The 1,153,433-nt window shown below is 39.0% G+C and overlaps 2 protein-coding genes, 1 non-coding gene and 3 pseudogenes across 7 annotated transcripts; 2 read left to right on the top strand and 4 right to left on the bottom strand.

The window, feature by feature from the left end:
• Window positions 1–40,924: 40,924 nt before the first annotated feature.
• On the bottom strand, window positions 40,925–41,053 carry LOC132224762 (small nucleolar RNA SNORA25). Its single transcript, XR_009450726.1, has one exon. It is a non-coding gene; the product is annotated as a small nucleolar RNA SNORA25 (small nucleolar RNA).
• Window positions 41,054–126,230: 85,177 nt separating this feature from the next.
• LOC132213580 (large ribosomal subunit protein uL11-like) lies at window positions 126,231–126,819 on the bottom strand (annotated as a pseudogene).
• Window positions 126,820–163,548: 36,729 nt separating this feature from the next.
• Window positions 163,549–686,833, bottom strand: UNC13C (unc-13 homolog C). The gene is made up of 32 exons (XM_059700746.1): window positions 683,854–686,833; window positions 565,230–565,252; window positions 564,592–564,656; window positions 481,631–481,709; window positions 480,372–480,377; window positions 478,892–478,963; window positions 454,722–454,941; window positions 443,254–443,481; window positions 441,788–441,929; window positions 411,239–411,408; window positions 407,638–407,753; window positions 405,602–405,765; window positions 394,077–394,233; window positions 384,549–384,617; window positions 383,107–383,196; window positions 380,853–380,981; window positions 354,073–354,206; window positions 331,455–331,540; window positions 272,162–272,288; window positions 269,958–270,054; window positions 268,642–268,785; window positions 259,607–259,684; window positions 256,018–256,095; window positions 241,540–241,628; window positions 236,796–236,945; window positions 231,734–231,857; window positions 228,974–229,030; window positions 224,231–224,311; window positions 207,725–207,872; window positions 169,327–169,419; window positions 167,753–167,912; window positions 163,549–165,326 (listed from the first exon to the last, which is right to left on the bottom strand). The coding sequence occupies exons 1-32, from the start codon at window positions 686,828–686,830 to the stop codon at window positions 165,041–165,043; spliced, it is 6,639 nt and encodes a 2,212-aa protein (XP_059556729.1). The 5' UTR covers window positions 686,831–686,833; the 3' UTR covers window positions 163,549–165,040.
• LOC132227850 (GEL complex subunit OPTI-like) lies at window positions 399,159–399,886 on the top strand (annotated as a pseudogene).
• Window positions 509,316–510,264, bottom strand: LOC132237003 (olfactory receptor-like protein DTMT; annotated as a pseudogene).
• Window positions 686,834–892,808: 205,975 nt separating the features above from the next.
• On the top strand, window positions 892,809–1,075,197 carry WDR72 (WD repeat domain 72). 5 transcript variants are annotated; one of them, XM_059700763.1, is made up of 19 exons: window positions 892,809–892,969; window positions 899,182–899,288; window positions 904,051–904,129; window positions 905,213–905,387; window positions 906,056–906,132; window positions 907,193–907,312; window positions 908,281–908,426; window positions 908,813–908,909; window positions 913,497–913,638; window positions 915,245–915,490; window positions 918,033–918,253; window positions 921,065–921,260; window positions 944,155–944,357; window positions 975,575–976,392; window positions 979,324–979,415; window positions 983,387–983,466; window positions 989,000–989,195; window positions 1,068,065–1,068,169; window positions 1,073,628–1,075,197. In XM_059700763.1, exons 1-19 carry the CDS (start codon window positions 892,817–892,819, stop codon window positions 1,073,681–1,073,683), a joined length of 3,309 nt encoding a protein of 1,102 aa, XP_059556746.1. In that variant the 5' UTR covers window positions 892,809–892,816; the 3' UTR covers window positions 1,073,684–1,075,197. The 5 variants fall into 5 exon arrangements, with proteins under 5 accessions (XP_059556746.1, XP_059556765.1, XP_059556736.1 ...); XM_059700782.1 differs by lacking the exon at window positions 1,068,065–1,068,169; XM_059700753.1 differs by lacking the exon at window positions 1,073,628–1,075,197 and having other exon boundaries at window positions 1,068,065–1,069,404.
• The last annotated feature ends 78,236 nt before the right edge of the window (window positions 1,075,198–1,153,433 follow it).

Genomic DNA, 1,153,433 nt, shown 5'->3' on the forward strand with positions numbered 1-1,153,433 from the left:
ATGCAGAACTCTTAGACTCAGGAAACTAGGAAAACCCAAAAGACAAATCATCAAAATGTTTAGAATGTCAAACCATGGCTTCCTCTAACAAAATCCACAAAAAGCAGAGAAAAGCTACTGAGAGTCTAAATGCAAGATAACCATTAAAGAAAAACTAGGAAGAAATTCAATTTATATTTGGACAAAGAACTAAGAAAACAGTGTTAAGTATGCAGTGATTGATGTGCTCATTAAGAGGAAGGAAGGTATGAAAATACATTCAGGTTTTCATATTTTATTTTTTTTCTACATATATATCAGCTTTGGCAGGACTGCAGCAAAATTCATGCTAATTGTTCAATTAATCACACCTGATTTTTCAGACACAAGGCCATATCTGAGGTAATTGTGATGGCATTTTCTGTTGCCCAGCATACTTTCTTCATCTTATCACCACCCCTCTGATGGCTACCTCCCTTCCTTTGAGGAACTGGTCAGACCTGTTTCAATGGTTCCAATCACACTAAACCTGTGACACCCTCCTCCTCATACTGTCAGCTCTTAATATGTGACTTCAGAGCAGTCAGAAGCTATGTTCTCTGCCAGAGACCAGCACACAGCAAGAAGCTGAGGGGGGGAGATAGGGAGCCCTAATGCTCTTTGAGTCCTTGGATACAACTGATCTTGAAGCCAATGTTACCCCAATGTCACCGTGTCCTTAGGAGTTGTTTGTGAGAACTATGGTGTGTAAGTTACTTTTATAACTTTTTGTTCACTGCAAAAAAAGAGTTCTAAAAAAGGATTCTGATTAATACCCAGTGAGAGCTTACTCCATTAGCACAATTTACGCATTAGAAGAAATACCAACCTTAGATTAGTAGAACTAGCTGAATACAAAGTAAAGAGAAAATAGAATAAACGCTGCATAAAGCTCCCAGTGTTGGGAGGTGGAACTGGTGCTTATTTCAGGCCGACTCAGTTGCTTCTACATACACTTTGCTGTAAACAGAGGGGTTTTTGGAAATGTGATTTCACAAACTTACATTTGAATCAGTGCAATAAAGGGGTCATATTTTAAGTAAGTTCCCGGACTAGCCAGGGAACAAGAAGGTCAACGAGAGACATACGTGCTTTCAAGTGTCTGAAGAAAATAGACACTTGAGAATATTTACTTGAGAAAATAGACCAGTTATTTCCAGTCTCTTGTTTTTTATTTGTTTTATTTGTTGATGGTTTAAACAACTGGCTGGGACAGCTCTGCTTCACCTCATTGTATCATTATCATTATTATTTTTTTGTCCTTAGGAGGAAACATTCTTTGTATGGCTAGCATTGTCTAGGTAAAATTTTCACCAAAGGAAAGGGGTACATTAGACCAATGGTAGAAATGAAGTCTCCAAAGATATTAATATCCAAGAGCTACTTCCTCTTGGATAATATATCATAAAATCAGTGTGTTTGGCTGGAAAAAACCCCTCTAGAACATGAGGGGAGGCAGTAAAAGGGGTTTGGTGAAAAGTTAAAAAGTTATAACCAAAGACCTTCAATGATACATTCTTTCTCATTAAGCTGACTTAATAAAAGCCAGGAAATTTTCAGGCAGTGGTAACAAAGGAGGACAGATAGAGAAAGAGATAGGAGAGAGATCAACTGGAAGGAACTTTTCCCTCTGAGCATGCTTTTTGTTAAATAAATATGTAAAGAAAATATGTAAAGTTTTTGAAAAAAGAAGAGTTTTTTTCTTGGCCCAAAGCATGCTTTCTCAATACGCATTTTCATACGGTTAATGAAGTAGATTAAGATGAAAAAGAAAACATTTTATTAGTTAAATTTATCTTTGCATTTAAAACCACTCACCCAGGCTTTGCCCACTGATGGACTTCTGTTTGCACCTATGGGTTAATGATGGACAGAACTGTATTTGCTAACCCAGAATTACCAAGTGTCCTGTATTCCTTCTCCTCACATCAGCTTGGAAACTCCCCGGCCCCCTACACACATGCCTGCTGCTCTGTACTCACATCCATTTAATAAACATTATTTCTGCTCTCATGAAAAGGCCAACTTGATGTGTTCTGCCCCGGGGGTCTCTTATAAGGCTGATAGTCTGAGGATGCCAGTCTTTGTGGATAGTAATGGCAGAAATGGGTTGGAGGGAATTGAATTTGTCACATGAGCAGAGAAATAGAGTAGGATTTAGACATGCTGAGTAGACTTGGGAGCATGATAGATTGGTAGGCATGGACTTGAGCAGCAAGAAAACTGTGTGGGTAGAGGGTGGGGATTTAACTCACAGGGAAACTGATTTGGATGATGAAGTTTGGTAAACGTAGAACAAGTTAGAGGGCCATTGAGCAGCTGGTTCAGAGAATGAAGGACGATGAGCTAGTAGAGACAGGGAAGGTAGGCAGAAGTAGGTTGTTTGTGTGGGTGGTGCGGGTCATTTATTAACTAACCTTCTGAATATTTAAAGCAGTAGTTTGAGGTCATGAATGAAGACTTTTGCATTTTTTGGTAGTTCATGCATGATTTGGTTGCTAGCCTCCCTTTGACATGATAGTGTTTGATTTTATGTTTGGATCATACATCTAGTAGGACCAATATTATTAAGCAAACCTTATAAGTCTTTTAATTCTCAAATGAACTATTTTCAGTTCCCATGGTCAATTACTGTTTTATTTGCTTCTCTAGTACAACTTGTGACATCTTCTGGCCAATATGTGTTAGCAAGACACAACATTTTGGGAGCTGTAACAGCTTTAATGGTGCTATGTAGAAGAAGCTGGTGGACCTATCCCACTCAGGGATGTCAATGTAGCACAGGGAATACATAAAATGCATTATTTTCAAAGTGGTCTCCCAACTGCCTACATAAGAATCACCTGTATATGTTTCTAAAAGTATATGTTTCTTGGCTTAAACCCAGATAAGGCCATATTTAGAGATATGAATTTTTTAACAGTGTCTGATTCATGATATTGTTTGAAAATCTCCAATCTGATAAGTTAATGCATTCTCAATAAAAGAGAGGTTTTTTTATTAAAATAATATATGTTACCATTCATATTGACTCTTTCTACTGTAAAAACCTCAAGTAAGAATTGTGTAATAACCCTATGTTCAATGCAGCATTATTTCCAATAGCAAGATATGGAAGTAACCTCAGTGTCCATTGATAGATGAATGAAAAAAGAATATGTGTGTACACACACACACACACACAGACCACACGTACACACAATGACGTATTACTGAGCCATAACAAAGAACGAAATTTTGCTTTTGTAACAACATGAATGGACCTAGAGGCTATCATAAAAAGTGAAAAAAGTCAGAGAAAGACAAATACTGTATGATAGCACTTATCTGTAGAATCTATAAAAACAAAACTAATGCAAAAGCAAAACATAAACAAACTTATAGATAACAGAGAACAAATTGATGGTTGCCAGGTGGGAGGAGTGTGAGGGGATGGGTGAAAAAGATGAAGGGGACTAAGAAGTACAAACTGCCAGTTATAAAATTAGTCCTGGGAATGTATTGTACAGCATAGGGAATATAATCAATAATATTGAAATAACTGTGTATGGTATCAGATAGTTACTAGATTTATCATACTGATCACTGTGTCAGTTATATAAATGTCTAATCACTTTGTTGTACACCTGAAACTAAGATAACATTGTATGTTAATGATACTTTAAAAAAAGAGAATGTTAATTGGCTAACTTTGGCATATGTAAAGCTGGAATGACCTATTATACTAAGTTGTGCTTATCAATGAATCATTTATTTCATGATTTCTAGGCATAGGATTTTATTAGAATTCTAATTAGCTTGAAGCAATAATTCAAAGGCTGATATGTAAAGCTAGCTGATCCTATTTCCCTGTTGTTTAATTCTTGAGCTTTTAAGTATTCCTCATGGCACAGCTTGTAATACCATTAGTCTTTGCATTTGGGATCTGTCTCCTGCAAAGAATATTCTTTTGACACAAGTTCATATTGGTGGAGAGGGTGGAGAGGGTGGTGAGTACGTGAGGATAATGTCAGTACCTACAGGTAGGAGTATATTTATTTTCTCTCCTGAAATTGGTCACAAACTAATGGGTTAATCTTATCTCGAGACCATTTTTATTTTGACATAAAGCCCATGGAATACAGAAAGGCTATGTATTGACTTTGCTTTTATCATAGCCCCTCATTTGACTAAAGGATGTTCTTCTTTCTTGAGTTGTCCCAGGAAGATGCTCACTCTGCTGGCATAATTTATGAACCTTAATTTAGTAATCCAGAGAGGTGTCTCCATGCAAAACCTCTCAGCACTTTTTCATTTGACTTTCTAAGTCAAGTTTCTTTACAGCACTTATCCTTACATTATAAACACAATTTCAATATTTACATAGTAATCCCAAGGGGAAATCCTTGGCCAGAATTGCAGGAACCGCCTGTCTGGTACTTGCCCTGGTTTTGCCTCAGATTGCCTGTTAGAGCAACTGAGCCCGGTGTGGTCTGACTACAGGCCACCTCCATCTCAGATGTGTGTAAACATCTGGTCTGTGTTAGGAAGTTCTGGCTCCATTAAAGAGAAATAAACCATAAGACTCACTTTCCCCAAGAGCCTAAGAAAGCTCTGTGCTCAGCTTGTAATTTGGATTCTTTGATGTCCTCTCTTGTGAAGATTCAGCCTAACAGCTCCTCAGTTTCTCTGATATATTAGTCAGTAGCTTTTATATGCTTTGGTGTGTTTTTTTTTTCCCAAGGACTTTGCTTAACTTTAGTAATAACATTAGTTTTAAAGGATTTTTCTTCTTTTGCAGTGTTGTTCAAATTAACTTTTCAAAATTTATTTTTCTTCTGTTTTTATACATGGAAGCTCTGCTAGGGGCAAGCCCTTGTCCATTGGAAGAGCCAATATAGACCTTGTTCTCTTTCCCCTGAGGAATCATCTCATATGTTCTCATCTTAAAAAGGTTATTTTGTGAGGAACGAGGATGCCCTATGCCTGCCCTTAAATGCTCCAGGGATCTTCCCAGTAGTACATGCTAAATATCTCTCACACAGAGAGCCATAAGGACAGCCTTAAATATAGTTCATTAAAGCGATGAAACAGAATTTTTTTACATTATATGAATATATCATCAATTGCCTGGGGCAGAAGTAAGGAGGAAGTCATCGTAATAGAAGGCTCTGGCACACTTCTTCCACAAGTTCAATTTTAGAAAAGAATCAAATTGTGCCGAACCTTTCCATGAGACTTGGGGAAAGAGACGCAATAGAGAATCGTTAAATAAGTAATTAGAACAGGTTGTGCACTGTTCTGCCTCTAAAACAAACCTGACTTCTTGATCTGCTCTCTTATTACAGGACTTAAAATGGATTATTTTATATTTTGTTTGCTCAATTCCTTTCTCTCATCATCAAATGCAAGGAGATATGGAAAGTGTCCTGTTCCCTGCCTAGTTCCTCCTACTCAAGAGCAGAGGCAGAAGATGCCACATTCTAAACAAAGAGCCCCAAACATTATCTGATATGTCAAGAGCTGATTGACAAGGTAGGGATTTTTTTTTTCCCCTTTTCCAAACAGATAACCAGTTGTTAACAGTATTGTTCATTGAAAAACTATCCTTCTCCCTTGTTGTAAACCATTTGATCACATTTTGGGTGGGCCTCTTTCTGGAATCTATTCTGTTTCATTGGTGTAAATGTTTCTTGCAACACTCCTGTATTGTCTTGATTACTGTATTTCATATTAAGTTTTGAAACCAGAGTATAGCAATTTAACTTCAATCCTTTAAAAATTTGGGGAGAATTATCTTAATCATGATATATTTCCCCATTTATTTAGTCTTCATTAACTTCCTTTAACAATATTTTGTAGTTTTCATTAAAGAGGTCTTGCATGCGGGGGTTCTTGTTCCAGCATCAAGAAGGGTTCAGGAAATCTGGAGAAGGCTGCGCGTAGATTAAATAGGAGTCCAGAGATGAAGTATAATTTTGAAAGGCATTTGAGGGTCAGAGGAGCCTAGTTTAAAGGAAACTAAGATCTAAGTTCTAAGGTCTCCTTGTCTCAGGACCCCATGCTTTTTATTAACACAATTTGTCCTGAGGCGATGCAGAGATATACACTTCAAAGGGTATACACAAGCATTGTCAGAATGGGAGAATTAGCCTATGGCTGTTCAGGTGTTTGGCCAGTAGGAGGCAATAACATGTAGATTAAGATGCCCTGAGCTGTCTGGCAGCCAAGCAATCATTTTAATATATCCTATTCAGGTTTGGGGAAATGCCTTTAGCCATTCCCGACAGGTGACTACATGTATGACTCAGCCTTTGTTGAGCCCCCAAGTTCCATCAACCTTTTGATGAAACTCTTGCAATTATGACATGCTGGAATTGGCTTCCAGCACTTGCACATATTTTGCTTTTTTTTGATAGAGATATAACATTTAAAAAAATTGGTTCTTGACTCTTCATTGCTACCATACAGAAATTCAATAGGTTTTTAGTATTAATCTTGAATCCTGCCCTTTTACTAAATTCTTATGTTTTAGTTATTTTTTGCATAGATTTTTATTTATTTATAAAAATCTGCAAATTTATTGAAATACTTTTGGTGGTGAGGAAACACATCACACTAGTTACCATGTTAACAGAGCAGCCTGACAGGGTTTAAAGAAGTAAAAAAAATTATTAATGTGATTATAGCATCACCCTTGCATAAATTCTTTAGAATTTTCTTTGTGTATGATTGTCATCTGTAAAATTTATACATTTCTCTTCCTTTTCAATGTCTGTCTGTCTATCTATCATCAGTATTTGCTTTATTATATTGTCTAGAGCTCCAATACAATGTTAAATAGAAGTAGTGAGAGTGGATATCATTGTTTCACTCTTAGAAGAAAGCATTCAATGTTTGGCAATTAAGTATATTAGCTGTAGAATTTTTTTTTTAGATACCCTTTACTAGAATGATATTTTAATTTATTCTTTGTTGCACTTTTTCTATCATAAATGAATATTAAATTTTGTCAAACTTTCTAATAATTGAAGTAAACCCTTTTCTCACTTAAGCTATTAAAATGGTAAATTACATGAATAGATTTTCAAATGTTAAACCAATCTTACATTTTTGATATAAAGTGTACTTGGCCATAAAGTACTATATTTTAACATATTGTTTGATTTTATTTGCTAATTTGTTAAGGAATTTTGCATCTATATTCACGATAGATATCCCATATAATAAAAGCTTAATATACTAAGTGTCTGGTTGACTGGTCAGTCGTTCAACCAATCAAAGTGTAATATGCTAATGATATGCTAAGGCCAGTCAACTGCTCACTATGGCGTGCACTGACCACCAGGGGGCAGACACTCAACGCAGGAGCTGGCCCCTGGTGGTCAGTGTGCTCCCACAGTGGGAGCACCGCTCAGCCAGAAGCTGAGTTCACAGCTGGCAATCACAGCGGCAGTGGCGGGAGCCTCTCCCGCCACCACTGCTGCAGGTAGGTGGTAAGGAGTGAGTGGTCCTGGACTGTGAGAGCCCTGGACTGTGAGAGGGATGTCTGACATCCCCCAAGGGGTCCATGACTGTGAGAGGGCACAGACCAGGCTGAGTGACCCCACTTGTGTACGAATTTATGCACCGGGCCTCTAGTTATGTATATATTTTCTTGATGCTGTCTTTGACTAGTATTGTATTAATTTAATGCTGGCCTCATAAAATGAGTTGGCAGGTGTTCCCTCATTCTCTGCCTTTTGTAAGACTTTATGGTTGGTAGAATTTACCAGTGAAGCCACCTGGCCTGGTGTTAGACACTTTTTTTCTGGAAGGGAAGAAAGTTTTTAATTATGAACTCAATTTCTTCAGGGCAATTCAACTTTTCAGTGTGTGTTTGAGTCAGTGTTGGTAACTTGTGCCTTTCAAAAATTGCTCCATTTTTATCTAAGTTACTGAATTTACCTGCATAAAAGTTTTAATGATATACTCTTACTATCTTTTAATATCTGAATAATCTGCAATAATGTTCTTTTAAATCCTGATATCAGTAATTTGTTCTCATTTGTTTTCTCAGTTTAGCTAAAGATTTATCATGTTGTTTAATATTTCCTAAAACTCAGTGAATACTTCAGCATAATTTCATTCCCTTTAGTTTTCTCAAGACTTATTTCATGTCCCAGAATATTTAATTTTTATGTTGCTGTTTTATACATATTCCATTCTTGTTGGGTGGTGTGTTCTATAATTGCCATTTAGGTCATAGCCCATATTATTGTCCATTGTCCATGCTTTATTTTTCTGTACTTCCTGTACATTTGTTCTATCAATTACTATGGGAGTATTGTTGAATCTAAAAGTCTAATTATAGATTGCCTATTAGGTTCTGTCCATTTATTTTGAAGTTCTCTTATTGAGTGCATGTGTTTTAGGGGTATTATGTCTTTTTTGATGAAATGTCTTACTTTATCCCTTACAATATTTATTTATTTGAAGTTTTATTTTTTTTTTCTGATATAGCCATGCCAGCTTTCTTAGGGTTAATTATTTCATAAAACACATTTTCCCATTCTTTTATTTTTAAACTTTTTGTGTCATATTTAAAGTGGGTTTCTTGTAGACAATTAGTAATTCGATCTTGCTTTATCAACCAGTCTGGCAATCTCTGCCTTTCAAACAGTATTCAGAATATTTCTATTTTATATATACTTATCTGTATGGTTAGGTTTTAATCTACTGAATTACAGTATTTGTTTTCTGCTTGTCTTCTTTCTTTTCTTTTTCTTTTTGTCTTCCTTTCTCTCTTTTACTGTCACCTTTTGTATTAACTGAGTAGGTTTTAGAATTTTTATTTCCACTATTGGGTTACTAACCACATCTCTTTGTTTTAAATTATTTTTAGTGGTTGCTGTAGGTTCAGAATATTCAACTGCAACTTTCCACAATCTACCCTAAAAATATTAAAATAATATTCTGTCACTTCATGAATAAAAACCTTGCAAGACTATATTTTCATTTTTCCTCTCTCATTTTTGTCCTATAGCTGTCATAAATTTTACATCTACATATTTTATAAACTCTGTGATACACTGTAATTTTTGCTTTAAACAGTCAATTTTATCTTAAAGAAATTTAAAAATGAGAAAAGGGTTATATTTAATCAACATACTTTTTATTCATCAATTTTGGTTATTTTTTTAAAATAATTTTTATTGATTTCAGAGAGGAATGGAGAGTTAGAGAGAGATAAAAACATCAATGATGAAAGAGAATCATTGATTGGCTGCCTCCTGCACACCCCTACTGGGGATCGAGCCTGCAACTGGGGCATGTGCCCTTGACTGGAATCAAACCCAGGACTTTTCAGTCTGCATGCCGATGCTCTATCCACTAAGCCAAACTGGCTAGGGTGGTTATCTTTTTTGTAGATCTAAATATCCATTTGTAATTTTGTTTTTCATGAAAAAATTCCTTCGCTATTTCTTGTACTATGTGTATGTTAGTGAAAAAGTTTCTCAGGTCTTATTTATCTGAAAAATTCTTTCATTTAAGAAGAATATTTTTTTGTTGTTGAATATAAAAGTATAGGTATTTAACTGTACTTTTTTCTTTTAGCTCCTTAATAATGTTTCATTTTATTTTTGATTGAATGGTTTTTGTTTTGAAATGTGTAATACTTCTTTTACTTATCAAAATGGTTCCATCCCCATCTCTTTATCACTGATTTTCATCAATCCTATCTAATAAAAGAGTAATATGCAAATTAACCATCACTCCATCACTCTGTCACAAAGATGGTGGCAGCCACGGAGCTGGAGCGAGCAGGAGGCTTGGGTTGCTGCCGGCGATGGAGAAAGCCAAGCTTCCCGCCTGCCCTGGCTGGCACTGGGCTCCGCTTAAAGCTACAAAATTTCAATTGTAGAAGATAAATAAATCCCAGATACCTGCTGAAAAAAAGGAAAAGAAAAAAAAAGGAGAGGCTGGGAGCTTGTGTCCGTGGGGGACATGGTCAGCCTGAAAACGGCCCTCAACCCCTCACCCATACTGGCCAAGCACCCCAGTAGGGACCCCCACCCTGAAGGGGGTGTGGCCAGCCTGAAAATGGCCCTCAGCCTCTCATCCAGGCTGGCCAGACACCCCATTGGGAACCCCCCACCCTGAAGGGGCTGTGGCCAGCCTGCAAACAGCCATCAGCCCCTCACCCAGGCTGGCCACAACCCCATGGGGTGAGGGTCCCCACTGGGGGGCGTGACCAACCTGAAAACAGTCCTCAGCCCCTCACCCAGGCTGGCCAGGCACCTCAGTGGGACCCCACAACCCTGATCTAGGACACCCTTCAGGGCAAACCAGCTGGCCCCCCCCATGCACCAGGCCTCTATCCTATATAATAAAAGGGTAATATGCAAATTTACCCTAACAGCAGAACAACGGGAATCACTGGTCACTATGACACACACTGACCACCAGGGGCAAGACGCTCAATGCAGGAGCTGCCCCCTGGTGGTCAGTGCACTCCCACAGGGGGAGCTCTGCTCAGCCACAAGCCAGGCTGCCAGCTGCCAGCACAGCAGTGGTGGTGGGAGCCTCTCCTGCCTCCTCAGCAGCAGGCCTGCTCCCCGCTGGCAAGTGGACATCCTCCGAGGGCTCCCGGGCTGCCAGAGGGATGTCTGACTGCCAGCTTAAGCCTGATCCCCCGGGGAGCGGGCCTAAGCCAGCAGGTGGTCATCCCCCAAGGCATCCCAGACTGCGAGAGGGCACAGGTTGGGCTGAGGGACCCCCCCCCGAGTGCACAAATTTTTGTGCACTGGGCCTCTAGTTTGATTATAATATTCTTTGGTATTGTGTCTGTGTATGTGCATATGTGCATGTATGTATATGTTTGTCCTGCCTGAGTTTCAGTGAGCTTCTTTGGATGTGTTGGTGTATAGTTTTTATAAAATTTGGGAAAAATAAGCTATTGTAAACTTTTTGTTTCCCTTTTCTTTCCTTCTGGGTATCCAATTATATGTTGTATCTTAGATTGCTTGAGATGACTCTACAAATCACTGAGGCTCCATTATTTTTTTCAGTCTTATTTTTCTCTGTGCCTCCTTTTGGATAATTTCTATTGTTATATTTTCAAGTTTACTAATATATTCTCCTATAATTTTAATATGTTATTTCAATCTAATAAAAGTTCATTTCAAGAATTGTAATTTTTCTCTCTAGAAATTAATTTGAAGTCTTTAGTATATCTTCCATTTCTTTTCTTACCATGTTAATGTTTTCCTCTAAGTTCTTGAATATATTTCTTTTATATAGACTCATGGCACTTTATACTTCCCTTTCTATAACATCCAGTACAAAGTACTGGATGTTATAGAAAGGGAAGTATAGTTACTTAATTCAAACCTTATATTTATTGATTTTTCATATTGAGGACATTGACCAAGTCTGTCTTGTTCCTCAAGATACCCTCAGAGTTTAGCACTGTCTGGCACAGAGTAAATTCAGAAAATATGAAGTCAAGGAAGTCTTATTTTCTATTTCTCAAATTCTAACCTCCCTCACATGGAAACATTAACTATAACATAAGGCTGCCAGAAAGTCTGAGAAAAAAAGGCCAAGGATGGATAAATAATTCATCCTAATGATTAGAATGAAAAATTACTTTCTTAGCAGTTGGGGAATGAATTAATAGTCTTGGGAAACAGGTTAGCAGGAAATAGGGCTACAGAGGAAAGACAACTTCTCTCATGTGGAAATGAACTGGCACCCAGTGAGAGCATAGGGGAAAGGAGAGAGATGGAACACCACCAAGCAACACTCTGTAGTCTGGAGCTTGAACTGCAACACAGGCCAAGGGACTTTTTAACAACCAAGATGGCTAGTACAGATTTCTAAGTTGTTCACTTTGCCACAATATAAATACCATCTGTTACACAGAAAGGACTTGTCTAAGTGATGCATGTATACAAGCTCTCTCTCTCTCTCTCTCTCTCTCTCTCTCTCTCTCTCTCTCTCTCTGTGTGTGTGTGTGAGAGAGAGAGAGAGAGAGAGAGAGAGAGAGAGAATGAAAATACAACAAAGCAATTGAAGGAACTGAGTTTCATGTTTAGCAGGTGCATTTGGGAGTAGGAATAGCATACATGGGAGAGCAAGACAATTCATAAACTAAATCAGTTGAGTGATAGTTTGGGGTCCAAGATAACAATAATAGAAGCTCTCCCTGCCTTCCTAGGAGTTGTCAGAAATATTGGGAAGTCATAAGACTTTCTACTAATATAAAAGTTGGAGTTTGTGCCAATCTTACCTAGATCTTAAGAGACCTGGTAACTCCAGGCAACATCTGAGTCACACATAATAACTATTAATTGGGAACTTACTACATTTCAGGTTAAGTGCTTTATAAATGATATTTTATACTGTTTTTAAACCCTCCCCCCAAGGAAAATGCTGTTAAAATCCAGCTTTCGTGATGAAGAGATACAACGTAGGGAGACTGTCACTTATTCGAGATCATACAACTTGATAAAAAGATACTAGAAGGAAATATTCTGGCAGGTGAGTCAAGGTCAGGTGGTTAAAGCAGTAGAAAAAAGAGGATAAAATGAAAAATTATAATTCTTTTCTCAGGGGCAAGACCCACTAAGGGGGAATATTTGACAAGTCAATTTTTTAACTTTATAAATATATTCAGAGAAGAGTCCCAAGGTTGCCATTATTGCACGTGCCTTGCCCCAGATGCAGGTATCTCAGTGAGGCAGATGGTATGGGGACTGATAGAACAGGTACTGAAGTTAGAGACTTAGATTTGAATCTTGGCTCTGATACTTATCGGTGTGTAACCTTGTCCTGGCTACTTAACTTCTGAGCCTCAGTTTCATCATCTGCAAAGTAGAGGGCACTAATATTAACATTGACTCTTGTGAAGGTTAAACAAGATAATGAGTATAGAGAGCTTAGCATTATGCCTAGCACATAGTAATATCTTAAAGTTTTTATCTCCCCTACTACATTCCTATTTGATTGAGGGGAAAAAAGGATTGGTAAGAGAACAATACTGAGGACCTGTATGAGTCCGGCAACCTTTTAGACCAGCCGTGGGCAAACTACGGCCCGCGGGCCGGATCTGGCCCATTTGAAATGAATAAAACTATTGAAAAAAAAGACCGTACCCTTTTATGTAATGATGTTTACTTAGAATTTATATTAGTTCACACAAACACTCCATCCATGCTTTTGTTCTGGCCCTCAGGTCCAGTTTAAGAACCCATTGTGGCCCTTGAGTCAAAAAGTTTGCCCACCCCTGTTTTAGACAGTTTGTTACATTATTTTATTTGACTAGAGACCTGGTGCACGAAATTCGTGCACTGGAGGGGGGGGGTCCCTCAGCCCTCAGCCCGACCTGCGCCCTCTCGCAGCCCAGGACCCCTTGCTCCTTACTGCCCACCTGCTCACTGCTCCTTACTACTTGGCTCGTTGCTCCTTAGCACTGCTGTGGAGGTGGGAGAGGCTCCTGCCACCGCCACTGCACTTGCCAGCTGTGAGTCCAGCTTCTGGCTGGGCGGTGCTCCTCCTGTGGGAGCGCACTGACCACCAGGCGGCAGCTCCTGCATTGAGTGTCTGCCCCCTGGTGGTCAGTGTGCATCATAGCAACTGGTCGTTCTGCCGTAAAGGTCACTTAAGCTTTTATTATATAGATATTCACAGAAACCCTATGCTTAGCTCCCTATAAACCACATTGTGCAGTGAAGAAAACTTGAGATTAAAAGATGGAAAGTAATATCCTGGTCAGATAGCTCAGTTGGTTAGAGCATTGTCCAGATATGCCAAGGTTGTGGGTTTGATCTCCGGTCAAGGCGCATACAAGAAGCAACCAATGACTGCATAAATAAGTGGAACAACAATTTGATGTTTCTCTCTCTCTATATATAAAATCCGTTTTTTTAAAAAAGAGGCAAAGTAACTTATCCAAAATGACTCCTCTATGTGAGGTTGGCTATTAACCCAATTTTCAGATTAGAAAACTAAGGCTGAGAGAACTGAAACACATTTATATTCTCATAGTCATTCAACAAAGATGTGTTGAGTGTACATTTGGGCCAGAAGTTCTCTAACATCAAAGCTTATCCTATCCCACTCTTACATGCCAGTTACCGTAGGCTGTATTCATGTTTGAGTGCAGGTAAGTCTGAGCACTTTTGGAATATTAGTGGGAAGCTGGAAAATAGTCTGTTTGCATGAGATATTTTACATGAAGGCTTGGTGTCTGAAGGAGGGAGTTCAAACATGACTTCTTGGGAGACATACTTAAGGGAACAGTATGTTTTCGGTTCCCAAGTCTAGCCAAGGTTGAATCCCCATGGAAAGACCACCTATGGGAATGAAGGTACTTCAGTTCCCAGCTGACAAAGCACAAGCCAGGGCTGAGGAGGTGGACCTACTTGCTATAACTATGCATTGAGTACAGGGACATTTAGATGTAAAGTTGACTAAAGACAATACAGGCTTTATACCTACTTTAACAGAATTCTCATTCTTCTGGAGGATATTGGCAGCTGTGGCATTGGTGCTGCATTACACATCAGGGCTTTTGTGGGCAATGAGCTTTGAGAGGAGAGGAGTAAGAACCTGGTGAGATTGGAGGGAATCTTGTTTCCTAGCTCCAGACCGAATGCCTAAGTGTGTGAGAGGGTAGTTTGATTGTGGTGGAAGCCCTGATAGTATTTCTACTTCTTCCTAATGTGATTTGGAGATTTGTCCTCAGCTCTAGCGGTAGGCTTGAGTGTCCTAAAGTATTTTTGTCTCTCTTATCAATGATTGCTCCAGAAAAGGACATGTAAGTTAATGAGATGCAAGGAAAAGTATACTGAAGCTTCTCAGAAAGTTTTCTTCTTCAGGGAGCTTCATAGGAAACTGCTCTTTCTTCCACCAACATATAAATGAGAAACCTATAGCCCCAACTGGTTACTAACTTTTAACTGCAAGGAAATCAGAGTTAAGATGAAGCTGTGCACAGAGTAGGAATAATGTGGTTGAAATGGGACGTCAACCAGTCTTGAAACCTGTTCTACTTCTCCTTTTATAAAAAAAATATTTTTTATTAGATAAACTGATTTGAGTTGACTCTTTTTTTAAAAAATATGTTTTTATTGATTTCAGAGAGGAAGGGAGAGGGAGAGAAAGATAGAAACATCAATGAAGAGAATCACTCATCGGCTGCCTCCTACACACACCCCCACTGAAGACCGAGCCCGCAACCAGGGTATGTGCCCTTCACTGGAATCGAACCTGGGCCCCTTCAGTCCACAGACTGATGCTCTATCCACTGAGCCAAACCAGCTAGGACTTGAGTTGCCTCTTTATCTAAGCTGAAAGCATCCTGATTTGGATAATGAAAACTGACAAAAATTTTCCAGTTTTGTTTTTGCAATTTAGGTATTAGCAAGCTTATGGTTAACACATGGGCATAAAACTGGAATAGCTATAATATTTCTACTAAATCAGCAGAGGAGTTGAGCTTGGAACAGATTAAAGAGCTCTCATTTTGAGATGGAAGTAAAGGGGAAAATTATGCTTGGAATTAAAACTGGAAGCCAAGGGGATGACAAGTTAATGTCTTGGTAAATGTTGTGACTTGGTTATTCACTGAGAATGAGAGATGAGGTCTGGAGGAATTTAGGAGGATTATAAATGTTTTAATTGCAGCTGTTTGGAATGAGAAAGGAATACAGGAAAGATCAATACTGAGAAGCATGAAGGGCTAAGCTGAGGTTGGAGATCATAAATTTATAATGGAGCTAATCAGTTTCTTTATGAAGTTCTCTCCAGCATGGCTATACTAGTGAGAAACAGAAGCTGAAGGAGACTAAAAGGACAGTGGGAGTACTTCATAGTTGGGGATTGGAGAGCAGGTGCAGTGAAAGGCCTGGGGCCAGAGAATTGAAAGTTGTAAAAATAAAAAAAATCATCAACTTTTAAAAAATAACTTACATTATTTGGAATTTTAACTTTCAACAAAGTTTTGAAAAATGTAATTTTATTTGGTTGTTACAATGATATTGTGAAGCAGATTATTTTAATTAACTGATGAGAAATTGGAGACTTGGACATCAAATTCAGTCATTCACTCATCTTACTAAGTTTTGAAAACTCTTCTTAAAAATATGCTTTATGCCAGACCCTGCTATAGGCACTAAAAATTCAGAAATGCAGGGTATGGAACCCGCCCTCAAAGTGCTCACTTTTTGCTGGGAATGCAGACAATGTAGGAAAAAAAAATAAAGTACAGAAGAAGCCATGACTAGATTTTTGAAAACACAACGAATGTTCCCTCACCCAGGTTATGGAGTGAGAAAAGTTTTACTGGATGGTAACATGTGAGTGAGTTTTGAATGAAGAGTGTGAGTTGGCTAAGTGAAGAACAGGGTGAGGAAAGAGGATTTAGTGAGAGGGAGTAGCAGGTATGAAGATATGGACTTATAAGAGAGAAGGATGCATTCCAGGAACCTAGCAGTTCTCTGTAACTGGAGAATACACTGCAGAAGAGAAAGCATTGGGAGTGAAGTCAGGAAATGTAGGTAGAAACTAGATCACAGTCATATGAAGGGTTTGGATTTTATCTTAAAGAAACCTGGCATCTTCTGAAGGATTTTCAAAAGGATGTGCGATCATATTTGATAGCAGTGTAAAAGATGAAATGTAGGTATTACATATGAGTTAAAGAAATCAATTATGAGATCATTGTATCTGGTGAAAAATGAAGAATGGGATTTAGAAGACTGGAAGACGTTGAGAGCCATTAAATATGGTTGGATGTAGATAGTAAGAGAGGGAGGAGTCTAGTATGACTCTGGAGTCATTAGCTGAATTATTGTGCTTACAAGTCAGGGGGGATTTGGAGACTGATAATTATTTTCATGCTCTCTTCATGATACCACACTTGATACCTTAAAGGCATCCTTATAGTGTGGTTCTCTCCAAAGGAGCTACATTGATGCAATTTAAAATGAAGGAAAGAACCAACTTTTGTAAAGTCTGATATTATAAATGAATATACATTAGTGTCATTAACCCTAATGTAGAGTTAATGTCATTAACCCTCATGTAGGACCTCCGGTCCCTGAAAAGTCACCTTGAGATTTCTGGTAATTACTCTCAGAGCAGTAATACTAGAGACTTGTGTTCTTGCCTCAGCATCCTTGTGCCTCCTACTCTCTAATCCATTTGAAGGAATTTCAGTATTGTTCGAGCTGGAACATAAGAATAAAATTGACAGTCTCCAGAGTGCCTTCTCTTGGTGTCCTCAGAACCACTGTCTTCTGTAGGTGGTGGGAGGTTGGGTCTCCATGAAGATAGCTATGGTCTCTGCTCTGTCTCACGTTGTCATCTGGCTCCTGAGCACCAACACAACTAGTGCCAATGGACTCACATAGTCCTTCAGCCTCTATCCCCAAGTCCTCCTTCTCTTTATATTTAAAACCAGATCCAAGGGCTCTATGGGGGAGCATCTCCCTTTCCTAGTCTACCCTAGTTTTCCAAATTAGACAACAACCCCAAAGAGCCTTTAAGCATTTTATCTATTTCATGCAAGGAAATCCCAGAGGAGTCTTTAGGTTTCCACTCGTTTTTGTTTTTTTTAAAACTATACAGGTTGTCTTTGGCTCCAATGAGACATCCTGGTATATTTTGTTGTCCTTTTTAAATCTCCAACCATCACCCCTTCATGTTTCTACCCATTCACATTCTTCCACTTGTGTTTTCTCCTTTAAAATATACTTTTGTACTGACAGTGTTGTTCCCCGAGGGGACTTGCCTTCTCCACTGCAGATTTTAAGAGAGGGGAAGAGTGTCCTTTGTAGCAGTCTCTTCCAAAGCTTCTCAAATTCTTCCTTAAAGATGTCTTTGCTATCTTTTTCCTCTGGGGCATCTGATAAGAAGCTGTAGCTGTTTTTTGGCATGCCCCTGTTTCTTCATTCTTCATAACTTTGCTGTATTATTATCAGTATGTCCAACTCACTTATAGTCTGTATAGACTATCCATGCTCTAAGGAACCCCAGCAAGAACACCCTGTTCACCCCTCCTCTTTATCTTCTCTGTTTACAGGTAACAGAGTCCCAGAGTGAGATCCTTGGGGTCAGAACCACACTTGGTTTGGGCTCTTCTGACCCCCATGCCTGTGTACTTCCAGTACATGGGACTGATATGAATCACGTTGGATCCTTATAATAGCACTGTACATAAGGAACTTATGAATTAATTTTATAAGTGAGAAAATCATAACTCAGAAACTTTCCTTCTCCAAGTACATGAGTCATTTCAGATCCATCTTCTTTACAGTGGTTCCCTCTGATTTTATGAAAAGTTGAGAAACTGTGATTTTAAATTAAACTTGTAACCCAAGGTTCATATTATCTAAGCGTGTTGTGACAGATACACACATATATTAAACCACACATTTTTTGTGTGACTAATGCGTTTCCTGAAACCTGGAGCTTTTTCTATGAATTTGCTGAAAAAGAAATGAACTGTTAATTTATCTGCAAATCTCAAAAATGCCATTGGAGAAAAACCTTAATAAAAATCCATCAACTTGACAGAAGGATATTTTATTTCTGAAAGCTCACCTGTCATGCTGGATGAACGTTGAGGCTAGAGACAGAGAAAATATTTAAAGTTTATCATTTCCATTTTCTTCCCAAAGATGGCAAGTTTTGTCTGATTTGGTCTGGTTACATCTTTATGACAGGCTGATTGACATGCCTACTTATAAGTAAGGATTTTTATAGTTTTTCATTTTTGAGGGAAATTAGGTCTGTTCCTCAGAGTGTGGAAATGTGCGAACATTTCCATCAGCCTCCCCATACAGTTAGAAAGTCCAACTAGTAAAAGGATCCTGCAAATTTAATCCTCTAATGGGACGGAGAATCTTTGACCTTATGCAAGCACTAGTTTGCAATAGAACTGACCTCTTCCCTACACGACCAGCTAGGTTTGTGACCTTGGGTAAACTTGAGGCTCTTAGGGCATCTGTTTTCTGTTCTCAGAAACTAGATAATCTCTGAGGTCCCTTCCAGCTGTAGGGTATTAAGTTCCTTGCCTTTCTGTGGTGTTAGCAGACTGCAAACTCAGAGTAGAAGATCTATCTTGCCCAGTTAAAGACTGCATAGTTGTTATCAAGAATAAATAATATAGTGGATATGTAAGATCTTTGAAAAACAAAAATCATGAAGCAAATGATAGGCATACTTACTATTTTAAGTAACCAGATTATTTTTCATTTTGTTTCGAAGTAGCTAGCTGCTTAAGTAACAGAATCTTCTAAGAAAACTTGATATGAGATGTAATTTTCTTCTCTTTTGGAAGAAAAGGATTGCAGGGGTTGTGTTCTAATTGACCTATAAAACTCTGAATTTTTTTAAAAATGATTCCGATTATATAATGGACACAAATGAATCCCACCTTCCACCTATAGCGTAGGTGTGTTTTGTGCGGCAGGACTCAGTTGCTGGAAGTATAGTCACACAGAACCAGGTATATTCTGGGCTTCTGGAAGGAACAACAACAGAATTGCCTAGGGAGAGGCCCAGGGTGTGAGAAGACAAGGGTTAAAAAAAAAATTTACAGTAGAAGGCACCATAGAGATCATCTGATCAAAGGTGCATAAAATCAAGTGTTGTGGGGTCCAGTGTGTTATGTCAGTGTGTGAAGTGGGACAGTGAGGGACTGTGTTGTACTAATGGGGACAGCTGCAACTTACCTCCAATTAAGTGATGCCATGCTGGGGATGTGGAACCAATGCTGATGATACTTGAAGAAAAGCTGAAAATCTGGATTTTTGGGGTGAACTCTTCTGATTTCCAAATGTTGGGGAATGTGCTTCAAATGAGGGCAAGACCTAGTGTATGAACTACTAATTTTAGGGCTCTGATCTAAACCAGACTCTGTTGCTTAAAATAGTATTTTTCATTCTCTTAGCCATCAAATGTATATTGAGTGCTTAATATGTGTTTAGAAATTTTCCTAGCTCTAGGGTACAAAGAGGAGTAGAGTCCTGCTCAGGGGAAATCAGCCATACAAGAAAGGGTAATCAGCCTGACTGGTATGGCTCCGTGGATGAGCATTGGTCTATGAACCAGGAGGTCACAGTTTGATTCCAGGTCAGGGCACATGCCCAGGTTGCGGGCTCGATCCCCATTGTGGGGTGTGCAGGAGGCAGCCAATCAATGACTCTCTCTTACCATTGATGTTTCTCTCTCTCACTCTCCCTTCCTCTCTGAAATCAATAAAAATATATTTATAAAAAGAGGATAATTATATAATATAGGGGGTGCAATAATATGGTGTGTCCAAAGTAAAAACATGAATATAGTCCACTGTATCAGGTGTCCTGTATCCCTCGCCACAATTTGGATTAGTGTTGTTGTTTTTAAAATGCTATTTTTGCTAACTTCTGCCAGTGGTATGAAAATTTAACAAAGCAACTTCAGAGACAAAATTCCTATTTCATGAGGTATGACTGTTATTAAAGATAACTTTCCTTCTGCTTGGAAAAAATATTTTACTTATTAAAAAATAATATAGGAAAGGAATACCAGGGCACCAATAATTATAAACTTCGGGAAAGAAATGATCAAATAATTAAATGCAGTTAATACTTGTGAAATGCTTCACATTTTAAAAGGTGCTTATTTAAAAAAAAATAATAATGACAAATAGTTTGTAACTAGTCACAGTTGAAAAATTTCTGAAAACCTGGTAGCTGAACTGGTGGGTGGTCCTAGCTGAGCTATGTAGGGATGAACATGTCTGATATTTCAAGGTACATGCAGGAAAGATCTTTTTTCTCTTTAGATTGGATGAGAAAGGGGAAACTGTATATCTCAACTTCTGCGTAGGATGAAAATAGAGGGTCTAAAATGATCAACCTCATGTACTTTTTATTTCTTATGTCTTTAGTTCATAAGGTAGAGCTATTCCAAGCAAATCCAGAGGGAGCCACGCTATTTTATTTTTATTGAAAAATATTTGACATATAACATTGTGCATATTTAAGTTGTACAACATGTAGATTCGATATATTTTCATATTGTAATATGATTGCCATTATAAAAATAATTAACACCTTTTTCATATTGCATAATTATTTCTTTTTTATGGTTGGAATAATTAAGATCTAGTTTCTTATCGAGCTTGATGATTATAATACAACTAGAGGTCTGGTGCATGAAATTCGTGCACTCGGGGTGGGGGGGTCCCTCAGCCCGGCCTGTGCCCTCTTGCAGTCTGGGAGCCCTTGGGGGATGTCCAACTGACGGCTTAGGCCTGCTACTTGTGGGGAGTGGGCGTAAGCCATCAGTCGGACATCCTTAGCACTGCCGTGGAGGCCGGAGAAGCTCCTGTCACTGCTGCTGTGCTCGCCAGCAGTGAGTCTGGCTTCTGGCTGAGCGGAGCTCCCCGTGTGGGAGCACACTGACCACCAGGGGGCAGAACCTGCATTGAGCGTCTGCCCCCTGGTGGTCAGTGCGCATCATAGCAACCAGTTATTTCACTGTTTGGTCGATTTTCATATTAGCCTTTTATTATATAAGATAGTGTCTATAATCATTATATGGTGCATTAGATCTTCATGCTGTTTTCTTGAGTAGACATTAGCTTGTAGGGCCTGGGTAGATTGTATAGGTCTATCAGGAAACAAAGCATGACAGTAGGGTAAAGCAGGGACATTTTCCCTGTCTCTTCTAGGAACATAGCATTCTGTGTTTGAGGAGTAATTGTTTCAGGGATGTGGAGTGCACAGCACCTTTGCAGACAGTGGCGCTATCTGGGGATAGGGACCATCAGACAGTGGAAGCCTGAGGTACTGTCATAAAGGTGATTGAGCAAAGGACATCTGCTGTGGCAGAGCAGGAAAGAAACATCATGGCAGCTGCTTGAGGGTAACTGCAGAATGTCAAACCCCCTAGCCACTTCCAGAAATACTGGGAGTCAACAAGGGGGAAATATTTAGATCACACATCTATAATAATAAAAGCATAATATGCAAATCGACCGAATGGCTGAACAGCAGATTGACTGTCCGGACAACCTTCCGGACGAAGCTGGGGCTGTGAGGGCCGAGGCAGCCAGGGCTGCGAGGGCCTACTCTTGCATGAATTTCGTGCATTGGGCGTCTAGTATCTTCATAAATGGATGAGGGAAAGGGTCAGAATTGGGCTTGTAGTTAAAGTAAACATGAGGCATTTGGACTGCTAAATTTCCAGAGTATATTCACTTTTTGCTCACAGCATTGGTATATCAACACAGAGTGCATGAAGCTTTTGTATTTAAATGAAAGACTACATAATTTCCTGGTATTATACTTCCCTGCCTCTTGGTGCAGAGAGCAGAAACTCCCTACTCCATATGGCTATAAGACTCATCATTTGGAAAGTCAGTCTACCTGAATTGCATGGGTGCTGCCTTCTTAGGTAAGATTTTGGTGTGCTCCTCAGGATCACTTGGGAAACTGTCTCAGGGCTGTGGTATCTGCTATTGCCAAGTTTGCACAATCCTCACATCAAAAGATGCTGTGGGGTCAGTCCAGGATTTTGTAGTCATGGTTGATATAGAAACTGTTGACAGGTGGTTGCTTGACAAAGATTTATGAAAGCTATTAAATGCTGGAACATTTACCTAGTAGGAATAGAAGTTATTTGGGGCTGATGTGTTTGTTTTCCCCATGGGATAATGGTGAAGTAAGCAATATATAGATATCCAGTCTATCCTCAAATATGTTCCTGACTCAGAGGCATCGTATTTGGTCTTTCCTTTGACTACATTGCTACCTGTTGTTCCTATCTCATATTTTTCTTACTTAATATATTTGTTCCTTTTCTCTCTCTGATCCCCATAAGAACATGTCTCAGAAAAGTGGACCTGAACCTTCCCTGTTTTGCTCACTACTCTATCCCTGTCATAAGATGATACTTGGCAAATGGTAGACAATCAAAAATAATTTTAATACCATTTGGAAATATTTTAATAGAAGATTTGGTAAAACAAAGTTTCATGTTAGGTTGTGTTTTTTTCTTTCTTTTAAAAAATTATTTAGAACTAATTTTAGAAAAATTGCAAAAATTCTGTAGAGGATTTCCATAAAATTTTAGCCCATCTTTCTCTATTTTAACATCTTACATAAACATAGTATTATTATTGATATCAGAAATATCAATTTAATACGTATACCAATATTAACAATGTAATACTATTAACTAATCTACATACCTTATTCAAATTTCATTAGTTTTCTTATAATGACCTAGATTGGTCTAGGGACCAATATCGAATTCCACATTGCTTTTAGTTATGGGGTTTCCTTAGTTTACAATCTGTGACAGTTCCTCAAGCTTTTTTTGTGTGTCTTTTCTCACCTCAATCCATTTGAGGAGATTGGTCAGTTTTTTGGAGAATAATCCCCAATTCAGGTTTCCTGATATCTTCTCATATTAGATTTAGGCTATATATTTTGGCAAAAATAGCACAGAAGTGCTGTTGTAACCTTCTCATGCATCGTTTCAGGGATACATGATATTGTCTGCATCATCACATCATCCTGTTACTGTGATGTCAATTTTGACCACTTGCTTAAGGAAGTGTCTACCACAGTGGTTCTCAACCTGTGGGGTCACGACCCCTTTGAGGGTCGAACGACCCTTTCACAGGGGTCGCCTAAGACCATCGGAAAACACACATATAATTACATATTGTTTTTGTGATTAATCACTATGCTTTAATTATGTTCAATTTGTAACAATGAAAATACATCCTGCATATCAGATATTTACATTACGATTCTTAACAATAGCAAAATTACAGTTATGAAGTAGCAACGAAAATAATTTTATGGTTGGGGGTCACCACAACATGAGGAACTGTATTTAAAGGGTCGCAGTATTAGGAAGGTTGAGAACCACTGGTCTACCATGTTTCTTCACTGAAAAGTTAGTTTCTTTTCCTGTAGTGGTTGCTTAATGGTGATCTTCTGTTTCTATCACTGCTTACACTTATTGATCAGAATTCTTCTCTAAGTAATTGCTACATCTCTCCCCTACTTATCTTTTCAGTTATCAATATATATAAAAGCCTAATATGTAAAGAGTCCCCTCGGGAGTTTGACCAACGGGGTGTTCGATCACTGGCTATGACGTGTGCTGACCACCAGGGTGTGGCGAGGAATGAAGGAAGGCCCCAGCGGCAGCCAGCAGCCACTACAGACCCTACCTGTGTATGAATTTTGTGCACTGGGCCTCTAGTTTATTTATATGTATAGCTGTGGATTCATGGATATTTATTTTATTCTATTGGATATAATCCAATATTCTCATCATTTATTTTATTTTCTAGTTTATTGGTCTATTTCTCTTTTCTGTTATTTTGAGTATCAGCAATGTCTTTCTTTAAATTAAGCTGAGTGTGTGGTCTTTGCAAGATTATTTTTCCCTTCTTGTTTTATATTGTTTTAGGATGAAATAATGAGAAACAGGTAGCTAGGTGGTTGCCATTGCCTTCAGCTACCTGGAAATCATGGGTTGAATTTTTTTATTTTTAAAAAGTTTTGAGTCTTACGCTTACCAAAATTATGGTTTATTGTAAGTTATGCTTATACTTTTTCTAAGTTTTTCTATCTTGATTTCTTTTCCTCCTGGATGTAGGCAGAATAAAATATAAATAAAATTTAGGTTGGGAATTAAGCTTGAAAGTTTAGAGGCTGACAGGGGTAGAAAATAAGAAAAGGGGCTGAATAGTTGTAGAAGAATAAGTTTGGAGAAAATTAAGGAGAGTCTGGAAAAAAGTTAAGGGCAGGAGAAGAAGGCTGAAGTAGGGCTGATAGGAAAGAGGGCTGAGCAAGGAGGAAAGAGAGCAAGCTGACTCACTGTGCCCCTTACCTGTCCTGATTGGGTCTCAGCATCCTGGGCTGTGACCCCATCTAGTCTGGAGTTGCCTGATTCATATTATCTTCACTCATATCCAGGCTCTACCTTCAAGCAGATGAAGTCCTTCTGGATCTTTGCCAAGACCATTTATCAATCTCCATGGAGGGAAAATCCTTTCCCTAACTGATCCTCTGAAAATCTCAGGTATATACCTGTCTACATCTTTCCATGTGCCTGGGGCACCTTTCACATGGGAAGTACCACCATCTTAATCCCTAGAGTCTCATCTTCCCCTTTGCTAATGTCTGTGTATTTGCAGCTGTTAATGTAAAAAACCATTGAAACCTGTAAAAAATTTTTGAGTTTATTTGAGTCAAACTGTTGACATATGCCGGGAGGCAGAACCTCAACGAATTGAGATAGTGCTCCGGAGAATGGCGGGGTTACATTTGTATTTATACATTGCAATCAAAGGAGGGACGTAGGTGGGTTACATGAAATTCATTGGTGATAGATTAAGGAGGAGGGATAAAGCAAAGCAGGGAAACCCCTGGGATTGGATAAAAGTAAAATGATGGACACATACTTAGGTGGGTGCAGGATCAATTAACATGATAATGAAGGAATTTGTGGTATCTGTCCTGGTGCCCAGCACATTTGGTTGTGTCCCAGGGGCTCCAGGAAAAGGGAAGTTACAAATTACCTAGACATTTCAAGGGTATGTTATCATAGATGCAAAAAGACAGATAGGCTCAGTTAAGGTAAAGGTTGACCTTGTCAGTGAAGATACTGGCCTAGGACGTAACTGCCCACCATAACTGCTTTTAAAGTTTAATTTCAGACCATCCTTTGTGGTTACTTTAGGCCTCCGAGTTTGCAAGACCGCCATGCAGGCCTCCTCTGAGCTTATCAGGTCAGCATGTGGCCCCTTTGGTCCACACAGCTTTGCTTCAAAACCTATTGGTACTTTGACTACCCATTCTTATGCCGTTCGCTTTCACTTTAGCTTTAGTTCATTTGTAGTAATTTGTTAATAACTAATGGGTTCTTATAAGTAAGCCTATTCAATGTCAGGCTCTGTGCTAGCAGTCATAAAGAATATAGAAAAGCTTTATGTACAGTGTATACCCTCATATTTAGCATGAAACATATACTAGTAATCATAAAAAATATAGTACAAGGCAGAAAGTACAGAAAAAAGCCTTGATATTATCTCCTTTTCTATATTTGTTTTATGTTCAACTTGAGAAAGGGGAGAATGGAGATGGCTTTGGGGAGGAGATGTCATCATTTCCACCTCCCCTCCCTCTACCTCCACTTAGTCTTCTTGCTCTAGAGTCTTCTCTCCCCTGTCTCTAATTTGACCATTGCCTGGCTGTGACTTTGTTCTTTAAGTAGCCCAGGTTTCCCTGATCACAAAAACGTTGAGCTGGCCTGTCACCGTTATTCAGGGGGCTCTCAATTCTCCATTGAATTCTTTGTTTTCATCTGGCTGTCTGTAACTATTATTATTTTGTTTATGCAGGGGGAGGGGAGGATGTAAAGCTCTCATCTCTGAGTAGGATATTTCACAAACTCTTGGCTGAATTGTGGACCCATGGATTAGAGACTGACTGAAAGAACCTTATGAGACAAAGGGTATTGTCCTTTGTGTCATTTCAAAATGACAGAATTTTTGGTAGATTCTCCTAGAGGCTGTGATTTGGGCCTGAGGAAAGGGGAGATTTTGTTCTACCATTTTAACCCCTAACTTTAGACCTTGGGGGCAGTCTAAAAAACATAAAAAGTACGCTCTTAATCTCATCTCCTCGCCATGTAAATAGAGGTTTGAAGTCTGCCTCATTAGACTTGAAGGATAAGGGAGAAAGCAGATGGGCTATTATTTTTTTTCAAGGCAGTGGTACTTACCACCGAAATAGTGAGGTCCAAAGCACCTTGTTACCACCCCCGCAGCCTGCATTGTTCTTTCCAATACTGTCCTTTTCTGGGGAGTGCGATATAGGAGGGGAGACCTACGCAGAAACATGAGGACAGTGGAATATGGCTCACAGCCCGGTGCAGCCCGTCCAACCTATCTTCCATGCCTTTGCACAGAGCTGCCTCTGTGTGTGTCTGCCAAACAAAAATATGGCTGAAGCCATAACTGTTAACCTTTCAACCTGTGCCAATACACAGCTTTATTTCGACTTTCATTTCTTACTAGGGACCCAGTGCACGGATTTGTGAACCTCGAAAGGAACTGTGGACTGTGAGGCTGTGGTGGGTCTCGGCCCATCCTCTGCGCCCCTGCTCAGCCCCTCCCACTGCTGCCCCTGGTCCCCTGTCTGCTGGCAGCCCTGATCCCATGTGCTGATGGCGCTGGCCCTGCTTGCACTCACTGATGGCACGGAGTGATTTGGGCCGGTGAGAGCAGTGGGTGTGAGCAGCGGCTGCTGCCCTGATCACCCCTCAGGAGCAGGGGGAGGCAGAGAAGCCCTCAGGGGTGATGGGGGGGGGGACTGGTGGTGCCAGCAGCGGGTGCAAGCAGGGCTGGCACTGGCAGCAGGTGTGTGTGAGCGCTGGGCAGGACCACAGTGCGCAGGAGCAAAGAATTTTCAGTAACCACCAGAGGCTTGCCCCGATGACAGCCACCATCGCCTCACCTTGATCTGGCACCCCCGCTCACCTCCACCATCCCGCCGCGGCTGCCGCCTGTCATGTTCTGTGCTCTGCTGACTGCTGCCGAAGCCCGTGTGTATCCCCTGGTGGTCAGCACACATCATAGCGACAGGTTGTTCAGTTGTCCCGCTGTTCGGTCTATTTGCATATTAGCCTTTTATTATATAGGATAACTCAGATAATAGCTCTTTCCAATGATTTACCTGGCAAATAATTATAGACTAGATCATGTCTAGCTTAATTAGGAAACTAACTTGTGTGTATGAATTTTTTTCTCCAAACACTGGTTTGGAATGTTATGGAATTTGGGGGAGGGGGGAAAGGAGCAGGCCCCATACCACTTTTAAGATAGCATCATCTCTGAAGGTATTTCATGGAACTTGATGACACTGTGTAAAGCCCCACCCACCTGGTTTTATGCTTTCATATCCTCTGGAGTCAGGGAAAGTGGTCATAATTTCTCATGTTTATAGAGTAATTTCTAGACCATAGTCCTCTTTTCTTTTTAGTCCCAAGAGCCGAGGCTTTTAGGTGTCCCACATGGATGTTTATTTATCTTTTCTAACCCTGTCTCAATTCCTTTTTTACATTTAAATTATCTATATCCTTTTGATGCTCTGGTTTCTCTATCACCCCTTCAATGACATTAATTTTCACTGTCTGACTTTATTTACCCTCTTTTTTGTCTTGTAATCTTTTCTTCTCTACACATGAGCATAGAGTCCAGTCTTCTGCACCTTCAGCTAAGTGTGAAAAGAGGGTTTCCTTCTTCCTTTCTTTTTCCTTTTTCAATTACCTAATGTCTGTACACTTTTCTATAATGAGCATTAATGTTTTCCAAAGGCCAGTTCATAAGAGCAGTGAATGTTTCTTCAATTAACACACTCCCTACAAAATATTCACTCTGGTGTTAATATGCTAATGACAGTCACCTCCTTACCATACAGGCTTTTATTATTAAATGTCCCTGTTTTAATGGAGAGTGCCTTTGTCTAACATTTTATATCTTCTAAGACAATTGGCACAACCTCCCAATAGATTTCAGATTTTATTTCCTTAAATATCTTCCTTGTTCGAAGGTATATGCATGCTTAGGCTTAGATAATCATCCTATGCTGTAAACTACCATTACCAAGAATATATTATGAACTCAGTTTTAATTAAGAAGAAAAAGAGAGATTCTTCTCAATCTTTTTGGAAAACCCCTATAGTTTGATAGGATGGATATAACCAACAAGCATCCAGGGAACTCCACTTGAATAATAATGATTCAAAAGAATTGAATTATTAATGCAAAATAAAGTAACTACAAACCATTTTATTTAAATGATCTAGGAAAGCAGTGTTGCTAGGCACTGAGTCTCATATCCATATATCATTTTCCTGGAAAACCTATTATAATCTGTTGTTCAAAGGTATTTGTGCAGTGTGCAATTCTTTCACTGGAAATTTTGAAATATCTAAAACATCAAGTAATTGAAATTAATGGATTGACTGCCTAGCCTGTAAGAGCACAAATTTCTGGCTCATTTAGGAACAGTTTGAGTGATGGTAAAGCATTAAATAACTTTCAGCGTATGATTAATTCTATCCCACTATGCAAATAAAGATAATAGAAATGTTTCATAAGATAAATGTGAGGCAAAAGGAACGTGTTCTTACTTCTCATAGAAAAACTCATCAATGTTCCATGAGTAGTAATGAAAATAGGAATCTTGAGTTCTAACTCTTAGTACAAGGACTTTTCATATATTTCATACCAAATACAGTTTTATAATGTGTTGTGAAAGCTTAAAATGGTAGTATTTTTCCCATTGAAAGTTTGAAAGGTTTATGGTTCCAGCTCATTAGTCAAAATTAAGGAAAAAAAGTGTTATGAGGGTATTTTTCAGTAAGATTGGTAGTAAAACAATAGTGTGCATGAACAAGCAAAAAGCTTGTCAATATAAACTTATCATTTAGGTGAGGAACAAAAACAAGAACCAGAAACAAATAGAAGAACAAACAAAAAACATACAGCCTTCGTGAAAGGTCTTTTTAAAAAAAATTTATCATTATTGTTGAAAGTATTACAGATGTTACCCTCCCCCTCTCCCCCACCATTGACCCCTTCTAGCCCCTACTCTCTCCTCCCCCCATCCCAGGCCTTCACCACACTATTGTCTTTGTCCATGGGTTATGCATATCCTATATACTGGGAGTTCGACCAGGGGGCGGGGCCAGCCAGGGGAAGGGAGGGAGGCCCTGGCCAGCTCAGGCAGCCGGGGGAAGGGAGAGAGTACTTGGCCGGCTGCCACCAGCCATGAGGGACCCTACCAGTGCACAAATTTCGTGCACTGGGCCTCTAGTATGTGTATAGGTTCTTTGGTCAATCACTTCCTACCCACCCACCCACCCACATAAAAGTGTTCACTGTCATAATTACAATATATAAATATCAGTACAATATAACAGAAAAAAAAACTGACTGCTTAAGCTTTTATTTTTTTTTAAATATATTTTTATTGATTTCAGAGAGGAAGGGAGAGGGAGATAGAAACATTTATGATGACAGGAATCATTGATCAACTGCCTCATGCATGACTGGGATCAAGCCTGCAACCCTGGGCATGTGCCCTTGACCTGAATTGAACCTGGGACCCTTCAGTATGCAGGCTGACACTCTATCCACTGAGCCAAAACAGCTAGGGCTGGACTGGTCAAGCTTTTCAATGAATTTGGTGAGTCACCTAAACCCTCTGGGTCACAGCTACCTCACTGAAGATAAGTCTGAAGTAATTCCAAGTGGTTCCAAAATGTAGTCCACAAGTAAGTGCTAATTGATGATAAAATCTTCAAGGATAGAAGGTGAAAAATGAAGGGAAGTAGGAAAAACATAATTCTAAAGATTTTTTCTCTAATTTGATATTTTGTTCTTGATTTTTCAGGATTAATAATGCCAAAGGGTTTTTTTTGTTTGTTTGTTTGTTTTTTTTTTAAAAAAACACCTCATATTGCTTCAATAAATGAAAAAAAAAATCATAAAACTTTGGATTATGGGATTTCTACAGGCTTTTCTTTGTATGTACTGTGAAATCCTATAAAGGCAATTGCTATGAGTAATATGTCTACAATGCAAGCAAAATTTTTGGTAATACATTGAAAGTTGAGGTAATGGTAGCTATTGAAATATGAATCTCTCCAAACCTACACTGCTTCTACTCTACAAAATTATACAGATCAAGAAGGTAAAGTAAAACCACACAAAACTTATGCCTTTAAAATACCTAGAATGCAGAGGACACTAAAACTTAAAGCTAACCTGCAAATAGAAAAATAAATACTAATTTTTAGTAGAACTGGGAGATCACAGCCTGGATACAGAGAAGGGTTTAACGAGTTTGTAGGGATTTAGGAAGAAGTCTTAGGGAAATACTTTAAGAGAAGAAGAGAATAGAAATGAAGAAGAAGTAAGTCTTTGCAAACTGAGTGACAAAGGGAAAAAAAAAGCATAAGATGAAAAATTAAAATCTTTCCAGACAAAACTGAAAAAGGTAAGGACAAAAAATTACTTCTCATTGACCCCTCAAAAAAATTCACACATTAAGGAAAGTGCTATACTGATGGAGGAGAACATTTTCAAACCTAGGCATCTTGTAAACCACCCTAAATGTTAGCTCTGTTCATGCAATGTAAGGATGCCCACAATTTTATCTGTATAAAGCTATCTAAGACAAAACAAAACAAAATAAAAAAGTCAGAAAATGGGAATCAAAACTTTTGAGCTGATGATAAATTTCTCACAAAAGCAACCATGAAATATAAAGAAAAGCATCATAATATCCCAAACTGAATTAAATATCCTCAAATAAACACATGTGAAGTAACACATAAAATCAGAAATTCAAAGATTAATAACATAAATAGATAATAAAGAAAAAGAAATAGAATAATTGATTGGACTCACTGAAAGATAATAAAGAACAAATGTCATAAATGACTAAATTTGCCTAAGAGAGAATTGGTATAGGTGAAAATTGAATAAGGGGTATTGAATGAAGCCAGCAAAAATAGCCAACAGAATAAAAATGAAAAAGATGTAAAAATTATCAGAAAGAAAGTGATTAAATCAGAGTCAGACAAAAGAGATAAAACATATGTATAATTGGAATCCATAAAGCAGAAAGAAAAGCAAAACAATGAAACAATGAAAGTACAAATCAAAGAATCTTTCCAGAAATAGTAGACCTGCATAAACATATTGAAAGGATCTATAGGAAACTTTAGAAAATTCATTATGAACAACCAACTCTAAGACATATCCTAGTAAAACCATTAGACTTTAAAGACTCAGAAAAATTTTCAGGGCCTGCAGAAAAAAATATTATGTAACTTATAAGGCCAAGAGAATTATACTTGCATTAGACTTTCTAGAAATAGTAAATAAAACAAGATTTATTAGAGCAGCATTTTTAAGAAATGAGAAAACTGTGAACAGTAGATTTTTACATTTAGTCTTTCAAGTATCAAGAATATAGAAAAGATTTGAGAAAACAAGCACTCTGATAGATTGCTAGGAACTACTGCTGGTACAACATTTCCAGTAAGCAATCTAGATTAAGATCCTTTTACCCAGAAAATTCACTTCTGGAAAAGCAAAGCTTAATAAAACAAAAGCTCTATAAAGCTTTGACCCCAGAATGTTCATCTCCCTTTTGTGAAAAGTAGAAAGAATCTATGCAATGACAGGAAAAGTTAAGTAAGTTAAGATAAAACAGGACCACCAGAAGGAAGTACTCCAGTAATTGTGGAATAAGGATTGCTGCTTTTTTTTTCCTTTGTGCATTTACCCCCTAAATGTCTAGTATGAACAATGTTACTGCTATATAATCATATAAGAAATAAAATTTTATACTACCCTGGTAAGGGACAACTTGACAACATTTAAGAAAACTAAATATGGATGTGTCATTTGATATAGCAATTCTGCTTATAGGAAACATTCCAAAGGCATTCTTATAGCAATATACATAAAATGCATATGCACAAGTACATTTGTTACATCATTATGTGTAATTGAAAAATGTTAGGAACAATGTGAATAGTCAACATAGAGTAGTTCCATAATCTATGGTACATTAACACAAGGGAGTATCACAGGAGTATAAAAAAATGAGGAAGTTTGCTATGAACTCATATAGAGCATTTCCAAGATATGCTGTTAGGTGAAACAAAGTAAAAAAGAGTATTTCTAGTATCGTAACTGTTGTGTAAGAGATAAGGGGAAATGGAAAATATATATGTATCTACTTATTTTTGCAAAAAGTGTCAAAGGAAGGAAAAATAAAAATGGGCACATTAGATTCTTAGGAAATGCATTATGCTGCACTTATGGACAAGGATTTCATGTGAGCAATTTATTCTCATAGTTCAGGAAAAAATGTGGAGAGGAAGAGAGGTAAAAGAAGTAAAATGTCAACAATGGAGACTTTTGGTGAAGGTAAATGGAAATTCTTTGAAGTCCTGAAGCTTTACTTCAAGTTTGAAATTATCCTATATAATCCTATATAATAAAAGGATGATATGCAAATTGACCAATTAGTGGGATGACCGGTTGCTATGACGTGCACTGACCACCAGTGGGCAGATGCTCAATGCAGGAGCTGCCCCCTGGTGGTCAGTGAGCTCTCACAGGGGGAGAACCACTCAGCCACAAGCTGGGCTGACGGGTGGCGAAGTGGTGGTGGTGGGAGCCTCTCCTGCCTCCGCAGCAGCACTAAGGATGTCCGACTGTGGCTTAGGCCTGCTCCCTGTGGGCCTAAGCCACAGTCAAACATTCCCCAAAGGCTCCCGGACTGCTAAAGGGCACAGGCCGGGCTGAGGGACCCCCCTCCCGAGTGCATGAATGTCATGCACTGGGCCTCTAGTTTCAATATAAAAAAGTAAAAACCTAATGCAAAAAGTCAATGCATATATCTTTAGTACTTGTGCTTGCAAATAGTATCTGTTTACCATTTTCAGTTATAATATCTTTAAATAATTTAAATTCAGGTGGTATTTTCTATAGATATAATCTTATAAGCCTAGAATGTGCCTATGAATTAGATAAATAACAAGAGAGAATATATAGCAGTATTTGCATTTCATATCTAGTTATAAATTATCAGTTGAATAACCTCTATGTATTCTTCTGCCTTATTTGATTATTGATCAATATTAAACAGTTAAAGACAAAATTAAAAAAAAGCCAGCATGTGATATTTGCATATGTGCTATCTAGGGAAAAAAGGTAACCCTGAAGTTTATTCTTTTAAATGAGAGAAAGAAGATTGGTGTGTAAGTATTTTAATTGAAGCTTGTTTTTCTTTATTCTCCAAATTTGTTTTTACTATGATTATTATATACAGTCCATGTTTTTATTTACTGATATGTTCACGATATTTTTGCTCACCATTTCTTTTTCTATTTCAGTTCTTCTTTTGGAATTTAATAATTTCATTTTTTTCTAAAATCTATATGTAGTAATTTTTTAAAGTAACAATCCATTGTTATACTTCACTTTAGCTTTTGTTTGTCTGAAAAATCTTAATTTTGTTACCATTGATTATCTGTCAAGGTAGTTATAGAATTTGTGCTTAATAATAATTTTCTGTCAACATTTTGAAAGTTCCATTTTAAAAATCATTTTGAAGATATTATCTAGTATCTTCCTGTATTTTATTGCTATCAGTGTAATTATGGCTTTCCTATAGGTCAACTGTCTTTCCTCTGCCTGCTTTAAGGCTATTCTCTGTCTTTGGTGTTCTGTGTTTTGATTGTGATGTAGCTAGGCATAGATTTCTTGTTATTTACTTTGTTTTAGATTTGTAGCTTATATCAGAAGTTTCACATGTTTCAACAAATATTGAAGATTTCTCAGGGATCATCTCTTCAAATATACGGTGTGATAGAGTTCAGGATCTAACTGGTGGAAGTCTTTTGCATTCTGTGCATCACTGTCTCTGATGTTTTCTGTATCTTTCTGTGCCGCATTCTAGGCAATTTCTTCAGCTACATGTAAACCAGATAAGCAAAGCGTGGTCTGTGGACAAGAGCTGGTTTAATAATTTGTTTGTTCATGAGATAAATACAGAAAACAGGAGTATACAGAAAGTTTTGTACCCATTTGACATTGTGTGACCTTATTGTTGTTATCTATATATATATAAAAAACCAGTGACCACAAGGCCGTAAGGACCGGAAAAACCGGTCTCTATGATGCCCACTGAGGCCAGCAAACCAGCCAGATCAGGGGACAGGGCCAGTGGCTAATCCCCCCACGGCCCTTCCCCCCGGTCGGCCCTGCCCCATCCCGATTGGCCTGAAGCCCCTCCCCCCAGCCAGCTCTGCCGCTGATCAGCACCCAACCCCATTTGGGGGTGGGGCCAGCCAGCCCACCACCCACAGTCCCTCCCTACGACCATGCCTGCCCTCATCGGCCCCCCAGCCCAATCAGGGGTGGGGCCTGCCAGCCAATCACCCTCGGCCCTACCCCCAGCCGGCCCGGCCCTGATGGGCCAGCCAGCCAACCTCCCACTGTCTCCTCCTCCCGACAGGACCGGCCCTAATCTGTCCTGATTGGGGCCAGGACAACTGGACCCCACCCATGCACGAATTCGTGCACTAGGCCTCTAGTTTTAAATAAAAGTGTCAGCCTGAAGTAGTTTGCTTTACCAGATTTTGAAGTGCATAGCTGCTTATACATTTACACTTTTCCTGGACTATCATTGCAATTATCTTCTTCGGGAAAAAGATTTAGGAATTGGATCTTCTTTGTGTTTATATCTGCTATATTCTCTGTTTTTAACTCTCCCTTGTCATTTATTTTGCTTATTTTTTTCTCATTTCTCTTATCCTGCTTTTAATAATGTCTGCTGGACCTTATATTGGTTTCATTGTGATATTCATCTCAAAAATGGTTTTTAATTTTTCCTCCCACTTTATTTCTGGCTTTGGCATGTTTTCCCCCCATCTTGTTGTTGTCTTATTCACTTATTTCCATAGCTGTTAGGCATCTTTTGAACTATTTTTAAGGAGGCAATTATTTTGATGCTTCTAATTCAGTTGCTGTCTTTTACTTTCGTTTTCTCTATGGCAGTATTCCTTATAATTTTTCTTCTACTATTTACTACTTATTCTTTACCTCCAACATTAAAAAAAATTGTGACCAGCTTCTACAACTCCAGTGCTGGTTCTTTTCACTCACTACTCATCTTTGAATGAGGTGAATTTTTTTCTATACTACCCATTTGAAGAAGGTTCAAGTTGGGAAAGAACCAAAGTTATGTTTTGGCTGGGCACCAGAAATATTCCTTGTTTACAAAGAGGTCAGTTCTTTTTTTTATTTTTAAAGAATAGTTTATTATTATTTTTAGAGAGAGAGAAGGGAAGGTAGAAGAAAGAAACATCGATGTGAGAATGTAACATGGCCTCCTACAAGCCCCTACTGGGGATTGAGCCCACAACCCGTATGATCCTTGATTGGGAATCAAACCAGCAACCTCTAGGTGCATGGATGACACCCAACCAGAGTACACTGGCCAGAGCTAGAAGTCAGTTCTTTTGGCCGTCTCCCTGGACATCAAGAATCAGAAGCTGTGGAGCCTGGCAGACATCGTACAGATCAGATTCCTGTGATTACACTCTATCAGCGGTTCTCAACATGTGGGTCGCGACCCCTTTGGTGGTTGAACAACCCTTTCACAGGAGTCGCCTAAGACCATCCTGCATATCAGATATTTACATTACGATTCATAACAGTAGCAACATTACAGTTATGAAGTAGCAACAAAAATAATTTTATGGTTGGGTCACAACATAAGGAACTGTATTTAAAGGGTCCGAAGGTTTAGAACCACTGAGTTTTGCCTTTTGGGTGTGCCACCTATTTGGAGACTTCATTCCTGCCTTCTGTCTCTGAGATTGCAGCCTTTGATGTCCTCACAGCATCTTTTTGCTTGCTTGTTTGACCATGGGACTTTTGGAAGCTCTTTCATATATTTTATTGTTTGAGGTTGACTTATTTAGTTAGATTAAAGATTGTTTCCATTTGTGTTTCTTGTTATACTTATTTTGGGATGATTTGTAAAAGGAAATTGAAACTATTTTATAATTAGAATCTGATAGTTTATTCTTTTCTAAATGTGATTTCTATGGTACCCCAGAAAAGTAACTGGAAAAAGATCCTATCTAAAAAAAGAAACATGGTAATTAGCCATACGTCCGCTACCCTTCCCATTGGCTAATCAGGGTGATATGCAAATTAACTGCCAGCCAAGATGGCGGCCAGCAGCCAGGCAGCTTGAAGGGAACATGAGGCTTGCTTGCTTCAGTGACGGAGGAAACCAACATTCCCCGTCTGCCTTGCTGGCCTCTGAGCTTACAGTTTGATACATTGTTACAAATAAAGAAGCTAAACAAAACCCCAGAAACCTGCTTTCAGCCAGCTGGGATCTCAGAGCTGGAGTTGATACAGTGTTTCGATTGTAAAACCCAAACAAACCAGATACCTGCTTTCAGCAGCAGAGGCCTCAGAGCTGGAGCCAGAGCTAAAGCTGGCCCAGAATAAAGAAAAAAAGGAGCAGTTGGGAGCTTCAGTCACCTGCCAGCCTGAAAACAGCCCTCAGCACCTCTCCCAGACTGGCCAGGCACCCTAGTGGGGACCCCCACCCTGAAGGGTGTGTGACCAGCTGCAAATAGCCATCATCCCCTCACCCAGGCTGGCCAGGCACCCCAGTGGGGACCCCCACCCTGATCCAGGATGCCCTTCAGGGCAAACCAGCTGGCCCCCACCCATGCACCAGGCCTCTATCCTATATAGTAAAAGGGTAATATGCCTCCCAGCACCGGGATCAGCGTGACAGGGGGCAGCGCCCAAACCCCCTGATCGCCCTGTGGCTCTGTGTGTGACAGGGGGTGGGGCCACAACCTCCCTATCCGCCCTGCTCTGTTCATGACAGGAGAAGGCACCCCAACCCCCTGATCAGCCCTGCTCTGTGCCTGAGAGAGGGGAGCTCCCCAACCCCCTGATTGCCCTGCGGCTCTGTGTGTGACTGGGTGCGTCGCCCAACCCCCTGATTGGCCCTGCTCTGTGCGTGACAGGGGGTGGCACCGTGCCGGGGTCCAGCCCCAGCGGGTCCAGGGGTCCCCAAAGGTGTGGACGGAGTCGGTGAAGAAGGAATGACACGGAGATAGTGTTCAGTTGATCAGCAGCCTAGCCAGGATCTCTAGCCCGGATCTCCAGCCAAGTTCTGGTCTGGATCTCCAGAGAGGTTCCGCTTCGGATTTCCAGCGAGGTTCTGTAGCCATGTTCCCTCGCTAGGTTCTCCAGCCAGGTTCTGTCCAGGCTCTCCAGTCAGGTTGTGTCCAGGTTCCAGTCAGGTTCTCCTGCCAATCTCTGTAGTCAGGTTCAGTCCAGGATCCCTTGCCATGTTCTCCCGCTAGGCTCTGTCTCTAGGCTCTGAGGCCAGTCCCTCTCCAGGATCCTCTGGCATGCTCTCTCCAGCGAAGTTCTTCTGTCTCTAGGCTCCGTGTAGGTTCTGTCTTCTTGATTCTGTTCTAAGTTCTGAGTGTTTCTGTCTTGTTACAACTGTATTTATACCAGTTGATTCAATCCTATCAATCTCTATTACAAAGGTTAGGGCGTTTCTTATCTCCATTCCAGGGAGAAAAGATTATGTAGTTTAAGCATGATTGTTCGTAGTTAAAGGGATTAATTACCCACCTGGCACTTAGTTGAGGGGTTTTATTCCCTCCCTAACTTCAGGGGAAAATCCCTACCTGGGGATTCAACCTTTCTCGGAGAGGTGACCTTGGTTAAAACACAGCGCCAAGAAGGTGAGCAAACATATTAAGAACCGTATGCCATATATGCCAGGTCCCTTGAAACAGCAAGGATGGACCGGCTCCCGGCAGCACCGCAACCTCCCCATCGACCCTGCTTTGAGTGTGACAGGGGGCGGTGCCCCAATCCCCCAATTGGCCCTACCCTGAGCGTGACTGAGGGTGGCATCGCAACCTCCCGATCCGCCCTGCTCTGTGCATGACAGGGGGCGGCGTCCCAACTCCCCAATCGGCCCTGCTCTGAGCCCGACCAGGGGCTGCACCTAGGGATTGGGCCTGCCCTCTGCCACCCGGGAGCAGGCCTAAGCCAGCAGGTTGTTATCTCCCGAAGGGTCCCAGACTGCGAGAGGGCACAGGCCGGGCTGAGGGTCCCCCCTCCCCCCCGAGTGCACAAATTTTTGTGCACCGGGCCTCTAGTTCATTTTATAAAAATCTAAAATACACCACATTTATTAACACCTCAGTTAATACAACACACCTATTGTTTTTTAAATTTTTCTATAACCACCTCTAGGTAGAAGTGATATCTCTATTACCTTTTCAGGGATGCTTCACTACATAGCTATCTAGAAAAGTGTGCCATTTACATTATCACAAGAATTGCATTTGCCAGAGAGTTCATAACTAAGAAGCAAACAATTTGATTGGTTTGAATATCTCACCACTAAGATGGTTAGTTCAGTGTATTGAGTAACAAAGTTCTGTCAGTTTCACTTAAATAATTTTATATTTTTTTCTTCATGTATCTTAATCCTACTTCTGCTCCAGGCATTCTGCTAACAAAGGCCTATAAAAAGCACAAAGGAATGAAAACTGGCTATCAGATAGTTGATAACGGGTATAATTATGGCAAGACCAGTGAGACTTGTCAGGTTAGAAAATGTGAGTTGTATAAAGATTCTCTAGGAGGGATGACACTTTCTTGTGATAATATTCTGGCACCAGAGTGGGATGACCAGGTATTTGACCCTTATACGAGTATGAATACTGGGTCTCACCAAAAGGCTAGCTTCAGATTCCCAGACAGTTATTGGGAATTTGTTACATATTTAGAGATTTCACATCAATAACCTTATTTGACATAGTGACTCTCAAGGTAAATTCTGTTACACTAAGCTTTTTAAATACTGCACATGAAAGTCAGAGAAGTCATATGATCTCCACAAAGTCACACAGGCCGTTTCTTGGCAGGACTGGGCCTGAACCTACATCCGGAGTTTGGGGGCCTGGTTTCCTGCTACATGATTCATACACCAAATGTACTCTCTTGACTTAGTTCAGTTTCCATTAAACTTTAACTTTCTGACTCTCAGCTTTTGTCTGATCCCCAGCGATGGCAGAAACCTCAGCACCACACTGAAGTTAAGTGACTGAATCTGTCCCCAGGAAGCTAGAGGGAGCTGGGAAATGACACTTTTTCTTTTCTGTTCAATCTTGATGTGCCTGAGGCTGCTTAGATTATTGTTCTTTCCTTAGGCCCCTTCATATCTTGAAAACTGTGTGCATGAACAAAAAATCCTTTGAGGCACTGAGGGCATTTTAAAGAAATAAGTGTGAAGCTGTCACAGTTTGAACAGGTAACACCCAGGACAAAAGAATGACAATTCAAGAGAGGCAGATGGGATGAGTGCATGGTTCTCAGCAGCAAAGCCCAGGGAAGAAGTCCTTGTTGAAGGAAAACCCACAAGTGATAGAGAGTTTGCTCTTTTCCCCTCTAGTTTTAGAATCTCGGGGGTGACTTTTAATTTTAATTGTGCGCACAAAGAAGATAGTCTTTTATTACTTCCTCTCTGTTTATTAGCCTATGTGACTTGTGATATAAAAGGTTGGAAGAACAGTGTAGGGATGCTACATGTATAGTGACAGGGCTCAGCTTTCCTCCAAGTTTCCCCAGAGGGGTCACGGTCTCACCATGTTTATCTTCCACGAGTCATCAGTGTTTGAAGAGTATGTTTGTGAGTATGTGTGGCAGTTGTGGGTACAGAGAAGAAAAGCACATTGCTTTGGTGATTGTATGGTAGTACACTCCCTTTATCCCAGATGCATCTTTCTGTGCAGAGGAAACCAAATTCTTCTCCCACTTCACTTTGAGTAAGCGCTCTAAGCGATTGGGGGGTCTCTCATAAACTTTTTTTTTTTTGAGATCTGATAGTTATCAATAAGGAGACATGTTTATAAACATAAGGCCACCACCCTCCAATAGCTACTCTAGGGCAAGTTATGGGAGAAGACAGAGGGGACTTCAGAAGATGACCTGGTTACAACGAAGTTTTCTAGGCACCATGAATGGCATTTATCAGGTTCAGTTGTTGTATTTAACCAGACACACTACATGTTTTGTTCTTTGCTTTCCCTCTTTCACAGTAAGCCCTTCACTGGATTTTTGAGGCCACTAAACTGCTTTTAGGATATTCCTTCTATGGGATGAGGATCACCTACAATTTTTTTAAAAATTAAACTTTGAGTTATTTATTTACTTTTCACATCTGCAATCATGGGTGATTATGAATGAGCCGTCTTGATTATGAAGGGCTATGTCTCTTCAGGAACACACAGCGCTACTGAGTGACTATGGCATCCTATGGAGAACTTCGGTCTTTGGCCGCAGAGTTAAGAGCTCCTGGTGTCATAGTCCTGCAAGCCCTCTTTGAAATGACCTTCATTTATATTTAATTGAAGTCTGTTTGTATAAGGCTATTGGTAAAAACCTTAATTCTTGTGCCAGATGCTAATAAAGCACAGGTGACAAAGTGTCCATTTCCTGGCAACTTCAGACTGTTGGGATCACTCTTTCCTGAAATATTTGGGTAGATCATTGTGGGCAATCCAGTTTCTCCCCCAATATCCCTAATGCGCTTCAGGGTGTTTGTTTCTTCTGACCACATTTTGCTCTGGTCTCCTCCATCCAGGGAATCCTTGATCTTCACATGTTTCTTGTTTTCTGTGACTGCTGTTCTCTCTCTGCACTATCTTGGTCATGTTGAGCACTGTGTCTATATCTTCATTTCTTTACAATACAACCTCTCCTAAGGCTAACCTCTAATGAAACTTTGGGGACTGAGATCACTGATTAATGCACAACACCAATTAATGCATAATCAGATAATATGCTTGTTGTTGGATTGATAGACAAGTTAAAACTGAGTCTTAGACAATGTCCTAAAATTTCATCCATCACTCCTCTGTCAGGAAGGGAGCCCTTGCCCTCCTTAGGTCCTGGGGGGAGGGTACCCATGATCTTTTAGGTGCTTCTCTTTTTCTCTTGAGACCTTCTTCCTCACTTCATAAGCTGCCAACCCACTCCCCTGAATTGTTGTTCTCTTGTTTAGAGGCATTTAGGTCTTTAACTGTTTCTCTCCAAACCATGTCCACAGTTTGCTTTTGTGACTCAAATATTTCTTATGCTGCTCTGTTTACCAAATGGAATTTTCTACTCTTATTAATATAAAACTTGGATATTAAAACTTTTCTTTAATATATTCCAGAAAAATTCTCAGAGCTCACACACTCTCAATGAGGCAGAGTACATCTGAGGTCTTGGTGTACATAACTGTCATTTATTGAATATTGATCGTGGCATTCTACATCTATTCCATTTAATCCTCTTAAGCCTTTCATTGTGCACTGACATATACTTAAAAGTGCATAAAACTTGAGTGCACAGTCTAACGAATTATTATAAAATAAACACCTATATAATTACTGCTCTGGCCAAGAAGTAAAAGTACCAGCTCTCCTCGTCCTGAATCTTGCCATGTAACCATTTCTGATCACTTTCTAATGCACTTCTTCATGACACTGACAGATATGAACAACTTTAAATATTATATATTCATTTCAACTGCTTTTGAACTTTATAGAGATGGAATAATACAGTATGCATTCCTTTGTGTAGTCTTATTTCCCTTAGCATTAATTTTTGTGAGATTTATCCATGTTGTTGCATGGAGGTACATCTTATATATTTTCTGACTGTGGAATTATAATGTGTAAATATACCACAATTTTTAATTTGATTATTAATATGTGTGTCATAATTAACAAGGCCGAGGGAATTCTTTTTTTTAAAAAAATATATTTTATTGATTTTTTACAGAGAGGAAGGGAGAGGGATAGAGAGTTAGAAACATCGATGAGAGAGAAACATTGATCAGCTGCCTCCTGCACACCTCCTACTGGGGATGTGCCTGCAACCAAGGTACATGCCCTTGACCGGAATCGAACCCAGGACCCTTCAGTCCGCAGGCTGATGCTCTATCCACTGAGCCAAACTGGTTAGGGCAAGGCCGAGGGAATTCTTAACATGTTTTCTAGAATACGTATGCATTAAATTTTATTTTTGTGTATATTTAATAGTAAAATTTCTGTTCATCCAATTTAGTCTTCTCAATATCTGTCAGGTGGGTGAGAAATAGGGAGATATTATTCAAATACAGACTCTGACTCAGTAGGTCTGGGCTGGACCTGAGACTCTGCGTTTGTATAGAGATCACAGGTGATGCTAATGCTGCCTGTTAACAGACTGCTCTTTGAATAGGAAAGATGAACACAGTATCATTTACATAAATTAAAAAACACAAGACAACAGTGATGAATATTTTGAAAATTTCTGGTTAACTTCGTGTCAACTTGGCAATGGTACCAAGCTGTTTTTTCAAAGACTAGTCTAGATGTTTCTGTGAAGATACACACTGTGGATGTGATAAACACAATCGGTTAACTGGAGGTAAAGCAGTTGATCCTCTATATGTGGGTAGGCCTCACCCCATCAGTTGAACACCCAAGGGCAAAGACTGAGGTTTCCTGAAGAAGCAGCAATTCCTCCTCAAGGCTGAAATATAGAAATCCTGCCTGAGTTCCACTGTATAGATTTTTGGACTCAAGACTACATCAACTCTTACCTGAATTCCCAGCCTGCTGGCCTGCCTTATTTCAGTCTTGCCAGCTTCCATAATTGCTTGCGTCAATCCATACAATCAATCTCAATTTCTATTTCTATCTATCATCCATCTATCTATCTATCTATCTATCTATCTATCTATCTATCTATCTATCTATCATCTATCTATCTATCTATCTATCTATCTATCATCTTCTTCATCATCATCATCATCATCATCATCATCATCTATCTACCTACCTTCCTATCTATCATCACCTCCTATTTGTTCTGTTTTCCTGAAGAACCTTGACTAATACAGCGTACAAACACAAAGAAGAACATTGAAACAAAATGCAATGGTTGCCTTTGGGGGTGAGGGATGGGAAATGCAATGTGATAGAAGAGACCGAAAAACAAGGATTTTGCATGGGTCAGTGATAAAGTGTGCCATGAACTGGGAATCATTAAAACAACCACTAAACCTGGAGCTTTAGCAAAAAAGAGAATCAACAGTGAACATGTCCTCAGAAACCAAAGGAGATTGAACCTAAAGCATAGGCAGAAGATTGGCTTTAGGTAAAAGGGGCCGTTCATCTGCTTTAATGGAAGGGAGAACAGGATGGATGATGTCCCACTTTACTCCCATGGAGCCCACTGCTCCCATTTTCATAGTTTCCACAAGATGGAAGTTGGAAGCCCATTCTTGTCTGGAGACCTGAACTGCATAAAGAGAGTGAAGCAAGCCATTACTTGCTGCTGCACAGTTCTAGATGGCATTAAAAGCAGCAAGTAGCTAACAGAAGGAAAGGAGGCTGGTATAGAAGGCAGCTGATGTTCTTTTATGCGCTGAGATGAAACCCTGGTGAGGGAAATACAAGGTGATGCAGGAGGAGAGGTTACACACCAGGTATTGGAGGAGGGGGGCTCAGGATGAATCCTTACTTAGACAACTGGTATTTATGTGGTGGTTCTAGAACCGAATCAACAACCTCTCTTATGAGAACAAACGGCATAGGTCAAGCGTTTTCATCCAAAGGCGAGCGGTCTAAGCAAAATGTCAGATTTCCCTAATTGAACCAGACAGTTTTATCCGAATTTTGTAGATGAAAAGATTTCCCAGTCTTACAGAACCAGTGGCAAAATTAATATTTGACATTTAGTTTAGCTCACGCCAACACTTTTTCTTTTAAGAATGTGAATGGTGAAGTGAAGCAGGCCCAGGTTATTATTTTTTTGTTTTTGTTTTTGAAATGTAGAATTCTTTATTTTTGCCTTCTTTAAAATTAATAATACAGACAAAATAAAAAACAAAAAGCTCAAATTTTCCAATATTAAATGTTCACATTGATACCATTGGGAGTTTTTTGGGTTTTTAAAAAATATTTTTTAATTGATTTCAGAGAGGAAGGGAGGAGAGAGCTAGACACATCAATGATGAGAGGGAATCATTGACTGGCTGCCTCTTGCATGCCCCCTAATGGGGATTGAGCCCGCAACCTGGGCATGTGCCCTTGACCAGAATCAAACACGGGGCCCTTCAGTCCGCAGGCTGACGCTCTACCCACTGAGCCAAACTCTTGGCTTCTCCAGTTACTTGGAATAATCTTGAACAAACTTTCTATGCTTTAGTCTCTTTATAACATGGGCATGGAAATAGTTCCTCATAAAATTGTTGTTTAAGAAATAAAGTAATTAACCTATGCAAACTGCCTAGCTTTGCTTTCAGAATGCCTAGTCCACAGAAACTGCTTAATGCATACTATTTCTTAATGTTAGCTGTTAGAAACAGTGGTCCCAACATTAAGAAACATGGAAATTAGTTTTTTCAAGTGGGACCCTGTGTGTTCTTGTCTAGTCTGCTAGTGACCAATGGCAAGCTTTAGTTTACTGAGACAAGTAACCCACAGTAACAGTTAAATTAGGAACAAAGCTCTTGTCGTTCATAGACTAAATTTCAAAACCCTGAAATACTTGACCTCTTATAAATAAAAAAAAGATACAAATCTGTTCCATATTTTCTTTCCCTAAAGCTCTCAGTTAAAAGTACTTCCATCAAGCAAATCATGAATACATTATGATGAAGGCATTAGGCCTTTTCAGAGACAAACATGCAAAGAACCAGGAAGTATACTTTTTGCTCCTCGAAATAGTTACTATTTATGCTGAAGGAATATCTACCTTTGAGCTCAATCTATATTTTTTCCTATGTTAAGTTAATGGATGTTTTTATGTGAACCAGGCTTTTAACATTAATTCTCTATCAATTGGATAAATAGAAAGATGTCACCATTTTACCTTTTGTTTTTGTATATATATATATATATACATATATATATATATATATATATATAGAGAGAGAGAGAGAGAGAGAGAGAGAGAGAGAGAGAGTTAATCACTGAATTCTTGGTCTCCATTTAAAGTGGTTTTCACCTGTGTTGTGGGTTGAATTGTGTTTTGCCCATCCCCTGCCTTAGTTAATATTGAACTTCTAACATCTAGTACCCCAGCATGAGGCCTTATTTGGAGATGCCTTCTTTTTTCAGAGTGATGAGTATGTTCATTACTTTGACTGCAGTGATGGTATCACATGTGTATGCATATGTTAACTCATCACATTGTATACATTCAACACATACAGTTTTTATTACATATCAATTATATCTCAAAGCTGTTAAAATCAGTGTAAATATAAAATCAAAGCAAAAACATCAGAGCAGAACTTAAGCATCCTCTGGGAATTACAATGAAGTCTTCTATAGCTCAGTTGTTAACATAAAGGACTGGGTGGGGGGTGGGGGGTATTTTAGCCATACTAAGTCCATAGCTTGAATTTATTTTGAACAACTTTACCTTTGGGAAGACATTAAACAGTGGCCAACGAAAGTTTTTGAAATTCTTCAATAATTTATGAACCAGATAAGATGCTAATAATCTTTTATGGTGTAAAGAGCAGTGGGAAAGTTTAAATGCATTATCAACCTCCAGAATGATATATAGGCACCTGGTAACAATAGTTCCTCAGGGAATGGTGACTGGTGTGACTGAAAGTTATTGCATTTGTGACATTTACATGTGTTGGACCCAGAATATAGGGTTTTATAGAGATAGAGCCGAGTTAAAGACTACATAATTGGGATGGATTTGCATCCAATATGACTGATGTTCTTATACACAGGGAAAATTTAGAGACAGATACACAAGTATTGAGAACACCATGTGAAGATGAAGCCAGAGATAAGGGTGCTGTGTCTATAAGTCAAGGAATGCCAAGGATTCCCAGCCAACCCCAGGAGCGAGGGGAGAAGCATGGAACAGATTGCCCCCCAGCTCTCAGGAGAGGCCAACTCTACTGACACATTGGCCTTGGACTTCTAGCATCTAAAACTATGAGACAATAAATTTCTGTTGCTTAAGCCCACCCCGTACGTGGTACTTGTTACAGTAGCACTAGCGAACAACCTGTGTACAGTGATCTGGGAGGTGGCATCTTTAGCAGAAGGCCAGACTTGTGTTCACGTTCCAGCTCTGCTGTATACGAGCTGTGCTACCTCAAGCAACTTAACTTCGAAAAGCATATTCCTTGCAATATTAGTAACCCGACCGGCAGTCATTCTTTACATCCTTCTGCTTTTTTTAAAAAAAAAATGTATTTTTTTTATTGATTTCAGAGAGGAAGGGAAAGGAAGAGCGAGATAGAAACATCAATGATGAGAGAGAATCATTGATTGGATGCCTCCTGCATGCCCCCCACTGGGGATCATGCCCGCAACCTGGGCATGTGCCCTGACCGGGAATCAAACCATGACCTCCTGGTTCATAGGTCGGTGCTCAACCACTGAGCCACACCGGCCAGGCCCTTCTGCTTCTTATTTGTTGGCAGAAATGATACAAGAGTCTGAGGATCTTGATAACTTGCTTTCCCAGCTTCCCTTATGGTCTGAGGGACACAGGAAAAGTTTGCTGGGGAAGACTTTCATGTTAAAATGAGAAGCATGGGAGAAAACAGCTTTCTTCCTTTTAAAAATTTTGGGGGCGGTCAGATGTTATTTGTACATATGATGCTTGAAACTGTGGCTGCCATCTTGTCACATGAGAATAACAGTCAACACACTGAAGACGGCAGGACAGGAAAAGAGGCAGCTGATGGCACAGAAACAGAGAGCCAGCCCTGGGCGGGCCTCACCCTGGGCTCCCTGGACTTTCCGGCTCTGTTCTAATGGCTTTGCATGCATTAACCTTTTCAGCCTTGCAGAAAGTCAGGCGTGGAGGTGCCATTATTTTCCCATTTTACAACTGAGGACACCAAAGTGAAAAGTGCTCTAAGTAAATTGCCCAAAGTTCTGCACATGAGTACTTAACAGAGAGCAAGGGTTTGAAACCCGTCAGTCTGTCTTCAGATCCTGTGCTCTTAATCACCACACCAACAATGCATAAGCACTCTCAGTTGGGAATTCTTTTATGCAGAGTGGAAGGCATCCTAATGCACAGCCTCCCCTCTAATATGAAAGCAAGAACGCTACTCAGATTTGCTGTGAGGATTTAATGAGAAAATATAGGCTCAATGCCTGGCCAAATACCTGTGCGCAGTCAATGCTCAATGAATATTCAATTTGTCTTCCATCCAGGAAGCAAGTTGCATAGATTGGAGGAACTTTCGCTGCTCCTGCCCTCCCCTTGAACACAGGGCCCAGCACTAGAGTCTGGCCCTGGGTGGGGCTTCCACTTTCCGAATGCCTGTTGGAGTGTGGCATTGGGGCAGTAACAGCGGCTGCTCCTTTTCGGTGTGGCCTGTCAGAAAGCCTCCGGTGACTTCATCCCCAGGAAAGTGTCTGGGCCACTGGAGCCTCACTGTTACTAATGGATGGTGGTAACCTGACTGCCTGGGGCAGAGATGCTCTGCCCATGATGACTCAGGAAATTGCCCTTTGATTTCCCCCCTGCTGTGTGAGCTCCAGACCAGGCTGGGAACAAAGTGGCCTGAAATGGCTGGAGAAGTTTGTTTATGGGGAGAAGGTATTAGAGGAACCTGGAGAGGCAGAGGCACCCTCTCCTCACATCCTGGAATTCGTCACACATACTGTAAACACCACCGTCAGGACGAAAGGGAAGGCACAGAGAGGTTTGCCCTTCACCTACCGTGGGAAATGTGAAACCGTCCCAGGTGCACAGCTCCGGTCCCAGTGTGATTGGGGATGTGGAACAAAGCCAGGGCTTTGAAGACTGGAAGGGACATTACATCCAGTGACTGTCACTCCCCCACTGTGGGAACCTTGCTCAGAGGAAGGAATTAGTATCTTATTTATCATGTACTGGCACCATGGGGATGATTCCGATAAACATAACTTAGTTCTTACGTGCCAACCCTTTCTGAAAGGGGTCTGGAATTTTTTAGAGAGATCTTTCACAACTGTATTACACAGGGTATCTCAGATTACATATTTGGGGAGTGATTTCTTATTGCTTGTGTTCTAGTGGAAATTTTAGTCCCTTTCCAAGTTATATGGTTGGAAATGCTCTGGTTATAATTTTTGCAAATTCTAGTTCTTGCATCTTCCAGTTTCAGAACCTAAGCTTTTATCGGTTTCCAGAAGACACTCCACTAAACAACATGTTTGATTTTGGTTGGCTTTACTAAATATTGGGAGACTCTCAGGAGGAGTTCTTCCCTGGTCCACCGTCTTGCTCACTTTTCTGTTTTCTCACTCCCTTTGCTGCCTGTCATCTGAATCACATCATTTCTCAGCTAGCAGCCATTTTCTCTTCCTGTCACAGAGAGTAGGTTTTGTTTTGATTTTCCTATTACTCTGCAGCCGAGGAACAAGCTGAAACCCATGCCCTATCACCACTAACCTACCCTTGTTAGAATGGTTGAAACATTTCCTCAGCAAACTTAAGTCTCTTCCTAATGGATATTAACACAATAGTCACTCAAATACATACCTAAAAATTGACTTTCACAATATGTTCCTGCTTTTTCAAATAGTATAAGCAAAACCTAGTTGTTTTGTCTTAGGCATTAATGTGGACAGCCGTGCTATCCTCGTGGTAATTCTCTCAGCACTTCAGAGACTATTGATGTGTGTGGATTATACAAAAGGACCACAGATAAATAGGCTTTTTGAACTCTAGCAAGTTTCCTACTGTAGTCCTTGATTTATTTTACATATTTAGCCTCCTTTTCTTCTAACGCTTGGCTTTTGTTCTGCTGTGAGGCAGAAAACCAGGAAACAATAAGAACAATAATAGCTGGTCTCAATCAAACAGGTGCCAGGTTGTGCTAAGCATTCTGTCTGCACTAGTGCACAACAGCCAGATGTTCTCATTCATTCTCATTTCCCTCTCCCCCCGCCCCCCGCCCCACCGCCCCCAGATGATAAAAAGATGTAGGGAGTAGCACCTTCCAAATAAGCTGCCACAATTAGTAAATGGAGAAGCCAGGATTCAGACCCAGGTGCCTGACTCTGGAACTCATCATTTTAACTACTATTCTGTGCTGTTTAAATTGTACAAAAAGTGAAAGTAACCATTTTTCAGAGAAGGTCTAGGAGGTTTTCCTACAAAATAGATTTAGTTTAGTCCATGAAATTTGTGACATTTACGTTATCCATGCAGAACAATTGTTAGCTCATTTATAGGATCTAAGGTTTGGGGCGTTGGGATGGTTGAAAATCAGGGAGGACTTTCTTGAGAATGTGGTATCTGTGGTGACTTTGGTGCTATGATTACTTGAGTTTTACAATGTCATTTATCATTTACTCATTCATTCATTCACTCACTAAGCACTTACTATGTAATGGACACTATAATAGATGTGTCTATTACACTAAAAAAAAAATTCTTGATGACTTAGTTGTTGTCTTTTAAGACTTCCTCACCCTTTCTCTATCCTGTCATACAATATTATGTTTTCAGCAACTAGGAGAGTGAAGATAGGATGTGATGAAGAAGAGGTATAAGAATGGGAAAAAGGGTCTACTCAAGACTATAGGTATAAAGAGAGTTTAGAAAGTTGAGTGAGTTTAACAAATAAGAGAAGTAAAACTTGAGTTATGTCTTGTTAAGTGTATGCATTTTCTGCATGTAGCTTTTTAAAAACTCAACTTATATCCTAGATCAAATTTCTTTTTAATAGCACATACTATGAGTACATATAATATATGTATGATACTTTATGTAACCATTCCACTATTGATGACTTTTTTCTTTAGTCATTGCAAAGAATACTGAAATGAAGTCTCTGCAAACATGTGTAGGTGTGTAGGTAACAAAGAGTGGAATTTCTGGGTCAAAATAATTATACATTAAAAATACAAAAAATACTGGCAAATTGCCTTTCAAAATGTTACCTAAAAAAATTGAGAATATTTATTTCTCCACATTATTCAGGACTCCATATTATCAATCTGTATTATTAATTAATTTTTGATAAAGTGATGAACAAAATGGATTTTTGTTAAGTTTGCCTACATATTATGATATTGAGCATATTTTCACATGTTTATTGGTCACTTGGGTTGTTCTGAGTTTCCTGTTCTCATCTTGTATACATTTTTAATATTTTGTTGTTACTAGTATCTTTTTAATTTGTAGTGTTTTAAATAATATTTAAACTCTTGGACAGAAATAGTTTATTTATGGTGACAACATATTTTTTTTATTATTATTAAATCTTTATTGTTCAGATTCTTACATTTGTTCCTCTTCCCCCCCCCCCCCATAACTCCCCTCCTCCCAGTTCCCGCCCCACCCTCCGCCCTCACTCCCCACCCACTGTCCTCATCCATAGGTGCACGATTTTTGTCCAGTCTCTTCCCGAATCTCCCACACCCCCTTCCCCCCCAAGGATAGTCAGTCCATTTCCTTTCTATGTCCCTGATTCTATTATAATCACCAGTTCATTCTGTTCATCAGATTATTTATTCACTTGATTCTTAGATTCACTTGTTGATAGATGCATATTTGTTGTTCATAATTTGTATCTTTACCTTTTTCTTCCTCTTCCTCTTCTTAAAGGATACCTTTCAGCATTTCATAAAATCCTGGTTTGGTGGTGATGAACTCCTTTAGCTTTTCCTTATCTGTGAAGCTCTTTATCTGACCTTCAATTCTGAATGATAGCTTTGCTGGATAAAGTAATCTTGGTTGTAGGTTCTTGGTATTCATCACTTTGAATATTTCTTGCCACTCCCTTCTGGCCTGCAAAGTTTCTGTTGAGAAATCAGCTGACAGTCGTATGGGTATTCCCTTGTAGGTAACTGAGTTACTTTCTCTTGCTGTTTTTAAGATTCTCTCTTTATCTTTTGCTCTTGGCATTTTAATTATGATGTGTCTTGGTGTGGTCCTCTTTGGATTCCTTTTGTTTGGGGTTCTCCGCGCTTCTTGGACCTGTAAGTCCATTTCTTTCACCAGGTGGGGGAAGTTTTCTGTCATTATTTCTTCAAATAGGTTTTCAATATCTTGGTCTCTCTCATCTTCTGGCACCCCTATAATTCTGATGTTGGTACGCTTGAAGCTGTCCCAGAGGCTCCTTACACTATCCTCGCATTTTTGGATTCTTTTTTCATTTTGCTTTTCTGGTTGGGTGTTTTTTGCTTCCTCGCATTTCAAATCATTGACTTGATTCTTGCACTCCTCTGGTCTGCTGTCGGGAGTCTGTATAATATTCGTTATTTCAGTCAGTGTATGCTTAATTTCTAGTTGGTTCCCCAACATAACATCGAGGGTCTCATTAGTTTTCTTGTAGAGCTCATTAAGTTTATCGGCGGCTTCTAAACAGTTCTTGAGAGACCTTAAAAGTGTGGTTCTGAACTCTATATCTTCCATTGACAATTTTGTCCTGTTTCTTTGTCTCCGCATTTTGTTATGCTTCCTTGGTGCACCCCCTAGTGGTCTTTGTTCGCAGTCTTATAGTTGAACCTTGATTGTTGTAGCTAATCCCAGGGAGGGTATGACCTCCAGGCCAAGTGGCTATGAGAATCAGCTGTGTCAGCAGTGAGAGAACTTCTGTCCTCTAGGGAGGTGCTAATCTAGCCTTTGCCTGAGGCTATCTGGCAAATGCCTCTGTGCAGGGCTTGGGTAGGGCGGGTCGCACAGGATCAACAGGGTGGGCTGGAGAGAGCAGTTATGGCGGCTCTCAGTCCTGTCCCCAGGGGCTCTGCCTCTCTGAGTCCCAGCACCCGCTGCAAAGCTCGGAGAGAAAGCTGCACTCGCTCTGATCGAAGCCAGACAGTCCCGCTTCTCCCGTTTGAGTCTGGGTCCCTAAAGACTCGCCTGTATCTGGAGCTCAGAGTCTGCGACTCTCTCCCGATTGAAAACAACAACCGCGCCCTCTGCCGCCAGCCCGCTCCGCACACTCCGCACCTCAGAATTTGACTTCAGCACTGCGCCTCCTCTGAGTGTCCGTATGCGTTTCTCTTTCCTCCTAGTTGTAGGACTTCCACTCAGCCAGCGTTCCTGTGGTTCTGGGTGATGTCCCTTCCGTCTTTTAGTTTCACTTTTGAAGTAGTTGTTCAAAGCAGCAAACTCTGGCGTTAACCTATGTCGCCATCTTGGTTCTCTCCAATATTTTTGACTCTATCATTTCTTTTTTAACTTTCTAATAGTATATTTTGAAATTTTTCTATTTTTAATTTTTATGTAGTATGGTGTATTAATATCTTCCATTTAGCTCTTATGTTCTGGGATATGTTTGAGAAACCTTTCTCTTTTCTCATATGTGTTTATTGATGTGACCATATTCCTCATTCCAACAGTGAACTGGAAGCTAATATGAGTAGTTCAACCCATTTTTCAAAGCTGTAGAATTCTGATGAATTCCTATTAGCACTTATAAAAATAAAATAGAATGTGAAGAAAGAGGACATAAGGAGATTTAACAAGTGTATGTTATCCATCTGTTTCTATGGACTAATGAGATATTTTATATTAGTGAGTTGAATTGATGAATCTCAATGTTGAGTTGACTAAGTTTTAAACAACCATTGAATAACAAAAATTCCAGAGAGAGGAACAAGCATTTCATATTATTTTCAATATTAGTGACTGTGAACTCCCTTCTTTTTAATACTGATCTCCAACTGCTTGGCTTTCTGTTTGTATATTGATCAGTAAAGAGGATAAATCATTTGTAGATTTTTGAGGAAAGGTTTGGCTTCCAACTTCAGGTGTCAATGCTGAATTGACTCTCAGTCTTTCCTGAAAGCTACTTAACAACAAGATGTAAAGTAAATGACATTTTCCACCCCATTATCTTACTATGAATGGGAACAAAGCCTAATTAGACTCTAGTTAAAGTATTTTAAACATGAATTCAAAAACTGGAGCAGGTAAGGAAAAGTTCTCATATAAAAAGTATATATCAGGTATATACTAGAGGCCTGATGCACAAAATTCATGCAAGAATAGGCCTTTCTTTCCCCGGCTGCCGGCACTGACTTCCCTCTGGCACCCAGGACCTGGGCTTCCCTCGAAGCCCCAGCTTCATCCGGGAGGTCATCCGGAAGGATGTCTGGTCTAATTAGCACATTATGAGATATATATATATGTGTATATATATATATATATATATATATATATATATATATATATATATATATATATATATATATATATGATGTATCAGTTAATAATGTGGATTTTGTAATCAAAGAAAACATGATAATTTCAAGAGAAACATCAAAAGTGCTTTATTCAAAGTAATGTCCATCACTAGCTACACATTTCCCCCATCTTTCAGGTAATTTGTGGATACCATCCCAATAGAACTTTTCTTGTTTTGAGGCAAACCATTCAGAGACCCAATTTTCCACTTCTTCGTATGTTTTGAAGTGCTGCTCAGAAAGTGCGGGTGCCAACGATCAGAACAAGTGATAATCTGAAGGAGCAAGGTCTGGTAAATACGGTGGGTGGGTTAAAACTTCCCAGGCAAGATCTTTTAACGGTCTTTAACTGGTTTTGAAGTGTGTGATGGTGTGTCATCATGAAGCAAAATTACTTTGTCGTGTCTTCTGGCACATTCTGGTCTTTTTATGATCAAAGTGTTGGTTCAAATTGATTATTTGTTGTCAGTAGCGATCAGTATTAATGGTTTCACCTGGTTTTAGAAGCTCATAATACACCACACTTTCCTGATCCCACTAAACACAGAGCATTATCTTTTTTCTGAAGCAATTTGGCCTTGCAGTTGATGTTGATGGTTGACCTGGATCAACCCATGATTTTGTGCATTTGGGATTCTCAAAATAAATCTACTTTTTAAAAAAATATATATTTTATTGATTTTTTTACAGAGAGGGAGAGGGATAGAGAGCCAGAAACATCAATGAGAGAGAAACATTGATCAGCTGCCTCCTGCATGCCCCCCACTGGGGATGTGCCCGCAACCAAGGTACATGCCCTTGACCGGAATCAAACTCGGGACCCTTGAGTTTGCAGGCCGATGCTCTATCCACTGAGCCAAACAGGTTCTGGCTAAATCCACTTTTCATCACCAGTCACAATTCGATGCAAAAAAGACTTGTGCCGTTGAAGCAACATTTTACTGATGACTTTTCGGTTTTCCATTTGTCTTTTGTTCAGTTGATGTGGCACCCATTTTCCTTCCTTTAAAATCTTTCCCATTGCTTGTAAATGATTGGAAATTGTTTGCTGAGCAACGTTTAATCTTTCTGCAAGTTGTTTTTGAGTTTGACACACACCTTCATCCAATCATGCTTGAAATTGTTGTAAGTTCTGACTAATATTTTAAAAGGATTACTCTGACACTATGTAGGGGAATAGACATAGGTGGGAACATAGTGTTGTAACTTGGAGGTTATGAGGTGCTGGGCATCTACAGTAATAAAAGTGTAATATGCTAATTAGACCAGCAGGGCTGTGAGGGAAGCCTGGGTCCTGGGTGCCTGCTGGCGGCTGGAGGGAAGCTGGTGCCAGTAGCCGGGGGAAGGAAGGCCTATTCTTGCATGAATTTCATGCATTGGGCCTTAAGTCTTTAATAAATGTTAGGCATATTTTTAATGACTTATTTCCAAAGTCCTACTGGACCACAGTTCTGAGACTTAATCAGGAAACTGTATTTACTAGATTATAAGAACTGTGATAGGCTTTAGGGATCCCAAACTGACCAAGATAAAGCAGTTTGTACCATTTTGTTTTCTCAAGAACATTTATAACAAGTGTTTTTATTAGCCACGCACCGATGTGAGGCAGGGTCAAGGCCTTCCTGTCCACCAAGAGCAGGATTCCGAGATACATGGTACAGGGGTTACTCCAACCAAGGCATAGATTTTGTTAATTACCTCAATTTCCTGACTTCTTTATTATCCTTTTGGGGTAAACTTAAAAACACAACAACAGCAGAAACCTAATTAACTAGAATGACATAATGAAATGTGGGGACATGCCAGCTGTTGTTTCTTGGCCCTTAGCACCATGCCTGCTGCTTTTATGGTCTCTCTTCTCTCTAGGTGTTGCATGCCTGCGAACTTCCTTTGCCAGCATGGTGAAGAGAGTTACTTGTGTGATGTTTGGAAGACAGGAGGGAGGTGGGCATTCTCCCTTGGGCTGTGTTGGATGCAGCCAGCGAGGGTACCAGCCATCGCTTCCTTAGGCTCTGTGGCTCACTGTCCATCTCCAGTTTGGGGGCAGCAGACAATGGTGTTTTATGGAAGCTCCTTACCGTTTCCTGATTTCAGGGTAGAATGACATTAACTCCTTAACTTACATTTCTCCAGCACTACTAGAAATTTACCAATGACATATTTCACTGAGTTAATTCCTGTTCTGTTTGAAATATGACTGAGCCTTCCCTCCGTGTCTGAGCGTCTTCCCTGAGGCCTGGGGAAGGCTCCAAACTTCCTCCCTTTTTCCCTTCCTCTGCTCCCAACCCTGGATCTTTTCTCCGAAGATAAATGGTCTGCACCAAAAGGCTCCATCTGTCCAAAATGAAAGGAAGGATGGGATGCTAGGAAGCCTAGGTGGAGGCAGAGGATCATGGGAGAAAGGGGCAAGACTCAAGAGTGAGAGGGAAAGGGGGAAAAAAAGCCAATTCTTCTAAGCTATCTGCATTTCTTAAACCGCTTAAACACTTGCTATCCTAAAGCTCGTGATTTAAAAGTGCTTGGAGCCTATCCGGTTTGGCTCAGTGGATAGAGCGTCGGCCTGCAGACTCAAGGGTCCCGGGTTTGATTTTGGTCAAGGGCATGTACCTTGGTTGCGGGCACAATTCCCAGTAGGGGGCGTGCAGGAGGCAGCTGATCAATGTTTCTCTCTCATCGATGTTTCTAACTCTCTATTCCTCTCTAAAAAAATTAATAAAATATATATTTTAAAAGTGATTGGAAAGAAGTAGAGAGTGGTCTCTTTTATCATCGGCTACACTTTATTACCTTCTGAATTCTCCCAGACTTGGTGTTTTTTCATCGTGTATGGGGAAACAAACACTATTTCATTTATCCAACATCCTCAGTCATATTTATATACATTAATTCAAATAATTATCACATGTGCTAGGTTAAATGTTTTATACTTAATAGAAAGAAAATTCTGTTACAGAAAAATAGAGTTGGGGGAAACTTGAGAACTTGCACGGGTTCACAAAGTAGATCTAAAGCCCAGCCAGTGTGCACAGTGGTTAAGCACTGACCCATGAGTTATGACATCATGGTTTGATTCCCAGTCAGGCCACATGCATGGGTTGTGGGCTCGAACCCCAGTAGGGGGCGTGCAGGAGGCATCTGATCTATGTTTCTCTCTCATGACTGATCGCTGTTTCTATCTCTACCGCTCTCTCTCCCTCTATCTTTCTCAAAAATAAAAAAAAGTAGATTTAAGTTTTGGGCCCAGATATCAGACCCTAAACCCAGGCTTCTTTCCATTAAGACAGGGTTGCTTTTCTGGTGGAAAGAGCCCTGTATTTTGTATCCGGGCCAAGAATAAATTGGAAGGAGTTCTGGGATATTTTCTTATACTTTGTGCCTCAAGAAGAGTAGCATAAATAGTGTTCCTGGGGTGCCCTGGGAAAGGTCTTTGTCTATAGAATTAAAATACATTAAAAATTAATCTAAAAAAATACGAGATTAAAAACTATATTGCATTTATTGTAATTCAGAAACTTTGGCTTCGAAATCTAAGTTTAGTCATGCCCTATCTGTGAGGTTGTTTTAGAACTCTTTTTTGGAAGGACAAAATGTGGCTAGAAAAGCAGTAGGATATATGAGAAAAATAGGGTCAGACCCAAGTCATAAATAAGCTTACAAAAACCCTTATCAATATGGTTTTGTGTGTTTACTAAATGAAATAATTAGTACAGCAGAATAAAATTAATATTGCTTCACAAGTCTTAATTTAGTGATAATGGTTAATGTGCAATTAAATTCCTCCTACTCTTCCTTGCCTGCTAGAATTCGTTTTGGATTTCAATAAGTTGTTTTATAAATCCATTGGGCATTGCTGCAGCTCATATGCAACTCAGGTGTTTACAGAATGGAGTCTATTTTGTTAACTGTGTAAAGACTTTTTTTATGGCTATTATTGATCTGTATTCTAGGTCCCACCTAGTCACTGAAACAAAAGCATTTTTGATGTGTGAGGTGAAAAAAGCTTGAGAGACTCTTATTTTAATTTACTTGTGATAATTATTTCTCAATTTTATTTTTCTTCAAAACAAACCTAAAATGCTTTGAGCATGTATTCTTACTGCATACTGGGCACTAGCCTAAGGATTTTACCTGGAAAAACTTATTGTGTCAATCTCAGCAACCTTTGAGGTAGGTGTAGTCATAATCCCCCTTTTGCAGAGGAGGAAAGAGGCAGAAAAAGATTAAATAACTTAGCCAAGGTCACATGCCCAGTGAAGAGCAGACCCCGGATTCCCCATTTCGGCACTTAGACATGAGAGCCTGTGCTTCTAACCATGGCTCACAGAGCCGCTGTGTGTTCAGCGCTGTGCTGTCCCAGCACCGCCCAGGCGGACTTCATGCCCGATGCCAGGCCTCCCACTTCTTACTCTTCTGACGGAAGAGGAGGTTCATCTAGATCTGACCTGATGGCCTCTGGGCTCTCTGTCCTTCTCGTAAAGTTTCCTTGCAAACATTCTACTTTTGTCTTCTTTTCTATTCTTAAACCCTGGCTATTCTCCCTGCCTTGCTTTCTAACAACCTCTTACAGAAGTGATTCTTGGGTCCTACACACTATGAGTGAAATTGTATTTCATGAAAAGCCTTAGAGGTAAAACCTCTGTATTGAAGAACTTAATATAAGAGATATTCAAAATTAGAGAGCTCTACTTTTTTTCTCACTGAGACCTAATGTCCAGAGAGCTTACTCATAATACTCAATTGAAAAATAAATATAAAAAGCTTTTTATCTAGTTATAAAAATAATGTATGATTGTGTGTTATTTTAAAGTAACATAGGGCTATGTTGTGGAAATTCAGGCAATGCATAAAAGTATAAAGGAGATTGTAAAAATCAGCCCACATGACTACCTCCCAAAAGTATCCCCTGTTAGCATCTGCTGATGGAGTCACAGGAAGTACTGTCCCAGCAGCCTCCCTTGAATGCACACTTCCAGTGACAGGGAAACCATCCCAGCGTAACCCTCGCTCTATTTGAATAGCTTTAGTAGTTAGAACTTTCCCTTTGGAAGACAGATGGAAATACGTGATGGGCTTTCATCATTTTTATTCCCGCGCCTTGGCAGACATCACTAATTGATCATGATACTTTATCATGGGTCCTCTAGACGGCCACTGCCAAACCTTGGAGATGGCATTCCAGAAAAGCCTCTTTGGCATTCTCGTTCTGTGCTGACACTGGGTCACTAATCTGTTTTGAAGACTTTTTTTGAATTTTCTGCTGATATCTAAGAGTTCTGGGAAAGTACTCCAAAGTGTATAATGTGCTTTGTATCTTTTTATAGGAGCAGAGTGGCAACTTTAAGGCTTTTTCTTTTTTTATAGCAAGATCCGTTACCTAGATTTTTATCTTTGTCATTTGATAATATTGAAAGCCAACAAATAACACCTTTGTGAGATAAAGGGATGCCTCACCCTAGCTCTGACTTCTCCGATGCTTGCAGAGTGTGTGCCTCTGTTAGATGGACTTCAGATCTGTATGGTGGGGAGAAAGCTGGGTTCTGCTCTCAAAGCTGACAGTCAAGCCTTGTGAATACAGAGGTCTGCAATGATACGTACCCCTGGCAATGAAACAGAACCACTTGCTAAGGTGGGCAGCCGGACTGCTCTTTGCTACATGGCTAGTTTACTTGGAGAAGTTCTCACTTTTGTTCACAAAGAAAAGGTTAAGGAACTGACATCTCTAACATGGTAGGTGTACTTCCTTGGGTCCTATCACCCCAAAATAGTATGTGCAGAAGTAAGACTAGAGTGGGTGGAAGAGTTGGAGTCATCTCTGAATCCTCTTTTTCTCACTCCCACATCCAACCCAGTAGCAAGTTCTACCTGCAAATTTTACCCTGATTCTGAGCATTTCTCACCATCCTCACACCACCCCTGTTGATATCTTGGCTCTTTTACTGACCAGCTGTGTAATCTTGGGCAAGTTCCTTGACCCCTCTCTGCCTTGCTCATTTATAAAATGGAGGTATTAAAGTCTCAACCTCACAGGGTTGTATGAGAATTACACGAGTTAAGACAAGTACTAAAAAAGAGTAGCTGCATATAGTGTTATTTTGCCGGGGTCCAGCCCCAGCAGGTCCAGGGGTTCCCAAAGGCGTAGACGGAGTCGGCGAAGAAGGAAGGACACGGAGACAGTGTTCAGTTGATCAGCAGCCTAGCCAGGATCTCCAGCCAGGATCTCCAGCCAAGTTCTGGTCTGGATCTCCAGAGAGGTTCTGCTTAGGATCTCCAGCCAGGTTCTGTGTCCATGTTCTCTTGCTAGGTTCTCCAGGTTCTCCAGCCAGGTTCTGTAGCCATGTTCCCTCGCTAGGTTCTCCAGCCAGGTTCTGTCCAGGTTCTCCAGCCAGGTTCAGTCACCAGGTTCTAGTCAGGTTCTCTTGCCAATTTCTGTAGTCAGGTTCAGTCCAGGATCTTTTGCCATGTTCTCTCGCTAGGTTCTGTCTCTAGGTTCTGAGGCCAGTTTCTGTCCAGGATCTTTTGCCATGTTCTCTCCAGCGAAGTTCTTCTGTCTCTAGAGAACATTCTGTGTAGGTTTTGTGCCTAGGTTCTGTCTCTCTTGGTTCTGTCTTCTAAGTTCTGTCTTGTTACATCTGTATTTATACCAGTTGATTCCAATCCTATCAATCTCTATTCCAAAGGTTAGGGCGTTTCTTATCTCCATTCCAGGGAGTAAAGATTATGTAGCTTAAGCATGATTGTTCGTAGTTAAAGTGATTGATTACCCGCCTGGCACTTAGTTGAGGGGTTTTATTCCCTCCCTAACTTCAGGGGAAAATCCCTACCTGGGGAAACAACCTTTCTCAGAGACCTTGGTTAAAACACATAGTGCCAAGAAGGTGAGCAAACATATTAAGAACAGTATGCCATATATGCCAGGTCCCTTGAAACAGCAAGCATGGACCGGCTCCCGGCATTATTTCTATAACCGTAGTTCAAACTGTTATTCCTTTTTTTTAAAAAAATATATATTTTATTGATTTTTTACAGAGAGGAAGGGAGAGGGATAGAGAGTTAGAAACATCCATGAGAGAGAAACATCTATCAGCTGCCTCCTGCACACCCTCTACTGGGGATGTGCCCATAACCAAGGTACATGCCCTTGACCAGAATTGAACCTGGGGCTCTTCAGTCCACAGGCTGACGCTCTAATCAGTGATGGCGAACCTTTTGAGCTTGGCGTGTCAGCATTTTGAGAAACCCTAACTTAACTCTGGTGCCATGTCACATATAGAAATTTTTTGATGTTTGCAACCATAGTAAAACAAAGACTTATATTTTTGATATTTATTTTATATATTTCAATGCCATTTAACAAAGAAAAATCAACCAAAAAATGAGTTTGCGTGTCACCTCTGACACACATGTCATAGGTTCGCCATCACTGCTCTAGCCACTGAGCCAAACTGGTCAGAGCAATTTGTACTTCTTAATCCCAACCCATCTGACAACCATCAAAATGTTCTTTGTATCTATGAGTTTGTTTCTGTTCTGCTTGTTTGTTTATTTTGTTTTTTAGATTCCTCAAGGAATCACCAGGATGGGGCCAGGTTGTGTGAGCCAGGTTGATGGAGTCTCAAATATGGTGCCCACCTGCCATCTCTGTGGGTAAGGGCTCAGAAAAGGAACAATGGCCTCTGCCAGTGCTTCTGTCTGGGAGAAAGCTGCCCCAAGCTCTTGCTTGATGCAGGACAATTCAGTTCCTTTATGTCCCTGGTGCCTTTTGAGCCACTGTGCCAGCATTGGGGCTCAAAGCAAGCGAGTCCAATTAAGTCCATGTGTGGGCCCTTTAAGAGGAATTGCCTCGGATTCCATCAGCCCTCCATCTCCCTCACCCTTAATCCCTGGTTTTTACAGACAGAAGTTATGGGGGCTTCTCTTTCTGACACAGGAATCTGGGGCTGGGGGGCCTGGTGTGGAGCTGGGACTCCTCAAGGGAGACCTTGGCAGCAGAGCTATCCCTCCCAATTTTTATCCCCTACACGTGGGTGTGGGACTAGCCCCTTCTGCAACTTTCCCCTCCTACTACTAGTCTTGCTGTGTCTTCTTTAATTCCCTAGTTGTAGGACTTCCATTCAACCAGATTTCAGACGGTTCTGAATGATGGTTATTCTGTAGTTTAGTTGTAGTTTTGATGTGGTTGTGGGAGGAGGTGAGAACAGTGTGTACCTATGCCACCATCTTGGCCAGAGTCCAAAAGACTAAGATTTTTCTTTTCCTAGTGCCGGGGTCCAACCCCAGCAGGTCCAGGGGTCCCCAAAGGTGTGGATGGAGTAGGCGAAGAAGGAATTAAACAGAGATAGCATTCAGTTGATCAGCAGCCTAGCCAGGATCTCTAGCCAAGTTCTGGTCAGGGTCTCCAGTGAAGTTCTGGTTAGGATCTCCAGCCAGGTTCTGTATCCATATTCTCTTGCTAGGTTCTCCAGCCAGGTTCTCCAGGTTCTCCAGCCAGGTTCAGTCACCAGGTTCTAGTCAGGTTCTCTTGCTATGTTCTATAGTCAGGTTCAGTCCAGGATCTTTTGCCATGTTCTCTCGCTAGGTTCTGTCTCTAGGTTCTGAGGCCACAAACTGTTGTTCCTTGTTTTTGCTTGTAGCCTCCTAACTCATCAACTCCTTACACTTTCCAAGCCCTTCCACCTTACCTTCTCTGTGGACCAGTCTCAAAAATCCCAAGTATTCTCTCAAGTTCACTATCTTTGCACATGTGATTCTCTCTTCTCAGAATTACCTTTCCCAAATCTTTTGAATAGTGTACTTCTTCATTTTATTCACTCATCTGCTGAAATGTTATCTTTTCAAAATGGCCGTGTCTGGTCATTGCAACTAAACACTGTCTTTTCCTGTTTTATTTTTCTTCATGGCATTTGTCACTACCCGGTGTTACACAGACCATGGACTTATTTGTTTTCTGCTTTTCCTATTTGAATATGAATACCACGAGAGCAAGGCCTTTGAGAGTTTCCCATTGCTGAATCATCTGTGCCTCCATTCCCAGAGCAGACTCTCCAGGTGCATGACTGACATGACTTTTCATGCTCTTACAAATCAAGTATGGATCATAAAATATCAATGTTAGAAAGGACCTCAGGGCTTTTCTGGTGGAAAGAGCTATCTAAAGGGCTCTGCTTCTGTAATCACCAGTCCAGGGTTTTGGCCTGTCCAGTGAGATTCCTGACCTTCAGTCATCAGGGGTGTAGTTTTGAGCATGGCACAGCCCTGCACAACTTTGTAAGAGCCAGCTCCTGTCACCTTTCCTGTGGGATGCCTTGGTGCTCATTGGTACAGATTTTCTGTTTACAGATGAACTCCTGATTAGATGGACCTGATTCATTCTTTCTTTCTTTTTTTTTTTTTTAAATATTTTATTGATTTTTTACAGAGAGGAAGGGAGAGGGATAGAGAGTTAGAAACATCGATCAGCTGCCTCCTGCACATGCCCCACTGGGGATGTGCCCACAACCATGGTACATGCCCTTGACCAGAATTGAACTTGGGACCCTTGAATCCGCAGGCCGACGCTCTATCCACTGAGCCAAACCGGTTAGGACCTGATTCATACTTTCCACCTCAGTTTCTCTATTGCTTTGGTGACAGAGCATATTCCCACTCGCCTATATTCTGATTCTTGCTGAGGCCCAGCACTTGGAGCCTCCACACAACTTCAGTCACGCAGGACTCTGTCCCTTAGGGTGGTGTTTCCAGCCAACCTATCCCCAAAACACAAGTGGGGCCCAGGCAATCTCCTAAGTGTGCCTAGCACTGTGCTAGAAGCTGGTAGAGACAAAAGACCGAGTAAATTTTATCACAGCTTTTGATGAGTTGCCTCAGAAAAAAGGCTAAGTTTTTAGCATGGCTCAGAAGACCCTTTTTTATGAACTGGGTCTGACTTTGATAGGAACAAGTCACGGTGTTCCCTGAACAAATTATAGTCCCTCCAGTTCTAATATCACAGATTACATTCTAGTCTTTCCTCTTTCCATGCTTGAAACTTCCTCTTCCAACAATAAGAAACTAATTCCCCTTAATAAATTCTTTAAAACTTTTGATTTCAAAATAGTTTTTGATATTTTAGAAGTAATTTTTTAAAAAAGTTGCAGATAGTATGGAGAGTTCCTATATACTTCTCACCCAATGTCCCTTAACATTATCATCTTGAATAACCCTGATACATTTGTCAGAGTAAAAGAAAAAAAATAACATTGGTATGCTACTTATAATTTAAGTCCAGACTTCCTTCAGATTTTACTACTTTTCCACCAATGTCCTTTTTTTTTTTTTTTTTGTTCCAAGATCTAATCCAGGATGCTGCCTGGCATTTAGCCCTCAATATTTTAAGGTACTGTCCAAATAGTGCTGGTTCTGCAGCCTGTAAGTGAGGTATGGGCCTATTTTGTGTGCCCTTTGACATAAAAAAATTCAAATCTATGGCTTTTTGAATAAAACTGAATTTTTATCTCAACTTGAAGTAGATATGTTTAAACATTTCAAGACATAGTAAAAGGAAAAGTAGGCACTTATTTTTCACCAGTAATAGGACATTAAGATTACAATATTATTTTCATTACAAGAACATGACCAATGTGAATGGTGGCTTTATTATCACTGAGGGTTTTCTAGGGCACACTTCTGAGTCAATTCATGTTTTAAAATTCTAGACACAGACCAAGTGGGGTTGGCTAAGACTGGCAAAGAGAACTCAGCTCCCAGTAGATTGTTACTGGCCCTTTTCCCTAAAATGAGCCGGAAATGGTGCTGGAAAATTCTTTTTAAAGTTTATTTTTTCAGTTACAGTTTATATTCAATATTATTTTGTAAATTGGAAAATTTTGTATGTAGTATTTTAATGTGCAAAACATGGTATAGTTAAAATACTTTCTTCATTTGTGGGGTGAGGAATTTTAGCCATAAAATATTTTTAAATTCTCAACATTAGGTAGCAGGCCGGCATCAGAGAGGAGAGCCATCAAATCCAGATTTCCCTTATTCCTAAGCTGTGTCCTTCCTACCTCGTCACTTGGTCACTTCCCACCATGGGATCCATGAGAGCAGCACGTGTGTATGTGAAAGTACTTGGAACTTAGAAATTAGGGTTACAGTTATTGCAAGTGTTGATAATTTTGTGAATCTATTCAAGAACCTTTTTAGATTCTTGCATTTGTGAACTTAGGTATCAGTCAACCATACTTAGGTATCACTCTTTGAAGAAGTTTTGAGCAAATACTTTGTCCTAAAGTGTAAACTTCATTGTCTCATGTGTAAACACAACAGAGAGCCTCCATTTTTATGTGTTATAGAATTGTAGAAACTTCTGCTAAAAATTAAACAACAAACTTAATATAAGATGATTTCTGTTCTCAGAATGCTAAAAATATTAAAATCTCTATTAATTTCTTGACTTTTAGACATCATGTTAGAGAATGTGTTACCATAATGTTGTTTAATAGTTTTACTTTTGTTCTTTCCCTTACCAGTGGGCACATAGTTAATTGCTTAAACTTGATGAGGCTCTAGGTGAGGATAAAGACACTTGTCTTCCAGAATATGTAGAGACCTACTTTTGAATTAAATTTATATACCACCTATTACCGTCAGGAAGGTACCTAACCTCTCTGGTCCCATTCATTCATCAGAAAAATGGGATATAATAATCATACCTACTTGATCGGTTTGCTATGATGATTCAGTACAATGATATTTGTAAAGCTTCTTGAATAGTGCTCACTAGGCATATAGTGAGCACTACATAAATCATTTGTTAACTAATGCAGTGAGACAAAAGCCCCATTAGAGTAACACCATTGGTGATAAACCATTGATTTTTCACTATATGCCATATTTTACCTGAGTGCAGTAGAGGAAAGTAACTTGTCTCAGTTGTGCAAATAGTGAATGCTGGGATTCTCATCAATACCTTGAATGTCAAACTTCCTCTCCCTCACTATAAACCTTATACTTTCCTGAGATGATGAGACAATTCGACACGCTTCTTCAGCTTTTTCTTCTCTCTACCTCAAATGTTTCTGTCCTGGCACTTTCCTTTCCACCTCTGCACTCCTTCTCTCTTATCTCAGAGGTGCTGTATCCCCTTTCCTTTCTAAAGAGAACTACTTTTCTTTGTGGGTGGTTCCCTTCTCTGAGACTCTGCCTGACCAATCTCTCCTTTGATCTCTGTCTGTCATTTCACCTGTACCTTCACCTCTTCCTTCCTGTTAGGCTCCCCATCTTCAACTTTCTGAGCTCATAGGAGTCGTGTTCTAAATCCAGGTCTGTCCTGGCTATGTTCATTTAGACACAGGAGGTCAAAGGTTCTCAATACCTGCCTTAAACCGAAAAAGATGACTCCAAGTTTGTAATTTATTTATTGTTTAGAACAATTTAGCCTATGGCAAACCTCTCACATCTGAGCTATGCCTGAAGGTGGTGGCCTCACCATTCATAACCAAGCAGTTCTCTTCCTGTAGTTACCTAGGTAAAGTACAGATTCTCTCCCTAAGAGTATTCTGCCCTCCTTCTTTCCTTCCTAGCTGATTCAAACTGCAATCATCTTACCATTGATGAATTTTTCTTCTTATACAGTTTGGGGGCACAAAATTACATGACTTGGTACTTTAGGGTACACATCAGAATATTATTAGATTCAGAAGACAATGAAGAAATGCGCTCTATATTATTCAAACAATAATTTCCTGAATGCATTTGTCCACTGAATCTTTTTTTGGGGGTATTAAACTAATACAGGGGTGGATAAAAGTAGGTTTACAATAGTGAGTATGTGAAACACAGAGTTTATACTTGTAATATTATTTATTATTATTTTTATTTATTTGTATTACAACTATAAACCTACTTTTGCCCACCCCTGTATATTAATTAGGGTTCTCAAGAGAAAAACACACACAATTGGATCTGGGAGGAAGGCAGAGAGCCAGAGAGAGAGCTTTTAAGGCATTAACTCTTACAATTAATTGTAGATGCTGGCAAGTCCAAAATCTACAGGTTAGGGTGGGAGGGGAAGAGCTGGTGCTATAGTTTAAATCCAAAGGCAGTCTGCTGGAAAAGTTCCTTGTTACTCAGAAGAGTTGGTGTTTTTTGTTTTTGTTTTTTTTTTTTCAGTATAAGGCCTTTAATTGATTGGATGAGACCCGCCCACATTATGAAGGATAATCTGCTTTACAAAATCTACTGCTTTAAATGTTAATCTCATTTAAAAATACCTTTACAGAAACATCTGGAATAGTGTTTGACCAAATATCTAACTACTAGCCAAATTGACACAAAAAATTAACCCTAAACTAATTAATTCAAAAATTGACCCAAAGTCAATGAACCCAAATTAGTATTTTATGGATAACCTATTTTAGAAATACAGAGCAAAGGTCTTTAGTGCTAGGCTAAGGGGATTTGGACTTTATTCTGTAGGTAAAAAATAATTCTAAGTTTTCAGTAGAGCTGTGACATGTACTTTGGATGATTATTTCAAAGGTAGCTATATTTAGGATGGTTTGGAGAAAGAAGAGACTAAGTAGGGAGAGAAAAATAGGAGTCTGTTTTAATGAGCTAGGCAAGATGGCATTATGGGTGAGTAGGGCACAGATGCAGAAGTGGGGAAGGCAGAGTGACTTTCTAAAATGTTTTGGAGGTGCAGCTAAGCGATTGGGTCAAAGAACTAAATTTGGATGCCAGAGAAGGGAACATTCAGCAGTCACACTAAAACCTGAAGCCTTGGCAATTGAGAGGATGCCAGTGGTATTGGAAGAAGCAGGAACATTAGAGGAGGAGCAGACTTTGTAAACATTGGTAGTACTGCATATCTGAATAGATAAAAAACATTTTCACTTCGTTAATTGAACATATATTTGGTAGTTTATAAGAGAGTTGAGAGCTGGGATTAGTAACTTCATGGGATCTCCATGAGAAGAGTACAGCTATGCATATCACTTGATTATTTTGTCAGGCCAAGCCTTTTTTTATTTATTCCTAGAGATAAGGAATAGAATAGAAATTGTCAAGAAAACCAAATGACCCACTGCTATCAGATTTTTGTTCACAAGTTGAGAATACTGATGACCCAGGTCCTCAATTATCAGGTAGGGCTGCCTAATTCATCACACTAAAAATTTTTGAGGTGGAGAATTGGGGTCAAGAGGCTTGTCATAACTTGATAAAGAAAGCCACTGGCCCATAGTAATAACAGTTCGACTTTTCAATTCATTTCACCTCCATTTGTTTTCATTCTTTGTTGCAATGAGCAATTTCCCAGTATTGACTTAATCCACTGGCTGCAACAAAGATACTCATTTTCTACACTGTTTTCAGTTATTTTACTTTTGTAAGGTATCTTTGACCAACTGAAAATCATACTGGCAGATTTGCACAAAGAAACTCTACCAACCCATGTTCTAAGATGAGGCTCAGAACGTAATTTGCATAAGCCTATTACATCAATGAGCATGGGTTGAAGGAATTCAGGAGAGCACAAATTAGAATTGGGAGAGGGCATCTAGAACATTCCCTTCATGGCATAGATGAGCAAGCAGAGGCAAGAAGTTAAAGGACAGTCTTTTTAAAAAAATATATATATTTTACTGAATTTTTACAGAGAGGAGAGGAGAGGGATAGAGAGTTGGAAATATCAATGAGAGAGAAACATCTATCAACTGCCTCCTGCACACTCCCTACTGGGGATGTGCCCACAACCAAGGTACATGCCCTTGACCAGAATCAAACCTGGGATCCTTTAGTCCGCAGGCTGACGCTCTATCCACTGACGAAAACTGGTTTGGGCAAAGGACAGTCTTAACGGTAAACACAAGACTTGGAGCAGGAAGTGTTGTCTGACTCTTGTCTGAGAGTCTTTCGCCGTGCCATGATCTAAGCACCCAGAATTGTGCTAGACCCCATGGAGGATAAATAGAAATACAAGCATGCTCTGCCCTCTTGGAATTACATATCTGAACCCAAGTTAACAACAAAATGTTTCTCTAATATAATAAAAGGCACTGGCTCTTAGTAATACTTCAGAAGTTAGTAGGAAAGTTTTAGGCTCATTCTTGCCAGATCATCTCAGTTTGAATTTTCCCACCAGACTTACAAAGCATTGTGACTATTTACAAATCTTTTTCACATTAAATTCCTAGGTTAGGGCCAGGGATAGTGACTCCTATTACTTATCTAGCAAAGAATGAATTGCTGCATTGCCATGTGCTTTCCCCAGTTTACTACTTAAGATGCTAGCAGATCTTTTGACCTCTGTGCTGCCTGGGATGTATTAAGTCAAGAATTATATTAGTTAGGCAAAATATATTGACCTCCCCTATAATTGTGGCATATTTTTGACTCTAGAGGGTGTTTACAGTTATTGACTTCTGTTGACGCCTGCTGTTGAGCTGGGAACTTCTCTATAAAATACAGATGGTGAGATGTGTTTTTGTGGGCTGCAGGGAGTCAATGTGACTGGTTATATCTGTGTGATCTAGAAACAAGCAAAGTAACTCCATTTAGGTGTGGAGAATATATACCAAAAACATTTATTAGTTTTAGGTGGCATTGAAAATGTGAATTATTTTCATAGGAAACTGTGTTGAAGGATTAAAAGGAGCAGTTTTATATAAGAGCCCACTATGCACATATATGCATGAAAAGGTTGTGTGGAATGTGAAAGTGAAAAGGTGCTGAATTCTTTGCAAAGGGTAGTGTTTGGGGCTTTCGGCCACCTGGGAAGCCACAGCCATGAGTGAGAGCAGAAGTGAGAGGGGAGGGATCAGTTTTTTATGTCTTCTGAGGAGGATGAAAAACAAGGGCCCAGGAACTAAGGAGAGCTTCTAAGATGTCAAAGCATGGGTTGGATGAGCAGGGAAGGCTATGCAATTGGGGTTAGCAAGACCAAAAGGAGCAAGTCCAGGCTGATGGACCAGCAGAAAGCACAGCTGGAGAGAATGATATGCCTGTGGCTTTATCCGTGGTGGAGGAGGGTGTAAGATGGCGTATTAAGGGTACCGACCTGTCTGTAATAGTGGGAGACAGAGTTTTTGGGTGGAGTTGAAGCTCTAGTATATTTAATTGTGTGACTTAAATTTATGATAAATACAATTCATAAAAAAAATTTCAATTTATCTGAAACTCAGTATTCTCATTTAAAAAATGTGCATAATGATGCTATTCTAAGTTATTAATAGAATTATGAGATTATGTATGTAAAAGCCCTTTGTGGCTAGTAACAGACTATATGAATGAAAGATGTATTCTATTATACAGTAAAGGTGAGTGATATTCACAGGGTATATGTACCCATTCCTTTTCAATAGGACTATTAGAAAATAATTGTAAATTTGATGTATTTCCATTACATGCTGATAAAGTGGTATGAGAGGCTAGTTACCTGTCCAAAGTCTTCTTACCTAATCAGAAGATAGCTTCTAAATTTTGAAGAGCTGCACTTCTCTTGTAATATATTCATTTTGCTCCCTAAAGTAAGAAGACATAGGTATACAATGGCAATTCAAAAGGCAGGATTTACGGATTTCTTTAGTGCAGAAATCATCATACCCTCACAGCACCAGTAGTATCCATCATCTATGTATTTTTTATAGACTCATTGGGGAAATGTCATGATTTATCAGAGCCATATAAATCAAAGTTTGCTGGATTTAATTTAATCTTTAAATGTCACCTAAAGATGAGAGAATATAATATTGAGTCAAAATTTTGTGTGAGATTAAATAAAAGCACTAAAAGTAGTAGAGAAATCAACCAAATTTGAAGAAATTACTTGAGCTAGGAATAGATATCACTAGGTATAAGAACTTGCATTTTTTTAAAAAAAGTAAGCTTCACTTTCTTTTTATACACCTTGAGCTAGTGATTTTCACCTGGTGTGCTGCAAGATTTTTAAAAACATGAAGTACCTGACTATTTAGTCAGGGACACTGACCTCTCTTCCCTTAAATTGTCAAATAAAAAAAAATGACAACAACAAACACAATGATAGCCATCCTGTGCAAATGAATCAAAATTATACCTAGTTGTGTGAATGTTTGGCAAAAAATATATTTTTGGTGTGCCGCAGAAATTTAGTAATTAGTTTATGTGTACCATGAGATGAAAAAAGGTTGAAAATCACTGCCTTAAGCAATAACAGTTTTGAATGATTGCTCTTTTTCATAAATATTTCCAGAGTTCCAGAATTATCTCCATTTATCTGCAGCGTCTCTCTTGCCACATATGAAATCCCGCTGAATCAGGCAGGATAAACTATGCTGCAGTCATCAACTGTCCCCAAGTCTCCAACTGTGGTTTATAACAACAACGATTACTTCTCCACTCCCATCACAGGTTCATCCATTGTTACCCAGTGAGCAGGAGCCCTCTTGGCGGTAGATTAGGCTTGGGGTCTGCATAAGGCCTGAACTTGGCACACCCAGTCCTGACAGGAGAAGAATGTTGGCAAGTGAGGTTAGCAAACATGGGCTGCTAGTGAGGGCAGTGAAAACGAGGAGGAAAAACTGCTGTATGTGGCCTTGGGAAATACTCTCTTCATGGGCTGCGGGTAAAGGGAGAAGCCAGAGGGGAAGAGGAGAGGCCTCGGTGGACATCACTGGTATGTGGTCGCTGACAGAGCAGCCTCCATTTGGACGTCTGGAGGTGTCCCGAGCACAACGGGGAAAGAGCCAAGACAAACAACACACACACGTCCACTTCCATTAGTGGCAAAGCAAGCCACGCAGATCTTTCTGAATTCAAAGGGCAGGGATGTACTAGTGTTCTCCTCCTGTGTGGGAAATTGAGAAGAATTATAATTGTGAACAATACCCTGTTCCATCCTGCAGGTATTTTCGCAAGTGGCATTGAATCCATGAAGTAGTCCCTGGACCTCAACCAAAGTTTACCCTCCCTTCTGTAGGCACCTGTAATATTTTCTCCCCCCTTTCATGGTTCATGTCACTTTCCATCTTGTATTATGGTTATTTGTGAATGTCTTATGTTTCCCCTGAGAGGTGCTGGACGAGCTATCAAGAGGTGATAGATTACACCTTATTCCTTGGCCTGTGCTTAGTAATAGACACTGTACTTGGGACAGATCAGTGTTTAATCTTTTTGATGAGTGAATGGGTCCAGGTAAAAAACACTCCTTTGTGTCTCTATACATGTATAATGAAGGCATCTGAGGTTCATTACACCCAGGTATTTTGAATTAGGTAAGAGGGCCAGTGTTTTAAAGGGTCGGGGCATTAGGGGCATTAGGGAGGTTAAGAACCACTTCTGTAGAGCTTTGAAGTTTAACAAAGGGCTCTTCCATTTTGCCTGCAGACAAGCCTTGTTTTATTGCCCTTCACTTTATTGCATTTGACCATGTTGCATTTTTCACAAATTGAAGGCAAGACCTCCACCAGCAAAAAAGACAACTCACTTTATTGAGGTGCTTGCTTTATCGAGGTAATCTGGAACTGAACCCACAATATCTGTGACATGGACTTTCATTCTCCTCCAGTAAGAAGTTGCATCATTAAGAACCAGACTTTTGGGGCTATATAGGAAGGGGACTAGCTTGAATTTGGGGAAGATAATGATAAAATGACATTTTAGAGTAGAAATATTCTGAATGTCACACTCTAGAAACCCTGTTGGAATAAGACCTGTTTAATGAGTGAAGGAATCTTGGTTAATGGGTCTTATGGATCCAATTACCTATTAGAAGTATCATTACTTATCCTCCCCTCTCTTCCCCTCTCAAACAGGCTTGGAAAATAATAAGAGTTAAGCAAACAATATATCCTAAAAGTATTGTCATCCATAGGAAACTATTTTGGTTTTCTAATAAAATGGCTTTGTAATCAGAAAACAATTTTATAGTACTGACTTTGAAATTTCTTCCTTTATGTTCTACCACATGATCTAGGCCAGTGGTCGGCAAACTGCGGCTCATGAGCCACATGTGGCTCTTTGGCCCCTTGAGTGTGGCCACGGAGTTTCAATTGCACTGTACGTGTGCGCCCGCACGTTGTATTTTGTGGAAGAGCCACATTCAAGGGGCCGCAGTTTGCCGACCACTGATCTAGGCTTATAAATAAATATTCTATGTGTCATTATAAAAGAATGTGCATTCTCTAATTATTAAATGTGCCAAAAAATCAAAATGCTAATTGCATTGCTTACTTTTTAATATTTGCATAGTTGACCTATCAGTTATGGAGAGATGTAAAATCTCACACAGTAAAGGTAGATTTGTCAATTTCAACTATAGTTTTTGACTAAAATGGCTTCAGTTTCACTAAACTTTAGACAGACCTTTCCCCTAACTCTGGGTCCCAGACCACTTTTCTTCTTAGAGCATTTATTTTAGAAAACATAACTGAAAACCCTTTTTCTGTCCCTGTGACAAAAATTTAAAAATTCTCTTGCCAGTTCTATAACGCAGGGTGTCTCTCTCAAGTACCTGGGAGCCCTCCCTTTGAAATGTAATCATCAGGAAAATAGCGCCCTATGGGAGGGTACGAGCTTAACTTTGGTGGGTGCCTTGCTCCAAGTTGCATAACTGCCTGAGGATTCCAGAAAACTTACTTTTCCTTTGGGTTAAGCCAGTTAGCAGTCACAGATGGCCAACAATCTTCCCAGCCCACCCCCATTCCTAAAATCTCTCCCTCCTTTGTTTCAACAGAGTTGAATTCGGACTGCATTCTGGTCTGTGTCCCCCATTGCAATAATCTTGAATAAAGTCTTCTTTCTTTATTTAACGTTGTGCAGTACAACTTTTTCTCTTGTGAGGTTTGCAGTTAATCTAATTGCAATTCCTGTAGGAATCTGACTTTTCTCTCTAACAGCCTCTAAGACCTTCTCAGGATCACTTTATGTTTTGACCAGACATTCCCTTCTATGCAGATGATGTGCATTTGGGTTGCATGTCCATTTGAGAGAAGGCTTATGTTTACAATCCTCAGGGGAGACTATTATTATTGCTGTTACTTTCCATGCATAGAGATAAACAGGTTTCCTATTACTATAGGCAGGTGGACTTTTTCTACCCTCTCATAGTGATGTGGCCCCTTTCAGGGTCTTGTGTATAGGTGCTCATCTTAAATTTATCAGCTTTCTCCCCACATATGCAAACACTTTGGCAAACTCTTATCTAGTTTTGTTTTCTTATAAGCGACAAATCCCCAGAGCTCTAGGTTCCAGCATCAGTGTTGTTCCAAGAGATCCCTAGTGTCTGAGATCACTTATTGTACTTATTTCAGCTTCCCATTTTTTGGTCTTTGCTATTTTTGCCTTTTGGAAAATTTTGTTTTCAGGACTTGGCAATGCATTTAAAGTACCTTTGATATAATCTATTTACAGGCATAACTCAGAGATATTGCAGGTTCGGTTCCAGACCACTGCAATAAAGCAAACATTGCAAAAAAGTGAATCATAATCTTTTTGTTGGTGGAGGGTATTGCCTTCAATTTGTAAAAAAAAAAAAAAAATGCAACATCTGTGGAGCACAATAAAGCAAAGCGAGGTATGCTTGTATTACCTATGTACTGAACACAAAAGTACAGAAATGGACATAATGTATTAAAGGTTTGATTTGATCCAAAAGGTTTTAGGAATCTTGCGAGTGATTTTCTATGGGGAATGCAGTATTTTGGATAAAACTGTGGTCTGGAATGAGAATTCGTGGGTAATAAAAGTTGTAGTGATTAAACTTTCTCTGACTAGAAAAGAAAGCATACTGGGTGAAGGTGGCCTGAGGTGCATGTTCCTCTATGCCAGGAGAATGCATTGGTGACAAGCTCCCAGGGACAGCAGGGACAATTGGTTCCATTATAATCTGACATTTAGTAAGCAAGTATGATTGTTCTATTTACTTTTCATTATATTAGCATTAGAATCAAATGCAAAACTGTCACCCCCTTCCCCCTTTTTTGGTGGTGGTTTAGATCCTGTCAAAACACAAAAGAGAATACTGGGCCCTTGGGGTGTTTTACCCCAATACAGGCACAAACTATTTCGAGGCATGAAGTGGGTCTTTTTATAACCACTCTCTCCCGTGGAGGCATGTTCATGATAGTGGTCTTGCAGTTCCCATGAACCATGACACTGAGACTCAGTTAATTGGTGACTGTACTGAAGGAATGTGTCTTCTTCCATCTGAGTGCTGCCCCAGAAAATGGTTTATCAGTGAATAGAATTTTTATATTTTTTTACAACCAGTCAAAGGTGAATGATGAAAAAAAGAAAGAGTCTAGAGTCTCAAGAATTACAAGGACAGAGGAATGAGACATATTAATTATGAAAGTAGTTCAAAATTTTCTGATGTCTGTTCATGTGACAGGACCTTAGACATTTCAAGATTTGATTGGATTGCTGTAGAATGAAGATAACTGGTAAGTAGATAAAACAAGACTTAAATAAGTCTCACATGGGTTCACTTTTTGCAGAAGATTGGCAGCAGCATATATGAAATATTAGCTCAAAGTGGGCACTGCCTTGTTCTTTTGGCTGATTGCTTTCTGTGGCTTCATAGAGATGCCCATATTGATGATTTTGACCAGTGTTTCGATTTGGAGATATTAAGAGTCCTTTCAATGTTGGATTGGCAACAGCTTGGAAGTGTCTATGAAAGGAATTTTAGGGATAAAACAGGCAGGTTTAAGGAGTTTTAGGAATAAAGAGGGCCCATGGGGGAGGAACACATAGGTGAGGGCGTGGAGCCACCAGAAGGCACACATTCACAGAGAATAAAAAAGTGCCCCAGGATAAGGGGAGAGGAAGGCATACAATCACAGAAGATAAGGAAAAGCCACAGAGTATGGCAGAAAGAGGAAACACACTTTCACAGAGGATAGAGAAATGTCCACAAGTGGCAGAAAGAGGAAAACAGATTTTCACAGGAGATAGAGAAATGTTACCAGATAAAGGGGAGAGGAAGAGGAGGGAACCATGTGGGTTTTGGGCTTTGAAGCTGATGTTCTGCAAAAAGAGTGACCAATTAGAAGAGCATAGGATCGTAAAGTGGGGAAGGGATCCAGTTAGAGGAGAGATGAAGAGACAAAGAGCTACAGCATTTATAAGCCTTAGAAAAAGGGGCCTTGTGGGTTACCCCCTTGGGACTCCCTCCATTCGTGGGAGTTTGTATTTGCTTCCAATAAATTTCCACCCTTTTCATCTACCACCTTTTGTCTGCGGCTTCATTCTTCCAATCCATCTGGACAAGGACCTAGGAAAGAAATACCCTTGCATTCTGCTCAGGAAAACAGCCTGAATCGGTTGCAGGTGACCATGATAAAAGCATTACTAGGAGCCTTAAATGCATGACAGCTAAAAAATTCTTTGTTATGTAATGAATTACTGTGGGTAAAGCCTATGAGTTTCTCACTCCTCAAGTCTATACCAGTGGTGTTTCCAGGATTCGTATGGGGAGAGGGCTTTTGGCCATCAAGAGTAGTGGCAGTGGCAGTGGTGGGGTGGCAGGTACTCTGAGGGGCTTGCTCTAAAGCTATATTTGTTTCTTTAACAAGCAGACGATTTTAATATGTTACAGATCAATAAACATAAGAGATGTCTAAAGTTATTTTTGTTCATGTTTAGTACAGGATTGAGGAAACCTCCATGGTCTATATCAACAATGTTATTTTAATTTGGGGGTATTAGGGAAATAATGAGGATGCTTACCTGCAAAATACTCATTGCTATTAACACTGGCTTAGACATATCTTTAACATTACAAAGTTGTCTTTAAAGGATTTTATATATATATATTTTAAATACTGGTTTACCCTCACTCATTTCCATATTTTCTTTTTCCTCTGATGGTGTAACCCTTTGAAATACATGTTTTGGCATTTAAATAATTACAAAGTGATAAGCTAAATATATCAAATTTGTTTTTTAACCACCTAAAACTCTACTTATCTTCATGATAATAATTAAATAGGAAAGAATTGCAAGGGTACTTAGAGAACTCCTGGTCCAACCTCTTCATGTTTCAATAAACTAAAAAGCAGAGAAGTGATTGAGTTGGTATCTGATTAGTTTTGGAGGTAGATTGTCAAATGTTCCTAGTATGGATAGAACCCAGAGTGATAAACACCTTAGAATATGTGCTCATCTGACTAAGTTCTAAGTAAGCTAAAGTAATGTGTAGTATTTCCAAGATGTCATCTTAAGGGAGGTTCACTTTTCCTTCTCCTCATCCATTCTATTTCTGAAATATGCTAAAACATCAAAGTGATGGTTGGAGTAGTAATTCCGTTTTAAACTATAAAGACAAGAGTGACATCATAAGGATGATATAGCCGAGAGTCTGAAGAAGTTGAGAGCTTGAAGAAGCTGTAGTCCTGATGACAATGATGGTAGAACGGCTGTATTGAGACTTGACTGCCTAACTCGAGACTTCTATTGTAAGAGAGAGAAACACTTCTAACTTGTTATTTAATGTTTTCTTTCCATATCCCGTAAGATTGAACCTATTCTTAAATGGTATATCTGCCTAATAATTTGTATCATAGTGCCATACAGCTTCCCCAAAACAGATTTAATCTGTGAAATGATGAGTCATTTTATAATGCACTTTATTTTGCTCAGCCATTAATTCAATATTTTCTTATTTCTTATTTGATGTCGGACTCTATGCTATGTGTCAGCAGTGCAGAGATAAATAAGAATTAGTATCTACCTTCAAAAAGCTTATGGCTTAACCAGGGAAAGTGACATGTGAACAAATAACTGAAATAGAGTTACAGTAATTCCATTGTTTTGGTGGAAGAGAAAAAGTGAGCAGTTCTGCTTTTTAGGTGATGAGGGGGATTTCACCAAGGAGGAAGTAACAGGGTTGGCTCTTGAAAGACTTGTAGGAGTTCTATAGGCAAGACAGGATGGGGAGGTAAAGTTTTTATCAAAGAAATATTTTCTAAAGACTTGAAGGTATGACACATTAGGGATCTCTAAGTACTTCAGGATTGGTACAACTAGAATTACTGGAGAGTGACAGTAGATTATGTTGTAGTAGCCCAGACCATTTTATATCTGGTGAAAAAATTTGTTATACCTTATAGCACTTTACTTCAGTAGTCCATGGAAGGAAAGAGTATCATCTGTGTTCTAAGCAACATACACTCTCATAAAGACTTGCATTTTGGAACATTTGATACTTTTGATTAAATTAAGGAGTTAACATTTACTAAGCACTTACTATATGCCAGAATTATGTAGTTAATATAAAGAATTCAAGTATTTTAGAAGTAGATGATCATATGTATATTGGTCATTGAGATAGCAATTTAAGAAATATTATTAAACCAAATTTGGTGGTTTATGAAGACATATTTGTGTGTGTGTGTGTGTATCTAATCACAAAAAACGTAGATCTGGAAGGAATCTTAGAAACCAATACAGTGAATCTCTCAAAGCTTTAGAAAAACAAGTCTTCCAAGATGACCTGAATTTTTAGTCCTTTGCCATATGGCTTACCATTAATAAACACCTGCAGAGAATTTCCGGGTACAGGCATGATTTATTGGTGAAGGTAACTCATTTGGAATAGCAGGAAGCATTTATAAAGTCATAAATAATGCAATTTAATAAAGATGTTGACTGGATGATAATGATTATTCCAAGGAGTGAAGAGTCACTGCCCATAAAATGACATTTTGGTTTCTTTAGGAAACTTAATTCTTAAACATTTTCTTGGGAAATTGTAACTGGACAAACCAATTCTGGAAAATGTTAGAACCATTTTGCAAAGGAGATGGGTCTATAATAAAAAGGCAGACAACTGAGACTCTGAATATTACAGAATCCTAGAGCTGACTGACACCTGTACTTTTGCATTTATATTGTTGTAAAATATGTAACTTTTCATTAAACACCATTTTCTAGTCTTCTCCAGTTATTATATTGTGACCCTTATAACTCCTAAAGGATCATAACTTCCTTGAGGGCATTGATTGTAATTTTGTTTGTTCTGTTTTGTATATTTATTATTATTTTTTATATTCTCATGTTAGAACCAAGCTAAATATTTTTGAATTTAACTCCAAAAAACTTGAAATAGTTAAGCCTTTAAACCCTACAGAAAACAATGTTTACACAACAAGGAAACGAAGAGAAAATGATATTGTTTGACTCCCTACTATTGTTTTCATTTATTCACTTCACAAATATATATTGATAATCCTATATAATAAAGAGGTAATATGCAAATGGTCATCACACCCTCATGACATCACGCTGTAATGGGGACACTCAACACTGGGGAGAGAGGAATGGGGACCAGAGAGGCACAAATGAGCTCATGAGAGAGGAATGGCTGTGGTCTGGGAGAGGGACAAGCCATGGTCCCGGGCACCTGCGGCTGCGGCCTGGGTGAAGCCACCGCCCATGGTCCCCTGCGGCTGCAGCCGGCCCAGGTGAAGCTGGCCCAGGTCCTGGGTGCCTGCGACCGGCTGGAGGAGGGAATCCTGGGTCCCGGGTATAGGGCGGGGCACAGGTGGTTAGGGGTGATTAGGCCAGCAGGGGAGCAGTTAGGGGTGATTAGGCAGGCAGGCAGCGGTGGTTAGGGGTGATCAGGCAGCAGACAGAGGGGTTAGGGGCGATCATGCAGGCAGAGGTGGTTAGGGGCGATCATGCAGGCAGAGGTGGTTAGGGGCGATCAGGCAGGCAGAGGTGGTTAGGGGCGATCAGGCAGGCAGAGGTGATTAGGGGCAATCAGGCAGGCAGAGGTGGTTAGGGGTGATCAGGCAGGCAGAGGTGGTTAGGGGTGATCAGGCAGGCAGAGGTGGTTAGGGGTGATCAGGTAGGCAGGCAGAGGAGTTAGGAGTGATCAGGCAGCAGACAGAGGGGTTAGGGGTGATCATGCAGGCAGGCAGGTGAGCAGTTAGGAGCCAGTGGTTCTGGATTGCGAGAGGCAGTTGGACATCCCCCCAGGGGTCCAGGTTTGGAGAGGGTGCAGGCCCGGCTGAGGGACCCCACCCCCCAGTACATGAGTTTTGTGCACTGGGCCTCTAGTAAACAGATAATTGTGGTAAGTGCCTGACATCTTCACATAAGATGTAGCATTCACGTTCGATCAAAAACACTGAGCTACAATTTGTCAAGTAGAGAAAAGGATGGCAGTCAGGTTAGGCAAAGGAAACACAGAGAAAATGATAGGTGTGGAAAAGGAGAGAAATTGACTGGAAGAGAGAATATTGGTAGAAAATATAGGGTGTCCCAAAAGTCACGCAAGAAGTAATTTTGATAGAAAACACAGGTTTATAATTAAAAATTGTAATTTTTTTATTGATTCATAAAGTATACTGTATAGTGTTATACAGTGGGGCCTTGACTTACGAGTTTTATTCGTTCTGAGACCTAGCTCGTTAAGGAGCTCGTTAAGGAGTTCGTTAACTCAAATTACTCTATCAACTCAATGCAAAAAATCGGCCAAGAAACAGCTGGTATCTCAAAAAACTCGTTAGTAGGGACACTTGTAAGTCAAGGCCCCACTGTATATGGAATAGCACATCGGGTAAATGGCCTCCATGGCTTTGCTGGCACATACCCAAAGCCATGGTCTTCATTGGTCTTCATTGTCCCTGCTCCTGGGCCATGATTGGTACTTGGTAATGCTTATCAAATTGAAGGGATTGAAATCAAAGGGCAACAGATATTAGAATCTGATTCAATAAACCAAGTAAAATTAGGCTTTTATTTTTTGCTGTTGTTAATGCTCACACAAAGTTCAAATCTTGCGTGAATTTTGCGACACCCTATATTTTAGGTGAAGCACTCTTTGTTGATAGTTAATGTTGGTAACTCTGGTCTCCACTGTAAATGTGATGGGCAGATTTTTAGGCTGGTTATCTGTGTTTATGCATCTGGAAACGACCTGTCTCAAATTTTTTGACAAAAGTTACTCCAGATTCGTCAATAACATTTTAGAAATACCAAAGTCAAATGACAGCAATATGAGAATATTCAAATAACTTTTATAATTTGGTATAGTTTTAAATGCATAACAACAAAATTATGTATTCAATTTCTATCCTACTTATTTTCCATTTTAATATCTAAGTCCAAAGTAATAAAAATATTTTGCCTGAAAGAATTCTTGGCTATGCCAATTAATGCCTTAAACTGTGATTAAACATTTACAAATTAAATGTCTCTCCAGGGAGTCTTACACCTGGGGGACATCTCTTCCTCAGGCATCTGTTGTCATCTAAACATATTTTATTATTCAAATACAATGTGGTTTTTTTAAACCATAATTCTCAAAAAGAAAAACAAGATATGGAAAAGTTTATTAACTTTTTATTATGTATTTTTAAGTTGCTGAGCTGAGAAATATAATAACAATATAAATATTTAATGAATTCTTCTGCCATAATTAATAATATCAAAGGTTTAGCTTAACATGGCTATATAAATCTAAAAAATCTTTCTTAAGCAACAAATAATGAGAAATTAATTGGAGTAATTGCCATAATACTGACATCTGGACTAAATGAATTAACACAAATAAAATGCTTAGAAGAGTATTAGTCACATAGTATATGTTTCATGAATTTTAGTTATTGTTGTTACTTAAGTTATTTTTATCTTGCATCACATATTATTTTTATAGAATACATTTTTCTTCATACTGCAAAACTGAAAGATTTTAGATTTCCCGGAAGATGCACCGAGGAGATAATGTAGATACAAAATGATTTGTAAATACAAATTGTATATGAATAAAATTAATACTTTTGATGAATAGAGATACAGTGTGGTAGAGGACAAGTTCAGCTATGGAGTCAGATAAGTCAGGAAAAAATCTTGGCGACCTTTAACAAATTACTTTCAACCTTAGTTACCTATTCTCAAAAATGGAAAAATTAACATCAAATTCACATATTATCTGTGATAATTGAATGAAATAACATAAAATACTTTAAGTTTCCAGTATTCCAGCACAAATAAGAATTGTTTCTTTTTCTTTGATTATCACGTATCAATAATATGCCTGTGTATTCATTTTCTATTTTTGTCATAACAAATGACCACAGACTTGGTGGCTTCAGACAACAGAAACATGGTCCTACAGTTCTGAAGGTCAGAAGACTGGTATGGTCTCTTGGGCTAAAATCAAGACGTCAGCAGGTTGCTTGCCTTCCTGGAGGTGCTAGGAGGGACTTCATTTCTTGTTCCTTTGGGCTGTGGGTGGAATCCTTGCCATCGGAGGACTAAGATCCCATTTCCTTGCTTGGTATCATCTGGAGGCTGTCCCCACCTGCATTCCTTGGGTCATCCCCTTCCTCCATCTTCAAAGTCAGAAATGGCAGATTGACTCCCTTTTATGCTTTGAATCTCTCTCTTTCTGCCATATGATTTCCTCCTCTGATTTTAATGACTGGTGATTAGGTTGGGCCCACCTGCACATTGCAAAATAATCTCGCTAACTGGAAGTCTGCAACCTTGATCACATCTGCAAAGTCACTTCTGCCATATAAGGCGGCATACTCACAGGTTCCTGGGAGTAGGGGCCACTATTCTGTCAAGCACTAGGAGGTATGATGCTAAGCAATGTGAAAGAGAGTAACAATGTAATAATACCGTTAATATTTAACAAGCCCTATCCTAAAAATTCTACCTATATAGTTAATAAGCCAACCCAGTGAGGAAGGTACTAGTATGGGCCTTATTTAGCAACCAGGAAACTGAGGAATGGTAGGACAAAGCACTTGCCCGAAGTCACCAAACCAGTAAAGTAGGGTTTGAACACAGGCAATCTGGTCTTGGAAAGAGAAACTAATGTCCCCTCTCCATTCATTGTCAGATGGGTTTTGGGAAAATGGGGAAACAATAATGAAGTCACACATAAATGCAATGTTGCAATTGTGGTAAGTTCTAGAAGATGCGCAGGGTACTAAAGAAAGCCTGAAGTTGAGGTTTTGGCCTAATTAGAGAAATGCTAGAATGTGGCAGTTGCCTGAATGCCTGTGAAGAAAGCATAGCAATTACCTAAATACAGTCAGCGTAGAGGAGCATTCCAGTTAGAGGATTTCGCATCTGCAAATGACCCTTGGCGAGAGGGCACTTAGCCAGCATGGGAAGACTGAGAGGGCTGTTACGGGCAGATGAGAGGGAATAAAGGGGGAGGGGGTGTAAGCATGAAACAAGGCTGGAAAAGAAGGTGGGAGCCAGACCACAAAAGGTGTGAGGCTGTGAAAAAGGTTTGTGTTTATTGTAAAAGCGCTGGGAAATATTTTAAGTTTTGAGTGACATGATCAGATTGATGTTCCAATGGCTTTCATGGGGTGTTAGCCAAAAACTCCATGGAGCCTACTGCAATAGTGCTGAGGCTTGATGTTAGGAGCTTAGACTAGAGTGGCCACGAGGGGCCAAGAGATAAGTAGAAGTATTTCAAAGATATTTTGCAGGTAAATTTTAAAAAGTGGGTGATGTAATGTATGGGGTCAGATGATGAGGGGGAGATTCAAAGACCCCGATGTGTGTTTATTTCCTTTTTCCTTTCTCATCCACTTTGTAGAAGGTACAGATTTCCCACATTCTCCCTGCCCAGCAAACACACAGCCTCCCCCATTGGCAACATCCCCTACTGGAATGCCAAATTTGTTACAACTGATGAACTTACATTAATACTTCATAACTACCCAAAGTCCATAGTTCACATTAGGGTTTACTCTGGGTGTTGTACATTCTATGGGTTTTGACAAATGTATAATGACATGTATTTATTACTATAGTATCATACAGAGTAGTTTCACGGCCCTGAAATTCCTCTGTACGTCACCTATTTATCTGTCTCCATAGTTTTGTTTTTTCCAGAATGTTATATAGTTGGAATCAAATGGTATGTAGCCTTTCAGATTGGCATCTTTAACTTAGCAATATGATTTCAAAGTTCCTCCATGTCTTTACATGGCTTGAGAACTAATTTATTTTTTAGCCCTGAATAATATTGCACTGTACCACTGGCTGTACCAGTGGTTCACTTATCCATTCTCTTTCTGAAGAACGTCTTGGTTGCTTCCAACTTTTGGCAATTATGGACAAAGCTGCTATAAACATTTGTGTGCAGGTTTTTGTTGGATATAAGTTTCAACTACTTGGGGTAAATACCACGGAGTGTAATTCCTGGATCATATGATAAGACTATGTTTAGCTTTATAATAAACTTCCAAATGATCCTACAAAGTGGCTTTACCATTTTGCATTCCCACCAACAATGAATGAAAGTTCCTGTTGTTCCACATTCTCACCAGCATTTGGTTTTTAAGAGTTCTGGATATTGGCCATTCTATGAGGTGTGTGGTAGTATCTTGTTGTTTTAGTTTGCATTGCCCTGATGACATATTTTGTGGGACTTTTCATATGCTTACTTGCTATCTGTATACCTGCTTTGGTGAGGTGTCTGTTAAGGTCTTTGGCCCATTTTTAAATCGGGTTGTTTGTTTTCTTATTGTTCTGTTTTAAAGAGGGTTTTTTGGGGGTATATTTTGGATAATAGTTGTTTATCAGATATGCCTTTTGCAAATTTACCTCCCAGTCTATGGCTTGTTTTTTATTTTCTTAACAGTGCCTTTTGTAGTGTGTTTTTAAAAGTATCTTATTTATATCAAACAAGTTTGATTCTTATATCAAACAAGTTTGAGAAACACTGAGATAGAAAGTGTCTTAAGTCAGTGTTTGTTAGCATTTGACTGTACATTAGAATCACTCAAGGGTGTCTATAAAAATTATTTTTACTATGGCCTTGCCTGAATAACTAAATCAGCATCTATGTGAGTTGGGTCTGTTTCTATTTTGTTTTGCTTAGTCATTTGTTTTTTTGGTTTTTTTTTTTTTTTTAAGATTCCATATATAAGTGAAATCATACAGTATTTGTCATTCTCTGTCTGGCTTATTTCACTTAGCATAGTATCCTATAGGGCCATCCATGTTGTCACAAATGGCAAGATTTCATTCTTTTTTTATTACTTGTGATTATGTATTTTTATATTCAGGGTGGCAAAAGTAAGTTTACAGTTGTGAGTATGTGAAACAGTTTATTCCTGTATTATTATTTATTAATTGTATTATTTTCCATATAAGCAACTGTAAACCTACTTTTGCCCAACCCTGTATATCTATGTATATCTTTATATCTATATGTCTATGTCTCTATATCTATATCTATCTATCTCTCAATATCTATCTCTCTCACATCTTCTTCATTAGCTAAAGTTTCTCAGAGCTCTAGACATAGTGCCACTGCCAAAAGCATTCAGTGCCTGCCAAAGAGTGGCGGTGTCCTCCCTCACGTATGGAGTCCACCAGTCACCCAGGCACTTGGCCATCTCTCCAATCACTCATTCACCAAACATACATCAAATTGCAGGGTCTTTGGCACGGCTCTATGCCCCTGTGATGCAAATGTAAACAGAGCATGTTCTCTTCACTTTAACTGCAGCAAAGATGAGATGTTACCAAAGCTGAAGATGGCGCTGCAAATGCTCCAGCATGAAAGCTGTGTGACCTTGAGTTCAAACCTCTCCAATATTAGTTTCTTCAATTATTAAATAGAGATAATGCCACCTATCATAATTACTTTGTCTTCAAACGATCAGATAGGCTAATGCATGTGGAAATACTTTGCAATGGGCAGTACAAATATAAGATTAAAAGAAAAGTAACACAGCAGCCTAGTGATCCATAAGACTTACAAGTGTTCCTCCTCAAATATCCAACTTGCTGGAGAACCAGGATAATTTCAATTATGTCATTGGATTGAATGTCTAGTGTCCTTTTTTTCTCTCATATTATTATTATTTTGTTGATACTATTACCAATATCCCCCATTTTCTCGCCCCACCCTTCACATTATGGTCCATGCCCATGGGCTATGCGTATAAGCATATATGTTCTTTGGCCAATCTCTTTTCATTTCCCCCATCCCCTCCCTTCTGAGATCTGTCAGTTTGTTCCATGTATTCATGCCTCTGCTCCTATTTTGTTGGTCAGTTTATTTTGTTCATTAGATTTTACATATAAGTGAGATCATAGGGTGCTTGTCTTTCTCTGACTGGCTTATTTCACTTAGCACAACACTCTCCAGGTCCTCATGCTGTCTCAAAGGGTAAGAGTTCCTTCTTCTTTACAGCTGCTTAGTATTCCATGGTATAAATTTGCCAGAGCTTTTCTATCCACTCATCTGATGAGCACTTGAGTTATTTCCAGTTTTTGGCTATTGTAAATAATGCTGCTATGAACATAGAGATGCAAATATTCTTTCTGATTGGTGTTTCAGGATTCTTAAGATATATTCTCAGAATTGGGATTGTTGTGTCAATCCCAATTCTTAATTTTTAATTTTTTGAAGAAACTCCATACTGTTTTCTACAGTGGCTGCATGAATCTGCATTTGTACCAGCAGTGCACGAGGGTTCCCTTTTCTCCACATTCTTTCTAGCACTTGTTGTTGATTTATTGATGGTAGCCATTCTGGCATGTGTGAGGTGATACCTCATTGTCATTTTAATTTGCATCTCTCTGATGATTAGTTACAGTGAGCATTTTTTCAGGTGTTTGCTGGGCACTTGTAGGTACTCTTTGGTGAAGTGTCTATTCAGGTCCTTTGCCCATATTTTAATTGGATTGTTTGTCTTCCTGGTGTTGAGTTGCATAAGTTCTTTAAATATTTTGGAAATTAGCCCCTTATCTGATATATCACTGGAGAATATGTTCTTTCATACAGTGGGTTCCCTTTTCGTTTTGTTGATGGTTTCTTTTGCTGTGCAGAAGCTTTTTGGTTTGATGTAGTCACATTTGTTTATTTTTTCCTTTATTTTCCCTGCCCCAGGAGATGCTGGTATATTGGCAAAAATATTGCTACATGATATTTCTGAGATTTTACTGCCTATGTTTTCTTCTATGATTCTTATGGTTTTATAGCTTACGTTTAAGTCTCTGATTCATTTTGAATTTATTATTTTGCTTGATGTCAGTTGGTGGTCTAGCTTTATTTTTATTTTTTGTATGTCTTGTGTCTTTTAAGCTAGATTTATCACTAGAACTGTTGTAAACAAAAGCACATGGGCAGCAGAGAATTTAAGCCTGTTAGAAAAAATAATAGAAAAAACACTTCTTTTCAAATCTTTACTAGTATTAGGGACTTTAGTTTTATTTTATTTTTCACAAATGTAACATGTTTTTGCATCTTAAGAACTGTATAACTCTTAAGATCATCCAGTATGCTCCTGAATTTTCAAGCTATTTTCTATCATATGCTTTGAATTTTCAAGCTATTTTCTGTCTCTCCATTTATTGCACTTTGGAGCAAACATGAAATTCATGAACACAGATTAATGCTTTCAGATATCCACTCATTTATTGAGTAACTTGTTCTCGCAATGGTAAAATATTGAACTAATGTGACTTAAACACACTTACACAACTTGGTAAATTTAAAGGTCATGAATATATCTGACCCCCAGGATATTTTTATAAATGTTCAAGAAAATAGGAAAAATATATTACTGAGAGGAAAGGATGCTATTATCATGTATTTGATTACAATTTATTAAAATAATATTGCCCAAATTAATTACTGAGTGGATGAATTTTAAAAATATCACACAAATAATGTGTTAGAATGAACCCTTATAATTAAAATGTGGTTTACTAATTCCATTCCTCACAATATAAATTATTGACATTGTGATTGCATTAGTGCAGCTGTGTTAATCTCTCTCATGTTTAAAGTCTGCCCACAGGGATAGATTTGCTTATACCATTAATGAACTAAGAGATGGATTTTGAGACTTCACTGACAGGGCTGATCTGATTTGTAAAAAGCTAATGTGTTTATGTGAATTCAGTGTTTATTTTTCTCTTCTGTATAATAATTCAATAGCTAAATGAATGGGCCCCTTTGGGGGTTGATACCCATACAGAATAGCAAAATTGATTTTCTGGTCACAGGCTGAGATTAAATTGGAATGGGTAAAATTATGTACATGGGTAAAAATTAGTGGTGGGAATATGTAAATTGAAAAAATCTGGAAGAGTTGAATATGTAAATTGAAACAATCTGAAACAAGTAAAACAAGTTTGGGGACAAGGTGTCAGCAAGATGCTGCATTTGCACAGGTGAGATCCTGACAGAGGCGAGGGTGAGCTGATCTCATGGTTATCCTATACATGTCAAACCCATTGGGTCACATTGCATGAATGCACTTAATTTACAAGCAATCAAATATTTATAATGACCAAAACAAATGAACCAACAGAATAAAAACAAAAGGAAAAAAATCATTTACCTTGTGCAGGTGATCACACATAAATTTTCCTTATGGCAGGAATGGCCTTTCCCTCAGAGGGTGTGAAGTCTTATCCTTGTTGTAGGGTAAGCATCTTGCCAAGCTTAGCGGGACTTTAGTATTTAAACACAGTAAAGACAGTCCTCAGGGTATGTCAGACACGACGTACGTAGTTTTGTGGTTATGTCTCCATCTCCCATCCTATATAATAAAGAGGTAATATGCAAATTGACCATAATGCCCTTGCACATGATGGCTGCCCCCATGTGGTCAAATGTTGGCTGCCACAAGATGGCCGGCAGGGGAGGGCAGTTGGGGGGGGACCAGGCCTGCAGGGGAGGGCAGTTGGGGGGGACCAAGCCAGCAGAGGAGGGCAGTTGGGGGACCAGGCCAGCAGGGGAGGGCAGTTGGGGGACCAGGCCAGCAGGGGAGGGCAGTTGGAGGTGATCGGGCCAGCAGGGGAACAGTTAGACGTCGATCAGGATGGCAGGGAATGGTTAGGGGGTGACCAGGCTGGTAGGCAGAAGTGGTTAGGGGCAATCAGGCAGGGAGGCAGGCGAGCAGTTGGGAGCCAACAGTCCTGTATTGTGAGAGGTATGTCTGACTGCCGGTTTAGGACCCATCCCACAGGAATGGGGCCTAAACCGACAGACGGACATCCCCCAAGGGGTCCCAAATTGTGGAGGGTGCAGGCTGGGAGGAGGGACCCCCCCCCCAGTGCACGGATTTTGTGCACCAGACTTCTAGTTTATTTATAAAAAAAAGTTCCGTCATTTCGACATATATACATATGTGTTTTATGTTTTTTATTATTTATTTACCACAAGTAAAGGTCAGGAATTGTTACCTTTATTTTAATTTTTCTTACTGTTTCACTTCATTGCTGCTGTGTATCTGCTTCATGTGAGTGACGTAGGTGCTTATGTAGGTGGATTCTGACTTACGGCAAAAATTGCATTAAGTCACGCTGTAGGAACGGATCTCCAACTTAACCCGAGGACCTACTCTACTGTTTTAAGGGTACAATGTGTCCTCTTAAATGAAAGCCTTCATTTCAGATTTCAGAGAGGTTGTGCAAATGCTGGAATTATAAACAGCAGTGATGCATTTCTTAAGATGTCTGTGTGTGCGTGTGTGTTCTGTTCTTATTGGATTTTCAAGGGTACTATTGGTGATATTTTTTTGCCGCATGGTTTTATGTCAGCACCTACCCTGGGAGTAAGCTGTGACTCCTCTGTATTATAATTAAGAAGAAATATAGTTGGGAGCCGAGCGTGGCTGGTCAGGATGATTACTGAAGTGCAGCTGGCCATCTTTGCCAACATGCTGGGCGTGTCGCTCTTCCTGCTTGTTCTCTATCACTACGTGGCCGTCAACAATCCTAGAAGCAGGAATGACAGTGGCGCTTTCTCTGCCCCAGGGTCCCAGGACATAGTCTGAGGCAAGATGGAAGGTGTGAGGGGCCTTCACACTTCACTTCATCCCTTCTACCCATCTCAGCATATAAAGCAACTACACCTGGATTTTTCCAAACAACTTTTATTTCCTCAAAGTCTTCCTTAACCCCATGGAACAAGAAGCTGCCACTGAGTAGGGCCCAGTATAGGGGCTGCTTTCTTTTCTACTCCCTCTCCCCAATATAAAAATATAGATTTTTTTGTGGGTCCGCCCCCCCAAAAAAGAAGAAGAAATATAGTTGAGCAGGAGAAGGTGTCTAGTTAAGGCAGATACTAGACACTGCTGGATAGTGCAGGTGTAGGCAGTGGGTGCTTCAAGGCAGAAGATACTTGTTGGAAGGAGAAGTTTGGCAGGTCCAGAGGGGTAAACAGGTTTTAGAGATAAAAAATGACAAGCTCCTGGGATAAAGGGTTGAAACAGATTCCAGAGATTGAGAGATGAGCCAAGACCAGGAGTAGAAAACAAGAAAGAAGAGCTAGCAAGTGGTACTACAATCTGATGCTGGTATAAAAGTACCTGATTTCTGATCAATTGGATCAATTTAAGTTTATGTGCCAATTATGTATATCAAATACATCAGCAATTTGTTTTGGCCACAAAGACCCAAATCTTTTACTCCACAGCTAGATTCTTTTATACTGTTTGTCTTGGTTCTTTACCTTCCTTAACTATGTGACTATAATGATGGTATCAAAAATTATTTTATGGGAATTTTTTGAAAAAGAGTTAAAGGCTTAAAATTCTATTAATTACATCAAGACATAACATTGACCTTTTGAAAAACACTTTCCTGCCTTGAGAACTTCCTGCTAAATCACTATAGACAGTGCTTCTGTGAACCATCCCAGGGACGCTAATCTGTTCTGGCCATATTGCCTGTGCATATACCATTTCCATTTTATAAACAAAGAATTTGATTGTGTGTGCATCTTACTTTGAAGGAAAGAGTAAAAAGCAGATACTAACTTAGAGTCAAATTTGTCCTCAGCCTGATGATGCTAAAATGTTTAGAGATTTCTTTTTTTACACTACTAGAAATAGATGTCAGTGTCATGCAAAGTTTGTGGACACTGCTCTGTGTATACATGAACCAGTGGAGGAATGCTAGGAGGAGCTCCCAGGAGCAAACAATTTAAATAGAATTTTCCATTGTTTCTTAAAAACTATTGATGGATACAATTTCCCAGTGCAAATAATATACCGTATTTGTCTTAAAAATTTCAAGCTAGGTTTGCTCCACAGTAGAATTAGAATTTAAAACACAGTGCCTGCCAATTCAAGGAAGTTAAATTGTGAGTAGAATTTCTGCTCCCAACTTCTTATAGTACTTCAAAAAAATGATTTGTCAGTTATAAGCTTCAGAAACGTCATTGGAAATGCCTGGGCCAAGAAATATTGCTCTAATTGCTCTGTTGAAAGAGTGCAGACATTACAGGTGATATGGATGGATATTGAATCACTTTGATTTAAAGCAAAATACAGTAGAAGTTTGATGAAATAAACTCATGAACCCAAACTAATAAAAATTCTCGATGAGCTTTTTTTTTTTTTGCCCCATTCAAATTTCATGAGGAGGCAAAGAGTAAGAAATAGTTCATATTCAAGATTTATCTCCCTCCTGAACAGCTTCTTTCAGGGACGCAGGAGCTCTGTGTAGATTCAGTCCAATGTTAGTTTGCACATGCCATCTCTTCAATCCTGTGCAAAGGTATTGACATTTCAAATAACGACGTGGAAGTACCGCAGGACCTAAAATGATCAAAGGAAGATTCAATAATGTTCAGGAGACTGTCCCTATTTAAAAAAGAAAACTTGTCTGTGCGTTTTTATTTTATTTAAAAATACACTTTGAATAGTGAAGAGTTGGGAGACTAAGTTTTCCAAATTAACTCGCTGCAATCAGACAATCCATTTCTCAAGCATTCTACATACTTATGGTCTTACTGTGTTTGAATAAATCCGTACTCACTTGGGGGCATCTACATCCTCAGAGGTTTAGGCAAATTTTTCTGAAAACTAAAATTTCACAGTATTTGGGCCTTTCTGACTTTACTTCTCTCCCCTTTGTTGGGGGTCTCTTAAAATTCTGTTGCTACCTGGCTGCAAAATATTTTTAGAATGCATCATAAAAAATATCTAACCACACCAAACATATGAGGATTTCTGTGGCTCTAGTTAGAGAGGTCCTATCAGACAGTCAGTGGCCATCCTTCTGGGCTAGTCTAATTTCCACTCCTCCTCTGGGGCTCTCTCTCACCCTGAACTTTCATAGGCTGGCTCTTTGGCCAGGTGATCCTCGCCACAGAGCACAGCCCCTAGTCTAGAAGTGAGTGACTCCCCCAGGCTAATCGGTTTTATGTACATCCTGGTCTCCTCCCCTCTCTGCCCCATTGGATTTGAATGAATAATATGTACATCAAATTGAATTTTTATTTCTAGTAAAATAATTATTTTAGATTGCCGCCTCCTCTCCCATTCCTTGAAAAAACAAACAAACAGCCCTTGATTCTACAGTTCTAACGATCTTAAATCAAAGCTCAGAGAAAACTAAGTGATTTACCAAAAAGTATTGAGCTATTTTAGAAGAAGAGCTAAAGCCAAAACCTCAGTCTTCTGCTTTATTGGCTAGTGCCCCTTTCTATATGTGTCATGTTTTGCTCCACCTGGGATTGGGATGATTCTAATGATGAGGGATTGTAGGATTGCTTATATACCTTGCATACCTGTCTATTAGGACTATAAACCTGAATGTATCTTTCCTGCAATATCTAATCATATAATGAAAGGTGATAATGTGATTTCCTGTGCTATAAATCATAAAACATATTCCTTCTGTATCTTCTTTTATTAATGTTTGACATATTGTTATTCTCAGAGTATAAAAATTTTGTCATGTGTAATTGGACAAAAATTCTGCCTGTTTCTCTCTTCCTGTTAGTAGATGCTGACATAAAGCAATAATTGGTTACATTGCATTAGGAGAGTAACAATTTATTAGAATACTAGAGGCCCAGTGTCCCCTCAGCTCAGCCTGTACCCTCTCCAATCCAGGACCTTTTGGGGGATGTCTGACTGCTGGGCCTAAACTGGCAGTCAGATATCCCTCTCACAATCCTGGACCACTGGCTCCAAATTGCTCACCTGCCTGCCTGCCTGGTTGCCCATAACTGACCTTCCCCCCCACCGGCCTGATTGCCCCTCACTGCCTTTTTGTGCTGGCCTGATTGCCCCTAAGTGCCCCCCTCTGCCAGCCTGGTCACCCATAACTGCCCCCTGCTGCTGGCCAGGTCACCCACAACTTCCCCCTCCCTGCCAGCCTCGTAGCTCCTAACTGCCCCCCGCTTGCCGGCCTGGTCGCCCCTCACAGCCCTCCCACCAGCCTAGTCACCCCACGCAGCCTGCTTGTTCAGTAGTTTGGTCATCCCTCACTAACCCCCCTGCTGGCCTGGTCATAGGCAGCCATCTTGTGAGGGTGTGAGGGTTAATTTTTTTTTTAATATATTTTATTGATTTTTTACAGAGAGGAAGGGAGAGAGATAGAGAGTTAGAAACATTGATGAGAGAGAAAAATCAATCAGCTGCCTCCTGCACATCTCCTCCTGGGGATGTGCCCGCAACCCAGGTACATGCCCTTGACCGGAATCGAACCTGGGACCTTTCAGTCCGCAGGCCAACGCTCTATCCACTGAGCCAAACCGGTTTCGGCAAGGGTTAATTTTAATATTACCTCTTTATTACATAGGATAATTTGGACCCTTGCTGGTGTGGGTCAGTTGGTCGTGCACCAAGAGGTTGTCAGTTTGATTCCAGGTCAGGGCACATACCGAGGTTGTGGGTTTAATTCCAGGGTGGGGTGAAACTAGGGTATGTACAGGAGGCAATCCGTCAATGTTTATCTCTCACATCAATGTTTTTCTCTCTCTTCCTCTCCATTCCTCTGTAAAAATCAATAAAACATATTTTTTTAAAAATATTAATGTTGGTGGTTTTTTCTTTTCAGTGGAAAAATTGTTTGACTTTTGTGTTGATACTGGTAGCTTGGTTTTCCTTTTGTGGCTGAGTTTATTTTAGTCATCAGATAATGACTAAACCAAACTAGCAGTTAAACAAAACCTAGCAAATAAATTGGAAACTAAAACCTAGCAGATAAATTGAAGACCATGTTTACTCTGAATAAACAAAAATCTTTAAAAATTTCCCAACTTCTAATAAAATTTTGAAGCCACAGAAAAGCTGAAATAGTACAATAAGGATACATATACCCTTTACCTATGTACACTAATGGCTAAATTATTCTGCCATTTATTTCTTCTCTCTCTCTCTCTCTCTCTCTCTCTCTCTCTCTCTCTCCACACACATACACACACACACATGCATATGCACACACATGTGTATTAGGGGTCTATACTACTTGAAAGTAAGTTGCAGACATCAAGACATTTCACCCCAAAGTATGTGAGCTATTTTTTAAAAAGAACAAGACATTCGCCTATTTAACTACAAAATAATAACAGAGAAGACATTTGTCACTGATAATTAATATTATGTGGTGTACAGTTTAAACTTAAATGTCTCCATTTGTTCCCAAATATTATTTGTTAGGAATCACACATTGAAGTTTCTTGTCATGTTTTTATAATCCCTTTGATCTAAAACGTTGTCCATTCCCTCCCTTTTTTTCCTTTTGTCTTCCAAATATTAACAGTTTGCAAGTCTGGACTAATTGCCTTGTGGAACTTTCCTCAAACTGGATTTGTCATTTTTTCCTCTGGATTAGATTATGGTTAAAATGTCTTGGCAAAATATTATGTATTTCCCATTGCATCACTTCAAGAAGTTCATAATGTCAGTTTGTTTCAATATTAGTGAAGCTATGTGTGGCTTCTTAATTTTATTTTATTTTTAAAACTGTGAAACCATGAAAATACATTTTTAAAAAAGTTTTCAGGTATAGTACAGAAAAGCAAACAAGTCTATCTTTAAAAATATCAAGTATCGCATCCATACACTCTTCCTAATTGTAATTACTTCTTAAAGCAACACTTGTCTTTGTTTACAAATATAGCAGCAGGTGTTAAAAACCTACTGTCTCAACAGATTGCTTACTTTTAAATATAGCTTTGCATCTTTGTAATTAATAAAACTTAGATGAGTAAAAGTTGGAAGTATATGACTGTCCTTTCTTTTTTCTTTTCTTTAAAGCAATCTTTTAGAATATGGATTCATTTCTTGCCTGCATCTTGTATTGCATTGGTGGTTGCAAAATGGTGATTATTTACTACAGTCATTCTTCTAGATCACAGGTCTGCGAATTTTTAAAGTAAAGAGTCAGATAATAAATGTTTTAGGCTTAGTGGCACATGTATGGTCTCTGTCGCATATTACTTTTAAAATTTTCTTTAAAAATGCAAAAAGGTATACTTAGCTCATGGACTGCACAAAAACAGGCTGCAGCAGGATTTAGGCCATGGGCACTAATTTGCAGACATCTGTTCTAGATGATAAAGAAGAGCTTTCCCTTCCCTCTAGTGTGTGTGTGTGTGTGTGTGTGTGTGTGTGTGTGTGTGTGTGTGTGTGTGATTGTAGACTCATGGATTCTTTATTTCTTCAATGTGATATAATCCACTATATCAGTGTACCTTTGGGTGCTCAGTTTGTTCCAATTTTTCCAGTAGGAGCAACAGTCCCTTTGATTTTGGTAGATCTTTGGTCTTTGGTCAATTCCTTTCTTTTTTTGAGTAATCTAATATAATGATAGAGGAACATGCAAATTAACAAGGATGTCATAATGTCAGGACTGATCTACAAGTGGCGGAGAGCTACAGGAGGGCGGGGCAGCGAGCTATGAGCAGTGAGCAGTGGAGAGCTCCCAGTGGTGGTGAGCAGGGTGGACAGGTGAGGCAAGCAGTAGTGAGCTACTCATGCAGGGATTCGTGCACAGGGCTACTAGCAGTTATACATTATTTTCCTACTCAGGCTTGGAAACACACACATTTCTTTAAGGAACCCACTTTCATTTGTTGATGATTGTATTTAGAAAACCAACTCTAGGAGCTCATTTCTCTGAAGTGTCATTAGTGTCATTGCTTCAATGTACTTTCAGTGAACAGAGCTAGGAAGTGTGCATGTGTACATAGTTTATCATCTTCTCTTCTGTATTGAAAATTTTGGTTCTCAACATCATCAACATATTGCTGTCTCCTAAAGTACATGAAAAGAGTTTCAGAATTACTAACTACAGTAATAATAAAACTACTAAGTTAATTTCAAGATTTCTTTATATCTATTTTCTTCTTATTAAATACCTTACTTAAGCTATATAATCAGAGTACTGTTTTTCTGTGGTTGTCCAATTAATGTACAGCCGTGTTGTTACTGCTATTTCTTTTTTTATTTTTCCTTTTTAAAAACATCTTTATTGTTGAAAGTATCACATGCGTCCCCTTTTAAAAAAAATTTAGGGTTTGTTTCACTTCATTCTTTTTTTACTTAATTTTATCTTTGGATATGAAAACTATATAGCTCAAAATCAAAACAATAAAAAAGCATACTGAGAGAAGTCTTCTCTTATCACCATCCCTTTTATTTCTCATCTACTCTTTATGTAACCATGTTCATTACTTTTTGGTTTATCATTACTGTTTCTCTTTGCAAAAACAGCAAAAATGCTTGCAGGTGTGTATTAGGGCATGCATACATATACACATGTACATATTTTTATTTTACATACATAATGACTTTACATGTATGTGTGTGTGCTGTTTTATACATTACCTTTCCATTTAACATATATCTTGAAAATGACACCTAATAAAAATCTTACTCTTTGATGGCTGGGTAATTCTCCATGGTGTTAATATGGCTTAGAAAATTTACCCAGTTTTCAGTGGATAAGCATTTGGGATTTTAAGTATTTTGCTATTACAGATAACACAATAAGTAACTACATATATATGTTTCATCACTGTAGAGCTATATTTTCAGGGTAAAATTCTTAGAAATGGAATCTTAGGTCAAGCATAAAGACTTATTAGATTTGCTATATCTCCCCCATGGTGGGTGCGCCATTTTGAATGTCCACCAGGACTGTATACAAGTGTCTGTTTTCCTTAGGCTCATCAATAGAATGTTTACTAAACATACACATTTTTTTTGCCAATATGATGGGTAAAATTTTATGTTGATGAAATTTTAATTTGTTTCTTTTGTTAAGAGCAAAGTTGAACATTTTTCCATTTTAAGAGGTGTTAATATATTTTTTCTGTGTCTTGTCTATTTATAGCTTCTGTCCATTTTCTTTTTTGCTCAATTTTTAACAGGTCTTTACATAGTCAAGAATTAGTCTTTTCTTGGATGCATAGTACAAATGCTTTCTCAAAGTTTTTTATTTGTCTTTCTGTGGTCATGATTAAGATGGTCATATTTACAAATTGAAGTATAATTGACACAAACATTATATTAGTTTCAGGTGTACAACATTCTATATTTGTATATATTGTGAAGTGATCACTACGATAAGCCTAGTCAATTACTGTCATAGTTACAACTTTTTTTCTTGTTATGAGGACTTTTATGATCTACTCTCTTAACAACTTTCAAATATGCAATACAGTAGTATCATTATCTATAGTCACCATGTTGTACATTCCATCCCCATGACTTATTTTATGACTGAAAGCTTGTACCTTTTGTCCCCCTCAATTCCTTTCACCCACCCCCAGTACCCACCTTTTGCAACCATTAACCTGTTCTCTATATCTATTGCTTTAAATGTTTTTCAAATTCCACATATAAGTGAGATTGATCATGTGATATTTTATTTCTTTATCTATCTTAGTTCACTTAGCATAATGTCCTCAAGGCATTATGTTGTCACCAATGGCAAGGTTTCATTATTTTTATGGCTGAATAGTATTTCATCATGCCTTGATTTCTTTATCCATTCATTCATCACAGACATATAGGTTATTCCCATATCTTGGCTATTGTAACTATGCTGCAATGAACATGGGTGCATATATCTTTTTGAATTTGTGTTTTCATTTTCTTTGCATAAATATCCAGAAGTGGAATTTCTGGATCATATGATAGTTCTATTTTTAATCTTTTGAGGAACATCCGTACTGTTTTCCATAGGGGCTGCACAAAATTTACCTTCTCATCAACAGTGTATGAGGGTTCCCTTTTCTTCACATCTTCACCAACACTTATTTCTTGTCTTTCTGACGATAGCCACTCGAACAGGTGTGAGCCGATATCTCAGTGTAGTTTTGATTTGCATTTCCCTGATTATTAGTGATATTGAGCATTTTCTCATGTACCTGTTGGCCATTTGTATGTCTCCTTTGGACAAATGTCTATTAAGCTCTTCAATTTATTTTAAAATTAGATATTTTTGCTATTGAGTTTTATGACTTCTTTATGATATTTGTATATTCATTCTTTTCCAGATATATAATTTACAAATAATTGCTCATATTTGGTAGGTTGGTTTTATTTATCAGTATCTATTTCTTTTATTGCACCTGAATTCTTTATAACTCAAGGTTTAAGGAAGCTACCCATATTTTCTCCTAGTACTTGCATAATTTCAAATTTTTTACATTTAGATCTCTGATCCATTTGAATTTATTATTATTTATGATATGGAGTGACCTTAGTTTCTTTCTCTGTGAAATGGAGATGATTGTACATCTCTAAATTCTCGGTGCTAATGACACACATGACATGGGAGATGTAAAGTGGCTGACACAAAAGTTAGCAGAGGCAGACAATGCAAGAGGTTACTTGCTTCCCACCACCATCCTCTTTCACCAGCCGATCCTCACAACATGCACAGTGCATGCAGGACTTCCTCTTCATGTGACTCCTTCCCTGTTGCATTTAGTTTTTCATTATGCCCTCGGGGCCTGAGGAAGAGTATTGGACTGAATAATGGGTTGTAAGTAATGGTCTCTATTTTGATTGGGAAGTGGGGATGTAAGTGAGAGAAATCCTATGATTTTTGGAAAATCGATTTTCCATGAATTTCAGTTATTTATGTAATGCAAAAACAGTCAGTTGCACTCTATTTCATATTGATTCTCTATTCACTGAAAAATAAAAAAGATTAAGTGGCTGGTTTAGCAATTTAGCTGCCCCTAGCAACAGATCTTGGCATCAGGAACGTCTTTTCTAACAAGGTGTTCCCTGTACAGAATCAGAAATGAATATCATGACAGCGTTCTTGTCTTACAGCCCCACAATGTGGCTGCTCTGTTTTGCATAGTCTTGCTTCTGGTAAAATTGAGAGGCTTCAATATGCAACACATCTCCTATAAGTTACTCGACTTTGTAGTGCAAATGAGAACTTCAGTGTTTCAAAAGGTTAAGTGCCATTGTTTCTTTTGTATTTAATAGGCTAGAAAACAGGACAACAGTTGTGCTAATGTCCCAGTGTTTACAACAAGCCAGATTGTTAACTGGATTTGTTTCTGAATTGTTGGACTCACAGCAGTTATCAATGAATTGTGAAGTTAATAATAATCCTGGAGGTATTTATGATGAGGGAGGGAGAGTAGCTAGTACTATACTTCTGCATGAAGCATGTCAAACTCGCGGCCTGCAGGCCACATGTGGCCCACAACGAATATTTCTGTGGCCCAGCCAATATAACAGTATGTAAGAAACGTTTTAATAAAATGTTTGTAACTTAATTTTTGCAATATCATGTTTTACTTAATTATTAATAACAAACTACCACGTTTGCTAATGACTGATTACTATAATTGTGTTGCATTCATTTCCCTTACAAGCCTTATACACAGGTACACCATTTCTCTCCACTAATACTGGCAGCGAATATTTTAGCAGCCGATGACCATGTCATTAGTCTTGGACTGACTTGTTTGGCGTGCACAACAGGAAATATTTCGCTTTCAGAGAACAAGAAAAATAGGTTTACTTGTGTTACGCTTATTAATTTGTGCAGCTATTCAGTGTCTGGTAAGTGAATATTCAAAAAAAATTTTTAATTTTTATTGAAATGTTCTATTATTTTATGTTATCGATTACTTATTTATTTCAGCCCTTTGTATTCAGCATGTCACTATCGAAATAAACCTACATTTCTATGAAAATGGAAGCTTTTGTTTTTTGTGGCCCACATAAACTTAAACCTTGTATATTTGGCCCGTGTTAGCCTTTGAGTTTGACATGCTTGTTCTACACCCACATAATCATACCCACCTAGACACCCCCCCCACACACACACACACAATCATATAAGAGAGAATTCAAAGAACCTAGATAAGAGGTATTTATCCTGCCCTTTATAATGCTCTCAGTAATCTGATACTTCATCCTTACTTACTTTAAAATACGGGTTTTCAAACTTGAGTGTGCACCAGAGTCATCAGCATGGCTTGTTAAAACACAGGTTGCTGGGCATCACCCCCAGCGTTTCTGATTCAGCAGGTTTGTTGTGGAACCCTACAATCTGCATTCTTACAAATCCGCAGGTCCAGGACTGCACTTTGAGAAATGCTCACGACAGGAGCCTGATAGAGCTCATGCTTTCAGATGGTGCTGTCAGCTCAGACACACTATACTGTAAATACTCAACATCTGACCTAAGATGTTTCCTTCCTCTATGCCTCCTTATTTTTCCCTCTGAAGAGCAGGAACAGCACATCACAAGGCTGTTGCAAGCGTCACATGGGATAAGAATTTAAGCATGGTGCCTGGACTGGTGAGTGTTCTATAGTTCTTATTGTTTTTAAGAATTCTCTTCCATTCAGAGTTGAATTCTCTGTGTGTTTACAGTGTGGACTTTTTATGTTGCTGATGGAGAAAACATATACCTATCAGATTTGGATATCCAACCAACAGGTGGAGAGACTGACAATGCAATAATTGAGACTGGTTTATTTTTTCAGTGCCAGGGAGGGCAAACAACCTATTGCATTTTGTATTTTTTTTCAACCTAAATTATAATGTTAGCTTTTCCTCACACCATACAATATTTTGGTTCAAAGTGAACTGCTTAAGTGCCTTAGCAATTATTAGTTAGATCAATTATTTTCTGTGTATTTTAGATTATCGCATCAAATGTGGGCTCTACTCTGGCCTCATGCATCATCAGTAGGAGTGAAGGGGGAATCCAGGGCTTTAAATTCTTGCTAAAAACCTCTCTCGTCCCTTCTCACCAACATTCCCTGCCTCCCCACTGCATCCTGCTTAAAGGTCCGGGACTAATCAGATTGTGCCCTTCATTTTTGTTTCTGTCAATACTCTGTCAGAACTCCAACATTTCCAAGTCCCCCCATCATCCATATTCATCCCTCATTCCAATAAATCTGTTTACTTTTTGTAAAATCTTTCTTCCTTCTTAATTCCCCAAACTTTCCAATGAGTACTCCGGGACTGTGTCAATTATCACCAAAACCCTCTGAATTCTTAACTAAGTGCCCAATTTTGTCATCTCCTTGCTCTCTGAAACTTGACTCTCTCTACAGAACCAGCTTCCCATGAAGCTTCTTAAGGAGGGAATTTTTTTACTTCTGCACTCTTTGGCCACTGGGCCTGGAGATAGGTAAATATTCCCTGGGTACCTTTTGGACCATTCTCCTATAAATACCCAGATAGGAAGTTCAAGCTATCAGATTATGCCATTCATTACTCTACCTTGTTGCAAGCATCTACAGACCCTTGATCTCTCTCTCCCCCACATTTCTTCAAATTTTTAGTATCTAGCAAATTCATATTCATTCATTTATTCATTCTCTCTCTCTCTCATGCTTTCTCTGGATTGTAAACTGGGTGTGTGTGTAGAGATAGAGAATAAATTTGCTATGTGTATATAAAAATATATAATTTTATACATGTAATTTATATTTATATGTATATGTTGAGAGAGAATGAAATTGCAATATATATATAATTTGCAATATATATATGTATATATAAAATTTTTAGCAATTTCATTGTCTACACACCTGCCATCTCAGATCCTTGACCTTCTCTCCAGTGATCATGTCCTTTACCCTGTTCCAGGCCCTCGCATCTATGATTATAACCTAGACTTTGACATTAAAAGTAATTGCACTCCTTCATAATTTTCGTTTTAAGCATTATGCTCTCCAAACACAACTCCTCTTTTTCCAGCTCACTTCCTCTAATGCCCTGAGCCCAAGAATTTAAATCCTTTTAAGATCTATAATTCATTAATTTTATTACTTTTACAATATTCCCACACACATGTTCTTACTTCCACTTTCACACAGACTTCATCGTCTATCGTTATAATTACCCCTTTGCACATGACTTCACAGCCTCTTTGCAACTGTGTTGTGTGTTTCCAGAAAATTCTCAAACCTGACTAAACCCAATTCTCTTGCTGCTTGGCAGAGCTAAAACCATGCTGACTGCTTTTGTGTCAAAGTCACTGCTCTTGTTCTTGTTCTTGGTGAGATGTCTGCGCCTTTAGTGAAGGCCAACCACTTTTACCCTGGATCTCATCTCTCAAGGGCGTGGCTTCAGGAATTGTCCTGCCTCTCTCTCTGGCAGCATCCATTTCCCCCTTTATTGGTTATTCAAATGAGCAAACATATTCTCAATTAAAAATAAAACTTGCTCAACCTTATATTCCTAATCAGTTCTGGTTATATTTCTCTGAGCTTCTTTTAGCAAAACTTCTAAATAGAGCTGCTTCAAGATGCATAGTCATCTTTTTCTCATTCTTTCTTGCTTAAATTCACATTAATTACGCCTTATCTCTGCCACTCAATAGAAGTCTTCAGTTACTATGTATGTTGGTAAACCCACTGGTCAGTTCCTAGTCTTTGTCTGACCTGATTTACCAGCACTATAAGATCACTTTGTTTTCCTTTAAAATATTTTTAAAGTAGGATTTCTGGAGACTCACTTCTGTTTTTTCTACTTTACTGGCAGTTAGTTTGCAGGTTTCTTTTTCATTTTTTTGTAACTTCCTAGACCTCTGAATATTGAAATATTCCCCGGTACTGTCATCACACCTCTCCTATTCTGTTTCCACACTTGCTAACAAGGCAATCTTATGCAGTGTAAAGACTTTACATACTATCAAAAAGCTGATGACTTCCAAATTTATACTTCTACGTTTTGCAGGATATAGAATTACACATTTTATGATGTGCTCAACATCTCCTTGTAGATATGTAAAGCTATTCAAACTTATCATGTCTGTGAACCCAGCCACATCATACCACGTTTTATTCCGCCATCCATCATCCTCACGTTCCATTGCTCAGCAAAAGCTGTCAGCTCTATCTTCAAAAATATTTAGAATCTGACCACATCTTACCATTATTATGCCAACACTCCAATTCAAGCACCAAAATCTCTTAGCTGGGCTGTTGCAATAACTTCAGATCTAGCCACCTGGTTTCTTTTCACCCCACACCCTGCTATTTACTTTCAACGTGTAAATTTGAGTGGTCCTTTAGCAACATAAGTCAAATCACATCACTTCTCTGCTTAAAATATTGTTCAGTGGCTTCTTATATTTCAGGGTAAAATTCCAAGTCTTTGTAATAACCCTCGTGGTCCTAAACAATGTAGTTGCATTCTTTCCACTCTAACTCATTTAGAGCACATGTGTTCTGGCTTCTATGATGTTCTCTGAACATACAAGCATGCTTCTACCTCAGGACCTTTGCAGTTACTTTTTCTCTGCTACCCAGATATCTGCATAGCTCACTTTTTCAACTCCTTCAGGTATTTTTAAAATGTCACTCTACCATCCTGACAATAAGATAACATCTCTCCTTGCCCACTTCTGTGAGTTCTTTTTACCTTATTTTCTCTATAACCCTTGTCACCCTCTGATAAAATGTGTTTTGTGTTTACTTTCGTGATTATTCACTGTCTGCCTTTTTAAATAAGAATGCACAATCCATGAGGGCTGAAACTTTGAACTCACCACTATATCCTCAGTACATTGAGCTGTCCTTGGCACATACTAGGTGCCTAATATCTGTTGAGTGAATTGAATGAAATTGGCAGACTTGAATAGACAATTCACAAAAAGAGGAAAGTTGGCTCTTAAGCATATAAAAAGATGGTCAATTTTACTCCTAAGAGAAATGCTAACTCTAGGGAGAACTTTTGATGAGAAGCATCATATTTGTTTACTTTTAAAGTGTTTCCTCCAAAGAATGGTTATTAGTTCCAAGGGGGAAAGGTGATTCTACAGTGATCAATTAGGCCAAGACATTAACCAGGCGATAAAAAATTAGTATCAATAAGATTAAAGGAAAATTGCATAGTGTGATGCAAGCATTCAACGAGTAATAATAAGAACTGCATAGTGCACCCAATGGGATAATGCTATAAAGAACCAGTACAGGGTGTTAGAAGGGATTCTTGAGCCACTCTTTAAGTGACTTCATCAATTGGCTGTAACTGGTTGAATGGGGAAGGAAGAGGGATCCAAGCCAGGCAGATCACTTAGAGTGCATGCAGGTCATTCCTCTGTGGTCTCTCCCCAATTTCCTATCCCACCACCCTTCTTCATTCTCTGCCCTGTTCTAGGCCCATGGGGCTGGCCCCTTTACACTGGATTCTCGGGGGGTCCCTGGCCCTCTGGCTGTCAGTTCAGAATGGAGGACAGAGGTCTGGATATTTCATCCTTTCAGCCTCATCACTATGGTTCTTACAATGGTTGTGTCTGTCTTTAGTTATAGCTTTGTTGAGAAACCCCATATTCCTTTGTTGAGAAACCCCAAACCCTATATTTTGGGTGCCTCAATCTCCCTGATGGATTCTTTTCTTTTGTCCCCTCTCATTGTGAATATACCCCTAATTAAATTCTGCTGGAAAAATAACGGCTAAGTCTTGGTTTTCTGTTGGCAACTTGATTAATACAGAGTGCTTCTGCATTGATTTGGAATTAAGAATAAAATTTAAGCAAATTTGCAGAGACAAGAGACAGAAGGTGAAGATCATCTGAGTTCTTATTACTTTCCAGGTGCTGATCCAGCCCCGAGAACCAGCTACATTCCTACACTGTGTCCAACAAGACACGCCAGTATTGTTGTCACAAGTTACCCTCTTTGTTTCCTTAGGATAGCCCAAACTGGTTTTGTTTTTAGAGCTATGAAATTTTTCTTTCGTGCTTGAACTTTTGCTTTTTCTTCAAAAATTCTCAAAACTGTGATATTGTTCTCAACATCCTTCTATTAATAGTTTCATTTAGAATAGAAAAGTAAAATAACCTAAAGCAATTTAAAAATAATCTGGGAGGATATATAACAACTTTTAACAGTATTCTATCTCTGTAGATAGGACTAGAGCAGAATTTTTCTCCATATTGTCTTAATTTATTGATAAGAATCCATAGTTTCAAAAATTAATATATTTTCATTTTAAAATTTATTCAGATGATAAGTCTATATTTATTTTTAATCATGCTTTAAATTTTGTTCATGGATGATTATTATAAAAATAACATTAGGCATAGCTTTATTTGATCTGTGCAATTTACAAGTGAGAAAAAGTAAGCAGATATGAGCAAAAATGATAAATATATTTTACATTTTAAAATGAATAAAACATATATATTATGTTACAAAATGGTATGTAAAATACATATATTCTCCATGTACTTGAAATTTTCCCATAGCTTCAGTATTGATGGGGATTTCCTATTGCTAATGATGTGTTTTAAAGCATTTTCTCCTTAAATGGTCAGCTCACAACAAGCCTCGTGAATCATAACTTAAATGAGCCTGGGAATAAGTTTCATCTATTGTAATTATGGAAAAAGAAGCAAATGTATTTTCAAACCTATGCACACTTATGGGTTGTTATAAATCTGCAGATAACCTGCTATAAACCGTAGTGGACGTTAATGTGCTGGTGGGAGCTATTGTATTAGGCAGAGAACTGGCTTCTTTGTGTGTCTGCCATCAGCTAATGGCTTCAGCTTCCCCACCAGTACATTTGGAAGGAGTCACTCCCTTACCTATTCCATCCAGTAATTTTGAAACTGTAGTTACTGTATGTGTAAGTAAATTACATGTGTAAAGTTCATTGTAACCAACTTATTATAATGATAATTGTTCTGTTTAGATTACAATGTAAAAACAATCAACTAGGGGCATTTAGTTTTATATAGTCTATTAATATCTCATATATATATATATATGAATATATAAAAGCTTTATCATGTTTAAGGTGCTTTCATATGCATAACTTTATTTGATCCTTGCAAAAGTTCTGGGAAGTGGGTGCAGCAGAAAAATTTCCCCTCTTGTTTTCCACTCTGCTGAAACTGAGGTTCAGAATTTCTAATTACTATGGCAGCAATGCTGCTAAAAGGTAGTATTTTTGAGTATTTGCCAAGGTCTGGGCATTGTTGTATGGTTCCATCATTTGGTCACAGTCATGCAGTCATCCAGTGGTGGTGCCTGGGCCTGTAGCAGGATCTTATGACAAGTCTCCTGTGTTTTCCACTAAGCCATTGTGGATTTGGGGTTTATACTCTATATTTGATTATTTATTACATCTATTCATCCAAGTACATTTGGATTCATATTTAATGCAACAGGAGTTTTCTTCTTAAATCCCATTGGAGAACAAGAGTCACTTGTCGTTAGACTGCTGAAGCGTGTGAAGGGAGAGCTGGGTGCGGGGCTGACCCGCAGACCCTGAGCGACAGAGGAACGATTGTTCTAACACACGTTTCTGTGAAAAAGAGGGCTAAGGCACTACTTGGCTATCGCTGCCAAGTAGCCCTGTTCGCCTGCCTCCTTTGGCTTCTATTGTCATAACAGCATGAACTAAAATTAACCTCTAAATACCATCAGCAAGGTAAGCATCCTTGAGAAAGTATATGCTTACAAGGTGGAGTCTTTAAAGGCTAACCGTAGAGATCCTAGCAAAACACCCCGGGGAATGGGACTTGTTCGGAAGAGTCAAGGTAGGGGCTGCCGCCTTCGGCAAGGTCCCCTCAGAGGCCCCCGACCTTTCGGAGAATCCTCCTCACAGACATTCCAGCCAGGTCCCTGCTCCCCCCACTGGAGAAACTGGCTACAGTGGGGAGATGTTACTGGTGTTCCTGTGCTTGGCCAGGCTGTGCACAATATGGGATACTTGTCTGAGGACCACAAAACTTCCACCATCCTTACCTACTTTCTGTGCTAACTTCTTTGATCAAAGGAAATAAGTGATAAACTATTTCCTAGGAATAAATACTTGTTTTTCAACCTTTTGGGAAAGAAGTAATAGGTATAAAATCTTGAGGTGCCTTATGGTACTGGGAGACACAGTGAACCCAGTTTAAGATAAATAGACAAGGGTAATCTATTAATGTCTCATATTTGTATTAGACTTTACTATGTGCATAGTCATTCATATTTATATTACTATTTGAGTCTTGCAAGAGTTTGAGATATAAATATAGTGGAAATGATTCTTCTTTGAATAGTGAAAATGAGGTGCAGATGTTGTCATTGCTCTATCAGTAGCAATACTAATAACGTATAAATACTAATAACATTTAATGAAATGGAAGGACAAAGCAGGCAGACAAAGTAAATGCAATGACTCGTGATCCATCTTAAGGAAGGAAGAGGTATGAAGAGATAAGTTTCCATTTGTTCCTATCGTTCAGCAGTCTTCAAAATTCTCATTGCACATGCAGATAGGAAAAACATTTTGACCACGGACCTCCATATTTCAATGCTAAGTACCAAGCGTACATTTTCTCCTATGTCAGTTACTTTTCTTCACAAAGTAACCAGAAGGTGCTGACTTTTTATATTTTTTCAACAAGTGATCCCAGAATCCACTGAACATTTGAAAGATGTCGAAATCACAGTATTCTGTTTCTAAAAATTTAAAAAGTGAAGATGTGAAATTTTAAAATACTCAACACACTTACTAGTAGATTATGCTAGGCATCAAAATGATATGAGCCTAGAAAAATGTTCAAATCAAGTACTCAACATATTTTTGCTGAAGTATCAACACTAATAAAAGAGAAAAATGGTAATTGGCATACGAGCTACCCTTTTCATTGGCTAATCAGGGCTATATGCAAATTAACTGCCAACTAAGATTGGCAGTTAACTGCCAACAAGATGGCGGTTAATTTGCATATGTAGGCACAATGCAGGGAGGCGAAAGGGAAAGCAGGAAGAAGCCCCCTGCCACTGACAGTGATCAGAAACCCAGGGGGGAGCTAAGAGCTGGGGGGCAGGGCAAAGGCGGCCCCAGGGCCGCCTTTGCCCTGCCCCCCAGCCATGATCAGAGAATCAGGTGCCTTTTCCACCCTGGCCAGTGATAGCAGGAAGTAGGGGTGGAGCCAGCGATGGGAGCTGGGCACGGTCGAAGCTGGCAGTCCCAGGAGCTAGGGGCCCCTTGCCTGGGCCTAAAGCGAAGCCCACGATCGTGGGGCCGCTGCAGCTGCGGGTCCCCGCTGCCCGGGCCAGACGCCTCAGCCAGAGGCGTCAGGCCTGGGCAAGGGGCCGATCCTGCGATTGGAGGGTGATGGGGGTCAATGCCTGAGGGCTCCCAGTATGTGAGAGGGGGCAGGCTGGGCTGAGGGACAATCCCCCCCCCACACACACACCCAGTGCACGAATTTCGTGCACCGGGCCCCTAGTGATTTAATAAAACAGCAACACACTACTTTTTCTTACTCATTATTAAAGCATTACCTTTATCTTGTCATAAAAAAAGGTGAAGGACTATTCTCTCTGATGAAGAATGTATAACTCATCTCTAAGTTTTGTAGGTCTCTTCAGTGCTTTGCTAAGAGCAAAATTTCCTCCGTATAAAACTTTAATGCTATATCCCTGACTCATTATCAGATATTTTAAATATTTCACTGTATTTTAAAATTCTAAATTTTTAAAAATCCTCACCCAGAGATATTTTCCCATTGATTTTTAGGTAGAGTGAAAGATAGAGGGAAAGATAGAGAGAAATATTGATGTGAGAGAAACACATTGATTGGTTGCCTCCTGCATGAGCCCCCGACCAGGGCCCAGGCCAGGGATGAGCCCTTGACTAAAATCAAACTCAAGACACTTTGGTCTGCAGGGTGATGCTCTATCCACCAAGCCAAGCTGGCTAGGGCTAACATTATATTTTTTACACAATTAGCCACCGCATGACAGCCTTTAGTATTTAGTACTTCGTGCATTATTTGATTCTAACCTTTTGGCTGAAATTGCTCTCCTATGCAGTAAAATAATATACTATTACCTTGGGATAAATGATTAGATGTATAATTGAATGGGTCTTAATAATCTTATATTCTATTTCTATATTATTTAAAGTTTCTAGTTAAAGTAGAACTCTATTAGTGGGTTGACTTGTGGGTGTTTTCAAAAAGCTCTGTATCTTTTAAAATTATAGACTATATTTACTGTTGAGAATGTGTGTGTGTGTGTGTGTGTGTGTGTACTCTTTCGTTTGCTGTTTCACAGAAACTTGTTCGTGTGTTCCTTTATCCAACTGCATAACAAGCCTCCCATACTTACATAATTTACTCCACTGCTTGCTTCTTCAGAATTTCAGCAATGGGTCTATGCGTTCTCCGAAAGCGTCATCAGCTAGAAATGCATTTTAGTCACTATATTGTGTTCAGTGTGTTGTTTCAGCCTTTTTCTTTTTTTTTCCTGTTTTATTCCGATAGACCAAGTGCTGCCCCCCAAAGCTATGTGCCCTTTTGGCCTGTACTGTGAAATGAGAAATCTTGAAAAAGGCCTTTTATCTTTTTTATTACATTTCATAAAATATTGCTGTATCTTGGATTAAGTATCACATGTCTTGCTGTAACATTATAGAGATTTGTCTTCAGACTCTGTATAATTAAGTTTTCAGTGTGGTGATGGCTTCGTACATCATTAGCTGCTATCTCAAAGCACAATGGATACTTAGGACAAGGTTTGCTTGTAACAATAGTGGATATAGATGTAAATCTATATTTAAAATAATCTTGATAAATATAAGCTTTGGAGCCTAGTTTTTGTCAGATGTGATTAGATTTGTCATATTTTTTTCTACCGTTAAGCTTACAAAGAACTTGTACTTAGAGAAGGAAAAGTGTTGGCTCTGCTTTTGTTGCTCATTTGTGTTTTCATTTATTTTATACCCAAACTGTTTTTTATTTTTGCAGAAATTTTAAAAAGTTGTTATTCTCTTTGTGAGGGTTCATTTGGCCAAATCTATACAACATAAACTAAAAGTTCATTTACTCAGTACATAAAATGTAATATATTGCAATGTATGTAAAGCAAGCACATGAGTGGGGGTGCTACTCTCATCTACTCTGTGTGGCCGAACTTCCCTTTCTACTTTAGGGAGGACGGTGCTGGGAATGTGGTATTTGACACACTGATGTGGTGTTGATTCATATCAAATGGAATTTAGTTGTGTCCATTTTATACAAAAGTAACTATAACTGTATATATAAATAAAAATTATGATGTTTTATCATGTCCAATGAATCATTTTGTTCATTCCCGTAGGATAGGACATAACCCAATTTTGGACATGGCTGGTCTAGACAACTTCATATGGGAAAGACCAGCAGCAAGTGCATTCAACTCCAACAAGTCTGGTTCTGAATCTGGAGGTTTCCTAAGGCCATTTTCTTTGGTCCTACTTTCTTTCCTTCCTTCCTTCCCTCCTTTCCTCTTTCCTTCCCTTCTTCTCTCCTTTCTTTTCTTTTCTGTTCATTCTTTCTCTTTCTTTCTTTCTTTCTTTCTTTCTTTCTTTCTTTCTTTCTTTCTTTCTTTCTTTCTTTCTTTCTTTCTTTCTTTCTTTCTTTCTTTTCCTTCCTTCCTTCCTTCCTTCCTTCCTTCCTTCCTTCCTTCCTTCCTTCCTTCCTTCCTTCCTTCCTTCCTTCCTTCTTTCTGTCTTTCTTTTTAGGTAATAAACTTTTTTTTCTAGTTTTATTGAGATATAATTGACATACAATAGTATGCAATTTTAAGATGTACAATATAATGATTTGATATATGTATATATTGTGAAATGATTACCATAATAAGTTTAGTTAACATCCATCACCTTACATATTTACAATTTTTTTTCTTGTGATGAGAACTTTTAAGACCTACTCTCTTATCAACCTTCAAATATACACTGAGTGGCCAGATTATTATGACCGGCCAGATTATTATGAACACCCCATCAGTACAATGAAGTGAATTAGTTATGCAAATAATAATAATAAGAAAACCTTGAGAGTATTTGCTTAGGAAAGTTTTCAATATTCAGTATTTTTGGAAGTGTCAATGAAGTACTGATGGGGTGGTCATAATAATCTGGCCGGTCATAATAATCTGGCCACTCAGTGTATACAATGCAGTATTGTTATCTACTATAATGCTGTACATTATACCCTCAGAACTTACTCATCTTATAACTGGAAGTTTGTACCTTTTGACCACCTTCACTCATTACTACACCCCTCACCCTTGCCTCTGGCAACTACGAATCAGTTCTCTATATGAAGTTTGGTGGTTTTTAACTTTCACATATGAGTGAAAGCATACAGCACCAGGTATTCCTCAAGGCACCAAGCTCTCAGAAGTCAAATAACTACACATTTGTTCTAGTTATGAGTATTCTCCGAAAGGAGGGTGTGTGCTTGAGATTTGTAGGAAATCCTCGTCCCTAAACCTGTCATTCTGGTTTCAGTTTAATAATAGATTCACTTCATTGCCTCAGCAGGAGGCACGTGCCCCTTCGGAATCATCCCCTACACAAAACCAAACTTATTTTTAACTCTATTCTTTTATTGATATTCATGCATAGGAGTTTTTTCTTTATCTTATGTTGTCTATGTCAGACCAGGCAGAGTATAAAAATGAAGCTATTAAAACTAATATAAAGCCACATATTTCCTGCCTGCATCCACCTACTCATCACGAAATTGAGTCTTCTCTCAAAAAATTCTGGTAGCCTCTAAGAATCTGAAGCATCATAGCTACTTTGTAACCATAGCTCTTTTCATTATTTCCTGGTTTCTTAGCTTTAATGATAACTACTCCCGCATAACACTGATGCCCTCCAAAGGCACTGCCATCCAGGCCTGACATTGTTGCTTCTGCTATCTGCCCACAAAGATGGCCTGTGCCCAATGTCCAGAGAGCTGATATCTGAAAAGCAGGCACTAAAGCTGCCTATTCTCGCGGCAGAGCACTGCTTCTGCGGCTGTTTCCACTTCCTGGTGTCTTTATTGAGGCTCTAGAAGACACAAGAAGAGGGTGGCGCCCTGTCCACGGGAAGAAGCTTTGTATTTCACTCTCCTGAGGACTGTAGCATCACAGTGCCTGAACCCAAGTAGGTAATCACAAAATATTTATTGAGGAAATGAATGAATCTGTGACAAAAATCACATCGTAGGTTTTAACCAGCCCCATGCTTCTATTTGTTGAATTTATCAAAATTATAAGTAGTTGGATTTATATGTAATTGTTGACCTCCCCCCCCCCCCCCCCAGTTCTAACCCTATCCACCCGCATCCCAAGTAAGCTTCATGAGTCTGGAGACCAAAGCCTATGGCATTAGTATAACCTTATTTCCTTTCACGCAGGCATTTCCTCTAGTAAAACCCTTACAGGTGTAATCCCATCACCGTATTTTCTTCTTGGGAGATCATGACTGAAACAGGAGAGTTATCAGAATCTTTCCTCTTGGGCTGGTCCACTGAACTTGATTAAGTGCGTGTGTCTCAGCTTTCGTTTCTCAGGATGGAGCTCCCCCATCTCCCATGAGGCTGCTTGGTCCTTATGTACATCAACTCCAGAAGTGCTTGCTTCCAAATTTCTTTAGACCTGCTTAGGCACCCACATCTATGGCCTGAATATGCACTAGGACTACGAATGTGAAAGCACAAACTTCTGTGATTACTAATGAGCCAGTAGAAGAAAACAGACAATTTGTCTTGTAGGGCTCTGAATAGAGAGGTGCGAGTTATCCAAAGTCTTATGCTAAGTGCTAGATGACACATTAGAACTGGAAGGTTTGAGAAAGCACATATATACACTTTTCCATAAATTATGACCAGTAAGGATGATGTACTTTTTCTAATCCTTTGTATCTTCACATTTATTGCTTTGAACAGATATAGGCAGTTTTGTAAGAAGAGAAGGGCAAGACAAATGTGCTATGTGAGCAGCAAAGTGACAAAACATTAATGGCCAAAATGAGAATATATGGGAGAGCCAAGGGCAAAGTTAATATGATGGAAAAATCCCAAGTTTTCAGTATTTGTGCTGATAATTTTGTTCTGTGAATTAGAACAGTGTGAGGTAGCTTTCTAATATATATTGATTACTTGATTGTACTGGTCTATTAGTAGTATCTGCTGATGTCATGTAAATTGGACTTCACCATTGGGAACTTATAAAACTGTAGACTAATAAATTCCAGTTGGATTGGGTGAGCGAGAAACTTAGTCAAGGATCAACACAGAAAAACATGATCAACCGAAACTGGGAATTTTGATAAGGTGAACAGCTAGCTTGCAAAAATGGCTCTCACTCACTGCCTGGAAATTAAGGCATCCTCATTTAATGAGACTGAATGATCCAAGGTACAGTGCATTTCCAAAATTCCTCAGAGTTGCCCGAGATAGGACCAGTGGCTTTCAATGTAATTGTTATTTTGCATGGTTTCAATGGATATTCAACAGATGGTGAAAACCTTTGGACTGTTTGGGAGAGATGGTTAATCTCAGTAGAGATATAGCGAGGGTATCCTCTTTAGGCCCAGGAGAAAAGGACTGAGCTATTTTCTGAGCAGGCATAGACCTATTTGGGAGTGATCTGAAGGAAGAGATATGTGTTGCCACAATATCACTAATCACTTCCCAGATCTAGAAGGGAGCTCTAACTGGCAAATGCTATGTAGTATCTTTGGGAAACCATAGCATCATGCCATGGTTGGCGCATTTTAACAAGCTCTAAGTAAAGTGAAATGTGGGCACATAATAGGACATGTGGTGATGCCCAGGACCTGACCTCAAAGTACCATGGACAGGACTAGAAGCTAAGAATTGTGAGTTATTAAAAGATGTAATAATTGAGGGATACTAAGTGTTTTGTTCTTTTAATCCTCATCTGAGGATATTTTTCCCCCCATTGCTTTCTAGAGAGAATGAAAGGGAGTGAGAGAGGGGGTGGGGGGGAGAGAGAGAGAGAGAGAGAGAGAGAGAGAGAGAGAGAGAGAGAGAAACATCGACATGGGAGAGTCACATTAATTGGTTGCCTCCTGCATTCACCCCTACTGGGGCTGGGAACCTGCAACTGAGCTACTTGCCCTTGACTGGGAATGAAACCCATGACCCTTCTGTCTGCAGGCTGATGTTTTGACCATTTAGCAAACCAGTCAGGGTAAGTTTTTATTTTGTTTGTTTGTTTCTTTGTTTTCTGTTAGCCTCTTGGGTTAATCTATTTTTATTTTTATTTTTTTTTGGTAATTCTAGGCCTTTATTCTTGCAAAGTCTGAGTGAATGATTTTCACTCAGGCTACCAGGCTGTCTAGAAAGTGGATCAAGCCAATATATATATGACCTTTTTGAAAGACCTACTTGTTTCTTAAGGCCATAAAATCTCTAACAAATAGATTAACTTGTGAATGAAAGCACTTTTTCCCCCCGTATTGCATCTGATGTATTGCTGTGGGCTATAAGAAACAGAGCAATCGAATATTGGTACAAGTACTTGGAGATTCAAGAGGATTGTTTAATTTAGGGTCTTCCAGTAATCCAAAGGATGGTTGAGTTTTTAAGATAGCAAAAGTTAGACAAAAAATGAAATAGAGAAAAGAAGGAAGAAAAAAGCCCTGATCGGTTTGGCTCAGTGGATAGAGCATCAGTTTGCGGACTGAAAGGTCCCGGGTTTGATTCCAGTCAAGGGCATGTACCTTGGTTGTGGGCACATCCCAGTAGGGGGTGTGCAGGAGGCAGCTAATCGATGTTTCTAACTGTCTATCCCTTCCTCTCTGTAAAAAATCAATAAAATATGTTTAAAAAAAAAGAAGAAGGAAGAAAAAAATGGAACGAAAGAGAACACAAAGAAAATGAAAATTAGAAAGAAAGAGCGCAGAGGAAGAAAAAAATAATGTATTCCCTTTGGCTCTCATTTTACTGCCTAAATATATTTCAGATTATCAAAAAATTTAATTTGTTTTTTACTACTAATGATAATTTTTAGTCTTTCTCATTTTGGGATCTATCCTAAGAAGGTTTTTGTCTCCTGACTACATATAATTTATGATATACTATTTCTGTTGGCTTTTTGATATATCTATAATAATAAAAGCATAATATGCTAATTAGACTGGATGTCCTTCCAGATCACCTTCAGGATGAAGTCACGGCAGCGGGGACCGAGGCAGAGGCGGCCACCGTGGCAGCGGGGCCTGAGCCCCTTGCACGAATTTTGTGCATCAGGCCTCTAGTTGACTATAAACTGGGGCCTATTATTTCCACTCTCAGAAATTCTACAGTCTAACTTCTATGTTCGTTTGGAAGTTAAACCCTGGTAGCAGTGTAAGAGATAGCACTGCTAAGAGTTCTCTGGATTTGCCAGCAAAGGTTGTTGGCCATTGGGCACTGCCTCATCCTGCTGATCATATGAATTTGCTGATTTGACTTGTGCCAGGACCCTTCTGGTCCCCTTAAACAAGGAGGTCTGAGGCAGCAATTCTTTCACCTTTCCCCCTTTGAGTCCCTGAGAGGGTAATTATACTCTCTTACTCTTAGAAATTTTCTCCTTAGCATTCAACATTGTGAAAGTAGGATTTGAAAATAGATAGCTATAGTATTGCAGTATTTTTTAAGTAGTTATTTTTGTAAGCATGAAAGGAAAATGGATATTTGACTCTTAAAACCACATTTTAAAGTTATATGGCTTCTAAAAAGCAAGACATATTCTAATTTATGTAGTCTATCATGTGTCTGCATTAAATTATTCAGCATATTGATCAGAGATCCTGTGTGAGGTGTAAGTGGATGCTACTGCATTACATCATAGTTATCTAACTAAGGGAAAAATGGCCTGAAATCACTTTCTCCCAGAAAATCATGAACCCTTGTCCTATTTTAAAATTATTTGATTTTGAAATGAATATTCCTTGCCCCTTTTTTCCACATATTTTTTTGTATTTAAAAAATAATTAGTACTTACAACTTTCTTAGAGTAAGAGGGAATTTTACTAGCTTATTTCATTATCAATTTTTTGGTGAAATTAGGCTTATGTGACATTTAAATAAAATAGTAAAAATTTTGGCCAAAATCCAGATATTTTCAAATATTTTGATGTTTATCTTTTAGGAAAAAAACTGTGATAAATATAATTTTAACTTTTTTTTTTTAATAATGTTACTTTTCCTATAATTATCTTGAAATTCAGAGGAATGCTAGTCCAGAATTTTTTGGTAGCTGTAATGTTGAAGTTGAAACACACACACACACACACACACACACACACACAAAACCTATATGGCCTTATATCAACTCTTTTTGGATTATTTTGCTTACAATAATTTCCAGTTCAGTAAGCCTTCTTGATGGCAACACTAAATGTTTCATGTTAATTCAATGTGTAAATAATTTCACTTTCATTAATCTTGCCACAAGTAGTTCAAGAATAAAGCCAGATGCTGCAAAAATATTGTTTAAAGTACAAAGTAAGACACTTTCACAAATGAAAAAATCAGTGGAGATTCAGAGGTATATAAGGTGGTGATTGGTTAATGCCATAGTTCTGCATACAATTTTATAAAAAACGAAGTGGTACTTCACTTCACAAAAATAACAGGAAATAAACAGAAATAGAACTGTGAGCAGTTACAGGTAGAAGAAAAGAAAATGTAGTTGCCTGCTATTAGACAAAATGAGTGTACCTGAACTCCAGATCCTTGCGTATATTTATCATTCATTCATTCCACAGATAGATGCCAGATATTATCCTATCTCCTGATTACACTATATATTAATTCATGAGAGAAATAGCAATCATTTTATTTTATTTACAAATAAAAATAAATTTCCTTAACCTTATGCAAAGTCAGAATTTAAGACTCCTGTTGGCTTGGAATTATAAAATTTTAGGATTTGAAAAGATCTTACAGTGAGCTGGCTTGGCCATTTTACATTTGAGGAAACCGGGCCAGAACCTGATGTGGCATGGATCAAGAACAATTTGGTTCTGACTGTCATGCAAACATCCTTCTTTTTCAGTTACAGAAGTCCAAGTGCTCTATGGATTCCAGATCAAACATTCCCCTTCTCCCCGTTGAAGTGTATGAGAACTACTATGCACACAAGCACTAAACTATAGACCATAGCCACCATTTATTGGGTGTCTCATATATACTACCCACCTGAGGATATTATTAATAATTCTAACAAATTGTGAGCTGGTAACTATTGTTCCTCATTTTACTAATGAAAACATTAAAGCTCAGAAAGGCAAATTACTTTGTTCAAATTCATATGCACAGTAAATAACAGTAAATAGCTATGCTAAGGCCTGGTCTGACTATTCCCAACAGTCTCAGAGGAGAAGTTTGGAGGAAGAGGAGATATGAGTCTTCTCACAAGTGCATAAAATATCACCAGGGTGAGAATTCACCTAATGGAAGACTTCCTGTCACTGAGAAAAACACCAATATCAGACAAAATATATTGGTTTTTAAAAGTTAGTTAAGTTTAAATTTAGGACATGACACTTATTCTATATAATTAAAGATATGTAAAAAGCATTGTATACATATATAGTATTAGAATTTTCTGTTTGCCACATAAAATTTAAAAATGATATGCACTATGGATATGGAATCTGGTCATATCTATTTCCAGCATTTCATTTGACTATTTTTTAGGTTTTTATCTCTTTAATGAATTTCTCATTTGTTTATGCATACATAGATCATTTAACTTATTATCATAGATATTTTTAAGTCCTTGTCTGTAAGTGCCAACATCTAGGACATCTCAGGGTCTAGTTCGATTGATTGCTTTTCCCTTGACAATGTGCAGTTTGCATTTTAGCCTTTTTTTGTGTCTCATACTTTTTAGTTAAATGACAAACATTGTGTAAAAGAATGGTAGAGACTGAGATAAATATTTACGCCTGGATATTGGCCCACCTCTTCTATCAAATCATTAGTGTGAAAGTTGAGCGAAACAGTTGAGCTGCGTTTGAGTTTTATTGTTATAGTTATTTCAAATGCTGTGGGTTGCTGCTACCTTGGTTTGAGCTTGGGCTTGGGCTTGGAGTGCCACATTTTCCTCACTTTGTTCATACTTCCCTTTCATGATCCACTTTGCATATCTGGGCCACAGTGGGGGTTTCTCTCCACACTCTTACCCCTCCGCCAGCAGCAGACAACTTTTGTTACTTTCTTTCTCTCAGGCTGCTAAGGACAGATGATATGATTTCCTAGATCTTCTCCATAGCTCAAGGCTTTTGTTTCATGGAATGCTTCACAAAATAGATATATATTGCGCTTGTTTACCACCAAGGGGGCCCGTTTGGACCTCCTGCTCTGAGCCCAGTACCTTTTGTGAGTACCTCGTGGAGGCCTATGGAAAAGAGTTTATGAGACACCCCTTGTGTCCAGGGCTTATAAACGGTCTCACTAATCCACAGCCAGCCTAAGTGTTAGTTATTTCACTGATTTTTTTCCTATTCTCTTTCATGGTAGGTGCCCCTCTCTCTTGTGTTTTCTCGAAGGTGAAACAGTTCTGGTGCCCATCTCTCCTTAGGAACTCAGGTCACCAAATTGTTCTGAAGCCTTAGCTCTCCTACAGGCTCAAGAAAATTTATGATTTTATAGATTTTCTAACTTTTTCTTGTTGTTAGAGTGAATTACATCTTTCCCAACTTTCTTTTATTGGCAGTAGAACCCTCTGCCTCATTCATATTAAAAGAGGTATCTACCTATTTTGCTTATTCTTGGTTCTAGATATTTATGCAATAATAGCTGAATGAACAGTCTAAATTTGGGTAATTTTTAGCCCTGAAGGAGATTCCCTTGTGATTTAAAAAACGTAAGTCTGGGAATGCAATGAGGTTGGATGTTACAGTGAATCTACATACTTGTGTTTGTAGCAAGACAATACTAGCTGGAAATTATGGTTTTGCCACTGGTTATCAGGGAGCATTGACAAACTTAACCACTTTGAGCAATAGTTTATTACTGTGTAATGTAATTTTAAAAATTGCATCATTTTCATAATGTTGTGCAGAGTAGAATATACTTATTCATTCATACTTGAGAATCTACAGTGTGAATCAGACACCATTGAAGGTGCTGGAACACAGGGGTTACATAACAGAAGCGATCCCTTGGCCTTACAAAGCTTGCATTCTATTGGGAAGAGACAGACTCTAAACACATAAAATAAAATATGTTCAGATAGTAATAAGTGCCTTGAAGAAAAGTAAAGCAGGGATCAGCATCTCTGAGTAGGTGACTTTTGACTAGAAACTGAATGACAGAAAAGACAAAAACTCCCTCATACTGTCAGTATTTGATTGACCAGGGTTTTTTTTTTATATATAAAAGAAGTATTTGGTTCCTCTTTTCCTTTGAAGTCTAGTCTCTTTCTTTACCCAACAATCTTCATATTGTTATTGAAAATACATCTTCCTTCTTATCCCAATCCCATAAACTCATTATCATTTTTAATTTCTCCCACTTCTTTCTGAATTCCCTTCTTGAGATTTTCCTTTAGCATAGGAGACTATCCTGCATTTATTAGGAAAAAATTTACCTACTGGTTTTTTGTTTTTCTCCTCCTGAGTTCTGAGCCCTGAACAAATATCTGTATCATTCTGCCCTAACTGGTTTGGCTCAGTGGATAGAGCATCGACCTGCGGACTGAAGGGTCCCAGGTTCGATTCTGGTCAAGGGCATGTACATTGGTTGCTGGCACATACCCAGTAGGGGGTGTGCAGAAGGCAGCTGATGGATGTTTCTCTCACATTGATGTTTCTAACTCTTTATCCCTCTCCCTTTCTCTCTGTAAAAAATCAATAAAATATATTTAAAAATATGTATCTGTATCATTCCATGGTCTTTACAACATGAACAGTTCAGTACTTACCTAAAACATAAGTTATACAAAATCTTGCCCCACAGTTTTCAGCAATAAGAACAGTAGCAAAGTTGTTTTAAGAAGAGCTGGATGTTTTTATTTACTATATATTCTGTTCATTGTGTTTCTAGATCCATAAAACATGGTTTTTTAAATCCTTACCTCAACCTAATTGAAAAGCACCTGGCATTTGTTAATCTCTCTTCTTGTCACAATTTTAGTCTGTCCTTCCCCCCCCGCCCCCTAGATCCAAAACTGACCATTTTTACTCAGATCTCTCTTACAACAAGCATTTTATTCCAAAGAGAATGAAAAAAAAAATCTCCTTGGCCCCTTTCTTCCTATTGCTATAGTTTCCAAAATTATGTATGTATTTACTCAATGCTGTGTCAAATGGTTTAATTCCTAAGCATTTTTAGGTGCTGTGGTAAGACATTAGACTTTAGAGGGAACTAGAATGCAATTCAAATAACTCCTGGGTTCTGATCTATGGGGCCTGGATATCTAGCTTCCTCGGGCTTCAATTTCTTCCTTTGTAAAATACAAACAATACCATTCAGAACACTGAAATAATAAAAATTAGAGGCAGTATATATAAAGGGTGATTATAAACACATTTACATTTTAGAGCAAATGTATGTAAAGCATCTAATACAACATCTGGCCCATAGAAAGTGTTCATTAAGTGATCAGTGTTATTTGCTATTTCAGTAAATGAGAGCTCTAGATACATTCCAACTAAGAAATGACAAAGATTACATAATGTCTTGTACCTGGTGTCACAGCTTATTTTTATCCTGTCCCAGCAGTTTTATCGATTTTCTTTACCTTGTTTCTTGTTTTACCCTTTTCACTGGAATTTCTAGGATTCTAAAAAGCAAAACAGGTAAACCAGATCTTTGCTTCAGATTTTCTTTCTTTGACTCCCTTGACTTTTATTTTTCCTTTGTCCTATTTCAGGTTTCTGGAGTTGAACTGTCTTTTCTCTTAGTCAGTTTCCATTTTATGTGACTCTGATCCTTTGCCTTTCATTAACTGGGGTATGAGAGGATGCAAGGAAGGAACAGATAATATGAGGTCTCAGCACAACCAATCCTCACCAATGTACCTGTGTTTTGTTTTTTGGGTTTTTTTTGTACTGTTTTTCTGTCTCTTTTGGAAAAAAAATTCATAAGGCTCCTTCCTGCACTGTGGCCTTCCAATCTTCCCCCTATCAGTGATCACTTTGGCTTTTTTTTTTGCAGGCAAAACGCCTTAGTTTAGAAAACTTACACCCTACAAGTGTCAATGTTACTGTCTTAAATATACGTATTTGCAACTGGCAAATAAAACTGGCAAACATATCTGAGTCTCAAATGATTCCTATCACAGGACATTTCTACCTGACATCTCTCTGAGGCAATGTTTCTGAAACCTGGCTAACCATGAGAATCACCTGGAGAGGTTGTAAACTACTAAATGCCTAAGACTCACCACGATTAGTTCCGAATCTCTGAGGGTAGGGCTCAGGCCTCTTTATTTTTTAAAACCTCCTACTTGGTTCTGATGGACAGACAGTTGAGAAACTGCTATAATGCATTTTCTAGTTTCTAAGCTCTCTTTTATTTTTAATTTCCATTTCAATGGTTCTAGAGTCAAATAAATAATTTTCCAAATACTTTTTGTTTTTTTCAGTGGAATTTTTTCTTTAATAAAACAAGAAAAAGTGGAGCTGCTCTGGGATGAGTGTGTGGAGGTCTATCTAACCAGGATCCCTCAGTCTGTATGTCAGAACCCAGGAGGCCACGCACAGAACTTTTTGAAAACCTTCAGCCTAGGATAGTGAGGAGTAGCACAAGGTGTATAGTGAATACATTATGAGGCATCTGAACAACAGCACTTCCTGGCCAATTGGTGTAGAGCTGTATAAACATTCCCATTTTCTATTCTATTTATGTCATGATGTGAAAAATATTGGCAAGTACTAGTCAACAAAATTGTTTTTAAGTTAGTTTTGTCATCATAGATATGACTACAGATTTACTGCACAAGCACCACAACAATTTATAGCTTAATGAACAATTTGTAGTATCTTTAACAACTTTTACAAGTTTACATGTTTGCCGCTTCTGCATTCTTTTCTGTTGCGTTCTTTCCAGTGTTTATTGGTAGTAATTTCAGAAAAAGTATGTACTGTAATTAAAAATTAACCCACAACTGGTTATAATAGGTGACACTAAATCGAGGAATCGTTTTCCATCACCGTTTCTCAGCATTTCTCAGTGGGCACGAGCCTGTTTATGTGTGTGTGTGTTTTCAATGGAAATCTTTCTACCCAGAGTGGAATAGATTTTTGCTTCTGGCTTATTACCTGATTTTTTTGCCTGAGATTCCCAGCAGGCACGCACACGCTGGGCCATTGATTCTCATCTCATTTCATGCATATAATAAATTGCTGTTGGGTGTAGTTTGAGGGTCTGAGTGAATTTCAGCTGTCATCTCTAAGGCAGCCTACCTAGAATTAGATCCTGCCATTTCAAATGCTATTTGTCTTCATTAATCTTCACTCTTGTTCCATTTGTCCTATACAGGTAATGTGACCTGAATAGCTTAATGGTGTCTCTGTGCTGGCAGGCTGGCTGGGACTGAAATACAGACATATCCTCCAGACACTGTTACCTGTAAAATCTAAGTAATATGAAATCTATTCTTTTCGTAGACTTGTTGTCGTTAATTTAGCTTGGCTTTTATTACTATCTTTTTGGTAATTTGATACCGTGATTGCTGCTGTCCTCCTATTTCATGTTTATAGCACAAGAAGCATGACAGGCTCTTGAAATCTAAACCAGTCTACAAATTTCTGTTTAATTCAACAAGTATTTAATAAGTCCCAGCTATCTCCTGGGTAGTGGTTTTTCTAGATTAAAAGTGCTTTGAGATCAGGGAGCAATGTCTTACTCTCCTTCATATTTCAACTCTAATAGTGAATGACACATAGTAGGCCCTGGAGTAAAATTTAATGATACGCTAATGAAGTGGGGAATACAAAAGAAGTGCATGTTAATTGTACTTGAGTATAGAAATCCCTTCGCAGAGGAGACAATCCCCTGATCTGGAAGCCTTACACATTGGTCTGTTTTAATGCTCTTAACATCTCTATGTGGTCGGCATCATGATCTTCATTTAAGCTGACTAGCAAGACTCAGAGAGGAAGAAACTTATGCAGGTCACATAATGTATTACTGGATATACTTGTTTAATTTGAAATTTAATTCATACAGAAAGGCAGGATCAGTGTTTAGATTCCTTAACTTTCCAGCTTTCAGATGAATATGTTGACATCCTGGCAGCCTCCAAAGGGAACTAATAGCTTTAGTTTTAAAAATATTACTATTAATTCATAAGTTTGAACTAATACATTTGCTGCTTCGATCAATTGTAGCCATTATTCTTTTGATGCTTAATTTTTCCACTTTTAGCCACGGTGTTTCTTTGAAATTGCTTTGGTGTCCTTTTGATACTAGCCCAGTAAGTACTCTGATATTTTTCTTTGTTTCTTGTACAAAAACATGCAGCAGGATCATTTTGTATATTTCCTGACTGAGATTTGGAGTTATATATTTCTCTAAGGAGTCCTGGTTGTTGTTTAGTTTTTAGAGACCATAATTTGAGCAGTTGTGATGTTTTTCTGGCTTTTCATTACTTCTGGGTTATTTCAATGGGAAGAACTAAAAAATACTTTTTTTTTTTTAAAGAAAGAAGGAGATTATGGGTTAATAATGATATTTATAATTCAGATTAAAAATGCAGGTTTTTACTTAATAATATGTTTATTTTTTTCTCTTTCAACTGAATGTCTTAGTTCTGAATAATATTAGTATAATTATTTATTTCCATTAAATAAGTTATGTGTATAATAATTGCAAAACAACAATATTACTAACAATAGGCACACTATACCTACATTTTGTTTTCACTTAAATATATCCTGAAGATTATTCCATATCTTTATATAGAGATATTCCTCATTACTTTTTTCATAATTTATTTTGACATCTTTTCAAACTACATTAATTAGCAATAATAGTAAAAAAAAATACCACAAAACATAAAAACCTCTTATACTCCATTATTCCCTTCACATAAATGCCTTGATTATTGATATTTTACCAAATATGGTTTATCACTTATATTCCCTTTTTGTTTCCATATTTTTGTACATGTATATACTATATATTTTATGCTTATTATCATTATTTATTGAACCACTTGAGTGAAATTACAGACATAGTGCCTTATTACCCCAAAATATTCCACTCTCTATTCCCCCTACTTTATCATAAGTATAATATAATTATCTAAAGAGGAAGTCAACATCCAACTCACAGACCCCATTTACATCATAACAACTATCCCAACAATGTATCTGTTTTTTGGTCTGTCCTTACTCCAATCCAGTATTACATACAGATTTTAGTTGTGATGTTTCTCAAATCTCTTTTGAATTTATCACTTTCTCATGATTCATGAATTTTATTGATTACAGGCCTCTCAATCTATAAGATGTTATTCAACCTAGATTTCTTCATTGTGTCCTCATGAGTCTTGGCAGGAATGTGATAAAGGTTGTGCTGTGTTCTTCTCAAGTACATCAGGTACAAATAGCTACTCTCATCTCAACACTGGTGATGTTAACCTTGAACATCTGGCCATGGTGGTGTCTGCAACTAGCTCCACAATGATGTCACTATTTTCCATTTCGAATTAATAGGTGTTCGGTGGATAAGAATTCTACGTCAATATCTGGTTCCTTATCAAACATCCAACCACCAGCCATGGCCTTTGTTGATGATTCTGGACTGAATTAACTAACCCTCATCTTAGTTTTAAATAGTGAATTTCTATTTCTATTATTCCTTTTTAAATTCTTTAATTGATATCCTGCTGTAAGGAAAAGATCCTCCTTATTCCATTTATTTATTTATTCGTTTATCTAGTATGGACTTATAGATTCCCATTTTGTCAACATGCTATAATCCATTATTATTATTAACTTTGGTGCTTAAATTATTGTAGATTTGGCCAGTGAGTATCCATTCAAGCTGATTTCACTATCCTTTTTATTTTTTAAATTATTATAATAGTGTGTATTTTGAGTATGTATTAAAAAAATATTGACAAATGTATACATCTGTGTAACCATTGCTACCAACAAGATATGGAACAAATTCCATCACCCTCATGATGTACCTTGTGTCCCATTCCTCTATCCCCAGCCTCAGGCAACAATTTGAAATCTGAAGATATGTTTTAGAAAAAAAATGGCTTTCATTGAAACGTGTATTCCATTTATATTTACTATACTAATGGACATACAAAATTCTCTCTGCATTCTTGTCTCCTTTACAATTCATTTTGAAAAATGTATTTCCCCTTTTTCTCTTCTATTAGCTAGATAGTTACACTCTTTTTTATTTTCCTAAATTGATTAGGGTATTACATATGTGTCCTTATTCCCCCATTGCCTCCCTCCCCACCCCCCTGGTGTCTGTGTCCATTGGTTAGGCTTATATGCCTGCATACAAGTCCTTTGGTTGATCTCTCCCTTTACCCCCACCCTCCCCTACTTTCCCTCTGAGGTTTGATTGTCTGATCGATGCTTCCCTGTCTCTGGATCTGTTTTTGTTCATCAGTTTATGTTGTTCATTATATTCCACAAATACACTCTTTTTAAAACTTTTTTCAGTGATTACCATGCATCATTGTTTCATTAAAGTCTAACATAGATTAAAATGTAATTATTTTTGGACAATTAAAAGAATTGAGAATACTTGACTCCATTTACATCTCTCAAGTTACATATCAAGAATGTTCCTTTAATTCCCATTAACTATAATCCACACAAGAAATCATTATCATTATGATTGTTGTTCCCTACAATCAATATTTATCCTTTTTATTACTTTTCCATCCTGCATCTCTGACCTTCCATTTGGTATGATATTTTAATACTCAGTGTAATTTGGGTGTATTGGTAAGCTATTAACTCAGTTCTATTTATCAGAAAATGTATTTATTTATCTTTTCATTCTCTTTATAAAAAATATATTTTTATTGATTTCAGAGAGGAAGGGAGAGGAAGAGAGATATAGAAACATCAGTGATGAGAGATAACCAAAGATTGGCTGCCTCCTGCACGACCCCTACTGGGGATTGAGGCCGCAACCCAGGCATGTGCCCTGACTGGGAATGGAACCCTAATCTCCTGGTTCATAGGTTGACACTCAACCACTGAGCCACACTGGCCAGGATATATTTTCATTCTGGAATATTTTTACTGCATACAGAAATCTAGTTTGGCAGTTACTATTTCTCAATATTAAAAAAAAAAAATCACTGGATTGTTTTCCATTATCCATTGTTTCTGTTGAAAAAAATCAATGTTATTTTTTTTCCCATTAAAGACATTCTTTATTGGCTACAATGGTTAACATGCTTCAGAGAGACAATATTCTGTGTATTTCTTTCCTTTTTTTTTTGGTTATCAAATAATCTTTAATTTAAATATTTTCCTCTGTAGTTCTTAACTAGCCCGGCATTCCACTGCACCACTGTTGATATCATCTATGACGTCATGAGGGTGGCGGCCATTAACCTTGTAGTCCACAGACTGGGCAGTCCCCAGGATCTCTTTAATGGTTTCAGAGAGTTCTCTAGCTACAGATCGGTGCCGCATCTTCGGGCAATGCTGACAATCTCATCAAAAGTGATATTTCTACTGTGGTTAATGTTTTTTTGCTTCTTTCTGTCTCTTGGCGGTTCTTTGAAGACTTTGAAGATCAGCGAAGAGGCAGAAGGCACTACCTCAATCTGGGCGTGTCTGTTCTGAATGGTCAGTTTCACTGTAATTCTCAGACCCTTCCAATCACTGGTTGCTTTGGTGACGTCATCACCAACCTGTTTTGGAGACAGGCTCAGGGGTCAGTCTTGGGGCCCAGAGCAGATGTGGCACCCACTTCCCCACCGGTGCACCTCAGGTATACGAGTTTGACTTGAACTTCTGCGGAATGGTGGAGGCAGCTGGTGTCGGATGAACCTGGATCCGGGACGACCAAAGAAAGTTAGTTGCATCTGAGCCTCCTCCGAGCCAAAAGCCTAAAGCTGGCTCTGGAAGCGCTGCCCCAGCTTTCCAGCGGAGCAGACAAAAAGTTACTGGAGGAGCTGCTGAACAAGTTCAAGAGCAGTGTGCACCTGCAACTCACCCGTTTCCAAGCTGCTTCTTCAGCCTTGATGAAAACAGAAATGCCTCCAAAGTAAGGGTCATCCAAAGATAACAAGTGATGAAGTTATTCTCTTTAAGTGCCCTAAAGGTATTCGTATATAAAGCATTACATTTGCAGTTTTTCTCCTTTCTTCTCTCTCCTGAATTAGTAGCTTAGAAAGATGTTGGTATATGTTTTATTTCAACCAAAATACCCTTGTTTGAAACGCCAAGCTTACTAAGAAATACACAGCTTTAGGCTTTTGGCTTGGATCAATGTTACTTTTGCTGTGTTTTTTGTTTTGTTTTGTTTTTGGTGTTTTTTTTTTGCGGATTATCTCTCATTTTATCTTGCTTCCTACAAGTATTTGTCCTTGATTCTGTGCGGCTTACTACAATGTGGGTTTATTTCTGTTTATCCTTATGGAGGTGCACAGTGCCTCTTGGATGTGTGGCTTGGTGCCATTCATCAATTTTGGAAAATTCTTAGCAAATTTCCCTCCACATATTTACATTCTTCATTTTCTCTCTTGTGATTCCAAGTTAAAATGCTGGAGTTGTTTGTTTTATCAAATTTTATATGTGTCATGCTTTTATATTCCTATTTTATTGTATTTTTCAATTTTAAATATTTTTCTAATAATTCAACATTTGTCTCTGTAGCAATGTCCAATTAATTCAGTTCTTTATTTTTTTATTATTATTTTTTTTAAATATATTTTATTGGTTCCTTACAGAGAGGAAGGGAGAGGGATAGAGAGTTAGAAACATCGATGAGAGAGAAACATAGATCAGCTGCCTCCTGCACACTCCCCACTGGGGATGTGCCTGCAACCAAGGCACATGCCCCTGACGGGAATCGAACCTGGGACCCCTCAGTCCGCAGGCCGACGCTCCATCCACTGAGCCAAACCGGCTAGGGCTCAGTTCTTTATTTTTATTAGTTGTATAATTCACTCCAGGATTTCTATTTGACTCCTTTTTATACTTTCATTTCTATGAGAAATTATTGTTTGACATGTAATTTCTAAAACATATTATTCTTCACTATTTTAAAATTTGAATCTTCATACAACCATTGCCTTGATCACCCTTTAGTCTGTTTATTTTTTCTATTTGTTTTACATTACCTCATACATTTCATAGGCCTAATTATTTTCTATTGTGTGCTGAACATTGTTTAGGAAAAATTATGAAACTAATTTGAAGCTCTGAATGACATTCTTGTAATATGGAGTCACTCTTATTTGTCTTGGAGGCAGCTAGGCATAGAGTATCATAATCCAATCAGGAAATGAGATGATTCTGTACTATGAGGCAGATATATTTCTACTTTACCCTTATTACACTAAGGTGAAGCTCTGGATGATTTACCAGGGCTTACTCTTTTCATTGGACCCTGAACTCCAAAATTTGTCCAACAGGATAATGATTCCATATGCTCTGTCCTTAGCCTCCAAACTGGTGTTCTGAATCAACACGAAATTTGAGAATAAACATTGGTGCATATGCAGGGCTTACCTCTCTGTGATTACCTACTCTTCCCTGTCTTGGCTCCACAATTCTTCAATGCCTTGGTAGCTTTCTTATGCCACTAAATATGACTTTTAGAATACATTTCTCCACGTTTCTAATTATACTTTCAGCAGGATGTTTGGTTCAATAATAGACTGCCATTTCCAGAATTAAAACTCAGGATCTTCCCTTAAAAATCATATTTTTAAAAAAATACCCCTTGTTAGTATTTAGAAATATATTTTCTATGTTGTTATTCCTATCTAATAAAGAGCTAATATGCAAATGATTGCCACACCCTAGTGCATTTGCACCCTCGCAACCTTGTGCCAGGGCCAGGGATCCTGAGGCCTCATTCCCTGCCCTGGTGCCAGGGCTGGGGGACCTGAGGCCATGCCCCCCCACCCAGTGGGGCTTGACAGGGGACCTGAAGCTGCGTCCCCTGCCCTGGTGCCAGGGCTGGGAGACCTGAGGCCATGCCCCCAGCCCTGGCATTGGGGCCAGGGGACCTGGGGCCACGTCTCCTGCCCCAACACCGGGGCCAGAAGACCTGAAGCTGCACCGGCGGACCTGAGATTGAACCCCTGCCCACAGGGCTTGATGGGGGTGGGGCCGGCTGGGTCTGGGTCTCACACAATTTCAAGGTGCATGCGGCTGGGCAGGGACTTGACTCGGTCCCGTGGCGTGCCCCAGACTCTGACAAGAGGGAGATTTTCATATACATTTTATTAATTTTCTTCCATCTCTGACACTTCTATTATAGAGAAAGGGCAAATAGCAATATTAAAATATTTCCTCTAATTAATTCCCTTTTAGTGTGCACAAATTTTGTGCACTGGGTCACTAGTATATTAATAAACTTGTTAAGCTTTCTTAATATTTTGTATTTTTATACATTCTGTTGTCTTCCCTTTGCTGGTGATTATAGCTACCTACTGGTATTCTTTAGAGCCAATTTAGTATATCTATTCCACACACACCCACACACACACACACAGTACACAGATATTAAAAAATAAATTTGATTATGTTACACCTTTTCAATGATTTATCAGCATAACAAAAATAAGACCTAATTTCTTTATTTCCTACATAGTCCTGTGATATCAGGCTTCTGTATTTTCTTGCAAACTAGGCTCCTTCTTCTACAAACTCCAACAAAACAGACTTTTCCCTAGTGCTGTCTTGAGTGCTTCCCATTAGGAAAAAAATAACTCAGACAGCTGAGCAAAGAAGGCTATGTGTTCTTTGTATTTCAGCTTAAATGTCATACCTATAAAGTTTTCTTCTCTGATCATCTTATCTAAATTGTATCTAGGTCTCTCCCACTGGCCTTACTGTTTATTCTTTTTCATTAAATCTTGTTTGTTTTCTTTGTAGCATTTCCATTTTTTAAGTCCTATGTTGCTTGGGGAGTTTATTTTTTTAATTTAAAAATTATTTTAAGTGGTCTTCTTATTAGAATGCTAAAACCACTAGGGCAAGATTACTGTGTTTTGCTCACTCTTGTGTTCCCAGTATCTGGGATTGTGGCTTGCTCATAGTAGATGCTCAATAAATATTCCTTAAATACATTATTGTGGCTTTAGATTTCTCTAAATATTACTAGACCTCTTTTTAGAAAGATACAGCTTGTTCATTTACTTCAGGGTTTAAAGTTATGGATGAGTCCTCTTTCTGTCATTAGCAGCATATCAGATTTCCAACTTTATCTGTAAATAACAGGCTTGGTTTCTCCATGTACTGGGATCATTCTCCCATTAACCAACTGCCCTTATGGTTGTGGGGAACCATACAGAGGGAGAAAAGTTAAAGTATCTTTTTTTCTACCATGTAGTGGGAACCAGACTATGTTTTTCTTTTTTTAATCTTTATTGTTGGGAATATTATAGATGACCCCTCTTTTTTCCTCTCATTTTCCCCCTCCACCTGGTTCCTGCCCCGTCCCAGATCTTCACCACCCTATTGTCTATGTCCATGGGCAACACATGTTAACATATAAGTTCTTCGGTTAATCTCTCCCAGCCCCCACCCCACCTCCCTTCCCTCTGAGATTTGTTAGTCTGTTCCATGTTTCCATGTTTCTGGTTCTATTTTATTCATCAGTTTATTTTGTTCATTAGATTCCATATATGAGTAAGATCACACGATATTTGTCTTTCTCTGACTGCCTTATTTAGCTTGGCATAATAATCACCAGGTCCATCCATGCTGTCTCCAAGGGTAATAGATCCTTCTTTTTTACTGCTGCATAGTATTCCATGGTGTAAATGTACCACAGCTTTTTTATCCACTCATCTACTCATCTACTCGTTGCTCATCAAACTACACCTTGATCAATCTAATCCTGTCTTAGAAAGAAGAAACTCCATGACTGTTTTATAAGTTTAGTAATATGATATTTTTTGTTTTCCTACCAGGTCCTTTTTCCCTTTAAAGCCATATTACAAAGGGTAGAGAAGAGGATCCTGCTGTCTATTTTTATCTAGAGCAGCGGTTCTCAACCTGTGGGTCGCGAACAATGAAAATACATCCTGCATATCAGATATTTACATTACGATTCATAACAGTAGCAAAATCACAGTTATGAAGTAGCAACGAAAATAATTTTATGGTTGGGGGTCACCACAACATGAGGAACTGTATTAAAGGGCCGCAGCATTAGGAAGGTTGAGAACCACTGATCTAGAGCCTTGTCTTCTTTGATATTCCGTGATTTATGACTGAATTAAACAGGACATGAAGGGAGTACTCTATATTTATGCCAGGCATCAAGACTCCCAACTTACTTATATTTTACATGTCATAGAGGGCATTGTTCCATCTGTACCTCTGTTAACAGAGCACTGTAATTGGGTCCAGGAAAGGTTGGTCACCATCGTATTCTGTTGAGGTAACAGGCACTTTGAAATTTCCAATTGTTGCTACATCTCTAACTTCGAGAGATATTGCTTTTAGATCTAATATTCTTTTATCCTACTCTGAGATATACAGATCAATTTTTGCTAAAATGGATTTAGAATATAAGATAGGTAATAAACAATTTGTTTATATGCTAACCTGCCAGTTAAACTTTTCAGAAACAAGTCAAATTAATGACTTATTGAGAATTAAAGAGCGGTGTAGGGTACTGTCTTCTAGATTAGAGTGTAGCAATACATATTAATATTGTTGTGGTAACAAAATACATTTAAATTAGAAAAACCTACACTTGAATTTCATTTCTAATATTTTATAGCTAAGTGACCTTGAGATACCTATTGATACAGTGTTTCTCCTACCAGATTCCTAGAGACCTTCCTACTTCATTTTCTACTGAAAATGGTAAGCACTGCTTTTAGCCCAGGACCAACAACCATCTTATATAATAAAGAGGTGATATGCAAATTAACCATCACTCCAACACAGAAGATGGCCAGCAGGGGAGGGCAGTTGGGGGGGACCAGGCCTGCAGGAGAGGGCAGTTGGGGGGGACCAGGCCAACAGGGAAGTAGATAGACATTGATCAGGCTGGCAGGGGAGTGGTTAGGGGGTGATCAGGCTGACAGGAAGAAGCAGTTAGGGGCAATCAGGCAGGCGAGCCGTTGGAAGCCAACAGTCCTGGATTGTGAGAGGGATTTCCCACTGGGATAGGGCCTAAATGAGCAGCTGGACATCCCTCAAGGGGTCCCAGATTGGAGAGGGTGCAGACTGGTCTGAGGGACACACAACCCCCCTCCGTGCACTAATTTCATGCACCGGGCCTCTAGTCCTATATAAGAAAGAGATAATATGCAAATGGTCATCATGCCCTCATGCCATCATGTTGTAACGGCTCAGACACTCAACACTGGGGAGAGAGGAATGGGGACCAGCCAGGCACAAATGAGCTGACAAGAGAGGAAGGGGAACCAGCCAGGCTGTGGCCTGGGAGAGGGACAAGCCACCCGTGAAGTCGCCCGCCACGGTCTCTTGCTGCTGTGGTCAGCCTGGGTGAAGCCAGCCTGGGTCCTGGATGCCTGCAGCAGCCAGAGGGAGGGAATCTCAGATCCCAGGTGCCTGTGACCAGTCGGAGGAGGGAATCCTGGGTCCTGGGTGTAGGGTGAGGTAGAAGCAGTTAGGGGTGATCAGGCTGGTGCGGGAGCAGTTAGGGGAGATCAGGCAGGCAGACAGAGGTGTTAGGGGTGATCAGGCAGGCAGGCAGGTGAGTGGTTAGGAGCCAGCAGTCCTGGATTGTGAGAGGCAGTCAGACATCCCCCAAGGGGTCCCAGGTTGGAGAGGGTGCAGGCTGGGCTGAGGGACCCCCATCCCATGCACAAATTTCGTGCACCAGGCCTCTAGTTATAGTCATGTGCTTAGGGGTTAATGAGCAGGCTTATATCATTTCTTTCATTGTTTAAATGACTTCTGTTAAATACTGTTTAAATACTTCTGTTAATTTGAGGAATGGCTCCCAAATGTACATTGAATCTATTAGATTTCCATTCATTTCCATAAATTGACCTTTCTTAGAGGCATTATGAATGGAAACGGGTAGAACACTCAAATTCATATCAAACTCGTGCATTTTCAGTAAACTCAATAATAACTTGTTTTTACTTAGTGGAAGCTGCGGAGCATGACGCTTGATAGCTAAGACTGTGGTCTTAATTCCAGCTCTGCCATTTGTTGGTTTACTCATTTGTTTAGAGCGAGCGACTTGATCCGATGTGGGGGACATGGTCTGAGAGAGGTGGAGTTCTTGTCTGAAATAACGAAGTTGTTACTGACGGTGGGAAGGAGCATAAGCATTCTGCCCACTCCACTCCATGCTTTAGAGAAAAGTAACATGTTGACCCTTAAGGAATCTCCTATGTTAATCACAGAATCAGGCATTATAGTAGTCTAACCCTGGTGACCCCCGCACGGGTGCTCTGAGTCCTAGGTCCTGGGCCCTTTCTGGTCTCTGTGTTTCTTGGTTATCAGACCCACAAACAGCATTGCAGTGTGTCAAGGCAGGTATGAGGTGTATGTTGCTCAATTGTTTGCCTTGAAAGAGACTTTTACTATTATTGGCACCTCTCGTGGCATCTGAGAGCTGACTGTGGACATACTTTTTGGTGGGGGAGGGGAGTTTTAACCTATTTAAGAAGTTTGTCAAAGGCAGGAAAACTGTGCGTGATATGAAGGATGTTTTCCTAATGCAGTTTCTGAGGCAATGAGTGAACTTTTGTCCATTTTTGCTGAAATCAGAGGTTTGTCTTTTTCCTCTCCATGTTCCCTCTTCATCTGGTCAGCACTGGGTACAACCTGAACTCTAGAGCTTTCTTTCTTCCTTCCTTCCTTCCTTCCTTCCTTCCTTCCTTCCTTCCTTCCTTCCTTCCTTCCTTCCTCCCTCCCTCCCTCCCTCCCTCCCTCCCTCCCTCCCTCCCTCCCTCCCTCCCTCCCTCCCTCCCTTCCTTCCTTCCTTCCTTCCTTCCTTCCTTCCTTCCTTCCTTCCTTCCTTCCTTCCTTCCTTTTAGCTATTGACCTCTTGGAGATTTCTTTAACATTCAGATGTCACACAAAATGACTTCTATTATTTGTAAAATATTCAGAAATGTGTCCAATCATACATTCTTTTAGATGTGCAGGATCATACCAGTATAGTCTGTACATTTATGAGACAATGGTGGTCAGTGACTGTTTTATTATTTTGCTCACACATTAGGTCCTAAGATCCCTGAGGGTCCCAGTGCTATTTAACAGTGTCTGAAACCAGCAGTTTCTTATTATCACTGTAAATAGCCCTGTTCTTAAATTATCACTTCAATTGAACTCCATTTGGAACTCTATGCTTATTCTGCAAAGGTTTGGTCAGAAACCCAGAGGCTGACTATTCTTGTACTTAACACATTGCGGACCAGTAGTTTTATTGCTAGCTTTACCCAGTGGCCAGATAAGTTTCTATTGAATGAGTACAAAAAACGTTTTACATAAATGTTAAAGGCATGCTTTAAAATTAAATACCCATTGCAGTTTGAAGTTATTTATTACATGTTCTTATAAGCTAATACATTTTTAAAGTATGATACTTTGTAAAACACTGTATAATATGAAGTGGGACTAAACAAAGCTGGCAAATTCTCATGATCCATTTGCAATGTGTTAATTGTTTTTTTAATTCATATATATATATATATATATATATATATATATTGTTCATAGTATTACTGATATCTCCCATCCTCCCCCCCCTCCTTTACCCTCCTTCTCCCAGCCCCTACTCCCTCCAGGTTTTCACTACCCTATTGCCCATGTTCAAAGACTATGCATATAAGTATACTAGAGGCCCAGTGCATGAATTCATGCATGGGTGGGGTCCCTCAGCCTGGCTGGTGATAGAGGCCTATGCAGGAGGGGCAGCCGGCAGGGGGGAGGGGCTGCAAGTGGCTGCCCTGGTCGTTCCGGTGTTTGATCATAATGGTTGCTTAAGCTTTTATATATATACTAGTAGATAAGTTCTTTGGTTTATCTCTTCTCATCCCCCCACCCCCACATCTATGTATGTCAGTCTGTTCCATGTCTCCATGCTTCAGGTTTTATTTTGTTGGTCAATTCATGTTGCTCATTAGATTCCACAAATAAGTGAGATCATGTGATATTTGTCTTTCTCAGATTGGCTTATTTCACTTAGCATAATATTTTCCAGGTCCATCTACTAAAAGGAAATATATTGAGAGAAATATGCTTTGGCATCATCTCTCTGTACATTAACAACCTCTTGACTGTCCTTCCTAGTTAAGTGGATATCAACTGTTTGGGACATCCCTGGTGAGAAAGCATTATATCCAAACTAGACAAGGAAAACCAAGAAATCCCTGGAAAGGAGACATGAAAAATTCAAATCTCAAGTCATGTGGGCTCATGACTCTTATGGTGTTCAGGGATCATGCAAAGCTAATTAAGGCTTTGTCATAAAGAGAGAATAACAATGCCTGATGTTTGGCTGGTGTGTAACCACTCGTGTATGTAGTTACATCCTCTCTGCATGGCTAATCCAGCCCTGTGAGGTTAAGAGATTGGTGCTTTACCAGATGGTTTGTTGAGCAGACAAATACAGGATGGCTAGGAATATGGACATCAGAATCAGCCTAACCTGCATTCTAATCCAATAGGGCTCAACCACTTACTGGATGCTTGACTTTGGGCAAGTTATATCACCTTTTATTTTTATTTTTTTAAAAATATATTTTATTGATGTTTTACAGAGAGGAAGGGCGAGGGACAGAGAGTTAGAAACATGGATGAGAGAGTAACATTGATCAGCTGCCTCCTGCACACCCCCAACTGGAGATGTGCCCGCAACCAAGGTACATGCCCTTGACTGGAATTGAACCTGGAACACTTTAGTCCGCAGGCCAATGCTCTATCCACTGAGCCAAACCGGTCGGGGCTATATCACCTTTTAAATGTCAGAGTCTCAGCTGAGGAAGGATGATACTGCTGTTTGTTTCATGCATCTGTCATGAGAATTAACATAAAGCACCGAAAAGCTTAGCACAGTTTCTGGCATGCAGTAGGTGCTCTTTTAAAGAGGAATAATTATTATTAAGGAAAGAAAATAGCCCAGTCTTCCAAAGTATTTCTCAGGCTCTATGTTTATTGTAGTTTGCAAAGTAATCAGAGAAAATCTTTCATCCCAACAAATTGCCGAACAACCTGAAAAAGAGTCTGGAGGTTTCCCTAGAAATAAATGATAGATTTTTCAAGGGTTTTAGAGTTTGCAAACTGAGAACACAGCTATGCGAAAACTCAGAAGTGTTCCAAAGATAAAAGAGAAATTGGTAAAAAGTGCGTTCCTGAGAACAATCAGTCCTGCATCCTTAGCCCTTGGATTGGTCCAGATGGTTGTCAGCCAGATGTCAGGCAGGGAGGGTGATGGATATCCGTTGGTCTGGGAGGTGGGCTCTAGGAGGTCTGGTCACTCCCAGGGGCTTGGATAATGGCTGTCAGGTGAGCGTATATCTGAGTCCTTCAGGGACAATCAGTTGGCCTGGATACATGAATCTTTCATGGGGTAGAGGGTTACCTGGCACTGGCTGACATGTTACCACTTGTGTATATAGTTACATCCAGATATAAATCCAGGCATTGATGCAGGACTGAAAAGTTTTAAAAAATTTATATTCCGGGGTGAATCAAAACAAAAATAGAGTATTTCCTCATGTCTCAAACTATTATTTAAGTAGAATTACATTGCCGTGTTCCCAAAGTCCCATTTCCCTTAGCCCAGGCATAGAACAAGTGTAGCTGGGGTTTCAGGAAAGCTAGAAGCAAAGCCAGTGTCCAGAGTTTCCGTTCTAGGTTGCAGCCGGGTCCAGTTCAGCATCAGGATAATAGCAGTTCATTAGTTATAGCTGTGAAGAAACTGTTATCCAAATCCCAATTTTTTTTTTTTTTTTTGCTTATTTTTTATTTATTTATTTATTTTTTTTATTGCTTAAAGTACCAATTTTTTTTTTTTCTTTCAAAATTGCGAAGGTCAATGGGAGTAGTAAAATATTTGAAAAGGGACTGCCCCAAGATGTAGCTGGAGTTGATTTCTGGTGGCCAGTTATTACCCTCCCTTCTTAAAGAGAAGACAGGGTTGATTAACACCCATCACTAGAAAAAAACTTAATTTACAGCAGCTACAAATAGACCTCTTCTAATTGCAATGTTGCCCAGTGGATCCTATAAAGGAATGTACTTATCAGTAGTCAGAACAGATTAGACATAATACTAGGCCAGTCACTGGTTGAATGATCCTAAAGTAAGTGCTGAGACAGACCACAGTGCTGGGTGTGTGTTGGCAGCTGCCTCAGAATTCTCCTCCATTTGAAACACACCTAGAGCTATAGTGAAGGCCAAATGCCCAGACATATTCAATCATAGTTTCCTGATGTCCCAAAAAGTACTTGGATAGAGTTATCCAACTATTTTTAGGAGTTCGGATATCATTTTCTGGCATTTTTTTCCTATAGTGAGTCAAGAGTGAACTAATAGCCCTACAGACTGGAGCTAAGCAGCTTTTAAAGGAAGAGTAAATGTCACTTAGGGTTACATTTCAGATCCATGTGTCAATCAGCCTGGCTTAATAGGGCCCTAGTAACAAAGTCAAGGAGGAAAAACAGATGTTTTTAGTGCTAGTGGGAACAGAATATCTATTTTTTCAAGTATAGTTCACTTTCAATATTATTTGGTACTGGTTTCAGGTATACAGTATAGTGGTTAGACAATCACATACTTTAGAAACAGACTATCTGTTTACTTTGTGGCTTGCATCTTCATGAAAAAGATGTATCCGTGGACACAGTCTCATTCTGTTCTTTCAAAGCTGGCGATTTCAATGTTAAGGCTTGGAACTTGCTTAGAAATTGATGATGTGCTGTCTTTGCTGAAAATTCTCAATCTGCCCTGTGGACGTCCCTCTCCAGCTTTCTTTTGCTCTGTGTTTCAGGAGGTTGACCTCTATGCATTGTGTAAACCAAGCTCCATTGCCTTTCAGCTTTGGGTTGGGATGGCCAACGGGAGGAACCAAAAGGAGCTTGAGAAGAAAAAGAGGTTGGAGTGTTTATTTCTTTGGTGCTTTCTCTCTGTGTCCCTCCGTCTGAGGCCACAGCTCCTGTTGAAGGGCCCTTTCCTGTGACTTTCAGTTGTTTCCAGTAGCCATTCTTTCTACTTGCTTCCTGTTGTTGCTTGCCCCAGGATGCCTCACCATCCTTTGTGATTTCCCTTAACTCTGCCTACCTTTTGTGAACAGTCCCTTTATCCAACAAACTTCAGTCATCCCTTTTGATGGAGGTGCTCCCTGCTGTGCCGTTGTTTCTGAAGGAGCTGAAGATGGAAGAAAGGAGGGCTCAGTGTAATCATGGCTTTCTAGCAGTTTTCACTCAACTTCTGTTAGAAATAAGAGAGTTTAGGAACCTCAGCCTCTATTTATTCCTGACTGTTGGCTCACAGCCTGAGAGGAATCAAGCACTAGAATATTTGTCAGTGATGCTGGGAGCAAAATGCAGATGAGGAAAAACAACACATATTTGCAATTTAATACATTTTTAAATAAACCATGGGACAAAACAAATCATAAAGGAAAAACTCAAAATGGAAACAAAGCATAAAATTTATGAGGCTAATATTTTTTTTCAGAATGCAGATTTATTATATAAAAGATCAATTAAATAGTGTAGCAAAAAACAAATGGAAAATCAAATTCCAAAAATTACCATTTAAAGTGGCATCAAAAATAAGAAATAATTAGGGAAATTTTAACAAGATATATGCTTGACCTGTACACTAAAAAACTATAAAACATGGTTGAGGGAAATGAAAGAGTTACATAAATGTTCATGGATCAGAAGATTCAATACTGTTAAAATGCCAGTTCTCCTGAAAATCCTTTACAGATTCATGAGAATGCCAGTTAGAACACTTGCAGTCTTTTCTTTCTTTTTTAAAATACAAATTTAGCTGCTTCTAAAATTTGTATTGAAAATATAAGAGAATTAGAATATCCTAAGTCATTTCTAAAAATAAAAACAATGTTGGAAAACATTTACTATCAAGGATTCCAATACTTTCTGTAATCATATTAATCTAGACAGTGTATTATTGGTACGAGAATAAACATAAATCAAGGAAACAGAATAGGAAGTCTAGAAAGACATGCCTGGTATGTGTATATAAGTTACTATATATATATATTCTAAATTTATTTTTTTAAAATTTATCTTTATTGTTGAAAGTATTACAGATGTCCCCTTTGTTTTTGTTTTTATTTCCCCCCATTGATCACCCTTTTAAAAACAAAATCAAACCTCCTTCCAGTCACGGTGGATTTTGCTAATTAATTGAGTTTACCTTAAAATTTTGTTTTAGTGTAGTGTTATTTTTTGGGGGGTGGGGGGGAGAGGACAGGGACTAAATAGTAAAAAAAACAATGGCATACTTCACGATGTGAAGATATACCAATAAGTTTAAATAACTTGTTTACTCATGGCATTCAAAAATCTCTGTGCATAAAAAAATAGAGGTTCTTTTTAAAAATGCAAATTTTTGGAACTTACCCACCTCCCATAATTATGAATTGGAACCCAGTACTTTCTACCTTTAAACAGGCATCCTCAGTGGCTTTAAAACATACATTCCCGGAACCAACTTTAGGGAACACTATTCTTAATTATACTGGGCAAGTTGCATAACATTTTTGAGTTTCAGTTTCCTCATTTTCCCGCACAAGAATGTAAAATCCACCAGGGTGAGTAGTTTTTATCTGTTTAGATTACTAATGTAGAACCTAGAACCATGACTGGCACATTACAACACACACATATTTAATAAGTAAATAATGAATAAATGAATGATTAACTTTGTGAAATGGAATTAATACCTACTGCATAGGATTGCTTGTAGGTTTCCATGAAGCAATTCATCTAACGTTATTGTATGCTATAGCACGTAGTAAATATGAGCTCTCTTTTTCCCCTTGAATTTTCAGTCATCACAGTACACAAAATGCCAGTTACAACTCAATGGATGGTGTTATTTAAAACAACAATAATTATAATAAAACAAGGAAAATGAGCTTGCCAGTTCAATGGCACAACCATGATATGTTTTATTTTTTTAATGGAAGGGTTATAAAGATCAGTCCATACGTTGCCCTTTCTTTACCAAAGAATCTATCAAGACGGGAACATTAACTTACTTCAGTAGCTGTATGAAAATGTGAAAAATGAGTCACAGAGCACTACACTAATGTTGCAAGCTATTATAAATCATACTCTGAGTGTGTGCTTATAGAATGCAAAGGGATGTTACTGAGGATGATGGAAGACCTATTTAGTTTTAGAAATTATTTTAACTAGTCAAAATTTAAGGACAAAACATATTCCATATAAACTAACATAAATTATTTATGCAGATCTTAAATGACATTATTTTTGTCTAGGCTGTCAAGACTTCCCTTACCATTGTTTACCTTCGAAATGCTTTGGTTTAAAAAGTAGACAATACTTTGCAAAATTTTAGGTCTCCTAGATTATGACCCAGAACTTCCATTTCCCATTAATATCAACTTACTATTTAACTGGGCATTTAGCTTTACACTCTGGGAACTTCTGTGAAACAGTCTCCTCATTTAAGAGGTTGTGAATACAATTATATTGCAGGAAAATTACTGGAATGCTAAGTTCCACAGAGAAAAAGTTAAGCTGTAGCCTTAAGAGCTTTGGAGGTAAACATAGAATTTCAGTGCACCAAATAGGTATAGTATTGAAAAGAGTAAAATAAACTCATAAGTCTCTTTTGTGTGTGTGTGAGTGGGGGAAGGTAATGGTAGTATGTTTTATCACAAAAATAAAAGATAATACTTTCAACATGTCAGTTATTTCTCATCAAAAATTAGACAAAGGTGACTTATTTTAAACAAGTACATAATGTTAAGATCATCTTTTCACAGCAGGACAAAGTGAAATATTATGTAACTAGAGGCCCAGTGAACAACATTTGTGCACTGAGGGGCTGTCCCTCAGCCCAGCCTGCGCCCTTTTGCAGTCCAGGACCCCCCCCCCCCCTCCAGGGGTCCTTAGTGTTGCCGCGGAGGCGGGATGAGCCTGGCTTCTGGCTGAGTGGCGCTCCCCTGTGGGAGCGCACTGACCACCAGGAGGCAGCTCTTGCATTGAGCATCTGACCCTGGTGGTCAGTGCACGTCATAGTGACATGTTGTTCCTTTGTTCAGTTGATTTGCATATTAGCCTTTTATTATATAGGATATCTTGCCAGGCAGACTAGTTAACTTAGTCCAGGAAATTGAGGGAGTCTTTTGGGAATATGAGATGATGTAGGGAGCTTTCATCATGACTTATGAAGGATGTGATTTCGTAGAGCTGATGTTGGTTAATGTAACAATTCACAAAAAGTAGAAATGAGCAACATTTTTGCCCTCAACTGGACTGTACTCCATCACCACATTTTATTTCAGAGGTGAAAGTAAAATCTAATCTAATAAGAGAGAAAGATGCAAATTAACTGCACCTCTGCTATGCCCCAAGCCACGCCCACCAGCCAATCAGAGTGACTATATGCAAATTAACTCAACCAAGATGGCAGCTGGCAGCCATGGAGCGGGAGCAAGCAGGAGGCTTGGTTGCCCCGGTGATGGAGGAAGCCAAGCTTCCCGCCTGCCCTGGCCGGCTGTGGCCTCTGCCCAAGGCAACAAAAGTTGCAATTATAGAAGCTAAATAAATCCCAGATACCTGCTTCCAGCCAGCCTCCACTGGGAGCTTGGGTGGCTGGGGGCCGTGGCAGCCTGCAAACAGCCATCAGCCCCTCACCCAGGTTGGCCAATCACCCCAGCAGGACCCCCCTCCCTGAATGGGGTGTGGCCAGCCTGAAAACAGCCATCAGCCCCTCTCCCAGGCTTGCCAGGCACCCCAGCAGGACCCCCACCCTGGTCCATGACACCCTTCAGGGTAAACCAGCCGGCCCCCTCCCATGCACCAGGCCTCTATTCTATAAAATAAAAGGGTAATATGCAAATTGACCCTAACAGCAGAACAACTGGGAATGACTGGTCACTGACACACACTGACTACCAGGGGGCAGATGCTCAATGCAGGAGCTGCCCTCTGGTGGTCAGTGCACTCCCACATGGGGGAGCTCTGCTCAGCCACAAGCTAGGCTGCCAGCTACCAGCTGCCAGCCTCTCCCACCTCCACAGCAGTGTTAAGGATGTCCGACTGCAGTTTAAGCCTGCTCCCCGCTGGCAAGTGGACATCCCCTGAGGGCTCCCGGGCTGCCAGAGGGATGTCTGACTGCTAGCTTAGGCCCAATCCCCCGGGGAACGGGCCTAAGCCAGCAGGTGGTCATCCCCCGAGGGGTCCCAGACTGCGAGAGGGCAGAGGCTGGCCTGAGGGATCCCCTCAAATGCACAAATTTTTGTGCACTGAGCCTCTAGTTAATGCATAAAGAAGCTAAACAACTTGCCCAAAATAGATAGCTCTTAAGAATCACAGCTAGCACCAAAAAAATCCTTGAAATGTAAGACTCCTATTAGCTTTATAGATGAAAATGGCTACCAAACAATCTTATATCATTTCTTGGGTAGAGAAAGTTACTTTAGTCAGCTTTATATGGTCTCCTAGGTACCTTTCCAGGGGAAAGGTAGGCTAATCTGGACTTGATCTGATTCCACAGATGGTGATTGCCAGTTGACACAAGTAGGGCTGCCTGGTACATTTGTGGGATCCAGCTGCCCTAATCACATTGCCTCATCTAACTCCTCTCCTTTTTTTTTTTTTTTGTTAGGCTAACTGTCTCAGTTTGCAAACTCTTCTGCATTTGTTTTAGACATTAAATATTTTGATGTTTGGAAAGAATTGTGAGTGTTATATAAAAATGAAATGTATACTTTGAAACTTCTATGTGAGAAAGGAAGTTTGGTTTCTTCCTTTGAATACTGAAGTGAATTCTCACACTCATGACAGGCAAACCTATCAATGCTCTGTGCAGACAGAATGTCCATTGGTCCCTGATACATCCTGTCAGAATGTTCTCTATCCTAGTTACCGCCACTATGGAATCCGTACACTCAGTTTAAACACAGCTGGGCCAGGTTGAGCCAAGAGGATGGGAACTTGGTCCAGATAGACAGGACTAGATGATGCTACCAGCTGAGATGTGTGTGTGTGTGTACTAAGGTTTCCTACAAAAATATGAGTTCTGGACTTAAGTTAAAGGAAGGCAAGTGGGAGTTGACCAGGTCAGAAAGGATGAAGGCAAAGACATTCTAGACTGAGGACAGAGCTTGAAGTCAATTCCTACTTGGACATTTTGTTTTACCAGTTGAGAGAGGTGTTTGCAATATCATCAGTGCATTTGAAAGGCATTTTGTTCCCTGAAAGCTTTCTTTTCCTCTCATTCAAAAATAAGTGAGTTGTGGCTCCATATGAAGGCTGATGGCAGAAACTGTCTGAAGAAGAAGAGCTCCTTGAAACACTAATGTACCAGGTCATGAGGTTATGCTCTCTAGGACATTGGAGGAATTGGTGGATCTGAAGTAGCAATGGGTTCCCTAATAATGGTGGAAGACTTTTCTGAAGGGGGAGGAAGGGCTTAACAAGTGCCTTCTTCATTAGAGTTCTTAAACCTACTGTTTGTATCTGTTTCAAAGGAGACACTGTTTATTTGGCGAGGATATGTGCGATTTCTTACTCAGTAGGGAGGGACAAACCCTGATTGGGAATTGGCTGTCCAGTGGGAAATACATGCATGAGAATCTATCTTCTGAAGTGCCTTCACTGAGTCTTTATAGAATCCAGGAAAAATAATCTTTAATAAAGAAAGTTATCTGTCTCCTACACATTATCTCTCAGGACTTTGGATTCTTTCCTTCCATAGTAACAGAATTCTGTGTATCTTCTCCTCTAATCCTATATAAGAAAAGACTAATATGCAAGTTGTCCCCTCTCTCCACCAGGAGACTGGGAGTTCGATCCCTCGCTATGACACTCACTGACCACCAGGGGTGACGCAGAACATGGTGGGCAACCAGCAGAGGCGGGGTGCTGAGGAAGGGAGGGAAAGAGGAGGTGGGGAGGCAGGGAACCTGATCAGCCCTGATCGCAGGCCAGGCCTAGGGACCCTACCCGTGCACGAATTTTGTGCACCAGGCCTCTAGTTAATAATAAGTACATATGAAAGATTTTTTCAGTCACAAACAGACTGGCTTTGGAGCATTTATTTATTATTTTTTTTAAAATATATTTTATTGATTTTTTACAGAGAGGAAGGGAGAGAGATAGAGAGTTAGAAACATTGATGAGAGAGAAACATCGATCAGCTGCCTCCTGCACATCTCCCACTGGGGATGTGCCCGCAACCCAGGCACATGCCCATGACCGGAATCGAACCCAGGACCTTTCAGTCCGCAAGCCGACGCTCTATCCACTGAGCCAAACTGGTTTCGGCCGGCTTTGGAGTATTTTAAAAAAAAAAGACAATATTTCCAATATGAGAAAACAGGTATGTTGTATTTGTTCAATAAATTATGTAATTAATTAGCTCATTAGATAATTAGGCTATTAATAACTTGATTAGCTGTTAAAGTTTTATTAGATTTGTCTGTATTTGTTCAACAGTCAAAGACAATAAAACTTTAATGGCAATTGTCTATATGATATTATATGAAAGGCCATTTCAAAGTGTTGTGTGATATTTTTTTCTGAGGTGAACTTTAGCAATTGTCATGCTCTGTTCTCTAGAAGTTGTAGCTCTCATTAAATACTTCACACATCCTCAACATCAAGCTTCCTATGTTATGTTGTTTGTGACATGTTTCCAATCATAGAATGTTCTTTAAAAAATGCTCCTGTTCTAACATTTCTATCTTGACATCTCCTATTACAGTTTAACCCAAACAAATATTTTTTTTCATACAACAACTAAAAACTTATATAAATCTCTATTTTAAACGCCTCATAGAATTCTTTATTTAAATGCTACTCAAAATTTAGTGATTTTTCTGAAAAAGGGGGAAGGGAGCTAACATTTATTGAGTGCCTACATGATTTGTATGTTTCTAATAAATTCTCAAAACAAATTTATGAGGTGCATATTATTATGCCGCCTTTTTACAAAAGTGGAATTTGAAACTCAGAGGTAAGACAGTTGGTCAAGGTCACACAGTTAGTTAATTCTGAGCAAGGATCTGAGCTGGAGTCTACATGATACCAGAGGTCATCCTCATTCTCTTACACACTATCCACCAATAGGAAAAATCCCAAAACTCGAGGGTGCCAAGGACTCTCCAACTGCAAAGAAAAGTGTTAACATATGTTACTGTTTCAGGAAACAACTTAGTACCTAGCATCTCAAAAAATTAAAATCAAACAACACAAAGCAAACAACAATAACCCCCACTTTCATTCCTCCTGACAAAGTATGAAATTTGAGATGTTTTGTCTGCACAAAACTTTTGATTGGTTTTAAAATCCTTTAATTGATCTATTTTCATTAACAACCCAGAATAAAATTATTAAAACAAATAAATAATACTCCCCCACAATACCCAAAGAAGGGAGAGATTTGTTTGAATCAATTAGTTTTTTCCGCCAGCATTCATATAATTATTTGGCAATTTGATAACATTTTAATAACTCATATTATGTTTAATAATAAGAATTGTAAATGATAACAATCCTCAATGTCATTATAGGTGCACAAGAAACCTAGGCACTCTTGTGGATGCTTTTTTAAAAAAAATGGATGATAATGAAATATTGTTCTATTCAGTACTTATAAAACATTTACTGAGTATCCAGGATAGATCCTTTTTATGGCAAGACTGCACTGCAGTTAGGAAGAGGGAGAAGGATCTGAATAGAAAAGCAAAGGTCAGAACCATCAACAAAATCTTAGCACAACAGCTGCTTATGTGGAAAAAACCCACAAGCTATTTGACTTTAATGGAGGTTCCTGGGGAAGGGTTAAGTAAAGGGGCGTTTAAGCTGTGTATATTCAGACAGGATCTCGAAATCTCACTAAGCACTATGTTGAAGCTTTGCATGGTTCCTTTATTCCTGAGGAAGTCCTTTTATTCCCTTTTACAATGATGTTGGGTAAAGAAGCACTAAGCGAGTCGTGAAGATACTGAAGGTCTTGTTTGAGAATAATTAAAGTTCTCTTGTTTCTAGCTTAAGATTAAGCTAACAAATGTTTATTATCTATGGGAAAACACGTTTCTGTGGACTTTTCTGGTCATTCAGTTTTTCTATGAATTCCTTGACCTTTGCAAAGGCTACTGCTATCAAGGAATAAGAGATAATATTGTTGGTTCAATTATGATTCCCTACCTACCTGATAGAATTCAATTGTCTGGTTCTTTCTCAATTTAGAAAAATAAACTATCTTTAAAAATTACTATTAATACTAATTGTGGGGAATGCAAGACACAGAAGAGTAAAATATCATTCATAACCTTATTACTCATTAATATTTTAGAATATTTACTCATTCATTTATTGCATTTATTTAACCAACCTATATTTCCACATTTACATCTATATCAGTACCTACTTTGTGCCAAGTACTGCAAAGGAGTGCCATAATAGGCAAAACAGGTATAATCAATTCTCTCAGAGTATCCACTGTGTGTTTTGGTAGAGAGCACAGATAAATATTAACCAAATAACCACATATGTAAATAACTGCCACTGTGATTTGGTGCTGTGGAGAAAAACATATGACATGAGATATCATAAGAGAAAACTATTTTATCAGATTTAAGATAAGATCTTAAAGCTGAGTAGAAAAGAAGAAATAGAGAGAAAGTATGGAGTAAAGAGAGAAAGGAGGAAAAGAACATTCAGGGAAAGGGAATATCCTATGCCAAGACTTTGAAGGGGAGTGCAGAAGGTACATTTGATGAATATAAAGATGATTAGAGAATCTGGGGCATAGACTGTGATGTTGAAGAGGTATTTGGGACCAGATCATAGCTTTTTATTTTAGGTCATATTATTGATTTTGAACTTTATTGTAAAGCCAATGTGAAAACATTATGCTGTTTTAATCACAGGCCTTACATGAGGAGACTGATTTTTTAAAAAGTCACACTGGTTGCTAAACTGCAGAGGAGATTGGAGGAGAGGCCAAAATAGATTTAGGTAGAAAGGTTTGGAATTTTAGGTATCCTATATAATAAAAACATAGTATGCAAATTGTCCCCTTGACTGGGAGTTCTTCAGGGAGTTTGACCAGGGGGTAGAGCTGGCCAAGGAAAGGGAGAGAGGCCCAACTGTCAGCCAGCAGCAGCTAAGGACCCTACTGATGCACGAATTTCATGCACTAGGCTTCTAGTCCTCTCTAATAATAGACAAACATGGTAATTAACCGCAACTTTGCTACCCTTCCCATTGGCTAATCAGGGCGATATGCAAATTAACTGCCAACTAAGATGGCGGCTAATTTGCATACTGCAGGCAGATCCTGCTGTGCTGCCCAAGGCGAGATCCTGGCCTGCCATGTCTTGCGTGGGGTGGGCGGGGCGAGCGGCAGCATGTCCGAGCTGCTGTCCACCCCAGCGCGGGATCCGGGTCTGCCGTGTCTTGCGTGGGGTGGGCGGGGCGAGTGACAGCATGTCCGAGCTGCTGTCTGCCCCAGCGCGGATCCATGTCTTGGGCGGGGTGGGCGGCAGCAGATCTGAGCGGCCACTTGCCCCAGCGCAGGATCTGGGCCTGCGGTTTCTTGGGCGGGGTGGGTGGGGCGGGCAGGATGGGCAGGGCGAGTGGCAGCGTGATCCGTGAGAGGGCACAGGTTGGGCTGAGGGACCCCCCCCTTCCCTGCCAGTGCACAAATTTTTGTGCACGGGCCTTCTAGTCTATATATAAAAGCATAATATGCAAATCGACCGGACGGCAGAACGACCAGTCGGCTATGACGCACACTGACCACCAGGGGGCAGACACTCAATGCAGGAGCTTCCCCCAGCCCACAGGTGCTGATCATCCGATGGGAAATGGGGAACCGTGGGTGTGTGGCGCAAATGCGCGCGCTGGGGCCCCCCTAGTTACCCCATACACAGAAGGTGACCAGCAGTGGTGGAGGGGGTGGGACCAGTGAGTGGGTGGGAATGACCAACCTTTTCGTCCCTACCCCCAGCTGGCAGGCTCCAATCCCCGATGGGGAATCGGGAACCAGAGGTGGGTGGTGGCAGATGCAGGTGGCGCCGGGGCTCCAATCACCCCACTGGTGGCGGTGGCAGGGGACGGGGCCGGCTGCCGGCAGCCCGTGAAGACTGACCCTGATCGCAGTCCAGGCCTAGGGACCCTACCCGTTTACAAAATTCATGTGCTGGGCCTCTGGTTAGTACATAAGAGTCATGACAGTCATGTAGACCTGGGTGGTGGTGGAGCGATAAAAAAAGGGGGGTGGGCAGATTTGAGAGCTATCTGGGAGCTTAAAAGGGTAGTACTTAGTCATGGATTGGGTGTGGGAATTCCTTAAATTTACCTTTAAGTTATTGACTGGCTTAATTCAACAGAAGATAATTACTGTGATAGGAAAGAGTTAAGGTAGCCAGGTTTGAAGAGAAGTCTAGTGTTTAAGACATGTCAGTAAGCAGTTGGGTATTAATGTTTAGGGTCCACAGATCTCGTCTAAGATAGTAAGATATATTTGGGGGTCTTGGAGACAGATGGTAATTGAAGTTAATAGGTATGGTTGAATGTGCACTGCTGGGATTTTTTTTTTTCTTCTCCACTCCTCCTCCTCCTCTTCTAAGTCACTTCCTCACTTAAAGTAACGGTGTTAAAAGAAGAATGTCTAACATGCTTCTGATCAGATGCAATTTGTTTTAAATATTTTAAAGTATTTTTGTCCTATGCTTACAATAAAATTTGATTACTTAACCTATGGTATAGAAGAAATAGCACACATCAGTTAGAATTTGATTCTGTTCTGTATAACAGCAACTTTAATACACAGGGATTATTTTTCTTCATGTAAACGGAGTCTAGAGATTGCTTTCTGGGGCCAGTATACTGACTCCACAGTTATCAGGAATGTAGACTTAGAACATAACTCAGGATCTGAAGGTTGCCTCATGATTTAAGATGACTGCTACCCCTCCAGCCATTACAGCCAGACTCCTGGAAGCAAATACAAAGCAGAAGAAAAGGGCACTGTCCACCATAGCCACGAGGGAAGCTGAGAAACACCAGCTTTTAACAGGGACCTTTGCCACCTGATATAATGTCTACCCAGTGGTTCTCACCCTTCCTAATGCCGCGACCCTTTAATACAGTTCCTCATGTTGTGGTGACCCTCAACCATAAAATTATTTTCCTTGCTACTTCATAACTGTAATTTTGCTACTGTTATGAATCGTAATGTAAATATCTGATATGCAGGATGTATTTTCATTGTTTGCGACCCACAGGTTGAGAAACACTGGCTCTATTCTCTTCTTCTTTTAGTGAGAAAGAAGAGGAGAAGGAATAGGAGTAGGCAAGTAGATCATTAGATCTCTTTGTCACAGAACACATTTAATTCCAGAACCTGTTGTAAATGGGCTTTGTTACCTTAAAAAGAATCAAAACCCTCTGAGAAGAATACATGGCATATTACCTGTGAAAATTGTGTTTTGTAAATGCTATAAAATTTTAGCTTTGGGGGTTATTTTCAAAGTGATAGGCTCTATGGATACTTGAAAAGTAGCAAAGTTTTTATTATAAACTAGAGGCCCAGTGCACAAATTTGTGCATGGGTTGGGTCTGACAGCCCGGCTCTGATCTGCCCTGATTGGGAGGAGGAGAAGGCAGGAGGTTGGCCGGGCTGGCTGTAGGGAGGGGCTGAGGGTGATTGGCTGGTGGGGCCTGCCCCAAATTAGGGTGGAGGGCTGATTGGGGGTGGGGCTGGCTGTGGGGAGGGGCTGTGGTCGGTGGGATGGCCATCCTTACCCTCGAATGGGGTGGGAGGGGCGATTGGAGTTCATCAGCTGGGGGAGGGGCCATGGGTGGTTGGCCGGCAGCCCTGCCCTGATTGTAGTGGGGGGCCGATTGCGGGCAGAGCTAACTGGGGGAGGGGCTGCAGGCTGATCAGAGTAATGGGGGCCCACTGGGGGCAGGCCGGCCTTGGGGAGGGGCCACAGACAGTTGTCCAGCTGGACCTGCCCCTGATCAGGGTTGGGGGTGCCAATCTGGGGTAGGGTTGGGTGGGGGGAGGAGCCACAGGGTGTTGGCAGACCAGTTTGTCCCTATTGGGGGAGGGGAGTGATCAGGGTGGGGCTGACTAGATGGAGGGGCTGTGGGCTGATCCGGGGTGGGGCCAGCTGGGGGAAAGGGCCGTGGGGGTTTGGCTGGCTGACCCCACCCCTTGATCTGGCCAGTTCGCTGGCCACAGGGTCGTCATAGTGACTGGTCATTCTGGTCGTTCCAGTGTTCTGGTTGCTGACTTTTTATATATATAGATACTAGGGGCCCAGTGCACGAATTTGTGCACCTTGAAAGGAACTGTGGGCTGTGAGGCTGCGGTAGGTACAGGGGTGGGTCTCGGTCCATCCTTCATGACCCTGCCTGGCCCCTCCCATTGTGGTCCCTGGTCCCCTGTTTGCCAGGAACCCCGCTCCCGCCACTGCTCCCACACACTAATGGTGCCGGCCCCAATTTCTCCACACCATCAGTGGGTGCGAACAGGGCTGGTGCCATCAGAGGGTGTGAGCGGCAGCTCCTGCCCTGATTGCCCCTCAGGAGCAGGGGGAGGTGGAGAAGCCCTCAGGGTTGATTGGGGCTTGCAGCCACCACTCACCTCCACTGATGGCACCAAGTGATTAGGACTGGCACTGAGCACTGGCAGTGGGTGTAAGCGCCTGGTGGGACCGCGGTGCATGGGAGCAAAGAATTTTCAATAACCACCAGAGGCTTGCCCCAATGACAGTGTCCAGCACCCCCATCCTGCCATGGCCAATGCCCACTATGTTTCGCACACACCTCCTGGTGTTCAGTGCGTGTCATAGCAACCAGTTGTTTGGTTGTTCCAGTTGTTCTGCCGTTCAGTCTATTTGCATATTAACCTTTTATTATATAGAATTGAAAGTCCACTCGGATTTCAAAATTATTGCTCTAGAAATAAGTTCTATTAAATGTATGAGTATTACTTTTTTGTAGCTATACTGAAATGTAATTTTATATCTTGCTTTCCTATTTAAGCTTACATACTATGCATGGTCCCATGCTTTCACATAATACTCACAGCCATCAATTTTATCAGTAGCTGTATAAAACAATAAAATTATTATTTTGTAAATCTGCTGCTATTTCAGTAATTTTTATGAGTTAAGGAGGGAGCATACTTTTTTCTTTGATTCATGCATTATTGCATTCTCTTAAAATAACAGAAAAGCCAAGGTGGCATGGCTCAGTGGTTGAGCATCTACCTGTGAACCAGGAGGTTACTGGCACATGCCTGGGTTGTGGGCTCAGTCCCCATTGGGGTGGGGGGTGTTTGCAGAAGGCAGCCAATCAATGATTCTCTCTCATCATTGATGTTTCTATCTCTCTCTCTCCTTCCCTCTCCCTTCCTAATTGAAATAAATAAAATATATTAAAAAATAACAGAAAGGTATTAAATATTGCTAAAAGTAGGAAAAGTTGTCTTTTTCCTCATTTAAAAGTGAAAGTTTCTTATGCTGGAAGATGTTAATTTACTTATTTTTTGTAAACTTTTAACTAGTTTTTTGTTAAATCTCATAATTTGTAGCATTGAAAGAGATGATCCTTTTATTTTATATATCAATGTGATACATTTTATTAATGGATTTTCTAATATTTGATCTTTGTATTCCTAAAATAAATTACTCTGCTAGATAATTTTCTTACAATGCTATTGAGTACAGTTTGAAATAATTTTACTTGCAATTAAAATGTATTTAAAATTGTGATTAGTCTATTATTTACTTATGGCATGATGATAATTTTAGAACTATATATAATATTTATCATGTTGCATTTATTATTTAAGCACTTTAAAAAATTTATTTAATCCTCTCAGTAACTCCAACATTGGGAATATTGTGATCCCTACTTTAACAAGATAGTTGAAATAGTTGAGACACTATTTCTATAACAGTAGAAATCAGTGTTAAAGTAGCTTCATAAAACAAATTGAGTAGTTTTCTTATATTATGTAGCATTTAATAGGGTATGGAGAGGAAATCCTTCTTGAATATTTGAATGAACTTAATAAATTAAACCAGTGATTTTCAACTGGTGTGCTGTAAGAATTTTTAAAACATGCAATACCTGATTGTTTAGTCAGAGGCACTGACCTCTTTTCCCTTAGAGTGAAAATTTAAAAATGATAATAGCCAATAAACAATAGTCATCCAGTGTGTATGAATCACAGTTATAATATACTAGAGGCCCAGTGCACGAAATTCATGTAAGGGGTACAGCCCTCGCAGCCCCAGTTGCCTTGGCCAGTCCTCACAGCCCCAGCTGGCCCTTGCAGCCTTGGCTGCCTTGACTGGCCCTCACAGCCCCAGCCAGCCCTCACAGCCTCAGCCAGTCCTTGCAGTTTAGGCAGGCCCTCACAGCCCTGGCTTCGTCCAGAAGGATGTCTGGAAGTTCATTTGGCTGTTCGGTCTAATTAGCATATTAGCTCTTTATTATATAGGACTAGAGGCCCGGTGCACAAATATTTGTGCACTCGGGAGGGTCCCTCAGCCTGGCCTGTGCCCCCTTGCAGTCTGGGACCCCTCCGGGGATGCCCACCTGCTGGCTTAGGCCCGCTCCCCAGGAATTGGGCCTAAGCTGGCAGTCAGACATCCCTCTAGCAGCCCGGGAGCCCTTGGGGATGTCCACTTGCCAGTGGGGAGCAGGCCTAGCTGTAGTTGGACATCCTCAGTGCTGCTGAGGAGGCAGGAGAGGCTCCCACCACCACCGCTGTACTGGCAGCCATCAGCCTGGCTTGTGGCTGAGCAGAGTTCACCCATGTGGGAGCACACTGACCACCAGAGGGCAGTCCTGCATTGAGCGTCTGCCCCCTGGTGGTCAGTGTGTGTTATAGTGACCAGTCATTCCCAGTCTTTCTGCTGTTAGGGTCATTTGCATATTACCCTTTTATTATATAGGATAGAGGCCTGGTGCATGGGTGGGGGCTGGCTGTTTTGCCCCAAAGGGTGTCCTGGATCAGGATGGGGGTCCTGCTGGGATGCCTGGCCAGCCTGGGTGAGGAGCTGAGGGCCGTTTTCAGACTGTCCACACCCTCTTAAGGGAGGGGGGTCCTGCTGGGGTGCCTGACCAGCCTGGGTGAGGGGCTGATGGCTGTTTGCAGGCTAGCCACAGCCCCTTTAGGGTAGGGGTCCCTGCTGGGATGCCTGGCCAGGCTGGGTGAGGTGCTGATGGTTGTTTTCAGACTGGCCACAGCCCCCAGCCACGCAAGCTCCCAGTGGAGGCTGGCTGGAAGCAGGTATCTGGGATTTATTTAGCTTCTATAATTGAAACTTTGTGGTCTTTTGCAGAGGCCACAGCCAGCCAGGGCAGGTGGGAAGCTTGGCTCCCTCTATCACTGGGGCATCCAAGCCTCTGGCTTGCTCTAGCTCCGTGGCTGCTGGCTGCCATCTTGTTGGGTTAATTTGCATATAGTCATTCTAATTGGCTGGTGGGCGTGGCTTGGGTGTAACAAAGGTACAGTCAATTAGCATCTTTGTCTTTTATTAGTGTAGATTTTTTGGTGTGACTCAGAATTTTAGTAATTAGTTTACTTATTTATTTTTTGCAGTCGACAACTTTTAATCTTTGAATTTGTGTTTTTAACTTTATTTTTATTGTTTACACTATTATAGATGTCCCTATTTCCACCCCCTTTGCCCACCTTCACCCAGCCTTTGCCTCCTCTTCCCTCTGGCCAATTCCACACTGTTAGAAATTAGTTTTTTTTTTCTTTTTTTAAATTTAATTTAATTTAATTTAATTTAATTTAATTTTTTTATTGCTTAAAGTATTACAAAGGGTATTACATATGTGTCCTTTTTTCCCCCCCACCCTTGACAGTCCAGAAATTAGTTTATGTGTGCCATTAGATGAAAAAGGTTGAAAATCACTGAATTAGATTGTATCCCCCCAGAACCTTTGGGGACAAGATTCTTTTATAAGAATTTTAATGTCATTCATAGTTATAGCTCAGCCATCTTTTCTGAGTTATCAAGACAATGTTGATATGGCAGAAATTGGCTACATGCTTGGTAATTATGGGTTCCTTTCAAGGAACACAGGGTACTGACTTTGTCAGCCTTTTATAGTTAAGTCGTCTTGCAATTAGGCCAGATGAAAATAGATGATAATGATATATGCTACTCTCATGACTACCTTGAAATAGTCCTTATAACTTCCATGGTTATTCTTTAACTTGTCTAGGTGTCCGCAAGTGGAGGAAGAACACTGAAGTCATTGCTTATAGAAAAACTGTCCAGGTGTCAACCAACCCACACTGGGATTCTGTAAGAAGTAAACCTTTAATATTTTGAGCCACTGAGACTTTGCATTGCTTGCTACAGAAGTTACCATTATGTACTCTGAGTGATCTATACTAATAAAAGCCAACGTCGTCACAAGATGGCCACCACAAGATGGTCACGCTCACAGCGGAGGTGGGGCCTGGTGGATGTTCCCCACGGTGAGGCCTGGACGTCCACGGCTCTGTGCAGCGTGGAGGAAGCTGGCCCTGGCGTCCCCGCTGCAGCAGGGGCGGGCAGTTGGGGGTGATCAGGCCAGCAGTGTAGCAGTTAGGTGTCAATCAGGCCAGCAGTGTAGCAGTTAGGTGTCAATCAGGCCAGCAGTGTAGCAGTTAGGTCAATCAGGCCAGCAGTGTAGCAGTTAGGTGTCAATCAGGCCAGCAGGGGAGTGGTTAGAAGCCAGTGGTCCTGGATTGTGAGAGGGTGCTGGCTGGACTGAGGGAAACTAGTATATTTAGAAAATAAAAGTTTGCCAGAAAAGTAGATTTTTTATCACCACTTTCGTACTTATCATTTTTAAAATCATTAAGTCTTTGTATCATTATAAAATCACAGCATTATCATTCCCAATTTTGCCTATATTTTCATCCTTTCACTTTGCTTAAGGTAAGTTAATTTTATTGTTTATTTTATTACCTTTAGTGTGGGTCAAGTATGGCCTATATTATTTCTCCTTTCCCCTTCCCTTCCTCCCTTTCTTCCTACCTATTTAATGATATTTCCTTTGTGGCAAAATATTTGATTATTATTGCAAATGTTCTATATGAAGAAAATACATGCACTATTTATAATATTTGCAATTTAAAACTGATTTAAGTGTATTATTCAAATATCTTGTATTTTTCATTCTATTTTGGTGTGTCAGTATCTTTGTAAATTACAACCAGGGTTTGCTTTTAGTCCTTACTTCTATGGCCTAGGTTTATTCCATTTATTTTTTAATTGAAATATATTTGAGATATAACATTATATAATTTTAAGGGGTACAAATGTTGAATTGATATATTTTTATGTTGCAGTATGATTGTCATTGAAGCAGTAGCTAGCACCTCTATCACATAATTATTTCTTTTTTTGTGGTGGGATTAATGAAGGTCTAGTCTTTTAACAAATTTGATGTTCATAACAAAATATTGTTATCTATACTCACTATTCTGTGCACTGGGACTCCAGGACTTACTTACGAGTTGCAACTGTGTACCTTTAAACAATATCTCTCCTATTCCCCCTCCCCCCACCGCTGGTAATCACCATTTTATTCTCTGTTTTTATGCGTTTATATATTCAATCTAAAAAAGGTAAATAATATTATACAGTATATTTGTCCTTCATTGTCTGGCTTATCTCATTTACCATATCCTGAAAGACCATTCATGTTGTCAGAAGTGGCAGGATTTTCTTCTTTCTCATGGCTAAGTAAATTTCCTGTGTGTGTGTGTGTGTGTGTGTGTGTGTGTAGATTTCTCATGTATTTTTCTTTTTTATCCACAGTTATTGACAGACACTTAGGTTTCTCTCCATATGATAGGTGTTGTGAATAATGCTACAATAAATGTGGGATTACACATCTCCCTCCAGTATTTCTTTTTTTTCTTTTTTTGGATATGTACTCAAAGAGGAATTGTGGGATCATATAATTCTCTTTGTAATTTTTTTTTTTTTAATAGAGAGGAAGGGAGAGGGACAGAGAGCCAGAAACATCTATGAGAGAGAAACATCGATAAGCTGCCTCCTGCACACTCCCCACTGGGGATGTGCCCACAACCAAGGTACATGCACTTGACCGGAATCAAACCCTGGACCTTTCAGTCCGCAGGCCGACGCTCTATCCACTGAGCCAAACTGGTCAGGGCTGTAATTTTTTGAGAAACCTCCATACTGTTTTCCATAGTGGCTGTACCAATTTATATTCCTATTGGTACCAATTTTTCACCACTGAGTATGACATTAGTTGAGGGTTTGTCATATATGGCCTTCATTATGTTGAGGCACTTTCCTTCTATACCCACTTTATTAAGTGTTTTAATCACAAATGGATGTTGTATTTTATCAAATGCTTTTTCTGCACCTATTGATATTATTTTTATCCTTTATTTTGTTAATGTCATGTATCACACTGATCCATTTGTGCATGATGAACCTTGTGTCCCTGGGATGAAGCCCACTTGATCGTGATGTGATGTATTGATTTGCTAGTGTTTTCTTTAGGATTTTTGCCTTTATGTTCATCAGAGAAATTAGCCAGTAATTTCTTTGTTGGTGTTGTCCCTGTCAGTTTTTGGTATCTGGGTAATGTTGACCTCATAAAATGGGATAAGAAGTATTGCCTCTTTTTCAATTTTTTGGAAATTTTGAGGATAGGTATTAAATCTTTGAAGGGTAGAATTCACTGATGAAGCCATCTGGTCCTGGACTTTTCTTTGTTGGGAGGTTTTTGATAACTGTTTCAATTTTCTTACTGTTGATCGGTCTATCTAGGTTTTCCAATTCTTCGTGGTTCAGTCTAGGAAGGTTATATATTTTTAATAATTTATCCATTTCTTCTAGGTTATTGAATTTAGTGGCATATGGCCTTTTATACTATTCTTGTATTATCCTTTGTATTTCTGTGGGGTGTGTTCTAACTTCTCTTTCATTTCCAATTTTGAGTATTTCTGTGTGTGTTTTTTCCTGAGTCTAGCCAGAGGTTTGCCAATTTTATTTATCTCTTCAACAACCCAGCTCTTTGTTGCATTAATAGTCCCCATTGTGTTTTTGTTCTCTATTTTGTTTAATTCTGTTCTAATATCTATTGTTTTATTTCTTCTACTGGCTCTGGGCTTCATTTGTTCTGCTTCTAGTGCTAAGGTAAAAAATGTTAGATTGTTTGAGATTTTTTCTTGTTTCTTGAAGGTAGGCCTGTGATACTATAAACTTTTCTCTTACCACTTTTGCGGAATCCTCAAAGTTTTGATATGTTGTATTGTCATTCACATTTGTCTCTGTAGATTTTGAGCTCCTCTTTTATTTCTTTTTGACCCAATAGTTGTTCAGTAGCGTGTTGTTTAAACTCCATATATTTGTGATTTTTCCAGCTTTTATTGCAGTTGATTTTCAAACTATTGTGGTCTGAGAGTATGCTTCCTATGATTTCAACCTTCTTAAATTTGCTAGGACTAGTTTTGTGGCCCAACATATGGTTTATCCTTGAGAATGTTTCATGTGCACTAGAAAACAATGTATATTCTGGTGTCCTGGGGTAAAAACTCTGTGAATATCTATTATGCAATTTGGTTTAATGTGTCATTTAAGGCCAATATCTTCTTACTGATTTTCTGTTTGGATGATTTATCTGTTTGCTGTCAATGAGGTATTTAGATCCCTTATATAATTGTATTTTTGTCAGTTTCTCATGTTTGTTCTGTTAGTACTAGTAATTGCTTTATATATTTTGGTGCTCCCAGATTGGGTGCATATGTATTGATAAATATTATGTCTTATTAATGTATTGTCCCCTTTATCATTATAAAATGTCCATCTTTGTCTCTTGTTACCTTCTTTATCTTGAAATCTTTTTTGTCAGATATAAGTACAGTTACACCAGTTTCTCTGGATGCCATTAGCTTGGAGCATTCTCTTCCCTGGTTCACTTTGAGTGTATGTTTGTCTGTAGATGAGATGGGTGTCCTGAGGCAGCATATAGTTTGGTCTTGTTTTCTAATTCATCCAGCTACTCTGTGCACTTTAATTGGTGAGTTCAGTTTGTATACATTTAGGGTAATTATTGATCTATGAGGACTTTCTACAGCCATTTTATCCTTTGTTTTCTTGTTCTTCTGTGTCTCCATTGCTTCTTTTCTTTTGTGTTTCTGCCTGCTATTTTAATTTGGTGGCATTCTATGAATTTTTTAAAGTCAGGGCATATTCTATGAATTTTTATTTTCTTTTTTTTAAATATTAAGTGTCTCAGTTATAGATTTTTGTTTTGTGGTTACCATTATATTTATGAAAAATGTTTTGTATATACACTAGACCTTTTCCTTCTCATTGCATCTTATCTCCATTCACCTGTTCAAATTAAGTCCTTTAACCCCTCCCCTTTTATGCTTTCACTAGGAGCCCAGTGCACAAATTTGTGCACCTTGAAAGGAACTGTGGGCCATGAGGCTGTGGTGGGCACAGGGGCAGGTCTGGGCCCAACCTCTGTAACCCCACCAGGCCCTTCCCTCCACAGCCCTGGTACCCTGTCTGCCTGCAGCCCCGCTCCTGCTGCCGCCACTCCCACGCACTGATGGCACCAGCCCCGCTTGCACCACTGACTACATGGAGTGATTGAGGCCGGCGCCAGGCTCCGGCAGCAGGTGCGAGTACCCAGTAGGACCATGGCATGTGAGAGCAAATAATTTTCAGTAACCACCAGTGGCTTGCCCGGGCCTTGGTCTGCCATCCGCACTCACCTGCTCCACCGCCGTGACCAATCCCTGCTATGCCTGCCATGTTCTGCGCTCGCTGCCTGCTGCTGCCACCTGCCATGTTCCGTGAGTGCCCCCTGGTGGTCAGCACACGCCATAGTGACCAGTTGTTCCGATGTTCCACCATTCTACTTGCATATTAGGGTTTTATATATATAGAAGATTGTCACAAATGATCTCTTTTTATGCTGTGAATTCATTTTACAAATTGCAGTAGCTATTATATTTTAAAAAAGATGTTTACCTCCTTTAACCTTTATGCTATATTTCTGAACAAGAGTTGCAATTTCCTGCTTCTGTCTTTCATCTTACAATTTTGTGTCCCTTTTTTGTTTTGTTTCAGGTACAAGAGCTTCTTTCAAAATTTCTTATAATGCTGGCCTTGTGGTAATTCACCTCAACTTTTATTTGTCTGGAAAAGCCTTTATTTTTCCTTCAAATGTATAGGATAACTTTGTTGGTTATATTATTCTTAGTTGGTAATTACCCTCTTTCAATATTTTAAATGTTTGCTTCCACTCTTTCCTAGCTTGTAAGGTTTCTGCTGAAAATTTTAATGCTAATCTAATGGGATTTCTTTTATAGGCTGCAGTTTTCTTTTCCCTGTTTGCCTTGAGAATTCTCTCTTTGTAAAACATTTGATAGTTTTAATATAATGTGCCTCGGAGAGGTACTTTTTGCATTGAGATAATTAGATGTTCTCTTAGCTTCTTGGTTTCCAAGGTCCTGATCTTTCCATATATTTGGGAAGTCCTCACCTATTATTTGTTTGAATAGCCTCTCTGTTTCTTTTCCTCTCCTTCTGGTATACCCATTATTATTTTTATATTGTTCTTTGTAATGGAGTTAGATCTCATAGAGTTCTTTCATCCCCCTCCTGCTCTCAATTCTCTCCTTCTGCCTGAGCCACTTCTAGATTTCTATCTTCAATATCACTAATTCTTTCTTTCATCTAGTCTGCTCTATTTCCTAAGGTCTTCATTTCATTTCATTTCCTGTGTTCTTCAGCTCCAGCACTTCTATTTGTTCTTTATCGTTTCAATCTCTTTGGTAAAGTACTCTTTTTGTTAATTGATTTTATTCCGGAGCTCACTGACTTTCTGAGTTTTCTTGTATCTCATTGAATTTTTTTTCAGAACTGCTTTCTTGAAATCTCCCATGTCTTTGAGTTTACTTTCTTTATTTTTTTAAAATATGTTTTATTGATTTTTTTACAGAGAGGAAGGGAGAGGAATAGAGAGTTAGAAACATCGATGAGACAGAAACATCGATCAGCTGCTTCCTGCACATCTCCCACTGGGGATGTGCCCACAACCAAGGTACATGCCCTTGACTGGAATTGAACCCGGGACCTTTCAGTCCGCAGGCCGACGCTCTATCCACTGAGCCAAACCAGTCACGGCAACTTTCTTGAAATTTTTCATATACTTTCTGAACTGGCTTGCTACCTTGGTTGTTTGTAGTGCTTGATACATTCTTTCTTTGTTTTGGCATTTGAGGAATGGAAATTTTTTAAAGTACCTGATGCCTTTAACCATGTAGGGGGTTGACTGGTAGAGACCTTTCTTTTGTTTTTCAGTAGATTGTGCTACAGTGCAACTTTTGTTTTCTCTTACATTGCTGGGACTTCTGAAATCTTGGAGGGGGGGGGGGTGCGGTGGTGTTGCCTTTAAAATGGAAAATGCCCTATTCCCCAACAAGGTTGGTGTCCTGGATAAGACCTGGTCACCTAAGTCTTAGGGCACCACCCCCATGATGGGTGTGGTGGGCAAGAGGGATCATGGCATGTGAGTTCCTGGCATTGTTTTCCTGGAACCAGAATCCACCAGCTCTGCCATGCTATCTCGGTGTCCCAGCTACCTCTACTAGGTCCTTCTCTGATGGTGAAAAGAGGCGGTTGGATGGAGGGAGGCTGGTTCACATTCTGTGGCTTTGTTTTTTTCCACTGGGTTTAGCTGCAATGAGAACAGGCCACTTAGGCTGAAATGTTGCTTCTGTTCTGCCCTTTGTGACCTCCCTCTGTTACTGCCACATCTGCTGAAGTCCAGCAGGCCATGGGAGGGGGAGGGGGGATGGATTCATGTGTCTGCAGGTTTGTTCCCCCCCCACCCCTATTCACCTGGTGATGGCAGCTACTTGATTACAGCCTCCACCCTTTGCATGGTTTCTCTGTCCTGGTCCCTGGGCTCAGCCTCAATGTGTACCAGTCACTCAGGGCAGAATGCCCCCTCTGCCCCTCCGGCCTTCCCAGCGGAGATTGTAACCTGACCCTCCACTACTGCCATGGCCACTGGGGCACGCCAAGTGCCAGACTGTGTCTGTGGCACCTGTCTCTGTCCTTCCCCCGTCCTGCCTGCCCTGTTACTCTGATATACCCATTTTCATATGTCCCAATGCTTCAGCCCTTCAGACGTGTGTGTGTGTTGCACAGGGAATCCTTTGTTGAATTATAGTTGTCCAACTCGTAACTATAAGGGGAGAGACCAAAAGGTTTTCTCACGCTACCATGATACTGATGTCCTGTTTCATCAGAGGTTTATTTCTAAACTCGTAGAAAGAACCAACACTAGAGGGACAGCCTACGTGGGCTGTAATTGTTTTAGGCCTGAGTATTTAGAAGGGTGGGAGACTGAGGAGGATTGTTATGCAACCAACCTGTTTGCACCTGGTTTACCAGTTCTTTGACTGTGCTGGGTGGTTCCTGACAACTTCCAAGGTGAAGGCCATGATCATTAGGACTCAGGGAAGAGACCAGTGATGCTGCCAAACACCCTATAATACACAGGACAGATCCCCCAACACAGGAATGTCCTGATACAAAGTTAACACTTTCGTTATTTACTTCTCTTTGCTGTCACCTTCATTACAACGTGTGCCACTTACTGCTTCTAACATATATTTGCTTTAGCTCTTGTCTCTTATAGTTCATAGATGCAGTGTATGCTTAGATCTTGTTAACAACATTGATGAGGACTTGTTCGAAATATGCTGATTCTTGAATCAACTTTTTAACATCTTTGCCAACTTGATGAGAGAAAACTTTTGAATTTTTATTATTTCCATAGAGAATATCTCTACATATATTTACTGTCATTAGTTTTTCTCTTCTGTGAACTGCTTTTCCTGGTGTGTCCAATAATCCTGCCTAGTAGTAATGGGGAAATCAGATATCAACCAAGGATATTTCTTGAGTTCTGTATAAATATGATTATTTTTAATTATTTGAGTGCAAAAATTAAAGCTACTTACTATATTAGTCCATTAAAAAACCAGTATAGTCATATCTTTATATAATTTAGAGAAAAGAAGAAACTAAACCTCGCTTCAAACATTTTTTTAAAAGACCAATAGAAAACATTAAGCTAGCCTTAACCTATTTGGCTCAGTGGATAGAGCGTTGGCCTGCAGACTGAAGGGTCCCAGGTTTGATTCTGGTCAAGGGCATGAACCTTGGTTGTGGGCACATCCCCAGTAGGGGGTGTGCAGGAGGCAGCTGATTGATGTTTCTCTCTCATCGAGGTTTCTAACTCTCTATCTCTCTCCCTTCCTCTCTGTAAAAAAAATCAATAAAATATATTTAAAAAAACATTAAGCTAGAATTGTCATTTATAAATGAGTCTCATTTAAGGGAAATTAAATATATAAATTATCTTAGAATAGAGCAGATGTGATGGGGACAACTGATTACTTATATTAAATAATCATTTATTAGAGTTCCTTCAAATAATAAATGCTCCACTATGGCTTTAAGCACTTTATTTTGGCCAAATTTGATTTTCACTTATTACTTTAAGAGCTTCTAATGAGAGAGGTTCATCTGTATATGAATAACAGAGCTTTGTCTTTGTACATTTTACCTAGAATAAGATAAATTGCCCAACACTTTAACAGAGCCCATCGTTGATGGAGATTGCTCTGAGCCTCAGAGTGATTACTAATTTGAGTATGTAAATACAACAGGCATTTTTCTGGAGACAAGAGAAATACTTGTCTTGGGAGAAACAACAAGGACTGTATAATTTATAACTATTCGAATATTAGTACCTATACTTGATGATATTAATAGACTTAATTCATGCTGTAATTAGATATACATTTTATACAAAAAAGAGAATGAATAGGTATAATTAAATGATTGCTTGGAAAAAATACTTAGCTTAACATTTTAAGTAATCAATCAATGCAAACCCAAAATATAATTTATTCAAGTATATCATGCCTTATGACACTAAATGTGCTCTTAAAGAGCTCAAGTCAATGTTCTGTAAAATCATTGTAAGATAAATCTAGAGTGAATCCTTCACTAAAATAATGAAACATTTTTTCATGTTGCTTGTTTATATGATGAATATTGACTTTCTTATAGTGCTTAACAGCATTGAGAGACACACTGTTAGAGACATCAGTTCTTCTTTGTTTTCAGGGTCATTATTCTATCGTCTGTAGCTATTTCCATGAATACAAGTCCTGGAAAGTATCTTTCAAATTCTAATAAGATATTAGAACCAAACAATGTGAAGATTGTTCTAGCTAGTAAAAAACAAACAAACAAAAAACACTGGAGTTTTTATTCCTAAATAATGAAATGATGCTTCTTGAATTAAATAAGAAGGCAGCAAATACAATAAAGTGTTGCATGTTCTCAATATACATCCATTTATTAATGCGTATGCCACAGGATCACGTTGCACTATGCATTTGGAGAAGTCATTAACAAAGCAACTGCCTAACAATTTAACATGAATTAGTGGATTTCACTGGTCTGTGTTTTCACACCCAGGAGCAGAATGGTTCTGAGATTCAGGATAATATTAACTTTGTTCTTAACATACCAGACCAGCTTGTTCACAAAACACAATCATTGTAATTGGTTCTTGTTTCTGCAGCTATATGTTGTCCACTAACAGTTATGAGCATGTTTCAAAGTACTGCTCTACAGCCAACTATTTAGAGAGACTCCAAAAAGTCAAACCATAAAGATACAGCAAATGCAAATATTCATGAAGTATTTCATAGTCAAAAATCCAACTTAGTTATTGTTTTCCTATTTCATCTGATGCATCTTGGTCTTATAAATAACATAAATTACAAGATTGTAAGCAGTTTCTTTAGATTCTGTTTTACATTTTTCATTAAGTAGATGAAGACAAGGCTTTTCGTTCCAGTGCAATATATAGTAATGCTGTATTTAGTACAAATCGTTGAATATTTTTAAAAGAAAAAAGCATTGAACTGATTACAGTGCTAAGGAATTAAGGAGTTAGTCATATCTGTCAGAGGGAAAACACTAATGGTAGTTACTTATGATAGATATTTTTTTTAAAAAACTTTCTATTACATGACTTTGTAAAGAATTAAATTTGATAAAGCCAAGACATAATGCTAGGTGGCAAGTGCATCAACTTACCTTTTTAACAAATGTGATGTGGCTGTGGCAGTTTTGAAGAACAAAGTTTTGTCAATATATCAAACATTGTTAACAAACTATTTAGCATTGCTTTGTATAAGTTTGCTTTAATAGCATTTCTTCACAGTGATATTTCAGAAAGGTTGGAAACTGGTCAGCATAAAATATTTCCCACCTTTTCTATTTTAATTTGTATGCAAAAATCATCACAATATATCTTCAACTATAAAATTACAAATGCTTTCTAGTGGTGACTGCATTTCTAGTTGTAATAGAAAAGGGTATTTCTAAGACATCTACAATGAGGTAAGTCTAAATAAAACAGAATTTGAGTAACAAATCTTTCTGATCTATGGGCAATTGAAACTAATTTAACAAAAACAACTAATAGATGAACTGAAAAGACTTAATTGTTTTTCAGTATGCTTAGTGGGTGAAAAATTGTTAATGAGATGCAATAAACATTTAAAAAGATCTGGATATTTCAGTTTACATCATAATTTTGGCACTTCATGGAACATTTATTTCCCAAAGACCAGTGATGGTATGTATACAAGTTCAGCAGGTTTTCCACGTACCTTGTAGACATTGTACGTGATTACTGGCAAACACCGAAATGTAGTGAAATAAACATTCCCATGTATTTGCACATGCATGCAGTAGTCAAACAATTATAGTGTATGCATTCTCGAAGATGGTATCTTCAGTATTCCTTTCAAGCACTCTCTTCAGCAGATCTTGTTTCAGATTTAAGTCTTACAAATTCTTTAGCCACATCATCGCTGGTCCTCTGAGAGAGTATTCTAAGAATAGTCAAACCGGTGTCATCCATAGAAACATTTTTCAAAAGGGGATACCATGCCCCATAGCTTCCCTTTTCTGCTATGCTCTGTAGCTGAATCACTGTCATGCCGATAATTCGATCTTCTCGGGCAAAGCAGTAATCCTTAACTGAGAGATGAAGTTCATAGGCTCCTGGGTGGTTTTCATTACCCAGAATACTGTGTGGATTAAAATTATGAATTTTCAGCAAAAATTTTATTTCACCTAGGGATCAACACAGTTCTAAAAGTGCTATACATTTTTATATTGGGAAATAGAGTCTCACTTTATTTTAATTCTGATATGTATATTTTTAAAATTTTACTTAGACTGTCTTTACTTAGATATTACTTATAATGTAACTTAAAAACTTCTTCTTTCCCTTAATATAAAAGGAACTCCATCTAAATATGAATTTGTGCCCTGATGTTAAACTTATCAATAGAAGCTGGAATTAAAGCATTGTGCTGTACTTAATCATTGAAGTCAGGAACTCCGCTCAGATATAGGTGTAGGATAGGGTTGCTGGGGATCATGGGAGCTAGGCTTGGGTAAGGGGTATGTCGGGAAAATTTTGGTGTCATTTCAACATCATTTATTAAAACCTCTTTTATTTACCTCAGGCTCCTGAATACGTTATATCTAGGAGCCTTTTCTCGCGGGAATTCACTGCACAGACTACCAAACACTATTCACAAGATGCTAAATTGGATACAAATCTCCAGAGCACATTAGTTCCAGCAGAGGCTGATTCTTTAATGCCACTTCTTTCATATGGCAACAGTTAGGCTGCCAAGTGTGGGGCTGAGGGTGGCCTCTACTAATAACAACGCAAGACAGCTTGTCAGTGCACAACTGAGTGTAATGTCGAAGGCTGGGCCCTGATATGCTGAGAACAATTCTCTCCTGCACTTTCCTTCAATTCATTCTCAGATATTGATTTTCTCATAAATGCACATCTATTGCTCAGCAGAACAAGTGTCCACATTCCTTCCTATTAAAGCGACGTTTTCTAATCAAGCATATTATAGACACAAACTTCCATGAGCTTGACCCTATGTCTCCCTCTCTTCTTTATCTGTCTCTAGTTCAGATTATCCAGATTTGTGGAATGAATTTCATCTATATGCAGATCATTTGCAAGTCATATTCAACTATATATTTGATATTTCCTCTTGGGTGTCCAATAGGCATTTCCAAATCAAACAAAATCTCTGATCTCCGTATCTCTTGTCCCTATGCCCCCATCTCAGTAAACAACTACCCCCAAATCTAGGGGGTATCCTTTATTTCCTTCAGTAACTTCCATTTTCCCTAATTGGATGTATTCCCCATCTTTCTTTTTACACTTTGTCATAAATGGAATGCTGGCCTGCTAGGACTATAACAGAGCTTCTCTATGTTCTGGCTTCCAGTGGTTTTGGCCAAAAGGAAGTCCTATCACGAAATCAGAAGTAATGAGGAGAGTAAGATCAGAGTCTTTGTTTCTGGCTCCTTGCCTGTGAGGCTATTTCCTGACATGGAAGGCCACTGCTCTTTTAAGGTGGCCCACTGCACCGGAAGTTTTCACTTCCCCAATTTGAATAGTATCTCATCCTCTCCTTTCTCAGTGCCCTAGAGGCCGCATCCTGGCCACTACTTGCCCCAGGTTACATTTCTTGTAGTCCCTCTACTCTTGCATCTTTGTAAATTCCTTTGTACATAAGTTTGTCTTAAAATATTCTAAATTGAATGTTCTCAGGAACCTAATTATATTCATGTTCTACCTCCAGTCCACTGCAAGTTCTATAGAACCTACTTCCAATATATACCCAGAATCTTTCTACTACTTGCTTCCATTTCCTACTACCATCTCGCCAGTCACTGTTATCTCTTACCTGGACCATTGCAAAAACCTTCTAACTTACCTTTACATATTTGGTCTTGATTCCCTGTAACTTTTCTCTATACAGCAAACAGAATAGTCATTTAAAGATGTAAACCAGATTGTTCCTCCCCTAATCTGAAAATCCTTCAAGGTCTCCTGTTGAACTGAGAGTGTAACCTAGTCCCTTTTACTCTGACCGCGAAGCCTTGCACCCTGATACTCTCTTCAAATTCAGTTCACCTCACTCTCTTGTCCAGTATATACTGTTTCTTAAATTGGCCAGGCAGGCTTCTGCCTTAGGGTCCTGGCACTGACATTTTTGATTGGCCTGAAATGCTGTCAACACTCCTCTGCATGACTGATGTTTTACTTTTTTTAGGTTTCAATTTAAAACTCAGAGAGGCTTCCCTGAACACCAATGTAAGTAGCCAAATAATCACTCTATTGCATTGCCCTGTTTTAATTCTTTGCATAATACGATCATAATAGGTTTTTGTTTATCGTAAGTTCCTCATCTCTAGAAAGTATATTCCATTAGAGCAGAGAAATCCTATTATACATAGTCAATGCTTATAGTATTTCCTGATACATGGTAGGCACTGAACAGATACTGACTGAGTGGAAGGGACCAAAAACATAGCCTTTTTCATCTGCCTGAGATCAGTAATGCTCAGTAAGTAAGTTTAGTTACACAGTGACTATTGCCTGGTTGAATAAATGAGTTGGGTCATGACTTACAACTGAAATGTTTCATTGTACTTGGGTGACCAGGTGTTGCTTTTTGTCTTTGTGCCTTGTTTTCTCTTCTTGTCTCCAAGATTGGGTCCCAGAATACAAACTTCCACGAAGGGGCGGAACATGGCGGTGGTCTGCCAGTTCAGGTTATTAATAGCCATCACTATAAAACCAAAAAGGGAATGGGATACAGAGTGTTAGCCAATGAATGTGTGGAATCTCTGCCTCTCCCTTTTGATCCTTACATTGAATTTTTGTTTAAAAAAATGATGTGTGAAGCCATAACTTGTATTTGATAGTATCCTAACTCCAAGGATAATATTCTTGAAGAAAAACATCTCACTCTCTGGAATGCACACTTGATGGGACTTCCAGCTCTTAGTTGTGTGACACTGGAGTGGTGAAAGTTATCATTCCTCTTGTGTGGGTAAAAACATGATGTTGTTCATATTAAAAATAGTGTTTATATCTATCATTAAATTTTTAGAAAATAGAGTTAAAATCTATAATTTTTCAGAGGCAATCCCTTAATACGTTGTGTATGGTTTCAACATTTAATTCATATATAGAATGGCATCATAATATATTGCAGTCTTATAAGTAGCTGTATTTTTTAAGTTCATCATGGATATCTTTCTAATTCAATATATTCAATATTTTCCAACTGCAAATATTCCACTATATATATCCCATCCTATATTTAACCAATCACCTATTGTTAAACACAGTTGTTTCTTAATTTCAAGCATCACACATAATTCTTAACTGTACCTTCTCATATTTATACTTGGCTCATTCTTTAATGATGATATTCTTAAGGAAGTATCTTATAACTAAAATTGCTATTGCAAAAATTTCATAAAACTTTGAGCATTTGCTCTACAGTGACAAAATATTTTAGGATACTGGCATGTATAGACATTCACATTTATCTGTATTTTTCTCTACATTGCACGTAATTTGTTATAGATGATAAATAGCAGTGATATTTTTATAATACAAAGATCCATTCAGTAATGCAATTTTAAAAGTATTAGAAGGGCATAGTTTTGATTGAAGTGGATATTATTTAGAATATGGTTCTATTGAGCAAAATATTAACCATTTAATTTCATCTTTGAAATGACCCTTGCATTCAGGTGATATTTTTACAATATAAACCAATAGATTAAACTATCATTTAAAAAATCAAATCAGCTGTTGAAAATAACTTAGAGAAAGAATTAGGTAGGTTATGTGAAAATTAAGCCAACCAAAGCACTAATATTCCATATATATATATATATATATATATATATATATATATATATATATATATATCATAGGATCAACCACAGAGAAAATATACAGTTTTGAAATGTAATCACCAATGTATTTAAATATTTCAAATTACATATGTTAATTATCTGTGGCATATATTTGTTTTTATATAAAAGTTCCGGTTCAGGAAGACATTCTAAACCCCTAAAATAATTTAATACACATATTCAAACACAGATAAAAATGACATTTTAATATTAATTTTGCAGACATTAAAGTCTGATGAGCTGCTTGGCCTATCTGGATCCAAAATGTACCTTTCACAGTGACTTTATGCTCTCCAGTTCCTGGGGTGGTGGTGATGTCCACATGAACAGATATCTGACCCACTGAATCTTTGGAGGAGCGACCTGCAAGTAAGCAGAAGCTTAGGGCCTGAACGTTCAGATACTTAATAACGGACATCTGCATCATCTGCACAAGGGGCTTGAAAGTGTTTCTTCCTGGAATTGAATGGTTCTTTGTATTAATAGCACATAACATTGATATATGTTCACCAAATTCAATTTGCTGTGCAGGTTTGAGACTTGGATATAATCATATTTACCCAAGGAGTTAAAATTTCATCTGATCCTCAGATATTGTGTTACTATTACAGGAAGATGGCTGTAGAGCACCTGCCCTCATGAAGCCCACAGTACACCAGGCGAGACCAACATATAGCTACAGTATGGTGTGATAAGGTCTGCTGATGGCATAAAAGTTAGTCAACTGTTAAGCATGTTGTATTGAAAAGTACCTGTGATTTAGCGTCAGATTAACTTGAATTTAAATCATGGTTATGCTACTTCTGGTTCTGTGATAAGAATTTGCTGTGTTCTCACATCTCAATTTGCTCATTTGTAAAACAGAGACAATAACACCAACCTCTTGATGTTATTACCCTATACCCTAACTATCCTTTATCTTATATTTTTCACCCCCACCCCCAAATATAAAGTTATCGCTCATTCTTTAATGTAGCCTGGAATATCACAGCACTAACTACAAAGTAAAGGTTCAAAGAGCATTTGCTTAAAAATAAATTACTGATCCCTGGTCAGTGTTGTTCAGTGGTTGGAGTGTCAGCCTGCACAATGAAGGTTTGTAGGGGTGCATTCGTCAGGTGGCCAATCCAATTGATGTGTCTCTCTCATATCAATGTCTCTCTCTCTCTCTCTCTCTCTCTCTTTCCTCCTTCTTCCTTCCTGCTCTCTCTAAAAATAAATGGGAAATAATATCCCCAGGTGAGGATTAAAAATAAATAAATAAATAAATGACTGAGCCATTGCTTATAATAATCAAAAAAGTAAAATATTTAATGTTTGGCCATTGATCCATTATATGAACATATCATAATTTAACCATATTTCAGTTGTTTCCAATCCTTTGTTATTATAAACAAACTATAATAATTATTTTTATAAGTTTATCTATAGTATAATTCTTAGAAGTAAAATTTGTCAATTTTAATTTTGCCCCAGAGAGATTTTAACAATTTACACTTTTATATGCAATATAGAAGATCAACAAGAAATGTACTTTTTTAAAAATAAATGGCTAATAATTGAATCTGAAAATAGACGATTCTAAGAAACATTCGGTTTCTAATCTCAGATAATTGCTAGTTTGGGGCCTAAACCTCTCCATAGGACCTGCTGATAAGAGCCAGTTCATCACCAGGACCCCTCTCCCTCGATAATAAAAGAATTAAAAGATAGAAAGTGATCACTCGGGCGTTAGTAAAGGGACTATTCTTTGCTCCTGAGGAAAGGAAGAGGGGAAATGTCCCCTTTCCCGGAGGTGAGGAAAAGAAAATCCCCCCCGCAAATACTCCTAAACTCTGGAAGTGCCAGAAAGATGGGCATTTCACTTTTGAATTGGCTGCCTACTTAGCAGACAATATGACCCGAGCATGGTTGAGTGAGGGACAATTAGCCAGAGAGGGGGCCAGGGACCAACTCCTTAAATTTATGGTTGCTAAGAAGTATGGGAGATGGTTCCTGGATGGGCTTGAAGTGCCAGAATTGGGGACAAGAGAGGGAAGATGTGATCATGGACTGTGGTCTTGTCATGGATTGCACAGATGGGGCAAGGAGGCAGGCAGCTCGAAGCTCGTAGAGCGTGTCAGTACCAGCTGAAGTGCAGTGGGAATGAGTAGCCCAGGCTTGAGTTTGGAAGAATCCATCAATGCTCCAGCTGCTATTTGGAAATGAGTCTCACACTGCCAGCTCACAAGCTTCTAGCTCCCCCCAAACAATAAACTGGAAGAGCTGTAACCCTACTCAATGACCAGCAATGTTCACACAGACATTTAAATAAAGTGTCATTGGTCTTGTTCCTCTCTTTTCTTCCTTCCCAACACCAGGGAACCTACCACCAGGAGGGAGAGGAAAGGTTCACATGAGAGAAGCCCATGCCTTCCTTCTCCTTTTCTCATTTCTGTCTGCTTGCAGAGAGAGAAGGGACCGTGAAGCCAGTAAGAGATTAAAGATGTAAGGTGACCAGGATGAGGTCTTAAGCACTGGAATGACTTTATAATCGTGCAAGTCACTGATATGGCAGGAGCTTGGACTGTGATATCAGTGGGGGAGGTGTCTATGCAGTAGAAAATGGTCTCCTTGCCAAGAGACAGCCTTTCCTAGTTCTACTGCTTTTTCTTCCCTTGTTATGTTGTGTGAGGGAGGTTAGTTTCCTCTTCCTTCTGTCTTTTTTATATCCTGCTCATGCCTTTGTGTATAGGTATTAAATCCTTATCGAAAATCTTAAATTGGACGTGCCATTTGTCTGCTCAATCCTTAGTTTATAGAGTTGACATCTGTGATTTGCTCATAACTTGAATGAAAGTGCTCCTAGTGTTTTCTCAATACTCTTACGTTTTGTGGAATAATGAGCCAATCTTTTGCGGGGAAGGGCAGAAACTTTTATCATTATAGGTTTCAGAAAGGAGAAAATGCGTAAGGAGGCTCTTTAAAATTGAGTTAGAATTCATCTTTTAAACAAGGAAGCAGAAGAAATAGCACACGTGTGGATGAATAAAACAGAACAGTGTGTCCTGAAAACTGCAAGTAGTTCAGTGTGGATGGAGCATATTGGTGGTGCCGTGAATATAACTTAAAAATCTTCAGACATTATCTTAGAGCGGCTGAGAAGGCTCTTAAATTTTTGGCTATGGGTGGCATAGTCAGATTTATTTTTAGAAAAAAAATTCATTTGTGTAAAGTATGGATTACTCTGATCATCCCATTCTCTCTGGAAAGCCTAATATTTGCATCTCATTATTCCATGAATCAAGCCCTGCAGTCCGGCCCTTCATTAGGAAGCTTTCGATTACTTTCTACTTCATCTGCACAGCTGGCCATGCTGCTATATTTAGTCTGATTCTTCAAAACTGACTTCATATTTTCATCAAGACAAACCACAGGTTTGGAAAATTCTGTGTCCATTAGCCTAGGAAGCCCTGTCCAAGTTCCTCTACCATAAAATAATTTTTAAAAATTCTATAAATAATCTGCAATTATGTTCTTGATCTCCTCAATACTATGACATAGTATGAAAACCCTGGGCAATGGAATTGACTGCTCTGATGAATATGGTCTCAGTCACTTATTAAGGGGTAATTAAAACTCCACAAACCTTGATTTTCTTATTTTTGTAGCACCAACCTGACAGCGTTGTGGTGAGAATAAAAATAGCTAATTTTGCCCCACTGGCATGGCTCAGGGGCTGAGCATCAACCTATCAACCAGAAGGTCACTGTTTGATTCCCGGTCAGGGCACATATCTGGGTGCAGGCTTGATCCCCTGTGTGGGGCATGCAGGAGACAGCTGATCAATGATTCTCTCTAATCATTGATGTTTCTATCTCTCCCCCTCTCCCTGCCTCTCTGAAGTCAATAAAAATATACAAAAAAAATAAAAATAGCTAATTTAAAAAAATGTACACTATTTTTTACCTTCCTATGTAACAGCTGTTTTAAAGCTTATATAATAACTGCCCAGCAAATGAATCTAAGTTTATTAGAATTCAATAATTAATAACACAATGTTTCAAAGTTATAAAACCCCTTGAACATTCATGCATAATGCCCACATATAAAAATGGTTTAAAAATCCATGGATATTGTGGTTACCGGGGTCAAAGACTGCAAGAAGACCACTCTAGAGTGACTAGAGTTCTTCCTAACAAATTCAGAATTACCAAAACTTTTCTGGGTTCAGTAGAATAATGATGGCAGATTTTTAGAGCCCTCAAATATTTAAGAGTGAAAACTGCTCCCTTCTATTAAAAACGTTCATTAACCATGAATCTGATAAAAGGCCTCCAGCATCTCTGAAAATGCGTGCAGGTTGCATAATTGCCTCTGGTGTTATACTAAGGTTCAGAGCCTGCTCAGTGCTTGGGTTTGCTGTTAAAACTTTTATGGGTGAGCATCATGTGTTACTATAAGCAGCAAGGTAGCAATGGCTGGTTTCTGCTAGGGTAGCCATAAAAAATGGTCAGGCCAGCTCTTGATATTATTTTTAAAGGAGAAAGCCTTCCACCAAAGCACTCACTGGGTGTTATTTCTTCACCCGAGTTTCCAATTGCCAAGGTAATGTAAAGGCTTTAGTTGTGTTGTGATAGAATTGGAGAGATTGCTATGGTAGAGAATGTAAAATTCTAATTAGGGAAATAGGTGAGTTGCTGTTTGGTGTCTTTGGTTATGGATGAACTATCCTGTGCTGTTTTAAAACAACTAACAGCTAAAGTATCTAAAACCTTTCACAAGGTGCTCTTTCAATGCACAGAGGTAAGTGTTCCTCTTTCACAAATTGCTGTTCTGTGGTCTCCCACCTGTACATCCTGTGCGTGCGCTTTCCACAGAAACATGGACTGCTGCATTGGGAGGAAAAAACATTCGAAATCCCACCTAGGCACTCCGCAGCGCCTGAACACTGTTGTGAAACCTGCTGGGTGGAAACATTTCCCAGGCTCTCAAATGCACATTTTCTTTTCTAACACAAACTGAAACTTACTGCTCAATCAAGGCAAAGAGTCTTGAGAACTAACTGCTTAATGTGACACACCCTAAAACTGTGGAATTAGGAAAGTAATAGAGTAGAAACAACTGGTTAAAAGAGTTTATTGTTATTGCAATTATTGCCTAATAGTCATGCTATTCATAATTAACACTTTAAAAATTGCCAGGTTTCTGCTTTCATGGCCTGGAGTTATACCACTCCTAGCACCATGGTATGCCTTATTTTGCAGTTAATTATGCAGATTTTTTTCTTCCTAACTACCTTCTATAATCAGGAAACCTCTATTAATCCATACTTATTGCTAATTCATATAATAAACTTGTAATATTCTTTTGATATATATTAAATGACCAATTTGTATTTATTTGTTGATTCAATATGCAAGCTGCCCTTACTTTGCATGGTATTTGTATAAGTGATATGCCTGGATTCCAATTCCTACCGTTTAGTTCGATAATGCCTGTCTCCCAACCAGACATTCAAATTTCAGTCATCGTGGTACATTAAATGCATAAAATAAAAAGTTTGCTACTATTATTTTAGTATACAAGTCACTATGTAAAGAACAGATATGTATCATCAGTTACCAATCACATCACTTCTTTCAGACTCTGTTGGTGATCTAGTCAGTTCACACACAACAGAGGATAAAAGGGCCACATTGAGATGGGTAGGAAAGGCAGAGGCACATTTTCGCCCAAAATACCACCCCTGGCACAGCAACCCACAATGGGGAGGGATCTGAAAATCTCCACAAATACCGCCAAACAGAAAAAAAAACAAAACACAGCTCCCTTCTTTCTGAGGAGCAAGGCGTCTCCCATATCTGGGACCTGCACCAGAGAGACAAACTCCCAAAGCAGAACATGTGACTCTGAAAACCAATAGGCCAACTGAGCTTACAACCTGGAGAACTACAGGGCTGTAGGGAACAGAGATTCTGCTCTTCAAGGGCTCACACACACACTCACTCACCTTGGGACTCAGCACAAAGGCAGCAGTTGGAAGAGAGCCTGGATCATATGTGAAAGAGATTGCTAACTTTACAGCTTCTTCCGGAGGGTCGGAAGTGTTTTGAGACTCTTTCTAGGGATGTAGGTGCTGGCAGGAGCCATTTCTGTGCTTTCCTTCTGCATTGCTAGCGCCAGCACTAGCAGGGGCCACTTTTGCAGTTTTCCTCTAATTTGCTAACGGGGGTGAGTAAGCAGCCCACTCCCATGCTTTGCTCCCAGGAACAGCCCTTCCTGAGGCTGCAGGCACGCAGCGGCAGTCTGCCATGCTGCATTTGCCAGAGGCAGTGGGTGAGCAGCCGGCTCTACCCACCCTGACCCACTGCTGCAGCCCCACCAAAACCAGCAGGTGTGGCCAGGCAGATTGCATTTCTAGGCCCCGTGACTTTGAAACAGAATGTTCAAGAGACAACTGAGAACTAGAGCAAGATTAAGCATTGCGTTTTATCCCCTGTGCAGGGCTACTCCTTCAAAACTAAAAGGGAAAGCTAATACATAGAAACAATCATAGAAAGTTAAGCAAAATAAAGGGAAAAAGAAATATGTTCCAAATAAAAAAACGAGATACTGAAACAATGATAAGTAATTTACACCCTCCTTCCCCCAGCAAATAAAGTTCAAAGTAATGGTGTTAAAGATGCTCACCAAGCTCAGGGGAAGAACAGATGGACATAGTGAGAACTTCAACTAAGAGAAGAGGAGGTCCAAGATGCTGGAGAATAGGAAGATGGAGAACTCGCCTCCTCCCATGAGTAAACTCAAATATACATGTATATAGGTAGCAATTACTCCCATGAGACAACAGAGCATTGAATGAACAGCTTCTGACATCAAAAAAGAGATGGAATAGAAAAGGGAGGGGAAGCCCTCAGGGAGCTGTGCAAACTCTCCAGTGCCATTATGTCCCCCTCTGCTTTGAAAGGACAGGCAGGTCTAGCTGCTGATCACATTGCCTGGAGTCTTTTGCCTCTGAACAAAGGGAGCAAGCAGGAACAATAGGGTCCCCACGCACCTGACCAAAGAAATACAAAGGATCATAGACCACTATGAGCAATTATATGCCAACAAGTTGGACAACTTAGAGGAAAGGGATAAATTCCTTGAAACATACAATCTTCCAAGACTGAATAATGAAGAAAAATAATATCTGAATAGACCAATCACTAGTAAAGATATTGCATCAGTAATTAACCCTCCCACCCCTGGGACCAAATGGCTTCACTGGTAAATTCTACCAGACATTTATAGAAGACTTAAAACCTATACTGCTCAAAGTTTTCCAAAAAAATTGAGGAGGAGGGAATGCTCCCAAACTTATTTTAAAAGGCCAGCATTGTCCTGATGCAAAAACCAGACAAAAACAACAACAAAAATGAATGTTACAGACCAATATCCCTGATAGACATAGATGCAAAAATATTCAACAAGATAGTAACAAACCAAATTCAACAATACAGTAAGAAGTTAATACACATGCTTCAGTGGGATTTATTCTAGGGATGCAACAATGGTTAAAGGATGCAAAGTTGGTTAAACATCTGCCAGTCAATCAACGTGATGCACCACATTAACATAATAAAAGATAAAAATCATATGATCATTTCAATAGATATAGAGATGCCATTTGAAAAAATTCAACATCCATTTATGATAAAAACTCTCAACAAAGTCCATATAGACAGAACATACCTCAACATAATAAAGGCTATATAAGGGACTAAGAAGCACAAATCGGTAGTTGCAATATAGTTATGGGGAGGTAAATAGAGCATAGGAAATATAGTGTTATGCCCAGATTTCAAGACCCCCCAAAGATCCACCAGGGAGCACCAAATCCGATGCAAAAGCAGAGAGTCTTTTATTCAAGCTCACTTGGTACCCCCCCCCCCCCGGCTCCATTACTGGATGCAAGAGAGAGCCCCGAGTTCCAAGAGAACAAAGGTTATATAGGGCTAGTTATTTGGGTGGGCTTAGGGGGTGACGTGGGTTACAGAGATTGGTCATTTAGGTCAGGGTTTTTCATCAGGGTCTTACAGCACAAAGGTCAGGAAGTGACCAGCACATTCTGAGGCTTGGGCCGTCCCACACTATAGCCTTATCAGGACCTTAGCTGCATTCCTGGAGCTTCATTGGTCCACTCAGGTGGTGGTTGGGGGAGTTAGGTCAATACCAGCATTCTTGTGGTCACTCAGAAAAGGAGGGGGCTTGGGCTGAGGGCCCAGCCCTACAAGGCAAGATAGGGGAGAGGGAGGGGAGTATGTTTCTGCTCTGTCCTTTCAATAGTCAATAATATCATGATAACTATGTATGGAACCAGTTGCCTTACTGGAAATACCAAGGGAAGCACTATGTGAAATATATGACTGACCAACCACTAAGCTGTATACCTGAAGCCAATACATAATTAAAAAAAAAATAATTTCTCTTAAATTTTTTTTAAAAAAGAGTCCTTATATTTTAAAAAGGGCCATATATCACAAGCCCATTTCTAAGACCATACTCAAGGGTGGAAAGCTCAAAGCTTTTTGCTCAAGATCAGAAACAGGATAAGGATGCGCACTTTTATTTAACAGCATTGGAAGTCCTAGTCACAGCAATTAGGCAGCAAAGAAGAAATAAAAGGCACACAAATTAGGACGTAAGAAGGAAAACTGTTACTATTTGTGGATGATATCTATACAGAGAACTCCAAAGATTCTGCCAAAAAACTATTAGAATTAATAAATGAACTCATCAAAGTAGGATACAAAATTAATATTCAGAAATTGATTGCATGTTTACATACCAATAGCAAACTATCAGAAAGAGAAATTAAGAAAAGATCCTACTCAATACTGAAAAGCTGAAAGTTTTTTCCTTAAGATTAGGAATAAGACACTCTTGCCTACTCTTGCTACTTTTATTCAACATGCTATTGGAAGTCCTAGAAAGAACAATCAGGCACGAAAAAGAAATAAAGGCTTACAAATTGGAAAGGACAAAGTGAAGCTGTCATGTTTTTGGATGGCATGATCTTATATATAGAAAACCCTAAAAACTCCTTAAAAAAACTGTTAGAATTAATAGACAAAGTCAGTAAAGTCAGTCTGTAAAAATCTGCTGTTTTTCTGCACTCTAACAACAAGCTACCAGAAAGAGAAATTAAGAAACAATCCCATTTGCAATAGCATCGAAGAGAATAAAATACTGCCCAGCAGGTGTGGCTCAGTAGCTGAGTGTTGACCTATGAACCAGAAGGTCTCGATTTGACTCCTGACCAGGACACATGCCTGGGTTGCTGGCTCAATCCTGAGTGTGGAGCACACAGGAGGCAGCCAACCAATACTTCTCTCTCATCATTGATGTTTCTATGTCTCTCTCCATCTCCTTTCCTCTCTGAAATCAATAAAAATATATTTTAAAAAGAAAAAATAGAGAATAAAATACTGAGCAATAAATTTAACCAAGGAGGTTGAAGATGATACAGATAAATTGAAGGATACTAAGTGTTCATGAACTGCTCTTCTTCTGTCTTCTTTGTAGCCTCCTCATTTCTTTCAGCTTTTTGTTATGTGACATCCCCCCAATATTAATCCCTAGATTCCTCCTCAATACTCCTTTCCCAGGTTTTATAGTGACATCTCTCATCTCAATTCTATTAATTTTTAAATCTATGTTTCTAGTCCTTATCCTGATCTTTATATTGACCCCCATTTCTAATAGTCTAACAGATATTCTTGCTTAGTATTTTCATTTTAGCTTAACCACATCAAGTCAAAAAATTAACTTATGGTGTTCTCAAACCTCCAGTTTTCAACTTCCCCATTTCCAACCTTGTTCACACAATTCTGCTAGCTAAGCTCAAGTCATTGAAAACCACACAGAGCTTTTCCTCTGCTTTACCTGTTAATCCCAACCAATGAACAAATCTTGCCCATTATTCTTTACATAGTTTGATTCACTCTCTACTTCAACATTCTACTCTTTTGTTTAAGACCTTCTCATTATGTGGATATCTGTTACATTCTAAGAGTTCACTTTCATTATATTTTGTATAACTTAGCAGGACCAAGCTTCCTGTTACTCTTCTCCTTTTAATGCCTGTTGCTTTGAGGGGAAATTTCAAATTCCTTGAGTAACTTTTGGCTTTAACAATCTTCCTCCATTAAGGACAATCAAATGTCTCTCTCATGCACTCAACAATATCCCTTCCCACTAGCCTTCCTTTCCTATACTGCCCCCTCCAAGCTCTGCCATCCTTACATAGCGTCCCCAGGCACGCTAGTCCCCATTGGTCACTGTCACTTGGAGCCACTTCCGTGTTCTTATTCATAACACTCATGTTGGCATTTAATAATATTATGTCTCATCACGTACTGCTGTGATTTTTTCCTACTGATTAACCTTTATTGCATTGCGAAGTTATACCAAGATTAAAAGAGCTGCAGTGTTAAATTTAAAAAACAATATCCACAACTGAAAAAGCTGGTAGATAACAAGTGTTAATTGGGAACTAAGTTTTGGAGATGCAACATAACCATGAGGCCGTGTGCACAGAAGGTAAGAGCTCAGTCTCTAAGCCATATTGTCTAGATTTGAATTCAGGCTCCACCACATAGTAAGCACAGTGACATTGGGCAAGTTACTTAGTCTCTCTCTGTTTCCATTGTAACATAGGAATAATAGTAGTACTGGACTCATTCAAATATTGTAAAGATTAAATAAGTTTTTCCCTGCAAGGGACTTATTAAAAGTACCTGGCACAGAGACAATCTTTCATATTATTGTGGTTGTTGTTGTTTATCAAAATATTGAACTCTTCATCTCCTAGCAGTTTCCTTTCTATGAGTCTGTCATACAGAAATACTTGCAAAAACACACAAAGATGTATATAAACAAAGATGTTAATGGCAACATTTTTTAAATAGTTAAAAAATTACCTATAAAATTACCTTTCCTATATAACAAAGAGGGACTATGCAAATTGACCATCACTCTGCCACAAAGATGGCGGCGCCCACAGTGGAGGCTGAGTTCCCATAATGAGCCTTACGAGCAATCAGCAGGGACCTGAGGATGTGCCCACCCCACCGCTCCCATGGGGCTTGACAGGGGACCCCAGGCCGTGCCACCAACCCTGGCACCAGGCTGGGGGACCTCAGGACATGCCCCCCACCTGGAGGGGCTTGATAGGGGACCTCAGGCCATGCCCCCTGCCCAGAAGAGCTTGATGGGAGACCTCAAGGTGCGCCCCCCCGCCCCAGTGCTGGGCCAGGGGACCTTAGGCTGCTCCCCTCGCCCCGGGCCTGGGACCTCAGGCTGCGCCCTCCACCTGGCAGAGCGTGACAGGGGATCTTAGGCCATGTTCCCCACCCAGCGGGGCTTGACAAGGGTGGGACCGGCCAGGTCTGGATCTAGCCCAATTGGGGGGGGGGGGCAGCCAGGTCTGGGTCTCGCGTGATTTTGAGTCACACATGGGTGGGTGGGGACTTGAATCTGGGTGCTGTGGTGCACCCCAGACTCTGACAAGAGGAAGATTTTCATATACATTTTACTAATTTTCTTTCATCTCTGACACATATTATAGAGAAAGGGCAAATAGCAATATTAAAATATTTCCTCTAATCCCCTTTTAATGTGCACAAATTTCATGCACCGGGCCACTAGTATATTTATAAGTAGTGAAATAGTGAGTATATCATCATGTTATTATGAAATATTATAAATCCCACAATAAAAAGGAAATCTGTATATAAGATATGAAATGATGAGTGTGAAAGGTCAAATAGTCTAACAGTATGCATGTTATACAATTTTTTTGGGGGGGTCGGGGGAAAGAATGTAAGTTTTATATGTGTATAATTGAAGGTCTGGGAGAATAAACTTTAAAGTACACATAGTAGGGATGGAATCAGCTGAGTTTATTAGCTTTCTGATCACACATTTTCATATTATATGATTTGTTTTTAGTGAGCATCTATCACTTCTTAAATAAAATGTTTAAATATACAAAAAGAAACAGAAGATTAGAGTGGAAAAATATAGATGACACGTTCAGTTTATTGATATAGAACCCTGTGCTTTCCCTCTCTGCCCTGATGTGGTTGTCATTTTGACCAGTATGTTATCTATTCTGCCAAGCAGATATCAAGAAGAAATTGCTGAATGCAGCATGTGATCAAGTAATTTAATGCATTGAGAGGGAATGTGTAATGTGCACTGATGGGTAAATGGAGCAGTGTCCATGGTGACCCAGTAATAGATACCTGTCTGATAACAGAATTGACTTCCTTAAATAATCAGTCAAGAATGCTTACCCAGCAGAATATTCTCAAGGAGCAATATTCAAAGCCATTTTAAAAAATTAGCTGTGTTATGGACAACACAAACAGATCCAAGAGATGACTGCAGTTATCAACAGTAGGTCCCAGGGTCAGATCTCTGGCTGAGAGATCATTTAATACTAAAGACATTATTGCAGGCCAAAAAACAAGAACCAGAGGCTAGTGTAGAAATAGTAAAATGTAATTCTCACCATTACTTTGAGGCAGCTACTCTGCAGGAGGCAGCGTACACAAATTAACTCCGCTGTAGAAAAGGTGTCAGAGCTTGGTAATAATAGATTGCTCTGACATTTTAATCCAGAATTGCTCTAATCTAATGTAATTTAGCAAGGACAATATATTGACATAGAAGGGATTGTTATGGGCAGAATGGATCACATGTGTCAGAAGAGAAATAAGGAACCGATAGCTTCCACTTCCCAGCAGATATGTGAACAGAAGAACTTATTGCAAGAAACCCTCTGCGTTTCCTTTTCTTCTCTTTTTTAGTCTATTTTGCTTATTGATCATTACATTGTACTGAATAAGACTTTAAAATCTGGAGTATGTAAATACGGAGTTACTGTATAGGTTTTAAAATAAATGAAATAAACATAAACATCTTCATTTGGTTATTAATATATTTAACTTGGCATATTGCTAGCAAAGCACTGAAGCCATGGAGTTATATACGTCTGACCAGTTCCTGCTCTGTTCTAGCTGAATCCTAGTTGACTGAAGCCATCATTGAGTCACTCATTCATTCATCCACTCATTCATTCATTCATTCACTCAGGTATCCATCAACCACTTACTGGGCTCCTACTTCTCAGGCACCAAAGGTAGTGTAAGTCAGTGATTCCCACTCTTCAGGTTGTACATTAGAAAGACCTGAGGACTTTTAAAAACATATAGATATGAGCTTCATTCTGGGCCAATTAAATTAGAATCTCTGGGGTAGAGCGCCAGCATTTGTACGTTTTTAAAGTTCTGCAGGTGTTTGGATATGCTGCTAAGAACAGGAGCGACAGGTATAGTGGCTCCCAGGCAAGACACACAAACCTTTGTAGACACTCATAGGCTCATGGAGAGGTAGAGAAGTAGACAGGCACTCACAGTCCAGTGGGATGTGTGCTATGATAGGGAAGGGAGGGAGCCTGGGCAGCACACAAAGGAGAAAGGCATAACGGAGACTAGACATGGACTTGCTCAGGGAAAGCTTCCTCTGGGAGCTGGGTCTGGAGCTGACCCTCAAAACCCAATTTGAGGGATCTTACTCTGCATCACTGAAACTGCCCTTTTTCTAACAGTGGCCCCTCTTGGCTCTCAGCCATCTGATCCAGACCAGGACCGAGAATGCTGCCCTGCTTTCAGGCACTGGATGTAGATTATCTGACCCCTTCCTGGGGCCACTGTTTTCCTGTGTCTCCTTTCCTCTCTGATCACCTCTTCCTACCTAGTAGGTCCTGTGGCCTGTGTCTAAGGCAGTGGCTCCTAACCCCCAGCAGGAAAAAAACCCCTGACAGAGTTCCCTGTTGATGCAGCATTCTTTGGTGATGAGATAATTATTCATCTCAATATAGAGAACAAAGCTGTTTTAAGGTAGGCCTGGGTCCAGGTCATTTATTAATCAAGCTTTAGCCTCTTTTTCTTAAAGCATGGGGAGGACTCCATTTTTATTTTTTCTATTTTTCTCATGTCATCTATTATAATGACATTTCTCTTCAATGACCTTTCAGAATACTAGCATCTGTGAGCAACTCAATGTCTTCCAGGACATTGCTGCCACAGGGCTGCTCTGTGCTGGCCCCGGAAGATGTTCAATGGAAATATTATCCCACCAGAAATAACATAGTCTTAAGAGGAATTGTTGACTTTAGAAAGATCAGAGAGGAGTCTACCCTCACAGGAGTGGCCCTGTTAGTTTCTAGAATCAAGAATTAGAACTGGAGAATTAGGGAGTTAGAACCCCTTAAAGATAGAGATATCAGTGATCCCAAAATAACTTATACCACCCCCAATCAAAATAAGGTGTTCACAAGAAAATGTGCACCTGAACCTGGAGGTGTTTCCACTGTGACGTTTTCTGGTTTAAGGATAAATGTATTTCTCTGACTGACTTATTTCACTTAGTATAATACTCTCCAGATCCCTCTATCACTTGATCTCACTCATATGTGGAATCTAATGAACAAACTAAACTGATAAACAAAATAGATCCAGAGACATAGAAGCGTGGAACAGACTGTCTAATCTCAGAGGGAAGGTGGTGGTGAGTGGGTGGGAATAGATCAACCAAAGAACTTGTATGCATGTATGCATAACCCATGGTCACAGACAATAGGGTGGTGAAGGCCTGGGGCGGGGGTAGGGGTGGGCCAGAAGGGGTCAATGGGGGATGAGGGGTGGGGAGGCCATATGTAATACTTTCAACTATAAAGATTAAAAAAAAGAATAAATGTAATTTCAAACTTTTAGTTTTTGTTCTGTTTTGTTTTGTTTTTGTTTTCTGTTTTTTTGTTTTTCCTAAGAGACGGGGTCTCGCTGTGTTGCCCAGGCTGGAGTGCAGTGGCTATTCACAGGCGCGATCCCACTACTGATCAGCACGGGAGCTTTGACCTGCTCATCTCTGACCTGGGCCGGTTCACCCCTCCTTAGGCAACCTGGTGGCCCCCCGCTCCTGGGAGGTCACCATATTGATGCCTAACTTAGTGCAGACACCCATGGCGCACTACAGCCCAGAACTCCTGGGCTCAAGCGATCCTCCAGCCTCAGCCTCCCGAGTAGCTGGGACTACAGGCGCGCACTGGCGCGCACCACCGCGCACGGCTAGTTTTGGTTTTTTAAAATTGAAAGTAACCTAGAAATGTTAGACACATGGTTAAGTACAGTTTAGCCCATCTATATGACAGGAAATTACACATTCTTTAAAACTCACACTTTCAGAGATTTTTAAATGACACATGAAGGTGTCATTTATATCATGTTATTGGGAAAAATCAGGCCACATGGGTTGTATGTGTTTCTATATATCAGTGATATACAGTATGGTATATATGGTGCCGGGACATAGATAGCATGAGTGCCAGTGGGTCCAGTGTAGGATGAAGAAAAGGCTGACTTTATAAAGAGATGGGCAGGGATCCAGGTCTCAGGTCAATAAGCTAAGAATGAAAGCATCAGAAGCAGATCAAAGGTCTGGACACCTGGGCATCAGCATCTTTGCACAGAGGAGATCTAAGACCCAGGAGTAAGTGGGCATGAACACTTAGATTTCAGTAATAAAAGCAGTGGAGGTGTTGTGTCCAGGAAGGCAGGTAGAGAAAAGTCATGCTTAGGAGTGAGCTTCCTCCAACGTCTATTTAAACAAAGAAGTTCTCTGTCTCCTTACCATCCACGTGTGAAGGGGCTTGGGATGGAAATGGTAACAGATTGGAACTGGAATATTAGCAACTAAAATGATGTTTATATATGGCTAAGAATGATCCCTACAGACAGGATTCAAGCAGCAATTTTAGGAATGATAAACAATCAGACAATCATCTCTCAATATAAAGAATAAGCACATTCTCCCAGCGTTGCCAATAAAGTGATTTTCTGAATACTGAATAGTTTTCTCATTAAAAATTAAAGAATCCATTTATTCAACAATACATAAAACATGATAAAATAAATCACACAGGATTCTCCAAAGATGGCTGAGATAGTGGCAGCTTAATGTTGGCTCTTCCTAAATTTACATAAAGACATACAGAGCAACTACTAAGGGAAATAAGAAAACTATTTACATGAAACAGGTGCCAAGATAGCCCCATAACCCCCTAAATATGAGACTACCAGAGGCCCCACTAACAGCAACAAGGCTTCTGTGTAATGAGAGTCTGTGTGGGAGAAAGCATGGGGGCATCTTACAGACTTGAGAACCAGAGAACCCTGGATTGGCCAACTTGAGGTTACTGAGGGCCACTTTGAGATAACAGCTGGGAATTGGAGGGGATCTCCCCTACCAAGAATAGGTGAGTGTGCAGGGAACAGAGTAAGGACTGAAGGGGTAGGAGCAGCCTAGTTCCTATGAACTCTCCATGCTAACCCTAACCCTACATATTGTTCTGCAAAGGGAGGGAACTTGAGTCCACTCAAACCTTGGGACTGAGCAGCCAATTGGCAGAAACACAGAAGGACATGTTAAATCACACTCCACATCCTCAATCAGGAAAATCCAGACTTTGAGAGACTCTATAATAAGGCAACCCATGTTCTTCAAAAAATAAATTGTAAAGAAAAGAGATGGAGGAGGAACTTGTAAATAAAGAGACATTGAAAACATCAGATTAAAAAGAAAGAGCAAGATGAAACTCTAGGGTATAAAACTATAAGGTACAAGGGAGTGATTATTATCAAAGTCAGGACAGTGGTTATATTTGAAGGGAGAGGCAAGTGTGCCTGGGACAGGGCACATGGAGAAGCTTCTGGGGTGACTGACAAAGTTCTGTTTGTTGACTTTGTGGGCCTCGTCTTTGTTGTATGTGTTTTTATATACCTATTTCCTAAAGGAAAAAAAATACTTCAAAACATAAAATCTGTTGATATTACATTCTAAAAATCAAATATATTAATATGTTCTACCTACATGGTATTAGAATGCTGGTAACCACTTAAAGGCTATGCCTGTGTCTTATTTCTATACAGTTGGCTGGGGGTGGGAGGATTCTCTTGCTTTAACTCTGTCTCACTTTTAGCCCAGTGAAATTAATCTATTGTTCTCATTGAAGACTGGAAATAATGGTGTTTATCACTCTGGGTAGTGTGTTAAAGAGCTATTATGGTAATTAAAGTGTTTCAGAAATAAAGTTATCCCTCTACCTCCAGGCTGCACAGTTCCACCGAAACCACCTAGAGCGTTGCCTCCTTTGGATGCTTTTTTGGTCCCCAGAGGCCAGCAACAAACTAATCTCTTCTCAATGCTGTTAATGGAAGGAGAAAATGTTGCCTGTTGGGTGGAAGCCTGGCAGAAGCAGCCAAGGAAGGGGCTAGTGAGGAGGGCAGGGATAGAAGGCTGGGAAGCAGCTGGCTGTGGGACCACAGGAGTGAAGCAGGAGAGAGTGCAAGTCAGTCCTCTCACTCTTCCCAGGTGGGCAGTGGGGGGAGAAGTCACCGCAACAAAACTGCAAAGACAAGGCAGTTCTCATCCTCACCATTTCCTTATCTTTGTCTGTATCCACTTCTCTGTTTTGAGGGGGAACAGGAGCTTAGATGAATGGTGGTAGCCTTAGAATTGCATCTGGATGATTTTTTTTTTAAATATATTTTTATTGATTTTTTACAGAGAGGAAAGGAGAGAGATAGAGAGCTAGAAACATCGATGAGAGAGAAACATCGATCAGCTGCCTCCTGCATATCTCCCACTGGGGATAAGCCCACAACCCAGGTACATGCCCCTGACCGGAATCGAACCTGGGACCTTTCAGTCCGCAGGCTGACGCCCTATCCACTGAGCCAAACCGGTTTCGGCGCATCTGGATGATTTTATGTCCTTCTGCCAGTTGTTAAACTCAACAGGACTGGCAAAACTCCGTTAGGTTAAGGTAAGGGGGAAGTGAGAGAGATGTCTGGACTGTTCAACCATGCCCTGAAATGAAAGAGCATTCAGGTCATAGTCAGAGTAAGTCTTGTACTCTCTTGATCAGCAAAACTTGAATATATTTTCTGCTGACAAAGTCAATGAAAGTCAAAGTTAATTTTTATTGGTTGCCTATAAAAGAAACTGATGCAAATAAGGCAACCGCTATATCTCCTTTTATGTCTTTTCTACTCTTCTTATTGATGACTATCCAAATCCTACCCATCCTTCAACACCAAGCTAGGTCTCGCCCCTCCTATGTCATCTCAGCCCATTTCCACCATCAAGTGTTCTCTCCCTCCTCTAAACCCTTAGCACTGCCCATAATGCTCTTATAGGCCTGGCTTGGAATTTTGTTTATGGCCTATTCCCCCAGGAAGTTATTTTTTCCTTGATGTTACATACCCTATTATCTAGCCCCCTAAATTCCGTATTGTATCTAGCAGAGTTTCTGGCATGTAGATCATCAAAATATGTCTGTTGCTTGGTTTATTTTACTCATAGCCACTGCATGGAATGCCAAATACTCTTTGAAATTAAAGAATTAATTGCTAGGAATAATGCAGTAATTCACTCTAATATAACTTAATCTCTTAGATTGTTGATTAGTTGATAATAGGGGCTGACGTATTCAATGCTTTGTCACCAACATCTTGAGTAGTGATTGGTTCACAATAAACATTCAGCTAACTTTGGTACCATCAATAAATGAGCAATCAATCTCTGTAGTTCTCTTAAAGTATAAAAGAGCTGAGTTGTGTTATTTTTTAGAGAAAAAATATTCTTGCATAAGAAAAAACCTGATATGATGAGAAGGATGTTCCATAATTCAGAAATGTTGTTTATCAATAAACATCTGAAAAAATAAAACACCAAAAATGTAAATTGTAGTGAATATTCAGTTGTTATGATTATGATGCATTTAGCACTATGAAAGTACTGAATAGATAAAGAAATCTAATAGGTCTCCTATAAGCTAATTTCATCTACCTGAGCTCATCTTGTTTTCAAACTAGACCTTCTGTTCCAGCCAACCTGGCCTGCTGTCCATGCCTTGAGCACAACCTGCCTATTCGTACATCTTTGTCTTTGGTGATACCATTTGGTGTCTATAGAAAATCCCTTCTTCTCTTATTTATAATCAAGATCCTTCCCTAGACTTCTCTTTTCCACCCAGTGTTCCTTGGATAACGATTTTATTCTTTGAGGATTTATGGAGGCTTCATTCTAATAAGATCAAGAAACAGTCCAGGATCTGCCATATTCCCATACTAATATGTGCTGCCTTGAAATGACCCTCTTATGGTCCTATCCTTACCTATGCCGTGGTGAATTAGATCAAGACACACTAGAGTAGATGTCCATTATTCTCTTTAGCCCAAAGCACAGTAGAACAAGGTGTTAATAAATATCATATGCCTGCTAAGTTACACCTATTAAATCTCTTCCTAAAAAGAAACAAGAATAACCAAAACAACAAGTACTGTTTTGGTGAGAATGTGGAGAAAAGGGAACCCTCATGCACTGTTGGTAGGAATGTAAAAGGTGCAGCCACTGTGGAAAACAATATGGAGATGTTTGATTTGCATCTCTCCAATGATTAGTGACGTTGAACATGTTTTTCATATGCTTCTTGGCCGTCTGTATGTCCGCTTTCAAAAAGTGTCTATTTAGGTCCTTTTCACAATTTTTGATAAGATTCTTTATCTTCCTTTAGTTAAGTTGTATGAGTTACCTATCGATTTTGGAGATTAAACCCTTATCAGATGTAACACTGGCAAATATCTTCTCCCACACAACGGGCTCTCTTGTTGCTTTGTTGATGATTTCTTTTGCTGTGCAGAAGATTTTTATTTTTATGTAGTCCCATTTGTTTATTTTCTCTTTAACATCCACTGTCCTAGAAAATGTTTCAGTAAACATATTGCTATGAGATATGCCTGATATTTTTCTGCCTATGGATTCTTCTAAGATTTTTATGGTTTCCCACTTTATGTTTAAGTTTTTATTCATTTTGAGTTTATTTTTATGTATGGTGTAAATTGGAGGTCTAGTTTCATTTTTTTGCATGTATCTGTCCAATTTCCCCAACACCATTTATTGAAGAGACTGCCTTGACTCCATTGTATGCTCTTGCCTCCTTCGTCAAATATTAATTAAACATAATGGCTTGTACCATCTCACACCTGTCAGAATGGCTACCATCAACACATCAGCAAATGACAAGTGCTGGTGAGGATGTGGATAAAATGGAACACATGTGCACTGCTGATGGGAATGAAGACTGGTGCAGCCACTGTGGAAAACAGTATGGAGTTTCCTCAAAAAAAATTAAAAATGGAACTCCCATTTGACCCAGTAATCCCACTTCTAGGAATATATCCCAAGAAATCAGAAACACCAATCAGAAAGGATATATGCACCCCTATGTTAACAGTAGCATAATGTACAATAGCTAAGATTTGGAAACAGCCTAAGTGCCCATGAGCAGATGAGTGGATTAAAAAACAGTGGTAATCTACACAGTGGAATACTATGCTGCTGGAAAAAAGAAGGAATTATTACCATTTGCAACAGCATGAATGGACCTGGAGAGCATTATGCTAAGTGAAATAAGCCAGTTGGAGAAAGATAAATATCACATGATCTCACTCATTTGTGGAATACAATGAACAACATAAACAGATGAGCAAAAATAGATCCAGAGACAGAGAAGCATTGATCAGAACGTCAAACCTCAGAGGGAAGGTGGGGGGGGGGGTAAGAGATCAACCAAAGGACTTGTATGCATGTATGTAAGCATAACCCATGGACACAGATAGTAGGAGGGTGAGGGCATATGCTGGGGAGTGGGAATGGCCGGGAGAGGTAAATGGGGGGGGGGGGGGAGGAGACAAATGTAATACTTTAAACAATAAATAATTTAAATAAATAAATAAATAAATAAATAAATAAATAAAATACATCCTCAAAAAATAAATAAAACAAATATTATTGGGGAATCTTATCTTTCAAAATCTGGACAATCTTACCAGAGTTAGAGAAAAGGCTTTTACCTTTTATACAATTGTAGTTAAAAATGGTAAGAATGATTGCAAGGAACTACTGAGGAAATATAAATTACATTGTAGGTTTATAAAAGATACAACACCAAAGCAAAAGAAGAGAGAGTCAAATGTAGAGAAAATTGCTCAGGCTTTTAACATTTCCTGCTTGTACCTCTGAACCTGGCATAAATATTCATGTTTAGTAGAGAATGTCTGGATGTGGAAACTTGAAACAGATTTGTGTCTATTGATAAGATAGGAATGACAATATCTCTCTACTTGTGTTTCCAAGAGAATCAAGTAAGACTATGAATACAGATATATTTGATAAACTCTAAAATCTACTACTCCTATAGGGTCTGATTATTATTACAAGGAGCTTAAGCGGGAAGAAGTCAGATGGTTTCTCTTTTTGCCATAGCACATTGCTGATTGCCATTCAATACATATTCATTGAGTATCAGCCACCAGGAGTACAAAAAATGAACAAAACAGAAAAATAACCCTGCTGCCATTTTTTTAAAGAAAACCTCTTTAAAGTCATGCGTATGAGTATCTATGTGTGTGTTTTAGTTTAATCAATATTTATAAATGGTATTATGAGTCATCTATAACAAATAAGATTTTAAATAAGAGATCTCCATAAACAAATATATATTTGAAAATATTACACTATGTCCATTAGCAAATTAAAAATTAGGAAAAATATTTAACTTTTAATTTTAAGTCAGAGGTCCCAGAACAAATTTGACCACCTAACCTATTTTTTTGTTTCTCTATTTCCCCCATTATATCCTCTATAATAATCCTAAAGAACAAATGGGAAACACTGAGCTCCTCTTTACCTGGTAGCTCTTAAGTAGAGTAACTCCAGCATCCATTGATTTAGCCTAACAGCCTAACCATCCGCATGTCCTCTCAGAGCCTGGCCTCACAATACAGCAAACATCTTCTGAGCACCTGCTTGGTAACAAATGCTTTATAAATATTTTGACATAAACTTTAGGAGCTGAATCGTTATGCTTAAAGTAGTGTCTGATATGGAAGCAGCCTAATTTTTCTAAAAATAAAAGGAAAGTTTAGGAAATTTAGTAAAAGTTATAATACCAAATCAACAGAAATGGACTTCCATTTTTAGAACTTGAATTTTACAATGCTTAAACTAAATCAGGATCTCTCTCTCTCCTTCTACCTTCCAACTTTACTAGCTCTTAGGGAAATGCAAATCACAACTGCAATGGCATGGCTATTAGGTTGGCTATTATCAACAAAACAAATAATGTGTGTGGGAGAGGGTGTAGAGAAAAAGGCACCCTCATCACCGCTGCTGGGAGTGTAAACTGTACAGCCACTATGGAAAACAGTATGGAGGTTCCTTGAAAAAATTAAGAATAGAGCTAGCATATGGCCCAGCAATCCCTCCTCTGGGTATCTATATAAAAAAGTTGAAAGCATTTATTCTCAAATACATATGCACCCCTATGTTCATTGCAGCATTATTCATGGTAACCAAGACATGGACACAATGAAAGTGTCTTTCTATAGATTATTGGATAAAGAAGATGTGGTACATGTATACTATGGAATACTACTCAGCCATAAGAAAAGATGAAATACTGCCAGTTGTGACAACATGGATAGTTCTTAACAGTATCATGCTAAGTTAAATAAGTCAGTCAGAAAAAACTAAGAATTATATGATTTCACTCATATGTGGGATATAAAACTGAAACTCATAAGCACAGAAAACAGTATGGTGTTTACCAGAGTAAAGGCAGTGGGAGGCTAGTAAAGGGGAAAGACGGTCAAATAGATAGTGATGGATGATTTGATTTTTGGGTGGCGAGCACACAAAGCAATAATAATCATAAAAGAAAACAAATAATAAAAGAAAAAATTCTTCCCCAAACAAAAAAACAAACAAAATAAGTAACAGTAACACTTACTTGCTAACCTCCAAATTGTCTTACTCCAAAGGAAAAGAAGACTTCATTTTCTTCTTTTCAATTTTCATTACATCTGTCTTTTCTTCCACTCGTTTGAATTTTTTCAGAGTGCCTTTGCTGCCTTTCATCACCATTTTCTTTCTCTTCTTTAATGATGTATGGCATGTTGCTATATCATAGTTTTACGCTGTTTAATTTGGTTCTACCTCGGGGATTATTATTGCTAAGGGGGATGCTCTATCAAGTTACCTTGCCTTTTCAGTTAAAGAGAATTCAAGGTGTTTATAAACCAAGGGAATTAAGTGACTTTCAGTAGAAAATAAAAAGAGGCATAACTGCATACTACAAGATAGAAATTCATTTTAGATCTAGAAATAATCTAATGTGTTCTAATTCCATAATAAAAATTTTACATTATAAACACAGGCAAACAGCCAAGCTTTCCAAGAAACTGGATTTCAGGTCCTTCACTGAACAAAATCTAAACTGAAAACAACTGAAAATAATTCCTTTTGTTTGAAATAACAGGTAAGGATCAAGTTTCTAGGTCCTTTTATCATATGTAAAAAGTAATGTCATTTTAAGTGAAAGCTATAATATGAGGAAAGTGTGTAAGCCTGCATGTTAACTCCAGCGAGCATGAACGTGTTTTTGTTTTTCTTTCAGAAAGGCCCTCCTTTCTTTTAGCTTTCAGATTCTTTTATTGTTTTCTTTTATTTTTGGTGTAGTGTACAGGAGGATCTTCCTTTGAGGCTGTAAAACACAGGCTTTCATTTAGAAAAGGACATTTTTATTGACTCCACATGCTCTTTGAGTGCTCCTTTTATCTAGAGGTTTCAGCCTGGAAACACATTGCTAAAAAGAATTGCCTGCAGTTATAATTTGCAGCCGATAAGTCAACCTGAAATAGCTACTAGTGGCCCTCACTCATGGGAGTACCTCTGTGTGAGGGTTAACAATGGTCCCCAAAGTGTGGCCCCTGCCCCAGCAGCATCTGCAGCTCCTGGGAACTTGTTATCAATGCAAATTTTGACTCTTCACCAGACCCAATGAATTCGAAACTAAGAGTGGGTTCCAGCAATGTGTTAACAAACCCTCCAGATGATTCTGATGTGCTAAAGTTTGAGAACCACAGGCTTACTGTTACAGAAATGAGGTGACACTTTTAAGTACATATACATGGCCAACATCCTTAGGTTCTTCAGATGGTGCTGAAAGCCATTGTCCTGTTTAACAATGAGTCAGGCTAGTTGCCAGTGATGGTCACATTACCCCTCTCCCCCAAATTGGCCCTATTCACAAGCACAATAATTTACTCAAGGACTCACAATGAGTTACAAACATGTCCCTTCTGAAAGTGCTCACACACAAATTAAAGACCATCTGAGGTGCTAGCAGCAAAAGTGTTTAAATGGCACTGATATTTACCCTGTCCTGATGTGATCTTCACCCTCTATTTCCGGGGACTCCTTCTTCGACTCTGCTTATCCTCCCTCTCCGTGTGCCATTTCTCAGAGCTTGCACCCACTCCCCAGAATTCAAACTCACCCCCTGAGTGTAGTTTCAGAACTAAATGCCTCTTAACTCCATCTCCCATCTGCCCAGTGGACAGATGTCCTGCTATTAACACTGACAGAAATAAGTTACACTGAAATGATCATTTGCCTCAAAAAACCTGGTAATTTGCATAGATCTACAAATTACCTAAGTTTATCACTCTCCTTGTAATGGCCTGTAGGTTTTTCCTTCATAATATTTCTCATATTCATCCTTTCTTGTCTATTCCTACTATTTCTCTATTTAGACTCTCAATAATTAAGCTGCAAGTCTGTTTTCCAAAAGGTTTTCCTCCTCTCTCCTTCCTATGCAAAGGTAGGTGGTATAGCATGAGTGTTTTGTGTTAACCTGTTTGACCTCCTCTCCTTATGGGCCTCTTTCTAACTACAGACCAACCTCCACACTCCTGGGCCTGACATTTAAAGCTCTCTAAGTTCTTATCACAGCCTACTTCTCCCCTCTCTCCTCCATTCCCTCCTCCTTACAGATTACTTACTCCCCTGGTTCTCAAACTCAGAGTCACCATTAGGGCTGGTTAAAACAGATTTGGGGGCCCTATTCCCGGAGTTTTTAACTCAGTTGGTCCTGAGGTGAAACCCCAAATTTTGCATTCTTAACAAGTTCTCAGGTGTTAATGGACCAAATGCTTGTGTCCCTCCAAATACCCCTTCAAATTCATATATTGAAGCTCTAATTTCCAATGTGACTGTATTTGGAGATGGGCCTCTAAGGAAGTAATTAAGGTTAAATGAGGTAAAAAAGAGTGGGGTTCTGACCCAATAGGATTAGTGTTCTTTATGAAGAGATCTAGAGAGCTCACGGTCTCTTTCCGCCATGTGAGGATGCCTGACATGTCAGCCATTTACAACCAGAAACAGGGCTCTCACTGGCAACCCAATCAGCCAGTACGTTCAGCCTCCAGAACTGTGAGAAAATCAATCTCTGCAGTTTAAGCCACCCAGTCTGTGGTGTTCTGTCAGAACTGACTGACACACCAGGAGACCCTGACGCTGCTGCTCCCAGGACTACACTAAGCAGCACTTTTTTTAGTTGTCCCTAATGGGTGTCTCTGTCAACTTGGCCTCCACAACTTGCTGACATGCCTTTCTCTTCTCCTCCCATTACTTGAATCTCCCATATCCTTGTAAGCCCACCTTGAGCCATGCTTCTCCTCTGAAGCCTCCCAACTCTCCCGCAGTAACTTCTCCCTCTTCTCAAAGCCCCAGTACCTGTCTTTAGCTTCATCTGTATTTAATGTAAGCTACCTTGTATGATTCCTTTCCCTTCATATACTTGTCTTAGCTTCACTGTAAGCTCCTTGGGGGCAGGGGATTTTCTCGTGTTTCCTACCCAGCACAGTGCTTTGTACATAGCAAGAGTTCCATAAATATAGGATTATTAGAGGCCCGGTGCATGAAATACATGCACGGGTAGGGTCCCTAGGCCTGGCTGGCGATCAGGGCCAATCAGGTCCCTGCCTTCCGGCCTCCCGCCTCCTCTTCCCTCACTCCCTCAGCACCTCGCTGCCTCTGGTTACCCGTCATGTTCCGCGCTGCTCCCTGGTGGTCAGCATACGTTATAGGGAGTGATTGAACTCCCAGTCTCCTGGTCTAACTCCCTAGGGGACAATTGCATATTAGCCTTTTATTATATAGGATTTAGCAACCATGGCATGCATGGAGAAGTTAATAAAAACTGCAGGTGTGAGTTCTTCAGATGTCAGTGGTTTCCCAGTCAGTCTGAGAGCCTCTTGGTAGCGTGGCTTCCTTCCTTAGAGAGCTGCATTCTGAAAGAGTTCCTCTTTTTTGTTATTTTTGGAGAAGAAAGAGGTAATTTTTAGATAATACATCTAATGATGATGATGATGATGCAATAAGAATTCACTTTTATTGAGAGATTGCTGTGTGCTAGGTGTCTCATATCTATTACCACTTGTGATCCTCCAAGCAACCAGTGGGCTTAAGAATTATTATGCTACCCATTTTACAGATGAGAAAATTGAGGCATAGAGAGGTTAAGTGACTTATCTCAAGGTCATATAGCCAGGCAAAGGTAGAGCAGGTGCTTGGGCCATGACTGCATGGTTCCCCGCTCCCCTGTCTTAACACACCAATTTCTTGCCCCTTCTTCTCTTTAAATAAGCAGAGACCTTTAAGCCAGAGGTTTATACAAGCTTGGTTTCTAACTATTAAGATATAGATTTACTATTCCCTTGCCACTTAATACAATTCATTTTTTCTTTTTTTAAAGATAATCAAACACTTAATAACAAGTCTAACTTCTAGTGCTAAGGGATAACTGAAGGAGAAATCATCCCATATCTTTTTGGAAGTTATTTATAAAGGGCATATGGAGGTTGTGTGGCAACAGTCTGCAATTTTCAATTAATGCCACTCACCCCATTGCTCACAAAACCTGTTCTCAGTGAACACAAACAGACGTTATGGCTCAGTGGGTCCAGAGAATTTGTATTGCATTTTGCTTGTTTGACTCAGTTATTTGCAGAATGCTTTTCTGACATCTCAGTTTGTCAGCATTTCCATAAAATTCCTAAACAACTGATTTTAACCTGTTTTTACTTTCCAATCAAACCCAAAACAACAATAACAGCAATAAACAAAACTTTGGAGAATATCAGTTATCCATAATAAGAAAATATTAGACAACTTTGGAAACACCTAGTTTATAATTGACTTAACTTTTGCTTAATTTCAATCAATGCAGTATATAATCATTCTGTTGGATGAATGTCTTCATAAAATATGATTTATAGATCATTACATCACATATACATATATAATGTATATGTGTGTGAAAATATAATGCGTGTGTAGATCCCACTCCAGATAATTCTCTTACCTACAGAGCAGTTTTGAGATCCTTTGATTCCTAAAGAGAGAGAGTTTAATTGGGCTGTTTATTAAAAGCCCACAGATTTAAATCCAAGGCCTGGAAAGGCTTCAAAATCTACAACATTTAACTTAGTTATACCTTTGTGTTCAATTAAACTAATTTACTTTGCATAGCAAAATGTGTTATTCATATTTCTTTTTAAATGAAAATTATGATTAAAAAAGAAATACCTGGACATTCTGAATAATTGGAAAGTGCAGAAAATTATGAGCAGGCAGAAAAAAACCACCATAATGTTAGCACACAGAAGTAAGTATTGCTTTATTTTGGAATCTAAAAGAAATTTAGTATCCTAAATGTTGATTAATTTAACAAGGTTTATTTCACTAGTGCTTATCTATTCTGCTACATTTTGAATCTGCCCAATTTCTCCATCACTCTTCCCACCAGCCCAACCTCTAATTTGTCTGCCCACTTCTGTCTTGCCTCCCTTCAGACTTTTCCCACACTGCACCCTTGCTGAAATCACTTCAATGACATCTATTGCTTTTGGGTGAAATGATCATCTCAAAAAAGCACCGCGAAGCAGAGTGCAATATCAGACCAATAATCCAAAGACCTTTGAATGACTTTGCAGGGTTGTTCTGAGACTCAGGTATTTGTGAGAAAAAGGTATGTGAAGAAGCCTATAAACTCGCAAGCTGCAAGTGTGAGTGGGTGTTGGTTAGACCTTGGAATGGAATGCCAATGTAAAGTGTTTTCCTTGTTTTGATTTAAATTTTAATGGTTTGGTTTTGTTAAATTTTAGAAAGTTATATACATTATTTTCAGAATTATTTGAAACAATGTTAGCCTTTGAGTGGCAAGTAGCCAAGAACAGCGTAAGTCAGAAAACAGGGTTCTAATACCACTGATAATTCTGCATGGGCTTGGAATGAAACCTGGTTCTCAAACAACTGAGAAATGAAAAGATGCAACACACACACACACACACACACACACACACACACACACGCGCGCGCGCGCGCACGTTGATTTGATATGGGTAATGTTATAAAAAAATTAACCTTTCAACTATTCATGGAAAAAGCTAAAAATAAACAATAAAAGTACACCTGTTCTGACCTAGACACATACTGAGATTAGTGCACTAAGAGTGACAATTTCCCCATTGCATGAGATACAGCAAACACCTGCTTATTCTGTGCTGTGAAGACTCTTAAATTCTGCAAATGATGTCACCAGTGACTCCCAGTTGTCTCAACTTATCAGGTTTCCAGAGAAAATGAGATGCTGGGCAAGAAAAACTGCATCATGAGAAAGTGAGATCTGGTATTTGATGACATGACCAGAGTATAATGGAAATATCTCTCTAAGTGAAAAGCTACCATACCCTTTTGTTCATTCTGGACAGCTTGGCCATCAAAATACAGTGTTTTCCCTCACCCCAAAGAGAGTTATTCTGACTTGATTATTTTAACATGTTAATCTTTGATGACCAAAATGAAAGAGTCATGGATGCAAAACAGAACAGAGCCATGAACATTAGCCTTTGTGTCAGTCAGGATATCAATAACAAATAGATTGAAACTGAAATAAGGGTAATTTGAGGAAGGGTTAAGAGAGAGACTATTTATGCAGGTTTAGGAAAATACAAGGAATAGTGTATCTGACACTCTCTGTCCACAAAACCTAAGGAGTGGAAGTGCCACTGGGGTCTAGAAGGAGACAGTTTTCTAGGGAAGGTAACTTTGAGAGTTAGAGTCAAAGCACACAGCCAGCTTGAATAAATCAGAGGGAGCCTAGAGAATGAATACCTGAACTCACTCCTTCCTCCCACAGAGCTTTGGAGGATCTCCCTACTGGCTGAACCTGAATGGGAAACAGTAAGTAAGAGAGCCCATAGCTGTAATCCATACAACCCAGCAAGGTGTACTATAGGGGAAAATGGAAGGTATTCAGCATAGCCATTCATTGTAGTTTACCCAGCATCTAGCACAAAGGTTAGCACATGGTAAATGTTCCTCAAAATTACTCCAATGAAAAGGCATATGGAATCTGTCAGTGGTCTACACTGAACACAGTGACATACATTATTTTTTCCTAATTCCCATTGAGTTTCATGCTTCAGATTGACTATAAACCCATGATTTCAATAATTTTAAAAGAGTAATTTTATTCTCCCTATCTAAGTTTATATACCCCTTTGTATTTATCCAGTGGCACTTAAAATTTTCTTCCTTGTGTGAAAGTGGCTGAACAGAATCAGTGAGAAAACGGTAAGTTTTCTCCCTAAGGGGTGTCTCTCTCTCTCTCTCTCTCTCTCTCTCTCTCTCTCTCTCTCTCTCTCTCTCTCTCTCCTACACGTACACATTTTGGGTGCTCTATAGTGTATAGCATAGGCAGTAAGTAAACCTTTCAATAAAGGTTTGTGGAAAGGTTTGTAATTGTATCAATTCAAATATGATGATTACATCAAATCACAATTTTTAATTTTCTGCATTTACTATTCTAGCATTTATTCTAAAATTTACTAAGTACCTTCTTCATATCTAGCATTGTACTAAGCACTTAGATTTCAAAGATGAGTAAGGTGTCTGTCCTTGTAGGGCTTAACATTGGGAGAAGAGAGACATACAAACTAGCAATCCTGTATGACTCAATGTGTTGGGGTGGGGGAGGGGGTGTTACAAAATGATCCTTTTGCTGGTAGGGAACAAGCATGGAGAAGAATGGGATAGGGAGGGAAAACTAAAGCAGCAATGTCCTATACCCAAACACATTAGGCTCTAGAAGAATGAAAGGTTATATTAGAAAGGGTTTTCTAAAAGTAGGATGCATTTTCTTACAATGCACTTGCATTCCTAAAACTTAAATACTTCATTAATATTCAAAAGGCACCCTGACTACTGAGCATGCCCAATAACTGAGGCCACAATAAGAAGAAACTGGGAAGCAAAGGAAGAAGAGAGAAGTTGGGGAATAGGACCAGAATAGACACTTCTCCAGAGAGGACATACAGATGGCCAGTAGACATATGAAAATATGCTCAACATCACTACTCATCAGAGAAATGCAAGTTAAAACCACAATGAGATATCACCTCACACATGTAAGATTGACTATCATCAATAAATCAACAAGCAACACCTGTTGGCGAGAATGTGGAGAAAAGGGAACCCTCGTGCCCTGCTGGTGGGAATGCAGATTGGTGCAGCCACTGTGGAAAGCAGTATGGAGTTACCTCAGAAAATGAAAAATGGAACTGCCCAATGACCCAGAAATCCCACTTCTGGGAAAATATCCAAAGAAACCAAAACACTAATTAGAAATAATATATGCACCCCTATGTTCATTGCAGAGTTATTACAGTAGCCAAAATTTGGATGCAGCCCAAGTGTCCATCAGTGACTGAGAAGATAAAAAGGCTGTGGTACCTTTGCACAATGGAATATTACTTAGCCATAAAAAAGAAGGAAATCTTACCTTTTGCAATAGCATGGATAAACCTGAGAGTATTATGTTATGTGAAATAAAGCCAGTCAGAGAAAGACAAATATCATATAATTTCACTTATATGTGGACACTAATGAACAATATAAACTAACAAACAAAATAGAAACAGACTCATAGATATAGAGAACAGAGGGGAGGGGAGTTGGCGATGGGTGAAAAAGGTGAAGGGATTAAGTAAAGAAAAAAACCCCTCATAAACACAGACAACAGTCAGAGGGAAAGGGGGATAGGGGAGGTAGAAGAGAGTAAAGAGGGGATAAACAGTGATGGGAGGAGATTTGATTTGGGGTGGTAAACACACAATAGAAATATACAGAATTGCATACCTGAAACCTATATGATTTTATTAACCCATGTCACCCCAACTAATTCAATTAAAAGGAAATAATTTGGGGGATAGAGTTTGTTGCAGACATAGAAAAAAAAGTATTAACTTAAAAGATGATCTCCTGAACAGAAGGGCTAGTCACAGTAAAATGAAAAGTGGAGTAAAACCAATTATTCAGAACAAAGGAGAAGAAAATATGGGCCGTAGAAAGTTATACTTTTACATTCTTAGTTCTTTGTTGATTAAAATAAGTGAGATTGTGGGAAGGGCACTGTCTCTGCCACTTAACTACATAGCTCTAGCACATCTCTCAATCTATTTGTGCCTCAGTTTCTTACCTTGAGAAATATGGATACGTTACTGGCCTCCCAGGATTATTTTGAAGAATAGCAAAGTGGTAGACAGCATGCCTGGATCACAGTGTTGCTGAGCATTACGTAACCTTACCTAATATTTGCCATTTTTACTTTGGGAAAGTATTCGGTGTACGCAGAACCCTATCACATATCAAACAAATGCTCCGATTAAAGATATTTGTGCACAGCCTTGGGGCTTCCCTGAAGAGCCTCATCAGGCTTTGAACGTCAGCAGACTGACTGCGACACTGAAAGAGCCAAACCTCATGAGTTCTCCTCCACTTTCCCACTTGTGCCTCCGAGATGTGCTAACCTCTGGTCTTGGAAGGCAATGCTAGCTAGTTGTATTCTATCATCCCAGGGATACGACAGGCGTGGAGAGTTGCTGGATGGGATTCTGGATCTCTGGTTATCTCTGAAAGGCTTATCAGATAAAGTGAGAAACTACTTCAAACAATGCTTTCAAATCAGTATTAAACTGAAGGTGGCCAAGTGGACTTCACTATTATTTCTCCGCGTAAGCTGAAGACATTCCTGAGCCTTTTCTTCCACAGGTGGCATCCAGCTGAAGTTTCAGCTGTAGACTTTGGCTCCAAAGCTCATTTCTTTATTTTGATGCCAGTTCTTCTACCAACTAAATATTATTAATGATAAGTTCTCCTACATTTCTGGTAAGAAGAGACCACAGTGAACCACTTCTGAAAAGAGTTTCTTTTCTACTGTGGACATATTTTCTATAGTTTAAGGAACATAATTAGAATAATTAATACTTTGTATATATAATTCGTGTATTGAAGCATATTAATAGATTCCAAAATGTGAATCTGTAGCTCTCTCATTTCCATTTCAAATTAAACTATATTATACTTCACTTTAGCAGAAAATGAGTTATTAAAATGATCAAAAGGATATGATTTAAATTTTAAAAAACTTTAAATAAGCAGGGACTCAAAGTTGTTACAAAAAGTTAAAAAGAGGATAGATCATAGAATTAAAAAATTAATCTCATATACTTTAATTTTTTAGTTGTTAAATATAAAATTTTTTAAAGTTGTGAGCCAGTTGTAACTTAGATATAAAATACCCCTTTTGTGTGTAAAGTTTTTGAGGCTTGGAATCCTCAAGCTGTAATAAAAGCTCAACTAAGGAAACAATATGACACGGATAGCTTAGCGATTAATCATTCTGAGCCTCATTCCAAATTGTGTTATCCACTGGGAAAAACTTTACTTAACGTGTTTTTGTTTTATACATTTTCACTGTCTACTATAGCATGAAATATTCAAGAAGCCCTTGGTATAATGAAATAAATGTTAGAAGACTTTTTTTATGATGAATATTATAATCAAGATGCAAGAAATGAGTTTTGTAACAGCTTCTAAAACTGTAAGTAACACATTCTTGAGAAACAACTTTTCAAGCTAACTACCCAATTTAAACTATTGGGTCAACTTTAAGAGCAATAATATGTGATAATTATTATTAATATTAAAATAATTCCTACTCATGTTATACAAAGCTTACCTATAGTATTTCTGTATATGTTAATGGCATAGGGAAACCTAAGGCATTTTTAACTATATATCTTTGTCAAAAATAGGTGGTGATATGGTGAGTTTTATTCTAAAAGCAACATAAACGTTTTTGTCTTAATAAAAATATATTGTGGATATGTTTGACATATAGGAACTTTAAAATGAATAATGCAAGCATATACTTTCCTGCAGTTTCTTCATTCAGAACATCTTTCTCTTTCTACTTCCTCATGACCCAGGTAACCCACTGACCTCTGAGTTCTCTTTCTTCTCAGGTCAAATTTTCCCCTCTTCTAACATGTTATATCACTTCTCACTTGCTAGTCTAGTTTTATAGCAGGATGTCCCAACCTCAGCACTATTGCCATTTGGAGCCACATGCATTTTTGTCGTAGGGAGCTGTCCTATACACTGTACAATGTTTAGCAGCTTCCCTGGTCTTCACCTGAGAGAAAACAGTGACACAACTTCCACTCCCAGATGTGACAACCAAAAAGCTCTTATGATATTACCCAAAGCCCCTGGGTGAACAAAATAACCCTGCTTGAGAACCACTGATTTAGAGCAACTTGTGCATATAACTTCACTAGAGGCCCGGTGCATGAAAATTCATACACTGGAGGGGGGACCCTCAGCTTGGCCTGCCCCCTCTCACAGTCCGGGAGCCCTCAGGGGCAGGAGGCGACCCGGTGATCAGGGAAAGGCAACGCCCCATCACACCTCTGCTGCTGCCACTGCTGGCAGCGCAAGCCTCAGCCAGCCCTGGTTACCTGAGCCTCAGGCGGCCCTGGGCAGCTGGGGGACCGAGGGGAATGGGGGACTCCGGAGGCAGGCTCATGGCAAGGTGGGGCTGAGGGGACTGGGCGCTGCTGGTACCACCATCTTGGGGCTGTTGGTACCACCATCTTTGAGGGTGTGGCAGTCAATTAGCATATTCCCTCCTTATTCACTGTGGTGCTGCCATCTTTGAGGGAGGGGAAGTCAATTAGCATATTTTCTCCTTATTGGCTGTGGGCACCTCTATCTTTGCGATGGTGGGAGGGTCAATTAGCATATACCCTCTTTATTAGATAGGATGTTCACCTTTGAATATATACCTCAATTTATGGGACTTTGTTCAGAGGTGATGCTCAGTAAGTACTTGTTAAAGAATGCAGATGGTGTTTTATTGCTGCAGTGCTTTTCTAAAATAATAAACATGCTACTCTTATAAACTGAACTATCAGTTCATTTGAGGACTTAAGCTTCTACATCCATTTTGGATTTATTTTTCAATATTTGGACTAGAAAGAGGAGAGAAGACAGTGTGTTTTCCATATTGATAGATCTCATTTGTCTCATAAATTTCTAATGGGACTCAATTCCTTGTAGTTTTTTTAATGACTTCCTTTTTTTAACTACTAGAAAAAGATGACATAGAAACCTATGTAAAAAGAGAAGAAAGCAAAAAGCAAGGTAAAAGTGAAAAGGAGCTAAAAAAAATAAAAGGAGAGGAAGAAAAAATACAAACAAGATCATCAGGTTTTTCTATACTTATAAACCCATTTAAAAAAAGATGAATTCAAATAAAAATACTTTTAAAGAAAAATAGACCATCCAATTTGAATATACAAATTTTAATAGGAATTGGTTTTTAAAATTTTAATCTTATCGTTAATTTCCTAACACAGACATACAAGGAAAAAACATAACAGAGAAAAAAATGAGAAAGAAAATTTTAACAAAAAGTAGACAAGGAAGAAAATGAAATAAGGGAAGATTTTATGAGAAAAAAAAGTAAAATATGAATGTTTCAAAAAGCACATTTATATTTCTAACTAGAGGCCCAGTGCATGAAATTTGTGTACAGGAAGGAGGGGGTCCCTCAGCCCCGCCTGCACCCTCTTGAAATCTGGGATCCCTCAGGGGGTGTCCGACTGCTGGATGTAGAAGCTTAAGCCCTCAAATGAACTGAAACTGGCAGTTGGACATCCCTCTCTCAATCTGGGACCGCTGGATCCTAACTGCTCACCTGCCTGCCTGCCTGATCGCCCCTAACTGCTTGTCTACCTGCCTGATTGTCCCTAACCATCTCTGCTTGTCTGCCTAATAGCCCCTAACCACTCTGCCTGCCTGCCTGATGTCCCTAACTGCCTCTGCCTCAGCCCCTACACCTGGGACCCAGGCCTCACTCCTCCAGCTGGCTGTAGGCAACCGGGACCTGGGCTTCCCTCTCTCTGGCCAGCTGCAGGCACCCAGGACCTGGGTCGGCCACAGGCACCTGAGATCCAGGAAGCTGGGACCCAGGCCTCCTTCACCTGGGCCAGCCACAAGCACCCAGGACCCCGAGTGGTGCTGCCAGGGCCCTGGCTTTGTCAGGAAGGATGTCCAGAATGACATCTGGAAGACATCCGGTCTATATGGTCAAATTAGCATATTACCCTTTTATTAGTATAGATGGATCCCAAGTCCTTTCATATAACATGTAGATCTATTAAATAACACTTGAATAATTTAAGACAAGTATTTCCTTGTAGAATATGAATTAGACATTAAGGGAATAAAAATTACTTTGTTTTACTGATCATGAGGTAAATGAAAATGTACTTATTTATAGATAGAATTTCATTCAGTTCTTTATTGTTGGCTTGAAAAGTCATGGGGGGTGGGGGTGGGGAAAGTCCAAGTAATGTCATTCAGAGTATTTGGCCTTCACACTTATTATCAAGAAGATGAACACAGAATGGTTAAGAGCACTGAATCTAGAGGTCTAGGCTAGCTCAGTTTGAATCTGACTCCCTGCTTTCTAGCTGTGTGACCTTGGATTTCTGTTCCCCCAGAAGCAGACTCTGAGACAAGCACTCAAGGTAAATGGTCTACCTGGGAAGGAATCCCAAGAAACACTAATGGGGGACTGAAGAGGTGAGAAAAGGAAAAAGCAATATGGTATCAAGCCAGCCTTCAGAGGGAGAATGGAGCTCTGTACTATAGGGGAACTTGAGTCTGTGCAAAATACAAGTTAGAATTGACCCAACTGAGGAAGCTGGATTTTATATTTTTGTTTTTTTAAATTGCCCATTTCCTATCTTTCCCTGGTTGTGGGCTGCTTCCTGGTGCTTTAACTCGTGGCACTGAGCATGCTCCTGTGGCTCCTCAGACAGAAAGTGGCAGGGTTTGCAGTATGCAGTGCTAGCTTCCACTTCAAATGGTGTATTTGAAAGTTATCATAACACCAATGTGATCTTTCTAAACTGAATTAACAAAATATGAGATTTTGATGAACAAAAATTCAATATAATAAATATTAGGATAAATGTTTAGATAACTGCAACAATATTTACACTGGAAACAGACTTCATTTGGTCATTTTGGACTCTTCATGCCACCAGGATATCAGGTGTATGACGGGGATAATTGATCCTACCATTAACCTCTGTTTCTGATTGAACAATGGCTATGTTATATTACACAGTAGGATTCCTCTCTCCAACCTCCCTCAATTTGGAAATATAAACCTCTATTTGAGCAGGTGTAAAAGAGAACCATAAAGAGATGGCAGGTGACAGTGGAGAATCCTTCATTATCACCAAAGATGTCGAAAGAATGTTTGCGTTCCCTCTGGCTCAAGTGAACTCCAAAGGAGGAAGCTGGGCTTCAGCCTCTTGCTGGAGCCCCATTCCAGAGGGCTGGCCACTAGGAGCAAATATCAAAGGAGCAAGAAGCTATGGCATGTGCTGCAGGAGGCATCACTGAGGAGTCTCTGAAGGGAGCTGGAACAAGTTACACTCATCAAGGAGCTGGACATGTACAATGGCCCGTAACACTGGGCCCCTCAGAAAGCCAGCATTTGGATGCAACCATACAGAGAACTCTGAAGACATTTTCCTCCTTTCCTTCCGTGTCTGCCCCCCAACTGCTGTAGCAGAAAGGGATCTAGAAGAGGGCAGAGAAGGGGAGCAAAGAGTACGTCAAGCTCCCTTTACCCTTCAGGTCCTTGGGCCTGATCACGCCAGTTTAGGGATGATGAGGTTGATAGGGATATGTTTCCACAGAGAATGACTGAAGGTAACTATTGGAGAAAATGCAAAGCTGTTTCATATCTATGTCTTGCAAATTTTAACTATGCCCCTCCGCACTGAAAGACATACAAGGTAAAGCCAAAAAAGTAGAGTAAAAAAGAAAAAGGGAGACCAAGTCTGAAATAAAGTTATGTTAATTGGGTGGTTACTGGGATTGCAGATACTCTTATCTGCCACCATCCATTTTTAATGTTGCCATACAATACATAGTATAAAAATAAATACATGTGCCAAATTCCATATATCAAAATTGATATATATATGCAGTTTTTTTGGTGTGACTCTATGCTAAAACATAGGCTGTATGCATGTGTATATATACTATAAATGCATACCCATAAAAACAAAGCACACTTTTATATTCTTAGATTCTCTGGGAATAAAGCTATAATACTATTTGTATGATATATTAGAATTGCATTGATATCTATAAAGTTCAGAAAAAATTCAAAGATCATGGATTCAGGGGTAATGTTCTGAATATTTCTGTATTTCTTGATAAGCTCTCATGAACTCAGCTTATTCTTCCTTTCTGGAACCATCCCAAGATGTAGGCTAGGTTTGCATATCATATGAAGAAAAAAAAGAGCATTTAAGTGGACACTACCAGAAAGCACCAAGTGTTAAAGACAGGCCAAACACCTACATAGCACTTACCTTGGCATTATCTTTGATGTAGTTAGAAAATTTAAATATCTGTGGAAAAAATAATTCTGGAGCATTTTCATCACAGGAAAGAAAATCTATTCTTTCTTTTCTGAGGATCTCTCATGAATGAAAACCATATCCTTTTATTTATATTTATGATTTATGTGGTGTGATTTATTATGTTCTAGAGTTTGAGTCTGCATTTGGGTCTTTTTGACTCATACTGACATTTTCAATAATCTCTCAGAAATGCCAGATCATAAATGCACATAATTGCCAAAATATAATCAATCACAAAGCAACTTGAAATAAAGGTTAACAGTAATATCCTAGAAGCTTATGAGGTGGGAACTTTGCCATGTGAAACAGATTTGAGTTTTAAATAAAATACTTACCTCTTGGCCCATTTCAAAGTAAAAGTTGAAAACTTTTCTCATATTAAATTAGGATAAGATTAGATTTCCCTTCTGGAAACACTAAAGGAGGAGATTTTACATTTGACATCAGGATTTGGGGAATTATCACTTTTGGGAAGTTGCCAAAACCAACAAACACTGAATCTTTTATACTAAACTGAAGAGACTATCACAGCTATGGATATTCAAATCTAGGTTTTGCTAAATTTTTTGAAGTTAGTTAAGAAGAGTCAACCATTCAATACAGTTTTAGTATTTATCATACCCTACTAATATTAAAATTATTCATAAGATTATAACTTATGAATGCTAAAAATTTGGTAATTTTATATTAACCATATTCTCCATTCTTAAAGTTTTAATTTATTAAAGTAAAATTATTAATACTGTTTATAATAATTCTTATGTTGAATTTTACCTAGGTGTTCATTTTATTATCACACTCACTGTGTTACTTACTCTGTGAGGTTTGAGTGTCTATGAACTTCTTTATCAAGGCATCAGTCGTTTGGGTATAAAGACTGAGAGCATATCTCAGAGATTGAAGATCTGGGCTTTTCTCCAAGAAATTCTTTTTGAGGCCATTTCCTCCCGCATGAAAGTATTGCTAAAAAGGAAATAAGTAATGTAAGCAAAGGCATTTGGAATAATACTGGAGGAGAGGTTTTATTGCTGTAATAATAAAGCCCAAATGGAATGATACAGTAACATCCAATGTAAGGTAGTTACAAAGTGCTACCACATTCTCATTGCTAAGCCATCACCATCTAGTTCAGTTTCCCTCAGTATCTCTGAAATGATGCTCTACACCATGGACTCCAGATCCTTGAGGCTTAAGACTTTTCCTCTCACTCAAAACTTTGAGCATATGAGATCATGAAGATGCAGAGGTCAGCAATCTATAGACTTACACATTTAGGTAATAATTGAGTTGGTTATTGGCTTCTGTTTTCAGAAGATGAGAAAAATGTCCAGGGTTAGCAAAATTTCACAAGGAAGGTAACTTAGTCCCATAATTTCAGACACTAATTTGTCTTTCAAGGCCAGATACCTGCTAGTCCAACTTTTCCATCCTGTAATCATTGAATGATGCAGATATAGGCCAATCTAAAGAGTCAGAGTGGACCTTAGAAAATCAACATCCCCTGAACCTTATACCTTATGTCTGATAAAATCAAATAGGGGTTTGTTTGTTTTTTGTAATGCCATCCAACAAACTCAAAAACAGTATAGTTTAGGCAAGATAATATAGAAGCTGTAAGCTCTTTGACTATTAATATGGTCATCGAAGGATGTTAGCATTTGCCTGCTGCAAGTATTATGCATGACATCTTTTTGGAAAGCAGAATATGCAGAGATATGTAATAGAAATAAATTTTTCCCCCTAATGATTTACAGATGACAATGCATACTATTTATAATATTCTGTAATTGCTAGATAAATAGTTTGCTTTCTCTCTCTGTACCAACAATGCTAAACTTCACATTCATTGCAACATGGCTCACTATGGTCTGTGATCCCACAAAATGACATATTTTGAAAAAACTCAACAAATAATTTTGATACATGTTCTCAAATGAATGTGTGTCATCCCTCTATTCCATTCATAAATATCTCAATTTTCTCCCCTAATCCAGGGGAGATGCAAAAAAAATTCTGTGCATTTATAGGCTCCTGAGTGCACTTTTAAACAATATAATGTAGAGAAGATTCAGGGGATAGATCCGAGAAAGTAGGAATTGGGGATATAATCCCAAGAAAGATTGCTCCAGAGGACAACCAAGATGGTGGCATAGGTAAACACCTGTACTTGCTGCCTCTCACAATCACATCAAAACTACAACTAAAATACAAAACAGATATAATCCAGAACCATGGGAAAGCTGGCTGAGTGGAAGTTCTACAACTTGAAGGAAAGAAAAAAGCGCATTGAGACTGGTAGGAGGTGTGGAGGTGCGGAGATGCGGAGGTGTGCACAAAATGGTCTGGCAACTGGGTGCGCTGTTGTTTTTTTCAATCAGGAGGAGATACAAGCTCCTGATTGCTCTGAACTCCAGTTCCGGGCGAGACTCTGGGGACACAGATTCATATGGGGAGAAACTGGACTGTCTGGCATCGGGCCAGAATGGCTTTATTTCAGAGGTGCTCACAGTAATCATTGTTCCTGTATGGGGCTGCAAGACACAGAGACCTGGGGACCTCTCTGGTATAGGGACAACTGGCAGCCATTGCTGTTTGCTTTGCCCTGGTGATTCCCTGAGACCCCACCCCACCCAATTTACAACCCTACCCAAGCTGTGTGCATCGGATTTTGCATATGAATGGCCTGTCCTTTTACAGCTTAAAACCTAACAAACTGCAGCTGGGTCAGAGAGTTCCAAAGCTTCCAAAAGAAGGCCCAAGGCCCAGCAGCAGCAGCAGCCTGCCTTGCTTCACAGCTGGGCCTCATCTAGACATTTCCAAACTCCAAACAAAGAGGAGGAATCTGAAGATCTCTCTGTAGCTCCTGCTGGGTGGCCTCAGGGAGTGGCTGACTTTGCACCTCCTTGGAGATCCAAGAGCCAGTGTACCCATTGGTCAATGTGAGACCATACCAGATTACAACTCTTTACATCCATAAGCAACACACTCAAGGGGCAGACTCAGTGAGCAGCAAAGCCTCACTGAAGCAAGTCCTGTCCCATAAGGGTGTCTCCAGCCCAGCAGTTCTTCCATTGTAGACATAGCTAATCCTCACAGCCAGTTGGCCTGGAGGTCAATTCCTCTCAGTGATAAAAATAGCAATCAAGACTTAACTACAACAAGGCTATGAACACAGCTCACAAAGGGGTGCACCAAGAGTCTACCTCAGGTGATTGGGGAGGCTGAGCCACTGGCCCTATAGGACACCTAGCACACAAGGCACTCACTCTATCACACAGGGAAGCAGCCAAAATGTGGAGACAAAAAAGGATGTCACAAATGAAAGAAATGGAGGAAAGCAAACTACTGGATATAGAATTCAAAACCACGGTTATAAGGTTACTCAAGAATCTTCTAGAAACCTCCAATAAATTTAGTGAGACCCTCAAGGATATGAAAAAGGACCAATCAGAAATTAAGCATACACTGACTGAAATAAAGAATATTATACAGAGTTCCAACAGCAGACTAGAGGATCCCAAGAATTAAGTCAAATATTTGAAATACAAAGAAGCAAAAACACCTAAACAGAAAGGCAAAAAGAATCCAAAAATATGAAGATAGTGTAAGGAGCCTCTGGGATAACTTCAAGCTTACCAACATCCAAATTATGGGAGTGCCAGAAGAAGAGAGAGGGCAAGATATTGAAAACCTATTTGAAGAAATAATGACAGAAAACTTCCCCTACCTGGTGAAAGAAATATACTTACAAGTCCAGGAAGCGCAGAGAACCCCAAACAAGAGAAATCCAAAGAGGACCACAACAAGACTCATCATAATTAAAATGCCAAGGGCAAAAGACAAAGAGAGAATCTTAAAAGCAGCAAGAGAAAAATAGTTAGTTACTTACAAGGGAGTACCCATATGACTGTCAGCTGATTTCTGAACAGAGACTATGCATGCCAGAAGGGAGTGGCAAGAAATATTCAAAGTGATGAATAGCAAGAACCTACAACCAAGATTACTCTAGCCAGCAAAGCTATCATTTAGAATTGAAGGTCAGATAAAAAGCTTCACAGATAAAAAGCTAAAGGAGTTTATCACCACCAAACCAGTATTATATGAAATGCTGAAGGATATTCTTTAAGAACAGGAAGAAGAAAAAGTCAAAGATAATAACTATGAACAACAAAGTGACAACAAATACTATCTATCAACAAGTGAATCTAAAAATCAAGTGAATAAAAATCTGATGAACAGAATAAACTGGTGAATATAACAGAATCAGGGTAGAAAGGGAGTGGACTGACAATTCTCAAGGGGAAGTGGGTGTGGGGGGTGTGGAAAGAGATTGCACAAAAATCTTACACCTATGGACGAGGACAGTTGTGGGGGGTAAAGGCATGGGGTGGGTTGGGAACCTGGTGGAGGGGAGCTATAGGGGGAAAAAGATGAACAACTGTAATAATCTGAACAATAAAGATTTATTTAAAAAAATAACACTGAAAATATAAAGTGAACATATATTTAAAAAATGCATGATGAACAAAAGAAAAGAGAAAGATTGCTCCAATTACAGACACCCTCCCCAAGGAGAAAAATTATGGCCACTTAAAATTCCAATAGAAAAATAGAAAAGGCCCTTTTCTTTTTTAAAAAAAGAATAAGCATATAATATTTAAAGTTGTTTTACACTTTGATCTTCTTATAAAAATGTTAAAATATTTTTCACAAGTATAAGTATTTATTGAGGTCTATGAATCCAGAATTGTTTCAGGTGCTTTGGTGAATAAAAGAAATATAATCATTCCTTTCTTCATGAAACATGATATGCTATTTGAGATGAGAGAATATTAAATAGATGTATTGAAAGGGAAAGTTTGTTCTAGACAGTTTGGCTCAGTGGATGGAGCATCAGCCTGGAGACTGAAGGGTCCCAGGTTTGATTCTGGTCAAGGGCACATGCCCAGGTTGTAGGAGGCGTGCAAGAGGCAGCCAATCAATGATTCTCTCTGATCATTGATGTTTCTATCTCTCTATCCCTCTCTCTTTCTCTTTGAAATCAATAAAAATATATATATTTTTTTAAAGGGAAAGGTTTGATTTGGTTGTGATATTTCTGCTAGAGGAATGATGGGGTTGGGGTGCTCTCTTGAGGTCTGTTTACATAACGAACCGTGGAGCCATCAAATGCAATAACTCACAGTATAGAGCAGTGGGGTAAATTGAACCAAGCAGAGGCAGGATATTCTAAAAGAAACACATTCTCCCTCTCAATGTTTCTCAAACAAGCTCCAGTTTTATTAAACCTCAGCATAAATACTAGAAGATTATAATAAAAAGACATATAAGAAGAAGCAGCTGTAATGGTATTTTGTCATCTCTCAGTACTAATGAGAGTTGTTAGGAAAGATTGTGAAAGATTTTGAAATAGGAAAAAAGGATTAGTGGGTGTTCTCCATAGTGTACCCATCTGGGTTATCTGCTTTTCATTTCCTTTAAGCTATTTAAAACTCTGTAAGCTATAGAAAATGGGTAATAATATAAATGACCTTTGTTCATAGAAATGCAAATTAGTTATTTCTGGTAGGGTGTAACTGATTATTGTTGTGTGGGTAGATCTGTGTTGCCCCTATTGGTAAACTTCCTTCAGCTTTTCTTATTGCTTATCCTTATGTGTGGTTCTTGAAATTCTCCTTTGAGCCACTTGTAAGAGCTTACTGGCTCCCTCAATAATAGATGAGTTAAATAACATTTTTTGCTTGTTTTATAATTCCCTGAGTATAACAATTATGCCCTCTTTAAAAAACTGTTCTTTCATAGTGTATGTAAAGTAGTGTGGATGATAGCATTCCTAAGGGTGACCATAATTTTTACTGTCTAATTTGTGAGAATAGGGCCATGGGCTTGTGGCTCACCCTGATGGCATCTGCCATCCTAAGCCTGTTCTTTCTCCCTCTGTTATTAATAAATAGGATAAATATTTATTAATCCTATACCATGAGCCACAACTTGTGCTGGTCATCAAAGATACGAAGCTAAAGAAGTCCAGAGGTTGCTCTCAAGGGGATTATAATCTAATAGAAAATATAACCAAAAGGCCAAAATGACTTCAATAACACATTGCAGGTATAAGAGAAATTATTTGAAATATAGATAATGGGGAGGCAAACAATTCTATTGGGGATTGAGTCAGTAGAGGTTTATAAAGTGGTGACATCTGTGATGTTTATAATTTTATCTGCACTGCCATTTTAAATTTCAGCAGCACCTTGGTAAGTCACTGGAGTGGACTAGAGAAAAAGGACAATGCCCCTGGGTAGCCAAGAGAAACCCTAGGAGTCCCAAAAACACTTAAGAATTGAGGTACATGTAGTTCGCAGAATAATGTGTTTTTAAAATTTTTATAAGAATTTATTTGGGCCAAACTGATGGCATATGCCTGCCAGGGAACAAGATAAATACTCCCAGAATAATGTTTCTTTGGTATACTTACTTGCTACTATTATTCTATTCTCTGCACTAAACTTGTGCTGCCTATAAGCTTCAAGTTAAGAGATGACATTGTAGTCTTAAAGATTTACAATGCTTACTAACATACTAAATGCTCTGAGGCTCACTGTGGTAAATAAATGTTCAACCTTCCATTAACACACAGTAGTCCCCCATTATCTGCAGGGGATATATTCTAAGAACCCATGTGAATGCCTGAAACCAGGATAGCACCAAACCCTATATACTATTTTTTCCTATGTATAAATGCCTGTGATAAAAGTTAACTTATAAATTAGGCACATAAAATATTAACAATAATTAGTAATAACAGAATAGTTATGATAATACAGTATAATAAGAGCTATGTTGCATTATTAAGTAAAATAAGGATTACTTGGACACAAGCACTATGATGCATGACAGTTGATCTAATAACCAAGATGGCTATTTTTTTAAAAAATATATTTTATTGATTTTTTTACAGAGAGGAAGGGAGAGAGAGAGAGAGTTAGAAACATCAATGAGAGAGAAACATCGATCAGCTGCCTCCTGCACACCTCCTACTGGGGATGTGCCCACAACCAAGGTACATGCCCTTGACCAGAATCGAACCTGGGACCCTTGAGTCTGCAGGCCGATTCTCTATCCACTGGGCAAAACTGGTTAGGGCAACCAAGATGGCTATTAAGTGACTAAATGGGCAGGGGGTGTGTACAGTATTGAGACACTGGACAATGGGATGATTTACATCCTGGCCAGTATGATGCGAGATTGTCAAGATATTATCATGCTACTATGAATGGTGCCCTAAACTTATGCATTGTTCAAATCTGGAATTTTTCATTTAATATTTTTGGACTGTGGTTGACTGCAGATAACTAATGGAAAATAAAACTGTGGGTAAGAGGGGACTACTTGTACCTTATTCTTAAAATGATTTGGCTATAGGACACGTATTACACAGTACATTGGTTAACAGTTGGGGGACACAAGAATGTAATTTAGGAAATTGTAGTATAGAAGAATGTGACTTGACTTCATACAATTGAGATCATTTTAAAAAATATATGTTTTTATTTATTTTAGAGAGAGAGGAAGGGTGAGAGAGAAACATCAATGAGAGAGAGACATCAATGAGCTGCCTACTGCAGGACCCCCACTGGGGATCGCGCCTGCAACCTGGGCATGTGTCCTGACCAGGAATTGAGCCAGTGACCTCTCTGTGCATGGATGATGCTCAACCCACTGAGCAACCCAGCCAGGGCAAATTGAAATTGTTTTGAGTATCTAGATGATTTCACGGAAGAAGGAAACTACAGTTAGGCTATAAAGTCATAAATGATGTTTTCCTTCTTGCACCCCTTATCTATATATATAAAAGCCTAAGCGACCGTTATGACGGAATGACTGGAATGATGGTTGCTAGGATGAACACTGACCATCAGGGGGCAAATGCTCAATGCAGAAGCTGTCCCCTGGTGGTCAGTGTTCTCCCACAGCGGGAGTGCCACTCAGCCAGAAGCCGGCCTCATGGCTGGCGAGCACAGTGGCAGTGGTGAGGGCTTCTCCCACTTCCACAGCAGCACTGAGGAGTGGTGAGCCAAGTGGTAAGTGTGAGCAGGCAGGCAGGTGAGGGGTTAGATGCGAGCAGGCAGGCAGGTGTGTGGTTAGGGGTGAGCAGGGAAGTGAGCAGTTAGGAGCGAGTGGTTCTGGATTGCAATAGGGATGTCCAACTGCTGGATGTCCAACCGCAGGGATTGGGCCTAAACCAGCAGTCGGATGTCCCCTGAGGGGTCCTGGATTGCGAGAGAGTAAGGCCGGGCTGAGGGACGCCCTACTCCTGTGTGCATGAATTTCATGCACTGGGCCTCTAGTAATTTTATAAGAAGACATGTTTTTAACTAGGAAGGCATTATTTTGTAGGTCTCTGGGACATGGGGGATTAATCATGAAATGAAAATGTAAATAAGGTATGAGTGTGTTCCTGAGGAAAGCCTAAGGGTCTCTCTAGAGTTTTCGGTTATGACACTGAACTGCCTTCTGCTAGAGGCTCTAGCAGGAAACAAAGTGAGCAAAAGATTTGTAAGGGCAGAAATGATGCCTTTGTATTTTGGATGCATTGTATAATAGGGGATGTTGCAAGACATAACCAGGACAGAAGGTAGCAAAGTTAAGGGCGAAAACAAGAAAGTAAGATGCTATGAATGAAAGTCTCTATTCAGTGAACACAGACAAGTAACACATGCTATAGGCTCCTTACTCAAAGAGCAAAGGAAGTGACTTCTAGGTTTAAAATGCCACCCTATGGGAAGCCTTTCACAGTGTTCAGAACCTGGCCATGTCTCCTAAGAGCACAGGTCTTTATATCTCACCAGCACAGGTAATCAACAGAAAGGAGGGTCAGGCACCGTGTACACCTTGTTATTCAGAGGTTTCTCATTCCGTTTGACTCTGCAAGCGCCCTGAAGGAGCAGGAGAGTAGACTCTGTATTTTCCTGAGGCTTGGGTTTGAAGGATATGAATGTGAGGCTGATATGTGGGAGTGAATGTCTTAGCTTTGAACATCCACTGTCCACAGCTCAGTGCAGCTGAGTTGCTCTCCATTCCTTATAGTAAGTATTTTGGAGGGGAGTTATGTCCTAGAGGGAATTTGTGAAGGCGGGGTTTGGAAGCCTTCTCAATGTTTCCTTTATGCACACGGAAAGTGGATTATTCGCCATTAGTTCTAACCAAGAAAACTATGACTCAGTTTCTTGTTGTTCCTCTGAAACCTGCAGAATCCCTGAACATTTCTGATGTGCTCAGCTGTTCTGCTTAGGCTGGTGCACAGTAGCAGAAAGTAACTGGCAAAGCAGCACATTGGGACCACCCATTTCCTCCTCATTCAAGAAAGGAATTTCCAAGCAGCGAGAGGACCATGGAGAGGGTGGCTGCTCAGTGCTGTGAAGGAAAAGGATGTCAGCTGGGTGACCTTCTCCCTACCCTTGGCCCCGTCCTGGCTGGTATTTTCACCTCAAACATTGACAGGCAAAGACAGAAAGCATGTTTTCCAAGTGCGCACTGGAGCCAAAGCTCGAAGTTACTACGTTGAAGGACAGAATCTGGCTTCGGAAAGGTCTTGGCAGCCTGGAATGGTGGGTCAACATTTATAGGATCAGATGACAAAGAGGAATAAAAAAGGCCTTTATTTATGATACAATGTTTTCCGCAAAGTACAAGAAAGGGATGACTTAGCTTAACATCAGTAAAATTTAAAAAGCCATAAAGCTTTATTTGCTCTCAACTTCAACATGATTTAGCAAGTGATAGGGCAGCTCTCAGAGCTTGTGAAATCTTATGCAGTCATATAGGCAATCAGGTCAAGACAAAGGGCGTGAGAGAGCAACAACACTCTCTTCTGGTTAGAACAAAACTGGGATATTCGAGTTATTCCTAATTCATTCCTAGGCTTCATTTTTTTTTAATAAAAAATATAAAAAAGTGAAGGGCATCCAAAATAGATGAGCAGGGTTTTGCAAGGTGTAGGAACATGCTATTTAATATATGGCTGCAACAGCTCCAGGGAGCATGATAGTTTTCTTCTATGACTGAAGGGCTATCCTATACAAAAAGAAATAGAATTTTTCAAAGGACTGGAGAAGGACCAATGCAAAACTACAAGTACCAGGGAAGCAGGTTTTTGGTTCAATATAACAACATTTCTCATAATAAGTGCATCTTAAAATTGGAGCTGTTGCTTATGGGTTAGTGCGGTCCTGTTACTGGCTTTTATTTTACTTTATTTATTTTTTTCTCGTTACTGGCTTTTAATGGTGGCCAGTTGACCACGGGCCAACACTGCAGATGCATCTCTCTGTATGAGCAGGGGAGGGGGAGATGTTGGGTTATGAATCCAATTCTAAGAGTTTCGAATCCTCTTCATTTCTTTGGCTCTCTGCCCTATATTTTAAGATGTAATTCCTCATCTTTCCTCTGTGCAATGTGATTTTTGCAGAGATGATTTAACCTCACAGATTATCAGTTCATTTATTTTTAGAATGGGAATAAAAATATCCTCCATTCCTGAGTATAGTGTGGTAAAGATGAAATTAATTACTGTAATGGCTTTGTGAACTGTAATGATTTTTCTATTCGTAAGAAAATATACCTAATTGGTAGAATAACTCCCCAAACAGTAGCCCTGCTTTGTTTCCTGAGCACCAGTCCCTGCCTCTAACAGTCCGCTGGGTACTTATTTTAATGTTTCTGCCACCATATCTAACTCCGACGTGGCAAGAAGAAAATGACCCTCCTGCCTAAGTTGCCATTTTTCTCAGTGGAGCCATGCTTCCCACTTCCCTGATACCTCGGAGTCACCCTGGGCTCCTCTCTTTCTCTTCCAAGATCCAAGTTCCAGTGATGTCCCTTTCTGGTGCCACTCGTGTTCATCTTTTACTTTCTACTACCCTGGTGATAGCCCTCCTCCATCTTATGCACTAAATAACCGTCACTGACCTCTGTAACCATAATCTTGAACCATTCAATCCAGTTTGCGCATTCCTGTAACATTTTCATTGCTAAAATGGTCCTTCTGGCATGCCATATATTTTCAAAAACGCCAATGGCTCCTCATTCATAGAATCCACAGAGGGTGCTAAAGGACCTCTTTACTTTCAACCCAAACCTCATTTTACACTGTTTTACTGTACAAACATCCAGTTAAATCCAGTCTGGCGAGTAGAATGGTCTGGTCACTGACTCCTAGCCCTCTGGTCCTGCGCCTTACTGTGGTGAAATCCTTCTCCCTGATTATGTTCAAGTCATGAGTCTTTCTCCACTGTTCTGGCCCTGATGTCTTTCCCATCTAGCCTGGGGCTCCCTTCCATCCATCAAGACCACTCCCTCAGCTTTTCCCAATCCTTTGAATTCATAGTAGTGGCTTATTCCTCTAAATCCTTACCGCTTTCTTTTTTTTTAAACACACACATATTTTTATTGATTTCAGAGAGGAAGGGAGAGGGAGAGAGAGATAGAAACATCAATCATGAGAGAGAATCATGGATTGGCTGCCTCCTGCACGCCCCACACTGAGGATCGAGCCCACAACTTGGCCATGTGCCTTGACTGGGAATCGAACCGTGACCTCCTGGCTCATAGGTCGATGCTCAACCACTGCACCATGCCTGCCAACCTCCTTACCACTTTTTAATCTGTGCCCCTTGGTTAGCATCTGTATCACCCTGTTCTACCCCTTACACTGCTGTCTCATAAATTAACACATATCATTATCTAATTTTTAATGTGCCTTTTCCATCTTTAAATCCAGAATAAAAACTCCTTGAGAGAAGGAACAGCCCTGCTTCCCAAAGGGAAGTCTCAGAAAATACTGAAGAATTTCAGGGTGGGCAGGGGGGGGGGGGGGTTGTGTTCTTTATAGTGAGAAGTTGCTGTGCACAGGAACCCAAAGGCCAGAGCACAAGGCCTTGAGGACTGGAGCTATAGCTTGAGGCAAAGAATCAGATTTAATAGGTAGCTTCCCTGAGAGAGAATGAAAGGTTATTAAGGAAAGGGGGAAAGTGGTACGTGGGCTCTGTGAGTTTAGCAGCCGAGAGGGGCTCCCCCAAAATAACCCAGTTCCCGGGCAACATGGTAGTTATATTGAAAGAGCTTTCTATATGATAGGAACCGTTTTCACTTACTTTATATGTGGTAACTCATTTAGTTTTCTGACAATAACCTCTTCAATCCTATTTCCATTCCCATGGGCGAGGGCAGTAATGTGCACACTGGAGTTTCTCCCTCTTAATCACCCACATCCTGCTACTCTAATTGCTCATATAGTTTCAAGTATTTTATTTACATTTTTACTTATATTCATTTTCTGATATTTGTAAAGGCTTCTGTCCTTCACAGTAATATGTTGACTTCACTAATGTAAGGGTGCCTGGTGAGGAGCACTGATATTATATCTGAATGAAAAGAATTATGAATAAAGTATCACTTCCTTTTTCTTGATAAGTATCTAGAGATATTTTTCCTTTTTGTGTGTGTATGTTCTGCATGAAACTGCAAAAAATAAACCACTTCAGACCTGATTGTAATTTGTGAGGGTGAAAAATAGTACTGCTAAATTAAAAAAAAATCAAGATAAATATTGCCTGCATGCTTAGCAAGACATTCCTTTTATAATCCCAATTAAAACCTTTCTAAATTCTTCAGCTCTTCATGTTTGTCACATATTTGAAGATCTTTCACAGTCTATTTTTACTGACTGGAGGGAACATGCTAATGTTTCTTCACGAATTTGCAGGAAGTATTTACTTTTTCGTTACATATACTATTTTGGTAGTGATTTTCCCTCATCATTTTTTTTCCTTACAATACCTGAATCATGATTTTGGTAAACTCTGGCAGACAGTTTATCTTGCAATCTTGTAAACTTAGATATAATAATAGCCTGACTTTAACAGCTGAGGTTTAAGAAAATTATTTGATAGATATTTCAAAATCATTTTCTACTACAACTGGATTCCTTTTTTCCATAACAGGTCAGAAGTTCAGATTCTTTACTTTGATGCTTAAGCCTCAGTATTTTGGCTCCAATCCAATGTTTCTTTTTCTGTCGCTCTCTTCTTTTTTGGATGGGAGCAAACCTGCAGCCTAGGTATGTGCCCTTGACTGGGAGCCAAACCCACGACCCTTCAGTCCCCAGGCCAGTGCTCTAACCACTGAATACAACCAGTCAGGGCCAGTGTTCCTCTCTCATTCCCTATAATATGCAGCCAGTCATGACCTAGTCCTCTTCACTAGACCATGTGGAGATTTCAGGCTGACCCACACCTTCTCGCATTTCACTCATGCTTTTCTCTAGGCCTGCAACAACTTTCCCCTTGTTTTCCCCCAATTTATTTTCTAAACTCCAAATTTGTTTCTCTAGGAAGCTTTTTACCTAGGTACCCACGAAGAATTTCTCACCCTTTCTGCATCCCTAACCACTTTTTTCACATCTCCCCTATCAATTGTAGATGTTTTTGTTCATAAGTTAAGAGCAAGGTCTCGTAACTTATGACACCTCTTCATTGCTCACCATACTTGCTATATGCAGTAAACCTTCAAATACTGGTAATAATTTTTGAATTATGATGCTCCAAACTAGGTAAGGCATGTGTTCTTCTCATAAGGATTTTAAATAATGCAAAAACTATAATCATAATGATAAAAAAGGAGATGCTGAGAAGCAGCCACCAAATTGCCATGCGAAAAACAGGTAACAGGATAGGGTAAGACCTTAGTCAGGGTTACAGCCTCAGGCATAACATCGCATACATATACCACGATTTGTCTGGAATCCTGAGTGGCAGAAATGGTGTTATCTAGTATTAAATGAGTAAGTATGTTCCAAAGCTCTATTTGAATAGATATTCATATTTAGTCTAAATTCTTTTCTTTATACCAAGAAATGCAGATTCCTAGGGGCCCTGATCCCCACGTTTGTTATTGTTAAACCCCCGTATCGCCACTGCATGAAGTCAACCACACCTGCAGCACACATTGCAGAGTTGTCTCGGGTCCAAATGACAAGTGTTCCACGGGAATTGGAAAGGTGGGAAAAATAAAAGCAGCCAGCTTTTTTTTTTTCTTTTCTTTTTTTCTGAGTATTTAAAACTTCATCATAAAATAACTTGAGGAATGTTCAAGATTTAAGAATTTCCTTAAGCCTGGAGATTCATGCTCAGGTCCAGTATCTGCTGTTGGAAAAATGTCTCCCGTTTGTCTTTGAAAGAAACCCACATTTCAGGGAATCCTACAACAGTCCTGAGTCTTCTGACATGTGGTCTGAGACTCAAAAGTTCAACAAGGACCCTTTCAAACTAGGGTTTCCCAACTGGACTATTAGCTTGCACATACTGATTAAGTTGTTGGCTGTCTGCCTCATAGCTGTTGTCTTGCTGCTTTTATTTTCAAATGCTATTGATTTAGCTGTGTTGACAGGTAATGGAATGTCTCAAAGCCTAAGCATGCTACCTGCAGCATATCATTATAACTTCTGTTACTTGTATCATATTCTAACCTCTGGCTTATAATTAAAACTGCATGTGACTGATATTAGAAAATTTCCAGCCCAGGCCCCGTGGCTTAGTGGTTGAGTGTCAACCCATGAACCAGGAGGTCAGGTTTCTTCGATTTCTGGTCAGAGCACATGCCTAGGTTGTGGGCTCGATCCCCAGTAGGGGGTATGCAGGAGGCAGCCAATCAATGATTCTCTTTTATCACTGATGTTTTTATCTCTCTTGCTCCCTCTCCCTTCCTCTCTGCAATCAATAAAAATATATTTAAAAAATAAATTTTTTTATTATTTAAGAGAGTTAATATTTTGTATTAATACTTGCATAGACATTGAAATATTTTAAATTATTTTTAGATAATTAGAAAATAATTTAATAATTGAAATATGATATTTTAATTTAGAAATCATTAATTACTCTGAAAAAATATCCGTTTTGGCTTGCTACATTTTATCTACACTTTGTTAACATTTAGGGAAATAGTGTGACAGAAGCAAGGACATTGACTATAGAGTTTGGAGATTTTTCTCTGCTCTGCCATTACTAGCAGGTCGGTGTCCTTAGACAAATAATTTAAATCCTGTTAGCCTCTGTCTTCTCATCTATAACATGTGAATCATCAATCTTGATCTATCTACCACCCAGGATATTTTTAAGGATCAGGTAAGGTAAATCTGAAAGATATTTGAAAAAAATTAAAAACACGATTTTAATCTATATTCCACAAACTCCATAGCATTCTCCTTCTTCTTTTCTTATTCCCAGCTTATTTGCTTAAATTGAACTAAAGAGAAATAAAGGTTCATCTCTTTGGCAGCCTTTGCGTGTTAGTCTGGCTAGCATCTGCTGGTTCCAAGAACATCTTCCTCCTGAGGTCCCTGCTTGCCTTATGGTATTCCTTTTGCTAGGCTCCAGGCAGACATTAGGGTTTCAACTGGGTTACAATTTTTTTAAGTAGTCTTCTTCTTTCTCCTGAGTTCCTTTGTAGTAAACATGAGAAGTAGTGCTTGCTATGACTGTCAGCAGGTACAGATATCAGCTGCAGACAAGATAAAGGGAGTCCTAGCTTTGGCTAACTGATGACAGGGCAGGTAACAGGGGAATGACCTGGCAGATGGGCAGGCCACAGGGATAAGAGTGTAATAGCAAGCCTAGCATGGAGACCCCTGAGAAAGAGGTGGCATGGAAGAAGGTGGAGAATAGGAGGACTGGAGACGTGACCTCAGATTCTGAGGCTCGGGAGTACCAGGGTCAGACTCTAGTCCTAAAATAACAAGATAACAACACAGACGCTTTTATTCAATCGTGGATGTCAGATAAGTCCGAAAGAGCAAGGCAAGTATTTGGTGGCTGAGGCTGAATCAAAAGATCATCACAGGTGACCCAGACAGGAAAATGGGATAGTTGAGCTGTCAGGATGTAGATTTGTAGGGGTTAAAGTTGTCCCAGAGTTTGGGCAGAGTTCAGCCTACAGGTGTTGGTCAAGTGTCCTGACCACGAAGAATTAGAGAAATATTAGGGTTGTGGGCAGGAGCCAGGTCTGGTAATCAATGTCCGTCCTTTTCACAGAACACATTTTCCTTTCTCTCTTAAAGTCATACATTGACCTAAAAAAATCCATAAAGGATTAGGTTCTATAGATTTTACTCTCCCCCCCCCCCACCCCCACACCCTCTTCATGGTGCACTGCAGAGTTCATTTTTTTTTTCTACTGGCATTTTCCTATGTCTAGCTCTTAGCACTGCCATCACACTTATTCACATTTTTCCATTTCTTCTGAAAATTATTTTGTAAAATTTCCATACTTCCAGACAATACTCTTGCTGTTTCTTTAGAAACTCTATTTCTATAATATCACAGCCTAAATTCTCACTCCCCAGCTTCCACCAGGTGTTACAAAGCTTTCACCTCACTGATTTCATTTTGCAGTTTCTGACATTAAAGCAGTAAAAGATGGCCTCTTAGTGAATGCTGATCCTGCAAAACAAAAGCCATGAGGTGGTAGTTCTGTGAAGGTGTCCAATTGTTAGACAGATAGAACTCTGTTCTAATGAATTATAAAGTCTGTTTCCATCCACTGAGACTATTCTGTGCTCTGAAAACAGCTCCTGGTAGCTGACACTTTCTGCTGCACTGTTCACTCATCCTGAATAATAGATGCTTCCTACAGTGAAGTGAGGGGACATTGGACACAGTTTAAATTTAGGAGATAAACTGATTTTTCACTTTAACAAACTTTAACATATATGTACAAAATTCATGTACATAAATATATAAGGGATCTATGAAAACAAAGAAATTCTAAGTGTAAATTTTGAGATCTTCCCACATCTAGCCCACACTACCACTTTTGGTCAACCTTTGGCTATGAAAAATTGATGCACACAGCACAATGCCTTTGAGTTTTGAGCAGAAAATTAAATTATTGCACTAAGAGAGAGAGGATTAATGATCTTTTGAAAACCATTTCAACAAGTATAGAGCACATAAAAAGAAATTCTGTTAGCCTCCAATCCCATGAGGCATCTGTGTAAGTGGGCTTTGGGAATAATCCATGTCTTTCTTTGAAAACATGTTACAAGATAGGTTTCACACACATTTTTTAGACATAGACAAAGGAGGCAAATGAAAGGGCAGTAATATGGATGCAATAAGGTGATACGGGATAACTGGACACACTTCAGGAATTCATGCATACAACTGTCCGTGGATGGCACAGCTCTACAGAGATGCATCTGGGGTACCTTTCGCTGAGGGCACCCGGGGGATTCCGATGCATATCCAGAGGCACTGTAACCTTACCTTGATGGTAGCCAGGACCACCTCCATTATGGTGCACTGCCTTAGCGTCAGACCCTTGGCATCCTCTCGAATCATGTGCTCCTGTTAAACAGGTTAATAATTGCTTATAAAATAACCAGTTCATTAACTTAACAACTATTTTCAAACAAAATCTGTATAATCCCCATATGAAAACATTTTATTTTAAATACTTTTTTCTTATTGACGCTTTTCAGATGATTAGTTTGTCATATATTAAATACTCATTTTGCCAAAAGAAGAAATGCTACTAGTAAATATTTACTTAAAGAATAGTACTTTGATTCATTATGGTTTTTTCCCCATTTACAAGTTAATGTTACAACAAAAGAGAGAAACCTGAAAAATGTGAGTCAAAGCTTTTTCACCTTAATTCCTTGCTTTATGTTCTCTAAGACTAAAGCAGGTAAATTATGGAAAAGATTTAAGATACGAATTTTAGTCTCTCTCAATTACTACTGATAAAGACTATGTATCACGCCTTCAATTTATTCTCTTTCTTGGAGCCCCTTATTACTTAGACATTACTAGGAAAAGGTTAACTGAATCTAGGACTAGATATTTTCAATATTTCACAATAATTTTTCAATATTTTGGAACTGATTTCCATATTTTACAATGGATTTTTCTCATTGTTCAATGTGGACTATCTCAATCCTTTAGTCAAAGCTTCTGTAGGGAAATGATGGTAGAAAATTGAAGACAAAAATAAAAATAGAAATTTGTCTAAGAGAAAAATTTTAAAACTAATGAATTCCCCAATTAATACAATCTCCCCCAGGCTGCCACTATTCTAGTCAATAAGATCTAACAAATATTTATTGAGTGCTCATTATGTGCCAGTACTGTTCCAGATGATTGAGACACATGTCGAATAAAGAAAGACTTTTGCCCCTCTGGAACTTAAATTCTAGCTTCTACAGGTGCCTTTGTATGAATTGGAGGACATGGCCTTATGGGTGTACCCAGCTTCGGGAATGCATGGCTTGATTCATGGGTCAGTGCCTTTGGTCAGTAATAAAAGGTGTCTTTTTTTCCATGGGGCACAGCTCCACATCAGCATGTATGGCTTGGCAAATGGAGCCTGGGCTTTATTTAGACCATCATTTGCTACCTTAGCCAGGAATGGTTATAAAACAACCAGTTCATTAACTCTGTTCAATTCACAAATTGTGCCATCAAAACTAGTGGCTCATCGCTCTGTTCTATCCCTTATGCTGTTAGTAGATGCCATGACTTCCTGAAGGTGGTTTCTGTGTCTTATTTCTGCAGCCTTTCAGTACCTATCTTGGCAATCATCACCTGCTAGGCATTCAATATATTTTGGGGACTGAATTGCACTTCTTTCACCTTATCTTGTAAAGTTCAGCATGCTTAAATAGAATCACATTCCTTTGAATATTGAATGTTGAAACCACGGTATAATGTTTCATGGACCCATGGTATACATGTCTGCATCTCACTGCATCTTTCTGATACAGGGATTTCAACTCAAACATGTGTGTCCATTTAATATTTTTAAACATAAATATTAAATAACCATTGAGGCTCAAAGAGTAATGAAAAATGTTTGCTGAATTATAGGGGGGAATGCTTTAGGATAGGCAAGTAAATACAAATCTTTTATATTAAATAAATCTTGGGCTTCATCAATCTTGACTAGCTTTACAATGTGTTCAAACTGTTTAATAGATGTTAATCAATAATATATGTGGTGCTGTAGAAAACCATAATTCTTGCTAGAAAAATTTTTCTGGGATTTAACAATAGCTCATTCAAATAAGGGAGTCTCTGAAAGAGGCTGGCAATGACTTATTGCCCAATGAGTTACCTTTGCTTATGATTAACCCATAGTCTCAGATGTATTTTTCTTCATTGGTTTGATATTGTATTACCACTTGTCTATAAGATGTATTCATTCAAAACATTATGACAAATCTGATCCCATTAAATAGTCAAAAGTTGGGTATACATAATATCCATAAATTATGAAGTTCCAGAAAAAGGAGGTAATAAATATATATCCAACTGCTGAATAAATACTTGTTTTATGAATCCATTAAAAATTTTAGTTCCCTCATTATTCTATTTTCTTTGATCCTTTGTTCTTTTAAGTAAGCTTATTTTTTGTTAATATTTCTATATAGGATTTCTAAATTTACCCATTGGTACAATTATTTTAAATAGTACTTTTCCAGTAAATCAAATCTGCTTTCATACTACCATATAAACAATGCAAAGGCCCAAAGGTTTAAAAAAATTAGTAGTAATATTCTAGTGACATAAGGGAAAATAGCTTTGTAAATTTTCAAGTTATTTTTTATGGCTAGAATTTTAAGTTTTTGCATATGATTATAGAGGATTTATTGCTTTGGAATTCAAGTAATAATTAAATGGACTAATAATTTAAAAACTAAAAAAGCAAGGGTCAGCAATAGAAAAATATGATACAGAACTAAGTTATTTTCCATCACCTATGGATACCAAGATTCTATTTTTAGTTCTTCAGATTATTACAGTGTTGATGCACTAACCCTTTTCAGACATGTTATTCATAATTTGTTACTAGTTTATTACAATCAAAAGAGAATTAATTGAATTGATAAAATATGGGGGCTCCAAAGGGACCTAACTTAGCATGGACTCTGATTTTTCTCACCTAGCATGCATGTACCCTCTGAGGAGCCAGTTTCCATCCCATGCAGAGTTTATAATATTTGAATAGGTCTGACTGTAAATCAGGGGTGCCTATATGAGTTAAGGCAAATGGCATATGTCATTCCCCAGGCCACAGTTGGTTTGGGAATGGTGATAACACTCCATCAGAGCTGATGATGTGCCAGTGGGCTTTGCTGGAATTCCTTGCATCAAGGTGGGTATTCCCTACAAGATTTCTGGTTCAAAGATGTTAGATATTGAGCAGAGACAGCTATGGTACAAACAAGAAGGGAGGTGTTACAGCAACACATCACATAAGGAAAGAGCAGATGAGAGGTAGTAACTGGGTTCTATAACATTGTTTGAGTTCTTAATCAAGCAGTGATCGAAAACAGAGTTGTCCCAGGTCTATAAAGTTTCATGTGGAAATAAAAATCCTTCTTTGCTTATGTTACTATGGCTTTTCATCACCTGAAATGGAAACACTTCTAGCTGATGTAACGATCCATTCAGGAAATGGAAACTTGGGGAGATGGAGTATGTTTCCTAATATCACACAGATGCTAGAAGCGTGGCCAGGGCCAATTCTTTTGTAATGACACACTATGCTGTTTCACCTTCATGGTTTTATAGGAGCAACTTCAACACTGTAAAATTCATTTTTCAAAGTAGAAACAAGAAAGCCCAGGAAGGTGTACGAGGGATAAAGTAAGAGATCCGAGATACAAAATATTAGTTTGGCAGTGACATCTACCTTCCCTTTGAACTATCGAAATCACTGAATACCTGTAAAAACAATCTTAGGTGATGGTTATGTCTTCTAAATGGATTATTGGCTTTTTATTTTCCTGAGGAAGGGGATAATGTAGGTAATAAAACAGGATTCTGAAATTACAGGGTAGCTATTTTTAACAGAATAAGTAATTACAGTCAAATGGATTATCCTCCCTCTGTGTGTTACACACAAAACAATTCTGTGGTACCTAACTGGGAGCTGCCAGCTGGGGGAGGAGACAGATAGCTGTTTCTGCGAGTAGGAGATGTTATTCTCTTTGTAGTTACTATGCAAAGATAGTGTCCCATGATCTCACTTAGCCTCACAACAGTCCCATGGACCTGGTGTTAAACTGTTTTGCATTTTACAAGTCCCACATCTGAACATTAAAGAGGTTAAATACTTTGGCTGGTGTCACCATAGTTGGAAGCACCTGAGGTAGAACTGGAGCCAAGGTGATCTGTGTCTGGAACCCACCCCCATGCGACACTCATTTCTAATCCATAAAAATGAAACAGAACAGCATGCATTTTGACCATAGTCACAACGTTGGCCTATATGTGATCCACTGATGAGGGAATGAATGGATGAAAGAAATGTGGCATATACACACAATGAATATTATTTGGCCTTTAAAACGAAGGAAATCCTGCCATATGTGACAACATGGATGAAATTGGAGGACATTATAAGTGAAATAAGCCAGTCACAGAACAATAACATGTGTTTTAACCAGTCAAGTTCCTATCCTGACTAGTCAGTTCCTATCATAGCTGCAAAGTATTAGGGATCTCAAGAGATAATAAAAGGCAGGGTTACTTAGTCAGCAAATTCTCATTTATAATGGTGTTTAATATGTTAAAAATTTAATATCTGCTTTGAGGAGTTTCATTTTCCCAATTAGACCTTTTGCCTATAAGACCGCTAGACTTTATTGGATTTCTATGACACATTGCAATTTGCATTTATCCACATAAAGCCATTCTAATATATGAAAGGAAGTACGTTCTCTAACTTATTCCAAAAGCAGTAATGCTGCTACAATACAAAGTCAATTAGGAGTTGCCATACTAATTGGAAAATGTTAGCAACATGGTGGAAAGGGAAAAAAAGCAAAATTCAGTCCCTAAATTTGACCTGATTCCTCCTTCAAGCGACTGTGAGATCCCAGACACACATGTTTAGTCCTGCCATGGTAGATGCCATAACCGGTAGGAGGATGGTTTCTTGCAGAGCTGCAGTTAGCTCATAACTTTTCACAGACAACCAGTAATTTTATGAATTCTTATTACCTTTAGTTTCGATAATTGTCCAAGATCTTTAGCAGTGATGAAAATCATCTGGGGTCCCTAGAGATACACATTAAAAAAGAGAGAGAGAGAGAGAGAGAGGGAAGATTTAGTCTTAAAAGCTCTAGTAATAGTTGCATTAGAAATGTGGTCAATAGTGAATTTGCTTTATTTCCCTATATTATTGGTGACTTTTATGCCAGATGCCCTTAGTAGGTCTATTTTACAGATTGGGTCAAAGATATCTAGTACTGCTAGCTTATAATTGTCCTCACAGGTACCCTACTTCGGCAGGCTGTGAGTTTCGGTTACTGAATGGATTGTTGCTTCCATAGTCAGTTTAGCATGTGGATTCAATCAGTGATCTTTACATTTCATTAATTTACCTTCAAATGAGGCAACTCCTTTATTCCATTCCTTCCCAAAATAAATCTGCAAAATTTTAAGATACAGAGCTGAGGAAGGTGAGCCGTTACTCCTGAGATGTTGTGCCAATTCTCAGAGACCTGCCCTCCCAAGCCCTCCCTCAGCTGTAGCCTCTTCCTAGAAGCTTAACATCCTGGAAATAAAGTACTGGAATAAGCCATCCACCACACTACTAAAATAAATAGCTAGAGGAATATCTATTGGTAAATGTGACAAGAAAAGTAATAACTTTGACTAAGTTCATTGGTAATCTAGAATATTTTCACTGTAAGAAAAACAATCATTCTGGAGTAACAAATCTCCATTTTTTTAGTGGAGCCTGTATATTCATTAGGGAATTAGAAATGACTAAGTTCATGAACACAGCAGCTGATTTATTTTGCCTTATTTTATCTCCAGCACCCAGCACAGTACCTAGTGTACTGTAGTAGAATCTCAAAGAACATATATGGAATGAATCAATAAGTGATATAGCTTCATACTGAGAGATCTCAATGCTAGAGAAAATTGAGGTTATGGTCAGCTTTCACGGGGAAGGTCTATATCAAATCTGAAATGTCATTGATAGTATTTTTGCTATGTCATGATTTATGTCTTCTCATACTTTACAGAATTGTGCACTAGAAACAGTAGGACTCATGGGGGAAATAGCAGTGGGCAGCATTGCTGAAGCTTATGTAATTTTGTTAACAAATAACTGTCAAAAACAATAAATGCTTCTTTGGGAGGTAGCATGCAGGTAGTTCATTGAGGCTAGTGGCTGCTTCAAGGAATATTAAAAATTCAAAAACATACCCCAAACAAAGAACAACAAAACAAGAGAGTACAGTTATGGGCTGAGACAATACCCATACAAGCAGGGGGAGGGTAGCCTGCCATGTGTGAGTCATGAAAGGTACATCTTTCTGGATCGAAGGCTTATGGACACGTGGACTCTCTCTCTCCCCCCCCCACTTGAAATTATTATTTAAAATATATATTTATTGATTTCAGAGAGGAAGGGAGAGGGAGAGAGAGATAGAAACATCAATGATCAGAATCATTGATTGGCTGCCCCATGTACACCATACACTGGGAATCAAACCCTGATCTCCTGGTTCATAAGTTGATGCTGAACCACTGAGCCATGCCAGCCAGACAAAATAATTTTTTTTTTTAATTGGTGATGAAAGGACACTTGCCTATGTAATAACCAAGCTTAGTCCTCTTTTTTCCTTTTTCTGAAGTTTATAGTTCTTCTATTATATTCCAAAGCCTCTCACCTAGGAAAATTGTATATAAGCCAATTACATGATCACTAACTGGTGTTTTAGAAATGCCTTACATATTGTAGCAGAGCAGGGTCTGTGTGGGGGTGTGGTGTGTGTGTGTGTATGTGTGTGTGTGTGTGTGTGTGCTTATGTGTGGGGGGGGTGGGTGTTCACATGTGATTTGGCTACTCATATGTACAAATGATAATACCACACATTAATGGCATGAAGCAAAACTTAATTTATATTTTATCACCCATTGTTGGCAGTAAATCAATAAAAACATATGTATCTTTGCATCTTGAAACACTTCACATGAAAATATTTTCTATATGATTTCACTGGATAAATATGGACTGGGTGTGCATAATTAAGGGCTCAACACAGATTTTAGTTTAAATTACACATTATTTTCATCAGCTTGTCTTCCTCACAGAAAAAAAAATAGAAAACTACTCTATAATGGGTGCTTGTTAGGATTATTTTTTAACTTACTTGGCTCAGGACCTAGGAATTGAGAATCCTAGCACTGTGTATCCATTTGGCCATGGTCTAACTTTGCTGCCAATCGACCTTTCCGGTTCTTTTTCCATTTTACTGTGTATGATACAATTATGTGCTTCAAATCCTCTAAAAGATGTCTCCTCTATTAACCTCCACGGGGGAAGGTAATAGATGAAAGCAAAATGTACAGATGGAAAAAAAAAATCCCATATGGTAGTGCTGAATTTATCTCCTTAAAGAGTGAGGTTTCAGAAAGAAACACAGTGGGGATGTTCTAGCCTAAATCGAATTCTTTGGAGGTTCACAGTAATATTTAAAAAATTATGTGTGTAGACCAGATAACCCTATAAGTTTAACTTTGCTACAGTTTTTCAAGAGATGAAGTGTGATTGCTATTCCCATTATGTAAAATTGATTTGCATAGAATGTTATTTGAATGATCATTATTAAGACATTGTATACCAAACACTTTTCCTCAAAGTAGGTTTAATTTATACTTCATCTGGATCAAATCCGTTCACTAAAACAGAAATCAATTAGATGGGTTATTGAAAGTAAAATCAAACATAGTTTAAACACTTACTGTTTGATCTGTCAGAGCAGGGAGAACAATCTGTTTTTCTATTTTGTTTAGAACTAGCTTCCACAGCTCTTTCAAAAGTCGCTTCAGAACTGTTTTCTCACAGATTTTTGCTGAGAGACTCAATCTGAAGTAAAATAAGACATATAATCACTTATGAATCTCCTATCCAGGTTTCAACTTATTTTATTGATTAGAGATTCCCATTTCTCAATACGGTGGTTCAAATACCCAAATAGGCCTTTACAGTATTCAAATGCTAAATTTCAAATAAAATATACCTATCAAAAGTCTATTTCATCATATGATACATTAGGTAGAAAATTAGCAGATAATTAGTAGAAAATGAATTCAGACCATTTCTTTCCTTAAATTGTTTCCCAAATTGACACCAAGGCTCCCCAAATACATGATTTTCACCCTCATTCCTGACTTATTTTTACCACCTGCTCTGTGTTCATGGTTCAGGCCAAACACCTGCCAAACACATTTGATCACTACCTGGCTCTGAGCCAACATAACAACATGGCAAAGATGCATACAATTTCCCTCAAGAGCCGATATTTATCAACTTTATTAATTTTCCAGTTTTATTGATATACAATTGACATATATAACATGGTGGTAAGTTTAAGGTGTACAACATAATGATTTGATATATGTACATATTTTGAAATGATTACCACAATAAGTCTAGATAGCATCCATTATCTCACATATTTATAATTTTTTCTTGTGATGAGAACTTTTAAGATCTACTCTCTTAGCAATTCTCACATATATAATCTATTATTGTTAACTGCAGTCACCAAGCTGTGTGTTATATCCACAGGACTTATTTCTCTTACAGCTGGAAGTTTGTACTTTTTGACCACCTTCACCCTTTCCCCCACATCCTCATCCCCCACCTCTGTCAACCACCAAAGTCATTCTGTTTCTCCGAGTTCAGTTTTGTTTTAATATTCCTAATTTACCAACTTTAATAGGTTTAAGGCATCTGTTACAAATTGTTCCCATGGTGAGATAATGATGGTGACATCATCTAACATTTATATAACATCATTGTTTGGTAACCGCTTCTACAGATATTTCTCACCTATTACTGTATACATTTCAGAAGTCAGAAACAGACTCAGAGAGATTAGGGAACTTGCCCAAAGAAGGGAAGCCGGTAAGTGAGGGCTAGATGCAGCGCCAGGCCCTTTCTCTAAATCCACATGCCTCACACAGTCCTTGATAAATGTGTTTGTGTATGAAGGCCCAGCAGTTCATGAAGACACACTGCTGCATAAATATTTACTGGATGTCCCAAAAGATGACAATGAACTCTGAGACTTTAAGAAGAGCTAATCAAACGTATTTCACAGTGTGCCAAAGGTGAGTCACAGATGTCATGAAAACTTCACTGATGACAGTGTGCTAAGTACTCTGTATACTTTTGGACTCAGGAATTATAACCTGGGTTCTGGCTCTGAGAGAGGTAGAATTGACTGCTTTAAATATTTAAATATATAATTAACATTTAAGTAATCAAAGTAATAATTAATATTTAAAGGCATGTGACATGTGAGAGGCACAGGGAGAGATTTCCAAAACGCATTTTCACATAGAAGTATTTCTCCTAACACTATAGAGTGTGAATACTGAATATATAAAAATGCATGAGCCCTAGTTGGTTTCACTCAGTGGTTACAGCATCGGCCCATGGACTGACGGGTCTTGGGTTCAATTCCGGTCAAGGGCATGGACCTCGGTTGCAGGCTCAATACCTAGCCCTGATCAGGGTGTGTGCAGGAGGCAGCCAATCGATGTGTCTCTCTCAAAGAGATGTATCTTTCTCTCTGTCTCTCTCCCTTCCTTCCACTATCTCTAAAAATGAATGGAAAAAAGATCCTCAGATGGATTAACAACAACAAAAAATGCATGAAAACACCTCCTCTGGATGAAGAGGAGAGTTGGGAACCCTGAGGCATATTCATGAAACTCTGTAGCCCCTGTCATTTAGCAACAGTTGTTCAAGGGTAACGTCTGGACATAGGGCAGAAGCCAGCAGATGTCTCACGGCAGAACACCAGGATGTCTCTAGCCGCAGAGGAATCCCTAGGATAATGTAAGATGCAAAAAATCTGCCACGTTGTCAGCAGATGTGTAATTTCCATTTTTAAAAGATCCGAGTTTAAGAATTGATATTGTTTTTATGGGCAGCTCATGTACTTGGCATGCTAACGACCTCTGCTTAGACTGGAACTGAATGAATGGGTGTAGAATCATTGACATGTTTGCAGCGCTGCGTGAGATTTCTGCCAGCTGGAAGTTTACAGCTCGTTTTAGAGAGTGGTGAGGTTGTGGTAGAAAAAATGAAACATAAACAAATAAGATGTCTTATTTAGAGAAGCTGCACAAAGACCAAGAGAGCCTATACAATTTCCAAGGAGACTTTCTCAAAGCTACCTGGAAGACTTTCAGCTCACTATTGCTAATTTTAAATAACAGGAAAAACAACAACACACCCCAAGTTGGGGCATCTAGCAACTGCTCCCTTAATTTAGTCAGAGATAATCAACTTGATGATGTAAGCCAAGAAGCATATATTTGGAACCAGAGCTGTCTAGATTCTCTGATCACAGAACCAATCGACCAGAAAATTGTCAAATGCCCTGCATGTTAGTTGACCATGGAGAAATCCTGTCATATAGTTGATAAGATTTTCATGATAACATATTCAACTTTTCTCTCACCCCCTGGAAACGTTCGCCCCTCATTTCCCTATATTCAAACCCAATCCATCGTTAAAAACCCACACCAAATCAGCATTGGTTGGTGTAGCTCAGTTGGTTGGGCATTGCCCAGGGTACTATAGGATTGCCAGTTTGAAGGCAGCTCTCTCTGCCCCGCTCTCCTTTCCTCTCTCTCTATAAAAATCATTTAAAAAAAAACAACAACCCAAATCAAATTTATACTGATTGTCTGACCAGGAGATTATTTCTTTAGACCTTATTGTGTTTACTTGTATATCTTCCTTATTTTTCCCTCCTAATCTTGAGAATAGAATTAATATGACTTTTAAAGAATCTCCCCTAATAAGTGGCTTTAGGGTTATGCACTCTGAATTACCCCTAGAATTCTTTCAACTCTTTATGACTCATATAATAATTCTTGCCAAAAATTTTCAAATCTCTGTCACAAATTTTTGAAGCTCATAGGTGTTTTTTCTATCTTTATACACCGTCTTTACTAATACTTATAATTATATGTATGAAGATATAATAAAGTATAATCAGAAATAGAAAATTAAAACTGAGTAAAATAGGACTCTAAAATAAACTAAAAAGACGGGTTTACTCACTTCATGTATTAGCCCCATTTTATAGACGGTAAAATGGATTGAAGGTCCCTCACCTAGTAGCTGACAGTATCAGGATAACTTAAAACTTTCTGTATGTCCCACAACTTTTGGTTACAGTATATCCAAAAACACAAAGTTTTGCTAATGATAAATAACATATCTACACACTGCTGTTAGAAATCTAAAAACATAAGGCATTCCAGTAGGAGTTTTCAGAGGATCAGAATTGCTTTGTCCTGCTTTTGATTCACCTTCACATGGGCACCCAAATGGTAGTGTATTCATGTGGTTCAATCCTGTGTTGCCCATAGTAGAGATCCATACAATAAAATAAACGTTTAGGGGTTGTATAAGGTATTAGGTGGTAAGAGTAAAAGTCTACATTAAGAAACAAAAGAAATGAGAGGTCTTTCTCCCTGCCTTTCTTTCTCTCTTTTCTTCCTACCTTTATTTCCTTCTTTCCTTTCTTCTTTCTGCTACTTCTTTCTTCCTCCCCCACTTGCCTGTTTACCTCCTGCTAAGCTAATTACCTACTCATCTGTCTTCTAGACATTTCCTCATAGAGGACAGAAAAGAAGACTTAACATACCTACCAAATACTGAAATCAAAGTGATGGGAACAGTAGTTTTACTCATGTGTAAGATTATAAGCAAAGGGAAGTGGAATTAAAATAGAAGTTATAAATATATAGAAGAGGTTTCCCCTAGGTTTTCCTTTGCTTTTATCTTTAAAGAGAAGAATTGCATCCTTCTCATTTGTCTTGGTCCCTTTGGCATTAATTAATTTGCCACAACAATATTAAATGAAGTAACATATGTAACTACCAGGTATGACACCGGTCCCTTGGTAGGCATTCAAAATTATGTTTTGCCTTTCTCTTCTACCTTCTACTCTGGTTTCAAGTATCACTGTTTAAGAAGTCACGTCTCCGGTTGCTTTAGATCAACAGTTCCCAATTTCGGACACATGTTAAAACATAGGAGCCTTGACTCTACTCCAACCTTATGAAATTAGAACTTCTAAGAGTAGGGACTGAGCAGAAACTTCAAAACAACACAAAACAAGACAAAACACACACACACACACACACACACATGCAAGCAAACAAAACTTTTTGGTTAAGAACACTGTCTTAGTTGGTCATAAAGGCCTCCATTCTCACCCACTCCCACCAACTAACCTGTACTTTCCACGGAGTAGGGACTCTGCTTCTCTTTTTCCCTATCTAATGCCTAGACTAAGGCTTGGTACAGATGCGCACTCAATAAATAGTTGCTGGAGGTTGAGTTGGGCAGCTATTTACTTGCCTCTGAGCTGAATTAATTCTAGTCACATTTGTGCTATTCTCTTCCTCAGTAGGTTTCTGACACAAAATCAGATATTCTGGACTTAACTCAGTCTTTTTTTTTTAATGTTCAACAGGTTGTAAAATGATATGCTTTCTGAAAAGCATAATATCCTCAATCTTTTCCCCCTCAGAATAGCAACCTCCTCAGTTACCAATATTTAGTTCCTTTCCATGATTCCTTTCCTGTTCAAAATCACTCCTGCTTTTTGGCCACTAGTAATGGACTAAAAGTGTTTTGCTTTTTGATGAATTAATATTGTAGAAGCCTTTTTAAAACTGTCCTACACAGAGGAAAACAATTGTTCCCCTTCAAACCATATCAGTCAAATTTAGGGCAATTCATAAAGAGAAAACTGGGTAGAAAACTTACGTTTTGTCCAAGAAGTCCATGAGAGGTCTTAATACAATCTCTGCATCCATTGCTGCACTGTTCTTATTAGATGCAGTATTTCCATTTGTTCTCATTTGATTTAGTTCAAATCCCATCTGTTTTACACACTCCTTAATGATAAGCTGGAAACTAAAAATAAGGAATATAAATACCTGAATAAAAGCATGTATGCCTTTCTTTGCTCATGTTTTTAAATTAAACCCACAGGAGTTTGATCTGTTTCAAGTAGTGTGAATTCCCTTGCTCATTAATTTTCAAACTTAATTGTTCAGCTGAAAAAAATGTTGTTGCAATAAAAGCTTACTTGGAACTCACACATATAAAGCTCTTCACATTGAATGAATTTGAGCGGGGGTTCGTTTGGCCCTTATCTCTCACAGTAATAGCTGAGGTGTTCGTCTGAGAATTATTTGGGAAAATGACTGTTCTTGAAAGATACTTGGTGTCTGGGTTCACATTCTTCACCTGGCTCCTGGGATGCCACTCCTTCTTGGCTTTCCCCGTGGCAGGCAAACTGCGGCTCGCGAGCCACATGCAGCTCTTTGGCCCCTTGAGTGTGGCTCTTCCTAAGCCTTAGGAGTACCCTAATTAAGTTAATAACAATGTACCTACCTATATAGTTTAAGTTTAAAAAATTTGGCTCTCAAAAGAAATTTCAATAGTTGTACTGTTGATCTTTGGCTCTGTTGACTAATGAGTTTGCCGACCACTGCTAACCTCACTGGCTGCTCCTTCTCAATTATTACCTGACTGTTAGCCATTCGAGTAGGGTTGCCAAACTTAGCAAATAAAACACAGGATGCCCAGTAATGTGAATTTCAGATAGTGAATATTTTTTAGTACAAGTATGCCCCATATTCATACTAAAACTTATCCATTGTTTATCTGCAATTCAAATTTGGTTGGGCATAGTCTATATTTTATCTGGCAACCCTACACTGTAATCATCTAGGCTCAGTCCTTGGATCACTCCATAAAAATCACTTTCTTGGCAATCATAGCTAATCCCAATGGCTTTTATGAAATCAATACACTGGTAATTCCCAAATATACATCTGGAGACATAACCTGTAATCTGAACTCTGGACTGTTTTTATTAAACTGACTAATAGGGGAAATCTATGATAAATTTTAAACGATCTCAACTTGGGTGTTTTTCTTGTTCCTGGACAGGTTATAGCAGGTTTATAAATATTGGTCCATAATTTTGAGTGCATCGTCAAGGCTTGATTCCACTTCTGCTGTCATGTTGGCCTGTTTCCATCTTTGCTTTGTGCCTTCTTCATGACTTTCTTTACCTTTGACAACATTCTTGCTCCTCTGGACTCGGCATTTGTATCTGGTTCCTTGATTCTTGGATATCAGCATGCCCCTATGGATGTGGCTCATTTCTTGGCTCTCGACATATTTATCTAATTCAATGGAACATCCTCTTTCAGGCTCAGGGCCAAAGGAATTCAAATGCATGACCATCTGCCTTTTACCCGGCTAGACCTGCCTTTGGGGAGGGTCGATGGGAGGGTGAAGAAGGTGAGAAAGCGGGTGGTGGAGATGGTGGTATGCTTATTTAGTGAGAGTAGAGGTGGAGGATATTTGGGGCAATGGAAAAGGAAGGTAAGTAATGTTGGACATTTTGATCTGTTGATTTACCCGTGGGTCATCAGTGGTCCTGTTGAGGGTAGTGATAATCACTTTTGAGATAGCTACTTCCTTTTGCACCAATTTTCAAGTCAGTAGAGGATAGACTGAGCAAAAGGTATGACACTCACATTCCTAAAATGCATAAATAGATTTCTACAACAGACCCATATGGCAAACCCCCACCAGAAATGAGCTCTGTGTGTAGGATCAGGAATATGGAGGAAGGGGATCAGTGCATGAGAGATAATGGCCTTCTATCTTGGCATTAGTCCAGAGTGAACTAACACGTGTATTTCAGCTAAAAATCTCATTCTATCAATTTTTGGTAAATTCACCTAAAAAGATTTTTTCTATCTACTTATTTGGTTGAAAAAAAGTCTTTACTAATCAGCTTGAGTTATTACCAGTGAAAAATGACAGACTCTGTGAGCACCCAAAAAGCCAAACACTCACTTTATCGAAGAATTCCTATAAAATGTTCCTGAATTATTTGTTTACTTAATCCAGCCAGCTGCTGGTACCAAATATTTCATTCAAATAAATATAGAAAATCCAAAAAAAATAAAACTGAAAAATATATGTGCAAGCAAAAACCCAAGTGGCACAAGCTGTGCAATTTTAAAAACATCTATATGATAGCATTGTAGTGGTATTACTGCGTCTCAGTTCCCAGGTGGGTGCTCTGTGACCATGTCAGGAACCCAGGAACCCAGGAACCCAGCCTTCAGATGTGCGGTTTGGCTTTCCTGCAAAATCATCCTAGTAGGTCCATACAGTAGAATTATTTTGTTGTGGGTTTTAATAACAACAGATAAAATGCAGTTTGGGAAATTAATTATGCACTTAATTTTGAAGCTCTAGGCCACTAATTTAGACTCTAAGATTCAGATAAAAGTGTCCAGTTTAACTTCACAGCATGATCTCACTGATCAGTACGGGCTTCCCACCTACCCCATGTGTGTGACGTAGACCTGGTTAGTAGTGTGGGAAATCAAACCATCGCAACAAGGACATAAGAATTACTCTTTTTATAAGGAAAGCATGACATGTGGGTTATTTATTCCAATAATTCTAGCCCTAAGTAAGCAAAGTATTAGATTTTTCCTATTTGCAAAGACTAAGGAAGAGATAGATATTGGGGAAGCAGGAGTTTCACTATCTAGGTTAAAATAGCTGGCTTCGTATGAGGAGAGTACTTCAAGTGCCCGCCTAAGGACACCACTCCTTATTTCATAACTGAAGTTTGCTCCAGTTTTTTCAAACAACATAAAACGATCCAAAGTAAAAGGTACTTGCTCATAAAGATGACTTGGATATATTACAGAAAGTAATTTAAATATATTTTTCTATTTATACTCTAGTTTCCATTCTGTTTAGTCATCTTATTTCAGAAAAAGTTCCAAACACCCCTAGCTATTCCTGACCACTTTTTTCTCTCCCCTTCGCCTTGCTAAATAATCTCTATTTTTGCCTTCCTAGCTGAAGGTAACAGTCTTCCTGCTAATCACATATTAATTCACAACTGGAATAAAGAGGAAAGCCTGAAGTAGCTGACTGAAGGCACCATCGCTAGGTGTCGCCCCCAAGTCAGAGCCAATTAGTTTCCAAATGTCTGGGACAATGTCAGTCTCTCCAACTGCAGGTCAACAAAACCTTCAACTTCCTTATGCACATCGAGGTCAAGTCAGCAGGATCGCCCAGGTCAGCTAGCAACACAGACAGAGGGCAGAGTGACGCCCCACGCTGGTCCAGCAAGGCTTCTGCTCCCTCAGCACCTGAACTGTGAGGATGGGCTCCGCAAAGACAAAGAACACACCCCTAACCCTGAAGAGGAGGCCAATAGGGATTTCTCTTTACTTTGCCTCATTCCTGTATTTGAGTGAAAATACGATGCTTTCAAGTGTCATTTACTTTTTGGTCTCTGATCTCAACTGACATAACTAATCCATAAAATGCCCATTAAAACGTACCTTTCCAAAACACAATGAGTAATGAGTGGAGTCCAAAGAGCCCATGCCGTAAGAGTAATTTTTAAGCTTCATTGTATAACTGAACGCATAATTTATAGTAGTAAGTCAACATTTATTGAGCTAACATTTAAACCAATTCTGGCCCTGGCCAGGTAGCTCAGTTGGTTAGAGCATTGTCCCGATAGGCCAAGGTTGTGGGCTTGATCCCTGGTCAGGGTGTCTATGACAGTCAATGGAATGTATAAATAAATGGAACAACAAATTGATTTCTCTCTCTCTCTCTCTTTCTCTCTCTCTCTCTCTCTCTCTCTCTCTCTCTCTCTCTCTCTTTCTTTTTCTCTCCCCCTCTCTCTAAAAATCAATAATCAAAACTTTTAAAACAAATTATATATGAAATTAAAGAACCTCTTCAAAGATGTGTTTGCTTTCTGATCTATTTTAACATTTGATGATGAGACGGTAGCGGGTTTTTTCTAGAGAACCAAGTGAATCTTATATAGGATAAACTTCTCCCTCTTTAGAACAATGCCATGGACAAGTAGAGCTAATTTTTTAAAAAATGGGGAAAATATGAATGTGTTAGTAATTTCCCACAGAGGAGTTTCATTTAGATTTCTAAGCCCTAAAACCTAGAATCTGGACTTAATTCAATTATGGGGATGCAGTTCAGTTATTTGAAAGTACAACCACATTGAGATGTATGACATGAATGCAACTTGGACTTATGTATGTAAAGGTTTTCTTCCTTCCTCCCTCCATTCTTTCAATAACCAATTGGTAAGCTCTCAACAATAGAGTTGCAAATAGGAATGAGATATGGCTTCTGCCCTTAAGAAGCATACAGTAAAGGGAGGGAATCAAGCAGTTAAGCCATAACTTAGAGCAGTGTTGTAAGTGCCACGCCAATGAAGGATGCACAGTGTCCTGAGGATCACAGAGGGAGATAGCACAGTAAGATTGCAGGGTCATGGAAACTTTCCAAAGGAGATGATGCTTAGATTAAGTCTTCAAGTTAAATGGATTTAGCCAGTCAGGGGAGAGAAACAGCACTGAAGGCATAACTACTATGAACTGAAACGTAGTATAATATAATAACTACTCAGGCCACTTACCTTTCCCCGTAAGTGATGCTGAGCTCATCAAGAACCCCGCTGAGTTTAACTTGAAGTTCCTTCAGAATAGCACTAGCTTCAGGATCTAACTGCAGAGAGACCACAAACAATGTTACTTTGGAGTTCTGAGAAAACATGCTTTTCTCCTACAAGAATTGCTTGTTATAAAGTAATGTTAAACAATAAAACACTTGTGAATTTTTTTCCCCTTTATCTTTGAAGTCAAATGCAAAGTTTAGGAAATTCTACATAAATCAAAAGAGTTTTTATACATGAAAATATCGATCGAAATGCATCGCATGCATACAAATAACAGCTAGATAGCAAAGCCTTTGCTGGTTGCAGCAATGGGATGCAACGCATAACATCAGCTTCAAGGGTATGATTATGTCATAACTTTGAAAAACTATCAATGCATTAGTTAAATGTATGTGTTGCTTCAAAAAACATTTTCATCTTTGTATCTCTGTAAATAAATAGGCCCATTAAAAATAAAAAAAACTGGTGAAAATTAATTTTTGAGTACTGCATTGCATCTCATTTAAAATATGTTTTCATATTTTTCTAAGTATGGAATTAAATGTAACAGGATAAACAAATTATCCAAGCTCTTCAATGTTTCTCTGAAAGTGACAGGCCTGATTTCTCTTTTTGGGTGTCAATTTGCGACTCAGAGTTCAAGATTCAAAGTTTCACACATTTATTTTTTAAAGTTTCTTTTTTAATATTTAAGTACTTATATCTTGAGGGAAAAACATACTAATTAAATTAAAGTAGGTTTTTATATGTTTGTTCTTACAGGACAAATTTTAAAAGCCAACTTATTTTTTTATTAGAGTTTAGTTTAGTTTTTTTATTTCAGAGAGAGGAAGGGAAAGGGAGAGAGAGAGAAAAACATCAATGATGAGGTAGAATTATTCATCAGCCTCCTGTATGTCCCCCACTGGGGTTTGAGCTTGTAACCCAGGCATGTGCCCTGACTGGGAATCAAATTGAGACCTCTGATTCATAGGAAAATGCTCAACCACTGAGCCACACTGGCCAGGTAGATTTAATGTGATGCTCTAAAAATAAACAAACATCAATCTATCATCTTGACAGAATATTTTTATAATTTGTGTTTAAGATCAACACAAAATTTACCAGCATTTAGAATATTTTATCCTGTTTTTAATTATGGTTTTGCAAGTGGGTTGTAAATAGGATGACTTTTCACAGATGTGTTGTATCAAGCTGCTAGAAATTCATATAAAGGGAAATCTAGACTATTCTCTGAAATATAAGCCAATCTTCCTTTGAGTCTTGAGAAATTTAGTTTCCTATTATTAGTACCTATAGCTCTTATAGAAGTGGGTCTACTATTGAAAACAGAGGATGGGATAAAGCCGAATTTTGGGAATAGAACAAATTAAAGGAGGACTTACAGCAATAGAGTCTAAGGACTATGATTCTACCAAATACATGCAGGACCCAACATCAGTTTAAACGCTCAGAGCCAGCCCTAGGACAAAGCCAGGATACATGGACCCTGTAATCCTCCCAAGAGCATTTTTTAATATTAAATAACTGTTAGGGAAAAGTATTATTTATATACCTTAGCCACTGGCTTGCTTTAGGTTGTAATGATGTGACTGAAAACATTGGAATAGAAATTTAAAAAATTGCATTTGATATCTGATGCTTTGTTGGTTATATCAAACTAATCCTTGATGTCAAATTTGATTCAAATCCAGATTATTTCAGGATTGATTAGTTTCTACTACTCTATTAGAGCCAATATGATTAGTTTCTACTTCTTCTCTATTAGATTCTTTTGGACTCCATTGTTTTTTTTGTTTGTTTGTTTTTTCAGATAGGCTCACAGCTCTTACCTATAGACACACAGACCACCATAACAAATGTACTAGTAGGCTTTTCTAGGAGTTGGAAAACCAGAATGTCCTTGAGAGTTGTATTCAGCTGCAACTAGTTGCAAGGAGTGATTCATAAAGACAACCAGAGAGTACCTGTGTAATAAGGCCTCCACTAATATGCACTGAAGCACGATTAGTCTAATAAACCATTACTCCTCAAACTTCAACCAAAGTAAGTATGTGGATTGTCCTACCCAATCCTAGAGAACCATGCAAACTGAATTTTTTTGTTATATTTTACTGCTGTTGTCCTTAGACCAACTTTAATCTGATTTTATTTGGATAAAAATGTTGCAGAATAGGGAATATAAGAGAAGCCCTGGAAGGTTCCCCACATCTTGGAAAAAGTGGGTGTAGGTGATAGTTTCTAACATACCTGCCACCTTCAAGGAAATGGCTCAGATAGTAGGATTCCCTTCAGGAAATGTGGTTGGTTCTTATTTAAAATCTGATTGTGTTTTCATGCTAGTTTGATATCTACTCTGAGGTAGTTTGTTCATCTGTTAAGAAAATGATTTTAAAAATCACACAAAATGATTAAATAGGTCAGTTGGGTAAAATTATGCTTTTTTCCCATAAATTATTTTAGTCCACTTTAGGTATTTTGTGAATGGAGATTTCTTATCAAATAATTGGCTATTACTTGAAAATCTGAAATAGTCTAACGATAGAATTTTAAATATTGGTTGACAGTTTTCATTTCCTGAGAGAAGTATGGGTTTCTAAGTAGGTGCTGACAGACAATGCTTACTTATAACCAGGTCAAAAGGATAAAAGAAACCTAGAAAATGTTTAGTTTCAGTTAAGTATTCAATGTTTATCTTATCCAAATCATACCATAAACCATTAAAATAGCAACGGTAATTTTGAGTCCGATATTCAAATTTTAGGTCTTTTGCAATAATAATGAGCATAAATACCATACTCTAATTATAAAACCATCTCTTCAGACTGCCTGAAGAGATGGTTTTATAATTAGAGTGTGTTATAATTATAATTAGTTTGGTAGGTTTCACACGCTCCTCAAAATTTTTGCAGAAAGTCCTTTAATAGATGCTCACTATTTACCAATTCTTGAGTAATTTTGCATTTCTTTATATGACCAAATTGAGGAAATTTTCCTTATTCCTATAAACTCCCTAGAGTTTATAAGAAATAATAATTTGGGCTTGGAGAGTTTATTGCCTAAATTAACAAAAGCATATATTATAAACTATTGGCTACTTTGGAAAGGTCAGAAGCTACCTAATTTTTTTCACAAAGGTTTAAACTTCGCCTAGTTCAGAAGTTATATGATGTCAAACATAAAAAATTAACTTGCACCTTTTTTGTTTAATTATGAAATTATTAAAAGCCAAAAAAGAAAAAAAAATTCAAGCATTCTCAATTCACAGTTAATAAATTTATTTTAAATTAGAAACTGAAGTAGTGTTCCTGAACAACTTAAATGGCTGACAAAAATGAAACAACAAATGGATCCATGTAAAGAGGAATATACTCAATGAAAACTTAAGAATACTGAATCCAATTCTGAGTTTAATAAAGATCACAAAAAGATTTTACAGACACTCTATGAAAAGTTTAAGAATTCCAAAATCTAGGCTAGTAAAGTGTGGCTCTAATGACCAGAATGAACCTTAGTGATATATAACTAATGTCTGAATTTTACACCATTGAGATGTTTTATACCATCCAGCCTTGGTAACTTGTCTGGAAAAGAAAGCTAACAGGAAAGATATCTTTTAAATATTTGTCCTTAAAGCTCTTCTACTTTTCCTTTAAAAGAAAATTCACTTATCACCTCCTTTTGCAAATCTTCCTCCACATGCTCACCCTAGGCAGTTAGTAGCTTTAGCTTCTGCTCTAGCTCTGCTTTTTCCTATTACTGCCCACACAACACTCTCTTCTGACTGTTCTCTCATAAATCTCTATCTTCCATCGTGGAACTCTATCTTATTTAGCTTTCTATCTAGGGGTCTGCCTCAGTGCCTTGCATGCCTTGGCATTTACCAAATATTTCAGGAGGGAGGCAAGGGCAGGAAGAAATAAGTATGCACAGACTCCCTCAAAGAAAATTCTGATGTCCGGAATGCTCCTTATCCTTGAAACGCTATTTTGCAGTGACTATTAATAGAATCTTTCATTCCTTGGCAACCATATATTCTGGGGTTACAACTTAGTCAAATATTTTTCTGCTTGCCAGACCATGTCAGAAAATGTCCTGATATTTCTTTGGCTCAAAAAATATGGTTATCATACCCACACTGCATGTTTGTTTTCCAGCACAAAATCTTTCCCTAAGAGATGTAAAGGGAGGATATGTTATCTCAGCCTCTTACAACAGCAATTGTTAAACCAACCATTAAGGTCTTAGTGAGATTTATAACTCATTGGTTGGGAAGTGGCATTTAAACTCCTTTGAAAACTCATTACAAACTCTTGAAAAAATAAAGACTGTATGGAAGAAGTTAAGAATCTTTAATGTGAATTTCATTCCTTTTCCAGTGTGCATTGCTATCTCATTTCCTTTCTCTGTTCTACAGGCTACTAGACTACCTTTTAGCATGTTCAACTCATCAGTGTTAACTTTCCATTACTTGTTTATTTAAAGCAGTGCAGATTAGGGAGGCCGATTGACCTCATCTTCACAGGGTCCAAAATTGAATAATTAGTCTAGTAGGTTTCACAGACTTCTCAAGTTTTTTGCAGAAAATCCTTTAATAAATGCTAACTGCTCCACTACTTCTCTGAGAGAGTAAGCCTCATTTCTAAGAAAAAATGTTGTTCAACTTGAGCTCTTGGTTCCTTCTTTTGGATTTTGTTTCATCAAATATCCCTTTTTCTGTTTTCCATCTCTCCATCATTATTTCTATTACCCTATTTTATAAATATGCTCAAATAACATTTATGTTAAAATAAAAAGTAGAATAATAAAAGGGGAAAAAACAACTTATTTGGAATTATCTTCCCATTGACATCTTGCTAATATCTTTTCTACTCTTTGAATTGCTCACAACATAAGTGTAAATTTCACATCCTAATTTTAAATATGCATTAAATCTCTGCGGTGTGACTTCTGTTCTAGATACTCCACAGATATATTCACATATAGGTCACCAACAATCTCTTGGTTACTAAGTCCAATGACTATTTATCCTATCCAGCCTGCATTCAGACTGTTGTTTCTCAAGCTCTTTATTTTCTTGCTTCTGTAGAGATTATCTTCTTCTACCACTTTTATTTTTCTGTCCATGATTTGTCTATCTCTTTTATTGACTTCTCTCTATTTTTCCTTAAATACTAATGTCCTTCAATTTTCCATTCACAGTCTTTTTATCACTATAGTTTCTCTTCTTGAAAAATCATACTCTTCCCTATGGCATCAATTATCACCTCTATACTAATGATCCCCAAGACTATTATCTTATACTAGTAGCTTTAACAGGATACTTGCCTGTCATATCATGTCTATATTCCCCTGTATCGACTAGCCTTTTCTACTTTGATGACCTCAAACTCAACATATGTAAGAGTCATTTTCTAACCTGCCCATCTTTAACTTTTAGCTCTTATTATTGTCTTTAATTTGATTGATATCATACGATTGTTTAAGGCAGAATTGTGAAAGTCATTTTTGACTCCTTTCTCTTCTTCCTTTCACAGTCACTTAGATGCCCAATACAATTGATAGTATCTCTGAAGTATTTTCTCCATCTTTCCTACCCTCTTTTTTTTCTACTGCAAAATTTTTCTCATTGAGATTATATTGTACTAGTAATCATCTCTGAGTTATGTTCTAATCCTTGCTTTCCCTCTTCTATTTCGTCTTCTTAACTGTTCCTGAAATTGTTATGATAAAGTCCAAATCTGATCATAGTACCTGCTGATCCTCCTAGTAGTTTTCAATCAGAGAATTACTTCAAGCAATTTCTTATAAACTGATCTTAGCTTTGTTATTTCTTTTGTTTTGAAAAGATTACTTCTCTCCAAACCTTCTATTTGACCAAAAATTTACTTATCCTAAAAATGCCTGGCTCAAATTAAAATATATTATTGAGAAAGTATTAAAAAATCCCTGGTGATTCCAGTATGAAGTTACTTGCTTTGGAATGCCTTAAATCACTTTGTAGATCTACAGTGTTCAGCATGGATCACATGGTACATTATCCTATATAATAAAAGGCTAATATGCAAATTGACCAAACAGCGGAACAACCGGTACCTATGATGCACACTGACCACCAGGGGGCAGACACTCAATGCAAGAGCTGTCTTCTAGTGGTCAGTGCGCTCCCACAGGGGGAGCGCTGCTCAGCCAAAAGCCAGGCTGACGGCTGGCAAGTAGAGCAGTGGTGGTGGGAGCCTCTCCTGCTACTGTGATAGTGCTAAGGATGTCCGATTGGCAGGCCTAAGCCATTATTTGAACATCTCCCAAGGGCTCCCAGACTGTGAGAGGGTGCAGGCCGGGCCAAGGTACCCCACAAGTGCACGAATTTTATGCACTGGGCCTCTAGTCATAAATAAAGACTATATGTTCTTCTCTACTACAGACAAACATGCCGCAGATCTACCAAAGTTGCCCTGCGTGTTTTTTGTTTCTTTTTGTAGTCCTCTGAGGAGATACCCTCCCAAAGAATGTACAAGATAATATTTAGAGTTAGACCATGGCATTTTCCTTATGCTATTCATAATTCAATGAAGCGTTATAGTAGAGGTATTTCTATAAATTCATGCTTCTAACTTCTTGCTTTCAAAACGTTGAAAAACATCACTAGCTATCTCTCATTCTAATTAAAGAGAGTATGCAGTGAATCCAACTGTCTCTGTGCTTCAAATCAACCAAATGCCTTGAGATGGTAAGCCCGATTTGTTAACCAATGGAGGAGATGGTTAGGAGAAATTAACCAGGCAATATCTGCATACTGCTAAAATAAAAGGCCAGCAATGAAAATATTTAGTTCTTGTTATCAGCTGCCATGAAACTAAAAATAACTGTCATTCAGCCAAAAGACATCTCACCTTTGAGCCTTATTTACATAATAACAGGCTAAGGGTTTAACGTGTACTCTTTTGTTGGAATATACCATATAACAACTACAACTTTCATTTGAAGTATTTTTTTCAAGTTTAGAAAGTGTTGGGGGGAGGGGGGAATCCTTCACCAATAAACCTTACCTCTTTAATTGTTCTGACTCCCCATTAATAAACTTCAAGTTCTTTGAGGGTGAGGTCTATACCTTAGTATTTATTGTATCTCTGGTGTCTAGTAAAACTTACAGTTCATAATAGGTGCTCAGGAAATAAATGTGTGTTGAATGAACTAATACATTCTGTCTTCATATTCAGTGTGCTCTAACCTGTTTTTCATGAAGTGATCAACTTCAATGGAAGTGATGATTAAAGAGGTCCAGACAGAACAGGGAGTTGGCTTTTAAATAACTCTTTCAGTGGACACTAAAAGGAATATTGGCTCTAACTGTTATTTTACAAGGTCTTACTATTTGTAAGCTTCTTGAGGCACAATGCATTTGGTTTGAGTTCTTTTTATTTTTTATCTCAACACTTACCCCTCTATAGATAAAAGTAGGTAACAATAGACCCTTCAATTACTTAGGAAGAACTTTGGAAATTGCCTTAGGAGACATAAAGGAAGACATGATACAGTTAAAATTGTCTATTCTATTATGTAGTGACATCTAAGAAATATTTTCTAATTTTATTTTGTAATTGCTATAAAAGAGATAAAAAAGCAGATTGATTCTCCTTACATATCAATTATATCGCTACTAGAGGCCCAGTGCACAAAAAATTGTGCACTCGGAGGAGAGGGGGGTCCCTCATCCCAGCCTGTGCCCTCTCACAGTCTGGGACTCCTCAGGAGATAACGACCTGCTGGCTTAGGCCTGCTCCCAGGTGGTAGAGGGCAGGCCCAATCCCTAGATGCAGCCCCTGGTCGGGCTCAGAGCAGGGCCGATTGGGGAGTTGAGGTGCCACCCCCTGTCATGCACAGAGCAGGGCAGATCGTGAGGTTGTGATGCCACCCTCAGTCACGCTCAGGGTAGGGCCGATTGGGGGGTTGGGGCACCACCCCCAGTCACACTCAAGGCAGGGTCGATGGGGAGGTTGCGGCACCATCCCCTGTCATGCACAGAGCAGGGCAAATCACGGGGTTGGGGCACTGCCCCCTGTCACTCACAGAGCAGGGCCCATCAGGGGGTTGGGGCGCCGCCACTCTCACACTCAGGGCAGGGCCGATGGGGAGGTTATGGCTCTAACAATTCACACACAGAGCAGGGCCCGAAGCAGGGGTGGGGGTTGGAGCACCGCACCCTGTCACACACAGAACAGGGCCGATCAGGGGGTTGGGGCGCCTCACCCTGTCACACACAGAGCCACAGGGAAATCATGGGGTTGGGGAGCTCCCCCCTATCAGGCACAGAGCAGGGCTGATCAGGGGGTTGGGGTGCCTTCCCCTGTCACAACAGAGCAGGGTGGATAGGGAGGTTGTGGCCCCGCCCCCTGTCACACACAGAGCCGCAGGGCGATCAGGGGGTTTGGGCGCTGCCTCCTGTCACACTGATCCTGGTGCCGGGAGGCCTCGCGGCTCCGCTGATCCCAGTGCTGGGAGGCATATTACCCTTTTACTATATAGGGTAGAGGCCTGGTGCACGGGTGGGTGCCAGCTGGTTTTCCCTGAAGGGTGTCCTGGATCAGGGTGGGGGTCCCCACTGGGGTGCCTGGCCACCCTGGGTGAGGGGATGATGGCTTTTTGCAGCTCGTCACATATCCTTCAGTGTGGGGGTCCCCACTGGGGTGCCTGGCCAACCTGGGTGAGGGGATGATGGCTGTTTGCAACTGGTCACACACCCTTCAGCGTGGGGGTCCCCACTGGGGTGCCTGGCCAGTCTGGGTGAGGGACTGAGGGCTGTTTTCACGCTGGCGGGTGACTGAAGCTCCCAACCGCTCCTTTTTTTCTTTTCTTTTTTTTTTATTCTGGGCCAGCTTTAGCTTTGAGGCTTGGCTGCAGCTCTTCGGCCTCCGCTGCTGAAAGTAGGTTTCTGGCCTTTGCTTACAATGTTACGTTCCTGCTGGCTGAAGCCCGGGACTAAAGCAGGTTTCTGGGGTTTTGTTTAGCTTCTATATTTGTAACATAGTTGCTTAGAGTTGCAGCTCAGAGGCCTGCAACGGCAGGCGTGGAACGTTGGAGTCCTCTGTCACTGAAGCAAGCAAGCCTCATGTTAGTTTCAAGCTGCCTGGCTGCCGGCCGCCATCTTGGCTGGCAGTTAATTTGCATATTGCCCTGATTAGCCAATGGGAAGGGTAGTGGTCGTATGCCAATTACCATGTTTCTCTTTTACTAGATAGGATGTTAAGGAGTAAAGGTGAGACATCATTTAGGCTGAACATTTAGCCTCTTTGACTACACCACCTTTTTTAATAAAATTTAATATAAAATGTAAGCTAATTCCCAGATGCTTAAAAATATGCTGGATATTTGTTTATGACTACAAATTGGCTACCTATATTTTGAGAATATTATATTCTTTAATCCAAATATTTTCCTGCACTATTGCACACTGACTTAAGGTGCATTCAAACAATTGAATCCCATGTTCTCAAGATTCAAAATACATTAAGAAGGTTAGTTAGGATATGAAAAAGGTATTCTGAGCCATTTCCTAAATACCTGATTGCTACTCTAGAAGCAAAGAGCAGTAATTTTCAAAATGTGGTCTTCTGACCAGTACCATCAACATCATGGAAATTTATTATGAGTGTAAATCATCAGGCCCCACTCCAGACCAATTTAATCAAATACTCAGAGGATGGAATTCTGCAATGTTTTCATAAGCGCTTCTGGTGGTCCTGATATATGCTGAAGTTCAAGAACTACTGGCATGGAATAGTGTTTCCTATAAAGCAGTGATCTTCAATCCCCTATTGCCAAGGAAGTATAAAGTTGAGAGGATAGTGCTAAGTAAAATATGACAGAAGATAATTTCTGTGCTCTCTGGTCTACGTAGCCGAAGACTGAGTCCATATGGCTAAAATATTTTACTCAGCTACATGTATATGCTTTGGCACTCAGATGCGATTTCTAATTGATACATCAAAGTCATCATTGAAAATGAAAAGTAAGCCCAGGCCTGTGTTGCTCAGTGGATTGAATGTTGTCCCATGCACCAAAGGTCACTGGTTTGATTCCCGGTCAGTGCACATGGGTTGCAGGCTTGATCCCCAATAGGGGGCATGAAAGAGGCAGCTAATTGATGTTTCTCTCATTGATGTTTCTATCTCTCGCTCTCTCTCTCTCTCTCTCTCTCTCTCTCTAAAGTCAATAGAAACATATTTTAAAAAGAAATAAGAATGAAAATTAATATAGATATTCATCTCTGAAACAAAACAAGTATTAATTTGCTCAATAAAATATATACATTTTAAGGTAGATGGAGCTATGTTCCAGATTCCTTGGCCCTGTTCAGGAAAGATTACCACAATGAGATGAGTAAAAAAATTCAAATTTTTGAAACACATTAATAAAAATAACATTGTTGTACCTAATTGTTTTCCTCCATGTTTAGCAGAATTAGAGAATTTAGGTAAGCAAACAAACCCCATTTCCTCTAAATGTTTTAATAATGGCTAACTTCTAGAATCTGAAGTGCTGTCAATAGGTTAATAGGCCTGGTGATAATTATGGATTCTACCATTCAAGAAGATTGCACCAGCACAGGTTTGTGAAGGCGTGAAGTGCCTTCTGCTTACACAATACAGTTATAATTCTTCTAAATCAATAAGTTCTGTAGAATTTCATAATGACTATTATGAATTCCTGAAATTAAATTTTAGATTTTATGATTTTGTTTTTCATGTACTTGTACAAATTATATTGCAGATCAAGAAAGTACAACTAAGTCCTGTCCATACCATTATGCATTTATGAAAAAATGAATACAGACTAGGTATTTATTTGCAATTGATATGTACTGAAGTTATACTCATGAAATAATAAAGCTATTAAAATAACATAACCAAAATATATCTGTTTTGCTTTTCAGCTATTAGTGCTTTTGTAGGATAATAACACGATCATTCACAATGGCATCCTGATAATCACTTTATTGTTAGTGTGTGATAAAGGGACAGGTAATATAGTTTGGAGATCGTGATATAAAAAAAATGAAAATTCTATCTTAAGTCACCCCATATTATGGGTTGGCCATTTTATTTGTTTCAGTATAAGGATTCCCCAAACTATACGCACATTTAAAAAAATCACCTGGGGTGCTTTTTAAGGAAAAGACGCTGGGCATCATTCCTAAAGGTTACTTTTGCTCCAGAGTTTGTGTGACATTAAAAAAACCCCACAACCTTTCCATAGTCATCAGAAAGTTGTTATGCCAAAACATGCTCTTCAGTTGTATGCAGGGAAGCATGTTGGAAATTCACTATATAAGAGAAGGAATTTCATGGTTTGCTTTTTCCTTTAGATAATTTTTTCCTAAATTGGAAAAGAATGTGCCAGCACGGGGCACAGGATACTGTGCGGGCAGATGTTAACAGTGACTGCTCTCGCGACTGCTTTGGGAGCCGCTGTCAACAGCAGCAGCCCCAAATTGTCCTCGTGTTAGGCAACGTTTTCATCTTGCACTCTGTACAGAGAGTAACCCTTTCCTCCGCCCCAAAGAAGGTTTCAGGCATTCTTCCGGTTTGCAGGAGGAAAAGACTCAACCTGCAAAGAAAGAACAGCTGCCCCAACCTTGGGTGGGTTAAAGCGGCTGAGAGCTGCAGCATCACGCAGCCAGGCCTGCAAGCGGCCAGCACTACGCAGACAGTAGGAGAGGCAAGCAACACTGTGGTTAGAAGCCAACTAATTAACACATGGCATCAAAGCTATTGTGAGCAAGTGCACAAGCAATCATTCGCTAATTAGATTTTTGTGGCAAGAAGTGCACATCCTAGCACCGATGGTAGAGGATGAAAATAAGAAGAAACTCCGTAAAGAAGGAAAAGATCTAGGTTGGAAAGTTTCCCTTAGCAATGCCAGTCAAGATTTTATAGGCAGTTCCACTGTGAGGAAAAACTGGAAATTGGCACTAGTGGGCCTTTAAAGGCTTGAATAAGCCTGCTTTAAGTGCTACATATATTTTTCATATGAAAGGGTGAATTCTGTCATTCTGAATAAAATCCTTTTCACCTTTGTAAAAGCCCTGAGTAAAGACACTGCTGTTTATAGATAACTGCGTTGGAAGGTCTCTGCCCGTTATTTTGAGATGCTGGTGCCCAGGGGAGGCTAAGTGTAGCAATGAGCAATCTTAACATAATTCCCTATTAATAATAAAGCTTATTTCTGTCTGGGAGGCTGCATGTTACACTTAGATTTGGGTTCAGGACTTGCTTCCTCTCACATTTTATCAACCCATGTGCAATACTGATTGGGTCTGCCTAAAGCTTTTTCTTGGCAGCAAATTACAAGATATAAAAATGGAAAAGAATGAGAGAAAAGAAACTTTGTGCAGAAAGGGAGATGGGAGAATAGAAGGGGGCAAAGAAAAGGAAAGGACGAAGAAAAAAATGTTTAAATGTTGGAAAGAAAGAGCTAGGGTCCATGCTGTGCCTCTAACAGATTATATTGTTAGAAGCTAGACACTCATTTACTTAATTTGACTTTTCCCTTTAAATTATGTATAAGGAATTTAGCAATGGGCATTGCGAATGTTATGAAGGGAGAAGGCCCCAAGCTCAGTATTTCCAGTTTCATTAGCTTCTCTAATAAAGAAAAGTCCTGTGATGCAGCCATAAATTTGCAACTAAATTTATAAAGTGAAACCTGCACAGTTCAAGCTGGAGATTTTATCTGAAACAAGGAATCCATTTTTGATTAGTGAACAAGCTACCCCACAGCTTTTCTGGTTAGCAAGTGGTTTGGCCCACACAGTTTTTTTAAGTATAGATATGATCCATCTGGTTAATATGCAGCGTAGCAATATATCACTCACATTAGAGTTCAGCCACAGAGAGTAATAAAATAAGTAGTAGGATTAGGAGAGATTTCTAGAAGTAGGACATTTTGTATAACTTCATCCATAAATGATTTGTGGTCTTTCACAGCCACTAAAAGGAGGTAGAATTTCCCACAAGAAATCAGTAATTTCTTCACTGCTTTTCAAAACAGCAAGTGAACTTAAAGTCTGAATATAATACATAGCTAAAAACACAAAGGGAATCTTCACTTTGTACTTACTTATGCTCTCCTAGTTCAGTGAAAGAATTCTAACAATGAGATTGATTCTCTCGAACTGTGCAAAACCAATAAATGACGTGCTTTGGGGAAGAGATCTTTATTTTATACAAATTAGACCCAGTCTGCAGGGGCAGGAAGCACAGTGCATCCAAGTTCATCTTTGAACTGTTTCACCTTCACAGATGTATCCCAGTGCTTCTTGCCTGTAGGATGCTAAATAGCAAGTTCATTATTCAAAAGACAGGCTCACGGAGGACAAAAAGGACATTCAGGGGGGTGGGGAGGATGTAGAAAGGTCTCCTTGGAGTCAACCTCACATGGGAAGAGGCCCAATCCTTAAAGCAGCATTTGGGGTCTATAAATTTAGACATAAAATAGATGTTTGCTTTGAAATCAACCCACTTTTATGTATATCTCATACAGTTACTCTGGCAAGTGTAGGAGATATATATAAGGAAAAATGTAAATAAAATCTTGACCAGAAATATTCCCCGCTCTAGCTACCCTTGGGATATTTTTCTGGAGGGAGGTGGGGGGAGAATGCCAGCCGCCTGCCTGCCCTCTTGGCACTGTCTCCGTCCTCATTCCCCAGGCGCTCCTGTGGGTTTGTGAAAGGAACTGCGGCAGCTGGAAGAGGCAGCGGGTACAGAGCGAGCACTGCCCTGTCTGCCTGACCCAGACAAGCAAACGAGAATAAGGAGGAAGCGCGCTGGGCTTTAGGTTTAGTGGGGGCATCAGCCAGGAAAAGGATATGATGCTTACTACCACAAACCTCATAAGAGAATCTTTCTCCTTCCTTCTTCTGCTCATGGGATTGCAAGTCAAAGATGTTGGACAAAGACACGACACATTACAGACACAGCACACAGGACGTTTTTCACAGATATTTTTAGACATGAATAAACCACCAATTCCACAAAACCACCAGCACCACAAAACACATTTCAGAATGAACACTGATATCCAGTTGGGATTGCACAATATGGCAAAAAAAAAAAAAAATCTGCACTTTGTAAACTTTAAAGATCATTAGCATATCTACTTAATTGTGTATATATATGACCAAATATATATATATACATATAGTAAAAAGCTATTGACCATCTTCCTCATCCTATTCACACTGCTAATATATTTACTAAAGTATTCTGTTGTGGACATAATAATAAGCTCAGCTATTAATTGGGTTTTATATTATTATCCTTTCCTGTTCTTTAGCTAAACCATGTAAAACTTGATTATGAACCATTAAATAACAGATATGCTGCTAATGATCTCCAAGTAGGTATTTGGCAAATGTAGGCATAAAAACATACCCACCTCTTTTCCTCCCATGGATTCAAACATTTTTTCCAACTGGACCCGTAATTGCTGAATATTGTTCATCAGTATACAGGGCTTTAAGTAAAGAAAACACAAAACAAATAGTGTGAGAATCCTTTATACACTAAATTATGGGATGAGTTTACCTTAAATGTAAGAGTATACAACCTATCACTGAAGACCTATTGTATTTGGCAAATGTAATAATTCCGTACTTTAAGATTATGCTTTTTAACAGTTAAATGGAAGGAGAATATATAACAACAACTTTAAAGAATGAAATTTAACAATATACTCAGACAATAAAGCATCGAAGAATCACTACTAAAGTTTCTTTTTAATTCTTAACATCTTGGTATTTTATACTTAGAAATTAACCAAACTCTGTTTTTTAAAGATTTATTTCAAGGAAAACAGATTAGTTTAAAATTTCATTATTTCTCTCTTTTAAAAACCAAAACACTATCTGAAATTTAAAAGCCAAAACAACAACAACAAACAAAACAAGAAAGCCTTAAGTGGATTTTCTTAGGCTACAAACTCCACATGTTGGTATTCACGGCCCTTCATGATCTGGCTCCGAAGAGTGATTCCTTCTCATCTCCGTCTACTGCATTATGATTATTTCCAACTCTCTGCAACTCATTCCCTCCAAAATACCTGCACTTTCCATTTGCTGTGACTTTGCTGAGTATGCGGCCTCTTCCCTTAGTCTCCGCCTACTTGAATCAAACCCATCATTCAGGTTTAAGCCTTCTCCTTCCTACACTGTATCCTTTGGCCACTTACTTGGTATTTGTTTTACTTTACTATACATTTGAGTTGCTTTTCACTCTCTCATGAGCTGGTGTTCAATCCACTGTATGTGTTGCTGTGCCTTTTAGCGTTTTTCCCTCCCAGAGTATTGCACAGAGCCTTAAGTATAAACTTGTTTACAACGTGTTTCTTTTCTTGTTTTTGTTTTTCCAAGAAGGCAGAAATATAACAATAAAAATTCAAAGCTTTATGACAGGACTAGATGTAACCTTTGAATAGTAAGAATTAATTTATAATTAGTAAAGAGAATTCAGGAACAGTTCTAGAGTAATTTTTTATATATTTTATTGATTTTTTACAGAGAGAAAGGGAGAGAGATAGAGAGTTAGAAACATCGATGAGAGAGAAACATCAATCAGCTGCCTCCTGCACACTCCCTACTGGGTATGTGCCCACAACCAAGGTACATGCCCTTGACCGGAATCAAACCTGGGACCCCTGAGTCCACAGGCCGATGCTCTATCCACTGAGCCAAACCGGTTAGGGCAAATTCTAGAGTAATTTACTATTTACTGCATACTGATCCTAAAGAGCCACTACATCAAGGGAAAGAAAAACAGGAAAGAAAGGAGAATGGATGTATCTTCCAAGTTGCTGGGAAATAAGCCAATAATGAATCAGAGAGAGGTGTGCAAAGGCCTCATAGGACATCAGGAAGGCATCAGCTCTCATTGGTGGAAAGATTTTATTTTTGCTTTAACCGCATTACTGACCTTTGAAAACTTTCCGCTTTACTCTTCAAGTGACCACATCCTAACTTCGAATTTATGAAAACGATTTTAAACTTCTTTTCTGTTCCCTTGATTACAGTTACATAAATATTTTATTGTTTAAACACAGATATCTATTTATCTCCTGTAGATGCTGTTCAGTAAGCTGAGCCACATATACCACAAAGGAGCCCGATCTCCTTGATTGAGAGCCACTTGATCAGGCTTAGTCCTTTCCGAGGCATGGTCACATTTTCAGGAACTCAGCAGCTGACCCAAAGTCAGCAAACTGAGCTAATCCACTTTTTCCCCAATAGGGAATAAGGTTATTGAGATTTTAATTTTCATTGCAGAGGGGGAAGATTGGCTGGGATTTGGGCAATCCCACCAGGGTGAAAACTAAGATCAAAGTAAGACCATGGCTCTTAATGAGAAGCAAGATATCAGTAATTAGGGGGAAAGCATTGAAGAAAAGAAAAAGTTAAGTTCCTAGCATGTCATATTTGCAAGGTTGTTTTTTCTTCTTTATAAAAATTTGATTTAGAAAATTATAAAATATACAGAAAAAAACCAAAATAATACAGTAAACACTGATTTATGATTTTTTTTCTGTTTTTAAAATATACGCTGAAACATTAAAGTGGAAGTCTGCAGGGGCCTTTAAGAAGTAATATTCTTTCTGAATGACAGGAATTAGCCCTGGTAATTCAGAGATACCTTTCAAAATCTTCATTTTGGCTATCCTAATAAAATCAGAATCTTTTCTGAAATTTTCGGGTGCTGTTTTGATTTTCAGTATGTTACTTTTCAAATGGGTAAGCCTTTAATGAAAAATATGTGTTTTCAATAAATAAATGCTCTTTCTTGCCCATTAGAGTATTTATAACTGATGGCAATTAAAGATATCTGCTGAGATATCAGAGTTTTTTTTGTTTTTGTTTTTTAAATATATTTTATTGATTTTTTACAGAGAGGAAGAGAGAGAGATAGAGAGTTAGAAACATCGATGAGAGAGAAACATCGATCAGCTGCCTCCTGCACATCTACTGGGGATGTGCCCGCAACCCAGGCACATGCCCTCGACCGGAATCGAACCTGGGACCCCTCAGTCCGCAGGCCGACGCTCCATCCACTGAGCCAAACCGGTTTCGGCAGATATCAGAGTTTTAATAAAATTCCTAGGCAGCATATAAAAAGAAAGAAGGACCTCTGGGACCTTCCAAAACGATCAGAACTGACCTACCGTAATGAGCTGTCAGCAAGAGGTCAACGAGTTTTCAGGGAGAAGATTAGCGACTTCAGACTTGTCTGGTGACACTGATTTGTGTTGCGGGGTTGGGGATGGTTTTCCTCTTTAAAACAATTGCACTGATTTTTAAATACTATTTCCGGGCCTTTCTAAAAAGTTCTATATTATTACCAACATATTTCTTCTAAGACTACGTACATATAGTGAATAAGAAAGATTTCATCTTCCACCATAAAAAACACATTATATTCTAAATCACTTTAGTTTATCTGGCCTCTCTCTAGGCCTGTTATTAACTTGCAATTTTATAAACATTCTCAATCATCCCCCAAATGAAAAGCTAAATTAATAATTTAGAGTGGAAATCAGCATCATTCCTTAAATTAACAATCCTTCTCAATTTATTTGAAAACCGAAAGAATAAATTTTAGTTGAGAAAGACGTTTACTCATTTTAGTACTGGTACAAAACTAAACTAAACTACTTGGTGTCAACACTAAACAACTTTTTAACTCCCTAGTTCTCAGTTCCAATGCTTGGCAATAATGTGGGTTTTCAATGAATTGTCTTGTTCGTTATCATCTTGGAACCACAGGTTGCCTGGCATTGAGATGCTCTCAACCTTCCTCTGAGTTCTGTGTTGTATCCAGCTCATGACTACTAGGGAAGTATTCAAACAACGTCTTGAAATACCTCTCAACTGTCATCCTGTATGGAAACAGAAAGAACACAATGCCTCTTGCTTCTTTACTAGCTGGAAGAAGAGGATCTCAAGGGAAGAATACTTGAAAGTAGAGACAGTTTTACTTACCACATTTTCCTTATCACAGTAGGAACTAAAATCACTTGATACAATTGCAGCATACTGAAGCAGTACTTTATTGATAGTCTAGGAAAAACAACAACAAAAATACTGTCAAATGTATGCCGGTAAGTACATAGTTTTATATACATACTGTAGGGGTTAATGCTCATCTGGCAAACTTTCCATGTCTTTTTCAACTTCCATTAAGCAATGATTAAATTTATACCCTCACCAAAAAGAGAAAAAAAAAGAAAAAAAAGAACTCAACTAAACTGTTTAGATAAAAATTTATTATATTTATGAGTATATTTGGAAGATATTCCATGTGGATTCATCCCATTTTAATATAATATGAAATATGTACAAGGTTCTGTATCTCTAACTTTAGTAAGTATTCTGAAGATATGCCAACTATTTTTGTGGCAACCTCCTCCAGGGTTGAATACTTATTAACTAATGACCCACAATGCTCTTTTTTTCCCCTGAATAATTGACACCTTATGCTTTGAACCATCTCTTTTGGTTTCTAGTTACCAACCTTGCACACATACACTATGCCAAAATTATTTGTCATTTTCTCAACTTTCTCCATTGTTCCTAAATACCCCTTTCTAAGTGGGGTCAGAATATTCTAATACATGTCACTTAGCAATAAATATTTTCAATAATTTTCTATGATAAAGAAGTTTACTGATTATATCAAAGACCACTTCTTAAAACACACAACTTCTGCTTCTGTTGTATCACAAAATCTCTATACACTTAGCTTAATTTGTTAAGTTATTTATTGATGCATTATTTGCTAAAAATACTGCCTAATCTTTCCCCTCTTTCTGTTCTTTTCACCTAATTTCACACTGTCCTTCTCCATCTAATAACTATTTCTGAGTCGATAGATGCCCTCTGCTTCCATAATTATGCAAAACAAGGAAAACAAACTTTCTTACATTTTATTTCAAGTACTTAAAAATATTGATGACTGCATCCTACTGCTTTTCTTAGACAGCTTGAGTGACCATAAGTCAAATATGGATGTGATCTTCTTAGAAGAGAGGAAACAATAATAACAGTAGATATATGCCATTTCTTTTAATAGAAAAAACAAGGACACAAAAGTTCTTATTTTCTTTTTGTATAATATATTCATCTTAATGTTCTTTATGGCTTAAAATCAGCTCAGGGAAACACTCTAAGGAGTTAAACTAAAGGAGGCATGTTTAATCTACTAAATTGAATTCATCAACTGTAACTATGTACTTGTTTTATAGACTTTTAAGATCACAATGAAAACCTGAAATTAGGGACAACATGAAGGAAGAAAATCAATATTCTGTGGAAGTACAAACTAAAATGATAATACGTGTCCATTTAAATAGAAAATCAGCAATGGAAAATATAAAATCTTATCAAGCAGCAGACCAATAAATCTAGGGAAACAGATGGCTGATCAGACTGCAGTATCTTGCAAGTGCAGCTGTTCAAATTTTGCTTTAGATATAATGCTGAAACTTGAGGACTTACTTACGGAGTACTAGTTCACTCATACATATGGACACTACTCTCAATTTATACGTTCTAATGACAATGTAAACTGTAAGAATCATTGCACTAAATTGCAAAAAAAAAATAAAATAAACATAATTTTAGGAGCTTGTTGCAACACAAACATTATCACTTGTTCAAGATAAAGTTTGGGCATGGAACCCAGACATATGTTTCTGATCATCTTTAAGGTTTACCCCAGAGTCTAACACTTGACTTTACTTCATAGGAAAACCTTAGTCCCTTGAATTTTTGCTGGGAGATAATTGAACCTAGAATCTCACACCCACGTGCTTACAAATGCCAGTGGTTAGCAAGTCAGCATGGGTTGTAAGGAAAAGTGCTCAGCCATGTAGGATGTGCCCATAGAGTTGTGGGTGCACTGGCTGTAATAACATCCATTTCTTTACTAACATACAAAGTATACCTGAATAAAAATGTATATATACATTTTAGGAGCAACTTTGATTTCACTCTAATTTATTCAACAAAGTAAATCACTGTATTACTTCTTTAGTTAATACTAGTAAGTAGTTAGTTAAGACACATCTACCTAAGACATGTCTCCAGCAGCAATAGGGTTACCCGGAAACTTGTTTGGAAATGCAAATTCTCTGATTTTATCTCAGATTATAGAGTCAGAAATTCTGGGGTTTGGTCTCAGCAATTTATGTTTTAAAAATCTGCAGGTGATACTGCTGCAAGCTGAAGTTTAGGAACCATTGTGCTTACTAATCACAGCAGGGCAGAGGCAACTCTTCAGAGAGAAGAGCTGATGGAAGGGGCACCTAATAAAGCATGGAAGGTAGGACTTCTGAGTGTGTCAACTTAGGTCATTATTTTATCTTTGGGGGCTACTGGGGTTCAGAAGTGGTGACAGAATATATAGAGAGGGGACAGACAGCCTAGCAGGGGCTGTTTGCATCATATTCTATAATAAAACAGTATAAATGAAGAGCGAGTCCTGAGTTGGAGACAGTTCTTCTATGGATGCAGCAAAGGAACTGCCATTCAAAGAGCTCCAGATTCAATAAGATGAAATCCTAATAGGATTGTGGCAGTGAAGACAGGGCTTCTGCTGTATTTAATGGATTGGAAAGAGTGACTCAAATATCCACGCTTCAGTATACTGAGATTTGACATGTAGCCTCTGGTATTATTGAGTGGGATGGCCATCAATTTCTCAAAGTCATTTATGGTCTCCTAAGCTAATGCCACACTAGTAGGAATAGGCTAAATAGCCTGTCAACACTACTGGTAGCTTCATCGAGAGATTTACTCTTATAATCCTATATAATAAAAGGGTAATATGCAAACTGACCCTAACAGCAGAAAGACTGGGAATGACTGGCCATTATGACACACACTGACCACCAGGGGGCAGACGCTCAATGCAGGAGCTGCCCCTGGGGGTCAGGTCGCTCTCACATGGGAGGAGCTCTGCTCAGCCACAAGCCAGGCTGACGGCTGCCAGTACAGCAGTGGTGGTGGGAGCCTCTCCTGCCTCCTCAGCAGTGCTAAGGATGTCCGACTGCAGCTTAGGCCCGCTCCCCACTGGCAAGTGGACATCCCCCGAGGGCTGCCGGGCTGCCAGAGGGATATCTGATTGCCATCTTAGGCCCAATCTCCTGGAGAGCAGGCCTAAGCCAGCAAGTGGCCATCCCCTGAGGGGTCCCAGACTGTGAGAGGGCACAGGCCAGGCTGAGGGGACCCCCCCCCAAAGTGCACAAATTTTTGTGCACTGGGCCTATAGTCAGTAAGATAAAAGCTCTGGTCCAAAATCCATTCCTGCAGTCACATTTTAGGCATGGAACATCACAGTATCTGAGCAACGCAGAGAAGACAGGAAGACTGTGTGGTATCTGTTAAGTGACATTAGAAATGTCACTTTAGGATCTGATAAAAGTATATTTTAATGCATCCAACAAAGATAAAACACCCCCATAGATTCCTAGGTTTAACCCAAAGGGTAAAAAGAAATGGTGAGAATATGCTCTTTGACTTACCAATTTTTGATGACACAGAATGCGAAAGTACAATAACTTAGTGGTTAAAATCATTTCATACATGCGTTTATAGATGGGTGCCTTGTTTGTGTTGTTTAAACTTTCTGGGTTTTTGTCATTTAAAAAAATAGGGAAAATTACACTATCTATCCCATGCGGTTGTTGTAAAGAATAAGGGAAACAGAATAGGTAAAGTGATCAGTACATAGTGGTACTCAATGAATTATCATTATATATATATTAGAATTAAGTTCCCAAAGAATAAGGAATATGTGTGCATCAATCACCATAGCATCTCCAGCCCCTGGCAGCCAGCCAGACTTAGATCAATGAGTGAACTAAGAGTTGATTTGTTTTTAAGTAGTACTGAATATATTATTTCATCTCTCTCTCTCTCTCTCTCTCTCTCTCTCTCTCTCTCTCTCTCTCTCTCCTCTCTCTCTCTCTTTAACCATTAAACTACCCATACTTGTCAAGAGCAGCAATATTGCCATAGGAACATTCAGTACCTGTATGTCATTTTACCACTTATCACAGCGTCTGGATGTACCTGCTATGAACTTTAAAGCATTGGTTTGGCATCTTATTCAGTCTTATACACACTTTAGTAAGAACAAGCTACCCATTTAAGTTCCATTTTAGAGTGTGAAGTCTTCTAAAATGTCTGAATATATGTATCATTCATATGTCTTCATTACAAGAGATGGTTTACATCAGTATAAGTCCCAGAAAGAGAATATGATTTCAGTATATTTTGATACAAGGAACCCAATCCTTAGAAAGATCGGGTTATTAAGAACAAAGATCACATCTGGTAAAATAAACTCCAGTTGCCTGAATTATTGCAAAGTAGCTAACTAGATTAATCACATCTCATTTTTGTGATTTAAAAAAAATCATTCCAATAAAACAGAATCTATTTTTCAATGAAAGTTGCCAATTTTTACTTTCCCAGAAAATGTTTACATTATTTCCTTGTGACAATAATTGGGTATTATTGAATTCCCATGGATTAAAAATGTGTTTGTTACTTAATTGAAATTAATTTTTGTGCCAATAAAAGCTCACATTTCCTCAGTGACACATGGAGTCTATTTCTTTTCTTTTTTCTTTGGAGAATGTGTTTACCTGAATGTAATTCTAATACAACCTTCTTCGTGACCCCCTCACCCTTTGTCTTCCCTCCAGTCCATTTGATTGTATCCCCAGTGGCGTCAACATGGTTAGGTTCAGCTTTACAGCTGGAGAAAGGGCAGAGCGACCAAGGGGTGGATGATGGGCTGGAGCCCAGGGCCTACGAGTCTCAATTCAGCTTTCTTCTTTCTCTCTCTCACCTCACATAACCTGCGACCTCACTATTCTGAGGGTGAATTCTAGTTACTTTTCTAATATCATGTGCAATTATAATAGTATGTTACTAAATATATTAACTCTGAGGTTATTAAATTCTCATATGATCCTGCTTCCACTGCATGTCCTGCAGTTCCAAGAATTGCATGTGACATACCTTTTTAAAGCAGTACCCCTGATGGCCCTATTTTATTCTTTTCTTGGCAGTCACCCAAAAGAAAAAAGTTACTCAGAGAATATTATGAGCAATTCTCTTGTAGAATGACTGCAAATTTCAATATATTTGGAAATTGAAACCAGCTATTACCAAAAAAGTCCCCTCTAGGAATGATCCCAATAAATGGTTTTTAGCTATCATCTTTAAAAGTTGGAAGCTTTTTTAGTCTTCATAATTAACAGTCATAAAAACTACAAATATTTCATAGCAGATAAATAATGCAATACTGTTTAGACTGACAGATGATCTCCTGGAAAGCTTTCATTGGCTTTTGATTTTCTACTAAAGAAGTTCAGCCACTTTGCCCATTCTTCAAAACTCCTTACAATTTATGGATCTAGCTTTCTAATCATAGTTGCACCTGCTCTCTCTGAATCCTATGCTCTGTTTTCATTGGGACCTCTCAGGATAGAACCCCTGAGTCACTGAATTGTGGGGTTGAGCGGTGACAAAGATTCTTTTCTTTGACCAAACTCTAGCCAGGTTCCTCCATACCCCAACCTTGGCCTATACAGACTTGAACAAATATTAGAGCTCCTTAAAGTGCCTGCCTGCAAAAATGCAAGGCTGCCAAAATAATTAACTGTTGCAGCCAAAATCTGAAGTTGGGTCCTTGTCTCCCCACCTCTGTGGGAGGGTAGGAACCCAAATTAGATAACCACCAGGGAGCAAACCCAGATGGGTTTTACATGAACCAACACCCTGACTCTACTGAGCCCCACTTGCCCCTACTCCCTCTTTCTCCCTTTAAAATACCCAGTAACCTCTGTATAAATCAAAAGTGAGTCAAATTCATCCTGGACTCTTCTCTATTGTAATAGTATATTATTGATTAACATCTGTCCTTACCACTTTAGAGTGTGGATTTGTTTATCTTTGATAAACACTCCTCTATAGGGTTATCCAATCCATATCTGATGTTTTATGAGCAGGAACTAAATCTTTGTTTCAAATCTTAGAGTTTCTTAGTTTACTAGTTACTTCAGTATAAACTGTCCTATCATAATTAATAAACTGTTTCCCAAGAAAGTTTTCTTAATTCCTCTATTAATGAACCAGGTTTATAGTTTTCTAATAGCCTGGTCAGGCTCAATTCTCCACCCATAAAGGATTTCAAAATTAGACTTTTTGTGAGAATACAAATGAAGTTATATACCCTTGTGTTTGTGTCAGTGGCTAAAAGCATGTTAACTATATGCATCTTTTATGGGTTGAATTGCTTCCCCTCAAAATTCATATGTTGAAACCCTAACCTCCAGAATCTCATAATGTGACTATATTTGGAGATAGGGCCTTTTAAAGAGGTGACTGTTAAAATAAAGTCATTAGTGTGGACTGTAATCTAATCTGACTGTTGTCTTTATATTACAGCGGTTTGCAACCTGTGGGTCGCGACCCCTTTGGGGTTGAACGACTCTTTCACAGGGGTTGCCTAAGACCATCAGAGAAAAAACATATATAATTACATATTGTTTTTGTGATTAATCACTATGCTTTAATTATGTTCAATTTGTAACAATGAAATTGGGGGTCACCACAACATGAGGAACTGTATTAAAGGGTCGTGGCATTAGGAAGGTTGAGAAACACTGCTTTATAAGAAGAGAAAATTTGAACACACATAGAAAAGCCAGGGGTTCATATGCACAGAAAAAAGACCACGTGAGGACACAGTAAGAAGGCTGCCATCTGTAAACCTAGAGAAGACTCAGAAGAAAAATACAACACCCGAGATAAATATATATATATATGTTCTGGGCTCTTTTCAACCTCTCAGATACCCTGATTATATAGCATTCAACTTGGTCATAGTTGTTTACAGGTTTGGCATTTCATTATAAATTTTCTGAGGTCAGAGATTATGCTTATTCATGACTAATCTCTCAAAGGGGCTAGTCAAATGTGCAAGTGAGGCTATGAATAAGCAAGCATTTGAATGAACAGCTGAGACCTCTGCTATCATCAGACCCAGGTGGCCAGATTTATCCTTAGGACAGTAAGACAGAGGAGTGCAGGTTGTTCCCCTATATTATTCCACTAGAGGCCCGGTGCATGAAATTCGTGCATGGGTATGGTCCCTAGGCTTGCTCTGTGGTCAGGGTCATCTTCCCCAGCTGCTGTCAGCCGGCTCCACCACCCACCGCCACCACCCTGGTTCACTGTTAACCATCGGGCAATCAGAGCCTGCCAGCCGGGGGGAGGGACCGAGAAGTGGTCAGTGTTCTTCATGGCAACTGGTTGAACGGTCATTCTGGTCATTCTGCCATCCAGTCGATTTGCATATTACTCTTTTATATATATAGTCATATCACTACCTGACTTAAGTATCTATAACAATCTATAACAATAAAAGCATAATATGCTAATTAGACTGGACAGCCAAAAGACCTTCTGGACATCCTTCCGGACGAAGCTGTGGCAGCGGGGGCTGAGGCAGAGGTGGTTAGGGGTGATCAGGCAGGCAGGTGAGCAGTTAGGAGTGATCAGGTAGGCAGGCTTGCATAGGGGTTATGGGCAATCAGTAAGGCAGGCGAGTGGTTAGGGGTGATCAGGCAGGGCAGGTGAGCAGTTAGGGGCAACCTGGCAGGCAGGCAGAGGCAGTCAGGGGTGATCAGGAAGGCAGGCAAGCAGTTAGGGGAGATCAGGCAGGCAGACAGGTGAGTGGTTAGGAGCCAGTGGTCCCGAATTGCGAGAGGGATGTCTGACTGCTGGTTTAGGCCTAATCCCAGAGGTCCCATTTTGCAAGAGGGTGCAGGCTGGGCTGAAGAACCCCCACTCCCCCATGCATGAATTTCGTGCACTGGGCCTCTAGTCTCCAAATGTTTAGTGTTTCTTAAATTGTTCAAAAGTCTAAATTTCTGAACCTGGAAAGAAAGACTCTTCAAGATCTGGACCCATCTTCACTCCCCCAACCTTTCCCACTGCTTTTCTCAGAACAGCTGTTTTTCCTCTTTACATGGCAAGCTCAGCTTTACCTCTTCCTCCATTCCTGCTATTTCCTTGGCTTAGAACACTTCTATAACTTCTTCTTTTTTTGGTTGAATGAGTCCTATTTTCCCATAAAACCTCTGGCTATTTCAGCTCTAATTATTTTTCATTACCCTCGACTTACTGTAGATCCCATTATACTTGAGATCAACTTGTGTCCCTCTTCATGTAATCTTCCAATTAGTTCATTATATATATATATATATATATATATATATATATATGTATATATATATATATATATATATATATATATCATGTACTAGGGTCAATTCATATATGTAGATATATGATTTGAAAGGTGGAGACCTCATCTTTTATTCCTTATATTTCTACTGAAACTCTTGGCAAAGTAGTAAGCATTGTGTGAGCCTTCTTAAACTCTAGGAGGAATAAGAGGTCTTAAGAGGAATCTGGTTGATCAATATAAATCTGTCAAGTAAGAATACTAACTTCATAAAATTCAAAGGAACTGCTTAGATCCACACTACAGTTACTGAATGATATTAAATCAGAATGCAGTTGTCATGACTGCTAGTTCAATATACTTTTCAGTGTACTGTAGTGATGGCTAAACAATAATTGCAGTTTGAATATGAAATGTCAAGGCTTATTTTCAGCCCTAAAGCACCACACTTGAGATAGAAATAATTTGACCATCCATGGCAATGTCTTTAATTAAAAAGGACTGAGTCATTCATTTAAATAACACATAGATGTTTTTAAAGATGATAAGTCCATATTCAAGAAACAAGAAGTGAAGGAAGATGACAGACCTGAAACAACAGAATCTCTTAATACTTGAATTAGACATTAAGTTGGGCTAGTGGTGTCAGGGAAGATATACGGCCAAAGAACAACATTATTCAGGTTCTGTGCAGGCAAGTACTAGCATGGCGCAGCTTCAGCAAAGAAAGGATGCATTCCACTTAACCTACCTTTGCGAATCTTCTCATTAAGTGAGATAATGCTTCAGGGTTAGGGCATTCCAGTTTCTTAATAATCTCAAAGCTCTGATTAAGCTGAGCAAATACATCAACCACGGAACAAGAGAAGAGGGCATGATCAGATGTCTGCTGAAACTGAGGGGAGAAGGTGAAACCATTCCATTAAACACATTAGCAGGACTGTGGAGACAGTCTTCATTGTTTCACACAAACAATTGAATTTCCTATATCATGGGCCTTCATATCACATACTTTCATTTTCCAGTAATAAAGTGCCTATCCATTTTTAAATTATTCATCTCCTTTTCTGGAAGATGTAGTGAAACTAATATCATGGGGCAGGCTGCTATTAATTGGTCTCTCCATTTCCAAATTGGGGAACTGCTTTTGTTTGTTAGTTAGGTAGTTTGTTTATTTCTCATTCCCCATAAGTATTGGGATGATTTTAGCAAGCAGACTGTGGTTCAAGACTTTTGAGTTGCTTCAGAGGCACAGGGAGTGCATCTGCTCATAATTTTGGCATCTTAGAAAAGGTTATAGGACCACAAGGGAGTTTTGTACAAGTCTGTTCAACTTGTAGATTCTGACCGACTCAATAGGAATCTTGGGGCAAAAAGGTGATTGATTATTTTTTATTTAATTTTTATTTAAGCAATTTCCTAGGGTTCCGATCAGCCTTTTAAAATTGCTTTAAAACTGCCCTGACCGGTTTGGCTCAGTGGACAGAGCATCGGACTGCGAAATGAAGGGTCCCAGGTTCAATTCTGGTCAAGAGCATGTATTTTGGTTGTGGGCACATCCCCAGTGGGGAGTGTGCAGGAGGCAGCTGGTCAATGTTTCTCTCTCATCGATGTTTCTAACTCTCTATCCCTCTCTTTCTCCCTTCCTCTCTGTAAAGAATCAAGAAAATATATTAAAAAAATAATAAAATAAAATTGCTTTAAATTTATTTTGGTCGCCGAAACCGGTTTGGCTCAGTGGATAGAGCGTCGGCTTGCGGACTGAAAGGTCCCAGGTTCGATTCCGGTCAAGGGCATGTACCTGGGTTGTGGGCACATCCCCAGTAGGAGATGTGCAGAAGGCAGCTGATCGATGTTTCTCTCTCATCGATGTTTCTAACTCTCTATCTCTCTCCCTTCCTCTCTGTAAAAAATCAATAAAATATATTTAAAAAAAATTATTTTGGTCATCAGAGGATTAAAATGAACTTTAATAAATAACAACAGCCTAACAATTCCCATTAGCTTAAAGATGAGTGATGTGACTGAATCTTGACAATAAACAATCTTAAAGTAATTGAGACTCACTCCATCTTTTTTGTCTCTTCCTAGTGCTCCATGAAGAAACTCCATTGACACATCTTCATTTTCATCTAGCCACTGCATGACAAAAGGCTCAAACCACCTAAAAAATTAATATTATAAACTATAAAAATGTTATTTACATCTCATTAGCAGTGAATGCTGTTCCCAAATCTCTTCTCATTTTCTTTTTCCAGTTCAGCTTCCTTTAGCTTTACTTCATTAAATACATTTCCCTCTCTTTTACCTTCAATCTCTTTTTCTATATCTCTTTTAGTCTACAAAAATAAATGCTTTTTATTCTTTGCTACATTGCTGTAATTTTATTTTGTGTCATTTTTCCTTCTATCTGAAGCATGGTTCCTAGTATACATTTTTGGTGAGAGTTAACTGGAAATGGGTTATTTCAGATTCTCAGTTAGGTCAGTGTCTTTATTTTGCTTTATTTTTGAAGGATATTTTTGATACTTGTAGAATTCTAAGTTGACTTTCTCTCTTCAGCACTTAAAAGATATCAGTGCATTATATTCTGGTTTTAGTCATTCTCATTGAACAGTCAGTCAAGAGTATAGTAGCTCTGGTAAAGTGTTTCCCCTTTCTTGACCCCCAATACATTTAAAGATTTTCTTCTTGTTTTTAAGCAGTTTTCTATGATGTACCTATAGGTAGTTTCTTTGCATTCATCCTGCTTAGGATTTACAGGAATTTTTGAGCTCTGCCTCATGTTTTAATTGGTTTTATAAAATTCCTACCTAGTATCATTTAAAACATTGCTCTGGTATTATTTTTTTCTCTCTTCTATTTTTGGGGGGGTCCAATTTTTTTGTATATTAATTTTACTCATATATGCCTTGCACTAAACCACTAACAGCAAATCATTTATCCACTATTATGACTTCTCCACTAAAAGGACAAGTTGGACTAAATTCTTCCCCTCAAGGGACATATCAAATCATGTACATATCAGATCATGGCACATACCATGGTGTTGCATGTTACCCTTCCTCCTAAAGCTCTATGCACATTTTTATATCCCCAGTACCTCACACATGACCTCAAACATTTTTGGTATTCAATGGAACTGAGTTACCCTTCCCTTCAAGATTCAGTTAATGTGCAAAAATTGGAAGAGTAATACATTACGTCAGGCTCACCCATCACATTTGCAAAGGCAGTAGCACAAGTGGAGGCCCACATGCCGTAGACCTAAATACTTATAATTTCTAAACTAAGCTTATAAACTGCTGTATAAATGTGTTGTGGCCCTGGCCTAGTGGCTCAGTTGGTTGTAGCATTGTCCCGGTACACCAAAAGGTTTAGAGTTTGATTCCTAGTCAGAGCACATACCTAGGTTGTAGGTTCTAACCCCCAGTTGGGGCATCTATGGGACGCAACCAATCCATGTTTTTCTCCCACAACGATGTTTCTCACTCTCTCTTTTTCTCCCCTCCTCTCTCTCTAAAATTCAATAAAAACTTATCCTTGGGTGAGGATTACAAACTAAAATGTGTTCTATGTTCTAACTCAACAAATAAACGTATAGCACTTTGCACAGTGCCTGGCATATGGAAGACCTCCCTTGATGGAATAAAATAGAATTCTGATAAATATCAATGCATAGTATTACAAGTCTGATTGTGTGATTACAAATGCATCTGATAGAGATATGTTTATGAAAATGTTACCTGTTTAATAATGACTTCAATTTTAATTTCTAACACATTTTCAGGTTGAATTAAAGAAAAACATCTGATTGTATAGCTCAATATACAGAGTTGGGCAAAAGTAGTGAGGTCAAGAAACACAGTTTATTCTTGTATTATTGTTTATTAATTATTGTATTATTTTTTAGATAAACAACTGTAAACCTACTTTTGCTCCCCCCACTACAAGCATCCTCATTTCCCCAAGAAAGTCTGAGTTCAAGCACTTCCACAGAAATTAATTTCATCATGTGAGCCACATCCTGTCATGTATTTCTGTCTCTTTGAGTTTAGTAATAGCCAAGTAAGACATACTTGAAGAATGCAACACAATTCAATTAAATATGGTTCCCAAAGACCTGCGAATCATTTAATGCTAATGTTATAATAGACATGTCTGTATTCAGAAGACAACTACATGAACAGATTTCAGGGCTGCATAAATCAGGTGTAATTATGTGGGACTTTGAATTGAGAACGAACTTGGGGTTGAAAATCACTACTTACAAGGAGTACTCAGGAATGGCATCCTTGAAGGCAGGAAGTTCTCGCACATATTCATTATAAAACCATTTCACTTTGAAATGCAAATTCATATAGTCGGTGCTCTTACACAACCGCTGCTTTTCATGTTCTAGAACAGATAAAATCAAACATTTAATAAAGTTTGGTTTGCCAACAATGCTGCGGTGTTCCAATTTACCTTTATTAGTAGTATTTCCAAAAGGAAGAAAATCGTGTGTTTGATATAAAGGCAAAGTGAATGGCTGAAGACAAACCTGAAATTTTACAAAATGTAAAAATCATTATAAATCCTATGCCAATAGGTCAAGAAGTAATGAGAAATAATTTGAATGTCTAATGTGCCTTCCTGAAAAAGGTGAGAACTCTGACTTTTTTTTCTATTTATCTGCAAGCTCTCATATTTTTACTACTTTGGGCCTGGTAAAAGTGCCAGAAAGCATTAAAACTCTAAGCATGAATTCAACTGGGAGACATAATCCCCAATTAATACTGGATATGTGAATGAGTAGCTCACATTTCTGGTCTGGATATTTAACACTTAAAACACTAAGATAGTTGAAAATGAGAGAAAATATATCTAACTTTTAAGACAGATTATTTCTTCTTCATTTTTTTAAGTTCAGCTAAAATTATTTTATACCCTGTGACCTTTATGACATTTCTTGAGCAGATTTTCCTAATATGTGATGTTTTTTCTCTCTTGCTCAAAAAGTATAGCTTAAAATTGTATTTTGATCTGGACATACAGTACTGGGGAATAGAGATAAATACTATTACTAAACATGTTTATCTATTTTCTCCAGGCTCCCAATATTAATATCTTGGCCCATTGGGGCTTCAAGTGTAGATACAACCAAACCTAAAATATCCCTAACTATATTCAGGCTGAAACTGTCCTCTGAGAAGCCCTGGTTAAGGTCTGTGAATCTCTTTTAAGCTAAGGGTTTTGACTTATAGTAGAAACATACCAGTACTATACCAGTACTTTATATTCCAGGATAAAAATACCAATTGAAGAAATTATATTGTTGTAAACAAACTAGAGGCCTGGGGCACAAGATTCATGCACAGGTGTGTGTGGGGGGCGGTGTCCTCTCAGCCTGGCCAGCACCCTCTCACAAACCAGGATTCCTCGGGGGAGTCTGACTGATGGCCTACATCCTTAGCAGTTGGACATCCTTAGTGCTGCCGTGGAGGTGGGAGAGGCTCCCGCCATCACCATTGCACTTGCCAGCTGTCAACCTGGTTTCTGGCTGAGTGGCGCTCCCCCTGTGGGTGCACACTGACCAGCAGGGGGCAGCTCCTGCATTGAGCGTCTGCCCTCTGGTAGTCAGTGTGCATCATAGCGACTAGTCGATTTGCATATTAGCCTTTTATTATATAGGACTGAGGATATCCTTGCCTCTCAAAACCTGACTATAGAGAGATTTAAATCCAAGTGATAAGCAAAAGAAGAAACAACCCCAAATAGAACATTTTCAAATTGTCTAAACAGTAATTAAAGACAATCTGTAGAACTAAGAGAGAGAACACACACAGAGAAACAAGAGTAAGAAACTAATACTCTAGAACAAACTCCCAAACAAAATTATGAACTATGTGATATTTTGCTTCAACTCCCTCCAAATTAAATGCCACCTTTGGCCCTATTAGTGTTGTCTCTCCCCCTGTCCTTACCCCTTCTGATTTCTAGTGTCCTTTCACACCTTATGAGGAAACGTTTATCTGATAAACTCATAGATAATAATGTAATGCAATACAACCCTGAAATCCAGATGAGGGAAGTCTTTTGCCCTGGAGCCCACACATTAAGAGGGTTCTCTATTTATCACAAATGCACACTCAAAAATTAAATAGTTTCTGGCATCCTCTGTCACTTGGGATCCCATACCTGATGCTGGTACAGAGCAAGTCAGACTCTAAACATCTGGCCTTGTAACTAACACCTCCTGCTCTTATGATTAATACCCGCTAAGCCCAAGAGAAACACTTAGGACTGTCTTTTGTTCTCTATCCTAAAAACAGAAGGTGACTGTGAACAAATGCAACCAGACTGCCATTGCTGACAACAGACACAGATACTGCTTTGGAGCATGGGAAGGAATTGGAACCATGGAAGCATTTAAGTAAGAAAAAAACAAACTAACTCATCAGGTTCTTCCTCTGGATAGCATAAATACAATCAACTGTTGCATAACCAAGCATTATTTTCAAGTATTAATAACACCCGTTTTCTTTGGTCTAATTCATGCATTCAAAGGCACTCGTCCAGCAATGTGGCATGCTGCAAACAGGGGTACATGCTGCCTGGAAACAGCTTTAAATATTAAATGATTCATATTACTCTCAAAGTTTGTGTGTATATGTATAGTTTCAGATATAACATACATGAAGCCTGGTATTGAATCTTTGCCAACTAGATGACTATTGAAGAGTTTGTTTGTTTTTGAAATTTAGATTAAAGAAATTTAACTCATTACATTTTAGCTTTATTCAAATAATTTACATAAACATTTATATGAATAATTACTTGCATTTGTCCTCATTTATTAACTAGTTTTAATATTTTAGAGGGCAATAGCTTTCTAAAAACTAGGAACTATATCTAAAAGCACATGGATGTAATTTAAATTTCTAATATTTGTATTTATAGCTTATTTTGAATTGCATCTTTTTATAAAATATATATTCAAATCATGTCCATTTAGAATACAATACCTTTTTGTAATCCTTTAAATTTCAAGAATGTGCATAAATTGAGATTGGATGGAAAAAAATAAATGAACCTCAGGAAAAAGGCTGAAAATAGAAAAAAGTTCAATAACAAGGTATTCTTACATTTTTTTTAAACAGAAAAAAAAGAGAATAGAAAGGTTATATTTCAATTATTTTATTATAAGAACAGAATTAGTAATTTTGCGGAAATAAAGGTAAAATATATATTTTCTGAAGGGATATCACATTGATATGAAAGTAAGTTTATGTGTTGAAGTAGAACATTGAACACACTTTATATAACAGTTTATTAGCTTGATTTAGAAATCATAAGCATTTAGGTCTATGGCATGTGGGCTTTCACTGTGCTACTGCATTTGTAAATGTTAGGAGTGAGCCTGACTTAATGTGTTACCTCTTTCAAGAGTGTTTGCACATTAACTGAATCCTGAAGGAAAGGGTAACCCAGTTCCATCCAATACCAAAAATGTTTACTGAGCATGTATCTTGTGCCAGGTCATGTGTGAGGTACAGGGATATAAGAGTAAAGGACTCATAGAGCTTCAGAAGAAAGGGTACCATGTGACAATATGGCAAGTGCCATGTGCCATGATTTGATATGTACAGGATACTGGTCCATTAAGGAGATTAATTTAGCCCAACTTTGTGCTTTTAATAAATGATTCAATAGAGAAATGATTTGATATTAGTGGTTTAGTGCACAAAGTAGAATTTGAGTAAGAGGACACGTGTTACATAAAATAAGATTTCTAATTTATAAGAAATACTACTTAATATGTATTTGTCTCTTTGTGAAATGAAATAACTGTGCTTTCAATTAAAACCTTGGGGTTTTTCCCCTTCTCTACTTATATTGTTACATGTTTTATTATTAGGTTTGAGTGAACCTTAAATTCATGCTGTGCCATAAAAGCAAAAGGGTCACCATCCTAGCCAGGTGGCTCAGTTGGTTGGAGTATTGCCCATACACCAAAAGCTGGCCAGTTTGATTTTCAGAAAGCTGGCTGGTTTGATTTCCAGTCAGGGCACTTCCCAGGTTTGGGCACATAGAGGGAGCAACCAATCCATGTCTCTCTCTCTCTCTCTCTCTCTCCCTCTCTCTCTCTCCCCCCCCCTTCTTCTCTCTCTCAAATCCTATATAATGAAAGGCTAATATGCAAATAGACTGAACGGTGGAACGACCGGTCGCTATGACGTTCACTGGCCACCAGGGGGCAGACGCTCAACACAGGAGCTACTGCCTGGTGGTCAATGTGCTTCCACAGGGGGAGCACTGCTTCAACCAGAAGCCAGGTTGACAGATGGTGAGTGCAGCGGTGGTGGTGGGAGCCTCTCCTGCTTCCACAGCAGCACTAAGGATGTCCTACTGATGGCTTAGGCCTGCTCCCATCCGTCAGACATTCCCCAAGGGCTCCTGGTTTGCAAGAGGGCATAGGCCAGGCTGAGGGACCCCCCCCCCCACCCCCCAGCAAGTACAGAATTTCGTGCTCCAGGTCTCTAGTCAACTATATTTATACTATGGTCCAGTGCACAGATTCATGCACATTGAAAGGAAATTAATTAGAAGAAATATTTTAATATTGCTATTTGCCCTTTCTCTATAATAGAAGTATCAGAGATGAAAGAAAATTAGTAAAATGTACATGAAAATAATATATAAATTGCTAAATAAATAAACAATAACAACATGATATAACAACAACAAAAACATGACATAAAAACAAAAACATGACATAAAAACAACAAAAACATAGTATAAAAACAACATTGATAAAAACAATGACTGAAATTTATTAAACTTATTCTAATATATCCCTGTATACCACATTAAGAGTAAAAAGACTTTCAGAGTGCTTGACTAATTTCCCTTGTTATGAAGTATTTACAACTTTAACTGTAATATCGTATGCTCTTTGAACTCCAGAGAAAGCAACATATAACTGACCATGTCCAAAAATGGGTTCAGGTAGGAATATTCCTACTCTCTCTAGAGTTTATCCTTGTGATTTATTAATAGTCATCACAAATGCTGGCATCACAGGAAACTACCTTTGAATTAATTTAAATGGGAGGCCAGTGTCAGAAGGGGACAAACACTGTACATGCATGAGTCGACGTTTATTTTTAAATTGCCAGTGCACATCATATGCACCAGCCAGTTGGTCGGTCAGATGGATGGTCGGTCACTTAGCCTTTTATATATATAGATCCTCAGGTGAGTATAAAAAAGAAAAAGAAAAAGAAAGGCTCATCCATCTCTGCCCCTTGCAATGAAGACACCTCTATACTTTGGAAAGCAGGTAAAAGGTAGCTCTGAGCAGTGTCCCAGTTAGTTTTACAGGCAGGACCTTAAGTTTATTTGCTTAACGCACTTACAATTTACTTTTCCACAATTGCAGAATGTCTTTCCTTCCTCCTTTTCTGGGCGCTCTGCTTGGAACTTATAGACCTCCCCAAGCCCATTCTCTAGGACTCTGCAAGCTCCCACGATCCTCACAGTTCCAGAAAAGAAACACTTGTATATGCCTAATGTTCTGTAGCCACACGTTAGCCAGGCCATGTCCCCTTTCCCCCCAAATCCCATCTAGCCATTGTAAATTGATATGGGAAAGGAGATAGAAAGGATACAGATTGTTTTTTGAAAAGAGGAAATCTGGCCCAGCTGGCATGGCTCAGTGGTTGAGCACTGATCTATGAACCAGGAGGTCACAGTTTGATTCTGGGTCAGGACGCATGCCTGGGTTGTGGGCTTGATCCCCAGTGTGGAGCGTGCAGGAGGCAGCTGATCAAGGATTCCCTCTCATCATTGATGTTTCTGTCTCTCTCCCTTCCTCTCTAATATCAATCTTATCTAATAAAGAGGGAATACGCAAATTGACCATCATGCCATAACTGCATCCTCAGTGGAGGCAGAGATTCCATAACACAAGATGGCTGTGCCCACAGCGGAAGCCCATAGCAAGCTTTAAAGAGCAATCAGCAGGGACCTAAGGCTGCGTCCCTGCCCGGTAGTTCTTGGAGGGGGACCTTAGGCTGCACCTCCTGCCCCGGTGCCAGGCTGGGGGACCTGAGACTGTGCCCTCTGCCCACAGGGCTTGAAAGGGCACCTCAAGGCGTGTCCCCCACCTTGGCCTGGGCTGGGGGACCTCAAGGTGCACCCCCTGGCCCGGGCCAGGGGACCTCAGGCCGCAATCCCCGCCCTGGCACCAGGCTAGGCAACCTGAGGCCGCACCCCCCCACCGCCACCACCTGGCTGGGCTTGATGGGGGTGGGGCCGGCCAGATCTGGATCTAGCCCAATGAGGGTGGGGCCGGCTGGGTCTGGGTTTCATGCGATTTCAAGGCTCATGTGAGTGGGCGGGGACTTGACTCTGGTTCCCATGGTGTGAGCCAGACTCTGACAGGAGGAAGATTTGTATATACATTTTACTAATTTTCTTTCATCTCTGATACTTTTATTATAGAGAAAGTGCAAATAGCAATATTAAAATAGTTCCTCTAATTAATTCCCTTTTAATGTGTATGAATTTCATGCACCGGGTCACTAGTAAAATTATATTTAATAAAAAAGCAATTCTGGTTTTGCTATAATCTAGAGACCATCCATTCTAGTTCCTAAGACTATACCTGACATAATTTAAACTATCAGGGTTTCACCCAGTTCCTTTGTGAAAAAATAACTTGGAAGAATTACTAATAGTTTTCTCCTTACAGAATTGCTTTCACACTCATAGCAATTGGTTCCTACCACTTTAAGTCATGTATCTCTCATGCATTGTCAACTGATATTTACTGCTCTCTGTAGGCAGAAACAGGAGACTAGTATCATCTGTTTTCATAGTCTGTCAAGTAAACAAGAGTAATTGACATTTTTACATGCATTATGCACTTCAGCTGATACAGCCAGAGTTATTCAGTTTGTTTAGTTGGTGATGTAGGTTTGATCTTAGGGAAAATGGAAACAAAAATGGAAAGGGTATGCAATTGTGTAATAAGGCCTGCCTGTAATGCTTGTCCTTAAGTAGCAAATACTCACTATAATCTAAACATTTTTCAGTAGTGGTTTATAATCATCATGAACCCCAGTATTTGCAGCAGGTTAAACTGATTACCAAATCATGTCCTTTTTCTCCCGGGCACACAACCAGACTACATTTTCCAATCCTCCTTGCAACAGGTATATCCTATAACTGAATTTTGGGCCAAAAGTAACATTGCCACTTCCAGTCATGCCCTAAAACAGCTCTTGTAAAATTCTCCCTATTCTCCCACATTAACTGGCCACATATAGAAGATCCAGCTGAGGATTGGAAGGAACAGAACTACAAAAGGATACAAATCTGGGTCTTTGAGCCACTTCTCAGAGGCGCTCCCTAATGTGAAATGCAGTAACTCCCTCCTTATCCACGATTTCACTTTGCGTGATTTCACTTACCCGCGGTCAGAACATATTAAACAGAAAATCCCAGACATAAACAATTCATAGATTTTAAATTACATGCAGTTTTTCTTAGCGTGATGATGTCTCACACTGCACTATTTCATTCACCCTGAATAGGAATCATCCCTTTTCTCTAGCACATTCACACTGTCTATACGCCCTGCCCACTAGTCACTTAGCAATCATCTCTGTTATCAGATCACTATCAGTGCTATCACATGTTTGCATTCAAGTAACCATTATTTTCCTTACTAATACCCCCAAAGTGCATGCTGGCAATTCAAATATTCTAAAGAGAAACCATAAAATGCTTCATTTGAGTAAAAACATATGTATGTTTAAGAAAAAAATCATAGTATGTACAGAGTTTGGTATTATTTTGGGTTTCAGAAACCTATCCCTAGTGGATAAGGGGAGACCACTGTGCCTACTTTACTTGTACAAGTAAGAAATAAACAAATGGTACTGTGTTAAATTGTATGGAGTTAGGCTACCTGGGTTAATGGTCTATTGTATCACAAAGATATTTTCAATTTATTAATTAATCTCCAAATTACTCTTTCTAATTTACACACACACACACACACACAAACACACACACACACACAAGTTTCCGGCTGTCCTCTTGCTTTGTGATACTATATTAGCTTAAGAACCTCTAGCAAACCTCGCTATGAATTAATCCATCATCACAGAGGAAATCAGTTAATAAAACCTGTTAAATTGATGTTAAGAAAATACTAGGTAGGTTCTGAGAGAAGAATAATCATAAAAGTAAAATATATAGACATTGTGGGTAGAATAATATCACTATTTATCTTCCTGTCAGCCTTGTGTGCTCCCAGCTATATTCTCAGTAGTTATTATTATTATCACTTAAATGATTCTATAAAAATAACTACCACTGTTCCAAATCCATGTCTGTTTTTCTCATGTCCTCCTTTATTCATCCCATGTATAATTATATATTATGAGATATTTTAAATAAACTAAAGTACATCCTAACTATTGCCTACCAAATATCAATGTAAGAGATTATAATATGACATTCAGAAACATACTCTAAATTATCTTAATTCTACCTAAATTATCTTCTGCCTAGTAGTAGACCACATTGACAAAATTGTATCTACGGGTATCTCATATGATGAAAATGACTCCTAGAATTAATTTAGCCATCGATCCTCCTGCAGTTTTAATTTTGGCAACGAAGATTTAACTAGCTAATTACATTTACTAACTACAACATTTAATTAGTTTTCCAAATAGTAGTATGGTAATTTTATACAAAATTTAATTTTTGAATTTCAGTGAGAATTATGAATATGTTACTATCAGAATAAAAATGCTTTATTAAAGTTGTGCCAAAAAAGCTTAGCATTTTGGAAAAATGTTCCTCTTTTGCTTTAGATGGTATGAACCAGTATTTATTGAAAAGAATATACTGTCTTCTGAAAGTTAGTGTTTATGCATGGAGTTTTGTGTAAAATACATAAATCTACAATTATGTATCAGTTACGGAATAGGAGTGGTATACTCCTAATCCATTCTTGTATTAAAAGCAAATTGGCTCTGCATTGATGAGTCTGTTTCTATTTTGTTCTTTAGTTTATTTTGTTCAGTAGATTCCAAATATGAGTGAAATCATATGGTACTTGTCTTTCTCTGACTGGTTTCTTTCACTTAGCATAGTACTATCCAGGTCCATCCATGCTGCCTCAAAAGGTAAGATTTCCTTCTTTTTATAGCTGAGTAATATTCCATGGTGTAAATGTACGACAGCCTTTTTATGCACTCATCTACTGATGGACACTTGGATTTTAAATGGAGAACAGACTGACAGCTATCAGAGGGGAGGAGGTTTGGGTAGCTGGGTGAAAAAGGTGAAGGGATTAAGCAAGGAAAAAAAGCCCATTGACACAGACAATAGTATGGTGATTACTAGAGTAAAAGAGGGCTGGGGTAGGTACAAGTGGGTAAAGGGGAGACTTGACTTGGGGTTTTGAACACACAACACCATATACAGATGATGCATTATAGAGTTGTACTCTTGAAACCTATATAATTTTTTTAACCAATGTTGCCTCAATATATTCAATAATTTTTTTAAAAAAGCAGTGCACATCTAGCAGGTAGTAAGAGCTCAGTAAATGCTGATGATTGGGATGTGAGTGGTGATAATGTTGGCCTACTTAGTCAAAGACAGAGTATGTCTTTGAGGGGACAGGAAACTTCAAAACACAAGTCCTTTCAGAAAACAGTTATTTAATTTCACTTTTAATTAATCAGTTCTATAAAATGTATGGATTGTCTATTATATACAAGAGTCTTTCTAGGCACTATTCATGTCTCCAAGGTGTTTAGAAGTGGGGATAAGACAACTCCATATATAATTCTAACATCATGTAGAAATATTTTTTTTTCTTGACTAATTGCTCTGACTAGATTACAGTAATGGTGAACCTATGACACGCAAACTCATTTTTTTTTGGTTGATTTTTCTTTGTTAAATGGCATTTAAATATATAAAGTAACTATCAAAAATATAAGTCTTTGTTTTACTATGGTTGCAAATATCAAAAAATTTCTATATGTGACATGGCACCAGAGTTAAGTTAGGGTTTTTCAAAATGCTGACACGCCGAACTCAAAAGGTTCGTCATCACTGGACTAGAACTTCTAATACTATGTTGATCCTGCTAAGTGAAATAAGCCAGTCAGAGAAAGGTAAGTATCACATGATTTCACTCATTTGTGCAATATAATGAACAACATAAACTGATGAATAAAAATAGATCCAGAGACAGTGAAGCATCGAACACACTATCAAACTCAGCGGGAAGGCAAGGGGGTGAGGGTGGGGGGATAAGAGATCAACCAAAGGACTTGTATACATGCATATAAGCATAACCAATCGACACAGACAATAGGGGGTAAGGGCCTGTGCTAAGCAGGGTGGGCTGAGAGAGATCAATGGGGGAAAATAGAGACATACATAATACTTTCAACAATAAAGAACTAAAAAGAAATACTGTGCTGAATACAAGTGGTAATAGTGAGCATCCTTATTTTGTTCCTGATCTTAAATGAAAACCTTTCAGCTTTCACAATTGAGTTTGACCTTTGCTACTGTATATGGATTTTATTATGTTTAGGTACATTCTTTTATACCTAGTTTCTTGAGGGTTTTTATCATGAAAGAATGTTGAATTTATCAAATGCTTTTTATGCATCTATTGAGATAATCATGTGATTTCTTATTCTTTATCCTGTTAATTTTGGTATATCTCGTTAATTAATTTTTGTATGTTCACACAATGTTGCATCCCTGGAATAAATTCCAGTTGATCATAGAAAAATAGAAGTAAATTGGCTGCCAAAAATCATCACAGTGTCATTTTCTATTTCTTAATTTGTGGCATCATTTTATTGCATAAACACTGTGCTGTCCTATAGTTAGTAGCATACAATTTTGTAGGACTATCACAAACATCTGTCTAAATGTTTAACAGCCTGGAAGTTCTGGAAGGAATGAATATATATAAAAGGCTAATATGCTAAGTGTCCTTCCCACTATCTGACAGGTCACTATGACATGCACTAACCACCAGTGGGCAGACGCTCAGTGCAGGAGCTGCCGTGATGCACACTGGCCATTTACAGAGAAACAGCAATGTGGACCTGGCCGTCAAAGCAACACTTGGCTTCCCCCAAGTAGAACACAGGCCCCACCACCACCCTGGAGTGACAGCCCACCAAATCATAGCCAATGCTGCCTTGACCCCATGGCCAGCCTGAAAACGGTTGCTATGGTCACTGGGTAATAACATCACATAGCAACGCCCGGCTTCCTCTCCCTAGCCACTAGCCTCCTTGTAGTTTTTTCAGCCCAGGAACACGACTTGCTTTATAGCCAGGTGGAAACATTTACACTGTAACCAAATGTCTGTGAAGTGTTTTCCCGTGCCTCATCTTATTTTATCCTCACAGAAGTCCTGGAGTAGGTAGATAGGAGACTCGATGGAATCCTATTTTCATTAGCCAGAAAATGAAGATTTAGAAAGCTTAGAAACTTAACCCAACTGAAAAGAAGTAAGAAATGGTGGACCTTGAAAATTACTTCAGGTTTTCTCACTGTGCAGAATACAGTCAAACACTGATGCAGTTAAATATTTTACCCTTTGTTCTCCCTGCATGATCTACAATAATAATCTGCTTTGTGTTGATATTTACTGCTGTGTTGCTGACAATTACCTGAAAGAGAAGTTGGGGTGCTTCAGTGGGCTGGAAAGAGTTTAGCTAAGTCAGAAATCAGGTCTAATTAAGCAAGTTTATTCTATATTTATAAAAGGCTAAGTTGACTTGTGCATGCACGATATATATAAAGCCCTCGCCCGGTGCACAAAAATTTGTGCACTCGGGGGGGGGGGGGGGTCGCTCAGTTATTAAACATTTACCGGCACAACACTGACCACATTGGTGGTGGTGGTGGTGGTCTTGTCAGAATGTGTTATATTATGCAGATGAAAATCTATTTAAACAGATTTGATATAGATATTTTCAAAGATGGAAGAATTGTCCCTGTCAACTATTTTAGTTGATTCATATCTTCACTAATTGTCATCATTGCAAAGTTTTCAGTCCCCATATGGATTGCTGGATATAATAGGTCATGCGCTGCCCCTGTCCTTTGTAGCCTTTGTTCCCTTAAGGACTCTAGTTTTCCATTTATATATTTAAGTACCAACCTTACCGACTTAAAAATGTAAGCTTTTTAACACTGCTCTCTCTGTTCCGTATCCTTCCGATGAAAAGTGGAGTTGGGCCCTAACCTGTTTGGCCCAGTGGATAGAACGTCAGCCTGCGGACTGAAGGGTCCCAGGTTCGATTCCGGTCAAGGGCATGTACCTTGGTTGCAGGCACATCCCCAGTGGGGAGTGTGCAGGAGGCAGCTGATCAATGTTTCTCTCTCATCGATGTTTCTAACTCTCTATCCCTCTCCCTTCTTCTCTATAAAATAATCAATAATATATATATATATATATAAAGAAAAGTGGAGTTGGGTTGCAGCACAGGAGAGAAATTCTGAAGGGGAATATTGAAGTAATGACTGCAGTAGAAGAGGGAACCTATTTCCCTGGCCACAGGTGCTGGCACCCTGGACCACAGGGCTGGCAGCTTCTCTGGGTGGCTGCAGCCTGGGACCTCGGGCGGTGGCTTGTCCGTCTCCTGGGCTGCAGCCAGCCTGGGACCTCGGGCGGGTGGCTTGTCCGTCTCCTGGGCTGCAGCCAGCCTGGGACCTCGGGCAGGTGGCTTGTCCGTCTCCTGGGCTGCAGCCAGCCTGGGACCTCGGGTGGGTGGCTTGTCCGTCTCCTGGGCTGCAGCCAGCCTGGGACCTCGGGCGGGTGGCTTGTCCGTCTCCTGGGCTGCAGCCAGCCTGGGACCTCGGGCGGGTGGCTTGTCCGTCTCCTGGGCTGCAGCCAGCCTGGGACCTCGGGCGGGTGGCTTGTCCGTCTCCTGGGCTGCAGCCAGCCGCAGGCGCTGGCGCCTGGACCAAAGGTGGGCAGCTTCTTCTTCTTCTGTGCTTCCAGGGAGGGCAGTCAGTTATGTGTATATGTGTGTGCATGCAAACATAGGCGTGTACACGTGTGTATGTGGAAATCTGGGCAAGTCAAAACCATAGAAGAGTTGCCTCCTATCTCTTGAATCTTCTAGAGATATCCCCCACTTTTTTATTCTATCACTACTAGAGAGTCAGTATTTGCAGCCAGCCAGCCAGTGACTCTCTCAGTGTCTATTTCTGACTTCTTCTTTCTCTGTCTGTCTTCCAACCCCTAATCATATTTCCACCTGGATGCATCATTTTTACTCCCAATATGCTGTATAGAGAAGGAGTCAGGATGCTGTCTTCCCATGAATAGTATTCAGTAACAAACCAATTGCATTTTAGTTGAGCAATGCTCCTACCCACCCTTCAAATCCCTTCCACCATGCGTTTCTGTTTCCCTTTTTGTTTGTTGGATTGTTCTGCTGCTCCTTCTCCTCACCCCACCACCCTTGGATCGTAATGTAAAATTATTTTACCATGTCAAGAAATTATTAAAAATACAGGTACTTTGAAAAAAAAAATACAGGTACTTCTCCGATCACCGGCCAGGAGGTGGGCAAAGGCGGCCCCAGTTCTTCGATCACAGGCCGCCTTTGCCCTGCCACCCAGCTCTTGCCTGCTGCCTGGGTTTCCGATCACCATCAGCGGCAGGCAGCTTCTTCCGTCCTTCCCCTTTCAAGTCCCAGTGTTGCGCCTACATATGCAAATTAACTGCCATCTTTGTTGGCGGTTAACCGCCATCCTTGTTGGCAATTAATTTGCATATCGCCCTGATTAGCCAATGGGAAGTGTAGCGAAGGTATGGTCAATTACCATGTTTGTCTATTATTAGATAGGATTTCATCTAATTAGTTTCCTTTCAATGTGCACGAATTCATGCACCAGCCCACTAGTATAAAATAAAAAGCCAATAGTAGGCCCAATGCATTGAGGCTTTGTGCGATATTATGTGCTCACGTAAAACCTCATTATCCAGAAGTTTTGGTTCTAAAAACAAATATGGATCAGACTTTTATAGATAACATGCACATATAAACATCTATTAAAGATAATCATAAATTCATATTAATAGTATATTGATGAGATCATGGTCTCTTTATACACTTACAATGCTAAATCATGTAACTAGAAGAAAACAGAATGACAGTTATCTTTTTCCATTTCAGAGCAGCTCTATAAAGGTCTTATAATATCAGCACATCTTTAGAGTGAGAAAGTACCTAAACTCTGGCTGCCAAAGTAAGCTATGGTATTAACAAGGTATGAAACTTGGAGAAATAAACATTTTAATAATAAATGACTATGCATAACATGTTTGCAAAACGTAACTTAGACCAATGTGAAATGTCAAAAAAGAAAAATCAGCGAACAAGAAAATAACCCACTATCCACAATAGTACATTATTGTACACAACTTAGGAATTAATGACTCTGAAGGAACAAATATCATTAATTTTTATAGGGTAAGAAAAAAGATGCTGAAGTTTCTTCATGACACATTTCTGATAACTAAGTCTTAGCAAATCACTATTTAAAAAGCCAAGCAAATTAATAAAATATTGTCTTATTCCATGACCACTGAAACTGATGCCAGAGAGTTTTACCCCTGAAAGAAGTAGCTGAGTAGGCCCATTCATTATTACAGCCAGTCTTTCTGCAGAATCCCAAGGTGAAGTCAGGCTCCCCAGATTCATTAAACCAGGAAGGATGGGGTCAGGCATACTTCATAGATAGACACCATCTCTGACATATCTGCTTAGAATTCTGGTGGAAATCAATAACTGACAAATCTAGACTAGTGAGTTTAGAGTAAGATCTTTCTGTTGAAAACAAAAACCTTTGGAATGCTTTTCTATTTCTGAATAAAAATATTCATCAATAAATGGGCTGTATAATGCTATCATGCTTTTTGACTTCAAACTTTTCTTTGCCAAAATTAAACAGTACAACATGAAAATTTCCCTATAATCTTCATCTATGACACCAATTCCTACATCTGTGAAGTATTTTGCAGCCAAGCAAAAAACTGGAGCTACTCTCCCATAACACAAGGAGGAAAGAATATACCATCTCATGGTATGACTTGGAAGAATGCTGCATGACTTGTCTGAGCCATAGACCTTGGAAAATCAGAAAGCAGTATGAAGGCAGACCCACATAATCTGGTGTTAGGAAACTAGAGACGGATAATTATAAGGTAAAAAATTGGATGAAATGGGAAAGAGTGTTCAAAAAGATAGAGACAGCCAACAGCCTGGAACATAATGGTAAAATAGAGGCATCCAAAGAAGCTATTGTCATTAATTGACAAGTCACTTAGCAAGGGTATAAAAAGAGCAACAAAAAACAAGCTTCACTTACACTGTATTTTTACCCGGAATCCTAGCCATAGGTGTACTGCAGGGTATTTCTGCAAGAATTAGAACTAGGAACTAAAATGTGGATTTCCATAATTCATACAACTTATATTTATTGTTTATCTAATATGAACCAGGTACTATTCTATATACTGAGAGTACAGCACAGAAGAAAACAGTGTATCCATCACTTTGGAATTTTTATACAGTGAGGAGAGGCAAACAATTCAAACTGTTTAATATAATGTGAGGCAGTGGTAAGTGTTAAAGTGGAAAGTAGGAAAATTATGCAGAATAAGGAAGTAAATGAGCTCAGAGTGCCTTTTACAATAGGGCATTTGGGAAAGATCTCTAATGAGGTGACATGAAAGCAGAACTGAGTGAGCATTTCAGGGAGAAAATATACAAGTGAAGTGGCTCTCAAGCAACACAGTGTGCTTAAGTTCAAACAGATGCAAGGAGGCCAGTGGGGCGAAAGCAGAGTCAGGGAGTGAAAGTGGTGAGAACCGACTTCAGAGAGAAGCCAAGGCCAGGTCACATCGGACCTTGTGGTCTATGAGACAGACCACTCCCTGTAAGATTTATATATAACGCTGGAGGATTTTGTAAAACGTCACTTTGGTTGCTGTCTGGGAAAGAGATTATAAGGATGCAAAAGTGAAAGCAGGAGTTGTTTATAGGAGACTACTGAGCAGAACAAGCAATGGATGGCAGGGCAGCTTGGACTTGAGCCGTAATAGTGATGATTGTGTTGGAAGTGAGGAGGCAGAGGGTCTAATCTTGGCTCTGTGTCTTAACATTACATAACCGTGCTTCTCACCTCTTCCCTTCCTTGGTAAGCTCTCTAAGAACAGATATAACAACTTACTAAAAGTTTTATTTCCCACACCACCTTGTCTGGTTAGAATCACAGATGGATAGAGGGAGGGATAGATAGATGGGCAAAAAGGTAAACAGCTCTTTTGCCATGTTGATTCCCTTATTTTCCTCACTCTTACTGAAAACAGAATGGTTCATCAATCATACTGGGTAGAGGACTTGTTCAACATTGGACTTGGTCTACAAGTTTGCTGGTTTATAACTTCACATGGGGAAAAGTCACTGCTGTGTCTTCAAAGATAGGTCTAATTTTCTGCATTAACATAAAAGGCCCTATGTCAATAAAAGTTTTATTAAGAATTGCCAATAAAATATAAGCATAATTTTTCTTCCATATACACATAGCTCATATAAACTACTCTTAATCAGTTTCATGTATTTCTCAGAAGTATGTAGATTTTATGGCAAAATCATTGTCTGTAACTTTTTCTTAAAAGACTCAAATCTTTATGGATTTCACATCTTATAGTTTCCTGTATATTTTCTCATTACTTATTTAAATGTACCTGTAGTTTAGGTTCCTTTTGTAAGATAAAATTGATTTCTATCAATTATTTACAGCATACAAAAATAAAAGGTAGGATTTTTTCTTTGTGGTGGATATTAATGAAGCTATTTTTTCTTCAGCTTCCTGAGTTGGCATCATCTCTTTATTACTTACAGGGGAAATGGAAACAATTGATAAGTCATGAACAAAGGTGAAAAATGCTTTACATAATTTATATTTTAGCAAGAAGTGGGTAAAACATCCTAAATATTTATTACTTTTAGTTTTATTATTGGTGGTAATATTTATTTTTAACTTTACTGATAATTTCTTTAGAATTATCCTTAAACATATGAAAAATGTATATCTTCATTCATATTTAAAGAAATAAAAATGTATTGAGATGGAATTTCTCTATCAGATTAAAAAAATAGAAATTATACCTTTTGTTTGTTAGGGAACAATTGGCAATATATGTCAAAATTTTAAATGCCAAAACTTTTGCCAATTTTACTTCTAAGAATTCTACTTTTAAATATATTTGCACATGTAAACAAAAAGTATATTCCCAAAGGTATTTATCTTAGCAAAATACTAAAAATAATCTATGTATTTATTGATATGGAAATAAATGTTTTTTATGCCTCCATTCTATTGAAAATAGAATTTACTCCAAAGAATGAGGTAGATTCTAAATGTGTTTATATAGTATGAGCCCTAAGTTATACTGTTAAGGATAATAGCAAGGTATATTGGAGTACTAGTATAGATAATATATTACCATTTGTGTGAAAATGACAAATATATTTACATACATACATGCATATGCTTGGAACATTTTTGAAAATACACAAGAAACTTGAAATAGTGATCATATTTGGGGACAACGACTGATCAGGTATCCAAGAAAAACTTTATACATAAATTTTTGTCCTAATTATACATCTATAACATTTTCAAAAATGAATACCTTTTTTTTAAAAAAAAAATACCAGAAATGTAAAGAACAAAATAGAAAATTTAGAAAAGCAAGTAATTTGAAGAACAGCTTAAAATTTTTCAGAAAAGTGGGGATAATTCTTAAAGGTTAGACAATAAATGACTGACATGGAAATCAGAGAGACTTCTACTACTGGACAGCAGATCCAACATAAGACAAAAAGTTAAACAAATGGAGCAGAACAATAAAAGGCACAATTAAATTATTTTGCGGCAGGGGGAGGGGGAGAGCAAAACAAGTATGAAGTTAAGGAATTCTCCACTAGCAAAGATAATCACATCTAAATACTATTGAATAGACACATTTGGCAAAATGTTTGAAGGAATAAAATAAGCAATTCCTACAGGATTCTAAACAGGAAGAAAACACATATACAATTACAACAGGCTGCCTGTGACTCTTGTATTCACTAGAAGCTGTGGGATAATGAAACAACATATACAGAGTCATGAGAGGAAAATTATCTGAGCACTGAAGAATTGTATATTCAGTCATATTTTTGACAGGAAGACAAAGTACACACAGCTGAACTAGCTGGCTCCAATAATAAATATGCAAAGATATTGAGGTATTGGTTCATTATTTTGTAACATCATGGAGATAAAGATTAAAAGTCATACATTTCTATCATGAATCACTATTTTTCATTACAGGAATAAATTTGTTTTGGGGCATAAGGAGTTCTTATGTTAAAGCTTCTCTCTCCCCAGATTCAGAAATCTAATTAAATAGGAATTACACTTATTACAAAAGGATGAAACAGCCACCTATCTTTGCCAAGAAAAAGGATGAAAAAGGTGAAGGGATTAAACAAAGAAAAAAACAAAACACAGACACAGACAACTGTATGGTGATTGCCAGAGGGTCTAGGAGTGGTGAACACACAATCTCTCTATATAAAAGCCTAAGCGACTGGAATGACCAGAACGACCGGTTGCTATGACACACACTGACCACCCGGGGGTAGATGCTCAACACAGGAGCTGCTCCCTGGTGACCAGTGCACTCCCACAGCCAACCTTCCATGGACAGCCAACCTCCCCCAGTTCCTCCCCATGGCTGGCCAGCACTGATTGGCCCCAATGGGGGGGCTGGTGACCAACCTCCCTAGGCCCCTCCCTCTGGCCAGCCTGGCCCCCGATTGGCCTCCCCACCCTGATTGGGGGTGGAGCTGGCAGGCCAACTTCCTGTGGCCCTCCCCCACTGCCAGCGTGGCCCCGATGGGCCCCGATTGCTAGCCAGGCTGAGGGACCCCACCTGTGCACAAATTCATGCACTGGGCCTCTAGTACAATATACAGATGATGTATTATAGAGTTGTACACCAGAAACCTATATACTTTTATTAACCACTGTCATCTCAATAAATTCAATTAAAAATAATATAAAAATTCGTGCATGGGTGGGGTCTGGCCAGCCTGCCTCGATTGGGGCCGGTTGGGCTGGCTGGATGGGGAGAGGGGCCATGGAAGGTTGGCTGGCTGGCCCTGGTCATGGAACTCCTGGTCAAACTCCCAGTGTAGGAGGAAATTTGCATATTAGCCTTTTATTATATACAAAAGCATTTTAAAAGGATGAAAACAAACAAACAAAAATATTGAATGGAAAAATCCTAAAGGTTATGTGGTTATCCCTGGATGATTCCTTTCCTCTATTATATCTCTGAAATGGAAATTATATCTCTAAAATTGAAAAGTAAAACAATAAAGCCTTTGGAAGAAAACATGGGAGATTATTCCTTTATGTACTTGTATATATTTTAATAAGAGTGATTTTTCATATTTATTTTGGGATGTTCATTAAAAAATAATCATTGAAAAAAAATTCAAACAACAAAATACAAAGAAGAAATAAAGATTATCAGAAATTCCATGATTCACAGATATGATGTTAAACTATGACTGAATACCCTTCAAATAACACTCTCTGAATTTATCTATTTATAAATATGTGAGAATGCAATATGTGTAAATATTTTATGTTCTATAGCCCACTCTGTTTAATAAACAATTTTTATGTCAATAAAATGAGAATTACCTCATTATTTTAAATTAGCTTTAGATCATCATTATTTCTAAGAAAATATTCTTGGGCATGCAGTTTTATATATGTTATTATTCATTAGATCTGTCTGGCTTTAGGATCTAAGCTTTCTCTTTACATCATACAACTTCCTTAAACATGGTTTGGCACAAAAAAAATGAATTTTAGAGGAATTATATCTCTAAAATTGAAAAACAAAGCAATAAAGCTTTTGGAAGGAAACGTGGGAGATTATTTTCATGATCTTGGGTATACAATGATTACTTAAACAGGACAAAAACAGCATTAATTATAAAGGGAGTTATCAGTAAATTATCTTATATAATAAAGAGGTAATATGCAAATTAACCCTCATGGCTGCCTACGACAAGATGGCTGCCTACGACCAGGCTGGCAGGGGGGTTAGTGAGAGACGACCAAACAATTGAACAAGCAGGCTGTGTGTGGTGACCAGGCCAGCAGGGGGGTTAGTGAGGGACGACCAAACAACTGAACAGCAAGCTACATGGGGCAACAAGGCCAGCAGGGTCCCAAGAGGGGCAACCAGGCCAGCAGGGGGAGCAGTTGGGGGCAATTAGGCCAGCAGGGGGGGCAGTGAGGGGTGACTAGGCTGGCAGGAGGGGGGGCAGTTGGGGGAGACCAGGTCAGCAGAGGGGGGTAGTTGGGGGTGACCAGGCTGGTGGGGGGGTAGTTAGGAGTGATCAGGCCGGCAGGGAGGGGGCAGTTAGGGGTGACCAGGCAGGCAGGCAGGTGAGCAATTAGGAGCCAGCAGTCCAGGATTTTGAGAGGGATGTCCAACTGCAGGTTTTGGCCCGATCTCCAACTGCCAGCTTAGGCCCAATCCCAGGGATCGGGTCTAAACTGGCAGTTGGATATCCCCCAAGGGGTCCCAGATTGGAGAGAGTGCAGGCTGGGCTGAGAGGACACTGCCCCCCCCCCATGCACAAATTTTGTGCACCAGGCCTCCAGTACTTTTATAATTAAAAACTTCTATTTATAGAAAGACACAAAGAGTAAAAAGCAAGCAATAGACTGGAAAAATATTTGCAATACAAATATTCAACAAAATGCTACAATGCATATTTATGATACATAAAGAATTTTAAAATATTAAGATGTCAGACAACTCAATAAAAAATGTGCAAAAAATAGAAAATGTAGTTCACAAAAGAAATCCAAATAGCCAACAAGTGTATTTTAATTAATTCATTACATACCTACTAAAATGGCTACAATGAAAAAGAGACAATACCAAGTTGGTGAAGATTTGGGGTAATTAGAAATTTTATACACTGTTGGTGGGAAAAGGAATTGGTGTAACTGCTTTGGAAAATTATTTTGCAATATGTACTATACTGAACATATGCATCCCTAGTAAGTCCACTCACTGAGAATATCTATAACAGATATATCTATGTATATTGACTGAAAGATGTGTATAAGAACATTCATAGAAGCACAATTTATAGTAGCCTAAAAGCAGAAACTATCCAAATAAACCTCAAAAGTAAAATGAATAAATGTGACATATTTTTGCATTGGCATACAATACAATAATGAGAATGAGCAAACTATAATTTGATGTAACAATATGCATCAAATATTTTTGTGTAAAATAACAAAAATAATGTTGAGTGTGCAAAATAGAATACATACTATAATTTGATTTGTATAAAGTTTCAAAACAGGCAAAACTATTGCATGGTGTTAAAAGTCAAAACAGTGAGTAACTTTATTAGAGGGATGTAGGTAATGACTGGAAAAAGAGCATGGTAGGGGCTTCTACAGTTCTGTTAACAGATAAGTTCAGCATGTGAAAATTTAGCCAGCTGGACACCTATGATATGTATGCTTTATATATGCTATCCTATCTAATAAAAGCCTAGCAACCATAATGACAGAACGACCAGAATGACTGCTCGACTAGTCACTATGAGGTGCACTGACCATCTTTGGGTCCTTTCCCCGGAAGGCAGGCTCCCATCATTCAATGGTGAACAGGGACCCGGGGGTGGGTGGTGGGGGATGCGGGAAGCACCAGGCCAAGGTACCTGCCCCACTGGTCGCCCCACACACAGAGGGCAACCCACGGCGGGGGTGGTGCCAGGGAGTAGGCGGAACAGCTAATCTCTTGGTCTCTCCCCCCAGCCTTCAGGCTCCAATCGCCCAATGGCAAACTGGGAACCTGGATGGGTGGCAGCGGGGGGTGGGGCCGGGTGCCGGCAGCTGAGGGAGATGGCCCTGATCACAGGCTAGGCCTAGGGACTGTACCCGCACACGAATTATGTGTGCCAGGCCTCTAGTTGTTCAATAAAATGTTGACTTAGTAAATTTTAACCTTGTCTCTTAAGCAATGGTCAGTGACTGACAGTCCTTCATGTAGTTGAAGATTTATGACCAAATTTTACATGATGTTAACTACCCTATGTCTAGACAAGCACTTATCAAAACAGACTGTGTGAAAGACCTAACAAGCTCCTTGGCATATTTCCCCTATTTAGAACTTATCGTCAATAGAATTCCCACCTCAAAGGTGAAAATACTAGTAAAATATTTTGCATCTTTTGATTACATTTTAAACACTACCTTTATATAATCAAACTTCTACTCATATTCATTTATCTAACTTTTTCTTTGTGTTAGCTAATACATTTTACTCTTTAGGCAAAAGTACAGACAAATAAACACTACCTTTAAATAATCAATCTTCCACTCATATTCATTTATCTGACTTTTTCTTTGTGTTAGCTAATAAATTTTACTCTTTAAGTGAAAGTTCAGATAAGCAGAATCAATATACCCAGAGAACTAATTCAGGGCAGACTTTTATTCTTTTCTCTTCCCCTTTCTATTTATTCACACTATGTTGTAATATAATTCAGTTCAAAAGTGTTATTGTTTATTATGTGCAAACCACCATTCTATGTACTACAGGGATGCAAAAGAAGCCTAGGGCATGGTCCCCACGTTTAAATAAAAGTATATGGAAAGACTAATCTGTTTTATGGGTTAAATGGTTACATTGGAGGAAAGACTGCAAAAAGCAAGGAAGCCAGAAGACATGGACTTCAGTCTAGGCCAGGGGTGGGCAACCCCTGGCACGCGTGCCAAACATGGCACGCCAGTAACTTTTGCTGGCACGTGAAACCCTCTCTTATAATCTTCCATTTACAACTTTTTTCTTAATATCGACTTTTTTATTTTTCATATAAATTCAGTGTAGGTGCATCTTAGATAAATAATTTTACATAAAAAGTTATCTTAAAGACCATAGACATGGATTGACGAGAGAGGGGAAGAGCAATTTCTATGCCTCTGCCTTAACTCTCCTTGCCTTCCTAGATCCAACCAGTGTTTTGGTTTTATCCACATATGCTTGTGAATCTGTTCTCAGTGATGAATTTTGTTAAGTCTCATAATAGGAGTAGCCTGACGGATGAAAGTAGTAGCTCATACATATCTCTGAAGGTCACGAAATATCAACCTGATGTAAAATCTCTGTCATCAGTGATGCAGCAACAAAAGTTCCACTGATAATATCAAACAGAGTTTTCTGTCAGACTATCAGTGTACATGTATACATTAAAAAATAAATGTATTTTTCATCATCATATACTGTATTTTTGTCACTCAAATGAATTTTATTATTTCTTCAAGGTTCTTCACATACGTACACCTTAAGAGACATCAAGTAGGCGTAACATGTTCTCAAAAAATTAGGGTTAGCACGCAGAAGAATTTTGAATCAGAGATTTTGCTGGTTTTGGCATGCACTCACAAAAAGGTTGCCCACCCCTGGTCTAGGCTGTGTCACTTACTGGCCTAGTCACCATCAACAAGCCATTTTGTCCCTAGAAGGCTCAGTTTCTTCTTATATAAAACTAGTGGCCCAGTACATGAAATTTGTGCATGTACGAAGTTTATGAGGGTGTAGGCCGAGCAGGGGGAGTCCCTCGGCCCGGCCTATACCCTCTCCAATCCGGCACCCCTTGGGGGATGTCTGACTGCCAGTTTAGGCCCGATCCCATCAGGCCTAAACAGGCAGTCGGGCATCCCTCTCACAATCTGAGACCGCAGACTCCTAACCACTCACCTTCCTGCCTGATCACCCCTAACCTCTCTGCCTGCCTGATCACCCCTAACTGCCTCTGCCTGATCACCCTAACCGCCTCTGCCTGCCTGCCTGATCACCCCTAACTGCTCTCCCTGCCGGCCTTATAGCCCCTAACTGCTCTCCCCTGCTGGCTTGATCACTCCTAACTGCCTCTGCCTCGGCCCCTGCCACTGTGGCTTGGTCCGGACAGACATCCAGAAGATGTCTGGTCTATCTAGTCTAATTAACATATTACCCTTTTATTAGAATAGATGGAACTGTAACTCCACCATCCTATCAGGTTTTTTTTTAGTGTTTTTTTGGGGGGGAGGGGCGTGGAAATCCAGTGATGTAACATTATATGTCAACATTGAAATATACTTAATAAATGGCAGTAATAGCGACTGTGGTTGTAACAGGAACCACCAGGTGAGGAGTCTATTATAATAACACTAGAGGCCCAATGCACAAAATTTGTGCACAGGTAGGATCCCTAGTCCTGACCAATGATCAGGGCTAATCTGTGGGCGACCAGCAGGGCAATTAGGGGGGGCCCTGTTGGCACCCACCTTGGCTGGCCTGGCACCACCAACTTGCCAGCCCTGGCCCCCACTGCTGCTGCCAATCACCTCCCTCTGTGGAGTAACTGGTGGATTGATTGGGGGGGCCCCCATTGGCACCCACCTTGGCTGGCCTGGAGCCTGCTGGCTGGGGGCAGCACCTGCATTGAGCATCTGTCCCCTGGTGGTCAGTATACATCATAGCAACCAGTTGTTCCACTGGTTGTTCTGTTGTTTGGTCCATTTGCATAGTAGGGTTTTATTATATAGGACTAGTGGCCTGGTGCATGAAATTCATGCATGGGGGGGTTGTCTCTCAGTCTGATCTACACTCTCTTCAACCTGGGAACCCTTGTTGGGTGTCCAGACATCCCTCTCACAATCCAGGACCACTGGTTCCTAACCACTCGCCTGCCTGCCAGCCTGATCGCCCCCTAACTGCTCCCCTGCCGGCCTGATTGCCCCCAACTGCCCTCTCCTGCTGGCTTGATCACCCCCAAGGCTTTTATTAGTATAGATATGACCCTTCACAGAAAATTTCACTAACCCTGCTTTACAATAAGGGCTTGACAATGGAATCATTGGGGCCAGACACCAAGATTTCCTTTCTTTGAATAGTGGAGGGAATAATTATCTTGTCTTTAAGTTGCCCTGAACATCAAATGAGACAATGACTTAGAAAAGCATAAAAGCACAATATAAAGACAACTGTCTTTTACATGTACTGAAAAGACAATAACTTGGTAAAATGAAAAACACTATTTTTATTCTCCCCCTTCCTTCCTTTACAGCCTTTATTTAAACTTTACAATTTAGAAAAATTTCACTATTTTCATTTCTTTACATTAAATATCATTTTGTATTAGTTTCAGGTTTTAAATTAGTTACAGAATAGTGGTTAGACAATCATATACTTTACAAAGTGTTCCCTGATATTTCCAGTACTCACCTGGCATCATACCGTCATTACAGCACTATTGACTATATTCCCTATTTAAGTGACAATAGGTTTACAGGTTCCTTCCAATCTTTCTTTTGTGTTGCTCATCTTTCCTTTTCTTTCTCACTTCTTCCCTCATTTTCTTTATATAGTATCTCAATTGGCCCTCAAAGCTCAGCGAAGGCACTGGGACATGCTTAATCCATTTTACAGACCAGGAAACTGAGGCCAATTCCAGTTGCCTGCGGAACTGGACTCAGCGCGCAGGGAGCCCTCACAGCCGTGCTCTCTGCCCTTCCTAAGGGGCAGCCGCGGGGAAAACAGAACAAACCTTGCCATCAGGCTTCTGAGCCTCCTCTCAAGCACCTCTTCATCGCAGATGCTCCACATTCTTTCCTCCCCCCGCCCCCTTCTCCAGAGCAGGTGGTAGGCTTCACACTCGCTGGTGCAGGCTTACGCTGCAGGTGGGCAGGGAAGGTGTGGGCTTGCTTTTGGGCCAAGGCGGGAGCAGGAGTTGCCGCCTCTGAAGTGCGGAGGTCACCTGGGCAAGGCCCGGTTAGCACTGGGAGCTTCTCTGAATTGCGTCAGTCAGTTGGGTACCCTGCAGTGCGGCACCCCTCCACTGAGGTGGTGCCACCCCTCAACCCCCTTCTCAGGACTTCAGGTCTGCACCCCTCCACCCAGGCGGCCTTCCATGCCCCTTGTTCCCCATTGGGCTGACCCGCGTCTTGGGGCCACTGCAGAACCTCACTCTCCACTGTCTGCAGGTGAGGCAGATCCCTGCCCACTGGCTCCCTGCCCTGGCCCAAGCCCCCTCTGGTGCATCCTGCCTCACCAAGTTTTTGCCTTTGATCTGTGGCATTGGTGAAGGCACACTCCTAGCAAGCCTGGTACCCAGAAGGGTACAGGGTCAGTTCTTTGCCCAGAATGTTAGAGGTTGCAGTTGCATTTGCTGGTGAAGGCAGCGCCTGTGTGGGGTGTCCTCATAGAGGGACGGTGCTGTGCTGCTCTGCGCCCCTTGGGCTGCCCGCCTCCTGGCCTGCTGCTTCGCCAAAGCTGTGATGCTCGCCCAGGAGCCGCCCTCAGGCAGCCCCGCAGTTGGGCCTCCTGCCTCTGCTAGGTCTCCACCCTCCTTTCTTCCACATTCGACCTTCATCCATCCCTCTCTCCTGCAGTGCTTGCACTCCAGGCCCGAAAGAAAAGGGCCAAGGCCAAGAAGGACAAAGCTAAAAGGAAGTGAGTCTTGAACCCCCACATCCCATTCTCTGGATTTCCTCCCGCACCTCCTCCCTTTATCACATCTTGAATGGGCACCATGTGGCCCAACCACATGCACTCGGGGCGGCCTGATAGAGTCAGTCTGTGGATCTGTGGCCAGAGGCCCTGTCTGGGTCTCAGCAACCACATGCCTGCTGGAAAGGGCTGTTGGAGGGGGACCGGATCCCCCCAGTCATTAGCTCCCCAACTCCAAAGGAGGTACCACAGGCTCAGGTCCCGGCTGCAGGCCCGGCTCCCCCTCCACCCCCAGCAGTTGTGAAGTTACAGAGTCCCAGCCTAATTTGCATATTCCTCTCTTATTATATAGGATGGTTAAAAGGGTCAAAGGCAAGGACTGGATAATAGTAGCAGAAAACATTGTTTAGTCTATTCTTTATCTCCAGTATTCAGAAATAACGAATTTTGTAATATTTTACTGTGATGTAACATACAAATTACAGACAAGTTGTAAGAATAGTACAACAAATACTCAGACTTTACTCAGACTCAACAATGGCTAAGATTTGCCAATTGTGTGTTATAAATCAAATGTAATATAAATAAAATTTCAGATATACACACTTACATAGACATATAATCATACATAGACATGCAAACATATATAATTCTTTTTATGAACTATGTTAAGGAAATATCCATCAGTTTCTACTTTCTTGAATGTTTCTTCAGCAATGTGTATTAAATTTTGTCATATTTTTTTTACACATCTATGGAGATTATCACATGCTTTTTCTTCTTATATCTATTAATGTGTTATATGATATTACTGAATTTCCTAATATTAAACTAAACTAGCCATTTGTCTTAGTCTATTGGCCTGCCACAACAAAATATCAGAGACTGGTGGCTTGTAAACAACGACATTTATTTCAGTCTGGGAGCTAAAAAGTCCCAGATCCAGGTGCCAACATGGGCATGTTCTGGTGAGGGCCCTTTCTTGTTTTTGCAGACTGCTGACTTCTTGTGTCCTCACAGGGTGGAAGGGGCAAGGGAGTTTTCTAGGGTCTTTTTCATATGGGAAATAATCCCATTCATGTGGCTCTTCCCTTCTGACCTAATCACCTTCCAAAAGCCCCATTTCCCAACATCACATTGGTCATTAGGTTTCAACATGTGAAATTTGAGGGGGAAAAAATATTCAAACCATAGTACTTTTCAACCTTGAAGCAAATTCCATGTGAGCATGATGAATTATTTTTCTAATATGGGTTTGGAGTCTGTCTGCTAATATTTAATTTAATGCCTTTGCATCAATATGTCAAATTTGACAACTAAAGGGATGAGAGGTTTAAACAGATAAATTTCCACAAAAGAAATAAAGTTGACATTTGTATTTTCTAGGAAATTATCAATTTCATTTAGTTTTTAAAACTTATTTGCATATAGTTTTGCATAGTAGTCTCATAATTTTTTTGTTTTATTGCTTAAAGTATTACAAAGGGCATTACATATGTCTCCTTTTTCCCCTGCCCTTGACAATCCCCTGGCCTCCCGTACCCCCAAGTGTCTTATGTCCATTGGTTATGCTAACATGCATGTATATAAGTCCTTCAGTTGATCTCTTACCTCATAATTTTTTAAAAATTCTTTGTTTCAGTGATTATTTTTCACTTGACATTTCTTATTTAATATAGTGTTGCTTTCTCCTTCTTTTGTTGATTAAATTAGTTGATAGCTTTTAATCTATATTATCTTCTTCCTTTGCGTGCTTTTGGTTTGCTTTTTTCTAGATATTTAATTTGATGATACAATTTATTTATTTTCATTTATATATTTTTATTGATATAAATATTTAAACCTATATACTTCCTTCTGGTCAGTACTTAATATATAACCTATAAGTAATGTAGACATTATTATTATTTTTTACAAAATTTTATATTTTGAGTTTTTATTTATTCTTTCACCCAAGAATACAGGTTTTTGTTTATTTTAATTTTCATTAATTTCTATTTTAGTGGATTGTAATCAGAGTATTTTTTTCACATTTTAACCTCGTGGAATTTACTAATGCTTTCTTTGTGATCTAATGAGTGATACATGTACTATATTTTTCTTTGTCAGAACATATAACATTTATGTACTGTTTTTCCTCTTGTTGCTATCTTTATTATCTTTCTTTTAGTCTTAGCTTTACAATTACATTGATGTAGTGCACACCATAAATTCTTTAGCTGGAGTTTCCTCACACGTCTCTTAATGGATAAAGCTCTTTTACTGGTAGATTCCTCACGAAGGGCTCCTGGATATAAAATCCTCGGTTCACACTTTCTTGAGTGTCTTTAAAATACTGCTTTATTGAGGGTGCCTTGATGTATTTCTTGAGACGTCTCAGGCAACATAATTTTTTTTCCCTTTGATCTTTGTGTCTAGAGACCCTTAAAATATGTTCTTTATCTTTTAAATCTGGTAATTTTACTAGGATGTGTTTCATAGTTAACAATTTTAGGTTGATTTTTTTACTATCAAGTGATCCTTGTCAATGTATACCCTGAAGACTTTTTCTTTGCTTTTTATAAAGTTTTTTTCTTTATTACAGTTTTAAATATAAGTTTTATTTGTTTCGTTTTCCTTCTTCAGTGACTCCAATAACACATTTTAGGTTTTCTCTCACTCCCTTCCATTTCAACAACTGCCTCTGACCCTCTGTACATCTTCAGAAACCCCAATTACGTATAAAAGTGGATCAAAAGTAGGTTTACAGTTGTTCGTATGGAAAATAATACAATAATTCTATATAATAAAAGCCTAATATGTTAAGTGTACGGTCGCCTGGTCATCTGTTCAACCAATCAAAGAGTAATGTACTAATGATGTGCTAAGGCTGCTCAACTGCTCACTGTGACGAGCACTGACCACCAGGGGGTAGATGCTCTGACTGGTAGGTTAACTTGCTGCTAGGGTCTGGCTGAACAGGACAAGCAAGACGGGCCGGACATTCCCTGGAGCCCTCCCATGTCCCTCCTGTGTCCTTCCCCAGCCCCAACTGTGCCATTGGTGGGGTCCCTTAGCTTGGCCTGCGCCCTCTCACAATCTGGGAACCCTTGGGGGATGTCAGAGAGCTGGTTTTGGCCCAATCCCACAGGCCAGGCTGAGGGACCCACTGGTGCACGAATTCATGCACCGGGCCTCTAATTAATAAATAATAATATAAGATAAATGGTATTTCACCTACTCACAACTGTAAACCTAGTTTTGCCCCACTGTATTAGAAGTTTTATCACTTGCTAGTACTATTTCATACTGACCTCTTACTCAGCAAGGGAGTCATGCTAATGAAGTCCTCCTATTTCCTTATTAACTCTTACCCTAAACAAGCTATTATGCTGAGATCCCTATTTTTATTATGTCAACCTTAGTGTTTACGTTACTGTCAAAAACTTTGAATAAATGAGTTAGAATTCATCATTCAAAGGACAAAATAATTGTCTAAACAAACTATGAATACATTATATAATTAATTATCTTCTGATGTATTCTTGGTGACTGAATATATACAGGTTAATTTTAAGATGAGTGGTGTCAGTAAATAGTTCAATTCATTTGAAAGCTGGCAATTTAACCTCTTCTCTTCACTGAATCATTAGTTGTCTCCTTTTGGTTCATTTATAGTGTCTTTCAAGCTGAAGTACCAACAGACATTTTCCAAAAGAAGATAACAAGAGCAACAATACCTATTGAAAATGCATGATACTGAATGCTGGCACCAGATATGTACTATCAATTTAATATTTAAAAATGATATTGTTTTATATAGAAAATCAGATGCCATTATTATTGGAGGTGGGCAATAAATGAATATTTTAGTGAAGCATACTATTATAGAAGTTCTAAGATTTAGAAAAAAATCAATGTATGAATTCCTCTGAAATTATTTTTCCCTGAAGAGCATTTCATTTGTGAATTCTAAATACCTTCTTGGCAGTCAAGGTAAAAGTCAATGAAGTTCCATTTCTCTTAGCCATACATTAATTTACTCTCATTTTCTACTGAAAAAAAAAAATCTGAAGCAGTACTATCTATAATAGGTAAATGGTTGCTATTGAGAACCTAAGCTATTCAAATGAAATTTTAATTAAAAGGCTTTCAGACTTAAAATACATCCTTATTCTTGAGCTAACTACAGCCATTATGGGATTTAAAAAAAAAACATATTTAACTTATACAATAAGTTTGTATCCTTTAGAAAGAAAGATTTAATCCAAGTAAACAAATACATCAATCTGATGCCTTATAGACAGTTAGTTAATAAATACATTCACTGCAATGTTTATTTTCAAAAGTGGAAACATTTATTAATACTTTACTAAAATATCAATATGAAAATAATAGGAAAATACTTGTAAGATAGTTGATAGTTCAGAGTGGGTTTTTCTATTCTAGGAGGATTTCTTTCAAATGAAAGGTGAACACATCCACAGAAAAAAAATGGGCAAAGGTACTGAATGGAAAAGGAAATACCATATGGGAAAAGATGATCAACTGCATTCATTCTTAGAAAAGGAAAATTCAATCCTAAAATATTGTTTTTCACACAGGAGGCTGATAAAAATTAATCATATTATAACACCTGCTGTTGGCAAGATATGAGGAAGCAGGCACTTTCAAATACCTTCAATGGGACTCTTCAGTGAAACAAACTTATTGGACATTACTGTTGATATTAGATTCCATAGCACACTCCTTCTTTCTCCTCGCCATCACTCCTGTCATCATGTTGTGTGTGTGTGATCTTAATAACTATATAGAGGGCCAATTTAGTGTCCTGGTTCTTAGCCTTGAACCTCTCATTTTGGCTTAACCTCCATCCCATCACAGTAAAGACTCTAGAGCAGTGGTTCTCAACCTTGGCTGCACATTAGAATCACCTGGGAATCTTTTTAAATCCTGATTTCTGGGCCTCATCCTCCCACAAATCAGGCCCAGAAATCAGGATTTTAAAAAGATTCTCAGGTGATTCTAATGTGCAGCCAAGGTTGAGAACCACTGGTATAGATCATGTCTTTACCAACGAGGGCAGTTCCTCCAAAAATCTCAGTTTCAAGAACTCTACTCTTTGAAAAGCATTCAACTCTTTGAGTATTACCTTGTCTCACTCCCTCTTATATCCACTGAGACTCAAGATTTCTCTCTGAATGAAGTCCTTCATGGCTTTATTTACCCTTATTTAACTAAGAGTCTGTGCCCCATGATTTTAACCTGTCTTTTACATACACCCTCAACTACTTAGCCTTGCTTTGTCTTTGTCATACTCACCGGCAAAAGGCCAGATCTGGGTAAATCCAATTCCTTATCTATTCTGTGCCTGTATCCCAGTGCCTCAGCGTGACAGGGAAAAATACAAGCATGATGACTGTTATATAAAGTGATGGTCACAGAGCTCAAAAAGGCTTCAGTACTGACAGCGATCTCTACGTTTAGCTAAGTACTTTGTCTTCTATGCCGTTATTATTTCATACTCATGTTCTTTTTCTATATATATTCAAGAACCCCTCTCCTCTTTTCACTCTCAGTTGATCACTTAGATTCCACATCTCTAACTACCACATTTGATAACCTGCCTTCTTCTATAACAATATGCTTTGCTTCCTCTCCTGCTACTAGGGCTGAAATATTCAGACTACTTTCTAAAGCCACGTGTGCAATGAATGATACTGAATTTCTCCCACTCAAAGGCTTGGCTGTTACAATGGTATACTGTCTCTTCTGACTCATCAATTTCAATGTCAATTCTGCCCAACTGAATTATTCCCACCACCATAAAAACATATGAGATTTTTCTATTCCTAAATGAATTTTTAATCCTAAAATCTTACCCTAGATCAGGGGTCCTCAAACTTTTTAAACAGGAGGCCAATTCACTGTCCCTCTGACCATTGGAGGGCCGGACTATAGTTTAAAAAAAAACTATGAACAAATTCCTAAGCACACTGCACATATCTTATTTTGAAGTAAAAAAACAAAACGGGAACAAATACAATATTTGTATTTGCATGTGGCCCGCGGGCCATAGTTTGAGGACCCCTGCCCTAGATCATGCAATCATGTTAAAAATTAAAAGCTATATTTTATAAAGAAAGCCATAGAGATTAGAACAGTGGGATTCTAGAGATAGTTCCCCACCACCAACCCTCAAGAGAGGCTAATTGCAACTCAGAGATATCTAGATCAAAGCAGTTCAAAAGACTGAGATATGATACCTAGATATCAAATCAGAGATCATGTGCTTTTACGGAAAGGGCATAAACAGTAAAGTATATTCTATTTACCATTTTAGAGTTGAGAAGACAAATCTGATTATATGAACCCAGGAACTTAGAAAGAGGGCTCCTCATGATGACCAGAGTAGAGGAGTCAATCACACTTACATCTACAATTAAAACAAAGAACTTGTATGCATATATGCATAACCCATGGAAACAGACAATGGATAGGGTGGTGGAGGCCTGGGGCAGGGGGCAGGGGCAGGCCATAAGGGGTCAATGGGAGAAAAAAGGGAAAGAATGTAATACTTTCAACAATAAAGATTTTAAAAATAAAATAAAATTGTGCATGCTTACAATTGATGAATACAATGCCTCGGAAACAAGAGAACTGTATGTTTAAAATACAAGTCTTTTGTAACATTCCATTTTATACTAGGAGAAAAGCAAAGAGATGGACATCTGTGTATCACTGATCCCCTTCTATCCCTTAGTAGAAGAATCAGGGCCATTAGGAGACATACTTTGGGGAATTAATAAAGTTTATAAGGATTTAGTCACTAACTTTATATAGTTTAGAATTTACAGCTGCTGGTTGGGTGACTGAAAAGCTGATCTGACTTGGACCAGTAATGTGGCATTTTTTGGGGAGGGGGTTGTCTATAGTCTTTAAGAGTAAATTTTATCAAATGTTTTATTAAGGGACTAAACTGGTGATTGCTTACAATTTGCTTACCCTATTTCTACTTATGAACCTAATCACTCTGCTAACTAGAGAAATGTAAGGGTTTTAGACAGTCAAAGAATATAAGAGATCTAAGGGCATAAGTGTAGTTACTTTCACATGTACGCACCATGTAGCAGGGCCTCGAGCTGCTTTGAACTATCTTAGTCAAAAACAGTTTTTAACTTCATGGGTTTCAAAAGTTGATTTTAGCTTGGTTGGAGTGGCTCAGTGGTTGAGCATCAACCTATGAACCAGGAGGTCACAGTTAGATTCCTGGTAAGAGGACATGTCTGGGTTGTGGGCTCAATCCCTAGTGGGGGGTTGTCCAATAGGCAGCCAATCAATGATTCTCTCTCATCATTGATGTTTCTATATGTCTCTCTCCCTCTTCCTTCCTCTCTGAAATCAATAACAATATATATATTTTTAAAATTTTATTTTGATCATTATCCTATGAAATGTACAATACGATCTATACTGGACAGATTCTGGAGAAGGAGGTTCATATGCCACACTGTGTTCTGACCACCTGTGTGACCCTCAGAAGTCATTTAATGCTCCTTGTCACCGGTGTCCTTGTTTGCAATAAAACAGAGTTGGGCTAACTCGCTTCCCTCTGATGTGTCTTAAATTCAAACTGACAATATTCTCCCCATAAAAGCTTCCCTATCACTAACTTCACCCATAGCCTGGCTCCTGGGAAAATGGCCCAACTCTGACGAAATGGAACATATGGGAACCCAGAAAATAAACAAACTATCCAGATCCAGGGAAGGGAAGAGAAGGGCTATAATGTGAACAATCGAATCAATCATAAATAGACTCAGATTTTATGATAAAAACACCAAATGTTTTGAGAATTACAAGTTTTATAAAATTTGGAGCATCTGTTGAGTGGGTTTCTTTGTAGCTTATGTAATAGATGCAACAACAATATTCAGATGCTGTTGAATATGTATGTCAAGCTGGAAATTAGTTCATGACTAAAATATCATGAACATAACCAAATAGCTAAAGATGGGCATGAATTTCCCCTTTTGGAATTTTCTGGGGACTTGCCAACACAAAAATATAGTTGAGGCTAAGTGGTAACCAGTGAGAGCAATTATCTAGGGGAAGCTAATTTTGCATTGGGGAAAAAAGCAAGTTTGCCACCAGACCTGCCAAATTAGTGGATGAATATGCACAGAAACCAAATACTCTCATTGCAGGCAGCCAACAGACACATGTAAATTCTAAATTTCACAAGCTATTGACTTATAGCAGCGGCTCTCAACCTGTGAGTCGTGATCCCTTTGGGGGCCGAACGACCCTTTCACAGGGGTCGTCTAGCCATCGGAAAACGCATATATAATTACATATTGTTTTTGTGATTAATCACTATGCTTTAATTATGTTCAATTTGTAACAATGAAAATACATCCTGCATATCAGATATTTACATTATAATTCATAACAGTAGCAAAATTACAGTTATGAAGTAGCAACAAAAATAATTTTATGGTTGGGAGTCACCACAACATGAGGAACTGTATTAAAGGGTCGCGGCATTAGGAAGGTTGAGAACCACTGACTTATAGTGTCTGTGTCTATATTTATATTTATAATTAGTAATTTAAAGGAAAAGATCTTGCCATATATTTATTGGTTTTAAAGTTTTTCATTGAAACGGATTTTCTCATTCCTTTTCAATTGATTAACTCCTGCTTATTTTTGATATCTCAGCTCAAAAATCACTTCCTTGGGGAATATTTTTCTGAATCTCCTGAAAAAATCAAATGCCCCTCTCAAGTGTTTTTAAAATACAATATACTCATCTTTTATAGCAGGTATCATAGTTACTTTTACCTAAATATGCATGAATATTTGATCCATACCTATCTTCTTGACAGGACTCTGAGCTCCACAAGGGTAGCGATTCCCTCTTTTTGGTCCCAAGTACCTACCACAATGCCTGACACAGAATAAACATTCTATATAATAAACGGCTAATATGCAAATTGACCAAAAGGCAGAATGACCAGTCACTATGATGCACACTGATCACCAGGGGGCATATGCTCAACACAGGAGCTGCCCTCTGGTGCTCAGTGCACTCCGACAGGGGGAGCGCCACTCACCAGAAGCTGGGCTCATGGCTGGTGAGCACAGTGACGGTGGAAGGAGCCTCTCCCACCTCAACTGTAGGCAGGCGGTAAGGATTGAGGGGTTCCGGACTGCAAGAGCTCTGGACTGCAAGAGGGATGTCAGACTGCCAGCTTAGGGGATCGGGCCTAAGCCGGCAGGCGGACATCCCCCAAAGGGTCCTGGACTGTGAGAGGGTGCAGGCCGGGTTGAGGGACACCTCCACCCCTAGTGCATGAATCTCATGCACCGGGCCTCTAGTTTAAATATAATTAGCTTATTGGATGGTCAAATAAATGAGTAATTTTTTGTGTAAATGTAAGGAATGCAAGGTAATATAAATTATAGATCAACTCATAACTTAAGAACATTTTTGGAGACTTTTAAAAATGATTTTACAGAATGACTATTTGGTACTTTCTAGTATTATAGATATGGAGACCATATGGTCTAAATTTTCTGAGGTTGCTTCAATTTCAAATATGTTGTTCTACTTCATATGGAAGTATTCTCTTACTTGTTGGACCATGTGTCCTGTTATTGTGGTTTGAAGAAATAGTCAACAACATCACTATAGGATATTCTGAATTCTTGATTGCTACTTTAATAAAAAATGGTAATTTGCATAATATAAAACCAACTGTCTTCAAAAATACTACTTCAGTTGCAATCAACTCATATTACATAGATTGTAGCATGTACTTTTTAAAAAATGCGTATTTTTTATTTATTTCAGAGAAGGGAGAGAGATAGAAACATCAATGATGAGAGAGAATCACTGATCAGCTGCCTCCTGCACGACCCCCACTAAGGGGGTTGGGGGGGGGAGGATCGAGCCTGCAAACAGGGCATGTGCCTTTGGCTGGAATCAAACCTGGGACCCTTTAGTCTGCAGGCCAACGCTCTATCCACTGAGCAAAACTGGCTAGGGCTAGCATGTATTTTAAGTAGATGTTTTATAGAATGTGAATCTTATAAAAAAGGTGAAACAACAAAAATTAATTTTATCAGCTTTAGAGTTTAAAATAAATAAAACCAGATGGATGTATATTTTAAAGTAGTGGCATGCAATGACAAGATGAGATATTGCATTAGACATTTTTCAATATTATAGACAGAGAAGATAAATTCTGAGAATTACCCTGTAAAGACAAAGTATTGAATTCCAGGTAGGAAAAAAGTCTTGTGATTCAGAGAAGTAAAATTGGCAATGGTGGTCCGTGGTGACACAGCCTCCAAGCAAATCAGAGACTTAAAAATTATAATTATTCCAAGAAATCTGCTCATGTTATAATGCTTGACACATTACTTTTCTTAAGTACATAATTTAACAAAACCAAATATTCACCGAAATAAACCTCCAAATCTGGTACTTCATTTGCAATAATTCTGAATGTTTCTCCCTGAATAGTGAGTTAACAAATTACTTTCTTTGCAAGGATAGTGGAAAGCAAAAAAAAAAAAAAAAAAAAATGCTAATGTTACTACTTGGGGTATTGCTATTTCCTGTGCAGGTTTTCTCTAAAGAGAATTTGCCACATGGTTCATGATATCTGAAATTTCCCATGGGAGGAATTGAATCACTAAGTAGGCAAAATCTGTCCCAACCCACGTTTCCAAGTGTTCCCTTGGTTACATTAGCTATTGGACATAGTTGCCAAATTCCAGAACCTCTCAGTAGAATAAATGAATGAAAGACCTTCATTACCCAGCAGGCTCATTTCATTTTGTTTCTTAAATTTCCAGAGATAGTATTTAGTGTAGTTTATTAATCTCCTGGACTTGCTCTTCCATGTAGTGAAAAGAAAATGTGATTTAAATTTCCATGCAAACAGTATTTATTCAGTTAGTGCAAACTTAAGCAAGATAACTCTTTTAAAAGCACTGACAGAGGAAATATGGTTTGACAAGTCATTTAACCTTTGTATATTCTAAACTCTATTAATTGTGGGGAAGTACGGGAGTTGTTTGGAAAGTCTGTAAGGAGGAATCTCTGAAAGGTCAGGAGCTGCTCCTGCCTTGACTTTTCCAAATAAGTCTGAACCCTGGGTGCTTTACTGGAATCTTTATGTTTAGTCTTTAGACATCCTTGATTAACGGACACTGCAGACATATACGTCTTTTCAAGGATGCTTACCCTGCTGATAGTTAATTTTAGTTCAAGCTGTTGTTACAATAAAAACCTAAGGAGACAGGTGAATGGAGCTATTTAGTTTCTCAAGCCAAGCAGTCCCTTAGCCCTCTCTTTCACAGAAATGTGTGTCAGAGTAATCATTCGTCTGTCGCTCAGGGTCTGCGGGTCAGCCCCAGCAATTAATAATATTTAGTTCTGATTTACTTCATAGTATATTGGAAAGCTTGATAGGCTAATGAGTATGAGCAAGTAGCACATTATAAAAAATGTCTAAACATCCATGAAAGGAGAATTTAATAAGAAGGAAGCATGCAAAGACTATTAATAATATAATTTTAATATTTCTCTACATTTTATCACAAGTGATCTAAAAAATTTTGTAACTGATTCCTGTTGGGTTTGGTTATCAACTCCTAACCAAAATGTTGAAGAAATTATCATAATTTGAACAATAACAAATATGCCACTGTTATGGGGTTGATATGAGTCTGAGGTTTCACCACAAACCACTCACAGGTAGTTTCTTAATAGGGTAAAGCATATGTGCATGTTGTCTATCATGCTCACAGAGCTCTGGTCTAAAGCATAAAGGGACTTTATGTAGTGCCTTTCACCTTCTCCTCAGGTCACATTTCTATATGTCATTCATAGGCTATATTATTGGCATTCCTCCCAAAGGAACCAACAGGAGGCCATTCTTTCAATGCTTTCCTTAGAAGGTTTCAAACAAAACAAAACAAAAACCATGGCAAAAGTATGTTTTCCTGGACTTCTCATTAGAAAATAGTTTTTTGAAATCTGATTTCATACCAATTGCATCTCCTTCCCAGAATTCCTTTGTTGCCAAAACATTTTCACTGGTTGAGTATCAGCAATCTCCAAACACAAACATTTTTAACCAAAACATTACCAAAAAAAGGTGATAGATATTTGTATCTTTGGTTCCATCTATATATCTGCATGCATTGCTGCACTTGTGACCAATTTGATTCTATATAATGAAATTGAATTTACAAGTTCCAGAATTAAAGTCAAGTAGTTTAGATTATGTTCATGTACTTCATTAATTCATTTTGTCTTCTTTAATATCTACCAGGGCAGTGTAGCAATTAGCATCTAAGGCCATAATATATTAATATTTTAATTTCCTGTTTAAATTGAGTTTCTCGAAACAGATTTTAGCACTTACTTCCTTTTTTTAAAATTAAATCTTATTGGTGAAAGTATTACATATGTCCCTCTTTTTCCCCCATTGACTCCTTCTAGCCCGCCCCCATCCTCTGCCCCATACCTTCACTGTGTCCATGGGTTATGCATATATGCATACAAGTTCCTTTGTTGATCTCTTCCCACTCACCCACCACAGCCTTCCCTCTGAGATTCCAAAGTCTGTTCCAATTACTTCCAATTTGTTATTTCTCTAACTTTTTAAAAAGAAACTGCTAATAAGGAAGAAACATCTAAGCAAGGTTTTATCCCTTCTTATTTATCTCTTAATTTCTTCCTCTATCTTTTCCTAGGTGAGGCATGGCTGAAAAATTAATAGCAGTAAAACAAAAGAGGAAAAAATGAAGAGCTTTATACTGTTCTTATAAGTGATAATTTACTGTTATGATATTGGTATATGCATACCTAGTCCTTTGTTTTCAGAAAATGCCAACTTTATTCTCAATTGCACTCTTACTACATTTTTCTCCTGGCAATTATGATCTACCACAGATTTCCATTTACAATTCTCTCTTTAAAAACCTTGCACAAGAGATGTGATAGTTGTCCAGGAATGTCTTAGTCTTAAGAGAACAAATTTAAAGCTTAAATATAACATCCTATATAATAAAAGGGTAATATGCAAGTTGACCAGGAATGACTGGTCGCTATGATATGCACTGACCACCAGGAGGCAGATTCTCAATGCAGGAGCTGCCCCCTGGTGGTCAGTGAGCTTCCATAGGGGGACCGCCATTCAGCCAGAAGCCAGCTCATGGCTGGCCAGCACAGCAGCAGTGGTGGGAGCCTCTCCCGCCTCTGCGGCACCACTAAGGATGTCCAACTAACGGCTTAGGCCCGCTCCTCGCAGGTGGACATCCTCCGAGGGCTCCTGGACTGCAAAAGGGATGTCTTACTGCCACCTTAAGCCTGATCTCCTGAGGAGCAGGCCTAAGCTGGCAGGTGGACATCCCCTGAGGGATCCCGGGCTGCCAGAGGGATGTCTAATGGCCAGCTTAGGCCCAATATCCCAAGGAGTGAGCCTAAGACAGCAGGTGGACATCCCCCGAGGGATCCCAGACTGCAAGAGGGCACAGACCGGGCTGAGGGTCTCCTCTCCCCCCGAGTGTATGAATTGGTTGCAAATATCAAAAAATTTCTATATGTGACACGGCACCAAAGTTAAGTTAGGGTTTTTCAAAATGCTGACACGCCGAGCTCAAAAGGTTTGCCATCACTGGCCTAGGAAGAAGGAAAGAGAAAGTGATGAAGTTGGAGGGAGGGCTAGAACCTAGACTATATATTGCAATATAAGCCATGGGGGCCGGGGGGGAATAAAAAAGGACTTGGTCTATGGAAAGGAAAATGTTTTGTAAAATTTTTATAAGTCAAAGAAAGTCTTGATCTAATTTATATTTGTACAGATCAGTCTAGATGCTATGAGAACAGTAAATTATAGGAAAGCAAAGTAAAAATCGGCAAACTATTTGGGCCTATTACTGCTATCACAGCAAATGAGGTCTGTGGCTAGAAGTAGTTGGAGGTAATGGAGCTGGAGAGAAAGATACAAAGCCAGACATGTTTTGGAGATGGAGCAGGTAGCATTTATTTATGAATTTGCATGTGTTGTATCACTGGGGATGCTGATACAGTAAGAGAAATAAAGGATCAAAGATAATTTCTAAGCACTAAACAAATGGTAACATCTTTTTCTGAAATATGAAAGGCCAAGATCGAAATAGGTTTTGGGTAAAGATGTTTTAATTCTAGAGGTTAATTTTCAACATGTTTTTCTAATATACTTTTCACCCATAGCACTTATTAAATTTATAATTACACATTTACTTGTGTAAGTATTTGCTTATTATACAGTAAAAATAACCCTAAAGCAGAGGTCATGCCTGTTTTGATAATTTTCTGTGTTGCATTGAGTCTTGCATGCCTGGCACAGAGTAAGCATTCAGGGAGTATCTATTGAATAGATGACATATATGTGCTAGTATTAATGAACTAGAGGCCCGATGCACAAAATTCATGCAAGGAGCTTGGCCCCCACAGCCACGGCGGCTGCCTCTGCCTCAGCCCCCGCTGCTGTGGCAGCTACCTCAGCCCTCACAGCCCAGGCTTAGTCCGGAAGGTCATCGGAAAGACTTCCAGAAGGGCGTTTGGCTGTCTGGGCTAATTAGCATATTATGCTTTTATTATTATAGACTAGAGGCCCGGTGCACAAAAATTTGTGCACTCAGTGAGGAGGGGAGGTCCCTCAGCCCGGCCTGTGCCCTCTTGCAGTCTGGGACCCCTCGAGAGATAACGACCTGCTGGCTTAGGCCTGCTCCCAGGTGGCAGAGGGCAGGTCCAATCCCTAGGTGCAGCCCCTGGTCGGGCTCAGAGCAGGGCCGATTGGGGAGTTGGGGCGCCGTCCCCTGTCATGCACAGAGCAGGGCAGATTGGGAGGTTGCGATGCCACCCTCAGTCACGCTCAGGGTAGGGCCGATTGGGGGGTTGGGGCACCGTCCCCTGTCACACTCAAGGCAGGGTCAATGGGGAGGTTGCTGCATCACCCTCTGTCACGCACAGAGCAGGGCCAATCAGGGGGTTGGGGAGCTCCCCCCTGTCACTCACAGAGCAGGGCAGATCAGGGGGTTGGGGCACCGCCCTCTATCACCCACAGAGTAGGGCCAATCAGGGGGTTGGGGCACCGCCACTGTCACACTCAGGGCAGGGCTGATGGGGAGGTTATGGCTCTACCCCCCCCCCCCCCCCCGTCACACACAGAGCAGGGCCCGTGGGGGGGGGGGCGCCGCCCTCTATCACCCACAGAGCAGGGCCGACCAGGGGGTTGGGGTGCCGCCACTCTCACACTCAGGGCAGGGCCGATGGGGAGGTTATGGCTCTACCCCGTCACACACAGAGCAGGGCCCGTGGGGGGGTTGGGCACCACACCCTGTCACAGACAGAGCAGGGCCGATCAGGGGGTTGGAGTGTCGCACACTGTCACACACAGAGCCGCAGGGCGATCAGCGGGTTGGGGAGCTCCCCCCTATCAGGCACAGAGCAGGGCTGATCAGGGCGTTGGGGCGCCTTCCCCTGTCAGGAACAGAGCAGGGCGGATAGGGAGGTTGTGGCCCCACCCCCTGTCACACACAGAGCCGCAGAGCGATCAGGGGGTTTGGGCGCTGCCCCCTGTCACACTGATCCTGGTGCCCGGAGGCCTCGCGGCTCCGCTGATCCCGGTGCTGGGAGGCATATTACCCTTTTACTTATAGGATAGAGGCCTGGTGCATGGGTGGGGCTGGATGGTTTACCCTGAAGGGTCTCCTGGATCAGGGTGGGGGTCCCCACTGGGGTGCCTGGCCAGCCTGGATGAGGGGATGATGGCTGTTTGCAGCTGGTCACACACCCATCAGGGTGGGGTTCCCCACTGGGGTGCCTGGCCAGTCTGGGTGAGGGGCTGAGGGCTGTTTTCAGGCTGGCAGGTGACTGAAGCTCCCAACCGCCCCCTTTTTTCTTTTTTTTTTATTCTGGGCCAGCTTTAGCTCTGAGGCTCCAGCTCTTAGGCCTCCGCTCCTGAAAGCAGGTTTCTGGACTTTGATTACCTTCTGTATTTGAAACAATGTTGCAATCCTGCTGGCTGAAGCCCGGCAACTAAAGCCGGTTTCTGTGGTTTTATTTAGCTTCTATATTTGTAACATAGTTGCTTAGAGTTGCAGCTCAGAAGCCAGCAGCGGCAGGCGGAGAATGTTGGAGTCCTCCGTCACTGAAGCAAGCAAGCCTCATGTTCGCTTAAGCTGCCTGGCTGCTGGCTGCCATCTTGGCTGGCAGTTAATTTGCATATCATCCTGATTAGCCAATGGGAAGGGTAGTGGTCGTACGCTACTTACCATGTTTCTCTTTTATTAGATAGGACTAGAGGCCCGGTGCACAAATATTTTTGCACTCCGGGGGAAAGGGGCATCCCTCAGCCCGGCCTGTGCCCTCTCGCAGTCTGGGACCCCTCGGGAGATAATGCCCTGGTGGCTTAGACCTGCTCCCGGCTGGGAGAGGGCATGCCTAATCCCTAATCCCTAGGTGTAGTCCCTGGTTGGGCTCAGAGCAGGGCCGATTGGGGAGTTGGGGCACTGGCCCCTGTCATGCACAGAGCAGGGCCGATAAGGAGGTTGCGATGCCACCCTCAGTCACACTCAGGGTAGGGTCAATTTGGGGGTTGGGGCACCACCCCCTGTCACACTCAAGGCAGGATCGATGGGGAGGTTGCGGAGCCACCCCTGTCACGCACAGAGCAGGGCCAATCAGGGGGTTGGGACGCTGCCCCCTGTCACTCACAGAGCAGGGCCCATTAGGGGGGTTGGGGCTCTGTACCCTATCATACACAGAGCAGGGCCCATCAGGGGGTTAGGGAGCTCCCCCCGTCACGCACAGAGTAGGGCTGATAGGGGAGTTGGGGCACCGCCCCCTGTCACACACAGAGCAGGGTGGATCAGGGGGTTGGGGCACCACCCTCTATCACCCACAGAGCAGGGCCGACCAGGGGGTTGGGGTGCCGCCACTCTCACACACAGAGCAGGGCCCATGACAGGGGGTTGGGGCGCCACACCCTGTCACACACAGAGTAGGGCCGATCAGGGGGTTAGGGCACCATACCCTGTCACAAACAGAGCCGCAGGGCGATCAGGGGGTTGGGGAGCTCCCCCCTATCAGGCACAGAGCAGGGCTGATCAGGGTGTTGGAGTGTCTTCCCCTGTCACAACAGAGACGCAGGGCGATCAGGAGGTTTGGGCGCTGCCCCCTGTCATGCTGATCCCAGTGCAGGGAGGCCTCTTGGCTCCACTGATCCCGGTGCTGGGAGGCATATTACCCTTTTACTATATACGATAGAGGCCTGGTGCACGGGTGGGAGCCGGCTGGTTTGCCCTGAAGGGTGTCCTGGATCAGGGTAGGAGTCCCCACTGGGGTGCCTGACCAGCCTGGGTGAGAGGATGATGGCTGTTTGCAGCTGGTCACACACCCTTCAGGGTGGGGGTCCCCACTGGGGTGCCTGGCCAGTCTGGGTGAGGGGCTGAGGGCTTTTTTCAGGCTGCGGGGTGACTGAAGCTCCCAACCGCTCCTTGTTTTCTTTTTTTTTTTTATTCTGGGCCAGCTTTAGCTCTGGCTCCAGCTCTGAGGCTTCCGCTGCTGAAAGCAGTTATCTTGTTTGTTTGGTTTCTATAATCGAAAAACTGTATCAACTCCAGCTCTGAGATCCCGCCTAGCTGAAAGCAGGTTTCTGGGGTTTAGTGTAGCTTCTATATTTGTTACAATGTTTCAAACTGCAAGCTCAGAGGCCGGCAAGGCAGGCGGGGAACGTTGGAGTCCTCTGTCACTGAAGCAAGCTAGTCTCATGTTAGCTTCAAGCTGCCTGGCTGCTAGCCGCCATCTTGGCTGGCAGTTAATTTGCATATCACCCTGATTAGCCAATGGGAAAGGTAGCAGACATACACTAGTTACCATGTTTCTCTTTTATTAGATAGGATACTTAAATGAATACCAATAAATTACTTCCTTTTGCTAATAATCTTTTTTTCAAAGAAATCAAGTTTTAACAGAAGAAAATTTCTATTCATATGATGATGAGCCAAGAACAATGAAGTGTCTATACATAACCTATATAAAACTAGGATTCACTCATTCACTTGCGTCTACACACCAGACCTAGATTAGTGGTTCTCAAACTCTAGCACGTATGAGATTCATTTGGTGGTCTTGTTAATGCAGGGAGGGATTGCTGACCCTTATTCTCAGAGTTTCTGATTTCGTCTGAGGTAGGGCCTGAGAGTTTGCATTTCTAACATCTTCCCAGATGACACTGCTCCAGGAAAAACTAGTTCTCTAGCAAGCCAAGATTCGTAGTCTGGGATTCTTAGATCCTTGGGGGAAAAAATCTATAACTGGGCTTCAAGGTGTTTATATGTGCATCCCTTGATGGTTATATGCAAATGTTTTATGTATATGCTTTGTGCATTTTTTCTGGTAATAGAGGTTGCATATTTCATCAGAATCTCAAAGAAGGCCTTCAAAATTTAATTAATGTAGTGGTTCTCAATTATGAATATATATTAGAACTCCTTGGGCATTTGCCTCTACCATTCAATAATTGTGTGACTTTGAGCAAAACACTTAATCTCTCTTTGCCTCTAGTTCATCTATAAAATGGGGATAATAGTGGTACTTGCCTCATACATTTGTTTTGAGGTTCAAATAAGTTAATGTTTGCATATAATATAGAGCAGTACTTAATAAGTGCTCATTAGGTGGTGGCTAAATAAGATTAAAAACCTGGGAGTGTTTTTTGTTTGTTTGTTTGTTTGCTTGCTTTTTAAAGTCCAGGCTCTAACCCTGGTGATTCTAATGTACAGCCAGAGCTGAACACCACTGCACCACAATGAAGAGAGAACAAGAAATAAATGCTCTTCCTGAGAGCATGGGGCTAGTTTCCTCTCAGGGAACCAGATAAATTCCCAATGAATTTATCTTCATAAAATTTCAAGAGTTGGTTCATGCTGATCCCTTAGGGTTCAGCAACTGCAGCCTCACAAGAGACCCCAACCTAGAACTTGCTGTCCACAGAAATATTATATATTTATGTTTTAATTCATGAAATGTTGGGATAATTTGTTACTCAGTGAAAGATAACTAATGTGCTATAACCCTAAACCGTATATTTTTTAGAGACCTGAGCTGACAATTTTACTTTTGGTATTTTGGTGCTACTACAAATGATCTGCTCATTTTATTCTTTTGTGACCCTTTAAGACTACCTAAGATATAATGAAATAATTAGCTGGTAAAGTGGCTATGCCCTGTGAGGGAGAAAAAAGGCAGTAACCTGCCTTGTATTTTCCTGAGGCTTCAGTCAGAGAGAAAAAATGTCATAAGACTCTTGAGCTAAACCAAGCTCAACAGTTAGAGGCCAATTATGCTCAATTCAGGGACACTGAATTGAGCCAACAAAGAATTTAAATTCTGATAGCATCTTAGAAAAATGGAGGAAAGCACAGTGTTTCTTTAGGGACACAGGTAGCCTGTTTGCTTATCTAAACCCTTGAATTGTCAAGGTCCATTGTTGTTCTTTATTTCAAAGACAAATAAACAACAGACTTCTGTGAGGTAGAACTAGAATTTTTTGTTACAGCCTGAATTTTGGGAAAGGGAAAATGACCATGAAGACTTAATGTGCTACTTATATACTGGCCACGGTAACAATTTAAAATAATTGACTAAGTAATGCTCCATCTCTTGGTTCTAATTAACGTGGTCACTGGGCTTTTAAGAAAATCATTTCCATTTACCTGATATTTTGCTAAAGGTCATCACTGTGGGAAGACAGCATTACAAACAATTGAACTTAATTTCAGGACACACGTGAGGTGTGTTTGGCAAATGGATTTACTTATACTGCTAGCAAGACCATATCCGTAGCCTAAGATAGTTTAGGCCTGTTTTTGCCATGCAATAACTTTTGAATTGGGAATTTGGGAACCCACAGAAAGTGACTGACCAGTTAATGATATCCTACTCTGAAAACTCATTTCTATAAAAGGAACACAATATATTACTCTGGTCAACATATTTTAATTATCTCTTACTGAAATAGATTACAAGGTGAGTTAGTAGATGGTAAGGTTAAGATGAATAATAGCATTGCAAACACTCCTGAATGCCTATTTTTCTTTTCTGTTATTTAGAAGCTAGATATTTAGTCAGCATGTTCTAGATTGATTACACACACAACTTACCCTCTGTCTACTCCAGGAATACAAAACAAGTAGTTTCAACTTAATTAGGAAGATTAGGGGAGGGAACTGCCAGAGAGGAGGAAACTGAGAAATGCATTTATTATTAAGTGTGAAAGGGCGCTAAGCCTCCCATTTAGGTCATTTGAATTAATATTGATGCTTTCCTTCAGAGTAAAGATGAAAGGAGGCAGGAATCCCTTAACATCTGAGAAACAGCATGTTTACAAGGTGAAAAGCAATGGGTCATAACATTCATTTTAGTTCCCTTTATGTTTGTGCCCACATGGCCATTTCCAGCTCATCACTGTAAACAGGATTTGTTTGCCATCCCAACCCCTTCAATTCTTAATTTTAATGCCTTTCCTTCCTTATTTTAATTTCACATATTTTGGAAGAGGATAACGAAGATGTCCCAAACATCTTAGTGTATTCAATCTGCTGGGAAGCCCTGAGTGTACCAGGGATTCAAGAGGATGATAAAGAAGAGAGAAGTGTGGAGGCAAAGGCCAACAAGTAGCATAATAAACGTGAGAGGTCCATCAGAAGGCTGATGGACTTTGGGGCTTTAGCAAGGGCTAAAAGCTACGCACCCATTCATCTGTGGAGACAATGGTGGCTGAAGGCAATCTCCTAACCTGATAATCTTATACTGTTTACCAAACCTTACCTTTGATATGTCTGTTTGCTTTGCTGAAGGGCAAATGTGTATTCTGGTAAATAAAAAGCCGTGGGTCCAGAGATGCAGGGAGCCACTCCACAGGAGGGTGAGGCCTCCGCCTGGCTTTCCCCCATGCCCTCTAAATTTATATTTCTTGTCAGATATATCCATTTGTGCGTGGCCTCTTCTCCAGATTCTGAATCCTTGCTGCAAAAGGTTGCAGCAGGGAAGGCCTGGTTGGTGTTGCTCAATTGGTTGAGTGTCAATCTATGAACCAGAAAGTCATGGTTTCTTTCCAGTCAGGGCACATGCATGGGTTGCGGGCCCTATTCCCATTTAGGGGAGTGCAGGAAGCAGCCAGTCAATGATTCTCTCTCAGCATTGATCTTTCTATCTTTCTCTTCCTCTCTCTTCCTCTCTAAAATCAATAAAATATATTTTTAAAAAAAAAGAAGCGGGGAGGGAAGCTAGAAAGTAGGAAGGAAAAAGCAGAACTAACATAGCAAAGTGTGGCTGTAGCTCTTCTGTAGACTTTGGTCTTGCCCTGGTTTTTGAGATTTATTCTCACTGATCTCTATTTCCCCATTAAATGCTGTGGGGATTTAATGGGAATGTCTTTTTACGACAGATTATACAGCTTGACAGCTGACTTTTATTAACCAGTTTGTGAAATTTATTTGATGGCTAAAATTTGGCTCTATCTTTTAAAAGTAGAGTTTAACCATATGTTTTGTGTGCTATGCTTGCTATTGTAAAATAGATTGTTACATATTCAAAAGCTTTGGCTAAGGATTGAATCACAAAGGTTATTCTGAGGAAAGGTATCCTGATGAACTGAAGCTTTACTATGTTGTTGTCCACATATCAATATAGACAATTAAATTGATGAATAATGTACTATAATAGAGAATGTAGTGGAAAACCTAGAGAAAGTATTAACATTGTGCCATCCCTGGCTCTTGTCAAGATAAAAATCATTCTGGATTATATAACTAACCTACACATGTGCATCGATATACACACTAGAGGCCCAGTGCACGAATTCATGTACCAGTGGGGTTCCTCAGCCCAGCCTGCGGAATTGGGCCAAAACCGCTCTCCGACATCTCCTGAGGGGTGCTAGATTACGAAAGGGTGCAGGCCAGGCCAACGGACCCCACCGGTGCATAATCAGGGCTGGGGAGGGATGTGAGAGGTTGGCCAGATGGGAGGGACCACAGGAGGGCCCCAGGGCGTGTCCGCCTGTCTCGCTCAGTCCCAATCTGCCAGACCCCAGCAGCGAGCTAACCTACCGGTCGGAATGTCTGCCTCCTAGTGGTCAGTGCACATCATAGGGAGTGGTTGAGCTCCCCTAGCATATCATTAACATATTATGCTTTGATTGTTTGAACAGCCAACAGGTTGACCAGACACTTAGCATATTAGGTTTTTATTATATAGGATTGTTTTTGTGCACCTTGGATTTTCATTCAATGATTATTTATTAAGCAACTACGTGTGCCAGGCTTGTATTAAGGAATGAATATGGTCAATGTGGTCCCTTTTTGCCAAAAAACTCATGTCATATAATTGGGAATGTCACTAGTATGACCATCCCACTTAAAAACAATAAAAACATTTACTCTATAAAACAGAGGAGTGGGCAAAAGTAGGTTTACAGTTGTTTCTATGGAAAATAACACAACACAAAACATGCTGAACAGTTTAATATGGAAAACATTGCTATGCAAAACTATGCAAAGTTTCACCAAAATCCCGTTAACATCTCACTGATAAGATCAGTAGAATATAAATAAATGGTGAAGCTAGTTATCCACATTGCATAATATTTGATTTTTGTAGTATTATGATACCAAAAAAAGCATTAACTGTTTTAAAATGAATTGAGTTTTGTTCTATTAAAAAATAATAAAGACAATAAAAGATGTGAACATTAGCAGAAATTTATATGCTCTTGTTGGAATTTGACTCCAAGGCAAAAAAATGAAAAATGACTTGACATAAATGCAATATGAGTTTCTATTTTTCTTTTAAATAGAAGATTAGGCAAAATAAACAATATTTTCATACTTTTACAATGGAGGTTCATTTTCCTCTATGTTACTGAGTGCTCCATGGGCTTTTCATAACAAAGGACTTGTATGCCTGCTTGCCTGAGTCATCAACACCTTTCCTGTCATTTTTCTTACATTGAGTTAATAAACTTGGCCTAGTTTATTCCCCTTCTCTCTTTATTTCCTTGAGATTTTTTATTTATCTTCTTTTTCTTTATTTCTATTTTATTCTTCTCTCTTTACTTATCTTTTTTAAAAAATTGATAGCCACAATTAATTTGCTTTTTTAACTGTTTTTCTTTCATGATTTGATTCCTTTCCTGGTTTGTTTTTACATGGTTAATGTATCCATAACAGCACCTACATTTTTTACTTTCACTAGAAGAGACATTTCTGACAGTTAAATGTCTTCAAAAATCACTGCATGTTCCAAACAACAATGGAAGAAGGCGCTATGCTAATTATATATTCTCTAGATTAGTAGTACTCAAACTTTGGCATTCATCAGAATCATGTTAAAAAAAAGATTGCTGTGCCCCAATCTGAATTGGCAGTTTTGGGGTGGGACCCAAGAATTTCCATTCTCACATCTTCCCAGGTGCTGCTGCTGCTGCTGGTGGGAGCCACCTTCTGAGAACCATTGGCCTGGTGAATCAGGAAAACTGAAGTGCCAGTAAATATATTTTCTTCTTGCCTTTATTTGGGGGTGGGGAGGGCAACTATAACAAGTGATTTCTCAAATAAATAGTCTCATCTAAATAAATATATTAATCCAGAAATCATATTTCAGTTCGTGGGTTGATTCATATAACCTGCCACTGAAAATTTAATTGCATAGAACTGCTCCTTTTTGCAGTACTGAGCGCTGAGAATTACTAACCACTGGTATCAGTTTTGTTTTCTTTCTTTTGTTTAATCCATTAATCTAGACTTGGAATTCTGTATAAAGATATGTTAATAAAAATTAATGGGATGTTATACAAAAGAAGGTAGGGACTACTGAACAGAGTGTGACTGGAAGAGCTATCTCACAATTTCCCAAGGAAACTTCATGTAAACTTGTCATATTTTGTTATAACACCTGAGTAACACATACACATAGAGTCTCTGTGGGTAAATAAAAGGTATTTGGAGTCTCCCTCCCCCCACATCTATAATTATTAAGCTCTTAAAACTGCTACAACTACATGTGGTGAAAATAATTGTTGGGAGTTGGGACTACATACTTAGAAATTATTCTCTGTATGAATGATTGCTTCAGGTTTGTGTGATTCTGTTGAATTGCAACTGGAAATTAGAATTTGGGAATGGAACAGATATCTACGCTTTTGCCTTTTTGTAGACATGGGCTTATATTCATGCAGGCGATTACTGGTTTACAACATTTTCTATTAAGTGTCAGAGAAAGGGGAAAGAGTAGGGACATTCATAAAAGATGAATACGAGCTTAGGATATTGTGAGTGATGTATTTTATCTGTGAAGTACCATAGAAGGATAAATGTTATAATAGGGTGAATTATGGGAAAATGGGAAAGAAGTACTTATTTCTGTCTGAGAATCTCACAAAAAATTAACGCAATAAGTAGCATTTGAATTGGACTTTGAAGAATACATGTCTTTGCTAGGAATGGCAAGTAAGGAAAAGCTTAGGTGAGGTGAGGGGAATAATGCATGATTTCCTGAGGCAGAAACTTATGTAAGGGCTTCAGGGAAACTTTAAATCCTTAGATATAGCTAAAGCATATAGTATAGTATGGGAAAAATATTAGCACTAGGTCTAAGATCAGGTACAGAAAGGAGAGTAGGTTACAAGGAAGTCCAGGCTATGCTAAGAAATGGTCAGGGAGGCATCCACAAAGGAAGAACTTATCATTCAAGGCGGAATTAGGAAAGGTGATATGTCTGATGAAGGTCAGTTGTAAGAAGCATAGGAAGAAAATTGTTGAGAAAAGCTTATATAGAGCTTATAGTATAGATTTGCTAAATGAATGCTGAAGAGAAAAAAAAGTCAACCATGTCTTCCCAATTTTTAGCTTAGGCCATTGGATTAATTGTGATGCTCTTTTATTATATCAAGAATGTGAATGTTTGCTGAAGTAGCATGTAACTATCTCTGTGGTATTCTGATATTCAAAGTAGCTAAATCTTAGCAAATAACTTTAAGAACAGGAAAATGACTTGATTATTAATCATATGGTATACTAGAGCCCCAGTGCACGAATTCATGCACCTTGAAAGGGAACTGTGGGCCGCAAGGCTGAGGTGGGCACAGGGGCAGGCCTTGGACCATCCTCTGTGCCCCCACCTGGCCCCTCCCGCTGCTGCTGCTCCCACGCACTGACGGTGCAGGCCCCACTCACACCCGCTGATGGTGCGGAGCAATTGGGGCTGGTGCCAGCAGCAGGTGTGAGTGGTGGCAGCAGGAGCTGGGCTGCTGACAGACATGGGACCAAGCAGGAGCCCCAATCACCCCTCAGGAGCAGGAGGAGGTGTAGAAGCCCTCAGGGACAACCAGGGCCAGTTTCTGTACCTCTGAGGTATGTCGGAGCAGGGGAGAAACACCAAACAGGTTGAGAACCATTGCTGCAATAAAAGGAGGCCATATAAGTCCTTTGCAAAGCGCAATCAATCTCTGCTCCCTCCATCCACAGTCTTTGAAGTGAACAGAGATGTAACTTTAATTAATGTCTGTCATTCTGATCAAGTTAAGAAAAACTAAAAATAGTAAATAGAAGAAGAAAGCAATTGCTTGTTTCTAGGGAGGTTTTAATTCATTGTAGATATTAGTCAGAATACAATCTTTTCTATCAAATGAAGATCTACATAAATTGACAACCAGTGACTTATGAGGGTAGACTTGAAAATCAGCAGAAAATTGTTTGTAGGTAGACCAAAAAGATCAGGTGTGAGATAGACCAAGTATGAGGGAGACCAGAAAAATGCTAAGTATGAGAATACTCTAAGTGAGGTGAGATAAATTCATGAGGAAACAAGTCAATTATTTGGGCATAGCCAAGGTAGTCAGGAAGATTAGGAGAGATGTGACCATGCTCACTGTCTTTGTGGCTACAAGGTCAAGGGCAATGTTCTAGATGCACAGGGTGACCTAAGACCTGTATTTGGATAAAGGGTAATAAAAAGAGAGCATATTTCTTTCATAGAAGAGCCAAAAAATAAATGTGAGGAGAGTAAAGAATTTTCTGAAAGTATTTAATATGTAAATATTCAAACTTATAAGCCAAAAGGAGATAGCTCATAAAAATTGTGAGGGCAGAGTTGTGCTTATTGGAATGATGAGACCAGGAAAACTTACAAAGGCAGTCTTAGAATCTTCACATACTAGTGAGATCCAACATAACTAAGCAGTGGACAACAGATTGGTGATAAAAAAGATAGAATGCACAGAATTATACATTACTTTAATAACAGTGTTAAAGCCTCACTGCTACTCGGTGTGTGGCACACTAACCAGATGCCTAGGCATCATCTCACAATTTGGTAGAAATGAAGAGCATCACCCCCTACACACACACACACACACACATACACACACACAGATCTACTCATTCAGAATCTGCCTTCGAACACTAAAGTGCCACTAAAGTTTGAGGAGCACTGATCTGGGAGACTTTACTAATGCCGGTTTAAAGATGATTGTGTTTTACATATTATAATTAACTAGGGGCCCGGTGCATGAAATTCGTGCACTGGGTGGCGGGGGGGAGTGTCCCTCAGCCCAGCCTGCCCCCTCTCACATACTGGGAGCCCTCAGGCGTTGACCCCCATCACCCTCCAATCGCAGGATCGGCCCCTTGCCCAGGCTTGACGCCTCTGGCCTAGGCGTCCGGCCCGGGCAGCGGGGACCTACAGTGGCAGCGGGGGGTGCCGCGATCGGTGGGCTCCACCCCTGCCCCTGCAGGACGCCTCTGGCTGAGGCGTCCGGCCCGGGCAGCGGGGACCCGCAGCTGCAGCGGCCACACGATCGTGGGCTTCGCTTTAGGCCCAGGCAAGGGACCCCTAGCTCCTGGGACTGACAGCTTCGACCGTGCCCAGCTCCCATCACTGGCTCCACCCCTACTTCCTGCTATCACTGGCCAGGGCGGAAAAGGCACCTGATTCTCCGATTAGCTCCCCCCTGGGTTTCCCATCACTGTCAGTGGCAGGGGGCTTCTTCTTGCTTTCCCTTTCGCCTCCCTGCATTGTGCTTACATATGCAAATTAACCGCCATCTTGTTGGCAGTTAACTGCCAATCTTAGTTGGCAGTTAACTGCCAATCTTAGTTGGCAGTTAATTTGCATATAGCCCTGATTAGCCAATGAAAAGGGTAGCTCGTACGCCAATTACCATTTTTCTCTTTTATTAGTGTTGATTCTATCTCTGCCTAAGTTAATTAAGTAAAACAATCATTTTCAATTAATTTATTTTCAGTGACTTTTGTTCATATATTCAAAATTCATCTGAGAATTTGGCAGATGCCTCCAACACCCCTTTTCCATCACCCCTACCCCTAAAGGTGAATGCAATTTCAGAATGCAATTTGAAGATCAGCCACAAACCCCAACTAAAAAAAACCCCAGTGTTTTAAGGCATCCCAAGCGCTCTTTTATGGAATTACTAGAGGCCTGGTGTGTGACATTCGTGCACTGGGGAGGAGGGTCCCTTAGCCCAGCCTTCACCCTCTTGCAGTCTGGGACCCCTTGGGGGATAGCCAGCAGTCGGACAACCCCAAAGCAGTCTTCATTGCTGCTGTGGAGGCAGGAGAGGCTCCTGCACTCACCAGCCATGAGCCTGGCTTCTGGCTGAGCAGCACTCCCCCCGTGGGAGCGCACTGACCACCAGGGCAGGGGCAGCTCCTGTGTTGAGTGTCTGCCCCCTGGTGATCAGTGCGCATCATAGTGACCGGTCATTCTGTCGTTCAGTCCATTTGCATATGAGCCTTTTATTATATAGGATCAATTGGAAACCACCTGAATCTTTTGGACCTAATCCATTGTCTAGTGGCTATCTTGAGGCCTTGCAAGATTTGCTTTTAATAGAGACTTTGAAGACAATTATATGTTATACAATCAATGCCCTGGTCAGGAATGTCCTGATATAAGAACTCCCAGGCAATGAAGTTCTGTGGATACCAAGATGATAAATGAAATACCTGCAGTCAATTGGAATTGGCAAGTCAACCTTTCAGTCACTTAGAGGCATCTAGACATTTTGATGGTATTATAAATTGCCTCCAAGTTCTTGTTTACTAAATTATAATCCTCAAAATTGTCATAATAAATACTCAATAAATACTAGCCTTTATGTGAAAGGGAAGGAGGGAGAGGTAGTGAACAGATTCACAAGCATTTGTAAACACTCTGCTAGGAGTTTAAACCTTAAATGACCCCTAAAGGAGCCTGCTTCGGAACTCGGTCAGGACATCCTTGCCTTCCTTAACAATAACAGCAATGGTCTCCCTGACCAGCACAGTGCTTTAGAGTCTGCAAAGTACATTTAATGTGTCAGATGATCCTCACATCAGCCTGAAAACTCTTATCACCTTTTTATAGGAAAGAAAACTAAAGTTTGGAGAGATTATGCATTAACTGTCCAAGGTTGTGCAGCTCATACATGACGGAGCTTTCTGAAACTGGTTTTTCCAGACTCAGATCTTTGGCTGCCTTCCAACTTGCAATACCACAAATTGTAAGTCTGAACATGGCAAGTGTTCTGGCCTTGTTTCTGAGGTTCTTTGTGTAGGGTTGTCATATTTGCAATTTGAGTCAAATAAACAAGCGCCTATTGAATTTATATTAAGATTCAATGAACACAAAGATGACATATATAATCTTTGCACTCAAAAGCCCTCTCATCTGTGTAAGAAGATGCATAAACCATGAACTGCAATCCAAGTACTCCCTTACAGGCCTTCTTGACAATATGTATAAATAAGCAAATGTAACAAGTATTGACTGTATACTTTAAGTAGGTAAGTTATATGGTATATTATTTAAGTATCAAATCTGCTATTTGAAAAGTCAAACTAATAATAAAACTGTCTCCAAAAGAGCTAAGATAATCACAAAATGATTAATTACCATTGATCTTAGACCTGATTCTTAAAGATATAATCTCTGCATTTTGGGATACTGTTATTGCACAAAATTATTAACTTATAATCCATAAGCATCTGTTCAAAGTTACAGATGCTTTACTTGTAACATTTCTAATTTCATTGTTGTCTCAAACAAATAATAAATTTTTGAGCTTTAAATTTTTTAACACAAACATTACACTTACATTTCTCAAATTAACACACAGTTTTATAAGTGAAGGGAACATAAAATGCCCAATATTTGCACACCTGCTACCACATAAGCAAAGATATAAGCCTGCTCAAATACAATGTGCCCTGGCAAGCAGTGTCACCTTGGAATAGTTCCAAGCAATCAATTTTCTCATAAGTGTGGGCAGTAGCCTCCCTGCCCATGGCCCGGCCCATTGATCCAATGTGGACCTTTCACTTTACAGGTGAGGATGATGAGACACAAAGCTGTTGATTTCTCAGACGGTTCCCAAGATCACATAACAAAAGAAGATCAAAGTGGAATTCTTCACCACTGCCCCTTTCACTCCTCCATTGACTTGGAATCACCTGGTAAACTTTTTATGCAACAAATAGTTACCGAGTAGCTTCTATTTTCTAGGCATTGTTCTAAGCAATATAGCTATGTTGGTAAAAATCATAGACAAAATTATACATTGCAGTGAAGAATACTGTTAAGAAATATTCAATTGAACAAGCAGAAACACACAAACAGGCAAATAAAAGATAGTAATTCGTGGCTATGCTAAGGATTCAACTAAGGTTACTGCTGGGAATGATGTTCGATCCTGAGGAGGTGGCGTGAAGCTGAGCCCTGCACAGCTGCTGTGAAGATTGGTGGAAAGAGAAGTCCAGGCAGTAGACGACCTGGCATGAAGCCCAAAGCTGGAATAAACTGAGTGTGCTGGGGAAAAGAAAGGAATCCATGGTAACCCTACATGTTTGACTTAAGTAACTGAACGAATGGTGGTGCCAATGATTGCAATAGGGAAGGGGGCCAGCCAGAGGGAAGGAGCGGGTTCTGCCAGGGGAGATTCAGACTTCTCTAGTGACCATGTGAAGTATAAGATGCCTGATAGACATTCAGGGAGGGCAGAGGAATGTAGAAGATAGGACTAGGGGAGCAAAATTGCTCTCTGAAGAAATTCACCTGTTAGTCGACTGGTGGTTCCCATTTGACTTAAGAGACTTGTTGAATTCCAAAGAGACAATCAGAGCAGAGTGGTATAAAGGATGTGGTTGGTTGGAGGCAGAGAAAAAGCAGGACTGATAAAAACGACAGAGAAGGAACACTGCATTGCGGAATATAAACTTTGCCCCCTATGAGCAGTTCTGCTGTAATCTTAAGGATTAGCTAAATCTCTATATTTGTGGGGTGGTAGACTCAGACTTTACCAGAAAAGTCGATAAAATAATTTACTGTGTACCTTTTTTTTTCTAGACAAGGAAAACATCTTTATGTTCCTTCTGTGTCCCCTAGTAGCAAGCTTACATTTTTAGCAATGCTAGAAAACAGTGGCATGAACTCTGAACCAGTCTTACCCTATTTACGGTATTAATCTATTTTCCACCCTGCAGTCAAAATGCTTTATCTGGAAAGACCTGACCCTGATGAAGTCCCTTTATGGTCTCCTGACTAGGCAGAGAGTCACACACGTCACCATGGGGTACAAGGCCCTGCATGCGGGGCCCCATCATTTTCCCCAGCCTCACTCCTTGCTCTTTCTGGCTCATGGGCCTGCTGAGTTCTCGTGGCCAGGGACCATCGCTATCTTGTTCATTGTTGTATCCTCCACACTGAGTGCAGTTATGTGAATTTAGCTTCTAGGGCAGCCGTGGGCAAACTACAGCCCGCGGGCCGGATCCGGCCCATTTGACATGAATAAAACTATTTAAAAAAAGACCGTACCCTTTTATGTAATGATGTTTCCTTTGAATTTATATTAGTTCACACAAACACTCCATCTATGCTTTTGTTCCGGCCCTCCGGTCCAGTTAAGAACCCATTGTGGCCCTCATCAAAAAGTTTGCCCACCCCTGTAGGGGCTCAATATATATTTGTTGAAAAAGTGCAAAGATAATTACCTACTAGAATATTAAGTTCCTAGAGGACAGAAACCGTAGACTGGTTTGTGATTCTATCTCTCACTCTAAACATGGAAGTGCTCAAATAATATTTAGAGGATTTTTAAACTCAGAGCTGCATTCCCTTGCTTTACACTGTATGACTTAGATTTATTAAAAGTGAAGTTTCTGGTGAAGAGCTTTGCTATTGCCCTGTGCAAGCTTCAACTGGATTTTAACCTGCCTCGCCTTGGCTACCCTTTCCACGCCCATGCAGATGAATAGCCACACTCTCAGCATGGCCTGCTTCAGTCAATAAACTACCACCAAGTAGTCCTGCATCTGAGCATTATCTTACAGTCACTGTGATCCTGCACCTTAGACCATTTGATGAAAATGTATGCACTTCTTATTGCTTTTAAATACTTCGAGAAAATTTTCTTACTATATTGTAGGAATACTTTTTTAGAACTAAACTGTTCACAAGGTTTTGGGGTTGTTTTTGTTTTGTTTTATTTTGTGATGATATATTCGATAAGTGGTTAACACTCAAAATATCTAAGGAACTTAGATACTTTATCACCAAGAAAACCAAACAATTCTGATTAAATGAAAAGGCCAGAGGACCTGAACTGACATTTCTTCAAAGAGGACATTCAAATGGCCAATAGACATGAAAAGATGCTCAACATCACTAATCATCAGGAAAACACAAGTTAAAACCACAATGAGATAGTACCTCACTCCTGTCAGAATGGCTATCATCAGTAAAACAAAAAACAACAAGTGTTAGAGAAGATGTGGAGAAAAGGGAACCCTCGTGCACTATTGCTGGGATTATAAAAGGTGCATCAACTATTAAAAACAGTATGGAGTTCTTTCACAAAATAAAAAATAGGATAACATGCTTAAATTCACTAATCATCTGAGAGATGCAAATCAAAACAACAATGTGGTACCATCTCACACGTCAAAATGGCTATCATCAACAAATCAACAAATGACAAGTGCTGGCGAGGATGTGGAGAAAAAGGAACCCTCATGCACTGCTGGTGGGAATGCAGACTGGTGCAGCCACTGTGGAGAACAGTGTGGATTTTTCTCAAAAAAATTAAAAATGGAACTCCCATTCGACCTAGTAATCTTATTTCTAGGACTATATCCCAAGAAACCAGAAACACTAATCAGAAAGAACATATGTACTCCTATGTTCATAGAAGCACAATTTACAATAGCTAAGATTTGGAAACAGCCTAAGTGCCCGTTAGTAGACGAATGAATTAAAAAACTGTGGTACATCTACACAATGGAATACTATGTTGCTAAAAAAATAAAGAACTCTTACCATTCACAACAATATGGATGAACCTGGAAAGAATTATGCTAAGCTAAATAAGCCAATCAGAGAAAGATAAATATCACATGATCTCACTCATATATGGAATATAATAGACAACATAAACTGATGAACAAAACTAGACCCAGAGACAGAGAAGCATCAAACAGACCATTAAAATTCAGAGGAAAGGCAGGGGAGGAGTAAGAGTCAACCAAAGGACTTGTATGTATGCATATGAGCATAACTAATGGACACAGACACCAGGGAGGTGAGGGCATGTGCTGGGGGGTGAGAGCGGCTGGAGAGAGGTCAATGGGGGGAAATGGGGACATATATAATTTTTTAAACAATAAAGAATTTAAAAATAGAACTGTCATATGAAACAATCAATGTTTTAATTAATAAATTATTGCATTTAAAAACAAGAAGAAGAAATAACGATTTCACTAAAATGTGTGTTCTAATGTGAATAGATATTTGGAATTACCTTCTAGTGCATATTTCATATCCAGAGCAAAAAGGGTCCACATAATCTCAGCACTTATTTTTCCCATGTTCAGTTCTTGAGGAAACCTAAAATCAAACACATATTAGTGTATCAAAAAGAAGAAAGTGCCTAAAAAAAACACAAAAAGTGCCTTATGTTACCTATATACCACATTAATTATTATATAGATCATAAATACTTTTATTTGTGTGATTTCTCTTTATGAACGTTCCTAGGTAGGAATAAAACTACACAGTGGAATGTTGTGATAAAACAATATTGGGTGTCAGGAAAATAGACTCCATTAGATCAGTGACAATGTGATGGTGCTTGTAGTTCCTGACGGATGTCCTAGAATGTTTGTTTGGGTCTAAAGAGACTTTTCAGTTGTTTCATACACTCCATCTTCATATGTCTCAATTTTGAAGATACATCAGATGAATCTGAGTAGCAGATACCATGTAATACCAAAACCACACCTCACATTCACCTGTTAGCAATTTTCTTGAAACAAGCTTAAATATTTTCATTTCCTATTTGCTTACAATGAATAATTTCAGGAAAGATTCCTCACTCCTCTGGTAAATGGCCCATGGTAGACCATTAGTCAGGACTCCAGAGCTCCTTGGCAGGTCTGTATTTTAGATTAAACAAGCTTAGGCTAAACACAAGATTCCTACTGCTGCTGAACATGTACTCTGTATGTGTTTTCAATCTTGCAATAAGGCGCCTGGTAATACAAGCCCAGTGAATATACCAAGCCTTTTCATTACCTTGTAAACACTTACCCTATGCAAATATGTAAGACTGATAGCATGTTCTTTCTAACATATACATACTATATAAATATATAATGCATGCATATATCAATATACTATATGTAAATATATAATGCATGTATATATGTATATACGTACACATATACACAAATGACAAATGTTAAAAAACAAAAATAGCCTGGCTGGTGTGGCTCAATGGTTGAATGTTGACCTAGGAATCTAAGAGGTCAAGGTTAAATTCCAATCAGGGTATATGCCCAGGTTGCAGGTTCAATCCCCAGTAGGGGGAATGCCAGAGACAGCCAATCAATGATTCTCTTACCATTGATGTTTCTATCTCTCTCTCTCCCTTCCTCTCTGAAATAAATAAAAAATTATTTTTTTTAAAAAAAAGAAAAAATAGCTCTCATATTAATTTATATTTTGGGGTCTAAATTAAAAAGAATAATACAATTCTGAATGAGATAGAAAGTATTACCTAAGTAAATATGACCTCGATATAACCTCAAATAAAAAAAAAACCATTGATACGATATGAAATATTTTAACCCAAATTTCCACCAAAAGAAAGGTATATCTCATCAAATATCCCTTACCAATCACCATCTCTCCATTTACCTAATGATGTTGATTGATATTATAAAACATAAACACAGATGTACATTCATCAATTATTTACACTCAGGATTTCTTAAAAATCATAATCACAGTTATTGTAACATCTGTCTCAAAATTCCACTATATTATCTACACTAATAAAAGAGAAGCACACAAATTGGTGTCACTCCACTACGCCCACCAGCCAATCAGAGCAACTATGCAAATTAACCCAACAAAGATGGCGGTTAATTTGCATACACAGGTGCGGAGTGAAAACTGAAGGCCCCAGCCTGAGTGAAGACTGAAGACTGAAGACTGAAGAGGCTTGGCTTCTCCACTGCAGCCACAGCAGAGAAGCCAAGGCTCACTGGGGCCCGGGTGCCAGAGGAAAACTGGTGCCAGCAGCCAGGGGAAGGAAGGCCTATTGCATGAATCTTCGTGTAACGGGCTTCTAGTTCTTTTATAATGCCTGCTTCTTTTTTGATTGAATAAAGGACTTTTTGTGTGTGAAAAAATGTGCATATAATTTGAGTGTTTAGATTATGTTATTATTCTTTCAAAAAGGATTTGTTTTCTTCTGGTAGTAGTGATTTAAGGTTGCAAGAGATGACCTTCATCCAACTAGGGTCTAGGTCAGCCGTGGGCAAACTACAGCCCGCAGGCCAGATCCAGCCCGTTTTAAGTGAATAAAACTATTGAAAAAAAAAGACCGTACCCTTTTATGTAATGATGTTTCCTTTGAATTTATATTAGTTCACACAAACACTCCATCCATGCTTTTGTTCCGGCCCTCCGGTCCAGTTTAAGAACCCATTGTGGCCCTCGAGTCAAAAAGTTTGCGCACCCCTGGTCTAGGTTCATTCAACACAGGCCAATATTTATTCCTCCTCCTAAGATGTACCCTTCACAACCCCAACTTATGCTTGGGTTGTTCACCTAGATTCACTGCTTTGTAGAGCCTGAATTTTAATTATTCTCCTGTTCTTGTATCCAGCTCTCTCCGTTTTTCAGCTGCTTTCTGTCTAGCTTCTCACATTTTCAGACTTTGCCGCTAGGCAAATCATTCAGTACCTCCAGGGGATGGGTTGGCACATATCTGACATGTTTTTCTAATAAATACATGCACATATAATAAAGATATAAATAAATTTAGGGGAATAAAAATATCAAATTTATTCTCATGATAATGTTTGGGCAAGAAGTAAAGGGAATTGGACTCATAAGGCTTCAATCCAATTTATAATGCTTTATTTATTTTAGAAAAAAGTCTTAAAAAACTATAAATTTGTGAGAAGTAAAATAAGAGGTAGTATAATAAATGGCTGTAATGCATTTAACATTTAATAAGTAACATCTATAATAATAAAAGCATAATATGCTAATTAGACTGGATGTCCTTCTGGGTGACCTTCTGGACGAAGCCTGGGCTGTGAGGGAAGCCTGGGTCCCAGGTGCCAGAGGGAAGCCAGTGCCAGTAGCCAGGGGAAGGAAGGCCTACTTTTGCATGAAATTCATGCATCGGGCCTCTAGTTCTCTAATAAGTAGCTATTAATTGAAGGCCTAAGATGTGTTGTGTACTGTGCTAAGGGCAGATTTCATACTAATAGACATAACAGGCATGGTCCTTGCCTTTCTGAACTTTACAATCTGGTATCTCACAAATATAAATATACATATAAAAATTAAATATAAATAATAGATATAGATATAGATTAGATATAGATATAGATTAGATAGATATAGATATAAATATAGATATAGATATAGATATAGATTAGATAGATATAGATATAGATGTAGATATAGATATAGATATAGATATAGATATAGATATAGATATAGATATAGATATAGATATAGATAAATATCCTGGTAAGTCGCATGAAGAAAACTACAAGATGAAAAGGTAGAGATGGTTGTGGGAAACAGTGGTTTTGTTATATCAAGTGTTTGGAAAACAACAACAGCTCATCCTTGGTTCTCAGGAGCAGTGTCAGCTACTTATTTACGATTGAGGACCACTCCTGTGATCTCTGTGGAAATGGCAAGGAGCTGCATGAACAAGTTTGGGGACTCAGAACGTTGCTATCATACACCAGCAGTGACAGGAAACTGGGTGTATGCTGTAGGAGGCAGTGATACACAGGGGAACAGAAAAAGAGCGACATGGGGAACAGCTCCATGGAGCATACTTAAGAAGGAGAATGAAGAACATTAAACTGTAGCTGAGAGGATAATGAGGAGCTAGATCAAAACAGGGGTGCAAAGAGCCAAAAATATACTAAGTGGATGTTGTTTTTCTATTTGATTTTCTACCCTAAGGTTGATGTTACTTCAAGAAACATGGGTTATAATTAAAAGAAAAATATTACAGCAATAAGTGCAAACTACTGTACAAAATGAGGTAAGAGTATAAGGCGCAGAATATACTGGGGCAGTCATTCCCAGAAATTGCTTGAAAAAAGTAAGAATTGTGAGTACTTTTGAAGGAGGATAAATGTTAATTGGTGGAAGCAATGAGCTATGCATCTCAGTTATCTGAAAGTGACATAAAATATTTTTTATTTAACCTAGAAGCTTCATTGAGATAACTTCAAAACAAGGGATCTAAAAATAAGCTGTTAGTCTCCGGATTTTCTCAGTTTCATAAGCAATGTCCAGTTTGATTTTCATTCCTGGAGAACTGCAGTTTAAGGGCTCTCATCAGTGCTATTAAACCCTCAGCATGCCAAAACCGTATTCAAAACCAAACTATCATCCTATCTAATAAAAGAGAAACTTGGTAATTAGCATACAACTGCTACCCTTCCCAATGGCTAATCAGCGAGATATGCAAATTAACTGCCACCCAATATGGCGGCCAGCAGCCAGGCAGCTTGAAGCTAACATGAGGCTTGCTTGCTTCAGTGATGGAGGAAACCAACATTCCCCACCTGCCTTGCCGGCCTCTGAGCTTACAGTTTGAAACATTGTTACAAATATAGAAGCTAAACAAAACCCCAGAAACCTGCTTTCAGCCTGCTGGGATCTCAGAGCTGGAGTTGATACAGTGTTTTGATTATAGAACCCAAACAAACCAGATACCTGCTTTCGGTAGCAGAGGCCTCAGAGCTGGAGCCAGAGCTAAAGGTGGCCCAGAATAAAAAAAAACAAAAAAGAAAAAAAGGAGCAGTTGGGAGCTTCAGTCACCTGCCAGCCTGAAAACAGCCCTCAGCCCCTCACCCAGACTGGCCAGGCACCCCAGTGGGGACCCCCACCCTGATCCAGGATACCCTTCAGGGCAAACCAGCCAGTCCCCACCTGTGCACCAGGCCTCTATCCTATATAGTAAAAGGGTAATATGCCTCCCAGCACTGGGATCAGCGGAGCCGTGAGGCCTCCCATCACCGGGATCAGTGGAACTGAGAGGCCTCCCGGCACCGGGATCAATGTGACAGGGGGCAGCGACCAAACCCCCTGACCACCCTGGGGCTCTGTGTGTGACAGGGTGCGGCGCCCCAACGCCCCCCCAAGGGCCGTGCTCTGTGTGTGACAGGGTAGAGACATAACCTCCCCATCGGCCCTGCCCAGAATGTGAGAGTGGCGGCACCCCAACCCCCTGATCGGCCCTGCTCTGTGTGTGATAAAGGGTGGTGCCCCAACCCCCTGATTGGCTCTGCTCTGTGCATGACAGGGGGTGGCACCGCAACCTCCCCATCAACCCTGCCTTGAGAGTGATATGGGGCGGTGCCTCAACCACCCAATCGGCCCTACCCTGAGCGTGACTGTTGGTGGCATCGCAACCTCCCAATCCGCCCTGCTCTGTGCATGACAGGGGGCGGCGGCCCAACTCCCCAATCGGCCCTGCTCTGAACCCGACCAGGGGCTGCACCTAGGGATTGGGCCTGCCCTCTGCCACCCGGGAGCAGGCCTAAGCCAGCAGGTCCTTATCTCCTGAGGGGTCCCAGACTGCGAGAGGTCACAGGCTGGGCTGAGGGACCCCCCTTCCCCCCGAGTGCACAAATTTTTGTGCACCGGGCCTCTAGTTCAAAATAAAAATGACACACTAGAAAAAAAAAACATTCAATAGAGAAGAGGCAATGAGATAATAGTATTCATTGGAAAAGAACTGTCACAAACTGATAGGAAAAAGATGAACTTAGAAAAAATGGCTATGAGATCAATGGGCAAGTTAAAAAGAAAAAACACACAAGAGCAATGGGAAAGAGATATTCAATCTCTCTAATATTCAAAGAAATTTTGATTGCAATAGTGACCTATTTTCTTTTTCTTTCTTTCTTTTTTTTTTTTAACTGAAAAAAAAATTTCAAACTAGAAAACATAAAGAAATAATTAGGGCTTGGTTGAACCTGATTTCCAAAAATTACCTAATGACTATAGGCTTCCAGTTTTTATGCTATTCAAATACCTATGATATCCCCACACCCTTCTCTCATGTACCCTAGAAGTCCCCTCTATGGGTTGTATGAATACACAGAATAATATACAACTATTAAAAAGAGGTAGGTAGATCTGCTTGTATTGACATGAAATGATATCTATTAGGCAGTGTTAAGTGAACAAAGCAAATTACAGATTAATAGTGTGCATAATGTGGTCCAGTATTTTGTGCAAAGAACAATATAAAATAAACATTATTAACTGCATATCTATGCTTATATGCATAGAAAGTATTAGTTGAATTACTGAAAATTTATAAGGCTTGGGTGAGGGGAGTCTTAGTTTTGTTTTTTACTTATTTTCTTCACCAAAGTGATATATAAACATTGAAACTTTTACTTTTTATTTTATACAGTCCTATGAAACTGAATAAGACTAGTTTTGTGACCAAAAAGCTTTTTAAGCAATATCTCTTTTGATATAAATCAATGGAATTTTACTATGCAAGTTTTTTAAAGATGAATTAACATTCATTTATTTCTCACAAAATTCCTATTTGTTGTTATTATTCTCATTTTACAAATGAGAAATTGGTGGTCAAGATTTGAGACTTGAACTGCCTTTTCAAAGTCATGATCTCTCCAATAAAGAAGAAAATATTCAATTATATATCTACTAGAGGCCTGGTGCACAAAAATTTGTGCTCTTGGCAGGAAGGGAGGGTCCCTCAGCCTGGCCTGTGCCCTCTCGCAGTCTGGGACCCCTCGGGAGATAACGACCTGCTGGCTTAGGCCTGCTCCCGGGTGGCAGAGGGCAGGCCCAATCCCTAGGTGCAGCCCCTGGTCGGGTTCAGAGCAGGGCTGATTGGGGAGTTGGGCCGCTGCCCCCTGTCATGCACATGGCAGGGTGGATCGGGAGGTTGCGATGCCACCAACAGTCATGCTCAGGGTAGGGCCAATTGGGGGGTTGGGGCACCGCCCCCTGTCACACTCAAGGCAGGGTTGATGGGGAGGTTGCAGCACCACCCCCTGTCATGCACAGAGCAGGGTCGATCAGGGGGTTAGGGAGTTCCCCCCTGTCACACACAGAGCAGGGCCCATCAGGGGGTTGAGGAGCTCCCCCCGTCATTCACAGAGTAGGGCCGATAGGGGAGTTGGGGCACCGCCCCCTGTCACCCACAGAGCAGGGCCGATCAGGGGGTTGGGGCGCCGCCATTCTCACACTCAGGGCAGGGCCAGTGGGGAGGTTTTAGCTCTACCATGTCACACACAGAGCAGGGCAGATCAGGAGGTTGGGGCGCTGCACCCTGCCACACACAGAGCCGCAGGGCAATAAGGGGGTTGGGGAGCTCCCCCATATCAGGCACAGAGCAGAGCTGATCAGGAGGTTGGGGCACCTTCCCCTGTCACGAACAGAACAGGGCTGATAGGGAGGTTGTGGCCCCACCCCCTGTCACACACAGAGCCGCAGGGCGATCAGGGGGTTTGGGCGCTGCCCCCTGTCATGCTGATCCTGGTGCTGGGAGGCATATTACCCTTTTACTATATAGGATAGAAGCCTGGTGCATGGGTGGGGCTGGCTGGTTTGCCCTGAAGGGTGTCCTGGATCAGGGTGGCGGTCCCCACTGGGGTGCCTGGCCAGCCTGGGTGAGGGGATGATGGCTGTTTGCAGCTGGTCACACACCCTTCAGGGTGGGGGTCGCCACTGGGGTGCCTGGCCAGTCTGGGTGAGGGGCTGAGGGCTGAAGCTCCCAACGGCTCCTTTTTTTCTTTTTTCTTTTTATTCTGGGCCAGCTTTAGCTCTGGCTCCAGCTCAGATGCCTCTGCTGCTGAAAGCAGGTATCTTGTTTGTTTGGGTTCTATAATCGAAACAATGTATAACTCCAGCTCTGAGATCCCGGCTGGCTGAAAGCAGGTTTCTGGGGTTTTGTTTAGCTTCTATATTTGTTACAATGCTTCAAACTGCAGGCTCAGAGGCCGACAAGGCAGGCGGGGAACGTTGTTTTCCTTCGTCACTGAAGCAAGCAAGCCTCATGTTAGTTTCAAGCTGCCTGGCTGCTGGCCGCCATCTTGGCTGGCAGTTAATTTGCATATTTCCCTGATTAGCCAATGGGAAGGGTAGCGGTCGTATGCTAATTACCCTGTTTCTCTTTTATTAGATAGGATTACATTTCTATCTATATCTATATATTTGATACTTGGAAAACACATTAAGATAACTTTGTTTACATTCATTTTAGACTCTGGATATTAAAGATTAAAAAATGCATTCTAAAACATGGAACAAATCAATGGCAGAATCAGAAATTGAGCTTATGTGTCTTGGCATTATTTCATATTCTTTTAATGACAATAACAATAATTCCCAAGCATTAAAAATATCTTCACAGCTTATATTTTCTTACTTTTTTGTATTTACCTACTGATTTTGCCTTAAAATATTTAGAGTTCAAAATACTACCTTTATATTTATGCAAGAGTTCCTATTTAAATCTAAACCTCAATCTCTACCACTTGCTAAGCTCTACTATGCAGAAGACAATCTTTGGGGTCTGAGATATTTTCTGATAGCTGCTTTAGAAGAAGTGCTGCTTATAGCTCACTATGATATGCTGATTTCAAATTTGGTTGTGCTTGCTGTTACCTATGGAGATAATGAATATTCTATGCTAGAAAAACAGAACTTAAAGCTAATTTATTTACTTAATAGTTACACAGGTTCTTCTGAAGTCTATATGCTAGTTAAAAAAACACACCCACATACAAAAAAACAAACAAACCTGTATTTAATACAAAAATCTAGCCAGCAAACTGAGTCATTAACTCTGCCACAATCCATAGCATCTTCCCTTTTCTACTCTTCTGTGAATTCTTCCTTTGACATACCTGTGGAATTGCCTGTCCCTTTCCTTTTGTTACTGTCACATCCCAAATTCAAGTCTTTACTCTTACTTGCCTGAAGAATTGCATTAGTCTGTTAGTTTATCTGCCTCCATCCCTTCCTCTTCCATCACATCCTTGTATTACCACCTAATTTACCTTTTGAGAACACAGGGTATAATATTTGGAGCCACAGTTTAAAACCATCAATTGCTTGTCACACTTTCATTAATAGAGAAAAGTTGCAACTCCTTGTGACTTTCCTCGCCAGTGATGACTAGACCCTAGCTTTAACGTTTAAAAAAATATATTTTATTGATTTTTTACAGAGAAGAAGGGAGAGGGATAGAGAGTTAGAAACATCAATGGGAGAGAAACATTGATCAGCTGCCTCCTGCACACCTCCTACTGGGGATGTGCCCGCAACCAAGGTACATGCCCTTGACCGGAATCAAACCTGGGACCCTTCAGTCCGCAGGCCAGCGCTCTATTCACTGAGCCAAACCGGTTAGGGCTCTAGCTTTAACTTTTGTCTCTACTCTCAAACACTGTTCATGCTCTAGCCACCCAGATTACTTATAATTTCTCAATCTATCTGAGGCTGATGATCATTTTTCCCTGTCTGTTTTCTCTCCTCCTCAATTTTCATTTGATCATAAATACTCTCTTCCTTCAAATTACAGATCAAGTATCACCTCACTCTAAAGTCTTCTGTTGGACTTAAGGCAGAGTTAAAAGTGATTTCCTTATCTCTGAACCACAAGAGCAAAAAGTAATGTATACAATGGCTACAAACTGTATCATTGCTCGCTTACGATTAAAAGCTAGTAATAGCATTGGAGAATAAATTTTATAATTTTACTGTTGACACTATTATAATTTTATTGGCATTGGTTTTATAGTTCAAAAGTGAAGAAAATATAATTTTGCTTTAAGCAATTTTATGTAAAATTAGAAAACATTTTTTGTTCATTTAACATCTCTTCACTACCAAATAATATGAATTATGCTTACACAGTCATTCCTATATCTACAAGATTTAAACAATTCCAGAATGCAGGATATAACCTGGAGGCAACATCTGCGAAGCTGACAATTTTTAGAAACCTACCCACCTAGTGGAAAAGAGAGGAGAAACAATTTACAACTATGAGCAAAATACTACAGACGAAAGAAGCAAATCAGTACTTCGAGCAAGAGGAGAGACATCTAGTATGTTTCATAGCAGATTTTTATCAAGCTGGCTACATTTTGTTTCCAACTTTTAACAGGCCACAAATAACCATATTCCAGTAAGAGTGCTATTTGCACTGTGTCCAAATTTCCTTTGTAGATTTGCAAATACACAATCTCACTCTGGCATCACATTTATAAGTTTTATCTGTGCTATATACCCAGTACCAAATCATGATTCAAAGGCAGAGTTGTTTTGTTCCAACACACTCCACAGTTGAGTATTTTTGCCTTTTCTTTGAGTTGGCTAAGAAATCTACACCATCTGCATGTTTGCTAGAGGCTTATTTTCTGCAATTTAACACAGTTCAGGTTATTTCTTCTGCACAATCTACACTAGTATAATGTAGTGGTTAAACCTCAATCCAATCCCAAATGATATAGATTTGATTTCTCCCCTGCTATTTAGTAATTTGCCCAGTGGAGCAGGGAGTAGTCTCTTTAAAACTCAATTTCCTCATCTCTCAAATGGAGGTGATAAAAATTGCATAATTTGGGATTATTTCTAGGGCTGTGGTGAGGATTAAATAGATTTTACGTGTAAATACTTCGTACAGCCATTGGAACATAGTGAACACTCAGTAAATGTTTACTGATAATAACATTTTAACTCTAAATGAGATATATAGGAAAGTATTATTTAGATTCCATTGATTTCTAATGTGAAAATTACCACAGAAACTGAATGGAAATTTACATTTGTTAGTTTTAATTCCTAGAAAAAAAAAGTTGCTTATAAAATTAATGGCAATAAATTGATTACAGAGGGAATTTTTATTTTCTCACAGGGGTAAACTAGTTTCACAAACTTCAGAAATCTCTAGCTACACACTACCAGTTTATATGTTAATTATAGATAAATTCCGAACTACCATACAGGCAGAACTGAAAGAGGTTTTAACTTTCCACAACTGTTTCCTAACGTTGTAGGAATTTATATATAAATTTGACTCACATGGCAAAACAAGTACATATATACTATGTATACTAATTATCCACATTAAAAAAAAATAAGCCATTCTCATACTAGTCTGAATTTGTGAGGTTTGACTACACACAAATTAAGTTTTCAAATGTATAGCTTCATGTGTTCATTTTCAATGCAGTTGTAACAATCTATCATTTATAAGAGGTTTAATGAAATAACCGACCCACACCAACATTATTTGAATGTCTCCTGTTTTTAATTTGCAGCAATTAATAGAAAGCATAAACATTTTAAACCTTGAATCCTGTGAGACATAACAGTTTAATAACCCAATTAGTCTTGCAAATCTCTTAGTGAAATAAGAAAAGCAATCTACCACTCTCAAAATTTGATAATGCTGATTCATTATTCACAACAGATAAAATCAGAATCCATTAAATGTGAAGTATTGTTTTGATATGCAAAGTCTGCCTTTGAAGAAAAGTGTGTTCATTGCGACAAATGAGTCACAGATGAGAAAGCAACGGTGTTGTTATAGTGTGCTGAGTATGCAACTGAAGCTTCATTATCATAGCCAGAATTCAAGAGACATTTTGTTTGCTGTGTTTTTTTCACACTATTAAAATTTTAAAAGTCAGCTTTTGTTACTATATTCTCCATTTAAGAATACTTGCCATACAATTAACTACCAGGATCAGGAAGAGAACAGCCAGGGAGAATGAACTTTATTTAAGCAGGACTCTACTACTAAATGATCAACTAGCCTTTCAAGTTAAAACCATATCCAAGGAAAATTAAAACATATCATAACACTGCAGTTAAGGGTAAAAGTCAGCGTAAGTATTTGGAGTGTGAATTCATCTAACTGAACATTTCCCATGGTGATAATTTTCCCCTTTGTGTTTAAGTTCTCTTGTACCAAGAACAAGTGGATCACCAATGCCATTTAAATTCAATCACTCTTCCTTTTGTTTTTGTTTTTTTTTCTTTAATTGTACATTTACAACTAAGGCATTATTTTCACGAACTAGGATATTTAAAGACATATTTAATTTAAATGTGCAAAATAAAATTGTGGATGGATCCAGGTTAACTTAAAATTAGCATTTGTAGGAAAATGAAAATGCCACCTGGCAGTGGCAAAGGAGGTGGAGAGGGCCAGAAATAGACTACAAACCTTGGGTAATATGCCTTTGGGGGAATAAGTGGAATTTACTAGATTCAAATAATTAGTTCTGAAGCTATCCCAGCACTTCCTGACTAAAGACCTGGGGAGAACAAGTCTTCAGATTCACACTGCAGGGCAGGAAGCTGGAGGCAGTAGAAGAGAGATGAGAATTGCCATCTGAGCAGCTTGTAGACAAAGCCAGGGCTAGGTGCTTTGCATGCATTATCTCTTCTTGTCCTGATAATTGTCCTACGGGTTACATTTCACCTCCCAATTTGATTTAGTAACTGTTGAAAACAGTCTTAAATATGTTGTAAAACTTTTCTAACATATGATGGATCAGTCTGTCTCACTCAAATACGTTAGGTCACTAACTAAGCCACTCAAGCTACCTTTATCTTTGCATGGATAACATAGTCCTTTTTCTTTATTTTTACTTTTTACTTATGTATAATAGTCTCCCATTATCCATGTGAGAAATGCTCCAAGACCCCCAGTGGATGCCTGAAACTGGATAGTACCTAGCCCTTTATACACTATTTTTTCCTATGCATATACACCTGTGATAAAGTTTACTATAAATTAAGCACAGTAAGAGCCTAACAACACTAACTAATAATGAAATAGAACAATTGTAACAATCTATAATAATAAAAGTGTAATGTGCTAATTAGACCAGACAGCCAAACGACCTTCTGGATGTTCAGACATCCTTTGGGATAAAGTCAGGCAGAGGCGGTTAGGGGTGATCAGGCAGGCAGGCAGAGGGGTTAGGGGAGATGAGGCAGGCAGGCAGGTGAGCAGTTAGGAGCCAGCAGTCCCGGATTGCGAGAGGGTGCAGGCCAGGCTAAGGGACACCCCCCCCTTGCCCCATGCACGAATTTCGTGCACCAAGCCTCTAGTATACTATAATAAAAGTTATGTGAATGGTTTGGGGGCCATTATTAAGTAAAACAAGGTTTACTTGAACACAAGCACTAAGATACCACAACAGTAGAACTAATAACCCAGACAGTTACCAAGTGACCAATGGGCAAGTAGCTTATTCAGTGTGGCTCCTCTGAACAAAGATAGGATTCACGTCTGGGGCAAAAGGGAGTGGGACATTGTGAGATTTCATCATGCTACTCAAAATGGTGCACAAATTAAAATTTATAAATTGTTTACTTTTGGACTTTTCTACTTATTTTAGTACCACAGCTTACTGCAAGTAACTAAAACTGTGAAAAGCAAAACTGCATATAAGGGGGGACTACTGTATTCATCTCATACAAAAATATTAATATTTTGTAAAAATGACTATAATAAAATAAGATTTGTCTGAAAAGTAGAGAAATTAAAGAAAAATGAGGATATAAAATAAATGAAGGTAGACAAAGAAATGTATGCTGTCAGATTCCATAGAGTTATTAAATGGGGGCCTCAATTATGACATCTCTGGCACCTAATCCACAAAGGAAATCCCAATTTTTCTGGAAGCAAAGTACTTAAAAACAGTGAATTTTGAGAAAAAATTCTGTAAGGGTGCATACATTTTTTTTTTCTATTGGTTTATATGCCACTGCACATGGTACTGTATGGTATGTCTGGTATTTTTATCTTCTTGTGAGTAACTATTGTTAATTGTTTATCATGATCAAATCTAGATTAATCATCAAAGCATCAACAATGTTTCAGTTGGACTAAAGGGTTGATACCCAACCTATCTAATAAAAGACAAAAAGGATAATTGACCATACCTTTGCTATGCTTCCCATTGGCTAATCAGGGTGATATGCAAATTAACTGCCAAGAAAGATGGTGGTTAACCGCCAACAAAGATGGCGGTTAATTTGCATACGTAGGCGCCAAGCAACAGAACAAAGCCAGCTGGCCCCGGGCAGGAGCAGCAAGCGAAGGCTGGCATGGCAAGCGAAAAGCAAAGAGGGAAGCCCGGTGCGCTGGCCTCGGCCATGCCTCTGGGGCCCGCGCATAGTGAGCCAGGAGCTAAGCCCCCCACCCACTGCGCCGGCCCCTCCCGGCAAAGAGCGAAGGCCTGGGTTCCGGGAGCTGGAGGAAAACTGGTGCCAGCAGCCAGGGGAAGGGGCCCCAAGGGGCCCCAAACTGTGAGAGGGCACAGGCCAGGCTGAGAGACCCACCCGAGTGCACAAATTTTGTGCACCGGGCCTCTAGTCATCTTACATATGGGATCTTTTTCTTACAATTAATCATTTTTGTTTATTCAAAGGGCTGCTTAGATTTGGATTCTGTCACTAGATATGTAATCTTGGAAAAGTTACTTAGCCCCACGGTGCTTCAGTTTCATCACCTGGATTTGGGGATAACAGTACTGATGTCATTAGCATTAAATTTAGGATTAACTTAAAGATTAAATTGTAAAAGTGCTTAGAACATTGCCTGGTTCCAGTTAATTCCCTATAGTTCCCTATACAGTGATGATAATGATAACATATAGATGTCTAGTTTTGCCTAAATCATCTAGCTAACATGATAAACATAAAAAAATCCAAGATGAACCTTTTCTTTCTTCCTTTGTGTACAGTTAGGGAGGGAACTAACTGAACACTGAAATCTTCAGAAGTGGTTGACTTAGTACAATTCTTAGTAAGCATTCTTAGAACAGTGTTCTTGTGCTCTTAAAAAAATATTCTTATTCTTTCCAGATAATGTATTATTTGGGGCATTTGTAGAGAAAAACGTGATCTGTTTTAGAATTCAAAAATGGCTGTAGTTAGCATGAAAAAAAAAAACTTGATTTACAAAATGATTTACATGATTTTTTTGTACCTTTATTTGGGTAGTTTTAGCATAGATTTTAGATTTTAAAAGATTTTTTAAAATTATCCATTCTCCCATTGTAAACCTTAGCTCTACAGATTGCTTGTATAATATAAATTGTTCGTCTATTCAAATTAAAGCATTCCTTTCTATTTCAATAACAACTTGCTGCAACTATAGTGGAAATATATATGTTGTTCCATATAATATCATGCTGGGTTAATTATTCTATTTTGGTTATAAGGGACATAGACTCAAGTAACTACAAATAATTAAAAGGTAATTTTTGTAAGCGTATTTAGCATAATGGAGAGACAAGACTACACTACATTTCCATATTGTTCTAGAACCTAAGGAAAGCTGAACTCAGTCTAACAGGTGGAACAACATCTAGTACAGTCAGGTCTCATGAAAACATGGACAAGAATCGCCTTCAGAATTGAAGGCAGCCTGGCTAGTGCAGTAAGTGACTGCAGATGGGATCCTCACTCAAGATGTCCAGCCATACCATGACTCAGCTATTCTCATCATTTATGCTTTTCCATTTCATCCTTTCTGTTTTTCCACTGACAACCGCCTTCTCTTTCAACACTGTTAATCCTCTGGCTTCTATCTATACATCATTTTGATTTATTGTTAATTTTGGATCACTTATTACAGCTGTTTACAAACTTGTAAACTTTCAATGTCTATTTGTCAATTGTCTCATTCCCTGGATTTCTCAGTCTAGGTAGAGAGAGCAAATCTAGCTTTTCTCACTAGGTTACCTCAACAAGGGACTGTGAGGGGAGGAATTAAATCCCAGAATGACTTGTGAATGTGGAAGGCACAACGACTAGCCAGCTTAAGACCCATATTTAATTTTGTATTTATCTCTTTCCCAATTAATTTTGGGGCCACAACTTTGCATAGTGCCTGGCATATACAGAATATTCAATACTATTTGTCAAATTTAAATGGTAATATTGATGAAAAATGATAAAATAAAAAGAGTAGGAAAAGAACAGAAGGAAAAATATGTAAGATAAAATAAATAATTAAATATTTTCCCTATCTTTCCTGTACTTATTCTACTGCAGGATAACCAACTAAATATCCTGAATTAATGAAGGGAAGTTCTTTTCAGAAAAATCAATAAATGTGGAAGGAATAATATTATAAAACCATAATTTGGTAGTCCCTAATAGAATAACTGATTCTGAAGTGATTATAAATAAATAAGTGCAATAGAAGAGAGATCAACAGAAAACTTGGGAATTGAGGGATCAAGCTGTCAGCACTGATCAGTCTTAGCCTCACCAAGGGGAACAGTCAGACTTAATGTGACCCCTGATGTGATGAAGTATGAAGTACAGAGTCACCTGTGATGTATTCTTGGAAAAAAAAAATAAAAAGAACCTGAAAGTTTAGCCTCTAGAGCTATTAATGCTAATTATATAGATTACCAAATACAGAGGAACAACTTAATCATAAAGTGGCAAGCAGAATGATCTAGAATGTGAAACATTCTAAAGGACAATGGACATAGCTTCTTTAAGTCAGTAGCATGGATGGGAGCTGAAGCCCAGTGAGAGAGACTTATGACACATAACAACCACAGGTAGCATGTGGACCTCACTGAGCCCTGACTAAAACAATCCAAATGTAAAAAGGCATTTTTAAAGAAAAGCAGTGGCATTTGACTACGGAACAGGGAGGACATGCTACCAAGGCATTACCATTAATGTTAATTGTAACTGTGGCATTGTGATATGCAAGAGAATAGCCACCAATATTTTAGAGATGAATACTGAAGTACATAGGGATAAAATAATGTCTGAGGTTTGCTTAAGATAACAGCAAAGAAAAGAAAAAGAAATCTCAAGAATATACCTGAAAATATGACAAAATCTTGGGAATTGTTGAATTTGGGTGATGGATATATGACTTATTTATATAGTCTATAATTTTTAGTATGATGAATACATTTGCAACAATTTTTAAAATATAGAAATAATTTATGGAAGCTGTAGTGCAAGCAAATAAATCAATAACTTGAATACTTTGAACACCTTTAGTTCCAAAACAGAAAGAATAGGATGTAAATCGTTGGTCAAAGTAGCTTCAATCCACTCTCCTCACTGTGAAAATGAAATATACTATCTCTTAAGATGTCTAGTTCAAAAATCATGTTCTGACTCATCCCACAGCCATGAGAAAATAAATTCATGATATATTATTTTTTGCAAATAAAATACCATATTTTGGAAAATTGGAACCTTTTCTAATTAACACATTGAATCCTCTAATATGTACTCTTACTCAGAGGGAAACTAAATTGAGTCTTAACTGTATGTATAGCTTTAGAGGAAATGAAAAAAAAAACTACAGACAATAATAAAATACATGTAAACAAACAGGATCATAGAATTGATTAAACATATTTCTGCTAATATTTTTGTCAGCATTAGAAAAAAAAGTAATGTAGAGTCACAATAATTTAAATGAACTGAGAGTAAAATTTTCTGAGTATTTAAAAAAATAAGATTTCATACTTCCAGTCATATATAGTGAACCCCCCCCCATATTATACATGTGGTTGAAGTCAGTCTAAAGGACTTTTGCATCTAAGTATAAAATATCCTATTGCATAGAATTCATGGAAGTCACACAGGTAGCCAAATCTCTATATGTCCAAGTGTAGCTCACTAAGTGCTTCCTTTTTTTAAAATCTGTACTTTTCAAAATCTGATACCTCCTCCTGAATTTACAATCTCAATGAATGGTGCCTTCGTAACTACAGCATCTTTATTGTATCAACCTTCCTTCTCCCTAAACACTCCATTTAATGCAATTAGCAAAAAAAATAAAATAAAATAAATTTTTAAATCTCCATTTATCTCCTTAATATTTCTCAAATGTGATCCTACTTCTCTATCATCTTACACAAAGCCCTTAAATCTTCTCACTGGATTACTGCTGTAGCCTTTTAACAGTAATCTCCACTTACAAATAATAATAATAATAATCCTATATAATAAAAGGGTAATATGCAAATTGACCCTAACAGCAGAACTACTGGGAATGACTGGTCACTATGACACACACTGACCACCAGGGGGCAGACACTCAATGCAGGAGCTGCCCCCTGGTGGTCAGTGTGCTCCCACAGGGGGAGCTCTGCTCAGCCACAAGCCAGGCTGCCGGCTGCCAGCAGAACGGTGGTGGTGGGAGCCTCTCCCGCCTCCTCAGCAGCGCTAAGGATGTCCGACTGCAGCTTAGGCCTGCTCCCTGCTGGCAAGTGGACATCCCCCGAGGGCTTCCCGGCTGCCAGAGGGATGTCTGACTGCCAGCTTAGGCCCGATCCCCTGGGGAGCAGGCTTAAGCCAGCAGGTGGACATTCCCCGAGGGGTCCCAGGCTGTGAGAGGGCACAGGCCGGGCTGAGGGACCTCCCTGAGTGCACAAATTTTTGTGCACTGGGCCTCTAGTAGTAATAAAGAAGAGAAAAGAAACTGGTTTACTTTAAAACAAAAACAATAGAGTTTTAATTAGCCAAAATGTTACATTTTCAGAAGATTAATAAATGTCTAGCCAGTTGGACAGGAAAAAATGAGAGGCTATGTAAAATATCAATAATGAGGATTAATGAGGGGGGAATGATGGGAAAAATAAGACATTTTTTGGGGGTTGGGGGCTTGTAATCTGAATCTGTGCCAGTAATGTAATGCACATTCCTGTTAGCCTATAGTCTAGTCCAGCCGTGGGCAAACTACGGCCCGCGGGCCGGATCCGGCCCATTTGAAATGAATAAAACTATTGAAAAAAAAGACCGTACCCTTTTATGTAATGATGTTTCTTTTGAATTTATATTAGTTCACACAAACACTCCATCCATGCTTTTGTTCCGGCCCTTCGGTCCAGTTTAAGAACCCATTGTGGCCCTCGAGTCAAAAAGTTTGCCCACCCCTGGTCTAGTCACTGCCCCTTCCTCAATCATCTGGTCTTACAAGACCTGTTTACCTAAGTACTCCCATTTTACAGAGGCCATAAACCATGAACAATACACAATCCCCAGAGGAGGTTATCAGTGCTGGTGACAGGCCAGACCTTTAGGTGTGGTCTCACGGCCCCCATCCCAACACATGGGGCTTCTTGCAAAGCCCGCAAAAGGTCTGGAAGTCTGATCCTTATTTGGGGGACAAAGAAACCAAAAAGTATAAAGGGAGAGCTTCCTCCATATTAGTTTGCTCAGGATTTGGAGAGAAACAGTCTCCCTTGAGTCATTGTACTAGTACATGTGAAACATCGGAAAATAAATGGGTTTTTCCTGTGTCTCCTAGTACTCCTGTGTATATTTCGGTCCCCTGGTAAATTCTGTAACAAGATGAGGAAGGGGAAATTATTCAGACATTAAAAGGGGAAATTATTCAGACATTTATAGACATTAAAAGAATAATACAAAATGTCCTGAGTAATCATATGATAGCAAATCTGACCACTTAGATTAAATAAAAAAAAATTTTTTAAGTTACAAACTACAAAAACTTAAGAACAAGTAGGTTTGGGAAAACCAAAATGGTGAAAAGGAAGCTCCTGAACTTCCCTCACCCAGGGATGTACTAAACATGACTATACATGGAGCAATTCCTCTGAGAAAAACTGAGACACTAGCTGAGTGACTCCTACATATCAGGTAAATGAGAAAATTCCCACGACAAAATGACATAAGGCTGAGACACAGTCTTGCTATTAATTCCTCCTCCCCCACCCCCTCCCCACACAGTGCCATATAGCTAGGAGGAATTCCCCAACCTCCAGCTTCTCCAAGTATTGAAGGGTTTGGACTGCATACTTAGTACCTCAACTTTTAAGACTCCCATCTGAGGGATGGACTCCTGAAACAACTAGTTCTGAAAGCCAACAGTGCTTGTGTACATAAGACTCATAGGACCATAGCAAATAAAGAAGCTGTTATCAATGTGTGCATGAGCACTTCCTGCAACTGTCCCCCAGAGGCTCAGTCTAGAAAGAATAGGCAAAAATGTCCATCTCCCAGTCTTTCCCTGGAAGGGGCTGGACTGCATTCTTTGCAAGCTGATGCCTGGGGGCTTGGGTTCTAATTTAACATGCATCTAGGCGCAGAGGTTCTCAACCTGTGGGTCGCGACCATCAGAAAACACATATAGCATATCAGATATTTACATTACGATTCATAACAGTAGCAAATTACAGTTATGAAGTAGCAACAAAAATAATTTTATGGTTGCAGGTCACCACAACATGAGAAACAGTATTAAAGGGTCACGGCATTAGTAAGGTTGAGAACCACTGATCTAGGGCAGTGGTCGGCAAACTCATTAGTCAACAGAGACAAATATCAACAGTACAACTATTGAAATTTCTTTTGAGAGCCAAATTTTTTTAACTTAAACTATATAGGTAGGTACATTGTTATTAACTTTATTAGGGTACTCCTAAGGCTTAGGAAGAGCCACACTCAAGGGGCCAAAGAGCCGCATGTGGCTCACAAGCCACAGTTTGCCCACAATGGAGGATGGCTGAGATCCTTCCCAGAGCACAGGAATGCCAATGGGCACTTCTTCTGTGTTCTCCCTTTAGCTTGTTCCAACCACAAAATTACAATGCCAGCATCTCCTAAAAGGAGAGTGCCCCAACTTTTCTGGCTACCACCAGAGAGACAGGTCCTCAAATCACCTAGCTCTGATACTAATAGGGCTTGCATTCACAAGTCCCACAGGACTAGAGCAAACAAATAAGCAACTTTGCAATAGGTGCAGATGTATCCTCTTCCCCACCTCCTACCCCTGTGGCTATATTCCTGGGCTCAGTGTAGAACAGAGCAGGAAAAAGTGCCCATCTTCCAGTTTCTCCCTGGAAGGAGCTTAATTATATTCTTTTCCAGCTGTTGCCCCAGGGTCTGGCTTCTAATTAGCCTGCATCCGGGCTGGCTGCATTCCCCCCCTTCAGGACAGCATAGGCCTGGGTACACCCTCAGCTGTGGGAGCCACTAAGAACAAAGACAGCAGCTTGGACTGTCATAAAGGTTTGAGAGACAACCCAAGCTCGGGCTGCACTGATTGAGAAGACCACTCTGTGAAGTCTAGGTGTTCCAGAAGACGGGAGAAAACCAAGCAATGCTCAGAGAAACGGAGTTACACTTTATTATTATTATTATTATTACATGCGGGCCCAGAGAAAAATGTCTTTCAAATTCTGGGCAAAAAACATGGAGGAACCTTTCTTCTTTATACTTTTCACAGCTCTTTGTCTCCCAAATAAGGGTTTTTTTTCCGGTCCCCTTTGCAAGTTCTTAAAGAGCCCTATGTGCTGGGGTTTTGAGACCTCAACCAAAGGCCTTGCCTGGCACCAGCACTGATAACTTCATTTGGGGAAGGTTAATGGCCTCTCTGGAATGGGAGCAGTCTTATTTTCCTTATTATTTAAATAAGCAAACGTTTACAGAAGCCAAAATAGCAAGGTTAGAATTTCAAACAGCAGTTTTTATATAAGATGGATGCTTCATAGGCAATTTTATCTAAAGTGCAGAAACTGACACATAGTCAAGAAAAGTGAAGATGCGAGGGGATATCTAAGACAAAAGAACAAGATAAATTACCAGAAACTGATCTTAATGAAATGAAGGTCAGTGATTTGCCTGATAGGAAGTTTGAAATAATGGTCACAAAAATGCTCACTGATGTCAGGAAATCAATGCATGAACACAGTGAGAATTTCAACAAAGAATATATAAAAGACAAAGAGAGACTTTTACAAGCAGCAAGAGAAAAACAACTTGTTACATACAAGGAAATCCCCATAAGGCTATCAGTGGATTTTCAGCAAAAATTTTGCAGGTAAGAGGGGAGTGAGATGATATATTAAAAGTGCTGGAAAAAAAAATACCTGTCAAACAAGAATATTCTATTTAGCAAAATTTTCTTTCATAATTGAGGGAGCGATAGTTTTCCAAACTAAAGCCAAAGACAATTATCACTACTTTACCAATGTATGAATCAATAGATCAATGGAACCGAGTACAGAAATAAACACACATATACTTAAATTGATTATTTTACAAAGTTGCCAAAGTAATTCAAAGGGGAAGGATAATTTCTCTAACAAGCAGAGTTTAAGATATTAGATAAACATATGAAAAAATCCCAAAGAATCTTAAACTCTATATCACAGCATATACAGAAAACAAACAAACAAACACGAAGAAAAGCACAAATTAAAACCACAGTGAGCTACCAATGCACACTATTTGAATAACTACAATTAAAGTCCAATTATACCAAGGGTTGGCAATGTACAGCCACTTTGTAAAGCATGTTGGCAGTTTAAAGAAATATCAAAAATGTACCTACAACATGAAATGAAATAGTGTGTCTATGCAAAAACTTATAAACAAATATTCAAAGCAACCTAATCTAAAAAAAAAACAAACAAATAATGGTGTCACTAATCCTAAACCTAACCCTAATATTTGAATGGACACACATTTTGTGGTATATCTATGTAGTGGAATATTACTCAGAAATAAAAGAAGATGAAATATTGACAATATGATCTGGATGGATCTCAAAATATGGGTGAAAAAATCAGACAAAATAATATATGTAATTTATGATTCCTTTGCTTAAAAGGATAAAATCTCTAAACTAGTTTATAGTATCAGAAAGCAGACCAGTGGTTAATTCACAGAAAGAAATGTGACTCTAAATCTGACATTAAAAACAACAACAGAAAGCAAAACAAAGATATTTCCTTCTGTGTGCCACTGTCATTGTCATGAGATTATAAACTGTATTTCAAATACTTATTTTAATTTAGTTGAATAAAATCAATTCATTTGTAAAACAGTGTACTTACTGATTCAGGACAGGTGTGTAGGCAGTTTTATCCTCATCAATAATAGTGACCATCAGGGTAATAAGTTGGGGCCAAAAATCCAAATTCTTGGTGGTTGGTCCCTGCTCTTCCCGAGGAATGTCCTGTTTCTTACTCTGCTCACGGGTCACATAACATAAAAAAAAAAAGTTAAATGGTGTGACTTTAGTTAGACGTTACTGTCAAACAGGAGGATCAGAGAAAAATATGATGAAAAAATTCTTAGATCATGTGAGGCAAAACCACAAAATTCAGATTTCCTTTCTACATTAAATAAGACCCCATAAGATAGTGGCCAGGCTTTATTTCAAAATGCTTTGGTTCTGGAGTAATTGTTTCCCTTCTTCTGACTATAGTCTTAAGAACTATTATTGTGGAAATTATCCTTTTTATGGGGCTGCACCCACGGAGAAAGGTTGAATTTTTTGTATACAAAGGTGTGTGTGTGTGTGTGTGTGTGTGTGTGTGTGTGTGTGTGTGTGCGTTATGGCTGTGTGTGAAAATTTATCCTGCCAAAATATTTTGTTCAAAGTCAAGTTGGTAGCAAGTGGGCAGAATGCAAGGCTGCCTGGTAACAAAGTCAGTACTATTAGATTCTATAATATATACACGTTACATGCATGGCCCATAACTCTCTTATTCCACTTACAAATGTATCTAGTCAACGAAAACTTTGGAAAACTGTGTGTGTGTGTGTGTGTGTGTGTGTGTGTGTGTGATATTTGAATCCTTGATTTACCATACTGAATGAATCTCCAACTCTCACCTCTAGAAAGAAGAGCGTAGCCCAGGGTGGTCTAAATTTACATTGAGATTAATGAAGTACAATAATAATCCTGAAAGTTTCACATACAAACTTCATATTGAATGCATGCAATTCTTTCAAACATACTGAAAAGTTATGCTAGTTATTTTGTTTGGTGGATAATCTTCTTACAGCACTTTTACATTTACTTTTTAAAATTAGGCAAAAAAAAAAAATGATAAAGGAAAGATGGCTTCGTTTACTGTTTTTTGCTAAATTATTTACAAGTTTCTAGGTCCAGAATATCTGAAAACTTTAATTTGTGGCTCAGAAATTTCATGGGATTCCTGTTATAAAAGGTAGATTAGATTATATTTGGCCCAACCAATTGTCATATTTAACTACCAAGTTTTTTCAGAAAATCAGCTACCCTCTGCTGAATGGTTGTATGTAGATCTTTTAATGCTGCCAAAGACATGTAACCAGATTTGGGTGAGTCATCACCCAATTATTATTCTCACTTAAGTTAAAATACAGCCCTATGTGGAATCCACTAACTATTACAGACCTCCACACACAGACTATAATGTACCTTTAGGGACACATAATTTTCTAGGGTGCCTTCAAGTGCTGTTGATTAACCTTTGTGCTCAAAATGCAACAGATATTAAAAGTTGGAAAGCAAAATTAAAATAGTCAAGAAATTAGTGGCTGGCACAAATTACTTCAAATTGCCGGAGTGAACAATAAGCAGCGTTCAAAGGATCTTAAGAACCTTGTATGTCTGGTCCCTGCGAACCACTTGAAAGTCCTTGGCAGGCTTCCCTTTTCAATTCCTGAGGTACATGAAGGCACATCAGTAGATCTTTTAGAAGATAAAAGCAGCAATGCTGGCTTACAAATATTCAGCCTTGCCTACTTTAAATTTTTATATATTTCTTTTTTAATTGATTTCAGAGAGGAAGGGAGAAGAAGAGAGAGAGAGAGAAACATTAATGATGAGAGAGAATCATCAATCAGCTGCCTCTTGCATGCCCCCTACTGGGGATCAAGCCCGCAACCCAGGCATGTGTCCTGACCAGGAATCAAACTGGTGATCTCACGGTGCATGGGTCTACGGACAACCACTGAGCAACACCGGCTGAGCAAGCCTTGCCTACTTTTAAATTACATTTTCTATTAAAATTTCTCTTTCTTTTGTGAACAGGACTTTGTTGTTGTCATAATAATGTAATTATTTACTCATTACATTAAGATCAATAGATTTCCCTCTCTATGATGTAGTTTGAAATCAGAGAGACTGGTGAGTTGTGAAGGTTATAAATAAAATTAGTTCTGATGGCCATGGTAGACTATATTAGAATATTATCATTCATCATCATGATGTGCACACAGCCAAACTGTATGTCTAACTTATGTCAAGTAATATAATTAAATGAGAGGAAATGACTATAGATGACACATTTAACATCACAGTCACTTATCATCATTCTGCAGAGTATCATATGGAAAGGAGGAGAGACTAAAGTACATAGTTGAACATGCATTAATTCTAAAGTTACAAATTATACTCCCATTACTCTTTTTCGTGACATTAGAAGATTTTTGATAGTACAATGTTTTGCATCATATTCTGTATGTTGCACCAAAATAAACCAAATGGAATGCTGAATCACTAAGTTTTTACATACCACAGAGCAATATCATAAATCAGGTTTTCCCTATTTTATTAGTGCATTGTTTTTAAAGATTTTAAATTGAATTTTAAAGAGAGAGAGAAAGAGAAACATCTATGTGAGAGTAAAATATTGATTCACTGCCTCCTGCACACCACCTACCAGGAACCCAGCCCATAACCCCAGCCCTGACTGGGAATTGAATAAGTAACATGTGGATGCATGGGACGATACTCAACCAACTGAGCCCCACTGGCCAGAAGGACTAGTGCATCTTAATATAATACGTTTAAAATAACGGGGTACAGGCCTGGCCAGTGGGGCTTAGTTGGTTGAGCATCCTCCCATGCACTAAAAGGTCCTTGGTTTGATTCCCATTCAGTGTACATACCTGAGTTGCTGTTCAGTTGTGGTCAGGGTGTGTAGGGAAGGCAACTGATTAAAGTTTCTCTCTCATATTGATGTTGCTCTCTCTCTCTCTCTCTCTCTCTCTCTCTCTCAAATCAATTAAAACATATTTAAAAATAGTATTTAAAAAAGTAAATAAAAAATTAAATAACGGGGTACAATGAGGTATATTAGAATATATACCTGATATATTAAGGATTACATTTTCTAAGTAAGACTTTATTATTCTCCTTGAGGTCTACTAGGGCATTTGACTTAGGATTGGAAAAATTAAAATAATGATAGTAAACATTTTAAAAAGATAATAAATACATTAATATTTATTGAAACTTATAAAAATTAGTACTTATAATAATATAGTTTATAATATATTTACATGATATTCAAGAATTATAATTATAAACTCAATAACAACAAACAAAGTACAATAAATATAAAACTATGAATTAGTACTTCAATTTTAATTTTGGTCATCATTATTACAGCAACTAAAATATATTTTGTTAATAGACTATTGAGGAAAGAAACTTGAAAGAAAATCTGTGACAGTGTAATAAGGAGAGGAATTTTTGAAAGTGCAAAGTTGCTAGGGTCAAATGAATAAAGTATTCAATAGTCATGTTTAAAAAGGATAATTTAGCACCAAAAAAAGCTTGTACAGACAAGCTGGTAAGATGTACATGATACCTTCATAATTTCAAATAAGAAAATATGAAGATGCTCCAAGAAAAGATCAACATATAGCAAGAACTGTTATGTGCAAAAAACAAAAGTGTTGAAATAATAGATGATATTTTCATGATAGTAAGACTTATGTAACACTTCTAAGATTGCTATATTTCTGTGACATTCTATCTGTTTGTTCAATGAGCATATGCAATTTTTTAATCCTCACCCTAAGATATATTTTCATTGATTTTATTTTTTAAAATATATTTTTATTGATTTCAGAGAGGAAGGGAGAAGGAAAAAGAGATAGAAACATCAATGATGAGAGAGCATCATTGGTTGCTGACTCCTGCACTCCCCACACCAGGGATTGAGACTGCAACTGGGGCATGTGCCCTGACTGGGAATGGAACAATGACCTCCTGGTTCACAGGTCCACGCTCAACCATTGAGCCATGCAGCAGGGCTATTTTCATTGATTTTAGAGAGAGGAAGGGAGAGAGAGAGAGAAAGAGAGAGAGATTTGAAGAATTGATCAGTTGCCTCCCAAATGTTTCCTGACCAGGTATCAAACTCAGAACCTTGGTATGTGCCCTGACTGGGAATCAAACTCACAACCTTTTGGTGTATGAGATGACATTCCAACCAACTGACCCACCCTGTCATGGAGAGCATAGGTATCAGCATTGCTGGGAAGGCTTGCTAAAATACAGATTGCTAAGCCCTTCCCACAGAGTTCCTGATGCAGTAGGTCTAAGGTGAGGCTTGAGAATATGCATATATAATGAAGTCTCAAGTAATTCTGTTGCTGCTGATTCAGGGCCTAGATTGAGAACAACTGCTCTGAGAGCTAATACTAGAGCATTAGTTTCTCAAATGTATTTGAACTTGATGAACCCTGTGCTCCCTCCTATTTTCCACACTCCATGTTGCAAAATTTTCCTCAGAATAAATGTGCCTCTGAAAACACTTGGGGGAGGGGCGGAGGCTCTAGAGATAGATGCCTTTAAATCCTGAAGTACTTTGTGTGTCACGTTAAGGAATCTGCATTTAAACCAAACTTCATTAAATGATTTAAAACATGGGAATATTTAATCACATTTGTTTCTTTAAATGACTTGGTAGTAGCAGTAAATTTAATGAAATTAAATGTATAAAAGAGTCAAGTAAAATTGATACAACTCATTGCCTAGTTGGTGAAAAGGAAGAGAGAGAGAAACCAAGTGGAATATTCAGAAGATAATTAAGTAGATTGGTCTTGCATGAAAAAGTATTCTGGATTATTAAATATAGATAGAAGAATTCTAGGAAATAAATGGTAGCTGAAATTATGGCGTAAATAAGATTACTCAAAGAGAGGGAAGAGAATTGATGGTTAGAAATAAAACCTTGGGGGGAAATTCTAAAACACAGAAAGAATAAAAACATTTTGAAGAGAGGCATAGACGGGAAATGAGGCCTCTGTTGAAATGGAAGAGAATGGGATCTAGTGTGTATGTGGGAAGATTAGCCTCAAATATAAATGAAAAACATGCTATCCCTGGAGTTGATAAAGAGTCTTACAGATAAATCTTGTTGATTGGGAACAAGAAATGCCAGGAATTTCCATCCTGTGAGAAGAGGAGGAGTAGGTAGTAAAGGTTTGAAATAGCTCCTTAAGGAATAGGAGAGAGCCTTGAGTTGAACCCATAATGACACTGCCAGGCAGCTTGGGGGCTCTGCTGAGAGGGGGTCACTGAACGTAGGGTGACACGGCTCTAGCTCATCGTGAGTTCTCTCCAGTACTAAATGCAGATGCCAAGGAAAGAGTGTTGGATTTGCTACTGGAGTGCAATGATGGAGGAAAGGAGAAACAAATTTGAGTGTTTGACAAGAATGATTGAAATGCTGGAACAAACATTTACTTTGGTCTAGAGGAAGAAAGAAGGGAAATGGAAGGCAAGAGGGAAGAAGGAGTAGGAAGTGAGAAAGGTAGAAAGACAGCAGATGGTGTTAAGCATTTAGATCAGGGGTCCTCAAACTTTTTAAACATTGTAGCAATCACCTACATATACACATAAAATGAAGAAAACTACATCAAGGCACATCATAAGCAAATTGGTCAACACAGGTAATAAAGAGCCAATTTTTAATAAATAAACTTAATTATACTTTGTATTTAATAGAATACTAAAGACTTGGTGCACGAATTCATGCACAGGTAGGGTCCCTAGGCCAGGCAGGCGATCAGGGCTGATAGGGGCCTTTGGTCTGCTGGCTGGGGCCTTCCTTCCAGCTGCGAACCAGGGCCTCCCTTCGTTCCATGCCACCCCCTGGTGGTCAGCACATGTCATAGCGAAAGCAATCAAACTCCTGGTCTCCCAGTCAAACTCCCGAGGGGACACTTTGCATATTAGGCTTTTATATATATAGATGTGGTGATTGGGGTAAGACACTAAATCAGGGGTCCTCAAACTTTTTAAACAGGGGGCCAGTTCACTGTCCCTCAGACTGCTGGAGGGCAGAATTTATGTGTATAAGTAGGTGATTGCTACAATGTGCATAGGGAGATAACTTTGGTTCATGGCAGGTAAGTGGCAATTGAAGGTTTTGGCAATAAGGTTTACAGATATTAGAAATTTGAAAAATCAAGCCGAAACCGGTTTGGCTCAGTGGATAGAGCGTCGGCCTGCGGACTGAAAGGTCCCAGGTTCGATTCCAGTCAAAGGCACGTGCCTGGGTTGCGGGCATATCCCCAGTAGGAGATGTGCAGGAGGCAGCTGATCGATGTTTCTCTCTCATCGATGTTTCTAACTCTCTATCTCTCTCCCTTCCTCTCTGTAAAAAATCAATAACATATATTTAAAAAAAAAAGAAATTTGAAAAATCGGGATAGCATGGCTATAAAGACACACGCGCGCACGCACACACACACACACACAAATAGAGGTGGCCTGAATATTTAAAAAGAAAGAAGCTTAAAATATGATAACAAAAAAGGCTGGCAAGATGGATTCATATTAAACTGTTAACTAGATATCTCATATATGTTTGGAACTTCCTATGACTCTGAGTTGGCTGTATACCTCCTCTGAACAAGGAAATCTTAGCCCTTTCAGCACACTGGTTAGAAAATGGAAAGTCTATCCATAGCTTTTGAAGTAGATTAAAGTTTCAGGTGCTCAAAAGATCTGAGATTCTTGTGAAGAGCGAGGTGGACAGTTTATTAGCTAGGAGAAGGAAGGACATTTATACTGCCCTATATCTAGGTAGGCGTGGACCGAATTTCTCTAGGTACCCCTTCCTCTAGCCCGGGGTAACCAGTTGGAATTTTCTTTGTCAGTGGAGTAACCCTTCTTGTGTCTCTCTCCCAGAGACTGCTGCCTTCTCTTAACAATCTGATACTTCACTGCCCCCAAAGGCAACAACAGAGGCGTCTTTTCAACTCATTTCCTATTCAAGTCCTCACAACAAAATCATTAGCCTTGAAGATCGAATATTCAAATGAACAATGGCCAGACCATGTATGACAGAAATCTGACCCACAGTCTTTGTAACAACCAGTCTGGGGAGCCAAACCATAGTGTCTGCAGCAGTCAGCTGGGAATGGTCAGGACTTGGTAATGACTACTAGTTTCCTCATATTTTGTCCCCCTCCCAACTTGATATGCTCCCTGAACCAAGCACATAGAACACCCTTCTCATTAGCTGACTCCCAGTTTCCCCCCTCAAACAAGCTCCAATCACATCAGTCCTGATGCTTTCCCTGCTCGTCACTGTAAAGCTGTCCCACTTCCCTGCCTGCCTTCGAGTCTCTGCCAAATAAAGGTGATGTTGGCTGCCTTCCTTCTTATAGCAAGATCTGAATAAATAGCCTCTGCTTATTCTCATTTGGATGGTCTTCATTCATTTCCAATATCAAAGGCAACTATTAAAACCCTCATTTCAGAAATAAAGTAACAGAGTTACCTTAATTCCCAGCCATCTTCTTAATTGAAAACAAGCATATAGACCACACTTAAAAAACTCGTTTTTTTGTTGTTCCTTTATAGCCTCAGCTCTAAGACTTGGTTATATAGTTTATAGACACATGAGAATCATTACCTCCCACTAATAATATTGAGCTGATTTTTATTCTGAGTTATATCTTGAATGGGAAGGAAAGCATTCAGAGAATAATGTTATTGTTGCTTATATGAAATCCCTACACACTTCCTAGGTTCCTGAGACTATCACAACTTCTCTGCACATATTTGCAGTTTGAGAGCTATAGGCACAAGCAGGGTATTCTCCCCTCCTCCACACACACCCAGTTTTAGAGCTTTCTTAATTGACATTGTTTTACCATTAGCATCCTGTTGCCCCCAAAACTCCTACTAAAGTTATTAATAAACGGTTACTGTTCATATCACCATAGTCCCTTCATCCGCTTGTCCCAACTAGTGTCTGTTAAATTCCATTCAATTTTAGGTAATATGGACAATAAGACATTGACATAATAGGAAGTTCCAGAGAAAGCAGCTCTGAGCTCTTCACAGATTTGCTACTCTGCTTGCCCAAATAGAAAACCAGCAGAATACTCTAGTGTCCATAATGACTTTACTGAAATTGCTTGTCTTAGTAATTCTGGAAGGCTAAATTTACCTTTGACTAATTATACTTAAGCAAAATGACATGCATCTCTGATCAAAGTGTGAAGGTATAGGCAGGAAGTAAAAAAAAAAAAAGCAGGATGTGAAAATATTTCACAGAGGCTTACACATAGAAGAGGAAAAAATGACAAAGGAGAAATGTTGTTAAAATGTATTCACTTTATGTGAACAACCTGATCACCATACCAGAGAGTTCCACAGCTCAGACAAAGGCGGTCCTGAGGCAGGATAGAAAGAAGTTAGGGAAAACTCTCAAAGGGTGGAATGAGGAAGTACAAGTAGTTACCTCAGGCCAATAAGCCTCTAGGTCAGTGGTTCTCAACCTTGGCTGCACATTAGAATCACCTGGGAATCTTTTTAAAATCATTATTTCTGGGCCCCATCCTCCAGAAATTCTGTTTGTTTGTTACTAATGTTGTGGCCCCACCCCATAACAAAGAAACAGAATTTCCGGAGGATGAGGCCCAGAAATCAGGATTTTAAAAAGATTCCCAGGTGATTCTAATGTGCAGCCAAGGATGAGAAGCACTGCCCTAGAGCAATTCTTGACCAATGTCACATGGTGGCTGATGGATAAATAAAATTAGTTTCTTTTCTCTCCGCTGGGGTAACTCTGAGTTATGTTATACACTGTCTTCCCAGTTGCTCACAGTGGTAAGCATCCAATATAGGATAGTTTAATTATATCTCATTAAAATTTCTATAACATGTCTTCTTCAGAACAGAATAGTGAACTAAGAATTGCTGATAAACCTCAGACCAGTCAAAAACCTTTTGAAATAAATTTGGTATGTTTATTTAACTTGGGAACTTGTTAGGGAGCCATGTTAATGGCAAGAATGGGAGATAAGTGCATTTGTTTAATTGGACCAAAGAGCTTCTATTCTATGCATTTCCTTCAAATGCTTGACATTCATTCCAAGTAAGAAAAATAATGGTTGGTGAAATTTTGCATTTTTAATGTAGATTGATATTTTAATTTTTATGCTTATGTCAGTTTTGGTTTTCTTCCCTCCAAATTTTAGATTTCTTATACCTATAAGACATTTAGATACTTATACCTTATCCAGATACTAAGGTGTGAGGCTCTTACTATAAGCCAAAAGACAGAAAGCTTTAAATAGTCTTTGGGATGCTGGCTTAGTTCCAAATCTATAAATAAAAACATGGTAAGATGTCAGCTTAGAAATCAGAATGATCAACTAGAAAACACCAAATTCCTGTTTTGTCAAAAGTAGACTGAAAGTCAAGATGCAGTCAGGAGATATTTGCGAAGAATTAGCACTGAGGTACATATAGATGCTGTCATGATGTCATATAACTGTCAGATAGTTCAGAGTCAGGGAGTTTAAAGCTGAAAGAAGCCTTAAAGATTTCAAGTCCTATTTTTCTCTAGGCTTAATGATAAAGTAAGCAAACTTTATCTGTATGCTTAAATGTCTATCTTTCATTAGGAGGAATTTATTGATTTTATGTAGTGAATTAAATCGCTTGAGAGTCATTAAGGTTCCAAAATTTATGTCAGATTTAGCAAATATAGACAAACACTAGGGCCTTGCTTTTCTAAAATTGACTATTTCTCTGTTTAACAGCCATGCCAAATGTGGTCAGTAAACAATTGGATCAGCTCACTTCCATCACTTACTGCATAGGTGCTGCAAGCTACCATACATTTTCTTTGTTTTGTTGTTTTAATCTGCGTTTAGAGAGAGATAGAACTAGTTAATGTGGCAATAAGCAAATACTAAGTGGCATAACACATCAGTGATAACAGCACAGAAAACCTCAACAACTGATAGTTTCTTGCGAGCTCATACAACCAATGAGCTCATAAGAAACAAATGTTGCCTATTATTTCTTATTACAAGGCCAAACACTGCCCATACAAACTGAGACACTCTAATCCAAAGATTCCAATACAATCAACTCTCATTTTTCTTAAAAATGGTAGGAAATGTTAAGACACACAACTACAAGAGCACAAAACTGGTCCCCATATCCTTTTGTTCTCTTTAGCTCCTATTTGTTTAACTGACTTCAGAGAGATTAAGAGAGAGGGTGTGAGGGAGAGAAACATCAATGATCAGAACGAACATTGAATGGCTGCCTCCTACACACCCCTTACTGGGATTGAGCCTGCAACCCTGGCATGTGCTCTGACTAGAATCAAACGGTGACCTTCTGTTTCATGGGTCAATGACCACTGAGAAACACCAGCTAGGCCTTAACTCCTCTTTTAGAGTGAATTTTAAATTGACTAATCTGAGTACCACTTCTTATAGTTGTTTATAGACCCATTAGTAAAATAACAAATCAGTAAAATTGTCATAAACAAAAGGGAATCTAAGGATTTTTTCAACGAGATAATTTATCTGCAAATAACCAAAAGTAGGCTGTGCTTTCTTCATACTCTACCTTAAATTTTACAGATGATAACACCCATCTAGAATTTCCTTCTGGATTTAACAATTCATTGGGTAAGCATAAAATTTGTGGTGCATTTAAAAAATTGTATTGCTTCTTATTAATGTCTGAATCATTAGTTACGAGTTTAGTGTTGCTTAGGGAACAGTGATCTAAATAGTCAATTACTAATTTAGTTATAAGTGTGGCTGTTACTGTATATTGCAATTAGCAAGTAAAGAAAGAAAAAAGCTTCAGAAAAGGCAATATTTTGTTGAGTTAGGAAAGTCTGCAAATTAACCCTACACCAAATAATTGCAGTCCAAAACTACCAACATTAAAATAAAAATGTAATACCCTACCATTTAAATGGTGGACACCAATACTCAAAACTCAACTTTTTTCTGGCTTATTAAAGCACAAATCCTTTAAAGCACAAAATCCTTTAAAGCACAAAATCTATTTCTGTAATTTACTTTTGGATATAAAAATACAAAGATGTTCAATTGTATCAATTGTGGTGACTAGAAAAAATTTATTGTTTTTTCTTCATTTTTAGTGCTGGGATTTCTTATAAGGTATATTTAAACAAATCATTCCTTCATGGAACATATGATTCTAATGGTTCTTCCTATATTAATAAACAAACTGAAATAAATCTATAGTTGTTTAACACAATAAGGCTATATGACTTATTCATTCTCTGGACTTTATGAAATAGACTCTTCAGCTTTAATAATAATCAAAGGGATAATACTAAAACTCAATACTTAAAAGTACCTGTTCTGTTTCAGTTACTAAAACAGAAGCTTTGCAGCATACCATAGACACATCACAACTGCTCATTTAATTATTGACCTAGATCTACTATGTGCAACAAAAGGCCAAATATCCTTTGCTGAGTGAATTATCTGAATTTGGTGCAAATTCTAGGCCTACAAAGGCACTCATTAAGTAGTTATTAGAAAATAAACATGAATTAGATACATCACCATATTATGGGGCAGGGAGAGAAACTGAAGCTGAGAAAAGATAAATACTAACTGATTAGATCACCCTGCTTATTCACTTTTAAAATCCAATTTTGTCAGAAGTGAAAATACAAAGCACCAAGAGTCACCTCAGAAAGGTGAGATCATTAATTTGATTATAGGAAAGAGATGTGATATTTAAGAAGGCACCAAAAAAATGGATGGGGTAAGAAAACATGTCTTGATTTCCATGAAAGCAGAAAGGCCCTTTCTTAGGTCTGTGAACAATCCATTCTGTAGATGACGTTGTTCTTAACTGGAAAGTAGTGGTGCCCCAGTGCCATCTGTGGCTTCGGAGGGGTCCACCAATATAAAGCAAAATGAAACACAGGGCTAGGACTAGGTTAAGACAAGTGAGATGCCATGAGTGTAAATTTAAGGGACAACTCTACACTTGCACATTTCAAGGAGTCTTATCCTAGGGCCGTGGTCGGCAAACTGCAGCTCGCGAGCCACATGTGGCTCTTTGGCCCCTTCAGTGTGACTCTTCCTAAGCCTTAGGAGTACCCTAATTAAGTTAAATACAATGTACCTACCTATATAGTTTAAGTTTAAAAAATTTGGCTCTCAAAAGAAATTTCAATCGTTGTACTGTTGATATTTGGCTCTGTTGACTAATGAGTTTGCTGACCATTGTTAGGGGATCCTGGTCCTTAGCCAGCTGTAGCATTGTAACACAGCATGAATTTCAACAGTTGCTTTGAGTTCCAGAGATGCTTTTTTTTTCCTAATATGGTAGCCACCAGGTTAATGTGGCTAGTGAAACTTAAATAGAAATTAAATAAAATTGGTTCCTCAATTGTTTTAGCCGCAACAGCTATAATTTGTTGAATTGTTTGCTTTTTTAACTCCAGAAACTTTTAAATATTGTATTTATATTGAATTGATTTGTTGCATCAGTATTTGTTGAATAGATACCATCCATATACAAGGCATTGTGTGTAGGTGAGGGAGGAGGAAAAAAGAGATTCTCAGACATGCATGAGACTCAGTCTTTCCTTTAAAGGGCCTGCTGTGTAATAGGTGATCTAAGACTTGCAAAAAATAATAAAAGGAAGTGGAACAAGTTAGGAGTTAAAAATAGAAATTATTTACTACTAGATCTGTCAAGAAATTTTTATTAAAAATATGGCATTGAAATTGAGCCGTTAGGGATAGGTAGGGTTAGGAAATGTGAATATAGTAGCTGGAGATCTATACAAAAAATCACAAGACAGGAGAAAAATGTGAGCCATATATGGGAGGAACTCTGGTTCGCTTAGAATATAAGGTGTGTGGGAATTGTTATACTTTTTATTTTCTTGGTAACTTCTGTTCTGATAACTATTTTTAAAATATGTTTTTTATTGATTATTAGAGAGAGGGAAAGGGAGAGGGATAGAGAGATAGAAACATTGATGAGATAAGAACATCATTGATTGGCTGCGTCCTGCACACCCTCTTCTGAGGATGGAGTCTGCAACCTGCGCATGTACCCTGACCAGGAATCGAACAGATGACCTCTTGGTTCATGGGTCAACACTCAACCACTGAGCAACAGTGGCCAGGCTGTTCTGATAACCTTTAAGAAAAAGTTTTAATATAAATAGGCTTTTAATATAAATAGATTTAAATGAATAATTTTCATGTCATTAACAGCTGATCTTATGCATAATTAAATTCCATGAATTCTAAGGCCACTTTAAACTCCTTGAGGTTGATGGCATACAGCCAGTTTTCACATGAGAAGATAGCAGTGCTAGATCCCAATAATTCCTGATCTAACTGGGTTTTGAGAATAGCATCCTGCTTTGTTTTATGGAGACGTTAGTGGATTGCAGGCCTGAGATGACTGGATGTATTGTATACATACAATCAAGAGCTGTCCAAATATGCTTTACAGAAAGATTAGCCATTTTTTTTTTTTTAGAAAAATGAAGAATAACATCTTCTTTGGATTTTTCTGTAAAGTACCTTTGAGAGCTCAAGCACATTGCCACAAAGAAACACCATCTGTTTTCAAGATGGTGTTAAATAGAACTATCACTGAGAGGTTTCTACTTCTCATCAATGTCAGACCTGTTCCTCCTAGCAAGCTGGAATTACAATTACTGCCAGTATCCTGGCTCAAACAGTCATTTTCAAAACAATTGAAAGATAATATTTGTAATGCTAGTACACAAACCTCTTAGAACCAAGAAATCAAAAACCACAAAAAGTATATTTACCAGTATGGATGTGTCTGTGTGCACATTAATAGAATATAATAAAATGTCTTCAGACAAGAATGCCTTTTATCCCACGGATTTGACTTTGGACTAGAAAATGAATCTAAGACAAAATACAAAGCAGGATTAAAATCCACACTGCAAAGCCAGAGGGGAAATCTGGAAGGACTACACATAAGTACTCTAAGCTGCCAGCTTCTTTATTATGTTTTGCCATGTTATAAAATAGAAACTGTTGTATAACATGTAGAAAATACATCAATAAAATTATATGTAGATGAAACATCAATCATTAATTCTTAATGATAGATAATCATGATCATAAGATGATTTTAAAATAAAAATAAGGAAAAAATAAAATAAAATAAAAATAAGGTCTTTGCACCTGAACAAGAGATTCTTGATTTTAAAGAGAGCCATTAATAAAATTAGAAAATAAGTGAACACACGTAGGCATTGTCCCAAATTGCTTTCCCTCTATGGAACAACTAAACAAATTCTCCTAGAACACTTTTACTTAAAGTTCTGCAAAGATCAAAAATGTTAACATAATTCTAAATATCTTTTAAAATGTGGAATTGGAACAGATATATATTTTTATTTCCTTATAAAAGCCTGTGAAATTTTTACAACAGAATAAGATGGGCAGATCAAGGACTGAACCTTTAGGAAGACAGTAACTGAAGAAGTTCTAAAGAATGTTCCTACTATGTTCACAAAGACAGGGCTGCTTCTGGGGGTTTCAAGGTGATGGGGTAGAGCACAGGTGGGGAGTCTAAGAAATCTATCACAAGAGAACTGACCAGAAAGACTCAGCCTCCTTTACTATAAAGCTAAGTCTCCCAGGACACATAGCTGACATATGTAAAATTGTAAATCAACTGGACTTCCGTGCTAGCCCAAATTCCTAAGGAGTACAAAGGACATCTTGCAAACATAAAGAAATAAAATTGTGCAAATAAAAAGGAAAGACTACTTCAGTGTAGGGCCTGTGGGCAGTAACACGAGACTTATCCTTCCCCAAGGAACTATGAAGATGATGGGAGACTTCCAGCAGATGAGGTGACTTAGCCCCTGTAGGTCAGCTGGCCAGAGGGGAAGAAAGCAGAGAAAACAATCCCAGCAAAGTCACCGCATCCAGTGAAATCAGGATCAGAGTGGAGACAGGACAGGACTGCAAGGACCACTAAAACAGCCCAGGTTCTGGCTAGCTCTGCAGCTCTGACAGGGACTAGTTTAACTTTCCAGGTGAGGTCTCCTCTGCTGGGCAAGACGAAAGGACTGTCACAATTAGGATGATTGTGGGGCTGCACCATCTCAGAAGTTAGAATTTTTTTGTAATTCAATGAGAACTACTGTTCCAGACACAGTGCTAGAGTCAGCATCAAATATGGAAATGCAGTAGCCAGCCTAGGAGTTATGACCCCCTTGGATTGTTCTTACGTCCCGCCAAAAGTCCTTCTAGCATGCTACAATTAGACTCCTTCATGGTTTCCTAGTTCACACACTCATGATCAGTGAGAACCAATCACTAGATAAGTGTGTTGCCAGCACTTTCTCTATGCAAATCACAGTGAATAAGGTCCATTAAGTCATTTAATGAGGAACACGGTAAGTATAATCAGTGCCATATGACACTGCTGGTGCTCTGAGGTGAACCTGAGATAGGATACCTCTCTTTGCCATAAAGTTCTTTGACTTTTTATTTATATTCATATGAGTTTGTTCCCATAAAAATTATTATTAAACTAAATTATTCCTGTTCCTCACTAAAAGTACTGACTGTCATCAGCTCAATCAAACTGCAAAAGCATATGCCACTCAAAAAAAAAAACAAAACAAGAGGAATTGAATTTAAATATGAACAAAATGTCATTAAACCCCAGCAGGCTCCCTACCCTTAAGAAAAATAAACATTGAACTGGGGCCCTGCTCAAATACCAAGAAGGCCAGGCTTGCATAGAAGCTGATGCTTTCCCATCTCACAGCAGCCCTGAATGTAATTACTTACAAATACAATACAATTTTTATCTCAAAAACTGAACTGTTTTCATGCAATTTAATTTTTTTTTTTTTGCATTTCAGGTCAGTTTTATGCATAAATGCTTGAGTAGCCACCTAATTCACCTGGGTCCAGAACATCACATAATTGAAAACATGTCATGGTTTGTAATCTTTAAATATCAAGTACACATATTTAGTTTTCTCTCATGGATCCCATTTCATTTTCTTTCATATTGCATCAGCTAAGCAAAAAAACTGTTTTCTCATATTTTTGTTCTCTAGTGAGATGTAAAGGTCAAGCCGGAGTTCCTAATCAGCATTAAAGAACAAGAGTATCTACACTGAATTGCCCTAACTTCAGCCCAAATGAAAGAAACATGAATTTTTAATTTTGCTTGGACAGAATGTTTGCTTTTGTTGGACATTTGAATAAACTGAATATATCATAATTTTTCTTTCTACACACACCTACAGTTGTCCAGAATCCCCCAAACTGAAAGACATTCTTGAAGAAATAAGACTTTAATCTTTCCATATGCATTATTCTTACTCAACATACATTGATGACCTAGAGCACATTTTTGTAAATAAATTATTATAGCAAGAACATGTCAAGTTCTATTACAAAATATAGCTCAGCCAGATTACCCAAATAGCCTTTTAGCTGCTCTTCTTGCTTCTAGTCTTACCCCTCCAATTAATTCTCTGTTCTGCAGCCAGACCCATCTGTATAAAACACAAATCTGATCATGCCATGCTTTGACTTAAAATTTTCAGTGGATTTACGTTTCCTGCAGAATAAATTCAAACACCTTAACATCTACTTTTCTCTTCAGCCTCATCTATCACCAGTGAAAGGAAACTATCTGTGGTCCCTGTTACTTTCACTGTTATTGATATCAAATAATTTGTGACATTACTCACACCTTAAGCCTCATGATCAGCTCAGCACTGTGGTTGGTCTGTCACAGTTGCTCCAGCCTTCAGTTCTGAGAGGGGTCAAACCCTCATACATCTCTGAGGTTTTGCATATGTGGAACACTCCTTCATTTGTAAAACTCTTCTGCCTTTTGTCCCTCACCATCCTTCTTTTTCCTAATATCCCCTGTGTGCTTAACTCTTACTTATCCTTTACATCATCTTAGAAGTCACTTCTTCCCAAAAGCCTTCCCTGATTCCTCACCCCCCCACCCCCCGGGCATTACATGAGCCTCCTATGTGCTCACACAACACCCCATCTTTTCTCTCTCAGAGCACTTTCCACACTGTGTTGTACTCGCCCCTTTACTTGTCTGAGTTATGCAGTAGATTAGTGATTTTCAGACATGAGTGCGATCAGAATCGCCTGTAGGGCTTGCTGAAACACAGTTTGCTGGATCCTACCCTCAGAGTTTCTGATTCAGTAATTGCTGGGGCTGAGGGAGCCTCAGATCTGCATTTCTATCAAGTTCCCAGATGATGCTGATGCTACAATCCATGACTACACATCGTGAACTCTTTAGTAGAAAATAATCTTTGAAAGCAAAGATTTGAATTATTTACTCTAGTTTACCTAGCATCTAGCTTAATGCCATATCTGCAATAGCAGATACACAAGTACTTATTACAGATTGGTGAATTTGGGGGGCTTAAAGTCACCCTATCTGTGGAGATAATAGTGTAGTAAGGAAAATTTATCCTTGGTGCTTCCCTAGCTCAGTATTGACTATTTCCTAGTCCACTACATTTTCACATGATTAAATGTTGAACATTTAAATTGATTAAGAAAAGAATCTAGATTGCATATTGATTAAATACAGAATCCCCTTAGGCCTTTTAAAAACAAAAACAACTTTAGAAAACACCATAATTAGCATAGTGAGGCCTACATGGCTTTTTATAATAATCAAGGAAAGACAAACATTATTTTTTTAAAAAAGGAAGAATGAATTTTGCAAGAAAATGCTATGCCAAGAACAAGGGTAATTTATATGTTAACCACAGAACAGTCTACTAAAAGGATGAAAGCATTTGTATTCCTTTGTAGTCTGTTAGCTTGTATTCCCACCTCCACCTGCCATCTTAGTAATTATCTAAGTCACTCTCTCCTAAAAAGTTTACACCTGCACTTTATCTATTTTTATAGCTTTAGAGCCTTAAAGTATTTTTAAATATAGAAGCTTGATAAAACCTCTTAATTTCTGCTTTATCTTTTAAAAAATATTTATTAGTGTACAAAAGCTATGTGAAAATATGTAGTAATAAATATTAACCTTTTTTTTTTCTTTAGGATTTCAGGTATGGAGGTTAAAATGGAAAAAAAATAATTTTATTACTAAAGCTGAGATTGACAACTATTTTCAAATTTATCATTTCATGAAAACAATTTATAAACAGACCTTTTACGTACTGTAAGAAAACAAGAGTCTTTATACGGTTCTCTAGGCTGTATTTCAGAAAGAAAAGGGAAACAGCAAAAAAGTGTTATTAGTTGATTTAATTCTACACTATAATCCATTCTTAGCTTTTATTTCTAAACTTGCAGTAAAATATTCTTCAAGATAATGCTTCCATCTTATTTTACATCAAAATAAAAAAGACTTTTAGTGAATAAGTAGTAATATTTATTTGTCCTGGAGCTTTGGCCTGAGTGACAGGCTTGGAGTTTGTCACACTTGTAGAAGCCTACAGAATGCTCTCAGGAACCAGGCCAGGGGTCCACCTTTTGCTCTCTGGCCTCATTCCTTCTCACTAGGCTCTCAGAAAGCAGCTTATGCACTTGCTAGAACCTGCTATTTGTAGTTGTCACCCAGGGGACACCTTCAGATCACCTAGTTTGGAGGCCAGCAGGGCTTATGAACGTGGTCCCACAGGACTGTATGTTATTTTCATACTTTAAAAGCTTCTGTCTGAGAGTGTGGCTTCCAATCAGCCTGAATCTAGTTGCTGAGTGAGAGTCCCACCTTTGGAGCACTCACAATCCATTTTTTAAAATATTTTTAATTGATTTTTAGAGAGAGAGGAAGGGAGAGGGAAAGAGAGAAACATCTACGTGAGAGTGGAACATTGATTGGCTGTCTACTGCATGCCCCCACCAGGGATTGAGTAAGCAACCCGAGCATGTGCCCTGACTGGAAATTAAACCAGCAATCTTTTGGTGCCCAGGATGATGCCCAACCAACTGACCCACACCAATCAGGACAATTGATATGTCTTGTCACACCCTCAACAACTGGAAAAAATTAAACATAAAATAGGCTGCTTGGACAATCACAAATGTTTGAGAGATAACCAAAAGCTGTCTAGGCTTGAGAGACAACTTAGGTAGCATAGTTGCATGATGAGGTAGAGAACAAACTGATGCTTGTTAGATGAAAGGGACATTGCGGTGATGGGTATAAAAGGTGAAGGGATTAAGAAGTAAAAGTTGCCCTGACTGGTTTGGCTCAGTGGATAGAGCATCAGCCTGCAGACTCAAGGGTCCCAGGTTTGATTCCGGTCAAGGGTATGTACCTTGGTTGCAGGCACATACCCAGTAGGGAGTGTGCAGGAGGCAGCTGAATTGATGTTTCTCTCTCATCGATGTTTCTAACTCTCTCTCTCTCCCTTCCTCTCTGTAAAAAAATCAATAAAAAATATAAAAAAAGAAGTAAAAGTTGCCAGTTATAAAAATAGTCATGGAATTTAAAGTACAGAATAGGGAATATAGTTAATAATCCTATATAATAAAAGGGTAATATGCAAATTGACTCTAACAACAGAATGACTGGAATGACCAGTTGCTATAATGTGCACTGACCACCAGGGGGCAGATGCTCAACACAGGAGCTGCCCCCTGGTGGTCAGTGTGCTTCCATACGGGGAGCACTGCTCAGCCAGAAGCCGGCTCATGGCTGGCCAGCACAGTGGCAGTGGTGGGAGCCTCTTCCGCCTCCATGGCAATGCTAAGGATGTCCAACTAACGGCTTAGGCCTGCTCCCTATGTGCAGTGGGCCTACGCCGGCAGGTGGACATTCTCCAAGGGCTCCTAGGCTGCCAGAGGGATGTCTGACTGCCAGCTTAGACCCGATCCCCTGGAGAGCAGGCCTAAGCAATCAGTTGGACATCCCCAAAGGGTCCTGGACTGCGAGAGGGTACAGGTCAGGCTGAGGCCACCCCCCACCCAGTGCACAAATTTTCATGCACCGGGCCTCTAGTATTGTAATAACTATGTATGGTGCCAGATGGATACTTAGACTTATTGGATAATCATTTCATAAGGTGCATAAATATGTAATCACTATGTTGTATACCTGAAACTAACATGATGTTGTATGTCAACTGTAACTAAAAATAAATTTTAAAAATGAGGTTTTTGTATCCAAGTTCCATTAAGTAAGCAAACATTTATTGATCGCTGCTACTGTATGAGAAGCACACTGTTTTGTGCTATAAATTCACAAGTAAGACAAATAGAGTTTTTGTTCTCATTAAACTCAGTGTTCTTGTAGGAATCACACAAGTGAAAGGGCATTTTAACTCATGAAAAAGTAGAGGGTGTTTTTGACCACATGACACGAGATGGCAAGTTTATTCTATTTTTAATAGAAATGGGAGAGCAGAGAAAAGGAGGGCACGCTCCTGTTCTTTAAGATTATAGACTGGAAGTTGCACACATCACTTCCACCACAAACCTATTCATTGCACTATTTTTTGTAAAAACGAGACACTGGGGTTGATATGCAGATTGTGGTATAATAATGTGATAGGTAGCTGTAAAACTTCAGTAAAATGTACCAAAAAGGAACATTGAGCTTTAAAACATTTCAGAACTACCAAATAACATTTAGGCAGTCTGGTTCTGGAGTTAGCACATGTAACCATACCACTGTACTACTTGCCTTTATGAGGTAGTATATGAGAAATTGATGGAGATACAGACAGTACCACAAATAGATAATAGATATATAATAAATATACATAAAGATGAACCAGAAAGCTAATATCAAATTCATAATAGAGATTTCCTCAGAGGTAAGAGACAGGGGAATTTTATTTGGGAGGGAAACAAAGAGACTTCAAGCAAAAATATGAAATTTTCCATGGATGGATGGATGGGTAGGTAAGTCAAAAGATGGATGGATGGTGGTCAGACAGACAAACAGATAGATATTCAGTGCTATTAATGCTAGGTACTAGCATAGGTTCTGAGGACAACTTAGGGAACAAATTAGTGGTTTTTTTTAAATAAAAATACTATACTTGAGACCTGTTTTGTTTTATCCTCCCCTGGAAGATTATCCATATAAAAAGAAAATCTATAGGTTGCTTTAGGAACATGAAATAACACCAGGGAAATTAGTTGGGTGATCTTAATTAATAGTGATTATTCCAAGCTAGAACATATCCATTTTATTGTCTATACAAAGAGACCTTTTATTTGTGGGATGGGTAGGAAAGACTTGTTAAAGCTCATAAAACAACTTTTAAAAAGAAAAATAGATCAATTTCATTATATAATTATATGCTATGGCAGACAAAGATAAAGAAAGATGACAGGTTGCGAGAAATCTCTGCCATGCCAAAAGTTGACAAATGACTAACAAATGCCAAATATCAACCAGAAAAAAACAACACACAGACAGAGATTCTAGTTTTTCAAAATTGGCATAAGAAAAGGCATTTTATAAAATGGTCACTCAAAAAGCTAAAAAGCTTATGGGAAGATTATTAGAAGTCATTATTATTTAACAAATATAACTGACAACACTGGTCTAACTTATAGTCTGATCTCTTAGGTTATCTTTATGCAAGAGATCAGTCATGTATGTCCACATCGCCACATTTGAAGGTAAATGTTCCCCATGAGTGAGCAGCCAGCCTTTAGAGACCGCGTTCCTATCCTGTTCTTCTAACTGTGTTTTCTGTCAAAAGTAATTTTCATTTTTATTCCAAACACTATTTTCATCGGGCTCTTCAAAACCCCTTTGGAGAAAGTATGCTTCTCCATTTAAATAATCAGAATTATACTGTGCCTAACAACCCTGAAATTCTTATTTTTGGGCTTCAGGCATTAAATCATCTAGAGAAAACTCAGATAAAACAGAAGTAGCATGAATATTAAAAATATGTCTTAATGAAGAAAGTGAGATGTGAAGAGGCTACGTAGCTCATCCAATGCCACAGAACTAATAAGCAGTAGAGTTGGAATTTAAACTTTTGGTCAGAGATCAAGTTCTAGACCACAGGTTTGCAAGTGGAGTTGTTGAAGGATACTAAATAACTAAGCAACATAAAGCTACTTTTATAAAATTTATTTTTTATGAATTATTTTATCAACCCTATTCTGTGTCAGGCACATAACTGAACATTGGGGCTACGAAGCTGAAACTCACGGCCTACTTGGAAAGGTAGGTAAAACAGATATTACTTTATGCACCTCATAAATTCAGCATGAGCGCACTGGTGGTGATATATCAGTGTATTGTGGGCACTGAGAGCAGGAACACCTAATTCAGGTAGGAGAGGTCCTAAAGGCTTTCTGACCGAACAGTTCAGATGAGCTAGAGTTAGCCATGAGGAGGCTTGAGGAGGCGAAGCAACTTAAAAGGCATCCAAAGACAACGTAGACAAAGGCATCAGCAAGTTTAATATGCTGAATCATAGAATATAAAGTGGAGACGAGGTTGAAATGAGAAAAGATAGTCAGAGCTCAGCTCCTGGAGGGCTTTTGGATACGGCAAAGTTTGGACTTAGTCCCATGAATGAATGGGATTATAGAGCTATAGATAGGAGAGCCATATAAACATAAATAAACAGTAAATAGTTCAGGTGGCAGATTGGAAATAGATTTAAAGGTCTATTAGTCAAAATAAGCCAAGTTGTGCTGTGGTAATAAATCTCTAAATTTCAGTGAGTTAATGCGATAATGGATTATTTCTTAAATATCCAAAGACTAGAACTGGCTGGCTATCCTTCCTCCATCTGGGAGCTATACCATCTGGAATGTGTGTCCTTCCAGGTTACTGAAGCAGAAGAGACCTGAAGGATATTGCAGCATGTGTTTACAGGTTGGGACTAGATGAGGCTTTCATCATTTCCTCTCAGAGAGCACATTCTTGCTGCTCTGTTGAGAGTCCAGCACAGGATAGAGTACTTCTTTCAGTCTTGTTTGTAATAGGCCCAAGATACTTGTATGCTCTCATTGTTTGAGAAAAATTGTTTACTCCTTTATTCACTTCACTCAATAAATGCCTTTTAAAAAATATGTTTTCATCAATTTTTAGAGAGAGAGGAGGGGAAGAAGGAGAGAGGGAGAAATATCAATGTGAGAAATAGCGATTGGTTGCTTCTTGTACACACCTTGACTGGGGATTGAATCCACAACCTGGGCATGTGCCCTGACCAGGGATCAATATGGTGACCTTTCGGTGCACTGGATGGCGCTCAATCAATTGATCAATTGAGCCACACCGGCCAGGGCTCAATAAATGCTTTTTTGAGCATCTGCTGTGATCCAGGCACTGCCATAACACCAGGGATACAACATTGTTTGTGTTACTTTCCTGTGGGTAAGCTCTTATTTGGCTCTACACTCACAGGATGATATGTGCAAAGGATAGAGTAATAGAGTAAGTGGGGTGGAAGGTGCAATATGGGCCAGATCCTGTATCTCATAGGCCATTTTAAGGAATTTAAATTTGACTAAAATGAAGGTACTTTAGAATATTCTGTGCAAAAGAGTGGCATGGTCTGACTTAATTTTTTAAAAGGATCATTCTTGCTGCTCTATTGAGAACAGACATAAGGTGGTAGGGTGGAAACATTGAGATCTATTGGGAAATTATATAGTAATCCAAGTGAGTGATGATGGTGGCTCAGACCAGGGTGGACACATGGAGCTGGTGAAAAGTGGTCAGACTTGGGACGTATCATGAAGATGTCTAATTTTGTGAAGGTATTTAACTTTGAAGATACCATCATCAGAATTTGAGGGCAATTACTTGTGTGACTTAAGTTCCCAGGACAACAAAGCTGCAGTCAACTGAGGAGAGATGAACCTTAATTATTGAAATTGTGCTGAGATGGTTTCAGAAAGGCTTTAGAAAGTATTAGTTTCCTAAACTATTCAGATCTAATGGGTGTTCCTTTAAAATTTGAAATAATAACAATGTTTACAAGAAAAGTATTTTTATTAGAATTAATGCTTAGCTGCAAACATTCCACACAACTGACCATCTATCCTATATAATAAAGAAGTAATATGCAAATTAACCCTCACATCCTCACAAGATGGCTGCCTATGACCAGGCTGGCAGGGAGTTAGTGAGGGACCACCAAACGACTGAACAAGCAGGCTGCATGGGGTGACCAGGCCGGCAGGGGGGGTTAGTAAGGTACGACCAAATAACTGAACAGCAGGCTGTGTGGGGCCACCAGGCCAGCGGGGGGGGGGGGGCAGTTGGGGGCGATCTGGTGGCACGCAGAGGCATTAGGGGCGACCAGACCAGTGGAGGGGGGGGAATTAGGAGTGACCAGGCTGGCAGGGAGGGGGCAGTTGGGGGCGATCTGGCTGGCACACAGAGGTGGTGAGGGGTGATCAGGCTGGCAGGGAGGGAAATTAGGGGTGACCAGGCAGGCAGGCAGGTGAGCGATTAGGAGCCAGCGGTCCAGGATTGTGGGGATCGGGCCTAAACCGGCACTCGGAAATCCCCTGTTGGGTCCAAGATTGGAGAGGGTGCAGGCTGGACTGAGGGGACCTCCCACCCCCCGTGCATATGGCTAATATGCAAAGTGTCCCCTCAGGAGTTCAACCAGGAGACTGGGAGTTTGATTGCTCGCTATGATGTGACCACCAGGAGGAGGTGTGGAATGAAGGAAGTCCCCAGCCAGCAGCCTGCAGCTAGGGAAGGAAGGCCCAGCCGGCACCTGGAAGACCTCAGTTGGCCCTGATCACCGGCCAGGCCTAGAGACCCTATAGGTACATGAATTTTGTGCACCAGGCCTTGATTTTATATGAAATCTATAGATATTTCTACTTACAATGAAAACAAGTTGGTTAATAAATTGCGGATCTTTTTTGAAAGCCAAGTCAGCAAACAGTGCGGTATATTAGATTCATTTTGATATAGCAGTTTATTGACTCTTTGTTAGGGGCATGTTTGCTTTATGGGAACTCCCCTATTTCTATAACTCTCATACAAATAAGACTGTTTATTGTTATTAATTATGATTATATTAGAAAGACACTAAATAAGGTATGCCACTTTACCTTGATTTGATTCATTCGCTGGGTGCAATTTAGTAGAATGAGGTCATATTTAAGTTTGATTATAATGAAGGCAGAGAATGGAAGAAGAACATTTTAGGCATATAGAACAGGAAACATAAATGCATGGATATGAACTTATGGTAATAATAGACTTTAGGGCCCATGAAAGGGATCAGTTTGAGTTTGGAGTTGCAAGGAGTAAGAAATTAGAATTAGTAAGGTCTGGTAAGGTTGATTATTAAGTTATATGTGGGTAACTTATAAGGTATAATAAAAGTTTCAATTTTATATTTTAGGTGAAATAAAGATAATGATGTGAAAATGTAAAAGAACAATTGAAAAATCCTCCAATGGAAGATGGAAAGTAGAAAACAGACAAAGGAAAGCCAGTAGAAAACTACCCAATGGGAGCATATAAGTGAAAGACAATTTAATCCCTAGAGATCTCAGAGAACCAAGTTTCTAAACTAGAGCTCATCTAGCATGAATGACAAACTAAAGTTATAAGCAATTAAGTGGTTATCTATTGTTTTGTTTATACACTGACAAATATCAGCTTTATTTTTCTCTTCTATTAGGCTAAGGAATCAATGACCCCAGAAAGATTGAAGGATCTTTTTATAGATACATCATAAAAAGCCTACCACTCAACTTCATACAACATATGCTTTCTAAAACTGCCCCACTCAATTAACCAGGAAGTTCACATATAATGTACAACTTTTATACCTAGTGGAAAAACTGCATTCTTTGGGGAAGTAGGCAATAGATATATGTTAAAAAGTGACCCTCTAACACTAGTTTTTTAGAAGCAATAGCAATGTATAAATCATAGCATGTGTTAGAAAACTTCAATGCAACCAAAAGACATCACATCTAAAGAAGGAAATAATATATGAAATATCATAATCAACAAACAATATTTAGAATATGTTTTAAAATTTTCTACAAGTTAATAGTAAAATATAAGCTAGTCAAAAGAAAAAACAGCAAAAGATTAATAGGTGATTCACAGAAAATAAATCTGAAGTGTTCATTGAGCATATATAGAAAGATGTTCAAAGACCAATATTAAAATAGTGTTCATCTCTTAAGGATGAGGAAGAGAGGGGAATGAAATTTGGAAGAACTGCAAAGTGAATTGCCATTTCTTGTGTAACATTTAATACCTTTAAATAATAAAAAGCAGAGTGAATATCGCTAAATATTAACATGTGGTTATCTAAGTGGTAAATATATGCATGTTTGACTTACTCTTTGTATTTCCTTTTAAATTTATAAAATATTTCTTAATAATAAATTTACAAAATATGTATGATAATTGTACCATTGAATTCTATAAAAATTTCTCCATCTATGATTTTTATGAGAAAGCGTAATAAGGGAGGCAGTATGAACTAAGGGAAAAACATATGAGGAGGAGTTAGAATTCTAAATCTAGTCCCAAATCTGCCAATTGCCCACTGAGGGACCCTGAGTAAATCACTTAATTCTTCTAAAACTGACTTCTCACCTGAAAACTTGAACAATAAAGTTTGCTGCTTAAGGCATTCCTTCTGGATCAGTACCTTTACTACATAAAGTTATTGTAAGAAGTGAATTATTTCATGTATATAAAAAGTGATGTTCAAATATAAAGAAAAAATATGAAAATTCTTAAAACCTCTAGGTAATTAAAATGAACATACTTTCCCATTTATTGTCATTCTGAACTTATGGAAACAGACATTGAAACAGAAAGACACACATCTCTTCTTACCGGGTCTATTAGCTGGGAATAGAGTTCGTGGCAATTATCAAAAATGTACTTGTACGTAGCATCCAGGCAAGCTCTGACACAGTCCTTTACCACCATGCTGGCCTTTGGGGGGTTTTGCAGCTCCAGAACCTGACAGAGAAATTGTTTTCTTAAATGGAAAAATGGAACATTGCAATCTAGTATAAATAACTCAAACCATTTCCATAAAGGCTTTTAGTGGATTTTTCTATGTTCAGGAAAAATGTGGTCATAGAAATGTTACAAATGAGTAAATATCCCCTTTATCTAATGTGACAACTCATTGAAAATGTTCATAGTTGTAAATATTCAAATAAAAACACTAGATGTGACCAATCACATTATTTATTTATTTATTTATTTCAATCATTTGACAAATATTTATCACCTATTATATGCCAGATAATGGTTATATTGCAATGAACAACAGAAACAAAAATTCCTTTCAGCCCTAACTGGTTTGCTCAGTGGATAGAGCGTTGGCCTGCAGACTACAGGGTCCCAGGTTCGATTCCAGCCAAGCGAACATGCCCGGGTTGCAGGCTCAATCCCCCCCAGTAGGGGATGTGCAGGAGGCAGCCAATCAATGATTCTTTCTCATCATTGATATTTCTATCTTTCCATATCTCTCCCTTCCTCTCTGAAATCAATTAAAAAATATTTTTTTAAAATCTCTTTCATTATAGAGCTAAATTTTAGTAGATAAAAAAATCAGTAAAATATATTACACTTGTGGTCTGGTGCATGAATTCTTGCACATTGAAAGAAAATTAATTAGAAAAAATATTTTAATATCACTCTTCACCCTTTCTCTATAATAGAAGTGTCAACCAAATTCATGATCGACAATGACAGATCAAAACACAAACATGCAATTGGCACCAGCGAGAGCTTTATATATATCATGCGTGTGAGTCAACTTAGCCTTTTATATATATAGAATAAACTTGCTTAATTAGACCTGCTTTCTGATTTAGCGAAACTTTCTCCAGCCCAGTGAAGCACCTCAACTTCTCTTTCAGGTAATTGTCAGCAACACAGCAGTAAATATCAACACAAAGCAGATTATTATTGTAGATCACCCAGGGAGAACAAAGGGCAAAATATTTAACTGTAGGAGTGTTTGACTATATTCTACACAGTGAGAAAACTTGAAGCTATTTTCAAGTTCCACCATTTCTTACTTCTTTTCAGTTGGGTCAAGTTTCTAAGCTTTTTAAATCTCCATTTTCTGGCTAATGAGAAGAAAAAGGATAAATGACCTTATCCTTTAAAAGGTTCCCTTATGCTGTCTTAAGGTGGGCTATAGAATAACAGAAAAGACCAGTGATGTGAATAGTGCTGTAATCCAGTCAAGAGAAGACAGTGCTTGGACTATTGTGGTAAGCTAAAAGCTGGCTGTTATAAAAAATCCTATTTGGGTTAATTTTGAAATGAACAGCAGGATTTGCTGTCATTATATGATTGATGTGAGAGAAAGAGAGGAGTCAGATCCCAAGGTTTTAGCCTGACTGGTTGTTCCACTGTTTTGCATATTACCCTTTTACTATATAGGACTATTTACAATATCCAAAATATTGAAGCAACCTATGTGTCCACAGATAGCTGAATGGATAAAGACGATGTCTCACACACACACACACACACACACACACACACACACACACACCCCACATGCACACACGTGTGCACTGAAATATTAGCCATAAAAAGAATAATATCTTGCAATTTTCAACAACATAGATGAAACTGGAGGGTATTATGCTAAGCGAAATAAGACAGAGAAAGACAAATACCATGATTTCACTTATGTGTGAAATCTAAAATAACAAAACAAATGATCAACCAAAACAAAACAGGAGCAGACTCATAGATAGAGAACCAACTAGTGGTTGCCAGAGGGATGCAGTGGGGAAATGGGTAAAATGGGTAAAGGGGATTAGGAGTACCAATGTCCAATTATAAAATAAATAAGTCACAGGGAAGTAATGAACAGTATAGAGAATATAATCAATAATGCTGTAGTGACTGTATGGTGACAGAAGGAAATTAGACTTATCATGGTGATCACTTCATAATGTTTACAAATATCTAACCACCAAGTTGTACACCAGAAACTATTATAACATTGTATATAAACTATATTTCAATCAAAATGAAAGGTAAAACCAGACTTTAACCAGAGAATAAATGCATTATATCTCACTAAGTCAGTGACAGAAATAAAATAAGGTACCTTCAGTCTAAAAAAGGTGATACTTGTTAGCAAGTCCACAGTTGATTTCAGGTCTTGCAGTCTTTCAGCATTGCCAGCAGGAAAGTTTTCCTGGTCAATTAGGAAACAGAAAATGGATAAATTATCAGCATTAATGTGAAACATCACAGAAAGTAAACAATTTGGAAATATACTCTTCTTAGTCTTAGGAAGCTATATCTTTTTATTTATTCCCATAATGCAATAAAAATATACAAAATGATATTATGAATGCAATATTATTCCTTGTTATTTAATAGCGTTGCTACTAAAAGAGAGGGAGACAGCATATATTTGAAAATATTTGTAATTTTCTCAATATAGGTAATTTTTTCAAAAATACTTTGGGAATATTTACATGTGCTACATTGACTTTTAATCACAAGGAAACTTTATTAACAAAAATTAGACTGTACTGCAAAGTCTCTCCTTGAAGTACTTTGGATTTTAACAAAAAGTTTCTATCAGTGAGATTTGGTGAGATATGTCAACAAAAATGGAGATGTTTTCAGATTAGCTTCTTAAATGGCTATCTGGAAAAATCATAGGTAACTTTTAGCTATTAGTGAACTGGAGCAGAGTTGGGGTGTCTGAATGACGGTGAATGAGTGAACTCAAGTCCCTGTTTACCCTCAAATATCTTTTCATTGCCTGGCGTGGCAGTTCTCTTCTCATAGTGTTGGCCCCAGTTCTAAGATAAAGGGTGAGTTTGAGCCTTTGGTATTATAATTTCTAGAAATATGCAATTCAGATGTCCATCAATAAGAGACTGAAAGTTGAATACAGGAGAAATACATGTGTGCAGGTATAAAAACATGTTTAGGGTAAATTGTTAAATAAAGAATGCAATCATTATTACTATTGTTTTTATGTGAATAACAATTGTAATTATTTTTTGTAACTAAAACTATGTGTATTTATATTCATTCATATATATATATATATTTGTGTATGTGTTTCACCTGGAGAGGCAGTATAGAATTGTTGACACTGAACTCTGCACAGCTTAAAGATTACATTGTACTGATCCAGAAGGAATGCCTTAAGCAGCAAGTATCTCAAAAGCTAGGAAAATATTAGCAGGATATCTCAGAAACAAGGAATGAGTTTTCAAGATGAGGACTGGGCCATATATCCACTCCATAAATTAGCTGATGGCCACTCAATCTGATGGTTATTGAAAGAATCATAAAATTAAGCTACACACACAGTATTGCTGTAGGCTTATGTGAGGCTAGGTACATGACCAAGGGACAAATGCTTGCTTATTTAGCAGACCCTTCTAATGTGACAGGAAATGAGATCTCATAATCAGGATTTTTTTTGCTTTTCCCTTACATAATGAATATCTTTTTACAGTATGACAAGAAATCATCTGAGCCAAGCACAATATTTTACTTTTAGTCAAATCATTTTGTACATACCCTATACTTTGACAGGTCAATCCTTAAAGAGTTGTGCAACTGGTCTAGTAGTTTTATGAATCTTTCCCTCTGTCCAAAGAAAACACAAAATAGGAGAATGGAAATAAATGGTCACTATCAGTTATTGTCCCCATTTCATAGAAATCAAGGTATAAAAATATCAATAACTTGTCCCAGATTATAGAGCTGGTATGTGACATAGCAGTGTCTCAAAATAAGGTCTCAAGTAAGTCACACTGGCTCTCTGTGATGAATGAGAAAGTATCCAGAGAATTATGTACTGTAGAAAGAGAGCAGGCAACTGAATTGTACTGATTCATGACAATATGAGTCAGAAAGAGAAAATATAACCCATCTCTCTACCCACACATACCAGCCCACCTCCCCAGAAATAAATTGTAGTGTGTGTATGTTTTTTTTTTTTTTAATATTTCTCCCACCTATGGAAGTGGGGACAGCTGCTGTTTTTTCAAAAACCATTTCAAAAAGCATTTTCCTTTTGGTAACATGTACAGACTTCACAATCTGAAAGGATCTATTGCTTTTAACTTATGTTTATGTTTTAGGCTTAAAAAAAGTATAAAATATCGGGCAACAACAACAAAACACTAATGCTTCCCCTTGATTCTGTGTTGGTATTGGACTGACCTCTTCATAGGGATTTGAAGATGATAAGAATAAGAAGTTTTGCTAATAAACATAAGGATAAAGTTGTGTGGATGAAAAACACTGAGTAAAACTATCAGTCTCATGCACGAACTTTATAGGTAGATAGTCCCACCATTCTGAGTCTCAAATTTCTAACCAAAAATTACAATAAAAAATATGTGGGGGTAGGAGTAAATTATAGTAAATGTCTCTGCCTACATTAATATTCTCTATATACTAAAATACATTTTGAAGATACTGGCAAAAGTGAAACATTTTTTTAGTGTTTTCACATACAAGGTGGATTTATGGGGTATAGAACTCTTATTCCCTTGAAATTACTGATCTTGATGAAGTGAGCTGAATATTAATTAAGTTGATGAATTGTTCCTAAGTTGAAATTTCCATTTTCTGAATAAAGTGAAAATTTATCAGGTTTACACATTCGTGAACACAGTTTGAATATTGCTTCTGTGTTAACCCTTATGGAGGCAGTAAAGCAATCTAATAAATGAACCTTGCTTTTCATAAGTTTGCCACTTGTTCAGTGGATAAGACTCTCCTATAAAACAACTGAAAAATACTGTTGAGTTGACGGTATAAAATTTTTCTTTTCCATTTCCATCATACCTTCCCAGGAAAGGACCTGGCTTATACTGTCCTTTATTAACCTTTTATTCTCCCCATACTAGTACATGTGAATCAGTGGCTCTCAATCAAAATTAAAAAAATAAAAGAGCTATTATAATAATCAGTTTAGTCCATAGTAAAGTTAATTATTCAATGATTATAAAAGAAAATGTGTTGATGTCATATTTCTGACCTCTTCAACTGACCTCTGTGATTGGTACAAATCATCAAGACAGCTGACGTGACCCTAGTCAACCATGCTCTGGCCCAAATCACTGGCCCTGCTATATACACTGGGACCAACCATTCTGGTTGTCTGCTCTATAGCCATTCTTCCACTCTTCCTTACTAATGGAATCGCATGAGTCAAATGTGTCCATTATAAGATGCCCACTTTCCCAGACCTCTTTGCCTCTAGGAATGGCCATGTAGCCTGGTTTAGGTCAGAGGGTGAACTCAGCCTCTTGTCAATGAATTCCTATTTGGAAAGATTCAAAAGCGTGCGTGGCAGGCAGTGCTTGCTGTATTACTGTTTGCCACGTAAGTCTTTGTTAGTTTTTTGTTTTTGTTCTTCCCCATTTGCCCTTTGTGTTTTCCTTTCCCCACCTTAAATGTAGACTAGATCCTAGAAGGTAAAGCAGTCATCTTGTGGCTACAAGATGAAAAGCTAAATAAATGGTAACAATAGTGTCTGGAGCAAGAAGCTAGCAGTCCCCACAGCTCACCCTTGCCATGTCTGCCCACCCTTTCAAAAAATTACAATTCTGAGCAGCTACAGTAGCCCTGGGTTTCTATTACCTCTGTCCTTAGGTTACATGGAGAAAAACATCTTATTTAGTTAAGTTTGTTTGAGTTTGTGTTTCACGATGCTGAACAAAACCCTGACTGTTACAGATCACACATGTGGTTCCTACCTAGGTCTTCAGTAACCAGCTGGAAAATTTTACATTCAAGATAAATAGAAAACTGTGGAGAACACTGCCAGGCTTGTCACAAAATCTCAAACAATATCAGATAACGTGAAATTAAAAGCGCACTGCTGATTAAATTTTTATAGAGATCCTTTAAACAGCAGGACAGCTTGAAATTTAATTTTAACTTCCATATTTCTATTCAACTTGAGTGCGATTACCTTTGCAGGAGCAGAGGAGGCCTGCCGCCTGCGCGGTGTGATTTGAAGAATAAAAGACTGGGTGATTAAAGACTGTTTCCCCTAAAGTGCATGCCACAGAGTCAGAAACTGCCATATTATTCAGCTCTTTGCTTTGGATAAGGACTCCATGTCTGGCACTTGGTAGGGATAAAATCAATAACAAGAATACTAAGTCTTATCAGTTATCAAAAGTGTAGATTTAACTAGCTGATAAGAAAAACTAGATCCAGATAGTAAATATTTTCAGCATTGTAGCCTTTGTCACAGCTATTAAATTCTGTGTTGTAGCATAGTAGCTCCCATAAGACAATATATAAACAAATGGGGCTGGGTTTTTTTTTCAATAAAATTTTGTGTATGGACATTGAAATTTGAATTTCATATCATTTTTATGTCCCACAAATAATAGTCTTCTTTTGATTGTTTTAACAATTTAAAAAATCTAAAATCCAATCTTAGCTCATGAGCCACACAAAATCAGTAGTTTTGGCCCTTGGGCAACGGGGAGATTTTGAGTAGGGGGAAGCTATTGCTACTGCACAAGTGCATTCTTAGCAAGTCTCCTTCGGATCCTGGAACTGTGGAAGGAAAAGCCCTTACAAGGAAGGGGTGTAAAAATCTCTGCAGCCTCCTGGGCTCTTCTCTCTTCCAGTCCTTTCTTCTCAGTGCCTCACCCAATGGCAGGGATGATTTAACTTGAAGATAAAGATACCTAAGCTTTGGGAGCACTCACTGGCCTCAGCTTTCTTGGGAGGAGCCCTGGTCAAGTGCTCACCTGATCTTAGATTTTTATAACATTTGCAAGAATAGGAGTAAAAATTATTCTGACCTGGACTGACAAATTGTGAAGACTTTTTTTTCTAGATGATACGAAAAGTAATCATTGAATAAGAAAAACAGAAACATTTCAAATAGAAGTAATACAGAGGCTATTTTGATCATTTTTGATAATTTAATGAATGTTAGAATTAATTGATTTGAAGTTAATATGGATACCAACAGAGATTCTATAACATTTTAAAATGCCACTACAATGTTGCTATCAAGGATAAACATCTTAATACATTAGTAAATGTCTTCGATTCAAAGAGCATTTAGGAAGTCCCTTCACAGGCAAACTTGAGATGTTATTCACTGACCAAGAGAGCTTAGTAGCTTCCCTCAGTTTGACTAAGCTTTACACAGGCTTCTGTTCTTGACTCTAGGTCCTGACCTCCCTTTTTTATTTTTAGAGTATTTTCTTTAGAAACTGTATAATTGCACATTTCTTCTCTACCCTTTTGAGATGTAAATCTTTTTAAATGATGCCTCTTACCAGTTTTATAAGCCGCTAATGTCTTTCTCAAGTACTTGGAAGCCATCCCTTTGAAATGTAAGTATTAGAAAGATAGCAACCCTGTCTCCCAGTCTTGGCAGGAGGGTAGGAGACTAATTTTGATGGATGTCAATTAGCAAACACAGAAGGCCTATCCACAGAAAGACTTTTACAAACTCAATATGCTGAACATATCCTATTGATCATCCTTCCCCCTAATATCTTTATGTACATTTTTTTCTATCTTATTCCAGCCCTTGTTTCAGGGGAGTTGAGCTCCAGCTTGCCTCTCTTCCCTATTGCAATAGCCTTAAATGAAGTCTTCCTTAACTGTTTAACTTCATTGGGTTCAATTTTTGATTTGACATCACACAAGAAAAAAAGTATAATAAATGTATTCTCAAGTTTGATAAGTCATTAAAAGGTATGTGGCATTATCAATGAATTATGAAAGTGAAAGAAACTTTTCTAAAGTATCAATTTTCAAAGTTTGATCAACTGTGCTAGAAAAGAGTGAATTATCTTTTTATCAATAAAAATAATATATTTCAGAATTTTCTTTCATACGCAGAAGTGATCTAGCATCTGCAGTCAAAAACTGTAAAAAAAAACTTTTATAGACATGTGTCAGGAAGTTAATTAATAAAAATATTATGTTGTTTTTCTGGAATTTGTAATATTTGTGGAATTTGTCTTATAATAACTTTTAATTCATTGTGATTCATTTTTATTAGAAATAAATATTAAATGTATATCAAATTTTTCATTGACAATTTTACATTCTTCTTAATGAGAGTCTTACGAAATAGTCTAAGGTTTAGGCAGCACAAAAACTAGAACTCATCACTTAGCAAGTCATAAAGAAATAATTTCATCCCAAATGTTTTCCACATTCATTCTCTACTTTGCCACATCATTTCATTTTCTCTAAACCATTGTCTATTAGATGCGGCATTACTTTGTCTTACCAGGGCTAGTGCATCAGCCTTCTCACTCATTTCCATTTAGTCCTTCTGTGTTCAATACCAGGAACTGGTTTACTCATTTCTCCTTTCTTCAGTGTGATTCCCTGTAGTTTTGAGACTAGAAAACTAAATGCTGTATTTCTCAGACTCCTTTGCAGCTAGGTTTCTACAATTATCTTAGTTTCTGCCTACTAGATGCATGGGAGCTACTACCTTTGGAAAGCAGACATTCCTGCTTCTTGGTTTACTTCTGCTGCTAAGTAAAGTCCTGGAGATATTTACTTCTCAGTCCCAGGTCACTAGCTCTGTGGTTTTATAAAGACTGTTGCATTGTAAATAGAAGCAGCCTTCTGCTTCATCTTTCTGACTGTAGGAAAGCTCATAGCTTCTCTTGCAAATCAGTTTCACTGTGATATTTTAAGAATTATTACAGAAGGATCCTCCTCCAGTCCTTCAGATGATAATTGTAAGCATCTAATTCTCTGTGCCAAAACCCTTTCAATTTAAAGTTGCTTGGATGGTTTCTATTACTACAACTGAACTCTCTGTCTTATACTCATTTTATCTTTCCCCTCTGTAATATTTCCTCTAAAGAGTGATCTAAGTAAAAGATTCTATCAAAGTATACCCTTTGCCTCAAGATGAAGTCCAAACATATTAGTGGGCAATTTAATATCAACCCCCAAACACGGCATTGTCTTATACTTCCACTTTTTATTCTATCTGCCATGCTCAGTAGGCAGGCTACCTTATACAAACTTCTTTCAGCTTATTTTGCATCTTTAATTCTCCTTTGCTTTCCTCAAATGTCTCCCATGCCTGATGTAGCATTTCTACTGCTTCGTGGACATCAGAAAATATTACTTATCCCTAAAGCCTTGCTCCCTTTCTACATTATTTTTTTTATGTTTTATAATAAAAATGTGAAAACAAGGGTAAAAGTTGGTGATGAACTAGAGGTTACTGTCTTATTTAGAGCTTTGTATCCTTTTCTTCATGTATCATTATAACATAGGCATTGCTCAATTATATGGACATTTCTTTAAAAACTTGACTTTAATGATTACATTATATTTTAGTGAATAAATGAACCCTAGTTCACACAACCATTCACCTCCGTCCTTCACTGAGGAAAACTATGACATTAGACTTTCACCTCAACTGTTTCACTAAGCAGTGATCTCCTAATTGCCAAGTCCAATAGGCTCATTTCTTTCCCCATGTTATTTGAACTTTTTTTGCAACACCTGACAATCTTATATACTCTCCTTTTCTCGAAATAGTTACATTGCCTTTCATAGTATCATGTTATTATCATTTTTGTTCAATTTCTTTAACCATTTTCCTCAGCAAAAGTTGCTTTGCCCATCCTCTACACCCCTGAAGATTCTGTCTGTTTCACTTAATTATTGAATATTTTCATCTAAACTATGACTTCAAATAACACCTGTATCCAAAAATGGTTTTCTTCCCTTGAGTATTTGTTTTTAAATCTTCATTAGTAAAATAGCTTTTCCCATTGGTTTAACTTTTGAAGACTCAAACTGTCTGAGTTACACCTTTGTGAAGGATAAAGTAGGTCCAATATAATGGTTACAAGTGATAGTATCAGCTTCAAAAGCCAGGTAAATAAGAACGCCAAACTTTAAAGTGCACGTAGGAGACACTTTACCTACATATAACCTTATTTTCAATAGGGAGAGAAAAGTATGGTTGCATTTGCATACCATCTCACCGATGTATCCAGATGTAGTTTGAGATTTTCTTTTGACACCTCCTCTACAATAAATCATTTGATTTACAAAATGAAGTTTGTTATAACCATATTGCCACTGAAACACTGAAATCAATTTGATTTTTCTTCTTTGGGTCAGCGTGAAGTGAAAAAGCATGCTACTTATTTCCCTCCAGGTAGCGTATATGTTGGATATTAATCATGTAAACACATCTTCTTTCTCAGTGGTAAAAGGTTCCGTGTTCCACAACGTTGGCTTATTCTGCACAATGTACCCAGGCAGAATATTAAAAGCAAAGCAATTTCATAACACTGAATGCTTTATGTTTCAGGTAAAATCCTGGGACAATCAGTGCTGTTACCAAAATGAGGTGTTTATAACAAAATTACTCTATGATCTGGTATTACTCATGATCATATTTTCTTGGGCTGGTTAGGGAATGTTCTGTGGTCTCAGCTGTTGCAAAAGTCAAACTGTATAACAAAAGTACCTGGTGGTGTACTGTTTAGACCAAGCATATCAAATTTAAAAGCTAACACAGGCAAACAAAGTTTAAGTTTATATGGGCCATGAAAAAAGCTCAAATTTTCATAGAAACAGGTTATTTCGATAGAGACATGCTGAATACAAAGGGCTGAAATAAAAATGAGTAATTGTTAGCATAAAATAATAGAACATTTTAATAAAAATTAATATTTTTTCTTGAACATTAACTTACCAGATACTGAATAACTGCACAAATTAATAAGTGTAACCCAAATAAACCTATTTTTCTTTTCTCCAAAAGTGAAATATATCCTGTTGCACACACCAAACAAGTCAGTTCAAGACTAATGACATGGCCATCAGCTGCTAAAATATTCACTGCTAGTATTAGTAGAGAGAAATGGTGCACCTGAACATAAGGCACGTAAGGAAAATGAATGCAACATGATTGTAGTAATCAGTCTTTAGCGAATGTTGTAGGGCGATATTAATAATTATTTATAACAGGATATTGCAAAAAATAAGTTATGAATTTTTTTTATTTTTTTAAAAATATATTTTTATTGATTTCAGAGAAGAAGGGAGAGGGTAAGAGAGATAGAGACATCAATGATGAGAAAGAACCATCAATCGGCTGCCTCCTGCACACCCCCCACTGGGGATCAGGACCACAACCTGGGCATGTGCCCTTGACTGGAATCGAACTTGGGACCCCCCAGTCCAGAGTCCGATGCTCGATCCACTGAGTCAAGCCAGCCAAGGCAAATTATAAATTTTTTATTAAAACATTTCTTACATACCACTATATTGGCTGGGCTGCAAAACTATTTGTTGTGGGCTGCATGTGGCCTGCAGGCCACGAGTTTGACATGCTTGGTTTAGACTATAGGTAGGGCAGGAGAAATGAACTCTTCATATCTTATTACATAGAGCACTTTCCATGTTTACAAACTGGCTTACCACCTCTTCCTAATTTTAATTTGAGAAACATGTTAAAGAAATAATTCTTGTCCACCTAGAGCAGATTGAGAAACAGGTTTAAATGACTGAACTGACTTACTAATTTTCTTCTACTAGTGTTTATTTTGACTTGTCATTAAATAACCATCACTTTTTCCTTTGATTCATTCCACCTCATCTTACCCACCTCACATGCATTTTCTTTTAGATGGAAAAGATAAGAAAATAGTAAACACAGCAGCACATTCCCCGCCCCTCCCCCAGCTTTACACCCTTTTATTTGCTGGTTTCATTTGTTTCTACTCTATGACACATAATGTCCTAAATTTGATTTCTAACACCACAATCAATCACGAATTCTATTCAGTGAACCAATTTGGAAGTTCAGTGGGAAATGTAACTGCAGTCTCATGGAAAAATACCTGTCTCTCAGGGATATTGAACAGAGCTCCTGGACTACCCAGGTGCCCTGGCCAAAACCTTGGGAATCTTTCCAGGCATTTTTCCATTTCCCTCACTGTCCACATCCTTAAAGATACTTAATGAGGTTGATTTTATACCCTGAAAAGCTCTGAAATTTGTTCTTCCTTCTTGATCTCCACTAATTCTTAGTTTAGATCTTTACCACTTTACTAAGATTAGTTCATTTATATCCTATTTCCAGTTTTTTCAATTTCAATTTTTTGAAAATATGTTTTTATTGATTTGAGAGAGGGGAAGGGAGAGGATAGAAAGATAGAAACATCGATGACAAATAGAAACATTCATTGGCTGCTGACCAGGAATTAAACAGGGGATCTCTTGGTTCTTGGGTCAATACTCAACTACTGAGCCACATTGGCCGGGTTCAATTTAATTCATTGCATATGGAGAATGAGCTACAGTGACAGGGGCAGTAGATAATAATTGCGATTCCACAGGATCCCTGCATTTTTACTTTTCAATGCGTTTTTGATGCATTTGAATACTTCATGTGGACAATCTTAATTAGATAGAGGTAGTTCTGTTAGACTCTTTATACATCTACCAGAGGCTCAGTGCACGAAATTCATGCACTGGTAAGGGTCCCTAGCAGCTGCTGGCTGCTGGCTGCCAGCCGGGGCCTCCCTTCCTTCCCCCTGGTGAAACTCCCAGAAGAACTCCAGTCGAGGGGACAATTTGCATATTACGCTTTTATTATATAGGATTATTATACTTTTTTTACTTAGAAGGTGTGCTGTTCTCCATCAGTACCAGTAGAAACCAACAGAAAGTATAAATGAATGCTAATAGAGAAGTCAACCAAGCTCACATTTACCAGGGAAAAGTGTCTGCAATGGTGAATCCCAAATTTGCATACATGGAGAATTTCTTACAAAATACCGATACTCTCACAAAATGTATGTTTTCCCCCATTGGAAAAGGTCATTCCGGATGTGGAGATTTCATCTAATGAAGATGCTTACTGACTGTCAAAATTATTTCACTGAATATGTTTCAGATGGACTTTTAGCTTTAGCCCAATTATAGTAATTGATATTCCCTAAGATATACCTTCTGCAATGAGATTCCAAGAATATCTGGAGTCCAATGCCCCTTTAATATGTAACTCCCATAAGCTACTAGAAATTTTATAATTAACAAAACAATACTTACACCAAAATTGGTAGCGGCAAATCGATCTGAGGCAGAAACCTGCACATTTGTTGAAACTGTCGTGTGAGCATAGAAAGCATTTATATTCGCCAGCAAGGTGCTCATGATGGCAGGGACACCAGGGCACATGTATTTAGAAGACAGACATGAGAAGTGCCTGCAAGACAAGAACATCGGGCCCTTTAAACAAGAATTGCATAATTCAAACAACAGCATAACTTCTAACACCAGTAATTAAATAATTCCCCAACTGCATCTGAAAAGGACCAAACACTCCCATATCTCTAATTGAAATAGAAAGCAATTTGGGCCCTTTAAAAATTTCTCACTCACAGATGTGAAGTGGCTTAATTAGAATATGATTTGCCACAGGGTGTGTGCATAAACCCTTTCAACTGTGAGAGTGTTGTGTGTAGACACCAAAAGTGCAATTTCCAGAGACTCTAGCACCGTGGGGAAGCAATAACACAGGCGTCTCCTTTTCCCCAGCAGCTGTGCCCCCACTCATTTCATGGGTAAAGCAAGAGGCCCTCCTCAGACTGCACATTGATTGAAAGAGTAAATGTAACATCTGCCTTGAGTCCAGCTTGTGAGCTTTTGTCATGATGGATTATCATCTATAAGCAGTTCTGTCTCCCAAGCATTTTGCTAAAGCCAGGATTTAATTAAGCCAACAGATGAGTAGTGAGGGCAGGTCGGATTATGCCAGCTTTATCCTTAAAGACCATTCCTTCTGAACCTGGAGTGATAGTATCATAGGATACACACATCAGAAGCAATAAGTGTTCAGTTCTGTTACTCCTCTCAAGAGAACCTGTTTCATTGGAATCATAACAAAAGACCTGAGCACGGAAAGCACGGCTTAGGGATGAAAGTGAAAAGATAAGTTGTACATGGAGGAAGGAAATTTTCAGGACATAATCTGGACCCATGTTGCTGTCCTACCACAGTAATGTGTGCTCCACCTAGACATCAGTGGATTTTGTAGTAGTGAGTGCAAGCACAGAGTGTACATACATACATAAATGGCCTGAGTTCCACCTCAAATGAAATGGCTGATGGTCCTTCAAAGGGTGGCTTCTCTTAGATCTCAGCCAGGCCACTCTCCTAGAGCTTGTTACGATGCTAGCTAATAAAAGTAGGTTAAAGTTTTAAACGTGGATCTATGAGGATCCTGAATAACAAATAATATATACCATGAGAGTTACATAACTTGTGCAATTTAACCCTGGAATTAGATGATCACTGATTGCTTCTTTTGGGTAAATATTTTGACTTTACTATACACTAAATTAATTCTCATTACTATCTATTAAATACTACAAATTTACATAAAGATATCAAATATAGAAATTAAAATTCTCTAGCACTATGATTTCGCATTTCTTTCTCCCCCCTACAACTCATAATTATATTTGTTAGGCCCAAATTAGAGGTCAATCCATAATTGTGGTTTATGCGATGCCTGAGGCATCTTTGACTTTCTGCGTGTTCAGCTACCAGGCTTATAATGGGCTTCACTCTGGCAATGTGTCTGCCTCAGAACTGGTGTGCCCTTTCTTTATGTGTGGTTACTGCCAAGGCCTGCTTTTTTGCTTCTAACCATCTCTTTGAAAATCATTTCCTTTCAAGAGCTGCAGTTCCAATACTACTTAAATTATCCTAAGGGGAAGAGATGAAACAGGATTAAAAGTACAATTAGCAATTTAAATGACAGAGTATATCCTTGCAGCAAACCACCCCTTCAAAAAGTATACCTTCAAATAAAATAGGTCAAACAGTACTACTATAATTTCTAGAAATGCATAACAATTCCTACACAGACTTGATTAAGAACGATTAATTAATAATGTTAAAATCACTTGACTTCATTTTTGCAAGAAAGTAGAGTTAGTGTCAAATCAATTTAGCAAATGGAATTTCAGTGCCATGGGAAAAGTTGAAATAACGAACTCCAAAAAGACAATGCTTGAATTGGCAATAATGAGATTGTTCCTAGGCATGTTTTTAGCTCAAGCAACTGCCATAATATTGTCAACCATTAATTCTCAAATTATGACTGGGAAAATATCAGAAGTCATGTGTACTTCAAATAACACATGTGGATTCAGCTCACTTGCTTTTGTTTTGTCAGTATCATAATGGAGAAAAAAATATCTAACTCCCCTGTCTTTTCATGGATAACTGTCCCTAATGACACCCATCTTGTGGTTTTCAAGGGATGAAAATGCCTTTGATTAAAATATTTTAAAATCTCTCAACTATTTTTAATGACCACAATAGCAGGGTGATTAGAAAGCAGCACTAAAAAGATAATGATTCTTAAATCCTTATAAGGGTTTTCAGAGAAACAATACAAGATGAAAGGAAAGAATTTCTGTATTCTTGATGTTAGAAATATACTAAAGCAGCATTTATCACATTTGCTCCAGAGAATTCAGAGTAGCATGCATTTCAGTGATGAATAAATGTTTTATCCATCCTTGTTGCTAAAGACTTTTTAAATTTTTTTATTTTATTGATTTTTTTACAGATTGGAAGTGAGAGGGATAGAGAGTCAGAAACATTGATGAGAGAGAAACATGATCAGCTGCCTCCTGCATACCCCCTACCAGGGATATGCCCACAACTAAGGTACATGCCCTTGACCAGAATCAAACTTGGGACCCTTCAGTCTGCAGGCTGACGCTCTATCCACTGAGCCAAACCAGCCAGTGCAGGGGCTTGAACTTTTAAGGATCGCTTCTCTTTTGGTCAAAAGCATCAGAGTGTTTCGTAGGTGCTATTGATTGCTGGTGCTCAATTACAGAGGTTTTTGAATTATGTAGGAGAAATCCTATATAATAAAAGGGCAATATGCAAAATTGACCCTAACAGCAGAACTACTGGGAATCACTGGTCACTATGACACACACTGACCACCAGGGGGCAGACGCTCAATGCAGGAGATGCCCCCTGATGGTCAGTGTGCTCCCACAGAGAGAGCTCTGCTCAGCCACAAGCCAGGCTGACGGCTGCCAGCAGAGTGGTGGTGGTGGGAGCCTCTCCCACCTCCTTAGCAGTGCTAAGGATGTCCGACTGCAGCTTAGGCCTGCTCCCCGCTAGCAAGTGGACATCCCCCGAGGGCTCCCGGGCTGCCAGAGGGATGTCTAACTGCCAGCTTAGGCCCATTCCCTCAGGGAGTGGGCCTAAGCCAGCAGGTGGACATTCCCCGAGGGGTCCCAGGCTGTGAGAGGGCACAGGCCAGGCTGAGGGGACCTCCCCCCACCAGAGTGCACAAATTTTTGTGCACCAGGCCTCTAGTAAAGTAATAAAATGCATAAGGTTTAGAGAAATGATCAAAGTTGGATAGCAAGTCAGAATGGGACACGCAAGCTGCCCATGAGCTCTCTCTGTCACCTCTCTTCATATATGCCTTAATTTGCCCCCATGCCTATATTCTTATAGCACACATGCATATCTCTATTATACTGTTTTATTATTTAATTTCTTCTTCCTTTTCCCCCTAGATTAGGAACTCAGTGGGCACAAGAGCCATCTTTTATTATTGAATCCCCATTGCCCTGTATAAGTCCTCTTTCTTAGATACTTAGAAAGTGTCTATCAAATAAATACATTACATCTTCTGAAATGTGGCTCTGTGAAGAGCTGGACCTTGCCTTCTTGTTCACTGATGTATCCTCAGTGCCTAGAGAACTTCCTGGCACATGGTAGGTGCTCAATAAAAATTTCTTAAAGGAATGAAATGACTTCATTGAGCAGCAATCTCCTTAGAAAGCAGATTCCTGGCTCAAGCAGCTAAAATAGACTAGTGGCACTAAAGTAAACTATTTCCCAACAGTTCTGGTTTAAATAAGAATTCGAGTAAGATGATTAGCACCAAAGTATAGGTTGTTTAGCTCACCAAAGGAAAAAAAAATTGACCTAATGCTTTTCTCTTATTTGGTATTATAGAGGCATGACTATGGAGCCAAATAGAATCTCAGATTTTGTAAGAAACCTTGGGTTTCATTTTACCATAAATGAAAGACTCATTAAGTACTCAGTTTATATGTATTTGCTCAACAGAGATCACCTCCAGAGGACAATTTAAACCTTAATGATTGACATGAAATTTCCTGCATGTGTTTAGGGGTAAACAGTGTCAGAACACTGGCAAGTGGACATCCCCCGAGGGCTCCCGGGCTGCCAAGTGGACATCCCCCGAGTGTCAGAACACTGTTAAAAATATATGTTTGCATAAATAAATGCAAAGCATCAACGATTCCCTAATTCTCATAGTGGAAACAGGATCTATGCCCAACCTTATGATGTGAGATACATGGAATAGTGTGCTCCTTTGAAAAATAGATTGCATGTTCCTATTACTATCATAAATTGGAAAACGGCTTTAACTTTAGATGGATGGGTGCATTTACCATATGAAAACAAATCCTCCAGGTCCTTGATCAATCTCTTGTCTAAGAGGAAAACTGCAATCCCTTTTCTCTTTCCCATGAATGCTCCAAAACAAAGAATACATTTTTATGCAACATATAGGGCTAATAAATTGTGCCCTCATAGAAAGTGTTCTGTGGTAAAATGAGAGAGCATTTACAATAACTAAGAGAAACCCTGAGGACTGGGCAGTTCCGTATTAACAGTCAGGTTACTTACTAGCAAAATAGATTCAGCCTCATTCTTATGATGAGAAATACACAAGAGGAAAAGTCAATAATGTACAACCAGATGATCTGAGTTAATACACACTTTCTTCTTATTTATTTATGCTCCAAATTCATCTTAAAAAATATGGGGGTATGCCTAAAGAAACCAAGCAATCTCTAATGTAAGAGGAAGGTTATGAAGTTACCTGGGGATTTGGCTAAGCATAAGAGGATGTTAAATATTAAAAACAAAACAAAACAGGCTTCGCCAAAAATGGGAAGCTGCAGCGCGCCCGCCCCTGAGCCAGACTGCGGAGCCCTCACTGCTTCCGGGAACGCTGTGACCCGAGACCCCAGGCCCCGCCTCCTTTTGGCTTGGCCAGCTCCCCATGCCTGGTGGGACGAGGGGGGGGGGGGGGGCGACGATAGGAATAGGATGAGCAGCGGCGGGAGGCGGAAGGAGGAGCCCCCTCAGCCGCAGCTGGCCAACAGGGCGCAAAGTCTCTGCGTGGAGCAAGGTGCTGCAAAGCCATGCGGCCTGGGAGGACAAGGATGAGTTTTTAGATGTGATCTACCGGTTCCGACAGATTATCACTGTGGTTCTAGGTGTCATTTGGGGAGTGTTACCATTGCGAGGTTTCTGCGGAATAGCAGGGTTCTGCCTGATCAATGCAGGAGTCCTGTACCTCTACTTCAGCAACTACCTACGGATAGATGAAGAAGAATATGGTGGCACATGGGAGCTCATGAAAGAAGGGCTTATGACATCTTCTGCTTTGTTCATGGTCATCTGGATTATCTTCTACACTGCCATCCACTATGACTGATGGTGTACCGTCCCCACCTGCTCCCTGTCGGGTCCAAAGGACTCTCTTAGTTACAGCATGAAACATGATTATAGGGGCACCTCAGCCACATGGAACCAGGAAGACCCATGTTTCCTGGACCGAGAATCAGTGTGTTGGGCGTCAGTGTTTTCTGCAAGGGTTGTGACCTGAAACTTTTTAAAGAACCATCCACCTTTGGGAAAGCATTTCTAATTGTCCATCACCAATCATTTCTTCTTGGATACCATCATTGGAAACACTTGTTTGCAGATTGAAGCTGTCGTTTAATTTGATGCATCTCTGGATCCGGATGAAACATTAAATTGTCTTCCTCACAAAAAAAATAAAATAAAATAAACCCAAAAAACAAAAAACAATAACACTGTAATTTGATTTATTTTCCTGATCAAATGGTGTATAGAAAAATCCAGAAGAACTAAGCAGTTCTTTTCTTTCCCAAACTTGTAAGTATACCACACAGATAAGACACATGTTTCTTTTTTAAAGCTGAATTCCCCAATTTTGTGTTTTTAAAAATTAAGAGCAAATTCTCCTGAGATAAGCTTGCCATGTATATTTGAGTGTTGTTGTTGATTGTTTGGTTTTCTGATCCCCTGAAGCAAGGTTTTGAAAATTAGGAAAATATTGATTCAATAGGCACCCAGTTTATATTCAAAGATATGGTTGGTTATTCATAAACTGTTGTTGAGTTACTCATTGGCCAACAATAGGTTAATACTCAAGTTATACTTCAAATACAAGAGTATTATATGGAAAATATTGTCAAAAGCTGCTCTTCAAGTTATACTTTGCACCTGACAGAAGAATGTCAGTATTCTGAAACTTATCCAAATTATTAGAAATAATCAACATAATATTTTCTAAAACACTCACATGCAACACAAATGGTAAAACAGATACCTAAATCAACATAAATATAATTTTCAGTTCCACTTTGCTTGCTTTTGACAACTGAAAATGTCTGACATGAAAAGAAATGCCAGGAGAATGAGAGAATAAATAAAATTCTTATAAACATGATTATACATATAATTATAATGTTAACATCAACATAAAATTTGTATTTTCTATAAAAATTAATTTCAACTAATGATCATCAATGAATAATAAATGGAGACATCATATTTACACTGATAGTAAAACTTTTTAAGTATTATTAGATTGTCAATTTTCTCTTAGCAATATATTTTTGGATATGTCTCCTTGAGCAAGGTTAAATAAAGAAAAAATATGTACAAATTGGACTACAACAAACTAAAAAATTTTACACAGCAAGGAAAATCATTAACAAAACCAAAAGATAATCTACTGAATGGGTAAAGATATTTGCCAATGATACATCTAATATCCAACATATATAAGCAACTAATACAACTTAACACCAAACAACAACAACAAAAACGCCCTAAAACAATTTGATTTTAAAATGGTCAGAGAACCTGAATAGACATTTCTCTGAAGAAGACATATAGATGGTCAATAGAAAAGATGGTCAATGAAAAGATACTCAAATCATCTAATCATCAGGGGAATAGAAATCAAAACCACAATGAGATATCACCTCACACCTGTCAGAATGAATGGCTATCATCAAATAGACAACAAATAAGTGTTGGTGATGATGTCGAGGGAAGGAAATCCTTGTGTCCTGTTGGTGGGATAATAAATTTGCACAGCCATTATGAAAAGTAGTATGGAGGTTTCTTAAAAATTAAAAACAGAACTACCATATGACCCAGCAATTCCACTTCTGGGTATTTATCTGAAGAAAGCCAAAACACTAATTTGAAAAGATATACGCATCCCTATATTCATGACAGCATTATTTACAATATCCAAGATATGGAAGCAATCTAACTGTGCATTGATAGATGAATGGATAAAAAAGATGTGGTATAAGTATACAGTGGAATATTAGCCCATCCTAAAAATAATAAAATCTCTATTTGCAGCAACATGAATGGACCTAGAGAGTATTATGCTAAGTGAAATAAGTCAAACAGAGAAAGACAAATACCATATGATTTCATTTATACGTGGAATCTAAAAAACAAAACAAACTAACAAAACAGAAACAAACTCATAGCTACAGAGAACAAATTGATGGTTGCCAGATGGAAGAGGTTTAGGATGAGGCTGAAAAAGGTGAAGAAATGAAGAAGTAAAAGTTTCCCGTCATAAAATTAACCCTGGCGATGTACAGCAGAGCTAAGTGAAGAGAGTCAATATTGCAATAAATATCTATGGTGTCAGATGGGTGCTGTCAAGGCAAAAATGACAGTGGACAGAATTAGGAAAGTTTTCTTCAATGAAAGAAAATCCAGAATTCAGTCTGAACTCAACTCTACTGACATAAATGACAGAAAAGATTTCAAGGCCTGAGGTGGGGAATGGAGGGTAGGGATTCGTAGTTAGAGTAGAGGAATCCTAGTCATCTGCATTTGCGAATTGGCCTTACCCAAAGGAAAAATAAACGTTCTCTTATCCTCATGACAGGAGGGAGCATTACAACTTGGGGCAAGGCCCCAACCCAAGTTAGAAACCCTCCATGGAGACTGGGCACAGGGGCCTATTTTCTTGATGATTATATTCAAAAGCTCTGGCTCTCCCACATCTTTGAGAAAGCCAGCCCTGGGTTGTAAAACTGGCAAATGTCTTTTTAAAAGTTTACATCTTAAAAGGTCAGAGAAAGAATTTACAATTCTAAGGTTTCCAAAGGAAATGCTGTAAGAAAAGGGAGGTTAGAGCCTCTGGGGTTAAGGCTCTGGATTCTGCAAGGACAAAGGTGAGGGGGAGAGCGGGGGCGACAGGCAGAAAGAGGCCTAGAGTTGTGCCCAGCTGAGGGAAATGTTAAGGCCATTTTGGTTCATATTTAACACTAAAAGAAACATTTTAAAAATAAAAATCAATATCAAATCAAATAAAATGTATAATCACAAGTAGAGATAATCTACCACATTGTGTTATCATCAAAGTGCAACAGTCAATGGTCAAAAACCAATACAAAAACCAGGCATTCTTTTTCCTCCTGCCTGTCTGCGTTGCTTTCCCTCTTTAGACCAGCATTGGCAATTGAGTGCCCACAGCCAAACACAGTCCATAGTTGTTTTTTTTTTTTTTAAAAAATAAAGCTTTATCAGGACACAGCCATACCCATTTGTTTACTTAATGTCTTTGGCTGTTTTTGCACTAGGAGTGCTGAGTTGAGCAGTTATGACAGAGATTTTAGGACTCACATAGCAGAAAATATTTATTATCTGGCTGTATATAGAAAAAAACATTTGCCGACTCGTGCTTTAGACTAGTTCCTAGAGTGACAGGAGTTTTGTCAAAACTGAGTTCTCAGATATATCATAGGACCCTAGTCACCTGCAGGTCACTTGATATCAATAAGTATCTAGAAATATCATCTGTTGTTGTTTACATATGTTAAAGGGTAAGAAAAAAACAAAGGAGGGGTGATTCTCCTCTTTTAAACTATCATACATTTATCATGTTTTTCTGTATTAACATGATTGTGCTTCTCAGAATACAAGAAATATAAAACTAAAGAAATCTGAATCAGCTCACAGAGATATTTTATAATAAATATAACTTTCTTTTACTGGGATTATTTCCGGATGTTTTTTTTTAAAATTTATGTTTAATTTTATTTTAAGCATAGCTCTCTTTTGGCAGAACACTTCACTTACTTTAGAGTGCATTTTAATTGCACTCAAATTTTATAGAAGGTGTCCTGCTGAATTACTACAGCCACTGACCTGGGACAGAGCAGATGGCAAATCACAGACTCCATTATGGCTACTCACTTACAAATAGGTTGCATCTAAAGGAGCAAGAACCCTGCCAGTGGACGTGAGCAAGCAGAGGGATAATGACTACCAGTCAGGGATGCAGTCATAGGGATTTTGAGGAAGGTTCACCTGGGTAAATTCTAAGTTCTCTTTCATATTGCGGCTAAGAATCTGTAAGTCTTTATTATTTAACACTACAGGCCTGGTGCATGAAATTATGAAATTTGTGCATGGCGGGGGGGCGGGGGGGGGGGGGTTGCCCTCAGCCCGGCCTGCACCGTCTCCAATTCAGGATGCCTCAGGGGATGTCTGGCTGGTCGGACATCCCTCTTGCAATCTGGGACCAATGGCTCCTAATGGCTCACCTGCCTGCCTGCCTGATCGCCCCTAACCACCTCTGCCTGCCTGCATGAACACCCTTAACCCCTCTGCCTGCCAGCCTGATCACCCCTAACCACCTCTGCCTGCCTGCATGAACACCCTTAACCCCTCTGCCTACCAGCCTGATCACCCCTAACCACCTCTGCCTGCCTGCATGAACACCCTTAACCCCTCTGCCTGCCAGCCTGATCACCCCTAACCGCCTCTGCCTGCCTGCATGAACACCCTTAACCCCTCTGCCTACCAGCCTGATCACCCCTAACCACCTCTGCCTGCCTGCATGAACACCCTTAACCCCTCTGCCTGCCAGCCTGATCACCCCTAACCGCCTCTGCCTGCCTGCATGAACACCCTTAACCCCTCTGCCTACCAGCCCGATCACCCCTAACTGCCTCTGCCTCGGCCCCTGCCACCGTGGCTTTGTCCAGAAGGAGGACTGAACAACCAGAAGATGTCTGGTCAACTCGGACTAATTAGCATATTACTCTCTTAGTAGTATAGATTAGGACATTCTGTAAACTGAAAAAGCATACATTTTATCAGAAATTTTAAAGAACTTTACATATGCTATTTCTAGAATTATGACTGGTGTTGAAATGCTATGAATAGTAAATTTTGACGAAGAACACTGATTTTGGTTCAGTACACATCCATCAGGAAGGTGGTTGAAAATTACTGATTATCTGGGCCACCATCTATGCAGCTCATGTGTAAATATAATCAGATCATTAATATAAAAGAACAGCCCTCTACTATTTGTACATAAGTAGTTTACATATTATATACAGTATATATCTGAACAAAATGCAGTTACAAACTTGGACCAGGTTTCAAAAGGTAAAGGATAGGCAAGTATTAACCCAATTCTAAATCCTTACTGAAACGCCTCAGTCAGGTTATGTGTCTGTATGGCTCACCTCTGTAGTGCCATATTTACTGTGGTGTTTGGGTTCTATGGGTGCTCAATAAATCTTGGTTTTACTGAATTAGCATCAATGATATCAATGTAGGCAGGAATGATATAGTCTAATGTTAGGGTTAAGGCATTATAAAGGCTCTAAACCAGTGGTTCTCAACCTTGGCTGCACATTAGAATCACCTGGGAATCTTTTTAAAATCCTGATTTCTGGGCCTCATCCTCCGGAAACTCTGTTTCTTTGTTACTAATGTTGTGGCCACACCCAAGAGGTTCTGGGTTGGCAGGAGGTGCCCACTCTTACACCCCTTCCTCAGTAGCTTGCTTGCCTGCTGCTGCCATTGTGGCCCCACCCCATAACAAAGAAACAGAATTTCTGGAGGATGAGGCCCAGAAATCAGGGTTTTAAAAAGATTCCCAGGTGATACTAATGTGCAGCCAAGGTTGAGAACCACTGCTCTAGATGTATCCTGGACATTAATAAGCTTTATAACCTTGGATCATGCACTTCAATCATCAGACTTTAACTTCTCAGATATCAAACAAGGCACTGGTTCTCAAACTTCAGAGTGTATGATAATTACTTGTAGGGTTTGTTAAAGCAAAGATCATTGGGCCTCACCGTCAGGTTTCTGATTCATTAGGTCTGGGGTAGGGTGGTAAATTTGCATTTCTAAGTTCTGAGGTGCTGTGAATGCTGGTAGTGCAGGGGCCACACTTTGAGAACAAAATAAAAGCCTGAGGAGATAGTGGTAGTGAATTGCCACATCATTAATATTTTATAGCTGTAAAAGAGAGGGTATACTAAAATGGCCCATGAAAATGTAATTGTCTTTTACATAAAAATTTCAATTAAATTAGAAGAAGAGCTATGAATGTGTGTGTGTTTTTAAGATCTCAACAGAGATTTTTGAGCACATAAATGTTCTATGGTACTTACGTCATAGCTTGATAAATGGATTCAATCCCATAGCGCATGGCAAACTCATCGACTATTTCTTGGGAAGCATCATCAAAGAAAACCTTCCAGGCTTCATCCCCTTTGACCTCTGGGATTTTCACTGCACCATTAGATTTCACTTCAGTCAAGTAATGGAACAGATTCTAAAAGTAAGTGGTTTTCAATTGTTCAGTAATTCATTAGAATAGGCCAAAAGTATTTAACTGTAACTTTCAGTAAATTATACTTGCATTGTGATTGCCTCTAATGTTTCATCAGTATCTGTACGCAATAGGAATAGCTTGGATCTTATTATAACATCAAATTTATGCAAATTCTGATTATATTTCTCCCTGGGTCTATACAGGATCAATAATTAAAATGTTTCATATGTACCCAATTGTTTTAGAAGAAAGTAAAAGGTTTTACATGCAAAGATTTCTAAATGCTAGAACATATTTTGCACTCATGGGCTCTGAGTAAATTTTAGAGCCCTGGTTGAATAATCTGATTTTGGCTGTGTTAATGTAGAATCTAGGTATGTAAATGATACTAAAGGGCTTTTGCTGCAAAATGTTACAGAATCAGGGCAATGACCTGAGGTTGAAATGCATGTTTGAGAATTCTATCATAGGAAATCTCACTCCATAGAATTCCTTCTGTTTCTAACAAGTATAGAAACTGCTGCATGGATGTAGCCTGAAGGAGTCCTTCTTGGATTTTAGGTGTTTTTTTTTGTTTTGTTTTTTGTGGGCTTTTTGTTTGTTTGTTGTTATTATTCTTTTACCAGCAGGTAAGTCTCCAAAGAGCTAAGCATAATGCTGTCCCCCTGATCCAAATCTTCTCTGCCCACTTCTGAAGGCTCCCATTTTGCCAGTTCCAGGATTTTTTTTTTTATTGGTCTGAAAACTGAACCACTTTTCTTGAAGGAATGATAACACTGGATGGATAGTAGTCAGGAAATTAAGCCTATGTCCTATATCTAATTACTGTTTAATACATAAAAGATTTAATACTGTTCCTCATTACTTCTTTAGTAAATGGAGGTGCAAATAATTGCACATAAATATTTATAGATATTTAGAAAAAAAATAAGATGTGAAGATTCTCTCAGCTTGTTTTTCATCTTAGGGTACTTTCTTTTTACCTCTTTGGATATAGGGAAAAGTACATTCCTCAATTTCTCCTGGCATCTTTTTTTTATATACGGGACAAGTGTCATTTGTATCGGAGAATGGTTTTGTAACACCTCTAAGCTCTCTGATGCAAAGCATCCAATAGGAGCCCGGGATTATTTGTGTATCTACACCGAGACACAAAAAGGAACTGGTGAGTCTGCCTGTTAGAATCACATAGGGTGGTTTTTACTTCTCTCTAACCCAGCCAGGCCCTACCTTTTGGGTGGGTATGTTGTCTATTACTATGAGTGGGTAACTACATTCTGACACTCTCATACCCAGATATGCTTGTGGAAAGGGTAGATAAAATGCAGAGGGTCCAATATGTATGAAGCCCTTTGTTGTACTCAGAAAAAGGAAGAAAAAATTATTACACTGGCTCCCAAATCCTTTGGTACAACATCAGCATTTTATATTTCTAGGTGTAAACAGTAGTATTAATTAAACCTTCAATAAAACCTAAACACTAACTCAGAGTTCTCAAAAAACATTCATTAATGAGATCCTCTCTTCATTACTAGAGTACTACTATATCTTTTATGCTCCCAAAATATTCACCATGACTTATTTATGCAATAAGTGCTTTTTAACATTCTTTGTTCTTCTTGCAAGAATGGTAATTTCATTTGGTCTATTAGTTCGTTATCTCATTGCCTTGTTTATTCACACCCATCACATGTGCTTGTTCTAAACTCCCATTAGAGGACACCCACCTGCATCCTTAGAGTAAGAACTCCAGAAACAACTCCACAAAGCTAACTCAATTGTATATTTTAAACCAAAACTTTAATTGTATGATTCACAATCCAGACCGATTTCTTTTCTAGGATTTTTAGTAATACAATTCCAGTTTCTTACCTCATGTAAACATGTATATTGTATATGATATGGAGCAACCTTCTCCTCTCCTTTTATTTCCACATTGATTTTCAATCGAATGGCCCCAGATACAGCAGACTTATCTGTCCGTTTCTCTGACAAAACAAAAGGAATTGGTCAGTCCTTTGTGATAATCCCATATGCCGCATACAAGTTCTGAGAGGCTTATATTGCTAAAAGCCATTCTTCTAGATCAGGCTTGATTATCCCACCATAATGATTCTGCTGAATACAACTTAAAATAATGTGCCTATTGTGTCACTGTGGTTGTCAAACTACATTATAGATACTTCAAATAGAAAAGCTTAATCAGAAGACTTTGCCATTCTGAGATAAATGTCTGGGTACTGGTTAGAATATCCACTAAAATTAAATTATTTGGCCAATTAAAAGCAATATAACTTAAACATAAAATTGACCAGGAAAGTAATTTATCTAAAATCTTCTACTCTTTCTTACTGTGATTGGAAAGATGAGTCAAAGCTCTAGCTAACAAAAAAAGAATTACTGTTTTCTTTGTTAGTGATTCATCAAGACCTATAGTCTACCGCCTGTGTTTGCTCATTGCCGGGGTCCAACCCCAGCAGGTCCAGGGGTCCCCAAAGGTGTGGACGGAGTCGGCGAAGAAGGAATGACACGGAGGCAGCCTTCGGGTGATCATCATAGCCAAGTTCCTCTAGCCAGGTTCAGTAGCCAGGTTCTAGTCAGGCTCTCTTGCCAATCTCTGTAGTCAGGTTCAGTCCAGGATCCCTTGCCATGTTCTCCCGCTAGGCTCTGTCTCTAGGCTCCGAGGCCAGTCCCTCTCCAGGATCCTCCGGCATGCTCTCGCCAGCGAAGTTCTTCTGTCTCTAGAGAACGTTCTGTGTAGGTTCTGTGCCTAGGCTCTGTCTCTCTTGGTCCTGTCTTCCAAGCCCTGTCTTCTTAGTTCTGTGTTCTGAGTTCTGTGTCTTTCTGTCTTGTTACAACTGTATTTATACCAGTTGATTCAATCCTATCAATCTCTATTACAAAGGTTAGGGCGTTTCTTATCTCCATTCCAGGGAGAAAAGATTATGTAGTTTAAGCATGATTGTTCGTAGTTAAAGGGATTAATTACCCGCCTGGCACTTAGTTGAGGGGTTTTAGTCCCTCCCTAACTTCAGGGGAAAATCCCTACCTGGGGATTCAACCTTTCTCAGAGAGGTGACCTTAGTTAAAACACAGCGCCAAGAAGGTGAGCAAACATATTAAGAACCGTATGCCATATATGCCAGGTCCCTTGAAACAGCAAGGATGGACCGGCTCCCGGCAGCTCATGAGTTTTGGATTAACTGTTTACTTGAATGGAATCAATATGTAGTTAATTCAGTCAAGTAATGTGTATGTAAGCACACACATATGTTCAATACTAATCAGTAGCTTTGAGAGAAATAAAAGCACAGTCATAAATTTCCTAGAGTGTGAATGGAGGTAGGGGACCTACTTTTGTTACCCACTTCACAGATGAAGCATAGAGGCAAGCTGACCCACTCATTGCACAAATGAAGTGTCCGGAGGGAGAGTGCCACAAAATAGTGGTGATTGGCCCTCTTTCTAAGTATAACTATTTTTAGCCATGAGATAAATTTAAATTATGAAATCTACTTTTTTTTTCTTATGAAATATCTGCTGACTTTTTATTGTTAATATTTAACAGTCACTGTGTTTTGAAGATTCTTCCCTCAGGAATGTCAGAATCATGAGAGTTTCTCTTACTGGCTGAGAGATTGTTGAGTCTCAACAAATATTAAAATAAAATTAAGAAAGTTCTCTGCTGGGGCCAAGAGAAATTCAACTCCCAGGGCTTGCTTTTTTTAATTTTTTTTTAAATTTTTTTGTCACAGAGCTCTTTCCATAGTGCCAGGGAAACACTACTGGTCCTATAACTGTCATCATCCCAGTGCATTCAAGGGGTACAGGTTCTGCTTGGATGCCCAGATTTTGGCCAAGTTCTCTTCAGCCTGGTGGAATGAATTCTAAGTGATAAGGAAGGAAGAACGCTATACAAAGAATGGAAATATGGTGCTTATGTGGATTGAACCACTGAAGGATTTAACACAAAGCTAAAACTTGTCCTCCATCCCTCCTAGTTTAAAAATTTATAAACCAGGAAAGAGGGTAAGAAGTACAAACTGAGGATGAGCAGGCAAAGCCTTCCATGCTATGTAATATCATGTTTTCCTCTCCATAGATGGAAAGCCTTTTTAGCATGAGAGCTGGGTAGCTGACTTTACTAAAAGCACATTCAAATTCCTTGGCAAATAATATATCCATGTGTCTTTTGTCAAAAAACAATTTGAGAAATTTCTGTTCTGAATTGTAACTGCCTCAATTCAAGGATATGCTAACTTATTACAGGAAAATGTCCAAGTATAGGCAAACCTCTTTAATTAAAACACAATTTGTGAGTATTGCACAGAGTTAATGGCCTGAAGTTTACCCTGGCCTAACATCTCTATTTTCATATATAAAGCTATTTTATAGTATAAATAAAATGTGGGAAGATGATGATTATGACCGAGGTAAAATTTTATGCCAGTAATGTGGACACACCAATTCTCTTTCAGAAACACTTCTTTAAAATAGTTTCTTGATAATTAATTCTGAGTGTAGTATGAATTTTGTGTTCAGATAACTTATATATAGTTCCTTCTTTAAATTATTGTATAATTTAATGTTTTATTAATTCTATGACCTTATCTCTCTATTTGTCAAACATTATATTACTTGAAGTATGCACATTTTTAAAAACCCAGAAGTACTCTTTAATTTGCTAAAATATATTGATATCTTAAATGGAAACTCTTTGTAATCTTGGAACTGTGTAACCCCTTCTTTGATACACCACCAGCCCTTAATAATTTAATTAAAACATTTAAGATGACATGATGAAGAAATTTTGGATCATGTCCTTTACAGAAACTGAGGTGATCCATATTTTTTACTACTATTAAGTCAGCACTGAAGATCCTAGACTATTATTCAATTATAATAAAAGTAAAATTAAAAGTTATCTTTATTTAATTATTGGTTGCAAAATAAAATTTCATTTAACAGCCATGCCAATTAAACATATTCTCAATATTGTCATTATTAGAGTAAGCATAAGTTCACAGATGTACTTGGCTTTGTCAGCTAAAGATGACATTTAAAAATATCTAAAATACACATTTCCTTTATTTCCAAAATTCATTAAGGGACCAAAAGGAAATAACTCAAACAGTATCAAGTCATAGGTTGATTATTAGTTTTTATTACATTTGGCAAAGGTTTTTGGAGCTACATTTTTCTGATTTAAAAATTAAGAATGGGCTAATATTTTTCTCCTAAAATACATCTAGTTGATTCGTTGACTTTCCTCTTTTCATCTCAAACTTACCAATGTCTTCCTATAATACTGAAGTTGAATAAATAATTATCCCATTTTGTTTCTAATGAAACTAGACCACATAAAATCCAACAGAATTTTCTAGAAAGGCATTGGTCATTTTTGTCTATATGGGAATAGAATATATGCCACAGATATTGTGGAAATTTACTTAACTTTTTATCAGATACTCACCTAAGTTGTACCAGACATCCATTTCTCCACTCAGTGTCCTCACTTCGACAATTGTTTGTCCCAGAAAATCATCTGATTCCTTTTTGAAATGTTGCTTGACTCTGGATTTGATATCATCATCTTCATCCCACACTCTGACTTTGATTCGATCTGTGGAGTTATGGCACTCACTGAAAATAAATGTGGGTAAGTTAACAACCACTGATAACCGCTCTAAATGGCATTTGATGTTAGCAACTTATTTTAAGTCTGTATAATCCAGGAAGGCATAATATACTACACTAGAGGCCCGGTGCACAAAAATTTGTGCACTCGGGGTTGGGAGAGGAGGTCCCTCAGCCTGGCCTGTGCCCTCTCACAGTCTGGGACCCATCAGGAGATAATGACCTGCTGGCTTAGGCCTGCTCCCGGGTGGCAGAGGGCAGGCCCAATCCCTAGGTGCAGCCCCTGGTCGGGCTCAGAGCAGGGCCAATTGGGGAGTTGGGGCGCCTTCCCCTGTCATGCACAGAGCAGGGCGGATTGGGAGGTTGCGATGCCACCCTCAGTCACGCTCAGGGTAGGGCCGATTGGGGGGTTGGGGCACCGCCCCCTGTCACACTCAAGGCAGGGTCCATAGGGAGGTTGCAGCGCCACTCCTGTCATGCACAGAGCAGGGCCCATCAGGGGGGTTGGGGCTCCGCACCCTGTCACACTGATCCCGGTGCTGGGAGGCCTCGCTGCTCTGCTGATCCCAGGGCCAGGATGCCTCTCAGCTCCCCTGATCCCTGGCCTGGAGGCCTCACGGCTGCTGATAACCATGGCCTGTAGGCCTCTCGGCTCCGCTGATAACTGGGGCCTGGAGGCCTCTCGGCTCCGCTGATCTCTAGCCAGGAGGACTCTCGGCTGCTGATAACCTGGCTGGGAGGCCTCTCGGCTCTGCTGATCATGGGTCCGGGAGGCCTCTGGACTCCGCTGATCACCGGGGCTGGGAGGCCTCTCGGCTCCGCTGATCATGGGCCTGGAGTAGGCCGGGAGGCCTCTTGGCTGATCACCGGGGCTGGGAGGCCTCTCGACTCTGCTGATCACCTGGGCTGGGAGGCCTCTCGGCTCCGCTGATCACCTGGGCTGGGAGGCCTCTCAGCTCCGCTGATCACCTGGGCTGGGAGGCCTCTCGGCTCCGCTGATCACTGGGGCCGGGAGGCCTCTCGCCTCCGCTGATCACCGGGGCTGGGAGGCCTCTCGGATCCGCTGATCACCTGGGCTGGGAGGCCTCTCGGATCCGCTGATCACCTGGGCTGGGAGGCCCCTCGGATCCATTGATCGCGGGGCCCTCGACTCCGCTGATCGAGGGGCCGGGAGGCCTCTCGACTCTGCTGATCCCAGGCCCTGAGGCCTCTCTGCCCTGCTGCTTCAGGGCTGTTTGGCTTCGCTCTGCTTGGAGCCTGAGTATGCAAATTAACCGCCATCTTTTAGCTTCTATAATTGAAACATTGTATCTTTTGGAGTTGTTGCTTCAGGAGCTCAGAGCCCCGCAGCTACGGGGATCCTTGACTTTCTCCATTGCTGGGGCAACCAAGCCTCCTATTCTCAGCTGCCTGGCTGCCAGCCGCCATCTTGGCTGACAGTTAATTTGCATATCTCACTGATTAGCCAATGAAAAGGGTATCGGTCGTATGCCAATTACCATTTTTCTCTTTTATTAGTATAGGATAATAAATTATATTTACCACTAACCCATTCAATCCATGGTATATTGTAGGTATCAGAGATATTGAAGAAAGTTGTATTAGTTAAATAATGTCCAGTAGAGAAAAATCCTATCCCATCCCATATATTTCCTTTAACTAAACTAGATATAATTAAATTTGGGTCAGACATATTTGTGTGGGGTATTTTGACTTATTTCTTATTCACAACAGTTGTCTGCAACAACATATTTATGCTAAAAAATTCTGCATCATAAATATAAAACTAATTTTATTGCAATGGGTGTTGTAAAAGCAGACATCACACAATCCACTTGGTAAACTAAATATCCCGGTAAGTATACAATATATTGTTAAATCAAGTAGACTTACAACAACATCCTTTTGTTTTTAACAATAAGATGCATGTTCTAGTTCATTCATCATTTCCAGGATTCTTTCTCTCTATCTTGCTGATACAACCTACTTAATATTGGCCATACATATTACAGTCTTTCTTAATACTATGGCTTTGTATATACTGTTCCTTATGCTTTTCTGCTGCTAACTAATTATTCTTTAAGTATCAACTAGTCACCTGCTCTTTATAACTTTTTCTATAGCTTTTGGAGCCAGTTTGGATGATCAACCCTGAATCCCAATTTACTCTGTACATGCATTCACTTTAGCACAGGGGTCTTTAGCTGGGGGTTATTGGCTGAGTTCTGAGCATCACTGAAGTTAGATTTAAAAATTAATAAAACAACATCATCTTTCTTTTCCTTCAATTATGAATATAGGCACCAGACCACAGCAGTATTATCAGTATCTGTGAGATATTTCTCATCATTAAAGCCACAGTTATTTACATATAACATTACATGTGTTAGAGAATTTAAACTATTGTTTATAACCATCTTTACTGTACTAAAGCTAAGTCAACATAATTTGTTTGATTTTAATTCTATGTATTTTATCTTATGAATCTAAAAATAAATTTTGAAAAAAAAGTGTTTATAGTCTTCACCAGCTTGCCAATGGGCTCATGGTACATAAATTGTTTAACAACTTCTGACAGTATACTCTCTCTCCCATTAACCTATGAGGCAAAATAATATAGCATACACAAGAATGAGATTTGAGGTCTGACATGTCAATGTGCAAAACTGTAGCACCCTATTTCTGCTTAATGTAAGAGTTTTTAACACAGAACATTCTGCCAATTTCTGGGACATTTTGATCTCTTCAACAAACCTTGAAGGGCACTCTTTCATTCAATGGACTAGATAAGGGATTAAGACACCCTACCATCTAACGGACAGTTCACATGATTTAAAGTGACCCAAAGGCATTGATGAAAATGCAAAACCCAAACCTCAGTTTGGAACGTAACTCTTTATATATAAAAACAACAACTCTTTTGTATGTTTTACATGATACTAAAATTTTCTGGCAAACAACTAATACATAAAAACACTAGTAAATAATTGTTATTATTCAGACCTTTACCAAGAGTTTTCTATTTTGAGAAATTACATGATCAATGTCAAAACCACTCAAACTATTTGAATCAAAATATTTGTATCAGGTGCACTTGAGATGATCACAGTCATGCTAATACTACTTACAGATGAAAGTATGTTGTCTACTAACCTATAGGTTAGTTGTGTCTACCTTTACATACTTAAATACATGTTAGGTCAATGGAACAGAATAGAGAGCCCGGAAATAAACACACATCAGTATAGTCAACTAATAGTTGAGAAATGAGGCAAAAAACATACAATGGATAAAGATAGTCTATTCAATAAATGGTGTTGGGAATATTGGACATATACATGCAAAAAATGAAATTAGACAATCTTCTTACACCAAATACAAGTATAAACTAAAAATAGATTAAAGACTTAAAAGTTAGACTTGAAACCCTAAAAATCCTTAAAAAAACATATACAGTGCAACCTCAAATATTTCTCAGAGCAATATTTTTTCTGATTTATCTCCTTGGGCAAGGGAAACAAAAGAAAAAATAAACAAATGGGACTACATCAAACTAAAAAGTTTTTGCACAGCAAATAAAACCATCAACAAAATGAAAAGATAACCCACTGAATGGGAGAACATATTTGCCAATGATACAACTGATAAGGGGCTAACTTCCATAATTTATAAGGAACTTTCATAACTCAACACCAAAAAAACAAATGATCTAATTAAAAGAATGGGCAGAAGATCTGAGTAGACACTTCTCCAAAGAGTGCATACAGATGGCCAATAGATATATGAAAAGATGCTCAACATCACTAATCATCAGAAAAATGCAAATTAAATCCACAATGAAGTATCATCTCACACCTGCTGGAATGGTATCTATATATATATAAAGGCTAATATGCTAAGTGTCTGTCTGACCGGTAGCTATGACGTGCTCTGACCACCAGGGGGGCAGACACTTGATGCAGGAGCTGCCATGACATGCACTAGTCATTTACAGAGAAACGGCACCACAGACCTGGTGTCCACAAAGCAACACTCAGCTTCCTGCAAGTGGGACAGAGGCACCGCCACCACTGTGGAGTGACAGCCCACCACATCGCAGCTGACTCTGCCGAGACCCCCTGGTGCAAAATGTGGCCCACAACCCAGCCCAGCCCAGAAACAGTGGCGGTGGGCGCCGGGGAAATAATTTTAGCTAAATAAATACACAAACAGTAATCTGTATAAAATAATAATAACAAATATATATATATATACATATAGTATCAACTCTCCCTCTCTGTATATAATTCATTATGTATGTATGTTATATAGCAAGAGGGGACAGAGATAGTACTATCTTTCTTTCCAAGTGTCTATGAGAAATAGCTTATTTTTGTACCAGGGAGAAGTACACCTTCCAAATGCCCACTTATTTTTCCATTAAGTTTCTGCATTAATTTGGTTTGTATTTTTTGTTTTTATTCTGATATCAAAATATCAAAAGTTTAGTATATCATCATCCATATATCCATCTATTTATTCTATCACCCACTAAGCAGTTATTTATTGAACATCTACAAATGTGCTAGGCACAATGAAGGCTTATGGAGAGGTTATATAATTTAATTAACCAAACTCTTCCTTTTTTAAGGTCAAAATAATACACATATGAAATTGATTCAGGAAAAATATAAATAATTAATAATCTTCCCCTAAAAATATATTTGTGCTTTTGCCAAAGGGAATTTCAATCTCTATGCATTTCTAATTGATTCTATTTTATTATAATTTTTAATTAAGTAAAACTTAACATTTAGAATAATTTTAGATGTATAGAAAATTTACAAGGAGAGTACAGAGACTTCTTCCTTGTGCCACACCCAGACTCGCCGATTGTTAACGTCATTCACTAATAACACTGGTTCCACTTGTTTCTCATTAAGACGTACTAGTTCCTACTTCATTATGTTTTCTCAAGAGCTATTTTTGAAGAATATTAAAAATAATTTGAGGTTTAAATGGTCAGAAACTTATATTTAGATCTCTTCAGAGTAAAGACAGCAGTGGGACTGATGTTTCTAATACAGGTACTGAAAATTAGTGAGGATTTTTAAGTGGGTATAAAATCAGAGATTTAGTCTAAGATAGTGTGGTGGAGATGCCTGATATCTCTAAACATTCTCCTTTCATTTGTCTCTATCCTTCATCCTTTCAATAATTAAGCTGGATAAACTCATGTTGCTAGATTCCTTTGCAGCTATGGTCAACATATTTGACCTGCATTCAAGTAAGATCTGAACTCAAAATTTAGCAAAGTGAGGCAGTATTCTGGGTTTTGCTCTTTTGCCAACAACAGTAGTGGAGGGTTTAGTACTTTGATGTAGAGTGTCTGGTATTTAGTTCTCAGGGGCAAAAGTGTTGATCAGTGGTGGCAGTGGTGTTTTCTTCAAAGAAACCCTATGATATAATTGGACATTGTTTCTGCATAGTAACTTCAGAGGCTGGTACTCTGGCCTCTCTAAAAATTCTAGAACAACCTAAAAGACTATGAAATAATATTTTTCTACATAGGATAACTAGAACAAACTCTGTTATTTGCAACTAAGGATACTGACTAACAGTAATTTTAAAAGAATTAAGGGAGTTGCAATAACAGAACTTAAAATGAGGAACTGACGAGAGGATATGGGAAGACAGTAAAGATTTAATTACCTCAGGCTGAAAAACCAATGCACTTAAAAATGCAATGGCAGAAAAGTTAGTCAAAATGTTGCTCGCTATACCTTGGAATTCCAACATTATGCCAACGGAAGCTTTTTTCTTAGTATGAATGGTAGAAATAAAATCCAGAATGTTGGCGTATGCTTATTAAACCTCTCTGCTTTCAAAAATATACTACAGTAGGGGTGCACTCAAAGTACAGCTAGACAATCTGTATGTAGATACACAAGGGAGCACAGCTATGCCAAGAGGGGATCACTCTACCTGTGTCCTGCCATGTAAATTGACTGAGAAGATCATAATTTGGAAGCCTGCAGGGTAGAGAAAAGCCAGTTGCTTCTGGATATAAAAATGCACTTATACAAGCAGAGGTTTCCAAGTGCAACTTCAAAAAAGAGATAAAATTATTGCCTCTGAGCTTTTCAAACATCTTCCTTTAGGAAGTCTCTCAGTGACAATGAAGGAGAAATTGATGGCAAATATCCAATTAATGGTGTTGTAATTTCATGCTGACATACTATATTGTAGGGCTCGAGACAGAAGCCATTAGATTGAGAAGAATTGGTCAGAACAGAGGAGCCAGTAGCAAAGAGTTAAAATTTCTCAGCTTATGTGATTACTCTTAAAATTGGCTTGAAGCCCATCTCCTGGAAACCTGGTAAATTTTCCAGGATATTGTGTTCCCAAATGTGCCTCTGCTTTGGCTATAACCATACTTAAAGCAATGTCTAAGTTCTTGAGTCACAACAATAGAAAGTGGGGTCCAAGTACATTATCTTCACAATTAGGAAGACCATACGCCTGGATTTCCTGGAATGGTGCCAATTTATAGTTATTGTAAATATATAATGCCTTTCAGTCAATTTTAGAGCCCTCATTAATTTACTGTCACTTCACACGGTACCTGCTTAAAGTGTGTAAGCATTGCCAAACTGTGCAAGGATGTTCTCCCAAGAGGTATAACCAAGGAACTAGAGGAAAATGGATAATAAAAAATTTACCCTCCCAAAAAGTACCAGGGCCTGCCATGTTGGCTAGCCAAGTAACTACGTCTGCTACTAGGATAGGAAGTCCTGCAGCAGGTATATCTATCCAGCAGGACAGATAGACCAACAACAGCCATGAATTTCCCACTTTCCATCTTACTGAATGAGACTTTAACATGGTTGTGTTACCCTGTTATCTTCCTCTCTCTATAATAATACAATGGGATCATTGGAGGAAGATGTCTTGTCTCTAATTTAGGTCCAAGTATCACAAAGCGAAACATGGAAGTGATAGAGAGACTACCATAGATTCTGGACTTTAAAACTAAATGCAGTAACTGGATATAATTTTGGATTACCTGCCATGAAAGTGAGGGGATAAATTAATTTGATTTAATTATAGAGGTATAAAGTTTGCATATACATTTTAGTTAGTCAAAGGTGGAAGGTGGCAATACTGTAAGTTTGTTCATACAGTAACCTTTCAACCCCTCTTTTCCCTTTCCTACTTTTATGCAATATCCCAGCCTTCCTTGCAACGACAGATGATCACTTGATCTAGTTCTTCCAATGAGATCTAAGCAAAATTCTTCTGGTCCTGTTTCTTCTATTTTATTTTTTATTACCCTGGAACATGCATGTAGAGTAGCCTACATGGATTTAAGACAGGAAGATAGAGTAAGCTTTGTTTTTCAGTGAAATAATTGAGTTAAGATATGGCCCTCAAATGCCTATTTCTGGAATTCTTGTTGAATGAAATAAATCTCTTTTTGACTAAGCCACAATTGTGGCTTAATGGGAAACTGGGTGAAATTCTACTCCAATCAAATGGGAAACTAATTTGAAGGACCGACTAAGTTAATTTTTAGTAGTACGTAAAGTGATGTAAAATGTGTTTAATTTATGAACTGTTACTATATTTTTCAGGCTTTAAAACTTTTTGCGTATTAAAAATTGTACATTTCAATAATTAACATCTTTTGCACAAGAACAACAAAAAGGGCACTCTGATCAAACTGCATTTTACACCCCTTGGGCACCTTGGACCAGCTTCATTTTTACTCTAGATTTCACTGCCTCCCACCCAGCTTCTTCCTTCCCCAGCAGGCATGTTCTGTTCCTCCCCTGCCAACCAGACGGGCAGATGAGAGAGGCAGGCGCGGCCTTCTTTGTCAGTTCTCTGATGTGAAAAGGGGCAGCGGCGTTATTTAAACCGATTCAACCTCCTTGCAACTTCCAAAGTTAAATGGCTAAAAGAAGGAAAATGAGAAGGCAATGCTTGTGGATGCAGGTGCATATTGCCAGTGTGTGCCTCCTTACGATTCACCCGCTTGCTTCTCTGATTCAACCCTTTCCTTTGAGGGCAGTGGACTTTTTTCTTGCATTCTGTCTTCTTCAGTTTTGACTTAGTGAATTTCCCATCTCAGTCATATCACGTTTGCAGACATGGTTGCACTATTTTTTATCCTTGCCATGTTTTGTATTCTTCCTTAAATATTTAACATGAATGTCACAGACTTTGACTTTTATGAAAATATAAAGGTTTGCATTTCAATAGGCTCATGTACTAAACAAAATTTAACAAGAGAAATGTCTTCACACACAAGAGAAAAATCTGTCACATACAATAGAGAGAAAAAGCACAGTCCCATTAAATCTTAATCTGCTAGACCATTTTCAAGCTGATTTATTAGCTAATCATGACTCCTGGTTTAATTTTCCAGTTAGTGAATTTGTCTTTTCTATTATTAGCGAATGAGGTATTTTATTGTACAGACTCTTGATAAATAAAATAAGTAAAATAAGTACTGCTAGAACCATTTGCTTTTGTAGTTTTTTTTTCATTAAAAATAATTCCCTTTGAATAGAGTGGTTCATGTCTAGCTTTATGATTTGTCATTCTTAAAAAGAGGACTCATTTTGTTTATTTCTTTCATCGTTAAGAGAAAACATTTTGCCTTTTGGGACTCAGGATTATTGAGTGTGTGTGGGGGAGGGGGGCGTGCATGCCCGTGAGCTGTTTTGTTTTTAATTCATAGGCACCATATCTCTGCAGAGCCTATCACTATTTGTCCAATTTCTTTTGGGCGACCATCCAAATAACTAATTTGTAAAAATAATTATTTATCCCAACTTAACAAATGGTTTCACTGCAAATATTTTTATAGTAGAGTTTCCTGGATATGGCCCAAATGCATACCTCTTCAATAAATGGTGATGGGGAAATTGCCCAGATACATGCAAAAAACTGAAACTAGACCACCAATTTATACCATACAGAAAATTAAACTCTAAATACATAAAAGACTTAAATGTAAGTCACAAAATGATAAAAATTCTAGAAGAAAACAGGCAGTAAAATCTCAGACATCTCAAGTAGCAGTATTTTCACTGATATATCTCCAAGGGCAAGGATGGAATGAACAAATGGGACTACATCAAAATAAAAAGCTTCTGCACAGCAAAATAAATCATCAACAAAATTAAAAGGGAACCCACTGTATGGGAGAATATATTCGCCAATGATACTTCTGATAAGGGGTTCATTTCCAAAATATACAAAGAACTCATACAACTCAACACCAGGAAGACAAACAATCCAATTAAAAACAAGCGAAGAACCAGAATAGACACTTCTCCAAAGAGGACATACATGACCAATAGAAAATGTAAAAATGTTCATGGTCCCTAATCATCAGAGAAATGCAAATTAAAGCTACAATGAGGTATCACCTCACACCTACCAGAATGGCTACCATCAATAAATCAACAAACCACAAGTGCTGGTGAGAATATGGAAAAAGGAGAGCCTTCCTGCAATGTTGGTGGGAATGCAGATGATGCAGCTACTATGGAAAACAGTATGGAGGTTCCTCAAACAATAAAAAATGAAACTGCCTCTTGACCCAGTGATCCCACTTCTGGGAATATATCCTAAGAATCCCAAAATACTAATCAGAAAGGACATATGCACCCCTAGGTTCATAGTAGCATTATTAACAATAGCCAAGATCTGGAAACAGCTCTTGAGTAGAGGAGTGGATAAAAAAGCCATGGTACATTTACACAATGGGATACTATGTGGCTATGAAAATAAGGAGCTCCTAACCTTTGAGCCAGCATGGATGGATCTGAGGAGTATTATGCTAAACAAAATAAGCCAGGCAGAGAAATATGAATATTACATGACCTCAATTATATGTGGAATTTAATGAACAAAATAAACTGGTGAACAAAATGGGTCCAGAGACATGGATGCATAGAACAGAATAACAGCTCTCAGTGGGAAGGGCCATGGAAGGGGCGGGAAGAGATTAACCAAAGAACATATATGCATGTATACATAACCCATGGACACAGACAATAGTGTGGGGAAGGCCTGGGCTGAGGTAGGGGTTGAGTGGAAGGGGGAAAAAAGGGGAAAAGAGGACATCTGTAATGCTGTCAGCAATTTAAACAATTATATTTTTTGAGAATATGTAAAATTCTAGCTACATATTGTAAGCATAGCAAGTGAAATTCTGTAATATTTTCAATGACCAGGGTTTGTTAATAAGCAAATTAATAAGACAGATATTCAATATGTATACACACACACACACACACACACATTGAAATAGCTATGAGTGTATATAAAAATGTAGGTTGTGTAATTAGTAAAATTTTTGATTTTTTAATATTTTTCTTTTATAATTAATAAAGTTGTATTTTAAAATATTTAATAATTGTAAATAATTCCATTTTAACTCAGGCTGGAGGGCAGGGCACTGACTGAGAAATCATCAGCCAGAAACCTGGAAGAGCCATCCTGAGGCAAAGCAGCAGCAGTCTTTCAAACAGTAATTTGATTCTCTAGTTACAGCTTAATTCCTTAAACTCTGACCCACCAAATGGAAATACTATTAGATACTCAACATACACATTTCCTCTCAGTGCTTTATTATAAATTATGTGAACCACTTCCCTTGCAAAAGTGGTGTCTGATTTGTTATTGAATCAAGATCCCCAACACTATTATCTTTGAATTCCATGACAGGAAACGGACAAACCCTACGTTTGAAACCCAGTGACAATGCACAGCAACTTTTCCTACCTGCATTTATCAAGGACAATTTCATTATGGAAGTTAGGATTTTTTTAAAGAGACAGTACCTAACATTTTAGTTTTGTTTAAGTTTTATTGAGATTTTTCTTTGTAGGATTTGGGCATTGTATATCCATTTTACAAATCAATTATATAAAAGACCATTAAAAATAAGAACAAAAAATAAACTTTATTATTAGCAGCACTTTTGAAAAATGAACGTGAAGAGGAATTTATGCATGAGCAGCTAGTGTTAGCTAAAGCAAGTCTGTAGTGGATCATAGAACCAAGGGGCAAGTATGACCTTATAAAGTACCTCCATTTCCCTGCCCCTGCCAGCTCCACACTTAGATCAGAATACCTGAAAGTTTTACATTTTGTTTTTATATCTAATATTTCCTCCAGATATTAATGTTGCAAAATAAACTTATTTTAACAGATGTTTTAGTTATTAAATATTAAAACAATATTAGTATTAATAATTAATGTTTACAAAATTAAGGTAAGAAACGTGTTTGTTTACAAAATATTTTAGTGTTTATTTTGCTATGAAAGAAGAGAAAACTTAGGAAAAGGGAGATCAGAAAACAGGACTATCTGATTCCACTCATATGTGGAATCTAAAATTCAAACTCATAAAGATGAGTAAAATGGTTATCAGGAGCTGAGGGTAGGGGGATAAGAGATATGCTGTTTAAGGTACAGGCTTGCAACTAGTAGATAAATAAGTACTGTTGTCTATTTTCACACAGTGTAGCGGAAATAGACAACAGTACTGCATTATAATTAGCAAACCTACTAAGAGACTAGATATTATTTTTTCCTACTACCTTAAAATAAATAACTATGTGATGCAATAGAGGTGCTATCTATAACTACAATGTCCATCATATTGCAATATATAAATGTAGCAAATCCATATGTTGTATACTTTAAATTTCCATATTTCCACAAATACGTTTCAATTATATATATATATATGTATGTATATTAGGAAGGTCAAATTGCTCTCACAAAATATAGGATATCGCTATAGCTAAGCTATTTGGGGTCTTTTCTGCTTCCATATAAATTTTTGGAGTTTTTGTGCTAGATTTGTGAAATATGCCATTGGTTTTTTAACAGGATTGCATTGAATCTATAGATTGCTTTGTGTATTATGGCCATTTTAATGATGTTAATTCTACCAATCCATGAACATGGTATATCCTTTGAATTGTTTATACATCTTTATATCTCTTTTTTCAAGGCCCTGTAGTTTTCTGAGAACAGGTCTTTTATCCCCTTGATTAAGTTTGTTTCTAAGTATCTTAATTTTTTTGTTGTTGCAATGGTAAATGAGATTATTTTTAGTTTCTCTTCCTGAGAGATCATTATTGGTGTATAAAAATGGCGTTAGTCCAGCCAGCATGGCTCAGTAGTCAAGCATCGACCTATGAACCAGGAGGTCACCGTTCAATTCCAATCAGGGCACATGCTCTGGTTGCGGGCTTCATCCCCGGTAGGGAGTGTGCAGGAGTAGCCAATCAATGATTCTTTCTCATCACTGATGTTTCTATCTCTCTCTCCCTTCCTCTCTGAAATTAATAAAATACATATTTAAAAATTTTTCATCTGAGCCACTTACTAGCAATATAACCTCAGCCAAGTTACATAACCATACTGAGCCTCTATGCCCAATCTATTAAATTAGAATATCAATAAACATCTTTAAAGATGATTATATATACATATAGAACAGTGCCGAGCACCTAGTAGCTTTTTACTTACTCCTAGCTAACCAGTTGATAATTATATCATTCAAACACATAAATGTATTTTTCCTTTAACAGCAAAGAACAAGTTCCTGAATATACTGTATATAAAATAGGGAAACAATTATCAGCTAATTATCAAAACACAGAAACATGATTAAATAAGTAATTTATCAATCTCACTTAGCTATTAATGGTTTACTTTGGAGCTCTTTATTTTGTCCCATTGGTCTATATGTCTGTCTTTAAGGCAGTACCATACTGTTTTGGTAGCTGTATAAATTTTTGTGTCCAGTACAGTACTGTTGATTAAAGGTACATGTTGTGTACCAAATCTTCAAAACTTATTTTTCCTGCTTAATTGAAATCTTTTGCCCGTTGATTAATAACTCCTTATTTCCCCTTCTCTTCAACCTTGGGAACTACCATTTCAGTCTTTGATTCTATAAATTTGATTATTTTAGAAACTTCAAATAGGTCGAATCATGCAGAATTTGTATTTCTGTGACTGGTTTATTTTACTCAGCATAATGTCTTTAAGGTTCATCCATGTTGTTTCATATTGCAGAATTTCCTTCTGTTGTACAGCTGAATAATATTCCATTATATGTTCATATAACTTTTCCATCCATTTGCCTGTTGATGTACATTTAAGTTGTTTTTACATCTTGGGTGTTAGTAATGCCGCGATGAACATGTGAGTCCTAATATCATTTTAAGATTCTGATTTCAACTATTTTGGATAAATACTCAGAAGTAGGATTGCTGGATTTCATTGTAATTCTATTTTCTTTCTTTCTTTCTTTCTTTCTTTTTTTCTTTCTTTTTTCTTTCTTTCTTTCTTTCTTTCTTTCTTTCTTTCTTTCTTTCTTTCTTTCTTTCTTTCTTTCTTTCTTTCTTTCTTTCTTTCTTTCTTTCTTTCTTTCTTTCTTTCTTTCTTTCTTTCTTTCTTTCTTTCTTTCCCTGAGGAAACCCTAACTGTTTTCCATAGTGCCTGCACCAATTTGCATTCCCACCAACATTGCACAGAGGTTTGTTGACAAGGGCACTCAGACTAAATGGGAAAAGACATATGGGAACTGGGACCATAGAGGGGGTCCCCTCCAATGTGAAATTAAATCATGGAGGAGACCCAGACATTGTTTTAGGTGCTCTCCAGGCAGAGAGTCAAGGGAAGAAATACTTTGGCTTCTCCCATCTTCCCATATTTAATTTTACAGCAGTGTTTCCTCATGTCTAAACATAGTGGGCAAGGAAGTCTGGGGAAGGTAGCCTTCAGAGTTCAGGTTCCTGAGATACAGAGCATACCAAAGAAACTTTAGGGAAAGAATAGAAGAGAAAACAGGCAGATGACCAACACACGTATATGCCAAACTCACGTAGAAAATGCCATAGAGAGATAGATAAAACTATACATTTAGCTTGTGTTTCTTTTGTTCCCTGTCTTGTTTCTTTCAGTATTTCTTTGTCCTTCCCTGAAAGGTCTTAGAATCTGCATCTAGATAGATACAACTCTTCAATGCTAAAAATAATTTTTCTAGAGTGTTATCATCTAACTTCCTAGTTCAGGAAAGGAAATGAACAAATAAAGAAGGATAAACATTTCTGCACTAGATAACACAACAAATGATCTAGAAAGAAAATTATTGGCATGAAACTGCTTTGGAAAAATAATAGTGCTTTATAAATATGAACTATTTTATTACTATTTGATACCTATATAGTAACTGTATAAGTATATGGATGCTTTAAAGACTAAAAATAACAGAGAATTTTCAGAAACATGGACCATCCCCATATCCAATTTCTACCTGTTATAAGCATAATTCATATTATTATATATTTATATTCAGTGCATTATTTGACAGTGTTATTATCAATATTTTAATAGAGAGATATTGTGTAGCATTAGTATTTATCTTTAAAAGTTTGAGACATTGTTTTCTCTATGTGTATATCTTTTATAAACTTGCGAAAATATTTTAGTCTAGCTAATTATTAAAATTGGGTTTTCTAGGCCAAAAGGAATCTATATTGATTACATATATATCAGTATACAGATAGACATACATTCACACACACATTACTAATGTGTCCTGCAAAAAAAAATGTTTACTCTTGTACCTATTTCTCTATACTCTCATTAGTCCTGAGCATTATCACTTTTTAATCTTTGCTAATCATACAATGAAAATTACTTTTTTATATTATACTAGAAGCCCAGTGCACGAAATTTGTGCATGGGGGGGTCCCCTCAGCCCAGCCTTCACCCTTTCCAATCCAGGACCCCTCGGGGGATATACAACTGCCAGTTTAGGCCCAATCCCCGGCAGTCGATCCCCCTCACAATTCAGGACTGCTTGCTCTTAACTGCTCACCTGCCTGCCGCCTGATCCCCCCTAACAGCCCCCCTGCCAGCCTGATCACCCCTAACTGCCTCTGCCTGCCAGCCTGAACGCCCCTAACTGCCTCCCCTGCAGACCTGGCTGCCCCCAACTGCCCCCCCCCACAGGCCTGGTCACCCCCAACAGCCCCCCTCTGCCAGCCTAGTAACCCCTAACTGCCCCCCCTTGCTGGCCTGGCTGCCCCTTACTGCCTCCCCTCTGGCCTGGTTGCCCCAACTGCCCCCCGCCACTGCTGGCCTGGTCGTCCTACGCAGCCTCTGTTCAGTCATTTGGTCGTCCCTCACTAACCCCCCCGCTGGCCTTGTCACCCATGCAGCCTGCTGGTTGTTACTGAGATGGTGTCTCAGACAATTTGCATATTCCTCTATTATTAGTATAGATTGATTTTTAAGGAGTATATATCTTATATATACATTAAACAAAATATGTGTATATGTTATTTGTGCAATACTTTCCACTTTACCATACCAGTCCATTTGAAAAAGGAAAAAAATGCATGAAAAGCACTCTCGCCTCCTTCCTACATATAGAAGAGATCTTTAAAGAACTTCTGCCTGTTTCATGACAGAGAAAAGGGTTAAACTAAATAGCCAGAATGTATCCCTGACAAGAAAACAGAATTGTCAGCATTCATTTCTATAGCCACCTAGATTGCCTTTCTCTTAGATTCTCCCCTCCACTCTTTGCTAGAAGAGCTGCTATTCTCCCAAGAAACTTTAAAGCAATGATGGAAATGCCAGCAGCAAGTGGCAGTTGCATCAGTTGTCTGACCAACTTCATCTGAACACCATGCTTGAATCAGAAGCAGCAATCATAGAGGAAAATACTACTTATCTAGCATTCCAAATATCAGCAACACAGCATAGGCTTATGGAAACTGCACAAATCACCACGGAATTGCTAAAGAAGAGAAGAATTGTGAGGAAATCCTACATTTCAATGAATGTTTCCACTTAAATCAAGCTTCAACCAATTATTAGGAATGGAGCAACTGTGCTTAAGAATTCACAAATGGAACATTGGTTATACTTCAGTCCTCTCTGAACTCTTTCGCTGGATGTTATAAAAATGCAAAGAGATGGAATTTAAAAGGGAAAAAATACCAAGCTGCTGCACAAACACAACAAACCACCTACCTGACAGCCCCTGTGGCATTTGGGCATTTGGTCCCTCTTTATTGTTAAAATGCAAACTCAAGTGTCTTGAAAACTAAGGTTGAATCTACATCATTATAAATATTTATTCAAAAATTTAGATGAAAACTATAGCCAAACATGTATTGCAATGTTTTCCAACTTCTAAAAGTTTGTGTAACAAAAATAGTGTAACCTAATTTGATCACTGAAAAATGTGTTTTAAAAAGTACAAAAAACACTACACTCCAGAGGATGAAAAGCTAAGATTTTTATTATAATAGAAGACATGACTGTAAGAGGGTATAATTTTAAATAAGGGATGAAAAGAGAGTAGTGTGTCAGCATCGAGAAAAAGGCACAGTAAAAGCTAGGCAAAATAGTCAGAGGTCTTAGGTCAGGGCCAGTGGCCATAGATAGTCAGAAAGTTGGCCAGTTGAGTACATGGCATTCACATAAGCGGTACTCTTAAGTTCCATGCTGCACTGATCCCCTTCCCACAAACAATCTCCTAAGGGGACTGATTCTAATGGCCAATTGGCTTCTACCTGTACTTAAAAGGTACCTCACTCTAGGGTAGGCCCCGACCTCTGAGAACTCCAGTGTGCAAATATATCAGCAACTTAATTCTCCCCAACTTCTCATTATTGCCACAACTTCACTACTGCATTACAAAATAGTTTGGGTTTGAATCTTTTATTTTTCATTCCAATCAGTTGTATTTTTCACACAACTGAAAAATAAAACCGGATTGGTTGTTTCAATGCCTCCCTTGGAACAAAGAAAAGTATAAATAACCATTGACTGAAAACTAAATATTTAATTAAGGTTGCTTTAAAACACTTTAAATGTGGCCCTTACATTAGCAGTGATAAAACACAAACAAAAACAAAACAAACAAAAACAAACAAACAAAAAAACAGTGTCCCCTTTTTGGATGGAATTTTCCCAACGTGTATACATACTTAATTCTCTGTCAACAGTAAAGTTTCATAAACTAACAAACCTCTCATGTAGGAAAGAGCCCTGGAGATCACCCTGAGGTGGGAAGACATGCTAAATTCCTCCTAGTTAGTGCTAGTTTTCCATCCCGTGTTTTCCTAACTTTCCCCTTAGTTCTGTGAGGACAGAATGAGAGGATGGCAAGATCTAGTCATAATAATAGCTCAAGAGGTTGCTTCCTACTGCATATTTCAGTGCTTTGCAACTAAGCCAAAATACATGTTGTTCCTTTTATTGTCCCTTCAAGTCCAATTCTAATCCAAAGCAGCACCCAAGTGTATTAGGTAGAAATATAACTGAAAGAAAATAACAAACAAATCGTGAAATCTAAGTCAAAATTTCATTAGGCAGAAAAAATTTCATTATACTAGAGATGCTAATTCAAAATTGAATATCTGAGTTCACCAAATAATACTCAAGGAGCACACACAGAGAAGAAAGATATACCCTTGGAATTCCTCTGAGAATTAAAAAGAACCTTTTTCAAGTACAATGAAAGGAACATTAAGAAGGGAGAAATAAGGGTGAAGCAATAGTACAAAATGAAAAGAAAAAATAACAGTGAATGTTTATAAAAGATAGTTTCATTGGTAAAAAAAAAAAAGTCATTTGAAAAAAATTGATTAGACTTTTAGGTTTACTTTGTACCCAACATTATTTTAGGAGGTTCTCACCCTGAGGGAGATCAAAATCATTAAGGAAAACATGTATTTTTTAAAATATCTGAAATGTTGGATAACTAATGGAATGGTCAATGCACATGTGCCTAAGATAGCACATTCTTTTAATTTTGAGTAATGGCTTCCTACATAAAAGTCAATGAATAAGCTGTGATAAGTGTAGATTTTTATGTGCAAAATAGCGCCTCCAGAAGCCTCTAGTGAGAGTCTAGTGCCTAGGGGGAAAGGCAGAGGCGGGGGCTCTACTACTTATAATTTCAGGAAAGTCTGAGACTCATTTTCCTCGGCTGTAAATGTGAGGATACAAATGCCTATGGTGCTGAGTTTCTTCTAGGATTTAAATGATACCAGATATGTAGGCAAACACTGTAAACTACAAACTGCCACAACACAAGGGGCAGCGGTGATGGGGGTCACTGACACCATCATTGTGTGGTTGTCATCATCATTATAATCCCAGAAGCAGCTGTTCTATATCACCTTAAATTTGTAGAGTATATATAGTTATTGGAGTACTGACTCTATTAACAGAGTGATAATATTTAATCAAAGGTTAATTTAAGTTTATTGAGATATAACTGACATACAATAAACTGTACATATTTAAATGCATAATTTGATAGGTCTTGCCATATGTATTTACCTGTGTAACCACCACAATCACAGCCTGACCCATAACACAGAAATTGTATGGTTTGTCCTGTTACGATGAATTGGACTATTTGGCAAAAAATGCAAAGACACTTCCTGGCAGCAAACTGTGAATACTAGACTTGAAAGACACATGGCCACAGGGCCTAGGCTACTATGAATCACACAGAAGCTCATGATATGAAAGCTATTGAGTAGTGATTAGGATCACACAAGAGTACAGAGGGAAAAGGCAAGAAGAGGGAGAGGGGGAAGGAAGAAAGAGGGGCAGAGTGACAGATAAGAGAGAGACGGACAGACAGAAACAGAGGGAGAAAGAAAAGACATACAATGGAAAGGCAGAGACAGAGAATAAGAAATGCATGTGAACAAACAGTCAGAGAAAAATAAAAAGATAAATAAAAGGGCATAATAATTGCTGCCCTTTGGAGTCCTTGCTGTTTGGATATTCCTGGATTCCTATAGGGGTTTTCTGTGTCCACTCAGTGAAATGTGCTCCATGCTATGGACCATTATGGTTCTTTTCCATGGACCATTTTAAATGCAGGCCTTCTCTTTCTTCTCAGTAAGGACTCCTACAGGGTAGTCCTCATTGCCCTAAGAGTTTGCTCCCTAACCATTTGGGGGATTTTATTTGAATTCTATTTGGTCCTTTGTATGAAACTGTGAATTACGTGTCCCTTACATCTTGGCCAATTGATTCTCACCGTGCTGTTTCAAAGCATTTGTTCTGATCTAAAATTGTATGGTTTGTTGATTGTGAGTCAATTCTCTTTGGTAACCCTAAGTTCATACTTTATTGAATTCAGTCCAGGTCTCTTTTCACACCCGCCTCCCTCTCCTTATTACAAAGCCTTTAGGTTTTGGTATGAAGCAATAATGAAGTAAATGATATCTGGCACTCCTATATGGATCAGTAATGACTCAATCCAATTTACTAAGTGAAAAGCAGTAATGGTTATGATAGCTCCCTAGTACCTGGCATATTTACAACATAGACAAGAATCAGTTAACAAATTTCTAATCCCATAAGCTGTGACTAAACTCCGTCTTGCTTTAGACAATTGTGGGAACTTCTTGACAAATGACTTTCCAATGCTCAGACAACTGAGGAAATGCTCCCTTCCCACGTAGCCCAGGAAAAGCCTGTGCTGGAGAGACAGGCGATAAATCAAACCCTTGATTACATTCAGGCTGTCATTTTAAAATATTAATCTGCAGTGCAATGAAGATATTTGAGTTAAATTGTAATATTTAAATAAGCTATCTCCTAGGAAGCTTAGTTTAGGCTTACTTTATACTCAGCTTTGGGCCCAGCAGCACATGGCATGGTGGCGAGCCATGGGCCTGAGGCACTCTCCATGCCACTACATCTGGGTAGCTGTGAAATGAACGCAGCTACCATACGCTCCAAAGGGCTGGGGAATTACAGCCCTCTACACAGCGGCGTTATGAATTTCTGGAGGTTATGTGTTAAAAGAGCTTCCATGCACACTGCCTCTTAACAATGCCGCCACTGAGTCATAATGGACAGTATTCTTTTTGCACATTGTCCACTGTAAAAATGAGATTCATGTAACTTAAGGGGTTTCCTGAATCAAGAAACATGTTGGGCCCTAACCGGTTTGGCTCAGTGGATAGAGCGTCGGCCTGAGGACTGACGGGTACCAGGTTCGATTCCAGTCAAGGGCATGTACCTTGGTTGCGGGCACATCCCCAGTAGGGAGTGTGCAGGAGGCAGCTGATTGATGTTTCTCTCTCATTGATGTTTTTAACTCTCTATCCCTTTCCCTTCCTCTCTGTAAAAAATCAATAAAATATATTTTTAAAAAAAGAAACATGTTAGATCCTGAACAATCTGGAACTTGGGTTTATAAACTTGCAGGCCAGGTAGCTCTTTGGTATAACATGAAGTCGCTCTTCAAGTCAGTACTTTCTATGGACCTAGTACAGTCCTTTGCATATAATGGACACTCAGAAAATGTGGGTGGAATTGAACTGATACCCCACTAAGCAAGTGGAGCTGGCTGTCTAGTCAGTTACATAAGTAGAATGTACATGTCTAAATAAATAAGGGCATGCTTGCACTCCTCCCATAGGCGCTGTGTTAACTAGACTTTCTGTTTTTAAAATCATTCTTTACTTCAATGCGTAATACCAATTTAAAAAGAGTAATCGACACATGTCTGCTATTGCAGTTATGACCTACATCCCCTCTAGGTAAAAGTCAGCATGAACTTTTGTTTTTATTTCAGAAATTAGCAAAAATAAAGCGCCAAGGATCAACTATCGAGTTCCTTACAAAACATACTATCAATCAATATATACATAAATCGTAAGTCTCCTAACACAACATTTCTTATTGAAACGGGCAGATTACACTGCCATTTTCTCTGTAGAACCCACTGGGAGAAACTTACTTCCTTTCCTCCTGAGGCAATGAATGATATATGATAAGCATAAAATATTTCATTAACCGCACACAGGAAAATAAAATCAAATGTCAAATTAATTATGGAATGATCAAATATATAACTTACTAGGACCAAAGAGCAGGATAACAAACACCTTAGATTTGTGTAATACTAAGCACTTTCATATACATTATCTCAATTAATCCTAGTGATATATTAAAAATTACATGAGTTTACAATGCCTCTTAACCCATATTTCTGCAAAGGCTTAATTCGTCACGCCTCCATTCTCTGCAAATGCTCTCCAGAGTACCCCATTTTAGAATCACACAACATTCATAGTTTGTGAAGATTAAAATTTCAAGCTACTTTTTTTTTTAACTATTGGTGAGTGAGATCAAATTAAAATAGAAATTACTTAGCATTAACTCTTGAGAGCATCAAAGTGCAATTGTGGGGGGTGGGGAGATAATTAAGCTTTCAAACATAAAAAATTAAGAAATTACTTCATTTTCATTACCAGCTTGGTGATTACCTGCCTTGTTCAAATCAAAGGCACTTTTTCCAAGGGAAGAGTTTGGATGCAGGAAAAAAAATACACTTCTTTATTTCTACCTGTATCTTATTTGTGGCTTCACAACAGGCAGTTGCTGTCTATCCCTGAGTTTCTATTTCTTCATCATTAAAATGAGGGAGTTGGATAAAACAATCTCTCAGACCCTTTGCCTACACTGTTATCTAAATCTTATATTAGCAGCATTGTCTTTTAACAGCATTTGTTCACTGGTCTTCTCTCGGTCTCACTATTCAGGTTGGAACTTTTTTGAAATGAAAGCAATACTGCCAGATTTGTATTAAAGTATAGAATCTCAGCATAAAGGATGGGATTGTGCTACTGATGCCCAATAATGATAATAATACAACTACTACGTTTAATGCTTACCCAGTGCCATGAGATCTATAGATATTATCTCAACAAACACAACAATCTTGTATTATTATCTCAATTTTTCATATTAGAAGAGCTAAAGTAAACTGCCCAAAATGCAAATTAAAGCCATATTAGTAATAAAACACTCTATTTTCAGAATGTTGGGACACACTTTTCCACTCCAGTTCACAGGACAGAACTGTCAAGGTAATGGGAGGCATGGATGAGTTCATCTGGGATATGTATGCATTTTTATAAATCTGCACATAAATTCACTATGAATTTATTTCCTCCTGCAAAAGAAAACCCTTTATAATGGAAGATGGGTTTGCAACTGTCATGCCATTTTCATTGTAAAATGAAAACTCAAGATAGTATTACTGGAACCACAGTGATATAAAACCTCAGTACTAAAAATGGAATCTTGTAGTTCAGAAAACTAGCAACAAAGAGAATTACTGTTGAAAATTTAGGCATTCATGTTAAAATTCTAAAAACAAATAGAAGATAATTGTGAGTGCAACTTCCTTTAAAGATAATATTTTGTCAATAAAGTGAAAAAATACTGTGAAAATTATGTAAATCATATATATATATAACATTCACAGTAGTGCAGTTGATTTATTTATTTATTTAGTTATTTATTTATTTATTTATTTATTTTACTTATTGTTGACAATATTACAGATGTTCCCCAACCCCCTCCTTTACCCACCTCCACCCATTTTTCATGTAATTTATTATATTGTATGCCTTCACCCCTCTCTCCCCGGCCATCACTACACTATTGTTTGTGTCCATGCTATATATATATGATATTTGGCTAAGAGAAATAAGCCAGACAGAGAGAGCTAAATACCTATAATCTAACTTATATATGGAAACTAATGAATAAAATTAATGACCAAAATAGAACCAGAGGCATATATACATGGAACAGACTGACAACTGTCAGAGGAAAGGGGGATGGGGGAGGGGACTGGATGAAAGAGTGCAATAGTTTTAAATTAGAATTCTTTTTCTTTGAAAGTAATTCTGTTTAAAAATAGGTACATTGTCATTGACAGTGTAGATGATGCTTTCTAGCAAAAGGAAAACTGCCAATTAGAATATAGAATATAGCCTGTCTAGTGGGAACAAACACTATTCTTGCCCTGAAATGAGCACTGGGTACTGTCATATCTAATTTTTTTTGGTAGTAGTTATCTTGGTCTTGCCTCACATGCACTTATTCAGCTGATTTGTCAAGAACCCTTTGCAGGATTAAAAAAAATAGAATAGATATTTGTACTACTGTATTTTTTTGGGTGGATGTTTTATTTCACAGTTTCAACCTTCAATCTATGTATCAACTATCTCTAAAAGTTGTATGTTGTTTTCATATACATGTTGGTTCTCATACTGTTTTGTTTTGCTTATCAATTAAATTCAGATTTCAATATTTTCTATTGTAGTCAAGATGTAATAATAGGGACTAGAGATTTCTCCCATATGAAAAATCAAGAAGTGAACCAAATATATCAAACAATGGCTTTAAATATACTGGGGATCTGTCAATGAAGGACGGTAATAACAAGGAGATAAAAACTAATAAGGTGAGCCTTTCTATTCATTACTTCAGCTTACTGTCGAGAGAATTTCTAGGCACTGTGAGGAGAGGGAACCCAGATGGAACCCACTGAACTCTCTGAGTTAAAAAGACAGAGCTGAAAATCTGAGAAGACAAAGACACCAGAGGTCACAGGGAATACTATCAAACAGAAGAGAGCTAAGAGAAGAAAAACTCTAACAAGCTGCAGAAACTTCATCTTTTGTTTTAAGTTTTAATATGTTTTTATTTATTTTAGAGAGAGAAGAAAGGAAAGGGGAGAGAGATGGAAACAGAGCCCAAATTTGGGCAAGTGTGCTGACCGAGAATTGAACCTCTTGGTGCATGGGATGATATTCAACCAACTGAGCCACACCAGCCAGGCCAGAGGGTTCATCTTAAACAATCATCTGAGGAATGATAAGTATATGTATGTGGTGAAACTATCCAAGGCCAGGTTAAGAGCCATGGCAATGAATTGCATATAACAGTGCTCAGCATTCCCAAAGGCTAGACATAGTGCTTGTTTCTACTCGGCAAACTAGAAAATCTTGTCATTCATGAGTTAGTAGACTCAGAGGAGTCTTGGTTCAGGACTGAGGAAAAATTTTCCTTTTTTTAAAAGCACTATTTCATTCCCACTTAACAAAGTTCAAAAGCAAGTTTTAAAGAATCAAACTATTTCTATGTAGTCCCAGAACAAAGCTCAAGAATATGTATAGGATGCCAAAAATACCCAGCCACCATCAAGGCAATATTTGCAATGTCTGTCATTCAATATAAAATTACCAGGCATATAAAGTAGCATAAGAATATGACACATAACGAGAAGAAAAAAATATATCAATTAAAACTGACCAAGAATGGATAGAGACACTAGAATTGGCAGTCCAAGACAATAAAGCAGTTATTAAAAGTTTTGCATGTTGAACCTCATAGAGAAGGCAGAGGAGGGTGGGTGGGAAGAGATAAACCAATGAACGTATGCATGTATGCATAACCTATAGAGACAGACAACGGGGTGGTGAGGGTATGCCAGGAGATGGGAATGGGCTGGAAGAGGTTAATGGAGGGGGAAAAAAAGTCTTGTATGCATTCAAAGAATTAAGTAGAGAAAGAAAATGTCAAGGGAATGAGAAGATAAGCCACAGATGGGGAGTAAACAGTTTCAAAAGGCACATGTAATAAATGATTCTTATCCAAAACATTTAAAGAACTCGTAAAACTCAACAATGAGAAACAACCTGATTAAAAATGGGCCAAAATTTTTAAAAGACACTTCACCAAAGAAGATATACAGATAGCAAATAGCATATGAAAAGATGCTCCACAACATATGTCATCAGCAAAATGTAAATTAAAACAATGAGCTACCACTACACAGCTATTAGAATGCAAAATCCAGAACTGTCAACACCTAATGTTAGAGAAGATATGAAGCAACAGAAATTCTTATTCACTGCTTATGACAAAGCAAAGTGATACAGCTATTCTGGAGGACAATTTGGCAGCTTCTATAAAACAAAACATACTCTATTCATAAGATCCAACAATCATGTTTCTTGGTATTTATGCAAAGGAGTTGAAAACATGTCCTCACAAAAACCTGCATGTGGCTGCTTATAGAAGCTTTATTTATAAATGCCAAAACCTGGAAGCAACCAAGATACCCTTCAGTAAGAGAATGGACAAATAATCTACACAATGGAATATTAGCCTATATAATAAAAAGTTAATATGCAAATTGACCCAATGGCAAAACAACCAGTCGCTATGGCATGCACTGACCACCAGGGGGCAGGCATTTAATGCAGGAGCTCCCCCTGGTGGCCAGTGTGCTCCCACAGCCAACCTCCTGCAGTTTCCCCCTGCCCCCGGCCTGTTGCCCTGAACGGCCCTGATCAGGATCAGGACTGGGTGCGATGGCCCCAATCAGCCCCGATTGCCGGCCAGTCTGAGGGACCCCACCCACCCATGCATGTATTTGTTCACCAGGACTCTAGTTTAGTGATAAAAAGAAATCAGATATCAAGCCACACAAAGACAAGGAGGAAGCTTAAATGCATATTACTGAGTGAAAGACGCCAATCTGAAAAGGCTGTCTGAGTCCAACTGCAGTTGACCTTAGTGACAACATAGGTTTGAAATGCAAGGATTCACTTATTCGATCTAATAAAGAGGGAATATGCTAACTGACCCTCACACCATCACAAAGATGGCAGCACCCACAGCCAATAAGCAGGGAAAAGGCTAATTGACTACCCCGCCCTCAAAGATGACGGTGCCCACAGCCAATATGGAGGTAATATACTAATTGAATGCCCTGCCCTCAAAAATGGCAGCGCCCACAGCCACAAGATGGCCAGCAGGGGAAGGCAGCTGTGGGCAATCAGGCCAGCAGGGGAGGGCAGTTGTGGGTGATCAGGCTGGCAGGGGAGCAGTTAGGCGTCAATCAGGCTGGCAGGGGAGTGGTTAGGGGGCGATCAGGTTGGCAGGCAGAAGCAGTTAGGGACAATCAGGCAGGCAGGCAGGCAGGCAGTTGGGAGCCAGCAGTCACAGATAGTGAAAGGGATGTCTGACTGCCTCCAAGGGGTCCCAGATTGAAGAGGGCGTAGGCTGGGCTGAGGGACACCCCCCCAGGGCATAAATTTCACGCACCAGGCCTCTAGTATGCCGATATTTTTCCAATAAATACGATTGGCTCTTCTTATCAGTGGATTTCACATCTGCTAATTGAACCCATCATGGATCAAAGCCAGCATTTTTTTATTCCTAACTGTGGTCTCCCAATTGCAGATTCCTAACTGTGGATCCAAAATACTGTTTTGGATCCTTAGTTGATTGAATTTGCTGATGCAAAGGGCTGATTGTAGAATCAATAGTTATATTCAGATTTTCAATTGTGCAGGTTCAGTGCTCCTAACCCCCCAGCTGCTTAAGGGTTAACTGCATATGACCTGGAAAAGGCAAAAATATGGGGATAGTGAAACAATCAGTGGTTACCATGGGAGGGAGAAGGGATTAATAGGTCAAGCACAGAGGACTTTTAAGGCAGTTAAAATACCATAATGATGAATACATGTAATTATATATTTGTTCAAACACATAGAATGTACACCAAGAGTGAGCAAAAATGTAAACTATGGACTTTGAGTGATAATGATGTAGGTGCATCAGTTGTAACAAATGCACCACTCTGGTGGGGGAAGGCTATGCGATGTGGGGGTAGGTGTATTGGAAATAACTGTACCTTCCCCCCAATTTATCTGGGAATTTAATTCCTCTCAATAAATAGTCTTAATAAAAAGAAGAATGCTATGTGGAGACATGGAAAATGCAAAAATCCAATTTGAATTTCCCTAGATAGAAAATAAAATATATGAGGTAAAAAATACAGCGGCTTGAATTAACAGATTAGATATTATAAAATAAAAAGTTACTAAATTTAAACACATAGCAATAAAAAATAATCCAACGTGAAGTACAGAGAAAGAGAGAAGGAAGGAGAGGGAGAGAGAGAGAGAGAGAGAGAGAGAGAAACCATTTGGGTTGTGGGGCAACCTTAAGAGGTCTAATACATGTGGAATCACCAAAAGGTAAGGGCAGAAAGAATATTTAAAGAAATAATGGCCAAAAGTTTTTCAAATTTGAAGAAAACAGCAGACCTACATTTTCAAGTAGCTCAACAAACCTTAAGCACAAAAACATAAAGAAAACTATACCATGGCACTCCATAATTAAGTTGTGCAAATGAATAAAGAAAACAAAGTCATCAACTGAGGGTGGTAAAGGGCAAAGAGGGTCAAATATATGGTGATGGAAGAAGATTTGACTTTGGAGGGTGGACACACAATAAAATATACAGATGACATATCATAGAATTATACACTTTAAACATATGATTTTATGAACTAATGTTACCCCAATAAATTTAATTTTTAAGAAACCAAGTAGAGGAAAAAATAAAGACATGTACAGAGGAACAAAAATGAGCACCACAGATTTTTTTATCAAAACAAGAAAATAATTCAATAAAGACACTGGAGCAATATCTTCAGAGTAAAGTTTTAAAATGGCATTCAGAATCATATGATCTTTTCAATAGATGTAGTAAAAGCTTCAGATAAAATATAAAATCCATTTCTGAACAAAACTCTTGGCGTATTGGGAATAGAAGATGGCTGTCTTAACTGGATAGATGGCATCTACAATAAACCTACAGCTAATATCATAGTTAATCAAGAATGTTTCCCCTCTAAGGTTGGGAAAAGGCCAGGATGTCTGGTCTTATCACTTCCATTTAGCATCATGCTGAAAATCTTAGCCAGGGATATCGGGCAATCAGAATTATATCAGGCTTTTTTGAATGCAAGTGTGTGAAAAATGCTAAGTCTATTATAAAATTCATATGAAAATAATTCAAAGGTTCTAAAATAGCTAAAACAACTTTGAAAAAGTTGGAGGAATAACACTACCTGATTTTGAGACATAAAGTAAAACTGTAGTAATCAAGACCTTGTGGTATTGGCATACAGATGGATAAATACATCAATGGAAGAGAATAGGTAATTCAGAAATAGATACACACATATATAGAGAGATGAATTTCATTAAATGTACAAAAGCGATTTAGCAGAGAAAAAAGATGGTACTTTTTAATGTCCATAAACAAAGTGATGAGATTGAGTCTATAACTTATACTATATTCACAAATTACATCAAAATGTATCATAGACCTAAATGTAAAACATGAAACTATAACATTTATACAAATGCAAAACCAAAAATTGGTATAATATTTGAACAGCATTTAACTAAAAAAGATAAAGGATAGCACATGAAAAGATGCTTAAAGTCATTAGCCATTAGAGTAATGCAATATAAAATCACTGTAAGATACTGCTACACACATATTAGAATGACTAAAATTTAAAACTGGTCTTATTAAGTGTTGGACAGATTTTTATGATCTAGAATCCCCATATAGTGGTAGTGGAAATGTAAAATGGTGAAACAGCTGAGAAAGTGTCTTAAAAATTAAACATATTCCTATTATATGTCCAGCTATCCTTCTCTTAGGTATTTATTCAAGAGAGATGGCCCAAATAGCCACCATAAGATGAATGTATAAACTGTGATATTTTGATATAACAAAATGCTGCCTAGTAATAAAAAAAAATAACTGCTCCTAAACCCTATGGATGGATCTCAAAATAACTGCTGAGTGGAACCACACAAAAGAGTGCATACTGAATTGCCTATTTGTATAGAATTCTAGAAAATGAAAAATTCCCGATAGCATGGGAAAGCAGGTCAGTGACTGCCTTGGCTTCCGGGAAGGGGGCGGGGGTGGGGGTGGGGGGGAGTTAAGTGATGGCTTCAGGGCATGAGAAGCTTTTTGAGGGGGTGGGTATGCTCATCATCTTGTCTGTGGTGATGACTTCATGGAGGTATACATAAATCAAAATGTAAACTTGTACACTTTAAATATGCAGATTTTATGCTTTGTCAGTTATACCTTAATAGAGCTATTTTTAAACTTTAAAATTTCCAGCTTCTCCTGAGAAAGCTCTAGCTGCATTGCATCTGCTGGACTGTGCTGTGACAGAAGCTGTCCCTTTTGTATCAGTCACCCGCTGTCAAGCTTGCCACAGTCCCTGTCCCTCCCCTTTGTTGCTGTTATTTTGTCTTATTCATTTACTTGACTGACTGCCTTAGAAATTTGAATTCATGTCTAGTGATTAGTTTCTTGTCTTCTGTTAAAAAGCAAAGAAATATTATACGAAGTGAAGCAAGCCAGACAGAGAAAGACAAGTACCACATGATCTCACTTATACGTGGAATCTAATGAACAAAATTAACAAAACAGAAACAGACTATTAGACAGAAAACAGACTGAGAGCTGTCAGAGGAAGGTGGGTTGCAGGGATGGTTGAAAAGGCGAAGGGATTAAGCAAAACGAACAAACAAAACCCCCCCAAAACTTTTAGACACAGACAACAAAATGATTACCAGAGGGAAAGCAGGGTGGGGGGAGGTCGAAGAGAATAAAGGGGAGATCAATGGGTAAGTGGTGATGAAAGGACTTGAGGTGGTGAAAACACAATATGCAGAGGATGTACTATGGAATTGTACACCTGAAACCAAAGTGTTCCCAATAAATTCAATTAAAATATATTAAAATAGTTTCTTCCATCATACTTCAAGGGAGAAACAATCCCTTAACTCAGTCTATGGTATCCTCTGTTGTTTGGTCTCTACTGATTTTCCAAACCCATTTCTTATCAACCTCTATACGCAAGATGCTCTATATCTCTTACACACAATTGCCCACATTCCCAAATAAGCTGTTTGTGTCGGGTTTGCTTACTTAGCATGCTAATGAGATCCCTGTTGAAACTATTAACAAAGAGAGTAGGGGGGAAAAAAAGGACTGCCTTTATATTCATGGTTAGGGACTTTTCGTTTCTACCAAATGATTATTGGAATTCATTTTAGGCCTCTTCAAGAAGGAGTTGTAAAAAGAAAAGAATCCTTGAGAGAGAAAAAATGATTTCTTGCTGTTTGGTACAAGACATAGGAGATTTAAAAATAAATGACCTGGGAAAATGAGAGGTTGTAAAAGTTATGAGCAACCATTTCATCAGCACAGCCTGGTATAGGTGCGATGGGCCAGGTGTTATCCAAAGTCTCTCATTGTCTTTAGCCATAAATCTTCAGATGTCAAAGTATTGTTGAGTCAAGCCTGTAATTCCTAGCTGTTAGGTCAACCTGTTACAGATAAGGTTGTAATCTTTTTTTTTCCCCTGCAAAGTCACCCAAACCCTGTCAGATTTTCTTATTTGAAATATTCTTCTTACCACTTGCTTCCAAAGCTGTACAATAAATACTAAATATCATGAGAGTATTAAGCAAGTTCATAACATTCGTTTTATTCTTTTTGTAATTTGCATAAATACTGTCAACATGAGATACCTGCTTGTATATCTTGCATGCCTGTGTCGCATGTATACTCAAATATTATATTATTTGTAATAGTTTCACATTGTATACTCACAAATAAAACTTCTCATCCCATACTGGATTCAAATTTCCAAAAATGGTTTTAGTTCTTCTTTTGTTCTTTCCAACTTGAACTGTAACATATGGATCACTGGATCCCGTTTTGTCTTTTGCCTGCAACCCTTGTGCAGAAACCACTGAAATAACAAAAATAAACATTTTAATATAAAGGTTTCCCCAGAAACAAATAATAATGAAGGAAACTTTTCTATCACTTTGTCCCTGGTTTTGAAGATGCATCCCCATTGCTTTTATTCTTATGAGCAGCAGGACTTTAAAAAAATGTTTCATAAAATTATGAATACACTGTACATTAAAATCTTCTTTTGGACTAATATGCTTTTGCTTGTAGTAATAGTAAAATATATATATTAGAGGCCCGGTACACGGATTCGTGCACTGGTGGGGTCCCTCAGCCTGGCCTGCGCCCTCTCGCAATCTGGGGGCCAGCCTGCGGGGATCAGGCCAAAGCGGCAGCCTGACATCCGGGATGGATTTAGTAGTGCCCAAAGTGGCAGCCAGCTGAGGAAGAGCCTGAGCCAGGACCAAGCGCCGTGCTGCTCCCACTCATCTGGGCCCTGTTGTGCCTGCCTCTGTGCCAATAGGTAGCGCTGCCATGGAGGCGGGAGAGGCTCATGCCCACAGCTGCACTCGCAGCCTTGAGCTGGGCTTCTGGCTGAGCAGCACTCCCGCTGTGAGAGCACAATGACCACCAGGGGGCAGCTCCTGCATTGAGATCTGCCCCCTGCTGGTCAGTGCATATCATAGCGACCAGTTGAGCGGTCAGTTAGGCATATATAATTCAAAGGCCTATAATTTAAAATTACTTATTTATTTATGAGTTTGCTGTCAGTACAGATCAACTCAACCCAATAAAAGAATTATCTTTATTCTACCTTGTAAACATTCTGTCAGTAAGTTAAGAGCTTTGGTAAATCTTAACATAATAAATAACACACCTACTGTTAATGTTACAAGCAACCTCAGAAGTTCAAATGACTAGATATCACTAAACTCAAATTTTCTTGACTCAAAGATCAAATGGATGAGAGTTATTGATCCAGGAGTAAGTAAAATGTTATTTGTTTTCTTATTAAGAAAAACTGACTGAGGAGATTATTGGGTACTCTTGCAATTTATTTTTTGCAGGAAGCAACCAAGCTAATAATCTCTTGTAAAGTGCAGGATATTGATGGGTATATTGTAAAACAGAACCTTCTTCCGCTGGAAGAGCTTTCGATTAGACCAAGACACACTTTTGATTAAACAAGACACAGATAGGATAAGACATTACTTCAGTTATCCATTATATATTTTAGAAATTTGAAGTATCTACTAGACTTCTTGTCAATATTGACAAGATTGAAAATTATATTTATTTTATCTGCAATTATTTTAAGCAGTGATTTTTAAGACATAAAAACTCAATGCTGAATACAAATTTTAAAGACTTATTTTTACCTGTAATGGTTATTTTTGCTGACCACTTAGATGTCCCATCCAATACACTCTGTTTGGCTGCCTTTGTGTACTGAACAAAATCCTCTTTAGAAATCTGAAACATTTCTTGAATTACTTCAAAAACCTCTGGCCTATTTTTTTCCCTGATCTTCATTCTTTCTTTCATAGCTGAAATAATTGTCTGAGTCTTGTCTTCCGCACCATGCTTAGAACTCTTCTCCGCTGCTCCTATAATGGAAAAATCAATGGTGGTGTAAGTGTATGTCTGGTTACTTTGAGATGGCCCAAGAAAGGGAGGAAAAGGAGGAGGAACATGAGAATGAATGAATGCTTTTATGCTGAGGAGTCAGAGTGGCTTTTTTTGGAAAATAGGAGTACAAGTCAGAATGCTGAGATTCAGGACTTGTGATTTTGGCAAGTGAATGCACCTCAATGAGCCCTAGTTTTCTCACTTGTATTATTGGACTAAATCAGGGGTTGTGCAAATATTTGGTCTGAGTTTTCAAAAACAACTTTGCAAACCCCCCAAAAGAATGAACATAATCAAATGTATTATATACTGCACGCATCTACTAAATGGGTAACCAAATCAAATTGGGAAATATATATGGCAAATGTCACTCAAAATCAATATCACAAATACTTGTGTCCATCCAAAGTGTCTAATATTTTTGTTGATGGAATTTATCATAATAAAATGATTAATTTTTTTTATAAATTAAAAGCCACAACTATTTGTTGTATTTTGATATACAGAGTAAGATTATATTTGAAATGAAAGTGATTCTGCTTTTTAAAAAAGATTTGAAAAGCATTGGGCTAGAAAAACCTCTGAAGTATCAAAGAGACCATAGACTTGACTTATTATTCTACAATAAGGCCATGGTTTTGAACAGACTGAATTCTCACTTTCTACTCAAAACTCTTTTTTTTTCCTAGAACATTGTGTGTTTTTTATGATTGATCTCAAATTTCTGGGCTTTTTTTTTTTTTTTTCGTTTTTAACACAAATCCTCTGGCAGTGAAGTATTTCCAATAGTTCATTCTTGGATCCCTCACCTTTTCCAATTACCAGACAGATATTCTCTGTGCTTTGTCTAGCCTCTGGGTTGCTCAGTATTACAGAACAAGTAACTAGTGAACCATGAATTCAACTCTCATAGTTTTTTAGTGAGTTTGAAGTGAGAGAGCAAAAGCCCATCTATAGGAACTGCCACTGCTGAAAACAAATATTTTTTTGGCACAGAAGCAATTAAGATGTAGTGAAAAGAATAAGAAACTTGTGTTCTTAGCTAGTAATTGTTCCAATATGCCTCTACCTGACTAAGGATTCCCAACGTGTATTAGATTTTTTGAAATATTATATTTCTGAAAATAGGTATACTCATACAGTATTTCATAAAACATTAAGATTAAATGGGATAAATTATCTGCACAATTCCTTCTAAAAGGATAGCCTCAGTAGGCTTTTTTCAATCGAATTCTGTGAATCTTAAGCCAATTTAATTATAGAAGCTAAAAGAGAAAAGGTCAACTACCAACTTTCCTTTTTATAAATTCATATACAATTCGACAGCGGTCATTTAGTGAAAATCTTTATTAATTTGAAAGTGTAACATTTATTCACTAAAGTGGAAAAATTTACTAATAATAATCAAGGTGTAATTAGAGACAGTTAAAAGAGAGGTGCATTATACTAGTAGAAACAACAGATTCCCAGTCATTATCTTAAATAATAATATTATAAAAAACACACAAAAGAACCTTGGAGGACAAGTCACATTTTTTTTAAAAAGTACTATAAATTAGTGCATTCCATTTAAAGTAATTTGCCATTCTAAATGCCCTAGTCCTCTGTTAAAACATGCCCTAGAATAGCTACACATTTGTACATTATGTACCATTAAGCAATTAAGCATTTTTATAATTTATCAATAACTGTGGACTAAAAGGGGCCACATACCAAACCTGACAAGCTCAGGGAAGGCCTGCATGGCTGCTTTACAAACTCAGAGACCTAAAGTAACCAAATAGGATGGTCTGAAATTAACACTCTTTTAAAAGCAATTCATGGCAGTAGTCATGTCCTAGGGCGGTATTTTTCCCTAACAAAAGTCAGTCTTAACTGATCTAGTCTGTCCTGTTTTTGCATCTAGGATAACATACCTGATAAACATGTCTTTGTACCAACAAAGTAATTTCCCCTTAAAGCACAATCACTGTACCAGAGCATAGAACACAAATCCCCTCATTCTTATTGTTACTGTGTTAATTGTTAACTGTTAACTTTCCTGCAACCCCCCCCCCCCCCCCCGTGTAAAATAAATGTGTCTATCATTTTACTTTTTATCCAATCCCAGAGGTTTCCTCCTGTCCCTCACTTTACTTTCTCCTGCCTCCCTCATCTATCACCAATAGATTTCATGTAACCCACTTATGCCTCCTCTTTTGATTGTAATGCATAAAATAAGATGCACAAATGTCCTTTTTTGGAGCATTTTCTCAGTCCCGTGAGGTTTTACCTTCTGGCAATTATCATGAGTTAGCCTCAAATAAACTCATAAAAATTCTTACCGGTTTGGATGTTGCTTACATTGGCATAACTTCACAGCACATAATTTTTACACAGCAAAATTAATTTAGGCTAGACTAAACACCAGTTGCAATGGTCACCACTGCAACTAGCTAGTTAATATTAATAATAGAAAGAGAGCAAAGGAAAGGGCAGACATTGTAAACATAGTCCTCTGGGCCGCTTCACCAGGAAGCTGTAGTTTTACACACCCCCCAGGGAACCACAGGTCTATTCCCTGTAAATCACTGGGGATAGGGGTCCAGCACAGGGGAAGGCGGGCTCGTGTGCAGTGAAGTCAAGGTGACATATGACAGGTGCGTGTCAGTCAGTGAAAGCTGGGAGAAAGACAACTGATAGGAAGTGGAGCCACTGCAAGCACACACAATCCTGAAGGGTTGTTTGGTTAGGCTCCCAGTTTTAATCCCAAAGAATTGTGTTTCTCTTGTTTGTTGGCTCTGGCTCTTCTGCTTCTCACTCGCTCTGTAAGCCACACTTGCCCATGCACGTCCCAGCCATGTGGACCCCACGTGCGATGGACCACAGCTGGGAACAGGAGCTAAGCTGCCAGATGCTGGCTGGACTGTGCTGGAACGTGGAGCGGAAACTCTGGGCAGTGGCTTGAATCCTTGCCCTGTGAAGACACGGCTGGACTTTTTCCGCGGAGAGACAAGGAGAGATGGGACCTTGGAGGGGAACCCTCTTAATTTTACACCAATAAAGCTTTCCATGGTACTTCATCCTCCGATGGGGCCTCAGGGAATTATTTTCCCCGTGGCACACTGGAGCTCCACTTTTACCAGTAACAGGTGGGGACAGAGAGGGCACCCCACCAATAACAGGATTATTCAATGAGCAGATTTTATAAGAACTGGAATGGTTATTAAATAGAAAGAACAGTGATGGCTTGAAAAGTTACCTACAAGATTAAAAGTGTCCCAAATGCTTGGTTTGCAAAGGCCATTCTAAGAATGTTCAAAGAGAAGTATATAAAAATGTTGACTCCCTCCAATACTCTGAGCAACTATTATCTTTGTGATAATGAGTATTTCCCAACAGCTCCAGGAAAAAGTATTAAAGTCTCCAAGAGTTAAATATATTTTGGAAGTGTTTCTTCTTTTTTCTTCTAAATTTAGAAAGAGCCCGTTGACCACCACCACATAATAAATGCTCATTCAAGTAAACACTATTAAATTCAAGGCTGGAATGTCAAGAGATGTTTCATTTAAAGAAATCAAATCTCTGTACTTAACAATTGCTCCTTGAATTCTTTTAAAGAATTAATTAGGAAAGCATCACATTCACAAATACTCTTGATGTTGGAGTAGAAAATCTCTAACTTGTACAGACAATAGACCCACAACTTGTGAAAATGCCAGGCTAAGAGAATAAGTTAGCAGACACATATATTTAAGCCTTTTATCTGTTATTTCTAGGAAATATACAAGGTGTCCCTCCAAAATGTATACACACCTTAACAGCTGATAGCTCAATTTTGAAAATAAAATGTATTTTAATAAAAACTCCCTTTATAATTACCCAAAGTGTATGTATACAGTTTTGGAGGACATCCTATATATATAATTTTTAAAAGTTCTACTTTTATATTTTTGATCTGAAGAAAATAATTCAACTTTGATTTGTTTAGTTCAGAGATACAGAGACAATTCATAATTAAGTTTTGTCACTAACCTATACATACTTTTTATTGCCCTATTGTGTAAACCCACATATATTGTCTTAAAACACACACACACACTATTTCTTAAATAGGTACAAATTGTCCTGAATATTTGTCTCAAAGTCATCAGAGATAAACTTACATTACGTCTAGTACCTAATTGAAATATAGTAATATGTCAACCAGAGATAAAAAAGAAATCAAATAAAAAGAGATAATGTCCAGTAAAAGCACTTTGTAAAGCATAATACATTGTACAAATGTAATGCATCATTGTTATTTTTAAAAACAATTAATTGACAGATCAGTCAATACAATTATGAACAGCAAAACTGCAAAAGAATTTGACCTTAAACAGAGGCAATTCTCTTCTACATAATTTAATGAGACAGCCAATTTTTATTTATTACCCAAAATATAAATCTCATGTGAAATTCACAATTTCACCACCTTTATATGGCAATTTACAATTTTAGTGCATCTTCCAAATAATTATCTATCTATACGTACCAACTGCATTATTCTCCCTGGACTCAGTCTCTTCTCGCCTAGTTTCCTCAACAGCTGTTCCAAACACTTCAGCTCTCTCCACCTATCTCACCCCCTTACCCTCCAATCTCAGCAAATGATCTTATATTTTCCTTAACAGATGAAGAGGTTTTCTAAACTCAGTGGTCACATCTACTCCTACTCCCCTTCCCCCCACCCACACAAAGAAAAAACAAACAAACAACAACAATAAAACAACAAACTTGATTTGTAGCATTAGCAGATGTTTATGGTATAACTATGCTTAATATGGAGGATTTCAGCAACTGCCTCACAAAATTATTGAATATGTATCAATCAGCACTGTCACAGCTACCTGAAAAATACATATATCCTATATGCTAGCCTGCAAGACCAACCTTAATTAACTTAAGTGTGCTTTCCAGGTCTCGAGCATACTGCTTGGAAAATAGGATACACTCAATATATAAAGAAGACAAAATATTTCTTAGGGGAGCCTAAAATAAAATGATTACTATATTTAACTAATTTAGTGCTGGGTCTCATTTAATGTGCTAGGCCATAATCCTGCAATAAACAAGAATACATCTAGTGTAAAATGATAAATGTGTTGTGGGAGCACATTATGTAGATATAAACTATACCTCGCCCCTGGCTTTGAATTTGGAATTTTCTGAAAACAAAAACTGTGTGCCCATCAATAGAAAGCAGAATTTGGTTGGCCTATATATCTCATGCACTTAGTCATCAGTGTAAAACAAGGGCATAAGTCCAAATATAAATGGAAGGAATATAACAAGAAAATCAATTTTAAATAAGGTAAAAAAAGCATAGTGGCTCATGATGCTTTTGTATAGAGGAAACAGTCTTGGGTGTGAACCCTGGTTTGTCCTTTAATAACCATCTGAAATTGGGCTAGTTACTTTATCTTTGTAAACCTTAATCTCTTCATCTGAAAAACAAAAGGAAAAAATAATAGTATCCTCCTTAACAGAGTCTTTTTAAGGATTAAAAGAGAAAATGACAATAGTTTTAATACTAATAATTGGACATGTATAGGGATTTCAGAATGTCAAAAGGGTTAAGATACAAGCACTTATTAAGGAATTTCACATTGAGAAATTTTATGGTTCTGTACTTGACCCATGAAGCAACTCCTTGAAAACGTTCCCAAGTACAAGGCCACACGCAATGTCTACCATACGCTAAATGCTCCATAACTCTGCTCATTGGGAGCCAATGATGCTTGAAGATAAAAAAAAAAAAAAGAGTTCAAGAAACTAGAAAATATAATAATAGTAATAATAATAAATATTTATTATAATATTGAGTATTATTTATATTATACATGGTGTTTATGATATTTTAAAGAAAATAATACATATAATGGTAATAATAAGTGCAATGATTGTTATTTTACATTCATAAATCCTGACCTGCATTCGGGGCTGGTGAACCCGGAGGAGTACCTTGTAAGCATACATGAAAAGCACAGAGGACCCTGCACTGAGGCATTTCCCTGTCTAGGACTCTGTATGTGAAAAACTTGGTTGTTTTCATTTCTTTGCCAGTAAAATCACGTAGGTGGGCTTGCTTTTGGTGCCTCTCTGCTTTTATTTCCCATGAGATCATGTAGGTGGACATGCACTTAGTATTTCCTACCCTTTCTCTTTAGTTGCTTCACACCCAAGATAGTCTTAACCCTCCTCTTTGAACATGTCTTTATTCTTTTCAAAGACCAACCTGCAACTCCCCCAGTCTTCAAGTCAGCCACCTCCTTTTTTTCTTATATAATAAAAGCCACACACTCCACAGGATTTCTGGCAAACCGACAAAGGACTGATAATTAGCAGAACAATAACTGGAGGAACACAGTTCTAGCACAGCATCGTCCCCACTCCCAAGGGTGGCCCCCTCACTGCCACCTTCTATGAAGTAAGTGACTTCACTGTTAGTGAACTTGGGTCCAAAAACCAACTAAAAACAACATTTCTTCCCCCTCCACCTCCACCACCTCCACCATATTCAATTGTCTCATTAACTGTAAACACTAACATTTAGTATTGCATATTTAAAGAAGACAAAATCAGGAATCCACTCACAGAATTGTATGTCAAAGCTACTACATCTCATAAGCATTATATAGATACTTTCTTTTTAAAAATTTCAGAGTCAAAAGCTATATCCTCTCACTGAGACCCTACACAGCTCACCCTGCTCTGCATGCTCCCTCCAGCAATGGGTAACAAACTAACCTTTTAAAACTACGAGTATGTTCCTGCTAGTCTTTAGCTGGAGGGCATTAAGAGGTATTACCAGCTCTTTTCACACCTGTGGAAAACGATGCTCAGAGAGGTTTTAAAAAATTCCAGTAGTAGCAGGATGAGAAACTAGATCTTTCTTATGTTTATGTTGATACCTGTATGACATAATATAAGACATAGTTACCCTTTCATCCCCCTACAGAAGCCCCAGCAATTGAAAATACTCCATTATTAGTTTATTCTTTTGGGTTAAGGAACTGGCCATTGTATTAAAGTAACTTAACTACTGATTCCACTTTTACCCACAGTAATGTATCAGATTATTTCCTCTTTAGTGTGGTTGCAGAGTCAATGCAATCGCGTGTTGTGATAGGGCTGTGCTTGAGGCATCATCCTGATGGGAAGTTCTGGGAAGCCAAGATCTACCTGGGCAGCACGGGATGTCTTACAGACAGGGGACTCTGCGAGGCTGGAAAAGCACTGCCAATAAAATTCAACAACTTCCATTTTCCTTCCTTAGGGCCAACTTTGTATATTTCTTTATAAATTAGGAGAGAATACCGGGCTTGGAGGGCAAAAACCTGAGTTCTAACTCTAACTATAATATCCACTTGATTCTTTTTATTTTTTTTGACAAGATACTAAATTGTGTGAACTCAGTGAAATCCAATCCACTGATCTTAAAGGCTCCTCTAAAAATCGATGGTTCTATGAAAGAATGATCTTTAAATCATTACATGACATTTCTAACTATAGTTCTTAGGTCCTCATTAATAAACTGACATTTACTAAGCAGCTACCAGTGCTTAAATGTGTCTAAGTTCTGGGGAAATAAAGGCTATGGTCTCCTTGTATAGCAGTGAATATGCAGAACTCTACTTCTAAGCTTCCTGAGTACTCATCACATTAGCACATTCTGTATAATTGCTGTTGGCAGAGTAGATGTCAAAAGTTTCCAAGATACGTGTTCACACCTACTCACCTGGATTAAGTTTTAGAAAATGGGTTGGCGTTGAGGGACAACATTGATTACTTCCTTTTGTGCCCTGAAAGCCCAGCACAGAGCTCCCACCCACAGAAGCTGCTCGACACAAATAACCACCTTAAGCCATCACTATTGCAGAATGTGGCAACACAAACTCAAAGAAAGAGAATCAATATCTAGTGTGCAGACAGGAGTATCCTAGCCAGGCTTTCCAATGTTATGAATTTGCAATGGGTAATAATTAGGACACATGAGCTTTATACAATGTCAGTGGGGAACACAGAGAACAACAAAAACAAACAAACAAACAAACAAAAACGCCCATGAGATGCTGCTTTCTTTAACTTTTGGAGAAATACTTTCCATCCTTATTAGGCAGAATGCTTACTCAGTGGGACTCTGGGATTCCTTCCTTGGAAATATGTAAGAAAGTAAAGGCCCGTTGGGTTAGATACCAATATTTTTTCCCATATTGAAGTTGTCTCTTTTCCACTTTGAAAAGATAAAGAAAATATTTTACATGTGATCTCTCCTCTACATGTGCTTCATGCTGCACACATCCTCATTCCAGCCAACATATACTTTTTTTCTAGATTAAAGTTGCTACCATAACTGTAATAGCAAGTTCCTTATGGGTTATATTAACATCATTCAAGGTCACTAACATCTCAATTCTTCAACCACCTAAGGTTTTACAAAAATCAGAAAGAAAAAAAGGTCTTTTTAGATAGCAAGACCCAAATGGGTTAATTAAAAAAAGGGGGGGAGGGGCAGAGAGACCCTGGCTACTGCCACTGTCTGGAACTGAAACAGAAAGAAAAGCCAGTTCTCTTTCTCAGGCCTCTGTTCCCACCTATAACTATATAGCTAAGAGCCTTTGGGCCAGGAAGACAGACAAGTATAAGAAGCACCTCCAAGTAAACTTAGTCGAAGAGGAGCTAAGGTGAGACTGTTCGGGGAACTTATTTGATGTTTTTCTATAGCTCCGAACCTTCAAAGAAGTACTGAAGCAGTGAATGGGATTTTATAATGATCTGATTTGATCCCACTTGACTGCAAAAGTATAAGTCACAGACCCAACACTTGATGGAAATGAAATATTAAACTCAACTCAATTTGAAGTAAATTTAAATACTCTCTCTTTTGCATGGGTCATTGGTCAGGCCATGTGTAAAGTCTTTTTATTTCCTTTGTGCATGTGAGAGAAAGAACATGTGTGTAAATTGACAGACTGCAGAAAAGGATTAGCCAATAAATGAGTCCTAGAAACCTAAAGAAAACTTATTTTCAAGTATGTGAAACTGTTATATGCAATGGAATCAGTGTATTAAATGTTTTCTCTAGAGGTAAGATTTGGCTTAAATAATAGAAGTTAAAGGAGGCAGGAAGGACTCTGTTCAAATTTTAATTCATACACTAGTGATGAATTTAGCTGTCTATCAAGGTATTAAATTTTCCTTGGAGGTGTTCAGAGACTGAATGACCATTTTGAGAAGGAGGTTGCATTAGCTACACCTTCCAACTCTGATATCTCCTAACTTGTTAATTTTTTATTCCTTCCTTTTCAATGATGGCATACATGGAAATATCTCATGCAAGGTGTTTCCACTGTAAATATCTAGCTTAAAGCAATGATCAAGAGAAATTTATTAAAGAAATGTCACTAATTCCATAGGGAGAATTTTAAATTTGATAGTTATTGTGAAAAGTGGTAAAGCTGAATTCATATACTTGAAAACCCATTTGTGTTCAATGTGGAAGTGAACATTTTTGCAAAAAAGGGAGGTGTTAAAAAATATCCTCTTCCTGGAACATATATATCTACTCTCATTTTTCTGAACTATTGTTGATTCTTCCCATTTATATGTGCATTTTTATGAATAACCTCAATGAAAAATTTGCCTACTTTATTGGCCAAAATCCAATCATATATGTTGTCTTAAGAAAAGGAAATGGATTATGAAAATGTTTCTAAAGCTTAATAAATGGGTGGCATTTCTGTTCTTTAAAAGATTGAAAGAAGGATAAGCTCATTTCTCAGGTATGATCTGTATCATTTTTTAAAGGGATTCAAGCCATTTGTTTCTAGATGGCAATACTTTTCCTATCTGTTTTTCAAATGTCCTTGACCTAATAAGCTTATTTCTTAGATGCCTATTTTACAGTTCATTTTCTAAACAAATGGATTGGATTTTAATTGAATTATGAGACTTTAAGTAAATTAGCTGAGCAATTTTTACTCAGAAAGTTATATATATAACTTTTTTTTCAGTAGTATCCCAGAGGAATACTACTACTTTTTTTTTTTTTTGCTAAGAAAATACATTTATTACTATTAGACTCAAACTGATCAGACTGTGTAGGAAGAATACTAATCAGGTAGAGAAAATTATAGAATGTATGTTCCTGTTACTACAAATGCCAGCCGTGAAAGCATTTCTTATTTAATCCTTATTTTGACATTTTCCTCTGTCCCTTAGCACCTATGAACCTTACATTGACTGCATTTATATAAACAATGAACAGAGGGGACAGTGTTTAAATGTGAAAAAAACAAAACAAAACATTGTTTGCAAATAAAAATCCATGTTCAAATATATTTCTCAGGCAATGCTTTTTTAACTTATTTAAGGTCAGCACACATGACCAAATAAATAAGGCAGTGAAAGTCAGTAATATATACTTTAGAGTGTGATATTTTGGCATTTCTGGACTGAATCTAAAGTATCAGTAAAAATAATTATTTTTTTTTGAAAATGGAAAATTTAAGGTAACACATGTCATGAAGGTTGACACAACTAGTACCTATTTGGAAGTGTGAAAGCGTGGAAGATTCATTGAGCACCTAGTGTCTGCCAGACAATTAGAAGAGACTATTTCCAATAACTCTCTGAGGCAAATCTGTGATTCCTGTTCATTTGGTGGAGGAAAATAAAGGCTAAAAAGTTAAAATTCTTGATTAAGGTCACGTATTTGGTAACATAGGTTTGTCTTTGACATTCAAACACAAGACCTCCCAACCTAAGGCCTGTGCATGGGATGTAGAAGAAGATGGCTCCTTTAATCAGACACAAATAGGCTTGGAAAAAATTCCAGTTGCTGGAATCATGGGGGTGTGTGTTAGCCCCTGTTGAGGAACATGACTTTATAAATTCTCACTTACCCCCCCTGGAGCTATGATGAGGTAAAATGAGAAAATCAACTGGGAGTCCTGTAAAGTTTTCTACTGGATGTCAGTGCAATTGTACTCTAGGTACTCTGAGAAATCTAATTGCTCCGAGTGAGTTCAACACTGTAGGAATCGCACCAAATTCAACTACATGACCGAATGGGCAGTATGTGTTTCTTTGCATACGTGGTAGGAAAACTAGCAAGAGCTGAAGAGGACTAACCTGAAAATATATAGGATAAGGAGGGCACCACAAAACCACCTCTTCAGCCTAGCCAAGTACTCACTCTGCAAACAGTCGGCGTTCAAGAGGTCCTGGCACTTTTCATGGCACTTCACTCCACACTCCAAGCACTTCATGCCTTGCCGGGCAATGCCCCACAGGAGCCCTTCGCACTCGTAACAGTAGGTTGGTGTCGTGGCTGTCCAGACCTCAAAATTGTGTGGGGTGGTGGAAGACATGGGGTAGATCAATGCCTGCAAGGTCTTCTTGAAGACATGTATTTTCTGTGAAGAAGAGAGAAGTTCCCCAGGCAAGCCAAGTCAGTGGATTTGGAAAATTTCAACATAAAACAAACAATTTGTATCACTTTTCCCTGAAAACGCTATTTTTTGACAGAGTCCCCTGATTACTGATTTAAGTGAAGAAAGTGAGCACAGTAACTCTGCTCACTCACCCTTCTCTCAGTGTTCTAGGGCCCAATTCAATTAGATGAACTCAAAGAACTCCTTCATCTACCAGATTGTACTGGACTCTACTGTATGCGCTTCTTGAATAGCACTAAAGAGCTCAAATTAGTTGACAATGTCCATGTCCCTGCTATACTCTAATCTCAATGAGGACAAGGATGAAACCAGTCTAGTTCAAAGCTACATGGATCCTCAGAGCCTAACCTAGTTTCAGGCTTAAATATGTGCCCAGGAAATATTAATTTAAAAAAAGAATTTATATTAATATCCTTAGTCTAGGTTCATTCATGGTAAATTGTAAAGTGGATGAACTGTATTCTCAATGCTGACTCTTACCTTCTAGAATCATCCTCAGCACTCTTTTGGATCCTACCCAAGCCTCTCTAAAATGACTTTGTACCCTCCCTGGCACTTCACACCTCCCCATCCCTAAACTATGTTTCTATAGTTCTTTCTGCAAAGAACTGCTTTCATTGCCTATCCTGTAGGAAAGAGCAGAACAACTAATTCACAAGAAAGGAATTGCAGCAGATAAAGGTTAAATGTGGCACACTCCCATGGTAATTTGTATTTTAAAAGGAGATAGTTTTTCATAGCATACGACTTTCTAATAACAAACCTTTGGTGGGGTGGAAAAATCTGAATGGGTAGCTAGGAGATCTGAGACCCCTAGCATAGGTCCCATTACATGACATTTCAAATGGGCTATGCTAGACAATAACTATATAGTGCCTATCATTGACCCTGGCACATAATAGGGGCATGACATTATTTTGTGAAGTTAATGAATGTTCTGCCAAGAGTCTTATAATCTATAGAACAGTTTAAGGTCTCTAAGCTTCACTTTCCTCTCTACCCTGTCTATCTATGGTATTATCTGAAGATCCAGTTGTATAAGGGTAACATTTACAGACTTCAAAAATCAAGTAAATACAAAATAATAGTGTTGGTGATAAGTTTTTCTATCAACAAATGTCAATCAATAGAAAAAGAGGCTTGTTTGGATAAGTCTTTCTCTAGACTTCTCATATCCCACTAAGCAGATCACTTCCCGAGAGAAAGACTAGCACTCCCTGAAGTTACATTTACAGGTAATTTCACACAACTGCCTGATGCATAAGAAATAGATATTTACATAAATCCTGTAAGAGCCTCGCTGATAAGTAATACTAGAAGTAGGCCATTTATATTTGGCATTCATCATCCTTCAAACTCATTGTGGAATATTTTCTCACAGCATTGAAATGACCAACTTCCCATTATTTTTGAATTCCACATTATGGTAACAGCATTTTTCCCTTTATTATTACACTAGAGGCCGATGCACAAAATTCATGCAAGAGCAGGCCTTCCTTCCCCAGCTGCCAGCACCAGCTTCCCTCTGGCACCCACGACCTGGGCTTCCCTCTGGCCACTGGCAGGCACTTGGGACCCAGACTTCCCTTGCAGCCCCAGCTTCGTCCAGAAAGTCATCCAGAAGGACGTCCTTGTCTAATTAGCATATTATGCTTTTATTATTATAGACTAGTGGCCCGGTGCACGAAATTCGTGCATGGGGGAGGGTGTGTTCCTCAGCCTGGCCTGCACCCTCTCCAATTTGGGACCCCTCGAAGGATGTCCTACTGCCAGTTTACAGGGATCGGGCTTAAACCAGCAGTCGGACATCCCTCTTGCAATCCGGGACTGCTGGCTCCTAACCACTCACCTGCCTGCCTGCCTGCCTGATTGCCTCTAACCACTCTGCCTGCCGGCCTGCTTGCCCCCAACTTCCCCCGCCCCACTGCCTGCCTGCTTGCCCCCAACTGCCCCCCGTCAGCCTGATCACCCCAAACTGCCCCCCCTGCTGGCCTGCTTGCCCCTACCTTCCCTCCCCACTGGCTTGCTCATCCCCAACTGTCCCCCTGTTGGCCTGCTCACTCCAAACTACCCCACCCCCACTGTCCTGATGGCCTACTTGCCCCCAACTGGCCCCCCTGCTGGTCTGCTTACCCCCAATGGCCCCGCCTCCCACCAGCCTGATCACCCACAACTGCCCTCCCCTCTTGGCCTCTAATCGCCTCTACCTTGGCCCCGCCACCATGGCTTTGTCCAGAACATCTGGAAGGTCTCCCAGTCTAATTAGAATATTATTCTTTTATTAGTATAGATTTTTCTTATTATGTGTTTTCCAAGAATATGTTTGGTAATGGCCCTGAGAGATTCTCTACTAGGGAGTTAAGCTTGACTAACAATTTTTATAACTTTGAACAGCATGATCTAGGTTTGCTACCCATGAGGGTCTAGTCCAGCAGTTCTCAACCTGTGGGTCGTGACGGCTTTTGCGGTTGAATGACCCTTTCACAGGGTTCTCCTAAGACCATCCTGCATATCAGATACTTACATTATGATTCATAACAATAGCAACATTACAGTTATGAAGTAGCAACGAAAATAATTTTATGTTTGGGTCACAACATGAGGAACTGTATTTAAAGGGCCAGAAGGTTGAGAACCACTGGTCTAGTCAGAGCTCTTTATGCTTCATGTGAGTCTACCGAGCAGCAGGATGGTCAAACAAGGGAATGCATCAAGTGGGAGACCTTGTATTAGGGTTTATATAGGCAGAACAACTGGATCTATCACTTTTCAAAGGTAGCTGTGCCAAGTAAATGTCTTAAGTCCATTTCATAATCAAGATGTGTTGCAAAGAACTGTTAAGAGTTCCTTCAGGTTCATGAAGATGGCGGCCAATGGGACGGCAGGCTGCAAGATAGTAAGTGAGTGAGAGAGTGAAAGGAGAGTGTGTGGACATGCGGAAAGTGTATGTATGTGTGAGTGAGGGACAACTATATTCCACAGGACTGCTGGGGACTGGCGGACCAGGCTCCACTGGCTGGGTAGCCTTTACTACTGCTGAAATCTCTCCCGGAGTGGCCGGCTCTGCCGCAGAGACTGCACCATCTTGAAGGGGAGAGTGGCTGTGATTGGAAGCCCAGCCTTACCTTCAACAGGGGAGACCTCGGATACCTCCCAGGACCCTACAACCACAATGCCCAGTTGCCTCAGCTGCAAACCCACAAACACCAAAATTCCAGCCTTCCTGGCCACGGGCACCTAAAATGCTTGTCCAGGGGGAGACAAAATGGCACTGAATACGCAGATGGGCCCTGCGCCTTCTCACAGATCAGATAGAAGGAACAGCTGAATGGAATAACATCCACCCAGAATTGGTGAATTAAACACAGCTGGTGAGGCAATCCATGGATAGAGAGGTCAGAGATCGTCTAGAGCAGTGGTTCTCAATCCTAATGCTGTGACCCTTTAATACAGTTCCTCATGTTGTGGTGACCCCCAACCATAAAATGATTTTCCTTGCTACTTCATAACTGTAATTTTGCTACTGTTATGAATTGTAATGTAAATATCTGATATGCAGGATGTATTTTCATTATTACAAATTGAACATAATTAAAGCATAGTGATTAATCACAAAAACAATATGTAATTATATATGTGTTTTTCCGATGGTCTTAGGCAATCCCTGTAAAAGGGTTGTTCAACCCCTAAAGGGGTCGCGACCACAGGTTGGTGACCCACAGGTTGAGAACCACTGGTCTAGAGAGAGGTGAGATCTGGGATCCAGGCTGGAGGAAGAAACACGTGTATTGGGGACTAGAGTTTCAGAGGGAGACTGTGCCTCACCAAATGAGTGGCCCTTGGGGTCGGTGTAGCCCTCGAATGTGGATGGGGGGCCAAAGGGCTGCTGGACAAAGGGGACTCTAAATATAAGCTCACAGCCAAACTGTTTCCAGAAAGGCAACCTGAAGTTATATACCAGCTACGCAGTGCTAGGGGAAAAAGACGCAAGTCAGTGGGGTTCCTTTGTTTTTCTGGTGTTTTTTTTTTTACCTCCTTGCTTTTGCTTGCTAAGTCCAGTACATAGGATCTTCCAATTAAAAACACTCATGGAGACTGCAGGAGAAAGTTGTTTTTGTGGAAACTGAGGATCAGAATAAGGAGAGATGAGCAGGAAATCAGCTCTGGATCAGTTTGTTCTGCCAACGCAGTATTAAGTGCAGCAGGAAAAGAAGAATCTAAACACTGGGTAGATGGGGCCATTTAGTTTCAGAAATTAATACAGAAACACCACCACCCAGGGGTTTCAGAAATTGACTCTTATATAAGTACAACTGAAGGCAGGCAGAGAAACAAAGTGAGCAGAGAGATCCTACCTGCTTGAAAACAAGGTTGTGGCTTATGACACAGAGGAGTGGCGGATCACAGGGAACTTCAACACTGTGCTTACTACCTGACAGGAAACAGATGAGCCAGGCAGAACAGTAGAGGAAGTGAACAACCTTCACTACTTCACTTTTTTATTTTTTATCTTTTACTTATGAAACTAATTTTTTTTCTCACTTTGATTTTACTTTTTTATTATTATATTTTTATTTTTAATTATTATTAGTACTACTATTATTTTACCTTTTTAAGTTTTATTTTTTCTTTATTTTATATTATTTGGGATTAGTGTTCTACATTCTATTTTTATTTTTATTTTAGCATTATTTTATTCTATCTCAATTTTTTTTTACCACCTCTCTCTTCCTTGCTTTTCCCATTTTTGGCCTGTTTCTCTTACACTGTTCCTGCTTTAGTTTTTCCTCTATATTTTCTTTTTACTCCCTGTTAAAAATTGATCTTACTTATATATCTAATTTCCTCTCCCCTGCTCTAAGTACATGTATACTTCTCCTCTTTCTTCACTAGACAATTTTTTCCTTTTTCTTTCTTTCTATCTTGTTGTTGTTTGTTTTTCTCTTTTTTTGCTTCTGTTTTTTCACTCCTCACTTGTTCTCTTCTTCTACTAATAGCTTAATTAATTCCATTAACCAACTCAGACCTACCTACTCTCTTTTCTCCTTTTCCAATAATAGAGGAATACATAGATATATAGATTAAAGAAAGAGGAAATATTATATATATATATATATATATATATATATATATATATATAATTTTCTGATGTATATTTTTTTTGTATTTTATTTTTTACTTTTCTTCTTATATGCTCATTCTCTTTCTACCCCCTCTATACTGATTTGTGGACATTTCACCATTCATTCAATTCCTTAACCTTACCTTCTGGAAATAAGATCTGCCTCCTGAGATTCATCTGGGTGTTTGTTATTTGCATTTTTTTGGATTAGTTGTTTGTTGTTTGCATACATATCTGGGTGTTTGTTGTTTGCATTTTTTGGATTAGTTGTTAGTTTATTGGAGTTTTCTCCCCATATACATATATTTTTCCCCTTCTTTTTTCTTCTTTCTTTTCTCTTTTGCATTTGTAATTTTCTCAATATCACTTTTGCACTCTTTTCTCTCCCCTAATTCTCTTTTTTCTGGTGGTCACATTTGTTTGGGGTTATTGGTATAGTGAATACATTTGTGTTTGGTGCCCTGTGCATTGTGTCTTGTCATGTTGTATTTTGTGCCTTTAAGTCAATGCAGGAGAGACAGAGCTACATAACCAGATACCCTGAGAGGAGCGAACATGGGGAAACAAAGACACATCGCCCAGACAAAAGAAAAGGATGAATCACCAGGAAAGGAAGTAAATGAAATGGAGGCAAGCAATATGTCAGAGAAAGAACTCAGAGCAATGGTCATAAGGACGCTGAAAAGGTTGGAAGACAAATTCAACAATATGTGTAAGAACCAAGAGGAAATGAAGAAGAACCAAGAAGACATGAAAAATGACATCGCTGCAATAAATAACACAATAGAAAGCATCAACAGCAGACTAGGATAAGTGGAGGAACACATCAGTGAGCTAGAAGACAAGGTAGGAAAAAATACCCAAGTAGAGCAGCAACTGGAAATAAAACTTAAAAAACAGGAGGAGAGCCTAAGGGAACTTTGAGACAGGAAACAATACAACACCCACATAATAGGGGTCCCAGAAGAAGAGGAAACTGAGCAAGGAATATAAAACCTGTTTGAAGAAATAATAACAAATAACTTCCCTGACATTGAGAAGAAGAAAAAACTCACACAAGTCCAAAAAGCTCACAGAGTCCCAAACAAGATGAACCCAAAAAGACTGACACCAAGACACATTATAATTAAATTGGCAAAAACTGACAAAGAATCTTAAAGGCTGCCAGAAAGAGACATAAAATTACCTATAAGGGATCTCCCATCAGACTATGGACTGATTTCTCAATGGAAACACATCAGACCAGAAGAGAATGGAATGAAATATATTAAGTCATGCAGGGTCAGAATCCAAGAATACTGTACTCAGCAAGGCTAACAATCAAAGTTGAGGGTGAAATCAGGAGCTTCACAGACAAAGGACTAAGGGAGTTTATTACCACCAAACCAGTAATGCAAGAAATGCTAAAGGGTCTGCTGTAAAAAGAAGAAATAGGAAGGGAAGAAGGAACACAGGCATAAAGAATAAAAATGGCAACAAACAAGTACCTACCAATAATAACCTTAAATGTAAATGGATTAAATGCCCCAATCAAAAGATATAGGGTAGCTGAATGGATAAGAAAATATGATCTATATATCTGCTGTCTACAGGAGACCCACCTCAGAACAAAGGATTCACAGAGACTGATGGTGGAGGGATTCAAAAAGGTTTTTCAGATGAATAGAAATGAAAAGAAAGCTGGGGTAGCAACACTTATATCTGACAAATTAGACCTCAAAGTGAAGGCCATAACAAGAGATTAGGAAGACCATCTCATAATATTAAAGGGAGCAATTCAACAAGAAGATATAACTCTGGTAAACATATATGCACCCAACGTAGGAGCACCCAAATACATAAAAAACTTCCAGAGGATATAAAGGGAGAAATTGAAGGCAATACAGTCATAGTAGGGGATTTTAATACCCCACTAACACCACTGGATAAATCCTCTAAACAAAAAATCAGCAAAGAAACATTAATCCTAAATGACTCACTAGATTAGATGGAATTAATTGATATCTTCATAACATTTTACCCCAAAGCCACAGAATGTACTTTCTTCTCAAGCACATATGGGTCATTTGCAAAGATAGACCACATATTGGGACACAGGCAAAGTCTCTTCAAATTCAAGAAGATAGAAATCATATCAAGCATCTTTTCAGATCACAATGGCATAAAATTAGAAATCAACTACAATAAAAACAATGAAAAAAATCAAACACCTGGAGGCTAAATAGCATGCTATTAAACAATGATTGGGTTACCAGAGAGATCAAAGAAGAAATAAAAAGCATCATGGCAACAAATGGCAATGAAAACACAATCCAAAATCTATGGGACACAATGAAAGAAGTTGAGAGGGAAGTTCATAGCTCTACAGTCTTATCTCAAAAAACAAGAAAAAATGGTAATGAATTTTCTAACCCTCCAACTCAAAGAGATAGAAAGAGAGCAATAAGAAAAGCCCAGCATAAGCAGAAGGAAAGAAATAATAAAGATCAGAGTGGAAATAAATTACATAGAGTTCAAAACAAAACAAAGCAAAACAAAACAAAACAAAAAAACAATACAAAAGATCAACAAAACCAAGAGCTGGTTCTTTGAAAGGATAAACAAGATTGATGAACCTCTAGCCAGGCTCACCAAGAAGCAAAGAGAGAGGACTCAAATAAACAAAATCATAAATGAAAGAGGTGAAGTAACAACCTATCCCACGGAAATACAAAGCATTATAAAAAAATACCATGAACAACTCTATTCAAACAAAATGGACAACATAGATGAAATGGACATATTCTTAGAAAAACACAAGCTCCCCAAACTCAATCAGGAAGAATAAAAAAACCTGAATAGGCCAATAACTACTGAAGAAATTAAAGCAGTGATCAAAAATCTTCCAGCAAAGAAAAGCCCTGGTATGGATGACTTTACAGGGGAGTTCTACCAAGCATTCAAAGAAGAACTAAAACCTATCCTCCTCAGACTACTCCAAAAAATTCAAGAGGAAGGCACACTTCCAAGCTCTTTCTATGAAGCTAGCATTAACCTAATCCCAAAACCAGATAAAGACACACACACACACACACACACACACACACACACACACACACACACACAGAACTACAGGCCAATATCCTTGATGTACATAGATGCTAAAATCCTCAACAAATAAGAATCAGCATTACATTAGAAACATCATACAAGGATGGTACAATATCTGCAAATCAATAAATGTAATATATCACATAAACAAATTGAGAGAAAAAAATCACATAATCATATCAATCGATGCAGAAAAAGCATTTGACAAAATCGAACATCCTTTCTCAGCAAAGTGGGAATAGAGGGATCATACCTCAACATAATAAAAGCCTTATATGACAAACCTACAGCCAACATCACACTCAATGGACAAAAACTAAACTCATTTCCCCTGAGAATAGAAACAAGGCAGGGATGACCACTTACACCACTCTTGTTCGATATAGTACTGGAAGGGCTAGCCATAGCAATGAGACAAGAAGAAATAAAAGGCATCCAAATTGGAAAAGAAGTAAAACTGTCCTTATTTGCAGATGACATGACACTATACTAGAAAACCCCAAAGACTCCATCAAAAAACTACTAGATGAATACTAATAAATGAATTCGGCAATGTAGCAGGACACAAAATTAACACCCAGAAATGTATGGCCTTTTTATACAGCAACTAGTGGCCCGGTACACAAAATTCATGCACAGGGGGAAGGGGGTTCCCTCAGCTCAGCCTGCACCCTCTCCAATCAGGACCCCTTGGGGGATGTCAGAACGCCGGTTTAGGGATTGGGCCAAAACCGGCAGTTGGGCATCCCTCTTGCAATCTGGGACAGCTGGCTTCTAACTGCTCACCTGCCTGCCTGCCTGATTGCCCCTAACTTCCCTCCCCTGCTGGCCTTATCTTGCCCCCAGATGCCCTCTGCTGCTGGCCTGATTGCCCCTAACTGCCTCGGCCTCGGCCCCCACCACCACGGTTTTGTCCATAAGGAAGTTGGACATCTGGAAGATGGCCGGTCAACCCCGTCTAATTAGCATATTATCTGTTTATTAGTATATCTAGATTATATAGTTTAGGATTGCTTAAATGGGGGGGGGGGAGAGCCTTTTTCAGCAGGAGGTGATGCTCTTGGCTGACAAAAACACATATATCTAGACTGATAGCCAGCCATATGCCAAAGCATTCATTAAAAAATTGAACCACTTTCTTACACCTTACACCAAACAGCTGTTGCCCTTAAAACCCTTCCTCAGCCCCCACCTTAGGTTTGCCTACACAGGTCACCAAGATTAGGTTCTGATTGGTCGGTTTCTATGCCAGTCAGCGTCAAAAACTCCACTTCCTAGGCAGCCATTGGCTCCTCACACTTCACCCACATTTGGTTCTGAATGGTTGGTTTCTATGCCAGTCAGCATCTCTAGGCCTGTCTCTGGGCCTGATCAAAGAGGCGGGGCTGATCAGCAGCCCTCCCCCTGGAGGCCTGGAGAGAAACAGAGGTGTGGCTGTTGGCAAATCCCAGAGAGAAAAAGAGGCAACGGCTGATCAACAGCTGCCACAGAGGCTGTGGATCAGACCCTGCCCTCTTTACGCAGGCCTCTCTCTGGGCCTGATCCACAGCCCCCTTGGCAGTCAGTGCTGGGTCACTGCACCAGGACTGGCTGCAGTCAGTGCTGGGTCACCAAGGCAACCCAGCACTGACTTCTGGTGTTTGGTTGAGCCTTGGTCATTGCAGACATTTTGGACGCTGGCTCATATATATATATATATATATATATATATATATATATATATACACATATATATTGAGAGAGAGAGAGAGAGAGAGAGAGAGAGAGAGAGAGAGAGAGATCTATATATATGGAACTCATAGAAAGAAATGAAAAAAACAATACCATTTACCATTCCACCAAAAAAAATTAAGATACCAAGGAATAAACTTAACTAAGGAGGTAAAAGACCTGTACTCATAAACTATAGGACATTGAAAAAAGAGATAGAGGGAGACATAAACAAATGGAAGAGCATACCATGTTCATGGATTGGTAGAATCAACATCATTAAAATGTCCATACTACCCAAAGCAATCTACAGATTTAATGCAATCTCCATTAAAACACTAATGACATACTTCAAAGATCTAGAACAAACTCTCCAAAAATTTATCTGGAATAAAAAAAAGACCCCAAATAGTCACAGCAATCCTGAGAAAGAAGAGGGATCACAATACCAGATATCAAGCTATATTACCAAGCCATGGTTCTCAAAACTGCCTGCTACTGGCACAAGAACAGACATATAGACCGAGGGAACAGAACAGAGAACCCAGAAATGGACCGAAGCCATTATGCTCAATTAATATTTGACTAAAGGAGATAAGAGCATACAATGGAGGCAAGACAGCCTCTTTAATAAATGGTGCTGGGAAATTTGGTCAGATACATGCAAAAAAATGAAACTAGATCACCAACTTACACTATACACAAAAACAAACTCAAAATGACTAAAGGACTTCAATGTAAGATGGGAAACCATAAATATCCTATAAGACTCCATAGGCAGCAAAATAGCAGACATATATCATAACAATATCTATATAGACACAGATCCTAGGGCAATGGAGACTAATGAGAAAATAAACAAATGGGACTACATCAAAATAAAAACCTTCTGCACAGCAAAAGAAACCATCAACAAAACAACAAGAAAGCCCACTGCAAGGGAGAACATATTTGACAATGATATTTCAGATAAGGGTTTAATCTCCAAAATTTACAGAGAACTCACACCATTTAAAGAAAGGAAGATAAACGATCCAATCAAAAAATGGACAAAGGATGGATACATATGTAATACCCTTTGTAATACTTTAAGCAATAAAAAAAAAATGGACAAAGGACCTAAATAGACACTTTTCGAAAAAAGACAGAAGAATGGCCAAGAGACATATGAAAACATGCTCAGAGTCACTAATCTTCCAAGAGATGCAAATCAAAACAACAATGACATACCATCTCACACTGTTGGAATGGCTATCATCAACAAATCAACAAACGACAAGCGCTGGCGAGGATGTGGAGAAAAAGGAACCCTCATGCACTGCTGGTGGGAATGCAGACTGGTGAAGCCATTATAAAAAAGAAGGAACTTTTATCATTTGCAACAGTATGGATAGAACTGGAGAGCATTATGCTAAGCGAAATAAGCCAGTTGGAGAAAGATAAATATCACATGCTCTCACCCATATGTGGGATATAATGATCAACATAATTTGATGAACAAGAATAGATCCAGAGACAAATCGCAGGGGAAGTGGGGGGATAGAGAGCAACCAAGGACTTGTATGCATGCATAGTAGCATAACCAATGGACACAGACACTGGGGCAGTGGAGGCTTGCCCAATTGGGAATGCCTGGGGGCAGGGGTCTAGTGGGAAAAAGGGGACATATGTAAAACTTTAGACCAAAAAAATGTTATTTCAGAATTAGGAGCATGTATTATTTATTTTTGCTCCCCCTTTACTGCCTAGCAAGGTGGGTATCTTTAATATTATTAAAGTGAATTGAATGATTCTTGGCATTACAGATTCTCCAAGAGCTATCCACACAGTTACAGTTTCCTGTTCTAGCTGAGTTGAGGGTCTGAAGAGGGAGGGAGGGAGGGAGGGAGGGTGGGAGGGAGAAAGAGAAGAGAGAGAGAGAGAGAGAGAGAGAGAGAGAGAGAGAGAGAGAGAGAGAGATAGCATTTCTGGTTTAGCTAATAAAAAAAGGAGGAAATTTAGATATATTTGCAATTATATCAGTTAATTTGTTGTTTCTTTTAGTAAAGGAAAAATAATTATAATTCTAACTCAAAGGAACACTGGGTGGAAATACAAGTCAGTGTTACTGAACATAGAAGAGTAAGAAATACATATGAACTTAGAAAGCAGAGTTGAGCAAGAAGTTATTTTTAAAGATGAATTTATATTTTAAGATTAAATAAATAATTAGTACATTTCATCTAATCCCCATGTCCATTTTCTTTTTATTGAATTCAAGTGATATATAGTCAATGCTCTACATCCATAGGCTATCATAAGAGTAATAAATATAAGAAACATTTGATAAAAATTAAATAGGCTGACAGAAAACAGATTTTTGGATAGACAGCTGAGATAATTTCATTGAAATGCTTTGTTTGGTTTGGTTTTGTTAAAGAGCCATGATCCATTTTATGAAAAGAGAGTGAAGCTAATTTCAAAAAATAAAAATGTGAAACATTTATTAGACAGTGCATTGAAAATCAATTGAATGGAGTATTAAAACAAATGCCAACATTTAAAAGCTGTAAGATGTGGGAGGAAAACATCCAATAATTTACTAGAGGGTATATTTCCATAGTCTCAGGAAAATGATATGAGTCTTTTTCATTCTTGATTTTTGGGATATTGACATATTGAAAATTACTCTAAAATAAATGACACATAAAACATTTCTTACTCCAGCTAATCATAAGATATAATTATGGTCAGTTTAGGAAATTGTTCAATGAATAGTCAAGGACATCATGTAAAAATACATCTCAAAGGAGGGGATTCTTATATCTCAGAGGCATATTGCATCTTGGGGGAAAGAAGGTGCTTTCTTAGCAGCAAAATAAGACGAGTCAAGCAAGATTATAAGAACTGAGAGTGTGGGATTTTGTGGAATAAGGCAAAAAGATAGGTTAAGGGGCACTGAATAAAAGCAAGATGGAAGAAAACAAGGGGACACACTAAAACTAGCCCTGGGAAATGGAAGTCTGTAACTCACCACAGGAGCTGGATTAAAGGTAAGAGAAGATAATTTTTTAAAAAAATATATTTTATTGATTTTTTACAGAGAGGAAGGGAGAGAGATAGAGAGTTAGAAACATCGATGAGAGAGAAACATCGATCAGCTGCCTCCAGCACATCTCCCACTGGGGATGTGCCCGCAACCCAGGTACATGCCCTTGACCGGAATCGAACCTGGGACCCTTCAGTCCGCAGCCCGACGCTCTATCCACTGAGCCAAGCCGGTTTTGGCGAGAAGATAATTTTTAATGTAGCAGTTTGAGCGGCAAAAAATAGGTAGGTACAGCTAATAGGATCCTAGCTAAAGTTAAAGGATAGGACTGGATGTGTTATCATGAGCGGGTCTCTGGCCTCTGTAAACCAGGAACCAAACACATGGAGAGGGTGGCCCCAAGGACAAGCAGAGCTCTGATTACTGGGACTAGGTCCGAGGACAAAGTGAATTCAGAAATTACGGAGACTTGATGCTGCCGGGAGCCGGTCCATCCTTGCTGTTTCAAGGGACCTGGCATATATGGCATACTTTTCTTAATATGTTTGCTCACCTTCTTGGCGCTGTGTTTTAACCAAAGTCACCTCTCGGAGAAAGGTTGAATCCCCAGGTAGGGATTTTCCCCTGAAGTTAGGGAGGGAATAAAACCCCTCAACTAAGTGCCAGGCGGGTAATTAATCCCTTTAACTACGAACAATCATGCTTAAACTACATAATCTTTTCTCCCTGGAATGGAGATAAGAAACGCCCTAACCTTTGTAATAGAGATTGATAGGATTGAGTCAACTGGTATAAATACAGTTGTAACAAGACAGAAAGACTCAGAACTTAGAACAGAATCAAGAAGACAGAATCTACACGGAGCCTAGAGACAGAAGAACTTCGCTGGAGAGAGCATGCCGGAGGATCCTGGAGAGGGACTGGCCTCGGAGCCTAGAGACAGAGCCTAGCAGGAGAACATGGCAAGGGATCCTGGACTGAACCTGACTACAGAGATTGGCAGGAGAACCTGACTGGAACCTGGACACTGAACCTGACTGGAGAGCCTGGACAGAACCTGGCTGGAGAACCTAGCGAGGGAACATGGCTACAGAACCTCGCTGGAGATCCGAAGCAGAACCTCTCTGGAGATCCAGACCAGAACTTGGCTGGAGATTCGGGCTAGAGATCCTGGCTAGGCTGCTGATCAACTGAACACTGTCTCCGTGTCCTTCCTTCTTCGCCGACTCCGTCCACACCTTTGGGAACCCCTGGACCTGCTGGGGTTGGACCCCGGCATGATGCTAATCTATTTTAGAGGTTTCTAAAGTTTCCAAATCTTCTGCAGCAAGCATATGTATGCTCATTGTAAAAATTTATAATGCGCCAAAACCGGTTTGGCTCAGTGGACAGAGCGTTGGCCTGCGGACTGAAAGGTCCCAGGTTTGATTCCGGTCAAGGGCATGTACCTGGGTTGCGGGCATATCCCCAGTGAGGGGTGTGCAGGAGGCAGCTGATCGATGTTTCTCTCTCATCGATGTTTCTAACTATCTTTCTCTCTTCCTCTCTGTAAAAAATCAATAAAATATATTTAAAAAATTATAATGCACAAAAATTAAAAAATAAAGCTTTAATTTAATTTTTTCAAGTTAGGAATGGTCTTTATCTCTTTTTTTTCCTATTGATAGATAGAATGAGAGACTTGCAATTAGGAAAAAGGAACATTTTTACATTAATAAAGTGATTCAAGAAAAGGAGGCAATTTTTATGGTGTGCAGAACCCGTTTTAATCTGTAGAAATGACAGTAAGAGAAACGCCTTAGCTCTGGTAAACCTTTGTAGCCACGTACAAACTACAGACTACAAAGTGGAGGATGCTCACACTAGACAAATATTTTGTTAAGGATTTCTGATCCAAGAAATTGAAATATAAGGTGAGTTGCCTTAATATGTCACTTTTTGAATAATTAGGACACTGGAAGGAAATGAACTGCCTTTTCTATGTGAGGAAATTAAAACGAGTCCGAGAAGTAAAGCAAACAGGCTTCCTGCCAAGAGCAGTGACTAGTGTTTTTAGACCATCAATATTCCAATCTACCAACTGTTAGTACTTAGGACAGGAACACAGCTCATCTACCTCTGTCTGCCATGTGGCTTTTCTCTTTTCCTCCCCACGATGTTAACCAGTGACTTGGCTAATGAAGGTCTCTTTTCCTCTTCATCCTGTGGGTTTCCTTCACGGAATTATAAAAACATCCCTTGCCTCAAAAAAATTTGCACTGTTTTGAAATATTTGTTGTGTGCTTGCTACATGCTCTTTAGGGAAAAAAAATCTATTTGCTGTCCTATAGGTATCATGTTATTATTTCTGGACAAAGTCATCAGAAACATTTGCAGAGCAAAGATTAGGTGCGTGCCCTTTAAAATTTGTTATAAACACGAAGACAGAATAATGGTAGAATACAGGGTGGGGCAAAATACAGTGTAGGCTTACAGTTGTAAGTACACAAAACACATAATGTCTTCCTGTATTATTATTCATTAATTATTGTACTACTTTCCATATGAACAACTGTAAACCTACTTTTGCCCCACCCTGTAAGTTCCAGACATAATTTAGGGCTGATTTACTCATCAGAATCGTCACATACAATTATAGAAGCTAAAATTACTCAGGTAAATTATTTTTTGTTAGATAAAATACAAATAAAGATAAAAGTTATGTACCTATCCATGGAAGACTATTAAGTAATTTGTTTTTACTTAACAGATTATTTTATAACGGATACTAATTATCACTGACTTAAGTAACTTGCAGTGTGAGTCCAAATAAAAAAGGCAGAACAATGATAAAGTGGGTAATTAAATAATTCAAGGAGAGTAGAAGTTGGGATGTGCCTTGTATTATGACAGAACATAGTCTGAAAAGAAATTAGGGTAGATTTGTCATGTACTATAAGTATCAATTTTTCTCCAATTGAGACTTTTAATAAAAAATGTATATATAAATAATGGAGGTGATAAATGATGAGTAATTTATTAAAATAAAGCCAAATATAATGTGAATCCCTCCAGTGGGGACAACTTCAGTCATTTTAACATGGAAAGAAATTTGATTACTTGGGGTAGAGACTGAGTTCTTACAAATATTCCTTTTTTTTTTTAAGCCTTGGGGCATATGACTTAAGGAGGTTTTTTTTTTTCTTTATTGATTGAGGTATTACATATGTTTCCTTAGCCCATCATTGCCCCCCTCCCCCCAACTTATGCCCTCACCCCCCTGGTGTCTGTGTCCATTGGTTAGGCTTATATGCATGCATACAAGTCCTTTGGTTGATCTCTCCCTTTACCCCCCACCCTCCCCTACCTTCCCTCTGAGGTTTGATGGTCTGATCGATGCTTCTCTGTCTCTGGATCTATTTTTGCTTATCAGTTTATGTTGTTCATTATATTCCATAAATGAGTGAGATCATGTGATATTTATCTTTCTCTGACTGGCTCATTTCACTTAGCGTAATGCTCTCCAGTTCCATCCATGCTGTTGCAAATGTAAGAATTCCTTCTTTTTTACCACAGTGTAGTATTCCACTGTGCAGATGTACCAAAGTGTTTTAATCCACTCCTCTGCTGATGGGCACTTAGGCTGTTTCCAAATCTTATCTATGGTAAATTGTGCTGCTTTGAACAGAAGGGTGCATATATCCTTTCTGATTGGTGTTTCTAATTTCTTGGGATATATTCCAAAAGTGGGATTACTGGGTCAAATGGGAGTTCCATTTTTAGTTTTTTGAGGAAACCCCATACTGTTCTCCACAGTGGTTGCACCAGTCTGCATTCCCACCAGCAGTGCACGAGGATTCCTTTTTCTCCACATCCTCTCCAGCACTTGTCATTTGTTGATGATAGCCATTCTGACAGGTGTGAGATGGTACCACATCGTCGTTTTGATTTGCATCTCTCGGATGATTAGTGACTTTGAGCATGTTTTCATATGTCTCTTAACCTTCCCTATGTCTTCTTTCAAAAAGTATCTATTTAGGTCCATTGCCCATTTTTTGATTGTGTTGTTTATCTTCCTTTTGTTAAGTTGTATGAGTTCCCTGTAAATGTTGGAGATTAAACCCTTAACATTGACAAATATGTTCTCCCACGCAGTGGGCTTTCTTGTTGTTTTGTTGATGTTTTCTTTTTTCTGTCAGAATATTTGTAAGAAGAGAGTCCTTACAAATATTCTGACAGAGGCCATGAAAGAGCAGGAATAGGGGTTAGGATATTACACAAGGAAGAGAGGGAAGGGAATAATTATCTGCCTTAGAGAAAACTCATTCTACTGTTCCATTGTGTGACCAAGCAAAGCCAGTCATTTAGCCATACAAATTTTTGTGATGCAGTTAATAATATAATTAATAACTAATATTTACTACATGTTTATGTATCAAAAATTGTTGAAGTGTTTTCTATTTGTTATCTATTTGATTCCCCCAACAATGGCTCTAGAAATAAAAGCACATTCATTTTACATATTGGAAAACTTATCTGGCAACATGGCAGACTAAGTTAATATAGCCTACTTCAGAAGTACTGGAAAAAAAGATTTAATATGTAAAAGAGCCAAAAAGAAATAGATTCCCCAGGTACCTGGAATAAAAAAGAAAAAAAGAAAGAAACTCAATGTCAGAATTACAAAAATTGTTTCCGTGGAAACCCAAGAGATGTGTTTGCGATTCAGTTAAAACACATGAGCTGGGAACTTGGGGTTTCCAGACCATTTCCAGACATAATATTTGGACTTGCCTTCCTCCTAATGTGGACAGAGAGAGTAGTAATGGGAGCCTAAGCATTTTCAGACCTTTATTTATGTCTTTTTTTTCAGAACAGAATTATTGACTATTTTATTTTTAAATCTTAATTGTTGAAAGTATTACATATATCCCCTTTTTTCTCCCATTGACTTTTTATAACCCACTCATGTTCCCTGCCCCAGGCCTTCATCACCCTATTATCTGTGTCCATGGTTTATGCATATATGCATACAAGTTCTTTGGTTAATCTCTTCCCACCTACCTAGCCACCCCAGCTTTCCGTCTGAGATTCAACAGTCTGTTCCATGCTTGTATGCCTCTGGACCAATTTTGTTCAACAGTTTATTTTGCTCATTAGCCTTTAAATTTCGAGAAGTAAAGTATGCTTATTAAACATTTAAGAAATATATTAACTATATTATAAGAAATAGTATAGATAACCCATTTGATGGAGAAGAGGGAAAATAAAGAAAACTCTATCTATACAAAGGACGATTGGAAAAGAGATAAAGAAAAAAGAGAGTAAATTTTTTTTTTAAAAAATAGCACAAAGCTCAAATATAAGTATAAACAGACTGAATTTATCTGTAAAAAGATAACTTCTCAAATGGAATTTTAAAATTAAGCTATGTGTTTATGAGATACACATATAGCATTAAGATATTTAAAATGGGACTAGAAAACGTATCAAGAAAAAATTGACCTAATCAATCTAGTGTAGCTGTATTAATATCACATAGAATATATTTAAAGGAAAAAGCATCTAAAAGATAAGCTTGCTAGCAAAACTGAATGAAACAGTTTATTGGTAGTATAAAACTCCCAAAATTAATGTACCCAACAAGAAAAGCTCATATGGGATATCTACAAAATTGATTATGTAATAAGCCATAAAACAATTCTCAATTAAATACTAAAGACTGAGTATACAGCCCATGTCCTCTGAACACAATCCAGTAACGAAAATTAAACCCATATGACTTATCTTTGGAAGATTAAAAAATATTTCTATGTAATTGATGAGCCAAAATACTAACCAGTGGATCATTTATGAAATAACTATATGACAATAGTAGAAGCATTATATATACAACTTGTATGATGCGATTAAAATGAACTGAAAGGAAAATGAATAACTTTAAATGCATATGTTCAAAAAGGAAATTATGTTAAAATAGACAAGTGTGGTAAGAAACAGACAAAATATTTAAGGCTGGAATAAAAAAGAAAATGAGGAAGAAATACACAAGATGGAAATATTCTCTTTCTACAACTGAGCCATGGATTCCTAGGTGTATGTGTTATTGTTATTTATTTCCTTCACTTATGTTGTGAATATTCTCTGTATGTATGCAATAGTTGATAACAATGAAAATTATTAAACTACATATCCAACTTAATAAGTTACAAAAGTAGCATCAGAATGAATACAAAGAAAATAGAGGGTGAATCTAAACATTACAAGAACAGAAATAAACAAAATAGATAACAAAGAAACACTTTGGAATCAATAAAACAAATGTCAGATACACCTCTTACAGTACTGATTTTACAAAAGATAGAAAGTATGAAATGATAAGATAAAAACAGCACTAGCATTTCTATATCCTAATATGATTATTTGAATAATTTGATGGTACTAAATTAGAACATTTAGGGGGAAAAACTTTCTGGGGAAAAAATTATCAAAAGTGACTCAAGAAGAAATGTTTTAAAAACATGGATAGGATTATTATATTAAATAAATTGATGCAGTTGTCAAATCGCTACCCTAAGAAAATAAAGATGGTTTTAGTAGCAAGTTTTGTTAGTCTTTCAAGGTATAGCAGCATTTATTTCATGCAAACCATCACAGAGAAGTGACAACAAGGAAATTTCCCAACTTACTTTATGAAGCTGATTTATTATTGATGCCCAAATTGCTCAAAGACACAGTAATCAAAGGCCATTGGAACACAGATGCAAAAATCTTATATAATTAGTAAACATATGAGGAAATCAAGGTCAAGAAAGTTTCTGTAACTTCCTCAGGTTTCCATAGCTACTGGTGTAGTGGACCAACATCTATCTCAAGCTTTTTGGAAGAAGGACAAAAGCAGGACCAATAGCAACACTTGCAAATGAGATGGTGTTTACATTTGGCGCCATTACTGCTGGTTTCCAACTCAGTACTCCCTGGCATCGGACCCTCAGCTGCCAAGTGACAGGGAAACCTTGAACTTAGCATATATCCTGGATACCTCAACACAAGTCCCTGTCCTTCTTCCCTGACTGCCACCTGCTCTGCCTGGCAAGGCATTTTTTAATTCCCATAAATTGTGAGATAAGTATTATCACTTTTATTTTCAGGGTGAGGTGAACAAGTCTCAGGGAGTCAAGGAGTACTGATAAGAAACAAGCTTTGAGAGGCAGTAAGAGGTGGAGCTGAGGTTGTAGTTCAGGCCCATTTCACTTCAACACTTGTCCATGTGGCTTGCAAGGGCCCCTGCTCCTGAGCAATAGTCCAGAGCAGCTGTGTGCATGTGAGCCTACAACGTCTGGATTGAGCCCCAGAACAGACAGGTGTTCTCACTGGCTTTAATCCTCCATGTTATCTCTCTAGTATCATGCTAGGAATATGGCCCAGGTCTGATCTCCTGATTAGTCCCATACCTAGCTCTTGTGAGTCCCTTTTACTGGCCCTGAATCCCATTACTGGAAGAAGGACCCACAGTCTCCTAGACAAACCAACCCTTACTTAGAAGGGAAAATACTGGAAGCATACCAATAGACCAGACTCCTAAACAGGGTCCTAAAGCCAGATAGAAAAAGCAGGGTTCTAGAATCTCTTTTAGGCTTGGTGAATTATATTCCTCACTCTGCTTGAGTTTCTATAACTCCTCCCTGATAGAAGCTTCCATCATGACCTGCAGCAACAATATAAGACATAGTATCTCACCTCCTCTACCACATATACATATACATATACATATACATATACATATACATATACATATACATATACATATACATATACATATACATACATATACATATACATATACATATATATACATATATATACATACATATATGATTTTATTGTTCAATTACAGTTTACATTGACTATTATTTTGTATTAGTTTCAAGTGTACAGCATAGTGGTTAGAAAATCATATATTTCACAAAGTGATCTCCCTGATATTTCCAAGACCCACTTGCACCACACACAGTTATTACAATATTATTGACTATGTTCCCTGTGCTGTGTTTTAGGGAACATATGTTCCCTGTGACTATTTTGTAACTACCAATCTGTACTTCTCAATCACATCACCTTTTTCACCCAGACCCCCAACTTCTGTCCCCTCCAGCAGCCACCAATCTCTTCTCCGCCAGCTCCCCCGCTCCTATATTAAAGCCTCATGGCAGCAGGAATTTTTAGCTGAGTTGTTCACTGCCTTATTTCCAGAATCTGAAACAACGCTTGACACATAGTAGTCAATTAATATTTATTTAATTTTGAATGGAACTACTTTGGTTGTCCCACTGTTGGGTCCACGCTGAAGAAACACGCTGGAAGCAAGGACAAAGCTAGGTAGCGTAGTACCAGGCAGACTATTGTTGCCGTATATGGACACTAGATTGCTATCCCTTCTTGCATTATTAAGCCAGATGGAAATGCTCAGAGACCTCACTCCTGAAGGGTTTCCTAGACTGAGATTCCCAGTCAGCTCCACCAACTCCTCACGGATGAGTGGGGACTGAGATGGAGGGGCACCTGGCATGCTTGTCCCGCTGCCAACAGTGCTAATGGGGCCTGTGCTGCTGACCCTCTGGTCTCTTACATCAGGCTTTACAGCCTTTTCCTTCTTCGGAAGAGATACCTGAGCTTCTTACATGCATCTCTTGAACGAAAATAGAAGAGCTAACATTTGATAGTTTCCACATGGCCAAGCCGTTTTCCTTCATGTAGAGACCAGTATCTCAGGCCTTCACTTTGAGGTGCCTAGGAAGACCTCCAACACCAAGAAATGGACACTATCCTCTTCAACATTAATGTTAGTTGCCCATGTAATGAATTAATGTGATGGCTTGTCAAGGGTGACACTTCATATGCCTGCTGTATAGTGGCCATATTTCATTTACTGTTTGAGACATGGGTTCTAGGGAAATGGGCTTTATGAATTTGAGAGGGAGCTGATGGATGCTACTTATCCACCCAGCACCTGCACAGAAAACAAACAAACAAACAAACAAAAAACTTTTACATCCATCTTCTAAAACTAAAGAAGTAAAGTGATAGTTAAGTTGGTGAAAAGTAGATCAATAGTTAATTTAACCATAAAGTGAGGGTAGGTTCCCTGTCAGAGCCTCAGAAATTGTGGTAACATTCCTCTAATCTCTATTGCTTTCCTCTTAGCAATTTTTTTTAAAATTTTAGGGGTAGGAAAGGCAAGAGAAAGAAAGAGAAAAAATGGGAGAGGCAGAAGGAGAGGGAGAGGGAGAGGGAGAGAGAGAAACATCAATGATAAGAGAGAATCATTGACTGGTTGCCTCTTGCACATCCCCTAATAGGGATTGAGCCTGAAACCCAGGCATGTGCCCTGGTCAGGAATCAAACTGTTACCACCACTCTACCACTGAACCACACTGGCTGGGCTTCTCTTAGGTTCTTATAGCAATGAGTATTTTCACTTCAAACCAATTACCATATTTTAAAATATAAAAAAGGAATAGTGTAGGAATATATCAATAGAGGATGTTTACTTTCTCTTAAATCCAAACTATATTCAGAATATTAGATGGTGTCCCATGCCCCTGGGGAAGCAGCCACAGTATTTCAATTCCCTGGCACAATAGAAAATGTTTTAACTTGCCTTAACACTCAGATATTCAAATGAACATGTATTGTTTTGCTGATGTACATTGAGATTGGGGAGTTTGCTGATAAGACCTAGGAAATGTGGGCTTTTGAAAGATGACAATGACAAGAAGAAGAGAATAAGACATATAAATAATGTTTAAATGTCAAGGGTATAGAAATTTATAACAAGTAATGTTTTGGGAAAAAAATTCTATAAGAATGACAAAATCACTAACTTTGAGAGAGGTAGAGTATATTAATTTCCATATGAAAGGGGCACCGATACATTGTCTTAAGTGAAAGCCTCAGCAGTGTCTGTGCAGGATGGGGCTACATTTCACAACATCCACTGCACGTTAGAATCACCTGAGAGTTTTCAAAACTATGCAGGCTACACCTGAAGCCAATTAAATCAGAATCACTGGGAATGAGACCCAGACAGAAGGTGTGTTTTAAAGCTCGCCCCAGTGAATCTGAGGAGCCAAATTAAGAATCCCTGACCTAGATATTTGCAGCGTACTTGTATCTTCTTTCATTCAGCAAGAATTACAAAGCTTCCACCGCATGCCAGACAGTGTACTAAGCAACACAAATGAAAATATGGATCAACAAACAAAATATTATGTTACCCTCAGAGATATCAGTCTAAAAGTAAAGGGTTATGCAAGTTGATTATACAAATAATAAAATTAAGTGTAATAGGAAAAATAATAAAGAAAGACACCTGTATTTATTGTTTACTGTATCTTAGGCTACGCTGGGTGTTAAACATGGACCCACCCCCTTAATCCTCTTATTGTCACCTCACTATACAGATGAAAGAACTCAGGTTTACAGCAGTTACATAACTTGCCAGATACAAGAATGATAATTTAGTGGAAGATATGGGACTCACCCCAAATAGCCCCCACTCTTAACTATATTACTTTATGGAGGTAGTGATTAAATGCTAAAAACAAAACAAAACAAACACAAAAGAAACTAATAGCTCAGCCAGAAAGGGAGGATGGCGTTTTGGAAAGCCTCATAAATGCGACAAAATTTGAACTATGTAAAATTTTAACAGGATTTTTTTCAGGGGGAAAATAAAAGCTAAATTGTGTTAGGATGGAATCACATTTCTAAAGATGGGGCATTTTATGCATAGCTGAGCAACAAAGGATAATTTGTAAGCTAGTGAAGCTAAGGCCCAGGGGGAATTTGTTTTAGGGTCAGACTCTTCCCATGCTCCCAGTTATTCCTGGAGTGCTGGAGCAAACATAAATAACTGCATCAAACAGGATGGCTTTCCCATTGGACTATGAAGGAGACATAGTAATGGACTTTGCACCTACCAGTTCCTCGTTGTTCATTGATGTCCTAATCACCATAGCCAGGGAGAGTCCAGATTTCCGGGCAGCCAAGGTCTAAAACAGACAGAATTATGAATTATTGGTACATGAGGTGACTGCTCAGCAGAATGTAAAAATGTTAGAATATAAACTATTGTTCATGTTTTGGTCAATAGAGACCTGCCATTTTAAGTAGTCAGCCAATTCATCTAGAATGAGGAATCACAGAACATTAAAGGGGAAAGAGTTCCCTTAGATCATCAAACCCAACCCCTACATTTTATAGATGAGAACACTGAGGTCTGGTAAGGCAGGGTAATCAGCTATGGCTTCCAGGCAAGAAGAAGCTTTTAGAATTTTTCTCCCCAAGGTGGTCATGAGCACATTCTTTCATAAAACATGACCATTGGCACAGAGCCAGCTGATGTGTGTGATGACCCTGAATCATAATTGGTGCTAGATCATTCTTGAGTTGTTCACAGTTCCCTGGAATATGCTTCCAAATCTAGCTAAGATATTTTCTTCCATGGGTCCATTTTATCAATTGAGGACCATTCTACTCAGAGGTTTTTTTCTTCACTCAAGGCTGGTAACTTAGGTGATTTTAAATAAGAGTCAAGTCCCTTTAGTTTCCCCTGTAAAAGAACCATTATACTGCTTCTACTTGAAACATATGTAATACTAGAGGCCCAGTGCATGAATTCGTGCACAGGTGGGATCTGGCCAGCCTGGCCCCAATTGGGGTGGGAGGTGGGGCGATCAGGAGTAGGGCCAGCCAGAGGTGAGGGGCTTCAGGCCAATGGGGTGGGAGAGGCCGATCAGGGGCAGGCTGACTGGAGGGAGGGCCCTCGGGAGGTTGGCTGGCCAGCCCCACCCCCAGATTGGGTCAGTTCGCTGGCTGCAGTGGGTGTCATAGTGACCGGTCATTCCAGTCATTATAGCATTCTGGTTGCTGGCTTTTTATTTATATAGATAATAAACTCAACAGTACTATAGGAAGTTTTGGAAATCAGAAGTTCTATATGGGAATATTAGATCTGCTCTCCCATTAGAAGCTACAGGAAGTCATAGTAGAATAATGCATCTGGTCATAAATACATCTCCTTGTAGCTACAAAGTCAGGCACCCAGATCAAGTTCAGCACAATCCTAAGTGAGGAAGGAGTCACTCTACCCATCTGCACTGCTACTGTGTAAACCTATTAGGACCTACATCCAATGGTTTATCTGAGATTATCATCCATCTCTGACACCTACTGTCCCTAAAATAATTCTTTACCCTATTTTAGTCTGTACCTGTTTATAGAAGTTGGTCTGTCTTTCACAATTGAACCAGATGTTAAGTTCTTGGAGAACCCAAACATATAATTTTTGTACGTCTCTCTTTATTTTCCTTATCTTGCCCACTTTTATTCCATGAATAAGTGTATTGTACAATTGAGAAAATTGGCAAATAGTAATTAAATAAATAAATAATCACTTACCATGGCCTGAAGATTCCATGTGTCAGAGAAAACAAAGTATAAATAATTAGACATAAGAAATGTGAGAAAAGAGTATAATGATGTTAAATAAACCTAACACTTTAAAGTAACATCCACACTATAATGGCAGTATTCTGAGCTAATAGGACAGACATAGCATGCTTTTCAGTAAAAGATCGTCCCAGTCATGATTGCATCTTTCTACTTTAAAACTAAAGTGATGGCTTTCAGATGAAGGTTTTCATAGCAAAATTAAAAATTACTGATATCACCATGGCTGGTGTGGCTCAGTTGGTTGAACGTCATCCTGTACACTGAAAGGTCATGGGTTCATACCCAGGTTGTGGGTTTGATCCCCTGTTGGAGCACATGTGGGAGTCAATGGATTGATGTGCTCTCACATCGATCTTTCTCTTTCTCTCTCTTCCTCTACTTTCCTCTCTCTCTCAAATCAATAAAGACATGTCCTTGGGTGAGGATTAAAAAGAAGTTACTGATATAAATAAATTTTGGTTTCTCTGAGAAAAAATATATTTTCATGTCATAAACTATTAAGAATATGCCTCCAGAAAAAATGTGAAGACATTGTGGATGTCAGAAAACACTCTTTGTTATGCCGATGGGCTATTTGTTTTCATAATATAATACAGAACATTATTAATTCTTTGCCTCTCTAGAGGTGCCCCAGTATATCTCAGTATAGGAGAGCTTGAGTTACCCAGAGTTCTGTTCAGGGCTAGTGAAAGTTACAGTGACTTGGGAGCCATGGTTTTCTTTAGGCAGTGGGAGAGCTTATTCATTTGGCTAGAGTTGATATGAACAGAAGAGAATAAAAATGATTAATATTATCGGCTTACTTTATAAGTATTAAAGTCTACTGAGTTAAGGTGAATAAATTCAAAGCAAGCCTTGAACTACAAATTAAACTTGTGGTCATTCATAACATGGAACACATCCAAGCCAGTTGCAGCAGCTTGCTTGACATGCTGTGTGACTTCTTTTTGCTCAATTATAGGGTCATTTTAACTCCATTTGTAATTTCAACTAATATCTAGAGCTGTCAGAAGGTTAGAGTTATTTTCCCCATCTAATAGATTTTAAAGAAATAATAAATATAACACTTGCTAGAATCCAGCTTCTTATATGTTCTATTCTATGAAATATTTACAGGTCAGTTATTTAATGAGGACACTATGGCATCCAATAAAGACAAAGAGACCACATGCAATCAAAGAATTTAACAGGAGTGACTGACTTACCACATCTCGTACAATAGGCAAAGTTTTTTTTCTTCTGAGATCTGGCATACTGTCAATACCATAAAGTCCCCACCCAGCCCTGATGGAGGGAAAAAGAAATGATTTCAATGAGTAATTGACTTCCTAGAAGAGAATTCCAGTGTTCATAATAAAAAAGCTGTGAAAAAGATTAAATAGAGCCCTGGTCGGTTAGTTGGAGCATCACTGTCTACACTGAAAGGTGGTGGATTCTATTTACAGTCAGGGCACATAACAGGCTGTGGGTTTGATCCCCAGTTGGGGCACATACAGAAGGCAACAGATTGATGTTTCTCTCTCTCCCTTCTTCTAAAATCAATAAACTATGACCTTTCCAAAGAGGAGAGACTCTAGCTACCACACATAGTGATTATTTCTCTTTTTGGATAGTTTCATACATTGAAACTTTAAAATATATACAGCCTGTTTTGATGCATTGTTTTATTTTCAGTATCAGAGGTAGGATAATAAAAATTGTTAGGTGTATGGATCTTTGTACAAAACCATTTGATGCAATTTTGGTCTGCTTGCAATGGTACATACACACACACAATATAATATATAATATATAATATATAATATATAATATATAATATATAATATATAATATATAATATATAATATATAATATATAATATATAATATATAATATATAATATATAATATATAATATATAATATATAATATATAATATATAATACATAATACATAATATATAATATATAATATATAATATATAATATATAATATATAATATATAATATATAATATATAATATATAATATATATAATAAAAATACCATTGTATACATGTGTGCTTAATTTTCACAGATTAAACTGAAAAGTGGCACCTCAAGGATATCCACTGAAAAAATTAGTGATTACGCTAATACAAGAATTTCTACTTATCTTAATTTATCCATGGATAAATGCACAGATTAAAATAATTTGTTATACAAGAGTGTTCACGGCAATATTTTTTATAATAGCAATAATACAACCTAAATATTCAGCAATAGCATATTGATTAAATGAGTTATTATATATTATACAATGGGAAGAGCCCAATAATTAAGGTGAATGAAATAAATATTTATATTTATATGAAAAAATACTCATAGTATATTATGTAAAAGAAACACACCACAATTCTGCATGTTAGTAAATTTAATATGATCCCATGTGTTTATATAGACATAGAAAATATGTAGAGCAATATTCATCAAACTGATAACTACAGTTATCTCTGTAGAATGAAATTAGGTGAGAGAAAATGAGAAGACTCTTACTATGTTATAAATTTGGTTACGGTCAATGTTTTTCTAATAAGCATATGCAACTTAAAATAAATTTAAAATATATTAATAGTTATGCTTATTAAAATGAGTTTAATATATTGAATTTAATTTTTATTCCATCAAAACTAGTTTTTCTTATGCAACCAAAATGGTGCTAAAATACAGATGATAGCTTCTCCTTATGTTCACCTAACATACAAAATTTTGCTAACCTCCACTTTAGAGTCAGCCTTTTTTAAAACTGATTTCAGAGAGAGGAAGAGCAAAAGAGAGAGAAATAGAAACATCAATGATGAGAGAGACTCATTGATCAGCTGCCTCCTGCACACCTGCACTGGGAATTAAGCCCACAACCTGGGCTCTAAGAGCGACTAGAAATCTAACAGTGACTTCCTGGTTCATGGGTTGACACTCAACCACTGAGCCACACTGGCCAGGCTAGAGTCAGCCTTTTCACTAGGAACAACACAATTCTTAACTCTGGTTGTTAGCTGGGCAGCTCTGTCATTGGAACAGGTTACCACAACATTCTATAGTCCAGTTTTCCACTCACACAGAGATGGCCTCTTTGCTCTTGCTGCTTGGTTTAATGAAGCGAGACCTTTGTCTTATTGGATATTTCTTAGTAGTCATGGTCTTAACTCCAGTATTCTAGTTGCATTAATTATTACCTTGGTGATGCTGGATAATTTATTAAATGCGTCATACAACCCATATAAAATATTAATAAAAGAAAAATATCAATAAAGATAAAAGGGTAATAAGTAGTAAATAATGCCATAACTTATATGCTTAAAAATAAGGATCAAGTGTGGTGATAAATGTAAAATGTTAAAACCACTTCCCATGAATAAGATGGATATTAATGATGAACAAATTATGCTTAAGGTCAGGCACTCCAACTAAGAGTTCCCTTTAGTGTAGATCATAGAGTACAGAAAAAAAATATTGTGGGACAGAGATTATGGAAAAGGGAAGAAAAAGAGAAGGAAAGGAGAAAATATAGACTGGAAAACAGTATACGTGGTGGGAGGAGGTGACATTTAAGATACTGCCCAACACTGATCCTATGAGAAAGGACCTAGCTAGTAATATAGTTTCCATCATTGCCAGACAATGCCAATTAACATTCTCTAGGCCAAGTGCTTTATTAGTCATGTGACAGCCAAAGGTCAAGAATTGGCATAACAAAAGAGAATCATTGGCAGCATGCTCTTATGGACTGCAAGAAGCTGCAGAGTGGAGCAGAAAGAGATACTAGTGAATTTTTATTTTGTCTTCTCAACACCCATCTTCAGAAAATGAACCAACCTCTCTATGAGTGTAACTTCTTGCTTCCCTCCTAAGCTCTCTCCACATTCTTCCCCTCTCCTTGCCAGTTCATGTTTGACCCTCTCACATTCCAAATATTAAATAAAAGGGAAAAGGATTATTGAGGGGGTTTTTGTTCACAGAAAGAAAGGACTTTTCCAGTATTATTTGCTCTAATCTAAGGCTTAGATTCCAAACAGTTTCAACTTTTTCCCCTCTGTGAACAGAAATAATAATAATGGCATAAAGTATGTATTAATAAATGTCTACATTATTTAGAAATCATACTAACTTCCCTCAAGTGTTTTGAAATATTTTGACTCCTAAATAATGTGAATTTAATAACTATGTAAAGAAACACTGAATTGTGATAATGGTTGAGAAAGTGATTTATACACTGCAGAGTGTTATAGGAGTTGTGCATTTTTTTTCCATCAATAATGATTTATTTTCTTTATGTTTCCTTCTCATGGAACTTAATTCAAACTCACAGGTACACTGAGAGAATCTTGAGCAACTCTGTAGACTCACAAATTCAGGAATCAGTTGAACCTATACTTTGTAATTTATAAAATTGCAATGAAGTAAAAAAAAAAAGTTCTTTTAACTTTCCGGTAACCACAAAAGTGTTTTCTATCAGGTTGTGTTTTCCTATAATTTTACATTTTCATCACTCCTCAGGGAAGTTAATATAAACAAATACTTTCATGAGCTTATCCATCAATTAATAAGCTTTTCTTTCAACCCTAAATCTTAAAAAAATAAATCTGCCCTTCTCATGGTAGAGAAGAGCTTGGTAAATACTGCAAAGTTCCACAAAATGTATAATATATGTGTAATATTTATTAAGAGACTCCCTAACCAGAAGAGATCTGGGACGGATTAAATAACAAAACATGGTTGCCAAAGCCGGTTTGGCTCAGTGGATAGAGCGTCGGCCTGCGGACTGAAAGGTCCCAGGTTGGATTCCGGTCAAGGGCATGTACCTGGGTTGCGGGCACATCCCCAGTGGGAGATGTGCAGGAGGCAGCTGATCGATGTTTCTCGCTCATCGATGTTTCTAACTCTCTATCTCTCTCCCTTCCTCACTGTAAAAAATCAATAAAATATATTTAAAAAAAAATAACAAAACATGGTAAAGACTGTAAATGTCAGTAGATAAAGAAATCATTGACTTTCCAGGCAAGAGTTAAATTTCAGGGATATATATCCAAGAACTTAAATCCAGAAGAATTTAGCTAGACCAAATGGTGAGAAGGTGAGAAGTCATCCACCCAGGTAATAGAAGACAAGTAACTCTGATGGTAAGATTGGATTCTCTGAAAGCTGTTGATTTCATCCCTTTGCTGTATAGCTGATTAGATTAGGCTGTTCTTAGCTGTAGCCAACAAACTAGCCAAGCCTAGCTAATATTTATACAAAGCTTACAAGGAACCATGTATAATGTTAGCAATTATACAATCTTTACATGTATTACCTCATTTAATTCTCAAAAATCCAGTGAGATATAAATACAGTTATTTCTCCCAATTTTTAAATGAGGAAATGGAAGCATAGAATAGTTTAGAATCATCCCAAGGTCATTATCTAAGTGAGAGACCAGTGGCAGGATTTGAACCTAATCTCTATGGCTTACCATACCCTACTACTGACAGGATTGGATTAGTCCAAACTTATAACAATAAAATGAGTTGAGGCTTCCATTAATCCCATTTTACTGTTAATGAAAATAGAGTTAAGCAATTCACCCAGGCTTAGAACTACATGGCAAAGTTTAATTTCCTTGAAGCCCTAGCTGGTTTTGCTCAGTGTTGGCCCAAGGACTGAAGGGTCAAGAGTTAGATTATAGTCAAAGACATGTACCTCTTTTGTAGGCTCAATCCCTGGCCCAGGTCAGTGTGTGTGGGAGGCAACCAATCCATGTGTCTCTCTCACATCCATGTTTATCTCCCTCTTCCTCCCTCCCTACCTTCCACTTTCTAAAAATCAATTGAAAAAAATATCCTACAGTGAGGATTAATAAAAAGAAAAATAAATTAATTTCCACTGCAAGACTGTCTTACCTCAAAACTCATATGCTTTTTTTTAAAAAGTGATCTCATAGTGGTTTATCTTATATCTGTATTGTTGAAAGTATTACAGATGTCCCCTCCTTCTCCCAATATCTTAATAACTAAAACAAAATTGTTAGGAGGAAATAAAAAGACTGTCCCAGTTCATCTATAAGTAATTATTTGAAAAATTTTCAACTTATTTCCAAAATAGTATCATCATTGGAAAATAGTTCCAGTCCTTCCCAAATAGTTCTTCTCCAGCCATTAAGAAGTACTCCTTAGGAAAAAAGAGTCTTTTAGACTACAGGGATTGCACATGGGATAAAAAGACAAGAGATCTACATATCTAGAAAGTCAATGATCACATAAAATTGGTAATATGGCTAAATTAAGTGAGATGCATTCTAATTCAACATTTGTTCTATTACATAGTCTTAATATTTTTATTGCTTATTTATCAGTTCTTTGCATAATTACATTAAAGGATGTTTACTTTAATGAAATCTGAGATAAAAGTACATTGCTATATATCTTGACTCAGGTTCAGTTATAGAACATACATAATACAAATGATCTAAAGCAGTGGTTCTCAACATTGGCTGCACATTAGAATCACCTGGGAATCTTTTTAAAATCCTGATTTCTGGGCCTCATCCTCCAGAAAATCTGTTTCTTTGTTATGGGGTGAGGCCACAACATTAGTAACAAAGAAACAGAATTTCTGGAGGATGAGGCCCAGAAATCAGGATTTTAAAAAGATTCCCAGGTGATTCTAATGTGCAGCCAAGGTTGAGAACCACTGATCTAAAGGATATATATTCTGTACTTTTCAAGATATCTGATATTTAGATAGAGGAGGTACAAGTTGATTTTACTAAGTATATTAATTATTATTTTCATCTAAAATTGATTTGAAAATACACTGAATGTATATAGATTGGAAGAGAATTCTCAGAAGGCACCAGGAGCGGATTGCAGAAAGCTATCAAGCAGACTTTCCAAAGGTAGATCTTTCTGATTATGAGACAAAGGTGTGCTATTTCCACAAGTGGATGGTTGATGGTTAATTAGTCATATTTTTAGACCAGCTAATTTTCATTAGAAATCAGAATTGGTAGATACTGTTTATATCCAAGGGAGTTTTTAAGTTAATTGAAGACTATAGGCCTAAAAGAAAACAAATCATAGTGCTTCTGTTTATTTCAGTGTCTGCAAGACAATTATTGGGCAGGACTATATAACTAATCTTTTTTTTTTTTAAAGCATTGTGGAGCATTAGGCAAAGAAAAAGATTAATAATAAATCACTCTAAATCCCTCTCCTATAATCCTTCAGCTGTGTTCTCTTTCAGACTTTTAAAAATAACTCTGTATTTATTTAGTTACTTAATGGTAAACATAAAATACTCTATTTTGCTTTTTTGGCTTATCATTATATCATTTTCATACATTTTAAAAACATTTTCATTGTTGAAAGTATTACATATGTTCCTTATTCACCCCCATTGAAATTTTCTAGCCTGCCCCTGCTCACCACCCTGCCCCAGACCTTCATCAGCCTATTGTCTGTGTCCATGGGTTATACATACAAGTCCTTTGATTGATCTCTTCCCACCCACCCACCCTCCTCCGCCTTCCCTCTGAGAACATATTAATATAATTTTCCTGATGCAAAACAGTAATAAAATTCAAAGCATAAAGCTCCTCCCCAATACTAATCATTCCAAATTTCTCCATCTTTTATATATTTTACTTGTTTACCTGCTGCACATTAAGTTATATTACTGAGGACAGTGGTTCTCAACCTGTGGGTCGTGACCCCTTTGGTTGTTGAACGATCCTTTCACAGGGTTCGCCTAAGACCATCCTGCATATAAGATATTTACATTACAATTCATAACAGTAGCAACATTACAGTTATGAAGTAGCAACGAAAATAATTTTATGGTTGGGTCACAACATGAGGAACTGTATTTAAAGGGCCAGAAGATTGAGAATCACTGATTTAGGATATTTTCTTTTCCTCTTTTTTCACCTTTTTAATTTATATTATTGTCAACAATGAATATTTGTGTCTGTGTAACTGATGACACCCCCTACATAAATAATTATTATTTAATTCCATATTTCATCACAATGAAGACATCATCTGTTGTAGAATATAGCTATACTATTATGAAAAAAACTCAAATTAATCTCTTGATGCCATGCCTTCTTAGCACTTAGAATTTAATTTTTATGATTAAGTTCTCTCTTAAACTGACTTCATCTATGACACAAATTTCTTTTATATATCAATCATATTTTCTATACATAAAAAGAAAATATAAACAAAATAGCTATTTCTTAAACTTCTCATCCTTAGTCCAACTTTTTAGAATTTACTCTTCAACCCAGAAAAGGAGGAGAGGGCAGAATCATGGCTCTTACCTCAAAGGTGGGCTTCTCAGCACTGCATGGGTTAAAAGGTAAATGTTTCTGACAGGAGTATATCCTACTTTTTGGTTGAACTGGGGCAGAAAAGTCAGAACAGTTCTTCTAAGTCTTTTGCCATCATCCCTGTGATGCATCATATGCATTCTGTTTGTTTACATGTTTGTCCCCACTAGAATATGTTTTTCAAAAAAAGAAGAAAACTTACTCATCTCTACTTTCCTACAGCCAACTCTAGCATGAAGCAATGAAGAATGAAAAGTAGAGGCGAGATTAGACATTTAAAGAAATCATGGTCTTGTTTTTGTTGTTGTTGTTTGTTTGCTTGTTTGTGTTTTTTTAAGATTGTAATCTTTAAAATAATACCTGGAAATAGAAATACAGAAGCCTGAGGACCAGGAAGAAAGTCAGGGACCTCCCACTAAAGTGGTTTTAATAGGCAAATGCTTAGTCACTGGAAGAAGATAAGTCCTAGTTACTAGACAAAGTCAATTTTTTTTAACCCTTTTTAATCTCAGTTATCTCATATAGAAATGGAGAAGTTACCTTCCTTGCAGTATTGTTGGGAGCATTGAATGGGATAATATATGGAAGTAGATTATAAACTATTGGTAGCAATTACTTTGTTATAAACTTGTTTAGACAGGAACATTTTTACCCACCGCTGTCCCAGGGTTACTCACATTTCTCAATCTAAGGAAGAGATTAGTGACAGTGTCACCGGCAGACATGAATATATAGGTAACTATCTACTTAAAGAATTCAAGAAAGAGAAGGGAAGAAAGCCAAAGTTGAAATTGCATCCTCTGTTGTATTCTATTAGCTTTTCTGACTCAGCTCTGGTCTAGACTCCTTTCTTCTGATCCCATTTGGTCAGCACTTCAGCCCTGATAACATATCTTGGCTAAGCTTATTATTACTTGCTTAATTCTTATCTACAGTCCTGGTCCCAGTTATTTCATTTAATATACAACAAGGGTCTCATAGATGCCCAATCAAGTTTTTTTTTCTGTTAACACTAATTTCTGTGTGGAGAACGGCTACAGTGTTTGGACAGGTTCAAGCCTTGGACTAATGAGAAGGCACAGTCCTCTCATGGCCATGTGCAAGTCCCAGCCTGGAGGGCAGAGCCCTCCCCACACAATTATAGCCAACAGCTATAGCTGTAAGCTTGAACCTATGGTCCGAACACATGCCTGAGTAATGTGAGCTTGATAGAGTTCAGGCACATGTAACTGAATAGGATCAACACCCAAAAGAATGTTGTAAACATCTTGACCACTTTGCCTCTTGGAATCTGGCCATAAAATAAAGACATGGCTTGTAGTTCATGGTGATGTCACTAGCTCTCCATCAGAGAGGACAATGTCCCACCCAGACCCAGCTTTTATTCTCTTGTCTGTCTTTTCTCAATCCTTCACCACCCCCACTCAGGCTCACTGAACCTGGCTGAGCTGGCGTGGCACATAAGGCGCCCAACATGGGGCTGAGTATGCCATGGCTGTGCCGGCTCGCCACACTCTGAAAACCAGTACTTTTATACTCTCAAATAATTTCCAAGCCCTGTTGCAAAGAGTAATAAAATTCAAAGCATAAAACTCCTCCTAGGTACTAATCATTCCAGAATCTTCTATCTTTACTTTTTTATTTTATTTTTTTAAAATATATTTTATTGATTTTTTTACAGAGAGGAAGGGAGAGGGATAGAGAGTTAGAAACATCAATGAGAGAGAAACATCGATCAGCTGCCTCCCACACACCCCCTACTGGGGATGTGCCCGAAGCCAAGGTACATGCCCTTGACCGGAATCAAACCTGGGACCCTTCAGTCCACAGGCCGACGCTCCATCCACTGAGCCAAACCGGTCAGGGCCTATCTTTACTTTATTGCCTCCTGGATTCTTTTAACTGTGGCCATTAACCAGTACGCTTATTTTTATTGGAGACAGCATATAGTCCTCTAAACTACCCTTGGTGACCTCATTAGAGGGATCTACATTAGAGATCAACATGCCACCCCCTAATACAGAGGTCCTCAAACTACTGCTCATGGGCCACATGCAAATACAAATATTGTATTTGTTCCTGTTTTGTTTTTTTTACTTCAAAATAAGATATGTGCAGTGTGCATAGGAATTTGTTCATAGTTTTTTTTTAAACTATAGTCCAGCCCTTCAACGGTCTGAGGGACAGTGAACTGGCCCCCTGTTTAAAAAGTTTGAGGACCCCTGCAAAACCACTACAGCCATATTTCCTCTTGCCTTGGAGTGATCACTAGGTCTTTTGTTGAATATGAGATGAAATAATTTGCTTGAGTTAGAGTACATGGTTGTATGAAAAATACGTAAAATTATGGAGAATGAGACAATACTGTTCATGTCTGAGAGGAAAAAAGAAAATAATTATTAAATAGGGTACAACATATTCATATGTTCAGATTCTTGTGCATTCTGGGCATGTATTAATAAAATAGTGAGCTGGCATGTTGAATTGCCCATTATTTTTATATGGTTTCCTTTCTCTTTCTCTGTCTTGCTTTCACTCTCTTACTCTTTCTCTAGTCCATACAGTAAATCTGTACCTGAAGTGACTACACTGAAGTAGGCAAAGAACATGTTTGTTCTGCTGAGTGTCTGGAACACACTGGGGATCAAGAATAGTTTTGGTCCCCACTGCATTCCAGGCAGAATCTAATGAACAAAAGAAACATACAAATAAAATAATAAATTCAGGGGCATGGAAGCATGCAATAGACTGAAGGTTCTCAGACGGAGAGGCAGGGAGGGGAGATGTTAACCAAAGAATTTATATGTATACACATATAACCCAAGAACACAGACAATAGTGCAGTGAAGGCCCTAGGGCAGGGGTGGAGAGGAAGGGTTCAATGGGGAAAAAGGGAGCCATCTGTAATACTTTCAACCATAAAGATAAAAAAAAATTTAAAAAATGATAGTTCTCAAATGTTCTTGAATATTTTTACAAACCTATTAGCACTTTTAAGACAAGAGATCCATTTTAGAACCAATTTTTAGAACTAAAATTTTGCCTGCAATTTTTTTTTTGGCTCTTTCCTTTTGATTTATCTATTTTTTATACTATCACCATTTTCCCAGTTGTAGGGAACTAAAATCCTATCTAATAAAAGAGAAACATGGTAATTAGTGTACGACCGCTACCCTTCCCATTGACTAATCAGGGTGATATGCAAATTAACTGCCAGCCAAGATGGTGGCTGGCAGCCAGGCAGCTTGAAGCTAACATGAGGCTTGCTTGCTTCAGTGATGGAGGAAACCAACTTTCCCCGCCTGCCTTGCCGGCCTCTGAGCCTGCAGTTTGAAAGATTGTAACAAATATAGAAGCTAAACAAACCCCAGAAACCTGCTTTTAGCAGCTGGGATCTCAGAGCTGGAGTTATACATTGTTTCGATTATAGAACCCAAACAAACCAGATAGCTGCTTTCAGCAGCTGAGGCCTCAGAGCTGGAGCCAGAGCTAAAGCTGGACCAGAATAAAAAAGAAAAGAAAAAAAGGAGCAGTTGGGAGCTTTAGTCACCCGCCAGCCTGAAAACAGCCCTCAGCCCCTCACCCAGGCTGGCCACTCACCCCAGTGGGGACCCCCACCCTGAAGGGTGTGTAACCAGCTGCAAACAGCCATCATCCCCTCATCCAGACTGGCCAGGCACCCCAGTGGGGACACCCACCCTGATCCAGGACACCCTTCAGGGCAAACCAACCAGTCCCACCCATGCACCAGGCCTCTATCCTATATAGTAAAAGGGTAATATGCCTCCAAGCACTGGGATCAGCGGAGCCACGAGGCCTCCCGGCACCGGGATCAGCATGACAGGGGGCAGCGCCCAAACCCCCTGATTGCCCTGCGGCTCTGTGTGTGACAGGTGGCGGGGCCACAACTTCCCTATCCGCCCTGCTCTGTTTGTGACACAGGAAGGCGCCCCAACCTCCTGATCAGCCCTGCTCTGTGCCTGATATGGGGGAGCTCCCCAACCCTCTGATTGGCCCTGCTCTGTGTGTGACAGGGTAGAGCCATAACCTCCCCATCGGCCCTGATTGAGTGTGACAGGGGGCGGTGCCCCAACCCCCCAATCGGCCCTACCCTGAGCGTGACTGAGGGTGGCATCACAACCTCCCAATCCACCCTGCTCTGTGCATGACAGGGGGCGGCGCTCCAACTCCCCAATCAGCCCTGCTCTGAGCCCGACCAGGGGCTGCACCTAGGGATTAGGCCTGCCCTCTGCTACCCGGGAGCAGGCCTAAGCCAGCAGGGCGTTATCTCCCGAGGGGTCCCAGACTGTGAGAGGGCACAGGCCAGGCTGAGAGATCCCCCCTTTCCCCCCGAGTGCACAAATTTTTGTGCACTGGGCCTCTAGTCTATACTAATAAAAGGGTAATATGCTAATTAGACCAGGCAACCTTCCAGACGTCCTTCCAGACAAAGCCATGGTGGCAGGGCTGAGGCAGAGGCCATGAGGGGAAGGCAGTTGGGGGTGAGCAGGCTGGCAGTGGGGGGCAGTTGGGGGTGGGCAGGCCAGTAGGGGGGGCAGTTGGCAGAGGGGGCAGTTGAGGGCGAGAAGGCTGGCAGGCAAAGTGGTTAGAGGTGATCAGGCAGGCAGGCAGGTGAGCAGTTAGGAGCCAGCGGTCCCGGATTGTGAGAGGGATGTCCGATTGCCGGTTTAGGCCCAATCCTAAACCTCAGGTTTCCCCTCCCCCCAGTGCACGAATTTCGTGTACAGGGCCTCTAGTGCTTAATAAGAACTAATCCTAGTTGTAAAAGTCAAGCACCCTAAGAAATTATATATTCCAACATTCTTGTATTTTAGGAATGTGGAAACTGAGCTGCAAATACTTGTCCAAGATTATTGGCGGCAACTTAGAAATACTCAAGGCTCACTGCGGTCTTTTTCTTCTTTGCTTCTAATATCCAAGAGGTATCAGGCCTTTTCACATCCTAACTCATTTGCATATTTCTTTATATTTGGAGGATCATCACAATTTTGTTGGGGTTTTATTGTGTTATGCCTGAAATGCTTTGACTTTTTTAATTACCAATTTCCCTCTCTCCAGTTTATATCACCTTCAGTTAGCCTGAACAAAACCGCTGCATCCTTCTTTCTGTAGGTATGTAGCCACGAGACTAACATGATGAACACAATGTTCTAAGAAGACCAGTCTGGCAGTGCTATTCATGATGGATCAGAGGACAAATAAATGAGAAAAAGAGATGGTCTAAAAAATTTGTTGAAATAATCCTGATTCTGTAATGGATTCCTTAATTCGGGTCTTGACTGAGGTTGGTTTCACCACTTCCTTTTTCGACCCCTTCATTCTACTTCATGAACTCTGGTAGAATTCCCAATTCAAACTGCTATAATATTTTACAGAGTAAATGACCCCGTGTCAGAGAGAGCCTTTGTGTTCTACTAAATTACTTTCTCCTTTCCTAGGCATTTGACCTCTTAACACTCCACAACACTCCTGAACACTTTAAGCAGCTTTTTCTTTCAAACTCTGGTTCCTTTGAAACCTGGTTTTGGAAATGATGACTACTTCATTATTCATCTGTACATTATTATTATTTTAAAGCTAATGCTATTTTAAAGTTCTTAAAGAGATAAAAGAGATGTGACAGACTTATTGTGCTGGTGGTAAGGGGGATTTCAAGTTATATTTCCTGTGATTAAAAATAATTTTCAGTGAGGACTGTGATGTTCCTTTCCTTTGTACTTCCCCAAGCATCTACCACTCTGTGCTGCATTTATCACAAGATCAAATAGTGCTCAAAATTATGGATGCAGAGTTATAACAGCAAAAGAATTTAAGGAATAATAATAATAATAATAATAATAATAATCATAGTAAAACAACCAAATGGTCCTAGGTGTTATTATAATGAGTTGCTCCGGTGAAAACCTAAAATGCAGCTGTTAAACACTCCCCTGAAGGTTTCCTCAATGTTCGGTTCGAGGGGACAATGTCAGGTGTCAGGGACTGACTTCTCACCACTCAGTTACAGTATGTACCTTCTAGGGTTCATTCCCTTAGTAGATTGTTTATCAAACAGGCAAAATAGCCTTTTCTAGGACTTGCAATTTCCTATACCAAAAACCTTTCTTATCTCTTCCAGAACATTATCTATACTAAGTTAACCTCAGAAATGATCACATGTGACAGAACAGAAAACAAATTAAAAATGCAGCCCCCAAACTTGCTCATAATTGAGCATCCAATATTGTTTGAAAAAAGTGTCTCTTTAATTAAAATTCATGCTACATAGGATCTCAATTTAGAGTGTAGCTTAAAACTCCTAAACCATGCTTCTGTGGCTCAAAGCTGTAGTAAAGATGAAATTGTGCCTATTAATGTTCCTTGGTTTGAAGCGAATTTTCTTAGTAATCCCTCTCTGGAAAATCTCAACATCCATTTATACATAGTTCATAAAGTACAATTACTTGTAAGTTAATGAAAGACCAGTTTCTTAATATGCTTTGCTTAAATGCCATAAACACAACCAAATATTCAATAGCAAAGAAACTACATTTCTCAAAGCTAAACCTCAGGTTCCTTTTAATTATACTGTTTTTTAGATGTATGCTGCATACTTAATCCCCTGAAATATTTTAACAATCCCTCTCCAGTCACTAATGAACATTAGTAATAACTGGCGGCAGAGACTAAAGCCATTAGGTGGTCACCAGACTTTCACAGCCCAAGTCCCTCTTATTCTTAGACAATGTTTCCTGAATCCTTTTTATAGTTGGCCTGCTCCATGCGAACAGAAACACAAAACCATATCCAGCATTCAGCTCAGAATAAAGGCACATCTCAGAACACCAGGGGTTTGCGCTTTGGTAGACAGTACCGAGGAAAGCCTTGAGGTCCTGCTCACCACAAAAGGAAAGGGATGAAGAGCAAACAGAACTCATGCTTATGTGCATCTCATTCATGTCAAGCCCATGGTTGTCTCATTATTTTAAGGCTGTTACAAAATTCTTAGAGTAGAATTAAAATCTAATTTTAGAAAAACAATGAATATATACCAGGTACTGTTTTAATAAATTGCCTACCAGGGGGTGGATGGTAGAAGGATACCAACTGAAGCAAACATGCTGGGATAGAGAATAAAAATATTGTATCATTAATTATATTATTTAAAAAATGTTTTACTAACTACTGATTCCAAGTCTGTTACTTCTCCGCCTTATTAGCTCTGTCTGAGTTCTGAAACCCTGGATATATTATCTCAAATCTTATGGCTAGCAGACCCCTGGCAAAATCAAACTAGAGAACATCCTACCTCTGAAAGTTTCAAGCACAGCTACCTATCATGCTTGGCAAGTTAAAAAGAGGCTTCTATAACCTATCCAGCTGCTGCAAAATCATTCCTCTGCAACCAATGAATGTATCCAAAGGAGTGATTGCCCAGGGTTGTGCAAGTAATAAAAACTTACTAAATGGTACATTTACACAATGAAATACTACTCAGTATTACCCTTGGTTGGACCTGGAGAGTATGCTAAGCAAAATAAGCCAGTCAGAGAAAGACAAATACCATATGATTTCACTTGTATGTGGAATCTAATGAATATAATGAACTAATAACAATGTATATGTTAATTTGCCTTAGAAATGAGTCCCTAAAAATCACTAAAAGAAATTCGCTATCCAAGAGTGTTAGAGAATAGACTGACAGCTGTCAGAGGTAGGGGTGTTGCAGGGCTGGGTGAAAAAGGTGAAGGAATTAAGAAAAAAAAAACCCTCATAGACCCAGACAACAGTATGGTGATTACTAGAGGGAAAAGAGTGTGTGGGACGTAGAGGAGGATGTAGGGGAAATAAATGGTGATGAAAGGAGACTTGATTTGGGGTAGTGAACACAGAATTCAATATACAGATGATGTATTATAGAATTGTACACATGAAACCTATATAATTTTGTTAACCAAAGTCACTGCAATAAATTCAATAAAAGAAAAATATTAAAATAAAAATATGGAAAGCTTATGAAATAAACAAAACTCAACTACATGCTCTTAATTTAATAGCTTACACCAATTTGACCATGCTACCATTGCAATCAAATTGTTCTTTTGCAATGCATTGTGCTACAATTATTTACACAAATCTGACGTTCCCCAGATTTTGTACTCCTTGAAAAGAGAAAACATGTACAATTTGCCTTTTCATTTTTAGTGTTTATTATAGGATTTTACAGGTATTATTACTAGTATGCATATTACTTAGTTAATAAGTAACTGTAAAATTAATGATTGGAAGAATTCCTTTTATTTATTTTGTAGGCACTCATTTCTAAGGCAAAGCAACATATACATTTAGAATCTTGAGTAATTAAAAATTTAAAAATTGTCCCAATTTTTGTACCCACCTCGGGATTTAGAAAAAAGATTATTGTTCTAACAGGTATGCTTCTCTGTAAATTGAAAAATAAATCAATTAGCATTTTTAAAATCCAAAATGTTGCTTCTACTGTTCTTAGCATTGAAGCATTTTATCTACTCAATGCAACCAGGGGTTAAATAGAGAATTAGTGTTTTCTGTTCTTAATGGCTATGCCTTGCACTTTTAGGTACAGTTATTAGAACTGAAATGGGGCTTTAGAAACATACATCCTACCAAAAGGCAATTACAGTTATTTAAACAAAGGAAAATTCATCTCTGTTTAGCATAATGTGTAATCAACTATGCTAGCAGACTATCAAGCTAGTATTCTAGAAACACTCTTTAATCCCAGTATTTGAAACAGAGAAACCAACAAACATAGATCTAACTAGAATGGAAAGAAGAGGGAGGGACCAAACTGTATAGATGAAGGGCATTTGGCTGTTCTGACTGAAGAAGCAGAAAGAGGGAGGACCTAGCCTATTCTGCTCAGCCCCTATGAGAAGCTGCATGTCCTGTGCATAATGTGCAGTCTTCTTTCAAATGTGCATGGATATTGGAGCTGGGGTTATTTTTTTGTGTGTGTGTGTGTATTTTTTTTTTAAAGAACTTATGAGTCTCTGGATTTGGGCAAGAACCATCTGACTAGAGGTTTTTAACTAAAGTTACTTGAAAAATGGGCAAGTTTCTTAATATTGTAATTAATGCAAAAATGATACAAACATCTACTTGGCATTTGTCCATCACATGAATCTCTCCTCAGCAGTTGGGCACAATGAGAGCTTATCTACTCATGTTTTTGTGATTATTTTTCACCATGGGAGATGAGGTAAAGAGAATATGTGTCAAATTTGTTTATAAATTCCATGATATATGATAATGGAACAAAAGTGGCAAGTGCTGTTTTCTGTTCTCAGTGTCAGAGAACATATTAGCTCCTGGAATCATAACATATTCATTGGCCTCCCTATGCAAGCTAAACCATCGGAGCCAATGACAATTAGGACCCCTTATAAAATAACTAAGTCCTAAGTGTGAATAAGCCATTGAGAAGTAATCTACTGGCTCTATCTTATAACCCTGGGGCAATATATCGGGAAGGGCAGACATTCCCCACTGATCAGAACAGTGTTGTGGGGGAGCTAAGTTTGCATCTGACCTGAGTTCTACTCATAGGCAAGGGAGATGTCACGGAAGCACATTCTCTTTGATTTTTCTCAAAAACAACTAAGACTAGATCTGTCAAATATAGTATATCCCCCCAGTCCTACTGCCATTGCACTCGTTACCCTCATAACATTGAGGGAGAATATTGGGATAAAGACTGAGAGTTGGGAAGTGAGTATTTGGTACTATTACTTCCATTTTGTCCAATGCAGCTAGTGGTGCACTGAATCTGGACTCATACCTCTGGAGAACAAATTGTGAACATCATTCCCCAATGCCACATTCAGAAACATCACACTGATAGCTTAAAATTGTCCATAATGGAGTAACTTAGACCAGGAAAATAGGCAAACACTAAAAATTAGGGTCTTTTTAACTGCAGGGCCAGCATACACTAATCACAAATCTTGCTAATATTCCCAATAAGGAATTCCTATAATTTGTCATTTCTCTAACTGAATTCACTTTGTTGTTCCTATTCATCTCTATCTTTGATTCATGTCAGCATTCAGTGTCTTCCTTCATCATCTTTTGTACAAATATTTGAATTCTTAATCAGTATCTTCCTCAGCCACTCAATTCAGTACGCATAAATAGTCATGTGATTTATAGCAATGATTTTATGATTTTTTGGTCAAATTAATTCACTTCAACATCAACTGAGTTCCTGCTATGTGCTCTAGAGCAGCGGTTCTCAACCTGTGGGTCGCGACCCCTTTGGCGGTCGAATGACTGTTTCACAGGGGTCGCCTAAGACCAACTTGCATATCAGATATTTACATTACGATTCATAACAGTAGCAGCATTACAGTTTTGAAATAGCAACGAAAATAATTTTATAGTTGGGTCACAACATGAGGAACTGTATTTAAAGGGCCAGAAGGTTGAGAACCACTGCTCTAGAGTGTTGGGAGACAATTCTTCTCGCGTCTTTTAATTTTTTGTACATCTTATGAATGGCACTGACTTTTGTTCTAGACGAACCCTTCACAGATGGCCGCACCATATACATAGATGTAGTGTCCTCCTCTGGAGTAGAGGACAAATTTGTGTGCTGACAAGGGTAGTAAAAATTGGTTTGGCTTTCTTTTAAAAGATTAAGGTTTCCTAAGCTTGAAAACTGACACAAATGCACTATGTACCTTGCATCCACCTGGGTCTACTTCCATGTTGCCCCAGTGGGGCTGATGCAAACACCAAGCTCATGCTAGCCTCTTGTTGTACCATGAGAAAGAAAGGCCTTTGTCTCTGACCCAGAAGTCTCGTGTCTTCCGCTGGCATCTATGGAACTGTGGTAGGCTGGGTAATATCAGACCCTTCCCAGTTCCTGACATGGAGGACATAAAATAGCTTATTCTTGACCTTACAGAAACATATAAAATTGTTGAGAAGATATGTGATGATGTATGAATGTATATAATTACAAATCATAGAATTGCATGTAACCAAAATACATAAAGCTATATCACATACTGCAAAAGGGGAAGATTTGTATCATAAATGATGGGACTCTCATCATGAAGAAATTTATGGCACCGAATTGCATTTTATTACAAAAATAAATGTTTTATGCCACACAACCTTCTTCATGATAATGTTTGTAAGACAAGAGCATTGATTATCTCATTAGTGACATAGAACTAATTTAAAGAACAAGATAGAAATGACTTTCAAAAAACTGACTGACTAGGAAAGTTAACATTTGTTTTGCCAGACCAAAAAAAAAAAATGTATTTAGTGAGGTTTTCTTGCTTAATAAGCGATATTAAACATTTCTTCAATTTTTTGAATTTCAATATATGCCTGGTAGTGCATGAGGCTTTTTAAAAGTAAATTTGTAATACTCACAATAACATTTTCAAGTAACAATTATTATTTCTACTAGAGGCCCAATGCATGAAAATTCATGCAAGAGTAGGCCTTTCTTCCCTTGACTGCCGGCACCAGCTTCCCTCTGGCACTCGGGACCCGGGCTTCCCCCCTCCAGCAGGCTGCAGGCACCTGGGACCCCGGGCCACTTCGCCCAGGCTTGACCCTGGCTTTGTCAGGAAGGACGTCTGGAATGATGTCTGGTCTATCCAGTCTAATTAGCATATTACCCTTTTATTAGTATAGATTTTATAGAAGAGGAAACTGTGGTTTAGAGAACGTAAGAATTTGTTCAAAATTAGTACAGCTACTAAATTGCAGAAAATTGATTCAAGTAATATTATACAAGTAACTATAAAACAGTATCTTATATATACTTTTTAAAAAATATATTTTTATTGATTTCAGAGAGGAAAGGAGAAGGAAAGAGCAATAGAAACATCACTGATGAGAGAGAATCATTGATTAGCTGCCTCCTGCACACCTCCTACTAGGGATTGAACCCAGGCATGTGCCCTGACCAGAAATCAAACCCGTGACCTCCTAGTTCATAGGTCGATACTCAACCACTGAACCATGCTGACTGGGCTTATATATACTTTTAATAAAATAAGCATAAATTGATTAACATGTGCCACTCTATCTCTGGACTATTTAGGAAAGTTTATAATTGGAACATAAAATTGGGGCTCCAGGTTGCCCATAATCTCCACTCAGATATCAAATAAAGTTAAAAGGAACTTCATATGGGAGTGCTAGCATGACCTTTTGTCCCTTCATGAGGTTTCTAGGACATTTCCCCTGAAATGTTTCTTCTTCTTCCCTGAAACTCTTCTTCCTCAGGCACTTAAATCTCCATACAGCTAAACATTCAGAGTGGAGTGAGACAGAGGCAAAGAGGGGTGAGAACAAGGGTTGAATACTGGCGAGCAATATCTCACTGACACTTGCTTTCAGTGCAGGAGCCTGAGCCATGAGGAGGGCAAGGACAAGGTGCTCAAGGTTCAGGGACTTGACTTGTTAATGGTCTTGGCAGCTCTACTCACACAGAGTAATAGCCATTGTTCCATTTTGGTTTGACTATGTAGATAAATGCTGACAAGCATGAATACAGGATGTCCCCCCCCAAAAAAATGTATACACACAGCCGCGATCTCAATTTTGAAAATGAAATGTATTTTAATAATGGTGCCTTCATAATTATTCAAAGTGTGTGTATACAATTTTTGGGGACACCCTATATATTGGGACCAAAATAATATAGAAGTATAACCCAAAAGCAATTTTACTTTTTTCCTTACAAAGCAAACACAAGCACTCAAAAATACTATAGCTTAGGGCTATTTATAATACATGGTATATATAGTTTAAATCTCAACTTTTCAGTAAACTTACTTAACTTTGACACTTTATTTAATATTGCAACCTATGGATTGCCCCTTCTACCCCTCCAAAATTCATTCCCACCTCCCCACTCCCAATTCCTTTATTCTGCTTTACTTTTTTTTTTTTTTTATTTCCACAGATGTTTTGACCCTCTTACACATTACATAATTTACTTGTCTGTTTGTTTGTTTGTTTATTTATTTTGGGGGGTATGTTTTTACTGACTTCAGAGAGAGGAAGGGAAGGGAGAGATAGATAGAAACATCAATGATGGGAAAGAATCATCGATGGCTGCCTCCTGCACGCCCCCTACTGAGGATGGAGCCTGTAATCTAGACATGTGTCCTGACTGGGAATATAACTGTGACTTCCTGGTTCATAGATTGGTGCTCAACCACTGAGCCACATCGGTGGGGCTACTTGTTTATTTTCTGTCTGTGAACCCTACTAAAATTCAAGTTTAACATTTGTTTCCAAGTGCCTTGAATAATGCCTGGCACATAGTTGCTCAGTAAATATTATGGGAATGAATGAGTCAGTAAACAACGTTTATTGGCCAATAATAATAATTATTTATTAGATCTTACTGTGTGCCAGATACTATCTTAGCTGCTTTATAAGCACATTAATTAATTTAGTCAATATAATAAATCTGTGAGATGAAACTACTGTTATCCTCATTTTATAGGTTAGCATACTGAAGTGCAGAGATGTTAAGTATCTTACTCCAAAATTACACAACTAGCAAGTACAGAGCTGAGTTTTAAAACCAGGTAGTACATATGGCTGATTCCGTACTTACCCTTCTAACTACTACATCAGGGATTTATCACAATGGTGACCTGAGCCATTTTAAGAAAAGACAAATGTAATGTTCTGAATATTTTAAGAAGTCAGAGATGTATGTTTTACTTGTTAGAAAGATACTTAATCAAATTTATTCTAATAAAATATTAATTATTTAGGTATCTTTAATAGGTGCTTTAGTTACCTGGATACTTAACTTATACAGATTACCCCATCTTCTCAAATACTTGGTTAACTGTAAAATTATAGTAGGCATATTTCTGTTTCTATAATTTCTTCTCCTTCTTTCCCTCTTCTAATCATTATTCTTTATTGCTTCACACCTATCCTTTCTCTTCTTTAATTCTTTTTAAAAAATATTTATTGCTAAGAGTTGAGAGTATTACAGATATCTCTTTCCCTCCCCCCATTTCTCCCCTCCACTGGTTCCCATCCCACCCCAGATCTTCACCACCCTATTGTCTGTGTCATAGGTAATGCATACACACATATAATATTTTTTATTAATTTCTTCCTGTCCTTGTCTCCGCCCCCCCACCCCCCGCCAAGTTCCCTCTGAGATTCATCAGTCTGTCCCATATTTCCATGCCTCTGATTCTATTTTATTCATCAGTTTATTTTATTCATTAGATTCCTTGTTCATTTATTTTGATTTTTGGATTCAATTGTTGATATGTATTTAATGCCATTTTCTTGTTGGTATTTTGACCTTTTTTCTTCTTTTTCTTCCTCTTCTTAAAGAATACCCTTCAATATTTCATGTAATACTGGTTTGGTGGTGAAGAACTTCTTTACCTTTTTCTTGTTTGTGAAGCTCTGTATCTGAACTTCAATTCTAAATGATAGCTTTGCTGGGTAGATCTTGGTTGTAGATCCTTGCTATTCATCACTTTGAATATTTCTTGTCACTCCCTTCTGGCCTGCAAATTTTCTGTTGATAAATCAGCTGACAGTCATATGGGCGCTCTCTTGTAGGCAACTAACTGCTTTGCTCTTGCTGCTTTTAAGATTCTTTATTTTTAACCCTTGGCATTTTAATTATGATGTATCTTCGTGTGGGCCTCTTTGGGTTCCTCTGGTTTGGGACTCTCTGTACTTCATGGACTTGTAAGTCTATTTCTTTCACCAGGTAGGGAAAGTTTTCTGTCATTATTTCTTCAAATAGGTTTTCAATATCTTGCTATCTCTCTTCTCCTTTTGGTATCCCCATAATGCGAATGTTGGTTCTCTTAAAGTTGTACCAGAGGATCCTTACTCTATCTTCATATTTTTTGGATTATTTTTTCTTTTTGCTCTTCTGATTGGGTGTTTTTTGCTTCCTCATATTCTAAATCATTGATTTTATTCTCAGAATCCTCTACTCTACTGTTGAATTCCTGTAAATTATTCTTTATATCAGTTAGTTTATGCTCAATTTCTGACTGGTCTTTTTTCATATCTTTGAAATTTTTACTAAGATCCTTGAAAGTCTCACTAAGTCCCTTGAAGCTCTTATTAAGAAGCTTTATCAACCTTATAACCATTGTTTTGAACTCTATATCCAGTAGTTTTCTTGCTTCCATTTAATTTACTTATTTTTCTTGAGATTTTTTTCCTGTTCACTCATTTGTGACATGTTTCTTTGTCTCCGCATTTTGGCTGCTTTCCCGTATTTGTTTCTATGGATGGTAGAGATGCTATGTTTCCTAGAATTGGTAGAGTGGCCTTGTGTAGTAGGTATCCTGGAAGGCCCAGTGGCTCAGCCTCCCCAGTCATCTGAGCTGAGCACTCTAGGTGTGCAGCTACATGGGCTGTGTGCACAGTCTTTTTGTAGTTGAGCTTTGATTGCTGTTGGTATTACTGAGAGGAATTGACCTCCACGTCAACTGGCTGTGAGGACCAGCTGTGTCTACAATGGAAGAGCTGCTGTGCAGGAGACACCGTATGGAGCAGGACTTGCTTCAGTGGGTCTTTGGTGCTCACTGAGTCTAATCCCTGAGTGTCTTGCTTGTGGGTATGTAGAGTTGTAATCTGGCATAGTCTGAAGCTGTTCACCAGGTGCACTAGCTCTAAGGACTCCTTGGAGGTGAAAAGTCATCCACTGCTTGGGGCCACCCAGCAGGAACTAAAAAGAGATCTGCAGGTGGCTGCTACTTATATTGGGCTTGGTGAGGTTAAGTTGTAAAGAAATGCAGGCTGGTACTAGTGCTTGGTCTTGGAATTCTTATTGATAGGTATGGGGCACACTGATACCAGGAGCTGCTTGTTTGAGAGATTTTAGGAAAGTCTGAAGGCTAAGCCAGGATAGACCATTATATGGAAAAGCCACTGTAAACAGCTTGGGTGAGGCTGTAAATTGGATGGGGAAGGGTCTCAGGTTATCACCAGGGTAGATCAAACAGTATGAGCCATGCTGATGGAAATTCAGATATGGCTGCGAGGTCTGTGACAGGGGAAGTCCCAGCACAGGAACAATGACCCCTGCAAGCACCCCCGTTTGAGAGAAAGCCACCCTGGAGTTCCTGCCCTGATGCCAGACAATCCAGTTTCTCCCTGTATGTCCCTGGATCCCTCAATGCTGTCGCCCAGCACTAGAGCTCAGAGGGAAAGGAACATGTAAGTTTGTGTGCTGGCCTTTTAAAAGGAACTCTTTGGGTCTCTTGTAGCCTCCACGTCACTCTGCCACAATCTATTCCCAGCTCTGGAACCCTGAGCTGGGACCCCTTGGTTCTGATGGGAGATATCTTCAGCAGAGATATTCCTCCCAATTTAAAAAAAATACCACATGTGTGTGTTGGATCATCCTGTTCTGTGCCTCCACCCCTCCTAACAGTCTCAATGTACTTTTTTACTTCTCTATGGGTAGGACTTCTATTCAGCCAGATTTCAGGCAATCCTGAATGATGGTTGTTCTGTATGGTAGTTGTAATTTTATGTGGTTGTGGGTGGCAGTGAGTACCAGTGTTTACCTATGCCACCATCTTGGTTCCTCCCTCTCTTCTCTAATTCTAAATGGTCACCATCATCACTATAACTATCATCGATATTAATAATGTGCCACTGCTACTTTAAGTTGGCTCATTACATTGGATGTGAATGTTCCCTCTCTGATATTGTGAGATTAAAAATTTTAGTTATAACTTTTATTTAGGGCCCGAATTATTCTTGCTACTTCAGATACCTCAGCTTTTATTAGAAGTAGGTTATATTTTAACAAACCCAGTACAAATAAACATAACCTAGGTCACCACATTATAGGCTTCTGACATTCATGAATTGTATTCTTGTCAGAGCAATTTTATAAGCCAAGAGCCTTTTCCTTGTAGTTTCATTTTGTTGTAATTTTCCAGATCTTATTGTTTGACCATAGTAAGATTTGAGTCCTTATAATCACTCTATTAGAAAGAAACACCATGAAACTCCCATTTTTACCTTGCAGTTGTTGACAAGTGCTGCAAATACCTTTTTAACACAATTTACTGTCTGGTCTAAACAGAATCATATCTGACAGGCATTTCCTTTACCTATTACCTAATCCTGCTTTATTGCTGAACTGTGAGGATGATCTGCTTTTCTTTAGGAAGTAAAAACAAGGTGATAGAGCCCTTAAATACCATGAACACTGATTTATGGACCGTGCTTTCATAACTATCAATCACTTGAATGTCTGAAGAGACAATATAAAATTTCAATCACTATTTTCTTTTAGGGATGTTATGCTACATTTAACTGCTTTAAGAAGGTAAAACTGAGTTCAGAATAAGTCCAATGAAAAAATAAATAACCAAGCCCTTGCTATTATAGGCAATAACTTCTATTCCTGTAAATGGACACTTAATTTGATTGGAGAAAAAGGGATAGGAGTCTTAGGGGATCAACTTATTAGGCAGAACAAGTGAATGAGTAGCACAAGGAGAAGAAAAAATACTATTAGAGGACTCCCCAAAAAACACAGAAATATATAGATATTTTTAGGATGGTGATTTTTTAGTTTTTGTAAAGAGCATAACAACATCATGATTATTGGTACCTTTAAGTTTTGACTTCACTACAAAACCAATCTGTTATGCATTAATACTGCATCATTGATTTTATTATATTCTGTTATCTCAGATGATAGTGAAAGCAGTATTCTGTAGTATAGGGAATCCTATATAATAAAAGGCTAATATGCAAATAGACCAAAAGGTGGAACAACTGGAACAACCGATCACTATGACATGCACTGACCACCATGGTGCATGTGTGGAATATGGTGGGCGTTGGCAGTGGCGGGATGGTGGATCAGGTGAGCAGGGGCACCAGAACAAGGCGGGGCGCTGGTCACTGTCATTGGGGTGAGCCTCTGGTGGTTACTGAAAATTCTTTGCTTCCACACACAGCAGTCCCGCCCGGCACTCACACCTGCTGCCAGCACCATCCCCACTCACACTCGCAGCTGTGCCAGAGCTGCCGCGCACATCTGCTGCGAGTGCCTGGCACTGGTCCCGATCACGTGGCGCCATTAGTGGGTGCGAGTGGCGGCTGCCAGCCACAATTGCCCCTGAGGGCTTCTCCAACTCCCCCCAGTCCTGAGGGGTGATTGGGGCAGCAGCCACTGCTCGAAGTCACTGATGGTGCCGGCCCCACTCGCACCTGCTGCTGGCACTGGCCCCAATCGCTCCGAGCCATCAGTGGGTGTGAGCGGGGTTGGCGCCATCAGTGCGTGGGAGCGGCAGTGGCAGAAGTGGGGCTGCCAGCAGACAGGGGTCCAGGGCTGTAGAAGGAGGGGCCAGGCATGGCATGAAGGATGGGTTGAGACCCACCCCTGTGCCTATTGCAGCATCGCAGCCCACAGTTCCTTTCAAGGTGCATGAATTTGTGTACTGGGCCCCTAGCATAGTCAATAATATTGTAAAAGCTGTGTATGGTGCAACCAGGAGGTTTTTTGAAATATCAAAGGAGGCCATTCAGTAAAGTATTATGATTATCTGACTACTATGCTGTACACCTGAAACTAATACAAAATAATGCTGGATCTCAATTGTAATTGAAAAATAAAATTTTAAAAAGAATAATTAAATTATGCCCTGATCCCTCAAAGTAAGAACTTAATAGTTCAGCTGGAGAAATTTGTCTTTAGATATGCCTAGCTTAATCCTATGCCAGTCATAAATTCTCAGAAGCACAGCTGTAATTTCAGCTGATTTAATGATTGCATTGTCACCTCACTGGTGCCCTGATTTTGGAATGTTACTACAATACACTCCCTTCCTGTGCTATTGTGCCCTACAATACAGACTGCTCAGAAAGTCGAGGGGCATGCATGCCAAATCATACTGTACATCAGGGGTCCTCAAACTTTTTAAACAGGGGGCCAGTTCACTGTCCCTCAGATATTGGAGGGCCGGACTATAGTTTAAAAAATAAAACAAAAAAAACTATGAACAAATTCCTATGCACACTGAACATATCTTAGTTTGAAGTAAAAAAACAAAATGGGAACAAATACAATATTTGTATTTGCATGTGGCCCGCGGGCCATAGTTTGAGGACCCCTGCTCTACATGGTTGTAAGTGAGGAGTCTGGCTCCTGGTGAAAAACCTATGAATGCTTTTTAGACCTGACCACCAGCAATTCTGAAGGCTTTACATGGCGGATCTCATGGGAGAAAGCTGCCCTCTCTGCATCAGACTTGCTGCATAGCCACTGCATTGTAGTCTCTGGAGAGAATGCAATCAAGAACTCAGATCCCTGGTGGGACGTGCTCTTTCACATATTCACATTCCCAGCCCTGGTGCCTCATTCCTAGTTTCTTTATCTGAGGTGCCTTCAGGGTCTCAGAGAGGAGCAGAAGACCTTGAAGACACTTTGCCCCACTCTGACTCAGTACTTTTCCATTCCTGAGCCTTCCCTCTTGCCTCCTCCCCAAACACTCCCCTCAGGGTCAGTGCTGCTGAGGCCCTTTGGTCTGGACTCCCTCAACTGTGAGGATGCCATGTGTGTATCAAAACAGAGGGAGTTAGCATTTCCTCTGGTTTTAGACTTTTGCTTATACCATCACAGTAAGGGATGAAAGTCTTAACTCTCTCATTTATTCTTTTTTTTTTTTTTAGGACACACTGAATCAGATGGATTTAATTGACATTTATAGAACATTTCACCCCAACTTGGCAGAATGTACATTCTTCTCCAATGCACATGGATCATTCATAAAGATCGAACACATATCAGGACACAAAACGAGTCTCTAAAAGTTCAAGAAGATTGAAATCGTATCAAGCATGTTCTCAGATCACAGTGGAGTGAAATTAGAAATCAACTACAGTAAAAACACCGAAAAACATTCAAACACACGGAGGCTAAATAGCATGATATTAAACAATGAATGGGTTATAAGCAAGATCAAGAAAGAAATAAAAAACTTGCTGGAAACAAATGAAAATTAACAGACAACAACTCAAAGTCACTGGAACACAGCAAAATCAATACTAAGAGAGAGTATTGTGAACACTTGCTGAGGAAGACATATGTTAAGCATTTATAGTCAACAACAAAAAAGTCTAGCTTAGCAGAGGTAATCAAGAGAGTGAGAAGTTTGTGTTTTATTCAATATTGACTTGGGAGAACAAATATTTTTAAAGCAGAGTTTTGGTTAAAAAACACATGATAAATTATTGCTTTAATAACTGGAGACACATAGATCAGTTCAAAGTTTTTAAATAATGCTTCTTCAGGATCACCTGCAATAATAAAAAGGAAGACTTTGCTAACAAGTCACTGAGATCCTGTTTCTGAGTTCAACTATGCACCTCCTCATCATCTCTTTTACTTACTGTATAATTGTTTAGAATGTAATTTCTTTTAAAAACATCAACACTAAAAAAGGAAGTGTGGATTATTACCCCAGTATTAAATTTAATATGTCTACTGAACAAAAGTATGCCAAAATACTAAGTTTTACCATCATACAGAAAAAGAAGTTTTCTTTTTGAAAAACACTTTTCCCAGGACTCCCTTCATGTCTCTGTTCCTCAGGCTGTAGATGAAGGGATTCAGCATGGGTGTCACCATAGCGTACATCATAGCCATGACCATCTCCTTCAAAGTAGAATTATCAGTTGATGGGCATAAATATAGGCCAATAACTGTACCATAGATCAGTGACACCACAGCCAGGTGGGAGCCACAAGTGGAGAAGGCTTTGTAATACCTCTAGCAGAAGGGACCTTAAGGATGGACAACACAATTCGTGCATAGGACAGGATGATAAGTCGGAACGGGATAACAAGAATGAGCCCTCCCATGATAAATATCACCAACTCATTGACTTGAGTGTCAGAGCAGGACAGCTTCAGCAAAGCAGACATGTCACAGAAAAAGCGAGGGATTACATTGCCAGCCCAAAAACACAACCTGGCCATGAGCAGAGTGTGTAACAGGGCATCCAAAGTGGTCAGCACCCAGGACAGCGCCACCAGGGAGAGACAGAGCTTGGGGCTCGTGATGGCGGTGTAGTGCAGGGGGAAGCAGATGGCCACATAGCGGTCATAGGCCATGCCCACAAGGAGGAAGCTCTCCAGGTCTCCAAAAAGCATGAAGAAGTACATCTGGGTCAGGCAGCCTGTGTAGGAGATGGATGGGACTTGGCTCTGCATGTTCTGCAGCAACTTGGGCATTGTGACAGAGGAGAAGCAGAGGTCAGAGAAGGACAAGCTACTGAGAAACAAATACAATACATGGGCGTGTGGAGCTGAGAGTCCAGGCGAATCAGGAAAATGATGAGGAGGTTCCCCAGGACGGTGGTAACATACATGACCAGAAACAGGACAAAGAATAGGTTTTTCCGCTCTGACTCCATGGGCAGGCCCTGGAGGAGGAACTCTGTGATGGCAGTTTGATTCCTTCCCGTCATATCTGTCTCCAGTATCTGCTGTACTTCGGGTTGAATTTTCATTTAGGTTTCTCTTCATTTCCATCAATATCCAAGTCTATACCTTTGTCTTTAGCACATGAAGTTATTGGACTAAACCCGCAGGTTTCGCCGCCTCGGTCAATGGTCGCTTCAGTCCTAATCAGCTATTCTTAATGCTTGGAAGTTGAGCTTCTCTCTTTCCCCCAGCTCAGCTGAGCTCCAAACAGTAAGAACTACTAATATTTTGCAACAAATAGAGGAAATTCAGAGATGACATAAGACCCTTTAAATGTTTAAAGAAAAGTACCATAACAGAGAAAAGGGAACTGTCCTCTGTTGATCCAAAAAGTAGAACTAGGACCAATTGGGAAATAACAAGGAATTATAAATTGAATCATCACCAATAACTATAATTATAATAAACATAGAAATACTAACATTTCTAGTCTTTACCACATGCCAGGCATGAGGCACAATGCTAAGAGCTATACAAAAAGTACCTCTCTTTTTTCTCATTGCTAACACTTTTGAAAAATATAAACATAATGTTAGTAGAATTGCTTAATGAGCTTCTTACCAATGGAAATATACAAGTTGAGACAGACTGACTGCCTATTATGATAGTACAGCAAAAAAGTCTTATATTGCAGGAGAAGAAGAATTAGAAAACTGACTGATCATCAGAATCAGAGATCATCAGATTTCAGAGAGAGAGGAAGGTAGAGGGAAAGAGAGAAACATTCAACATTGATTAGCTGCCTCCTAACATGCCCCTACTTGGGATCTATCCAGCAACCCAACCCAGAATCTAACCGGCGACCTTTTCGCACACAGGACAAGGCTCAACCAACTGAGCCACACCAGCCAGGGCTGCATGTTTGTTTTTTAAAACAGAGTACTACACTATCAATCATCACTCTTTTTACCCCATAATCCCCTGACCCAAGACCTGGTTTAGCAGAATGCTGATTAAAAAGAGCCATGCCATCTATACTTTTAAAAACCCCTTTGGTACTTGGATTATGAATCATGATTAGGAAAAATTACCTCTAATATCTCTCCTAATTCTAAGATTCAAAGTTTCTGAGAGCCAATATTAAAGTAGTTATTAAAAGAATAAAGCATAATTTAATATTAATATTATTTTAACATGAAATTTAAGCAGTTTTATTATTAAATAATTCATATGTTACAATGTAGGTAACATCATATCTAATAAAATAGTAATATGCAAATTAACCATCACTCTGACACAAAATGGCAGCGCCCATAGCCAGCCCTGCTGGAGTCCTCCAGTCCCAGGGGGTGGCTGCTGAGAGAAGGGCCTTCTTGGCCATCACCACAGCGACCTGGGATCAGCCAAGCGGGCCCCCCAGACAGCACACAGCAGTGCCCACTTGGCCTTCACCCGTGGCAACCTGGGAGCAGCCAAACAGGCCCTGCAGACAGCATAGAACCACAGGGAGTGGGCCTAAGCCATCAGTAGGACAGCCCCAGAGGGCTCCCGGATTGGAGAGGGTGCAGGTCAGGCTTAGGGATCCCTCCCACCCATCCCCTATGCACGAATGTCATGCACTGGGCCTCTAGTATTTAACATAAGTAAAAATAAACACTCTTGTATTTACTATTCAGTTCAAATATTATTTCCTTATTGACTGTCCTCCATCTCATTCCTCTCCCGCTTCTGCAAAAGTTATTATCATCCTAAATTTTATAAGTACTTTGATCTCCCAACATTACTCTATTTTAATTACTATAGTTTTAAAATCAGTTAATGATCTGGTAGGGTAAATACCTCTATCTTGTTTATTTTATTAAAGATTACTTAGCTATTTTCTCCTTTGTCTTCCATAAAAATTCTAAAATGATAGCCCTGGCCAGTGTGGCTCAGTTGAGTGTAGTCCCATGCACCAAGAGGTCACTGATTGGATTCCCAGGCAGGACACATGCCTGGGTTGTGGATTTGATCCCCAGTAGGTGGTGTGCAGGAGGCAGCTGATTGATGTTTCTTTCATCAATGTTTCTCTCTCTCCCTTCCTTTTTCTCTAAAATCAATAAATAACTTATTTAAAAAATTCTATAATTATATTGAACCTAGAGATCAATTTAGAGAAAATTGATATATTTACATTGGATCATCCTATCCATCAAAATGGTACATAAGTTCATTTATTTTTTCCTTAAATGCTTTCAGTTAATTTCTTTAATTTTCAATAAATGACACAAATATAACCTAATAGATTATCTCTATAGATTATTCTTATACTCTTTTTTTTATATAAATTTTATTGATTTTTTACAGAGAGGAAGGGAGAGAGATAGAGCGCTAGAAACATCGATGAGAGAGAAACATCGATCAGCTGCCTCCTGCACATCTCCCACTGGGGATGTGCCCGCAACCCAGCTACATGTCCTTGACCGGAATCGAACCTGGGACCTTTCAGTCCGCAGGCCTACACTCTATCCACTGAGCCAAACCGGTTTCAGCTATTCTTATACTCTTATAAAGATTCTGAGTTCTTCATTTTTATCAAATTACATGTATAACTCATGTTGCTAAAATATAGAAACTCAATAGAGTTTATATATTAATCTTATCCAGTATTTTTTCTAAGTACACTTATTAAAATTAATAATTTGTTTGAAAATATTTTTGAGTTTTCTATGTAGATGTGTGTGTCATCTTCAAGCAATGAAAGTTTTGTTTCCTACTTTCCAAAAATTAATTGCTTTTATGTTTTTTTATCTTGTGGTGCTGTTCAGAATCTTCAAAACAATGCTACGTATAACAGAGATATTTTCTCATTCATGGCCTTAATGTGTAAGTTTTACCATTAAGCATGACATTTTCTCTAAGTTTTTGTTATATAAAATTATGAAGTTAAGATATTTGTCTTTCTGATAGACTAGGATTTTTTTTCAAAAATGACTAATGAGTTTAAATATTATTAATTGAATTTTATTAAAATGCTCATATAATTTTTCTTCTTTATTCAGCTACTATACATTTAATAATCTGCTATTAAACAAAACTTGAATATCTTGGATAAACCTTACTTGGTCATAATATATTGTCTTTTTATACATTGCTGTATACTATCTTATATTGTTTAGTAATTTTCTATCTACAAACGAGTGAACACGGCCTGTAACTTTTCTTATTGTATTCCAGGTCTGATTTGAATACCAAGGTTATACCAGTTCCATAAAATGACTTGGAGAACATTCCCTCTTTTACTGTTATCCACAAAAATAAATGTAGCATGGGTCTTTCTGGGGTCCTCCTTTTTGCAAGAATCTCTACTACAGAGTCTTATTTTTGAAGGTGCCTGATTCTTTTCTCCTGTGGCCTGCATACTGCTGAAGCTAAACGTCTAGGCTTCTGAGACCAGCAGACGGCCTCAGGCAGTGATGCTTGATGCTTGCTTCACTCTGTATTTGCAATCCCACATCCTGTGGGACCTGAGGATTTTCCTTACTTTCTTGACAGCTCAGCTGTACATTTAAGATGATGATTTTCATATTTTACTTAGGAAATGAGAGCATGTCATATTTTTAGTAGAGAAAAAAGTAAACCCTATCTACTATTCATAAAAAAGCTTTCCTGCTTGGTGAAATATAATTTTGAATGAGTACAGGGAAATATTCTTAAGAGTTGGTAAGTTGGAAATGAAACAAAGAAGACGGCTATGACTGTGCAGTTTTATGAGAAGGGCGGAGAGCATGTGCATTTGCAGGATGACAATAATGACAAAGTAAGATGCAGCTCTGATACTGCAAGCTGTGTAGCTCATGTTAAATTAATTCAACTATAATATAATATAAAAAAAGTTAATTTGAACTGCAACAAGACTCCCTCTGCAGTCATCAGCACTATTTCCTTTGGTTTCACTTCCCTGAAACCTCATACTCTGCCACTTAAAGCAAAACAATATTAGTAAGCATCCCTGAAAAGAAAGTACCAATAGGATGGTGATGAGGCTGAACCACTAAGATTATGGAGACTGAAGAACAAGGTGCTGAGGATTTTGAAAATTGAGAGAGGGCGTTTGGATTATGTGACTTTGACTGGCTTTGTACCTGTGAACCTTTATGATATGAATGCCTGCATCTATTGATCCATTGTGGTACATAAGGGGCTACTTCTCTCCTCCTCCCACAACTCTACCTCTGTGGTCATAAAGTGTACAGTTGGCCACTTAACAATATTTACTGAACAAATAAAGGAAAAATTGGCACATCCATGGCTCTCTTCAAAACCATTGTCAATTATTTTATGTTGGTTACATATCAAAGCTACAATGAAATGGTGTCTTGGAAAAGTGGTGATGTTATTTTTAATTTATCAAATAACTATTCTCCCACCTACATTTTTTTTTCTCCTAGCCAGGATTCTACTGATACGGTGATGTAGAACATAATCCTACCTCCTAGTGAGGGCATAGGCTTTCTTTTTTCTCTTCTAGTAGAATTATTTATGGAGTGGTTACCTACTGGAGAAATCAGGATTGAAATATTACCTTGCTTACATGTGTCATGTGAGAGATTTTGAGGAAGAACAAAAAAAAATCATAAACACATGCACATAAAACTCTCTCTATTCTAAAAGGCTAACTAAACTCAATATTCTACTCATGAAACAATAGAGAAATGTAATTTTTCATTAATGATGACAAATGACATGGAGAGGAACTTAATGGATTCTATCATTTCCTATTTGTGTTTATTAAAGATTTTGAGCGGTTTCTTCTTTGGTCCTTTTTTTTTCTCAATAAACTTGCTTAGTGTTTAATGTTGTTTTAAAAATATATTTATTTTTTATATTTTTGTACCTAATTTCAAGAGCAGAGACCCACTCAGCTGTGCCTGTGGGGACAAGCAGACTGCATGGCTGATTTAGGCCTCACTACGCAGGGAATGTTTCCTCTCCAACATGTGGGAATGTATGAATGCCTTCTATTCCTGGACAGCACCCCGCTCCATTTCACCTCTGCACCCCACACTGGACTCCCAAAGCAGTGGTCAGTGCACCTGAGGCATTTACCCAGGCTTCACATTTAAATTTCACAGACAACTTCTGAAGCAGTTTGGATTTAAAAACGTTGTGCGTCACTTTGTTTTGATCCAAAGAATCAAGTAACATTATCAAATTCTTACATGTCAATGTAGAAAAGTACATTAAAGCATCAATCTTCATTACAAATGTTAATCTAAAAGCTTCGATTTTTAAATTTCTGTCTTTTATTTAACACTAAGAACACTGTTTAATTAAATTATAGATTAATATTGTTCTTGACACAAAATAGGTCAAAGAACTTTGAAAAAAAAATTTTCTGTTAGACAAATAGATTTTATCATTATCACAAGCAAGAAATCATCCCTCCACATATGACGCTGATGAAGAGTATGTGTCACAGAAAAAAAGAAGTGAGATTCATAAAATAGGATATGACTAAAGGCCTTAAAGAATTTCAAAATGTGATCAACTATATCCATCACTGCTCTAGTCTAAACAGTCCTTCTCTCTAGTCTGGATTTTTGCATAGTCTCCTAACTGGTTCACACAGAACTGCCAGTGATCTCTGCGCATGAATGTCAGATTCCCTAATTAAAATTCCTAATTACTTTCCACTAAATGAAGGTGGAAGGTACTCCCGTGTGAAGGCACCCCTGGCCCTCAGCGTTCTAGCCTTTGCCTTATCCAAACTCATATTCAGACACTCCTCCTCCGGGTTCACTATATTTGAACTACCTGGTACACTAGGCTTCTTTCTGTTCCCCTGCTTGGCTAGGCTTATTTCCACCCTCTTCCCTTGGCTAAATAAAGCCTTTTTGGCTCCAGATCTAATTATCAAGGTATCAATTCAAATATGTTATCTTGAAAAACATTCCAAAAAGCTAACAAGCTAACCTGGCACTCTCTAACACATTGTCTTATTTTATTTCCTTATATCGCTTAATATTGTCTGTTAATTCCTAGTTTGTTTGTTTATATTTATGTTAGAATTTAAGTTCCATAAAAGATCTTGTTTATGACAGTTTTATGAGAGGCGAAAACAGTGCCTGAAAAATGGCAGGAAGTTAATAACCACTTGTTCAACAGGTGAATTAAAGAATATTCTCTATTAACCAATAGAGAACTACTGTAGCTTCTGAGCAAGGAGTTATTTGATAAATTGTTCACAAACACATAGCAGTTGTGTGAAATTATGATTAGATTTGGAAGAGATTAAAAATAGAATAGCTAGCGGAAATCCATGATGAATTGCCTTATTAAACTGAATTTAAATGAAGAGAGGCTGCTCAAAAAATGTATACTGTCAGGGAGAAAAGATGGAAGAGCTTAGTAGTACTAGCAGGGTTTTAACCCTGAGGATGCAGGCAGGTGGGGTTACAACTGTTAGAGAAAAAGTATAATTGTAAAATATATTTTCTGAAGATTTGACTTTCGGTAGGGGATACACAATGCAATATACAGATGATGTATCATAGAATTGTTCACTAGAAAGCTATATAATTTTATTAACCAATGTCACCCTTAATAAAAAATCAAAACATTATTTTCTGTGTATGAAAATAAAGTGGATAAAACATTTTAGTTAAATATTTAATTTTTATTTGTTGAATGACTCAATTTTAATTCATTAAAAACAAAGGAGACCTAAGTGGGAATGAGAAATCAAATCCAGAGATGTACGTTTAAGGAAGCAGTGTATATACGAAGATGAATTTCCCTGAGGAGAAGGCCTTATATTGAAGTAAGGTCATTTTACCTCTTACTGCCTCAGTTCCCTTATCCGTAAAAGGAAGTTAATGATAGACACCAGTAGACTGCCTAGCTCAGCTGATTAATTTGTAAAGGGTAAAATAGAAATGGCAGGGTAGACTAAAGAACCAGAGGATATGAGTGCGAGGTTTTTGGTAGTTAGGACAAGAGGAAATACTGAAAAGGAGTAAAGCTGATGGTGACAACACAGATGGAAGCTTCTAGGATAGGAGTGAAGAAGAGGGAGAGAGGAAAAGAATGTGGTGGGAAGTGATGGGCTTTGGGGAAAAAGTAAAATGTATTAGCTTTTGAAAGAAAGAAGTTATTTTTTCAATGAGGACTTGTCAACATGTATTGGGTAACGGGTATGATGCTGTGCTGTATACACTCAAGATTCCTAGAGAAGGGATTCCTGTGGTCATTAGTGGCCAGTGGTGATTAAAAATGGATTCCTGGTTCTTAGGAGATACGTGGCGAATCTGATCAGAACTTCAAAAACAACAATTGTTCTTAAAAAGTTCAAATCTTTAATTTATTTATTACTTGATACATATTAAATATCACCTCACTTAGTACTTTATAAAGCAAAAGAAAATAACAACTTTGTTAATACCTGGAGCCCCAGTTGAAATGATCATGAATCTAACATGATCGGTTATTTAGAAAAACAATAGTGGGGCATTAATACTGTAGTATAGTAGTATAGCAGAGTAACTGAGAATATAAACTTTGAGTTACTTAGGTTGCTATGGTGAAAATGGAAAAAAAATAGCACTTCCTACTTTCTCCTTTCATCTGAAATTAATGAAAGAAAAAGAGAGAATCAAATTTGATCTTAGATAAAACCTGGAGATACTGTTATTCAAATCTCAGTCTATGAGAAAAGGCTACCAAATATAGTGAAGGTGGAATAGGGTACAGGGAGAAGCTCAGAAAGTAATCCTATAGCTACATCTCTCAGATGAAAACAACAGAACACAATGATCAAAATTAGATATCCCACTCTGAGCAATAAAGTCAATAATCCTTTACAGTGGTGAAAAAGATATGTCCCCAACACTGTATAATGGTCAAGTATATCAAGAAGAACCAACAAAAAAGAAATTATCTAGACATAATAGCAAAATGTGATCAGTCTGGCAGCTGTTAATCTCAGTTGCCTGGAGAGAGGTAAAAGTTAAAAGAATTTATGAATGCCCAGCCTTGTGTCATCAGGTATGTTTGTGAATTAAGGATAAGCTATTCTTGCCTGGGACACTCCTCTATCCATAGATGATTCAAAATAACTAATTTATTTTTTAAATTACTGAATAATAATCATAATAATAACAATAGAAAACTAAGACAAGATCAACATTAAGACACTACCAAAATAAAGTTGAAAAGAATAAGAAAAATGACAAGAAAGAATGCAACCAAGATATAAAAATGTTTCCCTGGATGAAAGAAAAATTGTGACAAGCACACTATTTTGTATTCAAGAAATATAATGAAATAATTTCCTGTTTAAAACAAGATTTCACAGGAAACATGCACAAGCTCAGAGAAAACATAACTAAATAGCATCTAGAGGTAAATCATTAGAAGACAGAACTAAAGAAGAAAGGAAAAGAAAACAGAAATAAAGAACTAGAATAAAAGGGAACAGACACTACTGAAAATACAGAAAGAAACAAGGAGGATAAGATGGAAAAGAATGAGATAATTATGGTGAAAATAAATTCAGCATATAAAATAATTACAAGTAAAAAGGTAGATATAAAAGTCCAGCACAAAGAGATCCCATCTACGCATATTCAATGCTCCAAAGGTAAAGGAATAGAATAATAATGATAGTGATAATACATTTTAAGATAAATTATAATATCTCAGAAGTAAAGTTTTAAAAACATGTTCCAGAATGAAAAAGGACTCAGAACAACCAATATCAAGGTCTACCTTATTAAAATTACTGAACTAGGAGTAAGTAGGTGAAGACATTAAATTACCAATACAAGAGAAAAGGAGTTTTCTGCATTGAATTATGATGAATAAAGCAGTTAATATTCAATTATAAACATAATAAGCAAACATGTTTTTAAATGTTGAGCATTCAGAGAATATAGCTACATATGGAAATAGTAGTAAAGATAAATTTCAATTAACCAAGAAGTGAATGAAGAAACTATGGTAAAATGCATAGGATGAAACATTGACTCATTTTAACTGTCATACAAACACAGCAATGGGTAATGGGTATAAACATTAAAATTACCAAAAAAACAAGAATGTAAATATACGCTCTGATGACACAAAATGATGCAATTGATAAAAATTGGGAGGGGAGCCTAGACGGTGTGGCCCAGGGTTGAAACAGATCACAGTTGGATTCTTGGTCAGGGCACGTGCCTGGGTTGCGGGCTCAATCCCCAGTAGGCAGCATACAGGAGGCAACCAATGGATGATTCTCTCTCATCATTGAGGTTTCTATCTCCCTCTCCTTCTTTCTTCTTTTCTCTGAAATCATTTTTTTTTTTTAATTGGGAGGAGAAGGGAAACAGAAGCTGAAAAGTGGTTTGTTTGCTGAACTCATCAACACTAATAAAAGAGAAAAATGGTAATTGGCATACGAGCTACCCTTTTTATTGGCTAATCAGGGCTATATGCAAATTAACTGCCAACTAAGATTGGCAGTTAACTGCCAACAAGATGGCGGTTAATTTGCATATGTAGGCACAATGCAGGGAGGCGAAAGGGAAAGCAGGAAGAAGCCCCCTGCCACTGACAGTGATCAGAAACCCAGGGGGGAGCTAAGAGCTGGGGGGCAGGGCAAAGGCAGCCCTGGGGCCGCTTTTGCCCTGCCCCCCAGCCATGATTGGACAATCAGGCGCCTTTTCCGCCCTGGCCAGTGATAGCAGGAAGTAGGGGTGGAGCCAGCGATGGGAGCTGGGCACGGTTGAAGCTGGCAGTCCCGGGAGCTAGGGGTCCCTTGCCTGGGCCTAAAGCGAAGCCCACGGTCATGGGGCCGCTGCAGCTGCGGGTCCCCGCTGCCCGGGCCGGACGCCTCAGCCAGAGGCGTCAGGCCTGGGCAAGGGGCCGATCCTGCGATTGGAGGGTGATGGGGGTCAACGCCTGAGGGCTCCCAGTATGTGAGAGGGGCAGGCTGGGCTGAGGGACACTCCCCCCCCCACACACACACACCCAGTGCACAAATTTCGTGCACCGGGCCCCTAGTCTATAATAATAAAAGGGTAATATGCTAATTAGACTGACATCTTCCAGACATTCTGGACATCTTTCCTGATGAAGCCGGGACCAGAGTGAAGCCAGCTGGTTCCCAGGTGCCTGCGGGTGGCCGGAGGAGGGAAGCTCAGGTCCCAGGTGCTGGAGGGAAGCCATGCCGGCAGCCGGGGGAAGGAATTTTCATGCATCAGGTCTCTAGTTATTTTTAAAATCATGGGTAAGGCTGATATTCAAAGCTATGTACAACTTCATAAAAATATTTAAAATAAATAAATGATAAATTTATATTTGGGTGGTAAAGAAGAAAAATTGAAGGAATAAAATAATCTGGACTAAACTAATTATATATGATTTATTAGGGATGAATTTTAACTAAGAAGTGAGTGAAGAAACTATGACCAAATGAATTGGAGGAACATTAAACCACTTAAACTGTCATACAAACACAACAATACATACATACCACCCAGATACACACACTAAAAATGAAAGAAATTATAGGTTAAAAAGACAAATCATAAAATGAAAAAAATGATAGAACTAGGCCTGTTATATTAATAGTGTAAATGGTTTAAATATTATAACATTAGGTCAAAAAGCAGAATTCAACTCTATTTATGTAGAAAGATACATCTAGAACAAAATTACTAAATGGTATATATGGTATAAAAATCATAGTCCTTGCAACATTGTTACTAATAAAACAAGACTGGAAGCAATGTAAGTGTTCCTCCCAGATACTATAACAAATTATAAAATGAAATATTGTATAGCTTCTAGAGATTGGAGCAGCTCTATACCTGTTAGCATGGAAGAACCTCTATGATACATAAAGTTAAAAAACATGCAGAATAGCATATATGGCATTCTATCATACACTTTTCCACATACATAAAAATGCCTACATAAAAGCATGTTTAAAATGCTTATAATGTACAGAATATCACTACAAGGATACCTAAGTAAATAGGTAGCAGTGGTTGTCTCTAAGAAAAATGAACTAAAAGTAGGGGATTGTGAGAATTAGTTATCACTATGTTCTTGTGCTGCCTTTTAAATTTTTGCATATGGATGGTAGGGCAAAAGTTGGTTTACAGTTGTTTGCATGGAAAATAATACAATAATTAATTAATAATAATACAAGAATAAACTTTGTTTTGCATACTCAATACTGTAAACCTACTTTTGCCCCACCATGCATGTATTGCCAATTTTAAAAATAAGCGATCTTTTAAAGAAATAACTTTTTAGTCAGTAGGTCTTGGGTTTAAGTCTTGATTCTGCCACTTACTCCTGCAGCAGTTTATCAAAAAAGAATGGAGCTGTCTTATGGAGATTGAGCTGCTATCAGAAAATACCATAGACTGGGTAGCTTTAAAAAAAAAAAACACAGAAATTTATTCTTCATAGTTCTGGAGGTTGGGAAGTCTAACATCCAGGCACCAGCAGGTATTGGATTTGCAGACAATTATCATTTTCAATAACCTCACATGGTGAATGTTCTCTTTGGGGTCTCTTTTATAAGGACTCTAATCCCATTCATAAGTGCCCATAGTAGGGAAATGTATCATATGGTTAAGTATTTCTCTGTCTTTCTCTATAGATACAGATTCATATACAATTGTTTTAACCCTCACAAGTAAGGCATTGCCACATTGGACAAGTTTATAGAATTTTTCAGAGTCAGTTCTGGCCCTAAAGCCTTACACATGCAAAATATTAACTAAAAAGTAGACCATTTACCTGAGTGCTACATCACATTTAGATAAATTTTCATTCTAAATTATCTAAGTCAATTCTATCTTTATAATATTATTCCTTCCAACACGGGATTGTTTTTTTAATTGAAATGGGTATGTGGTGGCATCAAATGCCATAACAAAACAGCTGTGGATAGCATTGAAAACCTGACTTGCACATGGTATTATAAATTTTGATGTAACTAATATTGACTCATGACCAGGAAACTTCTTGAGTTACATAATTCAATTTTTCTCTTAATGATCTTGCTTCTATTTGCCCCAAATATCTAGAAAATTGCCTCTAATGCTCCTTCATTCTGTCTCTGTTGACATAGCTCCACATCCTAATATACTCTTCAAATTTCCTAATAACTTCAATTGAAGTAGGTACTACTTAGGGAACATGTTTTCCTAATAGGCATCAAAGATTCAGTAGGCAACTGGTGCTAAGAAGGTATTGTTTTTCTTGAAAGTGCTATTAAAATAAATTGAAATTTTAAAAACAGTAACATCAAAGAGTTCACTTTTTTAATAAAAGAAATTATAAATAGAATATGAACAGCATGCTGAACACCCACATCCTTCAACTCATTTTTCCCTTGCATCCTGAGGGAATGTTGGTTTTCTGGATGAGGAGACGAGATCATCTCCTGCGTCATTTTTATACATTCTACACTTACTTGTAGGATGAAGAAAATGAGTTTCTCATATCTAAAGAGCAGATGACCATATTCTATCTATATTTTGTCGATGCAGAAATCTCTAACTTCTAATAATTGATTTTTTTTGGAATATCATTTAACCAAAAGCAACCCACAAATCAGTAACAGTCCTGGTCATTAATGTAGTTTAATCAAAATAGTATTATGTAAACATTTGCATTGCTGTTAGAGAATTTGTAAACTATAACAATGAAAGAATGAGCTTGCATCGCTTCCTCAGAAAAACCCCTATTTAGAAAAGATAATAAACATTTAAGCATTGCTCATTTCCACTATCTGTTATAACAGCAATTTTAAATTTCTCATACATGGCAAATACACAGAGAGGATATCTAATAAATAGGGATGACTTAGCAATGAGGTTTAAGTGAGATCAATTACATAAACCCTTAGCAGAGTGCCCAGCATATAACAGATGCTCAACAAATGATAGTTAATATTATACACATATAATTGCCATAGCAAAGCAGTTGTATATTTAAGAGCTTATCCCTCCAGAGTCAGGCAACCTGGTTTGAATCCAATTCACAGTTGCACATATGAGGATTAAACTAATATTTGCAAATTGCTTGGCAAATACCAATCACATAATGAATTAAAATAGTTGGCTGTATTTTATCATCATTCTCATAAAATCTTTTTATCAAATTATCCTATTAAAATTACATATCTGATCAATGATAAATAAAAATTCCTTCTTATAGAATTACAATTTGCCTGTTTCCAGTACATGAATAAGATAAAAGCTCAACAAGTATTTTACTTTCATATACAGCACAACTGGAAAATTAACAAATTTTTGGTTTATCCAAAACAAGGTCATTTTATGCCTTTTTATTCTACTGTGATTCACTTCAATTGCAATGCATTTCTACTTAGTTTAAGTGATATAAGAAGATTAAATATTGTTTCCTGAGTGCTATGTAATGACTTTCTATTGAGTTGTAAGAAGATTAAACACATTTGTTCAGTGCTAATATGTACCAGGCACACTCAGATGTTGGGGAGCTAATGGTAAGTAAAAACACACAGTCTGCATCATTATGGCTTAGTGACATGAAAGAGACATAGTGTTGTGAGGACTTATAAAAGTTAACTATATTGTCACAGATATCAAGAAAGGCTTTTATTGAAGAAACACTGACTGAGATTTGATGGATAAATAGGAGTTAACTATGCAAAGAAAATAGTAGGCAGACTCCTCTGGCCAGAGGGGAACTGGGGAAATGAGCACAGGTAGAGAGAGCTAGACACCTTTTAGAAGCTGGAAATTCAGTGTTACTGAAATGCAAAGAGCAGGCCATTTTACGAATGGTTTTGATATTTACTTTAAGACCAGGAAAGGCCATTAAGGAATTTTAAATGGTAGGATAACATGTTCACAATTGCATTTTGAAATGTCCCACTCTGGCTAAGGTAGAGAGAACAACTTGGTATGGGGCAAGAAAGGACGTAGGCATGCCACTAGAAGGTGGTGGAAATCCAGGTCAGAGCAGGGGCGTCGTGATGCAGATACACAGAGAGATTTAGGAGATAGTTAGAATTTTGCTTTTATTTGAAAAATTACTCTCAGAAATGGATAGGTACCCATTTTCATTAGACACTTTATAGGTATAAATATATAAATACCAGATCAACATTATATGTGTAAAAATGATACCGACTGATTTTTGTGTGTATCATAGATCATAATATTTTGGTAATTAAGGGCGATGTATTTTTAAATCAAAGATCTACTCTTTTTTCTCAACCGCCTAATAGAAATTTTCTCCAAGAGCCTAAAGGTATTAAGTTGTGTTTTTTTTTTAATATGGAGATGGTAGTGAGTCATTCTTATTACTAATCTACAGCGGTGTGGGTTTATTTTGTTATAAAAATTATAACAAACTATTCACCTTGAGAAAAGTTACATTGTGTGACATGAAGTTGAGACAAATTTGATTTTAGAATCCCCAAGTATGTTGTATAATTGATGGGGAAATATTTTAATACCATTTAAAGACAGGGTTACGTTCTGAGGAATGCACTGTTAAATGATTCATCATTGTGGGAACATCACAGACTGCACTTACGCAAACCTAGATAGTACTGTCTTCTCCACACCTAGGTTATACAGCATACCTATGGTTCCTAGGCTATAAGCCTGTGTATATCATGTTGCTGTACAGAACATGAGATGAAATCAAACACAAAAGAGAATGATGCAATCAAAAGACACACATGAGATATATGAGGCTGCTGCTGGTGTAGCAGGGCATACTATGGTAAAGTAAACTTTTTTATATGTAGAAAGAATGCACTATAAAATAACAAAAGGTATAGCAAATACATAAACTAGTAACAGTCATTTTTTTATCATCATCAATGATTATTTACTGTATACAGTTGTATGTGCTGTACTTTTGTATGCCTGGCAGTGCAGCAGGTTGTTTGCACCAGCACTGACACATACACATGAGTAATGGATGCATTGCACTACAGTGTCATGATGGTTATGACATCCACCACCAGGCAATAGAAATTTTTCAGCCCTATAATAATCTTATGGGACCACCATCATATATGTGGTCTGTTGTTGGCCAAAACATTATTGCTGTACTTGATTGATTCCACACATTTTGTCTATAGCTTAAGACATAACTTTTCAGGTGTCAATTATATACCAAAATTTATTTTCTCCATCCACTTTCAGTGAAATAAATTTACATCACAGAGCAAATGGATAACAAATCAAACAGAGAAACACTAACAAATTCAACATAATAAAACACCTTGACTTTGCTTTCTTGTTAACTTTCCTGTTAGCATCTACTACCTCAGAAACAAAACAAGACTAAGGAAACTAAATCTGTTTATACTGTTAACACTTCTTGCAATGGCTGAAAATTTGTCATACATTTTAATATTACCTTTACACTTTTTATTCAGAACTTTTTTAAAAAATATATTTTATTGATTTTTTACAGAGAGGAAGGGAGAGTGATAGAGAGTTAGAAACATCGATGAGAGAGAAACATTGATCAGCTGCCTCCTGCACATCTCCCACTGGGGATGTGCTTGCAACCCAGGTACATGCCCTTGACCAGAATCGAACCTGGGACTTTTCAGTCCGCAGGGCGATGCTCTATCCACTGAGCCAAACTGGTTAGGGCCAAAATCAAATTTTCTTTTCTTAGTGCCCCTGCTCAATCTGGGACGTACCTCTCCTGCATTACTTTCACAGTCTGCAATGATGCATCTCCAGAAATAAATTGAAATGCTTTTATTGCTCAGTATGTCTGGTGCCTATCACAAAGACTGGTGTGTATGTATCAGGTGCTCAATAAATACTCATTGCACGAATGGCTGAATTTTATAACATGGTTCATTACTCTCTTTCCCCAGAATGTGATTTCAATAACTCATGTCAGTCAATTTTATAATTCTGTATGTGGGTAAATTTCTTTTTTTTAACACACAGAAAAGGAATATATTGATCCTTAAAAACCTTGTCATTACATGTGTAAATATTTAGGCAAGGCAAATAATAGTGCTCATTTTCTCAGAAAAACAATGGAAGAATTATATATGCATTAAAGACAAACTTAAAGAAATTATCTTTTGTTTTGTCAAGACAAGCTGCTATCCTTGGTTATACAGATAGTTGATAACAGAGTCAGTATTAGATCCAGTTTGCCTAAATTCAGAAAGTATTTTCTCTTCTCCCCTGGAATATTTAGTGCTAGTGTTTTCCAAATGTGTATAATCTATGAACAATCAGTATCACTTTGTATTTAATATTTTTCTTTAAGTCAACTTACTTTGCAAATTTAAGTAAGATATTTATAAATAAACTTTATTACAATAGATGAAAAACCAGTATATTTATAATAAGTCTTAATATTTTATATTCATTGCCATATACACTGAGTGGCCAGATTATTATGAACACCTGACGTTTGTAGGCAAATTAGCTATAATTTCCCGCTGAAGTTGCTAGAGGGCCAGACCATTATAAATAGGGAAGCAGGCTGTTTACCACGACAGTAGAAGTGATTTTTTTTCTGAAGAGAAGGGTACACAATGCTTTTTAATAGCTTTTAAATGTGGGATGAGTGTTGGCACTGGGTGCCATGGAGCGAGTATCAGCAAAACAGCCGAAGGCCTGTTCGAACACCTTTGCTGTCTGCAGTTACCAAGATAAAACGTCTCCAATTCGCACAGGAACACAAGGATTGGACAGTCGAGCATTGGAAAAAAGTCATGTGGTCCGATGAAACACGTTTCCAGTTGCATCATGCAGATGGCAGAGTGAGAATTTGGCGGAAACAGCATGAAAGCATGCACCCCACATGCATGAGTACAACCCTTCAAGCTGGTGGGGGCAGTATTATGGTTTGGGGCATGTTTTCCTGGCATGATTTGGGCACTTTAATTCATGTGGAACAACATCTGAATAGCACACCATACCTAAGTATTGTTGCTGATCAAGTTCATCCTATCATGTTGATGGCGTATCCCAATGGAGATGGCTTCTTCCAACAAGACAATGCTCCGTGCCACGGTGCTCATATTGTGCAGGAGTGGTTTCAAAAACATGAGGGAGACTTTACCTTGCTTAGTTGGCCCCCACAATCACCAGATCTCAATCCAATTGAGCATTTGTGGGACAAAGTTAAAAGAGCCATCAGGCACCTGCTTCCACAACCATCAAATCTCACAGAACTGGACAGTGCTATTCATCAGGCATGGTGTCAGATTCCTCACATCACCTTTCAACATTTCGTGGTGTCAATGCCAAGAAGAATTGCCGCAGTATTGAAGGCAAAAGGTGGCCCAATGAAGTACTGATGGGGTGGTCATAATAATCTGGCCACTCAGTGTATTTTAGTTGCTTTTTTCCCATCTTTCTTACCTTCTTTTAATGAGGCAATTTTTTTTATTATTCCTCTTTCTCCATTTGCTCTTTTGCATTATGTTATTTTATTATAGTGGTTATTCTAGATATTAAAACTGCATCCTTGCTTATTAAAGTCAACCTCAAATTAGCACTTTTAACATTCCCTGAACAATGAATGCAACATAATATTTTAACTCCACTTACACCATATCATGGGCCTTTATTTTATTGCTACATATGTTATAGATCACATATGACATTTTATTTATTTTACATAGCCAATATTACTTTATAACAAAATATATATTTCCTTTCTGGTGGTCTTCAGACTTTCCTAAAGTTTCATGCTACTGTTGGAATTATTTCCTTCAATATGAAGAACTTTTAGTATATCTTGCAGTAAAGTTATGTTACTAAATTCAATTTTGTTAAAGAAAATTTTCTCTGTTTATACTGTTATACAAAATTCTAGGTCAACTTTTAAAAAATTTAGGAATTAAAGATGTCATTTTATTATCTGACTTCCATAATTTGTTGAAAAACTGTAAATCTTATTGCTTCTCTTTTTAAGACAGCATATATAAGATATGTATTCATTTTAAAAATATAAATATATAAAATCTACTTTTAAGATTTTATCCTTTTCTTTTGCATTCAATAATTGGACTATAATGTACCTTAGTGAGATTTTCTTTTTATTTATACTGCTTGGGATTTGTTGGGTTTTTGAATCTGTGATTTGATGCTGTTAATCACTTTGGAAAATTTTGTGGTTATTTTATTTTTAGATATTAATTTTTCATCTATTCAATGTCTCTCTCCTGAGATTGCAATTGCACATATGTTTGAATTTCTCGCTATAGCTCATATTTTTATGGTTTTCCTTGTTTCTTTAATTATTCATTTCTCTAAAACTTTCATGTTGAAATTTTTATTTTTAAAAAGAGGGGGAGAGAGAGAGTGCAAGCATGATAGAGAAATATCTACTTGTTCCACTTATTTATGCACTCATTGGTTGATTCAATTTACTTGATAGTCTATAGAATTTTTATTCATGAGACTAACCTGCTTTTTTTGCATTTTTAACTTTATTTGTTATTGTTGACACTATTACAGATGTCCCCACTGCACCCCTTTGCCTCCCTCCATCCGGCCCCTGCTCCCCTTCCCCCTGACCATCACCCACACTGTTGTCTGTACCTATGGGATGTGCATATATGTTATTTGGCTAATTCTTTCAACTTCTTATATCCAGTACCTCCTTCGCCTTTAATAGCTATCAGTCTATTTCTATTTTATTTGTCAGTTTATGCTGTTAATTAGATTCCTATATAAGTGAGATCATGTGGTATTTATCTTTCTCTGACTAGCTTATTTCACTTAGCATAAAAATTTCCAGGTGCATCCATGCTGTCACAAAGGTCAGATTTCCTTTTTTTATTGTTTAAAGTATTACATGTCTCCTTTTTCCCCCAGTTAACGCCCCCCCCCCGCTACTCCCACCCCTGAGGGCAAGCCCCCACTGCCCCAGTATCTGTGTCCATTGGACATGCTAATAAGCATGCATACAGGTCCTTTGGTTGATCTCTAACACCCCGCTCCCTGCCTTCTCCCTGAGGTTGGACAGTATGCTCAGTGCAACCTTATCTCTGGATCCATTTTCGTTAATCAGTTTATGTTGTTCATTATATCCCACAGATGAATGAGATCATGTGATATTTATCTTTCTCTGACTGGCTTATTTCACTTAGCATAATGCTCTCCAGTTCTATCCATGCTGTTGCAAATGGTAAAAGTTCCTTCTTTTTTACCGCAACATAGTATTATATTGTGTAGATGTACCACAGTTTTCTAATCCACTCATCTGCTGATGGGCATTTAGGTTGTTTCCAAATCTTTGCTATTGTAAATTGTGCTGCTATGAACATAGGGGTGCATATATCCTTACTGATTGATGTTTCTGTTTTTTTTGGATATATTCCTAGAAGTGGGATCACTGGATCAAATGAGAGTTCCATGTTTAACTTATTGAGGAAACTCCATACTGTTCTCTACAGTGGCTGCACCAGTCTGCATTCCCACCAGCAGTGCACAAGGGTTTCTTTTTCTCCACATCCTCACCAGTACTTGTCTGTTGATTTTTTGATGATAGCCAATCTGACAGGTGTGAGACCAGATTTCTGTCTTTTTTAGGGCCACATAGTATTCCATTATGTAAATACAACACAGCTTTTTTATTCATTCATCTCCTGATGGACACTTGGGCTATTTACAGATCTTAGCTATTGTAAATAACACTGCTATGAACATAGGGGTGCATATGTTCTTTCAAATAGGTGTTTTGGGATTCTTAGGATATAGTCCCAGAAGTGAGATCACTGATCAAAATGCAGTTCCATTTTTAATTTTTCGAGGAAACTCCATACTGTTTTCCACAGTGGCTTCATCAGTCTGCATTCCCACCAACAGTGCACTAGAGTTCCATTTTCTCCTCATATTTGACAACATTTGTTTGTTGATTTATTGATGGAAGCCATTCTGGCAGGTGTGAGGTGATATCTCATTGTCGTTTTAATTTGCATCTCTCTGATGATTAGTGATGCTGAGCATTTTTTCACATGCCTATTGGCTATCTGTATGCCCTCGTTGGAGAAGTATTTATTAAGGTTCTTTGCCTATTTTTAATGGGACTGTTTTTCTTCCTGGTGTTGAGTTATATAAGTTCTTTAGGTATTTAGGAAATGAACCCTCATCAGATGTATCATTAGAAAATTTGTTTTTCCAGACTCTGGACTCCTTTTTCATTTGATTGATGTTTTCTTTTCCTGTACAGAAGCTTTTTATTTTGATATAGTCCCATTTGTTCATTTTTTCCTGTTTCCCGTGCCTTAGAAGACATCTCAACAAAAATATTGCTACATGAGGTGTTGGAGATTTTACTGTGTATGATTTCTTATAGGATTTTTATGGTTTCATTACTTACATTTAAGTCTTTTGTCTATTTTTATTCCTTTGTATAATGTAAGTCGGTGGTCTAATTTCATTTTTTTGCATGCACCTGTCCAGTTTTCCCAGAAACACTTATTGAAGAGACTGTCTTTACTCCAGTGCATGTTCTTGCCTCCTTTGTCAAATATTAATTGACCATAAAGACATGGGTTGATTTCTGAGCTCTCTGTTCGGTTCCACTGATTTATATGCTTGTTCTTGTTTTGATTAGAATAGCTTTGTAGTAGAGTTTGATATCTGGTATTGTGATATTTCCAACTTTGTTCTTCTTTCTCAAGATTGTTGTGGCTATTAGGGGTCTTTTTTGTTTCTCTATATAGTTTTGGAATGTTTGTTCTAGATCTGTGAACTATACCGCTGGTATTTTAATAGGAATTGCATTGAACCTAGGCATTGCTTTGGGTAGTGCAAATATTTTAATAATGTTACTTCTAATCCATGAACACGGTATATGCTTCCACTTGTTTGTGTCTTCCTCTATGTCTTTCTTCAATGCCCTATAGTTTTCCAAGTACAAGTCTTTTATCTCCTTGGTTGCTTTATTTTTTATTGCAACAGTAAATGGGATTCTTTTCCTAGTGTTTTTTTTTCTGATAATGTATTATTGTTGAATAAAAATGCCACTGGCTTTTAAATATTAGCTTTGCTAAATTCATTTATTAAATATAGTAGGTTTTTCTGTGTGAAGTCTTTAGGGTTTTCTATGCACAATATCATGTCATTGGTTGATTCTTGTATGTGCCCTGACTGGTGACTGAACCCACAACTCTGGCACATTGGGATGACAACCTAACCATCTGAGGTACTCATCCATGGCCCATTAGACATTTGGAATGATCTTTAAGTAAATTTATGTATCTTCCTCATGTCCCTCCACTTAAATCCATCCAATGAATTCTTAATATTATATATTATGTTATTTAGCTCTAGATGTCAATTTATATGTTTCAATTCTCTGGTGAAATTTTCTATCTACTCACATACTTACTGTACCTTATATATTTTAATATATTATTATTAGTTATTTTAAAGTCTGTCACCGCTAAATCAAATATTAGATAGTTTGTCTGCTTATTTTGTTTGTTTCTTGTAATCATTGGTCACATTTTTCTGCCTATTCATGAGTCTAGTAAGTTTTTTTTTTAATATATTTTATTGATTTTTTACAGAGAGGAAGGGAGAGAGATAGAGAGTTAGAAACATCGATGAGAGAGAAACATCGATCAGCTGCCTCCTGCACATCTCCTACTGGGGATGTGCCCGCAACCCAGGTACATGCCCTTGACCGGAATCGAACCTGGGACCTTTCAGTCCGCAAGCCGACGCTCTATCCACTGAGCCAAACCGGTTTTGGCAGAGTCTAGTAAGTTTTTATTACATGTGCACATTGTGTACAAGAAAACCTAAAAGTTCTAATTGATATTTTTTCCTAGATACAGTCTCCATTTTCTTCTATAAGGGACCTAGAATGCGGGTGGTTAATCACTTCCACACAATAGTGGATTGAAATGGGTCATTGGTTGGGTAAATGATTAATAAAAATTTATTTCTGATTTTTGTTCCTCAGGCTTTTGCCTCTAACCACCTTACCTTATGTCTAAATGACTACGAAAGACTCAGTCAGCCTTAGTAGCTTTTGAGATTTGCTATTCGACCTTTCCTTCCATGCTACTTCCAAATTTGGTATATGTCTTCAGAAGAAGATGAACTGTGTGTTTGAGGCAGACCTGTTCCTCGAATTGAATTTTATTTTGTTAATCCTTTAAAACTATGGAAAAATGTCAGACTTACCTTTACAGTTTCGTAGCTTTCATCATGATGCCAAAATTCAGCCAATGAACCAGGAAAAAACAGGTAGACTTTTGGAGTTTCTAGAGTTTCTAAAATGTTGCATTTACAACCTGCACAGAATATTTGTTCATTTCACTTTGCTATTTGTGTAAGCAAAGTCTGATCCTTAACTCCTACTGAGAATTGGTAATTACTCCCAGGGAGGAAAATAACAGGTGCCCAATTTTGTACCTTGGAAAGGCTTGTCCATCTAGGCATTTCTGTTCACTTAATCCTCTGTGTCCCACACTCTCTTTTTAAAATAAACTACATATTAAACACAGGTTATTTAAGACTTCAAGTGTTACTCTTCTATGTATTAGCAGAAGCCTTTTGTTTTGAAATTTGGGGATACCTCAAATCTAGCGATTTTTAAACGGATATTCTTGAGGAAACCAAGACTGATTTAAAGGCTTATTAAGGCTATCCTGACTTAGGTAGGGAAGAGCATGGGGAGAAAGGACCCCTATTTCTTTAGAATGGATTCCTAAATCCCACTTCAAACTAAATATATCTACTTTAAGTGGTTTTACATATTCAACTTATATCCAGTGACCCATTTAATACAGGATTTTAGAGCTTGAAAATCATGCCTGATGATCAAATACATGGTTTACTGTAGGTAAAAAACATACTATAATATTCCTGCTTAAAAGAAAAATATCATGGTGGAAGCTAATGGGAAAGATGGAGGAAATCATAGCTTTTTTTAATACTGAAAACTGTGTTAAAAAATGCATAGTCAGAGAGGTTTAGAGTAATAAATTACTGTAGAATTACATCCCACAAACTATTAAAAGAGTCGACTAGCAAAAAAGTAAAAGGAAGATAAAAAATGTTTAACAATACTTCCTACACATGAGAATAAAACAGAATTTTATCTGTGATAAAAGAAAATCATTTTTAAATATTAATTTCTCTTAAATATAAAAAATGTTTCTGCATGTCTGAACTTTGGAAGCAGCAAGGGGAAGTTTTTTCAAGGAAAGACTGCATTTTTATCTTCATGGGCTCATGAAGGGTTTCCTACCTCTGCTGTTGCCACCTCCATGTTATCAAGAAACCTAAAAACACAGGTATAAGACCTCTAAGTTAATTTTACCCAGGATCTCTAATGGAATATTCAGAAACACCAGGTGGCTTTGGGGGTGGATGCACTATTTCAAAGATTTATATAACAATTTACTATGTCTGAGTGGATATATGTGATGCTTAAACAAAAACTTCCTTTTTTAGTTATTAGATACAAAGAACCACAGAAGCAAGTATACATTGGAACAAAAGTGAAGAAATAAGGTCCTGTTTGTTTCATTCTGCTTTTCCTCTGAATTGGTTTATGGCCTCTCTTTAATCTCTTAGTGAGGATAGTCTGCTGACTCATGTCAGAACTACACCATAGTTATATTTACTTGATCCTTTCATATATGTTTATATTAATACTAGAGGCCCATTGCACAAAGAGATTCATGCAATAGGCCTTCCCTTCCCCTGGCTGCTGGCACCAGTTTTCCTCTGGAACCCGGGACCCAGGCCTTCCATTTGGACGAGCCTTCAGTCTTCACGGCTCTGGACAGAGTCTTCAGTCTTCGCTCTGCCTGTTTGCCCCTACGTATGCAAATTAACCGCCATCTTTGTTGGGTTAATTTGCATACTCTCCTGATTGGCTGGTGAGTGTAGTGGAGGGGTGGTTAATTTACATGTTTGTCTATTATTAGGTAAGACTAGAGGCCCAGTGCACAAAAATTTGTGCACTAGGGGGTGGGGTTGCATCAGCTAGGCCTGTGCCCTCTCTCAGTCTGGGACCACTCGGGGGATGACCGCCGGCTGGCTGAGGACTGCTCCTTGGGGGATTGGGCCTAAGATGGCAGTCAGACATCCCTCTGGCAGCCTGGCAGCCCTTGGGGGATGTCCACTTGCCAGCGGGGAGCAGGCCTAAACTGCAGTCGGACATCCTTAGCGCTGCTAAGGAGGCAGGAGAGGCTCCTACCACCACCGCTGTACTGGCAGCCATCAGCCTGGCTTGTGGCTGAGCAGAGCTCCCTGATGTTGGAGCACACTGACCACCAGAGGGCAGTCCTGCATTGAGCGTCTGCCCCCTGGTGGTCAGTGTGTGTCATAGTGACCAGTCATTCCCAGTCTTTCTGCTGTTAGGGTCAGTTTGCATATTACCCTTTTACTATATAGGATAGAGGCCTGGTGCACGGGTAGGGGCCGGGTGGTTTGCCCTGAATGGTGTCCCAGATCAGGGTGGGGGTCCCAGTTGGGTGCCTGGCCAGCCTGGGTGAGGGGCTGAGGGCTGTTTTCAGGCAGGCCAAGCCTGCAACTGAAGCTCCCAGTCTCTCCTTTTTTTCTTTTTCTTTTTTTAATCTGGGATTTATTTACCTTCTGTAATTGAAACTTTGTTGCGGCTCCAGCTCCAAGGCTGGCTGGCTGAAAGCAGGTATCTAGGGTTTGTTTAGCTTCTATAATTGCAACATTGTTGCTTAGACTGGAGCTCAGAGCCCGCTGCGGCAGGCGGGGAACCTTGGCTTCCTCCACCACTGAAGCAAGCAAGCCTCCTGTTCGCTTCAGCTGCCTGGCTGCTGGCCGCCATCTTTGTTGGCAGTTAATTTGCATATCACCCTGATTAGCCAATGGGAAGCATAGCGGAAGTATGGTTAATTACCATGTTTGTCCATTATTAGATACGAAGATAGGTAGCTGCAGGTAGTCTTTTCCCAGAGTATGAGAAGTTGCCTTAGCCCATTTGTGTGTGTTGGTGTTTATGAAATCCTGAATTGTAAAGGACCTCTTCTGGTATGGGAAAATCCAAAGGATTAATGTAGTCATCATCCCAGTCTATACACACAGTACTGGTACTTCTGGTTAACTATTAGAATCACCATTATTTTTATTACTATTGCTGGTAGGGCCATTAGCAGTTGCATTTTATAGAAGAGTACCTGTATAGAATGATTTTTCTTTAACTGTGTTAACCCTTACTCATTTGCTTGGTGTGGTCCTAAAATGTATTATATTGTTAAGCATAGATGATTTTTAAAGATCATTCTTCAGATTATCTTTGAAACATTTTGTTTTCAGGTTTTTGGGTTATAACCAGAGAAATGTATTCACTTGGTATGTTAGAGCTAGGCAATCCAATCACATATCCAGCCAGCCAATTTAAAGGTAGTTTAGTAATGTCAGTCTCAATGTTCTTCATTCGATAAAGAATAGTATATGCTCTTCAGCTTAACTTGATATTTTTTCTTCCAAACATAGTATTTATGCTTCTTTTATAGCACTGTAAGACTTTTTTTTAATAAAATAAACCATTCTTGTTGTTGTTATTGTTGCATAGAGCAAGGTGGAAATAATGCTTGCATGGTGAATCAAAACTGTAATTCTAGACCTAGTATCTTAGTCTTCAAGTATTAAACCCACATCATATTTGTGCTTTTAAAGTACTATTTGATAATATTAAATCTATTCTTCAATGTCAAACTTTTATGAAACATAGCTCTATAGGCTTAAATATTTTATTTTCACTCTCTTGATCTTACTGTAGATATAAATTATTAGAATTATCATTTTCTCTTTAAGAACTTTTTCACAAAGGGTTTAAGTCTTTCAACAATTGGTCCAACCTTATTATTTGATATAAATATATAAACATTATAATAAAAAGTAAATAGGGGTTAAAGGAGATATTAAAAAGGTGATGGTAGGTTATAGGGTCAAGGTAAGCCAGATCTCAAAACTCAAAAATAGTCAGGCAGAAAGACAGAATAGACAACCAAAGTCAAAAGACATAGTTTCTGGGATGATAATCCCAGAACTTTCACTGCAATTGGCTCTTATCTTCCCAAAGTTCCTGATTCATAGTGTGATTTAGTGATGCTACTATAAAGTGGGAAGCACTTTCTTATACATCGTTGAAAATGTCCATTAAAAAATGTAATAGAACATTTTAAAATCCACAACTTTGAAGATTATGGGTAAAAAAGAATATTAGACTGTCTATCCGTTGAAAGATTCTTTTCAGGATGATTCAATCTATGATCTCATGAAGTTGAAACAAAGAAGGATAATATAAAAATACTAGAGGCCAGGTGCATGGAAATTTGTGCACTCAGGGAGTCCCTCAGCCTGGCCTGCACCCTCTCGCAGTCCAGGAGCCCTTGGGGGATGTCCACGTGCTGACTTAGGCCCACTCCCCAGGGGATTGGGCCTGAGCTGGCAGTCAGACATCCTTCTGGCAGCCCGGGAGCCCTCGGGGACATCCTTAGCCTTGCCACGGAGGCGGGAGAGGCTCACACCATCACTGCTGCACTGGCCAGCCATGAGCTGGCTTCTGGCTGAGCGGTGCTCCCCCTGTGGAAGTGCAATGGCCACCAGTGGGCAGTTCCTGTGTTGAGCGTCTGCCCCCTGGTGGTCAGTGCTTGTCATAGCAACTGGTCATTTGGCAGTTAGGGTCAATTTGCATATTACCCTTTTATTATATAAGATAAGCAAAGAAAACAGTGGACATCTACATGAGTCTAAAGGGCAAACAGTCTGTCTAAAGGGTGGGGTAAAAGAAGATCTGACAGACATTCTTTTAGGCACTAATGATATGTTCTATAGTAGTGCTTCTCAAACAAACTATAGCAATAGTCAAAATTTAGTTAATTTTTCATTTTTCTATCCATGATAGACCACACTGTGTGGTCTTACTGCTCAAAACTAGTTTAGAGCTTACACCATATGATTCATACCCCTATTTAATAACATCAGTCCACTGATCATGAATTTGAATGTTGGAACAATGTCAAATCTCTATACCATTGTCTAAACGCTTACTCTCAACTTCTATATATATCCTTGTGAAATGGTAAGGATTCTTTGACCACAATAGGGTTTTTGAAGACAAAGTGCATCTTTTCCTCTGGCCTCTTCTGTTTAACTGCATCCTAATTTCTTCACAAAAGTAGAGAATCTTATGTCATTTTGGTCAACCTCACCATGTTAGGTTGTATATATTTATAACAGTCTAGAATCATTTTGCATTAAAATATGGCTTCCATGTAATGGTTATATACTCAGGGAATTATTTTATTCTCCCTCCCCTTCTCCTTCTCCACCTCTCTTCCATCCCCTCCCCAATTTCTACTCCATAAGTTGGTGATTTGGTGGATGCAAGTCCAGCCCAGCTGGTGCTGTTATCCTCTTGAAAGTCTAAGTTGACTGTCTATGAAGCCAACACATAATGGTATGATTTTAATATTTATATCCTGACTTTACAAAGAGGTTGAGATACACTTAGATCTCCAGTTTAAGCTATGTGCTTTATATGAGATTTCCAGAGAATCCTACATTAAGTTATCAACCATCAGTCTATGTATTTAGAAAGTAATACCTTGTTTGTATTGGCAACTTGGAATTTCACATAAAGAAAAGCTGATGGAGCCTGACCCGTGTGCCGCAGTGGACTGAGTGTAGTCCCATGTACCATGAGGTCACTTGGTTCAATTCTCTATTGAGGCACATGCCCGGAATGCAGGCTTGGTCCCTGGTAGGGGGTGTGCAGGAGGCAGCTCATCCATGTTTCTCTCCCTCTCTCCCTCTCCCTTCCTCTCTATTTCTAAAATCAATAAAAACATATTTAAAAAAAAAATAAAAGCTGATGGAGAGAGGGGGGGGCTTAAGAATTTTAAAGATTACTAGCTATCATGCCATCAATATAATTTAAAATTAAGTAACATAAAGGTGTCTGGACAGCTAAGTTGATGAACTAGCATTTGAGAGCAAATTGTCTCATTGAGAAACAAGTTAAGCAACTTATGACTACAGCTGATATTATATACACATGAAAGAGAATTCTTTTGGCTCCAAAGAAAACTCACTTTAAAATTATAGCTCTTTGGTCTACTTTTCTTTTTTTTGTGGGGGGGAGGGGGCGGCGGGGGGTACTGATAGGGAGAGTAAGATACTGCTAATGATGCTAAAGTAGCCATCACGAATTCTGCTCCTCTCGTGTTTGTTTTGAACATCTCCTCCACCTACTTTTCTCAGCCAGGGCTGATGAATTGTTTGCTTTTCCATGGAAAGTTAGTTTCTGTTGCAGCAAAAAAATAAGTGGTAGAAAAGACAATATTTTGGCCTAATTAAAGTAATGAAGGTTAGTTAGCCAGCGCCTGAGGAATTGAAGAGCTGAACACAGACAGACCACTTTGCTTCTCACTACCACTGGGAATCACAATATTGGGAAATTCAAGTAGAAGCAAGTGAATGAGGAAAATAGACCTGAGGTTGGCAAAATGATTTAGCATCAATTAGCAAAATCAAATTTAATCTTATGTGTGATTTTCTCTAAATAAATTAAAATACAGAGTTTGTACACTTTGGACAATTGCCATCTTTGTGAAACTGACACCAAGGATACTGACACCAAGGATACTATCACTATTCTCACATGCTCTGTCTATACAGCCAAATTATTCATGACTAGAAAAGTCAACATGAGAATGTTATTTTGATCATTAAATACTGCACAATTTCTAATCTAACATCCTAAGAGCTTAAGGTACAGGATGCATAATGGATAAAATCCTATCACCTGTTCAAATGAAATGGCTTTCTCTCAGAAAAATAAACAATTTTTGGGGGGGAAAGGTAATTAAAAAATCCTTAGCAATGTGTTTAATCTATTAAAAGGAGAATTTTGACAGTCTCTCAGTACCACATATAATGATAATAATGGCACTTTTTAAAACTATATATATATATATATATATATATATATATATATATATATATATATACTCTGTTTTTATATACATATTTATACTCCCTCTATCCTAGTTATATTAATAGATATTTCCCTTTGCCAAATGTGGAACTTGGAATTGATAGTCACTTATGCGGCTATGAGCTGAACAATATTGTTTTTCCCATTTTTCTACTCTTAGCTCCCTGCAGTTCTATGTCTGAACATTCTATCAACAGGACAGCTCTCTATTCCATTAACATATTATATAGTTCTCAACTACAAATGTGTCTCAAGTAGAAATCTATTAAATCAGACACAAATATCATAATAGAGATAAGCTTTTCTTACTCCTTCCCCCTGCCTTTCTAAATAGACAAGGGGAAGCAAGGACTTATCTGAAAGAAATAGGTATAGATTTTGATAGCAATTCATTTTTTAAGAAATATTTATGGAGCTCCTACTATATAATACAACCGTGCTAGGTATAGAAGTATAGTGACTGAAAGACAAAATATATATATATACCCTTGCTCATGTAAAGCTTACAGCCTTGGGAGAGGAGGTAGATAATCAAATACATTATTACATAAAAGATATTGATTCACAAACTATGAAATTTTCCCTGAAAGAAAAAAAGCACTGGCTGCAATGAGAGAGACAGGCAGACTTAATATAAACTACAGAACCAGGTAAAGCTTCCTGCAAGGAGGGTCCTATAAGCAGAGATCTAAGGTGTGGACTGGAGATGGTAGAGAGAAGTGAAAAGTTCCAAAGAGCCAAAGAGCACTCCAGACAATGAGAAGAGCAAGTTCAAAGTCCTAAGGCTATCAAGTGCAATTGAGGAGGAAAAAAAACAAAAACAAAAATCAGGCCAGAATGGCAGGCAGTGCAGCGAGGGAAGGAAAAGAGGGCCATAAGACAAGACTGATGACATAGCCTGGACCTTTCCGGTTGTGCTAGGTGTATTGATTTTAATTCTACATTCAGTGAGATGCCATTATTTAAAGAGAACGCCCCATAACACCAGTTGCCAATTGAGTAACTATTGGAATCAACAAGATAACTTGGTAAGGTGGCCAGTTATGTGCAAAATATTACAAAATCAATAGTTTTATTTTACATAGAGAAAATCCCATACTTAGGAAGAGATTAGGTTCTGAAAAGATGTTCATAGTTCCATTAGCACATGATTTCAAAGTGACTAGGAGGAATTTAAGCTTATGAGATGCATTTCCACCAAATAGTCCTGTGAATTAATCCATCAAAGATGTTTAACCAGATATAGTCTGCTAAACATTTTCTCAGTCTTCCTTAAAAGGACCATGTTCATCTACATTGAGAAAAAAAAGTTAAGCAAATGCCTACTCCCTCTGATAATCTCTGACACTTCTTCAATAGCTGGGTTACCCGCAAAAGTTTCCTCTCCATTTGCTTTGATGTTGTGCCTGTTTGGATGGCCTTTAGCCTGTGACAAAGTTTCATCAGCAAGACGCAATCATGCTTACCCTTCTTCTGAATTAACATTGTTAACATGACCAAACTGACACAGATGTTCCAGCCACACCTTTAATACCGTATTTTTCCATTTCAATAATCCCTTGTACTGATTCTGATTCCTGCTGATCATTGTTGATTGCATAAACACATGCCTTATGTGTTGCAAGATTCATTCATGTCTCTCCAAATGTTTAGCTTCTCAAAAATGTATTCCATATGCATGTATAATAATTATATTTTCAATTTTTTTAAAATTAAATTTATTGGAGTGACATTGGTCAGGATGATCAGCTGGATTTCAGGTGTGGGTTTCTATGTTACAAGATCTGTATATTACACTGTGTGCCCACCACCCCAAGTAAAATCTTCTCCTGTCACTTCATATTAGGGCCCCCTTCTCTCCCCACCCCCTTCCCTCTGGAAACAACCACACTGTTGTTTATGTTTGTGAGTTTCAGTTTTATATCCCACAAATGAGTGAAGCCATATGATTCTTAGCTTTTTGTGACTAACTTATTTCACTTAGCATAATATTCTCAAGGTCCATCCATGTTGTGATCAATTTTTCTTTTGTTTTCTCCTTTCTTTCCAATTTAATGCTATAACTCTGCTTTCAAAAGCAATAAAAGTGCCAAAAAGTGCATTGCATTGATATACTTTCATTTTATGACAATTCCCACTGCTTGATTATTGCAGCTTTAGCATTACATTATATCTTGAAGTCAGTGCATGTCCTCAAACTTGTTCTTTGTCTAAATTGCTTTGAATATTCAAGTCCTTTTCATTTCCACATAAATTTTAGAATCAATTTGTCACTTTCTAGTAAAAAAAAAAAGGTGGATAGTATTATAACAAAGATTGACTAGAAATATGATTTGAGAAAATTGCCATTTAAAAAATTTGGCATTTTCCATTCCAGAAACATGACATAATCATATTTTAGGTCTTCTTTAACTTCATTCACCCATATTTATTTGGATACAAATCTAGGACATCATTAAAAATTTTTCCTATATATTGTTTGTGTTTTGATGCAATTTGATAAAATATTAAACATTTCATTTTATAATTACTTACCAATAGTGTATAAAAATAAATTTGACTTTGGTTATATTGAACTTCAATCTCTATTACCTTGCTAACTTTACTATTAGTTCCAGTAATTGTTTTGTAGATTCCTTAGACTTTTCTATATAACCATTCAATTTACAAATAAATAGTTTTCTTTCTTTCTTTCCAAAATTAATGACATTTCATTTTTACCTACATGTCTATAATTTATTTTTAAAAGCTCTGAAATTGACCTTAAAACTGATAGAAAAATGAAAGTCCAGAAATAACCAAATATGATTTGGTTACAAATAGATTATGATAAATACTCAAATTTAAAATATCTGGAGAATATACACAAATAGTTGGAAAAGTAGCTTTTTCCATCTCTCATACCATACACTTAAATAAGTTGATAGATTAAAGATACAAATGTTTGCCTTAAGAGGGCTAGAAGAAAATCATTTTATAATCTTGGTATGGAGAATAGTTTTATAATTATTATCCAAAGAAACTAAGGGAATATTGGTAGATTAAAATTTCTTCAAGGTGAACAAGATCATAAATAATATTCAAAATATGATAAAAAGTAAAATACTATGATATGTAAGCCCTTAATCTATAAATGATTTTTACATAGAAAAAAGCCTTAATAAAAATTATAATTTATCAGAGAAGATCAATAGGAAGAGCAATCACAAAATAAAAAATAAAAAATGCAAGTCACAATGATCATAAGAAATGTGAATTCACTAGTAATATAAATTCAAATTAAAGAAATGAGATGCCTTTTGACCTTTGAGATTGCCAAGAGAAAGAATTACGATATAATATAAATAATCTCTATATATAAAAGCCTAAGTGACTGGATGACCGGACAGTAGCTATGATACACACTGACCAACCGCAGGGCAGACACTCAATGCAGGAGCTGCCCCTTGGTGGTCAGTGCGCTCTCACAGTGGAGCGCGGACCTCCCCCTGTGCACCCCAGTGCTGGAGGCAGGCGCAGTAGGGCCTGGATGAGCAGGGGATCCGTGGGCGGCGCCCAGCCTAGGCTCCGGCTCCTCCCTGGCTGCCTGCTGCTTCGCGCACTACTTCCTGTTGTGTGGGATTGACGGGGACAGCGGGCTGGAGCCAGATGAGCTGGTGGCTAAGGCTGGGCTGAGGAGGTGCAGAGGTCCACTGATCCCCGCAGGCCAGGTCTCTAGTAATATATCTGTGCACCGGGCCTCTAATAATATATAATAGTACAAGTAAATAATTGATAAAATCTTCATTGTGGATAATTTACCAACCTAGTAATTACTGGTAAGCTTCTAGTAAATTAATTTAGCAAAATAATTTAGGAAGAACATTACTTAGAATAATGAGAAGGAAATAACCTAAATATCTAATGATAAAATTTGGCTAAATTATGGTATATCATGATATTCTAATGTTATGCCATATTAAATAATAGTTGTAGACATTTATTGGCATGAGAAGAAGTCTACAATACCTGAGTTCTGAAATAAGCCAGGGCTGGAATCAGAACACATTTCTATCTTTTGCTCGCTGTGTGACCTTGGACTTAATGTCTAACTCTAAATGCCCTCATCTGTAAAGTGGCAATAATGGGAACCACCTAATACAGTTGTGAGAATTAAGTAACATAAGGTGAAATAAATACAAATACCTGGAACATAGTTCTTATAACAGTTTTGGGTTGTTTTCTATTTTTTTGCATTCTTCCAGAAATTTTCTAAATATATGTTTATAACTATATGTTGTTATTACTAATACCTTTAAATGAAAATAGATTTTAAATATAATACTAAATATAATTCTATTTTGTTTAAATACACACACACACACACACACAGAGAGTGAGAAAGAAAGGGGATTTCTGGAAGACTGTGCAAGAAAATGTAAACACTGGTTAATCATGGGAAGTGGGAAAGAGAAATTGACTTGGGCTTTTTATTTATTTCACCTTTGGGCTCTTTGAAAGTTTGAACTGAGAACGGATTATTTCAAAATACATACACACATACATACACACACATCCCAAAGTGTCCACTGTAGTTATCTCTGGATGGTAGGATTATTCAATTAATTTTGATTTATTCTTTTTTATATTTTCCATTGTTTAATAAAAACAGATTTGACAATCATATGAGTTGTTGAAAAACCTTAAGGCAAACAAATTATTCCCTTATTGGTTAAAACATCAAATTATAAATTATCATGGTAAAACCATCCCAAACTAGAGCTACCGGTTATCTTTTTTTTCTGCTTGAAAATCATAAAATTCTCATGGTGTTTAGTCCTTCAGTGCCTACCAGATTGGTTGCTAAGAAAATCCGAAACAGTCTGTAGGAATCTAGAGCACTTGCCACTGAACTTCAGATTTGGTAACACACATGCACAACACAGTCATTAGTGACAGTAGTCCCTCAAGAAGGCCCGTGATTCTGGAAACCCTGCTGAGGTGACAAAATAAAGGCTGCTTCCACTTGTCATGCCTGTCCTCACTTAGGAGATGTGAGCCTCACGCTTCCTTTTCAGTTTAGCACTGTCCTCCTGACATTGCAAAGAAGCAAATAACTTTATGAGTTATAACTTCCAGAATGAAGTGGTCTTAGAATTTCCAGTTGAGAACATAATTCTCCAGATAGGAAAAGAAATGTTTTTCTACGCCAGCTAATGGAAAAGATAACTGCTTTTTCAGGTTGCAAGTAATTTCACTCTCCAAGTTTATTTCTCAACTCATGATTGCAAAAGACATTATAACCTCTTAGAGAAGAAACATTAAAACAACACATAGCACAGCACTGAGTACCAAGCAGACACTGGATAAATACTTTGTTAGATTGATGATAGATGCAATCCCAATTCTCATGAAGTGTCAGTAGTGAATTTGCACAAGAGGCTCTGCTATAACACAGATACATACACACATACATACCCACACATCCCAAAATGAGATAAAAGAGAGGAAACTAAAAAGAACAGGTGTTCCAGAAGCTGCACAGTGCTTTGGTGGCCAAGTTTAGAGATTATTTTGACCCACTGGAAAAAAATAGAGGGGTGGTATTTCGGTTTCCTATTGCTGCTATAATGAAGTCCACAAATTTAGTGGATTAAAATAATGCAAATTTATTATCTTACAGTGTGATCAGATGTCATAAAATCAAGGGGTCAGCAGGACTGCGTTCCTTCTGGTGGCTTTAAGGGAGTATTTTTTGTTTTGTTTTGTTTTGTTTTTGCCTTTTCCAGCTTCTAGAGGCAGAAGCTGCCTATAGTCCTGATAATTTCTCCATTTCAAGATCCAGAATTTAATCATATCTGCAAAGTTAATTTTACCATGTAAAGTAAAATATTTACTGATTTCAAGGATTAGGATGTGGACATTTTTGCCAGGCAATTAGTCTGTTGAACATAGGGTAAAAGAAGAAAATGCTAAAATATGGCAAAACTTTACTTTATCTAAAGATTTCTGACCTGTTCAAAGAACAAAGTTGAAAAGTTAAAATTGAACAGTGACCTTGGATCACTCAACATGTATTTTCTCTAGATCTTTTCATCACGCTGGCCCTAGCTGAGTTTGAATAAGGGATTATTTAGGTATTTTAAACTAAGAGTAGAATTTTAAACATACAGCTCTGTAAGAGATGAGAGAGCTAATGAATTAAATGAAAACCGAAGAGTATGTTAACCAGAATGTAAGTTAGTTTGCATTGGATGCAGGGAAGGGAGGTGGGGGAAGATTCCTGAGGGCAAAGATCCCAGAAGAACTCTCTCACTAAGAGCCAGAGAACTTTCTGTTTTCTGGAACTGGTATAAAAGGAGAGAAGATGTAATGAGATAAATGGAATTAAAAGCATGACTCTGGTTTTGACATACAGAACCTTCATCAGATAGTGAAGGTGATAAAATATGAGAATTTATTTGAAAGGACTAGAGGCTGTGAAAGCTCCTTTCCAGGAGCCCTTCTGGCATGAGACCACAATAGCCCATTGTTCTCCCTCTAAATGCAAGGCTGACCCATTTCGGTGATCTGTCCTGAATGCCCCTTGTTTCCTCCATGATTTCATAATGGCACAAGCCAAGAGAGTCAGGGCCGTGGATTCTGCAATCACAGGAATGAGCCCTACAGTGAACCAAACAGGGAAACAGATGAGTCCCTACCCTTTTAATGAAATTACCAAGGACTAGACTTAGTCACTTGCCTGAACTCATTTTAGCCATTTTGAAATTACAGGTTGTTATTTGCCAAAAGAAAGAAAAAAAGTATTGAACAGTAGGCACTTGTCATATACACATGAGACTTACAAACAACATGAAAACTCTATCATATGTAATTTCCAAGTGACCAGAGAGCAAGGAAGCATGAAAATGGGGATTTGGGAACAACAACATAAAATTTGTGCCTGAGCAAAATCACAAATCCCTGTATGACACAGACATGGAATTGCTTGGAAGAAGCCAAACTTCAAATAACTGACCTACTACACACACTATAAAATAAAACACCAAATAAAGAAGAATGAAACTCTGAACTTATTAAATAATAGTAAGATGTTTATTCCCATCAGAAGAGAAATTGTGGCAGTGTTATTATTAATTCTCCCAATACATTGAAATATTATTAAAGTAAATAATTGAATTGGCCAGCCTGCTGGACAAAACCATTGGTCTCAGGAAGTCTTACACCAATGTCAAACTAAGCGCATGCCTACAACGTCCATTCTCTGTGCCCAAATTGTCCAACTTTACTTTTTCTGTTTATTGCCCAATTTATACAAAATAACTTTGAAATTGAATATGGATCAAAGAGTTATTTTTTGGAAACCCATTGGGTGCAGACCAGCTGAGCTCTTTGGTTTAATTGTGGGGCTGTTCTGTTACACTGTTGTTGTTGTTGTTTTTAGACCATTCAGAATGATGTATCATAGTCCAATTTGAATATGCAGATATAGGGATTTTTTACATTGAAAAGGGTATTCTCTGATGCGAGCACATAAGTTCTCTTTAAAATATAGTTTGATCTTTAAAATCTAAACTTATTACCAGAGACATACATGTTGAAGCATATTTGAAAACATGGAATAATTATTAATGTCCAGCTTGTAATGGACATTTGCTTTCTATGTGCTATAAACATTAAGTGAAATGTTTACATATGTAGACTCATTTAAAACTCATAGCAATGGAATGAGGTGGAAATTGTAATTATTTCCTTATACAGATGAAAAAATAATTTTAGAGAAATCAGGTAACTCATCTGTGGTTATGCTACTGAATAGCTATTTAGCTGGAATTCAAATCCATGCATCAGAATCTTATACCAGATTTAAAGCTCATAAATTCCATTTCTATATCAAAAAAGAAGATGAAAGACTAGAGCTTCGTAAGTTAATATGGTAACATAAGTAAGTAAAAAAGATCCTGGATCAACAACTTATTAAAGTCCCTACATCACAGCATAATATGGTAACTTTCTGTTACCTGACAGGGAAAATAGTAGTATGCATTTTCATGAGAGTTTAGCAACATCCTTTTTTCATAGTTATTCAACCTATGTTTCTATACTCAATCTGTGCCACTTCCATCTAGCTATCTTTTCTGCAGAGTTGAATCTCAAATTTCTATACTAGTCCTAAACTTTCACCAATGATCTAGTCCCTCGCTTTTAGAGGTTTCCTTAAGATTTCTGTTAGACTATCCAGTTCATATTTTTCCCAAACTGAAGATGCTGAAAGCTTAAATCATCATTTATTATGATAAAGGAGTCCCTTTGTTCTCTTTTTGTAAATAATAGTCCAAGTCTCCAAACTGTCGCATTCCAGTATATATTATATACAACTTCCACCCCAATCTTCATAGAACAGAGATTTAATTTTTTAACTGACTGTTCAAATGTCTTCCCTGCCACCTGATTGCCTAAAAATGGTGTTTCATCAAGGAAGAACAGGTGCTATAATATGCAGGTGATACAATAATATCTAAAGGAAGAGGAAGGTACACATGACTCTTCCCTGCCTTCAGAAGATTCTGGTACTTTCTCTAGTGCACCACTGCCATAATAGTAAACCAACAGATTATTTGGGTATTTGCAGTAAGAAAAGTGGGTTAGGAAACAAACAAAAACCCCATAGTTCTTAGCCGTTACTGAAGGCTCTTCCTGGCCTAGCACTGGCCTATCTTTAAAATCCTCATGTCCCAGAAATACACCTTGTGACTTGTATTCATCTACCAAAATCAAACTCTAATCCCCATGTCCAAGCATTGTTCGTGTCAGAAGTAGTATCTATCTTAAATATGAATTAAGATAGAGATCATGAATTAACATTTTGGGCATAAGGCCACCTGGTTTTTCTTTTTTGTTTCCTATGATCCATTATGATTCACATGACTGTCTTATCCCCTCAACTATGCTCTCTGCTAAATGCAACATCCACAGGAGATAGATGATCTCCTGCTTCTCCATCCTATAATAAAAAATGGCCCACAGGATGAAAAGTGCCTCTGCTTTGGTGTGCCCTCAATGAATGTGCTGACTTGACCTTGAATGAATTTATATAGTCTCTCTCCTAAGTTTTTACTCTCTACTCAAATCCACTGATATTTACATTGTGTTGGATTTTTACTATGTTTATTCTGCCTGGCTCTGGGGTCTCAATAGAATTTAGATGCCAGAGAAACTTGGATCAGCATCTTTATTAGACAGTTCAATTGTAGCCTGCACACAGTGAGCATAAAATAAAGTATAATAAAACATATTTTCATTAGAGAGATGTTTAACAGTGTGATGCAGAAAAGTATCAAGTTTCTGAGCAGTGATAAGGTCTGTTTTCAGCTTTGACCCTTCAAGAAGTTGGCCCTTCCTGGCAAAGATAATGAAATAAAACATTCTCATGCTCCAGCTTGCAGTAACTGTAAGGAAAAGACTCATCTCAGTTGAGAAGATAAAGCTAATATCTAGCAATTAAAAACAGAAAACTGAATGTAGGACACACTGAAAGGGGAGAAGTTTGTCAATATCTGCCATAGCTTCACTCAAACATCAAAGATTTTAGAAACTAGAGGGAGCCCTGTTAAATTCTCCTTACTATGGCTTCTTCAAGGGGGAAAGAAAACAAATTTCTGTTCTACCCAAGAGCCTCTTCCTCACTATCAATTCAGTTCAGAAAAGGACTCTCCATTTTACCTGTTATGGCTCATTTCTTCCCTGTCTCTTTCTTTCTTGAGATATGATCCTTGTATTTTCCAGGGCAAACAGTCATGCCTAATGAAATATACCAAATTCAATTTGTAGGCAATTACCTTACAAGCTTGAATCATACATTTTCTCAGGCAGAAGCCCAGAGATACCTGCATAGACAGAAATATAACACCTAATTTAATTCTCAGAGTTCTAGTGAGCTACACATGTGTTACAGGTATGCTAATCTTCTCAGAGAAACCTTCTCTGTGGCCAATTAGGACAGCAAGAATGTCTTAGATCTTGTAAGGTGGCCAACTAATCTTGGCTTGCTCAGAACTTTGCTATTTTTAGAATTGAAGTCCTGTGTTGTACAAAACCCCTTAGTTCCAGAAAACCCTATTTCTGGCTACCATGACCGAAGCTTTTAATTTTTCTAGAACATATCACAAATCTATTATTTGTGCATATGTAGGTGGAAAAGTTTAGATGAACTAAGTGACCTTATGAGCTAATTGTTATAATAATCGGCATTTTTCAAGAGAGGCAGTATGACTCACAAGTTAAATGACTTGTCCAGCTAATAAATGGTGGAGTCTAGACTGAAAACTAGGCCTTTTAATTCCAAATTCTGTGTGTTTACCATTTTATCACGTTATTGCCTGTCTTTTGCCCAGAAATTATGTAGGATTTCCCCTCCTCAGGCCCCAGTGACCAAGTAGAAAAGGGAAGATATTATTTGCCTTCACTTAGTATTTTATATTTAATTTGTATGTTTTGAGATGCTCACATCCATTTGGCAAGGGCACTCAGAAGTCTTGCTTAGTTCCTAAAAAAATAGCCCAAAGCCACATATACCCTTTTTTTTCTCCTTAAAAGTTACTTATGCAATGAGAGTAGCTGAGTTAAGGATAGCATATTCACAGTAACCACAATTCAGGTCTCACCACTGAGACTCAATTGCCACATCAAGCTCTTTGTTCCCTTATGATAAAACTTCTTACAGGAATCCCACTCTCCTTCCCTCAATTCTGTTGCCCAGCAATTTCATTCCTCTAACCCAGCCTTCCATCAAATATGTCTAAGCCTGGACCCTAATTGGGAGAGCTGTCCAGGTACACTCTCTCTCCTCAGACTGTATAAACTGATGGAGGCAAACATGCATTGGAAAGAGCTTTCACAGCTCTTTACCATCATGTTGGTCAAAACTGAGTCTCAGCTCTGCCCAGATAGAATGCTCTGTTGCATGCAATCCATTGCTTCAGTCACTCCTATCTTATAGCTTTGGCATTTCTACACGCGATCAAAATAAATGCATCTTATCATTAATGTGGGGGAATCTTCCGAAACATAAGATTCTGTAGTTGTCGCTCCAGAACAATCATTGCAAGTATTGCTTTCTGAAGCTAATTGTATGTCAAGATTATGTGGCAGATGGTGTCACCTTGTGTGAGAAGATTTATACTCAGAGCGTTCTGAGCAGTGATGGCTTCCACCAACCTCATCCTTTGGCCTTTCCTACCTAGGACCTCAGAGTCTAACCATGAAGATAATGAGCAGGAATTACAGTGATGTTTATCATGGTTGACAGAGTTACATAAAAGTACTCAAAGCAAAATAGATGTCTGCTATGCCTGAGTACACTTGCTTCTGCAGACTAATGTCTTTCTGAAAATTAAGTTTCTTGTACTTTTGGCAGGTGAATCTGCGCTGGTTAATGAAAACTATATACAATATTGTGGATATAAATTTATAGTTTCTTTCCTCTCATTGTCATTATCCAGTAGCTGTTGTTCAGCCACTATGTTCTCAGAACACCTGAGTCATTTTCACAAGACACAGGTATTCAAATTTATAGATATATTACTCAAAAGATTAATATATTTAATATCTTTAATCAGGTATTCAGAGTTTCAGCGTACCTTTCCAAATACATTTTTCACTTTGCTCCTTCATATACTCTGACACATTATTGTCTAGTACATGCTCTTGCCCATGATGCTATGGACTACTGAAGTTTTTGTACTTTTTCCCGTTTTGCCTTTTCTTTTCTATATTTACATATCAAAATTCTAACCACACTTCAAATCCTGATTCAATGTCATCTTCTCCATAAAGTCTGCCCTGATAACTCCAAGTCAGAAATACGTTCCTTTCTTAAAATTTCAGAGCATTTTATCCACTGGAAAGTAAATCAGCCTGTACCTTGTATGGTAGCTGAGGTAATTGGAAAATGCCAAGTGAGATTCTGATATTTTCACGTAATTGCTATTTTTTTTATAATTCCAAGTACTGAAAATGTAGTTTAATTGAAGATGAATATATGCAATAACATTCTATTTTCGTTAAGTTATGAAAAATATGTAATTTTGAAGAACACCTAATTGTAGGCATACAGGATTATGGTAGATCATAGAAATGGCCTTAGTGCATTCCTCCCATAAATAGGCAGGGTTTACTTCCATGTTTTTGAACCTGAGCAGAATTTATAACTTGCTTTGGACAAGAAAATGTATCCAAAGCGATGGCTGTCAGTTCCAGCCTTGTGTTCAAGTGGCCTTGTATGCTTCCTCTTGCTCCTTTGTAGTCCTCTCACTGCCATAGGCACAAGCTTGGTCTGGCCAGCTGGAGGATGAGTGATACATGGTCCAATCCCGTCTGTTGCCCAGACAACAGCCAGACACCCACAGCCATGTGAGAAGTGGGCCCTGTCCAGTGGACCATAAGTGTGAAAGTGAATGCAAACAAGATCAGTGGATTCATAGTTTTAAACCACTGAGTGTAAGGGTGGTTAGTTGCAGAACAACATCTCTCTGATACAGTGATTATATTAGAACTAGAGGCCCGGTGCACAAAAATTTGTGCACTCGGGGTTGGGAGAGGAGGTCCCTCAGCCTGGCCTGTGCCCTCTCACAGTCTGGGACCCATCAGGAGATAAGGACCTGCTGGTTTAGGCCTGCTCCCGGGTGGCAGAGGGCAGGCCTAATCCTAGGTGTAACCCCTGGTCGGGCTCAGAGCAGGGCCCATTGGGGAGTTGGGGCCCCGCCTACTGTCATGCACAGAGCAGGGCGGATTGGGAGGTTGCCATGCCACCCTCAGTCATGCTCAGGGTAGGGCCGATTGGGGGGTTGGGGCACCACCCCCTGTCACACTCAAGGCAGGGTCCATAGGGAGGTTGCAGCGCCACTCCTGTCATGCACAGAGCAGGGCCGATCAGAGGGTTGGGGCTCCGCACCCTGTCACACTGATCCTGGTGCTGGGAAGCCTTGCTGCTCCACTGATCCCAGGGCCAGGACGCCTCTCGGATCCCCTGATCTCTCGGCTCCCCTTGATCCCTGGCCCGGAGGCCTCTCGGCTCCGCTGATCACCGGGCCAGGAGGCCTCTGGACTCCGCTGATCACCGGGGCCGGGAGGCCTCTCGGCTCCGCTGATCACCGGCCGGGAGGCCTCTCGGCTCCGCCATCTTGGCTGACAGTTAATTTGCATATCTCGCTGATTAGCCAATGAAAAAGGTATCGGTTGTACGCCAATTACCATTTTTCTCTTTTATTAGTATAGGATAGGTTGTAATATTAGTATATGATGTAATAAAACCTTAAGATTAGGAGAGGTTTTAAGGAATCCAGCATCTAATGTTTAAATTTCCTTTGCAACATTTCTAACAAACTATGTAAATATCCCTAAAAATGGGCAACTTTGTTTTTATAAAGGCGACTCTTATTGGAAATGTTTCCTCATATTGAGAAGTCTGTTTACACATAATTTCTCTAATGATCCATGTTTTGCTCTCTGGGAAGATCAGGACAATTTAATTTTTCACACCTAATCTTTTTAATTATTTGAAGACCTTAAACATACTCTCATCTAAACCTTCTCTTTTCCAGATTCACCATCCTGGTGCTTTGGTGGTTTTTCAGATGGCGTGATTTGAGACCCCTTTTCAGTCTGCTTGTTTGATGGGCAAGCTTTCTCTGCTGTCTAAACCCTGTCCAAGTGCTGTGGCCTGAACGGAACACAGCAGCCCTGAGAGCAGCAGAGCTCCATATGCAGCAAGCTTCCCCCCGGTCTTCCCACACTGTCCTCCTCTCTATGCCCTCTCAGGTCTATTGCTCTCCACCACAATTTTACCTCATTTGCCGCTAGAGTCAATGCATACTTTTGATATTTTTTTATGCCATTACATTGAATTGCACTTTCTCTCTTCTGCAGAGTCTGAGTTTAAGATCTCCACTTATCCCTAATTATGATAATTAGGGCTGTTCAGAAACATTCCAGTCCTATTCTCCTTTTAGAACATATGACAGGGTAGCATTCCAATCCTCCTCTTAAACCTAGTTATTGCTATGTAATTTGCTTTCTCCAATGCAATATGAACAAAGGTATGCCCTGAGCAACTATAAAGAAAAAGGTTCATCCAGCTCCCCTGCAACTATATGCGCTTAAGATATAGTATGGGTGACAAAAAATGTTTGATTTATACACTTAGATTTGGTAGTTGTGTGTTACTGAACTATCACCTAGCTTATCTTGACTGATACACTATGTATACTTCATCCAGTTTGATTCAGCTTCTTGTTGTATGCTAAGATCTTTCAGAAAGTAATTCCATCACCTAATACACTAGTTACGTCGCCCAGCCTTATATCATGCTCAAAGCCTATAATTGCAGCTTTTATGTTTGCATCTGGTTTAATTAAAAATAATCTGTCTGAAGACAACTCCTGAAGCACTCCACTAGGAGCTTCCCCATGATACAATCCACTCAGGAACTATCACACTTTGGATCCAATCATTCAACCCATTATTGACACATTTAGGTAATGTTTTTCTAGGAGGTATTCTGAAATTACTTAGTAAATGTCTCTCTGGAACCTAGATAGGAATATATATATTTAGAGGCATGGTGCACGAATTTGTGCATCAGTGGGGTCCCTAGGCCTGGCCTGCGGGATCGGGCCAAAACTGGCTCTCCAACATCCCCAGAGGGGTCCTGGGTTGTGAGAGGGTGCAGGCCAGGCTGAGTGACCCCACCAGTGCACTATTGGGGTCAGGGAGGGATGCGGGAGGTTGGCCAGGTGGGGAGGGACCACGGAAGGGCTCCTGGGCATGTCTGGCCCATCTCACTCAGTCCCAATTGGCCGGACCCCAGCAGCAAGCTAATCTACCAGTCAGAGTGTCTGCCCCCTGGTGGTCAGTGCACGTCATAGTGAGCGGTTGAGCGGCCTTAGCATATAATTAACATACTAGAGGCCTAGTGCATGAATTCATGCACGGGTGGGGTCCCTCAGCCTGGCCCGCCATCGGAGCCTATTGGGGCCGTCTCGCCCAGTCCAGGGGGAGGGACCATGGGAGGTTGGTTGGCTGCGGGGAGGGGCTGCAGGAGGTTGGCCAGCCACCCTGATCAGGGCCAACTGAGGCTGGCCGGCTGGAGGGTTGGGACCGAGGGAGGTTGGACGGCTGTGTGGGAGGTTGGCTGTGGGAGCACCCTGACCACCAGGGGGTAGCTCCTGCATTGAGTGTCTGCCCCCTGGTGGTCAGTGCACATCATAGCCACCAGTCAACCGGTCTTAACAGTCACTTAGGCTTTCATATATACAGATTACGCTTTGATTCATTGAACGGACGACTGAACAACTGGACACTTATATGTATATGTGTGTGTGTATAATCTCACATTTTTTGATATATCTTTGTAGAAACCTTGTCAAACCAATACATGATGAAACATTAAGTTTAGAATATAATATATAATTACAAAGAACTGATGCAGAAATAAGATTATTTGCAAATTATATCAATTTGGCATAATAGTGAAACAGTCAAGCCCTGGAATCATGTAGACCTACATCAATTCCCAGCTCTTATCTCATGTCACTGCTTGACCTTGAACATGCTTAATGTCTTTAAGCCTCAGTCACCTCATTAAAAAATGGAATAATTATCTAACATCTACTTCAAAAATTTGTGATGAAGATTAGAGGGGATAATGTATGAATAATGCTTAGATACAGACCTGTTATATTGTAACCATTTAAAAGGTATTATTATATTATTACAATAATTATGAATTTGACATATTATTGTTATTTTTATATGACATTCAAATTATTTCTATGTATCCTATAATATTTTATACTGTTTCTAAATGCTAAGGTAGATTAAAAACCAAGACCTACTTCATCTGCTAGTTTTCAATTTAGAATTGGTCATACCTGAGAATTATGGTATGGTTGGGACAGCAAGCTGTTTAATATCTAAGAAAGTATTATGGATTGAGCAAATTTGTTACTTTAAATAAGAAGTGAGTAACAGGCATACCTCAGAAATATTGTAGGTTCAGTCCCAGACCACTGTAATAAAGAGAGTATTACAATAAAGTGAGTATTATAATAAAGTGAGTATTATAATAAAGTGTGTTGTAACCTTTCTCTTGGTGGAGGTTCTTGCTTTCAATTTATAAAAAATGCAACATCTATGAAGCATAATAAAGCAAAGGTCAAAAAATGATGTATGCCTATAATAACAATGTTACAGAAGCTTGCTACTTTGTTAGCAGTGATTATTTTATTGTTCTACTAGAGGCCCGGTGCACAAATTCATGCACAGATGGGGTCTCTCTCTCCCCAGATGGCTGGGTGATTAGTGTGCTCCCACAGCCAACTTCCTGTGGCTTTCCAACCTCCACCCCTGGCCAGCCCCATTTGGCCCTGATTGGGGCCAGCAGGCCAGCGGGAGGGACTGCAGGAGGTTGGCTGTGGGAGCACACTGACCACCAGGGGGCAGCTCCTGCATTTAACATCTGCCTCCTGGTGATCAGCATGCATCATAGCGACCGGTCATTCGGTTGCTTTGGCATCCTATCTAATAATAGACAAACATGGTAATTAACCGTAACTTCGCTACCCTTCCCATTGGCCAATCAGGGCGATATGCAAATTAACTGCCAACCAAGATGGTGGCCGGCAGCCAGGCAGCTGAAGCGAACAGGAGGCTTGCTTGCTTCAGTGATGGAGGAAGCCAACATTCCCCGCCTGCCACTGCTGGTCTCTGAGCTGCACTCTAAGAAACAATGTTGGGCCGAAACCGGTTTGGCTCAGTGGATAGAGCGTCGGCTTGCGGACTGAAAGGTCCCAGGTTCGATTCCGGTCAAGGGCATGTACCTGGGTTGTGGGCACATCCCCAGTGGGAGATGTGCAGGAGGCAGCTGATCGATGTTTCTCTCTCATCGATGTTTCTAACTCTCTATCTCTCTCCCTTCCTCTCTGTGAAAAATCAATAAAATATATTAAAAAAAAAAAAGAAACAATGTTGCAATTATAGGAGCTAAACAAGCTCCAGATACCTGCTTTCAGCCAGCTGCAGCCTCAGAGCTGGAGCCAGCTCTCAGCTCCAGTGACAGCTATAGAAGGTAAATAAATCCCAGAATCATAATAAAAAAAAGAAAAAGAAAAAAAGGAGAGGCTGGGAGCTTCAGTTGCCCGCCAGCCTGAAAATGGCCCTCAGCCCCTCACCCAGACTGGCCAGGCACACCAGTGGGGACCCCCAACCTGAAGGGCATGTGACCAGCTGCAATGAGCCATCATCCCCTCATCCAGGCTGGCCAGGCACCCAAGTGGGACCCTCACCCTGATCCGGGACACCCTTCAGGGCAAACCAGCCGGGCCCCCACCTGTGCACCAGTCCTCCACCCTATATAGTAAAAGGATAATATGCAAACTGACCCTAACAGCAGAATGACTGGGAATGACTGATCACTATGACATACACTGACCACCAGGGAGCAGACTCTCAATGCAGGAGCTGCCCTCTGGTGGTCAGGGTGCTCTCACATGGGAGGAGCTCTGCTCAGCCACAAGCCAGGCTGATGATGGCTGCCAGTACAGTGGTGGTGGTGGGAGCTTCTCCCACCTCCTCAGCAGTGCTAAGGATGTCTGACTGCAGCTTAGGCTTGCTCCCCGCTGGCAAGTGGACATCCCCTGAGGGCTGCCGGGCTGCCAGAGGGATGTCTGATTGCCATCTTAGGCCCAATCCCCCGGGGAGCGGGCCTAAGCCAGCAGGTGGTCATCCCCTGAGGGGTCCCAGACTGCGAGAGGGCACAGGCCAGGCTGAGGGACCCTCCCTCCCCACCGAGTGCACAAATTTTTGTGCACTGGGCCTCTAGTATATAATATATATATATATATATATATATATATATATATATATATATATATATACATATATATTGCACTACTCTTGTCTGCCTATAAGAGGAAAGCTATATTATATACCTTCATGAAATATGATATTCATTTATTAAAAGATACTAAAAAGCACTTAATATATGCTTATTGGGAAATAAAATGATCAAGCTCTGTGATTTTTTCCCCCCTACAAATTTTAAAAATGTTAGATGTACTCAACAGCCCAATCAATTACATCTTGGAAGTAACCATCAGGCTTAGAAACCATGTTATTCATTATAATTGCCACCTTATCTAGTAGAGTTATTTTCAATGTTTTTGTCTAATAACTGGTAATTTTCTAACAAGTGATTATTCTGCTCAATGTGACAGATGACATTTTCCATGGTTATTGAACTGGCACTGTTTTAAGCCTGACTACTCAAATACTGTCTTCATAAAGGATGTAGCAGTGATGTTAATTTGCTTCTCCTCAAACACATAACATATCTGGGAGGCATGGGAAGATTAAAATTGATTCTGTGTGGTGTATCCATAAAGATTTACAGATTTTCTAATAAATGTACGCCAAACCAGAGACTGAGAGGTCATGATTAAAAATCCATTTTAAAGAACTGAAAATGTATAGTAACATATAAGTGTTCAATAAGCAATTTGAACACAGAAAGTCTTTAGAAAAACATAGCATTATTTTCTCCAGCATATATGCTCTCCTTAGGTTTCTTACCTCAGAATTTTATTTTTCTGAGACTGTATTGTCTACAGTAGCTGCTACATTAATTAGCTGGGTCTTCCTGTGATTCTCAGCGAAGAAAGTATGACAAGCACTGGCGTCAGAGTATTTGTTGTTGTTGAGGTGAAGCCAAGAGCAAGAAAAATGATTTTGAATGGGAGTCATGAGAGTAGGGAGGTAGAATTAGCATCATGCTAATAAGGAAAAGATTTAGCCTCAGCGGCTGGGTATAAAATACAATTTCTATTGCTAAAACACTAGTCTTTGGGAAGTGCACAATTTGGGGTTCCTTTAAAGTGTGTCTCAAGTACTATGGTGTAGAGTTAGCGCTCTTAGAAGCTAGGGAAAGGTAGCCTTCTTGCTGGGTGTGGTTTTAGTTGGCAGTCACCTAAAGGTAAAAAGGGAAAGCAGTTCCTTTCTAAGGAGCCAGTCATCATGTGCAATAATTATGGGTGGCTCCGGGGCCAGGAAATGGCTGAAGGAAAGCTGTGGAGAGCTGATGGTGGCTGTGTTTTCCTTCCCTGAAATGAAGACATTATCTGCATCCTGGGTTGATATGTACAGGGATCATATGCATCTTCTAGATCTACAATGTAACCCCATCAGCATAAGGATAAAAAGTAGCCTTTATGTGACGAGTAAAATTTGGGGTTTCCCTTGCCTGCCACCCAGGATGATCCTGAGGTTTCATAATCTTAACTAATATTAAATAACAAACAAAAAAAAATTAGATTCTTCTCTATCCCCTCAAGTAACTTCCTTATTTCTTGAAGAAAGGGCCAGAGATTATCCTAAGCCTAGAAAATGGGTGTTTCTACTGCTGTAATACCTCCCCTGGGTCAATGGTTTATCCTGCACAAACATCCTTTCATACTTGAATAAGTGTGCCAAATATTAACAAAATGACATAACAATTTGTGTCAATCTCAGTAAGAGGTTACTCTCTGGAGAAAAAGGGAAATATTTGTTTTTCTTTGACTTTTCAGCCAGTTGTTTTTTATGGAAGAGATCTTTTCCTTCCAGGGGATTTGGTATAGGAGTTCACTACTATAATGGCTATCAGATGCAAACAGGGTCTAGTTTCACAATCCATTATCATACAGCAATTCAATCTTACACTAATAATATTTTAACTTACTGTTACTCATATTGCCATCAGTCTAGTTTTAGTCCTCAATACCTCCTAGACAATTGCAAACTGATCTTTCTCCTTCCATTCCTTCCTCCCCATTAAGTCCAAGCTACATACTGTTAAAGATTAATCTCCTTAAAGTACAGTACTTTTCCATTTAAGTGTTTTTAATGGCTCCTCATTTATGCAATGTGAAATATAAATTCTTCTACATGGCTTTAAATATCCTTCTTGATTTCTATTTAACTCTCTTTACAATGGAGAAGTATTAACACAATTTTTATGGTCCTACATGTTTGTCATTCCTATGGTACCTACGAATTTAAATTGTATAATTTTGTAAGATTTCTATCCAACTTGATTTTAAACTTAGAGTTGGTCTTTGTGGTTTCTTTCCACAGAGCTATGCCAATGCCTTGTCCATAGGAGGGAGGACCTCATTCATGAATTAATCTCGCTTTAGAATGGCTGTCTCTTAGGTCAGTTGGTTTGAATCACATTTTAAGAGATTCAGGTCCATTCCATTTTAAGAAAAAAAATATTTCCCAAACAATCATGGATTCAGTATGAGACACACATGAGGAGCACTGTGAGTTTTAAAATAAATACCATATGATCTCACTTATATGTGGAATTTAGTAGACAAAATAAAAACAGAGGCATAGATACATGGAACAGACTGACAGCTGTCAGAATGGGGGAGTCTGGGGAGTTGCATGCAAGAAGGTAAAGGGATTATCCTAAAAAACATATATATATATATATATATATATATATATATATATATATATATATATACACACACACACACACACACACACACACACACACACACACATACATACAGTGGAGCCTTGACTTACGAGTTTAATTCGTTCTGAGACTGAGCTCGTTAAGGAGCTTGTTAACTCAAATTACTCTATCAACTCAATGCAAAAAATAGGCCGAGAGACAGCTGATATCTCAAAAAACTTGTTAGTCGGGACACTCGTAAGTCAAGGCCCCACTGTATGTATATATATATACATATATAGGCCCCACTCTCTCTCTCTCTCTCTCTCTCTCTCTCTCTCTCTATATATATATAGAGAGAGAGAGAGAGAGAGAGAGAGAGAGAGATCGCATAGATACAGACAACAGTGTGGTGGTAGCCAGAGGGGAAGGGGGGTGGGTGGAGGTGGAGGTAGGCAAAGGGGGGATAAATAGGGACAGAAAGAGACTTTGCTTTGGGCAGTGGGTGGGTGATACGGTGTGTAGATGTTTGGTTGAGTTGTACACTTGAAACCTGTATGAATTTTTATTTTATTTTATTTTTTTAATTTATTGACTTCAGAGATGGAGAGATAGATAGAAACATCAATGATGAGAATCATTGATCGGCTGACTCTTGCACGCCCCCTACTGGGGATCGAGCCCGCAACCTGTGCATGTGCCCTTGGCTGGAATCAACCCGGGACCCTTCAGTCTGCAGGCCAACACTCTATCCATGAGCCAAACCAGCAAGGGCGAAACCCGTATGATTTTGTGAACCAATGGTACCCCAATAAATAAAATAAATAAAATAAAATAAAATAAAATAAAATAAAATAAAATAAAATAAAATAAAATAAAATAAAATAAATAAAATAAAATAAAATAAAATAAAATAAACAAATAAATAAATAAAAGCAACTTAACTAACACCCAAAGTTAATGTTACTAAGTCTTTACTGGCTTGGGGGCAGGATTATCTAGGCATTTTTTTCATATTAGCTCTAACTCCAATTGATAAGGAAACCACTTCACTTTTGATCATGAATCCTCTTTTTTCTTTGTTGGAGAAACTTTTTAGATATAGATATTTCTATTGTATTTATCTGAAATTGAAGTCAAAACAGAACCTCCTCTTTTTCTATTTGGCACTCATAGTGTCCTGCCCTTAATCAGTATTTCTTTATTTTTCTCTATCTCTGATTTTTCTTACTACTCTCAACATCACCTCTTGCTTGACAAGGTTGACCCATCCTGGCAATGCATTGGAAAACTATCACCAGATTCCTGGAATTAAGGAAAGCAGCTATAGCCTAGTTCAGAACCATGGAGAAGCCAAACCTTCCTTTATACAGGCTCAAGGAACTTAGTTCTGTGAGAACTGTCCTCCAGAGTCCTTAGCCGACTAGAGAAGAAAGCGAACAGAGGTCAACATCTCTTCTTTCACACTATCTTTCTTTCCCCTTATCCCACCACTGTTTTACAAACTCTTCCCAATTCTGGTACAGACAAAGCTAGTACCTTGAGACTACAAAGTCAAAAAATACATAAAATGGCCTTGAAACCATATTCATCATACAACCAATAAAACTATTATTACAAATGACCAGGGAAGGGTGAACTTATGTCATATGGGTAAGGTGTATCATTTTTATTAATAAAGTGGTTCATATTTGCAGAAGGCACTTGTCTGACTTCATTTACTATTAGTTACTAAAGTAATTTCATCAAACTGACTTATCAAATTCTGGGTAGCCATGAGCACGCAGCACTCAAACATCCCTCAGAGAAAGTCTCCTCAGAGAAGTGCAGCTGGATGACAGCCTTCACCTACAGAATACACTGCAGCATTAACCCAAGGCCACATTCCTCAAGCTGCTCCCAACCAATGATTGAGCACGTGGAAGAAATAGAAATGTGGGCCTTCTGCTCAATGTGGGACCCCTCTAACGTGCAGTCTCCTTCTAGGACTCCTCATGGGTTTGACTGGCACTTTCTTGTAGCCTCATTTAAAACTTTTCATACCCAGTCCTTCCTTCTCTCTCCACTTTTTCCTCTCCCAGATGTCAGACCCATGTCATGGTCTAAAGGCTCTTCTTGCCTGCTCTTGCTGTCTCTCTACTTCATCTCTGGGATGTTTCCTCCAGAAAGGCTCTTGAACCTCTCTAACACCATTGTGGTGTGTGCTTCTAGTATGCCCTTTAGCTTACATGTTTAACAAAAGTTACCAAGCTTCTGTAAAACTACTAGTGGATGTAAAATGTTAAATTGAATAATTTCACTGAAACATGCATCCATCCAGTCTTCTCTCTCTTTCAATTTCCTGTTTATCTTTTCTCTCTACATCTCCCAATTCCTTTTCTAGAACGTGTCTAAATTTACTGTGATACATGGGAAAAGTTTGACAGAATAAATTTTGGCATGTTTTTTTTCCGAGCAACATTTACAAGAAATATATGAAGAGATCAGCAGAAACCAGAAAACAGCATGGCTAGCTTCATTATCCTATTTGAATGAGTATAGACTATTCTTTCACTGACACTTGAGAAAGGGGAGGGAATGATGACTGTGGATTGGCTCTGAACTGATCAGGAATGTTGAAGGTAAAAGAGTGAACTATAAAATAGTATTGTCAAGAAGAAGCAATGACGCCCTATTTTGAAAGTTTGCTCCAGTCTTAGTATCCAAGGACTGTAGACATTATAATATTTAGAAGAATTGTAATAATATTTCATTTTATTAAAAATAATTTTTAATAAAGAAGCAAATCTTTCTGAAAGAGGTTGTGATTGAAGGCTTTACTTAAGGGAAGGGTATCTTCAAGATTCTTCAAGGGGAAATACAGATTCAGATAATGACAAATTGTCCTAATGGCCCCTTCCCCACAGCATCAGAATTTTAAACTCCCTTAGAAAGTCCTTGAAATGAACAGTCTCTGACGAAAACCATGTGGAAAGGATCTTTTCAAAATGCAAAGATGACCTATTTTAACTAGGCATTTACACAGCTTGCACTTAACAAAAACATGAATCTAGACTAACTCTGTTGCTCTGACAATAATAAAGTCCATATTCAGACATGAGTTAGGAAAGCAAGTTGTTATGAAATGAAGGATGCCATTGGCAAGGAGGAGTTGCAGGAACTATAAGACCAGAAACTCTATTATCCTCCAAGATCTTGACATACAACATTTTTTTCATAAGTAAATTGAAATTCAACTTAATTATTTTCTATGGTAACCTGTCATTCATTTTGTCGTTTTCATGTCTAGGAAACTTGGAGAGACAGTTTGTGTGAGATAGGGACAAGAGAGTAATCCATTTTTCACTTGAATTTTCTATAGATACTTTATGATAAGCTTTTATGTAAGCTGGTTTTCTTAAATTTAAATCATTGTGATATTATAGTAAGACTGTGAGTAAATTCTTCACCTATATAAAGACATAGAAAAGTTTAAGATATAATAACACCTTAATTACTTTTACTTGAAAAAAATGGTATATGTTATTTTCCAGGAGCTTTAAACTTAAAATTTTATATGTTCATTTAGGTGGATGTACTTAACAGAATATTCATTTTTGAAGAATAAAAGTATTATAAATATAACTGAAAGTATTTATTTGCCTAAAAACTCCCTAAAATATGCATCTAAATCTTGTTTGTATTTATATTGAATACAAATGTGTTCAAATGTCAACTCTAATAAAGCAACTAATCTGCCTGCCTATACTATGAATAAGCTTTAGTCCACCCATAACAAATTAACAATTTGTTATATGTTTGCTGCAGTATCATTTACAATAATACCACCTATAAATATCCTTAAAAATCAATAGAAAAATGAACAAATAAATATTACATAAATATTTTAAAATATTTGCATCACTTAGAAATAAAGGAAGTGAAAAGTTTCCCAAGACATGCTGTTAGATGGAAAAAGTAAAAGGAAAGGGAAAAGGAAACCATGAATTGCAGATACAATATAGCACAGTAAGACTCTGGAACTAGACTAACAGGGCTTGAATATTGATTTTGTCACTTACTGGCCGTATGAAGGGGAAGTTTGTTTTTTAAAACTATTTTATACATAGGTGCCCTCATTTGTAAAATGGAAGTCAAAATAACACTTACCTCATAGGGCCATTGTAAGTATCAAACAAGTCATTATACATAAAACAATTGTAAAAGTACCTGCTACAAAGTCAACACTAAACTAGAGCTTGTTTATTTATACACAAAATAGCCTAATTTATGCTAAATATATAGCGATACACAATATAAAACAATTTTCTTTGAGCTTAGATATGTATGCAAGCACACAGAAAAGGTCTGAGAACATAAATGTCAAACTGATACCAATGTATAATTATGAGCATTCAAGGCAATCTTTTATTTTGTTTGCGTATTTTACATATAGAATATAATTCATACATTATTTTGTGATTAAACTTTAAATACTTTTGATCCATCCATTAAATACCGCTATAAAAATATTAGTGGAGATTACATTCATTAACTCATTGACATAGAAAACTGTTTACACAGACATCACTAAGTACAAACAAGCAGATCAAAGTTAGTATTAACTATATGAATATGAACACATTTAGTCAAATTATGTGTTTGTATTTGTGTATGGAATGTTAATGTTAATACCTAATCTGGTTAGGTGATTTTGATATAGTCTTTGTATATAGATACACATATACATAATTATACATATATATTTTTTAAAAACACACTCTAAGAGCTACTTTATTGTGAAAAAAGAAAGCAACAGTGAGGCTATCTAATTATACCACATGCAACATCCTGCATTCAAAATATATGTTGAGAGCATGGCCAAGTACTACTGATGAAAGGAATACTTTAGAAAGGTTACGAATGTACTTACCCACCAAATGCCTGGAGCGCAGAGAATTTGGAAGCATCCAAATCATTGCCACTTACTATTCGAGCCTTAAATAAAACATGAGGAAGAAAAAGAAAGAAAAGAAAACAGACTTTTAGCATAGAGGGGAATTTGGGACATGGGTCAACTGCACTAGACACATAACACCTGGTATGACAAATGCTAAGCAGGGTCAGCTCCAAGTCAAAGCTACATGTTTTTGTGAGCGGAGGTTTTGAAATGAGCTGTCAGCATTTAAACAAAGGCACTGGCAGAGTCCAGGAAAGTAAATCATATTACAAATACTGTTCGCCCTTAAAACTCAGTATATGCAGTGAAGATCATGAGTCAGTCCAGGAGATCATGATTAGCCAGACTTAAGAACAGATGCTGAGTTTGACCGTAGCAGACCCCTAGGTTGGCAAGTGTAAGCTAGAGAAGCGCAGCTGGCAAGGTGTAACCTCTTCATAAATGCAACATATCGGGGGCACACTTACAGGACAACCAAAGGATGGAAAGCTGTGAAAACATGCACATTTCACAACTAAAACAGAGGAACCAAAACGGGTCTAATATGTCACAAACAAACATGTACAAAAGACAAGATCCCTCAGCAGGGAAGAAAATGCATGATTTAAAACCTTTTCATCCACAGAACTGCTATCTGAAAGAGAATCAGGAAAAGAAGGGATAAATGTTAGATGGAGTACTTTTCAAGAAATCACTTAAGCATGCACATGAACAAAGTGTTACTACGTTACATTATTTAAAATCATAAATGAACAGAATTTCAAGGTTGAACGCCAAGGGGAGATGGCTAGTAGGTCCTCATAATTTCAAAGAGTTGAAAAATGTGCCAGAATGCTTGAAAAGTAGCACAGGGTGATCACGGGATTTAATGAAAGACAATGTGTCATACAAAGGAAAGGACACCGTTGAAGGATCACAAGTCCTAGGCTCCAGCTGAGGTTCTGCCACTTACTAAGCACACTGGGCACACCACCACATTCTCTAGAGTCTACCTAACTTTAAAAAGGCCCCTCATACGATTCCTATTTGCTTCCAAACTTTGCTGAGAGGGTCAACTGAGATCCATATATTCAAAGTCAACCTCGGACGACTAGATTAATTGAGGATATTTTACTAAGGGGTTATTTATTTATGGATTCTCATATCAGAGAACCTAAGAGCGACAAGAGTAATGAAATGCATTCCATTTTGTAAATAAGAAAACTGATGCCAGGAGGGGGTAAGTGATTTGATTAAGATTACAAGGCTAGTAAAGGGCAGAAGTGGGACACAAATCCAAGGCCCCTGATCCCCCATATGCTGCCCTTTAGGTCCAAGGTTTCAGGTGTGTTGAACAGAACAGAGAGGGTTGGCTGGTCCACACTTCTCCAGTGAAATTTTAGATAAACCACAAGGTCAACATTTTTCAATTTCAACAGTTCAAGGGCCCAAGTAGAGAACTATACACTAATAATTTTTTATTTTATTTTTTTTAGAACTCAAGTCTAAACTTCCCGGCTCATTATGACATGATCCAATTCCACCTTACAGAGTATTATTGCTCTTAAACTTATTAATTCAGCTTCGCTTATTACCATAAAGCTGAAACTACTTCTCTATGAATACAACTTGACAGAACGATGGAGCCAGATTGACCTTGGATACATGTAGTCCAAACCCTCATTTTTCTAGATGAATGACAGAGAGATAAAGATTTATCCAACTTCACAGAGTTCAGTGATGACTTTTATTGATGAAAATCTGAAATCTATTTGTTTTCTTGAATCATTAGGTATAGAATAATTACTGTAGCTAAATAATTTTGTTCAACTTTTAGAGATTTTACAATATCTTAGGGTTATATCTTTGAAGACAAAACAACGTAAGCACAATATAAAGTAAAACTAGACCACTCTTATTTATGGCCATAAATATTTTAAAATACTAAATAAAATATCAAAAATAAAATTCATCACTATTTCTGAAAAAGAGTTATAATACCATATAGATTTTATTTCAAGCATGACTTAAAATCATGGAATAACTAATGTAATAGGGCATATCAACTGGTCAGAAAATATATATCTGCATTTCAGTAGATCCCAAAAAGTCATTTGATAAAATTTCACAACCTTGTGATTTTAAAAAAATATAATTGGAATGAGTTTTTCTTAAGTTTAATATGTTTTTTAAAAATGAAAGTTATTAGAGTCATCAACTTCGTGTGAAATATTAGGGCATTCTTATTATTATTGAAAACAAAACAAAAATACCTACTACCATTAATTTAACAGATTTTTGGAAATTCTGACCAACATATTAAAACATGAAATAGAAAAAAAACCAATGTAAGTATTAAAAGACAGGATACAATGTTGTTGTTATTTTCAGGAATTACACTTTTAAACCCAGAAAACAAACAAACAAAACCCTGGTCAGCTATTAGGGTTACTAAAATAGTTATTAAAGTGAATATATATAACCAGTTCATAAACAAAATAAAACAATAATAGTATGTTATTTCACACATACTATCAGCTACTAGCTTGAAAAAACAATGACATGAAATACGATTTCAAATACTCAATAGTTGACATCTCCCCCTGAAAACTGATTTCTATTCCCAATAACTGGTTTTTATATCAACCATCTCACTAAAATAAGGATAATCCAAATAAAGTCATCAGTTATTTTTCAGCATCTGATTCTAATCATACACTCCAGTTCTTTCATTCAATGATTAATTCAATGTTTTATCCATTCACTGAACACATTTTTATTATCAACCAACCCTTTTTGTTCATTTCCACTCTTTTCTTGTCTACCTGTGATATTTCCCCCTTGAAACCTTTCTAAAATACAGGCACGATCACATATCTTCCCTTTTTAAAACCCATCAATGTTATCCAATGCCCACATGAGAGAAAATCAGATTTGTGTATACTGCTGGCTGATGGCTGGTCAGACCTCATTCACAACCTACCTATACTTTTGTCCCAGTTAAATTCTTGCCCTTTCATGTTTATGCCATGCTCTTTGATACTTTGTGCCTTTGTATTTTCAGTTTCCTTTCCTAAAACAGATACTCCTCCTTTTCAGCTAGCTAATTGCCAGTCTGCCTCCAAAACATAATTAAAGCATAACCCCTCTGTACACTGTGCATTCTTCCTCTTGGTTAATTCTTACCCTTTACTGGTTTCCTTATCTGCAATCCTCCTAGATACAAGCTCCTCGGTTATATTCATGATCTTTTCTTAACTTCTACTACATTTCTGAAATATAGATGACCAACAAATGTTGGCTGAACACTGAATAAACAACTTTAAATAAGGCACATGACTTCATGGAAGTATCTAAAAATCTGAATCAAGGAAACATTTCATCTTTCTGTACAGGGAGGAAGAATTGTCTTCAAACAGATTTGTAGATTTAAGAATTAAAAGCATAATGATAAGTTGTTGCAACTTGAAATTATCCTAATTTCAAGTGTAACTGAATTAATAAGTAAAAAAATCTAAGGCTTTTTAAAATTAGAATTGTGAGGAGAGCATATACAAATATTAAAAATTCATAAAAGCTAAAACTTTATGGGCCCAGCAAATAATAGGTCAAAAGCTCAGTGAAACACAAAATATACCTTTGTAATAAACCTTTATACTTAAGAATTCAATGAATAAGAAAGGACATATGTTATTAAAGAGAAGCACTAGTCAATAAATGATGCTTAGATCACAGGTTAAATATCTGTAATATTCATTTGTATCTTTATCTCACACATATCCCACAAAGTTCCAGACGTATTAAAAAATTAAATACAAAATAAAGTAAGAAAAGCAATTAAAACTAGAAAAGAATATTAACCCTATGGAATGAGAAGGTATGTTTTAAACTTAGAGGTAAAAAAGTGATACCAAAAAAAGTTTGATAAATTTGTTATATTCCTTCATTACTTTTGTATATAAACCAATAAAAAATAAAAACATGTATTTGCTAATATGTTCAGCATATACAAAGAACATACATGCCTATAAAAATGATAATACTCCCGTAAATAGATGCTTAGGAATATGACTAGATAATTCACAAATTAGAAGGCAACAAGAGTAAATAAGCACGAAAAAATATCGAATTTATAAAAGAATATCTAATCATGATTATAAAATTAACAGACTTGAATAATGATAACTTTAATGATATTACAAATAATTCCCAAGGCTGTTGATAGTATCATGAACTTGACATTATGATGCATTCTTGATGACAAAGAAAATGATAATAAAATAGTCATGAACTTTTGGTGATGTCTAGTGATTGTTTTGATGAGGAAATTCCTGTTTTGGAAGTTGATGCTACAGGAATTATTTTTGTTATGGATTGAATTGTGTCCCCCAAAATTTATATGCTGAAGGCCTAACCCCCTGGGCCTCGGAATGTGGCTTAGATAAGATGGGGTCTTACTGGAGTAGCCTGGTCCCCAATCCAATATGACAAGTGTCCTTAGAAAAGGGAGAAATTTGGAGATAAATGTACACACAGAAAAATGTTAGGTAAAGATTGGAATTATGCTGCCACAAGCCAAGGAACTATCTACTGGAAGCTCTGAGAAAGCCCTGGACAGATCCTTCCCTAAAATGTTCAGAGGGAACATTTCCCTGTCAATATGCCTTGATCTGACTTCTAGACTCCAGAACTGTGAGACAATACATTTCTGTTATTCTATGGCACTCAATTTATGGTACCTTGTTACATCATCCCTAGAAAAATAATATAATTTTAAATACTGAAAATAAATGTATGTGTAAAGATCTGTATTGTTTCATAATTTACAATAACATATTGGAAAAAGGTATACGTGAACAAGTATAGACATATGGATTGAAAATTATGCTCTATGGTCTTGATGTAATAATTTGCAACTATTAAAATAAATAGATTTAAAAGACTATCAAATGCTAAAAATATTTATGGTGTATATACATCTGTTATACATGATACATATACATATACCCAATACACACACAGGATGGCTTTATTCTCTAATAACTTGCTTTTTATTCCACATTAGTTGTTTTGTTTAGTCAAATTCTGGCTAAACCTCTGAAATGACATACAGAATACTTCCTTTAATGCTGCTCCAAATGCTCATTGTCTTAGAAGTCATATCATCTCCCAAGGTCATTTTGTAGTTCAATTACTTAATATCATTAATATAGGACCATAGTATCTCTATCTACTTTATAGTGAAACCTCCTCTGTAAATGGGATTAAAACTAGTTAAATTTTTTTAAACTTGGAAAATATTTATAAGGTGAACATCACTATTCAACCATGCTGCACGAGAACCTAGAAAGCTAAAACTTTAACCGTATAGAACTGCACACCATATGCATGCATCTCCTGAGTATTAAACCTATCAGAGGTTCTTGTGTTTATATCCCTGAGAAATAAATTTAAATGTGATTTAAGATAACATATGACATCCTTAGCTCTCAGTTTATCACCATATATGAGCGAAATCAGAAAGTTTGAGCAGATTATATCTAAAGCTCCTAGCTCTAAATGCTATGATTTTGTATATATAATGAATTAAAGTATAACAAAAAATATTTGCTGATTACCACCAAAAGTAAATGTCTTAAAGTAATACCTAATGCCTAAATTTGAGATATTTCACAATTTTCTAAGAGAAAATAAAAATTATGTTCCTTCTCTTGTTTTTTTTCCATGATATAACATACTTTTTGAAGGGAATTTGGATGGAAGAGATCTTGACATTTGTAAAGATTGATTTCTATACTCATGTATTTTAGCAATTTTTCTTAAACTTCTTTGCTCTAAAGTCCTTCAATGATAATATAAATCTTACACTGGAAATAATATTGCTCACTAGCTGCTTTGAAAATAGGTTTGGTTTATCAAAATACATGTGACTTTTAAAGTATGTATAGTATGCTTTTTGGGAGCTGCAAAAAGTTCAGAGGAAAACCTATAATGTAATCAGAGGGTTGCCATTAACCTTTAGTTATTTTTTAACGTTAATTTTTACTTTTTTCTTTATTAAGGTATTACATATGTGTCCTTATTCCCCCATTACTCCCTATAGCCCCCAGATCATGCCCTCACCCCCCTAGTGTCTGTGTCCATTGGTTAGGCTTATATGAATGCATACAAGTCCTTTGGCTGATCTCTCCCCCTTCTGCCCACCCTCCCCTGCCTTCCCTCTGAGGTTTGAGGGTCTGATCGATGCTTCTCTGTCTTTGTATCTATTTTTGTTCATTAGTTTATGTTGTTCATTATATTCCACAAATGAGGGAGATCATGTGAAATTTATCTGTCTCTAGCCGACTTATTTCACTTAGCATAATGCTCTCCAGGTTATTAAAATGTCCATATTACCCAAAGCAATCTATAGATTCAATGCATTCCCCATTAAAATACCAATGGCATATTTCACAGACCTAGAATGAACTCTCCAAAAATTCATCTGGAATAAATAAAGACCCCGAATAGCTTGAGCAACCCTAAGAAAGAAGAATAAAGTAGGAGGGATCTCAATAGCAGATATCAAACTATATTACAAATCCACTGTTCTCAAAACTGCCTGGTAATGGCACAAGAACAGACATATATACCAACAGAATAGGATAGAGAACCCAGAAATTGACCCAAACCACTATGATCAATTAATATTTGACAAAGGAGGCAAGAGCATACAATGGAGTCAAGACAGTTTCTGCAATAAATGGTGTTGGGAAAATAGGACAGATACATGTAAAAAGAAATGAAATTAGACCACCAACTTACACCATACACAAAAATAAACTCAAAATTTATAAAGGATGTAAACATAAGATAGGAAACCATAAAAATCTTAGAGGAATCCACAGGCAGCAAAATCTCAGACATGCCGAAGCAATACCTCCACTGATACAGCTGTTAGGGCAATGGAAACTAAAGAGAAAATAAACAAATGGGACTACATCAAAATAAAAAGCTTCTGCACAGTAAAAGAAACCATAAAAACAAAAGAAAACAAGAAAGCCCACTGCATGGGAAAATATATTTGCCAATGTTATCTCCGATAAGGTTTTAATCTCCAAAATTTACAGGCAGCTCATACAACTTAACAAAAGGAAGATAAACAATCCAATCAAAAAATGGGCAATGGACCTAAATAGATACTTTTCCAAAGAGTACATACAGAAGGCCAAGAGACATATGAAAACATCCTCAAAGTCACTAATCATCTGAGAGATGCAAAGCAAAATGACAATGAGGTACCACCTCACACCTGTCAGAATGGCTATCATCAACAAATGACAAGTGGTGGAGAGGATGTGGAGAAAAAGGAGCCCTCGTGCACTGCTGGTGGGAATGCAGACTGGTGCAGCCACTGTGGAGAACAGTATGGAGTTCCCTCACAAAACTAAATATGAACTCCCATTTGACCCTGTGATCCCACTTCTAGGAATATATCCCAAGAAACTAGAAACACCAATCAGAAAGGATATATGCACCTCTATGTTCATAGCAGCACAATTTACCATAGCTAAGATTTGGAAACAGCCTAAGTGCCCATCAGCAGATGAGTGGATTAGAAAACTGTGGTACATCTATGCAATGGAATACTATGCTGCTGTAAAAAGGAAAGAACACCATTAACCTTTAGAATATACCTACTAAGTGCTAAATACTGTGCAAAGCCCTTCATTGCTTCTTTTATTGAATCATCTCAACTGTCTTGAGAGGTATCAATATTTTGTTACATGCTGCCAGTCAGAGAAAGCACTTTGGCATTTCTCATATTTCAGTCCATTCTGGATGTAATGGGTGGGTGCTGAGTGAGAGACTAATGCTAGTGTAATGCATATTTCACTCTTTTGTTCAATTCTATGCTAGGGGTAACCTGAAAAATTGAGTCAAAATAACATTTACTATCCTACCTAATAAAGAGGGAATATGCTAATTGACCCTCACACTGTCGCAAAGATGGCAGAGCCCACAGACAATAGGAGGGAATATGTTAATGTACTGCCCCACCCTCAAAGATGGCAGTGCCCACAGCCAATAAGGTGGGAATTTGCTAATTGACTGCCCCACCCTCAAATATGGCAGCACCCACAGCCAATTAGGAGGGAATATGCTAATTGACTGCCACACCCTCAAAGATGGCGGCGCCCACAGCCACATGATGGCAGCACCCAGTCCCTTCAGCCCCACTCTGCATGCCTGCCTCTGGAGACCCCCAGTCCCCTTGGCCCCCCAGCCGCTCAGGTTTGGCCCAGGGCACATGCAAGCCTTGGATGGCAGCTGCCCAGCCACCAAGGGCCGGCCAAGGCTTGCACTGCCAGCAGTGGCAGAAGCAGAGGTGTGATGGGGCATCGCCTTCCCCTAATTGCTGGGTGACCTCCCACCCCTAGGGCCCCCCGACTGTCAGAGGGGGCAGGCCGGACTGAGGGACCCCTCCTCTCCAGTGCATGAATTTTCATGCACTGGGCCTCTAGTATGATATAAATATGAGAACACAGATCTCCTAATTCTACAGCCAGAAAGGATGTTGGTTTTGAAAAAAAATCATGCAGAAGATGATTTATGAGTGGGTGTTTGTCAGGTGAATGAAAGAATTCTTGGCAGAGGGAAAAGAACTTATCTATGCATTGAAGCCTGACAGAGTATAGAGTATTAGAAACTGAAACATGGAAGTGTGATAGTAAAGAATTTTAAGAAATGAAAGGTGAATGGAGTTCATAGCATTAAAGTAATTATATAATCTATTAAGGAATTTAAAAACACTATAATTGCAATTTGAAATCACAGACTGTTTTCAAGCAACACAGTGACATGTAACATAATCAGACTTTTATTTTCTGTTTTTGAAAATTCAAGCCAGTCTTCTGGATAATAAAGCAGAATAATATATGAAAGTATTCTATGTTCTGGTTCATCTAAACCACAATTCCATACATATGCACAAATTCTAGGTAACAATTTTTAAACTTTAAAACATATCTAAGCTCATTAAAAAAGCAAATATAATCCCCCAATCACTACAAATGAAGTGGCAACTCAAAACTAATAGAGAATAAAATAAATGCCAAAAATGCATTGGAAATGGTTATTGGAAAAATTCATTCATTCAGCAAACACTCAGCAAGTGCCCCCGAGTGCAAAGGGGTAAGAATATAACATTTGAAAATAAAGATAAATGCCAATATTTTTCATGGAACTTTAGTAGTAAGTCCACATCACAAAATCTGTGCACAGGAAAAGTTAAAACTATTATTAGAGCTACCTGGATAGAGCATGAGTCAATACAGTGTAAATACAATCACAATATAAATTCATGAGATAAAAATTATCTATGAGCATGAGAAAAAACAAGAAAAATTTCATCCAGCTGGAGACATAAATGAAAAACATTTACCCATGAAAAATGGAACTTCAGGCCTGTACCAAGTGTGGGTTCAGGATTCACATCAAACTTAAATACATTTATTCTTTTCACATAAAATACTATTTAAAATGATGATGCAGGAGGCAGGTCCAAGATGGTGGCATAGGAAAACCCTGAACTCATTCTCTCCCAGACATACTAAATACATAGTTACATATCGAGTAATTCCTTCTGAAGAACAACTGAGAGCTGGTTGAACAACTTCTGCACAACAAATAGGAGAGCACATAAAGAAAGGTAGGAGAGACAGAGAAGTGGTAACCATGGAAACCCGTCCTCAAGGGAACAATCACTAGTAGGAAGGAATATCGCTGCGGGGCTGAGTACAGACTCAGCTGTCCTGGGGCACAATGGTAGTGATTTAAAGAGCACCTACCAGGGGTGGGCAAACTTTGTGACTCGAGGGCCACAATGGGTTCTGAAACTGGACCGGAGGGCCGGAACAAAAGCATGGATGGAGTGTTTGTGTGAACTAATATAAATTCAAAGTAAACATCATTACATAAAAGGGTACGGTCTTTTTTTTTTTTTTAGTTTTATTCATTTCAAACCAGCCGGATCTGGCCCGCGGGCCGTAGTTTGCCCACTGCTGACCTAGGCTATACATGGGGAAAATCACTTAATCACTCTAAGACCTTTGCCAAACAGATGGGGAACTGCAGAAACTCAGAATTTGTGGGAACTCTCCAGGATCAGAGGTGCCAGAAAGCACAATTGTTTATGTTCCCCTTACACCTAGGTAGCATCATTGGAGCTATGTCCAAGAGCCCTAACCAACCTGAGAGCCCACCTCAGTGCATCCTGGACTACCTTGGCTAGTGCTTGCACCAGCCCAAGCCAGGTTTTCCATCAGGGTGCCACAGGAGCCATATTCCTTGGGCCAGCCCTCCCTCCCCCCACCTGATATGACCTCCAGATCTTGCAACTCCTAAACCATGTAGCCTGAGAAACCCTGGTGGGTGCCTTGCCCCAACTCCAGCCAGGATACCATGGGTGCTTCATGTGACTGCTTTGGCACTAGCCAGCTTGCCAAAGCCATCCAGCACATATAGTCTACAGAGAGGCCGGTCTTATACAAGGCCACTCCTTCAAGATTAGGAGAGGTAGCTATTTGTTTAACTCATAGAAACAAAATGATGAGACAAAAGAATATTTTCCAAATGAAAGACAAGAAAATACCCTATAAAAAGGCATCAGGCCTGGGCAGGGGACCATCATTTCCCCCCATCACTGGTTCTGCCCCCAGCCCAGGCCTGATGCCTCTGGCCCAGGCATCAGGCCTGGGCAGGGGACCCCCAGACCCCTCCGATTGCTGGCTCTGCCCCTTGCCCAGGCCTGATGCCTCAGCCAGAGGCGTAGACCCCCATCACCCTCTGATCACCTGATCGGCCCCTTGCCCAGGCCTGACGCCTCCACCAGAGGTGTCAGGCTTGGACAGGGGACCCCCATCTCTCCCCGATCACTGGCTCTGGCCCCCGCCCAGGCCTGAGGCCTCTGGCCCAGGAATCATGCCTGGGCAGGGGACCCCCATCTCCCTCTGATCGCTTGCTCCACCCCCCGCCCAAGCCTGATGCCTCTGACCCAGGCTTCAGGCCTGGGCAAGGGGACCATCATATCCCCCCAATCCCCAGCTCAGCGCCCCGCCCAGGCCTGATGCCTCGGCCAGAGGACTTGACCCTCATCACCCTCCGATCACCAATCACCGGATCGGCCCCTTGACTAGACCTGAGGCCTCCGGCAGAGGTGTCAGGCCTGGGCAGGGGACCCCCAGCTCCCCGCGGTTGTAGGCTCTGCCCCTTCCCAGGCCTAACGCCTCTGTCTGAGGCGTCCGGCCCAGGCAGCGGGGACCCGCAGCTGCAGCGGCCCCGCGATTGTGGGCTCCGCTTTAGGCCCAGGCAAGGGACCCCTAGCTCCCGGGACTGCCAGCTTCGACCGTGTCCAGCTCCCATCGCTGGCTCCACCCCTACTTCCTGCTATCACTGGCCAGGGCGGCAAAGGCGCCTGATTCTCTGATCATGGCTGGGGGGCAGGGCAAAGGCGGCCCCAGGGCCGCCTTTGCCCTGCCCCCCAGCTCTTAGCTCCCCCCTGGGTTGCCGATCACTGTCAGTGGCAGGAGGCTTCTTCCTGCTTTCCCTTTCGCCTCCCTGCATTGTGCCTACATATGCAAATTAACCGCCATCTTGTTGGCAGTTAACTGCCAATCTTAGTTGGCAGTTAACTGCCAATCTTAGTTGGCAGTTAATTTGCATATAGCCCTGATTAGCCAATGAAAAGGGTATCGTCGTACGCCAATTACCATTTTTCTCTTTTATTAGTGTAGACTAGAGGCCCGGTGCACAAAAATTTGTGCACTTGGGGGGGAGGGGGTCCTTCAGCCCGGCCTGTGCCCTCTTGCAGTCTAGGACCCCTCGGGAGATAACGACCTGCTGGCTTAGGCCTGCTCCCGGGTGGCAGAGGGCAAGCCCAATCCCTAGGTGCAGCCCCTGGTCGGGCTCAGAGCAGGGCTGATTGGGGAGTTGGGGCGCCGCCCCCTGTCATGCACAGAGCAGGGCGGATTGGGAGGTTGAGATGCCACCCTCAGTCATGCTCAGGGTAGGGCCGATTGGAGGGTTGGGGCACCGTCCCTATCACACTCAAGGCAGGGTCGATTGGGAGGTTGCGGCATCACCCCCTGTCATGCACAGAGCAGGGCCCATCCGGGGGTTGGGGAGCTCCCCCCTGTCACTCACAGAACAGGGCCCATCAGGAGGTTGAGGAGCTCCCCCCTGTCACTCACAGAGTAGGGCCGATAGGGGAGTTGGGGCACCGCCCCCTGTCACACACACAGCAGGGCCGATCAGGGGGTTGGGGCACCGCCCTCTATCACCCACAGAGCAGGGCCAATCAGGGGGTTGGGGCACCGCCACTCTCACACTCAGGGCAGGGCTGATGGGGAGGTTATGGTTCTACCCCGTCACACACAGAGCAGGGCCCGTGGCGGGAGGGTGGGGGGGGTTGGGGCGCCGCACCCTGTCACACCCAGAGCCACAGGGCAATTAGGGGGTTGGGGAGCTCCCCCCTATCAGGCAAAGAGCAGGGCCGATCAGGGGGTTGTGGCGCCTTCCCCTGTCAGGAACAGAGCAGGGCCGATAGGGAGGTTGTGGCCCTGCCCCCTGTCACACACAGAGCCTCAGGGTGCACAGGGGGTTTGGGCGCTGCCCCCTGTCATGCTGATCCCAGTGGTGGGAGGCCTCGAGGCTCCGCTGATCCCGGTGCTGGGAGGCATATTACCCTTTTACTATATAGAATAGAGGCCTGGTGCATGGGTGGGGGCTGGCTGGTTTGCTCTGAAGGGTGTCCTGGATCAGGGTGGGGGTCCCCACTGGGGTGCCTGAGTAGCCTGGATGAGGGTTGATGACTGTTTGCAGCTGGTCACACACCCTTCAGGGTGGGGGTCCCCACTGGGGTGCCTGGCCAGTCTGGGTGAGGGGCTGAGGGCTGTTTTCAGGCTTGGACTGAAGCTCCCAACTGCTCCTTTCTTTCTTTTTCTTTTTTTTATTCTGGGCCAGCTTTAGCTCTGAGGCTTGGCTCCAGCTCTGAGGCCTCAGCTGCTGAAAGTAAGTATCATTTTGTTTAGGTTCTATAATTGAAACTCTGTATCAACTCCAGATCTGAGATCCCAGGCTCGCTGAAAGCAGGTTTCTGGGGTTTTGTTTAGCTTCTATATTCGTTACAATGTTTCTTAAACTGCAGGCTCAGAGGCCGGCAAGTCAGGTGGGGAACGTTGGAGTCCTCCGTCACTGAAGCAAGCAAGCCTCATGTTAGTTTCAAGCTGCCTGGCTGCCGGCCACCATCTTGGCTGGCAGTTAATTTGCATATCTCGCTGATTAGCCAATGGGAAGCGTAGCGGTCATATCCCAATTACCATGTTTCTCTTTTATTAGATAGGATCCATATATATGCTTAAGCAACTGTTATGACCAGTGGACCAAACAACTGGTCAACCAGTCGCTATGATGCGTACTGACCACCAGGGGGCAGATGCTCAACGCAGGAGCTGCCCCCTGGTGGTCAGTGTGCTCCCACAGCTTACCTCCCATAGCTAGACAACCTCCCATAGTCCCTCCCCCTGGCTAGCCAGCCAACCTTTGCGGTTCATTTTTCAGGACTGGGCGAGACATCCCTGATTGCCTTCCAGGCTGAAGGACTCCACCCATGCATGAATTTGTGCACTGGGCCTCTAGTATTCTATAAGGCTCTCAGCAGATTTGTCAGCAGAAATTTTTAGACCAGAGTGGGTGGCAGGATCTATTTAAAGTGTTTAACTAAAGAAATCTACAATTTTAAATACTCTACCCAGCATGGTTATTATTCAGAATTGGAAAAGGAGATAAGTGCTTCTCAGACAAACAAAAACTAAAGAGTTCATCAGCACAAAAACAGCTTTACCAAATCTATTAACATTTCTTTTTTTAATTGGAAAAGAAAGGTCATAATCAGTAATAAGAAACTATATTAAATAAAATCTCTTGTAAAGGCAAAGTATATAGTAGAGGTAGTGGATCAGCCACTTAAAAGCTAGTATGAAGGTTAAAAGACAATAGTGGCAAAATCAACTATATCTATTTAAAATAGGGGATACAAAACAAACATTTATAAAGATGATGTCAAAAACAAAGTGTGGAAGGAGTGGATAAAAATGTAGTGCTTTTAGCCCTAGCTGATTTGGCTCAGTGGATAGAGTGTTAGTTTGCAAATTGAAGGGTCCTAGGTTCAATTCCAGTCAAGGGCATGTACCTTGGTTGCAGGCTCCAGGGTGAGTGCAGGAAGCAACCAATTGATGTTTCTCTCACATTGATATTTCTCTCTGCCTTTCCCTCTCTCTTCCACTCTCTCTAAAAATCAATGGAAAATACCCTCAGGTGAGGATAAAAAAAAATGATGTTGAAAAACAAACAGATAAATAATAAAATAAATTTTAAAAAATGTAGTGCTTTTAGAATGCATTCCAACTTAAAAGCTTACCAACTTAAAATAGATTACTATACATATAGGTTGATATTTATGAATCTCCTGGTGACCACAAATCAAAAATGAATAACAGGTTCAAAAGAAATAAAGAGAAAGGAACCCAAATATTACACTGAGGAAAGTCATCAATGTACAAGAAAAGAGAACAAGAGAAGAAAGAAACAGAGAGCTACAAAAAAAAAATTAAAATGGCAATAAGTAAATACATATTTACAGTTACTTTAAATGTAAATGGACTAAATGTTCAAATCAAAAATATATTGGGTGGCTGATTGAATAAAAAAAACAAAGACCCTTCTACTAGTATATGCTGCCTACAAAAGTCTCATTTTAGATATAAAGACACACAAAGACTAAAAGTAAAGAGATTTAAATAATATTCCCTGAAAACTGAAATGAAATAAGAAAGTTGGGGTAGCAATACTCATATCAGAAAAAAAAGACTTTAAAACAAAGACTGTTAAAATACACAAAGGACATTGCATCATGATAAAGGGGTTAATACAAGAAGAGGATACCTGTACTAATAAAAGGGTAATATGCTAATTAGACCAGATAGACTGGATGTCTTCCAGATATCCTTCCGGACAAAGACACAGTGGTGGGGGCCAAGGCAGAGGCAGTTAGGAGCAATCAGGCTGGCAGGGGAGAGCAGTTAGGGATGATCTGGCTGGCAGGCAAAGGCAGTTAGGGGCGAGCAGGTAGGCAGGCAGAGGCAGTTAGAGGTGATCAGGCTGGCAGGGGAGAGCAGTTAGGCACGAGAGGGATGTCCAACTGTAGGATCGGGCCTAAACCAGTAGTCCGACATCCCCAAGGGGTCCCGGATTGGAGAGGGTGCATGCCAGGCTGAAGGATCCCCCTCCACCCCCACACCGTGCACAACTTTCGTGCACCAGGCCTCTAGTAACATTTATAAATGTCTATTCATCTAACATAGAAACACCTAAATATGTAAAGTAATATCAAGAAACATAAAGAAAGAAATTGATAACAGTTATATATAGTAGTAAGGGATTTTAATAACTGACTTAGATCATCCAGACAGAAAAGAAATAACAAAACAATGGTCTTAAATGATACATTAGATCAGGTAAACTTAATGATTATACACAGAACATTTCATCCAAAAAAGATCTGGAAATAGTACAAGGACTCATCACTAGTAGATGAGTGGATCAAAAAGCTACCATACATTCACACAATGGAATGCTATGCAGCTGTAAAAAGAAGGATCTCTTACTCTTTGAGACAGCATAGAGGCACCTGGAATATACAAATGCTAAGAAAAATAAGTCAGTCAGAGAAATACAAGTATCACCTGATTTCACACATACGTGGAATCTAAAGAACAAAATAAACTGACAAACGAAACAGATCCAAAGACAGAAGCATGGCACAGACTGATGAATCTCAGAGGGAAGGGAGGGGGGAAATTAACTAATGAACTTATATGCATATATGCATAACCCTTGAACACTGACAATAGAGAGGTAGGCCTGGAGGATGGTGCAGGGTGGAGGGGATCAATGGGAGGGGGAAGGAGACATCTGTAATACTTTAAACAATAAGGATAAATAAATTAAAAAGTGATTCAAGGAAAAATAAATGATTCAAGAGGTATGATTATTGGACAGTGTGGTGTTATCACAGAACAACTAAAAATCATTGGAATAAAACAGAGAGTCCCAGAATACACACACACACACACACACACACACACGCACACGCACACGCACACACACACACACACACGGACTTATATGGAAGACATAGCAGTAAAAAAATGAGCAATTAATGAAGTTGGCACAACTGTTTTTTTCACATGAAAAAATAAAAGAAATTTAGACTAATTTCTCAAAGCATGTGAATGAATAAATTTTTGATACATTAAAACCTAAATATGAACAAAATTTTAAATTTAGAAATATTGTATCTACGGTAAACATACAGACACACATATATATTGGCATGAGATAAAGATACAGAAAGCATAAATCATGAAGAGTAAGAATGATAAATGTATCACCTCAAAAGGAAAAAATGAACTGGAGAAGACATTTATAACACATATGACAACAGATAGAAGATTAGCTTAGCATCCATAATAAAAGAACTTGAAGAAAAATAACTCAGGAAAAGAAGTGCATTTTAACATGCAATTCACTAAGAGGAGTTCTGAACTAACACTATACATTGAAAAAGATGCTAGAATTCTTCAGCTATGAGAATTGTGCAAATACAACAGTGATATATTATTTCACAGCCACTGAAACAGAAACAAAATTAAATAGCTGAGACTGCCATGTTTCTATGGATAGAAACTTCATTAAGAGTTTTTGGTAGTAAAATTTGTAAGACCACTTTGAAGAAAAAAATCACAATTTCTAGTAAGGTTAATAGTTGCTACCTTTTTGCCCAGCAATTCTGCTGGTTGGTATTTGACATGAAGAAACTCTTGCAATATATCAGATTATTCTCTTGCAATATATCAGATTACATGTAGAAGATGTTTACTATAACATTATTTGTAGTAGCAAAAAAATAAGTGCCTACTCACAGGGAATGGGTAATTTTTGATATATTCATATTGTGAAATACATTAAAATAAATAAATTAGACCAGTAAGCATCAATGTGAAGAGTTTTCAAGAACATTACAGTGAGTTTAAAAATTTAGAATCATCTAGTGTGACATCATTTACATAAACTTTTTAAATCACAAAGCTCCACTTCTGTAGGGCTTATGGAGAGTAAAATTATGACAACACAGCCTGGAAGGGCACTGTTGAAATGTTTTCTAGTCATGTCCCTGGGAAAGGAAGGGCATGGGACCAGAGGGTCAAAGAATCTTTACGAAAGAGCATTATCTGTGTTCATGCCTCAGTAACACCAAACACAGCACTCCTCTCTGCCTTCCATACTGGCCCCCACACACCCTCAAATGTTCTTTGACTTTCCATTCTCCCATCAAAGGATGGTTCCATTGATGAAAGGAACCTCTTCTGTCAATTTTCCATGTGGTGTAGCAGAGTAAGGAGTAAATAACCTGGGCACATTCAGTAATTACCTGTTGGACTTACAGTATATTGGAACCGAAGGGCTTTTAGAGATCATATTGCCTAATGGTTTTCAAAATGTGTTCTGAGAAGTCCTAGGCTTCCCGGAGAGGCTTCCTGGAGAAAGGGGTGTGGCAGCTAGGACTCCATACCCATCACCTCTCATTCAGGTGCGAAAGTTCTGGTTTTATCTGCTTTCTAATTGGGGTACCAAATAAGACTTTGTTTACTAAAACACTTTCTTTCTTAGAAAGGAAAACAAAAACCACTGGGTTTAGTTTATTTTCTTTTTGAAAAGCAAAATAAAGGTTAGTTAAAGTCATTTTCTAACAAGTCTTCATGCTCCCTCCATGTTTAATTGATTTGATGTTTATAGGATTCTGGGCAAATGAGAAGCTGTTAAGAAAGACAGGTGGGAGCCTTTGGTTTCTATGTCAATCCTCCGATATCATATAAACAGGAGGATGTTACTCTAAGTATCAAGTCAGAAATGAAAAGATAATTATGTTTAATTTGCCAACCCAGTAATTATGGTATAAATTCAGGGAGGAAGGAGAAGGAGAATTTCTCATTTTTTTTTCTTTTTCTTGGGGTGACACTGGTTAACAAAATTATACAGGTTTCAAGTGCACAATTCCACAACACATTATCTGTACACTGTTCTGTGTGTTCACCACCCCAAGTTTTCATCCATCACCATTTATCCCCCCATACCCTCTGCCACCCCCCCAGCCCCACGCCCAGTAATCACCACACTGTTGTCTGTGTCCCTGAGTTTCTTTCTCTTTAAAAAATTAAAAATGGAACTGCCTTATGACCCAACAATTCCACTTCTGGGAATTTATCTCAAGAAATCTGAAACACTAATTCGGAAGAATATATGCATCCCTACATTCACTGCAGCGTTACTTACAATAGTCATGATTTGGAAGCAGCCCAAGTGCCCATCAGTAGATGAGTAGATAAAACAGCTATTGTACATTTACACTACTTGGCCATAAAAAAGGAAACCTTGCTCATTGTGACAGCATAGGTGGACTTGGAGAGCACTATGCTAAATGAAATAAGCCAGTCAGAGAAAGACAAGTACCAAGTCTTTCCACCTATATGTGGAATCTATTGAGCAAAATTAACGAACAACCAAAAATAGAGACAGACTCAGAGAGAGAGCGAGCAGGCTGACAGCTGTGGAGGCAGGGGACAGGTGAAGGGGTGGAGGGGTTGAGCTCTCTCAGATTTTGCAGTGTGCATCACTCCCTGCTCTAACAATCAGAAGAATTAGAGTCTAATCCATGGATATAACTTTTGGATTCATTTAACCTAGGAATAACCCTGAAAATGAGCATTATGCATTAAAGACAGTGCAGTGATGAGTGAGCTTTTGGAAAGCAGTTGTTTACTATTGTCTGAAGTTGCAGGAGGAAGGACTACGCCATCAAGATGCATTCCTGCCTCTGTTAGCTTGGGAATCTCTAATGAAGTCATTCATGAGGCTAATCAGTTCTCTTCAAGGAAATCACTAAAAATTGTGATAATTATATTAGGCACCAAAACTTGTGAGGAAGAAAATTCACAAAACCAACTTTGATCTTTACTCCAGATTCTGCTTAATGGTCTAGAAAACTAATAATCATTAATTTTCACAAGAGACGTCATATGGCTAGAGCTATAGTGTTCAGATAACATTCAATTATAATTTTTTTCTAATGCATGGGAGCCTCTTTTAATAATTTTGAAACCAACTACCATAAAATGAGTTGTTTATTCCTGTAATACCTTCACAAGTCTTCAAAACGCAGAAAGCAATCCCACTTCCTAGGTTACATTGAAGACCCAGAGTTGACCTGCCTTCAGACTCATTTGACCCCACAAATAGAATAATGACCCCACAAATAGAATAATAATCTCTCTCTACTGTTCCTGGAATAGAATATTTGAAAAGTAATGTATGTCTTTTATAGAATTCACCAGGTTAGGGATTATCTATTTATGTTTCTAGTTTAAACAAAAGGACCTGCAACCATACTTGGAGATAATGTTTAGAATAGCCCTTTTCTTCCCTGCTAGAGTCCAAGGAAGATGGTATAGCCACAAAACAGAGTGACACTGATGTGGAAAGGGTTGTCACAGTCTGTCTGAATGGATTTTGTAGGAGAGGGAAAACAGATCTCATAATATTTATCCCAATAATGTACCCAATAATATCCCAAATACACCCATATCCCCATCATAGCAACTCACAGTGTTTCATAAAATCCTACCTCTTATCCAGAAGTACTGTACACACAGAGTTTATAATGTCTGGATTATTCTGAATGAAAATGAAGAAATACAAAAATTATTTGTATTAGTAAAAAAATATAGTTTATAAAAAGTTCGCCTCTGCTGGAAGAAAAGGTTCTAGCTACTTTTAGCTTTCAGTTTTGTAAAACGTTAGTTGGAAACTGAGACAGCTATAGATGAAAACATTTTTTTCAGCCTAAGTAGGAACCATCTCTCAATGCAGGAAGTGCAGAAAATAGCAGGTGGGTGGTGTATCCCCATGGGCGGGCAGGTGGAGAATACAGGGACTCCACGCCAGGTAAAGGAACTAAAAGCTCACACCATATTCCAGGTTTGACTCTCACTCCATATATCAGAATTCCTCCCAGATGAATGTGTCATAACAAACCACCCCAAGATGGAATGGCTCCATGGAAGGCTTCTTACTCTGAGTTTGCTGAGGAGTGCCTTTGTCTGATGAGTTGCTTGTATGTATAGTATCCCCCACAGCAGACTCCGTCCCTTGTAATCAATCACTAAATCAACCAATGGAGAGAAATTCAACTGGCTCTATAGCTTTACTTCTTTTAAATATACTATTATATTTTGTCTAAAATATATTTTGTATATTTTCGACAAAATAAAAATGGAGAGAAAATGTCAAGTTACAGCATAAAGAAGGACAAGCCCCTTACTATAAACATCAATAATTCTTATCTAGCTTTGCAGGTAAATCTATATGCTATGGGGGGAAATTAAGGTAATTTAGTATAAATTAAATTTTGAAATAAAATCTACCATAATATTATGATTATACCAGATTCTTTTTTCTTGATTTTATATTATTTGATATTTTAAATAGAGCATTATTTAGTAAAATAAATTTTTTGTTGAAATAACAGAAGAACTATCAAGCCATTATCTCCAAAAATATGCTACAGATTCTAAAAGAAAACAGTCATTCCTACAAAACAGAATAAAAAACAAATAATTCTTGTACTTTGTTAGACACTTGAATTTTTCTCTGAAGTATGCATTTTCCTGTTTTACAGTGTGTGGTATCAAAGTCACAGAAACCATCCTGATCTCCTTTGCTCTGACCAGTTTTTGGTAACTTTTAGTGAAAAAAGATTAAAATTTCAATCCTCTCAATACCCAAATCTTCTAATGGAAAGTTTCATTTCAAAGGATGGTTCTGCCCCTTTTATGTAACCTTAGAATGAAAATAGAAACCTTTATAGATGATCTAATCTATTCTCATGTTTCATTAAAAGTGGAGGGCAAAACCATCCCAAAGTAACAGGGAAAATGCTATCCTATATAATAATCCTATATAATAAAGAATATGCAAATTGACCATCACACAGTAACAACATGGCAGCCCCCACAGCAGAGGGGGTGGGGCCTGCTGCTCTGAGGGGTGGGAGGGGGCACGGCGGGAGTCCCGGTGGCCGCAAAGAGGCCAAGCCAAGCCAAGCCGCCCTGCGGTCCCAGGGTGAAGAGGCCAAGCCGCCAGAGGTCCTGGGCAAAGAAGCTGCTCCACCGACCAGCCTGCAAGATGGACCTGTTCGGGCACATGGTGCGGAGTCCGGGGCCTCTAGCCCACAGCCCTCCGGCCTGGGTCTGAATCGCTTTTCTCTTGAGCAACGTTTTTCCGCGCATGTGTGTACAAGTTCAGGGTTTTGTTTTGGTTTGTTTTTTACACCAGAGATTGAAGGAATCGCCAGCGTTATCTCACGTGTTTTTTGAATCATCCTCTGTGCTTCTCTGATTTTTCGGTTGATAGTTTCCTGGGTCATGGGAAGTCTCCCTTTCCCCAGAGTTAGGAGCACCAGCCCAGGTCCACCCATCGGCCAGGTCCTGACTGCGGCGGTGAGTTCCTGCAGGCTGGGGTTTGATCCCCACGCATTAGCAGTAGGAGACCAGTGCCTTTGTTATTGCTGTGTGTCCAGGTTTTAATTGGACAAATGCTCGGTGGTCCTGGGCGAAGAAGCCGCCCAGCAGTCCTGGGCGCCAGCTTAGAAAAATCTTGCAGGCGGAGAATTCTGTCTGGGTTTCCCCAAATTCCCTCAGCCCCTACTCACCCCTCTGTAAAGGCACAGAACAAGTGAGGCTCCTTAAATAAAAACCAGAGGTCTCCAGCAACGGTGGGCCTCTCTCATCACAGTCATTTGGACTGGATGGCATTTGAGTATTTATCTAGGCACCATGACAGAGAAACACAAGCTCAAGTCATGATCTCTGCCCTTAAAAAATTCAGAATCTTATTAGAGCGAGTGGATGATAAAATTGCAATAATGACATCAGAATGTAAGGCAACAATACAGAGAGGAACAGAGGCAATTGCTAGGGTAATTTTCCAACAATGAGTACAAAGAGTATGTGCTGTGAATTAAATACAAAAAATATATATGTGTGGAAGTAGCTGCTTCATGAGTATGGCATCCCTTCCTATTTTAAAGGAAGCTGAGTTCCATGTGAACTGTGTACTACGCTATGATATTTGAGGCATAGAACAAGGGAGGCCCTAAGTGTACTATGCTTTGATATTTGAGAGATTCTTTATTGTTCAATGTGATTTATTTCTGTACACCTCAGTTTTGTAATAGCTAAATTACTAGAATAATACATCTTGCTATAAAATATTACTAGAAGATCAAATGATCAGCTGACATTTATTCCTATTTTCTATAAATGAACACAATTTCTGGCATGCTAAAGTGAAAGGTATTATAGAAATATTCAGATAGGGAGACCTACAGGCTTGATTACAAGTGAGGTTTACTATCGCAACCTGAATTTATTGCTTAAAAAAAGCAGGGAGCCAACTAGAAACTGAACCAAATATAAGCCCTTGAAGGGCAAATGTAAATTGGATAAGCTTCACTATTACTATTACAAGAGCAACAAGAAAAAATTCAGATGCAAGAATGAGAAGCATCTACTCTAAGTTGCTGCTAAAGAAAAAGAATGGTATACTACGAAAATACTTAATATACATGTAAAGAGATTTGTTCAAAGAGGATTTCCTAGAGTAGGTGGTATTTCAGTTAATTTTTTTAAAATGTGAAGAGGTTAGCTAGATAAGAAAAAGCTGTAGGGGTCCCGGATTGCAGAGGGTGCAGGCCAGGCTGAGGGATCTCCCCGCTCCACTGTGCACAAATTTCGTGCCCTGGGCCTCTAGTTTAATAGAAAAGCTTGAGCAAAGACTCTACTTCCTTTAAGTGTTATACATCACATTAATTCCTTCTAAACTAACAGCTCAGTTCTCATTCCATAGAAAAAAGGTAGTGCTATTGAAGCCAATTCTGCTCCTGTTTTCAGCTGGGTTTCAAAGTTCAATTAAAAGCATAGATTTTAAGCATTGCCTTATTTCACTGCCTCTCTTACAAGTGCAGCTCCTTCAAAAATAGAAACCGGGTGGTCATCTTTATAGCAGACTCTACATTCTAACTCAGTGCCTGGTACACACTTGTGTATATCAAACAATACATAAAAATACTGCATGTGTGTCAGAAACTACATTAAGCTACCATTTTGGAATTATTAAAATTGATATATTTAAATCACTGTTTAACATATAAATATCCCTGTTTTTGTTATAGCCCTTTTACCCCCTTGTTACCTGGGTAGCTCTTATCCTCAGCTTTATTCTATTTAATTATTTGTGTAAAAATTCAGACAATGGATCAGGCATCTAATTGCAATATGGAATTGAGGTTCAAAATTTAAAAAACTGTCAAGTATATCAGTCAAAAATTTTATTATATAAATTAAAATAGATGTAATAATGTGCTTTCTAATTTTCTGACATTACTCTGCACAAATATATATTTAATTTCTACATGGTCAGATGATGCCTATTGCATACTAACCTATATAACAAACTAATTTGGAGAATTTATGTTTCTAGGAATGCAACTTCACTCCAAAAGCAGCTTTCATTACACACACACACACACACACACACACACACACACACACACACACATATACACACACAACACACAATAGGGAGACATACATAAGCAAGAGTAGTTCCTGAGCCAGAATTTGCAATGTGAAGCTTAGTCTAAAAACTAAAGAAAAAAAAAGGAAAATTCTCTTTCTATCTTGTCAGACTACTGACTGCCAGTATCACACTTCATTCAACTTTCACTATTGTCCAGTTGACATTAAATACAAGCTGATTTAATATCTTGGCCAATTTAAGCCTGAGTCATATATCAATTAAAAGACATTTCAGAGGAGGAATGGAAGAGAATAATGACTGAAGAAAGACATTTGTTGGGTAAAATGATATGAAGAAATAGTACATGGAACACAAAGTAAAGAATTAATTTTGTTTGAAGAAAGAATGGTTGATTTTTTTTCTGCTGAATCTAAAGAAAATAAGAAGTAGGTATGTGAAATAATGATTATATGCTACTTTTCATTCTGAGCAAGTTCACCTCACGTAATTCTGTGTAAACTCCCAAATCTGAATCACTTTTTCATAGTAAAACTGAAAATATTTTCATTTAGTGTGCTTTCTTAAGGTTGAGAGGATTTTTGTTGGTCACTGAAATATTTCAAGTCCTTGTTTTAATATTTATTCTCTTCAAGATGACTTGAGATTCAGTAATGCTTTATTTTTATGAGAATGGAAATCACACACTCTGACAAACCTAAACTCTAAGCTTCAGATCCTGGTCCATATATATCATCCCTTATTTCTATAAACATGAGTCTCAGAGATCTTATATTTCTTTCTCATTTCAAATAAAGGCAGATGTTTCTGAAATGGAATTACTGTATTTCTTAAATCTGCTGCTGAATGAGTCAAGAGCTCTAGAAATATTGCTATACTAACAAAATATAATTATCTGAGCTCATCACAACCACGACATTGGGGATGACTAGCAAACATTACAGTCCCTGTCCTTCAAATTTCAAGAGCCAAGTATCTATCTAGAGCTCCTCTACTTGGGTGAGCCTCAGGCATCTCAAATTTAGTAAGTTTAAAATAGAGCTGATCTATTCCTCTGGCAATCTTCCTCCTGTGTTCTCTTTAAAAGATGGTGGTGGCTTCCCCCCAGTCATGAAGTCAAAAACCTTAGAATCATCCTTGAATTTTTATCACATTCATACTCATGTTCAACCAGTCACTAAGTCTGGTTGAAACCACCTCCTAAATCCCTCTCCCATTAACACTCTTCTATTCAGTCCTGTCACTGTCTTAGTTCATATTTTCATGATTTCTGCAATAGTTGCTATGATTTCCCTGCTTCTGGATTTTCATCACAAGCTGGTAAAGTGGTTTTTTGTTTGTTTGTTTTTTTCATTTGTGGTAGAGGGTGTTGTTTTGTTTTAATCTCTCTACTCCTTAATTACCCAAGGACTTCAAAATGCAACACAGAACTCATATTTAAACTTGATGCAATTGACCAAAAACATGTATCTCTTCGCCCTTTTGTGACTCTACCAAAGTTATAATAAAATATTAAAATATAAAAACCCTCCGAATGAAAGAAGCAACAGGAAAGAGCCCAAAAGTGAGTAGTTACTATCAGAAGTAACTTATTCATGTCACAAGAACCCCTGACAGTATCCAAACTGCAAGGCACCGGGTGGCAAGGGCCACAAACAATCATAGATACACACACACAGTGTTTGACCCCCCAGGTCCTGTTCACCATCATTTGTCACTGCCTCAGGAAGGAGACCCAAGGTTTATCCTCATGAGAAATTGAATCTGAGAGGCTATGAACCTAAACATCAGGCAAGTGATGCGAATGAAATAAAACCATCAGAGTTAAGTAAAACTCGAGATATGAACCGCTGGACGATCAGACCCTATGCTGCTCTGCTCCCAGAACCACACGAGGAGGATATGCCCTCAGTTAGGAGAACTAGAGGCTTCTCCTCTGGGCACAGGGTAGAGCCTCAGAGATGAGATTTCCAGAAAGTGACATTTGCACCCCTTTCAGACACACACACACACACACACGCACACGCACACGCACACGCACACACACACATCAGTGAAAATTCAGTCTTATGACCATATCACCCCACAATAAAACCCACCAGTTATCAAAACCCATCCAAGTGCAAAGAGCTTTCAGCCATCTTCCCAGCGCCTCATTCTTACGTATGCACCCATAGAAAAACAAACAGCTAATATGAAAGACAGACACAAACAACCCAAATGATAAACCCAAATGAACCATAGTCAATATATGGACAAGTCAGGAAGCACAACTTAAAAGAAAACTATAAATATAACTTCTTTAGAGGGAATAAGAAGCCATACTTTATAAAATAAAATGTAACTATGAGAGAATAAGTAAGAACTGTTATATATTAAAAATCTGATAGCTGTAATAAAATAATTCAATTAAAGTATTGAGGAACATAGTTCAAAAAAGCTCTCAGAAGTCAGAACAGACAAGAAAAAAATGAAAAAGAACAGATTAAAAGAATTAGACATTAACCTTGGAAGTTCAACTTCAAGTTAAAAGAATTCAAGAGAGAAGAGCAAAGAAATTTGTGAAAAAATAAACACTTGAAAACCTTTATAAAAAGTTACTATGGACAAAGACATTTCCAAACATAGTGTGTGTTGGTGGTATGAATATGCTGCCCCCCTCTAAAAACAGACTAAAATGTGTCCAATGAAGACTTTCTCAGAAAGCTACTGATCTCCATAGAAACAGAGTCAAACCCCAAAAGAGACAGGATCCAGGCAGTATACGAAGACAATGAAAGGAACTCCTGGAATGGTTGCCAACACAAGTCCCAGGAAGAACAATAAAGCAGGGATCCAGAGAATCCAGCCCTGGCCCAAGCCTGAGGAGATAATATTGGGAAATAATATTGACGGTTGTCAGCTAGGTAACATAGAGCATGTGGGGAAAAAGTAGGGTAATTGAAAATTAAGGAAATGAAGAAACAGGCAATCAACAATTCTAGGAAAAACACAAGATGTTCAACTATGCCAAAACCGGTTTGGCTCAGTGGATAGAGTGTCAGCCTGCAGACTGAAAGGTGCCAGGTTCGATTCCGGTCAAGGGCATGTACCTTGGTTGCGGGCACATCCCCAGCAGGGAGTGTGCAGGAGGCAGCTGATCGATGTTTCTTTCTCATCGATGTTTCTAACTCTCTATCTCTCTCCCTTCCTCTCTGTAAAAAATTAATAAAATATATTTTTAAAAAAAGATGTTCAACTAAATAAACTTAGGAGAAGGATTCTACTGGGTTTGCAATAAAAATATGCATAGTGACCACCAACAAGAACTATTTCAATAAAAATGTGAGAAATAGAGAAGGGTGAAATAGATGACAATTAATCATGAGGACCGAGGAATGGCAGTGTAAGCGCATTATTTTGACATATGGAAGTAAGCCCCAGAATCTAAAAGACTTTTGAGAGATTGTTGTGAAGTAAAGTCCTGAGAAGAAAGAGAAATAAGGCATATTCTAATTTCACTAAAGATCTTTTAGATCACTGATTAAGATAAAAATACATTATTTTAATATATTAATTTAATGATACTTTAATTAGGCTGACTTTGCTGAATAATAAATTGCTCCCCCCAGCTTTTCACTTCCTAATGAGTTTGAATCCCTTATGAGCAGAGACACTCTTACCCATTTCCCATAAAACTGACATTTTATTCTTTTGTGTGAATTTATACTTCTATCTGGTATAATTTTCCTACTTCCTGAAAGACTTCAACATTTCTTGGAGTGTGGCTCTGTTGGTGTCTTTTACTCGTAGCTGTTTTTAAGGTTTGTTCTTTCACAGAAGCAACACAAAAATCCTAAAGTTTATAAGAATCCACAAAAGACCCCCAAATAGTCAAAGCAATCCTGAGAAAGAACAAAGTGGGAGGCATCGCACTTCCTGATTTCAAGCAATATCAAAAGCTACAATAATCAAAATAATATGGTACTGCATAAAAACAGACACATAGAGCAATGAAACAGAATCAAGAGCCCAGAAATAAACTCATGCATATATAGGCAACTAATATTTGGCAAGGGAGCCAAGACTACTTACTGGACAGTCTCTTCAGTAAATGTTGTTGGGATCGTTGGAGCTTCATATGTAAAAAAATGAAACTAGATGCCTACCTATATATCATCCACTAAAATGTACTAAAATTGGATTAAAGACTTAAATGTAGGATTAGGGTTAGGGTTAAGGTTAAGGTTAGGGTCCTAGAAGAAAACCTAGGAAAAAAGGCTCCTAGACATGGGTCTTGGCAATAACTTTTTAGATGGCACCTAAAGTACAAGCCTCAAAACAAAAACAAGCAAGTGGGACTCCATAACACTAAAAATGTTCTGCACAGCAAAGGAAACCATAAACAGAGTGAAAAACAACCAATGCAATGGGAAAAATATTTGCAAAGCATATATCTGTTAAGGGGTTAATCCCCAAAATTTATAAAGAACTCGTATAACTCAATAGCACCCCCCCCCCCGCAACACACAAAAAAACAAACAAGCAAAAAACAAGAACAAATAATCCTATTGAAAAATAGGCAAAGGACCTGAGTAGACATTTTCCCAAGGAAGCTACACAAATGACCAACTGGTACATGAAAAGGTGCTTAACGCTCTGATTATTAGGCAAATACAAAGCAAATCCACACTAGATATCATTTTACACCTGTTTGAATAGCTATCTTCATAAAACAAGAAACAGCAAATGCTGGCTGGGATGTGGAGGAAGGGAAACCCTTGTGCATTGTTGGCAGGATTGTGAACTAGCATAGCCACTATAGAAAACAGCATGAAGTTTTCTCGAAAAATTAAAAAATAGGACTGTTATATGATCCAGAAATTCCACTTTTGGAAATATATCTGGAACAAAAACTCTATGTCCAAGAGATATCTGCACCCCCATGTTCACAGCAGCATTATTTACATTAGCCAAGACATGGAAACAACTTAAGTATCCACTGATGAATGGATAAAGAAAATAATATATATATATATAATGATTATTCAGCCATAAAAAAAAGGAAATCCCACCTTTTGCAAAAACATGGATAAATCTTAATGGGAATTATACTAAGTGAAATAAGTCAGAAAAGCCGAAACCGGTTTGGCTCAGTGGATAGAGCGTCGGCCTGCGGGCTGAAGGGTCCCAGGTTCGATTCCGGTCGAGGGCATGTACCTGGGTTGCGGGCATATCCCCAGTGGGAGATGTGCAGGAGGCAGCTGATCGATGTTTCTCTCTCATCGATGTTTCTAACTCTCTATCTCTCTCCCTTTCTCTCTGTAAAAAATCAATAAAATATATTAAAAAAAAGAAATAAGTCAGAAAAAAAAACAAAAACTGGATGATTTCACTGATATGTAGAATCTAAATAAAAAACAACTACAACAAAACCACTCATAGAAGAAGAAATCAGGTTTACAATGATCAAAGGTAGGAGAACTGGATTAAAGTAATAAAAAGGTACAGACATCTAGTTATAAAGTGAATAAGTACTAGTTATAAAGTGAATAAGGGATATAACATTCAACATGATGACTATATTTAAGCATGCAGTATATTTGAAAGTTGTACAGTATATATGAAAGATGTTAAGAGAGTAATGCCTAAGAGCTCCCATCACACGACAGAAAAACATTGTTTTTCTTTTTCTTTTTGTATCTGTATGAGGTGATAGATGTTAACTAAACTTATTTGGTAATCATTTCACAGTGTATGTAAGTCAAATCCTTATGTCATACACTTGAACTTATACAGTGCTATATGTTAATTCTATTTCAATAAAACTGAAAAAATAAAAATTAAAAAAATAATGTAAGGAAAATGAAATCTCTAATGCTGAGTCATGCTTTAAAAGACTGGGATGTGTCCTTCCATTGTTTAAGAACGCCTCCTTACCTATCATACTACATTTTAAAATTCCTTTCCATATGCTTTAGGAGTTGTATTTAGTGTTCAGGAATGTGATAACACAAAAAAAATGGAGATAATGTATGCCACGTTCTATGCAGAAAAAAAAGAGACCAGTATCTTAAATGCTAATGTGACTCCCACAGTAAAAGATGCTTTAATAATCAGTAGGGCTGATGGACCAACGCCTTTGATGAAATTTTATCAATATCAGCTTCAGAGAAATGCTGGGGCAGCCAGGAAATGCCACAAACACAGGTTTATTTTCTTTCTTGGATCTTCCTCTCAGGGCCCTGCAGGGAGCCAGACCTTTACCACCTAAACGATAAGAGGCCAAGGAGATGGAGGAGGAGTTGAGCCAAAGGGAGAGGTGCTGTCACTCTGGAAAAAATATTGTAGATCAGGGAGGAGCGTCCCTTAGGTGTAAGTAGGGAATCGACACAGGGAAGAAAGCCTCCCTTTCCATCTGTCCCTTCGCACGTAACCGTATCTGTTCCCTGCTTTGTCAAAAAGGGAAAACTCATGGCAGATTTTAAAATATCTTTGCATTTTTATTGAAAAGATATAAAAATGTGTTCATGTCTTTGGACAGTGACTTGTCAATCACAATTCTCCAATTTAAACTCAGGAGTTCTAGAATCTCTTCTCTTTCCTTCTCTGCCATTGCAGTCCTAGACTTGAAAGTATTTGATCACTGATTTCTTTACTAATATTTGAATGCATCCTGATGGGATCATGATTTGCATATACATCTGGCAATAATAATTGGGATAAACAAACATCAATCTTCCTTTATCCCACTTACCTATGTGCACACATTGAGTGATGATTGTGAAAGTTACTGTGAAAATTCCAGGTATTAAGAATCACATTATTAAAGAGAGGAAAATGATTTATTGTTTATTGACAAATCTCAATGACATTGTTCTCAAGTAAGAAGAGAGACCTTTAGAAGTTCCTTCTCTCAGTATGCCAAGGCATTTGAAAGTTCAGTCCTATTAAATGCTAAAATTAGCAGCTACTAATTATTAAGCACTTACTCTGCAGCAGGCAGTGCAGTGTGAAGTTTGAATCTACTATCTCTAACTTTTATAAAGACCTTAAAGGCGTTATCTCCATAGGCATTATCACCAATACAAAAACTGACTTCTCCAGATCACATAGCTGGTAAATAGTAAAGCTAAATTTCTAAGAAAGGAATCTTGTTCCAAAGCCTGACATAAGTCACTTACAATTTTTACAGAATATGAAATAAATCATACTCCTTTAGCCATTAAAATTTAATCAAGCCATTACTGTCATTACTTTAACAATTAGTTAAATCACCTGCAAACAATGTTTCTTTTTTGCTACTTTACAAAGATTTGGGTAAGATATCCTGAAATTTGTTCCTCTGAAGTGGATGGAAATTAATTTTTGTTTAACATCTATAACAGCGGATGGTGTGCTAGGTTATTTCACATTTATTATCTCATTGATTTTTACTAAAATAAATGGCAAGCTATGTATTATTATTTTCATTTACAGATGGGAAAAACCAAGATCAAGTAAATGATTCCCCACCAAACATAAGTTGCAAAGTCTGAGGCAGAAGTAGAGGCCAGAGATTGCAAGGTCAGAGTTCTTTCAACTGTGTCTACTATGTGTTATTGTAGCAACGAAAGAGCCTAAATGATGTAAAAGGATAATAATCCCTCAGGTGTAACTCACCAGCAATGTCTCCTGGCATCATTTAAGTAAAATAGTGTCCTTGGTTTTTCAGTAATTCTAAAGTACTGAAGGGAGTGGTCACTTTTATTTAATTTTCTTTTTTAAAATATATTTTTATTGATTTCAGAGAGGAAGGGTGAAGGAGAGAGAGAGAAACATCAATGATGAGAGAAAATCATTCATTGCCTGCTTCCTGTGTGCCTCCTACTGGGGATCTGATCCTGCAGCCTGGACATGTGACCTTGACCAAAATGGAACCTGGGATCCTTCAGCCCGCAGGTTGAGTCTCTCTCTCTCTCTCTCTCTCTCTCTCATCCTCACCCAAGGATATTTTTTCCATTGATTTTTAAGGAGAGTGGAAGAGAGGGGAAAAGACAGAGAGAAACATCGATGTGAGAGAAACACATTGATTGGTTGCCTCCTGCATGAGCCCTGACCAGGTTTTGGGCCTGAGGGGGAGCCTGCAACCAAGGTACGTGCCCATGACCAGAACTGAACCCAGAACGCTTAGATCCTCAGGCCGACGCTCTATCCACTGAGCCAAACGGGCTAGGGCCACAGGCTGAGTCTCTATCCACTGAGTCAAATCATCTAGGACAGGAGTGTTCATTTTTAGTTAGATGAATTCTGAAACCTATACCATGTGCTTTAGGGTAGTTATCAGCCTTACCACTTATTGAATACATTAAAAACACATACATAAATCCAGATCCAAAACGGACCTCCTTGATGAGACAAAAATCATATACTCATAAATCTGAGAAAAAAATAGATAAAATAAAGAGTTATTTTACAGGAAGGGCAGTTTAGAGTGATGAAAATAGTATGAAAATAAAAATGTTCATAGAGTTTTTCATCAAATTTGAGAAGATCCTTAAATTTTTATGAAAGAAGACAGAGCTGAAAATATAAAAAGAAAATTATCATAAATATTACTTTATGTGATACTTAATACATAGATAAAGCAAGTAAGACTGTGGATTTGGTTTAGAGACAAATGTAGCAATGGAACAGAAGAGAAAAACTCCAGTTGATGCTAAATCTATCTTATCTATCTCTCTATCTCTCTATCTATCTATCTATCTATCAATCTATCTATCTATCATTTGTCTATCTACTTACCTACCTATCTACTAGATACAAGACAGAAGTGGCATAAGGAAAGGAAGATCGAATAAATTATACTAAGATAATTATATATACACTTGGGCCCAATGCACGAATTCATGCACCTTGAAAGGAACTGCGGGCTGTGAGGCTGCGGTGGGCATAGGGGCGGGTCTCGGCTCATCCTCCATGCCCCCACCTGGCCCTCCCACCACTGCTCCCGGTCCCCTGTCTGCCAGCCCCGCTTGCACCCATTGCTGGTGCCTTCAGCAGGTGTGAACAGTGACTGCTGCCCTGATCGCCCCTCAGGAGCAGGGGGAGGTGGAGAAGCCCTCAGGGGCAATCGGGGCCAGCAGCCGCCACTCACACCTGCTACAGCACCGAGCCATTGGGACCAGTGCTGGGCACCAGCAGTGGGTGTGAGCGGCAGCTCCAGTGCTGACAGCAGGTTCAAGCAGCAGCTCTGGCAACAGCTGTGGGTGTCAGTGGGGCTGGCACTGGCAATGGGTGTGAGTAGGGCCACTGCTGGCAGCAGGTGTGAGAGGCAACTGCCAAGCCTGATCGCCCCTCGGGAACATGGGGAGGTGGAGAAGCCCTGAGGAGTGATCAGAGCTGGCAGCCACCCCTCGCACCCGCTGGCAGTGCTGAACGATCAGGGCTGGTGCCAGGCAGTGGCAGCGGGTGCGAGTGGGGCCAGCACCAGCAACAGGTGTAGGCGCCGGCAGTAGGTGCGAGTGCCTGGCGGGACCACGGTACACAGGAGCAAATAATTTTCAGTAACCACCAGAGGCTGCCCCGATGACAGCAACCGGCGCCCAGCCTTAGTCTGGTGCCTCCGCTCACCTGCTCCACCATCCTGCTGCGGCTGACTCCCACCATGGTCAGCACACATCATAGTAACTGGTTGTTTGGTTGTTCCACCATTCAATTTATTTGCATAGTAGGGTTTTATATATATAGATATGAAAAAATAAAACTGGATTTCTATCTCATTATTCCCTAAAAACAAATAAGAGATCTATAAAAATTAAAATTCAAAAAATTTTAGAAGAATATTTAGGAAACTATATGACCTCAGGATAGGAAAAAAATGTCTTCATTTAAACCCCACAAAAACATCTCATAAGGGCAGAAAATGATAAATATTACTACATTAAATATAAAATTTATAAAAAATGTAACCATAAGAGGGTGAAAAAAAGAGTAAGAAGATATAATTAGCCAATCTATAATAATAAAAGCATAATATGCTAATTAGACCAGACATCCTTCCAGACAACTTTCCGGACAAAGCCAGAGCTGTGAGGGAAGCCTGGGTCCCGGGTGCCTGCCAGCAGCCAGAGGGAAGCCCAGGTCCCAGGTGCCAGAGGAAAGCCGGTGCTGGTAGCTGGGGGAAGGAAGGCCTACTCTTGCAAGAATTTCATGCATTGGGCCTCTAGTTTAAATATAAAAAAAGTTATAATCAAATATATGTAGAATTTCTACAACTGGGGTTCAAAATGTACGTATCCTTGACTGGGCAATTAAATCCTTCCATAAATTTCTTAGAGGCTCTCTTCCATGGTGACATGTATAAGAATGTTTATAGCAGTATTATTTTAAAAGAGAAAAGGTATAAAAATCCTAATGTAATTGTAATAAAATGTGGCCTACTAGAAAGTGGAGGAAATGAATTACCTAAGATTGCATGTATCAAGATGGGTGAATATCAAACCTATAGTGTAGTGAAAAAAATTAGAAGTAGAAAAATACATGAGTACTTTAAAACATTTTAAACAAAATCTCATTGTAAGTCAAACACTTTTTATCACTTATGCTCTTGACAACCTAATAAAGTAGATATTATTATTTCCATTTTATAAATGACAAGCTGAGACAAAAAAAAAAACAAAAAAACTATGGAACTTGTCAGAAAACGCACTAGACATTGGTTAGAAATCCATACATATGTAATAAAATTTTAAAAATGAGAAAATAATAAACACCAGATACAGAATAGTGATTACTTACCAGGAAAATAAAAATAAAAATGGATAAAAAGAGCTATACACAGGGTTCAATTCTATGTACAATATTCTATTTCTTAAAATGAGTGATGTGTGAATGAATACGAGTTACATTATTGTTTTTATATTTTCATATCTGACTAATTCTTATGTTACAATAATCCTATCTAATAAAAGAGAAACATGGTAATTGGCGTATGAATGCTACCCTTCCCATTCGCTAATCAGCGAGATATGCAAATTAACTGCCAGCCAAGATGGCGGCCGGCAGCCAGGCAGCTTGAAACTAACATGAGGCTTGCTTGCTTCAGTGACAGAGGACTCCAACGTTCCCCACCTGCCTTGCCAGCCTCTGAGCCTGCAGTTTAAGAAACATTGTAACAAATATAGAAGCTAAACAAAACCCCAGAAACCTGCTTTCAGCGAGCTGGGATCTCAGAGCTGGAGTTATACATTGTTTCGACTATAGAACCTAAACAAACCAGATACCTTCTTTCAGCAGCAGAGGCCTCAGAGCTGGAGCCAGAGCCAAAGCTGGCCCAGAATTAAAAAAAAAAAAAAAAAAAAAAAAAAAAAAAAAGAAGAAGAAAGAAAGGAGCAGTTGGGAGCTTCAGTCCCAGCCTGAAAACAGCCCTCAGCCCCTCACCCAGACTGGCCAGGCACCCCAGTGGGGACCCCCACCCTGAAGGGTGTGTGACCAGCTGCAAACAGCCATCATCCCCTCACCCAGGCTGGCCAGGCACCCCAGTGGGGACCCCCACCCTGATCCAGGACACCCTTCAGGGCAAACCATCCAGCCCCACCCATGCACCAGGCCTCTATCCTATATAGTAAAAGGGTAATATGCCTCCCAGCACTGGGATCAGGGGAGCCACGAGGCCTCCAGGCACTGGGATCAGCGTGACAGGGGGCAGCGCCCAAACCCCCTGATCGCCCTGCAGCTCTGTGCGTGACAGGGGGTGGTGCCCCAACCCCCCAATCGTCCCTACCCTGAGCGTGACCGAGGGTGGCATTGCAACCTCCCAATCTACCCTGCTCTGTGCATGACAGGGGGTGGTGTTCCAACTCCCCAATCAGCCCTGCTCTGAGCCCGACCAGGGGCTGCACCTAGGGATTAGGCCTGCCCTCTGCCACTGGGAGCAGGCCTAAGCCAGCAGGTCGTTATCTCCCTAGGGGTCCCAGACTGCGAGAGGGCACAGGCCGGGCTGATGGGCCCCCCTTCCCCCCCAAGTGCACAAATTTTAGTGCACCGGGCCTCTAGTCTATATTATAAAAGGCCAGTGGCCGTAACACTGTAACACTGTAATGACCAAACGACCCGTCACTGGTGCATTGATGGGTCTTGGGGTGCAGCGGGTCTCTCTGGGTCTCACGCGATTTTGCATGCTGGGCCTCTAGTTTGTAATATTTTAAAATAAAGCACCCTGAATTGGGGTATATGTAAGAAACAGAAAGAAAGAGAGGTTTGTCATATAAAATGGTATGTCCTTGCCAGGCTGGCATGGATCAATGGTTGAGTGTCGACCTATGAACCAGGAGGTTAACGTTCGATTCCAGGTCAGGGCACATGCCCGGGTTGCAGGCTCAATCCCCAATGTGTGGCATCCACAGTGTGGGGCAGCCAATCAATGATTTTCTCTCATCATTGATGTTTCTATCTCTCTTTCCCTCTCCTTTCCTCTCTGAAATCAATAAAAATATATTTTTTAAAAATGATGTGTCCTTTGGCTTTGTTTTCATTTTAATTTACAAAAATAAAACAACACTCTTGTGTTCTTAAATAAAATAATTAACTTGAATATACTTCATAAACTATAAAATATTCTATAAACACTACCAGTTAGGGCTTTTACTTGGAAGAAATATTATTCATCTGTGTCAGGAAACAGAGCAGGTGTTGTGTCTAAGAAGGTAAAATTTCAACTCTCAAAAGGCCTGAATATTAAGGTGATGAAGACAGGCTGTGCTAAGTCACCCTGGTGCACCCCTAAGGACAAGTGTAAGTGTAGGTGTGTGTGTATGTGTGTGCGTGAGTGTATGTGAGAGTGTGTTCCTGTGTGTGTGTGTGAGCACGAGTCATCAAACAGCCATAATGGATAGTGTCTAATGGTCATAAAACACCACTGCTGAGCAAACACTGTAGAAAGGACTTGCTCTCTCAGGTTTGCACCCTGAGAAAATGCCAGACTATGACCGTCAGGCACAGAGGGCAGAATCTGCCTTCCTTCCCGGCCACCAGAAGCATCCTTCTGCTAAAGCCATCAACAGGCTTCCAACAGGAGAATCCGTGCATCTGGCCACGGACTCTTATTTTCCATGGGACACCAGTACTGTGGCAACCACAGAGCAGAGAAGACTGCTCTGCAGGACAACTAATCACATTTCCTTTTCATTTTTCTCCCAGGAAGCAAGAGGCACCAGAACTGAGTGAACACCCTGGAGCTCTTGTTCTTGGCATACAAGGAGAGTACAGTTGGAAAGAGATGAAGAGGAGGAAAGACAGACATTTCCTCAATAGTACAATGGGCAGAGAATCATGTAATTCAAACACTTAAAAGGATATGGCTTTTAAAAAATACTCCAAGCTAAGAAAGTAGAAATATTAGATGTATCCAGAAAAATTGTTTACGATAAATTTCAAAATATTTGTTCTGCTCTTACACTCCCCCAAAAGAAGAGTAATAAAATCTCTTAATGTATTCAAAGGAGAAAGTCAGTTTGTCTTTATATAACCCAAAACCCAAAGCCACTATTTTAGTTATTTTATAATTTATTCAAATAAGAATCTCCAGAAATTATCATAGAATTCTACACATCTATACTAATAAAAGTGTAATATGCTAATTAGACTGGGAGACCTTCCAGATGTCCTTCTGGACAAAGCCATGGTGGCAGGGCCAAGGCAGAGGCAGTTAGGGGTGATTAGACCAGGAGGGGAGGGCAGTTGGGGGTGAGCAGGCCGGTGGGGGGCACAGTTGGGGGTGAGCAGGCCGGCATGCAGAGTGGTTAGGGGAAACCAGGCAGGCAGGCAGGTGAGTGGTTAGGAGCCAGTGGTCCAGGATTGCGAGAGGGATGTCCCAGATTGGAGAGGGTGCAGGCCAGGCTAAGGGACAACCCCCCCCATGCATAAATTTCATGCACCATGACACTCGTAGTTAAATAAAGCAGGATGCCTTTTCACCAAGTTAGGGTGCAGATAAATTATTTTGTAGCCTGGGGATATTTCTTTATGTTTGTGAATTACAGAATTTTGCTTAACCTGAGTCTTAGTTTTCTATTTTATATATGGGTATGTTACACTCCCATGCCTTAGATACCTCATACAGGCTGCAGTGAGTATCAAATGAGATAATATAAGGTGTCCCCCCTAAAGTGTATACACACTTTAACAACTAGTAGCTCAATGGATATTTCTTTCTTTTCAGACTTAACCCACTGAAATTAATAATTATTCAAAGTGTGTATACATTTTGGGGGGATACCCTGTACACATCCCAAAACTCTGTAATGCAAAAGCACTGAACAAAGATAGGTGGTTTAATATTTTAACCGATTCAGTCTACCAGTGGTTTTTTTTTAATTTAATTTTCAGTATATATTTTTTCCAATGTAAAAACAATGATACAATTATTGTAAAAATCTGTTCCATAAAGCTGTATATTCATGCAATAAAGTGACATACAGTTCTAGGCCCCGAAGAATCTTCTCTTTTTTTACTTTTAATTTCTTCACTTATTAAGGTATTACTTATGTGTCCTTATCCCCCCATTACCCCTACACTCATGCCCTCATCCGCCTGGTGTCTGTGTCCATTGGTTAGGCTTATATGCATGCATACAAGTCCTTTGGTTGATCTCTCTCCCTTACCCCGACCCTCCCCTACCTTCCCTCTGAGGTTTGATGTTCCGATTGATGATTCTCTGTCTCTGGATCTGTTTTTGTTCATCAGTTTATGTCGTTCATTATATTCTACAAATGAGTGAGATCTGTGATATTTATCTTTCTCTGACTGGCTTATTTCACTTAGCATAATGCTCTCCAGTTCCATCCATGCTGTTGCAAATGGTAAGAGCGCTTTCTTTTTTACCGCTGTGTAGTATCCATTCTCTAGATGTACCACAGTTTTCTAATCCACTCATCTGCTGATGGGCACTTAGGCTGTTTCCAAATCTTAGCTATTGTGAATTGTGCTGCTATGAACATAGGGGTGCATATATCCTTTCTGATTGGTGTTTCTAGTTTCTTGGGATATAATCCTAGAAGTGGGATCACTGGGCCAAATGGGAGTTCATATTTAGTTTTTTGAGGAAACTCCATACTGTTCTCCACAGTGGCTGCACCAGTCTGCATTCCCACCAGGAGTACAAGAGGGTTTCTTTTTCTCCGCATCCTCGCCAGCACTTGTCATTTGTTGATTTGTTGATTTTCTTTGGTTCTTTTGGCTACTAAAGAGGAGTGTAACAGTGAGGAGGATAATGAGGGTCAGTGAATGGTGAGGACTCCATGACCCACCTGCACTTGATCTGAAGTTAGCTCCACTTTCATCTTGTCCATACATTAGAATTATGCATAAGATTTTATGTAGTAAAAAATACAGGCTGTTCTGCTTTAAAAATATATAATACAATCATAAACAACAGGCGAAGGGGTTGGGGACTCTCTCTAGTGAACAGACCAAAGGAAAAAATCTCTAATCTAATATAATTCAACACAGCAAAGAGAAGCAATAAAAATAATAGTAGGTTGTGAATCAGGAAACTTGTATTAAATTCCGTACCAGCCAAGTATATGATCTTAGATATGTCATTTAACTTGTGAAAACCTGTAGGGAGCAGCTATAGCTTAAGTCTCGGATTGACCTGTGGCAGAGTTACAAACAAGTCCCAGCTTGGAGGGCACAGCCCTCTTAGCGTAATTAAGCTTGAACTTATGAGGATCCCTAGATCCTTCCTAGGTAGCTAATGGGCTGTGGGAGGTGCAGCAAGTGCTGCCAAAACAAGAGAAACTCACAAGAACATTGTAACTATGGTGACCACTACCTTGTTTGTCTTTGACTATAAAATAAAGCCTCAGCTTACAGGAGGGTTCTTTCTGTGTCCTCATCCAGGCATGGAAGATCCTCCGAGCCCCAGCTGTATTCTCTTCGTCTGTCTTTTCTAAATTCTTCACCGCCCTCCCTCAGGTTTACCCTTGGCCATGCTACCATGACACATAAACCTCTGTTTCCAGACATGTAACATGAAGGTAGTGTTCTCTAGTTTAAAAAGTGTACATATCAGTTCTGGAAACGTTTGATTTAAGCAATTCCAGTATACCTATAAATTTATCTTTGACTAATCATTAACTGTTGATGAAACGTGCTAGGAGGAAATGGGAGAAGGTAAGAAAAAAGAGGGAACTGGTGTGTGAGAGAGAGTGTGTGTGTGTATGTGAGAGAGAGAGAGAGAGAGAGAGAGAGAGAGAGAGAGAGAGAGAGCATGAGGTTGAGATTTAAATCACTACTAAATATAGAGATAAATTCAGATAGTCAGAAGCCTTGTGAATAACTTGGCAGTGATACTAACTTTGAAGAGATCATGGAGACTTCTTCTATAAAGCAGGCACCTTGGTAGTTACTAGGAACACAAATATTACATTGTTAAGCCCTATATGTTCCATGTCTAGTGATTCTTCTCACAAGTTTCATAATTTGTCTCAGTTTCATCATTTATAAAATGGGAATAGTAATAATACCTACTTTATTAGTTTGTTGAGAACATAATTTAGTATCTATAAAAAATAATAATGCTTGACATACAGTGAGATTTTTGTTAAATAAAAGTTTTAAAATATTAACTCTGTAATCTAATTAGAAATCAGGAAGTGAGATGCCCCCAGTTTTATTCTTCTTGCTCAAGATTACTTTGGCTATTCAAAATCTTTTGTGGTTCTTTATGAATTTTATAATTTTTTTCTATTCCTGTGAAAAATGCCATTGCTATTTTAATATGGATTGCACTGAATCAGGAGATCACTTTGGGTAGTATAAACATTTTACCAATATGAATTCTTCTAGTCCATCAACATGGGATATCTTTACATTAATTTATGTCCTCTTCAATTTCTTTCCTCAAAGTTTTATAGTTTTCAGTGAGTGTACAAATATTTCACTTCTTTGATTAAGTATATTTCTAAGTATTTTATTTATTTATTTTTGATGTTACTGTAAAGTGGATTGTTTTCCTCATTTATTTTTCACATAGTTTATTGTTAATATATAGAAATGCAACTGATTTTGTATATTGATTTTTTTCCTACAATTTTAATGAATTCATTTATTAGTTCCAGTAGGTTTTGCTGGAGTCTTTAGAGTTTTCTACATAAAGATCATGCCGTCTGCAAACAGACACACTTTTACTTCTTTTTTTCTGAGTTGCATGTTATTTATTTCTAATTGCTCTGGCTGGGACTTCCAGTACTATAGTGAAGAAAAGTGGCAAGAGTGGACATCCTTGTCTTGTCCTGAATCTTAGATAAATTTAGCTTTCTAGTGTGGAGTATGATATTAGTTGTGGACTTGTTATATAAGACCCTGATTATGTTGAGGCACATTTCTCAATTAAAAAAAAATGGAACTATTATATTATACAGCAATTCTATGTCTGGGAATTTATCAAAAGGAATTAAAATCAGGATTTCAAAACAGATAACTGCATCATGCTCAGTGCAGCGTTATTCACAATAGCCAAGAGGTGGGAGTAACCTAAGTGTCCATTGACAGATGAATGCATAAAGCAGTGTGGCATAGTCATACAAAGGAATGTTATTCAGCCATTTGAAAGAAGGAAATCCTGCCACTTGCAGCACCATGGATGGACTAGGGGCGGGGGGCATTGTGTGAAGTGGAGTAAGCTAAACACAGAAATACAAATACTCTATGCTATCATTTAAATGTAGAATATAAAATTGTCAAACCCATAGTAGTAGCAGAGATTAGAATGGTGGGTTCCAGGGGTTGGGGGAGAAGGGGATGATGATCAAGGGGTGCGGAGTTTCTGTTATGCAAGATAAATCAGTTCTGGAGGTCTGCTATAAAGCGTAGTGCCTATAACTCACAATACTGTGCTGCCTACTTACTATTTGCTAAGAGGGTAGATCCTGTGTTGTGTGCTTACCACACACACAAAATAATAGAGTGGAAGGAAACATTGACTGATAGATACATTTACTCATTGAATTGTACTTGTTAAACATGTACAGCTTTTTCCATGTCAATCACACCTCAATAAAGTAGCTTAATTTTAAAAAAATTAATTTATTAATTTAAAAAGACAACATTGAAAAGGAGTGGTTAATGAGGCAGGAGGAAAGTCGGGTAAATGTTGTGTCAAAGAAGGCAAGAGTGCACAATATGTAAATAAGGAAATAGTAGTCAATAATATTGAATTAAAATGAGACATTGAGTAAATACAGACTGATATTTTAATGACTAGAGGTTCATTATTGACGAGAACATTTCAGTGGGTGGTGATAACAAAAACCTAAAAATAAAAGTTAGCTAAGTGAAAATAAAAGGTGAAGAAGTAGACACAACCAATAGAGATAATCCTAAAGGACACATATGTAATACCTTAATCAACAAAGAAAAAAAATAAAAATATAGAGATAATCCTTCCATATCGTTAAAGGGAGAAAGGAAATTGGGTGGTAGCTGGAGGAGTCTAAGAAGAACACTTGGTTTTCTGTGAGTTTTTAAAATATTTTTATTGATTTTTATAGAGAGAGGAAGGGAGAGGGAGAGATAGAATGACAGAAATATCGAGGTGAGAAAGAAACATCAATCAGCTGCCTACCACAGGACCCCCATTGGGGATCGAGGAGGAGACCCAGGCATGGGCCCTGACTGGGAATTGAACCAGTAAAGGATACCCAACCAACCGAGCCACACCAGCCAGGGCTTTTTGTTGTTTTTAATATGAGTTATATTAAAGTCTGTTTCCACTTTATAGAAAGAAAATGGAAAAATCAGTGAATGGGTGAAGACTGCAAGTGGAGGGGAGAGACAGGCTTTTCTTTCATCTTAATCAGAAGGGAAATTCTGTGATAGCTATATGATGGGTTCCTTATTTGAATGCTTCTGCTTTCTCATTAAAGTTTAAAAAATGTTTATCATTGTGGGGGCATGAATATTCAAAGAAAGAATATATGAAATGGTCATCTTGGGGAATTAGGAAGGAAATTTATTAAGAGATAAACACAGATGCTGGAAAGGTCTCCTTTGAGATGCATAGGACATAGATTTAGTGATACCACACGTTGCGTTTTGCTCTCTTCTCAAAGTTCAATACTGCAGGTGTGGGGCACAGTATGGGAGTCAGGGGATGTTAGATCGAGCCATGGCTTTGATTTTTCCATAGGAGGCATGTGAAAGAAAAGTGGGCATTTTATTCTTTTAGATGCTACAGCTTCTTACACAGATATACTGCAGAAAGTTCTGTCACACGATGCACAGAAAAGCCAGGAATGGAGAATCTGGATTTGCTGTCACTTATCATGGTTCTACTCTGACAGAATTGCCTTTTTCCAAGTAAAGAGCTGTACAAGTTTATCAAGTGATATCAGATTCTTTGAACATCATTGGTTAAAGCAAATGGACTGCTGAGCTTTGATAAGTCTTCTCTTAGAAGAATTATTTAAGGTCAATAAAATACACAAGGCAATCACAAATTACAAAGTTACAGAAATGACAATCCATTTTCTAACTCTGAGTTCCAGAGGCAATTGTGGTCATACCTAAATCTTCAGTGATTTCATACTCTGCTGACCCACCTTTGCAGGGTATTGCAGGATAAAAATGCCCTTTCGGAACTCATTGACATTGGATAAAGATGGAAATCTCTATTAGGAAGATCATTATTTACAAGTTATAATAAGTAAAATATTTAACTTTTGGTTAACACATATTTTCTGGTAAGATGTTTTAACAACGTGCCCATGAAAAGGTTCAACAGAGTATATCACTTGCCTGCGGTGATATGACTCAGAAAAGTGTAATTCCTTGTGACCTATATATCTACCTTAGGCTCGTGTGGCATTCTTTTTCTTTTCTTTAAAAAATCCATTGAAAAACACACACATGTGGAATAAAAACATAACATCCTTACTCTTGGAAAGAACATGGGGCATGTGTATAAATAAAGATTGGGGATCCAGTGCTGTTGCAGTTCCAGGAACTTGGGAGGAAAGAAAGGAACCTGTAAGGGAGTCACCACCCCCAACTATCCCTATAGGACCTCCCTAGGCCACTCTGTCTGCTGGAGACCATCCACCTTGACGTGGTGCTGACCTCTGTACTGGTAAAAACTGTATTCTTCTAGAACAGTTAGTGCAAATTGAAACACTGTCCTAGTTCTTTAGCATATGTGAAATGTGGCTCTACTGGAGGGAGACTTACTTTTTTCTTAAAACTCCAGTGTCTACACATACAAATAAATGTTATTGCCTTCAGAATACTCATTTTGCATGCAAGTTAATCCAACAATGATCTCATTGTTATTTTGATGACTACCTCTTAGAGATGGTGTATCAGTCATCAAAGGATGTTAGTGTCATTAGGAGACCCAATTAATCATTTTAAATCCTCTGTGGTCCCAACGGGACAGACAAATGAACAGATAGATGAACCACTAGATGAATTACTGATAGACTTGAGGCCACAGCTCCCTCTGGGTCTATTCCTAGAATTTGCTACAAAGATGAGTGGGTTATTCGAATTTCTGAGTCTATGAGATTTTATGCCTAGAAAATAATTTATTATTCTGGGCCCCAGATTCCTTTATAAGTAAGTTAATTAATTAATTAATTAATTAATGATAAAAGTGTCTGAAAATCATCAAAATAGCCGGAATAGTGATTTCTTCTAACCAAGTCTTTTTAAAAATCTAACTTAAAAATTTGCCAAAGGATATAAGAATTTATTTTTAAGGTGGTATGAAATAATAGAAAATACATATACACTGAGTGGCCAGATTATTATGACCACCTGACGTTTGTAGGCAAATTAGCTATAATTTCGCACTGAAGTTGCTAGAGGGCCAGACCATTATAAATAGGGAAGCAGGTTGTTTACCAAGACAGTAGAAATGATTTTTTTCTGAAGATATGGGTAAACAACGCGATTTAACAGCCTTTGAACGTGGAATATATAAATATATATTGAGTGACCAGATTATTATGACCACCACAGCAGTACTTCGTTGGGCCACCTTTTGCCTTCAATACTGAGGCGATTCTTCTTGGCATCGACTCCATAAGATGTTGAAAGGTGATGCGAGGAATCTGACACCATGCCTGATGAACAGCACTGTCCAGTCCTGTGAGATTTGATGGTTGTGGAACAAGCTGCCTGATGGCTTTTTTAACTTCGCCCCACAAATGCTCCATTGGATTGAGATCTGGTGATTGTGGGGGCCACCTAAGCAAGGTAAAGTCTCCCTCATGTTCTTGAAACCACTCCTGCACAATATGAGCACCGTGGCATGGCGCATTGTCTTGTTGGAAGAAGCCATCTCCATTGGGATATGCCATCAACATGATAGGATGAACTTGATCAGCAATGATACTTAGGTATGTTGTGCTATTCAGACGTTGTTCCACACGAATTAAAGGGCTCAAATCATGCCAAGAAAACATGCCCCAAACCATAACACTGCCCCCACCAGTTTGAAGGGTGTACTCATGCATGTGGGGTGCATGCTTTCATGCTGTTTCCGCCAAATTCTCACTCTGCCATCTGCATGATGCAACTGGAAACGTGATTCATCGGACCACATGACTTTTTTCCAATGCTCAACTGTCCAATCCTTGTGTTCCTGTGCGAATTGGAGACGTTTTATCTTGGTAACTGCAGACAGCAAAGGTGTTCGAACAGGCCTTGGGCTTCCATATCCCATAAGATGCAGTGTATGGCTAATTTGCCTACAAACATCAGGTGGTCATAATAATCTGGCCACTCAGTGTATATATACTAATATATATATATATATATATATATATCTTTCTGGTTCTTTGCACAGAACTCCTAAAACGCTTATACTTTCCTAATTAGAAAGAGCTCTAAGAACATCTTTTGTTCTAATAAAACATCATCTTTGACCCCAGTTCCTAAAAAAGAGTTTCCAAATCCCTTGGAATTTCCTGGGTGAGAGAAGTGTCTTTTTTCTAATGAGGTGGCCCTTGGTGGGCTCCTGAACGGCTTCAGGATCATGGCTGGTCACCAGAAATACAAAGACATGAATAGAAGCTTAAAACTTTCAGCTCCAGGAAGGGGATAGGAGCTAGAGGTTGAGTTAACAATCATGCCTAAATGATGACGCCTCCATAAAAATCCCAACAGTACAGGGGTCAGAGAGCATGGAGGCTGAAGCACGTTTACATGTCAGGAGAATGGTGCAGCCCAACATCACCAGGATAGAAGCTCCTGTGCTCAGGACCCTACTGGAACTGGCCCCATATAATCCTCTATCTAGCTGTTCATTCATATCCTTTATAACAAACTGGTAATTGTGTTTCCCTGCATTCTGTTAGCCATTCTAGCAAATTACTATTCCCAAGGAAGGGGTTGTGGGAACCCTTACTTATAGCTGTTTTGCCAGAAGTCCAGGTGACAACCTAGCACTTGTGACTGGTGTCTGAAGTGATGTCAGCCTTGCAGGACTGAACCCGTAACTTACGGAATCTGATGCTGACTCCAGGTAGTGACAGAATTGAATTGGATTAGAGACACCCAGCTGGTGTTGCAGAGAATTACTTGAAGTGTGAAAAAACACCCCACACATTTGGTGATCAGATGTGCCATGTAGTAATATAAGAGTAAAGGAGAAACCCAGAAGTGTGTTTTTCCTGTACAGGTAATGAATTAGATTCAAATACAATAGGTAAAGCATTACAGATAGAACAGAACAAAAATTTCCCCCTCTCCATCTCAACCTCTCCCCCACCTCCAAAATAGCCACAATTATCAATTATATATCATTCTCAATAGTAAAGAAATAGTAAAGAAAAAGTATTTATATACATACATGTACATAGAGAAGCGTACAGAATTTTGCTTTTCTTTTAGCTTACATCTCTCCTACTATGTGTTTTATTCTAATTCTGGCCTGGGAGACCAGAGTAGAGTGAATGAGAAGTGGGAAAATCTGAGATAAGCTTGGAGAGGAAGGCAGGAACCAGACCATGTTACATTTTAGGCAATGGTAAGAAACTGGTGTTTATTCTACATTGTTTTTAAATCCTTGAAGCAGAAAACTGTCATAATCAGACTATGTCTAAAGAACACTCTGGCAGCTGAGTGGAGACTATCAGAATGGGGCTTGGTCCATAGTGAAGAGGTACTCAGAGCTGAAGGATTAGAGATAGTAAATACAGACAATTAGCGAAGTTTTGTTGTGAAGGGGAACAGAAAATTGGCATTCCTCCAAAGCAGGCTCCCAAACACTTTATTCAGCATGTTCTTCCTCTTCAAATTCCCCTGGGTGTCCTTGAGACCAAAGTTTTTAGTTTATCATGGATTTTTTTTTTTTCAAATAGAGAAATGAGCAGCATCACAAGATGGTGGGGTCAATGCTAGGATCACTGACCTAGCACAATCCCACCCTCATCTCCAGATTGGTAGTTTCTGCTCCAGCTAGATTTTAACTCAGAACTTAAAGTCTCGAGCTATTTTTCCAAAACATTAGTATTTGCTGAAGAATCTTCCATACATCACCTGAATAATCCCTTCTCTTCTTCTCTAAATGAAACATAAATTCCAACTCAACATTCAAAGCTCTGCTGTATTTTCCTTAGTGTTGCCCTCAGTATCACCTTCACATACCCTCTCTTCCAGTCAACTATAGCTACTCTCTGTATATGTGCCTATGATTTGCCTCCCTGTGCCTTTATTACTCAAATCTGTTTACATAAAATGACCAGTTCCTCAACTCTACATGGCCAAGTGCTATGTGTTTTTTAAGGCTTAATTCAAATGATTTCCCTTCTGAATTTTTAGCCAAAAAGACCATCTTCCCTCCTTCCAAATCCTACAGAACTGTATTCTCTCTTAGCATCTTAATTTTATTCTTTGCATTTTGTTTATGTATGAGGCTGTTCACGCTCCCCTTCAAGTTTCTAATTAAGCCTTTTCAATATGTCATGTATCTAACAGTAGCCAATAAATATTTATTGGATAAACATTAAGTACAGTGGTAACAGAATGTTAAAATAAGATACTTCTTACCCCTGTCTCAGTGTGTCCTCTAGGCTGGTGCTTTTCAGAAGTTTCTGTGAATACAAATCACCTGGGGACCAGGTTACAGATTCAGATTCAGCACATCCTGGATGGGTCCGAGATTCAGCATCTGTACAAACTCCCTCGTGAGGATGCGGCTGGTACTTGGGCTACATTTTGAATATCAATGCATTGAATAGGTGCCAACAAGTGCACATTCCAAACTGGGACCACAAAAGCAGGTTCCTTAACACTACAAAGAAGGATGCTTGATGCTAGTGACATGGAACATAAAATGAACCTCTAGCTTGCAAGAAAGGTTAGAGTGGCCAAAAGGGGGCTTGAAGATTAGGGTAATTTTGGTTAAAAAATATTGCATACCGAGGGTTCTGCTCCCCACCCCACTCACCCCTAACTTATGAGAAATAGAGAAAAGATGCTCTTTCATCACTCAAGCCTTGGGAAAGGTCTTTAATGAGACTAAAATAGAACTTGATTTGAATCCTCTTGAGTGTAAGAAACACAATGCCTGAGAAAGCCAAAGAAAAAGAGACTGTTTGCTGAAGTGGACAGTGTTTCTCAGGGTGACTGTGATGTCCAGGCAGCTTGCATGCCCAGAGTTTGCCAAAGGATCTGTTTCTATGGAGCAGATGTAGACACAACCATGACAGTCAGTGGAGGGTTGTCTTAGGTGTTGCTCAGGAGGGCCATCAGAATGTGTCTAGGGACCTCACCAGAAAGGTACTGCAGCTGCTTGGATAGATCCCCCAGAGATAAAAAGGAATTTGAACAAATAACCAGACACCTTGCATTTGACCCTATCAAAAAAACAGGAGTGAGAGGCCCCTGGTAATGACAGGGTGCCCCAACTATCATAGAGAAAAAGACTCAGCTTTAAATACTTGCTAAAACTCAGAGATGGCTCCATAGACCTAAACTGAAGGGGAGGAAGAACATTAAGAAAACTCTAATAGATCTTTGACTATTACATGGGAATGGGCGTGTTAATTGATGCCTTGAGACAATTTGGTAAACTAAGATGTTCAAAGAACTTCTTGGTTATCTGGGGATAACATAACAGTCAATGACATCTGCCCAAACTTACCCTAAGAGGGTGGGAAGGAAAAAGCCCTGAAAATAAGTTTGAACGGATAGCTCAAGATAAAAATAAAGTTACTTTAAAGTTTCACTCTGTGAGTCTAGCTTTTTTAAAGACATAATTACACAGTGACTTCAAAACATGATATAAAATTCACAAATTTATGAGTTCCAGTTGGCCTTAAAACTAAGCCAGTAAATATCTTAGCTTGAAAGGAGATGGCGTTAGACCAGGTCTTCTATGAAGCAAATGTCAATATGGGATTCATTAGCTGCATAAAGATTTGTTAGGAAAAATATAAAGGGAGACAGGAGCAGCTGAGAGACCTGTCAGAGATGCACAACTGCCCCTGGGTGGAAGGGTCTTAGGCGGCAGTATAGTTCTAAGTGAACTTGGAAAGGCCTTTGGCGAGTCCTTACATCAAAGTCATTTGTCAGAGGAGTATCCTGTCACCCAGAAAGTAGGTCCGCCTTTGCATCTCTGCCCTGCTCAGTCATTCACTGGCAGAGCCCACAAGAAGCATGGCCTCAGTGGAAACACAGTAATGGATTGCAGAGCACAGCAGCAGGTCAATCATGCTCTTAGTAGTCAGATATCTGAGAGGTGCATTATCATAACTTCTATAGTGGTTATACTAACTTTTAATTTATTTACCTACTTATTTTTGCCCTGGGACCTTGAACTAAGAAAATAGCATTTTCAGGATGAAATGTGGCTCATGCTGTCATATTTTGAGAAGGTATTATTGGATTACTCTTGGGAAATGTATTTATAAAGCTGAATGTGACTATTTCTCTTCATCAGAATTGAAAGGGTATTATTACTATGGGCATACATTCAACAGTATCAAGAGGCAGTCATATTGAGTCCAGAATATATCTCCATGATAGCAAGAATCTGAATATGGCTTTCCAAGACTTCCAGATGACTCTAAGTCAGACCAATGAAGCACCCTGTATAGCATTTGGTTATTATCCACTAATATGAACATGATCTTAAAATACAAACTCATTTTAAAATAAAAGATATTCTCATTAAACTGTTTATTTCAAGAGAGTATAATTAATATCCAGCTTGCCAAACATTATAATCTATAATTTTTATTAGTTGCTAATCATCAAATGACTCCTTTACTAAAAGCAAAGAACAATTTAAGAAGTAAGACTGATGCAAAGCAAACACAACTAGTTTAACTCTTCAGTCATCTCTAGAGAAATGTTCATAAAACTAAAGGGCCTGGGGGAGAGTAAGAAATTAATTCAGTAATTTTATCTATGCAATAAGAAATAAATATGTTAAATAGATTTGACCGACTCAACTATTTGTTTGGAAACTGCCTTTGATTGTATTGTAAAAATAACCAGATTGACATATTTTTGAAAAACATTTTACCCATAATTTTAGCAGCCTGTAAGCATAGCCTTAGGGGTGAATAATAGCAGCATAAATATAAGTTGGAGTAGGACTAGAAGATATGCCAAATAAGGACAGGATCCTAAGGAACTTAGCATAATGGGGCATAAATAAGTGAAGACTAAAGGGAACTGAAATAAATACTCTAATCTTGAAAGCTAGGGGATTCTTGAAGATCATTTCATCTTCCTCTGAAAGGAAGATATCATCAGATCCTTACTCTGTAAGCAAAGAAAAAAATGTTCCCTATCTTTGTCATAGAATAACTGGAAATTCAAAAACCATTTTCCTTTGCGGCCTCCAATGAGGTACAGTTGACCCTTGAATAGCAGGAGTTTGAACCACATGGGTCCACTTACCTGCAGATTTTTAAAATTTGTGGTATTGAAAACTACAGTACACTATTATAAGTGTATTTTTTCTTCCTCATAATTTCCATTCTAACATTTTCTTTTTGCTAGCTTACTTTATTGTATATAATACATGTAACATACAAAATATGTGTTAATCCAATGTTTATGTTATGGGTAAGGTTTCCAGTCAACAGCAGGCCATTAGTTGTTGAATTTGGAGAGTGACCAAAGTTACATGTGGATTTTTGACTGCACAGAGGGTGAGCGCCCCTAACTCACATGTTGTCCAAGGGTCAACTGTAATGTCAAAATTCATGCTAAAAACCAAATGTAATACTATCATAGATAGCTAGGCCCCCTATAAGTCCATTATACCTGTATGTACTTCCATTTTCAGTATCTTTATTTTGACATATAACATGTTAATTATAAAATGTCTATATCCTCAATAGACTTCTAAATGTATTGAAGATATTGAGTACTCCTTTGCGTTACCAGCAACTAGCAGTGTTCTTGGTAATTAAGAAGGATTTTTCCAAGTTTGAATCTTGGCTCCACACTAAATGTGTTTTCTTGAACAATTTAGAAACTTCTTCAAGACACAGTTAAAAGTGGGTTTATAACACTACCTCACTGTGTTAGTGTGAGCATAAATGAAATAATGTATGTAAAGATTTAGAAAGTACTATATGTAGTTATTACAAAATGATGATAAATTAATACTATCATCATGACCTTATACAGGGTAGCATGTAAATAATGATTGAATTCATGGGTTTTGTGACCCTAACTATCAGACCAATAATAGTCCCTAATTGTAAAGACTGCGGAAGTTCATAATGAAAATAAATCATGTTAAATACCTGACTCTGTAATACCGTACCCTATCATTCTTGAATTATTTGTGCAGGTAGCATCCTAAATCATGTAAATCATAGCCAAGACCTTGAATGGTGGCAATGTGGGAGGGTAAAATTAAAAAGACATAACAGTTCCTAAGAGAGAAGCTGTATGTCCAATTCTTAAGTCTAAGAGGTATAGTAAATTTGAATTCCATACAAGCCAGTACTGATATCAAGTAACTGATATCTAAGGAAAGAAACATGGTTTGATGCATAATAAGCAAAGCTTGTCAATGATGAGAACACTAAAAATTAGGGACAAAATCTCAACAGGAAAATGCTGGTAGCAGAAATATTACAAAATAAAAATGTTTAAGTCCTGTGAAACACAGATTCAATAACGTGATGCCTCCTGAAAAATCTAGCAACTGAAAAACTTCAAGACCTAATAAAGTTTTCAGAAGAGAACAAGTTACAAAATAAATATTCAGACGTGGATTGTTTCTCTATATACTAGCAATATACAGTTAGAAAAGATAATGAAACGATTCCTCATTCAAAGGAGCAACAAAAATATAAAACCTATAGAAATAAATATATCAATAAATACACAGGAACTACATTCCAAACCTACAAAAATTTACAGAGAGACAGAAAATAAACCTTGAGTAAGTGTAAAAATCCAGAATAGTAGGGATGAGAGGATTCACCATTATAAATATATCAACTCTTCCCAAATTAATTCACAGATTTAAAGCAGCTCCAATATTAATTTCAATGAATGGTTTGGAACCTATGAAAACACTCTAAAATCCATCTGGAAGAATAAATGAGAAAAATAGTCAAGAAAAAAAATAAATTGAGGTGCTACAAGAAGTGCAGGAGGAAGAAGTGCAATTCTAAGTGAAAAATCAGAGGCAGGATCAAACCAGAATCACAAAGTGAGTTCAGTGGCAGAGGAAGTCAATGAGAAGGGCCATGGGAGGCTGCTGGGGCCACCCCTGCCGGCCTTTGTGGAAGGTCTGTAATTCTTGGGCATTTGGAGATGATCTTTAGAGGTTAGAAACAAAGCAAACAGGGCACCAACAGCATTCTCACCCCTCTGAACAAAGGCTCCAAATTCTTCTAGTGCTTTTTGGTCTGTTATCATATACCTTCCAACATGCATTTGTCCCATCATGCACTGTCCATCATGGAGGGACAGAATCAGGTTGATGCTTCCCAGAGTTGAAGCACCTGCCTCAGGCAGCTTAGCCCAGCCATAGGATTCCAGCCCCCCAAATGTCCAAAAGGAGCCACCATCCTCCACCATCTCCATAGCATGTCAACATAGAGATGGGAAAAGGGTGAGGATAAGTACTGTCCTTCTGATTTTTTCAAACATTTCCATTCATGTTTGGCAGTGTGCACAATCAACTTCTTAATGACTGGCTGCATATAACATAATTGGTTAAGAGCACAGAATTGAGCCAGAGAGTGTGAGTTTGAATCCCGACTCTGTCACTTAATTTCTAAATGTGGATAATTACTTAATTTTTCTAGGCCTATCTTGGGGTAACTGGGGACACTATCCTATAAGACTGTTGTGAGGATTATAAGCAAATATACAAAGCCTTTAGAAGTATGTTTATTACATCACTAATAAAAGACAAAGATGCTAACTGAGTGTACCTTTGCTACGCCCTAAGCCATGCCCACCAGCCAATCAGAGCAACTATATGCAAATTAACCCAACCAAGATGGCGGCCAGCGTCCGGCAGCCACAGAGCTGGAGCAAGAAGGAGGCTTGGTTGCCCAGGCAATGGAGGAAGCCAAGCTTCCCGCCAGCCCTGAGCCAGCTGTGGCCTCCGCTTATGGCAACAAAGTTTCAATTATAGAAGACAAATAAACCCCAGATACCTGCTTCCAGCCAGCCTCCACTGGGAGCTTGGGGTTCTGGCCAGCCTGAAAACAGCCATCAGCCCCTCAGCCAGGCTGACCACAACCTCATGGGGTGAGGGTCCCTGCTGGGGGGCTTAGCCAGCCTGAAAATGGCCTTCAGCCCCTCACCCAGACTGGCCAGGCACCCCAGCAGGACCCCCCACCCTGAAGGGGCTGTGGCCAGACTGCAAACGGCCCACAGCCCCTCACCCAGGATGGCCAGGCACCCCAGTGGGGACCCCCAAACTGAAGGGGCTGTGGCCAGCCTGCAAACAGCCATCAGCCCCTCATCCAGGCTGGCCAGGCACCCCAGGGGGTCCCTAACCTGAAGGGGTTGTAGCCAGCCTGAAAACGGCCCTCAGGCCCTCACCCAGGCTGGCCAGGCACCCCAGCGGGGATCCCCACCCTGAAGGGGCTGTGGCCAGCCTACAAACAGCCATCAGCCACTCACCCAGGCTGGCCAGGCACTCCTGTATAATAAAAGGGTAATATGCAAATTGACCCTAACAGCAGAACGACTGGGAATGACTGGTCACTATGACACACACTGACCACCAGAGGGCAGATGCTCAATGCAGGAGCTCCCCCCTGGTGATCAGTGCGCTCCCACAGGGGTAGCTCTGCTCAGCCACAAGCCAGGCTGATGGCTGCCAGTACAGTGGTGGTGGGGGGAGCCTCTCCCGCCTCCTCAGCAGCACTAAGGATGTCCGACTGCAGCTTAAGCCTGCTCCCCGCTGGCGAGTGGACATCCCTCGAGGACTCCAGGGCTGCCAGAGGGATGTCTGACTGCCAGCTTAGGCCCGATCCCCCAGGGACTGGGCCTAAGCCAGCAGGTGGTCATCCCCTGAGGGGTCCCAGACTGTGAGAGGGCACAGGCCGGGCTGAGGGACCCCCTGAGTGCACAAATTTTTGTACACCGGGCCTCTAGTAGTGTTATATAAGCACTTGCTCTTATTTTAAATAGAACACTTAGTACTAGGCAGACAGAGTTTTTTGTCCCTTCATCCTTAAGCCTATTTGTCAACAATTATTTTTCTACAGAAATGGCAGACTCCTAATTGAGAAATCTTTTTTTTTTTTTAACAGTATCAGAAGAAATAATTCAGAATGCCCTACAAGGACCCAGGAGAAGTCCCATACAAAATGTATCCTCCCCATGCAGTCCTAAAGTGGTTCCATTTTCACTGATTGGATACCCTTTATCTAGCCCAAAATTATCACTTGACACTTGCAGGTGATACACATCCTCAGAGAAACAACTTTAACCAAATATCAGAGTTCTTTGGTACAACAGCAAAGGAACCACTGATGAGCCCCTGGCTATTTGTATCAGGGCCAAAGTGCCCAAGAATAGGAGTTAGAGCTCAGATGTGACCTGCACTCTCTCTCTCATACATGCCACTCAAATCAAAACATCATATTTGGAAGTCCTACTCCCTGCCATGGCCCCGTGCCCACAGGAGCAGGAAGGAGGTGGAAAAGGGAGGCATTTTAATGAGGCAGAGGAGAAAGGTGGGACAAGGTTGCTGAGATGTCCCAGAGCAGGGAGGTGTGGTAAAAGATGGAGCCATGACAGTATTGCCAACCCCAGCATCAAGTTTCTGGAACTTCCAAGGCTGTTTTTCTCCCCAGTCCCAAAGCTAGGTGGATCAATCCCCCAATTTTTTGTTTCATTGGTGCGGAACTAGTTTTTTCTTGTCCTCCCCTGCCCCAACACTGTTAGAAAGAAGAGTAAATTAATCATGAAAAAAAAATGCAAAAAACAGAAAATGTTTAAGTCCTTATTTATTACTTGCAATAATTGAGTGGAGTCAATTTATATATGGCATTTTCTCTGTTCTCTATATGCTTAGCAATTAAAGATTTAAAAATAACATGAGGGTATTCATTTTCTTCCTAACCCATGATCCTAACTCCTGTATTGAATTTAACCTTAAGAGAATCTTTTGGAGAAAAGAAGTAGCATGCACCGGTAAGAGCTACAGTCCAGGAGTGGGCAAACCTGTTTGTAGCTGAGCTCTGATCTAAGCAAGGACAGTATCAACAACAACAAGAAATTACATTCTTTCCATTTGGTCTACATTTTAACTAGTTTTGTCCCAATAATAACAACAGTGGTTTGTGAGAAGAATTAAAATACCTATACATTACCACAGCCTCCCATCCACTTAAAAGCCTTTATTGTTTGAAATGACACCTATAATCACAGTTTGATCGGTGCTGCCTAAGAATGCTGCCCTCCCGTCACAGTCAGAACATGTCCTCCTGCTGCCCAACTTTTCCTGAGAGAGAGGGCCCGCTGTGCCTCACACTGCAGGTCAGTGGCATAAGCAAGAATAGGGACAGGGAGGTGGAGAAGAATGATCCCAGGGAACTGGATCCTAAGAATTAGGGCTGTGAAAAGAGATGATCTGGTTAAAAAAAAAGAAGTAAAAGATGGAGCTTACATCTGCTTCTATGTCTATGCCTAATGCATTTAAAATAAAGGACAATTCAGTTGATACAAACAGATGTATGTAATATTCTGAATTCCTAGAGTATGATCATTTGTATATATTTCAATAATGTCTTAAAAACAGATGGGTGTGTTTTTCAATATTGGATGTAATTTTAATAAGTGAAATTACATTCTTTCGACTTGCTCTTTATTTTAACTAGTTTTGTTCTAAACAATATTGGAAATTATCTCTAAGCTTCTCGCTTATCAATATCCAAGTTCACCAGAATTGATTATCACAGCTGAAAAATTATTTGATTATTTTCTCAGACAGGGCAGTCCCTGGTAGAGATGAAAACTTGGGTCACTAGAGAAAATGAGTTGGAAGAATATGAAACAGAAAGTTGTTTCTATTATAGAAAGCTAATCTATAATAATTCTCCTCTCTGCCTAGACCAGGCTCTGCCTAAAGCACCTGCTGTGCAGGCGTCTGTCAGTGAAAACTGAAGTAGTCTTAGCGCAGGAAATCCACCTGTGGTGTAACATCCATCAAACTAATTTAAATCTGTAACCCGCACAGGTGTGGACTTGAGAGAATCTTTGACAATCCCTGTACACCAGTTGCCAAATGCTCATTACTGAAAAAAAAGAAAGAAAGAAACATGATCACAAATGTTATAATAAGGATTTAACAAAGGGGGTAAGAATGAGGGTAAATTCAGAGTTGAATATTTTTGTTTACTACAGAAGATGATTTTTTTATAAATAGAGCTTTGCAAAAATGCAGAGAGGAAGAGAGAGTACGTTTGTGTTTTATAAGTTAATGAGCTTCCCATATCAACTGTTTTCAAGTATAGGTTAGAAACACATCTGTCATATTTGATGAACTAGAAGATTTTCATGGACTCTCTAAACTTCAAGACGCCATAAAAAGTTAAATTGATTTATTGCTCCCTCCCAAAAGGATAGCATATGCAAGAACAAATAATACACCTCCAGAAGTTAGAATTAACATAATACTTAACTCAGAGAAAATCAGACTTTAAATCTGTTCCACTGTCCAGAGTAACATTTATATAACTAGTGCTTAAAATGGAAACATTAAGAAAAATGCATCAGAGGAGGTGAATGACACTTGTCTGAATCAGGTAAGTTCAATTTATGTTGCTAGGAGACGAGTAAATAGTGCTTGCAGCAATGGAAAAGCACTGAGGTAGAAAATGAGTAACTCCTGTGGTGCGTTATGAAGTCAATGGTCATGTTTCAAATCTACAACAAGTAAGACGATTTCCATGGCAACATACTACTGAATTTCAACAAATTTATGATTCCTTTTTCACCGCCATGCTCTCCCTCTTAAAAACTCTGATTTTAGGGAGTTTACGAAACAACAGCTGAGAAGAGATGTACATTCTTCCTTTGTTAGAGGAGCATCACACCCATCTAATCTCCAGGCCCTTTGACTAACATTTTATTTTGAGGGAATCAGCAGTCTTGATTTTATCATTTTGCTGTTAAAGTTTTGGCTATGCCATGAAACCCTTAAGGAGATAGGAAGCATCGTTTCTGAGAATATTAGAAATAGATCTCTTCAAAAATATTTTTGGATGCTCTGTACAATCTACATACATTTCTCCAAGAATGTCATCTCATTTGGGATGACAAAAAGGAAAGGCTAAACAACTCCAGAGCTCTCCAATAATAGTTTCACTTTTTCAAATTTACTTTTTTTAAGCATTTTTAATAGTGCAGACAGAAAAGTGCATTGCACAAAATAGAGTTAAAATGTATCATAGTGTTAAAGCCTGTGTAACCCCTTTTCCCATACACACAGGTTAGGAAATAAAATATTGCTAGTACCCTTCAAGCTCTTCTTGTGCCTCATTCAAATCACTATCTCCTCCCACTCCCCCAAAGGTAACGACAATTCAGACTTCTATGCTTATCACTTCCTTGCTTTCCTTTCTAGTTCTACTTCATAAGCTGTAGTAAAGACCTGTGATTTAGATCGGCTTTTGAACTTATGTAAATTGAATCATACAGTTAAACATTCTTTTGAGATTGGCTTTATATCCCTCAAAATTACGTTTGTAAGAGTCATTCAAATTGTCTATGTAGATGCTCTTCATTGATTTTTATTACCAAAGAACAAGCTTTCTCAAACTGGGTACTATTGACATTTTTAAGCCAGACAATTCTTTGTTAATTAAGGTTGTTCTTTGCATTGTAGCGCATTCAGCAGAGTCTCTGGCTTCTACCCATTAGATGCCAGTGATATCTGCCCTAGTCTGTTATAACAACCAAAACTGTCTTCATGAACAATATGGAATTTCCTCAAAAAACTAAAAATGGAACTCCCATTTGGCCCAGTGATCCCACTTCTAGGAATATATCCCAAGAAACTAGAAACACCAATCAGAAAGGATATATGCACCCCCTATGTTCATAGCAGCACAAATTACAATAGCTAAGATTTGAAAATAGCTTAAGTGCCCATCAGCAGATGAGTGGATTAAAAAACTGTGGTACATCTATACAATGAAAGACTATGCTGCAGTAAAAAAGAAGTAATTCTTACCATTTGCAACAGCATGGATGGAACTGGAGAGCATTATGAAGCCAATCAGAGAAAGATAAATATCACATGCTCTCACCCATTTATGGAATATAACGAACAACACAAACTGATGAACAAAAACAGATCCAGAGACAGAGAAGCATAGATCAGACCATCAAACCTCAGAGGGAAGGTAGGGGAGGGTGACAGTAAGGGGGAGAGATCAACCAAAGGACTTGTATGCATGCATATAAGCATAACCAATGGGCACAGACACCCAGGAGGGTGAGGGCATGAGTGGGGGAGAGGGGGAGTGGGGAGATAAGGACACATATGTAATACCTTAATCAATAAAAGAAAAAAACACACACAAAAAAACAAACAAAAACAATGTCTTCAGACATTGACAAATAACCTCTACAATTCCAAATCACATCCTGTTGCGAACCACTGCTGTAGGGTATCTCACTGTATGACTATACCATAATTCCACTATTAGAGAACATTAGATTGTTTGCAGACTTGAGGTTATTACAAATAATATTTCTCTGAATATTCTTATTCATGTCTGTGTCTTATTAATGGTCTTAAGCATATCTAGGACCAGAATCACAAGGTCATAGTGTATTGTTCTCTTTAACCTTGATGGAGAAAGCCAAACTTTTTCTAAAGTGGTTAAACCTATTGATACTCTTATCAACAGTCCATGAACATTCCCACTCCTCTATACCATCACATTTGCCATTGGTAATTATTTCATTTTAACTTTCCTAGTGGCATGCAAATGTATTTAATTTGAAGTTTTAATTAGTATATCAATGATTACTAATGGAAATGAGTGCTTTTATTTATATCTTTATTGGTGAATTGACTCATTTTTGTGCAGTGCCTATTCATCGCTCTTGGACATTTTTCTATTGAGTTGTTTGATTTGTAGAATTCATCATGTATTATGAATGCAAGCTCTTTTTCAATTACATGTTGTTTAGTCTTTGAGTATTGCCATACAGAATACCACAGACTGGATGTATTAAACAATAGAAATATATTTTCTTATAGTTCCGGAGGCTGTAAGTTCAAGATCAAAGTGCTGGCAGGGTTGCTGTCCGGTGAGACCTCTCTTCCTGATTTTCAGACATATGCCTTACATGGTCTTTATGTGTGGGTATCCCTAGTGTCTCCTTTTTCCTGTAAGGACACCAGGCCTAGTGAATGAGGGCCCACCTTTATGACCTTTTTAAACTTTAATTCTTATCTAAAGGCTCTATCTTTGAATATAGTCACATTGGGGATTAAGGCTTCAACATACGGAATAGGGGTGGGGGTGGAGGTACAATTCATTCCATAATGTATGAGTATCAAACATTTCCTGTAATTTTGTGGCTTTTTTCATCCTCCTAATGCTATTTTGATGAATAGAATGTCTTCAATTTAATGGCATTCATCCATCAGTCTTTTCTTTATAATTAGTGCTTCATTATATTTTTAAAAATATTTTCATAACCAAAAGATGTAAAGATAATTTTCTGTATTACCTTTCAGAGCTTTACTATTTTATCTTTTACAAATAATAAAATTGATTTGTGTGTGTAATATGAGGATGAAACTAAGGTTTATTTTTCCTATATAGATACCCAATTTAACCAGCAGCATTTTTTTTTTCTGATATCACCCTTTCCCCACTGCTCTGTAGGCCCTACTTTGTTGTTAATCAAGTGTCTATAATATATTGGTCAATTTCTGGATTTTCACACACACACCCATTGTTCTATATTGTTTATCCTAGGATCAATACCACTCTGACTTTATTACTATAACTTTATCATACGTCTTAATACTCAGAAAGCAAATCACACTTTGTTCTACATCATGAGGGTCTTGGAATTTTTTATTAGAGGTACAAACTAGTGTTTGAAGGTGAAATTATCTGATGCCTGGTAATTACTTTATAATATACTAGGGGCCCGGTGCACGAAATTCGTGCACTGGGTGTGTGTGGGCGGGGGGAGTGTCCCTCAGCCCAGCCTGCCCCCTCTCACATACTGGGAGCCCTCAGGCGTTGACCCCCATCACCCTCTAATCGCAGGATCGGCCCCTTGCCCAGGCCTGACGCCTCTGGCCTAGGCGTCCGGCCCGGGCAGCGGGGACCCACAGCTGCAGCGGCCCCACGATCGTGGGCTTCTCTTTAGGCCCAGGCAAGGGACCCCTAGCTCCTGGGACTGCCAGCTTCGACTGTGCCCAGCTCCCATCGCTGGCTCCACCCCTACTTCCTGCTATCACTGGCCAGGGCAGAAAAGGCACCTGATTCTCTGATCATGGCTGGGGGGCAGGGCAAAGGCAGCCCTGGGGCCGCCTTTGCCCTGCCCCCCAGCTCTTAGCTCCCCCCTGGGTTTCCGATCACTGTCAGTGGCAGGGGGCTTCTTCCTGCTTTCCCTTTCGCCTCCCTGCATTGTGCCTACATATGCAAATTAACCGCCATCTTGTTGGCAGTTAACTGCCAATCTTAGTTGGCAGTTAATTTGCATATAGCCCTGATTAGCCAATGAAAAGGGTAGCTCGTATGCCAATTACCATTTTTCTCTTTTATTAGTGTTGATAGGCAAAATGGTAGGGGATAAATCAAATAAAATTGGTAAATTGTTAAAAATGTTTGAATCTAAGAATTAGGTACCTGGGGGGTGGGGGGGTCATTATATAATTTTCTACTTTTGTAAATCTTTGAAAGCTTTTATAATAAAAAATTACAATAAAAATCTATCTTATATATCTCCAAAATAATATATTAAATATTCTTTAACATTGCATTTCAAAAGAACTCATTAACTAAAAACCATTGCCTCGTACACTTTAAGTAGGTAAATTGTGCATTGCGTTTTATATTTTTTACATATACAACTATATCTCCTGTGAAAGATAACATAATATTTTTATTTATTTTTGTATATATTTTATTTTGTTTCTGGCCTTAGTTCATTGCCCAGGATCTCCAGAACAATGTTGAATTGGAGCAGTGATAACAGGCATCCTTGTCTTGTTCTTGTTCTAGGAAAACTTTCAACATTTCACCCCTACATATAAAATGATACTCCCTGTGTCATGTTATAGATACCCTTGAGATTGAGAACGTTCATTTTGTATGAGTTTGCTGGAGGTTAATAAAAATGGATGTTGATATTTATATAATACTTTTTAAATGTTATCTAATGAGAGGATTATTTAATTTTTCTCCTTTTTTTCTGGAAATTTTGAATTCCATGACTTGCTTTTAAAGTCTTATCAAATGTGTATTCTTAGAAGAAATTCAACTTATTTATGAGAGCTTGTTTGGAGGTTCTAGCAGGGGAGTGCAGCTACTCGTATACCCTTGACCAAACACTAGTCCTTTCATCTGAGGGGAAGGTCGTCCTCTTTGACTGAGCACTCAGCTTCAGGAGGGACGCACATGGATCTGTGAGAGAGGAGGGGGACACCCGCCTAGCCAGCCAGATCAGCCGAATCAACCCTGGTGATCAATGGGGTGACAGATGTCGCAGCCAGATCGCCCTCACAGTCTGTCCTTATTAGATATATTAGGTTTGGTTTGCTAGTATGTATTTAGAATATTTGTGTTTATATTGTTGAATGCTATTATTCTGTAATTTTTTTTCTCTCATAATGCCCTTGTTGGGTTTTCGTATCAAAGGTGTACTTTTCTTATAAAATTAGTTGGATTATATCCTCTTTTTCAGACTGCAAAGATTGTAAAAATTGGCATCATTTGTTCTTTGAAAATTAGGTATAATTTTTCAGTGTGCCATCTGGGTTTGCAGTTCTCCATGTAAAAATATTTAAAATTAAAGATTTAATTGGATGGACGTACAGAGCATTATGCTAAGCGAGATAAGCCAGTCGGAGAAAGATAAATATCACATGATCTCATTCATTTGTGGAATATAATGAACACATAAACTGATGAACAAAAATAGATCCAGAGACATAGAAACATCGAACAGACTGTCAAACCTCAGAGGGAAGGCAAGGGAGGGAAAAGGGGTAAGAGATCAACCAAAGGACTTGTATGCGTGCATATAAGCATAACCAATGGGCACAGATAGTAGGGGCATGAGGGCATGTGCTGGGGGGTGGGAACAGCCCGGTAAAGGTCAATTAGGGGGTGCGGGGAAGAGACATATGTAATTTCTTAAACAATAAATACTTTAAATTTTTAAAAAAGATTTATTTGCTTTCATTGTTACTGGACTATTCAGACTTCCTATTTCTTATGTGTCAGTTATAGCAATTGTATTTTTCTAAGTATTTTGTCTATTTTATTTAAATTTTCCAGTTTATTGTTATAAGATAAATAATATCCTACTATAATCTTTTAAAGGTCATGAAAAACTGTGGTAATTCCTTTTTAATTTATCACTTTAATTGTTTTATTCTCTCTTTTGTTCTTGATCAATTTCACGAAGTGTTGAGCAGTTTTATTAGTCTTTTCAAAGAACCAATGCTGTTTTGTTAATTTTACTTTTATAATTGTTTTTTTGCAATTAATTTCTACTCCTACCTTCATTTCTTTCTTTGTATTTTCTTTGTGTGTGCTTTCCTAATATCTTAGAGTAAATGCTTATGTTTGTGATTTCAACAATTCTACTTTTCTAATATAGCCATTAAAACTATAAACTTTTCTCAAAACCTGGCTTTATTACATTCCACAGTTTTATATATCATTTTAAATTATCATTTAGTTTAAATTCTTGTTAATTGGCATTGAAATTTCTTCTTTGATTCAGGGGTTATTTCTAAATAGCTTTTTTATTATGGAAAATTTCAAACATATATGAAAGTTGAGATAATAGTTTCAGGTCCACCTTTGGCTCATAATCCAGATTCAACAATTTTTAACTCATTGGCATTTTTTTCACCTTTAACTCCCATCTATTAGTCCACTTCACTCTCAGGACTATTTTGAAACAAATCATTGATAAATATTGCATTTGTAAATAGCTTAAAATATAAGAACTCTTTAAAAAAATATGACCACTACAATTCTTTAATGTAACCCAACATTGAGTTGATTGAAATTTTCCCAATTTTTATAAATTTTAGTGTAATAACCAAATAAGCCACAATACCCATATTTCACCATTGATTGATATATTAGAAGTATATTTCTTAATTTTTAAACACATGAGAATTTTTAATGGGTCTTTACTTCTTGCTGAATTTCATATTCTCTGAGAACACTATAATTTCTTCCTTTGGAATTCAATGAGATTTGTCCTATATTTGGTTAAATTTTGAAAGTATCTCGAGGACTTAAAATGAATTTGTATTATGTGTGTTATGCAGCCTGGGGTTGCAATGCTCTATGTGTATCCATTATATCTAGTGTTTTGATTGTGTTTTTCCAATCTTTAATGTTGTTACTAATTTTTTTTTCTGCTGGTTCTACCAGGTATTGAGAAAGATGTATTCAATATCAACCATTTTGATTGTAGCTTCTTATATCTCTATAAATTTTGAGTTGTATATTTTATAATTAACTTATTAGGTACATATAAATTTAAAATTATTTACCTGTAAATGAAAATTTTATCATTATGAAGTTCTCTCATTATCTTTAATAATCCCTTTTGACTGAATGTTTTCTTTTTCTTAATATTAATATAACCACTATAACTTTTTTTCCATTAGTATTGGTATGATACTTTTTTTTCCAACCCTTTATTTCCAAATTTTATGAATCATCATGTTTTAGATTTATCTCTTGACATGCCTAAAAAAGGTGAATGGCAGTAGAGAGGACAGGTTCAGAACCAGAACCCCTGAATTTTGAAAATTAGGTGGAAAATAATCCAAGCATGAGGCCTGGAATTTGTAAAGCCAGAAATCATTATTTAAATAAAACTTATTGCCGAAACCGGTTTGGCTCAGTGAATAGAGCGTCGGCCTGCGGACTGAAAGGTCCCGGGTTCGATTCCAGTCAGGGGCATGTACCTGGGTTGTGGGCACATCCCCAGTAGGAGATGTGCATGAGGCAGCTGATCGGTGTTTCTCTCTCATCGATGTTTCTGACTCTCTATCTCTCTCCCTTCCTCTCTGTAAAAAATCAATAAAATATATTTTTTAAAAAAATAAAACTTATTTAAGAAGAAAAGAAGATGGATGTGCTGCCACATTAATTGTTCCTGAGTTATAAAGACAACTGATTAACCCATAAAGTGAGATTGCAAAAAGAGGACTTTGAGAGAATTATACCCCAACCATTCTGTTACACATGAGGAACTTAGACCCAACTGACTAAATAAACAGAATAATAGAATAGAAAGAGTACAGAAACAAAGAAAAGGTGATGGGAAAAGAAAATCACACAGACTTATTTGTTTAGGTAGCAATTTCTTATTTAGAAAGTTAGCTTATAATTATTGTTATTGAATTTAATTAGATATTATGGGAGTAATAAAGTAGCAACTATTTATGCCAATTACTGAATTAGATGTTTTAAGAATTAGTCTAACTGGGGAAATACAATCTGCAAATAAGAAGATGCATTGAAAATGTAACATAAAAAGTAAAATGTTTAATAATATGTATTAAGAGGCATATTTAACATTTTCTAAGACAGATTCAGTGAGAAATGGCATAGTCAGGCTGGGTAGTCTTCCCTCCTTTTCCTTTATCCTAACCTCCAAGGCTATTTGAAACCCTCATAGGGTGAGGAAAGAAACCTCATGGTCTTGCTGCCTAAAGACGGAACCCTGGACTTGCTGCCTAAAGACAGAAATCTGAAACCCAGTTTAACCACTGAGTAAATATGTGAACCTGATAAATCACTCATCTCTCAGATGCTGTTTTCTTATCATAAATACTAGAGGCTCGGTGCATGAAATTCATGCACTGGGGAGGGGGGGGTGTCCCTCAGCCTGGCCTGCGCCCTCTTGAAGGCCGGGAGCCCTTGGAGGATGTCCAACTGATGGCTTAGGCTTGTTGCTATGGGGAGCAGGCCCAAGCCGGCAGTCAGACATCCTTAGCACTGTCGCAGAGGCAGAAGAGGCTCCCGCCCCAAACTGCCACTGCACTCACCATCCTGAGCCCATCTTCTAGCTGAGCTGTGCTCCCCCTGTGGGAGCACACTAACCACCAGGGGACAGCTCCTGCATTGAGCTTCCACACCTGGAGGTCAGTGTGTGTCATAGCGACTGGTCCTTAAGCCCTTTGGTCGATTTACATATTAGCCTTTTATTATATAGGAGGATGGGGTAAAATGTCCAATGTACAGACTAGACAAATATCAACACTAATAAAAAAGAAAAATGGTAATTAGCGTGCGACGATACCCTTTTCATTGGCTAATCAGGGCTATATGCAAATTAACTGCCAACTAAGATTGGCAGTTAACTGCCAACAAGATGGCGGTTAATTTGCATATGTAGGCATAATGCAGGGAGGCGAAAGGGAAAGCAGGAAGAAGCCCCCTGCCACTGACAGTGATCGGAAACCCAGGGGGGAGCTAAGAGCTGGGGGGCAGGGCCAAGGTGGCCCCAGGGCCGCCTTGGCCCTGCCCCCCAGCCATGATCAGAGAATCAGGTGCCTTTTCTGCCCTGGCCAGTGATAGCAGGAAGTAGGGGTGGAACCAGCGATGGGAGCTGGGCACGGTCGAAGCTGGCAGTCCCGGGAGCTAGGGGTCCCTTGCCTGGGCCTAAAGCGAAGCCCACGATCGTGGGGCCACTGCAGCTGTGGGTCCCCGCTGCCTGGGCCGGACGCCTCAGCCAGAGGCGTCAGGCCTGGGCAAGGGGCCGATCCTGCGATTGGAGGGTGATGGGGGTCAACGCCTGAGGGCTCCCAGTATGTGAGAGGGGGCAGGCTGGGCTGAGGGACACTCCCTCCCACACACACCCAGTGCACGAATTTCATGCACCGGGCCCCTAGTATTAAAATAATTTGTACAGATCTATTCAAAGTGAGTGTTTATAATCATTTATTTAAATCACTCTAATAATGTTAAGTTAAACTTTCATGGGGGAAAAAACACAGGTAGAAATATTTATTCAGCTACATCCATCTCTTTTCCCTTCATCCCTCCTTTATAGCAAATAATATTCTCACACGAATTTGACCTTAAACAGAACGTGGTAGTGAAGTGAATGGTATGTGTGCATTTGTGTATGTGTTGGGGTGAGAGGTAATGATTACAATTCCAGTCCTCTTTTCTTTATATTGAAGCAAAATCATAATGAATTAAAAGTAGAGTCTTTCATTCCATTGCTGACAGCCTCCTGGGCACTTGGTAGAGAACTGAGCTACTTATATTTCAACTATTCAGTAAATGTGGGATTTTCTAGGAAATTGTTAGCATTTGTAAGATTCTGTCATAGTTGTGTGACTGTGAGAAAATTACAAAGCAGTTTCATCTATTATATGAAGCCAATTAATGAGATGTTCTCTAAAATCCTCTTCGGCTTTTAGTTTTAAAACAATTATTATTTGCATGCTTATTCATCTAATATTTGAAAACTATTCTGTGGCAATATTATATCTGGAGATAGTAGTTACACAGAGAATGATTTTAAATATATGTACACATGAAGCCATAAATGAAATGCACAGTGATGTGACTTTTAATTGATCTAGATTACCCAGGATTTATTTGAAATAATAAATTGCAGTATAGTTGGCCAGACTTATATTACACGATGGCTGCTCACTATGTACTTCTAATAGTACTGACAACTATCATTTAAAGAAAGCTCACTAAGTCTGAGATGCTGGGTGAGGCAGTTTATTTATACCCTCTTCCTTAACCCTCTCATTACTCTGTGAGAAGACATTCACAGAAGAGGAAACTGAGTCAGGCTACTAGTAAATGTTGGAGCCTGACTCCAATTGCACAATATTGATGACCCTGAACACCTACATAACCGGTAAGACAGGTCTGTAAGGCAATCAATTCTTTAAAAAATGTGTATCAGAAGCAGCTGTGGATCTACTAAAGTTTAAATTGTTGGCAAGCACCTCAGGTTTGGTTAGTAAGTTCATTATTCAATTATATAATTACACCTACAAGTAGTAAAATGCTCCTGTATACAGATCAGACTGGAAGACTCAAGAGCGCACGTTACCCAAGAGAAATGAGGACAGAGGTCTCTTGTTATGAGTTTCTAGATCATTCAAATCCCTTTCTCAATTTACCTCCGCCTACCCCAAGCTGAACTTCCCATGAATATCACCGCTGTATGAAAACAATAAATGTAGTGGCTTGATAGAAAGGGGGGGATAAAAGGCCTGTGTTGTGTGCCAATCAGGGCCCAGGTGATGGTGACATGGCCAAGTCCCACACAGTTCAGGTGATGTGCACAGTTTTCCCTTTCTCCTGCCATATTGGCTCCAGCTAGTAACAACTGGTATAAAGTACAGCCTCAACAGTTAGCGCTTTTTCTATTCACTCTGATGGAGAACCCAGGTTGCCCTAGATTTGTGTTTATCATCAATTTTATCTACAGATAAACTAGGCTGCAAAATACCTATAATGTAGAAAGTTAAGATTTTCAGAACGGGATCTAGCAGGCTTATTTTGGGCTGCGGTTTTGACTTTCTCGAAATAACAACAGAAATTGCAGACTGGATTATCCCAGAGTAAATTCACCTCTGCTCCCCACCCTCTGCCTCCAGAGATCAATCATAGATAAGCCATAGATCAGGCCCCTGGTTTCCTGGAACTGGGAACACGGGGGGATATAAAGTCCATGGTCGAAGTGATAAGGAAAGAAAGGTGAAGGTCGAATTCTGCAACGGAGAAAGAGGATACCCCACAATATAATAGAAGCAAACCCAAGGTCATATTAGAAAACCAGGTAGAGTGAAATGGGTTTACTCAGCAAAGCAAGACAAGGGAGGACAAGGGCAACCAAGTCAGGGGCCAGAGAAACTTGGAGCAGGGAATGCGTGACCTGAAGCAGGTCAGAGCAGGGGCTGGCTAACTTCTGTAACAGGAACAATTATAGACATTTTAAGATTAGCAGGACATATGATCTCTGCTGCAGCTGGGTAACTGTCAGAACCACCACTGAAATCATGAAAACAGGTAAGCACAGCTGCGTTTATTAAACTGTACAGATAGGCACTGAAATTTGAATTTAATATAATTTTCACATGTTACAAAATATTATTTTTTTATTATTATTTTTATCCACTTTGGGTCCATGGGTCATTGTTTCCTGCCAGGGTAAACATTCAGAATTGATTGTATCGAGTACCTCTGTGAACCTAAAAGTCGATACTTATGGGGTGGTTATAGAAAAATAATACAAGAATCTGATTTGTGAAATAAACTTTTCAAACAAAAATACCAACAATAGAAAATAATAAGAACTATTAGTTATATAGATCTTATTATATTCTATAGGTTCTAGACAGTGTTCTCCATATATATTAGATCTTTGATAAAGTAAAAACTATCATTATTTCCTTTTATAGATAGGAAAACTGAGCCAATAAAAGAGTATTAAAATAGCTATAGTGCCCTGGCCAGTGTCACTCAGTGGTTAGAGCATTGGCCTATGCACTAAAAGGTTGGTTGAAGGTTTGATTTCCAGTCAATAGCATGTACATGGGTTACAGGTTTGCTCCCCACCCCCTGTCAGGGTGCGTGCAGTAGACAGCCAATTGATGTGTGTCTCATATTCTCATATCTATGTCTCTCTCTCTCTCCCATGTCTCCCTTCCACTCTTTCTAATAAAAAAAAAAGAATCAATGGAAAACATATCCCTGGGTAAGGATAAACAAAACAAACAAACAAAACAAAACAGAAGATAGCTAGAGCTATCTATAAGCCATTTTCTGTTATTCTGAAATCTTAAAAGTTTAGAAATAGAAAAATTTATTGTAAAACCTGGCCTAATTTGAACTGATTTGATAACAAAAACTTACTTGAGTAGACATGTAGTTTGGCATAGTCATTATTTCTCGCACTTAGAGGTCACATTCATACTTTCAGAGCAGAAATATTAACTTGTTTTATTTAAGATGCTGTCTCACACCCTGCTGGACTTTTTCCACAATAGTTGATATATGAGTAGCATTACCTTCTTAAGGTTTAAAAATTCTGACTCTCCAAATGTATCTGGTCCCATGAATGTTAGTTAAGTAATGCATTGCACACCTGCCTTAAGTCCATATTTTCTACAAAAGAATAGAATGATTGTGATGAATGATGATATGTCTTATAAAAAAGAAAACTAGACTAATTGTCAGGAGTCTTTGAGTCTAATCCATCCTGTTTCTAATTAGTTGAGATATTAGAAAACTTACTTCACCCTCTCTGAGTCTCCTTTTCCTCATCCTATCAGAGGTTCTAAACTCAATACCCCTCAGGCAGGCAAAACATTAAGGGCAGAAGCAGAGCAGCGGTGGCTCCTGGGAGGCCAGAGGCCTGGGCAAACTGGAAAGCACAAGATTTGACTTTGGCCACGGGAACATGCATAGCTCAATCTAAAAATTTAATTGGGGCAAAAACAAAAAGTAGATTTTTATGTGAATTCACCTGAAGTTTTAAAAAATGCAAAATGATGCAGATGAACAACAGGTCTTTAGGCTAAATGTGATGTTCATGAGCTGCCCTCAACTGGCCCTGGGGTGGAATAATGTGATATACTACATCCAGACTCTAATCCCGTTCCCTGCTGATAGCACCTGCAGCTGAAAGTGACTTGCCCTTCCCTCACCTCCGAATCACTTACACATTCCACTTAGTCAGCTCTTGGCATGGGTCGCCTTCAGTTTTCAGTTATTTTTTCATATTGTCATGTCTTTTGTCCTTAATTAGATTATAAGATCCTTGAGGGTCCTTGAGGGTGACGATGTATCTGAATTCCATAATAACTGGCACAGTGCCTTGAGCACAGCAAGGGCTTAATGAAAACCCTTGGATTGATGTGAAACTGGCTATAAATAGCTCAAGCTAAATCAGAACCGCCCCAAGTCCCAGTTACTTTGATTCCTCATCGCAAGTGGGAGACATGGTGGTAAAATCACCTAATAGGGGCTTTGGAATCCTGCAGACCCCCACCAGAAAGCCAGCTCCTTTGCTTCAAGTTCTCTGACCTTGAGTTTATCACATAATTTCCCTGAGAATCTGTTTCCCCACTTGTTCATTGAAAGGTTAGCAATACTTAACTCAGTCTGTGGATTAAATAATGTATAAATTATGCAGCATAAAACAGATGTCAGTATCTGCTGATTCTCCTTCTTGTTTATGTGGCCTAGGAAAGAAACAATTTTACAGAAGATTGAAGACTACCCCCCTTTATGGCTCTTCATGACCTACAGAAAATCAGGTCAAACAAGTCCTGTGAAATGCCCGGGGGTTACCTATATCTTACAAGCAGGTTGAAACATAATCTAACTTTCCAGTGTATCTTGTGTGATTTTAAATCAGCTACGATTTTCTGAATTGCCTTGAAAAATTATTATTTTCATTCGAAGCAATCAAAATACTCCAAGTGCAAGGCCTGTGGCTAGAAGATATTTGTAGCTTCAAAGGACAAAAAAAGTTTGAGGCAAGCTTGGCAAAGCATAAAGCCATGCGAAATTTTCAAAATATGCATCGAAGTATTGAGTCAAGGACGTGGATCCCAGGATTATTTTCTGCAGGAAGTAATAAATTTGTAAAATAAAGTCTCGTTAGGAAAACATGTGTAGCGGTTCAGTATTCATAGACATACGTGTGATGGTATTAATGTCTGTCCACATGGGCTGCATAAACAGAAGATTACCAATGACTGTGATAAAAAGGAGACAGTAAATAGGAGTTGTAAATGTCACAGGCTGTTAAACATAGAATCTCAGCATAGAAAGGCCCTTTAACAGCCACCTCATTCAGCTCTTATGGCTACAACTTCCTAATGGTGGTCCCGGAGCTGCTTGAACACTGTCAGCCTGTAAAGGCTCTTCCTCCTGCCTGTGGTAACCTTTACCATATTGACAGAAACAAAACCGAGACAAGACCAGCTACCTTGGAGCTGCTACCTAATTGTCCATGAACTGGTCTCTGCTTTAATGTGTATGCATCCATATTTATATGCGTATAAAATATATATCCTATTGTGTCCCTGGAATAATTTAAGATGGAATAGATAATACAGAATAAATCTAGTGGGGTTTTTTTTTTGTTTGTTTGTTTTTTTAGATGTTGTCATCTTGATGGCAAAATCCATGCAGTGTGCCTTGGTATAGATTGCCTAAAACAGGCATAAGGTTCTGTGCACAATGATCTCTCCATAAGTCTTCCTCACTAATCATGTAGTTTGCCCTCATTATGGGGTCAAAAATATAAAGGGGAAAAAATCAGTCCTGGCAACTCCAGTGTGTCTTACTGAAATTAAATGTCTCCTACAGTTACAGTAATTCATGTACTCATTCATGATTGTATGCAGCTTATTAGGTTTTGTCATTTTTGAAAATGAAATTCTACATTTAGTATGGTCTGCCTGCAATAATAATTAAAGTGCAAACCTAGTTATAACCTTGCAAAAATGGGGTGAAGGAAACCCTTTCTCCTTTGGCAGCAAACAACAGACTGTTTTTGTAAAAAGTCAGCTAAATAAATATTATAGGCTTTAGTGGCCATACAGTCTCTATTGCTATGACTCAGCTCTGCCATTGTAGAGTGAAAGCAGCTATATACAATATGTAAATGAGTGGTTGTGGTTGTGTTTCAAATGAAACTTTATTAATGAAAGCAGGTGACTGTCTGGAGTTAGGTACAGGATGGTGAGGAAAATGTAGTTCTAGCTGTGGTCCTTTCTCTAGCTACCTGTATGAAGGCAAGCAGTTACCTCACAACTTTGGGCTTGAGTCTTTATCTCCAAATGGAGCAAATTTATATGGGCAAACAATTTTCAACAAAGGAGTTAAAGCCATACAATGGAGAAAAGAAAGCCTCTTCAATAAACGGTGACGGGAAATTGAAAGGCCACATGTAAAAGAATGAAACTAGGAACTAGACTGCTGCTTGTCATGTGAGCGAACTCCTGGTCTCCTGGTCTAACTCCCGAGGGGACAATTTGCATATTAGGCTTTTATATATATAGATTATTTATTTATATTACAGCCCTAACCTACTTTGCCCACCCCTGTATATATAGAATACTACTCAGCCATAAGAAAAGATGAAATACTCATCTTCAACCTCATGAAATCTTGAGAACATCTTGCTAAGCAAAATAAGTCAGACAGAAAAAGTCAAGAACCATATGATTTCACTCATGTGGGATATATAACTGAAAGCAACAAATAAACAAGCAAGACAAACTAACAAAAATTCATAGACATAGACAACAATATGGTGGCTAACAGAGGAAAAGGGAGATGGGGAGGAAGTAATAAAGGGTAAACGTGGTTAAATATATGGTGATAGAAGGAGATTTGACTTTGGGTGTTAAACACACAATGAATATACAGATGATGTTTTATGGAATTATACACTCAAAACCTGTATAATTTTATTAACCAATGTCAATGTCACTCCAATAAATTTAGTTTTAAAATTATAATAAATTAGATAATTTTTCATTGGACTTCAACTTCAAAATATCTATGATCCATTTCTCACAATCTCTCAAACAGCTGTGGCTACTGAATTATTCAGGTTGCACAGCAGCTACATTCAGAATGGTTTATCAATATTTTCCTTAAGACTGACTAAAGGTATTCCTGAAGGGCCCCTCAGAGTTATCAGTGATCAATGTAGGTGACCGGGAGGACAGGAAATCTCTCTTTCCTTTGACAAGTGATAGAGACTGGCCTGTACAGCTTCTCAATAACCCCATTCTAGAGTTTCCAGATTTACCAAGTAGAAATTATTGGTTGTTTATGTAACATTTACATTTAACTGAACATCCTGTATTTCATCTGGCAACATTACTCCAATTCTTTAATTTGAGAAAGAAGTCGGACCATAGGCACCTTTACAGATGTATTTTTACATGGATTGATCACGTTATGTTCCACAAAACTACACGTGCTTGCCATAGGGAGCATTGTCTTTATTCTAATCAGAGAAAAGCTGAGGTACAAAGACATGAATTACTAAAGGTCAGAGGGTTTGTGACAAATAAGTCTGAATAACCAAAGCAACTCCAGACAGATACATACAGTTAATTCATAATGGAGTTGCCATCTCCTTTGTACAATAGGGCACTCACAAAGATATACCTACTTAAAATATAAACCGTTATTTTCCTTCTATTTTATCTACACAGTGCCATCATTTATAGTTATTTCTTAAAATAATATTCATATGGGTTATCATTGGGACAACCTTCACCTGTCACAGCATGGCTTACTGATTGAATGAATTCTTCTTCTCTGGAAGAAAGGGCAATTTTTTTTAACCAATTGAAGAGAGTTAAATATTTAACAATTTAATAACACATTAATTAAATCTAAGAATAGAGAATCCAAAATTAGGTGTGGAGTGTGTTGCCCTAAAAGACAATCTAATAGATACACTTGATCTCTCAAAAGATTAAGCAAATGATTAAAAGTCATTTTAAATATGGCATTGATCTAAAATATTCAATAATGTTTATATAAAGACAACCTTGAGGTAAAAGTAATTACCTGGGAGAACATCACTTTCAGGAACACTCAATTACAATTAAGAAAATAGTCATCAACTTTAACTAAATAGGAATATGGAGAAAAATTAGTCTTAATAATCTTAGAAATTCATTTACCTTGAGAAATATCAGCAGCATCCAGGACTATAAACTAAAACATTTCAAAACAAACAAATGTCAGATGGAGAATGGTAACACCTTGAACTAGCATGGCAAAATCTATTCTGCCTAGATTTAAAACAACCAAAGGCAACTCTGTGTATTTCCCTTCAACATTAATGCATATATTTCAGTGACCAAAGTTAGATATTTCTGTGGGAGGAGTTCTGCCTTCTGGAATATTATGCTGAACAAAATCTGCTGGATGTGCTGACACTAACATGTCTAGGACTTCTCTTTTCCCCCCTTTTCAAGTGTGGGTGCTCAACACCCCCATTTCTGGTTTCTACTTCTCACAAGAAAAAAAAAATAGTCTGTCAATTTGGTCATGATTTCCTGGAAATGGTTATCAGAAGGGATAAAGTGTGACCTCCTCTGAGCATCACGAATGTCACTGCAGTGGGCCTGCTTCCTCAAGAGGGGAACTCTCTGGGTGAGAGGCCCTTGCAGCCACCTAAGGGCGGGGCTGGAGGCTGAATAAAACCCTTGGCTCCTAGCACATTTCTCTGTGCCTATTTAACATAATTACTGTGACAATAACATTGAATTTGAATATGAACTTCTAAATCTAGCAATTTTTTTTTTGAACAGTGAGGACAAGATAAGCTGGCTCTAAACAAACCTACCAGGAAAGGCTTTCAAAAGACTACCCCAGATTCATGGAAAAATTAGTCATCAGAGAAGGAGAAAATAAATTCAGTTTTTCCAGTACCTGTTCTGTACCAAGCTGCTGACCATCATGATAGGACACAGGGAAAGCCTTAGGTAAAACCTTAATAAATCTTAATAAATAATACAATTACTTACTTATTAGACCATCCATGAGCATCTTTTAGTGACACTAACTATAACCGTGACATCAACTATTCCCAGAAGCTGTTCTGGGTGTACTTTGCTGGGTTAATGGGTTTTTGGAATTTTTTTCCCATTTGCTTAAGACTAGCTCAAGTTGCATTAAAATCATAAACAGAGATAAGGTCATTCAGATCTCCAGAACTTTACATGGAACACCCATTCAAATATTGAGTAAAATTTGTGAGTATGGTTAATTCCTCATTGAAGAGGAGAAAATAATGGAAATCAAATTGCTTGATTTTCCCCTAGTTGGTATTATAATCACTTAATATTACTTCCCATATTGGCAGCTATTAAGTCATTCAGTGGCAGGTGTAGTTGAGAGTGGCTAGATGTTCACCAATAGCATTTCCTCTTCCCAGGCATGTAGGAAGAGTACCTTTCTCCATCTCACTTGCTATTAGATTGAGGTCCTGGACTTTCTCCCACTAAACTGGGAGTAGAAGACTCCGAGACGGTAAAGCCACCCTTAAAGAAAGTACCCAGATGCCTGTGCCCCATCTGGATGATAGCCTCCCAATCTGCGCTGAACTACATGTGAACTAGAAAGAAATTCTTGTTGTGTTAAGCCACTGAGATTTTGTCATTGTTTACTACAGTTTACCACCAGCATCACCCTGACATCAAGGAAGGGGCTCGCTTAGACCCAGAATTCTGAGTGATGATAGCACAGCTCATTGTTGTGGAAAAACAGTCGCAGATCCAAAAGGGTGTAGTGAGAATATAATAAACAGTAAAGGTTGGCAGCAGAGATCATGTCATTCAGAAAAGCAGAGCGAAGAGTGGTGTTGGGAAGCTAGGGGATCTGAGACTGTTGGCAAATCAAATCAAAGGCAGAAGTAGCAGAGGTTGAGGCAAGCTGGAGAATACATCCTGAAGCCAACTCCCTTGTTAGGCGTGGGAAGGCAGGCTACCAAAAGAGAGTAAGACCCTGAGGAGTGTCCTGACTGTATTTGGTATTTACATCTCTGATCAGGCTAGAAGGTGAACATCTGTATAGCCAAACCAACTGGCATGCATACTGTAGTCCAGAGCTTGGAGAAAGACACTGTGGTCTGCAAATCTAATTTGGAGGCCCAGATATTAGCTCAGAATTCCAAGGGTGCCATGAAATTGGAATGAATGAATCTTAAACTCAGGCCGTGTTCTAAAATAAAAGTAATACTAGTCAGTTAGAAATCCTTGTGGAACGAATTTATTTATTTACATATTTTACTTCTTAGATATTCTCAACCCTCACCAGTGAAGAGACCTCTCAACACTGGTGCACAACAGCAAATTCAAACCTCTAAGGTTTTAACAAGCACATCCAAAAATACGGGAACTCTTCAATGAAAGCCTGTTTCCTGGAGGTAAATTAAACAGTACCTCTAGTTGCTCCCATGTAACTGCTCTTAACAAGGTTTTAGGTGGTGGTTCCTGCTGATAGATTGAGTGCCCAGGAGTGAGAAGCACAGGAAACAGGAGAGGGAAGAGTCTGATGTGAGTAAATATGTATTTGGAAGATTTCCATTTAACTCTTCTGAATAAGCTTATCGTTCATGTTAGCATCACCTCTTGGGAAATCAGTCACATTGCCTTTGTTTCACTGCTCCCATCTGCATATTGAATGAAGCAGTTCAGGCTCAGTACAAATTCTTTCCCTGTTGATCCTAAGGGGAGCACAGATTTTGAGGCACTGATCTGCCAGCCTCCTCTTCTCCTAAGTAAATTATTTTTTCAAACTTCAAGGATGTGATCATTTTTAATAATGTGCTTTTAGCAACAAACTGACCACATTTATGTAGTACCAGTAGATCTGCTCACAGGCAGAAATGATACCAGGAATAAAATCGTGGATCGCTCATGGAGCCCTGGATCTGTGTCACACAATACAGCCCTGTGACTTTAAGGGAGTATCTCTAAATAATCCCCTTAGTCTTACCTTTGTAGACTATGCATCTTTTGTGAGAGCAATTTCAACAAAAATTAGACACAAAAACTTGTATACCTTAAGAATCTAAAGGAAGGAGATGAAACTGAGGCAGGGAGGATACAGATAAAGGCAAACAAGCCTCCATCTGGCTCCTTTTGTACCTGGCGAAGGGTAAGTTTTCAGAAATTCATGGGTAGCAACAAATGGTAATTGTTCTCTCCATGAAACTCCTATTGCCCTTTATTTCTAGGTTGCAATAGAGTTATTTATCCACTGTCCTTTCCCTCATCCTCAATGACAGCTGCCCCAGGGCAGCTCTTGTGTCTCCCGCTTGGTATCCCCTGAATTATCTGTGGTGGATACCATTAGCATTTTTCTGCATGCGCGCACACACACACACATGCATACACACACACACATGCATACACACACATTTGTGGAGCTCAATGGAAACATAACATTTCTTTCACACATTGAATACAGAGTGGTCATTTTTTAAAGAGAAAGTGCTTCTCATAGTATTTACCAAGTAACTTGAATTTATTTATCAGAGAATTCCCTTTAAAATTTTTCCTCCATGCCACTGCCAGAAAAATACTTCTTTGCTTTCATGCTTTTCTATCTTTTGAATCCAGGAAAATAAAAACAAAGTGACAGGGATGTAAGTAGGAATGCTAAAAGCAACAAGACAGAGATATACCGACTGAGAACTGATGGCTTTTAAGAGGAATCTATAGGTATAATAGGGTGATATGCAAACTGGTTGGGATGCCGTCATGTAATGACCAAACAGCAGGAGGGTGGGACAGCAATCTACAAGCAGGGGAGACCTACAGAAGGGCGGGGCAGTGAGCTATGAGCGGCGGTGGGCAGGGCAGCCAGCTGAGGCAGGCAGCAGCGAGCTACTCATGCACAGATTCATGCGCAGGGCCACTAGTATAAAATAAAAGTGAGGACCAGTACAGCAGGTCGTTTGCTATTCATTTTGTTTGTCGTTTCCTTATAACACTGATGAGAAAATATAAAAATCAATTCCTGGCCCTAACCGGTTTGGCTCAGTGGATAGAGCGTCGGCCTGCAGACTCAAGGGTCCCAGGTTCGATTCCGGTCAAGGGCATGTACCTTGGTTGTGGGCACATCCCCAGTGCGGGGTGTGCAGGAGGCAGCTGATCGATTTTTCTAACTCTCTATCCCTCTCCCTTTCTCTCTGTAAAAAATCAATAAAAAATATATTTAAAAAAATCAATTCCTGGCTTGGGGCCACTGTCTGCCTGGACTTTGCCTGTTCTCCCCACATCTATGTGGGTTTTCTCCCACTTCCCAGAGTTGTTCACCTTTAGTTAACTGCTAAGTCTGAATTGTCTCAGTCTGGGTGAGTGTGGGTGAGAGTGAGTGTGCCCTTGGGTAGAAGGGGGTGTCCTTTCAAGGGTTGGGTCCCACCTCATGCCCTGAGTTGCCAAGAGAGTCTCTGGCATCTATGACCCTGAACTGAAATAAGTGGATTGGAAAATAAGGGTCTTACTTATTTTCAATAATCTTTTAAAAATGTATGTATGACTCACTTCCCCTCTCCCCAAATTAGAGGTGTTTGAGGTCTTTATTTAGAAGTTTGGTGATGTTCTTGTGACCAGGAATATGCCATAAGAACTTAGCCCTTGTTTATATCAATTAACCTGTGGTAAAACTAGTTTCATTATATGTCAGTAATTTTGCTTAAAGTCACAGTTTCCAAGAACCTATTGGCAATGCTAAGTGGGACTTTGCTTTAGCATATACCTTCAGTACCTGCCTCATACCTTGGTGCCCTGTGCTAGCTCACTAAGGCCTCTAATGCCTGACTCCTTCCCCATTACCCTCTCCCAATTCCCCCTGGAAGCCTTGCTCTACTCGTGTATGTCTTGCTTTGGAATTTCTCTTTCCCTAAATCAAACTCTCATTTTATTTTAGACATCTCAGCCAGGTTAGAATGAGAGCTAATTAAAGTAATTCACCTTAAGTTTATGACTAATCATCTCCCCATATACTCTTTAACCTACTCAGGAATATTTTATTAACTCTAATTGATGACATTTTAGTCTGTATGCAGGAGATGTTTTGGAATAGAAAGGAGAAAATCCAAAACCCCAAACCATAGGTTTTTTTCTTAATCCATCCCCACACCAATTCCCAGCCTACCCCTGATAGGAATGAGAGAGCCCTTTTCTTCCCTCTCACCAACTTCCTGATTCAAGACCAGTGAGCTTCCTAATGACAATCTTGTCTCTCAGGGAAAGGGTGGGGGTAGAAAAACTGGGATGTCTAGCCTTACACACACTACAGCAGGGCCTACTTGTCTTAGTTCCCAATATTTGCAGCTGCCTATCATTAGACAAGAAGTTCTCAAAATGTATGGTTGATCAAAATCACCTGAAGGGCTACCTCCAAAGTTCCTAATTCAGTATGTTTAGGTGGAGCCAAATTATACATTTCTATGGTGATGCTGATGCTGCTGGTCCCAGGACAACATATTTAAAATATATATTTTATTGGTTGTTCACAGAGAGGAAGGGAGAAGGATAGAGAGTTAGAAACATCGATGAGAGAGAGAGAAACAACGATCATCTGCCTCCTGCACACTCCCCACTGGGGATGTGCCCGCAACCAAGGTACATGCCCTTGACCGGAATCGAACCTGGGACCCTTGAGTCCGCAGGCCGACGCTCTATCCACTCAGCCAAACCGGTTAGGGCCCAGGACAACATATTAAGAATCACTGCCTTTTCAATGAAACTCCCCTTTCTTATGGAAGAAAAATAACATTCCAAAAGGAGGGAGAGTATACTCAACAACATGAGATGTAAAAGAGCATGATATGTTGGGTAATGGTGGCATTTTTTCCCCTGGAAATTGAATAAATTCCAGGTACCCAGTAAATGCTATGAGAATAGCTTGCCCTTTAAATAGTGACCACTCTTGGTATTCAGTGTGTGAAAGAAATGCTACGTTTCCATTGAGCCACACAAATGAGTGTGCCTGCGCAGAAAAGTGCTATTGGTATTCACCAAAGATAATTCAGGGGAAGGAAAATGAAGTTGAGGGAGTTTGGAGCAAGTAGTGAATAACATATCAATTTAGAAAGTGGTGCTTGGATCATCATCTTAGGAAACAGTGACCTCTAAGTTGTTAGGAGAGTAACAGAGAATGGGAACTGTTAAAATACATGTGTAGTAATCTTGATTCATTGCCCATCTTGACCTAAAAATCAAGTTACTGGTGTATAATACCAACAGCCTCAATTCTGAGATGTAATTTTAAATTTATAAACATCCATGATCCTGACTGAACTGACATATCTGTGGTAAGAGCAAAGGGTGAGAAGGTATCTGCCTCATTTACTTTCCACTCCTTTCCCCTTCCTTTCTCCTTGGTTATTCTGACATCTAAGGCATTCTAGAACATTATTCATGCTGTAGTTACACTAAGCAAGGCCATCATGCATGAAAAGCTTTTGTGGAATGAGATTCTTCTCCCCTAGATTCTCTTATCTCCATGTTGGGGCACTCACACACTCTTTTCTTCACTCTCTTGCTCTTGATTCTTTCCCACCTATGCATGCCTAAGAAACTTATTGCACCACTTTTGCTAACAAGAGAGGCTATACTCCAAGATCTGGACTTGTACATTTTTGTCTTTTTGCTCCAACCCAACTTTACCAGAGAGAGATCTGGTATGTGGTATTAAGGGAAATTAGGCAGTGGTCCAATTAGTAAAACAAAACACACACACACACACACACACACACACACACACACACACACACACACACACACACTGATCTACTCCAGGGCAAAAAGTAGGCAAGCTTCCTAGAGCAAAAATAAAGTGTTTCTTCTGTTTGTACAACCAACGTCTACTTAGTAGAGTACTATTTTTCTTCCAACAAACTGGATTCTGAGAGAGCACAGTCATTGGTCACCATCTCAGATTGGATGCTCCCAGAATCAGACCCTGAAGTAGTTTAGTTGGGAGGCAATTCTAGAAAGACATGACAGAGGAGTAGGCAAGTGAGAAAAGAAAGAAAGGAGAAAGCTACTACAGAAAAGTTAGCTCCATGGGGTACTGGGTTTCATTCCTGTTGTGAAATCTAGAAAATGGTATAGAACACAACTCAGAGTTGCCTCCAGTAAGTGCAAGGAAGTTGGGAGGTGTATCTACCAACTTCCTCTAGTCCAGGGTTGGGGAACCTTTTTTCTGCCAAGGTCCATTGGATATTTATAACATCATTCTCAGGTCATAAAAATTAGGAAATTAAAAATTATGTTGCTGTGAAAAAAGCTCCTAGATTTAGTAAATTTCAAGTCCCACCTGCAGTTGCCTTGGCAGAGCCAGAACCGATGCTCTGGCTCATGGGCTGAATGCTCCCCACCCCTGCTCCAGACACTAGTTGAGGAATGCTCCCAAGATGTGAACTCACTGACATTTCTGGTTTGTCCTTAGTTGGGTCATGCATGCTCCTACAGCCAGAGAAATGATTGAGATTCACAGAAGCGAATGTGGGGTGTCCAGTGGAGGTGGAGAGAGCACTACAGCTCTCCTACAGTCATTTTGGAATTTCCTCTTCTATCATTCGGTTGTCCTCAAGTTTCTTGGTATGAGTTATAAATTGTACCAATTGGAAGCAAAACATTTATTTCAGTTTCATGACCTTTTAGTTCATATTAGAATCACTTTAATTCTGTTTTATTCTGTTATTTGATTGACTCTACCAACATTTTCTTAGAAAATGTATGCAGGAATAAATTTATGCTGAAAAATAAAACAGCAACTATGCCAGGATGTCTTAAAAGCCTTGAAAATTAGTTCTATAAAACAATCAACTGTTGAGAAGTATGCTCAACATTTTCCAAATGCATACTGACAGTAAAAAAGGAAAAAAATCAAATACCCGAATTTGCATTTTGTCTAGACATGGTTACGGACTAAAATCCCTCAGTTGATCAGCCTGAAGTACCAAATAAAATCTTTGTCAATACAAGAGTACTTACTTGTGTGTTTTGTAGCAGTACAGATCAAAACAAGAACATGAAAATGAATCTCAAGAAATATATTTTCCCCAAGGTGAATACTTTCCAAAGAATAATTGAGTGGTTAGATTGGTATAACTTTACTAGAAAAATTCCAGAAAAGAAGACAGAATAAAGTTGGCAAAGACCAATTCCTAAGCAGTTAATTTGGTGTTCAAAAAAAAAAAATCCAAATATACAGAAACATAATTTTTCCATGTGTATCTTGTTCACATACCACCAATATGTTGTTTAAACCAATTTAAAAGTGAGGTGTGAGTATTTTGTTATACCAAATTAATTATATGGAATTGCATTTTAATGAATTTAATCAAATCAATTTGCCTTTATAGACAGAGTGATTCCAGTACTGGGACATATGGTATAACCAAGGTCAACCTTCCTAAAGCCGTGACCCTTTAATACAGGTCCTCATGTTGTGGTGACCCCCAACCATAAAATTATTTCCGTTGCTACTTCATAACTGTAATTTTGCTACTGTTATGAATCGTAATGTAAATATCTGATATGCAGGATGTATTTTCAGGAGTCACGACCCACAGGTTGAGAACTGCTGCTCTAGAGTGATGTCTGTTTATCTGTGGACTATAACTATGAAACAAGGAAGTAAATAAACCAATCTAGCAACCTTGATCGAACAAGGAAGACTACAGTGGGTTTAGATAGTGCCCTTAAATAGTGCAGTAGTTGATCCAACTCATTGGGCAGCACACATCATGATCATTAAAGAAAAAGAAAAATTAACTCTGCAAAAGCCAATTGAGTTTATGCCTAGCTTTCATCAAAAGCCAATGAGATAAAATAAAATAAAAAAATCTTGGTGAAAATTTTATTTGGACTCTCATCCAGATGGCAGGGTGTAGAAAAAAAATACATATTTGAGACAAATAATTGATATTGTGATATGATTTTATGATAGAAAATATTTGACTTAGTACATTTTAGAACTGACAGGGAAAATGGAAAGTTATTAAGGAGTGAAGAAAGTCTACCAAATTTGGATCACACATCCATATTTAGATTATAAAATATAAGTGGATGCTGAAAATTCAGTTTAAGAAGCCTAGTTTCTGGATTCTGCAAAATTATCAGAACTCTTAAAGTACAACGTCCTTGATTTGTAACATTTAACTCTGTTCACAAAATTCTGTTTGCACCAAATCATACAATGAATATTTAACAGGGTCCAACCCTAAGACAAGCATGTGATGGGAAAATGCGAAGACCCATAAGGAATTGTCATTGCCTTCCAGGAGCTTACAGTCTAAGAGGGAGAAATTGACAAGAGCCAAGGAATGCATGTGTACTTGATGTCAGTGTCTATAGGGTAAGTGGAGACCCTGAGAAGGGAGCTGTAAAATCACAGGTGGGTAGGGAAGCATGTGTCCCAGAAAGAGTTATAAAAATTATTATGCTCTCTCTGGCTGGGTGGTTCAGCTGGTTGGAGTGATGTTATGTACACCAAAAGGTTTCAGATTTTATTCCCAGTCAGGGCACATGCCTAGGTTGTGGTTCAATAGCAGGTCAGGGAGTTTATGGGAGGCAACCATTGGATGTTTCTCTCTCACATCAATGTTTCTCTTTCTCTCTCTCTCAAATAAACACACACACACATACAGACATCCTTGGGTGAGGATTTAAAAAATATATAATGCTTGAACTTGTGGGATTTATATTTGTGTTTACATACTAATCAGACCAAAATTCCTAGGACACAGTTCAGGTTAAAGATGAGAGAGTTTGAGTCACTTGGATTACTAAATTTCCTCATTATACCCTTTTATTAGACGGTAACTATTTCACTGACATGTCTATTTCTAACATTGTATAACTATAAAATCAAATAAACCATTATAGGAGACATTATCCTAGATGGTAGGTGAAATCAAACCAAAAAGAAAAAGGGGGCTGAGGTGTGATGGATGGTAAATTACAACCCCTAAAGTTCAAGAAGGAAAATAACTCATAAAATGAACTTTAGCATTAAATATGAAAATGTAAGATAAAGTTCAACAAATAAAAAGGCATCCCTTCTTCTTGGATAGTACTTCTCAATACCATAAACATGTCATTTATCATATATATATATATATATATATATATATATATATATACACATATATATATATATATATGTGTCAATTATATATATAGCAATCTCTGTATATATGTGTATATATATATATATATATATATATATATATATATATATATATATGGCAATCTCTGTGAAAAATACCAACAAAAATTTTTGAGGTTAACAAACTGAATTTAAAGTTCATATAAACAAACAACTTACAAATAGATAGAAAGCCAGAAAAAGAAAACCACCTCTCAGGTAAGCAGCAGGCCTTTCCAGGTTGTAAAATATTTTACAAAACCTCTATAATGGAAATATTATGATATCGCACATGAAAGAGAGATGAAGCAGTGGTAAAAAATAGAAAGTCCAGAGATAAAAGCCCAAGTACACATAAATATTTAGTATAGTATATTATAAAGATGTCAACTTAATCTGCTACGTAATAAAAATACATACTTTAAATAATCAATGCTGGGACACTGAATAGTGATTTGAAAAATGATGAGTCAAATTCATTTCTTGTACCATACACCAGAATAAACTCCAAATGGATCGGGATATATATGAAATCATAAAACTACTAAAAGAAAATATGGGTCCATTCCTTTAAAACCTTGGTATAGAAAAAAAGCAAAAACACCTTTCCAACTATGACTAAAATACAGATACAATAAAAATTTGATAAGTGTGATTTATAGTATGAAATTTTGACATGGTAAAAGTCATAATAGGAAAAACTAAAGAAAAATTAAAACTAGGAAAAAATATTTGCAACATACATCACAAGTAAAGGAATAACACTCCTATATAATAAAAGGGTAATATGCAAAATGACTGAATGGCGGAATGACCAGTCACTATGCTGCACACTGACCACCAGGCAGCAGACATTCAATGCAGGAGCTGCTCCCTGATGGTCAGTGCGCTCCCACAGGGGTAGCGCTGCTCAGCCAGAAGCTGGACTCATGGCTGGAGAGCACAGCAGTGGCGGTGGGAACCTCTCCCGCTTTTGAGGCTTTGCTAAGGACCTCTTGGGGGATGTCTGACTGTTAGCTTAGGACCACTCCCCCTGGCAGTCGGACATCACCCAAGGGGTCCCAGACTGTGAGAGAACGCAGGCCTGGTTGAGGGCACCCCCACCCCCTCAGTGCACAAATGTGGAAATTAAACTTACATTAAAATGTCTTATACCTACTGATTGGCAAAAATATAAATTTGACAACACATTGTTGGTAAGGCTCTGGCCTCTACTCTACATATATAAGTGTCCCCTTAGGAGTTCGACAGACCAAGAATTTATCACTCACTATGACATGTGCTGACCACCAGGGGGCGGTGCGGAACAAAGGGAGGTCCCGACCGGCAGCTGACAGCCAGCAGCCACTAGGGATGTACCTGTGCCTGAATTTTGTGCACTGATTCTCTAGTATAAAAAATACTATTAAAGTGAAAGTGCCCTAGCGAGTTTGGCTCAGGGGATAGAGGGAAGGCCTGCAGACCAAAGGGTCCCAGGTTTGGTTCTGATCAAGGGCACATACCTCCATTGTAGGCTCCTCCCCAGCTTGGGCCTTGGCCAGGGTGTGTGCAAGAGGCCACCAATCAATGTGCTTCTCTCACATCAATTTCTGTCTTTCCCTCTCTCTCACTCTCTCTAAAAATCAATTGAAAAATATCCTCAGGTGAGGATTTAAAAAAATACTATTAAAGTTAAAGAAAAACAACTATAAAAATGGACCAAAATGTATGACTGGGAAGTTTACAAAAACAGATCCACAAGTAATTTTCAAATATGTAAGAAGTTGCTTAATTTCATTCAAAATAAGAGAAATGAAAATTAAACTTACATTAAAATGTCATATACCTATTGAATGGCAAAAATATAACTTTGACAACACATTGTTGGTAAGGCTCTGACAAAACAGGCATACTCAGATATTACTGGTAGCAAAAGCATAGTTAAGGTTACATCTCCACACCTGCATTTTCAATAAGTTCACTTGCATTTTCAATGGTAAGTTCCAATGTTCCAATGTGTTTTTATTTGACTATGTCAAACATAAATTTTTTAAAAAATAAAATAAAATTCTAACAATTATTTGTATCTAGAGCTCTAACACCTGACTCTGTAGTTTGTGGTTTCTTATAATGCCAATTTCTTATAATGCCAACTCTATAATACTAAATTGAAAAGTACAAAACCAGGTTTTGAAACATTATAGTCTCCATAAATCTTACCAAACACTCTCTTCCCCACTGACAGCGCTATACTCCAGGACAGACAAGATTCAATAAGGATGAATGACAGAAATGCTCCGTTACCCGGAGTGGTGCCCAGCGACAGCCTTTCAACAGATGACATCAAATGATTCATATGAAGCCAGACCTTTTGTGTGCACATGAGAATTCTTATTCCATAGCCTCTCCCAGAACCGACCCTCAAGTTAAAACTCGCAGCTATGAGAGAGTTAATCCCTCTGCCAGTTAAAAATACCATGGGTATTTCACACTGTAGCTCTGAGAAGCACCCTGGAGTAATTGCAACATGTTGAAAAAGTGATTTCCTATGCTTGAATTAGAGAATTCACCCAATTTCTCCTCTGCTTTTATTTAAATATCCTCAGAAACAGTAGGCTAACTTGAAAATAAAAGCCAAATTAGAACTTAGCTTCTAAAATACACTAAAAGGCATTTTAGGGAGATATAATAAGCAAAAAATAATCCAATAAAAATAAAAATAAATCTAAAGTACAGGTAAATATCTCTCTGATTCCTGAATGAGAAAAATTTCCTAAACTTAAAAAATAAAGACTTTATAAAGGAATATATTAATATGTTACCATATGACACATACAACTTATGGGTATCAACAATTAATAGCAATTTATAAAAAATTTGCCCCAAATATAAAAGATTAATATCCTTACTATAAAAATCAATTAAAAAATCAATAGAACATAAAATTCTCAAAAGAGAAAGTATAAACACCAAATATAAAGAGAAGAGCTCAACTTTAAGATGAAACTTTAAAATGCAAATAAGGCAAAAGCAAAGCACTACTTTTTCACTTGTCAATTTAAAAAGGACTCAAAATAATAATAGCTTTTAGCCACATGGAGTTTAGAATGTACCAGTTACTCATCTATGTGCTTTAAATATATTAAATAATTTAATCTACACAACAATTTCATTAGGTAAGCAGTATTATTTTCATCATTCCCATTTAACAGATGAAGGAAGTGAGGCACAAGAAAGTGAAATAACTTGTCCAAAGTCACACAACTCCTAAGTTAGGGAACTGGTATTCAATCCAAGCCAGTTTACCAGACTTGCTCCTAACCACTATGCTATGTTGCCTCAGGTCAATAAAGAGGGTATGGTGAGTCAGGCATATTTATTCATTGCTGGTTAGAAATATTTGGGAACAAAATTTCTGGAAAACAATTTCATATGTATCTATCAAGAGTCTTGACAGTAATTTTTAGCCTTTGTCTCAATATTTTGACTTCCAGAAATCCATTCTAAAGAAAACATATTGAAAAGGAAATACATTTAAACACAAAGAAGCTCATGACAGAATTATTTATAATCACACACACACACAAATAGAAAGAACCTAAATGCCAAAACTTTCAAGAATGTTTAGAATAATTATAATTTATAAGGACAATGGAATATTTGAGAGTTAATAGGAATGACACTGATTAGGAGTTTTCATGGTATGGAAAATATTGATTATACTATGATAAGCAAAATGCAGGGTACAAAATTTTATGTATACTACTACTATCTTATTTGTATTTAAAAATACAGAAATTTATTCAGGTAAGTACGCAAAAACAGTTTTCTACTCTAATGGAGCAAACTTTTTAGAGGAACAGGAAAACAATTAGCATAGTAAGTAAATGGATTATACAGCGAATGAGAAGGATAGGTACAACTGGAAAAAAGAAAGGGAAGAGCAGGATGAGAATTTGGAAATCTGGGATGATGCCTGCAGATTGCAAAGTTAAATAAAGGAAAGCCTCATTGAGCAGATTTAGAGGAGGGGGAGCATGCAGCCATGTGAACACCTGGGCGGGGGAGAGCATTTCAGGCTGAAAGAATAGCTAGACAGGAAGTGCAGTAGCAGATGCTGTTGGTACCCTACTCATAATCTGGGGGTGCATCTCTACACACCTGGAGACAGTTTACTGCAAACATCTATGACTCAGTTCCTGCAGGCTCCTATTTTCGGGCCATGGAACATGCTCAGTCAGTATGGCAGGCAACCTGGAAATTAATGGCTCTGAAATCAGGACTCAACCAATAACAGGCAAGGAGTTGATGGGTAAATACCTTCAGAGCCCCTGCCTTTGGGTAGGATAACTCCTAGAGCAGTATTTCTCAAACATCAATCAGGACATAAGAATCACTGGGTGTCCTTGTTAAAATGCAGATGCTAATTCAGTAGGTCTCAGGTGAGGCCTTAGATCAGTGATGGCGAACCTTTTGAGCTCGGTGTGTCAGCATTTTGAAAAACCCTAACTTAACTCTGGTGCCGTGTCACATATAGATATTTTTTGATATTTGCAACCATAGTAAACCAAAGACTTTTTGATATTTATTTTATATATTTAAGTGCCATTTAACAAAGAAAAATCAACCGAAAAAAATGAGTTTGTGTGTCACCTCTGACACGTGTGTCATAGGTTCGCCATCACTGCCTTAGATTCTCATTTTAACAAACTCTCAGGTAATACCAATGCCAGCAGAATTCACAGACCATACCTTAGGGAGTGAGGTCCGAAAGTTATTTAGTGGGTTTGGGCCCACTTGACCACAGTAATAACACACCCTTTATCAGCTTCCTTCCTATCCGTGACATTTCTGCTCTCTTACAGGGTTAACCCGGCATCACCTTTAAAATAAACTAGTTGCACTCACATATCGTACCTGAGGCAGGAGTGCTCTGGTGAACTAGAGGAACGCTTTAACCTTAGGAATACTGGAAGTCAGTATGCTCAAAGTCACCAGTATCCACGTCTGTGTGGAGGGGTTCTGGGTGGTGGTGATTTTTCTCACTGTCATTAGCTTGGCTTCAGTGTTATGTCTATGGAGTCAAAGATCAGAGGGACGCACAGTGTCCAATTCCATGCCATTTATCTCACTGTGGCTCTGCCAGTTGCGAACAATATGAAAAGAATACAGAATTTCAACACAAATCAGACAATAAAGTTAAATGAGATTTCAAACGTATTCCATATGTGTGTGAAATATTGGATGGCATAGAAAAAAAGTGTGCTTTGAACCAGAGGGGAAAACATTAAAATGTATTAAGAGAATCAAATAAGTGTAAAACCTAAGCAAGCCATGAAGGGAATTACAATCAATCTCAATGGGAGCTGACAGAAACGTCACGTAACAATGACAATGACTTCCATAGGACACAGAGTCCCTGTTGTTATAGCAACTATGAAACGCAGGTCAATTTGTAGGTAAGTGACCCAGGGGGAATCAAATACTGCATCTCGGCCCAGAATTGCTCATTGATTTGTAGCCTCAACTGGCTTTAAACAGGAATGTTTAGGTTTTAGTACAGAGATGATAAATCAAACCCATAATTAAAATATTGGGTTAAGTTTAGAAAACTGGTTTCTGTAAAAATAGAGTCAATCTGTCTACCTTTGCTAGTTAATGTATTAGAAATATTTAGGATTGTGGAGCTAACTTATAAGCCTCAGGATTCTAAATTTAAATATAATTGATTTTGGAATGGTGATCTTAGTTATTCAAAGAGAATTTAGATAAGTTTCTAAACAGTGTTGAGATGTTTATGAGAACTTGATATAAGTTTAATTTATTATATTTTAAAGAATTATTCACTTGGGAAGGTTTTGTATTACAGTGTTCAAAAAGGAAACCAATTATTTAAATCTTTAAGTGCAGTTTGTATAGTTTAAAATTGTTTAGCTAACATAACTTATAAATGACAAATGACATTAATTAAAGCATCCTTGATTTTAACAAGTTATTGCTAAAATTTACTACATCTATAAGTACAATAAGATATACAAGCTGGAGAACCAAGATGGCGGCGATATAGGCAGACGTGTCCCAGGTCCTGTCCCGGAGCAAATGGAAGCTGAAGCTAGTAACACTCACACCGAATTGGCGAAATTGCTCAGCTGGTGAGAGGGTTTGCAGCCGGGAAGAGCAGAACTCCCCTGGAAAGGTAAAAAAAACCCAGGGATTTGGGCAGGAAAGTTTGCCTGACCTCTGAGCCCAGAGAGTCGGAGGGAGACCGCGTGGCAGACAGCCGCGTCCCTTGGGACAGGCACAGCCCCTGACGGGGGAAAGGAGAACTGCGGGATTCCTGGCGCCGCCAGGGAAATTGAGAGCTGGGTTCTGTGATCACGGAGGACTGAGCCTAAAGGGGGCAGCCTGAAGAGCTGACCTGACCATGCAGTCCCGGTAAGAGAAGAAGCTTACAGAAACCAAGCCTTCCCCGTTTCCGCGGCAGGCATTTGTTTGTTTGTTTACACTGAATCCTGTTCATGGGACATTTCGGATACAGACACTCACCTGTGCTGAAGAGAGGGAGAGTGTGCTGAGGAGTGGAATCTGGGGAGAGACTGGGGAAAGAGGGGGAGCCGGGAGAGGTGGTAGTGAATTGAGTGCTGAGACACCCCAGAGCCCGGGACTGGGGCAGCCACCCGCTCCTGAGAGGGAGTCTCCTCCCCCCAGCCCCCAGGCAAGGAGCACAGCCACACCCAGATTCCACCCTGAACGAGATCAAGGATTAAGATAACCTGATCAGTCCCTGGGAGTTAACAGGGTCTGGCCTATAGGGGGATTTTCAATCCCAGCAACAACATAGCGCCGGTAACTAACTATTACGCAGTCAGCTCTGGGCAGTGAACTTCCACTGGACAGAGAGGCCCTATAGCCTCAGAGGCCAACCCCAGAACACTGCCACCCAGAGGCTGACCCACAAACTGACTCTTTGCTAGACACAAAATAAGGCAGTCTGGGAAATAAATGCGGCATGCTTTAAAATAAGGACTGTGGTTTACAACACAGAGGAACAGTATATCGCAGGGAATCTCAACACTCTCCTGAATACCTGGAAGGTCTAAGGCGAGCCACACTGAAGAATAGAAGAAACGAAGGACATTCACTACTGCAATTTTTTTTTCTTTTTTCACTTTTTAACTAAGAAACCAATTTTTTTTTTATTTTTTTTTCTGTTCTTTTTTTTTTTCTTCTTTTTCCATCACCTGATTTTACCCTTTTAATTACTACCTAATTATTTTTAACCAGTATTATTACTGCTACCATTTTACCATTTTTTAAAGTGCCATTTTATTTTTTCTTTATTTTATTTTGGGATTAGTGTTCACCATTCTATTTTCATCGTTATATTATTGGTTGTTTCTAGTTTGCATTCATATCCAGGGAGCTGTTGCTGGAATTTGTTGGGATTAATGGCTGTTCTATAGGAGTATTCTCCTCATATAAAAAGTCTCTTCCCCTCTTCCACTTCATTCTCTCTTTTCGCTCTTTTTTTTTTTCTTTTCTTTTCTCGCTTTTATTTCCCCCCTTCCTTTTTCCCAATTTCATTTTTGCACTCCCTTTTTTTGGTCCCTACTTTTCTTTTCCTTTCTCTCTTTTATCTTTTTCTCTTCCTTCTTCCTTATCCCCTAATTCTCTTAATTCAGGTGGTCACCTTTACTTGGGGTTATTAATATCGTAAATATATTTGTGTATAGTGCCTGGTACGTGGTGCCTTGTTGTGTTGTATTTTGTGCCTTTAAATCAACGCAGCAGATCCAAGCAACAGCAACCTCCTGAGCACCACATCCTCTGCTGAGGAACAGCAGCTGTACGTGAAACCTCGCCCCACCAGCCAGAAGAGCCACCACAGCTGTGAACAGCACCCACCAGAGGAGCTGCTGACAACTGAAGAGCAGCTGCTACCGCAACCGCCCGAAGAGCAACCACAGACCAAGGAGTCACTGCCACCAAGGGAGCAACCACTGAACAACTCAACGTCTAGATATGTCATTGAGATCAAACATGGGTAGATAAAGAAACCCCCAAAGGAAAGAGAAGGAGGACTCTCCAGAAAAGCAGCTAAGTAATACAGAGGCATGCAACATGACAGATAAAGAATTCAGAATAAGGATCCTAGAGTGCATAAACCGGATGGAGGAAAAAATCGACAACCTCTTCAAGAAGCAAGAAGAAACAGATGAAAAAATCGATAACATATGGAAGAAGCTAGAAGAAACAGATGAAAAAATCAACAACCTAAGTAAGACCCAAGAGGAAATGAAGAGTGATATAGCTGCAATGAAAAACTCCATTGAAAGTATCAACAGTAGACTAGGAGAAGCGGAGGACCGAATAAGTGAATTAGAAGACAAGGAAGCAAAACACACCCAAAATGTACTGCAATTGGAGAAAAAAATTAAAAGACAGGAGGAGAGCCTAAGGGAGCTTTGGGACAACATGAAACGAAACAACATACGAATAATAGGAGTACCAGAACAACAGAAGGATGAACAAGGATTAGAAAACCTACTCGAAGAAATAATATCAGAAAACTTTCCTGAGGTGGGGAAGAAAAAAGTCACACAAGCCCAGAGAGTCCCAAACAAGGTGAACCCGAAAAGACCCACACCAAGACACATCATAATCACCATGGCAAATGTTCAGGACAAAGAGAGAATCTTACAGGCTGCAAGAGAGAGACGGAAAGTTACATACAAGGGATCTCCCATTAGATTGTCAAATGACTTCTCAACAGAAACACATCAGGCAAGAAAAGAATGGACTGAAATTTACAAAGTGATGCAAAGCAAAGGACTGAATCCAAGAATACTCTATCCAGCAAGGCTATCATTCAAACTTGAAGGGGAAATAAGAAGCTTCACAGACAAAAAAAGGCTAAGGGAGTTTGTCACCACCAAGCCAGCATTGCAAGGAATGCTAAAGGGACTGATATAAAAATAAGAAATAAAAAGCTCAGAAAGAAAACAGCCACACAAAAAAAGAAATGGCTACAAACAAGTACCTTTCAATAATAACTTTAAACGTAAACGGACTAAATGCTCCAACCAAAAGACATCGAGTGGCTGAATGGATAAAAAAACATGACCCATACATCTGCTGTCTACAAGAAACCCACCTCATTAGAAGGGACTCACACAGACTGAAAGTGAAAGGATGGAAAAATATCTTTCAGGCAAATGGAAAGGAAAAGAAAGCTGGGGTAGCAATACTTATATCGGACAAAATAGACCTCAAAGTGAAGGCCTTAACAAGAGATAAGGAAGGCCACTTCATAATACTAAAGGGATCAATACAACAAGAAGATATAACCCTGGTAAACATATATGCACCCAATGTAGGAGCACCCAAATTCATAAAAAAACTCCTGGAAAATATCAAAGGAGAGATCGACAACAATACAATCATAGTAGGGGACTTTAATACACCATTGACAGCACTGGATAAGTCCTATAGACAAACAACCAGCAAAGATATAGCAATCCTAAATGATTCACTAGATCAGATGGACTTAATAGACATCTTCAGAACACTTCACCCCAAAGCCAGAGAATATACGTTCTTCTCAGGTGCTCATGGGACATATTCAAAAATAGACCACATACTGGGTCACAAGCAAAGTATCCCCAAATTCAAGAAGATTGAAATCATAAAAAGCATCTTCGCAGACCACGATGGCATAATATTAGAAATAAACTACAATAAAAACAACCCAAAATACTCAAACACCTGGAAGCTGAATAGCATGCTATTAAATATTGATTGGGTTAACAATGAGATCAAAGAAGAAATTAAAAACATCCTGGAAACTAATGACAATGAAAACACAACAATCCAAAACCTATGGGACACATTGAAAGCAGTCCTGAGAGGGAAGTTTATAGCTCTACAGGCCTATCTCAAAAAACAAGAAAAAATGGTAGTAAATCATCTAACTCTACAACTCAAAGAATTAGAAAGAGAGCAACAAGAAAACCCCAGAGTGAGCAGAAGGAAGGAGATAATAAAGATTAGAGCAGAAATAAATGACATAGAGACCAAAAAAACAATACAGAAAATCAATGAAACCAAGAGCTGGTTCTTTGAAAGGATAAACAAGATTGATAAACCTCTAGCCAGACTCACCAAGAAGCAGAGAGAGAGGACCCAAATAAATAAAATCAGAAACGATAGAGGCGAAATAACAACAGACCCCACAGAAATACAAATGATTGTTAAAAAATACTATGGACAGCTTTACTCCAACAAACTAGACAACCTGGAGGAAATGGACAAATTCCTAGAAAAATACAACATTCCAAAACTCAGTCAGGAAGAATCTAAAAATCTGAACAAGCCAATAACTATGGAAGAAATTGAAGCAGTCATCAAAAAGCTTCCAGCAAACAAAAGCCCAGGACCAGATGGCTTCACAGGGGAGTTTTACCAAACATTCAAGGAAGAACTAAAACCTATCCTCCTCAGACTACTACAAAAAATTCAAGAGGAAGGAACACTTCCAAGCTCATTCTATGAAGCCAGCATCACCCTAATACCAAAACCAGGTAAAGACAACACAATGAAAGAGAATTACAGGCCAATATCCCTCATGAACATAGATGCCAAAATCCTCAACAAAATCTTAGCAAATCGGATCCAGCAGTACATCAGAAAGATCATACACCATGACCAAGTAGGATTTATCCCAGGGATGCAAGGATGGTACAATATCCGCAAATCAATAAACATGATACATCACATAAACAAATTGAAAGAAAAAAACCACATGGTCATATCAATTGATGCAGAAAAAGCATTTGACAAAATTCAACACCCATTTTTGATAAAAACTCTCAGCAAGGTGGGAATAGAAGGATCATACCTCAACATAATAAAAGCCATATATGACAGGCCCACAGCCAACATCATACTCAACGGACAAAAACTAACACCATTTCCCCTAAGAACAGGAACAAGACAGGGATGCCCCCTCTCACCACTCCTGTTCAACATAGTACTGGAAGTGTTAGCCATTGCAATTCGGCAAGAAGAAGAAATAAAAGGCATCCAAATTGGAAAAGAGGAAGTAAAACTGTCCTTATTTGCAGATGACATGATATTATACATACAAAACCCTAGAGATTCCATCAAAAAGCTACTAGACTTAATACACGAATTTGGCAATGTAGCAGGATACAAAATTAACCCCAAGAAATCTGAGGCATTTCTATACACCAATAGTGAACTTTCAGAAAGAGAGATTATAAAAACAATCCCGTTTACCATTGCACCAAAAAAATTAAGCTACCTAGGAATAAACTTAACTAAAGAGGTAAAAGACCTCTACTCAGAAAACTACAGGACGTTGAAAAAAGACATAGAGGAAGACATAAACAGATGGAAGAACATACCATGTTCATGGATTGGTAGAATCAACATCATTAAAATGTCCATACTACCCAAAGCAATCTATAAATTCAACGCACTTCCCATTAAAGTACCAACAGCATACTTCAGAGATCTAGAACGAACTTTCCAAAAATTCATCTGGAATAAAAGAAGACCCCGAATAGCTGCAGCAATCCTGAAAAAGAACAAAGTAGGTGGGATCTCAATACCAGATATCAAGTTGTATTACAAAGCCACTGTTCTCAAAACTGCCTGGTACTGGCACAAGAATAGGCATATAGATCAATGGAATAGAATAGAGAGCCCAGAAATCGGCCCGAACCAATATGCTCAATTAATATTTGACAAAGGAGGCAAGAACATACAATGGAGCCAAGATAGTCTCTTCAATAAATGGTGTTGGGAAAATTGGACAGATATATGCAAGAAAATGAAACTAGACCACCAACTTACACCATACACAAAAATAAACTCAAAATGGATAAAGGACTTAAATGTACGACAGGATACCATAAAAATTCTAGAAGAATCCAAAGGCAAGAAAATTTCAGACATATGCCGAAGCAATTTCTTCACTGATATAGCTCCTAGGGCACTTGAAACTAAAGAAAAAATGAACAAATGGGACTACATCAAAATAAAAAGCTTCTGCACAGCAAAAGAAACCATCAACAAAACAACGAGAAAACCCACTGTGTGGGAAAACATATTTGCCAATGACATATCTGATAAGGGCCTAATCTCCAAAATTTATAGGGAACTCATACAACTTAACAAAAGGAAGATAAACAATCCAATCAAAAAATGGGCAAAGGACCTAAATAGACACCTTTCAAAAGAGGACATTCAGAAAGCCAAGAGACATATGAAAACATGCTCAAAGTCACTAATCATCCGAGAGATGCAAATCAAAACAGCAATGAGGTACCATCTCACACCTGTCAGACTGGCTATCATCAACAAATCAACAAACGACAAGTGCTGGAGAGGATGTGGAGAAAAAGGAACACTTGTGCACTGCTGGTGGGAATGCAGACTGGTGCAGCCACTATGGAAGACAGTATGGAGTTTCCTTAAAAAACTGAAAATGGAACTCCCATTTGACCCTGTGATCCCACTTCTAGGAATATATCCCAAGAAACCAGAAACACCAATCAGAAAGGATATATGCACCCCTATGTTCATAGCAGCACAATTCACCATAGCTAAGATCTGGAAACAGCCTAAGTGCCCATCAGTAGATGAATGGATTAGAAAACTGTGGTACATCTACACGATGGAATACTATGCTGCTGTAAAAAGGAAGGAACTCTTACCATTTGCAACGTCATGGATGGAACTGGAGAGCATTATGCTAAGTGAAATAAGCCAGTCAATAAAGGAAAAATACCACATGATCTCACTCATTCATGGACAATAGAGACCATTATAAACTTTTGAACAATAATAGATACAGAGGCAGAGCTGCCTCAAACAGATTGTCAAACTGCAGCGGGAAGGCCGGGGAGGGTTGGGGGGCAGGAGGTAGGGGGGTAAGAGATCAACTAAAGGACTTGTATGCATGCATATAAGCACAACCAATGGACATAAGACACTGGGTGATAGGGGAGGCTAGGGGACTGTCTAGGGCGGGGGGATAAAATGGATACATATGTAATACCCTTTGTAATACTTTAAGCAATAAAAAAAAAAAAAAGATATACAAGCTGAGCCCTAACTGGTTTGGCTCAGAGGATAGAATGTCGGTTTGCAGACTGAAAGGTCCCAGGTTCAGTTCCGGTCAAGGGCATGGACCTTAGTTGTGGCCACCTCCCCAGTAGGAAGTGTGCAGAAGGCAGCTGATCAATATTTCTCTCTCATCGATTTTTCTGACTATCCCTCTCCCTTCCTCTCTGTGAAAAATCAATAAAATATATATTTTAAAAAAGGTATACAAGCTGAACTTAAAAGCATAAGAAAAGCTATGTCACTTAAAAATTCATAATGATAGCCCTGGCCAATGTTCTAAGTGGTTAGAGCTGTGGGTTCGATTCCTGGCCAAGGGCCTGTACCTGGGTTGTAGTTTCAATCCCCACCCTAGTCAGGGTGCATGGAGGAGGCAACTAATCAGACATATTAATGTTTCTCTCTCTCCTCCCCTCCCTCCCTCCTTTATTCCCTCTCTCCCTCCCACTCTCTCTAAAAATCAATGTAAAAAATATCCTTGGATGAGGATTAACAAAACAAAAACAATTTGTAAGGATAATACTGAAAATTAATTTTAAAACACTATATGTACATGTAAATGTTCTTTGTTGTTTTTTTTTTTTTTTTTTTTTTTTTGCTCAAAAGATGTCCTCAAAGACACCAAAAAAAATGGGTTAATTTTATACTTCCTCCTTTTTTTGGTAAAATGATACATATTCATTTGTACTCATAAAATTTCATATAGCCGAAACCGGTTTGGCTCAGTGGATAGAGCGTCGGCCTGCGGACTGAAGGGTCCCGGGTTCGATTCCGGTCAAGGGCATGTACCTGGGTTGTGGGCACTTCCCCAGTGGGGGATGTGTAGGAGGCAGCTGATCGATGTTTCTCTCTCATCGATGTTTCTGACTATCTCTCTCTCTTCCTCTCTGTAAAAAATCAATAAAATATATTTAAAAAAAATTTTCATATAATAAGCACATATGAGTTTGATTCAGAAAATACAAGCAATAGGACATAAAAATAAGTTAACCAAAATGCTGAATGTACACTCTCAAATTATTTTTACGAGTAATAATAAACCTAACCATCCTGTCTCTAACTACTAAGTAAATAGCATTAGAATGGTTATAAAAAATTCATGGGAAAAATGATATAAACTGGACAATTTTTTTTTAAATGAACACTACATCCAAACACAGGTTAATCTAATCTCTAGTATTAGAATTCAGGTTAGTAGTTACACTGTCATATAGGTATCTGCTACCATTTTGAAATGTATAAAGATGCTCATATAATTAATGAATTATAAACTCATTTAAATGTATAAATAAATGCAAAGTTGCTCTTTGCCATAATCAATAGATGCTAATATAGCAAACAGATTATTGACATTCTCTGATTACTTACCCAATGACAAGCATTATGCTACGCATAATAGATATAGTTTTATTTCTGCACAATGATCCAATTAGGAAATTATCATTACTACCCCATTTTTTAGCTGAAGAAGGCAGTGAATAGGGAGTTTAAACAATCTCTCCAGAGCACATTCTGAACAAACGCCAGTGGAACACCTAGGTCTTTCTGACTATCAGGCACTTACTTTGAACCACTACACCGTGGTGCCAAAAAGAACAACTACTATTGAAGGGTAAGCCTGCAATATTATGTGAAGGCTTAAAACAGCGGTTCTCAACCTGTGTTGAGAACACAGGGGTCACCTAAGACCATCGGAAAAACACATATATAATTACATATTGTTTTTGTGATTAATCACTATGCTTTAATTATGTTCAATTTGTAACAATGAAAATACATCCTGCATATCAGATGTTTACATTACGATTCGTTACAGTAGCAAAATTACAGTTATGAAGTAGCAACGAAAATAATTTTATGGTTGGGGGTCACCACAACATGAGAGACTGTATGAAAAGGCCGCGGCATTAGGAAGGTTGAGAACCACTGGCTTAAAAGGATAGCTAGTACTCAAAATACCATAGCTGGAAGCAGTGATGTTAAGCTTGAGGCAGCCATTTCTCTTTCAGGAGCCTTCCAGGCTTGGGAACACTGTTTTCATTGGAAAGCACAGAGAGTACACAGAAAGGTCTCCTCTTAATGCTAAACCCTGCGGTAGCCCAAACAATACAAATAAATCCAATTCAGTCTTCCACCAGGCTCAGTTCCTGGGCAGTTCTGCCCTTCATGTGGGCAGAGCGACCTGCTTCTGGAAATGAAGTAAAGTAAGGGCGGAAAGTTTATCAGCTTAGTGATTCTCCTTGCTGTATCCAGGAGCCTCTCAACCAAGACATTGGCGGTTTTCCAAGTTCAAACAGTCAGAGAAATTCAGAGATAAAAGAAGTTGGTAAATTATCCATTCAGTTCTGATCTTTCACCACCTCAGATTACGTTACAATGAGGCAAACTGCCACAACTCCCTAAGAGGCAGGCCAGATGAGGGAGGTGGGGAGACGAGAGGGAAGAGAATGTCATGGCATCTTGGCTGCGAAGGAGGGATGTAGTGCAGGGATGCAGAAGCCTGGCGACAGTTGCCTGGACAGGTGCAGACCAAGGCAGAAATTACTTGGGCTCCAACCTGCTCCTCTCTATATATGGGGAACTGCAGCGAAGAGTGGATTTATTATGCCTAACCAGGTTATTACTGGCACGCTGAAATGTGATCCCAAAGAAGCATCTAAAAAAAAAAAAAAAAAACTAAAAAAGAAGTGTTTTTGAATGTGCTGGATAGGAGATATTTCCTAGTGCCTTTAGGAAATTCATAAGCTCCCCTCTGTCTTGGTAAGGTGAAGGACTTGGATCAGATCAAGATTCCTCCACCTGAGCTGGAGCTTTCTTTGTCTGGGGCCGTCCTGTGCGCTGTGGGATGATGGGCAGCAAGCCTGGCCTCTGCCCACCAGCACCAGCAGCGAGCCGCCCACCTCATCACAGTGAGGCCTCTTCAGCTTTAACATATTGGGGTTCTGGGAATACTTTCAAGCTTTTATCAGTAATAACCTTTAACTAGCTTATCAAATCCTGGAATTCCAAGTTTCTATGGGAATGAATACAAGACTGAAGCTATGTAGAGTCCCTGCAAAGGAAAGGGGTTGTGCTATGGTGGCAAAGCTCTCTCCCCTTGGCTTACAAGCCCCTGGCAGGATAGTCATTCTTTGTAACCTCAAATCCCGGAAGGCCAGCCTACAAAATTGCTGAAGTGTTACTACCGGAACTGCTTGTTAAGACAGAGGGATTTATGACCACGTCTGCATCTTTTCTGTCTCTTTTCTGGCAGCTAAAGACTTTGTCTAAATATGTAAACCCTCCGCGAGTCCTCGGGCTTTTGGAGTCTTGTTCTGGATTCTCTCTCTGTTTCCTGGCATCATGCTTTCTCATTCATTCTCATTTATGTCACTGACATCTTGGATGATGAAAACCTTCTCATCGCCTGCAGAAAACAGCTTCCACATTCCCCTCTGAGTGATGGTGCACACAGGCATTTCCCAGTAAATAAAGTCAGAGCTGGAGCCACCTCCCTAGTGACAGAGGTGCGTGCATCCAGCCATAAAATAGGCTTCAGGTTGAACGCAGTTGCAATGAGGGCAGGGAAACTGGAAGGGAGATTCCATACAGACGTGTCTCTCAACTGGAGACAGTGAGTTCCTAAGAGGCCAGTTGATTTATCGGCAGTAAGTGTTTGCTGGGGGCTTCTAAGTTCTCACTACCATCACTGGGCATTACAGTTTCTAAATTACACAAATAATATGTGCTTATGATTTTTAAAAAAGGAAAGGAAAGCACAGGGATCTGTCTCACAAATAGGGTCACCTCTCACATGCTGTTCTGCATCTTGGATTTTTTCAACTTATATTTTAAGCATTTATATATCTCTAATTTTTTTAATAACAACAAAGCAATCCATTGGAAACATGACATTTTTATGGCTGTTGAAGTGCACACTGTGTTTCCTCTGAAAGTGCTGAGATGAACGGACTTACATGTATATCTTAAGCATCATTCATAAAAGAAAAAATAATGGGAGAAAGAATATTCCTATGTGCAACTTTGATAGGTATTGCCAAATTGTTTTTGAAAGTGGTTGCAGCAATTTATACTCTTCTGGGGGACGTTTTGAAGGGTTTTGTTTCAAACTTCTGGGACAAAGTAAATTGCAGGTCATGGGAAAGACAAATTGAATTTCTTTTACTCTGATACTTTCATTCTATATTCTCCCTCCATCTTTAATATATCTTATGATATGCACAGAGAAATTGCACTTAACCATGAAAGGAAGTTCTGAAGTTGTGTCTAAGAAGGAAAACCTATGCAGTCAAAGTTACCTTTAAAAACATCTTAAACAGCTCATAGAGTACATAGTGTGTAGTTTTATGTCAACCAATTTGTACATTAATTATGTATTCAAAATGATAAATGTACAGTAATGTCCATTGCAAATCAAGTAACTATATGCAAAGTAGAATTTCACATATATTCTTAAAGATAAATCTCTTTTGCCGAGCCGAAACCGGTTTGGCTCAGTGGCTAGAGCGTCGGCTTGCGGACTGAAGGGTCCCGGGTTCGATTCCGGTCAAGGGCATGTACTTGGGTTGCGGGCACATCCCCAGTGGGAGATGTGCAGGAGGCAGCTGATCGATGTTTCTCTCTCATCGATGTTTCTAACTCTCTATCTCTCTCCCTTCCTCTCTGTAAAAAATCAATAAAATATATTTTAAAAAAAAAATCTCTTTTGCCGAAACCGGTTTGGCTCAGTGGATAGAGCATCGGCCTGCGGACTGAAAGGTCCCAGGTTCGATTCCGGTCGAGGGCATGTACCTGGGTTGCGGGCACATCCCCAGTGGGAGTGTGCAGGAGGCAGCTGATCGATGTTTCACTCTCATCGATGTTTCTAACTCTCTATCTCTCTCCCTTCTTCTCTGTGAAAAATCAATAAAATATATTTAAAAAAAAAAAGATAAATCTCTTTTAATTCAAGGAGATGCTGGCAACTGTAAAGGAACTCAAGAATTTAGAATTACTGAGGTAAACAAATAATCTAATTGCCTGCAGAAAACAAAATCAATACCAGTGATTCAAATGGGTGTCTTGGAGAAAGGGACACATTATAGAGGTAAATTGGGTAAAGAAAACAAAATAGGAATGGTAATGTCCCCAGAGACTGGATATAGTGGGAAATGGTTACTGTGCCCAGGGTTTAAGGACAAACGGGAGGAAATAGAGTACCCAGTGCATGGTGAGAGCTGCTATGGTGGTTGAAAGAAGCTGTGAACCAGGGAGACAGCTATAAGCACTGAAGTAGGGAGTGAGAAGAGACACCCTGCCTGACCTCCATTCCCTTCTGCCAGCTGACCTCCTGCAAACTGGACCAGAAGCCAAAGGAAGCAAAAGAGAGTGTATGCAGGAGCAAAGGTCAGAGAGCAAGCCAGAGAAGTCCATTCAGGGGCAAAAGCACACTGAATGAATTGGCAAGAGGAGTCACTGGCACTATTTAAATCTCTCTCTCTCTCCTTCCATCCCTCCCCAACAACCCACCAATGGAGTTGTACTAATTCAATGACCCTATAATGAGAGTCCTCTGTATACAATAGAGTTTTACCAGAGAGCTCATTCCTGTAGGATACTTTTCCTAGCCCACAAAAATAACGGTAAAAGGACATACAGGCTGTATGTACTCAACACGGTCAGTAGGAGAATGTTCATGAAATTGTGCTGAAAAACAAGAAATGACCCAGGCATGTAATACCTGGATTTTAACTTCTTTTATTTGCAAAACAAGGGGATTGGATTACCTTGGGAGCTCTCCAACCCAGTTGGTATTCAGAAACTTAGAGAATCCTATTGATAATACACATTCCCAGGTCCTTCTCCAAATTAGAACCCTCAGTAGTGAGATCCCAAAGCCTCTGTATGTAACATTCACCCAATGATGCTGGCCTGCATCCAGGCTTGGGAATAACTCTACTCAATAATCTATAAGATCCATTCCCACTCTCAATTTCCAAGATAATAAGATATAGTTAGAAGGTGATCTAAAAAATCACACAGATCATGTATAATAGAAATATGTAATTTAAATCTATATGGTCTTATTAACCAATGTCACCCCAATAAACTTAATTTTTAAAATAATCATTTTTCTTATCACTCAATGGAGAAAATTAGGAATTAAGATACATCCAAAGTAATCTGATTCACTAACTAACACAATTCAAAATTGTTTTAACAGTTACTTGTTTTTATTTTTGCATTTTCAGATTTTCATTCTAATATTGGTAAGTAGAAGTGCATTAAGTATTTTGCATTTGTGTTTCTTTCTGTAAATTAAGTGATAAGCTCTGAGGTAATTAGTCATATTATCAATTGTATCTATGGTATTAGTAAAGAACATTATTTTGTCAGCAGTATCCTTTTAATGCAACTCAGCATGTAATTTACAAATGACTACATGAGGAGAACCAGTTTCTAATAAGTTCTTCAGCACAACTACTGTGTGATCCTGGACAAACATTTCACCTGTAAGCCCTCACTTTCCTCAACTATTAAATGACAGAATTGGCCTATCCTATCTAATAAAAGAGAAAAATGGTAATTGGCGTACGACGATACCCTTTTCATTGGCTAATCAGGGCTATATGCAAATTAACTGCCAGCTAAGATTGGCAGTTAACTGCCAACTAAGATTGGCAGTTAACTGCCAACAAGATGGCGGTTAATTTGCATATGTAGGCACAATGCAGGGAGGCGAAAGGGAAAGCAGGAAGAAGCCCCCTGCCACTGACAGTGATCGAAAACCCAGGGGGGCGCTAAGAGCTGAGGGGCAGGGCAAAGGCGGCCCCAGCCATGATCGGAGAATCAGGTGCCTTTGCAGCCCTGGCCAGTGATAGCAGGAAGTAGGGGTGGAGCCAGCGATGGGAGCTGGGCACGGTCGAAGCTGGCAGTCCCGGGAGCTAGGGGTCCCTTGCCTGGGCCTAAAGCGGAGCCCACGATCGCGGGGCCACTGCAGCTGCGGGTCCCCGCTGCCCGAGCCGGACGCCTCAGCCAGAGGCATTAGGCCTGGGCAGGGGCGGAGCCTGCAACCACGGGGAGCTGGGGGTCCCCTGCCCAGGCCTGACGCCTCTGCCGGAGGCCTCAGGCCTGGTCAAGGGGCCTATCCGGTGATTGGTGATCGGAGGGTGATGAGGGTCAACTCCTTTGGCCGAGGCATCAGGCCTGGGCGGGGGGCTGAGCCGGGGATTGGGGGGATATGATGGTCCCCTTGCCCAGGCCTGAAGCCTGGGTCAGAGGCGTCAGGCTTGGGCGGGGGGTGGAGCAAGCGATCAGAGGGAGATGGGGGTCCCCTGCCCAGGCATGATTCCTGGGCCAGAGGCCTCAGGCCTGGGCGGGGGCCAGAGCCAGTGATCGGGGGGAGATGGGGGTCCCCTGTCCAAGCCTGACACCGCTGTCAGAGGCGTCAGGCCTGGGCAAGGGGCCGATCCTGCGATTGGAGGGTGATGGGGGTCAACGCCTGAGGGCTCCCAGTATGTGAGAGGGGGCAGGCTGGGCTGAGGGACACTCCCCCCCGACACACACACACACACCCAGTGCACGAATTTCGTGCACCGGGCCCCTAGTAGTAAATAATTTAGAAAGGTCCTTTTTAGCCTAAAATACCATGCGTCTAAAAATTGCAACATGAAATCTACATGTTTTCCTTTGTTTTCTGCTATTGCACTTTAAAAGAGTGAGTCTCTATTTTCACAATATGCCTTGTGCAAAAAGGAGCATGACAAATAAACAACTCTCCAATAGTTATTTGCACTTCAAACCTGAGGAATCATTCCCCAGTGCAATGGGGAAGCCCAAGAGGGTGGGCAAAGTTTCTTTGAAGAGTCAATTTCTGGGCCTGTCCAAGCATCCCTCATATTTATGGTCTTATAATCAAAGGAGCATTTTCTTTTCAATCTGATTTTATTTACCTTGACATGGAACTGACTTCCTTTCCCACAGACAGCTTCCCTTTCTAAATCATTTATACTCACACTGAACAATGCCAGAGAAATCAAAGCTACCAACAGAATCTAATTACAATAATAAATGATACTCATAACTTAATACTACTCAGCACAAAACAATCATCTGATTCTGAACTGTAAATTAGATCTATTTCCTCCTTCTATAGTTTTCCTCAGCCTTTAATACATATAGAGTCTTTTCCATAAGAAAAGAAAATCCTTCTAATTACTAATCCACTGTTAGAGTTTTGGGCGGAACAAAAGTTACTAAGCAGAAAACAATAAAAATCAAGCAACCGTGTAATAATAATTCAGTGTTGTAGCAAACAGAATTTATGACAAAGTTCATCAGTGATATGCAAAAACTGGTTTTGCTTAATAATTGGTTTTAATAATGTGGTCATGTTAACACACTTAATAATGTACTTGACTATGATTATGGTTACTTTTATGCAGCCAGATCAAAGGTTTACTGTATTTGATCCTTATTTCTAGAGTGTCTATAAAAGGAATCAGTGAAATCCATTTGCCCAGTGGCCTGTACTGTTAGGCCATGATGCCTCCATGCGCATCCACACAGGCATGTGTCCCTTCTCAAATATTTAGACATAAATAATTCTCTGATTCTTTCCAACTCGATCAGCACTTTCAATTCCACCTGAGAATGTAGACATTTCACACTGTTAAAAATGCTTTTATTCAGGCCTAGCCTTATGTGTGCTCAGTGGCTAAAATGGTGTGATTTTAAAATAATTGAACAAGTTCCGCCATCCCAAAACTATACCCCACCTGCCTGCCAAAGCTTAACATGCCTTTATCAGCAGGAAAATCTGTCATTGTGTAATGGAAAAGGAATAAAAATGCAAACATCCCCAGGAGATGCAGCTCATTAACCGAAAATCAATTACAATAAATGTCGGAGTCCTTCTACAAAACAACGTCAGACAGGGAAGAAAGGATGAAGCAGAGAACAAGTGGCTACAGGACACTTAATAACCAGAGGACACAGCTGCTGCCAGGCCAGGAGGCTGGGGGTGAGTGGAGCCTGGGGGAAAGGAGGGGGCAGGTGGAAGCCCCATACCTGCTACACAAGTTTGCCTTCATGCTTTTCAACACATACACAAGTGGTTTTGCTCGCTTGCTATGTCACTAACAAGAATTTCTAACCCAATTCACCTCACTGTGAGATCATTTCCACGGCCTCTTAAAACCTAAGCACTCTGGTTGCAATAAGCTAGACCTTTTTCACTAGCACCTTTATAGTGTTTACAAGAGATTGGATGGTGATTAAGAACAGGGGCAGGTATTCAAACCCTGGTTCTGCTTTTGGTGAGCCAGGTAGGTAAGTGACCTTCAGCTGACTGGCCTCTGGCTCTGTTATTTATCTCTTCTGTAAAATGACTATTAATAATCATGACCTCCAGTCTTATTTGGGGCTCCCCCCAAAAGTAGAAGCTGGACCAGGACAAGAGGGCAAGTAGGTGTTTGGGGAGGTGGTCCCTGGAAACAGGAATGAGGAGCAGGGAGAATAAGACAGGAGAAAAAGGCAATTGAGGGGCTCATTGCTGAGGCTGCTGCCGCAGATAATAGGGGTTGACTCAGCTGGAACCTCCAGCAAGTGGAAGCTGCAGCTTTGAGCTAACAACCCTGAATGAGTGCCCCTCCTTGAAGGATGCTGAGGGGAACCCCTAAACATGAGGGGATTAGGAGGTAGAAATCTCGAAGAATGAAGATGCCCAGTTGAGGGAGGAGGCTGTCGGTGAAAAGGGAGGCTGGGCTCCCATGCTGGGGCCTACCACCCCTGCAGCTGCAGCAGGAGGAAAGCTCAGGAGGGTGACCTGGAGCTCCAGAGACAAGCGCTGCACCTCTCAAGGGTGCGTGGAGGCTTCCATTGAAAATGGCATGCAAAGCACTCACCTCCATCATGTACCTGGGGTTGAATAAATGTTAGTTATTATTATTAATGCTATGCACCATTTTTCTCTCCTAAGCTTATTAAGAGTAATAATTATAGCTACGAATGAAATAATAATTAATAATTAAATAGTAATTGGTGGTAGCCATCTAGTTATAAATTATCTTTTCTGTGTCTTCTCTTCTAATTATAACTGTGAGGTCCTTAACAGAACCATACATCTAGGTAAGTGCTAATAAATGTTGTTAAATGAATAATTGAATAATGATCATCTTTGGTTAAAAGCCACAATGTCTCTCACAATACTTCGCTCAAGAAATAACTTTGAATTGAACCAGACTGTCACCCTGTCAATGAAAGGATTCCTGTCTTTGCATCTTTTGTTTTCTCCCTTTCATGGCCCTAATCTTGAGCTCACCACCCTGCTAGCAACCAAGGAATGTTGATGGACTCACTTGGGTCTCCATGTTGAAAGTGCCCCAAAGCAAAGCAGTTAACAAGCCAGAGAGTTCAGCCAGTTGCATGCTTTTGTGTTTCATGAAAACATCAATAACAGTAGCTATGAATACATACAATGTGGAGCAGCTGGTGCCAAGTTGCCTGTGCCCAAATTCTTTCCAGGATTCAAACCACAAAAATAATCACACAATTGGTCATTTCCCCAAATGCATTCTGGATGGTTATTTTAGTTCAGTTAAGAAATATATAGCTCTGTAATTGTAGCATTTGCCATCTGGCTCACATTTTACAGAAATAGGTTAAGATCAAAGGAAGAAGTCTTAATGCTTTTTAGGTAGGTTGGCTCCCTATGTACTTGTTTGACTAAAAAGCTATCTTATTTTTATTTATTTTATCATATGGAGATACTATTATTATTTGTACTTTGTTGGTGAGGAAACTGAGCCACAGAGAAATTAAACACTCGCTAAAGATCTTACAACTTGTAGGCCAACTCCAGAGACCATGCTCTTAACCACTATGCTCAGCTGCCTCATTGCCGGTCACTGGTGGCACTAGGAGAGATGCCAGGGTAGAGGGCATCCTGGGTACTGACTCCCAGGAGCTTACAGCCTAGTGAGGGTGGCAGCAAGGAAATAAGCATTTTCAACCCAAGACTCTGCTTACTTGGAGCTCTTCCTAAAAGTACTACAAATATATATATATATATAAGTTTTGCACATTTGTATGAATCTCTAGATACAGAGAGATGACAGATTGGTAGAAAGATCAGTGTGGGAGCAGGGCAAAGAAAAGGAAGACTAGTGAGGAATTTCTAGCAATAGTCCAGGCAAGAAATGATTGTTACTAGAATTATGGTAGAGACAATGGAAAGTGAGAAAATTTGCTATATTTGAGAGAGAAGTGCGAATTGAAATTGTCAGGTCTTGCTAAATGATTGATACAAATTCAAAGTCCTGGGCAGAAGCTTTCAATCAGCTAAGTCTATGATAATCACTGGGGAGCAATTATTAAATTACTCAAGCCAAGACTGCCAGGGGTTGGGAGAAGGAACTCCCTACTCCCTCGGGCTTCTGCCGCCGGCACTCCATCCCTCCAAGGGCTCACAAACTCAGGATCACCAATAAGAAAGGAATTCAGATGCTGAGCAACCAAAAAAGGTGGTGGGGGGGGGGGGGAGGAACAAATGTCCACTACAGTGTGACCAGAAAGGAGCCAAGAAGGGTGACTCTGTGACCTGAGCAAACAGGTGAATGGCATGGATGGCGGTTCCATTTATGGAGACAGAAAACCCAGGAGGAGAAGCAGGATTAGGATATAGAGGAAGAACAGAGATCAGTGATAGGCATGATGAGTTTGAGACCTGAGGGAGGTCCTACTTGGCACATGACTTTCCATGGTTACTTGGAGGGGGAAACAATCCCCAAGTGATTCACAAGATTCAGAAAAATTTGGCCTCTGAAAATTGCACCAGATGTGTCTCACAGCGCTCTCTATCTTGTTTGATGTACTCCAGCCACACCAGGCTTTAAGTTTCTCAAACATGTCATGTCACTTTCTACTTGGGACTCTGGTCCATGCCCTCGAATGCTTCTTTTCATTCCTCTTAGCTAAATTCACTGTATTCATTCTTCAGAACTCAGATTAAATGTCATTCATTCCCTCAGGGAAGTCATCTCTGATCTCCAAACTATAATATGCTTTCTTAACACTTTGTATTTACTTCTATAGCAGTTATCAAAGTTCAAAATTATATCTGTGTAATTTTTAGATTTTAAATTAATCTCACCCACTTAACAAAGACATAGAGCAAATAAGATTTGGCACTTCTATATCCCAGACGCCGAGCCAGGCAATTAGATATTTATTGAAGAACCAGTGAATTAATGACTGAAAGAATAGATGTATATAATAGACTATGTTTGAGGAAGAAACAGTTAACCCAAAGACCCTGATTTGGGATAATCAGTACACAGATGGTAACTCAAGCCAATTGAGCAAATGAAATCACTCCGGAAACACTGAAAGGAAAACAGCACTTAGGATCTATTATTAACTACTAGAAAATTTGTGCATGGGAGTGAGGGGGTCTCTCAGCCCAGACTGCACCCTCTCCAATCCGGGACCCCTCGGGGGATGTCCGACTGCCAGTTTAGGCCCGATCATAAACCAGCAATCCAGGACCGCTGGCTCCTAACCGCTCACTTGCCTGCCTGCCTGATCGCCCCTAATCACTCTGCCTGCCAGCCTGATCACCCCTAACCACTTTGCCTGCCAGCCTGATCACCCCTAACCACTCTGCATGCCAGCCTGATTCCCCTAACTGCTCCCCTGCCTGCCTGATCACCTCTAACCGCGTCTGCCTGCCTGCCTGCCTGATCACCTCTAACTGCCTCTGCCTTCCTGCCTGATCACCTCTAATCACCTCTGCCTGCCTGCCTGATGCCCCTAACTGCTCTCCCCTGCCGGCCTGACTGTCCCTAATGGCCTCTGCCTTGGCCCCTGCCACCATGGCTTTGTCTGGAAGGACATCCGGAAGACATCCAGTCTATCCAGTCTAATTAGCATATTACCCTTTCATTAGTATAGATTAAGGTTTTCTTAATGTGATATCCATGGGTCATCCTGCATTGGAATCAACTGGAAATTGAATTCTGGAATTCATATTTTTAATAATTACTTCCTGGTAATAATCATACATTGTAACATCTGAGGACCACTAACTTTAGAAATCAGTAGAAATATACTCTTGACACAGCCCCAGAAGTTTGTATTACAGCCCAGGTGTTTGAATGTCCAGAAGAAAAGTATAGATGTGAGCAAGTTGCTAATACATGTAGTTGTGCAAAGACTACCAAAGTAGGATTTAGAAGTCCTTGGACTACCTGGTCCCATCACTTGCTAGTTTTACAACCTATGTAACTACTAGTAATTACCTTGAGGGAACAGAGGCTTGGAGAGATTGGCAATAGTCTATCTCATTGATGTTTTATGAAGATTAAGTATATGTAATAGTTAACTTTTAAAAATATTAAAATTGCTTTATGTGTTATGAAATGCAAAGGGAGTATTGATCAACATGGAAATTTCCTATTGGTTTCCTTCATGTAATAAAATACCACTCTGTTAATCGAGTGAATTCACCTTTTCTATGTATGTGAACATCCATAAGATTGTATGTGTCTTTAACTAAAATCACTGGAAAACAGAAATAGAAAACTAAAACCAACAGCTTTCCACAAGACATCACTAAGCATCAGAAGAGGCATTAGAAAAAGGGGAAGCTTAACCTACATAAGATCATATTCAACCTGTCACTTCTTGTCACCACAATTATATACAGTCAACAATTTCTTTTATCACATTACACAATGATGATACCTGGGTAATCATATTGCCTGTAGAAAGATCACATAAAATGAGAGAATGGTCTGGTAGCTTGAGTGCTGGTTTATAATTCTGGATAATTATATACAGCTTAAAATTGTAGCTCTGTTTTCAAATTGGTACTGTCAGGTAAATAAGCATTTTGCCAACGCAGGTCTCCATATTATAAGTTGAATATCAACATCTAATTTCTGAAATCTTAAACTAGGCTGCAGTGAGTAAGCCCATGGAATCTAGGAATAAAATGCCTATTTATGAATCCTGGTTCTGCCACTTCCTGGCATGTTTGTTTTGTTTTTCTCTCATGGGTAAGTTACCGTGTCTCTGTTTCTCATCTAGAAAATGGAGATAATAGAGTTATTGTGAGAATTATATGACTTAATATAGTGTAAATATTTAAAATAGTTGCTGGCACTTAATGAAGGACTCAATAAAGGTTGCTCATTACTCAGCTACCTACCTTACAAGGTTCTTAAGAAACTGTGTGTGTTGTGTCAATGCTACATTAAAAAAAAATGTCCACACAAACATAAAATTTTATACTTCAAAATGAGGATTATCCTTTTCAAAGAAGTAATCATGGTTGAATTGGGAAAGAAGTGAGAAATAAGTTGAAGGCAGTGAGGATGGTTGAAGGGTATGGGGAGAGAAGCATTTACTCAAATAAAATGACATTGCGCAAAGTATCTTTGGGAGCGTATAGGATTGCCTACAGAGTCACATCACAGTTGTTTGAATTAGACGAATGTTAGCCATTTTTATTCTCTGAGGGTTTCTTTTATTTTTGAAAGTAGCTAACAGCCAGAATGAACCAAGTTTGATAAATGAGATAGGTGACAAAATTTCATAGCACACTTTCCCTGAATGAAAGGAGGAGGATAAAAAGTGTACCATAGGTTGAAATAAGGCACAGGATGCCCTGGTTGGGAGCTCAGTTGGTTGGAGCATCCTCCCATGCACCAGATTTGATTCCCAGTCAGGGCACATACTTAGGTTGTGGGTTCAATCCCCATTTTGGGCATGTGCAGGAGGCAGCTGATGTATATTTCTCTCTCACATTAATGTTTCTCTCTTTCCTGCTCTCTTTTCCTCTCACTCTAAAATCAATAAAAACATGTCCTTAGGTGAGGATTCAAAAAGAAAGAAAGAAAGAAAGAAAGAAAGAAAGAAAGAAGAAAGAAAGAAAGAAAGAAAGAAAGAAAGAAAGAAAGAAAGAAAGAAGAGAGAGAGAGAGAGAGGGAGGGAGGGAGGGAGGGAGGGAGGGGGGGAGGGAGGGAGGGAGGGAGGGAGGGAGGGAGGAGGAGGAAGGAAGGAAGGAAGGAAGGAAGGAAGGAAGGAAGGAAGGAAGGAAGGAAGGAAGGAAGAACAAATGAGCCATAGGGAAGAAGTCTATTCAGGCATTTAGTTCTCTTTGGTCTTCTAATCTATGGTGACAGCCTAAGCCAGTGATTTTTCAACTGGTGTGCATAAGAATTTTTAAAACATGAAATATCTACCTATTTAGTGAGGGGCACTGCCCTCTTTTCCCTTAGATTGCCAAATGAAAAAAAAATGACAACAGGCAACACAACAATAGTCATCCTTTGTGAATGGATCAAAATTATACATTTTTTGTCAAATTGGTAAAAAATGTTTTTGTGTGTGTTCGGCAGAAATTTAGTGATAGTTTATATGTACCATGAGATGAAAGAGGTTAAAAATCTCTGCCTCAGTTAATAACAGCATGGGGAATAGTTCTATTTATGGTTAGGCAATCCCAGCGACCTGGGACTCAACATCATATCATCCTGCCTGCAAATTGGGCTCAGTCCTTGGACGCCAGTAGAACAATCAGGCTTTTTTTACCTGAACTAGAGATTCATTCCTGACCGTGAACCTCAGTTCAAGTAACTAGGTCACTCTCTTGATGACCTTTTCAGTACCTCAATCCTCTGGGATTTGCTTTCCTCCTAACAATTATTATTCTGGGATGTTTGGAGCCTTCCCTAGTCCCTAGCCATGTAACCAAGTCCCTATCAGCAAAAAGCCTTCCTGGAAGCAACTTACTGCTCAACTGTAGTCTGAGGGATACGCTCAGGTATAGCCCAAACTATGGTCACTCCCTTTGTGTTATAAGAGACTAATACTACAGCTGCTAACACAAAACTGGCTGACCTAGAAAGCACAACTTACTCATATGCTTAAATGCATGAGCCATGTCCCTTCATGACAAGACTTGATGTCATGGAGACAGCAGCAAACTTTGGATTGTGTCAGATGTATATCAGAGTCCATCAATACTCTTATTAGCTGCGTGAACTTAGATCTGCTTTGGCCTCTGGGACTCAGTTGCCTCGTTTGTAAAGTGGAGCTAATACTACTTTCTTCCCAAGATTATGGTGAGGTTTGAATAGGTACTTAATTTTCCAGATCTGGATCTGATAGGAAATCCTTAAATATGCTTGATTGCTCTTCCTTTCTCTTAGTTGCATTTCACACCAGAGTATACTTTAAGACCTTTGGCTCTACCTGCAACTAACCTCCTATACACAGCCCCATTATCTATCTCCCATCTCAACTGATTAATAGACACACATGTTCTTTGAGTCTCAACCCTGTCCCCTAGAAGAATTGTGCCCTTGGGCCTTTTGGGCTTTATGCTTATCAAGAGGTAGAGACACAGCTGTTTCTGCTGCTTCAAAGGGCCCTCGGCAATTTCAGCCCTCACAGGTCTCCTTTCTAGTCATAGATTCTTTCAAAAACCAAGACAATCCTTTTATATTTATATTTATAATTCGAGAGTACATAAAAGCAAACAAGACTAAGCCAAAAGTTTATGGCTACATGCTTCATTTGCATGGAAAACTTTACAAATGGGTTGCCTTATACTATTACTAGTACTGCTTTGTTTGCTTTGAAGAAAGATATAAGTAATAATAATAATACAAACTTCAAACTTGCAAAAACAGATAAAATTTGCAATATGTTGGATGATGAGGATTTATTTATAGGCAAAGTAATGCATTCAATGGTTCCTAGAAGAATCTCTGAGAACTTTTAAAATAGTTGATTTCTAAAATTTTCAATTTACACACATCTTTCAAAGATGGTACAAACCCCACCACTCCTGACCTGAACTCTCTGAAGGTGAGACCCAAATACACTTTAGAGTTTGATAGATTTGGGCCACCAAGGCCTAAACATTTAGTTAAAATATGTATTCTTCTTAATAAATTTGACTAGGTTTTTGGGGATGTGTAGGTTATACCATCAGAAAGAATAGCTAGCCTTCTCATAGATGTGATTAACTGAGCCAAAGGGAGGGCATGTCATGTTTTCATTTTCAACTATGCTGTACTCATTGTACTGCACTACAATATATAATCAAAAAATGTTCTTTTAATTGAAAGAAATAAAACTAAAGTTATTTGGATTCTGAACATTCTCTGCCTTATATAGAACCAGATAGCCCTTTAGAGAGGAGGCTAGCATTTTTTATTTATTCAACAACTCTTTAATAAAGATTTACTCTATATCAGATACCTGGGCAGGCTCTGGCATTATAATAGCAATAGAATGAAAAATTCATTCATTGAATTTGCAATCTAGTATAATAGCAGAGATCTACAATAATCAAAGAATCATATACCTAAATGTTTGCATTCAGAAAAGGTGCTATGATATAAAGTACTTGGAATTGACCTAGAATTCATGAGTTCCTAACTCTCCTAAATTGGATTAAATCCATTGATCCAGTAATTCTACATCTAGGAATTTATCTTACATATATGCTATCTCATTTTCTTAAAGATAGGTGATGGAGCTGTATTGTTTGTGAGTTTGTAAGAAATTTAACTGTTCATGATAGGAGACTATGCTATTAAATTATGCAATAACTATATAGTAGAACCATTTGTGTCATTAAAAATATAGTAGGCAATAAGATGAGATCTTCTAAATACATATTACATGAAAAACATTTCAAAACAACATGAATACATGACAGGTTAATACAACTTATATTAAAAGGAAAAAAAGGCATGTATAGGTATTTATACTTATAGTCTGGAACAAATTATCTTTCTCTGAAGAATGGGAGGAGATATTTTACTTTCACTTTTAATTTTTAGCATTTTGTATTATGTTTTTTATTTGTATATGTGTGATGGTGGTGGTTGTTTTATTTACAAGGGCACCTATAATTTGTTAATTATAGTAGAGGCCCAGCATATAAAATCGAGTGGTAGCCCACCACTGCTCACAGCCCTGCTCACCCGCCCACCACACCACCCCGCTCGCAGCCCCGCCCACCTGCCCTCATGGTGACTGGTTGCTTGGTCATCACAGTCATCACGGACACTGGCTTTTTATATATATAGATACAATTTTGGATACATAATGGTCGTTTAATGAGCTCCATTACATGACCATTACAGAATCAAAATGTTCAGTGACAGAATCCTAATAATTTATAATTTTACACCATCTAGGGGACAAAAATTACTACCTAGAGTTCCTTAGATGAATCTAGCAACTAGAATGAGAACCACTAGTCTAAATATCAACTTCAGGAAAAAATTTTATTTTCAAGTTCATATAACTATTCAGAAAACAAAATGTATACCATGATAAAAAATATTAGTAGTTATTTCAATTGCTGATGTCATAGTCCTTTTCATAATCTACAGAAGCCCGCAAATGACATTTGAAGACAAAACAAGGTTTTTGTTCTTCTGCTGGAAACATTTACTTCAAATTCATCATCCTTCAAGCAGCTATTTGTACAGTATTACTAGGGCTCTACCAGTCTTAATTTATAAGATGAACCAAGGATTTGAAGTAGAAAAACTGAGAATTAACTATTTCATATCAATACCTCATTGCTTTTAATATTATTACTAATTTCTCATGAAAATCCTTCAGTTGAAACAAACCTGAGGGTCCATGGTAACTTCCATCTTTAATCATGTTTCCCCACCTTAGAACGTGAATAAAACAGCATTTGAAGTGCGTAAGCATTTGGCTGCTTGAAATAACCAAAATAATTATCCATTTAATTCTAGATCCACCCATTACTAGCTGTATGACATTAAGTTATATAACTTTGTAGCATCTCAGTTTACTCATCTGCAAAATGACAATAATGGGATTAAATTCACAGTGGTGTTGTAAGAAGTAAAATAAAACAGATAAACTGCTTGGAAAACCCCTGGTCTATAGTAGCAATCAGTAATAAGCTTTTATCTCTAATCATACTTCTGAACTCTCAAAAAGCCATAAAGTCATAGTCTTAACAATTAAGGCCGCAGCTTGGATTTGCCTTTGACTTTGAAGCTTGTATCTTTTACTTAGTATCCTACGTTCCTTAATTATCTCAGTGCTATATCTGGATAAAGCATTGATCTAGGCACAGGGCATATGAAAGGATGAAAAAGATAAGACATCTTTCCTCTTGATTAGACTTAAGTAAAAAGTAAGAAATGTGCATAAATTATCATTACATAGGTAGAAAGCCATGCCATCAGAGGCAGGTATATGGGAATTCAGTGGACACAACAGTTCATTCCAGCTGATAGGTGGTACAGGGCTGGAGGTGGGAATCAAATAGTAACCACCACGGTATGGAGTTCAGGCCAGCTACACAAAAAGGCACCACTCAGCAGGGTCTGGCCGTAAGGGAAGACTATGACCTCATAGAGTTTCTGGCTACACACACTCTAAGTCTCTTTCCACACAGGCATGCTGTTCACAGTGAAGTTTCTCAGAAACACCAGTGCCAAATATCTCTGTATATAAACATGGAGGACTTTAAAATTCCTCTGTACCAGGACCCTGCAGATAAAAGTTGAAATAAATAACTCAAATCTATGAGCTTAATTCCATAAAGCTAGGTCAGCATCCCGGCTGTTTACAGTGAGAGCTCCGCGGTCCATCTCTCCAGGTTAGTAGTGGAGAAAAGCAGCGCTGCTACCAAATGGTGACTGGATAGCCACGGAGAGAAAAATATGTTGACATTTATCCAAAGCCCAGCAAGCAGATGGCAGTGGGCACAAAATCTATCAGGACAATTGGCACCTCATTGGGGTGCTCTGAGCAAGGAAGGGGACTGTAAAATGCCCGTTTTTGGCTGCCCTTCCATGAGGCATATTGGCGGCACAGGAGGGGGACAACTGCCTGACTGGTGTCAAGGGGAGAAGAGATGGGCTTTAAAATCTAGGCTACGGCAGCCTCCTGGGTAGTCAATCTGGTGCCTTTCGAGCATCCAGAGAGTGACTTAAAGATGTGTATCAGACTTCCTCTAGGGTAGATGATATCCAACAGATTCCATTCAAAGGTGGCTCACAGGATAACAAACAAAGCTCCAAGATAGAGGGGGTCTGCATTTTCTGTAGCCAGGCCTAGTATGTCAAGTAAATGGCACAATATTTTTACCTATTTTAGAATTCTTAAGCTGCTGGTATGTGGATAACCAGTGCATTTGTGTTTTCTAATCATAAGTGCCAGTGGATGACTAGGGTTGATAGCTATTTGAATGAGAAGGGTCATTACCAGCAACACTCTACTTAGCAGAGGTTTGATAATTTGAAATTTTTTAAAAAGTTGATGAAGATCCATTTTTTTCTGAATCATACAGTCTTGTTGTGTTTATACTATTGCCTAACATTTCAGATACCTTAACCAATTGGCATTAACACATGTGTAGATTGCATCCAAATACACACACACACACACACACACACACACACACACACACACACATTGCTTAGTCTTAAACCTTTGATTAGACTTCTCTGAATCCACAGAAGATAAAATACAATGCCAAATTGCTGGCCTATATCCCAAGAAACTATCAACTAAGTTTTAGTAGTAAGAATACCTAACTTTTTAAGTCACTCTGAAATAAAATAGATATGATTCCAATAAGAACTTTACACCAAATTTGACTACTTTGAATTTTCAAATCAGTTTTTAATATAGAACTCTACCCTCAAATAAGAAAAAAACCCAGTCAATGCACCTAAGATCCCCTTGAATTATAGTGTTCTTTAAATAAATTACATAGAATGTGCAGTTTTATATAGACAGACTTTTAGGAAGGAGAATTCAAGTCGTTATTTCAATTGTCTTAGCACCTACAACAGTTTAACAATAAAGGTATCTGATTATTCAACAACCCACCCATATCAAACAGAAAATGGCCAGTTTTGAATAGTTTCTGATTCCAACTGTGGTCAAGACAAAGAAACCATAATCAGTTACTGGCTGCAGAAATTATTATATTATTTCATAATAGCAAGTAACATAAATATCAATATAAATATTACATAAATATGTACCTTTATGAAATGTCATGCTGAGTAAATATTTTAAAGATAATGCTATAATCAAGGAAAATATTAACAATATATAATTCATTAAAATTGAGATATATAAAACTATCCCAAAGATATAAAATGATAAGCATGCAAATAAAATAAATGGTAAGGGATTAAAGTAAGTGAAGATGAATTTTTGTTGAGAAATTAAAAGTCAACATATTATTTATTTATATGCAGCTACTTTTCCCAAGAGTATGATCTAAAAATCCCCCCCCCCCAAAAAAAAAAAATCAAGTAAAATTTTAGGTAAGGAACGCCTTTCATTTCCATAATGGGCAAGAGACTTCTGCTCTACTCTTTAAGAGAAAACTTCTTGATTCTGCTACCTTACTGAGTAGTGGAGTGAACTGTGACTGCTCAGGCATGGCCTAGAGTTTGGGCCCCATTACACCTGCTCAGCTGCATCAGTGCATGGGAAGGGAGGCTGTGGTCCTCCATGGGACTGGTTAAGGTTGGTTCTGCAGACCCAGCTCTTCCTACTGGCAGTCCCCACAGTGTAGCATTGATGGGACAAGGAATGGTAAATAAGGTAGTCCCTCTTTCCTAACTATTTAAGATTATCTATACCTTTTTCTTCAACTGTAAACCCAATAGCACCAGGGAATAGACCCCAGGCTGCTCTTTTATTTAAATCATCCTTTCCCTGGTAACTGATGTCACACAGCTGGTTACTATGACATGGGGTTTATATATAATCCTGGCAGAGAAATATTGATCTGCAGAGTGCAGGGTTCATTTCAGTATGACCTGTTTTGAAACATTTTGATTTTAAATCATCAATCCCAACTTGTTGGGAGAGCTGTCTGAGTAAAATAAAATCCTTGCCAGAATAAACATGCACGTTCATTGCAATAAATTTTTCTCCCACAAATAAACACAGGACATGCTCTAAAAAAGCACCACCCAATGTTAAAACACAATCAGCTCATAATGTATCATTGAAACATGAGTACCTCCAGCCAGGATCTTCTCTTCCAATTCTGCCATTTGCTTCTTATAGGCTTTTAAAGCTGCTTCTTTGAAAGAGGGACGGATTCTCTTTGGCTTTGTGATTTCCACGGGCTGTTCAGGAATGTTTTGGTTTTCATCTTCTTTTATTTCCATTTCAGGTACCGTTTCATTTAAGGGTTCCAACCCTCCTTCACTAACCACATCATCTGCCTGCCCATCATATCCCTCATCCTGAGGGGTTTCATAAGGTGTTTCATAAGAAGAGTGATCATATTCCTGCATTGGCTCATCTGTTTCAGTAATACTAGTCCTGTTTTCTAGCTTAGCAAGAACTTGTTCTATCACTTCAACATAATCTGTTTCATTATCTGCCACTGGTTCACTGTAGTCCTCCTCATCTTCTGCTTTGTAGTAATAAGGTTCTGTGTAAACATCAGAGTCCAGGGTGGTACTTGATTCATTTGCAGTTGATTGTGATAATGTCCGAAATCTCCCCATTAAGGAAGAGCCACTGTCCTCATACCCACTGAGACTCTGTGTGCTTTTGTTCCACACCACCTCCAAGGCTGATTTAGCCCGCTGTAGTGTAGATCCAAATTTTGGGAAGCTGAAAGCCTTATCAGAAAGGTCAATGCTTAATCGACTATGCCAAGATTTGGGCGGAGCATCCTCTGAATCATCACTTTGCAATTCACTCTCACTTCGATACACTATGGACAACTGGCTTTGATTTTGGTACAAATCATTAGAATTGGCTTCCTGATAAGAATCGTATTGGCCAACCCATTGGCCTTGTGGTTCATTATCCAATCCAGGGCATGGAGATGAGTTGTCATCTTGGGTTAAATCATAGCTCTCAGAGTCATCCTGAAGGTCACTATGGCACTTCCCCGAGTCTTCTTGGTCTTTATTGTAAACATCTAGTTGTTGATCAGATAGACTGTTTGTGTCATAGTCAAAAGCTTCCTGAGTGGATGAATCCAAACCTAAATCAGCTCCTTGCTCTACTTGATTCCATTCCTTCCATGGAGAAAGATCCTCATGTAAAGAGAGCTGAGAATCGCTGTAATGACTCTGGTCTCCTGATGCACATACCATGCCATTACTCATCCCACTGTCCACGGTTTCTGTGTTCCCTTGGACACCCTGAACAGCCCCATCCAAAAGTAAGTCCTGGGGGCTGTCATACAAGGTAGGCGTGCCCTCCTGTCTCCTTTGCCAAAGTTCCCGGTCTGAGGATGACAAGAGGGAGCTTCCATTCGTCCTAGTGAAAAACTGATTTTCTGAAAAATCCTCAGAGTAAGATTGACAGAGTTTGGAAAAGTCTGATTCAGAACGACTAAGCTTTGCAGTAAAAAAATCACTCTGTGAATGCCAGAGGGGGGTTGCCTCTCCATAATGGGTTGTAGTTTGCTTTTCCAAGGTATCTGATTCTGGCAATTGTGAGGAAATTTTATTATAATCTGATTTATTTGAACTTTTGCTGCTACTAGCAGTTTTATTTTTGGCTCTAGCACTGTGTGACTTTGAACTTGACTTGGAAATGCTTCCCTTTGTTGGAAACTCTGACTTGGAAAGCACAGCATAACTGTTTCTATTGAGGTCAGATTCCAGCTCTCCATCACTGTCATCTGGTAGCTGCCAATTATTCTTCTTGATTTGGGGCTCTGGAGTAGACAACTTTATATCCATGCTCTCATATGTCTGCGAAGATGGTATCCCTTTCTCTTTTCTTTCTCTGATGTCATGAGTAAGGATATCTGTTGAGATTCCGATACCTGTTCCTTTGAGTTTATATGATTTTTTTAAGACGGAATCCCTTTGCTTAGGAGTTTCAAAGTACACCAGTATGGGTCGCGGCTTTGCATTTGGGCAGTCCCTTTGGTGTCCTATTCTCTGAGCAAATTCAATTTTAATAGCATTTGGTGCATCTGAAAAACCCATTTTATCTACTAGAATTTGGTACACCACAAGTTCAACATATTCAAATCTTTCTTCGGGCACATTTAGAAATCTCAGGCTTGCCTTGCTACCCATATGGCCTAAGTGCTTAATATAATCATGGATGTCTCTGGTTTCCCTCCGAGACTGGACGAACCCTGTACGTAGCTGTTCAATTTCACTTTGTACAACCTCCACACTGCTGGAGATCTCATCGATGGAATGCTTGAGAGCATTGACATGCCCTCTTAGCTCAGAAAGTTCTGTCTCAATCTGACTTATTCCCTGAAGTTCCTTAAAGATCATTTCCATGACATCATGTGTTTGACTAATACAGCCAGAGGAACTGAATCCTGGCTCCAGGGCATTTGTCTTTGGGTTTCGGGCAGTTCTGTCCAAAGATTTGCTTCTTATTCCCCAGGTTTTCTTCATTGTGCTCAACTCTGAATCTGAGGAGACACAGTCTTGACTCTTTTTCCATTTCCTCAGTTTACGTAAAGCTCCTAGTTTTAAGCTATGCAGAGTGCGTTCCCCATCAGAGCTGCCCTCCGAAGGAGCCAGGCTGCTTGAACTCTTCCTATTGCGTTTAACCGGCATCATGAGTGTTGACTGTGGCTGGTTTTCTGCACTACTCCTTAGTTCATTGAGGGATTCTGAGTAGGAACTCTCAATGGAAGATAACTCTTGAAGCAGATCTTCATTATCACTGTTGGTTACATTAATATTTTTTTGTAGGCCATTGGCAATAGCTACTCGGTAACTGAACGTTGGTGAGAGGGAAAATTCTTTGTTAGCTTCGTCTTCTTCAGTGGATAAGTTGCGAGTGGATGAACACTTGGCAATCTTCTTTACAGTACTTTTCAAGGTATTAGAAAGTCTGGGGGTTTTGGTGTGGCCGGCAGCAGGAAAGTCTTGATCCCTTTTCTGCTCACGATTCTCTTTTTTTTTGTTTGTATTTCCCAATTTCTTTGTAAACATTCCTTTGCAAAGCTTATGTATGTAAGGTAAAATCAGGCTCTTGAAAAGATTAGCCACCATGGAGAGCAATTAGCGCAGGCTTCTCTACTCCAAAAACATAAACAAGGTGTCAGGATGAAAATCTGTAAACCCAAGGCAGGCATCACTGTTCAGATGTTCTGTGAATCATTGAAAACAGCTGGAAGGGCAGCGTGGCTCTGCCACAAAGTCAATGTCCTGTGAAAACCAGAACCAAAGTTCCATTTATGAAAGACATTCTCTCTTGGAGGAGGGGTTTCATGAGTTGCTCTCATTTCCGCATGACTTCAAGTATTGTCTAAAAGAAAGCAATGTAAAAGTGAATATCAGAAATTAATTCTAGACTTATCCCATTTCTAACATTTTTCAAAAGTATTCAAGATACAGAATGTGTGAAAAATTGCAGAGGGAGCAGGGTAATATATTCATTTCAATACACCGTTACTTTTAAAACAACTATAAAGCAAATAAGTAGCAGTATCTGTGTTTAAATTATTTTTTTTCTAAATTATTTATGGGTAGACACAATTGAATGGTAATAAAAGATAATGATAATTTGCAAAGGTTTGTATAAGGTGACAAATTTAAAAGCTATATTAACTGCATATTATCATTTCCCCATTCCTTTATTTTCTAAATTGCATTTACTTAGAAACACATAAGCATTTAAATTTAAATGTATATCCCCTACCCCAGACATTTAAAATTAAAGTATCCATATATGTAAGACCTTTTCTTATTCAAGTAATCTTTTACTTTTCTAGGCATTCAATGATTTGTAATTGCTTAAATAATGATTAAAGTAATCCAAGTAAGACATAGGTCATATGCTGAAGTAACTACTAAGAGGAAATACATCTTTTACAGCCATCAAATTTGTCAATGAAATATAATGGTTGAAAAGAAACAGAAGGTTATATAAAATTAGGTATTATAACAACAATAAATCCCATTAGGAAAATATATTTGAAAATGCAGAAAGCACATCCAAGTTTTGAAAGGATGTGACTTGAGAGAGCAGAGCCATGCTCATCACCCCGTGCAGCCCTGCGGCAGATGGCAGGAGGCTCATCCCCAGGGTTAGCACCAGGAACAGCCATAGGTTATCAAATCACAAAAAGAAACTGTGCCACAAATAAAATGTTCCTATGGAGAATCAAGAATTGGTTGGATACAGAAGGAGGAGGAGGAGGAAGGAGAGGGGAAGGAGGAGAAAGAGGAGGAGAAGGAGGAGAAAAAAATTATACGAATTTTGCTGGTTCACCAGCAGTGTGACTTGTATGTAATTTCATTCAAAGAAAATGTTGTTATATTTAACTCGCTGTTTTATTGTTGAAATACATCGCAGAATAAGGGTAGCAGCCAAAGCCTGTGCTGACATTGGACTACATATGTGGGTAGATGCATAATCTATTTAATTCTTTAAAGTTACATCATGAACTGCATATTGTTTTAGGAGTCAGCTGACTCATTACCAGCTCCCTTCACTTGGAAACCTGCCATTTCTCTTCACTCAGGCTCTGCAGGGACTTAGAGAAAACACGCTCTGGCGGGAGCCAAGCTTCAGGAGAGGCAGGGCTATGGAATGAGAAGGGGAAGCGCAAAGATGAAGGAGAGAAACAGAGTCACTCTAAAGAAGTCCAGGTTCATGGGTTCCATATGTTGTCAGAGACCAGCTCCTCTTGTCTGAAACAATTTGCTGTTCATTCAAAAGTATAAGCCTGAATCTGTTTTCTACTAATAAAAATGTCAAGGAATTGACTCCTGAATTAATTTAAAATAGTATTTATTGTACCCCATGTGACCTCTCCTTGTGGAGAAAAGACTTTGGAAAGTTAAGTAGTAGGATGGTAAATAAATTACTTTCAAATCAACGTTGATAGAATAAATTGTTGTATTTACTAATCACTCAGTCCAAGATCCCGGGTCTCCCAAACCTAAATACAAACACCTACTTTTTTTTTTAATGAAAGCAGTAATTTTGTCAATGCTTCTGATATTTTCACGAAATTATGTCTGGACTTCCTGACTTTTATTACTAATTCAGAACTATTACTTTACAAAATCATTGTTGAAAAAAAAATTTTGAGCAGAAAAATTCAACCCGAATTGAAATCCCGGTTCAGAAAACATGAACCCAAGGGCATGTATCCATGTTTACACATACTAATTCACTTGTTCTATATTCCAATCACATACAGTGACTTGTTATTCACTAAGGGCTCCATGCTCTTTCACACCTCAGTAACTTTTCTGTTCCCTCTCCCTAGAATATCACTCATGCCAGCAACCCTGTCTGTAAAAATTGTGTTTAAACTCCAAAATCATTTTTCCTGTGAAGACTTCACCAACCACCCAAACTGAGCTTTTGTCTCTCTTTGCCACACTGTCCCACAACCTAGCTCATAAGCAATTAGAATTCTGTAGTATAATCTCATTTCTGTCTCCACTTGATGGACTATGTCCTCTTTAAGGGTAAAAAATTATGAATTATCCTATTTTAAACATTCTGAACCCAGCATGCATGGTAAGCACTCAAGAATCATTTGCAGAAGAATTGGCCCAAAGGGTACAAAGTTTCAGTTATGCAAGATGCATAAATCTTAGAGCTCTACTGTACAGCATAGCGCCTCTAGTTAATAATGAGACTGTATTGTATACTTCACATTTTTGCTAGGAGGGCAGGTTTCATGTTAAGTATTCATGTCAAAAAATAATAATAAAGCAAGAAGGAAAGGCAGAAGGAAACTTTTGGAGATAATAGAAATATTTATGGCATAGACTATAATGATGGTTTCACAGATGTATACTTATATCCAAACTCATTTTAAAAGTTAAAACAATTGTCACTTACTAAATATCTTCATCTGGTTGCCCCAAATCAAACTCTACTCAAACCTAGTCATTTTTCTTAATTATTCATCTCCATTAATATCATAATAAGTATCTGCTTACTCAAGACTTATACCCAGGACTCATTCCTGGGAATATTCTAGATTGATATCATTCTAGATTCATATAATCTATTCTATATCCATATCCAATATATGTTATCTCATCTCACTAGTAATGCCTTAGTTCTGAACTCCATTTCTTATCTGGACTATTAAAAATGTATCTTATGTGGTCTTCCTAACTCTAATTTCACCCTTCACTCAAATCCTCCTCACTAAAATTAATATACTTTCCTTTTTATTGAATTTATTGGGGTGACATTGGTAAATAAAATTATATAGCCCTGGTCAAGTAGCTCAATTGGTTAGAGATTGACCTGGTGTGCAGCTGAAGTTGCAGGTTCAGTCCCTGGTCAAGAGGCAACCAATGGATGCATAGTAAGTGAAGCATCAAAACTCTCTCTCTCTCTCTCTCTCTCTCTCTCTCTCTCTCTCTCTCTCTTTCTCAAAAAAAATAATTAAAAATATATTATTAAAATAAAAAAATTAAATTACATATTACATAGGTTTCAGGTGTACAAAAACATGAATATATTCTTAAAAGATAAAAATTGTCCCACTTAAAATACTACCTGTCTTAGGAGACTCATTTCCTATTACTCCCACAAGCACATCTGCCCCAGCCACATTGAGGTAGTAACAGTTTCCTGATTACCACATAGTTGCCTCACAAATGTGCCTTTTTTCAAGCTGTTCTCTCTGCCTCCATTCCTTTCGTGAATATCTCTAGAATTAAGATAGATCTTCATTCAACTACAGTCCATCTGTATTTTTTACTCACTTCCATTGCTGCTCTTTGATTTAGTAGTAAACAATGACACTAATACTTCTACTAGTACTTTGGGATCTACAAAGTATTTTTTGTGTGTAAAGTTATATGATCTTCATGGTAACCTTACAAATGTATTATCTCCAGTTATTGTTATAGACAGTGAGTCTCTTAGATGCTCAAGTGGTTGCTGGTGTCTCCTGACTTTAAAGTTTGGTTTCTTCACTATAATAATTTTTTAAAATATATGTATATATTTTATTGATTTCAGAGAGGAAGAGAGAGGAAGAGAGAAATAGAAACATCAATGGTGAGAGAAAATCATTGATTGGCTGCCTTTTACACACCCCCTACTGGGGATCAAGCCCACAACCCTGGCATGTGCCCTTGATCAGAATCAAACCCAGGACCCTTCAGTCCTCAGTTTGATGCTCTATCCAGTGAGCTGAATCAGCGAGGGCCACTTTAATAATTTACTTTCTCCTTACTTTAGACCTTTAATAGCTTACTGGTCTAAAGTAATATTTTCCACCATTACAAACCATCCCATGGACTGATTTCCATCTTACCTTCCTTTTTTTTTTTTTTTCCTTTTTTTTTTTTTATCCTACTAAATACTATTGCATACCCTGTACTCTGGGCCATTCATGGATCCACTAAGATTAGTTTTTGTGTTTTATTCACTCTTCTTAGAATGTCCCCTGGTTTCAACCATTAAGGACAGATCAAACCTAAACTTTTCCATGAAAATTTAACTACTCAAGTCATCTTCCTTTTTTCCTGTCCTTATTGTCTGAACCATGAAATTTATTCCTTAATTATTCTTCTAAACTATTTATCAAAAATAGTCTTTGCACATGTTTTTCTATTTTTTGTCTATTATGTGCCAGACACTTTCTTGAATGTTCTGTATAGACTATTACATTGATATTTGACCATAATCTCTGCAGTAGGTACTGTTATTAATCCCCACTTTATAGATGAAGAAACAGAACCTAAGTAACTAGCCCCAAGCCACATAGGTGGGAAGTGATGTGGCAAGAACTGTAACCCAAACTAACTGGCTTCAGGGTCCATTACACTAAATAAATCTATAACAAGAAATTATGAATATTTCTGGCAAATTGGTACATTGATTAGATGTCCACACATCTAATTAATGAAATCTAAAGAGCTCTGCACTTTCAGCGTCTCAATAAAAACGTGTTCACAAAGTATGCTTCACAGATGATTGGGTACTGCTAGCTCATTTTGCTCAGTTTTATTATTTCTACCTGCCCCAAAATTAACTCTAATGCCAAGAGCACATCCTTAAAAGCAACACAATAGGTAATAATTAGTAATAACATCAGACTAACTTCTAACTGACCAATAAGCACATGGAAATGTGTTCTATGGCATTATCTTAATTACCAGAAAAAATGCAAATTAAAAAACAAAATGAGATACCATTTCATACAGACAAAAGTAACTAAAATATAAAAATACCAGCTACACCAAATGCTGGAGAAGCTGTGGAACAACTAAAATTTTATACAGTACAGAGAACAATGTAAAAGAATATAATCACTTTAGAAGCTTTTGGCAGTTCCTTATAAAATTAAACTTTCATTTATACTATGACCCAGCAATTGCATTCCTAAGTATTTACCCAAGAAAAATCAAGGCATATTTTTTCAAACAAACTTCAATGAGAATTTCCATGGATACTTTATTTAATAATATCTCAAAAGTAGGAAAATATCCCTCAGGAAAAGAATGAATACACAAATTACAGTATATTAAAATAATGGAACACTAATCAGCATAAAGAAGAATGAGCCACTATTACACGTGGATCTCTGCCGGGGTCCAACCCCAGCGGGTCCAGGGGTCCCCAAAGGTGTGGACGGAGTCGGCGAAGAAGGAAGGACATGGAGACAGTGTTCAGTTGATCAGTAGCCTAGCCAGGATCTCCAGCCAGGATCTGTAGCCAAGTTCTGGTCTGGATCTCCAGAGAGGTTCTGCTTCGGATCTCCAGCCAGGTTCTGTGGCCATGTTCCCTTGCTAGGTTCTCCAGCCAGGTTCAGTCACCAGGTTCTAGTCAGGTTCTCTTGCCAATTTCTGTAGTCAGGTTCAGTCCAGGATCTTTTGCCATGTTCTCTCGCTAGGTTCTGTCTCTAGGTTCTGAGGCCAGTTTCTGTCCAGGATCTTTTGCCATGTTCTCTCCAGCGAAGTTCTTCTGTCGCTAGAGAACGTTCTTTGTAGGTTCTGTGTTCTGAGTTCTGTCTCCTAAGTTCTGTGTTCTAAGTTCTGACTCTTTCTGTCTTGTTACATCTGTATTTATACCAGTTGATTCAATCCTATCAATCTCTATTCCAAAGGTTAGGGCGTTTCTTATCTCCATTCCAGGGAGTAAAGATTATGTAGCTTAAGCATGATTGTTCGTAGTTAAAGTGATTAATTACCCGCCTGGCACTTAGTTAAGAGGTTTTATTCCCTCCCTAACTTCAGGGGAAAATCCCTACCTGGGGATTCAACCTTTCTCAGAGAGGTGACCTTAGTTAAAACACAGCGCCAAGAAGGTGAGCAAACATATTAAGAACCGTATGCCATATATGCCAGGTCCCTTGAAACAGCAAGGATTGACCGGCTCCCGGCAGATCTCAAAGTATTATATAGAGCAAAAGAAGTCAGATACAAAACAGTAAATATTCTATGATTCTGTTTATATTAAGTTCAAATCAAGACTAAGCTATGATAATAGAAATCTGAAAAGTTGTTGCATATGAAGGGTGGGGACTGATTTGAATAAAACATGAGAAAACATTTAGGAATGATAGAAATGCTCTATATCTTAATTGGGGTAGTAGGTATATTTTCATTTATAAATTCTTCTAGTTATAAATTTGAGATCTCTCCATTTCACTGTTTATAAATCATATTCCAGTGAAATAATATAAAAATAAAAATAAAAAATGGAACATGTACTTTGATAATGGAAGTAGCACATGAGAAGCAATTTCCTAGAATGGTGGAACCCAGTTTACTTGTTTGTTGTATAAAAATTAGGTCTTCTTTCAGTTGTTGAATTTAGTGTAATTTCAGAACATGCAGAACACATACAAAGTGTTGAACAATGCACTCAAAGGTCTAAGCAGAAGACAATATAGTTAGGGAACAAAGCTTCTTTAGACATTCAGCTTCATCAGAAAGGCCAAGCCGCAAATCTCATAACTGTTCGGAAATCCTCGAGCTGACGCAGAAAAGCCTCCATGACTAGGGACAGACTGAAGCTGTCCAGAGGTTCCCTGTCATCCAACTGGAACAATTATTCAGAAAGATATTCATTTTAATGCTCTCTGTTTGCTAAGATACAAGAATCTCTTCTTCCCAAGGGCCATATATCCTCCTGTGATCTTAACTGTGTCCCCTCTAAGATGACGCTCCAGAAAGGATATCTTCTCTTGATCACATCTGAAGTTTCTTTCTTTCTAGCAGTGGTTCTCAACCTTCTGGCCCTTTAAATACAGTTCCTCATGTTGTGACCCAACCATAAAATTATTTTCGTTGCTACTTCATAACTGTAATGTTGCTACTGTTATGAATCGTCATGTAAATATCTGATATGCAGGATGGTCTTAGGCGACCCCTGTGAAAGGGTCGTTCGCCCGCCAAAGGGGTCGCGATCCAAGGTTGAGAACCGCTGTGAGGGTCCACCTAACCCAAGCAATAAGCATGTTCACATCGTATCTTATTGTAAATGAAAAACAAACAACCAACACAGACTTCAGCCTTCCTTCAATGTTGTCACCTTCTCAGGCTACTGCAACTTCTAGCTGACTCTTCCAAAGCACAGAGGAGTCCCACTGTCTGCACCTTCTCATGAGTCTATTCATCTTCAATCTCTTGATGTCTGGCGGCAGCAATCCCAGAAGTCTACTAAAATTTCTCTTTTCTGAGATATGGATAATATTTGTATAATCTTCCCCACCCTGCCTACTGCATCTGAAACTATTAACCATGTTGTCTTTCTTTAAACATTTCTATATACTTCTGTGACAACAGGGCCTACTTGAGCCTCTCTCTGAACACAGGTATTTTGACTAGAGTGGTCATATAGTAAAATCTGGGCCAATTACGTTTTCTTTCTTGGGAATTGTAAGTTGAAACAGGCATTTTGACAACAGAGCAACATAAAGTTCTGACCTGAACAGCCAACTTTTAAACTTTATAAAAATTTAGCAGTAAAAAAACATTTAAAAAAAGAAAAGCGTACAGACAAATGGTGAAAAGCAGGAATGAGAGAAAATATGGGCACAGAGGAAGCAGACCCCTTTGTTTCTGATTGCTGGTTAGGCCTCGGTGTGGGGCCATTATTAATTTTGTCTAATTATGGAGAGATATCAGTCTAAGTAAGTGTTTTTCTTTAGAAACAAGTCTTAGCAACACCCTCCACTGGCCTCTCTTCCTCTTTTCAGACTTCTTTTACTCCCCTTTCTTTTAACTACCAAATCCATATACTTCCATCTAGCTCAGTGGTTCCCAACCTTCCTAATGCTGCGACCCTTTAATACACTTCCTCATGTTGTGGTGACCCCCAACCATAAAATTATTTTCGTTGCTACTTCATAACTGTAATTTTGCTACTGTTATGAATCGTAATGTAAATATCTGATATGCAGGATGTATTTTCATTGTTACAAATTGAACATAATTAAAGCATAGTGATTAATCACAAAAGCAATATGTAATTATATATGTGTTTTTCCGATGGTCTTAGGCGACCCCTGTGAAAGGGTCGTTCAACCCCCAATGGGGTCACAACCCACAGCGGTTGAGAACCGCTGATCTAGCTTCTTTTTTTGTATTAGTTCCTATTTGTGTTTTGACCAGCTTTGTCTGAAAAATCATTATCATCTCAAATTCAATATTTCAAATTCATCTTCATTACATGACAATCTTCTCTAACTTTCTCATATAGTGCTTATTAACAAGACCAACATGTTCTTATTTATACAAATGGGAACTCCAGTTTCACCACTAATTCCTCTATTGCTTTGTCCCAAACTTACCTTACAGGCCTTAAGCTTACAGTTTCTCCCATCCCTATAGCTCCTTTCCACTCCCAGAGCCACCATTTTAGTTCAAATCCTCATCAATGTTCACCTCAGGTCATTATCTTCTTTTAGAAAATAAAATTCGCCAAAAAATTAAACATTTTTTATGTAGGTCCTAAAATATTCCAATCATTATATTATATTCATTAAAAAACTATATTACTTAATCCTCACCGCAGACAGTTACACTTGATTATGAATATGACTTCCTAGCTGTTCTCACCTCACTGATTATGCACAATTCTAGATGTATCTTTGTTCTGTAGTAAAAGCAAGAATTTAAAATTTTAATAAATTTTGTGCAGCGTGGCAATGGACCAAAACTCAGATGCTTAGATAATTAGTACCCCCCCCCCCTTTCCATTAGAGTATCCAATGCAATTCCCCTCACACAATGGAACTTCACTTGATTCTAACTCTTGGGTGAAAGCCAATTACTCATGCTTCAAAGCTTGCAAGCAAAATGGATGTGATACTTATAGCTAAAAATTAAAATTAATGTCTCACTAAACAGAGCTGCAAGTTCATCCTTTTCCTAAATCACAGGGTGCTTTTAAAGAAATTCCATAAAGAACTCATTTTAAAATGCCTAATAGCAATACCTATTTTAACTTGTTCAGCAAAGATATAGCCCATTCTATATAATGACAAATAATATATGTGCCATGTACAAATTCAATTATCAAAGTTCTTTAAAAATTCCTATATTTTATTATGGAATACTAAATTATATGTGTAAAGTCTCTTCAACTTAAAACTGAACATGCTTAGCACCAGTCAGCTCTTACCTCAAAGTGCATCTGGAAATAAATAATCACAACAATGCATTTGGTAAGTTGATCAATGGCAAGTCAAGGTGCTGTTGTGATTGAAAAAAAATAGGAAGAAATTAAGAAGGCTACACAAAAATTTGTATATCTCTAAATAACCACAGAGCTAAACATATGTAATGTCCATATATCTAAATCCAGGTTTCCCAAAGCCCCTTCACACAGCAGAAGGTAAGTTCTAAGATTCAAGCTCTGGTTGTACCTGTGTTTGTCTCTCTTGATCCTAACTCAGCCCAGACCCTTCACTTAGGTTTTGATGACAGAAAACAAAGATGCAGAAGAATGCTGTGGGAAATGAGATAGACTATTGTTGATACCATCTGCTAATTTTTTAAAACATTTAAAATATTTTAATAAAGTAACCAGTGAATAAGCCCTCTAAATATACTTCTGTGCCTTAGGAGGGAGAATGACATACAAGGGTACCCCAGGGAGCATGCACGTTCTGTATACCCTTAAGACCAATGTAATTTCAACACTTCAGCCTCCCATCCAAATCTACCCTTAGCCTTCACTCCAAATGTTTACACTTCAGCCTCCCATCCAAGTCTACCATCAGAATCAATGGAAATATACTGTGTGGCATAGCTGTAAGTGTGCCACACAGGTACCCTCTTCAGGACTGTCACTAATTTCTCCAACTGCTGAGGGTTGTATTTATTGCCAAAGACACATAGCTGAGTCACTCTGAGAATGGTCCATGGCCAAAGGGTTATTCCCCTCCTCAGGGGCAGCCCAAATTGAATGACTAATTGATAAGTGCTCAAATGCCTAGCGCTAATTGATAGATGTTCAAATGCTCTGTTGATTTAATACAGGGCCATCCCCGCATCATAGTTTTCTGTCAGATTGGCTGAGGCTTCTGTTACAAATACATTGCATTTCAGATCCCACCTCTTCCCCAATCCAAGAGAAATTCTACACATATATCTCTGTTTCATAGTCTGTTTCCCAGGGAAAATTACTTAAGAAAGTTGGTGTCAAGGGAGCACTGAGGAAGTGACTCTAACTTGAGATATTTTATCTGGATCCTCCCCCTTGGACTAGCAATGAGAATCTAATCACTGATGCCATGTGGAAAATGGAATAGCCTGTGTGTAGTGTAGCAGTCCGACTGCTAAAATATGCACTACTGATAGACTGAGTGGGATACCAGTGTAAGGGAGTGAATTCATGCATAAAATGTCCCATGTTATTTGATAGGTTGAAGAGAGAGGAAGTGATTAGCATTTTGGAATAGAATAGCTGTTTCTGGACTCTCTTGATGTAATAAACAAAGACAACAAAAGACTAAGAACAAAAGGCTAAGAGTGATGAATCACCAATTTATGGCTTAGTGTAAAGACAACTGGAAATCAATGTCATCAGCTAAATAAATTCTCACCTCTTGCAACAAATGCAGGAAAAGCTCAGCACCAGACCCAGGAATTGATTATTAGAGAGGCAGAGCTCCAGAGAAGATTCCTCAATTTAAATAGGATGACTATGCCAAGTTCAGGCCTTAATAGGGAAAAAATGGGACTGTGAGTTATGGGATGAGGACATGTGGGTTAACTCACTTAGAACTTTTTTTAATATATTTTTATTGATTTAAGAGAGGAAGGGAGAAGGAGAGAGAGATAGAAACATCAATTATGAGAGAGAATCATTGATTGGCTGCCTTCTGCATGCCCCACATTGGGGATCGAGCCCACACCCTTGGCATGTTCCTTGATTGAAATCAAACTGTGACATCCTGGTTCATAAGTCGATGCTCTACCACTGAGACATGCTGGCCAGATTTAGAACTCTTGAATCCTCAGCTTCCCTGAATCCCAGACTGCAAAAGTGACTTGCTTCTTCCTTTTAGTGATTAGTACTCCACCTTCATTTGAAGACAATACAGAAGTCTCTGACTTGCAAGAAAAGCTGTGCATCCCTCCATCAAGATCTATGACAAACATCCCCATGGGCCTCCAGAACAATAACAAGAGCAAAGTCACCACATAATCTAGCTGAGTAAATGTACGGTCTGTTAAGGAAGGAAAGAGACTGTATGTTGAAGAACTATAGGATCCCACCAACATATATGCACCAACAGGAACTAAGAAAGTACTTATGAACTGAATTCTGTGGCTGTTAGATCAATGGGGAGGTATACAAACACCTGACAAGGACTATGGAAGACACTATTAACACAAAGCTATGTTAGTTCTTGGAAGCTTGGAAAAAACAATGGCCTGCACTTAGTAGAAATAGTATGGCAAATAACAGAGAAAGATATCATAAGTCTCTGAGAAGTAGTTGTGATAGAGTGGATATACTACATAAAACCATAAAACTCACGAGCTGAAAATGTTCCATGAAAGGACATACCATTTACCAATGTGATAAGTAATGGTAAGTTTCTCAGTGACATCATTGAGCATCTCAGTGGTGACTATCCTCTATAAGTCAGGGGTGCTATAGAAACAGGCTCTAATAACAATGGAAATAATAGGATACCAAAACAACTGAGGTTAGGTAGTATTTAACTATCAGAAAAAGCTGGGTACAATTATCATGATGTGGCACCAATGAAGCTACTTAAAGCCATCTTTTTAGGGTTAAGTAGCCTAGAGAAATATGTCAATATCTCCTCCAAAGTAAAAAGTAAATCATTGCCCCTCACATCCAAAGTGTGGTTTCCTTTTCAAGTTTGGAAATCATATAATCCATACGTGAGAATGCTATTCTGACTCATATGCTGGTGATACAAAAGGCTGATATAGTTCACACTCTGTGAACAGAGGTATCTGTGGTAAGAAAGTCACCTTGTGGAATTTATGGTGAGATACAATAGGGGAATCAAATGTTGACCCCGGTTTTTTGGATAGAGTTTATGCCATGTGAAGTGGAAACCTAGTATCTATTCAAAAAATATTTCTCAGACTGCAATTGGATTTGAATATAGACAGAGAACTTGAAAATGTGGCAGCCACTAACCATGCTGCCAGAACTACCTATCATGAATTGAGTTCTATCCAACCCAGCAAATAGTGACACTGGGTAAACCCAATAGCAATCCACTGTAAAATGGAAATTGTATAGCTGGGACATCAGGCATGGACAGGGTCACAGGGCACAGTAAGCTGCATAAGGATGTGGCCTAGACCTTTGTCATCCATTACAATTGCAGCAGTGTCTCTCCCTCCGTGTGTGTGTGTATATGAGAGAGAGACATACACACACAGAGGTAGGAGAGAGAGAGAGAGAGAGAGAGAGAGAGAGAGAGAGAGAGAGAATGTACAGTTGATCTTTGAACAACTGAACAACTCAGGTTTGAACTGTGTGGGTCCACTTATATGAGAATATTTTTCAATAAATACTTGTACAGTTTTGGGTTCATGGTTGGGATGTTATGAATGTGGAAGGCTGGTGGCATGCATTATGCCATAGAGGACTTGAGTATCTGCAGACTTTGGTATCTGCGGGGAGTCTTGGAGAACAACTGCAGAACAACTAGTTTTTGGGGGGAGTCAAATATATCCCTTATAAACAGCTAAGGGAAGAAGGAAGAAGTCTAAACCTAGTGTTGTAGAGTCTGAACAACTTATCTCAGTATGTGGGTGTCTCAATATGTGAGAGTACATGAAAATGGACTATGATACACAGTCCCACTCAACATGTCACTGAAACACAGCAGTGAAGTAAAATCCGCCCAATGGACAGAATTTGAGACAGGTTATCTGGGCATCCACTTTGTGTGGAAAGAGAAGCGGCCCGTGGTAAGAATACACGTGGACTCAAGAACAATGGTGAATTGCTTGTCTAATCTATCAGGAGCCCATAAAAAGAAAAATTGGAAAATCAGGGTCAAAGAGAGCTAGAGAAGAAGTAGGTGTATGGCTTTAAGGGAAAGGTTCAAAATGTGAAATTTTCTGTGTTTGCATATTGAGGCTCACCAGGAAGTATCCACCTGGAAGTAACGATAAATAACCAATTAAACAGAATAGGTTGACCAGTTGTGGTTGAGATGGAGAGTATGCATGGACTCAATAGCATGGACTCCTATTCACCACAGCTGATCGAGGCACAGCTACTGCTGAATGTCCAACCTGACAGCAACAGAGACCGACGCTGAACATTTAATACAACAACATCCTTCAAGAAAATCTACAAGCCACTTGATTAGATGTAGCAATTGATTACATTGAACTTTTACTCTGGAAAGGGCAGTACTTCATTTTAACTGGACCAACACAGTTCCAGATATAAATTTGCCTTCCCTACCCACATACTTCCATCTTAGACTAAGGGGACTATTTCACAGTAGTGGATGTGCAACAGGGAGCTCCTGGTTTCCATGGGGGGAACTGCTTCTATGAAGACACATAATGAAAGTATCATGAAATCTTAAGATAGAATTGTCATCTGGTCACTTTAGACTTACAGCAGGAGAAACTGACGCTGATTATTAGGAGAATGTAGAACTGAACATACACTTAGGGCCAAGGAGAAATATGTTTAGCACCCAGATAAGCCACTGAGAAAATTCTTCATAATCCTTTTCCTAATTTGATGGTAAATGGATAAAAATAGCAAAATGACGAGGGCCTCATTCAGGAATGACAATCTTGGTCACTCCAGGCGTACCTGAAATGGGAGGTTTAGCGGGGAGATGATGTGTTGTGGTCTGGACAGCAGCTACAATTACAAGGGCTCTGGTTCCTGCCAATAACCTTCATGTAAGAGACCAGCCAGCTATCCCAGATGGTCTTAACTTGCCATATGAAACAAGTGGGTTTGAGTGGCATACAGGGAAGACTTGTAGATGTCAAGGTGTGATAACTTCAGGACCAAGGTACTCAATCCAGAGTTCACCTCTGGGAATGGCCCTCAACGGAAGGTGGTCTTGGTTTCTGGATTGCCACAAAAACCAGCCCACAGCTTTTCCATACTGTCTTTGAATATGCTCTAGTTTTGACCTGCAGACTATATAACTCCAGATCTACACAATATATAACCTTTATTTTCACAATATATCACAAGTAGCAGAGACAGCTAATGGTTAACAAAGAAAAATAATTATAGTTGTCATTTAATATTTGCTTGCTTTGTTCCTCCAAAAATTTTACTATAATATTCCTGTCACAGAGAGGAACTATTTTGGGCTGGCACAAGTAAGCACCTTGCCTAACACCACAGTTCTAGGAAGTGGTAATATCTACATCTGAATGCAGGATGTTAAACTCCAAAGACTTCACCTTCCATCACTAACCTGCGAAATGGAAAAATAATGCATACATATGTCAGAGAGAACAAACTTTGAATTTAAACTGCCTGATCATCCACTTAAGTATACTACTGAATATGGTAAATAAAATGTAGTAAATCTTCTACTGAAAAGACCCTCTTTTGTACAGAACTTGAGAAACCATTCTTGATGAATCTTTATTAGAAATTTCATTTCCAAGGCAGATTCTCCATCTGCCAGCTGTATTCAAATATGGAATTTAGAATAATCAAACATTTTTCTAGCCATCCAATGGAGCTATCAGTTGGTTGGTCTGAGCCTAGAAGCTGAGAAGTACAGAAATGCCTTGCCCTAAGAATACAAAGTTTGTGAAGTAAATAAATGTTGTTCCCAACAGCCTGGTCTACTCTTTGGTCACTTTTTCTGTCTTACTTAATGATTTTTGGTATGTTTGGGAATTGTTTAGACTAAATAATATTTTTTCCATTTTTATCCCTGAATTATATTATTTTAGGAAGAAACCAAGAAAGACTGCTAGTTTTCTCAACAATTAAGTAGTACTTACTAATCAGAATTTGTTGGCAGTTTTCCAAGATTGTAATTGAGGTTACGTAACCCTGTCTTCATTGATAAATGCAAATTGAGCCATAATGTTCAGATAAGAAACATGTAATCACAATTTGAAGAGGATCTATTTACCTAATTCCAAAATATTAAACAATATGCTGGCATTAGGGAAAGAGCTCAGTTTGCTCTGTTTTATTCACACCAAGCATGGCATCTGTATCTGGCTTCTCTCCCTCATAAGGTTATGAGCCCCTCCTTTGAAAGACAATTCTTTTTAATCCCCATATCTTCATGGTGTTCTACACAGAATAGGTTACTAGTAAAGAAGTGAAAATTATATTCAAGAAAAATCAAACCAATTAAAAATTTAGATTATAACTCAAAAGTTTTTAAAAAATAATTATATTGTGGAGATATCAGCACTTTACTCATTCCCCCAACAAATAGTTATTGATCACCAGCTAAGTGTTGTGACCTGCACTAGGTTTGGGAGAATACAATGGTGAGCAAAACATAAATAGTCTCAAAAACAAATAAACAAACAAAAAAAGCCAGCAATATGCTCTTCCATCTGTAAGAGCAGAATGAACAGGGAGAGTTTTTTAAACAAAATATCTCAGTAAATAAGAGTATTTTCTTGCTAACCATTTCCACCACAAAGTGACTCTTTGGTGCCTATTCCATGCATTTCAGACCTACCAACAGCCCTAATCCTCACCATATGGTCTCTGCTCTAACCCAAGACATCTCTTTCCCTCTCTGCATGAATAAAATATACTTTTATTGCCTCCTCACCAGACTACCTCTGTTGCAATCTGAATCTTATAATTCATTCCTTCCATTTGTAGTTCATACTTAGTCCACATTCACTATTTCAGCAAACGCCCCTCTCCTTTAATTCACTCTTTGTATAATAATTTGTGTTCCTGTTTTTCTCCCCCAGTAAATATAAAAGCTTTTGATGGCAGGTCCTCTTTTTAATCATTTTCACTTTTCTTTTGTGGAGCCTAGCAAAGTACCCAAAGCCATCTTAAACATCAGCAAAAACAGTTTGTTGTTCTCCACTCACAAACACTGGTTATTTCCATTTACCCACAAGCATTTCCTGTGCCTGAAATAGTCTCTCTGGCCAATCATCATAATCTACGTCATTCTTTTCCTTTAAAATATGAAGAAAAACTCTTTTAATCACTATCTTTTTGTTACTAATAATGTCAAACACAGGAAACTGTTTTGTGTATTCCATCAGAATCACTATAATTCTCCCGAGGTTTAGCTTTTTGTTTTTGTTGTTATTTTTCACTCTGCAAGTAATAAACTACCCGTTTTGCAGTACAGAGAATAGCACAGCCTTGCCCTCAAGAAGCTCACAATCTAGTGAAGAGAAGACAGGTACAGGCACTGGAAACTCAGAGCGGACTAGATGGTGAAAGAGAGAGGCATCAGAAAAGCCCAGCCTTTGGGCCTCTGCACAGGTCATCACACATTAAAGCACACAGGCACATCTTGTCTGAAATTGAACTTGCTTTACTTCTCCAGCAAAGCTGCTCACAGCCCTGTAATTAACCCAGAAGGAATCCCCTGGACTCCAAGTGTTTTCTAGCTGGTCTAATTAGGACAAAGGCAGCAGCTCAAGAGGCAGGATATACAGCTCTCCATCAGAAAGGTAGAACAAGAGAGGTCCCTCCGGTAGTCTAAGGCGTACAGCGAAGTAGAAAATGTAAACACGGTCACCTTGGTGTGCTGGGATTTCTGAAATGTAAATTTTGTGGACATGTTTCAAGTCCAAGCTCGGCTTTCTTCCATTGTCTATGACACTCCACCTTCTTCTATAGCCACCTGCTGAGTCCTCCAGACCCTCAGACTCATGTCAGTAGTAATCTAAGCAAAATGTAATTAAGATAAAAGTGCCAGTACTCAGAAATATAAAAAGTGTACTTTCTTTCTAGCATAGACTTGATGTTCTAGTTTCTGCTGTCTTTGAATTTCTTTTCTGGAAAAAAGAGATGGATTCTGCAAAACAGTAATTGCTGTTCTATTTCTCTTTATGACCAATTGCTTTCCTTTTGCAAAATTAAGTCTTGGGATCCAGCGCTGTAATCTTGGGTCAGAATATTTCAGTGCTAATAATCAATCCATATAGAAGTTAACTTACTTTTAAAAGGTCATTTATACTACCTCCCATACCAAATCAATAGAATTCTAATTACCCAGGCAGCCATCCCTCATCACTAACATGGTTATTTTACTAAATAAAAAACACCCGTTTCTCTACAATATCTACTTATGAATTTCAAATAATTTGAAAGTAGTGAATAATGACCAATTATACTAAACATAATTTAATAGTTTAAAATGTAGAAAGCACTAAACGGAAACCTTGAGAATCTGCCATGCCATCAAAATGAATATAATAATATTGTACAGATAGAAAATGGCATCTTAACTTAATCTGTAAGTAGTATCATCACCCATAAATATCTATTGTGAAAGTTATTGCCACAAATTAGTTAATTGTTTAAAAATTTTTGAATTCCTGATAAATAGGAGTTCACAGTATCTCTCCATTAGATATTGCCTGGTTTTACCACTCATTAATATTCACAGACATATTGTAACAAATGTTTTGCATTAAAATATGAACAGCTTTACTTTGTGGTATATTTTTATCTGGTATTAAGCAGTGCAATAAATCATCTGTCCTATAGGAGTTTTAGATAACCAGACTAAGAGATTGGGTTCACAATGAAACATAAATTAACTGAGAAATAATTGAAAAACAGACATTCAGAAACTGTAAGTACTTTGACAATTACTTTTTTGGTGCTTCTATAATTTTCACAGTTGTAATTAAATTTGAGACTTGACACTTGTGTCACATCTGATAGGCTTTGTTATGTTTTCTGCATTCTAAGAAACATCTTCTCCATTCTCATGGAAGGAAGCTTTATATTCCATACAGAACAATCAGCAAGTAATATCTTGTGGGTAGGGCCTAAAGGACAGACATCTGGAGCCAACTCTGAGCGAAATTAATGAAGTCTTCTAGTTTCAAGTGTCTTAAGAGGAAGGTAATACAAAATCCAGACACTCACAAGAAAAACTTAAAGGCCAAGCTCAAGTTTTCGCTCAATAGATTCTAGAGTTGATATATATTGTCCCAAATAATGGACATTCCCTCCTCTTACCATCATTATTCAGGAATTTAGAGACTTCAAGCTTAACCAAGAAACTTAGGGAAGATTTTCCGTAGACTCCTCATTCAACCTTTTTGGGGAAATTTTCCTCCAATTGGAAAAACTGCAGATGAAAGCATCTATATAATCAGCCACACTGCCTCTTATCTGAGAACTAGAGGCCCGGTACATGAAATTTTGTGCACTGGAGGAGGGAGGGTGTCCCTCAGCCAGGCCTGCGCCCTCACACAGTTCGGGACCCTTTGAGGGATGTCTGTACCCTGCAGAGAGTGGGCCTAAGTCGGCAGGCGGACATCCCTCTTGCAGTCCAGGAACCGTTGCTCCTTATCACCAGCTTACAGTGGAGGCAGGAGAGGCTCCTGCCACCACCACTGCGCTCTCCAGCCATGAGCCCGGCTTCTGGCTGAGTGGCACTCCCCCTGTGGGAGCATACTTACGACCAGGGGGCAGCTCCTGCATTGAGCGTCTGCCCCCTAGTGGTCAGTGCATGTCACAGCAATCGGTCATTCCTCCATTAGGTCAATTTGCATATTAGGGTTTTATTATATAGAATAAGCAGATACACTAAGAATTCCTTCTAGGAAACTACAAAAGACCACGAGGGATGCTCTGGATTTCTTTCCACAACTGTGGCTATTGCTGACTTTATTGGGTGCTAGATGCAATAAAACAGGAGCCAGGATAATAAAAACCAATAATGTGGACGCAAGTTGGATATGCTTCAGGACTAAATAGAAGAGAGGTAAAACACATTCTAGACTATCAGCTAAAGTTAAAAGGGGAAGATTTAGATCAAAGAAGGTGAGGGAGGCTATGGACACAGAGCTAGTGAAGGAAGTATTTTTTCTAGAAACACCAAATTGAAAAGGCAGTACATAGTCTCAAGACCCCAGATCAAGAATAGGAAGACAAACCACTGCAAATTGACATAGATCTTTATGTGATATGGTTCTGTCCTAAAGGCAGGCAGGCTGCTCCCCTCTATAGTTTGCCTTCCACCCCTCTTGAAATTACACTTCCTTTGCCTTTCAGTAGATATTTGACTTTTCCTCTCTTATTTTTTTTTATTATTTCCTACCCTGTACACCAGTCTCTCTCCTTCCTTTACTAGTCTTTTCCTCTAATAACTGATATTATAGAATTCAAATTATATATAGAAGTAAACAAATGTATTGAGCACCCATCTTCTATACACAAGATAGTGAAGAATACTAACATAACTATAATTAGTAATAGGCAGCATTCTTTGGGCACTTAATCTTTGTTATTTAATTTAATGCTCATGAAAACTGTGAAGCAATGCTATTTTATAGTTGAGAAGATAAAGAAATTTTAAGTAACTTGACAAAGTTTATGCAGATACTGTACTTAATGGGTTTATAATCTTGCTAGGAATTTTTTTAAGTTACTAACAACAGTAAAGGTTTAAACTATAGGTCAAGACAAAAGGAGAAATCTCCCAAGAAAGTATATAATATATCAGTAAATGAATAATTTGTGCAAATAATTTGGTATTATAGAATTGCATAATATTTCAGGATTTGGAAATTGTGAAGAATCTTTTGATTGGAGCAGAGAGTGGATAAAGAACTAGAGTAAGAGAAAGCTAGAAAGGCAGTCTGGGATCTCGCTATAAAAGGTGTTGTGTGTTTTTTGTGTTTTTTTTTGCCACACAAAGTAGATTTGGATTTATTTCATATGCAAGGTGGTATACTTGACAGTTTTTGAGCAGGGAGTGACATGAGCCATGATTAAAGCATTTTAGGACAATGGATCTGGCAGTAGTATGCAGAACAGATGCTCAGAGGAGAAGCTCATAACAGATAACCATTGGAAGATTAGAGCAGTATTCCAGTCATAAAGTGATAAGAACTTGAACCAAGGTGGTGCCAGTAGGAGCAGGAAAGAAGGCATGGCTGGAAAAGATGTATAAAAGAGGAAACAAGATCTGGTGAATAATTGAATAGGGGTCATGAGGAAGAATAAGACAGTAAGGATGACTACAGAGGCTAAGGTATGGAGGAAATCAGGAAAAGGAGCTGTTTGGGGGAAACTAGAGAAGTGGTATCTCTTGACCCTGGTGAGGCATGTAACGTAAATCCCCTCAGTGAGAGTAGACAGAGAGTATCAAGAGAATGCTCCCATTCAAGGCTAAATGGAGAAAGACAGCAATTGATGTATGTAGTTATTGTAATTTGTTGTGTTTACTTATCAAGATCTATGTCTTATCATTTGCTATTTAAAAAAAAAAAAAAAAAGCTGTTCTTGTGCAGCCAGTGTGGCTCAGTAGTTGAGCATCAACCCATGAACCAAGAGGTAATGGTTTGATTCCAGGTCAAGACACATGCCCCGGTTGTGGGTTTAATCCCAGGAGGGGACATTCTGGAGACAGCTGATGGAGGCTTTACTCTCACATCAATGTTTCTCCCTCTCTCTCTAAAAATCAATTAAAATATTTCTTAAAACTATTCTATGGAATGACTAGTAAAGTGAGTGGCTAACTACCTAAACACCCATTTGTTTCTTGTAACTAAATGGCAGCATTTCAACATCTATCAAAGTGCAGCAAATATTTTATGACCCGCATATACAGGGTCTTATACAAAATATGCAGCTAAAGTGAAATATTATTCAGTCAATACTTATCATTGCCTAGTTGTACAGAGGAAAACAAGTTGACAAATTTATGAAAATTTACAAAAAGATTAATATTGTTTCTCCAGCAACTCAGGCAGCTCAATGATATTTACAAACCACTAGCCTTGGGAGAAGCAAACCAGCGTCAAGTAATTCTGTAGTGACATTTCAAATTGAATCAACCCTATAGAGTCTGCAGCATGTAGATTTTATAGAATTTCTGAGTCTGAAAACTAGAAGGGCTTTTCATGATCATCAAACAAATAGTATTCTTTTACAGATGAGAAAACTAATGCTTAGAAAGTGACAACCCACGTTCATGCAGCCAGTTGGAGACAGAGCCAGTATTTGACTAATTCCAGTGACTTTCTACAAGATAGCAAAAGCACTAGACTCCTGTTGGAGTCTGTGCATGAATTTTCTATTTTATTTCATTGGCAATTTTGGCTAAATAGTACTCATTGATAGACAAGGGAATTGCTTAGGTTTTTCTCAGCTATGTGCCACTTAACAATGACATGATTCAAATCACATCCATTCTTTCTCCAGATTTTCTATGATCAGATCACCAGTGTCCCTCTCTCAGAAACATGCCTCAGTGATCATGCCTATGGTAAGCCATCGGTTCTTCCAACCTGTGAAATAGAAACAGTTATCCTGTCTGATAGTTTTTTTTTTCTTTCTTTCTTTTCCCTTAGGTTCAATATGCCTGAAAAAGTAACTTCTAGAATAAGTCATTTCAACTTATAAAATACACTAGGGGCCCGGTGCACGAAATTCGTGCACTGGGTGTGTGTGGGTGGGGGAGTGTCCCTCAGCCCAGCCTGCCCCCTCTCACATACTGGGAGCCCTCAGTCATTGACCCCCATCACCCTCCAATCATAGGATCGGCCCCTTGCCCAGGCCTGATGCCTCTGGCCTAGGCGTCTGGCCCGGGCAGCGGGGACCTGCAGTGGCATGGGGGGGGAGGGGCCCGCGATCACGTGGGCTCCACCCCTGCCTCTGCAGGATGCCTCTGGCTGAGGCGATCGGCCCGGGCAGCGGGGACCCACAGCTGCAGCGGCCCCGCGATCGTGGGCTTCGCTTTAGGCCCAGGCAAGGGGCCCCTAGTTCCTGGGACTGCCAGCTTCGACCATGCCCAGCTCCCATCACTGGCTCCACCCCTACTTCCTGCTATCACTGGCCAGGGCGGAAAAGGCACCTGATGCTCCGATCATGGCTGGGGGGCAGGGCAAAGGCGGCCCCAGGGCCGCCTTTGCCCTGCCCCCCAGCTCTTAGCTCCCCCCTGGGTTTCCGATCACTGTCAGTGGCAGGGGGCTTCTTCCTGCTTTCCCTTTCGCCTCCCTGCATTGTGCCTACATATGCAAATTAACCGCCATCTTGTTGGCAGTTAACTGCCAATCTTAGTTGGCAGTTAATTTGCATATAGCCCTGATTAGCCAATGAAAAGGGTATTGTCGTACGCCAATTACCATTTTTCTCTTTTATTAGTGTAGATGGAGCAAAATATTTTCACTCAAAACACTTTTTGTCTATAAAAAACACAAAAACACATTGCACCCAGATTCTCAAGATCCAGAATGCTGAGAAACAAAGCATCTTTCACCTGGAACATAGGAGTTGGGCCACTGGAGACTAGCTGTTGGGAATAGAGATAGGCTAAAGGTGAGGTTGGAAAGGTCTAAGAGAGACAAGAAAACATTGGATTACGTCTCTGATTACTTTTTTTTCATACTTGGAAAGCTCTGAGTACAATTTATAATGTTGAGTTTCTATCTTGCTAACCAGAATTTATTTTCACATACTATTTTTTAATATCCTATGTAAGAAAAGAAAATATTTTCCTGTATCAAGGTTACAATAATTTCTATAGGCTGAGTCCAAACTGTACAATATAACTGGGATATGCAAGAGATAGGAAAGATTTATGTCCCTTGGATCACAGCCATTTTCACAGGAGAAATAATATGATTTTGTGTCTTCATTGCTACTTCTACTCTGGAGGACTTTTGATCTAGAGGTCACAATAACATCTGTCCTCCTAACATTGCCTTAAAAGAGGACAAGTGGAGCATCCATTATCTCCATAGAGACTACAGAACTGAGTGCTTAAAACCTGCAGACTGAGGGCTATTAATAACCCCCCACCTTTTTGTTAATCTGGAAGGGGATAGGAACCTAACCATTCAAGCAGAGACAACTTAAGATCCAGATATTACTTGTAACAACAAGCACCAACAAATTTAATTCCTTAAATTTGCCATTAGTGCTTGAGTGATATTAATTTAAATGTATGTTTTCAAATAAGTTAGCATTCGGTATAAACCATAATATAGTCAGAAAGTGGCTTCTTTCTTTCAAAGTGCATTTTGGAAACAAATTTGGCATGTATTGAAAATGTCCAAAATTTCTAGCTGGAAAGCAGAAATATTTTTCCTCAGGTGAGAAGGTGATTCCCATTTTTCAACCATTCTAGAGAAAGTCTTTATGTACTAAAAACGATGGGATAAAAACAATGAATAAGAAGCAGATAGTATTGAAATGGGAAGATAATGTACAGGTGGCGTAATGCTCCAGAGAATTCAAAGAAGGGTATGTGCATTGCATTAGCTGAGATGGTCAATAGAAATGAAAATGCCTGGAGCATTGGGAAAAAATATATTATGCCAAAAGTGTACTGATATTCAAAATCACAGATTTACCCTAAATCAACAAAGACATGCAGAACATTCCCTTCTAAGCTGGCCCTTAAACCCCCCTCCCTATACACACACACACACAAATTTGTCTGTAAGAGGAATCACCACAATTGTCATCTGTTTTTAATGATTAATGGGTTCTGAAGCAAGTAGTTCTATGTATCACAAATAGGGTGGGGCAAAAGTAGGTTTACAGCTGTTCATATGGGAAATAATACAATAATTAATAAATAATAATGCAAGAATAAAATGTTTTGCACACTCTATAAATGTAACGCTATTTTTTGCCCCACACGGTATTTCCTTGCTTCATGTTTAAAGACTAGCAACCATAGAAAGGTGTTAGATGGCCTAGAAAAAAAAAAGTTTACTTTGTTAATAATAAGCACATGGAAAGTGAATTATTTTGGCTATCTAACATGTTTACTTCATAGTTCACCCAGGCTTAGATTTGTCTAAACACATGGTGATGATGATTTCTGGAAGAAAATTCCAAATTTTGATGATGGAAGTCTAACAACAAATAATCAAATGCTAGAAAAGAAACCCATACCTGCTTATCGACCTTCAAGTCCAAGTCCACATTTCTATTGAAATTACTCTCAACAGAATTCCACTGTGGTTTGAAAAGGCAACTTTGTGTTTGAGTGTTTCAGATATTCTTTAAAAGAATCTTAGCCCAGTTTATTTATTAGTTTGAAAGCAATCATTCAATGGATTCCGTAAAAGTACAGTTGTATCATTGCTATAGTGTTTCGTCTACAGATATTAAAGCCCTCCTCATACGTCAACAGAGAAAACAATTATACAATGTTTTCCACACCCTACTAATGAATGTAAACTCGACTCTGTTCATCTTTCAAACACTCCTCTGGCCCAAAAACTGCTTGCAGTTACTTATAACAATTGTGATATTGTTGTTGTTATAGTAATGTATAGTAAACCACTGATTTCCTGATGGCCCAATTCAGTGCTCCAGGTAGCTACCACTTGGCAAAAATAAGGTTTTCCTTTTAAAAGAGCAAGGTGGTGATTTATTTTACAGTGTGCACAAATTATAATTACATCTTATTTGCCGCTATTGCATCTTGGGCTTTTAAATCATAAGCAAGTAGGTCCAACAATATTTAAAACTCAGGGTCCTAGAGTTATGGCATCAACTGTTTGTATTAGTGAAACACTTAAGATATCTATAAAATATTTTGACATATATAAAAATGTAGCAAACTTTCCCTCCTCTTATTTCTCCCCTCCTGTAAAGCTCATTTAATTTCAATACATATATGTTTAATTTATTACCAATTTTACCCACTTTATGAAAATAATGTATTGAAGTGTAAAAAATAGCATTATTTTAAAAGTACTACATTTATTATTAATTCAAAAATGAGACAAACTTATCTCCTTGGCTTTTTAAAGAAATGCAGAGTATTTCTAAAAATTCATTTCTATGTGTTATCCACCCACTTCTTTCCTTTTTTCTCTTTAAAAGCCTCAGAAGGAAAATTGACTTTAAGCTTTGTCATCTCAGCCTAGGTCCTAAAGGCAGCCAACATCACTATTGTTGCCATATCTTTCTCTTTATTATACAAGTATATCGATGATGTAATTGCAGAAGTTAGGGTTCATTCAAGCTGTTGGAGCAGAGGGATTTTTTTTTAGACTGCCTCCTTCGGCACCACAGAACAACTGTAAAACAGAGCCAAGTTCCCAATTTAAGCAATTCATCTCTTGAAAGCAAATCTGCAGGATCTTCATCTACAAGGACTGATCAAGGGGTCAAAATGCAGAACCTCTGGAAAAGCTCAATTTGCTCCAGACTCAATGCTGAGCTGAAAAAACACTTGGGTGATACACAGCTAGTCTATGGCATCTTGGCTTTTAACCCCTTCTGAGAAGCCCTGAACTTTTCTTTTTCTGTTTGGCTCTAATTTCCCCCCCCCCCCCCCCAAATCCCAAGAGATTGGGAAATATCCCAGCCTTTCATCCCATCCCTGTTTTCCCCGAAACAGACATTCCCCTGAAAGTTGAGCGGAAACTAAGCCATCATGTATTACTCTGCATTCAAAATAAAGCAATGACTGAGAAGTCCGTGATCCTTAATAGAACCATCCTTATTATAAACACAGGGCAACTAAGCATTTTACAAATGCATCAGCTACATTAGTAGAACCCCGGGGTCTATGGTGTGATTCAAAGTGCTACCAAAAAGAAGAAAAAATCAGCAAGAAAAGGCAAACACACACACACACACACAAATTCACATGCAGATAAGGCAGCGCATACCGGGGAAAGAGAACATACCTGAGGGATTCGCCTTTAAAAAAAGTGTACACACCAGCTAGGCTGTTCCTCCCCTCCTTTTGGAGTATATGTGTTTTCCTTTCAGGAATACCACTTGCGATTCCTGTTTCTAGTCTCCTTGCCTTTATTCGGCCCCAAGGAGTTAGAGCAGGAGCAGAGGCTGCGACCCAGCGATCGATCGGACCCAAGTGCAGTCAGGCATGCCTTTGGTCTGCAACGGTGTCTGTTCTTTTCAGCGCTATCGTGCTCCCCGGGCAGCCTCCAAAGCAATTTTACAACTTAGCTGCTGGCACGAAACTGCCTTTCCCTCTCCTCATTGCCAAATTCCTCCGGCAGCTCATTGCTCATCCCTATCTCTAAGAAAGCAAAAATCGGCTGCTTTGTTGACGAGCGCCAAGGCTCAGCAACAATTGAGGGTGCGGAGCAGCGCGGCTGGGTGCGTGCGGGGAAGTTCCCAGAGCGCGGGCCGCGGCCAATGCTTTGGGGAATGCAGCACCGACGCTGCGATCGCCCGCCTCCTCTGCCCGGAGCTCCCGGGCTCCCTCTGCCGCCGCCGCGGCTGCTGCACAGAGCCGCTCTCCAGGCGGGGACACAGCCCGGCTCACGGGAGATGCGCTGCGGCCGCTGCCAGGTGTGGCCGTCACCACCGCTCTGACAACTGACTGTTCAGGGCGTAACCTCATCACTGGGGAAAACGCTCGGAGGCTGGAGCTTTCTCGGCCTAATTTTCCCTTTATCGCTGAGCGATGACCCCGAGGAGACAATCCTACGGCCCATTCTGCTGGCCGCGTTCGCAGCCTCTTTGATAACATGGTAATTTAATAATGACTTGTCTAGGTGTAGCTGGCTGTGCTTCAGATCATGAAAAGCACACTGCACACGGTATAATTCCCAATTAGCCACGGACAGGCAGCTAACAGGGTCCGTGTTTCCACAGAGGAGATGCTGATATTTCATCCCAGGTGGCTCTCTTTTTTTCTTTTTAATGTGTGGAAAGCCATTTGAAGGTGATTCCTCAACTATCCGAATTAAAGACACACACACACACACACACACACACAATCAAAGTGGGAAGAAATAGTGGAAAACTTACAGTGATGCAAAGCTTTTGCTTCTCACTTGGAAATAATGTCTACTACCCATTTGATGTTAGCACGTTAAAGAGCTGGCTAGGAATTGAATGGGCTTGCTTTCTTTTTTAGTTTTGCTCAGTAGAGGAGGTGAGGGGAGTAGCAGCGCCCACTTTCCATCAATAAAGCTTTTTTTTTTTTTTTTTTTTTTTATCCTCTTACCCTCCTGTTGAAACAAGCAAAACAAGTACTGGATCTTAAAATAGAGCCTTTTCGAAGCTCAAGTCCTGAGATGATGTGTAGGTTGTTAGATGCATCTGGTCTGTTGGCTTACTTCAATTCACTTGTCTTTGCTTTTAATAGGATCTGTTTAGGACTGAGGAGCAGTCAACTATCAGCTGAGACCAAACAGGACAAGAAGCATACACAGAGATTTGTATGGCATTTTCCTGTACATTAAAGGATGAACAAGAATTTAGAATTGACTCTACTTTACCCAAATACTTAATATATAACAGCTGCCAGCAAAATGAACCGTGGAGCCTGATAGAACATTTTTGGCAAAACACATTCCACCGACTATCTGTGTGGCAGGTGCTGGTACTGAGGCTTCTTGTTCCCGGCTCTCAGCCCCACCTTTAGCTCCGAACAGCACAGCTTCCTCAACCTGCTGCTTAAGTGACTGTTAATGGACCTGAGCAGCTGCTCAAGGTCTAATGAGCTTCAGCAGCAGGCAAACACGCAGCAGAGTGATCACCACGTTCAGCAGCCACCAGAGTGGCAGGCAGGACAAAGCGCTGCCGCCCCGGCTGTAAGCACGCAGCAGTAGCAAAGGAAAGCTGGTTAGACCTCAGAGTAGATGATGATCTGGCCAAACCTGGCTAGCCCACACACTGTTTTGAATTCTCTTCAACACACAGAGGAAAAAAACACCCATCCAGAGTTTTTTGGGGTTTTTTTTGTTTGTTTTGTTTTGTTTTTGTGAGCAATACCCAGGAAAAAAGATATGCTCAGCTAAGAACCCCCAGCACCCCGAATAGTGTAATGTATACAAGTTCTCAGGAAATTGAGATATAATGTCATTGTTTTAAATCAGCGGTTCTCAACCTGTGGGTCGCGACCCCTTTGGCGGTTGAACGGCCCTTTCACAGGGGTCGCCTAAGACCATCCTGCATATCAGATATTTACATGACGATTCATAACAGTAGCAACATTACAGTTATGAAGTAGCAATGAAAATAATTTTATGGTTGGGTCACAACATGAGGAACTGTATTTAAAGGGCCAGAACATTGAGAACCACTGGTTTAAATGTTTAAACCTATTGGAGGAAATACAAGTAAGATAATCCTAACCTTGAGCAGCCTCCAGGATGTGTATATGATGTAATGAAAAGAGGTGTGAAAATATTGCTCTAAATCAAATACTCTCACAGGAAAAGTAACAACAGGGATGATGGTCACCAGTCTTTGCTTTTTTAAGAAGAAATGTTTCATGAATGCTCCAAAGCAGTGTGTACTGGTAGATTCACTGCTCAGTTCTAATTATCTGTATTCTGGTTGTATATTTCAAAATGGAAATAGTTTACACCTCTGAAAGGGGCAGGACTCATGTATCTGAGGGACACCGGGACACCGGCTGCTAATAAGTATGTCACTGCTGGAGAGAGTGACAGAGCTTTATGACTTGATTGATGTGCAGGGACACCAAAATCCCTCACAGAACTTTCTTGTCTCTAGATGGGTAGTATTCACCTGCTGAGCACCTGATATGATATGATATAGCATTCAGAGTACTACACATTCTTATCAATAAATCACATTCTGTTTCTGCAAAGAACTTTTCAAATAATTGGATTAATAACATTAACAACACAGGATATGAAATTAATACACGGATATGCTCACAGCACACAGGTGCATGCCCCAAACTTACAGAATGATTGATTAAGAAATATGATCATTTCTCCTCTATATCTTTCAGCAGTGATTTTAGGAGGAATAAAACCTCTAGGGTACCATTCACCTCCCATACCCCAAGACATACATTGGGGCCGATCATTTGTTTCATTTATGGTTCAGGTGGGAGAAAACCAAAGTGTCTGGGTCATTGGTCATTTTTTATTGGTAGGAAAGCTTGACTAAAGCAAACGGATCAAGTAAAAGGATCATTCTTAAATAATTCTATTACTGCCTGTGCACTTGGCTTTAAGCAATAGAGGAATTCTTGAAAAAGCATAAATCAACCTCGTGTACACTGAATTGTATTTTCCGCATTCTAGAAGACCTCATTCTTTATTTCAGGGAATAGGTAACCAATCATGAGGCCTCACTATTTTTCAAAATTTGTGACCAGCATTGGCTCTCTGCATTAATTCAAATGAATTGGTGAAATGGATTTATTTTCAAGATAATTGAGGACAACAACACGATTACATCCAAAATAGGAAGTTGGTGTGTCTAGCTCTGTGTAAATGAATAATGGATAAGAGAACAAATAGTTGGGAATAAAGCATCCAATGCAATTTGGAAAGATTCACAAAATGTTGATTTCATGATAGTAAAGAACGCACTGATTTCTGTTCTTAAATTAAAGCTTTCCATTCAATTAGGGTTACTTAAAACCAGTGTTAACTTTGGAGACTAGATTGTACAAGGCACTGCAGCTTTCTCTTTGCCCACTCTCCCTTGGTTTGCTTACTCTGGGGAAAGGTAGCTGCCATGACCTGAGAACATTCAAGCAGTCTAAGAGGAAGCCCGCAGGGCAACGAACTAAAGTCTCCTGCCAACAGCCAGATAGGAACTGAGACTCCATGCCAGCAGTCACGTGCATGAGCGATTTTGGAAGTGGAACTTCTATCCACATTCAAGCTTTGAGTTGATTGCAGCCCCTACTGACCACTGTATGAACCCCCCTGAGCTGTTCCCAAATTTATAACACACAGAAACTGTGAGGAAATAAATGTCCATTGTTTAAGTAATCAATCAATCAATCAATCAATCAATAAAAATCCAAAGAAGAGTTCTGGCCTTCTGGCTTATTTGGTTGGGGGCGGGAGGGGGGGGTTGTGGAGTGCATGCATACCAAAAGATTACGGGTTCAATTCCCAGTCAGGTCACATACCCAGGTTGAGGGTTCAACCCCTGGTAGGGGTGCCTATGGGAGGCAACTGATGTATGTCTCCCTCCCTCTCTCAGCCATTCTCTCTAAAATCAATAAAAACATATCCTCAGGTGAATATTAAAAATAAATAAATAAATACATAAATAAATAAAATCAAAAGAAGAAAAGAAATATATCTTTGGAAATTTCAAATGATGAATTAGATGAACTATTATTTAATATGTAGATTTAAGTGCACCTAAATGTTTTAAAATGTAAAAAAAAAAATTCGGTTCAACAAATTCAGTAACAAGAGGAGAGTTCTATCCTTCCCCCATTCAATATTGATAGTTCTCTGTGTCCTCCTACCATTTTATAAACCTCTATTGTAGCATTAGTTTATTATAAAGTACATTTACTCATCCTCCTGCCTTCCCTGCTAGACTGTGATCTCTTTGAGGACAAAGATGATGGTTCATTCAGCTTTGTATCACCAATGCCTAGCTGAAGGCCAGACTCATGAAAGGTAGGTTGAGTGAGTGAATTATGTGCTTAGTTAGTAGAGCACCGAGTTAATGAAGCTAAGGACATGGGTTGCATCCCTGTGTAGCCAATTAGCTTTGTTCTATTTCTTGGTCCACATGGCACCCTTAGTTCACACCAGCTGTCTCATAAATGTTCGCCAGAACAATCCTTCTAACTACATAGCCCAACAGTGGTGAGTCAGTAACACAATAATAGTGGCTAAAGTTTAACACCCTTATAAACTGTTTCTGCATATGTATATTCTCATTAAAAACTTATCTTTACAAAGCAGCAAGACAGAGCTAGCTGGTTTGGCTCAGTGGATAGAGTGTTGGTCTTCGGACTAAAGGGTCCTGGGTTTGATTCCAGTCAAGGGTACATACTCGGTTGCGGGTTCGATCCCTAGTAGGGGGCGTGCAGGAGGCAGCCAATCAATAATTCTTATCATTGATGTTTCTATCTCTCCCTCTCTCTTCTCTCTGAAATCAATAAAAATATACTTTAAAAAAAAAAACAGAGCAAGACATTATAATAGTCTTATTGTTGTCCCCATACTAAATGTTAAAACAGAGACTCAGAAAGGCTACATGACTGATCTGCTTGGATAGAACCAGTAAGTGGTGGATTCTAGATTAGAAATCAGGCATTCGATGTCTACTTCAAAACTGATTCCACCATAAATTTAGCTAGTGATAATTACTATATCAAACTTCTTACCAGGAAATATTTACTATTACTAACCAGCCCTCCATTCATTGCGGTCAAGTTTTCAGGAGTATTTTGAATTTTCAATAATACATTTTTAATCAAAGATTTAGAATGCCAAAGGACGTGCCTCTGGTTCACAGCTCTGCTGCTTTGTCTCTCCATGGCCTTACACCAGACCTGAAACCTTCCTGAGCCTGTTTCCTGAGTTCGTATGTGCTGCATGCTCTCTATGGCTCTAGGTCAACTGTGAACTAAGGGAAGCTGGTATATTTCTTTTCTCCTTTTCAATGCTTTACGGATTTCCAAGTGCAAATTCCAAGTTTGGTTTAAAAAAACTAAAAATGATCATTTTAATGGTTTATATTTGCTTGCTAAACGTTTTATGCTCACTAGACATTTTTACGAGTACATAATTAAAGTGCATATATAAATTGAGATTTCTTGTTCAATTTCTGAAGGAATAACTATCTCAGATAAAATATTTATGTATACAGTGATAAATTATTTGGGGGTTTTCTTTCTTCAAAGAAAACCCAGCAATGATGTCTTTTCTCTTGAGAAGATCAATTTTGAATCATATTACTTGCCAGTGTTTCAGGAGTTAATCAATATGTGCTGATCACTCCAAGAGAAGTGAAAATGACCTGAACAGAAGCTCCATGCTGTGGAGGTAAGAATCATTATTGACAAGGAACTGCCTAGATTTAAACTTTGTGAAGATACATACTTTGTCTAACAGATTTTTGAAAATTGTATTTGCTCCTAAAGAGTTGCTAATTGCCCAGTTTCTGATTATAAGCAGTGGTTCATGTCTCATACTCAAAGTCCTTTTCACCCAACTTAAATAGCCATCTAGGGCAAATACAAACCACGAAGCAAGTCAAGAATATATTCCTTTCAATTTGTGTAAAATACTTGTATCAAAAATAGACGCACTTAGGACATTTTATTTAATACGATCAGACATCGGATCTTTCCTCTTCATGGTATTTCATATTCTGCTCAGGTTCTTGGTTGTTTTCTCCGGAGAGCCCACCCACACTCTGCAGAGCCTGGAAGTGAGAAAGCAAAACCACAAACCCCTCCTGGCTCCCCTCAGAGGGTTGGCTCCAGGTCAACTGTGAATGAAGCAAAGCTTGTCGTCAGAGCCGTTCATTTTCCAGGTCTTTGCCCCTTTTTGTTCCTCCTTCATCCGCTCTTTGCTTACTTTGGCTATCCTTCAGAAAAGGGGCTCTATGAGAAAAAATGCTATGATGTAAATTAATAAAGTGTATCACATGAGAGAAAGAGGAAGTTAGGGCAATGAACCATAGTCTTTTAAAAATAACTGATTTAAGTTCAGTCCGTAATTTTTATTTAAGGAGCACTTATAAAATGTGGGACAGTAAAGAGAAGCTACCCATTCCTGTGTTTGTATTGAGAATTAAATGCGTGAAAAATATAGAGAGTTTGGTAGAGTGTCAGCCATTATTGTTATCATCATTGTCATCATTATCATTTTTAATGGGTGCTGGAGGAGATGCTATACTGCTGGAAGTGGTGGAAGGAAGTATCCAGTAGCATCAGATATGAAATAAAGGAAAAGAATACAAGCCTTCCTCATGTAGATGAATTTTTAAATATATTTTTATTAATTTTAGAGAAGAAGGGAGAAGGAGAGAGATAGAAACATCAATGATGAGAGAGAATCATTGATCAGTTGCTTCCTGCATGCCCCCTACTGGGGATCGAGCCGGCAACCCGGGCATGGTTCATAGATCGACACTCAACCATTGAGCCATGCTAGCAGGGCTGTGGATGAATTTTTAACCAGTTAAAAATATATACCTAAGAACATAAGTATGTTATATGAGAACATAAGTATTTTTTAAGGAATTCCAGAAAGATTTTCTGCTTAAAAACATTACTCTCTTATAATACCTGAAATTCCTACAGCTAATGGAGATTTTTTAGATTAATAAATCACCCTATATTAAAATACTGCTTCCTGAAAATAGTTTCTCCCATTCTGTATGTTGCCTTTCACTCCATTGTTTTCTTTGATACTGAGAAGTTTTTAAGTTTTGTGTAGCCTTGTTTGTCCACTTTTTGTTTTGCTGCCTATGCTTTTAATGTCATATCCAATAAATCATTGCCAAATTCAACATCTTGATGCTTTTCCTCTGTTTTCTCTTAGGAATTTTAGAGTTTTAGGCCTCACATTCAGGTCTTTTATTCATTTTGAGTTCATGTAATCCATTTTGGTGTAAGGTAAAGGTCCAGCTTCATTCTTTTGTATGTAGAGATCTAGTTTCCCCAATACAATTTGTTGAAGATACTGTTATTTTTTTGTTATTATGTGGTCTTTGGCACTCTTGTCAAAGATCATTTGACTATATATGTGAAACATTATTTCTGGAATCTCTATTTTATTTCATTGGTCTATATGGCTTTATTTGATGAAAAGTTAATATCCAGCATACATAAAGAATTCCTAAAACTCAGCAGCAACAAGAATAGCAACAACAAAAATAATCCAGTCTAGAAATGGGCAAAGGACTTGAATAGACATTTTGCAAAAAATAATAATAATGATAATAAATTAATAAATACAAATGGCCAATGTATGAAAATGGCAAAAATATGAAACATATACAAATGGAAAACATAAAAATATACTCAATATCATTACATAAATGCAAAGCAAACTACAGTGAGATATCACCTCGCTTCTATTAGGATGGCCATCATCAAAACAAAAACACAGAAAACAGGCGTTGACAAGGATATGGGGAAATTGTAGCTCTTGTGCACTGTTAGTGGGAATAAAGAAAGGTGAAGCCTCTATGGAAAATGGTATGAAGTTTCCTTTAAAAAGTTTTCACTCAAGGTAGGAAATAAAAGACTGAAACTGCCTCCATCCTGAGATTTTTAAGAGGAAGGGTCATCCTGAGGTGCCTCATATTTCTCATAATTTGCAAACACAGGCCCTTCTAAAGGTTAGAAAGGTCATAGGGATGGTTTAGGTAAGTTTAATGATAAAATTCAGAGATAAGTGTGTAGGACACTGCAGAGTACAGCGCTATGTAAAAGGGAAAGCTGCTTAGTGACAGAAGTATTAATGAAATCTGATTCTTTTTCAAAATAGGCCAGAAATATGGAAATTTGTGTAAAAACATGCAATTTTAAGACAATCTTCATGCAAACAACAAACACATACAAACATACAACAACAACAACAACTCTGTAGGTTCTTTATAATTTACTGGCCATCAGCATTTAATTATTGCTATTAAAGCTCAAAGAGACAAGGAATTCTGATCCTGTCCTAATTCCAAATTATATACAAAGAGAGGACTGACTCCTTTTCTCATGACCCAAATATGAGACCTTATGGGATCCTTCCTTAGCCGAAAATCCTTTCTGATGTTTCATCTCATTATCAGTGACTTCCATGGGCTATTGTTAGTTGATAGGCTTCAATTCCAAAAGCTCCTCCCTGCCCTGGCCAGTTTTGTTCAGTGGATAGAGTGCCGGCCTGCAGACTGAAGGGTCCCAGATTCAATTCCAGTCAAGGGCATGTACCTTGGTTGGGGATGTACCTACTGGGGATGTGCCGGAGGCAGCTGATCTATGTTTCTCTCTCACTGATGTTTCTCTCTCATCGATGTTTCTTTCTCATCAATGTTTCTAACTCTGTATCCCTCTCCCTTCCTCTCTGTAAAAAATCAATAAAATATACAAAAGCTCCTCCCATTGACTTTCTCTTGTTATACTGAGGCCATCTTTCCTTTATCAGCCAATGTCCTGGTTGTATCTGCTTCTCTCACTTTGCTCCCTGGGTCCTTCCTCATCCTGATAAACGATTGATATCTTCTATTTTTCCACTATTCTTGTTGATGTCTGAGAATCTAAGACTTAGATCAAGAGAACGCTTCCACTCACAAGGGCCACTGCATTATTCACTAAAGGCCACTAGGATTCCCTAAAGACATTAGCTTCTGCAATATAACATAATGCAATCTCTTTTCTCCTCTATAAATTACTGTCTGATTTGCAATAAGTTGGGTCACATCCCCCTTTGATCCAGAGCACAAGTTTAGTTTTTCATCTTTGTATCCAGACTCAATCTCCAGAGACATGAAAACAACCTCATTTTACCATAAGAGACATCTCTCATTATGCACATTTGCATGTACAAATCCAAATCCAAATATGGACTTCCAGTTAGTTTTTCCAAGTTAAGTATGCAAAATATTTTGAAATATATAAGTCAGAGGGGGGAAAAAATGAAGCTACTTATTTAAGAACAAAAACTTTATAGGAGCCACAGATATATATTTTTCCTAAACAACCCATCACAATTGATATTATTCCATAGTATTACTATCTACACAAAACCACCAAACTAATTTTAACAAACTGGCTTGTACCAAATATAGTTATTTAATTTCAATAAAGGCAAATATTTCATTAAAGCAAAAGAACTTAATATAATTTATGCTTATTTTCCTCCTTCCCAATCTATATGATAAAAGCTGTCCTTTAAGACTAGTTTAAGAGAACACCAGTTAAAACTAGACAGAGTAATAACAATAGTAATAATTAATTAATAATAAAACTAAAAACACACAGAAAACCAATATGCAAAAATAATTGAAAAATATTATCATTCTAAAATATAAATGGCTATAAGACCCTCCTGGTACAGGTTTTTGTGTGAGAGGAAATAGAAGGAAGCAACAGAAATATAAAAGACCTACTATTAAACAAAGGTACTCACTTGAAAGCACATTGAGTCATTTGAGAACAGTAGCTGAATACTTCAACTCAGGATGATTGAAAAAAATCTATGTTCTTGAGAATTAATTTTCTGAAAAAGTGAAAAATAGAAATCTATCAAATCCCATACCGAATTATTACAAGAGGAAATAAAGTATATATGAAACAATAAATCCCTCTATAAAAGCATGACAAGCTCACAAAACAGGTCTAAAATAGAAAAAATATTTCAAAAAAGTTTTTAAAATGTTAAGACAATGATATAAGATATAAAAGAATAACAAATTAGAATTATAAATAAGGTTATAGAACTAAAAATGATTAGACATAGAAGTAAAATTATTTCAGAAATGAAAGAACACAAAGTTTATAAACACAACTGATATTACCTTAACAGAAGAAGACGAAGATGAAGAAGAAGATGGAGGAAGAGGAAGAGGAGGAGTAAGGTGAGAGAAAATCTTTGTGAGATAATTGAAATTTAAGCATTCAAATGAATATCCTATATAATAAAAGGGTAATACGTAAATTGACCCTAATGGCGGAATGACCAGAAATAACTGATCGCTATGACAAGCACTGAACACCAGAGGGCAGATGCTCAACGCAGGAGCTGCCCCCTGGTGGTCAGTGCGCCCCCACAGGGGGAGCTCTGCTTAGCCACAAGCCCGGTTGACAGCTGCGAGAGCAGCGGTGGTGGCAGGAGCCTCGCCCACCTCCTCAGCAGTGCTAAGGATGTCCAAAACCGCAGTCAGACATCCCCCGAGGGCTCCCAGGCTGCCAGAGAAATGTCTGACTGCCAGCTTAGGCCCAATCCCCCAGTGAGCAGGCCTAAGCCTGCAGGTGGACATCCCCTGAGGGGTCCCGGACTGTGAGAGGGCACAGGCCAGGCTGAGGGATGCCCTCCCCGCTCAAGTGCACAAATTTTCATGCACTGGGCCTCTAGTTCAATTATATTAGAGAATCAATGCTAACTAATGAAGCAATGGTATAGAAGGTTGTATTAAAAAGAGGTCAAATTTTAAAAACGTATACTAAAATAGTTAAGGGTAAAACTATGTAATGTCTGAGATTTGCTTCAAATTAGGCTGAAGAAGCATGGATAGGGGTATAGATGAAAGATTGGTCATGGATTCATAACCATTGAAGGCAGTTGATAGGTACATAGGAGTGCATTATCATAATCTGCCTAGTCTTTATGTTTAAAATGTTAGCCCTAGCCAGTTTGACTCAGTGGATAGAATGTCAGCCTGTGGACTGAAGTGTCCTGGGTTTGATTCTGGTCAAGGGCACATACCCATTGTAGCTTGATCCCCAGCCCTGGTGGGGATATAGGAGGGGTACAGAATTGATGTTTCTCTCTGTCTCTTTCCCTCCTTTCCACTCTCTCTAAAAATCAATGGGAAAATATCCCTGGGTGAGGATTAACACACAAAAATGTTTTGACATAATAAAACACAGTTCAAATCATCTTATGCCTAATGATTACATTGTAACTAAACCAGCTTATTTTGGGCTATATTGCCCTTTAAGTAAATATACAAAACATTTATATGTCTTCACAAATAAAAGTTATTTGGGATTGATTAGCATAATCAGAGAGATAACATATAAGATGTTTAGTATTACTTTGCTGTGCCATTGCATTTTTGTTGTTGTTTAAAAGAGGTACCCCTGGGGGCAGAACATAGGCCAAACTATCTCAACCTTGAAAGGATCAGAAAATATTTCTAAACACCATGACACATGACTTCCGAGGGTCCTGATGCAAAATTTAACAAGCTTCACAAAGAAAAATCTTAATGCCAACTATATCATGACAACAGTACTGTAAATGACGAGTGCCCCTCCATCACTGGAGGGAAAAGTCTTTTCCAAGAGGCTGCCTCCCAGAAAGTGTGGAAATTCAGAAATCATGTTAGCACGCAGTACATGTGGATGACTGTGGCTGACAACATGGCTTTAAGCTGTACCACATCTCCCTCCAGCGACAGAGGCTGCTGTCAGAGCTTCCTCTGTGCTGACTCTAGCTGAGATGCTCTTCTAAAACACTACCTGGAGTTTCAGAAAAGTATGGCATTTCCTATGTCATCTTTAGCAATAAAATTGAATTCTTGATTTAATGTGGTAGATGTGGGGCTCACATAAGAGTGTAGGCCTCTTTTATTTAGATGTGTATTTAAATACCTCTGAAGAATACCTGAGCATCACTGCAGAATTTATTTTGCCTGATTAAGTTGCATTACATGCCCTTAGAGTGCACAGAAATACAGACGACTCAGTTATTATTTGAAGAAAGACCATTTTTATCTACTTTTCACAGATACCCATAGGGATAGCTCTGGACAAATAACTGTAAAAAATATAGTGCTTGTACTAAATGTAATTCTTAGACTTCAAATACTGCTTCTACAGAGTGTTCAGGATTTAGGGAGGCAGATCAACTGTATCGACTCTTTCCAGCAAGTAGGTGAACATCCCCGCAAAATTGTTAATTTGCTCCCAAACCCTTTTTATCAAGCCCTGTGATTTAGTGGTCCTCTGAGTACACTGTGCAGGATGAAGAGGTAGATACGGTCTTTTCCGTGAGATGTCTCCGTGCGTATTCTACTCCATAAACATGTTGGTCCTTTCTGATGTTATTTCCTGCCATTGTCGTCCATCCTCGCTCCCCAAAGCTGACATCTTTCATCTGTCAAGCTTCCAATCGGAAAAAGAGCAATGGGGAAAGACTATTTCCTTCCAGAACAGATGGGCCTATTTGGGATTCACCAAATTCCAAAAGATATGTTCTTCCCCAAATCCTGCCAGAAAGAACTTGGGTGCTAAACTAGATGCAGAAAATCCCTGCCCTGACACAATTGCTGGGCTGTAAATTCTGTCTCTGGATATAAAACCATCCAGCCTGTTTTATTCCCATTTGCATGTGCAGCACTCCATTCCCCTGACTATTCTTTAGTCATTGTAGGTTTGTGAACCATGAACTTGAGTCCCTGGCTCCATACTCCTGGAGATTTACTTCTGCTGACTGAAATGTGCGTCAGGTTTCCTTGAGCACCTCGTTTGTCTTTCATTTCTGTAGACTCATCTTCCCAAAACTCAGTCTTAGCAGGGCTTCTCTAACAGGTATTGTTTATGTTTTTATGTGTCTACTCTTTCCCAGGATCTGTACTCATTGCTAGTGATAGATAACACCAGGATTTTACCACGTGGCTGATAGAGCTAAATCCGTTGCAAGTGATATCTGATTCAAGCATCTCAGCAACACAATGAGGTAGATGCCCTCAGCATCCCAATTTTACCAGTGAGGATGCTAAAGTTCAGAGAAGTCACAAAATTCACTTCAGGTCACACAGCTCCCAGGGGTTTCAATCCAGGCAGGCTTGATTTCATTCAAAGCTTTGTGACTTCAGTTATAACAGCCTGTTTTCCCAAAAACTGAAAGAATTTGTACAACAAAAGTTTGGGTATAATTTGGTGAATGAGGAAGACACCAGTTGAAGGTCTTCATTAACAGAGAAAATATAATGCATTAAAATTTGATATCTTTTAAAATAAGGTCAACAAAATAACCTATAAATGTGTGAGTATACCTAGGAGCCGCAATTTTCAACCTTTTCATCTTGTGGCACACATAAACTAATTATTAAAATTCTGTGGCACATCAAAAATATATTATATATTTTTTGCCGATCTGACAAAAAAAAATAGGTATACTTTTTGATTCATTCACATCAGACGGCTATTGTTGTGTTGGCTGTTGTCATCTTTTTTATTGGGCAATCTAAGGAAAAGACAAAATATTCAGGTATTGCATGTTTTAAAAATTCTGGAGGCACACTAGTTGAAAACCTGCTGCCTAGGTGAGAGTGTAAGTCTGTTGGCCTTTATAAAAGGGAATGACAGCCAGAGGCTTTCTTGTGGCTGGTGCACTGGCCCCGCCCCCTGCTGGCGAATCTAAATCGTGTTTCAAATTAAATATAACTTACCTCCTCTGTTTATAATTAGGACAGCAAAATCAGCTTTCTGACCTCCATGAGCCAATATGAATAATTGTGAAATTCAGAGAACTGCACAAATATGCACTATTATAATTTCTTTGCAGGTGGGGACATTTGCTGTCTTTGATTTCTAGGCAATCTGAGTTTTGTCATTTACAAAAGATGGCAGGTGAACTCTTATTAGTTCTTCCCTTCAGGTGACTCTGATGAGGGCAGCAGAGAAGGATAATATTCTAACTAAGATAAGAATTAATTAGAGCAGAAGCTCACCTCTGTGATTCCATTTTATGTCTGAGGCGAAAAAAGACACTAAAAACCTTGGCATTTGTCCCATCTACTTCTCTATCCTCTTTAATAATGCAATATTCTTTTTTTGCAGCCAGTTACTTGATTAATGCTGCAACACTGAAATGAAATAGTCAGCATCTTATAGTGTTGTCTGCTTCTTGAGACAGATAACTGTCACTAAATTTGCTAAAGTCTTCCTTGGAGCTAAGGGAATCAATCAGACATGTGCTCTCCAAGAAACAGGAGTGAGCCCAAAGTGTAACGTGTAACAAACTCTCTCTCTCTCTCTCTCTCTCTCTCTCTCTCTCTCTCTCTCTCTCTCTCTTTCTCTCTCTCTCTGACACACACACATGCACCCTTGAAAAATATTAAATCACATACTTAAAAGAAATATATATATTTATAATGAGATAGTGAGTATATCAAAATATTAATTTACTTAAATATCATCAATATGTAAAAGGGCAATATCTAAAAATAATTAGCAAATTAGTAGCTTTCAATCTGCGCTTCCTGTTCTATGTTTCATCTAATAACCTATGCATTTATTCATCTGATCTGCTCACTACATTTGTTAGTGTATAAAATGATATTCCTTAAACCAGCAAAATGCTTAGCATTGTGAGATATTAACTCATTCCTAGAGTTTAGACAAAATACGAGCAAGGATCTAAGATTACTCCTAAAGTTTGATAATATAAACATTAGTGAAGAAATAAGGAAAAGCATTAACAATAAGAAAGAGGAATAAATAAAGAGGAGGAAGGTAGGTTTGTATTCCTCCCAAATTCTTGACACTGTGAGGTTGGTTTATAAATTCTTCATGCTGATGCATCATACGAAATACAATGTATCCTGCTCCAGCACATCTACACTAATAAAAGAGAAACATGGTAATTGGCATACGACCGCTACCCTTCCCATTGGCTAATCAGCGAGATATGCAAATTAACTGACAGTCAAGATGGCGGCCGGCAGCCAGGCAGCTTGAAACTAACATGAGGCTTGCTTGCTTCAGTGACGGAGGACTCCAACGTTCCCCGCCTGCCGCTGCAGGCCTCTGAGCCTGCAGTTTCAAACATTGTAACAAATACAGACGCTAAACAAAACGGCCAGAAACCAGCTTTCAGCTGGCTTGGATCTCAGAGCTGGAGTTGATACAGAGTTTTGATTGTAGAACACAAACAAACCAGATACCTGCTTTCAGGAGCGGAGGCCTAAGAGCTGGAGCCTCAGAGCTACAGCTGGCCCAGAATAAAAAAAAAAGAAAGAAAAAAAGGAGCAGATGGGAGCTTCAGTACCAGCCTGAAAACAGCCCTCAGCCCCTCACCCAACCAGGCCAGCAGGGGAAGGCAGTTGGGGTGACCAGGCCAGCAGGGGGAGGGCAGTTGGGGGGGACCAGGCCAGCAGGGGGGGCAGTTGGGGGTGACAAGGCCAGCAGGGGGAGGGAAGTTGGGGGCAGCTGCAAACAGCCATCATACCCTCATCCAGGCTGGCCAGGCACCCCAGTGGGGCCCCTCACCCTGATCCAGGATACCCTTCAGGGCAAACCAGCCAACCCCACCCATGCACCAGGCCTCTAATCTATATAGTAAAAGGGTAATATGCCTCCCAGGACCGGGGTCAGCGTGAGAGGGGGCAGCGCCCAAACCCCCTGATCGCCCTGCAGCTCTGTGTGTGACAGGGGGCGGGGCCACAACCTCCCTATCCACCCTGCTCTGTTCCTGACAGGGGAAGGCGCCCCAACCCCCTGCTCGGCCCTGCTCTGTGCCTGATAGGGGGGAGCTCCCCAACCCCCTGATCACCCTGCGGCTCTGTGTGTGACAGGGTGCGGCGCCCCAACCCCCCCTCCCCCCCCACGGGCCCTGCTCTGTGTGTGACGGGGTAGAGCCATAACCTCCCCATCGGCCCTGCCCTGAGTGTGAGAGTGGCGGCGCCCCAACCCCCTGATCGGCCCTGCTCTGTGGGGTGATAGAGGGCGGCACCCCAACCCCCATGATCGGCCCTGCTCTGTGTGTGACGGGGGAGCTCCTCAACCCCCTGATCATCCCTGCTCTGTGCGTGACAGGGTACCGAGCCCCAACCCCCCTGATGGTCCCTGCTCTGTGCATGACGGGGTGGTGCCGCAACCTCCCCATCGACCCTGCCTTGAGTGTGACAGGGGACGGTGCCCCAACCCCCCAATCGGCCCTACCCTGAGCGTGACTGAGGGTGGCATCACAACCTCCCGATCCGCCCTGCTCTGTGCATGACAGGGGGTGGCGCCCCAACTCCCCAATCGGCCCTGCTCTGAGCCCGACCAGGGGCTGCACCTAGGGATTAGGCCTGCCCTCTGCCACCCGGGAGCAGGCCTAAGCCAGTAGGTCGTTATCTCCCGAGGGGTCCCAGACTGCAAGAGGGCACAGGCTGGGCTGAGGGACCCCCCCCCCCCCGCCACCCCCCCCGAGTGCACAAATTTTTGTGCACTGGGCCTCTAGTCCTATATAATAAAAGCCTAATATGCTAAGTGTCAGGTGACCGGCCAACTGTTCCAACCAATCAAAGCGCAATATGCTAATGATATGCTAAGGCTGCTCAACCACTCTCTATGACATGCACTGACCACCAGGGGGCAGACACTCTGACCAGTAGGTTAGCTTGCTGCTGGGGTCCGGCTGATCGGGACTGAGAAAGATGGGCTGTACACGCCCTGGAGCTCTCTGCTGGCCAACCTCCCGCGTCCCTCCCAGGACAGCTGGCCCTGATCGGGACTGGAGAAGATGGGGTTAGACACGCCCTAGATCCCTCCCATGGCCCCTCCCTGGCCCTGATTGTGCACCGGTGGGCTCCCTCAGCCTGGCCTGTGACCTCTCACAATCCAGAACCCCTGGGGGGATGTTGGAGAGCCGGGTTTTGACCCAATCCCACAGCCATTCGCATTTGGAGGGCGCCAGATGCAGGGCTCAGCTTGAGCCTCTCCCTATTGGGACTGATTGGATGCAAGCCCATGGCAGGCGCAGTGGGGCTGGGATGAGTGGGAGCGGCAGGTAGGAGCTGCAGGTGGCGTTGGACTGCGGGTTTTGGCCTGATCCCTGCAGAGCACCCCGAGGAACCCCACCCGTGCATGAATTTGTGCACCAGGCCTCCAGTATTTGTATAAGGAGCATGATCTCAATGTTTGTGGTAACTAATTACCACATAACTCAATGATCAAAACTATATGCTAGGCACTCACATGCCTGAACCTTGTTTCATTGTCCGGGGTGCTCCGAGAGCTCCAGGGAATTGTTCACCGACTGAGCTGTAGCAGAGCCTCAGGAAAGGCTGAGGCCAGGAGACTTGGAGGCCATAAGAAAGTAGTCCCTCAAAGGGTGATTGTTTTGCCCACCTATACATTTTAGGTAAATGAATACACACACATGCACATGAATAGAAACTTTTAAAAATAATTTTATAACTTATCCATCACTAAGGATAGTTTAAAATACCTGCATCATGTTCTTTGCCTGTTATGTACTACATAAAACTAGGGAATCTGCCGAAACCGGTTTGGCTCAGTGGATAGAGCGTCGGCCTGCGGACTGAAGGGTCCCAGGTTCGATTCCGGTCAAGGGCATGTACCTTGGTTGTGGGCACATCCCCAGTAGGAGATGTGCAGGAGGCAGCTGATCGATGTTTCTAACTCTCTATCTCTCTCCCTTCCTCTCTGTAAAAAATCAATAAAATATATTTTTTTAAAAAAAAACTAGGGAATCTCACTTCTAGTGGAATCTAAACAGCTGAAATCATAGAAATAGGGAGTGGAATGGTGATCACCAGAGACTATGGGGTGGGGGAAATGGGGAGATGTCACTCAAAGGGTACAAACTTCTAGCTATAAGATGAGTAAGTTTTGGGAATTAATATACAGCATGTTTACTGTAATTAAAATACTATATTATATACTTAAAGTTGTTAAGAGAGTAGATCTTAAATGTTATCATCATGTGGAAGAAAATTGAAATTATGTGAAGGGATGGAAGTGTTAACTAACCTTATTGTGGTAATCTTTTCGCAATATACATGTGTATCAACTCATCACATTGTACACCTTACACTTATCTTAATATCTCAATAAAACTGGAAGAGGGTAAATGCAAAACAAAAAACAAAACAAACAAAACTAGGGAAGATCTGAGGGTAAGAAGTTGGTTGCAGAAAACGTGAGAATATCTGTGGCATGAAGCTCAATAGACACACTTAATTTAAAATTAAGATTAGTTAAAATGGATATGAAATGATTCACTACTAAAATAATAAAACTGGGCAAATATGCCACACCTTCTACAAATAATCTACTTTGAGATCTAATTGTATGGGTGGTTAGTTACTGTTGAACTAGTAATCTGAGTCATTTCCAGACCACATTATACCAATACATGTTCATAGTAATCTTGAATAAGAAGAATTTTTGCCAGTTTCCATGTACATTCCAGTGTATAGCTTTTGGGCCTCTTATTTACAAAAATTTTCTTTAAATGGTGCATTAATGGTCTAAGAAGTTTAATCAAACTTTGGACATGACAGAGTATGAAACAATCTCAAAAAATCGCTACAGTCCAATTTCATTCCTGTGATCTTACAAAACCCAGGCCAGCAATTAGAGGAAAGAGATGCAGTGTGGTGGGCTCCATACTCAGAAGCCTACTGTAAAATTCTATACAGTGTTCACAAACCCTCTGAAGTAGTTGATAGTCCATCACACAGATAAAGAAAAAAAGACTTAGCTTATTATTTTATTGAAACGACATGGCAGCATGGGGATCTCAACCCAGGCTTTGTTCTACTCAGATGCAAATGGCCCTTAAGCAACTGCAAGAAATGGGTGAAAATGGCACCACTACCTAGCGATAGTACATCGCCTTAGTGATCGCGGTTAGGCTAAGAAGGTGATTTCCATATTCTCAATAAGTATAAACTATTTTTGAAAATGGGAAAAACAATGCTTATCTAAGAAGTTCTAAATGTCACCTTCTGGCCACTTCATTACATTTACTAAAATGTCATAATATGCCCTAACCGGATTGGCTCAGTGGATAGAGCGTCAGCCTGTGGACTCAAGGGTCCCAGGTTCGATTCCGGTCAGGGCCATGTACCTTGGTTGCAGGCACATCCCCAGTGGGGGGTGTGCAGGAGGCAACTGATTGATGTTTCTCTCTCATCAATGTTTCTAACTCTCTATCCTTCACCCTTCCTCTCTGTAAAAAATCAATAAAATATATATTTTTTAAAAGTTTAAAATGTCATAATATTTTCTCTTCTAACTAGTAAAAGTGATCTGTAAAGATTTGTGTTTTTTTAATTTTTCAATTACAGTTCACATTAAATATTTTTCTGTATTAGTTTCACATGTACAGCCTAGTGACTAGACAGTCATGTACTTTACAGAGTAGTCCCCCTGATATTTCCTGTACCTACCTGACTCCATACATAGTTATTATGATATTATTGACTATATTCCCTATGCTGTAATTTATATCTCTGTAACTATTCTGTAAGGATTTGCTTCTTCCGTTTCATTTTATTACAGGGATACCCAGCTCAGATTTTGTAAGTCTACAGAAAAATGTAAATAGAAACGTATTTGGCTGTAAGATTTATTCTGATTAACATGTACTATTGAGACCATATTGAGTTTCTATTTTAATACTGAAGCTTGGATCTGTTTTCTGTTGTGAGACTTAATACACAAAATATTGCCAGGAAATCTCTCTTAAGTAACACTGCATACAATAATTTAGCAAACTGGGTTAGAAAGCCTTTGTTTGATTTCTGAAAGCCTTACGAAACTGTGGGGAAGCTACTAGGTGTGGGTGAGAAATCAACAGTGAGGGTTAAACAAAGATGCCCCCCCCCACTCCCGCATGAACACTAACAAGGGTAGGAGACAGGAGGCAGGGGTGGCAGGAGGAGCCTCTGATGGGTATCAGAGAACTAAAGTCATATCACAACTCATCAAAAGAATGGATAACTTCAGGCAAGTTAAGAACTCCGTTTCCTCTTCAGTAAGTTGAAGCATCTGTATTAGATGCATTTTAACTTCCCTGGGAGTATAACCTCTGTCTCTGAAAGAAAGAGAGCACAAAGGATTCCAGACCAGGCGAAAGGCAGCAAGGGTGAGCACAGGCGCTCAGATCACCCCAATCTTGGCAGTGAAGGAAACAAGAATAGGAATCCTCCTAATGAATCAGTCATTGTGGAACCCCGAGGCTGAGCTGATTTGAAGTTTAGATTGAACTTCTGGAGAGAAAGGAGGACATTGTGATGGGTCTCCAGAGCTGTCCAAGTTTGAGGTGGTTCAGATTCTAGAAGCCTAACCCCAATCCTTTAAGCATTGGTATAGCTAGCGAAAAGAAACGGGCCTGAATGACAAACCCTGTCTGAATTTCTCTATAGCTCATCAGTGCTCTGTAAGCATTGGCTCTATAGATTTCATGCTCCTACTAATGCATATAGCAAGCATAGAACTGTTTCACCAGCTCTTTAAAAACGTTCTGAAAATAAGGAACAAGGCCATCCTCTTCGCCTTACCCACTCACCAAAACACGCTGTTTACGCCCGTGTAGGAAGCTTGAACCCTAGTTTGCTTCCTAAGAGATCTGTGTATTGACGCCTCTTTCTTTCCCCAAAGACTGCGAGCTTCTAAGGGGCAGGTACTCTGGTATTTCCTCCTGCCTTCTGCACAAGGCTTAACACTGTTTCTGGCATCTCCCAGGAAGTTCCCTACATGTGTATTGACTTGAACCAAATTTAAAATAAGGCGAAATTCCCCTCTTTCACTTATTCATGTAATATGCTATAATTGAAGGTTGACCAATAACTACAGAAAGAAAGTGGTGTTTATACCAAGCTAGTTAGAATCTCTGGGATATCAAAGAAAATGATGGAATAGGGAGGATCTATTTTTTTATATATATAATACAATACACATAACAAAATTTAACATTAACTCGATTTAGTACATTTACAGTGTTGCGAGGATTTTTAAGATTAAACTTAAAGTCTATTAAACAAAAAAGTATCTACAAAGAAACACATCACCACCTTTAAAAACACAACTTTGAACATTGCCACGTCTTTAAAGTCTCACATTGCATAGGCTAGAATTTCAGAGTAAGGACTGGTATAATTAATACACATGTAGTAATATATATGTTCTTTGACATTTGTTTTAGTGGTAAAATATTTTTGTGAAGGCAATAATAGAGTGTTTTGAGCCTTATGGGTAATATTCCGAGTTTCTAAATTACTTATAAACCTGAAGATGCAGAGCGTCCATGTCTTACACACCCACGCATGCAGCGTGACTTTACCAGCCCCCCAGGAAAAGCCCAGCCCAAAATGCTGCCCCACAGTGCCATGACCTCCTTAACCCTGACAATATTTTCCTCCATGCTCTGTCCACCATGCATTGCCTGGGCCACACCATGACATAGTCATCATCCACAATTCTTCCAGCTACACCAAGGCCGTGAGTTTGACATGCTTGAGCTACACAATCATTATCTGCTCACAGTTTCCTTGGTTCATCTGCTCCCAGTATAACCAATGAGCTATCCATCTCTTTGAACCCCTAATTTTATCCCAATCCACAACTTTCCCCTTCCTTTTTCCCTAGCCAACTTATGCAGTTTATATATTTTTTTAACTTAGGGAGTTTATATTTTAAGACCCATCATACCTTGCCAATACCCTAAATTTCTTTGTCCCTATTTTTTTTTCTTATACAAACACTAGAGGCCCAGTGCACAAAAATTTGTGCACTCGGGGGGGAGGGGGGGAGGTCCCTCAGCCCGGCCTGTGCCCTCTTGCAGTCTGGGGCCCCTTGGGAGATAATGACCTGCTGGCTTATGCCTGCTCCTGGGTGGCAGAGGGCAGGCCTAATCCCTAGGTGCAGCCCCTGGTTGGGCTCAGAGCAGGGCCGATTGGGGGGTTGGGGCACCACCCCCTGTCACGCACATAGCAGGGCCAATCAGGGGGTTGGGGCGCTGCCCCCTGTCACACACAGAGCAGGGCCCATCAGGGGGTTGGGGAGCTCCCCCCTGTCACGCACAGAGCAGGGCCCATCAGGGGGTTGAGGAGCTCCCCCCTGTCACTCACAGAGTAGGGCCGATAGGGGAGTTGGCACACCGCCCCCTGTCACACACAGAGCAGGGCGGATCAGGGGGTTGGGGTGCCACACTCTATCATCCACAGAGCAGGGCCGATCAGGGGGTTAGGGCGCAGCCACTGTCACACTCAGGGCAGGGCCGATGGGGAGGTTATGGCTCTACCCCATCACACACAGAGCAGGGCCCGTGCGGGGGGGGGGGGAGATTTGGGGCGCCGCCCTCTATCACCCACAGAGCAGGGCCGATCAGGGGGTTGGGGCACCTTCCCCTGTCACGAAGAGAGCAACGCTGATAGGGAGGTTGTGGCCCTGCCCCCTGTCACACACAGAGCCGCAGGGCGATCAGGGGGTTTGGGCGCTGGCCCCTGTCACACTGATCCCGGTGCCGGGAGGCATATTACCCTTTTACTATATAGAATAGAGGCCTGGTGCACGGGTGGGGGCCGGCTGGTTTGCCCTGAAGGGTGTCCTGGATCAGGGTGGGGGTCCCCACTGGGGTGCCTGGCCAGCCTGGATGAGGTGATGATGGCTGTTTGCAACTGGTCACACACCCTTCAGGGTGGGGGTCCCCACTGGGGTACCTGGCCAGTCTGGGTGAGGGGCTGAGGGCTTTTTTCAGGCTTGGACTGAAGCTCCCAACTGCTCCTTTTTTTCTTTTTTTCTTTTTTATTCTGAGCCAGCTTTAGCTCTGAGGCTCCAGCTCTTAGGCCTCCGCTCCTGAAAGCAGGTATCTGGTTTGTTTCGGTTCTATAATCGAAACTCTGTATCAACTCCAGCTCTAAGATCCCAGCTGGCTGAGGTTTTGTTTAGCGTCTGTATTTGTTACAATGTTTGAAACTGCAGGCTCAGAGGCCTGCAGAAGCCGCAGGCGGGGAACGTTGGAGTCCTCCGTCACTGAGGCAAGCAAGCCTCATGTTAGTTTCAAGCTGCCTGGCTGTTGGCGGCTGTCTTGGCTGACAGTTAATTTGCATATTGCCCTGATTAGCCAATGGGAAGGGTAGCGGTCATATGCCAATTACCATGTTTCTCTTTTATTAGTGTAGATTATCTAAGACACATAATACTTCAGGGGTCTGTAGCAGGATGGTGCCCCCTGGTTTGCCCTGAAGGGTGTCCCGGATCAAGGTGGGGGTCCCGCTGGAGTGCCTGGCCAGCCTGGGTGAGGTGCTGATGGCTGTTTGCAGGCTGGTCAAGCCCTCCCCAGTGGGGACCCTCACCCCATGGAGGTTTGGCCAGCCTGAGTGAGGGGCTGATGGCTGTTATCAGGCTGGCCACACCCCCTTTAGGGTTGGGGAACCCAATGGGGTGCCTGGCCAGTCTGGGTGAGGGGCTGAGGGCCATTTTCAGGCTGGCCAAGCCTCCTGGCGACGGAAGCTTCCAGCTTCTCCTTTTCTTCTTTCTTTCTTTTTTTTTTTTTTTTTCTGGGATTTATTTACCATCTATAATTGAAACTTTGTAGCCTTGAGTGGAGCTCAGAACCAGCCTGGGCGGGTGGGAAGCTTGGCTTCCTCCATCACTGGGGCAACCAAGTCTCCTGCTTGCTTTAGCTCCGTGGCTGTCAGCCGCCATCTTGGTTGGGTTAATTTGCATATAGTCACTCTGATTGGCTGGTGGGCGTGGCTTAAGGTGTAGTGAAGGTACAGTCAATTTGCATGTTTGTCTTTTATTAGTGTAGATGGGTGAAATCCTTTTATTTTATTTTTTAAATATTTTAATTGATTTCAGAGAGAAAGGGAGAGGGAGAGAGAGATAGAAACATCAATGATGAGAGAATTATTGATCAGCTGCCTCCTGCATTCCCCCGAATGGGGATCGAGCCTGGATCCCAGGCATGTGCCCTTGACCAGAATCAAACTGGGAACCCTTTAGTCTGCAGGTTGACACTCTATCTATCCACTGAGCCAATCCAGCTAGGGCTGGATGAAATCTTTTTAAAATAACTAGCATGAGGATGTATCAGGTTGGGGTAGGTAGGTGGTTGTGGGAATGCCAGACCACACAGCGGATGGTGCATGTGTAAAGCACTGGGAATTTTAGTTCCAACTGCTTCTCTCTCTGTGTGTGCACTCTGCCTTCCATGTATTTCTTGATCTGCTGCCACCATCCACTTATACCTCATCACATTATGACTACGCTAAATTTCTGCAGAGAATACTCTAATTGTATTTAAATGTTTGGGAGGTAAAATTTCAACAGCCCTGTCACTTTGATTGTGTTTCCACCAAATGCAGATGTCTCTAGTTACCCACATCATGTTGGCCAGAGCAGTTTCAATTTTTCTCATTTCCTAGTTCCTTTCATTCTTAATAGAAATAACAAGAATACAGCCACTGAAAAATTATATCTCTTACTGACCCTGTCTCTTAAATTTTGTATCCCTTCATTCAACATGTTCAATATTAAAAAGATTATTTCTAAGTTGCTTTTTTCTCATTATGACTTTTTTCCTAATTAGATTGGACATATATGACTCTTTGAAAAAAAATCATAAATTTTTATTCCATTGTATGAAAAGAAGTAGAAATCTTCACAGAGCAGCCAACAACTATATCTACACAGAAGAAATATTATAGATAATTGAAGAAATTGTCTAGATAATTCACACCATATATAGATAGATAGATAGATAGATAGATAGATAGATAGATAGATAGATGCCTGAAATTGCCTTATGCTTAATGACACTGATATTTTGGTGTTTCTGTGATTAAACATACTGTATATGCTCCAATTCTCTTTTATTGGCCAAAATATCAGAAGTAGAACCAAAAAGTTAAATTTCAGATGTTCTAATCAGCTCACCTTAACATTATAACTGAACTGTGAAAATATAATGATTTCTTAATCACTTTGACCTTTAGCATTGACCTTTCATCTTGAGTTCGGTATCACCATAAATTATAATAAAAACCGTAAAGCACTAAAATAGCAGTACAATGGCATTTCATGTAAGACTAGAAACATATTATTTATTTATTATAATGTTTGAAATATAGTCTTACCCATAGAATTTTATCACTTATATAGTTTCTCCCTTAAGTTTGAGAGAATGAGAATGTCCTATTCCTTAAACATAAAGCAAACCATCTAGGAGAAATCTTACTATTACTTTCTAAGCGTGCCTTGGGAGCCATCTACATTTATATTTTTGTAACTGCTGAATCTAACTCATAACTTCCTTTGAAGCCTACAGATGGAAAGTTCACGCAATAGCATGTTGTGAAAATGTACAGTAACATCTACATTTGGATTTCCTCTTCATCCAAAGAGACTGGATGGTCCTGGAAAAGCCCTGAGACCTGAACCTGGAGCTTTGGGGTCTGAATCCAGGTTGATCGACTTATAAACGTGTGTTACCTTGTGCAAACTACTTCAAAAGTTCTTGGACTTTAGTTTCCCTTACTCATTCAAGTAATACTTTCTTTGCAGACATCAGTCACTGAAATTTAAAATAAATTTTAATTGTACTAAATATCTATTATGTGAATTTTCAATGCTAAACAATGGCGGTTCAATGGGAAGCATTGTCTCTACCCTCAAGAAGCACACGGCCTACGGAGACACTGCGCCAACAGAACTTTAGACATGGAGTAAGTTGTGGGGATGCAGCAGGAACACCTGGCCCAGACAGCGGCTGAGGAGGCGAGGATGATAATCGCTCCTGACAGGTTTATCTGAGCTAAATGACATGGCATATGTAAAACTGACGGGCATGTAGTAGTCATTCCTCTTAGAACCCATCACTACAAGAAATCCAGCCTCTTTAAACAATGAGTAGGAAATGGCGAATGAGAAAGCCAGGAGGCAACGGTGGAGGACAAGGAGAGCTGTGCTGCCCTGATGCTCCTTCCACTGGAAGCTCCGAGCCATGCAGCCTTTCCTGGCTGCCATGTGTCCCTCCACAGTCACAGCGTCTGTTCACACCCAGTTGGCATCTGCCAGCTAGTTAACAGGAAGCTCTGGATTCTGCTGACATTGCTTCCAAGAATGTAAGAGCAAGGAGAGATTTGTGATAAGAAAACCTATCATTCCTGAATGACTAAGAGGCAATTCGCAGGATACCAGAGCGTTCTAAGGTCTTTTCATATCCCTTTCAATCCTATGATTTCACAAGCAAAATTAATACCTAATATGTTGACAAGTATATTCACAAATGCTATGGGACATGTAGATTTTATCTAAATATCTGTTCGGCCTCTGAGTCACTGCCTCCAGTCCCTGCCACAGAGCAACTGCCCCAATATGTAATGTATCCATTTTTAGAGCAAACGTGATTAAGCTTCAGCCAAGTACGAAAAGGAGAATGTTTATTTTGCTTGTCTTGTAATACTCTTGGATGATGTCAAAATATTGCTGCTTCAGAAACATCCCTGGGTCTGAAGATTCCCTAGGGTTGAGTCGGACAGAAGCTGAAAATTCGCTGCTACTGTGCCTTGACTTTGGGGCCATCCTAAGGGGAAGCCCCTGGAGCTCCACACAGGGGCCACTTACAGGCTCAGCCTAGCTCCCTGCCTTAGAAAGAAAGCCATCAATTTCTCATGTCCCTGGGGATTCAAGAGTGCCTGCTCTGCATCAAATTAATGGAGGCTTCCCATGTCGAAATAAAATGTGATCTCTGATCATTTAGCCTATGAATCTGAGGAAAAGAATTCTCAAAGGGCATTTCAAAATTCTCTCAGCACCTCGAAATCTGAAGCATGATACAAAAAGAAGCCTAAATTGCCCCCTGAGAGCAGCTGTTGGGAGGTGCTCATTCTGCTCTATTCTCTCTACTATTTTCCTTAATAGTTTGAATGTAGAAATGACACGTATTTCACATTTCACACTTCACATAAATGCAAGGCACTCCAGCAAACCTATTTTCATTTTCTATGTTCTTCACCAAACCTTTCTCAAAGAAAAAAAAATCAGACATTCTAAGAGATTGTAAAATTTTCCAATTTTTATTATATTTGCCCTGAATGTTTTGAATATTTGGTCCCTGTGCTGTAATGATCTCTCTGTATATGTGGGGTAAGAAAGATGGGGTTTGAATTCCTATTTCACTGCAATTTTTTAAGTGTATAAATTTGCCTACATTATCTTTTTTATTCTAACTAAGTTCCTAGCACAGTGGACCCCTAATTTGATTATACTGTAGAATCACCTGGGAAGCTTTTAACACTCCTCATCCCCAAAACACAGCCCCCCAATTATATCAGAAAATCTAGGTTGGCAACCAGGCAAGAATCAACATTTATAAAAGATCCACCATGTTTCAAATAGACATCTACAGTTGGAACCACTGGCCTAGCTACAAAGTCAGTAGTCAACAAATGTTTGATAATAACTGATGATGTAGATTAATTGGTAACTGGGAAGGTGGATTGATGAAGAAAGAGAGAATGAATGGCAGAATGATTTAGAGTTAGAAGCCCTGGATTCGAGATCTAGCTTATTTACTTCTGGCATTGGGCACCCAGGGCATGAGTTGTATGAACCTATTTCCTTTTCCATATAATTGAAGTAATAATATTGTCCTAAAAGTAACACCGTCATTATATTAACCACCATTACTCCATTTACTTCTCCACCACCTTATGAAGCTCCCACTTTCGTTCAAATATGCACCACTTTAGGGCAATGACCATGCTTCCCCAGGCCATTCAGATCTTTAGCATCCTTAATCTTCCGAAAAGATTCCTTTTTTCTTCTCAGAACAGTGACTGCTCAAGGGATAGCTTACTCATCATTTACCTTCAGAATATCATGTTAGCCCACCATTACAAGCCTCGACATGGCCTAAGCTCCCACATGGTCCTCGGGCAGATATGCAAACCGAAGGGGTATATTATCCTATGCAATCTCTACCCTTTGTTCTTTGCAGCCAAAGTCTTCCATTTACTGAGACTTAAGAGATAAAAATACTGTGAACAAAGATGAAATCCTTGAGACCAGCTGGTCTCTAGCTCTGCTGGGTCAGAACCATGGAATCACTTGAATTTGCAACGAGGTAGATTTGAGTTTAACATGGGGGGGGGGGATCCTAAGGGTGAAGGTTATTTGTACCTAAAAAATAATAAAAACAAAGAACGAAATACCCTTTTAGTGTCACCTTGTAAGTAACCATTTTTGCAGTGTTTGGCAGGGAAAGGAATCCTTGAAAGGCAATGGTGAAGAAGATTGGTCTTAGTATCAGGCAGAGCTGATTTTCATCTTGACTTCACTAGCTGCTAGCTTAAGCACGCGGTGGAACTTTTCAATGCCAACTACATTTTGCGATCTGTGGGATGAGGAGACCAAGACATACTTTACAAAGGCGGTGTAAGAAACAGAGTGATCATGTAATTTATCACTGAAACCAGAATGCTTTATGAGAGTGAAAAGGGATCATAAGTAATTAATGGGTTTTAATTAACCGGTCACAAAGTTAAACAGGGCCTGCCCCTGGAAAACTGGGATAAATAGTCAGCCTGTCCACCCCACACAGTGGGCATCCCAAAAATGTTTGGGTTATTCACATTACTGTGTTAAACACCAGGAAAAGGTCTTCATAGGTAGACAGATGTGCAATCAGGATAAAAATGTGGAAATGATTCAAGTTAGAATTCAGTCCTCCTGGTTCAACTTGTATGTGGACTCCTTAACAAGGGCATTTCTTATGCCAAGTCACCCATCAATGTAGTTTTACTGAGTTAAATTGAGGTAAATCAGGATTAAGAGAAAAGAAAGATTTTCACATTTGTTATAGACATATATAAATAGTCATTAAATAAGTATTGACAAAAGGGACCTTAGAAATTATCCAGTCCATTGCTCATACTTTATAGTATAGGAAACAGATTCAGAGATAAGGTATAATCTTCCCATATTCCACTCACAGTGATTATCAGAGAATGGAGAATACTCCAAGGTTTTATTTATTTATTTGTTTGTTTGTTTAATTGATTTTAGAAAGGGAGTAAGGGGAGAGAGAGAGAGAGAGAGAGAGAGAGAGAGAGAGAGAGAGAGATTGATTCTGCCTCCAGTATGTGCCCCAACCAGGACTAAACTCACAACCTAGGCATGTGCCCCTACTGGGAATCAAACCCATAACTTTCTTGTGCACAGGATGGGACGATGCTCCAACCAACTGAGCCACACCAGCTAGGACTCTAGGGTTGTTTTTCTTTAATCCAATTATTGTATTAAATGTGTCTTTATAATATATTTTTAAAATGTTGTTACATAAAATCCTAAAACTTTTGGAAATATGTTTATGAAGGAAATGCTTTTGCCTTAGCTGGTTTCCTAAAAGCCTCTTTGAACACAAATGTGTCTTATATACTAGTATACACTAGAGGCCCGGTGCACAACATTTATGTACTAGGGGTGGGGTGGGGGGGTCCCTCAGCCTGGCCTTCACCCTCTCACAGTCTGAGACACCTTGGGGGATGTCCAACTGCCAGCTTAGGCCTGTGGTGGGGAGCAGGCCTAAGCCAGCAGTCAGACATCCCCTGAGGGTTTCTTAGCACCACTGCAGAGGCAGGAGAGACTCCTGCCATCACTACTGTGCTCACCAGCTGTGAGCCCGGCTTCTGGCTGAGCAGCTCTCCCACTGTGGGAGCGCACTGACCACCAGGGGTAGCTCCTGCATTGAGTGTCTGCCCCCTGGTGGTCAGTGTGCATCATAGCAACCTGTCATTCCACCATTAGGTTGATTTGCATATTAGTGTTTTAGAATATAGGACTAGGGGCCCGGTGCACGAAATTCGTGCACTGGGTGTGTGTGGGGGGGGTGTCCCTCAGCCCAGCCTGCCCCCTCTCACATACTGGGAGCCCTCAGGCGTTGACCCCCATCACCCTCCAATCGCAGGATCGGCCCCTTGCCCAGGCCTGACGCCTCTGGCCTAGGCATCCGGCCCGGGCAGCGGGGACCCACAGCTGCAGCGGTCCCGCGATCGTGGGCTTCGCTTTAGGCCCAGGCAAGGGGCCCCTAGCTCCTGGGACTGTCAGCTTCAACCTTGCCCAGCTCCCATCGCTGGCTCCACCCCTACTTCCTGCTATCACTGGCCAGGGTGGAAAAGGCACCTGATTCTCCGATCATGGCTGGGGGGCAGGGCAAAGGCGGCCCTGGGGCCGCCTTTGCCCTGCCCCCAGCTCTTAGCTCCCCCCTGGGTTTCTGATCACTGTCAGTGGCAGGGGGCTTCTTCCTGCTTTCCCTTTCGCCTCCCTGCATTGTGCCTACATATGCAAATTAACCGCCATCTTGTTGGCAGTTAACTGCCAATCTTAGTTGGCAGTTAATTTGCATATAGCCCTGATTAGCCAATGAAAAGGGTATCGTCGTACGCCAATTACCATTTTTCTCTTTTATTAGTGTAGATAACAAAGTATTGTAGTCTAATGCTAACCCCTAGCTTGCTCTCTCAGCTAAGAGAAAAATACACAATCCCTGGCTGCTACTCACTCTTTCTGTCTCCCCAATCCAGAATCAGACATGGCTTTCTTCAATCAGTTTCCTGTCTTATAGAAGCATTCCATGTTTTGCAGTACGGATGCATACTAGAAGTAGACCTACTGTGTGTCATCCAAAATTAAATATAAAACTTGGTGTGTCATTTGAAACCTTTGATTTCCCAACAGTTGTCTTTTGTTGTCAAAGATGAGACATTACTACAAACTTAGGTAACTGCAGAATGACATCAGAAAAATTAGCATCAAATTAGCTACTGGACACAAATCCTACAGAGGCAAAAGTCTTTGTTAGCTTCTGTTTTTGTTGTTGCTGATACTTTTTTAGATAGGCAAAGAAAAAAGGAAAAGACTGTTTGTTTTTGTAAAAAGAAAAAAAACAAAGAGAACTTCTCTGGGCAAATGACTTGACCTCTCCAAGTTTAAGTTTTCTTTTTTTGGGGGGGTATTTATTTTTTTATATTTTTTTATTTTGGTATTTATTTTTTTTATAATTAAATCTTTATTGTTCAGATTATAACATTTGTTCCTCTTTTTTCCCCCCCCATAACTCCCCTCCACCCAGTTCCCACCCCACCCTCCGCCCTCACTCCCCACCCACTGTCCTCATCCATAGGTGCACGATTTTTGTCCAGTCTCTTCCCGCATCTCCCACACCCCTTTCCCCCCCAAGAATAGTCAGTCCATTCCCTTTCTATGTCCCTGATTCTATTATAATCACCAGTTCATTCTGTTCATCAGATTATTCATTCACTTGATTCTTAGATTCACTTGTTGATAGATGCATATTTGTTGTTCATAATTTGTATCTTTACCTTTTTCTTCTTCTTCTTCTTCTTCTTCTTCTTCTTCTTCTTCTTCTTCTTCTTCTTCTTCTTCTTCTTCTTCTTCTTCTTCTTCTCCTTCTTCTTCTTCTTCTTAAAGGATACCTTTCAGAATTTCATATAATACTGGTTTGGTGGTGATGAACTCCTTTAGCTTTTCCTTATCTGTGAAGCTCTTTATCTGACCTTCAATTCTGAATGATAGCTTTGCTGGATAAAGTAATCTTGGTTGTAGGTTCTTGGCATTCATCACTTTGAATATTTCTTGCCACTCCCTTCTGGCATGCAAAGTTTCTGTTGAGAAATCCGCTGACAGTCGTATAGGTATAAAAGAAAATTGTCTATCTTATATGACTGTTTCAAAAATAAATTCATAAACATAAGGTGTGTGCCACATGGTGGTCTCTCAGTACCTGACAATCTTTACCCAGCCACTTTTTTATATTTTAAGTTGCCTTAGAGATGACTTTCAGGTGCCTGAGTAGGATTAATGTGAATATTTCCCTTCCAATGAGTACTGATATAATCTACTGAGGTAAGAGTGTCACAGATGTTTTTCTAGATACATTTCTGCATATTGACGTTTATATCTTCTTTCTGTGAGTGTTTCTGACATTGATGCTAGTGGTGCCAAAAATATGAAAAGAACAAAAATAGGTAGTGGGGATTTTTGAGGTCAAAAATAATTTTAGCTAAACCTGAATTCATTATAACATACCTTGTCCAGTCAAAAAGAATACGTTCTTGAATATCAGTTCAACAACCAACATTTTACTGAGTCTTTATTCAATGCTTCTCAGACTTTAGTATACATCACAATATTGTGAGCACTATATTTAAAATGGAAATTCCCAAGGGCTTCTAATAAAATCTAATTCAGTACTCTGGAGCAGGGCTCCAAGAATCTGCATTTTTGAAAGCCCCTCAGATAGTCTTGGTATGATGCTTAGAGAATGATATCCCTTTGACATCCCAGGTCCTCTGCTGAGGATTCACCTTAGAGTCCTGAAGTGCCCACAGTAGTCCAACCCTGGGATGTGTAATCAGAGGTCACGGTACTGGAGCAACTACTAATGGGCATCTGCACAGGATGCTATGGGGAAATGGAGGAAAAACCGACTAAGCACTCCAGATTTGAATTAAAGGAATTTTTGATAAATTAGTCTACACAAATTACTTTAATTAAGTTTTCTTTCTTTTTCTCTCTTAAACGACAGACATATAAGCACAATATGAAACCAAAAGAAACCTGTATGGATTTTCTGGGTTATCTCCATGAATAATTCCTAGTCAAGTTAATTTTTTTAAAACATCTGCCAATCTCCCTTCCAACAATTAGGAGGTGCTCTAGGATTTGGGGCATTAACTAAGTATCTGCTATGTAGTAGCAGATTCTTTACTTAAATAACATTAGCATCTTATGCATCTCATGTTTGCCAGCCTGTAGCCATCTCCAAGCTGTACCAAGAGTGAGCAATCTAAAGTACCCATAGCTCCTGCAAGTTGCCAAGTCTCTTCACTGCAGACAACAGTAACACATTTATTATATTTTAATTGCCTATTCATTTCTCCATACCCCTCATTAGAACATAGTCCTGTGAGGAAAGGCACTGTGTCCTGCCCTCTGCCATATCCCTAACACCTAGAACAGTACCTAGCACAAAAATAGTTATGAGTGGATAAATGAGAAATACCTTATCTGGTTTAATAAAACATAGACTTGAAGCTCTTTAAGCACCTCTAAGGCTCTGAATTTATCTCTCTCATTTTATTTCATGTCATTCCCCTATCTTTCACTTCAGTCTAAGGCCTCTTTGTACATCATACCCTGTATCTGCTATATAATTTTACTCTCCCCATTTCCTCCGGTTAAAAACCTACTTCCTCACCTGGCTAGTTCCCATACATCCTTCTAAAGTCATTTCAGTGCTCCCAACACACACACTTTTTAAAAATCTGAGACCTCAGAAAATAAAAGGCCCCTGGTCCTAGGTTGCTGAATATATAAATACATAGCTGTTTGTCTACTATAACTCTTTCTTAGGTAAAGGCTTCTCAACAGAGTACATTCTTCTGAAAGCAGTATCATTTTTGTCCTTAAAATTTTCATGAGAACCTACTTCAAAAAATAACATTCAGTAAACTGGCACTTTAGACAATTAAAAATAAAAAGAGTAAACAAGAATAATTGTGTTAAAAAGTCTAAGTAGTTTTTGCCTGGTTAGTTTTTGAGATGGATAGTTTTTTTAAAATCAATATTTTGGATTTAGTCCATAACTCAATCTTTTTAAAATATATATTTTTATTTATTTCAGAGAGGAAGGGAGAGGGAGAGAGAGAGAGAAACACCAAGGATGAGGAAGAATCATTGTTAACTGCCTCCTGCACACCCCGCAGTGGGATTCAAGCCAGCAACCCGGGCATGTGCCCCGACCAAAATCTAAAGGGAAACCTCCTGGTTCATGAGTGGATGTTCAAACACTGAGCCATGCTGGCCAAGCCATAACTCAGTCTTTTTGTTACTTTCATTTCTTGCTTATTTATCATTATGCTATAGCTACCAAGTTTCACTACTGAATGACATAGCAAACCGATTCTGCTGACAAAGTCAAAACTGCAGTTGACATTTTATTCTAGAAATACTGTCACTTTCCAAAATTTATGTCATAATATAGTTCTGAAGACAAAGCCATTGCAATATCATTGACAAAGTCTTGTTTTAGATGTTGTTCTGACCATCTGCTTCTTTGCAGATGAAACCTGAAGGGTCATCTTCTAACCTTGTCAATCCTTCACCATCATCATGGAACAATTCCAAGACAATAGCAGCATCCACCTCATGCAGTCACAATTTTCAACAGGAGACATTCAACAACAGCCTCTGAGGGGCACACAGTACCAAGGGCTGTGGTGATAACAGAGATGGATGCTTACTTCAGGGACTAAAGAGAGCTGCAGGGTCATAACAAGACATGTGCATAAATATCTCCAACAAGAGGTAGAAAGTGATGTAAGATTTCAGGAAGGGTAGAGACTCCTTCCAGTTGGGAGAAGATTCAGAAAACATTGTGAAGGAATTGAACTTTGAACTGTGCCTTGAAGGATGGGGAATTGGGATGGACAAGAGAAGATGCAAGGGTATTCTAGCAACAGAGGACTGTTCTTGAGCTGAGGGCTAATAAATCAGTTCTCTGCTTCATTTGTTCATTGAGTCACTCAACATATATTAATCAAATGTCTTCTATAGGCCACACTATACTATGTTTTCAGCATAAAATGGTAAATGCAAGTGACACAGTTCTTGCCTTAATGGAGATCAGAGTCTAAAATCCTCTATCTCCTCTCAGCATTTCCGCTCTGAAGGGTTGGGACGGTGTACAGCCCTGGGAATCAGAGCGTAGATTAAAGAATCCAGAGCAGCCACATAGATTGCTGTTGATCAAACTGCACATCAGTCATCATTATAGGTTTTAGATGAACTTTTTATACTTATATTTGGAAAGATATAAAAGAAAAGAAAAAAAATTGCATATTTTATGTTTGTCCCCATAAAAAGAATAAAAATCTAGAGGATTTATTACAACCTACTAAGCTTTGTGCTACTGAAATTTTTTTTTCAAATTAAGCCAAACAAATTAAATTGTAAAAATAATAAAGTAACTAATTTCTTTCTTTCTTTCTTTCTTTCTTTCTTTCTTTCTTTCTTTCTTTCTTTCTTTCTTTCTTTCTCTTTTAAGCTTTAAGAGACAGTAATTAGTAAGGCTAGAGCCATCTTAGTATGGCAGACATAAGCCATTTTATATTAAATATAACTATAGTAAATGTAAGTCATCTAAATATACCAATGAGAGACAGATATTTACAGAGTAGATTAAAAAACATGACCCTGATTAAAAACAAACAAACAAAAATCACCCTGGCTGGGTAGCTCTGTTGGTTGGAACATCATCCCATACACTGAAAGGTTGTGGTTTCCATTCCTAGTCAGAGCACATACCTAGGTTGTGTGTTTGGTCCCAGGTTGGGGCAGGTACAAGAGACAATCAGTTGATGTCTCTCTCTCTCTCTCTCTCTCTCTCTCTCTCTCTCTCTCTCCCTCTCTCTCTCTCTCTCTCCCTTCCTTTCTAAAATCAATGAACATATCCTTCAGCAAGGATTTAAAAAAACAAAACAAAACAAAAAGAAAATCAAAGACAATTTACACAGAGACACATATACATATACTAGAGGCCTGGTGCACGACAGGGGTAGGGTCCCTAGGCCTGGCCGGCAATCAGGACCAATTGGGGCTTTCTGGCTGCTGGCCAGTGCCTTCCTTCATTCTGCGCCACTCCCTGGTGGTCAGCTCACGTCATAGCGAGTGGTCAAACTCCCTATCAGTTGAACTCCTGAGGGGACAATTTACATATTAGCCTTTTATTATATAGTATACTTCGTAATACAAGGTTCATGATTAATAATCAAAAGAAGAAAAAACACCTTTATGCCGGAGATGGCAAGCTCATCTCGCTAAGCACAAGTCACTGTCATTAATGGCATTAGACAGTTGTCATGCTCTGGTTCTTTCCCGGGGAAACCTCTTGATTACACACCAGTTAGGCACATTCAATTTAGAAAAAATCCATTAGACAATGACTAGATAGTATTTTTCATTTGACATGATAAAGTGCACTCTGCAGGGGTTGATGATAACTTTATTTGGGTTTAAATCTTGCCAGAAAAATTTTAACAGATCTCAGAACTAAAATGTATGAGGGCAGCAACTATGTCTGCATGGTTCATGGATGTTTCCCCAGCATCCGACCTAACATTTAATAGGCCCTCAGTAATTGCCAAATGAAGGAATTAGAGTGCAGCCTTAAATCTGTAAATTGTATTGATTCTGTCAAGTAATGAGTATAGCACATGAGTACAGAGGGCAAAGAGACAAATAAAATCCAGCAAAGATTACTAAGAAGCAATCCTCCCCAGTACATATGGGCCAATGTGGTTCTTTTTAAGACCAGTATTCTATTTATTCAGTGTACGACCGCCCTAAAAGAAGTCTTAGCAGCCTCTTCCCGGAAAATCTGTGTTTTTATGATGTGGCTGATTGTCTCCACAACTGGCCGCCAACACTTCCGCCAATCCTTCTAGACACAGGGTACTCCTTCCACCAAGAGGCAGAGATTATTTTCCCTCCCTTTGAGTCTGGTCTTGTGATTGGCTTTGATAGATCGAATCCAATGGCAGGGAATGTGTGAGTTTGGGACCTAGTCATTGAGATGACTGGTAGCACCTGCTTTTGCTCACCTGCCATGCTATAAAGAAGTCCATGCTCCCCTATGGAGAAAGTGGTCACGTGGAGAAACCCTGGAAGATAAGAGGCCGTGGAAAGAGGCCATATGAAACCCTGAATGAGAACCAATGTGGCTCAGCTGACAGTCACCTTTAAGGCCCAAGCATGAGACAGGCTTTCTTGGATGTTGAAGCCCAGCCCAGATTACAGATGAACACAGGGAACTGAGCGACTCTACCTAGAGCAGAAGGAACCCCAGTCAACCATAGACTGGTGAGAAATAATAAAACCATTGTTGTTTTAATCCCCTATGTTTTAAGTGGCTTGTTACATAGTAATAGATAACTAATACAAACGACATCATAGTCCTCTCCTTCTATGTCACCATTGCCTCTCTCTCTCTCTCTCTCTCTCTCTCTCTCTCTCTCTCTCTCTCATACTTTTCTCATAGGAATTCTACCCTGTTTTCTTTAGTTGTAGTGTTGAAACTAGTTTCTAGAATGAAGAGCTATACTTAGAAAATGCTGATTTCTAAAACTTTCTAATGGGTACAATGCCAGATAACATGACTTTTAATATAATGGAGACTGTCTCGGGATAGTTTATAATAATATTCATTGTACTTGAAATATTCAAATGGATAGAAGTTTTATTCTTAATATCCGGTTGATATTTAAATAGTCAGTTCAAGAAGAACAAGGCCCTAATCTAATGTAGCCTTCCCCTGCTGCATGCACCTATAAAAATCATTGTTTTAAGGTGATCCATTATATAGTTAACTACATATTTAAATACAATTTTTTTTCTAATCACAAATATCTTTTCCTCTGTTATTCTAAATTTCAGTATGAGATGCTTTAAAATTACTTAGGATAGATACACTCAGCAAAAAAGTCTCTAGTCCAGCCAGAGTGACTCAGTTAGTTGAATGTTGTCCTATGCACTGAAAGGTTGGTTCTCAGTTCTATTCTATCCCCAATCAAGGCTCATGTCTGGGTTACAGGTTCAATACTCAGTTGGGGTGCATATAGAAGGCAACTAATCAATGTTTGTCTTTCACATCTATGTTCCTCTTTCTCTCTCTCTCTCCCTTCCTTTCTCTCTAAAAAAAATCAATGAAAACATATCCTCTGTTGAGGATTAAAAAAAAAAAATCTCTAGCAACATCACCTTACTTAATGGTATTTTAAAATAATATGGTATGTTGCGGTAAACTCTCTATCAAACCTCCTGGTGAACACTAAATAGGATCTGTTTTTTAAGGACTCGTGTCATGATGTAATAGTCCTCATCCCTTTTTTTTTCAGGTTGAATTTCCATATGAAGTCTTCCCAAACAGAATATAAAAGCCATGAGCCACTCCTGGAATAACTTGGTCTCCCACACTCGTAAAGACACTTTTGTACATTAAGACTACTGACACAATAGGTGAAATACTAAGTTACACTTCCCTGTACTGTGAGAAAGCAGCATGCCTTAGGAAAGCGATTCACTGCAAACCTCACTACATTACAAATCCCAACTGCAAAATCCTACAGTGACGCTTTCTTAGAACAAATGTAAAAGCAGATGAACCAAGTGTCCTCCCCAGGGAGTCTAAATAGAACTTCCCTTTTGACTAGTCAGATATTCTATGTCCATGCTGAAATGCTCAACATATAAGCATGCTTCATTCTTTCTTTTTATAAACTACTAGAGGCCTGTTGCACAAAAAGATTCGTGCAATAGGCCTGGGTCCCAGCTGCCGGAGGAAAACTGGTGCCGCTCCGGCCGGAGCCGCCTTCACAGCCCTCGCTGCTCCGGCCAGAGCCGCCTTCAGTCTTCGCTCTGCCTGTTCGTGCCTACGTATGTAAATTAACCTCCATCTTGTTGATGGTTAATTTGCATACCTTGCTGATTAGCCAATGGGAGGCGTAGCGAAGGTACGGTCAATTTCAATCTTTGTCTATTATTAGATAGGATTTTCTCTGCAGTTTTCAAGCTCTAACTGAGTGGTTGCGTCTACCAGTTTAACTAATTGCTGGCAGAATACAGTGATAATGATTTTTCTCATTATATCATTCTTGAAGACACCAAAATAGCTGGCTCTCCCTAGCATTCTATCCCAAATTCAGTTCTTCAGTGTATTCAAACAGGGGCAAACGCAAATATCTACCTCTCCAAGCCAGGTGACCTGAGTAAGGATCGTTTCTAGTTTTCCTGGGCAATCACACAGATAGCCACAGCTTCCTGTGATCACTCCCAAATGTAAATTTCAGACTTGGACCTTTCCTTTGAATTCCAGCTCCACATAACCATCTGCCTTTGTGCATGACCACCTGCATATTCCACAGCTACCCAAATTCCACATGACTAATTACTTTTCCTGTTCCATTCTTTGTCCAATACTTTGTCTGGTTAATAAAATCACTACCTACCCTACTTTGGAGTATAGGGGAGAAGATCTTTAACTCCTCCCCTATACTCCAAAGTCATCCCAAATTAATGACTATCAATTTTACCTGAAACACATCCTTTGAATCCACCCATTCCCTCTCTCTTACCTCATTGATGCATCATTTCTTATCTATTCTCTGCACCTGTATCCCAATCAGTCCCCCTGACTATAGCCTTGCCTCCTCCCCAGACCATTCCCTGAACAATAGCCAGGATGATATTTCTAAAACATGGAACTAATCCCATGTGGCAGCATCAAGGAGTGGTTCAGAATATACACTCCAGAGCCTGTGTTGAAACCTGCTTCTGTCACTTACTACCTGTGTTATCTTGGCAATGTTACTTAACCTATCTATGCTTCACTCTGCTCCGAAGTTAACTGGGAATAAAAATAATATCTACTGCACCTGGTTGTTATGAAGATAAAGTGAATTAACATCTATAAAGCTCCTGGAACACCGCCTGGCATATAGAAAGTTCAATGTTAGCAATTGTTAAATAAATGGGTGCCATTTGCCTGCTGAAAAACTTTCTCGAGAGGACAGTGCTTACTTGGGGAAAGTGACCCTCCATAATCAAATCTGCCACCTGCTCACCAGTCCAGCCTCAGTTTACTCTTCTTATTCCACCTAAGAGCGGGGTTTCAGGCACAGGGCACTACTGGCAGATCCGTAACCTGCCCTGCCATCTCGTTCTTCCGTGCCCTTCTCTCTGGAACGCCCTCTTCCCCACGGAAACCTGAGTGCAATCCTACCTATCCTTCACGCTTCAAAGGATTAGGTGTCTTATTCCTTTGAAAGCCCTTCCACACTCACTCAGACCAAACAATTCACGTCCTTTTTGTCCTTTCTGGAATCTAGTAGACCTCTCCATTACTCCATTGACCACATACATGGTCTTTCAATTATATTTTTGACAAGCCTGCTTCCCCTACCAGGCGTGCTCTCCGAGGTCAGGGATTGTGTCATGTGTCCTTATGTCTTTAATGGATAACATAGTATCTAGTATGGAACATAGGATACAACCAATGTTTGTATTTATTTGCTTTCTACGTTCTCTTCTATCCCAATGGTATTATTAGTAATAATTAATAATAATATCTTGCTGCTTTAATTTCATAAAACACTTTGAAACCACATTATATTATTTTATTTTGAGCCATAGAATAAAATACAAAAAAAGTTATTCCCACTTTACTAGTGAGAAAACCAAGGTCTCAGGAGTTATGTGGTTTCCCTGGGATTGTGTAGCCATTATTCAAATGCAGGGCCTTCAATTCCAACTTGTATGTTTTTTGTTTGTTTTTTTCACAATCATCCCTTCAAGATGACCAGTTTGTACTAGTTACATCCTGGGAAATCAATGGTACTGCCCCCTCCACCTCTTTCAAAAAAATACCTCTGCCTTAGTGTCTGTAAGACACATACTAGTACTTCACCATCAAAAAAAAAAAAAAAAAAGAAAAGAAAAGAATAAAGATGACTATCTTGTTTTAATCAGGAGGAAAAGTATTGTTCCTTGTCAAATGCATTCATTTCTTACAAGTATGTCCTGTAAATTCCCAGATGGGTGTCATTTTAAAATATAGTGTGTCCCCCTGGAGGTGATATCAAAATCCGTGGGTTCTATCCAAGGGCACCAAGTCCTCGGAGCCAGATAAGGATGCCTGGTCTGAGGAGTCATTTCATATTTTGTAGCCTAGGCAGAGATGTTCACAAAAGACAGAGAATCTGACCAGGCATGGAGGTTTCTTATAAGATCTAAAAAAGGAAGCTCTTTCTTTTAAAAACAGTTTTCGGAGACACCTGAAGATTAGGCTCAGAGCCAGTGTCACTGGTGAATAATAGTCTGGTGTTTACGTTTTCACTGGGGATTGTTTCTCTTGACACCACAAGTTAAACGAGGCAGCCGGGGACTCTCAGAGCCTGCAGTTTTACCTGGAGAGTTGTCTGTTTGAAATCTAAACAAAAGGGCCTTTGGTGGGGGGAGGGGAGGTGTAAGAAAAGCCATAATGGCATAAATGTGTACATTCTGCTTCTATCCTTATACCAAAGCCCTAAAATGAGTTGTTCATTTTCCCCCCTCACATCAAAAGTCCTTCCAAATGCAGGTGTATGGCAAAGGCTCATCGCCACAGAGAAACCAGCCTTCCCCTGGGGGAGGGGGGGCTGTATTGCCAAACACAGAGCCTTGGGGTTTGAAACGTTCACAGGCCCCAAACACGTGTCTTGTTTTTGTCTCTCTTGATATAGATTTCAGGGTTTAACTTTTCGTAACATTAAAGGATATGATATGGCATGATTTATTTTAAGAGAGACTACTGAAATGTGACTGCCACAAAAGTCCATGATGTGCAATAACCAGGGGTGCCTTTACCCCTTCCACTGGATAAGCAGGATTATGCACATGGATTTCTTTTCTTCTGGGACATTCCTCGTGAAATTAAGTGCTACTTTTTCTTTATAAAAACCATTGATTGAACCAATAGTCTGATTCAATATTTGGCCCCCCGAACAGCTGTGAAAGCACAATTTTCAATTGATAGCTTAATTCCCATCTCACCCTGTGATTCTTAGTTATAAGCAGGCTTGTAAACACATGTAGCCATATGTGTTTATAAACATTCCATCTTCAAGGGAAAACATTTTTTAAATCAGCAGAGTTTACTTGTGCTGAAAGAAGTCAAATTTTGACTGTGGCAATACTCAGATGATTCATGTTCAAAAGTCTATGAGGTAGTCAAGTGAAACACAGGATGTTTTGGGAATTAGGAAAGGACCTCTCTTGCTTTTGACGTTTCTGATTAAAAGCCAGTATATATGGCGCATCAAGGCCTCCCAATTCACAGTGAAAAGTGAATAACTATTTAGAGTAAACTGAGCACAAGATTATAAGCCAGTGTTACTGTCTAAATTATCCCAAACTAGAATCACCCTTAACCACAAGCAAAAAATATAGCACAGTGAATTGTTTTCTTAATTCAGGAAAGTAAAATATAAACAGGAGAGGTAAATAACATCTTACATTTTTCAAATACTTACCTGTTTGTTTTTTAAACAGAGCCTCACAGCAATTCTTTGAAAGAGAAGAGAAGGGATCATTACTCTCTTTTGAGGAGCTGAGTGTCAGAAAGATGACACGGCTCCTGTGTGGTCACCCAGCTGGTAAAAGGCAGAGCTGGAAACGAACGTATTCTATTGGCGCTGAACTGCACCATGCAGCCTCTCTCCAATAAACTTTATGGATACCCAACTAATCCACTTAGCACCCAAACTGCTATTGGTGGCCAACCTGCTCTAAGTGAACTCCAGCAGTAGTTCTACAAATTCGGTGGGCATGAAAGAAAAGTTTCTGAGAAGCAGTGGAGGAGCACTTGTAAGCCAAGAGAAGATGCTGAGGGGGATAGTTCCATTCCAAGGAAGAACCGCACCCTCCCTCCGTATGCCCCAGCCTCTCTGTGCACTCATCTCTTTCCAACAGAATCCTATTCGCCACAGCACTACTGTTGAATCGTTCCCACCAGAAAGCAGATAAACAACGTGACCTTTCTAGTGACAGCTAATTCTGAGGCACATGCAATGCATTGTGTTACAGAGTTGCTCTTTGTGTATCAACCAAGGGTCACAGGGGCAGTTTCCTGCAAATCGTCAGGGTTGTCTGTTTACTCCAGTTGTCACACCCTCTTCATTTTTGTTTTGACCACAAACATCACATAGTATCAAATATGCAATGAAGACGATCCTAGAATAATCTGAAATTTCTTCCGTTTAGGACAGTCAGTGACACAGAGAGAGCTACCAATTTTTCCAGAGTCTTCATTCAAGCAGTAAATAGTTATTGAGAATCTATGTGCCATGCTCTAGACTAGATCCTGAGGATACATGAGTCTTGTATAGGAGAGTGACATAAACAACCACAGTGCCGCATGCTTCTTGGTGGATGGTATAACTAAGTGCTTTGGGTGTGATTGCTTCCACTTGGTGAATGGGAAGGCTTCACAGAAATTATGTCATTTTATCTAGTTCTTACAGATTAAGTAGTAAATCAGTAAACAAGAAGTGGAAATGGTAGTATTTTATCCCTGCTGCAGTTCACAAACATCTGTAATAATAAAAGTATAATATGCTAATTAGGCCAGCCGTCCTTCTAGGCGTCCTTCTGGATGACCTTCCGGACGAAGCTGGGGCTGCGAGGGCCGAGCCCCTTTGCACGAATTTCGAGCATCAGGCCTCTAGTACAAATATAAATGAATACATGAATGCCAGTGGGAAGTCTCTATTAAGCTAATGCTGAAATATTTTAATAGAAAGAAAAGCCTCCAGAACAATGTACTAAGCATCTTAGTAACTAATAACTGCAGAAACACATTCATACATTTCACTGTGTTACTACATCTATGCACAGATTCTCAAAATATCAAGGGTAGAAAAGTTCTTAGTGACAGGCTAGCAGAGGACATTTGGCTCAGGCAGAATAGAAAGTCCTAATGAGAAAGTGGCCCCAGCCTCATTTCGTGGAACAGCCAGCAGTCACCCTATCCGGCACAACATGAGGCAGCCGCACAAAGGCGAGACAGCAGGCCAACCATAACAACGGCCACATACAGCCCACAGCCTCAACCGCCAGCACTCATCAGTCTGAAGGACAACGAACTCCAACTAATCAGACTAGGACCCTTACATCCCCCAGCCTCCTCCCCTTGCGGTTTTGACGCATAAAATTCAACCCCAAGAACAATGGAAACTGAGTCCTATCTTCCCGGGTTGGGGCTCCATCTCCATTTCCTCTTACAAACTCTCCTCTTGCTCGCTGTGTCTGCCTATATCCTTGAACGACTCCAACCTTACTAGTAATTAGCTATAGCTCAGTCTTGTTTTTTGATAAGTTAAAGAAAGGAGAAGTGTCTTATTTAAAAGCACACAGTTAATCACTGAAAAATAAAACACTAAAACATTGGTTTCCTGTTGCCTACTTTAGATTCTTTCTGCAACATTGTATGCCCTATTGTTGTAAGTCAATAGTTTATAGTTAGAGGCGGCTTTTGTAAAACATAAGAGGAGTAGTTTGAGGTAAGAGGGTCATGAAAATAAAACTCATAGATGTTATTTATTACATACTTAATATAAAAAGGAATAAATCCCTGAAGAAGAGAACACGGGGAAGAAAAAGAAATTCCAAAGGTGAAGGACAAAAATGGAGGTAACTGTGAATGACCGAGAGGCAGGAAACCTGGATATGACTGTGGCCATGTTAAGTGGTTTGATTGAACAGCGGTTTTCCCCTGTCCTTTCCTATTCATCACCCATAAAATTGAGCCCTTTCCTGGCTGGGAACCATTCACGTATATTTCCTGTCTTTGCGTATGAACATGTGTTCAATTTCTAAACCTATTTATGTAGATTAAACATCTCCTGAGAACCTTTCTTCATATATGCACACAGTGATTCCTCAGGCGAGTCTCACACATTTCATAACTTAGCCCCAGTGTAGAAACGGGCAGACTCTGTTCCAGGGACTTGATGGAACTTACCAAAGCCACTGCCCTGGGAGGTCACAGAGCTTCAGTGTGAACACAGCTTTAAAACTCATTGCTTTTCCATTAAAACCATCTTCAGACTGAAAAAATCCTGAAAGTCTGTCCTGGTTCTAAAACTGGACTTTTAATACAACAAGAAAAAGAAAAATAATTTAGAAAATTTAGAGTCATGAAAATATGAGGCAGCCATAACAACCCCATAAATCAAACGGACCCAAAGCTGTAGAAATTTCACCCCACCGGTGTCCACAGGCCAGAGTAAGAGGGAAAGCTTTTTTAGTTCTTTAGAGCCCAGAGAAAACTAAGTCATAAATAGCCACAATTTGTCCTGCCATTTAGGAAGTTGATGTCCCAGTGAAGAAGTTATTACATTGGAAAACTCTAAGTATAGCAGATGTTTAAGCAATTTGACTTCCTTTCATAGGCAATATATAATCTCTACAGTGATTTAATGTCAACTTTAATGTCAACCAGAATATTTATATTTGCTTTGATTGGTTCAGAATTCATCTTGAAAATGAAATATCTTTTATTGACATAAAGTCATTGATGTGAGTTTCCTCTCTTAGAAATAATATGGCCACTTTTTTATTTATTTATTATAAATGAAATGTTATTTCTTATCTATATATATATATAAAAGCCTAAGCGACCATTACAACCAGTCTCTATGATGCGCACTGACCACCAGGGGGAGGACGCTCAATGCAGGAGCTGCCCCCTGGTGGTCAGTGCACTCCCACAGCCAACCTCCCATGATCCCTCCCCTGATTGGCCCTGACAGGCCCTAATTGGGACTGGGTGAGACGGCCCTGATTGGCCCACATCGCTGGCCAGGTTGAGGAACCCCACCCATGCATGAATTCATGCACCAGGCCTCTAGTGCTAAATAAAAGGTAATCCAAATACTGACTCACTTTAGCCAGCTTGGCATCAACCTGCAGACTGAAGGGTCCTGGCTTCAATTCTGGTCAAGGGCATATACCTCAGTTTCAGGCTAGATCCTGGCCCTGGTTAAGGCTCATGTGGGAGGCAACTAATCAATGTGTGTGTCTCTCTGTCTCTTCCCTCCCTTCCACTCTTTCTAAAAATCAATGGAAAAATATCCTCAGTTGAGGATTAACAACAACAACAACAAAACATTGACTCTGTTCTCTCATTTACATCCAGAGTAAATATTCTAGAACAGGGATGGGAAACCTTTTTTCTGTCAAGGGCCATTTGGATATTTATAACATCATTCAAGGGCCATATAGAAGTATCAACTTAAAAATTAGCCTCCTCTAATAAGCCAAACATTTAATTAACTCACGTCTAGTGCCTTGGCGGGGCCAGACCAAATGATTTCTTGGGCATTATAGGGCCCATGAGCGGGACATTCCTCATCCCTGTTCTAGAGCAATATGCCCTCCTATCGCAGAAAACTAAGGATGCCTCAGTGTCTGTGCTCTAGCTTCCTTGGCATGGCTTTCTTATCTGCAAAGAGCCCTGCTCCTCCTGCCCCAGGACCAATCCAAATGTTCTCCTCTCTGCTCAGAAAACAGCCTGCCCGCCTCATTTAATTTCTGTTCGTACTTCACAACTGCACTCAGATATTACTTCCTCAGAAATTAACCTGAGCCTCTTGTCTTGGTCACTGTACATGGTTAGACTTTTATGGCATATACACATTTTATAGTTGCAACTATTGTGCAAAGTTGTGATTTATTATTTATTTGTGTAATTATTTGATTACAAATGACTTTTTCACTAGATTCAACTCTAACAGGCCAGGGACCAGATCTTCTTTTTTTTTTTCCCCACCATCATATCCTCAGGGCCTAGCAGAGTGTCTGAGACATGCAAAATACTCAGTTAATATTTTTATTTTTGAGAGAATAAAGGGTTTTCTCTTGGAGAAGACCCCACCCACCCGCCCTCAGTTGCCATGCTCGGTATCCTCCTTCAAACTGGGGTCCATTTCTAAAGCGCCCAGTACACCGAGGAGCTAATGCTTTATAAGAATAAGAACACGTAGCTAATAATTACGAATACAATATTACTTTTTAAGTTGATGTCTATAGAAAGAATCCAAGAGAAGGGAGAAAAGGTTATGCACAAATATGCTGTAGTTTTATCATGACAATAATATAAAAATTACCCCAGTATCCAATAAGAAAAAATGGCTAAACATGATACCTAATACATAACAGTCTATCTATACATTAAAATAAATATTATGAAGATTATGTTATAAAAAGAAAAATTTGCAAGTAAAGAAGGCTAAGCAAATAAGAACAAAATATAAAATTACTTATTATCCTCTAATATGCAAAGATTATATTTATTTAAAGTTTGGAAAAGAACCTGGAAAAGAAAGGCCACCTGATACAGAAGTGTCATATAACCTTATAATAAGATTATGTGTGGTAAGATTATAATGATTTTATTTTGCCGTAATGTTATTTAAATCACGTTAATCATTTAAACATTTACGTAAAGTAATACTCAGAGGCTGACTGCAGTATGTTTTCACCAAAATTTTAGATAATGATTTTGAGATACTATATCATGTTATATGCAGCATATTTTCCAGTGTAAAGAACAATTGGATTATGTCTTTGAATGAAGACTACAATACATGCCTACTCTGATTCTCGGAAACTCTGTGATTTACAACTACTGAGCATGCTTGGCTAGAATCTAAAATGAACATTGTTTCAAGACTAAAGACTGCGCCAGCTTCTCAAGCTATCACAGTGTGCCTCCAATCACATGTGGATATGATTGTAGATAAGCTCAGTTGCTTTCTCTTTAGAAATCACCCTAGCAGCCACAGGGATCCATCTGCTGGGAACCCCAGTCTGGTTCCAACCAGGGAGCTCATTTCTATCCAACTAAGGAAGCTCTCCCCTAAGAGCACCGACAAACTGCAGGGTGCACAGTCTCCTGGGAAAACAAGCACCCCCTTCTATATTCACACTCAGGTCTACCATGTTTGCTTATTATGCGCCAAACACGTCTCTCAGCACACCAAACATGCCACCCCATTTCTCCTCCACAGGTTAGGCATTATTATCACACACACCCCCTTTTTAAACAAAAGGAATCCAGATACCATAAGGTTCACATAACCTGCTCAAGAGCACAGCACCTGTAGGTGTCCAGGTGAGGAACTGAACGCAGAGCCATGTAACCGTTGCACTGTGCTATATTGAAACTGTGCGGTTTTCAAAGTTCAGAAAAAAATGGCAAGTTAGAAAATACCTGCTTCAACTCTATATTATTAAATTTACATAAGTTATAGAGTTTCTTATATCTCTACATATGAAAAAAAAATTAAACAGATAGGAAAAGAAAAGAAATCCCACTGCTCACATCTCCCTCCTACCCAGTCAGGGAAGCACATAGGCTGTGACTGTAGAAAAGTCCCTTGTGTTCCTGTCTTTCTCGATACTCTAAAGCACCATGCAATCCCCACACACAAATTCTCAAGCCTATGACTGTACGACAGATAAATCCATGGTGTGTGCGTTACAGGCGCCCCGATGCCAGGCACTCCGATGCCAAGCATCTGGCTCCAATATCCTTACTTTACCACTAGCCTTTGTCTTGGAAAACAGCCAGTAGCCAAGTCCCTGTGGGTCCCAGCAGTCACTAGGCAAGGGGTGTGTGTAGTTTCCAGTGGCTCCAGACAGTGTGTACTCTCAGCTACAAGGGCTGGGACAGTCCCTGAGCTCAGCATGGACTTGGGTGTCATAGCAGGGAACAGACAGAAACAAGACTCACTAGCCAGGGACAAAACCATCAGTGTCACAGCCTGATGCCCCTCTGGGGAGAGGGAGGAACATTTTATGAGATATGAAAGGTTGAAGGTTAAGATATGATTTTCACCTCTGCCTTAACCAAAAAAATAGAATAAAATTGTTAACAGCCAGTTATTAAGTGTGAGTTGTGACAAGAGGGTGAGAAAAAGAATCTTAGCAGGGAAATAAAATAAACAGTTATTGACAGTGGGAGGAAGGCAACTGGGCCTGAGGCCAGATACCTGCTCATCTCCCTGGAGCCCAGCATGGCCTATGAGAGCAGCTCAGAGGGCAAACAGGGCTCCGCACACCACTGATTCATTGATCCTGTGGCTTCTGCTGGTGAGTGGCTTTCATAAGCAAAACAAAACAAGCAACAACAACAAGTCAGAGTAGAAAGTAAATAATCAATCATCCTTATTAAAACAGAATTTAAAAACCACTCACTTTTTAAGCAAATACCATTCTGGTGGAAGACTTCTTGGGGCAGAGGGAGAATTTGCTGTGTGAGTACAGTATTCAGTCTCTTCCTCCTAGTCTTACTTCCCCTCTGGATTCTCCTCTTTTGACGCTACTGGTACCACCACGCCCAGCACCAGGATTGTCTTACCCTCCTCAAAACATGCTAAACGAAGGAAAATGGAACAAAATCCTTTCATTCTCTTCTCTCAGCTAAGACAGGTGACCATGTTTTAAGTTAAAAAAAAAACAACAACTTAGGAACAGCAAAAAATGAAATAGTAACCAAATAATAAAAATCAAATGCTATTTCTCAAAATCAATGAAAGTAGCCAAGCAAGTTATACAGCCTCCAATCCTGTTGTCCTAAGCCTAAGGAGCTAGCTCCACTTACTAGTAGTACATGCCTTGTCTGCTCTGCTTTCCTCTGTTCTGGAGAAAAATAACAGTGTGACTAAAATGTGTGGGTGAGTGTGTGGGGGTGGGATGGGGGCGGAGCTGAGGAAGGGAAGAGGGACGGAGATGGAGAAGAGGCCTTCCTCTGTGTTCCATTCTATCTACAGTCAGAATTACCATTGAGTTAGAACTGGTATACTCACTCATACATGTTCCCTCCTGGGGCTACTAAGAGAACGAAATTTTTTTTTATTCTTCCCTTTAGTATTTTATTTATTAAAATCTCTGAAAGCATTGTGCCTCCCCCGCCCTCCACCCCCCAATCTTAATGGCATAGCCATTAAGCAGGGTGTTCAACACCAAGGGGCAAGCCACCTTCTGACTCAGGCATTCACGGCAGCCACCTGTTAAAGAATTCTGGGAGGCTCCCCTGGATGAAATCACTTCTCACATTCCAGAAGTGAGCTCATAAAAATAACTGCTTTGCACGATAACCAGTAATGAGGGTGTGGGGATGAGAAAGGACAAGATTCTCTTACAAAGTTATCATATTATGTTTATTTAAATAAACAAAGTTGCTAGGACTAGACCATCAGATAGATAGGCAGGTAGGTAGGTAGATAGGTAGGTAGATAAATAGATGATAGATAGATAAGGAACTTAGATGCCATTCTTTGTTGGTTTGTTTGTTGACAATTTTTACTTTATTCCAAAACCCTATAACATTGTTTCCCTAAGTGTAATTCGTGAACCACCTGCCTCAAAGCCCCAAGGTGCTCGCTTTAAAAAGCTGCAGTACATCGGAATCTGCAGTGATAGAATTGAGAGATGCGTAGGTTTTATAAGCTTCCTGACAATTCTTAAGCATATAGCTGTTCGATAGTTCTCACAATTTAAAGTGCATGAAGCCTAGCTGGTATGGCTCAGTGGTTGAACGTCGACCTATTAACCAGAAAGTCAGGGCACATGCCCGGGTTTGGGGCTCAATCTGAGTGTGGAGTGTACAAGAAACAGCCGATCAATGATTCGCTCTCTCATTATTGATGTTTCTCTATCTCTCTTCCTCTCCCTTCCTCTCTTAAATCAATAAAAATATGTTAAAAATAAATAAAGTGCATGAGAATCACTTTGAGAAAATGTATGAATTGGAAATCCTCAGGACTAGGATTAGGTTTAACACCCTGAAAGTTTAGGAAAATTGGTCCTCCTGAAAGAGGAGCCCACTTTTCACTATACTGCACAGAGTTCCTAAGAACTTGACAAGGCAGCAGTTCTACTTCCCAACCCTCTGAGGACTGGCAGGTCTCAGTGTCCTTTTGTCTTGCAAGCTCTGGCCTTTACCATTCTTCTTCTGGTTCCTTCCCTGGCACTGCTCTCCCCGATCCTTTCTGTTCCAGGACAGCCTACTCTTTGATTCAAATGCAAAAGGAAGCTTCTTTAGAGAATGGGGATATTTCAGGGAACATGCAACTATAGTAGAGACGAAAGAGGATTCTCATTGCTCAGGATGTCCTCCCACGAATCATGTTGACCACCCTCACTGAACCTGAATGCCTTGTACAGGCCCTAATCTGGGACAGACTCGGTAAGGGTAGCTCCCCAAGCAGCCTTCCTGGCTCAGGTACAGCTAATGACAGGCTGTACTGAAGGACCCTGCCTTGGGCTGCCAACTCTTCTATTACCATTCCCTGAAATGTGAAGAACCCTGATCTTAGATAACCCTGCTCTACTGACCCCGTTACAACAATCTATGTCTAATTTAGACAGAGATAGAGATAGAGATAGAGAGAGATAGAGATAGAGATAGAGATGATAGAGATAGAGATAGAGATAGAGATAGAGATAGAGATAGAGATAGAGATAGAGATAGAGATAGAGATGGATGGGATATGGATATGAATATACATATACACATATATTTAGTTCCAAAGCCATTATTTTTATAGATTTTTATTTCAAAAATATAAGAAATATAATAGTATAACAAAATTTGGGAAAACAAATTAAAAGAAGAAATATTAAAAGTTAAACACATTACTTTTCCTCTATTTTACAGCTAAGGAAACTGAAATAAAGAGCAATGAACATCGCTCCATAAATATTTTTTCATAAATATATATTTTATTTATATGCATAGATTTCTTAGTATAAAATAATTTGTATCTTCTACTTCCCCTATATTCACCAATCCACCTCTTCATTTATTTATTCATTCAACAAATATTTATTTTATACATTACAGTGTGACATTATTGACTTATATGTTTATTAGAGACCTGGTGCATGAATTCATGCATAGGTGGGGTCCCTCAGCCTTGCCTGCAATCAGGGCTGTGGGGAGGGACCGTGGGAGGTTGGCCTGGTGCATGAATTCATGCATAGGTGGGGTCCCTCAGCCTTGCCTGCAATCAGAGCTGTGGGGAGGGACCGTGGGAGGTTGGCCAGCTGCTGGAGGTTGGCTGTGTGAGCACACTGACCACCAGGGGGCAGCTCCTGCATTGAGTGTCTGCCCTCTGGTGGTCAGTGTGCATCATAGCTACCAGCCCATCATCCAGTCATAAGGGTCACTTAGGCTTTTATATACATAGATAATTTTTGCAGATGTAATAAGCAAAATATGATACAAACTTGCTTAATTTGCATTACTTTGCTGGTTAGTAAAGTTGAACACAGTTTTCAAATATTTGTTTATTAATTGTATTCCCTCATTTATGAAATATCCACTTAAATCCTTTTTGTCCATTTGTCTTTTGAAGCCTTTCTGACTATTTATAATTTTATATGGACACTTTATGTACACAAAATGTAATTCTTTGTTGGCCATAGTTGTTACAATATTATTCCACTCTATAGCCTATATGCTTATTTTTGTTTAAAATTTTTCATATGCATAAGTGCAGCCTTTTGAAAATCATATTAAGTAGTTCCACTTATAAGTGTTTTCATTTATGATCTGATTTTTTTACATGATATGAAAATGTATTTTCTTTCCAAATGTTTGATAAATATACAGGACGTTTTCCCCTCTAGTTTTCATTTTAACTACTAGAATTTGGGGTAAGGTTCACCTTTGTCTCACAGTTTCTCTTTCTGTCTCTATAATACCTGAGAACCTGTCTTCTCTACAGCATGGTTATTTTATTCCACTTTTAAAACCCAGCAGGCATAAACTAGCATTAAGTATCCTCTCTGTGTTACACCTAATTATTCATGGCTTGGACTCCTTGCTTGAATGTGAGCTCTGTGGAGCAGAAACTATATTATATTAATTATTCACCCTGTCCACCAAGAAACTTATGCCAAGTTATGTGCTCAAAGTTATATCGAAGTTAAAAATAATGCCATTAATGGAAAGATATTGAGTAGCTCAAATACTTGAAGAAAAGATTCAGAAACAGGCTTTGAATAAAGCAGAAAGCAGAACAGCTCGGGGGTTCTCAGGTGGCAAGAGAAAAGAAGCGCACAAACACCACCTCTCCGGTTCCAGGTACTGCCATCTGGAAGAATCAGTGACAACCTTTTCAGTCCTGGAATCAGTCCACTCAAGATTCAGTATCCTGGAGTAAAAGTTTAATTGCCCTGGCCGATCCCTCCGCTAGAGAAAAATGGGTCATCTTGATTGACTATTCTATCTACATACCATGCGTAAGGAATGAGGAAGCCATTACTAGAAGACTGGAGAACAGTTGCCAGGCAGAATCTACAGATGCAGCCTAAGCAGATGTTGCTAACATGGACGTTGAACACCAGTGTTATGTGGAAATGCAAGGCATCAAATAAAATAGCCCATGTTGCATTGATAGACCTGGAGCAGGAGCAGGGCCATTTAAATAACTCCATTAGAGAGACTTTTCATGGTTTCTCATGGTCCCTCAGACTGTAGCAGGACTTTGGGACAGTGGATATTTACATGTTCTCTAAGTCTGTATTACAATGTTTGCCATTTCAATCTGCTTAATGTGTCAAGGGTAGGGCATGCCCTATATTTTTAATGCCTCTACCCCGAAGCAGGGAGTTCCATGTTAACCAATGAATATGAATCATGAATCATTTCTGCTGGTGATTTCCTCTCCAGGCACGCCTCTGTTTCAAGGCCGTTGGAATACATATTTCACTTAGAGATATTTTTTAATAAGAAATATCTAACATTCATTATATAAAATTACTGTTTTATTTTAGTTCTTATTTCATTGAACCTCACAACAGCACTTATAGGTTGGAAGGACCATTATAACCACTCTTCAGATGAACACGAGGCATCATAAATTAAGTGAAGAGACTGTATAAAGCCAGGAAGCTGATTCCAAAATTTATGCTCATGAACATGAAAATGTAGTCTTCTCTCAATGATCTCATTTGATTTGAAGTAGTTGAAAAGAACATTTGATTTAAGAATAAGAGTCTGCTTCCAGAGGCGAGGGAGCAGGGAGACTGGGTGAAAAAGGTGAAGGGATTGAGAAGTACAAATAGGTAATTAAAAAATATTCAGGGACGTAAAGTACAGTGTAGGGAATGTAGTCAATAATATTGTAATATGTATGGTACCAGGTGGGTACTAGAAATATTGCAGGGAACACTTTGTAAAGTATATGATTGTCTAACCACTATGCTGCACACCATAAAGTAGTACAAAATAATATTTAATATAAATTATCATTTAAAAATATTTTAAAATATATTTTATTGATTTTGGAGAGAAAGGGAGACAGAGCGAGAGAAAGAAACATCACTGATGAGAGAGAATCATTGAACAGCTGCCTCCTGTACACCCCCTACTGGGGATTGAGCCTGCAACCCTGGCATGTGCCCTCCTGACCAAGAAACTAACCATGACTTCCTGGTTCATAGGTGGATGCTCAACCTCCGAGTCACACAACCTGGCTGAAAAAATATTTGTAAAAATTTTTAAAAAGAATAAGTAAAGTTTAGTTTCCCCCAACCAATGGTCTCTTTATTGAAGTGTCAAGATTTAAAATCATAATTCTAAGGTGCATGCATTTGGTCAAGTAAACCAATCAGCCAACCAATCAATTAATATTTATTAGGTGTGAGGATATTCATGTTAAAGACCCACTGAGGCTCACATTTTATGTACCTGCACAACACCATCTCTCCTTCATGTTATCTTGCTTTTCTTATGTGCTTCCAAGGCCTAAAAACTCCTCTCTATCTCAGAGGGAAACTGCATTATCTCCCTTTTCTTTCACTATCCCACAACCACCAAAGCAGCTCTCAGAGAGGTCTTCAGTCACTAAATCCGTTTGTCATTCACAGCCAATTTGCTTGTACATATGATTTCCTGCCTGATCTAAACTTGAATATAGTCCTTCAATTGCCAGTTTCCCGATGTCAGATTATTCCTCCTGCCTGCTTTCCTCTGCCCGCTCTCAGGTTACACATTGCTAGAAAAAGTCACTGGACAGCACTGAACTTGGTCTAATCACTGTGAATAGCTTGGAGACTGATAGGATCCAGTCACTGTTGACTTAACTGAAAGCAACGGGATTGAAGACGGGCTAATTATCTGGTCAGCCTCGTGGCCATTCAGTTCCACATGGAGATATCATCACAACCTTAAATTAGTGAAGAGGACTCTGATTGGATTTGTCTTGCTCTGGGTGGATTTCAACTTCAGGAAACTTAATTAGAATGGAAATTATTTTCTCTTGAGAGATTATGCTCTGAAATATTTCAAATGACGTTTGATGAATGTGCATCTCATTTATTTTGATAGGCGCCATCAAGAAATCTTGTGATGTAGAACAATATGTCTAGGCCTTTTTATTTACACTAGGAAATTCTAATGTGTCACATCTGTTTGGGTCAAGGCAAACTTGAAATCTGAGTTGATTTGCTGTCATTCAGTTTGCATTAGATTAACAGTTCCAAAATGGAGACTAATATCTACATATCATCATAACTTATTTGAATTTTTTAATAAAACCATGTACTATATTTTTTATTTAAAAACATGTTTTGAATTATAGTTCACATTTTCTATTATTCTGTATTAGTTTCAGGTATACAGCATAGTGGTTAGACAATCACATACTTTACAAAGTGTTCCCCCTGACATTTCTGATACCCAACTGGCACCATAGATAGTTATTATACAATACTAGAGGCCCGGTGCACAAAAATTTGTGCACTCGGGCGGGCGGGGGATCCTTCAGCCCGGCCTGTGCCCTCTTGCAGTCTGGGACCCCTCGGGAGATAACGACCTACTGGCTTAGGCCTGCTCCCCGGTGGCAGAGGGCAGGCCCAATCCCTAGGTGCAGCCCCTGGTCGGGCTCAGAGCAGGGCCGATTGGGGAGTTGGGGCGCCACCCCCTGTCATGCACAGAGCAGGGCGGATCGGGAGGTTGTGAGGCCACCCTCAGTCACACTCAGGGTAGGGCCGATTGGGGGGTTGGGGCACCGTCCCCCGTCACACTCAAGGCAGGGTCGATGGGGAGGTTGCAGCACCACCCCCTGTCACGCACAGAGCAGGGCCAATCAGGGGGTTGGGGCACTGGCCCCTGTCACTCACAGAGCAGGGCCCATCAGGGGGGTTGGGGCTCTGTACCCTGTCATGCACAGAGCAGGGCCAATCAGGGGGTTGGGGCGCTGCCCCCTGTCACGCACAGAGCAGGGCCGATCAGGGGGTTGGGGCGCCGCCACTCTCACACTCAGGGCAGGGCCAATGGGGAGGTTATGGCTCTACCCCGTCACACACAGAGCAGGGCCCGTGGGGGGGTGGGTTGGGGCGCCGCACCCTGTCACACACAGAGCTGCAGGGCGATCAGGGGGTTGGGGAGCTCCCCCCTATCAGGCACAGAGCAGGGCCGATCAGGGGGTTGGGGCGCCTTCCCCTGTCAGGAACAGAGCAGGGTGGATAGGGAGGTTGTGGCCCCGCCCCCTGTCACACACAGAGCCGTAGGGTGATCAGGGGGTTTGGGCGCTGCCCCCTGTCATGCTGATCCAGGGCCAGGAGGCCTCGCGGCTCCGCTGATCCCAGTGCTGGGAGGCATATTACCCTTTTACTATATAGGGTAGAGGCCTGGTGCATGGCCTATGGGATCAGGCTGAAACCGGCTCTCCACCATCCCTGAGGGGGTCTCAGATTGTGAGAGGGTGCAGGCTAGGCCAAGGGACCCCACCAGTGCATGATGGGGGCTGGGGAGGGATGCGGGAGGTTTGCCAGCTGGGGAGGTACCATGGGAGGGCTCCAGGGCATGTCTGGCCCATCTCTCTCAGTCCTGATCAGCCGAACCCCAGCAGCAAGCTAACCTACCAGCTGGAGTGTCTGCCCCCTGGTGGTCAGTGCACATCATAGCAAGCGGTTAACTGGTAGAATTTCTGTCCCCTGGTGGTCAGTGCATGTCATAGCGAGCAGTTGAGCAGCCTTAGCATATCATTAGCATATTACGCTTTGATTGGTTGAATGGACAACCGGATGACGAGACACTTAGCATTATATAGGATTATTAACTATATTTCCTATGCTGTACTTTACATCCCCATGACTATTTTGTAACTACTAATATGTATTTCTCTTTGTTTTTTATTGGATATAATGTCTATATTTTTTAATCATTTTTTATTTTTCAATTATAGTTGACATACAATAGTATTTGAATTTTTATGAAGACTTTATCCCCTGTGTTAGAGAATATGTTATAAGCAAACAAATTATTGCATCAGCATTATCTTGTCTTTATTTCAAACAGAATGAAACTTCACACTATGTAATTTCCATTGGCATCTGCCAAATGTACTTTTATTAGGACCCATGTCCCAGCATTCCAGACTTATCACTGTCACTTTTAAAGCTTCTACTGTTTCTGCTTATTTTTTCTCTATCTCTCCTATAATCTCTTCTTAAATTGTTATTCCCGTCCTTTATACCTTATATTATTATACTAAAATGAGTTTCTCTTGCCGTCTCTGCTGCTGTTGATACCAGAATCCATTTATGCTACAATCACTATGTGTCTTTGTCCTCCTAAATTCTATAACTGCAAATGTCTTGGTTCTGCTGATATTGGCAATGACTTATCTATCCATGGAAACATGGTATCTCCTGTGCTTGGCATATAGGAAGTGTTTAATATGAGTTAATTAAGTAAATGAATAAGTAAATAAGTCAGATTTGTTAGTCTCCACTATTTTCTGGTGTCCCTTCTGTCATTACTAGTAGGTCTCTTTTCTTCCTAATAATTCTCCTGGTACTATGTTGGATTCCTGCTACCCCGTTGGATTCCTGCTACCCCAAACTACTCATTAGGTCCTCGTGTTCCAGAATCATTAGCTGATAGCACAATTCCTTTCTCAGTCCACTTTCTAAATACATCCATCTTCTTTCTCTTTCATTACTGCCAGTCCTTGGCCACCCTGGCAACATTGTTGAGGTAAAAATGTGGCTGCACCTTCCCTCAATCTGTCTGTCTGCCATCTCCAAAAAAAGTACATTTAGAAAGGACTAGGGTCAGGGGGTATTAAAGAATCATAGCAGACAAGTAAGATGAGTTCCAAACAGAGCCCACTTGGATTTTCACATAACTTGGTGCCCAGGAGAATGTTGGAGGTGAAAAAAGTAAAGGAAGGGAGTTGAGACCACTCTTTCAAATAAACTTGGCCGAAAAAGGAAAAAGAGAAATAAGAATGCAACTAGAAAGAGAAATTAGAATGAAGAAAGGATTTATTAATAAAACAAGTTCTAGTATGGTTATAAACTATGAGGAAAGAACCATAAGAGTGGAAGATACTGAAAATACTGAAGACAGAGGTATGACTAAGAGAGTATGATCTTGGAGGCTATTAAAGGGTGTCCCAAAAGAGTATACACATATTTTGAATAATTATAAAGGCAGTATTTATTAAAATAAATTTCATTTTCAAAACTGAGCTAACAGCTGTTAAAATGTGTATACATTTTTGGGGGGACACCCTATAGAATAAGAAGAGCGCTAAAGCACATGTGGAAGTATTAGTCTAAAACAAATAGAGAATTTCTTTTATTGAGGCACGTGGAAAGGAACAAGAGTGAATGTGGCTATGGGAAACTTTGTAGACGAAGGGATAGGAATCCTCAATTTTCACTTTAAATAGGAGTAAAAGTCTTCTGCTAAGTCAGTGGCAAGAGAGAGAAGTTGAGAAGAGGAGAGAGACATGAAATCATCAATTACCTTTACAATTTTTTAATGAAATTATCCATATGTTTGGGGTACAAGAAAACAGACACCAAAACTGCTGGCAGCACTGTAAATTGGAAAAATGCTTTTGGAAATCAATTTGACCTCAAAAATATTAATATATTTGAGCCTACTGACACCATTTCTAAGAAAATAATTCAAAACATAGATGAAAGTTTATGTACAAAAATGTTCACTACAACATTATTTATCACGGGGGAAAACCTGAAAACAACCTAATTGTCCAGGAAAATGACTAAATTATGGTAAATTCAAGCAATAGAAATCTATGCAAACATTAAAATAATGCTTACCAAGAATTTTAATTCTATGGAGAATTTCTTTTATGAAAAAATAAACCCAGTGATTTTATTATGTTAAATAAATAGGCCATATTACTTTTGTTATCAGAAAATGCATATACATGTTTTTAAAGTATTTGGTAAAGTATTGAGACTACTGTTGCAGAATAGAAAAAAAGGAATATTTGCTAAGCACACATGAAAAAGAAGATCAACTGGGGGAATAAAGTGCTGATTCCTGGATCTCAGTTAATTAATAGAACATTGCCTGAGTCAGCATTGCAAAAGTACAAAATAAAAGTTGCAGATTTTGGTCTCAGATATGTTGAACATTTAAAAATTGGGTGATTTAACACAAAAGATATGAATTTCTGATCCTCTTGAAAGAAACCAAAAGTTCAGTGAGCACTGGGCTCTGTTTTCCTATAGCGATAATCCCCTGGCATGTCCTCTGCTCCCCTCCTTAGGTGAGTTACATGATTGCAGTTGTCCATAACCCCCACCTCCATACCCTATCATTTTCCTGACAATTACATCAAACGTCAGTTGCCTTTTGTCATCACCCTTGCCCTGTCCAATAAAACTGGGATTAAATAGATGTACTTTCTGTGGAACATTGTGCTAGGAGACTGAGATGGCTTTTTTTATATTTTATTGATTTTTTTTTACAGAGAGGAAGGGAGAGGGATAGAGAGTTAGAAACATCGATGAGAGAGAAACATCGATCAGCTGTCTCCTGTACACTCCCTCCTGGGGATGTTCCCCCAACTAAGGTACATGCCCTTGATGGGAATTGAACCTGGGACCCTTGAGTCTGCAGGCCAACACTTTGTCCACTGAGTCAAACTGGTTAGGGCTGAGATGGCATTTTAATAATTGGATTCAGTCTTCACTTTCAGGAGGGTTACTTACACATAAATAAAATAGGCTAAGAATGTATTAGACCAACCTGATGACAATATAAAAGATAAGATACATGTAGCAGAAAAGGAAGAGCTTTGCACAGGCTTGGGTAGTGCTTGGTGGGGAAGGGGACATTGAACCACGTGGAATTGGGTAATAATCTCTAGTAGGAGAGAAATAGCAATGCTAAGAGACTGGCAAGGGATGTTTCCCAGGACAGGGAAAATCAGTCTTCCAGCCCAGGGATCATGTAGGGAAAAGTAACTAAAATGTGAACATGAGAAGAGTTGGTTACGAAAATTAGTATATTGGAACTTGAATGTTTGAAGAAGCCATTGTGTGCTTTGAACACAAAAAAATAATCTTTCAAGAAGTTTAATTGGGAGAAAAATGATTTGAAGAAAGAGATTATAAACAAAGATGACGATGAAGTGCCCATAAGGATACAATTCATTCAGTGTACTTATTATGGGACGCTCTCTACCAAGCACTGGTGATGTTAAATAATCAAATTCCTTGACCTTAAAGATAGAGTTCAGTGGACATAGACAGATAACAAGTATGTTCATAAATAAGTAAAGGAGTGCAACAAAATAGAGTGACTTATGTGCACAGGACCTACTGGAGGTAATGAGATCAGAGGTGACCTCTCTGAGAAGTAATCTTGATCCTGGGTCTTCAATGGTGGAAATGAGACCGCTACATGAAAACACATCAGAAGACTATTCCAGGCAGTGGAAATAACAAGCCAAAAGGCCCCAAGAGGAAATGAAGAAGAAGGAGGAGGAGGAGGGAAAGGAGAGGAGGAAGAGGAGGAAGAAGAGGGGGAAGAGGAATGGGAAGGGGAGGGAAAGGAAGAAGAGATGGGAGGGGGGGAAATCTAAAATTGCTTATATATTGAACTGACCAACACAAATCTCACAGCTGGCAGAGTTAGCGCAATAAGAAAACACTTAGATAGAGCAGGGTTTTTATCATCAGACACCGATGTTCATCAAGGCTTTTATCATACAAAATTGATGGACACAAATTACCCAACTAGAACTACAGTGGTCAACACCCACAGTTTTTCAAAGTATAACATTAATTCCTTGGTATTTTTAGAAGGGGTTAGCCATAAAATGAAGATAAGGCAGGGCATTTTTTAGAGAAACTCAATTTGGAAAGTGTTAAGCTAAAGTTGAATGGACTATTTTTTTTATTATACTACATATCAGAATATTTAATATGCATGTGCTTTGTGATTTTTCCAAGAAATGGATCCACATATAGAGTCCTTTAAGGGATAGTTTCTAGCCATGGCAATCCAAGAAAAGTGGAAAAACTGCCGTTATATGAGTCTGAAGAGATGAAGCTATAAGAGTTTAATGACATAGTGAGTAGATTCAATTGAACTGTAAAGTGTTGTTGTTTAAGTGTGTATAGAATTTTCATTGCTATCCAAGGATTAGAAAGAGCTCTCAGAGCACCAAGTAGTATAATGAAGGATTACTGAGCTAGTTATAAAGGTATTGGATTTTCATGCCTATTTTATCATTTTGTTGATCCAGTCACTGGAACCTGGGCTCACTGATTCATTAATTTATTGAATGAACATTGAGCATCTCTGCTATGTGAGACTGTACACTGCTCAAGGTGCTGGGGATATAGCAATGAACAAGAAAAATCTAGTCCTTAACCTCATAGAATTTACAGTAAATGAAGAAGATAGACAGTAAGTAAATTAGTATATAATTCCAGTTGATTTTAGGCACCTTGAAAATAATATAATTGGATAAGATGTTGCAAAGGGCAAGAAGAGAGTCAGGCTCAGTCTCTCTGAGGGCTGGACTCCATCACAGCCTTTAAGTAATTACATGTACTGAAACCCAAACAAATGAACCATTTGTCTTTCTAAAAAAATATTTTTTTTCTCCTTTAACAAGAAGGTAAACAGTATGTAGCCTAGGACTTGTACAAAGTTTCTTGATGTCCCTAATGTCCTGGTGCCTTCAGTGTTTCTGTTCACTGTCCTCAGGTTATAGTTTATATACTCATGACCATCATGCAAGACAGCTATCTGACATTCATGCCCCAGGCATGGCAGGAAAAGGTGTGCCAAGGATTTCAGAAGAGTGCTGCATTAGGAAAGCCTGACTTTCCTCAAAATCCCCCACAGACACCCCTTGGGTGTTCAGGGAGGCTGGTAAACATAGATAATTTTCAGTTCCCTGAGTGTCTCTCCTGAAAAAGATTCGGTTGCCCTAAACCAGGTGCACTTAAGGAAGAGAGATAAAGGGGGAATGGGAAAAGCAATTAGTCTGCCATAATTCTTAGGTGTACAAATGTATATCTACTTCAGCATCCAAACTATTAATGTAATAATATTAGATATTAAATAATAATAGAGGCCCGGTGCATGAAATTCTGCACTCAGGGGGTCCCTCAGCCCGGCCTGCACTCTCTTGCAGTCTAGGAGCCCTTGGGGGATGTCAGACTGATGGCTTAGGCCTGCTCCCCACAGGAAGCAAGCCTAAGCCGGCAGTCGGACATCCTTAGCGCTGCCACGGAGGCAGGAGGGGCTTGCATCACCGCTGCTGCACTTGCCAGCCTGTGAGCCTGGCTTCTGGCTGAGCAGCACTCCTCCTGTGGGAGCACACTGACCACCAGGGGGGCAGCTCCTGTGTGAGCGTCTTCCCCCTAGTGGTCAATGCATGTCATAGCAACTGGTCATTCTGCCATTCAGTTGATTTGCATATTAGCCTTTTATTATGTAGGATTATTATACTGGTATCTAGCATGAAAAAGGAAATACTGATTCATATACAAGTATGTACAAGTGATACCTTTGAAAACAAACAATCCATGAAAGCTCAGAGAAATCTTCCACTAAACTGAACCAGAAGTGCAAAGTAGCACAATGAAAGAGTCAGTGCAAAAATTAGGATGAAAGGTTAAGACACAATTTACTATTAGATTTAGACTTACTGTCACTTAACTGGGTTTGGCACATATGGCCCCTAGTAGTATATTGCTCAAGTTTATCACAACTAAGTTAAAAATAAAACAAACACCAAATGAAACAATGATAATTACATGCTCTTCAATCAAGAACATGTTTATAAGGTACTCAAATGTATTTCTGTATATGACTAGAGAAGTGTTGTTTTTGAGACTTCACAAAAGTATATTACATTGGCAACTCAAATTAACCTGATGATGGTCATAATGGGCCATAGTTGACAACAGCATACTTAGATCCATACGTTTCTTTTATTTGCTCATTATAACTTTAATTTGTGTCAGGTGTAGTTTTAAGTAAACTTCAAATAAAATGTTTGCAGAACACTGAAAGACCTCAAAGAAATGCTAAAAGGAAAAACACTGGACTGAATGGCCTCAACCTCACCTTCAGACTCAGACATTCTTAATTTTTTGCAACTTACAAGAGCCCTATCTTTGTTAAAGACATCAAGATTAAACCATGGGCTAAAATTTTTTCATGCTTTCAATGCTCATCGAAGAGCAGTGATTTCTCAAATCTTTGAAGAAATTGAAGTAGATGTGATAAAGCTGGTTGAAAATATTAATGATACTAGAGGCCTGGTGCATGAAATTCATGCATGGAGGGTGTGTGTCCCTCAGCCCAGCCTGCACCCTCTCAAAATCTGGGACCCCTTGGGTAGGGTCCCTCGGCCTGGCCAGCGATCAGGGCCTATCAGGGCTTTTATTCCCCCAGCTGCGGGCAGCTGGCCCTGCCCTTGTCACTGCCACTGCTTGCCATCTGTGCGGTGCTGCCCTCTCTCCCCTGCCACCAGTTGCCTCCCTCTGTGGGTGACAGGAGTGGGGTGCAATTGCTTGGCTGGCCTGGGCCTCCCTCTGTGGGGTGATCACTGGCCGGCCCGCACACCTGCCACAGTGTCACTGGCTGGTGGCCTGGGCCTTCCCCTGCACAATTGATCGCAAGGCTCCACGATTGATCGCCCAGCAAAGGGAAGTCCCGCCCACCCAGCAGGGGCTCCATGGTCGATTGCTGCGCAGAGGGTGGCCTGGGCCTCCTTCTTGGGGGCGATTGTGGAGCCTCCCTTCGATCAATTACCCCCCTGACTGGTGGCCTGGGCCTCCCTCTGCAGGGTGATTGTGGGGCGATGGCGGGGCCCCCTGACCAACCGCATCGCACCCGCCTTGGCTGGCCTGACACCAGTGCGTGTTATAGCGTGGTCATCTGGAAATCGTCCAGAAGGTCGTCTGGGTGGTCATTCTGCTGTTCGGTTGTTCGGCTGATTTGCATATTACACTTTTATTATTGTAGATAATGAACTCAGATGTAGATAAACCCTTCTCATCTACAATTCCTAAGAAACACAGAAAGCAGTGTTCCTTCTTCAGCCATCTGCACACATTCTACTCTCACAGACAGTTGGAGAACACAACACTTATCTACAAGGGATTATACATATGATTAGTTAGATATGTAGCTTACTTAGGCTACAATAGATTTTAATTAGGTTATAGAAGCATTCTAAAATTTATTTTACAGAAAATGCTTTTATTTGTCAATTTAATTACATCATCTAAAATTTAAACAGTATCATATCATGCCTAAATCTTCAACAGACAAAAGCCATTATCCATTGACCCAATAATTTCATTTCTAAGGAAATACCTTTAAGAAAAAATCCTAACAACACAAAAAAATCTTTATTCATGAAAATTTTCAGTGGAGAATGATACATAATATTAAAATTTCAATGCATTATCATTATCAATATAATTACTCATACTCTACTGCATAGAACAGAGTAAAAAAAAGAAACATTATGGAATAAAGTATTAGGAGAATGTAGACGATAATGGACATTTTTATAATATACTTCGTGAGATTTATATTTAAGTATATCTTTTTGGTGCTATAACAATATAAGTGGTATTATGTTTTTAACTTAAGATTGCAATTATGGCCCTAGCTGGTTTTGCTCAGTGGATAGAGCATAGGCCAGCAGACTGGAGGGTCTCGGATTCGATTCTGGTCAAGGGCATGTGCCCGGGTTGCAGGCTCGATCCCCAGTAGAGGGCGTGCAGGGTGAAGCCAATCAGTGATTCTCTCTCATCATTGATGTTTCTATCTCTCTCCCTCTCCCTTCCTCTCTGAAATCAATAAAAATATATGTTTTTTAAAAATTGCAATTATGTATTGCTGGCATATAGAAGAGCATTTCACTTTTATATATCAACTTGTGACATTGTAACACTCTTTAATTCAAGGAGGTTTTGTTTCATTTCTGTCTATTGTGTCATTTTCTTCATAGACAATCTTTTAATCTGCAAAGACAATTTTATTTCTTTTTCCCCAATCTGTATGTACTTTAATAATATTTGATTTATATGTTTGGTCTTTGTCCACATTTCCTGGGCTTACAGCTCCCCAAACCCTTGCAATTTCCTCAGCCATAGGGTAAGGACAGTGCCTTTTGTTGTAATATTTGGTCTTTTGTCCTCAGTTCTTAAATACTCTGTTCTAGGTTTTTGTTTTCTCTTTACATTTTCGCTGTGTACATTTCTTCAGACATATCTTCAAACTCACCAATTCTTTCCTTGACCCTGTTCAGTCTACTGATGAGCCCATCAAAGGCATTCTTGAACTCCAAGAATTTCCTTTTGCTTCTTTCTTAGAATTTCCACTTATCTGCTTACATTATCCATCTATTTTTTATGTTTATTTTCTCTATTAGAATATATAGCATATTTATTATAGTTATTTTTAATTTCCTATTTCATAATTCCAAAATCTATACCATATATAAGTCTGGTTTTTGGTACATACTTTGTCTCTTCAGTCTGTGGGGTTACTTGCCTATTAACATGCCTAGTAATATTTTGCTGAATATTATACATAATGCATTGGGTAATAGCACTAAATATATGAACATGCCTTTATCATTGTGTTGCTATGGACTGAATTGTGCCTCCACCCAAAAATATTCATATATTAAAACTGTAACCTCCAATGTCAGTATGTGGGAATAAGCCCTTAGGGAGGTAATTAAGTTTAAGTAAGATCATAAGGGTGGGATCCTAATCCAATAAGAATGAGGATTGGGTTCCTTATAAGAAGTGGAATATCTATCTCTTTTTCTTTTTTATCTCACTTGCTCTCTTTCTCTCCCTCCCTCTCTCCTCTCTCTACGCCTTCCATCCTACCCCCTCATGCACACACAGAGTTAAGGCCATATGAAAGTAGAGAAAAAAGGCAGCCATCTGCAGACCAGGAAGAGAACTCTCACCAGAAACTGACCGTGAACCTTGTTAGCACTCTGATCTTAAACTTCCCAACCCCCATAACTGTGAGGAAATTAATTTTTGTTGGGTAAGCCATTCATCCTAAGATATTTTGTTATGGCCATCCAGACAAAGACAATGTTTTCTCTGGTGATTTTGTTTTTGTCTCTACTGTTGATTTTTTTGTTTCCCTGAGGACTCCTTCTTAAATAGTGTCTGTATCTTACAAATACAAAATTATTTATCAAACTGGAGGCCCAGTGCACAAAATCCATGCACGGGTGGGATCCCTAGGCCTGCATGGCAATCAGGGCCAATCAGAGTCCCACCTCCCTCACCACCCACATCCACCACCACCCACTCCTGGTTCCCTGTCCCAGCCCAGGGCCCAGCCCCAATCAGACTATTGGGACCTGCTGGCCAGGGGGAGGGACCAGGAGGTTGGCCAGCAGACCCAGATCAAGTGATTGGGGCCTGCTGGCCAGGGGGAGGAACAAGGGAAGGGACTGGGAGGTTGGCCTTCAGGCCCCATCGGTGATTGGGGGCAGCTCCTGTGTTGGGCGACTGCCCCCTGGTGGTCAGTGCACATCATAGTGACCAGTTGTTCTGGTTGTTCTGGTTGTTTAGTCACAACATCACTTAGGCTTTTATATATATAGATATTTTAGTCATTAGTATATTGATCAGTTAGGTATTGAAATATTGCTCAAGCCTAATAGATATCCTGCTAAAAAAACTTTTAGGCTGTAAATGAATACTTTTAAACAAAAAAAGGATTTGTTCACTTTAATTGGAAGATGTACTCAGGATTAAAACATATATATATATATATGTTTTTTATATATATATATATAAGCTTAAGCGACCGGCCAACCGGCTGGTAGCTATGATGCTCAATGATGCTCAATGATCACCAGGGGCAGATGCTCAACTCAGGAGCTGCCGAGTGACAGCAACTTCGCAGAGTGTCCTCTTGCACTCTGGGACCCATTAGGGGATGTCGGACTGACAATTTTGGCCCAATCCTTGCAGGCCAGGCTGAGAGACCCCACCTGCCAGAGGGACCCTGCTCACTCTGCAGGTGCCCTTTGAGCCCCAGCACTGCCCCAGGTGTGGCCAGCCAGAGAGGGACTGTGGGAGGTTGGCTCCAGGGCGTGTTTGGCCCATCTTGTCCAGTCCTGCCCCGCCGGCCACCCTTCTAATTAATTTCCTTTCAATGTGCATGAATCCGTGCACTGGACCTCTAGTAGTTATTATAAACAAATTATTGCCCAATAATAAAAACATTTAAATTCAGTGCATTTCTGGCCCTGGCCAGCTAGCTCAGTTGGTTTGAATGCTGTCCCAATAAACCATGGCTGCAGATTCAATCCCTGATCAGGGCACATTCAAGAGTCAACCAATGAATGCATAAATAAGTGGAATAACAAATCTATATCTATCTATCTATCTATCTATCTATCTATCTATCTATCTATCTATCTATCTCCCTTTCTCTCTCTCTCTCAAATCAATAAAAAATTAAATGCAATGTATTTCTGTATTTTATTCACATTGCCCTAGAAAACACTAACATCATAAATTTAAAAACTTGATGCTGTATATAAAGTACATCAAGCATAGGCAAACATAAACATAGATTCTTACACTGGTCATCACAGAAGGCAAGATGATATTATGCTTTATAATTCCTTTTGGGAAAAAAAACTTACTTGATATTTCTATGAAATGTCATCTAAAAAACTTAATAAACCTTTCACAAATTTTTATAGATGATGTTATAATTTATTTATCAGTTCTCAAAATAAGTTCTTAACTTTTAGGCTACTTACAAATATTATCATGTTTATGAGTGAATTATTTAAAAACAACACTTGTAGCTAATAATCTATTTCACTTTCTACTACATTTAAATTAGGCAGGTGGTATCCTTGAGAGAATTGTAAGAAAATTCATCCTTAAAAATCTCTAATTCTATCATAGATAATTATTTTAAATCATTTAATAAAATTAGAAAAGCCCTCCTACTTTGGTCAATTCTCTAAACAACATGCTTATTTGTAATTCTAACAATTAAGATAATTATGGTTTTCCATCTTATGTATCTTTCAGAATATACCATCGAAGTTTACCCAAAGCCCACATTACCAACTGGGGGTTGAGGGGAGGAGGATATTTGAAAGAGTAAAAAAACTTGTGTATTAGATTGATGCTACAAAATACAACTCAAACAAAAGAAGAATGGTAATCCCAAGTCCTAAATCTTATAATAGCTACTAATTGGAAACTAACTTCAATTCAATTCAACAAATATTTATTGAGCACCTACTTATGTGCAAAGCAAATGTTTGGATTTTTGCCCTCAGAGCACCTGGCATGTTCAAGTGATAGCAATAAGGTTGACTGGCTGAAACAGAATGAGTGAAGGCAAGAAGTCAGAGAGGTGACAAGGCAGGTCTGGAGTGGTAGTAAGGGAAGGAGGCAGGTCATTTAGAGCCTTGTAAATCATGTAAGGACCGTGCCTTTCACTATGAGTGAAATGCAGAGCCGTTGAACGTTTGGAGCAGAAAAGTAGCATTATCTGATCCATGTTTTAAAAGTGTTACTTTGACTACTGTTTGAGAATAGGAAATAAATGAATAAGGATAGAAGGAATGTGAGTTTGTTTGTTTGTTTTGTTGGTGGTGGGGTTTCTTTGGAGGCCATCGTAGTAATACAGGTAAGAAATAATGGCGGCGTGATCTGGCATGGAGGACCTGGGAATGGCTCCATGCTTTCTGGCCTGGTCAGATGGAAAGATGAAGTTGCCATTAGTAGAGATGAGGAGGTTTGTGGAGGAGTAGACCAGTGGTTTACTTTTTGATATATGAAGCTTAAGATGGCTAAACGAGATTGAATGCCATACTGGATAGGGTCAATATAATGTTTCCCAAATAAATCTCTATTGTAGGGAAAACACATAATGCCAATGAATCCATTTAGTCCACAAACACTAATTAATTAAAAATAAATAAAAACATAAACAAAATAAAGACCACTGATTTTGAAACTCTTAAAAATGCTTCTCTGGACATACAATCACATATGGTTTTGAAATTTTGAGGGCCATTTAACTTCACCACTGTAATGAGATAGAGCTTGTTTCTGAAGAACTAAAGGAAAAAAAGTGTAGGCTATTCAGATACAATGGTTTTAATTCTCACAAATTAAATTCTATATTATAAAAACCTCATTAGAATCTGAAAGATTAATAGTTGGTCTGAGTGTCTAAAAAGTATACAAATGCCTATAAAATATTAAAATAGAGAAAATTTTTAAATTACATAATTTGAAATATGTAGATTGTTAATATTTTCAACTTTTGTTAATTTTTGAATTATAAAAATAGCAATATAATCTATAATAATAAAAGTATAATATGCTAATTAGACCAGACAACCGAATGACCTTCTGGATATCATTCCAAACATCATACCAGATGAAACTGTGGTGGCAGGGCCTGAGGCAGAGTAGTTAGGGGCAATCAGGCAGGCAGGTGAGTGGTTAGCAGTGATCAGGCAGGCAGGTGAGCAGTTAGGGGCATCAGGCAGGCAGAGTGGTTAGGGGTGATCAGGCAGGCAGGCAGAGGCAATTAGGAGTTATCAGGCAGGGAGCAGAGTGGTTAGGAGTGATCAGGCAGGCAGGAAGAGTGGTTAGGGGCAATCAGGCAGGCAGGCAGGCCAGAAGTTAGGAGCCAGTGGTCCTGTATTGCAAGAGGGATGTCTGACTGCTGGGGATCAGGCCTAAACCGTCAGTCGGACATCCCCCAAGGGGTCCCAGATTGTGAGAGGGTGCAGGCCAGGCTGCGAGACCCCCTACCCCCGTGCATGAATTTCATGCACCAGGCCTCTAGTATATTATAAAATTAAAAAGAAATAATCATGTGATTAGACAAAGGGCATGCTTTGTCCATTCTTTCTGAACTATAAATATTGACTTCCCATTGCTAACACACTGGTACCAAATAGTAACTCAATTCATTTTAGCCAGTGTTTGTTGAGCACTCATTGTCTGCAAGGTCCATGATAGATGCTGCTGGGCAAACTAAGACAAGGGAATATAGTACTTGAGAAGCTCACAATATAATTAAGATAAATAGGGTAACTATCAAAGTAACTGCACCAGAAGTTTGAATAAAAGGAATGGGGTTTCAAAAAGAGAACTGTCCAATTCAATGGATAGTTCAAGAATGTTTTGATATAAGAAGTGATATTAAACTGGAAGGGGGAGGGTGCTGCAAAGCTGCCAACAAGACATTAAATAAGTCTAAGGGACAGTAACCCTGATCTTTAAAACTGTATTTAAGGATTTTTCAGGAAAGAAGGAAGAGGGGTTTTATGAAAGAAATTTCCAGGATGTGTTTTGGCTTAAAGTGGTAATGAACAAAACTAAGAGTGAATATCAGGACTGAGAATCGCTTATTTACATATGCTAAAGAATTTCCAATGCTTTATTTACTTGTTTCATCTTAGTCATTAATTATTCTGTGTTTCTGGAATTACTGTGGTACCTAGAAGGCAAGAGTCAACAATTCAATTGCATTGCTTTTGGAACAAATACCAATTTAGTAGGATAATCCTACATAATACCTTCCAAGCTAATTAAATTACTAGCATCTCATTAAAACTTGGAGAACTAAAATGGCTAAAATGGATTTCTTTGAGCAAAGAATGCTTTATTCTCCTTTAATTTAAGATGTGCAAACTATCACTGACTTTCTCTTCATTTAATTGGCTGTCTTTACTATATTATCTTAATGAGTATAAAATATATTAATAAATACTTTCCTAATTCATAAGCAACCTCAATTATTTAAGCATGTTTTTCCCTATAACACAAAATTTCTTAAACACAGAATGGAGGCTTTTAGAATACTAAACCTTGTGACTGGACATGGATACTTTTGAAAACAATATAAAACTCAGTAGGTAAGTATGTTATTTCTTCCTTTTGGGTGCCTAAACTGGATAACTAACATGTCATATATATGTTTTCTTATTAAAATTCTTATTAATCTATAACAAAGAATACTTTCAAAGTCATATTTTATTTGCACATAAAACAAACACCATAAAGATCCTTTAAAAAGGGGAGACATTTTAATAAAATTACCTCAGGCTTCTCTTTCTACAAAATTTTCTACTTGATGAGATTGTACCACCAGAATGGAAATAGCAACCATCACAGGCCTTCACATGGTTGACACTAAACAAACATTGGTTGAATTGAATATGATCTGATGAAATTTATAACAAGTTTGAGCAGCACCAGCCTTAGTAGGAAAATCAGGAGAAAATTGGGGTCATAAGCCCCTGAGGGCAAAGGCAGCGAGAACTGTGTGACTAGAAAAGAATAAAGGAATGGTAGAGAGAATGGGTGGCTATGAAGAGGACGCAGAAAGGAGGCTCTGTAAATAGAACCTGAGAGAAATGGCAACAACCCTCTGCCCCACAGCAGTGGACAGAGGCATCACCCTGAGGCTGGGGAGCCCACTGCTCACATTTATGCTGGGTAAAGAATTCAAATTGCTCCTTAAGGCTCATTTATCTTAACCTGTTTTAGAAACACATTGAGTCCTGAAATGCTTTCAACTTAAACCTTTTTATTTTAAAAGAAAGAAATTCACGTTTAGAAAGGTTACCTAAATTATAAAAAATAATAATAATAATCTACGTTCCACTTCTTAGAAAGGAATGTCTTTTAAAAGAAAGCTCTATGCATACTGGCCCTGTGTAGGGGCTCAGGTGTTACGGAGATGGAAAGAGCTTGTCATAGAGGATGAAACCAGGAGGGGATCTGAGGGGAAGAGAAAGATCACAATGTTAGGAATAGAGTTCTCTTTCTTTTCAAGTTCAGGCATGGAGCTATCGATCCAGAGTAAGAAAAATTTGTCAACCACTCTAGTTAGATGAATTTCTTCCCTTGGGACTCAACACATAGACAAAACAGATATTGCCTTGGTTTTTCATCAAACCACCAGATGGAAGAATCCACTGGGTCTTTGCCTACCAGGGCATCATTCTTCACCGTAAGTCTACACGGTCACTGAGTGGGGTGTGGAAAATAGAAACTATAGGAAGTTACAGATTTCTAATTTAGTTTGTCTATGACAACAGAAATCACCATTCTTTATTAAACTGCGATAAATATTTGAATGATTAGTGAAGAACCTTTTTAGGATTTATGAAGCTAGGGTCCCTGTCTAACCCTCATAGGGCGACAATAATGATGGACAGGATGACAGACACGTGGGCCCCAGCCCCTGGGAGTATTCAGGGGTAACCTAGTCATATACATAGAGTCAGTCTCACCCAGGTTCAAATGCCAACTGTACTCATTTCTAATTGTGTGATCTGGAATAAGCCATTTAATGTCACTCCAAAATGAGAATAAAATTCCATATTTCATATAATTACTGGGAAAATGAACTGAGATAAATATTTGAAAATTTCTAGCATATTTATATGCACATTATAGGTAGTCAATGAATTTTTTCCTTCTTTTCCACTCATGCAATGAAGTAATTTACCAGGAATTCTCTAATGAAAGGCTGTCACATGAGAGCCTTCTAAGTCCCTTTAACTCTCAGGTAGGGAAAAGTAGGTAGATGCAACCAGTTTTAGCTACAAGACAGCGGATATGCTTTGGCAGCTGTTGGAACAAAGGCTGCCAAGACCCCTTCTGACCGTGCTGCCTTCAGGATAGTGAATGTGAAATGATTAAAAAGAATTGTTCTCTTGAGTTGCAGAAGTGGCAAGTAGGGAAGAACATGAAATCAATTGTGTTACCTCAAATATATCACAGCATTCTATAATCTGTCCATTGGAGGGTCTGTTTTCAGCTGGGGTTTCAATCAGGAAGTTACTGTTTCAGCAAAAAGGAGTTACTGTTTTTGTTCAGCCAATAGAATGACATGTAATATGGAACAGAGCCCTAAGAGCCGAAAGCTGGGAAAGACCAGCACCAGACAAGCCCAAAGATAGAAGCCTCATACAACTTGCCATGGTTTGTTAGTCATGATCTGAGCTGTGAGCAGGTCAGATGGGTGTCCTGGAGAGGGAAATGGGATTTGGACATGCCTGGGTTTTGATCACAGCTCACATTTACCACTCTAAGTTGATGGGAACATGATCTAACCTCTCTGAGTTTTTATTTCCTCAACTGCAAGATGGTAAAATATCTGCCTAAAGTGCTGTTGTGTGGAGTTCAGAGCTTGTTTTTACAAAGTGCCAAGCACAATCCCTGACAGGGTAGTAACTGAACAAGCCATGGTGGTGGTGGGAGCAGACACAGCAGCAGCACAGCAGTAAAAGCCCACAGATGAAGAAGGAGTCCTTCTCCAGGTCGTCAGGAACTAAAACCGCCGGAGGCGTTAAGTCCAAGACAAGGACAGCTCAGAAAATGCCACGGAAATCCCACTGAGTAAGTATATCCAAAGGGCAAGACTGAGGCCAAAGCCACATTGTGTCGGAATCAGGGACCAGTGGGATGGAGAGGGATGAAAGCAAATCAAGAGGGAAGTAAAAAGGACTCTGGGGAGTTACTGAGAAGATCACTAAATGGAGAGTCAGTTTGCCCGGATCACATCTCTGACACTAGCGAATAACAGGACCTTGTCAGGCCCCTTCATCTCCCTGTATCCCAGTTTCCCATTTGAAAAGTGACAGAATTCTACGTTTGATTAGGACAATCCCTTCCAGCATTAGGCGTTCAGTGAATCTCTTTGATTAAACACGGTCACAACAGCAATGGTCTCCACTGGCCAATGGTCTCCTGGACTTGGGTGTACACAGGACCTGAAGCCCTTCGCCCAGACTCGGCATCAAGGCAACTCAGGGAAACTGGGAAAGTAGAGAGAAAAGAGAAGACATCTATCCTCAGACTTTCCCTAGGAATATCTGGGGGAAAAAAAGCATTGACACCAACACCCTGAAATATTGTATGTGCCTATTCCAAATGTTATTCTGCTTAGAGGACGTCTGAACTTGCAAAGTCAAAACAAAACCTATTCTGAAAGAGAAGCCTTACTCTTCAGGCTTATGCACTTCTTAAAAGTACAATGGAGCCTGGGAATTTTTCCTCTGAGATTTCTGCCACAGCCACAAACAAATAGAACCTCTTTGACAAATAACAGCTCTGTATTATGACTTAAAATATCTTGTCATAAAATTTTAATCTTGGGAAAACACATGCTCTGTCTGCGTAAAACGGCAATAATGGGACCAGTGTCTACCGTGGCTGTCCTTTACGGAGTTCATCACTTTACCAGCAGCTCTAGGAAAGGACACGTGATAAACTGGAATTGGCATTTGGCTCTCTCCTTGTAGGTTAAGAAAAGCAAAATAGCTCAAATCTGATGCAAAAAGACAGTTGTCTTTTAAAAGTCATCTTTTGCTTGTGACTTCACCCAAAAACCAAAGTTTGCTCCATTTGTCAGTCCTTGCAGGGCCATGACTGATAGCAAGAGGAAAGATGTCAAAGCAAAAATACTCAAGGTCAGAGTGAAAAGAAACAAATTCTCCATTTTTGAAAGCCCCAAAGTTACAGCGTGCAGACCGTATTTACCACTGGCTGCCTTGCCCTTTCCTAAGGCTTGTGCTCATCTATGATAAGATAATAGATTTGTGTTATTGTAGTTTTAAAAAGTCAGTTGCTGGTTCTCCATTATATCTTTTCCTACAAGACTGGGTTATTTAGATGCTATAGCTATATAGCTCTTCCCAGATTCTGTGAGGACTAGAAAATGATGACCAGAAGTTATCTACTAAAAAAATAGTAATATCATTATTAGTGGAGAATAGCATTTTTCTAAAGGCTGTCCAACTAATGCTTAATAATCTCTGTAGAGATTATGCCAATCCATAAATGAGAATCTCAGGAATATTACCTCCCACAAAACTATTTCTTGGATGTATTGGTTGAACATAGTTTTGGGAAGAAAGTGGGCAAAAATCAGTAAACCTGTATTCCATAAATGTAAATTATGTCTCAGTTAGCTCTGTTATCCTATCAAATGGTAGAAAAGTGTTGAAATGTAAAAAAAAAGGGTAAAATATCTTTTACTGGAGGGCCATGGATGCCATCTAGGCTTGCCAATATAAATGATTTTGGTTCCCTGTCACGAGACATATGTCAGATGCATTTAAAATTAATTGTACACAAACACAGATACAAATAGAAATAATGACTCGGGGTCACACAAAGTGTCATGAACAATGAATTACAATATGATTACCTTAGGTATACAAAAAAGCTATTATAAGCACAGGTACTAAAGTTACTGGTACATTCCCAGGTGTGCAAATCCCAAAGACTATACCATATTTTTAAACAGAACTGTAAATAAAACTAAACAGTAATGATATGATGAAAGATTTTGAAGTTCATAAATCAAAAACGTATTCAATTATGTGAAATATTTTACTATCCTGTGTAATAAAAGGCTAATATGCAAATCGACCGAAGGGCGGAATGACCGGTTGCTATGACGCGCACTGACCACCAGAGGGCAGACACTCAACGCAGGAGCTGCTCCCTGGTGGTCAGTGTGCTCCCATAGGGGGAGCGCCGCTCAGCCAGAAGCCCTGAACCAGGCTCATGGCTAGCAAGCGCAGCGGTGGTGGTGGGAGCCTCTCCCACCTCTGTGGCAGTTGGACATCCCCCAAGGGCTCCCAGACTGTGAGAGGGCACAGGTCGGGCTGAGGGACTCCCCAACTGCATGGATTTCATGCACTGGGCCTCTAGTTTTTATTATAATAGCAATGTCTGACATTTGCTGAACATGAGATAAGTGGTAGGCACCATTTTCAATACCTTAATATGTATTATCCCAATTAATTGTCAGGCAACCCTCAGAGCTAAGTGTTATTTATGCCCATTTTATGGAAGTTAACTTCCCATAATCATACATCTGGGCATCTACAAACCAAAAATTTATTGTTTCAGGAATGATCCTTGTTTCAGGCCTTTCGTTTCCTTTGCAACTAACCTGTCCTAATTTTTCTAGCAAGACTCTAAGATATTGATAACAGACAGATAGCTACTGTTAAAGTGATCACAGAGGTTAGAGACTTGATGTGCAGTCCTTTTCAATAATATTTGTATTTTAACAGGGTCCTTTATTGTTTGATGCAACTGTTATAGAAATAGTTCTTATTTGAATCCATTGAGGCTTCTGAGAACATAACTTCTATAACTATCCCCCAAATGAATAAATGTATTGCCCAGGACTCTGATTACAAGGGACAAAATCAACATTTAAACCTCACAATTTCCTTGAAGAGAGAAAACTGACTAAAGAACTTTCTAAACAAATGTTTAAAAGCTCTGGTTGGCAAGTGATCATCCAGAAGCCCACAGCTGGATAACAGAACTGTGTGACCAGGAAGAGGATTGAGACAAAGCTGACAGCCCCTATTCATCCTTTAAAGCAAGCATGTCAAACTCAAAGGCAAACACGGGCCAAATAAACAAGGTTTAAGTTTATGTGGGCCGCAAAAAACACAAAAGCTTCAATTTTCATAGAAACGTAAGTTTATTTCGATGGAGACATGCTGAATAAAAAAGGCTGAAATAAACGAGTCATCGTTAACATAAAGTAATAGAACATTTTAATAAAAATTAATATTTTTTCTTGAACATTAACTTACCAGACACTGAATAACTGCACAAAATAATAAGCGTAACACAAATAAACCTATTTTTCTTGTTCTCCAAAAGTGAAATATTTCCTGTTGTGCACAGCAAACAAGTAAGATCAAGACTAATGACATGGCCATCGGCTGCTAAAATATTGGCTGCTGGTATTAGTGGAGAGAAATGGTGCGCCTGCATGTAAGGCACGTAAGGGAAATGAATGCAACGTGATCATAGTAATCAGTCATTAGCGAACGTTGTAGTTTGTTATTAATAATTATGTTTAACAGGATATTGTAAAAAGTAAGTTACAATATTTTTATTAAAGCGTTTCTTACATACCGTTATGTTGGCTGGCCGCAAACATATTCGTTGTGGGCCGCAGGCAGCCTGTGGGCCATGGGTTTCACATGCTTGCTCTAAAGGATGCTCTTTACATCATTTCTCACTCACATTAACATGGCTTAAGGTGGCTGCAATGTTTAAATGTGTGGGCGAGCAAACCTTCTTAAAATTTGCATAAATTTGATTTCAAATGTCTTCAAGTCCTAAGTTATGATCCCAATACAAGATGAAGCTTTTTAACTTTAAGATATTTAAAATGACCACTCTGACGTCGGGATAGGGATAGAGTACAGTTCCTCAAACATGGATGCAATGTTCAATTCTAACGTTCCCTATAACCATGACAAGTTGGGTAAGCAGCCATGTCTCCAACCAGAGAGGCTATTTTGAGGTTCAGAAGAACTTAGGCACTTAAGTTCCATTTCTCCTCCCTTCACAGAGCAAAACAAACAAAATGAATTAGATTGAAATTCACACACACACACACACACACACACACACACACACACACACACCTTCTCCAACTAGCTTAGAGCAGTTACTGCAGCCCTTTAGGGATGGGCTTCTTCCTTGCTGTGGCTGAGATATTGCTGAAAACTGTGATGCATTTGACAAGGCCAAGGTCACTGGGGGTGATACAGAGAAAAGATTACTTCCTTCCTATTCTACTTCTTCAAATTCAGCCCAAAGTTCCTTTTCCCTCTTGATACTTCTCTACTGCCTTCCAAATTCAGACTCTTATTCACAGGCTTCTTCTTTTATTCATGAACATTAAAACCAAGCCATTGTTACCCTAATATCTTTCTGAGTATTCTCCAAGGGCATTCTCTAAGAGTATTCTCTGAGCAATGATGCAGGGAGGGGCAGTGAGCAATTGCCTACAACTCATTTTGTCTATTATCTGCGGCACCTTCTTCAGTAGAACAACCCTCTCAGGCTCTTCTTTTGTGGCAGTTTCAGTAAAGGAAGGATGACAAAGCAGCTTGCTTTGTAAAGAGAAGAAAGAGAGGGTGTGGTTCATTCCTGTTAGAAATCTCATTTCAAGAGCAGACTGGGTTATCCTGGTTAGAGATCAGGATTCGATCACTGGAGAGCCAGCACCCAACTAACCTCACAGATGCTTCTTGAAGTTAAAGGCCTTTTGTGCTGTCACCAAAATGCTGACCCCTGGTTGTACTCTAAAGCACGGCACACAGTGCTGTCTGCAAACCAAGCAGGATCAGCCTATGTCTTCAGCCCTTTGGAAAACATCTGCAAAGCTGCTGCAACACAAACTAACTTCTTTGAAATTTAAGTAATTGGTCAATAAAGTTTATTCTGGATAAATATTGATTTGCCATCCAGTTTCGTCAATCTTCACACTGCAGTTTTTCAGCCAGCTTTCTAGTTCTCAGATCTGAGTAAAATTACTGTTTATCCAGAGCTTTCATAATGACATTTGCAGACTCTTTCTGTTCTTGGCTTTGCTACTGATCCTCTCCTTGGGTGGCTATATCCAAAACTGAAAGGATAAGCAGAAAAAAGTGTAGCAGGGAAAACACTGGAAATCTCTTAGAGGGGTTAAATTTTAATTCCAGTCTCACCTATTTCTAGCCATTTTATACAGGGTGGGGGAAACATAGGTTCACAGTTGTTTGTATGGAAAATAATACAATAGTTAATAAAAAATAACACAAGAATATGCTCTGTGTTTTACATACTCACAACTGTAAGCCTACTTTTGCCAACCCTGAAATGCAGGGTTGTCTTTCTGTCCTGGAAAATGGTCAGAGTACTTGTCTTGTCTACTTCACAGTTTTATAGAGAAAATGTATGGTTTAAACAAAAATGCCAGTCATCCTTAATAAAATGTGTTTCCTGAAAACAAAAAATCACACACACACACACACACACACACACACACACACACACACACACACACGGATGCAGCATAAGAAATGTATTTAAATTTATTATACCATGTGCATTATATTATATGGTCTATGTATAATTTTTATTTAAAAAAATCAGGATTTATTTTTAAAAAAGCCATAGGTATAAAACTAGACCACCTTCTTACACCATACACAAGAATAAACTCAAAGTGAATTAAAGACTGAAACGTTAGACTCAAAACCATAAAAGTCCTAGAAAATAACACAGGCAATAAAATTGCAGACATTTCTCATAGCAGTATTTTTTCTGATATATCTCCTCAGGCAAGGGAAACAAAAGAAGAAATAAACAAATGGGACTACATCACACTAAAAAGTTTTTGCACAGCAAAGAAAGCCATTAACAAAATGAAAAAACACCCCACACTAAATGGAAGACCATATTCACCAATGATACATCCAAAATTTATAAGAACCTATACAACTCAACACCACCCAAACAATCCAATTTAAAAATGAGCTAAAGATTTGAATAGACACTTCTCAAAAGAGGACATACGAACGGCCAATAGACATATGGAAAGATGCTCAACATCACTAATCATCAGAGAAATGCAAATAAAAACTACAATGAGGTATCCCCTCACACTTGTCAGAACGGCTACTATCAATAAATCAACAAACAAGTACCGGTAAGACTGGAGAAAAGGGAGCCCTTATGCGCTTTTGGTGAGAAAGCAGATTAGAACAGCCACTGTGGAAAACGTTATAGAGTTACCTCAAAAAATTAAAAAAGGAACTGCCTTATGAGCCAACTATTCCACTTCTGAGAATATATACAAAAAGACCTGAAACACTGATTCAAAAGAATATATTCACCCCTTTGTTCCTTGCAGCATTATTTTTAGTAGCCAATATTTGGAAGCAGCCCAAGTGCCCATCAGTAGATGAGTGCATAAAAAAATAAGTTGTGCATTTACACAATGGAATACTACTCAGATATAAAAAGAAGGAAATCTTACCCTTTGAGACAGCATAGATAGACCCGAGAGCATTATGCTAAGTGAAATAAGTCCGTCAGAGAAAGACAAGCAACATATGATTTCACTTACATGTGGGCTCTAATGTATATATACACACATATATATATGCAAATAGACTGAACAGCGGAACAACCAAACAACCGAGCAACCGGTTGCTATGATGTGCTCTGACCACCAGGGGGTGCGTGCGGAACATGGTGGGCATCGGCTGCAGCCGAATGGTGGAGCAGGTGAGCAGGGGTGCCAGACCAAGGCAAGGTGATGGTGCTGTCATCGGGGCAAGCCTTTGGCGGTTACTGAAAATTCTTTGCTACCGTGAGCCGCAATCCTGCCTGGTGCTTGTACCTGCTGCCGGCGCCAGCCCCACTCACACCTGCTGCCGGCTTCAGAGCTGCCGCTCCCACCCACTGCTGGTACCAGAGCCACCATTTGCACCCATTGCTGGCACCAGCCCCACTCACACCCACAGCTGGTACCAGAGCCACCGCTTGCACCCACTGCTGGTACCAGCCCCGCTCACACCCACAGCTGGTACCAGAACCACCGCTTGTACCCATTGCTGGCGCCAGCCCCACTCACACCCACAACCGGTGCTGGAGCTGCCACCACACCCACTGCTGGTGATGGTCCTGCTTGCACCCGCTGCCGGCACCTGGCACCAGTCCCAATCACTCGGCGTCATCAGCAGGTGCAAGTGGTGGCTGCCGGCCCTGATCACCCCAGAGGGATTCTCCAACTCTCCCTGCTCCTGAGGGGCGATCGAGGCAGCAGCAGCCTCTCGCACCCACTGATGGTGCCAGCCCCACTTGCACCTGCTGCTGGCACCAGCCCCAATCACTCCGCACAGTCAGTGGGTACGAGCAGGGCCAGCGCAGTCAGTGCATGGGAGCAGTGGCAGTGGGAGTAGGGCTGCCATCAGAGAGGGAATGGTGGGGGTGCGGTGGGAGGGGGCAGGCAGGGGCACAGAGGATGGGCCAAGATGGCCCCTGTGCCTGCTGCAGCCTCACGGCCCACAGTTCCTTTCAAGGTGCACAAATTCGTGCTAATAAGACCAGACAGCCGAATGTCCTTCCTGACATCCTTCTGGAAAAAGTCACCGTGGCTGAGAGGGCTGAGAGCAGATCACCATGGCAGCCAGCAGAGGCAGCAGTGGCGGGGTGATGGGGGCGGCACCTTCCCCCGATTGCCTGGTTGCCTTCCATAGAGGAAGGCCAGACTGCGGCTTAGGCCCTCTGCACCAGCCCTCTAGTCTATAATAATAAAAGTGTAATATGCTAATTAGACAGGACAGCCGAAAGACCTTCCAGATGAAGCCAGGCCTGCAAGGGCCAAGGCAAACTACCATGGCTGCAAGGGCCAGGGCAAGCTGCCACAGCTGCGAGGGCCAAACCCCTTGCACGAATTTCATGCATCGGGCCTCTAGTGAATAAAATATACAAAAATAACAAAATAGAAACAGACACTTAGATACAGAGAACAGACCAAAAGCTGTCAGAGGGGAGAGGGCTTGCAGGGCTGGGTGAAATAGGTGATGGAATTAAGCAAACACAAAAAAACTCAGACACAGAAAACAGTCTGATGATTTCCAGAAGGAAAGGGGGCTGGAGGCAGTAGTAGAGGGAAAATGGGGATAAATGGTGATGGATAAATGGATCCAACTTTGTGTGGTGAACACACAATACAGTATCCAGATGATGTATTATAGAATTGTACACTTGAAACCTATACAATTTTATTAAAGAATGTAACCCCAATAAATTCAATAAAAATGTCACAGGTATACTTAATAGAACTAAATGCACCAAGCTCATTACTTACTTACAGGGTCTATAAATGTTATTTCCACACATACATTTGACAAAAATTGAACCTATTTAAAATTATGGAGGAATGTTTTCTGTGCTACAAAAAAGTTTGTACTTTCCAGCATGCTACTTTTCCAAGATAATCAAGAGTACAAGGCATCTCTTTTTTATGAAAAGAGGCTGGTGGTGACTCTTTTTTCCAGTGGAACCATGACCAGATTTGACTTCATTGTTCACATCAAAAATTGTTTTACAGGAAAAGTCAAGAGCTCATTACATAATATAGCACATTTTCTAAAGGTCATCACCCTCTAGGCATCAAATGATTTGTACAGGCAATAGGCACATTCATTGCTCCAGAGGTTCCTTTATTGGCTGGTCCCATGAATAAAGCAGCAGTTGTCTTTCAGTAATGCAGTAGGATACTTAAACAAAAGTTATTTTTTCCTTAAGTGATTATAGAACCAAATTGGATTAAAAATATCTTGATTTTAGGGAACCAGCTCTCCCATCCTATCTAATAAAAGACAAAAAGGGTAATTGACCTTACCTTCGCTACGCTTCCCATTAGCTAATCAGGGTGATTTGCAAATTAACCGCCAACCAAGATGGCGGCTGGCAGCCATGCAGCTGAAGCGAGCAGGAGGCTTGCTTGCTCCAGTGATGGAGGAAGCCAAGGTTTCCCACCTGTCGTGGCCCGGCTCTGAGCTCCGAAAGCAACAAAGTTTCAATTATAGAAGCTAAACAAACCCCAGATACCTGCTTTCAGCAGGCCATGGCCTGAGAGCTGGAGCCAGCTCTCAGCTCCAGTGACAGCAACAAAGTTTCAATTATAGAAGGTAAATAAATCCCAGAATAAAAAAAAAAAAAGAAAAAAAGGAGAGGCTGGGAGCTTCAGTCACCGGCCATCCTGTAAAAGGCCATCAGCCCCTCACCCAGACTGGCCAGGCACCCCAGTGGGGACCCCCACCCTGAATGGGATGTGACTAGCTGCAAATAGCCATCAGCCCCTCACCCAGGCTGGCCAGGCACCCAAGCAGGACCCCCACCCTGATCTGGGACACCCTTCAGGGCAAACCAGCTGGCCCCCACCGGTACACCAGGCCTCTATCCTATATAGTAAAAGGGTAATATGCAAACTGACCCTAATAGCAGAAAGACTGGGAATGACTGGTCACTATGACACACACTGACCACCAGGGGGCAGATGCTCAATGCAGGATCTGTCCCCTGGTGGTCAGTGTGCTCCCACAGAGGGAACTCTGCTCAGCCACAAGCCAGGCTGATGGCTGCCAGCACAGCGGTGGTGGTGGGAGCCTCTCCTGCCTCCTCAGCAGTGCTAAGGATGTCTGACTGCAGCTTAGGCCTGCTCCCCGCTGTCAAGTGGACATGTCCCGAGGGCTGCCAGGCTGCCAGAGGGATGTCTGATTGCCATCTTAGGCCCAATCCCTCGGGGAACAGGCCTAAGCCAGCAGGTGATCATCCCCCAAGGGGTCCCACACTGCGAGAGGGCACAGGCCGGGCTGAGGAACTGCCCCCCCCTCCCCCACTGAGTGCACAAATTTTTGTGCACCGGGCCTCTAATCTATATATATAAAACCCTAATATGCAAATAGACCAAATGGTGGAACAACTGAACAATCGGTTGCTATGACATGTGCTGACCACCAGGGGCATGTGCAGAACATGGTGGGCAATTGGTGATGGTGAGATGGTGGAGCAGGTGAGCGGAGGCGCCAGACCAAGGTGGAGCACTGGTTGCTGTCATCAGGGCCAGCTTCTGGTGGTTACTGAAAATTTTTTGTGTCCACATGCCAATGTCCTGCCTCGCACTCTCACCTGCTGCTGGTGCCTGGCGCCATCCCTGATTGCTTGGCACCGTCAGCGGGTACAAGTGGTGGCTATAAGCCCCAATTGCCCCTGAGGGCTTCTCCATCTCCCCCTGCTCCTGAGGGGCAATCAGGGCAGCAGCAGCCATTTATACCTGCTGACACCGCTGGACCCTCTTGCATGTGCTGCTGGTGCCAGCCCCAATCGCTCCATGCTGTCAGCAGGTGCTAGCAGGGCCAGCGCCATGAGCACATGGGAGTGGCAGCAGCGGGAGCAGGGCTGCCAGCAGACAGGGGACCTGGGGCCATGGCAGGAGGGGCCAAGAAGGGGTGCAGGGGATGGGCTGAGACCTGCCCCTGTGCCCACCACAGCCTCACGGCCCACAGTTCCTTTCAAAGTGCATGGATTCATGCACTTGGTCCCTAGTTTTTTAGTGTCCAAATATTCCTGAATTTCATTTTATTGTTTATTGGTTTCAGAGAGGAAGGGAGAGGGAGAGAAAGATAGAACTATCAGTGATGAGAGAGAATCATGGATCGGCTGCCTTCTGCATGCTCCATGCTGGGGATTGAGCCCGAAACCTGGGCATTTGCCCTGACTGGCAATTGAATCATTACCTCCTGGTTCATAGGTCAATACTCAATCAATAAACCACTCCGGCCAGGCAAATATTCCTCATGTTTAAAAAGCAATGTGTAAAATAACAAAGGACAGCACAGACAAGATGCACGTGCCCATAAACATGCCCCTCAGCAAGCAGTAGAGTTGGATGAACTGAAACCCTAGCCAGGCCCTATGGCCACACAAAGAATTAGAAATTCCTTTTACGGGTCCCAAAGAAACCTGACTGAGCATCACATCCCAAAATTTTAATATGGGGGGGTGGGGGTAAGAAACAGAAAGTCCGTGTATGTGACTCACCATTTCAAAGTCTGGTCCCCAGAAACGCTCAATGCTGACCAAGGTAAAAGAAAATGCTGGGTATGAAAATGCTTAGTAAACTGTAGAGTCTGGCATAAATGTGACATAATATTCCCAAGTGGAGCCAGACACTTCAGAGAACACCAGCCTTGGTTTAAAGTTTGGTAGTGAGGAGGTGATAATAATGGGCAGCTCAGCAGTTTCTAAATTGACTGCAGACTTTAATTATTATTAAATAGAGGCCCAGTGCATGAATTCATGCATCAGTGGGGTCCCTTGGCCTGGCCTGCAGGATCAGGCTCAAATCGACTCTCCAACATCCCCCGAGGGGTCCCAGATTGCGAGAGGGTGCAATCAGGGTCAGGGAGAGATGCAGGAAGTTGGCCAGCCGGGGAGGGCTCCAGGGCGTGTCCAGCCTATCTCACTCAGTCCTGATCCCCCAGCAGCAAGCGAACCAACCTACCTGTCAGAGCGTCTTCCCCCTGGTGGTCAGTGCATGTCATAGCGACTGGTTGGCGGGTCGACTATCTGACCCCTCGTGGTCAGTGCACATCATAGAGAGCAGTTGAGTGGCCTTAGCATGTTATTAGCATATTACGCTTTGATTGGTTGAATGGACAACCAGATGACTGGACACTTAGCATATTAGGCTTTTATTATATAGGATTTCCAAATGATCTGGTCCCTCTTTGTGTTCAGTGTGAATAATGAAATTGCAGCAACCAGAATACAATACAAAAAAGCTCAAATAAAATGAAACAGAAATACATGTTCCATGGATAAATAAATATGGTAATTTATAAAGTGGAATCAAACTCACCATTGAAAAAGAAATAATTATGATGTAAATCAAACAACATGGATGAATCTTTAAAACATTATAAGAAACTGAAAAAGCCAGACACAAAAGAGAACATACTGTATGATTCCATTTATATGAAGATCAAGAACAGTCACAACTAATCTATAGTGACAGAAATTACCAGAGTTGTAGGGTATAGGGGACAGATTGGACTGGAGGTAGAGCGAAGAAACTTGTCAGAAGTGAAGAGAATATCTCCATCTTTACTGGATAGTGTGTAAACATGTGTATACACATGTTAATCCTCATCCAATTCTACAGTTGAGATCTGTCTTCCTTAAGCCTGAGATTCTCAGAGGCTTGCCCTAGGGGAGGGGTTAATGGGGCAGGAGACCTGGGAGAGGGTCAGGTGAAGGGGAACAGGACTCTTTTCCAGCTCTGCTACAAACTACTCAGGGAAGACTGAAACATGTTTTTTCTTGATTCATCTAATCAAATTGAATAATTATCTGGAAACACATTTTTTAACCTGACTTTATTATCCCAGAGGAAACTTATCTTGGCAACTTCCTAAACTATCCAGGGAACCCACTTGCAGAATATTCATGACCAGATAAGTTATCCACAAAGCCACCTCACCAATAATGTAAATTACTGCACAGAAGTGCTTAACAGCCTGAAATCTAAACTCTAGTCAGTGGGCAGGCCTTCAATAGCCACAGTGTTATATAACATCCCCCACTGAAGTGGTTGGATCTTAGACCAACATAAAAGTCAGAGATGAAACAAATTAAATTATTCCTGAATAATCCTATATAATAAAAGGGTAATATGCAAATTGACTAAATGTGGAAGGACTGGTCTCTATGATGCGTACTGACCACCAGGGGGCAGATGCTCAATGTAGGAGCTGCCCCTTGGTGGTCAGTGCACTCCCATAGGGGGAGCGCCACTCAGCCACAAGCCGGGCGGGCTGGCTGGCGAGCACAGTGGTAGTGGTAGGAGCCTCTCCTGCCTCTGTGGCAGCGCTAAGGATATCCGACTACAGCTTAGGCCCGCTCCCCACGGGACATCCCCCAACAGTTCCCAGACTACTAAAGGGTGCAGGCCAGGCTGAGGGACCCCTCCCCCCAGTGCACGAATGTCGTGCACCAGGCCTCTAGTATATCATAATAGGACTTACAGAAACACCATTTCCTTTCCTTTTGGTCAATGCACCAAGATTCCCATTTATCTGTTCCTCTAGACCCGTGGTCGGCAAACCACGGCTCGCGAGCCACATGCAGCTCTTTGGCCCCTTGAGTGTGAGTCTTCCACAAAATTCCACCACACTCAAGGGGCCAAAGAGCCGCATGTGGCTCATGAACTGTGGTTTGCCGAGCCGCAAGTTTGCCGACCACTGCTCTAGACAAAACAGTGGAACAGTTGACAGTGGTTACATCTGGGGAGAGGAACACAGGCAGCCATCTCTTTCTTACCCACCTCTGTGTTTGTTTTTAAAATTAGTATGTTGTTTTTATAATCACAATAAAAGGACCAGAGATATAATAAATACTTCTAGGATGATACAGAGATGACTAGATAATTATTACAGTCAACACCCACTTTGTTGTCTATGTTTGGCAAAAAACATAAACCTGGACAGATTTGTCCAAAGATAATGTTATAAAAACCATTTAGAACAACAACAACAAACAACACTGACAGCAGTTTCTTTTCTTCTCAATTAATTTCTGAGACAAGTGTTATGTGAGTAGTATGAAACTTAAGGTTTTTATAGAAAAAAAAATCAACCAATGTCCATAGGATTTTCTTGCTAATTTGACATTCTAGTTATATAATGTAGCAGATAACATCAGGCAGTTGAATTGCCAGGCTTGTTCACTATTCCTACAAAGATCAACAACATAACAATGAGTGAATCCTTTAAGCCTTTACTTTAAAATATAATATTGAAATAAAAAGATTCAATTTTGAGTAAGACTCAATTGAGAAGGTGCCTCCCTGAAACCCAGTAGAAGTTTTGGTACTTGGGCTTTTACTAGTATAGCTTTGAACTTTCCACCAAATTAGGAGCACAGACTCCAATGTATTAATGAGTAAATTTAGCATCACAGTATGCCAAGATCTCTGTGCATGTTGAACTTCAAAATGCAACATGAGCAAAAGCTAAAAATAATCACAAATAACTCAGATCACATCATATATGTCAGACTAGAAAGAAAGATATTTTATCTTGAATGAGAAAGAGTACTTAACACAAAAGGTTGTTATATGGGATCGAGCCAAACAAAAGCATTTTAGAACACATGCCCTGTACTCAGGCATCTGAGATTACTTCTTTAATAATGTCAAATTATATAATACTAGACGCCTGGTGCACAAAATTCCTGCACTTTGCGGGGTGAGGGGGTGTTCCTCAGCCCAGACTGTGCCCTCTTGTAGTCTGGGAGCCCTTGGGGGATGTCCGATGGGGAGCGGGCCTAAGCTGGCAGTCAGACATTCTTAGCACACCAGGGGGCAGCTCCTGCATTAAATATCTGCCCCCTGTGGTCAGTGTGTGTTATAGCAACCAGTAGTTCTGCCGTTAGGTCAATTTGCATATTGACCTTTTATTATATAGGCTTAATGAATGTTCCTTCCTCACCACCACTTGTTACTTCCAGAGAAGTAACATTGAGTATGTGGGCAAACAGCTCTCCATGGACTGCCTGCTATGGGTCAGCACTCTGTGATACGCAGAAGATACAAGGCACAACTACAGATCTCTAGTGCTTGAGTAAAGAATGCTACAACAGAAAAACATTAGAGAACCCAGGACAGTGCAGAATTCTGTAACGCAGAGCGCAAGAACTCTTGGAGCTGTATAACAGCCTGTGACATAGGTTTCCAGGGAACAAAGGGAGCACTCATTTCTTCGTTCCCACTTTTTTCTGCTCAATCTAGAGACTGAGGGGAGGGGTTGGCAGGGGAAGTGGAACAGGAATAAGGAGGTCCTACAGACATTCTAGGAGCCATATCATAAATACAGGGGTTTGGAAATGAATGCTTTTGTAAAAGTACTTGACAAGGAATTCAAGGGCAACACACAGCAGTCAAATTTATTTTGGGAGCAGGTAACTTTGGAGGTTAAGTGAGAATGAATTAGAATTAGAGGAGACTGTGACTGGCAGCTGTGAGCCCAACTGGGATAAAGACAATGGCTGATGGTCGTAGAGCTGGGGAGAAAGGAATCGATTCCAAGAGCGAGTTGCAGGCCTTGGCCTTCCTTGTATGTGAGGAATGAGGGATGGGATGGAGTCATCTGTGAGTGAAGAATGGCATGGTGCTTCAGAGCAGAGGCTCTGGTTTTCCCATTTGTTAGTGTGTGGCCCTCACCAAACTTCTCAAACCGCTGTCCCTTGGTTTATTCCTTTCTAGTGTAAATAATGACGAGGCCCGCCTTATAGAGAGCTTATGAAGATTCAAGGTGATAATGCACATAAGCAACTCAACTATTACCTGGTGCTCATTAGTCGCTAGGACATAGGCTCACTTGCTGCAACAGGAGCCTTAAACTAAGGTGGCTTCAGTAAAGGTAGAGTGCATGTTTCTGATACCCAGGTGTAAGCAGTCCTTGCAAGGCAAGCTAGATGGCCGAGGACCCTTTGATCTCATTGCTCTGCCATCATTGAGATGACAGACTTATCCTAATGGCCCAAGACATCTCCATCCTAGCCATTGGGAACAAGGAAAAGAAAGATAAGAAGGAATGGCATGTATAGCTAACATGCAGTTGTGTCATTATACTAGTAGAAAAGGGGAGAACGCATACCAGGAGGAGAGTTGGCAGCTAGCGATATTCAATGTATGTCAATGTTATTTAAGGCATAAAACAACTGCTTGAAGGAGAAAAGAAAAGTAGGAAGAAAGCATTTCTTGTGGGTGAGACTTGGTGAACTTAACAACAAATATTTCCAATGTTTTATTGAAGGAGGATTCAGACAAAACTGTATTACATAAGAATAATGAGAACCCAAAGGGTTTGATCTCCATGTAATTGGATATTGCAAAAACTAAAGTAGTTAAAACAAAGCTACAGGAACCCCCGAATATTATTCATGAACTATTTTCAAAGAGGAGGGAATATATCCTAATATTGAAAAAAAAAACTGAGTAAGGGAGTTTCTATAGATACTCCTCTTATGATGCAATGCATGACAACATCAGGGAAATATTATTTTCTTCTTCTCATGAAATGTTTTTAAAAAGTCATGAATATTTATGCCAGTGTATGAACACTTGACTTGTTTTTAGGTAGCTCATGACATATGTGATATCTCATCTGAGTCACAGATTCCAAGCAAGTGTGCCGGCCATTGCATGGTTACAAAGGTTTGCTGCCCCCCTGTGGCTGTCACCTATGACTGCAGGGACCATTGGTCATCCACTACCTTATATATGCCTTCAAACCCCAAACTTTGATCCAATCTTTATCTCTCATCCAATATAGCGGACTAACAGTTAGCTTTCTGTGTTTATGATTATTATTGCTTTTAAACCTGGCCCTAATTTAAGGCTATAGAAAGTTTCTTTTTCATATCCCTGAGTAACGGAATCAAGTTTCTATCTCAAAATGTAACTTACTTTCATCCCTGCAGACTGTACGGGTTATTTTTAGCTCTTTATGGTTTAGCCGAAAGCAAAATCAACAATCCTCACTGCCTGCTGTTTCACAAGAGGAGAGAGATGATTTTCTGGACAGGGCACTTCCCCAAGCAAGAATGTCCTGTAGGTGAGCCCAGATAAGCAACAGCAGCTGCACAGGCCCTTAAGTAGGTCTCCCAGGTACACCCGCTCCGACCCCTGCAGCGCAGGTGACACAAGCTCAGCATCCAGTCTCCTGATGCAGGACAGATAACCCAGGGCTGATCCTCAGGTGGGTCATTATACCTACTTTCTAACTTCAAATCAGTCCTTTTGTTATAAAGAACCATAGACTACAAGTCCAAATGGCCCCTGGCTGCGTTTTTTGTTATCAGTACAAGCAGGTAATCCAATTGCTTTTCCAATTTCCAGTGAGGTGGGAGTGCATTGAGAAGTCCTCCACCCCTCCCTGCCTACTGCACATCCATCCAGTCAGGTGGTCAGTGGAGCTTTCTGGGGCTCAGAGAGCAGCAACTTGGCCATTTCCTATTCATAGATAGATTAATGTGGTGAAGGTTTTAATGTAAACTTGAACAAGGGAGCAAAGACATTATTAGCAAAATAATGTACGGGTTATTATTCTACAGGAAATAGAATCCAAATCCTATTAATGGGCAGAACGGAAATCAATCTCACGGTGGCAAGGTGTGCTTATTCCTCAATACTTTAGGAAAAAACAACCACCACCCACAGGATCAGAGCTCCTCCCCTCACCCCCTCAATTACTCAGACACGCAGAGGTTTGTTTTTTTCCAGAAGACAAAGCCACTGACTTTTAGTGGGAGCCTTGAGGCTTTGGAACTCAACAAACACACAAGCCCAGCTGGTGTGGCTCAGCAGTTGAGCATGGACCCAGGAACCAAGAGGGCACCGGTTTGATTCCTGGTCAGGGCACATGCCCGGGCTGTGGGCTCAATCCACAGTGGGGGTGCATGCAGGAGGCAGCCTGTTGATGATGTTCCTCTCTCATCTCATGGATGTTTCTATCTCTCTATCCACTTCCCTTCCTCTCTCTCTAAAATAATCAGTAAAAACATATAAAAATAAATAAAAATTAAAACACACACACAAACTAGTAACGTTTTTTCATTAATCCATAAAGAAGTGGGGGCATTAGGAGAGAGAAGCACATAGTACATTTTTATTTTTAAGTTTTATTTCTTTAGAGTTTCTACCAATTCTTGAATCAAAATTGTTGGTTTTTTGGTTTTGTTTTGTTTTGGTTTTGGTTGTGTGTGTGTGTGTGTATGTGTGTTTTCAGAAAAGTTAATTCATTGTAGCTATCTTTTCAAATGTGTTGGTATAAATACAGGTGTCCCGAAGAAAATGTATACATATTTTAACAACTGATTTCTATTACATTTTGAAAATTTCAAAGTACTAAAAAGTAAGAAGTAAAAAGTGGTTTTTTACTATCTCTACTACATTGTTTTCATTTGCCTTTCTAGCCTAAGTTTTTATGAGTTTCTTTTTAAAAATGACTTCTTTGTGGTTATTTTACCGTCTTCCGTTGTTCTCTGCTTTTACGACCTTTTAGTGACTGATTTCTTGCTCGGTGCTTTGTAGGTTCAGGATGTCTACTTCAGGGGACGTACTGATATTTTTCTTTTGGCATAATATGTAATCAATCTTTGTGTGTTAATCCTTCATAGTCAACTTACTTTTAACTGGAGCCAATTTTTAGCAAATTTATATATTTACAATTCAAAAGAAAGTAGAAAAATAGATACACATTTTCAAAGCAACATCAAGAAAAATAGAGCCTGAACTTCAAAAAAAGATGTTAATGGATCATTCAATTATGGAGTTCAGTGGGTTCCAAACCTGAGCCTTCATCATTCTTCCACCTTCATTCCTAAGTCACTGTTATGGGCTGAATTGTATCCTCCCAAAATTTGTCAATTGAAGTTTCAACACCCAGTACCTTAGAATGTAACCCTATTTGGACATCAGGTCCTTAAAGTGGTGATTAAGTTGAAGTGAGTCCATTACAGTGTGGGTTCCAAATCCAATAGAATGGATGTCCCTTTAAGGAGAGGAAGGGACACCATCCTCTGTGCACAGGGAAAAAGGCCATGAGAGGACACAATGAGAAGATGGTCATCGGCAAGATGAGGGGAGGGTCCTCAGGGGAAACCACACATGCTGAAGCCTTGATCTTAGACTTCCCGCCTGCAGAGCTGGGAGAAAGGGGTTTCTGTTGTGCCACCCAGTTGCAATATGGCAGCCCTAGCTAATTAGGCCAATCACTCACAGACCGCAGTTCCCACCACGCCCTTCACTGCGGCCAACGGCATTTACATTTACTATTTATCAGCCACACTTGCACTGTTGCTTTCCTTAGGGCAAAGAAATATTTCTCAGGATCCATGCTTTAATCTTATATAAAAAAATGCCCCAGTTAGATCACTTCACTCATTATGGGACTTGTCTGTTCCCAAAAGACATTAACTCATTCCTGTAATGTGTTCGTTCTCTTCTCTCTGCTTGAAGTTTACCGCACCCACAGCTGAACAAACAGGGCAGGAGCTTGTCCAAGGCCATGCATTCAGCTCTCCTGACTACTGTTTCAATGTCCTTCTCCACTCACTACACTACTCAGTTCCCGACTTCAAGGGTTTGTGTAGGGAACTTACTCTTCCCTTCGTCCCTACAGATAGAATTGGATGATAGTCCAAGGACTACTTTGTGAAAATAAACATTCCTGAAGCCCATCATAAGGTTTGATACCTTTTTCATCTAGAAGGATTCAGCGTTACTTTATAGTAAATAATACAATGTAAGAAGAGGATATTCTGCATTTCTGAAAATACAATGGTGTCTACAGGTCATTCCTTTTCTGGTAAAAAAAAAAAAGAATTTTTTATTTTTTAGTTCTGGCATATTTAAAGATGTTGCTAAGACAGAGAGAATATTGAAAGTTTAAAACTGAAATTCACTTGCTATGGAAACTGCTTGAGGCTTGTACTACCTTTAAATTTCTTTGACTGAAAGTCATTATATAGTTATGTAATAAGTCATTGCATTATAAATCAATGGAACTCGTAGCTTTCCTTTGAAGGGACTGAAATGAGAATGGGACTGATAGTGAACGGGAGAAAGTATTTGATTTTTTCTGTTTAAAAAAAACACTTTTGTTATTTTTTCCATCTTTCAGGTTCATTAAAGATAATGTAAATACGTTTTTAAAAAAAGAAAGAAAATACCCATCTACGTGTCACCACACCCAGTAATGACCAATATTGCTAATTTGGTATATATATTTTTAATCATTTTTGTATAGATATAAATATTATTTTTTAATTAGAATTATTTTTAAATTAGTGTTTTAGGTGTGTTTTTTTAGAAGAAAGCCTTAAGACAAGGATTTGAGTGTACATAATTCACTTGAGTGATGATGCCAGGAAACACAGGTAGGAGAGGAGAGATGTGAGAGAGGGAAGGAAAGCTGCCAATAAGAGGGTAAACCCCTGGGGAGTTACTCCTGTGAGTAACTGAAGCTGATCTCAATGAGGAACTCTGGGAGTCAGTATGGAATATGGGTCTCAACCTTATTTCAACCAAGGGGTGAATGTCCTTTGTACACGAGCTCCATCAATTACTGGGTGAGGGGCATAATTCTTCATCACTTCTGGCCTGGTAAGCACATGGACAAAGCTCAGGCAAACAGAAGTAGATGCTAGTAATTGAAAGTACAGCAAGCATACGCTGAAATAGTGAGGGTGAAGGCATTTGGCTGTGGCACACATAGCATCCACCACAACTGGAATGCTGTTTGATAACCTGCCTCACTCATTTATGTGCAGAAAGCTGCCCATTGTCTTCACTCGCAGAGAATTACAAACAAGGATCTCAGAATGCTAGTGACCCTTGAACCCATGGCAAGGGCCAGAGTTTTGCACCGATTGTCTAGTCCTGGAAATGGGGGCTCAAGCTATTTCCTGATCAAATAGTCTCAGAGTAAATCCTTCTAATATTTACTGACCTTTAAGATAGTCTGTCTGTTACTGCAATTGCCTGCCTAAGAGCTAGATGTGTATCCAAAATTGAATAAAAGGCAGGTGAGGCCTGGGCACCATGGAAGTCCTTCCCCTTGATTTGGGCTTACCCGCCTGGCTCCCCAATATTTCCAAATTGTCTCTTGTCTCATCACTTTCATTTGTGTGTGGCCCCTCCTCCAGATCCTGAACCCTGAACCACGCAGGAGGTACACATTTATGTACTTTTAATTTTTTTCAAGATATGAAGTGGTCTCAATGTAATACTAATTGTCACTTCTTTTGGTTGCAAACTAATCTATTGAATGACCACATCAATCTCTATTTATGGGCACTTAGGGTTTCCATTTTTTCATTATAATATAAAAATTGTGATAAACATTATTGTATTGAAATATTTTGTGCAACTATAGCAATATCATTATTATAAATAATTCAAATGTGAATTACTGCATCAAAGAATATGCAGAATTTTATGGCTTTTGATTTGCATTGCAAAGCTGCTCTCTGGAAAGATTGTACTAATTTACACAATTAACAAGGTATGTTATTTCTATTGTTTCCTGCCCAATATTGAGCCAAAGGAACATGGTTGCCCCAAAGAGCCATGAGGGTGATGCTGCCTTCTCAGGGAGCTCGGATGTCAGAGCATCAAACCAAAGGCGATTATTCTTGAGACTTATGATCTAATGAAATTTGCCTTGTCTGGTTTAGACTTACTTGGATCTGTAACCCTTTTTTCCTTCCTCTTTCTCCCTTTTTGAATAGGAATGTTTACCTGATGCCTGTCCACTATTGTATTTTGAAAGCACATAACTTGTCTGGTTTCACATGTGTAGAGTTGTGAACTGCGCTCAGCACGGCCAGGTTCAGTGAGCCTGAGGAGGGGCGGTGAAGGATTAAAGACAGACAAGAGAATACAGCTGGGGCTATGTGTATCTCTTGTGCCTGGATGAGGACACAGAGCCAAAGCTTTATTTTATAGTCAGAGCACACAAAGAAAAACAAGGGAAGTGGTCAACATGTTTACAATGTTCTTTCAAGTTTCATGTTGTTTTGGCAGCACTTGCTGCACCTCCCACAGCCCATTTGCTACCTAGGAACAAGGGAGGACTATAAAGTCAAGCTTAATTATGCTAGGAGGGCTCTGCCCTCCAAGCTGGGACTTGTTTGTGGCCCTGCCACAGGTCAGTCTGAGGCTTGATCCCATGGCTGCTCCCTCAAAGTTGTAGAAGAATTTTGCCTCAGGATGAATCATATCTTGAATCTCATTCACATCTGATTTAAATGACATTTAGGTGAGACTTTGGGATTTACACTTTGGAGTTGATACTAGAATGAGTTAAAACGTTGGGGTCCATTAGAATGGAATGGATGTATTTTGCATGAGCGAAGAACATGAACTTGGGGAAAGGGGGGCATTGGTCAATGCTATAGACTGAATTGTGTCCCTCTAAAATTTGTATGATGAAGCTTTAACCACCAATGTGATGATAATTAGAGATGGAGTTTTGGGAGGTAATTAGGTTTAGATGAGGTCATGAGTTGGAAGAGACACAAGAGGTATCTTCTCTGCTCTCTTCTTTATTTTCTCTTTTTTCTCCTTCTCCTTCTCCTTCTCCTTCTCCTTCTCCTTCTCCTTCTCCTTCTCCTTCTCCTTCTCCTTCTCCTTCTCCTTCTCCTCCTCCTCCTCCTCCTCCTCCTCCTCCTCCTCCTCCTCCTCCTTCTTCTTCTTCTTCTTCTTCTTCTTTCTCTCTCTCTCTCTCTCTCTCTCTCTCTCTCTCTCTCTCTCTCTCTCTCTCTCTCTCTCTCCATGCCCTACAATGTAAGGACACAGCAAGAAGACAGTCATCTGCAATCTAGGAAGGGAGCTCTCACCAGGACTCTAACATGCTGGCACCCTGGCCTTGGACTTCCCAGCCTACAGAACAATGAGAAATAACGTTCTGTTGTTTAAGCCACCCAGTCTACAGACTGTGGTGTTCTACCATGGCAGCCTGAGCCGACTAATACACCTGGTTTAATTCCAGGCTTGAGATCTGATGCCTCCTAACCATGTACTGGCTAATGCAGATAGACCAGATGAGAACTAAATTAGAGAAACAGGATAGCGGAACTGGTGGTAATACAGGGAGTCAGTTTCTTGACTAATGCAAAGCAGGAGACAACACAGAGCGAGGAAAATATATTTCTCCCTTTCAATTCTCTTCCATAGACTAAGGTGTGATTTCCCCTTACGAGCCTCTGGGAAGTTCTGAATACCAAGCAAACATGCCCTTTGAACAACCTGCTGGGTCTGTTTCCAGCTCACTGTGTTTCATATCTTTTTTGCCTCACTTCTCTTTTATCCTCTATCTTACCACACATGTGTTTGTACCTCTTTAGGCAGCAACACCTAATTGTTGCCTCAGGTGCTGTTTTCTAAGGGACCCAGAATAAGAAACATATATTTATAAAGACACTATATTTTATTGTGATAAGAATTAAGTCCAATAAACTTCTAGAAAGCAAAAATAATATGTGTAAAAATTATTGAATTGGGTTATTTTATGTTTGAGATGGCTATCCAGATACCTTTAAACTATAAGCACTTAAGTTTCCAATTATAGCCTTGTATAAAAGCATGATCTGAATAATAACATATGCTCAATTAGATTCATGACTTTTAGAGAAGTATACCCAAATAATATGAATTAATAACAAAGTATAAATTTAGTGGGAAATCTCAAGTATAGAGTCTTAAACAGATTTAATATTTTTACTGACATGGATTTATTTAAAAAACTAAATTGTGAAAATAATAGAAAATTAAGAGAAATAAATAATATTGTAAACAATAAATTGAAATTCCAAAAGATCTCATTCTATAATGTAAAGTATCTCCATCTTACAGTGAATACTGAAATATGTTGCCAACATTAATTTTAACAAAGATAAATCTGAAGCCCTGAATTTTGGTTCAGAAAATTAAAGGTATAAGAACCATGTAAAAAAAACTGTTTTGACCAAAGGTTAATACTAGGGATTTTCGTTGATCACAAAATTCATGTGAACACCTTTAAAAATACAACCCAATCTTATGCTGTATTAAGGAGCACTTCATTCCAATAACCCAAAAGGAATGATTCATTATTTTCTATTTTGCAAGGCTTCTTAGGAATATTATATGCAGCTTTGGGAGCCAATGTGATTTGGAACACTGTTAAAATAGTCAACATATTTAGGGAAATAAAGTCTGAAAAGTTAAGAATCTGAGAAACGTCACAAAAAGTAAATCATTGAAGGGAGTAGGATTACTTAATCTAAAGAACCAAAGACTCCTGGGTTATTTTATAGGAGTATTTATCTTCCAATAGTTGAAGGACTATTATTTGTCTTCAAATAGTTGAAGGACTATTATTTATCTTCAAATAGTTGAAGGACTCTTATTAGAAAAAAATATATAGACTTGCAGATTTCAAATAATTCTAAGAGAAATTTCCAATGGCGATACCCAAACTTAAGTAGTGATGACCTCCCCATAATTAGAAGTTTCCAAATAGAGGTTGGATGACCATTTGATGAGATGTTACTACCATGCATTGTGGGTGGAATGGTGGCACAATGCCCTCTATGGTCCTCTTCAACCCTGTTACCTGCTGGAAGATCCTCAAAACATCCTTTAATGGTGTAATTTTGAACATTTTAGGTCATAGAAACAACCTGTAAAATATCATTTAAAACACATTACCATTGTAACTCACCTCAGAAAATTAGTTTTTAAGTAATAAAAAGCTGCACTCATCTTCAAAGCCTAAGGCAACTAGACACCTATATTACACTATGAACAAAATGTATTCTTGTTTTAAATGTAATGGGCAACTAAGAAGCTTTAATATCCAGGAAAAGAAGATGCAGGGTGCTGATATAACTAGAACTGAAATATGATTCAGGGGGAAAGATATGGCTGGGGGTTTTATTGTTGTTTGTTTGTTTGTTTGTTTGTTTGTTTGTTTGTTTGTTTTTATCAAAGCTGGGGCTGTCACAGTGAGGGTGGGAATTCCTAGGGGCAAAAGGGTAGCACAAGGATCTCTCACCCCAAACAGCTGAGAATGACAAAGCAAAGGAGTACCCAAAGTCTTTAAAGAAAACCTGTCAGCAAAGCCAGGAGTTGACTCAGAAGAATTATGCAATAAAAAGACAACACAAACAGGTATGAGAAATGAGGTGTGGAGCCAAGAATCTGGCCAGGGAGATAAAAACAGGGTCTGGTAACAGCAGAGAATTGTGTCCCCTTGATACCCATTTAGATGAAGTTTCCTGGACATGAGGATGGACGTTCATAGAATGAAAAACAAAAAGTAAATATAAAAGAAAAGAAAGAAAGAATTTGTTTTATAACCTGTTACCAGAGACTTCTTCTGAATGAGATTATAATACTTTTTTTCTCTTTTGGAGGTGGGTAGGCAGTGATGTTTATATATCCTTTATTTTATAGGAAATTATAATTGAAAATAATTTTGTTTTGTTTAATGCTCTCATTGGCAATAGGAAGTACTAACAAATCTGGGCCAACCTCTTCAATTGTTTTCCTTTTAATTTCACCAGTCTGTGAAATTTTAAAATCTGGAAACAACTGGCTCAGAAAATCCATTTATGTTTGCAATTTAATTTTGTGAGGTAGTCACGGTACTGTGTTAAGTTTGGACTTAATAAAGGTTTAAGAGTCAATTCATCTGGCAAACGCTGCAAATAACGGTACAAATTATTTTCTTCATGCCTTACAATTTTATTCATGTTGAAATATTCAAAAATTTAAAATAACATTAAAATATTATAAAAACTACTTAGGGTTTTTTAAAATTTTGTTTTACTATGTTTATTAACTGCTTTGATAAATGCTAGGTAACTAGCTCTTTTTTTTCTGTGAGTAGTACATATTCGTTTATAAAATGCAAGTAAGGAAGAAGAAAAAAATAAGTTAATAATTTTTAATATTTAAATTTAGCAGACTTTAAATATTAAGCAGCATTACTCAGAAATATTTCTAAGTGCATAAAAGAACTTCTTAATATTTCAACCCCAAATAAAATATGCCTTAGAATAAAATTATAGTTGAATTATGCAACTATGACTGAGTCCTGCTGGGTACTTATTCCAGCCATTATATCAGTTCTTTTGAGGATTAAAATAAATCATAAATATGAACTCTATGCATATTTACACTTGCAAAATTTAAGAGGCAATGTGTTAGCCATTAGGCCACAGATAAACATTATTTTTCTGAGCCTGAATCCAAATAGCATTATGAGGAAAATGATACAATGTATGATAACTGTGAGTTATTTTTATCATTTAAAATTATATCAGTCATGTCACAATACTAAAATGAAATCAAGCATAATTTAATTTAATAATATTCCTAGGCAAATAATTCAAATGCCTATCAAAATCTTCTAGTGTTTTACATCATCTTCAATTTTCACTGTGTGCAAATATGCTATAAAACATTGCCAGTTGATAAAATACTAGTTAATATATTGCCTACTCTCCTGTCTATCTACCCACCAATATTATATATGTACATATCAAACATGAAGAAATCAAACATGATATGCAACATTCACATAGAACATAGAAATGCCATTTCTGCAAGAACTAATTACAAGCTCCAAAATAATGTGTCATTTTCTTACACTAACATGTTTCAAATTGAGAAAGCAGCATATGAACTGTAACTCTTAATTTGTGAACTGCCTTTGGGAATTAAATAAAATCTGGGTGACATAGGTGTTTTAAAATAACTTTGCATTTATTATTTTAAGTAATATTGAAGAAAATCTTCACACTCACTCACCACTGTACTTTCAGCCTGATAAGGCAAGTGTCACCCAATAAGTGCTCGTTTATTATATAACATTTACATTAAATCATTCTGTTTTTCACATAATTTTTCCCTAGTCTGCTGCCTAAATCTGAGAAAAAAATGGAACTTTCTCCCTGCATTATTTCCTTTGGCAGACAGCCATTGCCAGCAGCAGTGGGTTAAAAACATGCTCTGTGACTCTTAGAGCATTACTGGTGTTAGGCAGCCCAAATAGATTAAACATAAAGAAAATCGCCTGAAGGCTTATTATAATCAAACTGGAGGCCTGGTGCATGAAATTTGTGCACAGGGTGCGTGGGAGGGTCCCTCAGCCTGGCCTGCATCCTTTGGCAATCTGGGACCCCTCGGAAGATGTCTGGCCACCAGCAGTCAGACATCCCTCTCACAATCCAGGATACTGCATGCACCAGTGATCATACTTTTCATACAGGTGAAAGGCATCTTGCTGTTGTATGGGCAGCTACATTTTTTTGTCCTGATTATAAAAAGTATTGCATAACATGATCCTTCTGAGGCAGTAGTACCATTTTCACCATCTTATGGGTGGAAAAACTGAAGCAGAGAGAAGTTACTGGTAAGTAATTGGCTTTGTCACACAGTTATAAGTGTCAGAATCAGGGCTGACTACAAAATGTGCAAGCCAGAGTCCATGCATGTCATTGTGCATCATGCTGTTTTTCCAGTGTTCGAGTAGCCTTGTCGGGTTTTAATTTTTAAACCTAAGAGACTGTTCCCAGTATATAAGAATGCATGTTCATCCCCATGTAGAAAAAACAAGATGTGGACAGTTTGGAGATTCTTCTGATGAATTAGGATTAAGTAGCCACAGATCTCTTTTTCAAATACTGCAGAAGCCACCTTCCTTGTTTAACTGTGTGTGGGATGTAGAAGTTTATAAGCTATGGCATAGTCACTCGCAATTCGGGACCCCGTGGGGGATGTCCGATTGCTGGTTCAGGCCAGATCCCCATGGAGTCTGCCCCCTGATGGTCAGTGCACATCATATTGACTGGTCGACCAGTCATTCCGGTCATTGGGTCATAATGGTCGCTTAGTCTTTTATATATATAGATTGCTAAATCTAGTGACAAAGAGAAAAAAACTTTAAAGGAGCCAGAATAAGAAATAAATTATTTCAGTGTAACAAAGAATAACTGCTGGTTTGTATCAGACACTGTGCAAGATAAAAGAAAATCCAATGGCAATCTTTAAAGAGATTAAGGGGTGAGAGAAGTACTCAATCTATAATTCTATATCCAGTCAAACATCTTTCGAAAATGAAGGCAAACAGAAAACTATAACAGACCTGCACTATAAGTGATGTTGAAGGAAGATCTTCATGCAAAAGAATGACACTAAGAAAAACAAACATATCTACAAAAGAGACAGTGTCGCACGGTAAGTGATGTTGAAGGTGGTAAATATTTGGGAAAATATAAAAATATATAGATTTTATTCATTATTAAACTCTTTAAAACATGCAGCACACCTTCTTTATTGTTCCTACATGGCTACACTATGTACTTTACACATGTTCACTTGTGAGTATGTGAGCATAATGCTTATTCTGCTTGGTCTCTTGCAGTGACCTCCACGGCTCCCAGTGTTCCTTGCTGGCAATGTCTCAGAAGTCCCTGTTATGGCATCTTTTGGAAGCTGAAGGGATGCCCTGTAGGGAGAATTGTGGTTGCTGCTGATCAGGGTTCACTTTGTGTAAAAGAATGTGAAGCTTGTGACTGAGCATCCAATGACTTATCTGAATTAATTAATAGGGAATCCATGCAATGAGAAATACATATATGCTTGTTCAAAGTAAAAACAGTAACAATAGCAATGTATTGTAGAGTTTATAATCTATGTAAATTTAAATGTATGGCCACATTGTTAAAAATTGGATGGATATTAAAGTATAATGCTGTAAAATTCATAGTTAGAATATGAAGTTATATAATATTATTTGGAGGTAGACTATGAAAGTTAAAAGTTTCATATTATAAACCCTAGAGTAATCCCTAAAAAAATAAAACAAGGAAATGTAGATAATATACCTATCTACACTAGTAGTGGAGATAAATGTAATCATAAAAAACACCCATTTCAAAAGAAGGTAGGAAATAAAGGAAAAGAGACAAAAACAAATGGGGCAAATAGAAACTAACCAGTAACATGAGAGATTCAATTCTACCTTATAGGTAATCACCTTAATTTTGAATGTTCAGAAAACACTAACTAAAAGGCAGAGGATATCGGACTGGATGAAAAGGCTAGACTCAAGTATATGCTATCTACTAGAAATTCACCTTCAATGTAAGACATTGGTTGAAGACAATGGGAAAAGTTATGTAATGCAAACATTGATTATAAGAAATTTGGAGCTGCTGTTAATATGATAAAAGGTAGATTTCATAACAAGAAATACTACAATGAATAGAGAAAGAAATCTCATAATATTAGAGGGGTCAAATCACAAAGAAGGGATAAAAATGCTAAATATGTGCATGACCTAGTTCCAAAACAAATAAAGTAAACAGTGAAAGAATTATAGAAGAAATACACAAAATAATAAAATTGTGTTAAAGCCATAACTATGTTTGGAAGTGGCAATATGTTGGTGGAACAAGAAGGCAGAGAAATCCATGGAAATATATGAGATGTGAAAAATAGCAAGAACCAAATTGGCCTAATTTACATGAACACTCTGCCCAAAAACTGCAGAATATTCTTTTTCTTCCAAATTCGCCAACATACATCATATATTGATCCATAAAACAAATCCCAGTAAATTTAAAAGGAACAAAATCATACCAAGTATGTTCTATGTGTGTAATTAAATTAAGTAATAAAATGGAACATTATCTGGAAATTCCCCACACATTTGGAATTAAACAATACTTTTCTAAATAAGAAATCACAAGTATACAAAAAATTTTAAATGAATGAAAATAAAAACTCAGCACAATTTAATTTGAAGTTATAGCTATTGACTAAAAGCAATAATCTTTTTTTTTTTTTTTTCATCTCAAAATATTTAATTTTGTTTTGAAAAGGTTACATTCCCGGCTTCCCTCCCTGCCACATCATTCCGGCCCACCAGCAGTGACACACTCGCACGCACATACGCACATAAGGCCAACGGGCTGTCGTCTGCTTCTGCCGTTGCCAGCTGGGAAGAAGGAATTTTCTCCTTGCCTCCTTCCCCCAACACAGGTAAGAAAAAGGGGCTCGCTGGAATCCCAGCTCCCAAGGGAGGACGCAGAGCCCCACACACTCTGTCACATCACATGCACTTAGAAAAATAAAACCAAGTGGTGATCTGGCATCCCCAACACCACAAAATAGCAACATCCACCTGGAAGTCATCTTTGCCATTTTCTAGAAAAATTTATTGCACTTAATTAACAGATGTTAAAGGAGCTCTTGGCCCTTTGTGTTACGTGAAGCAGAGCTCGCAGGGCCCGGGTAGGGAGCCGCCCAGCACAAAGGGGCCCTCTTCTGCGGGCTCCCAGGCCTGCCACCCAGCCTCAGGATGGAGGGCTGCAGCCGCCCCAGCAGCCGCTCAGCAGGGTGACACTTACCCAGTCAAGGTTCACTGCTCAGTGCCTTCTCCAACCTCAGGATCCAGACAAGCAAACCCCTACCTACCTACCTTTGGCCAAGGGTAAGTGACCCAGGTCCTCCACAGGCTGCTGCCCATTGTGAAAGCTCTCTCAATATATATATTTCTGTATCTAGATATACATTTATTACATTCTTGCAACATTCTAGCTCATTCATGATTTGTCTGTTCTGAGGTTGCAACAAAGCTGCCAGGAAACTGAGGACAGGGCGCTTAGGAAGGGATGGTGCTTCCCAGCCCATCACAAGCCCCGGAAAGCCATTTACTTTGGCTCTTCTGGCCTCCAGTGCTTTTCAGGAGATGTCAAAGATTTGAGCAAAGGAGCCTCAGTCTTTGGCTGTCAGCCCCAAGGAGGGAGTCAAGGAGACTCCCAATTCCATGATGGAAACTAGCAGGCACCGACCCTCCCCCTGAAAGGACTCAATTCGTGGGCCTGGGAAGGAGACACGTAAAAGCAATAATCTAAGTGTGACATGAAGAAGATGCTAAAAAAAAAAGAGCAAATTAAACCCAAGGTAATCAGAAGGGGGAAAAATAAGAAAATAAACCAGTAAAATATTTATCAGAAAAATTATAGATAAAATCAATCCAAATGAAGGTTAAAACCTTTAGCTACGCTAATCAAGAAAAAGGAGAGAGAGAGAAAGAGGGAGGGAGGGAGAGAGAGAGAGAGAGAGAGAGAGAGAGAGAGAGAGAGAGAGAGAGAGAGAAAGAAGAAGAAGAAGAAGAAGAAGAAGAAGAAGAAGAAGAAGAAGAAGAAGAAGAAGAAGAAGAGAAAAGAAAAGAAAAGAAAAAAGAAAAGAAAAGAGATGATGATAGATGATGATGATGATAGATAGATAGATAGATAGATAGATAGATAGATAGAGATAGAAGCATAAAGAAAGAACACAAATTACCAATATCAAGGATGAAATGAGAAGACATCACTAGATTTCCTACAGACATTAAAGGTTGTCAAGTGAATGCTATAAACAAATTTATAACCATTAATATAATAACATAGATGGAATGGCATGTGCCCATCCTTTACCAACCACCTTAAGATTATGTATGTCTTGATTGGCCCAACTTTTCTTATATGACTACTTCTGTCATTGGAGGTTTAGTTCTCTAAAACCCTATGGATTATTAATACAAAGGTGATACTAAATAGGAAAAGAAAATATATGTCTACTCTACCACATGGTCCATGTTTAACCTTACTATTTCATATTTGACATTTGTATCATTGGTTAGTCCCACTCTACAAATCAGTTTCTCTATATTTAAAAGCTATATCCTTCCTACCTAGGAAGAATGTAGAAAATTAGGCAATGAAATGCCTTGCCTAGGTCAAGCTCCATGATCTTTCCAGTGTCCTTTAAAATTTTCCAGTTCTTGACACAAAATCATAAGTGATGAAAGTTAAAAAACTCCAAATCTAGCTCCATCAAATTCTAGAGTCAGTTTTGAATTTGGCCACTGGAAAGTTAAGAAATTTAAAACTTTTAGCATGAAGTCTCCACACCTGATTTTTGCTTTTGGATCTTGGGTCCAGGTACATCTTTCCTGGGTATTTTCTTTGTCCCTGCCATCATGACCTGACACTGCACTCAGGTCATTGTAGGCTAGGATAATGGCTCTGCCCAATATTTCCAGTGCAACTCAACCCTGGGCTCTATCATTGAGCCCTATCAGCTGAGACTTGACTCCTCTTAAGTGGCTCATTCGCTCAATTACTGAGCCTTATTCTCCTGAGATAGTCTGGGATTTTTTTACTTTTCCTCAAAGTACAGTTATTATATATCACCAAGAAATAGCTGAAGGCTCTTCCTAAAAGAGCTTAGAATTATTAAATGACCTACCTCCCTGAAAACATTATTTTTGAAAATAAGTTGGGTTAGGATATAAGAAATATGAAGTATCTTTTCTACACAGTAAAATCCACACTTTTAATGCCATTTTTTAAAACGACCTAAAAATGTCTTACAGCAGATAATTATCACCATATTAATACATGAATATGCCTGGCTTTGGCTGTGTGAGCAGTTGAAAGCACTATTTTATTTAATCTTTATACAACTCTGCAAAGTAAATACTAAAACTTTCTTTTCATAAATGTGGAAATTAAGTAACTTGCCCAAATACATAGCTTGCTGAAACTCAAACTCTGTGGCATCATTAAACTTGTGGATTCAGTAGTTATTTTTAAAACTATTACATAAATATAAGCAACAAACAAACAAGAAAGAGTCTACCATAAATTTGAATTCTATTTACCAAATGAAGAGCATTACTACATGCTATGGACTGAATGTAACCCCAAAACGGCCCTCAGCCCCTAACCCAGGCTGGCCAGGCACCCCAGTGGGGACCCCGACCCTGAAGAGGGTGCGACCAGCTACAGACAGCTATCAGCCCATCACCCAGGCTGGCCAGCACCCAAGCGGCATCCTCATCCTGATCCAGATCACCCTGCAGGGCAAACCAGCCAGCCCCCTCCTGTGAACCAGGCTTCTATCCTATATAGTAAAAGGGTAATATGCAAACTGACCCTAACAGCAGAATGACTGGGAATGACTGGTCACTATGACACACAATGACCACCAGGGGGCAGATGCTCAATACAGGAGCTGCCCTCTGGTGGTCAGTGTGCTCCCACATCAGGGAGCTCTGCTCAGCCACAAGCCAGTCTGATGGCTGCCAGTACAGCGGTGGTGGTGGGAGGCTCTCCTGCCTCCTCAGCAGCGCTAAGGATGTCCGACTGCAGTTTAGGCCTGCTCCCCGCTGGCAAGTGGACATCCCCTGAGGGCTGCCGGGCTGCCAGAGGGATGTCTGATTGCCATCTTAGGCCCAATCCCCAGAGGAGCAGGCCTAAGCCAGCAAGTGGTCATCTCCCGAGGGGTCCCAGACTGCAAGAGGGCACAGGCTGGGCTGAGGGGGGACACCCCCCTGAGTACACAAATTTTTGTGCACTGGGCCTCTAGTCCTATATAATAAAAGGCTAATATGCAAATTGACCGAACGGTGGAACAACCGGTTGCTATGACGTTCACTGACCACCCAGGAGCAGACTCTCAACACAGGGGCTGCCCCCTGGTGGTCAGTGCACTCCCACGGGGGAGTGCCACTCAGCCAGAAGCCGGGCTCATGGCTGGCGAGCGCAGTGGTGGTGGCAGGAGCCTCTCTCGCCTCCAAGGCAGCACTAAGGACCCCACAGGGGATGTCCGCCTGCTGGCTTAGACTCATTCCCAGCTGGTAGGCGGACATCCCCCAAGGGGTCCCAGACTGCAAGAGTGTGCAGGCCGGGCTGAGGGACCTCCCCCCGCTCCTCCCAGTGCACGAATGTCCTGTCCCGGGCCTCTAGTGATGTTATAAATATCCAATGGCCCTTGGCAGAGAAAGGGTTCCCCACCCCTGCTCTAAATGGAACATTGTGTCATCAGTTTTTATGTGATCAGTTTGGAGAGCTTTCTCTGATATTGCTTAAATGTCAGTTTATACATTAGGCTCCCCACTTCATCACCTGGATTCAAAACTGAATCATCCACATCAGAGTGATCTTGAAAGTTGAACATCACTGTGGTGACAAACACCCTCTTTTTGGCCAAACTCTAGCAAGTCTTCTATCAGCTGAAGGCTATGGCCCCAGGATGTCAAGTTCAGCCCCTTTAAAATGCCTGCTTGAGGAATCTCAATGCTACCAAAAGAATTTGCGGTCTGTTCAAGCTAAACCTGACTATGGACTTCTGACCTCTTTTTCCTCCGTTTACTTTAGAAAATTTGCAGTTGTAAATCGTTTCTATATCCTTTTAAGATATATCTCCTACAACTCAGGAATGCCTTTCTCAAAGACCTGGGGGCCATCCGCTTGAAAGGTCATCATAAAGATCAAGATGGATAGGGCCCCTGTCCCTCAATCTTTGTGCCAGGGTTGGACCCTAACTTTGTTAAGTACCAGTTAGCAAACACAGCCGCCCTCACCACAAATGTCTTCAGGACTTTTCCTTTAGCACATCCCGACATTTAAAAGCTCCCCACCTTTTGACTCAGTAGAAATGAGCTCAGTTTGTACTGAAGTCTCTCCTATATTGCAGTAGCCTGAATAGAATCTGTGTTGTCACCTTTAATAAACATCTCACTTCACTCTTACAGTGGCCAGATCTCTCTCTCTCTCATATATAACCTTGCTGTGTTGCCAGAACATTCATCTATGATGATACTTTTTACCTGAAAAGTGCTTTTTAAAATATTCTCAACAATAGACATTACTCACACTTTATACCTAAATGAGCAAAACCAAATTCCAGAGAATAAATTCAGTCACATAGTAAAAAACAGTATGATTTTAATTTCTATTTCCCAATCTAAGGTCATTGTTCTTCCCACTATGCAATGAATTCAGTTCTCCTACTCAATAGAAATAAGAGACTACATTTTTTTAGAGTGGAAAAGAAAAAAAAACACTTTACTGAAAGCTAAGATTTATGAAAACATATAGTTTGGTGTTCTCACTCATGTTCAGAATATAACAATGGACATCAAAATTGAAAGAGCTATTAGGACAGTCACAGAGTCAACATTTTAATGACCAATCCTCTACATTTACCCAAGCTTTAACATATAAAAAAAATATTTCCCAAATGGTCCAGTAATTTTTGCTACCCAGCTCATGCCAAAGTCTACAGGTAAGAAGCAGCAATCCTCTGCATAAAGCTTGGTGTCATAACATCACCATGGCAACAATATCCCTGCAGAAAGGAGATGCAAATTTTGTCCTGAAAATTAATCAGCTACAGAGACAACTCATTTACTATCTCTGGCAGGTAGCGCAAATCCACATAAGATCCCTGACAATTTTCCAGCACTCGTTTCCACTAAATAAGAGCACAGATCTTATTAAGAAAACAATTTTTTCCTAACCCAAATCACAAACCTTCTACTTTTAGGGCATTTCATGGGAAGCACTGCTTTATCACATATACTAAAAACTTTTTAAAACTGCATATAGGAGTCAAAGTAAAACATAAAGTGTGAGCAATAAGGGATGAAAGCGAGTGAAGCTATATTTTATTAGACAACATAATCTTTAAAACAAAAGGATTCTTAGTGATAAAAAAATTATCATTAGATAATATAGTGACCCAATTCTAAAATTAATTGAGATGTATTATAGAATTGAACAAATAAATCAATGTGATGATTTGGGGAGCCAGGTTTCTCACAATGGAAGAACACACACATGCTACACAAAAATATACGTATACACATTTACACTTGCCCATATAGACATGCATATACACACTTTATGCATAATTTAGAAATTATTAGGGAAAAGAGAAGCACAAATATAAAGTACTTGGGGTCAAAAAGGGTTACAGCAAAGATACAATCACATTTAGGAGATAATAAGAGAATATCATATTTTGAGTTACTATGCCAATGACTTTAAAAACCTGGACAAATTTTAAGTTTTCTGGAAAATGACTTACCAAACATAACTTAATAAATTAAAAATAGGAACTTACTTGAAACCAGAAATTTAATTAATAATTAAGTTTAGGGTCTACTTGCAATTTATCCCAAATGTTCAAATGTTTCTACAAACTTTTCCAGAGAACAGAAAATGAGCAAATTGTCACTAAATTGTTTTATGAGAATAGCAAATCTTGACCTAAAATCAGTCAAGAACAGTATGAGAATTAAAATTTTAAGTAATCCCTCTCATAAAACAATGCATATATCCTAAATAAAATGTCAATACAAATTTAAATATATAAAAACATAGTTCATAATAATCAAGTCAAGTGTATATTAAAAATGTTAGAATGGTTTAATGTTAGAAAATCAATTAGTATAATTTTCTGCATTAAGTTAGAAGAAGAAAACCATATAGATATCTCAACAAATGAGTTAAAGCAGTCAATAAAATTTAACATCTATTCATAGTAAAAAGTAAATCTAGAAGAAACTTAACCTGATACAAACAAATCTATACAAACCTATAGTAAACATTGCAGTCTATATACATAAAAGCCTAATATGCTAATTGCCCCTCCGACTGTTCAACCAATCACAATGATGTGCACTGACCACCAGGGGGCAAAGGTTCTGACTGGTAGGTTAGCTTGCTGCTGGGGTCTGGCTGATCAAGACTGGGCAAGATGGGCTGGACATGCCCTGGAGTCCGTGGTCCCTCCCCAGCCCCAATCGTGCACCCCATGGTGGGGTCCCTCAGCCTGGCCTGCACCCTCTTGCAAATCCGGGACCCCTGGGGGATGTCAGAGAACCGCTTTTGGCCCAATCTCCTCAGGCCAGGCCAAGGGATCCCACCGGTGCACAAATCCATGCACCGGGCCTCTAGGCAATGATAAAAACAAAAACCCATAGTGTTTTAAAATTGAGAATGATATAAGTATGCTGGCAAATTTGCTGGTTTCAAAAATAGGTGAATTGATACCATGGATGGCAATCCGGGACTCTCTCATTGCTGGTTCTTATCCTATGAAGTTTGAAGAATGAAATTTTCAGACTAAAATATTTTAAGCAGAAGTGTGGAAGTTTATTGCAAGTGTATATAAATTCCCTCTGGGGAGAGGCCCCCAAAAGGGAACCTTCTCAGGAGGGGACCCCAAATTGGGAAAAACCTGCTCTCTCCTCCAAAATTTGAAAAGAAACCTAGTCTAGTGAGTCTCTTTGTGTATAGGTTTATAAGTGCTGGCTGCTTTCTTGTCTGTCCATCCCACTTTCTAATTGGATCCTTCCTTATTTTACTTCCCCAGTGCTTTTCCTAATTGGCCACTTTCCCCCTTTTCCCTGCATGGTGTCAGTTTCAAAGCTCAGCTGGTACCCCCTCTTCTTCTTCTCCCTCTGATCTTGTAAACAATCTGGCGGCTTGGCGCTGTCTCTGCCCATCACATGGCATTCCTCTCCCGTGGAACCCCCTTTTCCTACCCGCCTCTCCTTTCTCTAAAATCCTTTGAGAATGAACAAATAATGGAATGGTATAACATACATGTGATATTTTTATGGAGAAAATGATAAAACTTTTTGAAACTATTAAAGACAAATAGTGGATAATTATATCAGGCTTATAGATAGAAAGATAATAGTTAAAGATACTGATCCTTATCAAATTGCTTTATAAATGTATGTAATTCCAATCAAAATTCTAACAAGACTTTTTCATGGAAAATTATAAGCTAATTTAAAAAATTTATTCAGAACAGCAAAAAATATTCCCCCCAAAATGATCTCTAACAAAGTGGCATTGAAAATCAGTGCAGAAAGGGTGGGCTACTCAATGAATGGTGCTGGGGAGGAATCCGTATTTAAAAAGTGAAATTGGATCCCTACCTCATACTATACACAAAAGCCAATTCCAATTATATTAATACAGAAATACAAGATTAAACTTTCAGAAAAGACTACTACCTCCCACTCCTGCTGTCCCCTAATGCTGGCTGCATGCTACTTTGGGTGCTGCCTGACACCTCTTTTCTAACAAGGCAGCAGAAACCCATCAGCATTCACCTTGGCCAATGAAAAACCTGTGAACGGAGTCAGGACTGAGAAGGAGGATCAAGTTAACTCAAGGCGGCAGGGCAGGTGCTGTTTAAGATTAAGGTGCTTATACCACTTAGCAAACTAAGGAAAACACTGTGATTCAGGGCTTCCCAAAGAGGCAGACCAGCTCCTGATTTGGTGGGCAGCCAGGCAATAACACAGACACACCAGCCGAGCTGGAAATGGAGAAAGCAGATGCTGCCGTGTGCTCCAGCAGCCGGCTGGGGGCTGCTTTTCTCCAGAACTGTGCTCCGGTGCAGGGCAATGTATTCTAAATCACAAAACTGTGATTTGGCTTCAACACTCATGGACAGCTACGGTAGCTTTCCTTTAGTCTTTTATTTTCCTCTCATTCATTCATTTTAATTGTACATAAAATTACTGATGTATACACAGATGCTCTGCATTTTATTTTCCGAAGAAATGATGACATGCAAAGTTGGGCATGAAAGGAGTTCCTCAACTCTTAGAAATTCTGATAAGTATCACCATTTGTTAATTAGTTCCTCACATATAAACCCTCTTCAGATTATCCTAATTTGAGTGTGACATCTGTTTTCTTGAATTCTGATTCATACATCTATTTTTCCCAGGCGTGGGCACCAAATCACAATGTTTGGTGGCAAAGTGAATGACTGTCCACTGGTCAGTGTAATTTGTCTTGGCTGAGGTCTGGAATTCTGAACCATCAGAGAAACGACCAGAATTAGGTAGCTGGCAGCTTCAGAGCCCAGGCAATATCAGCCCTTAAGGGTATTACCTCTTTTGGTAGAAATTAGGATGACAGGTAATGAAGTGAGGTCTGGGAAACCACAGTTCTACACACAGAATATGTTTGCATACAACTTACCTGTGACCCACATATAGCAGAATGGAAGCAAGCAAATTAGGCACCTATTTATTCCACAAACAGCCAGATTTATTATTATTAAACTTGAAAGATTACACAAATAAACTTTCTAATCTGTTGATGTATATATTTTTAATGAGAAATTTATTCATGATGTAAAATTACAAAATATTTATAAATTCTAAAATGAATATGTGAAAACTAGCCAAAACTTTAAAGAATAAGATGCTATGTTTCTCTGGTCTAAAGGTCCCTTTACCTTGTGATTATAAGGCCAGGCGCAAGGACACCAGACCATGGAGGTTTTAGTTCCCTAGATCCTGCAGCTTTTCCAAGTTTAATATCCTTGAGCAGCTCAAGATCCTTAAGCATGCTAATCACAGCTGAAAGGATTTGTTTTGCTCTGTGTTGCTTCTCTGTGCTGTCAGATAATTAGCGGTATTTAAATTCTATTGTTTTAAAGCTCTCTGCTCTAATCCAGCCTGTGCTTATTTAAATTTGTTTATAATATTAATGACAGAAAACATTTCACAACTCAGCTCCCACCACCTTCCCAATTTTATCTCCTAGTTTCCCCACCTAACAGCCTTTGTCCAGCATCTCTCTGTTTCTGGTACAGCCATACGTTGATACACCTGTGGCAGGCAATATTTTGCTCACCTTTCTTAAGTATGCAGCTCATGTCTCCTGGTCTGGAATATCCTCCTGTCTCACTGAACCCTTTGAGCAGCTGGCCCCTTGATATTTTCTTTGCCCTCTTTTTCACACTGAATTGCCTTTTGGCTTTGGTATATCCAGGAACCAGAAATCTCTTCCTTCTTCCCCACATTTTCCTGAGCAGGTGTCTGTCCTTCCCTGAAATATTATATTAGCTTTTAAGCCAACTCGCTTGGTATGTTGTGAGAAACTGTTGTGTGTAGATACCCAGGTAAGCTCCAGCACTACAATGATTGACAGAGTGATGGAGAAAAGAGGGCGGGAGACAACAGACATTTGGGGGAGGAGGCACAGTCCCGAGGTCCATCCCGGAGGCACGTGTAAAAGGCACAGCGGGCCCAGGAGAGATAAGGGTGTTTCCTGCTGGTCCCAGTCTGCATTGTTTCACTGCAAAGCCCCGTGCATAGAGTTTCTGTTTATTTGGGGAAAAAGATTTAACAAAAGACCTCAGGGAAAACAGTGTGCTTTCTGGGGCAATCTCCGCGCAGGCCTCTCATTTTGAGCAGAGTCATAAGATCCGTAGCCCCTTTGAGAACGTAAGAGCCCCTCTGCACTGCATCACATCCCCTGTGACAGGCCTCACTGAACCAGGCCTCTCACCCTCCTGGCACGTGGATGTTTTAAAATTGTGAGTGTTTTAAAACACGACTGCTTGATGGTTTTCTATAATGCTGGACTGTAAAAGCCACAAGGCCAGGGCTGTGCTTATTTTTCCTATCTTTGGCACTTAACCAGATGCTTGCCACGTTAAAATGCTCAGAAAATATGTCTCCAACACAAGCCAATAAATAACAACACTATTACCAGCTAAATAGCAACATACATTTGGATACACTGCCTTGTTTAATCCTTATCAAATACTCTGTTTTCCATATGAGATAACAGAGCCTTTGGGAGCTGGGAAATGGCAGTTTTAAGATTAGAAACTTGTTCTGTCTGGCCTTGCTACAGGCATACCCTCACCTATACCATCCTATATAATAAAAGGGTAATATGCAAATTGACCCTAACAGCAGAATGACCAGTCACTATGATGCACACTGACCATCAGAGGGCAGACACTCAATGCAGGAATTGCCCCCTGGTGGTAAGTGAGCTCCCAAAGTGGGAGCTCTGCTCAGCCACAAGCTGAGCTGACAGCTGCAAGCACAGCGGCGGTGGCGGGAGCCTTTCCCACCTCCTCAGCAGTGCTAAGGATGTCCAACTGACTGCTTAGGCCCACTCCCCAGAAGGAATTAGGTAGCTGGCAGCCTCAGGGAGTGGGCCTAAGCAGTCAGTCGGACATCCCCTGAGGGGTCCCGGATTGCGAGAGGGTACAGGCCAGACTAAGGGACATCCCTCCTTCCAGTGCACAAATTTTTGTGCACCGGGGAGCTGCCCCCTGGTGGTCAGTGTGCTCCCACAGCCAACCTCCCATGGCTGGCCAACCTCCCGCGGTTCCTCCCCTCAGCCAGCCAGCCCCATCAGCCCCTATTGGGGCAGTCGGCCAACCTCCCATGGCCCTGATGGGTCCTGATCGCTAGCCAGGCCAAGGGACTCCACCCATGCACAAATTCATGCACTGGGCCTCTAGCCTTATAATAATATCCATGCTCTTCACAGAAAACTGGGAGATGGTTGATACTTTCCAGAAACAGCAGGGGATGGAAGCAGGAGAATCATTTTTAGCAAGTCCCTCTGACACCAAATGCTGAATTTTTGCTATTTTTTATCTGTCATGACATATTGGAAACCACTTAAATATAAAAATAAGAACAGTCTTAAGTCAATTATGGCATTGATCTAGTGATAAACGTCATGTTTCATAAGAATATAAAAAAATGTTCAAGGCACATCATTAAGTATAAAAGACAAATTATAAAATAGGCCATATATATAACTCAACTTTGTTAAAGTATATATTGCCATATGTTTTAACAAATGCTTCACACAGGCACACACACACATTTTAGAAGGATTGCACCAAAATGTTAATAGTGGTGCTATGAGTAGTAAAATTATGGTTGATTTTAATTTTATTTCTATTTTTAATTTTATTACTTTCTATAATTATCATACACTACTTTTAAATTCTTGCAAATATAGTTTATGGTAAATATATGGATAAAAAACTAAATCAAAATATTAATAGTGATTTTTCTCTGTATGGTAAATTAATGGTTTTATTTGTTTATTAATAATATTTCCAGGTTTTTTTAAATTAAAGAAGCAATAAAGATTTATGAAACTGAAAGCAATTAAAGTTCTCCTTCAATATGATTTGACAGCACTCAAGTTCTAAGTAGAATTCTCTTCCATTCTCTCCCACTCCTCCATGTAACTCTGCTACCCAAATTGATGTTTTTAGCAGCTACTTACAACATATGTTCTCAGTTGTATTAATTTTAGGGTTCCAGTCATTTGTCTAACATATGGACCAAAAAATGAACCCTGAAATAAACGAAGGTTTGCCTCCATAACGCTGCTAACATCCCCGATTCCCTGAGGAAGCACTAGGTTTATTTTCACAGCCAATTTTTGCCTTTTGGCTGCCCTGGGTTCTGGCTTCAGTCCCAGATTAGGTTTTGGCTCCTGCTCAGAGTCAATCAACTGCTGAAAATGCAGATACTTAGAAGCCAAAAGACTGGAAAAGAAGAGCTTGAAGAATGAGCTGGTGGCTCAGCTAGCCAACAAGCTGCCTCTGGTGAAGGAAAGCAGGCCAGAGTCACCTGCCAGCCATCAAAAGGATTTCAAGGTGGACCACAGAACATCTGTGACAAGCTGCAGGGAGTTCAGGGGTGGACCTGTTTCAACCGACTAGTAAACCCTGACGATAACCTAGCTACAATTTTTCTCATTTGATTACGTTCCATGAGGGTCTTAATTTTACCCCCTATCTCATAGTACTTTCCCTTTTCACACCTTTCCATAATAATTCTCACTATTAGCAAGGAATAAATTTCTCTCTGCCTTTTTTACTGCCCCCGTAGAACACAAGCTAACCTACTTACCCTAAAAGTCTATAGCCAGGGTAGAGTATACACCTGAGTTTATACATCCTAAAAAGATGAGCAGGATGGTCCACAACCCTCCTACAAGCTCCATGGGAATCAAAGCTCCTAGGAAGCCTAAGAGCTTTGCTAAAATATGAGGCTTGTCTCGGGTCAGCTTGCCTATGTGCATAGACGCAAAGTATTGGGCAATAGAGAACAAAAGGAGCGTTGAGTAAACAATATATAAATGTGGAGTGTTGAGCAGTAAAGAGCAGAGACACAGCCTGTCCCAGGAATCAGAGGAAATAGAAACTCTCCCACAATCCCCGTGTATAAATAAAATACATATTATCCCTCTAATTTTTAAAATGTGCTTCAGAACTACCTAGAATTCCAAGTTCAAATTTCATAGTCTCTCACTTCTGAGAGTATTGCACGGGAGTGTAGCTACTCTAGGGTATCCATTCCCAGTGCACCCCTCTTTTCCTACCCCCCGGGCTTCACCCACACTGCACAAAATGACTGAACTTTTTATAAAACAGAAAGAGTTCATCTTCCTGGTACCAGCAGAGCCAAACACTAGACACCAAGATTTGCAGTGGGGAAGTTTGGTTATTTTCTTATAGATGGCGCCATTTAAGAGAATGAGAAGATAATAATCAAAAGCTCAAACTCCTCAAGGAAACATAGGTTACAGCTTATATAGGGCGAAAATTACAAGAAACTCTAGGTTAAGGGTTCAGATTGTGCTGGGAGCTGAATTGGTCAGAGGTGAGGTAAGGGTAATGCATCGTTTCTTCAGGTCTTGAGGACAGTTCTGGGTCTTTTCTGGTATTCCTGTCTGGTCTCATGAGAAAGTTGCTCCACCTGAGGGCTCAGGAACTGAAACATAACTTAGGTCAAGACCGTATCATTAGCCTGCCGGAGGTTCAGACTATGGGGGTCTATTATCGGGGGGAAAAGGCTAGTTCTCTAAGGAGTATCAAAAAAGAGGGATATGATTTTTAGAGATAGGACTTAAACCTGAATTTAATCAAAGTCATAAGGACCCTTGGTTTCAAAATGCACATAATGGATCCCCAATGGAATATGCAAGCTCCACCCACCCCTTCCCTGGCCATCTTGGGCAGGTTGAGTACTACCAACTTAGCTCTATCAGCCGTGGGCAAACTACGGCCCGTTTGAAATGAATAAAACTAAAAAAAAAAAAGACCGTACCCTTTTATGTAATGATGTTTACTTTGAATTTATATTAGTTCACACAAACACTCCATCCATGCTTTTGTTCCGGCCCTCCGGTCCAGTTTAAGAACCCATTGTGGCCCTAGAGTCAAAAAGTTTGCCCACCCCTGCATACTCAGAAGTGGCCTGTTGGGGGAGCCAGGGCACTGCGGCCTCTAGGTGGGCACATTCTCCTGGCCCTGCTAACTCCTCACTCCTTGCAGAGGGGCTCAGTCAGGAAAGGGCTGGAGGGGGGTCCAGAGCAGGGGCCTCTCTTGTCGAAGTCCAAGGGCAGTGTCCATCGTTGTGACCATCCTATAGCTAAGAAAAGTGAGGCAGAGAAAGTATGCCTCTCTCAACTGAAACTGTTAGTAGCAAACTTCAAGGCAGATCTGCTGGGATGAGGTCCATAAGAAACCTGAGTAAAATGACCAATTTATTGTATTTAAGGAGTCTAACAAGAGCCTTCCTGTCTCCGCACAGCTGTCCTAATTATGAGTCAGTCGGAGATACTAGTTGCCTTTCTCAGGATTTATATCATTCATTTAAATGGGGCAGATTAGTATTGAAATTGAATCCAATTCAACAAGCATTCATTGAGAAGCCATGCCACAGTCATTTAGACACTGATCATTATCTGCAGGGCCAGCTCGTTAATCTTGATTCATTTAGGTGCCAGCTCTGCAACATAAAAAAAATAGACGCTGAGCTTAAATAAATACAGTATGCAGTCGCCGTTATAAAGAGTAATGCTTTAACGGGCACCTATACGCATTTTACTCTATTTTTTCATGATTTCCAGAAATTCCTCTCCAGTTCTTAAAGAATGAATAGATTACCTAGAATGATATACAAAACCCACCTTCCCTTCTCCCAAAGATGAAAAAAGAGATACACTAAGTGGAAGAAGGACAAAGAAATGAACTTGGAGGAGAAAAACAGAAAGCTAAGAGTGAGAAACGCTTTCTACTTTGTCAACAGCATCCCTGTCAGGACCTGTCATGTCTAAACTATAAAAATGTCAGCTGTCTTTTTGCTCCATCTGGTTAGAATGCCCTCGTCTGTTCCTTCAGGTGTCCTTAACGTTTTCTACTGATGGGGTGGTTTAGGCGTGTGGGAGTGACTGACTTCACCTCCAGCAGGCTGAGCGAGCTTAACGGTCCATCCGTGGGCTGGGGAAAACGAATTCTCCTTCACACTCAGTTGGATAATAACTGGGGTCCCCAGAAACAAGGAGGGAGGGAAGCCTCCTGCCACCGTGCACCATGGACACTTATCACCTAAATGGCCACCAGTGGAGATGAGGCCCTGAGAGGAAACCGTGGGCTTCGGGCACGGATCTACAGCATATTTTCTGGCAGCGCAGAGGCGTATTTTTCTAGATTCTCTTCTATATTTGATTCCGATAAGACGTTGGAGTCAGAAATCTTCAGGTAAGACAAGTGTTACTTTAGTAAGAGAGACTCATACAGAAAGAGGAAGACATTCTTAAAATAACAAATGAAATCTGCAGAATCCAGGAATGTTAAGCTACTTAAAAGATGTGAAGATCAGTGGCCTGCAGTATTTTTTCCAGGATAAAATATGTTGGAAGTGAATGACGTCAGTCCATGTCATGGGCTGGATCACAAAGGACTAAATAAGTGAAAAGAGAAGTGGGGTAACGCTGAACAAGGGGGCCAGGGCAAAGGCGAGGAAGCAGGAATGCGGGTGATACGTAACGCACTGAGATGGGTCTCCGACACTGGATGACTGCTGTAGCCAAGAGGGCCGCCTGTCTCCACACAGACCTCCCACCTCCCAATCTCCACACAGCCGCCGAACCCACTGCGGGCTTCCTATCTACTCAGAACTCAAAGACTTACCATGCCCTCCAATCTCATGTAATCTGGCCCCCGGCTGTGTCTTCGGTTACATATGCTACCATTCTTTCTCTCAGTTCATGCCACTCATCCACTTTGGTCAGCTTTCTATTCAGCAAATACCTCAGGTTTATTCCCATTTCAACAACTTTTCACTTATTCTCCCCTTTGCCTGGAATGTTCTTTCCCTAAATAGTCAAATAACTCCCTCCCTCAATTATTCGAGTCCCTGTTCAAATGCCCCATAATCCAAGAAAATTTCCTTAACTAACCTGTCTGAAATAGCCCATGTATTCATCTAAATTGCTCTCTCTCTCTCCTACTATCCCTCTTATTATTTCTTGACAATAAGGATTACTGACACCATGTTAGTTTATTTACTGTCTGAATGCCCTACTGGCTTTAAAGTCTATGAGAGCAGGGCCTTTGTTTAGATGGGCTCTGTATGCCAAGTGCCTACAATACACCCAGCATGAAGAAAGCACTCAGAATCGTGTATACAACGGAGAAAGGAAGTGGGTTGAGTGGTTCATACTGGAGAACTATGTGAGAGATAAGTGTGGCCAAAAGATGAGATAAAATCATCAAAAGTCTTGAAACAGGGTGTGTTTAGATATGGAGGCAACATCTTTTCTGTAGCACAGAGTTCAAGCCCCAAGACCCAGCACAGTTCCTCACTCATAGTGAGATGTTCACAACACATTATCATGGTGACATGTCAGATGTTAAACCAAAAAGAAATTCCTTTTCTGTCTGTGGAGGAGAGATTGTTTCAATACAGGGGTGCTACCTGATCCACGAGGTAGATTCAGGCTAGAAGAGGGAGATTGCTTCCTGAACCCCCCCCCCCCCCCCTTGGAGATTCTCATCATAATTGATGTTTATTTTGACATAAACTATGTGCTGGCTCCTGGGACAGGCCACTGCTCTGACCTGGTCAAGCATATAAAGTAATTTCCTGTATTTGGTGGCCTTTCTTTATTAGTCCCATGACTATCCCCCACTTTACCCTATATAATTTTTTTGCTTCTGCCAGGCAGGGATCCATTACAGCCCCCCTGAGATATGCCTCGTATATAAGTTTCTCTTAATACACTATTAATTATCAGACTGGAGTGACCAGCTTCTTTCTTAGATCTTTCCCTGCCCTCCTCTTACAGAGGTAGCTTTTCAGTGCCACAATCTTTCCCTTGGTCTGTGTGTACTAATAGGGCACGGAGAATGCAATCACCCAAATAATAGGATTAACAGTCCCTGAATTCCTCCTCATCGGTACAGAACTTGGGGGCTGCTATGGACTCAATTGTTGTCCCATAAAAATTCATATGTTGAAGCCCCAATGTAATTATATCTGGAGATAAGATCTTTGGGAGGGAGTTAAGGTTAAATGAGCTCATAAGGGTGGAGCCTTAATTTGATAGGCATGTGGTCTTAAAAGAAAGTGAAGAGTCGGCAAGAAGGTGGCCACCTGCCAGCCAGAAAAGGAGCCCCCACCAGAAACCAAGTTATCCAGCGCCTTGATCTTGGACGTCTCAGCCTCCTGAACTGTGAGAAATAAATTTTTGTTGAAATTACTCAACCTGTGTTATTTTGTTACAGCAACATAAGCTGACTAAGACAGGAGTCTTCTGATATTTCTGTTCCACAAAATGTTAGAGCTTATTTCCTGCTGAAGAACTCATCTGAGAACTGTATCCTGAGTGAAACAAACTATTCTGGTGATGGGTGGTAAATGGAACTGTTTCTCTTCAAGATACTGACACTAAGTCACACATCCATCCCTGAGGCAGCCAGCGTAAGGACCCCTTTACAAGTTCCTTCTGAAGATGTGTTATGGGGAATGAGGTCTAATTTCCCTTAGGACAAGCATCCAATCTTCAGAGCTGTATTGTGCTTTCTCACAGAGAAAGAAGGATGTCCTCAGCTGTTTATACCAGTGTTCTCTGACACTCCAGAAAAAGCATTCTAAATAGCTTCCATGATCAAAACAGTATTTCTGAGCCAATGTAGTATCTGCATTTGTTACGACAAAGAGTAACAATTTTGTAGTTATAAAAACTTTAAAATTTAATTTTAAAAGAAAAGCAGGTTGCACATATATACATAAATATATTATTTCAAATTTAAAAACACATGAGAAAGAAGCATAACATCAAATCACGAACAATTGTCATAATAGATGATGTGAGCTCATGCTTACTGAATACTTTCTGGAGCCAGATGTTTTTGTTTATTTGTTTATGTATTGATTTTAGAGAGAGAGAAGAAAGGGAAGAGAGAGATGGAGAGAGAGAAAGAGAAAGAAAGAGAGAGAGAGAGAGAGAGAGAGAGAGAGAGAGAGAGAGAGAGAGAGAGACTTGTTGTTCCACTTATTTATGCAGACATTGGTTGCTTATTATATGTGCCCTGACGGGATAGAACCCAAAATCTTGTTGTATCAGGACAATACTCTAATCATATCCTCTCCATTTTATGAATGAAGAAATTGAGGCACTGACAAGAAAATAACACTTCCAAGGTCATACAGCTAGTTGGTGGCACAGGTGGGATTTGAACCTAATTTATTACACCCTAAAAACCTACATATGGCAAAGATATGGTATTTTATTCCTTTTACTTTCCCTACTTTTTTGTATGATAAGCATGCTTTACTTTTACAAAAAAAAATGTTTAATATTCTCCATATTTTTGTCATGTAGAAAAAAAAAATAGTATTAAAGGATTAACATACCAAATTTGAGGCGACTACAAAACCTATTCTAAAATTACAACCTGTTTTTTTTAAAATATATATATTTATTGATTTTAGAGAGAGGAAGGGAAAGGGATAGACAGAAGCATCAATTGGCTGCCTCTTGCATGCCCCCTATTGAGGATCGAGCCTGCAACCTGGGTCTGTGACCTGACGGGAAATCAAACCCGTGACTTCCTGGTTCATGGATGGGTTGACACTCAATCACTGAGCCACACTGGCTGGGCACAACCTGTTTTATAGAATTCTGTCTTGCATGAATAAATTTCCATTGCCCACTTCTTGCTGAGACTGTTTTTATAGAACAGGCAGCTGCATATTTCCTGATGGAATGACCCATACCTTGGAAAGATAGCCTGCTTGATTGCATCCGTAATCTGAATCATAGTTTTCAAAAGAATTAAACTAGAAGAAGAAAACTGCAGTGGCATGAAGTATGTGATTTGAAAAAGAAATTAATGGTGAACCCATTTTAACTTTTTAAAATCATTATTAAGATCTAATTTTTAAAATTCTTTTTTGGAGGGAATACATTATTTAAAACATGTGAATTTTTAAATGTTCTGATTTTCTGAAAGATACATTAACCCTTTCAGTAGGAAAAAATTAAACAAGATATGGCATTCATTAAAACTCAATAACTATAAGCACTTTTAGAAAGAAATCTAAAGAGTATACTGAAATCTGTATGTGATATATACTCTTAGAATCAGTGACTATAAATTCTGTTTTACACAAGACCAGTTAGATACAGATCTAAGGAAGGCCATAAATTTGAGTGAGTTCTGGTAATACAGTCAAAGCAATTTTATACACGGTTACTGTCTGTCTCAGTTGCACATTTTGCATTATCTTTTTAAAGAGGTCAAATTTTATATATATAGAGAGAAGCATAATGAGAGAGAAACATCAATTGGAAGCCTCCTGCACACCCCTGAATGGGGATCGTGCCCCGGCATGTGCTCCGACTGGGCAAGAATAGAATCAGCGTCTGCTCCTTGCATGGAACGGCACTCAGCCAACTGAGCCACACCAGTCAGGGCGAGGAGGTCTGATTTTTAAGGTTACTTTTGATCAACATTAGATCATTAGGAAAATACAGTGATTGGAAATAGGATGGGAGTTTTAAATGTTTTTCCTTAAGTATTTATTCAGAGATGAAAAATATACATTTCATTTAATTGTTGCTAAAAGATCGCTTATTATTTTAGTTGAATGAAAGCCTCCTGCTTATTGTCACTCAGCCACTTATCCCCTATTTTATGTATTCTCATGATTCATTTATTAGATTTAAATTAACATAAATATGTTATATATTTTTCTGCAAATTGTACATCCTTTATAAGCACATTAGAGGCTCGGTGCACAACATTCATGCACTGGGGGGTGGGGGCCCCCTCAGCCCGGCTTGCACCCTCTAGCAGTCTGGGACCTCTCAGGGGATGTCCACCTGCCGACTTAGGCCCGCTCCCCATGAGCAGGCCTAAGCCAGCAGGCGGACATCCCCTGAGGGGTCCTTAGTGCTGCCTCAGAGGTGGGAGAGGCTCCTGCCACTGCTGTTGCGCTTGCCAACCATGAGCATGGCTTCTGGCTGAGCAGCACTCTTCCTGTGGGAGTGCACTGACCACCAGGGGGCACCTCCTGCGTTGAGTGTCTGCCCTCTGGTGGTCAGTGTGCATCATAGCGACTGGTCATTCCGCTGTTAGGTTGATTTGCATATTAGGGTTTTATTATATAGGATGCTTAATGACTAATTTTTAGCTTCTTTTTTGCTGTTAATTTCTACAAAGTTGTAAAATTGCATGCTATCCACTTTAAGTAAGGGTGTAGAACAAAATGTTCCCAAATTACCTGTTTTGGAGTATAGAATACCAACTTGGGTCAATTAGGATGGATTCCTCCCTCTCAGATGTTGATAATAGGATGTGCTTGTTCCATCAAATTAATTATAAACTAATAGTTTCAACCATGAAATGAAATTACAAATGTGACCATGTATAATCAGTGTTCATCTTTCTATCACACTTATTAAGGCATATTGAAACAACCTAAACAATTAAAATTTGGCTTTGTAAAAAACATCATAAAGTGCACAATAGAAATGAAACTAATGCTGAATCTTGAGCCCTTCCTATTCTAGTATAAAAATGTTAATCTACAGAAGTATAATTTACTAGAAAAAAAGGGTTGTAAAGCACTCAGGGATTATTTTAGTAAATGATTGTTCTTGTTATATTTAATTATTAGTCGAATATATTTAGGAGAATTGTGTAACCTTTTTATTTTAAAATGTATTTTTTAAATGCAAGGGATTTTTTTTCTCAAATTTTACTCTTGGTTGTTCATGTTTAAATATCTAGGGGCATTTAAACAAAAAGTATAAAAAAAATTCCAATAAGGATTTTTAATTTAGTTCTAAGAGCAACAGGAAGTTCTTAAAGGTTTATCATGAGATTACCGAGTGATAATATTTATTTTCTTAAAAGACCATGGTGGTTATATGTGGGGAAAGAGGTTAAAGAGAAAAGAGAGAGACTGGTAGAAAGGCAGTTTCCCATCCTTTTCTGAGAAAAGATGGTGGTATGGAGTGGGGTGGCAGCTATAAGAACTGAGAGAGACAGAGAGAGAGAGAGAGAGAGGGGGGGGGCTATCAAATATATTTGGATGTAGAACAAACAGAATTTGCTAATGGGTTTGATGTGGGCCATAAAAGTCAGTGCAATGACTCTCAGGTTTATGTTTTGCTTTGTGTTTTGATTGAGTATCTGAATGGATAATGGCATCATTTGTTGAATTAAGAAACCTAGAGGAAGGGCATAACCGGGAGACATCAATAATTCTATTTCTACATATTAAATGTGAGTTGCTTATTAGGTCGAGCTATGGGATATAAAGGTTAGCAACGGATAGGAAAGATCTGAGCTGTAGATATAAATGTGGTCTTATCAAATCCATCAGACGAGAAGAACCCACCTATGAAGTGATGGTGAATAAAGAACTTTTGACTCCATCCACTCCTTCATTTGGGGTCAAGCAGAGGAGGAGGAGCCTATAAGGAAACCAAAAAGTGGAAGCCAGTGAAGTAGGAGGAAAAACTGGAGCATGAAGCATGGTGGGAGGCAAGAGATAAAAGCTTTTCCAAACCTCTGAACCATACCTTCTATTGGCCAATACTTGAAATTTGCTATGTGGAGTAAAAAAGTTTTAAATAAGAAAGTATAACAAATAATAATTTTGTAAAGGAAAAAAAAGAGAAATAATTTGAATATTTATTAAAAGGACATTTAATCCCTTTACGTATTAACCTGGTATTTTTATTTCCCAGAGGTTAGTTTGGGGGCTTGTGAACTTGAGACCAAGGAGAAGGGAGCTGAGAAAGCTGTGTCCAGATCTCTCAGCATTCCAGGATCTTGGAGAACAAACTTGGTTCTTCAAGATCTAAGTACAATAGTCATTTCAGGTCATAACTTGGCCAAAAAATGCCAAGTTTATTATTCAGAAACATGAGAGATAAACTAAAATTCAAAACAAAAAACGGAAAAGAGAGAGCAGTGTTCCCGCTCTGTCTTCTCCACTCCCACTCAATTACCATAGACATTTGCATAAAGCAGCCAGATAGCAGATACTGTAATGATAGATACAAATTAAAAGTCAGAGGCTTAATTTTCTCTGTTGAAAATAGATTCCTCTCTCCTTTTCTTTCCTTTGAGCATTTACCTTAGAAAACATAAATATGAGTACTATGTTCTTTCTTTGAGGCAGATAAATCCCTCTGAAGACTAGACTGGCATTTTGTCAGCTTTAGGGCCTAGGAATGACTTTCTCAAGGACCTGGAGCCATATGTGTGAAAGGGACACATCCATCCAGGGAGACAGCACTCCTAGCTGTCAGCTTCCCTGGGAGGGTAGGAGCCTAACCTCCTGTGCATCTTGCAAAACTACCTCCTGTCATAGAAATACGACATTTGGTTTTCCTCCTGAGAAAGATAATTCCACAGCACGGATGGCCACCCCGATAACCAAGTACGGCTGGGATAAATTCCGTATGACAAAGGCATTGTCAAGACCCCTTACTTGAGGACCAGTTACTGTTTATTTTGAGAACAGGTACGTAATGGGTTGTATCTGCTTGGCTATATAAAAGGGGAAGATTTCTTTCTGTCTTTGGGAACTTAGTTGAACGTCTGTGACGCACATCACATCTCACCTAACTTTGTGGAGATGATTTCTGGGTTGGGAGAAAATTTTTTTTTGAAGTATATTTCTCCAACAATACCCATCTACCATTTAAATTAACCATCTGCCTTAATAAAAGTTAAAAACAAAAAGTATTTTATTTGTGAAAAGTGTTTTCTACCAAGTGATAAAGAAAAAAAATATTTTTAAAAAATCTCTTAGAGCCCTAACTGGTTTGGCTCAGTGGACAGAGTGTCTGCCTGCAGACTGAAGGGTCCCAGGTTCGATTCTGGTCAAGGGCATGTACTTTGGTTGCAGGCACATCCCCAGTAGGGAGTGTGCAGGAGGCAGCTGATCGATGTTTCTCTCTCATTGATGTTTCTCACTCTCTATCCCTCTCCCTTCCTCTCTGTGAAAAATCAATAAAATATATTTTTAAAAAATCTCTTCGAATAGTTACATTATGTACAAGGAAACTTGGTGGATCTTCAATGCATTGATTCTGACCAGAAAGCTTTTCTTATTTTTTCCCCAAAATAATATGTTATGTGACATGGAAAATATATAATGAGATGAATAAAGGCTTTTAAATTTAAAAAACTTAAATTAAAAAAAAGTCAATGTTATTCAACTATTGGTCTGAAGGTTATTCAGAGTCTAGCTGGGAAAATACTATTGTACCTTTAATTAGTTTTCTCTAAATAAATAGTGATAACCAAGAATGTCTTAATTCTTGGATGAATAATTTGCAATTCTATCTACAGATTGCTCCATCATTTTTTCTTTCACTTGATATTTTAAGTGTTTTTCTAATTATGTCATAAAAGGAGGCCAACACACTAAGTTGTGAGTAGTAATTGAAAATGTGTAATATTCTATGTGTCTATATTATGGAAAAAGAATATTTTTTTAAATAAAGTGACGACCTTGGACAAGAGTCAGCAAGAAATGGAAAGAAATTTTAATTCCAAATCATGTCAAATTCAAACCTTTGCCCATAAGTTATGGTGAAAAATTGGAGGAAATACAACAACAGAATTATCTGGGTCTTCCATTTGTCCTCCTGGTCCCAAAATGTATCAAGTCAAGTTGAATTCCTATTCTAAGCAGGCACTTTCTTTTTAAATCAAGGATGGAGCCATATTTGAAACACGTGTGTGTCCTGAGCTAGCGCCATAATTGCTATATATGGGTCCCTTGGATTGTTTCATTCTCGGGAACTACAAAAAGCAGTCTCTGAATCCATCTCTATTCACATCACAGTTGCACAGCTCTGCACATTTAAATATGTTATGTCTATCAATATTTACTAATTAGGAAATAAACTGAGAATTTTAAAAATAGCTATTATTTACTTTAAAATAATAAACCAAGTCATTTTAAGATTAAAAAACTTAGTTTTTGAAAATTACCTATATTTTCAAAGCTAGTGAAAATTTGGTGACATTGTTTCACAGTTTTGGGAACCCCTTACGTTGAAGAAAACTACATTCTCATATCTGCTTCTGCATTCCACCTGTTTAAATATACTCTTTGGGTTGAGGTATATAAAGAATATCTGGCCTCACACAGATATGTAGTTAGAAAAAAAATACTATTTTAATGGCGATGCATACAATTACAGATAGTCTTCTTTAATATTATACCAAAAGCCACAGATGGTAGTGTTTTAGACTATTTCCAACATGAAATATAAAGCCATACTCTATTGTGTTAATATCCATTGGTCTATCTTATACTTGTAACAAACTGTTTACTCATATATGACTTTATAATATCATACTTTGGTCGTTTGTAGAACATTGATTTATGAAGCGGTGAAGATGATCTAAATTAATGCATTTTATTTTACAATGAAAAAAGTCATATTTGTTATGATGGCCAAAGACCTCATCAGAAAATTATCTAGGTTTTAGGAAGCTGTCAAGTTCATGTGTCACATACCACAAGGTAAAATCTGGTAAACTAAAGAACTATAAAAATGCAATGTATCATTTTATTATGCTGAGGTGTACTAATGCTAATCCTAGATGCAACCTTTTGTATTAATAGGGAAAAAATAAAAAGATCCTAATATATAACCTAATCTTGAAATAATATATTGTTTCCTACAACCTGATACCTCTTCTGTTATCAATTTAACTATCTTTTTTATTTTGTTTGGATCTTTAACTATAGAAAGGAATTTGTAATTATAAAGTTATACAGGAGTTCATCTTAGTAATAAAGTTCAAAGGAACCCACCGACGTTTTTTTTCTAATTTCTATGATTTTTTTACACTGATACCATTGATACATTTGTTTATTATTATGTATGATATAGACTATGGATCCAATGACCACCAAGATGTCACAATAGCATTTATTTAAAAGCACATCTTTCCCCTGGAGATTTGAGTGGCTACATATAGGGAAAAACATTATATATATATTAGAGGCCCGATGCACGAAATTTGTGCAAGGATAGGCTCTTGAAGCCCCAGCTTCATCAGGAAGGTCATCTGGACAGTCGTCCTGTTGTTCAGTCTAATTAGCATATTAGCTCTTTATTATATAGGAGATACACACACACACACACACACACACACACATACTTTGGTCTGTTTCTGGATTTGATGTTTTCTTCATCAGTCTATTATTCCCCAGAACCATGATGTTTTGATCATAGAGGCTTTATAGTGTGTTTTAGTCCTTGGTAGAGTTAAGCCCCCTCATTGTTCCGTTTTATTTAAAACAGGACTTTCATAGATATTCTTGCAATTTTTATTTTTTATACAAAGCTTAGAATTAATTTGTCTTGCTCCAAAAATACTCGTGTTGTTTCAGTTGGGATAGCAGAAAATACACTGTTAACTTGGGGAACTGTCGTCTACATGTCATTGGCTCATCCCGTCCATAAAGAAGGGATGTCTTTAATTTGCTCATGTCCATTGTGTGTCTTTCAAGATAGCTGTAAAGTTCTCCCCATGTGGGTTTGGCATATTCTTGTTAGGTCTATTCCTAGGTATATTGTCATCCTTGTTGCTATTCTAAAATAATGTTAAAATTTTATCTGTTAGGACTAACCCTACTTTGAATATCAAAAGTCATCTATTCCTTTCTCTTGGTAATAAAATAGTTTTATTTCAGTAAAATAATTTTAATCTTCCCCCAGGGCAGATGGATATCCAAGACTGACTTGACACAAAAGCCTTATATTGCACTTAACAAGGCAAAATAGACCCTCTTTCTACCTTCTCAGCGAGCTCAGTTTTGAGACTTTTTAGATAATTTCTGTGCTAGAGCGACATCTAGTGGCCCCACTGTGGTATAATCATTGGTAGAGAAGGGTGAGAATTAGGGACTAAGTACATAGTTGCTTTGCTCATATTTGAATGTTAGATGATTTTACATATAATTAACATTTACACAATCTATGGTAATAATATATCTAATTAATGGATCTTGATATAAAAATCATTTCTCTGAACAATGAAAATTTCCTTTTGAAATAAGAATTTATAAATTCTCACCATTTTAGATAGCCTACTATCTCACAATAAATCCATTTTCTTTATTAGCTCCAAACCCACTGTATATAGTTTGCAAATATTCTGGAAATAAAGGTAAATAGGAATAGTTCTGGTTTTGGAGGCAAACTTGAAGTTATGTTCCTGTTCCATCACTGTTCTCTTAAGGAAATTACTTAAATTTTCTGAATCTTTTTAAGACCAGGGTTTGGAGAAAAAATTGAGGGGAAAGTTTTCTGTTTCATATTGAGTCTTTAGAGAGTATAGGAAAATGCAATTATCAAAAATAAGATACAATTGAGATAAAAAATTCAGGACAATGGAGCCAGAGGTGATGAGCAGAAATGCCAGCCATCCAGGACTCTCTCCCCGATCAAAAATAATCAGGCTGGTGGTATTACTTACTATGCATAGAATGGGATTTCTATCAGTCAAAAGCAAATCTTAAAAAGGACAAAAAGAATTTAAGCAATATCTAAATCACACATCCAAAGTACCTGTCATATAGTAGATGCTACAGAAATGTTGGCTCTTTGTTCATATTAACTTAATTTTTCCTAATAAATAAAATTTAATTTTGGGAATCATTTGGCTTACGTAGAAAATTCATGTAAAAATTAAAATATCAAAGAACAAATTTTGGGAGATGGTGGAAGATTGCTGATGAAGAATGCCAATACTGACTTATCATTATAGAGTATGCACACACATACACACACATACACATCACTTAAAGTTTACACTGGAGTAGAGTGAAAGTATATTAATTTTTGACAGTAGAAATATTGTCAATAATAACAGAGACTGACTAATGCAAAACACATATTATTTAATTTTTGAGATGATCCAGTATTCTTATTTGATTGCAAAATTATGTCTATAATTGTTAAATTACAGTTTATATATGCACTAGCAAAAAATAACCTAATTATAAAAGGAAGGCTGGCTATTTTATTTTTTATGGATCCTAAGATGCCAGGGTGACACCTGGTGGACAAACAGTGGTAACATGTCTAGCAAAACAACATTTCTACCTGACTCCCACTTCTTTAAAAGTTGTGAAAACATTACAAATTTCAAAAGGAGGTGGTGCCTCAACTGGGCATAAAACACACGCTTGATCCTAAACACAAACTTTTCAGGGTGGATTCTCATAATTTAATGATTGGTCCAGAGATCCCACAAATGCTGCCTATTTCTAGGAGGAGGCATGGCTGGGAAGGAAAAATGTTTGCATTTATCAAAGGGTAGTTTTTCAAAGAGAGTATAATCCTATAAATGATCCTGTACCAAATATTTTACTTAACTCACTAATTAATGAGGGGACCACTACATTTTTATAACCAGTTCAAAGAAGTCAAGGAACACATGGATACAGAAACGTAAGAAATTCTGAAATGAAATGGGTCAACAACCAACTGCATTTCACCAGATATAGCTAATTTGCATTTTATGGACAAAATCATTTGCATTATTTTTAATCTTCTATAACTTATTGAATTGTAAAATAATAAAAAATATTGAGCCCTAACCGGTTTGGCTCGGTGGATAGAGCGTCGGCCTGCGGACTGAAAAGTCCCAGGTTCGATTCCGGTCAAGGGCATGTACCTTGGTTGGGGGCACATCCCCAGTGGGAGGTGTGTAGGAGGCAGCTGATCAATGTATCTCTCTCATTGATGTTTCTAACTCTCTATCTCTCTCCCTTCCTCTCTGTAAAAAAAATCAATAAAATATATTTTTTAAAAAATATTGAAAGCAGAAAGGGTGCCCATTTCAAATACTTTCATTAATTTTTCTGATACTCCTCAATCAATCAATGATTAATTATTAAATACCTGTTATACTCAGGGTCAGACTAACTGAATGGTAAGGAAAGGAAGGTTACATATGCTGAAGGAATTTAAATACTCTTGATAAAATGAGGCCAATGACTAAAACAGATCTTTTGTAATTTCAACACATCCTTTGTGATTCCTTTCATACTTCCTTCCATCCATAAGTATTTATGGAGCACCTACTTGATGTGTGCTAAACATTTTCTAGGCACTTGATGTTCAATGTGAAAAAGAGACAAGTTGCCTTCCCCTATGGTGTTTTCCTGCTAGTGAGGAATGTAGACAATTAATAGGTAATAAAAAATACAGGTCAATATTCTTCTTTATACTTTGACACTACGATTCAACAAATTTTTCAAAACCAACAACCTTTGTTTTCATGCCACAGAAGTTCTTCAACTACAGTGTACTTCAAAGCAGTATAATATGCAAGTTCTAGAGGTATTTGATGGTATTCAAATCTTTTTACTCCACCTTTTGCTGGCCAGATTGATGTAAGCAGGTTACTTAACCCAACTATGCCTCAGTTTATCTTTCTGCTTGATGGATACTACTCATGTGGAGAATGGATTGGAACTTGGAGAAAACCAGAGGCAGGTCTAGGTCAGAAAGTTGGCACAGTAGTCCAGGTAAGAGCAGACAGTGATACTGGTGGAGTAGCTTGGATAGATCAAACTAACCACAGATTACAGCTGTAAAACTTGAACTACATTATTTGAGAAAACTCATTGGAGAACAATCAGAAGCAAATGAAACTAGAAGGATATCTGATCTGGAGAATCAGGAATTGCACCTGGTGAGATTGGAAAATTTGTAGCTTCTTCACTGAGGACAATCCCCAATTTGTACAGCAGCTTAAGGCAGCAAGACAAAGACGAACTGCTCTGAAGCATAACATGCCAGAGTTCAGGGCTTGGAGAGCAAACAGAGCTACAGAAGAAAGCTTGGAAGGGAAGAGCCATATAGGGAACGAGTCCCAAAATATGCAACCAACATTGGCCTGCAATGTTGGCTGACCATTAAACATTTGAAAGGGAAACTAGAGAGGAACTAGTTACAAACAAACAAAAACCCAGAGCTGGACACCACAGATCAGAGGCAAATATCAGCTACTGACTACAGAGGAGACAGCATATGAAGTTTTTAGTCCAGTCAAGTTAAAGTGTTAACTAGAATAAAAGTCACTCTTCCATGTGTCTACTCTGTATCATTCATAATATCAGGCATCCAATCAAAACTCAGTAGATTTGCAATGAGACAGAAATGGGTGACCTGTACTCAAGAACAAAAGGAGTCAAATAAATTCACATCCAGATTATCTAAATGATACTATTAGCAGAGTAGTTATTTTTTTTTGCTTAAACTAACACATATAAATAAAAGGAAACTGTACAAAAAGTGATCCTCTTGGCTGTAACCGTTTTTTCAGACTTTCCTTGTTTTTGATAACCTTGCCAATTTTGAGGAGTACTGGTCAAATATGTTATAGGATGCCTCTCTGTTAGAATTTGTCTGATGTTTTTATCATGATTAGACAGAACTTGTGGGCTGTTGTTGTTTTAATTTAAGTTGACCATACAATATATTAGTTTCAGGTGTACAACATAGTGATTTGACATTTATGTACCTTACAATATTATCACCACAATAAGTCTAGTAACCATCTGTCACCATGCAAAGTGATCATAATATTATTAACTATATTCTCCTTCAACTTTTTCATCCATCCCCACCCCTCTCTGGCAACCATCAGACTGTTCTCTGTTTCTATGGGCCTGTTTTTGTTTTGTTTTATTCTTAGATTCCACATCTAAGTGGAATCATATGGTATTTGTCTTCCTTTGTCTTTTTTCACCTAGAATAATACCCATGTTAGCTGTCACAAATAGCAAGATTTTGCTATTTTTTATGGCAAATTTTCTATTAAATGTATACATCTTCTTCATCTATCAATTGCTTTCATATCTTGGCTATTGTAAACAATGCTACAATAAACATAGGGTTGCATATTTTTTTCAAATTAGTGTTTTTGTTTTCTTTGAATAAATACCAAGAAGTGGATTGCTGGGTCATACGGTAGTTCTATTTTTAGTTTTTGAAGGACCCTTCATACTGTTTTCCATAGTGGCTATCGGAATTTACACTCCCACCCACAGTGCATGAGGCTTTCTTTTCTTCACATCCTAGCCAGCACTGTTGACTTCTTGATAACAGCCATTCTGACAGTTGTGAAAGGATATCTCCTTGTGGTTTTTAGTTGCATCTCCTTGATGATTAGTGATTTTGAGCATCTTTTTATTTATCTGTTGGCCATCTGTATGTCTTCTTTGGAGAAATGTCTACTAATGTCCCTTGCCCATTATTTTTTTTAGCAGATTGGTGTTTCTTATTATTTTTTATTGAGTAGTACTTTGGATATTATTGAGTTATATTTTGGATATTAACCCCTTATGAACATATCATTTGCAAATAAATCCTTCCCTTCAGTAAATTGCCTTTTTATTTGTTGATGGTTGCCTTTTCTGTACAGAAGCTTTTTATTTTTATGTCCCATTTGTTTCTTTTCAGTTTTGTTTCCCTTGCCCAAAGGACATATCCAAAAATATATTACTAAGACTAATTTCAAAGAGTTTACTACCTATTTTTTCTTCTAGGAGTTTTATGTCTTCAGGTCTTACATGTAAGTATTTAATCCATTTTGAGTTTCTTTTTTTTTTATAAACCCTCCCTTATATGGTCAATTAATCTATGACAAAGGATGCAAGAATATACAAGAGAAATGACAGTCTCTTCAATAAGTGATGTTGGGACAGATACATGCCAAAAAATGAACTAGGAGCTTTTGGTTTTGAGGTGAAAGATAACAGAGGTAAAGTGCCATATTCATTATATCATAACATGATTGATGACTGCTGGTGCTGACTTTGATAACCTGGCTGACATAGTGTTTGTGAAGCTATTGCTTTCTTCCCCCTTTCCATGTGTTACTTCACACTTATGGAGTAGGGGGCTACATTCTACTTCACTGAGTTGGGGCGTATCCACATAATTTATTTGGAATTCTTCTGTATGAAAGACTTGTCTCTTCTCCCCCATTTACAAATTTATGTAATAATTTATTTATATCAGTATGCATTCATTGATATGTATTTTATACTTTGAGTTATAACCCAATACTATTTGTTTTATCTTGTTACTTAAAAGTTCTGGCTTCTTCCATTGACAGTTTTTTCCATTGACAGTTAACCATATTTTGTCATCCTAAACATAGCCTGTTCTTCACCTAGTTTTCCAGGACTGCTACGCAAATTATCACAAAGTTGATGGCTTAGATAGAACAACAGAAATTTATCCTCTCACCATTCTGGAGGCCAGAAGTCCAAAATCAGTTTCATTGAAACCAAAAGCACAGTGTTGGCCACGCTGGGCTCCTGCGTGAGGCAGAGAACCCATTCCTCGCCTCTTCCAGCTTCTGGTGGATGCCAGCAACCCTTAGTTGTGGCCAGCTGCCTCCCTCCCATCTCTGCCAACCATCACTGCCTCTGCTTCTCTGTGTCAGTGCCAAAGTTCTCTCTGCCTCCCTCTTATAAGGTTACATGTGAATGTATTTAGGAGCCAACTGGGTTATCAAAGAGTCTTCCTTACCAAATAACTCAGCCAGGGCCATTTTCCTTACAGAGTAACATTTCCAGGTTCCAGGACTTGGAAATGGATATCTTTGGGGGCCATTAGTCAGCTTGACACGACTCCTGTGCCCCTTCGTCACAACCTCATTAATGTAGTGCTTGCTTATATTTTTAAGCACTTTGGTACACTCTGACACTACAAGATGCTCCAGGCTCATCTTCTATATTCCTGTGCAGTGCTAGAATCAGGTATTTCTCTGAAAAGCCCTGGTCCCTCCTTCAGAAAAATGGTATTAGCAACCATGATCTTGATGGCAGATAGGCTTGTTGCTACTGGGGTGTTGTTTCTTTTAGGCACTCAAAATTATGGGCAAAGAAGTATATATCTGTATACTAACCTGTGCATACACACATCCAAAAGTATTTCTATATTTAGCCATGTGTATCTATATTAGGTTAAACGTGAGTTCTTATTGATGTAATCCATTACCACATGAATCATTCTAGCCTTCTCCTCTTGATTACCTCAAAATTTCCACAATAGTGAGAAACCTGGTTCTCACTATCCACCATCTATTTGTTAAATTGTTTAATGCCAAAAACCATATATGGCAGTATAAGAATGATCACCCTATACCCCCATGGGAAACAAAATTTATCAACTCGAGTACAGTGCTATGTGCAGCTCCCTTTTCCTTCATTCTTAATACTCCATTTCCAAAGTTATTTAGTTCAACATTCTTCCCCTAACCTCTCAGTGAGGTAGTTTCATACATGTGCAATACAGGTAGATTCTTTTTTTTTTTTTTTTTACAGTTAGATTCTTTTGTCACAATCTGAATTTTTTCCTATGAATCCAAGACATCCTAAAAAATTCTATATAAACTGTATGCAGTATTATACCTTTTATTGTAAAGTTTTATGAGTTTTTACAAGTGCATAATGTCCCATATCTACCATTACAACATTATTAAAAAACTAGAGGCCCGATGCATGAATCCGTGCAAGGGGCTCAGCCCCCGCCGCCGCCGCGGCCACCTCGGCCCTTGCAGCCCTGGCTTTGTCCGGAAGGTCGTCCAGAAGGACATCCGGTCTAATTAGCATATTATACTTTTATTATTATAGATAGTTTTGTCATTCTAAACTTATCCTGTTTTTCACCTATTTATCTCTTACCCCACCCAAACCCCTTCCACTGCTGATCTTTTTCTGTCTCTATAGTTTTGCCTTTTCCAGAATATCATCTAGTTATAATTATATGGTATGTTGCCTTTTAGATTGGTTTATTTCAGTTACAATATGCATTTAAAGTTCCTTCATGTCTTTTCCTGGCATGGTATTTCATTTCTTCTCATTGCTGAATGATAGTCTAGTGCAGGGATGTATCACTGTTTGTTTATCCATTCACCTATTGAAGGGCATCTCAGTTGCTTTCAGTTTTTGGTGATTATTACTACAGCTGCCAAAAACATTGGCATGCAGATTTTTGCATAAATAAACATTTTAAAATCAACTGAGCAAATAACTAAGATCAAAATTGCTGGATTGTATGGTAAGACCATGTTTAGTTTTGTAGCAAACTGCCAACTATGAACAAGAGTTCTTTTTTTAAATCCTTACTCAAGGGAGATGGGGAGACCGAGGGAGAGAGAGGCCTCAGTTGGTTTCCTCCCCTACATGCCTGCCTGACCGGGATAGATCCCAGAACCTGGGTATGTATGCTGATTGGAATCTAACATGCCACCAGTCGGTGTACAGGATGATGCTCCACCCAACTGAGCCACACTGGCTAGGACTGAATGAGAGTTCTTAATCCACATCCTCATCAACATTTGGTGCTGTCAGCATGGTGGCTTTTAGTTGTTCTAACAGGTGTGTAGTGGTATCTCATTGTTGCTTTATGTTGCAATTCCCTAATGACATGTACGGTGAACATCTTTTCATACCCTTATTGCCATTGTATATCTTTAGTGAGATGTCTGCTCAAATCCTTTTTTAAAATGCAGAGAACTTTTACCAAGTATGAAGCTACCTACATTGACATATCATAATCACCCAAAGTCCATAGTTTACCATAGTTTCAATCTTAGTTTGTACATTCTTGGTGTTGAACATATGTGGTTTTAGACAAATGTATAATGACTTATGTCCATAATTATATCATACAGAGTATGTATTTCACTGCCCTAAAAATCCTCTGTGCTTTTCTTACTCACCTCTCCATCTACTTATGGCAAACACTGATATTTTTATTGTTTTGCCTTTTATAGAAAATCATACAGTTGGAATTGATAGCACATAGCCTTTTCAGATAGGCTTTGTTCACTTAGTAATAATCACTTAAAGTTCCTACATGTCTTTCATGGCTTGGTAGGTCATTTCTTTTTAGCACTGAATAATATGGCTGTTTGACATAAGAATTATTTTGAGATGAAGGCAATTACGAAGCAGTAAATACAGGAAACGCTCTCTTTATGCTTCCTTTTTTTCTGCCTAAAGGCAGGATATAAATTTTACTTTACTGAAGATAAATCTAGACCAGTGATTTTCAACCTTTTTCATCTCATGACACACATAAATTAATTACTAAAATTCTGCAGCACACCAAAAACTATATTATGTTTTGCTGACATGACAAAATATAGGAACAATTTTTATTGATTTATAAAAAAATAATAAGAGCAATTACTTACCTTTTTTGCTCCAAGGTGACTTTTTAAAAAATCAGCTACTTGTATATAAGAATTTCTGGTACCTGGCAGGTTTGGCTTGGTGGATAGAGCATCAACCTACAGAGTAAAGGGTCCCATATTCAATTCTGGTTAAGGGTTAAGGGCACATGCCTGGGTTGCAGGCTCAATCCCCAGTGGAGGGGGGGGAGGGAGGAGGGGCTAGCAGGAGGAAGCCAATCAATAATTCTCTCTCATTATTGATGTTTCTATCTCTCTCTCCCTCTCCCTTCCTCTCTGAAATCAATTTTATATATGTGTGTGTGTGTATAATTTCTGGTATCAAAAATTAACCAATCAGACACAAACTTATTATGTAACATGACCAATAAGATGCAACACTGTTATATGACCTATATATTTATGGTTCAAGACAGGACATTCACACTGGGTATCTATTGTTGTGTTGGTAGTTGTCATTTTTTTATTTGACAATCTAAGGGAAAAGAGGTCAGTACCTCTGACTAAAAAGTCAGGTATTGCATGTTGTAAAAATTCTTGTGACAAACAGGTTGAAAGTTGTTGATCTGGACACTTAGCCCAGAGATGTCACCAGAGGAGTCAGTAGAAAACCATTAATCTATTAATTTCACCCCATACATTTACTTTCTCACAGGTTAAACCACTAAAACTTTTTTCTTTGTCTTGTCACTCCTCTAAAAATCATTGTTCTTTAGTTAAGAAGCTATACAAGCCAGAGTTCCACACCACCTCTTTGAGTTATTCAACTTTGAGTTTCTCCCATGTAAATATGAGATATCCTATCTAATAAAGAGCTAATATGCAAATGGTCATCACGCCCTCATGCTGTAATGGCTCAGACACTCAACACTGGGGAGAGAGGAATGGGGATCATCCAGGCACAAATGAGCTCACAAGAGAGGAATGGGGACCAGCCAGGCTGTGGCCCGGGAGAGGGACAAGCCACCTGCACCGTGGTCCCAGATGCCAGTGGCTGTGCCTGCACCTGCAACCCGGGAGAGGGACAAGCTGCAAACCCTGTGGTTCTGGGCGCTAGTCCCTATCACTGCAACCCGGGAGAGGGACAAGCTGCCTGCCCCGCAGTCCGGGGTGCCTGCGGCTGCGGCCTGGGGGAAGCTGCTGCCCATGGTCCCCTGAGCCTGCGGCCAGGCTGGGCGAAGCCTGTCCAGGTCCTGGGTGCCTGTGGCTGGCCAGAGAGAGGGAGGCCAGGTCCCGGGTGCCTGCGACTGGCCAGAGGAGGGAATCCTCGGTCCCAGGTGCAGGGCGAGGCAGAGGTGGTTAGAGGCGATCAGGCCAGCAGGGAGCAGTTAGGGGTGATCAGGCTGGTAGGGGAGCAGGTAGGGGCAACCAGGCAGGCAGGCAGAGGTGGTTAGGGGCAATCAGGCAGGAAAGCAGAGAGGTTAGGGGCGATCAGGCAGGCAGGTGAGTGATTAGGAGCCAGTGGTCCTGGATTGCAAGAGGCAGTTGGACATCCCCCAAGGGGTCCTGGATGGCAGACTGTGCAGGCCAGTCTGAGGGACCCTGCCCCCATGCATAAATTTTGTGCACTGGGCCTCTAGGTTAATAAACTTGTTTGTTTTGCTCTTGTCAACTTTTTTTTGTTGCAGAATCCCAGTGGATAATCTAAGATGAGTAGAGGAGAAGTTCTTACTCCCTTATTTCATTTAAGTTATCAGAATATTGGTAATAGAGTTGTTCATATATTCTTCTATTTTCTATTCAATATCCATGATATCAGTAGAGAAACCTCCTCTTTCATTATTGATATTAATAATTTGCATCTTTTCTCATTTTTGTTATCAATCCTTTCAAATTATAATCTTTTGATTTGGTTACTGTTCTCTATTAAGTTACTGTTTTCAATTTATTTGATTGCTGCTTTAATTTTTATTATTTCTTTTCTACTTGGATAGGTTTATATTACTCTTTTTTTCTATATTTACTTAATGTGGAAGCTTAACTTGATTTTATACCTATCTTATTTTCAAATACACGCATCTTCAGTGCTATAAATTTTCCTCTAAGCACTGCTTTCACTGAATCCCATAAATTTTTTCAAGTTGTATTTTCATTTAGTTTAAAATATTCTAATATCTCTAAAATCTTTGATGCATGTTTTATTTATTTAGATATGTGTTGTTTATATCTGTATGTTTCCAAATAACTTGAGCTTGGTTCCACTGTGGTCTGAGAACATAATTTGGATGATTTCTATTATTTAAAAATTTGCACTGTGTTTTATGTCCTAGAACATAGCCTATTTCTGTAAATTTTCCATGTGAGTTTGAGAATAACATGTATAATGCTGTTGTTGGAGGAAGTATATTATAAATGTCAATTAGCTGATGGTACTGTTTTGTTCAGCTATATCCTTACTGATTTTTTTCTACTGTATTTACCTATCACTGAAAAAATGGGGTGTTGAAGTTTACAATCATAATTATGGATTTGTCTATATTTCTTTGCAGTTCTATCAGGTTTTGCCTTATATATTTTGATGCTCTGTTATTAGATGCAAACATTTAAAGTATTATGTCTTCTTAGAGAACTGACCAATTTATCTTTAAGTAATACCCTCTTTATCCCTGATAATTTTTCTTGTTCTTAATTCTGCTTTGTCTGAAGTTAACATAAGTACTCCATCTTTCTTTTACTAGTGTTACTGTGGTATGTCCTTTCACATCCCTTATTTTTAACGTTACCATCTTTCAGAAAACATAGAGTTGGGTCTTGTGTTTTATCTACTACTACAATGTGTCATTTAATTGGTACATTTAGAACATGCACATTTTAAGTGATTTTTTATATAATTGAATTAATATATGCTATATTTTTAAGGGTTTTCTATTCATCACATTTGTTCTTTGTTTCATTATTTTTTTTAATCTTCTCTCTTTCTCCCTTCTCTGGTTTTAACTGAGCATTTCACATGATTCCATTTTCTCTCCTCTTTCAGCAAATCAATTATATTTGATTTCTCCTGTGTTTAGTGGTTTCCCTAGAGTTTGAAATATACATTTACAGCTAATCTAAGTTTACCTTTCAAATACCATGTGCCATTTCATAGGTAGTGCAGGTACCTTTTAGTGGCTTATGTACCTGAGCTGTGACCTTCACAAAAGTTGTTGTTGGTTTTTTTTCCACAAAAGTTTATTAGTCTTTTTTCCCCCCTTCCTTTTAGGTGAGACAGGAAAGTTAGGTTTCTGAAGATAAAACTCCAAAAAGTATGGAGACCCTAAACCTGAGGCTCTGGCAGTTCCTCACTCTCAAGTTATTCAACACTCAGATTCCAAACATTCAAATTTCCATTTAAATGCTCTTACCTGTTTATGGCTCCAGTGGCTTCTGCTCCATGTAAGCTGATCTCAGTTAAGATTCTGTCTTCACCTGTCTCTCCGGACTTGGAGTGGCAGTTGTCCTGGGACTGCAGTATCTCTACAAGAAAATAACTGATTTTTCAGTTTTATCAGCATTTTTTTTCCTATTGCAAGAATAGGGATGATGATTTCCCAGCTCTTCATGTGTCAGAACTGAAACCCAAAGTCTTACATATTATTTAATCTATAAATTTCCCCTCTCTTCCTCTTCCCTCATGATCTCTTTGTTGAAGAAAGTAGATTCTGATATTCTAAACTTTGCTGATTGCCTCTTTTATGGGGACTTTTCACATATTCTTCTGTTTCCTATATTCTCTGGAAAGCTAAAAGCTTGATCAGATGCAGCTGAGATTTATGACATGACTATTTTATAAGGGTGTTGTATAGTTCCATTAGGAGACATATAATGTCTAGTTCTTTCTCATATTGTGTGGGTGACATTAATACTGGGCAATGGGCTTGCTGTTGTCAGCCCGATCCACCATTAGAAAGCTCCCCATCAGCAATTCACCTAATGGCTTTAATAGCCGTTGATGATCATGGCCTAAATCCATTATTTCATTAGGAGTTCAATGGTGATATTCCAATTCTAATATTGCTTCAATATTTATTCACTTTTAAAGGATCTTTCCAAAATTAACCATTTGGCACCCTTAAATACTATTTGTACAAGAAATGTGATGTAAATGCTTAATTGTATCACCTCACTTACTAGTTTTCAGAATAAAGTGTTGATTCCATAGTATCTTCAAAAGGTGACTAATGAGAGTTTTTGTATGTAGTATTAAGAACTGGTGGATTTTAACATATTTGATTTGTCTCAATCCATTCTCATTATCCCCCTTCCCCCCCTTTTTTTTTGCTAATATTATCTCTTCTTTGGCAAGTGCAATCAACTTCAAATTGGCTCTGGTGTCCATTTGACATGAATCCAGCTGTCTCTAATAGCTTCCTTGTTTTTCAGTATAAGATATTTCAGACACATTTTATGCCTTTCCTGGTCCAGAATTGGTATTAGCCATTTCTCTAAGGATCCCTACACTCTCCAAGCCCTACACTCTTAATACAAGCAACACATACAAAACAGTTTGAAATATCAGTGATGATAGACTGCAATTTGCTAATATTTTACACCAGTGGTTCTCAGCCTTGGCTGCACATTAGAATTACCTTGGAATCTTTTTTAAATCCTGATTTCTGCGCCTCATCCTCCAGAAATTCTGTTTCTTTGTTATGGCATGAGGCCACAACATTAGTAACAAAGAAACAGAATTTCCAGAGGATGAGGCCCAGAAATCAGGATTTTAAAAAGATTCCCAGGTGATTCTAATGTGCAGCCAAGGTTAAGAACCACTGTTTTACACCATTCTGTTGGTTCTTGACCCTTAATTATATGTAGGATGTTTTTCAGGATAAGGTATATCATTACTGCAGATAATTCTGTAAAACAAAGTTAATGTCCTAATTATCTACTTGCTTTAAATAACATTCCATACAACAGTATTCTAGTGCATCACAATAATATTTATTGATCTCTGAAGACTAACTTAATATTCTTCCTTTTTATTTAAATACTATTTATTTAAATACTATTGTTTGTACTTCTGCATTATCGGCTCTCCAGCCTATTTCAACTATCATCCTTTGTAACTGCACCTCCTCTCTCTTGACACTTTTCGATCTTATTCCCAACTCAATTTCACCCAAATACCCAACACTCATCCTAGACATCCTGGTCAATGAATGCATGGAACTTTTACTATTTAGTAATTTCCTTATCCCACTTATCTTCTATTACTGTTCTATAAAGGAGGGTACATGGTCTGCTCTAAGTGTGTACACAGCAATAATTTTTCCTCCCTTTACCCTACATTTTATTTGACCTCTTCAGCAGTGCTTTTCAAACTTTATTCCACGTAGAAATCCCCTGTGGTCTTATTAAGATGCAATTCTGATTCAGTAGGTATGAGGTAGGGGCCAAGGTTCTGCATTTCTAACAAGCTCTCACTGTACAAATGCTACTGGTCCTAGTCCACACTTTGAGAAGCAAGGTTCTACTATGCTGGGGTTATATGCCCCTGTGAGGAAATATTTTAAACACACACCTTTCTCTGTTCCTCCCTACCCTTATGCTTGAAGCTCTTTCCCCTCACTTCATCTAAAAGAAAAGATTAAAAGACATCAGCTTGGATGACTGATACACGACCAGCTTTATGACAGTGAGAAATCTATTACATCGTGTAGCAATTTTAAAAGATGTTTCAGATTATTTGGCATTTTCTCTTTTCAAAAAGGGAAGTCTAAGTCCCCTTGCCTTGCAAACAGATCAGCCTTAGAAATTTGCCTCTAAAGAACTGCAGAGGAAATGATTCTGAGTAATTCCATGTCTAAGGTCGTAAAGGGAATGCAAGTTCTGCTTGCTGCTCCTTAGTCCGTGTACCTGTTCTGTTTATTAATATTTTTCTTCCTGTGTCTTTTCTCGTAAGCTGCCTGAAATTATTTTAGAAAATAGAGACGGTATAAATAAGCAATGATTTTCTTGTTTCTCAATCATTTGCCTCTACATCCTCATGCCTCATTTTATTTTGTTTCATTCTTTTGTGTTGTCTCAAAAACATTTAATGTCCTATTTCTTTTTTCTTCTCCAGTATTTTTATTCTCTTGTCACCTGACTTGTTGCCATCTGTTTTAAATAAGTACAAAGTTCTACCTTGAGAAAACTTTTACTCTTTTACTACTGCCATGATTATTACTTTTTTCAAAGTCAATTTTCTGAAGAATGTTTCACTTCTATTTTATTGATGCTCAAACTGAGTTTTCACTTGCATATCACTATGCAAAATTGACCAGCTCCTCCAAATTAAACCTGTGAGTATGGTTGGTGCTTTAATTTAATGTGGAAGACTATCAATAGAATTCTACTACTATTACACAAAAATATTTCTTGATCAGACTGGAAAACCACTCTTTAATTATTGCATGTATTGTCTCTAGTGAACACTTTTTGCCAATCTATTCTTTAGCAATTTGTAAAATGACATTATTTTTCAAAACGCTGTAATCACATCAACATTCACTCAGACAGAAAACACTATTTATATATTGTTCACTATTTGGTCCGGTAGATTATCTTTGCAAAAGAAAACCTTGGTAATGATAGGAAAAGTGGTATTTTTCATTAATATTTGTGCTGTGTGTACAATTATGTGATAAATCTTTCCTCTTTGATACTGTCCACAAGTACTCTAATGTCTCCTCTTTATTTACTTTGATGCCATCTCCCCAAAACTGATGAGCACTGATTAGGATTATTTGGTGGAGTGGGGGGGGGGGTCAGGGGCCTGCCACTGGATGCAGAAGGGAGGACAGGATCTGTGTCAGAGATACTGCAGGGTAGAAACATGTTTACCACATCGATGGGAGTGGATGTGATGAATTTCAACAGGAATGTTAGGCTATATGTTCTGCATCTAATGAGAGTTGTCCAATGAAGCCCTAATTTTTAGAAGCTGATTATTTATTTAAAACTATTTTTTGAATTACCAGCTCTCTTCTTAAAATTATTCAATGGTTACTTATTTTCCTCAAGATAAACCTAAGGTCTACCTGGATTAATAAGACCTGTCCTATCCAATCTCATCCTTGCTTCTTTATTCCTTCCATCCCCATTTCTCAACTGTCAGACAAGCTTATCTATGTTTCTGCCAAACTAAACTATTTGCTTGTCCACAATTGTGACACATTTACTTGTGTAACCTAAGCTTTGCAGACTCTGTTCTTTTTATCTAGATTTCCATCTGCTATTCTTCTTATCCAACCACCTTCTTACTACCAGTTATCCAACTATCACCTGCTACCCTTCAATTCTCAACTGGGATATCAAACCTCCAGAAGGCCTTTCTGACTACCCATGTTGGGGTTAAGTGCCCTTTCTCTACAGTCATATAGCATCCTGTCATATCAATGTGACTACTATATTGGACTCACCTTCTCACATGTCTGAGGGAGGGATTATTCTTTTTACTGTTAACATTATGTCTCCTGCACTTAAAGAACCTAGCACAACGCCTGGCACATGATATACTTGGAATGAATGTTATATGTTGAATGAGAACTGCACATTCATTCCTTTCAATACTTAAAAAGAGTAGGTTTGGTTTTCTAAAGTAGTCAAAAGTAGGAAGTTAAATCAAATGATCAAGGTTAATAGAAGTATTTTTATGTGATAATGTAACACCTCCCCTCCCTTAAACATCTCAACTACAGAATGAGACATTTTCTTATACCACTAAAATCATACCCAGAGAATTTAGTGTGAGAAAAATATCTTAGAAGAAGGAGAACATCAGACCTTAAAGAAACTTTGGAATGGGACAATTTCCCTTTGGCTGTGTAAGGAGAAGTTATGTAGAAAAGTGGTTCCAATTTTAAAAATTCTGGAACAAAATTCTAAGTTCTGTCTCCAGCTCTGGCACTGGCCAGGCACATAGCTTTGGGGAAAGGAGTCCGCCTTGTGTTTCCTTTCCCTTGGCAAAAGAATGGCCTGACAGTGCTTCTGATCAGGGCACTGCTACACTGTGGGCATGTGGGACCCCTGGCATTAAATGCCAGGAGCAAACCCAGGCACTGACACCACCAAAAATGCCCTCATAGAGAACTACTGCCTGATGACCACTCCTGTCTTTACTGTTCTGTCATTGTACAAAAGAAGCAGAGGCCTCTTAACTTGACTCGATTGTTACCACCATCACTTTTATTTGTTTCCAGGAGGGGTCCTGGGAGGTTCATTCAATTGGGTTCCTTTTCTGAATATGAATTTTTATCATTATTTAGTCCCTGCTATGATATCTGAAATTTCACCCATAGATTCTTAATCTGGATTGAAACACTGACATTTTAGCCCTGGCTGGTGTGGCTCAGTTGGTTGGGTGTTGTCCTGTGCACCAAAAGGTTGCTGTTTCAATTCCAAGTCAGGGATTAGGGCACATGCATGGGTTGGGGCTTGATCCCTGGTAGTGGGTAAGAGGCAGCCATTTAATGTTTGACTCTCACATTGATGTTTCTCTCTCTCCCTTTCCCTTCCTCTTTCTCTAAAACTCAATAGAAACATTCTTTTAAAAAATAAAATAAAACGCTGATATTTTAGGACTCTTGCACAAGACTTAGATCTCTGAAAGACTCAACTTAGTGTCTTTAGTTGTTATCTGGAAATGAGTAGGGAAGAAAGGGCTAATCAATAAGGAAAAAATAGCCTAAAATTAGGAAGATCATGATAAGGTTTTGGAAATTAGAATATCTGCCTCTAAGGAAGAGAGATGAACGTAGTAAGCACAGTGATCAATTAGTGCACCAGCTACTGATACTTTAACCCACTGTTAAGGGATACAGAAAATTTCAATACCTCTGGCTTTTCCTATGACACTAAATGGGGAATCTATATATATAAAAGCCAAGTGATCAGAATGACAGGAATGACCAGTCACTATGCCACCCACTGCGGCTGGCCAACTAGCCAGATGGGGACAGGGCCAGCCAGCCAACTTCCCTCAGCCCTCCCCCCAGCCACCCTTCCCCACAATTGCCCCCCGACCCCTGATCAGGGGCGGGGCCAGCGGCTAACCTCCCACAGCCCCTCCCCCCAGCCCCCATCAGCCCCAATCAGGGTGGGCCGGCCGGACCTCACCCGGGGCATGAATTCGTGCACTGGGCCTCTAGTAAATAATAAAGATGAAAGTAAAGAGAGAGAACATTAGTAAGGGAGTACAAAAGAAACACTGGAACCAAGAGGTTGATTGTAGAGAAATTCTTCTTAGACTTTCAGACTATCAGTTTGCAAGGATATGTCTTCATTTATAAGACAGAAGTAAGGTCTTATAGACTGTTCATTGCCTTTTTACTGGCACCTAAAATAGATGTTTACTAAATATTTTTGAGTCAATAATAAGAGCCAACACATTTATTAATTATTGCATTTAGATGTACAACAAAATGGGATAACCCATCAATACCACTGGCCGATCAGCATGGGTTAATGAGATAAATTGGGTCCCAGTACCCTCTCTGATGAAACGGGATTTTAGAGGGGGGAAATTAGAAACAGTGTTTTCTCAAGGAGATAACATTGAAGTGACAGCCATAATAGCTAAACTGTCTGAAAGATCTCAATAAGACTACACCAACTTCTCCCACTTGACAAGTTTGTCAACAGCCAGACCTGTAAATAAATCATTACTGGCAGTGTCACTGTGGTAACCAAGGAGATTTGAGCTTCCCATTATTGTTATCTCAGGAGCCCTAAATTGACCCCAGTGATATATTTTAATAGAAGTGAAAGCCTTTAAATCAATGGACTAAGAATAAACTTTAGAGTTAAGCAGCCGCAGGTTAAATCCCAGAGGAGAGTAGTTTGAGGAACCAGAGAACATGAAAAGAGTGAACAAATGGGAACTGATATGGATTATTTCTGAGAATGGAAAGTTGAGAATTGAAGGAAGTTTGTAGTATCCATGGAATGTGCTGGATTCAGTTAAATGGGCCAATATATAGCCCTGACTGGTTTGGCTCAGTGGACAGAGAGTCGGCCTGCGGACTCAAGGGTCCCAGGTTCGATTCCAGTCAAGGGCATGTACCTTGGTTGCGGGCACATCCTCAGTGGGGGGTGTGCAGGGGGCAGCTGATCGATGTTTCTCTCTCATAGATGTTTTTACCTCTCTATCCCTCTCCCTTCCTCTCTGTAAAAAATCAATAAAAATATATTTTAATAAAAATAAATGGACCAATATATAGAATATAATCCAAAAAAATAAAAACTTCTTAAGATGACAATTAGAGTTCACCTCAAAATGGCATCATGCAGAATTGTCAAGAGCAATGCAAAGTCATAAGCAAATGATTTGCATGTAATGTTCTTGGTTACTTATGCATCTTCTCCTTTCATTGTATCAGTTAAAATAATATGTATGAAAGTTTGTTGAAGAAGCACTATCTAAATGCCAGGTATTGTTACTGTTATAAATTGAAGTTCAGTCCTAGTTTGTGAATTGATTTTCTCAGGATAACATATATAGTACTAGGATGCTTCCATAGACTACTCTGCTCCTTGACCCTTTCTGGGATGTTAATATAATTAAGTTCTGGGATTAACCTTCCTTTCATGTCAGAGTGTGCTTAAATCTATGGGACAGTTTTTCTTCTGGAAACTTCCATTTGCTGATGATTAAGTACACAATGTCACAATCATTTATATAGACAGCTGAGCAGAATTCACAAGGAGACTGCAAAATCCAAACTGTATCTGGGTCATTCATTCTATAACATTGTCTCAGATAATTACTCTTCTTCTTGCATGAAGCAGTTAGAGCATGAAAAATAACTTGGTTTGGTCACTGCTGTAGTAATAACTTCAAATTGCTTCAATATCTACCTGTTCTAAGATCCAGAATTCTACCATAAAAATATGTTTACTTGTCTTTTCTAATTTTGTTTTCACTGTAGGCATTTCAAAAAAAAATGAAGAGGTATATTTGACCTTGAAATCAAGTGCTAGAAAAATAACCTGTCTAACTGTTACTTTTCATCTAAAATATTATGTTTTAGGGGCTGCTCAATGGTACTGCTGTAATCAAGAATCTGCCATCATTTTTTTTAAGCTCCTAGTTTCACAGACATAACTTCTTTAAAAGTCACCCAAGGATCTTCAATCTCACTGTCAGTTCAGGAAAGAGCGCGCACGCGCACACACACACATACACACACAAACACACACATACACACACAAACACACATACACACAAACACACACATACACACACAAACACACATACACACAAACACACACATACACAAACACAAACACACACAAACACAAACACACACAAACACAAACACACCCCCCACACACACACACACACACACTTGGTTATTCAATTTTAATTTTTCAGTCTGTTTTCCCAAATATGTATTTATAAAACCATTAAATTATTGATTTAAGTAATAAGCAAGAAGTTACTACCATGATCTAAATATTCACAAAGATGGTGCGGGGGGAGGGGGTGGGGAGCAACGGTGGGAAGACCACTGGGATGAAAGGTTAATATTTGATCCTAGCTCTGTCATAAAAAAATGCACAACCTTTAGTGAATCCCTTAACTGCTTTATTTCCACGCAGAAGCATAAGACAATGGAGGGTTTACTTTTTTTCACTCAAACTGCATGTACTCTTTAGGTCAACTGAAAGCTCATTTTACCTTAAAATATACATAAACACATAACTACCATAATTTTCAGTATATGTCAACATAAGCAATTTCATACATTACAGTGCACAAAACAATGGAACAGTGGTCGGTAAACCACGGCTCACGAGCCACATGCAGCTCTTTGGTCCCTTGAGTGTGGCTCTTCCACAAAATACCATGTGTGGGCGTGCATGTACAGTGCAATTGAAACTTCGTGGCCCATACGCAGAAGTTGGTTTTTGGAAAGGAGATAGACGAAGAAACAAGTATACAAGACGAGTGTGGACGGGAGAGTTGGAAGGAGTCCACCTCAACGAACTTACGTCAATCAGATTGAGGACATTTTTAGCAAAGGCCAGCTTAGGAGTACCCTAATTAAGTTAATAACAATGTACCTACCTATATAGTTTAAGTTTAAAAAATTTGGCTCTCAAAAGAAATTTCAATCGTTGTACTGTTTTTATTTGGCTCTGTTGACTAAGGAGTTTGCCGACCACTGCAATAGAAGAAAAGAAACTCTGTTAAGAGTGACCTAAAGGAATTTTGCAAAAGGTCTCTATTTCTTAAGGCTTCCATTTTCCTAGCTAAAATGTTATGTTGACTTGATAGTGTTTAAAATCCTATCATTGTAATAGTTAAAGCTTTAGCTGAAGAGCATAAAAATTGAAAGTCCTGTACTTCTCTCCCCAATTACCGATCAGAAGGATATTTTTTTCAGTCTCTATAGGTCTTTGTCACTGTCCAGTATTTTCATAGTTTTTATATTACACAGTATTAGTTTAAAAGATTACAATCTATAATAACCTATAATAATAAAAGCATAATATGCTAATTAGACCAGACGTTCTTCCGGGATGAAGCTGGGGCTGCAGCTGCAGGACTGAGGCAGCTGACAGGGCTGCAAGGGAGGGATCCAGTCAGCTGCAGCTGGGAAGGCCTACTCTTGCAAGAATTTCGTGCATCAGGCCTTTAGTCTAGTAATAAAAATGCATATGAAGGGTCAACCATAAATGCTAAATTCTTACTATGCATTTCTGGTTTAAGTTGTAAATGATAGAAACCTACTCTAGAAGTTGCAGCAGAAAATTGACTTATTAAAGTTTTTGTGAGCACTGCTAAGGGCAGCTAAGAGTTTAGAACTGTCCTGTGGAGATGTGAATGCCATCACTATTGGGCATGGCCCCAGAACTTTCATTGCTGCTGCAGGAACTGGGTCCTATCACCAGAACCACCTCCATTCTTCCTTTTCATTGCTGATTAATATTTCATTATATGGCTATAACACAATTTGCATATTTACCAGCTGAAGGACATTGAGCTGCTACAATAAGCATTTGCATAGGTAAATTTCCATTGCTCTTGGGTAAACATCAGGGAATGGGATTGTTAGATCAAAAAGCAAGTATATGTTTCACTTTGGAAGAAACTATTAAAGCGTTTCCAACATGTCTGAACCATTTTTCAAAGCTACTAACCATATATAAGAATTCCATATTCTCTGTATCTTCACCAGCATTTATCAATGTCAGGTTTTTGTTTGTTTGTTTGTTTGTTTGTTTGTTTTTAAAAAAATATATTTTGTTGATTTTTTACAGAGAGGAGGGGAGAGGGATAGTCAGAAACATCGAAGAGAGAAAAGGTATATGCCCTTGACCAGAATCAAACCTGGGACCCTTGAGTCCGCAGGCTAACGCTCTATCCACTGAGCCAAACCGGCCAGGGCACAATGTCAGGTTTTTTAAAAAAAATTAGCCATTTTAATTTTTATGTCTTTAGTAACTAATTAATGTTGAGCATGTGTTTCATATATACATTTTCTGCCCATAATATTTTGGTGAAATGGCCAAATATTTGGGCATTTTAAAACTTAGTTGTTAGTTAACTTATTACTGAGTTTGGAGATTTTATTTAATGTTCTGGATACAAGTCCTTTACCTGATATTTAATTTGAAAATATTTATCCTAATTTGTGATTTTTTTAACATTCTCTTAGTGCTTTTCATAGACCCAGAAGTTCTTAATTTTGATGACATCTAATTTTTTGTCTTTTTCTTTTATGGATCATGCTTTTTGATGTCATATCCAGAAACCTTTGCCCTAACCCAAAAATCACAAAAATTTTTCTCCTATAATTTCTTCAAGATTTAGCTTGGTTGTTTTTTTTTTTATGTTAATCCTCACCCCAGCATGTTTTTCCATTGTTTATTTATTTAGAGAGAGTGGAAGAGAGGGGAAGAGACATAGAAAAACATTGATGTGAGAGAGCCACATCCATTGGTTGCCTTCCACATGTGCCCTGTCTGGGGCTGAGGATTGAGCCTGCAACCAAGGTATGTGCCCTTGACCAGAATCAAATCTCTGGACCCTTCAGTCCACAGGCCAATGCTCTATCCAGTGGGCCAAACCAGCTAAAGCAAGAAAATTTAGGTTTATGATTTACATTTAGAACTATGATTCAGTTTGAGTTAACATCCAAGATATGTTAAAGTTTGTTCATTCATTCAACGTAGGGATGACAATAGTTCCAGTACCATTTGTTGAAAAGACTATCCTCCATTTAATAGCTCAGGGGTCCTCAAACTTTTTAAACAGGGGGCCAGCCAGTTCACTGTCCCTCAGACCACTGGAGGGCCGGACTATAGTTTTTTTAAAAAACTATGAACAAATTCCTATGTACACTGCACATATCTTATTTTATAGTAAAAAAACAAAACAGGAACAAATACAATATTTGTACTTGCATGTGGCCCGCAGGCCGTAGTTTGAGTACCCCTGTATAGCTTTTGCATCTTTTTTTATTGTCTAAAGTTTTACATATGTCTCCTTTTCCCCCCAATTGACCCGCACCCAAGTCATTCCCACCCCTTGCAAGCCCCCACCGCCCCAGTGTCTGTGTCCATTGGGTTATGCTAATATACATGCATATAAGTCCTTTGGTTGCTCTCTAACCTCCCCCCTCCCCTACCATTTGTCTCTGGATCTATTCTTGTTCATCAAATTATGTTGATCATTATATCCCACATATGAGTGAGATCATGTGATATTTGTCTTTCTCTGATTGGCTTATTTTGCTTAGCATAATGCTCTCCAGTTCCATCCATGCTGGTGCAAATGATAAAAGTTCCTTCTTTTTTATAGCAGCATAGTATTCCATTGTGTAGACGTACCACCATTTTTTAATCCACTCATCTGCTGATGGGCACTTAGGCTGTTTCCAAATCTTAGCTATTGTAAATTGTGCTGCTATGAACATAGGGGCGCATCCTCCATTTAATAGCCTTTGCATCTTTAAAAATTATCAATTGAGCCCTAGCTTGTTTGGCTCATTGGATAGAGCATCAGCCTGCGGACTGAAGAGTCCCAGGTTTGATTCCAGTCAAGGGCACATGCCTAGGTTGCGGGCTCGATCCGCAGTGGGGGGAGTGCAGGAGGCAGCTGATCAATGAGTCTCTCTCATCATTAATGTTTCTATCTTTCTCTCCATCTCCCTTCCTCTTTGAAATCGACAAAAATATTTTAAAAAATAATAAAAAGAATCAACTGATTATGTCTGACTCTGTTTCTGAACTCTATTATATTTCGCTGATCTGTATGTCTGTTCTTTCACTACTGCAACTGAAATGTAGTGTTATTTTATATTTAAATCAGAGAATGTGAGCCCTCCAAATTTGTTCTTTTTCAAAATTGTTGACTATTCTAGTTTCTTCTTTTTTTCATATTATTTTAGAATCAGTTTGTCAATTTGTTTACAATTTTCTTATGGACTTTTGATTGAGATGCACCAGTTTTATACATTAGTTTGGGGAACACTTTTAAACTATTGAGTCTTCCCCTTGGTGTATGTGGATATGTTAGAGTTTGTACCCTCACCAGTTGAAGGACATTTAACTTATTTCTGGTTATGAATAAAGCTGCAATAAATATTTGCCTATAAGGTTTATTTTTATTTCCCTGGGTGCTCAGTAGACTCTATTTAGAAATTCATGTCCCTTTTCTTTTCTATTAGATTTTCTTCTGTTATTACTTTTTTAAATTAGTCATTCAAACTCTACCTTTTCTCTATTCTCTCTTAGGGGAATGGTTGATAAGGTGTTGGAACTCCTGGATTGATCTGGTTTTTCTTTCCCACTGTTAATTCTTTATCTTTTTTTATTTTAAGACATATTGCCTTGACTTTGTTTTTTAATCTTTCTATTGAAATGTATATATTTTAGCATTGATTTAATTCAAAAGAATTTTTCATTCTCTATTTCTTTTTAAAATATATAGTGCCTTAATCTTGTTTCATGGATTCAAATTCTTCTATCTCAGAAAATGTTATTTTCTTTTTTTAAAATATGTTTTTATTGATTTTAGAGAGAGAGGAAGGATGAGAGAGAAGCATAGCTCAGCTACCTCCTGCAAGCCCCCTACTGGGGATTGAACCCACAACCTGGTGACCAGGAATTAAACCAGTGACCTTTCCCTGCCTGGGACGAAGCTCAACCAACTGAGTCACACTGCCCAGGGCTGAAAATATTATTTTCTTATTTGAAATTTTATTCTGATCCCTGAATGGTCTGTTTTTTAATTTCCCTTTTCTAATTGATATGTTTTCATCTCTTTCATGCTGGAGGTTTCCACATAATTCTGGTGATCCTTTGTTTCTTGCTAAAATGTAAAATTGACATACGAAAAATCTGAGTGGACACTATTTGTGTAAGTGCTGAACTTGTGAAGTAGTGACCTTCAGAGTCAGATGGATATTCACCCATTAACTTGAGAAACTTTAAAAAGTCATTTTCTTGATACTTTTTTTCCCCTAGAATCACTTTCTTTTATTTTGAGAAAATGTCACCAGTAAACTGCATAGGGTTACATGCTTAGTTGTCAGCATTCTTTCAGTTGATGGAATTAAAGCATAGGGTCCCTGTTCAGTAAGTAAACTTTTTCCTAGCTCAGTGATCGTGAAGCTTTTGAGCTCGGCATGTCAGCATTTTGAAAAACCCTAACTTAACTCTGGTGCCGTGTCACATATAGAAATTTTTTTATATTTGCAACCATAGTAAAACAAAGATTTATATTTTTGATATTTATTTTATATATTTAAATGCCATTTAACAAAGAAATATCAACCAAAAAATGAGTTCACGTGTCACCTCCGACAAGCGTGTCATAGGCTCGCCATCATTGTCCTAGCCCCTTAGTTTTCAGGACACCCTCTATTGCTTGGGCAGAGTCTGGATTCTTTCTGTTTCTTTTGTTGCCATGACATGGGTTTAAGACAGGTAAACAAGCAGAGTAAGTATTTTATCACGAATAGAAACAGAATCCTGGGAGAGCATGAGGAGTGGGAGAGAATAATTAGGGCTCAGAGAGACTGCAAAGAGGTATTACCTCTAAATTTAGGTTTTGAAGAAGTGCCAAATTAATTAAAATGGATGGGAGGCAGTGATGGACAGAGAAAGGCATCTGCAGAAAGAAATATCTGTGCAATATCAAGGAAGCTTGAAAGAGCATGGTCCGTGCAGAAGCAGCAGGGGGTTCAATGCCATCAAGTTGGCATTTAATATGTGGGCCAGGGCAGGAAAGCAGCACTTCATCTGATGTAAAGAAAAACATATTTTTGAAGTGTGTAAACCCTTTGTCTTTTAAATGCTAAAGTTAAGTGCTTTCTTAGCTCAATCTGTACTAATTGATGTGTTCCAGTTCTATCAGTTGCTACTTGTATCTCAAGATACATCATTTAACAACTTTGGTCCTCAATGTTCTCATCTTTAAAATGGAGATAGTATCTGCCTCTTGCAGTCAGGGTTTTTAGCTGTATGCAAAAGGAAGTAATATTTGCTAACCTAAATGCAAAGGGAAATAAAAAACACACGCTAAGATTGGATATTATGCAGTCATGACAAAGTCCAGAATCACACTGCAGCACTGTACCATGGAGGCATCCCTGCCACCAGCAGACATGAGACCTCTGCTGCTAGTGGTTGGATGCAGCTGCCAGCAGCGTTAGATTGCTGCCTCTGGAAACCAGACGTGGCTGTGGTGCTGCCACCTCTCTCACCAGTTTGGATTTTGTCTGGGGCTGTGAATCTGATTGGCAAGGCCTAGAATACGTGTCCACATGCTGTGTGCAATGGGATGTTAAAGAGTAAGCAATGACACTGTTTTGCAGTTTCTCCAAGAAGATATAGGCTCTGTCTCATTAGGAGGGTGAGGATTTTGCAAACATTAAAAAACAAGGTCAAAGACTGGGTAGTTAAGAAGAATGGTAAGTGTCCACATAGTTCCTGCTATCAAAAATGTCTTTGGAAGATACATAAATCATTATACGGCAGAAACATCTAAAAATGCCCAGTATTATTAGTATCATCATCTTTAGCACATCATCATCAGGAAAGTTTCTTAAATAAATTTTGTATTAGTTTCCTATTGCTGTATTACAAATCACCACGACATTTATTATAGCAGAGTATGTGTGGTTTAGGGATCCAAGAGTGCCTGAACTGTATGGTTCTGGTTTAGGGTCTCTCACGAGGTTGCAGTAAAGATGTCAGCTGGGATCGGAGGATCCATTTCCATAATGGTATCTTCATATGAGTTGGCCTCAGTTCCATAATGGCTATTGGCAGGAGGTTTCACTTCCTGACCACCGAGGCCTCTCTGTATAGCTACAGTGGGGCCTTGACTTACGAGTGTCCGGACTAACGAGTTTTTTGAGATACCAGCTGTCTCTCCTCGGATTTTTTGCATTGAGTTGATAGAGTAATTTGAGTTAATGAGCTCCTTAACGAGCTAGGTCTCAGAACGAATTAAACTTGTAAATCAAGGCCCCACTGTATTCTATTGAGATCTTTTCCTGGGGCTTCCCCTAAAATCTCCACCTTTAAAACCCTTAGGTCAGCGGTTCTCAACCTGTGGGTCGCGACCCCATTGGGGGTCGAATGACCCTTTCTCAGGGGTCGCCTAAGACCATCGGAAAACACATATATAATTACATATTGTTTTTGTGATTAATCACTATGCTTTAACTATGTTCAATTTGTAACAATGAAAATACATCCTGCATATCAGATATTTACATTACGATTCATAACAGTAGCAAAATTACAGTTATGAAGTAGCAACGAAAATAATTTTATGGTTGAGGGTCACCACAACATGAGGAACTGTATTAAAGGGTCGTGGCATTAGGGAGGTTGAGAACCACTGCCTTAGGACATCATGAACAGACAGTTGAACCTCAGAGGGAAGGCAAGGGAGGGTGGATGGGAAGAGATCAACCAATGAACTTGTATGCATTTATGTATAACCTCTAGACCCAGACAATGGAGTGATGAGGGCCTGGGGGGAGAGGTGGGGGGGTGGGAGCGTGTGGGAAGAGGTTAATGTAATATTTTCAACAATAAAGGTTAAATAAATAAATAAAATAAACCCCGGAGCTCTCCCTCCCAGAGCACACTGGCCAGGTGCCTTTCCCTTCCCCTCACCCCATTCCAGGTGCATTCCCATTGCCTTCCTCACTCCCATGCTCCTAAGGCCTCTCCTTTGCCTCCATAGCTCCTTTCCTCAGCCCATTTCTTCTAGGAATTACTTCTTCTACGTCTGTCTGTGATTTCTCAAAGAAATGTTCTCTTACGGTTGGGTCTTGGCTCTGAATTCTTTCGTAGCCAGGACCCAAGTACCAGGTTGCTGAACCCAGGACCCCACCTGTCAGACACCTGGTGCCATTCCTGCTGCCTAAAACACCTTTACTACGCGACTGAGCTCAGGGGCAGGGAAGCCAAGCAACAAGCAATTTCAGTTAGCTGTGACTGGTGTTACCTGTGGGCAGAGGAGGTGAGGAAACCTTGAGGGTGAACCACAGGAACACCTAACCCAGGGGAAAGTGAGATTCCAGATGAACCAAGGACAGGACCTTTGGGAAGGTGCCAGGAGTGTCCTAGTCTGAGGGATTCCACACGGGAAGATCCAGAATATGCGAACTTTGACCTCAGAGCCGACCTAAAACTTGTACCTGACCAAATGTCCTTAGTATTGGGAAAGCCCAGTATTAGTGAACAGGGAGTGGTTAAAATCTCTCCCCACCTGCTTCCGGAATCCAAGACTAAATTGCCCAGAGGGTTTGAAGGGTCAAGTAAAAGAACTGAGAAACCTGCAGAAAAACAAGCTGTCCTCCATTTTTCTAAAGCACCCAGTCAGTCCCGGTCCTTGGGCCACTCCTAGGTTAGGGCGCAGGTTTCCCTGTTGAATTTCCCACCCATTCTAGATCCCTGGGATCTCACTCTCCCCTGCGGGAGGATGCAGCTTTGTGGGGCGTTCCTCTCCTGCCTTTTGGAAAGTCTTGGGGGTCCCAATCCCTGCTAATGCCTGGGCGAGTCCCTGCCACCCCACCTGGCCTACCTTGAATTGCCAATTAACGCCAATTGTCCCCAGCCCTGGAAGGACAGGGCACCTCGCAGCTGTGGGTGGGCCGGTTCCAGCCGCCAAGGTCCCGGGGAGAGGGAGGGAGCGGCGGGACCACAGGGCGGGGCACGGGGAGCCCAGGCCAGGCCCCAGGGGCGGAGGAGGGGGGTATTGGAGGTGAGGGTGGGGCGGAGCTGGGGAGGGGAGGGCCCGTGGGGGAAGGGGCGTGGTCGGGCCGTGGCCTCGCAGTCCAGAAGGGCGGTCCCGCCGTCCGGTTGTCCAGCCCGTCGACCGCCAGGCTGCCGGGCCGGCTGCTCCGCCGCACGGAGCCTCGGGTGAGGCGGCCGCCCCCGGCTCGGCTCGGCTCGGGCTTCGGATCCCGGGCCGGGCGTCTCCGGCTCCCGCACCCAGAGCCCTCGGGCGGGGAAGGAAGGTGAGCGCGCAGCAGGTGGTACCGCCTCTTCTGCCCCGAGTTTCTGCACGTGGACCATGTCCTCTTCAAACTTGTGCAGATGTGGCAGCAGTAGTGACCCGGGCCGCGCGTCGGTCAGATGGTTCTTTCGTGTGTGTGTGTGTGTGTGTGTGTGTGTGTGTGTGTGTGTGTGGCGGGGGGGAGGGGGTTGGCAAGGGGCTCAGTATTCCTACCTGTAGTCCTGGGAGGAGCTGCTTGCAGAGAATTTTAGAGACCCGCCTGTTTCTTAGGACGGTTCCTTGAGACTGGGAAGTCCAGCTGCCAGGGAACCTGCGTCCATGACATTAATTCCAAATTGATTTATGTCCGTAGCCCGGTGGGCCCCAGCCAGAGCAGGGGTGACAGACTGCGGGGGTCGGGAGCGGGCCTGGCGAAAACCTCCCCCAGCGCACCTGCGGCTGAGCCAGCACTAACCAGTGCAGACACAGGACTTCTGTCACCTGTAAAGGTGGACAAGGAGCAGGGAAATAAAGTGTGTGTGTGTGTGTGTGTGTGTGTGTGTGATGTCTGCACTGACGAAAATCTGGAAAAGGCGAAATACTAGGAATACTGCCTTTGCGATGGGCGCTTCCTTATTCCTCCCTCACTCATTAGAGCATTTTGTGGTACTTATCTAAACATTTAACTAAGGTATAAAGAGAACGTTGCAGTACAGCGACCTTAACTTTTTCTTCCTCTTCCAGTTTTATACTAAATGAGTTCAAGGTCACCTCCTGGAGACTAGGTCACCTGTTGGGAATGCTTTTACCTGAAGAAAGGGTTCAGAAAGTGTTCCTCCGCCTCCCCCCTCCCCCAGTCCCCTGGTACAGGGTGCTGCTCCTCTCTGCCTGGGGAGAGGAATGCAACCACTTTTGCCATGCAAATGCTTGTGGTTAATTTGGTCTTGTGACTTGTTCCTTAGCCTTCCTTTATTTAGCTCCTTCATTATTAAAATGTACCAATAGTGTTTCCTGTAAAGAAAGCCCAGGGATGGAGGAGAAAAGGAAAGTGGCCATGAAGTGGTTAGTAAAGTGATTATTTTTTTTAAGCTGCAAAAGTTGGAACTCCATTGAATTCCAATAGTTTTACCTCTTTGGAGGGAAGATGTTTTAAAATTAATTATAATATCAACAAAATATTAACAAAATATCCATTGTTGCCCAGCTGGTGTGGCTCAGTGGTTGAGCGTCAACTTATGAACCAGGAGGTCAGGGTTCTATTATGGTCAGGGCACATGCCTGGGTTGCCTGCTGGATCCCCAGTGGGGGTGTTCAGGAGGCAGCCAATCAATGATTCTCTCTCATCATTGATGTTTCTTTCTCTCCCTCTCCCTTCCTCTCTGAGATCAATAAAAAATATATTAGAAAAACAAAACAAAAACATTCACTGTTAAGCCTCTCTGTGTGTGTGAAATCTACCCAATGGAGTGAATGCCTTAGAAATATGAGGTTCTGGTTAACATGGGGTCAACTATAATAGAAGTGCATTTAAATTATAAAAGAACTTTATGGAACCTTGACAATAATGATATTAGGAATATTTTAAAGTTTCAAGATTTCTACATTCAGATAGATGTCTTTGTGGCTTGAAAATTCACCTATTCTTGCTGGTATTTAATAATGTTATAACATGAGGCATCTCTTATTAATAATTCTGTCAGTGTATTATAAAGGACATCTCTCCATAGCCCTGTTTTGAGTAAATAGTTATTTTTTCCCGAGTGAGTTGGCAATATTTTTAGATTTAGCTCTGCTCTAGACTGAATTAGAGGCAGAGAGAGGAGGTGAGGATCAGGACGAAGAGAACCTGTGCACTGAAGTCTTGGCAAGTTCCCAAGTTAATTCTGGCAAACTTATATATGCCCTTTTCTTTTCTTCAAAATGAGGTTCTCATTGTTCTAACTAAAAGGACATTCAGATCTCTTTGAACTCTATAAAAGTCAAATCCTGTTTCTAGAGGTAGGTATCACCGCTCTAGAGAAGTCTCTTCTAGAGTTTCCCGAGTGTGTCCTAACTTGCCGGGCACTGCCCCTACCCCACCTAAGTAAGCAGTGTGGTGCCATGGTTAAGAGCATGAGTTCTAGGATTAATGGATCTCTCCATTTTCCAGCTCTGATCTTGGGCAAGCTACATATATTCTCCAATCTCATTTTAAAGTTTAGAATAAAGATAATAATAATTACTAGGGTCCTGAAAGTCAAGTGAAGCAATGCACATAATGTAAGTAGCACAATGTCTATAACTTAATAAACAGTACAAAACAAAATTCAAATGAGTATATTTGAAGATCTGATTGGTTTTATTAGGTCACAGTGATGGCGAACCTATGACACCCGTGTCAGAGCTGACATGCGAACTCATTTTTTTGGTTGATTTTTCTTTGTTAAATGGCATTTAAATGTATAAAATAAATATCAAAAATATAAGTCTTTGTTTTACTATGGTTGCAAATATCAAAAAAATTCTATATGTGACACGGCACCAGAGTTAAGTTAGGGTTTTTCAAAATGCTGACACATCGAGCTCAAAAGGTTCGCCATCACTGTATTAGGAGGTTCATGAATGGGTCAGCATCCCATCTAGCAACTAGGAGTGCTCTTAAAGGTCCTCAAAATGGAAGGTCTTTATGGGAAGAAGGGTAGGGGGAGTTATTAACAAAATAAAGAAGGGAATACTCTTGGGCAAGGACAAGGTTTCTTGGGGAAGGTTTTTATCATGCAAATTGGCTCTGTCCACACTGTGGTGGTGGTGGTGGGGGTGGGGGGGGGGGGTTGAGAGGGTGAATATAACAGATTACCTCATTGGTGTTGACCAGAAAATTCCAGACTGATTAATATTATGTGTCTGGGAGTGTTGAAACTTCAATTAGATTAGGTATTAAATCTAGGCTTGGTATTTGGGCTTTTCAGCAAGAGTGACACCATTTTGGGCCTGTGGTTTTCTCTTCACAGTAAGAATTACTTGTTTTCAACACTGACCTCTCCCCTCTTTTACTTTAACAAGATGACAATTAACCTGAAAAATGTCAAGTTCTATGTATGAGTTTTTAAAAAATAAGCAAGTACAGGATGAGGAAGTTGTAATTAATCAACCTCATGGTTAATTGACTGTATGTTTCCCCTGAGTCAGCAGTGGGTTGTGAGGGCCCAGCAAGGTTTTTGGCTGCTTTAGTAGAAATTAGAATGCACTGCTATAACCAAGGATTTTTTTTTTACATTTGTCTTTTGCTTTTTGTGCAGACCTTAGAGCTACACTCAAGATGATCATTTACACACTGACTTGTTTGTTTAATCCAGCGGTTCTCAGCCTGTGGATTGCGACCCCTTTGGCGGTCGAACGACCCTTTCACAGGGGTCGCCTAAGACCATCCTGCATATCAGATATTTACATCACGATTCATAACAGGAGCAACATTACAGTTATGAAGTAGCAATGAAAATGATATTATGGTTAGTTAGGTCACAACATGAGGAACTGTATTTAAAAGGCCAGAAGGTTGAGAACCACTGATATAATGGATGGGTGATTTCAAGCCTATGAAAATGAAAAGCTTCCATCTGTAGAGACCTGGTTAGAGACTAAGCTTACCTTAAGCATCTTTAAATGTGAATGTAAATTACCAGCTGACTATTACAGTAATTAAAGTCCTCCCTGAGAAGCCCTCTTTGATCCTCTCCCTAGCTGGGTTTAAGTACAGCCTCCCATGAGTGCTCCATATACCTTGTAGGAATCAGGCCTCAGCCCTTCTCACTGTGAGTTGATGGGGACTGGAGCCTTCCTCTCAGTCTCAAGGGGTGACCAAAATTAGGCACATAGTCGGTGCTTTGTAAATACTTGTTAAGCAAATTAACCACTATGTTTGGAACCACTGTTGAAACAAAATTGACTTATTTTTTGTAACACAGTTTATAATTTTCTCTTTAAAAAAATGCTTTTATTGATTTTTAGAGATAGAGGAAGGGAGAGGGATAGACAGCTAGAAACATCAATGAGAAACATCATGGATTGGCTGCCTCCTCCTACTGGGGATTGAGCCTGGGCACATTCCCTGCCTGAGAATGAAACCTGGGACCCCTTGGCTCCTGGGTCAGCACTCAGCCTCTGAGCCATACCAGGCGGGCTTCTTCTCTCGTAAATGTGAAAAACTCTGTGCTAATTCTAGATGCTTGCTTTGAAAAATAGTGTATTCAACTGCCATCATTATTTAGAAACTGAAATGAAAATACATTTCAGTAGCATTATATATACTTTTAGTTAAGACAAATAGTGACTGTGATTTTTAATGCCCCATCAGGTCACATGAGCACAAGGGTACTTATTTCTCCTCCTCTGAGGCACTGGTAGGTGAGCATTTGAAGCATCTTTGTATGTGCATTTTGATTTCCTATTGAACAATAAATACAGAAAGAGTGATTTTTTGTTGTCGTTTTTCTTTGTTTTGTCTTATTGTTGTTGTTTAAGTTAGATCACAGATATAATCCAAGCCAGAGAAACTCTCTTGAATAGCTAATGTCTGTGTACTGAAGGAGAAAATTATTTTCTGCCCTCCATGTTCATGTGTATAGAACATATGTTCTGAGTGGCTGCTATTTTCACTGCCCCTCTTTCCAGCTGAAGTCCAACATAAAGTATTTTAATTAATATTGTGTCACCAAAAGGGATTGAAATAGCCAATTGAATTCTACCAAGATAGAGTCTTTTGATGAAAACATATCTTTATTGATTGTGGATGAAGAAAATCATTCTTAAAATGAAATCCAGAGAAAAATCATATCCCTCAGAGAAAATTTCTGAGTGGCAGGCTGAGATTAACATCATAAAATTGAATTTGTGCTGCAAGCCCTTGATGTAATCAGCAGCTGGGAGATGGTGTTGCCCTCGCTGTGCTCCCTCTGATTGCGGTGAATTATTGTGTGGAATGAAATAAGTGTTTCTGGTGTCCCTCCTCCAAGAAATACAAACCAGGCATTACTAGCTGGTTTCTTGCTAGTTAAAATGGCTTGGATCTTTTCCAGACCTTTCAGTCTCACATATACCCATAAACTGTGGGTGCTGGATATTTATGTCTCAGGGAATTTCTTTATATCACTGGATAGTGACTTCTTTGGCCAGCAGAAACTGAGCAGAGCAGAGACGATAGAGGTCCCCCTTGCCAGGAACTTTTATTCCCCCTTTAGAATAAGCAGAGGCCGGGAATATTAGAAAGTGCTACATTTGCCTGGTTTCTGTTGGCCTGTAGGTCCAGTCAAGCTCTTCCCTGTCACCCTTGGCTACCTCTGTGACATTCACGGCATTAAATCATCGCAGTGTGGAAATTCAAATTTGTACTGTGAGTCTTGTTCCAAGGCACTGGTGTTACTATGGGCTTTGTTGTTGCTTTATGCCCTGATGCTTTGAAAACACTCTTGCCCATGCATGCACTTCTACACTTGTAATGAATAGGTCTTGTAGATTAAGTAGAAAAAATCTGCTTATACATTTACCCTCAGAGTAAAGAGTGATTTGGCATCTTAACCACCACTGTGGTTGAAACTCAGTTGTGTTTGTTTTGTTTTGTTTTGATTTTAAAAATAATTGGGCTGGCCTGTCTGCAAAGAGGAACTCTAAGCTATAACAGGTACTAGTGTCATTCTTGAGTGAATTCACTCCTCTCAGCCCCTTTGAGAACTAGGATGGGCCCTGAAGTCAGACAGATCTAGGATGTCATCAAAGCCAAGGGATTTAGATTTACCAAGGATATTTTCCCAATAACACTGATGGTGGGTGCACAGGTTAAGTGATATGATGCATGGAAAAACAGCACATCTGGAATACCCATGATTCTACCCATTCAGAAAAAAACACTTGATGCATTGAACTTATAACACTATGTCTTAAGACTAAGAAAAGGGGAAAGGACAATTAAGGCAGAGAATGGGGATGTATTCTGGAATAGGGAAAGTGGGAGGAACCAGGACTAGGAAATCAATTATAAAGCAGTGGGGTAGGGGAGTATCAAAATGAGATAGGATTTGCCTTTGATCATGACAGAAATTCACAAAGATGATAAGAATGGTTGCAAACAGCTCACCTCCCATGTCTTGAATTAATGTTAGGATGGGCTGGAAGTTCCAGAATATATCTTTTAAAAAATTGAATATTCCAGTAAGGCTAAAGTTCCATTGGATTCTGACCTTCAAGTCCTATTCCTCCCTCTACTACTCTTTCTAAACTACCATGAAATTCTGCATCCTTAGCCTTCTCAATGTAAATCTATTTTAGTCAAGCTTCTGCCAGGATCCAGGCGTATGAGAGGGCGGGATTATTGGCAGAGGATCCCTGTTTTCTGTCCAGTCAGAAAGCACCAGAATCAGGGGCGTTAAGGAGGCTTCTCCAAATAGGACTGTCTAAATAAATCCATATGCCTGCCTGTGGGTGTGCCTTCCATGTTTATTCTGGGAGGAAAGGAGAATTGTCATAATGCCTGTGGACTGACTTCCAATGTCAGCTTGTGTTGAAGTTGGGAGAAGGGACGTAGATGTCAGAGCCAAGGAAGGAGACAATGGCCCATGGAAAAACACAGAATATTTGTAAGAGAGAAGCCTCATTGTAAGGGATACGCCATCAGCAACATTGGAAATGAAGTGAGCTCTGCCCTTGTTCTTTGATAATACTCATCTCAGCCCACTCTGTATCCATTATTTATGTATTTATGACTTGACTTATAGGTTCTGAATTCCTAGAAGTTAGAAACCGTGTTTTTTAAAAATTATTTTACTTTTCATTTACTAGGGCTTTTAATAATAACCTGTTGAATGCTTCAATGAATATATTCTTTTCACAGGGAACTTATAATGTGGATAGTAGGGAGATGTATTCCTTGAAGCCAGGGTGTCAGCATGGTTGGGTCCCTGTGAGGGCTCTGAGGAGGAATCTGTTCCCTTCCTGCCCCCTACTTTCTGGTGTTTTGCTGGCAATATTTGGCATTAGGTGGCTTGTAGAAGGAAGTATCATCTTATCTCAGCCTTCATCTTCACGTCACTCTCTCCCTACGTGTGTCTTTCTCCAAATATCCCTGCTTTATATGGATGCCAATCATATTGGATTAAGGGGCACCCTAATCCAGTATGACCTCATCTTTATTTAATTAATTATATTTACAATGACCTAATTTCCAAATAAAGTCACATTTTGAAGTTCTGGGGCTTAGGACTTCAACATATGAATTTTGGAGTGGGCTCAATCCAACCGTAACAGATGGGAAAGTGATAGACTTTGCTCTACTTTGCCAACTTGATACCTATATAATTCTATCTTCATCTCCCCTGCTTAATTTGCTAGTAAATAAAATCTTCTATAAATTATGAATAATAAAATGAAGCATTATAAATGACAAGATTCCATTTGTTGTACTGCTATTTACTTAGCAGGATTTGTACACAGATTTTGAGATTAAAAATAACTGCTAATAACAGCAGCTAACTTCACTGAATGCTCACTCTCTAAAAATTTATCTAGATTGTCCCACTTGCATATCAACCCTATTAGATTGATGTTGTTATTTACTTATATTTTATTGAGGAGAAACCAGTATGCAGTTGTAAAGTAACCTACCTACCCAAGGACATGGAGTAGTGGAGTTGGCATTCCAATCCAGGCTGATGACCTCTAGGGCCTCACCACTGGGTAGATATTTTCTTCTCAGTCTTACTATAGCCGGATAAGATAGATATTATTTGCATTTCATGGGTGAGTAAAATAAAGTTTAAATTAACTAGGAACTTGCTGGGTCACAAAACCAGACAGGATATAACATTTAATTTTATCTCCCTGGGGGAATTTTTCCTTGTTTGATTTCAAACTCCACCCATGTTTTCTCCCCAAACACTCTTGCCTTTAGTTTACTGATCACACGTGTGGTGACTCGGGACATGCCTGTCTCCTTAGATGCCAGTGAGCTCCTTGAGGTTTGTGACTGTCTTTAACTTTCAGGTCCACATCCCTAGAATTTTGCACAGTCTCTGGCACATAGTAAATACTCAATAAATATTTGTTAACTAAATGTATAAAAGTAAAGGCAAAGAAGCCAAGGAAAAGGGAGACCAGTTGAAGATACAAGAAAGGGTTAATGAATGGAGCAACTGAAGTGACAAGATGAAATTTGGGGTAAAGATAAAAATCTCATTATGGAAGATTAGCATGTCTGTCTTAGAAAACTAGGCTTAAAATAAGGAAAAGATACAGAATATTGAAGTGATGAAAGGAAGTTCACTAATTTCTAAGTGCTGGATTTTCTTGGTTAATTGGAAGGAAGAATCATCAACTAAGAGTGCTTTGGGGCAAGGAATTGTTTGTTTAATGCTGGGGTCCAGCCCCAGCAGGTCCAGGGGTCCCCAAAGGTGTGGACGGAGTCGGCGAAGAAGGAAGGACACGGAGACAGTGTTCAGTTGATCAGCAGCCTAGCCAGGATCTCCAGCCAGGATCTCCAGCCAAGTTCTGGTCTGGATCTCCAGAGAGGTTCTGCTCTGGATCTCCAGCACAGTTCTGGTTAGGATCTCCAGCCAGGTTCTGTGTCCATGTTCTCTTGCTAGGTTCTCCAGGTTCTCCAGCCAGGTTCTGTAGCCATGTTCCCTCGCTAGGTTCTCCAGCCAGGTTCTGTCCAGGTTCTCCAGCCAGGTTCAGTCACTAGGTTCTAGTCAGGTTCTCTTGCCAATTTCTGTAGTCAGGTTCAGTCCAGGATCTTTTGCCATGTTCTCTCCAGTGAAGTTCTTCTGTCTCTAGGTTCTGTGTAGGTTCTGTCTTCTGAGTTCTGTCTCCTGTTGTCTTATTACATCTGTATTTATACCAGTTGATTCCAATCCTATCAATCTCTATTCCAAAGGTTAGGGCGTTTCTTATCTCCATTCCAGGGAGTAAAGATTATGTAGCTTAAGCATGATTGTTTGTAGTTAAAGTGATTAATTACCCGCCTGGCACTTAGTTAAGAGGTTTTATTCCCTCCCTAACTTCAGGGGAAAATCCCTACCTGGGGAAACAACCTTTCTCAGAGACCTTGGTTAAAACACATAGTGCCAAGAAGGTGAGCAAACATATTAAGAACAGTATGCCATATATGCCAGGTCCCTTGAAACAGCAAGCATGGACTGGCTCCAGGCAGTTTAAAATTGGAGGAAAAGAATTCACTATGGGGATGGATTAGAGATATGTTTCCCAATATGATTTTAGGTAGTGCACAGCAAACTTTTACCACAAGTAAGATAAGTACTTACACAAGTAGTTATTTTCATTTGTATTTTGAAAAAATCTATCCAGCACATCATATCCCTTGGTTTTGTGAATAATAATGATTGAAATAATTTTAAAGAGACTCTTAGATATCTTAATTTATTCTTAAATAAGTGAATACTTAAAATAAAGTGAGTTAATTTGAAGTAATGTTAGGCAAATAGTTTTACAGATTATACTTAAATACAGCAAAAAAAAAAATCACTCAAGATTGGAAATGGGTTTACAGAATTCACACAAAAATGTTTTTTTATCTAATAGTATGAATAGTACTTAGTTAAAATGAATCATAAGATGACTCAATTTAAATACTTTGAGGTCAGGGACTGTTTTTTTTTTTTTTTCTCTGTTCTTTGTGCTCTCTGTAGCCCAACCCACTTCCTTCAATACATTTGGTTGTCAATAAATATTTATTGGATTTATTTAAGAATGGACTAGAATAGTGGTGTTTTTGGTCATATAAAATGCCTTTCAGTTAAAAAAAGGAGATTTTGTAAAATTGAGCATGTTTCTTGTAGAATAAACTAAAAGAAAACATACTCACTTCTTAAAACCTACAACTAAGATTTTAGAAATAGATTAGAAATCCATGAAGTTGTTCACTGACAAATAAAGGAGCCACCCAGAAAGAAATGAACTCTCCTCATTTCTCTTTAATTACCCTAGTGCTATCTCTTTAACAATGACTGTCCATGAAGCACGCTCGGTACTAATTTGGTTGAGTGACCTCTGTTAAACTACAGCTTAATGAGCATGGAGGTGGGATTTGAAGGTAATTCAGTGCTTTGTGAAAATCGCTCACAAGCCTGGGTGTTGCTGAGAACTGTGATGGAAATTTCACCTGTATAGTGAAAGGGATTGTGATCTCATTTGCTTTATACATGTTCCAGATCATGGGTGTTTTGAGTTCAGGATTAATTTGCATATATGTTTAATTCTTCCCTTGCTCTCTGGGTTATTTTACCTATTCCTTACCTAAAATACATTAATTTCTAGAAATTCTTAAGTACCAGTTAAATCACTCAATAACATTTTTGGAGGCGTGTGGGGTTGGTACTGGTTAAGGGTTAATTCTGAAATAGTCATGCTTCACTGGGCAGACCAGGTGGAATTTTATGTGTTATTAAAATATGCCTTGGGCAGCCTTTGACTTTGTAGAAACCATAGAGTGTTTATTTATTGTGTATTTATCTATTTTTTTACTTTTTCTCAGGAGTGATCTGATTACAACCTGTCTTTTACTCCCAGAGCATCTGCAGACAGCTTTTGGGGGATAGGGCTTCCTTCTTCTGAGACCACACCCAGCTGTGCTTGGAACCCTGAGGCTGTTTGCTTCATATTCCCCTGTAGTTCAAGTAGCCCTTACTCCGCCTTATCTTATACCCAGATACTTTCTCTCCAGCTTACTTCTACTTCTTGTTCTTTGCCCTCCCAATTTATTAACACTTACACTAGCTAGCTCTGTGACAGTATCCAAACTTTGCTCTCCTGTCTCTCTATTTTTTCAACTTTATTAAGGTGTAATTTACATATAATAAACTACACCCATTTAAAGTGTACATTTTGATGAATTTTAACACTCCAAACTCTTTTAACCTAAACTCTCCACTTAGAAACAAAACTCTCTCTGACCTCTAGATGACCACTTTATCTTTCATGAAGCCAGGAACATGAAGTAATTTGTTTCCTTTACAACACTCAGGTCTGAGTTTTGAAGAAGCAGTTGGGATTTCTCTCTAATTTCAGAGGGGTCACACAACTCTTAAGTAGCAGATCTGAGAATTTAACACAGATCTTATTTCAGAGCTTGCATTATTAACGGCGAGGCTGTTTTTACTTTCCTCCCAGGTGTCACCTTGTTCAGGAAGTTATTGTTATGCCTGGTAACTGAGGTCTCCATCCATTGTATCTTTTGTTTGGCAGTCTTCAGTCTATGGGGGTTGAAATTTGTCTGTGTCTCTGAGGCTGGCGAGGCAGAGACTCGATGTCTGGGTGTGTCCCTGAAGAAAGCTATTTGTAACCAGGCAAACAATTCCAATGTCCAGTAGACGCCAGCCACAAAACCACATTTGCATCATACTCAGCATTCTGTTAGCCTCACCTAAGTCAGAGAGATGAAAACAAACTGTGACAGGGAAGAAGATGAAGGTGAGAAGGAGGATAAGACTGTAATTAATGGTGCGCTATCTTTTCTTGCACTTGCCAGATACTGTATTTATGGAAAAAGGGCTAGAAAGTGTTAGTCTAGGTTTTTGAAAGGTAATGGTGGCTATATTGGAGCCTGAATGCAAAAGAAATTTTATTGTTGCTGTTTTGCTTGACTTTTTGTTTTTTGTTTATTATATTTAAACAATTGTTTTAGCTAAGCACCAAAATAACAAAGCTTTTTGCTTAGCAGATCACTAAGACTGTCTGGTGGGGAAGTCTGGTTTGACTTTGTCATGGTGTATTGGAGAGAGTTCTGGGTGGGCTATTAGTAAACAGCCTAGTTCTGGTTCTTGCTCAGCTACTCTCCTCCTGGGTTACTTTGGCCAAGTAACCAACTGCTCCAGCCGTCATTCCCTCATTTGTAGGAGGGGAGGGATGATAGTGATCTCCAAGTCTGGATTTTGGCTGTAGTTTAAGGTATCCAGTGGCCCTACGATGTCTACAGGATACCCAGCTAAATTTGGATTTCAGATAAACAATAAATAATTTTTTGTAAGCATGTCCCATGCAATAGAAAATAGTTTTTGCATGTGTGTGTACACATGTCCAAAATATTTCTTAGGACACACTTATACTAAACGTTATTTACTAAATCTGGAAGCAGTTAATGGCTATTTTTAGTTGCCAGTATGTTTTTTCCAACCATGTTATGGTTTGGGCTCTCTATACCTTTAAATAATTTATGTTCCTAGACAAGTTTTACCTAATTCAGTGTTTCCCATTCTTTTCCACATCAAAACATAAATATAGAAAAAAAGACTGTCTTTGTATACACACTGGGTTGAGGGTGTCTATTTCTCTCACCCTTAGTATCAACTATTTATGATGCAGTATGTGCCATGGCATAAGGTTGGGAGGCCCTGATTTATTTAATTAACATCATAGGTTATAGGAAGGAAGCACAAAGACTTCTACTGCTGAAATCCTGTTTCAGTGAAAATGAAAATAGTAAGTGTTTTTCAGATTCACTACAAGGTGTTCCTTCAATCTATAAGGTACATTCATTTGATAAAAATCCTTTTGTAAAACATCAAGTTGTAACTAGTACTTTAAAAATCAATACTAAAATGAGGAAAATCATAATGACTTCATTGAATATGGCTTTTTCTAGAAGCAAAAAAATTCACACATTCATGTATTTTGAATGACTGAAAATCATTCAAACAACGATTGGCAAGTAACAGGATGAAACCTCTCTTATTTAGAAAAAAAAATGTGGAGATTATAAAATAGATTTTTGACTTTATTAGCCATAAAAGGGAATCTAAGCATTATGGCACAAATGCAGTGCTGGTCTTATTTGATATGTACCTTAATTTCTATCTATATTTAAATATGTAATATTTAAATAATGTTTAAATTTAATAGTATGCTTTTATTTTATAGTTAGATATAAATTGAATTTGTCTTTATATAAAATTAAACTGTATCAAAATCAACTTTATCATACACACTTTATTAATTATTAAATGTTAAATAATGTTTTCTCTTAAAATTATTTTTCATTACACTATGAAGAAATAACAAAATAACAGGTATTTATATGAAAAGAGTTTTGAGAGATTACATATTATTGAAGAATGGGACAAAAGTCAAATGGATGGGAAAGTTGATGAAACACCAGATACTCTTACAGGTCACAACACACTCTTACCTGTGTTCCCATAGCGCTAACACGTGCCCAGAGCATCAGACTATGCTGTTACATAGTATTAAAGCCACTGCAGGAAAATTGGTGGAATATACACGGAGTGGCCAGATTATTATGACCACCTGACGTTTGTAGGTAAATTAGCTATAATTTCGCCCTAATCGGTTTGGCTCAGCGTATAGAGCATCGGCCTGGGGACTGGAGGGTCCCGGGTTCGATTCCCGTCAAGGGCACGTACCCCGGGTTGCAGGCACATCCCCAGTAGGGGGCGTGCAAGAGGCAGCTGAATCCATGTTTCTCATCGATGTTTCTAACTCTCTATCTCTCTCCCTTCCTCTATGTAAAAAATCAATAAAATATATTTTAAAAAAAATTAGCTATAATTTCATGCTGAAGTTGTAGAGGGCCAGACCATTATAAATAGAGAAGCAGGTTGTTTACCACGACAGTAGGAGTGATTTTTTTCTGAAGATATGGGTAAACAATGCGATTTAATAGCCTTTGAACGAGGGATATATTTGAATGTGAGTGGCCAGATTATTATGACCACCTGATGTTTGTAGGCAAATTAGCCGTACACTGCATCCTATGGGATATGGAAGCCGAAGGCCTGTTCGAACACCTTTGCTGTCTGCAGTTACCAAGATAAAACGTCTCCAATTCGCACAGGAACACAAGGATTGGACGGTCGAGCATTGGAAAAAAGTCATGTGGTCCGATGAAAAACGTTTCCAGTTTCATTATGCAGATGGCAGGGTGAGAATTTGGAAGAAACAGCATGAAAGCACGCATCCCACATGCATGAGTACAGCCCTTCAAGCTGGTGGGGGCAATGTTATGGTTTGGGCCATGTTTTCCTGGCATGATTTGGGCCCTTTAATTTGTGTGGAACAACATATGAATAGCACAACATACCTAAGTATTGTTGCTGATCAAGTTCATCCTATCATGTTGATGGCGTATCCCAATGTAGATGGCTTCTTCCAACAAGACAATGTGCCATGCCATGGTGCTCGTATTGTGCAGGAGTGGTTTCAAGAACATGAGGGAGACCTTACCTTAGGTGGCCCCCCATAATCACCAGGTTTCAATCCAATTGAGCATTTGTGGGACGAAGTTAAAAGAGCCATCAGGCAGCTGGTTCCCAACCATCAAATCTCACAGAACTGGACAGTGCTATTCATCAGGGATGGTGTCAGATTCCTCGCATCACCTTTCAACATCTCGTGGAGTCAATGCCAAGAAGAATCACACAGTTTTGAAGGCAAAAGGTGGCCCAACGAAGTACTGCTGGGGTGGTCATAATAATCTGACCACTCAGTGTATATATATCCCATGTTCAAAGGCTGTTAAATCGCATTGTTTACCCATATCTTCAGAAAAAAATCACTTCTACTGTCGTGGTAAACCACCTGCGTCCCTATTTATAATGGTCTGGCCCTCTAGCAACTTCAGCGCGAAATTCTAGCTAATTTGCCTACAAACATTAGGTGGTCATAATAATCTGGCCACTCAATACACACACACACACACACACACACACACACATATATATACACACACACACAAATATATATATATAAATGTATATATAAATAAACTTCTTTCTTTATGATTTTAAGCTCTATATTTCAAAAGAGAGGGAGTTAAGAATATAAACTTTCTTAGGTTAGAATTAATGTGAGTTACTTAAGCCCTTTGAGCTTCAGTTTTCTCATCTATATCATGAGAATAATAACAATTCTTATCTCAGTGTATCATGAGGGGAAATGAGAACTGGTGTATAATGAGAATACAGAGTGGTATCCAGTAAGTTGCTGATATTTTAATTTTAGCTCCTATATATATGGAAGTATATAACCAGTGAGTAACGTATTTACATTTGTATTCAATTTGTAGACTGTGAGCTTCTTGAAGGCCATCTGTCTTCTCACCCTGAGAATCTACTGTGATATCTGGGTAGGCTGCAGTAAAAAATGTGTACAGAAATTATTTGAGAGTCATTTAAGAGTACAGTTTGTGCATTTGTGTCTTTATATAACTACTAGGGTCCCAGTGCATGAATTCATGCACTTTGAAAGAAACTGTGGGCTGTGAGGCTGCTGTGGGCACAGGGGCAGGTCTGGGCCCATCCTCTGCACCCCTGCCTGACCTGTCCCACCATGGTCCCCAGTTCCCTGTCTGCCGGCAGCCCCACTCCCACTGCCTCCGCACCCACGCACTGACATCGCTGGCCCCACTCCCACCCACTGACTGTGCAGAGCAAATGCTGGCACCAGCAGCAGGCGGGAGCAGGGCCGGTGCTGTCTGTAAGTGCGAGTGGTGGCTACTGCACCAATTGCCCCTCAAGAGCAGGGGTTGGTGGAGAAGCCTGGAGGGGTGATCGGGGCCAGCAGCTGCCACTGGCACCTGCTGCTGCCCCAATTGCCCCTCAGGAGCAGGGGGTGGTGGAGAAGCCCTGAGGGGCGATCGAGGCCAGCAGCCACCGCTGGCACCCACTACCGAGTGCCAGCAGTAGGTGCGAGTGGCAGCTCCAGCACCAAAAGCAGGTGCGAGCGGGGCTGGCACTGGCAGCAGGTGCAGGCATCAGTAGCAGGTGCAAGCGCCTGGCAGAACCGCGTTGTGCAGGAGCAAGAATTTTCAGTAACCACCAGAGGCTTGCCCCGATGACAGCGAGCAGTCCCCTGCCTTGGTCTGGCACCCTGCTCACCTGTCCCACCATCCCCCGGCTGATGCCTGCCATGTTCCACACTCTGCCACCTGCTGCTGATGCCCACCATGTTCCGCGTGTGCCCCCTGTTGGTCAGCGCACGTCATAGCTACCGGTTGTTCGGGTGTTCCACCGTTCGGTCTATTTGCATATTAGGGTTTTATATATATAGATTCTAATAGCTATACTGATTATATGATAAAATGTTGATTATATAAGATACAAAATACAATTTATCAAAATTTAAAGTGTTGTACTTGGTACTGTGACTTGCTACTATGACTAGACCCAAATGAGAAAAATTTATTTGACTTTTAGAATATACTCTGTGTCTTCACCCTGCCTGTGGGTATATATATTGATTTCTGAGAGGAAGGGAGAGGGGAAGATAGAAACATCAATGATGAGAGAGAATCATTGATTGTCTGCCTCCTACATGTTCCTACTGGGGGTCAAGCCCACCACTCCAAGCATGTGCCCTTGACTGGAATTGAATCCAGGACTCTTCAGTCTATAGGCCAACACTCTATCCACTGAGCCAAACCAGCTAGGTCAAGTTTTGTTTGTTTGTTTGTTTAATGTCCATTTTCCCCTCCAATGCAAGTGTTTATTTTAAATTGCCATTAAATGGACCAGATTCAAAAATTATTTAAGGATCTGTAAACACACCCAGAGCATTACTATTCATAATCTTCTTTTAGACATTGCAAAATATTACTCAGGTGCTCATTTTAGCATACAATAGTTATAAATTGAGGGTTGTGATAGAGGTTTGCAATCTTTTTCCGAAGATTTAACAACTTATCTGAATACATAATTATTTGAAATGGGACAGTATACTTCTGCCAGGGGCACAACTTAACTGCTGTATGTCAGAATTTCCCTCTCACTTAGAGACTCTACAGAAGACTGCCTTTCCCTTTGAGATTTATTTATTTTTTTTAAAATATATTTTATTGATTTTTTACAGAGAGGAAGGGAGAGGGATAGAGAGTTAGAAACATCGATGAGAGAGAAACACCGATCAGCTGCCTCCTGCACATTCCCCACTGGGGATGTGCCTGCAACCAAGGCACATGCCCTTGATCGGAATTGAACCTGGGACCTTTGAGTCCGCAGGCCGACGTTCTATCCGCTGAGCCAAACCAGTTGGGGCGAGATTTATTTTTGATTAGAGATTTCTGGGCAATTGTCCAGGGTCTCAGAACACATGGATTTACTCTCTCTCCTATTGTTAGCAAGGCACAACGTTTCTGGGGTGATTTTTGAAATTTTGCTACAAAAATATAAGAGAGTATTTTAAAAAGTGATTTCGAAGATGTGCATCCTTTTAATCAATTACTCATTCTCGCTGCACAATTTGTTTAGTGTCTCAGAGTCTCAAATGATCTTAATAGTTATCCAGACCACATTTCTCATTGTCAGCTTTCTTATAAATTATGGGGATTAGATTAATGATCTCCAAGGCCACTTCTTGCCCTGAGTTCTAGATTATACATGCAAGGTATAATGATAGCATACTATGTATATTATACCCATATGCGTTTATTTACATTATGAATTTATTCCTCATAAGAATACTGAGATGTAGGCAACACAGGTGATGGTAACCTTATTTTACTACACAGTACCTATAATCTAGATATAAAGGTCACAAGGGTAATAGCCACCCTAGGACAGGTATCTGAATTCCATGTCTGTTTCCACTACATTTAGCAACCCAGATTGTTCAGGATCGATTCTGGTTAAGATCTGGTTTCTTGAGGCTTTGGTCTTGGTGCTTTTTGTTTTCTGATTTGGATATTAAGAATCCTATGACTATCTATGGTTTTAATCTGTGAAATGTTTTGACTGATTTGATGTTCTAAACTCCAAATGCCTTGTATTTTTGTTAGGTATTTAAACATTTGTCCATATTTGTATGGGTGGACGCTTTATCAGATGGGGGTCTTCAGATTATAATGTATATTTTTATTCATTTGTTCAGCAAACAGTTACTGAGTGCCTGCCCGTCCTACACCCTCTCTGTGTCCCTGGGATATAGCAGTGGGCACGTCAGAAAGAAGTCCCTGTCTTTGGAGGAGAATTTAAAATCTAGTGAAGTTGAGATGAATTTCATATGAATCAGAATAAAGCAAAAGTGTAATGGTGAGGAAGTTTGCTTTGGCCCTGACCGGTTTGGCTCAGTGGATAGAGCGTCAGCCTGCAGACCGAAAGGTCCCAGGTTCAATTCCAGTCAAGGGCATGTACCTTGGTTGCAGGCACATCCCCAATAGGGGGTGTGCAGGAGGCAGCTGATCGATGTTGCTCTCTCATCGATGTTTCTAACTCTCTCTCCCTCTCCCTTCCTCTCTGTAAAAAAAAAAATCAATAAAATATATTTTAAAAAAAGAAGTTTGCTTTGAGTAACTATTGCTATTATTCCAAGGTATGGAAGCTAGAATTAAAACAGTAGTAATTTACTGAGTACATTCTGTTTTCTACATTGTATGCATGTTCTCATTTTATCCTCACAGTACCCTGCTCTATGTATAGCTATTATTCTCATGTTACAGATGAGAACGTTGAAACTCAAAGTCTTAATTTTAAAAACATCTAAAACTCACAGACAAGTAGTAAGGATAATACACAAATCTATTTTCATAAAAACTATTTGATAGGAAGTTGCCAAAGTGTTACCTCCCCGCTCCAATCTTTTCAGAATACTTTAGTATATAGAACAAGGATATTAACCCTTGCAATCACAATAAATCCTTCAAAATTAAGAAGTTAATATTGATATACTAGAGGCCCAGTGCATGAATTCATGCACCAGTGGGGGAGTATCCCTCGGCCTGGCCTGTGGGATCAGGCCAAAACTAGCTCTCCAACATCCCCCTAGGGCAGTGATGGCGAACCTTTTGAGCTCGGCATGTCAGCATTTTGGAAAACCCTAACTTAACTCTGGTGCCGTGTCACATATAGAAATTTTTTGATATTTGCAACCATAGTAAAACAAAGATTTATATTTTTGATATTTATTTTATATATTTAAATGCCATTTAACAAAGAAAAATCAACCAAAAAAATGAGTTCTTGTGTCACCTCTGACACGTGTGTCATAGGTTCGCCATCACGGCCCTAGGGGTCCCAGATTACGAGAGGGCACAGGCCAGGCCAAGGGACCCCACCGGTGCACGATTGGAGCTGGGGAGAGACGTGGGAGGTTGGCCAGCTGGGGAGGAGCCGTGGGAGGGCTCCAGGGTGTGTCTGGCCTGTCTCACTCAGTCCAGATCTGCAGGACCCCAGCAGCAAGCTAACCTACCAGTTGAAGCGTCTGCCCCCTGGTGGTCAGTGCTCATCATAGTGACAGGTCAACCAGCTGACTGACTGCTCCCTGGTGGTGAGTGCACATCACAGTGAGCAGTTGAGAGGCCTTTGCATATCAGCATATCATTCTTTGATTGGTTTAACGGCTGACCGGTCGACCAGACACTTAGCACATTAGGCTATAATTATTAGATAGGATTACTATCATCCAATCCTTAGACCTCTTTCAATTTTGCCAGTTATTCCAGTGAGTCTCTTAGAGCAAATTAATCCAGTCTAGAACAAGGTTTTGCACTTAGTTCATGTCTCTTTAGTCTCCTTCGGTTGGAACAGTTTCTTATTCTTTCTTTGACTTTCATGATCTTGAAACGTTTGAAGATTACAGACCAGTTATTTTGTAGAGAGTCCTTCAATTTGTATTTGTTGTGATAAGATTCAGGTTGTGCATCTTTGGTAGGAATATCACAGAATTGATACGTGTTCTTCTCATTGCATTTTTCCTTCTCATTGCATGTTGTCAAGTGACACATGAATTTGCTTTTGTCCCATCACTGAAGTTGTTTACTTTCATTATATGATTAAGGTGGCATCTGCTAGGTTTTCCCTGAAACACTGATTTTATGGAAAAGATTTACTTTTTATATAGCATTACTTCTCTGTGTTTGAAGCAGAAGAGGTTCAACTTGGGATTATAGTGTTATTGAAACCAGAACTCAGAACTCCTGGGTTAGTTTAGTACTAGGATTAATGTGTGATCCTGATATACTGAATTGCAACGCTGAGAATATTTCCTATAAATAAATCTTGTTTTCATGGTGCTTAGGTACTGTAGTAAGATTAGTGCAGCTCTATTATAGGTTACATACTCTTAGGCCAGCATACTCTTGTATGAGTGAGCCATGAGAAATTAGTTACTAAATTCCAAATAAATGAACTACAAATAAAATTTTGAAGGCAACTGGTTTGTGGGCTAAGCACTGCCTATATTGATTTTATGTTCATGGTGTCAGTGAGTACTCAAGGTTATGTGCCTGTGTGTTTATCTGTGTAAGTGAACATTCTAAATAACAGATGCCACAGGTTTTTAAATTTTATATTGGTTCTTACCTTTGTAATGCTTTGGTACCAGAGGTCTTGCAGGACAGGTCTTTATTTTTATTTTTTTAATTTTCTCAAGCCAAATGTGGAAAGTAACGTTGGTATCTTCCTCCTCTCTTATCTTTGATATTTTTTTAATATATTTTATTGATTTTTTACAGAGAGGAAGGGAGAGAGATAGAGAGTTAGAAACATCGATGAGAGAGAAACATCGATCAGCTGCCTTCTGCACATCTCCTATTGGGGATGTGCCCGCAACCCAGGCACATGCCCTTGACCGGCATCGAACCCGGGACCTTTCAGTCCGCAGGCCGACGCTCTATCCACTGAGCCAAACCGGTTTTGGCATCTTTGATATTTTTATTGAGGGGAAATATATATTATTAAGTCACAGGAGACAACTTACTAATTTACTCTGAGAACTTAAAGCATTATTCACTCCCAAATTATTTGTATTTCTGAAAAGAATGCCTATTTGAGGGGAAACTTTTAACTCAATGTTTCACAAAATGTAATGTGCATCTCACTAGATGATTTTTCAGATCATTTTGGGTGGTACACAGGTTAAAATGATAATTATGTATTCATTTTAACCTTTGTCACTAACACATGAAGTAGAGATTTCATGAAAATTACTGTTTAAAAAGATTACCAAATACAAAATTTAGTCAAATAAAAATTATTATTAAAGTAGTATAGATGGAACATGAATATGATGGAAATCATGACAGTCATATAGCAATCTTTGATGACCAGGAAACACTGATTTTATGGAAAAGATTTACTTTTTAATAGCAAAATTCAAATAATCATTAATTAGTTGAGATGACATTTCTGGGGAGAGTCTGCAAAGCTGTCTTCAAGTTTATAGTATATAGACAGCTCTATTCTTTAGTTTATTTTTAATTTTTTGTTATTTTAATATTTTTAATTGATTTTAGAGAGGAAGGGAGAGGGAGAGAGAGATAGAAACATCAATAATGAGAGAGAATCATTGTTCAGTTGCCTCCTGCACACCCCACAATGGGGATCAAGCCTGCAACCTGGCATATGCCCTGAGTGGGAATTGCACCATGACCTCCTGGTTCATAGAGTGGTGCTCAACCACTGAACCATGCTGGTTGGGCTGACAGCTCTAGTCTGGAGAGGCCTAGCTGGGCTTTGGAGAGGTCAGGATCACCTAGCATCAGAGCTGGGTGTGGAGTGGGCAGGCTGTTTCTATCCTTCTCTTCATCAGTATCAGTTATCAAGAATTGGAATAAAAGTCTTCGACAGACTAACACTAAGCATGGTCATTTCAGTGTCTCCTGACTACCCTCCCCTCGAATGGATGGCTCTGGTAGAACATGTTCAAATTTGTGTCATGATAAATCCACTTTGGGATGTGATCAGCTTCCTGAATCTAAGACTGGTTACTGTGTACACTTCTTTCCTTCTCCGTGTTTCCAGGATTCTCTCAACATGAGGTCCTCCCTGCAGGCAGTCACGCTCTGGGGGAAAAAGGCCCCTTCCCACAGCATCACCACCATCATGATCACTGATGACCAGCAGACAATTGTGACTGGGAGTCAGGAGGGTCAGCTCTGTCTCTGGAGTCTCTCACCTGATCTAAAGGTTAGTGAAAATATATAGAAATAGACAACACGCACAAAATAAGCACAGCCTGCGTCCGTCAGCAATGACTGTGGAAGGTTGGCATGATTGTCAGGGAGATGCTTCTTAAAGTCATAAATTGGTTTTACTTCTGGATTTGGAGAGAATGAAGTGTGACATGGTAGATCAAGATCATATTGGAAATTATATCATGACTATTGCTATTTTAGTTACCAGATATTATCACCCTTTAAGCTATGCTGAGTTTTACTATTTTATATCCTGAATTATATGTTTAAGTAACTGAACTACAGACGTGTAAGTGTAATTCTAAAAATGATGGCTCATTAATCTAAACAAAGGGCACCCTTGAAAACCACTATTAACTAAATGAGTAATATCTTAATTATCTGGGTGTTTCTGTCAGTTGGCCTTCCTGCTATTCTTTTAGTCTCCACTTGCCTATAATTGTCACAGATCATATCACAAAGCCCTAAATCCAATTTACTATTGTCGTCCTCCTGTTTCAGAACCTGACCTCACCTAAGATTTGGCCCATTGATTAGCGATTAATTGTCTATGTCCCAAGTCATAAACATTTAACATATTGGAAGAGATATTTGCTTAGTGCTAGCAGCCTGTGGACCCAATTTGAACATTTAAACTAATGATGTACTTAAAGTATACTGCCCTCATTAAGAAGCCTTTTAAAGATCAAAGACTATTTTTAGCCTTTAAAGTTTGTCACTTTAAAACCTAAATTAACAATTAATTGTAATTCTATTTTATAGTGTGATTAGTTAACATCTCCCATCACTGAGCAGTTTCACTACAGGACTGCCAAGAACTGCATAGCAGAGCATCTCAGCTCAATGTTAATGAGTATTCCTGAGAGAAGGAACTGGTGTTATTTCAACAGTTGAGCTTTGAAAATGGTGGCCCTCACACTTATTATCTCATCTCTCATGATTTAAACTCAGACTCCTAAATGGCTAAAAATGTCTTGCTATTCTTTTTAATATTGAAGTGTTGTGTTTTCTGGCTGGAATAGTTGTCTTATAATATGTGGATTGCTATAGCTTAAGAAATTTCGAATCCTCACTTCTGTATCTTTTTAGGTATGTTCCTGGTATTTATTTAACATTTATTCAACATGCATTTGTTGAGTGGATATTATAAGTGAGGCAGTATGCTAGGTACCTGCATTCAAACATGAACGAGAAGACCTGGTGCTGGCTGCCCAGGGGTTGCAGCAGAGGAAGGATGCAGGCGAATGCAATGCAGTTGTGTTATAATGCAAGGTATTCTAAGTAGGGCGTGGTCTGCACTGCATTGTCAGTGGGGAACTAAGCCCTGCTTTCCTTAGAAGCAGGTCTTTAGCTTGGGGTTAGAGCAATGGTTCTTGCCCTCCCCACACCCCAAGAGACATTTGGTAATGATGGCAGAAACTCGTTGGTTGTTACAACTAGAGGAAGGGGGGTGCTACTGGCATGGAGTGGACAGAGGCCGGGGATGCTGTAAACATCCTCTAAGGCACCTGACAGCCCCTCACAACAAAGAATTATCCCATCCAAAATGCCAATACTGCAATAATGGTATTGAGAAATCCACAGTTACAGGTAAGATGTAGGAACTGGAATCCGATCAGCAGGGACGGAAGAAACATAGAGAACCATTAGGGAGTTTTAAATAGGAGGTTGTATCAGCTTTGTGTTTTGGAAATTTACTGTGAGGACAGGTTGAGAAAGTTAATAACATGAATAAGGGACCGATTAGTATCAATGTGAGATTTTCCACATGAGAGTTCTCCTTAACATTTTCTATGGCTAACCATAGGGCCAGAATGAATGAACATCTCTTATTTTTCTCATGAATCTCATCCAACAATGTATCAACTATTGGCAGGAAAAAAAATCTAGGTTTTTCAAAAATCAAGGACATTTTTTAATCCTTTTGGGATCGGAAAGGCAGTCAAGTGAGTGGTCCATCATTGATATTTTAATACTTAGTGGTTTAATTTTTTAAAAAAAGAAAGAATATAAAAAGACATAATTTGGGCAAGGGAGGTAGAAGGGAGGCCTTAAGGACATGGGAGATTGTAAGAGAGAAGGGACATAAATATGTGGGTGACGGAGTGGCTGTTGGGCAGTTTGAAGCTTAAGGGCATATCAAGGTGAGGACAGCAAGTAGAAGAGAAGGAAGTTGCAGAGGGTGGAGTGTAAAATAATCTGGGAGCATTTATTTTCTCTTTATACTAAACTTAGAAAGTGCCTTCCCCTCTCCAAAAGGATTCAAGTAAGAAAATACATCAGGTTCTGGGGCAGTGATGGCGAACCTATGACACGCGTGTCAGAGGTGACACGCGAACTCATTTTTTGGTTGATTTTTCTTTGTTAAATGGCATTTAAATATATAAAATAAATATCAAAAATATAAGTCTTTGTTTTACTATGGTTGCAAATATCAAAAAATTTCTATATGTGACACGGCACCAGAGTTAAGTTAGGGTTTTTCAAAATGCTGACACGCCGAGCTCAAAAGGTTCGCCATCACTGTTCTAGGGTCTTAAACACTCACTTGCCACCACATATGGTTGTAAAACAAACTTAAGGACACTAACTTATGCAGTCATTAGGTTACACAGATGTGGTGTTTTGTTGTTGTTGTTGTTGTTGTTCTAGCCGTAGATCCCTCCTTCAAGTTTCTCAGTCTAATGTAGGAGACAGACTTTAAGTTGTAAAGTAGTGGGATCCCCTCTGTTTCTATAAATATGACGTATATCATATAAGTGAATGCATACAGTACTTATCCTTTTGTGACTTGCATTTTTCACGTAGCACAGTGATGGCGAAACCTTTGAGCTCGGTGTGTCAGCATTTTGAAAAACGCTAACTTAACTCTGGCGCCGTGTCACATATAGACATTTTTTGATATTTGCAACCATAGTAAAACAAAGATTTATATTTTTGATATTTATTTTATATATTTAAATGCCATTTAACAAAGAAAAATCAACCAAAAAAATGAGTTCGCGTGTCACCTCTGACACGCGTGTCATAGGTTCGCCATCACTGACTTAGCATAATGTCCTTAAGATTCACCCATGCTGTAGCATGTATCGGAATGTCCTTCCCATTTAAGGCTCAAAAATATTCCATTGTTTGTATAGACCACATTTTGTTTATTCATTCACCCATCAATAGACACTGGGGTTGCTTCTACCTTTTGATTAATGCGAATAATACTGCTGTGAATCTGGGTGTACAACTATCTGTTTGAGTTACTGCTTTTACTTCTTTGGGGTACATATCCAGAAGTAGGATTTCTGGATCATATGGCAGTTCTATTTTACATTTTTTGAGGAATTGCCAAACTGGTTTACATAGCAATTTACATTTTATATACCTCACCAGCAGCGTGCAAGGGTTCCAATTCCTCAACATTCTCATCAACACTTGTTATGTTCTGTTTTGTTTGTTTTATAATAGCCATCCTAATCAGTATGACATGCAATCATTGTGGTTTTGAAGGGAAAAGCTTTCTGAGGGTGATGGTTGAACTGAACTCTGGAGTATGCACAGGATTTGAAGAGGAAAAGAAGGTCAGAGGAGAATGCAGACAGAAGCAGAAGTATTTTGCTTTCAGGGAACTGGTAAAAGTAGTTGAGTAGGCCTGGAACACAGTTGAGTAGGTAAGTTAACGGTGATAGGTAGGTTAAAGGGATGGAGCAGACTCAATTTGGAGTTTGACATGCTGAGGGGTTTAGGTTTTTTTTTTAACTAACAAGAGCTACTACATGTTAATTAAACATGGTGCTATTGAGAGGATTGAAGATGTTTTATGCAGAGAGATAACATAATACTATATTATTACATTTGTGATTTAGAATATCACTGGGTATTAATGTGAAGGGCATTTTGAAGGGAGGGGGAGATAAGGGCCAGGGATTATGGATAGCAGAATTCTACAGCACTTTAGTCAGGCGAGTTTTTGAGCATGAACCAAATCAGTGGCCCTGGGAAAGAAGAGAAAAGGAAGCCTGGACAGTTGTAAAGAAGAGAGAACTGGGCAACAGTTCGATGTGGGGTAGAGGAGCAGGAACAGTTAAAGAATCCATCCTTTCAGATTTGGGGTTTGAGCGATGGGTGGGATGGGTGGGGTAGGTGGGATAATGGCATTGTGTACTTGTGTAAGGAATAGAGGTGATCAGAGAGTAGGGGTAGGGAGGGAAAGAAGGTTGTTTAAGTTCTGGACATTTTGGAGTACCCAAATATTCATCAGAGGATTGGGTGCCTATCTCAGTGTTTCCCTGTCTGTGGGTGTAGGATGGCAGGGCACAGATTATGCAGGCTGCTTCCAGGCTCAGGGTCTCCCCAAAGACCTCTGGTTTCCCGGGAACTTTTGTCCCCTAACGAGGAGCCTCTCCAAGTCCCACGCTAGGAACTTTCTCACTTGGGTTTGCTGGTGTCGATTGCTGGATTCATCACACCTTTGAGCATAAAAAGGGTGAGCTGAACATGTATTTCCTCAGTATTGGGATGCTCTATTTTCTTTCTGTTTAATACTCACAAGGAAACGTAACAATGACAACATGAAGAAAGAATGGAGATACCTGGATAGAATTCTAGTTCATATTTACCAACTTTGTATTATTGGGCAAATGACTTATATTCTTTGAACCTTGATTTCCTCACCTTTGAAATGAAGATTAAGCACTGTTCATAGTGTACGAGTGCCTGGGATTTGGTAGATGCTGCTCAACTTGTGTGTTCTTTGCTTTTTATCATCTGTGCCCTTGGAGGTAGCTGGGGTGGGGGTTGGTGGAGAGACAGCGCTTCATAGAGGGAGAGCCAATGGACAGAAGCAAAGGTCTCCTGGCTTTCATCATGATAATGACTAGGTGTGATTGCAGAATTTTTAAATTATTCTTCACAGCAGTTCTAAAATATGATAAAAATAGAAGACTAGTGAATTAACAAGCTTATTCAACTGCATGTGGGAATTTAGTAGCAGAATGAGAACTTCATATGAAAAGTAGTGGTGTTCCATTCTGATATCTTGTCCATAGTGGATTTTCTCTGGAGGAGGGAATGTCCCAGTGTGCCCCAATTTATTCTTTAATTCGGTCTGCAATATGTTGGACATGGGGTTAAATTCCTAGGGGTAAGCATTCCAAGTACGATGATGGGGACATTTATTAATGTTGTTCTGAGTTGGAACCTTCTGAATTTCCCAGGAATAAGGTAAAGAGTCAGAACTTGGATTGAGAGTGATTCTAATCAACTACAAAACCCTCCTTGTAGCACTTGAAATGTAGTCTGATAACAAACTTTTTAAAGAAATATTTCTGGTTATGATAGAAATAAGATGAAGGCAGAGAACAATTACACTATGAAATAATTTGTTCTCATTGATATGGTTGGGTTATCATCCACATACATCTATATCTGCAGAGTTCAGGAAAAAAAACATCATGAATATTAATTCATTAGGAAATTAGATTTTTATTACACTTGAGACAAGTTTTATTAACCACACACTTTCTAATTATTCAAATTAAATTTTAGTCTCTTAATACAACTTCTCCATTTCAGGGGATCTTGCATGTTTTCCATTTTGTAGTTTGATTTTTATAATCAAGTTTTACAAAATAATGAGGAATAGCCTTCTTTCAAAAATGAAATAATGGAAGGATTAGGCCTCAGTGCCATAGTTTTAAATTCACAGATTAGAAAAAAAAACTGGCATTTTAAATAATAGCTTAGTTGCAATTTCATTTTTAATATAGAAAAGTTTATTTTAAAGGTAGGAAGTCAAGTAAGGAATTATAATGGTTAGAAAAGGAAAATATTTTTTGTGTGTTTTGTAAACTCATTTCTGAATGCTGAAACGAGCATATTAATATCCTACTATCATATGAGGCACATTTTGTGCATAATAAACATCAACACTGACTTATTTGTATTCAAAAGCCAGATGTTGCAAAACTGGTCTGGCCACCTTCTAGGTTTCATAGTGGATACAAAACCAAAAACAAACCAAAAAATTTATACAACACAGCTCCTTTACTTACAAGTTTATTGCTCTGCGGATTTGGCTATGCCACGAATCAGTTTTCCTGATGTATGTAACATAACAGCAGAATTTTAAGTATATACGCGTCGTGCATATTGTTGTATGTCTTTAAATGAAATGTTTCCAGCTCTTTAAAAGCTTCCCCTCATCATTTTCAGATTTCAGCCAAAGAGCTTCTGTTTGGTCATTCAGCTTCAGTAATATGTGTGGCGCGAGCCAGAGACTTCTCTAAACAGCCCTATGTCGTTAGTGCTGCTGAAAATGGGTAGGTATGATGTGTGAAACTTTGTACGCGTCTCCATTTCCTCCCTATTTTTAAAAACTGATGGGGCACAGAGTTCTAGGGTCAAAGGAAACCTTAGTGATTAACGTGTTCCTTTTGTACATAGGTTTTGAGTGGTTGAGTCATTTGTGTGATGGTCCCGAGGAATGTAATCAGTACTATGGCTCCCAATATTGAAACATCCCAGTGCGTGTGTAGCCTGCCTCCTGGCAGCTTCACTGTGTAAAGGATGCTGGCAAATGCCAGCCATTATAGAATTGAAAGTGGAAAAGTCGGGGCGCTTGTCTTTTTTCATGTAGCAACTCACTTTGAGCTCTTAAGCAAACCCATCCAAGCCTTCGCAGTTCTGTGAAACAATTCAGTTGTTACAATCCTCATGTTGTACACTTGTCTGAAGTCATTATAAAATGAACAGAGGAGAGGATTCAATCGTAAGTGGAATGGTGGGAGAGAGAAGGGAAAGGAACATAGACAGTGATTTGGGTCTAGGAGAAGCTAAACCCCACTGATGAGTTATTTGCCAGATTATACTCAAGAATACAAAATGGAATTAGCATGCATTTGTGAATGAGGGATTGGGTTACTGGTTGAAACAAGAGAACCCCTCCTTTTTTGGTTTTAATCTGAAGAGAAATTACATGGCTCTAATTTCTGAGAACCAAAATAATGAGGACTCAAGGGTCCAACATGGAGAAACTAAATAGTTTATGACAAAACAGCTAGAGGAACTGATATCTAAAAAGTACTTATTTACATAGCCTGTACCAAAGAAGTACCTATTCCCATAATTGTTATACTTAAAGAGATTGAATTTTGGACAAGGCTAAGTAAAGTGAAATGTTTTAGTACCTTCTTTTTTAACAGTTGCCAGTAATTCTCATACAATAGGGCTGCCACAAAACCTGCTACACATACTGAAATATGTATTCCCACTCTAGAGAGTTTGGGTGTGTGTGTGAATTTTTCCTGAGTCTACTTGGAGAACTGAAAGAAATCATAGCTATGTGAGAAATAGATCTGAAATGTAACTGAGTTCCAGATTGAGGTTTTTGCCCGCAGTGGTCTAGCTCCAAAAAAGAGTCTAGAGTTAATGGACATATTCTTGATGATTGATGAATTCAGCTGTATGAGTCCTGTGACTATGATTATTAAACAGCCAAGGAGTCTAGTTTGGTCTTCCTTTTCCAATAGAATTTGAGTTTTCTAGAACTCTGTGTATTTGGTGTCCAAAGCGTATCCTGCATCTATAATATATTTCTTAGAGCTACTGCATATTTAACATATTCTAATTTAATCTCTTAGAAATTATGAAAATTACTAGACTTGGCCTATTATTTCCCACACAACAATGATTTTGTATAGTTTTCAGAAGTCCTAGGATATGGCTGGATGCTTAGCCGTTTTGCCTCCAAGATGATCAGAGGGGACATAAAATTGCCTCATAACCCAGTTTTTCATGTTTCCCCCTAAGTATTAAATGTATAAGCATAAATCCTAAGATTCAGGAATCCCAGTAAATTCTGGGGTAAATGAAAGGAAATAGACAATTTGAGACCTGATTATGATATAATAGAGTGCCAAAGAGAGAGAGAGAATAAGAGAGAGAGAGAGAGAAGAGAGAGAAGATCCTAAAGTAGTCAGTGAGAAAAAGCATTGTTTACAAAGGAATGCTAATTAAACTGAGCTGACCTCTCAACACTAAGTGAAAGTAGACACAGGGAAACATCTTCAGATGATTTCTATCAATTTAGAAGTGTATCTCTAGCAAATATACCTTCAAAACACAGGGCAAAATAGTAACATTGAAGTCAAATACTAGTAAAACTTTCCTTCGCTGCCAAAGGTGTTCTATAAGTAACAAAATTCTAAATTATCTTCTTGAGTAAGGACAGTGATTTCAGAAGGGAAATCTGAGATGGGAAAAGGAATATTGAACAAAAAGAAGAGCAAATATTTTAAAAATGCAAATAAACATAAACTGTAAGACACAATAATATTTATTTACACTCCCCACCCCATCGCCTCACAATCCTAATCAGCAGTTTCATATAATAGTGTAGTGATCAGATTCCAAATGTTCTGGTATTTTAGCAGTATGTGAAGATGTTGATTAACTTTAGACTTTAAGCCAGATGTACATGGTGATATTTCTAGGGTACCTGCTAAAAGAACAGAAAAAAGAAATAAAAATGAAACAAATAGAATATATAACTTCCAACTTAAAAAAAGAAAAGAACATCATGTTGTTTAATCCAAAGAAGGCACAAATTAAATGGGACAAATAGAAAGCACAAAAGAAGATAGTTGAAATAACTTGGAATAGAACAGCAATCTAAATTATGTAAAGGTTCTAAGCCCTTCAATTAAATTACAAAGATTGGCAGACAATTAAAAATAAAACACGAACCGGCATAAGGACATGGAAAAGTTAAGTGTAAGTGGATAGAAAAAAAATATTTATCAGATGAATAACAACCAAAATAAGATGGATATGGTAGTATTAATATTTTGTGTTAATAAATATTTTATATTAACACATATTCCTTAGGGCAAAAAGTCTTGTCATTGATAAAGAGGGCTTTTGCATATTAGTAAAACTTTTAAGCACCAGCAAGAGATGAGACTAAATAGATCAGCAAACATCCTCACTGGAGCTTGCATCAGATTACCTGCACAGCTTGTCGAACTAAAATGTGTGGGCCCCACCTTGGAGGAATGGGTTGAGGTTCAAGAATTTGCATTCTCTAACACCTTCCTGGACACCGCTGGAATATTCCAGGACATTGCTCATGCTGCTGGTTCAGAGAACATATTTGGAGTAGAGAGGGTAGAAACATCAACATCACTAGGGGAGCTTTGCCTGATGCCCAGGCTTCAAGCCTGGACAATACGATTTAATTAGCCTGGCTTGATGTCTGGGTTGGGTCCCAGATATCAGTAATTTAAATATATATATATTATTATTATTATTATTATTATTATTATTATTATTATATTCAGAGAGAGGGAGGGAGAGGGAAAGATAGAAACATCAGTGATGAGAGAGAAATCATTAATCGACCGGCTCCCAAATGCCCCTCCCCTCACTTGGGATCAAACCCGCAACCTGAGCATGTGCCCTGACTGGAAATTGGACTCTGACCTCCTGGTTCATGGGCTGATGTTCAATCACAGAGCCACTCTGGCTAGGCCAGATATTAGTACTTTTGAAAACTCCCTGATAATTCTAATGGATAGCCAGAGTTGAGAACCACTAGTTTAGAGATAGATTTACCTAGGAACAGGCTAACTGACCAGGAGATGTTCGAAACTCCACGCGCTAGGACTCCAACACAGAATTATGAATTTAAAATTTCTGAGGGTATTTTTTGAACTATTCCCAGAAGAATTGAAAACCATGCTGATAAACTCATATTCCTTTAGAGATAAAAATTTTATATTGGTGACTGCTTAAGATTCTATTTTTTTTTTACTTTTGACATACACTTGTCTTTTTCGTTTTGTTTTGTTTTTTTTACCTTTGAGATACATTATTTCACTTTCCACCATTCTTTCTGTCTTTTTTTTCCAGACACACACAGATACTCTCACTCATGACTCAAGTTATTTTTGGAATAAGGTTGGATATTAACAGAGATAAAAAAACATGAATATTTTCTTTCTAGAACATGGTTTCTTAACCTTAGTACTCATGACATTTGAACCACTAGAAAATTCTTTGTTGTGGGGATCATCTTATGCATTCAAGATGTTTAGCAGCATTCTGGTCTTTCTCCACTAGATGCCAGCCGTGTGTTCCTAAATTGTGACAAACTATCTCTAAATGTTGCTAAATATCCTTTGTCGGGCAAAGTCATCCAGGTTGAAAATCACTGATTTAAAAATTGAGTCCTGGTGTCTGACTAGAAAAGCAAAAAAGAGCCTGCACATCACAAAGTACAATTAATAATATTAGTCCATATCTTGTTTCTTAATAGCGTCTCCCTTAATGTCAATAACATTTTCATTTCTTCCACAAGAAATTGTGTCAAAAATAGAAGAATATTACAGAACAATTCTGAAACAGCTACTTTGGTTTTTGTGAACAGAAACCATAGAGATTTAAACTGTCTTACACTGGATGCATTTTAGAGCTGTATTTCATAACTGTGTTTGTCTGTTTGTAACATATATGTAATCAAGTCAGTTTTCTAAAAAACGAAAATTTTTTAAACATTAAGTTGCAAGGATGATGTCAGGATTTCAGAGGCAAAGAAATAAACCCCATAGACGTTAGGCCAAATGTGGCCTCTTGGTGGCACTGTTCATTTTTGCAAAAATGCTACCTGGGCTCCACAAGACACAGCGGTCTTGATGCATTATGCTTTTCAGAATATGTAGTTTAAGTTCAGTGAAATCAACCATTTTCAAGACGAGGCATTTTCCATGGAAAGATTGTTGTACTGTCAGTCCAAAAGGCTGTGATAGCTGTATCCTCACAATCTGTTGTAGGTCAGGTTGGCACTAAGGGAAGGTGTGCAGGCTGGCGGCAGGGTGTAATTACCCAGACAAAAAGACACAGATACAGTATGTCATCCCTGCTAATGACCACGACATTTTCTTGCCCAGTAATCTGTAACAAAAAGGCCCGTAAACGATCAGGCCGCATTTAAGTGCAGCGCTAAAGAAAAACTTAGTGGCACAAAAATTATTCCAGCCAATTGAGTGGAAATGACAGAGAATAATACGAGGTTATCTCTGCTAGGGAGATGTGTGTGTGGAATGTCACCAGCGGGCAGTGCGTGGAGAAGGCCACCCTTCCCTACAGGCACACTGCGATCTGCGTAAGTATGGGCGCTTCCTTCGGCACATTTCTGGGTTCTGCGACTCCTTCAGGGCATCGCCATGCTCACATTCGAAGAAATGTCTTTGGAGGATATGTTCTTTTCTAGAATGTTTTATTTTTGTCATTGGACTTTAATGAGGTCAGTTATCATCTTTTATTTTGCCATTTTTCTTCCTCCAAAGTTATTATTCAGCCAATTTTTTTTTCTGATTCTTAAAATAGATATGTTTGAAAGACAATTTTCTTATTTTTTCCTTAGGTACACTCACAACACACACACACACATACACACACACACACACACACACACACACAGAAAGGTTTTAATGATGTGCTATTTTATAAAGCAGCAAGAGGTGTTTGTTTTTCCTGGTTTCCAATTTTAACCTTTTTTGGCTGGATAGATTCTGATTTTGTTATCCATGAAGCGAGCAAGAGGCATAGTCATAACCTTTGTAATCACTTCCCAATATTGAATACGGGTCATGGCTTTTGGTAGACAGACTCCAGCATAGATATAAGGTAGTCGCACGATCCCAGTGGTACTGACAGATTTTCATATTTCACTCATTGCTTTTAGCATCCATGACCTGCACTGCAACACGTACAAACTCTCTTCAGCAACCAAAACTGGTGCAGTGAGAGAGCCTCAAGGGTAGACTATACTACACAATCTTTAATGAAAGCCATTCTCAAAACTTACTCAGCACCAGAATTCCTCAAACGCTTTTATCTCTTCTTAACATGTAGCCAGGTTGCTAGAATAAGGAATCTGTGTTTTTTGTTGTTGTTGTTTACTTCTACACAGCACTCCAGAAATAACAGACTTGTGAACTTTCCATGATTTGGAATAAGATTCCCTCTTCACGAAAGATCCCCCTTTCTATAAAGAAATTATGAAATACAAATGAGACTAAAGCGCAAAATCAACACTTTAGAAGTAGGGAATAACTTCAGTCAAAGAAATTTTAGTTCTCTTCAGTCTGATACCTTAATTGAATAGATGATAAAATTAATACCCAGAGAATTTATATTAATTGCTAGGGATAATTACATTTTTGCTTGAATTCCGTTTGCACAGTATTACCACTGCTCCTTCCGGATGACAGGAGAAGGCTGGCTTCTATGCTGTGGAGAATATCAAGACATTCTTATAATTGACGCCAAAACCTTGGTTCTAGTTCACACTTTCACATCGTCCCAATCTCCTGATTGGATCAATTGCATGTGCATCGTTCACTCCATGAGAATTCAAGGTAACGGTTGGGTAATACTTAACACTAAGAGATTGTATAGAAAAATATCACTTTGGAACTATTTGTTAAGTTATTGGGCAAGCATTTCAAATGCTCTTTATGTTTACTTGGTAGTGAGGATAGCTCCCTAAGCCAGAGTAAGAAAAACTGGGAACACCCAGGCAAGTGGTTCAGGGTGTTGTTGGAAAGTCGGCACAAGGTTAACATGTGGAAGAGGAGAACCCGTGTGTCCACCACCCAATTTTGCTTGGTACATTTTTAAAAGTGACAAGAATGGGTTTCTTGTGGATTAGCAGGACTCTTGGAACTTTGATCCTGCTGTATCTTCTAGCTGTGCTAGTGAAGAGAATTTCATTTCTATCATGAGTGACTGCCCAGGAAAAGGAAGGCTGGCTCCATACTGACATCTGGAATAGGAAGGTGTGATACTGCCAACAGGATGGCTTTTATGTGGTTCTGCTTTTAGTGCGGCTCTCCTTTTCTATGGGGTCACTTTGGAATTGTAAAATCAATGTAAAACCTAATCTAAAATGTTTATTTAAGAAAACAACAAAGCTGAATATTTTCCACTGGCATAGACCTGCATAATCCCTAAAAGACTATGAAATGATCTTTGCATCAGCCAGTCACTGCCGTGGTCGGCTGATATGCAACCATTGTTTTTGCAGAAGATTCTCTCTTGGTGGTGTCAGTTACTGGTGAACTCAAAGTGTGGGATCTCTCTTCATCTATCAACAGCATTCAGGTGGGCTTGTGAAACTTTCCCCCCTCCAAATGTATGGGCATATTTTAAATTACAGGGATAGTACATGCTTATTTTTGGAAGTTCAAATCATATAGAAGAGTTTCCATTTTATCTCTGTGTTTCTCTGTGTGCTTCCCCTATTCTTCTTCCTGCTTCCAGTGCCAGGGGTGGGCATTGGAAACAGTTGAAGTGTGTCCTTCCATCCTTTTCTCCATGCACATGCAAATGTTTTTATCTACACACACACACACACACACACACACACACACACACACACACACACAGATTACGTTTTAATTAAAAATACAAATTGTAGAAGAATCTCATTCTGTCCCTTACAGCAGGAGACCCTCTCTTTCTTCTGGGGGGGTGTGAGCAATGGCAGGGAGATACTGTGCACAGCCGGGGGTCACATTCCCTGGGGGTCCAGCATATTCCCCTGCTCCCTGGCTTTAGGCTACAAGTTGAGGTGATGGACAAAAGAACAGCCCTAGTGTTTGTTGTGCTTGCTGACGAGGGAATTGTTTTGGCTGCCCCCTGGGGCTCTGGGCTCTCCTCGGAGTGCCTTGAATGAGGAAGCCTCAGAATTGTGTGGGCGTCCTGAGGCCCAGAAACACCCCCCCAGCAGTGTCAGATTGGGAATATAGTGTTCTGGCCACTCCTCGATCTTTTCAAAAACATTTCGTGTCTTTTTCTGTGATAGCAATTAACATACTGCAGGGTTTTAAAATTTTATTTTCCTTTTTTTTGGTTTGCCTTTATGCCAAGTCTGAATGTCAGTAACTCAATCTTGAGGTCCTCAGCATCCAGCCTAGTCCCCACAGAATGTTTGTTGAATGAGTTTACAGGATGAATCCTTGGGTCCAAGTGGGTTTCCTGCTCATGGTATTTTTTGCAAAGTAGCTTCATAGTTCAGAAGACTAAAAAGGAAACTGGGGGTACTTTTCATTTTTTAATAATGGTGTGATCTACTTCAAGCCTTCAGAGAAGCAAATCTTCGGATACAGTTGCATGTAAATGACCTAGAACTAGTACTAAAATGTTTTCATTCCTTTTGAAGGAAAAGCAAGATGTCTATGAAAAGGAATCCAAATTTCTTGACTCCCTGAACTGCCGGACAATACGATTTTGCACATATACAGAGAGACTTCTATTGGTGGTATTTTCTAGATGTTGGAAGGTATTATAAAATAACATAATAAATACCAATGATATACAAGTATAAATTTTTAATTTTTTTCTTGTTCAGTGCAACAGTTATAAGAATATGATTTAAAATATGTTATAAACTCTTTATAATGTTATTACCACAGCATGGATGACCTGTCTTTTATGACTGACTTTTATTAGTTCTGCTGTTTTGACTCTCAGGAGATTATACATGTAATAGTAAATGCTCATGTTATTAATAACAAACCATATTAATAAGGGGCATTTATCTCTAGATTATTTTAAAAAGTTGATGCTTGCTCTTTTGAATTAAAAATAAAACTAATACTTTCACCTACATAAATTGGCTATATATATATATATATATATATATATATATATATATATTTCTTTGTTTGCTTTGTCACTACATTTGTTTTTTAGGGAATGTGTATTTCTTTTTTGTAAATATATTCACTGATGTCTCCAAGAAGATTTTTTTTAAAAAGCAAAGTTACCATCACTTGATATCACTCTCTTTTCCTTTGATGTTTCATATACGGGGTTCAGTTAATGACTCTATTGTCTTATGTATATGCTGATATGTTTTAAAACAAAAATATTAAGTGTATGGTCTAACAAATGATTTCTACTATTTAGATTTTTTGTGTAATAAATTGTCAAATGTTAAAGTGGATTACCCATATAGGAAGAATAAAATCATATAGAGATTTTGGGGTTTCTAGTCTCTGTGCTTAATGGACACATTAGCCAAATAAAGTTTACCTACTCAAACCTACCTTAGGACAATAAGAAAAACTAAGTACTAGTAGGATAGCTTAATACATGAGTACAGTGTGGGCTATCATCAATACTTAATATGTTGTTGTATTAATACTGTTATCTAAATAGTCTTGATGAGCACAATTTATCTTTCACCTCATTGGCAGATTAGATTGGAAGCTTTTGTTAATGTTCATCCTTCATTTTGGGCTTTAGGTTTATGATTATTGCGATTTTTCCCTTCTGCGGACTGAAGTCAGTGGAAGTGGGCAGTTCTTTGCTGGTGGAGAGGTGCTTGCTGCTCACAGAATCATCATCTGGACAGAAGATGGTCACAGTTACATCTATCAGCTGCTGAACAGGTGGGCTCAGATGGGAGCGGCATACAAAACATTCAGGTTGGAAATGAACTTTGGGAGGTTTATTATGGAAAAATCCCTGCATGCTGCCCAAGATCAAAAACCAGAACAAAACAACTTTGGCACTGGAAGATTTACTCTGGGCTTGGTAGGCTCCAGCCTTTGTATAAAACAGCAGGGGATGAAGGAATGAGATTAGCCATGTATAACTTGTACAGCTGGTGCTGGGTTTTCAAAAAGTCACTTGTAATTATTAACCCAACAATTTCTAACTAGAGTTTAGAGACTTGAATGGTACCATCCGGCTTTTGAAATTGGGGAGGGGAAAAAAACACACGAATAAAGAACCCCAAAGTTCTAAACTTTGCTTTTTATTTTTTGCCACGCAGTGGGCTTTCAAAAAGCATATACCCTGCTGATGGAAGAGTGCTTAAAGAGACCATTTATCCTCATTTACTGTGCTCTACTTCTGTGCAGGAAAATAAGGTAATGCAAGAAAAGGGGCTGCTCAGTGCTGTTTCACTCCCATTCTCAGATAAGTGTTGTTTTGTCTGTAACAGAGTCAGGCTTGAAAAATTGAATTGAAGATTCACATCAATTTGTTAATGAGAAAATCAAATCTAACGGTTAGTGGCTACTAAGGAGAAAACTTTGCATTTAAAAAATCTGTTTTCAAGTCTGATTAAGCAATACATATTTATTATAGAAAAATTATAAATGTTTTTTTAAAAGGAGGAGTTAAAATGCCAACTCTGCCACTATAAATATTCATTGTAAATATGTTTTATTATGCGTATTTACTCACTGTAATTGGAAAGCTTTTTAAATATTTGAAAAGTTGCAAAATTATTACAATCATCAGTCATTTACCTCTTGCCTAGATCCACCAGTTGCCAACATTTTACTTTATTTAGTCTCTCTCTCTCTCTCTCTCTCTCTCTCTCTCTCTCTCTCTCTCTTTTCTTTCTCTCTGTACACACACACACACATACACTTTTCACTGATCCTTTTAATATATGGTTTGATACAACATTAACCTTTTAATGTATCTTTCCAATTTTTAAACTTTATCAAAATATTTATATCCCGCTTTTTAAAAAATATTGAAATCATTTTCACATGTATTTACCTCTTTTTATGAATAATTGTTCTAATTAAAACAAATTTAATTATGATTCCAGACAAATTTGAGGATTTAATTGTGAGCTTTTACTTGGCTGAATTGTATCTTTGACACGCTATGAAGCCTGAAAATGTAAGCAGTTATTTTATTATAGTAGTGTTAACCAAAGTGGTGTGTTTTTTTTTTAACCTATTGGACTTAGTCATCAGTTAATTATCCAAAAGGCATTTCATGAAGAATGGAGGAGTTTTGAATTACTGACGTGTCAACCAAGGAAGCATGTTAATTGTTACAGAGCGGTGGTTTGCATAATCAGACAGCATAGCTGTCGGAAATCCTTCAGTCCAGTGATTGTTCCGCTGACATATCTGTGAGGGTTTTGTTGCAAAAAGTTGATTAAGAAGCTGTCAGCCAAAAACTAGAACTGCTGGTACCGCTGGGGCATAGGCAGACCGCAGAATTATGGCATTCAGCGGTATTTCTACAGCCGTCTCTGGGCAGCAATGGATCTGTGTCCCGTTGATCACAAAAGCAGCATTGTGGCTGACTCAAAAGGCGTTTTTAGTTATTTTGAAAGGGCCTGCCCTTTTTTCCTTCTTACCTCTAGATTGCAGTTTTACAAAGCACCGTTCTCCCTAAAAGCTACATGTAAGCATGTCCTTTAGGCGCTTCTAGTCTACGGCAAGTATAAACACTGCACATAATTACAAGGAAAAAATACAGCAATTGCAAAGCAACTTTAAAAAATACTAATCTTGTGGGAAGCTGCCTGGTTTTGTTTCTCAGAATGTGAAGATACATATTCATGGGCTCTCTATCAGTGATTGTTGTTTAGACAACTGCAGTTGTGTCTGTATTTGAAAGGTGGGAAGTGCTTGTGGACCAGTGCAATATGCCAGAATAATCTAAAACTGAAAGATGATGGTCTACCTATTCTTGGACCCTTGCTTGCCCTTTATCCAGCCAAGAAAAGGAAGTCAGATATTATTTACATTATTCAAAACATCATCACTATTCACTAATTATAAGACTTCTTAGTCAGCCATGCAATTAAGTAGTGAAAGCATTTTGGTGGAAGGGGAGATGATTTTGTTAGACCCGGTGAGTTTAGGAAAGGGTGCCGTGTAAACATTTAGTATTTGGGGGGCGGCGGGGATAAATACCATAGAATTTAAATCTCAGGAATTGATAGTAATATGCTCTCAGGGTTACCCTTTGGGATGTAGGGGACATATCTGCTGATAGAGTTGTAGTAGCAAGAATGGGGCCTTCCCTTCCTTTCAGCAGCTTTCTTAGAGCCTTCTAAGCTTTAAGTCATATCTGATGAGGCCTGTGGCAGGGCTCCTGGCTGTTACAATGAGGAGCTGGGCTTCCCAGGGTCTTAGTTGAGGAGTAAGGCTGCTGTGCTGAGGGGGAGCAACTGGGGTAGAAACAACCTGAGGGTTGCAGGTAAGACATTTGAGTGCATGAACTGAGTAATGACAGCAATGGTGATGATAGTTCTTACTATTGTCAGACATACACACGGCTTCATTTACATGAGTACCCACCATGTTCCCATGTTAAAACAGGTGTTCAGAGAGATTAATTCCCTGTTTGGCCTGAGAGTCTGGTAATGGGTCTTTGGAGTGGGTTTCTCAATTGTTCTGAAAGTGGATAATAAGACTGGTTAATATTTGTTGAGTACGTACCAACTGCCTGGCACCATTCTAAGCACCTTACCTTATCCACTCAGTCCTGACGGTAGTCCCACATAGTAGGTGCCTTTATTTTTTAAATATATTTTTATTTATTTCAGAGAGGAAGGGAGAAAGAGAGAGAGATTGAAACATCAATGATGAAAGAGAATCATTGATTGGCTTTCTCCTGCATGCCCTATACTGTGGACTGAGCCCACAACCAGGCATGTGCTCTGACTGGGAATCGAACCGTGACCTCCTGGTTCATTGGTTGACGCTCTACCACTGAGTCACGCAGGCTGGGCCATAGTAGGTGTCTTTATTAGCTTTCATTCCATAGCTAGAGACCATGAGACATAAAGAAGTTAAGCAAATTGTCTAAATCAAGTAATTAGCTCTTTTAATAGAGTTAGTATGATTTAAAACCAGTATTTGAATCCAGGCAGCCCCCAAGAATTCACTCTTAATGACTATTTTATTACATCTTGGAGGATGGATACTCCTTGCGATGGGTACTGTATCCTGGGATGATCAATCAGAATTCATATGGTAAGAGACTCTGAGCAGGCTTTCAGGTGAATTGCAGAACTAGAGAGGGAACAACAGCACATGGAGCTGGGAGGGAAGAGATGTGCTGCCCCAACTTGAGTAGCCCACCACCCTCTCTAGAGCTTCATTCTCATCAGCATATCGAGGGAGGCTGGACTGGTCAATTCTAAGGTTCCTAAAGGCTGAGAGTATTTGGGAAGTTAATTTAACCAAGTTTTATCAACACCATTCTAACACCATGATGGTGACTATGAGAACTCTATGATCGCACATTGCCTTCTGAATCTTAAAAACAAGACGAAACAAGGTTTATTCAGAGAACTGACTTCATAGGTACTGTTTTTCTTTTCATTTCTTAGGATTTTAGAGGATTACATATCTTCTTTGAACTGTCTTGGATTAGTTTCTTATTTTCTTTCTATTTTAGTTTCCTTATCTCCATAACAAGTAGAATAGCAATATTTACTTACTTTGTTGTGAGGATTGAATGTAGCAGTATTTTGGCCCCTAATATTTTCTAAAAATACATTATAGAATTTTCCCACTAATTTATTTAAGTTTGGACCTTCAAACATGTATTTTCTGATGAGGAAATTCACTTTATTAGTCTTATTTTTTTAATTAAAATTTTTACAGTTGACTTTCAGTATTACATTACCTTCAGGTGTACAGCATACTGGTTAGACATTTATATAACTTACGAAGTGATGCCATCAATAAGACTTTCTTAGGCATCTTTCATTCTAGCACCAGCAGTTGGCTTTCTTTTCAGTGTTCCTTTTATTTATAAATAAAAGTAATTTTTTATTTTCTTTTTCTAATCACCTGATCATTTTGATCCCTTGTGCATAATCCCTATCTATCCAAAGAACATCTACACTGCACTGAGATCCTGGGGAGATTCTAGCCTCATTCACTAATGGAAACCTATCTTTCAGAGCATTGGTGCCCAATATTCATACTCTGCCTCAGCTAAATTTTAGCTCTCTCTAAGCATATAACATTAATATAAACTATACCAATACATTATAAGATTATGTATATTAAAGTCATATAGTAATACATATTTTAACAATTTATGTACTCATCCTTATTTTTCTTTGTGGCCACTTAGGAAACTTGATATCAAGTATGTTGAATTTGAAAAATGTTCATCAGAAAGTGGAAAGTATATTAATTACACAAAATTATTATACAAACATTAGTTATTATTTTACCTGACAACTGGAACATAAAAGATGAAGCCTTCTTATTGGACAGTAGAGTATTGTTATCAAGATATGGGCTCTTGAGTCGGAATTACTGGACTCAAGTTCACTACTATCTATATAATCAAATCTTCACTCTCTGTTTATTCATCTGTACAGTGAAGACAATGATAGTACTAACTTCATATGATTATTGAGAGGATTATTTAACTGAATGTGTACATGTAATGCTCCTAATAGTATATGTAATACATACACAGAACATGTTCAATAAATGTTAGATATTCTTATTAACTATCTGAAGACTAGCTGATGGCATTTCTTTGTATTTTATAAAAACTTTTTTGTCTTAAATAAGAGATTATAAGTACTTGAACATTTAGAAATAGTGGGAAATAAAATGGAAGCAATTTAGTTCATCTATGAAGTTTTGTTCCTTCATTTAAAAACAGTGGCTGTCACGTTATACTTAGATATTTTCCTGCATAAAAGCTAACTTCTTGTTTTGGACCAGAGCCTTCCCTGTGTAATGGGCTACATGAATGAAAGGAAAGAGCCTTTCTATAAGGTACTTTTCTCTGGAGAAGTCTCAGGAAGAATTACTTTGTGGCACATCCCCGATGTTCCTGTATCCAAGTTTGATGGCTCTCCTGGAGGTAAGATGACTTTCACATGTCGCCTGAGAACTAGTTTAGAATGAACTCCGTGCTTTTCTAAGTTGAGTAACATGGGCTACAAACAGGAAGAAATTTATCATGTACTACTCTGCACTAGATGCCAACATAAATCCCTTATGTAGATCTTATGCAGCTATACAGCCAATATAATACAAAATAGCAGTAATTTAACATGAGTGATGTCTTATTGAAGTAAAATGAATGCTGGCAATAACAGTATAGAGCAGGCTGCTACACCATATTCATATTTTGTATTTTCTCATGTCCATATGTTGTACCCCTTTTTCAACCAATTCCTCTATGGGGATTATTACTGCTCCGTGGAACAGAAAGCACATAAATAAATGAGGGCACTAAAACATCTGACAATTTGAATGATTAGATGATTTCACATTTGCTTGTTTTATTGTTTCTTAGAATAAAACACTGAAATCATCAATGTAAATGTTATTGTGGAGAGCTTTCAAACTCCTGAGAGAGTGTGCTCCAAATTGAGGAGCCCCATCTTACTCTTTCCCCCTTATTCCAAATCAGTTTGTCACCTCTGTGATCATTGTCTGGGGCACAGCGGAACCATGGTTCTTTATACTTGAATTTCCAAGCACAAGTTTCCATTAGTAAATTATTTCGCTGGTATCACTTTTTGTGTCCCTGTCCCAGTTGTTTTCAAAATGGTTTATTTAAACCTAGATTAACAAGGAATGGGTCGAGAAATAGACTAAGAGCTTGGTGCAGTGTGTGGAAAAGTTTCTTACAAGCCAATCTTAAGAGATAAAAAAGCATGCCATGCCCACTGCTGGGCCACTCGATGGTGGCGCGAGGATTTCTCATGTTCTGTTCTACTTAAAGCAGCAGCATTAAATGTCCAGCCAACCTTCTTTGTACTTAGAGCCATAGACATTTATGACAACACTTGGTGCTAGTCTAAGTTTTGGCGTTGAGGTTTTCGTAGTCACTGGAGCATGTGTACCATAAGGCCAAGGTGGCCAGTGCATAGCGAAGTAGGTTGGCTTTAACTTGCCTTCTGCTGTCCTGGATCCCAAGCCTCTCTCACTTCCTGAGCCTGCCCGAGGCCCAGTTCTCATGCTTGGGTGCTCAGCTACATAAAATGGTAACCGGCACTTTTGGTAGCCATAGATAGTTGCCTAGGCTTATGGTACAATTTTGAGATGTTCTTATCCTTGACACTGAAAGAATAAGTTTCTTCCCTTTACCTCACACAACTAAAAAAAAAAACAACCAATTTTCTTTCTTAGCATTGCTAAGGCAAGTAGAGAACTCATGAGATGGGTCTTACAGTTTACATCCCTGCAGTAGTTCCTCAGTTCTGTTCAGTAGACCTAAGTCTAAAATGAATGCATTAGTACACATTTATTCTTCAAGGCTCTTCGAAGGACAGAGGGTCAATAATGCTGCCTTTGAATGAAGACAGTGGATTCAGGAGAACTTTTATGCCTATAGCCCACTATGAGGATAGCAAAGGAGCCTCCATGTATCCCCCAAGGGATGGCGCCTTGATAATATTTTCCCAACCTATGCTGGCTAGATAAACCCAAATTTCCCTTCTTGTATGTTTTCCTCTTAGAGATACCAATAACTACCACCTGGACCCTTCAAGATAATTTTGATAAGCATCATATCATGTCACAAAGCATTATCGACTACTTCTCCGGGTTTAAAGACGGAGCTGGCACTGTGGTGGTCACTTCATCAGAGTATGTCCCAGGTCTTGATAAACTAGTATGTGGCTGTGACGACGGGAACATTTTCATTACACAGGCTTTGAGTGCTGCCAAAGCAGGACTTCTGGAAGGAGGTTCTCTATTGAAAGGTCGTTGAATTTTACTTAATCCTACTTATTTAATTTATCTAAGTTTCAACTTTAACAAATTGTACTAAGAAGATTGCTGAAGCTTAAAAAGTTTGCTGGCATTTGCTAATAAATTTGTTAACTTTAAAACAGGTTTTAAAGTTAAAGTAATATGTTTTTAAAAAAGTCAAACAGAAGATTATACAATGAGAAGTGTTTCTGTCCTTCCTTGATTTTCCTGTTTCCTTCACCAAAGGCAACAGCTAATGCATTTCTTTATTCCTTTCTCAAAAAATTCTGTGCATATATAAGCATATACCAGCATAGCAATATGCATTCATTTAATTAGTTTACACAAATGAAAACATATTCTGAACACTTTACTGGAATGTTCTTGAACAAATCTCAATAAAATATTTTGGAGTACATTATTTATGAGCTCATTTTAAATGATTAATAATTATCAAATTTTAATTTTTTAAAAGATCTTGTTCAAAGATGTTTAAGTTTTTCTAGGCTTTGGCTACTGAAACAATGCAGAATTAACTATCTTTGCACATATATGTGAGTATATCTATAGTATTAATTCCCAGAACTACTGGATCAACATTTGTTTGAATTTTTAATTTCGAAAATTTATCTAAAAATGTTCTCCAAAGAACATGCACCAGTGTCTATGTGTATTCACTAACAGCTTATGCAAATGCCTTATTCCTCAAGTCTTAGCCAACCTTGTATGCTAATAAACTTTTTAATATTTGCCAGGCAGTAGAAAAAGGTATCTTCCTGCTTTAATTTTTATTTCTTTGTTAATAAAATCTAAATATGCTGTTCTACATCTTTGAGCATGGCAATAGGGAATACCTATTAAATAAAGATTTATGTAGTAAGTTGTCTTAAGTAAAGGCAGGAAATGTAGGAGGTGATTGAGATTTGGAGATGTGTAGATGAATTTGTATTCTATGTTTTATTCCACAGATCCTACTTGATTGCAAGGTCCTTAATGGTAAAGACCAAATCTCATTGGAAAAAAAAAACACACACACACAAAATAAACTTTTTGCCTTGTCTGCTAATGTTCTCAGCTTACTTTGGCTTCTTACTAACTTGTGACTCAGTAATTGACTGAAATAGAGCTGTGAATAGCAATGAACCGAACTGAGGAGAAGTAATGTCCTGCTATACAGCTCAATGGCTGCTGTTAAAGTTAGTGAAAAAGCTTAAGACCTTAGCAGTTTTACCAGTGCTGTTTTGTCTTACCCAGAAAACAAGCAGAAACCTGCATTTGACTAGTAGGTTTTATTTTCACTCTTTTTTTTTAATCCTCATCCAAGGATATTTTTCCAATTGATTTTTTTAAAAAGAGTGGGGGGATGGTGAAGAGAGAGAGAAAAACATCAAAGTGAGAAAGACACATGGATTGGTTGCCTCCCACTCATGCCCGACCCGTGGCCTGGGATAGAACCTACAACCGAGGTACATGCCCTTGACTAGAAATCGAACCCAGGACCCTTTGGTCTGTGGGCCAAGGCTCTAACCACTGAGAAAACCAGCCTGAGCACTAACTCTTAAAATGAATTCCTATTTATCTTGGTTTGCACAGGGGATGTAAAGTGAGGGCATACCTGATGGAATAGAAGTAACTAATGATTCTTTAAAGACGTAATAATGACTTTTTGGGACTCATTTTTAATTTGAATAAAGAGGGTTTGTGTTCTGCGGTCCTTTCCAATTTTTTAGTTAGCTAATGAAAGAAGAAACAGTGTGGGGACTGGGTGTCAGTGGCCCTGAGTTCTAGTATAACTATGGTATAAAATACCATTTTCTACCAAGTGCCAGTATTAAGAAATCATGGCCCCTATCTTATTTATTTCACACCACAACAGTCTTGTGGGAAGATGTGCTATTATTATCTCAAGTTTTTTTTAGGTGCCATATCTGTGGCTTAGAGAGGACAAAACCACTTGTCCATGGAGACATATCTATTGAGTGATAGATCCAGAAAAGCAAAGTCATATTTCTTTAACAGAAAGCTATGCTATTAAACATTATGCTGTGCTTTTTCATTTGGATTCAAGTCACTTAACCTCTCTGAGCCTCAAATACTTCATCTGTAAAACTAAGAGTTGGAACTAGGTAATCTCTGATATCTTGGAAAGCAAAAATGTCCTGTGAAAGTTTGTTTTCCTTTTATGCATCTGGTCATGCTAATTAAAAGTACAGCAATAATGTTCTAAGTTTTTTCTGTAGAGGCAAAACTTTCGAAGTTGTTCACTCTTTCAGTATAGCATTTGCCATTTCATGGCACTGGTGTTGGTAACTTGCTAACGTCCTTAAGGAATCAGTAGACTTTGAACAAACAGCGTTAGTGCTTCACCAGGAAAGATCTGGCTTCTGAGGAGGCACTTGCCTTTGAGATGGTCTAAGGATTGTTTAATACTTTTGTTAGCCAATTGCCTCACTTTTGTAATTTTCCTACATTAAAAATTTATAAAAGACAATCTCAGGACTATTTCTTGAACAAAAATAACTTTTGTATTATTTGGTGTTGGTTGTTTTTCAGATTCCCTTCCTTACAAAGTTCTCAAAGGCCATCACCAAAGTGTTATTTCATTACTTTACCCACATGGTCTCTCTTCAAAATTGGACCAAAGTTGGCTGGTGTCGGGGGACCAGGACTCATGTGTCATCATGTGGGATATCTTTACTGAAGAAATTTTGCATAAATTCTTTTTGGAAGCTGGTCCAGTAACAAGTCTTTTGATGCCACCAGAGAACTTCAGAGTAAGTTCAGACAAATAGTAAAATATATCACGTAAATTTAAAAGTTATTTAACATTAAAACTAGATGATTTTATGTGTTCCTTTCTAATCTTTTTATATGCATGTCATTATTACAGCTTAAGTAAATAGTTTGATTTTAAAGCAAAGGTTTTCTCAACTCTTGGCTTCATAAAAGCCAGTTAATTCTAAAGTACTTACATTCTTGTCTGTTTTCTCCTAGTTTTTAATTTATAATGGAGTAAAATTATAAAAGTGATGACAATGTAAAAAAATTCAAATATATAGGAATTTACAAATTAGAAATTAATTTTTGCCTTCAACAATTTACTTTTATAATACTATTGATAGTTACATTTTATTTTTGTTAAATAAATTTTTGTGTTTTCTTCCATTTTTTTAACAAATAATTAACTTAAAAAAATTTATGAGCATCTACCTTGTGTGGGTGGGACAAATGGAAATACTTTCAGGTATAATTTTATCATGCAATGTAAATTTAAATTCCACAGATCTTATATATTTGTTAAACTCACCTTTTGAGTTTCCTGAATTTTTAAGTTAGTTAATTGGCTTATAAAAATTATTTCTCCATAGTAAGATTATAAAAAATCAGCTTCAAGTAAACATGGACAAAACTTACACTGTGTTTTTTTTTTAATATATATTTTATTGATTTTTTACAGAGAGGAAGGAAGAGGGATAGAAAGTTAGAAACATCGATGAGAGAGAAACATCAATCAGCTGCCTCCTACACACCCCCTACTGGGGATGTGCCCGCAACCAAGGTACATGCCCTTGACCGGAATCAAACCCAGGACCCTTCAGTCCGCAGGCCGATGCTCTATCCACTGAGCCAAACCAGTTACGGCTACACTGTGTTTTTGTAGTAGACAGAAATAAAGAATATTTCAGCAATACAAATAATTTAATAAAACAGTGAAATAAAGCTAACTGGCTTAAAATAATAAACTTCCATGTGCTGATTTGGGATCTCTTGCTATGTCTTTTATTTCTGAGGTTCCCCTCCTTTATCCTTTTTTTTAAAAAAAAAAAAAAAAAAACTATTTTTTTTCTCAGCTCCAGCATGGTAGTCCAAGTCAGTTCCACTCCTGACCCCTTTTACCTCTGCTTCACTCAGAGATAATTTAACTCTAAGGATCAGAACCCATTCAAACCAAGTCAGATTAACAAGGGAGGTTTCCGGAAGGGCATAAGAGGCAATCGTTATATATACAATATGAAATACTATAGCAAGGCCAGAGCTTGAATTGAAATATAGAAACCAAGGTTACTCCTCGAGTCTCCCTACCTCAGAAGTCTACTTTTCTGTGATTGCTCACTCCTCTTGCTCCTCCCTATGCCTTCTTTTAGCTTTATTCAAATGCCCGGAGAAAAGATTCTTATTGGCCTAACTTTTACATTTGTATGTTTATAGCTGAAGTACATTGGACTGTCCATTCCAGAGGCTGTGGGTTGTGCACATTCTCAGGAGGTTATCTTGGGGAGGCAATGCCATCTTCCCCATTCTCAAGGCCAGGCTCTCCCCAGCTATTCACCTGCCACTTTGTACTTTTGGTTCCCTCGGGATTTCTGTAGTCTCCTTTAAAAGAAGGTGCCTCCTCTTGCCGAAACTGGTTTGGCTCAGTGGATAGAGCATCTGCCTGTGGACTGAAAGGTCCCAGGTTCGATTCCGGTCAAGGGCATGTACCTGGGTTGCGGGCACATTCCCAGTAGGAGATGTGCAGGAGATGGCTGATCGATGTTTCTCTCCCATCGATGTTTCTAACTATCTCTCTCCATTCCTCTCTGTAAAAAATCAATTATATATATATATATATATATATATATAAGAAGGTGCCTCCCAATGCCCTGTTGAATGTGGTCAATGATGGGCACTGGGAGATTTTCAAGGGATCCCAACTGGTGCTTTAAACATAGCAGCTGAAACTCTGGCTAGTTGCCTTTGTGAAAGTGGGAACATCCTAATTGCAAGGTGATTAGAAAAGAAACAGAGAAGGTAGAAAAGCCCCTACCTGCTTTCCTCCTGCCCCACCTGCCTCACCCCAGCCCACCCCACCCCACCAGCATCCATGGTCTGACTATTGTATGAATGGTGGGAAGGCACAGAGCTGCTATAAACTCCTCCCTGATTACCTTCACCAGCACCAGCATGGATGGTGTCTACCCTAAACTGTGCTCCAGGTAACCACAGGCTGGCTTTTTTCAAAGTATCTTAAGACTCTTTATCCTGTGAGCCTATTTTTGGTCCGTGTGTCTTTGAGACGGAACATTAATTGGGAACTATCTAATGCTGACTTCTTTTAAATGGTGTCTACACTGAGTTTCCTGTTTGGATCAGAATCTGTATAGTTCTGGGAACAGCACCAAATCACATTTTGAGGCTTTAAGTGGAAAATACCAGCTCATGATTCCCTTGCGCCTAAGCTTCTGTCTACAAATAGCTTCTTTTTGTGGCAACAAATTAGCTCCGGGGTTTATTTTACTCTGCATTATTTCCGACGTCTGCCTCACACTGCCTGAATTTGCTGAGTGATGGTCAAGTCCTTCATTTATCTTACAAGTGGATCTGGCCTGGACTTCTCCTTTGTACTTGCATCTCTTGACCTTCCCGACAGGGTGTTTAAAGCTCTCCTCCAGCGTGTTAGGTGGAGGGGTGCTGTAGAATGTCATTTGACAAAATGGGGCTTTAATAAACATTTGACATTGGCAGGGGGAGGGTCTGATCCAACTTTAAAGAACGGATTTGCCTGTTTACTTACAAAGGATGTTGCCTGTTGGCTCCCCCCACAGCTGAGGAGCAGTCAGGTGGTTTTCTGTGTGTGCGGCGACCACTCCGTGGCCCTCCTCCACCTGGAGGAGAAGCGCGTCCTCTTCTGTGCCCGGAAGCACCTGTTCCCGGTGAAGATGATAAAGTGGCACCCGGTTGAGAATTTTTTAATTGTTGGATGTGCAGATGACTCCGTTTACATCTGGGAGATTGAAACAGGTAAATTGACATTTTTACCCCTTTTTCATCCTTTACATTTTTATGCATCCAAACTTTTGGCTAGGTGGAGAATTCCGGAGAATAAAGCTGTGGTGGCCTCACTTGCTTTAACTCTTGGGTGGACTGCGTTTGATGGCTTCAGGGGAAGGTGGGTGTGGAAAATAAAACACAGTGGCCCACGTCAGGTCCTGACCAATGATGATTAGCTGACAGGGCAGTGCACAGGAATGAGCCGGATATTTCTGGAAGCTATCAATAAAGGCAAACGTTATCTACTTTAATTATTAACAAGAGAGAAATTTAGTGTCCTACCAGTCTCAAATTATCATTCAATTCTGCCTCCTTCAGCACACTCACCATCTCAGAAACATTTTGAGTTAATTGATGACCAGTAACAATGGAATATAATTAATTACAAAACTCTAAAAAGTTGAGTCAAGGAAACTGAAACTTGAGTGGCTCACCTGAACTTTTGATGTCATAGTGAATGTATAGTTTGAACCTTCAATTTTTTAAAGAAAGTTTTGATATATAACTCGAGAGTAACACATCTCAGGCAAATGCTGGGAGCATATCAAATAAGGCAAGGTAATTAGTAAATGAATCAGGGGAGTACCCTGGAGAGTACATTTTACTGAAACCATTGCATGATATTTATTGATTAACCAGTGGTGGTTTTATGTCAGGTATTACTAACAGATGGATAGTTTGTAATATTCTAGTTTAGAGCTGTATGTCACCAAAATAATTACTACTTTCTTTACATTTGACTCTTCTGTGTTAATAATGATAGCTAATGTACTGGTTTACAATGGGTGCAACATAATCTACCTTATATGTGTACCATGCTTCATAGTTTGCACAGGATTTCATGCTTGTTTTCACATTAGCTTGTCACAATTCTAGGATAGAAAGGAAAGGTCTTATTCTCCATTTTATTGATGTGGAATTTGTAGCTCTGATGTACAAATGTGCAACCAATATGAGGGCCCTTGTTGTTCTTTGCATGATATACACAAAATTAGGAGAGTTTTCGAGTTCTTACATAACCTATCAACCTGAGAGACAGTTAAGTATAACGCATAAAATAGACTGTAAAGTCCAGACTTGCAAACGGGGCCTGAAAGCAAAGATCTGTAAGACCTTGGCAAATGACTTGGCTTCTTCACATGTCAATTTTCTCATCTGTGCAGTGGGAGTCATAGTTCTCCTTCCTGTTAGGATTAAGTGCAATGCTTGCAACAGTGCCTATAGGTGCTAAGCCCTTAGTAATCTATATATATAAAAGTGTAAGCAACCGTTAGTACGAGTCAACTGAACGCCTGGTCACTATGACATGCACTGGCCATCAGTGGGCAGATGCTCAACACAGGAGCTGCCCCCTGTTGGTCAGTGCACTCCCACAGCCAACCTCCCACAATCCCTGCCCCCAGCCAGCCGGCCCGGATCGGCCCTGATCAGGACTGGGCGAGAGAGCCTTGATCGGCCCCAATCACCGGCCAGGCCCAGGAACTCCACCTGTGCACTGGGAGCGGGGGATGCCCCCTCAGCCCAGCCTGTGCCCTCTTGCAGTCCAGGACCCCCCAGGGATCGGGCCTAACCTGGCACTCAGACATCCCTCTCACAGTCTGGGGCTCTCGCAGTCCAGGACTCCTCGCTCCTTACTGTCTGCCTTCCGTGGAGGCAGGAGAGGCTCACACCACCTCCACTGGGATCGCCAGTCCTGAGCCCAGCTTCTGGCTTGGGGGAGATGGGGAGTGCCACTCAGCCAGAAGCCTGGCTCACTGCTCCTTAGTGCTGGCCCTGCCCCCCACCCACTGGTGTGGAGGGGTGATCTAGGGCCAGACTGGCTGTGGGAGGGGCCGTGGGAGGTTGACGTGCCATGGTCGCGCCCTGTTCCATTTCTGTGGAGGCTCTGGGACCATGCCCCCCCCACCCCCCAGTCCCCCTCCACTCTCCGCCTCTGCGGAAGGCGTGGTGCCAGAACCTGGACCATGCAGCCCCCTCTCCCGCCGCCTCTGTGGAAGGGGTGACGAAGGGACCAGGCCATGCCTCAGCCTCTCCTGCCCGCCTCTGTGGAAGGGATGACGCAAGGACCCGCAGCTGCATGGGCCCAGTTCCGGCGCTGCCTGTCCCATGGCTTCTGCAGAAGGGGCAGTGCTGGGACCGGGCCTGCGCTGTAGCCTCTCCCACTGCTTCTGCAGAAGTGGGGATGCCGGGACCGCCATGGCTGGCCTGGCAGCGCAGGCTCACTGGCCCCACCCCCCCGCCCACTGGTCATTCCAGTTCGGCTGTCCGGTCTAATTAGCATATTACACTTTTATTATGATAGATTATTATTGTCATTAACATCATAAAAGAATGTGGCAAAATCTTGACTTCTGCTTGTGAAGTCTGAGGCTGTAGAACACATGCACTTATAAATATGTGCAGTTGCACTGTTTTCAATCGTGGATACTGCTAATAAAATATTTTCCCTGGAAAATGGAGTCAAGCTAAAATACAGAGATCTGTCCGCTGGACAGAGAAGACGAGGGAAAGATAGAGTGGACTGTCAAATGGACAATAATCATCATAGTGGCCATTATGGATACATCATGCTTTAACTAAGGAATCTCCTACAGTTGGTTATTTATATTGCTTTCTATAGAACGGTTTTAGCCTGGCCAGTGTGGCTCAGAGGTTGAGTGTCGACCAATGAACCAGGAGGTCACGGTTCAATTCCTGGTCAGGGCACATGTGTGAGTTGCAGGCTCGATCTCGGGGGTGGGGGGAAATGTAGGAGGCAGCTGATCAATTATTCTCTCTCATCACTGTTTCTATCTCTCTCCCTCTCCCTTCCTCTCTGAAATCAATAAAAAATATATTTTATTTAAAAATTTTTAGAATTGTCATATCAACTAATATGCACACATTTTGTATGCATTGTTTAATATTAATAGTTAATTAATGTGCCATATTAACTTATAGAATATTTGTTTCAAATGAGACAGTGAGGCTGTTTATCTCTTGGTTATTTACATTAAGTTTATAAACAACTGTAACTCAACCTAAGATGGATCTTATTATAGGTGAAAATATTATTAATCATTGTATCAATGCCTTCCCATTTGAGATGCACCTCTTCACTTTTTCAAAGCATCCTCTCATTGACGGTCTCATTGGAGTCCCACGACACTCTGTGGAGGTGGCTGGCAGCCTACATTTTCTTACCACACTCATTCCTTTTAAATAAGTTTATATTATTCCTTTAATCTTGTGCCTGGTATTAATTTTGTTTTGGCTTCCCTTTAAACTCTGCAATTCCGATTTTGCTTAAAATTTAATGATCTTTTTTTCTTTCCCAAGCTGGATTTCAGGTAGCTATGATGCTTTCATCATGCTTATTGTACTGGATTTCTATTTCATCTTTTTCCTTAAAGGTAGAAAAATCTAGGATCAGTAAGCTTATAGTTTCATAAACTGAGGGTGGAAATATCAGCTAAAGACCAAAGACAGTTAGTCTGGAAAGAGTGTTGTGAGGGCATAGAATGTGTTTGTTCATTGGTGTGCCTGGCACATAAATTAATTAATTAAGTAAGTAAGTAATGAACAAATGAACTAACTAACCCAAATATTCTTGGGTCTCAGTAGATTGAGTACAAAAATGAGTTCATCTTAACCTTGGCCAGTTCTGGTGGCTCTTAGATTGTGGCTGCTCAAACGTAGGTGTGTTCTTAGCTTTCTCCTCCAAGTCTCCGCTGGAGTTCCTAGATTTGCAGAGCATATTTCACCTCAGGTATAAGTCTGTGTGTTTTCTACTCTTGCCAGTGTTTTCTGGGCCGTTGCCTTTCAGTTTTACTAAAAGGTCAATCATAGTTCTATGTATGAACAGACCTATTCTTTGCTCCTCTTCTCCAGCACTCTGCCTCCTCTATATACACAAGAGGAATACGTTGACACTAAGGCATTTATCAGATCTTTCAGCACTAGAGCAACTTCAGAGCCCACAGAGGAAAACAGGAGGTGTCAGTGGATAAGGACTGGAGAAATGGGCCTAGAAAGAAAAGGCGGGGTGGGGAAGGGGGTGTGGGGAGAGCGGCTTGAAGGCAAAGTAAGTTAGTAATTCTCAACTGTGCCTGTGCCAAAAGTCTGCTTTGGTGAAAAGTTGAGAGAGAGACTGGGTATAGGTCAATCCCTGTGCCACCTTCTCCTAGGTGCTGAGAATGGGCTATAAAACGTCTTCAGTTTTTCACAAACACTTTACAATAGCCTCTTCCTGCTTTATTCATGAAACTCTTTGGTAGAATATACAAGCATATTCTAGAGCAATGGTTCTCAACCTGTGGGTCGCGACCCCTTTGGGGGTCGAACGAACCTTTCACAGGGGTCGCCTAAGACCGGAAAACACATATATAATTACATATTGTTTTTGTGATTAATCACTATGCTTTAATTATGTTCAATTTGTAACAATGAAATGGGGGTCACCACAACATGAAGAACTGTATTAAAGGGTCGCGGCATTAGGAAGGTTGAGAACCACTGTTCTAGAGCCACTTACCCTCATGCCCATTTTATATGGAATCACAAGAGGTGTTTCCTTTCTGTGACAGGTGGCATGGTCAGGTGCAGGCCGGGCTGAGGTTCGGGATCATAGCTGGGCATGTCATCTCAGGGAAGAAGCAAGCAACTGAAGTAGAGGAATATTTATGTCACAGTGAGGGCCCCCATCTTGTGGCTCTAAAAATGCAGTGCTGCCAGGTTGGGAGTGACGAGGGCATCCAGTTATGCTTATTGATTTGCCAGCTTCCCCATGATGGTTAGGCCTGATTAGAAGGAAAAAATTGGAGATGTCATTTAGATTCATCTTTCAGCTCCCACTGTGTGTTTGGCACCGGCAACTCTGGGCAGCGCTGTGGCCCTCATTGCTGTGAGACACAATAGGGATAATGTAATACTGATTCTCGCCCCCCCCCCCCAAATGCACACCAGAAATAAGTCTCGGCTCTGTGCTTATTGTTCCTTTAAGAATTAGATTTAGATAATTCCAAGGACTTTTCTGTTCACGAGTAATGGATTTACAAGCAGAAAACCTGTGTAATGAATTTCTTGTATGTTACTAATATAACATTATTCTTATGGAAGGTCTCCTGTAAGCTTATGGTTTATGTTATGAAATACGCCATATTAAGCAATTGGATTTTTGTGTGGGGGAAAATGAAACCTGACTTGCTTGAAAATAAAACACCTCCTAAGAAGATAGATCAGAAAAACTTTTTGTAAAGCGCTGGATAATTTCAACTTTGTGGGCCATGTGATGATCTCTGTTGCAACTACTGGACACTGCCCTTGTAGCACAAGAAAAGCCATAGACAATCCTTGAAGAAGTGGGCAAGGCTGTGTTCCATTAAATCTTTATTTACAAAAGCAGGCAGCAGGCTGGATTTGGCCCGCAGATGTCATTTGTAGACCTTTAAGACTGATGATAATCTTTTTAAAGATCGTTATTTTTATAATAGCTTATTCTAAAGCAGTTTACAGTTTTTAATTTATTACACTTCACTGACTATATGCTTATACCCATTTTGCTAGTGAGAAAGTGAAACAGAGAGAGATTGAGCCTGAAGGTTCCCAGGTTAGGTGCTGGGCACCTGCACTAGAAGGTTCATCTCTCTCTCTCATTCTCGTATGTTCTCCACTGTACCATACAACAGGACACCTTGCAGGGGGAGGTCAGCTTTGTGAGACTGTCAAGCATGGAATTGGTTAAGAAAAGCTCTGAGAAGAAACGGCTGCCAGGAAGCCTGCTGCCTGCTCTCCTGTAGGAGATGATCTCTGTCTATCTCTCAGCACTCGGCTCTCCATTTACACACAGTTCTAACAGCTCTGGTCATCTGATTTCCCAGGTCACAGACTGGAAACAGCAAATCACAAGCGGGGAGGGTGTCAGCGGCAGGCACTGTGTCAGCAGAAGCGACAGCTGACAGGAAGGGAGGGGAGGCAAAACTGTCTCACTGCTCAGGGCCCTCTTTCCTGTGCTCACGGGAGGACAGTCACCAAACAAAAGCTGGAATTGTTCCCACTGTTCAGGAAGCTCTTGGAGATGCTACACAGGTTCTGGGCAGCCTCCAGTCCAGGTCCCATGGCGCCTGCTGGGAAGCTGGGCTTTCTTCTTCTTGGGCATTTCTGGCTTCAGTAGGCACATTTAAATGTATTCATTATATCCATGGTGGACTGCAGACCTAAGGCGATATCAGAAGCAGCCTGGGACCTGGAGGTCAGGGACACTGAAGTCTTTGGCCAATGAGAATGTAGAATTTAGGGTGGATGTGAATGTATTTTTGTTCATTTTAGAGTTATTTTTACCACAAGGGTTGAATTTTCTTTCTTAATTTATTTTTTCTTAGTAAAATTAGTAGCAGTTAGCTAGAAAATTAGTCAATCCACGATGACTCAATAGAAATGAAACATTTGTTCTTCTGTGGTTTCAAACTGCACAGTCTTCAAAAGACAATTAAAAAATAAAACCATATACATATGTATGTATACACCATATGGTTACTCTAATAAAAAAGAAACCAGAGCAACAAGAAAAAATAGATAAATGGGCCTTCATAAAAATTAAAAATTTTGTGCATCAAAGGACATTATCAAGAATATGAAAAGACAGCCTACAGAATGGGGGACGTTACTTGCAAATCACATATCTGATAAAGGTTTCATATTCAGAATATATAAAGAACACTTAAAACACAACAAAAAGACAAATAACCCAATTTTAAAAAGCACAAAGGCCTTGAATAGATATTTGTTCAAAGAAGATATGGAAATGGCCAAGGAGCGTTAGCCAGGAGGCAAATGCAAATCAAAATCACAACGTGATACCACTTCACATTCACTAAGATGCTTATAATAAAAAGAAAAGGAACATAAGTTTTGCCAAGGATGTGGAGAAATAGGAACCCTTTTATATTACTGATGAGAATATAAAATGGTGTAGCTATTGAACAAAACAGTTCTGCAGTTCCTCAAACTTAAACATAGAATTACTACATGAACCAGCAAGTTCACTTCTAGGCATAGGTCCAGAGAAATGAAAACATGTCAACACAGAGCATGTACACTGAGTGGCCAGATTATTATGACCACCCCATCAGTACAATGAAGTGAATTAGTTATGCAAATAATAATACAACTAATAGTAAAACCTTGAGAGTATTTTCTTAGGAAGTTTTCAATATTCAGTATTTTTGGAAGTGTCAATGAAGTACTGATGGGGTACTGCCTTTTTTTAATACCAGAGAAAAATTCTATGATAATAAAAACGTAATATGCTAATTAGACCGAATAGCCAAATGACCTTCCGGACATCATTCTGGATGTCCTTCTGGATGAAGCCACCATGGCAGGGGCTGAGGCAGAGGTGGATAGGGGCTATCAGGCAGGCAGGCAAGCGGTTAGGGGCCATCAGGCAGGTAGGCAGAGTGGTTAGGAGCCAGTGGTCCTGGATTGTGAGAGGGATGTCCGACTGCCAGTTTAGACCTGATCCCACAGGGCCTAAACTGGCAATTGGACATCCCCTGAGGGTTCCCGGATTGTGAGAGGGTGCAGGCCAGACTGAGGGGAACCCCCCCCCCACACACACACACGAATTTTGTGCATGAGGCCTCTAGTACAACAATAAAGAGTTTAACCTTATTTTCAACCAAATTAAATAAATCCAACTATTAACACTGAATCACTAAAGAAAGGCATATAAGTCTTACTGTATAATTTTTAAAATTTCAATATAAAGCCTTGGTAGACAACTTTACATGCATGTGTGTTCACCCATACGCATGCACGCACACAGAACAGGAACACATTCTCCCCCTACCCCCCTCCTGCCCCAACACAATCCTCTTCCATAATTCCATCTAATGAACATGGACCTCCTCTTTGGCAAAACTATATAAATGTTAATGTGATCTTATAATTTTACAAACTTTTCAAAGTGAGGAAATTCCAAGGATGTAGAAAAATCCAAGAGAATAAAAGATCTGCATGGGGTAGTTTCTGTTGTGCTCTTTCAAATCCAGATGTCACACTGAAAGGCCATTAACAAAGGAAGCACAAGTAATTTTCTTTTCCCAAACATGAATTTGCTTCTTTCTCAGTCCTTATTAGTCTAAACATCTGAACAATTATCTACATTTTATTATAGAACTATACTTTTTATGAACATGGTTATAGTTTTTAGATACCCCAGACTCATTTTCAAAATTCTACATTATATGATTTATTTTTACCTGGTAAAACACATATACTTGTGTGTGTGTGTGTGTGTGTGTGTGTGTGTGTGTGTGTGTGTGTGTGGATTTTAATTAAGGAGTTAATCTCTGGCATCTTAATATATGTTAAGCATATTATTGAGGTATTTCTAGGGTGTCTTTGGAACATTTTGTATGCTCAGAAACAAATATCAGTATAATCTCATTCTAATGATACAATAAACATTTTCTGCTCTTAAAATTACTTTTGCCAATTAAGGTGCATCCTTTGCTGCCTTTGTTCTTTCCCTGTTCAGTTGCTATCTTCCTGGGTTTTACTTTAGTAAAGAAAACATTTTCGCTGATTCCTGCAGCCGATGACACTTCTGGATCCAGTGCTGGCTGGATCTGCTTGTTACGGATCTGCATTTAGTGATCTCTGGGGCTTACTTTACAGCAGAAGAAAGAGAAACAGGTCAGGATGGCTGCTCTGTGGCTCCTCCTTACTTTGCCCCCCACCCTTCTATAAGCATTTTATAAGGACATTCGAACGTTAGTGGGTTTCACAGCTGCCATGTTTGGCAAAATAAACCCAAAGGAGCCATCTGCCCCTCCCCATGCTGCCTCCTTTTAATTCCCTAGCAACTTCCCAGTAGCCAGCTGCCACAGAAATTATTGGAAAAGCAAGACTCAGTGGACTGTAATGATTGTTATTCTCTGGGAAAGCAGATTCTTTGATTTGGCTGCGAGATAAAGGATATTGGATGCACTTGATTCATTCAAGTGTATCAATAATATCCAACTTGTACCTTTAACTTACTTGTTAGGATTCGATGGGAAAGATCTTTTGTGTTGCTAGGGATGAATCAGGTGAAAACAAACCCAAAGGTCAAGTTCTAGGCTTGGGAGTGGTGAGCAGGGAATCTGACTGTGGGAATGGTGTCATATTTTATCTTGTGTGCTACCAAGAATGTGGGTTGCTAATCTCAGCCTTGTCAAAAAGTCCTCAGCATGGATTGACCTGCTAATTTCCCCATCTTTTTCACATTCAGTGTAAATAGATTCCATTCTACTCTAGACCCATACGCTGGGAAAACAAGGGCTTGTTTTGGCCACAAGGAAGGGTCAGAGCGCCAGCGGCTCCCCTGAGGGACCCGGGGTATCACCTGAGAGTTAGTTCAGTAGTGGACAGATACCGAGTTGTTTTTGTAAATTTAGTTAAATGAATAGCACTTTATCTCAACAGATCAAAATTAAGAAAATTTATGCCTTGAAATGCCAAGAAAAGAACTGGAATAAACTATTTACTTTTAATTCATGGTTTACACTAGATTTACACTTCCTAAGTGTTCACAGTTTCTCTTTCCTTCCAGAAGTATCAACTGTAAGTCTAGTTTTAAAATCATATTGTTACATATTTCTAATGCTCTTGTCTTTATTTCTTATAACCATGTTGTTTTCCAAAGACTGGTAGGCTGGCAAAGCTATCCCTCATCAATGATTTTATAAGTTGTGCTTTTGTTAAAGCATTGAAAATAAAAGAATCTTTAGTACATTATAGTCTACTCATAAGTGACATAGACAAAGCAATCAGAAAAATTAAGGGTATGGAATTAGATAACTTAGCTTATCTACGTCATCTAATAGCTATAAGGAGAGGTCAAATGCAAGAGCAGATATCCTGTATTCTGCAAAACTGAACATTCTACTAACTTATCTCAGAGAATATCTTTTTCATTAGCTGTGGCCTCATGGCTACCAATTATTTTGAATACATGTCCACATTTTTTAGCCCTAATTTAAAACCTAAAAAAAGCTTTTTTTCCTCTTTATTTTAGTTTGTAGTGAAATAACAAAACTTAACCTCACATGAGTCCATTTACTTCACCATGTCTAAATTTTCTTTTCATTTGTTGCTGCAGATATATGACATGTTTGATTATTGTCTGCTCTCCTAGACCCTGCTATAGCTGTTAAAAATATGTGCATTGTCTTATATCTCCAAAATCTGAAAAATCATGAATTCTAAAACCCTATGGTCTGAGATGTTTTGGATATGGGATTGTGGGCTTCGATTACCTTTCTCTGTTATCCTCCCCAAGTAATTGAGAGTGTTCTACAAAATACCATCTCTACCCCATGTCTTTGTTTTTTTGCCTCCCATTTATTTAACACATTGTAATCTGGCATCTCCCTACACTATTCCAATGAAACTGTTCTTTTTTTGAGGTTTCCTCACTTCCAAGTTCAGTTGTCATTCTCTGGGTTCCAAGACTTGACTTGTCCGAATTGACCTCTCTCTTCTCTCTCTCCATCCTCACCCTTCCATGAGACTGCCTTCTCCTGATGGCCGGTGGCCCCTCTTTCTCGGGTGGTTTTATCTGCATGTGCTCTCTATATTATTCCCTGGGTTTATTCTTAGTGAACTTCTCTTTATTTTGCTTTTTTGATTTGAGAGAGAGAGAGAAACATCAATTTATTGTTTCACGTATTGATGCATTCATTGGTTGATTCTTGCATGTGTCCTGACTGTCAAACCTGCAACCTTGGCATATTGGGATGCTCTAACTGAGCTACCTTCTCTTTTTATTTGTGTTTTCCTTGGGCTGCTTTATCAACAAAGGTATTGTATGTATGTGTGTGTGTAATTGTGGTAAAATAGATATAACATTAAATATACAATTTTAACTATTGTTACATGCATATTCAGGGGTATTAAATACATTCACTTCATTGGGCAACCATTACTGCCATCCATCTCTGGAACCTTTTCAGCTTCCCAAAATGAAACTCTGAACCCATTAAACATTAAGTCCCATTCCTCAGCCCTTGACAACTTTCTGTCTCTATGAATTTGACTACTCTGAGTACCTCATGCAGCATTTGTCCTTTTGTGATTGGCTTATTTCATTTAGCATAATCTCCTCAAGGTTCATCCATTGTTGTGTCAGAAATTCCTTTTCAAGACTGAACAATAGCCCTAGCCAGTTTGACTCACTGGATAGAGCATCAGCCTGAGGACTGAAGAGTCCCAGGTTCGATTCCGGTCAAGGGCATGTACCTTGGTTGCAAGCACATCCCCATTGGGGGGGTGTGCGGGAGGCAGCTGATCGATGTTTCTCTCTCATCGATGTTTCTGACTCTCTATCCTTCTCCCTTCCTCTCTGTAAAAAATCAATAAAATATATTTTTTTTAAAAAAGACTGAACAATATCCCATTGTACCTATATACCACATTTTCTTTATCTGTTCATTTTTTAAAATATATTTTATTGATTTTTTTTTTTTACAGAGAGGAAGGGAAAAGGATAGAGAGTTAGAAACATCGATGAGAGAGAAACACCGATCAGCTGCCACCTGCACACTCCCTACTGGGGATGTGTCCGCTACCAAGGTACATGCCCTTGGCCAGAATCGAACCCGGGACCCTTCAGTCCGCAGGTCGACGCTCTATCCACTGAGCCAAACCGGTTCGAGCTGTCTTTTCATTTTTCATGGACACTTGGGTTGCTTCCACAGCTGTGAACATAGAGGCACAAATGTCTCCTTAAGACTCTGTTTTCAGTTCTTTTGGGCACACACCCAGGAGTCAACACAGGTCTTTTAACTACTATCTGCACATCCTGAGAGGTGGGTTGTGGCAGATTGTGGCAGGGGGTAAGCAGCCACCCATAGCGGGATCTTTTCTTGACAAAGGACCACAATACAGTATGGAGGAAACAGAACAAAGACTGAAGCCAAAAGAACCTATCTATTCTGTAAGGCTCCTTCCATGACATAAGGTATATGCAACTACATACAAACTGCCTGCAGGAAGTTGCAGCAGATGATAAACTATAGGAACAGTGATGGGGGTGAGAGGAGTAGGATAAACGAACTGGCTAAAGAAGAAGAAGAAGGGCATGGTTCTATAGCGCTAAGAACCTGCCAGAGACCACTGGAACCTAGACAGCCATTCTGTGAGAGTCCTGTTCATTAATTCCAGAAGGCATTGCTGTTTCTTAGCCCCAATGCTATCAACAATATCTAGTGAGGTACTTGGATCAATTGAAAGATAAACTGTGTGCTACATTTTTGTAAGCCTCCAGTAAAACATGGGAATATGCAGTGTAGTTCAGAGCTACCAAAAACATTTAAAGTTAAAATGCCATAGGGCCAGTTGGATTGGGATCTTCATCATCTTTTGCACAAACTATTGAAAATTTTCCTAACTGATTACCTTGCTAGTCAAACCCTCTCATTCTCTTCTCTGTTTTGCCAGACAAACATTCTTTACATTAAACTCTGCCCTGAACATGGATTCCCTGTGGTGTAAGGTGGAAATGTAACTCCCTGCAGGAAATTGCCACCCTTTCTAGCTTTTTAAAACTACTCAAAAAATGAGGGTAGAAGGAGGGGTTATAAAAAACAGTATGAAATGTTTAACCAGGCTTCACATTTATTTGTTTTTATGATTTTTTTGCATTTATATATTTAGTTACTTTGTTTAAGAGGCAGGGCTTGCACATGTAAACCACTGGGAGAAAAGAATAAAAGAAGAATCCTGGCTGGGTGGCTCGGTTGGTTGGAGCATGATCCCATATACCAACAAGTTGTAGTCTGATTCCTGATCAGAGAGTGTATGGGAGGCAACCGATCGGTGTTTCTCTCACATCGATGCTTCCTTTTCTCTCTCTGTCTCTCTCTCAAACTCAACTAGAAAAAACATATCTCTGGGTGAGGATTAAAACATAAAACAAGAATAAAAAAAGAGATCTAAATCTATGGGCCAGAGTAAAAGTACTGCTGCCAAGCCCTAGTTGTATTACTTCCCTATTGTTGTATAAAAAGTTACCATAAGTTTAGCAGCTTAAAACAACATCCACTTATTATCTTACAGCTTTGTAGGTTAGAAGTCCAGGCCAGCTCAATTAAGTTCTTACAGATCAAAATCAAGGTGTCAGCCAACTGGGCTCTTAACTGGAGGCTCAGGGGAAGAATCTACTCCAAGCTCATGTAGAATTTAGCCTTATGCTTGTAGGTCTGAAGTCTTTTCTGGCTGTTGGCCAGCTGTCACTCAGCTAGAAGCCACTCTGATCCTTGTACATGGCCTCCTCCATCTTCAAAGCTAGCAATGGCACTTTTAATTCTTTGTACGCTTTAATTCTTTCTTTCTTCTACCAGTTGGAGAAAACTCTGCTTTTAAAGAACTCACCTATTTAGGCATGGCCCACCTGAATAATGTCCATATTTTATGATCGACTGTTTAGAAACCTTATTTATATCTGCCGTGTCCTTTTTTTGCCATGAAGCAATATAATCCCTGGAGTGCTATTCCATTATATGCACAGGGGAAGGAGTCTCGTAAGGATGAGGGTTATTAGGGGTTATTTTTAGAATCCTCCTTATCACATCAGTACTCAGGTAGGATAGTTTCTGGGTAAGGGAGTCTATGGAACAGGAGAGTGAAGAGATGCCCTTTTGGGTCACTGGAACAGAAACATGATATGAAATTTCACAAGTGGCCAGGGAAGCCTCACTGTAGTGAGGGTACCAAGCGTTGGTGCTTTCAAAGCAAAACCCTGATGTTCCTGCAGGAGCTTTGGTTGTCCATTATTTCTCTAAAGAAAACCACCCCCAAGTCCCCTGGAGATTAAGTGAAATTAAAATATTTTCCTCCTTTCATCTCCACCATGTCCCCCCAGCCTCCTGCAAAAAAGTGAACTTATGTATGACTTCAATCCTCATCCAGCACTTTATTCAGGAGACTGTACCCCAATTTCTTCTTTTCCAATTCTCTCCCCTTTTCAAGGCAAAATGCCAGATCAACTCAGCAAAATATTTAAATTAATTGACACCAGAGTAAATAAATAATGGAGTCAAATCTCTCCTAAGATACTTAATGTTCAACTAAGACAGCGGTTGTCAACCTGTGGGTTGCAACCCCTTTGGCGGTCGAACGACCCTTTCACAGGGGTCGCCTAAGACCATCCTGCATATCAGATATTTACATTACGATTCATTACAGTTATGAAGTAGCAACAAAAATAATTTTATGGTTGGGTCACAACATGAGGAACTGTACTTAAAGGCCAGAAGGTTGAGAACCACTGAACTAAGAGCATGAAGAAAGAAAAGATCGGTGTTTGAAATATTTTAAAATTTAAATATGAGCATGCCTGGTGTCAAAAATTCAAACAACAGAGTGAATGATATTTTCAATACTTTTTAATGTTTTATATATATTAGGTATTTACAAAGTTTTTATATAATTTTAATGTTTTGTATATAAGTAATTATAAACTTTATTATATACTTTATATCATAATACAGAAACACTTTTCAATATACATGCACCTCTTAAATTGGTTACAAATTGTATTACGTTTTAGAGTAAGGTTAAAAATTAAAATTTAGTCATAGTTGGTTCTATGGTATTAGCATGTTTAAGAAGAAGGGTTATTTAATAAGTAAATGCCTCATCCAGAAAACTATGGTTTAAAATTAATGCATTATTTGTATTCCTTCTATATCTCAGCAACTTCAAACCTCTATGTGTTTTGATCCTTATTTTTTCTTCCACCCCCCGCCCCCCCATAAGCTGTTTTTCTGGAGGTCAATAATCAGAATTAGACGTGAGGTGGAGTGTGGCCCAGCTGATAAATCCCAGAGTTGCTGTGACTGCTGGAGGCAGTGGCAGTGCTGGGGTTAAGGTCGCCGTGGTCAGGGACTTTGTAAAATGTATTCTATATACCCTTAAGGTATAGAAGGTTGATATAAAGCCAATCCTGAGTTTGTTATCATATTAGGATCTTTTTATAGAACAAAATGAGCCACATCCTTGGCAATCTTTGTTATAGCTGACTTTATTATATTCATATGCATTTAGGAATGATTGTATTTTTTTAGCCTTTATGCCTAATTTAATATTTTCAGATTTATTCCCTCCCCCATTATTTTCTACTTAGCTAGGTTTGATACCTCTAGGATCCCCTGCCCCTGGTCAGAACTCCCATCAGTGATACATTTTCTGGAGTAAGATGCAGTAACTGTGAAATGGCTTTATTAGAAAGAGGGCACCAGGTCCATCTCCATACACTTATGTGAGCAAGACAATGAACTTCATGTGTAACTGAAGATAAATGATAAATCTTACAAAAGACCCAGTGGTCAAATTCCTTGATAAGTGGAATTTGATTATAGCTGTCTATCAGCTGATTTGTTGAAATCTGATTTTACAAACTTGACTTCTAAATTTGGTAGATGAGGCCATTTTTTTAGCCTATTCTGTTTTAGAGAGAACCATTTTGAAATATAACTGTCCTCTTAATCATCGCCTAATATTGTGAATTCAGTTAGGAAATGCCGGCCTCATGGAGAAAAAGGCCTAACTCTATAATGTATCCACTCACATGTTCTTGCTGTTATGTTATGTAAGTGCAAATTACATTTATTCATTCCTATCACATATTAGGAATTGTTTATTTATATTTTTACACAACCCTATCATATATAGAATACTTAATTGGAAATCTTTTTTTGTGTGTGTGTGAAACAAATTGTTTAAAATTTATTGGTTTGCAATGTATGTGATTTTAGGGAGTTAGGAGGATTTTACATTCCTGTAGCAATGCAATTTCTATAATGTGCTACTCAGGAGAAGCAACATGGGTTACGTAAGCCAATTACTATCTCAAATGTATTTGTGTATAATTTTAAGTTAATAAAATTCTAAAATGTTTTTGTGCAATGTGATAAAATATTAATCCATTAGGGAATTGTTTTTTTTTAAAATTTGGTTTGTCTTATGTGTTCACATGGCACACATAAGACATGTTTTTTAAAGAATATATTTTTATTGATTTCAGAGAGGAAAGGAGCAGGAGAGAGAGATAGAAACATCAGTGATGAGAGTGAATCTTTGATAGGCTGCCTCCTGCACGCCCCCTACTGGGGATTGAGCCCACAACTTGGGCATGTGCCATGACCAGGAATTGAACAGTGACCTCCTGGTTCATAGGTTGACACTCAATTGTTGAACCACACCTGGATGGGCTGGGAATTGTTTTTGAATCTTAATTTACTCCAGATCATTTGTAGATGAATTCATCAAGTAGCTATGATTTTTTAAACCATTTCCATACCTTTTGGTATATTAGCAATTGCTTTTTCTACGTTAGTAAACCTAGTTGTTAAGTTGTGAGATGGAATTTGTCTGGGTAGGGCTTTTCAATATGTAATTGAAAACTATTCATTAATTAATAGTAGGCTGTGATAATGTTATTGATTGTGAAAAAATGTTTAGATAGAAGTTTAGTGATCATTTGCCCTCTTTAAAAACAATACAAAAATAGCTGTAGGTGCCCTATGAATATTGACAACCCCAATGCATTTACAGCACAGCTATACTTTAGCAACATACTGGTTTTCAACAGTTTCTGAATCTTCCTCCTTTCCTTTCCTCTTCATGTGCAGAAACTGGTGAAGGTTTTGTGCTGGTCTCTTGACACATCTCACTCCAAACTCTCTTGGAGATTGCATTCTTTCCTTAGGATGTAATCCTCACCCATCTGCTAACAATGCTTAAGCCTTTGCCCCTGATCTCTACCTAGAACTCTGCATATTAACATTGCTTGTCTGTTTGGGTGGCTTCAAACTTGGCCTGTACAACAGTAGAAACATCTCTTCCCTTCTTTCTTAGGGGCCTGTAGGTAGCTAGAAGGCTGCAGAAGCCAAGTGAAGTTGGTTTTATCAGAAAGAGGTATTTGTATCAGAAAGAGCCGTGTTGCAGAGACCTCAGGGGCAGGAGTCCTTATGAAATAATTAAAAACAGAACTAGAAGTTGAAAACCTCTCTCTCTCTCTCTCTCTCTCTCTCTCTCTCTCTCTCTCTCTCTCTCTCTCTGTCCTTCCCTTCCTCCTGCCTCTCTCCTGTCTCTCTTCCCTTTTCTCCTTTTCTCCATCCTTCCCTCTCTCTCACTCCCCATCTCTGCTCCTGTCTCTGCATTTTCATATTCTTTTCTCTCTGCTCCTCAGTCCGCAGGTCAAGAAATGGCTACTCCTCGCCAAGCTAACATGTCACATTCAGAGACTGACTTGCTGTTTCCAATTCCAAATTCTTGGGTCCTCAGAACCCACCTGGCAGCAGACCTGAGAGTTGGGATTGGCATGGACATGTGAATTCTGCTGTTCCCTGTGTGCCCCCCCCCGCCCCCACTGGGCACTAGGGTGCAAGTTTATAAAGGGTGCGGTTTGGTGGGAACACCTGTCACACTGAGACCTTGGTAGGCTCTGATGCTTCATTGGCTGCCTCTTTCCACTGCTACAGGGAAAGGGTGCAATTTAATTTATTCATTCTGAGAACATGTATTAAGCCCTGCTTTATATCAAGCTCATAGACTACATACTTATCAAAAAGAATTTAGCATCTAGTAGGGAGGCAGCTCTGAATTTAAGCAAGCAAATAAAAATATGCCCATTACAAATGTGTTAAGTTCTTCAGAGTAAAGAAATTGAGGTAGAAAACAATGCAAGATAGGAGAAGGATTTATTTTTAAAAGGTGAAAGAGGTGAAGGGGTTAAGAAAACAAAACAAAACTCATAGACACAGACAACAGTATGGTGATTACCAGAGAGAAAGGGGTGGAGGGAGGCAGAAGAGGGTACACCAGAAATGTGATGAAGGAGACTTGACTTGGTGTGGTGAACACACCATACAATATACAGATGATGTATTCTAGAATTGTACACCAGAATCCTCTATAGTTTTATTAACAAATATCACCCCAATAAGTTTATTTTTAAAAAAGAATGAGATGGAGTTAGAAGTAGAGGATATATTTTCAGGGAAGTTTTAAAGAAAAAAGATGTAGCTTGTGAGCAAGGGGAGGATGACATGGGAGGAAGTAGGGGCAAGAATATGATTTGGAGGTCACAGATTTTGGATTTAATCCCAAGTGTAGCCACAGTACACACTCATTAGCCAGGATGCTGATGTCATATAATCCATTAAGAAGTATTTATCTAGCCTTTAATTTATGCCAAACTTCAGCCTGGTTCCCTGAGGAGATTTAAAAAATAAGTCAAATATATAATCCTACGCATTTTATTGAGGAGGTTCGAGTCTCAGGTAGGAGGCAGGGGGGCCCCCACTGGGCCTGGGTATCAGGCATCTCAAAGTCACAGCACCACAGAGCCAAGAAAGTCTGTTAAACTGCTCACAGGGGCTGAGTAAGAAGCTGCCCTATGTCAGAGGGCGGCTGCATAGCGCAGCACTCATGTATCAAACCTCAGGAACCTTTTCAAATATCTGCTCAATTTCATTCTCGTAGTAACCCTATGAGATAAGAATTCTTATCCCCACTGCCCAGATGAGGAAAGTGAGGCACAAACATAGAAACTGGCTGACCCGAGGCCACACGGCAGGTAAGGGTAAAACCAGGATTGGAGTGCAGGGCGGGCTGGTGTCGAGTCTGCTCTTACCCACCACACAGTGATGTCTTGGCTGTCAGCCTTGACAGGCGGGCAGGACATCTGCTTGGTACAGGCTGGCAAAGGGGGTAGTAGAGAAAGTGCTGATTTAAAAAATTGTGATTAAGTATTCTCTGGACTGTGTTGAGTTGGTGGTAAAATCAGGATATACAAGGGGAACTATTGTCCATAGGGGCCTGCAACCAGGATCTTGGCTGCTTATTATGATTCTGTGTCTGACTTTGGAGGAGCAGGCGATGTTGGATCAGTGAAAGCTGCTTTGGATGCTTGCTAGCGCCCTCCTTCCTTCACTTTCTGTTAGAAAGCGATTGTTCTAAACTTCCTTTTCTTCTAGATTTATAACATCCTCTAATGTACTATTATACAGTTTAGGACAAAACAGATTATATCAAAACTCATATTAATAAAATAATAGAAAATGCAAGATATTTACTGGAATACATTTCAGACAATGTAGAGTTTACTTGGGATAGATTTTGTGGTATTTTTTTGTACAACATTTGCTTTGAGGGAGGAAATGCAATTGTCACTTTCAATAATATTTAACTCAAATATGTCTCTACATCTTTGCTTACCATGATCAGATCGATCCAAATGGAGAGTGTGAGTTAACTCATCTTCTTGACATAGCACAGTACCAAAGGGGAAAAGGATCTAATGATCATTGCATGCACTTTGGAAAGCAAAGGGTCTCCTTAAATTGGAAGTTGAACTAAGCAGTTGTGTTACCCTTCACTTTCTGTTATTTATTTAATATCAGGAACAGTGGCTATTCTGTCTGTTTGGACTAGAGTTGCAAAGGCATTCCTGGGACCTTCTTGGGGTCATGCCCTCCCTCCTAGGTTACTGTTTTTACTATTTACTCTCTATTTAACTGTATCTCTGAAGTTATGTAATTCCATAATTTTAGGGATATGTTGAGTGGAACATTCTGCATCAAAAGGGATTTATTATGGTATATTAATCAGGGTCTAAGCAGGAAAGAGGAATGACGCAGTATTTTGAACAGAGACATTTTAACATAAATAATTATTAATAGTCACAAAGAATACCAGGGACTGGTTAATAAGAACTAAAGATATAGGAATAAAAGATTAAGGAGCAACCACTATCCCTAGAGCTAAGGTAAGCTTCCCGAGGCACAGGCTCCCCAGCACTAAGATCCTGACCTTATAGGAGAGCGCATAGCCGTGGTCAGGGTGGTAAAGAAGCCGCTGTGATGTGGGGTGGTATGGTGTTGCCAGAAATGCCTTTCTGGAGGCGCTCTGTTACAAACCATCCCGAGTGTCCCCGAGGAAGCTGCTGTCGGCTAGGCGCTACTGCCTGCCATGCCCTGCAGGAGGCAGGTGCTGGGGAGCCCCCCACGCTGCTGCAGTAGAGCACGGGACTGAGAAGAAACAGTCCTTTCTTCTGCAGGTCTTTCCAGCACCTTTTATCCACACAGGTTAACACTGCAACAGCTGTTAAAAAAATATTTAAAGAGACCATATTTATTTCCAGAGCAGGCAATGAAGGGTGGATTTGGAACTAAAAAACAGTTCTATATAATAAAAGCCTAATATGCAAATAGACCGAATGGCAGAATGACCAGTGGAACAACTGGTTGCTATGATGCACACTGACCACCAGGGGTTAGATGCTCAATGCAGGAACTGCCCCCAGCCCGCAGGCCCCAGGGCAGCCAAGGAAGGTGCCAGCGGGGGCCACCCTGATCATGCCACCAGACGCCCCACAGAGGGAGGTGATTGGTGGTGGCAGCAGGGTGATCGGGGGACAGGGCCAGCCAGTGAGTGGGCCGGCAATGCCCCCCCTCCACGATCGCCCCACTGGTCACCTCCCACAGAGGGAGGCAACTGGCAGCAGCCGGCGAGCAGGTGGTGCCAGGCCAGCCAAGGCGGGTGCCAGTGGGAGCCCCACTGATCGCCCTGCCGGTTGCCCCACAGATCAGCCCTGATTGCCAGCCAGGCCTAGGGACCCTACCCGTGCATGAATGTCGTGCACCAGGCCTCTAGTCTATAATAACAAAAGTGTAATATGCAAATTGCCCGAATGGCTGAACAGCAGAACAACCTTCCGGACGAAGCTGGGGCTGCGAGGGCTGAGGCAGCCGTGGCTGTGAAGGCCTACCCTTGCACAAATTTCATGCATTGGGCCTCTAGTAAATTAATAACTGGCACACATGGGAATCCCTACCTATTCCCTATCAGGGTTTGACCAAGGGCTTTCAAGCTGTTGGCCTGAAATTATTAGAAATCAACTTATTTTTAATATGTAACATATATTTGATAACTTTTAAATAAATTGACTCACTCTAAACACTCCTTAAGTCACATTTGTGTCACAACCAGTACTTTGAAACAAAATAATGTAATTATTTTTCTAGTATTTTCTAATAAAACAAGATGGAAACTATTGTTCACAAAGCCATGTGTCCAATATTGTGTTAGAATAAATATTAGTTTGTAGTGAAAATAGCTTTTGACTTACTTTAAATATAGCAAATCAGTTTTTAAATGCTTTTGAACTACAATTAGATTTTTTTTAATGCTCACATGAAGATATGTTTTTATTGATTTTTTAGAGAGAGTGAGAAAAACATTGATCAGCTGCCTCTGTATGCACCCCAATGGGGCTCAAACCCATAACATAGGTACATGCCCTGACCGGAACCTGCAACCTTTGTGTGTGTGTGTGTGTGTGTGTGTGTGTGTGTGTGTGTGTGTATGGAATGATGCTTCAACCAATTGAGCCACTGGGCCAGGGCTGAACTACCATTAGATTTTGAGTAAGGTCCAGGGGGAGCAGGATTGATCATTCTTACTTACTAAATGTTGCCAGCATCTGGCAGCGAGTGAGTGGCACATAGTAGATGCTCAGCTGGTTATCTATGAATGAAAATGGATCACTACTGCCCAAGTTTGTAGGCAAACTATTTTTGCCACTAAAAATATAAGAAATAAAAGAAATAATTGTGTTTGTGTAAGACTTGTGTATAGAATAATATATGATTATAGAAAATTATATAAGGCATATTTCCTATCTATTATAGTATAATGAATTATTTCCCAAAAACTCTTAAAATCTTTTAAAAAATATGATAGTTTGAAAAACCACAGAAAACCTATGAGAAGAAAATATCCATGGTGACACCATTATTCAAAGAGTTATTTCTCATAAAGACAGTGAATTTTACCAGCTGCTGCAATTACAATTATTTCTATTGTCTGATGGCAATTACTTTAAGTTGGTATTTTCTTAATACCATCAGTAAGAATGACCTTTTTCCTTCTTAACAAATAGTACAACTACTTAGTTCTCATTGATAGGAAAAGAATAACATGAAATAAAATCTGTATTTAGATTGTATGTCAAGTAAATTTTCTTTATTTTTTAATTATATAGTTTGTATATTTAATAAGGTATGAATAATGCAACTGAACTCATAACTGATGTACAATGATCATAATTAGTTCATGTATATTAAGATTTCACTGAGCATATGGCACTGTATTTCATAAAAACACTCTATAAATTATTTTCTGATACTTTTGCTCTGTTTTATATTTGTTCCTTTTAACTTTAAATTGAACTTGCCAACGCCTTGAAATTCTGAAACTGCAAGAATGGCAGAGAAAAGGGCGAAGGAATTTTTTCCTCTTCTAATAACATAAGAAATAAAGGTCAAATGTTATAACAGCTACAATACCAGCAATACCAACAACACCCTAGAGTGGCCTGCATTCCTGAAGCTGTGGGGACACTTGGGTGAGGGAGGTAGTAATAAACATGTGAGTTCTTACTTGCCCTATTCACTTGAACTATATCACCAACACAAATCTTTTACGCTTAGGAACCCAAGCAAAGCACTGTGGATTCTCTGTTGTTTGCGAGTTGGTACACTAACTAAAATATTCTATAGTTTTTTTTGTCATTGATCACTTACTTATTTTATAATAAGTAAGAGCTTTTACTGTTAAAGACTATTGAATGTCATGTTGATTTCAGTGGATGAAAAAGCACAAAGAGGAAGATAAGCTTTTCAAATCCATAATTTCAGCCTTTGTAAGACGATGATTTGAATAATTTAGAGAAAGCTTAAAGAACTGTGATTTTTTGTTCTAAGTGTTTTTTTTGTTTGCATTCTTTTGGGACAAATATTTTTCATACATTTTTATCTCTAATTTTGTTTTCCAGGCACTTTGGAAAGACATGAGACAGGAGAAAGAGCAAGAATTATTCTTAATAGTTGTGATGATTCACAGTTTCTAAAGCCTGAGTCAGTACTTCCAGTTGCCTCAGAGACACATAAGCACAAAAGTGTAGAGCAGAGACCCTCCAGCTCCTACCAGTTTGGGCCAATACCTTGCCCTGGTCTGCAGGTGGAGTCTTCATGTAAGGTAAGTTCAAGTCAAGCTGCTGCTTAACAGACATCATCAACCCTGGCTAAGAACTAATATGCCTTCATAAATATGTGGTGAGTAAATATCAGTACCAAAACAAGAACTCATATGGTCTGCATCTACCAGACTTATCACCAAGTGATCTTGGGTTAATCGGGATATCTTTTTGAATGATTATTTCTCTTGATGTAGCATTCTTTTTGATAAAATAGGTTGTAGCTTGTAAAAATTGAGCCAATTTTATATTAACTCTTGAACTCTAGATGGATAGTTTTCCATTGATAAGAGGAAAGAAACCTACATTCTGTGGTCTAGGGTTTTTTGTTTGTTTGTTTTTTTAGTTGAGAGTATTTTGCCTCTTTTTATAATGCTAATTACAAATAAACCACAAATGTATCAGAAAAACTGGATCATTGTGGGGACAATTATTTAGATACACTCAGCATCACTAGGATCACCAGCTTTTTAGGTTTCCAATGTCTAGTTTAATGCCCAGAAGGTAAACTGGTTACTATTTCCCTCAGTTTCTTAAAGGACCTCAGAGCTACCCTTTAGCTAGTGATAATAGTATATATAGATTTTATTTTCTTTAGATAATTTTTGAGGAGTGCACATACTTTTGGGGAAAGGTTTTAAAGAGAACAACAACTACAATAAAACATTTTAAAAATTAGTCCAATTTGAAATGCTGGAGGAGTTGAGTTTGTGCAGCTACCCAAAGAAAAGTCTTCGGGGAAGGAGAGGGCCAAGGTCTCAAAGGCTGATTAAAGAAACACAATATATTAGTGATGGAGAACAGATTTTTCTCAGATTCTGCTGAGGACAAAACAAGATAGAAACTGTTTAAATTGCAGTGGGAGGAAATTAGCTTCAAAGTAAGACATAAACAGTCTTACTAAAATCATCTCTACAAGGCAGAAATTTTGATAGCTTCATTATATTTTAAAGAAAGAAGGCCTGTTTTGTCTGTTGGCTTGTTGATTTTAAATTCTTTATCTGCATTCTTTGTCTGTAAAATGACTAAAAGGAGCCCTAACTGGTTTGGCTGAGTGGATAGAGCATCAGCTTGCAGACTCAAGGGTTCCAGGTTCGATTCCGGTCAAGGGCATGTACCTTGGTTGCGGGCACATCCCCAGTAGGGAGTGTGCAGGAGGCAGCTGATCGATGTTTCTCTCTCATCGATGTTTCTAACTCTCTATCCCTCTCCCTTCCTCTCTGTAAAAAAATCAATCAAATATATTTTTTAAAAATGAGTAAAAGGAGAAACTGGGTTATTTTAACTGCTACAATGTAGACCCATTGTACTGTCCTGGAAATGTTTGTTTAAAAAACTGATATTCTAGAGAATGGGTGCCCAAAGGCTCCCCCTGTTGCTTATTTAGAGCTTCACTGTTTAATATGGTAGCCGTTAACCATGCATGGCTGCTGAGCACTTAAAATTTGCCTAGCACCACATGTTAAAATAAGATTTGGATATAGGGTTCACCTGCACAATAGCACCCTTCCTAGTGGTAGAATAGAGAAGTACACAAGACAATGGTGAAGAAATACACGAGGCCATTTGCTTTTTGAACACATGTGAAGTGATACACATTTTTGACAGAGGATACCCATTTCTCAGAAGGATGTATTTTACATATATATTTTAACTATCATGGAGTTAAATAAAAAATTTTGTAATAATACTATTTTTTTTTTTTTTACATCTGCTTAATGAAGAATGTTCCTCTTCACATTTTGTGGTATGGGTTTAAATATATTTTTGGTACAAAGTTGCCTCAATGTTGAGGAACAGAAAAGCCTATCACAGCTTTGTTTCCGGACTAATTTAGGAGGTCTCAGCATCACCAGGAAGAGTAGGAAACACACCATTCAGTGACTCCAGCTGTCCTCTTGCACACAGAAGCAACCTTGAATTTCCTCACAGGACTTCAAAGCCTGGCTTGTAGCGAAACATTCGTTGGACGTAAATCAGAGGCACAAAAGGAGAATGCTCGTATTTCATGGTGCGTGGCCGGCTGACGCCCTGCATTGTGCCGCACGTGCCGGTGGGAAGAGCCAGCAACAGAAGGGCACTGTTCTGACTCGTGTGACAAATGTAGTTAACACCAGATCCATATTAATGTTGTCAAGTTCCCTTGATGTATTTAAACAGATTTTAATTATTTTCATCGTCCAAAGGCCTGCAATATATAGCCTAATAGTTCTTCGAAGAAAGCTCACTTAATGTGGGAATGTAAAAACCTCTCATAAAAATGAAACTTTTATATTGGCCTTAGTCATTGACATAGGTTATTCATCAAGTCAGCAATTTGTGTGGCAAAGTGCCATTTGAATAGTGTATTGTTAGGATACTTATGGTCCACTTGACAAGGGCTCTTGCTGTAAATAGTGCAATTTGACTCCAGCTGTTAAAGAGTGGCTTTGACAGCAGCCCAATAGAAAGGAGATGCCTTCCTGCACCGCGGAAAATCAATATTGGGTTCTTGTTCCTAGTAACCTGTTCTTTTCTCTTCTGTACATATATAAATGGCCATCAAGAGTTTAGAAGTGGAAGTTTAAATATTATTTTAAATGTAATTGACTTTGAGTTTCAAATGAAGGCTTGTGATAAAATGGTACAAGTGCAGAGTTTTAGGATATTATTTCCACCTCCTGGCTCGTGTTCAGTCACAATTACAGTCCAGTTGAATTTGGATTCTCCAGCTTCAGCAGAAAAGAATTAGCGTGAAGCATGGACTCAAAATCGTGTGCCTATTCTATACGGTCAGCGTACGTGTTCTTTTTGGTTCCTTTATTAATTTACCGTCTGCGTCCCTCCCATCTTCTCTGTGTGTATACCTTTTTGTAGAGATGGCGGGGTTCTTTGTGGCTGTGCCCATGGCAACACCCACAGATGTTGACAACCAGGAATGTCCTCAGTGTTGTCCAGGATTTCCCTAAAGCAGACTCTTGCTGGTTTTGAAGAGTTTCCTAGCAGTTTACAGCAATACAAGGTTGTTATGGTACCTGACTGTCAGTAATAGATTTTGAAACTGTTAATTATAATAACTACATGCAAGGGATCTTTTTTCATTGGGTTTCTCCACTGTGTTAGCGGTTACATTTAAGACCAAGTGCAGGAAGTGAAATTATATAATCAAGATGATAAAAAAAAAATGTTTCAAGAGTTGCATTGAATAAAAAATATACCAGGTGTAAAATCCCTTTAGTTCACTTTTGATTTCCCAAGATTGAAGATATGACTTACTTAAATCATTTCTAGTTTTGACTGAGTTTGATTTTTAATTTTATTGTTGTTTGCCTGAGATATCATAAATCTTTGTCTAAGGTGTGCTGAGCAGGATTTGAAAGAGCTGTCATTTTTAACATGAAAAATGCTGGTAAAATGTGAACTTTTTCAAAAGCCTTTTCCAGTGAAAGCTATTAAAGGAGCCATCTTCCTATTAATTGCCAACTCTGAATTTATTGAATTTGTGGCTGAGATTGCAACTGAAAATTCATAAAGCTGATAATAATAATTGTGTACAGAGACCTTTAAGGCTGATTTAAGGTCAGTGTTATTGTTTTTATAATTGCTGATAGGCAGTTGTGATTTCTACCGGAGAAAGAATTTGTTCCGCTTTGGTTTTAGCTGGTTTCAAAAAATGTTAGCTCTTCTGTTAACTCCAAAGTAAACCTCTTTACTAAATGAATGCTTATGTCATTTTTAGTACTAGATTTAAACTAGGTTTATCTCAGTTTCTCCTTCTAACCCCACAATATTCATTAATTCTTAAGAACATGAGAATTTTAAGATTATAACTTTCTTTTTGAATTAAAAATTCTGATTATAGTCATCAATTGACTTGTGGGCTGGGGATTCTAGTGTAGAAATATGAATAAAAGGCACTATAATTTTGTAGTTAGTTTGACATAGGGACAACGTTGCATAATTTATCAAGCATATCTTTAAAATTGCATTAATAATTTTATGTAAACATTTTAAAACTATGAATTCTATAATCATCTCAATCCTATATAACGTACCCATAACCATTTACAGACATTTTCCTCCCTCGCTTTTTTCCCTACTTTTTATTCTTCTTAGTTGTAAATTGTTTTTGCTTTTTAAAAACCTGTGATGTTTCTAAGTTGGTTAAGAACCAGCTATTTGTAGGACACAAAGATGAACCTATTCATCCCACAGAAGGGAGTTTGTAAAGGCTGGGATAGAAATTCACTTCAATGGACTTGAATATTCTGTTATTGAGCAACTTCATGGTTCTGATTAAAAGGTGATGTTAAATGTTACCCCTTTACAGAGACTTGGCATTTCCTTGGTAACCAAGTTGCTGTCCTGCATCAGTAATATCTTGTGTTTATATCCTATTTTTGATCACTACCACAGTGGCTGATACTGTCAGGTAAAAAAAAAAAAAAATGAAGTTTGTAGAAATTCGGATGTTGAGTTACCTAAAAGGGTTAGTGGCTTATACCAGGAAAGAAAAGAAGGAAAATAAAATCTTTCTTCTTGAAAGCTGGTAATCTCACTTATTGACTGAGAGGACCATCTGGACCCATTTAAAGGAACCCCAACAGGCACTCCTTCTGTTCCAATGACTTATGTTGAAGCTGGTCCTAAGAGAGCAGCAAATGCAAAAATGTAACAGGAAGCAATTCTCAGGGAAAAAAAAGGCATTTATTCTAATGAAATATTTTCCCTATGCTGGTAAAAACAAAACGTATTAAGACATTTGTTTTATTCATTGATACTAGGAGCATGAACTTATTGAAAAAGATATCCAACTAATATTCCCATCTGTTTTTCTGAATTGCATTGAATAGTGACATCCTGGAGGCACAGCCAGTTCCCTGAATCCCCAAATGGCATTCATGACATTAAATACAATTTATGAGTGACATTATTTGTAATTTTCTACATACTATTAAGCTTATGAAAATGGCTGCTTTAACCCTAAATTAAAATATCCTGCATAAGCTTGTAGTCTAAGTATGCTTATTCATACCAGGTATAAAAAATGCTCATAAGAGGCTGCTAGGAGCAGCTGGGGCTTCTTATACACACGTTAAACTCCAGGCACGTCCGCATAGCACTGATCATTTTAGTTGTTTTCTCTGCTTGTTTTTCTTTTTTGTCTTTACATGTTGTCCAAGACCTGATGGTTTTTCAAAGGCCATTTGAAATGGAATACAGCCGTGCTCACCTTTATTCCTTTCTTCCCAGCTCCCACTAGAGGTCTCTGCTCATTATACAAAACTTGGCCTCCATTTACTCTCAACATTTTTTTCTTTTTGCTCCTTGAACTAAAACATGAATCTGGGTGCATAATAAGTAGTAATGGAGGGGTACAGGGTTTGCCAGAACCTTTCTTTTTAGCCGTAGCATGTTAGAATGCCAATTGGTCAAGATACCTGTTCTCTCCTTTCCTTTTGGAGCCCAGTCTTGACTGAATCATATGTATATAGGTTCCTGTCTCTGCTGTCTTAGCCCCAGGGTAGCTGAATCCACTGATGGATGGCCCCTGCAGCCAGGCTCCGACCTGCCGGATTTCTCTCCCTGCTGGGTTCCCATGTTGGCCCATCTTTATCTCCCCGCCTTATTTTCTTGAACATTCATTGCCAGCTAAGCTTGGATCTGATGCACTACCAGGTAGTTTGGGTTATTTCTGTAGTCCCATGATTTCAGAATTCCTTGTGTTTGCTGTGATTAATTAATGAGATTTAACTTTTGCTGGGTCTCTGATTTTTAGTTTCTCTGTCTGATTACCTGGCTTAGTATACTTCTTCCTTCCACATTGCCTCTCTAGGAACTAGAATCCTCAATCTCCATCCTCCCTGATGACCACTCGTGGTTCTTCTGCCTGCACCCTTCGAGGTGGTGGAATTTTAGTGTTAATTTGCTGTGTAACAAATTACCACAAATGTAGGTATGAGCTTAGAACAACACATTTATTATATCACCATTTCCCATGTTCTAGGAGTTTGGCATAGCCTGGCTGAGTTCTCTGTTCAGGGTCTCACATGGCTGATATCCAGGTGTGGGCTGGGTTGCTATGTCATCCGAGGCTGAGGGTCCTGTTCCAAGCTTATTCAGGTTAAGGGTGGAATTCAGTTCCTTGTAGTGGCAGGACTGGAGTCCTATTTATTGGTGGCTGTTGGCTAGGGGTCACACACTCCTTGCCACATAGTCCCCTTTATCTTTAAACAGGCAGTGGAGAACTTCTTGTGTATAAAGTCCCGTCATACTTTGAATCTCTACTTTCTCCCTCTGCCACCAGCTGTAAAGAACTCTCTGCTTTCAAAAACTCCATGTGATTAAGTCAGGATGACTCAGTCTCTCTATTTTAAAGTCAACTGGTTTGGAACCTTAATTACATCAGCACAATCCCTTCAGCACAGTACCTAGTGTTTGGATGACTAACTGGAAGAGGGTATATTTCACCAGGGTCTGGGGTCTTGGAGGCAACTTTATGATTGTGCCTACAGACGGGAACTGCTATTTGAGGACCATTACTCTCTTCTGATTCTGGAACATTTAACCTGTGCCTAAATGCTCTGATTAGCTGTCATGAATCAAGACTACTGTTTGTCTTGGGACCTCTTCCCCCTGTCTGATCCTTTGAGGAATTGGCCTGTGGTATAGCAGATCTGTCTCTCTTCACTCTGAGGCCAAACCCTGTTATGCAAAAAAGCATAGTGTGGTATTGATCATGTGATTCTGTGGCAGAGTATGAAATGAATAATGGGAGTCTTGTCTCTGCCTACATGATTATCATGAGGCTTAATTAAGAAAATAATTTTATAGTTGATAGCGCTCTCCAAATCTGAGAAGTTACCTGAATCCAGAACTTTCACAAACTTTGTGATCATATGATTGGCAGTCCAGCATTTTTTTATTATATTTTATTCAACTCTGCCATTTATAGTTAAAATAAAGTTCATAGGTAGTAAAAATTTGTTTGTATTTAAGCCCTCTTAAGCATATTTTTTATGCTTTAGTGTTCAATTATGCTAATGATCAGCTTAGCCAATCCTTAGAACATTCTTTGCATGAAATTTCTGGTGTTATTAAGAATGTCTGGAATTAGTAATTATAACAGAAAACTACCAGTGTTGAGGATATTTTATACAAATTGTTATGATAATCCCATTAATCATAAGTTATGCCATTGAAATATACATCTACTTAAATGATCTACTCTTCTTTCTATCTTACTCAAAAGAGCAGTTAGAATCAGGTACAGAAAATTCAATGGGTGTACCAAGGAGAGAGAGTGCCCAGATAACACATAGCACCCCAGATGATGGTTTGCTTCACTAGTATTAAGGCCCAGTAAAGACTTTTTTTGTCTTAAAATAGTATTCTCTGTTCATTGATTCTAGAACTAAGCTCTTGCATTCTAAAACATTATGTTATTATTCTTTATTAAAATTCATTTTTGTATCAGGAATTATCAAAAATATAAGGATTAAACCTAAGGATTTGGGCCCTTATTTTATCTATCTGCAAAAAAAATAAAGCATTGTAAGTAATGCTTAATTCATAGGTAAATCATTAAGTACAATAGAATTAAGTAGTATAATCTATAAGATACTCAGTACTTCATTACCTATAAATGATACAGCATATCCCATAAAGCTTTTCCTGATATCTTCTTGATAAATCATTTAATATGGTTGTTTCTAATTCTCATTCCCAGGAGATGCTGAATTTCATTCAGAGAAAACATGCAACACCATATTATAATTAAAAGTTTCCTCACTTGAGAATTAAAGCAGTTGTAGCCAGTAGTCAAAGATTGATACCTGGAGAAAAATTTTAATTGTTTTTCACTATTGTCTGGTGACATTTTGTTTGTTTCCAAATTTTGGACACCTTAATGCATAATCAAAACGTAGAAAATACCCGCTTTAATATTTCAAAATGTTCATAAAATTCAAATGCTAACTAGTATTATTGCTGTGTGATTTTTATTTTATCTCCTATTCTGGAAACCGAATCTACTCTTTTCTTAGCAAGAATGCCTTCTGAGTTTTAAATGTGATTTGATACTATCTTGGGGGTAGGGTAAATGTCCTATAAAGGTTACACACACTCTTCAGGCACATGATTTTCCAAACTGTTGAACTCACATCACAGTTTATGAATTTGGCTTTTCAGCTTCCACTAGCATGACCTGGATGAGAAGAAAAGAGGCTTGGGAATGGTCATTCAATTATATAACCTGTGTTGTATTCATCCTTGGAATACATTCCAAAATTATGAAGCATACATGAAAAATATATTGAAAAATGTTAACTGTATATTTGACACCATAACCCAGATATTTAATTCCCAGCTACCTGGCCTCATTAAAGAAACACATATTCCCCCTGCTGGTCTTCTGCCAGACTCTTTCCCTCTGAGTCTTTACTGTGAAGTCTAAGCGTCGATGGCACTTCCCTATCAAGTGAGTAGCAGCCCACCTTCCATTCTCTTTCTGGCATCCTTTTTATTTTACTTTTTTATCTTTTCCACCATCTTGCTTGGAGGCAAGTGGACAAGGAAGAGCAAACCCTCAATTCAAAGGGGTCAATGATCTGCTTTACTAGTTTATCACAATGTCATCACCATCTAGCATATGCAGGACACAAGGCAGGCATTCAGAAATATTTGTTGAATAAACACGTGGACTAAATACTACTAAAGTCTAGACATGAAAAATAGGTGGTAAGAAAGTGGAGGATTCTTCCTTTGTTGAATTGTAAGGGAAAAAATGAAAAAATAACTGCCAAAAAATACATATTTAGTCAGTCATTTGCTTTCAGTCAAAATTGGGTTTGCATGTGACTTGATCTTACAGAGGAGCGTGACCTAGTAAAAATAGTCAATAACAGCAAAGAGGCTGTTAAAACACAAAGCTACCCCACTGATATTTAGACACCAATCCCAATCAATTCAAAAGTTTATAAGGCATATCGATAAGTAGACCAGTCCAAATCAATTCAAAAGTTTATAAGAAAAGAATATATTAAACACTGGTGATGAAATTTGGTATGTTTGGTACATTGGGGAGAAATGATTCACTATAGGTAAGATGGGCACAACAGTGAGCTGATATAGATTTATAAAGAAAGATTAAAAGACAGTGTGGTTATATGGTTTCTTATACCAATAACCTTTATATTATTGCCCCATTCACTTGTCCTTAAATCTCAGACTCCTTTTTCTAGTAACAAAATTACCTAAAATAAGCACTCAAAAATAGCCTGAGGATTATATTGTATATCATGGGCCCTCTGCTTCCCTTAAATAATTACTTTACTAAGACCTCTCCTCAATGCAAAAACCCTGAAGCCAGCTACAATCTAATCAATGGGTTTGTAATAACTTTTAGAAATGTAAGTGTAATAAATATGAAGAGGCCTGATTTATGTTTTATTTCCCAGATGCAGAGTCTTTGGCACAATTCTGCATCCCTCCAGTGGCAAGTGTTGCTTCCTACTTTCCTAGATTATTTGAAAATTGCAGAAATCTCCCTCTCATCACAGGTTGGTGAAGAGAGGACTGATTCTATTCTGTGATGTGTATAACAGCAAATGCTTGTATGTAACTCCTTATTGCAGGGACATAGGGTAGCATGCTGGATTAGCAGTCGCAGGAGGTATCGAGCCTCATGGGGATTCTCTTCCTTGTCTGCTTGCCTCCAGGGAGGAGGTGACTCAGTGACAGTGGGTAAGCCAGTGCTCCTCCTTGTGACTGTCCTGATGACTCTGCTCTCTATGCATCTCTTTCTGCCCAATCTCATGTACAGGACATGGTCTACTCTCCACCTGTTTAAATCCCACCCACATTACAGCATCTGTCTGCACTATTTAACATGCAACTGCTAATTAACTATGAATTACCTGGTTATTTTTCGAGTAGTTATCTGTCTTATCTTCTCAATTAGGCCTGAAGCTCATTGGAAATAAAAAACTGCTGTGTCTGTATGTTATGTAAATTTTGTAGCATGGAATAAAGAACAGAATACTTCATTTATTCAGCAAATACTTAATGAATACCTAGTATGTGCCAGACGCTTTTCTTTAAAAAAATATTTTTTGTAGATTTCAGAGAGGAAGGGAGAAGGAGAGAGAGGTAGAAGCATCAATAATGAGATCATTATTGATTAGTTGCCTCCTGTGCACCCCCCACTGGGGATCAAGCCAGCAACCCGTGACCTCCTGGTTCATAGGTCGATGCTCAACCACTGGGCCAGGCCTAGATATGTTTCTTGATACCAGTACTTTCGACAAAGTCCTGGAGCTCATGCCACTTAACATTTCTGGAGAGAGGAGATAGACCATAATTTAAACAAAACAAAACCATGACAATATCTGATAGTGAGAAAGCCTCTACAGGGAATTAACAACAGGTGGTGTGATAGACATGCCTAGAAATTTAGTCTAGACCAGTGGTTCTCAACCTGTGGGTCGAGGCCCCTTTGGGGGTCGAACAACCCTTTCACAGGGGTCACCTAAGACCATCAGAAAACACATATATAATTACATATTATTTTTGTGATTAATCACTATGCTTTAATTATGTTCAATTTGTAATAATGAAATTGGGGGTCATCACAACATGAGGAACTGTATTAAAGGGTCGAGGCATTAGGAAGGTTGAGAACCACTGGTCTAGACTGAGTGGTCCGAGGATAAGGTAGCATTTATACTGTCTGAAGGAGAAGAAGAAGCCAGCTAATCATGTGACTAGCAGAGGGGAGAATATTCTAGGCAAAGTAAAGAGCCTAAAGTAGCAATGAAGCCAAAGCCAGTGTGACTGGAGAGAAGTGCATGGGGAGAGAATTAGAAGTCCATATTCAAGAGTGAGGTGGTGTAGACCATGCTGGGTATAGTAATCCAAAGTATGGAGTTTGACTTTTATTGTAAGTAATAAGGGGAGTCTTTTCATTTTACTCAAAAGAAGTGATGGGATCTGATTTATTGTTTTGAAAAGATCGCTTTGGTTGCTATGTGAAAAATTATATTAGCAGAGAGGATTGTCCGAAAGAGGAAGCTATTGCATAGTTGCATCAAGAGGAGGAGATTATTGGCTAGGTAGAAGCGGGTAAAGGGGGGGTAGCTAAATGGTGACAGAAGGAGATGACTTTGGGTGGTGAACACACAATACAATATGCAGATGATCTATTATAGATTGTACATTTGAAACCTACATAATTTTATTAACCAATGTCACCCCAATAAATTTAATAAAAATTTGAGAGAGAGAGAGAGAGAGAGAGAGAAATTGTTAGTTGTTGAGATTTTGAACACCAAATTGGTAAAGACCCTGATAGAATATACGTGCTCTGGTAGACCTACACCCCAAAGTGCCGGGAGAACCCCTGTAGATGGTGAGCTGATGCTGCCCACGGAATGCTGGAAATGATGTTAGGTCTGAAGCTGGATGGATACGCTTTTGCTATGGGGAAACATCAGATCCAAAAGCCCAGTAGGGGATTAATGAGAAGCTGTTATGACTGGAGGTAGAATTTACAGTGGCAATGGTGGAGGATGACTGTGTCTTATACTCCTGCAGGAAAAGAAAGTCTTTGAACCTGGCCTTGGACATCTGAGAGCAACTTATATTTGTAATGAAAAATAAAATAGGTGACATGCAAACAACCAATATAACCTTATAGTAGAGCCCTTTATTAAAGTAAAACTTTCCTGAATCAAGGGGATTTAACACCTTAAATTGCATGATTTATATTTACATTGTGGTTTTTGCTATAAAAATGTTTCTTTATACATTTAAAATTTCTGTTAATTTAGAACAGGCCAAGGGTTGGCAAACTTTCCCTGTAAAGGGCCAGTTGTAAATATTATTGGCTTTGTGGGCTACATGGTCTCTGTCCCAGCTACTCAGCTCTTTATAATATCCAAATAGCCATAGATGATACATTTTTCTGTGTTAAAATAATATTTTATTTTTTTTAAAAAAGGTGGTAGTCAATATTTAGCCTATTGGCCATGGTTTTCTAAACTGCAGTACGCAGGAGTGTGATTAGATTCCATTATAATTCAGTGTAATAGGCCATAAAAAGAGGACTAGAAGGTTTTCACTGGAAAAATTACATTTGTTTTTTTGTTATTAACAGATAATACTGTAATGCTCCCTCTTTGCTAAATTTTATAAATGTTTTCACTCAAGTTTTGAGCCCTGATTTATAAAATCTATTTGGGCTTTTTGGGCATTTTTATTTCCCCCACTCTTAGTTCTTTAAGGTAGTCTTTAAAGTTGATCTTTTTGAGCAATTACTGGATATGAGCAATTTATAGTTCTATGGTCCTTTGAAAGAACCCATGTCTTCAGGCATTTCATTAACTTTAGTTTAAATTATACACTTTTTTTTCTCTTTTACATGAGGGTATTCTCTAGGTATTGATTTCAATTTAATACATATGTGTTAAATTGAATTGGCTAAGATATCTGGTGACTACATAGCAACATATACCCCAAATCTATATTTGGCTGGTTATTCTTTATGTAAATACACATAAGAATCACTCCAAAGAGAAAGCACTGTTTTGTTGGTGGTGGTGGTAGTGTTTTTTGTTTATTTGTTTGATTGGGGTTTTTTTGTTCTTTGGTCTATTTTGTGGCAAACCAATTCTAAGTTATTTTTTCTTCAACCTACATCCTTTCTGACCTCTTGGCCAATTATAAGCTTATTAGTATGATGTTTGGAAAGCATCAGCGTGATGCCACCGACATGTCATAGTTGGGAAGCAAAGGTGTTAGCCATAAGTCAAATTAGCATATCTACAGCACATGTCTTTTAATTAGTTTTCATCTCTAGGGGGTGAGTACAGAGTAATTTAGCAACCTTACTTGTTATCTTAATTGACAATTATATACAGAGAGAAGTACAAAAATTGATGAAAACAGTTGCAATTTAAGGAGAGTATGTGACATAGCATCTTTTTGCCACATATAATTTAGCTGATTAATGAAATTGCTTTTGAATTTGATATTGAGTACCTTTTTCTTAGTGTCACTGAAGCTTTTTATAGGATGAAAATCAAGCCAAATTTTAATTATGATGTGTTTGTTCAGCTACGGCCACCTTTCCGAAAAGTGGTGGGAGGGGAAGTGGTTTCAGTGTCTTCTAGTAATTTCTAAGAGAAACAAGGCACATAAGCATGAGAGATCCCATTTTATGTGGTGGAAAGAGCATTGGAGTGGGATAGTCAATTTGTGTTCTAATTTAAACTGTGGCCCTTAAGTAGTTGGGCTAATTAAATCAATGCCTGTATGAGTTTGAGCCAGTCACTAAGCCTCTCTTTGCTACTGTGATAGTGTGATATAATAAGTATATATTTTGGTCTTCATCTATGGTTCCTGACACACAGCTCCTAAAACCCTTGGAATTCCCTAAGCTATAAGAGCCATAAGGGTGTCTTCTGTTATTCATATCAAGCCTTTTCAACCACATGGGAGTTCATGTTAATAAGATGATTTTTGGAATGGCCCTGAATAGCCTCTGGATGGGGGCTGGTTGCAACCAGCTGAACTAGCCACGTCCATTGAGGGCTAGAACTTCTAGCCCTACACACTGACCTCCAGGGCAGGAGGGGAGTTGGAGGTTGAATTAATCACCAGTGGCCAATGGTTTAATCAATCATGCCTATGTAGTGAAGCTTAATAAATACTGAAAAGGAGAGGGTTCAGAGAGCTTCCGAGTTGTTGAACACATAGAGGTCCTGGGAGGGCGATGCACCTGTGATTTCGGAGGCTCATGGGGAGGCCGAGAGAGGCCTCAACCCTGTGGCAGTGTCCAGGTCCTTTACTGAAACAGAAAGACTCAGTAAAACACAGAGGTTTGATCAACGTGAAAGCACACACAGATAAGGGAGTGCAGGCAGACTCCAGAAGCAAGTTGCCTCACAGAGCCTGGGGCCTAGGCTTAAGTTTGGGGCTAGAGAGGAAGAACTCAGGAAAGGGAAAATTTTGGGTGGTCCTGGGTGGAGTAGAGGAGGGGTAGGTGAAGTACTTTCTTCACAACAAGAGGAGGGATTTTTGTCTTCATTTGGTCTTCTTGGGAAGTGTCATGGCATTGGTGCATGTTGGGTACTGGTCTATCTGCAGTGCTAATCTACACTTATAAAAGAGAAAAATGGTAATTAGCGTACGACGCTACCCTTTTCATTGGCTAATCAGGGCTATATGCAAATTAACTGCCAACTAAGATTGGCAGTTAACTGCCAACAAGATGGCGGTTAATTTGCATATGTAGGCACAATGCAGGGAGGCGAAAGGGAAAGCAGGAAGAAGCCCCCTGCCACTGACAGTGATCGGAAACCCAGGGGGGAGCTAAGAGCTGGGGGGCAGGGCAAAGGCGGCCCTAGGGCCGCCTTTGCCCTGCCCCCCAGCCATGATCGGAGAATCAGGCGCCTTTGCCACCCTGGCCAGTGATAGCAGGAAGTAAGGGTGGAGCCAGCGATGGGAGCTGGGCACAGTCGAAGCTGGCAGTCCCGGGAGCTAGGGGTCCCTTGCCTGGGCCTAAAGCGGAGCCCACGATCACGGGGCCGCTGCAGCTGCGGGTCCCCGCTGCCCGGGCCGGACACCTCTGCCGGAGGCCTCAGGCCTGGTCAAGGGGCCGATCAGGTGATTGGTGATCGGAGGGTGATGAGGGTCAACTCCTCTGGCCAAGGCATCAGGCCTGGGTGGGGGGCGGAACCGGGGATTGGGGGGATATGATGGTCCCCTTGCCCAGGCCTGAAGCCTGGGTCAGAGGCGTCAGGCTTGGGCGGGGGGTGGAGCAAGCGATCAGAGGGAGATGGGGGTCCCCTGACCAAGCCTGACACCTCTGGCAGAGGCGTCAGGCCTGGGCAAGGGGCCGATCAGGCGATCGGAGGGTGATGGGGGTCTACGCCTCTGGCCAAGGCATCAGGCCTGGGCAAGGGGCTGATCCTGCGATTGGAGGGTGATGGGGGTCAACGCCTGAGGGCTCCCAGTATGTGAGAGGGGGCAGGCTGGGCTGAGGGACACTCCCCTCCCCACACACACCCAGTGCACGAATTTCGTGCACCGGGCCCCTAGTCTATATAATAAAAACCCAGTGGTCATAACGCTGTAACGACAAAAGACCGGTCACCAGAAGGTGCATTGATGGGTCTTGCAGCACCTGCGGGACTTGACGCTGGGTCCTGTGGTGCGCCAGGTCTGGGTCTCTCGAGATTTCATGTCCTGGGCCTCTACTAGTATTATAATGGCATTACACTTAGCGATAGGTCATTCTTCAGTCTGGGTTCCTGGCCTGGCTGGACAGAACTGGTTTTTGTTTTTCTCTGAAGTTTCTTATAAGACTGTTTCCTCTTGCAGGTCTCTTTCCATGTAGAGGGGAGGGAGGAGGGCCAGGTACCCTAGTCTAGCTATCCTGACTCACCCCAAGAGGGCATGGAAGCACCACGCCCCTTTCCATATACTTTGCCCTTTATACAGGGATAACTCAGGGATACTGCAGTTCTTTTCCAGACCAATGCAATAAAGCAATATAGTAATACAGCCAGTCACACAAATTTTTTGCTTTCCCAATGCATGTAAAATTTATGTTTATACTGTAGTCTATTAACTATGCAAAAGCATTATGTCCAAAAAGAACAATGTACATACCTTAATTAAAAAATAGTTTATTGCTAAAAAAAAAAAGTGCTAACCATTATCTGAACCTTCAGTGAGTCATATATAATCTCTTTGCTGGTAGATGATCTTGCCTTGATGTTGATGGCTGCTGACTGATCAGAGTGGAATTGCTACAGGTTGGGGTGTCTCTGGCAATTTTTTTTTAAAAAGACAACAATGACAATTGCGACATTGATTGTTCCTTTCATGAACGATTTCTCTGTAGCATGAGATGCTGTTTGACAGCATTTTACTCAGAACTTCTTTCAAAATCAAAGTCATTCCTCTCAAATCCTGCTGCTGTTTGTAAACTAAATTTATGTAACATTCTAAATCCTTTGCTGTCATTTCAACAATTTTCACAGAATCTTCACAAGGAGTAGATTTCATCTCAAAAACCACTTTCTTTGTTCTTCTATAAGAAGCAACTCCTCATCTGTTAAATATTTTTATCACCATGAGATTGCAGCAATTCAGTCTCGTCTTCAGGCTTCACTCCTAACTCCAGTTCTCTTGCCATTTCTACCACATCTACAGTTACTTTTTTCACTGAAGTCTTGACCTCTTCAGTCATCCAGGAGGGTTGAATCAACTCCTTTCAATGTTGATATTTTTACCTCTTCCCATGAATTGCATATGTCCTTAATAGTATCTAGAAGGGTTAGTCTGGAAAGTTTTCAAATTACCTTGCTCAGGTTCATCAGAGGAATCACTATGACAGCTTTAGTCCTACAACATGCATTTCTTAAATAATAAGAGTTGTAAGTAAAAGTGGTTCCTTGATCCATGGGCCGCAGAATGAATGTTGTATTAGCAGGCATGAAACAACATTAATCTCTTTGTCAGTCTCCATCTGCACTCTTGGGTGACCAGGTGCACTGAAAAATGGCAGTAATATTTTGAAAAAATTCTTTTCTGAGCACTAGGTCTCACAGGGGGCTTAAAATATTTAGTAAACCAATTTTTAAACAGATGTGCTATCATCCAGGTGTTGTGGTTTCATTTATAGAGCCCAGGCAGAAGTAGATTTAGCAAAATTCTTAATGGCCCTAGGATTTTCAGAATGGTAAATAAGCATTGGCTTTAACTTCAAGTCATCAGCTGCATTAGTCTCTAACAAGAGAGCCAGCCTGTCCTTTGAAGCCTGGAAGTCAGGCATTTACTTTTCCTCTCTAGCTATGAAAGTTCTAGATGGCTTCCTCTTCCAATATAAGGTTGTTTTGTCTACATTAAAACCTGTTTTGCCCTGGCTATTGTGGCTAAGTGGTCAGAGCTCTACATACTGAAGGGTCCAGGGTTGAATTCCTGGTCAAGGGCACGTATCTGGGTTGTGGGTTCTCTCTCTACCCCCAGTCAGGGCTGGGGTGCATTCAGGAAGCAACCAGTGAAACCAGTGAATGTATCTCTCTCACATCCATGTTTCTCTCTCTCTCTCCTCGCCACCTCCCTCCACTCCACTCTCTCTAAAAAAAGTAATGGAAAAAATATCCTCAGGTATGAATTAACAAAAACAAAACAAAACAAAACGTAGCCACCTTTGTTTATTATCTTAGCTAGAGCTGGGTAACTTGCTGCAGCTTCTACGTCAGCTCTTAATGCTTCACCTTGCACTTTTATATTATGGAAACAGCTTCTTTTCTTAAATTTCATGATTCAAACTTTTCTTTTTCAGTTTTCTCACCTCTCTCAATATTCATAGAATTGAAGAGAGTAAGAGCTTTGTTCTGGGTTAGGCTTTGGCTTAAGCCTCAAGGGAATGCTGTGGCTGGATTAGTCTTCTATACAGACCAATATAATTTATTCATATCAGCCATGAGGCTATTTTGCTTTATTATCATTTCTGTGTTCACTAGAGTGGCACTTTTAATTTCCTTCAGACTTTTTGTTTGCATTCACAACTTGGCTAACTGGCACAAGAGGCCCAGTTTTCAGGCTGTATTGGCTTTTGACATGCCTTCCTCATTTTTACCTTTTTATTTAAAGTCAGACATACAACTTTTCCTTTCACTTGGACAGTCAGAGGCCTTTGTAGGGTTATTATTGGCTTAATTTCAATATTGTTATGTGTCAGGGAATAGGGAGGCCTGACAAGACGAGACAGAAAAAATGGCCAATCAGTGGAGCAGTCAGAACACACACGGCATTTATTGATTAAGTTCACCTTCTATATGGGCTCAATTCATATAGGAAGGTCACAGACGTTCAATTTGTAAAAAACAAAACAAAAACGCAGTATCTGTGAAACTCAGTAAAATGAGGTATGCCTATATCTCTTTATCAGGCAGCTCATTCTTATCCTTTATTACTCTTGGTAAAAAACTGGCAATCTAGTAAGTAAAGTGTTTTCCTGAATTCTATGAGCCATTCTAGCAAACGTTGAAACCAGAGGAGAGGGTTGTAGGAACCTATGATTGATTGTCAGTTGGTCAAAAGCACAGGCAACAACCTGGACTCCAGTGGATGTCTGAAGTGGGGCAGCCTTGTGGGGTTAAGCTCTTCACTTGTGGCATCTGATATTTTCTCTAGGTAGACAGTGTGAGTTTAGTTACATTGTAGGACACCTACCTGGTTTCTGAGAATTGTTGGGGTAAAACTCCCACCCGTGCGCTGTCAGGGTATTGAGAGGACAAAAACTTGAGTGATGATGATAGAAGAATTAAGAAGTGTTTTCCTTTGTAATTAATCTGTCTGTTTTATCTATTCATCCATCTGCTGAGATCAAGTTGCATAAGGTCTAGAATAGGATAGGCTAGCAACAAAGAATGCCTCAAAAGTAAAAACAGTCAACGTTTATTTTTTGCTCTCTCCATGCACCTATGTGAGGCCAAAAAAGGGTCTCTGCTCTTGACCGTCACAGAGATCAAGCTAATCAAGTCAAAACCATGTGCTGGGAAAGATGGAGAACTAGAAACATTTGGTAAATATGCTAAGGACTACACAGGTATTAATTTCTAAGATCTAGATATCTAGAAAAGTCTATGAACTTTTGTGGGAAAGACGGTTGTGTTTTTTTTTCCAGATTTCTGCTTTAAAAAGTTAAGACTAGATGCTGTGATTATGAGTGACTTTAATTTTCTTTTTGTTTATCTGTACTTTTAATATTATGTAAGTAGTATTAGCATTGTTTATTAAAGGCCAAGCAATAGAGCAAAAGTTATTTTTCTATATTTAAGTATATCATTCAAATGTCCCTTGTTTGCTTTACTAATTTAAAAAAATCTATGAGTGTATATAAATATCTTCACCCTCTTTAATAATTCAGACATTGATGCTTGAGTTAACATTTCACGTTCTGTGTTATTATGATTTCATAACAATGAAGTATGTCTTTTCAACTTTCCAGACTAAGTCACGTTATTTTTCAGTCTTTCTGCCTGCAGAAGTAATCCCACCCCTGCGCATTTATTTTTTTTTTGAGATCTGGCCAGATTTATCCAGCATTCTGATGGAGTCCTCACCGTAGCTTTGCACCACGGTAGAATAATTCTTTCCATATTGTCTACAGTTCTGGTGGTGCCCCATAATTTGGAAGAACTTTGGCTTCAGTAGAATGTTAAGTAAGGTTATCAGCAACGACCCTTAATTACTCCTAGATTTTTTTAAAATCTTAGCGTGGGATACTATAACAAAATGCTATAGACTGGGTGGCTTATATAAGAGAAATGTATTTCTCAGTTCTGGAGTTTGAGAAGTCCAAGATCAAGGGGCTAGCCCATGGTCGGCAAACTGCGGCTCGCGAGCCACATGCGGCTCTTTGGCCCCTTGAGTGTGGCTCTTCCTAAGCCTTAGGAGTACCCTAATTAAGTTAATAACAATGTACCTACCTATATAGTTTAAGTTTAAAACATTTGGCTCTCAAAAGAAATTTCAATCGTTGTACTGTTGATATTTGGCTCTGTTGACTAATGAGTTTGCCGACCACTGGCTAGCCGATTTGGTGTTTGGTGAGAGCCCTCTTCGTGGCTGCAGGGGATTTTATTGTAGCCTTACATGACAGGAAGAGTTATCTGGCTTTCTGTTCTCCTCTCAGAGGGGCACTAATCCCATTCTTGAGGACTCCATCCTCATAACCACCTCTCAAAGTTCCCACCTCCAAATACCATCACATTGAGATCAGGGTTTTAACAAGGATTTGCGGGGAACACAAACATTCAGTCCATAGCATTTGGTTACATGAATTATTTTCCATAATTCCTATTTGGCCACACCTCCACTTACCATTTCTTTTTCTGAATCTCTCAGAACCTTTCCCTGAAGTTGATTTCTGTCACTTAGGTATTTCATTTCATGGAAAGAAGACTATGTTGTGTATTTGCTTTTCAGAATTACTTATAAAACCCAGAAACTTTAAAGCTGGTATTTGGTCTTTATCCCTTTACTAAAGGTGGGGACATACTTCTGGTTATGGTTCTTCTTTGTTCGGGAGACTGCATTGGTCCACAATTAGGGGACACTGGTCCTGTCCATAATGCCACAAAAATTTGTAGTGAGTCTACTGAGACAAGAAAGGTTATTATTGGCAATACAACCACAACAAAATTATTGGGACAATAGAACAGTATTTTTATGTATTAATCCTGTAAACCAGCAGTTCTCAACCTGTGGGTCATGACCCTTTTGGGGGTCGAATGACCCTTTCACAGGGGTCACCTAAGACCATTGGAAAACACATATATAATCACATATTGTTTTTGTGATTATTCACTATGCTTTAATTATGTTCAGTTTATAACAATGAAAATACATCCTGCATATCAGATATTTACATGACGATTCATAACAGTAGCAAAATTATAGTTATGAAGTAGCAACGAAAATAATTTTATGGTTGGGGGTCACCACAACATGAGGAACTGTATTAAAGGGTCGCGGCATTAGGAAGGTTGAGAACCACTGCTGTAAACCAAAAGTATAAATAAACATTATGGGCTGTTTGAACCCAAGGATATTTTCTAACCGTGGATGTTTCTGGCAGACCGAATATCAAGGACCATCTGTCATGGACCCATGTGCGCATGGATGTTCCTGATAGGGCCACATTTGAAGACCTTTCGGCATGGGTCAGATGTCTCCATGGGGTTCTGGACACGACCAGATGTCCTGAAAGGGTCCCTGAACTTTGTTTCCAGTTTGTTAGCCAGTTCCCAATCCAGGCTGCCCTGAAACATTCCTTCTGACCCGTTGGTAATTTTGTTTAACTCTTTCTCTTCCTCTGTCTTTCCCGCTCTCCCTGAAGTTGTAAGTTTTTCACAAAGTAGTGAGTGGTTTGTTTAACTCTAAAGCCATTATATCTGTTGTTTCTCACTTGCCTGCAACCAAATCCTTTTACCTTACAGACATCTAGTTGATTGCTAAGAGAATATTTTGGATATACCATAGCAGAATACTAGCTGCATCGACTTCACAAGCAAAACGTATAGAAATAAAAAATTTGAATAATATTCTGATAGGGGCTTTGTTTATTTTTTTACTTAGCACTAGTAAAAGTTTTTAAGAATTGGAACTAAATATATTGAACCTGAAAGTTTAAAAATAAACTTCTCTTTTTTTAGTTACATACGAAATAGAATTATAGAGTTATAATTGTGATTTACAGAAAAATAGTCACATTTCAAGAGTGATACAGAAAGATAGATTTTTTAAAAAAAAATAAGCATACTCATTGCCATATTCCTTTAAGATAGGGTTACTTACTATACATCCAGTTTCACTGGGACAATTTTAGTACATGCCTATTGTTCCAGTGCAATTATTAATAGTGCACTATTCCACCCTCAAAAGTGGCCTGGTTTGAACAATTATACAGTTATTTTATTTAAAGGAGAGCTCAGTTTTAGTGAATAAAATTATATCTATCTTCTACTTTAGGTTAAACCAAATATCTCAAAATATTAAATAACCATGATAATATACTAACACAAAGAGATTAATAAAGTATAGAGTTGATGGTTAAACATTTCCCTTTCACATTCAGATATGAAAAAATTCTAGACTCTCCTTCTAGTAGGTGAATGGCATAATTTAACCTACAATTAATTATAAAAGAAGCATGCAATTTTGTTCATTAGCCAAAGTCAGAGTGTGCACTTTAAAACTGAGATTCTGTAGGATACACAAACAATATTTTACACCCATAAACCAAGTTGAGGCCTGAAACACAGTTTCATTTATCTTTATATTCTAAGCTTTATAGTGTCGCAGAGAGTGTCCATCTGTTCAGCTGAGATTGCTTTAAATAGTGAGAGGTCAGAAAGACTTGGATGATCAAGGTCAAAGGAGCCTCTTGACCCTGTGATACTTGCCAAAGCAATTGGAACATCGGGACTGATACACCGTTAGATGCCGTTCGCTAAAGCAGGCTCCACTTTAATTGGTAATGATAGCAAGAATGCCCAGTAAAGTTATTGCTGAAAGAAAACAAAAAGTATCCAATATAGTAATTTATTACCAGTCAGTGGGTTTCCCCCACTAGGTTGTTTTACCCCTGCAGTGGTGAGAGAAAGCAAAAAGGTACTCTAACACTTAGCTGAAAATGGATGCCCTGCTGGTACCAGGGATGAGTGGTGGCCCCGTGATTGCCTGTGCCATTAGCTTGGTAATGTCGTCTCTATTGTAAACTCGGCTCCCCAGGTTCTTCCTGTGCATGGGCTGCAGATTGAAGGCTTTCTCTCTTGTCTTCTATTTGTGCTGCCAGTCACACGGCTTCCCACGGGCCCTTTGGAGGGTGACGGTTTTTACTACCAGCAACTATCTCCAGCAACCCTTGGGCTCCATGGGTCTAAAAATGAATGGCTGGTACTTTCACTTACACCTTGTTGTTTGATTTATGCACTGTTGGGATATCTGTCCGTTCCTGTCGTTCCACCAATGGTTTTTCATATCTTTGTAAGATGTATGCTTTTCGTAAACAGTATATATATCCTTACCTGTTCATGGTTTCTATGAAATTAAGTCATTTGTTATAAATGTTGAAATGTATTTGGTGCCCTATGAGCAAAGCCCTTTGTAGATCTTTTTCATTTAGTCAATCAATAAAAAAAAGTCCTTTTAAAAATAGTTACTGGTTTCTGTCAATGAAGATAAAATTCCCATGGAGAAATATAAATGAGCTCTTTTGAACATCCAGACTTTTTTTCCATAAAAATATCTTAAGATAAAGTATATCGCACTGAAGAAAGATAGATTAAAGAAGAGAATTTCCTAATTGCCAGCACAGACATGGTGAAATAAATCTTATTTCACATTTCCAATTATATATGGAAGGTGCGGCTTTTGTTTTTGGTTTGTATATGTGTCTGCTTTAAAACAGCCCCGCCCTTATAGAAAGAGTGAAAGGCAATAAGCAGATGGATACTCCTACCTTCCTCAGACATTTGTGTTTACTTCCAGGTCTGCTTCATCTCATGAGTTCAATTTATTTCTGAAATAATTATATCTAGAAAACAATGTTAAGTAGCAGTTAAGCATAACAAACTTGATTTTGTTTTCATAAATGAGGGTCCAGATAATGTACTAAAGGTTTATTACTGTATGCATGTTTAATGGCTAAAGTACTCTTTCATACATTTAGTTTGCATATTTAACATTAAATGATGTGCTATTATAATGCTTCATGGAATTGTCACTTTAGTTAAAGTCTAGACATTTTGGTTTAAATCATGAAAATTAATAAATCGTTTAAAATGTTATTTTCTCTACACACACACACACACACACACACACACACGGGGTTTCAGCTTTTAATTTACACAAACGTTATCTACAACTAGATCTGTGGTGAGTAGAAAGCTATAGACTAGAGTTGGCCTCTCCTCCACCAGCTGCTTTTATTTTGAAAGGTTCTCAGGGCTGTGTCTGAGTATCCCAAAGGCAGTTTGATGGGAAGCATTTCGCGAGCCACCTCGAATCAGTTTTAGAAACCACAGTGCTGTGCACTTCAAAGCAACTAGGAACTTCAGCTCTGAAGGCCAGAGTGGGGCTGCATCATCTTCTCCAGGATAGGTAGGGAAAGGCATTTCAGAAAGAAAAACTAAATCATAATAACCTCTTTCTGCACTTTGAGGAATGGCTTGACTTGCTGAATTAAAATTTTAAACTCAATAAACACGGAATTATTATTTTTATTTTTTTAAATATATATATTTTTTAATTTCAGAGAGTGGAAGGGAGAGGGAGAAATAGAAACATCAATGATGAGAGAGAATCATTGATTGGCTGCCTCCTGCATGCCCCCTACTGAGCATTGAGCCTGCGACCCAGGCATGTGCCCTGACCTGGAACAAACTGGTGATCCTCAGATTCATAGGCCAACACTGAACCACTGAGCCACACTGGCCGGGCGACATGGAATTAATTAATTAATTAATTGCTGATATGGAGATCAGGCATTCGTCATCCCCCATGTCACTTAATATTCATAAACCAAAGAATCCTTAAATCAATATCTGCTTTAGCTCTGAGTTTGAATTTTTAGAACTAAAATTTAAAAGTGAAATTGTGTGAAAGATTTCAGCACTGAATACATGTTAGCTTATCATTACATTAATTAATGATACTTTCTAACCTGCATCTTCTACCCTGGAATCAGCCAAAGAGCAAAGCGCAGACAATGCAGGAGCTTGCTCATCAGGAGTGTGTGTCTTGTTAGAAAAATGACCAGTGTCTCAGGAAAGAGGGTAAACCAATGTGGGATTCTCCATCAGCTAATGGAAACGTGTCTTCTAAGGGAGGTAGCAGAGTTCCCAGAATAAGTTGAATCCCTGTGGTAAACAGCCTTTGGAGACAAGAAGGTAGATAGGTAAAATAGCATTTAAGTTGTACTTTCCATGAAATTTTTATGTGGTTCTGTGTATTAAATCAGTTAAAGGAGATGGCATGTCTTGATATATTTGAGGGGGGAAAATATAAAAGCATTTTCTTTTCCTGGACATCATGTCAGTAATATATATACAGTAATTTGACTTTTCAGGTATGGTTTATGTTGTAACTTAAGACTTTCCAAAATACGATGTAGCAGTATTGGTTTTCATGTATCACTAATGGATCAAGGCTGGATTTTAGGAAATGAGTGCTTGACAGTTCAGGGAGGACCCTGACGTTTATGGGTAGTCAACAAAGCTCTCTCACTCTTCAAACCACTGCCTTTGTGTTAGTCTCCGTTATCATGATGCTGTCGACGTGCTCCTTTCTAGGCCATAGAATAAAGGCGTGTGTATAGATCTGTGTGCATATGTATAACTTTGTTTTCATATAGAAATGAGATTATATTATAGATGCTGTCCTACAGGTTGCTTTGTCAAATGAGAAATATTTGGTGCACATCCTTCTATATCAGTACCCTGGTTAGATTTTTAACTAAGCCTCCAATAACTACTGTCTTATTTTTCTCTTTAAGAAATCTTTGATGGGGGAGCTATTTAGAATTACATGTTATTATGTAATTATTGCTAGTTTATGCTGTTAAAATGGTATTCTTTCATTTACCTGTATAAATCTAATTTAAATGTCTAGGCGTGAATATTTCTCTCTTCTCTGCGTCCAGTAGGGAGTGGTTTGGTTCCTGAGTAGGGGCTGCTGGGGATTGAAAAAATGAAAGAAAGAGACAGACACAGAGATGGAAGAAAAAAGCTCGGCCGGGTAGGACCACTGTCCTCTGATGGAGCCAATGCAGCGTGTCTATTTTATACAGCAACGAACAGGAAGTTTCACTAAAAGTCAAGACAAAGGAGATTATGTGCATTCTTGGGTGGGCCCGAGTCATATTCATTCCTGGTGCTTGGCTGGATTTAAATAACAAAACCCACTCCCTGGCACCTGGGCTGAAGGTCAAGCTGACAACACTCCTGCCTTTTGGCAAAGTGTGTTTCCAGGACATGGCTCTGCCAATGCCACTGGATTCAGCTGACAATAATTAAGGAAATGCCCATGTGCCTTCCCAGGCGCTCTCTACATCCAGGGATTAAGGAGGAGTAGCTATTCACATACATGGATTTAGGAAAACATTCCAACTTATCCAATATTAGGAAAATGTATGAATCAAATGATTTAAAATATTTTTAAAAAACAGCAATATTCATACTGATTTAATTAATAATAATATGCCATTCCTACTATTATTGAACATATTTTTAACATTTTAGCAAATGCCAGGGGTTAAGAAAAATAAATATGCCCTAACTAGTTTGGCTCAATGGATAGAGCATCGGCCCATGGACTAAAAGGTCTTTGGTCCGATTCTGGTTAAAGGCACATACCTCAGTTACAGACTCAGTTCCTGGCCCCAGTTGGGTTGCATGTGGGATGCAACTAATCGATGTGTCTCACTCACATGAATGTTTCTCTCCTATCTCACTCTTTCTGAAAAAGCAATGGAAAAATATCCTCAGGTGAGGATTAACTAAAAACAAGAAAAAGAAAAAGAAATATAAATAATAAGGATGGGAAGAATGGAACAAATTACCTTTATTTAAATATAGTAACGGTGGATACTCTATATAAAAATATGAATAAAAGAGAAAACCTAATAGCACAAAAAATAAAGATAAGCATGGGAATGCTGAAACCAAAATTAATATAATAATACAAAAAAAACTTTTTTGAAAATATAATAAATATAAAAATGCTCTTCATAATTGCAATAAAAATAGAAAATAAACAGGGATAAATTTAATAAAAAATATGTAACACCCATATGAATACATGTTTTAAAAATCACTAAAAGACATAAAAAAATATTGATTTACTAATATGCAATCCCAGAGAGAAAGCAAAGCATTTTTAAAATTAACATAGTAACAAATTTATACATTTAATAACAATAACTTTCGAAACCTCCTTGGTGGGTTTTTGGAAACTTGATAAGTTGATTACAAAATTCCTCTGGAAAAATAAATATATAAAATGATCTAAGAAAAATTAAGAAAAAGAGGAATCTTGGGCATGGGACTCCCTTCTAATATGTCTACGTCTCTATCTGCATTATAGTGCATAGTGGTTCAAGAACAGACAAATAGATAAAAAAGAATAAAAGAGTCCAGAAAGGTGCTGTTATATAAATCATAATTTTCTCTTAGGAAAAAGATGGCACTTAAAATTCTACAGAAAAGTTAATAAGTGGCTTTTATATAATTGAGTATAATGTTTGAAAAATATATAAAATAATACCCTTTCTTTCTCCTTTAACAAAAATAAACTTCAGATGAATAAAAGTTTTAAATATAGAATGATAGGTCACTAGAAGAAAATATGTGGCAATATTTTTACTAATTTGGTTAGGAAGGGCCTAGGAGTAGCAAAATTTAAAAATGAAAAAAAGTAATAATCTCTACTATTAAAATTTTTTAAAAACTATATTGCAAGCTCCCCAATCTATAAATATGAAACTTAATGAGACTTGAAAATTATTTGCAATATATTCAATACAGGATTAATATTTTTACATACAAAAGGGCTCGTACAAATTGATAAGGAAAATATAAATAGGAAAATAGGAAAGTGAGCAAAGATTCATACTTAAATATCACAGGAAAATACAAATAATCATTAAAGTGTTCTCACTAAAATAGCGTCAATGCAGATTTTCTATTATCAGATTAATAAATATTTTTAAAATGCTGAACTCTTTAATGGTATAACACAATGACATAGATTCACGCTTGGCTGAAGTGTGATTTGAAACAACCTTGGTGGGGCACATTCTAACAATTGAACCAACTTTTTAAAAGTTTCACCTTGAAATTCTATTTCAAAGAATTTTTAAGAGAACCAGGAAAGTGGTCTATGATTTTAGGCACAGATGTGTTTAGAGAAGGGATAGAAAATAGTGGTTTCATTTGTGACTATGGAGAAATGACTTATTTATAGAACACTTTTGTTCTTTTCCAAATTACCCCAGCCTCTGCATCAATAAGATTTTGAAGAGACATAGTTCAAAGTCAAGGCAATGATATCTGAATATACCAGGATCCAAGAGTGGGGGCAGCCTGAGTGAAGCTCTGGGCAGATCGGAGCCCCCTGACCAAAGCAATCTGTTATGGAGCAGGTTGACTCTTGACTGACCCTGTAATTAGGTGCTTAAATGGGCTAGTGTTGTGAGACGCTTATTTCTCACTTAGGCGACAGTTTTTTTAAGTGAATTTCTCCGGTCACACAGAGGTTAGAGATGGGTTTACGGAAAAGTGCAGAACTAACACCCAAAGGCCGAATTCCAAGTTACTGTAAACAAAAGTGAACTTGATAATGATTTTTAAAAATGTGCCCAGTTTTATTTGTGTGTGTTTTTTTCAAGAAGACCTGGAATAACATCTTCAATCACTATGTTTCAGTACTTTATAGTTAATAGAGAAAGCCATGAACTCAGTACATTTACCCTCAATGGTTATGTGACTCAGCTTATCCAGCACTTTTAGGCTCAATAAAGTATTTTGTAAAAATCCTCATACTCTATGTAATCTTACCAGAACAAATTTTGCTGATGTCATGCACTGAGATTGAGGCAGGCTCAGCTTTTTAGAGATTGCAGACGATGAAAATAAGGATACTTATACATATGATGATGACAGAAGGTAAATGTTGGGGAAAAAACATGTCAGGAGACAGCCAAGGAAAAAGCAAGGTTACAGTTAGAAGGGGGCAGAATGACCGGTCACTATGACATGCACTGACCACCAGGAGGTAGACGCTCAATGCAGGAGGTGCCCCCTGGTTTTCAGTGTTCTCCCACAGGGGGAGTGCCACTCAGCCAGAAGACCTGAGCTGTGCTCATGGCTGGTGAGTGCAGCGGTGGCGGCGGAAGCCTCTCCCACCTCCGTGCCGTGGCAGTGCTAAGGATGTCTGACTGATGGCTTAGGTCCACTCGTGGGGAGTGGGCCTAAGCCGTCAGTCAGACATCCCTAGAGAGCTCCTGGACTGCGAGAGGGAGCAGGCCAGGCTGAGGGACACCCTCCCCGCACCCCCCCACCAAGTGCACAAATTTTTTTCACCGGGCCACTAGTAATACAGAATATAAGAACTTAAGAATTAATATTATGGGCATTTATAGTTATTCTTTGATACTAATGTCAAAATAATGGTAAATACTCTTTTTCAAAGTTGTTTGATGACATGACTTTAACAATATACTCACTGCTTTTTTTTTTTAATAAATTTTATTGATTTTTTTACAGAGAAGAAGGGAGAGGGATAGAGAGTTAGAAACATCGATGAGAGAGAAACATCGATCAGCTGCCTCCTGCACATCTCCCACTGGGGATGTGCCCGCAACCCAGGTACATGCCCTTGACCGGAATCGAACCTGGGACCCTTCAGTCTGCAGGCCGACGCTCTATCCACCGAGCCAAACCGGTTAGGGCGACTCACTGCTTTTTAAAAGAAAAAAAATTCAGTGATGACAGGCTAGAGTTATAATATTTCATCATTTTAGTATAATAAAATATAATAATGTTTTATATTTATAATTTAATAGAATTATTTCCAAATGGGAAACAATGCTATAGTGTGCTAAATAAATTTGGAGTAGCATTTATGATTTGAAAAGAATGTAAAATGTCCAGTTGCTCCTGAGGCTTATGGGACCATATTTCAGGACAGATGTGTTTATAGCAGTGCCATGGGCCTACTGTGGCTGTGTGGACCACCAAATAAGAAGATGAAACCCAACCAAGCAATGGGTGGTGTTTCTAGAGTCATTGCTATGATTTTCATTGGCTCAGTAATTGAGGAGGTTCAGATACTACAGCCAGAGAAGATGATAGCTTTAGGAAAGTAGAAGTTTATGGGAGAGCTAAACACATGGCTTATGTATTTCTTATATGCATTAGACATTGCATAATAAGATAATGTAAGAAACTCTTTTTACTAAATGAATAGGTAATGAATGGTATTACTATCTTAATTTCACTTCTTGATTAGTACTGGTTATAAACATTTTTCATATGTTAATTTTAATGTGAATTGCTATTGATGTCATTTGTCCATTTTCAGTGTGTATAGTGTTTATTTTTAGTTTTCAGAAATTATTTATTAATAATTATACTAATCCTTACACTATCTTATTGGTAGAAAAAATGTGTTTTTGTCCAAGTAATAGGATTGTATAAAACCAAAACCCATTCTGGACCTTTATCTTTAAAATTTTTTAATGATTTGTTTTTCAAATCTTCTTTTTTATGATTATAAACTAAATGTCATCAGTGGAAAAAAAAGAAATCCAAAACCTAAATTTAAAAAACCTTAACATATAGAGATTATTTTAACTTCACTTTCTAATTAAGTTATTAACATTTTAGTGCATGTCCTTCATGAATATAAATGTACATATTATATGTATAAATTTATATATGTCAATATGTAAATATATCAATACATTCATACACACATGGCTTTATTAGAAGGGTATTACTTCTCTGCCTTATAGAACACATTTTTCCCAGTAAACATAGTTTTTACACCATTATTTCAAAGTATTTGAATGGTATGCTATTATATACATATGTTAATTATTTATTCAACAAATATTTATTATGACACTAATAGTGGCCCAGCTGGCATGGTAAAGTGTTTGAGTGTCAACATATGAACCAGGAGGTCATGTTTGATTCCTGGTCAGGGCACATGCCCGGATTGTGGGCTCGATCCCCAGTGTGGGCCATGCAGGAGGCAGCCCTCTCCCTCCACCTTCCTCTCTGAAATCAATTGATGTTTCTATTTCCCACTCCCTCTACCTTCCTCTCTGAAATCAATTTTCTTTAAAATACCCTAATAATGCTATAGAGGAGCACTGGGAATAAAGCAACATACAAAACTCCTACAAAGGTGAAGTTTGAATGCTATTGGAGAAAATGTACAGTAAACAAATAAATATTGTATATAATATAAGTACTAGGAAGGAAAAAAGGAAGATGATAGAAAGTAGTAGGTTGGCATGAGGGGATGAGGTACTTTAGGAAGGCCTTTTCAAGGAGCAGGAACCTCACTGAAGTATGGGATCCCCCATGCCAATATTTAGGGCAAAATCATTTTAGGCAGAGAAAGAACAAGGTGTACCTTTAAAAAAAATAAAAACAATTTCACATTGATTAACATTTAGATTACCTCCAACTATTTAAAAATTTAAATAAAATGTTAAACAAGTTTGGAGAGACCATTCTTCTTAAAGATTTTCTAAATTTTTACATGTATTCTAACTGTTCTCCTTAATTTTCAAACTTATTTTTCCACTGTTGTATGTCTTCATAACCATACTGATAGGAAGATGTGAAAGTGTATATGAAAGGATGTCAATCTAATGCCATTATATTCCATGGGTTCTAATTTATATTTTTTAAAAAGAAAAACAAAAGTTTAAGAAAGAAAAAAATGGTGTAAGTATATTAGAATATAGAATGTTTAGAGGAGAATTTTTATAAGTAACACAAAAAAATCAAAATGACTTGCCATTACTTGTACTGCTACTTAATACTTTCTGTTTATGCCATTTTAACCCCATGGGACCTTTAGTAAAATCACTTAAGAATAAGGACTTCAACACATAAAGTTTTGTGTTTCTTTCAATCTCCTTCAGGTTGCTGATGTCAAGTCTTTCTCAGGTCCTTTTAATGTCCTGCCTGTGAAGACAAAATGGAGTAACATTGGCTTTCATATCCTTCTGTTTGACTTGGAAAACCTTGTTGAACTTCTGCTGTCAACGCCAGCCTGTGACAATGACCCTTCCAATTCATTCTATGGCAGTGAGATCCTGAGAAGAGCCAAAAGTACAGTTGAGAAGAAAACATTGACGCTGAAAAGAAATAAAACTGCCTCTGGTTCTCTCTCAGCAGAGGCACAAGCCAAGCCTGTGAGTGAAGCCCCAGGCCAAGGAGATAATTCCATCGTGGTCTTAGAAGAATATGATGGAATTAAAAGGCAGAAGAAAATGAAGAGCTCCAAAAAGACACACCCTAAGCCATCAAGAAAATTTGATGCCAACCTCATAATAGATGCAGCCAAATTGCTCCTATCTTGCCTTTTGCCGTGGGGAGTGGATAAAGAATTAGATAACCTCTGCATTAAGCATCTCAATATTTTGAAGCTTCAGGGTCCCGTGTCTTTAGGACTTGCTTCAAATGAAGATCACTTCTCACTGACGCTGCCAGGTGGGGATTTATGCAATGCCGAAGTGAAGAAAGACTACTCAAAAGTCAATTTGTTTTCCAGAAAAGTGCTGGAATTGTCAAACAAATACACATCCACTCTTCCAAATCAAGCTGGGATGCCAAGAGGGCTGGAAAATAACTGCGACGCTTTGCATGAGTCAAACACTATAATTTATTTATTGAGAAGACTATTTTTAGTTAACAAATTAGTTAACATGCCTGTAGACTTGGCATATGGAGTTGATAGGTAAGGCATGCCTAGAGATTTTGACTATTCTTATTTGGGATATTTTAAAAATTATCATTATTTGTTGTATTCAACTCTCTAGCCTTTCTCCTTCTTTTCTTCATTTACACGAAGAATGAATATGCAACAACTCCTTTAGCTCCAAACACATTTAAAAAAACTTTCTTTTAATTTTTGGGATTGGAGGATAATTTGAGCAATAAATTTGTTTTAAAATATATTTGTTCAACAAATAACCCTTGTTCTCATAATATGTGCCAGGAAAATCAGAGTGCTAGATGCTGAATGATTCAGTAAATAGATAGATGATATATACTTACATACATACATACAACCTTGAAATACATTGCTGTTGCTGTGAATTAAATATGAACAAAGAACATTTAAGTAATCGCCTATAATGACATGGTTTATATATCACTAGAGGCCCGATGCACAAAATTTGTGCAAGGGGTTCGGCTCTGGCCCCACCTGCTGTCGCAGCCAGGGGCCTCTGCCGCCTCTGCCGTGGCCCCCACCCGCTATGGCTTTGTCCAGAAGGAATGACGTCCAGAAGGATGTCTGGTCTAATTAGCATATTACACTTTTATTATTATAGATAAGGAAAGGAAAAATTTGAAAATTTAATTCCTCAAATCCCACCATTTAATGTATACTTTGGCATTTTAAAATAGAAGAGACCATCAGTAATTAATTTGTAGAAAGTACAGTTTAGTAATAATAACTTTCGTTTTTTAGTGCTTCGTATCTGCTGGTCACCATGGAAGCCCTTTACATACATGATTTTATTTAGAATGCACAGCAAAGCTGTGCTATAGGCCCTATTATTTTGCTCATTGTATAGGTGACGATATTAAGGCTTATGAAGAGAAGATACCAACCCCAAGATTAATTCAGCTTCTTGGAGTCTGATTCAAGGCTTAGTACCAGTCTCATTCCAAAGCCTGATTAATCACTCACTTTGACTCTGAATGTCTACCCTCTCCCACTGCTAAAATGCAATGCAGTTTTTCATAGTCTGATATTAGAAGATTTAATTCAATCATCAGCCTATAGGGGAAATAAACATAAATTTCTCATTTGGGTATGAGCTCATTTAAATGATAAAAATAATGCACCTGAAATACATAGAAAACATTGAAGTAAAATAAAATAAAATAAACTAGAAAAAACATTTGTAATACAGGTGTTTTAGGTGGTCTGTGTAAAGAGAATAATTAGTGTGAGATAAAACCATCTAGGAAGCCGTTCCAGAAGAGATGCTGTTTGATCTACCCAGTACGTGGTGGTAAGTGGTCCTTGACATTGATGTTCTTTGGTAAGAGCTCAATTCAACAAATAACTGTGCCAGGCACTGTGTAATGGCCAGAGTTCCTGCCCTCAGTGGACTTACAGACTGGTAGCAAAGCAAGTCCCGATGGATTATGCAGGATTCAGTATTATACTTCCTTCCATTATAATGCTTTTGTGCTACTGGGTTTTCCATGTTCTGTTCATAGCCCTAACAATGAGAAAACAGACTGGTAAATTTTAGTTCTTTACTATCCTCTATTTCTTTTACTTATTTATTTATTTTTAAAAATTCAGATAGGCTTCATTTACTTTTCTTTCTATTACTAAGAAAATTACATAGTACCTAAAGTCTGGTTAAAAATAAAATGCAGGCAGCCAGGAGCCCGAAAACCCAGGAATTCATCCTGATTTTATTGTTAACTAGCCATGTGCCTTTGTACTAGTCTCTTAACCCTCTGGGCCTTGCTTTCCTCATTTTAAAATGAGGTGGGTGGGATAGGTGATCGTTAAGATTTCTTCAAATTATTAAAAACTTGGGCTGCTACAAAAGTATATTTGTTTGCCTAATTGTGATCCCACAGAGCAGGTGAGGGACTTAGTTATTGTTTGTCAGAGATGTTTATTCTGAGTTTGTTTCTGATTACCAAGTACAGAGTACAGGATGTGTCTCAAGCCCACTGGGGGAGATGATAGACTGGCACTAGGCCTTCCCTTAAAATCGGTAGCACAGCCCTGGACAAGTGGCTAAGGTGGCGCATCATCCCATACACTGCAAGGTTGTGAGTTTGATCCCCGGCCAGCACATGTACAGGAGGCAACTGATCCATGTTTCTATCTCTCTCTCTAAAATCAATTTAAAAAGCCATATCCTCAGGTAAGGATTAAAAGAAAATTGTTAGCACACATTAGCAAATTCTTTATAGAATTCTTAATTTAAACATTATCCAATGGAGGTATAAGGATTAGAGACTGCTACCCTCAATCAGTCGCTTCAGATTTGATATTTTGTTAGAGACTGCATGTCCTTTGGCAGGACATCAAAAATAATGTGCATTAGATGTGTCATCAGATCCTTCCAAGAAGTTTGACCATTTCACTAACATTTCCCTGTGGTTGTGAAGGATGAGAAGTCCTTGTCTGCGTAACAATCCATGATGTAGCTGGATTTTAAGGAAACAGCTAACTGCCTCTGAGCACACACTTGGGCAGTCTCTGAAAGCTGCTGAGTCACCGCATTGGAGCACAGCCTGCCTTCCTCACATCCCCACGGTACCTGGGGAGAAATCTTTGGCTGATGTCAACATATTAGGATTAAAAATAAATGTTTATTTTGCATTAGCCACAAATTGCATGACCTAAATTAGCAAGACCCCTTCTGTAAAAGTAGATCACAAGACAATACTGATAAACTAAAATTCAGAATTCAATTGGGATTAAGGTGCTAGGTAGGAGAAATATGAGGGAATACGATTCATCAAAGAGATTAATGTGGAAGACATTGCTAAAAATAATCTGTGTTCACTTTCCAAATTTGTTAAATTGGTCATACACTCATATGTTTCATTTATTTAATCTATTTTTCAAAATATTTTTATATATTTTCAATAATATACTTTAAATCTTTTTTTGTTTCAATAGCTCTTTCAAAATGGATTCTGTGCATAACAAAGTGAAAAGTCCTGGGAATGATATTTTGCATATTTCAAGCTTCTACAGTTACTTACGAAATGGTAAAGTTACAGATATAGTCTGTTTTGTTTTGTTTTTCTTTCTATGACATAAAATAACTAGTATTTCTATAACTAAATAGCACTCTACAATTTAGAATAAGCAATGTGTCTTTTTATTATATTATTTAGTCTACATTTCACAGTTATATTTTTGTATTCTGCCAATATTGAAATATATGTGAACATTTTTAAAAGTATATCTTTTTTTAAAATTAGCCTTATGCATGTCTTCTTTTTAAAATACTATTATATTTTTTTATTGATTTCAAAGAGGAAGGGAGAGGGAGAGAGAGATAGAAACATCAATGATGAGAGAGAATCATTGATTGGCTGCCTCCTGCACGCCCCCTACTGGGGATCAAGCCCACAACCAGGGCATGTGCTCCTGACCGGAATCAAACTCGGGACCCTTCAGTCCGAAGGCCAACGCTCTATCCACTGAGCAAACCAGCTAGGGCACATAAGTATCTTTATTACCACATAAGTGATTATTACACTAGAGAATGTTAGAGCTATTTCAGAAGTCATATAATGGTCTTTGAAATCTTTGACAGTCTTGTTCTTTAGATTCATCCAAAAACCTGCTTCTTCACATCTTTGACATCTCAGTAAGTGGCAATTCTATCCTCCCGGTTGTTAAGGCCAAAAACTTTGAGGCCATTTTGATGTTTCCCTTTCTCTCACACTCCAGATCTAACCTTTTAGTAATCACCTTGGTGGATCTACCTTCAGAATATATCCCAGGTTTGACTGCTTCTCTCCACTACAGAACCACCCTTCGTGATCCTTAATCACCTCTTGCCTTGATGACTACAGAGGCCTCCTAACCACCCCGCTGCTCCTATTTTTCATTCCTACATTCTATTCCCAACCAGGCAACCAGAGTGACCTATTAGAAACAAAGTCAGAACCTCATGTTCCTGCTTAAAAACCTTTCAGTGGCTTCTGTGTCACTCTGAATAAAAGCCACAGTGTTTAGGATAACCCACAAGGCCCTATATATAGAAAACCCTATATAACCTGGCTTTTCTGCCTACATCATTGCTCACACTCCCAACTGACCTCATCTCTTTATACTCATTTCCTGCTTCCCATAGTCCAGCTACACTGGTCTTTTTACTCAGACCCAAACATGGCAGGCAGGTCTAAGGGCCTTTGTATCAGCTGTTTCCTCTGCCTGGAATTCTTTCCCCAGATTCCAGAGGTCAGCCTGCTGCCCCTCACCTCCACCACACATCCTTCAATTCTTGCTCAAATGCCATTTCATCAATGAGGGTGTCATCCCTTCTCCCAGCAACCCTACCCCTTTCCCTGTTTTACTGTTTTCCACAATCCTTTTCACTACCTGACATACTATATATATATATTTTAAAATTTGTCATCCATGTCTGGCTAGTAAAATGTAAGTTCCATAGGTTTTCCTTTTCTTTTTATGACAGCTTTATGCACTGCTATGTTCCCAGTTCCTAGAGCAATGCCTGCAAAGAATTAGGTAAATATGCTTGAATTAATGGATGAATAGTTAAAAGGACAGTGGTTTTGGAGATAGCTAAGGTTCAAGATCCAGTTCTGCCACTTATTGTTTCTGTAACTTTAGTTCTTCAAAAGCTGTATTTACTGCATTTGTAAAGTTGGAATAATAGTGTGCATGTTGCCTCCAAAGTCATATAGTATATTATTGCTACATTGGAGTGGCCTGAACAGCAACACATGCGGACCCTCATAGGGCTACTGAAAAGAATATTTGGGATATTTTAGAGTGGGAGTTTATTAATAGCTTCAGTTACTGAGTGACTGGTATTTTGAAAGAATTATGCTAATAATTTTGCATATATTATCTCAATTAATATATAAAGGACACTATATAGTAGAAGGAACTATCTCTGTTTTACCCTTAGAGAAACTGGAGGTCAGGGAACTTAGATGACTTACTTATCATCATAAGCACAGTGGCCAGATTCTAGTCCAACTCTGTCTTATTCCAAATCCCTTGCTCTTTCCAGTATGTCAGGCCACTCTCACATCTAAGATTACTAGTAATGTTCTCCCTATATGGCCCCATTCTGGGTTGCCTATTTTTTTCCTTCTGTAGTGGTTCTTGTTAGGGTATTTATTCTTGTTTTCATTTTTTTAATTAGACTAGGAAATGGATTAGAATTTGAGGCATAACATAGGTGGTTTCTGCAGAGACCAAGAGACTTGCTAACCAGAGCCAGGGAGCCCCAGACTTTCCTGTGGCTGCCGAAACCACACAGCCCGAGCAACTAGTGCTATTACTGATGCATCCCTGATGTTTGGAGTTGGCCTTTATAGCATTTACAACCCAGTTAGGTAATAAGGAAATGTTGTTGTGTGTTTTAATAATTGAAAGATGAGAGGTAGAGGGAAAGGAGGGATTTACTTCATGCTATTAATTCTATAATCAACGCCTGAAGAATAAAATTACACTGTGGCACTCATTCTAAAGGGTTGACAGGAACCAATACCCACTTCTGTCAGCAAGAATGGTGACTAGGTAATAGTGGTAAACCTGGGATGTTTTCTTTTTATCTTTCCCCCTTCAGTTGCAATTAATTCTTTAACTCACTGACATTGCCAAGAAAAGTTGGCTCTCATTTCCACCTCATATTAAAATTTAATGTCACATTAAAGTGCACTGTGAAGTACCCCCTGATGCCAGTAAGCAGTTACAGTTGAGACCAATACTTTGCTTTGATGGTAGAGTCACAAGGTCAACAAAAGGAGAGAGATCAAAAAAGTGTCCTCTTACCTGCTGTGCTCATGAAGAATGGAAAATATGACTTCAAAATCATAGTGCTCTCTCATACTTGCATGTTTTATGCCCTGATCTTGGTCATTTCAAATTCACATTATATGTTCCATCAGGAAAAATGATGATATTAATGAGTTATAAGTTTCTTATGTATTGTATATATTTCTTTCATGTTCTCAATTTATATTATATTCAATACCTTCTAGCACATTTCCCTTGACTACTGATGTAATGCACACATACATATATCTATTATTATTTAAAATGGTGATTTAATGAAATACATATTAGACTAATACTAATTTTAAAAGTTGATAGCAGGATTTCAGACCTATATAACACATTAATTTAAATAGACAATCATAGTCATTTTTCTCTCCAGCGCAAGCCCTCCTTGTTTTTATCTCATTCAGTGATCTGGTGTCTAGATAATATATTTTACCCATCAGAAAGCCTTAATTCATTGATTTTTCACTTAGATGATAATATGTACATTTTCAATTAATGAAAAGGTACTTATTAAGTGCTTTTTGTGTAGGAAACTGCTGGACACTCTATAGATCAATTTAAATAAACCAAGCCCTAGCTCACTCTTAAAATTTCACACTGAACATTAAGGCAAATGGATAGAAAGGAGATTCAAGAGGGCAGCCTTAAAAGAAACAATACATAACAAAATGAGGCAAATTAAAACCGAAGTGCTGTACCTATTGATCAGAGTAGCAGAGCTGGGTGAGGACAAATCAAGGGAAGTCTTTTATATGATTTCTGCATGATAGATGCAATGTACAATTTCAGGAACTGTTTGCATTAAGAAGGAATTATAAAATTTGGTGACCTGTTTGGGTGGGAATATTAGTAGTCATTGCATTTTGTTGGCAAAAAAGGGTACAAAGATGGGTTTAAGGTATAAAGATGAATTTGATTTAACATAGATATGTATTAGTATAATTATTATAAATACATAAATTAATGAGTGGTTTTTGACTCTCACTGTACATGAAAATCATCTGAGGTACTTTTTCAGAGTATTAATGCCTGACCCACTGTCGTCCTGAGACCTGTTAAACCAGAATCTCTGTAGAGCTGACCCTGGGCTCCGGTGTTTATGAAAAAAGTCTCCCCAAGTGATTGAGGACCATTGCGTGCGTCCATTTTGAATACTTTCAAGATATAAACGCGTTCTGTATATTTCTAGGCAAGAATGAACCCCATCTACCTGAAGCTGGCGTTTCCCTTTTGAAGCTAATTTCCTGTTGGAGAGACCAGTCTGTGCAGGTATGACACAGCTCACGTTCTTGATTATGGAAGGCTTTATTGCTGCTGTGGTTCATGCATCCTCCCCTTTGCTTGAAAGTACGAGTGAGTAGGTATGCTTGTCCTTACCCAATGTCCTCCCAGGGCATTTCATTCAACGGGGCTAATGCAGAGACTAATAATGAGCGGGAAAGTGGGGAATATATAGGAGGGTGCACCAAGTTAGGGGGTCTGAATGGAGGGAGCTAAGGAAGGGGTGTTCATGGTATCAGTAACTTACTACTCATTGAAATTTCAGTTTGTGGCACAATTGTCTATTTTTTTTTTTATTTCAAAATGTCCCCAGGCTTAGGAATTTGTTAAGTGTAATTAGAAATTCTTTTTCTATCCTGAGAGTACTTCATTTGGGAGCTAATTTAGAGGGCTGGTTTCCATGCCCAAATGAAGTCTTTTCTTTTTTCTGTCCTTTTTTTTAGGTCCTATAAGTAAGTGGATAGTTTTGTACATACAAAAAATATCTGTGCATTGATTAGATGAGTACTTATTGGAACTTTGTTCTTCTTCATGAGCTTAAGGCATATCAAATTTGCAAGGCAAGAATAGCAGTAAGGACAATTAAAAATGACTATTTTGGGTACAGGGAACAAAAGAAAATTAACTCAGAACGAACTGTGGGGATTGACACTATAAAACCAAGTAAACTCAACTGGAATGGTTATTGAAACTTGGCCATGGGGGGTTACCATGGCCAACAAGTTTCTATATGATTTGCCCTTCGCCTAACCTCTTTGCTTATCATTCTCCCTCCTATTTTTGCCATACTGAGCATCTTTATATTTCCAGAACATACAAAGCTCATTTCCGCCTTAGCTCATTACTGTTCTCTTGAGCTGGAATTTTCATTTTTCCATTCATCATTTGCTCAAAAGTCAACTTCTTAGAGAGGTCTACCCTGATTACTCCATCTAATAGTGCCACCTCCCCCTCACTGACCCCATGCCTCCAGCCACCATCACATTACCCAGTTTTCTTTTCTTTTTTTGTGTGTGTGCTGTTTTTAATGGAAATTATACCTTTATTTGTTAATATATTTTTATTATTTCAGAGTAGAAAGGAGAGGGAGAGGGTGAGAGAGATAGAAACACCAATGATGAAAGAGAATCATTCATCAGCTGCCTCCTACACACCCGACACTGGGGATGGAGCCTGCAACCTGGGCATGTGCACTGATTGGGAATGGAACTGTGTCCTCATGTTTCATAGGTCAATGCTCTATCACTGAACCACGCTGACCAGGCTACACCTTTATTTTTTGCTAGCTTATCTTCTGTTCCCTCACTGTTATAGCAGCTTGCTGAGAGCAGGGGCTTGGTCTCACTCACCCCTCTTTGACCAGTGCCCAGAAAAGCAGTAGTGACAGCAGCCAGTCAATAAGGAATGAATGAATGAATGAATGAATGAATGAATGAATGAATGAATGAATGAATAGCTATGCAAAACCTTCTGTGATAATCAAATGGACATCAGTACATGTTGACTACCAGCATATTATCAATAAAGGAGTCTATCTGTTAAAGGTATGATTTTTTTTTTCCTAGTAGCCAACTAATTCCACAATGGGGAAAAATCCTTAAGAAAATTAATTCAACAGACCATTTATCCTGAATTGCTCTAACTAAAGATCTTTTGTAGTTGTTAAATTGACTTTCAGATAAGTTTTAATGTGGTTTGGACATACTTGGACTAGTGGATCTTTAAGGTTCTATGATACTATGACTTTGTGCAAAAGGCTGGGAGCAGGTAAAAATATTACCAGAGCATTTATGGCTCACACGACAGGAAGTCCAAGCTTCACAGTTTGCCTTTCATCTCTGCCACTGCCTGATGAATGACTCTGGAAGATAGGGTTAACTTGACTATTTTCCTCATGTGTAAAGTGGGAATGAGAATTTTTGCAAGTATCCATTTAAATGCTTCATTAAGCAGTCCTCAAATTACTGACAACGCTGTTTATTTAAGCAGTTTGTCACATCGTGTTAACTTGAATCTACTTTTCAATGTGTTTTAGAAGCAGTAGGTGGGAATGGAATGCTTTTGTAAAATAGAGCAAAATCCTTCTTCAGAAGTTGAAGGGGGAGGGTACCTTTAAGGGAGCAAGGAAGAAGGAATACATTTTTCAGATGAGTAAGGTTATCTGGAAATTGTCTCTTTTGCTTCTCAAATAAGAAACATACCCATATTTTATCCATACTACCTATAAAATTTATCTTACTGGAATAAGGGCTGGGAAAGCAGCAGCAAGGATTTGGGGTTGCTAATTTGCATGTTTCTGAAGCTGCACTAACATACTTGGGATTTTCTAATCGAACTCTAGTGAGTGAAATACAACATCAAACCTCTAAGGCAGAGGTGTTGTGGCTTTTTTTCAGGAGATGCTGCAAAGACCAGTGTGAGCCAGGTATTGGGAAATGCTTTTATGCCAGAAAATCCGGACATTGGAACTATAAGCAGGCCTTGGGGGCTCTTATGGGTCTTTATAACATTCTGTGCTATTTCACGGTCTTAGTAAAAAAAAAAAAAAAAACCATTAAATTTTTTAGCTTGCCTATGGCACTGTAATACTTCTAGTAATAATTACCAGTATATGGCCCAGATTTGTGGCTATCTCTTTCCAGCTAATGGATTAGTGAACCTTATTTTAAATCACTGCACAGGCCCTCATAAGAGTTTAATACTTTGTATATCTATTTCCAGAGAAACTTGCATTCAGAAGACAGCTTGATACCCATAGTGCTTCCAATTCTAGCTCTTTATTAAAATCACAAATACTGTATAAATTTTACATTTTGGGGCGTAAATTTTTCCCTACAATCTATAAAATTTATCTGCTATATTTACATAGTAGAGAAACGGAAGTATTGGTAGTTAGAAAGTATCAATAAATTCTACTTTCCAAATTTTATGTTTTTAAAGTGTTCAGGATCTATTTCAATTCCATTAGTATTTTTTTAGTGCCCACTGTATACCAGATACAGTGATAATGTTATTTTAACCTGCTTATAAGCTGTACAGTTTCTCTGAATTGGAACCATGCTTTATTGATTTCACACTGAGCATAAAGTATATATTTTGAGTTTGTCTCCAGCTGGGTATGCCATTCAATATTCACTTTTAAGTTTTGTGGCTCTGAGTATCCTATTCATTATGATTAGTATGTTTCATTTTGTTATTTTTACTTCCTCTTGTTTTCAATGAAACTATTATTAATTATTCTTTTAATATGTATTAATAGTGAAAAATATGTCAAAAACCCCAAAATTCAACAGTTAAAAAATATGGTCATGATATATAAACCCAATAATTAGAAATGTTAGATGAAATTACATAAATCCCTATAGGTTTTAAGAAAGAATATTGATCCTGGTCGTTATAGACTTTTGTATCCAATGGGATAGAGGACTTTCTAAGTACCAGTTGTGGGTGTTCCTAGAGATGACAATGATCCCAGTGAGAGGCAGCCATCATTATTGGTTAATAAGGCCAAACTGCTCATTCGGAGGGGTAGGCCATAATCTGGATGGACATGGGTCTGAGGATGTCCTCCAATAGTCTTCTGAATTACAGTTATGGACAGAAGAAAGTTCCATACAGGATCCTGTGTTTGGAAGCTCTCATTCTAGACTCTCTCGGTATCAGAGACTTTGTTTTATAAGTGAGGACGTAAAGTCCCAGAGTAGTACTGGCACTTGTCAAAGGTTGCATTTGTAGTTACTGTCATAGTTGGATCAGAAGCCCAGGCTTTCTCATTTCTTATTTAGAGCTCTTTTTACCACATCATCCACATCTTATAATCAGTGCTGTCAAATAAAATGTGTGACAAAATTAAAATAAAATTCATTGATGTGAAATTGTTCATGAATAATTAATATAGTTTGGTCCACTATATGATACACATAAATAAGAATGGATCACCTATCTTGTGATACAGGGTGTATGCTAGTAAACATTATTTCAAATAGTTAATAAATATCACATATTATAACATGTAGATATTAATATCATGATTCACTAGTATCTTGATTTGTAGAACTGTTAGATTCATGGTATGCAATAACTGACACAGTGTTGAGAATCTCATCACGTGATATGCATGAGTGAGCATTACATACCTGTACTGTGGCAGGCAGTACTACAGCATTGGTAGACATTCATTATCCTTTTTTTTTCACAAGCTAACCAAGCATTTGAGTGTGAGCATTTGAATGAACAAGGACAGAGAAATGATCAGTGATCAGGAAGCCTCTGATACTTTTAGGAAGCTTCCCATATTGGAAGGTCAAGGGCCAAGGTCCTTCTGCCATAGTAGCTTAATAAGTATCTGCCATCAGCAACAGCTCTCTGAGTGTCCCTGGAGCCTAAAAGTCTCATACGCTGTCATGCCACATATAAGAGACTAAATAAATATTTAGATGAATACATGTTCTGTCTTTGGCATCAGCCTCTCTCCATCACCCTCGTGTTGCCCCAAAGCCCCCGCCCAGGCATTGTAAGAGTAGGCTGGGGATAATGCAGAGGGGGCGGTGGCAATTGTGGAACCTGAGTCATTGGAGGACAGGGTTTAGGGGAGAAAGGAGCAGGCATGGGTGGTGGCTATAGAAAGGTTTAACTGTCAGAGAAGGATAATAGGAAGGTGTCCCAAGTTCACCTAGATCAGCGGTGCCCTTCCTTTTCCCCTCACTTATTCAGCACTTGGCTTTCCTTGAACTTGACCTAACTCCTAGACTTTATCTCATTCCTTTCCAGAAAGAGGCTAAGGTACACCAGCTTTTTTACTCAAGGGTAGGAGGGGAGAACCTTGGCACAAGATATACAAAACGGACAGAGGAGCAAAGCTCAGAAGACCTGTCTACCAAGTCTGTGTAGAACTTGGGATGTCATATACCAGATTGTTTATTTTAAAAATGAAGATAGTGGATTAGATGCCATGAGACAAGTATTTCCCCATCCCCTCCAGTCAAACACAGGTCCTTGAGTGGGCATGTACAATAATGGGAAATTGAGCCTTGCAGTATTTTGATCTATATAAAGCCACATGCACATACACAGAGTTTAGTAAGAGTTATTATTAAAGTCTTGTCTTTAACTTTCTATATTAAGCCTAGTTTAAATCATGTGTTTTTAGCTAAATAGTGCTTTAGAGCTAGACATCGTGTGAGGAAATACACTTGTCTTTAAGAGCATTGTGACATATTCAAATTAATTTCCTTTATTTTCCAGCAGAAGTTAAAATATCTTAAGAGAAGGAATTCAAAACTCCTTTCAAATTTCCTGTATAGCATTTTGCATTTATGAAAGATCAGTGTGATGGTGTGGGTGCCAGTTCTCAGTATCTGCATTTTAATTATTTCAGATGTTAATCCTAGTGGAATGGAACATTGCAATTTATGTGAAACCTTTCTAATCGAAATTTCAGGCTTTGGGTTTTTTGCAAAACAGATGATTATTATTTGTAATAATACTAAATATAATTTGTACGGAAACACAAACTCAACAGGTAACTGAAGCAATACAAGCTGTTCTCTTGGCGGAAGTTCAACAGCACCTGAAGACGTTGAGAAGGACACCAGTCAACAGTGAACCAGCGTCCATGACTGAGAATGACAACTACCAGATGATGCAGATCCGGCCAAAGATGGAATGCACGGAGGAGCTAGAGTTACAGTGTATTACAGGCAGTTTGTCTCTGCAAAGTAAGTGCAAAATTTATTGGCATGCTCTTTCCTCAGGATTTTTTCTACTACTTAGAACTTCTTGAGAATATGAGCTCACAGTATATCATTTCTGCAAAATCCAAGCCAAGTGCCCTGTATCTGACCTGTTCTGCCATCAATCTCCTCTTATAATTGTCAGATTTTTAAAGAATCTCTCAATTCTATTATAATAAGTAAATATTTCTCCAAAACAAAAACCTATTATCATTTATAAAAAATGTTTTTGAAATTAAGTGATTAAAAATGAAAACTGGCCCTAACCGGTTTGGCTCAGTAGATAGAGCTTTGGCCTGCGGACTGAAGGGTCCCAGGTTCGATTCCGGTCAAGGGCATGTACCTTGGTTGCAGGCACATCTCTAGTGGAGGTGTGTGCCTGAGGCAGCTGATCGATGTTTCTCTCTCATTGATGTTTCTACCTCTCTATCCTTCTCCCTTCCCCTCTGTAAAAAATCAATAAAATATATTTTAAAAAAAATGAAAACAGGATGAACAGTAATAGCTTAATGGCATATACAGTGTAAGAATACTTCATCATAATGGGTCCTAAGTTTGTTTTCACTTGCTACCACGATAGTACCCATGTGCCAGATTTTTTCTTTTCTGGGAATAAGAGACATAATAGAAACTAAAATTAAACTGGTTTATAGTTAGACCACTTGATTTTATAACACATTTTATCATTATAACTTTATAACGGTAATGTTTATGGCTTATGGCAAGCAAGTGAATCTAAATTTCTGCTGTAAAACATGAACTGATTTTTCAGTCATTAGCTGTGACTTAAAAAAAAACAGTTAAAAAATATGTGCAAATTTGATTTTCAAATTTACTAGTAAGCTTTTGATGAAAAATCGATTTATAATATGACCAAATGTATATTTTTGTCAGGAAAACATGTTACAAATTTACATGTTCCAGGCTGTTTAAAATTGTTAGGTACTCAAAAAGAGATTTTCTTTTTATTTATTTGGGACCCTGAAAAATGTTGCTACAGTTAAAATGTTTAAATCTTAGAAGAGATGTCATTCTTAAACATGCATTACATTTTTTCCTCCTTAGTACTATTTTTATAAGATTACTGACGGGCGAGCACTATGTCGTGAAAGAAGATCTATAGCAGGAAAAGGCTTCTTCAGTGAAGGCCAAAAGTCAAAATAGAACATTTCCTGATACCAACACCGTTACTGAGGGTGGAAAATCCAAAAAGTAATTTGATAAATTTCAAGTCATTTGTTTGTTAGTTGTCCAGAAATTAGCTTAATTAACTGATAGATTCACCCAGTTGAAGGAGCTCCTTTTTGATTACATCACATAATTGTAATTGTGTGACACATTCAAGCAAGAAGCATAAAAATTCCTTTTTAAATTCATTTTCAATTAGTGCATTTGAGTTCTCAATTCATTTGAAGAGGCACCCATAGTGCCATTAATAGGTTTCTTACAACTCTCCAAACACGGCTAAGGCCATTCATCATGTGTAAATGCTCCTCAGGAGGCGTTTCTGTGCCTTATTCCTCATCGTGAGAGTCTAACTTATCCATTGGCCCAAAGACCTGTTTTCTAGGTGAGAAATTCATGGCAGGCGGTCAAGGTGAAACTTCTGATGAGTTTTGTTGTCACATGAGCTACCTATTACTTGAAGTTTCACTGAGGCCCTCTGTCCCCAGTTAATTATTGGGTATAAGAACTATTAACACTATACTATTTAATCTTACTATGACTAGAGACACCCAGAATTCATGTTAGATATTAACTATCTTTAAGTTATTTTGGAATGAGCCTTTGCTAATGTTAAAAGAAAATTTAGGGTTTGTTTGTGATAAGAATTGGAACACAAAAATATTACAATTTATATGTTGTAGTATATGTTGGTAGATGAAATTTAGAATATTTTAACTAAAAAAAAAAATACTCAAAAAATGCTGAGCATATATTTTTTGGGGGAAATGCTGCCTGTAGGAAAATATTAACTGCAATTACAAGTAAATCAGAAACACATAACATGCATTGAAGAGAAAAATTTCCAAGTAATTTTTTCAAGTAAATTTCCAAGTTATATTTATATTAACACTACCTATTCAGAGAAACTTAGAAAAATGACAGGAAAAATTTTAGACTTTTATTACAGTAGTATGTATACTGCATTACTTGAAGGAATTTTAAAATATATTTAAGTAAAAAAGCTATTTTATTTATTTCAAATGTCTTGATTCAAAGGTTATGGATATGGTGTGGTACTCTTGATCAGTGCAATTATTCCTCAAATTTTGTAGGCAGTTACTTAGGCAGAATGTCATTGCAACATCTATTATTTTACCAAATATTATTATAAAAAATTCTTTATGTCATTCTTGTTCAGTTGTCGTCTGTGAGCTCCCCTCCATACCCTTTAAAAATTATTTTTTCTTTTTAATTGAATTTTTTAATTCTTTCTTGGTTACTTGATGCATCCTCTTTGTTAATCATTTGGAAAGTAAGAGATGACAGTTTTTATGATTCACAGATACTCAAAAACTCCTTTTATGCCAGGACATAGTATATTTGGTTTATTAGTATGATAGTAATATAGCGATAATAGATATGGAAAATAATAATAACAACAATTATCATATTCTAGGTACACTCCAACACAATTACAAATGTTCTCTCACTTTTTCCTTTGATTCATACATAATTCACATGAACCTTAAGTCTGTTTTCAACATTTGAGTCATCTGTGTAATCAATTTTATAGTTTTTAAATGTCCATGTTTATGGAAATGAAGTTTTAAAGTGCAGCTGGAAAAAAAAAAACACTCTCTGAGAAAGACAGATCCTGAGAAATTGCTCCTGTAATTTTCTTATTTGACACACTAATGATATATCTCCCTCATATACATGAAATGAATAATATTTGAAAATAAGACCATCACCATACCAGCTATCTTGAATGTCACCAGTGGTGTATATCTTGCACCTTGAAATATGCTTTCTTTTATTATACTTTTTTTTCAATGAATAAAACTGGGATTTAAAAGAGGGTGAGTGTCTTGTCTACAGTCAAAATATTACTGAAAACATGGATGCATACTCTCTTAAACACTGTGTTCTTGTCCAGTAAACTGCATTTTCACACTGGCAGCTTGAAGGAAATTTGCTCTAAATCAGCTCAATCTGAAAATTGAATAATTTATCGAGTGGTTTTCTTAGATTTTTATTCCTCTCTCATAAATCATACTTTCTATTACCAAAGAAAATGCAGAGTGTTCAATCGCTGCCCTCTCAGCCCTTATACTAAAGAAAATCACCAGATTTTTTTTTTAACTATTTGTACATGAGATGCATCTAGAAAGCAGTGGAAATGAGTGAAATGAAATTGAAGCATAATGTGTTTGAACTTTATAATTCTATATCTTATTTATTTCCAGTGTTTTCATTTCTTACATTTCACAGCATGTATTTTATTTGAGGTTTTAATATTTGTCTATTGGTATTTTATGGGAGAGTGGTGGATTTTATCTGAGTTTACTTTTTTATAATGATTACATTACTATCTTCTTTAAATCTCTTTATTGAGAAATTATATAAATAACACTCACATTTGAGGCTAAGATTCATTGATTTAAAAATAGTAGTGTTTCCTATTATTAAAATACATTTGAAGGTTATTTTCCTTTATTTTTTTTTTTGAATGTTATTTGGATCAGTTTAGACAAGTGCTCTCTAAATTGTTCCATTAAATAAATTGGTTTAAACAGAAATGGAGGTTTTGCAGATAAAGCTGTCACCTGGAATTATTGGCTGAATTTAAATTCACATTAAACTGTAGTTGTGAAGACCATGCATCAAATATGGGTATTGCAAATAATCTTTATTAGATGCACCATTTTCAAAGACTTATCTACAAAATTAAATAATGAAAATGTGCTCTTTGTTTATGGTAAATCAAAGAAATAAACATTGGTTCACCAGAAAAGTTTTGTGGTTCTTGGTAGCCGATAGCAGAGGGACTGGCTTGGGATGGTCTTCCATTGCCTGCTGAATTTCTCAGAAGGAAAACTGTCTAGTTGTTAAAAGGCTTTGAATACAATTGACAACGCTTTTTTCACTGTCTTTATTTATAGTAAATGCATCTTCCACTGCCCTCTCTGAGGTCTTCAGGCTAAATGAGAAGACCAAGACTTTATTCTTTCTGGCCACAGCACTCATTTAGGAAAGGTCTGTGTGACATAAGTGAGCAAGGAGCAGAAAAGTAATGGTGGGGGCACATCACAGAAGGCCTTGGTTGTCGCAGTGAGATCCTAGGGTTTCTCTCTGAGATGGGAAACCATTTGAGCAGACAAATGGCACACATTTCAATGGAATCACATTGTCTGAGGTTCAGGGGCCAAGGACAGAAGCAGGGAGACCAGTTGGGAGCCATTATACTAATCTTAAAGATGGCAGCCTGGCTCAAATATGGTCGCCTGGATGAAGATGATGAAAAGCGATCAGACTCCAAATGTATTTTGAAGGTAGAGCTGACAGTATTTGCTGATGGGATAAGTATGGAGGAATGAGATGAAAATCTATACTTAGATTATTTCAAACAAAAAGTATTTGATACAAGATCGACCCTATTGTTCTGGCTTGATTTGGTAGTGCAGTGTTGCTTATGGTATTCCAGGTTTGCTGACGGAAGAGTGGAAAACCCACTCCACAATCCTACCTGCCCCTGCTGTGTTCAATTTCAACTGTCCCTGCTTAGATGACTTCTGGTATTAACTAACCCTCAGAAAATGGACAAGAGTTTCCTGCCAAGAAACTATGGATAGAAGACAATACCAATAATGCAAGCTTAAGCAAATAAGATATAACTGACATTGGCAAACTTATACTAAGTTATGTCAGACGTGTGTGTGTGTGTGTGTGTGTCTGCGTGTGTGTGATACTCTTTTGAAATTTCTACTTTCGTGTATATTTTATAATTAGACATAATTTTGCTATACAAATTGCATGCACCGTTTTTGTAAACAAATGTATATATTGATGGTGCTTGCTTCAGAGCTCCGCCTTGTTTTTTCTGCAAGAAAGTATCCCAACCACAGCCTTTGGGTGGATTGAGCTAAGTAGGCAGATGTGATAAGCTTTTGATTATGTGGGGCTGGTAACTTCATAGTCCATATTGCACACTGTTCTATCCCTAAAACCTTTAATAAAGTCTTTATGCATAAATCCTCTATATCACTTGTCTCTACCTCTCTGCACTGATCCAAGAGTCGGGGATACCACAGAGAATGAATTGGAAATCTTCAGTGGAAGACACAAACTAGTATCAGGTAACCATAGAAGCGTGTCAGACAGCCCAGAAGAGCACTTCAAAGAGGCACCTAACTCAGTCTTTGGAATTAAGGAGGCTTCTTGGGAAGAAGAGATGCCTAATCAACATCCTGAAATATGAATACGATTTAGCCACGCAAAAAGTTGGAGAGGGCGAAGTTAGGGACTTGTGAAGACCAGAAAAGCCATCTATGCTCTTTTCTTCCTCCCAAGAATTATCTGATTAACACATGCATGAAAGGGAACTTGGACATTAGAGAGAAACCTATGTCTTGAATTTCCTCTCTGGGACACACCTGTGTCCTCTTTGAACCTCACTGTGCCGGTGCTGCTCTTTTCCTAACTCTCAGCCTTCCAGAATAATGACAACAATAATGGAAATGACAGTAAGAGCTTACACTGATATGGCTTAGTATGTTCTAAGTGCCTTACTTAACTTAAAGCATTGGATCCAAGCAACAATTCTGTGGAGAGAGGTAATATTGTCATGCCCATTATATTGATGAGAAAATAGATAAAAGAAGTGAAGAAACTTGCACAGAGCCTTACTACCAACAGAGCCAGGAGTTAAACCCAGGAAGTCTGGTTTCAGTATCTGGATTCTTTGTAACTAACTGGTATTGCATCCCAATTAACCAATTAATCTTCACTACTTCTTAATTCAGCAAATACTTGCCAGTGCCTCCTCTATGATAGTTGAGATAGGTATTACCCATGTTGTAGATTATAAGGCAGCACAAACTGAGATATTTGGCATAACCACACAGGAAAGATTGTCTTAAAGAAGTTAGTCAGCAAATATCAAATACCTAATTTCTACTAAACTTTGGCGTGGCACTATAAGCTATTCCACTCAAAATGTACTTAATACTAAGGATTTTTATTTGGAATATAAATTGAGATAATTACAAGTTTCATTGGTTAAAAGATAGAATGTTTTATGACTGGGAGCTGGAAATGCCAACTGGTAGATGGTAGAAATGAAAAAGACTTGGCATACATATTAGTTGCAGGAGTTAATGGTTAGCAGTGAGCAAGGAAGAGACAAGGAAATTTAAATTTTTAGTTTTTGCATTAATTTGAATCATGTACTAGACCAGTGGTTCTCAACCTGTGGGTCGCGACCCCTTTGGGGGTCAAACGACCCTTTCACAGGGTTCGCCTAAGACCATCGGAAAACACATATATAGTTACATATTGTTTTGTGATTAATCACTATGCTTTAATTGTGTTCAATTTGTAACAATGAAATTGGGGGTCACTACAACATGAGGAACTGTATTAAAGGGTTGCAGCATTAGGAAGGTTGAGAACCACTGTACTAGACAGTCTTACTCAAATATCAAGTTATTCATATTAAGTGAAGACAAATTTATGTATGGTAAGCAAATAAATTATTGAGCACCTAGAATACATTGCATACATTTCAAAAAACACTGTTGTCATTTGAGTTTAATATACGTCCTATTTTATTTTTAGCTCCTCATAAAATTGATGGAGAAATCTCGTTTCCCTTATCCCCCATATAAATTCTTCTCAACTTCTCCACTGCCTCTCCCTCTCTGTATCATCTTAAAGATCGCATTGCCTTAGAGAGACTGATAGAGTTCATTGCTCTTTTTCCAAAAGTAGTTTCACCTTTCACAGAGATTGAGATTGATGATTCTCATCTTGGCATATGAAGAACTCGAGTATTTCATCATCTTTTTTCCTCACGAGCAATCAGCATGCCAACCTGGCCCGACTGCACAGAGACCGCAGCATCAAGCGATTGAGTTAAATATTTCCTTGGTAACGGTTGTGCAGGCACCACGTATTGATTATCGTCTGCATACCCATTTAAATGTATTGACAAAGAAAAAGTGATCTAGATTCTGTCGCTGAAATCGATGTGTTTTGCGCTATTGTTCTCCCGCGCTGAGACTGGCCTCCCAATACTGACCCCTCAAGGACAAGGGTCGGGTCTATTTATCTTTTTCCCTCCCGTCACCTAGGATGGTCCTTCACCCTGTAGCTGGTAATAAGTGTTTATTGAGTGGATGGATGAATGGAAGGACCGGGGGATGGCTTGCACTAAAGATTCAGTTAACTCCTAATTAGTAAGAGAAAGAGGAGACAAGGGAAATCAGCTGATTGCTTTTCTTTAGCAGCCAGATATCGTCTGGAATATAAACGAAAATCATGCTTCCTAAGCATCCTCACCCGAGGATCATGTGGTACATACACAGCAGGCTCACACACAAAAATTAAACACAGACACATGAATGAATCTCGTTTGTAACCATCCAGAACATGGCTCTTTACTGATGGCTGATTATGTGGCTCTTCCCTCCTCATTTTGTCATGGTCTGGTTTCAGTCTGTGTTTAGAGAGACCAAGCCTTGCCTTAAACTTGCCTTTGCATTCTTATTCAGCTATAGCTTCTCAAAGAAATATTTAAGGAGCTGCTACGTCAAACACTATCTCCTCAGCATCTGTACTTCTGGCTCATTCCTGATCTCTTGCAGCCAGGACCCCTTAGGCTGCAAACCTGGGGCCCACTTTCCAACCCGGCTCACCTGGGTCAACCTCCTCCCCCTGGACTCCTTTCCTACTTCTGAGCCTGGGATTTTGTGTGATACTAGTTCCTCCCTAAAATGCAATTCCATTAGCTGGTATGGATATGCATTCCTCATTCTGGAAACAATTTCGGTATGACTAAATTCCTTGAGTGGAAAAGCAGGGATTCAGTCAGCTTTATATTCTCTGCAGATAGCACTGTGTCTGGCACATGGAAAGGCAATTGCTAGAGAAATGGCGGCTAAAGGAAAACTTACCCAGTTGCCCCCTTGGCATTGCAATGTCTCATTCCATCAGAGTGCCATTCACCTTGCTGGCAAGAGCCTTATTTTTCCATTTTAACTCCTCAAAATATTGGCCCAATTTTTAGCCTTAGGACAATTTGAATAACTTCAAAACAGCTGTTATTAAGGGCCTACTATGTATAAGGATCAATGCAATGCGGGGACATTTTTTATTACATCACATTCTACACTTCTTTCACATCCTTCTAAAATAGTATGTATCACCGGGCATGCTAATTGTTTGTTTATTTGCCTTTTCTCACCACGTCTCTGAACACCTTCAGGGCAAAAAATGGGAACATATTAATCTTATGCTCCTAGCAGCTAACGAACCACGTGGCTCATGATGGGCTCATGAAATGTCTGCTGCCTGGCAAGCGGATGGATGATAAATGATGGTGACAGACATGCATCAGAGAATTCTGATCTCAGGCAGAAGGAAAGAAATGCTAAGTAACATGTTAATGATCTGTAGGTAGGAAGAGAATAAAAAAAGATTATTATAGGGATGTTGGTTTTCTTCTAAAGTGTTAATCCAAAGGCAGTACTTCAAATTTATCTGTTTAGTTCAGGAGCAATTTATCTGTATAGAGAGCCACCAGGAAAAAATAATGCTGATGTTTTAAGGCAAAAAAAAAAAAAAAAGAAGCAAAGTACTTGATTTTTAATCCCTGTGAATAAGTTTTAAGAAATGAAGACCGTTCAAAGAAGAGTTGTTAATTAGTTTTGCTTTTTTTTTTTCTTTTACCTGTTACTGGGGAACATGGGCCCCTTATTTATATCTGTGCAGGAGCACCCAGCCAGGCAGTCCTGCTAAGCTGGAACAGTGTCAGAGCGCACCTTAACAGCTGACTAAACATAAGCATGGTAATTGTGAACACTCTACCAGCTTCTTAGGTTTCTTGTCATACAAATGAGGCCGGTCTTGACATTTCAGAAAAAATTAAGTGTAGTGTTTCTCAACTCTTCTCAATCTCAGCACTAACTTCATAGTCACTATTTATCATCCTAAAATAAAATTCTGTAGTAATACAACTTATCTACACACATAATTTACATAAAATTGAAAGGGAAAAACAAAGAGTAAGTAATTTATAATAATATGTGTCTCAGGAGATAAAAGCTTGGACATGACTGTATTAAAGGATTTAATAAAATGCTGACAGGGACACATCCCATTGTGAGAGGACAACAGTTACCAATGCATATAGCTGTGCGCATGAGCTCGTGTGTGTGTGTGGGGGGGGGGGGGGGGTGGGAAGGGGGGAGGGTGCTGTTTGTGACACAAGTGTCCAGATGGATTTTCATGGCAAAATTCTAGACAACAGCAGCAGCAAACTATGGCCATTCCTTAATAGACAGGGTTAGTGGTCTTTCTAGAAAATTCAGGGTATATTAAACACCTTGAACTATTCTTTCGTGTAAAATAAAGTCAGATTCTGGGCTCAGGGAATTACAAACAGAGCTTTCACTTCCACGGTTGGCCACTGGAATATTTGGAAACCATGTGAACTATCAGGACAATTATTCATTGTCAAGGACTGTGCTGAGCATTACAGGACATCTGGCAATTCTGTTCTAAATGCCAATAAGTGTCTGCAGTATCACTGGAGAACCAATGTCCCTGGCCTCAGCAGTTTCCAACGCCTTCCCCTAGGGGGCAGTACCAACCCTGCTGAGAAGCACTTATTTCAGGAAAGGGACTGTGTATGTTATGAGGCCTTTATTTGTTTCTGTCTCTCTCCCCTTTTACAAGTGCACACGGGGAAATGAAACCAAATTAGTAACCTTCAGCTAACTCAGGAAGGTCCTTCCCTAACGCCCTGTGTTGGTTCCATCTGTGTTGATTATACTTTGATTGCAGTATTTCCCAGGCCATGCAGTAAATCATCGGATCGCAGTTCTGTCTCCTCCATTAAAAAAAACAAACAGCTTCTTGTCCTATTTTCTCACTTTCGTCTTTGGCCTGGACCTAACATAGAGTCAATGTCGTTGGCTGATTAAATAAACAGTGCACGAACCACTAATTCCTCCTCACAGAAGCCATCAAGGAAAACTCCAAAATTTACAAATTGAAATGAAATTATTTTACAAAACAGAACAAATACAGCACATCTTAGAATTTAAAAATTAAATGACGACCTATTTCCTAATCTGTGAAATGAGGAAACTGGGAATGAGAAAAAAGGGTGGAAAGTGTTACACAAGTAGGTTCATTAAATAATTGGGAACAGAACAAAACCTTTGGCTTAGCACATACTAATTTCTGATACATTTTATCCTTAACGGTCAGTAGCCTACTAGTACTTAAAGTATATTAAAGTCATTTTTGAGAAGTTCAGAATACCCTTTGACATACATAAGGTACACCTCTCAGTGTGTCTGCACCAGAGCAGAGGATAACCAACCTGACAGATCATCTGCTGGTAGGGCCACCCAGCAAGCTTCTTTTGAATGTTATATGTTAGAACTAGAGGCCCGTTGCAGGAAGATTCATGCAATAGGCCTTCCTTCCCCTGGCTGCCGGCACCGGTTTTCCTCCGGCACCCGGGACCCAGGCCTTTGGTCTGGCCGCAGCAGCAAGGCTTGGCTTCTCCGCTCAGGCTGCTCCCAGCCCCTCCTTTTTTTCTTTTTCCAAGCTCCTGCTGTGGAGCCCAGGATGGACTGGAAGCCTGGGTTGCCCCCAGCGACCCAGGACCCCAGCGCCCCAGGCCCCCAGCCCCTCCTTGAGCAGAGTACAGGGCCAGGGGCCGGGGGGGGGTGTGTGTGGCTTGGCTTCCTCTGTCGCTGGGAGCAACCCAAGCCTCCTGCTCGCTCCAGCTCCATGGCCACTGCCATCTTCAGTTGTCTTCAGTCTTCACTCTGCACCTGCATATGCAAATTAACTGCCATATTTGTTGGGTTAATTTGCATAGTTGCTCTGATTGGCTGGTGGGAGTAGCTCAGTGGCAGAGTGACAGAGTGATGGTTAATTTGCATGTTTCTATTTTATTAGTGTAGATCTTTTCTCATGCTCTCTATTGCAAATCTGAGAAGAATATGATATTGTTGCTATTTCCTAAAAGTAGAGTCCTGTGAACATAAAGAGGCCACAGTGCAGTATGAGATGCTAAAGTTCACGTTGCTGTGGAAGCCTGGAGAGCCACTAGTTGCCAGGGATGGTTTCTGGGGGCTTCATGCAGGTGTAGACATGCACGTGGGCTTGGAGAATAATGTGGCAGACGTGGGAAGAGGCACTGCTGAGATCACTCTGCAAGAAAGGACTACTGACCCAGCTGTGAGGAGTGTGGCTGGCTGACAGCTCCCAGCTGTTGGCACCTCTGGGATCCACCCCCACATTGGAGCAGAGGTCAGACTCTTCTTGGGGTAATGACTGAGCAATGTGGTGATGCAGGGCCTATTTCTGGTTTATACAAACCCCCAACAGCTGATTTTGTTCTGGAGTTTTCATTGGGCTGATCGAGACTTTATCAGGTCTGCATAGTGCAGTGGTTCTCAACCTTGGGTGCATATTAGAATCACCTGGGAATCTTTTTAAAATCCTGATTTCTGGGCCTCATCCTCCGGAAATTCTGTTTCTTTGTTACTAATGTTGTGGCCTCATCCTATAACAAAGAAACAGAATTTCCGGAGGATGAGGCCCAGAAATCAGGATTTTAAAAAGATTCTCAGGTAATTCTAATGTGCACCCAAGGTTGAGAACCACTGGCATAGTGAATCAAAATCTCCTTACTCAATTCTGCTTTTGCTCTTTTTCTTTCTCAGATGTTACTCCCAATACACCCTTTTCTAACTCCATCTTAACACCTGTATCTGGTGTTACAGCTGACACCCTGCTGAACCAGTGGAAAAGAGCTTGTAGTGAGGAGCATATTTCAGGCAAAAGGGATGGATGAGGACAGACATAGGGACATGCAGTGCCTTCCGGTCAGGAAGTGGTGATAAGTTTGGTGTGGGCAGCATATAGGAAGTGAGGTTGGCCCCTCCAGTCTGGATCCAGAAGGGGAGACATCTAAAAGGTAAAGGCTTTGGTGGAGTTTTATTCCTGAAAGATAATGGGAATCATTATTAATTCCTCTAAAAAGAAAAATGAGTCCTTTCCAGTGCAAAGTAGGGAGTTACTAAAGCAGGAGATACAAAGAATCCCTTGTGTCCAAATTTTGTCAGAGCATTTCTCTGTTTAGTATTTTACTTGTAAAGCAATACTTTTTTTTTTTAGTTTTTATTGCTAGGTTTTTTACATAGACTACAGTGCTTCTTGTCCCTCCTGGAGAAAGTACCTTCGCATTACATAGAGGAGGGGGGGTTGCTTTCTTGCTTTTAGGCCAGACACTGCATATTCTTCAGAATCATCAGTGTTGCTGTGGTTCTGGGTGCTAATTTGAAATATATGTGGCCATTATCTCAATCTCCAGAATCAGTTCTTAAACTTTTCCCAGCTTGTATGCACTAATATTTGGTCTGACTTCTTATTTCCTGTGGATACATTTCTATCACTTACCATTTATTGACAAGGTTGGGTGTTATCATCCTGTGTGTTGTGTGTGTGTGTAAGTGGACGTTATTGACCTCCATTGTTTGTTTGTTTTTACAAACAATCTTAACTGAAACATTAAGTAGGATCAGGTTTATTAAGTACTAGGGACCCGGTGCACGAAATTCGTGCACTGGGTGTGTGTGGGGGAGTGTCCCTCAGCCCAGCCTGCCCCCTCTCACATACTGGGAGCCCTCAGGCGTTGACCCCCATCACCCTCCAATCACAGGATCGGCCCCTTGCCCAGGCCTGACGCCTCCGCCAGAGGTGTCAGGCTTGGACAGGGGACCCCCATCTCCCCCTGATCACTGGCTCTGGCCCCCACCCAGGCCTGAGGCCTCTGGCCCAGGAATCATGCCTGGGCAGGGGACCCCCATCTCCCTCTGATCGCTTGCTCCACCCCCCGCCCAAGCCTGATGCCTCTGACCCAGGCTTTAGGACTGGGCAGGGGACCCCCATCTCCCTCTGATCACTTGGTCCACCCCCCGCCCAAGCCTGACGCCTCTGACCCAGGCTTCAGGCCTGGGCAAGGGGACCATCATATCCCCCCAATCCCCGGCTCCGCCCCCCACCCAGGCCTGATGCCTCGGCCAGAGGAGTTGACCCCCATCACCCTCCAATCACTGGATCGGCCCCTTGACCAGGCCTGAGGCCTCTGGCCTAGGCGTCCGGCCCGGGCAGCGGGGACCCGCAGCTGCAGCGGCCCCGCGATCGTGGGCTCCGCTTTAGGCCCAGGCAAGGGACCCCTAGCTCCTGGGACTGCCAGCTTCGACCGTGCCCAGCTCCCATCACTGGCTCCACCCCTACTTCCTGCTATCACTGGCCAGGGCGGAAAAGGCACCTGATTCTCCGATCATGGCTGGGGGACAGGGCAAAGGCGGCCCCAGGGCCGCCTTTGCCCTGCCCCCCAGCTCTTAGCTCCCCCCTGGGTTTCCGATCACTGTCAGTGGCAGGGGGCTTCTTCCTGCTTTCCCTTTCGCCTCCCTGCATTGTGCCTACATATGCAAATTAACCGCCATCTTGTTGGCAGTTAACTGCCAATCTTAGTTGGCAGTTAACTGCCAATCATAGTTGGCAGTTAATTTGCATATAGCCCTGATTAGCCAATGAAAAGGTTAGCTCGTACGCCAATTACCATTTTTCTCTTTTATTAGATAGGATTTGCTATTAGCTATTTTCCAGGAATAGAATATATTATTTCTCTTTGTCACTTAAGAAAAATCTTGACTTAGTGAATTAAGTCTTAGCATAGCAAGATAACTTTGAAATGTGCTTTTCTGTGTGTTTATATTAATATCAATGGATAATTTCAAAGGTTAAACTTTATGATCCATCTCTTTGAGTCATCTACTTCAGTCTAGAGTCATTACATCACCTGCTTCCCTTATGCCGTTGATTTATGCTTCCTTCAAGCTGCTGAGTTTGAGCAGTATCATTTATTTTTTAATATGACATCCCCTGCACTCTGAAACAGTATTTCAGAAGGTAATGGCAAAATACCTGTAACACAGTGTAGAATTGCCTGCTCACCTGTGTGAATCAGTAACCTAGCTGTTAACATTGGTCTGGGATTCTCATTAGGCTGAAAGTGAATGAAAGGTTTTGATCAGTCATTTTTTTCTATAGTTAAGATGGTCAGGGGAATCTCTGGATAATAGTACTCAGATACCATAATCTATGTGTTTAAAATTATGGGATGCAAAGAAGGTTTACAAATTTTCTTAGGGATTTCATATTCCAAGCTCTCCCAAATAGCTAAAGTCTACTCAAAATGTACTCTGAAGAAATGGCCATTTCAGGACCCCGGAAATATCTACTTGAACATTATTTTCAGAAACTATCCTATCTAATAAAAGAGAAATATGGTAATTGGCGTACGACCGCTACCCTTCCCATTGGCTAATCAGCGAGATATGCAAATTAACTGCCAGCCAAGATGGCGGCCGGCAGGCAGGCAACTTGAAACTAACATGAGGCTTGCTTGCTTCAGTGACGGAGGAAACCAACGTTCCCCGCCTGCCTTGCCGGCCTCTGAGCTTGCAGTTTAAAAAACATTGTAACAAATATAGAAGCTAAACAAAACCCCAGAAACCTGCTTTCAGCAAGCCGGGACCTCAGAGCTGGAATTGATACAGAGTTTTGATTATATAACCTAAACAAACCAGATACCTGCTTTCAGGAGCGGAGGCCTAAGAGCTGGAGCCTCAGAGCTAAAGCTGGCCCAGAATAAAAAAAGAGAAAGAAACAAAGGAGCAGTTGGGAAAACAGCCCTCAGCCCCTCACCCAGACTGGCCAGGCACCCCAGTGGGGACCCCCACCCTGAAGGGTGTGTGACCAGCTGACCCAGGACACCCTTCAGGGCAAACCAGCCGGCCCCCACACATGCATCAGGCTTCTATCCTATATAGTAAAAGGGTAATATGCCTCCCAGCACCAGGATCAGCAGAGCCGCGAGGCCTCCCGGCACCAGGATCAGCGTGACAGGGGGCAGCTCCCAAACCCCCTGATTGCCCTGCAGCTCTGTGTGTGACAGGGGTCGGGGCCACAACCTCCTTATCTGCCCTGCTCTGTTCCTGACAGGGGAAGGTGCCCCAACCCCGTGATGGGCCCTGCTCTGTGCGTGACAGGGGGGAGCTCCTAAACCCCCTGATTGACCCTGCTCTGTGCGTGACAGGGGGCAGTGCCCCAACCCCCTGATTGGCCCTGCTCTGTGCATGACAGGGGGTGGTGCCGCAACCTCCCCATCGACCCTGCCTTGAGTGTGACAGGGGGCGGTGCCCCAACCCCCCAATCAGCCCTAGCCTGAGCGTGACTGAGGGTGGCATCGCAACCTTCCAATCCGCCCTGCTCTGTGCATGACGGGGCGGCACCCAAACTCCCCAATCGGCCCTTCTCTGAGCCCAACCAGGGGCTGCACCTAGGGATTAGGCCTGCCCTCTGCCACCAGGGTGCAGGCCTAAGCCAGCAGGTCGTTATCTCCTGAGGGGTCCCAGATTGGGAGAGGGCACAGGCTGGGCTGAGGGAACCCCCCTCCGCCCCAAGTGCACAAATTTTTGTGCACCAGGCCTCTAATATATATATATATAATATATATATATTAGGGGGATTATTTTCAAACTAGAGTCCCAATGCACAAAATTCATGCAAGGAGCTTGGACCCCCATCACCACAGCTTTGCCTGGAAGGTCATCTGGTCTAATTAGCATATATGCTTTTATTATTATAGACTAGAGGCCTGGTGCATGAATTTGTGCACAGGTGGGGTCTGACTGGCTGGGGGGAGGGGCCAAGGGCAGTTGGCCAGCCGGTCCTGCCCCTTGGTTGAACTCCCAATAGAGGGGACACTTTGCATATTAGCCTTTTATTATATAGGATGATCCTTTTCTTGTAGTTACATAACACATTTATTTTTTTTTTTTCAAACAGATTTCTTCTTTTGGCATGTTTTTTTTATTTCTCTTTGCAAACATTAAATGAAGTGAGCCTTTGCCAGTTTCTTTGAGAGAAAAACTAGGACACGATAAACTTAAGTACCTTTACTATATTGATATGACTTGTTGGAAAATGGCCTTAGACTAGATTGCATGCTCCTAGTTGCTACTCTCAGATTCTTTTATGTAAATCACACAGCATTATGTAAAGGACAGAATCTACAAGAGAATAAATTCATGATGTATTTCCCTCTAACTAAATGCAGGCCTTTCCCTCGAAGGATATTGCCATTTTTATATTTTCAATGGATCATTTTAAAGAAAATATATTACACATTTAAAAAATTAGTTAAACTATGTCTACTGTTAATGGCAATCCACTATCATGACATTCATAATATAAAAGCCAACTATTAGTAAAAAATATAGTTTGATGAATGTACTATGTTTATAAATTAAAGATAGTCATTTCATTTTTCCATAGTAAATTTGCTTTAAATATTAGTTTTTATATATGTTTGCTTGTATTACAAATATTTCCAGTAAGCAAACACAAATCATTTTTATATTTAGCATTTAAAATGCATCTCAACTTGACCATTAAATCATCTATTAAATATTCAATTAAAGTGGGTTTTGATCCATTTTTTAAAATTAGTGGTCAGGTATTCGGGGAAACAAGCTTGCAAGATATTTCTAAAACGCAATTCACTTCATTTCTTGTTCTGTATATTTTGTCAGAGAATGCCTTAATGTAACAGAAATCAGATTTGGTGTGTATTTTTACACCAAATCAAATTGTGCAGGCGCCACCCTCAGCTTTCTCCAAAACAATATGAAGGATAAGATTCCACGGAGGTAAAGCTTAAGAAAGCAGGGCAGCCCGGGAAGAAGTCCACGTGTGGAAAGTGAAGCTCAGGGCTATGTTTTACTGAAAAACTATGTGTCTTAGAACACCATTGCAGAACTGGATTTAAAAAAAATAATAAGTTTACTAATCTGAGTTGTGTCTCCTTCTGGAATCTGTATGGAAGGCATAGATGGTTTTTCCTAGTTATTCTCTAGGCATAAATCATAAGTATAAAAGGTACTGAAAAAAATGTAAGAATGAAACTGCAATATAGTAGTGACTAATGGTAGAAAGCACTTAGATTGCTCCAGTTATAGCAACTATATGAAGAAGGTGAAGGCATCATAAGTCATTTTATTTATTACAATTGGCAGATTTCCCTTCCTAGTTGTATTGCTTCCCTTATCCATTCTTGCCCAATCCTCCTTTGCCTAAATTCACAAGGCATAATTATAAATTTTAATATTTTTAATATATTCTTTTAATGTGTAGCAGTAATCCAAGATTATTCTTCTATCAAATCAACCATGGAATATGTCCAGTATCCTTCATAGGCCTTTTCTAGGTTGATGTACTTTTTTAGAGCACAACTTCTAACATTTTCCATTTCTGATCCTCAAGGAAGGGGCTGTGTGCTGTCCCCATATACATGGATGCTTAAATATCAGAAAGTTACTATAAACTAATTCCTACACTAGGAGGTGAATTAGGCTGTTTCCCCCTTTGTGTGGCATCTTCTACACAACAGTAATTTAGAATTTGCAAAATATTAGAAAAATAAAGCCAAGCTTCTCTGATAACTTGTATGTCCTATGCAAAGCATCAACATTTCTAAAGATTTTTACCAAAGACTAGCTTTCTTTTGTTAGTTGAGAAATGATCAAAATTGGTGTTTTAAAAGTTTTGTAAGCATCTAAATCCTTTGTAAAAATGAAGTAACCAGTCACATAAAACTATCTTATTAGTTTAATGATAATAATTTACATATTATAAAGTTAAACGCCAATATCAAATATATTTCAATGAATTATGAGCTTTGAAATTAGATAGATGGATGACAGTCATGTAAACCGTTGGTCTCAACATCTAATTCATTTTGGTAAATTGCTTTGGATAAATTGTCATGAAAATAAGTATCAGTCATCTGGTAGGTACAATAGCACTTGTTTGTAGAACATTACATGAGGGGGATATCTACCACTAACACAACCTCTTTAATCAATGATATCATTTTAATATAAATGTAGGCATAGAGGTTAATCTTGAATCTGTACAGAAACAGTTATATGCCAGCATAAATCAACATGTTTATGGCTTCCAAGTTTATTAAAACTTTGTATAAAGATCACAGTTCTTTAACAATAGTTACACCATATACATTTAAAAAATTCTGAATCAGACAATTATGTAATTCCCTCTGAGACATGACGAGATTCCCTGACCTGAAGTTTAGAAACCACTGGACAGGTTATGGGGAGAGAATCGACATCATTTCTTCTGTCCACCTAGTACAAAACGGTGGCAGTGCAACAAATATATGCAAAATTATTACACCAACTAGGGGCCTGGTGCACGAAATTCGTGCACTGGGTGTGGGGGGGAGTGTCCCTCAGCCCAGCCTGCCCCCTCTCACATACTGGGAGCCCTCAGGCGTTGACCCCCATCACCCTCCAATTGCAGGATTGGCCCCTTGCCCAGGCCTGACGCCTCTGGCCCAGGAATCATGCCTGGGCAGGGGACTCCCATCTCCCTCTGATCGCCTGCTCCACCCCCCGCCCAAGCCTGATGCCTCTGACCCAGGCTTCAGGCATGGGCAAGGGAACCATCATATCCCCCCAATCCCCGGCTCCGCCCCCCACCCAGGCCTGATGCCCTGGCCAGAGGAGTTGATCCTCATTACCCTCCAATCACCAATCACCGGATCGGCCCCTTGATCATGCCTGAGGCCTCCGGCAGAGGTGTCAGGCCTGGGCAGGGGACCCCCAGCTCCCTGCGGTTGCAGGCTCCACCCCTGCCCAGGCCTAACACCTCTGGCCTAGGCGTCCGGCCCGGGCAGCGGGGACCCGCAGCTGCAGCGGCCCCGCGATCGTGGGCTCCGGTTTAGGCCCAGGCAAGGGACCCCTAGCTCCTGGGACTGCCAGCTTCAACCGTGCCCAGCTCCCGTCGCTGGCTCCACCCCTACATCCTGCTATCACTGGCCAGGGCGGAAAAGGCACCTGATTCTCCGATCATGGCTGGGGGGCAGGGCAAAGGCGGCCCCAGGGCCGCCTTTGCCCTGCCCCCCAGCTCTTAGCTCCCCCCTGGGTTTCCGATCACTGTCAGTGGCAGGGGGCTTCTTCCTGCTTTCCCTTTCGCCTCCCTGCATTGTGTGTACATATGCAAATTAACCGCCATCTTGTTGGCAGTTAACTGCCAATCTTAGTTGGCAGTTAATTTGCATATATCCCTGATTAGCCAATGAAAAGGGTAGCATCGTACGCCATTACTATTTTTCTCCTTTATTAGTGTAGATTACTTTAATGACCACTTTTAGTTGTATGTTTGATTTTTTTTTTTTTAAAGAAGGCTGATCTCTGATACGAGTAGTGTGAGCTGTTGTCTGGCTGCCCTGTTTTAAGACTCTAGTTATAAATCACATACTGCATCACCCCAGAATGTGTCCTTACGCTTCACAGTGCCTCAGCTTCATGCCCAGCTGGTGCCAGGCAAGCTGCTGACTGGCACAGAGAGGAATTCCAGGAAGTCGGCAGCGTGGGCCGTTTTCCAATACTGCTCCCCTTGTGGACTCAGTCCAGGGCTCTGTTACAAATGGCTATTGCACTGAGATCGTGATGAGATTTCCTAGAAGTACCCTCAATGCTTTCACTAAAATTTCCTAATTCAAAACTTTTTGTCAAAAGGGAGGTTTTCCTCTGCATTCTTCCTGTCACACAACCACATGTCAGTACATTTTTGTGTCCCCTTAAGATATGAAAGTGCTCAGATCTCTCGGAGATATTCTTTTAGAAATTAAATTATTATTATTATTTTCACTTCGCATCATTTTGTTTCAGATGTTAGGCTTAAATTATACCGTATGTCTTATGTCAAGATGGTTGAAGAACATAGGAGTACTAAATTATTATATTACTAATTTCTATTACTTCTGTCAATCGTCGCAGTCACTGAGAGTTTATGGTGGGCAAATATTGCAGGAAGTACTCTAGGCATGTGGGCAGCTATCTTGGGTGATCTCAGATTAGGCTGGCTGATCAGAGCCCGCCATAGCACCTGCCCCTTGAGGAATCTAAAGCAACATACAGTCCTTCAGTGATTGATGTGATCACCTTGTTTCCCAGGGTGAAATTCAGGTGTAGACACATAATGGAGTCCTCACCTTGGACTAAGGACTCACTCCAGCTATCCCCATTCCTTGATCTTTCTATCATAGGCACCTGGTGTTTACTTGATTTTAAATGCCTTTGAGGGGAGGGGGGGTGCAGGGTGTTAGAGATTACTACAGCACTTGGAATATGAGTGGTACTCAGATAAAGGGCTCATTTGACCTTTGAGTCAAGATCATTTTGAGGTCATTGAGTCTAAGCCTTTTGTTTTCCTGCCTAGGAACCTGATGCTCAGAGAAGCTCAGTAGTGACTTACTTAAGGTCATACAGCAAGATAAGGAGAGAGACAGTATCCAAACCTATCCCTTCTTAATATTTGTGACTTTTTAAAAATGGCCTGGTGGTCCCCATTTAGTTTTTCGTTCATTTCCTCTGGTTGTGCTTCTTTGCCAGTCAGGCATATTGTTTTCTCTGGTAAGTGGCAAATGAACTGCATGCACAAAAAGATATGGAGGCAGGTTGCATTCCTGTAAGTCCCACTTGTTGGTATTAGTATCTCTCGATCTAGATGAAGCTTAGAGGGTGCTTTCCTCTCTTTTCTCCCTCTTTGTAGGCTTTCATCTTGTTTCAGCAATACTAATTTTGGTTAATGTATTATTAGAGTAACCTTCCCTAAGGGCAATTGTTTTCAGTGCTAAAGTGATTCAATAAAAAACAAACTGTTCATATGAACTATCCTACTTAAAACCCTTCAGTGGCGCAATGCCCACCGAGCGTTCTTATTTAGGTCCAACTCAACACTCAGACTCACGAGGTGACCCTGCATCGCACCTGACACCTCCCCTCCGAAGGACAGAGATTAGGACAGAGTTTGCCTGCAGGGCAGCAGCAGGCCTTCCCTCATTGAGCATCTTTGCAGCCATCCAGAGTCATCTGGGGAAGTCACTCTGCTTACAGTCTATCTTTTGCAACAATTCATAGGCATAGCTTGCCGGGAGAATACAGCAATGAAAACATCAGCTCTGTGGAGTCCATAGACACCTCTTGAAAGCCTTTCCCCTCTCCCACCATTGCCTGAAAACTTCTTGTCTCTAACTGAATGTTACATCCTCTGAAATGCCCTCTCTGTTCACTCAAAATAGGTTCGGTGGCCCACCCTGTGCTTCTGTCACAACACTGACTGCCCTGGATTGTCATTGCCTGATTTCTTATCTACTCTCCATGAGATTGTGAGCTCTGTGATGGGAAAAGAATATGTCTGACTTGCTCACCATTATATCTCCAAAGCCTACATCAGGGCCTGACTCCCCACAGATAGATACTCAAGAAATACATGATAAAGAAATAGGTAGGTGACAAGCCCAGCTCCTGTGGCTTAGTGTTTGAGTGTTGGCCCATGAACTAGGAGGTCCCAGTTCAATTCCTGCTCAGCGCACATGCCTAGGTTATAGACTCAATCCTCAGTAGGGGATGTGCAAGAGACCGCAGGTAAATGATTCTCTTTCATCATTAATGTTTCCATCTCTCTCTCCTTCTCCCTTCTTCTCTCTGAAGTCAATAAAAACATATAAAATATTTTTAAAAAATATGTAGGTGACAATTCTAGGAATTCTAGAATTGCTTATCTCTTCTTTCATACAACACAGGGATTTTAGAATTTCAATATGCATTTGAAACCACAATTAATATATTTCTAAAGTTAAGGTATTAGGCCCTGTTATAAGTAATGAAGAACATATTTTGGGATCAGATGCCCACCAAAATCTATATTAGTGACATGCTTCTTATTTTTTTTTAAATTGTATCTTTAAATAAAAACAAACAAAATATCAATAGTATAGAAAATAGACTAAACAAATTTTAAAATGTTGATTATCCACAATCAAATAACTTGAATAAAAACAAACTACTACACCTGGGTTAAAATCCAAAGCCAGTGTTAACATTAGTAGACAAATAATGAGGAGAGTCAGTAAGAACCTTAAAAACTCAGAAACAAACCTAGGATTCTTATTCTCAGGTAAGGCAGTTTTTGAAGTATAGGTTGGCCCCAAAGAAAATAAATTGTTTTCCATTAAGATATCACATACAGATGCAGCTGTGAGGATGAGCATCCTTTCCTGGAACTACTTTTCCTGAGCTTCATCACATGAGTTCCAATGTAAAGTAGTAACAAGCCACACAGTAGAATATACCTCCGACCAGCTTTCTTAAAGGTACAGAGAGTACACTTAAATATGACACTTTTAAAAATCTTTGTTGAGACTATTACAGATGTCCCCCACTCCCCCCATTACCCCCCTCCACCTGGTTTCAGCCCCCAGACCTTCACCACACCATTGTCTGTGATCAGCCATCTATAAACTCCAAGAGCATGACATTAAGCCATAGCTCAGAAGCCATGTCTTTGATTGACTAAGATAATGTGGTTCAAGACATTATTTTCTGATGGTCTGAGAGTGCAGGGATAGAATTTGGAATTGTGTAGGTAAATGGATAGTTAACATGCCCATTTAGGCCTTTTCTCTCAAATATCAAATATCTTAAATGAGCTTCAGAGAGGTGCTGGACCACATTCAATTTGAAATCAAATTCCCTTAATGAGATTTTACAGTGCAGAAATTTCTTCCTTGCTGATTAAAATGAGAGCCATAATTTTATGAGTCAGGTACTGACCAAACTTCTTACATAAGGAAAGACAGCATGCTGGAATCCAGCCATGAACAGCCTGGGTGCTTGCAAGTAGCATCCTAATCTTTTGGAAGGAGGGTGGGTCTTTTCAGGCTCTGATGCGTAGTAGTAATTTCTAATGACTGCCAAGTCTCAGAGCTCAATAGCACAGGTTCAAACTGGCTCTCTGTGTATGGATTCTGCCTGAACTACACAGTACCTCATGGCATAAAAACCACACCTCCCAAAACACCTCATTATCGACATTTAAAAAATCAGGAGATCTCACAAAATGATCTGGATCTCTGGCTTCACATAAAAAATAGCAACAGGGGACACACTTAGTTCTCATTCAATGTGATAACATTAGGCTGGAGCTGAGAAGCAGATGGTCATGAGTGACAACCTTTCCAGAGTGAGTGTGTGCTCTCCAGGTCATCTCGGTATCAACCAACCTACTTTATTCATTTTTACTCGGTTCTGACAGGAATCTGAGTTTTTGACTTGCTCAATTCCATCAAGTGTAGCTTGAAAAATTCTGTATGTCTCCATTTGTAGGGATGGGAGAGGAAGAGGAGAGGAAAGGAATTAACATTTGAAGGGCATCTACCTTTCACCTAATAAGTAATCGGCACTGTACAAGTTTCCATACGTATACAAAAAGGAGTAAGACGCAGGATTACTTTAAGGTACATCCTTTGCTTAGGACAAAGGAAGTGGTTGCCCTGAACCCACCTGCTTATGGAGAGCTTCAGAAGGGTGGGAGGCACTATATTTGACTCCTCTTTTCTGAATATCCTTAAAATTTAATTTCAAAATGTTCATCTGCTGATAGCTCAAGGGGTCTGGAGAAGATGCTAACCACTGGGAATCCTTTCAAGTGTGATTATCTTGGGAGACATGGAGAGGCATACCCTGGGTGACTTGTCCCCAGTCAACTCTGGTACTTTGGGGTATAGCCCCTGACACACAATCTAGAGAAGGTTAGGTTCCTGATGAACTCACAATAACTCAATGCTATGTGGGCTATTTTAGGAGTGTAATTAGAGTAAATCTTTTGGGTGTGTAGAGCAGGTTTAGAGTGGGGAGGGGGCACTTTATGAAAGGTTTTGTATGCTATCCTGTAGGTACTAGGACGTTTTGGGATGTGTAATTTAGACATTTCTCAGTATGGTAGATGGATCAAAGGGACTAATGCAGGGAGATCAGTTATTAAATATCTGTGTTATGGGTATTGATAGCAGCTATTGAAATGCACAGATCAAAACTAATCTAAATATGAATATCAATACTCAAATTCAGGTTTTTATCATTCTGCAATTTTAGTGGCGGCCCCCAAATTCTATGTGCTTAGCACAGGCCTAATTTAATTCTGGTAACAACTTTGTGAGCTGGCAACTATGACATCTATTTTACAGATGAGGAAACTGAGTTCAGTCTCACTCCTAAGATGTATGATCTTTTGCATAAAAAAACCAAAAGCAGTACACAGGCTCAGGTTTGTACCTTTCAAGTATCAATATTTTAAGACTTTTAATCATTAGCTTGATTTTTATGCCTAGTAATAAGGTTGTGTTAGAGGATCCACAGATTTACTACATTTCAAAACAGGGATGTTTGTGTTAGTAATTAAAACTTTATTCGCAGAGCAATCACAGTTTCATTTCAGTGACAGAGCATGTAGCCAATAGTATTGATTATAGCCTAATACATAAAGTGTCAGTGCCGAGATATAAAGCATTTCCTTGGCATATTGTGGAAACTGGCCGTGAATCACCTCCCTTGAACATCAAAGATTAAATCCACATTTACACATGAAAGTACATGCTCACCGGGCAGTTTTCAAATACAGTCAGTAGTGATTTTCCTGTTGTGTAAGGCACATATGATATGTCAGTACTGACATGAAAAAATTGTACTACTATATTGCTTTTTAAAATATGTATCAAAACATATACACATATATAAATTATAATGCGCATATATGTACACGTAAATTTAAATATATATGTATTTTTAATTTTTAGAAGCCTGTTTAAATGCATTCTGGGACAGCATCTGTTGGAATTTTTCCTTGCTTTGAAGTGAAAGTTTGATGTGTGAGTTGTTTTAATTTTACCCCGCACCACTACCACGAATACTTATGTATCTCCTTCTCCACTTCTTATATACACTTTTTCATATCTGAATTCAGAGAAAATATATGGACTATATCCAATGGACTATATCCTATGAAATCTTCTGTTAATTTGTTTTATCAAAGTAAAAAAAGCAGGAGGAGGAGAAGGTCTGGGTTTTATGTCACTTATATACTTGTAGTATTTTGCATTAGAAATTATAAAGTGAAAGAAACATCTTTTAAAGGAAAATATTTTAATACTGAAGCAGTCTCTTTAGGAAAAGTTTTTGATAAAGTTGAATTAGAATATCTGGAAGACCATAAAGCTACATGATTTTTCCCTTTATTCTGAGATGCATATTTTACATATTTCTGAAATCTGAATGCCTCTTATAATTGAAGAACATAGCTTAATGAGAGTAAAGATTTTATCTATATTATTCATCTTCTTTCCCTTGTACCTAGGTCAGTACTTGTCAATATTAGGCTGTACATAACATAAATATTTGTTGTATGAATGCATGAATCTAAGTTAAAAACAGTTACCACCCAAAGAATTAGTGTCATTGCCTATACATGAACTTATGCACGTGTTGAAGGCATCTATCTCATCATTCACATTTTACTTCATTTGAATTATTTGCATTTGTAGCACTGTTTGTGGCTAAATTTTTTTTTTTAATGTCAGTGGCTTATTTTTATTTTTATTTTTATTTATTTATTTTTTTTTATTGCTTAAAGTATTACAAAGGGTATTACATATGTATCCATTTTATCCCCCCGCCCTAGACAGTCCCCTAGCCTCCCCTATCACCCAGTGTCTTATGTCCATTGGTTATGCTTATATGCATGCATACAAGTCCTTTAGTTGATCTCTTACCCCCCTACCTCCTGTGTGGCTAAATTTTAAATTAAGTTAGGATTTTCAGTTATTTATAATATATTCAGAAGAATGACACTGTGATATAGCACTGAAACAAATACTGCTTTGTATACAGAAGACTGCCTGTCACACATGAAGAGAGATGATTGCAGACAGTAGAAACAAGTAATCCTTTCATAAGAAATCATCAAATTTTCAATCTGGAGATATCCTTGTAACTGACTCATGCACCATAAAGGACTACCAAGTTTCCAGCAGACTTTGAAAAGGATCTGCCGAAACCGGTTTGGCTCAGTGGATAGAGCGTCAGCCTGTGGACTGAAAGGTCCCAGGTTCGATTCCGGTCAAGGGCATGTACCTGGGTTGCGGGCATATCCCCAGTAGGAGATGTGCAGGAGGCAGCTGATCGATGTTTCTCTCTCATCGATGTTTCTAACTCTCTATCTCTCTCCCTTCCTCTCTGTAAAAAATCAATAAAATATATTTAAAAAAAAAAAAAAAGAAAAGGATCTGTTTAATATTCTAGATATATCATTCAATTCAAGAAATATAAGCAAATACAAAACTATATCATTAACAATTAGAAAATCACATGAAACAGTAATGTTAAAATTGATAAAGGAGTTAAAATTACAAGCAAGAATTAGAAAAAGCAGTTTATCAAATGACATTGTATAAAAAGGCAACAGCCAAAAAGAATCAGAAAAATCCTTGTCTCTGAACACACACAGGATTATAGCTCAACATTATTAGGATATTGGAAAATAAAAGGGTATGTATTCTATGAATAACTGTATTGTGAATTGAAACAAAATATGGGCAATTCATGTGGAATCTCATTCGGCCTAAAAACATTGATCGTAATTTGGAACGAAGGAAACACACACACACACACACACACACACACACTCACACACACACACATTCACATACAGGGTTTTTGGGGGTGTCATTTGAACAAAATGAGGCACTAAGTAAAAAGGAATACAGTTCACTCAGTTGATATTTGAATGTTATAGGAAAAGGATAAACAGTTTTTTGACAACATTTGCTATCAGCACTATTTGGAGTCTGAGACCATGGGAGAAAGTCTCCTGATTGAAAATTTGCCACCTCTACCTTCTCCCAACTCCAAGTCTAAGGTCACTGGTTTGCAATATAGCAACATAATGGTGCTTTTCTTTGGTTGTATTTCCAATTAATAAAAACCCAGTGACTGTGGACAATTTGTATTTGTGGTGAAGTAAGAGAAAATGAAATGTGGTTCCCTGAAAAAGAGTCTTAATTACTGCTGGATGCTGGTGAAGGTCAGAAGTGTTTCCAGAAGAGCAATACCTGGAGCACAGCAAGGACAGTGACAAAAGACATGGGTTTTGTTTTTTTTTTTGTTTTTTTTTATCCCAATATCAGTCCATCATTGACTGCAGTGTGGTATGCAATGTCCCCGCAACTCTGGTCAAGTTGTTGCCCATCTACTAAGGTCAGTTTTCAGAAGTAGGCCAAGAGTTTCTTGTAGCAGTGCCTCTATTTTCTCCCACAGGAAAAAAATAATAATTTTGATGAAGTCCAACTTATCAATTTTTTTGGGTTGCATTTCTGGAGTCAAGTTTAACCAACAACTCTTTGCCTAGCCCCAGAACCTGAAAATTCTTCTCCTACTTTTTGTATTAATAACCTTTTTAAAAATTTAAGTTTTCACTGTAAGAGAAAGATATTATAAGGAGAAAGATATCATAAGGAGAAAGATAAAAAGAGAGAGAATGTATTCGTACAAAGCATATTGTCCCAGGTGGAAGATCAACTCATTTCTACTGAATTGTTGAGTTTGAATCACCTTTATACACCTTTCACTAAAGACCACAAAGACCACCTACTTTAAAGGTTCATTGATTTCATACCTTATTTTTTCCTAATTCACTATTAATGCAAAGATAAATAAACCCAAAATAAAAAACATAGAAAACAACACAAATTATATTTACTCACTCACATAATGGCATCCTGGGGAGGGGAGCATGATGAATGAAGTCACTCCTCCTGTGAGAGCATGCGCACTCAGAGAGGAGGGGCTTAATTTAAGCTATAGCAACTATACCTCTGTAAAGGTGTCCAGGTGGCTCACATTTTGTGATACCCTCATTGTACACTTGGTCTTGTGCATGCAAATACATAACTGATAAGTGTATGCCAAGATAGTAGCTGGAATTCCTGATTTATGAAATTCTCCTGATTTGCATGGGTGATTCAAAGTGTGACTGTTCTATGATGCTAAGTATCCTGGCTCTATATTTAATACTGTGGTTTAGCCAAATCGGCACATGCTTTGATAGTATTACAGTACACAACTCTCAGGGTGCCTGTCTGGTTGATGCTTTTCCCAAAACCTTGTCCATGAGCTTTCAGATAACCTGGATCTACAATGCAAATACATGAGTTACGGGGCCTGTGTCCTTGTGACCCTCATCTTTAACTGGACCAATGGTGGGTAGAGACCTGGGATGGAGGAGATTTTTTGTCCCCGGAATTGAAAGGTGGGAATGTAGAGGAAATGCAGTTTCTATGTTATGTAGATCAGAATGACCACATAAAGACAAGGATGGGTTGGCTACAGTAATTCAAAGCATTGCAGGCCCATCTGCAGAGAGAGGGAAAGAAGAATGCTCACATGTGCAGAAAGGAGCAGACCATAGCCCTGTAAAGAGTAAAGAACGCCTTGGACTTGTGCGTTTCAATCAACTCCCCATTAAGCTTAAGTATTCTGATTTCTTCCAATTCTCCTAGTTCCCCTTAAGACAAATGGGTAAATTAAATATTATTTTACAATTTAAATATATCATAATTAAACATTTCCCTTGTTCTTTGTGCTAAACCCCAAAAGACAATGGAAATTTGTATGTGCCAAGAGTATGTTCGAGTTATATATGCTTATAACATCAGTTCCATTGATAGAAGCTAAGTGCCCAACACCTGGGAAATAATAGCCCTCCAGGTGGAGTTGTGTGAATTGGAGTGAGATGGTCTATATTAGTGGTTCTCAACCTTGGCTGCACATCAGAATCACCTAGGAATCTTTTTTAAAATCCTGATTTCTGGGCCTCATCCTCTGGAAATTCTGATTTTTTGTTATGGGGTGAGGCCACAACATTAGTAACAAAGAAACAGAATTTCTGGAGGGTGAGGCCCAGAAATCAGGATTTTAAAAAGATTCCTAGGTGATTCTAATGTGCAGCCAAGGTTGAGAATCACTGGTTCATATAGTCCTACTAGAGATGACCAGACGCTTTTAGAGCAGGAGTTGATGAGTGACTTTTAAAACTATAAGGTTGAAGAATGACTAGAGAAAATAGGAGTATTTTAGCTCAAAAAATAAAACCTTTGCCTGAGAGACATGATTAAGGGCCATCCTAGTGAAAAGGGGGAAGACTGGTTTGTTCCGAAAGCCAGAGGGCCACTGCTAGACATACAGGGAAATTTGTGTACAGTATTTAAACAAAAAGATTCGAGTTCTTGGATCTGTTGAATGATGAACAAACAAGCTGAGTCATTAGGTGGTGAACTCCCTGTTACTGTTCTAATAATGGGGATCAGGAAGCCAGAATCACTATTTTGGGTATGAGATTGGTTAGAAAGTCCCTATTTTCCACTCCATAGAAGTTGATTTCACTATTCTGAGCATTTTTTAAAATTTCTTTATTGATTAAGTTATTGCATATGTGTCCTTATCTCCACATTACCCTCCTATCCCCCCCACTCATGCCCTCACCCCCTGTTGTCTGTGTCCATTGGTTAGGCCTATATGCATGCATATAAATCCTTTGGTTTATCTCTCCCCCTTACCACCACCTTCCCCTACCTTCCCGCTGAGGTTTGATGGTCTGATCGATGTTTCACTGTCCCTGGATCTGTTTTTGTTCATCAGCTTATGTTGTTCATTATATTCCACAAATGAGTGAGATCATGTGATGTTTATCTTTCTCTGACTGGCTTATTTCACTTAGCATAATGCTCTTCAGTTCCATCCATGCTGTTAAAAATGGTAAGAACTCCTTTTTTACCGCAGCATAGTATTCCATTGTGTAGGTGTACCAGTTTTTTAATCCACTCATCTACTGATGGGTACTTAAGCTGTTTCCAAATCTTAGCTATGGTGAATTGTGCTGCTATGAACATAGGGGGTGCATATATCCTTTCTGATTGGTGTTTCTGGTTTCTTGGGATATATTCCTAGCAGTGGGATCACTGGGTCAAATGGGAGCTCCATTTTTAGTTTTTGAGGAAACTCCATACTATTTTCCACAGTGGCTGTACCAGTTTGCATTCCCACCAGCAGTGCACGAGGGTTTCTTTTTCTCTGCATCCTCACCAGCACTTGTTGTTTGTTGCTTTGTTGATGATAGCCATTCTGACAGGTGTGAGGTGGTACCTCATTGTCATTTTGATTTGTATCTCTCAGATGATTAGTGACTTTGAGCATGTTTTCATATGTCCCTTGGCCTTTCTTCTGTCTTCTTTTGAAAAGTATCTATTTAGGTCCATTGCCCATTTTTTGATTGGGTTGTTTATCTTCCTTTTGTTAAGTTGTATGAGTTCCCTATAAATGTTGGAGATTAAACCCTTATTGATGATAACATTGGCAATTATGTTCTCTGATGCAGTGGCTTTCTTGTTGTTTTGTTGATGGTTGGATTTGCAAGGATGGTACAATATCCGCAAATCAATAAATGTGATACATCACATAAATAAATTGAGAGATAAAAATCACATAGTCATATCAATTGATGCAGAAAAAGCATTTGACAAAAGTTAACACCCTTTATTGATAAAAACTCTCAGCAAGGTGGGACTAGAAGGATCATACCTCAACATAATAAAATCCATATATGACAAACCCACAGCCAACATCATACTCAATGATCAAAAACTAAAACCATTTCCCCTAAGAACAGGAACAAGACAGGGATGCCCACTCTCACCTGTTTGACATAGTCCTGGAAGAACTAGCCATTGTGATCAGACAAGAAGAAGAAATAAAAGGCATCGAAATTGGAAAAGAAGAAGTAAAACTGTCCTTATTCGCAGGTGACATGATACTGTACGTAGAAAACCCTAAAGACTCCATCAAAAAATTATTAGACTTAATAAATGAATTTGGCAATGTATCAGGATACAAAATTAAGGCCAAGAAATCTATGCCATTTCTATACACCAATAATGAACTTACAGAAAGAGAGACTACAAAAGCAATCCCATTTACCATCACACCAAAAAAATTAAGATACCTAGGAATAAACTTAACTAAGGAGGTAAAAGACCTATATGCGGAAAACTACAGGACACTGAAAAAAGAGGTAGAGGAAGACATAAACAGATGGAAGAACATACTGTAATCTGAGCATCTTAAGGATCTGTAAAAACAAAGCGTACATGCTTAACAGGAACTGCTATTTAAAGCTGCTGCTGTTTGTTCCAGGATTTTAGTATCAAAATATAATAATAATAATAATAATAATAATAATAATAATAATAATAATGATAATAATGCTACTACTTCCACATACATATAATCCACACACCGGTGATTGACATATTAAATGGAGAAGAATTCTTTTGCATTTAATATAAGTAAGCCCACCTGCTTAAAAATCAGATATTTGTTGATTAATAATGAGGTAGAGTCTACTTAAAGAAAATAAACTTAGGAAAAAACTTGCCTAAAATAAAAACTTCCTTTGAAGCATCCTAAATAATTAATAGTTTTGCTTGTTTGTTTCTTTGTTTAAGATGACTGTACTTATTACTTTTAGGATAGTGAGCAATTGATGTTGAAGATAAAACTTGATAGAATGAAAAAATATTGAAATTTAGATATTTCTAATAAATCTTAGAAATAATTGTTTCAGTACTGTATTTTTGTCTATAAAATATAAAATCTGGCCTAATGATTTAAAATTATTTATTAAAATATTACCTATTAATTTGACTTAAATATTAATATTATATACTAGGTATTTAATTGTTTTTCCAGAATATTTTAATAATATTACAATTTTATTTATATACTTCTCAAGGCTTCTGTTCCTATAAAGACCAGTTTAAACACATAAAATGTTTATATTCTATACTAGAGGCCTGGTGCATAAAATTTGTGACAGTGCGGGGGGGTCTCCTCAGCCCAACCTGCACCCTCTCCAATCCAGAACCCCTCGGGCCTAAACTGGCAGTCGGGCATCTCTCTCACAATCTGGAACTGCTGGCTCCTCACTGCTCACCTGCCTACCTGCCTGATCACTCCTAACTGCCTCCCTCTCCCCCTCCCCCACCAGCCTGATAACCCCTAACTGCCTCTGCCTGCAGGCCTGATCGCCCCTAACTGCCCCTCCTGCCAACCTGGTTGGCCCCAACTTCCCCCCCACCAGCCTGGTCACCCCCAACTGCCCCCCCCCTCCAGCCTGGTTGCCCCACGCAGCCTGCTGTTCAGTCATTTGGTCGTCCCTCACTAACCCCCCTGCAGGCCTTGTTGCCCCACACAGCCTGCTGTTCAGTCATCCATCCGGTTGTTTCGGTTGTGACGGTCCCTGGCTTTTTCTATATTAGGATTTTGGTCCAATTATAAATTTTTAGGTGAGGTTTATTCAGAACCCAAATTTACAAGATGGGTTCTATAAACTGCTAAACATGAAAATAGGTCCCACACACTAGATATGCCACAGAAATTGTGCTGCTACTTTCAGAGAATGTACCTCCCTTTGAAAAAGAGGTTTTTTTCTTTTTCTTAGGAGGGAATTGGGGAGAGTGGGCAGGTTGGAACATCTTGAGACTGAATCCATCAATTGACTGACAGCGCCTACATATTCTTCTCCTCAAATATATTGTATGAACTGCATATTACACAATCTAGGCAGCCTCAGAAAATCTATACTCATTTCTCGATTCCAAATGTGAAGGTCCCCCTTAAACCTAGAAGAGTCGTGGAAGGATTTACAGGGAAAATATAAAGAGACTGATTTTCTAACACATGTTAGACACACAGCTCACATAAACCTTCGGGTAGTCCTCTTAGATTTATGCGAGGTGGTGCAGGAGAATTCTAGCCATTGAGTGTGACTCTCCTGCTTCTGAGTTATGTCAGGTACATAGGAATCACTCCCAGACATTCTCTGGAGACTATAACCATTGCCTTTAAATCCTCAATTTGACACTTTTCTGCATGGTTATTAGAGCTTTAAAGAAATGTATCAGAACTCTCAGCCAGCTTAGGGAAAGTGATTTTCCCCTGGACTATCACCTCCACAAGACAGTACTGGTGGGGATGTGTTAGTAACCTTTTCTTTTCTTGTGTTCGGGAACATTTCATGAACATTACTTTCATAATATATGAGAGATCTTAGAAATAAGAGGAAAAAACAATAACTTATTTGTAAAGTAATTCAAAATGTTTTTTGTTTAGTTTGGTTTTTGTTGACTCTGGAGACAGCGTTGTCTTCTGGTTTTCTTTCCTCTCTTCTTACCTCTTGGCTTATTCTTAGTCTCGTGCATGTTCTTCCCATCTTGGGCCTGTTCCTGAAACACTGCTCCCCAGGTGAGCTCGTCCATGCTGGTGACTTCCCAGCTATATGCTGATGGTGTGCCATTGACATCACCAGACCAGGCTGCTCTCCTGATTCTCAGTGTACATCCTCTACTTCACCTCCCACCTCAAACCCAAAATCAATGTGCCCCCACCCCCTTCCTTGTTTCCAATTTTAAGTCTTCATGAGTTCCCAGTCTCATAAGCAATGCTGCTGTGTCCCATTTTCTTTATGCTCTGCATCCAGTCAGTTGCCAAATTCTGTCAGTTCTACTTCTTTGATAATTCTCAAATGCATCAGCTTTCCTCCATCCCAAATAGGATAGTTCAGTGGTTTAAAAAACTTGCTGGGAACTAATACTTCCATGGATTTGAATCCCAGCTTTTCCATGAACGCCCTGCATAAAAATGCACAACTAATTAACCTGAGTTTCAGCTTTGTCAATTTTTTTCTCTGAAATAAAAAATAACAATCACGCCAAAGCCGGTTTGGCTCAGCGGATAGAGCGTCGGCCTGCGGACTGAAAGGTCCTAGGTTCGATTCCGGTCAAGGGCATGTACCTGGGTTGCGGGCACTTCCCCAGTGGGGGATGTGCAGGAAGCAGTTGATCGATGTTTCTCTCTCATCGATGTTTCTAGCTCTCTATCTCTCTCCCTTCCTCTCTGTAAAAAATCAATAAAATATATTTTTAAAAAAAATAATAACAATCACTATGCATCAATGCTGCCATAAGTAAAAGCTGAGATAATACAGCTTATATGCTCAGCACAGATGTTGGCCTATATTTGCTTAATCAATATCCTTGTCCTTCCACATCATCTGCACTGGGTTTTCTCTTTTTGGCTAACTACCTCATGCTTCTCACTGCTTTCTCAGAGCTTTCTCTTGCTTCCTGTTTTACCTACTCCCATCCATCCATTCTCCACATGGCACTGAGAGCATGCTTATCTTTCTAAAATATAAGCCTAATGAAGTCATTCGTCCTATAAAGATCCTTGGTTTACTCCCCAGTGTTCTCAAAGTAAAAGCCAAACTCCTCAGAGAGTAAGGAAACAGTTTTCTCCTACCTTGCAGATGGGATTGCACATTAGTACAGCCTCATGGAGAACAATTTGCCAAAATCTACTAACATGTTAAATGCTAATGCCCCTTGACTCCAGCATTCTATTTCTTGAATTGAACATATGTACATGTTTGAAATGACTGAGGTATAAGTTTAGTCTTTACAGCATTGCTTATAAAGCAAAAGATTAGAAATAAGTTAGTTGTCTATCAGCAAGTGAATGGTAAAATAAATGATGGTGTATGTATATAATAGATACTATGTGGGTATTTACAAAGTATGAGATGTGGTTCAGTCTCTAGAATATATTATGTCAAAAAAGCAAGGTGCAGAACTGTGCATAATATACCTTATTCTTTAATTTATTGAGACAGGGCATCAGGGATATACAGGGTGTCCCAATAAACTATATGCACAGTTTGAATGATTATAAGTCAGTAGTTATTAACATACAGTTCATTTTTACAATTTATAAGAATCTACAGAAATTAGTAACTTTTTTGTCAGCACCTGTTTTTAAACTGACGACTATTCTGGTACAGGCATTGCTGACTAACACCAAGCAGTGGAATCACAAACATCAAGAATCATTTTGTGCAGTATTTGTGTGCCCTCAATTCATAGACTGTTCCGATTTTGTATCATAAATTTTATCTTCATGTATCCCCATTATAAAAAAAAAGTCTAGTGGCACTTTAAGATAAATGTTCTTTCTTCAAAGCTTAGTCTGGCTTCACCAATTATTTCAGTCATTTAAGCCTGAAAAAGAGTGAAAATTAAGTGAGTTATCAGCTGTTAAAGTGTGTATACATTTTTGGATACCCTATATATTAATACATTTAGTATCTATGGAAAGACATACAAGAAATGGATAATGGCCTCTTCCTTCCAGAAGGAGAAATGGGTCGCTGGGGAGAGGATGGAAGGGAAACTTTTTATTGTGTAGCCTTTTACACATTTCGTTCCATCCACACATGTTCAAAAACAAATTATTACCCAAAGAAGCAGATGTCTTTCATAATAGGCTCCTTGCAATTCCTTCAAATGCAGCCCCTGTCTTGGCCTCTGGAGTTTTGTAAACTCAGCTGCTAGAGTCCCCACGCTCTCTGATGCAGGTCCCTCGCTGGCAACACTTCACTCCCTTCCCAGATTATGCCTGTGAACTTTCTATTTCTCTACCACCTTTTCCCAAAAACTTCTCTGGGCTTTTAAGATTAAGTGAAATGTTTTTCCTGTATCCCAAAGCACCCAGCACTGACTCCTTGCATTAGGAAACTCTCTTGTAGCCCATGGACTGTCTGCATTGGAATCATATGGCGTGCATGTGAAAAGGGCAGGTATCTGAGCCCAGCGCTAGGTCTGTTGACTCCGAATCTGAGCTTTGGGACCCCTAGAATTTTCATTTGATGTAAGCATGTGGCTGGTTTGTCTGCATTCTAAGCTCTCTATTGCACTTGCCTGTTTTCCTGTCTGTCTCCTTCCCCTGGGTGGCTGTCGGCAGTCCTTGTGTCTTCATCATTTTATTCACTGTGCAGTGTGACTGAAAATAGGAGTGAAAAATAGGGTAAAAGTATTTCTTTTTCTCCTGAATAAGACTTTGGCTAAACCAGCAAATATCATTCTTATGTTCCCAAATGTGGGTACTAGTGGTAAGAGCAGCCACGTGCTTGTCTAGGGCCGCATGGGAAACTCAGACACAGACGCTGGAGCAAAGCCTGGCCACCTCCCTGTGCCAATCTTCTTGTAGGCCTGTTTAGTTGACCTGGAGATAATGTCTTTAAAGTTGAATTTCAAATTCCAGATTCTTTAATCTTGGGAAGGGGAGCAAACAAGTAATACATAGCATGTCTACAGGTGATTTACATGATATCTTTAGACAGTTCTGAGATATGAGAACATAGCACAGCACACAACTAGACATTTTAGATAGGCATTTAGAGAGATTTAAAACTTTTTAAATGTAGAAATTTTAAATTATGGGGAACAGTTGACATTTTAGGTTTATATTCCTAATAGGATATAACTCCTCCCATGTGAGTTTGATGCCGAAATATTAATTATTATATTGGGGAATTCTGGCCATGCTGAAGGATAGCCATTAGACACCTTGTTTATTAAATTCTGCTGCAGATAAAGGTGCCAGAAATAAATTAATGATTGTTATAACAGCTGGGCTTTCTTGGTTACAAGAAAAATACCTTGACATATTTTTTGACTCTGTGATTGGTCTACATTTCAAGGGTATAAATTAATCTTCAGAAGATCCTAAAGAATATCTTCCCTAGACACTTCACTTATACATCAAGTTGGCCATGTTAGCAATCTAATCACAAACCTGTAATTCAGTGGACAACAATTTCTTATTGTGAACAGCACAGTGGCTTTTACTATCATTTAGGTCAGCCCAAGATTGCTGATGCACCGTATGTTTCAGGCCAGGGATGATGGATGGCGAGCTCTGATGCCCATCCCTAAGTGATTGGAAAGATTGAAGACACACAGTTCACTTAAGCTTGCTTACTATTACATCAAGTAATCAGTGTGATAGGCAAGCCTGTGCTCTTCATGTCATCCAACCAACTTTCTGCAGGAACAGTATTTCACATTTTAAAAAAAACCCTTAAGAATTGTGTTCTAGCTGACAGTCCTATTACCGGATCAAACAGCTTCACCTCAAACCTGGCTGTTAATGGACATTTTAAAAATACCTTTGTTATAACAAGTGAATCTTGCTTTTCTTTAACAGCTCAAGTAAAGTACATGTGTCGTTGAAGTTACAGGGGAAAGATGCAAATTTGTTTCTTTTAAACTTTCCTCCGGCCAGGAAGAGAAAGAAGCCATTAAAATAATTGCATATTTTCAATCCCTAATTTTTAATTTAATAAATTAGTCTGCTTGTTAACTTTAAGTCATAGAGAACTGTCTGCTAAAAATGATTTATGTAAATAGCATTCTCTGAATCTCATCTGACCACTATTCAACACAGTAATTAAGGGCATCATCCTAGCTGCTATTCAGTTGTGTGGAAGATTTCTTTCCAAAAGTGCTGAAGAAAAACCAAGTGTATATCTTAAATTGTCAATTTTGCACTAAGAGCATAAATCACTGAGATAAACTCAACAATATTCCCTTGCTTTTATTGTTTCAGACACTATAATTTATAACTTGAAGCAAAACATTTCATGAAATAATTAAATGTATCCTGATATGATTTAAGTAACTTAGGGAACACAAAGCAGAGAAGACCTTAAAATTGTTCATAATTGCTCATTTATTTTCTAAACAATGTCATAATGTAAGTTTCTTTTGACTTTTAGAATACTTGCATTGCCTGTCATCACACACCAAGTCTAATTTTAGCTTTGTAAAGAAAACAATGTTGAAGTCTATTTATCTCTTGGGAAGGGCTCACAGTAGGGGATAGGAAATCACTTCTTACTTAAAGTTTTATTATCAATTCTACCTGACATAATTTATATATCACCAGCCCTCTGTCCCTTATTTTCTATTTTTATTTGTATGTACTTTTTCTATTTACATAAATGATTTTATGATATTCATAGTTAAGACAGGTAACATAATAAGATCCATTACAATTAAACCAGCCCAATGATCCTTAGAGCATGGACCAGGAATCGCTTAGAAATATAAATTCTCGGTGCCCCACCCAAGACATACTGAATCAGCAACCTATGTGTGAACAAACTCCCAAGTTTATTCTAAGCCACACTACAGTGTGAGACCCACTTTCATTCTGAGAGTCTAAACCAAAGCTAGGAACTAAGAAATAAGTAGGATGTGTGTGTGTGTGTGTGTATGTGTGTGTGTGTGTGTGTGTGAGAGAGAGAGAGCGAGCGAGCGCTTGGGGAAGGGAGGGGGTAACTAAAAGAAAGCCATTTTACAGATTCTAAAAGCTACAAGAACTGAATACTCAAAGAGATTTTAGAGTGTAAGCTCTGTATTTAGGAACAGGGGATTTTGATTCCTAGAGGTTCTGCTACTGATGAGCTATCTGATCTTTTATTCAATTTATTCAACCCCACCTAGTCTCAGCTTGATTAAATATAAAATGGGGAAAATAACATTTCTTTGAGAGTTAAATGAAAAAAAAAATGTGTAAGAAAGCATACTGTGGCGACTAGCATGAGATATATGCATATTGCTTTTTAACTTATTTTCTGTTGCTCTTAATATAAAATAATAATTAATATTTTAGTTTACCCCATTTATGACAGTATGGATGAACTTTAAGAGCATTATGCTAAGTGAAATAAGTCAGACAGAGAAAGACAATTACTGCATGGTACCACTTATATGTGGATTCCTTAAAAAAAAAATAGTCAGAAGTCAAACTCATAGAAACAAAGTAGAAAAGTGGTTGTCAGGGTTGGGGGGCGAGGGATAGGGGGAGGCTGGTAAAAGGGTACAAACTTTCAGCTATAAAATAAAGGTCTGAGGAGCTAATGTAAGACATGGTGACTATAGGTGATAATAATGCTGTATTGTGTAATTGAAATTTGCTAAGAGAATAGAACTTAAATGTTCACACACACACACGGGTAAATATGTGAGTTGATGGATGTGTTAATTAACTAGATGGGGAAAACCCTTTGTACATATATCAAATCACCAAAATATGCAGTAAATATCTTACAGTTTTATATGTCAATCATCCTATATAATAAAGGGTATATGCAAATAGACCGAACAGCAGAACCACCAGTCCCTATGACACACACTGATCACCAGGGGGCAGACGCTCAATGCAGGAGCTGCCCCCTGGTGGTCAGTGTGCTCCCACAGGGGGGGCACCACTCAGCCACAAGCTGGGCTTCCAGACTGTGAAAGGGCGCAGGCCAGTCTGAGGGACCCTCAACGCCAGTGCATGAATGTCATGCACCGGGCCTCTAGTATCACAATAAAGCTGAAACTTTAAAGTATATTCTAATTTATAGAAAAAAAGACTCATGTTAACTACTTGAGGTTCCTAGAAGCTGCTCGAAAAAGTTAAACACAACAGATTACAAAGCTTTAGTTGGAATGGTGGTCCCTATCTCTGAATGCACATTTGAATCACCTAGGGAGCTTTTTAAAATGCCAGTGCTGGAGTCCTACTGTCAGACATGCTGATTTAATTGGTCTATAGTGGAATGTGGGCATCTCTATTTTTAAAGAGGTCCTCAGGTTAACGTAAAATGCAGGCAGGATTGAAAACTACTGCATAAAAGCAGGGCTTTCCAAACTTGAAGTGTATATGAATCACCCAGGGATCTTGTTAAAATTCAGAGTTCTTGCTTTTGTGGGGTGAGGTCTTAGATAGTCTAAGAATTCCCCAGGTGACAGGTACTTTGAATAACAAGGAATTCAGGCACTGGGAAATATGTGAGGTCCTAGGGAGAAACAAACTTCTGTGAGAGAAAATAGAGCCAGAATGTGCTAAAGCACTTACCTGTTTTATGTAGAAGAATACTCTCATTGCCCTCAGCTTAAACAAAGTCAATCTGTTACACTTTGATTATATTTTAATAATGACTTTGCTTAGTATTTATATTTGGGATACAAATTTTGGCTCTGAATAGATTTTATTATCATTGTGTTGTTGTTTTCCTCAGGAAATTTTACAATATCGTGCAATTGCTAATTTTCTTTAGGGGGAAGAGTTCTAATATTAGGTTTTGGTCACATACTTAGATTGTAGAAATATATCCTGATCTGAATTAATTTCATATGAAGTCCTTTTTGTTGAATGTGCTATATCAGTTTAGTCATTTAATAAGACTAGAGTCCCGTTGCACGAAGAGATTCGTGCAATAGGCCTTCCCTTCCCCTGGCTGCTGGCACCGGTTTTCCTCCGGGACCCGGGACTCAGGCCTTCGCTGTGGCCAGAGCCTTCAGTCTTCACTGCTCCGGCCAGAGCCTTCAGGCATCGCTCCGCTGCCTTGCGCCTACGTATGCAAATTAAACACGATCTTTGTTGAGTTAATTTGCATACTCTCCTGATTGGCTGGTGAGTGTAATGGAGTGGCGGTCAATTTACATGTTTGTCTACTATTAGGTAAATAAAATTGCAAGTGTTCAGAACAATGCAGTTTTTGGTACTCAAAATCAAATAATACAACTAAAAAATGCCAATAAAGAATTAGAACTTGAAGATTTATGATGCTCTAATCTCAAACAAAGCAATATGGTAATAATACCTTTGGAGCAGTGGTTCTCAACCTGTGGGTCACGACCCCTTTGGCGGTTGAAGGACCCTTTCACAGGGGTCGCCTAAAACCCTCCTGCATATCAGATATTTACATTACAATTCATAACAGTAGCAACATTACAGTTATAAAGTAGCAACGAAAATAATTTTATGGTTGGGTCACAACATGAGGAACTGTATTTAAAGAACCAGAGGTTGAGAACCACTGCTTTAGAGAGTAAACTCTGGGAATGATGTATAAAGAGATAGTTGGAACAATATAATCTTTAAAAAATTATTCTAGAGCAAGTTTCTTCTTTTTCTGTTTTCTCTCTCTCTCTCTCTCTCTCTCTCTCTCTCTCTCTCTCTCTCTCTCTTTCATACATACACACACACACACACACAAGAAAATTCTAGAAGAATACAGAGTGGTTATTTTGAGATTAATAAATTTAGTTGGCAAAATCAAGCTAGAAACTAAGATTAAAGCATTTTATTATTTCCTGTTAAATGCCTTAGCAAAATTTCAGCTACAAAAACCTACTAAAGGCGACTGAAAAGTTGATGGCCTTCTCTTAAACAATCCTCCCAACACTGCCCTTTCCCGAATTAAAACTCATTCCCTAGTTTAAAAATAAAATGAAAATAAGAATAAATACAGCATCCTCAAAAATAAATAAAGGCAGCACCTTGATTCTTGAGGGGAAAACATCACCTGGCACGTTGGGCCAGTAGTACTTCCTTGCTGTGTCTCTTTGGAATTACAACATGCAAATGAAGAAAAAAGTGGATGAACTCAGGAAACCCACCATAATACTCTTCCTTTACACCATGGCCATTAGAAGAGCTGTTGGTAAGGACATGAAGAATCACAGCTTTTAGCCAGTGCCGTCTTCTGCCCTTTATAATAAACCTTTTTAAAAAAAGTGAAGATGGGAGACCCCCTTATGTTAAACACAATGGCTGGTTAGTCAAGTCAACAGTGTGCATCAGAAAGTGGCAGACTATGGAGCAAGGTGTAACCTCAATCCGGGCCATAATAAAGTAGCTGTTCATCTGTGGTCAGAGAGCACCATGGAAGACCTTGGGTTCTTTCATTTTATTTTGCAGAAAGCCATCGGACAGCTTTGCATCATCTAGCTCTATCAATCAAGGACCTCAACCGCTGCTCGCTGTTGAAAGCTTTCCTGTTTGGCTCTGTTTTCTCACAGACAGCTCAATAACTTGTCTGTGGAGCTGTGATAAATGTGCCATGCGCTTCTAAACTGTCTCTTTAACACGGGACTGCATTTCCACTTGTAATGCTCGTGACTAATTGCTTGTATCAAAGGCTTTTTATTTATTCGTAATGATTATCCAATAGGCTTACCATTTATGTTTATCACTTCTCTTCGTGGAGTGGTTTTATTTTAAAGTTGCACACAGAAGACTGTCGGGGAACTATTAATGTAGCAGCTCTTGCTCAATGAATAAGCTGTCAAGTGAAGAGAACATAATTGGCAAACCCTGGCATATAAGCAGAGCGAGTGCAAACTCCTAATGATTTCTCTTTCTCTTTTTGTGATCGCTGCACATCAGCCATCGTTTTCAACACCAACTTTATGGCCACCTACTGTGGCTATGGGAACGGAAGTTTCCTAGTGGTTTTGTCCTCTTGTGTAAGGACAGTCGTCAGGATCACAGAACCTTCTTATTTGGGCACAACTGCCAGTTCCTGCTAAAGAGGCTCAGAATTGAGCTCTTATGGTAAATGAATAACTTCTCACTTTGAAAGAAGGTGGTTCTTTGAGATCAGGTTGGAGGTCAATGACAGGGCAAGGAACGGAAGCTCATACTGCAGCTGTCTGCAAATGAGCTTTTCCTGCAGACACTGTAAGGAAAAATAAGAGTCTACTGGGGAGGCTGATCGCCACCTAAGCTTTAAGACACGTATTTTAAAAGAGGAAAATCTGCATGGTTTTTCTTACTCTTTCATTGTACTTCTGGAAAAAAATCCATACAATTACCTCACGAAAGGTTGTTCATATTGGGAATGAAAACTCCTTTTGCTTTCTAGCCCATGATTCAAAGGAAAAGAAAATGCTCTATAGGAGCAGAGTCCATTTCTTTCAATCCTAAAAAATAGTGCTGATAATCAAGGGGAAAATACACTGGCTAGTTATGAGTAAATACCCACTTAAGGTTGCTGTTGCTTTTGAATTATATTTCTTTTGACTAATTCTGGGTTTAGTTCATACATTGATAAACCAAACGGATAACTGCCTGTCTCCATACTTAAGATTCGAACTCATCAAGAAAGTGAATTTAAGTAAATATATATATATATATATATATATATATATATATTAAGTATGCAAATAGAGTAAGTTAAAAAGCAGAATGCCCCATTTTATTTGAAAGGCAAAATATTTTATTGAGACTTTAATTCTGAAACTGGTTTCTTGCTTCACTATTACAAAAAACCTATCACACTAATGACATCAAAAGGCAAGTAACATTTCCTGCTGTGAATCAGAATAAGCCAGCCTCACTCATTGGCTCCACTAGAAGAAAGCAGTTGCACATAAAATAAAAAAGTCATCTGCATAAGGTTTTGGAATGCATTACAGGGTCCTCTTTTATACAGCAACCTAGTTTGTGGTCTTTAACTTTTTTGAATTTATAAATTAGGAAATCAATCGACATTGCATTAAACATACTTTAATGGATGTTGAATTGCTAAATCATCATTTTGAAGGGTAATCAAATAATCCTTGTTTCTCCTCCACTCCATCCCTAAGCCATTTCCCTAAAGATCAAAGACAAAGGGTAGTATATATGAAATAATATTCAATGAAGTTTCAGTTGTCTAATGAAATTTGATATGTGGAATTTAAATCAGGTTTTTTTATTATTCTTTTTTCTTCTCTTTTTTTGACATCAAGACTACTATGTTATACTTGTAGTTTGGTTTGCTTGAACAATTAGTGTCTGTTAGAACAATCCCAAAAACCTGCTAGGTGATAGGAAGAGGTAATCTGGAATTAAATGTTTAAAATGTGGACAATTAAGGACTAGTATAGGATAATAGTTTGCTATCAAAATACATCCAAACAATATTAGAGTTTATGAATTCCTGTTATGGAAAGAGCAATAGATTCCAGGTCACATTTATGGTAGAAGTGGAGCCATGTCAGTCAGTGTCCTTGGGAAGGCAATGGATTGGGATCTTGCCCTGAGCTCTACCCCACTGTGCTATGGTTCTACCATCACCACTATTTTATCATCAGCGGGGAAGAAGCTATTCCTACCCACTATTTCATATATTCCAAGTACAGCAATGAAGGTTCTAGAAGCATTTTCTTTTCAGGTTCCTATACCACCATTGTCTATTTTGTTCAAGCTAATCTCAGCAAACATAAACTGCTTCCTTTAATGCTTCCCAATGACAACCCTATGTCTCAGCTCATTGGTTTTTATGCCGCACAAAGCAGACAGCAGGATCTTGAGGGGGGAAAAGCATCTGCTGCCTCCCTCTCTCCTGGGGTTCCGGGCTGGGCTCCGGCTAGAGATCGTTAGCATCGCAGGGAAGTCCGTGGGTCTGGTCCCTTCTGAGGTGGAAGCCCATCAACATCAGTGGCTCCAGCAGTAATGTATTGAGGTCTGGGCTAAGCAAGAAAGGCTGCCATGATAGACTTGGGATCTCTCCTCCGCGGCTCCAGGAGGGAGAAGCCAGGAGAGGTGCTGGAGTAGGAAATACAATTGACATGTCCATAGAAATGTACACTCGTATATGTATGAGGCAATGTGTTCACTGGATGAAAACTAAGTCTGAATCCCAGAACCACTGATATGTATCTCACTTTGAGTAGCCTCTTGAGCTTTAGTTTCTTTATCTATATAGAGGCCCAGTGTACCAATTCGTGCATGGGTGGGGCCCAGCTGGCCTGGCTCCAGTCTGGGTGGATCGGGTCCAGGCCTGTCAAGAGGAGGAAACTGCAGGAGGTTGGCCGCCTGCCCGCCCTGATCAGGCCCAATCTGGGGTGGGGCCGGGTGGGGGGAAGGGGCTGCAGGATGTTGGCCAGCTGACCCTGCCCCCTATTGGCGGAGAGGGGGACGATCAGGGGCAGGGCTGGCCAGGGGGAGGGGCTGCGGGCCGATCGGGGTGGTAGGGGCCCATTATAATTGTTCATTTTGATCTGATTGTTGTGCCCCTGCCTCTTGGCATCTACACTCTCTGGATAGCCTGATATACTAAGCGCTAATAAAGTAAATTACCTTTCAGAGTGCAGCTTCTTATTCTGCCTGAGACAACCTTGGCAATACCCATTGTTTAGTTGTTGAAGTCAGACGTCTCCTCTTTTACCTATACAGAGCGAAACTCTTTCGTGATTGCCCTATTAATCTGAATTCTTCATTCAGGTTATTGTGAATGCGTGTGCAATATAAGTGTATGTATGCATTATGTTGTACGTGTAATGTATATGTTGTGACATTAGCGAGTAACTTTTATACATGTACTCACCATGACTTATACCAGTAATTTACATTTTATAAAGATAAGATTTATGCTATGTTTTAAAGTAGGTATTAAAACACCTGTAATAGCATTCTGTACTTTTGTCTGATTTTAGATGGCTTGATTGGCCTGCTGTTGTGAATTGAATTCAGTCAAGATATTGCATTTTGAACCATCAGAAAGGATTCTCCACAGTTTCCCAATGCAGTTATGTTTATTCTTTGAACTTTTATCAGTCTAGGCAGCTTACTGGCTGGGTTCACCAGATAATTGCCAGCACGGTGCCCAGTCAGCCTGCTTCACATGGATGATTTGGGTGACATAGGTGACAGTTGATGAGTCAGTTCCATCCATCCATGCACAGGAGCACTGCGAATGTCACCCTGCTGATTCCCAGACCCTACTAGGAGCAGCGCTTCTCGAAACATTTAAGTGAATTCTGTGAACTCACAGATTAGAGAAAAAAGTGAGTTCCTTGCAACATAATGGAAACTAAAATAAATGAGGAAACGTGAATCTTTAGTTCTAAAAAGAATACTCTACATATTTTAATGCTGTTAAGTTTCATCATCATGATCCATATCCTCATACTAATGTTAATCTATTCAATTTTATTATTTTACTTCTCGTAAAATGTTTTCTCCAAGAGATGGGTCCCATTTACCCATTTGCCTCTTTATTATACCTCTGTTAAACATTTACATTGGCAAGTAAAGGGTAGCATTATTATGTGTTTTCTCTATAGAGAAATGGTGGAATATATTTTTACCCAAACATTTATCTTCAAAGAAAAGGTGTTGAAATTTTTAGTGTATATTTTGATTTTGAAATAGTGTATCATAGTGAAAAATAACCTAAAATAATAATTTATAAGTATGGATTCAATCCTGAGTTCATTTTGCTATTTTTAAAATTACCTTATTTCCTTTGTCTACTGTATTTTGTATAAAGAAAATAAGTAATAGATCATTTTTCTGAAGGGGTGCTATAAGAATATTTAGGTATTATATGTAAACCCCCCATCTTTGCAAAGTAATGCTATCATGAAGAGTCAGGAAACATTTTGTTGTTGTTAGTTGCAAAGCAGGTATCCAGCAAAAGAATCAAATAAGTGGTCTGATTATAAAACAAATAAACCAAACCTTATTTTAATTTACTTACATTGTGAGTGATAGGGTGGAAGAGTGGGGGAATGAAACATAGGTGGTTAGTTATTATATTAATAGGGATTCAAAAACTGGAAAGAATATCACAAATAAAAAATATATTTATTACAGCATGAAGGAGAGGAGAAATAAAAATGGGAAAGAGGGAAATGAGCCAAAAGGGAAAAATTAATATACATCCAAAAAGAGAGAGAAAGATGAAATGTTATGGAATGATAGCCCTACACTTGTGACATTTTAATATATTATAGATGATGACCTTCAGCTACACTTTGCCTTTTACTAATTATAGGAATAAATCAGGATATTATATTTAATCTGCCTTATTACCTAGATGAAATTAAGTCAAAGGCCAGGGGTGTCTTTCCCTGACATAAGACTTTTTTTTATTATGATGAAAAACATATACAATTTTCCATCTTTTTTCCCCATTATAGTTCACATTCAATATCATTCTGTATTAGTTTCAGGTGCACAACACAGTGGTTAGACAATCATATACTTTACAGAGTGGTCCTCCTAATATTTCAAGTACCCCCCCCGCCCCGCCCATACATAGCTATTACAGTATTTTTTTCCTCCATTGACCTCTCTCAGGCCACTCCCACCCCCCTTTTAACCCCTAGAGTGTCAGGGAGCACGATCACGCTCCTCCTGTCTTTCGCCAAAGGTGCCGGGAGCACCATCGCGCTCCTCCTGCAGTGTCACTATTAGATGCTAGTAGTTCACTCTTCATGTGGGAAAAAAATTTTAAAAACCTTAATTCAAAATGCCTTGGCAATTTTAGCATAGTTCCTAGGATATTGGTTGGCACTCAAAGGGTTAATGTGGAATTCTTTTCACTGATTTTCAAAATCTAGTAAATGAAAACCTACTAAACAAAGCCATTTGGAACTTCTTTTGTTTTTTGCAGTTTCATTTTGCTTTGTTTTTCAGGAAGTGGGTTGGACTATTTACCTCCCGCTCCCCAGCATCCTCACACAGAATAGTTCATCTGAAGTACAACCTCAGATGAGCTTTATAGGAGAAAGAAGGAATTCTAGAAAACAATAGACTATATTCAAGGATGAACTCCGTGGTCTCCCACAGGATGGCCAGAGATGTAAAAGTACTTTATAAATGGGAAAAAGAGACCAATGCATCCTCAGCATATATGTTCCTATGAGTACCTGCTTAAACAGGGACAAACCAATCCTTATTTAGGGAAAGAAGGCAAATCCAGTCGAAGGAGTTTGGAATCAGAGGTGCCTGAGGTAGGCTTTGTTCCTGTGAGACATGCTGGTTCACCCTGCTGCTCTTTCTGTCTAGTTCTCTCTCTCTCTCTCTCTCTCTCTCTCTCTCTCTCTCTCTCTCTCTCTCTCTCTCTCCACATACATATATATATGAGAGAGAGAGAGATATTTAGATATATATAGATATATCTATCTATATTTATTTATTTATTTCTCTGTGTTTCTCCCGCTACCTTCCTATCCTTGTCCAGCTCTCTCTACCATTATTTCCTCTGTGTATGAGTCTTTATCTCCTACTTTCCTGTCCTTTGCATGTGAGATCTCCATGTGGCTGCCCTGCCTCTCTCGTCTCTATGGAGGGTACGTGCTTCCCTGCATCGGTGTACAGTTCTCTTACTCTTCTGGCACTTAATGCTGCTTCCTTCTTTTCCCCCCTAAATGTACAGAAATGGAGAAAAGCTCAGAAACTGGTAGTAAAATACATCTAGTATTAACCCTGCTGTTCTTTACCTCTTTATCTCTGATCAGTGCCTTAATCTCTCTACATCAGTTTCTCAATTTTAAAAGGAGGATACTGATACCTGCCCCAGATCCAGTGGTGTGATGGGGCCGGCCAGCACCAGGTCAGGAGGCCCGTTGTACACATCTCTTCCAGGCATCACTGGTAGCTTGGACTGGTTATGGTGGGAGTATCTGCACCATGAAAATCAGCAAATGGTACAAATTAAGATTTTTGGATTTGGGGTGTTGTTTTTTTTTACTTTTTTAGAGCAGATTGTTAAAAATTTGCCAGCACATAACTACATATGTTCTACATCAGGTTTTAGTGAGGCCAAAATAAAAAGAAATGTGAAATGCTCTGGTGGGACAAAGAAATATTCCACACTACCCATGAGGAGTCATTTTATTCTCCTCAAGCCTGTGAATTCACTCATTTCTTTTCCTGTGTCGCAGTTCAGCAGGTGCAGTACTATTCCATAAATTAACTAGAAGGTAACCGCACCATAAATCCAGGTCAAGTGCTTTGACTTGGAAAGTGTGTGTGTTGGTAGAAAAGCTCAGTATGCAAAAGACAAAATGTTTTCACATGCTGCCATGATGCTAATTAAGACTCTGCACCAAAAGTGTTCAATGTGCATCTATTCAGTTGAGTGAGTCAATCTGAGTAAACGTGAAACAAACTGAATAGCTACTAGCTTTGGCTGCCATTTGCCTTCTGTGCTTTGAAGATACAGGGAATTGTGATGAATATGTGATTGGCTTTTCTCCAAATCCTCCATTGTTCAGGTTTGTTTGTTTTTAATTTATAATAAACAACAAACTATTGGTTTAAAAATCCCCTACACTCCTGTATTATATCACTGCAAGGAGAGATAATGATATTTTACTAAGTGATCCTTCTGCAATTCACACACTGGCAAGAGTTTTATATGAAGAGTGGAAAAGAATATCGTTTTCAGTTGAAAGCTGAAAGGGGGCTTAGCAAGAAAAATGTAATTAGCTAAACTAGAATTTGGCCAGACTCCTGACATTATTTATTTAAATGAATACCAAGTAAACACAAATTAAATGTACTGTGCACTGTCTTAATCAAAGATGTCAAAGTGATATTCATTAAAATATTATAAACATTTACTAAGTTGACTTTGTAACATCTGTTTTTCCCAAAAGCAATAATAAAATTTTTTTTAAATATATTTTATTGATTTTTTACAGAGAGGAAGGGAGAGAGATAGAGAGTTAGAAACATCGATGAGAGAGAAACATCGATCAGCCGCCTCCTGCACATCTCCCACTGGGGATGTGCCGGCAACCCAGGTACATGCCCTTGACCGGAATAGAACCTGGGACCCCTCAGTCCGCAGGCCGACGCTCCATCCACCGAGCCAAACCGGTTTCGGCAAATTTTAAAAGATTAAAATTATAAGGATGGATTGTTTAGTTTGAAGCCATATTTATGTTTTTATTTTTGTTGAAATTTTTAAAATTTCTATATTAGATCACTTTGTCATATAAACAAACTTAAAAATTTTAATTACTATATCAGAAATATTCATATAGCTTAACTGCTAAATATCTAAACATGAGGACTATTTGCTATAAAACGAAGGGCAAAAGGTCACATCCTTAAAGATAAGTAGGCTCATTCCGATCTTCAGAAAATCCTCATGAAAACACCTTAATAACATAACTGAAATAAATATAATAAAAGGAGCCCTTTTTTTCCCATAGTTAAAATAAGAAAATAAATTAGAATATAAACCTTGACCAATGCTTAGGTATCTGCTAAATTTTACAGCTAAGTAGAAGCATGAGGAGGCAGGAAAGGATCCTCCTTAAAAGAACAATAGAACTATTTCTATGATATCTTTTTACATGACACAACAGCTTTAAAAAGCGATTCTCTCTTGTGCTACAGAACCCTGCAATACTGCAGCACCTACAGCCTGGACTGAGATGGCTCATTAGCTGAGCTGTCTGTGAGTATGTGTCTGCCATCAGCATCTGGTGAAAGGGGAACACTGACCCTGCCAGATTTGGGTCACTAGGTCAACAGGTCTCATTTATTATTCAAAATCGCTTTCTGACCTTTTATCTACTAGGTCAAAGGACGTTGTATTCTCTTTGGCTGCATTTTTTAATGATAAAGCCACTATTTTGCCAGGTAATAAAATTACTTCTACCTTCTACTGGGCAATAGGATTTTCTCCTCCCCTATCTAATCCTGTAATATTCTGTGAGAAGGCCTCAAAAGACTGCCATTAGTTTTAGTTTTTCTTTTTAAGTAAGATTTCTAGAGATTTAAATGATATTGACTGTTGACAGTGGTCGAAGTCATTTTCTTGGCTGTGATTTGAACCTTTCAATCCACATTTGGAATTCCATCACTTTGTGTAGGGCTTCTGTACTCCAGAGAAACAAAGACTCACCCTGCTGACTCTCCCTGAATTTGAGTAGCCATAGGTTTCCAAAGCAAAAGTGGGTGAATCAACTGGCATTAGGTATTTACTGGTTAATATTTGCGATGGAAAGAAAAATAAGGGAGAAACAAATGTCTTAACATGTCTTCCAATGCAGAATATATTTATGAGTATTCTTCTATATTATACAGGTTTTTCAGCCAAGCAAGAGTTTTCTAAACCACCTTGTTATTTCCAGTGTTTCATTTCATAAAACCTAAGGAAAGAAAAACCATTAAGAGATTAGAAAATACTCAGACACCTAGTCTAGCCTATAAAATTAGCTATAAACATTTAACAAGCAATATTGCAGAAAATTGAGACTCCATTTAATAGCAGATTTGGTAGCTGTGCAAACAGACAATGTTTCTAAGGAATGATTTTATCTTTTGTAGAACAGAAAGTCAAAGGTCATATTGGTCCTGCCCTTGAAACAGACATATGAGATGTGACCATGTGCTTTGTGACACTGTATATGATGAATAACTCTGGCTTAAACAAATAGTGGAGAATATGTGGCATTCATGAGCCCAGTGAGGCACTGATATACTATACAGCTGAAGCCAGAACTCTAATCTTAGATGTATAGCTTTATCACCCAAATGAAATTCCCTGATATTGACTCTGTGTTTTTGGAATATTTATACATAATAGTACACACACAAAGGCAGAGATAGATGTAGAAAAATTCATTGGGGATAGTCTAAAATGTCAGGTGACAGTTACGGGGCATTCCAAACAACCACACTCCTTCCATTCTCTGAGTCTGCTCAGCAGCAGATGGCAGAATGGCCACTTCCCTTCCTTCCTCACCCTCATCTCACAGGACCATGAACTAAATGGAGACCAACTGCCAGGCAGGGTCAGGAGCTTCCTGCCCAGCAAATAGTGTTTGAATGTCTGTGAGTGTGAGTGTGTGCGTGTGTGTGTGTGTGTATCTGTCTATTTTAAGATGTCTCTCCCTCCTTATCAGAATTATCACCCTACGTCTATTGTTACCACCCCTCATTAATGCCTTTCTTTAGCAGAGTCCTCTTTGAAGGAGTTTCTGCCTCTGGACCCCTGCTCTCTTCATCCAGACCATCTAATGGTCGAATCTTAATTGTTTTATATGGTGACTCTAGGATTTATAAATGGAATTCATATATATGATTGTGTGTTTGCACAGGGAAGCAAATTTATGGTAATAAATGTTTCCAGTTATACCTGGAGAAGAGAGATATGAATTTACCCATCTCCTTACTGTGTACATAGTTGCTTCAAGGCACTTTCTCCAGAGAAGGTGCTAAAGGAGGAAGGTACAGAGTGAGTTTGATCAAATTTTCTTTCTAAGCCATTTTTTACACAACAGTCAGGATGATCTTTTAAAAATGGAAGTCTAATCATGCCATTTCCTCATCAATTATTTCAGTGTCTTCTCATTGGAATTAGGATATAATATAAAACCCTCAACAAGTTCTATTAGGCTATGGTTTGACCTTCTACCTCTCCAGCTTCAGTCTCTTGCCAGGTGCTTCCCCCAGTTTCCTTACTCCAGTCCTTCTGGCCTCACTCCAGTCCCCAGGCTGGGCCACGCTCCTTCCTGCCTCAGGAAGGCATCCATTCATCCTGTGATCTTTCCCATCTTCACCCATTTCTACCCATCTGTCAGGCCTTACTGTGAAGGTTGCTTTCTTCGGGAAGCCTGAGCTCCAGACTTCATTATGTTCCCTCCATTATTCATTCTCAACACCCTGCGGCTTCCTTTCAGATCACTTCTTTTCATGTGTAATTAGTAATTATTTCTACGTTTAATGTTTATGTGTGTATTATATGTCTCCTAGTAAGTTTCTAATCTTTATGTGATGGAGATCATGTGTGTTTTGTTTGCTATTCCATCTTCAAGACCTGTATTCCAGGACTTATCTCTTAGTAGGTGCCCAATATATATTCCTTAAATTAATGGTGATTTAATTCTTTCTACTTTTTGATTTATAGCACTTCTAGAATGGAGTCCTATTTATCTGATAAGACAGTGTGTATATAGAAAGTCTCTATCCATTTTCCTAACCATTCCCTATGGAGGAGATCAAAACATCTTTTTCTCTGCTGGACTAGGGTGGTAGTTGGATGGGGCTTTAAATTAAAAGGCAGTAAGTTTACTTTAATGCTTACTAAATAGAGGTATGAAGAGCTCTCCATTAATATTGACACCATCATTGTGCTGTGGAAACTTGGGCTCGGCTGGTGGTTAGATGAGTCAACCAGAAATGATCAAGACCAGGAGTTTGCGAACTACAGCCTGTGGGCCGAATCCAACCTGCTGTCTGTTTTTGAAAATAAAATTTATTGGAATACAACCACCACAAATTACTTCAGTTTTTTTCAGTTTTTCTTTTTCAGTATTATTAAATTTATTGGGGTGACATCGGTTAATAGTATTACATAGGTTTTAAGTGTACATTTTTATGATACATAATCTGTATTTTGCATTGTTTTCCCACCGCCTAACCGTCAAACCATCTCCATCACCATATATGTGGCCCCATTTACCCCTCAGTATCCCTCCACCCCTTCCTTCTGGTAACCACCATACTATTGTCTGTGTCTATGAATTTTAGTTTTATATTCCACATTTGAGTGAAATCATATGGTTCCTAGCTTTTTTCTGACTGACTTATTTCTCTTAGTATAATATTCTCAAAGTCTATTCATATTATCACAAATGGCAAAATTTCATCTTTTCTTATGTCTAAGTAGTATTCCATTGTGTATATGTACCACATGTTCTTTATCCAATCCTGTATCAGAGGACAATTTGATTGTCTCCATGTCTTGACCACCATGAATAATGCTACAATGAACACAGGGGTGTATATATCTTTGCAAATATATGTTTTCAAGTTTTTTGGGTAGATACTCAGGAGAGGATCATATAGTAACTCATTCTTAATTTTTTGAGGAACCACCAAACTGTTTTCCATAGGGCTGTATGAATCTACATTCCCACCAGAAGCCAATGAGGGTTCCCTTTTCTTCATGTATTTTTTGTGGCTGCTTTCATGCTACAACTGCAGAGTTGTGTAGTTACAATAGGAATTGTATAGCCCACAAGTCTAAAATATTTAATATCTGGCCTTTTAAGAAAAAATTTGCTAATCCTGGTCAAGACCCTTGCGAGGGGGAAGCAACTGTGGGACATAAATTATGTCTCATCATGCCTACTTCCTCAACTCTTATCACAGTGCTTGCTGCCAAACAGTATTCAATGAACAATGATTGTGTTTAATTAAACTTGGATTTTTCTGGTTTAATTGAAACCCTGATTTGTGGATCTGTGTCACTAAGGAGAACACCAGCAGTCAGGAAGGTAACTTGGTATCACCTTGAATAAAAAGTATCTGCATGAATGAAGTGAAAAGCAAATTATGACAGATGAAACAGATAACTCTGGGAAATCCTAGGGCCTAATTCTAGGGCCAGGGTTTAAGTACGTGACTTTGGGAATATATTATGGAGTTGAGTGCAAGAATAAGGCAGAAATCTTGTATATATATAAAAGGCAATCATGCAAACTGTCCCCTCGGGAGTTCAACCAGGACTGGGAGTTCGATTGCTCACTATGATGTGTACTGACCACCAGGGGGCGGCGTGGAGCGAAGGAAGGCTCCAGCCAGCAGCTGGAAGGCCCCCATCAGCCCTAATCGCCAGACAGGCCTACATACCCTACCCATGCACGAATTTGGTGCACTGAGCCTCTAGTATGGGTAATAAGCCATGATTCAGGCTACAGTATATTCAGTAGGAACAAGCAAGTTCTGGGGTCAGGAGCTCTTGTTGTAGGCACTGGAAAGAGCGGGGAGAGAACAGAATGATCATGAGCATCAGGTCCTAAAAAGAGGGAATTATTATAACAATAGACTCTTTGCCTTCAAGGAGTTTACATGTAGGTTGAGTAAACAACATACAGGTAGGAGAATATGAAATGTAATAGTTATGTAAATACTTATATAAAACTTTTGGGAAAGGCAAAGTGTTATGTGAGTTCAGGAAGTGGAGAGAAAGGTATATGGACTCTAGCTGCTTAGAAAAAGGTATACATTAGTACCTTTTATTTCTACAACTTTTTTGTTGAGCATGGAAAAGATTTAGGAGGGAACATTTGCTAAGCACCTACTCTATATGTCCTATACTATGGCAGGCACTTTACTTATTATTTGAAAATATATTTTTATTAATTTCAGAGAGGAAGGGAGAGGGAGAGAGAAACAGAAACATCAATGATGAGAGAGAATCATTTATTGGCTGCCTCTTGTGGGATAGAGCCCACAACCCAGGCATGTGCCCTTGACCAGAATTGAACTGGGGACCCTCAGTCTGCAGGTTGACGCTCTATCCACTAACAAACCAACTAGGGCAGGCACTTTAAATAGATCATCTAATTTAATCATATGGATTTGCACAGTTCAATAGTTCCCAATCCTGGCTGCTAACTGGAGTCACCTGAGCTTTACAACCCCATCCCTACCCCCATTCTGATTTAATTATTGTGAGTTGGACCAGTCATAGGGCATATTCATAAATTATGCCAAGTGATTCTAATGTATAGTAGGTTTGAAGCCTCTGGTGTTTATGCCAATCTTCTCACCATTGCTTTTGTGGAAGTACCAACATTTGCTGTGGAGGAGAGTGTGACACTGGGAGATGAAGGGTATGTCTAAACCTCAAATCAGAATTCAAGTAGCCTTGTCAGGGTGGTTAGAACTCTGTCATTCAATTATTACATTACCAAAAATAATCTTCCCATGATCTCTCTTAATCCCCTACCTCATTCACTTGGATAGGAGTCACTAACTCCTCCTAACTCAGTGTTTTTTATGCTAAAACAGAAATGCAGATCACTTGATTCTTCGAGTATTGGTAATGTAGAAACAAAACACAAACCAGGCTTTTAAGGAAATCTCTGCCTGCATATCTCTTCACACTCATGTATGCAAGGCCAGAGGAGCACTTAAAAATAATGAGACCTCCAGTGAAAGTTACTCTGGGGTTGTCATATTCAGAAAGGCTTGTTAAAATAGATTCTGGGCCCACACCCTGAGTTGTTGATTCAGTAGGTATGGGGTCAGGCGCGAGATGTGCATGTCTCTCAAGTTCCCAGGTGATGTTGATGCTGCTGGTCCAGATACCACACTCTGAGGACCAGAGATGTGGTGCCTAAGAAGTCCCTAGAAGCAATGAAGACTTAAGTGGACTTCCTTCCTCATCTCATCTTTTCCCACTGACCACCTGAAACACATGCTTGTTCTAAGGCCTCCTGATTTCCAATTGGGCCATAGTTAGGATAGGAGCACACAATTCCCGCCCCACGAGGCAGGTGGGCTGTGCTGTGCCCTGCTTGCGTGGCTTACATTGCTAGGTGCACTACGCTAATATGAATCCTGACAAGATCATTTTTTTCCTTTCTTTGTCAGACTACGGCCTCCATATCTTTAAAAAAATAATAATAATAAAAACACTTTTCAAATCAGCTTGTTTTTGAAACCAGATACCTCTTTACCATGTTGGCATTGATTTTGTGTTAGGGCATGCTCCTTTAACTACCTGAAATTTTAATTTCCTCCCTCCCTGATAAATGGGGAAATGTGGAGCTACTTGGCAGGGTTGTTTTAAGGGTTAAAGGACATCTATAATAATAAAAGTGTAATATGCTAATTAGACCGGACGTCCTTCTGGATGACCTTCTGGGTGAAGCCAGGGCTGAGGGAAGCCAGGGTCACGGGTGCCAGCGGCCAGAGGGAAGCCCCGGTCCTGGGTGCAGGAGGGAAGCTGGTGCTGGCAGCCCGGGGAAGGATAGCCTACTCTTGCATGAATTTCATACATCGGGCCTCTAATTATGTATATAAAGAATGTGTGTGTGTGTGTGTGTGTGTGTGTATGCAATCAAATCTTCTGAAAATTGACTTAACAATGTTTAAACAGTCTATCTGCTATATTCTACTTCCGTCAAGAAACGAAATGCTCTAACGTCCTCTTGCTGAATGCTCCAAAAGCACCCTAGTCCCCCAGCATGACCTTCATCACATGTGCATGATTGCAATTCCTTGTTCAGTGTCTCTTCCCTGGTAAACTGTAAGATCTATAAGGGCACCAGCCATGTCCATCTAAATGGTGAATAAATTAAAATCCCTAAGAATAAAGAATGCGCTGTTGTTCATACTTACTGCCACACACGGTGCTTAGCTGTTTATGTTTGTGTTCTTTATGCTCGGGGCACAGCCGTGAGTTCTCTTTCTTCTCTAAGTTGCCCCAGATTCAGTTGCCTGTCCTTCCCAGCCCTCTCTGTGTCCGTTAAGATGATGAACACAAATATGTAAGCACTATTTGCACTGCTGACTATGGTAATCTCTCCTGTGGACTTTGAATTCCACAAATGTCTTCTGTAACAACTTTGAGTAAGTCCCTTCTAGCAAATGGCTCTTCCACTTTCAGTGGCCAGAACTGTTTTGTTTTTTTATCTGATAATCACTTATAAACTACCAAATAATATGTAATGTTTTACAGTCAAGCTATGCATCTTGCCCCCTCCCCAAAAAAGAAGCACAGTTCATGACATGGTTGGAGAAATCATTAGCATTCACTACAAATATTTCCTTCAGAGCTTACTTTTTCACCTCACTCCAATTCCCAGTGCCTTTATAAATTAGTAAATGGGGCTGATCAAAGATTAATACCTGGCTTTCTCCTTTTGGTAACTAACTCACTCTTCTCAAAAATCGCTTTCTTTGAAGTCAGCTGAAATTCTGCCCATGGTCTGGAGGCACGACAGGAATTCCAAGCCCAGTGTGTGATGGAAACTAACCATGTTGTAACTTAAGAGTTCAAGTTCTCACACCAGGTTTACTCTGCTTAATCCACAGGAGCAAGGTGGCACTGGCCATTTCTCTTCTATTTGGGAAGTCTTACCTATTTAAGATACTATATCATAGGTACATTTAGAAGGAAGGTCAGGAATATGGTACTTTAAAGAAAGGAACATTTAGGTAGGAGATGGTCAGCATGTAGTTCTAAATTACTATAGGGAGTGAGCTAAGTTGATGAGTGCCCTATGACCAATTTTACATTTGTCATTCATTGGAAAAGATTAATTCACATTCAGTATGGACTTACACAGCAAACAAACCCAAGTGGTCAATTACAAAGAAGGCATGCCGCTTATCATGTCAACCTTGGGAAATCAGTGGCCTCTGTTCTTTTTAGCTGCCTAACGTTCACTGCTGCCCCAAGAGCATCTCATTTTCTTCTGTGCATTTCTGCAGGGACAATAAATTCATTTGTCCTTCCACTTCAGACGCCATAGGCATGCCTGAAGCATCTACCGCCAGATTAATTCTTCTGTCTTTTCCCCCAGTATGGCCAATGGGTAGCAGGTGCCTGTAGCTCAACCAATCAATTAATTTTCCGAGGCTCAAAACTTTACACTGAGCAAGGCAAGGGCAGAACCAGTGGATGAAGTTCATTTATTCCAGGCATGGCATCTAATAGAGACTAAGGCATTCTTTCTACAAGGAAATTTTGGATGCTCCCTGTTCCTGTCTGCTCTGGGCCTGGCTTTTCAGCCTGCCCCTTTACCCTTTATTGAACATTCTTCTTGTTAATGGTTGATTTTTAGTGTCTAGAACCACCAAAACCTGAAATACAGATATTACCACTGAAATACAAAGATTTTCAGTGAATTGTAGAAATTGACCACTGCTGTGTACCTGACACCTCGCATAGCAGCTGATACCCAGCCACCACTCATTGTTCATGGAATTAATGATATGATATAATGCTTCAGTTATTCTGCAATATCAGAGCATGAACGATTTGTGCAACTCATTTTTAACAAATAATTTCTAGATGTTTTAATGAAAATAACCACTCCTTTGTTTAAATTTTATGTTTAAAAATTTTACAATGAAAATATTGTTTGTTTATCTTCTCATGTGATAATTACAATTCTTAGGAGACCGGGTGTAGTCTATTGAATCATGAGTTTAGATAAGGCCATGCTCTTCCTTATCTTTTAACATCACTGAACTTCTTTTTTATATTTTTGATTGTTTTCTAATGATATTAGGCTATAGGACTAGATTCAGAGAGTTAAATAATTTAGTTAGTTACTCAAAGTTTTTCCTTACAAGAATAAGGTATATCTTGCCATTTGTTCAAATCTATTTTTGTGCATTTTAAGAGTACTTTAGAGTTTCCTCATATAAATCTTGGATATTTCTTATTATTTATTAAAATTACTGTAAATGCAGCCTTATTTTTCATTATATCTTCTAACTGGTTTTGTTTGAATTTTTGAAGACTATTGATTTATAGGCCATGCTACTTTACTAAATTCTCTTTTTGCTTGAAATGTGTTTTTCATAGATTCTTTGGGTTTTCAAGATACATAACTGTATCTTATAATAAAAAATTGCTTTGTTACTTCCTTTTCAGTTACCACGACTCTCATTATTTTTGTTTGGCTAACTGCATTAATGAATACTTCAAACACAATGTTACATAGTAGTTGGAAATAGTAGGCATCCTGCTGTTTTTCTTACTTTGGTGAGAAAGTCAAAATTTCTATATTAGGTAAGATGCTTGCTTTGGGGTTGAAGCATACATATCTTATCACAGCAGAGTATTAAATTTTTTCAAATGAGTTTTCTTTCCCATTTCTGCTATGGTAATTGTTCATTTGCCCAAAGTTTCCAAAAAATTGCTTAATCTGCTTTTCAGATTAATTTGTACAGATTTGAACACTGTCATCTCATGACTTTTTAAAACTCCCTATTGATAGCTATTTCCCTCTCTTTTTTTGGATTTTGTGTATGTATGAATTTTCCTTTACTTCTTTTTTTAAAAATATATTTTATTGTTTTTTTACAGAGAGGAAGGGAGAGAGAGAGTTAGAAACATCGATCAGCTGCTTCCTGCACAGTCCCTACTGGGGATGTGCCCGCAACCATGGTACATGCCCTTGACCGGAATCGAACCTGGGACCTTTCAGTCCGCAGGCCGATGCTCTATCCACTGAGTCAAACCAGTTTCGGCTTTCCTTTACTTCTTAATTAGATTTGCTGGCGGCTTGTTGGTTTTATTGATTATTTTTTATTTTTTAAAATATTTTATTAATTTTTAGAGAAAGAGAGAGAAAGAGAGAGAGAGAGAGAGAGAGGCATTGATGTAAAAGCAAAACATCAATCGGCTGCCTCCTGCATACCCTCCACTCGGGATTGAGTCTACAACCTGGGCATGTGCCCTGACCAGGAATCAAACCAGCAACCTTTCAGTGCTCAGGAGGATGCCCAACCACCTGAGCTACACCTGCCAGGGCTATTGGTTTTTTGTTTGTGGGGTGTGTTTGTGTGTGTGTGTGTGTGTGTGTGCGTGTGTGTGTGTGTGCGCGTGTGTGTGTGTGTGTGTGTGTGTGTTTAATAACTTTTGGATCTCTGTGTTTTTTCTTCTTTTTTCTAACTCATTTTATGTATTTTTTTTCCCTCTTAGTTTCTTTTGGTTTACTTTATTGTTCTTTACCTTTTTGAGTTGGGTATTTAATTCATTTTCATTTTTATTAATTAGATTTTTAATCTTATAAAATGTTCTTTTCTAGCTGGATTAATTTCACTGATTCTGTTATGTTAGACTTTCATGATTGTAATTTTGTAAAAGTTCTTCAGTTTTGTATTGATTTTCCATTTAAAGCCAAGAGTTACTCAGTATAGTATTTTGAAAGTTTTAAAATTTCTAGGTAAAAATGATCATTTTGTTTTTTGGTATTATTAATTTCTACTATTGCATTGTGATCAAATAATATTGTTTATGCTAATTCTCTTTCTTGGACTATTGGTGGGTTTACTTTGGAGTTTAAGATATGGCCAATTTTCCTGAATGTTCTATGTGCACTTAAAAACAATGTGTTCTATTATTGGCATTCAGAGTTTGATTATTAGATCTACCTTCTTGATTTAGTGTGTGAGTTTTCTGTGTACATGTCAATATTTTGTTTCCATAAACTATCTCAGGTTGAGAAAGATGTGTTAAAGTTATCTATTATTAATTTTTTCTTTCTGTACTTCCTAGTATCTTTTTTATTAAATGACTGTATTATATTAATGTGACTTATATCAGTGGTTGAAATAATTTCATTGTGAATTGTAGCCCTGAGCATCATAAAATGCCCTTCATTGTGTCCTTACTTAGTGCTTAATTAATGGAATGATTTCCATTCCACCATGTTCAAAAATATTGTGACCACTGCTTTCTTTTTATTTATTTATATTCTGCCCATTCTTTTATTTTTAATATTTTATTATTTAATATTTTAATATTATTTTTAATATTTCTTAATCTCTGATTTTAGTGGGTCTCTTCTATACAACATAGTGTTAGATTTTACTTTTTTAGCTAATATGATCATTTTTCCTTCTAAGAGGTTAATAAAGTTTACAATATTAACATTTATTGATAATGTTTCATACAAATATGTATATTAAAACGTATGCCTTCTTTCACTATATGGTCAGTTTCTCAAAATCTCTTCTCTCTGCCTTTTTTGAGGGGAAGAATGGGAGACTATTGGGAAAGTTTATTTTTGTCCTAATGCTTACCTTTAGGCTAATACCTTTACAAATACATATATTTGCCATTGCCGATTGGTTCTCAACTATGAGCAATATTGAAATAACTTTGCTAGTAACATATCAGCTCCCTCTCTCCCAGCATCTAATTTGAAATAATATTTAATCCCAGGTAATACTTGTAATCAGTGAGTTAACTTGCTTTCTATGCACTCTCTGTATCCTTCTAATCCCTCCCAGTTTTTCCACAGTTCTGTCCCTGCATTGTCAGAGCAGGTAGTCATGTTTCTACGGACCTCATTTAGACTTAGTCTTACAGGTAAATGTATACAGGGGTGGGCAAAAGTAGGTGTACAGCTGTGAGTTGTGAAATACAGAATTTATTCTTGTATCATTATTACTTATTAATTATTATATTATGTATTTGTATTATGTAAACCTACTTTTACTCACCCCTGTATTTAACGCTTACTGCTTGTTCTTACGCAAGTGTCTCTTTAAGTCTGCTGGTTGTCTAAAGCTCATTCTCTAGTAGGCTCTTAGGAAAGGTTTATTAAAATCATATTCCTTAAGTTATTGCATGCTCATATCAGCTTGCCTTTATATCTAAAGGTCAATTTCGCTGGATAGAAAACCTTAGCTCAAATTTTTTCTTTTCCTGAATTTTTAAAGCACGTTACGCCTTCATTTTCTGTGGTAAACTGTTGTCATCAAAATCTTATGACAATCTTATTTTCTTTCCCTTATGAGTAACTTGACACACTTCTTATTCTATTTTGAAACTGTTCAAATTTGTAATAGTGCTATAATCAGTAAGTTCATGTTAATGAGATTTCATGAAGTATGTGTTGTAAAAGACCAAAAGCAAGGCACTACTTAATGTCTAATGTACTTGCTAAGATGTTTCCAAACACCAACTCTCTGATACGGTTATTTCAGCTGCTGTTACAAAGGTATCAACCATGTAGTGATTTGATCAAACTTTTTTGTCTCCTGTACATACAGGGGCAAGAGAAGCAGCAGTAAAAAATCTGGTCAAAATAGATGAGTTTTTAGTTATGGCCAAAGGTGGATATAAGGCAATCTTAACTTAGGATTTATGTTTATGAAACATAATATGGAGATGAAATGAATAGGTTTTTCAACTTTGTGCTTAATTAAGGTGGGTGTAAGCATGCTTTTGATCTTGTTTAACTTGATGTTCAGGCAAAGGTTTTCTTGTTATTATTTGATACGGTGCTCTCTATCCTAGAAACCAGAGAAGGGAAAGTCAGTGACAAGCCACTCTGTCTGTGTTTTAGTTTTGGAATCCATCCAATGACTACCCTCCATTAATGGTTTTGCCTTTGATGGGGCTGAGCTGGATTAGACTTTCAGTTTCAATACTAGCTCATAATACATGAATGGAAACCAGTAGAATGACTGGCAATCAAAGATCACGCATAAGTGATGGTAAAAGATATGTACTTAGTTTGCTTGCACTATCAGAAACCAGTAGGTATTACTGCTTTCTATATTTAGCATATTACAAATGACTTGGTGCAGGATTTTATCAAATGGATACAAACCCACGTGCCTCCTTAAACTATTTTTTAATAAACCACTACCATTCTCTTCTAGATTTCTACAATTTAAAGCGAAATTCAAAATTACATAAGTATTTGAATTTTTTATTCTTAGGTCAGAGAAATTTTAAATACAATAAAAACAAAGTACCTTAATCTGAAGGCTGGATATTTTGCCATTTACACATATTTCTAGGCAAAGTCATATAAATAAAAGTATTAATACTTTTAGGTAATCCTCACCCGAGGATATTTTTCTGTTGATTTTTAGAGAAAGTGGACGAGAGAGGGAAAGTCAGAGAGAAATATCAACATGACACATATGGTTGCCTCCTGTACACACCCCTACTAAGGCCAGGGTCTGGGAGGAGCCTGCAACCAAGGGAAGTGTCCCTGATCAGAATCGAACCCAGGATCCTTTGGTCTGCAGCCCAACACTCTATCCACTGAGCCAAACCTGCTAGGGCTAAATAAAAGTAATAATATTAAATTTATTCAGGCCTTCTGATTCTAGCCACTAGTCTAAGCACTTTTTGTGTTTTAACTCATTTAATTGTACAATTCTATGCATCTATTACTATCAACCATTATTACTACTATTATTATGTTGATACGAAAACTGAGACAAAAAAATAACAACCTGAATAAAACTACCCTGTTTGTGGATGAGCCAAGATTTTATTTGAATTGTCTCTTCAATAGGGATAAATTTCCATAACAATAAGCTATTTGCCTTCAAGTTATGAAAGCTGTCTCCACTCCCCATCCCCCCAGCCCTAAAAATGAATAGTGGTATTAAACCGTGTTTGTTGAAGGAAATACTTAGAAGAAACTAGCCAATTACAAAAGAAAGGCAATGTATGTAATTCAACATCTAATCATACTATATCTTTCAATTAAATCATCACTCTTAGAAGCAGAAGCTGTGTATTGCCAAGTACAATCCTTGCCAAATACCCAGACACAATCATGGGCTTTAAGGATTACAAGTCACATAATAAAGGATAATGACCTAAAATTAAGCACACCAATATAGAAAGCAGGGACTGCCACACTCTGTATAAATCAGCAATCTATGAGATTTAATGTGAGATTAAGGCGCTGTCTAACCTGCAATTATGCTGTTTTGCATTAAGAAAAAATGTGATGATTGTGCTCAGTAAAATTCTTCCTCCTATTTACCCCTGTTTAATTGGATTTGGGGCTGCTTAAACATCTTTGAGTTGGAGCTTATAAGAAGGTGATCCCAGCTGTTTTTCAAAGCTTATGGCAGCAGGCAGACAACACGATCATGTCAAGGCTCATGCAAAAGCCTTAATCCTACTTTTTTTCCATCAACCAGCTATGGCAGCCCAGTGTTTAACCTTCTAAATACTAAATGTGCTTTGCTACTGCTTTGGTAGATTTGCCACTAAATGGTTATTGTTTAATTCTGTTTGCCTCCCTGCCATTAGATCTTCTCAATTCCTTCTGACGCTGGATACTGACCATGTTACCATTAGGATTCCCAGTATTTTACACCTTAATTTAAAAACAGTGAGTGGTTCCCCACACTTCTAAAATGTCAAATAAAGAATAGTGACTTGGTTGTGCACTCATCCACCCATTTATTCATTTGACACCAATATGGAGCCCTTTTGTATGTTTCCCAAGCCCAATGGTAGACATGGGAGAGCAGGCATCAAGGTGGTAACCACCTAGCCCCACAATCATGGCATCTTAGCCAGCTCTTTGGACTCACTGATGAAAGTAAATAAAATAATTGGGAGTTCACTTTTACTTATTTTTTTCTAGCTACATTTGCCTAGTCCAATTATCCAGCATGTTAACCTTAGAACTATCAGCTGCAGTTTTACCGAGATCAGCAATATCACTGAATTTAAAGAGTAAAGGTTAAATGGTCAAATTAGCTTTCCCTACAGCTGCACATGCTACTTGGAGGGTGATGCACTTTCTCATTTCCTTTGGAGGGGGGGTAGTGAAGGAAAATGGGAGTGGCTCTCTGATTTGTCCCAAAGGCAGTGAGCAGTCCACACAAAAGCAGACAGTTAATGCTCAGCTGCTCAGACCAGTCAAGCAAGCTACCAAGTCCCAGCTGTGCCTCTTGATGTTTTCTGATTGCACCTACTCCTCAATCTGTGAACTGTTTTCTGGACTCAGATTCATCAAGCACTGCTGCTTTAAAAACGCATGCAGGCAGGCATCCTAGGATATGCCATTATAAGCTGCTGCCAGGGGATCTTCTAGGAGATAAATGGAATCTGTGTGAAGTAAATTAGTGTGAACCAGTTAATCTGAGTGTCAGCCTTGAGCCACTTCCGCGGATAACTAGCTGGCTGACTGGCGGCCAGGGCCTTCTGCCACGTGTGAGCTGGAATCTCTGAGATTCTATTCCACAGAATGGGGACAATGTCGGGGCTGCTTATTCTTGGCGGAAGGCCAATTTGACCTGTGTTTTAGATTTGTCAGCGAAATGGAAAGCATTTTTGTTTACCTCCCTACTCTGACTGTACTGAATGGCTCTAAGTTGGACTTCTTTCCTGGGAAAAATCGAGGAGAAATGCCCTGGGAAGAACGGCTTCCCCCTTGCTCAAGCTGCCATTTTGTGTACTCCAACTTACTGTGTTGGGCTGAGCCTCCTAAGACCTGTGGGATTTTAAAACAAAATAATTACCATCATTAGTCAAAACAAGTTCCATCCAAATCTCTCTCATTTTTTGTTTGTTTGTTTGTTTTTAAGGAATAAATCTGTATGATCTTTCATTCATGACTAGATGGAGGTTCTATGCAAAGCCTATGATCGTGGTTCCCTTTAGATGCCCCGCATGGGAAATCAAATCTTGGCTATTGGAGGACATTGGAAAAGCCCCTCAATAGCAACAGAATGAGAGAACCTTTTAAAATCATGTAACTGATGCCTAGAAAGAATGTAGGAACAAAAAAAGCATATGAACCACTAGATCCATAAGAATTATTATTTAATATTATTCAATGGTAAGTGTAAATGGTTCTATTAAATAAAAATCATGTTTCTATAATTCAATATTTCTTTAGAGAACATAATCTATTCTTACATTAAGACCACAAGAATTCATTTTATCTAGTTAAATTAGAACAAATTTATCATTATTTCTTTTTTTCCTTTATTACATTAATAAAGCATTTTTTATCACCAGTGAGATGGTTAGGCATAGAATAAAAATATATAAAATAGAATAAATGTAAGCCTCATATTTGGGGAAAATGTATAAGAACATTTTCACCTCCATCTCCATGGAAGCATTTTGCCTTTCATAAAAAGGAAAAAAATCTATCTTAGAATAAGAACTTGGGCAAAACAAAAATTGTTTATTCAACAAATAAGTGTGCTTTCTTTTTCTGGTCCCCTCTCCCAGACTCCTGTGTCTATAAGGTAGCTTTTGCGTACTTTATGTGAAGGTACAACCATTACCAGGTCCATGGAGACACATTTTATATATAAGATACATTTCAGTGTATAGTAAGTCTATGGATGCTAGATGGCATGAATCATAGCAAAGATCAAATCAAAAGCTTTAAAAATTGAGTGACCCTTTCCTTGAACTAATGAAACAAAAATGGGATGTCCTGTGAGAACAAAATTTGTTTTATGCCTGTACATTGAGTTCAGAGAAATGAAATCCCTAGGGTAAATTTAACTTTATGATTTATGAGGGAAAAGAAAAGAGAGTGAAAATCAGTGAATTTTCTCTTCTGTTGTAAGGCACAGGTATAATATTTTACAATGTGGGACTCTTAGTTTACAAAATTCTTTGCAGGGAGGGAAAGTAGTGTTATAATGGTGCTTTGATCTAGCTAGAAATCTTGCTCAACATGGTTCACAATGTCTACATAATCTCATTCAATACAGAGAAAGACTTCCATAGCAATTGCTGTCCTTACCATACGGAAGCTGTCCTCTGAGCATGAGACTTACCATGTTTGTTTGCATACCGTCTATGAATTTCCAGCTATCTGAGACAAGCTACAGATGACAGAAATTGACACATGGGGTCACGCCTATGATTCTTCCAGTTCAGTCTTTTGATTGTAGCACTAAAGGTTTGATTGTAATGAAGTAAAGTTGTCCTCACAACATCAGCTTCAAAATTTCAAGATGTGCCTAAAATATCTTTCTTCTTTATTAATGTAGCTCAATGAGAAAGAAATCAGGCACAATAATCAAAGAATGGGATAAGAATAATAATGCAGGCCAAATAAACTGCTAAGAAACACAGAATAGAGAAGAAAAAATAAAGTTAACTTGTAGGTTGATGAAAACTTTAGGAAAAGGTAGCATTCGAGTTGAGTCTTGAATAAGGAGGAGTATTTTGGCAAGCAAAGATTTGGAGACTGGGGTGAGAGAGGATATATCAAACTGGTGATCCTCACAAAAGCACCGATGTGGAATATAAATAGCACACCTAGGGGACAATGAGCAATCTCATCCAGCTACAGGATATGACATCAGAATTTAAAAGGAGGAGGGGGATGGGAGTAGCATCCAGTGAGAAACCTCTAGATATGAGTTGAGAGTATATTATAAAAGGCCCTCAATTCCATGACTCCAGAATCTCTCATTGCTGACAATAGAAGTGATTGTAGGTTTTTCTAAATAGAAGCTACTTGTGATTAAACCTTGGTTTTAGGGATATGACTTGTCTGTTTAAAGAATTACTGGAGAGAAAGATATGTCTTATCAGGCTATTCAAATAGAGGAGTGACTCTGGTAATGGAAAACAGGGTGAGAGGGGTTGGAGGAACTAAAGGTTAGAAAATGGCAGTCATAGCATAGGTATATATAACTTCTTGGCAATTTTATAAATATCAGTTGCATTCTTCTTTGTAATGGAGTCTTGGTCTTCCTAATTTCTTCCAGAGATATTCTGGTACTATATTAAATCTCCAACCCTACTTCCTCCCAGACCTGTAGTTGGCCTTAAATTCCATTGTATCCTGTATTGGCTACCATCACTGGAGACACATACAGGATTCCGGGTGTGGAGGCATCCTGGGCTCACTTGTTGGTTTTCTTGTAGTTGGTTTTTTGTGTTGATCATCCCCTTCCTAAAGTGCCAGCCTTCTCTTAACCATTTGCCTACATTTTTACATTGGCTAATGTCCTTGAGTCATAGCAAACGGTAGCTAAGAGACATGTTCTTGTTACATATACTTTGGATCATGTTTTCTTTTAATGTTTCCTAAGATTTGCTATACTGAAATGTGTATATAGCAGGTATTCTCACTGATTTGGATTTAGAAGTTCCTTCTGTAGTTAAGCTCATCAGTCTAACATTTCACAATTCAGGAACCCTTCATGTCCTCATAAATCCTGGAGATTTCACCATGTATTCTTGCAAAAGATTTGTGAAAATTTATTAAGAGGCATGTTTTATACTAATCTAGGAGACTATTTTATTCTGTCTTATCTGAAAATATTGGCCCTGGCCAGGTGGCTCAGTTAGTTGGAGCGTCATCCTGTATACCAGAAGGCTGCAGGACACATACGGAGGCAACCAATTGATGTTTCTCTCTCACATCGATGTTTTTCTCTCTCCCTTCTGTTCTCTCTCTAAAATAAATAAACATACCCTCAGGGAAGGATTAAAAACATAAATAGTAAAAATATCTGTCTCTTAGTTTTTGTTTTCTATTCCTTATTTCTCTATGATTCTCTTTTGTATTGAACCTAGTTTTGTGAAAGTCTCGTTATAGTTGCTCATTTCCCTTTATTCATATCATACTTGTTCTTTAAAAGTTTGCTTTCTTTAAGTGTGTTTCTTTTATCCTTTATTTATAGATGCACTGGTTTATCTATTATCCAAATGAGACTCTATTACTTATCAAGGTCATTTCTATATTTTGGGAAACCATCTCTTTTTAAAATTTACTTATTGTTGACACCATTACAGATGTCTGTCACTCCCCCCCCACACACACACACCCCACACCCACTTCACATCTCTTAGAGATATTAGTACAATTATTGACTATAATACAGTGACACAGCGTAAGGATTTGAGAAGGCATCTTTTAATTATTTATCCCCCAGCAAAATTAGTATTTTGAAACGAATGGCTGCACTTTATATGTGTGACCATAAGAAACAATCAGTTCCAACAGATCACCTATGCTTTCTGTGTTTGGCAGCAGTGCATGTGTTGGATGTGGTGTGCAAGAGAGTGATGCTTGCTGCAGAGTACATTATAATACAGTGGTAAGTCACAGTATTAGCATCCAAACATGTCTTCCATTCCATTTCAGCAAGTTCTCAAGTATGCTAACACACCCTTTTGATGTTTTGATGTTATTCAAATAAAAAAAAAATCAATTCAGAGTAATGATACACAATATGGTAACTTAGACCTATTCTTCCTTGCATCCTTCTTAATGTTGACGAAGAACTAGAAGATGAAGGTAAACTCTAGATAATTTGATTTTCTTATTTTCCATTTTCTATCTAGGAGATAAAAGTGCTCTGACACTGGACTAACCATCTGAGACAAAGGTTTTCCCTTGAGATAGAGACAGCTATCCGCTGAAAATCTGAGACTACCTGCCAACCATTCTCCCCACGCTGATGATGTCATCTTAGGTTCAGCCTCTGGATAAGCTGCTGCTCTTAAGAATTCCAATGGTAGTGCCTCCAATTCAAGAGGAAAACGTTTGGTATTTTTTTTCTTATGGAAAACCATAAACTTTGCTGTGGTTTAAATTGCCCTATGCTGTGAATCCTTATCTTAAGTTTCTACATAAATCATCTTTATCTCTAATCTCAATGCTAGCTTTATGCTCTTTTGATTGAAGGATCTCTTTTGTTTTCCCGACTTTCTTCTAAATTTTTAAATGCAAGCTGGGAAGTTTGCTATAAATTCTTCTTAGGATTCTCCCTTTACTTACCATTCTTCAATTTGTCAATACATGGGGATCTACTTGTTTTCTTCTTTGGAATATGTTCCTGCTCTCAACTTCTTGGATTTCTGAACAGTAATTCATTTCTGTATTTACCATAGGATTTGGCCCTTATGAGAAAAGTCAAATGACTTTTGCAGAAAACCTCAACTACGTGAAGAGAGTGGGAGTTAATTTCCATGCATTCTTAGAACTCATTCATCACCTGTACTTCCTTATAGTAATGAAGAGGTCCTTTCAGATAAGATGTTGTTGAGTCCCTTTGTCTTGAATAATTCTCTCTATGGCTTAAATGAGAAAACATTTAAGCTTGCTGATTTGACCAGTTTATTTCTTACACCTAGAAATTCTCTACCAAATTATAGCTAAGTAGAAAAATGATGTTAAGTAATGTTTTCCTGAGTTATTTCCACTCTGAATTTACTCAGAATAAAATAAAGGACTAATGTAGAAAATGCTCAGGGACTAAAGTAGTGGAAGTATTTTGATTTGATGTTTAAAAGGGGGGGGTGCTCTTCCACTGATCACCTCTCCTTAGAGCACCGCTTGCCCGTGAAATGGTACTCTAAAGGGCACATGCAGAAATTCAAGCAATTACCCTTTTAGGGGGGTGGGGGTTGAGGAAATGCAGCAGAAAGAGGAGAAATAATTGCATCATTCCCTGTTATTCTCCCTTCCTACTTCTCAACTTACATGTTTCCAATGTCATACTCTCTCCATCATCCACCCAATATGTCTCAATAGTCTATTTCAGTTGGAGAGTTTAAATAACTTGATTAGAGTTGGTTTTCATGCCAGGCTTGACTTAGACAAATGACATCATGGGTTCCATCCTTGCACATAAACTAGAGGGCCGGTGCATGACATTTGTGTACTGGGGGGTGGTTCCCTCAGCCTGGCCTGTGCCCTCTCGCAGTCCAGGACCCCTCGGGGAATGTCCACCTGCCCAGGGGGAGCAGGCCTAAGCTGGCAGGCGAACATCCCCTGAGGGGTCCTTAGCACTCCTGTGGAGGTGGGAGAGGCTCCCACCACTGCTGCTGTGCTCGCCACACGTGAGCCCGGTTTCTGGCTGAGCTGGGCAGTGCACTGACCACCAGGGGGCAGCTCTTTTATTGAGCATCTGCCCCCTGGTGGTCAGTGTGTGTCATAGCTACCGGTCATTCCACCTTTAGGTCGATTTGCATATTAGGGTTTATTGTAGAGGATATAATGGAAAGAGTTCCACTGATTCTCCTTTAAGAGATTTGACTGAGGAAAATGCAATTCCACAGGAGCACCACACCCCTCCATTAACCTGTCCATTTACTCGACAAACAATAATTGAGAATTTTAAAATATATATATATATATATATATATATATATATATATATATATATACTTTTATTGATTTCAGAGAGGAAGGGAGAGAGAGAGAGATAGAAACATCAATGATGACAGAGAATCATTGATCAGCTGCTGTATGCATGCTCCCCACTGGGGATTAAGTCCACAACCCAGGCATATGCCCTTTGCCAGAATCGAACCTGGGACCCTTCAGTCCACAGGCCTATGCCCTATCCACTAAGCCAAACCAGCTAGAGCAATTAAGAACTTCTTCATGCCTGGAGCTCTGAAGACAGGATGGACCCAGACTTCAAATGACTTTAGTGCACACACAGCCTAACCTAACCCAGACCACCTCACATCCAGACCAGAGCGAGCTTGTCCATGGCAATTGTGTTTCTTGTAATTATTACATAGACCCAATTAATTTAGTTTAGGATGATTTATCTTGTACTGAAGGACATATTTGCCTAATTGATGGATGAAGAGAGGGGTTGTTTAAAGGAATTAATTGCATAAACATGATTCTAAGAAAAGTAAGATTTGGTTTTAAAGATTTTTTTGCACCATCAGCAAACATCTAGTGGATGCTTTTCTATGCTAAAGATTCACTTTGTTTGTTCTCAGGAGTAGTAGCCTCAGTCCTTTCTTGGTCATCTTTTCATAGGGCTGCCTCACACTGGCATTGCAACTACCCAAGTATCTCTCTGAAGCTATCTTCTGTCCCTCAATGAGATTGGACACTGCCACTTGTAATAAAGTAACAATCTCACTTAATTCAGAAAGTGCCTCAGAAGTTCTCATTATTTACTACAAGGGTAGTGTAGTAGCCATTTATGCTCCTAGTATCCTGTTCAGTGATATATTGAATGGTTGGTTTTTGTTGGATTCTGAGCTCACAGAATATATGTCTCAGGGCCAGAAAATGTCAAGGAGGTTGTGCTGTCCAACTGTCTCATTTTATTAATGAAACTAGAGGCCTGGTGCATGAAATTCATGCATGGGAAGGGGGGTTATCCCTGAGGTTGGCCTGCACCCTCTCCAACTCTCCAATCTGGGACAGCCCTCTTGCAATCCAGGTCTGCTGGCTCCTAACTACTCACCTGCCTGCCTGCCTGCCTGATCTCCCCTAACACCTCTGCCTGCCTGCCTGATCACCCCTAACCCCTCTGCTTGCCTGCCTGATTGCCCCTAAGCCCTCTGCCTGCTGGCCTGATCACCCCTAACTGCCCTCCCCTGCTGGCCTGATTGCCCCTAACCACCTCTGCCTTGGCCCCTGTCACTGTGGCTTTGTCCTGAAGGAGGACCGGACAACCGGAAGATGTCCAGTCTACCCAGTCTAATTAGCATATTACCCTTTTATTAGTATAGATTCCAGGAAAGTGAAATGACATGTTCAAGGTCATACTGTTATGAGTACAGGTGGAATTAAAAAAATAAATCTTCTGGGTCCTGTTAATTGATCTTTCTTCCAATAAAACCAACCACTCCCCCACACACGCATACACCCAGGAACTCAGAAGTTCCTCTTTATACTAAAATTATTGATACTCATTTTTGTTTAAATTAATACCTATATTTAGGTGCTAAACAATGAGGAATTATATTTTCCATTCAGAAATAAGGCAGACAGGATCTCCCTCATTTTGTAGACTGTTGAAATTAATAATAGATTTGGGGGGATGTTTGGATATGTTTGAACTATAACCTAGGCCTGACCTTAAGAGTTCTCCCTTAAATTACAAGTGAAATTAATCATTGCTTTTTAAATTCTTAGGAATCCTTGTTAGTAGTTTCACTCAGCTATTTCATAAGTACCCCGAGTACCTGCCTTAGGCTAGAGATGCACTTGCTTGTTTATCGGCCTTACCAAAGCAGTCCATTGTTCAAACACCCTGGATAATGGAGGAAATTTCTGTACCTGAGAGGCATAAGCTATGTTTTAAAAGATTTAGTAAATAATTAATGCCTCTTTCTCATTCACATTTATCTTCTCCTAAATTATTTGGGTGATCTAGCCATTCATCTCACCTATAGACATTGGCTATAGACAGATATTTTTTTTCCTCAGACTACATATAGTCAATAATTTGATCCAGTCCCAAATTATTTAAATACAATAATTTCAATTCTATACACCTAGTAAGGATACCAAAATAGTAGTTATTCTTCACAGTATTTTGGAAAGTTTATTTCTTTACCAATTAAAAAACTGTCATCCTTAAAGCAATTTATACTAGAAAATGTCATCCAGAAAATATTCCATATATTATAATTGCAGGAAGATAGAAAAAGCTTACAAGTCTAATGTTAATTCATCTTGCTGAACTTGTTCATAAAATAATTATTAGTTATAAAGAAGCCTTAGATATTTTATTAATTCTAGGGATCTCTATATGATTTTTCCTGTTTCTAATCTATGCTGAAGACTGAAAGTAACCTGATATAGCTACTGCTATTCAAATAGAATCAAGAGATCCTATCACTTTATTATCTCAGTATAGATATTTTTAAAGTAGGGGTAATACGTATACAGGTCTTTAGCTAGATTTGTTTTCCTGATAAGACATCTGTCCAGACAGAACTATTCTGTAAAATAAAGTCAATTAGGGGCCCATTCAAATGACATCTCCTTTGTTTATAAATTTGTATTATCACTTAAAAAGTATTTTTACTGTTTATACCTCCATCTAACTTAAAATTTTTGTGATCTGTGAGTATTGCATTAGTATTAACTTCTACTTGAACTTAATGTAATTTTTTTTCTTTTTCTTGTAAGCCTCTGGAAAGATTTTTTTTTTTAGTAGATTTCATACTGACTACTTAAGATTAGGAAGAGACCAAAATTATCAACCAAGGAAGTGATCCTCTTGGCCACCATATTGAGCTAGTAGACTTGAACTCAGGACTTTGATTTCTTTCTTTTCCCTGCTCATCCACAAATCTTAGCAGTCTTTTAGTCTTTCTTGACCTCTGAAAACTCTACATTATTTTTAAAGTGTGATTAAGATTTTTGTCTGAGTTTTATCTGCTACTACAGTGATACAGTGATTTATTCTGTTTAGTTGACCAATATTTCAAACTGTTATATGTTTTTATTAATGATTTTCTAATCAGTATCAACAATACTTCCAAAAAGTCCATACATGTGATGAATGGGATCTATTTTTAAATCATATATAAGTCATTGTATTGAAAACATTATTTGGACTGCAGATTTTATTCACACTGTAAATGATATGGATTTTTAACAAGGGCTCCACATATACTACATACTGGCCTAGCTTGGAAAGACAAGTTACTATTTGTGAAGGAGATGGAGATTTTTGTCAATGCTCATCCTCTTGTGGGGGTGAGGGAATATTTCTTGGAGTTGTTTGCTGCCCAGGCCTAGCCACCTTTACAAGTTAATACCATCTATTTGCAAATGAGTTGAAAAGGAAAGGGAATTTTTAGGGGTTAACCAAAATCAAAATAGAGACCAGAGAGAAGTGAAGGAACATAAATACTGTTGACCCTGTCATCACATTTTTATAGTAAATTGTTCTATAGAGCCTTTGTTATGCAATCTTCTGGGTTTCCATATACATTCCTATTGATTTTTAAAGACAGTGGAAGGGAGAAAAGAGAGGGAGAGAGAAAGAGAAAAAGAGAGCGAGAAACATCAGTGTGTGAGAGAGACACATCAGTTGGTTGTCTACCGCATGTGCTTGACCCGAGCCTAGACGGAACGCAGGTACATACCATTGAATGGGAATGGAACCTTCAACCCTTAGGTCCACAGGCAGAAGCTCTAACCTTTGAGCAAACTGACCAGAGTTTGTTAGGTATTCTTAAATTTGGTTTAATAATTACTGATTTCAGCCCAGTCAGTATGGCTCAGTTGGGAGCATAATCCCATGCCCCAAGAGGTCACCAGTTCAAATCCTGGGGTACATGCCCAGGTTGCTGACTGGTACTCAAGCTCGATCCCTAGTAGGGGGCCTGCAGGAGGCAGTTGATCAATGTTTCTATCTCACCCTCTCCCTCTCCCTTCCTCTAAAATCAATTTTAAAATTTACTGATCTGATATTGTCTACAGTTGAACCACTCATTTGTTTAGGATCTAGAATTATACTCATTAAACACACACCCTAATCAAACACATCCATACAAAGTACATGGACTTCTCCCTCTCTATAGCTACCAAAGATATCACAAAGATATTTAGAACACTGGCCTTTTAGTTGTCAATATTTTGAGGTGTGTGATGAGTAAATGGAAGAGCCTTACATCTTTAGTAGTAGAACTGTCAAGAAGAGTTCATTTTTTTTGACCCTTGCCTCCCAAATGCAGACTATTTCAGAATCCATTACAGAGGAAATAAACAGTTGATTTTAAGTTAAGGATGAGCCTAGCAACCATTTGAACTATATTGATGTCAAAAGTATCTCTTTGCCAAGCACTAAAATGCATCTTCAAAAACTACTGAAAATATCCAAGAACTTTAGTGATGAGCTACAAATGGACTTTGGTATTGATAAACAAAAGTCAATATGTATAGTGAAAGGACAACTTACTGTGATAAATGGGCCCACCATCAGTAAAGATCAAATTATTGACTATCTAGGGCTAGGAAAAACCTGTCCATAACTAACTTCTACAGGTGAGAAGAATTAGCCACAACAGCACTTCAGAAAAAGCTCCAAGAATTCATTAAAAATACATACAAAAATAGGCAGCAACATTTTGTTAACAAATATATTTGTGGAACTAAGCTAATATGTTTCTTTGGTCATACCCAGCCAGGTACACAACTTTTTCTTTTGCCTGAATGAGCTCCCATTTGGCTAATCGTTTTTCCTATCAAGAAGATCTAATTCAAATTTTACTTTCAGACTACCCTCTTGCAGGGATATTACTTCTCCATTCCTTAAAACCATATCACTCTTGAAATATTCTCTCTAATGCTCCTACTAGTTACTTTTCATTATACCTCAACTAGATCACAAGTTGTATGAGGGCACATAAAAAGTGCTTTCATTTTTTTTACCCCTCATATTGTCTAGCAAGGAGCTCTATCCATAATAAGCACTAAATCAATAGCTGTTGATTTCATCATTTTGGAAATGATTCATTAGAGAAGCCTTGGTCACACATCATGTCAGAGTTTAATGATGAAATATCACAGGAAACACCCAAAAGAACAATTGCAAAGATTAGTCTCTCAAAAAAAAAGTAGAATGGTGGCAATTAACCTTTCCAATACCTGTTGTTCCCCATTGACAGAGTGTAGGTATTTCTTCTGCAGTAAATTTAATTGGAACCTCTATCAACTATCCAGTAAAAATGGCATATCTCGTACCATCTCATATTTGAAGCTAAAGTGTAATGAAGCAAAATATCTGAAGAATTGCTTTCTCCATTCTCCATTCTCCTACCCCCCCCCCCAACACACACACAAACCACACCCTTCAACATCAGTGGTGAAGAAAAAAATAGCTGCATGGCTCCCACCCGTGAGTGTAATGAAGCTAAACACTTTCGGGCTTTCTTGAGATGTCAGTTCATCCTGGGCCACTTGATTGCCACTAAAAGTGTTTGCAGGTATTTACTTTGCTGTTCTAATACCATGCTCTCTTCCTCTAGAAGAGAACAGAGTTTTATGGGCTGAATGAGTGAATGAAAGAATGAATGAATAGGTGAACATTTTAAATTATGAAAGAACAGTGTATGAGGTGATAAGGGCTATGCATTTGCCCAAATAAACACAGGTTCTACCTCATTAGCCATTCATAATAGATTTCCTTATATGATTAATTCCCTATTATAAATACTAATATCAGTATTTCAGAAAATTAGCAAGATACACAGAGATAAAAATTATTAAAACAGGCCAAGAAATCTTGACCAATGTCATATTGTTCTGCAATTTTGATGCATTTAATTATCCCACTGAAACAGTTCACAAAAGCCTTTGGATTCAAAAATAATCTGTAAGTATGATCTAAACTGGGGGAAATTAAAGGCATTTACACCAATAACGACTTAGGCCATGTGTGTCGTGTTGCTCCTTTCAAGTCACAGACTAACCCAGACCACCATTTTTCAAATAAGCATCCTTCATACCAAGTAGGCCTAAACAAGAGACAGTTGACAGTAGTTTAAAGCACATATCCTCTTGGATCAGGAGGACAGCTAGCAGGGTACCTCTGCTTCATTCATTCATTTTGCAAATCCTTCAAGAATACCTTCTATGGCCCATGATATACAGAGGTGAATAAAACAGGCTACCTACTCTCTTTCTTTGTTTTTTGTTGTTGTTGTTGTTGTTGTTTTTCCAAAAAATTCCAATGTACAACATGAAAAAGTTTTATTCATTTAAAATCAGAATTTATATATTTTCCTCATAATTTGTTCTCAAACAAAAGGTTTTAGAGATGCAGTGAATCCAAACTCTGCTGGCACTTGCACAGAACAGAGTACTGTCCGTTCTGAGGGGTGCTGAAACGGGGGGACCGGACTCTGTGGATCAGAAGTATGTTACTAGTCTCCTTTAAAGTGTGCATATGTGAGCCTCCGGCTGCGATCGCCAACACAATGCATACACCACACAAAACAAATAAACAAGAGCACTACTAAAGCTGCTCTGGGCCTGGCCATTCCCTGTGCCACTCATGGAATGTGTGAAGTAGCCTGGCCTCAGCCTCTGCGCTTGCTCTCATCTCCTAACGGAGGTTTGGGAACAGTGTCCCCTGTGCCAACAAACGTGTTATTTCATGTGTGAGTTATAAATATATATTTTCTTTATTGCATTTATTGCTTATAAATGTCTCGTGTGTTATCAAGACCTGAGGAAGCAGTGGTTGTGCTTGCCGCAGCCATTTGTAAGAGATAAAATTCCAATGTAGTAAAAAATATACATATTTATGTTGTTTGACTTCAGAGAAGTGTGACAATTTATATTATTGTAGGCTTGCTTTGTTTTATTATTCACTGGGTTTTCCTCATGAAGACATGTCCACTTTTCCTGAGATATGATTCAGAGAACAAATGTAATATGGAAATATGTTTCTTATGGAGATAATTTAGACCAAGTATTACAACCTGTGGGAAAATGTGGAAACTTGAGTCTATGTTTTCTCTAATGAAACCAGTGGTTGTAATGTGCTTATAGGAAATTTTAGGTTCCTGTGATAGCTTCTGTTTCTGTTCATAATTCCTACTCAGAAAATAACGTCTCATGACAAGTTTCCTGGAGACCTCCCATGGAGAATACCAGCCCTCTTCATTATCATGTGCAGTGTATTCATTCTATATTTAAAAATTATTTTATAGGGCTTTTTTAAAGATAATTGGTACCATAGTTTTTTAATTTGATGGAGAACAACAATGTATGAAAAATGTTCATCAGCGGTGATCTGTGCGACAAAAGGAACCATTCCACCAGCGAAGCACTGGTCTTTCTAATTGACTAGCCTGATGTCCCTCTCTGTGTCCTATTGCCATTAATTGACTATATTGTTTTAGATTTATGCATTAAAAATACGATTTCTACTTCGAAGGGATCACTTTGTTACTTTGTAGCTTTTAAGCTGATGCCATGAACTTATTTTTCTTCTAAGATAGAGTCTCATCTATAGATTTTTCAACTAATTACATGTCTGCCAATACATACTTAGAGGATACATTTTATTTCAATTTATTGTTTGTGTTTACATCATGTGTCCCTGGAAATCACTGTGGAACTGAAAGGAAATGTTTTAATGGTGTTTATTATTACTTTTTCATCACTCTTTCTTTTCTCTCTCGCTCTCTCTTTCTAATAGCTTCAGCCAGTCTGGTCAAGCATGACAGCGACTCAAACTCGGCAAACTTCCAAGACACTGAGGACGTGCCTGACAGATGTGTCGTGAAAGAGTCTGAGAGTCCAGGTGAAAGCCATTTAAAAATAGTCAAGTATAAAATGATAAATTTGACACAGCTTTGGGGTCCTTGGAAGGGGGTGGGGAGACAGGACATTGTAATGCTGTTTTCTCTTAGCAGCTGCACTGTCAAATTAATGGTCACCTCCAGGGGTCACGGTGTGGAGCTGTTATCTTTTCCTCTTTCATCAAGAATTCAGTTGGAGGAAGTACAAAGGCTTTATGACTGAAAAGGAAGCTGACACTATTAGTTCATTATCATCAATTTTAGGCTAAACTGGTTAATAGAGGCAGAGATTGGAAACTGAAGAAATGGCAATATTTTAAATATTTCAAATAATAGGATCGAGTGGAAAGGGAGAATTAGGGACAAAAGAGACGCAAATTGTCATGATTACAATCTATTTACTTTTCTAAATACAAACAGGACTGTACCTGGCATGAGAGGATTTTAGCATAACAGTAATGGACTAAAGGATGTTGTCAACTGTTTAGAAAGAAAGAAAAAGAAAATAATAATCCTTCCCCATGCAATAAAATTTACCCAATGTCCAACTTACTTATGTTTGTATTTTCTTCGTAGAAAGAATAGACAGAAATGTATTGGAAAAATAAGACCAGAACACTGTAGCATAGATTTTTGTTTCCGTTTTTGTTATCTTTTGAAGCATGCCTAGTCTTAACAACTAATGAACTAAAAAGAGAAAAATCTCTGTGAAAGTTGAAGGGCATTCCTGGATCACTACAAAGCCATCAGGTGCTAAAAAGTACCTTATTATCATGAATGAAAGAGTTAACTATCTTCCTCCACTAACATTTTTCTTTCCTATTTTCTCTGGCTGCTGGGTACCCTCTCTCCTCTCCCATCTTTGTGTGCTGATCCATGTATCAGATTTTTGATTCATCCTCTCTGTGGCCTGTCAGCTTAGTTAAGAGATTTCCAAATCTTGTAGCCTTCGCTGACAGGGGGCAGCTGCAAACAGTCCCCTGATCCTTCCCCGAGGAGAGCTACTGAGATTTAATTTTCAGCGAAAGGTGCAGCCTGCAATCTATGTCAGGTCCCCTAAGTCATCTCGGAACCCCAATAGGCCCAGTGGCGATGGCATTGTATTTCAGTCCCTCCACTGCACGAAGATTCCTCAAAAGATGGACTGCTGCCCTGTGTCTGCTCTCAGCCGCACTTCTGCTCTCCCGCAAACGGAGAAATGGCATCTTTAGCAATGACAGAAATTTCTCATCAGTACAGTAAACCCGTCCCCTGCCATATCTAAAAGACAAGTGTAGCTCTATCCTATTCTAAAAGGGAGAGGATAGGGGTAGCATTAAATTTCCAAAATAAAATTAATTTAAAATAAACTTTTTGTTTTGACTCAAATTTTTAAACTGTCTTAATAATTGGTTTTCTATCAACCATTTGTCAGGCAGTTAAATCCATGAGGCATATCTTTACCTAAGGGTTCATTGCTTTGGCAAGAATAGATTCACTTTATACCATTTCCAAAGTTGCATAAATTTCCATCCCTCTGTATGAAATTGTAGTGAGATTCAAATATAACCTAGTCAAATCTGATTGATATCAACAAAAGGAGGTATCAAAAAACAGAAAGATTAATTAGAAAATATGGGTGCTGATAAAGAATCTTAACTTAAAAAGTGAGTACTGTCTATACATCGGACATCATTAAACTGGTAATAAAGAATGAATTACTTTGGCTTTTTCCTCTGTCCACTCCTGCATTTTAAGACATCTTGCCTTATAGGCCTGGAAACCTCTGGAGAGTTCACTACTGGTCTCACTGCCTTCCACTGAGAATTTGTGGCTTGGTTGTCATGGAGACATCGTATTTCTCCAAGAATTTCTCATATTGATCCGTGGCCAGGCGTAAATGGCCAAGCAAGTGTGAGGAATAAAGGGGGCTGGGCAGTCCTATAAAATGACCAGGGCTTGTGGGTTGGAAATAAGCTCATTGCAAACACTTAGGTAAAAAGAAAGACGCAGTTTTGTTTTGTTTCAGGATTCCTTTCTGCACTTTGGGCCATTGTCTTCTTTCACTATGAACTGAAAGAAACTTGTTAGTCACTTGTCATGTCAGATCTTTGGCGCTTGTCCTGACACAGCTGTCAGCCTTCCAGCTCCGTGCAGTTCAGGGACACACAACAAAGAGGCAATGGCATGAATTATTTATTGCTCCTTGTGTGGATAAAATTCTGTGATAAGAAATTAAGACACTTCTGACAGAGGTGCTTGTTTAGTAAGAAAGATTTTGATGAAAGAGTGCTTTTCTTTTTTTGAAGTATGAGCATCGGAGAAGCAAAATTCTTAAAACTGAACATGGAGGGAGATATGTGAAATTGGTGGCATAGAGGGACTTTCTTGACCTGTGTAAATATGACTGTCTACTTCGCAATGTCCAAAAATTAACTTCAAACTATTAAGTCATTCAAATATTCAAACTATTAAGTCATTCAAATATAAGGACTCCAAAACTAGAAATATTACTTTAGTGACCTAGTTAGTTCTATTTACCATGTAAGAGGGTGTTTAGCCACTTTTGTTAGAAGGAAAAGAAATTGGGGGGTTTTAAGTGATAAGCTTTGGTAAGGTGTCTTCAAACCAATACATGTGCTTCAGGAGCTAAGCTTATAATTACATTCATCTATTTGTTATTCCTTGTATAGAAGGAAGTGAATTTAAATCATGAATGCATCATTCCTACCATTTCACCTAGAATATTATCAATAATTTAAAATTTCTTTTAACATTTTCATTTACGTGCAAAATCCCCCAGTTACAAAATTGAATGTGGTCAGTCTTTAAGCTTTAATGGATAGTGACCTTATATAGTTTTATCTATGCGATTCTAAATGACTAACATATTTATTACATCATTTTTTAATGAATAGACCCATTGTTGGGACAGCCTATAGAAAATGAAAACAAAAAAAATCATTTTCCCATTCAAGCACAGTTGAAGAATATTGTCTCACATATTGTTCTTTTCACATATAGTCTTTTCTTTGTAAATCCTCTAAACATTTCACTTTAGTTCTTCTAGCTTCATATTGCTGCTACCAACTCATTTGCACATGCAGAGTGCAAAGGGGCATTGAAGACAGAAAAACTAAAATAGCTTTTTTAAAAGGTGAAGTCGAAGTTTTTTAAATATTGATAGAACATTTAAAATGTTACTACTAAAACCAAATTTTTAGAATTTCTGTAAGACAGTAAGATTGCCTTCGTGAACTGACTATATTTGAATACAATGGGTTTTGAACTTCATCCATAGAGTGGTACTTTCCCATGGACATCACTGCTCTCTGGCGCTGGGGAGAGTGGGATGACCGTTGGTAAATGGGCTGGAGTGTGCCTGTAGGTCACGATTTAGAGGTGTGGTGCGATGGTTGTTCAGCTGGTCTGCAGAGCGCTCTACCTGATTCATCGTGCCATTGTGATGTCTTGATTGGGTCAAGCTGTATACCCAGGCGCGTGACTGCAGTCAGGCCATTAAGGTTGGCAAAGCAACTTTAGACCAGAGAGTTCTTGTTACTCTGACTAGTGAACCTGGAGGTCTTGTCTGATAGGTTAAGCCCTCCCTCCGCTGTGTCTTTCCTTTGGAATAGTTCGTTAGCAAAGAGTTTTGCCTCACAGGTGAATCCCAGATTGAAGTTTCTGCCTTAGAGTCTGTGAAGTCTACTTTCTCCTTCACTGGCGTTTATACATCCCTGAAACCTGTGGGAATAACTTGGATGTCTGGTAATAGAAGCATCGAGACCACATCGTGAACTTGCAGCTCCCTTTTTTTTTTTGAGGTTTTAGGGCCGTTAGGCTTTCTTTCTTTGGCTCTTTAAGGCCTGGTTACTTCTGAATCTGAAAGATGCTATCCCCAAAATAGTTCAGTTTAGTCCTTTGCTGGTTAACTTCTTGTTTTCTGTTTCATGCAGTGATTAAAGCTCGGTTCCCATTCTCTAGGATTTAAAAGTCTTCTTGCTGCTCATCTTTGCACTCATGATGATAAAAAAATTTAGTGTGACATTCACAATGTTTATCCAAGTGTTAATGAGGGACCTTGAGCTTTTATCACTGTATTGGCTTGGAAAATGAAGAATTTTACTTCCTGGTGCACTTAGGGATAGTACACATAAATATAGCTTCAGCTGAAAATAGTAGTGACAATAGAGAAAGTACCAAGAAAGCATTCAGACAAGCATTTTCACGTCATTCTGAAGTAATTTATAATCAGCATGCATTCTGCCATTAATAGAACATTTTAGTGATTTCTTATATAGCACATTATATGTGTAGATTTATATACATCATTGTCAATCAATATAGCATTTGCATGAATCTGATGAACAAAACTAGATTTCTCATAGTTTCCAGGAGGTACTACATTGTGAAGAGCTAAGGTGGATTTTTCTTTTCTTTTACTATTCTGGCTCATGAATCACCAGCAAAAATCAGGTAACAGAAAGTAGGACAGATTCAGGACTGGAGTGTTGGAGATGGCTGATGATGATGCATGAAGCAGAAAAAATGTGGAATGTGTGAGCAGCCCATCAATCATAGCCATCGAGAACACACTTCTTATGGTTGCTGCTAAAAAAAAAATGTTCTAGAAGGAGTAAAAACAATTTCAGTAGTAAAAAACACTTAAACTCTTTCTAGTTGTGTTTAAAATATCAAAATTTTATTTACCCAAAGGGAAACATTTAAAGCATTACCTAATAACTTTTAAATAATGTAAAATTTCTTGGCAAATATATTATTTTATGTAGCATATATTATACAATATAGAATATGGTTTAACTAAACCAAATAATCAGGTTTTTGAGTTTTTGCCAGTAGGAGTGGGAGTTAGTATGTATGGTCACGCCACTGATATAAATGTGTTTAGAAGTAGTTAACTAAGGCACCGTGCTCCAATTAGTTTGATAATCAAAGTAATTGAAAGCAAATGATATATTTTAGACTGCAATAACAATCATCTAAGTAGTCTGAGAAATAAATGTTTTTCTTTTATTCTATAATTCAAATCATATTTCAACTAAGATTTAAACATTTGACCGTAAAACTGCAATTGTGGGCTTTTCTAAAAATAATTCAGCTCCTTGAAATTTAAGAAAAATTGCTAATTTCTAATCTGTTTCATCTTGTTGAAAACTTTCAGCTTTTTGGCAATGAAAAAACAACCTATATTAATAATGTGTGTAATTAAAATATACCTGGAGCGTGGTTTATAAGATAACAATATTTTGTTATACTAATATATTTAATATAAATAGAAAAAATGCAGAAATTATAGGTAATTCCTTTTTTTCCTTCCTTCCTTTCTACTTATCTTCCTTTATTTCTTGTCTCATTCCTTCTTTCCTTTCATCCTTCCCTCTCTTCCCCCTTTCCACACCCCCTTCCTTCCTCCTTTCTTTATTTCATCATATAATGCAAGATAATCTGTTTTCTTTTTAGGTGAGCCAAGGCATCGTTCATGGATAGCCAAGATGTGCTTCTGCAAGCTGTGCTAAATGAAATATCATCTATAGGAATTGCATTTGGACATATTAAGAGATCCAAAACATGTCATTTGTTTATCGTTGTATGTATGCTATGTTGTTATTGATCAAGATATTTGGTTGTAGTAGATTTGCTAATACTTTAGCCAGAGTATATTGAAAGTGTAATTACTGATAGAAAATATCCAAATTTATCTAATTTTAGAAAACCATTGTCTAATTCATTCTATACTCCTGTTTCTTACTTTTAATATTTTCAACAAGGAATGTCAGCCCACAGACATAGATTTAAACACCATTTTAAATTTTCTTCCATATTTTCAGTTCCTGAATTATATAATAAGCAACATTAAAACCACATTGCTTTTAAACGTGTAACACACAATGCTTTTAAATTTAATGTTGCTTCAATGTATTTAATCAAAACTTTACCAAATGTGTTTGATTTGTTAGGTTAGGACATTTTGTTTTAGTAGAAGTTTTAATTCAGATCAATCACCCTGCAGTAAATCTAATCCCTAAGGATGAAATGTTGTCAACAAATAGCCAGTTTCAGTTAGTCATCAATTAGCCCAAATAAGTGTAACGGAGTATAATTGGGACCAAACTTGTGCAGTTAAGTTGGATTTCTAATAACATAGAAGCTAATGTCTCTAACCAAAGGTTGATCTTGTTGGCCAGATAGATGTGAATTTGGGCAGGGGACATACTTATAGCACATCACAATTGATCCTTATTGAGTATAAACTCTTGCAAGTCTTTTTCCCAGAAAGAAGCTTGACTAGCAAGAATTCTTAAACTAAAATATGCAAAGCAATATAAATAGGAACAGACATAAAGTGCTCATGTATTAAGGCCCTTGGTGATCTGATCTGTTTGCTGTATTGTGTATTATTCTACTTTCAAAGAAGAATAAAAATAAATTTAAACCATTGCCAAATTTAGCATTTTTTTTAGGTCTAAGGAAACCATACTGAAACCTTGATGAATATTTTATGATGTCCCTAGCCATAGGAAATTAGAACTGACATAATCCTGACATTACTAAATGATATTTTTAAGATTTTTGGCATCATTTTTAGATGCTAAAATTAATAATTTATATTACATGGCAAATTAAAATAGTTTATCAGTATGAATTCTGGAGGCCAACACCAACAACTATCAAACATTTTAATTCCTAAAAATGTGACTTTATATAATACTCCCTAATATCCATGTGCAAGTTATTAATCAAATCTAGTCTCTTTAAAAATGATTTTTTAAAATATTGACTTACAGTCAACATTTCAGTAATTTCTGTGGTAAGGAGAACTTAAACTAGCAAGTTTTCAGACAATTATTTGGATCAACCACGTGGCAACCCTAACCACAGCTAGCAGCTCAAAAGTTAATTTCGTGTCTGTCCTTTTTGATAGCCTCACCTTAAGTAACCAGTGGATGAATTGTATTCGTGAACAAACGTGTTTGTATCCAGAGTCTTCCTTGTCATTGTAATAATTCATTAAAAATTATCTTGTGCTTTTTTTCTGACAATAATCTTGGTGATATTTATGATTATATATTTCCCTCCAAGGAATATCATCTTTTCCAATTCGCAGGTAGGAATTCTGTTCTTCATTGTTGAGTTACACCCGGGCTATCCTAAGGAGGACAGAGTCTGGAAAGAACGTAGGTCTCACTGCCACGTGTCCGGGCAGCGTGTCCCTGTGCTTCTCAGAGCCTCACTTCCCCGTCCACGTAGGGAGCTCCTCACAGGGTCTGTGCGAAGGCACTCCCCAGGATGGGCCATGGGAGGCAAGCTGAACACTGTGAAGTCCTTCAAATAGAAGGTGAAATGTATAGCATTATCACGTACAACTGCTGAGGTGGCCTTAGGCCTGAAACATTCTGTTGCTAGTTTAGAAAATAAGTTAAGGCTACTTTGAACAAGTCACATTAGAAACATGATAAGAAAACACTTTGCTAAATAGTACCATTCTACCGAGTTGGGGGTATTTGGGGGTAATTTTTATTTCCTTGTGCATTTTTCTCCAATGTTCTGCTCCTTTTTTAAACCTCTTATAATTACTCAAAGTGAGTAATTACTCAAAAAATAATGTTTCTCTTCAATCTTTAGAGGGCACATTATAATAATTGAATTTTTAAAAACTGAGTTTTATGCCATGTGTTTAAAGTGAAGGCTCAGAATGCATTAATCCAATTGATTTTTAAAGCCTTATTTTTACAGAATGGACCATTCATGCAATTTTTATATTGCAGACATTTTGATTATATGGTTATTTAAAAGCAGTGCTCTATACCCTTTGATTCTCCACAAAATGTTGTTTTACGTGTAAACTGCCCAAAGTTTTACCTCATCACGTAAGGAAGTCATTGCTCGGTAAATGTGTACATAGTCAGCATTGTAAAATACTTTCAAAAGTAGCTGTAACCAAAAAATTGCAAACTTAAAACTTCCTTGAGTAGCTATCTTTCTGATGAAGTTCCCCATGGCTTCATGTATGGTGAGTGGTTCCCAGGCCACTTTGCTGTGATTTCATCACCAAGGACACAACAGATGGCATGCAGGAAAATATATAAACTGGAATTAAACAGCTTCCCAGGGCAGAACTCGGGGGAGGCCTGTCCTGGCATGACTCCTTACTCCTCTCACCTTCATTCCAAGCTTCTCAGATCCCATCTTTATTTAGAACTTTGACATCATTTTTTTTCATTCAATTGATTTTCATTAATATTGCATTTAAATATATCTTGATTACTGAGTTTCTTGCCACTCCCTAGTCTTAGACCCTGTTTATTAAGTCTGAGAAAAATTTACCTTTATCTCAAAAAGCAGACTGCAGATAAGTAGACTTACCATTGCATCATTATGAGCATGATTACAATGATACAAATGGTAAAGAATCATTTTTAATACCCTGTGAAAACTAAAGCCACAGATCACTGCCCATGTTTGACATGGCTTCTGTTGGAGTCCAGGGGAAATATATGGTTCTTTCTTTTGACACTGTTTCTCCAAGTGCCTTTCTTTTTCATTGCACAGAGTGTATTTTTCTATCCGGAATTGTAGGGATCCTTTAGGGATCCTTCAGCACATGGCTGATTGTAAAGGCAGCAGTGATTTTTTTTCTTACTCAAGGATACAAGGTTTTTAATAATTAGTACAGATTTAGTACAATACTGTGCCTAAATCTTCAAAGTGCCATATGCCTGCAAACTGCCAATATTCATAACATTATGTAACAGCAATAATTGGTTGGTCCAAGCTCACAAAACCTATCATCTATTCACTTAACAATCATTTTAATTGCTATTATCTATGAAGTCATCAATCAGCTTTTCGATCTTGCTCGTGTGTTTTCTAGGGAGAAAGCGTTTTCACACAGCCTCCGTAACTGAGCTTGGTGGTCGCAAATGATGCCATCTCAGATAAGAGGACAGTCTATGAAGTGTTCTTGACATATTACAAGTTTCCTTTAGACTTTAAAGAGATGTCCTGATAATTCTGCAGTGGCCATCACATTTCCTATCAGAAGTAACCACTCTTACCTACATCAAAAGAATTCTTACATTGATATTATCTCCATTTGCATCAATTGATAGTCATAATTAACTGAAGAAACATTTTTTTAATTTTCCTTTTGTATGGTAGAGCCTGCCAGGAAAGCAAACCACAACAACAAAAACCCTATAGCCCAGTGACATTAGGAGTTTTCATCCTGTCCAGGAGACAGTCACAGCCCCAGGGATCGAGTTACACTTAGGACTGTTTTTATGATAAGGAAGATTTTATTGGATCAACTTCTATTTCAAATAATCAGTGTATTCTCACCAATCATAGCAAAACCATTTGGTACAATTCTGCAAGAACTTGAGACAGAAAATGAGGTGAAAATAACAAATACTATCATTTCGATTGTCATTGGCATAGTCAAATTAAAGAAACGAATTTGGGGATTTCTAAAGTATGCCTTCATAGAACATATATATATACTGCAATGCATTCCTGTCCAGAAAGGTGTTGGGCTTTGTGTGTAGTCTCCCTGCCATGTAGGTGGCAGCAACACTCAAGGCTAGAAATGTTCTTTTAGATTCTCTTAGCTCTTGCCCAAAGCATATTCTTACAAAAAGTCTTTGTGGAAGAGAAAAGACTTAAAGTGTACAGACAAATTTCTCTATGTCCTCACATATCTCTAAAGCACTATTTTAAGGTTGTGCTAAAGTGGTTCCCATGATGTGAAAACATTCATCATTCCCCTTAATACAGAAGTCATATTCTGCTCTCGAACACGTTGGTAATATTAGGTTTCTGTTTCTTTATTTACTAGGATCTTAGTTCTTACCGTTTCTCAGGCTAAAGCCTTTTTTCTGATGAAAAAGGAAGAAAACTGCTTCAAACCACTACCACCTGGGAAATAGTAGAAGTCTGTCCCTTTATTCTTTGTCAACAACCAAGGAGCAGAGTATTTAGTAAATTTGGACAAATTTTCCTTTAGTCTCCCAAATGAAGCCATTTTCTCTGATTGTCCTAACTAGAGGTGACTGCATCCAAGTTACTGCTATGTGCAAATCAAATGAAGTCCAAGCAGAGAGGCCCAAGACACCTGACAGTCAAGACAGGCAGGATAGGCACCCTGATGCACAGGTGAAGAAGATAATTAAATTCCTAGGTCTGGGGAGGTCACTGAATGGTTTGGGGAAGGTGAGGATTCTAATATCTTTCACTCTAGTTTTTAATACTCCTCACTTCTTTTGTCCTTCATGTCCTTGATCAGTTTCCCCTAATATCTATATATTTTTTGCATTCTAGGAGGCATTGAAGATAGGGTCTTAAATACAGTCATCGTGTCTACGCTCCTTAACTTTCTTACTAGCTATTTGGCATTAAAAAAGCAATTTCAAGCTTCTGGTCAAGACGGCAGCACAGGTAAACATGGTATTTGCATTCTCTCACAACCACATCAAAATTACAATTAAACTACAGTAGAAACATCAGTCAGAACTGCATGAAATCAAAGCTGAATGGAAGTCCTATAGCTAAGGATACAAAGAAGAAGCCACAGAGAGACTGATAGGAGGGGCAGAGGCACAGAACAGGCTGGTCCCACACCCATGTGTGGTTGTTAAACATTAGACTGCAGAGGACCCCCTAAGCAGTCCCAGACCCACACCTGGTACTCCAGCCCAGGGTTCCAGTGCCAGAAATCTAGGGTTTCACAGCCAGACTTCTGGCTGTGAAAGCCAGCAGGGATTGTGGCTGAGTGAGTCAGAAATTAAGAATACACTAATTAAAATGAAGAGTACTTTACAGGAAATCAACATTAGAGTAGACAAAGCAGAGGATCAAACCAGCAAGTTGGAAGATAAAGAGGCAGAAAACACCCAATCAGAACAGCAAAAAGAAAAAATAATTTTAAAAAAATTAGGATAATTTAAGGAGCCTCTAGGACAGTGTTCTCAACATTCCTAATGCTGCAACCCTTTAATACAGTTCCTCATGTTGTGGTGACCCCCAATTTAATTGTTACAAATTGAACATAATTAAAGCATAGTGATTAATCACAAAAACAGTAGGTAATTATATATGTGTTTTTCGATGGTCTTAGGCGACCCCTGTGAAAGGGTCATTCGACCCCCAAAGGGGTCGCGACCCACAGGTTGAGCACCGCTGCTCTAGGAAAAAGTCAATCATACCAATATCCACATCATGGGGATGCTGCAAGGTGAAGAGAGAAAACAAGGAATGGAAAACTTATTTGAAAAAAGGATTGGAAACTCCCCTAACCTGGTGAAAGAAATCGACATACAAGTTAGGGAAGCACAAGAGTTCCAAACAAGCGGAACCCAAAGATGCCCACACCAAGACACATCATAATTAAAATGGCAAAGATTAAAGACAAATAGAGAATTTTAAAAGCAGCAAGAGAAAAACAGTTACCTACAAGGGAACTCACATAAGACTATCAGCTGATTTCTCAACAGGAATTCTGTAGGCCAGAAGGGATTGGCAAGAAATATCCAAAGTAATGAAAAGCAAGGACCTACAACCAAGATTATTCTAGCCAGCAAAGCCATAATTTAGAATTGAAGGACATATAAATTAGCTACCCAGACAGGGAAAGCTAAAGGAATTTATCACCCTCAAATCAGTATTACAGACATGTTAAGTGATCTTTAAGAAGAAGAAGAAGAAAAAAGACAAAAGGTATGAACAATAAAATGACAATAAATGCATATCTATCATTCACATGTTCATTGCAGCATTGTTTACAATAGTCAAGATATGAAAGCAATCACAGATTGAGTATATACAATGGAATATGACTCAGCCATAAAAAAGAATAAAATCTTGCCATCTGCAACAATATGAATGGACCTAAAGAGCATTGTGCTGAGTGAAAACAAGAGAAATTAACAAGCATAACAGAAACAGGCTCATAGATACAGAAACATTTTGACGGTTGCCAGATGGAAGAGGTATTTGAGGGAAGGGGGGGGGGGAGAAGTGAAGGTATTAAGAAGTACAAATTTGTAGTTACAGAATAGTCATGAGGATGTAAAGTACAGCATAACCAATAATATTGTAATTACTATGAATGGTATCAGATTTATCAGGGAAATCACCTCATAAGTTATATAAATGTCTAACCACTGGATTGTACACCTGAAACTCATATATTTTACATCAACTGTAGGTGAAAATAAAAAATCTATACTACTAAAAGGGTAATATGCTAATTAGACTGGACATCTTCCAGACATCCTACTGGACGTCCTTCTGGACAAAGCCATGGTGGCGGGGGCCAAGGCAGAGCAGTTAGGGCACTTAGGGAGATCAGGCTGGCAGGGGAGAGCAGTTAGAGGTATCAGGTTGGCAGGCAGAAGTGGTTAGGGATGACCAGGCAGGCAGGGGTCCCGGATTGGAGAGGGCACAGGCCGAGCTGAGGGACCCTTCCCACCGTCGCCCCCCCCCCCGCCCCAGTGCACAAATTTCATGCAACAGGGCTCTAGTGTGTGTGTGTGTGTGTGTGTGTGTGTGTGTGTGTTTAAAAGAAAAGTAGTTTCATGGAATACCCTGAACCTCAATTTTCTCATCTATACATTGGGACTAATTATTCTAATTTCTCAAATACCATATTGTGTACTATTATTATTGAATATAATATCACAAATAATTGAAATTACTACACATACAAGAAATGCCTGATTATAATCTTAATTATAGACCACCATATGGCACTTCAGTGGTTGAGCAAACTTTTCACTCAGATTAGAAAGAGCAGTTTGGCATAAACAAGCTAAATAGGTTTTTTTAATAAAAGTTTCTTCATTTAAAATGTTTCATGTTAGCTGAGTACTCCCAGGATCAAGAGCTAGTTTCAAAGTTTTCAACAGTTTATTTAAAAGACAAGGCTTTCACTAGCTCAGTGGGTAATAATAAATAGTAACCAGCTTTAATTCTGGGTCCTGAAAGATAATTTGCTGGGAACGTTTTATGTCAGATTGGGACAGGTTCTGTTATAAAAAATGACAGGTAGCTTCCCTCTAGATTTTTATCATTCTTCATATTATCAGATGACCCTAAAAAGCATGTTTCTATAGCTTTATATGAGTGTGATGAAAGAGACCAAGCCAAAATACATAGGTTCTAAAGAAGTACCCTGAAACTTAGAAAGTCAATGAGTGAGTTCCTGAGAAACTGTGTGTAAAGCAGTGTATATCCCATTCTGTCTTCCCACTGAGGATGGTATGTTTCAAGAAATGTTTTCCTATTAGACAAAAATCTGGAAATGGATGCACTGAGTGGAAAAATCTAAGTCAAGAAAGGGTTATAGTGGGGGGTGACTGTGGCATCAGGGGCATCAAACATCTGAAGAGGGATGCTCATCTTTATTTTTATTTTAATACATCCTGGTAAAATATCTGCCTCTGCTTCTGTCCCCTTCTTTTCCCTCTCTCTAAGTGGAGAGAAAGAACATTGGTTAGAAAGAAGGAGGAGGAGGAAGAGATGGAGAAGGAGAAGGAGGAGGAGGAAGAGGAGGGAGAGGTAGGAGAGGGGGAGGAAGTAGAGAGGAAGAGGAGGGGAGGGGAAGGGGGAAGGAGGAGATAAATAAAAAGGACAATGTCAATGACTATGGAGGTTTTCAATTGAAGTGGAAAATTAAAGACATATTCATCTCCACTCTCTTCTGAAGTTCCAATGAAACAATGGGATAAAAGACATAAACCCAGACAAAATAGAAAATGGGAAAAGGAATAAAAACAGCAAAAACTTAAAAACTGGAAAGCAAATAAATGCCATAGGGTATAATGCCAAGAAATGAACTGATTGGTGTTACAGAGCTCCTTAAGCCTAAGAAATTAGAGTCAATTGTGATCTCTTTAAGTTGGGGTATAGGTGTTACTGAAACAGGAAAACTATAATAATAAAAGCATAATATGCTAAGTGGAACAGACCGCCGAACGACCTGCTGGATGTCATTCCAGATGTCCTTTGGGACAAAGCGGCAGTGGGGGCCAAGGAAGAGGCAGATAGGGGAGATCAGGCAGGCAGGTGAGCAGTTAGGGGCAATCAGGCAGGCAGGCAGAGTAGTTAGGTGTGATAAGGCAGGCAGGCAAGTGGTTAGGGGCAATGAGGCAGGCAGGCAGAAGAGGTTAGGGGCAATCAGGCAGTCAGGTGAGTGGTTAGGGGTGATCAGGCAGGCAGGCGAGTGGTTAGGGGTGATCAGGCAGGCAGACGAGTGGTTAAGGGCAATCAGGAGGCAGGCAGAGGTGGTTAGGGGTGATCAGGCAGGCAGGCGAATGGTTAGGGGTGATCAGGCAGGCAGGCAGGCCTGTGGTTAGGAGCCAGCAGTCCCAGATTGTGAGAGGGATGTCCGACTGCCAGTTTAGGCCTGATCCCACAGGGATCCCTGCGGGATCAGGCCTAAACTGGCAGTCGGACATCCCCCGACAGGTCCCGGATTGCGAGAGGGTGCAGGCTGGGCTGAAAGTACTTCCCTCCCATGCACAAATTTCATGCACCGGGCCTCTAGTTTAAAATAAAATATTAATATCGTTGATTCCCACCTCCATTTCCCTACCCAACTGATGTCTGGAGGTTCCCTCCCTGGACAGGTGCACAGGAGGGATACTGGACTCAGGAAACCAGTACCAGGTAAGGGTTGGGGCATCATCCTGAAAATGAAGGATGGATAAAAATCTGCACACTGATGGCCACACTCGCACTCTAACTCCCTTCTGCTTTGCTTCCAACATGTTGATAACCATTCTTATTAACTCTGGACAAAAGGCATATAATTTTTTTCTGATTAAAAAAAAGACTGAGGTCAGCAAGCTCATGAAAAGATGCTCAATATCATTAATCATTAAGGAAATACAAATGTAAACCACAATGACATACCACCCCACTCTCTTTAGGATAGCTACTATTAACAAAACAGCACCACCAAAATCACTAGCCTTGGTGGGATATCAAGAAACTGGAACCCCTGTGCACTGTGGGGATGTAAAATGAGACAGATGCTATGGAAAATAGTATGGTGACGCCTCAAAAAGTGCAAAACAGAATTATAACCCAGCAATTCTACTTCTGGGTATATTTCCAAAAGAATATTTGAAAGCAGGATCCTAAAGAGATATTTGTACATTCATGTTCATAGCAGTATTATTCACAATAATCAAACCCAAGTGCCCATCAACAGATGAATGGGTAAACAACATGTGGTATATTAATTCAGTGAAAAATTATTTAGCCTTAAAAAGAAAGACAATTGGAATACATGCTACAACATAGATGAACCTTGAAAATATTATGCTAAATAAAATAAGCCAGTCACAAAATGACAGATGTTGCATGATTCTACTTATATGAGGAACCTAGAGCACTCAGAGTCAAAGAGACAAAGAAATGAAATAGTGGTTACAAGAAAGTGGGGGAGGAAGAGGAAAATGAGGAATGGGGAGTTTTTGTTAATAGGGAAAAAGTTTTATTTTGCAAGATGAAAACATTCTGAAATCTGTACAATGAGAATACACTTAACACTAGTGAACTGTACACTTAAAAATGGTTAAGATAGTACTACATTTGACACTATGTGTATTTAAACACATTAAATTTTTAAAAATCACCCTGAGAAAAATAGATCTACAGATGCTGACCACACAGGCTCCTCCAATCAAACTCATAGCCAGATAACCGGATAGAGCAGCCCAGCTCCCTAGCCTGCCCAGGAACACAAAGTATTCTTATGCCTCGCCAGTTGGAGAGCCAAATATCAACAAATATATGAAGAAAGCTTCCAATATTAAAGAAAGCGAACAAAATAAAGGTAATATACGTAGTTTCTTATAAGAAAATTCTAAAACATCTATATTAATATAATCATGGAGGTAAGATAAAAAATTATCTTAAAGAAACAAAAATAGGCTACAATGAAGAACATTCATAAAGTTAAAAATATGGGTAGGATTCATTTATTCAATCCATCACATCTTTTTTTCTTCAATTTCTATTATGTGCCAGGCATTAATCTAACCATTGAGAATACAGCAGTAAACAAAACATATATACACATACTCAAAGGCTAGCAATTTCTTTTTCAGAAAAGAAAGTTTGGAGATATAATTGCAGAAATCTCCCAGAAAGTAGAAAATGGGAGAAACAATAAAAATTTTAAAGATAAATTCAATTACAGAAAGTCCAATATTAAAAATAAAATTAATGAGACTTCTAGAAAGAGAAAACCTCTAGAGGGGAGATATTATGTAAAATAAAATCTGGCAACTTTCCAGAAGTGATAAAAACAAATTCCATATTAAAAGAACTGATGGTGTGCTCAGGAAAATTTATGAAAAAGACCTACATCGAGGCACATTTTAGTGAAAGTTCATAACACTAGAGACAAGGAGATGGTCTTAAAAACTTGAGAAAGAGAAAGTGAACTTTTGCCCAGTAAGAATAATAGGGAATCAGAATGGCATTTACTTCTCAATTGCAATTAAGGATGATAGAAGAAAATGGAGCAACGACTTAAACATCCTAATGAAAACCATTTCCACTCTGGAATTTTATACATAGCCAATCTATATCCTTTACTCTCTCTTATAAAACTACTGGAAGGTATGATCCAATTTCAAGATGGAGTAAAGCAAGAAAGAGCAGCACACACAACATAGGAGGGTAGAAGAATTCCCCAGAGAATGGCGAAGATAGATTGCACGTCTACTGCTGTATACAGGGCCAGTTGTAGCAAAGAGCAGAGGATTCCAGGAGAGAGGTCTCCAGGATAACAATGAAACTGGGAGATTACCTAATAAGTCTGGCTGTACTGAGAGTCATTTCAGAGTGCTATTGCTGGGATTGCTAATGAATTAGTGACAGGTATTGTGTATGACAGAAAACTAAGCAAATAAAGAGAGCAAGAAGAAATGTAATCATAGTGCATTATATGGTCCAACTGTGAATAATACAATAATTTTTAGAAAGTAATTAATACTCTAACAAAAATAAGAGATAATAAAAGTATCAGGAGGATGAGAGAATTGTGAGGAGAGTGGGGAATGGGAAAAAGGAAAGCTAAATCCTTATCTCCTATAATTCAATAGAATGACTACATATAGAATCTACATATTATATAGAGAGAATGAAGAGAGAGACAGAGAAGAAAACTTGATTAACCTAAAAATAGTGAGTAAATTCCAACTTTATACATTTTGCGACGGCCAGTGTTGGCATACTAAATTTATTTACCAAAGAGTTAGCTACCTGGAATCTTTGAGTGTCTCACCTCTGCTTGCCCTGTCTGAGGTCTCTGGTTACTGAAGATCATAGCTCAAGAAGTTACCTGGGTCCTGCGGTTCCTCTCAGCTCCACAGCAATGTCGCCCATTTGATGCTGTCCTACCGCAGCTGGTGTGACCCAGTTTGCAGAGTGATCCAGCAGGCCTGGCTTCCAGGCAGGGATCTCCTCCACACCTGGCCTCAGTTGTTAATGACCCTCCTTTGTAATGTGATTAATGAGTGCAGTGTGTGATTAATGAGGGTGAAATAGTGACACTGAACAGTTGAAGATGATATTGAGTATGAAGCTGTCATTAGGTTATTGTGGATAGCATCTAAGAGTATTGGCCTAGAAAATATTCTAGGCCTGGATAGCTGTCCAGAAGCCTAGGACACACTGTATGCTTCTCAAAAATTTACCAAAGTGTTCATAGAAGAAAAGCCAAACAGTATACAAAAGTGGCCTTACAATAACGCACTGTACATGTGAAATTTCTCTGGCATCTCATAGTTGATCTTTAAAGAGTCACTTAAATTTTGCATGCATATACATATATGGTTGCTACATGCTTAAAATTTAAATAGCTAACATTTACTAAATATTTTCTGGTTGTGTTTTGCCTAATACTTTACACAGAGTTTCTTATTCAATCTTTATAGCCATTTTGTGAGGTAGTTGGTATCCTTAATTTATAGATAAGAAAAACAGAAACACAAGAAGGCTAAGTAATTTTCCAAAGATCACACAGCTAGTGAGCAATAAAAAAAAAAGAATTTAAATATAGCTGTGGTTTATATGCATGCAGGCTCTGCATTTAGTCTCTTTGAAATCACTGAGTCTTTTATAACTGCCCCATTTTATCTGTGGTTCCCACTTTTTCGTTAGGGGTATAAGAACTACAATTTGAAAAGCATAAATCTAATTTATTTATGCCCATTCCTTATGGTAGAAACTAGTGGAATCAACTTTCAACAAATATTTATCAGCAAATTATTGATTTGATTTAAAATGAAACAATAGGTGTTGTCAGAATCCCAGCATTAATACTATCAATGACCCGGAAGCCCTTAAATGGAGGGTCACTTTGGAAGCAATGGACTGGGACTAGTCTTCCTTTGCTCCATTGATAGCACATCCCACCAGCTCCCAAAGCAAGTTATTACCATGGGCCAATCACTTCGCCAGCTTGTGTGTGATATTGGACTCACTCTCACACATAACTCTTTGAAGCGGGCATTATTTTTATTCCCATTTTACACGTGGAAAAAGACTATGCTTAAGATCACCCAACTAATGAATCATAGAACAAAGAGTCTTGCAAGCCCAGACAGTTGAACTCAGCAACCTGTGCTTTTATCCACTATCTTACTATGGTGCTGACCACTGTCACCATCTTCTGTCCTCATATCTGACAATGTAGTAGCCATGTGATAGAACTTACCTTTGCATCAACTGCTAACCTTCGTTGTGGGGTTCAGTGGGTGAAAGGGCTGTACTTTCTCTCTTGGAGACCTCAATGTGGTGTGTACCCCGAGAGCTCCTGTACACACAAGGGTTTCTGACCAGATAAGTTGGCTGTTGAGTTAGAAAATCTAACTGAAATGGACTTCCCAGCCAGAATATCAAGATTCTTTCATGCATTACATCAGTCTTTCTGTGGTGTTTCTTGATCAGAAAAACAATTTAATGATGATTTCAGTTCTTTCAACAAAATTGTTAGCTCAACTGTCTAAAGCAGAGGTTTCTCACCCTCAGCACTATTGACATTTTGGGCTACATAATTCTTTGTTTGGGGGGTGTCATCCTATGACCTGTAGGATATTTACTGGCACCAGATGCCAGTAAGAGTTCCCATACCCCCTTTTAGTTATGACAACCAAAAATGTGTCCAGACATTGTTAAATGTCCCCTGAAGGGAAGGACAAAATTGCCCCCATTGAAGAAACACTGGCCAAGGAAAAATTATTTCTACATAAATTTCTAAACAAAAGTTCATAAATTATTATGTTGTTTTATTTATTTTACAATAATACCATCTAGTCTGACTTTCACATAAAGCTTATGTGTGTTAAGTTTGCGAGAGACTAAGATAAAGTGCAATATAAAATATAACATCAACTTATTAATTATTTTTATATTGCTTACATGTTCAAATGAGATTTTAAATACATGGTTTAAATAACATATACTATTAAAATGTATATATATGTGTGTTTTGCTCACTACTTTCTCTAACTCTTACAGTCTTGTGCCTCCAAATCACATGTCCCTCATACACATCTTCATGTCAATCTCTAAATCCCAAAATGCACCTGTGAAACCACTGTCTCCCACTGAGCATCCCTCAGGACACTGAAGCCAATGTGTCCCATGCTAAATTCATTCCCTACTTCCACAGATTTCTCTGCTCCTTACTCCCAGTATAAAATTGGTCTCCAAATATCCTCCATCAATTTCCTAAATGGCTGTCAAATCTGTTCTCAAGGCATTCCTACTGTTACTTCCCCAGTTCAGACTCATTTCCCACCCATATCCCCATGGGAGCTTACTGGCTATTCCTTGAGCCTCCTCCCATTGTCCACAGTGTAGCCCAGGCTAATTTGTTAAAGCACAAATCATTCCTTCACGCTCTTGAATAAAGTCCAAACTCCCTTTGCTGGGCTTGTGAAGTCCTCCATAAAGTATCCCTTGCTTTCCACCATTTACAATAATAAATTAGTGAGGATTACATTTGCTGTTAGAAAAAAAGACACTATAAGAACTTGAACCTGAAATTAAATATATAAAATATTGAAATTTTATACACATTCAGGTAAGATTTGTGCATAGCATAATGGATTTCAGGATGTAAACTGATGTTCTGGTGCCTTTTAAATTAGAAAAGTTAAATTTCAGCACAGAGTCTCATGTATGCCCAAAGTCAATCTTATGTTCTCTATAAATCAACTTAATTTCTATGTTAGATTCTCCGAATTACTTTTCCATGTAGCATAAACTTAATCTCAACTAGTTCAGGCTTCCCACCTTCTCTCCCATGTTGCATCTAAGTTTTGAGGATTTAGGTAGATGACCACATAGTATTTAGTGCAAAGTAGGACACTTTCCAGAGGGAGAAGGGCTGATATTTACCAATTAGGCACAAGGCAACATTATAATCAAGAATATCCTAGGCAAATGGAGACATATTGTCACCTTTGACTTTAGTAAAATCAGTCTAGTAGTAGGGGGGTATGGGTGTCTGGGGAATATTCAGTCATCATCTGTCCATACTAGATAGACACATAATACTATATTCAGAAACCCAGTATCTAGAAGTGAGAAAATGTTTTACCTCATTCCTATCTGGTCTTTGGTCATCTATCCATAATATCTCAGCTGCTTCCAATCTCTTTTCTAGCAACAAGCATCTCTAGTCTGGCTCACGTTCAGGCCCCTTCCAAGCCACGCCAAGGTGAACAAAAAATATTGTAATCTCCTGCTCTTCACAGACATGGGGCATGACTGTCCCCACCATGTCTGTGTCACGCCGCACGCTGGAACATTCTGTGGGCTTGCAGTCCTCCTGAGCTCCACCCAGAAATCCAGGTAGAGCTCTCCACTGTGCCTGAATTTTGAATTCTATCTCACATTTCTGTTCTGCACCCCACCCCTCACTAAAAACAGGCGGTGGATGGGGCACAGGACTGTTTTTTAGAAATCCACCTACATCAAACTTATTTGTCTTTTTGCCCTCCCCATGTGAGCTTTACCTCTTCTGCAACAAGACAGCCTGACTTGTTGTCCATTTGCTCAGATTTATTATTTATGACATAAACATTATACTCTGGTATTGTAGAGCTACGGATTTTTAAATGCAAATGCCTTATTGAAACCCAAGGGTGATTTTTCTCATGTATCTTATCACTTTTCCCCTAAGACAATGAATGCTGCTGACAATAAGGAGATGAGGGGTGGTAAGAAACTACAGAGCATTATACAACCCAAACCCTTGATAAGCATAATATCATATTAAATTTTTTCATATACTGAAGGCAAATGAATTCTAAAGTAGAAGAAAAACACTATGGAAGTTGAGATGGGTAATTTTATGTTAATGTGGTTAGGCAATGGTGACCAGTTATTTGGCCAAACACCAGTCTAGGTGTTGCTGTAAAAGTATTTTTTAGATACATTTAACATTTAAATCAGGAGACTGTATGTAAAGCCATTTACCTTCCATAATGTGGATGAATGCCATCTAACCATGTGAAGGCCTGAAGAGAAATGACAGAGATTTCCCAAAGTGGAAGAAATTCTCCCCAACACTGCAACTTAGGAATCCTGCCTGAGTTACCAGCCTGCTGTCCTTTCCTACAGATTTCAGTTATTAAAAAAAAAAAAGATTTCAGTACTTAAAGAGTAAAAAGAAATAAATGAAATTAATTTTAATAGAATATTTTATTTAAATTATGTATTCAAAATCTCATTTCATGTAAGAAACATAAAAATAATTAATAAGATATTATACTTTTTATACCAAGTCTTCAAAACGTTATACATATTTTATACTTTTAGCACATCTTAATATGGACTAACTACATGTGGCTAATGGCTAACATATTGGACAGTGTGAGTGCAGACTAAATGTGTTGCCAGAGAGAAGAGGCATTCTGTGCATTATGGTGGACTTCTAGATTATTAGAGTGGGGATAGATATTTAAAGTTTAAGCTTTTGATCTAACTCTCTCATTACATGAATAGAAAAACCAAAACTCAGAAAAGTAAAATGATTCTCAGGAAATCATTCAGTTGACTAGAGTGGCAGAATCAAGATAGCAAGCCAACATTTCTCATTTTTATCCTTAGCCTTTAAATAAAGTTACATAAAAATGATAAAAAAAAAACAATATATTAGACAAAGTATCAGGACTTTTGGAATCAAACACTGCAATCAAATGAGCGCAAGCAATCTTGTAGGTAATCTTGTCATCTAACATAAGGTTCCCAGGTTGGTTGTTTCAGAGGCTCAACAGAGTCATCAGAAGTCCCAGTTCTCTCCTTCCTTCTGCTCTGCCATCCCCCGTGTCAGTTTTGCTCACAGCCCCTCACAGTTGCAAGCTATGTCAATTCCAGACAAAACCTCCAGCAAGAAGGATGTGCAGATGAAGAAAGATGGAGTCCCTTGTTATACCTCCTTCTTAAGAGGAAGAAAGGTTTCCTTTTTCAGAAACCTCCAAACAGCAGAATTCCTCTCTTATCTCAATGTCTAGGACTATGAGATATGCGTGTTCCCAAAGCAATCACCAACAAGATAAATAAGATTACCAGGATTCTCCTATTAATCATTTGAGAGTAGAAGGGATGTTGAAGGAACCAACCACAAAATTTACCACACCTCTGATTAAAATAAATAACTGAAAAAACACACAATTGTAGTGGAAATATAATAATATCCATAACCCCAGATTTATATAAAAGGCTGCCTTTTATTAGCCCCAAATTCCATTTGTTGAACTAATAGCTCAACAAATATGCAAGAAATTACTTGACTGCTATCACATTCATATTTCTTGGCCATTACTCCAGGATTAGAAGACAGAAAGCTGTCATCATTATATTAAACAGAAACTTGACAAGTCTTATTAAGGGCTTACTACACAGTGGGTACTGGTGTACACATACAGCATATTTAATCCTGAGGAACACCCTGTGAAATGACTATTAAAATAATATTCACATTAGCCTGAATCTCAGAGAAATTAATTGTCAGAAGCCAGTCCATCCTTGCTGCTTGACACAGTCGCTGCAGGGAAGAAACATCTGCACAGCATATGTTTCAAGGGACCTGGCGTATATGGCATACTGTTCTTAATATGTTTGCTCCCCTACTTAGTGCTCCCCTACTTAGTTTTAACCAAGGTCACCTCTCCAAGAAAAGTTGTTTCCCCAGGTGGGGATTTTTCCCTGGAGTTAGGGACTAACAGGACTAAGGAAGGGAATAATCAGTAAAACCCCTTAACTAAGTGCCAGGCAGGTAGTTAATCACTTTAACTACGAACAATCACGCTTAAACTACATAATCTTTACTTAGGATAATCTCCTTCAGTTACTTCCTTGTAGCATAACAGAACAATAGAGTAGTGATCTTGGAATGGAGATAACAAACGCCCTAACCTTTGGAATAGAATGGATAGGATTAAAATCAACTGGTATAAATACAGATATAAGAGGAGAATAAAGACAGAACCTAGCTAGAGAACCTGGTGGGAGAACCTAAGAACAGAACCTGGCAGGAGAACCTTGCTATGCTGATCAACTGAACCCTGTCTCTGTGTCATTCCTTCTTCCACACCTTTGGGAACCCCTGGACCTGCTGGGGCTGGACCCCAACAATTAATAATTTGCTTAGGGTCACATATCTCTGAGGTTATAGATAGACCAATTTCAAATTCAAGTTTTTCACTGTTAAGTCCCGTGCTATTTCTACTCTCTCTTTTTTTTTTTTAAATATATTTCATCGACCCTTTACAGAGAGGAAGGGAGAGAGATAGAGAGTCAGAAACATCGATGAGAGAGAAACATCGATCAGCTGCCTCCTGCACATCTCCCACTGGGGACATGCCCGCAACCCAGGTACATGCCCTTGACCGGAATCGAACCTGGGACCCCCCAGTCCGTAAGCCGACGCTCTATCCACTGAGCCAAACCGGTCTCGGCTATTTCTACTCTCTTAATAGACTATTATGCTAGTAAATTTTGTCAACCTAGAAGCTTAGGTCAGGAAACATGTTCTCTTCTTTTCTAATCTTTATTAATAAACTTTGTAAACAGTTAACCTGATAAAAGGTCCATAAATAAGTCTCAAATGGAGTAGAATTACAGGGGAAACATATAAAGCAGAGACTGACAAACTACAGATCAGACACTGCCTGATTTGTAAATAAAGTTTTATTAGAACACAGACATTTGTTTACATATTATCTATGTCTGCTGTCTCTCAACAATGGCAGTGTGGAGTAGTTGCAATAGAAATCCTATGGCCTGCAAGGCTGAAAATATTTACTATCAAGTCTTTTACAGAATGTGTCCAGAATTTGATATCTTGTTCTGACTAGATTTAATGACAATATATTCTTAGGTATTTCATTTAATTTCTCTGAATTAAGTTTCCTTCTCTGAAAAGTGTGAGTCATGTGTAACTCAAGAAATTTTGAGAATTAAGCTAATGTACATGACAATGGTTTGTAGTTGCAAAGTTGTAGTCAGTGTATGTGAATATGAAGAGTTGTATTGCCAAATCTTGAGAGAGAGAGAGAGAGAGAGAGAGAGAGAGAGAGAGAGAGAGAAATTCTCATTTCTATGTCATTCTGAGGTTTTCCTAACCCTAGAGTGGAAATCTAGCTTGTAGCTAAACTGAAATAAAAAGAACTGGGATGGTTTGCTTCCCAAGGTAGCACTGTTTGCTCAGCTGAACAATAGCTGATTGTGAAGAGTTCACTGACACCAGGGTAAAGTGATGGGCATATCTCTTTAGTGGCTTCTTACAGATGCTTGATAAATAGCTAGGAAGCCAGTGAACACAGGTGGATAGCACAATTAACCAAGCCAAATAACTCAGGGCCAGGTGATTATCCTAAAAGGAGATTTTAAAATTAAATTGAAAATATAAAGACAGTGCATTATACTAGATTTTCTACCAATAAAATGTGCACATTTCCAATTACAATGGCTGTATTGTCAGAAGATAATGTAAGTCTTAAAAGCAAAAATGATACATTTTAGCCATTTTTAAAACTTTTTGTGGTCTTTGTTTATGATGCACTCATGAAAATTCCTTAACCTTGTTTGCTGACCTTGACCACAATTTAAAAAAAAAATAGTTGTCTCTCTATTTTAAGCCTTGTCAGCAAATATCTTTCTATCCTGTTCTAGGCACTCTGGATTATAGAGCAAAAAACGATAAAATATGGAGCAAAGTATCGCAAAGAGTGCCACTTACACCGTTATTCTGACTGCTATTACCAGTAATAACTATCATCTCTAAGCTGTTCAGCAGTGAGTTCACAACAGCAAGTGGAAACCATTTTTATAAGTGCTGTATAGTAATATCTGACATGTATATAGCACCTTTCATCTGTAAGAATCCCAAAGTGTCCTCTGGTATCCTGGGATCACTTCATCTAGTGAAGAAATAAAGTAGTCGCTGCAATACAGTGGCAACCCTCTGTGCGTGCAATATTCCACAGCCTGAGTATTCTTGGGGAGAAGGCCAGAGTCAGTATTTTCACTTTTCTAGCCCCTCCAGAACCTACATGACTCACCCTCTAGTTTCATACATATGACCTGTGGATCCAAAAGATAAACTTCCATTTTCACATTTTCAGTTTTAGTGGGAAGGCTGATACTTGAGCAACTGTGGGGAACTGAAGAAACCTTCCCTAAGTGCTGATTTGTTCTGACTGCTCCTTATTTATAGAAGAGTTTGTGAAAATTAACTAAAATGCAATAATAAAAATCCTGTTTTAATACCTGGTTCTGCTACTTTCTAGCTATAGATTTGAAGCAGGTTTCTTAATATCACTCAGCCTCATTTTATAAAATGGAGACACTACTGCTCATTCCAAAATGAGCTGATAAATTTTGTGCCTATCAGAGCAGCCAGAATAATGTAGACACAAAATAAATGTGTTTTTCCTCATTTCCATAATGTCTGGTCTATAGGAAACAGTCCAGTTCATTGATTAAATCAAGGTGGGGAGTTAGACAGTAAGGGTTCCATTATTTCCTAATAGAGAAGTTAACTTTAGTAATGGTAATGCTATGAATTAGAGCCAGGAATTTGATTGAATAAACTTTGGGTGTGTCAGTTACTTGATGCTTCCAATTAACCCTGTCTTCTAAAAGGAAAAAATAATATCCCCTACTCTCCTCACTAAAGACTTAGGATAAATTGAATAGTGTTTGTAAAGAGCTCTACTTCCTCGGAAAATGGTACCGTGTGAAGATAATGCAACATTAGTCTGGTTATGATTGTTGACCAAGACCGGATGAGAATAACAACAACAAAAAAGTGAATGAAAGGAAAACATTCAGAAAGGTTACACAAATGCCATCTTAACCTGATCCCTTACCCTCCCCTTAGCCCTCATTGTAGAAGTACAGAGTAATGTAGAAAACCAAGAGGGTAAGCTACCTAGTTTTTCTAGACTATGTAATATATTAATTTAGCAAATATTTATTAAGAAACTACTATGTGCAAACTATGACAATAGTTTATTCTCAGATCAATCAAAAGGACATTCAGTTCCACTAGAATTCCTTGATACCTATTATAGGCTAAGCACCATTCTTAGTCTTAGCACTACTGAGCTAGCAAAATAAAAACCCTTCCTCCTCCAAGAGAAAGGTGTGCATAGATAGATATAGCTATGCCATAGAAGATAAGATGTAAAATATATGACATAACTGTCAAAGGCATGAGCTTGGGAAATGGCTGTTTTAAAAAATGCTTTACCATTTGCTAGCTATTTGATTCTAAATCCTATTTTTTTTCTCATACTTAACCCATACATCTTGTAAGTGCAGAATAAGTTCATATGTGAAAGTTGCTTTCCGAAGGACCTGACTTACAGTATTTACTCAATGTATATTAAATTCACTTTTTTCATTATTATTTAGTAATAATTTAGAGTAAAATGGACTTACAACACTGATTCTGAACTGGTGGCGATTTTGCCTCCCAGGAACATTTGGTTATATCTGAAGATATTTTTTATTAAAAAACTTGGGGGGTTTAGGGTTGGAAAGACTACTACCTAGTGGGTAAAGAGAGACCAGGGAAACTGTGAAACATCCTGCAATAAACAGAAAAGCCTCCACAACAAAGAAATATCGAAACAAAAATATCAATAGTCCCAAGGCTCAGAAACCCTCAGAGAAAAGCATCTAGCTGGCTAGCTAGTTGTCTTTTCATCCATCTATCTATCAATAAAAATTGGTTTTGAAACAGCTACACTAATTGAATTGCTGTTATGTTGGTTGATAATAAAAAGCAAACTACACCTCTAAACTGAAGTTCACAGTAGATATGAATCCTAGAGGATGGGAACAGAACATAGAATTCAGAAAAAAAATCTTGGTACTGCTCGTGATCAAAAACTGAAGTCCATGATTATCAAGTCATTAAAGGTAGAAACCAGGGTATTGCTATCAGAAAGTAGAACAATATTAATATCACTTGCTTCTCTGTCAATGAAGGGATAACAGAAGAAAAAAAGCAAAAAAAAAAAAAAGCAGTCAAAACAGAGACCTCTAAGGCCAGTGAAACTCATATGGAAAGTGACGTCTTTATTTTTTTTTTTTATCATTAGTTAAGGTATTACAAATGTGTCCTCATCCCCCCCCCCATCAACCCCCAACCTCCCCCCCCACACACACACAAACTCATGCTCCCATCCCCCCGTTGTCCATGTCCATTGGTTTGGCTTATATACATGACGTCTTTAAAACCCAGGCTCAGGATCCTGCTGCTTTACTGAAGGGAAAATGAGAGAACCTGAAGTGCCATGGAAAGAATTTCTGGTCTGTCTCCTGGGGGAATGAGCCTCCTGTTCAAGTAAATAACTCTTTTGTGATATATCGGGTGAGGAAGAGAAAAATATAGCAATACAATCAGTCTCCCATGGGGCAGTTGGTAGGTAGAGAGACTGCAGACAACTGGTAGCCAAATGTCTGGCCTGAGGAGGGCAGGGAGCCCCAGGGAAGCAACCAGGAGCCAAAGGGAGGCCGGTGGCGTCTAAGCTAGAGAATGAAAGCGCGTGGAGGAGACAGAATCAGTGAAGAAAATTACAGAAGAGAAAAGGGAATCCGACTAGGGTGAGGAGTGCTGGACAGAGCGAAGGAACCTATCTGAGGAGGATTTGTAGCCAGGGCTGAGTGCCCTAGTAATATGATGCACATTAAGTAGATAAACGTGGAGGGAATTCTGAAGGGCAGTTAGATACACAAAGACGAAGGTTCATTTCAACCGTCTGAGACAGCAGGACTGAGACACGCCTCGGAGTATTCTGGCCCAGAGACTTTTTACCCAGTCACTGTGCTTTTGGCGGAATTGGTAGTCAGACTTAGCAGGTTTGATCACATTTCATAAGAATGTTCACATGCAGCAAATATTGAGCTTTTGCTGTGAATTTAAACAGATTCTAGTATTTAAAATTAGAGTTGGGGGGTACAGTGGGACTGGGTACAGTGTTGGTAGTAGCATAGAGTAGGGCACAGGCAGACAGGCACACATAACCTATTGAACTGCAGGTACAATATTTATTGAAGGTACAATAATATAAATATTATAAGTATAAAATTAATATGCTTTGAATCTAGAGAAGGAACTTGACTAAAGGAATTGTGCATCATCCTATAGGTTGGAGATATTCTCAAGCAACCTATTTTTGATATCAGCTTAGTTTAAGTACTTTCGCAAGTTAGTGAGTATGACATGAATGGAGCCTGATTCACAATCTGGAACCTGGAGAGAAGAGAATTCAGAGAACAGAAACACCACCCATATGGCACAAAAGTACTCAGATCAAACAAATCCAGCAAGTATCCTGATGGAGTCTACCTCAAAGAGAAGGGCAGGGCAAGAAGTTATCGCAGACAGGAGTACTGATGGTACTCTTTACCAACGAATCTTTTGTCCACTTAGCTTCCTGTTAGGAGAGGGTAGAAAAAGCTACTGGCAGGTTTCCTATTAGCCACCAAGAGCAAGGGAGGAGGTAGAAAAGCTGGACCACTTAATATAGAGGCAAATGAGCCCTTTATGCCTGCAGGTCTTCTGTTATTTCCTAAATTGTGAATTAATTAATGCTTCTGGTAAAGACTCGGAGTCATTAAGAAAGGCTTAAATATTAGGCAGTGATTTCTATTGAATAGCTAGGGTGATATGTAATACATTTTAGAAAAATAGGTAAAAGAAACTTTTAGTTTCCAGTTCCAATGCAAGAAGCTTGGAATTCACCATTTTGTTCTCACAAGTCAAAAGCTGAACAGACTGAAAAATAAACAACTCTTCTTGGATCTACTCTAGGAGAGAAAACAGTGCGAGCCTCTGCTCCTGAGATTGGAGAGACCGCAAATACAAGCACATCTTATGGAAGCAGAGGTGAAAGAGGGAGACCGTGTGCTGGGGAGGGAAGCCTGAACTATAATGGATGAAGTGCTCGAGGCTCAGTGTGGACAAGTCTGAGAGTTAAAAACTCCAGGGAATGGGGGGCACAATATGGTGAGACTTAGCACAATCCCTTCATATTTCTCGCAGGCAAAGGGGGAAAGAAACTATTTTGAAATACACCTGAGCATTCTTTTCTCCTTAACAAGGCCTGCCCCCAGGAGGAAGTCCACCAGAGCCTCATCTGCTGGGGTTGGATAAGACCCTAACTGACCTGAGAAAGAAAAATACAAATTCCAGACCTTCTAGCCACTTTGTCTCACATAAGGGGAGGGTGTGAGGGAGGGGACTGAAACACACATAAAGTTCACAGTCTGGGGGCATAGGCTCACTGAAAGACTGAGACCTAATCATAGAACTCTAGAATACTTCCTGTCCCCCCACACGCTTGTTAAAGATCTATTGATACTACTTCCTTTTATCTAGTACATCATGTCTCACTATCAAGAAAAAAATTACAAAGCATAAAAAGGCTTTGAAGAAATAGAACAACCTCAGAACCAGACATGGCAAGGATGTTAAAGATGTCAGACTGGAATTTAAAACAACTATGATTAATATGCTAAGGGCCTTAAAGGTCCAAGTAGATAGTATGCATGTATAGATGGCCAATATAAGCAGAGATAAAAATCCTAAGAAAGAACCAAAAAAAATACTGAAACAGAAGTGAAGAATACCTTCAATAGGCTTATAAATAGACTGGAAATGGCTGAGGAAAGAATCTTGGAGCTACAGTATATGCCAATAGAATCCTTGAAAACTGAAAAGCAGAGAGAACAAATATTGGGGGGGCAGGCGGGGGAGGGGAACCAAAGAATACTCAAGGACTGTGGGTCAACTACAAAAGGTATAACACGTGCATAACGAAAATATCAGAAGGAGAAGAAAGAGTAAATGAACAGAAGAAATACTTGAAACAATAATGACTTAAATTTTTCCTAAATTAATGTCAAACAACAAAGGTATTCAGGAAGCTCAGAGAACACCAAGATGGATGAATGGCAAAAACTACACCTAGGCATATGGCTTTCAAATGATAGGAAATCAAGGATAAAGAAAAATCCTGAAAGAAGCCACAGGGGGGAAAAAAAACCTCACCTATGCAAGAACAAAGATAAGAAGGATGCAAAAATCCTCAACAAAATATTAGCAAATCAAATAGAAGAAATTATAAAAATAATTATTCACCACAACCAAATGGGATTTATCCCACCTATGCAAAGTTGGTTCCACATCTGAAAATCAAGTAATGTAATACATCATATCAATAAACTAAAAAAGATAAATAACATCATATCAATAGATACAAAAAAATATTTGCAAAATCCAACAGCCATTTAATAGAAGGGAGATTTATCAACTTGATAAAGAATATATATTTTAAAAAGCACCTACAGTTAACATTATACTTAATTGCGGAAACATGAAGCTTTCCCACTAAGATCAGGTACAATACAAGAATGTCCCCTCTCACTACTCCTTTCCAACAACATATTGGAAGTCTTTACTAATGCAATAAGACAAGAAAAGGAAATATAAGGCATACAGATTAAGAAGGAAGACATAAAACTGTCTTTGTTTGCAGATGATATTATTATCTGTGTAGAAAATCTGAATTAAAAAAAAACACTCCTGAAACTAATAAGTAATTATATTAAGGTTGCAGGATAAAAGGTTGATGTAGAAAAGCCAATTGCTTTCCTGTATACCAGCGATGAACAAGTGGATTTTAAGATCAAAAACTCCTCAATATCATTTACATTAGCACCACAAAATATGAAGTACTTAGGTATACATCTAACAAAACATGTGTAGAATCTATATAAGGAAAACTACAGAATGGAATGAACAATATCAAGAAAACTAAAAGGAAAAATATTTCATGTTCATGGGTAGGAAGAGCCAATATTGTCAAGATGTTGATTCTTCCCAACTTGATTGATTGATCCAAAGCAATTTCAATCAAAATCCCAGCAAGTTATTTTATGGATATTGACAAACTGATTCTAAAATTTATAGAGAGTGAAAGTCTCAAAATGGCCAACACAATATTAAAAACGCACAAAATTGGAGGATTGACACTACCAAACTTTGACTTACTATAAAGTTATAATAACCAAGACAGCATGGTATTAGTGAAAGAATGGACAGACAGATCAATGGAACAGAATAGAGCAGCTATTTTCAACCTTTTTCATCCCAGGAACACATAAACTAATTACTAAAATTCTGCGGCACACCAAAAAATGTATTTTTTGCTGATCTGACAAAAATAGGTATAATTTTGATTCATTCACACCACATAATTCGTGTTGTATTGGCTGTTGCTAATTTTTTTTTTATTTGACAATCTAAGGGAAAAGAGGGCAATACCCCTGACTAGTCAGGTGTTGCATGTTTTAAGAATTCTTGCAGGACACCAGTGTCCCTGAAAATCACTGGAATAGAGAGTCCAGAAGTAGACCCTTATAAATGTAGTCAACTGATTTTTGCAAAGAAGCAAAGAGAACACAATGGAGCTAATAGTTTCTTCAACAAATGATGCTAGAACAACTGGATATCCAAAAAACTGGCACAGACCTTATACCCTTTACAAAAATTAACTCAAAATGGATTATAGACCGAAATGTAAAATGCAAAATCAATAACATTATATAGTTTCTGGTGTACAATTCTATAATTCATCATCTGTATATTGCATTGTGTGCTGAGTCTAGTTTCCTCTCATCACCATATATTTGACCGCCTTCACCCTAAGTGTGGCTTTTGTTCCCTACCTTCTGCTATTTTCCTCTATGTCCTATTTCAAAGGACCCATACCCATTTTTTGTTCAAAGTGCTCTCTGCCCTTGCCCATTTTACCTGTTCTTTCAGATGTCCTATGTGCCACAAAATCTTTGCAGTTTTTGAATGTTTCTCTCACATATAAGAAGCACAGCAAGGGACAATAATGACATTACCTAGCATTTATTAATTATTTACCATAACCACAAAGGTGAGAAATCCTCCTTTGATCCTCTAAACAATCTTATTTTATAGATGAGGAAGCTGAGACACAGAGAGGTATAATCATTTGCTCAGGGTCATGGATGAAACCAACTTTGGCCCCAGGCAGACTGAGCTATTTCATTTTTAATGACCATCAGAGTAATATCAATTGGGGGACATTGCAGTTGTTTTCCAAATGATGATGGGGCTGAGGTTTCAACTAGAGTTACATTTAGTGTAGGTGTGTATGTAGAGTGTATGTAAGCTCTAGATTTGAGGGGCATAAATATATAAAATCTGGGAAAGAAAAAAAATCCATCCATGAGCCTTTTCTGCAGCACTACAAAACTAGAGGTCAAGAGTGGGGGAAGGGAGGCACTGCCATAGAAAAAATATATATAACTGCCCATTTCTCTTGGCAGTACCTGGATGATTGCTGGCTCCTTGGCATTAATCACATGTCAGAAATTACCTTCCCCACACCTGACACTCCTACCGTGACAATTTTTGCCTCCTTGCTCATGAGTGATGGGATGACGGTTAGGCCCTATCCATCATGCATTTTGATCAGACTGTCATCCTTGGGTGACTCACATCTCCTGGCTGGGACTGGCCACGAAGATGTCAGCCCCAAAGTGATATCTTGTGATGGTTGGGTAGATGGTTCTGGAAGCAGATTGATGGCAGTCAGGGCTTGCTGTATGTCAGTACCAGGTTGCCTGCTGTGACACATGAGCCGCACTCATATAAAAGTGCAGCACAAAGGGGCTGCGGGCCTGCGTCTACCTCTTAGCATAAGGATGAGCTTAATTGGATAGGTGCTCAGCTGTGCTTCATCTGGGGTCAAGGATGGGTCAGAGAAGAACAGAATTCTAAACTAGTAAGAAGGCAGAGTATCTATGTTGTGTGAACAAATGACTCAGAACACCTTGCGGCCAACCTGGGAAACAAAAGAATTGGAAGTATATGGAAGAGAATGTTTGTAGGGCTCTGAAGGCTGAAGAACTCCATAGCAGAAAGATTGGGAGAAATCATGAAATATCTAAGTGAGGCCTCTGCTTTCAGAAGAAATAGTAGTTTGTGGTTAGCATTATACTCTCTGGGTAATTTCGTAATTCAAGGTCAGTTAAATCCTTCTCCAATGGGGAAGACCAGAGTCCTTTTTAAAAAAACCTTTTACAGCTCCCCTGATCTTTTATCCACATTAGATGCTGCTGCTTCCCCTCCTTGGCATGCTCTTCTTTACATCATCCATTGCTTAATAATCTGGACCCATCGAAAATTATTTCTCTAGTCCTGAACCTGTAGTGAGCCATTCTTACTCAATATTGTTCTGCACTTTGGTCTTTATTATATAATTCATGAACTATATTTTCCTATTATACCTTTATAGGTATGTTTTATGGAAACAGCAGGTTTATAAACCTGGTGTCTGCATGTAGAGCTGTGTTTATATCATCTCCCTCCCAGTTGATTAGGAGGTGTTTGAGAGTAGGGATTAGGGATTATATCTTACTTATTTTGGATTCCCTAGTATTTAGCACTAGTGTATGCTCTGGGAATGTTTACTGACTGATGATATTTATGCCTTTGTCCTCTGATGATGCCTAGCACAGGGTTAGGTACCTAAAAGCTGAGTGAGAGCTATTGACAGGTTCAGGTAGGGACTAATGTCTTATTTAGAACCGTCAGCAAGCCTTCTACAGGACACATTCTGTACCTCTTTCTGGATACACAGATGCTATTTCTATTCTTGAGGTCACAGAATCCAGCAAATTGAAAACATTTCTTGGGCCTCACTCAGTAAATTCTTTGCAGTTGAAATGGTATCTGTTTCAAATGTCACTTATAAGAGCCAATAATAATAATACAAGAGCTGATCATCTTGACAGAAGAGATATGTGTTAACTTTCCCATTGTGCTATATTTACTGTAATCTTGAGTAAATTTCACTCTTCTTTACTACCTCTACTTCAAACTCTCTCGTTTGAAGAGTCATTTCTTTGGAGGATTGCCCAGGTTAACAAATGACCACTTTTCCTGTTTTTGCTCCTAACGTTATCCTTAACCTGAATGCTTAATTTCCTTTTGTAATGTTTACCACCAATCTTTTGTTCATTCATTCTGTTCATTCAATCACTCATTCACTCACATATTCCTTCAACATTTATTTACACCACTGATGCCACTGGCCCTCCTTGTGACTTTGGTCTTCTCTGTGACTCAGTTTCCTCATTCATAAAGTAGAGATAATAGCCCAGGTGGTGTGGCTAAGTAGTTGAGTGTTAACCTACGAACCAGGAGGTAATGTTTGATTCCTGGTCAGGGCACATGCCCTTAGTTTGGGGCTCTAAACCCCGTAAAGGGCATGCAGGAGGCAGCTGATCAATGATTCTCTTTCATCATTGATGTTTCTATCTCCTTCCCTCTCTCTCTTCATTTCTTTCTGAAATCAAAAATATATTTTTAAAAAAAGAGAATAACAGTTGCTTCTTATAGGGCTATTGTAAAGATAAAACAGTGTGTGTGTTTGTGTATGTTTATGTATGTAGCACTTAGAATAATACCTAGTATAGCCCAAGAATTTGTCATTTTTGTCTTCAGAGAAAATGGTGCCAAATGCATTGAGAAGGACATTCTAAGACTCCAGAGCATCCTTTTTATCCTTTGAATCTAAAATATATGACAAATACATATTCCTATTTCCCAATACTACTGCTATTACACTGCTCTCTCATGAAGCTTCTCCCACAGCAAAAGGGGGAGAGCAATATGGCGGAGGGCTGGCTAAGGTGAAAATCAGCATAAACTGGGTTTCCATGGAAACTTACTCATTTATTGACCTGCTAAACTGATCATCATCAGATAACTTACAAGTACTTTTGTCCGTGATTGTGATTCCCCACTGGGTTATAAAAAAATGAACAACTTGAGATCTTGAGATGCAGAAGGATGTAAAAAAATAAAATAAAAACATTTTAAAAATGAGATGTTATATCAGCATTCCCCAAACTGAGTCCTGAAAAATTTTTTGATTATATAAGGAGAAAAGAATTCTTGGTGAAAACTTTTGGGAAACCTTAAATTCGGCAGGTCAGGCCATAGGGTGAGCATTCCTCCTAGTCCAGGTTTTGAGTCCTCTCTCATGGATCACCACTGTCACCTCCTGCCTATACCCTCAGCCTCTCATTTCCCTGATCACACTACCCCCCGTTTGAAATCCTTGGCAGTTCTTCATTCCCAGTAGCACAGAATCCAAAGGTCTTGGTGTGGTTTGCAAAGTTCTTCAGGATCTGGGCCACAAACCATGTTCCAACCTCCCCGCCAATGTTCTCCAAACCCACCCTGCAGCCTGTTCAGACCGGAGATTTGTTCTTCCCTGACATCCCTTGGACGCCCATCACCTTTGCTCATACTATTTCCTCTGCCTGGAATAACATGTTCATGTTCATAAGCACAGACTTATTTAATCCTCACAGCAACACGATGGGGCACAAGCTCTTATTAGCCCATTAACAGCTGAGGAAGCCGAGGTGAAGCGTTGTTCAATAATTTGGCAGTTGTGACACAGGCCATAACAGAATGGATGTGAACATAGACAGTTGAGCTCTGGACCCAATGCCTTTAAGCCTTAGGCTTCCCTGCCTCTGAGAAGTTCACACACACACACACACACACACACACACACACACACACACACACACAGATTAACTCCTAGGGATCCAGCTCAACTTAAGCTTCTTTCTGAATAAATATATACTCTCTTCTTCCCAGGAGAATGCATAAATTATACTATTATGCTTTCTCCACCAGGAATATACATATGTTATACATTCCCATTATAACTCAGCTTTTTCAATTGCAATGCTCTTTTAGTTGTTTCCTCTATGGGACCGTGAGTCCCTCAGGAATAGGGACACCCTTTACAAATATCCTGACATCCATCTCTGTCCTAACAGCCAGGCACAACCCCTGGTTCGTGTGAGGCACTTACACCTTTATGGAGAGGAATCTTTATGGAGAGGAATTAAAATGAATCTGTTTGAAGGTAATGGGAGGCTGTGGTGACAGCTTGGCTATGATTTCTGTCCAACAGTTTCCAGGCACATGACTGATATAAATGCAAACCCCTTGTCAAAAATGACAGTGTCTGCTAAACTATGTGTTGCAAGCAAGAGATTCTGAACTGCAATTGTTGCAGCAGGATTTAAAGGGAACCCGAAGTACTTTGGAGAGTTCACCTTAGTCAAGAACTCCTTCCCCTGAAATGGCCATGAAAAATCAATTTGGCTTCCTGTCTGATTTCTTGGTCACGTCGTACAGTTGTAGGTGTTCTTGGTATGCAGTGGCTCCTCCACAGTCCTCTCACGATCGGAATCAATTGCAAGCCCTTAGATCTGGCTCCCACTCAGTGTTTCATGCCCCGGGAAGAGCTCACCCACAGTCCAGAGGGCAGGATTCCCACACGTTTGACACCTCATGCATGGGGCTCTGGGCTCGGGCCAAGAGTGCAGGAATGGGCAAGACACAGCCATTGTCTCAAAAAAGTTCAGTCTTTTAGGTGGCAGGCAAAGCAGCCAATATTATAGTATGTCACATTGTGGAGTCATGTGACAGGCTGCTTAGAGAACAGGAGGGGGTCTTGAACCCTGTGGGGATTGAGGGCTTTCCATCCCCTTTGTAAGGGATTAGCTTTGTAAAGGAGGTGATGCTTGGGCTGGGACTTTAAGGTAGTAGAGATCAGTCAGAAAAGAGGGAACCTCAATTGCATTGTGAATTCTTGAATGCATCCACTCTGCTCCCTTTTCTGGTCTTCCAGAACAGTCTCCTAAGTACCTGTCCCACTCACTTTCTCTCTTGTCATTCTCTAATTTGTTTGTCATACAGAAGCTAGAGCATCTACACTAATAAAAGAGAAAAATGGTAATTGGCGTACGACGATACCCTTTTCATTGGCTAATCAGGGCTATATGCAAATTAACTGCCAACTAAGATTGGCAGTTAACTGCCAACAAGATGGCAGTTAATTTGCATATGTAGGCACAATGCAGGGAGGCGAAAGGGAAAGCAGGAAGAAGCCCCCTGCCACTGACAGTGATCGGAAACCCAGGGGGGAGCTAAGAGCTGGGGGGCAGGGCAAAGGCGGCCCTGGGGCCTCCTTTGCCCTGCTCCCCAGCCATGATCGGAGAATCAGGTGCCTTTGCCGCCCTGGCCAGTGATAGCAGGAAGTAGGGGTGGAGCCAGCGATGGGAGCTGGGCACGGTCGAAGCTGGCAGTCCCAGGAGCTAGGGGTCCCTTGCCTGGGCCTAAAGTGGAGCCCACGATCACAGGGCCGCTGCAGCTGTGGGTCCCTGCTGCCCGGGCCGGACACCTCAGCCAGAAGCGTCCTGCAGGGGCAGGGGCGGAGCCCGCGCGATTGTGGCGCCCCCCGCTGCCACTGCAGGTCCCCGCTGCCCGGGCCAGACGCCTAGGCCAGAGGCGTCAGGCCTGGGCAAGGGGCCGATCCTGCGATTGGAGGGTGATGGGGGCCAACGCCTGAGGGCTCCCAGTATGTGAGAGGGGGCAGGCTGGGCTGAGGGACACTCCCCCACACACACACCCAGTGCACGAATTTCGTGCACCGGGCCCCTAGTTTGTTTATAAACATAAATTGAATCATGATCCAACTTTGCTTAAATCCAACCAATAATTTCTGATTTCACTGAAACAAAACTCCTTGCTATGAGCTGTAAGGCCCTGCTTAGTCTGACAACTGGCTACCCCTTCATCTTTACTTTGTTCTGCACATCCACTCCTCTCCCCACCACACACACCAACTATAGCTACACTGGCCTTTATTCAAGTCATTGAACCTGAACCAGAGAAAGTCGTTCACACTTAGAACCTGCCCATGCTATTTCCTCTCTCTCAGGAATCTCGGCCCCAGGTTCACCTGGCACACTTTAAACATCACCACCTCCTCCCCCACATCCCCATTCAGTCTCTGTTAACACTGGGGTTTTTGTTTTCCTTCCCAGCACCTAGCACCATCTGTAATTAATTTATGTTTGTTTGTTTGTTTGTTTATTTGTTTACTTATTTTTGGCAGAGAGTGGGTGTTTTCTTTGTTAACAACACTAGACCATAAACTGCAGGCCTTAGATCATGGTGCCTTACTCCCTATTTATGCAATTGCCCTTGGTATGGTGTGTGGCTATCCCCACCCCCAAATATTTATTGAATGAGAAAAGAAAGGCATGGGGGCTTGAGGAAAGAGTCCACTTAGGAGCCTCAATAGTTAATTGTGATACACTGTGGTGATGAGTAGATGTGTGGGTGTCAGGATATGAGGCTGAAGAGGCAAGCAGAGGTCAGGTTGTAAAGTATTTTGTATGCCATTTGGAGTGATGAGACTGGCATCCCCAAATGACGGGAAACTGCTGGGGAGTGGTAAAGCAGTGTCTTGACACATAATGAGGTTTTGGTGTTTTGACCAAGGTCACCCATGTAAGAAAGTATGACCTTGGGAACAAAGAATGCTTAGTCTCTGCTCTGTGTACATCTGCAGGATTTCGAAAGGAAATGCTAAAACCATTGGCCTAAGCACAATAATTATATCCTGTTTCTTGCTAATTGCTAACTATTTTATTGCTTTTTTTTCTACCAATTGAGACACTACTTTGGGGAAGTAAGCAATGACTGATATTATTTCTTAAATGGTACAATAATTTAAGAGAAACTATGACCATTGTACACTATTTTCTACCTCCATTCCCACCTGAAACATAAATATATGATCACTTGTCATTTTCACACTCTGACAAACCCTTTCCATATTTTTGTTTTTATTACCAAACACTGTAAGATGTACAAAATGCACATGATATAGTAAAACAGTAAAAATTATATATTGCTTCCCAAACTGACTCTATTGCAAAAGAACTAAGCAGGATGTCTCTCAAGATATATTTATACAATTGAGATCAAATGCAATATATTCTGGATTCTCCCTCTGCCTAACCCCCAATTATTTGACCAATGGGTAGCTTTTCATGTTTCGTACTGAAAATGTCCTTTTGATTAATCTGTACAAGTTCCAGCTTTACCTAGTAAAGGCATCTATCCACTTAGAATATTTTTATAGAAAAAAACAACATGTTGAATCTGAATAAAAATATTCTCACTACACAATAGTTATCAAAAAGTAAATTGTAAGAGAGTCATATATTAATGACCTGAACCGAGTCCCATTATATTCTTAAATGTAACTGGTATAGAATAATTGAGCAGTACTATCTAAAAACAGATTAAACTAAGACCACAAGATAGATTTTTACCAACTTTATATCTAATTCCTGACAATGAGTTATATTTTTCCTTTTAGTCTTTCCCCCAATTTTTTAGGAATTCTCACAATAGTTTTATTTTCTATCAAATGTAAGCATAATTGAATTCCAAAGTATTAAAAATATTTGATTTTTAGTTTTTATTAGCTACAGTTTTGTACCTTTAATCCCTCTTGTATCACCAACAGAATCTAAGCAATCTCAGAAAATGTCTCCAAATACTCAGTTCAACCACCTTCTTCCAACCCGGTCCCTCAAATGGAGAACTTATGCTAACTCTAAGGGGATGATTTCTTTTCTAGAGACCATCTAGATCTCTTCCTTGAGGGCACACCTTTGCTCTTGTCTTTTCAGCTTTTCCAGTTGGATGCATGTCATAGAAAACCCTTCAATATACAAAATTAAAGAAATTCAGAATCAAAATATGGGACTCCATCAGGGCTTATTTACATATGTTTTGTTTGAGTCCAGAAGCATGTTAGATTTTACAGGAGATGAAATATGTAAATCTACAAGGTTACGCCAAGCTTTTGCTTTTAGTGCTATGAAATTCTCAGCAATTTTCAGACATGTCTGCTGCAGTAAACACTGGATTGCACTGAAGTATTTCCCGCGAGGTATCTCACTGTGTTTCCATCAACATTGAGCACGCTCTTCACTCTGGAAGAGGCTGAAAGTCTACAGCAGGGTAAGTGGGGGTGGGGTGTGTGATCCAGATTTCTCTTTGCACTTTCATTTTTCAAGAGCAAACCTGTTATTGTCAAGTAACTCTGAAATTCCACTTTGAGATGAAACTGAAATTGAGCTCTGAAAACCTCAATTGAAAAGCACCAAATTACAGGCGAATTTATGTTTAAACACCAGACTCACTAGCTTTCTGATAATTTCTTCTGGGTGAGGAGGGGGATGTATGTGCACAGAATCTGGGATGGCCAGCTAGCCCATCTCCCTTTCTACAGTAATAACCTCATTGATTTCCTAACACTGTGGTATTTCATATCCCATAAACGAAGTGTATATCTTCTCTTGGCAACTTGTTAGATGCTCTACAACAAATATCAACATTGAAATTATGTTCTGTACATCTAATAAAAGTGAATATTTTGACTATCTAAACAAGATGATGAAATGTTTGATTGAATATGAATATTTAGAATGAAATTAGATGGGATATCACAGATTTCACATCAAAGACAGTACCAGACGGCTGTGGGGGCAAAAAAACAATAAGATGTCCATGGTTTCCTGAGAGAATGAGCCATTCGATTCTGATAAAGCATTTTCGGAAGCTGAAGATTTTATATATCTCATAGGTGGACTCAAGTATTTTATTGCCACGTAAGTATTTTCTATTGATAAATTTGTTAGCTCTCATAGAAGATAGAATTTTTCTTTTAAAATGACTGCTTTTAGCCGAAACCGGTTTGGCTCAGTGGATAGAGCATCGGCCTGCGGACTGAAAGGTCCCAGGTTCGATTCCGGTCAAGGGCATGTACCTGGGTTGCGGGCATATCCCCAGTAGGAGATGTGCAGGAGGCAGCTGATCGATGTTTCTCTCTCATCGATGTTTCTAACTCTCTACCTCTCTCCCTTCCTCTCTGTAAAAAATCAATAAAATATATTTTTTAAAAAATTAAAATAAATAAATAAAATGACTGCTTTTAATCTCACTTTAGAGCCAACTGCAAGTGTTAATCAGTTAAATAGGCTTGGCTAAGGACATGCGTTCTAGGCAACAAGGAGAGCAGATAGTAATGGTGCTCTGAAAGAGGGCAGAGCTGGAAAGTTTCCACTGGCTTCTCCATGTCCACTCTGCACCCTTCTCCATCCTTCTCTATGCCCTGTGACACTGACCCAGGTGGACAGCATCAACAAGCACCCTTGCCCACTGGCTTCCAGTTGGTTCTACAGTGACAGATTCTATTAGGTGACAGAGGATGGACGGAAAGTGAGGATGAGGGAAGTTCCCCTCAGCTCGATCCCTGCCAGGTCAAGGTGGTTGGCTTGGTCTCTCTACCAGGGGCCCAGGTCCAAGCAGTATTTCTTTTTTTTCTTTGTTCATCCTTACCCGAGAATATTTTTCCATTGATTTTTAGAGAGAGTAGAAGGGAGGGGGAGAGACAGAGAGAGAGAAACATGGATGTGAGAGAGACCGGCCGCGGATCAAGCCTGCAACTGAGAAACGTGCCCTTGAATGGAATAGAATCTGTGAGCCTTCTGTCCTTGGGCTGATGCTCTACCCACTGATCCAAACCAACTAGAGCTCCAGGCAGTACTTCTTTCCATACGGTGACCCCCTCCTGTCTCTTGCTTTTTCAAGGTGGTAATCTCACCAACACTATTAGACCCATCTGCACAATTTATTTCCTCAACCCTGTCCATATTTTTAAAACATTTCCTATATTACACTCAACTCAGTTGTAAAGTTTGAGTGCGCCAGTTCTTTCTTGCTGCTAAAAATATCAAAAGAGTTCATGGAAGAGCAGCACAATGCCCTTCTCAGGAAGGTGGCAGATCGAGGTCTTTTTATATAAATACTATTGGTTTTTAATATATATTGGCTTTTTTGGTAGAGATTTTAGGAAACAGTAAAATTCAGAGAAAGGTACAGAAATTTCCCATATACCCCTGCCTTCACATATGGGCAACCTTCCCATCTTTCACCAGAGTGGTACAATGCTTTCTATAAAAAGAAACACTATAATAACGGACAGATGTCATTATATATTTGTCTAAACCCTTAAAACGTACAACACCAAGAGTGGACCCTGATGTAGAGTACACACTTGGGCTGAGGATGAAGTGTCAAGATAGGTTCATCACTTGCAACACATGTACCACTCTGGTTGGAATGTTGATAATGGGGAGGCTGCGTCTGGGTGGGGCAGGGGCTAAATAGGAAATTCTCTACTTCACCCTCAATTTCCCAGTGAACCTAAAATAGCTCTAAAAAAATTGTCTTTAAAACATAAAAAAGAGAAAACTGACAATTTATTTTAAATTTCAGAGTTTATAAGAATTTCAAGTATGTCCGTATTTCCACTATGGAGTAAATACTTTCTGCCTAAATGAGGAAAAAGTAAGGAAGAATTGAGAATAAACCCAAAGGGGTACCAAAACAATATACATATTCCTGTTTGCCTGTTGGGGAAAGTGTTCAAGAAGCTGGTTTCGGTTGTGTGAAGACAAGAGAGTGGGTTCTAAGCAGTCTGTTGTGCCGTGAGACCCAGGGCCCAAGAATATCTGGAGTAAAAGGGAGCTGAGATGTTATTTCTTTAAATGCTCTCTAGTGCTGGACCACCTGCAGTGACTGTTCTGCCAAAGCATTGCTCAGTACACTTCTGGTACCAGGGAGCTCTTACCTCCCAAGGCAGCTCATGCCAATGTGACCTGATTTAATAATTTAGATGAGTCTTCCTTCTGTGGAGCCTCAGTCTGCCTCTCCTCACCTTCCACCCATTGATCCTCCTATGGCCCTAGAGAAGCAGTTCTCAACCTGTGGGTCGCGACCCCTTTGGGGGTCGAACGACCCTTTCACAGGGGTCACCTAAGACCATCAGAAAACACATATATAATTACATATTGTTTTTGTGATTAATCACTATGCTTTATTATGTTCAATTTGTAACAATGAAATTGGGGGTCACCACAACATGAGGAACTGTATTAAAGGGTCGTGGCATTAGGAAGGTTGAGAACCACTGCCCTAGAGGGCAGCACAGAGGGAGACTAATCTGTCTGCTGGGGCAGACTTTCCAAATGTGAAGAAAGCAATCATGCTCTCCCTACATTTTTTTCATCCCCAACCTAAGTCCCTAATTCCTAGTGATAGAGACACAATTATTGGACACAGACAATATTTCTTTGATCAATGTATGTGACAATTTTTAGCAATATATACTATATTTTTTCATCAATGTCCTGAACTGAAAGTTATGTTTGAGAAGTGGCCAGACCAGCATAGAATTGTGCTATCTCCTTCTACATCCCAAATCCTGGCTTTCTAACAATGCAGCTTCAGAGTACATTGTTTATAAAATAGCCCCATAGGAGTGTTCAATGCCAGGGGTGGGAAGGCATGGTTTTTAATATGATGGATTAGAGTAACTTGGAAGAAGTTTTGCAATGTATCTACATATGCAGTGCACCCTATCAAGGTAGACAAAGTGCTAAAATGATGGCCAGGGCCGTAGTAAATAAGTTGTGAAGTTTGGGGATTTCTTTGTGAATTCCCATAAACAAAATTGGTGACTCACATCCAAGGTGCTGTGATAAGTTGTCTATCACCCAGTGCTAGCTCCCCTTTCCTGGCACACAAGCTGGCTCAAAAAGTCACCAGCAAGGTCTTGGGAGTCAGGAGGCCTGAATTCTAATGCAGGTCACGGAGCCCCTGAGGATCAGCTCATCCTTTGGAAGGATCCTTTATAAATTTTGGAATAATAAACCTATCTGAGTTGCTGTGATGATGAAATGAGAAAGGGCCAAGAACTACGCTCTGTGAACTCTAAAGCTCAGTGCAGACAAGCCTGTCACATGCAAGGGGGAGAGCAGCTACAACTCAATGGGCTTTTCATGAATATTGGGTCAGGAAAGTTCTTTTTGATTGGTGATATTGTGACCCGTCCTGGTCCAGGTCCTGAGGGACATTTCTTTTTCTCTGACTTCCCATGAAACACTAAAATCTTGGTAACGGGATTAAAGTTATTCAATATAATTATGGGATGTTTCTCCTACCTCCTAAACGGCCTGCTTATATGCAAGAAGGAGCTTGGTCATTGGTGAGAAACTAAGCCAGAAAAGAAGACAAAGTGGTTATACAGGGTGGGGCAAAAGTAGGTTTACAGTTGTTCATAGGGAAGATAATACAATAAATAATAATTCAAGAATAAATTGTGTTTCGCGTGCTCACAACTACAAACCTACTTTTGTCCCACCCTGTACATCTCTATTCTCTCATTAATGTGCAACCACCTAAAGCCATCCGTGGGCTAGAAAGATGCACTATGCTAATATCCTGGCTGCTCTAGCAATTGAGTCTATAACTACCCAGAAGGAATTTTTAAATAAGGCCCCTTTGCATGGAGAGAAGAAGTGGGAGGCATCACCACACCGCACGCTGAATGCTGCCCCAGTGCAAAGTGCACAGGGGTGTGCCCGACACAATGACGAGGCAGGGCTTGCCGGATGACGACTGTCTGTGCCAGGGAGCAGTTCACTGAGCCTTCTCTGCTACCGTCCAGACCTGTTTATGCACAATAAGGACTTTTTTTCTCTTTTGTCATGTGATAGATTCTGAAACTGATATTTTTCTATTTAACTGGGTGAAGAGATCAATGGAATCAGGCTCATCTCAATTGATATTTGACAGTTTTCAAGTAAAATTGAACCCCGTCCGCAGTGTTGAAAGCACTCAGAGTGCGGACTGAGTGCTGCTCCTACTTTCAATCGTGGCTCAGGAGATCACAGGTGCTTCTGCCGAGTAGGGCCAAGATAATCCCCACAGTACTTAGGCTGAGTATAAATCAGAAAGGTGAGCTTATGCTCATTTTTCAGAAAAAAAGTTATATGTGTAGTTCAGCTCCTTCTCACACTATCTCATCTGGTCCTCTGTACACTTTGTAAAATTGTCAGCATAGGAATTGTCATCCCCATCTTACAAGTGAGTGTCCTGAGTTTCAGAGGTATAAGAGAGTTACGTAAGCTCATATCGAGACTAAAATATAAATAGGTTTTTACAAGTTTTGTTGGAATGGTTTAATGGCTACATCAATGAATAAATGAGCATTTAGCAATAGGCATAGATAAGACTTGAGGCTAGTTCCCCAACTCCATTATACCAGCATTGTTTAAACTTGAGGAATATATGAACCGTTTGCAAGAAAGGACTCTCCATTAGAATCATGTGTATTAGAATGTTACAATGGACAGCATAGCTCTGGGATTAACTCTCCAACTTTCCTGAGTAGGAAATTGGGGAAACCTTGTTACGTTTTCTTTTGTTATTACGGTTGTTACATAGCCCTTGTGCTGTATTGAATTTAAAGGCAGTCTGAATTCATGTGTCCCCAGACTTTCCATTTTGTGCATGCAGCCTCAGAACAAGAACAAGAGGAGGGCTAGGGATATATTTCTAAGGGGGCATGAGAAAGGGAAAGTTGAACATGGGAGACTGGGGTGAACGCAAGACTGGCTGCGGAACTTGACTTAGGGTGAAAAGGGAAATGACAAAATGAGATGGACGAAGGACAGAACAAAGTGAAGGTGATAGGATCAGTAGATTAAAGGTCCTGAATGGTTCAAGATTCATGGGAATAAGTTAGAGGGAGTGACTAGAAAAAGTAGGTCTCCTTGAAACTGATGTTCTGGGGGATGCAGTGGTTGAAAATGACAAATCTAGCATGGACCATGGGAATGATTGGCTGAAAGAGGGTAACAGACAAGATTATTGAAAGGCAAGAGGTTAAGAAGCTGAGAAGGATTGCCTAGGGCCGTGGTCGGCAAACCGCGGCTCGCGAGCCACATGCGCCTCTTTGGCCCCTTGAGTGTGGCTCTTCCACAAAATACCACGTGCAGGCGCCCACGTACAGTGCCATTGAAACTTGGTGGCCCATGCGCAGAAGTCGGTATTTTGTGGAAGAGCTAGTGTTTTGTGGAAGAGCCACAGTCAAGGGGCCAAAGAGCCGCATGTGGCTTGCGAGCCGCAGTTTGCCAAGCAGCAGTTTGCCGACCACTGGCCTAGGGGGACACTGAAACACTAAAACTTTCACAGATTGTGTTGGAGAGAGCAGTAGCCATCCAGATGCTAAACACCCTGAAGAAATGGGGTAGATGTCACTCACAAGGAGAGGTGGCAGGTGCCATAGTCCAAGAGCTTAAACTTGGAAGAGGGTGGATAGAGAGAGAATGGTCTGGAACTGGCAACAGGGAGCAAGGAAGACACCTACCCCATCTTCAAGAAGTGCAAGGTTAAACACAGGCACAGCTGAGCGGGCTGCAGGGAAGCAGTGTTCTCAGGGAAGAGCTAGGTTTTAGTTAGCGAGAGCAGGAAGGGAAGAGTGGGCACCACTCTCAGACCTGGCCACGGAGTTCCTGTTCTTGGCAAAACAGCAGAGGACTCTGCTTTTGTCCTTCACTGTCTGCACTCTGACACATGGACAAGGGGTCCACGGGATCACGGACAGGTGCCCACTCAGAGATTGTGCGCTTCTTCGAGACTGTGCTTTAGGTTCCAGGATCCAGAATCTCCTGCACAAACATCATTGAGCTCCATCCCTGGGCCTGGTACCCTTCCCCACTCCATCTGCCTCAGGACTGACCAATCTGCAGGTTCCAAGGGAACACAGAGACTCTCCATGATGCAGGACACAGCCAAGATGGGAGAAGATGGGTGGATGTAAGCAGGATCCAGGAGCTTGGGCCTGCTCACCCTAGGACATTACATGAACTCCAGAAGTCTAAATTCAAACTTGGTCTTTCAGGTGGTGATTCAGTAATATTTTTTTAATGTACAAAGATAAAACACCATCTATTTATCAGTCTGTTAGCTTGATTTATAAATTTTCAACACTTGGACAGTGCTATGTGGGCCTCTATTTTTGCTCTTGTCAGGGGTATGTGGCCCTGATGAAAGGCTTAAGAAGATAGAGAATTTGGCTGATGTCAAAGTTCAAGAATCATTTTTTTCTTTCTCTCCAAGCAGAATTAGTGACACATTCTTTAAGGCTCCAATTAAATGGTGATTATAATCAAACTACTAACAAGGCTCTGAATCTACTGTGTCATAGTCATACACTTATTATCTTTCCAGTCAACCATGAGCTCCAGGAGGAGAGAGACTATACCATCATCTCTAGGGCCCTAGCCCTTGGATACTATGTTTGGCACAATAATGATCACTACAAAGGGAAAAACGCTCATAATAACATGAACCAGATCAGATGAGACCAGGAGCATTTAGGAGACCAGCCAAGGTGTGTTTCCATTTTCCAGATGATACTGACAAAATAGCTCAAAAATAGAACCTGAAGTCCACATACACATTTGGTTCTGGCCACCAGTCTTCAGGTTTTCTGTCTGAATTAGAACTTGATCACTGCTTTCCATTTTTATAGCAGATACAATTTAAAAAAGGAAAACTCTGGATGATTTAGACCAAGCCCCTGAACTGTTGCTCTTCTTGAAGTGTCTGATGCATGCTGCCCTTTCGTGGGCACCCCTACTGTGGTACTTCTGCTGGTAATTGATGTTGCCATTTCAGATTAAGATGAAATTTCGGGTGTCAACTCTGGACTGCTGCAACGGCTGCCATCAGTTAGCTCTCAGTTTCCCAATTTGTGTTCCACTGAGTTGAACAGTAAAAATCCTTGGTAGTTTACCTGAAAGGCTATTGAAGATGACTTATGGGCCACAGAACACAATATTTCTTTTCTGTACTTTATCTAGACAAATAAGTGCTTATAGCTCTGGATTCAGGAAAGACTGTTTATTCTTCAGAACTGACATCCCATTAAAAAGAAAATAAAGTAAGCATCAGGATTAGTCCCCTAAGCTTCCATCAAGTCTTTTGCCATGAATGTCTGTGTGCTTTCCCCCTGTCAGCTCCTGACACCCAAAATGCACTTTTCTGTAGAAGATAATATCATGCTGCTCTTTTTATCCTCTCTACATTTGCCATGCTTCCCACACCTCTCTCACAAAAATCAACCCATAGATCTTAAACATAAGAAAAGAATAAGAAATAAAATCTCTTGTGAAGTAAGAGTGATGGCAGTACCTTTAGAAAAGAACTCCCCCACCCTGACTCTCAAGAACTATCCATCCATTGCTTTTAGGAAAAATGGCCATGGGGCACAGTCAGGCTAAGCACAATGTTACAGTGACTTTAGGGGACAAAGGAGAGGAAAGAATTGAGGGAACAACTTATGGTGAAATTCATTGGACTGAACAGCTTTTTCCTTAATACCTCTTACCAATCAAATCAACCTTTTAGTTATCATTTACGTCAAATAAAGCCAAAGAGAAAGAGAAACAAGAACGCATTTTGATCAAGTAACTATAAAGCAGCATGTCTAGGTCTTCAGTTGTAGGGAAAAAGAGAACAGGGAAAATTGTGCATTCTGGTAGGTAAGTCACCAGCAAGAGCTGGGGGTTAGGTGGCTACTTAAAGGTCTGAATCTCATCTGGAGTGACCTGAAACCTACCCTCTGGTTTTCTGAGATACTTTAATGGCAAATGGAAGGTCCTGTTATCCACCAGTCAGAGTTAGGGTTATTGTGATTTCAACAAGAGAAGTCCTTTGAAAATTTGTATCTTGGGGGAGAAATAGGTACCTCTCCCAATATTACTTTCGAGTCCTCACCTTCAGACTCCAAAGTCAAGGAGGCAGTGCTATTGTGAGGGGTAATATTATGTGTCAACTTGATTGGGCTAAGTGATGCCCAGACAGCAGGTAAAACATTATTTCTCGGTGTGTTTGTGAGGGTGTATCCACAAGGGAATAGCATTTAAATGCACAAACTGAGCAAAGCATATGGCCCTCCCCAATGTGGATGGGCACCATCCAACCCACTGAGTATAGGAATAAAACAAAAAGGTGAAGAAAGGGTGAATTTGTCCTCTCTCTGACCTGGGACATCCACACCACACCCCACCCCCTCACACCTCCCCCATGCCCAAGTATCAGTGCTCCTGCTTCTCAGGTCTTCAGACAAACTTAGTTGCACCACTGGCTTTCCTGGGTCTCCAGCTGGTAGATGGCAGATTATGGGACTTCTCAGTCTCCATAATCACGTGAGTTAATTCCTATGTAAATATATTTATTTTTATAATATATATATATATATATATATATACATATATATATATATATATATATATATATATATATATATATATTTCTCTGGAGAACACTGAAATTCAGTTTCTTATTATCCAGCAGTGACTGGTAGCTGAGAAGCAACTGGTATGGAGTCCATAAGGCGATTAGTAATGGGAGTGGGGAGTGCTTACCTAACTACCCCCAGCCCATACCCCTCTCATCCTTCCTATCATGGAGGAGGCTGGCAGGTAAGCTACACACACCTTATACATGTTGCCTTTGTAACTTCTTTGACTGAGACATAGCATTCTTGGATTGGAAGTGACCCTAGTTACCACCTGAGTGATCACCTTCCCTTTTACAAGGAGGTACTAGAAAGGCACACTGATGGTTAGTAGCAAATCACCTGAACTTGTTTCCACTGAACAGTATGAGGTAGGACACCCTTTTACTTAGGAAACAGAATACAGACTTTATTATGCAAGAGGAGTAAGTCCTAGAAGTCGACTGTAAGAGTAGAGACAGGTGTTTCTGAGTGGACTGATTCCAAATGATTTGAAATCATTAGCTGTTATTCTTATTGCTCATGCGTACTCCCCAATTCCTCTACAGTGAACACTGTTTCTTATGTTATGCTTTTATGAAGGGTAGAGAAATCCAAGTGGATATTGCAAAGTGTGTCTATTAGGCTTCAATAGTAGTGCCAAACAGGGAGAAATATTTTTCCAATATTACCAAATAAGAAGTCATTCTGACATTTGCTATCATGAAAACCAAAAATCTGAGTTTGAGATCTGGCTCTGTTACTTTTCAATAATTTCACAAAAAAATTCCGAGCAGCTACTATGCAGGAGATACTTCACTGAGCCCTGGAGGTCTGATGGACATATATAGGCACAGTGAACTTAGAACGGGTGTGCATCACTCATTTCTCTGAGCTTGTAATATGGAAATATTTTTGACTTAGTAGGTAGGTCATTGTTAAGATTAATTTATTTAACATATGTGAATTCTCTAAGAGCAGATAAACTACTCAAGTAAATGTAAGATCTGGGAGTGTTCAAAAGCAAAGATGAGCTATTAGAGTTTGGGGAGACAAATATTAGCTGACTAATAATAGACATCGCGTATTAAACCCATGTTTCTATGTTACTTATTATGGGTTTAAGAGAAACGCATTAACTTGTGCAAATATAAGCTGTTGAATTTAGCTCTCGCTTTGATTTACCTTTCCCACAGAGCTGTTGGTACGCAGATCCAAGTGATAAAATGCCTCAATGCTCACTTATTCCTGTCACCTGAGGGGTGAGTCAGTTCCTAGGCATCCAAGCTCTGCAAGGCTCTATCTAGAAGATCAGATAGTTGGGATGGAGAGATGAAAGTGTACTTAATGACCCATTCAACCAATGCAGTCTCATAATTTTAACCAGAGCTATCTTGCAGGTCACTTTCCGGAAACTTACCACATTAATTTCAAACACATTTTCCTCAGCCCTTACACAGAGCCATGCTCATGGCAGACCATGAAGAAATGAATGAGAGAACGAAGGTATATAAAAAAGCAAATCCATAAAAGGTAGCTATGAAAAAAGGAGGTTTAACTTTCCCATTTACATGAAACATTTTAATTTCCCCCAAATATCTAATTCCACCCTGAAAAATTCTCTACCATGTTTCCCCTGAAGTTCTCCTTTACAAATATAAATGATTTTTCGTAAACTGACTTAGATAAGTAATTCTCCACCCAAACCTTCCTTCTCTGAATCTCCTTTCCAGACTGAGTTTCTTAGAGCAAAAGGTGTTTCCCAGCTCCCAGGAAGCTCTGCCAGGCCCTGCCCTCCCACCCCTGTGGGGCCTCAGGTACAGGGGGAGTCTGCCCCCATCTCTACCGCCAGGGCCTCCAGCACAGGCTGAGAACCCCTGTCCCCGGTTGCAGAAATACAGGACTTGGCCAGGCACTGAGGCTAAGGTGTGGACAGCTCTCAGGCAGTGCCATACAGTACAGAGAACGTTGGAGCTGGGATTTAAAGGAAAATATAGATGTAGCAAGCATGGACAATTACTAGAGAATTTAAAAAATCTTAATGTTGCTTGGTACTACTATAGACTGAATTTTGTCTCCCCCAAATTTATATGTTGAGGCTCTAACTCCAATGTGACTATATTTGGAAACGAAGCCTTTAGAAATAATTAAGATGAAATAAGGTAGTAAGGGTGGGTCTTAGTCTAATAGGACTGGTGGTCTTATAAGAATAGGAAGTAAACATTTAATATAAGATCTACTCTCTTAGCAAAATTTTCAGTATACAATTCAGTATTATCCTCTGCAGGCACTGCCCTTACAGTAGACTTCTAAGACTTACTCACTTTGCATAACTGAAGCTTTGTACACTGACAAATATCTCCCCATTTCTCCCTCCCCCTACTCTTGGCAACCATCATTCCACTCTCTAGTTCTAGGAGTTTGACTATTTTACTTGTGTTCTTATTAAACACACATAAAATGATAAATCAATGATAAAGTGGGAGGAAACTTTTGCAGGTGACCAACGTGTTCATGGCATAGATTGTGGTGATGGTTTCATGCACTCACAATTCATTGAGTTGTAAACATTAGGTATGTATATGCACAGCATTTTTGTATGTAATTCATACCACAATAAAGTAGTTAAAAAACAAACAAAACAAAACACAGAGGGAGGGAAAGAGCAATAGTGGGAGACAGGTATCTCTCTCTCTCCGTGCACACCCACCAAAGAGAGGCCATGTGAGGACATGGCAAGAAGGCAGCTGTCTGCAGAGAATCTGACAATGCTCGCCCCCTGACCTCAGGCTTCCAGCCTCTAGAGCTGCGAGAAATCATTGTCTGTTGTGTAAGCCCCCCCACCTTTTTTTAGATCAATTTTGTTGTTGTAGCCAAAGCTGATTCAGACACCTGGTCTCTGCAGCCTTGTAATTGCTGACTCCTTACCAGTCCCCCTTGCCAAACACACCACCTTGAAATTCTCCTCTTTCAGCTCTTACAACAGTGTGATGCAATAGATAAGAGAACTCCAGAAATTTACTAGCATAGTGACCTTGGGCAAGATGCTTACCCTCCCCGTGCCTCAATTTCCCCATCTGTAACACAGGTTAATACTAGTGCCAACCTTGCAGGGTTGTAAAGATGAAATTAGTTCATGAACAGTAAGAGTCAATGGCAGATAAAGTGGATTGTCATTCCTAGAATGTGAATTCCAGAATGGCAGGAATGTTCATCTTTTTTGTTTTCTGATGTGTTTCAAGTACCTGGAACTGTGTCTGGCATATAGTCACACTCAATATTTCTGGAATGACTGATTAAATGGTACTCCCACCTGAACTACACACACGTCAGCAAATATTTATTGCATTTGATAGGCCATCTAGAAGATTTCTCAGCTACCCTCCACATAGCTCATCTTACAAAGGTGAATGTGCAACAGCCCCACCCCTGCCATATAAATAGTCACAAACAATCCAAAGGTTCTTCAAGAGACAAGAAGTGAGATTCTCAGGTCTTATCTTCTCAGACCTTATGAGCCCTCTCTGCTCTTAAACTGAAGCATCCTAAAGCATGGTTTGGGTCCTCCCAACTTCCCCAGGGAGTCCTACCTTATCAGGAGAGAACAGAAATATCTAGGCAGGATCATCATTCATTAGAATTCCCTGCTTCAATTTGGGGAGGACTTTCCCAATACCACTTGAAATAGGAGACCTGGGTGACCTGAAGGCAGAGCTGATTCTCAGTGCATTAGAGGCAATGCTCATAGATGAAGGGGACGCTCCTGACCACACCTTCCTTCTTTTCTCCATGCCCCACAACAAGCTCATGCCTGCCTACCCCTCCCTAGAATATGAGTCGGGTATATTCTACACAAACACAAGTTGGAGAGTAAGCACAGCTCTGTTTGTTCTGTTGAGGAGATTAGAGGTTCTTCCCTGACACTTGCCCCCAAGGAGAGCAAGTGATGCCATCTCTTGGTTCTCTGAGCCTTTCTGGCTCTTCACAGTGCCCCCCCCCCCCCCCCCCGTTGCCCGTTGTTGTGAATGGATTGCAGTACATCCTCCTGGCATCCTAAGACCTGAGGCAGTGGCTACCACATCACCCCACTGTCCCTCCAGTTTCGCCTTTCTTTTGTCTTTTATTTCTGAACTAATTATTGCACCAGCTAGCATGAGTATCCTAATTAAAGCATATAAATTTTTTTCCTGCCAAAATATTCATACCAACACTCTGTTAACTCCCAGAGAAGGTGGACATCACACGTAAGTGGGAGTATTGCAATCATGCCTACCTACATTGATCTTATGTATTCCAGTGCACAAGGCACTTTCACACCTGTTACTGTAGATTATAGTTATAATTATCAACCCTATGAAGAAAGCTTGTAGACTATAATTAGCCTTTTTACAAAGATTCTATGATGGGTTGGCTAAGTGATTTTGGCTTCTAAGTGGCAGAACCAAATCCTCTGTTGAATAAACGGAGGTAACAGGCTATTAGGAGGGTGCTGGGCAAAGGTAAACAGGCCCCACTAGGAGAATTATATGGTGTGTTAGACAAAAATCAGGATCTGACTTACCTCATAAGGAACAGACTGATTTAATAAATGTGTACAGGTTTCTGAATAAAATAACCTCCACCAATCAGCTTTCTGGTGTCTTTCAGTTTATTGATAGCTCGCCTATACTTCTGTTCTTGTCACCACTGACGCACTATAGGCAGAGAAATCCAACCTCATGCTATTATGTCATATCACATCATATCACATGTCATATCATATCATATATCATATCATATATCCTTTCTCTTGTGTAAAACCTTCCATTGCTCTTAGATAAAGCCAAGCCTTCACAGGACCCTTAGTGAGGATCTGTGTAATCTGTCCCTGCATCATATTACTTCCCATCCATCCTCACTCTCCAATCCAACCGCACTTTCAGTTCACTGGAGTTACTACTACTCCCTCACATCCAAGCTCAATCAACTTCCCCAGGTAAGTATTCCCTGAGTAGGCAAACCACCCTAATAGGTTTTCATTGTCCCATGTCCCTCTCCTTGGAGGGCTTGGTAATTTCATGTTTATTTATGGGATTAGTTAATTAACATCTTTCATCCTCTCCATGGAGAGCTTCAGGTGCCTGGTGCAGCTCGCCGTTGTTTCCCCATTACCTGCCATGTAGCTGGCACTCAATAATTAATGTTGAATAAATGAATGAACAAATGTGCAAATGGACAGTCAAGATGATTCTTCAAACTAATTAATCCTCATTAAAATTTAAAGTTCAATAGAAAGCTAAGCTCCTCTTAGTAAGTGTCCCAGAGAGGAAATGGACAGTGCGCAGAGATGGCGGCCTGTTTCTGTGTTTTGCTGCAAAATTTCATACATAAGATTTCAGTCTCGCAGAACTACAGAGGAGTTCTTGGGTAAATACCTTCTCTTTTTCATTTCCATTGGACATGATCTCCCCCAGGCCCTTTCCTTCTCCACACCCCTCCCCCCACCCAAATAACAGCATTATCTTTTTTAACTGGCAGTTAAATACTGGTGGTGAATTATTCTCTAGTAGGAAGTGCTTAAAGGTCAGAAGCTCTGGTCAAGTGCCTACCTGTGTGCAGGGCAAGAGTCACTCCTAACACAGCAGTGGGGACGCCAAGGGGGACAGATGCTGAGCCTCTGAGGGAATGACCGCCTTCCTCTCTCTCCCAACTTCCCCAGCTCTTTGTAAGAGCCCCACCTTGAGCTTATTTACATGGATAAAAGCTTTTGCAGCAGACACACCTGTTCCCGATCATCCCCAGGGTAAACTGTGGGGTTTCCTGACAAAAGGGTTTGTTTTTTCTTTCACATTTAAAGGGATCTTTTGAGTAAAAGGACATGCTCGGTGAGTCTAAGAAAGAAAAATGAGAAAAAACATTTTTTAAAAACCAGCTAGGACCAAAGGAAAGTACTGAGAGAAGAGATTTTTAAGCCCAAAGAGGCAAAGCAAATAAGAGGTAATCATTGAGAAACCACGTTGAACAGAGTTTATTTCCTAAAGCAGAAATAAATGTGTTTTCCTCTTTATCAGAGAGAGCACTGTAGCCCAACAGACTAAATTGGCATTTGCACAATGGTCTTTAAGTCACTAACTCCTGCTGGGGGCAGAGGGGCAGGTGGAAAAGAAGGCTGGAAATTGGCTAATTTGGGGCCGTTGTTGGTTGATGCCAATATATTTGTGTCAGGAGTCAGAAAAGGATTTAGCTCTTCACTTGATCTGTGGATGTGCCTGAGGGGCAGCGAAGTTTTGAAGGAAACAAACCAATGGAGGATTTGTGTTTCGCTCCATCAGTTTGGACCTAAGAATCTAAGAAGCCGCTTGTAGCACTGTCTTCCCTTTTAGTGGATTTTTTGCTCCGAATCATCGCAACATGTAAAGCCCTGACACCCAGGATATCCTGAGGGGAAAAGCAAGAGAGAAGGTTGTAATTGTGCCAATTCATCTGGCCAGGAGACTGAGGGCACAGTGTCCTTTGGGCAGAATAAATTGTTATTTTGGGACCTTGTGTTGATCATTTTGGCAGTAGTATCCTGGAGGGACAATTCCAGAGTTGCAGAAAGACGTTTGGGTGCCTGGGGCAGGGAGTCAATTAGTTATGAGGCTCTCCTTTCTTCCACACCTACTTACACAGGGTGACTATCCATTAAAGTTCCAATTATTTTTTATTTGGATATTGTATGAAGGATATTATCTTCTTTGGGGAGAAAATAATATGATTTTATAAGTCCAGAAATACTGTGTAATAAATGTGTACTTTCCCAATTCAAAGGCTCAAATAATAACTGACCCACGTTCTATCAATGAATTAATCATTATTGTTATTTGGCTCTAATGCTAACTGGCATTAGTGATGATTTCTAGCATTCACCCACAAAACATTTTGGGGGGAAATTGTTTTTTTATTGAGTCATAATTCATCAAGTTCTTTTGCTGTTTCACAGAACTATCATATGCAAGGTTATTCTTACTGATCTTCTCGGTACCTCATCACACACAATATTGAAGGGGACTGAAGTTTTGCCACCCTAATTGGGATGTTGATTTTAAGCTGGTTATTAAAAAATAAAAGATGCAAAAAAAATGCTTAACCCTCCTTTTCTGCCAAAGAGATTCAGAGGGAAAGGCCTGCTCCAGGAAGGAAATCTTCAGATGTACGCCTTACCGAGTGTGAATTTTTAATAAACAGTGATTTATATTCTATAGCCTAATTTTAAAAGCTTATGATGTTTTTAATTTCATTATTTGTCATACATGTAAATAAAAATAACTACATTTTACACCTTGCAGTATTTAACACCTAGCAAAATACTGAAATAAAAAAATGTATAGCCCTAGCTGGTTTTGCTAGTGGATAGAGCATTGGCCCAGGGGGCTGAAGGGTCCTAGGTTTGATTCCTGTCAAGGGCATTACCTCACTTGCAGGCTCGATCCCCTGCTCTGGTTGGGGTGCATGCGGGAGGCAACCAATTGAAATGTCTCTCTCACATCGATATTTCTCTCTTCTCTGTCTCTGCCTCTCTCTTCCACTTTCTCTAAAAATCAATAAAAAAAATGTCCTTGGGTGAGGATTAACAAAATAAAACAAACAAACAAACAAATAAACATACATATGCCTTGTCTATAGAAGCCCAATGTCTTGTTCTGGTTCTCTCTGCCCCTCAATTCCTCTCATTATATTTGAGAAAAACCTTCACATTATATTTTTAAAAGAAACATCTTTTTGTTTTGTTTTGTTTTGTTCTCTTTCTGTAAGGCCATCTGGGCCTTATTTCCAATTTCCCTTGCAATGTAACCTGAATTTCCAGCTGTCATCTGCCAACACTATAAAATTAAATACAGTTCTCAGATTTAAAAAGCAAAGAAAATTCATAACGTAAACACATTCAACTCTTAAAACAAAGAACAAATGTTCTACCAACAAAATCGACCAGAGAACATTTTCTTTTCTGGAAAGTGGTATTCCATTGTTTAAGTCCATCAGACCACTGCAGCCATCCCTTCCTCTCCAGCAAACCCGCTGCAGTTCTGCTGAGCTCTGGCCCTCATGCGTGGCCCAGACGCGAAGGCCTGAGGGACAGCAGCAGCATGCAGGGCACGGACTATGCAGTAGTGTCCTGGGCCATCAGGTTCACCAGGAGGAAGGGGCATGTGGAAATTGGAGAGTGGGGGCTGTGCTACTCTTCTTTTTATTTGTAATGACTTTTGCCTCCCAGCTTACACTTCTCTTCTCTCCCTCTTCATTTAATTAATAGAATAAAGGATCCACCACAAGAGAAGTAGCCAAGTAGCTCTGGACTGAACGCCCCTATAAAAAAGTAAAGTGCCAGGGACTGAGGAGGGAGAAAAGTAAAGTTCTGCCCCCACAGAACCTGGAGAAACGTACCATTGACAACAAAGAGAAGAATGGAGGTGACCATAGGAAGGTGGGCTATTTCTTTTTTGTGTGTTAGAACATACCTTTCATACATAATCAACTGAAGTAAATAGTATTTGTCTCACATTTTCCATTATATAAGTTTTTCCTTATGTTCATTTAGAAAATGTGTTACCTTCCTGGTTGGCATAACCTGCCGAATGCAATCTCTCATCTGTGTTGATACTGACCTTTCACCTGAGCTATCTTCCTCCTGTGTGACTCATTCCACGTGTCATTAGAGCACCGCAATAGTTAAATTTTTACATGATGGGGAATGCATCATTGAAGAGCAAACATTTTTGAGATTTTTTTGGATCTGTTTTAAAACGGCAGCTTGAATATTATCAGATTCATATGTTTACACTGTGCTGTGTCCCACGTAACTTGTAAATATTTGATAAATGTTACCTTTTAATTCCTGATAACATTATGAAAGTGTTAAGAAATGTTATGGCTGATAACCTCTTTCTGAGCCTAAGATTCACATTTGCCATGTGGAGTTATTGATTGACCAGAGCAAAATGATTTTGTTTTCAGGGAAACAAAGTCTCTCAGAGGCCACATTCAAATGTCCCCTTCATTTAATTGTACGTTTTCCAAGGACAGAGATAAGATTTTTCCCCCCTTCTGATTCTCAAGCAGGTCAACCTGGGTCTACCAAGACCAAATATTTATGGACATATGTGAGTATGCAGTTCCCTAATGACAAATGTGTGATAATGTGTCAGAATGAAAGATTTTTGAGACAGTAATGTTGACTGTCTGAGTTGGGCATTTACTTAAGCTGTGTTGCTGGGAAGCGAGTACCGAGCCCTCGATCAAATAAAGCATTTTTCTAAAGAATTAGTTCACATTCTGAAGTGTCACCTCCAAGATCAGAATATCCAGGTACAAAGGCATCAGCCTGTGCAGAAAGATTTGGCCATTTTTATGCAAGACTGGCGATACTTTATTCCAGGCCCCATGCTTCACAATGGATCAAACTCTGCTGGTTTAGTTTAATGAAAAAGCATCAAATAATGAATTGAAATTTGATGGGAAATGTTTCCAAAGTCTGCATTTTAAAGCCTGATTCTATTTATATAAAATACGGAGACACAAAACTGCATTTCATGCTAAGAGTATAAGATACTGGTTATAAGATCTTGGTTACCCAGGGGCAGTGACTAAGTGAGACATGCTGGGAAATTCTGGGGTGCTGGTCAGGTTCTGTTTCTTATCTTCATACATAAGTATGTCCAGTTTGTAAAATTTCACTGAGCTCTATATATATTTAACAAAAAATTATATTTTCTATTTCCCTATATATGTAATAAAAATTATACACCCTCATATTAAAATCTATATACACCTTGGTAGCTTTTAGTTATATCCTTCTTTAAAGAAAGATGTTTTTCTTTTACATTTAAAGGGATATTTTGAGTAAACATACTTGTATTCTCCTTGAAGTTGCCATGTGCACACTTACACACAATTCTTGAAGGAATCTTTTATTACATTCCACTTAGTATTTGTGTAACTTCATATAAGTGAAAACTTAGTCTCACTGCATCACCAAGTTCTGAGCTCCCGGAGGCGGGGGGCATGTCCTGTTTCTACCCCCGGAGCCTGGCATATGGTAGGTAATCAATAATTATTGAATCAGATGCAGAAGATCAGGTAGAACAGCATCCCTGATAGTCGCCAGCTCTGACCCCCCAGTCCCTTCAGTCTCTTTCTACGTGATCGTTCCTAATACTGAGTACAAAAGGCAGTTAAAGCATAACCACTTCTGCTGAGACTACTTACATGACCCGCAGGGATCCAGCCTCCAATCAGGGGGTATTGCACAAGGGCCAGGAAGTAGCCAAGGACAAGAACTGAGTAACTTCACCAGAATTAGGTAAACAGCGACCAGCACAATGGCCACACTACCCAGGACAAGCTCAAAGTGCAGTGTCATGGCCAGGTGTCTCCTTTCCCTGGAATGGGCACAGGTGCCCCTTAGAGGCCTGCCTTGCAGGAATGATTACAATGACTATTTACCAAGTGATTTATCACTTCTGTGCTTTGTCTTGTTAAAATCTTACAATAATATTGTGGTATAGGTGATGTTATTCTCGTTTTATAGATGAGGAGACCGAAGCTCAGGGAGGTTAACAATTTACTCGTAGTCACCAAGTAAATGACAGAATTGTAACTCAAACCTAGGTCTGGCTGACTCCAAATGCCATGAACTGATGGATTTGCACCATTTAAAAAGAAAAAAAGGTATGAAAACTCAGAATTATTCTGATTAAGCTCAGAAATTAAAAACACTAAAAAGTAGGAGTGGGTATTGGAATTGTAGATGCCATTTTTTATTTTTCTGGATGATTTTGCAATAGAAAAGGGAGTTAAAGAGGCATTGTTCTTGTTTTCTTTCTAAGGTAATTAATGTCTATTCAGGTCCTGTGCTGTATGTATCTCATTTTATCTCTCACATCAACTCTGGGAAGAAGGTGCTATTGTCATCTCTATCTAATAATGGTGTGATTGAGAATCTTTAGAGTTAAGTAACATGCCCAGGGCCACTCAGCCAATGAGTAGCACTTCCAGGGCTGGGAACTAAGTCTCTTCCTGTCCATAGCCTACAACGTCTAATAAGTTCCCTGATCAATGGGCAGTGGCCGCCTGGAGTGCTTGCTGAAATGCACTGTGAAGCCACTGCAGACCCCAGAGGAAAGAAGGCCGAGACAGATTAGCCATGCTGCTTATTTGCCATCCTGTGCTATAGTGTTCCCTCAACCCACTTTTCATGTCCTTGGGGATCAACCAGCATGGAATTATCACAAGTCCTATTTTGCTTCTCAACCTGCAAGGCACAGACGTGAAGACTACACTGACTGAGTTGTCTTTATATTTACATGCTCCAAAGACGCTACATCCATTCCATAACCAAGTAGCAGAGATAGAGGCTGGTAATGTTTCTACTTAGGCTTTAATTTCATGTAAGGAGACATGGAAATCACTAAAGTAAACATAGACTAAAATTATTCTTAATATAATACCAGTTCACTTAAAATAAAAAGGCATTAAATGCCTATACTATTTTGTGAGAATCAAAAGCAGACTAAGGCAATGAAAATGACCTAGATTGGAGTCAAAACTGTCAGGTTAAGGTTCCAACTTGACTCCTCATTGGCTCTGCAGCTCTGGACTAATCACTCTGACGCCTGGGGTTTGGAGTCAGGCCTGGGTATGAATCCTGGCCCTGCACGCTTACAAGTACTATGACCTTATGCAGTTTGCTGTTTTCTACAGCTGCATTTTCTCACCTTTTAAATGTGAGTAACAAAAGCTATCTCACTGGGTTGTTAATGAAATTCATGGAGATGTTGCCTGCTAAGTGCTTACCACAGTCCTTACAACACTGATGTCCTCAATAAATGCTAGTTGTCATTGTCTTTCTTTTTCACTCAGTTTCCACATTTGTAAACTTGGCTATAAAGCAAATCTCCCTATTTCTCACAGTCTACTGACATGGTCAGGCTCTACAAAAATATAGAGTCTTATAAATTGTTTACACCCCCGAAGAGTATTCAGTCTATTAAAGGAACAAGACACATAAAAAAGAATGCAATGATTACACATAATAGATATTTTCAAAGCAAATGAATAATGCATGGGTGTGTGTGGGGGGGAAATCTTGGAGTAAATGAAATAATTAGAACTAAAATGTTTAGTTAAAATGTGGATCATGACGGAAGAGAAAGACATGCCTTGTCACAGAGCACAGTAAAGTCTTATTCTACTGGAAGTAATATTCTGCTCAGATTCAGAAGATATGATATTGAGTTCTGATTCTGACACTCTCTAACTTTCCTGAGACTCAGGTTTCCTCACCCTTATAGACAAGGGAAATAATAATATTGGCATGTCTAATGGCAGAGAGGATATGGTTAGATCATGTGTGTGAATTTGCTTTGAAGAGCTGAACAGCAGTAAAGATTTTTTATTTGACTAGAGTCCTGTGCATGAAAATTCGTGCACTGGTGTTGTGGGAGGGGGGTGTACCTCAGCTCAGCCTGCGCTCTCTCACAGTCTGGGAGTCCTCAGGGGATGGCCTACTGATGACTTAGGCCTGCTCCCACAGCAGTCTGGCCTCCCTCTGCGGGAGGCGACCGGACGAGCCAATCAGGGCATGGCGCCAGCCCCCCCCATCGCCACTCTGCCGCCACTGGTTGCCACCCCCCGCCCCCTGCCATCGCCATTCCCTCCCCCTGCCCACTGGCATGTGCCTTCGCGTGCTCACCAGACCTGCCCCCCCACTGACTGGTCATTCCGCTGTTCGGTCAATTTGCATATTAAGCTTTTATTATATAGGATGGTACAAGGAGAGGATGCAGCTAGAATAAGGCAAGTGAGCTGTTAGGGTGCAAAATTCAAGGAGACACCCAGCATGACTCTGAGAGTGCGCCTTTTTAGATTTTGTCTAGTCTCCTCAGTTGCTTCATCCTCATCCTGGGTCTAGGCAAAGACATAGCCAGCAGGTCTCTCTAAATGGGGTAAAAATGTGAAGATAAATAATGAGGCTCGGTGGCACAGTGATAAATCCAACAAATAAAATGCTTACAAAGCACAAAGCAATGAGTTTGGACTCTATGAAACAGTGGAGCAACCGCAGGTTTTGAAGAAGGAATGTGGTATGTGCTTTCATAGCTTGAGCATGTAATGCAGCAGTTCGGATGGATTCTGAGACAGATCTATGGAAGGAGTCAGCATTTCTCTGTTTTATAATGGATTTGGGGAGAAAATAAAGTTATGTAGAACATTGTATGTCAACTATTAAAATTATAAATTAATTAATATCATCCTGCACTTAGAAGAATTAATAATGTATGCTTTCTTACCATAATGTATAGAATACATGTGGTGGGGATTGCCAGGTAATTTATGCCACACAAAGCAACACTTGTTACCTGTCATCGGTACAAATGGGCTATTAACAAGGGAAATAACATTGGCATAAGCTGGTCCTTTTAGCACAATAATTCTTGAAGCATACAGTTGCTTGGATGTAAGTTTGGAGCAAAGTTAATCTGGAGCCTACAGAGTGTCAATGAACTTGAGTGTCTAGATATCTAATGGAAGAGGTCTTAATCTGCTCTGTTGAGGGTTGAGAAAGAGCTTATAAGGTCAGGGAGGGCAGGGACCTAGGAACTCATTTTTCCCTGTAATGGGAAAGTTTTATCCATTATAACTAAACTTATCAATTAGTAATGGCTGCCAGGGGCACTGTCAAATGAAAGATTCTAAGGCCTCAGCCAGGATCAGCAGGAAAGAGCCACAGTGATTAGCCATGTCTATGACAGTGTTGTGCAGATGAGTGGTGGTGTATACTAGTATTAGTCCCCTGGTCTAGTTCAACCTTTTTATTTTACAATGAATAAAGCTAAGGCTTTAATAGGGGAAGACCTAAAGCCACACAGATAGATGGTCAATGAATTAGTCAAAAATCAAACTGAGGTTTTCCAACCCAATGCAATTCCTTCACAGTTCTCTTCTCAAATAAGTCACAGAACAATTTTATTTGTTTATAGCTGAGTTTATCTGTGCTTTGCATTTCGGTGCCTATGGGAAGACTCAGCATCTCAGTGTAATGTTTTCCTTCAAAAGATTTTACTCAAGCTTAAAAACACATCTTTTCTAGGTTACTTGATCAGAAATGCAGCACAATGGGAGCCTTCGCTGAATATGAAACAGATTCCTAGAAAACAAGTGGACATTGATTTATTTTTATCGATGTGCTTTTACTTACTGACAGGAAGTATTCTTTGAACACCTCTCTCCCAACCATTCCACTCCAATAAGCCACTGAGTTTGATTTTTTCCAACACATGGTCTGTTCCGCTGTCTGGCGAGCTGAGAGCCTCACCAGTCACACTGCTAAGTGGGCCACAGGCACCCATGTCTCCCCCAGGAGGAGGAGCATTTCCCTGATGCCAGACTTGCATCCTGACCTGAAGATAACCCACCCATTTTGGAAGTGTGAATGGGAACTGGGATATGGATATATCAGAATAATCTTGGCAGAGAGAGAGAGAGAGAGAGAGAGAGAGAGAGAGAGAGCGCGCTAGAAATAAACATGCAGATGAACTATTCACATATCCGGTATAAAAAAATCAGGGTTAAAAAAAGAAGCTATAAAATGGATGAGAAAACCCATCAGCCTTTCCCCCATTTGAGTACAGACATTATGTACTTACATGCAGTGCCTAGTGCAGTGATGGCGAATCTTTTGAGCTCTGCATGTCAGCATTTTGAAAGACCCTAACTTAACTCTGGTGCTGTGTCACATAGAGAAATTTTTTGATATTTGCAAACATAGTAAAACAAAGAATTATATTTTTGATATTTATTTCATATACTTAAATGCCATTTAACAAAGAAAAATCAACCAAAAAAAATGAATTTGCATGTCATAGGTTCGCCATCACTGGTCTAGAGTCTCCAAATTCTGTCACTGTCTCTGTGAACATCACAGCACAGAGGTGCATGGCATTTAGAAGATTGACTTGGGAGGTACTGGGGGTTTTGTTAGCAGCAGAATAAAACAGCCTCCTCTGGGTAGATGAGACCACTGGTCCTTTAATTCCCAATTTACTGACTAACCACTGGACAAATGTGGTATTAACAAATTCTAATAAAATCTGAAAAAAGTATTTTTTGAATGATGTTCTTGCCCACCAAAAAAACAGTTTTCTCAGGGCCTATTTCTGCCTAGGTTTCTTCAGTTTGTTTTATTTTCTTTATAATCAAAACAGTATCGCCCTAACCGGTTTGGCTCAGTGGATAGAGCATCGGCCTGTGAACTGAAAGGTCCCAGGTTCAATTCCAGTCAAGGGCATGTACCTTGGTTGCAGGCACATCCCTAGTAGGAGGTGTGCAGGAGGCAGCTGATCGATGTTTCTCTCTCATCGATGTTTCTAACTCTCTATCCCTCTCCCTTCCTCCCTGTAAAAAATCAATAAAATATATTTAAAAAACAACAACAATATCCAAATCACTCCTAATTGAAATAGAAGGGAAAACAAACTTCACTCAAAATATCACCATCCTTACACAACCTTAACATTCTCTTTTGTATGTTTTCCTAAGCAGGCATTGCTCCATGCCTGTAACGTATTTTTTACTTAGACCATAATATATACTTTTCTCCTATTTCTTCAAGCATTATTTTCTGAAAACCAATGTTTCTAATAACTGCAACATATGTTATCAAGTGTATATGCCATAGTTTAGCTTTTTTAAATCATTCCTCGTTAAATGTATAGGTTATTTTCAACTCTAAAGAATACTTCTATGGGCATCTCTGTGCAGTCACATTTACCATATCTGTGAGATTCCCTTAGTCTAGATTTCATAGGTTAGTTTTCCCTCTCATTCTTACTGTCCTCTCTCATTTTCACTCTAAAACAATCAGTTGGTTTTGTCTATGTGTTTGCTTGCCAATGGTTCCATTATTTAAAATATCTGAAGTTTTACCAAAATCTCGCCTGATTTTTTTCTCAGGTCTGGTCTTGGCCTGAATTAACAGTTTTAGCTTTCCGTGTTCACGTGTGGGGCCAACTTTCCTATAAAGAGCGGTGACGTTTGGACCTTCTTTGAAGACATTCTAGGTACAACACTCCTTTGTGCGGGTAGCCACGGCAGGGACCGCACTGAGAGGCCTTCCTGAAATAAAAATGGCACTTTTATAGCTGTGGATGTGTTTGTCCAAAGAACACTTAATCACTCTGAAGGTTTTTCCCCGCGTCTGTAGTAAGCAGCATTTTGTAACTGTAGAGTTCGGCTAATGCACACTTCTGCCGGGAAGCTTCCCGGGGTGGGGCACAAAAGATGCTAAGTGGCAGGGGCGATGGGGAGAAAGCCATTAACACTCCAGCAGTGAGGTCAGATTTGATGTTTCCTTTTGTTTGCAGGATCCAAATTAAGAAGCTGCTTCTGTACTTTCCCTGTTGCCTCCCACCTAAACACACTCTTGGGTCATCTCACTCTGGTCACATCTTTTGACAATTAGCCACCCATTAACAGGAAGATTGAAAAGGAGCCAGAGTGGTTTACACATAAAGTGCTTACTCTTTTCCAGGAAGAACACACATCACTACAGTTTCATTAATGCTCTGGCTGATCAGGACACAAAATAAAATACTTCTGCTCTAGAAAGCACCAGGGAAGGGAAGAACATGTGGCGGGAAGGAAGAAAATTAAAAAACAAAAAAACAATACTGGGACTTTTTTTCTTTTTTTTCCTTAGGCAAACACGCTCTAAAAAAAAAAAAAATAGGTGGGGGTTTTATCTTGCTTCTATCTTTTTCTACCTTTAAAGCCAGTATTACCAGCTATTTTACTTGTACTTTCCTGTTATTATCTAGGTGATGGCTGTGACATGTTGATCATATATGGCAGTGAGAAAATTGATTTCCCCGAACAGAAATGCTTCCAATTTTCCCAGGGCCATAATTTTATGTCCACAACAAAATAAAAGGGTCATTTTCCTTAAGATGAGGGGAATTGAAATCTTTGATAAAAGCTATGGTAAATGTTATACTTTTGATTGTGGAAACTGCAGTTTTCACAAACATCTGGCCTGTCTGATTTAGGGGTGTGGACCGGGGCAGGGGAGAGGGATTTGAAGGCAAAGAATTGTTATTTTTCTTTAAAGAGCTGAATTGGCTTTAAGAAAACCCTGGAGGTCCAGGGATTCCCTCTCAGTGTTCATATTCCCATTAAAGAGAAGCTACGGGGGTGCCGCTTTGAGCAACCTGCCAACAGGCAAGAGGACTTGAAGAAGCCACAGTCACACAGACAGGGACTGCTCAGAGAATGAACACCTGTGAGTCCCATGACTCATAGCGAGCCTGTCCAAAAATGAATTAATAAACTCACTGAGGTTGCTTTGCAAGCCAAAGACTTTGGATCCCCAAGACAACGAAGGGAGGGAGCATAGAGGCCAAGGACGAAGTAACTGGGCATAGGGCACAGGCACAGGAGTAAGCAAAACAGACGCTGTTTTCTGACTGGAGTCCTAATTGCTTTGTTTGGTTATCAGGCTTTACCCAATCTGGTGGCAACCGATTTCCAAGTAGCTGATGGAGCAACATCCACCAACAAATATTTAGAATTAGAGACCTTGGCTTCACCCTGAATCTACACGCAGGGTTAAACTGTAAGCTTCCAAGCCAAATAGTCAAGTGTTTTGTTTGACATTTGATTCACCAACAGAAAGTTTTTTTAGGTAATAGCTATAGACACATGAGACAAGATTTTTAAAAGCTTTTGGTTTTAAATGGCAATCATTCTTAAACTAGAACTAATCTGGTTTTTATGCATTTTCCATGTAGTCTAAAATTTAAAAAAATGCAGCTTTTGTAATCAGAAAAAGTAATTTTTATTATGTGGTTTTCTATGACTGTGGATAATAAATATTTATTATTTAGAGAGCAAAATTTAGAATATGTTATGTATGAATTTAGAATATGAAGAGTATATTCTAAATTCTGAGAAAAAAATTAACTTTAAAAGTAATAAAAGTATAAGAAAAGCACAGCAGTCTTTCTCAAAGTATGTGTTGTAAGAAACATAGTCTTGATGCCTCTTAATATTTTTTTCTGGATATTCTTCTGACTCTATAAAAGTGAAATCTGCAATTCCTGATATATTATGCACATTGCAATAGTTCTATATGTGTTTTTTATTGTTCCACTGACCTTCTCATTGAATCAGATGGGGTGAGTTCATGTTGATAAAGAACTAAAAAATAAAATGTAAGCAAAGAGGTTATATGTCTTGTTTTCAAAGCTACAGGTTAAAGCAATGGTCAATAAACTATGGGCTCTGGGCCAAATGCAGCCCATCACCTGTTTTAGTATGACCCTGCCGGTGAAGAATGGTTTTTGCATTTTTGAATTGTTGAAAAAAAAATTTTAAAGACAAATATTTTGTGAAATAAAATCCATATGAAATTCAAATTTTAGTGTTTTCCATAAATAAAAATGTATGCAATATAGTTGTACTCATTCATTTACACATTGTCAATGGCTGCTTTCACATCACAGTGGCAGAGGTGAAAGTTGCAACAGACCACATGGCCTACAAACTATTTACTACCTGGCTCTTGGTGGGCTTTTTTTTGTTGTTGTTTTTTAACCTATTAGATGATTATTACAAAGCACTGTGTGTATGAGTTATCATATAAACACACCAATGAATATTGCTTTTATACATGTATAAACTTTACCTTTTGATAGAGATTAAAGTCACATGTAGGCATGAAGCCATTAAGAAGTCTTATAATTTAGCCTGGCTGGCATGGCTCAGTGGTTGAGCAGCTACCTATGAACCTGGAGGTCACGGTTTGATTCCTGGTCAAGGCATATGCCCAGGTTGCGGGCGCGATCCAGTGTGGGGAGTGCAGGAGGAAGCCAATCAATGATTCCCTCTCATCATTGATGTTTCTATCTCTCTATCCCTCTCCCTTCTTCTCTGAAATAAAAATAAATAAATAAATAAATAAATAAATAAATAAATAAATAAATAAATAAATAAATTTTTAAAAGAAATCTTACAATTTGGATAAAGCTGAGATCTGTAGATCTTACATCTGTGGTATAAATCACATCTATGATAAATCATGTTACTCAGGAGTTAGTCTTGAAAAGTGAGTGATACATTTTCAAGGGGATCCTTCAAATAATAGAAATTCTTCAAGTATTTAGAAATGCCTGTTCCCAAAAGTCTAAGTGCTCATACTTAGTCAGCTAACAGTATTTGGGCAACACTATTCAGACGTGAAGCTAATAGGGAAAGAAAACTCACTTCATTTCATGGGAGCTGTGCTCTTTGAATGTCCAGTTATTTTTGGTGCAGTTTGGATTACAACAATTTTAAATGGCTCTGAGGACACTGGCCCAGGCAGGTTGAGTGACAGGCTATAAGTGATGCTCATTTGAATCCATGGCCCCACCTCTTTAATGTGAAAAAGTCTCTGCATTTAGAATAGTAACAATGAATTAGAGTAACTTGCCTGCCTCATTAACATGTGGTCTGATCTAGGTAAATCAATTTGGAGGATGTCAGTGTATTTAATCCTTCCCAAGGGTGAGCTGTGGCTTTTTCCAATTTGTTGACCTTACAGTCATGCCAGAAGAGTTTCCTCATCTCCTCTCCAGCCTGCCGTGGATACTAAGCGTTTCTGTGCTGAACCGGGGATGGGACTAAGATCCTTCACACTTATTCTGGTAAACAGGATGGACCAGTGCATTCAGCAATGCCGGGGAAGATGCAAGTATTCTCTTTGCTGGTGTAGAATAATCCTCCTTATATGATTGCACTTCTAAAGGGTCAGCATCTGAGAAATTGCAGAATGTGGTTATGTCTTTAGGACAGAAATACTTGCAACTACACTATAATCTGAGAGGCCAACTGGATTTTTCAGAGTCTCTACAATGCCCTGAGTTTGGTTCAGTGAGAATGCAATTCGCATGGGTGGCCACATCTCCAAATCAAAATCTTTCAGACTGTCATGCACATCTACTCAGCCTCAGCCCCTGTGAGAGGATGAATACATAATGCCTGTAATCACCAGTGGAGTGTGGCACTCTGGGATTTCATGTTTCCTTGGCTGACGGTGCCCCACCCACTTGCAAAGTGTTTACAAATCATGTTTTCTCAAATCAATGCTCCATGATATGTTTATAGGAATTCCATGGGGGGGGGGGGACTGCTCTATGGACAAACAGTCTTGGGAAATGTTGAACTAAATAATATAAACAAATTTCTTTACTGTACTTTAATATGGTTATACCCATAAAGCAGCTCTAAGAAGACAATATTATATGCATTTCCCAAAATTATTTGTCCTGAAATATTTCATTTAATCAACAATCATATTGTCATGGTACAAAACTTAGAAAATGCTGAACTAAGGAGAATGATAAACTTTGTCTAACTTGTCAGTGGAAATGACCTATACCAGTGATTTTTTAATTGAATTTATTGAGATGACATTGGTTAATAAAATTATACAGGTTTCAAGTGTACAACTCCATAATACATCCTCTGTATATTGCATCGTGTAATCCCAGTGATTTTCAACCAGTGTGCCGTGGTAGGCACCTTTGTGTGCCACAACAATTTTAAAAATATGCAATGACTGACTATTTAGTCAGGGGCACTGAACTCTTTTCCCTTACATTGTCAAAAAAAAAATGATAACAGCCAACACAACAATAACCATCTGGTGTGAATGAATCAAAATTATACCTATTTCTTGGTCAGATCTGCACAAAATATATTTTTTGGTATGCTGCAAAATTTTAGCAATTAGTTTATGTGTGCCATGAGATAAAAAAAAAGGTTGAAAATCACTGACCTATACTAATAGAATCAGAGAATGTTTGCAGTAGTAGAATGGACTAAAAAATTAATGGTTTTCTAACTCAAAAAGTTCTCAAACCCTGAGCAATTCTCAAGCCCGGGAGATATTATAGTTATTGCAAGTTTATGTGCCCATACATCTCATGCATAGATGTACTAAAATTTTTCAAAAGCATGTAAATTGCTCCTGTGACTAATAATGAAAAATTTTATAGGAGCTTCTTTGTTATCTATCAACCACAACACCATACCTCTTATGGGAGAATTTTGAGATATTTTTGCAGGGAAAAGTTCTCTTACTTGGAAAGGTTTAGAGCAGTGATGGCGAACCTTTTGAGCTCGGCATGTCAGCATTTTGGAAAACCTTAACTTAAATCTGGTGCTGTGTCACATATAGAAATTTTTTGATATTTGCAACCATAGTAAAACAAAGATTTATATTTTTGATATTTATTTTATATATTTAAATGCCATTTAACAAAGAAAAATCAACCAAAAAAATGAGTTCAGCATAGGTCATAGGTTCACCATCACTAATTTAGAGCTTCCTTATTCTGTATACAAAGGGATTCACATGCGTATCATTATTATGTAATTAAAATGGTTCCCTCAGAGTTTCTCGGTCATCTCCATTCTCTCTGTGGTTGGACCAGAGATCTTGGAATTATATTTTTAGAACAGTTGGGAGTATAATGGTCTGCAGAACTGGTCACTCCGCAGACAGATTGGGGTTTTAGCTGACCAAGGAACAAATTGTGAGTTGGTTCCTAGCTTCTCTGATGATAACGAGGGTTGTTGATGATAATGGAGTCGGATATTTCAGCAACCATGCAGACACCTGTGTTATTTGGACTGCTTGCACCAGAACAAGAAGCATAGGAAACCCTTGGATAGTTGGAGATTGTTTAAGACAGAGTCAATGATAGGTAGATGGATTAGAACACCATACCCATAAGCCAGTATGGGTCAAATACAGGTCATGAAAAGAAGTGTATTTGCTGTTGTGAATAGACAGAACAAACCACCTAACAAGCACACATCAAGACATTTAAGTTAGCCCTAGCCAGTTTGGCTCAGTGGATAGAGGGTTGGCCTGTGCATTAGAAGGGTCCCAGGTTCGATTCTAGTCAAGGACACATGCCCAGGTTGTAGGTTCGAGCCCCAGGAGGCAGCCAATCAGTGATTCTCTCTCATCATTGATGTTTCTATCTCTCCCTCTCCCTTCCTCTCTGAAATAAAAAAAAAATATTTTTTTTAAAAAAGAAAGTGGTTAAAAAAGAGATTTAGGTTAGATATTAAAAATGTAGCTCCTATTAGGATATTAAGAAGCCTCATGTTAATAAAGACAATAAAAGGGACAAATGTACTTAGAAACACAAATCTATCTATACTTAATCTGTTACTTCAGTAAAAATTACCAATTGTCTGTGTCATGCATTGAGGCTTCAAGGATACAAAAGACACAGTCCTCTCTCAAGTTTATAAACTGGATGAAGAGATAACAAAGGAGACATTCGCAGTGGAGTAAGACAAGTGCTAGAATAGATGTAAGTACAGGTTGCTCCATGTACATGAGAAAGAGTCTTCTCAATGATGAGATGAGGAGGAAGGATGGGAAATAAGGCAAGGCTTTTCAGAAAAAGCAACAGGCTAGCTAAGATCTGAAGGATGTATGGTGTCATCAAATAAGTAAAGGTGACACTGACAGCAAAATTAGTTTAGAAAACTGAAAGTAGTTTAGAACAACTATAGGATGAGTGTGCTTAGGGTAGTAGGGGAGAGGAGATGGCATATGGCAGGTACACCAGGTAAAGCTACTGGGTAAGCAGCAGTCATTAAGGATATGTTAAGATGAATTTTGTTGCAAAGGCAATGGGAAACTCTTGAAGGATTTCAAGCAGAGCAGTAACATGAACATAATGTCTTTCAAAAAGATCAACCTGACCATGAAAAGATTTTAGTTTGGTAAGTATTAGGGAGTCAGTTGGAGAGAGAACAATTAGAGATCAGCAGAAAAAAAAGATTATTTAGTGCAGTGATGATGGGGCTGGAGAGAAAAGAACAGGTTTCAGAGATAGAGGTAAACTTGACAGAACCTTATAGTGATTGATTAGATGTGGAAAGTGGGAGGCAAAGATAGAATTAAAGACAGTACTCAGGTGTCTGTCTTGGGAACATGTGTGGATAGTACTGCCATTTACTGAGCCAGGCATGGGGAGAGAAAGAGCAGGTATTTCCTTTGGGGTGTGGTGTGGTTGGGCTAGACAATACATTCTGGTTATTTTTATCTTTAATTCTAAATTAAATTGTGTATAGTATATTTGAATACAGGATTCAGAGTTGGAGAAATTCTAAGTATAAAAAGGCCCAGAGCGTGACCTTGGCCATTAGTGGCTAGAATGGATGTGAAGGTTACTAGAATATAAGAGATTAAGAAGTGGATTGGCTAGGATAGGTTATTCTAAAGAATTTTCAAATCCTCCAAGATGATAGCAGAGCTTGGTGCAAAAATCCAATTAAGTAATTCAGATTTAAAATCTTCAATAAATGAAGGGAGGTTATCATCAGGATAGAAGATAAGAGTGACAACAACCCAAGAGTGATATGGCCAAATACCATCGGTAGCCTAGAAGGCCCACAGATTTTCAGACAAGGGGAGAAGAAAATATTTGGGAAGTTGCATATTTTGGGGAGTGAAATACTTGGAATGTAAGGTAAATAAAAATGTATTCTTGAGGAAATTTCAAGGGTACTGGTGTCCTCAGGAAAGATCATTTTACTGTAAAAACCAGCAGTTAGTAGATGCATTTGGTGGAAAGCCCAAGAACACAGGGGAGTGTGTGTGCAACATAACAGAAAACCTAGAGAGCTTAGTGGAAAGATTTGAAAACGAGAAGATCAGTGAAAGGTTAGATCAGAGGAAGCACAAAACAGTTGTAGGATGAAAGTCTGGGGGAAATTGATGAACATAAGGGTGAGTCTTAGGCAATGACCAGGATCATAGAGATGCAATGTTTGGTGCAGGGGTTAGTAGGTTCTTATAGCTGCTATCACAAATTAACACAAACTTAGGGGCTTAAAACAACACAAATGTATTACCTTATCGTTCTAAAGGTCAGAAGTCCGAAAATGGAACTTCAGGGTTAAAGTCTGTGTCAGCATGGCTGAGTTTCTTCTGGAAACTCCAGAGGACAATCTGTTTCTCGTTTCTCCCAGAAGCCAGAGGTTTACCCCGCTTTCTTGACTTGTGGTCTCTTTACAGCAATGTCACTTTGACCTCTGCTTCCATCATCACACCTCCTCCTCTGCCTTCCTCTTTCTCTTATAAAGACCCCTGTGCTTATGTTGGATCCATTCAGTTAATTCACGATATTTCACATTGCAACATATTAATCACATTTGTAAAATCTTTTTGCCATTTAACCTAACATAGTCACCGGTGGACATCTTGGGGAGGCAGACATCATTCTGCCTACCCCAGGGCCTGGTAAAGGGATGAAGAGAGCAGGAAATCACAGAAGAGACTTGGGTCTCTTAGCAGATATCAACCAAAAATTAAGCAAGCATGACCTGAGATGATTGTGTTTCCGAGGGTGTTCTGACATAGATCATAGGTCGTTGATGAAAGAATCATGTGGATTTTAGATTCCCATCACAAATCGGAAATAGCAATGGTTTCCAAAACTTTTCTGAAGAGCCAGAACTGAGAGAATGAGTATTCAAAGCCACTGGTAGCCATTGGAAGGTCTCCTTAAGAAAGTTTGAATATGAGATCCATTCATTGCATTTATCCATTCTTTTAACAAATACGTATTTAACCTATTGCTATAATTGGCTCTGTAGAGGGTAAAAATAAGAAAGAGTAGTTTAAAAAAAACACCTTAGCTAGTTGAGGAAAGGAATGAATAGCAGGGGTCCTCAAACTACAGCCTGTGGGCCACATGCAAATAAAAATATTGTATTTGTTCCTGTTTTGTTTTTGTTTTATTTTTTTTTTAATTTTTTAATTTTTTTAAATTAAAACTTTATTGTTCAGATTATTACATTTGTTCCTCTTTTTTCCCCCCATAACTCCCCTCCTCCCAGTTCCCACCCTAACCTCCGCCCTCACTCCTCACCCACTGTCCTCATCCATAGGTGCACGATTTTTGTCCAGTCTCTTCCCGCATCCCCCACACCCCTTTCCCCCCACAAGAATAGTTAGTCCATTCCCTTTCTATGTCCCTGATTCTATTATAATCACCAGTTCATTCTGTTCATCAGATTATTTATTCACTTGATTTTTAGATTCACTTGTTGATAGATGCATATTTGTTGTTCATAATTTGTATCTTTACCTTTTTCTTCTTCCTCCTCTTCTTAAAGGATACCTTTCAGCATTTCATATAATACTGGTTTGGTGGTGATGAACTCCTTTAGCTTTTTCTTATCTGTGAAGCTCTTTATCTGACCTTCAATTCTGAATGATAGCTTTGCTGGATAAAGTAATCTTGGTTGTAGGTTCTTGGTATTCATCACTTTGAATATTTCTTGCCACTCCCTTCTGGCCTGCAAAGTTTCTGTTGAGAAATCAGCTGACAGTCGTATGGGTATTCCCTTGTAGGTAACTAAGTTTCTTTCTCTTGCTGCTTTTAAGATTCTCTTTGTCTTTTGCTCTTGGCATTTTAATTATGATGTGTCTTAGTGTGGTCCTCTTCGGATTCCTTTTGTTTGGGGTTCTCTGTGCTTCCTGGACTTGTAAGTCTATTTCTTTCACCAGGTAGGGGAAGTTTTCTGTCATTATTTCTTCAAAGAGGTTTTCAATATCTTGCTCTCTCTCATCTTCTGGCACCCCTATAATTCGGATGTTGGTATGCTTGAAGCTGTCCCAGAGGCTCCTTACACTATCTTCGTATTTTTGGATTCTTTTTTCATTTTGCTTTTCTGGTTGGGTGTTTTTTGCTTCTTCGCATTTCAAATCTTTAACTTGATTCTTGCACTCCTCTGGTCTGCTGTTGGGAGTCTGTAAAATATTCTTTATTTCAGTCAGTGTATGCTTAATTTCTAGTTGGTCCTTTATCACAGCATAGAGGGTATCATTAGATTTCTTGAGTATCTCACTATATTTATCGGCGGTCTCACCAGTCTTTTCGAGGGCCTTACTAAATTTATCGGCGACCTCACCAGTCTTTTCGAGGGCCTTACTAAATTTATCGGTGGCTTCTAGACAGTTCTTGAGAGACCTTAAAAGTGTGGTTTTGAGCTCTATATCCAGCATTTTGCCTTCCTCCATTTCTGTCCTGTTTCTTTGTCTCCACATTTTTTATGCTTTCTTGGTGCACCCCCTAGTGGTCTTTGTGTGCCGTCTTGTTGTAGTTAAGCCTTGATTGTTGTAGGTAACACTGGGGGGGATTTGACCTCCAGGCTAACTGGCTGTGAGAATCAGCTGTGTCTGCAGTGGGAGAACTTCTGTCCTGATCTCTAGGGAGGTGCTAATCTAGCCTTTGCCTGAGGCTAACCAGCAAATGCCTCTGTGCAGAGCTTGGGCAAGGCGGGTCCCAGGGGATCGACAGGGCGGCCCAAGTGAGCAGTTATGGCTGCTCTCAGTCCCGTCCCCAGAGGCTCTGCCTCTCAGTGTCCCAGCGACTGCTGCAAGTACCTTGGAGAGAAAGCTGCCCTCGAGTTCCGACCGATGCCAGACAGTCCCGCTTCTCCCGTTTGAGTCTAGGTCCCCAGAGACTCGCCTGGAACTGGAGCCCAGAGCCTGAGACTCCCTGCCCCCTCAGCTGCCAGCCCGCTCCACATGCACCTCCGCACCTTAGTATTTTACTTCCATACTGTGCCTCCTCTGAGTCTCAGTATGCTTTTCTCTTTCCTTCTAGTTGTAGAATTTCCAGTCAGCCAGCTTTCCTGTGGTTCTGGGTGATGTCCATTCCGTCTTTTAGTTGTATTATTGAAGTGGTTGTGCGAGGTAGCATTCTCCGGTGTTTACCTATGCCGCCATCTTGGTTTCTCCCCTGGAAAGCTGTTTTTTGTTTGTTTGTTTTTTTTACTTCAAAATAAGATATGTGCAGTGTGCATAGGAATTTGTTCATAGTTTTTTTTTAAACTATAGTCCGGCCCTCCAACGGTCTGAGGGACAGTGAACTGGCCCCCTGTTTAAAAAGTTTGAGGACTCCTGGAATAAAGAATGGAGTTATGCAGAGCCACAGTGGCTCAGTGGTTGAATGTCAACCTCTCAACCAGGAGGTCACAGTCCAATTCCAGGTCAGGGCTTGTGCCTTAGTTGCAGGCTTGGTCTCCAGTAGGGGGCAGAAGACAGCTGGTCAATGATTCTCATTATTGATGTTTCTATCTCTCTCCCCTTCTCCCTTCCTCTCTCTGAAGTCAATAAAAACATACTTTAAAAATACATTTCTCCACTTTATCCCAGTTAGCTTTACTCTCCATGAAATAAAGACGTCTGTTCCATACTCCCACCCTTTAAAAAAAGTGACTTGGAATCTGTTGTAGGGACACTGAGCTTATGATAATAGTTTATCATTGAATCATTTCTTATCTCTCACCAGTCATTAATCACATTTGTCCCTTGAAAATTTCTTAAAAGTACATTCCTTTCTTCTAATTTTGTCTACCACCACATCAATCACATCCACTTAAACTGTACATCTTAATTTTTCTCATAAATGGAAAAATCAGTACAAAATTATTTGGGGAATAAATGTTGAGTTACACTTGGTATATACCAACCTTAAGAAAATGGTAAGATAGGGATATGGCACTAAGTTGGACCGGCAGATTTGAAAATATCTTCACAATGATAGTACTGAACTCTAAGACTTGGTAAATACTCTTAGGGTAAAAATTTGGAGAAATAAGAGCTGATGATCAAGAATTGAGGTTCTTACAGAAGAGAAAAATCAGAGAGGTGGGAGAGAACCAGGAGAAACGGGATGCACCATTCATTCAAAAAAATTTTGTCCTAAGACTCAAATAGATAATCACCAGTGTGAGAGCTGCAGACATAGAAACTATGGGCCAAATGACATTCCTTGGATTTAATCAGAATAAATCATTGTAATCTTGAAAAAAAATTACTATGGCAGATCATTGAGGACCACGGGTAATAGAAAGAACTTTAGGTCCCTTGGGCACGGTGGTGTTATATGTAGAGACAAACTATGTTTTAGCCAAATCAGGATGCTGTAACAAAATATGACAGCTTGCTTAGCCTGTAAACAACAGAAATTTATTTCTCACAGTTCGGAAAGCTGGAAGTCCAAGATTAATGTGCCACCATGTTCAGAGTCACAGGCTTCTTTTGGTGTCTTCACACGGTGGAAGTGGTGGGGGATCTCTGTGGTGTCTCTTTTATAAGAACACTGATCTCACTCATGAAGACTCCACCATCACTATCTAAGCACTTTCTAAAGACTCGGCCTCCTAATACCATTATCTTTGGGGGTTAATATTTCAACATGAATTTGGGGGTACCCAAACATTCAGACCATAGCAATCACAGTTCACCACAGTCCATACTCTTTAGTTATTTAGTTATTTTTAAAAATAGAGTTATTTGTAAGATATGATTACACATGACATGGGGTGGCAAGTAGTTAGAAGCCTGGGAGCTTCCTGTTTAAGTTAAAAGCATTTTAAGGGAATTTTCCATCTATCATCCCATTAGTCAGAAAGAACACTTGAAGAGGGCATTTTTTTTTTAATAATGAAAAAGAAGAAAAGAAATGGAAGTGTCTGGACCTATATCATAGTTTTAGGTTCAGAATGGAAAAGTGGAAGGATATTTTGGCCATAGGTTTCTTGTGAAAACCATCAGCAATGTTAACTCCAACATATTCTTGAGTCTCTTATGGAGAAATTTAGTTGTAATGTGCTTCTCATCACTGTGATGGGAAGTTAAATTAGGAAGAGTATCATAGTGACAGAAGTCAGGAGCCTGGTCTTGCTCTGATCTACTTGACACTTGGATCAAAGTATCTTACATAGAACTTGACATCTCAGGTTCAGACTTAGTTCAGTTTCAGGACTCACTGATGTTTTCCAAAAATTTGGTTTACTGCAGAAGATCAGGAATAAGGAGCTCTCACAGAAACTTTAATCAAAATATCCCCGTCACTGCCTTTAGCATCAGTGAGAGTAGCTGATATGCAGCCTGCAGTGGAGGCCCTGAAGAACTAGCATGAAGCAAAGGAGAAGGATCACATGAAACAAGAAGCCTAATTTCTAGAGACAAGATGTTGAATAGAAAATTGTGGCTCACTGAGTTGAAAGGTGCACAGAAGTTCTCAGGAAGATTCTGATACATTAGTAATGATAACCAGGCAAGTGGAAAGTGCAGATTACACAGGCCCGTCTGTTCAAGTTGGATGATATCCTTGAATGGACAGACACTTAGGTATTACCAGGTTACAGACAGAGAACAAGCCTGAGTGAATTGTGCATGAAATGGCCTATTTCATCTTATAAAATATAAACCCACTCTAGAGCACATTCCTTCCTACTTCAACATTCACTGGTCTGTCATAATGTAATCAGGAGGGAGGGTAGGGAGAGAAGTTTTAAGTTTATATGAGTAAGAGTATTAGTTGAATAGTTGAATCTTAATTTTAGGATTTAAAATGCTATTTTTGAAAAAAAATGTTCATGCATACTTATTTTACCCACACTTTCCAATCTTCTCCAGTTTCTCAGTGGTACCTGACATGAAAACTACACAGCACTGTGGTTTAACACTTTTGCGTGGTTTGTAAATCCATCTCTTTTACTTACTAGCTTTAGAACTTTGTCACAAGTTACCCCAACTCTCCGTGCCTGAATTTATTCATTTGTAAAATAACACAAATAATAGTGTCTACTTCAAGAGTTATTGTGAAGATTAAATGAGATAACAGAGGTAAAGTGCTTAGCACAGGACTTGGAATAAAAAAACAAATGTTCAATAAATAGTTTTTATTATTAATTTATTAGGTAATAAATAATAGAAAGAAAATTGAAACAGAAAATGAGCCTAAGCTCTAATTCCCAATGAATCTCTTCTAGCCTTTTGATGCCTATATTTTAAATGGGGATAATATCTATACCAATAGGTTTCCCAGGCTTGTTCTGTGAATAACTAGAATAATGAATATTTATACTTTGAAAAATATATTTAAGAGTAAGGTATGGAAAATAAATAAAGATTTACCCAAAATAGCTCTATATTTGTACTTCCAAAAATAACATAAGGGCAAGTAAAATATAATGAAAAATATCATATTTAGTTAGTTGAAACCTTATCTAGCTGCCATCATTTACCCAATGGAATGGTTATTATTCTGCCAGAGATTTTCAAATCAGTTAAATGAATCTGTTTTAACTTAGTCTTGGATTTTAAACAAAAGCCTTGAAGTTGCATTTTATTTAATTGCCTATTGATAATATAATAAAGTCCAATGGATATTTTTAAATACCTACTATGTACTATGCATAATCTAGTGGTAAAAGTTAAATATGGAGAGTTAGGAACCTTGAATTGGACCTGTGGTAATAATTTGCCGTGACATTGACCTTATAATGTATGTGTTTCTGTCAAGTCATCTATTAAAAGACTATTATGATACTTTCTACTATGCAAAGGAACTATAAATTGGTTTGAATGTTAAGCTTTACTCAGGAAAAACACTATCTAAGCAAAAGCCTCACCATTGTGTCATTCTTGCATTTGGTGCCATGGTTAATAGATGCAAAGTACAAACCACTGAATTATGCATTCGCCAGTACAATTCTGCCCCAGAGCAAGGTACTGTTGGAAGCCAGCCCAGTGTAGGGAAGCAGAAAAAGTGCCTGGTTTTGAAAAACTGATGAGAAGAGGATATGATGAGAGATGACAAACAGACCCAGAGCAATACATTCTCAGGCTGTGTCCACTGCTACATCCCTGTCATTGGTTAGGAGCCAATATTTTTACCAAACTGATTGATTAAGAATGTTAAGACAGGATCTCACAGGCTATGCACACAGACAAACCACTCCATGAAAAGATGTTCTGACTGAAGGTAAACAATCCATGTGTGGGATAGAGAGCAAGATAGGGTTCAGAAGGTTGTTTACAAGTCTCTGCTTTATGAATAGAAGTCCCAACACATAAACAACACTTTATAGTTTATAAAGTCCTCTCACACACAATCACATTTAACTCTTATTACTCCCAAGACTCATAGCTCTTTGTATGTGCCCTCATCCTGAGCCACAGAGGATACAGGCACTGTTCCACTTGTTTTTTCAGGTTCACTCTGGTTTGGGTCCTTACCAAAAACTCCTATATGAGCTGCCGCTTTCCTCCACAGGCTGGACAGTATACCTCCGGACTCCAGCTGAGGTCATGGCCCTTCACTCTTGTTATCAGACAGGGTCATAGTATTGGGGCACAAGCTATTCTAGGACCGCATTGTTGGCACCTTCAATTTATCTGTGCATATACTTTCTCCTGCCCCTTTCCTTATATGCCACAGGGCTATATAATCCTACTCACCAAAGTCGTCAGATTACCTTGCTCAACTGACCTTTTCGTAGTGTCACAGAATCTGAGACTTGGAAGGTCACTTAGTCAAGTCTTCTTCCTAGAGTAGAATCCCTTCTACAGCACCATTGACTGCGGCGATCACTGATTTGCAAGGCAGCCAATTCCAGCAAATTGCTGTTCCCTATATGACCACAATATTACCTTATATCCCAGCTGTTCTTACAGTGAGACCTGGAGGCTTCTCCCACCGAGAGGAGCCTAGGGCTCCTCCACTTGAATTTGGACAGAGTCTGGTATTGCTCCAACCAACAGAGTGCAGCAGAGTGATGCTCTGGGACTTCTGAGGCCAGCTCACAAAAAGAGCTACCAGCTGGGCCACTCTTCGGGATGTTTGTTCTGGGAAAGCTGTGAGGAATCCCAAAGTTACCACACAGAGCGGCCTCAGGGGGAACGCCACCTGGACAGAAAGTGAGGCCTCCAGCCAATATCCAGCATCGCCTACCAGACATGTGAGTGAATGACACTTCTTATGATCCCAGCCCCAAGCCTGAGCTACCTATCTGATGCCAGTGGAGCAGAGATAAGCTACCTACTCTGTACTATGTCTCTGTAGTTCAGAGGGCTGCATATCAAGAGGGCCTGAAACCAAGGAAACATACTGGACCAGCTTCCTTCTCACCAGGAACTGAGTTATATGAGATCTTGGACTTCAAACTGATGCCTCAATGGGATGAGACAGGGCTCAGAGAGAAGGCATGAGTATATTTTGCATGTGGGGGGATTTGAGTTGTTGTGGCCAGAAGGTAGATTATACAGATTGTATTTTCCTACATGCAACAATATATCCATTCCATTTGATCACCTGTGACATCACATATTGTTGAGGCACCTTCCACTGAGAGGTGAGGTCTACTCCTCCCTTGAATCTAGGCAAGGGCTTGGGATTGCTTCGACCAGTAAGAGCAGAATAACCCTGCATTGGGGGCAGAGCCTTGTACTAGGGTAGAGCTCTGTATTGGAACAGAACCGTGCATTGTGGTAGAATTCTGTATGGGGGATACAGCCTGCATTAGGGGTAGAATCCTGAATCCAAGCACAGCTCTGAAATGAGGATACTGCTTTATATGACGATAAAGCTCTATATCAGGAGGCAAAACACAGAGTCCACTCTGCCCTGTACCCCTAGCTGGGAGACCTTGGGCAAGATGTCCAAATGTCAGGATCTTATGGGCCTCATCTGAAAAACTGACATGACAAATTTATTCACCTAAAAGAAAACACTCTTAAGATTAGGTTATATCCTGCTCTAGACTTTATGACTCAAAATTGCCACTGATTTATTTAAACTAGAGGCCCAGTGCACGGATTTGTGCACCAGTGGGGTCCCTTGGCATGGCCTGTGGGGATCAGCTGAAACCGGCAGTGCACAAAGTGGCAGGTGGCTGGGGAGGATCCCGAGCCCAGGCCAGGCACCCACCGCTCCTGCTCATCCCAGCCCTGCTGTGCCTGCCGCCACCGCTCAGTAGGCTTGCTGCCGGTTCCCTGTGGTCTATGCACACCTGTCCTAGGGAGATACCGGCTCACACGTGACCAAGAAGCGGCCACCTGTTCATGCCCAGTCAGTCCCAATGCCAGTCCGGATCTCCATCCTGGTACGGATGGGGGAGGGGTGTGCAGGGGGAGTGTCCGTGGGAGCCCATTGGTCAATTGAGTGGCACTTCCACTGCGGAAGTGCACTGACCACCAGGGAGCAGCTCCTGCATTGAGTGTCTGCCCCCTGGTGGTCAGTACACATCATAGCTACGGGTCAAATGGTCAAACAGTCACTAAGACTTTTATATATATAGATGCTGATTGTGACATGCCATTCTGATTAAACTTGAGATTTATTTCCAAACTAAAAGCTTCTGCTGAAAATGATGTTGAAAAAAATAGTAGCTATAGGACAAAAAACATCATCACTCACCTTTTTGTGTCTTCTGAACCACCCCCTCACCAACCTCATCCATACTGTGTTCATATATACTCTCCAAATGAGATTATTTCTACATGATAACAGTAAATGTGATTCTTGCAGCACCTACAGAGAATATAGTGTATGTGTGTATATTTTCCTTTAAAAATAAAGTATTGGCAAAGTACAAGATTTACTCTCCTCTTTGGCAATTAGTTCTTGTGCTATAAAGGAAATACCCTAATTTTCCAGAGTTCTTGCAAATAAATCTTTTGCCAGCAAAGGCCTACATTCTCAAGTCCAAAGCAATATTCTCAAGAAACTAATTTTTCACTTGGAGATTTAAAGTGTGATGTCAGTTTGCCTACAATCCCTGATATGATAGAAAGACAGGAGATTGGCACAGTGGTTTGTCAACAATGAAACAAAATGTTACCCCCTCTGAATACAACCTAGTTACCTAAATTCTGAAGCAAAAATACCAAACATCGTGGAATTACTGAGCTGTACAGAAAGGACTTCTTCTGTTGTTCCTGAATGAGGGGTCTGGATAAGGATATGTTTTATCACATACTGAATTTACTCTCCAAACAAAAGAGATTCTGCTTCTTGGGCTGTGTGGCTTGAGATTTACAAAGTGAAAGTGGCGCCCACATTCCAGACAAGGCACTCACAGGTGAACTCCCCATCCCCGTGACCTGAACCTCTCTTCCTCTCCCATTTTTTTCACACCCTTAACCTTCTCTTCAAAAGACAGATCTTTAAGATTTCTTTTCTTTTTTTTTTTTCTAAATTGATCATTTCGATGTCAGGTCATTTTGGAACCAGTGATTAGTGAATATGATAAATTACCAGTCATGGGTTTGCTTTTGCAGGTTTGAAGTTTTGATGCATTAGTTATTTCCACCCAGGAAAATTATAACTCTGAACAGTATCAACTTCTCAATCTCCAGATGGAAAACTAGTTTGCTCAGAATATTGCTTTGTGCTAGGAAATGTAGATCTTTTATATTGACAAGATCAAAACTTGTAGCATTTTTGGCACCTGCTATCTTTTGAAATATTTTCAAGCATTTTCTCCTCAAACGATTTCACTGAGCCCAGAGATGTTTCTTAGAGTTGAAATCAGGTTGATTTTTACCATTTTGTATTTCAAAAAATGTCAAGGCATTGGCCAGAGGTGTGTGTCCCTTTGTCTGAGGTATGTGTATGATACAGGCTAATTTCTTCGAGGTTTGCTCCAAAATTGTTAGGTTTGCTTTCTCTTTGTCCTCATCTATTGTCCTCCCTCTGAAAGGGTCTTTGGACAATGGTGTTAACAATCCTCACGTAAAGCGAATGCCTACATGTTTCTATTTGTAGGCTGCTGTTTACACAAATTTTTCAGTGTTTGTGATGATGGGGGTCCCTCCCTGGGAAGTGAGAATCTGGGGTGGGCTGGTCTACATGAATTCCTCTCTGGATTCACATTAGAAGCAGCGGGAGGATTTTCAGGGGAGAGAATTTCAGGACAGTGTACAGAATCAGAGCCGGGGGGTCGTGACCTTGCCTATTGATCCAGCCTCTCTAATTTCCACAGCTTGCTGAGGCTTGTTCTTCCAGGCTGCTGGTGTACATTAGAGCAGAAATCCATAACATGGCCATGTTCATCCAAGCACAGGAAGAAACTAAATTAAATGTTAAAAAACAATCTGAGGCTAGAGTTGGAGACAATTCATCATGATCCTAGACGCCAGGCAGGTGGGATGACCAAGGATTCCTCAGCCAATAGACCCCCCAAGACCGAATATGGAAAGGCCGTGCTGCCTCATTTGTCAGGTATACAGCAGAGAGTCTGAAAATGCACAGAGGTCAGCTCTTTTGGCTGCAATATATTTTTCCTCAAAAATGAGATATTACACATTTGAAAAGTGTAACTGAAGTAAATTAGCAGAAAGAATTGGGAGAAATAAATGGAATTTTTTATGAAATGCATATTTGGGGCATGTTTGGCAAATCTTCAGAGTCAATGACTGTGGCTTGTGTGCTGGCCTGAGCATTTTCATCGCACTGTTCCGGGCTGGCTGGTTAGGTCTCTATTGGAGGAGGGAGAATGTCTCGCCAGAGTCATGACCTTCCTTCCGGGTGACAGAGATTCAGAACAATAGCACCTCTGCCGCCTCTCAATGAAGTCAGTGTGTTAAGGTAAAGGACGCCAGAAACCCTGATGTTCTAAAACATCTGGAGGATGCACTTCATTGTTCACTGATCATCTGGATAGTTCACCTCAAATAGACGAGCTGAAGGCAGCACTGCTCAGGCGTATTGGA

Source organism: Myotis daubentonii, chromosome 1 (assembly GCF_963259705.1).
Source record: "Myotis daubentonii chromosome 1, mMyoDau2.1, whole genome shotgun sequence".
In the NCBI taxonomy this organism is placed as follows: Eukaryota; Metazoa; Chordata; class Mammalia; order Chiroptera; family Vespertilionidae; genus Myotis; species Myotis daubentonii.

What these genes read in the sequence shown, in the direction of transcription:
- UNC13C (XM_059700746.1), bottom strand. Translation starts at nt 686,830, where the DNA reads ATGGTGGCTAATCTTTTCAAGAGCCTGATTTTACCTTACATACATAAG. An exon ending in CAATGAACAACGAGGAACTG is followed by an intron (nt 454,942 to 478,891) that starts GTAGGTGCAAAG and finishes TCTTCTTCACAG; the next exon opens with AAAATACATGTCTTCAAGAA. An exon ending in CTGCTCTGACAGATCAAACA is followed by an intron (nt 229,031 to 231,733) that starts GTAAGTGTTTAA and finishes GTGTATCTCTAG; the next exon opens with GGACCCCAGATGATTTTCAT.
- WDR72 (XM_059700753.1), top strand. Translation starts at nt 892,817, where the DNA reads ATGAGGTCCTCCCTGCAGGCAGTCACGCTCTGGGGGAAAAAGGCCCCT. An exon ending in CTTCTGTGCAGGAAAATAAG is followed by an intron (nt 908,910 to 913,496) that starts GTAATGCAAGAA and finishes GTTTTGGACCAG; the next exon opens with AGCCTTCCCTGTGTAATGGG. An exon ending in GGAGAGACCAGTCTGTGCAG is followed by an intron (nt 983,467 to 988,999) that starts GTATGACACAGC and finishes CAAACTCAACAG; the next exon opens with GTAACTGAAGCAATACAAGC.